At 46.6% G+C, this 1153433-nt stretch overlaps 2 protein-coding genes and 1 long non-coding RNA gene across 4 annotated transcripts; 1 reads left to right on the top strand and 2 right to left on the bottom strand.

Annotated features, from left to right (window-relative positions):
• Positions 1-340838: 340838 nt before the first annotated feature.
• Positions 340839-574762, bottom strand: LOC138468116 (uncharacterized). Of its 2 annotated transcripts, none has more exons than XR_011268208.1 (3): positions 574627-574762; positions 554070-554292; positions 340839-340919 (listed from the first exon to the last, which is right to left on the bottom strand). It is a non-coding gene; the product is annotated as an uncharacterized lncRNA (long non-coding RNA). The 2 variants fall into 2 exon arrangements; XR_011268207.1 differs by lacking the exon at positions 340839-340919 and adding an exon at positions 526943-531412.
• Positions 574763-574949: 187 nt separating this feature from the next.
• LOC138468115 (serine/threonine-protein kinase Nek2-like) lies at positions 574950-868139 on the top strand. Its single transcript, XM_069608532.1, has 8 exons — positions 574950-575080; positions 587305-587522; positions 616191-616428; positions 707743-707825; positions 709558-709684; positions 736109-736274; positions 756345-756414; positions 867616-868139. The coding sequence occupies exons 1-8, from the start codon at positions 574985-574987 to the stop codon at positions 867731-867733; spliced, it is 1116 nt and encodes a 371-aa protein (XP_069464633.1). The 5' UTR covers positions 574950-574984; the 3' UTR covers positions 867734-868139.
• Positions 868140-1125311: 257172 nt separating this feature from the next.
• LOC138467133 (chymotrypsin-C-like) lies at positions 1125312-1151017 on the bottom strand. Its single transcript, XM_069607238.1, has 8 exons — positions 1150917-1151017; positions 1145241-1145329; positions 1145057-1145154; positions 1140974-1141093; positions 1134275-1134411; positions 1133890-1134035; positions 1127463-1127615; positions 1125312-1125421 (listed from the first exon to the last, which is right to left on the bottom strand). The coding sequence occupies exons 1-8, from the start codon at positions 1150954-1150956 to the stop codon at positions 1125404-1125406; spliced, it is 801 nt and encodes a 266-aa protein (XP_069463339.1). The 5' UTR covers positions 1150957-1151017; the 3' UTR covers positions 1125312-1125403.
• Positions 1151018-1153433: the final 2416 nt, after the last annotated feature.

Here is a 1153433-nt window from a genome sequence, read left to right as displayed (position 1 = left end):
TAGTGTTAATTTGTTGTCCATCACGACTAGCAGGTTTTCTACTGCGGTTGATGGTGTTGGTGCTGTTCCTAGTTCTGCCTGCTATGGGATGTAGTGGTTGTTTTCCCCATTTTTTTAAATCATCATTATTTCAGTTTTGCCTAGGTTTAGTTTGAGACTGTTTGTGTTCATCCAGCCATAGACCTCTTGTAGGCAGTCTTCTAGCATTGTGTTTTCTTCATGTGTGTCTTGTATTCTGTTGATGATCTGTGTGTCATCTGCGTAGTTGTAGCATGTAAAGTTGTGTCTTTTGATGAGCTTGATTAGTGGAGTCAAGTAGATGTTGAAGAGCATTGGAGATAAGGAGGATCCTCGTGGTACTCCACAGGTGGTTTCCCTTGGCGTGGATAAAAAAGGTTTAATCCAGACGGTTTCTGTTCTATCTGTTAGGAATGATTTAATCTAGAGTAATGCTTGGTTAGTCATTCCTATGTCTTCCAATCTCTTGATGAGGATGTCGTGGCTGACTGTGTCGAATGCTGCAGAGAGATCCAGAAGTATGAGAGCTGTGCTTGTGTTTGAGTCTGCGTTAGTCTTTAGATCACCCTAGATTGAGAGGAGTGCTGTTTCTGTTCCTCTCATCGGCTGAAGCTGACTTGTGCTTGGTCCAGTAGTTGGTGTTTTTCTATGTCTTCTTGTGTTATTCTATAGACGTGGGTTCCATGTAGTTTCACTGGGTAGTGGATGTTCGAGATGGGTCTGTAGTTCGAGAGGTCTTGCATGTTGCCTGCTGTGTCCTTGAGGAGTGGTTTGATGTACGTCGATTTTAATGATCACAGAAGATTCCCTGTTGAAAGTGACAAGTTGAGGAGGTTTCTGTATTCTGTATTCTTCCATAGGTGTGCCTTGTTTGAGAATTGACTTGGAGGGCAGGGATACACGGGGGAGCCTGCTTTGTTGCTGTTTCTTACCAGCTTGATGAATATCTCTGCTGATATTTGGGGGAATCTTTGGAGTTTGTTTTAACAATCCTCAGTTGGGAGGGTGGGTTGTGTGTTCTGATTAGTTGGTCTGCTTTGTATGTGTTACGCTCACCTGGCTCCCACAGAGGCGTCGATCTGAACTGGACAGCTGCGGTCTCCACCAATGTGACGCGTAGGGCCGAGATGACAGACTGGACTGGCCCACCTAACTTCGTTTGCTTGGCCCGTAGGAATATTCTTCTGCAAATGGAGAAAGGGAATTAACCACCCGTGGAGTTGAGCATAAATCCTTCCCCCCACTGTTCTCCCTACTGATCACCTTTGATGTCCCCTCTTATAGTCTCACCTGATGGTTTGAAAAGATGAGCTCTCCATCCTGCATTGAGCGCAGGGGCGCATAGGTAACCAGTTGCTTCACTGGCTTGAAGGAATTGGTTAGTTCCAGAACAATATTGACTCCGAGATTCCCGGCAAGACGCCGTAAGTATGTAGTTCGTAAGAGTTCAAATGCCTGACTTTCACTCTTGTCCGATTCCTTGCAGGTTGCAGCTTGACCCTAGTGAAGAGTTCCTCGTGGCAACCGGTAATATTCTGGTAAGGATTTGTATTATCCAACACAGTTCGATAAAATAATGTCAATATGTAACATGTTGCTTTCTCCCTTATTCAGGCGCTGAGAGAAAGTATGAAGTCTCGGGGAATAATACCTCCGGCGGTAAAATCAGGTAAGTCTATTGTGGTGAGGAGGGTTCCCCTGGTTAGTCCCTTTGTTTCTCCTTGTTGTCCTTTTGTTTCCCCTTAGGGGCCGGGGTTCGGTGAAGATGCAGTGAAGCTGTGCCGACCCGTGAAGAGGAATAGTACCCTCGGTGGTAAAATCAGGTAAGTCTATGGGGGGTAACTAATATTCCTCTGTGTATTCCCTTGGCTCACCTTGTTGTTCTTGTCTTTTCCTTAGGTGCCGGAGTGCGGCGGGAACATGCAGGAGGATGCAGTGGAATGTGAAGATGCTGTGAAGGCCGGTGAGTTCAGCGCGGCCCTGCAGAAAGCGAGGCGACGTGCATAAAATAACTTCTTTCTTCCAGCTCGAAGGCACGATGGATCGGGAATTCAGGTAAGGATCAAAGGTATTGCTCTTGTTCTAACCTTTTCTCCTTCTTTCTCCCTTTTTCTAGGAGCTCCAAACTCGAGGCGGGCGTGGCAGAAGGCTGGATGCAGACTTGCAGGCACGGTGAGCGTTACGCTGCTGGATGCAGAATAACGCGAAGCGTGTGCTACTCTTCGGGCGTGGTTTAAATAGCCTCCAAAGTAGTCCCAGGTAAGTATTCCTCCCCAGCCCCAACCGAGTAAAAAATAGTCCCTAGGTAAAGTAGTCCTTTCCAAGCCTCTTTTGGCTTGGAACTCTTGCAGCATGGTCTGCATCGGGTAAGTTTTAATCTATGAGCCTGGCGCCTATGGCGCCAGGACTGACTCTCCATATGAGCCTGGCTCCATAGGTGCCAGGACTGCACCCAAATAGCCCCTATCAGGTGTTGTTGTGCTTGCTTGGGATAACTTGATGCCTGCTTCCGGGGTTGCTGGACTTGGTCTGGGTCCCCGGGGGTAGGCATCATGACAGTATCATTTCGTGAGTTGCGCAGATTTTGTTTTTGAAGTGCATAGTTTCAGTGAGGGTATCGTGTGTTGTTTCAGGCCTGGGAGTTTCTCATTTCATGTATGATATTAAACAGTTTTTTTGGGGTGTTTGCGGCTTTGGTGATTCGGTTGTCGTAGTACTTTTTTTGGGCCTCATGGATTTCCTTTTTGTATGAATGGATTTGACGTTGGAATTGTATTTTGTTTGCTTGGTCGTATTTCTTTTTCCATTCTAGTGCAAGTTTCTTGTTTTTCTTTTTCATGTCGCCGAGTAGAGGGTTAAACCATTTGGCCAGTGCTCTTTTGCGTGTTGCAGTGAAAGGTTTTTTCCATGGTGATTTCGTTGATTGTTCTGGTGATCCAGTGATGGAGTAGTTTTGGTTTTCTTTTGAGTTCATCTTCGTTCAGTTCCGTGGTTGGCGGTTTGTTGAATTCTAGTTGTTCTACAAGGTTGCTTGCTTTGATGGTCCTGCAGTTTCTTTTTGTGATGGTCGGCAGTTTGTCAGGTTGTTTGGCTGATTTCGTGGATAGCATGATCACAAATGGAATGATGAGGTGGTCGCTCCTGAATATCTGTATTGGTGATGTTGTGGTGATGATGCTTTTGGTGGTGAAGATTGTGTCTACTCTAAGTCCCGCTGTGTGTGTAACTCCTTTGACTAATTGATGCAGTTTCATGGTCTTCAGTTGTTTGGCTAGTGATTTTAGTGAGTTAGCGATTTCTTCTTCAAACCAGATGTTGAAGTCCCAGAATAGTATAATGTGTTCCTGTTCGATGGCTAGGTTGGTAATGGCTTCTGTGAAGGTGTCCACGTAGGTCGAATCATATGTTGGTGGTCTGTAGACCAGGACGAATTTGAGGTTTGTTTTGGAGTTTGCTGTCAGGTGAAGGATTAGGGATTCACAGTTTTTGGTGCTTAGTGGGTCATCGGTTTAGATTTTTAGGTGTTCCTTGTATGCTATTGCAAGTTCTCCTCCTCTCTTATCTTTTCTGTTTGCTTGCAAGCACTTGAAGTTGTCGGGGAGGCAGTTATGGAGTGTGATTTTGTAGTTGTTGTCTAGCCATGTTTCTATTATGAATATAATGTTGATACCACCGTCGCACAGTAGATCGTACATTTCTGTGGCATGTTTGGACATTGATCATGCGTTGATCAGGTTGCAGTGGATCCTTTCGATGTGGTTTGGTTTATTTTTTAACATTTGGTTTGTCTTGCGGTTGTTCTGTTGGAGTGTTTCCTTCTTGCTGTTTTGAGTTGGTGGGTGTTCAGTGTGGAATGCTTCCTTGTTGAAATGGTCTGTTAGGTTGGTTGTTGGGTTGCTGATTTCTTCTGCTTCATCATCTTCTATGTTTTGGGGCGATTGGTGGTGGTGTACTTGTGTTTTTGTGATATATGGTGTGAGGGTGTTGGTTTCATTCCTTTCTCTTCTCTGAATTTCTCTTCTTTTTCTGCGTGTTTCCAGTGTGCGCTCGGCGTGCCTAGTTCTGTCAATGGCATTTAAATGTTGTGGTGCGTCGTCAGTTGAGAGGTATGGTGTTAGATATAGGGATTTTTCTCTTTTCAAGAGCTTATTCTTTTGGCCGTAATGTTTGTGGGTGTGTGCTCTGTATTGGCAGGTGTGGCAGGTTCTACTGGAGGGGTGTGTGGTTCTGTTTGCTTTTTTCTTGTTACATTTTTCTTTGGCATCATCCTGGTCTGTGTCGAGGAATGCTGTGGTCTTTGGAGGTACAATGGTTTAGGGGTCTGGGGTGTGGGCCACAGGGGCAGAAGCCCGCCTGTTGGACCTTGTGGGGTTTGGATGGTGTTGAGTCTTGTCTTCTTGTGTTGTGGTTATAGATATAGCAGTATATTCTGTGGCCTTGTGACTTTGTACGTGGGTTTTATTCCAGGGGTGGTGGAGGTTCTGGGGTTTGCTGTTGGCAGATTGGCTAGGGTGTCTTTATTCTGCACTTTTGAATGAGTTGGAAGTATTAGGGGAGTTCCAGGCTTGATAGGGGTCAAGGTATTTTGCTTGTGGTTTCAGGGAGGGGCACCCAAGTTAAGGGTTGATGCATAGGTGTTCCTCTTTTCCCATGGTTGGAGGGTCTAGGCGGGGTGGTTGGTTCGAGGATGGGAGTGGACCTAACCTGGGTTCCTGATTAGTTTGGTCAGCTTCCTGGCTGTAGTCAATTGTTTTCATTCGGTGGCTGTGGGTTTCCAGGGTAGTGAAAAAAGGCCTAGGTTTCACAAAATGGTACAGTATGAGCAGGACACGTCTAGATTTAACTTTCCTGGATAGTAGTCAGAAAGGGCTAGGTTTCACAATACAGTAGTCAATCACAGAATGGCAGAATATAAGAGAAACACACATTTATATTTGAGTCTCCTGGATAGTGGGCGAGAGCCTAGGTTGCGCAATACAGAAGTCATTTATAGAATGGCACTAAACCAGAGAAACACACCTAGGTTTGAGTTTCCTCGATAGTGGGAAAAAGGCCTAACTTTCACAAAATGGCAGAACATGAGCAAAACACACCTTTAGATTTGAATCTCCTGGATAGTGGGTAAGAGCCTAGGTTTCACAATACAGCAGTCAATCACAGAATGGCACAATACGAGAGAAACACACCTAGATTTGAGTTTCCTGGATAGTGGGAAAAGGCCTAGGTTTCACAATACAGCCCTCAGTCACAAAATGGCACAATACGAGAGAAACACAACTAGATTTGAATTTCCCGGATAGTGGGAAAAGGGTCTAGGTTTCACAATACAGTAGTCAGTCACAGAATGGCACAATACGAGAGAAACACGCCTAGATTTGAGTTTCCTGGGTAGTGGGAAAAAGGCCTAGGTTTCACAAAACGGCAGCATATGAGCGAAACACACCTAGATTAGAGTTTCCTCGATAGTGGGAAAAAGGCATAGGTTTCACAAAATGGCAGAATATGAGCGAAACACACCTAGATTTGAGTGTCCTGGGTAGTGGGAGAAAGGCCTAGGTTTTATAGTACAGTAGTCATTCAAACGAGATAGTATTAACACTTGAGTTCCTGGAGGATGTCCTGTGTGTTTGCTGTTAGCAATTAATGTTCCTATTGCAGGTTTCGGTGGTCTAGAGATAAGATGGAGGGAATCATTAACAGTAAGTTTAAGTCTTGTGCCTACCTTGCCAGTTGACGCAGGTTGATGGCTCTCTGTTCCACCTTTTGGCATGTGCGGATACTGCTGCGAGCCACTTCTTCTGGAGCGGTCCCCAGCCTTGGCTCCTCCGCCTTGGGGACTTTTTCATGGGCGCAGGGTTGCCATACTGAAATGTGTTTTGTGTGCTTCTGGTACGATCACGGCTGTGTTTGGAATTATGCCTTGCCAACCACCCAGGTGGGTAGTGGTGGGGGGGGTGCACAGAAGCGCAGTGAGTTGCTGCTTGGGGGGAGTCAAGGGAACATGCAGCAGTAACAGGGCCATAAGTGCCAACCACCACTCTCCTGCACCCAGAGTTTAGCAGCGAGTGGTGTTAACACCAGGAGCAGTGGCAAAGGCAGTTCTTATAATTTTTGGTAGGTGGCTGCCTACAAAGACTTGAAGTGTAAATGTTTATTGACGGGAGCCTGAATGCAATGTTATAATTCCCCTGTTTAAAGAACAGAATATAATGTGTAACTGAAAAGTGACTTCATATGTTACATTTATTTGCACATGAAACTAGCACCAATGGCTAAAAAGCAAAATGCATTTTTTCTGACCCCGGCACCAGTGCAGAGGAGATGGTATCCCAAAAGAAACAAAACAAAGGCCTTTTGAGGCTGGGCCATACATTTTATACCCATGTCATTGCAACAGAGGATTCAATGCACTCTTTGTTCTGAAAATCAGGCCTTGGTAATAAAGCAGATGCCAATTAACAGCTTCTATTTGTCACTGGGTCTATCCAGGAATTCACTAGAAATACAGAAATATATTCAGAAACCTAGGCCTGCAGTGGAATTGCCCAAATTATCAGCAACTCTCATCAAAAAGGTGTTCCGTTAAGGGATGCCATTCACGCGTGAAGAGGAATGAAGTCTGGCATCTGTGACAGCCAGCTAGTATAATCAGTAAGGGGGCAGAGAGCTGTGCAAACATTTGGCTCTGAGCAGCCTAGTTTCAAAGAACCTTCGGACAACATTTCCATGACAAGCAGGCCTCTCCGTGGTCATAAACGGCCCAGCTCTGAAGCCTCAAAGGAATAACACCATATGGCCTGTTGCCAGGCCACAGAATGGAAATACCAGCTAATGATTTGTTAAACCCATTACATGGAAAGAAAAAAATGCATCTTTGAATGTTACATATGGGATTATATGTTCCTTTATATCTTTTGAGTGTCACAGCAACTTAATTTTTTTAATTTTTCAGACTGAAAAACCCTATCATCTGAATGCAAAATGATATATTTATGGTATTAAAAATTATGCAAATCTTATGAATATACATATTTCTGCAAAGGAAAGTCATACCTTAGTGGTTAATATATTCGTGTGTCTGATCGGCTTTGCCAAGATCCTGAGATAGGAAAAGAATCTTTTTGTGACAGTATCAGAGAATAAAAATAAATAATCGGACAAGCACACGTTAGATATCGCGGCAAGATGAGACCTCCTGAGTGAGAGCAATCTGGCAAACTAATTTGTAACTTAATCACACGTGTATAAACATGTTTTAGAAAGTCACGATTGCTTAATGTAAAATATCCAATATGACATTACATCAAATGGAAGGGAAATAGGAATAGAATGTTACTCCCATTGGACTACCCTCTTCATTAATATGTCTAATGAGTGCTAAGGGGATGGTTTAGTATGATGTCACTTTTGGAACACTGTCCAATCACACAGACCGACCACATGAGACACAGACACACCGTAAGGGGAGTGGTCCCTAATATATAAACGTCTAAGCCCCTATGTTTCAGGAACTAAATGACTTGAAGAAGGGGATCGAAAGAAGAATTGTCTAGAACAGAAAGGAGAATAGAATAGCTTGATTCATTTTGGATGTTTGGCAGACCACTGTGGGAGAGGCTTACATGGAGTTGAATCGCAGGCTTTCCTCAGTGGAAAAGGAAACAGACAGGCCCAATGCAGAAGGAGAGAAACCAGGGTGTGAAGGGAAGCTGACCCATCTTGCTAACTGATACCCACCTGTTACTAGAGGGGAAGAATTGAACCATTCCATGAGAGTGCACCCACCTGTCTGTGAGACAACCAAAGAAAATATATTCTTAAGTATGCATAAGGCTGAGGGGAAATATCATTCTGATGTTCTGATTAATTTAGTTTTCTATCAAATTAATGCTTTGTCTGTCAAATTTCAGCAATGGTAGCCCACAGTGATGAGTTGTAACTTTTGTACAAGTTCGTGTGAGGCCCTTGTCAGCTTGTCAGTTGTGGCGGGTCAGAAGAAGGAGACAGACTCTGGTTTTCCATTTTACTGTAGTTTTATTCAACAGAAAGGTGCAAACTCCTAATTTTCCATAAACTATTGGTGATCCCTACCTAGCAAACTAACGAAGGTGCTCATCAGTCATTGGTGTAAGCCAGATTCAGCCCACTGTTAAAAGCTAACCTATTCTAACCCTACCACTATATTAAGAACTAAGAAACAATCAAAGGTATTGGGGTGCCCAGGTGAACAATCTAGCTCAAGATCCCAATATCGTAATTCTCGAAGCTGACAAAGGTGGAAATATAGTTATTTTGAATAGACAAGATTATGGGCCTCATTACACGGTAGGCGGTGAGCCATGGCGCTATTAGCGCCATGGCTCATGCCGGTAAAATACCGGCACCGCCTTGGCGGAAAGGGGATTTACCGCCCCATTCCAAGGTTGGAGGGGCGGTAAATCCCCCTTCCGCCATTGCCCTTCCCCATTCCCATTTCTGCCCCATAGGGCTCTATGGGAATGGGGAAGGCGCTAATTACGGCACCGCAATTTTGCGGTGCCGTAATTAGCTCCGAAGTCACTTAGCGGGTTGGATTTTAACGCCTGCAAAAAGCAGGCGTTAAATCCCCCAACCCGCAAAGGGAACTCGTAGTACGGCGGTAGGGATTTACCGGTACCGATATTTTACCGGTACCGGTAAATCCCTACCGCCATCCGTGTAATGAGGCCCTATGTCTCTATGGCACACAAACATCTGGCAACACCGGAGCGTTACCATAAACTTACAGGCTATCTGACTAGGCAAGCGGTCACAGAACTTACACCTCTTATCACAGAATGGTATTCCACAGGTACCCTAACGGATAATGAATGAGCATTTCTTATCAGCCCCTACCCAGTCATACCAACCATGTACTTCACCTAAGGTACACAAGCAATATGTCTCTTTTCCGGATGTCTGTCCTATTATGAGCGGTTTGGCTGGGCAACTGAGGGTTTGTCAGAATACATCGATATGGCAATTAAAGTCCTTGTTCCGCTTTACCATCCCATCTTGAAGACTCAACACAAACATTGGCAATTTTTAACAAGGTATCCTGGCAATTTCAATTTCAGCTAGCAACTCTAGATGTTAAGTGGTCGATTCATGGAAATAATGTGCGCTGAAATTTACGGCGCAAGCGTGCGAAAGCGTGCGAATCGCAGTGTCAGTGCAAAAATCGCAGCGAAACCCGCGCACAGCGATTCATGGAAGTCCATGCGCGAGGAAATTCCAGGATGTGCGCCAAAATACTGAGTGGCGCACGCTGGCGCACACGTCTTCAAACCGCATGCACTAAGCGCACAGCGAAAGCGCACATAGCGCGGCGCACACAACAAAAGTAGGCATAACACGGGGCGTGACACGCGGAATGGGGAACAACGCGTGAAAATGAGGGCGTCACGGGGGAAGTACAGGAGGCAAGTGGGCGGAACGCCCACACGCTCGCCTACAACACGTATTCATGGAATCGAATAGGGCAAACCAGCGCACAGGCAAAGACACGCACAGGCCTAAACACGTCCGCCACACGAAGGCAGGAGGTAGCGTCCCTGCGCATGAAAGAAATGTGCATCAAAATGTGCGCTAACAAAAAGGACGTATATACAGCCATGATGAATGTCCCATACTGTGGCCGTCTAGGACAAATGACGTGCAAAGGGGTACGTGACAAATACTGACACCCGCTGTGTGAAAAATAGCGTGTGCGTGTATTTCGGGGGTGCGCGGGAAGTTTCACACGCGATAGGCCTTCGGCGAGCGGGGTACGTGTATTTCAGGGGTTCGCGTGAAGTTTCACACGCGATTGGCCTTGGGCGAGCGGGGTACGTGTAAATCTGGGGTGCGTGGGAAGTTTCACAAGCGATTGGCCTGGGTACGTGTATTTCAGGGGTTCGCTGGAAGTTTCACACGCGTTTTGGTGTCAGAGCGGGGAACATGCATTTCGGGGGTGCGCAGGGAGTCCTACACGTGAATTGGCAGTGTGGGTCCCCCCAGGTGTACCCTCTACCCTCTCCACGACCCCTGCAGGTAGCCCACACCACAGGGGACTACCCTGCACCCCTGGTCATGTCCCGCAGGCAGCCCATCCACCATGGGCATGCCCCCCAGCCAAGGCACATGTCACCTTGCAATATGATCAGCAACTCATGTCCCCCTGCAGCCCCAGCAGTCAGGGGCCCCTGCCAGCAGGCCCCCATGCATGTCCCCCTGCACCCCCACCCACCACAGTCAGGGGCACCTGGCAGCAGGCCCCCACTCATGTCCCCCTGCACCCCCACCCCCCAGCAGTCAGGTGCACCTGCCAGCAGGCTCCCACTCATGTCCCCCTGCACCCCCACCCCCCAGCAGTCAGGGGCACCTGCCAGCAGGCCCCCAATCATGTCCCCTTGCACACCCACCCCCCAGCAGTCAGGGGCCCCTGGCAGCAGGCCCCCACTCATGGCCCCTTGCACCCCCACCCCCCAGCAGTCAGGGGCCCCTGGCAGCAGGCCCCCACTCATGTCCCACTCATGTCCCCCTGCACCCCCACCCCCCAGCAGTCAGGGGCACCTGCCAGCAGGCCCCCACTCATGTCCCACTCATGTCCCCCTGCACCCCCACCCCCCCAGCAGTCAGGGGCACCTGCCAGCAGGCCCCCACTCATGTCCCCTTGCACCGCCACCCCCAGCAGTCAGGGGCACCTGCCAGCAGGCCCTCACTCATGACCCACTCATGTCCCCCTGCACCCCCACCCCCCAGCAGTGCAGGGCCCCTGGCAGCAGGCCCCCACTCATGTCCTACTCATGTCCCCCTGCACCCCCACCCCCCAGCAGTCAGGGGCACCTGGCAGCAGGCCCCCACTCATGTCCCCCTGCACACCCACCACCCAGCAGTCAGGGGCACCTGACAGCAGGCCCCCACTCATGTCCCACTCATGTCCCCCGGCACCCCCCCAGGAGTCAGGGGCACCTGCCAGCAGGCCCCCAATGATGTCCCACTCATGTCCCCCTGCAACCCACCCCCCATCAGTCAGGGGCACCTGCCAGCAGGCCCCCACTCATGTCCCCTTGCACACCCACCCCCCAGCAGACAGGGGCCCCTGGCAGCAGGCCCCTACTCATGTCCCCTTGCACCCCCACCCCCCAGCAGTCAGGGGCACCTGCCAGCAGGCCCCCACTCATGTCCCACTCGTGTCCCCCTGCACCCCCACCCCCCAGCAGTCAGGGGCACCTGACAGCAGGCCCCCACTCATGTCCCACTCATGGCCCCTGCACCCCCACCCCCAGCAGTCAGGGGCACCTGCCAGCAGGCCCCCACTCATGTCCCCTTGTACCCCCACCCCCAAGCAGTCAGGGGCACCTGCCAGCAGGCCCCCACTCATGTCCCACTCATGTCCCCCTGCAACCCCACACCCCCCAGCAGTCAGGGGCACCTGCCAGCAGGCCCCCCACTCATGTCCCACTCATGTCCCCCTGCACCCCCACCCCCCAACAGTCAGGGGCACCTGCCAGCAGGCCCCCACTCATGTCCGCTTGCACACCCACCCCCCAGCAGTCAGGGGCCCCTGGCAGCAGGCCCCCACTCATGTCCCCTTGCACCCCCACCCCCAGCAGTCAGGGGCACCTGCCAGCAGGCCCCCACTCATGTCACCTTGCACCCCCACCCCCAGCAGTCAGAGGCCCCTGGCAGCAGGCCCCCACTCATGTCCCACTCATGTCCCCCTGCACCCCCACACCCCAGCAGTCAGGAGCACCTGCCAGCAGGCCCCCACTCATGTCCCACTCATGTCCCCCTGCACCCCCACCCCCCAGCAGTCAGGGGCACCTGCCAGCAGGCCCCCACTCATGTCCCACTCATGTCCCCCTGCACCCCCACCCCCCAGCAGTGCAGGGCCCCTGGCAGCAGGCCCCCACTCATGTCCCCCTGCACCCCCACACCCCAGCAGTCAGGGGAACCTGGCAGCAGGCCCCCACTCATGTCCCACTCATGTCCCCCTGCACCCCCACCACCCAGCAATCAGGGGCACCTGCGAGCAGGCCCCCACTCATGTCCCACTCATGTCCCCCGGCACCCCCCCAGCAGTCAGGGGCACCTGCCAGCAGGCCCCCACTCATGTCCCACTCATGTCCCCCTGCACCCCCACCCCCCATCAGTCAGGGGCACCTGCCAGCAGGCCCCCACTCATATCCCCTTGCACACCCACCCTCCAGCAGTCAGGGGCCCCTGGCAGCAGGCCCCTACTCATGGCCCCTTGCACCCCCACCCCCCAGCAGTCAGGGGCACCTGCCAGCAGGGCCACACTCATGTCCCACTCATGTCCCCCTGCACCCCCACCCCCCAGCAGTCAGGGGCACCTGCCAGCAGGCCCCCACTCATGTCCCACTCATGTCCCCCTGCACCCCCACCCCCCAGGCCAGCAGTCAGGGGCATCTGCCAGCAGGCCCCCACTCATGTCCCCTTGCACCCCCACCCCCAAGCAGTCAGGGGCACCTGCCAGCAGGCCCCCACTCATGTCCCACTCATGTCCCCCTGCACCCCCACCCCCCAGCAGTCAGGGGCACCTGCCAGCAGGCCCCCACTCATGTCCCCTTGCACCCCCACCCCCCAGCAGTCAGGGGCACCTGCCAGAAGGCCCCCACTCATGTCCCACTCATGTCCCCCTGCACCCCACCCCCCAGCAGTCAGGGGCACCTGCCAGCAGGCCCCCACTCATGTCCCACTCATGTCCCCCTGCACCCCCAACCCCCAGCAGTCAGGGGCACCTGCCAGAAGGCCCCCATTCATGTCCCCTTGCACCCCCACCCCCCAGCAGTCAGCGGCACCTGCCAGCAGGCCCCAACTCATGTCCCACTCATGTCCCCCTTCACCCCCACCCCCCAGCAGTCAGAGGCACCTGCCAGCAGGCCCCCACTCATGTCCCCCTGTACCCCCACCCCCCAGCAGTACAGGGCCCCTGGCAGCAGGCCCCCACTCATGTCCCACTCATGTCCCCCTGCACCCCCACCCCCCAGCAGTCAGGGGCACCTGGCAGCAGGCCCCCACTCATGTCCCACTCATGTCTCCCTGCACCCCCACCCTCCAGCAGTCAGGAGCACCTGCCAGCAGGCCCCCACTCATGTCCCACTCATGTCCCCCTGCACCCCCACCCCCCAGCAGCCAGGGGCACCTGCCAGCAGGCCCCCACTCATGTCCCACTCATGTCCCCCTGCACCCCCACCCCCCAGCAGTGCAGGGCCCTTGGCAGCAGGCCCCCACTCATGTCCCCCTGCACCCCCACCCCCCCAGCAGTCAGGGGCACCTGGCAGCAGGCCCCAACTCATGTCCCACTCATGTCCCCCTGCACCCCCACCCCCCAGCAGTCAGCAGGCCCCCACTCATGTCCCCTTGCACCCCTACCCCCCAGCAGTCAGGGGCACCTGGCAGCAGGCCCCCACTCATGTCCCACTCATGTCCCCCTGCACCCCCACCCCCCAGCAGTCAGGGGCACCTGCCAGCAGGCCCCCACTCATGTCCCACTCATGTCCCCCTGCACCCCCTCCCCCCAGCAGTGCAGGGCCCCTGGCAGCAGGCCCCCACTCATGTCCCACTCATGTCCCCCTGCACCCCCACCCCCCAGCAGTCAGGGGCACCTGGCAGCAGGCCCCCACTCATGTCCCACTCATGTCCCAGCAGGCCCCCACTCATGTCCCACTCATGTCCCCCTGCACCCCCACCCCCCAGCAGTCAGGGGCACCTGGCAGCAGGCCTCCACTCATGTTCCACTCATGTCCCCCTGTACCCCCACCCCCCAGCAGTCAGGGGCACCTGGCAGCAGGCCCCCACTCATGTCCCACTCATGTCCCAGCAGGCCCCCACTCATGTCCCACTCATGTCCCCCTGCACCCCCACCCCCCAGCAGTCAGGGGCACCTGGCAGCAGGCCCCCACTCATGTCCCACTCATGTCCCCCTGCCCCTCCACCCCCCCAGCAGTCAGGGGCACCTGCCAGCAGGCCCCCACTCATGTCCCACTCATGTCCCCCTGCACCCCCACCCCCCAGCAGTCAGGGGCACCTGCCAGCAGGCCCCCACTCATGTCCCACTCATGTCCCCCTGCACCCCCACCCCCCAGCAGTCAGGGGCACCTGCCAGCAGGCCCCCACTCATGTCCCCTTGCACACCCACCCCCCAGCAGTCAGGGGCCCCTGGAGCAGGCCCCCACTCATGTCCCCTTGCACTCCCACCCCCCAGCAGTCAGGGGCACCCCCAGCAGGCCCCCACTCATGTCCCACTCATGTCCCCCTGCACCCCCACCCCCCAGCAGTCAGGGGCACCTGCCAGCAGGCCCCCACTCATGTCCCACTCATGTCCCCCTGCACCCCCACCCCCCAGCAGTCAGGGGCTCCTGCCAGCAGGCCCCCACTCATGTCCCCTTGCACCCTCACCCCCCAACAGTCAGGGGCATCTGCCAGCTGGCCCCCACTCATGTCCCACTCATGTCCCCCTGCACCCCTACCCCCCAGCAGTCAGGGGCAACTGGCAGCAGGCCCCCCCTCATGTCCGACTCATGTCCCCCTGCACCCACACCCCCCAGGAGTCAGGGGTACCTGCCAGCAGGCCCCCGATGATGTCCCACTCATGTCCCCCTGCACCCCCACCCCCCATCAGTCAGGGGCACCTGCCAGCAGGCCCCCACTCATGTCCCCTTGCACACCCACCCCCCAGCAGTCAGGGGCCCCTGGCAGCAGGCCCCTACTCATGTCCCCTTGCACCCCCACCCCCCAGCAGTCAGGGGCACCTGCCAGCAGGCCCCCACTCATGTCCCACTTGTGTCCCCCTGCACCCCCACCCCCAGCAGTCAGGGGCACCTGACAGCAGGCCCCCACTCATGTCCCACTCATGGCCCCTGCACCCCCACCCCCAGCAGTCAGGGGCACCTGCCAGCAGGCCCCCACTCATGTCCCCTTGTACCCCCACCCCCAAGCAGTCAGGGGCACCTGCCAGCAGGCCCCCACTCATGTCCCACTCATGTCCCCCTGCAACCCCACACCCCCCAGCAGTCAGGGGCACCTGCCAGCAGGCCCCCCACTCATGTCCCACTCATGTCCCCCTGCACCCCCACCCCCCAACAGTCATGGGCACCAGCCAGCAGGCCCCCACTCATGTCCGCTTGCACACCCACCCCCCAGCAGTCAGGGGCCCCTGGCAGCAGGCCCCCACTCATGTCCCCTTGCACCCCCACCCCCCAGCAGTCAGGGGCACCTGCCAGCAGGCCCCCACTCATGTCACCTTGCACCCCCACCCCCAGCAGTCAGAGGCCCCTGGCAGCAGGCCCCCACTCATGTCCCACTCATGTCCCCCTGCACCCCCACCCCCCCGCAGTCAGGGGCACCTGCCAGCAGGCCCCCACTCATGTCCCCCTGCACCCCACCCCCCAGCAGTCAGGGGTACCTGCCAGCAGGCCCCCACTCATGTCCCACTCATGTCCCCCTGCACCCCAACCCCCAGCAGTCAGGGGCACCTGCCAGCAGGCCCCCACTCATGTCCCCCTGCACCCCACCCCCCAGCAGTCAGGGGCACCTGCCAGCAGGCCCCCACTCATGTCCCACTCATGTCCCCCTGCACCCCCACCCCCCAGCAGTCAGAGGCATCTGCCAGCAGGCCCCCACTCATGTCCCACTCATGTCCCCCTGCACCCCCATCCCCCAGCAGTGCAGGGCCCCTGGCAGCAGGCCCCCACTCATGTCCCACTCACGTCCCCCTGCAGCCCCACCCCCCAGCAGTCAGGGGCACCTGGCAGCAAGCCCCCACTCATGTCCCACTCATGTCCCCCTGCACCCCCACACCCCAGCAGTCAGGAGCACCTGCCAGCAGGCCCCCACTCATGTCCCACTCATGTCCCCCTGCACCCCCACCCCCCAGCAGTCAGGTGCACCTGCCAGCAGGCCCCCACTCATGTCCCACTCATGTCCCCCTGCACCCCCACCCCCCAGCAGTGCAGGGCCCCTGGCAGCAGGCCCCCACTCATGTCCCCCTGCACCCCCACACCCCAGCAGTCAGGGGAACCTGGCAGCAGGCCCCCACTCATGTCCCACTCATGTCCCCCTGCACCCCCACCACCCAGCAGTCAGGGGCACCTGCGAGCAGGCCCCCACTCATGTCCCACTCATGTCCCCCGGCACCCCCCCCAGCAGTCAGGGGCACCTGCCAGCAGGCCCCCACTCATGTCCCACTCATGTCCCCCTGCACCCCCACCCCCCATCAGTCAGGGGCACCTGCCAGCAGGCCCCCACTCATATCCCCTTGCACACCCACCCTCCAGCAGTCAGGGGCTCCTGGCAGCAGGCCCCTACTCATGGCCCCTTGCACCCCCACCCCCCAGCAGTCAGGGGCACCTGCCAGCAGGGCCACACTCATGTCCCACTCATGTCCCCCTGCACCCCCACCCCCCAGCAGTCAGAGCACCTGCCAGCAGGCCCCCACTCATGTCCCACTCATGTCCCCCTGCACCCCCACCCCCCAGGCCAGCAGTCAGGGGCATCTGCCAGCAGGCCCCCACTCATGTCCCCTTGCACCCCCACCCCCAAGCAGTCAGGGGCACCTGCCAGCAGGCCCCCACTCATGTCCCACTCATGTCCCCCTGCACCCCCACCCCCCAGCAGTCAGGGGCACCTGCCAGCAGGCCCCCACTCATGTCCCCTTGCACCCCCAGCCCCCAGAAGTCAGGGGCACCTGCCAGAAGGCCCCCACTCATGTCCCACTCATGTCCCCCTGCACCCCACCCCCAGCAGTCAGGGGCACGTGCCAGCAGGCCCCCACTCATGTCCCACTCATGTCCCCCTGCACCCCCAACCCCCAGCAGTCAGGGGCACCTGCCAGAAGGCCCCCATTCATGTCCCCATGCACCCCCACCCCCAGCAGTCAGCGGCACCTGCCAGCAGGCCCCCACTCATGTCCCACTCATGTCCCCCTTCACCCCCACCCCCCAGCAGTCAGAGGCACCTGCCAGCAGGCCCCCACTCATGTCCCCCTGCACCCCCACCCCCCAGCAGTACAGGGCCCCTGGCAGCAGGCCCCCACTCATGTCCCACTCATGTCCCCCTGCACCCCCACCCCCCAGCAGTCAGGGGCACCTGGCAGCAGGCCCCCACTCATGTCCCACTCATGTCTCCCTGCACCCCCACCCTCCAGCAGTCAGGAGCACCTGCCAGCAGGCCCCCACTCATGTCCCACTCATGTCCCCCTGCACCCCCACCCCCCAGCAACCAGGGGCACCTGCCAGCAGGCCCCCACTCATGTCCCCCTGCACCCCCACCCCCCAGCAGTCAGGGGCACCTGGCAGCAGGCCCCAACTCATGTCCCACTCATGTCCCCCTGCACCCCCACCCCCCAGCAGTCAGGGGCACCTGCCAGCAGGCCCCCACTCATGTCCCCTTGCACCCCTACCCCCCAGCAGTCAGGGGCACCTGGCAGCAGGCCCCCACTCATGTCCCACTCATGTCCCCCTGCACCCCCACCCCCCAGCAGTCAGGGGCACCTGCCAGCAGGCCCCCACTCATGTCCCACTCATGTCCCCCTGCACCCCCTCCCCCCAGCAGTGCAGGGCCCCTGGCAGCAGGCCCCCACTCATGTCCCACTCATGTCCCCCTGCACCCCCACCCCCCAGCAGTCAGGGGCACCTGGCAGCAGGCCCCCACTCATGTCCCACTCATGTCCCAGCAGGCCCCCACTCATGTCCCACTCATGTCCCCCTGCACCCCCACCCCCCAGCAGTCAGGGGCACCTGGCAGCAGGCCTCCACTCATGTTCCACTCATGTCCCCCTGTACCCCCACCCCCCAGCAGTCAGGGGCACCTGGCAGCAGGCCCCCACTCATGTCCCACTCATGTCCCAGCAGGCCCCCACTCATGTCCCACTCATGTCCCCCTGCACCCCCACCCCCCAGCAGTCAGGGGCACCTGGCAGCAGGCCCCCACTCATGTCCCACTCATGTCCCCCTGCCCCCCCACCCCCCCAGCAGTCAGGGGCACCTGCCAGCAGGCCCCCACTCATGTCCCACTCATGTCCCCCTGCACCCCCACCCCCCAGCAGTCAGGGGCACCTGCCAGCAGGCCCCCACTCATGTCCCACTCATGTCCCCCTGCACCCCCACCCCCCAGCAGTCAGGGGCACCTGCCAGCAGGCCCCCACTCATGTCCCCTTGCACACCCACCCCCCAGCAGTCAGGGGCCCCTGGAGCAGGCCCCCACTCATGTCCCCTTGCACTCCCACCCCCCAGCAGTCAGGGGCACCCCCAGCAGGCCCCCACTCATGTCCCACTCATGTCCCCCTGCACCCCCACCCCCCAGCAGTCAGGGGCACCTGCCAGCAGGCCCCCACTCATGTCCGCTTGCACACCCACCCCCCAGCAGTCAGGGGCCCCTGGCAGCAGGCCCCCACTCATGTCCCCTTGCACCCCCACCCCCCAGCAGTCAGGGGCACCTGCCAGCAGGCCCCCACTCATGTCACCTTGCACCCCCACCCCCAGCAGTCAGAGGCCCCTGGCAGCAGGCCCCCACTCATGTCCCACTCATGTCCCCCTGCACCCCCACCCCCCCGCAGTCAGGGGCACCTGCCAGCAGGCCCCCACTCATGTCCCCCTGCACCCCACCCCCCAGCAGTCAGGGGCACCTGCCAGCAGGCCCCCACTCATGTCCCACTCATGTCCCCCTGCAACCCAACCCCCAGCAGTCAGGGGCACCTGCCAGCAGGCCCCCACTCATGTCCCCCTGCACCCCACCCCCCAGCAGTCAGGGGCACCTGCCAGCAGGCCCCCACTCATGTCCCACTCATGTCCCCCTGCACCCCCACCCCCCAGCAGTCAGAGGCATCTGCCAGCAGGCCCCCACTCATGTCCCACTCATGTCCCCCTGCACCCCATCCCCCAGCAGTGCAGGGCCCCTGGCAGCAGGCCCCCGCTCATGTCCCACTCACGTCCCCCTGCAGCCCCACCCCCCAGCAGTCAGGGGCACCTGGCAGCAAGCCCCCACTCATGTCCCACTCATGTCCCCCTGTACCCCCACACCCCAGCAGTCAGGAGCACCTGCCAGCAGGCCCCCACTCATGTCCCACTCATGTCCCCCTGCACCCCCACCCCCCAGCAGTCAGGGGCACCTGCCAGCAGGCCCCCACTCATGTCCCACTCATGTCCCCCTGCACCCCCACCCCCCAGCAGTGCAGGGCCCCTGGCAGCAGGCCCCCACTCATGTCCCCCTGCACCCCCACACCCCAGCAGTCAGGGGAACCTGGCAGCAGGCCCCCACTCATGTCCCACTCATGTCCCCCTGCACCCCCACCACCCAGCAGTCAGGGGCACCTGCGAGCAGGCCCCCACTCATGTCCCACTCATGTCCCCCGGCACCCCCCCCCAGCAGTCAGGGGCACCTGCCAGCAGGCCCCCACTCATGTCCCACTCATGTCCCCCAGCACCCCCACCCCCCATCAGTCAGGGGCACCTGCCAGCAGGCCCCCACTCATATCCCCTTGCACACCCACCCTCCAGCAGTCAGGGGCTCCTGGCAGCAGGCCCCTACTCATGGCCCCTTGCACCCCCACCCCCCAGCAGTCAGGGGCACCTGCCAGCAGGGCCACACTCATGTCCCACTCATGTCCCCCTGCACCCCCACCCCCCAGCAGTCAGGGGCACCTGCCAGCAGGCCCCCACTCATGTCCCACTCATGTCCCCCTGCACCCCCACCCCCCAGGCCAGCAGTCAGGGGCATCTGCCAGCAGGCCCCCACTCATGTCCCCTTGCACCCCCACCCCCAAGCAGTCAGGGGCACCTGCCAGCAGGCCCCCACTCATGTCCCACTCATGTCCCCCTGCACCCCCACCCCCCAGCAGTCAGGGGCACCTGCCAGCAGGCCCCCACTCATGTCCCCTTGCACCCCCAGCCCCCAGCAGTCAGGGGCACCTGCCAGAAGGCCCCCACTCATGTCCCACTCATGTCCCCCTGCACCCCACCCCCCAGCAGTCAGGGGCACCTGCCAGCAGGCCCCCACTCATGTCCCACTCATGTCCCCCTGCACCCCCAACCCCCAGCAGTCAGGGGCACCTGCCAGAAGGCCCCCATTCATGTCCCCTTGCACCCCCACCCCCAGCAGTCAGCGGCACCTGCCAGCAGGCCCCCACTCATGTCCCACTCATGTCCCCCTTCACCCCCACCCCCCAGCAGTCAGAGGCACCTGCCAGCAGGCCCCCACTCATGTCCCCCTGCACCCCCACCCCCCAGCAGTACAGGGCCCCTGGCAGCAGGCCCCCACTCATGTCCCACTCATGTCCCCCTGCACCCCCACCCCCCAGCAGTCAGGGGCACCTGGCAGCAGGCCCCCACTCATGTCCCACTCATGTCTCCCTGCACCCCCACCCTCCAGCAGTCAGGAGCACCTGCCAGCAGGCCCCCACTCATGTCCCACTCATGTCCCCCTGCACCCCCACCCCCCAGCAACCAGGGGCACCTGCCAGCAGGCCCCCACTCATGTCCCACTCATGTCCCCCTGCACCCCCACCCCCCAGCAGTCAGGGGCACCTGGCAGCAGGCCCCAACTCATGTCCCACTCATGTCCCCCTGCACCCCCACCCCCCAGCAGTCAGGGGCACCTGCCAGCAGGCCCCCACTCATGTCCCCTTGCACCCCTACCCCCCAGCAGTCAGGGACACCTGGCAGCAGGCCCCCACTCATGTCCCACTCATGTCCCCCTGCACCCCCACCCCCCAGCAGTCAGGGGCACCTGCCAGCAGGCCCCCACTCATGTCCCACTCATGTCCCCCTGCACCCCCTCCCCCCAGCAGTGCAGGGCCCCTGGCAGCAGGCCCCCACTCATGTCCCACTCATGTCCCCCTGCACCCCCACCCCCCAGCAGTCAGGGGCACCTGGCAGCAGGCCCCCACTCATGTCCCACTCATGTCCCAGCAGGCCCCCACTCATGTCCCACTCATGTCCCCCTGCACCCCCACCCCCCAGCAGTCAGGGGCACCTGGCAGCAGGCCTCCACTCATGTTCCACTCATGTCCCCCTGTACCCCCACCCCCCAGCAGTCAGGGGCACCTGGCAGCAGGCCCCCACTCATGTCCCACTCATGTCCCAGCAGGCCCCCACTCATGTCCCACTCATGTCCCCCTGCACCCCCACCCCCCAGCAGTCAGGGGCACCTGGCAGCAGGCCCCCACTCATGTCCCACTCATGTCCCCCTGCCCCCCCACCCCCCCAGCAGTCAGGGGCACCTGCCAGCAGGCCCCCACTCATGTCCCACTCATGTCTCCCTGCACCCCCACCCCCCAGCAGTCAGGGGCACCTGCCAGCAGGCCCCCACTCATGTCCCACTCATGTCCCCCTGCACCCCCACCCCCCAGCAGTCAGGGGCACCTGCCAGCAGGCCCCCACTCATGTCCCCTTGCACACCCACCCCCCAGCAGTCAGGGGCCCCTGGAGCAGGCCCCCACTCATGTCCCCTTGCACTCCCACCCCCCAGCAGTCAGGGGCACCCCCAGCAGGCCCCCACTCATGTCCCACTCATGTCCCCCTGCACCCCCACCCCCCAGCAGTCAGGGGCACCTGCCAGCAGGCCCCCACTCATGTCCCACTCATGTCCCCCTGCACCCCCACCCCCCAGCAGTCAGGGGCTCCTGCCAGCAGGCCCCCACTCATGTCCCCTTGCACCCTCACCCCCCAACAGTCAGGGGCATCTGCCAGCTGGCCCCCACTCATGTCCCACTCATGTCCCCCTGCACCCCCACCCCCCAGCAGTCAGGGGCAACTGGCAGCAGGCCCCCCCTCATGTCCGACTCATGTCCCCCTGCACCCACACCCCCCAGCAGTGCAGGGGCACCTGCCAGCAGGCCCCCACTCATGTCCCCTTGCACCCCCACCCCCCAGCAGTCAGGGGCACCTGCCAGCAGGCCCCTACTCATGTCCCACTCATGTCCCCCTGCACCCCCACCCCCCAGCAGTCAGAGGCACCTGCCAGCAGGCCCCCACTCATGTCCCACTCATGTCCCCCTGCACCCCCACCCCCCAGCAGTCAGGGGCACCTGGCAACAGGCCCCCACTCATGTCCCACTCATGTCCCCCTGCACCCCCATCCCCCAGCAGTCAGGAGCACCTGCCAGCAGGCCCCCACTCATGTCCCACTCATGTTCCCCTGCACCCCCACCCCCCAGCAGTGCAGGGCCCCTGGCAGCAGGCCCCCACTCATGTCCCCCTGCACCCCCACCCCCCAGCAGTCAGGGGCACCTGGCAGCAGGCCCCAACTCATGTCCCACTCATGTCCCCCTGCACCCCCACCCCCCAGCAGTCAGGGGCACCTGCCAGCAGGCCCCCACTCAAGTCCCCTTGTACACCCACCCGCCAGCAGTCAGGGGCCCCTGGCAACAGGCCCCCACTCATGTCCCCTTGCACCCCTACCCGCCAGCAGTCAGGGGCACCTGGCAGCAGGCCCCCACTCATGTCCCCATGCACCCCCACCCCCCAGCAGTCAGGGGCACCTGCCAGCAGGCCCCCACTCATGTCCCACTCATGTCCCCCTGCACCCCCACCCCCCAGCAGTGCAGGGCCCCTGGCAGCAGGCCCCCACTCATGTCCCACTCATGTCCCCCTGCACCCCCACCCCCCAGCAGACAGGGGCACCTGGCAGAAGGCCCCCACTCATGTCCCACTCATGTCCCAGCAGGCCCCCACTCATGTCCCACTCATGTCCCCCTGCACCCCCACCCCCAGCAGTCAGGGGCACCTGGCAGCAGGCCCCCACTCATGTCCCACTCATGTCCCCCTGCACCCCCACCCCCCAGCAGTCAGGGGCACCTGGCAGCAGGCCCCCACTCATGCCCCACTCATGTCCCAGCAGGCCCCCACTCATGTCCCACTCATGTCCCCCTGCACCCCCACCCCCCAGCAGTCAGGGGCACCTGGCAGCAGGCCCCCACTCATGTCCCACTCATGTCCCCCTGCCCCCCCACTCCCCAGCAGTCAGGGGCACCTGCCAGCAGGCCCCCACTCATGTCCCCCTGCACCCCCACCCCCCAGCAGTCAGGGGCACCTGCCAGCAGGCCCCCACTCATGTCCCACTCATGTCCCCCTGCACCCCCACCCCCCAGCAGTCAGGGGCACCTGCCAGCAGGCCCCGACTCATGTCCCCTTGCACACCCACCCCCCAGCAGTCAGGGGCCCCTGGCAGCAGGCCCCCACTCATGTCCCCTGCACCCCCACCCCCCAGCAGTCAGGGGCACCCCCAGCAGGCCCCCACTCATGTCCCACTCATGTCCCCCTGCACACCCACCCCCCAGCAGTCAGGGGCACCTGCCAGCAGGCCCCCACTCATGTCCCACTCATGTCCCCCTGCACCCCCACCCCCCAGCAGTCAGGGGCACCTGCCAGCAGGCCCCCACTCATGTCCCCTTGCATCCTCACCCCCCAACAGTCAGGGGCACCTTCCAGCTGGCCCCCACTCATGTCCCACTCATGTCCCCCTGCACCCCCACCCCCCCAGCAGTCAGGGGCACCTGGCAGCAGGCCCCCACTCATGTCCCACTCATGTCCCCCTGCACCCACACCCACCAGCAGTACAGGGGCACCTGCCAGCAGGCCCCCACTCATGTCCCCTTGCACCCCCACCCCCCAGCAGTGAAATGGCGATTCCATGACACAAACCAAATGTCAACTATGTACATCAACAGATGTCCCCCACACGAAGGCAGGCGGTAGCGTCCCTGCGCATTAAAAAAATGTGCGCTATCAAAAAGCACGTATATACAGCTCTGATTAATTTCCCATACTGTGGCCCTCTAGGACAAATGACGTGCAAAGGGGTACGCGACAAACACGGACACCCGCTGTGTCAACAATAGCGTGTATTTCGTGGGTGCGCGGGAAGTTTCACACGCGATTGTGCCTGGGCGAGCGGGGTACGTGTACTTCATGGGCTTGCGGGAAGTTGGGCTCGCGGGAAGTTGGGCTCGCGGGAAGTTTTACACGTGATTGGGCCTGTGCCAGCAGGGTACGTGTAAATCTGGGGTGGGCGGGGAAGTACAGGAGGCAAATGCGCGGAATGCCCACATGCACACGCCAAAAAAGACGCACTAATCCAGAAACATGTACGCCAGCAGGAAGCAGGCGTACGTGGACCCGCGCAGCATAAAAGTGCGCGCAAACAACAGGCAAGCTCAGACGCCAGGATGAACATACCATTCCTAGCAGCAGTGGTCGTGGGATACCGCAGGAGGAGGAGAAGGATAGTCAGGCCCAGAATTTTCACACCCAGAACCAGCCTTTTTGGCATGCCTGGTGACCAGGTGTATGGGAGGTACAGGTTTCCACCTCACATAATACTCAACCTGGTCAGTGAGTGGGAGGATGACCTCACATCACCCACCCTCTGCTCCCAAGCACTCAGCCCCCTGGAGAAGGTTCTCAATGTACTGCACTTTTTGGCCACTGGATCATTTCAGCGGACAAGTGCCATAGTGGGGGGGGGTGTCACAGGCCACACAGTCACGCTGCCTACACCAGGTCTTGGCCATCATGACTGCACGCCCATAAGTGTGCGCAGGCACATATACCTGCCCAGAACACCTGCAGAAAGGCAGGCTGACGTCCAGGATTTCTACGGGGTGGCACAATTCCCCAAAGTCCTAGGTGCCATTGATTGCACCCATGTGGCCCTACGTCCCCCCAGGGCATCAGAGCACATCTATAGAAACCGCAAGCACTGGCATTCCATCAACGTGCCGGTAGTATGTGATGCCAAGGGAATCATCACCTCAGTATATGCCAACTATCCAGGGTCCACCCATGACAGTTTCATTTACAGAATGTCAACCCTAAACCGGGACCTAGAAGCTGGGCGGCATGGCGATACATGGCTGCTTGGTGAGTATAAATGCCACAGCACATGCATGCATGCCAGATACTGAGTAATTTCACAACCCCACTAATGACACCCATCACCACCTCCCCAGGGGACAGTGCCTACCCTCTGAGCACCCACATGATGACGCCAATTCGGAACCCCACCACGCCACCCGAGGTAAGATACAACACAGCCCATATTGCAACCCGGGGCATAGTGGAGCGCACATTCGGAGTGCTCAAGTCACGCTTTCGCTTCCTTGACCGTTCTGGTGGGCAGCTGTTATACGCTCCCCCAGTAGTGTGCAGGATCATAGTGGCAGCATGTGTCCTGCACAACGTTGCAACACGCCGGGGCCTGCCGGTGGACATGGTGGTGCCCCAACATCCCCAACCACATGCACGCCCGCTGCGCATGGGAGGGGAAAGGGCACGGGGTGAGGCAGCCCGAACACAGCTGGTGGCTAATTACTTCACTTAGAATCACACCCCTGTGGAGTGCACACAGCCCTGCCACATACCAGCTGACAATCAATGATGATGACATGAGGGACAGTCAACTGTCACAACCATACCATCCTGAGATTGGTCACCTGGAAGTGTCACATGTGTGCATCCCTACCTACAGAAACACCACCAATGCTGTGTCATCAAAAGACACATATGCTGCTAAATGCATGACCCCCTTGCAAAATACAACATGAGAACAGTGCCATGTCACCCAACCCCTCCCCAGCACCGCCACCCAACACACCATGGCATGTCATGCTATGTGAGAGCAAACAAAGCAATCCCAAAAACCTGACACAAGTGTCACAAAGTACAGTGTCCCTAATGGAAACTGGCCACACACAATATGCTCCTAGTAATGTTGAACTAACAACACACATGACCAAATACTAACCAACTAAACAATGCATCTAGACAAGTTCAAACATTTCTAAAACATGACAGTACTAAGTTAAAGTAGTCATAGTCATACAACCTGAATATGCCACCACATCGCCCCCTTCAAACTGTAGTCTTGCAGCCTTCAAAACTGGTCTGTGTACTGCATACACCATGAACTCCATCTCCAAAGTAGACGGCCTTGTGAAGACATGAGCAATGAACCTGCAAATTCAGAGGGATACATGGAAGCAAAATCACACATTAATACACCATGCAGTGTACAATACAACAACAATATACACAAGGAATGTCTACACAGTATTAAATACAGACTGCTCACACAGCTCATGGGAGCCCAACGTCACTGTGTACATCACTGTCACTTGGTCACACCCTTTGCAAGCCCATGGAAACGGGAAGCAGGAGGGGGGTGTGTCTCATGAACCCAAGCATCTAACCCAAACTCAGGACAAGCCTGCATGTGCCCAGCCGGAATACAATGTATGCCCATGGGAGCCACACAAGACAACACACTGTCAAATTATTTTTAAAAAAAATCAAAATTCAAAATTCAAAAATCAAAAATCAAAAATCAAAAATGGCCATGTGGGGGCCGGAGGGGAGGCCACCCAGGAGGTCCGAGGACAGGGTGCGCACCAACAGCCACCTGTGTGGATGTTGGGGAAAAAAAACACCTCCATGGGCTCATGGCCTGCACGGCTATGCCAATGTGGGAGAACTGCTGCCGTCGCTCTCATGACCCTCTGCTGCTGTATCAGGAGGTGGTGGTGCTATGGGAGACAGCCCACGCAAAGCCCTGGTATGGTCCTCCATGGCAGCAAGCATGCGGGTGTGGAAGGTCTCGTTCTGGAGGATTATAGTGCGGAGATCCCCATGCAACACCTGACGTGATGCCCGGATCTCCTCCCGAGTTGCCCGCTTCTCAGCTGAGAGCGTACTTGTGAGGTGCTCCAGCCGCTGTTCTGTCCTAAAATTAGCGGAAGTCTCACGCTCAAGAAGAGTCTGCCTGAGGTTATGGAGTTCTTCACTCAGGGCTTCCCTGTGGGCCTGGGACTCTATTGAGATGGATTGGCGCAGAGTCTCCAGTGCCGCCCGTCGGTCCCTGTTGGACGCCAACATGTCTTCCCTGTGTGATTGGCAAATGGAGTTTGTTGCCTGCTGTAGTTGCTCCATCTGCCTTTCAGGGGGGATAATGGAAGTGGCCACCATCTCCATTGCCTGAGCCATCATTTCAACTGATGCTGACTGTTGGGTTGCCATAGCGTACATGGAGTTCTCCCATACGCTATTGCCTGGTGGCATACAGCCACCGCGTGGATGGGCACCACACCTGTTTGGGGCAAGGTGATGTGCACCTTGCTGTGCTGGCACCGCCTGAGGCTGCAGGACTGCATTTCCCCTCTGATCTGCTGGCCCAGGAACAGGATCAGATGCTGTGGAGTGTGACCCTGCTTCCGTAACCGCCAAAGGCGCCTCTACCAACACTGACATCCCCATAGAGGGATCTACCCCTGGTGCAGGTGGGTTGGACAGAACAGAATCCCTGCCAGAAACACTTACCTTTGACGGCACATAGGTCTCATCATCCGAATCAGCACCTGATTAGAAGTCTGGGGAGGTGCACCCAGAGACACCCCTGGAAAGTATGGTCTGCAGGAGGATTGGGTTCTCACCCACCACCACACCATGTCCCCCGCTGGTGCCCGGTCGTGCCTGGGATTCCTCCTGGGTCTGCACCATCTCCTCAACCTCAACAGAATCAAGTGCGTCATCCCCTGCAAAAACATGAAAGAGAAAAAATGGAAACAGGCATTAGCACCATAGCACACAAATAGGTCTGTCAAGCTACAGAACCAGTACATGATTCACACATGTCCCACATGATTATAACCCTCCCATGCCTGCACTGTCGCTGAGTAGTAAGGGGAGGCAAAAGGCAGACACTGATGACACCAATATGGGAGAGCAACACATTTGCTGCATGCTGGGTAACACTGCCATCACACATTGGCCTGTGAGTGGCATGCCCAATACACATACATGACACATGGCAGCACACAGATGGCATTTACCATAGCCATGGTACATTTGACAAGTACAGCCATATGTCAGTGATTGAGTACTGTCACCCATCCATGTGAGATGGACATGATGACATGAAAAATGCTGCATACTGGGACTAAGTACACATGTGCCACTCACTGCAACACATGCAAGGTACAAGGATATAGTAATAGTTGGCTGATCTATTTTTCGTCACATTGACATCGCAGGAAACATCTGTCATTTTCCACATGCAAACAGGCACTCATCTAAACATTTGTGCTGGCCAATACTCCATTAGCCTGAATGGTCTCATTGTGTACATAACCAGGTAAAGCATTGCCCCAGTGTGGCCAGTAAACAATGACCGAAGCATATCACATATGTCACAATATGGTTGATAAATGTCTAGCAAAAAAAGGGAGAGTGGAAAATATTATCCTGAAGGCACACTTACAAATTCTGACCAATGTAGTTGCAAGATGGCAGTACAAGGTCAACTGCACAATTGTGGACCTAATAAGATACTGTGGGCAGAAGGGATGCAGTCATAGCCAAATACAAGGCACGTGATCCCATGTGAGGAAGGAAATGGGTGACCCATAACACTCTGGAGTACACACCCTCACCTGGCACTCAATCAGAACCTGTCACCCAAAATACATACACATGCACTACACACACACGCATGGTGTCATGATCTCTGCTTCCAAAAGGTCAGGGTTTTCCCAACTCTCTTGGAAGCAGATCCATAACCCAGGTTCCGAGTGCCAACCAGTCCCAATTGGGACCTTTTGGACCCAGTCCTGGCGCCAGTGGCATCAGGCTCATAAATATGCCCAGTCCCAGCGCTGGAAGCGCCAGGCTCATAATGCTTGGGTGGACTTACCTGCAGCAGACCATGCTGCTTACTTGCCTGCCAGTTGAGCCTCTGATCCTCTTCTGTTTGGAACTACTTTTCCTGTTGGGTGGGGCAGGAGCCACTCCCTAGATTCAGAACACTGGAACTCTTCTGGAAAGCAGGAACTCTTTTCTTACCTAGGCGTGGCTGTGGAAGGAGACACCTAAGCACTACAGGAGGCTATTTAAACCACACCCGATGGATGAATCTTGCTTTGCGTTATTCTGCATCCTCTGCAGCAGAACGCTCATCGTGTCTTCTGCATCTGATCCTGGGCCTAAGGAAAAAGGCTTACCATCCTGAATCCAGTCTTCAGCAACACCTATAAAGACAAGAAAGAACAGGTTAGCATTACGGTCTTCAGTGACAGCTCTTCACTTACCTGGTCCATCGGCTGTCACCAACGCCTCGCGCTGCATTCCGGCATCTGAAAGACAAAGGCTTACCTACTCTTCGTGCGCTCCGGAGGTCTTCACACTGCATTCCGGCATCTGAAAGACAAAAGCTTACCAACTCTTCGCGCGCTCCGGAGGCCTTCGGCACTGCATCCCGCAACTGAAAGACAAAACAAGGTGCGTTTAAAGACATTGGGGAACTTTAATACTCACGTGCCATTACTCCTTTCCACATCTAACCCAGTGGGTATTCCGGCACCCTGCAGCCGCTCCGAACTTGTACCTGCAAAATAAAAAGACAGTTAGAGCGCATCGTGAAGCAGGCAACAAGCGCTTACTTATGTGCTTCCAGGCGCTTCTATTCATCACACGGGATCCATCTTCAACTCACTTCAGCCCGTCATCCGCCATCGCCGGAACCCTGCAAAACAAGAAACATCATTACTAAAGACTTTAAAGACATTAGAATTACTCGAAACTTACTGTTCGTGCAGTAAACGACGGACAGCAGTCCTCTGAAGTCAAGAGGCCTGCTCCCCTTATCCAGTGAAGAAACTGGTTACAGCACCCTGCCCCGAGGCAGATGGAGAGCACGGCGTTCCCTTACCTAAGGTGAGAGCGTTAACCTTTGGGGTTCTACAGGAGAAGAGAAAGGGAAGAAGAGAGAGACATTCAATAACCCAGTTCCTTAATCCCATATTTTCTATCTGCAGACATCTTACCCTTCAAGTCAGACATACAGTGCACAGAGGTCCAGCCCAAAGAGCCAGCCGTGTGTTACACATCACCTTTGCAGATACGGTATACGCCCAGTCAAGACCGGCGCCTCTACGGGAATCAGGTGAGCGTTACAGAACGCAAAGCCTACCACAAAACTCCCGTCCAGGCGCTATGGAAACCTCGGATACAGACCAGCTAGCCCAGTTACTTGGGGAACTAAGGGCAGAAGTGCATGCAGCCCGTCAGGAAACGAACGCTCTAAGAAGGGAACTGATTGTTTCCAAGGAGCGAACAGATGATCTCGCTAGACAATTGCTACAGTCACAAGCCGGACAGACCCCGTTACCCGCATCTGGGGGAAATCTTCCTTCTACATCCTCTATGAATCCAGTGCAGATCAACCTACCTGGGAATGTACCTCTGGCTCCGCCCGAATGATTTTCTGGTGACCCAAAGAGGTTTGCAGTATTTATCAATCAGTGCCGGTTGCATTTCTTATGCCGGCCAGCAGCCTTTCCAACTGATCAAGCTAAAGTAGCTTTCGTGCTTTCGTACCTTAGTGGCAATGCGGCAGACTGGTCGATCCCTCTAGTAAATCAAGATGATCCGGTCCTCCATGATTTTCAAGCTTTTCAGCTCAGTATGGAAAAACTGTTCGCAAGACATTCACAGGGGCAGGCCTTGGACAATGAGCTTCTTTCGTTGCGACAAGGTAATCAAGACCTTTTGGCTTATATTGCGTCTTTCAACAGACTGATAGTGGAAACTCAATGGCCTGAGGACAAAAGGATTACGCTGTTTTATAGAGGTCTACGTGGAGAGCTCAAAGATGTGTTAGCCCAAGTAGTGAATCCCCCACAAGATTGTTCGGACTATATAGACTTAGTCGTTCAAATAGATCACAGACTGCAGAACAGGAAGGCCGATCGTTCCAAGTTTGATGCTCGAGTATTTTCCAAACCGCCAACTCCTTCCAAAGGAGTAGACCCCGGGGAACCCATGCAAATAGGGGGTCTGAAAGGTCCTCTAACACAAAAGGAGCGGGAAAGGAGAAAACAGTTTCAATTATGCCTCTATTGCGGAAACTCAGGGCACTTTCTTCGAGACTGTCCGGTGAAACCTGCCAAGAAGGCAGTAGGAGCTGCAGTTACCAAAGTTACAAACTCTGAGCAGGGAAACGACCTCGCCCGACAAGAATAGAGGTCCTCTTGCCGAGCGTGAAAACCAGTTCCGTGACCTCGCATTTCGTGATACCTATGGTCCTCATTAGCCCTGATAATCCGGATCGATTACATGCAATTGAAGCTTACGTCGACAGCGGTGCCATCGGCAATTATGTGGATCATGAAATGGTTTTGAGGATGAATCTAACTCTTTGTCCCAAGGCTGTAAAGGACGTCATTACTACGGTGGATGGTACGGAGATAGCCTCCGGGCCAGTAACGCATACCACTCAAGAGGTGACGCTAGTAAGTCAAGATGGACACCATGAGAAGATCGTGTTCGATGTGATCAAGGCCCCTCAGTTTCAGATTATTCTAGGAATACCTTGGTTAGAGAAACACAATCCTCTGATCGATTGGCGAGCAAGAACGGTCCAGTTTCCAGAATGTGTCTCTACTTGTCACCCTCCACCTGGTGTTGCACTGGCAGCAATTTCTTCAGAGACTCCCCAGTTACCTCCCGAATACCTAGAATACCAAGATGTTTTCCGGAAGGATCAGGCTAACTCTCTACCTCCTCATAGGTCTTATGACTGCCAGATAGACCTGATACCTGGATCTACTCCTCCTTGTAGTAGAATTTATGCCCTCACCGAGCCTGAGAACCTTCACCTTCGACAATACCTGGATCAATACCTGGCAAATGGGTTTATTCGTCCTTCCAAGTCCCCTGCTTCTTCAGCTTTGTTCTTCGTTCCAAAAAAGGAAGGAGACCTTAGAACTTGTATAGATTATCGCTCCCTGAACCAGATCACCGTTAAGAATAGATATCTGTTACCTTTGATCCCTGAACTCCTGGACCAAGTCAGAAAAGCATGCATATATACAAAGCTGGATCTTAGAGGAGCTTACCACTTGGTACGAGTAAAAGAGGGCGATGAATGGAAGACGGCCTTCCGCACCAATTATGGACTATTTGAATATCAGGTCATGCCCTTCGGACTTTGCAATGCCCCGGCCGCCTTTCAATATTTTATGAACGATGTCCTCAGAGAGCTCATAGATGTGTGTGTTGTTGTTTACATTGACGACATCCTCGTTTATTCTTCATCGGAATCTGAACATCGGAAACACGTGAAAATGGTCCTCGAAAGATTGCGTCAACACAAACTTTTCGCTAAATTGGAAAAATGTGTTTTCAACGTGACTGAAGTTGAATTCTTGGGATTCATATTATCACCTGGCGGAGTGCGCATGGATTCAAAGAAGGTCGATGCAGTTCTCAAATGGCCATCACCATCCTCCGTAAAAGGTGTGCAAAGCATGTTAGGCTTCGCTAACTTTTACTGCAGGTTTATCCCCGAATTCTCTCGAATAGTCCAGCCCATCACTGCCTTGTTAAAGAAAAACAAACGTTTTGAATGGTCTACCGAGGCGGAACAAGCTTTCCAGGATTTGAAGACTAAATTTATCTCTGCACCAATCTTAAAACACCCCCGCCCCGAACTCCCCTACATCGTGGAAACTGATGCTTCAAGCCTTGCCATGGGGGCAGTTCTATCACAAAAGGACCCGGTAACCAATCAGTTGCATCCCGTGGCATTTTGGTCCCGCAAATTCTCGCCTCCTGAAATCAATTACACGATTACTGACAAGGAACTTCTGGCTATCAAGTCTGCCTTTAAGGCTTGGCGGCATTATCTGCTGGGGGCCCGACACACCGTTACTGTGATTACGGATCACCGAAACCTGCAATATTTGAAAACCGCAAAAGCCCAATCCTCTAGACAACTCCGTTGGGCATTATTCTTTGCCGAGTTTGACTTCATAATTACCTATCGACCTGGTACAAAGAACGGTAAAGCTGATGCCCTTTCTCGGATGGGAGTGGAAGAACACTTGATCAACCCTAAACCTGTACCAATCATTCCCGAACAAAGAATTCTGGGTGTAATCGCCACAGAATCCATAGAGGAAGTTAAGGATAAGGCCAGGCAACTTGTAACTCCAGCAGACATACAGAATTGGCATCTGCAGGGAAAGGACTTTGCAGTAAAGGACAACTTATTGTATTTCCAAGAACGATTATACCTACCCAGCACAGATTTACAGAAAAAAGTAATCTCTTGTTATCACGATTCTTTAATGGAAGGAGATCCCGGTATGGCCAAGACCTCAGAAAAGATCAAGCGCTACTTCTGGTGGCCGTCTTGGAAAAAAGATATCAGAGACTTTATAATGTCCTGTGGAGTATGCGCCCAAAACAAGAGTCAAAAGGAAAGACCAGCAGGCCTCTTACGCCCTATTGACATTCCACCTCGCCCTTGGCATACGCTTTCTATGGACTTCATCACCGATCTACCTCCATGCTCCGGATACAATACGATTCTAGTAATCGTGGACTTATTCTCCAAGATGGCGCATTTCATTCCGCTCAAAGGCTTGCCAACAGCAGCAACTCTGGCCCGAGAATTTCTCGAAAACATCGTCCGACTGCACGGTTTTCCTTCGGTTCTAATTTCGGATCGAGGTAGTCAATTTATTTCTCATTTTTGGCGAAGTTGCTGTCGGTCGGCTCAAATTGATGTGAGACTATCGACCAGTCACCACCCTCAGACCGACGGACAAACCGAGAGGACCAATCAAACTCTGGAACAGTATTTACGCTGCATGCTGCAACAAACTGAAAAAACTTGGAAAGACATCCTTTGGATAGCCGAATATGCCTACAATAACTCTGTCCATTCGGGAACTGGGAAAACCCCATTTTTTCTTTTGTACGGCAGTCACCCTCGAACCTCGGAGTTGGATCCCCTCCAAGATCTTGAAACACCAGCAGTAGACTACCTGCATTCTACAATCACCCAAGCCTTTAAGGAAGCTGTTTCTCACCTTCAAAGGGCTAAAGAACAATACAAGAAAGGAGCAGATCAACATCGGAAGGAAGCCCCTCAATATCAAGTAGGGGATCAAGTCTGGTTATCCAACAAATATCTACCTCTAAAAGGGCCACGCACATTCAACCCAAGATACCTTGGTCCCTATTCCATCACTACCATAGTAAACCCAGTAGCGGTCAAGTTGGACTTGCCCCCGCACATGAAGATACATCCGGTCTTCCACGTCTCTCTATTAAAACCCGTGCAACCTCAAACCCGACTAACTAAATCTCCAAAACCTATCCTAGTTGATGGAGAACTCGAGTTTGAAGTCAAAAGCATTCTGGACTCCAAGATCTCCAAATCTAAACTATTTTACCTAATTGACTGGAAAGGCTACGGCCCCCAAGAGAGATCCTGGGAACCTGCTGAATATGTCCACGCTCCTCGCCTAATCAAAAGATTTCACCGAACATTTCCTGACAAGCCAAAACCCCCGGAGAAGCCCGGTTTGGGAGGGGCCTTGAGGGGGGGTACTGTCATGATCTCTGCTTCCAAAAGGTCAGGGTTTTCCCAACTCCCTTGGAAGCAGATCCATAACCCAGGTTCCGAGTGCCAACCAGTCCCAATTGGGACCTTTTGGACCCAGTCCTGGCGCCAGTGGCATCAGGCTCACAAATATGCCCAGTCCCAGCGCTGGAAGCGCCGGGCTCATAATGCTTGGGTGGACTTACCTGCAGCAGACCATGCTGCTTACTTGCCTGCCAGTTGAGCCTCTGATCCTCTTCTGTTTGGAACTACTTTTCCTGTTGGGTGGGGCAGGAGCCACTCCCTAGATTCAGAACACTGGAACTCTTCTGGAAAGCAGGAACTCTTTTCTTACCTAGGCGTGGCTGTGGAAGGAGACACCTAAGCACTACAGGAGGCTATTTAAACCACACCCGATGGATGAATCTTGCTTTGCGTTATTCTGTATCCTCTGCAGCAGAACGCTCATCGTGTCTTCTGCATCTGATCCTGGGCCTAAGGAAAAAGGCTTACCATCCTGAATCCAGTCTTCAGCAACACCTATAAAGACAAGAAAGAACAGGTTAGCATTACGGTCTTCAGTGACAGCTCTTCACTTACCTGCTCCATCGGCTGTCACCAACGCCTCGTGCTGCATTCCGGCATCTGAAAGACAAAGGCTTACCTACTCTTCGTGCGCTCCGGAGGTCTTCACACTGCATTCCGGCATCTGAAAGGCAAAAGCTTACCAACTCTTTGAGCGCTCCGGAGGCCTTCGGCGCTGCATCCCGCATCTGAAAGACAAAACAAGGTGCGTTTAAAGACATTGGGGAACTTTAATACTCACGTGCCATTACTCCTTTCCACATCTAACCCAGTGGGTATTCCGGCACCCTTCAGCCGCTCCGAACTTGTACCTGCAAAATAAAAAGACAGTTAGAGCGCATCGTGAAGCAGGCAACAAGCGCTTACTTACGTGCTTCCAGGCGCTTCTATTCATCACACGGGCTCCATCTTCAACTCACTTCAGCCCGTCATCCGCCATCGCCGGAACCCTGCAAAACAAGAAACATCATTACTAAAGACTTTAAAGACATTAGAATTACTCGAAACTTACCGTTCGTGCAGTAAACGACGGACAGCAGTCCTCTGAAGTCAAGAGGCCTGCTCCCCTTATCCAGTGAAGAAACTGGTTACAGCACCCTGCCCCGAGGCAGATGGAGAGCACGGCGTTCCCTTACCTAAGGTGAGAGCGTTAACCTTTGGGGTTCTACAGGAGAAGAGAAAGGGAAGAAGAGAGAGACATTCAATAACCCAGTTCCTTAATCCCATATTTTCTATCTGCAGACATCTTACCCTTCAAGTCAGACATACAGTGCACAGAGGTCCAGCCCAAAGAGCCAGCCGTGTGTTACACATCACCTTTGCAGATACGGTATACGCCCAGTCAAGACCGGCGCCTCTACGGGAATCAGGTGAGCGTTACACATGGTCACTCACCGGACAATGCTTCGTAATCAGGTAGTTCTCCCACACCTCGGATCTGTTCCTCTGTGACGAAGGTCCCAGCAACAGACTCATGTTCAGTGAGTTCGTTGACCTCTTGTGGAGACCCACCGCCAGTCACCAGAGTAGCGGCATGATTTGAGGCCAGCTTGTCCTTTGCTCTGCGTTTCAGGTCGTTCCACCGCTTGTAGCAATCATCAGCTGAGCGCCTCACAAATCCAAGGGCACTTATGTGGTTGGCGATGGTCTGCCAGTGTGCCTTACATTGACCAGGTGTGGTCTTGGACCCTGCAGTCACCACCATTTTGTGGCTATGTTGCGACACATAGCTCACAAGTGCATTAAGCTTTGCGTCATTAAAGCAAGGCTTCCTTGACGTGCCGGAGTGTGTAGCCGTGCCTGGGGTCTCAGCCTGTCGTGCCAGAGCACCTTTCTTCCTCTTTTTAGAAGGTGGAGCAGAGCCAGAGTGGCTAACGCCGCTCTGGTCAGTAGGGGCAGAATCACCAGTGGACTGGGTTGTTGGAGTGTGCGAATGCACATTGACCATAGGACTTGGTGCAGGCATTGTCGCATTGTCTGAAGTGTGATGTTGGCAGGGGGAACATCAGTATGATGGACCAGGACCGACACTGTCCTGGCTGGGAGAGTCAGAGCTGGGGCGGATGGAGCTGCAGCTGCCCCTGCAGCCTCACCACCCTGCATACTTGGGGCAGCAGATGACATAGCTGCCCCAGATCCACGTGCCTTGGTGACAACTTGCACCGCCACACGTGGCCTAGACTTGCTGACCTGGAAGTCAGCCAGGGAGTCATCCTGTGCCAGGTCAGGTGCCACAATGGGCTGGTCCAACAGGGGCTGAGCTGGGATGGTCTCAGCCATGTTTCCCTCAACCATGCGGGGGGAGCATGGGTGTCCCTGATTGGTCCTCCACACATGGGAGTCTAGGGGCACCCTGCAAATCCTGGCCATGTCCCCTACCGTGCCCACCACGTCCACCTTTTGAAGGTCAGCCACCTTTGCCTCCCTTACCGCTTGGTCGCCTCCCAACCATGGCACTAATGTTGTTGTGCGTATGGGAGGAGCAGTAAACTATTGTCCTGGGCAATTGGGGGTCAAAGGGGTAGGGTACTAGATGGAATTCGTACCCTAGTGCTCTAACAAGGCTGTCTGTGACCCCTGGGGGAAGATGACGGGTCACGCAACTCACAGGCAGCCCAAAAACAAAAATAAAAGTGCACGCAACCCCTCGTAGACCACGTGCGTGGAAAAATGAACCTGCACTACGCTGTGGCACCCAGAAACACAAAAATAAGCATACGTGTAATACACACAGCCCACAATGACCTCTGAAGGGGAGTGGGACACACGGGGCAAGCACAGTTGTTAAGTACGTGCGGAACTCACCGTCTGCCTGGAATAAGAACATGAAAAATATGCACGTGTGCGCGTTGGCAACACCCCCGCCAAAAGAAGAATTGTACGCTGTCTGAGGAGACAGGACAAAAGGAGAAGTGAACACTGTTTGAGGAAACAGGCCCAAAAAAAGTAGAAAAATGAAAGCTGTCAGAGGTAACAGGGAGTACGAACTTGTAACGATGTGAAGTAATCGCGTGTGAACCCGACAAGAAGTACAGAATTCACCCACTCGATCTCCACGAAAAGCACGTACAAAAAAATGGCGTTCTACACGTACCTTTTAAACCGGCCCACACGTACACGTCACTTACGCGTGTACGCGTCCTTTCCTCCAATTACACGCGCTGACACTCGGATGTGCAGCTTTTCCACGTGTGCTCTGTCATCACGTGCTATGAGGGAAACACCCGCGCGAGTCACCTCACAGACACGCTTACGCGCTAAGGGCCTTTGGTCCAATGAAATCGCGTACGTGCGCTGACGTGCTTACGCGCTAAGGGCCTTTCCTCAAATTACACGCTGACGTGCAAGATTTTCACGTGCCAAATCACTCTGTATCAAGCTGGCCACGCGTTCACACACGGAAGACCACGCTCCTGCCCAGAAGGCCGAATTACTGCCCCCCAGAGCCCTGAGCATGCTCCCACCTGCCATCTGCTGCTGCCTGATTGCCTGCTGCCACGTGCCCTGCCATTTGCTGCCTGCACGTCAGCCAGGGGTGCTGTTGCTGTGACCACCCCTGCTGGAACCGAAGACTCCCGACTGCTATTCCATTGCTCCACAGCCCAGTTCCAGGACCCAGTTGCCCACCCACATCTGCCTCTGGGGTTGCCATGTCGGGCACTACACCATCTGGCACCACTGGCAACCCCCAGCCAGAGAGGCAGAGGGCCACCAGCTTCACTGCCACCGAAGTTGGTGTTCGGCTGGAGCAAGTCCTGGGGCAGTATGATGCCCTCTTCGGAAGTTCAGCCGCCGACAAGGAAGGACGGACTCGGATCTGGACGGACATCGTGACTGCCATCAACGCGGAAGGGGGTGGCCGTCCGCGACTTCCAACATGTCAAGAAGCGCTGGGAGGACTTCAGGTCCAGGACCCTCAACAAGGCCCGGCGCCTCTTGAAGGCAGCGGATGCTAAGGGGCGCCGGGGCCCCCTGTCCGAACATCAGATGAGGGTCCTGGAACACATATGCCCAGCGCTCCACGTCCAGGTCCTTGAGAGGCAGACCCGTCTGCAGTCGAGCGGTAAGTGTGCATGCATACTGATTGGAAGCTGTGCGTGTGGTAGTGTGCCAGTAGTGTGCAGGTTGTACATGTGGTTTTGTAGGGCCATGTATGGATGTGTATGTACAGGGCTGTGAGGCTGACACATGCAAATCCTTTCATGTGTGAGACACATGGATGGTGCATGTGTGGGTAAGCATGCAGGCCAAATGCAGATGTGTGAGCACACATGTTTGGATTACTGTGTATGTAAATTGGCATGGTTGTGGTGTCACACATGGATGTTGGTTCCAGCTGCATGTATCTGTACCGTGTACATGTGCATGTGTGTGTATTTGACATGGGTGCAACAGTGATGCAACATGGATGCATGTGAGACTGATATGTAGAAGACTGATTGCCAGATGTGACATGGATGCCAATCTCATCACTGCGACAGTTGGCGGAGGTGTACACATGCATGTAAGTGTGGTGGCGTGTGTGCATGTCTAGTGCACTCCCTGTGTTTCATGTGATGTCTGGCTCACCTTTGGCTGCTCATGCTGTTGTATGTGTATGGATGGTGCTGGCTGTTGCAATATGGCTGTGGAATAGCTCATGTGTGTGAGTTGCAATGACATGTGTGTTGGGGATTGTGATGCCATGTCTGAAGTTTGACAATGCCACTCATGTACAACTGTCATGTGTGTATGAGTCCATTGTACAGTGCCCTGATGCATGTCTCCTATCTCTCCCTGTCTGCAGCGTCAACTGATGAAGAGGGCGGAGAAGGTGCTGTGGAGCACAGCGGCAGGGATCACACCGCCAGCCAGAGACGCACGGCCCGGCTCCCCTCCCAGGTTGTCATCTCGTCGGGGAGTGAGGAGTCCGGTGCCGCGTCCCAGGTCGCAGCTGCCGAGGGGAGGTCCAAGAGGCGGAGGTTGGAGTTGGACTCCTCGGCAGCCGAAGGGGCAGCTGAGACCCCACAGGGCCCGATGGAGGAAGATGGCACGGCGTCATCCAGGTTGGTGGGGGGTTTGGTGGAGGAGAAGGCCGTGCAAGGGACAGAGACGGGGTCTGGAGGTGGGGATTCCACTGGTGCTAGTGGTGCAGTGCAGGGGCAGGGACGGAGGCAGCACAGGCCGCCGCGGAGGTGCCTGTGTGTAATCCTGTTCCCGATCCTGTGACTGCATCATCTTGCACCAGCAGGGATACCTACGTCCAGACCCGTTCTCAGGGAGGGGATTGGCTTACACCAACTGGCCTTCCTCTCCCTGTGGATGTGGCTATCCGGCACTGGGTGGAGCCTGTCCTGGGTGGGGTGGCGTTGCGTCAACGTGCCATGCGAGCTGACCTGCAGTCTTTTCATGAGGAGACTACACGTCTTCTCGCATGGCTCATTGACCGCGTTGACCCACTGGGACAGCTCACCAGGGCCGGATTCCGCCGTTTTCTGTTCCAACCCCCTCCTCAACTGAACCCCCTATGCGCCAGTCGTCCTCCGTTCCATCTTCCCACCCATGTGTCACCTGGGTGCCCTGTGGAGCTCCCTCTGACCCTGCGGCCAGGCTGGTGAAGGACACATCCCTGCCACAGTCGGGAGTCGGACGTCCAGCAGGGGTGGCCACCTCAACAACTGCACCCCAGCTGGAGGAGGATGTGCAGGCAGCAGGAGCCAGGGCACAGGCAGCGGCACAGCAGCAGCAGCAACAAGGTGGGAGCCATGATGGCTCGGGGCCTTCATCATCAGAGGGGCAGGCATCGGCCGGAGGGCAGGAGGACCCTGGACGGGAAGTGTCTTCCGTATGGCAGCGGTTGGGCCATGCGATAGATGCGGAGCGGCAGCGGGCGGAAGAGGCACGGCTCACGATGGTCAGGGCGGAGAACTCCATGCGTAGGGCCCTGAGGCGGGCCGAGTGCCTCGAGGCCATTCGCAGGGACCTGGAGTTCCAGATGTCATCGTCCCTGCGAACCCTTGGGCCATGGAAGAGGACTGCCTCCGGGACATAGAGCAGGAGTTCGATGATGCCCTGGCCCGGGACATCAACATGTGAGCCGTTGGACTTGCCCCGCTGCCCTTGTAAATAGTTAGTTAGTTAGTATTAGGTTTTCTTTAGTTTTTTCTTTATTTTGGACCGCTTGGACAATGGACAACATTTTTGTATATAGTTTTTTTATTAGGTAGTAGTTTTTGGTAGGTTTCATTTCTTAAATTGGGCTCATGGACCCTGGATTCTTCAATTGTACATAGTTCTACATTGGATTCATCTTTTTTAATATTTTTTTTGTGTTCACCATGGAGCAATGGTTTTTATTTTCCCTTGGATTTGATTTTTTGAACTGTGACTTTGGACAACATTTCTTTTTGGATTTCTTTTGCTTATGTTTTCTGGATTTTCATAATTTATCGGACATGGACCATTTATTTTGTTATTCCCATTGTTGTGTGTGTAATTTGATTTACGTTCATGTTATCTTTAATATATTTTTTTTATACTTCCATTTGTGGTATCATCTCATTGGTTTCATGCATGTCATGATATGGGTTTTGACATTCACTTGCACCCATTGTGTGTGTGTGACGGACATGTGTTCATTTACATACTTGCCATTGGGGTTGTATCATGTAATTGGCATTTCTATGTGGGTGGATGCAATACTTGGGTGGGTCTTTGGCATGTGGAGGCTGGCCATAAGGGCCAGGGATCTAGATTGTGATGACGTGTTGGCTGGGAGACATGAGTGGGGGCCTGCTGGCAGGTGCCCCGCACTGCTGGGGGGGGCGCAAGGGGAAATGAGTGGGACATGAGTGTGGGCCTGCTGGCAGGTGCCCCGCACTGCTGGGGGGTGGGTGTGCAAGGGGACATGAGTGGGGGCCTGCTGGCAGGTGCCCCGCACTGCTGGGGCTGGGTGTGCAAGGGGACATGAGTGTGGGCCTGCTGGCAGGTGCCCCGCACTGCTGGGGGGTGGGTGTGCAAGGGGACATGAGTGGGGGCCTGCTGGCAGGTGCCCCGCACTGCTGGGGGGTGGGGGTGCAATGGGACATGAGTGGGAGATGAGTGTGGGCCTGCTGGCAGGTGCCCCGCACTGCTGGGGGGTGGGTGTGCAAGGGGATATGAGTGGGGGCCTGCTGGCAGGTGCCCCGCACTGCTGGGGGGTGGGTGTGCAAGGGGACATGAGTGGGGGCCTGCTGGCAGGTGCCCCGCACGGCTGGGGGTGGGTGTGCAAGGGGACATGAGTGTGGGCCTGCTGGCAGGTGCCCCGCACTGCTGGGGGGTGGGTGTGCAAGGGGACATGAGTGGGGGCCTGCTGGCAGGTGCCCCACACTGCTTGGGGGGTGGGTGTGCAAGGGGACATGAGTGGGGGCCTGCTGGCAGGTAGGTACCCCTCAGTGCTGGGGGGTGGGGGTGCAAGGGGACATGAGTGGGACATGAGTGGGGGCCTGCTGGCAGGTGCCCCTGACTGCTGGGGCGTGGGGGTGCTGGGGGACATGAGTGGGGGCCTGCTGGCAGCTGCCCTGCACTGCTTGGGGTGTGGGGGTGCAAGGGGACATGAGTGGGGGCCTGCTGGCAGGTGCCCTGCACTGTTTGGGGGTGGGGGTGCTGGGGAACATGAGTGTGTGCCTGCTGGCAGGTGCCCTGCACTGCTGGGGGGGTGGGGGTGGAAGGGGGTAATGCGTTGGTGATCACTAGTGCAAGGTGACATGTGGCTTGGCTGGGGGGCATGCCCATGGTGGATGGGTTGCCTGTGGGACATGACCAGGGGTGCAGGGTAGTCCCCTGTGGTGTGGTCCGCCTGTAGGGGTCGTGGAGGGTGTAGAGGGAACACCTGGGAGGTCCCACACTGCCAATTCACGTGTAGGACTCCCCTGCACCCCCAAAATACACGTACCCCACTCGCACAGGGCCTATCGCGTGTGAAACTTGCCCACACCCCAGAAATACACGTACCCTGCTGAAATCGCGTGTGGAACTTCCCGCGCACTCCAGTAATACACGTACCCTGCTGAAATTGCGTGTTAAACTTTCCCGCACCCCAGAAATACACGTACCCTGCTGAAATCATGTGTGGAACTTCCCGCGCACCCCTGTAATACACGTACCCTGCTGTAATTGCGTGTTAAACTTCCCCGCACCTCAGAAATACACGTACCCTGCTGAAATCGCATGTGGAACTTCCCGCGCACCCCAGTAATACACGTACCCTGCTGAAATCATGTGTTAAACTTCCCCGCACCCCAGAAATACAAGTACCCTGCTGGAATCGCGTGTGAAACTTCCCGTGCACCCCTGTAATACACGTACCCTGCTGTAATCGCGTGTTAAACTTCCCCCAACCCAGAAATACACGTACCCTGCTGTAATCGCGTGTGGAACTTCCCGCGCACCCCAGTAATACACGTACCCTGCTGAAATCGCGTGTTAAACTTCCCCGCACCCCAGAAATACACGTACCCTGCTGAAATCGCGTGTGGAACTTCCCGCGCACCCCAGTAATTCACGTACCCTGCTGAAATTGTGTGTTAAACTTCCCCGCACCCCAGAAATACACGTACCCTGCTGAAATCACGTATGGAACTTCCCGCGCATCCCTGTAATACATGTACCCTGCTGTAATCGCGTGTTGAACTTCCCCGCACTCCAGAAATACACGTACCCTGCTGAAATCGCGTGTGGAACTTCCCACGCACCCCAGTAATACACGTACCCTGCTGAAATCACGTGTTAAACTTCCCCGCACCCCAGAAATACACATACCCTGCTGAAATTGCGTGTGAAACTTCCCGCGCACCCCTGTAATACACATACCCTGCTGTAATCGCGTGTTTAACTTCCCCGCACCCCAGAAATACACATACCCTGCTGAAATCGCATGTGGAACTTCCCGCGCACCCCGGTAATACACGTACCCTGCTGAAATCGAGTGTTAAACTTCCCCGCACCCCAGAAATACACATACCCTGCTGAGAATGTGTGTGGAACTTCCCGCGCACCCCTGTAATACACGTACCCTGCTGTAATCGCGTGTTAAACTTCCCCGCACCCCAGAAATACACGTACCCTGCAGAAATCGCATGTGGCACTTCCTGCGCACCCCAGTAATACACTTTCCCCGCTCGGCGTTTGCTGTTTGGCAGTCCTGTGTACTGGTCCAGGGTTAGCACAGCCCTTTGCGCTGAATTGGGAATTTTGATGCTTTTTCCTTGCGCGAGGCCGTTCTTGGGGGCGTAACCGGTGCTGCTGCAGGGTCGCTGCGCCACTCTGCGCCACGGCTGGTTTTGGAGACTAAAATCCATGAATACGCTGTGCGCGGATATCGATTTTAGCGCACGCGGCTGGCGCAGACATTCGCACGCGCACACTGTGCGCCAGCCGCGTGCGCCACTTTTGTGCGAAATTCTATGAATTACCCTCTAAGTCTTTGTACACCTCTATCTAGCATGGATTTGCTATAGACACCATTGATTATGCTGTTCGGGAACATTCAGCTTCATACGGTTTATAGTCATAAAATCGAATACAATAATGAAGAAAGTCAAAAAATCGAAAAAATTATGTGGGAAAAAAAAAGTCGAATTTCTTTTTTATTATGCTTTTAATTCGAAATGGGGGGGTTCGCCATCAAACTCCATTTTTTTTTTGACCTTTTGTTACATGCGGAACCCAAAAAAAATATCTAAATAAAAAAAGAAAACATTCGACTTTTTTTTTCGACATTGTTTTTTCTATTTTTTGTAATTCGACATTATTTATTCGATTTTATGACTGCACACTGCTTCATACAGTACACACATTGATATGCTAAAGGCCTTTTTGAAATTCACACTGGACCACAATCAGTTTCTGTTTGATAAACAGTACTACATACAAACAAAGGGGGTTGCCATAGGAGTGAAATATGCGCCTTCTTTGGCCAACCTATTCATAGGTTTCTATGAAAACACTTACTTTCATAGACCACATGACTATGTCAGAGAGCATGTTCTATGGAAACGTTAAATAGACAGTCTGGGTGCCGTTGACGTTAACCCCTTACCGCCGCATTACAAGGTCCCTTAGCGGCTCCCGCTAAGGGACCAAGGAGCTAATAACTCTATGGGGGCTCGAATGGGAATGGGGAATGGTTTTCAGAATGGGGATTTACCGGGTCCTCCAAGGTTGGAATGACCCGGTAAGTACCCATTCCGAGAACCCGGACCCGGTATGCGGTAAGGGGCTAGCCATGGTGCTAATAGCTAATAGCACCATGGCTACCTCCAACCTCGTAATGATGCCCAGTATGTCCTTGTCATTTGGAATGGTTTGATCAAGCAATTTCAATTGTTTCTGCTGTATCTCAATAACAAATCTTTTGGCATAGAGTTTACTGGTAATATGGATCCCAATGTTATGATTTCCTTGATCTCAAGATTTACATTGACAATAATATGTTAAACACAAGAACATACAGAAAAACAACCGAAGTCAATTCCTCACTTTATGGCACTAGTTGTCATAAGAAAAGTGTCAACACCCTGTGAAAATCTGTTGGACATAACGCTTCATGCTGATCTTAGCACTTATTCATCTTCAACGTGATACATCTGACATTTTCTTTTTTTTTTTTGCCAATCCTCACTATTGAGAATAGGGATGTAATGTAGAAACCTCAGTGAATATTATTAGGAGCATTGCAGTCAACCACTATATCCAATGGGAGCATTTGCCCAAATTGAAACGGGTTCCTGTTCGATCGTTAGTATCAATTTTGGCTAACAGTAGGTTATGCTAGCCTTGTTCATATTGATAGTTGTTGTATCATTTATATTCACGAATTATCTTTATTATTCATATTTTCAGACATATCAATTCCGTGACGCACATCTGATATCTTGTCTCTATGCCTTCTGTGTTCAGTGCATATTTGTTCAACAGTTACTATGGTCGTGTTTTTGCGCAGCAGCAAGCATACCTACACCCACACTGAGGCGCATGCAGGCTCCCTTTTAGACAAATGGGTTCGCATTATCAACGTGAATCTTTCATCACGTGACCGTTTAACGTTAATGTCACCTGACTCCATTACTCCTCAGTGGAACGATTCAGGCTGCTACGTATCATTTCGGACATGCCAGATTGAGGCACCATGATGGGTTTCTAACTCATTTATGCAATTTACTGTTAAGCTCTATAACGTGTTATTCTATTCATTCCTGGGGCGCTGTATATTTAAAGTGACGCCCCTTCAACACACGATATCAAGACTAAACACACTTCGTGTTTCTCATTCCTCAGCCGTGGCAATTTGGCATTTAATCCTTAAGAATATTATGTTTGTCACTAATCGGATTGACGAATAACGTCTTATGGAAACTGTCTTACATACTGAAGAACATTGTGCTCGGGTTTCTCACAAAACTCTTGAATGACGGTAATTGTAGTTTCTTTTCGCATACCATTTTTTATGCATAGCTCTCAACCATTTGTGTTGCAAAGGCGGGTGAAAACACCCGATTTTATTTTTGGCGGGTGAGAGGCCCATTGAAACGAATGGGCGTGCTGGAGGCTTGGCGGGTGAGGCAGCTGTTTACAAGGCGGGTGACACCCACCAAAAGCGTGTGAGTTGAGAGCTATGTTTATGTGCACAGGGGTTATGCATGCTCCACACGTGTGGGGTCGATATTTCACAATTAGATCAATTTCTTCCTCAACAGAATAATATATCACACTCACCTCGCAGCATGCCTATTTGGAATTTCATCTTTTTTTTACTTCCTTTTTTGGTGAAGTGCAGTCATGGACACGTGGTGTCACAACACTTTCTTCGTAGTTTCTAGTAATCTAATATTTATTCAAACTTTTTTTTATCAAGCAAGACAACCGTGTGCTAATGTATTCCCTTATCAAACTTCTTTCCAGTTTCTTCAACATTCTATTTGCATCGCTTTTTCTATCATACCGATTCGATCAGGCCAATCAAGCCAGGAATTTATTCAGAAGGTTCGGGTAAGCACAACTTACTCTGGAGGAATTTTTGCCTTTTATTCAATTTGAAATGACACACAATGCTACGTATAACATTCTTTTTATTTTTTAATTTTTATATTTTATGTAACATTAGTTTAGTACAAAAAAAAGACAAACTTTACGTTACAGTCCATGAAAATAAAACATCATTGTTCCCTCCTAATTAATTTTTTGTCATTAGTGCATCCATAAAATTAATTAAGGCACAAGTAATAGGGGTGTTAATGCCAGAGATCAAATAACTCCACCACTCCTCCATGTTGTCGTTTTGCGGAGCAAAATGTAAAAGGTGCAACGACCGATGAGAAGAGATCATAACACATTCAATTATCAGATGTTTGACTGTTTCCACTGATTGTATACAACATAGACATTTGTTATCCGTGGTAAGAGGATCCCTTTTCAACATTTGCATCTCTTTTGTCTTATATAGATGTAACGCTCACCTGGTATCCACGGGGACATCACTCAGCCTGTTCTGACCTCTTATGACCTCAAACCCTTCCCTGGAGTCTACTCGACTGGAGACTGGGCCTGAAACACAGGATTGGTAGAGTTTAACTCCCTATTGTCTCTGTGTGCTTGAACCCCTTCTTCCCCGGGGTCCAACCCTTCCCTTTGATCCACAGCTCACCTTGTTTTCTTGGAAAGTGTGCTCTCTGTCCTGCTTTCAGCGCAGGGGCGCGTTGATTGATGCTGGCTTGTTGCTGCCTAGTTACTTCACTGGCAAGAGTCTGACAGGTAAGTATAATGAGTCTTTTGAACAGTTCTCTAATTTCGTTCCTTTCCTTCCTTAGATGATGGCCGGCGTCCGGGGATGGCGACGTGCTGCTGAGATGAGTAGCACTGAAGGTGAGTGAGAGCGGGATGCGCGATGCAACCCTTTCATATTTGTATTGAACTGAGTTCTTTTTCTGTGTCTTTTAGGTGCCGCGACGTTTTCAGCGTGGATGCCGGTTATGAAGAAGAAATGCAGTGAGTAAGCGCGGTATGCGGCGCCCGTTGATGTTTCCACGCTAACCTGGAGTGTCTTTTCCCTCTTGCAGATGGATGAGAAGTTCCGGAGACAGAGTTCCCCCAGAGCGGCTGGGATTCAGGTAAGCGTTTGAAGCTCGTACAGTCTTTAAAAATAAGCAAAAATGTGCTCAATTCTTACTAATGCCTTTTTTCTGCTCTTTTCCCTTTTCCTTAGGAAGCAGCGTGCCGGGATGGGAATGACACCGCCGAAGATGCCCGCAGAACAGAAGGAGCGATGAATGATGGGCAGAAGCGCCGCAAGGTAAGGCTGTTCCTAATGGTGTTCTTGTTCTTGCAGGAGCTGAGTGCAGAAGAAAGATGCAGGCCTACTGGAGACCGATCCGAACACAGTGAGTGTCATGCTGCAGGTGCAAAAAACACAAAGCATGTTTCTCAGCCTGGGCGTGGCTTAAATAGTCTCTGGGTATCCCAGGTGTCTCTGGGCTGAACCACACCCAAAAGACTAGACTGCACATGCAGTTCTGGGAACCTAAATATGTGGGGGCATCCATCTTGTCCCCATCAATGCACTACAAGTCCAATCCCCAATGTTATCCTATGGGGGTGAGTGAGTCTGGTGCCACAAGCGCCAAGTCTGACTCCAAGTGGGTCTTGACGGCCATGTAGGTGATCGTGGCCTGGCTCCAGCCTGACATCTTGGAGGGCTGGGGACATGAGGGGCAGGAATCATGACAATAGATTAAGGCGTAGCCTCATGAACTTATCACGATGATAGCGTGAAGGAAATTTAGTTAATCATCATTCAAGATCCAGTTCCATTGACGCAATTTTATTTTTGCAATTTGTGGTGTTTTCAGTACAGTCTAATGTCACACCAGCCGTGTCTATTATGTGTAACAATTTGGCTTTGCATTTGTTCAGTAGCTCAGCAGATGGATGTTTGCATTTTACGTTTAGTATTTCATATGGTATCTCACCACGTGTAAGTCGAATTTTACGGAAAGCAGAAATCGCTTTCCACAAGACGGTGCCATATAGAGATACAATACATAATTCATAACAAATGACTGTTATTGAGATATTTTGTGGGAGTTTCAGCACCTTATGCCAGAATTTCCCTTCTAACTTGGACCAAATGTCATATGAGATGTTCCATCCTGCTTCACTGCCAAATGATATTGCAGGTATGACTTTTTGAAGGTAGAAAGTCAAAACTGGTTTGAGAGTGAATTTACCATGGGCCGTGTGCAATTTTACCCCTTGTAAGGCAAACATCTGCATACGAGCAGATAAATCTTGCGTCCACTCCCACTCTCGTACTGAGGTGTTGAACAGCACTCCCAAATAGCGTATGCTATTTGTAGACTCAAGTGATTTATTATTTAATCGCCAGACAAATTTGTTATTTTGCTTGTTGCTTTTTGGACCCAAGGACATTATCTTTGATTTCTTTATGTTATTTAGTAGGTTGTTAGACAGGCAATATCCTTGTAAGGCAGTAAGCAATCTCTGAAGCCCAATTTGGGTTGTGTCGAAAAGCAAAATATCATCTGCATAGACAACCCAACTTAGTTGCTGACCGTTCATTGTTGGAGGGAAGGTCCTTGGCTGCTTCAAGGCAACTGGCAGATCGGAGATGAACAGTTTAAACAGTAAAGCTTCAAGCGGGCAGCCCTGCTTGACCCCTCTCCTAGTCTGAATTTCTTCGGATAGATCTTGTGCGTTTAAACGCACGCGGATTGAGGTGTTAGTATCTAAGGCTATCAATGGATGCAGCAGTTCACTGGGAGAGGACCAGGCTTGCAATTTGGACCGCAGTAGATGCCGATTTATACTGTCAAAAGCCTGTCTCAAATCTATAAAGGCGATGAAGAGCTTTTTTTCCTGTTTCAATGCTTCCAGTTTTATTATATTCAGAAGGAACACATTTAGCTCAACTCCAACACCTTTAGTGAAGCCAGTTTGGCGTACGTCTACCACTGCTGCTTCTTCTGCCCAACTCGACAGTCGTCTCTGAAGAAATGATGCAAAGACCTTTTCTATCGTATCAAGGAGGGCAATTGGCCGATAGTTGGACGGATCGTCCCGATTGCCCTTCTTAAATATTGGCACAACAACTGTGCTCCTCCAAGAGTCGGGCAAAGCCTTCGTTGTAGCAATTCTTTGGAAAAGGCCCGCAATAAACCCTGCCCATAGGGAGCAGTTAGATTTAAGCATTACATTTGAAATCCCGTCTGGGCCAGCTGCTCTTGAGTTCTTTGATTTGTGAATAGCCCGTTCGATATCCTCATATGATTCGACGACATTCCAACTCGCTGTTGTTATAGTTGGCGGCGATACATTAAAGCATTTCTTGTTGTCAAATACTGTAGTAAAATATTCAACCCATTTTGCGGCGTTCACTACATTTGACATTGCATAGGCATGTTTTACAGAACCTGTGTTGATGATTTCCCAAATATGTCTGCTGTCGTTTTGTGTAATGAGTTGTAGCATCCTTTCGGCTTTTTCTTGTTATAACATTCACATTAGGGGTTTCTCATGTTTCGGTATCGCAGAATATTTTGTGTGATTATCTATATATATAAAATTCTAATGTTAATTCACTGACCCTGCTGCCGGCTCCTCCTTCTCCTCCTCCTCCTCCTTCGATGCCTCCAAATGGGGATTACCAGGATATGCTGATATCCTACGTTAAAGGGACCTTGCCGTGCTGGTGGTTGCTGCTTTGCTCACACTGGACCAGGCCGGTTCTTATCTCCAGTGTAACATTCAGGGATAAAAAGTACACTGTTTGGTTGATACCTTTCTCCGCCGCTGTACACTAAGGGCAGCAGATTTTCTTCATGTCAATGTCCCTGATCAAATTATCAATGATGTTAGATGTGCTATGCAACCCTTTCATATTTGTATTGAACTGAGTTCTTTTTCTGTGTCTTTTAGGTGCCGCGACGTTTTCAGCGTGGATGCCGGTTATGAAGAAGAAATGCAGTGAGTAAGCGCGGTATGCGCCGCCCCTAGATGTTTCCACGCTAACCTGGAGTGTCTTTTCCCTCTTGCAGATGGATGAGAAGTTCCAGAGACAGAGTTCACCAGACCGGCTGGGATTCAGGTAAGCGTTTGAAGCTCGTACAGTCTTTAAAAATAAGCGAAGATTTGCTCAATGCTTACTAATGCCTTTTTTCTGTTCGTTTCCCTTTTCCTTAGGAAGCGGCGTGCCGGGATGGGAATGACACCGCCGAAGATGCCCGCAAACAGAAGGAGCGATGAATGATGGGCAGAAGCGCCGCAAGGTAACGCTGTTCCTAATGGTTTGTTTGTTTGTTTATTTGGTATAGCGCAGAACCAAACCTGAAGGGGTAGCTGGGCGCAGACAATACAAGGATACTTGAGAACTTGGTTACAGGAAAAATACAGTTATACAGTTCACATTAGTAACAAAGGTGCATGTACAAGAAAATGCAAAACTACAGTTCAAGCTAGTTAACCAGAAATCAATTCATCTAGTTACAGTCATCTAGGGTCTCTAGAGCTTGTTCTTGTTCTTGCAGGAGCTGAGCGCAGAAGAAAGATGCAGGCCTACTGGAGACCGATCCGAACACGGTGAGTGTCACGCTGCAGGTGCAGAAAACACAAAGCATGTTTCTCAGCCTGGGCGTGGCTTAAATAGTCTCTGGGTATCCCAGGTGTCTCTGGGCTGAACCACACCCAAAAGACTAGACTGCACATGCAGTTCTGGGAACCAAAATATGTGGGGGCATCCATCTTGTCCCCATCAATGCACTACAAGTCCAATCCCCAATGTTATCCTTTGGGGGTGAGTGAGTCTGGTGCCACAAGCGCGCCAAGTTTGACTCCAAGTGGGTCTTGACGGCCATGTAGGTGATCGTGGCCTGGCTCCAGCCTGACATCTTGGAGGGCTGGGGACATGAGGGGCAGGAATCATGACAATAGATTAAGGCGTAGCCTCATGAACTTATCACAATGATAGCGTGAAGGAAATTTAGTTAATCATCATTCAAGATCCAGTTCCATTGACGCAATTTTATTTTTGCAATTTGTGGTGTTTTCAGTACAGAGTCTAATGTCACACCAGCCGCGTCTATTATGTGTAACAATTTGGCTTCGCATTTGTACACTAAGGGCAGCAGACTTTCCTCATGTCAATGTCCCTGATCAAATTATCAATGATGTTAGAAGGTCTAGAACAATGATCCCACAGCCAGTGTCAAACAATTTATCGGTTTCAAGTGGTCCCATTTCTAACCCACATACTTTCCCCCTCAGCCCATGTTCACATGATAACTTGTTGGGTACTGATTTAATTGTGCAAAATGAATTGTATCATTTATTGCTCCATGGAGGGTATTTACCTAGAGGTTCCACAGTCTAAACAGGCTGAATGTTTATTCCTCCTACAACAATCTTCGCTCCCACCAACCCCTTCAGAGTGGACTGTCTCCCTCACCCACGCCCATATAATTGCAACACCTCCTGGACTCATTCCCTGTCTCATTATGGGCGGCAACACCAGTACACGTCAACTTGAATACTGAGGTTCCTTTGCCACGAGTGCCACAGTATAGGATCCCACCCCAAGCAGAAGAAGGTATCAAGGCTGGCAATCAATGACTCCTTTACCAAGGTGTTTTACACTATGCCACAAGCCTGTTCAAATACCCCTATACTCCCTCTGGCCAAAGAAGGGCCAGACAAGTAGTGTTGCACAAATGACTTAAGAGCTCTTAATAAGGCTGTCGTCTCTTCTCATCCAGTTGTGCCAGATCCTATCACTATACTCTGATGACTCCCTCCCGATGCCACCTTCTTTACGTACATGGATCTGCAATGAGCATTCTTTTCTGTCACAATCCACGAAGAGTGACATACCTCCCGTGTTGCACGCATCCTTCAATGCCCTATCCCCAGTGCTTTAAGTGGGGTAAAAAATTGAGGGGGGGCCCTCGTTTGGGGGCGTGGCTTCCATTGCGGGCGTGGCCTAAAAGTGCACAAATCATAGTAAGGTGCGCAAACAAATATATAAATGTATTTGAGCATTTAAATATTTGTTTGCGTACTACTATGGTTTGTGATTTTTCAAGCCTTCTTTTATATACATAGCAATGTTACATATTTCTATGTTTATACAAGGTGGCTTGTAAGTGCACAAACCATAGTAAGTTACGCACATTTGTGTGCTTACCTTACTATGGTTTGTGTACTTTTCAAGCTGCCTTTTAAAAACATAGACATTTGTAACATATGTCTATGTTTATAAAAGACGCTTGAAACGTAGCCATCTTTTATAAAGCGTTGAGGATGAACAAAACCCAAGGTGGCTTTGTCCGTCGACAAAGCTATATAAAAGATGCCTTGAATTGTGTACGATTCAAGCCGTCTGTTATAAACATAGAAATATGTCTACGTTTATGAAAGATGGCTTAAACGTACACAGTTGAAGGCATCTTTTATAAAACCTTGCCAAAGCAGAAAGGCGCCTCGGGCTCAGTGATCTCTGCTTAGAGCAGAGATCACAGAGCCCGAGGTGTCTTTCACCCTCTGCGAACCCGCGGGCTCCGTGATCTAATCTGCATATTTGATCACGGAGCCCGTGGGTTCGCTGAGGGTCAGTGACCTGGCGAGGGAAAACTAAGGGACTCTAGCTTCCTCTGATGGCCCCTCAGATGAGGGGTCATCAGAGAAAGTTACAGTGACTGACGGAAGTGCCAGCCAGTCACAGCAACGCTGTGCCTGGCTGGCACTTCTGTCAGCTTGCCTGACGTTAAAGTGGCGGGTGCATCTCCCGTCGCGGCTGCGGCTGCGGCGGGATAATGCGTCCTGCCATGGCGTGGTGAGGCCGGGGGGCCCGGCAGGGCCCCAGCTCAGCCCCACTTTTTGGAGACTGCCGGGGCCCGGCCCCGGCAGGCCCCGGCCCACTTAAAGCACTGCCTATCCCTGACACCAGGAGACAGTGCTGCTCCTTTTTGGGAATAAGCAATTGTTGCCGCCCTTGGATTCTTGATTATGCCTCCAGGGTTGTGCCAATGCAAAAAATGCTTTTAGATGCATTGTCTGATAAAGGGCCTCATCACGAGTCTGGCGGTAACCCTTAAATGCGGCGGTAGCACTATTACGGCTGCATGTAAGGGTCCGCCAGATCATGGCTTTGACGGATTTACACCCAGCTCCGAGCTGGGAGGAAATCTGTGGCAAATTTTCCAATTTTCAGTGCGTTTACCGCCGGCGGGAAATCCGCCGGTGGTAATAGCGTGAAATTTCCCCATTGGGCCCAATGGGGAATGAGGAATTCCCGAATGCCCCCAATGGGGAATGGGCAATACCCGTTCCGCCAAACCCGTGATCCGGCGCTAATATCGCCAGGGGGTTTGGCGGTAGGGCTATTAACGGCGGCGCTCGTGATCAGGCCCAAACTAACTGGCCTCTCCATCGCCCCTGCCCTGGCTCTACCGCCTTGGTGGAAAGGGGAATTACCGCCCTATTCCAAGGTTGGCGGGGCGGTAATTCCCCCTTCCACCATTGCCCTTCCCCATTCCCATTTTTGCCCCATAGGGCTCTATGGGAATGGGGAAGGTGCTAATTACGGTACCGCAAATTGCGGTACCGTAATTAGCTCCTTGGTCCCTTTGCGGGTTGGTTTTTTAACGCCTGCAAAAATCAGGCGTTAAATTCCCCAACCCGCAAAGGGACCTCGTAGTAAGGCAGTAAGGATTTACCGGTACCGGTAAACCCTTACCGCCATCCGTGTAATGAGGCCCTATACCTCCTAGCAATCACTCTCCACTGCGAGGCCCCAGATCCTTCACCATGGCTTAGATTGAGGCCTCTTGCTACACCCGGCTCTCATGGCTTGCCCACACCCCGCCTTGGCTCAGCAGGCCACGACCTAATGCTGCCCTCGGGACCCACGAGACACCAGTTCCCCGTACCTTTCCCTAGCTTTGTACAAATACCACCTTATTAGGAGTATTTCGGTGTTTACGCCAAAGTTGCATACTGATCTTGCTACACATTGTACTGTGCCTTTTTCTTCTCAAATGTCTGCTTCTTAGTATTACCAAATGTCTACAAACGTCATGGAAACTTGCCAGGCTATATAAGACATGCTAGGACCTAACAGTGGCAGGGTGAGCTCTCGGACACCTGTCCCTTGTCATTCTGTATTTCTATATTCTGATGTATGTCTTTTTCTAATAATAACTTGGTTTACCTCTCAGCGGTATCCTGACTCTTTATTGCCACTTCAACGATAATTGTAGTTTCTTTTCGCATACTATCTTTTATGTGCACAGAGGTTATGCATTCTCCGCATGTGAGGGGTCGATATTTCACAAATACATCAATCTCTTCTTCAACAGAATAATATATCACACTCACCTCGCGGCATGCCTATTTGGCATTTCATCTCTTTTTCACATCCTTTTTTGGTGAAGTGCAGTCAAGGACACGTGGTGTCACAACACTTTCTCTGTAGATTCTAGTAATCTAATATTCTCACGTTTTTTTATCAAGTAAGACAACCGCGTGCTAATGGATTCCCTTATCAAACTTCTTTCCAGTTTCTTCAACGTTCTATTTGCATCACTTTTTCTATCATACCGATTCGATCAGGCCAATCAAACCAGGAATTTATTTGGAAGGTTCGGGTAAGCACAACTTACTCTGGAGGAATTTTTTGCCTTTTATTCAATTTGACACGACACGCAATGCTACATATAAAATTCACATTAGCGGTTTCTCATGTTTCTGTATCAATATTTTACGCGATTATCTATATGTATCGAATTCCATTGGACTGCACTGAACATTTAGTAATGTTTTCAATCTCTTGGAGCTTTAACAACTTAACCTTGGTCACCTTTTTCACATTAGAGTGCATATAGTCCATTTTGTAAACAGGATGTCACAGTGTCTTATTGCTGTTTGATTAGATCTATAAGACTCAAGATGTGACAGTGTCTTATTGCTGTTTGATTAGATCTATAAGACTCCAGTTCATGATATGATTGGAATCGTTTTGTTTTTTTCCTTTTTTCCTTTTTCTTCTATGGTTTCTACTTGGCAATTTGGACCTGTGTTTCTTTCTGTTGGTTTGCTATCATTCTGTTTAATCTTTAACCTCCATGTTCTGTGGAAAATCACTGACAAATTATGGTGGGTGTGTTTAACCTATCGGGTAATGTTGATGTAATACGAATGACATTTGATATTTTCACAAAATTATGTTGAACTGTTCCTGATTTATTTGAACTTAACTTTTAAGAATTTGGTTTGTGCCTTGAGAAAGACCTACTTGGTCGAAACACGTGTCAACACATTTATGCGATTTACTGCCGTGGCTCCTTGGCATTTAATCCTTAAGAATATTATGTTTGTAGCTCATCGGATTGACGAATAGCGTCTTATGGAAACTGTCTTACACACTGAAGAACATTGTGCTTGGGTTTCTCACAAAACTCTTGAATGAGGTTTCTTCAGCATTCTTTTTGCATCGCTTTTTCTATCATAGTGATTCGATCAGGCCAATCAAGCCAGGAATTTATTCGGGAGGTTCGGAATTTGGTTTGTGCCTTGAGAAAGACCTACTTGGTCAAAACACGTGTCAGCACCAGTGCTCAATCTGTTCAATTCACTAACATCATCATTAAACCACTTTTTGTATCAGATATTACTTTCCAATCCTGGATCTTCATTGCCATTTTTCAGCACATGTTTGGTGATCTGCTTTCTTTTTCTCTATATTCAGAACTATAGTCCAGGAGAATGACTCCCTTCTCCTGTTGTATGGGTTCTCCCCAAGTTCAGTTAAAAATGGAATTTGTAAATATCATTTTGCTACCACCCTCATCAGGTTATACAGTTCAGATACTGGATTCTTATAGGTCTTAATATGTTCCTTCACTTGCTTTCTCCTCTTTCTCTTTCGTTGTTCTTCTCCCTTACTTATCTCTTTTCTGTCATAGAATGTGTCAACACTTTTCTCTTTGCTTTCATAAAAGTTCTTCCAGTCTCTTATTATTGATTTTTCATCCTGTTCAACACAATCTGTAGAGTCCCAATATTCTTTCTCAAATTCCTCTAGACTGGTATTAGTCTTAGAGTAATTATTATCACTTTCTCTTCATATTTTCAATATTTCCTTTTGACTGGGACGAGTATGAATGTTCCAGTAATGATTCTCACTTTCTATCTGTATTTTTAATAATTCCTTTTGACTGGGATGAGTATGAGCATTTCAGTAATGGTCTTCAGCAGTGGTATCGGCATTGTTTATGGACCCACAGGTCCACTGTGTCTCCTCTGCGGTCACGCCACCACTTTTCTTCCCTTCGACGTCAGGAGGCCCCTCGGTACGCTCTCGCTTCACTTCAGCATTTTTTATCTCTTCCTCTTCCCAACACTTTGCTTTGATGACTTGCTTCGGTTCCTTTTCTACTCGGTACGCTCTCTCCTCACTTCAGCATTCAGAGTCTCTTCCTATTCCCAAAGCCTCACTTTAGTGGGTTTGCCGGATTCTCCTCCTCACATCGGACGCTGCACGTCTAGGGCTCTCTCAGCGTGGCTGCGCCAGCTAATTTGAAACTCACATTCACTCTCTGTTCCCAGGGCCAGCCTTCCTGTTTTATGATGTACTCATGGAGCTTCGCAGGTTTATCGTACAAGTCCTTCTTTCCTTTCGGATTTCACATTCAATATGATTTGAATGATCTTTGTCCCAGTTTATGTTAAGCTTTTTCTCCTAGATGTTAATGGCTCACTTGGTTGACAATAACACATTTTAATTTGTTCTTCATATCTTCCTTCTTGGTATCTTATTGAAGAGGATGTAGTGATTTTTTACTTAGGAAGTTCCTCAGTGGAACAGGAGTCGTAGTCCACAAAGAGGAGTCTCTCCTGGTGAATTCCTGCTTGCCGCTACCCTTAGGGACGGTGTCGCGTAGCGGGCTCACCTCCCTATCCTCATAAGGAAAGGCTCCCCCTTGGGGAGAGTGACAGAATCCTGTGATTCATCACACAGTGCACTTGGTGAATTAGGAAACCTTTCTCCCTGATTTATGCACAATTTTCGTGGAGCGGACTGTGCACACGCAGAACGTTGCTGTTTCTTGTTCGTGCTGTGGCTCCTGTTCACTGCGCTGCTCATTGTGGTTCCCCAGGTCGCGTAGCGGTCTCTCTTCTGAACATTGTCGGTTGTGATGTAGAGGCTCCCGTTCACTCCGGATAACTTTGGATGGCAATGGTGCTTTCTTTCGCAGGAAATTCTGGGAAAAGTATTTATTTTTAAACAATAGAGGGACTGGCCAGCATTTTGCAAGAAATGTGATATTCAGTGGCACTGTATGCAAGTAAACTGACACCACAAGAAGGGAGAGGGATTGGGGCCCTCCTAACTGCCACCTTTGGATAGGGCTGGCTCTGGCTTCCATCCTGGTAGGCCTTCCACTCCAAGCTCAGAATGATCACCATCCCTCGTGATAAGGTCAAATAGTCCACGGCGACGGTTAGGACTTGATGATTGTCTCAGTCGTGTCGCCTGCTCCCGAGCCTTCCCTGAAGTAGCTGGGCAGTCAGTGCTGCAGGGTAGAGTAGGTGAGAGGGATAGTTTGTAGTATTGGGGAGATTAGGTATAGTTAGCAGGCACATTGTTATAAAATATATATTCTTGTTATAGCCGGGGCTACCGTAGATAAGGTACCCCCACTTACTGTACTTGGCTCTGGTCCCAGCGTTGTCTGTGGTCCGGGCAGTGTTTTCTTGCACGGCATTTTGTTCCGGCGTATTTCCCATTTTGCTGTAGGGTGTGGGGTTCTATAAAAAAAAAACAAAAAAAAAACGTGCCGTTGAACGCAGGTCCGGGAGGGAGAGCGGGGAGGATATTGGGCATCTAGTGTGGTGCTTCTTTCCATTGGAGTTGTAGGGGGTATTTTAATTAGGGAGCGCCGGGTCCCGTGTTGTTTGCAGCTGTGAGGGGAAAGATACGTGCGGTAGCCGTCGCATGTCAGAGGGGGCAGTGTGCTCACCTTAAAGGGACAGTTCTGTTATTATTTGGTGCGGTGGTGCTTACACGCAGCCAGGGGGCAGTGTGACACGGGCACATCTTGGGCCCATTTATAGTTGGGCTGCTGGTTTTTTGTGGGTTTTGCTTTTCCCGTGGCACGTTATTGCCTGGGCAGGGGGTTTCAGGGGCCAGGGCAGTATTATAGAGGGTATATAGAGGTAGATAAATAAAAAATAAAAAAAAAAAACAATAAAAAAAAAAAAAATTGTTAAATTGATTAATAATTTTGTAATTTGCATTGGGTATTTGATATTAAAGGTTGGGTTTCGCTAGTGCTTTTTTAACTCGTTTCTGAGTTAGTAGTTGGTCAGTTGGGGTTTAGGTCCACGGGTAGTTTGGCTCGGGGGCTTAGGTTCGCTAGATTAATTTTCAAGGGGCATATATACTGTAGTGCACTCAGATTAGTAGTGCACAATGGTGGGCCAGGGAGCCAGCAAGAAGGGGCTGGTTGATGCTAAGGCTCTGAGGGAGGCCTTAGAAATAATTAGTAGGGCATCCAAGGCCCAGTTGGAGGGGGCACTGGGGGAGGTCACTGGGGGAGAGGTCACAGGTGAGGGGGAGATAAGTGGGGGTAGGCCGCAGCATAGAGCAGTGGCAGATGGGGCTCTCGCGGCAGTGATGGCTTGCACCCCTGCGGCGGGGAAAGGGGAGGTGTGGGAATCCAGGGGTAGGAAGTTGAGGAGGGAGATAGACAGGAGGGCGTCCGGGGGAGAAATTATTTTGGGTGGTCAGCCATTGAGGGAGGGAGTGAGTAATAGCCCTAGGGAAGATAGGAGTGCTCAGATGGAGGTGGCTCAAGGGAACAAGAGTGAGGGGGTGCAGAGGGGGGTGTCAGGGCAGAGGGGAAGAGGGGGTAAATATCTGCAGAAGAGTGCAGGTGGGAGAAGGAGGGAGAGGTCCCCAACAATTGAGGAGGTTAGAGTGGGGCGCGGAACGGCCCCCCCGGGTAGGAGGAGTGAGGGCGGAGGGCGCTGCGCAGCCCCCGCTGGTCAGGTGGAGGTAGAGGGTTTCAGTACGGCCCCTCCTCGGTCAGCGCAAGGAGAGCCTAGAGGGTGCAGCAAAGCCCCTAGCAATGAGGATTCCAGGGGGGAGGATGGAACGCCTCGCCCGAGAGAAGAGGACCAGGCAGGGGTTTCCACAACCCCGCCGAGAAGACGTCAAAGGAGTGGCGGGGCGGACGCCCCGGGCTCGGAAGAAGATCATCAACTCAACTCGGGCAGGAGCTCGCATTCGCAATGGCATTTAAGGGGTGGTGAAGTGGGATGGGAGGAATATGTGGGGCAATGGGAAGTGGAATATTATGGGGCGGAAAGGGAAAGGGGGGAGGAGAGAAGAAGCTTGAGGTGGGATAGGGAAGGGGAAGTGCAGGGTGGACGGGGAGGAAGGGGTCAGGGGAACTATTGGCTGGGTGAGTGTGCTGACATGTTTTGTCCCCGCAGTAGGAGCCCTCTAAGAAAGGAGAGGAGGAGCATCGGTGTGGACGCCAGATCACAGGCGGCAGGTGTGGAAAGAGGTGAGCGGGAAAGGGAATGGTCATCTGCATGGCAGAGAGGGGTCGCAAGAAGGGGGACAGGGGATGAAGGGTCTGGACTGCAAAGTGTAAGGAAAGAAGTTGGTGTTGGAGCCGCGGGGGTTGAGAGGAGCATTTGCTCAGTGGAGGTCCAAACGGACAAGGTGGTGGAGCCATTGGTGCTCGAAGTGCAAGCCGGAAAAGATAAGGAGTGTGAAGTGAAAAGAAAGGAGAAAAAATTGCCATACATGGGGATAACAAAACCATTGGGGGCGAACTTGATGGCAGCGACCAGGGAGAAGATTCAGGCAGGGGAATTTGTGGATGTCTTTAAATTGCTCCATAGGGAAGTGAGAGCAAACGAGGGGTCTAACGAGGAAGAGAGGGAACTGGCTTCACGCCCAAGGGTCCCGGTGACTATTGAGAATTGGACGTCGGCGTTTATCATTTATGCCAGTGTGTACTGTGAAAAATTCCCGGAGCGTTGCGTGGCCCTGCTTAAATATATGGACGTAATTAGGAAGGCTTTCACGAGTTTTGGGGGTTTTGCCTGGGTACGCTATGATGAGGAATTCAGAGCGAGAATGGCGGAGGACAGTCAGGCGGTCTGGGGGGAGATAGACATGGATCTTTGGCTGCAATGGATGGCTCCAACGAGGCCTGCCCCGACATTGAACACAGCAAGTGGGCTGCCTGTGCCTTACCGGCCCTTTCTTGGTCGCCCCGCCCATGAGGGGGTGTGGGGAGGAGGCAGAGGACAGCCCTCGACAGCATGTTGGGCGTTCAATAAAGAAGGCTGCACGAGGTGGATGTGCAAATTTAAACACGAGTGCAGCAGGTGTGCGGGTCGGCATCCGGTTAGAGATTGTTTTCAGACAGGGGACAGTGGGTCAGGGCGAGGAGCGGGGCAAGGAAGTGGGGGGGAAGGACCGCATGCCAGGTAAATTGGGGTGTGCTGGTAGGTCGGGCTCAGTTTAACGTAAAAGGAGGGGGGCACAAGGTTTGATGAAAGGTTTTTGGGGGCGACTTAAAAGGGGTAGGAGAAGGGAGACGAGGAAGAAGCGTAGGTAGGGGAGGGCCACAGGGGGGATGTAACTGTGGAAATTGTTAAGGGGTGGTGGCCGTCGTTTGGAGGGCATGGACGACGGTGGCGAAGCCCTCACTCTTGCCGCACAACAAGGTGAGTAAGCTTCAGGCTGCATGGACGGAGGTGCGGGAGCGCCTCTGGTGCAGCAAGGGGAAGTGATGAGCTGGGTCTGCATGGACGGGGGTGCACTAGGGCCCCTGGTGCAGCTGTGGGAAAGAAGTGGAGCAACGAAGCAAGGTGCTGGAAGAGGAATTTATGTGGAATGGACTGCATGGACGGGGGCACAGGTTTGGCCCCTGGTGCAGCGGTGGAGAGGAGTAAGGCAGAAAAGGGGCCTGCATGGACGGGGGTGCACTAGGGCCCCTGGTGCAGGTGGGAAACAGGTGGTAATGGACGCAAGGATCTTGAAAATTAGTTATAAGGAAGGGACTGCATGGACGGGGGTGCAGGTTTGGCCCCTGGTGCAGTGGCGAGAGGAGCAATAAAGTAAAGGGCCTGCATGGACGGGGGTGCACGTGGGCCCCCGGTGCAGGGGGGAGCAACGCAGGGCCAATATTAATAAGGTGATGGAAGGTGGGGGGGGCAAGGGGGCGCAGGGGGGTAATAGTTTAGAGGAAAAAGGGGGTCTAAGTGGGTTTAGGTGTATTGTTTAAAGGTTAGGTGAAAGGGGCGAAATATAGGGGGACGGTAGGAGAAGACCTGAGGTGTTTCCGGAGAGGGTTAAGGAGATGGCCAGAAAGGATAGGGTACTGAGGAGGTGTTACTAGTGGTGTGGGAAAGGTTAGGAGGTTGGAACTCATTCATTTAGGAGGGGTGCAGCATCTGAAAGTAGCAGGCTGGGCTATTAAGAGGAGTAGGTGAAAAGGTTGGGACGCTGGGAGTAAGGGAGATACAAAGGGTATGTCAGGGACCGGGGCAAACGGAATGTCTTTATAGAATTTTTCAGTAGGAAGCAGGAGTGTTGCATTTATTAGGATGTTGTTGATTTGTAAGTGATTTTGTAATTTCTTTTTCAGATGCTGCTAGGAGGTCCAGTCAGATGTCAAAAATCTGGTTTTTGGGACATTCTAGGGTTAAGTGGGCGGGGAAAGAAGTTGAGAAAAGGGTTGTTGGCAGGCAACTGGGGTGCAACTATAAAGATGTTGTGGTAAAATGTCCTGGTTTGGGGGGCTGGGATGGGATTAGTTGCTTCCTATGTTGGCTGGGGTGAGGGAAAGCTATGGGCCTCCAGATGGGGGGGGATTAGTCTTGCTGGGGAAAATGATCTGGTAAGGGATACGGGTGTGGCTCTTCTTAGGTTCTGGGCTGGGAGACTGGGTAAAAAGTTTGAGGTAGAAATGTTTGGGGGGGTGGGGCAGAAAGAACTCCTCGGGGAAGGGTTTTTCTGGTGCCGGGGGCATGGCCCCTTTTGATGTGGGGGGAGGGAAGCACAATGGGGGAATGACACGGGAAAGGATGGGGTGGCGCTGTTTGCACAAGCAGGTCACCCCGGGGGAACAGGTATTGAGCCTGGAGGGGCATGGCCCCTGGGAGAAAGCGGGACGCCTGGAAAAGGGGCAAGGAGACGGTAGGATCCAAGGGATCATTAGAGAGGAATTGGGTTATTTAATTATTTAATTGTTGGGGGAAAATGAAAATGAAAATGTTTAATTTATTTAATTGGTTGTTAAAATATTTCTTTAGTTTGTTAGCCCATGGAGCCAGTTAAGCGTTTGATTGTAAGCTTTGGCCTGTCACATTAAAGCGACCTTTTCCACTTTTAAATGAGTCTGGGTTTTTGTGCAGTAAGCCAAAATGGTTGCTTTCTTTTTATATACTGTTTTGTGGCTTTGACTTTGAAGATAATTCTGTTTTAATCAGGCAACCAGTGCAACATTGAGTATTCTGGAAATACTGTATAGATACAGTCCTCTACTTATTTTAGTTATGCTGTTCAATGGAAATGGTATGATGTGTCTTAAAAAAAAAGCAGAGGGGTCTATTCCGCAGTACATTGCAGAATCCACAAAAAGATGTGCATAACAGGGCTTAGTCACAACAGAACAGGTGCCTCTTAGCCTGGGCCCTGTTCTCATGAGACCTAGGCCTAAGGACACGTTTGGATAGTCCCCAGTCTCCGTGTTCTGCAAGTTACAGTGATTTTAAAGTGCCTCAGCACACTTTTATTAATGGTGCCTTTATCCTGGTCTTTATCTTTGCCTCTTGGCCTGTGTCTCTGTCTTTGCTTTGGACTTTGTTTTGCCTTCATCTTTGTAATTTGACCGACGCATCAAGCCCTTTAATAGACCACTATGCACATCAAGGTTTCCTACCGCTGCTGCAGATAGGAATTCTCCCTCCTTCCTGTGTACTTCCAGATGTGTTTTTCTCCCACCACGCACTTGGATTCTTCCACCAGGTTCTAGGCTAGAACCCACACAGCCCCCCCCCCCAATTCTTCCCCTCAGCGATGGGAGCCTTTCATCCAAAGCCCACATTTTTGGCAGGGCTACCAAAGTAGCCTGTACCTTCAATCTGTTTACTGCTACGCTGTGGCTTAAATGGCGTAGCCACTCCTCTTCTGGTCCTCATAGCAACACAGGTTCTGCTCCTTCGATTCCCCTTCTCCCACTCTACTTACAATCACCTCTGTCTGTCTGTCTGTCTGTCTGTCTCTCTCTCTCTGGAACTCTGTCTTAACATCTATTAAGTGAGGCCGGTTGCACATTTTTTTATACAAGGACTGAAAGTGCTTGGAACAATTAGTGATCTGGTTCACGAGTCTTTCCCCATTAGCTTTATAGTGAGTGATTGGCCTTGCCTAAGGGTTCCACCTCCTCCCCATAAGTGTGGCCGCTGTATGCATTTTCCTAATGGTATTGTCTCTTGCTAATAGAGATCGGCCTGGGCCACCACGGCTGAGGGCCACAAGAACCCTGTTTCTCGTGTTGGGATCAGGTGGTGTTATCTGAGTGGCCCTTGGACCTGGCTTCTCTGTGCCCCGGTGATTTCCAGTCCCCACTGATTGCACAGCTGTGCTGGGCATAGGAGTTCACTACATGTGATTTTATTTTTAAATTGTATGTATTTATTTATTTTTAAATCTGCTGTACAATTACTGATTGGCTCCAGGCCTCAGTTCATGGAGGCACTTATGCGCCTGCTGTGCGCTTCTCTACTAAATCCACTGAGCTGGGCTCTGGAACCAAAGATGCACCATTACTCTCCGTACTCATGAAGGATGTTTCTTTCCGTCTGACAAGGGGTCTTCTCACTACTCTTTGCAATCACTGCACTCCTGGATTTCCCAAGCAAGGCCTGGGCACTGGGGAGCTTCATTGATACCTGCTCTCTGTGGCTGTAGGTGGGCACTGAAAGGGTTAAATGATCCAAATCATTTTGGAGCTGATACTTGACATCTTTACAGAGGTGTGTGTCCTAATTCGAGTGCCTCGAACAGAGAAGACTATTACCATGATTCGAGTCAATCACTTTAAGGCTTTCTCATGTCTACTCTGGAAGGCGTTTGGTAACGTGGTCTTCTCGGGGACCGCTACTCACATTAAACATTGCTTTGTGGGGTAGAAAGCCAAGGTATCAAAAGTGGTGTCCTGCTGACATTCAGTCCTATGAACATCCTTTGTTGTCTCCACATATCTGTGTGCAGCTGTGGCACCCCCTGTGCCTCGTGTGAATATTTACATTCGGTGCTTTCAGTGCCAGCTCCTGCTTTTGTCATAAAAGCCCTCCACTTATGCCAGGCTCACTGGCCCTCATTACGAAACTGGAGCTAAACCATGGCGCTATTAGCACCATGGTTGGTGCCGGTATCGTAACAAGTCCGCCAATGTTCAAAGGGGAATAACCACCCCATTCCAAGGTTGGCGGGGCGGTAATTCCCCATTGAACATTGGCCCTTCCCCATTCCCATCTTTGCCCCATAGGGCTCAATGGGACTGGGGAAGGCGCTAAGTACGGTACCGCAAATTGCAGTACCGTACTTAGAACCAAGGTCCCTTTGCGGGTCCCTACTTTAACGGCTGGTCTAGACCAGCGGTTCAGGTCGGGTCCCGCAAAGGGACCTCGTAGTAAGGCGCTAATGGGTTAACGACGCCGCAGCCTTTTACGGCGCCATTAACCCATTAGTGCCAGGGTCGTGATGAGGCCCACTGTGTTTAGTCATTCCATCTCTTTCTGCGGTTCTCTATGCGGCATAGAGCCGTAGCCACTAAGTTAACTCTGCTCTGGCCAAGCTCACAGAGCAGCAACCTTTAGTGTGGGTTGTTTTGAATGACGAGTCTTCCAAAAAGCACCTTCCTCCCACTTTCATTATCTTCTCAACCAGCACTTGTGTGCATTATCTGCTGCCAACTTGCCTTTCCTGATGTGACCAGTTCTGCTTTTGCTCGACTTTGGCTTTGCTCCTACGATACTATAGTACAGGTTTGGGCGGGTGCTAAGTCGGAGCCGGCCCCAGGCATGGGCCTTCTGTGCTGTCGTCAAGGGCCCTGCGGTCATGAGGGTCCAAGCCCATGACATTCTGCATGGCTGGTGTGACTAGGGCCTCGAAAATACAATGTATCCCTCTCTTTGTTTTGCACAGCATTGAGAGTCGACCATGACCGATGGTTCATTTAAGTAACCATTGTTTTGGACAAAAAAGGTGCATTTTTATTCTGAAAACACACACAAAGCACCAGTTAATGAACTAAATCAATGCCTTCACCCATGACAATTAAAGTATGCCACACAGCTATTTAAAATGTCTTCCTAATATTCATATATTCTCATTTGCCACACCAAAAAGCATAGTTTTTGGAAAGTCGAATTTTCCTCTCTTCCTCTATGAAGCATGCCTTTGTCAAAGAATAAAAAACAACCAGGTTAACATTTTACACATTTTTGTTGTGCCTAGAAGTCTTGAAACTATATTTACAAAACCCATAGGCAATTCGTTTTAGCCTTCTGTTGAATTACATTCATTTATTAGTAGTCTTTTATTCAAGATGGGGGAAACTAACTCCAAAATCATAGGGCCTCATTACGACTTTGGAGGCAGCCATGCCCTTAATAAGGGCATGGCTGCCTCCAAAACCGTGTCCGGGTTCCCTGAATGGGGAAATACCGAGCCATTCCAAGTATGGAGGGCACGGTATTTCCTCCTTCAGGGAATCCGGGCCCGGTCCTTCCCCATTCCCATTCGAGCCCCCATAGGGCTCAATGGGAATGGGTGGGGGAGCTAACACCGGGCCAATTACAACCGGCCCGTCGTTAGCTCCCTGGTCCCCTTGCGGGACCCGCTGTGGATGTCTGGTAAAACCAGACGTCCAGAGCGGGTCCTGCGAGGGAACCTCGTAATATTGCGGAATGGGTTTAACGGCGCCAGCACCATTAGCGGCGCGTTAAACCCATTCCACAATAGTTGTAATGAGGCCCATACTCTTTTTGCTTAACATATTTCTTCGAATATATATATATTTGCCTGATAACTCTATTATAATTTGTGTACTTTTCAGGTCACCTTAAGCCAAACATGGTGATGATGAGGGAAAAAGAGAAGAGAGCATGTCAGTCATGATCATCCTCATCATTTGTATAGCGCATTTCACCATTGGTATGGTCCCCGTATGCTGTAGGTTGAACGCCCTCGGGGGATCGGAGTCCAGTTACGGGAAAAATCATCAGAGTAGTTTAGAATGTGTGTATGCGCATTTTGGCCAAAGCAAATTGGGTAGGAGCGGACAGGTCCCTACTAGCTACCCTTGATCATCAGCTAGGTATGTGGGAAGAGAGATTGCTGACCTAGAGAGTGGGGAGCTTGTTTCCCTGGACCTGGCCCTGTACTGATTTTCAAGGCACAAGTCGAGGGTACACGTGGCTGGACAGTGTCTACCTACCTTTTCCAGAGGCAGGATTCCATCCTCCTTGGGTTATTTTGAGGTGAGCATTATACCAAAGATATGTTTGCTCGTGTGTTTGATCACCTGCATTTCATCCCAGGTCATCCCATTCCCAGGGCTAACACTCACAAGACCATATGAAAGTGCCATAAAATCATATCTTGTATTTTGAATTTTTCTTTGCTGGGAAGATTTCAGTATAGATTGTTGGATTTAAAAGATGCACACCTTTTAGACTTTGCTGGCAACATTATAGGAAAACCTTCTCTCTTCGGTTATTTTTCATGTGATGATGGTTCATATTTTGAAAGGCAAATGCTAAATTGTCCTGTGCGCTTTTTTCTTATATTAAGAAGGGCCAATTGAATTCAATTTTCAGATTCCCTTTCTGATGTATTCACTTATGGTATGTATATCAATGATCACCCCCTATGTTTTTTAGGAATTGAGTCCTGCTGATTTTATTAACAGATGATGAGCTTTGAAACTACTTACTCTAACTGCCTCTCAGCCGTTCCAGTAAATAGGGCCTGCTACGATCGCACTATGCAGTTCCCTGTTTTCCCCAGGCACAACCTCTGCCCCTGACATCCTTGAAGTGTATGGTCACAGCAGGCGACAGTCTGTACTTTTGTATTTTAAGACAATAAAAGCTTTATCTATCTATCTATCTATCTATCTATCTATCTATCTATCTGGGAAATTTGTAGATATGTGTGTCTGTTTGAGAAATGTTCAGCATACTTCCCAACATGCTACAACCCTAAAGTTTGGCATGTGGGTAGGTTCCCTCAAACCCCCCCACCCTATCCTCCCTTGCCCCCCCTCTTCCATACTCTCCCCTTTCTCTCCCATTGTGGCAGGTGTGATCTCTAGAGTTGTCCATTCTATGAAAGTCACCTCTAAACAGGTGTTCCCCTGCTCCTCCAGAACCATCAAGGACACATTGCCTCTCCCGCTCCAGCCTTGGCTGACCACTGCAACCACTCATTTGCCACTTGCTCCTTCTCCCAATCCCTCAATCACTCTCTTGAGGGGTTGGGAGAATCTAACTTTCGCCCTATCTCTATCACCCCTTTCTTGTGTAAACTCATGGAGAAGCTGGAGAAGCTGGTCATCCTGGTCCACATCATGGACTTTGCCAAGAAGTCCAACTTTCAGCTCCAACTACTCAGGCGCATTCTATCTTTCCTCACCTTCCCCCAGAAGTTCAGCATCCCCAGAGCCCTGGTTCTTTTTAGACTTAGCCACAGCAACAGCCTCTTTCTCATTCTGCCTCTTTCCTCCCTTCGCCCCCTCCAACTAATCCAGAATAGGGCTGCAAGACTAATCCTTGGCCTCAAGCCCATGGACCGCATCTCTCCTGCCCTAAAATCTCTCCACTGACTCCTGGTGACTGCAAGAATCAAATTCAAGACCTTCTGCATCATCCACAATACTCTCTGGGGACTGGGACCTCTTAACATCCAGCTTTCCCTCCTTCAGTCCGCTGGCTCCAACTCTCTGCAGGTCAAATGTTTCTCCAAGAAAAGAGTGGGAGGTAGATGCCTTTCTTTGGCTGACTCCTCCCTCTGGAATGGCCGTCTTCCCCTTCTGAATTGATCAGGATCTTCCAAAGTTCTGGAAACTTCTGAATACTTTCCTTTTCTCCTCTTCTTTCTCTCTCCACCTCCCATGCTAGCTCTCCCTCTGCCACTGTGACTGGGGACTGGTCTCTTCAGATTCATACAGGGGCCAGACCAACCCCCATCAGACACCCTGTATACTTTGCCAGTGCTTGCCCTCGGGCTCTGTTTCTTGGACTTGCCCAACTTGGTCCACCCTGCCCACCGCACTCATCCTCCCTTTCCCCCTGTTCCTCTAGCACTTGCCACCTTGGCCCGAATAGTACTTCCCTGTCCCCTTCCCTGGGGGTACCCCACTCCTGCACTTCTGTCTCTACCGCCTAATCCCTGCACGGGCCACCTTCTCAAGCACTTGCACGGTAGGGTTGTCACAAGTCCGATTTAACAGTTTTTTGTTTTGTTGTTGTTCTACGCTCATGGATCCCTTCTTGTCTTGTGGCAACTGGAAACACTTGTGTATAGGCACCTGTCTAATAATGAATACATTTAAAGTATAAAATATATATTTTTCTATAACAAATGTAAGTTTTTTTTTTCTGAAGCGGTCTGCCATGCTTGGCTATGTGTGTGGGTCTGTTCCAAATGTTCACCATACTTCCCAATATACTACACACCTGAAATGTGGCATGTGGGTAGGTTCCATGGTGTAGACAATGTAAAAAGTATTAAATGTACACTTTTCAAATTTTCTTTTTTTAAGCAGTCTGCAAAGCTTACCCCTGCCATATGTCTCTGTGTGCCATAGTTCTACTTTCATTGTTCCTAAAGTTCAGCATTTCATGAAAACGTAAGCAGTTCATTGCCCCTAATCTTTCAACACTATCAGCATTCTAGCTGACATTAGTGGCGCTCACTTTTGAAGTCATGCAGGTGACACAGAACAGTGCTTTTGTAGTATTGAGGGTGACAGGAAATGGTGCATGTCTCTTCAATAGTGTCCGCAGTGATGTTGTCTGTCACATTGTGGCAAATCTCTCATGATAATTACAGGAACTTTATTTCCCACGGAAGTTGATATATGCATGCCTCCTCAACAGTACAAAGCTTACATGCTTCAGCCGTACACGTACGGGTACGGCGCTTCAAGCGTACATGCTTCAGCCCTAGGAATTACAGTGCAAAGCACGGGGACATCTGCTCGGTCAAAATAAGTCTCATCTGTAGGTCTGAATGAAAAGCACAGTGTTTCTTTGGACAATATAACCAAATATATACAGCACAAAAATAAAAGCAATCGAGAAATAGCTATAAACACAATAGTTTACTTCAGCAGACCACAATCACAATGTGTTTCACTGTATTCCAAAGTCAGATGGAGTTTTAAAACCAAAGTTGCAAAAGGTCCAGTGGTAAACAATATTTCTACCAACTACAACTAGATCTATGTGTGCAAGTGCCGGAGTTCCTGACAGGTCTTAAATCTGGATTACCAGTTAATCCAAGGGTTTGCTCCAGGTGAAATCATTTTCTCACCTGTCCTTGTCTGACAAAATTAGCTCAAACTATCTGCTGCTCCAAATAAAGCCTTACTCCTGATATCGCTAAATGTATTAGCTAGCCAATACAATTCATAAACTTCACATCACCGTTTATTGGTCACTTCTTGGCTTACTACTGGCAAATTCTTTTTATGAAACGTTACATGAACACGTTGAGTATAACAGAATCATCTGTGATGTCATTGCGTAAGCAATTAAGGGGGCCTCCACCTATCTTCATCCTGCCCAGAGCCCTGAAAGTTGCTTTCAGATGGCACTAGATTCAGATGGACGTGTATCCGTGAATTCCTCTGCGACCAAAAAGAGTAAGTAGGTCTACTGTATTGTTACATGTGCACATTTTAGGACATTCACAGGTAAGATTGTCAAATGTCCCTCCCAATTTCTTCTTATAGTTTCTATGTCTGAAACGCTAAGTCATGATGGATGTTGACCATCACATTAATAATGAAAACACAAAAGAGTACTATGTGATTAAAGTGTATATAGACTTCCCAAAGGGTTTATTGAAATGTGGCAGACAATTTGGCTGGTAAAAAGCAGTGGGCATGCTCCCCAGCTAAATCAACATTGTCCAAATACTTGATCGTCACTAGGATACTAAAATATATAATTTAGGACACCTAACCAACTATAAGTGACTTAAGTGCTCGAAACAGACTTGTGTACAATCTGCAGTCGAGGGTTCGAATCCCAGGATGGCCCGTTGACCATGACATCCTTCTAAGATCTATAAATTCAGTACCATTTAAACTGGCTATTAATTACACGTATTATGACAGTGCGTAGTATCGCAAGATGAAACCACTATAAGGTTGTGCATAAAAATGTGACATTGTTATGCAAAATCGTTTTTCCATAAAATGATGTAAGGACGAAGAAACACACTCTCCAGATGACCTAATGTGTGTTTATTAACGAGTTACATAGAAGGAAAAAACCCCATCACATCCACTTTAACTCAGATCACCAACCATAATGATCTGAAGCAAAACATTCTACAGCAATGCTGTGAACAATCCATATTCCATCCCGATTTTCTGCATTCCATAGAGAGACACATTGCAAAACAGCGCCCTCCCTTGCCCATAATAAAAGCACAACATATTTACATACTTAACCAACAGTGAGAATATATGATAAGAAGGGTAACTATATACAGTGAGCAACTCCTCCTCCACCCATAGTGGAGGACAGAGCCACCCATCTCAATTTCCGTAATTTATAATATTTTTGAGTAGATCATGCACAGTACGGAATCATACCTCTTATCGCATAGCCTTAAACTTCGCCACCCTTGCCATGTTGCACACTTGTCCACCCTGCACGCTTACTGCACCTCTCAACACCTGCACCACCTGAACGGGTTAAGTATACAACACATCCCCCTTCTTTTTTACAACACCTTTCTTGATACGTATCCAATCACCCACTGCCACTTCCAACCTTTTCCTCCACAGCTTCTCATCCGTCCTTTTTACCCACTCATCCTTCTTCTTAACCATCCTCGCAACACAATCTGACTCACATGCCCTTCCTTTCCAAAGTGGTGAAACCGTGGTATGCGGTTTCCTCCTTCTCATAAGTTCGAAAGGACTCATTCCCATACCCGTATGGGGAGCCAACCGAAAGGCATACAGCCTACCCCTAACTGCCATTTTCCTGTCGTTCCCACATGCTCCTGCCATTCGCACAGCCTCCATTATACTTCGATTAACCCTTTCACCATTCCATTCATTTGTGGCTGATACAACGCAGTCTTGCTATGTTTCACACCACACAACCTGAGATATTCTTGAAAATACCCACCAATAAATTGTCTTCCATTATCGGTCAACACCAAGATGGGTAAACCTTTCCTCCCAAATACACCCTGCAGAAATTTGACTATGCCCTGAGCATATATATCCTGCACAACACGAAATTCTGTCCAGCTCGAAAACTGTCATGACCACTGCTTTCAAGGAGTCAGGACCTACCCAACATCCTTGGGAGCAGGCTCATAACATGTCTTATCGGCACCAGCAAGTCCCAATAGGGACCTTTTGGACCTTGTCCTGGCACCGGTGGTGCCAGGCTCATAGTAAGGATCCGTCCCGGCACAGGAAGCGCCGGGCTCATATCAAGTGTAAAGGTGCTTGGGTGAACCTACCTGGAGAAGACCATGCTGCTTACTTACCAGCAAGATGAGGCTTTACTCTCTTCTGGCAGGGACTACTTTTCCTTCTGGGTGGGGCAGGCACCACTCCCTGGATCATTGCTGCTGGAACCCTTCTGGAAGCAGGAACTCTTTTACCTGGGCGAGGCTGCTGTGGAAGAAGACACCTAAGCACTCCTATGGGCTATTTAAACCACACCCGATTGGTACCACATGCTTCGCGTTATTCTGCATCTGCAGCAGGACGCTCACCGTGTCAGCTCCAGCGAATCTTCAGCTCCGGACCCTGTAATTACGAAAATTACCTGCTGGGAACCAATCTTCAATCTTCAGCGGCTCCTGCAAAACAAAAGGCACAGGTTAGACAAAGGCAAAGTTAGCGCTTCGACTCACCCGATCCATCGGCAGCATCCAAGACGTTTTTTCTGCATTTCTCGTCCGGCATCGGGCCTGCAAAGACAAAGAACATTGGTTAGTAACGCTTGGTTACAAAACTGCTTACCTGTGTTGCGCTTGCTCCAACCATGCTCGCACTGCATTCCGGCACCTGTAGAGACAAAAGGGGACATTAAGGTGCATTCTACGGCCCCAAAACAGCCTTCCTACTTACGTGCCTTCGAATTCATCATCTTCTTGTTACGCTCTCTGCCACGAATCGGGGAGAGCATCTTCTTTGGCATCGACAGCATCTGAAAAGTAAAAGACATAGACATTAGGGGAAAAGACATTTGAAGAGAGCAATCTAAAGAGAACTTTAATACTTACAAGTCACGCTCGTGCAGCAAACGGCGGCTTCGCTCTCAACTACCCTCTGCAATCAAGAGGCGGAACTCACATCCAGTGAAGTAACTGGATCCAGCGCCCCTGCACAAGACGCAGGATGGAGAGCTCAGCATTCACTTACTTAAGGTGAGCACAACAATCACCCGAGTACCACGGGAAGAGAGGGAGAGAGGGGCTAAGAACCTCTCCCAACCTTCCAGCCACTAATACCTTGATTTTCCACTTGCAGACACCTCACACTGCAGGTCAAGCTTTCGGTGAGGAAGGGGTCAAATCCGGGAGCCAAACGAATCCTACGCCTAACGTTGAAGACGTTTTCACCGCCCAGTCAAGACCAGCGCCTCCGAGGGAACCAGGTGAGCGTTACAGAACGCGAAGCCTCACCATACATTTCCCGCCCAGGCGCAAGGGAGACTTCGGACACAGACCAATTGGCCCAGTTGCTCGGGGAGTTGAGAGCAGAAGTACACGCAGCTCGCCAGGAAACAAATGCCCTAAGGAGAGAGCTAGTGGTTTCTAAGGAGCGAACAGACGACTTGGCTAGACAATTGTTACAAGCCCAAGCGGGACAGACTCCTCTGCCTACCCCTGGTGGTAGCCATGCCCCAACAGCTTCCTCTAATCCGGTGCAAATTAATCTACCAGGAAATGTACCTTTGGCTCCGCCCGAACGCTTTTCAGGTGATCCGAAAAGATTTGCTGTTTTCATCAATCAGTGTCGTTTGCACTTTCTGTGTAGACCTGCCGCTTTTCCAACGGACCAGGCTAAGGTGGCCTTCGTGCTTTCATATCTTAGCGGCAGTGCCGCAGATTGGTCTATTCCTTTAGTGACTCAAGATAACCCTATTCTGTATAATTTCCAGGACTTCCAAGCTAGTATGGAAAGATTGTTCGCAAGACATTCTCAGGGACAGGCCCTGGACAATGAACTTCTTTCACTACGACAGGGCAATCAAGATCTTCTGGCCTACATTGCATCATTCAACAGACTAGTGGTTGAAACCGGGTGGCCTGAGGATAAGAGAATCACCCTTTTCTATAGAGGCCTTCGTGGAGAACTTAAAGACGTTCTGGCCCAGGTGGTGAATCCTCCACAAGACTGTTCCGAATACATTGATCTGGTGGTGCAACTGGATCATAGAATACAAAATCGAAAAGCCGATCGTTCCAGGTTTGAGAATCGAGTTTTTTCAAGACCACAGAGCTCTGTTAAAGGAAATGATACTGTGGAACCCATGCAGATTAGGGTGGTGAAAGGACCTCTAACCCAAAAGGAAAGAGAAAGGAGAAGACAACTGCAATTGTGCCTCTATTGCGGGAACTCAGGGCACTTCCTCCAAGATTGCCCAGTGAAACCAAAGAAGAAGACAGTAGGAGCTTCCGAGAAGGGTGCCAAAAGTTCAGAGTCGGAAAACGACCTCGCCCGACAAGTGTAGAGGTCCGCTTGCCGAGCGTTAAAACCAGTTCTTTGACCTCGCATTTTACCATGCCCATGGTCCTCGTGAGTCCGGAACAACCCAATCGTATGCATGCCATTAAAGCATACATAGATAGTGGCGCAATCGGCAATTACGTGGACTGTGAATTGGCCGCCAGGATGAATCTATCTCTTTGTCCTAAGTCGGTGAAAGACGTTATCACCACCGTGGATGGTACGGAAATAGCTTCCGGACCAGTTACTCACACCACCATGGAAGTGACGTTGGTAAGCCAAGATGGACATCAAGAGAAGATCGTGTTTGACGTGATCAAGGCTCCACAGTTTCAAGTTATCCTGGGAATCCCTTGGCTGGAGAAACACAATCCTCAAATTGATTGGCGAGCAAAGACAATCCGGTTTCCAGAATGCGCACCTACCTGTTATCCACAGCCCCGCACGAAGCTAGCTGCAACTACTTCTGAGAGTCCTCACCTGCCTCCTGAATACCGGGAATTTCAGGATGTCTTTCGGAAAGATCAAGCTAATTCGCTGCCTCCTCACAGATCATACGACTGCCAAATAGACTCCTCCATGCAGTCGAATTTATGCCCTCACAGAACCTGAAAATCTTCACCTAAGGCAGTATTTGGACCAGTACTTGACTAATGGATTTATCCGTCCCTCGAAGTCCCCAGCCTCTTCAGCTTTGTTCTTCGTGCCAAAAAAAGAGGGAGACCTAAGAACATGCATAGATTACCGTGCCCTGAACCAGATTACGATTAAGAACAGATATCCGTTACCATTGATCCCTGAACTTCTTGACCAGGTTAAAAGTGCCTGTATCTACACAAAGCTGGACCTCAGAGGAGCCTACCATTTAGTACGAATAAAAGAGGGCGATGAATGGAAGACGGCCTTTCGTACTAAATATGGACTGTTCGAGTATCAAGTAATGCCCTTTGGGCTTTGCAACGCTCCGGCAGCCTTTCAGTATTTTATGAATGACGTCCTCAGAGAGCTCATTGACGTATGTGTAGTTGTCTATATTGATGACATTCTGGTCTACTCGTCCTCTGAGGCGGAACATCGAAAACATGTCACCGCAGTATTGGAGCGGCTCCGAAAACACAGGCTCTTTGCAAAATTGGAAAAATGCGTTTTTCACGTCACGGAGGTCGAATTTTTGGGATTTATTTTGTCACCTAATGGTCTCCACATGGACTCAAGAAAAGTGGACGCTATCGTTAAGTGGCCCTCACCAACATCAGTGAAAGGAGTTCAAAGCATGTTGGGCTTCGCCAACTTTTATCGAAGATTTATCCCAGAGTTTTCTCGAGTAGTCCAACCCATTACAGCCCTCCTCAGAAAGAATAAACGTTTCGAATGGTCTACAGAGGCTGAACAAGCTTTTCAGGAACTAAAAACAAAATTCACCTCGGCTCCAGTTCTAATCATCCTCGCCCGGAACTTTCCTATATAGTAGAGACTGATGCTTCCAGTCTCGCAATGGGAGCAGTACTTTCGCAAAGAGACCCGGAAACAAATCAGTTACACCCAGTGGCATTTTGGTCCCGCAAATGTTCAGCTCCTGAAATCAACTATACCATTACAGATAAGGAACTTTTGGCTATCAAGTCCGCCTTTAAAGCTTGGCGGCATTATCTCTTGGGAGCCCGACACACAGTCACCGTCATCACGGATCATCGTAATTTACAGTACCTTAAATCAGCCAAAGCTCAATCCTCTAGACAGCTTCGCTGGGCATTGTTTTTCGCCGAATTCGACTTTGTGATAACTTACCGACCAGGCAACAAGAATGGAAAAGCAGATGCTCTCTCCCGAATTGGAGTAGATGAACTCACGACCAATCCTGAACCCGTACCCATAATTCCGGAACAGAGAATCCTGGGTTTGATAGATGCACAATCCATTGAAGACATTGAAGCTAAAGTTAAAGATCTTCTGACTCCAGCAGAAGTGCAAGACTGGCAGCGCAAGGGAAATGATTTCACAATGGATAAGAACCTACTATACTTTTGAGGAAGATTATATCTACCATGTACCGATTTACAAAGACAGGTGATCTCTTGTTACCATGACTCCTTAATGGAAGGACATCCCGGCATTACCAAAACGTTGGAAAAGATAAAAAGACATTTTTGGTGGCCGTCTTGGAGAAAGGACATTAAGGATTTCATTAATTCCTGTGGTGTGTGCGCTCAAAGCAAAAGCCAGAAGGAGAAACCAGCAGGCCTCCTACGTCCAATAGACATTCCTCCACACCCATGGCATACTCTCTCCAGGGACTTCATCACGGATTTACCACCATGCTCCGGATTTAATACAATCTTAGTGATTGTGGACCTATTCTCGAAAATGGCTCATTTCATCCCATTGAAAGGGTTACCTACAGCTCCAATTTTGGCCCGAGAATTCCTCGAAAACATCGTTCGGTTGCACGGCTTTCCTTCAGTTTTAATCTCAGATAGAGGGAGTCAATTTATTTCCCACTTCTGGCGGAGTTGTTGTCGCCTAGCCCAAATTGACATAAGGCTTTCGACCAGCCACCATCCCCAGACCGACGGGCAGACCGAGAGGACCAACCAAACCTTGGAACAGTATCTACGCTGCATGTTACAACAATCAGAGGGCACTTGGAAAGACATTCTCTGGATTGCGGAGTACGCTTATAATAATTCAGTCCACGCCGGAACTGGAAAAACTCCGTTTTTTCTTTCATATGGAATCCATCCTCGCACCTCAAATCTTGACCCACCTCAGACTCTTGGAACACCCGCTGTAGATCATCTGCATTCGACAATCACTCAAGCCTTTAAAGAGGCCACATCTCACCTCAAGCAGGCCAAGGAGCAATACAAGAAGTGTGCGGATCTACATCGAAAGGAAGCTCCTCAATATCTTGTGGGAGATCAGGTCTGGCTATCCACCAAACATTTACCCCTAAAAGGACCGCATACTTTCAATCCACGATACCTGGGGCCTTACCCAATCACTGCCATAATCAATCCAGTGGCGGTTAAATTGGGCCTACCTGCCCATATGAAGATACATCCAGTTTTCCACGTCTCACTACTGAAACCCATGCAACCTGGAACCCGTTTGACAAAATCTCCAGACCCTATTCTTGTGGACGGAGAACTAGAATTCGAAATACAAGACATATTAGACTCCAAGATTTCCAAATCTAAATTATACTATCTGATTGACTGGAAAGGTTATGGCCCCCAGGAACGATCTTGGGAACCGTCGGAACATGTTCATGCACCCCGTCTGGTTAAGAAGTTTCATCGAACTTTTCCTGATAAACCAAAACCCCCGGAGAAGACGAATTTGGGAGGGGCCTTGAGGGGGGGTGCTGTCATGACCACTGCTTTCAAGGAGTCAGGACCTACCCAACATCCTTGGGAGCAGGCTCATAACATGTCTTATCGGCACCAGCAAGTCCCAATAGGGACCTTTTGGACCTTGTCCTGGCACCGGTGGTGCCAGGCTCATAGTAAGGATCCGTCCCGGCACAGGAAGCGCCGGGCTCATATCAAGTGTAAAGGTGCTTGGGTGAACCTACCTGGAGCAGACCATGCTGCTTACTTACCAGCAAGATGAGGCTTTACTCTCTTCTGGCAGGGACTACTTTTCCTTCTGGGTGGGGCAGGCACCACTCCCTGGATCATTGCTGCTGGAACCCTTCTGGAAGCAGGAACTCTTTTACCTGGGCGAGGCTGCTGTGGAAGAAGACACCTAAGCACTCCTATGGGCTATTTAAACCACACCCGATTGGTACCACATGCTTCGCGTTATTCTGCATCTGCAGCAGGACGCTCACCGTGTCAGCTCCAGCGAATCTTCAGCTCCGGACCCTGTAATTACGAAAATTACCTGCTGGGAACCAATCTTCAATCTTCAGCGGCTCCTGCAAAACAAAAGGCACAGGTTAGACAAAGGCAAAGTTAGCGCTTCGACTCACCCGATCCATCGGCAGCATCCAAGACGTTTTTTCTGCATTTCTCGTCCGGCATCGGGCCTGCAAAGACAAAGAACATTGGTTAGTAACGCTTGGTTACAAAACTGCTTACCTGTGTTGCGCTTGCTCCAACCTTGCTCGCACTGCATTCCGGCACCTGTAGAGACAAAAGGGGACATTAAGGTGCATTCTACGGCCCCAAAACAGCCTTCCTACTTACGTGCCTTCGAATTCATCATCTTCTTGTTACGCTCTCTGCCACGAATCGGGGAGAGCATCTTCTTTGGCATCGACAGCATCTGAAAAGTAAAAGACATAGACATTAGGGGAAAAGACATTTGAAGAGAGCAATCTAAAGAGAATTTTAATACTTACAAGTCACGCTCGTGCAGCAAACGGCGGCTTCGCTCTCAACTACCCTCTGCAATCAAGAGGCGGAACTCACATCCAGTGAAGTAACTGGATCCAGCGCCCCTGCACAAGACGCAGGATGGAGAGCTCAGCATTCACTTACTTAAGGTGAGCACAACAATCACCCGAGTACCACGGGAAGAGAGGGAGAGAGGGGCTAAGAACCTCTCCCAACCTTCCAGCCACTAATACCTTGATTTTCCACTTGCAGACACCTCACACTGCAGGTCAAGCTTTCGGTGAGGAAGGGGTCAAATCCGGGAGCCAAACGAATCCTACGCCTAACGTTGAAGACGTTTTCACCGCCCAGTCAAGACCAGCGCCTCCGAGGGAACCAGGTGAGCGTTACAAAAACAAATCAACCAAGACAATAATAAATCTACCTCAACCACTTCCGATATCCACAGGGCCCAGTATAGCCAATGAAAATTCACTCCACACCTTTGCTGGCGTGTCAACCTTCACCATCGACTGTTGGCTTTCTACCACGTTCTTACCGGAGAGCTCACACTCAATACACTCCCCCAGCATCCTTTCCACATCCCGATCGAATCCAGGCCACCAATAATCTCCTCTCAAAACACCTTTAGTCTTTGATAACCCATATGGCCTTCATATCCAATGTCCACCAACTTCCTTCTTAGTCCCCGAGGAACAACCGCCCAGTCCCACCTGTACATAATATCTCCCTTTGCACAAAATTCCGATCTCACTTCCCACAAAGGCCTCTCCTCACCACACAATAACCTTTTTTTCTGGCCAACCATCTTGCACAAAACGCATCCTCCTCACAAATGACTCCTACTCTCTCAACATCCTTGCCCACTCCATTGGGGAAACATGCACTATATCCTTGATAACATCCTCCACTTGGGCATCACTATCCTCATCCTCATTGTTATAGAGCCTCAAAATATGGTCTGTCAACACATTTTCCTTTCCTGAGATTACTTCCATGACAAACTTAGGTCCATGCATCCTAGAAACCCAACATGCTAGTCTTGTAAATACATTTTCAAGACCCTTCTTCTCAAAGATTGCCTTCAATGGCCTATGGTCAGTTCTAATAATGAATGCAGCCCCCCCACACAAAATAGCTAAGCTTTTCTATGCCCCAATGCAAGCCTAGGGCCTCTTTCTCCAACACAGAGTATTTTTTCTCTGCACCCCTCAACATCATTGAGTCATGCGTAACAACCACTTCCCCACCATCCTCCTCAACCTGAAATAAAACAGCCCCAAGCACTGGCATCCATGGAAATCATACATCTCCTCCTGGTGGCGAACATGGTCAATGCTTTTGCCATGTCTATCTCCCCTTTTATCACTTGAAACATCTCCCCACACTCTGCATCCCGCACAAACTCAACACCCTTTTTGAGCAAACTCCTCATTTTCGCATTTTTGTCTGCAAAATTGCCTACAAATTTATGATAATACTCTATCAATACCTAGGAAAGACCTCATCTCTCCCTTCCCTTCGGTGATCTAACCTTTTTGATACCATTCACCCAATCCTTTCTCAGCCTTAACCCTTCAGCAGTTATATCATGCCCCAAATACTCCCCAAATTCCTTCCCAAACACACACATTTCTGCCCTCAACTTAATCTCCTTTTATCCCAATATATCCCCAACCTTCTTCACATTCTCTTCATACTTCTCCCAGCTGTCCCCACATACCAGAATGTCGTCCTGAAGACAATGCACATCAGGCATCCCTTTCAATAGTCTGTTAATCACCTTTTTAAAAACCGATGATGCTGACACCAACCATAAGGGCATCCTGTAGAATTGAAAAATGCCCTCATGCGTAATGAATGCCATCAGTTTCTTATACACCTCATCCAATCTTATTTAATGTTAAGCGGACACCATATCCAGCTTCGAGAAAAACATTGCCTTACCAGTCGTTACAAACACTTCGGACATGTTCGGAAGCGGATGCCTTTCTGCCACCATGCATTTATTAAATTCCCTTAAAACTATGCACAACCTTAATTCTCCATTGGCTTTTTTCAGGACCACAAGAGGTGACACCCACTCGACACTCCCGGCTGGTTCTATTATCCCAGCTTCTCTCAATTTCCTGAGCTCATCTTTCACTCCCTCCCTCAGCACCATGGGATCTGGGCGTAGTTTTGCCAACACAGGACTACTCCCCTCCTTCAGTACAATCCTATGCACCAAGCCTCTCACACAACCTATATTCTTTGAAAATACTCTTGGAAAGCTCTGAACCACCAACACTCACTCACATTCAGGACTTGCTCGTCCATATTGGTATCCAACCTTATCCTCATACCCTTTTGCTCCCTCCATCCTAATAACGTTTCATCCACTCCTGGTGACATACAATTCAAGGGGAGAGAAACTCAGGGGAAGGTGTAACTGAGCCACAAAACACCCTATGACGTCTATTTTCCCGAGGGTGTACCCCTCAGGTCTCTTATCCGACGGCAATAAATATCCCACTTTGCCACCCACCACTTGCTCATATACCTCGCGTGACATTAGAGACAATTCCGCCCCAGAGGACGACATCATCCGCACCTTTTTCCCATTGACACAAATGTTTGCAAAAGGGCTGTTACACCCGTCCTCCCCACTGCACATAACCATGTTCACTGTAACAACTTCCACTCACTCATCACATCTTCCTCCTCCCCAGATGATTGTTGCGCATCTTCATTCTCATAGAACACCTTTCTCCCATTACCCAGAGAGTAATTCTTGCAGCGATTTGCATAGTGGCCCCACCCCTTGCACTTATTGCATGTTAATTTCCTTCCTGCGCACACCGGGGAGCTTGTAAAGTGGTTGGCAATCACGCGCCCATTTTATTTTCCTTCCTCCCCAGCTTTGCAACACAAGCCATGGTATGTTCCACTTTTTTCCCTATTGCTACCACCTCGTCCAGATTCAGCTCATCCTTCAGCCATAGTTCCTCTCTTATCTTGTTATTGGAACAGTGGATCAAGAATTGATCTCTTATATGTTCATCTCATTTTTTCCCAAACTTGCAAGTTAGGGCAAGATGCCGTAAAGCTGGTATGCACTTTTCCACAGACTCCCCTTCTCGTTGTTCCCTTACCCCAGAATTATACCTCTCTCGGACAGTACTTGTCTTGGCATCAAAATAGCGGTCAAGTTTTTGCAGCACCATATCGAATTCATTGACCCTACTTTCTTGATCCAGGTCTGATACTTCTGGAAGGGCTTCATAAATTTGCTGGCCTACGTAGCCCAAAAAGTGCATCAAAACTGAAACCTTGCATTCCGCTGATATGGTATTGCCACATGCAGCTTTCACATAGTGGATGAATCCCTTCCTCCAGGCTCCCCACTTAATTTTCACCGGGCCTGGGCTTGCCATGAACACAGGTGGGACTGGCACTCCTGCCACAGCCATTCTTGGGTTGCATGGTAAGGGTCTTCCCTTTTTATGGGTAAGAGACCTTTGGTGAAGTTTGAAACTTTTGTGAGGAAAAATGAGGAAGGGAAAAAAATGTAAAAACAAAAACAAATGTTCTCCAATGTAGTATCCCTTTGCACTCCCTTCTCTTGATATACACGTGTCAATTCACATTTCCTGATGTTTAATTCGCACTGGCGGCGCACCTTGCGCAGGATCTTCCTTCTTAAGCTACAATAACATTACGGCCGCACGCGCACCCCTCACTTTGGGCCCTAGCCACACGTGGGTTGCTATTGACGAGTAAGGCCTGCTTTTCCCCTCCTTAGCGTGCGTGCCGTTACCATGGTTACGCTGGTCGGCGTTGTAGCTCTGGCGTGCAGGCTGAAGTCTTCAGTTACCAATGCTTCGTTGCTAGGGGCATGGTGAGGCCTCCAGCTCCTAAAACTTAGTTGCTATGGATGAGCGATCTGAGCCCTCAGCAACCGTGATATGAGACTTTCACAGCCTCCCCACGTTATCGCTATGAACCGGGATATGCGCCCCCTACATGCTCCTTTTATCACTTGGTCTTCTAGGCCACTTGCAGTAACAACTACAGCAAATACAACGATCAGAGAAACAGCCAGCAGGCATGAAAATTGTGTTTTTCCAGTATGATAATGATTTTTTATTTATATAACACTTACACCTAAGTGCTGTACATAGAACATATTTACATACATTTGTCATCTCAACCGAAGTTGGTACTCATTTTTCGACCTCAGAAGGATGAAAGACTGAGTTGGCCTTGCCACGATTTGAACCAGCGACTTGCAGATCAAACATAGATAGCAGCAGTGAGTGCCCAACCAGCTGAGCTGTCTTACCGGCTATATAGCTATTTTACCTGCTGCATCAGTATCCGCTGAAAAGCAAACGTTTGATCTCTGTGAGGTTTTATTGGTTTGAATCCAAAACAAGAAATTGTACCAGGGGCTATACCACCAGAGAGCATGGCTATTGTATGTACCTGCGGTAGTGCCTCTGCCTGGATTCTATGGCCATTGCAGTGTCCCCATGCACATATTGCAAGATATACAAATACTAATGTAAATAATAATATGGCTTTCATGCCCTGCTAAGAGGGCGGACATGGCCATTACTTGTCTGGCCTTAGCCTTAGCTAAGGCAGGCCCGAGCACTGCGAGGGCCTCAGCTCGGGTTATGGGACGTTAAAGGCCATGTCTGCCCTCCTGGCAGGGCATAAAAGCCATTGTCACCCCAGGGTTCGTCCGTGGTGCGAGTGGCTTTCACAATTTATCATCGGGAGATCTGCGCTGCTAGCGCAGCCCATCTACTGATGGAAAATGAAAACGAAAAGGGGGAAGATCCCGGCCGACTGGGCAGAAGGCAAATGCTGCACGATATGTGCGGCACAAAGTGGGAATTGAGCAAGGCCTTTGCGGGCTTGCGAGTTGACGTGGTCAGACATTATACCTAGTGTCACGGGGAGGAAGGCCAATTCTGGCTGAGGTCCCTAGGAGTGCCTGCGTAGTACAAGAAGGAAGGGTTCACCTGTCGGGCATGGGTTGGTATCTTTTTTTGCTGAACTTGGAGGACGCCCTGAGAGGGCGAGGGTGTGACTAATGGGCCAGTTTACTGCAGGATCGGGGGTGGCACAGGGCCGGAAACCCATTTTTGCTGTGGCAGTAACTCAGGCGATCGAGCAGTGCCTAAACTAACCTCCTCCCCGGTAGCCCCGGGTCGTCAGCTTCCAGCTTGGGCTGGTGGAAAAAGAAAAGCATAACGGCACTGTCTGCAGCCCATCAGCGGCAGCTGCCAACGTGTTTCGCCCAGACCGAGACGCTCTGGGCGGTTCTGGGAGTGGTGGCCTAAGTATACTGGAAATTAATGGATAAGTATAATAGAGATGACTGGAAATAAATTAAGGAACAAAGAAAGGTGAAAGGGGGTGCAAAGGAATCTGCAAACAAAAAGGTGCTGCCCATCGTCTGGGGTTGTAATAATGTATTGAAGATGTTATTGTTTGGTTTGCAGTGACAGTGTGAATTGTGTAATAATAAAACTGAGGCCTTGTTATGCCAAAAATGTGAAAAAATGGTCTTGCCTCAGTTATTTAGACAAGGTGGGCTACAGCAGGATGGTATGTAGCTTACCAGAAAGGAGGGGGCAGCAGTACTCGACTGCCCATGTTAGCACATGGCGCAGCCCCGATGGGGCTAACAGCACCAAAGCATAACAGGGCGGAGGGGGCGAGCACCCCCCCACCCCGCCTGCTGCCTTTAGAATGATGCGCAGGCAGGAAATAGGAAGTGGGCCATAAACATGGCCCCTATATCTAGTGCCCACACAGGGTTAGCGGTCCATTTGCATGCCAAGTACCCCTGCAGCAGGTCAGCATTGTCCCACCCAACCCACCCTAACGTGTAATTTCTTTACAGGTGAGCTGATAATTGTGTTTTTTGTGTCGCAGGCGGTAACTCAGGCGATCGAGCAGTGCCTAAACTAACCTCCTCCCCGGTAGCATAGCATGATATAAAGAGGAGGGGCACCCCTCGTGGTCGTCAGCTTCCAGCTTTGGGCTGGTCGAAAAAGAAAAGCATAACGCCACTTTCTGCAGCCCATCGGCCGCGGCAGCCAATGTGTTTCGCCCAGACCGAGACGCTCTGCAAGGTTCGGGGAGTGGTGGCCTAAGTATGCTGGAAAGGAATAGATAAGTATAAGAGAGATTACTCGAAATAAATAAAGGAACAGAGAAAGGTGAAAGGGGGTGCAAAGGAACCTGCAAACAAAAAGGTACTGCTGATCGTCTGGGGTTGTAATAATGTATTGAAGATGTTATTGTTTGGTTTTCAGTGACAGTGTGAATTGTGTGATAATTAAACTGAGGCCTTGTTATGCCGCAAATGTGAAAAGTTGGTCTGGCCTAAGTTATTTAGCCAAGGTGGGCTACCGCAGGATGGCATGTAGCTTACAGGAAGGGGGGATGGCGAACAGTGCCCAGGTTATTATTTTTCACCCATTAAACATGTGGCCATTCTATTAATACTGTCTTCTCACTTGTCATTTTCTGTAGCACACATGTATTTCCATTTACTGACCCCGAGAACCTACCACTGTACGTGTGGAGTACCCATGCCAAAGATCGAAGTGCTCTCTCTCAGGACCATGTTCTGTCCAAAGGGCACCTTTAATATTCCTTCTCATTATGATCAATTGGCAGTCCACTTTGTCATTTTCTCAGTACAGTACATCCCCTGTTCCCTAACAGCAGAGCGTTGCAATGTTATGAAACACGTCTTGAAGACACATCTTGTGACTTTCTGTTGCCAGACTAGTTTCCCATGTGTTGCACTGACTCACGAGGAGAGGTCATTAAAGACGTGATTGGGTAAAAGTTAAAACCCGACGCAGAGGCAGCGGTGTGCGAGGAGAAAGGGCGCGGTGACTCAGCCGCATTACCGCCCCACTGAGCTTTTGTTTGCTTCCGCCTTGATGTGTGTGTAGAATATGGCCCCCGGCCCTCCGAGGCGGTAAAAATAGACACCACACAACAATGCCTTTCTCTTTTCATACGGCACGAAAATAGTGCTGTCATTCTGCCAGTTGCCATTTTCGTGCCAGAGTGAACTTTCTAGACAATTGAGCTCTGTTTGCCTGTATGACGAAATATCCCTTACAACTCGTACTAAGTGCAGCTGTAGCGTGGCAACAGCGTCGTTGCCTGTGTGCTGCAAGTCTTGGCAACCGTGGGATGCAGATCAAGTGATACCAGCTCCATTAGCCACCTGATCAGATGAAACTCTCGCTCCACTTAAGTTTCTAGTGAGGGTTGCTCTTGCAAACACATGATTTTGTAAACAACACACATTCACATTAATCAGGTTGATAAAATAATAAGCATTGACAAGGCCAATAGGTGTGGCTTTTTAGTGTTAAAACCTTTTCTGTTGACATGTTGCATTTAGTTGGCGTGGTTTTCATTCGTAAACTTGTTCGATAAGGGGGAAACATGTTTTTTTATTAGCAAAGGAAAATTAGCTGAAGATAATTACCCTGACAGGTAGAACCATGAAAACATAAACGGCGAGGTTTGTAAGAGTGCATACTGCCACACAAGGTCCCAACATGTATCACTGACCAATGGTAATGTGGTCACAAATTAAGCTGTAGCCTAATGGTCCAGGAGCAAAGACACATGTTAGCTGGTTGGCCTATATTATCCCAGCATATTATGAATTGTGAAAAGTGCAGTTGATCAATACATGGATGAAGGAGTGGAATGCACATTTGCTTTGGAGACCAGGCACAACATAAAAAAAAAAAATTAAATTAAATCTTTGATTTTATTTTGTTGGTCCAAAATAAGGAAGTCCAACTTTCAACATACCATTGGCATGTTCAGGATTGCACCTAATGGGTGGTGCCCAGCCACATATACACCTATAGGAGCCAGCACACAAAACAAAGGCAATTAAACTACAGAGGAGAGCCCTCTCCCCTTGCAGAAACCTGAGCTGCCCCACATAACCAATGAGGCCTAGAGCTCTTCCAGCCATGCAGGTCCCATGGAGCATACGGGGGTGGTGGGAGGGAGCAGTGAGATTGCTCCTGGTTCGCCTCCTCACAATGTGAGCAACAGACACGCTAGTTTGCATTACGGTTTTGAAGCCCATGTCCACGCCGCTCAAACGTTATGCTCGTAATGCTTGATGTTTGCTTGCAGTGCGTGGGAGCGCCCTGTCTTCGTCCATCTTCATCCATGGGACCTGTTGAGGTGCTGTGGACTGTGGAAGTAGACCTTAGAAGGTCACAACACCAGCATGTGACACGTTCATTTTTGGGCCCATCAACATCAGATTCCTCTCTCATAAGGGCACTTGGTTCACTCTGAAACACATGCACCCAGCCTGTATGAAAAAGGGATTTGCATTCCTGGAAGAATACAGTCACCAGACGAATCACCAGTGCAATCCCTTCTCGTGGAGCCTGTGGAGAGCTGTGAGCAGCATTAGTAAGCCTGGCATGGAGCCCGGAAGCAGGACGGGGCTTCAGCCTGACTTCAAAATGGCCGGGGAATCATTTGAAGTCTCAGCAGTAGTGTGGTGGCAATACTTGCTGGCAATCTTCATCAGCAGAGGCTTATACAAGCCTGTGTGTCAACGAGACACAGGAAGAAGGTGGGTGAGATGGAAAAAGCGATTGAGAAGCTCAATGAGATGGCAGAAGAGCTTGAGGAGATAGAGGAGATGGACTAGAGGTTTTGGTGCCACCAGAGCAAGCTGCGTGCTTTATCCTTGGAAGGCACTGTGAGAACTATATAGCGAGCTGCGTGCTATGTCCCTTGGAAGCACATTATAGGCTGCATAGTGCTGCGTGTTATGTTTTTGGAAGAGCTGGTGACTATATCCCTGGAAGGCACAGTGCAAGCTGCAAAGTGAAGTAGGTGCTGTCTCCCAGGAAAGTCCAGATGAGAGCTGCATAGTTAGCGTGAGCTATATCCTTGGAAGGCACAATGGGAGCAACTGTGAGAGGCCCCCTCAAGGGCCTAACTATTGGACTACAGATCTTCCTTAGGTTTCCGTATGGAAAGATCCTTAACAAGCTCTGTTTCAGGGTTTTAGCACCCTATATGCTTATTAATTGGCCTGCGGGGTTTTGAGTAATGCATATAGGTTCTAGGCTAATTAAAATTAATTAATAATGGAACCTCAGGAAAAAGTGAGGGATGTTGAAGAGTCACTTACATGGGGCATTGCACAGAAACCACCCACACTCCGCTCTGAGCCTTCAGCGAGATACACAGTCATCTCATCCAGGAAGGCCTCCCGTTGTGACCCACGGTGGGATGTATTTTACAAAAGGCAGGAAAGGGTCCTCCATTTTAAAGCATTGGGGTGAAATAGAAAAGGGGCAGAAACACAGGACCCACTAACGTGATGAGGGAATTGTGAGAGACTCATTGCATGTTGTGAGCATGCCACTCTTCTCAGGCTCAGTGCACTCTTCTCGATGTGCACACCAAAGGGGGCATGACAGAGATTACGAGAGAACACAGCAAGCGGCAGTGCTGGAACAGTGGACCACCCAGCCACAATGATGGTCTTGCCTCATCACAAGGTGGCAGCCAGCCTATTTGAACCCTCGGCTCACATGGACCTAATCAATGACACATTTAATAAACACTGGCCATTTTGGAATGTGCAACACCTGAATCCAGAGAGAGAGAAACACAAGAAAAGGAGGTGGGCCAACGAAGCATTAGCCACTACCAGAGCACAGAATTAGGGAGGAAAGGGAAAGGGGCCAGAAAATACCTGCCATTATTAAGGTACTTGACTCTAGCAAAACATTATAAACCCTGGAAGAGAGAACCAGCAATGTAGGAGTTAGGAGGATGTCCATAGAATTGGTGTTGTAACAAAAAGATGTGCAGGATTAGGGAATAGCATTTGGCTGAGTAGCTAGTCCAGTCACTTAGAGCGATTGGACATCAATGAGAGAATGTTGCAAGGAGCCTGCTATGGGCGGTCTGCCAGAGCTGGCAAGAGCCAAAGATCTTGGAAAAGGATCAGCAATTTGACTAGTCTGATGGGTTATTTAGCCCAGATTCTGTTGGGAGTCCTGAGACCACCAGAGGTTAAAGAAAGAAACATAGCTGCGGCTGGAGTCTGGCAGGCGCTGGAGACACTGAGCATCTGAATCTGAGAAGTACCTATGTCATGCTCACTCCCATTGGCTGTTGGTAATATTAACAACAGTCTTAAAAGCACCCAGGTGGGGGTCAGGAGGGATTCTTACAGATACCTCGTGACAGTGTCGCCTAATGCAAGGCGGGAGGTGGTAGCAAGCTCTTGCCTTGGTATGATTGTGTTATGACTAAGACTACAGATCCCAATATGGCAGCTCGTATTCTGGAACTACAAGAAAGAAGTGTGCTGAGGCGCTTCGAATGCCATGAGACTGTGAGTGAAGTCAAAGACACCATTCAGGGTGCAAAAACCCCGAGATCTTGCTGGCTAGGAAAGGGAACTGGGGATTGGACTAGTACAGTAGAATCTCTTAGAATAGGCACTTGCATTAAGCTAATTCCCTCCTCCATTCTGACACTGTTACCTTAGAGCCTCCCATTTGTGTTTTAGGTCACTTTCCCATAGCTCCTGTAGGAAATTCTCCAACCCTCACCCCCATAAGGAAAAATAAGGGTGTCTCCTGCATCCACACTGATATAGGGGCTTAGCTATGGAAAGCAGGCCTTCCACAGGAGTCCCAACTAAAGATGCGTAACAGTATCTTTTCCAGGGTATATCACTCTGCTTTCTTTACCACAATTTTAGTCCAAGGGATATAACACAAGCTCCTTTCTTGGCAGTCTTAGTCTCATTGCTATAGCGCCCAGCTTGCTTCTTTAGCCTTAGTCCCAGGGATATAGCACCCAGCTTGCTTCTTTAGCCTTAGTCCCAGGCATATAGTGCCCAGCTCGCTTCTTTAGCAAAAACAAAGAGTTGATGGCTGGAAGGTTTAGAATGAATCTTAGCCACTGGCATTGCTCTGGGCACCTTCCTGACCATCCTTCTTCGCCTGCCAAGCCATTACAGAAGGTGAAAGACCACATGCAAATCAGGCTTGGTCTCACCCCAAAAGCGGCAGTCCTGCCCAAACTGCTAGGTCACATCCTTTCTGCACGAGACCACACGCATCCCCAAACATGTTTCGGCCTTGTTGGGCCTCATCAGTGAGGAGTAGCTTGGGTCTCTAGGCCCAGCAGGCACGGGACCCACATCTGGGCATACCCATCCCACACAGGGTGACAAAGCAAAAACAAAGAGGTGATGGCTGGAAGGTTTAGAATTCATCTTAACCATTGGCATTGCTCTGGGCACCCTCCAGACCATCATTCTTCGCCTGCCAAGCCATTACAGAAGGGGAAAGACCATATGCAAATCAGGCTTGGTCCCACCCCAAAAGGGGCAGTCCAGCCCGAACTGCTAGGTCACATCCCTTCTGCATGAGACCACAGGCATCCCCAAACATGTTTCGGCCTTGTTGGTCCTCATCAGTGAGGAGTAGCTTGGGTCTCTAGGCCCAGCAGGCACGGGACCCACGTCTGGGCATATCTTTCCCACTCGGGGTGAAAAAGCAAAAACAAAGAGGTGATGGCTGGAAGGTTTAGAATGAATCTTAACCACTGGCATTGCTCTGCGCAACCCTACAGACCATCATTCTTCGCCTGCCAAGCCATTACAGAAGGGGAAAGACCATATGCAAATCAGGCTTGGTCCCACCCCAAAAGGGGCCGTCCAGCCCGAACTGCTAGGTCACATCCCTTCTGCACGAGACCACAAGCATCCCCAAACATGTTTCGGCCTTGTTGGGCCTTATCAGTGAGGAGTAGTTTGGGTCTCTAGGCCCAGCAGGCACGGGACCCACGTTATGCCCCACTCCGGGTGACAAAGCAAAAACAAAGAGGTGATGGCTGGAAGGTTTAGAATGAATCTTAACCACTGGCATTGCTCTGAGCACCCCCCAGACCATTGTTCTTCGCCTGCCAAGCTGTTACAGAAGGGGAAAGACCATATGCAAATCAGGCTTGGACCCACCCCAAAAGGGGCAGTCCAGCCCGAACTGCTAGGTCACATCCCTTCTGCACGAGACCACAGGCATCCCCAAACATGTTTCGGCCTTGTTGGGCCTCATCAGTGAGGAGTAGCTTGGGTCTCTAGGCCCAGCAGGCACGGGACCCACATCTGGGCATACCCATCCCACACAGGGTGACAAAGCAAAAAGAGGTGATGGCTGGAAGGTTTAGAATTCATCTTAACCACTGGCATTGCTCTGGGCACCCTCCAGACCATCATTCTTCACCTGCCAAGCCATTACAGAAGGGGAAAGACCATATGTAAATCAGGCTTGGTCCCACCCCAAAAGGGGCAGTCCAGCCCGAACTGCTAGGTCACATCCCTTCTGCATGAGACCACAAGCATCCCCAAACATGTTTCGGCCTTGTTGGTCCTCATCAGTGAGGAGTAGCTTGGGTCTCTAGGCCCAGCAGGCACGGGACCCACGTTATGCCCCACTCAGGGTGACAAAGCAAAAACAAAGAGGTGATGGCTGGAAGGTTTAGAATGAATCTTAACCACTGGCATTGCTCTGAGCACCCCCCAGACCATCGTTCTTCGCCTGCCAAGCCATTACAGCAGGGGAAAGACCATATGCAAATCAGGCTTGGTCCTACCCCAAGAGGGGCAGTCCAGCCCGAACTGCTAGGTCACATCCCTTCTGCACGAGACCACAGGCATCCCCAAACATGTTTCAGCCTTGTTGGGCCTCATCAGTGAGGAGTAGCTTGGGTTTCTAGGCCCAGCAGGCATGGGACCCACGTCTGGGCATACCTGTCCCACTCGGGGTGACAAAGCAAAAACAAAGAGGTGATGGCTGGAAGGTTTAGAATGAATCTTAACCACTGGCATTGCTCTGGGCACCCCCCAGACCATCGATCTTCGCCTGCCAAGCCATTACAGAATGGGAAAGACCATATGCAAATCAGGCTTGGTCCCACCCCAAAAGGGGCCGTCCAGCCCAAACTGCTAGGTCACATCCCTTCTGCATGAGACCACAAGCATCCCCAAACATGTTTCGGCCTTGTTGGGCCTCATCAGTGAGGAGTAGCTTGGGTCTCTAGCTTCTTTAGCCTTAGTCCCAGGGATATGGCACCCTTCTTGCTTCTTTAGCCTTAGTCCCAAGCATATAGTGCCCAGCTCGCTTCTTTAAACTTTGACCAGTAAGCATTTCCCCGACTCTTGGTTAGGGCTCTTGTCAGGTTGCAATCTTATCCATCACCCGCCACCCTCACAGACTGGCAGCAGTAGCCAGGTAGACTGGCCTCATGGTCTCTCTCAAACTTGCCATACCACATATATTCACCCTCTGGCAAGGTCATCTTCTTAGGCCTGTTCTTTTCTCCTAAGACTGTCCATACCTAAATATTTTCACCCTCTGACAAGGTTCCCCCTTTTAGGGCAGTTATCATTCTTGCAATTTCAGTAGAAAGAGATTCCCACTCCAACGGGGCAAGGTCTCCTTCTTGGACCAATGACCGAGCTTCTTATGAGTAGGATTCGGGTGTTGGACCCTGTTACACCACTGACATAAGCAGTAAAGGGGACTGTTCGGGCCTATCTAATAGCAGTGTTAAGAGTCAGCATCTCAGGTTCCTTACTCCTCATCTCCAGCTCGAACTCCTTCTCTCTCGGGTCTGTGGCAAATACTGCAGAGGTCTGGACTCTTTTATAGCACTCCAAATTAATGTGATTGTTCAATAAAGATAGTGATTGGTTAGGCCTGCTCCCTTCCTTGTAATTTGTTAAACCATTTGATGTTTGTTCCTTTTCAGATGTTTCTTCTTCTGTATTCAGGTTAAGTGTGTCTGATTAGTGGTTCCCTGCCAGCAATCAATGTTCACACTAGTGGGGCAGTGTCCAGGCCTAAATGGTCTGTCTGTCATTTTTAGGTCGGAGAGGAGGAAGGAGCTGGTCCTGCAGTCCCACAGTGAGTCGCCATGGCCCTCTGTTTCTTCTGTGCGGGACAGCGGTGGCTCAGAAGTAAGCAAAGTGTACTCTCCCCACAACTATGAGTTAGCACAGAGAACAGTACTGAGTTTGTAGGCTAAATCACAAGTTATCAGCAGGACTCTTATCCATTGAGAGGTCTCCCCGTGAGTGGGGTTGCTTCAACCATAGATTACTGCAGAGAACAAGTGCATAGGCAGCTGGAAAAAGGATTTAATTTCCTGAAATGACAGGTGCCTAAGCTTGAGGCTTGCAACACTAGGAAAAGACAGGAGGGTTTGGAAAAGGAGTAGCAGCTCTGGGGAATCCCATATCTATTGCCACCGTGTAGCACTTTGCACTGTGGGTAGGCATCCCTGGTCCACTGTTGGCTGTGAAGGAGTGGTGTGTCATGTGACATTTACACACAGCCCACACCCCCACACACAGCCAACCCTGTGACTATATGAGAAAAGGAATACTGGAGAGAATGGGACAAGATGATGCATATTATTGGCAAACCCTCCAAACACTGAACTTAAACACTGCAACACTTATGCTAATACATCTGCAATCCCTATAACAAACACTTGTGGTACAGCTGACCTTCAAAGATAACAAGGACACATTTATCCTAGAGTAGTTTCCTTTTCACCTTACTTGCAAAGAACTGTAAGACAACAGTATTCCCCACAGCTCGGAGAGGCGCTACAGACTGCCAGTGCCCACCAATAAGTGCTTTCCGCTCGGAATGACATCACTGGCTCCAGTATACCCATATACCTGAAGGCAGAAATGTATTATCTCACTCTACCTGACCCCGCCTCCAAAACCTATGACTGCTATAGAGTTGAGAAACTGAAACCTGACAAATAAGACCAATCTCTCCACCTGACAAAGTTTCAAAATATTTTGCCTGAGGAAAAAACAGGGCATATTGCTTGGTTTTTTCCAATTATTTTCAGTCTCCTTTCTGAGGAAGCTGATATGAACCTTCAAAATCTCAGAGAATGAATGAAAGCTGCCTGAAATGCTCGGGAGGCCTCATTGACCCAGTGACGAAAAAAGGGGAGACAGGGCTTACTTGCACATTGCTAAAGTTTATTTCAAGGGGGACGACAAACCTGCCCTCAAAGTAACCATCTGTGGCACAGAGGGCAAGGGCAGGTTGGTAGAACCCATCATCAGTAGGCCTGTATAGGGGATGGGAGGGGAATCCTGGGATTAGTTACTTGGGTCTTGGCAATGGACAGTGACAAATGATAACTAGAACTACCTGAGGTCCAGGGTTGCTGGACCTTATGTGCTTGGAACACGAGAGACTTTGTCCATTTGTTTGGGAAGGGAGATTGTGTCTTTGAATCATTTGACATTTTGTGTTTCCAGGAAACTCGGCTTGTAAAAAAACCTTGTCTGGGGGTTTTTCCATTTTCGTGAACCCTGCAAAGAAAGGGTTGCAGGGAAGGCTGGTTTCCGGATTGCTAACAGCTGTAAGATCAGTCTTGGGTTGGAGTGTGATGTCTATGTTTAACCCTAATCTATTCATTCAGGCCATACTGATCAGATTTCCGGAACTTCCAAGCATCAGGCAAACTGATATTCTGCTCTGCAACTTATATTGGCAACCTGAAGCCATCTCCAGCCACGCATTAATTCTTGGACGATTTTCAAAGTATGTTAGACGAATGTACTGAGTTGGTATCAGAGTATTCCATCATTATATGTGGGGACTTCAACATGCCATGTCCAGGAGTGAACGAGGGACGGGGGAAAAAGGGTTATCAAATTGGAGGGTGGGTGGCGAAAGACATTGCTTATGGGTAGAGGAGGTTGGCTTATAAGATTGGGACATCTTGAAAGGGCAGGTTCGAGGAGACATAACGAGTAAGGCTACCTAGAAGAGAGGCACCTCTAGTTCCACCATTGATCACATCTACGTCTCAAGTAACCTGATTCTACTGATTGATACCCTTGAGGTTCTCGAGATGGTTAACAGTGATCATAACATCTTGAGAATGGTTTGCCACAATGGTATGCAAAAGAAAATGGTGTGGGGCCCTGACGACCTTGAGGTAACTCATGGCCGTAACAGACTTAAGTTGAATCCAGCACAAATTGCGCACCTGAATAAGAACTTTAAGGTTGCAGCTGAATAAGTTAAAGGCGGCGATGAGCCTCCTTTTGTAGAATATCAAGTGTTTTTGATAGAATTCAAGGAAAAGGCGGGTATGAATAGGTCTTGAGTCTTCTCAAGGAAGCACACGTACGATAGAGAATTAGTGTTGGCTAAACGCCCTTTAAGGCGTGATATTAAGAGAATTAAGAATTCACCAGTAATAGTAGGTGAGGAAATGGTGCAACTCATAAAGACCCGACGTCAAGTATACAGAAACTGGAACAAGTCTAGGAAGGTTAAGCAACTGAAGATGGATGCAGAGCTAATGTTAAAGAAAATTACTAGCAAAAACACAGGAGAGATCTGGAAACTGATCAACTCAACTGGGTCCTCACAACAGGCTGTCTAATTGAACTCAGTTGCGGAGGATGCATGCCTCGGCCATTCTTAACAACTGTTTAATGTACCTGGCTGTACACTAAGAACTGATATCCCTGAGACAAGAGGGGGCTGGTCCATTGAGTTTGACAAAATAGAGATCCTAATGTGTATAAAAAAGGCGAGCAATTCAAGGGCACCGGGGCTGGATCGGGTCACTAATGTTATGTTAAAAAAAGTTCCTGAACTATGGTCAGATTTTCTAATGGGCTTCTTTAAACACGTTTTGGCAGTGGGTCTGGCCTCAAGCTCCTGGAAACAATCAATCACGGTCCCAATCTTTAAGAAAGGGAACAGGGAAGATCCAAGAAACTACAGACCAATTTCTCTTCTGTATGTAATTGGAAAGCTTTTTGCAGGAATACACCTCAAGAGATTAGAGTAATGGGCACTAAACAAGTGCTTATTCAATCCTTTACAGTCTGGTTTCGTGCGAGGAATGGGGACCGGTTGTAACATTCTGCTGCTTAAGGTCTTGAAGGCCCAAGCTTTGACAAAAAGAAGGAAGATCTATCTGGCCTTTACAGATTGGCCCCAGGCCTTTGATTCGGTTAACCGACTGGCCTTATGGGAAAAACTGGCCGGGTGGGACTGCCCCAGAGTTCTTGTCCTAGCAATCCGCGCTCTACATGAGGGAACCCCTTTAAGGGTACGGCTGAACTGTGCAGACTTACTTTCTAGACAATAACAACACCTAGCGCTTGAAACAGGGGTTTCAGCTTGCTCCTGCTTTGTTCAATCTCTTTATTTCTGACATCAGGGAAACATTGAACAAAGTAAGGGGGTTTCCTCCAAGAATAAATGGGCAACCGATTGGTCACATAGTGTATGCCGATGATGTGGTCCTTTTGGACCAAACCCCCCTGGGTTTGCAAAGGAAGTTGGATGCTCTCAACTCGTATGTGATAGATAACGGGTTAAGTATAAACGTGTCTAAGTCCAGGGTCTTAATAATGAAGACACTACAGGGAAAGATGGGGAAGCAGGGGAATTGGTTTATTGCAGGGGATAGCCTTCTAAAAGTGAAGACATTCACATACTTGTGAATTCTGCTAAATTGGAGTGTGAATGATGCTCCGAGAGTAGATCCACTTCTGGCAAAAACACAAAGTTTGACGGGACATGGTTTGGTGCTCTTAAAGAGATTTTGTAAATTTACCTTGACCCCGCTGATCACTTTCTACCAGCAAAAGGTAGTGCCGATAGGGACCTATGGTGCGGAATGCCCCCAGTTCACTTCAAATGAAATGTGGATGAAACTAGAAGCAGTTTTCTAAAGGAAAATCTTGCAGCCAGGGGCTGAGGGGTCCTATCCAGGTTATCAGACACAAATTAGCACTAATTTCTTTGGACGCTATGGTAACCTAGAAATCACTCACTCTTTTTGGGAAAGGTATACTTGCCGAAGCTGCAAGAGGCTTCACAATCTTGAGGGATGCAATTGTAAACGGGAATGAATGAACTCTGGAAAGGTGGAAAGCGTCCTGTTTAGTCGTCCTAAGTGATCCCTGGTCTAGAACCATATGTTAATCAAGAAAAAGGAATGGGAAAAGGACTGGCCCATGACTTCTGAATAAAGAGCTGGCTTTCCACTTTTTCCGGTAACTGTATGGGAATCCCATGAGAGGGATGTACTCCGAAAATACCTGGAGAGATTCCCTTGCAGTCAGTACTGATCGAAATTCACAAGATTCCGATTGAACTTGTATCCCACAAAGGAAATATTGTTGGCAAGGAGACAATGGAGTGGTAGTGATCCAGATTGTAGATTTTGCAAAGTAGCTGAGGTAGCTGAAACACTACCTCAGCATGTAGTTTCGGAATGTCAAGGCGTGAATGAGATAATAATTAAACATTTGAGTAAACGTTTGGGGGAAGTTTCGGCACTTGACCGGGATGAATTATGGGCATGGGTGAGGTCGGCAGAGCGAATCTCCCTGATCATCAGGGTGGTTAGATTTCTGGAAGAAGTTGTTTGAAATCCCAGTGAAGCCGAACTAACTAATAACCATGCTTTTTTTTTCTTTTTTGGACCATCCCGCTTGACTGAATGATTATTCTCTCTTATCATACCACACATTGTTACATTCCTATTTTAGTATATTGCTATTATCTAGGATGATTAATTGTGTTTTGTTTTTGTTGTTTTTTGGGGGTTTTATTTTGTGTTGTACAGTAAAAGTTTTTAACGTTTGTATATGTGCACTGATCAACGGTTGGCATGTGTAGGCCAAATACCAATGAAATAAAAAAGAAATAAAAAAAAATTATACAAAAAAACAATGCTTGGGATGTATGCCCAAGATCCCTCTGACAGCACCTATAGTATCCCAATTTAAATGCATATCCAGACAATAGATGCCATTACTAGATTACAGAAGTAAAAGACTGAAGTCCATCCTGAGTTGGTACTTTTGGACCAGCATATCCCTGTTCTGCCATTCATAAACTTTGTGTGCATGAAGTACAAGAAACTGTAATATAGCTAAATGGTGGTCACAAAAAGGCTAAACACAATATTGGACCAACACCGGTTTTATGGTTTTATTTAATACAAAATGTCCTTCCCTGGGTCAAACCAAAAGATATAGTGTCAGAAAAGTCTCTTCCCAAAAGTGCTAACAGGGGTTTGGAGTACCACCCCATCACTCAGTATCTGAGGTACGGTCTCTGCATTTCCTCATGCTTGCTTGCTTGTTGGTGGTGGAGTACGACCCTGTTCAGTTCTCCCTGTACTTTCCGTACATGACACTGTCTTCCTGCCAATAGCTGTAGATGCAATTGGTGTGTTTCCTTGTGTTAAGATAAAGCCATCTGGGTTTGTCTTCCCTAGTTTTCACAGGCGAGGGGAAGAGTCCACACAAGCATCAGGGAGGGAAGTTGTCAATGAATGACAACTTTCTTCCGAGTACTGCCTTCACAGCACTTATTTATTTTATTTTTTTATTGTATATGGTTTAGCAAACCCTTTACAAAGACATAAACAAATGTAAGATTCATACATATTAATCAATTACTACATACATCTTCCAGAACACATTGCTACCAAACACAATATTAAACTAAAAATGAATTACATTCAATTATTTTTATCTTCCTGCACAAACCACCATTGAGTCATTTTAAGAGTAAGGCAACAGAGACAATACACAGGCCTTACTGGACAACCCTGCATTCTTTTAGTAGTTGTATTACAGTGAATGTCAAAGTTGTTTCATATCCAGAGATAATTATGTTCCAAAGGGATTCAGAGATCAACCCCTCTTCATTCCTTACATATTTTCTGAAGTGGTCAACCGTAAATTCCAGGTTCCTTCGCATTCCATGAATACGTGTCTCAACATTTGATTTGAAGGGGTCGCGCAGACCCGACACAATTTCTGTGCCGCTCCTTCTTGATTACACTTGGCCAGAACCTCTCCCGTTGGCAGAAGATTCATCCTTGCTCTAAAGAAGATGTTTCTCACCTGTCTATTTGGAAATTTGATCAGATAACTCGAGATAGACCCCAGTTTTTTATCAACAGAATGGAAATAATTTTGCGATATCGTATTCCTCACTTTTGCAATTGTGTCAATCCAGTCACTCAGTCCCCCAGCTGTTTTTACTTACAGGAGCAGAGATCTTGAAAATTCAAGATGCACTTTGATGTCACCATACAGTGTTTTATACTTTGCAGTAATAATCTGCGGGCAGAGTGAAATCAGCTTCCAGTTTACAAGTGATGCCAGTGAATTTAGACCCAACTCAAATCTCAAGCTCCAGAATGGAGTGCTCTTTGGGAGGCCCAAGACCTTTTTCCATATCAAGGCCTCCAGTTTGTCCCAGTTTATATTCCAGCTCAGGGGTTTAGCCTCTGAACCCTAGAGAATTACGGGAATCACCTTTGCCCTATAGAATTTAATCGAAGGCATGATCGAGAACCTGCAGAACTTGCTGAAAAGCTTTTTCACTCGGGTGATGAGTTGTAAAACTTTCACCTTCACATCCAATTCTACCTAGTAGATTGCAGGAGAGGCGTGAATGCTATACCCCAGATATATCAGTTCTTCAACCCGAGGGATTATATGAGTATCTAGGGCCCAGTTTACATATGGTATCTTTTTCTGAAGGTGCTTAAAAATGTGTATTCTAGATTTCAATGGGTTGATTGACAGACCATTTTCTCGGGCATATTCCCTCAGCCTTGTTAACTAGCGCTGAAGACCTATTGCTGTTTTATCCAGCAAAACGATGTCATCTGCCTAGGCCAGCCAATGGATCCTCCTTCCGTTAAGCACCGGGCTGGCCAACGCAGATGACTCTAAGAAAATTCCCAGGTCAGCCAGGTATAAATTGAAGAAGAGGGGTGCTCCCAGGCAACCCTGCCTGACTCCTCTCTCGGTTTTAATTGAATCCGAAAGGTGTCCTTGATTGTCTAGACAAACTCTCACTGAGGTGTCCTTGTGGAGTTCAATCAGCATTGCAAGTAGCCCCTCTGGGATCCCCAACTCCTCAATTTTTTCCAAAGATATTCTCTGTCGACCTGATCAAAAGCTTTCGATAGGTCTACCCAAGCCCCATAAAGTGGGGAGTCATTCTTCACCATTGTGTTTACTCTGATTAGGTTTAAGACCAGGCATTCAAACTGGTGGAATGACCCTGTCTAAAACCTGTTTGATTCCGGGCAAGGATCTTGTTGTTCTCCACCCAGCAAGTAAGTTCCTTTAACAAGAGACCCATGAAGATTTTACCATCTATGTCAAGGAGGGCGATCGGACGATAGCTCCCTGGGCTCAGACGATCGCCCCCCCCTTGAAGAGTGGTATAATAGTAGCTGATTTCCATGATAAAGGAAACCTATGTTGCCTGAGTATTTCTCTGAACAATTGTTTTAGAATTTTAGACCAAATGCCGGGTTCATTTTTAAGTACCTGATGGGTAAGCCCATTTGGGCCTGCCGCTCTGGAAACTGATGATTTGGAAATGATGTCCAGGATGTCCTCTTCCTCAAAGGGCAGATATCAGGGGACACTCAACTGAATGCTAGAACCATCTGAATGTGAATTCTCAAAGCTTCTAGACAGGTATTCAACCCATTTGGCTTATGGAGCTAAATTACAGAGGGCACTGCTGTGGCTGGTTTCTAGTTGACCAATAACCGACCAGAAACTTCTTGACTTGTTTTCATCTACCAGCCGTAGCATTACTTCTCTGTCATGTTGTAACCACATTATCTTTTGCATTCCTGAAGAGTTTTAGTATTCTTGGCGTACTTTTTTTGCCACCAGTTTATAATTGGCCACATTGGGATGTGCATTTCCTCATCAAGGGCATGTAGATGAATTTGCTTCTTACCCTGCAAACATTCACTTGGTGGGCAAACAGACCAAATACATTTAACAAAACTTGCTGGAAAACAATTTTCCAACAGGACTGACTCTGTTACTTCTCCTGGTTTACTGTTTTGTTTTTTCCCCTCCTGTCTATATTTCACGAGCCTTATTTTCCCTTTATTAAAGGCCTCAATGCTTTGTTAGTGTGTAGCAGTTGTTACCATTGACAGGTCTGGGAATAACAGCTCAAGACGTAAATGATCACTCCCGCCATCTTATAACTAAAGAGGAGTGCCGAGAGAAAAGACCTGGTGAGACAAAAATATAATCCAATGTGGATGAGGACTGAACACGATGCCAAGTGGTATTTGCATCTGACTTTTCCCCCATTGACCCATTCAGCATTTTCAAGCCCCAGGAGTCCATGAAGTCTAACCAAATTCTAACCTTTTCATATTTTTTTTCCTTGACAGATGATAGCACTTTCCTCCCCAAGGCGTTGATACATTCCGCATTGAAATCTCCTGCGAGAACTATATTACTCCTAGCAAAATCCTGCTTAATTTTTTTCCAGCAATGTATTCAATACTGCCAGAAAGACCAGCAGGTCAGAGCAGGCAGGCTTCCAGTAAATATTGACCACAATTAGGTCAGGTCCTGGCATGTCGCGATTTAGGCAGACTTTACACGCCTGAATTCCCATTTCGCTTTTAAAGATGGGAGAAACAGCTTTTATTGTAAGATTTTTAAATGCCATCAGGAGACCCCCTGAGGGCCTTCCCATTGCTTTTTGAGATGCAGATAAGCAATGAAATGTATAACCCTCGATTTCAACGGGGTTGACATGCCAGGTCTTTTGGATCATAATTATATCATTTTGCCTAAATAATAGATCTCTAGTTTTCCTTGATTTACATATACTGGAGCCCCGTGTGTTCCGACTCACTAATCTAATATCTTTGTGTCTAAAGAGGCTGCAGTCCCACTCCTAGTTTTTGTAGGACTTGGGACAGTATATCCGACAACAAGGTCAAAATATTATCTTGTTTAGTGTCCATGATGGCTTTCTGTCTTTCATCATAGCAGGCTCCCCCCAAACCTGCTCTGTCCCCTGAGAGGGCTATTTTAGGTGCCCCCCACTTTTGGGTATTAGCATATTTGTCCTCTGCCGGGGCCTCAGAGAAAACTTGTAAGCCGCTTCTCTCTAGTACTTTTGAAGCTTTCAGAATGGCCGATTTTGCTTTTCTTGAGGTAATCTGTTAATCACAACAGTTCAAAGGAAAATTCCAGTCCTCTGGTGTTTGTCTTTTAGTTCAATTAAATCTGAAACACTGTTTGCATATCTTCCTTCTTAAAGAATAATTATGGCCCAAATGATTGGTCCTTTCAAGGTAAGTTTCTAGGTCCCAATACCTAAAGTATTCTTGCTCCTTTGGTCGGGTTCAATCCCATGTGGCTGTTCCTACGTCTGCGAACCATAATTATTCTTTAGGAAGGAAGATATGGAAAACAGCGTTTCAGATTTAATTGAACTAAAAGACAAACACCAGAGGACTGGAATTTTCCTTTGAACTGTTGTGATTAACAGAATTGCACAAAATTACTACATTGCAATATGATTGATGACATCTGAGAACTGCAGCAAGTTCAAGCCATCACTTTATGAGCATTCAGCAGAATTTTACTTTAGGCAAACCGATTGACAGAAGAAGTTGCCTTGAGGACGACCCTAGGTCAAAACACGTGTCGGCTGTGATTGACACCACCATTAAAAATTTGAATTGCACATTTGCAGTGTTTTGAAGACACTTCATTTGGAAAAACATTAAAGGATACTATTGTCCATGATCATAGCGCAGTTTGTCATCACATAACCTTACCTTGTATGCATTTAGATGTCTTTCTGACAAGCTGGATCTGGCCACAGAACTGAGAGGGGTTCAATGAGACACATGTACCAGATTTCAGAGATTCAAAATGGGTTACTAGATAACACTCAAAAGGCATAAACCTATAACAAAAATGTGCAGGATGTCTCCTCCTGAAATCCTAAACCAGCAACAACAAAAAAAACTCCCTTGTCTTGAGTTTCAACAGCCTCGCAAATCAAGTCCCCCTTCCAGCAACTGTTGTGGTGGTTTACCAGCCACTCAGTTTGGGCTTTCCAAGTATGATTTTTTCAGGAGGGTCGGGCTCCATGGGTTACACGTTGTTAATGTCCAGATGGAGTGGCCACTTAAAAGAGGCTGGGGGGTTACCAAAATTAGGGCCTCGGTCCTTTTCCTGGTTTCAGGTTGCTTGGCCGAGTTTGAGGATGATTCCTCCAGTTTCAGAGTAGGTACTTTTTTTACTGTCTCCCAAATCCCCATTCTGACTACTCTCCTTGCATCTCTGCAACAATCTTGCTCATTGGGAACTCTCCTCTCTTCTCCTCCCTCTTTCTTTACAATATGACTCCTCATTCTGAGGTCAGGTATCCTCCCATCTACTAAATTGTCCACCCATCATTCCACTTACCTGTGGTACTTTCGTGTAGCTGCAGTATTCCTTGCTGAGAAGCAGCTGGATGTGGTTGGAGCACCCACACCTTGTGTTGCTAGGTTTCTGAGGCTGGACTTGAAATTCTCACAGATGTTCGGTCGGCATCTGTGGGTGCACTCCAACAACCTCTGGGTGCAGGGGCAGAACAGGCTTAGGAGGTGTTCATACACAATCTGGGTTGCCTGTTGCAGCAAGGTGCAATCAGGCATCTGTATTCCTGACAATCTGCAGCAAAACCAAGATGGCTGTCAGACGGTGTTGGCGTCAGGGGAAAAAGGCATGACTTCCTTCTGTTGTATAAAAGAGGGCTGCTCTCACTTCTTGTATCTCTGTTACTTTGGCTTGCTCTCGTTGAGCTGTTGGGTGTTTTTCCCCATTTACTCTATTTTTCTCCCTTACAATATATCTTTGTCTTTGTTTCCTACTGGTGTCGTTCTGTCCGTTGCCAATAGAGGAAATACTGATTGGATTGGAGCCTGGACTGGACTATGGACTTCTGGTTTGGCTTCGTGTCCTGCTGAACATTATCACTTTCAAAGACGACCTGAATTCAGAGGTTTTTGGCGTGCCTTTCTGTTGTATAATGAAACTCTATTATTTATATAAATATGCTTAATATTCAATATAAGTATATATTCGAACTCCACAGATTCTTCTTTAGTCCTGCACTTAAATGCTCAATTCATTATTTGTTGCATGTCGGCTAAAATTATGAAATTGACATGGATGTATTTCAAAGTTACATTAAATGAAACTGTCAAGGAGTTCTTGAAACAAATGACTAAAAGTTCTCTTAATCCTGAAGAACGTTATTTTCTCTATTTTGGTCTAAAAGGCAAAAGTGATGAGGAATTGATGAACAATGTCTGTCAGAGAAAATGTCCTTATGTAGTTTTTCGGCTGTATGTTTCTTAGAATACGAAGGGCCAGATTCATGGAATTTATTGCACAGTTCAAAGTGACTTTGCACTGCTGAAAAGTGACTTTGCACTGCCCACACGAACCCTGATTCATGGAACTGTGCAAGGTGTATTTTTGCAGTGCAAAGTCAGTGCAAAAATGACTTTGTACTGACTTTGCACTATAAAAATACACTTTGCACAGTTCTGTTAATCAGGGTTCATGTCGAGAGTGCAAAGTCACTTTTCAGCAGTACAAAGTCACTTTGAACGGTGCAAAGAATTCCATGAATTGGTCCATAAATGATTTAGAATCTGTGTTTCTTCAAAGCGAGTTGTGTGAGTTACTTGATCTCTATTGGTCCTCCTCTTTATTGTTTAACCTCTAATGACGCAAAACACTTTTCTGATTTACAATCCTTTTTTTTTGTGGTTCACCTTTGCTTCCGGGTTCCCTCCAGTCATGGAGATAGCTCCTCCTTTTGAACGTCAAATTCATTTTGATGTTCAACTCTGTTTTGGAGTTCCCGGCAGTATCAGGCTACAACTCTCTTTCAGGTTTCGTTTCCGTTTTGATCTGCACAATATTTTTGCAGTTCATCTCTGTCTTGGGCATCCGTCCCCTCTTTGTCTGTGAAACGTTTTTGTGGTTTACCTTAGTTTCAAGGGTTGTGAGGTTTATCCAGCAGTCTCTTAATAAACACTTCCAGTTCAGTTTTCAAAAGTCTGCTTCCTCAGCCTCTCAGCAGACAGTGTCAGACCAAGGGTTTCAACTGGCTGCTCCATGGGTTTCCCGGCACACCGACTCACAATGTTTTCTCATCTGGATTCAGGTCCCATCTGACTTGCAGAAGGAAGTATTCCTATTTACTTGATCTGTTCAGTGACAGCCAGAATTGAACAACGCAGTGGTGTTTTTCCAGCCTATTTTGACTGAAAAACAGTTCAAACCAAGGCTTGATTTCCTCCAGTGTCCACAATTTGAGCAGCATAAGCATTCATGAAACTCACTGGAGTATCTAGTATCTCGCTGTGGCCTTTGTTGATCTACTTAATTTAGCGATTCTCTTAGGTTGAGTCTCTCGTCAGGATATGGTGGATATTTTGATCCATCGACAATTCTGATTCTTTGGAATAGAAATGAAAAGCACTTATCACATTTACATTAATTGGTGTTTCCACTTATTTCTTCTGATAGCTTAATGAAGTATTATTCGGCTCTCCATAACAAAACACCCTATAGTCCTACTGGTTTGGAGCGCTACAGCTGTTTTCTCTTTCCCTGGGCAGTCAATGATTCGTTTTTTGGCCATTGTGTTACTTCTGTCCATACCAACTCTTCTCTTCTCCACATAGGTTATTGTGGGTCCACGTCTTCCACTGCGGCTATTGTGGTCCTAATGGACAGTGTCTTTTGGTATTTCAACCACCTCTTCAAGGGTTATTTTATGATGCTGTATAACCCACCTTTGCACCTCCAGAGGTAAAGCACCCATGAGCTGCTCCATGACTATTGTATCCATGGTATTGTACTGGTGGGTTCCTAAAGTCAGTTCATGGCAATAGCCTTTATTCTGCAATAGCTGTTTAGTTGTTTCCAGTGTTCATAACTACAGTGCTCTTAATGTCTCGTGTAAGGTTTCCTGTGCAATCACCAGTCACTCCAGCATATTAATTTTTAAGTCTAGGTGTAATAGGTGCCAGTAACACTAATTCTATATCGCCAGTTAATAAAGGCACTATATACTGGCTCCACTCTCTTTGGGCTTGATGGTAGTACAAGCCGGAGTACAAGTGTATTAGGAAACAATGTGGGTCTTCCTCGTGTTGGTAATTTTGTAATACAGAGGCAGGCATATTAGGGAGTACCTGGTGACAGCTATTATTTCTCTGAACTGTAACAGGGCCTCTTGATGTTCTGTTTCGGCTATTAATTGCTGTTCGTTTTATTTTGTATTGCCTTTTGGAAGGCCCGTATATTGTCAGCTTGAGTGAGTCTGCTAACTCCGTACTTTTGACTCTGAGTTGTCAGAAGTTGTTGAAGCTGGATTTATCCAGCAGGTGGCGTGTTCATAAAGGCCTCCATATTTTATGCTGGAGAAGCCTTATCTTCTTTGACTTATTAGACTTTCAGTGGTTTGCAAAGGATCCAACTTTATTAGAAGCTCCACAGTCACCCAGAAAGGAGAATGGCAGGTAAATGTCCTACTGGGCCTCGAAAATTGGAATGTCACTTTTCACACCATCTTCTTCTCCTGAAGATTATGTGTTAGTAGAATTTAAAATAAAAAAGTGCGCTTGTTAAGGACCAGTGGATCTTCCTCATAGTCCATCATTTGGACTTTTCATCTTGTTGGTTCTACTTCGGATTTTGATGGACGGGCTCCACAGTGTCCTATCCTGTGGTTGATGGATCGAAACCTTCATGCCATTTACATTCAAATTCAAGTTCCAGTTACACAATATGTAGTAGTGTCAACAACCTCTGAATAGAGCCACAGGTTACATGCTGTAGGGTTGTGTGGTAACATATGTGCATTGTGTGCATTTTGTAGTTTCATGGATCCACCCCACATGTTCACATATTTCGATTACCTCTTGTGTGTATACGCATTCCAATTTATTATCTAGTGTACATCCGTGTGCAAACTGGGGGTGACATATATTGGGCCTATATATATTGTTCAAAGAGTTCCCAGAGTCAATCTAATCTTCTGGACCCATGCCAATTTCTATGGGCACGATAGTCAAAGAGGCATATTTGTGGCAAGAGGTCATCCCACAATTCTCTTCTTGGTGGTTGTTTGGCCTTCCATTTGATCAGGATGGCTTTTTAGAACAGAGGATAGCATGACATGTATTAGCTTCCTAACCATTGCATCTTTGTGGAATCTTCCACCTCCCTACCAAATAACATCAAAACTCGTGACAGCTCTGGTAAAGCACCTTGGATGTGTGCAATCATGGAGAGCACTATAGTCCACAGTGGCTGTATTCTAGGGCACGTCCATAACAGATAGCCCATCGTCCTTAGTTGCCCACATCCCTGCCAGCAGAGAGACGTCTTTGTCAGTTTCATTGCATGGAGCTTGGTAGGCGTTTAATGAATGCGCTGTATTATCTTGAACTGAATTTCTCTATTCTTAAGATTGTAAAATACCTCATTGATCAGTGACAAGAAAGAGTATATTGGGTATATTTATATGGCAACAATTAATTGCAGAGAGTTCATTTCTGCTCCCTCCCTTTCCCCCAATCAAAGCACCACACCTATAAACCTGTGGATATAATTCAATCTAGCCCTGTCTGTGAACCATAGAACATCCCTTTTGTCCCTCACCCTTTAGCAATAGATAAGCCAAGAATCAGGCCAGTATGTAGAAAGGATATATATTCATTAGGAAATAGGAAAATGTATATTTGCACAAAATCACACGTCACGCCACCTTACTCAATGGCACAACACAAAACTTCAATAGAAATAAGTAGAACACAATTCGCTTTTGTGGGATAACTGAAAAATCACAGGACATATAGCACAATCATATATACAGTTTTCATTTCAGATCTAATAAATACTTCAACTACTTTCGATGGTTATGGGTGAAAGGATGGAATATAAAGGATCGAAATGCAATACATTCGAGTCGAAAGGACCGAGAAAATAAAAGACCAAATGTCTTTTTTTTTGCGGGGGGTGCCCCCAAACCTTTGTTTTTAGGCCAAAAACCATTAATTTTACCTATACCAAACCCCCCAAAAAAACATTAAAAAAAGGCATTCAGTCTTTTTTTTTCAGTCCTTTTGACTCGAATGTATTGCATCCGATCCTTTTGTTTTCGAATGAATGACTGGACACCACTTTTGATCACTCACAAAAATCCCCTTAAGTAAAGAATCATGCAGCACCTTGAACCATGACCCGATCATACGCTTGGGAACATACTTTACATTACGTTTGGTTTCAGTAACATGCAACATTTTCTATTGGCCAAATAAATTTCACACACGCAGCACTCTTAATTTTGATCTCATCTTGTAACCTGGGAATGCTAGCAGTTTTGGAGCACAATACACGTTTTAGAACAAAACACTTTTTATATAGCTGGAACCCTTTTTCCTTCACCACAACACTATGCAATGAAAAATCTCTCTTATATGAGGAGTCATTCATCCACTCTATAGAGAGTGTGCTTTTAAATCAGGGACTTCACTCTATTTAATTTTGCAAGACCCTTTTCTGCCCCAACACAAACCCAGATATTAAGTTTATTATGGAAACCCCTCTGTTTTAAGTCTGGGGAATGGTGAACAGTAGGGAATTTTGTTTTTTATGTACTCCTCCAGTTTAGGGAATGTTTTTGAAGTTGGCAAACAGAAAATAGGAGTCCCCAATTACTTTACAGACTCTTATTTTTATCCACATTGGAAGCAATGTTGTTGATTTCGAACTCACCTGTGTCATTTGGCTATAGAGGAATTAATTAAAATATTATTTGGTAAGAAAATGCTAGGGATCTAATTCCACACCCCACTCACTAAATAAGGGAAAGGTATTAACTAAAACAGATCCCCAAAATACTTGGTTCTGTTGGAAAAGTTTACTTACATTGAAGAACTCTGGGTTTTATGCTCCTGAAAGGACATCACCTCATGGGTCATCTCACAGTAAAGGACAGGGACCTGGTCAGACTCCAACATCAGTCTTGTATAGCCTCCATCATCCATCCCTCTATTTATCTCTTTCTCTGGTTTCCTCCACCTCCCAGGCAATGTTGATGATTTCAGACAGCTCTCCCCTTTTCCCACGGTGCGACCCCTTTAAAAATTTAAACTGCAACTACAAACATGTCTAAATTATGAGATGCCAGTTCTTTGGTTAGTGATTTTGATTGGATATCTATTGTCCACCCCCATTTCAATGATTGGTTCCTTTAGTTACTAGGCACCAGTCTCACAGAGTTATAACTCAACCCCTTTGAAATTACATTTTTGACTACTTCAGTCATGAACTCAAAACCTACAACAAGGCAATGTTTTTCATTTTACAAATGAACATCATAAAATATATATATCTGAATGGGTCTGATCATGCCTGAATTACGGAAATGTGTCTGGCATCGGCACAATGTTACATGTGCGAATGGCAGATTTTTATAATTTACCCAAACAGGACAAATGTCAGTGTCACAAGATTTTATATACAGGTATCTAATTCAATAAGCTGCAATCTCCCTGAATCTCCCCTTCGTGAACATTTCTGGAAGCTATCATCACATTTTAGCTTGTAACTCTTGTTCCCCAGATCACATTTTTAGGGGAGTTGTATAATTAAATGGATCTGTTAATAAGCTGTTCAGTGATATTTGCTTAATTTTTAATGAGAGTTACGGTTCAGAGAAATTTGTCAAAATATGATACTCCATATAACCTATGACAATCTCTAATAACATGCATGAGTTTAACTTTAATTAACCACACATTTCTTTTCTTTTAAGAAACCTCACATCTAGACTCAGCCACCTGTTCCTTTGTTGACCCAGGCTGCTATAAATCCATTAACATTCTTGCAAAGTCAAAGGCCTGAAGATGTGTTCTTATCTTCCTGAACAGAGTAAGGCCATCTCACCCCCTGACTCATGTGATGGTCTTCTGTTGCATGTCATCTGCCAGTCAGCCCAGGGAGGGACCACAATTGAATTTAATTCTTCCGGATTGTTCAAAGTTCACAGCTATTAGACAGGTCTTTGTTTGCATAGTGGTAATCTGTTTTTCTGTAATAAAACCTTAGTCCATCACAACCTCTGTCCCTTTCATGTCTCTGTGAGCTGCAAAGATTTTCAGATAAAGGGAGAAGGAAGTGCATGGTAAGTATATGGGGAAGCTCTTTTAGCTAATCACAGCTTCACTTGATGCACAGAAAACAAGCATTTTTGAATGTTGCAATTCCTTTACACATGAGGCCTGCTTTAATATTTGACCTCATATCATATGCAGTTTTCTTTTGCACCATGCCATCAATGTCTCGAAATACAAAATATATTTTTCGCCATCTCATTCTCGCAGTGTTTTTTAAAACAGTTTTGACAAGCCACCTGTTTCCTTAATATGTGCCTTTATGTTTATTTCTGGCAACTTGAATTTCATTTCCCATGTGTTCCTTTCCTTCCAGGCTGCAGAATGTGTCGATTTCTATTTTTCCATGGCAGCTTTCTTTTTGTGATATAGTGAAAGGTAGGCCTTTGTTTCTCTGTAAACAGCATTTTGATGTGTTGCAGTTGAGAATAAAATGCTGCTCTTTTTTTTTGACAGTCACGCCTTGCCTTCCATATTTCTCCACATTTTTAGCCTAACATTGCCAGGGAAGTTCATCGGTCTTGGGGCTGTATTTATCCCATAGATCACCCCAGCCCCTGCTCTTTTATCATAGTAGCACTCCTGGGAAACAGCAGGGAAGAATGGGGTTTTGCTTTGTTTTTCTGTTAGTCATCAGTTTTTCTTCATTCTTTTCGATTGAGATTATCCCGTCAGGGATGGTCTTGCTTTCCTTCTTCTGGGTTTCCGGGGTATAGAAGGGACCTCCCTCCTTCCTGGCTCTCCTCTTGCTCCTTATTTTCCCCAGTTTCCTAGGCCCTTTCTGGACTCATCTTCTTCTGGTCCCCAGGCTGAAAGGAATATAAAATTATTGTTTCTAAAGAGAGGAGTAAAAAGAGTTGGTAAATATTTTTGGTTAACCATTATTTCCCTGGATAACATTTCAGGATAAGACATGTATTTTTCAATTAATGACAATATTCATTTACAATCATGAATCATAGATTACCATTATAACTTAATTACTCACCAGTTACATATTTTAGTTTCCATCTGGGTTTTGATCTTACCTTTCATTCCTCCGATGGTTCCTCGGCTCGAACTCCAGTGGGCTCCTCAATTACTCTTAAACCTAGTCTGGGATGACAGATTTTTAACGGATTGTTATGAATCCATTTCTCTTCTGTCAGTTCTCCTTTGGGATGCATATCTTATAGGCAACAGGAGATATTTTTTCCACAATCTCAAAACACTGCGCCAAGACAGAAGACATTTCCGTTCCTTGATCTGGTTCCTCTAAAAGTGTACAAATAAACCTTGTCACCTACCCCATGCTCCTTTTTCGTAGTCTTAAAATCATAGTATGATTTCATTGCTTCAGCCGATTTCTGCAAGTTGCGCTGGGCATAAGCAAACGCGTGCCGGCGGTGTTTCCTTAGGTTCTCAATATACTCGTGAGTAGAGGACGCATTAATCAGCGTCTGCTTCTGTGTTTTATAGAGTAGATGCTGAGGTAACACCATTTTACATCTGGCCATAAGTTCAAATGGAGATATTTTAGTTTCAGAAGATGATGTAGACCTAATAGCCATCAGGACAATCAGTAATCGAATGTCCTAACTGGGTCCAGAGTCAGCCACAAACATCTTCAGTATGCTTACAATTGTCTTATTATATCTCTCAACTCCTCTGCACAATGACACGCGGTAGACGATGTGGAGTTTTTTTATTTACCCTAACATCTCCCACCTCTTCATCATCACCTCACCGGGAAAATTACTTCTTCAGTCTGACTCAGTCCTTTGTGGGAGTCCGAAATGAGAGAAGATGTGGTTGATCATTAGCACGGCAGCTGTCTCTGCCTTATAATTAAGGGCAAGAAGACATTCTGTCCACTTTATAAACAAGCATATTTCGGTCAACATGTACTTGTTTCCTCTAGAGGAGCAATTCACTGCCCCAATCAAATCAACTTGAAAATATGACCAAGGCAGTGTCATTCCGCTTTTTGTAGGGGAGCTCTGTGCGTAGGGGGATTTGGCTGAAATTGTGCACACACGAGACACCCCTTTAGATCTATGTTGAGGTCCTGACCCATGCGTGTCCAGTATGCAACCTCTCGCAAGATTTTCAATGTTGTGCGAAAAACCCTGTGACCGGCATTGGTTGTGTCATGTGCGTTTTTCAACATCAGGCTCCGAAATGAGGTAGATACCACCTACTGGTCACATCCAGATAGGGATCTCCATACAAACAACAGGGAATCTGTACTCCACTAAGGAGTTGAGAATTCACTGTTGGCATGTGTTTGAGACATCATCAAAGCTATGACTTAGATCTCATCCAGCAGAGATTCCGTATTCATGAAATCACCTTCCAGAGCTCCAAATTTAGCCAGCTGGTCCACCAGGTTGTGCCAGGTCATTCGCAGTCTTATCTGCTGGGCCATCTATATTTGAATTACCTTGAATTATCTTGCAATAGATGTTAATCCAACTAGAGGTCATCAGGTCATCAATGGACTAGATCAGTTTTCTATGTTTTAAGGCTTTATTGTTAGCACAAAGCATGCCACTATTCTTCCAGTTTATCAGGTGTTCCACAAACCCATTTCTGACATAATTAGAGTCAGTAATTATCACCAGTTCTTTCAGTTGGTGTTGTACTACAGTGAGAATGGCTTGATATATGACCATCAACTCCGCCACCTGACTACTTTGGGGTCCTATTTTGTGACCAACAGAGGGTTCCGGAGTATCATTATCCCAGGCATTCCGAATGCCAGCCATTAGCTCCTTTTCCCCGTCATTGCCAACATGGTAGAAGCACCCATCCACATAAGCTTTGGGTATCCCCTGACACATGTCTTCTTCATTAACCTTATGTGGGGATGATAAGTACGCCTCCATATTGTTTTTGGTTATTAGACTTTCGTCCTCAAGACAGTTTTCTTGAGCACAATCATTCAAGTCTGACAATCCTTGCGCTAGAGGACTCTTCTTGTTTTGGCCATTTCTGACCTCCACAGGAAAGCCTTGGATGGACAGGATCTAGGAAGTAATTTTGGAATTAATTACATTCCCTGACAATATCCTGTCACTTTGTAAATCCTGCAAAGGTAGGTGAGGAGTCTCTACAATGATGTGCTCCCCCTGGATAAACGGGTAGTAGTTTTTCAATGCCCATACCATTGTCAGGAGTACCTTTTCACAATCGTTAAATTTTTCCTCCACAGAGAACAAAATGTTGCTTGCGTAATAGATAACTTTGATGACCTTGTCATGCTTTTGGTACAATACTGCTGTTAAGCAGGTATCTGAAAACCCTATATCCAAGAAGAACTCCTTATTCTTAATGGGGTAAGCTAAAGAATGAGCTTGAGAAAGACTTCTTTTCAGTTGTTTAACGGCCTCGTATTGCTCCGGACCCCACTTCTATTTGACTCAGGACTTTAATAAATAGACCACGGGTAGAGGGAGCTCTGCGTGATCTTCAATGAACGTTTGACTATAATTAGTGAGTCCAAAGAGGCTTCTCAATTCTCGCAGAGTAGAAGGGTCTTTTAATGTCAATAAGACTTCCACTTTTTTTTGCCTGGAGGTTGAGATCCTCAGGGGTGATTTTGTGCCAAAGAAAGTTCACTCTGCTCTTACACCAATATGCCTTTGGAAAGGACAGTTTTTTTCCAACCTTCTTCAACTGGGCCAGAACATAGCGAATCTCTGCAATATGTTCTTCCACAGTTGAGCTCTGAACAATATATCATCCACAAAGGCCAGTATCCTAAGGGTGTTTGGGTCCATGTAGATTGCTGCCCCCCAAAGGAAAAGTCAAGCTTGTATTGGTCTTTCCTACTCACAGGTACCGTCCAGTAACCGTTGGTCAAATCAATATACACTTTTGACCCTTGGATTTGTCAGAGCCCTGGATCAATGTAGGGAAGTGGCCATCTAGACATGTGGACCTGTTTCTTTAACTCCCTCAGGTCTGCACATAGTCTTGATTGCCCATTCTGTTTTAGTATCCCCAGTACCAGGTTGTTAAAGCTACTGTGGATCGGCCGAAATTTGCCCACAGGATTCCAAGTTCTTGATAATCTCTGTGAGTGACTCCAACGATGCGAGAGGAAACCGGTATTGTTTAACGAATACTGGAGTCATCTCTGGGTACATGGGTATGGTGCTTGAAAAGATAGATGTACGTCCACAGTCATATGAATCTATTGAGAAAATCTCCTACAAGATGTCGAGGAACACATGCTTCAGCTCCTGTCTTTGCTTCTCAGTCTCACAAGCATCAGTAAAATTGATCCATTCCTCAATCATCTGCCTGAACCCTGGAAAGGTCATGGGTGTTGACTCTAAAGACCACATCATCCTTCCTGGTGTCACAGGTTACCTCTTCCACCCCATAAGGGCATGAAATGTACAGCAAGAAATTCCCCCCATAACTACATAATACAAATCTTTTCTAGAGGAATACTGTCACTGGTGTTGAAACAGTTGTTCGGGATTGGTCTTATTATTTAACTCCCATAATCAATAGAATAGTGTTGGGCATCAGCCACCATTCCAATAGACTTGTCTGCACCCAAAGTGATACTTTGAGGGTTGCTGTTATCCACCATTATTCAAATGGTATTGTGTTATAAATCCACTAAAGGTGTTGGATGCAAATATAAACGTTGTGGTTGGGGGTGAGAATTCAAATTTATGTAGGCATCTCTATGTTTGAGGTTCTATCCTTGCTTAATTTTTAACAGAATGGTGAATTGTCGCACCTGTCCTGGGATGGTAACCTCTTGTCCCACTTGAACTTCAACCGCATAAGGCAGCAATTAAGCAGACCGAAATGCCATTTCGCCGTTGTCAAAGCCCATCGAGTTAGCCATCAGTTGTGACCATAATTTGTTGCTAATTAGATCTAAGCGAATTGCTAATCAATTTAGAATGTCACTACCCAAATAAAAGCCAGAAGGGACATCTCTAACGACACAGCAATTGTGTTCAATAATTTTGTTGCCACTCGACATTTTTAGCATACAAATGCTAGGCAAGAAATGCTTGGCATTTGGTGTTTGGAGACCCACTTCCCATTTATCAATCCATTGAAATGTGTGAATGGTATAATCTTTTTGGGGTTTCCTGAATAACCCTTCCCTGATGAGGCTTTTCCCATTACTCAGAGATACTCTGGTGAGCACCTGCACCTCCCCCTCTTATCTGAATGGGGACAAATAATCATCACTGCTCACCTTATGATATTCACCCTTGCAGTCTTACTATTCCTGTTACCTGTGTGTAACTGTTAACTGACTTACCTGCATAGGATGCCCTCCTCATTGTCCGCCCTAGCCAACTTAGTAACACAGTACCTCCAACCAAGCGACTGCAGACTCCAACCAAGCGATGTACCCTGGCATCTCGATTTAGTTGTTACTATGCTCGCCCAGCGTTCTTCCTTTGTCTGTACTCGCCCTGCACTGTGTCTCACCTTTAAAATATCAGCATTGCTTGGACTACTCTTATTCTGTCATATCACCCCATTTGCTGCCTCACCACTGACCTGCCCAACCACCCATCCCTCATCCTCCTGCGCATCACAATCATTACCAAACATGCCTCCCACCTCACACGCGCCTTGCCTTAGTGGCACCTCGTGTAGCACACAGCAGCAACACCTTACCCTTACTACCGTGGCTGCTCATCCTGCTAACCCTTACCTCAACTCTCCGTCCCTTTGGCTCAAACACTTTGCCATTAAACCTACTCCCAACCAACCTTGCACTGTGCCCGTGAGGAATCTTAGACTAGGATCCAGACTCCCCCATATCTCCCACCATCCTACTAATACCAACTTGTCGACTAAACCATCTCTTTATGAGCTAACAGCCTATGCCCCCCACCATGCACCCACACCCATAGTGGATGCTACTCCTGATGTGAGTACCCAACTACATAGTCCCACAACACCTCTTAAGGCTGCACTGATAAACACTAGGTCACTCACAGCACACGCACTCGATATGGCTGACCTCATCACAACTCATGACCTTGACTTCATAGCCGTTACTGAAACCTGGCTCCACGCTGCCTCAGGACCTCTTCTATCCCTAGCTATCCCTGAAGGCTATACTATTATTAGAAGTGACTGTAACACTGATCAAACCAAAGGAGGTGGCGTTGCCATTGTACACAAAAACTCTATCAATCTTCGCCTCGCCACTCCCCGCCAAATCAGCTCAGCCGAACTACTCACAGCTAAGCTAGCTATCACCCCTAACCGGACTATTACACTACACCTCATCTACAGACCTTCTGGTCCATTATCCACATTTACTGAAGACCTTTCCCACATCCTCGCTGACAACACTAAGACCAAGTAGCAAATCATTGTATTAGGTTATTTCAATCTAGGCTACCAAGTCCCTAATGATGCCCCTGCCCACGACGTCAATAACTTGCTACTTAACCTAGGCTTCACACAACAGATCAACACGCCAACACATTCCAAGAGCAGGACTCTCGACTGGATAGCTGACTTAAATTGTGACACTAATATTGAATCCAATCAACCATGTGCCTGGACAGACCACCACCTATTCACTTTCAGCATCCCAACTAGAATCATCTTCACTATTCCTGATATTGCATCTGCCAGCGCCACAATAAATAAGCGCAACATGACCTGTGCTAAATTACTCCCACTCATCCTCCCTGTTCTCAATGATCTCTCATCCTCATGCTCTGATCCTACAGTTTTGGTAGACACGTATAATCAGACCATGCTGAAAGCCCTTGATCTTATCGCACCTTCCAAACTCAGAAAACCTAAACCTCGGGCCCAAGTCAACTCTTGGTTTACACCACAGCTGAGAACCCTACGCAAAGAAAAAAGGATCCTTGAAGCACGTTGGAAAAGTAATCCAACGGAAGCTAACAAAGCAAGCATTGCCTTAGCTACTCTAAATTACAAAGCAGCCATACTTCAGGCTAAAAAAGAGACGTACAAAAAACATTGAACTAGCCCAATCAAACACCAAGGAGCTATTCATAATCTTAAAGGAAATTGAATCTCCTGCCACTCCCCCAGACACCCGTTCCAAAGACAGCACAGGTGTGCTAACATGCAAAAGGCCCTCCTTGGAAAAATCGCCACTCTCCAAACTAAAATCAATGACAAAAAACAGTCTGCAGACCAGCCAGCAACACAAAACTCCTCAGGTTAATATTAATTCCAACACTGAGTCTGTGAAACCATTCAGTTTCTCACCCCTCTCCATCATCGAAGTTGAAAACATTATCAATAACCTCAAACCCTCTAATTGTCAAGGTGACCTATGCCCTGCCGCCATTATTAAGGAGGCCTTGCATAATCTAGTGCCTTTCATCACTACGCTCATAAACTCCTCATTTAGCTCTGGGATTGTCCCTGACAACCTTAAGGATGGCTGGGTCATTCCTCTCCTTAAAAAACCTCCATTGGATGCTAACATACCTACCAACTACAGACCGATCACCACGGTCCCTTTCCTTTTAAAGATTCTTGATCGTGCTGCATACTTGCAGATCCAAGATTATTTGGAAACTAATAATCTCCTGGGACTGAGGCAATCTGGTTTCCGTCCTCGGTACAGTACGGAAACTGCCCTCTTAGACCTTAAAACTCAGATTGAAGACCTAAAAGATAAGGGTAAACTGGCCCTCCTACTTCTCTTAGATCTTTCGGCGGCCTTCGATTTAGTAAATCACCAAATCCTATGCCGTCACCTTAAAACCGCCGCCCACTTCTCAGATAAAGCCACAGCCTGGATCACCTCCTTCCCGGGAAATAGATCCATGAGGGTCTTCTCCCCTACTGCCACCGCAGAACCTTCGCCAGTCACTTGTGGAGTCCCACAAGGATCGTGTGTTTCCCCGACACTCTACAACATGTTTAAAAAAAACCTTTTCGACATATTGGATTATCTGGGTGTCACTTATACCAATTACGCCGATGACACCCAGATACTCATCCCCATTAGATGTGACCACAAAACCGATTCTCTAGCCATCAATGCCATTTATCAAGTTATCCAGGACTGGATGGCGCTGCATGACTTGTGCTTGAATGACGAAAAGACTGAGCTTCTCATCCTTGGCTCTCCCCAAAGACTCAGTAAACTAGACCCATCTTTCAAATCTTTCACCATTGATGGTAACACCATTAAAGTGGCTAAGGATACTAAAACGCTTGGAATCTATATCGACTCCACCCTCATTTGTCTAGACAAACCAATGCAGTATCATCTGCTGCATCATACTCCTGCAAGCTCATCACAGCATGCCGCCCCTTCCTATCACCAGCCAACTGCACTACACTAGCCAGGACCCTGGTCCTATCTAAAATTGATTATTGCAACGCCCTCTATCTTCACACCAACCAATCTAATATTAACAAGTTACAAATCATCCAAAATAATGCCATTAGCGCGGCTCTAAACATCCCTAGGAGCCTCCACATCTCTGACTGTAGACGGAGTCTTCGCTGGCTCTCAGTCTCCCAAAGAGTCTCACTTAAAGCACTGGTGCTCACTTACAAAAGCCTTGCTAACCAAGCTCCTAGTTATCTAGCCAGCTGATTTACTATACATACCACTGCAAGACCACTCAGAAGTGCCCAAACCAATTGACTTGCTATCCCGCGCTTCAACCTCCAGAGATCTGGTGGATGTTGCTTCCCAGTCTTAGCAGCAAAACTATGGAATTCGCTACCTAATCCTCTCAGAGCTGAATCGTCCTTTCCAGCTTTGGGTTATCTGCCCAAGACTTGCCTTGACTCTGTTTCTATGGCCCCTGGAGTCATAACAATTGTGCCAATGGCTAACCGTTATAACCTGTTTGTTAATATGTATATATCCTGTATACCCTGTATATTCTTTCAAATGCCTGTATTCCCTACACTGCTCTGTACTATGCCTGTAACCAAAGTGATGCGCCTGGATGCCCTTGGGCCTGGTGCACTATATAAATAATAAAATACAAATAAAAATACAAATAAGTATTCGCTCATTTTCTGAATGTCGGTTAGTCTTTGGGCTGGTTTTTCATCTTCCTTTTTCAAGGGATTCAGTGTTTCCTTTGGCTTTTGACTGGTATAAAACTTCAAAGTGTTCACTTCAAGTGTGGAATACCACAACTGGGAGGAAGATTGATTTTCAATAGTCGGGCAGAGTTCCCATTACCAGTCTGTTCTCCTACCAAGATGATGGTGATTTCTGAGACTTGATTGTTCTGAAAGTGAAATTCCAATTGATTGGCACGCCGGTCAATCAGATGGAAAGTGCCATTCAGACTCACGTAATTTGTACTCCATTTGAGTTTTATGGGCTGGTTAGTCTGTATCCAGAAGACCTGGTTCACCTCGTCAATCAGAAGTGAAAACCTCTGAAGGAAACCCTCTGAAGTCATGACTATCACCGGGTGTTATAAACAAGGTTGCCCAATTTTTATTTCTAGATCTGCAGTTCCTTTGATGGGAATATTGTTCCCATCAAAGTTTTTGAGTTGTCCGGGAAGTGGTACAAGGGGAATCTGGTGACTCTCCCCCTTCCTAAATTCAGTTGGTCAAAAGCCATTTTGGACAGGAGAGTAGCTTGTGATCCAGTATCCACCAGAGCCGATAATTCACACTGACCTTGTACCTTGACTGGGGTATAAAATCTGCCCTCTTTTTCCGCAAATGTACAAAGAAAGTGTGAGTTATTTGCCAGCTCGGCAGTCATTTTGTTAATATTGAACTCCGTCATTGTGTGATCTTGGGTGATTTTCTGAGACCTGGAACCTGTAGCAAGGAATTTTTTGCAATGTGTGTAGTTGAGGGATCCTCTTTATCCCCAGATTATTTGCTGTCCTCTTTTGTCTGAAGACAGTTCTCAGAACCTGTTTGTGGGGAGGACAACTCTACAGTCTCTGTATGATCTGGCTTGCATGGTTGGTGTCTCGGAATCTCTCATTCTGCGTTGGTCTCCATACCTACCCTGTTGGACTCAGGGTCTTTTGGGACCCGTTTTTCATTCTTTGGGTGGGATCTCCCTATTCCTGAAGGAGGAGATTTCCATACCTTAATCCTACAGGGATTCTTATCTTTCAAATGGCATTATCTTGTTTTCCTTTTGCTCAAAGTGGGTTTTTCTTTGACCTCTTCTACTTACCCTCTGTTCTTTGGGTTCTAACTTCCTGGAGTTGAAGATTCACTATGAGGCTGAGAGGTTTCTATGGGCTCTGTCCTGGTAAGAAACAAAGCTTCCTCAAGGGCTTGGCGTCTCCCTTTAACTCAGGTCCCACCCTCAGGAACCTATTGATTGGCAAGATGTTTCTTCAGTCATCCCCACCTCCCCCCAGGGCATCAGATCCGGGTGTTGGGGCATTCTGGGAAGCATGGTTAGGTTGAGGGTTCGACTGAGCCCTCAGCATGCACCCCAGATCGTCGGTCAATTGTTGGACCTGTCACTCCAGTTGTGTAACTTTTTCTTTGGTTTCTGGGTTGTAGGAAGATCTCTGCTCAAACCTCTGCTGCTCCTTAAAAGGGCAACTGTCCCTACTAGCAAAGTAGCTCTGTATTGGAAATGTTCACCATCATTTGCAATCCTGGTTCTCCCTTCTCCTTGGTTCAGGGATCTATTGTACTGTAACTGGGGAGAAGGAGGAGGATTGCTTTAAAAATGAGGATTTGGAGGGTACCTGTTGAAAAATGTAGGTTGGGAGGTGGAGTGGTACTTTGCTTCTGTAAGAAAATTGGAAGGAAATTTCCCAGGGAAGTATTTATGTGGATTACCCCCCCCCCTTTTTTGCCAGGGGATTGTACACATACACCAGGATCGGTTTTGTAGCCTTTGTAGCCTTATATCAAGGGCTCACATAGGTAGCAGGGTCAGGGGGTTCATTGTTCTTATCAGTTGAAGGAGTATTATTAGACCCTCTCATCTACAGGTCCAAAGGAGGGGTCGTTTTCACAACTGCCAACCTTGCAGCGGGAAGTGAGGTTGTTGGCTTTGTGGTTTTAGGGTTGTTTTTATTGTCAGTGGGTTTCCAGACCTCACATATCCTGGTGACTTGCTCTATTACCCATGCACTCATAGAAATTATGAACTAATTTGGTAAATATATATTTAGGAAGAGCGTGGAAGTATGTGGTCCCAAATTCCTTGCTATTCATATTCACCCGCCTGGAAATCTGCGCAAATGCATGTTTTCATTCTTCTGTAAACACCCTAGGTGCCTGATCTTTCCCACATTGTAAATTGTATGCAGCCTTGCGGGCCTCTAGTGGGTTCCTGTGGGTCGAAATTGTTTTCAAAATGGCCACCTTAAAGGTGGACCATTTATAATGATCCTGGTCTTTCAGTCCTGCAAAAAAACTGGCGTACTCCGGGAAAACGCCATTTCACAAACTCCATTTAATTGACATTTTTTGTTTTTCAAATGATGATATCATTTGTTCATAATGTTCCAAATGTTCTCACACCAAATGCTTGCCATTCTTGTGATATGGGGAATTGAAGCTCTTTATGGCTTTAATTTGTCTAATTGAGTCTTTACCAAAACTCTTTCTTTGTTTCATATTTCTTTTTCGCCTCTGAACCTGAGTCCATTCAACCTAGGAATCAGTGCTGCTTTTGGCACTCCAGTCCCTGTCTCTTAAGTGCTCCCTATCTCTGTGAGATTGGGAATACCTCACAGAATCATGGGATCTGGACTTCTCCTTTTGCCTGTGCCGCTATGCACTCTCATGTTCACTTTCCTTTTCATCAACTTTTGGCACCGGATAGAACACAGTCTCTTCTTCACACTGTTGTCAATGGGTACCATCCATCCTTCCAGGTAGTCTGGGGAAATCCACCCATTCACCTCAATGTGTGGGGTTTTTTAAATGGCCCTTCCTAGGCTGAACCTTTTGCCTTTCTCTTTCAGACAAGCAGGCTAGGTGTTCTCTTTGCAAGATCATTTTCTGCAAGTCTAATTCTCTGATTATTTTGTCATAAGTATTTTCAGGTTCAGAAGTACTTGCTAGACTTTCTTTGGCCTCCCACAACACACTGATCCGACCGCCTTCCCTTCTATTTGGTAGAGGTGTATACCCATCACTGTCAGATAAGGACAGGCCTTCCTGATCAGATTGGCTAGGAATAGACGAGCCCACCTGCCTCATGCTTCCCTGTTCTTTTTAAGTGGTATCCATGAGGTCAGTCCTAGTCTGTGCACGGGAGGCTGCAGATAACTGGCATGATGTTATTGCTGGGAGGGGCAACTGTGCTTGGTCATAGGGCCCTATCCCATAGCCTGGTTGGTCAGGGTGTCTCTCAAAGCCTGTTTATATTTTCAGATTTCATTGTTTAACTTCTCTCACTTGTTTCTCTCATTCTGAGAGTTGAGCTTTTAACTCTGACACAGAGGTTTGGCTGGCTTCAATCACACTGCTCTGAGCCACCAATTGATCCCTTATTTTCTGTACTTAATCTTGAAGGATTTCAAATTCCCTCTGAGAGTCTTGCATTATGGTTGCATATTCATGTTGCTTTTCTTTTAAAATGACACTGTCGCTCTCCTAAGCATCACTACTATGCGCTGCCTCCACTAGGTCAGCTTCTGCTTGTCTCAAACGCTCCCTAAAATCTATATTTTCTTCCCTGATTCTGGTCAGCTCCTGTGAACCAGGCTGAACCTTTTCTAATTCCATTTTCATCGGAGTCACTTTTTGTAACAGGCCCCTATAATTCTGGTCTAAGATGTATTTTTCCTTAATCAATTGCAATTTCTGTTGTCTCAGAATATTTCAATCCTGGTGCATCTGATCAAAATCCTTTTAGGAGTCAATCCCTTTCATATTTAACTCAGTGTTTACGTATTTAAACTGCGACATGGATTTTCTGGAGGCCACAATTTCTTCCAACAATGCACTATTGTATGTAGTTTGATCATTAGGGTGGGTCTGTGGCTCAGTGGACTAATGCATCCCCTAGAGGGGCCTGTATTTGACCTTGTGGTCACAAGTTTAAATCCCGGCGGGACCACTTCATCCTTCCGAGGCTGATAAATTGAGTACCATTAAGTTGGTTAACACCAAACATTTGTTATTAGTACGAAGATGCCCCTTCGGAGGAGAACGTGCGCTTTACAAATGCACCTGTTATGTTATCATTCAACTTGTGTTGCAGGTTGCTTAAGGTTTCTATTTATGTGTGTCCTGGAGTGTAGAGAACTGCATTTCTCGCTCAACACTCTCTTGTTGATACGTTTTGACCTAATTTTTGAGTTGCTCAGTGAGGCTTTCGAATTTGAGCTCCAAAATCTGGCTTTGTTGTAATTTATGATTGCTGGGCCTGTTTGAGGCCTCCAATCTGATTCAGCATACTGGCCTCTTTATTTTGCATTCACTCTTCAATTATTTGCAAATGGAAATATAACTGAGCCATGAGTTAAGCCATTTAAATGTGTTCCTCATGTGTATTTTGGGTCATAAAAGTCTGTTAGGGCTTTATGTAACATCCCACCTTCAATCCAGATGTTAGTGCATACTGATGTTATTTCCTATACCATTATTGTCTGCCAGCACCCAGCCTCCTGCTCTGGCCACTCACCACAAATAAATAACTTGGCTAGGAGATATTTCCTGGTATATTCTATTCTAACGGTACTCATTTTAAAGTGGCTTTTTGCAACCTTATGAACTTTCTCTACACAGGAACAAAATCTGTTCCTGCTAGATTTCAACAATCAATGCCTGCTTGCGAAAAGGATTATTGTACGTGGGTGGAAATCTTCCAATTCCTTTTATATTGATTGGGTGGAGGAATTGTTGACCTTGTCCACTTACAAGAGGGCCATTTTTAAGCACAGAAGGAAACAGATAAATGTAATGATATATGGGGATTGTTCCTGGATGTGTATGGCTGATGCGCCTTCAGGATGTGTTCTTTGAACCGTTGTCATATATGTGATTTTGGTGACACTGCTGGTATTGTAATATACCCTGTTGTATAGATTATATGCATGTTTTTCATCATGTGTTTTATTTATTTATTTATTATTTTATTGTCATCTTGGTATCATGGACATCTCACTTGCTGTAACCTGATTGCTCTATTGTTTGTTTACACTGTTTCTGCTGGTTATGTTCTTCTTGCATTACTTTTGCTAGCTTTTTACCTTTGTGTACTTAAAATAAAAATGTAATAATCAAGAACAAAAAAAAGAAAAAGAAAATCAACGCCAAAACAAATTACTTTTGCATTACTCCGCGCAATCGTATTCCTATGTACACCTCCCTGATCCTCAGGGGTCAAGCAATCAGTGGTACTTTAACAATGCATCAACAGCCTGCCATGCACCCTACTGATGTTGCACTACAATAAATAGCGTGTTATCAATGCACTTTTCATGAATCAAAAACAGAAGACTAGGTCCCGGCCTGAGCCCCTATTTTATGTGGGGTATATTTGAATGGCAACAATTAATCGCAGGGATTCCCTCCTCCCACCACAATGAAAGTACCAAACTCATATACCTTTGGATGTAATTCAATCTAGCCCTGTCTGTGAACCATATACCACCACTTCTGTCCCTCACCCTTTAGCAATAGATAAGCCAAGACTCAGGCCGGTGCGTGACAAGAATGTATATTTATTAAGAAATAGGACAATGTATATTTTCACAAAATCACACGACACGCCACCTTACTCCATGGCACAAAAGAAAACTTTAATACAAATAAGTAGAACACAATTTGCTTTTGTGGTATAACTAAAATTCACAGGACCTATAGCACAATCACATATACAGTTTTCATTTCAGGTCAAATAAACACTTCAGCTACTGTTGGTCACTCACAGTAAAGAATCATGCAGCACCTTGAAACATGACCGGATCATACGCTTGGGAATATACTTTACATGAAGTTTGATTTAAATAACATACAACACTTTTCTATTGTTCAAAGAAATGTCACACATGCAGTGCTCCTTATTTTGATCTCCCTCCGCATTTGGCAATGTTAGCAGTGTTGGAGCACAACTAACGTTTTAGAACAAAACACTTTTTATATAGCTGGAACCCTTTTCCTTCACCACAATGCAACAAAGAATCTCTCTTCTATAGAGAGTGTGCTTTTAAATTCGGGACTTCACTCGATTTAATTTTGCAAGACACATTTGTGCCCTAACACAAACACAGATATTAAGTTTACTATGGAAACTTCTCTACGTTAAGGTAGGGTCTGAGGAATGGGGAGCAGTAGGGAATTTCTTTTTTTATGCGCTCCTCCACTAATTTAGGGAATATTTTAGGGGTTGGCAAAAAGAAAATAGGAGTACTCAATGACTTTAACTAAGTATATTTGTATACCCACTGGAAGCGATGTTGTTGATTTCGAACTTCAACAAAATCACCCTGTGTCAATTGGCTATAGGATAATTAATCAAATTATGATTGCTAAGAAAATGCTAGGGATCTACTTCTGTACTCCACTCAGTAAATAAGGGGAAGGTATTAACTCAAACAGATCCCCTAAATACTTGGTTCACTTGGACAGGTTTACTTACATTGAACAGCTCTGTGTTTTGTGCTCTGGAAAGGACATCGTCTCATGGGTAATTTCACAGTAAAGGACATGGACCTGGTCAGACTCCATCAGTCATGCATAGCCTCCATCATCCATCCTTCTCTTTGTGTCTCTTTGTATGGATCCCAGCCTCTGTCTCTTTCCTTGGCTTCCTCCATCTACCAGGCAAAGCTGGTTCTCCAGCAATTCCCACTCAGATGATTTCAGACAGCTCTCCCCTTTTCCCATTGTGCGTCCCTTTGTAAAATCTAAACCGCACTCAGAAATGTCTAAATTATGCGGTGCCAGTACATTGGTTAGTGATTTGGATTGGCTTCTAGTGTCCACCCCCATTGCAATGATTGGTTTCTTTCGTTACTAGGCACTAATATCTGGGAGTTATTACTCCACCCCTTTGAAATTGCATTTTTGACCACTTCAGTTATGAACTTAAAAACTACAACATGGCAATTGTTTTCAATTTACAAATAAACATCATATATATATATATGAATGGGTTTGATCATGCCGGACTTAATGAAAAGTGTCTGGCATTGGGATGAGGTTACATGTACAAATGGCAGATTTTTGTAATTTATCCAAACAAGACAAAAGTCTGTGTCACAAGATTGTATATACAGAGATCTAATTCAATAAGCTACAATCTCCCTGAATCTCCACTTCGTGACATTTTCTGGGAAGCTATCATCACATTTTAGCTTGTAACTCTTGCTCCCAAGGTCGACTTTTTAGGGGTGTTGTATAATTAGATGGATCTGTTCATAAGCTGTATATTATTTCGGTGAGAGTTACAGTCCCGGAGGAAATGGACAAAAAAGGACCCTCCATATAACCTATGGCATTCTATAATAACATGCTTTTTTAAACTTTAATTAACCTCACATTTCTTTTCTTTTAAGAAACTTCAAATGTAGCCTCGGCCATCAGTTACTTTGTTGACCCAGGCTGCTATAAATCCATTCTTGCAACGTCAAAGGCCTGAAGATCTGTTTGTATCTTCCTTAACAGAGGAAGACCAACCCAACCCCATGTATGTGATGGTATTCTGTTGCATCGCATCTGTCTGTCAGGCAGCTCATGGAGGGACCACAAATTGAATGTACTAGTATTTTTGAATGTTGCAATTTCTTTACATATGAGGCTGTTTTAATATTTGACCTCATATCATATGCAGATTTCTCCTGCACCATGCCATCAATGTCTTGAAATACAAACTACATGTTTCTCCATCCTCATTCTTGCAGTTTCTTTTAAAACAGCTTTCACAAGCCACCAGTTTCCTTTATATGTGCCTTTAAATTTATTTCTGGAAACTTGAGTTTCATTTCTCATGTGTTCCTTTCCTTTCAGGCGGTAGAATGTGTCAATTTCTATTTTTGAATCGCAGCTTTCTTTTTGTGAAAAGTACCTTTCATTTTTTTTATAATGTACTGAAAGGTAGGCCTCTGGTTTTGAGGCTTTGTCATTCGAATGCACGGCCAATTTCGTGTTTGCACTTTTCTGTTTCTCTGTAAAAAGCATTTTGATGTTTGGAATTTGAGAATGAAATGCTGCCCTTTTTATTTGACAATTGCGTCTTGCCTTACATATTTCTGCACATTTCAGGTTTAAATTATGCAGGGCGGTTCATCAGTCTTGGGGCTGTGTTTACCCAACAATATGTCCCCACTGCCTAACTGGACTTCTGATTCCTCTATCCAGTTGGTAGCTAATACTGTGTTCCTGCCTATATTAGTCTGGATACATAAGTAAAAAGCCTGATCTTTGGGAAAACTAGTTTTGTCCTGAGCCAGTTCGAATTCGCAAGTAGATTGCTGTCTTTTTATGTGTGCCTTCATTAATTCTGGATTTAACTTAGCAAAAGCAGTGCCCTATGTGGTACCCACTCAGCTGGAGGATTCCCCAATGTCTCCCTAACCTCTGAGAATGGCAACGGAGTAGTGCCATCATACAATTCCATAATGCAGACTTTGTGCCATTCCTCTTTGCCTGTAAACTTTGTCTATCTGGATGTGTTCAAAGCAGAGCTCTAAGGCTGAGCCACAGCGGGATGCAATGTATGTCAATTCCTGTGACGTTGAGCATTTGGTGCCTCAGTGTGAAGGCGAGTCCTACAATGGGATATTTCGCTATATGTTTCGGGATTCAGTTCAGTGGTAAAGTGATAATTTCTTTGGGTGAGAAGGTCTGCAAAAGAGCAATCTCAGTAGTGCGCCAGCCTGATATATCATCAGCATTGAACCATCTCTCAGCCCAGAAGGCCTGTGCTGCCAAGAAGTAGGCCTTCCAGGACGGGACAGCGAGCCCTCCATCCTGCTTTGCTGCTTGTAATGCTCTGCCGCTAAGCCTCAGTTTGTTTATGTCTCCATCGAAACCTCCCAATTTTTCTCTCTAAATCGTAAGTCATATACTCAGGCCTAGGTGTCGGGATCATCTGGGCTAAACAAAGCAGTTTGGGTAATGTGTTCATTTGCACCGCATTAAAGGGGAAGTTCACTCAAAAATGTTATTGTTTAAAAATATTGCCCATAATTAAAAATGTATGTTAACACATTTCTTTTTTAAAGTTCCTAGGAAAAATAATCTGCAAAATGTGCCTCCAAGTCCTGCTTTTCAATGACTTGGAGGTATCCACTTTGCATCCAGAAACAGTAATATATGTTTCTTTTAATTCTCTACTCTCGCAGCAGTAATCAAGAAGGAACCCCCTACTGGGAGCTTAAGAGAATTAAATAACGCGTTCAGAGGACAGTCAGTCCTATGAATGGCAATCCTAATAGAACAAACACTTTTCAAATCTGGGCAGGGTTTGTTTTCTGTATTAGTGAACCCAGGGGGTTCTTTTACTCAAGGTAACATGTCGTACTATGGATTGGACACAGAATAACTTCTCAGACTAAAGAACAAGACCGACTCAGGAAGTTGGCAAATTACTCTGTTTTAATATCAGTTGTCTAAAACAGGGAGTACAACAGACATCAACGGACGTCGCACAGCATAATCTCAAAGAGACTTGTAAAAGATCACAGTTCTATAACAGAAATGTGTCATACAAATGGTCATACTATGTGGCAAATTGAGAAAACCTAAGTAGGATTGTGATAGGTTCTAAGGGGATGTCTAAATATACTTTCTTTAGGGGATAGGATCGCGATTGGACCACTCTAGTCAGGTAGGCACGCCTGCCCTCCCCAAGTGCAAGTCATAGTGCAAGTCATCCTCGACAGCTACTAGAAACACAACATTTCATTGGCTCTTAAACTATAAGGCTCTTCGTTATATGGCCTCTACAATTGGTTGGCAGGCGTGTACCCTTCTGGAATAATCTGTGCACGTATGCTGGTACCCCAGGTGTTGGAGGGGGAGCCTGACCCTTGTGGGATGTTTTTACCCATGCATCCGAGCCCTACCACAAAAACTGTGCCTTAATGGCATTGAAAATATCCTGATGGCCAGAACTTCCCAGAAAATGCACAGGGAAATGCATGAAGAATAGGCTGCCACCCATTTTTGCCGATGTTGTGGGCACAGAAGGGCACTGCCTAAAACCACCATTGGGCTACACAAAGTAGCCTGAAACCATTGCAAAAGGGGCAATGCTGATTGCCAAAAGCAACCCATTACTATTGGGAATTCATTTTCTTCAGGTCAAATATTGTTAAATTGTGGGCCCCAAATTATTTTACTGCAGAACCACACCAGTGCCATGTGCTGAACCTGGATAATATACTTCCATGTAAAATCTCTTGTTTGAAATGCATTAATTCAAGACTGATCCAAAAAAAATAATGCATGCAGTACCCGCTTTGGACTCAAGGCGGCGCTAGCGGTTTAAACTCTGACAGGAGAACTGCTACTTCAGAAGCTAATCAGCCTTCTGTGACGATTGGGACTTCAAAAGACTGTGGGTTAATTAGAAATCTAACCACCTGCTGTTCCCAGAAACAATCTGATTTGATTAACAGGCCAAAAGGCTGGGAATCCTTCTCACCTCAGAAAGCCCGGGATATCACATGGTCATGCTAACCAAATGCAAAGTGGCCCCCTGGTCTGTTGACCTCAGCTTGCTGGAGCCCACACAAAAGATCTTTTCCCTTGAATAGGATATGGTGATTTTGACTGTTTCCTGTCAACAAAGATCTGCCAGCCAGGAGAGACATGTGATCACTGTCATCCCCAAACTTTGGGGGCGGACTCAAACACTGCAGTACTTTGAATTGAAAGCAAATATATATTTTACAGAAACGCTGATAACTCTTGGTAACCAGATGACAGAAATGTGAAATTTGGGGATCCTTAAAATGAAAACTTTGCCCACAATTCATGGCCAAACTCCAATTTGTGTGATGTTCTGGGGCAAAACCCCGCTATTTATTGATACTACAGACTCTGTGTTTAAGCTAGAGACATGGGAATTTACTGGGGGATGTATGGACAGGCCGTGTATATGTGTATAATTTTTAATGAAAAACCAATGTTGTATAACCCACTAAAATCGAAAATAAGTTGCCATTTCTTTACCCAAGCTCCTAGAAACACCAGAGTCGGAACAGTGCCTACCTCATGTGATATATGATGAGTGTAGGTGATGTAAAAACAACTGTGTATTTGGGAAAATATGTATTTGTATCAAATATAGATTTGTGTGGAAAGATGACAGGGGAGGGCCCTCTGGCCATAAAATCTACCTCATCACTCTGACTCACAACTCAGTTCCCCCAATCAAGGGAGAAAGGAAAGCTTGGCCAATGATGAATTGAGAGAGGGGCTGGCTTAGTGATGCTGCGCACACACCCACTTTCTAAACACATAAAAGCAGACAGTGCAGGACAAGTGGGGATCCCTTTTTCACTTTCCGCGGGACGCTCTGCCGGGAGACTTCAGACTTCAATCCATCAATCTTCAGAGACCAAGACTTTACTTCAGAATTTGTAAAGAACAGGCCTAACCCACAAGCTGAGTTCTCTTCAGCAGGCCTCAAAATCATTTGCAGACTATTCACAGCCGGGCTGAGCTGTTGATTCTGGCCTGAAACCCTGCACCAGAAAGATCCAGAAGCAGTGCTGTACCCAGAGAAAGCAGAGACACCCAGAAAGCAGACCAGAGATCCAGAGAACCACAGGCCGCTGTATCCGGGGAGCTGACCCAGACGCTGTGAGCAGAACCGGTGCCTGACAGACCCAGCAGAGCGGAGCTGACCCAGGCGCTGCGCGCAGAGACCGTCCGTGGCGAGGGAACCGCAGCCAATCCTGACCCGATCCGTGGCGAGGTCCAGTCCTTTCAAAGCTAGGAGTGAGTACTTAGATCAGATTGTGACAGAAATAAGCTCTTAGTTAAAATAATTTAATCCAACTATTTTAATCTGATTAGAACTGTCTCCTAGAAATCGTGTCACCTGTCATTTTCAAAGCTGTCACCTGTCAATTTGAGTTACTTTAAATCCGAAAAACGACCTTTACAATATCGTTCATATCTCTGGAACCGTTTGTCCTAGGAACTTGGTTTAACTTTCCTCTGAAAGCTTAGAATCTCAGCTTTCCAACGAACCTAGAACTTGCTACTCCTTATACTTTTGCCGTAATCGTGATTCACACACTCGTGAATTTTGCCGCGATTTGCGATTTGGCCTGATTTCTTTACCTGTAAAAAGATAGCAGCTTTTTGCTTTCCTCTGCTAAAAATGTGTTTGCCTCTTAATAACCATCCCTGAATCATTGCTAAAGTGAGCCTGAGCTCATCCCAAGTATCTCTCACTCACCCTAAACCTCCTAAAGGGAATTAAAAGCATTTTCAGCATATTTCTCACTTAATTGCCACCACATTCAAAGTACTTGGGCCTGTGTTTTAAAACTCATACCTGTTTTCTCTAAGCTTGCTGGGGTGGGAATTGAATTTCGTATTGTATTTGATTGCATTCCTGAGAACTGTGTGTGTTACTTCCATCTCCTTGCATTGCATATAGGGGGGGGGGGGTGAATTGCCACCAGGGGAAAAGTGAACATATGATATCTTGTGAAACCATATTAGTTAGTTCTGTACTGCATTTTCATTCAACATTGCATCCATTTGAAACCATAAAAGTATTTTCGCTGCCTTATCCATCCTCCACCAACTCCTCATTGATTGTAAAGAAGTGTGCTAGTGTCAGATTACCCATTGTTGATTAACATTATATTTATAAGGGCGATATCGATTATTAATTTATTATAAAAGCGTGGTATCTATATTTTGTTTTATTTCTCAAATAAACCTTTTAAACTTGCAAAACAGAACTACTTCTTGGCTCAGTGGAGTCAGGGGGATTCTAAGAGAGGGGTGTTATATAGGGGTAGTCATCCAGAACTCATGAACTGGACATAAAGATATATCAATAAGGGTTTCCATTCAGTATCCCAGACTAGGTATTGACTTAGCTGTAGTGTTGAATTGAATACTCTTACAAAGTGGGGGCTCGAGCCGGGATATTCTGGGTTAGATTTACCATTTGTGCAGATTAATACAGTGTGCCAGCTGACCAGATACACATATCCGGTCGGATCACCACGCTGTGTTACGCTGTAAAGCACTCCTCAAAGGAACGCTCTAAGGAAACGGTCTGTTTTGCAAAAATAAAATACAAACTTCTGTAAGTCAGGAAGGAACTCAAATTCCAGAATGACGACACTGGTAGACATCAAAAAAGCCAGAGAGCACTTCTTACATAAGCTATTTGTGAGAGGTGAGTGGACTCATCAGGACCAAACGGTCTGGTTGCAGGCAATCGCGCAACAGGTCACTGAAACAGGGTCAGATATATGGGTCGATCAGGGTCCCCTACATGTGGCCCTGAGTGAACTATATATGGCCCCTAAAGCCAAAGATGAACATAATAAGATTGCCAGGATAGCAGCATATTTGTATCTATATATGGGAGCCATGCAGGACAAATGTGCTGAAGGCCAAGATCTGGCAAATAGGCAACAGCGGCGTTAGAAAAGGCCCAATCTGACCTGGTCTCTTCTGAGCAGAGGCTGCAGAGGAGCCAGGAGTCAGAAAATGATAGTAGGCAGTATATCATTAAAATAAAAGAGAACATGGATAGACTGCAACAGGAGAAGGCTGACCAGGATACCAGATTTCTGGCCTTGCAGAAGGAGTACCAAGAAGGTTTGGACTCCCTTCTGCAGAGCCAGAAAAAGCTGGAGCAACAACTGGACTTCAACAGGGCATGCACAGAGCAGGTAGCCACCCTGCAAATTCGATTAGACAGAGAGAAAGAGGAAAGCAATACATTGATTCTGAAAGACCTGGATACCCAGGCAGAGTTTGATCAGGAGCACCAGAAAGCTGGTGCCTTCCAAAGGCAAAGGGACGACCTGGCGGCACAGATGCAGGCTCTTAGTCAGGAAAGGGATACCTTAGGCCAGGAAGTCTGCCACTTAAAAAGGAAAATGGAAGAAAATCACCTGGCCCTCCAGGGACTGGGTGACCTCCAAAAAGAACACCAGAACTTGTTAGAGCACACCAGGAGGGTGGAGGATGCTCTGGCAAGGAAGGAGCAGGCCAATAGGAACACAGCTCAGGAGGTAACCCTCCTGCAGCAGAGACTGGCCCAGTACTCCAGGACCAATCAGGAGGCACAGAGAGAAAATGAGGCTCTCTGTCAGCACAATGATAGGCTCCAGCAACAGGTAGCGATGCAGGAGAGACTGATAGAGTCTAGTAAGGCCTTAACTGAGGAACTTAAAGCGCAGGCTCTTGCATTGCAACAGGAAGCAAGGGTGGATAGAGATGAGGTTCGCTGGGAAAGAGAAACTCCTGAGCATAACCTCAGGAGCCCTAGTACCAGAGGCCTTCATCTCTCCCAGTCCCTGGACTCTGCCACCCCCATGTCCCCTCGCGCACATGAGCTCAGGGCCACGGGGATGGCAGATTACTATCCAGCTAGAAGTATGGGGCTCATAGGCCAGTACCTCCCAGGAATGGATGGGCGGGTATCCGGGTATGGGCACCCAAGCACAGTGCAATTTAGTGGGGAACCCCAGGAGAGTAGGCCCATTAAGGGCATCCTGAAAACCTCTGCCCAGTTAGGTCAGTGGGGGGATACCCAGCAAATCCTGGTAGCAAGGAGGGATCTGAAGACTCCTCTGAGTGTCACCGGACACAGGAGACCAGGTCCCCACATTCTGCCAGCCATTCCCAGGCCCGCAGAATACGGGAAAACTTGGAAGATCAGACGGGCACCTCTGGGAACAGTGCTTCTGAGTCAGAGGATGAATGGACCAGGGTTACCAGAACCAAAAAGGCCAATAAGGCAAAAAGGGCCTTGCTTAAGGACCCATTGAAACAAATAAAGGCAACCAGGAGTGTCATCACTCCTTATCATAAGAACGCCAAGTATTCCGTTTGGGAACACTTGGAGCTCCATGAGCAAATGATGGAGACTTTCCATTTGAAGGACAGCAGTGGCTGCATCCAGTACGTCAAATGGACATTCTCCCCAGAATACTCCAGTTTCTTTGCGGGGCTGGAGGACCAAAATCATTTAAGATGGTCCACCTATAAGGCGGCCATCTTGAAACATTTGTCTGTTCACAGAAATCCTCAAGAGGCTCGCAAGGCAGCCTACAATTTGCAATGTGGGGAGGATCAGGCCCCACAAGAGTTTGTGCAATAATTAAAACGTGCTTTTGCGCAGACCACAAGAAGGGTGTGCACGGATAGCAGAGAATTTATCAATACGTTTTACCATGCCTTACCCAAATACATAATGACCCAGCTCGTGAGAGATTTTCATGAGAAAAGATCTTTAGACTGGGTCATTGAACAGGCTACCCGGATCTATGAGGTGCAGAAGCCCATCGAAAATAAAAATAATGCGCCGAAAAACCCCAAAACCAACAGCACCCCTGCTGCTGCCAAGGTGGCAGAGGTAAAGGTTGCCCCCGTTTTAGATTTGGAGATGGGGGGGCCTAAAAACCTGGCTGCACCAAATAATTCACAGCCCAGAAGGCCCTCGGGCCAGTCACAGACAGGGAGTCGAGGAGGTAGTCCCACAAATGAGGTCCCCCGCTCTCCTGACTATGTAAGTCCCCGCTACAAGGGAAACCGACCCATCCTGGGTTATGTGTGGACTCCTCCAGCCCAAGGGGGGGATCCAGCCAAGCGCCTAACCCGGGGAACTTCCCTCCTAACTTCCCCCAGGAGGGCAGAAATTCACCAAATCCTGGGCAGAACTTTTTTCCCAGGTATCCACCCAATTTCCAACCCCAAAACTATCCATCCTTCTTTCCCCAATTCCCTGAGCCCAGACAACCTAATCTGGGAGAGGGGAGGCCAAGGGTGGAGGGGTACCCAAATCTTCCCAATCCAGGGTATTACCAGAGAAGGGATAGCTACCCTTCCCGGGATCAGCCCAGGGGAGAAAATAGAGCCCCGTATCAGCCTGAGCGGGTTTCACAACTTGAGCGCCAGGTCCAAAATATGGCACAGGATCTGGGTCACATACTGAGGGTTCAACAGAACCCTCAGATGAGCATGCCACCGCAGAATGCCCCAAACTCTGGACCTGGTGCTCCAGAACAATGACGGGGGCAGCACCCCGATAACCCACCGGTTCCCAGGGAGGAGGCACAAGGGGAAGGGGTGTGTAAAGCCTTGGAGGAAGCTTCCTTCCCAACTTGTAAACAGCCCCTGGAAAACCAGGAACCGGAAACAAAATCTCCTACCCCTGAAAGTCTGCCACCCAAGGAGCAGAGAGGAGGTAGGAGAAACAAAGTACCCAAACAGACCCAGTTCGTGGAGGAGGTACAGATCTTCCAATTTGAGGGAGAGGGATCCGCAGAGGATCCTGGGGAAAGGATCTTCTCATTTAGAAATGGGGGAACTCCTCCCAAGGAAAAATGGGTCCCAAGGGACGCCAATTCAGAGTGGGGAGATGTGGAGACTGAGCTACCGCCGCCCATCATCTCATCCCAGAACCCACAATACCGAAATCCCCTGGTTCAAACCCATCCTGGTGACTGCCTCCAAAAAGGGGGGGTGGCCCAGAACCGGAACCAGGGGCACCCACAATGGCTCTGATCTCCAGTTGCCAACTTTTTCTTTCAGATTCCCAAGACTCTCCACAGAATTCTGCCCAAATCTCTTCTCTCGCCATGTCCAAAACCAGAAAGTTAGCCCACCAGTTGTCCAAAAATGTGCATTATCTGTGCCCCCTTGAGGAGAAGGAGGGAAGATACTATGCCCCGGTACAAGTACAGGGGAGGGTACAATTTTGGCACTGGTGGACACTGGATCCCAAGCTACCCTTCTGTCCAAAAGGGCCTTTGAGGAACTAAATGCAGGAAGGGGGGAGAATTACCGAATTCCTCTCACCTCTCATCCTGGACAACTGCAGAACTTTGACGGGAAGGAAATTCCCGTTGAGGGGACTGCAGGCTTGGACATTAAAATTGGGCGACACAAGGTGAAACACGCGGTCATAGTAGTGACTCCAAAGGGCACCCCTTGTTTACTAGGGAATGACCTCCTGAGAAGGTTGTCACCCCTAATAGATTGTGTAAACAAGGTCCTCTGGACCCAGACTAGCCGACCAATAAAATTAAAACAGAGTGTCAACCATGTTAGTTTAAACGGCACCTGCCACATGGTTGAACAAAAATCTGACCAAGTAGAATTTCACTTCCAGAACAACCAAACTCCAGACGTGACAGTAATAGCAGTAGGACAACAGACTGGTGATGGGGGGTGCTCTCTATTTCTGAAAATCAACCTTCCTTCCAGTTTAAGGTGGTATTCCACACTGGAAGGAAACATCCTGAAATTCTTTACTAATCCACAATCAGAAACTCCCACTCCTATAGTCCAGAAAGATGTGAAATCAGCTCAGAGCCTGGCTTATATTCAGCAAATTGGAGAGCAGTTGTTCATCTCTGTTGAGTTAAATGATGGGAAGGACTCTGTTTCTCGCTCGAGTGTGTGTGAACAACGGTAAGAGCTTCATCAGCGAAGCCATGTTCCGCCAACTCCCAAAAGATCCAGCCATTCCCACATTCAAACTGATAGACAAATGGGAAATGTACCTGGAAGCACCTAATTCCAAACATCTCCTGCCAAGCAGGTGTATGCTCAAAATCTCCATTGGCAACAAGAGCATAGTCCATAATTGTTGGGTCGTGCGAGACGTCACTGCCGCCTTTTACTTAGGCAGTGACATTCTCAATCGCTTTGCCATTAGTTTGGACCTAATAAACTTCAAAGCTTGGTCCCGATTAGCGGATAATCCCATGGGCTTTGATGATCCAGAAAAAGCATTTAGGTCAGCTCAATTGCTACCTTATGCAGTTGAAATTCAGATTAAAGAGGAAGTCATCATCCCAGAAAGGACCCGACAATTCTCCTTGGGAGTGAAAGTTAAAAGAGGACAAAAATTGAAAAACCCTGATGCTTATATCCATCTAAATGCTTCTCTCCAACAGCAAGGGTTAGGGGTAAACCCAACACCATTAGTCAACATAGAACATGGCACCATTCCAATAGAGGTGGATAACAGTGACTTAAAGAGTATTACTCTAGCCGCAGGCACCATTATTGGAATGGCGATTGATGACCGACATTTTTCCATTGATTTAGGAAATGAACTGTTAGGACCAATCCCCAAGGACTGTTTTGACAGTGACAGTGAGGACAATACAACACCAGACAGGATTTTCACCCAGCATGGGGGGAACCTCCTGGTGTACACTTCTTGCCCTTATGGTAAGGAAGATGTGACTTGTGACTTCAGGAGGGATGAGGTGATTTTCCAGGTCCATGAGGGCCGCCTTTCCCACCTGAAGCCTCCAGTCCAAATCAGCACTCTGACCAGGGACTTCTCCACCCAGCTGGAGGAGGCCGCTGAGATAGCCAAACCAGAAGTCTTTCCAGGCTTCAGGCAGATGGTGGAAGAGAGAGTCAACCTAGCTGACGCCTGCGTGACTCTGGAACAGAAGCAAAAGTTGAAACAAGTTTTCTTGGATTTCCAAGATCTCTTTGCGGTAGACTCATATGACTGTGGTCGCACCGACATCCACACCACAACAATTCCCACGGACCCTGGAATGACTCCAGTGTTTGTGAAGCAATATCGCTTGCCTCTCGCATCCATGGAGTCCCTTACTGAAATAATTAAGAACCTTGAGTCCCGGGGAATAATCCGTCCAGTCCACAGCACTTTCAATAATCCGGTGCTGGGAATATTGAAGCCAAACGGCCAGTGGAGACTCTGCGCGACCTTAGGGAACTCAACAAACGGGTCCATACTTCCCGATGGCCTCTGCCCTACATTGACCAAGGGCTGGCCCAGATCCAGGGGTCACAGGTATTCACAGCAATAGACCTGACCAATGGATACTGGACTGTGCCTGTCAGTAGGGAGGACCAATACAAACTGGCTTTTACCTTTGGGGGCCAGCAGTACACATGGACCCGGACTCCCTTCAGATACCTCAACCCAGGCAATGAATTCAACATTTTCCTACATAAGGCCATGCCCGACCTAGGTGCGAGGGGTAACCTGGCTTATGTAGATGATGTCCTCATCAAAAGTTCATCTGTGGAGGAACACATAGCGGAGATCCGTTATGTTCTGACACAGTTGAGGGCCGCCGGAGCAAAACTTTCCTTTCAGAAAGCACAGTGGTGTAGAACCCGTGTTAATTTCTTGGGGCATGAGATTACTCCTCAGGGTCTCTGTCCCCAAGAAAAGAAAGTGGAAGCACTCCAGAAACTGAAAGACCCCACAACTCTGCGGGAACTAAGGAGCCTCCTTGGACTGACTAATTACAGCAGAAAGTTAATTGAAGGCTACGCAGAGATCACTAGACCCCTGATTCATATCTTGAAGGGGGGGGTCAAGTGGGAATGGGGTCCAGAACAATCCGAGGCGGTAAGACAACTCTAAAGAAGCCTCTCAAAAGCGCATTGCCTAGCTTACCCTGTCAGAAACAAGGAGTTCTTCCTGGAGACGGGGTTCTCTAATACGTGCTTGATGGCAGTATTATACCAAAAGCATGACAAGGTCAATAAAGTAATCTCCTATACGAGCAAAACTTTATCCTCTATGGAGGAAAAATTCAACGATTGTAAGAAGGCACTCCTGGCAACGGTGTGGGCATTGAAGAATTACCACCCGTTTATCCAGGGGGAACACATCATAGTGGAGACTCCACACCAGCCTCTGCAATATCTCCAAAGTGACAGAATCCGGGCCGGAAATGTGAGTAATTCCCGAATTACTTCCTGGATTCTGTCAATGCAACGCTTTCCTGTGGAGGTCAGATATGGCCAAAATAAGAAGAGTCCCCTCGCGCAAGGTCTGGCTGACTTGCATGATTGTGCCAGAGAAAACTGTCTCGAGGACGAAAGTCTAAAAATCAAGGACAACATGGAGGCATACCTTAATTCCACACACACAGTCTTTGAAGAAGACAAGTGTGAGGGAATGCCCACTGTCTATGTGGATGGATGCTCTTACCATGTTGACAACGACGGGGAGAAAGAACTGGTGGCTGGCGTAGGGAATGCATGGGTGAAGGAGTTCCCAGAACCCTCCGCTGGATACAAAATTGGTCCCCGAAGTAGTCAGGTGGCAGAGTTGATGGCTGTGCATCAGGCCATCCTCACTGCTGTTCAACATCAACTCCACGAACTGGTCATAATCACTGATTCGGATTATGTACGGAACGGGTTCGTGGAGCACCTGGTCAACTGGAAAACCAGAGGCATGTTATGCGCTAATAACAAACCCCTGAAACATGGGAAGTTAATCCAAAATATTGATGATCTAGTCACATCAAATGGGATGACCATCTACTGGAAAAAGATCAAGGGTCATTCCAAAGTAGAGGGACCAGACAAAACTGAAAATGACTTAGCTGATCAGCTGGCCAAAACCGGGGCCATCCAAGGGGATCTAATAGAAATAGAGTTCCTGTTGGGGGAAATCCAGGTCACTGCGATCACTAGGTCCCAGACAAATGCTCACAATGATCTTTCAACTGCCCAATGGAGCAAGGAGACCCTTGATGCTGATTTGATTACAGCTCAGAAGGGGGATCCAATTATTGGTAAGTTTTACCAACACCTTGAGGACCCTGAGAACTTTCCCCTGACGGATACCGATTACATTGGGAAAGAGGACCTAAGAGTGTTGATGAAATGTCCAAAAATGTTCCAGATCCAAGACGGTTTGTTGGTAAGGAAATCCCAAGCTGGCCATGATCAGTGGGTGGTTCCTACCTCATTCCGAAGCCTGATGTTAAGTCACGCCCATGATGCGGCCACCGCCGGTCATAGGGGGTTTCACACAACACTGGAAATCTTAAGAGAGGTTGCATACTGGCCACACATGGGGCAGGACCTCGACCAATACTTGAAGGGGTGTCTTGTGTGTGCACAATTTCAGCCATCATCCCTCACACACCGTGCGCCTCTCCAAAAGAGGGGGATGACACTGCCATGGTCAGATTTGCAAATTGACTTTGTAGGCCCTGTGATTCGCTCGTTTACAGGAAACAAGTACATGTTGACCGTTACATGCTTGTTTACCAAGTGGGTGGAATGTCTCCCAGCCCCAAACTGCAAGGCAGAAACAGCAGCTGCCCTGATGATTAACCACATCTTTTCCCGTTTTGGTCTACCTCAAAGGATTGAGTCAGACAGAGGTAGCCACTTCACCAGTGAAGTAATGACAAAGATGTGGGAGATACTGGGGGTCAAAAGAAAGCTACATATTGCTTACAGGCCAGCTTCTTCTGGAGCAGTGGAGAGATATAACCGAACCATTGTGAGCATCTTAAAAAAGTTCGTGGCAGATTCTGGGCCAAGTTGGGATATCCGATTACCTCTGGTCCTAATGGCCATCAGATCTACCCCTTCATCTGCAACCAAAATGTCACCATTTGAGTTGATGACTGGACGCAAGATGGTGCTTCCCCAGCATTTGCTCTACAGAACCCAAGAGCAAACGTTGATAGATGCCTCCACAACTCATGAGTATGTGGAGAATTTAAGGAAACACCTTCAGCATGCTTTTGCCTATGCTCAGCGGAATCTAGGAAGATCGGCCGAGAGCATGAAGACCCACTATGATTTAAAAACTACCCAAAAGGAATATAAGGTGGGTGATCGGGTCTATCTATACAATTTCCAAAGGAACCAGGCCAAACAGCGAAAATTCTTGCCTACATGGAAGGGACCGTTTGAAATTATAGACAAGATCTCCCCTGTTGCCTATAAGATCTGCATCCCCAAAGGCAGTCTGGCGGAAGGGGAAGACAAGTGCGTCCATATTAACCAGCTAAAGTGTTGCCATCCCAGGCACACTTTGCAGCAACTGGAGGAGTCCTCTGCAATACCAGAGGGGACCGCTCCAGATTAATTCAGTTCAAACCCTAAAATATTCCACATATAGTCTCTAAAATATTATACTCTTGTAAGCCACTGTCTTTGAATGATAACTTGTTTCTCAAAAGTAAAATGTTAGGTATGTTAAAGTATAAAATGTATATGTCTACCACACCATTAGTAGTGATGGAAAAATGTCTACGAATAGGTATTGCCGCTTTTCCTTTGTCGTCCTAGGAGAAAGAAAACCTGGAGACTGACCAAGGAGGAGGACCGGGGACCTGGAGCAGAGACCCAAGGGGCCCGGGGTACCGCCCAATATTCCCATCAGGACCGGCGAGGAGAACCGATCAATCTAACCGGATGGGGGAAAAGATGCTGAACTGTGCCATCTACCGGAAGAAGATGAGGAGAACATCCCAGATCTTGCGAGTTCCATCTGTGAAGGATCAGAATGGCCATCGCAAGAAGGGGGGGCTTGTGGGATGTTTTTACTCATGCATCCGAGCCCTACCACAAAAACTGTGCCTTACTGGCATTGAAAACATCATGATGGCAAGAACTTCCCAGAAAATGCACAGGGAAATGCATGAAGAATAGGCTGCCACCCATTTTTGCCGATGTTGTAGGCACAGAAGGGCACTGCCTAAAACCACCATTGGGCTACACACAGTAGCCTGAAACCATTGCAAAAGGGGCAATGCTGATTGCCAAAAGCAACCCATAACTATTGGGAATTCATTTTCTTCAGGTCAAATATTGTTAAATTATGGGCACAAAATGATTTTACTGCAGAACCACACCAGTGCCATGTGCTGAACCTGGATAATATACTTCCAGGTAAAATCTCTTGTTTGAAATGCATTAATTCAAGACTGATCCAACAAAAAAAAATGCATGCAGTACCCGCTTTGGACTCAAGGCGGCGCTAGCAGTTTAAACTCTGACAGGAGAACTGCTACTCCAGAAGCTAATCAGCCTTCTGTGACAATTGGGACTTCAAAAGACTGTGGGTTAATTAGAAATCTAACCACCTGCTGTTCCCAGAGACAATCTGATTTGATTAACAGGCCAAAAGGCTGGGAAACCTTCTCACCTCAGAAAGCCCAGGATATCACATGGTCATGCTAACCAAATGCAAAGTGGCCCCCTGGTCTGTTGACCTCAGCTTGCTGGAGCCCACACAAAAGACCTTTTCCCTTGAATAGGATATGGTGATTTTGACTGTTTCCTGTCAACAAAGATCTGCCAGCCAGGAGAGACATGTGATCACTGTCATCCCCAAACTTTGGGGGCGGACTCAAACACTGCAGTACTTTGAATTGAAAGCAAATATATATTTTACAGAAACGCTGATAACTCTTGGTAACCAGATGACAGAAATGTGAAATTTGGGAATCCTTAAAATGAAAACTTTGCCCACAATTCAAGCCCAAACTCCAATTTGTGTGATGTTCTGGGGCAAAACCCCGCTATTTGCCCTCATTACGACCTTGGCGGAGAACCATGGTGCTATTTGCACCATGGTCCATGGCGCTAAGCTGCCAACTCCGCCATGGTGGTTGGCGGACTTACCGCCCCATTCCGACCTTGGCGGGGCGGTAAGTCCCCAATCCCCATTTACCCTTCCCCATTCCCATTTTTGCCCCATAGGGTATAATGGGAGTGGGGAAGGCGTTAATTACGCCACCGTAAATTACGGTGGCGTATTTAACAACAAGGTCCCTTAGCGCCATGGATTTCAACGCCTGCTAAAAGCAGGCGTTAAAATCACCATGGCGCTAAGGGAACTCGTACTCAGGCGGAAAGGGGCGCCATGGTTTACGCCGGCGTAAACCCCTTTCCGCCAGGGTCGTAATGAGGGCCTCTGTGTTTAAGCTAGAGACATGGGAATTTACTGGGGGATGTATGGACAGGCCGTGTATATGTGTATCATTTTTAATGAAAAACCAATGTTGTATAACCCACTAAAATCGAAAATAAGTTGCCATTTCTTTACCCAAGCTCCTAGAAATACCAGAGTCGGAACAGTGCCTACCTCATGTGATATATGATGTGTGTAGGTGATGTAAAAACAACTGTGTATTTGGGAAAATATGTATTTGGATCAAATATAGATTTGTGTGGAAAGATGACAGGGGAGGGCCCGCTGGCCATAAAATCTACCTCATCACTCTGACTCACAACTCAGTTCCCCCAATCAAGGGAGAAAGGAAAGCTTGGCCAATGATAAATTGAGAGAGGGGCTGGCTTAGTGATGCTGCGCACACACCCACTTTCTAAACACATAAAAGCAGACAGTGCAGGACAAGTGGGGATCCCTTTTTCACTTTCCGCGGGACGCTCTGCCGGGAGACTTCAGACTTCAATCCATCAATCTTCAGAGACCAAGACTTTACTTCAGAATTTGTAAAGAACAGGCCTAACCCACAAGCTGAGTTCTCTTCAGCAGGCCTCAAAATCATTTGCAGACTATTCACAGTCGGGTTGAGCTGTTGATTCTGGCCTGAAACCCTGTGCCAGAAAGATCCAGAAGAAGTGCTGTACCCAGAGAAAGCAGAGACACCCAGAAAGCAGACCAGAGATCCAGAGAACCACAGGCCGCTGTATCCGGGGAGCTGACCCAGACGCTATGAGCAGAACCAGTGCCTGACAGACCCAGCAGAGCGGAGCTGACCCAGGCGCTGCGCGCAGAGACCGTCCGTGGCGAGGGAACCGCAGCCAATCCTGACCCGATCCGAGGCGAGGTCCAGTCCTTTCAAAGCTAGGAGTGAGTACTTAGATCAGATTGTGACAGAAATAAGCTCTTAGTTAAAATAATTTAATCCAACTATTTTAATCTGATTAGAACTGTCTCCTAGAAATCGTGTCACCTGTCATTTTCCTGTCATTTTCAATGCTGTCACCTGTCAATTTGAGTTACTTTAAATCCGAAAAACTACCTTTACAAAATCGTTGATATCTCTGGAACCATTTGTCCTAGGTTGGTTTAACTTTCCTCTGAAAGCTTAGAATCACAGCTTTCCAACGAACCTAGAACCGACTTGCTACTCCTTATACTTTTGCCGTAATCGCGATTCACGCTTTGGCCTGATTTCTTTACCTGTAAAAAAATAGCAGCTTTTTGCTTTCCTCTGCTAAAAATGTGTTTGCCTCTTAATAACCATCCCTGAATCATTGCTAAAGTGAGCCTGAGCTCATCCCAAGTATCTCTCACTCACCCTGAACCTCCTAAAGGGAATTAAAAGCATTTTCAGCATATTTCTCACTTCATTGCCACCACATTCAAAGCACTTGGGCCTGTGTTTTAAAACTCATACCTGTTTTCTCTAAGCTTGCTGGGGTGGGAATTGAATTTCGTATTGTATTTGATTGCATTCCTGAGAACTGTGTATGTTACTTCCATCTCCTTGCATTGCATATAGGGGGGGGGGTGAATTGTCACCAGGGGAAAAGTGAACATATGATATCTTGTGAAACCACGATTAGTTAGTTCTGTACTGCATTTTCATTCAACATTGCATCCATTTGAAACCATAAAAGTATTTTCGCTGCCTTATCCATCCTCCACCAACTCCTCATTGATTGTAAAGAAGTGTGCTAGTGTCAGATTACCCATTGTTGATTAACTTTATATTTATAAGGGCGATATTGATTATTAATTTATTATAAAAGCGTGGTATCTATATTTTGTTTTATTTCTCAAATAAACCTTTTAAACTTGCAAAACAGAACTACTTCTTGGCTCAGTGGAGTCAGGGGATTCTAAGAGAGGGGTGTTATATAGGGGTAGTCATCCAGAACTCATGAACTGGACATAAAGATATATCAATAAGGGTTTCCATTCAGTATCAGTATCCCAGACTAGGCATTGACTTAGCTGTAGTGTTGAATTGAATCCTCTTACACCCTGTCTCCCCACCCAATTAGCCCAATATCTCTCATCACTCATGCCGTCTACCATTCACATTGTCTTTGAACTCAGCCTGGTAGTAGCTCCTCGCCTCTGGGAATAAAAGGGAGTATGGGCACTCGCTATCTTTACTCTGGTGCACAATGCACTTCGACTCTTTTCATCCTCAGCTCATGTGTTTAGAGACCGTGACTTTGCTCATATTCTATGGTAATGAAAAACTTGGCACTCATGGCGTTCTCTTTTTGCAACTTATCAAAAAGGAATGCCTCAGCTTCTCACGTCTACTGTTTTCCGCAGCTGATAACCAGTTTTTGGCTGCTTCCAGTCCTTGACATCATGCCAGGCAACTTCTTTGGTCTTGTTTCGAGTTTGAACCTATTCTTTGCTGCGACACACATAGCCTTCAATTAATCTTCTTCCATGCAGACTTGCGTACTAAATGATGTCATTGAATATCCAGAACTCTATATAGATATATACATGTTGGCGGCACTGCCTGCAGTCTATATACTATGTATTGCCAGCCTTAAGAATACTTAGTCTGCTTGTGTTACAGCGTCCGTACAATTGTAAAATGGCTTGTGTTTTCTGCAGTGCTCTTCACACGTGCAATCTCCGTTCCGCACATAAAAGCTTACTCGATTCTTTATTCTGACTTCAGTTTTCATATAGTGTACTCATCCTCTCCTTCGACTATTCTTCTCAGTGTGTCACGTTTATTTCTTGTGATGTCACCAGTCTCTTTTTTTCTTATTTTCATATTTCTTTGAGAACTGCTTCCATTAGATCATCATTTCTTCGGGGGTACAACATATAAGGTCTTCTTAATGGATACCTTGTTTCAAAGACCTTCCTCTGAATAGTCACAGTTACTGGTATCAAACTGGGCATAACCTCTGGTTTCCAGCACACAGGTAGCAGGGGGGCGGGACTTCCTGTAGAGGCATTTGGCTCCTCCTCTACACTAGGATGGCATTCATAGGACTGCATGTCCTGTGGACGTGTGAGCGAGACAAACATGTCCTGCTTATTTAACAGGGTGTGATTGCCACACTCTTTCAAAAGGATTCTTGTGGTTCAAAGGTTAAGGGTTAGCTATTTCAACCATGTGACCTGGGTTCTAATCCCTGCCTCTATTTTTTCTGAATGCTTAAAATTTTGGTTTAAATCCAAAAATATTTGAAGCATCTAGAAAGAAAAGGCTGGAACTCCCTCCAATCCATGCCATGTGACTGAAGGAGTAATCCCTTCATCACTGGACCACAGGAGTCCCTGCTAATCACAAGTCTCATTGCAGTGTTGTTTTTACAATACATCAATGAGCACTGTGATTGTCATTTCCCAGCTAAGGAAATAGACTACACGATTCCCTTTGTGTAGTATACTTCCTTAGCTGTTTTCACAGCGCTGTTTGTCGTGCTGCAAAACAACACAGCAAAGAGCGCCATGAATGACAGAGACTCTTGTGGTCCAGTGGTGAAGGGTTACCCCTTCTACCACTGGACCCGTGTTCGAGTGCCAGTCTGTCTTTTTTTACAGTGCATCAAATATTGTTTTTTTTATTTTTTTTAAATGGCATGTACTGTAAAAAAAAGACAGGTTGGGATTTGAACTTGGGTCGAGTGGTTGAAAGGGCTAGCTTAACCACTGGACCACAATAGTCCATTCTTAAGAGCAGGCCAAACATGTCCTGTTAAATAAACAGGACGTGTTTGGTTTGCCTGGTTCACAAGTTCACAGTTCAGGTATTCTTATGAATTCCGTCCTAATACAGTAAAAAAAAACGTTTCAGATTTTACTGAAAAGTGTTTGTTGTGTCAGGATTGGCATTCTTATAAATGCCTGCCCTGTGGCCGTTTTTCATTCTCTGCTCTCCGGGAGTAACACGCTGCAGCTCCCAGTAGGTGGCTCCTGCTTGATTATTGCCGCAAAAGCAGAGCATCCAAATTACACTTAAAAGTGTTTCTGCTCACAAAATGGATGCCTACAAGCTTATTTTTCATATAAACTTAAAAATATATATATTATGGGCAATATTTTTAAACTAAAGCATTTTTTAAGTGAACTTCCCCTTTAATTCTGCCTGTGAGTGATAGTGGTATGATACTCCATCTGGCCATGCCCCATTTGACCTTCTCTAGGATAGGGGGATAGTGTTAGGAACAAGCTCTTTCAAGTCTGCACTCATGTGTATGCCTAAGTATTTGATCTCCCGCATCTGTAGTTTTAACGGGGTGACCCAACCGGATACTATGGGATATCCCTTCATAGTGGCATTACCTCTGACTTGTCACAATTGGTTTTGTATCCAGCTGACGGGCCAACCTCTTGCAGTATTTCACATAGCCATGAGAGATTTGTAGACCAATTGCTGATAAATAGTATGATATGATATGGTATTTATAATGTGCCTATACACAAGTGTTTCAAGGCGCGACGAGGCAAGGAAGGGGGAACAGACGGAGGATAGAGACAACGATCTTACTAGGCCAAGTGACATTGAAATCGTGCAAGTGCAGGGGAGGTGGGAGGAGAAAAGTGCCAGGGGAAAAGGGAGGGGGCAGTGCTGTACATGGGATCAAAACAATAACAAGAAGTGTGGCCAGCAGGTGGCAGGTGCAAGGGTAAGTGCAGACAGCAGGTGTCAAAAAGTGCAGGTAAGGGGGCTGTAGGGTTACAGATACAGACCCAAGTGCAAGAGTTGGGGGGGGCAGTGCAGGTGTGCAATTGGGTGGGCAGGGACCAGGGCCCGAAATCAAAGGGTAGCCAGGTGACCAGTGCAGTATCAGACAGAAAATCAGCAGGGGAGAGGAAGAGAGAAAGCAGAAGCAAAGTGGAAGGTATTGAGGTGTGTCCGGAACCGGAGATGGTTCTCCTCAAGTTTCAGAGAGACAGGGAGGGTGTTTGAGAGGGAGGCCCCAGCCGAAGAAAGAGATCTACCACCAACTTGTTGCTTGGAGAAGTGACTGACCCTAAGGGAGTTGGAGGTGGAGGAGCAAAGAGCTTGAGTAGGAAAGTATTTACGAAGAGAGAGTTGGAGGTATTGAGGACCCAGGCCCCAGAAGGCCTTGTGGACAATGCAGAGGGTCTTGAACTTAATCCTTGCAGCCGCAGGGAGCCAATGCAGAGATTTCAGTGCTGGAGAGATGCGATCCCTGGGCATGAGTCTAGTAGTCCTGTTCTGGATGAGTTGCAGGGGGTGGAGAGTAGAAGCAGGCAGGTTTAGAAAGAGGCTGTTGCAGTAGTCCAGCCTAGAGAGAACCAGAGCTCTAGAGACAGTGAGCTTCTGGGGGAAGGAGAGGAAAGGAGGAATACCTCTGAGGAGGTGCAGTTGGTAGTTTGACTTCTTAGAGACGTCAGAGATGTCAGGAGAAAAGGAGAGTGTGGAGTCGAAGATGACCATGAGGTTCTTAGCCTCACAGGTGGGAGTAGGAAGAGGGCCAAGGGAGGCCAGCCAGAGAGTGACAGGAAAGGAGGATGCAGGTGTGCTGATGAGGAGAATCTCCATCTTACTGGCATTAAGGCAGAGATTGTTGGCGGCACACCACTCCTGGATAGCAGCCAGACAGTCACAGATGAGAGAAGAAGAGGTGGCAGAGGGGAGCCTGAAAACGAGCTTAGTGTCATCCGCGTAGCACGTAATCTTTTTACAAGAAGAGGCAATGTTCTATATCGGCTCTGGTGATACTACCCCAAGAGTATCATTTTCTCTTACACGGAGGTCTAATGGTGCAGTAGCTGGTGCGTAAAGTAGTGGGGACAGTGGGCAGGCCTGTTGCGTGCCTGTATGTTGCGGGCAGGGATCTGACATGTGGCCGTTCATGACCATCAATGCTTTAGGTTCATGATAGAGCAATTAGATCAGATCTATAAAGTATCCCCTGATGCCGAATTTCTCCAGGACAGAAAACATATAGTCCCACCAAACTTTACAAACCATTTTTCAGCATCACGAGATACTACTATGCCTTCTGAGCCTTCTGAGTCGATCTGTGATAACGTTCAGTAAAAGAATGTCAGTTGATCATGAAACCCATCTGATCCTGGTGTAGGAGCCAGGGTAATATTCGTTCTAGATGCCCTGGCAAGCATTTGGCCAGGAGTTTGCATCTGTGTTGATGATAGAAATTGCCCTGTATGAGCTGCAGTCAGTGGGGTCCCTGCCGGGTTTGTGAAAAACCACTATGTTTGCTGTGAGCATGGAGCTTGTGAAACCTCCTCCTCTCCTGCTTCGCCATATACTGTTGCCAGGTGGGGTGCCAACTGCTCACTTAGAATTTTGTAAAGGTCTAGCCGCTCACCTGCACCTCTGGGATCCGAGCATTCAACAATGTCAAGTCTTCCACCGTAACCGTAGGGGATAGTATCTGCTGTCAAAAGACCTCTAGATAGTCCCTTGCAGTCTGTATGGGGGTGCATAAAGCTCTAGATAATAATTTGCAAAGCGTCATTTATATTGGCATTACCCATCAACATATTTCCAGATTTATCTCGCATCACTTCAATTATTTGTGCACGCTGTTGGCATCTTAAGGATAGGGTAATTCATTTTAGCAGCATGTCGCCCTCTTCGTAAAAGGTTTGACATCACCTAGAGAAGAACTTCTGCACCTGTGGAGTTGTTATGCTTTTAAGTTTGCATCCAAGTTTGCACAAGTTGTGGGATGGAGAAGGGTTGTTCCTTTTATGTATTTGCTCCGTGTCTCACAGTTCATTAGTCCATTTTAATTCCTGGGCTTTCCACTGCTTGATCTTGTACACCCAGCTTTATATGCACTGCCCTCCAAGGTAAACCTTGTACGCATCCCAACATTTAAGTGCATTGAAGTTGCCCACTAAAGTTTCAGATTCTTCTCTATAAAGTCAGGGTATTGTAGTGTTGTCAGATTAAGTATCACCGGTGCAGCGCACATTGGGCTCATCTCGAACAGTGATCTTCAGCATCACTAGAGCATGGTCAGACGTCATGGGAAGAATGTTTCGAGAACTACCATATGGAGAACATTAGCTGGGAGCATCCAATAGTCCAGGCGAGCATAGCTATGGGGGTGGTGTGAGTGGTATGTAAAATTTTTCAATTGTGGGTGCAGTGTCCTCCATACTTCCACTATACAGAGCTCTTCCATAAGGGTCCCCGCCGTCTTATTCTTCTGGGTATATGTTGAGGTGCAGTAGCTGTGGATTGCCTATTGAGGTTATACGTTAGAGCTACGCTTACAGATGATGCCACCTCTGATGCCATTTCGCGCTCTGAAACACTTGTGGACGAGCGCGATAGAAATAAAATATCAACATCAATTTGTGGTGTGCACGCCCAAATAAAGACCCTATCAGATATTTTTCAAGGCTTTCATAGCACGGTTAGGCATGGAATTCCAAATTATGATGAGCAACAATGTCAGCCATTTAGGCAATTCTGAAGCCACACAACAAATGGTGTTATAGATTATTTATTGACATTTGATATACAAATTTGCAAACAAAGTCTGCTTCATAAAGCAGATAATGTATTGACCAGTTGCAAGCCTTGTTCGATGCAGAAGAATGAATGGGAGGAGAGGGGATGGAAGGGAGCAACAAAAAAGGATGGAGGGGGATATGATGAAAAGTCTGAGATATGGCGTTAGATGCAGGGAATAGATGGGCCTTTGTACGTCATAAAAAGGACATCAGGTTTTCTATGGGCATTAGCTTAACGGAAAATGTGTTCCACAGTTTGCGAGCTTGGAACGCGGTTCCCTGAAGTTGGGCACTTGGACGTGTGATGAGTTACAGGAGCGAAGGTTCCCAGCAGTGCTGTATTTCCGGATGCGGTCCTCACCATGAAAAGCTTTATGGGTGACACAGAGGATGTCGAACTTTTCGGGGGTGGAGGGGCAGCTGCCAATCGAGAACATGGTCATGAGGTTTGCTGTAATATATGAGACAGGCCTTTTTACTGTGGACACTTCGGAGTGTGTGAGCAGTTGGGAAGGATGGGGTCTGAAGAACCGCAATAGCAGTGCCGACTCTGGGTAGAAAGATAGCTCTTATCAGTGATGCTCTTTTGGTGGGTGCGGCATAATGCCCCTTGCTAAATTGCTGTGGCAGATGCAGTTTTTGCCACACGCTTTCTAGAAGGGATTGGAGGAGTTGGCGTGGTCCCATGGACCAGATGAATGGAAGAGATGAGATTTCTCAGGGTCTCTCACCATAGTCTGGAGGATATCACTGCTGAGGGCCAACTTGTTGTTCTTCATCTACCTTTGGAATACTCTTATTGGTTAGCTAGTTTCAATGGTTTGTGTTTTTATCCTGTGAGATGTTGCATTTGCCAATAAAACAATAACAGCCCGGAAAGAAATGAATGCAAACTAGAACTGCTAAGCAGGGTGTTGCGCCACATAGTTCTCTACTGGAGGTGCTCTTGTGCCCTGAAAATTGCTCTGTGGGTAGGAAGGTCCCAGCACAGGCTCTTTTCCAGATCATTAATAATGATGAGTCACAGGGTCTGAAGTCTGAATAAGGCAGGGTGTGTTCATGCAGCACTGATGTCATGCATCTAGCACCGCACAGAATAACATTAGAATGTTGTGCAATCCTAGATGGACCATCTATTGACAAAAAACGATGTTCTTTACCCAATTACCCAATCCTCGATCTGGGCAGATGGGGCCAGTGCAACGTGCTGGGGTTGGCAGCAGGACAATTCCATACAACATGTGTCCAACACAGTGGTCGGGCTGAGTCAACCCTCCATCCCTGCCAACATGAGTACCACGAGTGGTTAACAATGGTGACACCAATTATTACAGTGCTTAGAAACGTGAAGAATCCGGGTTGAAGCGCTATATAAATCACGGAATTATATCAACGACGGCCACCAACAAAAAGCATTCCAGAGTGTCCCTTTGTTTTGAGCTGCCTCTTTGGGTTGTCAGACCTATGGAAACATCCCCGAGAGGATCTCCTGTGTCCATGGTGCTGTGTGCACCTCACTGACTAGAACGGCACTGACAGGGACCTGTGGAATGGGATTGCAAACAGTCACTGAGAGGCGAGCAGACTCGCAGAACCATCATCAGCGGAGTTGCACACCAGCTTTACGAAGTCATATTTACCAAACTGCACGAGTCATTCAAATCCGCCCGCCCGACCCTTTTAATTACGCATCTGCATCTTTTTTTTCCCCAAAGTAGGCGTTGCAATTTATTTCTGTCCAATATGATCACACGTCAAGCCTGACAGACAGCATACATGGCCAATGTGTCAATGCAGAATATTATTTTTCAATAAAGATTACCAATTAAAAACAATGCAAAAAAGAAATGCAAATGGGGCTTGGCCTCGCCACCCCATTGGTCTGGATTGAAGAAAGACCAAACATGCTGCAAATTATCTGCATTGAAATTGACCATATATACACATAACATACGTTTCTCCTGTCAATCCTAATGTAAATGTCATGGAAACCTGACTAACGGTTACTATTCAACCGGCGGGGCCCCGAAATGCAAGTTAATCAAACACATCACTCCCTATTCAGCTGGCAAACGCTGAAATCCCAGCATTTACTTCACCACCAGGAAAGATAAAGGTTTTAAGGAAGGGCGTTTACGGCTAAGCGACCAGATCCAGTTTGGAGCCCCCTTGTGGCATATGAATGGCGGCTCTGGGTCAGCTGCTTCCAGGATGTCATCAAGCACAGTAACCTGTGCACTCTTGGGGCACCCGGGGCTTTATTGTATTTACAGGCACTGGTCGTCATCCTAATTGGAGATGACTCCAGTTTACGTCACGTGATGGCGCTTTTTCTAATGTCATCGGAAAGCAGCATGTGACTGTTTGTAAGCCCGCCGACTAGTACCTGAAATGGAATTTGACAAGCCTCCGAGGACCCGTGTTGAACACGAGCAAACAGCCTCCTCCAATCAGGAAGCCCGAGCGGTGGCATCACCCTGGCAGGAATATGGTGTGACTGCATCCTGCTCCCATCCCTCTGGCCAATGAAAGATTAATGAGATGAGCTTTACAGCCAATGTCCAATAGCTGCGCCGGGATACACGTTTGAAACGGGCCAATCAATAGAATTCATTATCCCGAAACATGATAGCGATTTCATGAGCATTAAAACACTTTACTGCTGTGGGCGAGAGGCAGGGCCCTAGTTCACGGTTCAGCTTTAAAGCAACAGTGCAGCAGTCAACGTACTCTGAAAGCGAAATAGTTGGAGGGAGGGAGGAAATGCAGCAAGGCACGCACTTTTTTTCTTTTGTTGTCTGTTAAAAAGTACCATTGGAACTGTGCATGTATTTAACAAACTGCAAGAAGAACAATGATGCATATTGATTATTGAGTCATATCGTACTTTGCGTCATCATGACGATATGAGTTTTAAATCTTAGTGTATTGACCCCCGACCCCATAATCTATTCCATTTTCACCAGCGGTGGTGAAAAAAAATCGACATATGAGTAGTTCGGTCAACTGAAGGAAAATACCAAAACTTTACTTTTTTTTTTTAATGTTGTGCATTTTATGATAATGGTCGTGCTAGTTAGCATTTCTGCCTTCATGGCCATTATTTCTAAGGATGAGGAAGTGGGCCTTATGCCAATTACCCTTGTGGATAATGAGTGCCACTGTTTAAAACACTGATAGATCGCATAGTGATGAAGGAGAAAAAAAAAGGGTAGATATTCTTGCCAAACACCAATAGTGCATATTTTGCAGAATCAGCATTTACCGCTGAGCCACACATGCAGTAGGTATATCCAATTTTCAAATTTAGCATGCATAGCATTATTATTGGAATACGCAAACTTCACTTCACTTACATAAGGCCCAACGCAGCAGTCAGAATCACCCAGAATGTCCATGAAAGATCTTTCACCTCTACGCCTGGCAGGAAAGGTATTATTACCTTGCCATTCAGGTAAGTCTGAGCACCCAGGAACACGCTGCCTTCACTGGACTTCTGTTCTGTTCTTATAGCAGTGTAACATGCCAGACAAGAAGGATGAAAGAGATAGCGAAATGTCAGCGGGACACCACTCGAAATTAATGAAAATCTGATGGTCACTGTTCCATCTTGACATCCAGACAGTACACAAAATCTGGACTGCGAACTGAGATGGGAAAACCTAGAACAGTCACATAGAAGCCTCTATACACCCATTGCTAATGAGTGTTTACTTTCTCTGAGCAGTGGTGCTTCAGCCATTGCTGGAATGATTTGTGGAATTTTGCAACCTGCATTTTTCCGGTATTACCCAAATTGGTCGTTTACAATTGTTCGAATGAACAATTGACCGAATTGACCGAATTTAAAGGGTCACAATTGACCTTTTCACAATTGACCGAAATGCTAAGTTTGGGTCTGAATTTCTGTCTTGCATCAGAATATGACTATCCGCAGACCAGGATAGACTTTGACCAATATATACGGAAAATAAAACTACGGAAATTCTTTATGATGAATCCTGTCAAAGAGAAGAAACGAATTGCCCAAACAGGGCGGACTGACCTTTCTAAAGCAGATTTGGACACTTTATCCACTCTCATATCCCTACAGGAGAATAGAGATCCAACTTTTGAACCAGCAGAATTTGATTTGGATGAATTGGATATCAATATGGATTGGTATAAAAGTACGAAATTGAAAAGTAAATCCAAGTTCATGCCCCCTACGATCATAGGAGGCACTGTGGAAACATTTCAAAATTTGGTGATAGATGACCTGAAAAAGATAAGACATAAGGAGGCGAGAAAATATAAACCCAACATTGGAAAAGAATATACGCAAGCTCTGAAAGAACTGAACCTCTTGCCCAATTGTATCATCAAGGCGTCAGACAAGGGCAGAAACATTGTGCTGATGACCCGAGATCAATACATATATGAGGCCAATCGGCAATTGAATGATACAACTTGCTACGAAAAAGTTAGTGACAATCCTATGAAGGATTTGGAATTGAAAGTACAGACGTTCCTCAACAAATGGGTAGAAGAAGGAATGCTGGTAGATGATGACATAAAGTTTCTCTACAAATCTCACTCTATAACCCCGACAATATACTTCCTGCCTAAAATACACAAGAATATCTCAAAGCCTCCGGGGAGACCCATCGTTACATTAACAGGGTCATTATTAGAAAACATGTCTAAGTACATTGATGAGTCTCTGTTTCCCTTCGTTTTAACATTACCCTCATATCTGAGAGATACGAAGGACTTCTTATCGAAGATCAATGAATTACCCTGTGAATCAGACTTCCTATTGGCCACGATGGATGTGGTTTCTTTATACACGTCCATCACACATGAGCAAGGGATCAAAGCCTGTACTCATTATTTGAATACCAGGTCGTTGAATTTTTCCAAACATTCCGAAATGATCTTGGCCATGATACATCTGTGCTTAACAAACAATGTTTTCTTATTTAACCAAAAGTACTACAGACAGAAGCAAGGTACCGCGATGGGAACGACTTTTGCCCCGTCATACGCAAATCTCACAATGGGGTATTGGGAGAAATATGAGGCATGGAAGGAAAGTAACGAAAAGTTCACGAATAAGGTGATCATGTGGCTACGCTACATTGATGATTTATTCATCATATGGAAGGGCTCTCCAAAGGACTGGATGGACTTTGTGGAACATCTAAACAAAAATGAGTACAATCTAAAGTTCACCGAAACTCACAGTCCCAAGGAAGTTGTGTTTCTGGATGTCACGGTCCAAATTGATGAGGGGAAAATAAAAACGAAAATGTCCCGCAAACCAACAGGAACAAATGCCCCATTACACGCGAACAGTGCCCACTGCAAAAATTTAATCTGGAGTATTCCGTACGGCGAATTTATCCGTCTCCGAAGAAATTGCTCGGAACTCAGCACTTATGACGATGAGAGTAAAATCACAGCCTGGGGTTTTAAAAATCAGTGCTATCCCAAACGAATCATCGAGAGAGCTTATTTAAAAGCACGTCAATGCGAGAGGTCCATATTACTACTAGATCGTAGCAGTAAGACACCTAGTACGGATCAAGAAATCACAACTCGTCTGATCTTGACGTATGGACAATCTGCAAAATATATCAAAAGCATCATACGCAAACACTGGAATACATTGATAGTGGACCCGGACTTGAGACATTCATTGGGAGAATATCCTAATTTTGCCTTCCGAAAATGTCAATCTATTAAAGACAAACTAGTAAGTAGTTTTATGCCACCAGACACCATACCCCAGCAGCCCACTTGGCTAAACAGTAGGAAGGATGGCTTCTACAAATGTAGAAAGTGTAAGATTTGTGAATATGCGGAGGAGTGCAGCACATTTCTACACCCTATACTCAAGAGAACTATCTCCATTGTGGACAGAATAACCTGTGACTCTGAGTACATAGTGTATGCACTCAAATGCACTTGTAATAAGTGGTACCTAGGCAGCACCAAGTGCAAACTTAAGATTCGCATACAACAACACATAAGAGCCATCAAAAATCAAGACTATTCATACCCTATTGCCAAACATTTCTGGGAGAAACATGAAGGAAAATTAAGTGACTTTTCGTTTTTGGGGTTACAACAAGTGAAGATTGGACCAAGGGGAGGAGATAGAGAGAAACTGCTCAGACAACGAGAAACGAGAGTCATCATTGATTTCGAGAGCAAGTTTCCATTGGGACATAATATCGATGAGGAACTTTATACATTCTTGGGCGAATAAATCACTGGGATGTTACTTTTTTTCCCCCTCCTGGATAATCAGTAAAAATAACTATGCACTGAAGATTACTAAGCCTTCCCTTAGAATTCCCCCCATGAAAGAGGGTTCTTTTCGCCAGATGGGTTCCACTGGCGTCATTGTTTTTAATTATGTTTAGACTCAGGTTATCCTACCCCCTTATAGAGCCACATTAAATTAGCATGCCTGCCTCTCTTAGATGAGGGAGATGTTTAGGATTGGGTGTTTTCATTATTTTCTTGTTAGCACCAGTCACTCTAACAAAAAGTGTATATAACAATCTGTGGCAGATAATAGTAATGGTATGCCGCGGTAAAAATGAGATTGTATGCATTATGCATTGTATTACAGTTCTGCGGTTTTGATCTTAACACCCAGTCTCCATGTTATATCGAGTAACTGAACTTATTTAAAAATGGCGGACAGCTTGAATAGGCAGAGGGCGCTGACTTAATTTTAGTCCTACCTTTATTTTGAAGGTCAAACTGTAGGGGGAGGGTTTAAATACTGGGTCTTGGAAAACTGAATTCATGTGAACAAGCTACAAGCCGTAGCGAAACGCGTCATCTCTGAGGTTTTCCTTTGTGTTGCTGGGCTGGAGGTTTCTACATGGAATTTTTAAATTTTGTATTGAAATAAAGAAGATTTTTTTAAACTGAACGACGGTGCAGCTGGCTTTTGTCACGAACGTTCTGGTTTACTTTACAATTACTCACAGCATCCTGGGAGTGCGGCTCAAGTTTGCGCCAATGTTTGGTGCAAGAAAAATTATGATATATATATATATATATATATATATATATATATATATGGGTTTTGGGGGGTTTGGCGTTGGGTGGGGGGTTGTGGGGGGTTTCCCCCCACATATATGGTACAATTGACCTTCACAATTCGGTCAATTGTGAAAAGGTCAATTGTCATTCGAGCAGTTGTAAAACGATCAATTCGTATACAACCATTTTTCCTACATTCTGAACAAGTTGCTGATATTCTGTTAAGACATGTGAATGAGTTTCTAACTTTCCCTTTTGCCACACAGAGAAAAATGTGATAGAAACTGTTTTACAACATTGCACATTTTCAAATAAAAGCAGGCTTCCCAAATGGAGCGGGTTTCATTGACTGTAAGCACATGCACCTTTTAATGTAATGTTCTCAATTGTCAGGCAATACCTCTGTCAGAAAAAAAAGAGTTACAATCATTAATACATGAAAGTGCTTTTAAGTGGATTAAAGACTAACAAGCTAAACAACAACATAGTGCTGATCCACTAACAAGGTCTCAAATACACACCAAAGACTTTCCGCGATAATCCATTTTAAATTAACATCACCCAAAAGCCAAGAAGCAAAGTAACTGTATTCAATGCGCAATAGCAAAATAATGCCCCTCACTGCCATCGTTTCTGGTTCCCTGTCTCACTGCAGCCCATTCCAACACTGTAATAAAGCAATAGCCATAGCGAATGTCCCACACATATGGGGACTTTTTTGACAAGGAAATGGCATTGCCAAGAAAATCCCAGTTCTAACAAAATGGCATTGCTGTACACTGTATTTGTGGCAAAATGTAAGTGCAGCTTCTCACCCTGTGTGGTTACCCAAGACATTAAACACATATGCATGTGTTCACATCAAAGTGTATGTGATCGCAAACAACTTTTGGCAAGGATGCTGCTACAACACATGATGGTATATTTAGCAGATGTAATAGGGCACCTCTTCACTGCAGGGGACCATAGACATAAAATGACTCAGTGGTTGCTAACCTCTAGTCAGTGTACCATGAAGCTGACCTACTGCCCCACGTGCAGTTAAGGCCCATACGTTGTTTGTATAGGAGACAGGTGAGGAAGTTGGGGTGGAGTTCTCTAACCACTGTGCCTAGCAAAATATAAAGGCAATACTTTACTGAAATACTAGTTCCTCACTCTTGGTTTGTTGAGAGTAACTTTTATATGTTGGTCAATAATATTTGTAATCAGTCATCATTATCGTCTAACCTGCCTCTCTCAGAGGGAGGCCAGACAGCTAGTGCACCATCCTATTGGGATGTTCCATGTTAAGGCCCTTTAAACCAACTTCTTCACTAGTTTAGTGTTTCAGTATGAAGCCTAAGAGATTGCGGTCTCTCTTCTGGATTTGTTGCAGTACAGATCGTGATCAGAGCTGCTAAGATGGCGTCTGAGTGACGTCATGATTCAGACACAGGTGGAACAGGGAAATGGCAAAGACGTCATGTGTTGCAGACTCTCAAACAGAAGTATGGACGGCTATTGGCTACTAACTCTGTCCTAAAACAGCAACTGATTCCGAAACCATGGTCCACGTGAAGGCGCCCTTTCCATCCTATTTCCATGTGCAACTATTATAGTGACGTGCATGTTGACTGTTAAAGGTAATGTGTGGAATATTCAATTATGAGTGAATAAAACACACTCGATCTGAGCTTCTTTTTCTGTTGGTTTTTTTCTCTAGGAAATCTCTGTCCTTTTATTAGAGGTGTCCTCGGATCCTTAAGTATACCAGTGACAGTGATGCTGCAAAATCCTTGTCTGGATTAATTAGTCATTTTTTTTGCTGAGTGAGTGAAAGAAGGTGCTTGTGTTCTTAACATGCCACATACCAAGTAATGCAGTAGAAGCCAATGCCTTGCCCGCTACATATCTCTATAACTGGACACATGCTTGCTGAAGAACCCGCAGAATCCTTGTAGAGGAGATCCCGAATAAAGCCTGCACTCCATCGCCCATTTTGAAGTACCAGGAACGTTCACACCAAAATGTGTGGCGTATGATGAGCAAATAAACCAGCAGAGAGCCGCAGTAGGGCTCTGCCCAGTACCTATCAGAAGAGCAACACCTATTGAAGTACCAGTATCCAGAAAACCATGGACAGTAAGGTATCTATTAAGAAAACCCTACCAGCAAATGAGATGAAATGAAGAGTGCCTAAGTACCGTCCCGGAAGAAACCAAAAAGGCCTTCATGGAAGACGAATGGTGATGTCACGAGGACTCGGACGGGCTCGCAGATAGAAGATATGACGACCCAAGGATGATACAAAGAGACAAAACGCCATGAATTAGGATATCGTGAATCTAGAAGAAGAGAAAGATGTTGAAATACAAAGAAGCTTAAATTGTAAACAGGATGAAGATATTCAACCAGCTAACACCTGTACATATGCTTGGAACCTCAAGAAAGCTAAGAAAACAGTACAGCTTGCTATGCTAATTAGAAGAATAGCGCGGCATGCGCCATTATACATAATCTACCTCAAAACGAAGCACAGTATTATAAGTGTAATTCCACTTTGTATACGAAGCAGAATCACCCCGGTTACTAAAGGCTGAATGATCAGAGCTCCATATTCTAGTAAAACGAGAAGAGACGGCTGAATCGAAACTCGGCAGATGCAACTCGTGCCAGTAGAGCCAAGGTCATACCAATAGAAGGAACGAACAGTAGCTACATATAATTGAAATTTAAGAACAGAATATCCTGTCTTTGAAAGGTCGAGATAAGGAGGCGTAGGCAGGTGGCAAGCTGAATAAGAAATAAATGCACAAATTGAGGGAAGCTAGACAAATTCATGGTGTGGGTAGCACGTGACCAGCCGAGCGAGAAGAGCACGGGTTCACCCCATGCTTGGCATCCGCCCCAGCAGAAGATATCAGAACTTTTCCAGACAGAAGATGCAGTTTCGAGGCCAACCACATCGAGATAATTGACACATAGTTGCTGAAGCGATGACTGATTGTAACCATAATTGGAGGAAGGCTGGGTGACTATGGGGCACCCCGCACCTTGCTGACCGTTCTGCGTGCTGCTAAGCAAAGTGGAAGTTTATGCATGGGTTGGTGCCAACCCAATCACGATGGACCGAATAATGTAGGGTCCTATAGTTAGAAGAACCAATGGGACGTCATTCTTTTAGTGACGTCTACAGTAGTCATTTTTGAAGGACGGGCTTAGACACCCACCTGACAGTACTTACCCAATCCCTTCACTCCGTTACCATATACAGATATAGTACCTATATTAAAGTTACCTTTTTTCTAACCAATAGAATTGCATGTTAAACTTTTGAGTGTTACAAGTCAATTATGGCGCGTTTTGAGTATAAAAGTTATGATTTTTATGAAGTTCGTCGGAGATGAAGCGAGAAGGACTATCGCATCACTGCTGATTTCCATGACTCTCCGTTTTTTGTACTTACCATTAAACGGACTCCCTTTGCCAAACCATTGAGTTGTCCTTGGTGTTGAAGTAATACATCTGCACCCCCATCCATCTCAAAGGTGCAGCTATCTTGTCTTAAAGTACTTCGGAGCAAACCTCGGCTCTATGGGCCGGCCGGGGGTCTCCGAAGTACATTTGGTAGCAGAGATTTGATGGTTATGATTATTGATTATTGATTAAAATAAGACACCTATTGACCGTCGACATAAAGTAACTCTGGGTCTTCGGCAATATCACAAGTCCTTTGCCATTCGGTGAGTAGACCGTGAAGCTCCCCGTAGACCAGGCTTGTCCAACCTTTTTGAATGTGGGGCCAAAGCATTCACTTTTTGTCACCTGGTGGGCCGGCGAGTCAAAAGTGAACACCCTGACCCAAAGAAGTGTATTCAAAAAAGCGATGGCGTGTGACCTTTGACGCAATAGCATCAAAGGCATAGCCATGCAGTCCGAAAGATAGCTTTTGGTGTCGGGGGCAGTGATCAAAGGTTAGTTTCTTGTGATTTCTTCCAGTGTGTATGTGTTGATATTTCTCGGAAATTGTTGGGTCCACCCAACATTGCATAAATAAATAAATTAATCGGGTCCACGGACCCGACAAACATTGAACAAATAAATAAATAAACCAGGCCGTGGCCTGTTACTGCCTCTGGTGCCCCCCTCCCCCTTTTAGGGGGCACCAGAGGCAGTAACAGTCCTCCACCACGGCCCAGTTTATTTCTTTATTTGTTCAATGTTGTCTGTACAGCCTTGCGGGCCACATGAAATGGCTTGGAAGGCCGCATTGTGGCCCGCTGGCCGTATGTTGGACAACCTTGCCGTAGACAGTGGTAGCATAAGAAAAACAGCAGACAGGGCCTTAAGGGACCTGTGTTCCCCACGCATCCCTTCCCATTCCTACGGGCAGCTGAGCGGGCGAAAAACTGAAGAAGGCAGTAACAAAGGCAGTGATCCTGAAGGTCCAGAGAGGAACCATGCGAACGGTGAGTGAAAAAGACTAAATGTTCTGGCAAAAGTGCAGGCTTTAGAACAAGTAAAGGGAAAAAAGGTAACGGAAGGAGGTGGGAGAAAACAAAATATAGTTAGAAGTAGAGAAGAATGTATATATAAGGGGATAATGACTCGAGATTGATTAAGTGAATAAAGGTTACCGGGGAGAACACCCGAGAAGAGAGAGGTTACTAGGGGGGACACCCGAAAAGTGAGAGGATTCACCTTATTCCTATGCTTTTAACACAAGTGGCTAGAAGAAACGTATACCCAGAGTCCCAGCTAAAGGGGGAACGATTAGACTACCATGACGGTTAAAGACGTTGTGAAAGGGGTACGTTTAGACTCCAAGAAGGGGTAATGATTAGAGGCAGAGATAACTGTAACCAGCTGGTGTTCATCTAGTCTGTCAAGCGCCTGTCTTACATGTTTTTTATTGTGATGTCATATTGTCAAGGATGGCACTCTAATAAGAGTGGCACAAGACACCCAGAAGAGTTTGGGTGCTGAAATAAAGTGGACAGACAAGTACACACACTGCAGAACGAAAAGAGAACGAAGAATAGGGAAGAGTAGCAAGGGAAAAGGTACAGAGTGAATACCCTCTTGGGGTGTATGCAGAATAGGAAAAGAGTATTCCACGAACCTTGGAAATACTCTAGCCTTCTGCACAGTTTGCTATAACAGAGTCCCACGCTGTTTGCTCATGACTTGGAACAGCAGCTATGGGTGTCTGTAATGTAGGAACAAGACAAAGGAAGGGGCAGAGGTTGACTGATGGGAACCAACAGACAAGCTCTGAACAAAAGGGTCAACAAACAGTACAAGAGATGTTACTACAGACAAATCCAGGAAAGGAGGAGATAGCAAACTAGCAGAAGGTATAGAAGGGAAAGTCGAGTAACAGGAAAGGATAGCAGAGGACAGTAAGGTACAAGGTAGAGAGCTCCGAGGAGCAGGGAAGTAGTGAGTAAGTCCACAGGAGTAGGACGGTAAGGTAGAAAGCCAGAGGAAAAGGGTTTAGGGCAGCCCGAGAGAGGTAGGCTGTAGAGCAGGGAGCCCAGAGGACAAGGGCTAAGGCAGCCGGAATGAGGCAGGCTGTAGAGCAGGGAGCCCAGAGGACAAGGGCTAAGGCAGCCGGAGTGAGGCAGGCTGTAGAGCAGGGAGCCCAGAGGACAAGGGCTAAGGCAGCCGGAGTGAGGCAGGCTGCCGAGCAGGAAGCCCAGAGGACAAGGGCTGAGGCTGGAAAGCAGCAGAGCGAGATCAGCTGCAATGTGGAGAGCCCGCAGGGCAAGGGCGGAGGCTGGAAGGCAGAGCGAGATCCGCTGCAATGTGGAGAGCCCGGCAGGGCAAGGGCGGAGACTGGAAGGCAGCAGAGCGTGATCCGCTGCAATGTGGAGAGCCCGGCAGGGCAAGGGCGGAGAGGAAGGAAGCCTGGAAGGCTAAGGCTGGAGGCAGCAGGGTGGAGCAAGCAACAAGGCAGGGAGCCCAGAGGAGCTGGACTGTAGCAGGAGCCCAAAAGGCTAGGGCTGTAGGCAGCAGGGTGTAGCAAGCTGCAAGGCAGGGTCCAAGCAGGAGTGATGGTAAACAGCATACAAGGATCCGAAGACAGACGCGAAAGGTGGAGGAAGGACTCTTAGATGCAAGAGGCTGAGCCACTGCAGGCAGCAGCCTTTATACTGCCTAGCCCAGCACAGAGGCAGGCTAATTGGTTTCACCTGGCGAATCACACCTGCAGGCAATCGGCCACCTCCCTTTCTGTTCCTGGGCTGGTGGAAGCAGGACCAGACTCTAAGGCTTCTGGGGGGTGTAGTTCCATAGAAAACCAATAGGAACGGCCAGGAAACAATGCTTGCGGCCAGGTGCATTATGGTATGCGTAGTTAGTTGACAATAATCATTAAGCAGCAAAGTCCAAATGGAGCATAAATGGATGTGCCCAAGGCGCAGGCATGACACATATATACTGAAAATTTTCTTTGAGAAAACCGATTTCAATTTTACGCAATTTTACAGCTGAGATAAAATTGCATACAAATTGATGTTTTTTAAGTAAATCAGAAGGTATAAAATTTTGTGAAAAAATTTGGATTGGAGCTTGCGGTGTTTGGTGCTCGCTCATATTGTTGGAAGTGTTTAAGTCACACAAAAGTATTAACCAGTGTTATATAAGAGGAAAGGGAACAGATTTAAGCATGGAGGACATAACTCCATTGACACACTTATGCCAACAGTTGCCGAAATACGCACCCAAACTGAAGAAATACAGTACAGAGTGGGTTAAAGGAACTGCCCACAAAATGTTTATGCCATAGCCACAAGGTGGGTCCTTATCTAAAGCCGTCTTGCAACACATGACGACATATTTGCATGCCACATTCACGGGCAAAAAGCTAGAAAAACGCCTAGCTGTTCTAGAGCTGTGGAAAATGTACGAACAAGAGAAGGGAGAGGAGCCGCCAGTAGATTGGATACTTAATATATGCTCAGAGGGGGGTGAGACGCCTACCGCGCCACCCGCCCCATCCAAACCGAAGGGTTAAGAAAGTAAGGATGAGGGATTATACCCGCTGAGAGAGCTTAAATCAGCCACGGGGTACAGCAACCCGGCATATGAGTCACCTACGCACAGCAGTGACGAAAAATCAAGGGAAAGATAAGGATAATGATATCACCACCGCAGTCCCAAGGGACAAGGAGAGACATGGTGACGAAAGAAGAGATCAAGCACAGACAAGCGCATCTCCCGACAAGGAGAGAGAAGGGAAAAGATGGAAGGGAAACGAAGATAGAACTGATGTGATAGCATTCGCAAAAACGAATGGATGGGAGGACAAATATTATTAAAACTTGATGGCAAAGGCATTGATGACGCGAAACAAAAAGAAAGGATAGAGGATGTACAGGGAAAGGGAAAAGAGAAGGAATTAAGGGACAAAAGAATAACAAAGAAAGACAGACAAAGGCGGGAACAGCTATATCGCAAAGAGCAAGAAAAACAGCTCGACCGCAACCCAAGAGCAGCCAATGATCAAGACAGACAGAAACAGCAGAGGTTAGTGGAAGAGCAAAGAATAGGAGAGAGAAGAATAAAGAGATGAAAAGATGAGGAAATTTGAAGGGCAGATGAACGTAGAAATGAAAATAAAAAGGAACAAGATAGGGTCAGAGAAGAGGCGAGGAAGCGCAGAGAATTCGATGACGACATAGAAAGTAAACGGAGACAGAGAGCACGCGATCTTGAATATCTGGGGAGAGTGGTTAGAAAACCCGCTCCAGTAGTAGATTGTGAAGCCATAGAAGAATTCTTTCCTGCGTACGATTCAGTACCAGGCACGGCTAGGGCAAATCTGGAAGATGACTTCGACACCCGAAGCATCAGAAAAACGTTTGATAAAATATATGATGAAATGGGGCTGGGACAAACACCCCAAGGGGCGGGGGAAGACGAGCGCCTAGAGAGCACCCAGCTCTACGACACGGAGCATGTCACCCGAAGTAGTGGGAATAGGGAACTATCCCTGGACAGATTAGAAATCAGTAGGAACCAAGACAATGCAAGAAGTTGTGCGAATTGGGGACAGGCAATGTCCGGCTCAGAAAGGGAGGAGAGCGAGGAAAATGAAGAAGGGAGGCAAAGCAAAAGGCGACTCCCAAGGGGAAAAGGAATAAGATGGTTAGACGCTAGCGAGTCTGTACCAAGGGCATCGGAATCAGCCACGCAGTCAGACCGACATGAAGAAGTGTCACACGGTCAGAGGGGCGTGTCTTCACCGCCCTAGGTAGACAGAGTTAGGTCCCTACCAGGCAGGCAGCGATGCGGGAACATTACCCTTGCATTAGATAGAAGAACCATGAGGGAAGAGAGAGAGAGCTATACATCCCAATTTCCGTAACTCGAGAAAGGGGGACTAAGACCACAATATATTCCATGGCCACACATGGATCGAGAAAACTTGAAAAACAAGCTTCCAATGCTGACATCGGGAGCTGGCAAGTGGACACATGAGTTCGAAAAAATGACAGGAGGAAACACGCTAGTTATAGGGGACATCAAAGGTCTCCTAATCGCCATACTTGGTGAGAGAGCAGACGATGTGTGGGCACGAGCAGGCTACCCTGGTGTAACCACAATTAATACCTTGCATGACGGAGCTCCACTTAACCATTGTAGAGCCGCAGTATGGAAAGCGCTACGAGTGCTATACCCAGATACTTCCGATATAGGAGCTATAATGACGCGGAAAATGAAGGAGTCTGAGGATCCGTTGATTTACGTACAGAATTTTCAAGACGCATGGGTGATCGAGACTCATGAATCTTGGACAAAATGTATACCTGTGTTTTACCATATATTGTGCCAAGGACTGCCAGAACCGGTGCAGATACAACTCAAGAAACTGGTGGGAATTGAGGCTAAGCCTTGGGCTGAAATACAGTTGACCATCGCATACTATCGTAGGCTGCTGCAAGAAAAAGAAAATTGCAAAAAAGAAGCTGCACGAAAGGGTGAGGAAGCAAAATTGGTGCAAAAGAAACTGTCAAAATATGCTCTGGAGGGAGCCATGATAACTAGCACAGCTGAATCGAGCATGCAGCAGGTGACTAATCCACAGCAGAATAATCAGGGCAATACGGGGTTTTACCCCAGGGGAAGAGGATTTAGGGGAAGAGGATGGCAGAGCAATCATGGAGGTTTCCAAAATAATCAAGGAGGTTTTCAAAATATGCAAAATGATAACCAAGATATGTAAAATGGACAAATGATCTGACCACCGCCAGTATGTTGGCTGTGTGGAATGACAGGGCACTTGGCGCGCACATGCAGAACCAAGGCATGATGCAGAATGGCCAAAGGACAGGAGCAGGCATGACAAGTCCACCTGCAGTTTTACAGCAGGGTATTGCACAGAATCACACAGTGCAACAACAAGCACCAGGAGCGCAACAAGGCATGCAGCCTCAGAGCATGGGACATTTTCCACAAGGACAATCCCAACAGGTGCTGTTGCAGTTATCACAGACGATGAGCACAGGGCAGACCCCAAACTGTAGAATGGGAAGTAACCCTGGGAATGGAGGAAATCCACCTGTACATAGTGGACCAAATTTGTATATGGACTAGGACAGCTCACTGGGAACACTGATGTGTCCTATCCTAAAAGTGACACCAGACCCTCACAGGGAACCTAGAGTGGAACTCGTTATAGGGGATAAAGAATATTCCTTCTTAGTTGAAACGGGTGCAACACGCTCGTGCATATGTGAAGGCAAGTTTTCCTTGTCCGGTGAGGCCATAAATACTCAAGAGTTTTACAGGAGCTACCAGTCGTGTTACCTTCACAAATGCACTTCCAGTCTCCATAGGAGCATGTGAAATGAATGTACCTTTATTATATTCTTGACAGACCCCAGTAAACATTTTGGGTCGATATTTAATGACAAAGTTAAACATGACAATCTCGTTCACGGAGGAGGGCATTGTATGTTCCACTCCAGGAATGCACTACTCAAATGTTTGCGAAATGATTAGGGCATACTCATAACACATAGCCATGAGGGCCATACCATTAGAGCCAGATATTTTCGCATATGGTATGTGTGCGCTCATGGCAGGATTGCCAGGCCCTGCAGACAAAATCATGAGAACCCCTGATGAGTTCAGACCCAGAATACCGATGCATGAGGAGAACGGACAAGTATTACCCTTGATGATACACACAGCTGCAATACGAGGGAAAGTGGCCTTGATTGGCGGTTATGATGACGAGGGCCGACAATGGTACGCAATAATTGCAATTGAAGAAGGATATTGAGTGTCTGACGTCACTGATGACGATCTGTTTGAAGAACAAGCAGAAAAAGAAGAGACAGTGGTGGAAGTGAGTCTCACCTTTTGGGTAAAAATGATTAAAAGAGAAGTACCTCAGAGAATGATGTTCGCACAAAATCGTCCTGAATATTTTGATGACGATATGGCCAAGGTGTCTGTCTCAGTGTGGATTACAGGACCCTATGATGTAGGCCTCTTGAAGGGGGTTGGAGAAGTGAAGATTAAACTGAAACCAGGAGCAATTCTACCAAAGGCCTGACAATATCCCATGTCTAGAGAGGCAGATGAGGTGATTTCAAGACAACTTCTGCAATGATGGAACAGGGCATCTTAGTGACGTCAGAGTCATCATGCAATACCGCGGTTTATCCGATCAAAAAATCAAAGGGAGGGTCTTGGCGTTTAATCCAGGATTTACGTCCAATAAACAATATTGTTGAGACCAAGTTCCCTCTAGTCCCTAACCCGTCTACAATTCTATGTAACATACCCATTGAGGCAAAATATTTCACGGTGATTGACTTGAAAAATGCATTTTTCTCAATCCCGTTGCACCGTGACTCACAAGCTCTGACGTCATTCACATTCAGACAGATGCGTCTGAAAAGCACGAGGCTGCCACAGGGATACTGTGAGTCTCCTTCTATCTCACCAGTGTATGTATCTAAATTCTCTATTCAGAGCAATAAAATTAAGAAAACCATCAAGAAACATTGGGGTATTTTTAAGAACGATACGAGAGTACAAAATCTATTCAATGAGCCACCGGTTTTTGCCTATCAGAGGAGCAGGAATCTCAGGGATGAACTGGTACATACAAGACCACCCTTGAAGAAATTGATCACACAACGTACCGGCACATTTCCCTGTTTACACTGCATTAATTGCAACTCTGTTATCAATGGTAATGTTATTTTTCATCCACAAACAGGTAAGAAGATTCTCCTTAAGAAATTTGGGACGTGTGACAGTGTGAACACCATATATGGCATCAAATGCCCATGTGGGAAATACTACGTGGGTCAGTCAACCAGAGTTGCGAAGATACGGTGGAATGAACACCGGTCTTGCATCCGCAACTCCAACCCTAATTCAGCTGTGGGCCGACATTGGGCCTCGAACAACCATAACCTTTCACAGATCAAGTTTCTGATCCTAGAAGTTCTGACCAAGAACAACCCTCATGAGGATTTAGGCCTGCGCCTTAATCGTAGGGAGACATTTTGGATTGACAAACTCTACAGTCTGGTTCTGAGTGGTCTGAACAAAGAAATCAACTACCACTGTTATGTTTGAGATACATTAATATTCAAGACCATGCTCTTTAACATATGACACTTTATGTCCTGGCGCACTCTTTTGTGCTTCCATTGTGCTTCCGATTTTGTATTTGACTACATGTTTCGAGAATTCATACTATTTCCAGTTTGAAACTTTGCTTTGTGTCACCTAAAATCAGCCTTGCCGCAAGTCCCGGACGTTGTCTGGGACCCAAGGTGCCGCCCATGGGTGACACCTTGTGCGACGAGGCTGAACCTTGATATCCCTGTGATTTATGATCAGCTCCAGCACATGAGGTTGATTTTAGTATATGTTTAAGTACAACACCTTTTGTTTTCCATCTGTTTATTTTACATCAGATTGGTTTAAACTTGCTCATATGATGTGCATTTCATGTTTTATTATCTAGTGGGTAACATGTTCATTATCATGTAATTTAGAAATATCTCTTTCTGCTGCTTTTACTTGTGCCACAACCATTGAGTATTTCTTCTATTTTCATCATTTTTTGTTTTCCCTATGTACCAATTTTATGCTACCACAATTGTGGGCATAGATAGGTCATGCCCCATAAATATTTATTGTTTTCATTTTCGTGGGCCGGTGCCTGCTACACAACTCTATTTGTGACCACTCGCATCTCTCTGACGCGAAGCAGTCACGTGTGCTACAAAAGAGCCGTTGTCCCGGCAACGGCCTAACACGGCAGTCCGAGTTACTGCAGTGAAGCCGCACACAGGAGGATTTGCACGCTTCGTGTGCTGTAAGGTATGCGATTCATGCCCAATACATCGCTCTTGCATACACGCGTATGCCTGTAATGACAGGGCATCTAATTTGATCCCCTTTTTTGATTACCAGATTCGATTTGTTACGAACATAATTGGGTTTTACATTTACCCGCGTTATCCACGACATTTCTGTTGGCCCATTTCACTGTGGGCAGGAACGCTACACGCTTTGTTCTCCACCATTTGCCACACGAATAAGGTAAAAATAAGCCTCAGTTCCTTATTGTCCTTTTGATTTATATTTCAAATCACTTATGGTATCTTCGTATTTTGTCTTTTTCATTTATCAACTATTGAAAATACTGCTGATTGGTATGTTACATCTTCATTTTTTTCAACAATGTGTTTATCATGATCTCAATGTATTTTATACATATCTGCTCTAATTACTAGACTTGCCCTGAAGAAGGAAATGATTTCCGAAATGCATTGGCATATTTAGTCTGAATTATGTATGGATTGTGACAACTGCTCCTTCTCTAAGAATCCATTAGTGAGATTTTCGTTTTGAATTTCTTTGGATAAACTATTATTTTTGATACTCAACCACGAAACAGACTCATCTATTTTTTGATTAAGCATTATACATTTTGGATACCTGATCATATTGCTTTGAACTTTGGATAATTATGTACCCCGGTTGGGCCCAAATGAGAGCGGCTGTGTGACCTAGTATTATTACTTGGTCTCTAACTTTTGTTTCTCCTTCTATCTTCAACAGAGTCTTGCAGATGGACTAGAGCAATATTGCACTAAAAAGTGTCATCCTGCAATACGTGGATGACATCTTAATTGGCAGCACAATAGAAGAGCAATGCAAGCACAATTCTGTTCAGCTATTGACTATACTGGCTGAGAAAGGATACAAAGTTGACAAGGAAAAGTTACAATATTGTCAAAAAGAAGTGCTGTACATAGGCCAGCTGATCTCACATGAGGGAGAGAGAGTGAACCTAGAAAGGGCTGAAGCCATACTGAACACGGCTAAGCCACACACAATAAAACAGATGCAGAGCTTTCCAGGCCTGTGCAACTATGTCAGGGCATGGGTCTTCGACTACAGCTCCTATAGTAAGCCTTTACTTCAGGTCCTAACGAAGCCCCAAGTAAATAAAGAAATAATTGAATGGTCTGAGACCATGGAGAAAGGGTTTGCCGAACTCAAAAGAGCTATTTGCACAGCACCAGTTCTTGGGATTCCCAATTATGGAATTTTACCTGTTTTCACACACGAATGGCAGCGTTATGACGGCAGTACTCACACAGAGGACCACATTGGGGTACAAGCCCCTGGCATACTATAGTGGGAATTTAGACCCAGTAATGAGAGGTCATTTTCCAAGTGAACAAAGTTTAGCTGCTGCAGCGTTCGCCATAAAGAAGGCTACAACCATTGTGATGGGATGCTCCATGACGTTGTACGTCGAGCACTAATTATTTGCAATTCTAGAGAAACCAAAGGGCACATTGACATCTTAGGGAGCTTCTGCTTAGATCATATCAAATCCATCAATTAAAGTAGTCTGTTGTAAGATAGTGAACCCAGCTACATTTATAGCAGAGCCAGTCACTGAAGGAGACCCAATACATGACTATGCGAATTATGAAGAATTCTAGATTGAAATCCCCAGGGTGAAAGAAAATGCTTTGGAAGATCGTCTTTATTGATGGGTCTTCAAGGATTGACCAAAGTGACGGACATAGATTTACAGGCGTTGCTGTAATGAAGCACACAGCACATGGAGAGTTTCAAGTACTCATTAGTGCACGAATACCATCTCACTATTCAGCGCAGGCTGCAGAATTATTGGCGTTGATACTCGTCATTGAGAATCATGCAGACCAGGAAGTAACGGTGTACAGTGACTCCGGCTATGTGACGTCGACAGTGCACGCAGGCTTAGCACGCTGGAAAAGGAGGGGCTACCTCCGAGCAGACGGCACGCCAGTGCAGCAAGCAGCCTTATTGGACAGGCTGATCAAGGCATTACAGCTCCCAGTTGGCATAGCGGTCGTGAACTGCGCCGCCCACACGGAAGGGCAGATTCTATCTCACGTGGAAATCAAGCAGCAGACACGGAAGCCAAGCGTATGGCATCCAAAAATGAGACGATCATGGCAGTGGAAGTTATCCATGCCAACGAGCGAATGATGGTGGCACGAACTACACCTGAAAGTTACAGTATTTTGGGGCAAACGCAGCTAATGGAACTCCAAGGGGAGGCAACCCCAGGAAGAGAAGAACCTGTGGAGACGTCGAGGGTGTTCTTTAAACCCCTCTGACAGCTTGTGGCGACAAGACAGCACTGGTAAACCAGTGATGCCTGTAGCCCTATTAAAAATAGGACTGGAGCAGCTACATTATCTAGCACATATGACAAAAGAGAATCTAGCACCAACGCTCCGTGAAGACTGGTTCATACCGAATTTAGCTGAGCATTTAGCATTCTTTATGGTAAACTGTATAATCTGCCAACAATTCATGGCTGGGCACACATTAAAAGTAATGAGAGGAGTCATCCCCAGGCCAAATGGGCCTTTTCAGCACTTTTCATGTCGATTACGTCGACATGATTCAAGTATGTAACGGGTACAGATACTTACTTGTTGTGGTGTGTCCATTCTCTAGATGGATTGAGGCAGGTCCATGTACACACCCAGACTCTACCTGTGCAGCCAATTTTTTGTGAGAGAGGTGTACCCTACGTGGGGGGTGTGTGAAGTTATGAGATCAGATAATGGAGCTCCTTTTGTAAATAAGACGTTTGAACAGATTATCTTGTAGCTTGGTATAAGGCACAAATTCTCGTCGGCGTATCATCCGCAAGGTAATGGAGTCTGTGAGAAGTTCAACGGCTTGTTAAAGGAAAGGATAGCCAATTCGAAGATTACTCTAAGGGAGGGATGGTTGCACTGCTTTCCACTGGCATTGTATGTACTTCGGAACCAACCCGGTTCCGACCATCATCTTCCGCCACACGAGATGAAGAATTAGAACTCCCTTGATACCCCAAGATAGAGCTGCTAGATGTGATGCCCAGTCAACAGGAGAAATTTTAGGGTCTGAAATGTAAAACTATCTGAACTGGCGTGGCCTGGAGCGCCGACGATGGAGTCGCTCCCTTGATGGCCTCCATGAGGTGCCCGTTGCCGTGACATTTTGGGGCCACGAATAGGCTAAGACTATGGACCCCGCTTTAACCAGGGCTTGATGAAAGCCTGCGGCAGTGGTGGCCGCGCTCCGGGAGCTTTCCAGGGCTCTGGCACGAAGTTACGAGTCTTTGAGTTCCCCGCCCGCTCCTCCCTCCAAGATGGCTGACGAGGGCCTATGAAACAGCAGAAGGCGCTGCCTGGCATAGAGGAGGGGGAGGAGCTCCTACCCTCGGGAGCCCACCGGGTGTCTTCTCTCCAGCGCACTTGCAGCTCCCTCCTCCCGATCCCTACGGCCAGCGTTGAAGCCGCGACATAACGGCCCCTCCGATTCCAACCACGAGGGACCGGTGGAGGAGCATTGAGAGCTGGCGAGGAGGAGCTCCTACGGACATCCCGGCAACCCTACCTGCAGCCTCGCACGTGCCGCGGACGGCCGGGAGGTAGTGGTGGAGACTTTGCGCAGTGCTGTCGGCGAGTGAAGAAGCCCCGGCCCCAGGTAGAGGTGAGCTGGGGGAGGAGGGGGAGCTTTGGTGGCGCCGACCGGGTGCCTCCGCTTGCGGAATCATCGAGGCCGGTGGCAACCGCCACCCTTGACGGCCTGCAGCACCCCCCCCTTCAGAGGGGGCTACGAAAACGTTTCCTCCCCTCCCCATTACGGCTTGGGGTGACCGTCGGGACGAGCCACTGCTCCGGGGGCAAGCTAAGAGCTACAAGCGGAGCCTCAACAACTCGGAGGTCCCAGCTGGGGCCATTTACCCCTTCCCTGTTCACCGGACACACGAGAATATCTTCCTGGGGCGCCCCGGCCCACTCTCTCCAGCCCCCCCCGCCTGCTGTGACTCTCTGTGTGCTAACGCTGAGACATTCCTCCCTCCCATCACCGGGGCACATTGATCCCCTGCTTCGCCCGGGGGAACAACATGTCCAGACAACCCAAAGTCGGCAAAAACGCAGATATTGCAACAATGCTGTTGGTGTCTGAGAAGCCCAAAAGACAAGACCCCCCCGGTCCCTCCTCTATGAGGACTCCAGAAGACAAGGACTCCCTCGCCACGAAAAATGACATCAAAGCTTTCATGGCGGACATTAAATCAGAATTCAGATCATCCATGCTGGAGCTCTCTACCAAACTAGAGAACACTGACCAAAGGGTAACAATTGCTGAACAGAGACTAGGAGAAGTGTAAGACCGGACCCAAGACCAAGCATCTACCCTGACGGAGATTCAACGCTCAATCAGATTCCTCCAGGACAAATGTTAAACAATGGAACTTAAACAGGAGGACCTAGAAAACAGGGCCCGACGCAACAACCTCCGCATTCGAGGGGTCCCGACCTCTATCCCAGATAAAAACCTGGCAGAATATGTGGGGGACCTCTTTCAAGCTCTTCTCCCGCACTTTGAGAAATCACAGCTCCTCCTGGACCGCACTCATAGGATGCGCCTTCGCCGGGGAGTGGATACAGACCCCTCACCCGATGTCATTACCAGGGTTCATTTCTTCACGACGAAGGAAGCTATCTCCGCAATCAGCCGATCCCGTGATTTAATAACTTTCCAAGGCACCCCAATCCAAATTTATCAAGACTTGTCCGTTCTCACGCTCCAGAAGCGACAAGCTCTCTGACCTTTAGCAGCCTTCCTACAAGATCAACAAATTCGCTACCGGTGGCTCTTCCTACAAAGGCACCCAGAGAAGAATCAGCCACTTGGAGGATGCTGAGCAGATCATGAACCCGACCCCTGCTGAAGCGCGATCACCCGTGAACGTAGAGAGGGCCTCCGACCCAGACCTCCCGAAATTGCCCACCACTAAAGTAAACTCATGGTCCAGAGTCCCGAGATTCAGGAAGAAGAAATAGCTACACAAAGAATCCTACCATCTTCAAGGAACAAAATGACCCCGCTGATCGTGGCAACGGGCCCCACCCCACGGCCCATGCTTGCTTCTGAGGACTAATCCCTCTGCGTCCTTGAAGACGATACCCACAAGTTCAGCCATGTTGGCTACGGACAGTTACATGGCCATGTTGGCCAAGAGGGGGTGCTGGACACACAAACCTGCCCCCCCTCCAGTTAATTTGCCACCTCCCCGTTGGAGGTTGGAGCAAAAAACTTAATGGCATGGAAACACGCAGATGCAAGATATAAGAGATGTTGGCTGATACAACCCCTTTCCCCGTTCACCCACAAGTCGTGCCGACCCCCGCGCCCAGCGGCCCAGACCATTCCACTTTGAATTTCATCTCACTGAATGTCAGAGGCCTAAATTCCCCAGCTAAACGCAAATCTATATTACAGAAACTTCACAATGAAGGGGCCACGGTGGCCATGCTGCAGGAAACACACCGATTACCAGCCGACTTCGGACGTCTACGCTCCCGTCTCTTCCCGAAACAATTTGGCGCATCCGGAAATGCCAAAAAAGGGGGTACAGCTATTCTCTTTGGGAAAGGGGTGGATCCTCAGATTCTCGACACAAAGCTTTGTCCGGAGGGCCGGTTCGTTGCCGTCAAGTGCCTGCTGCTTGGGGAACTATACTCCTTTGTGTCGATATATGCTCCCATTTCAGCTCAAGCCGCCTTCTACGAGGCCCTATGCACCACTCTCCCTGCCTTCCTGGAAGGCCAAGTCATCATCGGAGGCGACTTCAATGGTGTGCCGGATCCTACAGTTGACAAGTCCCATCCCCCATCATCCGGGGACCTCACCTTGGCCCTGGCGCTGCTGCGCTTATTCAGAACCCTGGAAGTTGTGGATGCATGGAGGATCTTACACCCCTCTGAAAGAGACTACTCATTCTATTCCCATGTCCACAGAACATTTTCGAGGATCGACCTCCTTCTGGTTTCTCCCCAACTGCTTTTGTTCACCAACGAGGTCTCCATAGGCCCACGGATTCTGTCGGACCATGGGCCAGTGTCCTTGGAAATCTGAGCTCAGGTCCCTCCTCACCCAGCCAGACGCAGATGGACGCTCTATGATCCGATTCTCAACGATATGCCGCTTAGGGACTCAATTGCCACCACAATCAAGAACATTTTTCTGGAGAACCCCGTAACAGACACATTGCCCGCCAACACATGGGACACGATGAAGGCGGTTGTGAGGGGGGAGCTGATAGCACAAGGTGTTGCCTTCCATAAAGCTAGACGTCAGACCCGCTTGACCCTTGAGGATGACCTCCGGAAAGCGGAGCGGACCCACAAAGAAAAAGGGGGGTCCCCGAAGACCCAACAAGCCCTCCGCACGGCACGGCAGAAGATTGAGGCCCACTACGCCGAACATACAGCACATCAAATGGCCAAAGCGAAGCAATTTTATTACGCCAAAAACAATAAAGCTAACAGGCTACTGGTGGCCAAACTAGCCAAAGCAAAAAGAAACAATACAATCGTTGGGCTTCGGGACACACAAGGCCGAATCCACTATGCAGAGCAGGACAAACAACGCCTGGCAACTGAACACCTGACACAGATAATGACCGCCCCACCACGGGATCTGAAAGAACAAAGGGAATACCTTCATAGAGCAGCACTCCCTCGTATCCCGGACTCTACGCGGGACCTCCTAGAGGCACCAATTTCCTCGGAGAAGGTGGATGAAGCTATAAAATCACTGAAATCCCATGCACCAGGCCCGGATGGCTACACAACCAGGTTCTGCAGAGTCTTCAAGCTCCAGCTACTAGCCCACTGGTACAGCTATTCAATTACTTTAGAGAGACCGGTGCGATAACTCCATCTATGCAAGAGTCCGTCACCATTCTGCTTCCCAAACCCGGAGGCGACCCGACATGCCCAGCCTCGTATAGGCCCATCACTCTCCTCAACATTGATGCCAATATTTACTCCAAGATCCTGGCGACCCGCCTAGCCCGCGTCCTTCCAGACATAGTTCAGCCCGACCAATGCGGCTTCCTGAAGAACCGGTCTATGGCAGACAACATCCGTAGAGCTCTGAATTTGGTGGAGCTAGCCACACGTGGAGACAAAGAGACAAATCAACAGTGCTGGGAGTCAGACTCTCGCCGAGAGAGCGAGAAGAGTTGATACCAATATGCCCAATCCAATGGAAGACGAAGGCTATCAACTACCTGGGGGTCCAGATCGCTGCCAAACCAACGGATGTCTACCGCGTGAATTTTCCCCCGCTCTTTCATGAACTGGAGACGGATTTGATGCGCTGGGCTTCCCAGGAGATCTCCCTAATGGGAAGGATCACTGCATGTAAGATGAACCTGCTCCCAAGATTTTTGTATGCATGCTCAGCCCTCCCGGTGCTGATCCCGACCTCGGCACTCCAGAACCTACAGAGGAAGATGCTGCACTTTATCTGGAAGGGGAAAAAGGCCAGAATACCAAAGGACTCAATGATGGGGAACGCAAAACTTGGTGGCATGGGAGTCCCAGACCTTCAGAAATACCAGGTGGCGGCCCAATTAGCGTGCACCCAGGCATGGCAAACAATTACAAATCGTCCTAGGTGCGTGGACCTGGAACAGTCACGTCTAGCTCTACCCCTACGCTTTCTTCCCCACATCTCACAGGCGACCAGACGGCCATGGCAGGAGCTATTGCTGTCCACCAGACATACTGTTGCCATTTGGGATAGGACGCTGAAGCAGAAGAAAGTCCCTAGGGGACTCAGCCCCTCATCCCCGGTCTTTATGAACCCTGCCTTTTCCCCAGGCTCGGCCCCCAGGAACTTCAAAAACTGGATTACGGGTGGCCTGGAGACCATAGGACAACTTTTCGAGGGAGGACAACTGCGCTCTTATGAACAATGTAAGGATGCCTTCCACCTTCAAGAAACGGACAGGTTCACTTACCTCCAACTGCGACACTGGTGCTCCCACCCACAGATCCGTCAAGCAGCAACACGCCCGCCCACACCCATAGAACTCACGCTCAACGACCTTCCACTTCAAGGTAAGATCTCAACACTATACAAGCTCCTTCAAAAGGACTTTCTCACCTTCAAGTCCCGGGCCATGGCGCAATGGGAGGCGGACTTGGGACACCCCATAGAGGACCAGACATGGGTGGACATTTGGACCCATACCCAATCAGCCTCCTCCTGTGTTACAAATAGGGAATGCGCCCACAAAATCTTACTGAGATGGTACTATCCCCCCTTGAGATTGCACCACATGAATCAAGCGTTGGACCCGGCCTGCTGGAGACGATGCGGCCAGGTAGGATCCTTCTTCCACATGTGGTGGACCTGCCCCAAGGCCCAAACCTTCTGGAAAGAATGCCTGGCGGCCATTGCAGCAATGACACACATCACACTCCCACTAGAACCTGAACCTATCCTCTTAGGCGCCCCGATTCCGGGGATTTACCCGCGCACGGGCCCCAAAGCTAGACTCTTATCACACTGCCTGCTGGTGGGCAGAATAGTGGTGGCCCGTACATTAAAGTCAGTGGAGGGCCTGCTCCTGCCCTTGTGGTGGATGAAACTGTGGGATGTACTCATTGCAGAGAAGGTGACCGCGGCCAGGGCAGGCTTTCTCCATCGCTTCCAGAACATTTGGAACCCGATCCTCGAATTTGATCGTGACTTTCGAGCCTTAACATATAAACCCCAACTGGTCAGGAGGGTCTTTGAGAGCTGGCCCGCCCTGCAGGAGCGAGAACAAGAGGAGGGAGACTGATCTACTAAATGAACTCTGGGGAAGGGGAAGCAATACTCTTGAGTGTTAATGCATTCTAAATGTCGACTACAAATGTATGTAATGTTTCCTGCCTTGTTCAAAAATAAACATATTTAAAAAAAACAAAAAAAAAACTATCTGAACTGCATGACATCTTGCCTTACTGTAATTTCAGACCAGCTGCAGCAACGACAAAAGGGATGCAGGGCAGCACGGAACACAGAAGGAGATACTACTATAGACGCAGCCCAAGGACTTTGTTCCATCCATCTTCCTTGGAGACACCGTCCTTGTGAAGAATCATACAAGGAAAAAGTGGGACGAGCCAAGATTCATCGGTCCTTTTACAGTGGAGGACTGCACTCCATCCGCAGTTAAACTACAAAGCAGGAGAGCTTGGATTTTTCTCGGTGATATTAAACCCTACATCAGAGAAGGCCCCCTGCCTGCACCCCAATGAGAGGAATCAACGAGCGACGGGGAAGAACCACAACACGTGCAGACGATATCCATGATGAGGAAGAAGGACGCATGACCAGCCAGACAAAGACAAATAACTTTTTGCAAGTTGTGGCTCAAATGGGACACTTCCTCTAAGCAAAAAGGGGATAAGGACATAAAAAACGGACACTCTGTGCATCCTAGTTGCAGGGTGAAGAAGAAAAATTGCACACATAAGCCACAACAAAGTCTGTTGACTATTGAAGTTTGAACTGAGGCACACTCAAGCCTTGATGAGAAAAGGATATGCCAAACTTCAACCGAAGACACTTACACTGGAAGCAAATACATTATCCCGACTCGTTCCACACCGAGACACTATTCGGAATCACTTATGGTGTCCTGCAGTAACGACATTGCCAAGGATGTGGTCAACTATTTTGATCTAGTGTTAAGATCATACCCGTCATTGGTAGGGAGGCTCACCAATGCCACTGACTTTCTTCAAGATCCTGAAAACGAAAAGACAATAAGACAACTACTCACTTGCATTGCCGAACAATTTCTCCTGCTTCCTGAGTACAGTGAGGAGAAACCAAATGTCCCAAACACAGGCGGAAATCAATGAGCTTATCAACACATTGTTCTTTCGTATGATCAAAGACTGTCCAACTCTTGTCGGATGAACAACAGACACACTTATGTTTCTTCGAGACCCAGCAAATACAGAACATTTAAGCCAATGTTTAAATAAAATAGTGATCCTAGTCGCACTCCACGCGACCGGTCAGTGCAGACACTGTTTACATTAAGGAGAAAACATATCATCCTAAACCTCAGCAAAGACAGGACAGATGTCCCTGTCACCAGAAGACAGCAGGTTGGCACACAATGTCCTCTTTCGTCTAGTCACTGACTTTCCAGAGCTAGTGGGGAGACCAATCGATGTTGACATCCTCACATTCATCAGAGATCCAGCTAATATTGCACAGATGGGAATGCTCTAACACGGAATTTTGATCCAAGTGGAACTGTCTAACCATTAGCAGAGCTATCTGAGGAGATTCTAAAAGCCTTCCACTGATGGACAGATTGAGGAAGCAGTGTCAAGAACTTCACTTGTTAATGTTGTTGTTATTTTTTCCCTATTTCTTCATACTGATAAGCGTACAATATGTCCTCAGGACTGAAGCAAATCCGAGGAGTGATTTGGGAGCTTACCTCGAACACGCACAGTAAAGTGACTCACTGAAGTGTTATTTAATTTGATTTTTTCCCATAGTCTAGAAAAGTAACTGTATCCTGACATAAGGGAGATCAGAGACTATACGTCACCCAAAGAGGGGGGACACTTGTGGAGCATTGGACGCTCTCAAACACAGAAATAATAAACATTGACATTTGGTGAATGATCGAGATGGGGATTCAGAGTAGCAACATGGTCCTCCCACAAGAGGAGAGAGGACCCTGCTGCTCTGGACGCAAATGCTGCCGTCTGACCTACAGGGGCATAATGTATCTGTGTATCATATTCATCATTGTTTTACTGTCATTAACGATCATCAGAACTGCATTCTTTATTGGTGCACAAAGTGTTCCAATTCCAGTGCACCCACCTAATGATGCACATATGAATCCCACAAAAGCACCCAGACCTTACATAGTCATTCCAGTCCCTGGATCTGATGGAGGAATGAATGAACTTTAAAGGGATGTGATTAGCAATGACACACACACACTTGTGGTCACAAACAAACCGAAAAGCCGGAGTCAGGGTCGGCACGGAATGAATGAATTAAAATCCCTGTCAACTACACGCATGCAAACACTGAATGCACACGAAACAGGCCTAGTGTCAATGACTGCAGAACCACAAACCAATACAGTAGAAGGGAAGAGACTGCCTGCCACAAGAAACTTCACAGAAGATGTGAGAAAACAAGAAAAGTTAAGAGAAAAACCAACAGAAGCAGTCATATAATAAACTCTTAAGAAAACAAGAGCCAACGCGGAGAAACTCTCTGGACGGACACAACTGATAGTAGACTCATTATTTCCGCACATAACCAGAGCGAGGAAACTGCAAGAGGAACTGAGGAACAAAACCGCAGAGACTGTAGTACCAAGCACATATGTTCCAACACAAGGGACAAGTACCAGTTCTGCAATACAACCATACACCGGACCAGCGTCAGGGTGGTTGTTATGGGCATTTGTAACCAGCAGAAGAAAGATGTATGAGGAAAGGGAAAGAGCTTCCAGACTCTTGTCCACTCAAATTGCACAGAAGAGGAAGCCTGCAACATGAACCGGGATACCTGAGAATCCTCCAGCAAGAAAAAGCCATACAGATGCCTTCAGGGATGTAGTTATAGCAAACTACAGGAAAACCTTAAGAATCAAGAGAAGCATGCATGGAGACTACAATGAACTAAACGACTACCTGGACAGCACAGCAAAGCACATCTGGGAAATAATATTTGGTACCAGCACATGAAGGAAGTTGGAAGATGAAATTCAGAAGTGGAATGCTTTGTTTGTGCAGCATGGGGAAGTCCAAGATCTTCGTGGCTGTAGAAATTGATGTCCAGACAGCACACTGTCTTTCACACATCGCCATGTGCAAAACCAGAGGCCAGTTCATGGGAAGTGATGCGTCCCTAATATGGGGAACTGAAAAGGCCTATCCCGATGAAGATGATTATGTCCAAGACGTAAAGACAAGAAATAGAGCTCAAACTAGAAATTATGTCATCAGATACGAGAAGGCCGGAGTTAAAGGAGTGGAAACAGTGCTTTCACCAGACGAATGGGAGAAAGGAGTAGTAATTTGCAGAGCATGGATGGTCGCTGGAGCCTGCAAGGAAGCAATTGAAAATTCACAAAGGCTATACAAGTCATTATGGCCAAAGCTTGCAAAACTGCTGCCATGGGTCGAAGACAGAGGAGGACCCTTACAGATAGTGCCACTAGAAATCCCAAAATTATGTTTCAGAAATAACGGCACAAGAAAGATGGGAGAGAATCAGAACTGTGGACGAATTTTTGATGGTCCAGGAATGATTCATGGAACTGCAATAATTATGGATCATTATTGGGCATGTGGATCCAAAGCATACATCAGACTACTGAAAAACTGGGGAGGCATATGCACAATAGTGAACAGCCACGTTCCAGCATTAGTGATCCCAAAAAGTGACCTGGATATTGACAGTTTCCCGAAAGTAGATGCTCACCTGAGGAAGAAGAGATCTGTGGAACTGCTGATGCGAATGAAGAGAGAAATTATTTCTCTGCTAAATTAGAAGAAGCATTTCATGCAATCCCATATGAACACAGGCTGTTCAGCCTCACCTCATTAGTGTTCACAATGATTTTTATGCCAAGAATCCAAGTTTGAGTAAATACTAAATGGTTGCAGATAACCAGATGGGAGTTACTGCAGACGATTAACACGACCATAAAAGGATTCAATGTGGTTAAGGAAGAGTTAAGAGCCATCCGACTGATGACTCTCCAGAACAGAAATGTCCTTGACATGATCACAGCTATGGATGGAGGAGTTTGTGCAAAAATTGGATAATCAAGTTGCACATTTATACCATCTCACGACGAGGAAAATGGAACTTTAACAGAAGCCATAGGTATGCTGACAAAGCTACAGAACCAGGTGATCGACGAAGTTGATGATGATAGCTGGTTTGGATCATTATTCTCGTGGGTCCCACAAAGGATGGCAGAAATATTCAAGTTTTTTGGAGCCCTGCTAGTGATGGTATTACTAGGATTTTGTGTTATCAAGATAATAATCTCTCAGTGCCAGAAAACTGTGAAAAAAGCCATAGGGATGAAAATAATGATTGATGTCAAGCCAGGATGGAAGCCCAAAGACCTGACTGATGAAGAAATAAGAGACTTTGTGAAGGCCAGCAGGCATGCACCTGAAGGAATAAAGTTTCTCTATCCCAGGAAACACAGAAATTATGTGGGAAAATGGGTTTACTGTAGCCCAAATGGACAATGTCAACTCATGACATGGAATAAAGACAAACGTGTAAGGACAGCAGGAAGCCTGAAGGGAGTAATAAAGATATGGACTCCAAAGAGACATTTCTTCAAACCATCATGTATAGACCCAGAAGATGAAGAAGTAATGAGCCCAGGCGATGGAGTGAAGATAAATATAGAAGAGTCAAGTGAATCGAATCCAAAGAAGGAGGCGAAAATGGTTGATGAATCGCCCAGAGGGGTGAGTGTAGAGGAGATCTCGAATAAAGCCTGCACTCAAATCTCTCATTTTGAAGTACCAGGAACATTCACACCAAAATATGTGATGTATGATGAGCAAATAAACCAGCAGAACGCTGCAGTAGGGCTCTGCCCAGTACCTATCAGAAGAGCAACACCCATTGAAGTATCAGTACCCAGAAAACCATGGACAGTAAGGTACCCATTAAGAAAACCCTACCAGCAAATGAGACGAAATGAAGAGTGCCTAAGTACCGTCCCGGAAGAAACCAAAAAGGCCTTCATGGAAGACGAATGGTGACATCAAGAGGACTGGAACGGACTCACAGATAGAAGATATGACGACCCAAGGATGTGTCACGGCTCGCTCCCTTCGCTCCCGTTCCCGCCACTTGGGGGCATGTTTTGGGGTTTATTCCCTACTGGACATTTCCTTCGAACCCTATGCTACAGTGTTCTGATGAATTGGGAGCGTTAAAACATTATATTCCAAGTTACTTCCCTTCCGGATCCATTCCGGGTTTTTGGCAGCCAGCATGCTACTTAAATCAAATGACTATGCTTCCCAGAATGCCTTGGCTCACTGCTTCACCTCCTGCTTCCCAGAATGCCTGGCTCACTGCTTCATCTCCTCCCTGGCAGCCAGCTTAAATCAAATGACTATGCTTCCCAGAATGCCTTGGCTCACTGCTTCACCTCCTGCTTCCCAGAATGCCTGGCTCACTGCTTCATCTCCTCCCTGGCAGCCAGCATGTTACTTAAATCAAATGACTATGCTTCCCAGAATGCCTGGCTCACTGCTTCATCTCCTCCCTTGCAGCACAAAGCTGGGTGGAGGATAGGCAACACCTGTGGCTGCAGGTGCAGTAGGCGGCACGCCTGAGGGGTGTGCTCGTTTAGCAGCTTTAAAAGCCTCAGTTTGCTTCAGTCCGGCGCTGGTCATTGTAGCAGTGTTCCTGTTGTGATTAGTCTCTGTTCCTTGTTCCTAGTTTCTGTGCTTGTACATAGTTCCAGTTCCTTGTTCCTAGTTTCTGTGCCTTATACCTAGTTCCAGTTCCTTGTTCCTAGTTTCTGTGCCTTATACCTAGTTCCAGTTCCTTGCTCCTAGTTTCTGTGCCTAGTACCTAGTTCCAGTTCCTAGTTCATAGTTATTGTGCCAAGTACCTAGTTCCAGTTCCTAGCTTTTGTGCCCAGTTCCTAGTTCCTGTATCTTGTTCCTCTGTCCTGGATTTCGGATTAATGTGCTTAATTGATTTATGCTTTCTGAATTTCCCTTTCTGTCTTCCTCTGTCTGCAGACAGCCTTTCTCTGTGCTTTACTCTTTGATGCAGCCCAGTTTGCCGGTGCTTTCTGTCCCTTTATGCTGTCCTGGTTACTGAAAAGCTTGATGAATTATCCTTTACTTTTGTAGAATTAGTTTACTGCCTTTTCTCCTTGGATGGTGGGAAAGGTTTCCTTTTGTGATATCATTTTCCATGCTCCCGATCCTACTTTATTGAGATTCCATTCCATGTTTTCCATTGCACTTCTGCATTTATTTTCCATTGATTATTAGGTGTGGGTGTTGTTGTAACTAGTTCCAGTGTGTATCCCCTTTTGTTTTCCTCACAATTATTATCACAATTCATACTTGCCCTAGACTAGGGTTTTATGTATTTTGTTATCTTTAACCCTTTGCTTTTACATCCTTCTGGGTCCCTGTTTGATCTACAGGGTTCGTGAAATTACTGACATTCAAGTGGTCTTTCCGGTCCTCGTGAGTACTGTTTCTAAGTTCCTTATTCAGTATTTTACAGAGTGTCAGTCCACAGAATCTGTCCTTGCTTGCCCGCTACGTGGGTTTAGCGCTGTCAGTATCTGTAATAGCATAGTGGGTAAAGAGTTTGCTGACTTTCCTTTCAGTCATAAGGAGGTCCTAAGTGCTTACCCCACATCCCTTTTTTCATATATTGGTAATATTGTTTTACTTTATATGCACTCCTGGGTTTTATATATACACAAGTCTTGGGTATGATATGCACATTGTTAGATTCAAAGTTGTTCATTGTGCAATTCTGTGCACTTTTCCCCTTGCCATAGTCAATGCCTTCTTCCTTTCTTAACAGAATGACCAGCCCTTATTCCCGTTTGAATATGGCCAGTTTAAGAAAGAAAGGCAGCAAGGCCACTAACAAGTTTGTACAGAAAGCTTCCCTTAAGTTTACCTGTGACAATCAAACCATTGATCCTGACTTAAATGAACTCCTTGTTACAAATGGGTATTTACGTGCACAGTATTTTACCCACAGGATGGCCCATCGTACATTGCCTGATCCTAGTTCTGTCTTTAATTTTGATCCAGATTCTATGTCCGCACAAGCCTTAGCAGCGGAAAACAACACACTGTTAGATTTACTACACACGAGTACGTCTGTTGTTGAACTCCATGATTCCGGTTGTGCTTTACCTCAGATTGAACAGTTTCATGATTCAAACATAAAGAATAGAGGGGTTCATTGCATATCTTCTGTTTTCAGCCCTCAGTCTACTGCTTACTCCTCTGCACAAGTACTTACTGTAGCCCCTAATGTCAAGAGGTCTGATATCAGTAGTCTGCTTAAGGGTAACACAGACCAAGTCGATAAGAGAGAGTATAGATCACAAAATCTGCAAGCAGTAAATGACAATGTACAATCAGTGCACATCCGGATGGCTAGGGCAGGATCCAGCCCTGATGCCACCATGCCTTCCCCTGTGCCTACTGATAGGGATGTACAGTTAAGGCGGGGCATGCTAAAAGCTGAACTTGAGGAGCTAAAACAAGAATACATTACTTTACTAGAGGAGAATAAAACCTTACGGTCTTTTCTGAATACACCTCAAACTTTATCCGTTGATGAAGTGAATACTGTTCAATCCCTGGGTGCGGAGGTTTTTGTAGGTCACGATACTTGTCAATATGAAAAATCTATTGGGAGTGAAAGTCCTCTTTCTAGCACAGCACTTATTCAGGGCACAGCTTCTGACAATTGTTCTACCGTTTGTCAGGAATTGTTGTTAGCTGAAGATTTACAAGCCACTCCTTTACCTAAGATTTCCTGTGTAGCAGTCTGTCATAATTCTGAGCTTGAACACATACATGCTTCTGATTCCCAAACACAATCCACAATGGTGGCATACACAGAATCAGTCACTACTGTAGGCTTAGGTTCTGCCCTTGATCTAGCTGCTGAGACTGAAGTAGACATTCAAGCTGATGTGGGAAACGATGCTACCTCTGTGTTCGCTCCTTCTTCTGCCAAATTTTGTCACAATGAACAGTCAAAGACAGTACAAAATTCATGTTTTGATGGACTCATTCCACAGTATACTGAACCAAAGACCCGGCAGGCAATTCCTGAACTGTTGATTGTTAATATGCCACTTTCAGAAGCTAAGTCAGAGGAATGGACATTTGACGAAATCCTGATTAACAGAGACTTTACTATGGTGATTCCTCTGGTTGATTTTGACTTCTACAAAGGAAGAGACTCTGTGTCATCCACTAAGGAGAGGGACGGCATGGCTACAGCTCAGTCTTTGGTTACTGGTGCCAAGGAGTCAACCGCCCTAAAGGTGCTTTCCATTCCTGAGCCACAAATGTGCCTGTCGACTTCTGGGACTGCAGTCTGCCCTCCTACAACTATTGACTCTTTGATTATCCAGTCCACGGCTCTGCAGTCATCATTGTCAAACGTGTCTACAATCAATGAACAATTGCTATGTCTGCCAGTCACTCAAGAGCCTTCACCATGTACGTGGTCAGAGTCAAAGACCTTGACAAGTTTGTCTTCAGCTAACGAGACGGCTCCAGCTTGCATGCCCTTAGCCTCTGAATTTCCTCTGGCATGCCTGTTTTCGGCTACAGTGACTCATCCAGCAGATTATCCTTCAGCCATGGAACCTCCGGTAGCACACCCTAAGTGCCTGTCTCCGGTCCCAGAGCCAACTGCTAGTTTGGCTTCGGTTCATGAAAGACCTGTATCCTGCTCAGCCTCGCTGCCAATATCGGAGGTGCACCTGTCTGCTCTGTTTGATCATGTTGCAGATTCATCTACTTCAGAGCTATCTCCTAAATCCCAACCATTTATTACAGATGAACGTCCAATCTGCCCATCCTATGCTTCAGGAGGATCACCTGAAGGCCTGCCTTTTACACAAGCTAATTCTCCCAACTGTTTGTCTGTAGAATTAGCACCTCCCGCATATGCTACATCTGAGTCTGAGACTTCTGCCAAAAACATCAAGCTGGTTCACGACTCTGGAGGGCCTTACATGCAAGGCCGTTGGACTTGCCTGGAGTGTTACAAGAGGGAGACGGATACCATCCGCCATGGCCTAGACATCGAACAAGTAGCCAACCAGGATAACGGGCTGGACGGTTCACCTTTGGGGGCCGGTTTGGATCAGCCGCTTGACAGCCCTTTTGTTGCCGGATCCCACATGAGCCTGAAGGAAGGGACGGGCACGGCCCCCCAACTGCTGCACCATTCGGGTGCTAGTAGTCAAAGGGAGGATATGACTGCTGCAGTTCAAGATGTGCCTGTTATTGCTCCAGCTGCGAGTGTGCCTGATGTACCAAGTACTGCGTCTATCACTCCTATCGGTATGCCAAACGTCCCTGCGGTTGTATCCCACGTGCAACAAGGTGGCCATACGACTGACACCTGGAATGCCAGCCTTGTACAACCCATTGGACTTCCAGGCCCCCAAGGAGTTGAACAGATGCAATCGAATCTTGGTCACCCTCAACCACAGGCCTTGAACCAGATGGATGATGGGAGAAGATCCGAACCTCTTTCTCGGCCGCCACCTTCTTTGTCTGAACATGAACATTTCTTGAAACCTGCAATTTTCTCACCTCCTGTGTGTACGCTCTCAGAAGGGGGGCTACCAGAGCATCTATCATTATCCAAAGCATGTTGCACCAGCCAGCCTCCCTCCTCAATGATGTATGAGTGTTCGCTCCCAGAGACTGAGCTTCCTGGACCTTCCAACTCTGCTTCAGGTCCTGCAAGTCCTTCATGCCTTTCCTCAGCCCATGAGTCTCTTCCTCACCGAAAACCTGCCTATGGCTCTTATAGACTGCAGCCTGATTCTATTCATTCCAGTCCTTCTGCTTCTGCCCGGCGATCATCGTTTTCGTCAGTGCCACCTCCAAAGACAAAGCGCTCCTGTTATGGAAAGAAGATGTTTTGTGCGAGTAACGGCCGCCTGGAGTCGGCCGTGGGAGGGGGTATAGTGTCACGGCTCGCTCCCTTCGCTCCCGTTCCCGCCACTTGGGGGCATGTTTTGGGGTTTATTCCCTACTGGACATTTCCTTCGAACCCTATGCTACAGTGTTCTGATGAATTGGGAGCGTTAAAACCTTATATTCCAAGTTACTTCCCTTCCGGATCCATTCCGGGTTTTTGGCAGCCAGCATGCTACTTAAATCAAATGACTATGCTTCCCAGAATGCCTTGGCTCACTGCTTCACCTCCTGCTTCCCAGAATGCCTGGCTCACTGCTTCATCTCCTCCCTGGCAGCCAGCATGCTACTTAAATCAAATGACTATGCTTCCCAGAATGCCTTGGCTCACTGCTTCACCTCCTGCTTCCCAGAATGCCTGGCTCACTGCTTCATCTCCTCCCTGGCAGCCAGCATGTTACTTAAATCAAATGACTATGCTTCCCAGAATGCCTGGCTCATTGCTTCATCTCCTCCCTTGCAGCACAAGGCTGGGTGGAGGATAGGCAACACCTGTGGCTGCAGGTGCAGTAGGCGGCACGCCTGAGGGGTGTGCTAGTTTAGCAGCTTTAAAAGCCTCAGTTTGCCTCAGTCTGGCGCTGGTCATTGTAGCAGTGTTCCTGTTGTGACTAGTCTCTGTTCCTTGTTCCTAGTTTCTGTGCTTGTACCTAGTTCCAGTTCCTTGTTCCTAGTTTCTGTGCCTTATACCTAGTTCCAGTTCCTTGTTCCTAGTTTCTGTGCCTTATACCTAGTTCCAGTTCCTTGCTCCTAGTTTCTGTGCCTAGTACCTAGTTCCAGCTCCTTGTTCATAGTTATTGTGCCAAGTACCTAGTTCCAGTTCCTAGCTTTTGTGCCCAGTTCCTAGTTCCTGTATCTTGTTCCTCTGTCCTGGATTTCGGATTAATGTGCTTAATTGATTTATGCTTTCTGAATTTCCCTTTCTGTCTTCCTCTGTCTGCAGACAGCCTTTCTCTGTGCTTTACTCTTTGATGCAGCCCAGTTTGCCGGTGCTTTCTGTCCCTTTATGCTGTCCTGGTTACTGAAAAGCTTGATGAATTAACCTTTACTTTTGTAGAATTAGTTTACTGCCTTTTCTCCTTGGATGGTGGGAAAGGTTTCCTTTTGTGATATCATTTTCCCTGCTCCCGATCCTACTTTATTGAGATTCCATTCCATGTTTTCCATTGCACTTCTGCATTTATTTTCCATTGATTATTAGGTGTGGGTGTTGTTGTAACTAGTTCCAGTGTGTATCCCCTTTTGTTTTCCTCACAATTATTATCACAATTCATACTTGCCCTAGACTAGGGTTTTATGTATTTTGTTATCTTTAACCCTTTGCTTTTACATCCTTCTGGGTCCCTGTTTGATCTACAGGGTTCGTGAAATTACTGACATTCAAGTGGTCTTTCCGGTCCTCGTGAGTACTGTTTCTAAGTTCATTATTCAGTATTTTACAGAGTGTCAGTCCACAGAATCTGTCCTTGCTTGCCCGCTACGTGGGTTTAGCGCTGTCAGTATCTGTAATAGCATAGTGGGTAAAGAGTTTGCTGACTTTCCTTTCAGTCATAAGGAGGTCCTAAGTGGTTACCCCACATCCCTTTTTTCATATATTGGTAATATTGTTTTACTTTATTTGCACTCCTGGGTTTTATATATACACAAGTCTTGGGTATTATATGCACATTGTTAGATTCAAAGTTGTTCATTGTGCAATTCTGTGCACTTTTCCCCTTGCCATAGTCAATGCCTTCTTCCTTTCTTAACAGAATGACCAGCCCTTATTCCCGCTTGAATATGGCCAGTTTAAGAAAGAAAGGCAGCAAGGCCACTAACAAGTTTGTACAGAAAGCTTCCCTTAAGTTTACCTGTGACAATCAAACCATTGATCCTGACTTAAATGAACTCCTTGTTACAAATGGGTATTTACGTGCACAGTATTTTACCCACAGGATGGCCCATCGTACATTGCCTGATCCTAGTTCTGTCTTTAATTTTGATCCAGATTCTATGTCCGCACAAGCCTTAGCAGCGGAAAACAACACACTGTTAGATTTACTACACACGAGTACGTCTGTTGTTGAACTCCATGATTCCGGTTGTGCTTTACCTCAGATTGAACAGTTTCATGATTCAAACATAAAGAATGGAGGGGTTAATTGCACATCTTCTGTTTTCAGCCCTCAGTCTACTGCTTACTCCTCTGCACAAGTACTTACTGTAGCCCCTAATGTCAAGAGGTCTGATACCAGTAGTCTGCTTAAGGGTAACACAGACCAAGTCGGTAAGAGAGAGTATAGATCACAAAATCTGCAAGCAGTAAATGACAATGTACAATCAGTGCACATCCAGATGGCTAGGGCAGGATCCAGCCCTGATGCCACCATGCCTTCCCCTGTGCCTACTGATAGGGATGTACAGTTAAGGCGGGGCATGCTAAAAGCTGAACTTGAGGAGCTAAAACAAGAATACATTACTTTACTAGAGGAGAATAAAACCTTACGGTCTTTTCTGAATACACCTCAAACTTTATCCGTTGATGAAGTGAATACTGTTCAATCCCTGAGTGCGGAGGTTTTTGTAGGTCAGGATACTTGTCAATATGAAAAATCTATTGGGAGTGAAAGTCCTCTTTCTAGCACAGCACTTATTCAGGGCACAGGTTCTGACAATTGTTCTACCGTTTGTCAGGAATTGCTGTTAGCTGAAGATTTACAAGCCACTCCTTTACCTAAGATTTCCTGTGTAGCAGTCTGTCATAATTCTGAGCTTGAACACATACATGCTTCTGATTCCCAAACACAATCCACAATGGTGGCATACACAGAATCAGTCACTACTGTAGGCTTAGGTTCTGCCCTTGATCTAGCTGCTGAGACTGAAGTAGACATTCAAGCTGATGTGGAAAACGATGCTACCTCTGTGTTCGCTCCTTCTTCTGCCAAATTTTGTCACAATGAACAGTCAAAGACAGCACAAAATTCATGTTTTGATGGACACATTCCACAGTATACTGAACCAAAGACCCGGCAGGCAATTCCTGAACTGTTGATTGTTAATATGCCACTTTCAGAAGCTAAGTCAGAGGAATGGACATTTGACAAAATCCTGATTAACAGAGACTTTACTATGGTGATTCCTCTGGTTGATTTTGACTTCTACAAAGGAAGAGACTCTGTGTCATCCACTAAGGAGAGGGACGGCATGGCTACAGCTCAGTCTTTGGTTACTGGTGCCAAGGAGTCAACCGCCCTAAAGGTGCTTTCCATTCCTGAGCCACAAATGTGCCTGTCGACTTCTGGGACTTCAGTCTGCCCTCCTACAACTATTGACTCTTCGATTATCCAGTCCACGGCTCCGCAGTCATCGTTGTCAAACGTGTCTACAATCAATGAACAATTGCTATGTCTGCCAGTAACTCAAGAGCCTTCACCATGTACGTGGTCAGAGTCAAAGACCTTGACAAGTTTGTCTTCAGCTAACGAGACGGCTCCAGCTTGCATGCCCTCAGCCTCTGAATTTCCTCTGGCATGCCTGTTTTCGGCTACAGTGACTCATCCAGCAGATTATCCTTCAGCCATGGAACCTCCGGTAGCACACCCTAAGTGCCTGTCTCCTGTCCCAGAGCCAACTGCTAGTTTGGCTTCGGTTCATGAAAGACCTGTATCCTGCTCAGCCTCGCTGCCAATATCGGAGGTGCACCTGTCTGCTCTGTTTGATCATGTTGCAGATTCATCTACTTCAGAGCTATCTCCTAAATCCCAAAGTCTTTGGTTACTGGTGCCAAGGAGTCAACCGCCCTAAAGGTGCTTTCCATTCCTGAGCCACAAATGTGCCTGTCGACTTCTGGGACTTCAGTCTGCCCTCCTACAACTATTGACTCTTCGATTATCCAGTCCACGGCTCCGCAGTCATCGTTGTCAAACGTGTCTACAATCAATGAACAATTGCTATGTCTGCCAGTCACTCAAGAGCCTTCACCATGTACGTGGTCAGAGTCAAAGACCTTGACAAGTTTGTCTTCAGCTAACGAGACGGCTCCAGCTTGCATGCCCTCAGCCTCTGAATTTCTTCTGGCATGCCTGTTTTCGGCTACAGTGACTCATCCAGCAGATTATCCTTCAGCCATGGAACCTCCGGTAGCACACCCTAAGTGCCTGTCTCCGGTCCCAGAGCCAACTGCTAGTTTGGCTTCGGTTCATGAAAGACCTGTATCCTGCTCAGCCTCGCTGCCAATATCGGAGGTGCACCTGTCTGCTCTGTTTGATCATGTTGCAGATTCATCTACTTCAGAGCTATCTCCTAAATCCCAACCATTTATTACGGATGAACGTCCAATCTGCCCATCCTATGCTGCAGGAGGATCACCTGAAGGCCTGCCTTTTACACAAGCTAATTCTCCCAACTGTTTGTCTGTAGAATTAGCACCTCCCGCATATGCTACATCTGAGTCTGAGACTTCTGCCAAAAACATCAAGCTGGTTCACGACTCTGGAGGGCCTTACATGCAAGGCCGTTGGACTTGCCTGGAGTGCTACAAGAGGGAGACGGATACCATCCGCCATGGCCTAGACATCGAACAAGTAGCCAACCAGGATAACGGGCTGGACGGTTCACCTTTGGGGGCCGGTTTGGATCAGCCGCTTGACAGCCCTTTTGTTGCCGGATCCCACATGAGCCTGAAGGAAGGGACGGGCACGGCCCCCCAACTGCTGCACCATTCGGGTGCTAGTAGTCAAAGGGAGGATATGACTGCTGCAGTTCAAGATGTGCCTGTTATTGCTCCAGCTGCGAGTGTGCCTGATGTACCAAGTACTGCGTCTATCACTCCTATCGGTATGCCAAACGTCCCTGCGGTTGTATCCCACGTGCAACAAGGTGGCCATACGACTGACACCTGGAATGCCAGCCTTGTACAACCCATTGGACTTCCAGGCCCCCAAGGAGTTGAACAGATGCAATCGAATCTTGGTCACCCTCACCCACAGGCCTTGAACCAGATGGATGATGGGAGAAGATCCGAACCTCTTTCTCGGCCGCCACCTTCTTTGTCTGAACATGAACATTTCTTGAAACCTGCAATTTTCTCACCTCCTGTGTGTACGCTCTCAGCAGGAGGGCTACCAGAGCATCTATCATTATCCAAAGCATGTTGCACCAGCCAGCCTCCCTCCTCAATGATGTATGAGTGTTCGCTCCCAGAGACTGAGCTTCCTGGACCTTCCAACTCTGCTTCAGGTCCCGCAAGTCCTTCATGCCTTTCCTCAGCCCATGAGTCTCTTCCTCACCGAAAACCTGCCTATGGCTCTTATAGACTGCAGCCTGATTCTATTCATTCCAGTCCTTCTGCTTCTGCCCGTGGATCATCGTTTTCGTCAGTGCCACCTCCAAAGACAAAGCGTTCCTGTTATGGAAAGAAGATGTTTTGTGCGAGTAACGGCCGCCTGGAGTCGGCCGTGGGAGGGGGTATAGTGTCACGGCTCGCTCCCTTCGCTCCCGTTCCCGCCACTTGGGGGCATGTTTTAGGGTTTATTCCCTACTGGACATTTCCTTCGAACCCTATGCTACAGTGTTCTGATGAATTGGGAGCGTTAAAACCTTATATTCCAAGTTACTTCCCTTCCGGATCCATTCCGGGTTTTTGGCAGCCAGCATCCTACTTAAATCAAATGACTATGCTTCCCAGAATGCCTTGGCTCACTGCTTCACCTCCTGCTTCCCAGAATGCCTGGCTCACTGCTTCATCTCCTCCCTGGCAGCCAGCATGCTACTTAAATCAAATGACTATGCTTCCCAGAATGCCTTGGCTCACTGCTTCACCTCCTGCTTCCCAGAATGCCTGGCTCACTGCTTCATCTCCTCCCTGGCAGCCAGCATGTTACTTAAATCAAATGACTATGCTTCCCAGAATGCCTGGCTCACTGCTTCATCTCCTCCATGCAGCACAAGGCTGGGTGGAGGATAGGCAACACCTGTGGCTGCAGGTGCAGTAGGCGGCACGCCTGAGGGGTGTGCTCGTTTAGCAGCTTTAAAAGCCTCAGTTTGCTTCAGTCCGGCGCTGGTCATTGTAGCAGTGTTCCTGTTGTGACTAGTCTCTGTTCCTTGTTCCTAGTTTCTGTGCTTGTACCTAGTTCCAGTTCCTTGTTCCTAGTTTCTGTGCCTTATACCTAGTTCCAGTTCCTTGTTCCTAGTTTCTGTGCCTTATACCTAGTTCCAGTTCCTTGCTCCTAGTTTCTGTGCCTAGTACCTAGTTCCAGTTCCTTGTTCATAGTTATTGTGCCAAGTACCTAGTTCCAGTTCCTAGCTTTTGTGCCCAGTTCCTAGTTCCTGTATCTTGTTCCTCTGTCCTGGATTTCGGATTAATGTGCTTAATTGATTTATGCTTTCTGAATTTCCCTTTCTGTCTTCCTCTGTCTGCAGACAGCCTTTCTCTGTGCTTTACTCTTTGATGCAGCCCAGTTTGCCGGTGCTTTCTGTCCCTTTATGCTGTCCTGGTTACTGAAAAGCTTGATGAATTAACCTTTACTTTTGTAGAATTAGTTTACTGCCTTTTCTCCTTGGATGGTGGGAAAGGTTTCCTTTTGTGATATCATTTTCCCTGCTCCCGATCCTACTTTATTGAGATTCCATTCCATGTTTTCCATTGCACTTCTGCATTTATTTTCCATTGATTATTAGGTGTGGGTGTTGTTGTAACTAGTTCCAGTGTGTATCCCCTTTTGTTTTCCTCACAATTATTATCACAATTCATACTTGCCCTAGACTAGGGTTTTATGTATTTTGTTATCGTTAACCCTTTGCTTTTACATCCTTCTGGGTCCCTGTTTGATCTACAGGGTTCGTGAAATTACTGACATTCAAGTGGTCTTTCCGGTCCTCGTGAGTACTGTTTCTAAGTTCATTATTCAGTATTTTACAGAGTGTCAGTCCACAGAATCTGTCCTTGCTTGCCCGCTACGTGGGTTTAGCGCTGTCAGTATCTGTAATAGCATAGTGGGTAAAGAGTTTGCTGACTTTCCTTTCAGTCATAAGGAGGTCCTAAGTGCTTACCCCACATCCCTTTTTTCATATATTGGTAATATTGTTTTACTTTATTTGCACTCCTGGGTTTTATATATACACAAGTCTTGGGTATTATATGCACATTGTTAGATTCAAAGTTGTTCATTGTGCAATTCTGTGCACTTTTCCCCTTGCCATAGTCAATGCCTTCTTCCTTTCTTAACAGGATGACACAAAGAGAAAAAACGCCATGAATTAAGATATAGTGAATCTAGAAGAAGAGAACGATGTCGAAATACAAAGAAGCTTAAGCTGTAAACAGGATGAAGATATTCAACCAGCTAACACCTGTACATATCCTTGGAACCTCAAGAAAGCTAAGAAAACAGTACAGCTTACTATGCTAAGTAGAAGAATAGCGTGGCATGCGCCATTATACATAATCTACCTCAAAACGAAGCACAGTATTATAAGTGTAATTCCACTTTGCAAATGAAGCAGAATCACCCAGGTTACTAAAGGCTGAATGATCAGAGCTCCATATTCTAGTAAAGCGAGAAGAGACGGCTGAATCGAAACTCGGCAGATGCAACTCGTGCCAGTACAGCCAAGCTCATACCAATAGAAGGAACAAACAGTTGAAAGGGGCCCCTAGGGGTCCCTCGCGTTATGGAAACAAGGCAAGTCACCACACACGATAGATACGCCAGACACGAGGTTGTATTCCCAAAGCTAGGGTCTATTGCAAAGAGTCTCAGTTGGCCAACTCGGTCTCACGCCCCGCGACGTGTATCTCTAGACCTCGAGGGACGCAAGAGTGCGAATTACGTACATCAGTTACATATATACAAAATGCATATCATACAATCAGCTGTGACATGTTTAACACCCCACTTTGGGTTTCTTTAAACTCGGTTTGATGATGGACACTTTCGACGAATATGACACCTTCAAATATCTATTCTAGTAACAATATTCAACCTTGCAAGTGCGGAGACATCTTTACTTTGTTGAACAGAACACAGTGCTTCTGTTCTTGTAAGAAAGCTACATACAGGTGAAGAGTCACATTCCAGACCTTGCTATCTATGAGGTGCTATTCGTGTCCTGGGAGCCAACACGCTCTACAAGGCTCAGAGAAGGGGGGGCCGTAAAAAGAGCATAATTCAAGCTTTTAGTTGCTTTATTCTAACATATTCTACCATATAACGAGACTGGCTGGCAGCTGTGAAATGATTAAATGCCCTGCGGCTCTGCTTCAAGGCTACATTCGGGAGGGAGCCGGGCATTCGTCCCCGGAGCTGCCTACGTTGTGTTTCAACAAACTCTTATTAGCCTTGCGGCCCTGTGGCCTTGTCCTTTTACGTTCAGACAACAATGTTAACAGTCGAGAACTGTAAGCAGAAAATGTGCTGCGAAGCAATTTGAACAGAAAGCAATGAGCAATCGTTAGAAAACAAAATGGCGATCATTGTTACATCAAAATGGCCGTTCATTGGTAAACTCGGAAACCTGTATTTCTATCGTTTCATACATGAGACGGTTGGCCTTCGGCCAGCAAAATACGTTTGCCATCAATCATGAGAGGTATCCATTTTTCTAGACTGACAAACCCTCCTTTGGCCGTATGCCAAACGTCTCATTCATTTATTGTATCCTCCTCTGATGACGATAATTCTGAAGCACTTATGTCTGAATTTTGCATGCTATTATAAGCATCATCATCTTCATTAATATCTAAAGCCATTAATTATTTTACTGTTTTTATTTAATTTGTGTCTCTGTCATCCCGGCCATAAGTTTGTTTTCTTTTTGTTATCATATGCATACATCCCTTAGTACATCCCTCAGTTACCTCAGTGCAAACTAACGGTAGGCAGTGTATGCAACAACAGCACGTTATGAATATTCCAAACACCACTACTAATATCGCAATCAACTTCAATCCCCAAGAACGCAGTATTCCCCAAAACCAGGACTCTATTCCCCAGCCCCCTTCTCCAGTAGGGAGTTCGGAGCTTAGGACATGCATTTTCTTTATTGCTTCAAAAATCATAGGGGAATAGTCATCTACAAATACGCAGCACGCTGATCCCACAATCTAGCAAATTCCCCCACGATCAACCAGGATTACATCGAGAGCCATTCTATTTTGCAGCGTCATTAACCTAATTCCTTTTTCTTCCAACGTCATGTTAAATAGTATATCTGTCATTGTGTTTATGGTATCTTTTAGTATTCTGGACAGCTGCCTTATGTTGTAGGAGTTCACTATCTGGGACAAGAATGGAATTAATGATTTTGCTATGTCCTTTGCTATCAAAACACCTTCGCTACTCCTTTTGGTTCTAGATCTGGATAGCCTGGCCATGTCTGCTGTTTCTAAGAGGAACACTCCCGGGAACAGTAGACCTAGGTAACATGTACCTCCCCAGTTTCTGGGCAACAAAGGATATGCTTTCTCTCCACATATAAAATAGACTGGATCTCCCACATATGCGGGTTCTATTTCCCATTTTAATACTGCTGTATTCATGCATCCAGTAAATGTTCCTACTAAATAGGAGCCTTTCTTTTTTAGACAAAAAGGGACAGTTCTCGGGTTGTAATTCACTGTGTAAGAAGGGGGAATTGCATCTTTGTTGCCGTCTGTTCTTACACGAAACGTCATCACAGATGTTTTAACTGGTGGGGACAATCTATCTTGTCTATTTTGTCGCGTTATTTTTCGCATACCTTTTGGGGTAGGTTCTGGGATCATCACTTGTGTTTTGTGGAATATGGAACAACCCACATGCCTCCTAATTATTTCCTCAAACTCATTCATGTTTGCTCTGTCTAATTGACCCGTGCTACTCCTATTCCACTTCTCATAAAACATTGCACTTTAAGATGCACTGCATGCAGAACTCAATGGTAATGGTTGTACATACCACCCTATTCCTTTCCCTGCATGCTGCGGTAAATGGGCGAATACCCAACAATTATTTTTCTTTAGAATTGCATGCGTCATATTCATGATGAGTAATAGCGTATTGGTCCCATACCCTTCTCTGTGTCTCTCTTCCTTGGGGACAAGGTATAAGTAATCACCTGAACCAGGCTTTCAGTAGTGGATATATTAACTATTGGTAAAAACATTCCCAATGGGTGTATAGACTCCACATACCATAACACCAAGGCTGTTGTTATTGGTGCTACCACACTCATGAAGCACATGATTATTGTCAAAGCCAGCATACAATTTTTTTACCATGCATTTTCCCTAAGTTTACAGTCTTTATAACTAACTCATTCTCAGCACTGGTGCAGGAGGAGGCTGAAACCGGTCCCGACATTTTTCTCACCGTCCTTCTTCTTCCTGACAAAGTTCGTTGTGGATATCTCTCTTCGTCGCACTTGTCTGAATGTCAATAAGTTCAAAGGAATTGTCAACAGTTTAGTCTGCCAGCCCTTTGCAGCCTGGTTTGCTTATTCGTTCTAGGCAAGATCACTTATCCTCTCTCATACTGCTCAGAGGACTTCTGAACAGTTCTCTATTGCCTTTGTACCATGTGCGCCCAGCTTGTCCGATCTGGTTCAGGACACATGTACTTTTTATGATCGCACCGAGGAGCCGCGAGTCTTGAATTGTCCCATTTGCACAATTGTCACACTTCTCTCCTCTACACCTCTAGTTCCTTCTCCGTCCATGAGCGGAACCAGAGGTTAGCATAAACACCAGAGAACTGTGGATCACTCTGTCTTTCGAGGCCGCAAATCATATTGCCTCACTCCTGGTATTGTGTGATCCGTGAACAGTGCCGGTGCACTTCCAGATCCAGGCTCAGAGTCAGCCTGCGGCGCAATGGCAGATGCTGGTGTGTGCCGCAACAGTGATGCAGATTCGGTCTTTGGCTCTGGCGCAATGGCAAGTGCTGGTGGGCGCCAAAGGGGTACACGTTTAGTATCTGACATTATTTGCAATGCAGATTTCGTGTCGACCAACAGTGATGTAGGTTCTGCTGGGCAGCGTTGGAGCACACTTTGCCCTTCCCCCTTTTTGGCAATCTTTTCAGGCTTTGTTTCGAGTTTCACTTGCCGCTCGGGCAGATTTAGCAGCTGTGGACTGGCAGCAGTTTCTTTCATTTCTGGGACCGCTGTCTCTTTCCGGTCGTCCGGATTGGGCAAGTCTTTCAGTGAAGATGGGATCTTTTTGGCATGGGTGGCATGGATCCACGACTTCCTCCCATCCACCCGTATTGACGTCTGCATTGCCAGAAGCACTTGATAGGGGCCGCGCCACCTGGGTGCTAACGACGATTTTCTCTCAAAGTTCTTAAGCAGCACCCAGTCGCCTGGCTCCAGCGCGTGCCCCAGACCAGTATATTTTACGGGTAGAGCCTCCTGCACCTGCTGATGAATCAAACGCAATTTCTGCATTAAAAGGCCAAAATAAGTACTAAGTACAGGATGTTCTACTTCACTCAGTCGATTTGGCTGAGGTGCGCACCAAACATTCGCCGGCCTCCCCATCACAATCTCATACAAGGAGAGCCCAGTTCTAGCCTGAACGACGTACGCATAGCGCTATCGGTAATGCATCCACCCAACTCAACTTGCTCCCTGCACATATCTTGCTAATTTTTGACTTGAGGATTCCGTTGTGCCTCTCAACAAGACCGGCCAAACTCGAATGCCTCGAACTATGAAATCTCTTATCAATCTGAAGACCTGCACATATCTGTAACACCACTGCGCCCACAAAATGTGGACCATTATCTGGCCATATGACACGGGGCAAGCCAAAACGGGAAAAGTATTCTTTAAGCATTACTTTTGCCGTACTCATTGCTGTGCAGTCTTTTAAGGGATATGCCTCCACCCACTTGCTGAATGCACAGATCACCACTAAGACATATTTCAAGTTTTGGCACCTCTCCATCTCTATGAAATCAAAATGGATTACCTCAAAAGGCACAGAGGGCGGGCCAGAACTGCCTATTGGAGTCACTGCTCCCACCAACCTCTCTGCATTCTTCTTTATGTTCACATTCTGCCATACTGTAGATAGGTGCTGTATTATTTTTTTCGCACAGATGTGGGTAGGGATGTGAGCCATTGTGACCATTGCAGTCACATAAGAATTTGGCAACATTCAGTTTTTAGTTCCCTTGTCCACCCAACAACCCTCTAAATCTAACTCAGCAGAGCCCTCTGCCCACCCTTGTATCTCGCCGGCCGTGGCTTCGGCCTGCATCTCTTTGACAGTGGCAATTCCATCTTCTATCATACAGGGTACTTCCTCAGTCTGGACTGCCATCATTTTATTATTCAAATAAGTGGCAGTTTGTTTCGCAATTCTGTCTGCAAATGCGTTTCCCTCTCCCACTTTGCATGTTACCTTTTTATGTGCCTCGCATTTCATTATTGCTAGGAGCTTTGGAAACGTGAGTGCAGACAGCAATCGTACAATCCAAGGGCCATTTTGAATTCTGGCCCCATGCGATGTCAAGAAACCCCTCTCAGCCCAGAGTCAATCAAAGTTATGAACCACCCCAAAAGCATACTGACTATCAGTATAGATATTCACGTTCAAATTTTCAGAAATCTCACAGGCTCTGGTCAATGCTATCATTTCTGCGGCTTGTGCCGAGTTGTAGGGAATTCTTTTGCTTTCTACAACGCTCTCTAGGGTAGTGATAGCATAAGCGGCAGTTGTGGTGCCATCAGGTAGTTTAAAACAAGAGCCGTCACAAAATAACTCTCCATCTGGCTCCTTTTGTGGGATGTCACTTGAATCAACTCTCCCCTTCGTTTCTTCCTCAGTGACCATTAAGCAATCATGGGGTGGTGATTCGTTGTCACCAATTTCTTTTATGGGCAGTGGCATTAATTCTGCAGGATTCAAAGCGCTACACCTCATAATTTGGATATGGGGCGCAAACAAGATATCCTCATATCTTGTCAGTCTAGCGGAGGTAAGGTGTTACGCCTGTGTCCTATTTAATAGGACATCTATGGCATGTGGCACCAACAGAATTAAAGTATGCCCCAATACCATCCCTTCCGTTTGTTTCACCGATGCAGCAGCTGCCGCGACAGATCGCAAACATCGTGGTAGTGCACGCGCTACAGGGTCCAGCGCAGAAGAAAAATAGCCGCACGGCCTATTTCTTCCACCTTGTTCCTGTGTCAAAACAGCTAATGCAGATCCTTCATTCTCGCATACAAAATATCTAAAAACGTTTTCATAATTCGGCGTGCCCAAAACTGGAGCAGAACATAATGCAGTTTTCAATTGATCAAACACTCTCTGACATTCTTCATTCCACTGCAAAGGCATCACCGCATCCTTCTCAGTTAATAACACCATTGGCTTCACAATTAACGCAAAATTACTGATCCACTGCCGGCAATAAGAAGACATGCCTATTATGGCTCTGACTCCTTTCTGTGTCTTTGGAATAGGCATACAAGAAATACTTTCTATGCGTTCTGGCGTTAGCCTTCTACCTTCTTTCGAAAGTAGGTAGCCCAAATAAGCTACCTCCTTTCGATTATATTTAAACTTCTTCAAACTAGCTTTATGGCCATGTGCCGCTAGGTGTGTCAGTAGTAATACGGTGCTCTTTTTACAAATCTCCTCTGTATCAGCAGCGATCAACAGATCATCTATGTATTGCAATAGTACACACCCCACTGGTAATTCTAGTATGTCTAGCTGCTCTTTTAACGCTCTACTGTAAATACTCAGACTTTCCGTATAACCTTGTGGAATGCGGGTGAATGTAAATGATCGTCCCCCTAATGTGAACGCGAACAAATATCTACTGTCCTTGTCCACCAGAATGCTAAAGAAAGCATTTTTTAGATCAATTACGCTAAAGTATTCTGCTGAGGCAGGTATCATTGTCAATATTGTAGCGACGTCTGGGACCAAAGGAAATTGTGGATCTACTACTTTGTTTAGCACGCGCAAATCAATTAAGAAACGATATGGTACTTCATTAAACACTGGAAGAATCGGGCTGTTACATGTACTGCCTGTAATTTCTTCAATTACCCCTAATTTCACTAAATCTGAAACAATACTTTTCAATCCTTTCTCTCCGTTAGCCGAAATTTTATACTGGGGAATTCTTGGCAGTGTAACTCCTTCTTTCAAAATGATCCTCACTGGCTCTATCTTCAAGCATCCTACATCGTTGTCATGCATCGCCCATATACAGGTTGGCACTTCTCTTAACTCTCTTGGCAAGGTTTCAGACATGAATTCTGACACAGGGGCTTCTTGTGGCCAAATCGTTAGAAACACCCCGTCTGACGTACAATGTATAATCGCACCTAGCTTTTTCAACAAGTTCAATCCCAACAAGTTCTCCCCACAATTTTCTGTTAGGAGAAAGGGACAATGTTCAGTGAATGGTCCTATAGTAACTGGGACTGGTTGGGACACTGGCTTTATGACTGGTGTACCTGCGAACCCTACGGAAACATTCTTTTGCCCTGACAGTGGTATATCCGGAACCAAGTGATGGTCTATTGAACACTTTTGCGCTCCTGTATCTACAAGGAAGCGGTGCTCCTTATTCCCGACTCCCATTTCTATGTAGGGTCCTCTCTGATTCACGGGAATAGACACTGGTTCCGACCCCTGCCCTGGGCTGTCCTATTGGGGAAATAACACATCGTCCGATGTGTAGTCACTACTATTACTGTAATACATATTTGGCTGCGTATTGAAAATGTTCCCACTCTTTCCTCTATTTCCCCCACTCTTATTCCCATACTGTTGGTTTTGCTGACCTTGACTCTGGTTAGGAGCACTTTGGTTTTGGGCTTGGTTTTGATTACCTTCATTATTGTGGTGCTGCTGCATACTATTCTTATTTGGTCCATATGCATTCTTTCAAGTCTTCCCCCACCTGTTTTAATAATAATTCGTCCACCATCGTCTTTCACCCCGGCAATGGTAACTGTTGCCGTCGATTGTGTGGCCCTAGCACTTCCTTCCTATCTCTCCCGATATCCTGACCCCTGTAACCAGGTGCAGTGAACATTTCAGCATATTCATTATCCAATTCATTTTTAAGCTCAAAACGTCCATACACATGTTCCCTCACTTCTTCATCTCTTTGTCTACAGCGTGCTAATGCATTTAAGTCTAACAATCGCTGCGGTGGTAATTTCCCAATTAACTGTTTCCATCTCTCCACCAAATATTCACCCATGCATTCCAACACTACCTGTCTTTCTTTGCTTCTTCGGGAAGTCATACATCGAAGCCAATGCTGCCGTCCCATCATTCCCGTCTATATACATTTCTGCCTGTTGCTGCAATTCCACCTTCCTTTCTTTGCTGATCGCACTGCGAGTTACCCTTGTGCATCCACTTTGTTCAGTCCCGCCTCTCGCCCCCGCGGTTTCAACTTCAACCCCTGGAGGAACGGACAGTACCGAGTCTGTATCTAAGGTGGGAGGTGCGGATGGGACAATGGGAACGGGGAGTGTCTGCTGTGGGCCTGGTTGGCTAATAGGAATTGTTACGTGCGCGGTCTGTGGCTGTGGGAGGGCTTGAGCTGTGGGAGGGAGAGTTTGAGCTACGGGATGGGCTTGAGCAATAGTTACTGACGTGCTTGGCCTCGCTTCTGATCTTGGGCCTTGTTTTGTATGGATCAATATGTTTTCCATCACTTCATCTGCTATGTTCAATTCTCGTTGTGGGTATATTTTTTCTATATTTAACTGGTCACGTCTACCTGACCTCCTTAGACTCTCAGTCTACTCCTCCTCCTCCTTTTCTTCCGCTACTTCACCTTTTGATTTATGCCTGCACGCATGCTTCGCTCTACTTCTAAATCGGAGCATTGTTTCCCTTCTCCAGTCCTTAACAATATCAAATGCTGCGGGACGCGCTTTCTTTCTTATCAACACTCTTTCCAAAATATCTATTCTCGCTATCTCAAAACTACCATTCATCGGCACTGATGGTCTTGTTGCTTTCTGGTTTGCCTATGCCAAGTCTCAGAGAATATTATCGCTCCCACACCATACTTCACATACATCTCATACGCCAGCGTTCCCCCAGGTGGTGCAATTTGGCCATCTTCCAAAAATTGTCTACCACAGTGGAAAAACCCTGCTAGGGTGGACAATACTCCAGGCATGTTTCAACCTTCCCCCTGGTTAATCAACCTTACCTAGGGCGTTTGATTTTGCAAAGTCAACTCTCAACCAATATCAGGATTACTTTGAATTGGGGTATGACTCACCTGATAAATCAATTTGTCCTCCAGGACACAATTCGTCTGTATACTGACGCAACCAATGACGTCGTGTCTGCGTTTCTTGGCTTCTGCCTCGTTTCGGGACCCTCGCCTCCTTGTTCTCTAGCCAGATACGTCGATCAGGGATCAGATGTGTGCAGATCTGCAAAGGAATCTCTCATCACTTCTACAGGGCGCCCCGAACACCTCTTGATACCGGCTCGATCGTCCCGTCCTCGTCGTTCTTCGCCTTTACTCAATCACAATGTACACGATGGAACAAGTGGGGGAGGGTCCCTATTCAGGCACCATCTTGAATGGGGCCCCTAGGGGTCCCTCGCGTCATGGAAACAAGGCAAGTCACCACACACGATAGATACGCCAGACACAAGGTTGTATTCCGAAAGCTAGGGTCTATTGCAAAGCAAATAGTCTCAGTTGGCCAACTCGGTCTCACGCCCCCCGACGTGTATCTCTAGACCTTGAGGGACGCAAGAGAGCGAATTACGTACATCAGTTACATATATACAAAATGCATATCATACAATCAGCTGTGACATGTTTAACACCCCTCTTTATTGGGTTTCTTTGAACTCAGTTTGATGATGGACACTTTCGACGAATATGACACCTTCAAATATCTATTCTAGTAACAATATGCAACCTTGCAAGTGCGGAGACATCTTTTCTTTGTTGAACAGAACACAGTGCTTCTGTTCTTGTAAGCAAGCTACATACGGGGGAAGAGTCACATTCCAGACCTTGCTATCTATGAGGTGCTATTCGTGTCCTGGGAGCCGACACGCTCTACAGGGCTCGGAAAATGGGGGCCGTAAGAAGAGCATAATTCAAGCCTTTAGCTGCTTTATTCTAACATATTCTACCATATAACGAGACTGGCTGGCAGCTGTGAAATGATTAAATGCCCTGCGGCTCCGCTTCAAGGCTACATTCGGGAGGGAGACAGGCATTCCTCCCCGGAGCTGCCTACGTTGTGTTTCAACGAACTCTTATTAGCCTCGCGGCCCTGCGGCCTTGTCATTTTACGTTCAGACAACAATGTTAACAGTCGAGCAGTGTAAGCAGAAAATGTGCTGCAAAGCAATTTGAACAGAAAGCAATGAGCAATCGTTAGAAAACAAAATGGCGATCTTTGTTACATCAAAATGGCCGTTCATTGGTAAACTCGGAAACCTGTATTTCTATCGTTTCGTACATGAGACGGTTGGCCTTCGGCCACCAAAATACGTTTGCGTCAATCATGAGAGGTATCCATTTTTCTAGACTGACTCAGTAGCTAGATATAATTGAAACTTAAGAACAGAATATCCTGTTTTTGAAAGGTCGAGATAAGGAGGCGTAGGCAGGTGGTGAGCTGAATAAGAATTAAATGCACAAATTGAGAGAAACTAGACAAATTCTATTAGCACGTGACCAGCCAAGTGAGAAGAGCGCGGGTTCACACCTACGCTTGGCATCCGCCACAGCAGAATATATCAGAACTTTTCCAGACAGAAGATGCAGTTTCTAGGCCAACCACATTGAGATAATTGACACATAGTTGCTGAAGTGATGATTGATTGTAACCATAATTGGAGAAAGGCCGGGTAACTAGGGAGCACCCCGCACCTGGCTGACCGTTCTGCGTGCTGCTAAGCAAAGTGGAAGTTTATGCATGGGTTGGTGCCAACCCAGTCACGATTGACCGAATAATCTATGGTCCTCTAGTTAGAAGAACCAATGGGACGTCGTACTTTTAATGATGTCTACAGTAGTCATTTTTGAAGGAAGGGCTTAGAGGCCCACCCAACAGTGCTTACCCAATCCCCTCACTCAGTTACCATATACAGATATAGTACCTATATTAAAGTTACCTTTATTCTAACCTATAGAATTGCCTGTTAAACTTTTGAGTCTTACACGTCAATTATGATGCGTTTTGAGTATAAAAGTTATGATTTGTATAAAGTTTGTCAGAGTTGAAGCGAGATGGACTATCGCATCACTGCTGATTTCCATGACTCCCCGTTTTTTGTACTTGTCATTAAAGGACTCCCTTTGCCAAACCATTGAGTTGTCCTCATTGATTGGTGTTGGAGTAATAAATCTGCACCACTATCCATCTCAAAGGTGCAGCTATCTCGTCTTAAAGTACTTTGGAGCAAACCTTGGCTCTATGGGCCGGCCGGGGGTCTCTGGAGTACAGCCTCTTGGCATTCATCGACAGGACAGAGAGCATAAAGGTCTAAGTGTAGTAACCCCCCACCCAGTCAGTGGTGTGGGTAAATGTTTGAGGGGTTTTCTATCTACAAAGGATAATTAATTCACAAATATGACAGCTTCTCACCATTGTTGATAGACCAGCTTCTGCAGTCTCCATGCTACCAAATCCCCAGAGACAGCCCAGGTTTTAGGTTTTACCACATAGGCTATGTCAACCTGCAGAATCAATGCTAATGGCATGGTTCAGTGAAAAAACCATGGTTAAATGCCGTCTTTTCTCAGATCTCCTGGCTCCTGATTTGTTGTAAGGACTTGCATGTCATGTGTCATGCTTCTCATATTGGTTGGCCATTTTGTCAACCTTTTTTTCAAAGAGTGCTTTTCTCTTTTTAAAGGATATTTCCGGGACTTTTTTTTTATTGTCCCTACGGTTCGGCCATGTGTTTTTAAGCATAACTCGGTAGATCGTAGAAAACTTTCCTATGGACCTTACCCGACTTTTCGTCCATTAACGCACTCGAAATCAGCCGCCATTTTATGATAATCCTATCACTTGCCGCATCGCCCTGGCTCACCTGCTTTTGCGGCACTAAATCAAATCCCCCGCCCCCGAGGCTGACATCAGCAGACGCGTACCGCCCATTTCCCAACGCCAAAGCACGTTTCGTGTCAACAATCGCTGCGCCTCAGCTAATGAAGTGTCGCCATGGAAACGGCAGGACGCCTCTTTCCTCAATAAGTATAAACACACCGTTTCACAACACACAGCAGCAGATTTTCGATTCCATTACTCTCGCTGTGTTACTTTGAGTATTCTGTGACTCGTTTCTGTGCTCTGGTCAGCTACCTTCGTTGATTGTAGCCCGTGTGAACAGATACCAGTACCACCGCTATAAATTATTTTACTTTCTTTACCACACAATGGCTACAATAATGCCGTATATGTACGAGCCCGAGTACACCGAGGAAGAACTACTGGAAAGGCAAGCACGCGAAAACGATGGGGATTCGGACGGCAGTTGGGAGGACCAGTCAACGGATGAAGAGCCTGGACCATGTCGCATGGACGGCGTCTCCACCTGGTGCACGTGCAATCGGTGCGAGCTAATGCCAACTGAGGAGGAGAACTGCTGCTGCCGTGAAAATTCCGGGTGCTTGGCCTACATTTCGGAAGGCGAGCCAAGTCCGCAATGCATCACCGAGCTGCCAGAGTTCAGGGAAGCCTGCCTCTCACGGACAGTGTTGAGGATGATGATGGTGCTTATGCACGAACTTTGCGGCACTGTTCGTCCGCGTAATCCGAGTAACGAGTAAGTATACTCTGGTTGTGATGTCAGTGATGCCACTACTATTTCATGGTCGTCTCCCACATATAAAACTACATCTACATATCATTCGAATGCATGTAAATTGGTTCCATGTTGTGCATTTTCTAGATAGAATTTTTTTCAAAGCAGAATGACATTTTTGTACCTGAATCGACAGTGATAAGAAAGTTGTCATTTTAATACAGTTTGCATCTTTCATTTTCACAGGTGGTACAGGCTGGTGGCCTATCGTTGCTTCACTTGGTGGCTTCACGGGAGGCTCGGACACCGCGTTCGGAGAGTAATACCTGCCTGTGCGGTACTTGCCATTAGACAACATTTCCCCAGCGACAGTGGACAATACCGCGGCTTTTCCCGGGATGTGCTGCAACCGCAACTTTACAATGTGTAATGTTTATTATTTATGTTCAATTGAAATTAAGATCTAAAATAAAACCCAACATATATTTTAACAATGGTTGTTTGGATTTTTTAAATGAATCTAGTGTGTCTCCATTGAATAGTCTTCCTGTGCCTTGTCTTGTCACACCACATGTCTCCGGCCAGCATCCTCCCTCACGCTGGCCGCCCACCTTCAATCCACATAACCGTTGAACCCATATGCAGCAGACATACATATGTTATTTTGCGGGTTGGCATCAAGCCTCCCGGCCTTGCCTCCTCCCCCAAAAATACTTACCACACCACTTTGTTCAGGGTCTCCAGGGTGAACTGCACCCATATATTCTCCTGGGAGGCTGAGGTATTTATAAACTCACCCCCCTGCCTTCCATGTACTAGATCCTGCAGCCTGCCTCTTACATGCAGTTAGATGGCCTCTCCTTGGTGAGGCCCTACGGCAAACGAGTCTTGTCTGCACGACCACCGCCCCAATCCACCCCCCGCCCTATCAAAGGCAGTTCGCACCGGGGTACTTGCACTGGCAAGTGGAGCTGTCAGGGAGCGATAAAGGCCAAGAGGTGCCAAGGACCATGTACACTTCAAAGTGGTCTATAGAGCATGGGTTGTTGTTCCCATGTCTACCGCCAGACCCCGTGTCTCCTGCCAAGCATCTCCCCTCACGCTGGACGGCCCCCTGCAATCCACATAAGTGTGTCTCCATTCACGAGTCTTCCTGTGTCTTGTCTGCACGACCACCGCCCCAATCCACCCCGCGCCCTATCAAAGGCAGTTCGCACCGGGGTACTTGTGCTGGCAAGTGGAGCTGTCAGGGAGCTATAAAGGCCAAGAGGTGCCAAAGACCATGTACACTTCAAAGTGGTCTATAGAGCATGGGTTGTTGTTCCCATGTCTACCGCCAGACCCCGTGTCTCCTGCCAAGCATCTCCCCTCACGCTGGACGGCCCCCTGCAATCCACATAAGTGTGTCTCCATTCACGAGTCTTCCTGTGTCTTGTCTGCACGACCACCGCCCCAATCCACCCCCCGCCCTATCAAAGGCAGTTCGCACCGGGGTACTTGTGCTGGCAAGTGGAGCTGTCAGGGAGCGATAAAGGCCAAGAGGTGCCAAAGACCATGTACACTTCAAAGTGGTCTATAGAGCATGGGTTGTTGTTCCCATGTCTACCGCCAGACCCCGTGTCTCCTGCCAAGCATCTCCCCTCACGCTGGACGGCCCCCTGCAAACCGCATAATGCCACGACATATACACGTCATTCATTCACAAACACACCCCTGTTTCGAATTCTTTATAACCCACTTCATATTTCTAATGAGAACTTCTTTGCACTTTGCTAGTCAACCCGTGAAGGTGCTGGTTATCTGCTCTTCGTCTCTGTGAACTTCCGTGACCACTTCGAGGAAACTCGTCAGTTTGCAACCTGTGAACTGCTCCCTGTTCTACGACAAGAAACTACTCTGATCCCTGCATCTAACTGTTTGCTCGTCAAGGTAAGGCCATGTACCATACTCATTTTGCGTCCAATTTCTTTTCGTTCAAGACAGTACATGCAAGGAACTAGTCACATGTTCTGAGTTTAGTCAAATTATTTTTCTATTTTTTTAAAGTTATTCAAATACTTATCCGCATGTGAATAACGTGTATAGTTCCAAGAACCAAAACATACCTTGCATTGAACCTTTTATGTATTTAATTTTTTAACACATTGGTATTCATAGAGAATTGTTGATCTTTACTTTTCAGAACTTTCCACAATGCCTGCCTGTTCCATTGGCGGTTGTCCTTCGAAGACCCATAATAAATCTGAAGGTACTATAATGCATATTTTCCCTAAGACAATAGATCAGATAAGAGAATGGGTCCGATATTGCGGATATCCACCCTCTGAGCTTGAAAGTAGAGTCCTAGAAGTCTTTGCGGACAAGAGGGGTGATCGATACCGCATCTGCAGCAGGCACTTTACCTCTGACATGTACTCCACATCATTGCTAATAAAGAAGAACACACCGCGAGCGAGGCGAAAATTGCTCTCAACCGCTATTCCCACTCTATTCGTCCACATCCCTCCACTGGTGAGTCAAGTTTACGTATTTATCTCTCGGCCTTGCGGTAGTGTGTAGCATTAGCTAACAATAATTTCCCCATTTATGTATCCACTCAATATGAAGGCGGAAGATTCTCCATCCGTGTGGTTATTGCAGTCATCAGCCACTTCAAGCGCCTATCGGGTAATCTTACTTGGCTATTCTGCCACTGACTTGTTTTAGGCATGTAAATCAATAGTTTTAATTTATCGTGTAATTATTTTACCTAATGGTACACCCTTGTACTCGTCCTCTAGTCTTTGTTTTCAGTTATAATTATTGTTATCCAAAATAATTCAAGTACTGTCTTTCAGGGAGATGCTGAGGAGTCCAACGTATTGACGACTACCGTTGATGTCACTCAGATGCTCGAGGTACGTTTCCGGACAGTTCCATCGATGGAGATTATCAGATCTTGCATTCTTGTAGCGTGATTGTTACACACAATGTTTCTTTCGTTTTTAGCCATTGATATGTCCTTCTGTCGTCGCCCTCCTATGTGTCTTCTTTTTTCAATATTGTGTTCATTACTAATGAAAGTCCTATGTTTCAGGGAGTCGATGGAGCATTAGTCCAAGAAGAAGGGGGAGTGTGCAGTTACGGGTCGGCGCAACAGCTTGCAGAAGTGTGCACCGCAGTTACATCGTCCCTTGATGTTCTTATGCATTTCGAGGTATGGATACTTTCATATAGGTATGAATAGTTTCATATTCCCAATTGTGGCGCGCTGTGTTGTTTGAGCTCATCTGTGTTGATTTCCTGGTTCTGTGTGGAGTCGCGTAGAAGACGCCTGGGCGCGTTTGCCTACGCAGCTCAGTCACGTCACGGATAGAGGCGGGGAATATGAATGTTTTGATCAAGTCTGTTTCAGGGGGGGGGGATTTGATTTAGTGCCGCAAAAGCAGGTGAGCCAGGGCGATGCGGCAAGTGATAGGATTATCATAAAATGGCGGCTGATTTCGAGTGCGTTAATGGACGAAAAGTCGGGTAAGGTCCATAGGAAAGTTTTCTACGATCTACCGATTTATGCTTAAAAACACATGGCCGAACCATAGGAACAATAAAAAAAAAGTCCCGGAACTATCCTTTAAGTTTTAACTGGTATTGCATTCTTTGATAGTTGTAATGCTCAGATTACTTACCAGTAATCCTCATTTCTCCTAGTCCTTCTCTTCGTCGTCCAAGCACTTATCGGTGAGGTGTCCCACCTCCATACAGGAACCCTCTTTCCATTTCTAAAATCTGCAGGCCCTGCCCCCTCCACCTCCTGCCTCCAGGCATAACAGCCCGCCTTCCCCAAGACCCAACAATACGTAACACTGCCCAATAGGCCCATTCAACACGGGGAAGAGAAAGGCGGGAAACTCGTGCTGGGATGAGGAAGAAAAGGACTAGGAGTAATGAAGATTACCAGTAAGTAATCTGAGCATTACCTCCACGTCCACTCTTCCTCGTCCCAGCACTCATCAATGAGGCATGCCAACGCCAGAGAGAATGGGCCGAACACAAAGAAAAACACCAAAAGGCAAATGGAAAATGCAACTCGACCAACAACAATTTATTCAAATACACAAATTCAGACAATAGCAAGAAGGTATTTCACAAGAGCACCACACTCAACACAACCGCTCTAAAAGCCCCCGCCTGCCGGTGGTGCAGATTCAAATGGTAATAGTTAATGGAAGTGTGTAGATCAGACCAAGTGGCTGTGCAGCAAATGTCCTGGATAGGAACACAGCAAGCCTCAGCCCAGGACGCAGTAATTCCCCTTGTGTACCTACCCTGCACACCAGATGGAAGGGGAGACCCCACAGAAGAGTGAGCCAAAGTGATAGCATCCTGGAGCCAATGGCTGATTGTAGGCACAGACGCCTTCTGCCCGGGGAGTGCCCCCCAAAGGTATCAAAGAGGCTAGGGTAGGAACGAAAAAACAGAGTACGTTCCAAATAGAGCAGAACCGCCCACCGCACATCAACAGCAGCCCAACGAACCTCCTCCAGAGATGAGAGAGAGTGGAAAAAGGAAGGAAGAACAATCTCCTGGCCAAGATGAAACTTGTAAACCACCTTGGGAAGAAAGGACGGGTAGCACTTAAGAAACAACGCATCAGGGGAAACCACAAGGTAGGGCGCATCACAGGAGTGGGCGCCAAGCTTCCCCAACCTCCACGCTGATGTGATAGCCACCAGGAAAACCACCTTCAATGTGAGGACCTGAAGGGACACCTCAGACAAAGGCTCAAAAGGAGAAGACAGCAAAGCCAGAAGGACCAACGGGAGATCCCAGGAGGGCAACACAGAAACAAGGACAGGCAGAGTAAGGGAAAAACTCCAAAGAAGTTGGCCCACCAAGAAGCGACCACCCACAGCAGGACCCCCAAAGTCCTTAATTGCAATCCACTGAGCCCCGGGGGAAAACAGATAGACCCAAGTTAAACCCACCCTGAAGAAATTGAAGCACAGGAGCCCGAGATCCCAAGGAGGAGGAACCGCCATGACTCAGACACCAGGACATGAAATGTCCCCAGTTCCTCTCATAGGCCCTCAAGGTAGAAGGACGCCTGTACCTCTGAATGTGAGACACCATCTTGTCAGAGAGCCCCCCAGAAACTAGGCATGCCCTTTCAGTTTCCAAGCCCCCCAGACCAAGTCCTTGGGACCCTCCACCCATAAGGGGCCCCACACGGGATAGAGACTCCCAGCGAGAGGCAACATGGGGAAGACAGCTAACTCCAGAATAAGGGGAAACCAGCACCTGTGAGGCCAAAGCGGAGCAACAAAGATGACCACCGCCAGAGAGTCCCAGATGCGCAGCAACACCTTCTGAATGAAAAAGGGAGGGGCGGAAAAGCATACAGAAGCCCCAGCGGCCAGGGGGAGGTCAGAGCATCCACCCCCAGGCTGCCAGAGTGGGGAACCGTCAAAAAAAACAGGGGACCTTTGCAGAAAAGGGAGAGGCAAACAGATCCACCCAAGGAGTCCCCAGAACCCTGCAGATCCTCCAAAACACCACCTCCCGCAGCACTCACTCCCCCGAGGGGAATACACAGCTGAGGAGATCTGCCACCACATTGTCCCAGCCCCTGATGTGACTAGCAGACAATGACAGAAGATGAGATTCCGCACAAGAACAGAGACGAGCAAGAGACACCAGCGACTGAGACCAAGAGCTCCACTGGCAGTTGATACATGCCACAGTGGCAGTATTGGCAGAGCAGAGAAGAACAGCCTGCCCCACCAAGACCGGGCAAAAAGATTTCAGAGCCTTGAAGGCCACTCAGAGCTCCCTCCAGTTGGAGGACCTGGCCGCGTCCCCCCTGGGCCACTTCTCCTTTACCTCTTTATCTCCTGGTAATCTTTCCTCTCTTGATAATATTCACTGGTTCTGGGACAACTACGATTAGTCCCTGGGTGGTCCTCACTCTCTTGATAATATTCACTGGTACTGGGACAAGTATGATTAGTCCCTTGTTAATCTTTTCTCTCCCCTTTGATAATATTCACTTGTATTGGGATGAGTATGACTGGTCCCTTGGTAATGTTTCCTTCTCTTGATAATATTCAATTATATTGGGACTGGTATGATTGGTCCTGTGGTAATCTTTGCTCTCTGATGATGTTCACTTGTACTGGGACGAGTGTGGTTGGTCCCTTAGTAATCTTTTCTCTCCTGATGATATTCACTTGTATTGGGACAAGTATGACTGGTCCCTTGGTAATCTTTTATCTCTTGGTAATATTTACTTGGATTGGGACTGGTATGATTGGTCCCTTGGTAATCTTTCCTCTCTTGGTAATATTCACTTAAATTGGGACGAGTATGATTGGTCCCTTGGTAATTGTTCCTTTCCTGGTAATATTCACTTGTATTGGGTTGAGTATGACTGGTCCCTTGGTAATCTTTCCTCTCCTGGTGATAATCACTTGTAAGGAGACAAGTGTGATTAGTCCTTCGGTAATATTCACTCTCTTGATAATATTCACTTGTACTGGGATGAGTATTATGGATCCCTTGGTAATCTTTTCTCTCTTTCCACCCTGTCCCCCACCTATGTCTCCCACAACTCCTGTTACCTCTTTTGAATCGGGTAGGCATCACTGTTTCTTCCCATGGGGTCAGGTTCCAGTTTCTGGTATGACCGATTCGGTCGTTTGCTTTTTATCTTCTTCCTCACACGGCTCCACAGAGCTCTTCCTGGTATGGTCTTGGTGCCATTCAAGGACCACCAGGTCAACGCTCTCTGGGTCATGCTACCGCCTCCAGGTTCTTCCCAGGTCGACAGCTGTGCGGTCCCGCTTCCCACCAACCCGAGGGGGAATATCACATAGCGGGATCACCTCCCAAGCCTCAGAGAGAAGGGCTCCCCTCTGGGGAGAAGTGATGAGATCCCATGGATCGTCAGAGGGTGCACAAGACAAAACCTTGCATTAAGGTGCCCCAAGGCAGGATGAAATAAGAATTCTGGTCACTGAAAAGCAGTAGTTCAAGAGATGTCTTTTAAGATAAAAAATCATGTGTCCATTCCATATAATTTGTTTAGATGCTCTGGCTTTCTCTAATATCATCTGAACCAGAGTGAATACCAGCAGCAAACAGATTATAGTTTTTGGACTTGGATTCTTTCTGCATCAAAGGCATCATTGAACCAATCCTGTGAGCTCTCAGAATATTTAGAGGCATTGTTTTAGTTAAAGCTAAGATCTTAGGAAGTACACTTTACAGAACACAAATAGGATCTTCTCCTTCAGGAATTCCAACAATGTGGCTGTTAATCAATCTACTACGATTCTCTAAATTCTCAGTCTGTTTCTGGAGATTACTTAGGGCAGTTTGAAGTTTCAGCGCCTTATCAGAAGCATCTTGAGAATTGCTAACTCTCTCCCCCACCTCCTCACGTCTAACATCAAAGGAGGGCCCCTGATCATCCAGTTGCTGCAATTTAATATTGGTAGCTTCCGTAAAGGGCTTGACGGCTCTTAGTTCCTTGAGGATAGTTTGCATGTGGGTTAAGAATGTGTCTTCTTAGGGGGAGGAGAGAGCTGGGTCTTTTCAAAGCAGTTGTGGAAGAGAGAGCTGCATCCTTCCCCACACTGCCCGTATGAGACACCATAATGATAAAATATCAATATGGAAAACACATTTCTTTTTCAATGAAAAGGTTCAGAGGTTTAGTACCCTTAGCTTTCTAATATGAGTATGCCAGAGCAGATCAATAAAATGAAACTGAATTCAAAATGACACTTATACGATCTGAAGCATTCAGTTAGGTAATAGTGCCAATTTGTTTAAAAATAAAATTGATCAATGAAGCTGACCATGATGCCATACATAAAGGTCTCTGGTATTGGTCACACAAGAGCTGAACCATAAATCATGGAGCTTGAAATCATGCCATGCAGATGTCAGCAAGAGAGAAAGACGTCAGTTCAATTTAGGGTTTAAGCAGGCACAGAGAAAATCTGCCATGCAAAGAGTATAATTCAATTCAACTAGTACTTAGATTCAGCAGAACTTGTTATCATAGTTGTCTAGAGGGCGCTCTATCATGCATTATGCCATACTGTGCACGCAGATTGGATAAGGCCTCTCACTTTCTGACTTACATTGCTGCAAAGATGCCTTTTTATACTTCACAGAGCGGCTCCTTGGATGTACTAGATAGCGCAGCATTCCACAATATATTTTTCATCCTTGTCATGGACACCAGCTCCGGCAGTGCTCATTTCATGATCCTGGCAGAGCGGGAGCTAACAGATCAAGCAGCTATCTCATCTGGCACTAGCCACCCTCACCACCGTGAGCAGCTACGTCTGTTCGGAAACACCTCTTTACTTATTTGTGGTGGAACCATCCACTTTGGGGTCTTGTGCCATGATTCATTCTCTCGCTTTTGAGTGGAGCTTTCAAATGATCAGGCAGAGACCAGCAGCTGCTATATGGCATTAGACACTGCAATCTTGGTATTGTAGTGCAGTTAGATCTATATTGATATTTTGATATTGATATTTTATTTCTATCGCGTTCGTACACAAGTGGCCAGCCAACATCCCTCCTCCAACCGGGCAACTGTCTTCCACTGCTGTAATCCTTCTCTTTTCCTTCCTGCAGTTGTGAATCCCCTTTACACACAGGGATGGAGTGCTATGCTTCATCAGGTTCTTTGAGGAATCCACACTCCAGTGTTTATCCTTCCTGCTCCTCATCCCATCATCCTCCAAGTGTAAAATGCCCTACAGGATATCCGCAACTTTCTGGAAAAAAGCTGTTGAACCGCCTCAACACCAGGGGAGGATGGGGATTATGTGTGGCCAATGCCTGCCTACTCTGTGAGAATGGTTTTAGGTCCTCCTGGAGACACTTGAGTAGACTCCTGGAAGACATTATTAGGAATTGTATCCACTCTCATGATCGCTTGAGGAGCCCCAGACAAATACCCCGACATGCACAAGTTTCAGCAGGCCCCACTTAGCACTGTAATGGGCAAGATAAAGTAAGGAATGAGGCAACTCCCAGCTTACCAACTATCATGCTAGGGAAGATTAAATGAACACCTAGGGTTTTCATACCTTGGGCAGCTCCAAACTAAAGGTTTTTCTCCCATAACTCTTAACATTTCTCTAATAAGTAATAAGTAAAGTCCCCAGTTGTGCCTCATTATGATTTGTAATGCTTTATTTTGTCTTTTAGACCTTGCTATACCCATTTCATGCCTCATCCTGCTTTACTATATGTGGCTTGTAGTTTGTTAGTACCCTTCACTAGAATGTTCAGCATCCTACTGTCTACCTTATAAGTTTTAGGTCTACTGGGTCGGAAATATTTGACCTTTTCACATTTTACCGAATTTCTTTTGGTCGTTTTTTGGTTGGAAATGTGGGGGAAGACTCCCCCCCACAACACCCTCCTATTCCCTTACCCCACCCCATATATATACATTTAATTCAATTTGAGTGTATTTCGACCAAAAAAAACGATCAAAACAATTTAGTCAAAAGTAAAAGGTCAAATGTTTTTCCAACAAGTAGGCTAATACCCCTTAGAATACAGCGTTCCCAGGTGTTCCATTGCAGTTCTGTTCCTTGGTGTCCCACTGTTTTTTCGCTTCCATGTTTCCTCTTGTATTTCTGCCTCCTTGCGTCCCACCGCAATTTTGCCCTGCTGTAATTTCACTGCCAGATTCTTTATTGTAATTATTCACTGTGGTGACTTTGCTCCCAGATGCCCCACCGCAATTCTGCTCATAGTTGTTCCCGCAGGGAATATTTCCTGGAGTTTATTCACTACATTTTTGACTTGGCAACTCCCATATAATGATAATGATGTGTTATTTATGTAGCACCTTAATCCAAAGTGCTTTACAGAGTACATATTAACATACAATATCACCCAACCGAAATTGGTACTTATTTATCAACCTCGGAAGGATGAAAGGCTGAGTTGGCATTGCCGGGATTCGAACCTGCGACCTGCAGATCACGCTCAGATCGCAGCAGCGAGCACTTAACCCACTGAGCTATCTTGACCAGCAATATGTCTTCCGGCTATCTTCTTCCAACGTGATTTAGAAAGAGGAGATGCACACTGTTCACTGCCATCATCACCAACCCATTCCAGTGTGCCGTCAGACCTCTGCACAATTACACTATGCAAGGTGCCCCACTGCCAAGATGTTGAAACAGCCACACTGGATGAATGCACCAAGGTCTCCACTGACTGTTCCCTGCCATGCAGATTCTATGCTCCAACAAACAACACACATACCTAGCAAGCCACCCACAAAAGGGCAAAGAACACACCTCCTAACAGACATCAAATATAATACTACACCTCTCCAACTGATTTCTATATCATGGTTCTAACTAATGCATCCTCAAACTTCGGGAATATGAGGCCCCCATCTTGACACAGATATCTAAAGTGGTCAAGACACAAACTACCTAGACAGAGATCCATCCAAAATACTTCCAACTGCACCAGTCACACCAACAGTGAAGCTATTTTGCATTTTCCCCTCGTTCCACACTAACCAAGCCTATCCCCCTCTCTCCTTTAAATCTGCTAGAGCTTTAAGAGACCATGCAAAAGGCAGCATAGTGTGTTATAAATTCCCCTAACATAACAGCAGCCTTTTTGAGAATGGCCAAAATGCAAGAATATGTTCTTTCTCAATTCTACTGGCCAGATATTAAAATCATGTGAAATAAAACACTGCTATCAGACTTGTCCTATTTGTCATATGACTAGCACCAAGGATGTCCCTAGTCATCCCTTCAACCACTACCCATTACTGATATCTCTTTCAAAAGAGTAGCCATTTATATCATGCATCCGCTGGAACAATCAAAAAGCAATATTTATTATAGTTTCGTAACGCTTGATTATACCACAAGTTATCCAGAGGCCTTTCCCCTTAGGTATAATATGATGCAAAATATTTTTAAGGATCTAAGTCTCTAAATCTCTCACAAAACAGTTATGTTTTGGAGGACCCCCCCATCAAAGGCTGCCACCACCGCAAAGCCACTCTTTGCCCTCCCCCTTTGCACTTTCCCCGCCTAACCCACTGTTCGCACTGCACTGCACTACCACTCCACCCACTTACCCTGCTCCACCCCTCTTTCACAGCATCGCCCCGCTACACCATCTTACTTGCCTCTCCACCTGCCTTGCAGTCACATACCCCAACCACCAGAGTGAAGCAATATGCAGTCAAAGGACAATCATTTGTGCTTCTCCCTACGGATCGCAATTGTAGTCTTAAAGTGATAATCTCTTTCTTTGCATGGATTGGGTCAGTGCAGCAGGAATTGCCAAAACCTTGTTTGCCTCAGTTTCCACTCACAAATGGATAAGCAAAAGTTTAACAAAATATTAAGAAGACCCTTCAGGGAATAATTGATTAGGATGGACCAAATTGGTATGTACTGGTGCCATGGGGCCATTGTAAAATAAGGAATACATTTGAAGCATCTATGGATTCTATCAATATGAAGAAGTCTGTCAGAGACATCACAGAAAGCTTCTCGATATATTGAGAGAAGGATGGAAAGAGCAAAACAGAAATAATGAAAATCTTGGTTAATTTGTACAGAATGCGCAAAAAAGGAAGATACACGTCCTGCTTGACGACCAGCTAAACATAATCCACAAAAGCTCAAGAAAAGCAGAGACGGTTTTACAATACAACAACGAGGCTCCACAATTTCAAGAGAGAATACAAAGGGCTTAATAACGTTTTTAGTAGTAAATCGGGAGTCAATCCACCGATTTACTATATGAGGAACCTGAGGGCGTCCTCCCATCTACTCCCCATGGGTCTTCCTCTCAGCTGGCCAGGGAAGGATCCCGCTTTTGGATTCCAACCCTGGGGGTTGATATGTGAGGGAGGATCACCTGGGAGGAGGGTCCTTGGGGAGTGGAAGGAGAATGTCATCAGATGAGACCCAGTATTCCCCATTTCCATTCCATGAGGAACCCTTAGTCCCAGACACATTTATGGGATATTGCTACCCTTTTCTCTCCGCCCAGAATATCACTAGAAGACAGCATCAATATCGGAACACTAGACAGAGGCTAAAGAAGAGGGTATCGGCAGGCGAGAAATGGTATCCCCCCTTTTCTGGTGAGAACCAACTTCACCCTTCCCCTGCCTTTATATACTGTTGAAAACCATCTCCCATCATTTCCCCATTCAGACCATCATAGTACCGGGACGAGGAAGAGGTGACAAGGAGCAGTGCACACTAACATGTTACTTTACCACTATGGTACTGAAACGAGGAGGCAAGCATGAAATGAGCTTTGAATGATGTTGAAAAGGGGTCTGCAAACCCAAACTGAAATATTGAATCCCAAACAAGTTGTCAAGAACGTAATGAAAGTTGAATGCTAAACAAAGGGAAAAGATATGAGGAAAACCTGCGAATTAAACAGCAAGTAATGTGCATTTTCAAACAAAGTGGAGTTAAAAGAAACAGCATTTGCAAACAAAGTTAAATGAGTAAGAAGCAAAACACTATTGAGTAGTGTGGAAGCAAGGTGTTAACCAGGAGAAATACCGCAAAAGATGGTGCGTGAGAATCATATGCTGGTAAAGGCAAGAAGCCACTAAAGTAAATCTAAATCATATTTGGACGTATGACCTAGGTACAGAAAGGGAATCTGTATTGTCAAGAGTCCTATGGCAAGGTGTGAACTGTTGGAAAGTGCCAAGGGTTATCGGTTGTGCGACCTGTGATGGGTGAAATGTGTGGTCTGACAACTGCGCCTAGACCGAGGAGCCCTTACTTGGAGTAAACCAAGAGAAGAGGCTGAGGCTTGACGTCCTAACATTGTTCAAGTGGAAAAAAAAGAGAAGGCCAACTAAACAAGTAAATGGGCCTGTGAATTTGAAACATGTGGAACTGTGTTGAACCTAGTGAAGGGAACCCCAAGATCATTCTGTGGAACTTTGTTGAGCTTGGGGAAGGGAACCCTGAGACCATTTTGTGGAATTGTGATGAACTTGGGAAGGGAACCCTGATACCATTTTGTGGAAATGTGTTGAACTTGGAGAAGGGAACACAATGCCATTTGTGTTGGAACTTTCTTGAACTTGGGGAAGGGAGCTAAGAGCAAACCAGGAGCTGGAAGAAGCTCAGAACCTTAGTTTGAACACTGTTTTTTTGGTTTGTGACATCCCTACACATTGTTTAGCTTTAGTTGTGAGGGTAAGTATAGGTTTTCGACACAGACAGACTTTTAAGTTGAACTTACTGATTCAGACTATCCTTAGTTGATTTAGGTATGGAAATCCCACCTTAGCATAGGGCAATTTAGACCTGACACCATCCTGACATTTGAGTTAATAAAGATCTTTTGTTTCAACTTTGAATCTTGTGTCTGTGTCTTGCTTCATGATGCCCTCACAACTACCAAACACATTTACTGTTACTCCCACTCAGTACCGTGGGATTATCACAGGACTACAAGTGGTGGTATAGCGGCGTATACTCCCTACTTTTGGAGTCCATAGGACTCCATGTGCATTTTTGGCAGATTTACTGCAAGTGGTAATACTGAATGCTAAATCTGTCAATTTTTGAAGGTAAAGTGAAAGATGTACCTCCAGCATTTTGAACTCATTGGGAAGTTTGGGCACTCACAAATTAATACCCTAGATTTCAGTAAAGGATACTGCCAGGTATCCCTCTATCCAACCCACAATGAGTGAACACCTTTTTTAACTCCTCAAGATATATAGAATTTCATAGTACTCCTCCAATAAAGAATACAGATAAGCATATTTAGCTGATATTATCATCCACAGTCCTATGCGGGATACTCACATGCACCACATCCAACTCGTTTTCAGAACCTTGAAATTGCTGAGTCTTACAGATAACCTCACCAGATGTACTCTAGCCCAAACATTAGTACATTGTTTACGTTATCATGTAGAAAATGGGTTAATTAGACCACAGGTATCAAAGTCCAAGCTGTCCAAAGGTTCCTGTACTGAAAACTAAGAATGACCTAAGAAAGACTGTCTTGGATTAGGGAGCTACTACAGACATTTTATCCCAAATGTTTCTTCCCGATATTTAAGATCTCCATAACACGCCATACTAAATAAAAAAGAAGGAACAGTATATCTCTCCATGGGCTACAGCACCTACCTACACAAAGCCATCTGTACACCTCCAGCTCTGATTACTCCTGAGTTTCTTTAGTCACTTTCTGTTAGAGAAATACATCAGGGTTTTGGGTCCTCTGCCATTGTTTTGTCCAGTATGGCACAGAGGGAAAAACCCATTACACCATTATAGTAAAGCCTGAAGTCAGTCTAGAGAGAAACCTAACATATGTGAGTGGAACTAGAATCTCTGGATATCAAAGTGGCAATCAAAACTCTGACATAAAACTTATCAGGAAGGTACAAGGATTCCAATGTGAAGGGCCGTCATTGATGTTTGAACCTACAAACTTTCCTTTCCCCAAAACAATTCACAATGTCGAAGGAGATAAATCTTTGTCCCAATGAGAAACCAGCAGATGGTGCATAGAAAGGATGAGGCACACAAAGAAGAGCATCCATTGGAAAGCAGAGGCAGGGAAGAGTCACATAGAACAAGAAGGAGTGCCAGGCCATTAAAAAGTGGGAGAAGACGCCAGACGTCTGCTCTGGCTGAATCGCTTGCATGAAGTTGTTTATTCCTGTCAATGCCAAGAGGTTGGTGAAAGTATCTTTTAATGATATAACATAAAAGGCTGGAGACAGTCTCTGGGGAATGCTAGCCTGACCAAGTCCAGATAGTGTCTGAGGAGTCTGAGGGAGACTTGCCTGGCAAAGCAAAGGGTCTGGTTAATGTCTCTGACTAACACTTGCCTAACCACACCAGTAGGCTGGTGATAGTCTCAGAAGACTTGCCTGACAACGCAAAGAGGTTGGTGAAAGTCTCTGAAGAATAGTTGTCTGACAAAGCCAAGAGGCTGGGGAAAGTCAATCGACAAACGTTTGCCTGACAAAGACAAGGGGCTGGGCAAATCATTTGGTGTATGTTTGCATGACAGATCCAAGAGATTGCGGAGAGCCTGTGAATTTAGCCTGATAAAACCAAGGGGTGTTTGAAAATCTGTGAAGCGCTTGAATTATATGCAAGAGGTTACGTATGCAACAGCCAAGTGGTTGGGAATAGCCTCTGGAAAGCAGAAAGGGGACAAGGTTCAAAGTTGGTAGTCACAGAAAATATTAGATGCCTGTGTATTTTACACCAGGCATAAAATATGCCCATTATAGGATTGGTGCTCAACTAGAAACATCACTTATGCTTAAATATGTTACCATTTGTGCATGTTAAGTACTGTGAGAATCCTAAGGGTATTCTCACTCCTAAACCCCTTGGATCCTCTATGCAGGTGGCTAGGGAAAGGCCATTGCAATTGAATCCCGACCCGGGGGGCAGAGAAGCGAGGGAGGATCATCTGGGTGGAGGGTCTTAGGGGAATGGAAGTGGGATGCTCTTGGGCGAGACATGGTATCCCCCTTTTTCTGTTAGTGACCAGCCCAACCATTCTCCCATCTTCATGGGCTGTTATAAGTCTGTTCCCCTCATTTCTCCCCATTGGACACTTGACAGTACTGGGACGAAGAAGAAGCAACTAAGCGCAATGAAGACCATGCTCTTTCACCACTCTGGTACTGAAACAAAGTAGATGCCTGCTAAGAGCTGTCAGGTTCAGGCATGTCCCATTAATTGTGGTTAGGCAGGGCTAATTGAATACTCACACCTGCAGCCTGTGAAGGTGCTACAGGTGTATAAATGGAGGACAGCCCAGCAGTATGAGAGGAGGAAACAATGGGGAAGCCTTTACGTGGAACAGCAGCGGGATAGCTGGCACAAGTGTGGCGAGGGAGTTGGGACTCTGTGCAAGAAACCAAACATTACGAAGGGAACCGTGTGGAGAGGCTGTCCCTTTTATGGTCATTCAAGATGATTGTTCCCGTGTGCTGAGATGTGGACACAGGAGTGTCTGAGGGGCAGGCGCAAAACGCCGGATGTGAGGAACAGAAGGCCGCCTGATCCAGACTGCTGTGAAGCCTTTGAACGAGACCGGTGAGTTTCTTTCCATTGAGAAACCCAATGCTCGAGCATTACACTGAGCTAATCGAGAAATACTTTGTATCAGAGAGGTCACGTGCGGGAGAAAACGTTTTCAAAAGTCTCTGAAGGTTAAACATTACTTTCTGAGTGAATGATGAACATATTGCATGGATTGAACAAAAGGCGTTCTGAATGCAAACCATGTGCTTTCTGAATATCGAACTGATGAAAATCTTAACAAGCACAACCCGTGCCTTTTGAAGATAAATTTGACTCAAACTATATTTAATGAATATCAAACTGAATGAAAATAATAACAAAAGCAGCCTGCACCTATTGAAGATTAAAATTAATACAATCTTTGTTTCCTTGAATACTGACTTATTGGAAACCTCATAAGAAAGCAGAACTGTTATATACTATGGTCAGAATTAAAATGGAACTTTAATTTCAAGTCAAGCCATCAAATATTGAACATTAAAAATGAACGCTACTTTTACCTACAGATGAAAACAATTGTGAACTTTGAATATTGAAACAAAGCTGGAAGAATATTTCAACACAGTCGCAATTTCCACATACAAAGAGGGCACAAGAGTGACCACCAACTTTAAAGAGACAAAGGACATTTTTGTGCTGAAACAAAGTCTTGGGGAAGAGAACTGTGAGACTTGCTGCTGGAATAAAGTCTTGGGGAAGGGAACCCTGAGACTTGAACTCTTTATTGACTTGTGACCAGGGTTTTTTTGGTGCTTGGAACTATGTTACTTGGAACTTGGGTAACGGAACCCTGAGTATCGGTTAAACTACTTTATCCTGAACTCAAGAGAGGTAACTTTGAGACTTTTTGTTAAAACTACTTTTTACTTGAGGAAGGGAGCTGAAGGGAAGCTGAGAGCTGGAAGAGGCTCAGACCCTTATGTTGGACAGTGTTTATTTTGGTTGCTGACATCCCTACACATTGTATGTATTAGTTGTGGGTGCAAGATAGGGTTTGGACACAGATTCTTTTAGCAAGTTAGGCCTTTTTTGATCCTGACATTTAAGTTGATAAAGGTGTTATATGTAAATATTGAATCTATTGTATGTGTCTTGCTTCATGATGCCTTCACAGAACACGGTGCATACATGCATGATTAAATCTACAAAAAATGTTTTAAAACATTTACCTGTGCCATTCCGTTTTCTCATTTTACGGATCTGTTTTTATAATAATGCCGACCCTTCTTACACAGATATTAAAAGAAAACTTGCCAGCTGGACCATTTTGCACCCTCACATCAGCATCTGCTCCCAACTGTTTGGGGGTTGGGCATAGGTAGATGTGCCAATACTATATCTGCCTGATTGTGAAAACCATCCAAATATAGAACTGTTTTGGTGCTAACCAACATTTCCATTGCCTTGCCCTAGCTCCTATTTGATCCACCTCCCCGGGAACACTGCATAGTGCAGATGGGATAGCATGTTACATCTACTTATTATACAAATTCATGGCTAGGCCGCACACAAACTTTACTCTTGAACATTTGAATCCCACCTTTTGTGAATAGTTGTTAAGACATTGTGGCAGGCACCGCAGGTACGGCAATCCCTGATGCACCTACTGGGGGGTGGGCGGTCGCTCCGCTCTCCACATTGTTGGCCTCAGGCACCCAAAGCTGCGATGGGCGCGGGCTGCTCATGGTTCTTTTCAGACCCGATATGAATTGCTGTGGCATCTGGGGAATTCCCAACGCCAAGACCTCCTGTAAGCCTCCATTTCCTTTCCGTTTACTCCACCAGTGATGTGGGACATCATGTTCCGTGCAGTCCTTTCTTCTAACGGCCGCACGCGCTTCCTGTTTTTTTATAATAAATACTCGAATTTACAGGAGCTCAGCATCTCGCAGCGGTTGCAAATTACGTTCATGCCTTACTTTTGTGCACACATAAGTAATTAGGTTTAGGTTTATGTTTAGTGTAGGGAAGGCACCAGGATCATTCACAGAAGTTCCTTGACACCCAGGAGCTTCAATTAGAAGGTAAGAGTGGGGTTTATATACAGTATAAAAAGCTGCTGTATGTTAAGTTAGGTTACCCTATTCATATTCTTCCTTTGTCTTACTGCTATCTCCTCACATTAGCCACCTGCAGCCAGGAAATAAGTTCTGCGTGCCCCCAGCACCCGAATCCTCACCACGAGACCCGGACCAACCCAAGATGGCCGCTCGATGCACTGAGCACTGCATCTGCAGCCTAGCTTGGCCATCCGGCGCCAACACAATCAGATTGGCCCATCCTTTATTTTTATTGGCCAATCCACGGCCGGGAGGCAAGAGCCGGCCCTCTCACTGGAAGGCCCTCGATTGCAAGGCTCCCTGCCTGTCCAAGCCTGTCGGAGCCGAAGGAGCCTGGGGATGCAGAACGCTGTCTGTGCTCTGCCGAGGTAAGCCCCTGCCCACCAAGCCCAAATGACACTCCCTGACTTTGCCAAGGTACCAGCACGGACGTGCACTTCAAGTGTGTGAAGCAGAGCCTAATGACTTTTACTCTGCACACTCGATCTCCGCAAACTGTCCTCACACATGTATACCGCAATGTATGAAATCATGCTCTAAACGCTTGAGTCCACTCTAATAAGAACACCTGCCTGTGTTTCTCTGTTAGCTATTCGCAGCCAGCCTAACTCTCTAGCCACTAATGCAAATGCCTAAGACCCTGGCTGCTCTGAACTAGCTTAGCCTATCGCATGCATAATTGAACGCAGTTGATTCCATCACATACTTGTAAACCACATAGTTTACTATCATTCAAGCCTGCAAAACCACATGCTCCTAAAGGGCATAGACTTAGTAATCAATCAGCCTACCCTGTCTATTCTGCCACTGTTTAGCTCAAGCTGCCATTACTGCCTATGATCACTGCAAAGTGTTTGACATTGCCTATACTGTCTCTCGTCCTATTGGTATAATGTTTTGACACTGCATATGCTGGCCACCCTGCCCCTGCTAACATATTCTGCTATAGCTCTCTTGATCCTTTGACCTCTGCAATATCTGTTGGAATCAGCCCAGCCTTCGCTGATCCAGTGCGTTCTGAATTAGTCATATGGCAACCTGTACCTCTACCTTTCTCTCAGTATGTAAACTGTATCAGTCTTCCACAGTGAACTGTATGCCACCCTCTGCTGAATTGTGCATTGCCCACCTTCTATGCAAAGTTGCTGTCTACTTTTGAAACGTATGTTGCCCACTAAGAAATGCTCACAAATGACCACCTATTTAAAAATGGTTGCCTATTCCTAATGCATGCCGTCCACTGGTGAAATGTGTATCACTCGCTTTCAATGTATTAGTGTATCCCTAAGCCACCACCAACGCACTTACCTTGTTACACACTAACAACATACGCATTGAGCCTCTCCCATAGCTCACCACTGCTCCTGATAAAGACATTACTATTGCTTCTACTCTGTGACCCCACAGCCACCATCCTGCATCATAAATTAGCCAGATAAGAGAATGGCACCTCATGCCTTCTGGTATCTTACCTCTCTCTGCAGCATATACCTCCTCTACACAACTCACTACATAATCCATAACATGCCTCCCACTTGCAACAATCTCAGTAAAAGTCATCACAAAATCACAAACACCACTATGCCAAACCTTACACTCTCCGATAACATAGCCCCAACGTGGTTCCTATCTGCACACATCCATCCAAACATAGGTCAACGTGTCACCATAAGCACCACAATGCCAAATCTCACACTCCCCGATAACATAGCACCAACCTGGTTTCTACCACCTTGCCTTCCAGCTCACTGCCACATGGTCCAGAAACACCCACCCCAACATCCACAAACAACACTCTATCCACACGCACCACCTAAGCCACACGTTCTCAGATCGTCCACTACTATACCCAGCACAACCACAAACAGAAACCTCAGACGAGGCTCTAGGACTCACCAAACTCACACTCCTAACAATGCACGTCGGAAACCTAATCTTGCTACCCCTTTCACACACACCACAGTATCCCCGGACAACACGCATACCACCCCATGACTCCACCCAACCACCACTCATCAGCAAGTCACAGCCCACCATCCAAACTATCAAATGTGCTCTCATTAACGCAAGATCCTTAACCGCACATGCTCTCGACATAGCTGATATCATCACCTCCAATGACCTTGACTTCCTAGCTGTCACTGAGACCTGGCTCCATGCAGCATCAGGACTAGCCCTTGTGCTAGCCATCACCAATGAGTATTCCATATTCCGCCTGGACAGAAAAACAGCTAAAGGCAGAGGCGTCGCCTTTATAACAAAGACCTCTCTTAATATCAGACACATAGTCAACCAAACACTCCCATCGGCCGAACTGATTACCATCAAACTACCCTCGACCAACACGAATACTACCACCATCCACCTCCTATACAGACCGCCTGGTCCCATCACCTCCTTCAACAACGACATCACTCTCCTGCTCTCTAACAATACCAAACCCAACTCACAGATACTCATTCTAGGCGATTTCAATCTTGGCTATCACGACACCAAAGATGACAAAGCAAACATGATCGCCAACACCATCTCAGAGCTAGGATTCACCCATCACATCTCACAGCCCACGCACAATAAAGGGAGAACCCTTGATTGGTTAGCGGACCTCAACTACAATACCACCATTCTATCCAACACACCCTGTGCCTGGACTGACCACCACCTAATCACCTTCACCATCAACAAAAACAAACATGCCGCACCACCGACAACTAATGCCCCACCTGCATTCACAAGAAATAGCAAAAATATCACAGCTGAGAAATTAATCCCACTGCTCCAACCCATCATCGACTTCACACCCACCATTGCCAACCCCACAGATCTAGTAGACCTATACAACTCAACTATCCTCAAAGCCATTAACATTGTGGTGCTGCTTAAATTACGCAAGGCCAAACCACGCATTCACCTCAACTCTTGGTTCACCCCTGAACTAAAAATGCTTCGGAAAAACAAGAGACGTGTCGAATCAGTATGGAAACACTCACCCTCAGTCATCAATAAGATGTCATATACCTCAGCCTCCAATAACTACAAGCAAGCCATCATCCAAACAAAAAACATGTATAATGAGAGAATCAGTAAGGCCAAATCTAACACAAAAGAGCTTTTTAATATCTTAAGAGAGCTCGAATCCCCATCACCCATACCTGACACTTGCACCAAAAATACCTCGTGGTGTACAAATATACAAGAAGCCCTCCTTGGCAAAATTGCTATGCTCCAGGCAAAAATCGTAGCTAAGAATGCTAGCCTTACAACTGCTAATAACCTCACCCCATCCCCCCCCACCAAACAAACAGACAACAGTTCCCCATTTGAATTCTCAACCATCACTACCAAAGAGGTCAAAGACATAATATCCACCCTGAAACCGTCCAAATGCCAAGGTGACTCCTGCCCAGCCCCAGTAATCAAAGACGCAGCCAAACATCTAGCCCCATTCATCACCTCACTCATAAACTCTTCATTCACTTCAAGTATAGTACCTGAGAATCTGAAAGACTCTTGGGTCTTACCACTGCTCAGGAAACACACACTGGACCCTAGCATCCCCACCAACTACAGACCCATCACAACAGTGCCTTTCCTCTTAAGAATTCTGGACAGAGCAGCCTACCTGCAGATCCAGAACCACCTAGAGAAAAACAGCTTACTTGGACTAAGACAATCTGGCTTCCGCCCTAAACATGGTACAGAGACCGCCTTGATCGACCTCAAGACTCAAATGGATACATTAAAAGACAATGGCAAACTGGCCCTCCTACTCCTTCTTGATTTATCAGCCGCTTTCGACTTAGTAAATCATGACATCCTATGCAAACACCTAGCCTCTGCAGCCAACTTCTCTGACAAAGCTAACGCCTGGATTCAATCCTTCTTGACCATTAGATCCATGAGGGTCTTCGCACCCACAGCTACTGCCGAACCAGCCCGTTACCTGCGGCGTTCCACAGGGATCCTGCGTCTCGCCCACATTATACAACGTGTTTACAAAACCCCTATTCGGCATGCTGGACCATTTGGGTGTCATCTACACAAACTACGCACATGACACTCGAATACTCATCCCACTAACAGGCAACTATTCCACTGACAATAAAGTCCTCAACAACATTTACTCTATCATCCAAGAATGGATGGCCAAGCATGGATTATGTCTCAATGACGACAAGACCGAGCTTCTTCTCTTAGGTTCCCAAACCAGACTCAACAACCTTGACAAACTTTACCAAACATTCACCATTGACGTTAACAGCATCGCTGTATCTAACCATGTAAAAAACCTAGGAATATACCACGACTCTTCCCTCACCCTGACTAGACAAATCAACGCCATCTCATCCTCTACCGCCTACATATGCAAGCTTATCAACGCCTGCAGACCCTACCTATCCACTTCCAACTGCACAACCTTTGCTAGAGCTTTAGTACTCTCCAAAGTAGACTTTTGCCATGCACTCTGCACCAGCCAAAAGAACATTGACAAGCTTCAAGTTGTTCAAAATAATGCTCTCAGAGCAGCCTTGAATATACCAAAATCTGAACACATTTCAGATCTGAGACCTTCCACCCATTGGCTATCTGTACCCCAAAGAATTGAGTACAAAACACTGTCCCTCACCCACAAGTGCCTGTCCAACCAAGCCCCCAAATACCTTGCTGACAACTTCACCCTTAACATCTCATCTCGGCCAACCAGATCAGCCCAAACCCATTGCTTAAATGTCCCCAGACATAAGCTCCAAAGAGCAGGTGGCTCAAGCTTCCCAGTGCTTGCCTCGAAACTCTGGAACTCCCTACCACTTGCTCTCAGAACTGAACCATCCTTCCACCGATTCAGACAAAATGCTAAAACCTGGCTGATCGCCAAAGAAGCCTAAGCCTGCACCCATTATTCACCTGAGACACTTGTACATATATTTATAGACATATATAGCCAACACAACCTGCATTAACCTCTTTTGTTTTTGTTGCAATTATACTGTAAATATCCTACTTGTTATTTTTGTTCTGAATATCATCGTTCCACAACGGATTGCACAAACTGTGAATAACATGTACTAAAATAACTATGCATATGAAACGTTTATACTGTACTACAACAACCATGTATATATTACCTGTTACCTTGTAACCATGTCAAGCGCCCAGTTTCCCCAGGGCCAGGCCGCGCTATACAAAACAATAAACTAAACTATGTTATCCTTGCCACCAGTTCCAGAGGGCGTGAATCCAGTGGCACTCCTCCCTGGCGGACCTGGCCATGCAGCTTGTTCTGTTCAGCTTGTCTGTTGGGCTTGTTCCTTTGGGGAGTTGGAGTACAGCGTTCTTGAGCTTCTGAGAGCCACGGTCATTGCCAAGTAAGATCTGACAGATTGCGAGACCTACTCTCTCCTGAGCCATGGACGCTGTCTGAAAGGAACTGACAGCAGCTGTACAGAAACTGCAAGTTGAGGTGACGACCTCAGGTCAAGAGATTGCAGTGCTTTTTCAGTCTTTAACAACCTTACAAAATACTGTAGACCAAATGGAGAAAAAAACGGTCTCTCCAGGGGCTATTTGGGGTGCTGGTTCTGGAACCTCCTCTACTAGATCTGATAACAGACCCATATTGGCTCCTGCCACACTGCCAGCCCCGGGAGTTAACCTAGGCATTCCTGTGCCTCCGATGACTCCTAAATATGGGGGTGATCCATGGGAGTTTAAATCTTTTTCGACACTGTGTTGGATTCATTACTTGAACCAACCACAGTTATACACATCTGACCAAGCTAAAGTCTTCTTTATATTGTTGAATCTTGAAAAAACAATGCTTATGTCGATGAGAATAGCCCTCTCTTAACCGACTATGATAGATTCCTCAATGCCTTTAAGCTTATGTTTGACAAACAATACACCGTCCAGGCTGTCAGTAATTAATTGTTAGAGAACAACAAAGGTTCTAGAGATCTTCTCACCTATATTTCCTATTTCAAGAGGTTAATCACACAAACTGCCTGGCCAGATGATGCACAGATTACCATCTTCTGTAAAGGCCTCAAAGAAGACCTGAAGGATTCCCTCAGTCAAGTGGTAGATCCCCCCACTACCCTTGTGGCTTACATTTCTCTAGAGATACGGATGGATCAAAGAGGCAATGAAAGAAAAGGCGAAAAGAGACGGTTTGAATACCATAGGCCCTTGCTTCCACGATGGGATAAAGCCACTCCCATCCAAGAAGCTGAACCCATGCAAATAGAGAGCACACGTGACCCTGACGAACTAGAGAGGCTTAATCTATGCTTCTATTGTGGGGATTCCCACATTCAGTCCGGGAATGTCCCAAAAGGGCTTTTTCAGTTCTGAGAAATGCCAAAGCTCGCCCTCAATAGGGAATTATCGGACGACCCTTAATCTAACTGATTCCCCTCATGTATTATGTTCTACTAGGCCAAGATAATCTACACATTTGTTCATTTTGGTGGATATTTACCTCAATTTCCATAAGTGGTAAGGAGATCTGGCTATCACAGACAGTGGAGCTACAGATAATTGTATCCATCTCACCTTCTCTCATAAACACAGAGTCCCTTTGCTGTAAAAAAAACACCTCTGAACCAATTCCATCCTTAGATGCCTCTCCACTTATTACTGAGCCTATCTTATTACACACCGAAGAAATTACCATGGTCTGTGCCTAGTTCCATAGAGAAAACCGTGAATTTGATGCTACAATTCCAGTCTGGCAGAAGAAACATTTGGAGGGCTTTGCATAAAGACTATGTAGTATCAAACGCTGCAGTACTACTTTGACATGGAGGAAATGGAGATCATAGGATGGCAAGAAAATCAATATATCATCGAGCTAAACCACATCACATGTCCGATATCGTTAAGAAGAAATAGAAAAACCGCAGGAGCATTGCAAAGGCCAAAGGGCATAACCAGATACTCAAAATGACCAAACTTGGTACGGAATGTGGATTTCCATTCCTCACCTTTGGCCATACGGATTAAATTATAAACGCCCCTGAAATCCAGCTTTGTATAAATTATACTGTCTTTGGACTGGTCCAATAGCACTTGGATGAGAGGAAGGGGTTAGTGGTTTTTAATTATGATATCATTTAACTGACGATAGTTAACAGAGGGCCTGAGATCTTCTTCATCTTTGTGTGAAAAAAAGTTGAGGAGGCCTGGGTTCTCGCAGGTTTTCTACTCAACACCAGCTCGGTGGTGAGTAACAATGAGGAAGGGTGGACGGATCTTCTTCCCCTGGCTGAGTTTGCGTACAATGAGTCATATCACGTCTCGTTGCATGACACCCCTTTTCATGCTTCATTTGGGTATCATCCACTTTCACTTCCTATGTTGAATTCTAAGAAATGTAAACCACAGTTCATTGGGCTTTTCCTTATCTCCCGTGTCATCAATTCTGCTGTTATGGAGTTGGAGTTACCCTCTCACTATAGGCTACATACTTTTTTTATGTCTCCCTCCTGAAGAAGGCAACACAGTCACAGATATACCCCAGGGATTTGTCCTCCTCGTCTCTTCCTGCATCTGGGACCCAGGAAGAGTATGGGGTACAGTATATTGTGGACTTCTGCTACCGTGGGAGAACATTGCAGTTCATTGGAAGGGTTATGAGGTGGAAGAACGTTCTTGGGTGTCTCATCATAATGTCATGGCTTCTGGTGTTTGGCCATGAAATTCCACGACATATTTCCTTGTAAACCCGGTCTTGTTGTTCCCCTGGTACCAAGTGGTGTGGGGGGCATGGGAGTGGGGGTATGCTGTCAGGACATTGTGGTAGGCATCACCGCTACGGCAGTCCACGCCGCTCCTACCTGGGAGAGGGTGGAAAGTCCACTCTCCACAGTGCCGGCCTCAGGGTGGAAGGCATCCATATCCGCAATGGGCGCTGGCTGTTCATGGTCCTTTTCAGACCTGATGTGGATTGCTGTGGCATCTGGGGGATTCCCACCACTGAGGCCTCCTGTGGGTCTCCATTTCCTTTCTGTTCACTCCACCAGTGACGTGGGATCTCACGTTGCGTGCAGTCCTTTCTTCTAACACCTTCATGCACTTCATGTTTTTTTTTATAAAAGCTTGCATTTACAGGAGCTCAGCGTCTCACAACGGTTGCAAATCATGCTGCCACGGACTTGTGCATCCTGATGCCTTACTGTTGTGCATTCATAGGTAATTAACTTTAGGTTTATGTTTAGTGTAGGAAAGGCACCAGTATCATTCACAGAAGTTCCTTGACACCCAGGAGCCTCAATTAGAAGGTAAGAGGCGGCGGCTGATATACTGTATATAAAGCTGCTGTATGTTCAGTTAGGTTACCCTATTCATATTCTTACTTTGTCTTACTGTGCTGTCAACAATAGGCCTTACCTGAGGATGCTTCCCGGTGGATGACGAGTAGGGGTATGGCATGTCTTCTCTAGAAGCCACTCTGCTATCTGATATATATATATATAACCGAAGCAAGAGGAGCTACCAGGAAGTTTGGTCCCAAAAATAGGAGGAAACCCCCTGAAAAGAGGGGAAAAAACCTGCAAGCAATTCTGGAGCGATGAATGGATCCGAACTGCCAAGGAGTAGATCAGGGTATTCAATGGAGCCTTGCGGAGCAGAACAACAGACGAAGGATCCAAGGTGGCAAGAGAAGTCCAATCAGATGCCCACTTCTGTAGAATAGCAGGCTAGAGGAATCAATAACGAGGCAGTCAAGGAGGAGAAATGTTAGGTGGCAAGGGGGGAATTGAGTAGCAGCAAAGGAGCAAAGCAGAAGAAATAGGCAGGAGGGAAGAAAATCAGGAAGGGCCAGGAGGGCTGCAAGTCCAGCGTAGCTTACTGAGAGAAAAGAACAGCCTACGGACAGGGAAGGCGAGGAAGTAACGGAGCGCTGTAGCAACTAGGAAGGCAAATTTGCGACACGCTGAACCGGGTGCATGTCTTTCTTATCGAACTTGTAGTGACCAGAGATTCCTCGATACGTCCCATCCTCAGAGTGGTGTGAGCGTGAGGCTGTCATCTTGGCATCTTGGTTTGGGCTATGATAGCTTCCATCGTTGCCATAGCAAGGGAAAGCATTTCCATCGCCCCGTACACACCTGGAAACGCTGACAGTAGCTCCTGTGTTATCCTTGCCAGCAGTTCCAGAGAGGGGGGTGTCCAGTAGCACTCCTGCCTCGGGGAGCAGGCCACGCAGATTGTTCCCTAGTCTGTTGGGCTTGTTCCTTTGGGGAGGTGGAGCACAGCGTCCTGAGCTTCTGAGAGCCACGGTCATCTCCAAGTAAGATCTGACAATAGTGCACAGTTAACGTGTGTAAATTACATTTCCCTAATAAATGACACAAACCTAAAACAAAAACTCAGTGAATTTACCCTTCACTGTATTCTTGATTTGAAGAGGAGATATTTAAATGTACACAACTTTATGGAGAAATACGGTCAAGTAACCTCTCTGCACACTCCGTGAAGCAAGGTAAATAAATAGCGTTTTCTTTCTTCACACGCAACTATGGAATTTCCATTTCTGGTAATATTCACTCACAGGTGGATGCACATTCATTCTCTTTTCACTGATGAAGTGGGAGGTCACATCTCTGCCGGAAAGGTGGCAAACCTTCCTTTAAAACCTGTGCACTATATTTTTAGATATCAGTACAGCAAATGACATTAGTTGTTTCTTGTTACAGGTGTGTCAAATTCTTCAGTGCACCCAAAGCCGACAATTGTTTTCAGACTCAAGGATCTGCCAGTAACAACAACTACATTTGTCACAATCCTGTCAAGGAACAATCGTCAACATTCTATACTTAGCTTTAGAGTGGCTTCCTACATTCCTAAACGTACAGTAAACTCTGGCCTTGAAAGCACTTGGGCAGATCTTTGAAAGTACTACTTAACTAATCTGTGCACTTGTAGCATTTCCTTGTTGCTTCTAAAGCTTACTCAGAGGATACCTGTGTGTTCTTTCTCTTATTATTTTGCCCACCTGTTATGAGCCAAACAAGAATGGTACACACAGATATCCGTGGCCAGATTAGAGAAACATTTTTCCGGTGCAATTGCACTTTTAAACGGTATTAGCATAGGGCAAAAATGTCCCTACTGCATGAAATTTATTATTTTTGCACCCGAGCAATGAGTGCTAAACTGGAACATTATTAGCACTAGTGAAGACTTTGCCTCGGTGCAAAAATGCATTTAATGAATAGGTGTTGTGCACTAGACCAATTTTTGCCCTAGTGCTAATACCATGCTAAATTACAATTTCACCAGCGCAAAATTACTGTAATGAGTCCATTGAGCGTGGCATTATCGAAACATCCATTAACAACAACTTTTATCTGCCTTTAGTGTATACAAGTATCTTGCACTATTGTGTGACCTGGATTTGAAACCGAGAAAGTTTAGGAAAAGTAGAAAACGAGTCCATCTGTATATAGGTGTCGAAATGATAACACTAGACACAAATACCACCATCACTCAATTTAGCGGCTGTTTATGTGCACTATGTTTAACCCTTTATGGGCTGAGAGTGTACATTTACATCGGAATTTCCAAAGGTATTCTTTGAAGCTCCGCCATACAGGCACTTAAGGGTATATTTTGGAATCTCCTTCAGCATTAACCGTTTACCTGCCTGGCATTTCTTGGAGAAAGGTCCTATTAGCCCAAGTAGCAGGAACAGCAAATTCTGGGATTCTCTGCAATCCTGATCCGTCAGAGCCCAGCCGCCTTTGGAACAGCATGCATCTTCTCTCTGTTTGTCACTATGCATCACAGTCCAGTAAAGTCCTATGGATACATAGGAAGCATGACTACGTCCAGGGGTCTACAGATTCCCAAATTAAAGAATGTTCTGATCTCGGCAGGCTTCTTGTCTGCAACATACATGCAGGCAGTACTCGTGTGGACCTTTAACTCGCTGGACGTATTTGGATGACATTTAACAATCAAAAAGGTTGACACCATCACCTCCGAACTGGACACTTTGGGTAAAATGTGTTAAAGGATGGCAATGTTATTCATAAAACAAAAGACGTTGTTTTGGCCCTAGTCCCCTTAATTATTTTCCCATAGAGAAAAGTGCTTTGATTGTTGAACACCGGTAGCACGATCAGGGGAGCCAATTTATGAATTTCACGGGGCGTGCCCAAATATAGGAAGTAATATCACTGGCAGCTATATGACCCAATTTGCACGTAGTCGCCAACTTGGTGCAAAGGGGGAGGGGTGGGCACAGAACTTGGAAACATTGGCTAGCATGCACTGCATATACTAAAGTCAAGTAAGAAGGAGATTTAAGCCTTCCAGTAGCATTCCAGTAAGCCATCACTGCCCCTGCTCCACCCCTTTGTAATCATCCAGGTTGTAGTAGCCCTCAAAAGGCAGAGCAACACAACTAGGATGGGAGAACGAAATGCTCGCCAAAAAGAAGGTATAGCTGCAAGGTGGAGTACCACCACTAACACCAAAAAGAAGTTCCCAATTTAAGGGAAACAAGAAGTAAAGAAGTTTCCAGATTAAAAAGGACAACAGCGCTTTGTCATGATCTACATCATACCCTTCATACCACAGCATGACCATCACCCCAAGGATGGTCTAAATGCCCACCTGAAGCTATGGCAGATTTTTAGACCATATTGTTGTACCAGAAGGACCCCCTGGAAGTTGGTCACTGCACTCTACTGCAAGAGACACTACTGCCTCTGAGAACTGGGCAGACTTACTGTTGGACAGCAACATTGTTTTGGGTCCACCTTCTGTGTGGATATAGATATCATGATTTTTACCCATGTGTTGTGTTTATTATTAACATTAGATGCTATCAGTATCTTTGCTACAGTTTCAGTAAACCACTTGCATTGTAGTGGCTTTTATACTCAAATAGAAACACGTTAAAAATGCTCTCACTCTTGTTTAGTATTTATGTATATTGAGCATTAAGAATAGTATGGTCAAACAATACACAGTTCCCTTGTTGCTAGTATTATGGAGTAGATACCCAGCATCCCACTCCTCTATTTACTTAGAAAATATTTAAACTACCAAGCAAGATGTGTGTGTTGCCATAGCCCAGTAAAACTTCAACAAATCAAACTCACAATAGTGCTGCTGTGAATTGGGCAGCACAGTATGTGCCATGCCGGCTGAGGCCTGCTGTTCAGAGTGGAATTTCACAATCATTTACAGAGTCCATATAATTGACTTTGCAGCTCACCGCTTCCACGCCCCAAATAAAACATAGCTACACTCATATTACATAGCCTCTCCCACCAGCTACCACATTAGCCATTGAGGCAGCTTTTAACCACGCTTCAAGAAACAGGCGGTCAGAGTCCTATTCAGGCGCAATAAGGCATGTCCAGATTCCTTTCCACCTTCAATCCCACCGCATCATAGCCTTCCTTCAATTCACAACCTTCTCCCCACAGCATTATGTGATCGTCAATAACCGGCCCAGTCTCACCCCTGCTATGCTCTTTTCCCCCCTTCAACACTCATGGAAGTGTGGGATACACCAACAGTTGTGTCTCCCTGCACTGTGTGGCACACAGAGGCACACTTGCGAGTTTCTTTCCACCAGACAGCTCTGGGACTTGTGCTCCTTATGGGTCATGGATGGAAGGTAGTTCCAAAGCAAATGGCATCAGCAACAGAACAGGCCAAGCCACAGAAATGTACTGGCACAATCAAGGTGTAGACACTTGTATTTTCAGCATAGGGAAAGTGGCATCCTCACCAGGTGGCCTAGTAGAAGTAGTCAGAAAGCATAAATGCAATCCAGAATGGAATAGAGTTTCAAGAGATGCACATATATAAAAGTACACACAACCCAAAACAACTTTAAAAATGGAGGCACAGATGCATGGCAAGAGAGGTGCACAGATGTAGAAGTAAACCCAACCCAAAACAATATTTAGAAACGGATGCACAGATGCAAAGCAAGAGGGATGCACAGAGGTAGAAGTACACCCAAGCCAAAACGATTTTTAGAAACTGAGGCACAGATGCAAAGCAAGAGGGGTGTACAGAGGTACAAATCCATCCAGCCCAAAACAAATGTAAAAAATGGAGGCACACATGCAAAGCTAGAGGGGTGCACAGAGGTACAAATCCATCCAGCCCAAAACAAATTTCAAATATGAAGGCAAAACAGATGTAGAAGCACGCCCAACCAAATGAAGGCAGAGAGGGGTGCACAGATGTAGAAGTATGGAGGCACAGATGTAAAGCAAGAGCCTCTTGCTTTGCATCTGTGCCTCTATTCTAAAATCGTTTTGGGTTGTGTATAACTCCACATCTGTGCACCAGGTTGGACAAATAAAAGCACAGCAGTCAGGTGGGGGGGGGGGGGGGAGTGAGAACAAAAAGTAGCAGGCAAAGGAAAAAGAGGGACAAAATGGAAAAGGAAAAGAAACGTACCTGCTTCTAGACGTGCTGCTCTCTGTTTCGGCTGGCATTGTGTCCTGTGTGCCTGCTGCTGGCATTGTGTCCTGTGTGCCTGCTGCTCCTGCCTTAAGCACGGGAGAACCGGAAGCAAAATGTCAGAAGCTTCCGGTGGCCCCTTAGCCCTCCCCTCCAGGACCATCCACCAATATGAAGGCTAGAGGGGAAGGCTTAGTTGGGAGGTTTTGCGGCTTTTACCCAGGCCACAGAGACACAGTATGGAGCCCATAACAAAGGGCCATCCATACTGCTTCTCTTCTCTCCGGCCTGCGGGGCTCAGCCCCAAGTTCATTCTGCCGGCGTGTGCCTGGGCCCTGGAGCACTCGCGTACTCGACGTCTCTGAGCATGATAACTGCTGGACAGATTTGCACCAAATAAGAACCAAGTTGGCCACACAGAGTCACAGATAAGCCTTTTACTGGGTTGGTGTAAATCTCCCTTACATAAGGGCAAACCCTTTTTTTGGGTACAATGGGTTAAATTTAAGCAATTTTCACAAAGGTGTGCCTAGCATTTTGCAACCTTAATATCAATTTCATTTTCATTAAACTTCAAGCAATGAAAACAAAGTTCTTGGAACTAAATACTGTAAACTTGTCTATATATTGGTCATTTTTTTCTTTTTATATGATTTCATATTTCAACATTTCCTTTACTACAGGCATTCAATTACCTTCTGACATGTTTTCTCATGAGTCAAGCATTGTACATGTCATATTGATCTGATTCAATTCAGATTTGTTTAGGAAAATATTTAGGAAAATTGAACATTTAATAATTCAGCACATAATATCCTAAAACATGAACAAAAACACAGGAGAGGGTTCATTCCTCAATTGACACCTTGTGTTGTAATTTCCACAAAAACACTGGTAGCATGAACACTGCTGGGTGGATTTGCACCATATGTGGAAACAAGTTGGCCACACAGCATCACAGATTTGCCTTTTGCTGGGTTGGTGTAAATCCGCCCACTAGTTTCTTAAATATTCAATAGAGACAGGGGTCCCCCAAAGCTCCTGAACATTTTGTATATCTTCCAAGGTCCTTTTGGACAGAGAAGCTTTTCAGAAATGAAAATCCACCACATTCTTGTGTCTGATGCAAGCGATTCATGCAGTAATTCTGAGGGGAGCTGAAAAGTTGGGCACACAGAGTCACAGATGTGTGGTGTGCTAGCCTGATGTAAATCTGGTCACTCGTTTTTTAAATATTCAATAGAGAACGGGGTCCCCCAAAGCTCTTGAACATTGTTTATATCTTCCAAGGTCCTTTGGGACAGAGAACATTTTCAGAATTGAAAATCCACCAATTTATTTTGTTTGACGCAAGCAATTCATACAGTAATTCAGAGGGAAGCTGAAAAAGAAAAGTGTTCAGAATTATATTTGGGGGAGGAAGATGGGTGGATTGATATCACACTACAGGTTGAGAGGTGTAATAAAAACTATATGTCCAGTGGGAGGGTTTAGGATGTACTGGGGATTAAATTTGGGGCAGAAAACATTTGTGTTTTCTGGGAACTCTGCAGGAATCACACGAGATTCTCGTGGTAACATTGCAAGCAGCCTCAAAAGAGCATATGCGTCATACAAACCGTAGACTGAAAGGGGGTAATGAGAGATGGCTATGAAGGGAAACCTCAAGTGAGAGGAGTGGGGCTATTAATGAAAGAGGAAGGAGACCCATGGTGTGTGCCACACAGGTTGGAGAAGACTATTTGATTTCCAATCTTTTTTTTGGCTACCACTGAAATCAAAATACCCAGTATTCCTGTGCAAAACTATCAGGGGAAATTATCACAAGAATAAGGGAGGGGGCAAAACAAAAGAGAGGGATTGTTCCATACATTACTGTTTTTGCTTATGTTTGAAGTAGCTACATACCGATTGGTGTATTCTAACTGTATTGGATTTTAAAAATACTATTGTGGTACTATGGATGTATTATGCAATGATAACCATGATGGAATGGTTTAAGTGTATTGTAATTAAGAGATGACACTTTTGTGCATTTTTTATGTTTAAAGTAGTTAGATACGCATTGGCGTATTTTACTGCCTATTACTGTAATTGTGATTTCTCAGCCTAATTTAATGAGTACATTGGGGTTTAAGGAATCTTAAGTAGGCATTTGTTAGATTTGCTGGTAACCTATGTCTGTAACAGAAGTGTTGTTACATTCCAACCAACCATTTTCACAAATGCAGTATAGTGGTCTGAAAAGGTTGTTGCACTAGTGTGGGATACTATTGTGATGGTTTTCTTGCCAAGAGATACTTGGCCGTGTGTAAAGTTAGTGAGTTTACAGTTATTTTTGGTACCATCTGCATTGTACCTTAAAAGCATTATTTTGACATATTGACATGTGATTTTTTTAATATACTGGATCGATGATCTGAATAGAAAAAAGCATAATATACCATGATTTGCATTTTGCAGAAGTTGGTGAAATGGAATGGATTTACAATTTGGTATTAATACATAAACAAATCGCTCATTAGGAATGTGCTCTTGTGAAACATGGTTGCAGAGTGCATGTATGTTTCCATGTGTATGAAATCTGCAAGATTTCATTTATAGGGATGTTCTTTGTTTCTAGCACTTGTAGTAAGTACATTAGGAATTCTTGTAGATCGTCCTGTGTGTTTATGGTGAAATTTACCATTCCTGCACAACAGTCCAATTCCTGCTTATACCTGCCTTATACCTGAGACACTGTAGGTATTTTCTGGGATATTAGTGGCTTTTCTGTGTAGGAGAAGGATTTGCAAAAACAACTGGTCTGGGTCGTTTCAGTAAATACTGTCCACAAATGGTGGCAATTGGAGAAGATTCCTTGCTAGATTTACTACAGTTGTGTTACTGAATTTGAAAGGATGAGAGAATTATATCTTCGTTTCACTTCATGGTACTGCAGTTATTTTTTCTTTCTTTATTGGGATTGTGAGCAGATCTGCCGTGGCTTTTGTTTCTACTACTTGTCTTTCAAATGTTTCTGTTTTTGAGGTACAGGGTACATTTCCAGATGTGGAGTGTACAGTGCATGTATCCTGTTGTATTATAGGATGCAAGAAATGTCAGCATTGACTTTCTTTGCATCAAAGTTATCTAAGAATAGACCAATGAGTGTATGAAGATGTGACAGTGCTACATAACTCATACCTTCTTTGAAGACTGTGCTAACAATGTCAAGAAATGTGTGGTCAAGGTTTAGACCATGTCACTTGTGAATAATGACAGCATATGCAAGAGACAGAGAATTGTTCTCTGCGTGCATACATGTTTTTGAAAAGAAGGAAACATGCTTTTGTGTGGGGGATTCTTTTAGTTTCTGCAAGTTTATCAAAATGGATGTTGACAAACTGGATATTGTTTTCATGTGCATATGTTTGGAAGTCAACAACTTTACTTTTATTTATTTTCTATTTTGCTGAGCATTTGTAGGGCACTTTGTACAACAGAATTGTGTTTCAAAGTGCCACAAGGCTAAATGGGAAGAGAACAGTGGAAGTAATCACAGTTGCATAAAAAAACAACAGTACAATATATGCAGACATGCTCCTACTAGGCCTTGTAGCATTTGGACGTGCATTGAAGAAAAGTGCAGGGGAAGGGGATGAAGGGGGGAGTAGAGGAGTGGACAAGTGCTGGAAGAGGGCCTGGGAGGAAAGTGCTCAGGTGAGTCAGGAGGAGAGCCTCAGGATAAGTGCTGGTACAGGCGACTCTCAAGGGTAATATGTGGAGCCACCAGGCAGGGTCTGCAGGGCAGTGCAGTGGGGCGAGGGGTGCTGGTATTGACTGGGAGGAAGGGCCTGAGATCCTGTGAGATTCATGAGGATCAGGCCACCAGTCACAACGGCACTGGGGTGATTAGCAGGGAAGGGAAAGAGGGAAAGTGGTAGAGAAGAGCAGAGTTTTTAGCAGTTTCTGGAACTTAAGGGGGTACGGCTGAAGTATGGGAGGCTGTTTCAAAGGGAGGCACCAGCCAAGGAGAGAGACCTAGCCTCCACGCACTGCTTGGAGAAGCGTTTGACAGTCAGAGAATTGGAATTAGAGGAGCGCAGGGCTCTAAGAGGGTTCTATGTTAAGGTTACATGTTAGGATCAGTCTACAGTTCAGACGGAGAGTTAACCATTTTTCTAATCCAGCTGTGTTAGAGATACATTTCTCTAGGCTATTTATTCGTGCTGTTGCTTGTTGACACATAGGGAATGTCATGCCATGCACTTCTAGTTTGTCTGTGGAGCTGATATGTGGTATGGGTTTCATTTGTTTTTTCAGCTTTGTTTTATTGAATTGGCAAGGTTGACATTAAGCATATCCATTTTAGATTTTTTTGAGTTAATTGTTCCATCACATCAGGGGCAGATGTGTTTGTCCATACAGCTCATGTATTAGTCTTGGTTTTACAGTGGATTTCACGTGTTCAGTAAGCAGAATAGCTCTAATACTTTTTAAAATGTGAGCATGTATTACATCTGCAGACTGTCACATGCTTTGGGTTAGTTCTCTGTAGCAAATATGACACCACAAATTGACATTGGCAATACTGCAGAGTGTATTATGGCATTCTTTGTGTCCTAATGTTTTTAATATGGGTTGGAGCAATTTTCATATGGTCTTTCCCTTTCGTAATGGCTTGGCAGGTGAAGAACGATGGTCTGGAGGGTTGCCTAGAGCAATTCAAGAGGTTAAGATTAATTCTAAACTGTCCAGCCATCAACTCTTTTGTTTTGCTTTGACCCCCCATGTGGGACGGTATGCCCAGATGTGGGTCCCGTGCCTACTGGGCATAGAGACCTAAGCTACTCCTCACTGATGAGGTCCAACAGGGCCGAAACATGTTTGGGGATGCTGGTGGTCTCATGCAGAAGTGATGTGACCAAGCAGTTCAGGCTGGACTACCCCATTTGGGGTGGGACCAAGCCTGATTTGCCTGTGTTCTTTCCCTTTTGTAATGGCTTGGCTGGCAAAGAACAATGGTCTGGAGGGTGTCACTATTGACTCCCAATTCTGAAGAGAATTACATTCAGATTGTAAAACCTTAACAGTGGCAACAATCAAAGAACAGATTATAAAACCACTGACCTGTTCTTGATCTACGAAGAAGTCATACTGAAAAGCTCACCTGGAACTCTCCCACTGCACCAAAAGAATTTGGAGCCGGGGGAAAGCTCCAGGGAAACCCTCGAGGGGAAGAAAACCCTGTGAAGCTAGTGAGCGTCGGCGTCGGCGTGGCTAGAGAGCGTAGACGTTGCCATTTCTGATGCAGCTGGGATGCCGAATTAAAGCTGGTAGTACTCGCCGGGATACCAGGTGAGTGGAACCTTGGGATTTGTAGGAGGCTGTTTAAGAGAGAGAATAATTAGGGAGGATACTGAAAAGTGAATGAAACTTGTTGTAAGGACGGCGTACCTTTCTGTGTGCTTTACAAGACTCCTTGAGGAGGTGGAAGGCAAAAGGACGTCAGGATCGGACAGGTAAGTGGATAGCCTTGTGAGATGAAATGAATGTTAGCGACAAATGTGAAATGGAAGAGGGAGATAAATTATCTAGTTCTTGGACCTACCGACAGAGTCTGACTGTCCGAGTGTTCGCTATAGTTCCTAGTCCTGGAAATCACAGCGGAGCAAGTAGGAAGTTGTAGTCCTGTCGGGATCGGGGTTCCCTGCATTCAAAGTGAAAGGTGAGATACCATATGTGAAGTCGGAAGGCTCCTAAATCAAAGAGATAAATGCCGGCTGGGACACTTACAAGGAGATTGTAATCCGTATTGCTTTGAAGAGTGCGAGTGATCGCCGATAGCGAGGTAGAACTAGAGGGGGAAATAGAGGTTGAAGCGCAGCCTCTGCAAACAGTAGCAATGTGCTGCGGTGTAGGAGTCACGAACATAAATACATTTTCTGTGTAAAGCGGAGGAGTTTCCTCTTCAGGCTCCGGCTGAATGAATGGACCGCCGCCCTGCTCTTCAGACGCCATTTTAGGGGAGGAGACATTGTTGATGGAAACATGGCGCCAATGTCGCCATAGCGACCATCTTCGGGGCCCGTAAGCCCTACCACTCGTGACAGAGCGTTTCCCAGAGCAATTCCAGTGGTCACGATTCATTCAAAACCTTCCAGCCATCAGCTCATTCGTATTGCTTTAAATATGGGTTGGCCTTTTACTGGTGTTCATTGTAAGAGATTTCCAAAAACAATAACATGTTTTCTCCAAACAGTTAATCGTAACCAGTTTTTAGGACTTCCTGCATTATTAGATGAATAAAAGGCAGCATGAGGTTGGAAACCATACTTACTTCATCTTCTAGGAGGACTTTCATTTGTTGTAGAATTATGCGTACTTCAGTCACAGCTTCTGGTGATAAGTTATAATAATCTAATTTGTTTTGGTGTTCTACTGGGAGGAGAAGTAGACAGAGTAAAGTTACGCCTCCTATGTTGCAAGCAGCTTGAACTGGGGGGGGGGATTTCAACAGCTGAATAGTTGTTGTTTGTTACTTGATCTACACATTTTCTTATTATTTTAATTAAGAAGGTTTTGCCAGAACCATCTTTACCATTTGCATACATGAGCAGAGGTATGCAATTTTTACAAATGCAAGTTTTACTTTTATGTTTTAGCCCATGTTCAGTTTCTTCAGTGACTGTAGGTAAACAGTGAGTTGTTAATCATTTAGCTGTGATTTGAGCACTGACAAATCTTGATCAGATTGTTTGGATTGATACGTGGTGTTTTCTGCCTCATTCATTACTATTTCTGCTTCATTTTGAATGAGTGGTTCTCCAAGTGGTTCTTGGCTTCCTGTAAGAGAAGGTTGACTGCCTTCAGGAGTGTCATTCTCTAGTCTAGTTTCTATTTCTTCTTCTTGTTGACGTTCATTGTCCAACATTTCTTTCTATTTGTCATACTGATTTCCCTTTCCTTTGAATGCAGCTTCAAGTGTGTCATGGTCACCTAACAATCTTCCTCTTTTCTCTAAGGTTTGAATAGGTGCACTAGGGCCATGTTATAGCATTCTCTTTGCTGAGGAGATTTAAAGGATAACTTTGCCTTGTTAATTGGGATGGGTTTGGTAAGCCTTCCTTCACAGTTTAAGACAGAATATTTGCCAGTTGTGTCATGTGGCATAACATTTTTGTAGGAATTGTTTTTTGCCATGTCGTATAGGCACATGTTTTCCAAAGCAGTACTTTTGTTTGGATAGTATATGTCAATCAAATTGGTTTAAAAAAATATCTTGGCTATTGGGATCATTTGTGGCTATTGTCTCAATTTCTTGATAGGATTTAAGTACTCTTTTTCATGATGAAGCTGGACCAAAGAAAGTTTTCAGAATTCCCATATAAGGCTGTACCTTAACGATCTGCAGCTTCGTAGGACCCACATTCTCCATGTGACAGCATTTTAATACCAAAGATGTACAATTTTTGTGACAGTGTTTTCTCAGATGAAATGTTATCCCAAAGGTCTTTTAGCTCAGTCTTCTCAGCTTTGGTGAGATATGCTTTGACATATCGTACAACAGAAGCTGAATTGTCTGCAATGTAGTGAATGTCTATATTTGCATTCCTCAAGAGGGTGATAATTATAATAATAATAATAATAATACCAGTTTATATATAGCGCTAGCTTACCCGAGGGCATTCATCAAAGCACTGTAATAATAGCTGATATCATTAGCCACTGCATGGTACTCAATTTATCGACCTCGGAAGGATGAAAGGCTGAGTTGGTTCTGCCAGAGGGCAATGATAGGATTGTAATCATTGATGTACTTGGATGTGTCATCTCTTCAAATGTTGTATGTGCTTTTACACTGTGCCTAACAGAAGACATTAAACTATTTACTTGACCTTTGGCTCAAACTGGTCTTGGGAAGCCAAAGCTGCATTTGGTGTAGTATTCCTCTTTGTTTCTATATCGCTGCTGGCAATATTTGCCACACTTATTTCATTGGAAGCATAAGATGTGTGTCCATAGGTCAGTATGTGTGTCTTCTGAAGGGATGCCACAGGTAATGTAATTTTCAATAAATTGTAAAACAATATCATCACTTTCATGGCCAAATCTGGGGGCATTTTCTATCCACAAAAGCAAGTAGATGTGTTGTATTCCTGTGGCTTGATATTCTTTTCTCCAAAAGAAGTATTCTCCTCCAAGTGGAGGACAGTTGTTATTGCAGAAGAAGTGCAGCAATGCAATGAAACAATGGTGAAAGTATCTTCACACATTGACCGGATCAAGAGAACATAGTTCTTGTCATGCTGTCATGATGCCTACTCCCGGGAAGCCAGTTCAGGCCCAGCGTCCCCGAAAGCAGACATCATGTCCCCAGGGAGGGACCCAGCAACCCCTTATAGGGGCTCTTTGGACATTGTCCTGGCGCCTTTGGCGCCAGGCTCATAGAAGGCATCAGTCCTGGCACCATAGGCGCCAGGCTCATTATGGGAGTGCTTGGATGGACTTACCTGATGCAGACCATGCTGCCGGATCCAGACCTCCTTGAGGTCTGAAAGGGACTATCTTACCTATGGGACTATTTTACCACTCGGGTGTGGCTGAGGAAGAATACTTACCTGGAACTACTTTGGTGGCTATTTAAACCACGCCCAGACAGCAGCTCACGCGTCGCGTTGTTCTGCATCTAGCAGCTGGACGCTCACCGTGTCTGCTCCTGCATCCTGGCTCCAGCCACGCCCGCCTGCAACCTGGAACACCTGAAAAGGAAGGAAAGGAGAGAAAGGTGAATAATTGAACTTTACCTACCTCCATCCGGAGTCAGGAACCATCACTCCGACAATCCTGAGAAAAGACATTATTTTTAGAAGCGCATCGCATCGCTCGCTGCAGCGCTGCGTTCCACTCACCTTCACGAGGCACCCTCGGGCTCTTCAGCGACCATTGGCACCATCCGCCGCCTTTCAGCGCCTAAGGAGAAAAAGAGACAAAACAAAGGTGAGCAAAGGAACAGATTGAGGAAGGCCTGATTCTTCCACCTTAAGACTTACCTGATTATTGTTGGGACAATCTTTCCTCACCTCGGGTCGGCGCCGCTTCTTTGGCACTCCGTACCCCGACCTCTAAGGGGAAAAAGACACACGCATTAGTGGGTGAAAGCAAGATCACTAAGGGAACCATCCATCAAAAAGACTCACCAGAGTTTACCTTCGGCGAATCCATTCCTCTACGTGGATTATTCATCCTGCATCTGAAATAGAGAAAAGGACATCGGACAATTAAGGCTTGAACTTTTGCAACTGAATACTTACCGCCTCATATCGGAAAAGTCAAGCGGAGTTGAATACTCACCAAACCCGAGATCCAGTGAAGTAACTGGAAATCAACGCGCCCCTGCCTCGGAAGCAGGATGGAGAGCTTGTCCTTTCAGACTCTAAGGTGAGACTCTACGGGGAATGGCGGAGGGGGTTCGAGGAGTGTGAGAGGAGGAAGGGGGGGAATCCGACACATTATCCAGCAGACAGTTAATCCCCTTTTCCATCTACAGAAGGATTCTTCTACGGGCCAGACAGGCGAGGTTTGGGGGTCCGGTCCAGTCTGTCTTCCGAGTCCTGCGCATCACCTTAGAAGAGGTCATAGCAGTCCAGAACAGGTCGGCGCATCCGTGGGAATCAGGTGAGCGTTACAGAACGCGAAGACTACCTACAATTTCCCACCCAGGCGCTATGGAGACTTCCGAGACAGACCAGCTGGCCCAGCTATTGGGGGAATTACGGGCTCGCCAGGAGACAAATGCCCTCAGGAGAGAGTTAATTGTATCTAAAGAACAAAGTGATGATCTTGCTAGATAGCTATTACAAGGTCAGGCTGGTCAAACTTCTTTACCAGGTTCTGGGGGTAATTCCGCCCCAGTGGTTTCAAATAACCTCGTGCAAATTAATCTACCTGGAAATACGCCACTGGCCCCACCGGAACGTTTTGCCGGGGACCCCAAAAGGTTCGCTGTATTCATGAATCAATGCCGATTGCACTTTCTCTGCAGACCTGGGGCCTTCCCTAATGACCAAACCAAGGTCGCTTTTGTACTATCATATCTCAGCGGCAGTGCTGCGGATTGGTCAGTTCCACTGGTTACTCAAGATGACCCAATTCTTCAGAACTTTCAAGCCTTCCAGACAAGCATGGAAAGACTTTTTGCGCGGCATTCTCAGGGACAGGCCCTGGACAACAAGCTTCTATCCCTACGACAGGGTAACCTGGACCTCTTAGCCTATATCGCGACCTTCAATAGGTTAATTGTGGAGACTGGATGGCTGGAGGATAAAAGAAGAACAAGTTACTTTCTTTCCTGGTAACGTTCTTTCGATGGGATGGTCCGACGACGTATTCCATATCTATGACATGTAATCACCACAGCTGTGCTGCTTTGGAAACTTTTTTCGGCGTCTGCGTCCTGCGTCGATGACGTCGATGCGCCGTCGTCGAGGACCTCCTCCGACGTCATCCGATGTGATAAGTAGGACGCACGACGCCCGTAGCCTCAGTTGTAGTTTTTTCCCCCAGAACGTGTAACATTAGTCAACTGCCAGTCAGACACAAAGCCTTGCGGAACGTAAGCTGCAATCGCAAAAGAAATTCTGCAGCGGGGAAGGCAGGGCGGGAACGATATGGAATACGTCATCGGACCATCCCATCGAAAGAACGTTACCAGGTAAGAAAGTAACTTGTTCTTCGAGGGGATTGGGTCCTCTGACGTATTCCATATCTATGACAGACTCCCAAAGCAGTACCAGAGCAAGGAGGAGGGAAAGAATTTAGAATCAAAATTTAGAATAGCCAATCAAATAGCAGAGCAAAGGACCGCCTTGCCAAAGGCCAGATCCTGTCCTCGGATGGAATCGAGGGAATAGTGACGTACAAATGTATGTACTGAAGCCCAGGTGGCTGCATCACAGATGTTGCGAATAGGAACACCCCTCTGCAGGGCAGTAGATGCAGCCACACCCCTGGTAGAATGGGCCCGCAAGCCAGCCGGTGGGTCCTTACCCGGCAAGCGGTAACACTCCGGGATGGCTAAAATAATCCAGCGAGACAAAGTCTGTTTCGTCACAGCTTGCCCCAAACGCTTTCCAGCGTAACCAATAAAGAGTTGATCGTCCACTCTGACCCGGGACATGCGTGAAACATAAAAGCTTAAAGCTCTCCTAGGATCAAGCCTACGGGGCCTCTCCTCTTCCTTACCAGGATGCGGAGGAGGATAGAATGCCGGAAGAACAACCTTCTGGGCCAAATGAAATTCCGTCACTACCTTCGGAAGAAAAGAAGGACGAACTCTAAGGACAACCCTGTCCTTGTGAAATACAGTGAAGGGTGGCTTAACTGAAAGTGCCTGTAACTCACTCACTCTGCGAGCGGAAGTAACCGCAACTAAAAACACAGTTTTCAGAGTTAACAGCCTCAAAGGGCAAGAATGTAAAGGCTCAAACGGAGCACCCATAAGAAACTTAAGAACAAGGTTTAAATCCCAACCGGGCACCAGGAAAGGTGACGGAGGGAACACATTAGTGAGCCCTTTCAGAAAATGTGAAATTAAAGGGATTTTAAAGTAAGAACACTCTTCAGACGAGCGCTTAAAGATGGACAGCGCCGCCAGGTAACCTTTAATGGTACCCACTTGCAAGCCCCTGTGGGCCAAAGAAAGTAAAAAGGACAGAATCATGGGGATGTCACATGCAAAAGGATCCACATTCTGAACTCTGCACCAGTCGCAGAACTTGCGCCAACGGTACAGAGGGCCTCATTACGACCCTGGCGCTAAGTGAAAAACGATGGCGGTAAATGGTTACCGCCATCGTTTTCCGCCAGGTCCGATCATGACCCGTGACCGTTAACTACGATGCCATTAGCGGCATCGTAGTTAACGCTGCCGCTAACTGCGCTAAGGGTGCGCGCACGCTACCGGCCACACCGTACTTAGCGCCATGGCGGAAAGGTACGCAAATGCCGACCCAAGCGGACATGCACCTAACGCCATCACCCAGCCCGTTAAGTACCTTACCGCCATGGTGCTAATTACGCCATCGCGAACCAACCGTAAAGGGCCATGTAAAGTGAATGCAGCTGCCACAGGTGCACAGAAACAGCACAGGTGAAGGCAATACAGACTCAGGAAGTACAAAAAGAGCACACCCCACCCCTTCCCACACCCAGTCACACTCCACAATGATACCAATACGACTAGCAATGTTGGGGCTGGAGGACCTGATAGCAATGCATGTGCTACAACAGCAACAATAACAACAGGCAGCACAGAGGAGACGCAGGAGGAGAAGGAGGGCAAGGCAGGCCCAGCAAGCCCCACCAGCACAGCCAGTGCCACCACGCAGGCAGCCCCCAATCCCACGCATCAGAGCCAATCCATTCAACCTCACTGCTGAGCAGATCCACACCCTGTACCGTTTGGACCGGGACACCATCACCGCCATCGTAGACATGATACACAACGACATCGTCAGCATGATAGAAACTCCAACCGCCATCCCCCCCCTACTGAAGGTAGTGTCTGTACTCCACTTCCTGGCCACAGGCACCTACCAGCACACAGTGGGGCACTTGCATGGCATTTCACAACCATTATTCTCACGAACACTCATCCAAGTGCTCGATGCCCTCCTCAAGCACACAGACGACCACATCTCATTACCACGGACTGCCCAGGACATTGCAAACACTAAAGTGGGTTTCCATGCACTAGCCGGCATACCCAGTTGCATTGGTGCCATCGACTGCACCCATGTGGAATTGGTGGTTCCACGTGCCATGGAGGTACCGTACCGCAACCGGAAACAGTTCCACTCAATCAACGTGCAAATGGTCTGTGACTCCAACAAGATCATCACACATTGTTGTGCCCGATTCCCCGGATCAACCCATGATTCTATGGTCCTGAGGAACTCCACAATACCACGCTACATGGAGCGACATGCAGGCCCAAGATCCTGGCTACTCGGTGAGTCCAATGTCATGGAAGTGGGCAGGTGAATGACGTACCGATGCATACTCCACCTGGCTGATAGGGGGGGAGAATGATGCATACTCCACCTGGCTGAAAGGGGGGGGGGATGATGCATACTCCACCTGGCTGATAGGGGGGGGGAATGATGCATACTCCACCTGGCTGTGAGTAACACAGAGAACGGAGACAGAGGATGGGCACTCACAATGCACTCAACCCCTCTGCATACATTGGGTGATGGCATGCAAAACAGGCCATGGGAGCCATGAGCATATACTGGTTGCATTGTGTGAATCAATTAGTGCATGTAGAAGTGAGCCAAAGTAACAGTTGGATGCAAGCCATGTTGGCACATCATGTTCTTGATCAGACGACAGGACTGACACATACATTCTCGCCTACATACAGGTGATGCAGGCTATCCCCTCAAGAGGTGGCTCCTTACACCAGTCCGTAACCCGCAGAACCAGCACGAGGAGGACTTCAACCGTGCACATACACATACTCGTGTGGTCATAGAGCAGACATTCGGCCTATTGAAGGCACGGTTCCGAAGCCTCAGCAGGTCTGGTGGGGCACTCCTGTACCACCATGAGAAGGTGGCAAAGATCGTCATGGCATATGTCATGCTACACAATATGTGCGTCAGACGGAATGTGCCCCTGCCCCCTGACGCAGAACTGCAACCACCTGACGATGAGGATGAGGAGGGTGCAGATGGGGCGGCACCCCATGGAGGAGGCGACGCACAGGAGGGGCGTGCAATGCACCTAAGTATCATCGACCACTGCTTCTAGCACACACGGCTGGTGTGAATCACATGGAGACTGCACTTGGGGCACTGTGTGTCTCTGGGACATGCACACTGTGGACTGTACACCAATAAAGCACACATACGCAATGAAAATGTCCACACATTTCATTTTGGGAAAGAAAAGTGTATTTAAACTATGAAACGTCGTGACACACCCCTTCCCCCCTCCCCCCTGCACACCCCAACACACCCCCTCCCCCCTGCACACCCCAACACACCCCCTCCCCCCTCCCCCCTGCACACCCCATGTAGGTGTCAACAGATGCCTGTGACAGTGGGCACAGGCTGTTACAAGCCCCCTCTCCCGGCCCCCGGGGCACCCCTGGCTGTGGAGCGCAGGTTACGTCCGGAACGTCGGACGGGGCTGCTCTGTGCAGAACTGGCAGTGGAGGATGTCCCTACCTGCCGCCGTGCATGCACGTCCTGTAGGGTGTGGGTGAGCTCAGTGAGCGCACGACGCAAGCCGGCAAGTTCAGCAAAGATGTCCCTGGACATGGCCTGCATGGCATCCCTCAGGGTGGCAGTGCTCTGCGCAACTTCGGCCCTTAGGGTCTACGTGGCCTTTTCAATGGTTGCCCTAGCCCCCACACATTCCGCGGCATGCTCAGCCAGCATCGTGGACAGTTGTTGCTGGCGTTCTGTGATGTCCTCGAGGGACTGCTGCCCCTGCTGGCCCATGGCCAGTGCTGGTGGTGTGATGGAGGGGCTGCTCCCCTCCTGTGGACTGAGGACTGGGCATGGGGTAGAAGGCCACTCCTCTACCTCTGTGTGCCCCTGTGTGTGATCCTCATGGGGGCTTGCGTCTGACAAACAGGGGGAATGTAGTAGGTCAGTGGGGCTTCTGACTTCGTGCTCCTCAATGTCTGAGTCTGAACATGCAGCTATTGCAGCTGTCTCACCCATGTTGCTGCTGGCCGCTGACCCGGTGCCTTCTGTGGCAGGCAATTTTGGTAGAGGTGGAGCAGCTGCTGCTGGCCTGCTGACTACAGGGGTGCTTGCCGGTGGGACGTCCGGTATGCTTGCAGTGGGTCCTGCTTATTGTGGGGTCTGCCTCACTGCAGCTGAGGTCGAGGGTGGGAGGACGGTATAATTGGCCTTCTTGGCTCTCTTCGTCGCAGGGGTGTCCTGGTCCTCGGGGTGTGAATCTGTTCCTGTGGTGGAGCAAAGGAGGGAGGGCGTTATTGATGGGTCTGCGGACTTTGGAATGACAATGATAGACATTATTCTGGTCAGTAGATGAGGCAGATTTCAGGCAGGGCCATGCAGGTTGTCTCCTTTTAGTGTGGAATGTGGATGCAGGTATGCGGGTGCCAGCAGTGTATACAGGGTGGTGCTCGCATGTGGCTATCGGCAGTGTGGAAATGTGTTGCATTTACACTCTAGGGCAACCTTGTGCTACACATGAATGGACTGCAGTGACTATGGCATGACTTGTTTGAGGCACCTACCTTCATCGCCTGATGTCGGAGCTCCCCTTTCCATCCCTCCGACGCCTTCAATGGCTTCCATGCCAATCGTGGTTGCACAAATCTCCCACGGTTGGAGTTTTAGTGGGGATTCCGACCCTCCACCGGAACCCATTGCAAGGTTGCGGTTCGCAGAGATGACCGCTCTGACCCGTATGCGGAGGTCGTCCCAGCGCTTCCTGCACTGCTGTGGGGTGCGGGGTACGGTCCCCACCGCGCTGATGCGCTCGGCCACCAGGGCCCAGATGGCCTTCTTTTTCCCTATCGCTGTCCTGGTCATTTCAGGGGAGAAAACGACAGCTGCGTTGTCTTGCAGGGTCTCCGCAAGCATGCAGAGTTCCTCCCGGCTGAATCTTTCCTGGCGCTGGCGGTCACATGCCTTCTTAACAGCTTTAGGCATTTTTGGGTAGTTAGATGGGTGGGTGATTGGTTGGGACAGGTGTCAGGGTTGGATCTGGTGTTGTTCGGTAGGATGGCAATGGATTGTGTTTTTAAAGATGGCCGACGTGCTGTTTCCCGTTCCGGCGCAATGACGCTATTTCCGGTCCTGCTTTTTCCGGCCACCGCAAATTACGGTGGCCGCTAATTACGGTGGCCGCTACTTACGGTGGCGGAAGTGCACCTTGCTCGCTTTACGATGCCAGTAGGGGCCTTTTCCGCCATGGCGTTAATTGCATTACCGCCATGGCGTAATGCTCGTGCGCGATGGGTCGTAATGTGGCGCTCTTTACGCCATCGGCCCACGGCGTAAACGCTCATTACGCCATGGCGGTAATGACGGAAGATTACTGCCTGGGTCGTAATGAGGCCCAGAGACTTTGTTGCTGGCCTTCGGGCCGAAAGCAACACCTCCATCACGTCTTCAGGGAGGTCCCAATCCTTATACCTCAACCTTTCAGAAGCCAAGCATGAAGGTTGAGGGATCTGACCTCTGGATGGAGAACCTGACCCCCCTCCCGTGAGAGCAGATCGTCTCAGTAGGGAAGACGACGTGGAGGGCAGATGGACAAGTCGAGAAGGTCCGGGTACCACGTCCTCCGAGCCCACGCCGGAGCAATGAGGATCATCCGGGAACCGAACTTCCGTAACCTCCGCAGCACTTGCGGGATGACGGGGACTGGAGGAAATGCGTACAGCAGCGGGAATGACCACTCCACCACAAACGCGTCTCCTAAGGCTCCTTTTGGAGGAAATTCCCGCGAGCAAAACCTTTCGCACTTCCGGTTGACACTGGAGGTGAAGAGATCCACTTGAGGGGTCCCCAAAGGGCGAAGATCTCCAGGAGAATCTCCTGAGCCAACTCCCACTCGTGAGAGATCGCGCTCTGCCTGCTCAGAGCATCCGCCGTCACGTTTTCGTCTCCGGCCAGATGAACTGCCGAGATCGAAACTTCCTGCTGGATGGCCCAGAACTCGAGCTGCATCGCCTCCCTGCACAGAGGAAGTGACCCTGCCTTCACCTTTTTGTTGAGGTAGTGCATGGCCACTGTGTTGTCCGTCAGGATCAGGACACACTTTCCTCGCACAGTCGGCAGAAAAGCCTTCAGGGCTAGCCTGACGGCCCTCAGCTCCAACAGATTGATATGGAGTCTGGACTCCGATGGAGACCAACGACCGCTGACTGTCAGCCCGTTGGCATGAGCTGCCCATCTCGTGAGGGATGCATCCGTCACGATCGTCACCTCCGGCCAGGGAAGCCAAAATGGAGCCCCCTTCATCAAGTTGCCTTCGACGGCCCACCACAGAAGGTCCCGGGCGACCGAGGGCGGCACCTGAACCGGGTCCGACATCCTGCCGGAGGACTGCGACCATTGCGTCTTGAGTTCCCACTGCAAAGATCTCATCCGCAGGCGAGCCTCTGGCACCAGAAGAATGCAGGATGCCATGAGGCCGAGCAACCTCAAGAACTCGAACGCTGGGAGCGTCTGGGCATGCTGAAACTTGTGCACCATCTGCTGAATGTGAAGAGCCCTCACCTGGGGAGGAAAACACTGCCCCAGGGAAGTGTCGAGCACTGCTCCGATGTGCTGGAGCCGCTGTGTTGGCGTCAAATGGGACTTCTTTAAATTGAGGGAGAAGCCCAGCCTGTGAAGGGAGTGGCAGGTGACGGACAGATGATCCAGGACTTGCTCTGGAGAGCTCCCCCTGATCAACCAATCGTCCAGGTAGGGGTAGACGTGAATCCCCCCTTGCCTGAGATGCGCTGCCACCACCACCATGAGCTTGGTGAAAACCCTCGGGGCGGAGGTCAATCCGAACGGCAGGACCCGAAACTGAAAGTGCGAGTCACCAACCGCGAACCTCAGGTACTTCTTGTGCTTGGGATGGATCGGCACAGGGAAGTAAGCATCCTTGAGGTCGAGTGACACCAACCAGTCCTGAAGCTGAAGGGCCTGGAGGACTTGAGATAGAGTAACCATCTTGAACTTGTCCTTCCTGAGGAGTTTGTTCAAACCGCGCAAGTCCATGATGGGTCTCAATCCCCCGTCTTTCTTCGAAATCAAAAAATAAGGGGAATACCATCCCTTGTTCCTCTCCGCTACAGGCACCAGTTCTATGGCGCCTTTTTTCAGCAGGGCTTGAATTTCCTGCGCAAGGAGCGTATCCGGACTCTGCAAAGAGAGGTTCCCCGGTGGATTGCCGCGAGGCCTGTGCCGAAAGGGAAGACAGTAGCCGTGGGTTATGATCACCAGAACCCACACATCTGAAGTAATGGCTTGCCACTCTACAAGATGATGCGCCAGCCTTCCCCCAACTGGCGAACCATGGGACATGGCCTCATGACTGAGTGGGAGCGGCTGCGGCATTACCTGATGGCAAAGAGGCAACTGCCCGAGCAGCCTTGGCACCACGGGTACCCTGTCGTCCACCTCTGGTACCCCTGCGTTGGCCTCTTTGACTGCCAGCTCCTCTCGCTTTACTGAAGGACGAGTAATAGCGAAAGGAACCACCCCTCCACTGCTGTCCCCTAGGACGAAAAGGCGGAGGTTGGCGAACTGCAGCGCCCAACGACTTCGCTGCAGCTTTTGAGGTCTGCAACCTCTCAAGGCTCTCGTCAGCCTTGCTGCCAAAAAGGTGTTCACCGTCGAAGGGCATGTTGAGGAGCCGGGACTGCACATCAGGAGCAAACACCGACTTCCGCAACCACGCAAACCTGCGTATCACGGTGCTCGCCGCCATGGACCTACTGACGCGTTCAGCTAAGTCCAAACCCAAATGAACGGACTCACACATGGCATCCTTACCATCCTGGACCATAGCAAGGAAACCATCCCGTTCGTCCCCTTCGGGAATATGTTCAGCCGCTAACGCAACACAGTTCCACAGAGTGTGTGTGAAACGAGACAAGGCACAAATGGAGTTGGCTGCCAGAAGCGCCATACCACCAGAAGAAAACACTTTCTTTGCCCAGCCATCAAAACGTTTGTCGTCCCTATCAGGAGGGATGGTAGGGTACGACGCCTGCTTTGCCGGGGCCGTGGCCGCCTGCACCACCAAACTCTCCGGAGTGGGGTCCCTGGTCAAGTAGCAGGGGTCGCTACTGGCTGGATGGTATTTTCGCGGCAAGGATCTGCCCACCGCCGGGAGACTCTCCGGAGCAGTCCAAGCCGTCGCCACCCTTCTCTGTAAAGCTATATGGAACGGCAGTACCGGGTCAGTTGGGGGACCAACATCAAGGATGTCCGTCAGATCATCCTGCACAAACTCCCCTGGGGGAGCAGACCATCCCAAGTACTCAGAAACCCTAGCCATAAGGCGCCGGTACGAGGAATCGGCATGAGAGCCAGGCTCAGGCCTACAAAACTCCACCTCCGGAGAGGTGTCCAGTCCACTGGCATCATGCAGTGACTGCCTCAAATCGTCAAACTGACTATGGCCCGAGACAATTTCATCTGGAACCTGACTAGGAACCAGGCCATCAGAATCCTCATCCGCCTCTGAAATATATTCCAGGTGGCGAAAAGAAGGCACCAGCTCTTAACCAGAGCCTTCCTAGGGGGTTCCCCCGTGCCACGGGGTACCTCCGACACGAAAGGCGTCGATGGCGTCGAGCGAATCGGCGCCGACGTCGAGAGAACAGGCATCGGCGCCGAGAGGATCGGTGTCGACGTCGAGGAAATCGGCGTCGACGTCAGATGCAGCGCCGCCAGCATCGGCGGCGTCGACACAGCCCTCGAAGCCGGAGCCCCGAGCGTGTCCCTCGACGACCTGAGCGTCGACGGCTTTGACGACTTCCTCGGAGCCGGAGCCTCGAGAAAGCCTGTCGACGCCCTCGACGCCTCAGACGTCGATGTCTTCCTCGAAGACCTCACAGGTGCACACGGTCTCGAATGCGTCAAGGACCGGGACCTGGAACGGGTACGTCAAGAACGAGTCTCCTTGTCCGAACGGGACCTCTCCCGTGACTCGTGCCGACAACTCTTGCGAGCGGTATCTCTCGACCTCTCGCGACCGACCCCACTCGGGGGCGCGGACGGCTTAGTACCCTGCGACTCAAGAATCGCCAGCATTTTCTTCCCGAAGGAAGCCCATTCCTCTGGCGTCGCACGGCTGGTGGGGTAAGCGACGTGCCGGACAGAGTCCTCCGAAGAGGACCTGGAAGACGACTGGTGTCGGCGCTTCCGAGAATGCCTCGAAGAGGCTGAGGATTGGCGAGACCGACTCCTAGAAGGAGACCCACGAGACTTCCGACGATGATGCGGAGAGTCACCCTTCGAATCATCCGTCGAAAGCCCCGCAGACTTCGACTTCCGGGGCTTGGACACCCGACCTACCGACAACTTCTTCTTACGTTCGCATAAGGCTTTGGACATGAGCGACTGGCAGTCGATACAGTCATCCGTGTCGTGGGCCTCCCCGAGGCACCAGAGGCAGGCGTCGTGCGAGTCCGTCACCGACATCTTGGACCCACACTCCCCGCACTTCTTGAAACCCGGACGCGGGGTCGAAGACGAAGTAGAAGACATCTTCACACGAAGGATTTTCACAAAACGAACAGGTTCGAAGAACCGAGAAGAACAGAACTCCAAAGAGTCGAGGCGTTAACCGAGATTCACGAAGCAACACGTTCGCGGAAAAAACGGAACTGAGGCTACGGGCGTCGTGCGTCCTACTTATCACATCGGATGACGTCGGAGGAGGTCCTCGACGACGGCGCATCGACGTCATCGACGCAGACGCCGAAAAAAGTTTCCGAAGCAGCACAGCTGTGGTGATTACATGTCATAGATATGGAATACGTCGGAGGACCCAATCCCCTCGAATCACGTTATTCCATCGAGGTCTACGTGGAGAACTTAAGGATGTCCTGGCCCAGGTTGTAAATCCACCCCAAGACTGCTCTGAATATATAGACTTGGTGGTCCAATTAGATCACAGACTTCAAAACAGAAAGGCAGATCGGTCCAAGTTTGAGACCCGGGTTTTGGTCAAAACCCATGTTAACCCCAAGGGTGCCGATGTTACTGAACCTATGCAAATTGGAGGGGTTAAAGGACCTTTAACTCAAAAAGAGCGTGAACGAAGACGGCAAATGCAATTATGCCTTTATTGTGGGGCTTCTGGACACTTTTTACGAGATTGCCCTATAAAACCGTCTAAGAAGGCGGAAGGAGTCGCTGATAAGAACCTGATGGAATCTGAGTCGGGAAACGACCACGCCCGACAAGCGTAGGGGTCCGCTTGCCGAGCTTAAAAACTAACTCTCTGACATCGCATTTCATCATGCCAATGGTCCTCGTAAATCCGAAGCAGACTGGGCGGTTACATGCCATTAAGGCATACATCGATAGTGGGGCTATAGGAAACTATGTGGATCGTGAATTGGCTTCCAGGATCAACCTCCCTCTTTGCCCTAAAACCAGTAAGGATGTCATCACCACAGTGGATGGAACCGAAATCGCCTCTGGGCCAGTAACACACTCCACTACTGAAGTGACATTCTTGGGTCAAGACGGACATCGGGAGGCAATTGTGTTTGATGTAATCAAGGCTCCGCAATTTCAAGTAATTCTAGGAATCCCTTGGTTGGAAACACATAATCCTCGAATTGACTGGCGAGCAAATATGATAACCATTCCAGATTGTGCACAAACCTGTTATGCAAGAAATTCAAATATTGGCCTAGCTACAGTAACATCTGTCATTTTGCAAATACCGCCAGAATACCAAGAATTTCAAGACGTCTTCCAAAAGGAACAGGCCAACTCTCTACCGCCTCACAGGTCGTACGATTGCCAGATCGATCTATTGCCCAGTGCACAACCCCCTTGCAGCAGGATCTATGCCCTTACCGAACCCGAGAATCTTCATTTACGACAATATCTAGATCAGTACCTAGCCAATTGTTTTATTCGCCCGTCTAAGTCTCCTGCATCCTCGGGTTTATTCTTCGTGCCTAAAAAAGAAGGCGACCTCAGAACTTGTATTGACTACCGCGCAATGAACCAGATAACTGTTAAAAACCGATACCCTTTGCCCTGATCCCTGAACTCCTTGAACAGGTGAAGGATGCCTGCATATACACCAAGTTAGATCTCCGGGGGGCCTACCATCGGGTGCGAATAAGGGAAGGCGATGAATGGAAAACTGCCGTCCGCACCAAATATGGGCTATTTGAGTACCAGGTGATGCCTTTCGGATTGTGCAATGCACCGGCTGCCTTCCAATACTTCATGAACGATGTCTTTCGGGAACTCATCGACGTCTGTGTTGTCGTATATATCGATGACATTCTTGCGTACTTCTCTTCGGAATCTGATCATAGAAAACAGGTCAGGGCAGTTCTCGAGAAATTGCGCCAACACAAACTATTTGCTAAACTTGAAAAATGTGTTTTACATGCCACAGAAGTCGAGTTTCTTGGTTTCATCCTGACACCTAAAGGAGTCCGCATGGACTCACGAAAAGTGGATGCTATCCTCAAATGGCCATCGCCTAGCTCCGTGAAAGGTGTTCAAAGCATGCTTGGCTTTGCCAATTTTTATTGCAGGTTTATCCCGGAATGTTCTCGTGTGGTTCAACCCATCACTGCGCTCTTAAGGAAAAATAAACATTTCGAATGGTCTGAAGAAGCCGAGCAGGCCTTTCAGGAACTAAAAGCTAAATTTACCTCCGCACCTGTATTGAAGCACCCGCGCCCAGATCTCCCTTATGTCGTCGAAACTGACGCATCCAGCCTAGCCATGGGAGCTGTCCTGTCTCAAAGAGATCCCGAAACTAACCAACTGCATCCCGTTGCATTTTGGTCCAGAAAATTCTCGGCACCCGAGGTTAACTACGCAATCACTGACAAAGAACTGTTAGCCATTAAATCCGCCTTTAAAGCCTGGCGGCATTACCTACTTGGCGCTAGACATACCATCACAGTGATCACCGACCACCGGAACTTACAGTATTTAAAGACCGCCAAGGCTCAGTCATCTCGACAGCTCCGTTGGGCTTTGTTTTTTGCGGAATTCGATTTTGTAATCACCTACCGTCCTGGGTGTAAGAATGGCAAAGCAGACGCTCTATCCCGAATAGGAATGGGAGAAACTGATACTAACTCAGAACCTGTACCGACAATTCCCGAACAGAGAATTTTGGGCATGACTTCTTTACAAACGCTTGAAGACATTCAAGCTAGAGTTAAACAACTCCTGGACCCTACAGACTTACAGGATTGGGTACAAAAGGGATCTGACTTTACTATAAATAATGATTTACCTTATTTCCAAGGGTGCTTATTTCTGCCACACAAGGAATTACAAGAGCTTGTTATTTCTCGTTATCATGATACACTAATAGAGGGGCACCCCGGTATTGCCAAGACGGAAGAAAAGGTGAAACGACAATTCTGGTGGCCTTCTTGGCGAAAAGATGTTAAATCATTTGTGATGTCCTGTGGTGTTTGCGCCCAAAATAAAGGCCAAAAGAAAAGACCAGCCGGTCTCCTTCAACCTTTAGACATTCCACCAGCACCTTGGCACACCCTGTCATTGGATTTTATTATGGACTTACCTCCTTGTTCAGGATATAACGCTATTCTTGTTGTTGTGGATTTATTTTCCAAAATGGCCCACTTCATTCCATTGAAAGGTTTACCTTCAGCTTCAGTTCTAGCCAAAGAATTCCTTGAAAATATTGTTCGTTTACATGGATTCCCGTCTGTACTAATCTCAGACCGGGGAAGCCAATTCATTTCACACTTTTGGCGTAGATGTTGTCAATTGGCACAAATCAATGTAAGATTATCGACTAGTCACCACCCTCAGACCGATGGTCAAACAGAGAGGACGAATCAGACCCTTGAGCAATATTTACGGTGTATGTTGCAGCAATCTGAAAGTAACTGGAAAGACATTCTTTGGATAGCCGAATATGCATATAATAATTCGGTTCACTCTGGAACTGGGCAAAGTCCTTTTTATACTTTATATGGGCATCACCCTCGAACCTCAGACCTCGACTCGCCTCAAGGCCTCGGAATGCCCGCAGTGGACCATCTGCATTCTACAATTACCCAAGCCTTCAAAGAAGCAACTACACATTTACAACAAGCCAAGAGAAAATACAAGAAGAATGCTGACCTGCATCGGAGTGAAGCACCTCGATTAATTAAGAAATTCCACCGGATCTTCCCAAACAAACCAAAACCCCCCGAGGGAACAATCTTGGGAGGGGCCTTGGGGGAGAGTGCTGTCATGATGCCTACTCCCGGGAAGCCAGTTCAGGCCCAGCGACCCCGAAAGCAGACATCATGTTACCAGGGAGGGACCCAGCAACCCCTTATAGGGGCTCTTTGGACATTGTCCTGGCGCCTTTGGCGCCAGGCTCATAGAAGGCATCAGTCCTGGCACCATAGGCGCCAGGCTCATTATGGGAGTGCTTGGATGGACTTACCTGATGCAGACCATGCTGCCGGATCCAGACCTCCTTGAGGTCTGAAAGGGACTATTTTACCTATGGGACTATTTTACCACTCGGGCGTGGCTGAGGAAGAATACTTACCTGGAACTACTTTGGTGGCTATTTAAACCACGCCCAGACAGCAGCTCACGCTTCGCGTTGTTCTGCATCTAGCAGCTGGACGCTCACCGTGTCTGCTCCTGCATCCTGGCTCCAGCCACGCCCGCCTGCAACCTGGAACACCTGAAAAGGAAGGAAAGGAGAGAAAGGTGAATAATTGAACTTTACCTACCTCCATCCGGAGTCCGGAACCATCCCTCCGACGATCCTGAGAAAAGACATTATTTTTAGAAGCGCATCGCATCGCTCGCTGCAGCGCCGCGTTCCACTCACCTTCACGAGGTGCCCTCGGGCTCTTCAGCGACCATTGGCACCATCCGCCGCCTTTCAGCGCCTAAGGAGAAAAAGAGACAAAACAAAGGTGAGCGAAGGAACAGATTGAGGAAGGCCTGATTCTTCCACCTTAAGACTTACCTGATTATTGTTGGGACAATCTTTCCTCACCTCGGGTCGGCGCCGCTTCTTTGGCACTTCCGTACCCCGGCCCCTAAGGGGAAAAAGACACAGGCATTAGTGGGTGAAAGCAAGATCACTAAGGGAACCATCCATCAAAAAGACTCACCAGAGTTTACCTTCGGCGAATCCATTCCTCTACGCGGATTCTTCATCCTGCATCTGAAATAGAGAAAAGGACAACGGACAATTAAGGCTTGAACTTTTGCAACTGAATACTTACGGCCTTATATCGGAAAAGTCAAGCGGAGTTGAATACTCACCAAACCCGAGATCCAGTGAAGTAACTGGAAATCAACGCGCCCCTGCCTCGGAAGCAGGATGGAGAGCTCGTCCTTTCAGAATCTAAGAGGAGACTCTACGGGGAATCGCGGAGGGGGTTCGAGGAGTGTGAGAGGGGGAAAGGGGGGAATCCGACACATTATCCAGCACACAGTTAATCCCCTTTTCCATCTACAGAAGGATTCTTCTACGGGCCAGACAGGCGAGGTTTGGGGGTCCGGTCCAGTCCGTCTTCCGAGTCCTGCGCATCACCTTAGAAGAGGTCATAGCAGTCCAGAACAGGTCGGCGCCTCCGTGGGAATCAGGTGAGCGTTACAGTTCTGGACATTTTATGTCTATTCCTTCTTTAATTTAGTTTGCAGTGCATAGGAAGTCATGCAAGTTATCCCATGCATATTCTGCACAACTAAAAAGTGACAAACCATGTTGGTGGGCAAAGGCTCCTTAACATATAACGTACATCAGCATAACGTTATAACCAGTATTCTTTTGTATCACGCATGTTTGCCAATAGATTTGTGATACTTGACTGTAAAACTTCATCTTTGTCTTTTATCTTTTGAAGGAGTTGAGTAGCTGACATGTTTAAGAAATGAGAGACTGTTTTTAGTGTGTTATTTTAAGTGATTCTGATTTATACGGTGCACCAATACCACCCACGGGCAGTCTCTATTGCTTGTGTGGCTCTGCAAGAGAGGGTCAATGGGGAGGGGGGTTAGTGAGCATAGGATGAGAGGATAGGTTCAGAACCAGGAGGAACTTGTGTCTATGAGTGTTGTGTTGCATGTGGTAGTTGGTGCGGGAGGCCCTGTGAGTTGTAACCATATGGGTAAGACTCAGTTCCTCGAGTGTGTGCTAGTGTTTGTGTGTCAAGTGATGTTGGGGTTGGGTGTGTGTGCAACTCCGTAACATAGAGTTCCTAGTACGCTTTCAAACAAGAGGTGGAAAATGTATTCTACATTTTGCCAGTATCTTGGGTCTTCAGTTCAGAATACATTCTTAAATAATGATATTCTGATGCACTGAATTGTGTGGGCCTTTCATTCTATCTGCCTCCTTTTCCTGTAGGAAAGAGTAGTGGAAAACAACATGCTTCTACACTTTTCTCCCATATGCTCATTGTAGATCCCTTTGGCTTGACTCATTTGATACGTTTCTAATACATCTTCCATGGTGTCTCTGGAATGTAGTGGGTGAATTGTATACTAGTCTAAAATGGTCTCTGTAGTAATAGGATCAGCACATTCAAATTGGCCAGTTTGTGATGAATCTTCAAGTATTTGGCTGCTTTCGTTTAGGTTTTCCTCTATGTTTATATCTCTGTAGTATTCATTGTTTTATTTAAGATATTCTAGGGCTTGTCTTACTTTGTTTCAGTCAATTACTTGTTGCCAAATTTTTTAGTCTTTTGTTGGCACACCATTAACTAGTACAATCAAAGATTGTTGTACTGCTCACCCTACTCCTAGAGATTCTACATTTTCATTATGGTCTAATGGTAAATATACCACTTTGCCACAAATGCCTTTGAGTAATTCTGATAGAGGCACTTTGGCAGTTTTGGTTTGAAGACGTATTATAGCTTGGAATGGGTGTACTGTTCGAATTATGATGCTCTCATACAAGTTGAGTTGTTGGAGAGCTTTTGGAAATGGTAATATTTCAAAGTTATTATTGAGGGCACGTAATAGCATCTGGGTGTTATCAAGCTTAGCATTGCAGTGTGTGCAAACTAGTAAGGTGTAATTTATTTTGTATTCATGTTCTGCTGTGAGATATAATGCTAATTGGAACCATTGGGGTTCCTCGATTGCCTTCTATTTTGTAGGCTTTATCTACCATTTTAGTACTCTTTTTATACAATGTTCCGTGACAACAGACACATAACTTGTCTGGAATTTCAGCAGCTGTGCTCTTAAAACTTTGCTATTTCTTTCTTGTATGTGTTTGTAAGGAGGTTACTGTTGGTAAATTGTTGGTTGATGTTTTCTAAACTGAGTGTATGTTCTAAGTCTATTTCAGTTGCAAAATATTTACTTTGTATGGGCTCTATTTATCGAAGGAGTTATTCGGCTCTTCCATTTAGGAGATTGTCAGATAATTTTGGGAGTTCTAGAAAAGGACATTTTGCATTGTATGATCTATGGATAAGGTTTTGCATTGCAGAATGGTGCGTTCCTAACATTTTAATATGATGAAAAGTGCTTTTACAAGCACTTCCTGAAATGCAGGTTAATGAATGTCCTTGTAGCCAAGTGTGGATTCGCACTAGGCAGGAGTCCATGGTTTGTAATGTTTTAATTCTACTTTTGTCTTTCAGTTTAACATGCTGATTGAGGAAAAGTTGTAAACATTTGAATGACTGTTGGGGAACATTTGCATATTGAGCCGGCTGTCTATTTGTACACTGGACGACTTGTTTGGACAAAAGGAACATTTGTTTGAAAGTTTGTTGGTGATTATTTTTATATTCATGTTTTTTTTGCCATAATGGTGCCTGCTAGCACTTCATAGCCTTGTCTACTATTGCCTATGATTGGGTTTGTTTGTTCTTGTTTATTTGCTTTGTCATTGAAGTAAGGCACTGTGCTGCTGGTGTGAAACCATTCACCTGTACAGAATTGTGAAAAGTTATCTATATCGACACTGCACATGTTTACAAGTTGCCTTTGTAGTTGGTTGATTAATTTAGTAAGTGGTTTCATTCTGTTTCAAACTAATATAAAAAACATACTCTTTATTTCAAATGAACTGTCAATTAGAGCTTCAAGGAATTTTTTTCCTGGTCTTTTTTAAGTGCAGAACGTGATTTTTTGATGTGATTGGTAACAGCTTTGCGTCAGATTTATTTTTGTAAAATTGACTTTCTTGAATGGTTTACTGCGGCTACATCAACATTGCTAGATATAGTTTGAGGTTGATCTTCAGGTGTAGTTTCCTTACTACATATTTCTTTACTTTTACTTTTTGAAGGAGGTGCATTTCTTTTCTTAGTGGTGACTGTTTTAGTTTGCTTCAGCGAGGATACTAGTTCTCCTGTTTGAATATTTTCTATAAATTATTTTAGTGGTGGGTGACTATATAACTTGTCTCCCTTTTCTTTGTTTTGTATGGAGGTGTCACGCCCCCGCACTCACCCCCACTCCCACTTTCTCCCTCACACCCGTCTCCCCTACCTGGCGCTTCTCGACATCATGTTTTCCACCCACATCAGCAGGGGAGGCACGGCAGGCGGGATGCCACGGTGGGCAGACCCGCCTCTTTTCGCCCTTTTCCACGGTGGCGGTTGCCATGGCGCCTCCTCCACAGCCGGCGATGCCAGCATACCAGGAAGCGCCGGCAGCACCAATCGCTGGCCGCGTTGCGCTCTGCGTAACGCGCACGAGCGGTCACGTGACTCCGCTCGCAGCTTCAAAAGAAGCCGGCAAATGCAGCGCGCCGCTTCACAGCTACTTCTCTGGAGGACTGCCAGGCGTTACTTACTGCATCTTGTTACTATCCTTACCTCGACCTCGGAACGTTTTACTTGAACTTGCTTTGGATTACCCTTGGACTTTGGCGCGTTCTCTGACCCCCCTGATCATCTTGACCTCTGTTTGAACACTGGACTTGGCTCTGGATTGTCCCTCTGTTTTTGAAACCTCATATTGCTTCAAGTTTTGCCACAGATCAAGTTCTTGCTTCACCGAGGTGTTTCCGGGGTGCCAACTGCATCATCCCAGCCTGCTGTTGGTTTCCCCTGCTGTCTGTGTAGGTCTCCTACCTATGCTACCATCCTTTAGGTAAGCTGGTGTCACTGTACCTTGTTTACTCCCTCTGCCAGTTGCCTTTTGGGTGTTTCCTTGATTCTAACCCTTTGCCTTACAGCACTCAGGGGTCCTTCCGGCGTTCCCGGTACCAGGTTGACAACGACACTCCACACCTGTGGCCTCAAGGATTGCTAGGTCAGTTATTCTTTCCTGCTCGAGTGGTACTTGGGGACGGAGGTATTACATAACTGCACGACCATCAAGTCTGACCCATCGAGTTAGAACAGACTGTGAAGCCGTCTGGTCGTCCAGTTATGGATACCTCAGCCGGGGACCCTGTGACTGCTTTTAATGCAAGAAGTGACATCGCTTAGGGCAGACATGGCAGCTGCTACCACTGCTCTCCGCACTGACATGGCCACTGCCACTACTGCGTTGCACCACCGCCTTGATGCCATGCAAAGCACACACCACCCCTTGCCTGTAGATGCCGAATTCGGTGATGCCGCTCCACCCCAAAACCCAATCCCTGTCACACCGCCCACCTTGCCAGCCCCGCCTGTAGTGGTTCAGACCCCCTTCCCTCTGGTAGCCCCCGAGAGATACCAGGGGGACCCAAAGAAATACCGCACCTTTATAAACCAATGCAAATTGCACTTTCTGTGTCGACCCCAGACTTTTTCTGATTCAGTCTCTAAGGTGGCCTTTCTCCTCTCCCATCTGTCAGGTGTGGCAGCCACGTGGGCCAACCCGTTGTTGGAGGGCGACCATCCTGCCCTGTACGATTTTGAGCTGTTAACCCAATAAATGGCCAAAGTTTTTGACACCAGATACAAAGCACAATCCAGAGATATGGAACTCCTAGATCTCACTCAAGGCCGGTCATCTCTCATTGAGTACATCACCAAGTTCAACCAGCTCTCTGCTGAGACCTCCTGGCCAGAGAACAAAAAGGCAGTGATATACTATCGGGGCTTGTGTGGTTCCATGAAGGGCGCATTGTCTGTGGTGCCCTCTCTTCCCGCAGTCTATGCAGACTTGGTTGACCTGACATTGTAGGTCGACGCTAGACGAGCAGAACGTAGGGTGGAAGCAGGGCTATCCCATACCCCATCATCAACCACATCCGACACCTCACCCGAACCCATGCAGATCGGCGGGGTACGCAGCCCCATTACTCATGCCGAACGAGAGCGCAGAAGGACAGACAATGCTTGCTTCTACTGCGGCCTCAACGGTCATTTTGTAAAGGAGTGTCCCTGTCGCCCAAAGAACAAGATTCCGGGTTTTCCGAAGACTCGCCCTTGAGATCAGGGGTTGGGGCGAGTCCTATACGAAATCCCTCTGATCCTGCTTTTGGTCCCGTCCGGCCTGTGGTGGTACAGGCATCCTTGAACCCTACTGCTGGCATCTCCCACGCAGTACGAATAGTGATCGACTCTGGAGCTACAAGCTGCTTTATTGACATAGCACTAGCCAGTTCATTGAATCTACCTTTGATTAAAAAAATACACCCCGAACCAGTTCATGCAGTGGACGGGGCATCCCTTGCTTCTGGACCAATCATGCAACAGACAACCCCATTTAAATTAGTCATACAGGAAGTCCACAGGGAGACCATATCTTTTGATCTCATAGCCACACCTCAGTTCGGAGTCATCCTGGGCATCCCTTGGCTGAAAAGGCACAATCCTCTGATTAACTGGGGCACAGGTCAGGTCCCCTTCGAATCAGAGACGTGCCAATACTACTGCCTACTCGAGACACCTCGGGATTCCAGCCCCGCAGACATCCTAGGAGTAGTCGCTTCTTTGGCCATAGAGGACAGTTCCGACACCCAGGACACGCACATGATAGGGGCAATCACGGGCAGTATTCCTCCTGAGTACCATGATTTCCAGGCTGTGTTCGACAAAGGGTCTGCGGAAGGCCTACCTCTGCATCGGTCCTACGATTGTCCCATTGATTTAGTCCCTGACGCTCCAATCCCAAAGGGCCGAATCTACTCCTTGACCCAGACGGAAGAACAAGTCCGGCAAGAGTATATACAGCAGGCTCTACGTCTCGGTCACATTCCCCCGTCAACATCCCCAGCTGCGAGCCCTATCTTCTTCGTTCCGAAGAAGGAAGGGGATCTCCGCCCCTGCATTGATTACAGGCGCTTGAACGCCATCACGGTAAAAAACCGCTATCCCATACCCCTTATTACCCGTTGTTAGACAGGCTTACTCATGCCACGATCTACACCAAATTGGATCTCCGTGGGACGTACAATCTCATACGCATGCGTGACGTAGACGAGTGGAAGACGGCCTTCTGCTCACGACAAGGGTTATTCGAGTACACAGTTATGCCGTTTGGCCTCTGCAACGCTCCTGCTATGTTTCAGCGCTTCATGGATGACATATTCAGCGACATCCTGAACGCTTACGTGGTAGTGTACTTAGATGACATACTGGTTTTCTCTTCCTCCCTCGATGAACACATCACGCATGTTAAGAAAGTGCTGGGACGGCTTCAAGCCAACGCACTATTCGCTAAACCCGAAAAGTGTCTTTTTCACACCAGTCAGGTCGAGTTCTTGGGGTTCCATATCTCTCCCGAGGTCTATCTATGAACCAGTCCAAAGTCTGGGCGATCAGCGAATGGCCAATCCCGACCAATCTCAAGCAGTAACAGTCATTTCTGGGATTCGCTAACTTTTACCGATGGTTCATTTCTGGGTTCTCCTCTATTGTGGCACCTCTCACTGCTCTCACTAGCCCTTCCATCCCCTATGTCTGGTCCATGGCACAACAAGACGCTTTTGACTCTCTGAAAACCATGTTCACCACTGCTCCGGTGTTGCAACACCCTGACCCTGAGCTCCCATTTGTTCTCGAGGCAGACACCTCTTCCTACGCACTGGGTGCTGTATTGTCCCAACCCTGTCCTACCACTGGCCGTTTGCATCCGGTAGCGTTTCACTCACGTAAATTCACGACAAGCGAATTGCACTACACGGTTATGGAAAAAGAGCTACTGGCCATTAAGGACGCTCTACAAACATGGAGGCACCACCTCTTGGGTGCAAAACACCAGACTGTGGTGTTCTCCGATCATAAGAACCTCCAGGACCTTGCCTCCCTGAAATGTACAAACAGCCGACAGGTACGTTGGCACTGCTTCTTTGCCACGTTCGATTTCGTGGTCAAACACAGACCCGGTGTCGGGCATGGGAAAGTAGATGCCCTGTCTCGTTCTCCTGGGGGGGAGATTCTCCCATCATTTCCTGAGACCTTGTTGGGTAAAACTCATGTAGTTTGTGTCTGCGCACCGTCGCCTTCCTTACAGTCCACCATACGGCAGTGGATCTCCCAATATCCACAATAACTAACGGAATGGGATCCGGTTATACAGGATGGGCTGCCTTTTGTACAAGGGAAGCTCTTCCTTCCCACAAGTGAAACCAAGCATCTAGCGTTAGACTGGTCTCATGATGCTGCCATTAACGGTCACCCCGGGCCACATCGCACTCTAGACCTCCTCAAACGCTGGTGTTGGTGGCCGACTATGAAACGCGATGTGCAGAACTATGTCAATACCTGTTCGGTTTGTGCCCAGGGCAAGTCACGCAGGGGCCGGCCCTTGGGTCTTCTTCTCCCTCTCCCCGTTCCTCCACGGCCTTGGCACACGGTCTCAATGGACCTGATCACCGATCTGCCGCGTACACAGGGTATCGATACCATTTGGGTCGTCGTCGACTCCTATACCAAACTGGCGCGTTTCATACCGTGCAAGGGGGTACCCTCAGCCCCAGTCTTGGCTAAGCATTTCTTTAGGTCTGTGTTCTGTCTTTTTGGCTTGCCCCATGTGTTAGTTTCCGATCGTGGCATGCAGTTTACCTACCGATTCTGGCGGGCCCTCACCTCTCTATTGGGGATCGACGCTCACTACTCCTCTGCTTATCATCCAGATAGTGATGGACAGACCGAGAGGGTCAACCAGACATTAGAGCAGTATCTACGCTGTCTGACATTACAGTACCAGGACACATGGCTCAACTTGTTGCATCTCGCCGAGTTCGCCTACAACAATACACTGCACTCTGCTACTGGGTTCTCGGCCTTTCTTCGCCCTCTATGGCCAACATCCCCGTACTCTACCCATTCCGGACTTCTCCTCTTCTGATACCCCCGCCGCTTCGGCCTGTGCACGGGATCTGGTTTCAGTCCATGCCCAAACGGTGGTCCACCTGCACGAAGCCCAGGCCTCCATGAAAAACGCTGCTGACAGGAGGAGGGCGGATGCCCCTGCTTACAGGGTGGGGGACCGGGTTTGGCTCTCTACCCGCCATTTGCACATCCCTGGCTGTCGCAAACTGCTTCCTCGTTTTGTGAGTCCATATGGGGTGGTCAAGGTCCTGAGCCCGGTGGCGTTGCGCCTGGCGGTGCCCCCCGCCTGGCGGATCCACCCGGTTTTTCACGTCTCCCTGCTTAAGCCATGCCTTGGCCCTACCCGGTTGGCTGCCCCTCCTGCCCCGGTCTCCGTCTCGTCCCCTGATGTGTTTGAGGTGCGGGCTGTTCTGGGTTCCCGTATGTACAGGGGTGGGTTGCAGTATCTGATGGACTGGCTGGGTTACGGTCCTAGGACCGCTCTTGGGTTGCTTCCCAGGATGTTCATGCTCCTCATTTGGTGGCCCGGTTTCATAGCGAGCACCCTTCCAGCCCACGCGGTCGTGTGCCTTTAGAGGGGGGCTCTGTCACGCCACCGCACTCACCCCCACTTCCACTTTCTCCCCTACCTGGAGCTTCTCGCCATCATGTTTTCCACCCATATCAGCAGGGGAGGCACAGCAGGCGGGATGCCACGGTGGGCAGACCCGCCTCTTTTCGCCCTTTTCCACGGTGGCGGTTGCCATGGCGCCTCCTCCACACCCGGCGATGCCAGCATACCAGGAAGCGCTGGCAGCACCAATCGCTGGCTGCGTTGCGCTTCGCGTAACGCGCGCGAGCGGTCACGTGATGCGTCACGTGACTCCGCTCGCAGCTTCAAAAGAAGCCGGCAAATGCAGCGCGTCGCTTCACAGCTACTTCTCCGGAGGACTGCCAGGCGTTACTTACTGCATCTTGTTACTATCCTTACCTCGACCTCAGAACGTTTTACTTGGACTTGCTTTGGATTACCCTTGGACTTTGGCGCGCTCTCTGACCCCCTGGATCATCTTGACCTCTGTTTGAACAATGGACTTGGCTCTGGATTGTCCCTCTGTTTCTGAAACCTCGGATTGCTTCAAGTTTTGCCACAGATCAAGTGCTTGCTTCACCCAGGTGTTTCCGGAGTGCCAACTGCATCATCACAGCCTGCTGTTGGTTTCCCCTGCTGTCTGTGTAGGTCTCCTACCTATGCTACCATCCTTTAGGTAAGCTAGTGTCACTGTACCTTGTTTGCTCCCTCTGCCAGTTGCCTTTTGGGTGTTTCCTTGATTCTAACCCTTTGCCTTACAGCACTCAGGGGTCCTTCTGGCGTTTCCGGTACCAGGCTGACAACGACACTCCACACCTGTGGCCTCAAGGATTGCTAGGGCAGTTATTTTTTCCTGCTCGAGCGGTACTTGGGGACGGAGGTATTACATAACTGCAAGACCATCAAGTCTGACCCATCGAGTTAGAACAGGAGGTGACGTTTAGTAGGCATTAAAAGAAAGTGTGTATTTTAAAGTTGTGGAAGTTTTATGCAAGTGTTATTCTACAGGGATGAGGGTTCTCTGGGTGTAATTGTGTGTGATGCAATGGAATTATTAACACTGTAATACAATAGTATAGAGTGGAAAAGGATTTTTGAGGCTAATGGACAGTGACATTGTGTTATTACAATTAAGATGACATACATGGTATATTCATATTGTTACTTTGTAGCACGTTTCTTTCTTCTGTAGATGTCATTCTCAATCTTCTTTTTTTCTGTAAATGTAAAACAGTAGTAGTTGTTATATGTGATAATGTTGAACTAGGGCTTGGCATTTATGATGTTAGCACCAGTAATTAAAAAAAAGTAGTGAATAAACCTCTGTGAGGTGCAGTGTACTGAAGTATGTTAAATATGTTGGCACTATACAGCATGGGATAGCACTGGTTGGAAAACACTAGACCTTCATATGTAAGGAAAACTGTTGCCTTCAGGATTGCCTCTGTTTAGCAGCACTTCGTTGAAAAGCAAAGAATGCCTAGGTGCATTAGAAGTTCCATAGTTTCTACCTGTTTTAGAAGTGGGGAAAATGTATTTGCAAAATATGTTTGTAACAGTGTTATAACTGGCACATGTTGTAAGAAGGTGGAATACGTTGGCACTACATGGAATCTGGCAGCACTATTTCTAAAGTACTGTAGCCGTATATGTAGGCAACAGTGATACCTTTTAGGAATGCTCATTTTTAACAGTCTCATAGTAAAAGACACACAATGCATAGGGGCATGAGCAGGAACATTTCTACATTTATGTAAAGGAAATGCAACTGCTAAACACTGGTATTGTAGTGTTAAGTAGCTGTTGATGTGAGGAGGTGGAAAATGTTGCTACTATATGTTATGTGATAGCACTGGTTGGAAAACACAAGACCTTCATATGTAAGGAAAGCTGTTGCCTTTAGGATTGTGTCTTTTTAGCAGCACTTCATTGAAAGTCACAGAATGCACAGCTGCATTAGGAGCTCCACCATTTGTACCTGTTTTCGAAATAAGGAAAAGACATTTGCAAAATATTGATGCAATATTGTTGTATGGCACTTCTTGCAAGCAGGTGGAATATGTTGGCACTATATGGAATCTGGTAGCACTGGCTGTAAAATAGTGTAGCGCTATATGTAGGCAAACCTGTTGCCTTTTAGGAGTGCATATTTTTAATAGTAGTTGCGTAAAAGACATACAATGCATAGGTGTATGAGCAGCACCAATCGTTTTACATTTCTGTAAAGGTTAACGAAAATGCATTTGGTAAACACTTCTATGGTAATATTAACTGACACTTGATGTGAGTAGATGGGGCATGTTGATACTACATTGCATCTGATAGCAGTGGTTAACAAGTAGGATAGCATTGTGGAGATGCTTATACGTATATGAAAAAGTGGTGCAAAAAAGTTGCTTTTGCAAATGTAACCATACCTGTAATATGTATTCTTAGATATTGATGTTTTTTGAATCTGCAATTAGAAATCTGTAACAGATAGAACAGTAGTTTGTGATAGAGAAGGCTCTGAATCACAGGACAAATGCACTCTCAGAGTTGAACAGTACATTTGAACTGTTGAAGTGAGTAACAGGAGTAGATGTAGAATTTTGGGAAGTGATTGGTGGATGGAGGCGTGACTGTTCGAAAGTAGCTAATGAAGGAGTGTTACACAGATAAAGGTAAAAAGGGTAGAAAGGCTGCCCTGTGTGGTGAAATCCGCAGACATTTGCGACTGTTTACTGTTGCTTCGTACATGCCATCCGAGTCCTCTAATGATGCCCAGCATGGAAAGAGGACTGCAGAGACCGTGGACGTGTGTGACTGTCTAGCAAGGTGGGGAATTGGCCAATCAGGTTTCCTGTTAATGAAGAAGTTGAACTGTACAGGGGGACAGTGTAGGAAGTGCTTCATTTGTTGTTTGAAGTGCTGTAAGCATGGCTATGAACAAGAAGAGTGTTTGGCTCTTAGGAGATTTGTGGATTCATTGGGTGAAGGTATATGAAGAGCACCTTGGCATCTCTGACAATCTTGGATTAGAAGAAGTGGGGGTGCCAAAGCATGGAGTGCCTGGAATGTAATGTAGTAAACTGTTACTCATGTGTGAAGATATGGTGCATTTCAAACATCCAGAAATGATTCTAGTATATCGTGAATATAATAGTTTAGGATATGTAACTGGAACATCTTTGCAGTTTGTCATAAACAATACTTTTAGAAGACTCGTGGAGCTATTTACAGCAACCTTTTTTTTTCTCCACGAATTACCCAAAGGCAAAGGTGGAAGAGATCAAACTTGTTTTGTCCACAAATTGAAAACGCCAGGCGGAATGTCACAAAAGCTGTATGGGCATTTCTGTGCATTTTTACAAGATGTAGGAATGGCATCTTTTCACAATGAGAATATACGACATGATGGAGCAAACATTTTCGGAAAGATGGAGTATATCTAACCAATGTTGGAAATTAGATTTTTCTTTTTAATATCGAGAATGCTTTGAAACAGTTTTTGTGAAAGATATCAAAAAGAAAGAAGAGTATGTAGTAACACATTTGGTAGCAGATACAAGAAAAAACATGAAAAAAGGCTCTTTTAAGGAAAATATGTATTCAATGACTTTTGACATCACTGATATATAAGAAGCATCAGCATGCCCAGATCCTTCAGGGGAACCAAACTCCACCTCTGGAGATGTGTCCAGACCACTTGCATCTTTAAGAGTGTCAACCAGGTCCCTCATTCTCGACTCCTCCGAGATGAGCTTTTCTGCCATAGTCCAGCCCAAACAATGGGGTCTATTCCTCCTTCTATTCATAGATGGAGCACATTGACATACAAAAGTTCCTTTTTGTCTGTGGCTTAAAATCCTTAGACGGGCTCTATGAAGACGTTGACGGTTTCGACAATGTCGACTTCGATGTTGAGTGCATCGACTTAAAAACCTTTGACGGAGCAGGAGGAGATGGAGTTGGCTTTGATTTTACTGGAGGTGTTGAGTCCATTAATGGCATACGAGGAACCTTCCAGATCGCCCTTTCTGCCTGACGTGGCGCAATGGGGTCGGAAGCCTTCTTAGACTTATCCGAAGGGGTGGGTGTTGCAGCCTTCGTAAATACCTTCAACATTTGTTGTTGTAATTCTTCCAACTCAGCTTTAGAAGCCGTTTTGCTCGGGAAGCTGAGCTGCTTTCCATCGGGCGAGGAGTCTGAAGAAGGCGATGGAGACAGATGGTGCCTCTTCCTGGATTTCCTCAAGGAGGACGATGAAGAGGGACGAGACCTCGACTTGCAACGCTTTGCATGCTTACTACGCTTCTTGGTCTGGTGAGGAGAAACCTCTCTCGAACTCCTGTCCTCAAAAGTTCTTAACTTTGATTGGGTGGTTGAAGTGGACTTGGGAGAAGGTCTACCCAGGACGAGTTTTCCCTTCCTCTCTTTTAAGGCCTTCACCATCATATACTGACACGAGCCACAGTCATCGACTTTGTGCCGCATACCCAATGTCCAAAAACATATCTGGTACGGGTCCGCGATAGACATTTTGGACCTGCAATCCAAATATCTTTTAAACGCCATTTTTGGGTTAGACATCATGGAGTAGACTCGAATACACAGTTGAAAAATCGCTGAGACAAGTGAACTGTTTAGAAGCAGCTGTGTGGAAAAAAAGAACTGTGGCAATGGGCGCGGTGTATGCCACTTATACTGATGCCGACGTTGTGGTTGAGAGCGGATGGAGGCCATTGAGGGACATAAGGTCGGCAAAACACTGCACCCTTTGCTGTGAAAAGATTTCTGAAGCTGCAAGCAGAGTATCGGAGAATATCAAAGATGAGGAATACGTGAGAGGACACAGTGCATTATAAATGTGCTTACTAAAATGCAAGAGGCAGGAGTAAAGTTGCGATATGAAAAGTGCGTAATTAAGGCAAAAGAGGTGGATTACCTAGGATACACGATTTCACGAGACGGTATCAGCCCCAAGTAAAATCTGCTGCATGCAATTGTAAAAGCACCTGCACCGGTCAATAGCGAAGAACTGAGATAATTCTTAGGACTAACAGAGTATTATACAAAGTTTGTACCCCGATTTTCAGAAATGATAGCGCCTTTGAGAGAACTACTAATGAAAGGGGCAGAATGTGAATGGCAGCCGGAACAGAAGAGAGTCTTTGAAGAAGTAAAGAGATGATAGTAGAAGCCCTGTGCCTACGACCATTCAACCTAATGTGGAAGACCTATATCACCACAGAAGCAAGTGCATATGGTCTAGGAGGGACGCTAATGCAGAAAAGAGGAGACGTAGAACATGTTGTGGCATTTGCATTAAAGGCACTGTCGGATGCAGAGAAAAACTACTCCACAGTGGAGAAAGATGTTGGCATGCACAAGGGCAGTGGAGAATTTCAGGACATATGTGTGGGGCACCAAGTTTCATCTAGTCACAGTTCACAAGCCGTTGGTGCACATGCTGAGCCCAGGTGGCACGAAGACATCTACTCTGTGATTAGCACGCATAGCGTCAAATCTTCAAGAGTACATTTCCCATGATGGAAGAATGCACAAGCCGACTGCATGTCACGCTTAACAGAGCAGGAGGTCCAGTAACCACGTTTCTTCAGGATGAGTGTGTAGCGACATCGGCTGGAGACGTGAGGAGTACAGAATTAATGGAAATGAGTGAGAGCCACTAGTGAGAAAAACAAGCAAAGATGAAATTGTGGTGCAAGTGACCAAATGGGTAAAAAATGGATGCGCAAAAGAAAGAAGAATTCTGGAAGGCTTAATACTGTACTGGAAAGAGGCAGAGGAGATGTATGAAGAGAAGGGTCATCTGCTCAGGGGTGATCAAGTGATACCTCCCATGGCCATGAGGAAGCTTATATTGTGTAGAGCTCATTCTGGACATTTAGGCAACAACATGATGAGGCGCAGGGTAACAGAGTCATATTGGTGGCCCTGCATGGACCAATACATCAGGAGTATGATGGACAGATGTCATGAGTGCCTAAACAGTGAAAAAAGGCTGAAAGTAAAACAAGCGCCTCTGGTTCCCACGGAAATCCTGCAAGGGGTATGGCAGAAGTTAGGGTTGTACTTTATAGGCCCGTAAGAAACAATGCTGCCTGAGCACAGATACTGTGTGGTGATGGTGGATTATCTATCAAAATGGGTGGTGGTGAAATTTGTGCCCGACATCACCACAACAACAGTAATAGATGTCCTCACATCAGTTTTCCAAAGGGAAGGACTGCCAAAAGAGATAGTGACAGACATTTGAGTCAAGCTGACGTCCGATGAAATGGAGAAATTCATGAGAGAGAACAATATTAAGCAGATCAAAGCAGCTCTGTATCATACCCAAGCCAATGGGCATGCAGAAAGGACAAATAGATGTATAAAAGAAGCCTGGCAATTGGCCATGCATAAGGCAGGGGTCCACATTAGACAGCAATGGAAGTGGTGGCTGCTCACAGGCTGATGCCCAATGAAACCACAATGGTGTTCCCATTTCATATATTAAGAGGCAGAAGAGCTGCATCCACGCTAGTGCCTCCATGGCTATCCAAAGTGAGGGAGGATGACTCAATAAACATGGAAGAAGCAGTGGTTGAAGTGAGCGGGAGCGGTGCTCCTATACTTTTTTAAATTTCCTTGTACAGCTCCTACACTTTTATTTTAAAAAGAAACCGTTTCTGAATGGTTTTGTTTTAAAATAAAAGTGTTGGAAGAAGTTGAAACCTTCACTTACAGTGCACTGCACTGAACGTTCCCTTAAACAGCAGGTGCAAGTGTTTGGGGGGGGGGGTGTATTGTGTGTGGGAGGGGTTGCGGCAATGGGGTTTGTGGGGAGCAGGGGCAGGCGAGCAGGGAACATAGTTCCACTACTTCTTTTCGTACACTTCGACCACTGGGAAGAAGTAGTGTGGAGAGTCAAGAGGAGCAAGGACCACATGAAGAAGTGGAGTGACAATTGCAGGGCAGTTCAGAGAACAGAGGTAGAAGAAGGGGACATAGTGAAGATTTGTCTACCACATTGGTACAGGTAACCTATCAAAGTGGTGCAAAAACGCACAAATCATGTGCTTACACAAGATGGGAAACGTTGGAAATTTGAGATAGTGGCTACATTTGAAAAGGGGCCTACGGCGGAAAAGGTTTCATCACACGCAAGCACCACACGGAAGAAGCCACGGTAGGGAAAATGAAGACACCATAGAGTCGAGTGAGCAGGGAATTACCGGCAATTCAAGAGAATTGGAAGACAAGATGAGCAGAGAAAGGAGCCACATGGTGAATAGTGCACCCACAAGAAGCAGCGAAGAAGAAAAAGAACCATCGCCCAGTGCCGTGAGCGAGTATGGCTGGCCACAGCGCGAAAAAAGGAGACCTATTAAGTACCAGAACTTCATAATGGGGTAGGACCATGCTGCTCAAGAAAAGGAGGTATGTGGAGAGATTGTCTCCCAAGAGGGGCCCCGGCTGTCATCTTGCAAGACTGCATCCTGTGCAAAGAGTGTTAGCTCTGCGCACAGAGAGTCGGAGCAAGAGACTGAAGGGAGCGGACGCACTGCTGTCCTCCTCCTGCGTAGAGGCACAGCAGGCCTCAGCGGGCAGCTCTTGTTACAGCTGCGCACTTTGAGAGACAAGGTTATAATGACAATGGGCAGTGAATATAACTAGTCCTTGTGTTGAATGAATGCTGGACAGTCAAATAAATAAGGAAATACTAGTTTGGTGTTGGAGTCATCTTCACAAGTGGATCGGAACGGGTGCATGTCAAATCAAGAGAGAGAGACCAAGAAGGGGATAAAATACAAAAAGAAGAAGCAGGAAACATTGGAAACTGAGAAAAGTGGACCATCGAAGGAAAGGCCTAAAAGGCCTGAAAGTGAGGCGGCTCAGTTCAGTTGGAAAACCAAACAAAACAACCTGTACAGGTGCACGGTCTCAGGAGGGCAAAAGTAGACCGAGGAGGAAGAGCTGGGCCTGGGGAACTCACCACTGTTTCCAAGAACATGCAGGAATGGAGAGGGCCCAATGGTGGCAGCGCGACAAGAGGCAACGAGCAAGAAAAACCTGTAGAGATCAGAATCACAGTAAAATGATCCTGATCCATTTATTCGCTGAAAGGCTAACGAATTTGTACCATGTTTTCCATATTCATTTCGTGCAGATATGTCCAGTGCAGCGCAGAAAGGATTGACGTATGCAGCCTTCAAGGCAAATGGCAAATTATTTATATTTAATATGTTTATTTTAGTTTAAAATTAAATCACAAGTCAGTGATCAAAGTGCATCAGATTTGTCGTGGCCACTAGCATTATGTTGGCACTAATAAGCACTGGTTGCCCTTCGGGTGACCCCGAGCCATGGCTATGTCTAACAACCGGTGTCCACGGGTCTGAAGTATGGAAGATTACAAGGTATAAGGGCTAACGGATGAGGAAATTAAGCTGCCACAAAAACATTATGCAATCCTTGCTCTGAAGCACAACATGCTCACATGATCAGCATCTGCAACAAGGCATGAGCTGGGGTTTTCCCGTCTTCAAAACAATCTATGAAAAACAATGCCGCCATTGTGTGCTCAGCAGTCATGTGACACCAGCTTTTTCCTTTTCAAAAGGTTACTCCAGGCTGGTTTCCAGATGACCATTAGTTACTCAGCAAACTTGCGTTCCACGTAGAGACTTTTCAAAAGTAAAGTGTATTTTTAAATAGAATGCTGGCAACCGATGATTCGGCATAGGAGCTGGAGGCTGTTTTTTATGACCCCCAATGTTTTCAAACTGCCAACAGTTCCTGGAAAACCGTAGCCGGGAAGTCAGAGGGAAAACATGTATTAAAACCCGCCAAGCACTTGGCAAACATGTTCTTCTTTTGAGCCAGAGAAAAGAATTGTGCTTTTGATGGAAACCCAAACAGAAACGTTTGATGCTGCAAGCTTTCAAAAAGCCTTTTTTTTTCAAAAAAATAAAATGGTCGAATAAATGGTACTTTAAGCACATTGCAAACTGGCCCTAATTCTACGTTCTTTGACAGAAATGTTATCGTTCTTCTCTTTCTGCATCACAAAGTCAACACACGTTAATGAGAGATTAATCAATTCCTATTGTGCCTTCAATATTACGAGAACAGCATCTCCCCACTTCGAAAACGTGATCATTTTAAAGAACACAGGGCATTATTATGAATTACTGCTGCTTTTTCCACACAACACTGCCATATCACGAGTTTAGCAGCAAAAACGGCAGGAATTACTGCAGTGGAATTACCACCCACAGTAATTCTGCCAAAATCCCATGGAATGGTATGGACTCCAAAAATGAGGATTAACACCATCATTGTGTAATTTGTAATAGGTCAGATTTTGCCAGATTACAACAGCCGTTAAAAGTGTACGAGTATTGCAGGAATTCCTCTGCAATTACCATCACACTCCTAATGAGGCCCATTGAATTGAGCAGGTTTTACAATCCATGTGTAATAAATGGTGGCCCACACTGGCCATGAATACATTGTGTCTATGTAGTGTAAGTTTCCTCCTCGGTGGCACTGGATGGCCAGTGAACTGCTCAGGTACCCAAGTGACCATTCGAGCCAGTCTGCCACATTTGACCGTCCATCAAGAAATGAGCCGAGTGGGAATTTTAACAGGATGCCACCACAGCAGTGTGTTTGGCATTAAGGAAGAACCTTTCAAGTATATCTATATTAAGCAGATCTATGATGTTTCCCTGCAGGCTGTTTTCACTGAAGCCTGGTTACCAGAGACCTGTTTCTGTGCTGCAGGGAAAGATCATTTTCTCTGAGCGCCCTTTTCCCGCCCTCTCCCAATGGGGGGATGGGTGGAGGCCAGTGCAACCACCTGTGTCTCCATCGCCCTCCACCCCACACCCTGCCCTGTGTTACATGGGGGCTCACCGCCCCTCCCAAGCGTCACATTTAACACATAGATACACACATACACCAACCCTTCAATCCCACTCCTTACCTCACCATCAACTGCAACTTCTTGGTCTATTTGCGTATGCACAGTAAGCACATGCGTAGTTCCCCGACAAGCCACCATTTGGTGAAGACGGCCTGTCGGGGAAATGTTTACGATGTAAGTGGCATCAAGTTCTTAAACTAATAAAGGTTCCATGCAACAATGCTCTCTTGCCCCTTATTACTCATGAAATGTCTGAGTACCTTCAGAATCAGTGCATACAGTGTGGCCAGTGCATAGAACTGTACAATGACCAGCAGTGTTAGGTATTTAAAGAAGAGGCCACAGGAGACAGGTCAAGGTACCAGGCATAGGCATGATCTGAGATTAATATGCAGTGGTAAAGGCAGGGTAACTACACTATGAAGCTTTTCTGATTTGTTGCTATATCATTAACATAAGACAGAAAACTCTCAGAAACTCTTCTCCAGCTGAAAATACTAAGCTTTGCCTTTCTCATACTTTTGTGACATAGGGGCACCTGCAAAGAGTCTGTCTATGTTTTCATGGCAGGATTCATAGGGCAGTGTAGCCTGAGCAGCCAAGGTTGGGGTCTCTTGATGTGCTAGTACATAGAGCACAAGTGAAGAAGGTGATACTGCAGGGCAATCCAGTATAGTAGACCTAATGTTAGGTATGCCAACTGAGCAACAACATTTATTCCTACAGAGGTGAGAGATGCAGAAGAAGGTTGTTACACTACCTACCACCTAGTGATATAAGGGACAGGGAACACAAGAACATATGTGGTTACAGACATCCCGAATTTCAACATATCCACTAGAACATGAGATTAATATAAACGTCTTTCCCTTGACCCCAAGTACACAGGGTATCCAGATTTTAGATTTTGCTAAATTGAGCGGTGCGATTAGTGTCTTTTTACACAAAATCATAATACATCATGCTTTTAGTCAACATACCTGTAGAAGACACAGGGTACAGTAACCATCCAATTTCACTCCATTTACCCAGGCTATACGTCCCGAGATTATAACTTTTGAAGACCACATTTGGGAACAGCTCGATAAACTAGAATGTTTACCAGTATATGTGAAAAGCAGCATCTCCAAAGCTGAATGGAAAGCAATCGATCTCAGGGCGGATGAATCAATTTATATTAAGCAAGCAAGCTGACAAAGGTGGAGGGATAGTCATTATCAATATTTCTGATTAGCACTACGAGATCAACGGAGAACTCAATGGGCAGCCATTTATCAAACTGTTGACAGTGCATCCAGCCACAGAGTTAAAGCAATATTTTCAGGAACTTATATGGAATGTGTAAGTGAATGACTGGATCACCTTTTCAAAGTACATTTTTTAATAATGAAGCACCCACACTCCCTGCTAACTATACTGCCCAAAATTCAAGGAACTCCACCCCCCACCCCCAATGGTCCAAGGTGTTAGGGATAGGCTCACTATTGAAACATTTAACACTTTAACACTGCCCGTAAATGTATCTTGAACGATGCCCCCTCCTACCTGAACAACAGTGTAACCCAAAAGATCTCATCTAGGGCATTATCCTGCACTAGCACTCTCCTGAACGTCCCAAGGTTCAAAAGTAGAAGGGTGGGATGCTCTAGCTTTCCAGTAGTGGCTCCAACGCTCTGGAACACTTTACGATCCACATCAGAAATGAACCTTCGCACCAGAGCTTCAAGAGTTTGATCAAAACTTGGCTATTTGACAAATTTGACTACCGCCTTTCCCTGTGCAACATTATCCACATCATGTTGTAATATAAGATTTTATGACTGTATGACTTCATGTTACAATTGTATGACTTCATGTAACCTAATTTGCAAGTAAGTTTCAAGTAACCAACACCGTGATACCTCCAGGTTTTGATGAGTAACAAATGTAATAAATAAAAAAATCAAATCTTTTGTTGACTTTTTCTTGAGACCATTTGCAGCACACGTAATCGTAGGTATCTAGGTGCTAGTTTCATTGTGGAAAGGTAGGTTATTTATAACGCATTCATTTTTATTTATTTTTATTCCATGCTGGGTCCGGGATTCAAACCTGTGTTTGCTCAGCCTGGTCTTGCTTCCAAGACCCGCGTGTTGCCACAGAGCTATCCTCCTGTCCCGTCATCTATGTGATTACATCGAAAACAATTAGTCGAACATGATTTTGTTGAATTTCTTTTTTTCTTTAATGCAATTTGATCACAAATAAATACAGGGGGAGACCTCTGCAGTCTCCTCCTCCACTTCCCTGTATCTTAATTATCACAATTATCCACCCACATATATTTTTGCCCAAATTCGATTGCACACATTCTTCCACGATGTAACCTCCCTATCCCATATAGATACACCATGCATGGTATTTTCCTCATAGAACAATAACAGGCTATTGATGTAGTAAAACATAGACAAGAGATCAGTAACAGACAGGATAACAGCATAATTTCTGGTCAAAATCACAAAACTAGCTGTGTCACAGCTACTTAATCTGCAAAGATAAACTATTTTCCTAAGTTACGGCCACCAGCAAGGGTGGTACATTTGCCACTAGCATTGCCATCCTCAACATAAACAACTATGAACACATCTATGTTCTTTCACAACTTAATCCATACAGAACACAAATCACATCATGGAAAATGTACCTTGATGGTGTATATATGATGTATTTATGATTTGGAATAGGTGTTACGCAGCTGTTGGTCGTGCAGAGTATGGGCTATCCCTCTGTTCCCAAGTATCAGACTGACAATCACGGAAATACCGCCAGAGTGATGCTTAGGGCCAAAGAAGGTAGTCCGTAGAGCCAGGACTCAGGAACAACCGGAAGAACCCCTGGAGCGCTGCAAAGGAAGGTATAAGGTTATGTAACTGTACAGTATGTAGTATTCTTAGTGAAAACAACCAGGGCACTAAATACCTGTGAGGACTGGACCGTTGCCTCGGAGAATCGAAAGTAGGCGTTAGCCAGTGGTTCAGAACGGGGCAGCGGGTCCGAGCAGGCGTGGCAGCAGTGATGGGCAGGTAACCACCTAAGACAGGACCGGAGTCCTGTTGTAACACATGAAACGTGGAGAGTACCAGAGTAGTCCGAGGGGCTAAACACAAGGCAGTCCGTAGGGCAGAGCGTAGGTCGGCATCAGTGGATCCAAATTCCAAGGTAGTAAGGGGCAAGACACAAGCAATCCGTTGGGCAAAAAATAGTTCGTCAACCAATAGTTCAAAGTTCCAAAGTAGACAAGAGTTAGGCACTGAGCAATCCGTAGAACAAAGCCGAGGTCCGAAGAAGTGAGGAGTCTTGAAACGAAGAGTAAGCAACACGTGATCCAGGTAGAACAGCTGTGAAGCAACGTTTTCCGTAACCGGACTCCTTTTATCCATGGAAATGAAACACGTGACCACTATCACGTGACACGTATACCCAAGCATTGGGATTTGCTAGGCAACGAGTCACGTGTTCCGAGCCGCGCTAGGTCGCGCAGTCCTCCGTGCGTTTCTGTGATGAAGCCTCCAGTTCGCTTCCCACAAACACGAAGGGCGATAAACTCCAGCCCTGCCGAGCATGCCACGCCGTGCCCCATAGCGTGACACCTGATGAGGTGATAAGGTACCCCTGTCGGGACGTGTGTGTTTGGGTGCTGGTTGAGAAGAGGCTGTGAACGTGGGGGGGCGTGCCTTAGTAGGACGAGTCGTAGCTCGTGCGGGGAGTGGTGTGACAATAGGTCTCTAAGCGAACTGAATCTCTTACACTTGGATCAACACATGCATTCCATGCATCAGGTTCACTAGACCTCACAGTCAATTGGAAATAGCCTTCTTGGATCTACTGATCAGGAATACAAAAAAGTGGGAGAAAGTGGTCTTCAGTGGGGAACGCTGAGTCTGCTTGCTATTTCCTTTGCTGGAGGTATGGCTTTGACTAGAGGACCTTAGAGCAAGGACATAAATACTCACTATGTCAGCTTAATGTGATCTGCGGGAGTCGCAGTATGGACATTCATTAAGTAAGTGCTTTCCATTAAAACTATTCGTTTCTAGTAGAGATCTTCGACTTAACCAATGTGAGGCGGCGACTGCGGGGAATTGTTCCCTTTGTGCTGCCCAGGGCTTAGTCATGAGGCACATGAAATCCTGCCAATGCAAATGTTTGAATGAACTCTTTCACTGTCGAACAGTGGAATGAGCCGATCAGATTAGGAGCCATTCCTGTCGTGTATATCATTCCCTAAAAGCAAACCTCATAATGACAACTCAGCGATTCAACATACTAACCAATTGGGAAGACCAAGTAACTGTGGGTTATTGCTGAGTTCTGGCTTTTCCAGAATTAGACTCTTGTATTTACACTTATCGATACCAGAAAAGCGAGATATGGGCTTCGCAGCCTGAAGACACATAGAGGGAAGCGGAGATGCAGCCCGGCACCGCAGGCAGCAAAAATGGTGCCGGCTCACATGCAAAACGAGGAAAAAAAGAGGCAAATTGACCAGTGTGTCAAACCACCTTAATGGGCTTCTTCCATAAAACATGCGCCTCCCATATCGGTGAACAGTTGACGGTACCTCGAATGCCTGCAGAGTACAAAGAATGGAAGCCCTTGACATCACTGGCATAGGTTCCACCTTTGGTTTATGCTTTCACAGTAGACAATAATAGGTCGTCTTTACTTAACCTATGCGGAAACATAAGGAGGAACTACTTGGGCCCTGGTGATATTCTGTGGGTGGAAATACCAGCAACTAATTTGTCAGGCACTCCTAATTTGGGAAAATTTGACTCATCGTACAAGACGATGATAGTTACTCCAGTGAAGACACCAACCTCCCTGGAAAAGGGGAGACGCTAGGAGAAACGTTGCAGGCTATCCAGTCCATCGAATCCAAACTCAAAGCTATTCTCCTGCTAGTCAACAAACTGGCGGAAAACCAATCTAATACCACCTCTCTTCTGGAAATCGTAATGCAGAGATTGGTCGCTGGTGAGCGTTCCCACCCGGAAATAATCTCCTCCCTATACAAAGTCAGCAGCTCGCAGACCAGGCAGCCTAAACCACTCAGAAGAGGGCTAAAGCAAGGGACTCCTCCTTGATCTGATCGACTACTGAGTAAAGACAGTCACCAAAAAACCCAGAAAGGGAACAAGACATTGTTAATATTGTGGCTCATTCAGAGGACCATGCACTCAAAGCCCTATGTGCGGCGCCACCAATGCTAAACAGCCCTGTGACGGGACTACAGATAAAGTGGCCTCTAGCACAATACTATCAATTGGAACTAATACCCCAGGAGAGCAAATTGCTAAAACCTGTCAAATTGAGTCCAAAGCCAATTACCACCTTCCTCACGTGTCTGGCTACTATACAATCACTAATGACTTGGGAAGACACGGTGAGGCAGATGCGCCTACGTGGACCCTTGGACGGCTGGATCAGAGCACCAAATAAAAATGGGAGGGGGGACCGACCTATGCAGGACGAGCTCTGAAAGATTGATGAACATGGTAGAAAGGGCATAGACAGTGGAAGAAAGGTCACCTTGAACCAAAGTGACTAAAACTCTTTGCACACTTTAGGGCATCAAAACAATGGTAAATAATCCTTACAGGTTTGCGATTTTCATGATTTTAATTCATATTAAAAACAATGACTCAAACATAAATCTAGTTTTCAGATAACAATTCACAAGATACATAGGCAAATCTTTAGTACATCAATTCTAATAATTCTTAGTGATTGCAACATTTAAATCATAAATGTAAAATTCTCCTCTTTGTTGAGGAGTGTGAATCTTTCAAGTTCAAGAATATTTGGAGTAAAAACAGTCAATTTTTGTGAGATTAATTACAGAGATACTAGTGGGTGGTTTTCCTGGTATGTCACTTAAATCTCGTTCACAACGCGTTTCGGGCTTCTACGCCCTTCATCAGGTATGGACGAAGATATTTTACAATTTACTGCAAATCAAGACACAAATAAACTTATACTACTCAAGTGAGTTTTTGACATTTCAATTAATTTGCATTTAAATTGGGGGTTGTAAAAAGGTTCTAACCTGTATACCTGTGAGTTAGAAGGTTGTCTCCTAATTTGCCTTGATTTAGTTTCAATTATTTGCATTTGTATTTTGTATTTGTTTAATTTGTAGAGCGCACTTGACCCAAGGGCATCTGGGCACATATCTTCAGTTACGGTTACATATGGAAAACAAGGTACAGTTACATATATTTACATACAAGCATGAGCAAAAGGTAAGCAGTCTAGGTAAACAGTAAGCAAGAAAGTAAAAGACTATACATAGGGGAAGCAACTAGAGAAGGGAGATAAGAAGAGGCAATTTAAATTAGAACAGACAGAATGTCCATAATAAGAAATCTACAATGTAGGTAAAGAATTAATGAAGAGTGTGCCGGCTTTAGGTATCGTGTGTTGCCAGCCATGTCTTGGCTTTCTGCTTAAAGGAGTGTAAAGAAGGTTAATTCCTGATAGGGTTAGGCAGAAAGTTCCATAATTTAGCGGCAAGGACAGGGAAACTCACCCTGCCAGCTTTTTGAAGTTTGTATCTTGGTACGATGAGACTGTGAGTTTGGGCAGATCTCAGAGGGTGTGTAGGAGAGTGATGAACAAAGCGGTTTACCAGGTAAATGGGAGCCTGATTGTTCACACATTTATGTGTGAGAGTAAGCGTTTTGAGTGATATTCTTTGTGTGACTGATAGCCAATGAAGGCTTTGCCTGGTGTCCGAGATGTGTGAGGATCTAGGGAAGTTAAGGGCAGCCCTATTGGCATTATTTTGAGTAACCTGAATTTGTTTAAGTTGTGTTGACTAGTCCCTAGGTACAGTGCATTGGAATAATCTAGTTTAGACATAACCAACATCCTGGCGAGTATGGTGCAATTAGAAGTGGTAAGGAAAGAGCAACAGGCTGAAATCAGTTTGCAGGTGTATGCAGAGGTTGCAATGACAGCGTTAGTTTGTCTGTTGAGTGAAAGTGTGGAATCAAGGTAGATTCCAAGGGTTTTGGTATTATTGGAGACCTGGATGGTGTTACCATCAATGCTGAAGGCTTTGAAAGCCGGGTCCAGTCTGTTAAGCCAGTTTTGTGAGCCGAGGATGAGGATCTCTGTCTTGTCATCATTAAGGCAGAGCTCATGTTGGGCCATCAAAGCCTGTATGACTGGATAGACCTCATTCAGAGCCTTAGTATCTATAGTGTGGTCACCAGTAACAGGAATGACTATCTGGGTGTCATCAGCATAGGTGGTGTATGTGACACCAGATAGTCAAGTATGTCAAAAAGAGGTTTGCTGAACACATTATAGAGTGTGGGAGAAACACAAGATCCTTGGGGGACCCCACATAGGACTGGCGAAGGTTCGGCCGAGGTGGTTGGGGAGAAGACCCTCATGGACCTATTGTTCAAGAACGATCTGATCCAGGTGGTGGCTTTGTCCTAGAAGTGAGCAGCAGTTTTGAGGTGCTGGCAGAGGATATGGTGATTGACCAAGTCAAATGCCGCTGGTAAATCAAGAAGAAGTAGCAGGGCTAGTTTACAATACATTTTAAAGGTCCTCAATTTGTGTCTTAAGGTCGATAAGCGCAGTCTCATTTCCATGCCTCGGGCGGAAGCCTGATTGTCTAAGTCCAAGGAGATTGTTAGATTACAGGTAGTCCTGTATCTGCAGATAAGCTGCGCGATCTAGGATTTTGAGTAAGAAGGGGACGCTGGTGATGGGCTTGTAGTTAGTTGGTATGTTTGCCTCCAGGGTCATTTTTTTTAGGAGGGGAATGACCCAGGCATCCTTGAGGTTGTCAGGGAGGACGGTACCAGTATTGAAAGAGGAATTGATAAGGGCTGTGATAAAGGGAGCTAGTTCGTGAGCAGCTTCCTTGATGATGGGTGGGGGACATGTATCACCCTGACAATTAGAGGGTTTAAGTTTGCTGATGATATTTTCAACTTCTAAGATGGTAAGTGGAGAGAAGTTTAATGGTGCAGGAGTGTGGGTCGATGGGGTGGTTACAGGATTCGGTTGTGTGTCTTTTTGAAGGCAGTTTTTTGTTGTTGTTAATTTTCAACTGGAGCATAGTTATCTCGTCAAAGAGTGCTTTTTGGATGTTGGTACACCAGACGCTGTCTTTGCTGCAGGTGTCAATGGGGGAGGAGGGTGAATCTAACTCCTTCAGGATTTTGAAGAGCGCCTTGGTGTTAGATTCAGCTTGAGTTATGCGTGTGTTGTAGGTCTCTTTTTTAGCTTGGAAGATAGCTTCCTTGTAGTTGAGAGTAGCAACAATGAGGCTGTCTTTGTTGGATGGGCAAGGGAGACTTTTCCATCGGGTTTCAGCGGTTCGTTTTTACTTGCCTAAATTATATGGAGATCCTGTGTCTTTGTATATAATCAGTTGGATTATTAGTGGTATCTGCAAGTGAATCAAAGTTGGTCTTTTTAGCCAAGTGGTGGCTTATGGGTTAGAGCCGGAATCAGTCGCTAACTTGTAGAGCGCTTTGTCCCAGCTCTAAACCCAAATGTTCATACGAATCTTGTGCATTTCAAAAGTTGAAAATTATTCTTCACCACAACTCAAGGAATGATTAAAAAATCTGTCCGATGGTCACTCAGTCATTTATGATGGACGGCTCAAATGTGTTATCTATAGCTCCTGGTTTAGTCATCAATTAATAGTGCACCGTGTATTCCTACAATTGATGGATCCATGTTAATCTATTATTTACTCAACTTTGACTTTAGCGTTTCAACTGGGTTCGGACTGCATTACAAAAATCATACCTTCAGTTCACCAGTTGTCCTTTTTGTCTGTTCGCATCCAATTCTCCCTTGTGTGATCTCTTGTAACACACGTTGACACTGCACCTTTTTGACAAACGGTGAGGCCCTTGGACAATTAAAGAATGCCAATATATATTTTTCCTACAGGAGACCTGGCTGACTAGAGCTTTTGAATTAGATGGGTACACCCTGCTCTTCAGCTTATCTGCGATTCCGTCAGCTGGGCGCCCTAAAGGCGGCCTTTGTATGGGTGTCAATGCTGCTTATAAATTGAAGCCCACGGCAAGCAATGTCCTGCACAATAACATCCTATGTGGGGTCATGTATAGTCCCCCTTTTCATAAACGCCCTTTATTATTGATGACTCTCTATGACCCTCCGGATGGCATATGCACAACTACACTCAGGACCTTGGTGAAGGACTCACTGTGGGAATGGCATGCCTCCTATCCTACGGGCATAATCATAATTGTGGGTGATTTCAATGTAGACTGCCTGGCTGGATTGTTCCAATGTTAGGGAAAGATCCCAAGCCACAAAGAAAGAAATTGTGTGCTGATTGGTGTGATATTCTTTTGGAATTTGACATGAATGCTTTATCTCCAAAGGATAGAGGTTTCACACCCACGTGGTTTAATGGTTCACACGATAGTAGAATTGATTTTATATTTATAAATGATACTCTGCAGCAGTATAATCCTGATTTGGAAGTCTTTCCCACAGACTTGAGTGATCATTCAACCCTCCCATGATTAAATAATCTAGTGTCAACCCTAAAGACAAATTAACGTCCAATCCAGTGGTAAAAATACATGGCAACTGTCTCCAGTATTAGCAAGTTTAATAGTAAAATGTCTAATTCTGAGAAAACAGAATCAGAGATTCTAATGGCAAATGATTGGCAATTGGATGGCATGATGAAGATGTTTGGTCAGGTTCCTGGAAGACATCTGCTGCGAAGTAGACTGAGCAACATTCCCGGCTTGATCTATGACATAGAAATCACCAAAAGGAAGAGGGAGAAAAACAAAGCACTGAGATCAACTCAAAGAGGTCACGCTCTAGAAGTGGTTGTGAGGAACGAAAAGATGCGCTTCATTAGATCTCACTTCAAACAGTGGCTGTCTAGCTATCGTTGGGACCATGCCAACGCAAACTGGAATGACATCATCAATAAATTGATTTTGACTAATTATTCCAAGACATTTTGGCACGTTATCCACTTTGCTGTGGCAGGATCCGCCATAAGAGAAATCACTTATATTCCTAAGGAGATCTGGGCATCCCACATAAAAAAACATTTATTGGGATCCTAATGAGACACCTGATATAGTTGAAAAAAAAATCAACGACTGGCACATGGGTATGGCACCAATTTAAAGATTTAGACTATGAGTCATTGATGTGCAAAATGAAACCTTCCAGAGCTGTTGGTCCTGATGGCATGTCTTTAAGAATGACCCTGTTCTCTGGGCTAACTTCCTCCACCACCTTTCTTCTCATGTTTGTGAAACTGGCATAATACCAGAGACATTGACCCACTTGGTATTGGTTCCAGTCCATAAATCCGGCCCGCGTGAGAACCCAACAAACTTTCGAATGCTTGCCATGTTGGACAGCTCATCAAAAATATTCTCGTATCTATTATTAGAACTTCTGACAATTTGGACTGAAGGGAGGATCTTTTACACTTTTCCCAAACCGGTTTTAGAAAGAACTACAGCACCATTTGCCCGATGTGGGTGTTACAGACCCTAATATCAGACACTGGGCATTACTCAGATTCCCATTTGTATGCATGTTTGTGGACTTCTTGTGCACATTCGACAGTGTTCTATGAAGTAGACTATGGTGGAAGTTAAGCAGTTGGTGTATTGATCCCTCACTGCTTTATTTCCTTAAGCTACTATACTCTGATACTGAAATTGGAATTCGCCTATCACAGGAGGGTGATTTATCTGAACCTTATTCCACTAACAAAGGGCTAAAACAGGGCTGCCCTTTAGCTCCTCTGTTGTGCAGCTTACATGTTTCCGACTTTGCTAAACATCTTGAATCAGCCGGAAACAATCACCCTCCCAGGTATGTCAACAGACCATTGCACTGTCTCACATATGTAGACGACACTGCAATCCTGGCCAGAACGCAGATTGGACTCCAAAGTTCAATAACTACATTGCTACAATATGCCAACATAAATGGTCTGGTAATTAATCCCATAAAACTAAAATTCTTATTTTTGGCAGGAAGACCCCTAAAAATAACACCCTTAATTGGTGGGTGGGAGCATCTCGAATTGCACAATCCACTGAGTACAAATCCTAAGGTCCTACGAAATAAACCTTAGCCCACACACCTACCCATTAAAATTGTACCCAGAGCTTGGAAGAAGTGGATGGTGCTCAGGAACATTATTGATAGGATTGGGGGAGGCTCCATTGAGGCAAAGGTCCAAGCTTATAGGATCTCAGTTGTACCTACTATTCTCTATGCCCTGGATGTCTACCCAGAAGGCTCTATCAAATGGTCGATGTCCTTGGAAGGTAAAATATTACGCTCACTTTTGGGCTTACATGGAGGCACCCCAGTTGAGGCAATCAGATTAGAGTTGGGCGTGCCATCAATTATGTCTTGTCGGAAAAATGCAGCGAGCAGTCTCTTGGCAAATATCAGATTTATGGAGGAGGCTAGCAACTCACTAATGAGGTATGCTACTGTCCATCAGTCAAGGAGCTCTCAAAGCACTTGGTTTGTAGACCTTGACAGGATGGTCAGAAACCACCTTTTTGAAATTGTGTTTTAACTTCCTGAGACACTCATTGAGTTTTAACTGGCAGGCCATGTTAAGAAGACCATAGAATGGGATCAAACACAGTCACTGGCAAAGTTCTCAGGCAAACCTAAGTATGAGAGATACATCCAACAAGGTGGTTTTTCTGACAGACCTCGCAGTTATCTAAATGACATTCTCCCATTCTTATACGTTTCATTACCTACTTGAGACTCAAGCTGCTACCGGTATTTGTCAGCACTGGTGCTTGGACCGGTGTCACTAGGGAGGATCGCTTATGTAGGTTCTGCAAAAATGAAATAGAAACCGCCAGACATGTGTTTACAAATTGTAATTGCCTGATTCCTTGTTGCAACAAAGGGAATGCAGAATTTCAGCACTGCGGTTCGGACCCATTCTGGAGTTGTATCTATAGTGCTGAATCTTTAGTGATCAGAGCGTCTGCATTCCATATATGGAACCTGATCAATGATAAACTTAACTGAACTAACATTGGACCACATCACACTTAATACTTTAATGTCCTTGATTACTTACGCTCGGGATATTTTACATAAATAGTGAATTTTATCAATTGGCCTTTTAAATTGATAGTTTACCTCTGATAATTTCTTGTACATTTTATATATACCAATCTTTTACAATGTTTTGTAATGACTTTTAACTGAAACTGCTACAAGCTATGTTTTGGTTTTTAATGAAATAAGTTTAATGTGATATCAAGAAATGTGTTTATGTGTAAAGGTTGGACAACCAAAATGCACAATAAAGAAAAAATAAATAAAATGTAAGTGTGAAGTATTCACATAACAAACAGAATATATTGCTACATTACAGAATTTAGTACCCAACTAGCCTAAAAATGGGGTTACCGTATGGGCAGTTTCTTAAGTTAAACAGAACTGTACCAACAGACAGGATTCTATGACATAGGGCCTCATCACGAGTTGGGCTGTATTCCCGGCTGTAATACCGCCGACTGTAATAGCCCTAGCACCGACCGGTCCAGCTGTATTACCGCCGGATCACGAGTTGGGTGTTAACGGTAAATCCCCATTCCCCATTGGGTCCATTGGATTCAATGGGGTATTTTCAGCGCTAATTATGCGGGCTAATACAGCCGGCGGTAATACAGCCGAAAACAGGGGATTTTCAACTCCAGAGAAAGGCTGGAGGTAAAACAGCCCATTTAGCGCCCAACTCGTGATAGAGCCAGCCCTTAAATGCGGCTGTAATACCGTTACCACCGCATTTAAGGGCTACAGCCCAACTCGTGATGAGGCCGATAAGCAGATAATCTCAAAAATTGACTACATTCCAGAGTGTATCCTGAAAAGGGGGTAACCAATGCCCCCCAAAAAGACACATTCATAGACTGTGCCATGCTATTGACCCCCAAAGAACAAAAAACGAAAATGATAGAATATTCAGTGTTAGTACATACAACCCACCGAGTCATAAAATCAAACATTTGATTAAAAACAATTGGCAAACAGATAAAACAAATCCCTTATTCGCCATCAAAATAAGAACAATTCATACTAGAGCTTGGTCCAAACCTATAATGAACTAACGCCTACATCATTCACACAGATGCAGGAGTTACCTCTATTTTAGGGCCATTTCCCATGTGAAAAGTGCTTGTTATGTGAGTCAACAACTGGAATTGGCTTTGAGTGGGGAAGAATAACATTGGAAAAGCTGTTTATGTCGAACTGTAACTCTGATCATATCATATATTGCCTACAGTGTCCAGGTGGTCTGCTTCATATAGGTATGACAACCAGAAGAGTGGCTGTGAGAATGAGTGAGGATCAATTGCGATTAAAAACAGGCACTCTATCAACTCAATTAGTACAGTTCTGACAAACCAAGTAACAAGTTGTCGTGAACAAATTAAATCATCATGAAGGCGAGTTCCAATTGCACACAAATTGAGAAGAAAAGAACAATATTTAATTAATATCTTGAATGCAATGCAAAAGGGGTCAAATGATTGTGAGAACATGTTTTTGACAACAAAATCATGGTGTATGTGTAGACGTTTGGGGATTTACTGAAAGGTTGAGATGATATCATGATTTTCAATAATAATTCTATGGAAAAATAGATCTCAGAAGGCAGCTTACACTGATACCTTAACATGTTGAGATATACTGGACACCTGTAAAAAAAAAAAAAAGCATAACTATAAACTATACATAGATAATGATTCAGTCAGAGGTTACAAGGGTCAAATGCATCTGTTTAGAAGAAAGAACAAAAAAGGAAATTGAACCCAGTTTTTGAATTGGAAATATAAAGTTGGAATATTTTCAGGGAGATATAATGTAACACAAACAGAGGATTACTGTACCTATTTATTATGGATAAAGTTGAGATTGGTTTTATATATATACATATAATGCTGATCCAAAAGAAAACAAGTCAATACCATAATTAGGATAACAAAGTCATGGCTCTCTTAGATCTAAAAAAACAGATAAGACAAAGCCAAAGACTCGGGCAGAGTCACTCTTCTACTCCTTCTAGATCTATCAGCAGTCTTCGACCTAGTAGACTACTGCATCCTCTGCAAGCACCTCGCCTCAGCAGCGCTCTTTTCGGAAGAGCCGCCACCTGGATCTCCTCCTTCCTATCCAACAGATCCTTCCAAGTGTTCTCGGACATATCCTCCGCTCCACTCACCTCGATCAACTGTAGGGTCCCCTTAGGCTCCTGCATCTCTCCAACATTGTATAACATTTTCACAAAACTACTATTTGATATCCTAGACAGTCTCAGAATATCATACACAAATTACAGGGACGAAAAGCAAGTACTTATACCCATTGCAGGCAAATATACAACTGACTCCACTGCCCTCAATTCCATATATCACACAATCCAAGCATGGATGGCTGCCAACATGCTTTGCCTAAATGACGAAAAAACAGAGATTCTCGTGATAGGCTCACAGACCTCCCTCCACAAACTTGACGACAACTACAAAGTCTTCAACATTGACAGTATTACAATACCAGTTTCCAATGTTGTAAAACATTGAGAGTATATCTGGATGCTACCCTGTCACTGAATAGATAGGTTAGCGTTATCGCCTCCTCAGCGGCTTACATGAAAAAACTAATTCACTCCTCCAGACAGTTCAAGACAAGTACCTCACCATTGGTAGGACCCTTTTAGGGTCCAGGCTGGACTACTGCAATGCACTATTTGCAGGCACATCAACACGAAACCTTAACAAACTTAGTAATTGAAAACAACGCCCTCAGTGCCGCACTTAATATCCCAAAATGTGAACACACCTCGTCGGCCAGGGAAAAAGGCCCACTGGCTACCCATTAGGCAATGCATCCTCTTCAAAACACTAGCCATCACACATGAATGCATAATCAACAAAGCACCTAAACATATTGCATAAAATACTAAAAATACAATCATCCAGACCCACCAGATCGTACCACTCCAACTGCCTTACCATCCCAACCTACAGACTGAAAAGAGCTGGGGGTGCCAGCTTCCTCACCCTCACCACAGCACAGTGGAACAAGCTACCACACAAACTGAGATCTTCCGCAAGCAGCTCAAAACGTTCCTGTTTTCACAGAACACCTTAGCCAAATGAAACCTAGACATCGGACCCAGCCCTTATCACCCTTTCTCTGCCACTCCTGTAACACCGCCCTCTCTAGGCTGGCACCTGGACCACCGCCTATTAACCCGTATCTCAGTATTTGCCTATCTCCATAACTGTATGTATGTAACTGTATCACTGTAACCAAGTATCTCTGTAATCTCTACATACTTCTCATGCAACCAGTACCCTGATGCCTCAGGGCTTGGCACGCTTTACAAATGTTAATTAAATAAAACATTATTTTGCTTATTTGTAAGCATTCGTGGAATTTTTCCACTTCCTCTGACAGGGATGAAATGAAGCCTTTGAAAAACATGATAGCATTACAGCTTACATGGCTCCTCCTGGACATACCCTGTTATTTGTGCCTGTGTATCTGATTTGTAGTTTTGCTCAGAGAAGCGTGTATTAGATGTTGAACTCCCCCACACATTGCAATCTTCAATGTCTAAATCATAAACTGAAGATCAAGGAAAGACAAAAAACAGTCCAACGTGCTAAAGTGACCTCAGGAAGGCAGGGGTGCAGGGGGATTGGTTAGTGAAAGTCATTGTCAGTGCAGTCCAGTTGAAACTCTGTATGTCAGGCCAGTCCCTTTGCAAGACCAGTGGTAGCATAATTATCAACATATCAGGCTTGCACATCTAGAAGGCTGAAAGAAGGGATACACAACCAGTTATGTGTTAGGCCTGTGACTCGTGGAGCCCAGTGTGGTAACATTGTGTCAAATACAATATCAGGATTGTGTTGCATCACAATCAGGAGGAAAGGGTGGAGTTTGACTAGAGACAGGGGTCCTCACACATCTCTGGTAAACTTTCAGCTGGGGCATTTTGAGGGCAGGTTGGGCTAGGTTGGAGGGAGTCCGGCAATGATTCATTTGCCTTAGAGAGGTTGGTGAAGCTGGTGCAGTGTCAGTTGAATGCCTGTGAATGGCTTTGGAGAAAATGATGGAAAGGGTCAGGTCTGAAAGATGTTATCACTGAATCTCTATGAGTGGAGAAATATGAGAGTCTGTTAGTTGGGATAGTGGCTCATGACACTGCAATGTCTGTTCAAACCCCCTGCCAGTGTATTAAAAATGTGCATTCATTTGAATTCATAGGTCTTTCTGGCTTTGTCAGTCCTGAAATTACCCCACAGTACAGCAATTTGGAGATCATCAAAGGGATGATTAGCTTCTGAAAAATGCTCACCAACTGGAGTCTTGTTTGTGCATTGCTTTACACTCTGACAATGGAGGTTCATGTGTTTATGTAGAGGCCGACTAGTTTCCCCAATATAGTAGCCCCACCCATAATATTTCATGCACATAATCAAGTAAACAATATTGCTGGTTACATGTGCAAAACACCCCATCATCGTGTAGTCCTGCCCTGTGTGGGGTATTGTAGGAAAGCCCCTAGATGCTCACACCAGAAAAAATACAACCCCCTAGAGAAAAAGGCCCAATACACCTCTTGCATGGATAACAAGGTTTATTTCACAAAAATGGGAAGCACCAACAAAAAGCTGTGCTGCTCCGGAACGTTCTGGGAAAATGTGCATAAGCAGCACATTAAGAAGGTACACAGCGTCATTAGTGACATCATCGCATACAGTTGAAACCTGTGCAGCTGGTTGGTGAGACCCTAAACATAGGCTACCTGCTCCATAGGGCATGCCAGGCCATTGGTCCCTGCCCCCATCGTCCATCTTCTTCCACGTGGGTGATGCTGCATTGGTCATCATTCACATTGTGCCCAGGGTAATTGGCAATTATTTGCAAATTAAACAACACATCTCTATCTATGTAGCAGTGCCCCTGGTACAAGCAGACAGGGGACCGGGGGCAGCCAAGGTCATACTAACTCACACACTACACTCGCTCCAACACAGGGCAGCACCTCTCCATGGTCTTTCAACCTCATTCTGGGCTATAATTTCATCCGTCCCTTCACCCTGCAGCACAAACTGCGTGACCTAGAAGTGAAGACAGAACAGCCCTGCTTTCTGATCTTTTTGATCGATCAGGGGTCTAATAGGTTTATGATCAGTGGTCTGGGGCTGGCTGGTACCTTGGAATTCAGAGGTTCCAAAGCTGAGGCATTTGGGTGCTATGACTTAGAATTGGAACTGGTGGGGGTCGGAGGCCTGTTGCCCACTTCTCGTGGGATTGTATCGGACAAAGATACTTGACCCTCCTCCCATGGCCTTGCAGGGCACATTCTTCCCAGGGCGCAAAGGCTGGCAACTTTTTAGACATTGAAGGGTTTATGGATCTCTGTAGCTCTGGCCTTTCTCATCAGTGCCCAGGATGCAACCTATTCCTTTCCTCATATTCGCGACCTATGCCTGGGATGCTGGCTGCTGCGCTGCATTTAGGCCTTACGTTCCAATATGGCTGCTAAGATGTAAGATGGCGTTGGTTCCAGCATGTGCACTACATCTGTAAAGCATACAATAATTTGATTGTGTAGAAACCTTTAAAAGGCACCCCCCGTACTCTCCTTCCCAACATTCCCCGTTTCATTAATTCTACATTAATAAACTCCCAATGAGCCCAACTTTGTTTGCCCCTCGCCAGAGTTCCTCTTCTAACCTTTCAGCCTCTAAGTAAGGTGGTAATCTCTCGTTTGGAACCCATGCACTACATTCATGACGCAAACTCTGTCCACATTGGGCATACCCCTCAGGGGTGCAAGCCATATAAATACATTCCCCACCGCCTGCTAAATCAACCCAGTGCTCTGTGTAATGCTCAGTGTCAGGTGGGGGTGTTTTGATAGTGCCGGGAGGGTGCAAGTGCTGCTCTATCACCACCATGTGTGGTTTGTTTGGGTCATCTGTTTGGGCAGCACTGTAATTTGTACAGCAAGGGGCATTAGATACCCCAATTGAAACCATCATTATGGCACTGTTAGGTACTGCTTTGATACAACATTGGAGTCCCAATTGGCAGGTGCAGAAAAGAACCAACATGAACATGCTGGTGGCTACCAGTATTTTCACGATTGGCCTTATCCAGGATTTTGCCGAATTGAAAAGGTCATCAAACCAGTCCTCCTTTTATATGCCTGCTTCAGCTTGCATTTGCAAACCAGAGCGTGTGCAGTGCTACTATTATCTGTGTCAGGTAGCCGTTCTCTGCATCGTTTGGAGGCACGAATGTGCAGCAAGAATTGTCAATTTTTCAGCAAACCCCTCCTTCCATAGCCGTGAGCAGGTCGAGCACATATCTGCTCTGGAGGGTCATCAATTGTATGGTACGCATCTCAACCTTGATTGCATTAAGACCTTGTTCCATATCATTCGACAGCTGTATGAACTCCCACTGCACTATTTGGAGCCACTTGGCATTTGTGGCTGTCTAAACCCCAGACAGTAGGAGAGATGCAAGAAAAGTGTCCTCTTTTCTGAACAGTCTATATTCATTGGGTATTTCTTTGAGAAGTTCAGATGAGTCTTGAGACAGGTAATTCGATCTTCTTTTCCTGCACAGTTTTTGTTTCTTTTCTTTTCCAGGTGACATATGGAAGATGGAGGGTCCACTTATTGTTGCAGTTCGGGATGGGGCAAGCAAGTTCTTCAATCCCACTGTATGGTTATCTTTAGGGATCACGAGAAGCACTCAGTGCAACGTAGCCAGTGAGCAGTAGCCACTCCATGATGGCAGGAGGTGCAATAATGTCTGCTGTCCACACACCTAGTAGTAGTCCATTACTGCAGTGTTGCCTCTTTTGAGATGTGGAAATGAGCAGAGTTTTATTGCATCAGTGGTTGGACCCTACGGAAATAGTTCCTTCATTATAAAAACATAGTTCATAAGTCTCTTGTTTTTGTACTTTTACTGGATTTTCCATTGCCCAATTCAAGTCAGCTTTCCAATATTTTTGTTCCAGAATGGCGCACAGGCAGTGTTCACTCGTGCTAACACTTTGTCTCTGAACCCCAGTAGTCCTACTGCCACGCAGCTCATTGATGTTTCTTGCTACTTGCTCGCCACGTATTTTACTCCTTGCGTTTTCAGGTATGGCCTCCGCTAGCACTGAATGCTTTTGGGATTTTTAGTGCATTGTAACTGATCAGGATCCATAACTTATAGTCGCACACTTTGCACCTGGAAAGTACCTTGCAGGCTACACAGTGCCATATGAACCAGGCATTGAGCCTCTAAAATTGGTATTTGTTGTGGTAGCAATACCTTGGGTGCTCCTAACACACATGGTATCAATGAACACACATAACAACTTCCATTTACCCATCTTTTCCCCACCAAGCTCATGTCTGCATACCAACTATTCGAGAATTCTGGGTGAGGCACGTATTCTATTGTATCTAGACCAAGTCCACAGTATTCATCATACTTGGGCCTTTTAAGTTGTCTCTTTCTACGTGCTAAAGCTTTGTTATATACATTATCAAAAGCGCTGATATACTCATATTGATTGGTACTATTCACTGTATTGTTACTTTTGAACTGGTCATTGGCATGGGGAAACATGGCCACAGTGTTGGGTGTTGCAAGAAATGGGGACACATTTAGGTCTATACTCTTGGTAGTATTCACATGCTTAATAGACCCATTACTAGTAACATTTGTTTCCATTGTTATACTCCCCCCTTTAAAATGTCCAACCCATATAAAAGTACATCCCCAATAGATCTCTAATCTGAACATAAGCATGGCAAATAATCTAGCAATGACCTGCACATAAATATGAGTAGGAGAACCTTGACATATTATCATACAAATTACTCTTATTAGAATTATTAGAGCCAGTTGACTCCATCGCAGAAACCACCTGAAAAGGAACGTTATTAAGAAAGGATAGAGAGAGAAGGAAATAGAAAGAGTGAGTGAGAGAGTTAAGCAGATAAGCAGAGGAAAAGAAGAAAAGAGACAGAGAGATAGAGAGAGAGCGGGGAAAGTGGTAGTAAATAGTATGCAGAACTGTGAGAGTGCACTCCCTGTGCAGATGTAATGTGCTGCAACATTGTGTAGGGTGTGTGAGAGGATTGTTTGGGTGGGGATACTGGGTAATTTTTTTTGCGTTTTATAAGAAGCATATGCGTCATGGTAGAAGATGGAGTTTGGGTGCTGCGGAGGTGGGCACTTTAATTGCTTTGTTTATGCTGGGGTGATTTGTGGGCATCAGAGAGGTGTACCCAGTCACGTAGTTCCTTCACATTTACCACAAGTAGAATGGGGTAAATGACCGGGAAAGGACCGTTATGTCCGGGTTCTGACCACCGGTGGACGAAGTTTTTAATGTAAATTCACTCACCGGGGAACAACTGCAGAGGGGTGATGTTGCTGGCGTGTCCGTTGCAGCGCCGGTTGCTTCCTCTGTTCGGGTGGCACAATCTGTTGGGAGACAAATTTTATGGCCTTCATTAGGGAGGACACATAGCTGCTAAATTCCTCCCCCAAGATGGATACTACCCTGTGAGCGTCTGATGCTCACCTAACAGGAGAGATTGGTATATGCATACAACGCCCTGTTACCACCTCCTGGGCTGCTAAATGGAGGTCTTCGCAGGGCTGTGTGCACAAACTGAATAATGCAAGTGGCAAACAGTGCACCCGGTTTTTCTTTAATGTGGTACACAGTTTCAACAATTTTCTTTCAAAAGGCTGTTGATGCGTTCCACAACGCCGTTGGCCTGTGGGTGGTAAATAGTGCTTATCTGATGCTTGATCCCCAGTAATGCCAAAACTTCCTTGAAAAGTTAATTGAAGAAATTCATGGCGTCATCTGACCTCAATACATTGCACACACCCGAATTAGGAAAAACCTCTTGCACTAAAAAGTTAGCAGCTAACTTAGTTTCTGGATGTACACAAGGTCCCGCCTCCATCCATCATGAGAAGGGACACACGATCACGAGGAAGTAACGAGATCCATTGCACCTTTCCCCCATGTCTGCATAATCAATATGTAGTTTGTGGAACGGCCCACTAGGGCGGGGCAAGGTGCCTCTCATTGTTCTTAATGTAAGCCCTGTATTGTAACTTTGACACGTAGTGCAATGTATGCCCATGTTAGTCAATTTCTCCTGTAGGTTGGGGAAAAACCAGTCCTCCTGTAAGTCTGCTGCAATGTGCTGTTTAGAAATGTGCGATGGATGGTCTAACTAGTCAAATGCAACCAGTAATAACTCATGGGGCATAACCGCTTTCCCAGATACCTGAGTCGCCAGAAACCCTAAAAGAATTAGACAACCAATACACAGCGTTTACCATTGATCCTAATCCCACTCTCACAGGCTGTGAAAACACTGGGAGTATACCTAGACTTCAACCTTTCCATTACAAAACAAGTCAATTCCATTGCCTCATCCTGCACATACTACTCCAAACTCATCACTGCAGCTACAGCCTACCAGATGAAAGAAAATTGCCTTACTATAGCCAGAGCTATAATCGGCTCCCGGCTAGATTATTGTAACCCCCTTCTAGCAGGTACATATACTAAGAACACAGACAAACTACAAACTGTCCAAAGTAACGCACTCCTGGCCACCATTAACATTACCAGAAGAGACCACATCTCAGCCACCAGAAGACAAGTCCACTGGCTAACCATAAAAGAAAGCATTCTCTTCAAAAAACACTCTGTCTCACTCGCAAGTGTCTTCACCACACAGCACCGAACTATCTCTCACAGAGAATCACTAGACCCACCACCGACAGACCTACCAGAACCTCCATGCCAACCTCCTCTTCATGCCCAAAGTCTTTAGAGCGCGGACCGGAGGTTCAAGCTTCCCATTCATTGCAGCAACTCAATGGAACGCCCTTCCCCCTAGCCTAAGAAACATATCATCCCACCTAGAATTCCGCAAGGAAATCAAAACTTGTCTGTTTAATTAAAACGCCTATTTACACCCACTTCATTTACACTTGCAACCTGACCGATTTAACACTGTATACAATATACACTTCATCATCACCTCTGTAACCTTCTATAACATCCCTATTGTGGCCAATATGCAAATCCATGTCATGTAACTACATTGCTACGCCCTATGTAACCAGTAAGCAATGCTGTATCATCGAAATAACCTACCATGTCTTAACAGTGCCTCGATGCCCCTGGGCTGTAAGTGCACTATATAAATTCAAATAAATAAAAATATCTCTTCCCTCCATAACAGATCGGTCAGGGACTGTGCAATGGGTAAGGCATTGTAAGGTATTGGCAACTATTAAATGCTGGGTGTTATCACATGATACTCTGATATTAGGGGCACTGGAAGATAAGCTGATATTTTTCGCCGCAGCATTACAGAGTGAGACCTCGTCTGTGTTATTAGTGTGGGCAGTGCACTTTACGACTGCCACTGCAGATGGTTGGGACAGTGCGTGAATGAGCTTGTCCAATAATGCAGTATGTTGAACAGAAGATCCGTCAGCTCTCCTAAATCCCTACCTCTTCCACCATGCAAGGCCTGCATGCACTGTGGTGGTGGTGACATATGCTGAATCAGAATAAATGGTCACGTGACACTGACGCTTGTAGTGCTTCAATTAGCAATATGAGCTCAGAAGCTTGAGCCATAAAATGCATTGGGATTCTTTTCTGCACTAGCATTTCGTGTTCCCCATCAACCAGATGGACCACTGCCGCTCCAGTGTGCTGCAAGTGCTGCAAGTCTGTGTCCTGGTCAATTGTAGCTGACTCATCAATGGAGAGGACCCCCACCCCCTGAAATGGCTTGTCATGTGCTTTTAGGATATCATCTCCTTCTCCCTCAAAAGCTAAACAGCCATTGTTTGCCAAGTCCTCGTCAGAACACATTTCTGTTAAAAAGGTGGCTGAGTTAACAGTTTTGCATCATACAATGTAGATGTTTGGGCTTGGAAAAATAATTTAGTAGGCAGATGCTCGCTGTGTCGTCAGTATTGATTTGGAGCATTCTAAAGTGGCAAAAATTGTATGCTTGTCATACAATGTTATAGAGCATCCCATAACGATAGTTGACCTCTTCTCAATGGCATATTTCGCAGCAGCAAGTGCTTACTCATATGCAAATTGGCCCTGCATTACTGAATCTAGCATACCACTTAGGGTTGTAACGGTAAACCGGTATACCGGTATAAACACCGTTGTCAATTTAATTTTGCTTCAATAACCGTTACTGTGTTTGTAACGGTAAACCGAGTGAATACACTTCAATTAATGCATTGCAAATAGGGCTGGGCTGGCTGTGTGTTGTTCACTGACCCTGGGGGATTGGAGGAGGTGGAGTTTGCCCGGGCCCAGGCTGGGCTGGCTTCAGCAAGCCTGTTTTTGTTTTCCACGTGTACTGCAGTGCACTTCAATTAATGCATTGCAAATGGGACTGGGCTGGCTGTGAGTTCACTGAACATGGGGGACTGGAGGAGGTGGAGTTTGCCTGGGCCCAGGCTGGGCTGGCTTCAGCAAGCCTGTTTTTGTTTTTCAAGTGTACTGCAGTGCACTTCAATTAATGCATTGCAAATAGGGCTGGGCTGGCTGTGTTGTTCACTGAACCTGGGGGACTGGAGGTGGTGGAGTTTGCCTGGGCCCAGGCTGGCTTCAGCAAGCCTGCTTTTGTTTTCCACGTGTACTGCAGTGCACTTCAATTAATGCATTGCAAATAGGGCTGGGCTGGCTGTGTTGTTCACTGAACCTGGGGGACTGGAGGAGGTGGAGTTTGCCCGGACCCAGGCTGGGCTGGCTTCAGGGAGCCTGGACTCCCTGGAGGAGGTGGAGTTTGCCCGGGCCCAAGCTGGGCTGGGCTGGCTTCAGCAAGCATGGGAGTGGGAGGAGGTGGAGTTTGCCCAGGCCCAGGCTGGACTGGCCTTAGCAGCCTGGGAGTGAAGGAGGTGGAGTTTGCCCAGGCTCAGGCTGGGCTGGCCTTAGCAGCCTGGGAGTGAAGGAGGTGGAGTTTGCCCGGGCCCAGGCCCAGGCTGGAACATTCCTGAATCGTGCACGTGTCACTGTTTGGGCGGCATACCCTGCTGTCACACTTCCAAACTCTACGTGCTGTGACTGCCTGTGCCACGGATTTCCAAGATTCCAGGAAGGTAAGCAGCCCCCAAACCAGGACTGCTATCCTCTTTTTCTTCCCTTCCTTCTCATGGCCTTCTTTCCCTCTGTCCTGCTTCTCCCCCTTTGTTCAAATCTAGTGCTGTATGATTAATGCCCCCTTAATACGTGTGATTGCTACTTAAATGTGTTGTTATTATCTATCTACTATTATTTGAAATTCTATATTTTTAAACAATTGAACCGATTTGGGTGCATCACGCAAGGAAATTTGGCTGTCACACTAAGTTGTCAGCACCAGCTCGTAACAAACTGTCCCCTGAGCTGCACGCTCCATAGACTGATAATGAACGACATGTTGTTTAATGAGCAGTTCGTAAATAGAGGAGGGTTCTACTAGTGCTGCGGGAGAAAAAAGAATGGCATTGCAGTTGGAAGCACGAGAAGGGGTGTGTGTGATAGTGCCCCAAACTGAGCTAAAGGAGATGTGCCTGTTGAGTTGCAATTAAGTGATACGAGGGTGGACTTCCTACTTTAGGGTTCATACATTCACCAATGTTCCCAATAGTTGGGGTGACTGACAGTCTGTCAGGTTCTGAGACCTGTTGTCTGTACCACATGCAGTGGTCGAAGTGTGCAGGAGCAGTGCTCCCATGCTTTTCTTTTTTGCATTTCACTGTTCCTATACTTTTACTTTATAAAGAAACCGCTCCGGAATGGTTTCTTTTTTAAATAAAAGTATAGGAACTATTAGAAAGTCTGCGTCTGCTGTCTGACCCGGGTAAGGGTTGTGAAGTCTCAGCTGTGCCTGTGCTTTTCTACATTAAATGCATGCGACCACTAGTGCGCAGGTCGTGTTGGAGTAAAGCACTCACTTTATGTGCCTGAGTTTCCCTGAAGTCTGCAGAGTGACACAGAACCTCTTCAGATTGTGCTGCTAGTGTGCGATTTCAGCACACCCCAAGGCACCTCACACTTAAAGGTAAGCCAGCCTTATAATTAACCAGTCGTTTCATCCCTGGGCCTGGCCAAGTTCTATGGCAATCTGTCAGCAAACGCACAAATGTTAATTTTTATTTTTGCATTTCATTACCGTTGGGTCACACATGGCATATGAACAGAGATCTTTGCATTGCCAATGCCAATACTACGGTCATGAAATGCAAAAGTTAAAAGCTCAGTTGACATGTGTTTTTTTTCTCCATTACTTGAAAACCCATGTTTTAATTCAGTTGTGTGGCTGTGGTGGGCGGGAGCGGTGCTCCTATACTTTATTTTAAACATTTCACTGTTCCTATACTTTTATTTTGTAAAGAAACCGCTCCGGAATGGTTTCTTTTTTAAATAAAAGTATAGGAACTATTAGAAAGTCTGCGTCTGCTGTCTGACCCGGGTAAGGGTCGTGATGTCTCAGCTGTGCCTGTGCTTTTCTACATTAAATGCATGCGACCACTAAGTGCGCAGGTCGTGTTGGAATAAAGCACTCACTTTATGTGCCTGAGCTTCAGTGAAGTCTGCAGAGTGACACAGAACCTCTTAAGATTCTGCTGCTAGTGTGCGATTTCAGCACACCCCAGGGCATCTCACACTTAAAGGTAAGCCTGCCTTATAATTAACCAGTCGTTTCATCCCTGGGCCTGGCCAAGTTCTATGGGAATCTGTCAGCAAACAAACAAATGTTAATTTTTATTTTTGTATTTCATTACCGTTGGGTCCCACATGGCATATGAACAGAGATCTTTGCGTTGCCAATGCTAATACTACGGACATGAAATACAAAAGTTAAAAGCTCAGTTTATATGTGTTTTTTTTTTTCCAACCCTTGAAAACCCGTGTTTCAATTCAGTTGTGTTGCTGTGGTGGGCGGGAGCTGTGCTCCTATACTTTTTTTTAAACGTTTTACTTTTCCCATGCTTTTATTTTAAAAAGAAACCAATCCGGAATGGTTTCATCTTAAAATAAATGTGTAGGTAGAAGTTGAAATTTGCACCTCAATGCATGAATGCACTGCACTCAACATTCCCTTAAACAGCAGGTGTCTTGTTTGGGGTTTTGAATTGCGTGTGGGAGGGAGTGGGACGATGGGGTTTGGGGGAGCGTGGTTCAAGTCAGCAGGAAGCATAGCTCCACTACTTCTTTTCGCACACTTCGACCACTGATCCATCCTCCCTTACTTGTCTCTTGGGAATGGTTTTCGTTTAGAGACCTGTATTTATATAAGTGATTTGTTTTTGAATGAGCATCATGGTCACTTTTGGTGGTTAAGTGATTGCCGTGTGTGGCCTTGCAAGGCAGTAACAAGCCTGTGCAATAAATAGTACGTTCTAATTTCAATTATGTTGTATGACAAAAAGTGTTGTCGTCCAGTGTGTGGCCAGGCACTGCTCCTCGGTCTCTAATGGCAGAATGCAGTTGCTGGTGCTAGGCAGTACTTTGCATCCCAGCAACTAGTGTTCCTTCTGAACGTGTTTTTAGTAGCAATGGCTACATATTATCACCTTTTAGGAGCAGGCTATCTACAGAACATGTAAACATGCTGGTATTTCTGCATCATAATTTGTGAATTTTTTTATTTTTCTAAAAAAAAGTTTGTTTGCTGCTTACTCAGACTTGCGTTCTAATACTTAAAATCTTTTTAGACTTTGAATGTAAGCAGATATATGATCCTTTTGACAGTTTTACCTTGGTAGTGTTGCTAAAACATAATTCAGCAAACCAAAAGGTTTGGCATAACTATGCCTACAGTTGATTGATTTTAAAACCTTCCAGCTATCATACTTGAGACCCTACGGTCATATACGTCTTGGCCTCCTACTTCTTTAGTTAAACTTCTAAAAAGGTTGTATTGGTTTACAAAGTAAAATTGGACCTCCTGCTCCGTTGAGTTAAAACTAAAATAAATGTTTGTAAGAAGAACTAAGACAACTTCTTGGTGATGTTTTCTTGTTTGTGTATTGTGTCTTGTTGAAAAAGTGACTTTTCCAGTCAAAATAATATTTAAGACCATGCTTATAAACACACGTGCGCACTATACTGCAATAACCGCGGTATACCGTCATTTCAAATGAAGGTTATCATACCGTCAAAAAATCAATATCGTGACATCCCTAATGCCACTGTAGTATGCCAGTAGTTTGGTGTACTTTTGTGTCAGCCCTGCAGTCAACAATTGCCTGTTGGAGTGGGAAAATAAATAGAACTCTTGCGCATAGTCTGGGGTCGCTAGCACTGGTGCAGTGGATATGACCTCCTTGAGGTCATAGAAATCGGTGAGCATGTCATCCGTCCATTCTATTTTGTTGTCCCCCTTTTGTGCTTCCTTGAGGGCCTACAAAAGGGGCCTGGTGTATGCTGCATAGGCAAGTATCCATGCCTTCAATACTTGCAGAGCCCCAATAAATTTTGCATTTCCTTTGCTGTTTTGGGCCATGGGGTGGGGCGCACAGAGGTGGTGCTATCAGGGATGATTCTTTTGCCATTCACAGAGATCAACTGACCCAAGTAGAGTACTTCCTGGAGACAGTACTGTCATTTAGTCTTGTCAACCTTGTATCCCTTGTGGGCCAAGAGCTGTAGGAGTGTTATAGAGTCTTTTCTGCACTGGTGCTTGCTGACACTGCACTCCAGTAAATCATCAACATACTGAATCATTGTATTGGGCAGCTGAATATTGCCTAAATCAGCGGTTAACATCCTGTTGAAAATGCTGGGGGATTCACAGTACCCTTCAGGCAATCTTGTATGTTTGGAGTGCATCCCCGTTGAGTAAACGATGTGAGGTATTGTGAATCGGGATGCAAAGGGACAGAAAATAAGGCGTTTCTGAGCTCTACCACAGTAAAGTGGGTTGTCTCTTTAGGGATGCTACAAAGGATTGTCGCATGGTCGGAACCACTGGAAATTCTGCCTGTACAATGTCATTAAGATGGCACAAATCCTGAATCATTCTCCAGCTCCCCATTTTGCCTTTTAATCGGGTATATAGCTGTGTTGCATGGGGAGGTAGATGGTGCAATTATCCACTGATTTAGAAGGGCAACTATAGTACCCTGTATCCCCTCCTCCTATGCTTTGCTTGATGAAGGATACTATCTGACCCGGAGTAGCACAGCACCTGGCTTGAGTGTTATTCGAACTGAGGTCACTCCTTGTAAGAGCCCAACGTCGTGGGCATTTGTCATCCAAAGCCTTTCTAGGGACCTGCTCTAAGTCTGTCTCAGTGATAGAGGGCAGGGCCACGAGAGCCATCAGAGGACATTGCACCTTTCGTAACTTCACCATAATGTCAGAGGGGATAGAAATTGCTAGTACAATCTCGCCATCAACTGTTCTATCTCCGAACAAGTCTGTATCAGTCACTTCCCTGAGAGGCATTGTGAGGTCAATACACAACACTGTGCGCCACTCACACCCCTCTGAGCCGGTCCCTATGACAACAATCAATTTAAGTGACACTACCAGTTCCTGTAATTCCAGGGATAGTACTGTCCCTGCAACTAATTCAGAGGTTACCACAGACCGAAAAATGAAGCCTTGCCAATTTGGGCCACTGCCTCGAGAAGCACTGTTATGCCATACACAAACAAATCGGGGTCGACGGGAATGCCGCAAACCAATGCCTCTCCTCCCTTTGCACACATGCCTGGAGTGACGCACACTATTCCTTGGTCTGTAAAGGAGATGGTCATATTCAATTTGCCTAACAGGTCTCGCCCCAACACATTTTTCGGGGGAACTTTCAGAATACAGCAGACGGGCACGCACCATCTTTCCTGCTATTTTGATATCAAGTTCTTTTGTGTAGGGAACCATGGCGACAGCCCCAGAGAAGTCCTGTCAAGGGTTTCACCAGATAATGGGACGTTTCCCTCATTGATGCATGATTTAGTGGTATCTGCGTCAACGATGAATATGAATTCCTTGTTACCTATCTCAGTGCCCACCAAGAATTCCTCATTAGGATGGACTGTCATGGAAAGGACAGGGCACTGTTACACTCACCTGGTATCCACAGGTGTGCCACACGATACTGGATGGAGGTCTATGCGCTATCCCAGACCCCTCTCTGCTTGGTTACGTGCCAGACGTTGTGTAGCGCCTTAGGTTTTTGTGCGTTGAACTCTCCGTCCTGCGTCTCTGCAGGGGCGTGTGGTTGGTGCAGGCGTTCCATGGACCTAGTTGCTTCAATGGTCCGTGTGCCCTTATGTCGGGTCCAGACCGGCTGTGACTCCGACTCTGCTTGCTGTCTTCCAGGTGTGTTATAATGTCTTTTCCGTCTTTATTTTTTTATTTTTATTTTTTTTTAATTTGTTTTGGCACAAGCCTTTACAAAATAATAAAATTATAAAATTTGCATGTGTATTTCATTGATATCCACCAACCCTGCCAAATGTTCCTAATTTTTGCTAGTTCCAGATTTACAAATACTTCTACTTTACTTTATATTAGATTGACAGGCCACTTTCTATTATGACCTGGGTTGCTGCAAACATCAATGCAGCATTGGTGCCCGAGATAATTCTATCCCAGAGGAAGTCTGTAACTATGTCTTCCTCCCTCCGCACGAGATCTCTAAAAAGTCTGAATCGTAGTGGCCACGTGCCTTCACAATCCATTAGTATATGTCTTAGTGTTTGTTTGGCAGGGTTTTCACAGACTGAGCATAGTTTTTTTGCCATGGCTCCTTGGTTACGTTTCACTAGAACAGCACCACAATGGACAAGGTTCAGTCTCATTCTAAGGACGTCTGAACGCAATTTCCTATTGGGAGACTTCAGGAGATATCGGGAGAGACACCCGAGTTTCTTTTCTCCTTTCAAGAAGATGTTTTGTGTTGGGTCTTCTCTTACTTTTTCTACCGTTTTAATCCAGTCCCATTGTTCGAGTCTTTTTTTTACTTTAAGTGGATTTAGGGCCAAGATCTCTTCATTTAGATCTACTGCTTCCAGTCTTTCCATCGTTTTCTCTTCCAATGAGGCGAGGATGGTTGATCTCTTTTGTAGAGCTTCGTGTCTTAGATCTCCATATATTGTCGAGTCTTTACTCGTTATTATTTCTCGATGTAATGAGATGAGCTTCCAGTCTGCCATACAGTTCAGTGATTTTAGACCTAATTCAAATCTCAGACTTTTTAAAGAGGCACAATCTGGGAGGCCCAGAGCTTTTTTCCATAGATGGCTCTCAAAATTGTCCCAGTTTGTAAACCAGAGATCCGGTTTTGCTTCTAAGCCATATAGGATGACTGGTACCACTTTGGCTAGATAGAACTTCACCAATGGGAGGATGGAGAACTTGCAAAATGTATAGTTTAGCTTGATCATTTGTGATGTGAATTGTTTGACTTTCGCCCTAATTTCGTTTTCTGCTTTGTATATTGCTGGATGAGCATGGATGTTATATCCCAGGTATTTTATGATTTCAACGGTTCTTATCTGTTCTCCTCCCATGTTCCAGTTTCTGCATTTCGTTTTTGATAGTGGATGTTTAAAGATCAAAATGTTTGATTTGGCTGGATTAACTGTCAATTTATTTAGATCCACATATTCATTCATTTTATCAAGTAGATGTTGTAAGCCGACCGGTGTTCTGTCGAGGAGAACTATATCGTCTGCATATGCAAGCCAACAGATCTTCCTCCCATTTAACATTGGGCTTAACAAAGCAGATGATTCCAAAAAAAGGCCCATGTCTGCCAGGAACAGATTGAAGAACAGGGGCGCTCCCAGGCAGCCTTGTCTTACTCCTCTGTTCACTTCAACCAGTCTTGAGAGATGTCCCATTGCATCAAGCCGTATTCTCAAATTGGTATTTTTATATAACTCCACTAGAATTGATAATAGTGGTTCTGGCATTCCCCATTTTCGGAGTTTTTCCCAAAGTAGTACTCGTTCTACCTGATCAAATGCTTTGGAAAGGTCTATCCAAGCTCCGTACATTATTTGTTTTTTTCCCCCTCGTTTGTTCGTTTAGGATATTTAGGATCAGGCCATTAATGGATGTTGAGTGGCCTTTGCGGAATCCTGTTTGATAGCGTGATAAAATATTGGACTCTTCAACCCATTTCATGATGTGATTCAGTAGAAGTTCCATGAAGATTTTACTTTCAATGTCCAGCAATGCTATTGGTCTATAGTTACTTGCTATTCTTCGATCCCCAGTTTTAAAAAAGGGGACTATGAGAGCCGTTTTCCAAGAAGCTGGGAATGTTCGTTGTTTTAGTATTTCCTTGAAGAGAGTGGATAAAATTTCCGTCTTTATTCTGTCTCTTTCTTTCCCTCCGTTTTCTCTGTCTCCTCGGTGTCTTGCTCCACTACGCTGTTCCCTAACAATGCCTCTTTTTGTTTTCACAGGGATGGTTGCGATCTCGGAGTTGCCGCGCCGATGGCGAAGACCACGGTGAGTTATTGATGCGCAGAGCGCTGCACTGTTTATTTGTGTTAATTGCTAACCTGTGTTCTCCTCTCTTCTGGTACAGGTTGCAGTGATTGTCCGGAGTGATGAGCGATCGAAGCGCTGCTTGCCCATGTAAGAGCTTTGTTAATGCTGACCTTGTTCCTTCTCTCTTGCAGGTTGCGGTGAAACCCGGAGATGGGCGAGGCAAGAGAAGTGCAGGGTGCTGCCAGGACTCGCTGCTTGCCCAGGTAAGAATTGTTAGTAATGCTGTCCTTGTTTCTTTACCTTTGCAGGTTGCGGCGAACTCCGGAGATGGGCGAGGTAAGCGAAGCGCAGGATGGATTCAAGGCCGGTTACTTCACAGGTAAGTGTTCTTGCTCGCTAATGCTGTTCTTGTTCTTCAGGTTATTAATGGAATCCGGATCTAGGGCTTCAGGATCGGGCCGCCAGAGAAGCAGATGAGCAGGAGCTGGACACGGTGAGCGTTAGGCTGCAGGAGTGCAGAATAACGTGAAGCGTTTTCTGCTGTTTGGGTGTGGTTTAAATAGCACAGGTAAAGTATTCCAGGCCAAGTAGTTCCAGGCCCAGCCACACTCCAAACACTAGACCGCATGGCTTGGTTCTAAAGAACTGAGCTGTGTAATAGGCCTCCATGTTGGATTAAGGTCCAAAACTGGTATTGCTTTATTCCTGATAATGAGCCTGGCACCAAAGGAGCCAGGACTGACTCCATGTATGTTTCTAATGGATTTTTAAGGCCCTTGGGGCCAGTGTGTAGGGCTTTAGCCCCACTGCTGCCAGGGGGCTGTTATACCCGAGGGGTTCAGGGGCATGAATCGTGACAGCACTCCCCCCTAAGGCCCCTCTCAAGGTATTTCCTCTGTCTGGCCCTGGTTTGGTCGGATGGTTCTGATGAAATAATCTTACCAAGCGTGGTGCATGGACGTGCTCGCTAGGCTCCCATGTCCTGTCCTGAGGGCCGTATCCCTTCCAGTCCACTAAGTAGTATAACTTGGACCTGGTGAGTTTAGAATCTGGGATGTCCTTGACTTCAAATTCGGGTTCTCCGTTAACCAGTACCGGATTGGGTGGTGGTTTGACCCGAGTTTCAGGCTGAACAGGTTTTAAGAGTGACACGTGGAATACAGGATGGATCTGCATATTTGGTGGTAAAGCTAGTTTTGCTGCCACGGGATTTATAATATCCTTGATGGTATAGGACCCTAGATATCTGGGATGAAATGTTCGAGTTCCTCTTATGGGCACGTGCCGAGACGCCAACCAGACTTCATCTCCGACTTGGTAGACTGGGGCTTTTCTTCGGTGTTGATCAGATAATCTTTTCTGTCTTTCTTTGGCTTGGATCAAGTGTTCTGCTGCCTTTTTGAAGGCTTGAGTGACGGTCGTATGTAAAGTCTTCATCGCAGGCATTTCCAAGGCCATGGGGGTATCTAATTCAGAAGTATATGGTGCCTTCCATATATGGTATAAAATGGATTCTGTCCGGTACTGGTGTGTAGCGAGTTGTTGTAGGCATATTCGGCTATCCACAGCACATCCTTCCAGCTTTCTTCCACTTGATGTAACATGCACCGTAGGTATTGCTCTAGTGTTTGATTTGTCAGCTCATTTGGCCATCAGTTTGGCGATGGTGACTAGTGGACAGATGAATATCGATTTGGGCAATTGCACAACTCTTTCTCCAGAAGTTGGACACAAACTGACTCCCTTGGTCAGAAATCAGGATGGAGGGCAAACCATGTAATCGTACGATTTGCTCTAAAAACACTTTTGCCAGACTGCATGCGTTTGGTAGACCCTTAAGCGGAATGAAATGGGCAATTTTAGAGAATAGGTCAACAACCACTAGGATAGTGTTGAACCCTTGACAGGGAGGCAGATCTGTTATGAAATCGCGGGAGAGTGTGTGCCAAGGTGCAGGTGGAATTTCCAGGGGTTGAAGAAGGACCGCAGGTCTTTCTTTCTGGGATTTATTCTGTGCACAAATGTCACATGACAGAATAAACTGCGTAATGTCCTTTTGCCAGGTCGGCCACCAATAACTTCTTTTCACCTTGGCTAGCATCTTGGCAATTCCTCGATGTCCTACTATCAGGGGGTCGTGATAACCAGAAATGGCTTGTTCTTGTAGTGCCTTATTCGGTAGATATAAACACCCTCTGAAATACGAGAGTTAGTTCTTTGTTGTGTAATGTTCACCTTGAGTGGTCCAGTCTTGTAGAGCCTTGGTGTTCATTACAAGCCTAATTTCCTTTTGGAGTTCGTCCAGAGATAACGTTGTTGTAAGTCCTAGTAGTTTGTCACCTGGAATAATGGCCACCGGGTCTGGGGTTGAATATGCGTTCTTATCAATACCCACGCGGGATAGGGCATCGGCTTTTCCGTTCTGGACTCCAGGTCGGTACGTGATTATGTAATCATATTCTGCAAAGAATAAAGCCCATCGGAGTTGACGGGATGATTGAGACTTTGCCGTCTTGAGGTATTTTAGGTTGCGATGGTCGGTGATTACTTATTGCATCAGTGGTTGGCCCCTACGAAAATAGTTCCTTCATTATAAAAACATAGTTCATAAGTCTCTTGTTTTTGTACTTTTACTGGATTTTCCATTGCCCCGATCCAAGTCAGCTTTCCAATATTTTTGTTCCAGAATAGCACACAGGCGGTGTTCACTCGTGCTAACACTTTGTCTCTGAACCCCAGTATTCCTACTGCCATGCAGCTTATTGATGTTTCTTGCTACTTGCTCGCCACGTATTTTACTCCTTGCATTTTCAGGTATGGCCTCTGCTAGCACTGAATGCTTTTGGGATTTTGAGTGCATTGTAACTGATCAGGATCCATAACTTATAGTCGCACACTTTGCGCCTGGAAAGTACCACACAGCCTACACAGTGCCATATGAACCAGGCATTGAGCCTCTAAAATTGGTATTTGTTGCGGTAGCAATACCTTGGGGGGTCCCAGCACGTGTGGTATCAATGAACACACATAACAACTTCCATTCACCCATCTTTTCCCCACCAAGCTCCTGTCTGCATACCAACTATTCGAGAATTCTGGGTGGTGCACGTCTTCTATTGTATCTAGGCTTAGTCCACAGTATTGATCATACTTGGACCTTTTAAGTTGTCTCTTTCTATGTGCTAAAGCTTTGTTATATACATTATCAAAAGCGCTGATATACTCATATTGATTGGTACTATTCACTGTATTGTTACTTTTGAACTGGTCATTGGCATGGGGAAACATGGCCACAGTGTTGGGTGTTGCAAGAAATGGGGACACATTTAGGTCTTTACTCCTGGTAGTATTCACATGCTCAATAGACCCATTACTAGTAACATTTGTTTCCATTGTTATACTCCCCCCTTTAAAATAAATTTCCAACCCATATAAAAGTACATCCCCAATAGATCCCTAATCTGAACATAAGCATGGCAAATAATCTAGCAATGACCTGCACATAACTATGAGTAGGAGAACCTTGACATATTATCATACAAATTACTCTTATTAGAATTATTAGAGCCAGTTGAGTCCATCGCAGAATCCACCTGAAAAGGAACATTATTAAGAAAGGATACAGAGAGAAGGAAATAGAAAGAGTGAGTGAGAGAGTTAAGCAGATAAGCAGAGAAAAAGAAGAAAAGAGACAGGGAGCTAGAGAGAGAGCGGGGAAAGTGGTAGTAAATAGTATGCAGAACTGCGAGAGTGCACTCCCTGTGCAGATGTAATGTGCTGCAACTGTCACAGGTTTCCTGTTTTCTCACCTGTTTATGCTGCCTTGCGGGATACTTCGCCGGGGTTTTCTTCCGTGCTGTTCGGGTCTTGTATAAGCCTGCTCGGTCGTCGTCGGATTCCAGGATTCGTTCAGCTTCTTCGTCCGGGATCAAGGAAATTCCAGGAAGACCAGGAAGGAAGGCCGCACACGGGGGAGGTGTGCGAGGAACGCGGAAGGATACAGGTACAAGGAAAGGGAAGGAGAAGGAATGGGTCTGGGAATTCGAGCAGCAACTCAGTTCCAGGAGCACAACGCGACGCACGTCTAGCCTCAGCTAATGATAGCATTGAGACGTGCGGAGCCGCAGGGGCGTGGTTAATTTATGGAACGTGCTGCATGGACGTAAAGGTCGATAGACCGCGTTGTGTGAATACGGCCATGTTGGGTGTACTACAGCGAGTAACCCCCGACGTGCCAGGGACCAGGAGGACCAAAAGGGGCGTGATCGACGGATCATGACAGCATGCCCCCTTCTAAAACTCGTTCCACCGGGTTTGCCTGGATGTATTAGATGGAACTTTCTGAGCAATCTGGGGGAGTTTACGTTTGAGACTGGTTCCGAGGTACGTTCACTGGGTGGATAGCCCTTCCATTCCACCAGGTATTGAAGTTGTCCTTGTCTATATCTGGAGTCACATATTCGAGACACTTCATATTCTAGCTGGTCATTGACAACCACAGGACTGGGTCTAAGATTAGTCCGGGTGGTTTGGATGTAAGGCTTCAATAAAGATTTGTGAAAAACTTGATGGATTTTCTTCCAGGAGTCTGGTAGTTTAAGTCAAAAGGCCACGGGGTTAATGACTTCTTTTATAGGAAAAGGCCCATAATATCGAGGAGCCAACTTATTCGGTCTGAGATGTCGGGGCAGTAGCTTCGAGGATAGCCATACTTTATCCCCAATGGTGTAAGAAGGCCCTGGCCTTCTCCTCGAATCTGCATAGTGCTTAGTTTGGATCTGTGCTCTTTCTAGATGTTCCTTGGCTTCTCTCTGTACATTGATGAGTGTTTCAATCCAGGAATCGACTGTTGGAACTGGTGTAGGGTGTGGAAGGACTGAAGGTAAAACCGCAGGGTGGAATCCACGGCTGCAAAAAAATGGGCTGGTTTTAACAGCCGAATGGTCCGAATTGTTGTAGGCGAATTCTGCCACTGGTATCAGAAGCGACCAATCGTCCTGGACCTTAGTAGAAAAACAACAAAGGTATTGTTCAAGGGTTTGATTCACACGTTCTGTGACTCCATTGGTTTGGGGATGATATCCTGAGGAGAGGGCTCGTTGGATTCCTAGTATCCTGCAGAGCTGTTTCCAAAATTGAGAGATATACTGTGGTCCTCTGTCCGATATAATCTTGGAAAGAAGTCCATGCAGTCGGAATATGTGTTCCAGGAAGATTCCAGCAAGTTCTGACGAGGATGGTAACTTATACAGAGGAGTAAAATGGGCCATATGAGTGAACAAGTCAATGGTGACCATGATAGTGGTGTACCCTCTGGATGGCGGTAATTCTACAATAAAGTCTGTAGCGATGACTTCCCATGGTCTTGTTGGTGGTTTATGCTGTAATAAGAGTCCTGCTGGTTTCTGGTAGTCATATTTGTTTTGATTACAGACAGAACAAGATTGCACGTACAGTTGAACGTCAGCCTTCATTCTGGGCCACCAGAATTGTCTTTGTATTAGACGGAGGGTGTTGGAAATGCCGCGATGACCGGAGTGAAGGGTATCATGGCAGAGGTTTATTATCTTTTGTTGTAGTTTCTGTGTGGGAATGACCAGGTTGTTATTTTTAAACAGGTATCCGTCCTGGGTTCTCAGATTCCATTGAGTTCTTTTCGAAAGATCCTTCCAGAGTTCCGAAGTCTGAGTTTGCATACGAATGTCTTCCAGGAGATTGTTTGCTTGAGCTACAAATATTGTATGGGGAAACATCTTGGGATATGCCCGATCTCCCGGAGGTTCGTAGTCTGGACGTCGAGAGAGGGCGTCAGCTATTAGATTTTGTGTTCCGGGAACGTGGTGAATCTGGAACTGGTATTGGGCAAAGAAGAAGGCCCACCGAGCTTGACGGCTGTTCCTACATTCCAAGGCCTGCAGTACTTGTAGGTTTCGATGGTCCGTGCGGACCTGGACAGGATGTTTCGCTCCGAGGAGTAGATGACGCCACTCGGTGAAGGCTTGACGGCTGGCCAGCAGTTCCTTTTCCAAGACTGAGTAATGGGTTTCACTGGGAGTGAAGGTCCAAGAAAGGTAAGCGATGGGGTGTTCCATCCTGTCCCCGAATACCTGTTTGAGGACGGCTCCAATAGCGAAACTGGAGGCATCTGTCTCCACTATGAATGGTCGGTTGACATCAGGTTGAGCCAGGATGGGAGCTTGTCTAAATTCAGTCTTTAACCGTTGGAAGGCTTCCTCTTGAGCTGTGGTCCAAAGGAAGGGAACATCTTTCTTTAACAGGGCAATGATTGGTTGGACTATCTCGGAAAAGGAAGGTATGAATTTCCTGTAGAAATTAGCTAACCCCAGGAAAGACTGGATTTGTTTCACAGTGGGGCTTGGCTAGGATAATATAGCCTTAACCTTGGATTGATCCATTCCAATGCCTTCTGGACTAAGGACAAATACTAGGTAGTGCACAGTAGAAGCATGGAAGATGCATTTCTTGGGCTTTGCTAGGAGCTTGTTTTCGCGTAGTCGTTGTAACACTGCCTTAACATGTTCTTCGTGCTTGGAAATGTCCTTCGAAAATATTATGATATCGTCCAGATAGACAATCACAAAAAGGAATAGCATGTCTGAGAACACCCTATCCATGAAGCGTTGGAAGACCGCCGGGGCATTAGCAAGACCAAAGGGCATGCCCAAATATTCATAATGACCAAAGGGTGTTCTAAAGGCCGTTTTCCACTCGTCTCCTGCCCTAATACGAATCAGATGGTAGGCACCCCTGAGATCCAACTTGGTGAAAACAACTGCGCCCCTTACTGCCTCCAGAATGTCCGAGATCAAGGGTAACGGATAGCGATTCTTAAGGGTGCATTGATTTAAACCTTGATAGTCCAGACACGGTCTGAGTTCCTTGGTGTCTTTCTTGGGAACAAAAAACAGTGAGGCCCCTGCTGAGGATTTAGAGGGTGAATGGTGCCATTTGCAAGATTAGTATCCAGATATTCTCGAAGGGCTTTCGTTTCAGGTTCGGATAAGATGAACATCCTCCCAAAGGGAATTACAGCAGAAGAATCCATTTGTATAGTACAGTCTTCTGGTCTATGGGGTGGTAACGCCTGGACAATGGCATAGGAGAAGACATCAGAATATTCCTGGTATATCTCTGGAACCCAGATAATGTTTGAGACAGAGATTACACCTTGGTGAATTGTAGAAGGTCCTTCTGATGGTGTCGGAGCAAGGTCTGACAATGAATAGTGGGACATACAAAATTCTGAGCCCAGGAACAAGGAACCCGCTGCCCAATTGATGTACGGATTGTGTTTTTGAAGCCAGGGCATTCCCAAAACCATTGGGTAGTGGGCCGACTTGATGATGTAAAATTTTATCCTTTCTCGATGGTGGTTTATGGCAAGTTCGACGTCCTTGGTCTGAAGGGTTATGGGTCCTGAAGAAAGGGGTCTTCCATCAATAGCTTCTACAGGTTGCATGATAGTCCGGGATTCGCAGGGAATATGGTGTTTAAGAACCCATTCTTGGTCTGTGAAAATCCCCATAGCTCCACAGTCCACCAGTGCCAGGATGGGATGCGTTTCCTTCTTGGATGGCGATAAGAAGGCCTGTAGAATCACCAAAGAATTTTGTCCAGGAGAGTTCAAGGATGGAATTGATGTGGAGCAGGCATCTCTCTCCCGAACCTGTGCTCCATTTAGGAATGGGAGCTGGCGTTTCCCGGGCGCCGTGGGGGGGGCTATTGGGCACTCTCTCACTAAATGTTTGTCTAATGCACAATACATACACAACCCGGTATGGATCCTACGCATTCTTTCTTGGGAGGATATGGGTCCACAGAATGCCCCTAGCTGCATAGGCTCAGGCTCGTTACTTGAAGTGGAAATACCTTTGGGGTTCGAGAGTATCCCAATGGGGTTCTTCTGGAGTGGCGACTTGCTTTTCTTTTTCTCTGCCTTTCTCTCCTGAATGCAAAAGTCAATCTGCAGGACAAGATCCATCAGGGCCTGATAAGAACTTGGGTGCGCCACTCTGGCTAGTTCATCCTTGATGTCTTCGTTTATCCCTCTTCAAAATAGGGTAAAACAAGCTTCAGAGGACCAATCCGCTTCTTTAGCCAGCTGTTTGAAGCGTGTGACATACGTAAGCATATTCTGGGTTCCTTGTTTAAAGTCGAGTAGACGTTCCTGGGCACTGTGGACCTGCTCAGGGCGGTCAAACATGGTCTTAAGGGCCTGTATGAAGGCATCGTAATCATCCAGGAGAGAATCCCCAGAGTTAACCAGTGGGGTGGCCCAGGTCAAGGCATTGCCCGAAAGATGCGAAATAATAAAACCCACCTTAGCCCTGGGTGTAGAAAAATAATAAGGCTTGAAAGTAAAGTGGACCAAACATGAGTCAAGGAATCCACGAAGGCTCTTTGCGGAACCATCATATTTATCAACAACGCCGCCCAGTATTACACTCTCTTTCGTAGCGGATTCATGGGACAACACCAATTGCTTTAAGGCGGCGTTCTCTGCCTTTAAATTTTGCACTTCGGTCGTGAGCTCTTGCATGCCACGCATAAGGTCCTGGATGGCCGCTTCCATGTCTGTGTCGAATTCAGTCAGGTGGCGTCTCAATCTGTCACAGGTTTCCTGTTTTATCACCTGTTTATGCTGCCTTGCGGGATCCTTCGCCGGGGTTTTCTTCCGTGCTGTTCGGGTCTTGTATAAGCCCGCTCGGCCGTCGTCGGATTCCAGGATTCGTTCAGCTTCTTCGTCCGGGATCAAGGAAACTCAAGGAAGACCAGGAAGGAAGGCCGCACACGGGGGAGGTGTGCGAGGAACGCGGAAAGATACAGGTACAAGGAAAGGGAAGGAGAAGGAGTGGGTCCGGGAATTGAAGCAGCAAATCAGTTCCAGGAGCACAACGCGACGCACGTCTAGCCTCAGCTAACGATAGCATTGAGACGTGCAGAGCCGCAGGGGTGTGGTTAATTTATGGAACGTGCTGCATGGACGTAAAGGTCGATAGACCGCGTTGTGTGAATACGGCCATGTTGGGTGTACTACAGCGAGTAACCCCCGACGTGCCAGGGACCAGGAGGACCAAAAGGGGCGTGATTGACCGATCATGACAGCAACATTGTGTAGGGTGTGTGAGAGGATTGTTTGGGTGGGGATACTGGGTAATTCTTTTTTGCGTTTTAGAAGAAGCATATGGGTCATGGTAGAAGATGGAGTTTGGGTCCTGCGGAGGTGGGCACTTTAATTGCTTTTTTATGCTGCGGTGTTTTGTGGGCATCAGAGCGGTATACCCAGTAACGTAGTTCCTTCACATTTACCACAAGTAGAATGGCGTATATGACCGGGAAATGACCACCGATGGATGAAGTTTTTAATGTATATTCAGTCACCGGGGAACAACTGCAGAGGGGGTGATGTTGCTGGCGTGTCCGTTGCAGTGCCGGTTGCTTCCTCTGTTCGGGTGGCACAATCTGTTGGGAGACACATTTTATGACCTTCATTAGGGAGGACACATAGCTGCTGAATTCCTCCCCCAAAATGGATACTGCCCTGTGAGCTTCTGATGCTCACCTAACAGGTGAGATTGGTATATGCATACGGCACCCTGTTACCACCTCCTGGGCTGATAAACGGTGGTCTTTGCAGGGCTGTGTGCACAAACTGAATAATGCAAGTGGCAAACAATGCACCCAGTTTTTCTTTAATGTGGTACACAGTTTCAACAGTTTGCTTTTCAAAGGGCCGTTGATGCGTTCCACAACGCCGTTGGCCTGTGGGTGGTAAATAGTGCTTATCTGATGCTTGATCCCCAGTAATGACAAAACTTCCTTGAAAAGTAATTGAAGAAATTCATGGCGTTATCTGACCTCAATACATTGCACACACCCGATTGAGGAAAAACCTCTCGCACTAAAAAGTTAGCAGCACACTTAGTGTCTGGATGTACACAAGGTCCCACCTCTATCCATCATCAGGGACACACGATCACGATGAAGTAACGAGATCCATTGCACCTTTCTCCCATGTCTGCATAATCAATATGTAGTTTGTGGAACGGCCGAGTAGGGCGGGGCAAGGTGCCTCTGATTGTTCTTAATGTAAACCCTGTATTGTAACTTTTACACGTAGTGCAATGTATGGCCATGTTAGTCAATTTCTCCTGTAGGTTGGGGAAAAACCAGTCCTCCTGTAAGTCTGCTGCAATGTGCTGTTTAGAAATGTGTGATGGATGGTCTAACTGGTCGAATGCGACCAGTAATAACTCATGGGGCATAACCGCTTTCCCGGATACCTGAGTTGCCAGAAACCCTAAAAGAATTAGACAACCAATACACAGCGTTTACCATTGCTCCTAATCCCAGTCTCACAGGCTGTGAAAACACTGGGAGTATACCTAGACTTCAACCTTTCCATGACAAAACAAGTCAATTACATTGCCTCATCCTGCACATACTACTCCAAACTCATCACTGCAGCTAGAGCCTACCTGATGAAGGAAAATTGCCTTACTATAGCCAGAGCTATAATTGGCTCCCGGCTAGATTATTGTAACCCCCGCCTAGCAGGTACATCTACTAAGAACACAGACAAACTACAAACTGTCCAAAATAACGCACTCTGGGCCACCATTAACACTCCCAGAAGAGACCACATCTCAGCCACCAGAAGACAAGTCCACTGGCTACCCATAAAAGAAAAAATGTTCTTAAAAAAACACTCTGTCTCACTCACAAGTGTCTTCACCACACAGCACCGAACTATCTCTCACAGAGAATCTCTAGACCCACCACCGACAGACCTACCAGAACCCCCATGCCAACCTCCTCATCATGCCCAAAGTCTTTAGTGCGCGGGCCGGAGGCTCAAGCTTCCCATTCATTGCAGCAACTCAATGGAACGCCCTTCCCCCTAGCCAAAGAAACATATCATCCCACCTAGCATTCTGCAAGGAAATCAAAACTTGTCTGTTTAATTAAAACGCCTGTTTACACCCACTTCATTTACACTTGCAACCTGATCGACCTAACACTGTATACAATATACACTTCACCATCACCTCTGTAACCGTCTACAACATCCCTATTGTGGCCAATATGCAAATCCATGTCATGTAACTACATTGCTACGGCCTATGTAACCAGTAAGCAGTGCTGTATCATGTAACTAACCTAACATGTCTTAGCAGTGCCTCGATGTCCCCGGGCTGTAAGTGCACTATATAAGTTCAAATAAATAAAAATATCTCTTGCCTCCATAACAGATCGGTCAGGGCCTGTTTACACCCTCTTTTCACCCAAAGTTCTTTCTCTTCTTGTGGTGCTCTACCCTGAAACTCAATCAGCTGTGCAATGGGTAAGGCATTGTAAGGTATTGGCAACTATTAAATGCTGGGTGTTAACACAGGATACTCTGATATTAGGGGCACTGGAAGATAAGCTGATATTTTCGCCACAGCATTACAGAGTGAGACCTCATCTGTGTTATTAGTGTGGGCAGTGCACTTTACGACTGCCACTACAGATGGTTGGGACAATGTGTGAATGAGCATGTCTAATATTGCAGTATGAAGATCCGTCAGCTCTCCTAAATCCCTGCCTCTTCCACCATGCAAGGCCTGCATGCACTGTGGTGGTGACATATGCTGAATCAGAATAAATGGTCATGCGGCACCACTGGGACGCTTGTAGTGCTTCAATTAGCAATATGAGCTCAGAAGCTTGAGACAAAAAAAATGCATTGGGAATCTTTTCTGCACTAGCATTTCGTATTCCCAGTCCACCAGATGGACCACTGCCGCACCAGTGTGCTGCAAGTCTGTGTCCTTGTCAATTGTAGCTGACTCATCAATGAAGAGGACCCCCACCCCTTGAAATGGCTTGTCATGTGCTTTTGGGATATCATCTCCTTCTCCCTCAAAAGCTAAACAGTCATGGTTTGCCAAGTCCTCGTCAGAACACATTTCTGTTAAAAGGGTGGTTGAGTTAACAGTTTTGCATCATACAATGTGGATGTTTGGGCATGGTAAAATAATTTCGTATGCAGATGCTCGCTGTGTCGTCAGTGTGGATTTGGAGCATTCTAAAGTGGCAAAAATGGTTTGCTTGACATACAATGTTACAGAGCATCCCATAACTATAGTTGAACTCTTCTGAATGGCATATTTTGCAGCAGCAGGTGCTTGCTCACATGCAAATTGGCCCTGCATTACTGAATCTAGCCTACCACTGTAGTAGGCCAGTAGCTTGAGGGCCATGGTGCTCTTCTGTGTCAGCAATGCAGTCAACAATTGCCTGTTGGAGTGAGAAAATAAATAGAACTCTTGCGCATAGTCTGGTGTCGCTAGCACAGGTGGAGTGGATATGACCCCCTTGAGGTCATAGAAATCGGTGAGCATGTCCTCCGTCCATTCTATTTTGTTGTCCCCCTTTTGTGCTTCCTTGAGGGCCTACAAAAGGGGCCTGGTGTATGCTGCATAGGCAAGTATCCATGCCTTCAATAATTGCAGAGCCCCAATAAATTTTGCATTTCCTTTGCTGTTTTGGGCCATGGGGTGGGGCGCACAGAGGTGGTGCTATCAGGGATGATTCTTTTGCCATTCACAGAGATCAACTGACCCAAGTAGAGTACTTCCTGGAGACAGTACTGTCATTTAGTCTTGTCAACCTTGTATCCCTTGTGGGCCAAGAGCTGTAGGAGTGTTATAGAGTCTTTTCTGCACTGGTGCTTGCTGACACTGCACTCTAGTAAATCATCAACATACTGAATCATTGTATTGGGCAGCTGAATATTGCCTAAATCAGCGGTTAACATCCTGTTGAAAATGCTGGGGGATTCACAGTACCCTTCAGGCAATCTTGTATGTTTGGAGTGCATCCCCGTTGAGTAAACGATGTGAGGTATTGTGAATCGGGATGCAAAGGGACAGAAAATAAGGCGTTTCTGAGCTCTACCACAGTAAAGTGGGTTGTCTCTTTAGGGATGCTACAAAGGATTGTCGCATGGTCGGAACCACTGGAAATTCTGCCTGTACAATGTCATTAAGATGGCACAAATCCTGAATCATTCTCCAGCTCCCCATTTTGCCTTTTAATCGGGTATATAGCTGTGTTGCATGGGGAGGTAGATGGTGCAATTATCCACTGATTTAGAAGGGCAACTATAGTACCCTGTATCCCCTCCTCCTATGCTTTGCTTGATGAAGGATACTATCTGACCCGGAGTAGCACAGCACCTGGCTTGAGTGTTATTCGAACTGAGGTCACTCCTTGTAAGAGCCCAACGTCGTGGGCATTTGTCATCCAAAGCCTTTCTAGGGACCTGCTCTAAGTCTGTCTCAGTGATAGAGGGCAGGGCCACGAGAGCCATCAGAGGACATTGCACCTTTCGTAACTTCACCATAATGTCAGAGGGGATAGAAATTGCTAGTACAATCTCGCCATCAACTGTTCTATCTCCGAACAAGTCTGTATCAGTCACTTCCCTGAGAGGCATTGTGAGGTCAATACACAACACTGTGCGCCACTCACACCCCTCTGAGCCGGTCCCTATGACAACAATCAATTTAAGTGACACTACCAGTTCCTGTAATTCCAGGGATAGTACTGTCCCTGCAACTAATTCAGAGGTTACCACAGACCGAAAAATGAAGCCTTGCCAATTTGGGCCACTGCCTCGAGAAGCACTGTTATGCCATACACAAACAAATCGGGGTCGACGGGAATGCCGCAAACCAATGCCTCTCCTCCCTTTGCACACATGCCTGGAGTGACGCACACTATTCCTTGGTCTGTAAAGGAGATGGTCATATTCAATTTGCCTAACAGGTCTCGCCCCAACACATTTTTCGGGGGAACTTTCAGAATACAGCAGACGGGCACGCACCATCTTTCCTGCTATTTTGATATCAAGTTCTTTTGTGTAGGGAACCATGGCGACAGCCCCAGAGAAGTCCTGCATGTCAAGGGTTTCACCAGATAATGGGACGTTTCCCTCATTGATGCATGATTTAGTGGTATCTGCGTCAACGATGAATATGAATTCCTTGTTACCTATCTCAGTGCCCACCAAGAGTTCCTCATTAGGATGGACTGTCATGGAAAGGACAGAGCACTGTTACACTCACCTGGTATCCACAGGTGTGCCACACGATACTGGATGGAGGTCTATGCGCTATCCCAGACCCCTCTCTGCTTGGTTACGTGCCAGACGTTGTGTAGCGCCTTAGGTTTTTGTGCGTTGAACTCTCCGTCCTGCGTCTCTGCAGGGGCGTGTGGTTGGTGCAGGCGTTCCATGGACCTAGTTGCTTCAATGGTCCGTGTGCCCTTATGTCGGGTCCAGACCGGCTGTGACTCCGACTCTGCTTGCTGTCTTCCAGGTGTGTTATAATGTCTTTTCCGTCTTTATTTTTTTATTTTTATTTTTTTTTAATTTGTTTTGGCACAAGCCTTTACAAAATAATAAAATTATAAAATTTGCATGTGTATTTCATTGATATCCACCAACCCTGCCAAATGTTCCTAATTTTTGCTAGTTCCAGATTTACAAATACTTCTACTTTACTTTATATTAGATTGACAGGCCACTTTCTATTATGACCTGGGTTGCTGCAAACATCAATGCAGCATTGGTGCCCGAGATAATTCTATCCCAGAGGAAGTCTGTAACTATGTCTTCCTCCCTCCGCACGAGATCTCTAAAAAGTCTGAATCGTAGTGGCCACGTGCCTTCACAATCCATTAGTATATGTCTTAGTGTTTGTTTGGCAGGGTTTTCACAGACTGAGCATAGTTTTTTTGCCATGGCTCCTTGGTTACGTTTCACTAGAACAGCACCACAATGGACAAGGTTCAGTCTCATTCTAAGGACGTCTGAACGCAATTTCCTATTGGGAGACTTCAGGAGATATCGGGAGAGACACCCGAGTTTCTTTTCTCCTTTCAAGAAGATGTTTTGTGTTGGGTCTTCTCTTACTTTTTCTACCGTTTTAATCCAGTCCCATTGTTCGAGTCTTTTTTTTACTTTAAGTGGATTTAGGGCCAAGATCTCTTCATTTAGATCTACTGCTTCCAGTCTTTCCATCGTTTTCTCTTCCAATGAGGCGAGGATGGTTGATCTCTTTTGTAGAGCTTCGTGTCTTAGATCTCCATATATTGTCGAGTCTTTACTCGTTATTATTTCTCGATGTAATGAGATGAGCTTCCAGTCTGCCATACAGTTCAGTGATTTTAGACCTAATTCAAATCTCAGACTTTTTAAAGAGGCACAATCTGGGAGGCCCAGAGCTTTTTTCCATAGATGGCTCTCAAAATTGTCCCAGTTTGTAAACCAGAGATCCGGTTTTGCTTCTAAGCCATATAGGATGACTGGTACCACTTTGGCTAGATAGAACTTCACCAATGGGAGGATGGAGAACTTGCAAAATGTATAGTTTAGCTTGATCATTTGTGATGTGAATTGTTTGACTTTCGCCCTAATTTCGTTTTCTGCTTTGTATATTGCTGGATGAGCATGGATGTTATATCCCAGGTATTTTATGATTTCAACGGTTCTTATCTGTTCTCCTCCCATGTTCCAGTTTCTGCATTTCGTTTTTGATAGTGGATGTTTAAAGATCAAAATGTTTGATTTGGCTGGATTAACTGTCAATTTATTTAGATCCACATATTCATTCATTTTATCAAGTAGATGTTGTAAGCCGACCGGTGTTCTGTCGAGGAGAACTATATCGTCTGCATATGCAAGCCAACAGATCTTCCTCCCATTTAACATTGGGCTTAACAAAGCAGATGATTCCAAAAAAAGGCCCATGTCTGCCAGGAACAGATTGAAGAACAGGGGCGCTCCCAGGCAGCCTTGTCTTACTCCTCTGTTCACTTCAACCAGTCTTGAGAGATGTCCCATTGCATCAAGCCGTATTCTCAAATTGGTATTTTTATATAACTCCACTAGAATTGATAATAGTGGTTCTGGCATTCCCCATTTTCGGAGTTTTTCCCAAAGTAGTACTCGTTCTACCTGATCAAATGCTTTGGAAAGGTCTATCCAAGCTCCGTACATTATTTGTTTTTTTCCCCCTCGTTTGTTCGTTTAGGATATTTAGGATCAGGCCATTAATGGATGTTGAGTGGCCTTTGCGGAATCCTGTTTGATAGCGTGATAAAATATTGGACTCTTCAACCCATTTCATGATGTGATTCAGTAGAAGTTCCATGAAGATTTTACTTTCAATGTCCAGCAATGCTATTGGTCTATAGTTACTTGCTATTCTTCGATCCCCAGTTTTAAAAAAGGGGACTATGAGAGCCGTTTTCCAAGAAGCTGGGAATGTTCGTTGTTTTAGTATTTCCTTGAAGAGAGTGGATAAAATTTCCGTCTTTATTCTGTCTCTTTCTTTCCCTCCGTTTTCTCTGTCTCCTCGGTGTCTTGCTCCACTACGCTGTTCCCTAACAATGCCTCTTTTTGTTTTCACAGGGATGGTTGCGATCTCGGAGTTGCCGCGCCGATGGCAAAGACCACGGTGAGTTATTGATGCGCAGAGCGCTGCACTGTTTATTTGTGTTAATTGCTAACCTGTGTTCTCCTCTCTTCTGGTACAGGTTGCAGTGATTGTCCGGAGTGATGAGCGATCGAAGCGCTGCTTGCCCATGTAAGAGCTTTGTTAATGCTGACCTTGTTCCTTCTCTCTTGCAGGTTGCGGTGAAACCCGGAGATGGGCGAGGCAAGAGAAGTGCAGGGTGCTGCCAGGACTCGCTGCTTGCCCAGGTAAGAATTGTTAGTAATGCTGTCCTTGTTTCTTTACCTTTGCAGGTTGCGGCGAACTCCGGAGATGGGCGAGGTAAGCGAAGCGCAGGATGGATTCAAGGCCGGTTACTTCACAGGTAAGTGTTCTTGCTCGCTAATGCTGTTCTTGTTCTTCCAGGTTATTAATGGAATCCGGATCTAGGGCTTCAGGATCGGGCCGCCAGAGAAGCAGATGAGCAGGAGCTGGACACGGTGAGCGTTAGGCTGCAGGAGTGCAGAATAACGTGAAGCGTTTTCTGCTGTTTGGGTGTGGTTTAAATAGCACAGGTAAAGTATTCCAGGCCAAGTAGTTCCAGGCCCAGCCACACTCCAAACACTAGACCGCATGGCTTGGTTCTAAAGAACTGAGCTGTGTAATAGGCCTCCATGTTGGATTAAGGTCCAAAACTGGTATTGCTTTATTCCTGATAATGAGCCTGGCACCAAAGGAGCCAGGACTGACTCCATGTATGTTTCTAATGGACTTTTAAGGCCCTTGGGGCCAGTGTGTAGGGCTTTAGCCCCACTGCTGCCAGGGGGCTGTTATACCCGAGGGGTTCAGGGGCATGAATCGTGACAGCACTCCCCCCTAAGGCCCCTCTCAAGGTATTTCCTCTGTCTGGCCCTGGTTTGGTCGGATGGTTCTGATGAAATAATCTTACCAAGCGTGGTGCATGGACGTGCTCGCTAGGCTCCCATGTCCTGTCCTGAGGGCCGTATCCCTTCCAGTCCACTAAGTAGTATAACTTGGACCTGGTGAGTTTAGAATCTGGGATGTCCTTGACTTCAAATTCGGGTTCTCCGTTAACCAGTACCGGATTGGGTGGTGGTTTGACCCGAGTTTCAGGCTGAACAGGTTTTAAGAGTGACACGTGGAATACAGGATGGATCTGCATATTTGGTGGTAAAGCTAGTTTTGCTGCCACGGGATTTATAATATCCTTGATGGTATAGGACCCTAGATATCTGGGATGAAATGTTCGAGTTCCTCTTATGGGCACGTGCCGAGACGCCAACCAGACTTCATCTCCGACTTGGTAGACTGGGGCTTTTCTTCGGTGTTGATCAGATAATCTTTTCTGTCTTTCTTTGGCTTGGATCAAGTGTTCTGCTGCCTTTTTGAAGGCTTGAGTGACGGTCGTATGTAAAGTCTTCATCGCAGGCATTTCCAAGGCCATGGGGGTATCTAATTCAGAAGTATATGGTGCCTTCCATATATGGTATAAAATGGATTCTGTCCGGTACTGGTGTGTAGCGAGTTGTTGTAGGCATATTCGGCTATCCACAGCACATCCTTCCAGCTTTCTTCCACTTGATGTAACATGCACCGTAGGTATTGCTCTAGTGTTTGATTTGTCCGCTCATTTGGCCATCAGTTTGGCGATGGTGACTAGTGGACAGATGAATATCGATTTGGGCAATTGCACAACTCTTTCTCCAGAAGTTGGACACAAACTGACTCCCTTGGTCAGAAATCAGGATGGAGGGCAAACCATGTAATCGTACGATTTGCTCTAAAAACACTTTTGCCAGACTGCATGCGTTTGGTAGACCCTTAAGCGGAATGAAATGGGCAATTTTAGAGAATAGGTCAACAACCACTAGGATAGTGTTGAACCCTTGACAGGGAGGCAGATCTGTTATGAAATCGCGGGAGAGTGTGTGCCAAGGTGCAGGTGGAATTTCCAGGGGTTGAAGAAGGACCGCAGGTCTTTCTTTCTGGGATTTATTCTGTGCACAAATGTCACATGACAGAATAAACTGCGTAATGTCCTTTTGCCAGGTCGGCCACCAATAACTTCTTTTCACCTTGGCTAGCATCTTGGCAATTCCTCGATGTCCTACTATCAGGGGGTCGTGATAACCAGAAATGGCTTGTTCTTGTAGTGCCTTATTCGGTAGATATAAACACCCTCTGAAATACGAGAGTTAGTTCTTTGTTGTGTAATGTTCACCTTGAGTGGTCCAGTCTTGTAGAGCCTTGGTGTTCATTACAAGCCTAATTTCCTTTTGGAGTTCGTCCAGAGATAACGTTGTTGTAAGTCCTAGTAGTTTGTCACCTGGAATAATGGCCACCGGGTCTGGGGTTGAATATGCGTTCTTATCAATACCCACGCGGGATAGGGCATCAGCTTTTCCGTTCTGGACTCCAGGTCGGTACGTGATTATGTAATCATATTCTGCAAAGAATAAAGCCCATCGGAGTTGACGGGATGATTGAGACTTTGCCGTCTTGAGGTATTTTAGGTTGCGATGGTCGGTGATTACTTATTGCATCAGTGGTTGGCCCCTACGAAAATAGTTCCTTCATTATAAAAACATAGTTCATAAGTCTCTTGTTTTTGTACTTTTACTGGATTTTCCATTGCCCCGATCCAAGTCAGCTTTCCAATATTTTTGTTCCAGAATAGCACACAGGCGGTGTTCACTCGTGCTAACACTTTGTCTCTGAACCCCAGTATTCCTACTGCCATGCAGCTTATTGATGTTCTTGCTACTTGCTCGCCACGTATTTTACTCCTTGCATTTTCAGGTATGGCCTCTGCTAGCACTGAATGCTTTTGGGATTTTGAGTGCATTGTAACTGATCAGGATCCATAACTTATAGTCGCACACTTTGCGCCTGGAAAGTACCACACAGCCTACACAGTGCCATATGAACCAGGCATTGAGCCTCTAAAATTGGTATTTGTTGCGGTAGCAATACCTTGGGTGGTCCCAGCACGTGTGGTATCAATGAACACACATAACAACTTCCATTCACCCATCTTTTCCCCACCAAGCTCCTGTCTGCATACCAACTATTCGAGAATTCTGGGTGGTGCACGTCTTCTATTGTATCTAGGCTTAGTCCACAGTATTGATCATACTTGGACCTTTTAAGTTGTCTCTTTCTATGTGCTAAAGCTTTGTTATATACATTATCAAAAGCGCTGATATACTCATATTGATTGGTACTATTCACTGTATTGTTACTTTTGAACTGGTCATTGGCATGGGGAAACATGGCCACAGTGTTGGGTGTTGCAAGAAATGGGGACACATTTAGGTCTTTACTCCTGGTAGTATTCACATGCTCAATAGACCCATTACTAGTAACATTTGTTTCCATTGTTATACTCCCCCCTTTAAAATAAATTTCCAACCCATATAAAAGTACATCCCCAATAGATCCCTAATCTGAACATAAACATGGCAAATAATCTAGCAATGACCTGCACATAACTATGAGTAGGAGAACCTTGACATATTATCATACAAATTACTCTTATTAGAATTATTAGAGCCAGTTGAGTCCATCGCAGAATCCACCTGAAAAGGAACATTATTAAGAAAGGATACAGAGAGAAGGAAATAGAAAGAGTGAGTGAGAGAGTTAAGCAGATAAGCAGAGAAAAAGAAGAAAAGAGACAGGGAGCTAGAGAGAGAGCGGGGAAAGTGGTAGTAAATAGTATGCAGAACTGCGAGAGTGCACTCCCTGTGCAGATGTAATGTGCTGCAACTGTCACAGGTTTCCTGTTTTCTCACCTGTTTATGCTGCCTTGCGGGATACTTCGCCGGGGTTTTCTTCCGTGCTGTTCGGGTCTTGTATAAGCCTGCTCGGTCGTCGTCGGATTCCAGGATTCGTTCAGCTTCTTCGTCCGGGATCAAGGAAATTCCAGGAAGACCAGGAAGGAAGGCCGCACACGGGGGAGGTGTGCGAGGAACGCGGAAGGATACAGGTACAAGGAAAGGGAAGGAGAAGGAATGGGTCTGGGAATTCGAGCAGCAACTCAGTTCCAGGAGCACAACGCGACGCACGTCTAGCCTCAGCTAATGATAGCATTGAGACGTGCGGAGCCGCAGGGGCGTGGTTAATTTATGGAACGTGCTGCATGGACGTAAAGGTCGATAGACCGCGTTGTGTGAATACGGCCATGTTGGGTGTACTACAGCGAGTAACCCCCGACGTGCCAGGGACCAGGAGGACCAAAAGGGGCGTGATCGACGGATCATGACAGCATGCCCCCTTCTAAAACTCGTTCCACCGGGTTTGCCTGGATGTATTAGATGGAACTTTCTGAGCAATCTGGGGGAGTTTACGTTTGAGACTGGTTCCGAGGTACGTTCACTGGGTGGATAGCCCTTCCATTCCACCAGGTATTGAAGTTGTCCTTGTCTATATCTGGAGTCACATATTCGAGACACTTCATATTCTAGCTGGTCATTGACAACCACAGGACTGGGTCTAAGATTAGTCCGGGTGGTTTGGATGTAAGGCTTCAATAAAGATTTGTGAAAAACTTGATGGATTTTCTTCCAGGAGTCTGGTAGTTTAAGTCAAAAGGCCACGGGGTTAATGACTTCTTTTATAGGAAAAGGCCCATAATATCGAGGAGCCAACTTATTCGGTCTGAGATGTCGGGGCAGTAGCTTCGAGGATAGCCATACTTTATCCCCAATGGTGTAAGAAGGCCCTGGCCTTCTCCTCGAATCTGCATAGTGCTTAGTTTGGATCTGTGCTCTTTCTAGATGTTCCTTGGCTTCTCTCTGTACATTGATGAGTGTTTCAATCCAGGAATCGACTGTTGGAACTGGTGTAGGGTGTGGAAGGACTGAAGGTAAAACCGCAGGGTGGAATCCACGGCTGCAAAAAAATGGGCTGGTTTTAACAGCCGAATGGTCCGAATTGTTGTAGGCGAATTCTGCCACTGGTATCAGAAGCGACCAATCGTCCTGGACCTTAGTAGAAAAACAACAAAGGTATTGTTCAAGGGTTTGATTCACACGTTCTGTGACTCCATTGGTTTGGGGATGATATCCTGAGGAGAGGGCTCGTTGGATTCCTAGTATCCTGCAGAGCTGTTTCCAAAATTGAGAGATATACTGTGGTCCTCTGTCCGATATAATCTTGGAAAGAAGTCCATGCAGTCGGAAGATGTGTTCCAGGAAGATTCCAGCAAGTTCTGACGAGGATGGTAACTTATACAGAGGAGTAAAATGGGCCATATGAGTGAACAAGTCAATGGTGACCATGATAGTGGTGTACCCTCTGGATGGCGGTAATTCTACAATAAAGTCTGTAGCGATGACTTCCCATGGTCTTGTTGGTGGTTTATGCTGTAATAAGAGTCCTGCTGGTTTCTGGTAGTCATATTTGTTTTGATTACAGACAGAACAAGATTGCACGTACAGTTGAACGTCAGCCTTCATTCTGGGCCACCAGAATTGTCTTTGTATTAGACGGAGGGTGTTGGAAATGCCGCGATGACCGGAGTGAAGGGTATCATGGCAGAGGTTTATTATCTTTTGTTGTAGTTTCTGTGTGGGAATGACCAGGTTGTTATTTTTAAACAGGTATCCGTCCTGGGTTCTCAGATTCCATTGAGTTCTTTTCGAAAGATCCTTCCAGAGTTCCGAAGTCTGAGTTTGCATACGAATGTCTTCCAGGAGATTGTTTGCTTGAGCTACAAATATTGTATGGGGAAACATCTTGGGATATGCCCGATCTCCCGGAGGTTCGTAGTCTGGACGTCGAGAGAGGGCGTCAGCTATTAGATTTTGTGTTCCGGGAACGTGGTGAATCTGGAACTGGTATTGGGCAAAGAAGAAGGCCCACCGAGCTTGACGGCTGTTCCTACATTCCAAGGCCTGCAGTACTTGTAGGTTTCGATGGTCCGTGCGGACCTGGACAGGATGTTTCGCTCCGAGGAGTAGATGACGCCACTCGGTGAAGGCTTGACGGCTGGCCAGCAGTTCCTTTTCCAAGACTGAGTAATGGGTTTCACTGGGAGTGAAGGTCCAAGAAAGGTAAGCGATGGGGTGTTCCATCCTGTCCCCGAATACCTGTTTGAGGACGGCTCCAATAGCGAAACTGGAGGCATCTGTCTCCACTATGAATGGTCGGTTGACATCAGGTTGAGCCAGGATGGGAGCTTGTCTAAATTCAGTCTTTAACCGTTGGAAGGCTTCCTCTTGAGCTGTGGTCCAAAGGAAGGGAACATCTTTCTTTAACAGGGCAATGATTGGTTGGACTATCTCGGAAAAGGAAGATATGAATTTCCTGTAGAAATTAGCTAACCCCAGGAAAGACTGGATTTGTTTCACAGTGGGGCTTGGCTAGGATAATATAGCCTTAACCTTGGATTGATCCATTCCAATGCCTTCTGGACTAAGGACAAATACTAGGTAGTGCACAGTAGAAGCATGGAAGATGCATTTCTTGGGCTTTGCTAGGAGCTTGTTTTCGCGTAGTCGTTGTAACACAGCCTTAACATGTTCTTCGTGCTTGGAAATGTCCTTCAAAAATATTATGATATCGTCCAGATAGACAATCACAAAAAGGAATAGCATGTCTGAGAACACCCTATCCATGAAGCGTTGGAAGACCGCCGGGGCATTAGCAAGACCAAAGGGCATGCCCAAATATTCATAATGACCAAAGGGTGTTCTAAAGGCCGTTTTCCACTCGTCTCCTGCCCTAATACGAATCAGATGGTAGGCACCCCTGAGATCCAACTTGGTGAAAACAACTGCGCCCCTTACTGCCTCCAGAATGTCCGAGATCAAGGGTAACGGATAGCGATCCTTAAGGGTGCATTGATTTAAACCTTGATAGTCCAGACACGGTCTGAGTTCCTTGGTGTCTTTCTTGGGAACAAAAAACAGTGAGGCCCCTGCTGGGGATTTAGAGGGTGAATGGTGCCATTTGCAAGATTAGTATCCAGATATTCTCGAAGGGCTTTCGTTTCAGGTTCGGATAAGATGAACATCCTCCCAAAGGGAATTACAGCAGAAGAATCCATTTCTATAGTACAGTCTTCTGGTCTATGGGGTGGTAACGCCTGGACAATGGCATAGGAGAAGACATCAGAATATTCCTGGTATATCTCTGGAACCCGGATAATGTTTGAGACAGAGATTACACCTTGGTGAATTGTAGAAGGTCCTTCTGATGGTGTCGGAGCAAGGTCTGACAATGAATAGTGGGACATACAAAATTCTGAGCCCAGGAACAAGGAACCCGCTGCCCAATTGATGTACGGATTGTGTTTTTGAAGCCAGGGCATTCCCAAAACCATTGGGTAGTGGGCCGACTTGATGATGTAAAATTTTATCCTTTCTCGATGGTGGTTTATGGCAAGTTCGACGTCCTTGGTCTGAAGGGTTATGGGTCCTGAAGAAAGGGGTCTTCCATCAATAGCTTCTACAGGTTGCATGATAGTCCGGGATTCGCAGGGAATATGGTGTTTAAGAACCCATTCTTGGTCTGTGAAAATCCCCATAGCTCCACAGTCCACCAGTGCCAGGATGGGATGCGTTTCCTTCTTGGATGGCGATAAGAAGGCCTGTAGAATCACCAAAGAATTTTGTCCAGGAGAGTTCAAGGATGGAATTGATGTGGAGCAGGCATCTCTCTCCCGAACCTGTGCTCCATTTAGGAACGGGAGCTGGCGTTTCCCGGGCGCCGTGGGGGGGCTATTGGGCACTCTCTCACTAAATGTTTGTCTAATGCACAATACATACACAACCCGGTATGGATCCTACGCATTCTTTCTTGGGAGGATATGGGTCCACAGAATGCCCCTAGCTGCATAGGCTCAGGCTCGTTACTTGAAGTGGAAATACCTTTGGGGTTCGAGAGTATCCCAATGGGGTTCTTCTGGAGTGGCGACTTGCTTTTCTTTTTCTCTGCCTTTCTCTCCTGAATGCAAAAGTCAATCTGCAGGACAAGATCCATCAGGGCCTGATAAGAACTTGGGTGCGCCACTCTGGCTAGTTCATCCTTGATGTCTTCGTTTATCCCTCTTCAAAATAGGGTAAAACAAGCTTCAGAGGACCAATCCGCTTCTTTAGCCAGCTGTTTGAAGCGTGTGACATACGTAAGCATATTCTGGGTTCCTTGTTTAAAGTCGAGTAGACGTTCCTGGGCACTGTGGACCTGCTCAGGGCGGTCAAACATGGTCTTAAGGGCCTGTATGAAGGCATCGTAATCATCCAGGAGAGAATCCCCAGAGTTAACCAGTGGGGTGGCCCAGGTCAAGGCATTGCCCGAAAGATGCGAAATAATAAAACCCACCTTAGCCCTGGGTGTAGAAAAATAATAAGGCTTGAAAGTAAAGTGGACCAAACATGAGTCAAGGAATCCACGAAGGCTCTTTGCGGAACCATCATATTTATCAACAACGCCGCCCAGTATTACACTCTCTTTCGTAGCGGATTCATGGGACAACACCAATTGCTTTAAGGCGGCGTTCTCTGCCTTTAAATTTTGCACTTCGGTCGTGAGCTCTTGCATGCCACGCATAAGGTCCTGGATGGCCGCTTCCATGTCTGTGTCGAATTCAGTCAGGTGGCGTCTCAATCTGTCACAGGTTTCCTGTTTTATCACCTGTTTATGCTGCCTTGCGGGATCCTTCGCCGGGGTTTTCTTCCGTGCTGTTCGGGTCTTGTATAAGCCCGCTCGGCCGTCGTCGGATTCCAGGATTCGTTCAGCTTCTTCGTCCGGGATCAAGGAAACTCAAGGAAGACCAGGAAGGAAGGCCGCACACGGGGGAGGTGTGCGAGGAACGCGGAAAGATACAGGTACAAGGAAAGGGAAGGAGAAGGAGTGGGTCCGGGAATTGAAGCAGCAAATCAGTTCCAGGAGCACAACGCGACGCACGTCTAGCCTCAGCTAACGATAGCATTGAGACGTGCAGAGCCGCAGGGGTGTGGTTAATTTATGGAACGTGCTGCATGGACGTAAAGGTCGATAGACCGCGTTGTGTGAATACGGCCATGTTGGGTGTACTACAGCGAGTAACCCCCGACGTGCCAGGGACCAGGAGGACCAAAAGGGGCGTGATTGACCGATCATGACAGCAACATTGTGTAGGGTGTGTGAGAGGATTGTTTGGGTGGGGATACTGGGTAATTCTTTTTTGCGTTTTAGAAGAAGCATATGGGTCATGGTAGAAGATGGAGTTTGGGTCCTGCGGAGGTGGGCACTTTAATTGCTTTTTTATGCTGCGGTGTTTTGTGGGCATCAGAGCGGTATACCCAGTAACGTAGTTCCTTCACATTTACCACAAGTAGAATGGCGTATATGACCGGGAAATGACCACCGATGGATGAAGTTTTTAATGTATATTCAGTCACCGGGGAACAACTGCAGAGGGGGTGATGTTGCTGGCGTGTCCGTTGCAGTGCCGGTTGCTTCCTCTGTTCGGGTGGCACAATCTGTTGGGAGACACATTTTATGACCTTCATTAGGGAGGACACATAGCTGCTGAATTCCTCCCCCAAAATGGATACTGCCCTGTGAGCTTCTGATGCTCACCTAACAGGTGAGATTGTATATGCATACGGCACCCTGTTACCACCTCCTGGGCTGATAAACGGTGGTCTTTGCAGGGCTGTGTGCACAAACTGAATAATGCAAGTGGCAAACAATGCACCCAGTTTTTCTTTAATGTGGTACACAGTTTCAACAGTTTGCTTTTCAAAGGGCCGTTGATGCGTTCCACAACGCCGTTGGCCTGTGGGTGGTAAATAGTGCTTATCTGATGCTTGATCCCCAGTAATGACAAAACTTCCTTGAAAAGTAATTGAAGAAATTCATGGCGTTATCTGACCTCAATACATTGCACACACCCGATTGAGGAAAAACCTCTCGCACTAAAAAGTTAGCAGCACACTTAGTGTCTGGATGTACACAAGGTCCCACCTCTATCCATCATGAGAAGGGACACATGATCACGATGAAGTAACGAGATCCATTGCACCTTTCCCCCATGTCTGCATAATCAATATGTAGTTTGTGGAACGGCCGAGTAGGGCGGGGCAAGGTGCCTCTGATTGTTCTTAATGTAAACCCTGTATTGTAACTTTTACACGTAGTGCAATGTACGGCCATGTTAGTCAATTTCTCCTGTAGGTTGGGGAAAAACCAGTCCTCCTGTAAGTCTGCTGCAATGTGCTATTTAGAAATGTGTGATGGATGGTCTAACTGGTCGAATGCGACCAGTAATAACTCATGGGGCATAACCGCTTTCCCGGATACCTGAGTTGCCAGAAACCCTAAAAGAATTAGACAACCAATACACATCGTTTACCATTGCTCCTAATCCCAGTCTCACAGGCTGTGAAAACACTGGGAGTATACCTAGACTTCAACCTTTCCATGACAAAACAAGTCAATTACATTGCCTCATCCTGCACATACTACTCCAAACTCATCACTGCAGCTAGAGCCTACCTGATGAAGGAAAATTGCCTTACTATAGCCAGAGCTATAATTGGCTCCCGGCTAGATTATTGTAACCCCCGCCTAGCAGGTACATCTACTAAGAACACAGACAAACTACAAACTGTCCAAAATAACGCACTCTGGGCCACCATTAACACTCCCAGAAGAGACCACATCTCAGCCACCAGAAGACAAGTCCACTGGCTACCCATAAAAGAAAAAATGTTCTTAAAAAAACACTCTGTCTCACTCACAAGTGTCTTCACCACACAGCACCGAACTATCTCTCACAGAGAATCTCTAGAACCACCACCGACAGACCTACCAGAACCCCCATGCCAACCTCCTCATCATGCCCAAAGTCTTTAGTGCGCGGGCCGGAGGCTCAAGCTTCCCATTCATTGCAGCAACTCAATGGAACGCCCTTCCCCCTAGCCAAAGAAACATATCATCCCACCTAGCATTCTGCAAGGAAATCAAAACTTGTCTGTTTAATTAAAACGCCTGTTTACACCCACTTCATTTACACTTGCAACCTGATCGACCTAACACTGTATACAATATACACTTCACCATCACCTCTGTAACCGTCTACAACATCCCTATTGTGGCCAATATGCAAATCCATGTCATGTAACTACATTGCTACGGCCTATGTAACCAGTAAGCAATGCTGTATCATGTAACTAACCTAACATGTCTTAGCAGTGCCTCGATGTCCCCGGGCTGTAAGTGCACTATATATGTTCAAATAAATAAAAATATCTCTTGCCTCCATAACAGATCGGTCAGGGCCTGTTTACACCCTCTTTTCACCCAAAGTTCTTTCTCTTCTTGTGGTGCTCTACCCTGAAACTCAATCAGCTGTGCAATGGGTAAGGCATTGTAAGGTATTGGCAACTATTAAATGCTGGGTGTTAACACAGGATACTCTGATATTAGGGGCACTGGAAGATAAGCTGATATTTTCGCCACAGCATTACAGAGTGAGACCTCATCTGTGTTATTAGTGTGGGCAGTGCACTTTACGACTGCCACTACAGATGGTTGGGACAATGTGTGAATGAGCATGTCTAATATTGCAGTATGAAGATCCGTCAGCTCTCCTAAATCCCTGCCTCTTCCACCATGCAAGGCCTGCATGCACTGTGGTGGTGACATATGCTGAATCAGAATAAATGGTCATGCGGCACCACTGGGACGCTTGTAGTGCTTCAATTAGCAATATGAGCTCAGAAGCTTGAGACAAAAAAAATGCATTGGGAATCTTTTCTGCACTAGCATTTCGTATTCCCAGTCCACCAGATGGACCACTGCCGCACCAGTGTGCTGCAAGTCTGTGTCCTTGTCAATTGTAGCTGACTCATCAATGAAGAGGACCCCCACCCCTTGAAATGGCTTGTCATGTGCTTTTGGGATATCATCTCCTTCTCCCTCAAAAGCTAAACAGTCATGGTTTGCCAAGTCCTCGTCAGAACACATTTCTGTTAAAAGGGTGGTTGAGTTAACAGTTTTGCATCATACAATGTGGATGTTTGGGCATGGTAAAATAATTTCGTATGCAGATGCTCGCTGTGTCGTCAGTGTGGATTTGGAGCATTCTAAAGTGGCAAAAATGGTTTGCTTGACATACAATGTTACAGAGCATCCCATAACGATAGTTGAACTCTTCTGAATGGCATATTTTGCAGCAGCAGGTGCTTGCTCACATGCAAATTGGCCCTGCATTACTGAATCTAGCCTACCACTGTAGTAGGCCAGTAGCTTGAGGGCCATGGTGCTCTTCTGTGTCAGCAATGCAGTCAACAATTGCCTGTTGGAGTGAGAAAATAAATAGAACTCTTGCGCATAGTCTGGTGTCGCTAGCACAGGTGGAGTGGATATGACCCCCTTGAGGTCATAGAAATCGGTGAGCATGTTCTCCGTCCATTCTATTTTGTTGTCCCCCTTTTGTGCTTCCTTGAGGGCCTATAAAAGGGGCCTGGTGTATGCTGCATAGGCAAGTATCCATGCCTTCAATAATTGCAGAGCCCCAATAATTTTTGCATTTCCTTCACTGTTTTGGGCCATGGGGTGGTGCACACAGAGGTGGTGAGATCAGGGATGATTATTTTGCCATTAACAGAGATCAACTGACCCAAGTAGAGTACTTCCCGGAGCCAGTATTGTCATTTAGCCTTGTCAACCTGGTATCCCTTGTGGGCCAAGAGCTGTAGGAGTGTTATAGAGTCTTTTCTGCACTGGTGCTCACTGACACTGCACACTAGTAAATCATCAACATACTGAATCATTATATTGGGCAGCTGAATATTGCCTAAATCAGCGTTTAATATCCTGTTGAAAATGCTGGGGGACTCACAGTACCCTTCAGGCAATCTTGTATGTTTGAAGTGCATCCCCCGATGAGTAAACGCTGTGAGGTATTGTGAATCGGGATGCAAAGGGACAGAAAAGAAGGCGTTTCTAAGCTCTACCACAGTAAAGCGGGTCGCCTCTTTAGGGATGCTACAAAGGATTGTTGCATGGTTCGGAACCAGTGGAAATTCTGCCTGTACAATGTCATTAAGAGGGCGCAAATCCTGAATCATTCACCAGCTCCCCATTTTGCCTTTTTAATCGGGTATATAGCTGTGTTGCATGGGGAGGTAGATGGTACAATTATCCACTGATTTAGAAGGGCAACGATAGTACCCTGTATCCCCTCCTCTGCTTCGCTTGATGAAGGATACTATCTGACCCGGAGTAGCACAGCACCTGGCTTGAGTGTTATTCAAACTGAGGTCACTCCTTGTAAGAGCCAACGTCGTGGGCATTTGTCATCCAAAGCCTTTCTAGGGACCTGCTCTAAGTCTGCATCAGTGACAGGGGGCAGGGCCACGAGAGCCATAAGAGGACATTGCACCTTTGGTAACTGCACCATAATGTCAGAGGGGATAGAAATTGCTAGTAGAATCTCGCCATCAACTGTTCTATCTTCGAACAAGTCTGTATCAGTCACTTCCCTGAGAAGCATTGTGGGGTCAATACACAACACTGTGCGCCACTCACAGCACTCTGAGCCGGTCCCTATCATAACAATCCATTTAAGTGACACTACCAGTTCCTGTAATTCCAGGCATAGTACTGTCCCTGCAACTAATTCAGAGGTTACCACAGACCGAAAAATGAAGCCGGATGGCACTTTCCAACATGCCTTGCCAATTTGGGGCACTGCCTCGAGACGCACTGTTATACCATACACAAACAAATCGGGGTCGACAGGAATGCCGCAAACCACTGCCTCTCCTCCCCTTGCACACATGCCTGGAGTGACACACACTATTCCTTTGTCTGTAAAGGAGATGGTCATATTCAATTTGCCTAACAGGTCTCGCCCCAACACATTTTTCGGGGAACTCTCAGAATACAGCAGAGGGGCACGCACCATCTTTCCTTCTAATTTGTCATCAAGTTCTTTTGTGTAGGGACCCATGGTGACAGCCCCAGAGAAGCCCTGCATGTCAAGGGTTTCACCAGATAATGGGAAGTTTCCCTCACTGATGCATGATTTAGTGGCATCTCCGTCAACAATGAATATTAATTCCTTGTTACCTATCTCAGTGCCCAACAAGGGTTCCTCATTAGGGTGGACTGTCATGGACAGGACAGGGCACTATTACGCTCACCTGGTATCCACGAGGGTGCCACACGATACTGGATGGAAGTCTAAACGCTATCCCGGACCCCTCTCTTCTTGGTTATGTGCCAGACGTTGGGTAGCGCCTTAGGTTTTTGTGCGTTGAACTCTCCGTCCTGCGTCTCTGTGCAGGGGCACGTGGTTGGTGCGGGCGTTCTGTGAACCTAGTTGCTTCAATGGTCCGTGTGCCCTTATGTCGGGTCCAGACCGGCTGTGACTCTGATTCTGCTTGCTGTCTTCAAGGTGAGTTATAATGTCTTTTCCGTCTTTATTCTGTCTCTTTCTTTCCCTCTGTTTTCTCTGTCTTCTCGGCGTCTTGCTCCACTACGCTGTTCCCTAACAATGCCTCTTTTTGTTTTCACAGGGATGGTTGCGATCTCGGAGTTGCCGCGCCAATGGCGAAGACCACGTGAGTTATTGATGCGCGGAATGCTGCGCTGTTTATTGGTGTTAATTGCTAACCTGTGTTCTCTTCTTTTCTTGTACAGGTTGCAGTGATGTTCCGGAGTGATAAGTGATCGAAGCCTGCTTGCCCAGGTAAGTGCTTTGTTAATGCTGACCTTGTTCCTTCTCTCTTGCAGGTTGCGGTGAAACCCGGAGATGGGCGAGGTAAGAGGAGCGCAGGGTGCTGCCAGGACTCACTGCTTGCCCAGGTAAGAATTGTTATTAATGATGTCCTTGTTTCTTTACCCTTGCAGGTTGCAGCAAACTCCGGAGATGGGCAACGTAAGCGAAGCGCAGGATGGATTCAAGGCCGGTTACTTCACAGGTAAGTGTTCTTGCTCGCTAATGCTGTTCTTTTTCTTCCAGGTTATTAATGGAATCCGGACCTAGGGCTTCAGGATCGGGCCGTCGGAGAACCAGATGAGCAGGAGCTGGACACGGTGAGCGTTATGCTGCAGGAATGCAGAATAACGCGAAGCATGTTCTGCTGTTTGGGTGTGGTCTAAATAGCCCAGGTAAAGTAGTTCCAGGCCAAGTAGTTCCAGGCCCAGCCACACCCAAAACACTAGACCGCATGGCTTGGTTCTAAAGAACTGAGCTGTGTAATAGGCCTCCATGTTGGATTAAGGTCCAAAAATGGTATTGCTTTATTCCTGATAATGAACCTGGTGCCAAAGAGGCCTGGACTGCCTGCATGTATGTTTCTGATGGAGTTTTAAGGCCCTTGGGGCCAGTGTGAAGGGCTTTAGCCCCACTGCTGCCAGGGGGCTGTTATACCTGAGGGGTTCAGGGGCATGGGTCGTGACAGCATGCAAGAGCTCTCTGTGGGCTGTCCTAGTCAGGGTATGTTTGGTGCTAGGGAATGTGAAAGGGTTGTTCCCCACCACGCTCACCCCTCGGTAGGGTACAATGGTGCCATTCGGCACCGCGTTGGCCGTTGACATGCTACTCCCGTACATGGTTTTCTGTAGGGGCATTGGTGGTTGTGTCATCTGGGGGTTCTGCCCTTGCACACCTGGGGGTCGTAGTGGAAGTTGAGTGTAGGCCTGATGTATTTCATAGGGTATGCAGGTTGGCCTCAGGGTTTGTACCTATGGCTGGGGTTGGGTTGGTGGGCAATAGCTGTTATATGGGTTACATCCTGCCCCGTGCCTACTCCTGAACTCTCTTGCAAAGTGCCCCCACTTTGTACAGCTCCAACATTGCGAGAGCCCCATACCTACTCCCTGAGGTCCCATACCTCCAAATCTCTCTCCACCCCCTCTGAACCCATCCCTCCCCTGCTGCTGACCTCCTTGCTGGCACTGCGGGTAGGGGTACCGAGGTCCGTCTCCGCACTGTCCTTGCCCTCCTCCTGACCAAAATGCTGCTGTTCTCACATCTGGAGGCACTGAGGTCTGTTCTGCCACCTCTGTTTCTGAATTTGAATATACGCCCCTTCCACTGCTATTTTTGTTAGTTTTTTCTGTACTAGTTTCTCTTCCTCAGCCTGCAGACTTTGGGCCATTTCTTTCTCTCGATCGTTTATTCTCTTGCATTGGTGTATAATTATGGTTTGAATCTCAGCCCACCATTTCCCTTCAATGCTCACTATTTTGTCTAGCGCCTTCTGAACTTCCTTGGACAAACCCCTTTTAATTATGAAATAAAAAAGAGGATCTCGTTGGTCCCACTGGTCCCCCATCTCCGCACGCCACGTCGCTTGAATGTTAATAATGTACTGCAAAGAGTCCTCATCGTCCCCCATGGTATACTGCATGATAGACTGCAGGTCTGATATGTCGGGGTACATTTGCTGCAGTGCGTCCCACACCTGCACTCTGATATTGTTGAAGGGTGCACCATTGTGTGCAGCATCGTCTAGTTTTACTCCTGAATACCCTGCCTTAATCCACACATCTCCAGCTTGGTCCCCCACTATTCCAACAAGCAAACTTTTCATATCCCCCAAAGCTAAGGGAATCCATGCTGTATGTTTTTCGAGGGCATATATCCATTTTCCAGTACCAGAAGCCAGAAGTAGGGGGTGGGAGCAGCTTGATCAGATTATTCTTATCCATTTGCGCCCAGGGCACAGTGTGCTCTGCCTAGGCCTTTATGTAACAATGGCATCTGTGTACCTGTACTGCTACCTTCTTTAGATGTAACACTTCCCTTTTTTCTTGCTACTGCCTGAAACCTGTTCCTTAACCGCAGGCCCCAGAAACTTAACACACGCTGCGATATTTCAAGCCCCTGCTGTGCATTCCCCTCCTCGTCCTCCATCTCATCCACAGTATCCCATTCATCTTCCCTCAGATCTTGGTCTGCGTCCCTGTCGGACATCACTTTCCTGTATCCTGTCCTTCCCGCTCACCCGTCACCATCCTTTTTGGTCGTGCTATCTAACCGAAACAAAATGTCTCCTGTTCTCCATTCATCCAGCCCACTCCCCTTTTTCCCCCTCTCTCTTGAGTCACTCTCACTCATGCCAATTCTACCCGCATAGCCTCCAATGCTTCTTCTAGCTCCTTCTGGACCTTACTATCCTGGAGTGGGATAGCACTTGGGGTCGATATATAGGGAGTTGGGCAGTCTCCAGGGTGGGCACATATATCAGGTTTCTATACCCTGTGGCTGGGCGAGTGGTGAGTGGGTAAAGCCCTGTGTGTGTGGTTAAAGTCCCCTTCCCCTGTGCTGTCACGGACATTGTATCTCGGGCAGCACCTTCAGTATTGTGAGTCCCACCCCCATCAGTGTTCTCCACATCCTCCATTACCATCCACAAATCCAATATCTCATTTCTCTTTATATTTAGCAGCTAAAAACGTGTTAATGTGGTCTAGTATCCCTCTATTGTGGGTGCCCTGATCTGGCCAGGAGCGGGGCATCCCCCCTTGTGTCTCTACCACCCACTATTTATGGTATTTCTCTATGTTATTCCTGTACAATGTGAATGCATTATACGTGTACTTCAATGGCGTCCCCCTACCCATCTTTGCAATTGTGTGCTCAAAAAACCCCAACCTTTACAAATATACAATGTGCACCCTTGTATCACAAAAGTCACCACCATCCTGTCGCCCCCTGTGAGTACTTCCTCCTCCCACTACCCACGTGCACACACACAATATTGCACTACACACTCTCAAAACAAATTGTCAACATTGACCCACCTCTGGCCTCCACCTCTTGCACAAAATGTGTAATACACCAAAACAACAAGCTAAAAATAACAAGCTAAAACAACAATCACTACTTCCACCGAGCCCGCTAATTATATGGAGCTCCTATTTTTTCTTTAGCTCCTTGTCACAAAACAAATGGCGCCATCATCTTCCCTCACTCAGAAAGGCTCCCTACACTCTGGTTTTTCCTCCGTAAAATCCTCTTATATTACGAAACAAATAATAAAAATCAATCTCGCCACATGGCCTTACCACACTCCTCCTTCACACATGCACACAACACTCCCCCACACCATACCCGTCGTCGTTATGCCTCACAAAGGGCGTACTCACGCCTGCTTGTTCACCCGAGCTTCTCTTCAAAGCGCAGACAGGAATTCTGTAATAATAGTCCCTGCACACCTCTGCAGTTTGCACGATTGGGACTGGTCACTGCAGGGAGAGCGGCCTGGAAGCCTCTATGTTTATGTTTATGAATTTGTAATGCGCACACAGTACCCTAAGGCTTAAGGGCGCAGACAGAAAACAAACATAACAGACAAACATGGACCTAGAAAGCCTGATGGCTACCCAAATAACCGCCGATATGACAGAGAAGTGCCAGGAAGACTAATGAAATAGTAGTGGATTCAGTTTTTTCTTGAAGATTTCTATACATTCAGTAGTTCTAATATCAGACGGCAGGGCATTCCAGGCTGCCAGAGCTGCTATGTGAAACGCACCATTGCGAGTTTTGGCTAGCTTATATCGAGGAGTAATTAGCAGATTTGTATTGTTGGATCTTAAAGATCTAGTGTGGTGTTTCCTTTCAATTACTTCCATTAAATAAGATGGCATTTGTCCTTTGAGGCACTTATAGGTGATAAGAATCAACATAAATCACACTCTTGCTTGTACTAGCAGCCAATGTAGCTTCCGTCTTGAATCTGAGATCTGGTCTCTGCGTCCAATTCCTTTCACCACTCTAACCGCTCCGTTCTGAATAATTTGGAGCCGGTGAAGGTCCGTTTGTGCATAGCGGGGGTCACTGGGATTATGTCGGGGTCACCAAATGTAGGAAAGTCCCTAGACACTCACACCAGAAATAAAAAAAACAGTAGGGAAAAAAAGCCAAATACACCTCTTGCAAGTTTATTTCCACAAAAATGGGAAGCGCCAACAAAGAACTCTGCTGCCGCAGAAATTTCTGGCAAAATCTGCATAAGCAGCACATTAGAAAGGTACACAGCATCATCAGTGACATCACTGCTTACAATAGAAACCCTAGTGGCTGTTTGGTGAGACCCTAAACATAGGTCACCTGCTCATAGGGGATGCCAGGCCATTGATCCTAGTCCCCTCCGTCCATCTTCTTCCACGTGGGTGATGTTGCATTTGTCATTGGTCACAAGCCGGGTAATTGCCAATTATTTACAAACTAAACAACAAATCTCTATCTATGTAGCAGTGCACCTGGTACTAGCAGACAGGGGACCGGGGGTGGGGGGGGGAAGAGGGCAGCCAAGGTCATACTAACTCACACACTACACTCGTCCAAGACAGGCCGACACCTCTCCACGGTCCTCCACTCTCATTCAGGGCATAATTTCATCCCTCCCTGCACCCCACAGCACAAATAACGTGACCTAGAACTGAAGGAAGAAAAGCCCTGCTTGCTGATCTTTTTGTTCGATCAGTGGTCTAACAGGTTTATGATCAGTGGTCTGGGGCCGGCTGGTACCTTGGAATTCAGAGGTCCTAAAGCTAAAGCAAATAGGTGCTATAACATAGAATTGGGACTGGTGGGGGTCGGAGGCCAGTGCCCTCCTTCTCGTTGAATTGTATCATACAAAGATACTCAGCCCTTCTCCCATGGCCTTGGAGGGCACATTCTTCCCAGGGCGCGAAAGCTGGCAACCTTTTGGACAAATAAGGGTTTATGGATCTCTGTGCTCTGGCCTTCCTTTCCTCATGTTCACGGGCTACGCCTGGGATGCTGGCTGCTGGAATGCATTTAGGCCTTTCATTCCAATATGGCTGCTGATATGTAAGATGGCATTTGTTTCAGCATGTGCACTACATCTATAAAGCATGCAATAATGTGATTGTGTAGAAACCTTTAAAGGGACCCACCTATCCCTTGGTCTCTTATATTATATTTCACAGTCTTTGCCTTATTCTAATCCGCTTGGGGGTAAGGGAAGATCATCTCTCCTTCCCAACATTATCTTGATTGTGTCCGAAAGGTTGACAGCTCACGAGGATACAGCAAACTGTATACACGTTCCATCCTGACTGAAAATCATCAGTATGGTGCAGTCTGATAATATTGTGAATGGAGCAGAAAAGTTTTATTAGGAGTAGTTAAACAGTTCTGTCAAACTAGAAATGTGCAAACTATAACAACAGGATGGCTCCGACCTGTTGGCAGTCTACATGGTGCGGCCCTGGGATCCCGAGGCACAAAATGTTGCGTGCAAAAGCACGCCGCGCTGTGCATCTGTCTTCTGGGGCTGCAGTATCCAGACAGCATGTGGGAGGCAGCCGAAGGCCAGAGCCCACAGCAGGTTAGTGGGAGGAGAGTCCGAACGACTATGGGGCACAGGGTGCCACGCAGTGGTGGGTTGGTTCGGTGGTAAGAGCCCAACCCAAAGGGACCAGGAAAGGGTTGTTTACAAAAGGCGGAACCTGTGGAATGCAGCATTTTGATCTGGTAACCGCAGGTTCTGCCTTTTGGAAACGGCATTCAGACATGCATCCAGCTTCACCTCACATTCAATAATATTTCTCACTAGCAAATCTTGATCTGGGTTCCTTTGCTAGGGTCAGTGATCAATTTACAATCACTCAAAGTCCTGAACGTCCTTTGGATCACTTTGGAAAGTGGCTTCTGGTTGTCTGCTTCTTGTCCTTGGTTCTAGGGAGACCCCCTTCCCTTTTGTCTTTGGGCCCCACTTGCAGCTGGCCATTAGGGCTCCACAAGCATAGAGGATGGGCCAGAATAGAGCTTGGCAAAACCCTAGAAGTTCAACCAAGGGATTAGGGACCTTAATTTGTCCATAGGTTTCACTTCAACTGTCTTGCCACCTCCTTATCCTTGGGACCTGGCTCTGATCTGCAAAATCCTGCACTTACGTTCCTCCTTGACGAGATGCCACAAAACTCATTCTTAATGGGACCTTTCTTGTATCTCTTGTCCCCTCCTCTTTACTCTCTCGCTCCTTCTGCTAAGACAAGATTGGTACTATGGGGAGTTGCTGACTCGACTTCCTCCCCAACAAGCCCCCTACAGCAGTGCAATTTGTGGGGGTGCATGCCGGGGGACCGTTACCACCTTCTTAGGAGGCAGGTGTTCCCCCTCAGTTGCTGCATTCTCAGAGTGAATGCCTGCCTCATAGAGCCAACACTTGCTTCCTTTGTCCTTACCCCCTTATGATTGTCACACATATAAGACTAGCCTGACAAAGTAAGCATCCCAGTGGGAGGATTGCTGTGACTTGTCATGCTGCAAGCCATTTCTGAGTTTTGGGGTGAAGCTTGGCTCTCAGAATACTGGAGCCAGTGTGGTGTTTGGGATAAAGAATGATTAGGATTTCAGAAGCACAATGGTGGAATTGGGTGGTGTCACTACATGCATTGGGATCCTTCCAGGTGGTGGCTGTGGCGGAAGTACAGGTTCTGATGTAGCTGTCTTTAATTACATACACAGGATTGTGTACTGCTCAGGGTGCTCTGTTGCATGCCACACTTCTGTTGCTTACTAGAGCTTAGCATTTAAGTAGCTGGTGATGGGATGGAAGTGCGCCGCTGTTCTTCTGTCTTCCTTATGATGCTCTTAGTCTACTCCTGGATTCTCAAACCTCTTGCTGTGGTATTCTGCTTCCTCCAAAACCTTCCGAGGTTTTATTTCCTGAGGCATGTCTTTTTACTTATTGGGAGTCTTTTCTAGTGATATATCCGCTTTCTTTGTATTGTTATCAGCGAGGATGGTGAAGCCGAATTGCCTTTTGACTAGACATTGGTAAGAAGAAAACCTGTCACAGCCAGATCCTGTTACCTGCCTCCTGCACAGCATGTAGCCAATATACAAGAGTACCCCAACAGCACAACACCAAAGGATGGATTACTTGTTTGTACTTTAGCTAAGCAAGCCAAGCCAATGTGCCGCAAACCGTCAGGAAAGGGCATGCACTCCCAGTAGGTGGGGAAATAGACACAGACAAATCATGCCTCTGCCTCCTCAGTCTGTGCTGTGCCCTGTGTGTATAGTTACAGTCCTGTTTAAACCCCGCTTCATTTAGAGGTTCTGCAAATAAACACTGTTCAGTTATATTCCCTTTGCAGTGACAGTTATTTCCTATTTGTTTTCTTTTATATCCGTGTTTAAGTCACTCTCTGTCACTGCCCATGAAGCTGCATCACTAGGTAACGTATCCATTGTTCTAAATGTATCTTATTTATCTATATATTTATCCATTAGGGTTGTATAACACCCTGCATTGAGGGCAAACCCCTTCAGAGCACCATTCAGTACAGCCTAGGTGGGATACACTTGCCAACCTCAAACGCATGGGTTGAAACCCCAGTACAAAATCTCTTGGTGGCGCATCGATCATACTTAACCGGCACGAATTCAGGTTGTCGAAATCTTATCTGATACCTCCACTTCAGGGAGGCTAGTGAAGGGGGATCCTTTGGACCCCTAATAATTCCATGGGTGCCAATTTATTTAATTTGCAATATTTCATTGTGTGTGAAACTTGCCACGGGTGGCTGACTGAGAGCTGCACAGCAGATACAAAATGAGTAGATTACAGCATGAGAAAAACATGACAAATTTTAAAATGCAACAAAAACAAAACTTTAAACTCACAGTGGAAGTGTTAACAAAAATAAGTGGTTCACCAGTTGGTAAAATATTGTGAGAAAAGCAAAGTCTTTTTCATCCTCTCCTAAACTGAAGAAGACAAGGCTGCAGCCTTAATTAGACTGGTAAAGAGGCCCAAAGGTGTAGCGCTACTAAAGAAAAGCCGTTTTCGATGTTAAAGATTTTGTGACTAACCGGATTTCTAACCGAGCAACAGACGTAGGGCCTCATTACAAGGACGGCAGTAACCCGTCGGTGCTACCGGCCGGTTGCCGCCGTACTCATAACACTGCATCCAGCACCTGACTTCCTGGTGTCACCAGGACATTACAAGTCCCGGCGGATCAGGACGTCAGGCACCAGAAAATAATAGTTCCCATTCCCATGGAGTCCCATAGGATTCCATGTGAGTGGGGACACGAAAGCACCGGCACCGTTGATAACGTGCCGGTGCTTCTGTGAAAACTCTGCGGTCGGGTGCCGTTATGCCCAGCAGGTCTGACCTGCCAGGCGCAACAGCCCCCGCCCACAGAGTTGTAGTGTGGCGATCTGGAATGGGTGTTGGTACGGTGCAACCGGCACCCTTATTTCTGGACCGCCACAGTTGTAATGAAGCCCTGACTGAGTACCACCAAGCGATTGTAATTTGTCAGCCAGACAGCTCTGTTGGTTTAGCGAAAAACCTTGAAGACTAAATAGCCAATTTGTGCTTCCCGGTTAAGCCAATGAAGTGGGTGGAGCATTGGATATATATGATCATGTTTCCTAGCTAAGCGTGCTGCAGAGGGTAAGATGGTCTTGAATGACAGCAATGTATGATTAGGTAGTGTTAGGATTTGTGGAGCCCTAGGAGTTTTTGGGGGCCTTTGTGGCTGAAAACACACAAAAAACTACATTTCCCAGAGAGCTTGGTGGCAACGTGCATTGCACAATTTTTAGCAGGAACAGGACGGAGGTTTTGGGGCAGTAATTGCTGGGGATAGTCGGGTCCAGCGTAGGTTTCTTGATTAACGGGAGAACCCAGGCTTCTTTCAGCAGGGACTTTGCCAGAGGAGAACGAGGCATCAATGAAACTGGTGATAAAGGGAATGAGCACTTCGGCACAGTCCTTTACAATAGGGGCTGGGCAGATGTCACCTTTGCATCTCGATGGCTTGAGGTTTTTGAGGATGGCGCCTACTTTGGTTTCTGAGACAAGGTGGAAGTGGAAGGTGTCCGGTTTAGGATTAATGGTATGTGGTGGGGGAAAAGGGGGAGGGATTTTGATCAGGGATTGTTTGAGGATGATTTTCTCTTGTAAGGTGGCGACTTTGTTGAGTAAGGCCGCTTGTATGTTCACACACCAGGTTTCGTCTTTGGTGATGCCTGTGCGTGGCAAGGCTGGGGCTTCTAATTCCTTGAGAATGATGAAAAGCTCTTTGGAGTTAGAATTAGCATTGATGATTCTGTTGTTGTAGGACGTGGCTTTAGCCTGGATGATGGCTTGTTTGTAGGCTTTGGCAATAGCCTTGAAAGAGGCTTTGTGGGCATTCAATGGGAATTTAAACAGGCAATTTCAGCCTGTTGTTTGTCGGCTCTCAGTTCTTGTAGGTTGCTGGTGAACCACAAGTTAGTGTGGGTCAGAGTCTTAGCCTTCCTTAGCACTAAGGGGGCAACTGTATCAACAACTGTTACCATTTATTTCATATTGATGTTAGCAAGTGCAACAGGGTTGTTGGCCATGTTATGGAGGTAGTCTGGTTGGAGTGTGGACAGTAGAGGCGTGATACACTCTTTAGTAATTTTTTGAGAGATGCGTGCCGAAGTGGTTGGCATGGGGGTGTTGGCAGAGGTATTGAACATGGGCTTTGGGATAGTAAATGACACAACTAAGTAGTCAGACCATGGACACAGGGAGATAGCCTTGATATCTACCCTGCAGTTAAGTTCTGAAAGCCAATCGAGGGTGCAGCCTTTGGCATGGGTGGGGGTGTTGACACGGTGGACATAGGCCAGGGCACTTAGTGAGTTGACTAGGGAAGTGGCGTTGTGGTCTGTCATGTCATTAAGGCCCAGATTTGGGTTCCCCCAGTAGGAGGAATTTGGAGGTAGGCTTAAGGTTGGCATTGAGAGAATGTAGGAGCTCTTCCTCAAAGGTGCATAGGAGTCCAGGGGGCCTATACAAAATGTTAGGCAGGATCAAGCTATTATGGGAAGTAGTGAGTTTTGCATCTAGCAGGTCATAGTTACTGACCATTTTTTACTTACATTGTCTGATATTGGGTGAGTCTTTATAGATCAGCGCAACCCCCTTCCCCCTGGAGTCCTGTCTATCAGAGCTCAGAATGGCAAGCCCAAGGGGGATGGCAAGGGACAGTGCCGGGCCAGAGGCTGCATGTAGCCATGATTCAGTGATGGCTAGGAAGTCTAGATCAAGTGAAGTAATGAGGTCATGGATGTATGTCGCATGGGCAGGGATGAATCGTGCGTTAATCAATGCTCCCTTGGTGCGGGTGACATTAGGCTGGGTGGCCTCCTGGGTCTTTGCTGTTCCATTGGGCTATGTAGATATCAGAAAAGTCTTGACATGGTAAGCCCTTTATCCTGGGGTGTGTAGCGATACTTAGTCTGAGTGTGATCAACAGGCATCTTTCTGGAGGTGCGTTTGGCTAATCTCAGCTTTCTGACTTGACAGGGTTGGGTGTAGGAAGTGCAGGTAGGGAGAGTTTTTATGTGCAGTGTTGTGTTTCTGGTGTTAGTAGCAGTGGGGACGGCGTGTCTTATGTCTATAGGGTCAATGCTCTCATGCCCTGTAAGAGTAGGAGGAGCTTTCCTATTGCTAAGGCAATACTGTGCATGTGTTTGGGCATTACTGTCAAGGGGGAACATGCAGAGCCATAGTTGTGGATAAATGGGGGCAGGCACGCTGGTAAGCTGGAGGTAGCTGGTAGATCGGATGCAGTCAGTTCCCCTGTGGGCTGGTATTCGTTCCGTATGAAAAGTCGGCTGATGGGGGAGGGACGGAAGCGGGTGAGGACTGAAACAGAAGCAGTGCAAGGTTGGCAAAAAGGCTAATCATGTAGAGGCAAAGCGGAATTAGCTGGCGTTTTCAGTGCACGCTTACCTTGGGCCGACGAGGTGTTGTGGGCATTGCATCTGCTTATTGCGCTGGTGTTCTCATGCAGCGTAGTGCAGCGGAGAGCCGCAGAGAGCTTCCCTGGCCTAGGCAATGACTGGCTCAGACTTTGTCAGGCTGAGGCCATTTGATGCCAGCTGGCCCAATCAGGCCTCTCAGTGATTGCTGGGTCTTCTTGCAGGATTGTAGTGTCATCGCAGTGGCCATTTTAACAATTGCAGCTTCCTTACGGCTGACCAACGCTCTTGGTGCCTAGGAAATTGGAGTGGCCATGTGCTGGGCTTTGAGGATAGTGAATAATAATTACAATAATGTATTTCGTATATAGCACTACACACCCATAGGTCTCAGAGTGCTGAAATAACAGAAGCCATTATTATCCCACAGAGTGGCACTCAATTTATTGACCTCGGAAAGATGAAAAGCTGGGTTGACCCTGCCAGGATTCGAACCTGCCACAGCAGGCTGCACACAGATATCAGGGGCGAGAGTTTAGCTCGGTGTGCCTTCTGACTGGCTGTGAAATCAGTCTTAGTTTATCTGCCTGGAATTTCTCAGTATGAGGAAATGGAAGGACATGGGAGCAACTGGGGGCATGGCAGGTGGCACAGGAACCAGCAAGAGAATGCTGAATAGTTGAGTTGGCGCACCACCTTCCCTCTTCCTCCCATAGGGTGCCCTTTCCATGCTTCAGCAGACCCTTGGAAGGGGCACAATAATCCACTTTCCAGACAAACATTGGCGCAGTCAGACCACCATGGTTTTGACTGGTGCAGTTTAAAAACTCTTCATTTATCATACATGTGTGCTCAAATTACCCTACAGGTAGGGTTGCCTTTGCCCCCCTTCTGCCAGCAGAAACAATTCCAAATAAGGAAGCCAAAGAAGGACAGACCATGAGTGATCAAACACACATGACAAGCATGTCTTCTAAGTACTCTATGGAATTGCTGTGATAGGCTGCAGTGAGGAGCCGCTGGTACCCCAGACGAAGGCCTGCAGTAAATACAACTGCTCCCACGTGGCTGCATACTAAAGTGGCACCATGGTGAAGGGCAGAGGTGGCCATAAAAAGCAAAACAACATGGGTGTGTTTACATTCCAAACCATCAAAACCTGGCCAGACTGTCAGAGCCTTCAGTCTTCTTTACCTGGCGCAGAGGCAGCACAAACGCCTCCCTTCCCGTTAGGTCTTGGGGCCTGGAGATTACACCATCGCAGGCTTCCGCGACCCTTCGGGGAAAGAGGGTTAGGGTCCGTGAAGTGGATAGGTAGAGGGTTGTAGGATCACCGGGTTGAGGAATAGGAAGGAGTTGTGGATAGGAATGGGGAAATTAGGGTAACATGCTCCTTGGCTCCTGCTTCCTTTTTGTGGAGTTGCAACCTGTCACTCCTATACACTTCACAACATCTAGTATACACTCAATACGGGAGCCTTTGTGCTGGAGCTCCAACCAGTTTGGCCAACTGCTTCTGCAGTGCCAGTGAGTATGCCACTGTTGTTCACAAACACTTGCCAAAACGTTTCTCAGATTATTGCATGCAAGATTCCCACATTACTGCATGTAGGATAAAGCTCCCCCCACATTGCTTCATGCAAGGTACAGTACACCTAGACGTGGCTCACTAGGTTCTCTCAGTCATTAATTGCAACAAGAAACATAAACATGAACTTAGCTTCGTTCTCAGGTGATTCTGCGGCGACTGCCGTCTTTTCTGTCCACGCACCGTTCCGCGGAGTCATCTTCCAGTAGAAACAAACAAGGAATGTCAGAACGGATGCGTGCGCTATTACTACCCTTGAAGGGTTAATTGTTCTGAAATCGGGCGGCCCGTGTCTAGCGTCCCCCACACGGAGGCCTAAGGAGTCTGGACCATGCAGTGCAACCCAAGATGCATGTGGTAGTTGAGCAAGCACTACCGATGCAGGATTAGTAGTTCGTGCCCCAAGAGTTAGTTTCGTTTTGCACGCGGCTTGGTTTTCGTGCCTTTCGTGTTAGTTAGGAAAATCCCTTCCATGCAATTAGCCGCTGCGCGTAGAGAACATGCGCTACTTATCTCGAATGTGACGCGGGGCCTGCGGTATGCTTTCAGGCGGGCTGTTGCCCCGCTGATGCTTGCTGCCCGGAGCTCTGCTGGTACACATCAGCTCAGGTTGCCGGTCAGGATTGTGAGTGGCGCTCGTGGGGCGCGGCTCGCGCATGCACGCTCGCGTGGGCGTGGCTCCCATGTGTCCTGCTGCCGGGGTTGCTGGGAAACATAGTTTCTTGGCTGTTCTCCACCCCTGGCCTCGCGACCTGCTAAAGGGGTGGAGAACACGTCTTGAGAAGCCTGTCGGGCGCCGAAGAGGCCCCCATCTCCCTCCAAAACCCAACATAGGGGCCCTTTTCCCTGCCACCACCCCAACACTTGCCAGGGTCCTGACACAGACCCTGACCATGAGCTTAATTCAGCATTGACAGCAAGAGAGCACGAACCACCAGACCTTTGGCAAATAGTGGAAAGTATGCAAACAGGATTTACATCTGTCAATGAGAAACTAGATGGCATCACATTCAACATCAACACCCTAAATACCAAAATTGAGTGAATACTTGCAAGAGTGACGGAACCAGAAACCTGACTTGGTAAAACTGAACATGATCCCTAGACCCTCAGAAATCAAGTGACCACGATGTCTAAAGAGCTGAAGTGAGTCCTGCAAAAATGTGATGACGTTAGGGTCTCGTGAGTAGATTAGTATATCGTCGATGTACACTACTGTGAATACATCGATGTAGTCATGCAAAACTTCGTCTAGAAAATGTTGAAACGCTGCTGGCGCATTGCGGAGCCCGAAGGGCATTACCTGATATTCATACAGGCCAAATTTCGTGCGTAATGCTGTCTTCCACTCGTCGCCTTGTTTTACCCGTACCAGGTGGTATGCCCCACGGAGATCTAGCGTGGTGTAAATTGTGGATCCGCGTACCTGATCTAGTAACACAGGTATCAAAGGCAGGGGATAATGATTTTTTATGGTTATCTTGTTAATTTCCCTATAGTCAATGCATGTTCTTAGATCCCCTGTTTTCTTTGGCACGAAAAACAGGGGTGAGGAAACCGGTGACTTGGAATGTCTAATAAACCCATTAGCCAAGTTCGTTTCAATATACTCTTTTAGATGTTTCTCTTCTGCTTCCGTAAGTGCATATATTCGACTGCAGGGCAGTACTGCTCCTTCCACAAGATCGATTCGGCAACCAAAAGGCCGGTGTGGGGGTAGGGTCTCGGCCGCGGCTTTGCTAAAGATGTCCCGATATGCTTCATACTCCATAGGCAGGTTGGTTTCTGAACTCCCCCCTACACAGTGAGTTATCTTCTCTGATGTCCCACAGTTCGCATGACAGTGAGTGGAATTAAATTCCAGTAGCCCGGTGCTCCAATCTATGGTTGGGTTGTGCAGCCGTAGCCAAGTCAACCCCAAAATAAACCCGAACTGGGGAGCCGCTATTACGTCAAAGCGGATCATTTCCTGATGTGTTACTCCACAACTCAAGTGTAAGGGTAGTGTTTGCTGTGTAATCGGTCCTGAAACCAACTGTGAACCGTCCACCGATTTGACTTCTTCTGGACGGGATTTGTCACACAATGGAATTCCTAGTTTCAAGGCCACCTGACGATCCACGAAATTCCCTGTGGCCCCAGAATCCACCATCAATGACACTGGTGTCCGTTTTTCTTGCCATCTGAGGTGACCTGCTATCATAACATGACCTGCCTGGCTATGTTGCACATTCGCTAGAATTTCAGGGGTGTCTTCAACTTTGCTCGTCCTTGCCACCCTCATGGGCGAGCGGTCACGTTTCCCGAAGGACTTCCCTTAACAGGCTTGTTCGTACATTCCCGCACAAAATGGCCAGCTTTGCCGCAATATAGACACAGTTTCTCTCTCCGTCTCTTCTCTTTCTCTTCTTTAGACAGAGGCCCACAGTTCCTATCTGCATTGGTTCGTCTGTTCCTTTTTCTGGTGTTTTAGTAGTCTTTTGTTGGTCGAGCCTCACTAGAGGCTTGTTCTCCCACCTGCGCCGGTCTTGTCGCCGCTCATTTTGCCTTTGGTCTAATCTAAGAGCTAGGTCAATCATTGTTGAACAGGTCTCCGGTTAAGGGTCAACTTGTGCTACTAGATCTTTTAGATCTTCCCTCAGCCCCTGATAGAACAGAGCCATCCTTTTATCCTGAGGCCAATCGGTTTCCATAGCCAGTCGATTAAAGGCCGTGACATAAGTAACCAGTTCTCTATTACCTTGTTTTAGTGTCAATAGTTCTCGATCCTTTACTAGAGTTGCTGCCCTACGATTGAAGATTTTACCAAATTCTTCGAGGAACAATTCCCAATCGTAGAGCAGGCCGTCATCCTTTCGGACCAAGGGGGTGGCCCAAGAGGCCGCATCGCCCGTAAGCTAGGAGATTATAAATGCGGTGCACGCTTGAGCTGTCCGAAACACTGCTGGTTTGGTTAAGAAATGCAGTTGGCATTGCATTATAAACTGATTAAAGTTATGAGGATCTCCATGCTGCCTCTCCGGGGCTGCTAGGGGTATTGGTGGCTCCGGGGACACTTGCACCTGTATGGGGGAAGGGGATGACGCTCTAGGGGTTGGTAGTGGCGTAGCTTGGGCCTGACTTTGGATTGTTAGGGTATGGACCTGACCCGCCAGATTCTGATAATCCTGTCTGGTTGCGGTCAGTTCCGCTTTCAATTCCTGAAGCAGTGTAACCACATCAGCCATGGTTGTACTGCCTGGGCGCCTGATTTACACATGGGCTTGCAATTCTGTCAGAGCCTTCAGTCTTCTTTTCCTGGCGCAGAGGCAGCACAAACGCCTCCCTTCCCGTTAGGTCTTGGGGCCTGGAGATTACACCATCGCAGGCTTCCGCGACCCTTCGGGGAAAGAGGGTTAGGGTCCGTGGAGTGGATAGGTAGAGGGTTGTAGGATCACCGGGTAGAGGAATAGGAAGGAGTTGTGGATAGGAATGGGGAAATTAGGGTAACATGCTCCTTGGCTCCTGCTTCCTTTTTGTGGAGTTGCAACCTGTCACTCCTATACACTTCACAACATCTAGTATACACTCAATACGGGAGCCTTTGTGCTGGAGCTCCAACCAGTTTGGCCAACTGCTTCTGCAGTGCCAGTGAATATGCCACTGTTGTTCACAAACACTTGCCAAAACGTTTCTCAGATTATTGCATGCAAGATTCCCACATTACTGCATGTAGGATAAAGCTCCCCCCACATTGCTTCATGCAAGGTACAGTACACCTAGACGTGGCTAACTAGGTTCGCTCAGTCATTAATTGCAACAAGAAACATAAACATGAACTTAGCTTCGTTCTCAGGTCATTCTGCGGCGACTGCCGTCTTTTCTGTCCATGCAACGTTGCGCTGAGTCGTCTTCCACTAGAAACAAACAAGGAATGTCAGAACGGATGCGTGCGCTAGTACTACCCTTGAAAGGTTAATTGTTCTGAAATAGGGCGGCCCGTGTCTAGCGTCCCCCACACGGAGGCCTAAGGAGTCTGGACCATGCAGTGCCCCCCAAGATGCATGAGGTAGTTGAGCAAGCACTACCGATGCAGGATTAGTAGTTCCTGCCCCAAGAGTTAGTTTCGTTTTGCACGCGGCTTGGTTTTCGTGCCTTTCGTGTTAGTTAGGAAAATCCCTTCCATGCAATTAGCCGCTGCGCGTAGAGAACATGCGCTACTTATCTCGAATGTGACGCGGGGCCTGGGGTATGCTTTCAGGCGGGCTGTTGCCCCGCTGATGCTTGCCGCCCGGAGCTCTGCTGGTACATGTCAGCTCAGGTTGCCGGTCAGGATTGTGAGCGGCGCTCGTGGGGCGCGGCTCGCGCATGCATGCTCGCGTGGGCGTGGTTCCCATGTGTCCTGCTGCCGGGGTTGCTGGGAAACATAGTTTCTTGGCTGTTCTCCACCCCTGGCCTCGCAACCTGCTAAAGGGGTGGAGAACACGTCTTGAGAAGCTTGTCGGCGCCGAAGAGGCCCCCATCTCCCTCCAAAACCCAACATAGGGGCCCTTTTCCCTGCCACCACCCCAACACTTGCCAGGGTCCTGACACAGACCCTGACCATGAGCTTAATTCAGCATTGACAGCAAGAGAGCACGAACCACCAGACCTTTGGCAAATAGTGGAAAGTATGCAAACAGGATTTACATCTGTCAATGAGAAACTAGATGGCATCACATTCAACATCAACACCCTAAATATCAAAATTGAGTGAATACGTGCAAGAGTGACGGAACCAGAAACCTGACTTGGTAAAACTGAACATGATCGCTAGACCCTCAGAAATCAAGTGACCACGATGTCTAAAGAGCTGAAGTGAGTCCTGTAAAAATGTGATGACTTGGAGTCCCGTTCTAGACAGAATAATATCTGTATTATAGCCTTACCAGAGAAATGCGGGCAGAATCCCATGGAAATCGCAGTAGAAACCCTCCTGAAAGGATTGCTGAGGAGCCCAAACCTCTCTGGAACATTTGTGGTGGAACAGCACACAGATCTCCAACAACAAAACCAAAGCCCGGGGGGCCTCCCAGACCAGTCATTGTGCGACTACTCAATTATAGAGACCTTGATGCCATTCTACAGCTGGGAAGCAAGCAAGGCCCGCTGCATCTTCAGTCAGTCAGTATCCACATCCACCCAGATTGTTCCACAGCGGTCTAGGTGGACCGAAGGATTTTCATAGGGGTCAAAAAGCTACTCAGAGAAAGAGCGACACCATACGCAATGTTATTTACGGCCAAGCTGAGGATCCAGCATGGGGCCAAGTTTTTTTCATGATGCCCGAGGATGCCGTGACCTTCATTAATGTAACATCCCTCTTCCCATGAGAGAGCCATGGGTCACAAAGTACTGTCTCCACTACATGAGAAATTCTAAAGCATGTACTCCCCAGTCAGTGGGCTAAAAAAAATACTGAGCAGAAATCAGAGACATTCTTGGGTATTTGAAACTCTGACTCTGTTCAACGTAACTACCCCATCAATTGGTCGGGGTTCTATCAGGGGCAAGCATCCTAAAGTTATGTATTAGTATCCTGAGGGGTGGCGGAAGGTGTTGGTAAAAGGGGCAGGCAGAAGTAAAGGTGGCAATCCCCTATGGAAAGTTGCCATATCAATGGGGGGGGGGGTTCATGTTGGGGTCTGCGTAGGGATTGTCTGAAGGGTAGACATCACCCCTGTTTGTGGGGGGTGATGAGGGAGGGGTGGGTGGGTGCTATTGTTGTGGAACATTATTGTAAAATGTTGTCTTGGCAGTCACAAAATGTTCATTTGGGAATCTATTGCACCCTATACAGTTCACAGTGGGTTGCAGTTGTGTCCAAACCATTTTTAATCCAGAACTCAAGTAAATGGTGGTTATTAGGGTGCTATTTTTGAATGTCTGTGGACTAGGCAACCACTCCATATCTAGAAGAATAGTGTCCTATGTTCACAGACATAAAGCAAGTGTCCTGTTCCTCCGGAAGACGCATGATGTAGGAGGGGCTAATTTGGTTTCGACAAGGCATGAGAGCACTATAGATTTTACACAAATTATTCATCACAGTCCAGCGGGGCCCTACACTGATACACAAATCGGTTAAGTTTACACTATCAAGTACACACATGGACCCTGAGGGTCGTTATGTAATACCGCATTGCTACCTGGTAAACACAGAGGTGCTGCTGCTGAATTCATATGGCCGTACCCTCGATGGTCCAGGCTTCTATATAGCCATTGCAAACATACTAGAGATGTACCCGCTTACTCCCATTATATGGGGGGGGGGGGGCTATTAACACTATACTGGCCCAACAACTCGACAGAACAGGCAAAGCACTTATGCCACTGTCCAAAGTGGCACAGAGTATCCTACATCAAATGGGCAGGCTAGAATAATGCGATAGTTGGAGGGTACTACACCCTGACACGAGGGAGTATACACTACTCCACGGTTCATGACATGTCCTCCAGAATCTATCTCTTTATGATTTCACAGCTCCTAATGGGGAAGACAGCCATCTCCGATACACTACCATCACATACTCTGATGATTCACCTATACTCTTACAACTAAATTGGGGAGCTGTGGATTCTATTTAGGATGGCTGGGCATGTCACTTCAGTTGGTGCTCATGTTTTCAGAAAGATAAATCCTTCTCGGAAACCTTTGACACTTTCGGAGGAAGGGCTGATAGCTTGTGACTAAGACCCTTGGTATTCCAAGAAGAAGAGCCGAACAGGGGTGGGATGCATGTCTGTTGCAGAATATATGCATTAGTCATGCAACCACACAAGCAATTTCCCCGAACTAGGCCGCCTGAAGTTAAGGCAGGTGTGGTGTGTGTGATAACTGTTAAGCTACAGGAATGAGTTTGCAAGAAATCCTTTGCACGAACAAAGACACGTGAGAGAGAGCGTGCAACCAGCTGCCAATGACTATGCAGATTTTTGTTTTGACTACGTGCCAGCTATTGAATACAATGTTAACTAAAATGTATATAAACTGTATGAACTTTGAATGCTTAGCTCACTCATGTGCAGTCTTTTGAGTGTGCTGGGAGTCATGCCCTTTTGCGAAAGCCTAAATTGAATAAATGGATGACTTGAATTATTTGGTCTGAGTCTTATTGGTGGGGTCTCTTATGCCAGGTTGGGGTGAGCAAAAGGTGTATCCTCAATTTGGCCGACCACGAAGGGACCCGAAGGTGCGGTAGCCCATCACTGGGTGAGGCCTTCCAGGGCGAGGCTGGAGAGTTAACGGTATCAGGGCCCCAACGAAAAACCGCACCATTTAATGCGAAAACATGCGTTACCCTTCCTCCGCCAGTCCCGCCGGACGACAGGACAGCAGGCTGCCACTCTTCGGGTTCGATAGACTTCTGGCGGAGACCTCACAAGAGGTGAGTGCGGGTAGGAGGAACGGTTGGTAAGGCCATTGGGACAAGAGTATCAGTTTTATGGTATTTATTATTGTTGAGGTCTGTTTTGAAGACTAAAAGGAAGGATGGATGTTTGATGTGAAGGACCGTTCCGGATGTAAAGGGTATAAGTGAAACAAAGGAGATGGGAAATTCATTGGGCCTCATTACGAGGTTGGCGGTAAGGCAACCGCTCCGTTGTATTCCGACCCACAAACCCGGTATTAGCGGCGCATTAAATAACGGTGCTGCTAATAGCGGCATAGGCGCGTACACGCGCCCCTTCACAGAGCAAATACCTGCATGCCGGTAATAGGGGGAACTCCCAACCCATGCATACATGCAAATACCGGCATAGCGAAGCCGGTAATCACGGGCTGCACGATGCCGGCCAAACAAGCATCGCGGACCACCCGCAAACAGCAATCAGGATACAAGGCAACTGCCACAGGTGCACACAATCCCCACAGGTGGAGTCAATGGAGGCTGGGCCAGTATAAAATGAGCACACTCACACACCACACCCCTTCCAACACCAAAATGCTACCACTAGCTGTTGCAATCATGGCACTGGAGGACATGCCCATACTGCTACAACTACAGCAACAACAACAACAACTACAGCAGCAACAACAGGCAGCACAGAGGAGACACAGGAGGAGAAGGAGGGTGAGACAGGACCAGAAATTACCACCAGCGCAGGCAGCAGTGCCTCGTAGGTAACCACCAATCCCTCGCACCAGACCCAGCCCTTTCAACCTAACCCCTGAGCAGATCCACACCCTGTACCGGTTGGACCGTGACACCATCACCACCATAGTGGACATGATACAAAACTACATTGCCAGCCTCATTGAAATACGGACTGCCATCCCCCCGCTACTAAAGGTGGTGTCTGTGCTACACTTCCTGGCCACAGGCACCTACCAACACACAGTGGGCCAGCTGCATGGCATTTCACAGCCACTATTTTCACGCATGTTGAACCAAGTGCTGGATGCCCTCCTGAAGCACGCAAGCAGCCACATATCCCTACAACGGACTGCCCAGGAGATAGCAGACACCAAAGTAGGCTGCCATGCACTGGCAGGCATGCCCAATTGTGTCGGTGCACTCGACTGCACCCATGTGGAATTGGTAGTCCCCCATGCCATAGAGGCGGTGTACCGCAATCGCAAGCAATACCACTCCATCAATGTGCAAATGGTATGTGACTCCAGCAAGATCATCACACATTGCTGTGCCCGATTTCCTGGATCAACACATGATGCCATGGTACTGCGTAACTCCACGCTACCCCATCACATGGAGCGACATGCTGGACCACGTGCCTGGCTGCTTGGTGAGTTGCACAACCGTCCCATGGCAGTACTTCGGGGCACTGATGTGTGGGGATGCATAAGGGGGGGGGAATACTGCACCTGGGTGGGAAAGGGAGGAAATACTGCACCTGGGTGGTAATAGCCGGTGATTGGAGAATGCATGCAGAGCTAAACACTCCTGACCTGAACCATTCAAACGGAACATGACACATCACTGGGCCACATATCACAAATAATGCATATCGATGTCAACAAGTAAGAGGCACAACCAGGCCACCATGGTGATGGCAAGCAATGCATGAATGAACAGGATGGCAACTGTGGCAATGCGGTCAGTGTGACCATGCATAGTGGAGAATGAACAGCATGCATTGGGGGCTAAACATTTTTGCAATAGCACTGCACATCTGCCTCAGCATGCATGATTACACCCTGCATCACCTATTGAACGCCATCCGGACTACCACACCTCATGACAGTATAGATTGCATCTAGGTAACATCTTTGCATGCGTACAGGAACATGTGCATGCCCACACCAAATAGCTGCCGCCATGACTGTTCTCCCTGAAGGTGGCAGTTCAGAGTGACACACGCCTATTTGTGTCTGCTTGCAGGTGATGGAGGCTATCCCTTGAGGCCGTGGTTACTCACCCCTGTGCGGAACCCGCAGAACAGCCATGAGGAGGAGTACAATCGTGTGCACACCCTTACCCGTGTTGTGATTGAGCAGATCTTTGGCCTGTTGAAGGCGCGGTTCCGCTGCCTTAGCAGGTCTGGTGGGGCACTCCTATACAGGCCTGAGAAGGTGGCAAAGATCACCATGGCCTGTGTCATGCTGCACAACATATGCATCCGGAGGAATGTACCACTGCCACCTGACATTGACATGCATGGGCCTGGTGAGGATGAAGGAGATGGAGACGGAGGTGAAGAAGCCCCCCTGCCAGTATGTGATGCACGGGATGGCCATGCTGTACGCCAAGCACGAATACTTCTGAAACGCAGGGACCATGAAAGTCATGTGCCAGTGACACACTGGCTGCATGTGGACATGCACGCTTGTTTTGTTTGAAGTTCGCCACTGTACACCATCGCACATTAAATCTACATGCACAAAATGAAGTATGTCCAGCCATTGATTTTCTTGCATACAACAGGTGTATTTTTCAGACACGTAATAATGTAAACATTCCCCTCACAACCCCCAGTGAACTCCCTCACCCACCCTACAAACCCCGAAAATACCCCAGTGAACTCCCTCACACACCCTACAAACCCCAAATGTCCCCTAATGTACACCAAAGATTGTTCCCTTGACCAACGTCCATTTATCCAACGGCATTGTCTGGCCACTCTACTTCTTCGCCTTTTTGGGATCCGGGGTGGCATGTCCAAGCGCCATGCACTCCTCTGGGTCATCCGCACAGGGTTTGAGGGGGCTGAGGTCGAAAGGGTCGTAGCAGTGGACATGTCAGTGGCTGGTCCCATGCCTGCTCCAAGGTGTGGGCGCTGCATTTGAGGCAGGTTGGACATCAGGGCTTGCGTAACTGCCCCAAACACTCCCTCATGGCAGTTGTGGACGCCTCAATGGCAGCAGTGTTAGCAGCGATGGCTGTAGCGATGGCCCTCATGGAGTCCTTCCCATCAGCAATATGTTGCCGCAGTAGGTCTAGCATCGACTCCTGTCGTGCCTCCAACCTCGACAGGCGAGCCTCAAAGGAGTCGTTGGTAGCAGGAGTGCTGGTGGCTGGGGTGGTGGTACCCGGGGTGGTGGTAGCCAGGGTGGTGGATGGCGCTTGCGTGGGGCCCACGTCCAGGGAACTGTCCTCCTCGAAGGGGCATATGCCAGACTCTCCGAGGTCGGAGTCGTGGAGGCAGGGATCGTCGCTGCTGTCGGCCTCTGTATGGGGGGGTGGTAATGGGGCTTGGGGATGGTGGTAATGGGGCTTGGGGTGGGTGTGATGGACACGGCTGTGTCACCCTCGGTGTCCACATCAGCATCCGCAACGTCCGCAGTGGTTGGCGGTGCGGGAACGGAAACACCTCCCACTGTTGTGGGTGGCTGCTGCTGGACTCCATGTGTGTGGCCCACACTGGCTGCAGGTGTTTCCTGCTGGGTTTCTGCCCGGTCTGGCACACTGCCTGTTGGTCTGGGCAGTTTCTCGGGCTGGGGGGTGGGGGTGGCCCTTGTCCCTTGCCGTGATGTAGATGCCCTTGCTCCCCTGTCCTGCCTGCCATCTTCCTCATCGGTGTCTGGGGGATAGAAGGGATGCAGGTCATCACTGATGGTGTCACATGGCAGCGATATTCTATAGCGCTGTGATATGTTCATACATTCATGCATCCAATTATTACAGGGGTGTGGCATTTGGTGTTTTGAGGGGGCATGTGGGCAATCAATGCATGGCTGGTGGCATGGCATTGATATGGTGTCTGTGTGGTGAGTTACATGGGCACGGTCGAGTCATGTTGCCCGTGTGTTGGGATTGGGATTGGCACTCAGCATGCATTTGTGTGTGGCAGGGTGTGGCACGCATTCTTGACTGGATATGTTGATGTGGGCCTGGGACATGCATTGCCTTGCCTAGTCTCACTTCCACGTCACTTGTGCCACATCATGGTTTACCCTACAGGGATGTGCTGGGTCACTCACCTTCTTCTGGGGATGATGCAGCGCCCATCTCCATCTCTCCGAATCCCTCTATAGACTCGGGATCTATGAATGAACTGGCTGTCTCCTCCCATGGCATCAGCTTCGCTGGTAAGTGTGGCCCCCCGCCTGTCGCCATGGCGGCCCTCCTGTTGACTGCCAGGATGTTCCTCACCCTGAGGTGGAGGTCGTCCTACCGTTTGCGACAGTCGTGCACAGTCCGTGGGGTGGTTCCCACAGCTGACACCTTCTGGGCAACCTCCTGCCAGATTTGCTTCTTTTTCATCTGAGCAGCATGCTTCATGTCGTTAGACCTGATGATGTCTGCATGCTGGGCCAGGGTGTCTGCCAGCATATTAAGCTCAACGTCAGAGAAACGCTGTTTCCGCTTCTGGGTGGTCCTCTTCCTGGTTGCCTTGGACAGCCTGAGTATTTTCTGGCACAGCACAACACAAATGGACTGGTGGTTGGGGGGATGGCAATGGATGTGTTTTTAAAGATGGCCGCCGGCCCATTTCCCGTTCCTGCGCGATGATGTAATTTCCGGGTCCGTTTTTTTGCAAAAACGGTATTTAGGGGTTGGTATGAGGCGGTACCGCTATGGGCGGGTCCCGCGATGCCGGTATAGGGGGGTTGGAGGGCCTTTAGCGGCATGGCGGTATTGCCATTACCGGCATGGGGGAACGCGCGTGCTTGCGCACTCGTAATCACCCGCTATTAGCGGGTTCATACGAGCACGGACCCGCTCATTTCGGCATGCCGGTAATGAACCCGCTTTTACTGGGCTACTCGTAATAAGGCCCATTGTCAAGAAAGAAGAGGGGTTGGCTAAAGCCCGGTATGCCCTATTAGAGGGTAAACCGGCATTTCAAATGTTAATTAAGCATGGGTTAAATGCAACCTTGTTTATGAGACAGTGGACAGAATATACAAAAGACTCACTCCAACATAAGTGGAGGGAACAGGGCACATTTGATTTGGACAGCATTTGCCTAGTAGAACTAGAATTGGCAAAGCGACGTGTCCGACCAGCACAGTTTGAGCCAATCAGGTTGTGGAGGGTCGAGGCAATTAGGAGGCAGAAGGCACACATAACAACCGAGTGGAAGCAAAATAGACGAACAGCTGTAGAAAAGGCGAGACAGTTAGATGTCAAAGAGTTATAAGAAAAAAATGATGCAGAAGGGAGAAAGATGATGATAAAGGAGAGTAAGGGTATGTACCCGTCCATCCCTGCCCCAAGATATGACGAATCTGAATTAATCACGAACAATCTCCTATTCCCAGGAGCCACAGCTCCCAGGCTGATAAAAGAGGCTGTTGAAGAAGGTGAGTTTCCAAAGAGGTTTGGTGAGAATGGGGAAACGGGGGTCACTAGGACGGTTGTAATATCCCCGGAACGAGTAAGAGACTTAGAAACCCTAGCAAAGGAAGTGGAAGGAGAGAGGTTGGGGGAAGATGTGAAGAAGAAATTGGGCAGATTAAGAACAGTGGAGTTTAAAAAGACCTCACAACTAATGATGGAAAATTACAATGATTTTAGAACACAGGTGCAGGCGCAGGATAAGTGTTCAAAGTCATATCTGGACGCTGAAGCAGGAATAAAGGTAGGTAGGACAAAATCGACATTATGGGAATATATGGAAATAATCATGGGAGAAATTCGAAAGGGAAATATGACCCAGATGGAAAAGGAACAAGAACTAGCTGAAGAATTAGAAATAAGGAAGCGACAGATGTCGGAAGCAGTCGGAACTGAGAAGAACTTGGCGGTTAATAAGGTAGAGGAGTTAGCAACCAGAGACCTAAGCCAGGTACTTGCAAGAAGTCAGTGGAGAAAACAGGGTCGGAGAGGCACCGGCGAGGATGTTGACAACATTGTGAGGCAAGAGAGGTAGAAGGACGTACCGAAGGTCGAATACCAGGAGATACTAATAAACAATGGACGAGATGCGTAGCAATTCCGTTGGACGTAAACAGGTTAAAAATACTAAGCAATCGCAGTAGCTAGAACATAAGGCTAATAAATAAATTCATAAGCAGCGAAGAGTTGCATGGGCAGGACTTAAGAACTAAGGAATCACATGATCCGCCGTACACGGCTCTGACGTGATTGCATATTTGAAGAGCGATAGGCAGGACACAACGTCACCATGGCAACCCCCAACATGCACAGAAAGACAAGTTGCGCGTTGAGGATTTGCTGTGGCTCGTATACTGACTCATTTGTCCTGAAGGACGGGCACAACGTGGAAAAACAGGGGTGGAACGAGAAACCTGAGATTGTGGTGTTTTATACTGGGGAGTTGTTGAGTTCTTAGCTAGCTATGGTTTCGCTAGCCGTGGTTTCTTGGCAGTATCTCCCCTAAGGTTACCCCCCCGCACTCCCTTGGAGGCTAGAAAATGAGATAGGAGTATCGGGCGTGCAGGTTATTTTCAGGTTCCCACGTACGGTCTTCCGGACCATATCCTTTTCAGTCAACCAAATACTTCCGAACTCCTCTAGAGATCTTTGTGTCAAGGTTTACCTTCACCTCATACTCCTCTGAACCGTGTATTGTGAGAGGAGGAGGACAGTTTATGAGCCTAGTGTCACTCACACATGGCTTGACTAACGAGACATGAAACAATGGGTGGATTTTCCATGACAGAGGCAATTCAAGTTTGACAGCCACAGGATTGATAATTTCCTTAATCAGATAGGGAACCACAAAACGTGGCACCAGGCATCTACGGCCAGGGATACAGAGATTCTTTACCTGGCTGATATGAGGGAGCCTCTTTGCGACGTTGATCTGCATAAACCTTGGCCTGTTCCTGAGCTTCCACCAAATTGTTTCCGACTTCACTGCGCAAAGCCGAGAGATCACAAAGGCAGCCGCGAACAGCAGGGTTATCTGATTCCACTACCAGATCCAAAGGAAGTGTTCTTGGGTTTTGGCCATACATGACAAAAAAATGGCATAGAACCTGTGGAAGCATGAACTCAATTATTGTAGGCTCATATATGGTCTGATGGTTATCGGACCTTGCATGATGTAAGTTATTCTTGGTTTCTAAGTGTGAGTCTGTTTGTTTATACTGTATTGTCGTGTTGTTTTCTTATTCTTTTTTTCCCATCCTCTCACTTTTTATAATGCAATGTGGGTTAACTTGATAATTCTAAAGTGGCATATTTGTTTAGGTTATATTAAAGGCAAGTTAGTGAAGAGCACAGAAATATGAATCTGTTAACTTTTATTTCGTGGAATGTGAAAGGTGTTGGTTGTGCTATTAAACGACGGAAGGTTAAGGCAAGAATTTGGAGAGGTAAGGGGGATATAATCTTCTTGCAGGAGACTCACTTAAATGAGCAGTCTGAGTGCTATTTGACTAGTTCCAGATATTCGCAGGTGGTTTCTAACTATTATGATTCCAGGTCGAGAGGGGTGAGCATCTTGTACAGAAAGGGGCTGCCGATTAAAACAGAGAAAACAATAAAGGATGATGAAGGTCGTATTCTGCTACTTGATATACTCTATGATGGTAGGAAAGTGACAGTTGGGACGGTGTATGCTTTGTGCTGTCCAAATGTACACTTTTTTAATTTGTTGAGTGATATGTTGGATAAAATGGAAGGGGAGGATATAATTTTGGGAGGTGACTTTAATGTGGTAATGAACAGCGAGGTAGACCAAAGATCAGATTGCAGATATAATAATGAAAAAGTTAGTGAAAAGTTACGTGCTTTTGCATTCCAATTTGGATTAGCTGATATATGGCGGGAACTACATCAGTTCACAATTCATACTCGTGGACAGATTGCTATCTTATTAGTAGTAGACTGGTTAGTCAGACAATAGGCTCGAGTATTAAAGAGAGAGAGAGAGGTATTTTGGATCATACCCTGCTTGACATGCAGCTTAATATGAAGGGCACGAAGGAGAAATCCAAAAGATGGAGGATGCAAGCAGGTATACTCAAAGAACTATTGGTAACCACAGGATTGGGAGAATTAACTAAGAGCTATTTTGTGGAAAATGAGGGTTCAGTGGATATTAAAATTGTTTGGGACTGCTTTAAAGCAGAGAATTGATAAGTAGCTTGACGCATGCTAAGAGGAAAAATCTGGAGATAATTAAAAATATGGAGGAGGAGGTTAAAGAACTGCAGAAGACTTGTGCGATTGTAGATATAGAATCAAATAAGATGAAATTGAAGAGGCTAGAAGGTGAGATGAGGAATCATGTACAAACACTGGCAGGAAAAGGGTTGTTCTATACCAAACAAAGGTTCTGGGAATTCAGAGATAAGACTGGTAAATTATTGGCCAATAAACTTAAGGGGATGGTGACTGGCACGTGTATTAATTCTCTACAAACTGATGAAGGAGACACCTTACACAGAAATATAGAAATCTGTGAGTATTTTTGTAATTTCTATTTACGATTATATAAGGAGGAACTCTCACCAAGTGAAGAAGACCTGGGTAACTTCTTTGATAAAAATGATATCTCAGAGTTAACTACTGAAACAAAATTAAACGTGCACCTGTGATTGATGTTGCTGAAGTTTATAATGCAATATTACAGTTGAAAGATGGAAAGTCACCGGGACCGGATGGTCTAGTTTCAGAATTTTATAAAATGTTTGCGACTCAGGTGTCGCCAATTTTATGTACGGTTTTTAATGATTTTCTATCATCAGGGGTATTGTGTGAGTCGATGAAGGATGCACTAATTGTTGTAATTCCAAAGCCAGAAAAAGATCATAAAAAGAGGGGGAACTATAGACCAATCTCTTTGTTGAATGTGGATCTAAAGATTTTTACCAAAATATGGGTGAATAGGCTGATGAATTGTGTAGGGGATTTGATCAATGAATCACAGGCGGGTATTACTCCAGATAGATTTGGCTATGATAATATCAGGACTGTGTTAAATTTTATGGCCCTACATTATGGAGGAGAATCGAGTGGGATCATAGCTTTTTTTATGCTGAAAAAGCCTTCGATAGAGTTAATTGGAAGTTCCTGGAATTCACACTGTTGAAAATGGGCTTTGGTCAAGTGTTAATGCGAATGATTGATTGTATTCATTATGATGTTAAGGCAAAGGTATTTGTTAATGGATTGATTTTTAGATCCTTTCCCTTGTCTAAGGGTACGAGGCAAGAGTGCCCCTTGTCGCCATTTTTGTTCAACTTGTCTTTGGAGCCGTTAGCAGCATACATCAGGCAATGTAAGGAAATTAGGGGGCTTTGTGTTGGGAATACAGAAGTTAAGGTTTTGTCTTATGCAGATGATATAATGATTCTTCTTTCGAATCTAGAGACGTGTGGATCCATATTGAAATAAATGTTTGAAGAATTGGGAAGATTATCGGGACATAAAGTAAACTGGGACAAAACTGAAAGTTTTCCTTTGTCTAGGGCGTGTGATAGTACTATTTTGAAGTCTTAGAACTGTAAATGGTCTCCTAACGGTGTTAAATATTTAGGTATACACTTTATTGGTGATCTCAATAAAATTGTTCAATATAACATTGATAGAGTGATGGACAAAATTGCAATGTCAATTAGAAGATGGGAAAGATCGAATTTGAATCTATGGGCATAAATTAACACAATTAAAAAGGTTCTATTACCTAAGGTATTGTACATTATACAGTCAATACCTTTATTAGTTTCAAAGAAACAATCACTGAAAAAATTGTCAAGCTGTTTCAAACTTTTTTGCGGGGAATAGGGAAAAGACCCTGTTTCCTGAAATATATACTAATGCAAGATGGTAAGGGGGGTGGATTTGGTTACCCGGATTTGGTAAAATATTATAAGGCCTTTTTACTCAAGAAGAGTTCGCACTATTTTGATGAAGGGAATGCTAAATGGCCGATTTGGTTATGCATGGAGAGGGAGATATGTGCTCCTTATAACTCAAATAATCTTTATCCTATGGTAAAGCTGTCGAATAAGAGGTTGAAATTGCAATTGATAGTTGCAACTAGACAGGCTCTGTGGTCATGGTTCAGTGAAAATGGTCAAACTTTTGGTTTTAGTCGTGATGCATCTATATGACATGATGAGGCACTACAACTCAATAATAAATGTCTACATTGGCAGAGTTGGATTAGGAAAGGTATATTCAATTTATGTGATTTACTAGATGGAGGTAGACTGCTGCAACTTGAAGAACAGCAAGATAAATATAACCTGGGGAAAAGAGAGTGGAGTAGATAAATGGATTTGATTTTGTTGATTAATCAGAGGAAGAGTATGGCTGGTGATTCACTGGAAAAGAAACCAGAGATTTGTATGTAAGCTGTTGATTGGACAGGAATACAATGTACATACATATATGCATCACATGCCTATGGAGGTATGTTATATGGAAAAAAGCAAAAAAGAGAAAGAACCACAAACTCTTACTCCTGCATTTTTTGCCGACTTTCAATCGTCAGGACCAAGTATACACCTTGAAGCCATAACATATATCAACTTCTAGTCTAACAAACCATACGGTGTTTCAATTAGAACATAATATTTTTTATTATTGACTCATCTTGAGTCTCTCTTTTATCTTTTTCTGTTAAAAATACATGAATCACATAGAACACGGCCTTGGAATGCAGAGAGCCAGGGCGATAAGTTAGTACAAAATTGAACATAGAAAAGAACTTGTGCCACCTGGCATGACGAGCAGTAGTTCCCTTTACTGATTGTAAAGCAAGCAGGTTCCTGTAATCGGTGTATACCTGTACCGGAGTAGCTGTCCCCAGGAGATGATGCCACCAAACCAAGAAAGCATACCTTACAGCCAACAACTCACGCTATGTGATAGTATAATTCTGTTCGTATTGGGTAAGCTTCCGCGAGTGGTAGGCCCCCGGATGCAAGAAACCTGAGTCAGCACACAATTGGGACAAGACCACACCAAACGCTACATCCATAGAAAGTTTGTTTAAGATTGGGATGCTGAAGTACTGGAGCTGTCGTGAACGCAGCTTTCAAAGCGTCATACGCCGATTATGCATCTGAACTCCAAACAAACTAACGCTTGTTGCTGGCCAAAGCTGTTAAGGGAGCAACAGTAGTTGAAAAGGAGCGGATAAACCACTGATAAAAATGTGCAAAGCCAAGAAACAACTGCAAGAATTTCACAGTGGTAGGCCATTCCAAAACAGCTCTTACTTTGGAGCTGCTCATCTTAATACCTTCCTTTGTGATATCGTACCCCGAAAACTCTACCTCTGTTGCATGAAAAATACACTTCTCCAGTTTAGCGTAGATGTCATTGTCACGCAGACATTGCAAAACCATGGACACGTGCTGTATGTGTGAATCATAAGATGTAGAGTAGATCAAAATATCGTCTAAATACACGACGGCAAAATGATCTAGCATATCACTCAATACATCGTTGATGAAACTGGAAAGTCGCAGGAGCATTACAGAGGCGGAATGGCATAACGAGGTATTCGAAAAGGCTGTATTTAGACTTGAACGCTGTTTTCCATTCGTCGCCTTTTGTCATCCTCACAAGATTGTATGCTCCCCATAGGTCTAATTTCGGAAACAATACTGAGGACCCAAACTGGTCCAGTAGCACCGATATCAGTGGTATAGGGCATTGGTTACGTATAGTTACCATGTTCAGGGCACGATAATCTATGCAGGGCCGCAGAACACCTTCCTTCTTCGGTACAAAGAAGAGAGGGATGCAGCTGGAGAACGAGAAGGACGTATGAACCCAATTTCCGGAGCTTTGTCCAAATATTCCTTGAGAACCGCATCTTCCTTTTCAGTCAGGGAGTAAACACACCCTGAAGGGATCCTGGCCCCTTCCACAAGGTCAATTTGGCAGTCATAAGGGCGATGTGGAGGAAGAACCTCTGCTCCTCCCTTGTCAAAAACATCCTTGTAGGCTTTGTACTCCGTAGGAAGAGAGGCTGTCGAGATACCCCCAACCACAAAAGGTGAGTCCATCAACAGATGACAAGGACTTAATAGTTTGGTCTCTAAGAACATTGAACACCACAGTAACAGGAGTTAAATTTAACTGAGCCTGCTTGCCAATCAACCACTGGGTTGTGCAACACTAGCCATGGTAAGCCCAGTATGATCTTAAACTGTGGTGTAGCAATAACATCAAACGTTATTGTCTCTGTATGTCCAGTTCCAACAGTCATGGTCAGGTCTATGGTATGTTTCGTGACCAATCCTGAAAGTAAAGTGGTACCATTCACACCATTAACCAAGTCCGGGTGATCATTAGGCACCACTGGGATATTCCATTCGTGCACATACTGTCTCAATGGACCACGGTTCCCTGGAAGGGTAGGTGAGTGTGGCAGGTATAACAAATGAAACCGAAAAACAGGAGCCCTGATTCCTATTGCTCGGCAAAGGGGCTCCCTCTATTGCCGGGCTCTAGCATTTCACTGCTTCTTGGGTTTTTTAGGGCATGCTCTTAGATAATGTTCTGAGGATCCACAATAAAACATAGATTACTTTTCATATGATTTTCTCTTTCCTCCGAAGACAAAGGACCGCAGACTGCACCAATTTGCATGGGTTCCCATTCCCTGCAAGGGGAACAGGTAGGGCAGCTGGTGTAGGCGGTAATCCCCTACTGTCACCCTTTCATTCTGCTTTTCGTGCGTCAATCTGCAGAACCAAATCCAAGAGATTGGGAAAAGCAGTAGGTACCACGGGTACTGTGGCGAAGACATCCTTTAACGAGTCTGACAATCCTTTATAACACAAGGCTGCCTTTTTCTCATCAGGCCAACCTGTTTGAGTCAACAACTGGTTAAACTTGGCTAGATAAGCCAACAGCTGTGTATCCCCCGTTGCAGAGTAAGCAACTCCAAATCGGTGGCCTGGGACTTGTATCTTATATCAAAAACACGAGACATGGCGGTAATCAAGGAATCACATTATAAAGTAGATGACTACCTTACTCCAACAACGGATTGGCCCACACCACTGCTGTTCCACCCAAATATGACAAGACGAAGGCTGGCTTGGTGGTGGAATCTGGGAACGAAGGACACAAAGAATGAAGTCTACACTGATTGATAAACATCCGGAATGTCTTAGGGTTGCCATGAAATCGTTCTGGTGGGGCTAGAGGAAACTGTGCTGCCATGTAGACCGGCACGTTCTCCTGTCTAGCGTTGCCACCAGAAGCAGAACTGGAAGCAGACGTGGAGGCAGATGCACCTGCCCCTCCTGTGTGTATATGTCATGATGCCTACCTCTAAGGAGCCACGCCGGGCCCAGCAACCCCAGAGGCAGACATCATTTTCCCCAGGGAAGTCTCAGCGGGCCCAAGTCGGGGCCCTTTGGACTCAGTCCTGGCGCCTTAGGCGCCAGGCTCATAGCGGACCCCAGTCCTGGCGCCTTAGGCGCCAGGCTCATAGAAGAGGATATGTGTTTAAGTGCTTGGGTGCACACTTACCTGATGCAGACCTTGCTGCTTCATCCAGGCCCTCTTGAGGCCTGAATGGGACTACTTAACCTGTAGGACTACTTCACCACCCGGGTGTGGTCGGGGAAGGATACACACCTGATTGGTGGAAGGATACATACCAGGAACTTCTTCCAAGGCTATTTAAACCCCACCCGAACAGCCACACATGCTTCGCGTTGTTCTGCACCTAGCAGCTGGACGCTCACCGTGTCAGCTCCTGCATCCTGACTTCAGCCACGCCTGCCAGCACCCTGGAACACCTGCAAGGGGAGAAAGGAAGAGAATAGGAGAAGAAAAGCCCTTACCTGCTAAATCTGCATCCCGGAGTCATTTCTCCAACGGCCCTGAAAAGGAAGACATCATTTTAAAGGCATTTCGTTTCGATTGCTGCAGCGCTGCATTTTACTCACCTTTGCAAGGCGCTTCCATCTTCAGCACCGATCTTCCGGATTCAGCTACGCCCCGGCGCCTAGAAGAAAAAAGACAAGAACAAAGGTGAGAGGGAGAAAAGGAATAAGGAAAGCTCAGTTTCCTTTTAAGTCTTACCTGTTGGATTATTCCCACTGCATTTCGGGTCCTGCCGCTCCTTGGCATCTCCGGACCCCGGCCCCTATGGGGAAAAAAGACAAAGACATTGAATGAGCGAATGCAAAGACATTACCTGAGCGCTCATCCAGAACTGTTTCACTTCGGGTCGGCGCCATATCTCCGGCACTCCGAACCCTGGCCCCTAAGGGGAAAAAGACATAAGCATTAGCGCTTGCTGCAATTAGACAACGAACATTATTATTAAGCTTGAACTTTTGAACAGAACTTTTACAGCGCCTTACCTGAACAGTCAAGCTTACCTGAACTCCCATCAATCCTCAATCCAGTGAAGTATCTGGGGTTTCAACGCGCCCCTGCATCAGAAGCAGGATGGAGAGCTCATCCTTCCAAACCCTCAGGTGAGGCTTCACGGGGAATCGTGGAGGAGGTATCGTGGAGGGTTGGAAGGGAGTGGGAGGCTTGAGCATTGTTCCACAGTTGGTAATACTCCCTTTTCACGCACAGGAGGGTATCCAATGAGCCAGGGAAGCCAGAATAGAGGGGCCCTTCCTGTCCATCTTCAGAGTTCTGCGCCTTCGACGCCGCGCCTCCGTGGGAACCAGGTGAGCGTTACAGAACGCGAAGCCTTACCACAATTTCCCACCTGGGCGCTATGGAGACTTCCGAGACAGATCAGCTGGCCCATCTTTTAGGGGAATTACGGGCAGAAGTGCACTCAGCCCGCCAGGAGACTAATGCTCTCAGAAGGGAACTAATCCTATCCAAGGAAAGAACTGATGATCTGGCCAAAAGGTTATTGCAGGGCCAGGCAGAGCACACTCCTTTACCTGTTTCCGGAGATATTTCTACAACAATGGGTTCGAATAACCCGGTACAAATCAATCTACCTGGACACATGCCTTTGGCCCCGCCGGAACGTTTTGCGGGGGATCCCAAGAAATATGCCGTTTTTATGAACCAATGCCGTTTACACTTTTTGCGCAGGCCCGGGACCTTCCCCAACGACCAGACCAAAGTAGCCTTTGTACTATCTCACCTCAGTGGCTGTGCTGCCGATTGGTCTATTCCATTGGTAAATCAGGATGATCCCATTCTCCGGGATTTCCAGGGCTTCCAGGCCAGCATGGAAAGATTGTTCGCTCGACACTCGCAGGGACAGGCCCTTGACAACGAACTGCTATCCTTACGACAAGGTAATCAGGATCTTTTGTCCTATATCGCCACCTTTAATAGACTAGTTGTGGAAACCGGATGGCCTGAAAATAAAAGGATCACATTGTTTCATCGAGGCCTGCGCGGAGAGCTTAAAGATGTTATAGCTCAGATAGTAGATCCACCCCAGGCCTGCGCAGACTACATAGACTTAGTGGTTCAACTTGATCACAGACTTCAAAATAGAAAAGCAGATCGGCTCAAGTATGAAACCAGAGTATCTATCAAGACCCACGTTAACTCCAAGAGTACTGACGTTTCCGAACCTATGCAAATTGGCAGTGTTAAAGGACACCCCGGTATCGCGAAAACAGAAGAAAAGATCAAACGCCACTTCTGGTGGCCTTCTTGGAGAAAAGACATAAAGTCATTTGTGTTGTCTTGCGGAATCTGTGCCCAAAATAAGAGTCAAAAGAAAAGGCCAGCCGGCCTACTTCAACCTTTGGACATTCCACCAGCACCTTGGCACACCTTGTCAATGGACTTTATAACTGACCTGCCTCCTTGTGGTGGTTACAACACGATTTTCGTAATAGTGGATCTATTCTCCAAAATGGCCCATTTTATCCCTTTAAAAGGATTGCCGTCAGCTTCCACCTTGGCCAAGGAATTTATGGAAAATATAGTGCGGTTACATGGTTTCCCTTCCATATTAGTCTCAGACCGTGGAAGTCAATTTATCTCCCACTTTTGGAAGAAATGTTGCCAACTAGCACAAATAGACGTGCGGTTATCCACCAGCCACCACCCCCAGACCGACGGACAAACCGAGAGAACCAATCAGACTCTCGAGCAATATCTGCGGAGCATGTTACACCAATCCGAGTTGAATTGGAAGGACATCCTTTGGATTGCAGAATATGCATACAACAATTCAGTGCTGGAACCGGACAGACTCCTTTTTATACCCTGTATGGTCACCATCCTCGGACCTCTGACCTAGATCCACCTCTGACCCTGGAGATGCCTGCAGTAAATCACCTACATTCCACAATAACCCAAGCCTTCAAAGAAGCTACAACCCACTTACAGCAAGCCAAGAAAAAGTATAAAGAAAACGCTGATTTGCATCGAAGTAAAACTCCTCCTTACCAAGTAGGAGATCAGGTATGGCTAGCAACTAAACATCTACCCCTCAAGGGTCAGCGAACTTTTAATCCCAGATTCATTGGGCCTTACCCCATCAAAGCTATTATCAACCCAGTGGCCTTTAAACTCGATTTACCATCCAACATGCGGATTCATCCCGTTTTTCACGCATCTCTTCTAAAACCAGTACAACCTGGAACCAGACTGTCTGAGCCCCCAGGCCCTGTCCAAATTGATGGAGAATTAGAATTCGAAGTGAAAGACATTTTAGATTCCAAGATAGTTAAGTCGAAACTCTTCTATCTTGTTGATTGGAAAGGATATGGACCTCAGGAAAGATCTTTGGAACCCAGTAACTATGTTCACGCACCACGAGTAATTCAAAGATTCCATCGAAGATTCCCGCACAAACCAAAACCCCCGGAGGAAAAGACCTTGGGAGGGGCCTTGAGGGGGGGTACTGTCATGATGCCTACCTCTAAGGAGCCAGGCCGGGCCCAGCAACCCCAGAGGCAGACATCATTTTCCCCAGGGAAGTCTCAGCGGGCCCAAGTCGGGGCCCTTTGGACTCAGTCCTGGCGCTTTAGGCGCCAGGCTCATAGCGGACCCCAGTCCTGGCGCCTTAGGCGCCAGGCTCATAGAAGAGGATATGTGTTTAAGTGCTTGGGTGCACACTTACCTGATGCAGACCTTGCTGCTTCATCCAGGCCCTCTTGAGGCCTGAATGGGACTACTTAACCTGTAGGACTACTTCACCACCCGGGTGTGGTCGGGGAAGGATACATACCTGATTGGTGGAAGGATACATACCAGGAACTTCTTCCAAGGCTATTTAAACCCCACCCGAACAGCCACACATGCTTCGCGTTGTTCTGCACCTAGCAGCTGGACGCTCACCGTGTCAGCTCCTGCATCCTGACTTCAGCCACGCCTGCCAGCACCCTGGAACACCTGCAAGGGGAGAAAGGAAGAGAATAGGAGAAGAAAAGCCCTTACCTGCTAAATCTGCATCCCGGAGTCATTTCTCCAACGGCCCTGAAAAGGAAGACATCATTTTAAAGGCATTTCGTTTCGATTGCTGCAGCGCTGCATTTTACTCACCTTTGCAAGGCGCTTCCATCTCCAGCACCGATCTTCCAGATTCAGCTACGCCCCGGCGCCTAGAGGAAAAAAGACAAGAACAAAGGTGAGAGGGAGAAAAGGAATAAGGAAAGCTCAGTTTCCTTTTAAGTCTTACCTGTTGGATTATTCCTACTGCATTTCGGGTCCTGCCGCTCCTTGGCATCTCCGGACCCCGGCCCCTATGGGGAAAAAAGACAAAGACATTGAATGAGCGAATGCAAAGACATTACCTGAGCGCTCATCCAGAACTGTTTCACTTCGGGTCGGCGCCATATCTCCGGCACTCCGAACCCCGGCCCCTAAGGGGAAAAAGACATAAGCATTAGCGCTTGCTGCAATTAGACAACGAACATTATTATTAAGCTTGAACTTTTGAACAGAACTTTTACAGCGCCTTACCTGAACAGTCAAGCTTACCTGAACTCCCATCAATCCTCAATCCAGTGAAGTATCTGGGGTTTCAACGCGCCCCTGCATCAGAAGCAGGATGGAGAGCTCATCCTTCCAAACCCTAAGGTGAGGCTTCACGGGGAATCGTGGAGGAGGTATCGTGGAGGGTTGGAAGGGAGTGGGAGGCTTGAACATTGTTCCACAGTTGGTAATACTCCCTTTTCACGCACAGGAGGGTATCCAACGAGCCAGGGAAGCCAGAATAGAGGGGCCCTTCCTGTCCATCTTCAGAGTTCTGCGCCTTCGACGCCGCGCCTCCGTGGGAACCAGGTGAGCGTTACAGTATACCAGCTTGTAATTCATTGATACAGCGTTGTGTGGCTTCGTGAGCAGTTGCCATGTCTGCACGTAAGTCTGCAACCAACTGAGCCAAAGCTGCCAGTGGATCACTTGAGGCGTCCATAATATAAGGCTTCTGAATATGTTAGAGACACCAGTATAAACCAATGGGCGTTCTCTCACAGGCAGTTGAACCCATCGTGTAGCCAACAAATTCTTTCTGACAATGTAACTCTCAGGAGTACTAAAAGACAGACACAGATCTATTGACCAAAAGATGGATGGACACCACAGGACACAGCTGGCTGAAAAAGAAAACACACAATCAGCACTACAATCAACAATAAGAAACAGTATTGCAGGATAAAGAATTGTCAGTGCTACCTTGTGTGTCGACAGGAGTTCCCCTGATAACTGAGTAGAAATGCAATTTCCTGTTCCTGAATTGAGAGAGGGCATATCTTGTAGGCAGAGGATAAGCAGTATATCAACACAATGAATAACCCCCAGAAAAGGACCTGACTAGAGCATTAGGCATGTACCCTTGAGTGTCTTGAGATGTCTTACCAAAAGGAGATGAGGTCTGAAGCGTGACAAAGTGGCATAGTTCATGGATGTTGGAGGCTGTTGATGTTTGAGATCCACCTAACAACCGACGGCACGAGGACGCCTACAAAATGCTCAAGCGGCAGTCTCTAGTCCGAGCATACACTTGAATTCCCAGAGCAAGTTCATCTGTGAAGGACGTGGGCAAAACTGTAGTGCAAAGTTCCTTCCTTCAAGAAAAGTTCATTCCGTGAAATGGGTAGTAGAATGTTGTGGTACAATTCCAGATGTTTCCGGTTCGTTGTCTTCAGAACCGTGATCCAAACAAGAACAGCAGGCAAGAACTCTGTGGAGAAAGCAGGGTCGGAGAGGCACTGGCGAGGACGTTGACAAAATCGTGAGGCAAGACAGGTAGAGGGACGTTCCGAAGGTCGAATACCAGGAGATACTGATAAACAATGGACGAGACGCGTAGCAATTCTGTTGGACGTAAACAGGTTCAAAATACCAAGCAATCGAGTAGCTAGAACATAAGGCTAATAAGTAAATTCAGAAGCAGCAAAGAGTTGCATGGGCGGGACTTGAGAACTAAGGAATCTGCCGTACAGCGGATCTGATGTGATTGCATACCTGAAGAGCGATAGGTAGGGCACCAGCGTCGCCATGGCAATCCCCAACGAGCACGAAAAGACAGGTTGCGCGTTGGGGATTTGCCATGGCTCGTATACTGACTCCTTTGTCCTAAAGGATGGGCACAACGTGTAAAAACAGGGGTGGAACGAGAAACCTGACATTGTGGTGTTTTATACTGGGGAGTTGTTGAGTTCTTAGCTAGCCGTGGTTTCTTGACATCCGCCTGCTTACGCAGACCCGCCAGAGTAGGACACTCTTTCTGGGCTTTAAAGAAGTCAGTCTGATCTGGGCCCCAGCTGATGCAAACTCATCCAGCTTAGGCAGGCCCTTCAGACCTGCGCCTGCCTGGTCCTCCACCTCAGGCTCCAGTGCTACACCAGGCAACTCTGAAGTCACTGAGTCCCCTACTACCAAGGTTCTATTATGATTCCAGATCGAGAGGGGTGAGCATCTTGTACAGAAAGGGGCTGCCGATTAAAACAGAGAAAACAATGAAGGATGATGAAGGTCATATTCTGCTACTTGATATACTCTATGATGGTAGGAAAGTGACAGTTGGGACGGTGTATGCTTTGTGCTGTCCAAATGTACACTTTTTTACTTTGTTGAGTGATATGTTGGATAAAATGGAAGGGGAGGATATAATTTTGGGAGGTGACTTTAATGTGGTAATGAACAGCGAGGTAGACCAAAGATCAGATTGCAGATATAATAATGAAAAAGTTAGTGAAAAGTTACGTGCTTTTGCATTCCACTTTGGATTAGCTGATATATGGCGGGAACTACATCAGTTCACAATTCATACTCGTGGACAGATTGCTATCTTATTAGTAGTAGACTGGTTAGTCAGACAATAGGCTCGAGTATTAAAGAGAGAGAGAGAGAGGTATTTTGGATCATACCCTGCTTGACATGCAGCTTAATATGAAGGGCACGAAGGAGAAATCCAAAAGATGGAGGATGCAAGCAGGTATACTCAAAGAACTATTGGTAACCACAGGATTGGGAGAATTAACTAAGAGCTATTTTGTGGAAAATGAGGGTTCAGTGGATATTAAAATTGTTTGGGACTGCTTTAAAGCAGAGAATTGATAAGTAGCTTGACGCATGCTAAGAGGAAAAATCTGGAGATAATTAAAAATATGGAGGAGGAGGTTAAAGAACTGCAGAAGACTTGTGCGATTGTAGATATAGAATCAAATAAGATGAAATTGAAGAGGCTAGAAGGTGAGATGAGGAATCATGTACAAACACTGGCAGGAAAAGGGTTGTTCTATACCAAACAAAGGTTCTGGGAATTCAGAGATAAGACTGGTAAATTATTGGCCAATAAACTTAAGGGGATGGTGACTGGCACGTGTATTAATTCTCTACAAACTGATGAAGGAGACACCTTACACAGAAATATAGAAATCTGTGAGTATTTTTGTGATTTCTATTTACGATTATATAAGGAGGAACTCTCACCAAGTGAAGAAGACCTGGGTAACTTCTTTGATAAAAATGATATCTCAGAGTTAACTACTGAAACAAAATTAAACGTGCACCTGTGATTGATGTTGCTGAAGTTTATAATGCAATATTACAGTTGAAAGATGGAAATTCACCGGGACCGGATGGTCTAGTTTCAGGATTTTATAAAATGTTTGCGACTCAGGTGTCGCCAATTTTATGTACGGTTTTTAATGATTTTCTATCATCAGGGGTATTGTGTGAGTCGATGAAGGATGCACTAATTGTTGTAATTCCAAAGCCAGAAAAAGATCATAAAAAGAGGGGGAACTATAGACCAATCTCTTTGTTGAATGTGGATCTAAAGATTTTTACCAAAATATGGGTGAATAGGCTGATGAATTGTGTAGGGGATTTGATCAATGAAACACAGGCGGGTATTACTCCAGATAGATTTGGCTATGATAATATCAGGACTGTGTTAAATTTTATGGCCGTACATTATGGAGGAGAATCGAGTGGGATCATAGCTTTTTTTATGCTGAAAAAGCCTTCGATAGAGTTAATTGGAAGTTCCTGGAATTCACACTGTTGAAAATGGGCTTTGGTCAAGTGTTAATGCGAATGATTGATTGTATTCATTATGATCTTAAGGCAAAGGTATTTGTTAATGGATTGATTTCTAGATCCTTTCCCTTGTCTAAGGGTACGAGGCAAGAGTGCCCCTTGTCGCCATTTTTGTTCAACTTCTCTTTGGAGCCGTTAGCAGCATACATCAGGCAATGTAAGGAAATTAGGGGGCTTTGTGTTGGGAATACAGAAGTTAAGGTTTTGTCTTATGCAGATGATATAATGATTCTTCTTTCGAATCCAGAGACGTGTGGATCCATATTGAAATAAATGTTTGAAGAATTGGGAAGATTATCGGGACATAAAGTAAACTGGGACAAAACTGAAAGTTTTCCTTTGTCTAGGGCGTGTGATAGTACTATTTTGAAGTCTTAGAACTGTAAATGGTCTCCTAACGGTGTTAAATATTTAGGTATACACTTTATTGGTGATCTCAATAAAATTGTTCAATATAACATTGATAGAGTGATGGACAAAATTGCAATGTCAATTAGAAGATGGGAAAGATTGAATTTGAATCTATGGGCATAAATTAACACAATTAAAAAGGTTCTATTACCTAAGGTATTGTACATTATACAGTCAATACCTTTATTAGTTTCAAAGAAACAATCACTGAAAAAATTGTCAAGCTGTTTCAAACTTTTTTGTGGGGACTTGGGAAAAGACCCTGTTTCCTGAAATATATACTAATGCAAGATGGTAAGGGGGGTGGATTTGGTTACCCGGATTTGGTAAAATATTATAAGGCCTTTTTACTCAAGAAGAGTTCGCACTATTTTGATGAAGGGAATGCTAAAGGGCCGATTTGGTTATGCATGGAGAGGGAGATATGTGCTCCTTATAACTCAAATAATCTTTATCCTATGGTAAAGCTGTCGAATAAGAGGTTGAAATTGCAATTGATAGTTGCAACTAGACAGGCTCTGTGGTCATGGTTCAGTGAAAATGGTCAAACTTTTGGTTTTAGTCGTGATGCATCTATATGGCATGATGAGGCACTACAACTCAATAATAAATGTCTACATTGGCAGAGTTGGATTAGGAAAGGTATATTCAATTTATGTGATTTACTAGATGGAGGTAGACTGCTGCAACTTGAAGAACAGCAAGATAAATATAACCTGGGGAAAAGAGAGTGGAGTAGATAAATGGATTTGATTTAATTGATTAATCAGAGGAAGAGTATGGCTGGTGATTCACTGGAAAAGAAACCAGAGATTTGTAAGCTGTTGATTGGACAGGAATACAATGTACATACATATATGCATCACATGCCTATGGAGGTATGTTATATGGAAAAAAGCAAAAAAGAGAAAGAACCACAAACTCTTACTCCTGCATTTTTTGCCGACTTTCAATCGTCAGGACCAAGTATACACCTTGAAGCCATAACATATATCAACTTGTAGTCTAACAAACCATACGGTTTTTCAATTAGAACATAATATTTTTTATTATTGACTCATCTTGAGTCTCTCTTTTATCTTTCTCTGTTAAAAATACATGAATCACATAGAACACGGCCTTGGAATGCAGAGAGCCAGGGCGATAAGTTAGTACAAAATTGAACATAGAAAAGAACTTGTGCCACCTGGCATGACGAGCAGTAGTTCACTTTACTGATTGTAAAGCAAGCAGGTTCCTGTAATCGGTGTATACCTGTACCGGAGTAGCTGTCCCCAGGAGATGATGCCACCAAACCAAGAAAGCATGCCTTACAGCCAACAACTCACGCTATGTGATAGTATAATTCTGTTCGTATTGGGTAAGCTTCCGCGAGTGGTAGGCCCCGGGATGCAAGAAACCTGAGTCAGCACACAATTGGGACAAGACCACACCAAACGCTACATCCATAGAAAGTTTGTTTAAGATTGGGATGCTGAAGTACTGGAGCTGTCGTGAACGCAGTTTTCAAAGCGTCATACGCCGATTGTGCATCTGAACTCCAAACAAACTAACGCTTGTTGCTGACCAAAGCTGTTAAGGGAGCAACAGTAGCTGAAAAGGAGCGGATAAACCACTGATAAAAATGTGCAAAGCCAAGAAACAACTGCAAGGATTTCACAGTGGTAGGCCATTCCAAAACAGCTCTTACTTTGGAGCTGCTCATCTTAATACCTTCTTTTGTGATATCGTACCCCGAAAACTCTACCTCTGTTGCATGAAAAATACACTTCTCCAGTTTAGCGTAGATGTCATTGTCACGCAGACATTGCAAAACCATGGACACGTGCTGTATGTGTGAATCATAAGATGTAGAGTAGATCAAAATATCGTCTAAATACACGACGGCAAAATGATCTAGCATATCACTCAATACATCGTTGATGAAACTCTGGAAAGTCGCAGGAGCATTACAGAGGCAGAATGGCATAACGAAGTATTCGAAAAGGCTGTATTTAGACTTGAACGCTGTTTTCCATTCGTCGCCTTTTGTCATCCTCACAAGATTGTATGCTCCCCATAGGTCTAATTTCGTAAACAATACTGAGGACCCAAACTGGTCCAGTAGCACCGATATCAGTGGTATAGGGCATTGGTTACGTATAGTTACCATGTTCAGAGCACGATAATCTATGCAGGGCCGCAGAACACCTTCCTTCTTCGGTACAAAGAAGAGAGGGATGCAGCTGGAGAACGAGAAGGACGTATGAACCCAATTTCCAGAGCTTTGTCCAAATATTCCTTGAGAACCGCATCTTCCTTTTCAGTCAGGGAGTAAACACACCCTGAAGGGATCCTGGCCCCTTCCACAAGGTCAATTTGGCAGTCATAAGGGCGATGTGGAGGAAGAACCTCTGCTCCTCCCTTGTCAAAAACATCCTTGTAGGCTTTGTACTCCGTAGGAAGAGAGGCTGTCGAGATACCCCCAACCACAAAAGGTGAGTCCATCAACAGATGACAAGGACTTAATAGTTTGGTCTCTAAGAACATTGAACACCACAGTAACAGGAGTTAAATTTAACTGAGCCTGCTTGCCAATCAACCACTGGGTTGTGCAACACTAGCCATGGTAAGCCCAGTATGATCTTAAACTGTGGTGTAGCAATAACATCAAACGTTATTGTCTCTGTATGTCCAGTTCCAACAGTCATGGTCAGGTCTATGGTATGTTTCGTGACCAATCCTGAAAGTAAAGTGGTACCATTCGCACCATTAACCAAGTCCGGGTGATCATTAGGCACCACTGGGATATTCCATTCGTGCACATACTGTCTCAATGGACCACGGTTCCCTGGAAGGGTAGGTGAGTGTGGCAGGTATAACAAATGAAACCGAAAAACAGGATCCCTGATTCCTATTGCTCGGCAAAGGGGCTCCCTCTATTGCCGGGCTCTAGCATTTCACTGCTTCTTGGGTTTTTTAGGGCATGCTCTTAGATAATGTTCTGAGGATCCACAATAAAACATAGATTACTTTTCATATGATTTTCTCTTTCCACCGAAGACAAAGGACCGTAGACTGCACCAATTTGCATGGGTTCCCATTCCCTGCAAGGGGAACAGGTAGGGCAGCTGGTGTAGGCGGTAATCCCCTACTGTCACCCTTTCATTCTGCTTTTCGTGCGTCAATCTGCAGAACCAAATCCAAGAGATTGGGAAAAGCAGTAGGTGCCACGGGTAACGTGGCGAAGACATCCTTTAACGAGTCTGACAATCCTTTATAACACAAGGCTGCCTTTTTCTCATAAGGCCAACCTGTTTGAGTCAACAACTGGTTAAACTTGGCTAGATAAGCCAACAGCTGTGTATCCCCCGTTGCAGAGTAAGCAACTCCAAATCGGTGGCCTGGGACTTGTATCTTATATCAAAAACACGAGACATGGCGGTAATCAAGGAATCACATTATAAAGTAGATGACTACCTTACTCCAACAACGGATTGGCCCACACCACTGCTGTTCCACCCAAATATGACAAGACGAAGGCTGGCTTGGTGGTGGAATCTGGGAACGAAGTCGGAGGACACAAAGAATGAAGTCTACACTGATTGATAAACATCCGGAATGTCTTAGGGTTGCCATGAAATCGTTCTGGTGGGGCTAGAGGAAACTGTGCTGCCATGTAGACCGGCACGTTCTCCTGTCTAGCGTTGCCACCAGAAGCAGAACTGGAAGCAGAACTGGAAGCAGACGTGGAGGCAGATGCACCTGCCCCTCCTGTGTGTATACCAGCTTGTAATTCATTGATACAGCGTTGTGTGGCTTCGTGAGCAGTTGCCATGTCTGCACATAAGTCTGCAACCAACTGAGCCAAAGCTGCCAATGGATCACTTGAGGCGTCCATAATATAAGGCTTCTGAATATGTTAGAGACACCAGTATAAACCAATGGGCGTTCTCTCACAGGCAGTTGAACCCATCGTGTAGCCAACAAATTCTTTCTGACAATGTAACTCTCAGGAGTACTAAAAGACAGACACAGATCTATTGACCAAAAGATGGATGGACACCACAGGACACAGCTGGCTGAAAAAGAAAACACACAATCAGCACTACAATCAACAATAAGAAACAGTATTGCAGGATAAAGAATTGTCAGTGCTACCTTGTGTGTCGACAGGAGTTCCCCTGATAACTGAGTAGAAATGCAATTTCCTGTTCCTGAATTGAGAGAGGGCATATCTTGTAGGCAGAGGATAAGCAGTATATCAACACAATGAATAACCCCCAGAAAAGGACCTGACTAGAGCATTAGGCATGTACCCTTGAGTGTCTTGAGATGTCTTACCAAAAGGAGATGAGGTCTGAAGCGTGACAAAGTGGCATAGTTCATGGATGTTGGAGGCTGTTGATGTTTGAGATCCACCTAACAACCGACGGCACGAGGACGCCTACAAAATGCTCAAAGGACAGTCTCTAGTCCGAGCATACACTTGAATTCCCAGAGCAAGTTCATCTGTGAAGGACGTGGGCAAAACTGTAGTGCAAAGTTCCTTCCTTCAAGAAAAGTTCATTCCGTGAAATGGGTAGTAGAATGTTGTGGTACAATTCCAGATGTTTCCGGTTCGTTGTCTTCAGAACCGTGATCCAAACAAGAACAGCAGGCAAGAACTCTGTGGAGAAAGCAGGGTCGGAGAGGCACTGGCGAGGACGTTGACAAAATCGTGAGGCAAGACAGGTAGAGGGACGTTCCGAAGGTCGAATACCAGGAGATACTGATAAACAATGGATGAGACGCGTAGCAATTCTGTTGGACGTAAACAGGTTCAAAATACCAAGCAATCGAGTAGCTACAACATAAGGCTAATAAGTAAATTCAGAAGCAGCAAAGAGTTGCATGGGCGGGACTTGAGAACTAAGGAATCACATGATCTGCCGTACAGCGGATCTGACGTGATTGCATACCTGAAGAGCGATAGGTAGGGCACCAGCGTCGCCATGGCAATCCCCAACGAGCACGAAAAGACAGGTTGCGCGTTGGGGATTTGCCATGGCTCGTATACTGACTCCTTTGTCCTAAAGGATGGGCACAACGTGTAAAAACAGGGGTGGAACGAGAAACCTGACATTGTGGTGTTTTATACTGGGGAGTTGTTGAGTTCTTAGCTAGCCGTGGTTTCTTGACATCCGCCTGCTTACGCAGACCCGCCAGAGTAGGACACTCTTTCTGGGCTTTAAAGAAGTCAGTCTGATCTGGGCCCCCAGCTGATGCAAACTCATCCAGCTTAGGCAGGCCCTTCAGACCTGCGCCTGCCTGGTCCTCCACCTCAGGCTCCAGTGCTACACCAGGCAACTCTGAAGTCACTGAGTCCCCTACTACCAAGGTTTGGTCCACAGTGGCTACTGGCCCTTCTCCTGCAACAGTAGGCGACTCAGCAGTCTTTGGAACTGGACTAGGGGCTACCGGCCACGCTGGGCCTTCCAACAAGTCCATGGAAGCACTCCAGGCACTAAGCCTCTCAGAGTGTTCAATCTGGTGATCTCTTTGGCCCTCGATTGTGTAGCCGCTGCGACTAGCATCAGGATCAGGAAGATCATTACCCAACCGACATGGGACTGGGATGGAGTCTTCACTGCTACACGGCGCTGGGTCATTTTGCCTTGCCATCTGAACTGTACTATCACCAAGGGGCACTTAGGCCCTCATTACGACCCTGGCGGAAAATAACTGACCCGACCGCCATAGTGTAAATAGCGTTTCCGCCATTGCACGATGGAGTAAAGTGCGGCTAATTCCGACCCATCGGGCACGAGCATTACGCCATGGCGGAAGTGCAAAGTCCGCGATGGCGGAAATGTCCCCAAAACGCCCCTCTCCGCCGTCGTACGGCGCCCTAGGTGCAATTCCGCCACCCATCATAGCGGTCACCGTAATGAGCGCCAATCGCAAAATACGGTGACCGTAAATATACGGAAACGGAAGTAAAAACATGGGGCCGGAACGGGAAACAGCACGCCGCACACCTATAAAATCAGAATCCCAACACAACCATTAAAAATCCGACCCTGAGACACATCCCAACCCGACAGCCACCCTAGTTAAAACAAACAAAATGGGAAAAGTAGCAAAAAAAGCGTGCGACCGCAAGCGGCAGGTCCACTTCTCCCATGAGGAACTCACCGTGCTCACAGAGACCCTCCAGGAGAATGCTGCCGTCGTCTTCTCGACGCAAATGACCAGGACGGCACTTGCGAACAAGAAGGCCACATGGGCCCTGGTGGCACAGCGTGTAAGTGCGGTGGGGACCGCACCCCGCAACCCACAGCAATGCAGAAAGCGATGGGACGACTTGCGGATACGCATACGGAGCATACTATCAGCCAACCGTAACATTGCCACAGCTACCGGGGGAGGATCGGAATCACCCATCAAGTTGACCCCCTGGGAAGAAATCTGTGCCTCCACCATTGGAATGGAGAGCATAGAGGGAGTCGGAGGGATGGAGAAAGGAGTGCAGACATCCGAAGAATCAGGTAGGTGGGTCAAATAAAACAATGCTAAATCCACAATGTCCAATCATGTGAAGTACCATGTGGCCACATAGTGCAACAGAAACACATGTCCAGGAGAACGGCCACATACATTGGCCTGATAGCGCACTTTAAAAGTCACATTAAATACATAAATAATTAAAAATCCTAAAAACACCCTCTACACGTGCAGCATGCACACCCTAACTGCAGGCTGCAAAACAACTGCATCCTCAATCCACACAGAAATGAAACCACCTCCAAGGCCCTGACCCAAATCACCCTCAGGTACCACCCCAATGCATGTGATACATTGCCATTCCAATTTCCACAGACCCATAAATAACGCTCGCCCTCCTTTACTCCACCACAGGGTCCGAGTCAAACGATGAGCTGCAGGACACCCCTACCAGCACACCTGCAAAGAGGGCCAAGACCAACGGCCAAAGACCCTCCACCTCAGCTGCACGGATCAAGACACGGCAGCAGCCCAAATCAAGTGGCAGCACACAGGAGGGGACTTCAACAGGCACCCCAGCAGCCAGCATGCCCACACCAGCAGCACCACAGGTCCCCCCAATGGATGCCACAGAAGGCACTGCTTCTGATGGCAGCAGCACCATAGGTGACACTGCATTAATGCCAGCATGCTCCGACACAGACAACGGCGCTGTCGACGTAGGACCCATCCATGACCTGTCTCAATCCCCCTGTTTGTTTCATCCCCTACACCATGAGGATACCACGCAGGGGCACCCACAAGACGACGACTGGCCATCCCCCACAAGCCCTGTGGCAAGGCAACATGAGTTGATCAGCCCCTCTGTGACACCACCGCAAATGGCCATGGCACAGCAGAGGCAACAGTCCCTCGACCAGGTGATCGTGCAACAGCAGCAACTGGCCACGCTCCTCAAGGACCATGCTGATGAATGTGGGGGTACTAAGGCAGCCATAGAAACATCTACTGAGACACTTAGGGCACAAATGGAGAGAAGCACCGAGAGCCTGAGGGTACAAATGGAGAGAAGCACCGAGAGCCTGAGGGTACAAATGGAGAGAAACACCGAGAGCCTGAGGGGGGAACTGCATGCGACGTCCAAAGACGTATGTGCTGAACTTGCCGCTGTGCGCCGTGTGCTCACTGAGCTCTCACAAACCCTTAGGGACATGCATGGACGTGAGCAGGCAGAGACATCATCCGTTGCAAGTTCCGTCCAGGGCAGCCCCCAACGTAGATCTGGGAGGAACCTGCGCTCCACAGGCAGGGGTGCCCCTGATACCCGGAGAGGGGGCTTGCAATAGCGTCTGCCCACTGACAATGAGCATCTTTGGACACTGGTGTTCGGGGGGGAGGTAGGAGGATGGAGGGGGGGTGTTGGGCTTTCTTGGGTGGCGGGTCGATGGGGTGTGTAATATAATTTCACATATGCTATAAACATTTCATAATCATCCAATGAGACGTGTGGACATTGATCTTTGTGTACGAGGCCTTCATAGGCGTACAGTCCACATTGTGCATGTTCCAGACACACACAGTGCCACAAGTCCCGTGTCCATGTATCAGCCACCAGGCGTGAGTGCTAGAAGCATGAATCTATGATACTCTGACGAATTTCACGGGCCTCCTGTGCCTCGCGGACTCCCTGAGGTGCTGCCACATCCCCAGCCTCATCATGACCATCTTCAGGTGCGTGCAGTTCTGCGTCAGGGGGCATGGGCACATTTCTACGTACGCACATGTTGTGTAGCATGACACATGCCATGACTATCTTTGCAACCTTCTCATGGCGATACAGGAGTGCCCCGCCAGACCTGCTGAGGCAGCGGAAACGAGCCTTCAGTAGGCCGAATGCCTGTTCTATGACTACACGGGTACGTGAGTGGGCATGGTTGTAGTCCTCCTCATGCTGGTCCTGTGGGTTCCGGAGTGGTGTAAGGAGCCATCTCTTCAGTGGATACCCGGCATCACCTGTATGTGGACAAGAAAGGATGTTTGTGGAATGACATTGCTACGTACGCATCCCCCCCCCTTCCTGCCAGGTCATTGCCGCATCACATACCCCACATTATCATGCATGGAATGAGACTCACCGAGTAGCCAGGATCTGTTCCCTGCGTGTCGCTCCATGTAGCGTGGTATCGTAGAGTTCCTCAAGACCATAGAATCATGGGTTGATCCAGGAAATCGGGCACAACAATGTGTGAAGATCCTGTTGGAGTCACACACCATCTGTACATTAAGAGAATGATATTGCTTCCGGTTGCGGTACTGGGCCTCCATGGCATGTGGGACAACCAATTCCACATGGGTGCAGTCGATGGCACCAACGCAACCCGGTATGCCGGCCAGTGCATGGAATCCAACTTTTGTGTTTGTAATCTCCTGCTCCGAGCGTGGTAAAGAGATGTAGTCGTCTGCGTGCTTCAGGAGGGCATCGAGCACTTGCAATAGTGTCCGTGAGAACAGTGGCTGTGAAATGCCATGCAACTGTCCGACTGTGTGCTGGTAGGTGCCTGTGGCCAGGAAGTGGAGTACAGACACCACCTTCAGTAGGGGTGGGATGGCGGTTGGGCTATCTATCATGCTGACAAGGTCAGCGTGTGTCATGTCCACAATGGAGATTATGGTGTCCCGGTCCAAACGGTAGAGGGTGTGGATCTGCTCAGCAGTGAGGTTGAACGGATGAGCTCGGAGGCGTGGGATTGCGGGCTGCCTGCGTGGTGGTAGTGGCTGTGCTGGTGGGCCTTGCTGGCCCTGCCTTGCCCTCCTCCTCCTCCTGCGTCTCCTCTGTGCGGCCGGTTGTTGTAGTAGTTGGTGTTCGTCTTCTTCTTGGAGTTGGAGTACTTGCAGTGCTATCAGGTCCCCCAGGCCCAACATCGCTAGGCCTGCCGGTAGCATTTTGGAGTGGGTGTGGTTGTGGGAGGGGGTTGGGTGTGCAATTTATGTGTTCTCAGGCTGTATAGCCTCCACCTGTGGTGATTCATTCCACCTGTGCCAGCTGCAATCCCCTTTGGGCGAGCACTGTACCGAGGTTCACCGACGGGCGGGGCGTCCCATTTGTGAGTGAAGCCAGTTGCCATTTTCACACACTGCCGCACTACATGGATGATTTTGTGATTTCGAGCGCCCACGGATGCCTTTTCGACGTGATGTTGCAAATGAGGAATTCGAAGGACAGCGCTTTCGGTTTTCAGCTAGCGGCGAGGAGACGCCCACAGGTCTGACTGCAAATATAACGTTCTATTGTTTAATGTCCTTGGGACAGGGGCCATGGCGAGAATGCAATGATTGATATGAATAGTATGGGATGCGCAATAGCGTAGTGGACGATAAGGCAGGACGTTCCCAAATACATGTTACTTCACATCACTAGAATTCCGGGCTGGAGCACAGTGGATTTTGCAGGCTGCATTACGCACAGACTCAATGGAGATTTCAAATGTTATGTGAGTAAATAATCAGGCGTTTTAATACCGGGATGAGGGAATGATGTATGGATGCATGGACAGATGATTTAATAGAGAGTTTGCCATGTACATGGCTTATTGGTATCTATCCCCTTCCCCTGCGCTATGTGATGCAGAGCTGCCATAGTGGGACCATCGTCTATCTGCCCTTGTTGGACCCTCCCTGTCTCGACGCGCCTTCCAACACTTGTGTCTATGCACGTTACTAATCCCATCTCATGGATTCTGCTTTAACAGACGCATGCACACAAACACTCGTTTGTAATAGTGTTTTCACCTCGATTGATATTGTTATGATTGGCAAGTGATTCATGGGTGGAAATGATCCTTTTGAGTGGGCTAGCATGCATATGGCTGTAGACTTGGTGTGATCATTGAAGTGAGTGATTCAAATGAAGTTCTGATGGCCATGCTATTCTTTTTCATTTCATTTGGGTGACAGGTATCTCCTCCCCTTTTGCCGCTGCCATCTGTATGCCACTCCTGCAGATGGCTTTTACTCCCGACACCTGCTGCTTCGAGTTAATCAGTGGAGCACCATTACGATCTTATGGGACGATCGCCAATGGGCCACATGCCCTTACGCAGTACTAGTGGCTAGGAGCAACATATCTACCTTTCAGCTGGACTAGTGCCTACCTAATGGGACGGGCCTGCGGTTCTAGGCGCTTCCATGTTGCCTTTTTGGACGTGAATGTAGCCCCTGTGTACCATGAGGGAACAGGGCGTCACACAAGGAGTAGCTGGTCATTTATTGCGGATGCAGCACACAGTAATGTAGATATTTTGGGGTTCATGACCTAATGGCTGTATGGGCTTGGTGAATTTGATGTGCATTAAAATTTTAGTCTGATGTTGACCGTGTAGCGTTATTCTTTGGAAGTAATGTAGCATATTCCTATTTGTGGAGCGATGTATTGTGAGTAGATCTGCATTGGGTTCCGGCTTCTGAGTATAGTTGCGTGGTACTGTACTGGCCGCGTTTGCCTACGAAGCCCACTAAGGTCAGGGATAGGGGCTGCCATCATGACTGTTTTAATGATGTCATGCTTAGGGGCGGGGGTTTAGCTTTTGTGTAACAGATGCCGGTCAGCCAGGTGGATTGGTGGAATGATGTGATTATCAGATAATGGCTGGTCACAGGTGCCTGTGTTTGCGTGCGTTTCTTGGAGGGAGACTGAGGTCATGTCCATTGGAATAGCTTCTGTATTCGTGCCATCTGTGCCCTGCAGCTCCCATTGGCCCCTCTTGGGATGAGCCTGGCTGCTCGGTCACTCTGCCAACTTGTGTGGTACATGCTTATGCTGATGGTTGGTTTGTTTACTGGCATGTGTACAGGGCTGGTGCAGTCTCCCTAAGGATACTGCTTTGAATGTTGCCTTACACTGGTGTCAGGCGATGGGGGCCTGTTGTTGTTTTGTCTCATCTTTCAGTTCATTTTGCTGTACTTGAACCTTCGCATGCCTGTGCTGCATCAGTACGGCAATGGTGACATGCCAAATATGGATGGCCACTCACAAGGCACTTGGAGCCCCTACATTCATTTGTTCGTTGGCATGCGTGGGTGACTTGTGCATTTCACTGGTTGCATTTTACTTCATTGCACCTACGAGGTGTTGTGCAATGTGGCCAGGGAGTGGTGTACAGGCACTCAGTTGGGCCATTTACGGTTGGTTCACGATGCCGTATTTCTCGCCATGGCGGATTGGTACTTTCCACCATGCTTGATGGCGTTATGTAAATGTCCGCTAGGGTCAGCATTCGCGTACCGTTGCGCCATGGTGGTAATTACGGTTTTGCATGGCGCGCGTGCGCGTACTTGGTGCAGTTAGCGTTGGCGTTCACTACGGTGTCGCTAATGGCATCGTACTTTACGGTGACGGGTCATAGTCGCAACGAGCGGTATTCGATGGCGGTATTGCATTTCCGCCATCGTTTTTCGATTTCCGCCAGGGTCGTAATGAGGGCCTTACTCTTTCCGTCAAACCCACTGATGCTACAATCAGGCCCATCAATATACTGGCCTAGCTGTAGCCACTGCCGGGTGACAGCAGTGACGCTAGCTGCAGTGTCTTGGACTGCAGGAGTTTGGTGTCCATTGATATACACATGTTCTAGATAGAGTTGAGTATTATTTGAACTGGCATCTCTTCTGCAGACCTGGTACCGTTCCCACTCAGTGTAACCAATTCACATTTGGCTACTCCTTGGTCTAGTGGGAAGTCCTCCTCTAAGAGGACCACACTAATTATGGCCTCTTCCACGAGTCCAACATTCACTATGGCTTGCTTGGGTAAGCCCTTGCAAGCAGGATCCCCTTTCCTATGGCCCAGCTCCTTACACACGAAACAACCTTTGGGTGGTGAGAACACAGGAGTCCCAGTGTTAGGGGTGTCTGCTCTCTTGAGCACCACACACCGTGGGTAATAATAAGCACGCTCAGATACCTGATGGTTCGTAGCACTATATAAATGCAAAACTATTATTATTATTATTATCTTGTTCTCTGTGTGTACAGCTGAACTAGAGTGTTGGGATTTCCCTTTGTTCTTTTGGGCATCTGACTTTGAATAGAATTGGGCTGGACCTTTGTCCTTCCTATCCTTGTTTACTTTTTTGTCTGCCGATTTCTCTACCGGTTTGGGTGTGCTCGCCTGAGCCTTTTTCTGGACTCGAGTACTCACAAACTTGTCGGCAGCCTTTGGAAGCTCCCTGGGGTCTGTGATAGTTTTGTCCATAAGATGCTGGTGTAGGTCAACTTCAAATTCTTTCAATACATGTTCACATGCAATCAAATTGCACATCCCTTTAAATGTGTCAACTTTGTTACCAGTCAGCCACCCACTCAGATATTTCAATGACAAATGTATGAACACTTCAAATGTCTTCCCCCTTTTCTTTCAAAGCTCTATGAAGCTCTTGAGATACTGTTCTGGGGTTTTACAGAACGTCCTGAGGAGGGCTGCCTTCATGCCATGCTCTCATAAACAGGAATTTCCTCAGCAGTTAACTGAAGAATTGTATCAATCCTGGTGTTGGTAAGCGACTCATCAGAGCTGCACCCCACAATACCTCATCCACCTCCTGTAGCTGGAAAGCCAGCTCGAGCACTTCAAACCAATCAAAAATATCCTTCCACACGTCATAAGCTGCACTAAGTCTTTGGGGATGTGTTGCTGGGGCTTATCCCAGGCACTCTGGTTTGAGTCACAACTGCTGCTTTCGATAAAGGTGGATATGTTGGCCTCCTTCTCTTCAAGCGCCAATTTGCGAAGCTCTATGGTGACCTTGTCCCACTGTTTCTGTTCCTCTAGCGCTAGTCACCTCTGCTTGACCAGGACCTTTCTTGCCGCTACCTCATTAATAGCCAAATAATTACTGGGCCACTTAGAGACTGTGCTGAGGCCTGGGACCTGCCGGATACCGTACTAGCGTCTGTCCTCACTGACCCTCTCAAGTGTGGATAAACCACACTCGCCTTCCGGCGGGATGATTGGCAAGAAACACTGCTCATGCGGTCGTCCTTGTCATTTTCCCCCTCCGGAAGTTCTTATCCGTTCGGGTACACAGGGCTGTGAAATACCTGAGGGTATCCTCCATAACAAACCTCGAGAGACCCTTATTCAGGTGGCCAATGAAGGGCTGATTCAATCAGATCCCAACTCTAGGGGTGAAAGAGCGAGAAAGGCTTGCCAGGTGGGGGGAACCTGAGGTTGCACTCACGTTAATAACACAAGGGAGACGTGGTATTGTACCAAGGGAAAAGGAGAGAAGGACGAAATCTGTGAGGCTTTTATAGGATACAACATCTCTACCTCAGCTCCTCCCATTAAATCTCTCCTATCCAAATCCAATGACCCCTCTGTATAGAACCAATCCCCTAAGATCGCCAAACTACTTACACCCAAAGCTTATGTATCCCAGAATCCCTGTTTCCCTACACCCTACTTGAATACTCCCAGTCATTTTCTGTCCCATTCCTCTGATTATTATTCCCCGCACTCCCAACCTGCTCAGGCAAAATACTACTGTTTCCACGATTGCTCTTGTTTATTTCATGATCCTAGCCATTCCCTTTTGCCTCACAAACCCCTCCAAAACCCACCCTTCCGAGTTTACCAAAACCCCCTCTAATACGAGGGTTGTAATGCCATCTAGCACTGTAGCCTTATCCTACCTGTAAAACAATCTGACACTCTAACTCCCCTTTCTGACCAGAACACCTTTTTACCCCACGAAAGATGACTGAGTCATAAAGCTGTTTCCCTGACATGTCCCGACACAAGGGTCAGGCAAAGGCAGGCAATTAATCAGAATCACACACATCTGACAGCCCTTAACTTTCCCCACATGGATAAAAGGTGGAGCAAGAGAGCACTGTCGAGCAATACAGACCGCACGACGAGACAGCTATCCAGACCTGCCTGTTCAAGAGGAGGAGGAGAAAGGTGGCAAATATCGAGAGGATGTCGAGGAGAGATACAACCTTGCCCTTTTCAACAAAACCCTGCAAACCCTCTGCTGAAAGACACGTAAGACCGAGGACAATAGTCCAAGTGTGCTGCAGCAGATGTCAACGGTACACAGAGTGTATTGACGCCGATAAGCCGAGTGAGGGAAACTCCTGCTTCTGTGGTACCGGCCTTGACTCAAGTAAAGAGAAAAGCCAAGCCGTTCATCACAGCCAGTGAGTCGGGGAACAGCCGATAACAACCGGTTGTGGTGGATGAAAAGATACAAAGTGGCAAAGTGAGAAATTTCAAAGAAATGTAAAATGGTAAAAAGGGAGACCAGCTGTAGAAGGGGACTGGCACGTGTGGGTGCTGCTCCAAGAAACTCTGATCGATCCCCAACTGAGTAAAACTACAGAAACCAGAAGGCCGTAGGAGAGCCGCAAAAGATAGGTCAAAGTGATCATACAGGAGGTCAAGCAAAATCCCTGTACAGTCAAAATCCTTTGATCTACAAACTATAAGGAAAGCAAGGGAAGTGAATCCGGCCACATGAGAAAGAAAGGGAAGTGAACCCCATAAACATTGAAAGTGAATGTGAAGGTGAAGTTGGCAAGTGTGAACCTGGAAGAGGGATGCTGATGAGAAGGGGGCAAAGTCTAAAGTCCCAAGAAACAGTGTGTTCACAAAAGTGAACTTGGCCGAGGGATGTCCACTGGAAATGTTTAAAAAGACATTATGAGTAGTGAATGCTGGAAAAGCCATAGTGAACCCGATGGAGGGACGCTAACAGTTGAGAGGGGTCTGGGCCCGAACGAGGAGGATCCAGGGGTGAAGCCATCACGCAAAATCTATTAAGAGAAGGAACTGTTACTTGATTTTTGGAGAACAATTTGTAAAGGGTCAGCACCCGGAAGAGAGGGACCCAGGGGTGAATCCAACACCCTAGAAATACATAGGACATAACTTTCTGTTTGTTTGTTGTTTTCTTGGTAAACCTACCAGGCCCGTGGGACAATGGAAACCATAACCGCAGAGGCCTTGAAATTGATAAGAACTGTTTCAGGATCCAAACCCGGAGAAGGGAAATCCGAGGGGTGAAAACCGATCCCACAAGACCATGAGGAACAGGGGTCAGCGCCCAGAAGAAGGGGAACCAGGGGTGAAGAATCCTCACCCTAAGTAAAACCAGGAAACAAACTTTCATATTGTTGAAGGAACTTTTGTTTGGTTATTGAATACATCAGGCCTTCGAATGCAAGAGTCTTTCAAGACGAACAAGACTTGGCCATCGACAGTCCTGATAGCTGCAAGTGAAACTGTCAGCTCGTGCTGGGAAAGCTCGAGTGTGTACTGTGCTCCAAGATCCCATCCTACCGTGTGCTCAAGACGTGGGGAAGAGAGATCCAAGCTAATGTATCCTGACAAATTATTTATGAACACTTTTTTCTTTTCTTGAAAACCATTCCACACCCTTTTTTATATCAGTTGTAAGGTTTGGCGATAGGTTGCTTAGTATAGGCCTCTTTTTATTTGACATGATGCCCCAAGGACTGCCTTATTTTCATTTGATGGTCGACGCTGGCTCCCATCTTAGATTCAGGTTTAGATTAGGTGTTTTTACAACATGCATACAGTTTAATATACACCCTTGAACTGTGATCACTTGTGTCTGTCTTTATTGTTGCCACCATGAGTTCCTTGCAGGGCATACCCTATCCGTTGGGGTCTTCTCCCCAGCTACCTGCGCTTCTACCCAAGGTTGGAAGCTGGTCAGCAACTCAGGTTTATTAACCTTAGTGATGTGGGGAAGTTCTCTCTCTTGACATAAAACACGCAGGACATCCTTGGTCATGCATTTTACAGTCTCCATGTTAAGATCCATGACTATTACTAATACCTAGCAGTGACTAAATGTTGCCTGCAACAGTACTTTTATCATTAAATGACTAAGCTGTGCGCAAGGTTCCAACTGATCTGACCGCCAGCAACCAATGTGACAAATTGCCTTCTGGGGCACCAGTGGTCCAGGGATGAATATCGGTTTGTAAACCATCAATCAGCTCCACAAGTCTAGTACACCAGAAGGGATCCAAACAGATTGGAAACACACGTAAATTACAAACCTCCTTGTCCAATTTTGGTAACGTGGACGGAACGGCAGGCTTATCTCCGTAAGGTTGTGGATCATTGGTTAGTTGCAACACAGCTACGTTAATATTATTAAACAATGCTAAAAGGGACTGTCCAGTCAAGGTTGCATAAAAATATCTACTTCATTATTATTACAACAGACAGTTCTAGCACACTACAAAATACAACCCACCATGTAAAGGAACACATAGGACAGACAGTTTCACGAAGGGAAATGATGCGCTCTAAATAGTGACAGGAGGGTAGTCGGTACAGCAATCATTCTTAACTGTTCAAGGTTATTTGATTTCAGCACCAAGGGAACAAAGGGTTGTAAGTGTTACTATGGGCCTTCGGAGAAGGACCAAGGGGACAGAACCACAATGTACCTGGTGCTTGATATGATATTTATGCTCGACAGCATCAAGTCGGATCCAGGACGCTTTGCTGCTCCTGCAAAAGAGTTTAAGATGGGAGACAGCTGCGGGTATCTTGCGGTAGGCAGTTCAGCAAGCGAGGTGGACGGACAGCTGCAGGATGGCCTATACGGTAGCTCTGGGTCAAGAATCGTTGTCTCTGTGCTGGTTGGCGGATCTGGAATGCTGGTCAAGTTGTCTCGGGCAGTTTTAGTGTCTGCGGTGTGACAACAGTCAGCGGTGCAGCTTGAGGGGCTCCACTGCCTCCAAAATGTCCTTAATAGATGGACGCAGGTTGATGCTTTTCATGGCACTCCTCCTAGCTCCTTTGCAGGGCTTGTATCGTCCTTTAAGGCGGAAGGCCCAAAGCTGAAGAGAGAGTTTGCAGGCAACAGCCTTGTCCTTTGTTCAGAGACTCTCTGGAACTTCCCACCTAGGAAGCCTGTTGGCAGAACCTAGCAGGACATGCTGTGTGCTGGCTGGGTATTGTTCTGGAACTGCTGGACATATCCACTGAGTCCAAATGAGTCCTTCTTACTCCTCTCAAAGTCATCGGATGATCTGCCAAAAGTGTGGCTCAACCCTCTTTTAAAGCCAAATGGGCCCCAGTGATTGGTGCAGGCTAAGCCTACCTTAATGAACCAATCCCGGGTCCTGTAAGGAAGGCATGGCATCAAACAGTGAAGACAGACACAAGTGATCACAGTTCAAGGGTGCTTAATGAACTTCAATGGTTTGGTTGAATGCCTATCTAACCCTACATCTAAGGTTGGGAGCAGGCTACGGCCATCAAATAATAATAATGCAGTCTTAGTGGAGTCTCTGTAAAAATAAAAGGGCCTATACTAACAAACCTATTGCCAATCCTCAGTTCTAAATATAAATGGTGTGGGATAGCAGTGTATGCAAAAGAAAAGTGTTCAAGAAAGAATATATCAGGACAGTTGAGCAGTTGACTTCCCTTCCCCACGTTTTCAGCATGGGACAAGGTGGCGCATTCGAGCTTCGCACACACTCTGGCTTCGCTGCCATGAGGATACAGTTCAAAGCATAGGTATAAGGGCCTTCTGTGCCAAAGTCTCTTTAGCATTCAAAGTCTCTTTATTTCAGAGGGCCTGACGTAACAAACAGACACTTAAGTTCGTTTCTTCCCAGGTTTTCACACTCACAAGTTCTCAGGTTCACTATTCACCATGGGTATCTCTACTTCAAGTTCAAACCCCCTTTAGCACAATATTCACAATTAGTCTCCCTCGATTGGGTGGGCACCATGGATCTCCCTCATTCGGGCCCGGACGCCTTTACACAATTTTCTCAATTGGTCTCACTCATTCGGGCTTGGACTGTGTAAAAAATCAAAGACTTTCGATTGTGCTATGGATTTTACTTAAACAGTTGCAAGACCACTTTGATTATCTTCATTTTTCACTCTCCTCTTTTACTTTTTATCACTTTTAGCTGGGCACCTTAGAGAGACTTTCGATTGAGCACACTCACAGTGCCGGACCAATCTGTCAAAGCTGTTGTAGCCTCCTTTTCTTAGTTCAAACATCCATCAGCAATTCAGCTTTCCTAGCGTCTTTCATCAAACACATTACAAATCCTCCTTCTTGCGCTCTTTATACAATGTTGCCACTTGTTACATTTGACTCCAACACAAACCGGTCTTGAATCGGTCTCCCGAACTCACTGGCTGTATTAATCTTACTTGCACTGATTTAATCTTGGAGCCAAGGACGGTACCACAGGGGCTGCTGCTCCTCCCCGACTCCATCAGCCATGCAGGAGGGCCCCGGGTATCTCTGACACACAATTCAGGATTCTTCAGTCTTGTTTGTTGGTCTTATGCCTTTCAATTTGAAGGACTTTGGAAAGTTATGTTTTTCCACCGGAAAGGTCAAGGGTATCTCCCTCCTGGTGCACCCTTCTTGGTGTGCCATCTTTCTTCCTCATTCAGCTGCCCTCTCGAAAACACTGTTCCTTCCTGTGCTTTGCCTCACTCAGAGTGTGCTCTTGTGCTCTACCTTTTATCCGTGTGGGGAAGCTTAAAGGAAGTCAGGTGTGAGTGGTTACCATTAATTGCCTGACCTTGCCTGACCATAGTAGTGGGACATGTCAGGTACAATGCTTGGATGTTAGTCTGTTTTCTCCCAGAGCGGACAGTCCATGTGAAAGTGTTCATGTAGTGGAAGGGGGCGTCGAGTTCCTAAATATCCTAACGGGTAGGATGGGGTAAAGGTTTTACAGAGAAGGGGATACTGTATCTCTCCATCAGGTGTCCCACTCCCCCTGCCTGAATACCCCTCACCCAGGTGATCCTCCAGCAGTGGTCCACCCACCAGGGTCTGGATCCAAAGGTGATGGCCATGCCCTGGCCACCTGAGAGAGCGATTACTGGGGACTAGCGGGTGAGACACCTTCTGTTTTCTCACAGTCCTCACCAACAATCTTCTGTTATGCGTGAGGTCATAACCAGAGTGCTTTGCAACAGGAAAGGTAAGGGGTGACAACATGTATTACTAAGTCCGACCCATCTTCCTGTCTGTTTTTGATGATCAAAATGTCTGTGGTTAATTGAGCTCTCTGTGGCTCCTGATCAAAGCGTAGGTCTCTCTTGATGTTTGTGGGGAGAACAGACTTTCTGTTTCCATCAAATCACATACTTCTTCCCTCTGAAAGAGGGTCCCCCTGCAGGGATTGCCTACTGTAAACAGTTGCCCCAGAGATGCCATTCAGCGCCCTGCATACAGAGCGGTGGGAGCTGGCTTCAAGTTGACACATTGCATAACAAAGAGGTGTTGGTTTCCTGACCCCTGTAACCCCTTCTGGCAGTTCTACGATCAGGCCTCCCGCAGGCCTGCTTCAATTAACTCAGTATGCACCGCCATCAGCAGTCTGACAATGGGCAGGGAAGATCCATGGAGTCTTTGATATTTAATTAGGCTGGCCATGGAAGGAGGAAGGTGTTGCCCTCCTCCTCTTGATACTTTCATGTATTACAACTAAATTTGACAAGGAGGACTGCGCCTGTAGGCTGTGTCCCCCAGAATACATTTATCTATGTTTTTTTGTGCAGTGAGCATAGAAAAATGTATGCGGTTTAGCCCCACCCATTTTCCGAGGTTGAACTCCCATCATTAAATGTCTTTAAAAAATATCAAAAAGCCCAGGTGAATGCACACCCGCCATGCGGATGGTCAAAATCCTCATAGTCCCATTTACTACGAAAGAAATTATGTAAGTTCTCAAAGAACACCCGAGGAACAAAGCCCCGGGCCCAGATGGTCTATCTACTGAATTCCTTATAGTATTTGGAGCAATTCCTGACCCATATCTGTTCAAAGTTTGGGAGGAATCACTGTAGGAGGGACAACTCCTGGAGACACTCTGGCAAGCTATAATAATAGTACTCGTCAAGCCAGGGAAGCCCAGTGCTGAGTGTGGATTGTACCACCCTTTGACATTAATGAATGTAGACACCCAAATTTACACAAAAAAAGTCTGCAGCAAATGGACTCCTTCCCTTGATGCCTCATTTGATCCACGTGATCAAGCAGGTTTTGTCCATGGTAGATCCACTTCCCTGAATATCCGACAGCTGTTTAACATCACGTCGAGCATCTCGCCTGTGGCATCGGCTGCGGCTGTAACACTCGATGCACAGAAAGCATTCGATATGGTGTCCTGGGAGTACCTGTTTCTAGTTTTAGATAAATGTGGCTTGTATAAACAAATAGTGAACTATATAAAACTGTTGTATACAAGCCCGACCGATAGGTTGGGTGTCAATGCGGTAATGTCGAAACTGCCCAAACTGGGAAGGGGGACACACCAGGGTTTGTTTGTTTGTTTGTTTATTTATTTGTAAGGCGCACCTAACCCTCAGGTAAAAGGGTGCAAACGGTTACAAGTTTACTTTAAGCTTCATGTTACAGGCATTACATAGTAATATATACAATATGTACATAAAATACACAATTTACAAAAGAAACAAAATTTGATACAGATGCAGATTTGAGTACAAAACAGCAGATACAGTACAGGACGCTATTGTTACAAGCATCAAATATAAGAGGTCAACAGGATAGTCATGAGTGAGGTGAGAAATATATGAGATACAGAATTCATTCAGTACAAGGAGTGCGGTAGGAGTTACTTTTCGCTAGTTCTCATCCAGTTCAGGGTATTACGCCTAAAGCTATGGAAGGATTGGTTCACTCTTCAGGGGTGTGGGAGTGCGTTCCAGGCCTGTGCTGCCATGACAGGGAAGCTACTTCCTCCAGATTTTTTTAATTTGAATCTGGGTATGACAATGCAATTGGAGTTGGCTGTTCTGGTAGGGCGAGAAGCAGGTTTCATGATTATTCTCTCCGCCAGGTACGGTGGTGCGGCATTGTTGAGACAATTGTTGGCTCCCATAACCCATTTTGTCTGCCTTAGTGATAGAGCCTATGGCAGACTTCAGCGATTGGCATAAAGGGCATGGAATTCGTATAGCAGGATCCCCCTAGATCATATTGCTGTATGCCGATGATGTCTTATATTAGAGAGCCTAATGTGAATCTGGACCCCATAATGGATGATATTACATACTTTGGAAAGTTTTCAAGTTTTACTGTGAATTACACGAAATCTGAAATCTTCCTCTTAACAGATAATTTGATATGACCACTTTGTGTATACTCTCTGGAATGGGCTTCGGATAGAATCAAATACCTGGAGTGAATATTTCCAGAGATAAGGACTCTTTATACATGGAAAATTACGGGGCACATGAAACCTACGTGTCAGCAATACTAAACAAATGGTCACATAAACAATTGTCAATGGCGGATATGTTAGCCCTGATAAAAATGATAATTCTGCCCAAATTACTGTACCTTTTTGTAAATGTCCCACTCTGGCCTGGAAAGAGATTTTCTATGGGTCTTCACAATACCATGTCAAAGTTTTGAGGGCATGTGGGAGGCGTTCTGGAACAAATGGGGGGTCATGGCCGTACCGTACCACAAGGGAGGGTCTGCACACCCCACTTGGAAATATATTGGATGGCGGCCCAGGCACAGTTCATGACATATTGATATTGAGTTGAGAACACCCAACCACATGTTCAGCTAGAACAAGCAGTGCCTGAGACATCTGATTTAAGAACACTAATATTGAATTCCTTGTATAAAGACGAATGTCCATATGACCCTGTACAGGGCACCCTGATGGCATGGTGGGCCATATTTTTGAGAACAGACACACAGTCCCCATATTACAAATGGCTTCCATTGTGGAGGTTTCTGATCCTCTCGCCTACGTGGGACACTACACTCCATACACACTGGAAAAAAACTAGCCTTTAACAAACTGGACGACTTGTTTCCGAATTTTCCCGACAATGCACACCTGGAGGGACGGGCACAAAGGGACACTCACAGAGATACTGCAGTTCTATACACTGGAGGCAGCAGTGGCAAATAAATGGGTACTGGCCTCCCTATATAAAATGATTATGGGAAAAATAACAATGGCAGTGGCCAAGTCCAGAGACAAATGGACTGCGGAATTAGACATTGAGATTGCAGATGAAATGTGGGATAAAATGTGTACTCTTACTAAAGCTGCGTCACTGAAGGCCAGGCTTTAAACTGATTCAGGCCAAGATTTTGAATATGCTGTATTACACGACTGGCAAACTGAAGAAAATGTACCCTGATCATGACGGCTGCTGTCCGCGATGTAAATATTAGAATGCAGGCTGTTTACACATGATGTGGAACTGCAATATATTGTCGGAATTTTGGAGTAAGGTAAGGTTTATGCTACTTTGGCTGAAGTGACAGATAAGCGGTTGGAACTGTCGCCCATGAGCGGCCTCTTTGGGATCTAGTGCATGGTCCTGAAAAGGTGCAAGAGATCCTTTCTGAATATGGGATGTATAATTGCCAAATGATGTATCGTTGGAAATGGAGGGGGCTACCATCCCCCAAAAGAGAAGGAATGGTTGAAAGAACTGATATGGGCCAGTGACTGTGAAAAATATTTATTGTAACGCAACCAGTGTTATCTCGGGCCAGAGACATTTGGTGCGAAATTGGTGTATTCTTGGGACAAACCCAAAATACTGTGCAAAGGTCCTATAATATGGCGTAACTCTCAACATCAGGATGTAAGTATTTGATATGTGATACAACGAGCTGATTTGTAATGGTCCAAAGTATTCTGTATTATTGCCACCTGATTGTTTCTGCCAAGCGTAAATAATATTTTTTTTTAAGTACTCTATGGACTTAAAGAAACCTTTACAGAATTCAAGGTACTTGCAAGTGAGTCTTTTCCTGCTAACATGTCAATTAATTGGTAGTGTTCAATTTAATGTCTTGTCCATTTGAGCAAGAACCTTCAGGTGGTCCAAAGGAAAGTAGTTGAAACAAGTTATGTAAGCACGTCATTGATGGTCTGGATCCATTGAACCCTTTCTTTTCCTTTTTTTTTTTTAAATGTTGTAGTTTATTTCAAACTTTTCATTTATCGATCAAGGTTTAAAAAGGTCTAGATTGCTGGCTCAATGGGGCCATGCCTCAGTTCTAAGACGCTTTGTAAGAATTGCACAACCATAAAGATTAGTTTCTTGTCTTGGCCATTCATAATTTGTGTCCATCGCGTTTCTGTGTCCATTTGGGTTGATGCGATCTTGAAAAAAGCACCAAAGGTCTGTCTCTTTTTAGTTAGTTTAGGGCATATCATTATGAGATGGTATATCATTTCTTGTACTTCGGTTTTACAGAAGCGGCAATATGACTCCGAGATTTCCTTTGTAGCAGCTAGATAGTTTCTGGTCGGTAGGATGTTCAATCTGATCTTCATATATGTTGCGTGTTGAACCCTTTCTTTTTATTTTGTGCCGACCTAACGGTGGTCTGGAACAATACCAGTGTTGAGATTAATTCCAAATCTCCCAGCCATCATCTTTATGTTTTGCAAATGTCATCCCTTCGTGGGATGGGTATGCCCAGATGAAGGTCCTGTGCCTGCTGGGCTTAGAGACCCAAGCTACACCTCAGTAATGACGCCAAATGATGGTGGGACATATCTGGGGGTGCTTGCGGTCTCTAGCAGTAGTTATATGACCATGTAATGTAGCCTGTTCTGGCCATTTGGGGTGGGAACAAGCCTAATTTACTTGTGGCCTCCCATTCTGTATTAGCCAGGCAGGCTGAAAATGGTGGGTGGAGGGTTGCCCAGAGCAATGGCAGTGCTAGGATGAATTAAAAACCTTCCAGCCACACATTTCTGTTTTGTGCATGGCCCCTCTACAGCACGTTGCAAACAGACCTCAAACTATGCACAAGTTGCTATTTTTGTGGTGTGTAATGGCATAGGGGTGTGGATTGGAAAGATGGGCATCAAGGTTGAGCATGGTGGTTGTTGGGAAGTGGTAGGAGAGATGGCCTCTTGCAACATTCTTTGGGTGGTGTTGGTTGGAAGTCGTTTATTTAAAACTTATTTTTTATGAAGAATTTCGAAAGATACATATTCTTATATCACAGGTTACACAAACAGTTCTTGTTCCCAAAACAAAAAGAAAGAAGAAGCATTAACAGTATTGGGATAGTCACATATATCATTCATCGGCAGGCACGCTACTTCATTGAGCTGGCCGGGCTGAAGACCCCTCCCCCCGCCCCGAAATGTCACTTTCTAGGACCTTCAGGATCTGCAAGAAGTGGGTGTTTTCAGATTTAAAGGAGAGAGTTAACTGATTGCAACATTGAAGCAGCACTAGAATAGTCTCATTACAATGAGTAATGAAGTCACATGCCCCTACACAAGTAAGTTTGCCACTCCTCCACCGTCTCTGAAGTTAGTGTCATTCCCAACATTTGAACGGTTAGCCAAGGTGCACACCTGGATGTGCACACTTGCATTTTGTTAAGAAGAGAGGTGAGGGAAGCCTTTCCCCGAAACTGGCCATGTTAACGTTTTACTGTGTCTGTTCAGGAAAATGTACTTGAACAAACGCAGTAAAACTTTAAAGCTGCTACTTTCAAGAAAGACTTGCATTGCTATTGATATTTGATAGTTGGTCCCCACACCAGACCATGGGGAGGTGGGCTGTAGAACAGTGGAGGCGGAGGCTCCAAGTTTGCCGCGCCTATTTTCTGAAGTGGCCCCTCCCATCACAGCTCCCATGCCAAATGTAGGTTTCCTTGCGCCCCTGTTCATCGGCCAGATGGACAGCTGTAAAAAATGAATTCAAAGTAGATTATCAAATCAAGAGGAATACAGGAGCACGCTAGTGGCATCCCACATGGGCCTTAAAGAGCAAGTAGGCACAGGCGTGCACTTCAATCCCCAGACCCCCACTCGCTTCGCTCTCTTTTCGAGATATAATCGGAACCTCTCCCCCAGTAATCTCTGGGACGTGGCGCGCGGGAGGCTACCACTCTAATCATCTGTTCTTGGTCATTGAACCACAGCAATTATCTCATGGCACCATTCCTTTAAGCCATTATTTAGCAATGAGCGATTTAGCTCGCAGGCATGAGATACCTATAAACCTGGCATCCTTCTTAGAAAAGCCAAAAACACAGCCCAGGCCCAGCAAACACATGTCAGGTCTTCTCTCAAACTCTGTAATAAACTATCGGCCAGACCACGACCCAGAAGGGTTGGAGGGCAGGGCAGGAGAAGGCTAAGTGTGGCCAGTCAGCCGTGACCAGGTGGCATGTGGGGGCATTCCTTGGTGTATTCAGAATTATATTTCGATACCTGTTGGGAAGCCCTGAATATTGGTGCATATTGTTTGTTGGTTGAAGTAGCAGTAGCAGAGGCACCTGTTTTTTTTTTTTTTTTAGGATGGGGTGAAATAGGCCTGATAATTGTTTTGGGGGGCACTGGGCTAGAGAAGGGTTACTATTTGAATAATACATCTTTTAATGGCATCCATCTGGTCGGTCTTGTATGTTGATGATTATCTATTTGGTGGAGCTAAAAAAGGGACATTCGATTTTCACATTGTATCCCAGCTGAAAATCGTGTGGTATTTATTGCGTACAGTACTCATTCTGTACTAGCAGTATGCAGAATTGCCCTACGTATTTACTGCCTAATCGTAAACAGAATGCATGGTAATAACAAGCAGTAAAAAATCCTTCATGTTTTTACCGTTATCTACAGACCTCTTGGGGCTGCTTAGGTGTTTAGTGGTAGTGGTAGTTTAGTGGAAGTATCTCAGGTAATACCTCCAAGCTCAGTTGCCATCACTGCATGCGGTAAATAACCGGTAACCGGAAGGGTCCGCACGATTCCAAGTCCCCTTCTGTTATTCTCCCGTTTTTTAGTCCAATCGGACTGCATCAGTTGTTTTAATGACTGCATGTGATAATTACCACGTGCGGTAATTCTTTTGTAATTAATTCCACACAAAAGCAGATGCAAAAAATGTGTAACAAAACTCGTAATTTGACAGAGTGGTAAAACAGCTGGTATTCTATAACAGCGGATGTTTTGCAACTACCACTGTTTAAGGTGCCTAATACGTTGCACTAGCCAGCTGTGTGGCCAGGGGTTGTATTTACATGACAGTTGTGCATGGGCATTATCCATGCGCAGTGTCGGGGGCATTGGCAGCGGCTGGTCACAATGTGCTTTAAAATATAGACAGGCCAATTCATGGAATCAATGTGCGCCGAAAATTCCGGCGCAAGCGTGCGAAATTTTGCGATTCGCAGTGAAAGAGCGAAAATCGCAGTGCAAGTGCGAATATCGCAGGGAATCCATCGCACATCTATTCATGGAAGTCCGTGCACGAGTAAAATCAGGGATGTGCGCTGAAAAAGTGTGCGGCGCACGCCGGCGCACAGGTCATCTAACGGCATGCACCAAGGCCACAGCGAAAACGCACATAGCGCGGCGCACATAACAAAAGTAGGCAGAACACGGGGCGGAACACTCGGAATGGGGAACAACTCGTGAAAATGTGGGAGTCACGGTGGAAGTACAGGAGGCAAGTGCGCAGAACTCCCACACGCTCGCCTACAACACGTATTCATGGAGTCGAATAGGGTAAACCAGCGCACGGGCAAAGACGCGCACTGACCCCAACCTGTCCGTCACAGGAAGGCAGGCGGTAGCGTCCCTGTGCAGGAAAAAAATGTGCGCCAAAATGTGCGCTAACAAAAAGCACGAATAAACAGCTCTGATGAATGTCCCATATTGTGGCCCCCTAGGACAAATGACGTGCAAAGGTGTACGCCACAAACAGCGACACCCGCTGTGTTAAAAGTCAGCTTGTGCGTGTATTTCGTGTGTGCGCGTGAAGTTTCACACGCGATGGGCATGGGGGTGCGGGGTACGTGTATTTCAGGTGTGCGCGTGAAGTTCCACACGCGACCGTGCCTGGGGGAGCGGGATGCGTGTATTCCAGGGGTTCGCGGGAAGTTTCAAATGCGATAGGCCCTGTGCGAGTGGGGTGCGTGTATTCCTGGGGTTCGCGTGAAGTATCACACGCGATTGGGCTGGGTACGTGTAAATCTGGGGTGCGCGGGAAGTTTCACACGCAATTGGCCTTGGTCGAGCAGGGAACATGTATTTCGGGGGTGCGCGGGAATTATCACACGCGACAGGCCCTGTGCGAGTGGGGTATGTGTATATCTGGGGTGCAGGGGAGTCCTACACATGAATTGGCAGTGTGGGTCCTCCCAGGTGTTCCCTCTACACCCTCCACGGCCCCTGCAGGCAGCCCACACCACAGGGGACTTCATGTTCCGCAGGCAGCCCATCCACCATGGGCATGCCCCCCAGGCAAGCCACATGTCAGCTTGCACCACTACTACTACTGATCACCAACGCATGACCCCCTGCACCCCCACCCCCCAGCAGTGCGGGGCACCTGCCAGCAGGCCCCCACTCATGTCCCCCTGCACCCCCACCCCAGTGCGGTGCACCTGCCAGCAGGCCCCCACTCATGTCCCCCTGCACCCCCACCCCCCAGCAGTGAGGGGCACCTGCCAGCAGGCCCCCACTCATGTCCCCTTGCACCCCCACCCCCCACCAGTGCGGGGCACCTGCCAGCAGGCCCCCACTCATGTCCCCTTGCACCCCCACCCCCCACCAGTGCGGGGAACCTGCCAGCAGGCCCCCACTCATGTCCCCTTGCACCCCCACCCCCCACCAGTGCGGGGCACCTGCCAGCAGGCCCCCACTCATGTCCCCCTGCACCCCCAACCCCCAGAAGTGCGGGGCACCTGCCAGCAGGCCCCCACTCATGTCCCCTTGCACCCCCACTCCCCACCAGTGTGGGGCACCTGCCAGCAGGCCCCCACTCATGTCCCCTTGTGCCCTCAACCCCCACCAGTGCGGGGCACCTGCCAGCAGGCCCCCACTCATGTCCCACTCATGTCCCCCTGCACCCCCGCCCCCCACCAGTGCGGGGCACCTGCCAGCAGGCCCCCACTCATGTCCCACTCATGTCCCCCTGCACCCCCACCAGTGCGGTGCACCTGCCAGCAGGCCCCCACTCATGTCCCACTCATGTCCGTCTGCACCCCCACCCCCCACCAGTGCGGGGCACCTGCCAGCAGGCCCCCACTCATGTCCCCCTGCACCCCCACCCCCCACCAGTGCGGTGCACCTGCCAGCAAGCCCCCACTCATGTTCCACTCATGTCCCCCTGCGCCCCCACCCCCCACCAGTGCGATGCACCTGCCAGCAGGCCCCCACTCATGTCCCCCTGCTTCCCCACCCCCCAGCAGTGCGGGGCACCTGCCAGCAGGCCCCCACTCATGTCCCTCTCATGTCCCCCTGCACCCCCACCTCCCAGCAGTGCAGGGCACCTGCCAGCAGGCCCCCACTCATGTCCACTTGCACCCCCACCCCCCACCAGTGTGGGGCACCTGCCAGCAGGCCCCCACTCATGTCCCCCTGCACCCCCACCCTCCACCAGTGCGGGGCACCTGCCAGCAGGCCCCCACTCATGTCCCCCTGCACCCCCACCCCCCAGCAGTGCGGTGCACCTGTCAGCAGGCCCCCACTCATGTCCCCTTGCACCCCCACCAGAGCGGGGCACCTGCCAGCAGGCCCCCACTCATGTCCCCCTGCACCCCCACCCCCCAGCAGTGCGGGGCACCTGCCAGCAGGCCCCCACTCATGTCCCCTTGCACCCCCACCCCCCACCAGTGCGGGGCACCTGCCAGCAGGCCCCCACTCATGTCCCCCTGCACCCCCACCACCCCCCACCAGTGCGGGGCACCTGCCAGCAGGCCCCCACTCATGTCCCACTCATGTCCCCCTGCACCCCCACCCCCCAGCAGTGCTGTGCACCTGCCAGCAGGCCCCCACTCATGTCCCCTTGCACCCCCACCAGTGCGGGGCACCTGCCAGCAGGCCACCACTCATGTCCCACTCATGTCCATGGGGGTGAAGTTTCACACGCGATTGGTCCTGGCCGAGCGGGGTACATGTATCACTGTGGTGGGCGTGGAAGTACAGGAGGCAAATGCGCGGAACGCCCACGCACACACGCAAAAAAAGTCGCGCTAATCCGGAAACACGTACGCAAGCAGGCATACGTCGACCCGCGCAGCATAAAAGTGCGCGCAAACAACTAACAAGCTCAGACGCCAGGATGAATATACCGTTCCTAGCAGCAGTGTCCGTGGGATACCGCAGGAGGAGGAGGATAGCCAGGGCCAGAATTTTTACACCCAATACCAGCCTTTTTGGGATGCCTGATGACCACGTGTATGGGAGGTATAGGTTTCCACCTCACATAATACTCGACCTGGTCAGTGAGTGGGGGGGTGACCTCACATCACCCACCCTCTGCTCCCAAGCACTGAGCCCCCTGGTGAAGGTCCTTAATGAACTGCACTTCTTGGCCACTGGATCATTTCAGCGGACAAGTGCCATAGTTGGGGGCGTCTCACAGGCCACGCAGTCACGCTGCCTACACCAGGTCTTGGCCATCATGACCGCACGCCCATCAGTACGCAGGCACATATACCTGCCCAGAACACCTGCAGAAAGGAAGGCTGTCGTCCAGGATTTCTACGGGGTGGCACACTTCCCCAAAGTGCTAGGTGCCATTGACTGCACCCAATGGCACTACGTCCCCCCAGGGCAACTGAGCACATCTATAGAAACCGCAAGCACTGGCATTCCATCAACGTCCAGGTAGAATGTGATGCCAAGGGAATCATCACCTCAGTGTATGCCAACTATCCAGGGTCCACCCACGACAGTTTCATTTACAGAATGTCAACCCTAAACCGGGACCTAGAAGCTGGTCGGCATGGTGATACATGGCTGGTTGGTGAGTATAAATGCCACTGCACATACATGCATGTCAGATACTGAGTAATGTCACAACCCCACTAATGATACCCATTACCACCTCCCCAGGGGACAGTGCCTACCCTCTGAGCACCCACATGATGACGCCAATTCGGAACCCCACCACGCCACCCCAGGTAAGATACAACACAGCCCATATTGCAACCCGGGGCATAGTGGAGCGCACATTCGGAGTGCCAAGTCACGCTTTCGCTCCCTTGACCGCTCTGGTTGGCAGCTGCTATATGCTCCCCCAATAGTGTGCAGGATCATAGTGGCAGCATGTGTCCTGCACAACGTTGCAACACGCAGGGGCCTGCCGGTGGACATGGTGGTGCCCCAACATCCCCAAACACATGCACGCCCGCTGCGCATGGGAGGGGAAGGGCATGGGGTGAGGCAGCCCGTACGCAGCTGGTGGCTAATTACTTAACCTAAAATCACACCCCTGTGGAGTGCACACAGCCCTGGCACATACCAGCTGACTATCAATGATGATGATTCAACTGACAGTCAACTGTCACAACCATACCAGCCTGAGATTGTTCACCTGGTAGTGTTCCATTGTGTGCATCCCTACCTACACAAACACCACCAATGCTGTGTCATCAAAAGACATACTTCTGTGCTGCTAAAATCATTACCCCCTTGCAAGATACAACATGACAACAGCTTAAGGTCATTCCAGCGCTTGTAGCACTCACCAGCTGTGCGCCTCACTGATCCAAGGGCACTTATGATGTCCGCGACGGTCTGCCAGTGTGCCTGACATCGGGCAAGTGTGGTCTTGCACCCTGAAGTGATCAACAGTTCGCTGTCGTGTGCGGACACATACTGCACAAGTGCATCACGTTCGGCATCATTGAAGCTAGGCTTCCTTTGCGTGCCGGACTGCGTAGCCGTGTCTGGGGTATCAGCCTGTAGTGGACGAGCACCCTTCCTCTTTTTTTTGGAAGGTGGTGGGGATCCTGAGTGGCCTACGCCGCTCTGGCCACTAGGGGCAGGAGCACCGGTGGACTGGGTAGTTGGAGTGTGGGAATGCACACTGAGCATGGGACTTGGTGCAGGCATTGGCTGAAGTGTTACGTAGTCAGGGGGAACATTAGCAAGATGGACTGGGACCAACACTGCCCTAGCTGGGAGAGTCAGACCTGGGGTGGATGGAGCTGCAGCTGCCCCTGCAGCCTCCCCACCCTGCCTACTCGAGGCAGCAGATGACATAGCTGCCCCTGATCCATGTGGCCTGGTGACACCAACTTGCACCGCCACACGTGGCCTAGACTTGGCGACCTGGAAGTCAGCCTGGGAGTCACCCTCTGCCAGGTCAGGAGCCACAATGGGCTGATCAGAGATGGTGTCAGCCACGTTTCCCTCAACTATAGGGGGGGGCATGGGTGTCCCTGACTGGTCCTCCACACATGGGGGCCTAGGGTACCCTGCAAATCTCGCCCACTTCCCCTACCGCGCCCACCACAGCCACCTCTTGAGGCTCGCCCACCTTTGCCACCCTTACCGCTTGGTCGCCTCCCAACCATGGCACTGATGTTGTTGTGCGTATGGGAGTTGCAGTAAACTATTGTCCTGGGCAATTGGGTGTGAAAGGGCTAGGGTACTAGATGGAATTCGTACCCTAGTACTCTAGCAAGGCTGTATGTGACCCCTGGGGAAAGATGACGGGTCACGCAACGCACAGGCACCCCAAAAACAAAATATAACGTGCACGCAACCCATCGTAGACCACGTGCGTGGAAAAATGAAACCGCACTACGCTGTGGCACCCAGAAACACAGAAATGAACGTACGCGTGTTACACGCAGCCCACAATGACCTCTGAAGGGGTACGCGACACACGGGGCAAGCACATTTGGTAAATACGTGCGCGACTCACCGTCTGCCTGGAAAATGAGCGTGAAAAATACGCGCGTGTGCGCGTTGGCAACACCCCCGCCAAAAGAAGAATTGTACACTGTCTGAGGAGACAGGACAAAAGAAGAAGTGAACACTGTTTGAGGAAACAGGCCCAACAGAAAATCAGAAAAAAGCTGTCAGAGGTAACAGGGAGTACGAACTAGAAACGCTGTGAAGTAAATCGCGTGTGAACCGACAAGAAGTACAGAATTCACCCACTCGCTCTCCACGAAAAGCACGTACAAGGAAATGACGTCCTACACGTGCCTTTTGAACCGGCCCACACGTCCCACGTCACTTCCGCGTATACACGCTAAGGCCCTATCCTCCAATTACACGAGCTGACACTCGGATGTGCAGTTCTTGGACGTGTGACATGCACGCGTGTACAGGGAAACGCCTGCACACGTCACAGACGCTTACGCGCTAAGGGCCTTTGGTCCAATGAAATCGCGTACGCGTGCTGACGCGCTTACACGCTAAGGGTCTTTCCTCGAATCACACGCTGACGTGCAATTTTTTCACACGCCAAATCACTCCGTATCAAGCTGGCCACGCGAAAACACACGGAAGACCACGCTCCTGCCCAAAAGGCCAAATCACTGCCCCCCAGAGCCCCGAGCAGCCTCCCACCTGCCATCTGCTGCTGCCTGACTGCCTGCTGGCCACATGCCCTACTATTTGGTGCCTGCACATCAGCCATCTGCAGGGGTCCAGTTGCTGTGTCCACCCCTGCTGGAACTGAAGACTCCCGACTGGGATACCATCGCTCCACAGCCCAGCCCCAGGACCCAGTTGCCCACCCACGCCTGCCTCTGGGGTTGCCATGTCGGGCACACCACCATCTGGCAGCACTGGCAACCCCCAGCCAGAGAGGCAGAGGGGCACCAGCTTCACTGCCACCGAAGTTGGTGTCCTGGTGGAGCTTGTCCTGGGGCATTATGATGCCCTCTTCGGATCATCACGCGCCAACAAGGAAGGAGGGGACAGGATCTGGGACGACTTTGTGGTTGCCATAAACGCGGAGGGGGTGGCAACACGCAACATCAAGCAAGTGAGGAAGCGCTGGGAGGACTTGAGGTCCAGGACCCTCATGAAGGCCCGGCACTCGTGGAGGGGGGCCAGGGCACCGTGAGTACCATCCAGCTGAGGGTCCTGGAACGTGTATGCCCAGCGCTCCACGCCCAGTTCCTTGAGAGGCAGACCCATCTGGAGTTGAGCGGTAAGTGGCCAAGCATTTCCGTGTGAGACAGGGCATGTTGCAGTGTGCTGGTTGTCTGATACTTGTCTGTATGTGTGACATAGGCCATGTACGTATGTGTGTGTGCAGGGACATCATGGTCATGCATGTGGGACCAGTAATGTATGAACCACATGGTTGATGCATGTGTTGAAATGCAACATGGGGAGCTCTATGCGGAATGGACACATGAAAGCATGCCAGTCTCTGTTCCTGGACATGGGTGGGGGTGAGGGATGGGTGCTGATGCCATGTACATGTATGGTGTCCATGTCTGTGTGTCTGACCTGCATGTCTATGACTTGTAAATGCCATGGATGCATGACACATGTCTGTGACAATGTTTGGATTCACTGATGCAGCCTAGTCATCCTTGTATCCACCGTGTCTGGGGTGTACGAGTCCAGATGGATGAAACTACGGTGAGGTGTGTGCATGTGATAGGCATGACCCATGATGCATGTGAGTTTCAAACCAACAGTGTATGCTTCAAGAGTCCCTTGGACATGTATGCTAATGTCCATGGCATGCGCCATGCCTGTTACTGCATGTGTTTTACCTGCACTGACCCATGTGTTGTGGAGGGACATGATGGAAGTGATGTTTGACAGTGCCACTCATCTGCTATTGCTTCCTGTCTAGGGGACCATTGTACAGTACCCTGATGCTTGTGTTCTATGTCTCCCTCTACACAGCGCCAAGTGAAGAAGAGGACAGAGACGGCGCTGTGGAGCAAAGCGGCGGGGATGCCCCCACGGCTGCAGCGGAAGGGGTGGGTGAGCCGTCACAGGGGCTTGCAACGGCGGAAGACGGTGTGGAGCCATCCAGGTTGGTGGTTTCCACAGAGGAGGAGAAGGCCGCTACTGAGCCGCACATGGGGCCTGGAGGGGGCATCCCTGCTGGTGCAAGTGGTGCAGTCCAGGGGCAGGAGGCAGCACAGGTCGCCGTGGAGGGGCCTGTGCATGTCACTGTCCCTGACACTGTGACTGCAATACCATGCACCAGCAGGGATGCCCCATTCCAGGCCCGTCCGCAGGTAGGGGGGATGTCCATGTCATCTGACACTCCTCTATCTGCGGACGAGGGGACCCCTGGCCGTATGGAGAAGGTCCTGATTGGTGTCTCGTTGCGCACGGGTGTCATTCGTGATGAGGTGCGTGCTTTCCGGGGGGAGCACGCACGTCATCACGAAGAGCACCGTGCCAACGTGGCCCAGTTGGGAGCGACCATGGTCGGGGGTTTCCTACATGTGTCGGGCACTCTGGCGACCCTCTCCTCCTCTGTGGAGGCTATGCGCCAGTCGTTCTCCATGCCGTCTTCCGGCCCAGATGCCACCAGGGCCCCCTGTGGACCTGCCCCGACCAATGCAGCCAGCTCAGTGGGGAGTCGGAGGTCCAGCAGGGGTGGACACACCAGCAACTGGACACCAGCAGATGGAGGATGTGACGGCATCATCAGGCAGGGCACGTGCACGACGGCGTCGGTGGATTCCATCAGCCTGGATGCCGTTGTGCTGGCAGAGGCAGTTGCGTCGGAGGCAGCGGCAGGCTCGACGTGGGAGGCATCATGGCTCGGGGCCATCAACATCAGAGGGGCAGGCATCGGCCAGAGGGCAGGAGAACCCTGGAATGGGAGTGTCTTCCGTGTGGGAGCGGTTGGGCCAGCAGATAGGTGCGGAGCGGCTGCGGGCGGAGGAGGAACGGCTCACAATGGTCAGGGCGGGGAACTCCATGCGGAGGGTGGTGAGGCGGGCTGAGTGCCTCGAGGGTATTCGCAGGGAGTTGGAGCTGGACACTGCATTATCCCTGCGAGACCTCGGGGTCAGTGAACATGCCAGCCTCCAAGCCATTAAACAGGAGTACGATGATGCCCAGGCCCATGACATCAACCAGTGAGCCGTCGGACTAGCCCGCCGCCTTTGTATGTAGTTATTTAGGTTTAGGTTTCATTTCTTTATTATTATGATTTGGAGTCCACGGACTTTGCTCCACTTTTTGTATATAGTTGTATTTTAGATAGGGTTTTTGTTAGGTTTCATTTGCTTTTGGGATAATGGACCCTTCAGACTTTCTTTTTCAATTTTCAGGACATGTATATACTTTCTTTTAGTCATATTCACATGGAGTAATGTTTTTTTCTGCTTTTCATCTTTTTTGGATTTCTTTTCTTGCTTGGATTTGACTTTCTTTTTCGTATTTCAAAAGTTATTTCTTCTTTTGCATGTGTGCTTTTCATTTTGACATTTGTTGTACTTTTTAATACATTTATTTATTCAACATTATTGGTGTGGTGTACAGTGATGGTTTGGTGCATGTCTCCATGAGCATTGGCACAGTCGTGTTGCAACTGTGTGGCTCTGTAGGACATTTGCTGATGGGCATGCTGGTTCTTTTCAGACTATCATGGAATGGGTGATTTACTAGGGAGTGGGTGCAGTGGATCGTTGGGTGTTTGCACTGGGGGGTGGAGGGTTGGGATGTGGGTTGGCATTAGGGCCATGGGTCTGTATAGTCATGGCGTGGTGTTTGGGGGACATGTGTGGGGGCCAGCTGGTAGGTGCCCCTGAATGCTGGGAGGGGGGGTGCAGGGGGACATGAGTGGGACATGAGTGGGGGCCTGCTGGCAGGTGCCCCTCACTGCTGGGGGCTGGGGGTGCAGGGGGACATGAGTGGGGGCCTGCTGGCAGGTGCCCCTCACTGCTGGGGGGTTGGGGTGCAGGGGGACATGAGTGGGGGCCTGCTGGCAGGTGCCCCTCACTGCTGGGGGGTGGGGGTGCAGGGGGACATGAGTGGGGGCCTGCTGGCAGGTGCCCCTGACTGCTGGGGGTGGGGGTGCAGGGGGACATGAGTGGGACATGTGTGGGGGCCTGCTGGCAGGTGTCCCTCACTGCTGGGGGTGGGGGTGCAGGGGGACATGAGTGGGTGCCTGCTGGCAGGTGTCCCTGACTGCTGGGGGTGGGGGTGCAGGGGGACATGAGTGGGACATGAGTGGGGGCCTGCTGGCAGGTGCCCCGCACTGCCGGGGGTTTGGGGTGCAGGCGGACATGAGTGGGACACGAGTGGGGGCCTACTGGCAGGTGCTCCACACTGCTGGGGGGTGGGGATGCAGGGGGACATGAGCGGGGGCCTGCTGGCAGGTGCCTCTCACTGTTGGGGGGTGGGGGTGCAGGGGGACATGAGTGGGACATGAGTGGGGCCTGCTGGCAGGTGCCCTGCACTGCTGGGGGGTGGGGGTGCAGGGGGACATGAGTGGGACATGAGTGGGGGCCTGCTGGCAGGTGCCCCTCACTGCTGGGGGGTTGGGGTGCAGGGGGACATGAGTGGGACATGAGTGGGGGCCTGCTGGCAGGTGCTCCTCACTGCTGGGGGGTGGGGCTGCAGGGGGACATGAGTGGGACATGTGTGGGGGCCTGCTGGCAGGTGCCCCTGACTGCTGGGGGTGGGGGTGCAGGGGGACATGAGTGGGTGCCTGCTGGCAGGTGCCCCTGACTGCTGGGGGTGGGGGAGCAGGGGGACATGAGTGGGACATGAGTGGGGGCCTGCTGGCAGGTGCCCCGCACTGCTGGGGGGTTGGGGTGCAGGGGGACATGAGTGGGACACGAGTGGGGGCCTACTGGCAGGTGCTCCACACTGCTGGAGGGTGGGGATGCAGGGGGGCATGAGTGGGGGCCTGCTGGCAGGTGCCCCTCACTGTTGGGGGGTGGGGGTGCAGGGGGACATGAGTGGGACATGAGTGGGGGCCTGCTGGCAGGTGCCCTGCACTGCTGGGGGGTGGGGGTGCAGGGGGACATGAGTGGGACATGAGTGGGGACCTGTTGGCAGGTGCCCCTCACTGCTGGGGGGTTGGGGTGCAGGGGGACATGAGTGGGGGCCTGCTGGCAGGTGCCCCTCACTGCTGGGGGGTGGGGCTGCAGGGGGACATGAGTGGGACATGAGTGGGGGCCTGCTGGCTGGTGCCCCTGACTGCTGGGGGTTGGGGTGCAGGGGGACATGAGTGGGGGCCTGCTGGCAGGTGCCCCTGACTGCTGGGGGTGGGGGTGCAGGGATACATGAGTGGGTGCCTGCTGGCAGGTGCCCCTGACTGCTGCGGGTGGGGGTGCAGGGGGACATGAGTGGGACATGAGTGGGGGCCTGCTGGCAGGTGCCCCGCACTTCTGGGGGGTGGGGGTGCAGGGGGACATGAGTGGGGGCCTGCTGGCAGGAGGCCCGCACTGCTGGGGGTGGGGGTGCTGGGGGACATGAGTTGGTGACCAGTAGTGCAAGGTGACATGTGGCTTTGCTGGGGGGCATGCCCATGGTGGATGGGCTGCCTGAGGGACATGACCAGGGGTGCAGGGTAGTCCCCTGTGGTGTGGGCTGCCTGCCGGGGCCGTGGTGGGTGTAGAGGGAACACCTGGGAGGATCCACACTGCCAATTCACGTGTAGGACTCCCTGGCACCCCAGTAATACACGCACCCAGGCCAATCGCGTGTGAAACTTCCCGCGCACCCCTGAAATACACGTACCCAGGCCAATCGCGTGTGAAACCTCCCGCGCACCCCTGAAATACACGTACCCAGCCCATTCACGTGTGAGACTTCCTGCGCACCCCTGAAATACACGTACCTAGCCCATTCGCGTGGGAAACTTTCCGCGCACCCCTGAAATACACGTACCCAGCCCATTCGCGTGTGAAACTTCCCGCGCACCCCTGAAATACACGTACCCAGGCCAATCGCGTGTGAAACTTCCCACGCACCCCTGAAATACACGTAACCAGGCCAATCGCGTGTGAAACTTCCCGCGCACCCCTGAAATACACGTACCCAGCCCATTCGTGTGTGAAACTTCCCGCGCACCCCTGAAATACACGTACCCAGGCCAATCACGTGTGAAACTTCCCGCGCACCCCTGAAATACACGTACCCAGGCCAATCGCATGTGAAACTTCCCGCGCACCCCTGAAATACACATACCCAGCCCATTCGCGTGTGAGACTTCCCGCGCACCCCTGTAATACACGTACCCAGCCCATTTCCATGTGGAACTTCCCGCGCACCCCTGAAATACACGTACCCAGCCCATTTGCGTGTGAAACTTCCCGCGCACCCCTGGAATACACGTACCCTGCCCATTCGCGTGTGAAACTTCATGCGAACCCCAGGAATACACGTACACCACTCGCACAGGGCCTATCGCGTGTGAAAATTCCAGCGCACCCCTGAAATACACGTACCCAGCCCATTCGCGTGTGTAACTTCCCGCGCACCCCTGGAATACATGTACCCAGGCCAATCGCGTGTGAAACTTCCTGCGAACCCCAGTTATACACGTACCCCGCTCGCACAGGCCCTTTCACGTGTGGAAGTTACCGCGAAACCCGTAATACACGTTCCCCGCTTGGCGTTTGCTGTTTGGCAGTCCGGTAAACTGGTTTTGGGTTGGCGCAGACCTTTGCACTGGATTGGGGATTTTGATGCCTTTTCCTTGCGCGAGGGCATTGTTGGGGGCGTAACTGGCGTTGCTGCAGGATTGCTGCGCCATGGCTGGTTTTGGAGGCTAAAATCCGTCAATACGCTGTGCGCTGAAATGTATTTTATCGCACGCGGCTGCGCCACTTTGTGCGAACTTCCATGAATTACTCTGAGAATCTAGAACACGTTCGCAAACCATCTGGTGGGGGAGTTCAGGGGGTGATGCCATTGCGCCCACACCCCACCCCCACCCATTCCCATTCCCCATTGGACGTTTCCACTCCAAAGATTGTGCCCTTTTCTGCATGTTGCCCCATGTCATGTATTGTTCAGCCAGACCTGATATTTTTTACACACACTGTCTATGCGTAGGACGACGTGCAATGCATCCCATAGAACATTTCAAATGCTGAACTAATGCTGACCTGGGCGAGTTGGCACCCAGTGTGCATCTAATGATGATTCGTATAGGTTGCTGCATGCATCTGTCTAAACAAACTCCACTGGGGCATGGGGTGCTGCAGTGCTTTAGGTGGGCTGGGGCCCAGCAGTCTCCTAAAAGTGGGGCTGAGCCGGGGCCCTGCCATCCCCCACTCTCACCGCAACATTGCCGGGACACATTATCCCGCCACAGCTGCAACCGCGACGGGAGATGCGCCTTCCATGAAGTAATTCAAGCTGACAGAAGTGGCAGCCACTTCCTCTGGTGACCCCTCGCGCAATGGGTCACCAGAGGCACACAGGGGTAACCAGAGGCAGTTACTGTCCCTTTGTTTCACCAGGTTGCCGAGGCGTACCTTTAACCCTCGGCGCACCTGGGGACTCCTCGACATATTTCGAGGTTTATAAAAGATGGCTTGAATTGTGTACTTTTCAAGCCATCTTTTGTAAAACCCAAATTGTTTAAAAAGATGGCCTGAAAACTACGCAAACCGTAAAGTATGCACACAAATATATATAAATGTTATATATTTGTGTGCGTATCTTACTATGGTTTGTGTACTTTGCAAGCCATCTTTTATAAACATAGAAATATGTAATATATTTCTATGTTTATAAAAGATGGCTTAAGGTACGCACACAGATATATAACATTTATATAACATTTATATATATTTGTGTGCATACCTTGCGGTTTGCGTACTTTTTGGGCCACGCCCCTCTAAGGAGCAGCCTTCTGTGTGTATTTTTCTCCTGAACGCTAAAATAGTGCTGCTCATGCCACATACTGGTCAAATAATTATTTGCAGCGTTTCACTTTCACACCTGAATCAAAATAAATAAAACAGGCATGCATGAACAAAAGTGAATAGATGGACTTGTTTAAAGTCTGGCGAGTGTGTCAACGTTTGTGTTTTTGGGACTGTGATTTTTATCTGCATGGATGCATGTGGTGAAATGTTTTTTTTCTTTCATAGTTTTAGCACATTTATTACATCCATTACATACAAAAATAGCCATGTGAGCAATGTTGTATAAAGTGTATATTTACACAATTAAAATCAACAGTATAACACAATAACTTAAAATATCCTATAGCAACCAAATTGACTGCATTATCAAAAATAACTCATATACATTTTAGACAGTGAAATACTCATTAAGTAAACGACACTTGCCAATGAATGACAAATCCATGAAAGAGAGGAAAGACACGGGAAGGGAAAGATCAAGAGCCGAAAAATAAAGAGGGAGGGATAGGAAAGAATGGGAGACATAAAATGATGTAATGGGACATATTTAATCAGAAAATGGTACAAGATAAAGTAATACAATATCCAATGTATTTAATATACTGTCATGTGCGTATTCTATCCCCAGTAGCTCCAGGTGTGTTATAAATCATTTCATCCAATTAATGAAATAACAATTAAAAGCCTATGGGTCGATATTCGTATCTATTTTATTTATAAAGCGCAACCAAGCCCCGGGGCATCTGGGCGCATATGTTGCATATACATCTGTTACAACATTACACAAGATACAAAGAAGAAATATACATTATAATTATATACATATAGACATAGTTATATACAGAATAGAGGCTGCAGTAAGTTCCCTGAGGTCTAGTACAGTAGGTGGGTGGGCACAAAGAGAGCTAGATCTCCTGCTCGAAGAGCCATGTTTTAGCGTTTTTCCTAAATGTAGAGTAAGATGGTGTGACAGTTTAAGAGGGAAAGGTGCAGATCAGAGAATTTATCAGAGCCAATCAACTGATGGTGCAGTCATCCAGGAAGGCAGGAAAGCTGAGGGGATTGTGATGTCAGCAGGAGATGATGTTGTGATGGGAGGGTCTTCCAGGGAAAGTCGGATCTCTGCTCCAATGAGAAAAGAAAGGGAAAAGAAAGGGTGCTTTTCTTGAAACAATACTGTTTTTTTTATGTGGATGTTTTGTTTTGTTTTTCTGGTCCATGGGGTCTGCAGGCAGCTGAAAGCGGCGAAGAGGAAGGAGACCCGCATGAGGAAACGGCCGCGTATGAATGGGCCTATTGGGAAAGAGACGATGTAAACGCTGGAGGCTCCGGTTGAGCATGTTTTAAAAGGGGTTAAAGTTTATAGTCAAGTTCATAGGATAACCGTCGCAGAGAAGCCCTTTTTCGGAGCCTGAAGCACGAAGCTGACTCTGACAGTCAGCTGTACCTCCCAGCCGCTCAGTCCAACAGCCGAGCGCTGCTCACTCCTGCGCTCCGGCCCCCACCGTCAGAGGGGCGGTGTCCCACACGAAGCTGGCTGACGCGACGCAGCTTTCCAAACAGGGGAGGTCCGTTACGTCAAGGAGCAGCTGACGGTGCAACCAGGTCTTGGAGCGAACGAGGATCTCCGGAGATAGTCGATCTCCCAGAGACACAAGGAGAGAAGGGCGAGGAGGAGGCCTTGCTTCATCGACAGTGCTGCGGAGGCGGAGAACATAAAGGAGGTGAGGACTGTGATGATTCCCCGAGCTGTTAAAGAGAGGTAGAGGACTATTGTCAAATCGTTCACAAAGGGAAATCTGAATTGTGAAGAGAGGCCTGTTATACACAGAGAGGCAAGAACATTTGATAAGGGTACTATGAAAGTGAAAGAGGTCTCATGATGTCAATGAGGGTCGTAGACTTTTAAGGGAGCAATTATTGTTCCTTGGGGAACGAAGCTGACCCTAATCAGTTAAAGGCCACATCTACTCTCTTTATTGAACGGGGTGAGATCCATGTTATATGAGATCCATGTTATAGAAAAGACATAACCTCCGAGGTTAAGGTCCTGCCCTACAAACTGGGGCATTTAATACCGAAGGACATTCCAACTTCTAACCTCACCAATTCAAAGACTGTTAAAAGCCTGAAGAAAAAGGTTATGGACTCTAAGTTTAATAAAAGTTATTAGTTCAACGTATCCTGTGTCAAGAGTGGTCTTTCCCCATCCGCACTCTTACATTTTGGTGGCAGCGGTGGGATCTACCGGAACACGGAGACGATGGAAGAACTAATCAAGACCCTGAGTGAGGGCCAACAGTTGTTACAGCAGGCCCTGCAACTTCAAAGCCAACAGGCCCAAGCTGATCGACAAACTTTCCAACAAGTGCTACAGGTACAGCAGGTCCAGTTGTTGGAGGCTACCAACATGAGAAACCACACACCTGTGCCTACATCAGTCCTTCAGAAATTTTCCAGTGGTGAAGACCCCGCCCATTTCTTTGTCAATTTTGAGAGAGTTGCCAGGAATGCTCAATGGCCTGCCTAGAGGTGGTGCGATTACATCGCACCACTTATGACCGGAGAAATTTAAAGCGCATATCAGGCCGCAAACCCTGCAGGAGACACAGCCTATGCCGATATGAAACGGGTGGTCCTTGAGCGACTTGGGCATGACGACGAAGCCTACAGAATCAAGTTTCGTGAGGCTAAACTCCTGGCGGAGGAGACACCCCGCCAACTGTTTTACCGGATAAAAGAATTAGGGGAAAAATGGATGCAAACAACAACCTCGACAACTCATGAAGTAGCCGAGAAGGTCATAATGGAGCAGTTTGTCGAGGCTTTACCAGTCCCAATGCAGAGATGGGTGAGGCAACATCATAGGCCCACTCTGATTGAGGCAGTCAATATCGCCTCTGCATATCAGAAGGCCGGTCAGGCGAAGCTAATGGTTTACCCTTCTACTCCTAAGGCCGGAGGAAGTCACACCGGTATGACCATCCGACCTATGTCCACCTCTCGATGGCCAAATTCAATGCTTAAAAAACCTGACTGTGAAGGAGGCCGATTTCGGCCTATTAATGAAAGCCCGATGACCTCCCAACTCACCAGACCACCGAGCCTCAGCGCAAAAGGACCGCAATGCTTTGAGTGCGGCGATTGGGGTCACTTGGCCAGGCTGTGTCCGAGAAGGGCTAAAGCAGAACCGATGGAGGTAGGGGTCCTTGAGACAACCAAGGAGGTCAACCAGTATGAAGCTACTCCAAGCCGGAAGATCACGTATCTTTATGTATGTGAAGCCGAGGTCGAGGGTCGACCTACCAGAACCATGCTAGATTCAGGAAGCTTACTGACGGCGGTGATCCCTGAACTGGTAGGTGGAGTCGAGAGGTTGAACAAAAGAATCTCCATCAGATGTGTGCATGGGGATGTTAAAAGGTACCCAGTCAAAGACATTCAGGTTAAGCTAGCAGGGGAACAAATGACTGTGAAGGCAGCAATAATGCCCACGCTGCCGGAACCCTTGTTAATTGGCTCTGATGTGCCTGATCTACCACGACTTGTTAGAAAGATTGAGAATCAGTGGTTAAAGGAGGCCCCTTTCTATAACCAAGAAGTTATATCCCAAGCCAATAAGAGGAGAAAAAGTAAAAATCAGAGAAGGGTAGAAAAACAAGCATGGATCACGAAGAACATGTGCCCTGTCGCCATAGACTGGAGAATAGATGAACAAGGCGATAGTTTTCGTATGGCCCAAGAACTCGACCCCCTCCTGAAACATGCGAGAGACTCAATAGGACTAGGTACGAGTGGAAAGACTCCCCATTTTATTAAGGAGAATGGGTTATATTATAGAGAGACAACGGGCCCTAACCAAGAATCTCTTCGACAATTGTTGATACCCAGCAAATATTACCGGACTGTTCTTGAGGTCGCCCATCTACAAATAGGGGAAGGTCATCTAGGAGTAGAGAAGACCACACAAAAGATTTTAGCGAGATTTTTCTGGCCGGGGGTTTATGGCCAAGTAGCACGGTTCTGCCAACAGTGTTCGGAATGCCAAAAAAAGAATCGAGCAAATGTAGTCAAGGCCCCTATCCAGTCAATGCCACTGATTTTAGAGCCCTTTCAACGAATAGGAATGGACATCGTCGGTCCCTTGGATCCCACCAGTAGAGGTCACAAATATCTGCTGGTAGTCGTTGACTATGCGACCAGGTACCCCGAAGCTTTTCCATTACGCTCCACCACTCGCAACAGATATGTGATGTCTTCGTTCCATTCATAGCAAGAGTGGGTATTCCTAAAGTGATAGTTACAGATAGAGGCAGCAACTTCATGTCAGCTGTGTTGAGACAAATATGCGAGACCTTAAACATACAACAACTTAGAACAGCCGTTTACCATCCCCAAACAGATGGCCTGGTTGAGAGATATAACCAGGCAATAAAGCAGATGTTGAGGAAGACTGTACAACCTGCAGAGCGAAATTGGGATAGTCTGTTACCATGGATTTTAATGACATTGAGGAATACACCTCAGTCCTCAACGGGTTATGCCCCATTTGAACTCTTGTTCGGAAGACCAGTGAGGACTCTCTTAGATATTCTAAAAGAAGGATGGGAAGAGCAAGCTCACCCAGAGGTTACCGTAACGGAATACGCTTCAGAGTTAAAGACAAGAGTGGAGAAGCTTCAAGCTGTGGCCCGTGAGAATCTGCAACAAGCTGTGGGGAAGCAAGAGCAGTATTATAATCAGAAGTCACGGTTACGTACTTTCCAAGTTGGGGAACAGGTCCTTGTGCTTCTTCCTACCTCTGAAAACAAAATGTTAGCGTCTTGGAGGGGCCCTTATACGGTGGAGAAGGTGCTGGGACCGGTGACCTATAAGGTACGCCAACCTGATAATAAAATCCCTCTTCAGACCTACCACGTCAACTTATTAAAGAAGTGGGTAGAACCAGATGTGATGATTGCCATGATAAACGTGGAGGAAGGAGCAACAGAATATCTACCGACTTCTGAGAAGGCAGTTGGTATGGAGGCTTTAAACATAAACTCACAGCTAGACCCTTATCAAAAAAAGGAACTGGCCGAGTTGCTGGATCTCTATGCAGATTTGTTTTCCTCAGTGCCTGGGAGAACGACATTGACTTGCCATTACATTCAGACTGATCCGGGTGTCAGAGTACGAATAAGACCGTATAGAATACCAGAGGCCAGGTTACAAACTGTGGAGAAAGAAGTTCAAGAGATGCTTCGGCTAGGGGTAGTGGAACCTTCCCATAGTGACTGGTCTTCTCCTCTTGTGATGGTTACGAAGCCAGACGGGAGCATTCGCTTTTGCATGGATTTTCGGAGATTGAACGAGGTTTCCAAATTTGACGCATATCCAATGCCAAGGATCGATGACCTCCTAGAGAAACTGGGTGAAGCAAAATTCCTGACAACGATTGATCTAACCAAAGGCTACTGGCAGATTCCTTTGTTTCCCGAAGACAAGGAAAAGACTGCTTTCGCTACACCCAGCGGCTTGTTTCAATTTACCGTTCTCCCTTTTGGTTTACATGGGGCCCCAGCCACTTTCCAAAGGTTGATGAATCACCTAATTAAAGGCCATGAGGGTTATGTGGGGGCCTATTTGGACGATATTGTGGTTTATAGCCAAACCTGGGCCGATCACCTGAAACATTTGGGGGCAATCTTTCGAAGCCTGAAGGGAGCAGTTCTACACATAAATCCAAAGAAGACAAATGTTGCAAACTCACATACCAGATATCTGGGATATTATGTGGGACAAGGAACCATCAATCCGCAGCAAGAGAAGGTAGAGGCCATCCAGCAGTTACAGTTCCCAGCAAATACAAGACAGATTAGAGCATTTCTAGGATTTGTGGGTTATTACCGTCGGTTCATACCACAGTTTTCAACGCTTGCAACACCCTTAACGAATTTGTTAAAATCTGATGCACCGCCAAAAAAGGAGTGGAGGAATCCTGAAACTGAAGGAGCATTTATGGCACTCAAGAACGCACTATCGGACAAAGCTGTTCTTCACTGCCCCGATTTTAAGGTGCCTTTTTATCTACACACAGACGCATCGGGAACAGGCATAGGAGCCGTTCTCTTTCAGAACAGAGGGAAGGACGAGCGACCCATTCTATTTGTTAGCAGGAAATTGATGCCCCATGAAGTGAAGTATACAACGATAGAAAAAGAATGCCTTGCAGTAAAATGGGCAATAGATTCCTTGAGATATTATTTACTGGGCCGGAAGTTCACACTAGTTACAGATCATGCGCCGCTGGTCTGGTTGTCCCGAAACAAAGAGACCAACCCCTGTGTGCTGAGGTGGTTCCTGTCGTTGCAGCCTTATTCGTTCCAGACTGTTCACCAATCTGGAAGCAAGATGTCTCAAGCAGATTTCCTGTCTAGAATACATGCCCTTCCCAAGCGTAAGGGCTTAAGGGAGGGGAAATGTGACAGTTTAAGAGGGAAAGGTGCAGATCAGAGCATTTATCAGAGCCAATCAACTGATGGTGCAGTCATCCAGGAAGGCAGGAAAGCTGAGGGGATTGTGATGTCAGCAGGAGATGATGTTGTGATGGGAGGGTCTTCCAGGGAAAGTCGGATCTCTGCTCCAATGAGAAAAGAAAGGGAAAAGAAAGGGTGCTTTTCTTGAAACAATACTGTTTTTTTTTATGTGGATGTTTTGTTTTTCTGGTCCATGGGGTCTGCAGGCAGCTAAAAGCGGCGAAGAGGAAGGAGACCCGTATGAGGAAACGGCCGCGTATGAATGGGCCTATTAGGAAAGAGACGATGTAAACGCTGGAGGCTCCGGTTGAGCATGTTTTAAAAGGGGTTAAAGTTTATAGTCAAGTTCATAGGATAACCGTCGCAGAGAAGCCCTTTTTCGGAGCCTGAAGCACGAAGCTGACTCTGACAGTCAGCTGTACCTCCCAGCCGCTGAGTCCAACAGCCGAGCGCTGCTCACTCCTGCGCTCCGGCCCCCACCGTCGGAGGGGCGGAGTCCCACACGAAGCTGGCTGACGCGATGCAGCTTTCCAAACAGGGGAGGTCCGTTACGTCAAGGAGCAGCTGACGGTGCAACCAGGTCTTGGAGCGAACGAGGATCTCCGGAGATAGTCGATCTCCCAGAGACACAAGGAGAGAAGGGCGAGGAGGAGGCCTTGCTTCATCGACAGTGCTGCGGAGGCGGAGAACATAAAGGAGGTGAGGACTGTGATGATTCCCCGAGCTGTTAAAGAGAGGTAGAGGACTATTGTCAAATCGTTCACAAAGGGAAATCTGAATTGTGAAGAGAGGCCTGTTATACACAGAGAGGCAAGAACATTTGATAAGGGTACTATGAAAGTGAAAGAGGTCTCATGATGTCAATGAGGGTCGTAGACTTTTAAGGGAGCAATTATTGTTCCTTGGGGAACGAAGCTGACCCTAATCAGTTAAAGGCCACATCTACTCTCTTTATTGAACGGGGTGAGATCCATGTTATAGAAAAGACATAACCTCCGAGGTTAAGGTCCTGCCCTACAAACTGGGGCATTTAATACCGGACATTCAAACTTCTAACCTCACCAATTCAAAGACTGTTAAAAGCCTGAAGAAAAGGTTATGGACTATAAGTTTAATAAAAGTTATTAGTTCAACGTATCCTGTGTCAAGAGTGGTCTTTCCCCATCCGCACTCTTACAGATGGTTCAGCTCTTAGAGTGAAGGGTAAGATGTTCCACAATTTAGCTGCTAGGACAGGGAAGCTACTCCCTCCTGCCATCTGTAGTTTTAATTGTGGGGGTATGAGTTAGTGTGTCTGTGCAGTTCTGGTGAGGCGGTTGGAGATGTGTCGTGAAAAGGTGTCAGAGAGGTTTCTTGGCACTTGGTTTGCGAGGCACTTTTGGATGAGTGACAGTGTTTTGAATGCAATCCTTTGATTGACAGATAGCCAGTTCAGGTTGCATCTGGAGGTGGAAATGTGGTGGGATCTCGGGATGTTCAGTGCTGATCTAATAGCGTTATCTTCAATTACTTGCATCTTTTTTATGTTCCTTTGGGTGGTACCCAGGTAAAGAGCATTGCAGTAATCCAGTTTAGATAGGACTAGAGCTCTGGCTACTGATATGCAATACGAGGAGGTTAAGAATGGTCTGCAGGCCGTGATTAATTCGCAGGTGTAAGCCGTGGAGGATGCTGTTGCATTCATTTGTTTAGTTAAAGTTAGTGCGGAGTCTAAATAAATACCCAGTGTTTTCACATCCTTAGATACCTTGATGATGTTGCCATCGATATTGAAGGTGTTAAACTTATCGTCTAGTTTGTTGAGTTTTATTTGGGATCCTAGGAGGAGTAACCCTGTCTAATCATCATCAATACAGAGTCCATGTTTTTCCATCCATGCTTGTATGATAAGGTAGATGTCATTTATTGCTTTAGACTCAGTAGCGTAATCCCATGTGATGGGGGTGTCATCGGCATAGTTAGTGTAGGTGACACCCAAATAGTCAAGGTCATCGAACAGGGGCTTAGTAAACACATTGTATAAAGTCAGGGACACATAAGATCCCTGGTGGACTCCACAGGTGACAGGAGATGGCTCAGCCGAGGCTGTAGGTGCGAAGACCCTCATGGATCTATTGTCTAGGAATGATTAGATTCATTTGTTGGCTTTGTCAGAAAAGTGTGCCGCTGAGGTTACGTGGTTGCAAAGGACTTTGTAGTCTACTAAGTCAAAAGCAGCAGATAGATCTAATAATAGGAGTATGGGAAGTTTGCCTTTGTCCTTAAGTTCTTCAATTTGTGTCTTAAGGTCAATCAAGGACGTTTCTGTAACATGTCTGGGTCTGAAGCCTGATTGCCTGAGACCGAGGAGGTTATTAGCTTCAAGGTGTTCTTGAATATGCAAGTAGGCTGCTCTATCTAAGATTTTCAGTAGAAATGGAACCGTGTTGACTGGTCAGTAGTTGGTTGGAATGCTTGGATCTAACATTGTTTTTTTTAGTAAGGGAAAGACCCAAGCATCTTTTAAGCTGTTAGGGACGATACTGCTTTTGAAGGAAGTGTTGATTAAGGAAGTGATAAAAAGAGCCAGTTCCCTGGCAGCTTCTTTAATGATGGGAGCAGGGCAGATGTCCCCCTGGCATTTTGAGGGTATTAGTTTAGTGATTATGTCCTCAACTTCTTTACTAGAGAGAGGTGAAACGTTAAATCGTTTGATGGTATTCGGGATAGGGGCTGAGTGGACAGGTTGCATTGTATTAGGTGAGAGACTACGTTTTGTGGGTTCCATTTTGTCTTGTAGCATAGTTATTTTGGCCAATAATGTTTTTTCAATATTGGTGCACCAAGTGGTGTCTTTGGTGCAGGTATCCAGAGGAGGCACTGGGGTTTCCAACTCTTTAACAATATTGAAGAGTTCTTTAGTACTAGATTTAGCTTGATTTATTCATTCATTATAGGTGTTTTTCTTAGTCTGGGATATAGCCTCTTTGCAGCTGAGGGCTGCTATTAGGTATTTGTCTTTGTTGGAGGCTATGAGCAGCCTCTTCCAGAGAGCTCTGCATTCCTTTTGATTTTGCATAGCGACCTAAGGTGTGGGGTGAACCATGAGTTGAGATGCAAGCAGGGATTGGCTCTGCGCAGTTTAACCGGCGCTATGGCATTGATGGCCTTAAGTAAGGTGTGGTTGTAGAGGTTGACTAGGGCAGTGGGGTCCAAGTGTGAGGTTGTGGAGTTGATAATCAGTTGTAGAAAGGGTAGAAGTTTCTTCACAGTGATATTGCGGTTATTCCTTGTGTATGTGGGGGGGGTAAAAGGTTTTTGTGGTTGGTCTGAATACTTTCCTTTTTGGTGAAAGAAATAAGGTGGTCCTCTGACCAGGCACAGGGTGTGTTATCTAGGATGGTTATGTAGCAAATAAGGTCAGCCAACCAGTCTAGAGTCCTTCCTTTGTTATGAGTGGGTTCATTGGTCCGATGCTGAAAGCCTAGTTCTGAGATTGTATTGGCACGTGATAGTGCGTTCAGATGTTTAGGGTCTTGGAAGCCTAGGTTCAGATCACCCAGAAGGATGATTTGAGAACCTGGCTTTGTGTTGATCGCAAGGAGGAGCGCAATGTCTTCTTCCAAGGTGGCTGGCAGCCCCGGGGGTGGGTAAAGGAGGTGGATTGTGTTAGTTCTGGATGCTGAAATGGGCAATTTAATGGACAGTAAATCGGCTGAGGGAAAAGATTGATTGAGTATGGGCCTGAGACCTAGAGTGGTTTTAGCAATAAAGGCAAGACTGCCACCTTTGGCTAGGTTAGATTCTCTATGGAGGCGGATGATGGAAAATTTGTCTGGAACGGCCAGGGACAGAGAGGGTCCTGCTGCAACATGGAGCCAGGTCTCTGTAATTGCTAAGAAGTCCAGGCCATGGGAGGTTATTAGATCGGTGAATATGTAGGCAAATATACAAGTGCCAAAGACAACTATTAAAGTAATACTTATCAATGCTAGAGAATACTAAGCATTTAAAATGAAAAATTCTACAAATAGGCATTATGTCAAACTATTATTCGGTACACAATCAGAGACTCCTGCAGTACATATTTCATCAAACATCATGCGCACAGATTCCTGTTGGAGAGCAAGGCACTTAAATATGACCATGTCCTCTGATAAGCTTTCTCACTACATCTGGAATACAAACTGCCTGCATATAATATCCCTAATATGTGTGAAGCAGATGTTTTCAAACCTCTGTGAACATAGTAACATTTAATTGCAACAGTTTTCCTGTACTAGCCACTAAACTATGGAATTCCATGTGAGTAGCGCTAACAGCTGAACCCTCATTCTGGGGTTTCAGGAAAAAGGTGAAAAGCTGGCTGTTCACACAATAACTCCCATAAGAACCCAGCTCACGCTGCTCACACGTGGTTGTGCAAACATGATTTCTGTTCTTTTTTATAATACACATGTGATACTACCTGTGATATGATTACGATCGATAACATCAGAGTGGAAAACCAGGATTTAAATTTAAGGGATGACAAAAAGAAAGAACCACAAACCACCAATGAATTGGTCCTGGCTGGCAATGTCACTAACTAACTCAAAAAAAGATTAGCAAACGAAGATCCAACACGATTCTTTAATCTCATGGAACACGAGAGGTTTTCGGCATTTGTTTAACAAACCTGACCAACATCTAAAGAGAGCAAAAATCATATGTCTTCAAGAGACCTGGCCCCAGGAAATGGCAATATGTGAAAACTATGAGGTAGTTATGAATCCAGCGAAAAAAGGGAACTAATGAAAGACCATTTGCAGGTCTTCTGATGCTCGTAAAAAAAACTTCAGAAACGAAAATATTAACACATGGAAACCTAAACACATATGTGCAATGGGCAATAATTCAAAGGAAAGAACAAGACTCAACAAAAGAATCACACATATTGGTAATATATATCTATTGGAATCCAGCGCGAATCAAGACTTCAAAGTTGGTGAGTGGAATTTCGAAAATAATAAAAGAAGCAATGGCAGAAGATCCTTGCCTGAGTACTGGAGTACTCATAAGTCTGGGGAGGATAGCTAAGGAGCCACGTGCTCGCCTTGGAAGCAAGACAACACGGAGCAACACAGGTTCGATCCCAAGGTCCGCGCATAGAAACTTCTGGGTATTAAGTGCGTTATAAATAACCTATCATATCATGTCATATCATACAGTTCTATGTGGTGATCTACACATAAAATGTATAAACAAACAGGGTCTCCCAAGTCTTGACCATTTCAGATTAGTTGAGATGGACGTAGCAAAATGGATACCGATGGCCGAAATAAATAACTTATATATGTTAAATGGACAATTAAAGAGAGACATGCCAAGTAAACCAACTTGGACAAAGGGTACTAATAAGTCAACGATAGACTATGTTTGGATCTCAAAGTACCTTCTGCACACTACTGAAAGCTTTGACGTACTAACACAGCATGTAAGGAACTATGACATCTTGAGGCTAATATGGACTGGTGAAAAAGACAACAAAGCCTATGACAAAATAATGCCCTTGGAAGTAAATCATGGAGGCAATTGGCTGAGGCTAATAAAAACGGATTTCTTAGCATTAACGAACAAGTATGATGAGCAAACAAGGCAAGGAAAATGTGAACCATCATATGACGCCTTACTAAAGATCTATGAAATAAAAAGAACTGGATTGAAATTGCCACTACTAGAGCCAAAACACCAATACAGTGAGACAGTGGTTAAGAAAAGGAAACAACTAAGACAGGAAATAAAACAAATAAAGAGAGCAAACAGCCTTGAAGAACAAACACGTCAAATCAAAACAAAGAAACAATACTACAAGAACTGGCTCATCAGATTTAGACAATATCGAGACCAAGAACAAGGGGACAGGATTCTGCAAGCAATGGCACAAGCGACAACCATAGACTTGTGGACAATAATAACCAAACTCTAAATCAACAGAGTCACTTGATAAGTGGAGTCTCAGAAACCGACTGGATACACCACTACTCCAGAGTATTTGGCAGCACAGACAACACAGAAAAAGATTCACTGGCAAACACAAACCATCTCTGGAGACTGGAAACGGAAGAAGGACAAATCGAGCAGAGGATAAAAAAGCTGAAAGACTCCCCAGCGGTGGGGTCATATGGGCTAACAAACTTAGATCTAAAAAAAGATCCAATAAAGTGGGCTGTAATGATCAACTTGGTATTCAAGAACATTGTGAAACAAAAACAAATACCAGCATCGTGGACAACAAGCATTACAGTTCCGATCTTTAAAAAAGGCAAACGAGACGAGCCAACAAACTACCAGCCCATAGCATTGCTTGACAAAATCGGGAAGATGTTTGCCTCAGACCTGCAGAGAAGCCTAACAGAATGGGCTGAAAACAACCATATCATCGACCCCCCACAGATGGGTTTTACGAAGGCCACCGGTACGTAACTAAACCTATTCATTCTATCACTACTGAAACTGAATGCTATCAGAGCTAAAGAGAAATGACATCTAGCCTTTATAGATCTAAGGCATGCCTTCGATGGAGTGAATCATCATGACCTTTGGAAGAAACTGCAGAACTGGAAGTGTCCTGAAGAGATCCTACAACCCATCAAAGGCCTTCACGAGAGTACAACCATGCGAGTAAGGATCAACAATGAAGGAGCCTTATCTGCGGACATTATTACTAAAAGAGGAGTTAAGCAGGGGTGCCCACTCGCTGCCACCCTCTGCAAGCTATACATTGACGACTTACCAGAAACTCTGAGACACAGAAGGCACTTTCCCCTGAAAATGAACAACTGCGAGATCTCAATGATTTGCTATGCGGACAACATAGTTATTGTAGATCAGACTCAAATCGGTTTACAGCATCTACTAAACAAATTGCAACGGTATATGCAGGAGAACAACCCTGTAATACATATAAAAAAATCCAAAATCCTAACAATAGGAGAAACAAACAAGGCCAGCAGTAAGAGATTCAAATGGAAAATCAGAGAGGAGAGATTGGAAAAAGTAAAAGAGATCCCATACCTGGGAATAACATTCAACCAGTCTGTGTCAGAAAAAAGTTGGGAACACAAACTCTTCTTAAAAGTTAAAAGGCTACACTCACAATGAGCAGTTTTGAATGGGATATTTGGAAAATTCTCCCTAGTTCCCGTGCGATCCTTCTATTTACAGAAGGTGATGCCTGTCCTTGTCTACGGTGGGGGAGAAGGGTGCACTTGCCTTGGAGAATATGGGCAAAGCTAGAAAGCAAGTTTTAGAAACCTATTCTAAATCTCCCCAGATGCCACTCGATTGCTGCCATAAAAGCTGATCTAGGTTTACAATCGCTCTACTCAGTAGTGAGATGGAAGTCAATAGCCCTTCCTAGAAAACATTTGCTGGTCGAACCGGTGGTTGGATAAAAAATCCTAGCAACACATGAGCACGGAAAGAGTGCAGTCTTACTGAATAGCTGGAAAGATAAATGGACTCAACAACTACATGAACTAGAGTCATCACTGGATGAATTGATCATGAATCCAGACCAAGTAAAAGAAAAACTAAAAAGACAAGACTGGATAAGAATAAGGCAATCAAAGCTTGCCTACAAATCACAACAAAACGTGGCTAATGAACACCGGAAAAGAGACACCATGCCGCAATACCTGATGAAATTTCCCACAAAACATCATCGGGAGAGGATGATGCAAATAAGATTAGATGTCTATCCTATTAATTAATTTAGACATAGCAGAGGTCAGGGAGGCGTGAACGACGGGAAGTGCAGATTCTGTAAAAAACAAGGATTCCAAGAATCGATGAGGCACTTACTACTGGAATGCACCACAGTAGCAGACGAAAGAAGACGCTGTCTAAAAAGCTACTTGAAACTATTTAAAATGATAACAGAAAAGGAATGGTGGAGAGACTTCGTGCAAGGAACGAATTTGCTATTTACATCTGCTGGAATAAACTTCCTAGACAAATTATTGAAAGAGCAAGACACATCGTAGGAAAGGACAAGAGGCAAGAAGCTCTAAACACCCATCGAAGAAAAAAAAAGACAGAGGATAGCAGAAGTCTTGACAAATCTAAAGCCTAAAACTGTGATTTTAGGGGAATAAAGCAATGATAGACAAGAAACAGATGTACATTTTCATAATTGCAAATGTGTAAAACACTTTTCGTATAAAACTAGGTCATGTGGGATATATTGACCCACTCAACAGCTATTCCCCACATTACTATGCTGCATTTACGCAAGAAACAGCAACCTGGCTGCGCTGGCTCCTGTGCGCACCAGGACCTCAAAACTGCTTTTTGGCAGCAACAAAAAAATGGCTGCACCATCCTGCCTATCACACTTCAGGCAAAATGGAACAAGGGGCCACACTGAAAAAGTATGCCAGTGTGCTCTGAAACCTATTAATGTAATCAAGTGAAAAGGAAAGCCTGCCATTGCTGCAAAAGCCAAAAATCCCCTTCAAAATGAAACATTTTCACCCTTTAAAAATGCTGCTTTGACGCCAATTCCATCTGTTCATTCTGAAACCACTGTTATTAAAAAGGCCCTGTCATTCACAGGATATTTCAATGTGCTTCACCAAAACCAGGCATAATTCCTGAGTGTCAGGCCCAGTCAAACAAACTCTCAGAGAAATCAATAAGCAACTTCATTTGCACTCGCACAGGAATGCATTTATTTCTTTCCAAATGTATCCAGGCTCAGCAGTTCAAGGAGACTTTAACTCTCCGAGCCAGGTCAGTGTCGAATGTATCTATGCTTTAGATAAAACTCCTGCCTTCAAGGAAAGGACTACAGCTGCAAAGACAATGTGGGCAATCTGAGGGAGCTACCAAACCGAATTCAAAGAAAGAAATGCTAGCAGTTTTTAACACATCTGGAAAAATGGGCTTTGCTGACTGAAGAAAAAATTGGCCTGTTTAAAAATAAATTGTCAATGAAAGCCTGCTTACTTAGCAACGTAAAGGGATTATGTTAGTGGTGATAATACACACATAGGCTATCTTCTTTCACATGTTTATTTAATTCAGGACCCAAAATAGGAAATTAAAGAGTTTAAAACACATGGCTGGACTTGAAAGCTCTCAGAAAAACCAGTCATTCCAGTTGCCAGCCATGCAACATCCCCAAGAAAGGGAGACACACCATAAACTTCCAGGACACGTAAGTGAAATTTGACAGCTTGAAAAACTTTGAGTGGGCCAGGACAAAGAAAGTTCACACGCTCGTCAGACATTCGTCTGTGCTCCAGGCTGGGACAAGAGAAGTCCTGGGACACTAACCTGTGAAGTGTGAAGGGGCAATAAAACCTTCAATTCAGATGAGAAACCCCCACTTGGCCTTGATGGAAATGACGTTGGTTGCAGTGGGAGGAAGGAAAAAAAATCTAGTGACAATGGACTGGCTTTTGGTTCCAAAGACTATTTTATAAAGAAACTTTAAAGATGTTTTATCACTGCAGCAAGAATTAGTAAAATTGTAAAATGTTTGCAGTGTCAAATCTAATTTTATGGGTTGTCTTTTAAAATTTGGTAGAACTCATTGCTGCATGGGGAACAGAAGTTACATAATATGACAGATTCCAAGGAAAGTATTAATGTTGCAAACATAACATTTTGTACATACATCCCTGGGGATAATTCGCATCTGTGAACAAAGTTATGGAATTTTAGGCCAAATCTTTCATGTGTAAAATTACCAAAATGTATCAGAAAGGTGAAACAAGGTCCCACAGACTTGAGGATTGGACTGCTATGTGCTGCATATAATATGTAACCTGTGTGTATAATTTGCCAATAGATTGCAAGTGTATAAATGTATGTTTTTGGCAAAATCAGATTTTCAGTTAAGTAAATGTGGGAGTTCTTGGACATTGTAAAACTTGCCTCATAAACCTGACATGGAAATACAACCAGTTGAGAGCAATCCAAATAGTTTAGGGGCGTGCATCTACCTTGATGATGTCATTTTGCACTATAAATAAGGGTCCCTGACAAGACCCTAGACACACACTCTTCCTGATTTCCTGCGCCGGCATCCTGTTCTTGTTCCATCTATCCAGACTCCAGATCCAACTACAAGGCCAAGCATTGCTGATCCTACTCCAGGGCCCATTGCAAAACCCAAGCAGTGCTGATCCAATTACCAGCAAGGGCTCCAATATAAAAAAAATCCACTAATCTCCGATTAACCAGGAGAAAACTGTGGTACTTTTGGCATCCTGATCCAGATTGGCTTGCTGCCACTCCCTACATGCTGCTGCCGTCCTGCTACCCTGATGACCTATATAATCCAGTGACCAGAATTGCCAGTCGAGAAGTGCCACCCGATAACCAATCCCTGCCCAGCTGATCCTGTCCCGCTGATTTTGTCTGGCTGTCCTTTGTTAGACCAGATCTGTGTGGTGACCAGAACGCTGACTGTCCAAAATCCAAACTAAAAAGTAGACTGTGAGTATCAATAGGAACCATAGAAAACCATATTATACCTTGCCTTGCCTTACCCTTCGTTCCCCCCTCTAAGTCATCCTATCCTTATCCGGATAACTTGTAATATTGTCAGAATTATTCTTGAAACCCTGCCTTTGATTTCTAGTGCTAGCGCCATTTCTGTAGTAATTCTGCCTTGTGTAAATCCTGAGCTATTAATCCTATTTTGAGTGATCAGACTGGTTCCACCAGGGTGGGCGCTGGGGAGCTAGGGTTGAATTCACAAATCAACCCTGGAGCTTACTGTGTTCCTCTTTGGTAGTCTTTCCTGAATGCTCTAGTGTAGAGTAAAACTGTTCTTGTCAAAACTGATTTCCTTTCCTTTTTCACCACTCTATTTTACTCAAAACGCACCTCACTTTATCTGGCATAACTCACTAATTTCAAGCAGGAATTGCAAAGTTTGCAAAATTCCCAATGTGTTATTTGCTGCAACATGTTTTAAAACCTGCCACTCATTTTCGAATTGTACGCTCTTGGTTGTACATTGCTCGTGATTGTTTGTACTTCTACAAGGTTGCTTTAGTGAAGAACTGTATTACTTTCAAGGCTTTTGCACACATTCATTATTTCATTCATCCATTTCCGGGTGTCCTGTTTAGCATTGCCAGGGTTTAAAATCCGTTTTTCTTTCTTATTTGGGGAGGGAAGGGCCGATTTCCATTCTGTTTTCCATTTGTCATTCCTAATTACCTGCTGTTTCTGTTATCCATTTAGAATTTATTTTTTTGTGGGTTGAGGGAACATTGCAGTGGGAAATTCTAACTCAAGTGCTATCTTTCCTAAAATCAAAAAGTGCTCCTATTCCCTGGTGTTTTGTAGATGTGTCAATTGAAGGTTAAACTAAGTGCATTGCTTACATTCCTATTGTTCTTATCAACCCCTTGGCGTTTGCTGACCCATATTAAAAATGGTATGATTTCCTTTGAATTTTAAAATAAATAAATGAATATTACATTTGATCAACCAGCCTGCTTCATGGTCCATTGTGATCCAGGGTATTTGAAAAGGGTGTGTGATATGAGTGGTGTACCATCTCAATATTGAATCTAACATAAAAACATAAGCATTTCAATTGCGCGCAGCATACAAGGCCGAGACTAAGGTGTGCGTCGCCTGATTAAAATCCTTAGCAGTCACAATAAAAAAAAATACTACCTGTGATATGATTTAACACACTATTATGTTGTGATGCCTAATGTGATGATTAATGCCTTCCAACTGTAATTCTGCTCTAGTAAGCTTCCCACACATGCCTGCCTGTAACCATAAAATAAGCTTTCTTGTATGCGCCCAGATACCCCAGTGCCAGGAGCGCTTTATAAATGTACAAATAAATAAAAAAAAAATTGCCTTGTTCTCCGACAGGAACCTGTGAGAGTTCGACTAAGATGGTGCTTCTATATTAAGCACCACAGCCATTTCTAATAATCCTGCCTACATAGTGAATTAAAGCATTTTCAAATGATCTTGTCATGCCAGCGCCGCTGGCGCACGCATTGGCAACCATCATGGACTACTTGGTACTCATTTATCCTCCTAATACTCCTTGAACAACTCCTTTTCACGCCTTGGTCTTTTATTTCCATTTGCTCAACTTTGGTTCTTTCTTATTTCATTCAATTAACTACATTTACCATAATGCACCTGGCTAAAGTCCTCAATTCCTGGCTATTCTCATTCATCGTTATTGGGACCACAATCCCCAGAAGCCCTAGCGGCCAGTGCTGCTTCCACCTGCTCAGGACCAGAGAGGGAGGAGGCAGATTGTCTTCAGGTGTGCTGCTCCAGGTGCTGTCAATTAGCCTGCCTCAGAACAGGGCAGGGCTGTATATAAGCAGCTGCCTGCAGGAGCACAGTGTCTTGCATCTTGAGATCTCCCCGCTCCTGTTTGCCTTGACCCTCTACTTTGTATGCTGTTCCTGTTGCTGTATTATCTTGTTTTGACCCAGTGCCCTTTCCGGGCTCCCTGCCTTGCAGCCGATCACGCTCCGCTGCCTTCTACCAACAGCCCTTGTACTCTGGGCTTCCTGCCTTGCAGCCTACTACAGTCCTCTGCAGCCCTCTACAGTCAGCGGCCCTGCTCCTCTGGGCTCACTTCTTGCTGCCTGCTCTTCTGGGCTCCTTGCCTTGCAGCCTGCCTCACTCTGGCTGCCTACAGTCCTTGTCCTCTGGGCTCCCTGCCCTGCAGCCTGCCTCACTCCGGCTGCCTACAGCCCTTGTCCTCTGGGCTCCCTACCTTGCAGCTTGCAACCCTCTGCTGTCTCCAAGCCCTTGTTCCCTGGGCTCCCTACCTTGCAGCCTGCACCTCTTCACTGTCTACAGCCCTTGTCCTCTGGGCTCCTTCCTTGCAGCCTGCTCCACTCCACTGCCTTCAGCCTGTGTCCACTGGGCTCCTTCCTTGCAGCCTGTCTCCCTCCGCTTCCTACAACCCTTGTCCTCTGGGCTCCCTGCCTTGCGGCTTGCTACACTCCTCTGCCTTACAGCCTGTTTTACACTTAGCTGCCTACAGCCCTGCTCCTCTGGGCTCCCTACCTCGCAGCCCTATTCTTTTGGGCTCTCTGTCTGTCGCTTACTACTAATCTCTCTCTGTCCTGTTCTTCTGGACTCCCTGCCTTGCAGCCTACTACAGTCCTCTGCAGTCCACTACAGTTTGCCTGCACCTAGTGCCACTCTTGACTGCAGACCTGCTTCCTACTTTGCAGCCCTTCTGTTTTCCTGACTGCTGCTCCCTTGTTCTCTTCCTTGAGTCCTCTGTACTCCACCTTAGGTTATCTATTTCTGTCTAACTGCCTTTCCTTCATTTCCTTCTGCTAGATTGCTCATTGACTTCCTTTTCGCTGGATATTTCTGTTCTTGTCTTCTCATGTGTCTTATGTAATCCCTTTGTACAGAGCTTGCCTGTTGGTTTCCGGCAGGCAACCTCTGCCCCTTCCCTTGTCGCGTTTTCAGTGTTACAGACACCCACTGCTGTTGTTCCCAGCCATGAGCATACAGCGTGGGCCTCTGTTATAGCAATCTGTGCAGAAGGCTGGAGTTCCTAAGGTTCGTGGAACACTCTTTCCCATTTCAGCATACACCCCAAGAGGGAATCCAGTTTGTTTGTACTTCTGTATCTTTTGCCCCTTTTGGCTCACAACTACAGTTTCCCACTCTTCTTTCTTGTTGAACTTCCTGCTGTGTGTGCTTATCTGCTACCTTACTTCAGCACAGCCACCCAAACCCTACCTGGGTACCCTGTGCCACTCTTGACAGAGTGCCATTCTTGACAGATCTAGAATAATCTCACAATTCCAGCTGCCCCACTGCGTAATTCAGCGTAGGTACTTTGGCATCACCGGGAAGTGCCTAGGGCCTGTTAACCAAGAGACGCCCCTGCGAGGAAGGATTTACTTTACTTGTGACCACAGAGGGAGATCCAGACAGTGAAAATGGCAATCAGTGATAGAGGAAAGTGTAATCAAAGCCGCAACGGGCAAATCTGAAAAGCAGAAAGGTGAAATATCCTTCCAACGCAATCCTCCTAAAAGGAAGCTTGGTATGGCAGAGGTGGCTATGGGTCCGCATCGGCTTCAGGGTGCAATGGTTGAATGTTTTAATGGTAGCCTGGAAATAAAAGAAATGTTTCTTCAACTTAATGCAGGCATAGGCACATTAAACAGCAAAATAGAGACACATTTAAGCAGGGGCACAACAAAATTAAATTTCAGGGGGGCTAACTGGTGATTGGAGGGGCACTTCAAAAACTGGGCAGGGAAGACTTGGAGGCTCCAACCCTTTTTTTCAATCCCAAGAGTTATCTGGCCTGGGGCCCAAGTAAGTGCAATATACCAGTAAGAATAACCAAGTAATTGGATTTAAAGATAACATACACATTTAGTTGCTTTGATAATTTTTATATCTAAAGCCCAGGTATGCGATCAGGCATCGCTCCTTAAGCAAAAGAGACCACCAGGGCACCAGACGGTAGAACAGTGTGTCAACCGCTTCCCTCTCCCAACCACCCCAATACCCACCCTCAAATCCTACCCTCTACCGGCCAAAAATGTATACAAACATTCACTCATTTAAACATACAATTCACTCCCAGCCCCATTCACCATACACTTGCTCATTCACATGCACACCCAGTCCCCCATTCATCATGCACTCCTTCACACACATTAGATGATATACATTGCAATAAATTGGAAAAGATCAAAATTTCCATTGAAGAAAATAAATAACTTTTGAGCAAAAATTATCTAGAAGCCAATTTTCCAATGTTACCTACAAAGGACAAGAAGCCTCAGACATTCAATTTTTCGCCTGTTTCAGAAGCAGGATTATCGAAAATAATTGCACAGCTAAAAACCACCAGCTGCAAGGCTGACCCTTGTTCAGCAATTTTGATCAAGGAGTGCTCTCCCTTACTTATTTCAGCCATCACAAAATTTGTGAATACTTCTTTTGCGCAGAATCGTGGTCCGAATGACCTCAAAAACGCTTGGATCACTCCTTTATTGAAGAAACTGAATCCCTGCCCAATGACTTATACCAACTACAGACCCATCACTAACACTCCCTTTCTGTTGAAGATTCTGGACAGAGTTGCGTATAATCAGATGTCACATCATCTAAATAACTCCCAGATTCTTCATAAATATCAGTCGAGTTTTTGTCAATGTCACGGGTCAGAGACCGCTCTATTAGCCTTAAAATTGCAGCTACTTCAAATTTTGGATGGAGGTCAAACAGCCCTATTGATGATCTTAGATCTTTCGGCAGCCTTTGACCTGGTGGCTCATTCCATCTTGTTCAACAGGTTAAGGGATATTGCCCATTTGTATGTTCAAGCTACCCAATGGGTTAAATCCTTTTTGAGTGGTAGACAGATGAGAGTGGCAAGCGAGTCTGCAGAGGCTAAACCTACGCCTTTGCTGTTCGGAGTCCCTCGGGAGCTTGTGTCTCCCCATGTTTCTATAAAATTTTTATGATACCTTTCTTTCACGTTAGAACAAGCGGGGATTCTTTTCGCTAACTACATGGATGACACTCAGTGTGTCATCCCTATCTCAGGCTCACATTGTGAGGATGAAATAAACATCAACAGAGCATATCAAGCCATTCAAGGCTGGATGGTCTTGAATGGTATGGCATTGAATAGCTCAAAAACAGAGCTTTTGAACGTCAGCTCAGACAATAGGCTGGCGAAGTTAGGCCCTCTGTACAACAATTTCACCATAGATAATTATAAAATTAAGGTTCAGACTAAGGTGAAAATGCTGGGCATCTTCTTAAATAAGAACTTTAATATGAAGTCACAGATTAACAGCCTAGTCTCCTCCTCATCCTATTTCATCAAGCTGTTCCATCATCTTCGCCCTCTCATCGCTGAGAAAAAAATCAGAGACCTTGGCTAGAGCAATTGTTGGCTCCAAATTGGATTATTGCTCCAGTCTCCTGGTTGGCATTTCGCAGGCAGACCTTCACTGGCTCCAGATAATCCAGAATGGGGCAGTGAGAGTTGGGAAAGGACTCTGTCGTAGGGACCATGTATCGGATGCAAGACGGAGCTTGCATTGGCTGCCGGTACAGGCTAGAGTGTGCTTGAGGATGCTACTCATTACCCACAAATATCTTAAAGGTCAAATGCCACTCTACCTAATGGAAGCTATTGAAAAAAGCAAAATACCAGATCTCTAAGATCAGACAACACGAAAATCCTAAAAATCCCCTGCGGTAATTCAGCTAAAGCTTGTAATGAGCTTTCAATATAGCAGCTCCATCAGCCTGGAAAGCCTTGCCCCCAGACATTAGAATCGTTGAATCTACAGAAGTAGAAGAAGAAGTAAGAAGAAATTGAAGACCCTGTTATTTTGCTAGATATCTCAAAGCCTATTTTACCGTCATTTTAATATTGACCATCTCAGCCCTATTCATTATTTTTGTCTCTGTCTTGTATGTTTCTTGTTTGCGCCCTTAAGCCCTTGGGTACCGGGAGCACGGTATAAATTAACACACATAAAGATATACACACATTCATGCATACATACATAATGAGCTAACATGCAGCAATGCTTTCCTCACCTCTCTGCTTAACAAAATGAAAGTGCGCACATTAGCCCCCTCCGCTCGGATGTGAAAGAGCACATACATGGTTATATGGTGGCTCGCATCCGTGGGGAGGGGGCTGAAGGCCGAGCAAGAGAGAGAGTCAAAGCGCTCTGCAGGTGCAGTGATAAGGGGTCCTGGGAGAATACGAGGAAAGGGAAGCTGTATTTTTCCACTTCTAGCTGTTTTTTTTCTACTCTTTTCCCTCTTCCACTTGTCATCTGCTCTTCGGCCGAGGGCAGTCACGACTGAGAAGGGCGGGGACATGCCCCCATAAAGAGAAGAGGTTTTTCATCTGTGGTTGGCAGTTAGAATCTGGACACCTGGGTGATGCAGTCTCGCTGAGAGGAAGGAAGCTCCGCTCCAGACCCCGTTATTACGCCTGATCTCTTTGCCTACCAGCTCTGGGACTAAGCAGTGTCGTGGTGGCCAAGATGAAGGCGTCTTCTGCAATATTGACAATGGTGATGCTCTCTTTTTCTATGTTTCTGTATAACTGACTATATGTTTATTTTGTGTATGATGTGTCCATATATAAGGAGTGAATAAAGGGCCATTTACATTTAATGGTCTATGTGTTATTTTTGCTTGTCTGAGTCCAATAACTTGTTTTTCCAGGGGAAGGGTAAGTCTAAAGTTTTCTCCCCTCATTTCCACCACCCCTTTCTCTTTCCTCTCTCTTTACCCTCACCCCACTCTTCAATAACCCCACTCTACTACTCTGTCTCCTTTTCTTACACATTCTCTCTGCCAGTCTCTCCCAACTGTCTTCCTCCTTCTCCCCACATTCTCCACTACTACTCCGGCTAACACCATTCACTCCCTGCCCCCTGTCCTGTCATTTACTCTCACTCACGCACCCACTAAATCCCCCTACACATATTCCCCTCATATCTACCTCTAACATTTCTTTCACTTACTTTTCACACCCCCTACCTTTCACTACACTTTACAAAACGGGCACCTCTCTCTCACACACGCAATACCTTACCTTCACTCTCACAAAACACTGCAGAAGTCTCCTCAGCACTCCGCGCCACTGTCAGTCCTCCACCTGGTCTCTTGATCCGCCACCGCTCCACCTGACCTCCCTCAAACACCTTGCAATCTCCTCAGAGCTTGCTGGGCTTTTATAGCCCAGCATTCCCCCCTCAAACCCTTCTTCTAGCTCCCATTGGTCCCCCTATTCACATGTTTCCCACGGCCAATCTTTGGCTAAGAAAGCTCTGCAAGGCTTCAAATGTCTTTTAGCTCCACCCCCTTTCATTCTCCATTTGCAGGGTAGCAGCCATTAGTGCTTATGCTGGCTGCTCATTTGCCTTGTGGCTTTTTTCCTGTGCTGCTGAGTTTTGCTTCCAATTCAGTTTGGGGAGGATTTCTCTGTCTCTCCTGCCGCCTGTAGACCCTTTTCACTCTCAGTTCGATTTCTGTTGCACCACCATTCCCCTGGGGTCTATCTTGGGTTGGTAGGTTGGGTGTTGTGTGTCTCATCTCTGTTTGGCAAGAAAGATCGGTCCGCAATTCCATTCCCCTGGTTCTAGTCTGGGCTTTCTTGGTTGCAACCAGGTGCACTCTGGGGGTTGCAGTTCTAACAACGACAAAAGAGAACACTGGCCAGAAGAGGGACTTGCATGCATGTTGGCAGGGGAAGGGACTGGGCCCCTCCCCAACTCCCTCACCCCACCTCTGGGAGGGGTCCCCGTCCCCCGTCCACCCTTGACCCTGTCACATTTCTATGAACATTCTTAATAATGCCACCTTAGTATCCATGTGCAGTGTTTTAAGCATGAAAGGACACGTGTATGTTGGTGTAACGTTTTTAATGTTTACTAGGCCTCACACAGTTCAGAGCTTGCTGGTAGCCCAGCGGCCAACTACCTCCACGAGGCAGGAAATCAGGGCTTGCCTCACATTCAGCCTCTTAGAGCTGAAACGTCTCTGCATGCCTTCCGCAAAAACCTCAAAACTGCTCTCTTCAACTAACTGACTACACTCACATACCCACCATCTGCATGTTCGCCTCTTACGCATACTATCAATTCCTAGTATGCTTGTCTGGATTTTCTGTATGTAACTAAGCGATGATCACCCATTGTAAAAAGCGCCATGATGCCCCCGGGCTGCTGTGCGCTCAACAAATGTGAGTAAATAAATAAATAAAATTCTGACACCTAGATGATTTAACAAAGCACAGGGTGATCCAGGTGGCAGGTCAAGGATATACAATTCAGAATGGACATGTTTGTGAAAGATTCAAAATGAAAAGACGGACTTATGGGGAAGGATAATGGAGACAGGGTCATGGCTCAGGTATCACAACGTGTCTTCTTTGACTATGGTACCATACACCTGCAGTCCCCTTCCACCCCCAAAGGCTTATGGCATGTGCAACTGGATACAACCCAGGATACCTACCATACAAAAGGGAAAGAGTGCTAGGATTTGTGTAGTTGGATTGTACAAGGGGGAACTGGTAAACGGTGAGGGAAAGTTGCCTTTGGATAGGTAAATTAATACAATCTAGTTTGGTTGGAAAGCAACTCGATGTCTATAGTTGCTGCTGGTTCTTCGTTAGCATTCCAGCTCGAAATCCGAGCTACTGAATCGACTGTCGAGCCTAGTGCCGGGGACAGATCTGCTCCTGGGTTCTAAGCCAGATGAATGATCTGAGCGTTAAGTTAGTTATGTCGCACTATAACCATTCCTATGAACACTGTTTCAAGGCTGCTTTTTTGCTGAATTGCGTTGACACCTACAAAACAACAGCGTTAGGGAAAGGTCAAAAAACGTAAGGGGAACAAAGAAATATTAAAACAAAGACTTTAATGCAGGTAGAGTGAGAGGTGAGGAAAGGGAGATGGAGGTATGAGGGTGAGGCCCATTTTTTATAAACAAAGAGGAAGCAATTCGTTAAAAAAAGGCTCCTTTTGGACAGTTTGCCAGAATTAACAAATTGGCATTCTGACTCACAACCACCCGACCCGTGATGCCTTTCATTTCACATTCACTAACCCACACAGAAAGATGGGCATGCCTCTGTGCTGAGTTTTACCTCCATTTTGTGTCGAAATTAGTTTAAAGTGCCATTTACATCAGACAATGCAAAGTGTGTATGAACTTTAACCACTACAACAATAATACCGTCGGGCTCAGACACACTTGTCACACAGAGGAACTTCCTGATGAGGGCAGCAGACCTCTGTGCTGCATCTCTTTGTTCTGTCATCGCCTTTGAGAGCCTATTGGCTGTGTTGGTTGTTAGCTATTGAGGAGGGGCATATTTACTATTGCATTGGAATACAGTTACGCGGGTGATGGCATGTGAGGGGGGTGGGATACACAGCTTGTGGGTGCTTTGTTATTCATGCATCCATTGGCTTCCCACCCACTACCTGCCCCCTCCCCGCCTGATTGCCAGGTCCGACGACACGGAGCCCGGCGGAATGGAGAAGGCACCCCCGATAACCCGGGCGGCGTCCTTCTCGGTCCCCAGCCCCTTCCCCCTTGGAAAGCGGGGGGTGGGGGTTCCCGGGCCAAGGCGGCAAAATTGGGAAAGCCCGCAAAAGAAATGCGCGGCAAGCAAAAGAATTGCCCGCGAAAGCCGAAGCGCGGCAAATAACAAAGAAAGCCCGTGAAGGGCAACAAAGGGAAAGGGGAGGGGTTTCCCCTTCATAAGGAGCGGGGTTCCTGCTACTGACAAGAAAGCAGCTGCAGCCGAGGGACACCCGTGCACTTCACGGGACTGCAGCAGAGGGTTTTCTTTTCGTTTGCAGTTGGAGGACGCCGACCTGCCCCCCATCACAGAAGGGTTTTTCCTGCTCCCGAGTCGGTTGCTGAGCCCAGGCGCGGAAGGGCCAGGTTCCAGTGGAGGTCGTGCTCACTATGGCCAGCGAGCAGTTTCCAGTTCAAGTGGCGTTCCCTAGGAGGTTTGCGGTCCCATGTGGAAGGTGCGTCGGGTCGTGGAAAGGGAGAGAGAAGGTATGGCTGGAGGGAAAGTAACTAATCCGGCGTTGGGGGGGCCGGGGAGTGGTGGGGCGCTGGGCCAGGTTTAAGTTCAGGAGTCCAGGGTCTCAGGCGGGGCTCGTGCTGGCGGCAATGCAGGGCAATATAATCAGGTTGCACTGCAGAAGTGGGCTCAAGCGTTGAAGGGAGTGTAAGGTGCACCACCGGCTAGTTGTGATTGCAAACAGGAAGCGGGCCAAGGGTCCCTAGGCTGGCAGCAGGTCAGGCACATGTCCGTTATCTGCTCGGTGGAACAACCCGCCCCAGCAATGATGGAAAGCAAGTGGTCAAGGTTCTACGGCAACAGGGGTAATTTACATGCGTTTCCCAGGTATGTTGGAACGGGGGTGAAAATGCTGCGCATTGGTGGCTGTGCTTTCAAGCAAGTCAACAACAGTGCAGCTTTGTCCTAAAGCTAGAAATACCAGGTTTTCGGCAGGTCAGATAGTTCAGCAAGTTACTGTGCCTGCGGGGTAGCCTCGCCGTTTTGGGCAAAAGCGCCACGGCTCATGAAAACATGGCCCAGGTTAAATGGAATTATTGAATATAGCTGTTGCCCTCTGTGGGATAAGTTGGTGTCGTTGAAGAAAGGCGGCGGTTTATCGGGAGCACGTAACTTCCACCCTCAGCACTGGATTTAAGATTCTGTCGGGCACCAGGGTTGTTTGGTTGGTACGGATGGCACACAAGTGTTCGCAGGGGCTGCTCTTCAAGGCAGATTATGCAGTGGGAGGAACGTATGCCAGAGTTATGTTTTTATTGGTACTAGCACAATGAGGGGAATTAACATTAGCGTATTGGTGGGTTTGCCCTATGTTGGATGACAGATTTAAAGAGGAACGAAGGTACGGGTGAGAGTATGGACCCCGGCTCCCGCGAATCCTTGCATTGGGAGGAAGCCTCTGCTATGTAGTGTAATAGTGGTCTAACGTTTGGGGTAAATGCACGTGGAAGGACAGTCGCCGATGGGGGCAGGCCTGGCTCTGGGAAGGTTGTTTTACGCTAATAAATGTTAATGTGCGTTCCAGTGGTATTTCTTTATTTAGTGAACGGCGGGACGGAAGGAAGTGTGCAGGCTTTTCTCAGGGCTGCTTTAACCCCGGGGGCGCAAACTGGTGTGACTTGGCGCAGGATATGGTATCTGCTGAGCCATGTGGCATAGGCTTGTCAGAAGGAAAAGCCCCGTTTTCAAAATGTTTTTGCACAGGAGGAAGATTAATGTGGCAGTGCGCGCGCCGGATATGCGTGTATTTTCCGCGATCTTTGTTTTTTGGAGTATGGCGTGGGGCACCATGGCGAGGTGTCGGGAAGTTACATTGGAAAGTAGAAGGATGTTTTGAGTTAAAGGGGCCTTTCGCAGCGGTACATGTCATTAATAGATGAAAGATGCCTAACATGTGCAATGGAGTATTTAAACTGTGTTAGCGGAAGCACGGGGTTTAAAAGGGTAATATGGGAAGGGCTTTACATTCCTTCGGCACGTCAAGGACGGTCATTAATACATGGTTAACAGCTAATAGAAAGAATACGTACATTGGTGTTGTTATTAAGCGCATTGTTTCAAGACTGTTGAACCGCGGATAGGCTTCTCTGGTTTATATAAATGTAAGGTGCATGTTGTCTGTTGCCATACTGAGGGGGGCATGAGTATAGCAGTAGGCAGCACATTGCAGCATGCAGGGAATTGGTTCCTGGGCTGCTCGTAGAGGGATAAGTACGCTGATTAATACTCAGCAGCGTGAGTGCACGGGGACTTAGTGCGGTGGCAGGGGTTTATGAGGAATTGACGGTTGCCTTTGGAGTTTATTTTTGAGTAAGTTCCCTCTGCATGGCTCTGAAAAAGGGGTACCACCCAAAGTGGACTGGTGTTCACTGGGTGTGGTAAAATAAGTTGCGTGGGCGCATATTGCTCCTTTGATTGCCGTGAATCAATGGGTTGGGCCTCTTGAGCTGCACCGCCGGTGGCGGGCTGAGGGTGACAGTACGACACCAAGGGGCTAAAACAAGCATTGGGGGCTCCGCTGATCCTGTTTAAGGTTGGGTCATTTCAAATCTGGTTTCAGTAGATTTTCACCATTGTTGGGATTGGAGGTGATTGGAGGATTGTAGTAGAACGCTGTAGGCTAGGCAGCCAGGTCGAAGGGTAAGCTGGTATGACACGGGGTATGATAAATGAGCACCACACACCATGGGTAATAATAAGCAGCTCTCAGATACCCGAGGGTACGCAGCGCTATATAAAGGCTAAATCATGGACAGCACAGCAGCTCTGACATTAGCATAGCTCGAGGCCTTGTTCCAGACCTAGCAACACCCCTGCTGCCGGCGCCGTTAAAAGGAGCCCGCGGTGGCGAATGGCTAGTCGCCCCTCTGGTTTGAATACTAAGAAGGGGCGTTCTAGGCTAAAGAAAGGGTGATTGTTTGACACTAGGAGGAGGCAGATTGTGCATCTAGGAATTCTACTTACTCGGCAATAATGTGCGGTATCAAATGTGTTCATGTACAGATACAGGTTGAAGATGCCAGAAAGGGAGAAGATCACTAGGCAAGCAGGTCACTGTACAGGGGTGGAATGGTAAAGTTGACCGGGTAGAAAACTGTTAAACTTGGTTTTACTGGACACCTTCAGTGGAGTAAGCGTCGCTGTGTAAGCAGCTAATCCCCCACCAGTGGGCCACAGTAGCTGCCGCCTAAAATGAACAATTGTCATCGTATATGCAAGGGGGAGCTGCACCCAGTTAGTGGGCAGCCTGGCATAACCGGCTAAGGGCGACACCAGCGCCTGACTTAGCGGTACACCCAATGTGAACATTGTGAAGACTATGGAGGTGGTTGATGCTCCAAAAGGCGGCTACGCATGGTTTGTGCAGAATTCAACCAGGGTAGCTGGTTCAGACTCTGAAATGCACGAGTGGCAGCTCAGGTCATTGTAATGGGTGCCACTGGTACCAGGTCTTATGGGAAGAAATGGGGTGTAAGAATGGTGCGCCAATTTTGCTGTAAAGTCATACAACTATGGGGAAGGGTCTGTTTCAGATGGGGCCAGCCCGGTATAATTACACTGGGGGATCAAGGTCCATTTCAGGGTAACGGGGTAAAGAAAATTCCCTTCCTCAATTAGGTTCTGGGTACCTCAACCTTTATTGCCCCAAAGGTCCAGTTCACAGCGGTTCAAGTTACTGCCAGGGTCAGGTTCTAATAATCAAGTGGGGGACTAAGCAACTAACAATGGGAGGTGGACATCGACAGTAATGAACAGGTCAAGGGCTATTAGTGTTGGGAAACACCGAAAGGCGGGAATTTGAACTCCGAGCGCGAAGGGTTTCGCACTTCTCGGACCGGCGCCCCTTGGGAGCCTAACGGCAGGGGCATCTTGGTGGTAACAAGGGCCCAGCTTCCCCCCCAAAAAAAAAAAAATGGAACGGCGCTCTCCCCGCCCGCGGACACCTGTAAGGGCAGGGTAGGCCCAGGCTCAAAAGGTGGGAGTGTGGGGCCTACTGCACACTTGGTACAAACAAATAGGGGGAAGCAGGCAACACCTTCTGGGGCGAGCAGAGGTGCCCCGGAGCAGACCCGCCCTGGTTAGCCCAGGAGTAGAATCCAGCACAAAACTCTGGGAAAAGCAAAAAAGAGGAAAGGCGGCACAAGACCGCGGATTCTAGTGGGGCGAGAGGGCTGGGTAAGGGGATGTAAGGCAAAGATGGTGCCTGAAATTCTAAACAAGAAACAAACACGGCGCACCCCCCCAGCATGGGAACTCCTGCAAGGACAGGCAGAGCAAAGATTAAGTTGGCTGGGGTGCTTTAGCCAACTAAAAATGGTGAGGAACCTATTGCAGGTGCAGTAGGACGAACAAGTTGGAAAGGTGGCTGGGGCAGAAGTGTCCCAGAGCAGGCACACCCGGGTGCCGCCGTGGTGGAGGCGGACCATGATGGTAAGGTGGCAGGGACAGAAGGGTCCCCGGGCAGGCTCACTTTGGTTAAGGTGGAACAGGTTGGAAAGGGACAGAGACAAAGTGTCCCGGAGCAGGCCCGCCCTGGTTAAGGCGGAGCAGGATGGAAAGGGGGCAGAGGCAGAGTGTCCCGGACCAGGCATGCCCTGGTTGAGGCGGAGCAGGATGGACAGGGGACAGAGGAAGAGTGTCCCGGAGCAGGCCCGGCCTGGTTAAGGCAGAGCAGGATGGAAAGGGGACAGAGGAAAAAGGGTCCCAGAGCAGGCACGCCCTGGTGAGGCGGAGCAAGAGGGAGAGGGGGCAAGGGCAGAAGTACGGAAATGGCACTGGCCAAAATTGGGGAGAAAGAGGGGTGTTTGGTACACATTCTTTTAGGATAGGGGCTGCTACATCAGCGGCGGCAATGGGAATGAGTGAGGCTACAATCAAGCAGATAGGCAGATTGAAATCAGGCTGCTTTAAGAGGTACAGTAGGCCGGAAAAAATGTAAGGGTGACAGGCCTTCTTCTCTCTCCCTCTCTGTAGCACCTGCCCGGAAGAAGAAGGTAGCCGTATGGGTGGTAGGACACTCCTTCGTATCCAGGGCAGGGTCCAGCTGGTCAGTGGAACATGAAGCTCTGACAGCGGGCGAGTTTAGGATCAGGTGGCACGGGGTGCCTGGCATGAAGTGGGTGCTATTACAGGGTCAAGTGCGCAAGCTCTTGGCCAGCAGAGGGAAGCCCGACATCTTGATCGTTCACCTGGGTGGCAATGATTTAACAAGTTTAGGGAGAGGGGCTCTCCTGCGGGAAATGAGGTACTCTTTACAGGAGCTGGCAGGACAGCTAGGTGAAACGGAAATAATATGGTCAGAAATCATTCCAAGAAAGGAAGGGAGGGGTGCTGACAGCCGCGCCGCAGTAGAGAAGTCCAGGCGAAAACTGAATTGCGCGATGGCTAAATTCTGCAAGGGCAGGGGTTTTGGTCAGATTAGACACGGGCTCATTAACCTAAAAACTCCAGGGTATTTTTCAAATGACGGGGTGCACCTATTTGGGTATGGACTTATTTTCTGGGACATCCGCACGAAGATCTTAGAAATGTGAGGAAGGAGCAAAGGGGGGAGCCACGGTGGGCGGAAACCCACACGTGGCGTGGCGGTGTTTGGCCAGACAAACACAGGAGACAGACTCCGGAAAAGCCAGGAGAATGCAGGAAGGGGCTTCGCTCTTCCCAGACCCAAAGCCCCTTGGGAGCCTAAGCGGCAGGGGCGGCAGGGAAGGACAATTACGGTTCAGCTTCCCCCAAAGAAACAGCACTCTACCCGCCCAGGAGCAGGCTCGGATACTACCAAGGCTGGGAGGGTTGGGCCTACTAATGGACTCTTGGGAAAGGAAAAGGGAGAAGCAAGTTCTTGGGACACGGAGTAGTCGCCGCACCTGGCAGACAAAGTTTTCCACAGATATGTACAGTTTGGTTTTATGATTGTGGAATAAATTCTGCGGCCTTCTTATGCCAACAAACAAACAAGTCTCATTCTGCACTTTCTGGGGGGTAAAGGGCAATGAGTTATGATTATATGTTGGTTGTCATTATGCTTTGAGCTAGCTCTACTAAGCGGATTGTTCAAATCTGCATGGAAGATGTATGTATGTGAGAATAAGAATGGGAGGTGATGTAAAAGCCCTTCTGAATTAAGAAATCTTTACCGTTTACTCCAGTTCCAAGATTTACCCTTCTTGGTGCTGCTGTGGCCGTGCTCTCTGGGGCGCACACCCTGGGCTCCAGCTCCTGCTAGAGCACCCTTCGCACGCGGCCTAGCTTTACACTGTCTTTTTGGCGATGGGGGGCCATTCAAGGTCGCAACACCCCTGGGACCCTCCATTCGGCCTTCCTCTTCCCGAAACTCTCCTAGCCGTTGGACATTGTTTTTCCCCAGTCCCTTTTGTACTTTCTTTTTTATTTATTTTGCGTTTTTAAAGTGCTCACACAACCCGGGGGCATCGAGGCGCAAAAGGAATATGACTTAGTGGCGTATTTATAACGCGCTTAATACCCAGAGGTTTCTAAGCGTGGACCCGGGGATCGAACCTGTGTTGCTTCATGTCGTCTTGTTTCCAAGGCGAGCACATTGCCCCTGAGCTATCCTCTCGGGGCAGGTGACAGGTGTGGCAGGTGACTCCACAGTCGGCAAGTGTCCTAGTAAAAGCATGTGCACACTACTAACGTTTTAAAATCAACTACAGTGTCTGTGTGGTTCCAATCTTTCCCACCTGCACCTGTTAATAAATAAGTGTAAATAACCCCCAATCAGGCTGCCAAAAGTGCCAGGCATTACACCTGGCTAAGAAATGCAAATTGTATAGCGCTAAGAAATTTCCAAGAGGTATTGTAATCTCCTGTAAACCCTTTGGGGGTGCTAGCAGAGCAGTATGTGCATGTAAGAGTTTCACGTGCCCTGTGTCTACTGCAGAGGCAGGTGCACACCCGTTCCACATCTTGGCCCTGCTCGATGTCTGCTCTCTGTTTGAGGTAATTTGATCAGTCTCCGAGTAATGTTATCTATCAAAAGTGGTTGTTCTCTGTGTGCAGCTTTAATTTCGACTTGGATTTCTTGCATGGTGTGTGCTGTGCGTCACAAATGGCCCCAAGTACACACCAGCTCTGGAAACAGTTCAAGGGTTTTAATTTTAAATTCTGCAAAGGTGCTCACCATGGGCCATCCCTCCTCGTAGCCCACATGCTTTTTACCGCCCTACCGGAGGCGTCCCTAAACCCCAAGATTGTCAGTAGTGATCCATGACAGTGTCTATAATCTGACTGGTGCGTTGTGATGGCCTAATGGTAAACTGCGTATCTGTCTACTTCCGGAAAATCCAAGGTGGATCCTATCCAGGCCACAGAAACAACAGATATCTTTACAATTGGGTTACGTGTCTTACAATTACCCAGGCACCTATGCCCTTTCCTCTCATGCCCTGGTGCTCCTTGCCCGGAGCTTCTCTCTCTCTCCTTTCCCTTCTTCCTGTTATCCCCCTGCTATTGATCCTATCATCTCTCCTCACTCTCCCTCACACTCGCACTTCTGCCCCTCCATGCTCCTGTCTCGCTCCACTCCTCACCTCCACCCTTAGATCTTATTCCCTACTACTCTCTCCTCTCACTTCTCGCCACTCCTCCCAAGACCACTTCTCTCCTCTGCTCTCACTCCTCTCGCTCTACTACCATGACACTTCTCTACACTCCCCTCCCACTACTCTCCAATATACTCACCTTCACTACACTCCCATACTCTTCACTACCCCCTCCTCCCACTACACTAAAACTTTCTTTTAGTACACAACACTTCACCCACACCTTCCTGCACTCTCAGTCAACCTTCTCAACCCCTCTCTATTACATCCTCTACACTCTCCTTTAATCTCTGTCACTGACCTTGCAAGCACTCTCACACCCAAGTAACACTTTCTCTCAGCAACCAATATCTCGCCTTGCACACGCTCTTTAGAATGCTCAGCTAAACTTTTTTCTCCTCTGCCTGGTCTCTTGGTCCTCTTTCTCCCTTGACCTCACTCAAACAGCCCACTTTGACTTGCTCTCTCTGTGCCCTTTTATCCTGCATGTGTCCCCTCTGCCCCCCCCCCACACCCCTAGTCAAACGGTTCTCCAAGCCAACCACTGGTTTGCTTTTTCCCAATGGCTGGGTTACAATGATTGGAAGACAGGAATGGCCTTAAACACTGCCCCTTACTGTGAGCCGGTCTGCTGGTGTTTGGACATGGTAGCTCACTGTAAACAGTCATTTTTAGAATGTGTATATTGAGTTCAGCATCTGGACTGCCATTCTGAAATGCACATTGTTCTTCAGTCGCACCGCCCATCTCTGCCTCTTTCTCTGGTGAGTTGCCGGTTCAGGTTTATCTCTCTAAGCATCTTGGTATGTGTGGCCCTGAAAGAAAAAAAGAAAAAAACACTTGTAAACATTGTACACAACAGGTATGGAGCAATAGCCAGCGGTGTTTGGCATATTCAGCCAGGCCCAGGCAGAAGGGAGAGGTATGGCGCCCTCCCTACTCCTACGCCCCACCTTTAGCATAGTACTGGCTTAGGAAAATGCCTCCACCCTTTCATCCAAGAGTTTTTTCCGAGGACATCTGACTGCCGGGAGAGGAAATGAATGCTGGTTTGTTTCAGACCAGCCATGTGCTCCACAGAAAATGAAAACGGTTGGAGGGCCAAGAACCATCTCAAAATACAAGGGTTGTATTCCTTGCTCTGGGACAACCAGACCAACGGGGCATGGTCCATGATTAGTTTGAACTTTCACTTCATAAGGTAGTATCAGAGGCTATGAGAGCCCTATTTTATAGCGAGACACTCCAGTTCCACTATCAAATTGTTATTTTCTCTGGGAAAGAGCTTGTGACTTATATAACATGGACTTCTCCTTCCCGTATTGGACCTGTGACAAGAATGCCCACATCCCTACTGAGGACGCATCAGTCTAAAGCAAGAACTCCTTTGAAAAATCAGGAATGACCATCACCGGGCTCTTGCATAGTGCAGTTTTTGGTTTTTCAAAAGCTGTTTGGGGGCTCCTGGATACCAGCGCACAGAATTGGGATGTGTTTTGATCAGCTTATATGTCAAGTGTGCTGTGAGTTCAGAAAAGTTAGGAATTAACCCTTTGTAGTATCCCCCTAGCAATAGAAAAGCCTTACTGTCCTTTTTTGTTAGGGGGCATGGGACATTCTGAACTACTTCCACCTTGCTGTGTTGAGTTAGCACCAATCCATTTCCCACCTGGAAGCTGAGGTATTTTTTGGAAGTCTGGGCCAGGTGACCGTTTACTGGGTGGCTGTGAGGTGCGTTGTTGTTAGTTAGTTGCAGACCGCTGTTAGATGGGTTGGGGGATCCTCCTTGGTCTTGCTGGAGACAACTATGTAGGCTAGAGAGGTGGCAGTGAATGGCAGATATGGAGTTAGGATATGGTCCATTAATCGTTGAAATGTAGCCGGAGCCTCATGGCGGACAAACATTAGAAGAATGAATTGAAATAGCCCTTCAGGTGGTGAGAAGGGAGTCCTTTGTTTGGTATCTTCATCAAAGGGCACCTGTCAGTAAACCTTTGTGACGTCCAGTGTGAAAATTAACTTGGCATCGCCCAGGGTCTCCACCAGTTCCTCATTCCGTGCATGAGGTATGCATCAAATTTAAATATTTCATTTAATCTCTGAAAGTCGATACAAACACACCAGCTGTTGTTGAGATTTGGTAATAGGACAAACTGAGATGGCCACTAAATTAAAGCTCTTTCAATTATGCCTGTGTCCAGCATTTTCCTGAGCTCTTGACTATTTTCATCATGGACTCAGGAAGCTGATAGGGTTTCAGTCTGATCATCTCTTCCGGGTGGCTACTGAATCTTATGTACCACCCCATGTATTCTTCCTGGGTTCGGGGAGAAGACATCCAGAAATCTCCCTTGTAATTCTGTCAGTCAGTTCTTTGTGGCTTGTCGTTGAGAGAGCTGGAGAAATGGTGACAACATTGACTTGAGTTGGTAACAGGGTTTCCCTGGTATTGTTGTCAGAGAGCAGGAGTTTTCGGTTGCTGTTTTTTTGCCAGACATTCAGCTTATTGTCAGGACAGAGTTGAAATGGTTTTCTTCTAGCCACCTGCTATAATTTGTAGCTGAGATGAGGCACAACCTCTGTATTGATGTATGGCCCGGGCCAGTAACTTGTTCTGATTGGTGGGCAGCAAAACCATAACTTTGTCCTTTACTTGTTTTTGTGAATATTTGATAATGTTGGTACATATCTAATCATTCTCCTCTATTATGGTAATTTGTTGCACAGAACATACCAATTCCTGAACACATATGGTGGATCCAATCAGGGGCATTGGCGATTGATGTCTCCTGAGCAACATTAGAAACGCATGTTATGCTCCACTTTGAAATGAAGACCAGTTGAACCTTCAGGTATGTATCTAGCAAAGAGGCCTTTAAACTATATATTCATGTTGTATGTGTTTCCACTAAGGTGGGGATCACAAAATCACTCATGTGAACTGTGACAAAACTGGGAGGTGAAATCTGTGATTTGATACATAAGACAATAAATGGGTTGATGGTTACTGAAAGTCTAAGCGTTAGCCTTGGTAGGCTTTATTGTGATCATGAGGCTACTGTGAATAGATTTCATTGATTTAAGATACATGGAATATATTTGTAGGACATATTAAGAAGGTGATAAATCAGGGCAGTCATTGGCACGGTTGCTTCAGAAAGACAGAGGTCCTTCACTTATCACTGAAATTCTAACAAATGTGGGTGAATAAGTGAATGGAACACTGGTAGATATGTGACAGATATCTTTAGGAAATATTACACCTCTTGCTATAAGTGTGAAATGGATCAGGAATTCATGATGCGGAATAGCCTGTTAGCTGACTATATTACCACTCAAAGAAAAATCGTAAACTGTCTGAGACTGACCTAACTGAATAGGAAACGTGAACTGCTATTAAGAGACTTCTCAACTTGATGACTTTACCATCGAATTTCATCTTGAATTTGAACATGAATTGGCACCACACATGCTAGATATGCCGTGTGAAGCAAAACAGTCTGCCTCGTTTTATCAAATACTTAGATTTGATATCTATCCTTCCTAATGCTGCCAAGGCCCTTCCCAGATGCTTAATTGTGATACAAAAGATCAAAGCTAAAATCATTGCAGACAGTCTGGAGATAATGACAGCTGCACTGATTTTCCTAGACCGTCATTGTGCTAGCGAGAAATACTACTAGAATCACTGTACCTTACATTTCAGAATCAGTGTAGGTCGTATTTGGTAACAGAAACATTCAAAAGAGAGATGTGAAGATGACCATTCTGATATGATGTACTAAAAAAGCATTTGATTCCCGCTGTTGTATATGGCTCTATAATGTTGGGCAAGATGGGATTCAGGAAGAATCTTACATTGTCACAGCAAAGGCTGCTTCTAAGACCTACTTTACTGTTTTTAAAATGTGGTGCTTGGGTAATAAGCATGATAAATGTGTGCCTCTTGTGTTCTTAGATACATGGCTGGGAGAGTTTCCTTTTTGACAAAACAAAAATACATTTAATTCCGCACACCCAAGTTTGTGGACTGAGTATGTAAATGTAACGACAATGGTATATGATTGAAAGGAATTTAAAGGTGCAAGGGAGACAAAAGCAACTCTGGCCCAGAAGCTGCAAGTACAGATGCGAAGAAATAAGTGTCCTAATGTGAAGGACACTCCCGCCCTCTGCACGCTATCCAACATCAGAACCAACCAACCAAACGTGAGGAGAGTCATGACATGTCATACGTAGCTTGAAAGAGAAGGCAACACCGTAACAAAAAATATTGGCCATCACGTGTTTCGGTGAGAAATCTGTAACGTTTTACGGACGCAGCTCTATGTAACCTGGCAGACCACTGTCTTGATGGTACGCTCAAGATACTTGATGACTTGGTTGAGAAAATGGGTTTCCATCGTAGGTTTACATTCCAGTATATTCAAATTAGAGACAAGCTATGCCTTGTTATTCCTGATGTCCCGACTGATGATGTTTAATTGAAAATACTGAAGGCAATGGATATTCCGTGATTGAAGTGAGAGGGAACGGTCGGGAGAGGTGTTCCAATACTTTAATGTTTTTATGTTGACCATTTCTGTCCCTGTGCAAGTGTAAAGTTGTCGTAGGAGCCTTAGTTACTCATCACTTAGACTATTGCAATGCCGCCGGCCGCAACACCTTGTCACATGTTGCACTATACTTCCTCCTACCCTCTTCCCTCCCGAGACCACAATTCCACAGCTTTTTTCGATACACTTCTACTACTGTGGATATTGGATCTGGAAGAGTATCACTGTATGATATATTGCAATTTTATGTAATATTTGTCATTCTTCTAATATTAGGATAAGTGCATGCAAAACAGATATGCCAATGGAATTAATGTATATATAGTGGCAACATTTGCGGTCAGATGGTTAAAACATTATAGGTAAATGCAAAATTTAAAATGATCATGCATGCTACGTCACACTTCAGGAATTGCACACATATGATACTGAGTCTCTGAAAAAGTAAACAAGGTAATCAGGTGGACACTTTTTTTTACATCTAGCATATAGTTGCCCTGAGATCGACAATTTTTGGGAGTGGGTATTGCAACATATTAATCAATTTCAAAATGTTATGATAAGTTGTAGTTGTGGCAATATGTCTGCTAGGTACCATTATTGAAGGTTAATAAGATGTAGAGATTCGTGAAAGTGGTGCTGTTGCTTGCTAACCGCTGTATTGCCACGGTCTGGATTAGCGTGGATATTCACACAGTTGCAAAATGGAAAATGGATTTGAAGCTGACATTGTTTTCCGATCCGTTCCCTTTTGCAGCAGCGGATCTCAAGTCTGCATGTGTCCTGGTGTCTGGTGGTGCACTCTCTGCCGAGATGCTGAGTTTCTCTGCAAGGTAGTTGAGTGACTTGAGGGCAACTGCTTTATAGATGATGCAGCAAGACTTGAAGGTGATTCATGCATGCAGTGGGAGCCAGTGAAGGTCAATGAGGGCTGGGGTGATGGGGTCGTATCTGCGTAGACCCTTGATAAGGCCTGCAGCCGCATGTAGGACACTTTCCCAGGGGCACAGGGAGGATGAGAGGAGGCCTTTGAGGCACTGCCCCCATCAAGGTGGGTTAGGACCAGTGCTTGAGCAGTAAGGTGTCTGGAGGGAGGAAGCGCTTGACTTTCTGCAGGAGGGAGTGCTGATACCAAGCTGTCTTCTTAGCCAAGTGTGTCTTGAAAGAGAGGTGTTTGTCGATGTTGAACCCGAGGGACTTGGAGCAGGAGGTGAGTTTGGGTGTGAAACCCTCAGCAGCCAGGTGTATATATCTGGGTGTTTGTTGTTGTTAGAATTCGGTCTTGGAGGTGTTGAGCTTCAAGTATGCACTGGACATCCAAGAATGGATCAGTGAAAGGCAGGTTTTGAGCCTGTGGATGTCCTTGATGGAGTCGATCTTGAGGTATAGCTGTGTGTCCTCGGTGTATTGGTGTATGTGGATGCTGTCTGTGGCTAGGAGGGCTCCCAGCACCACCGGGCAAAGGATGGAACCCTTCAGGACTCCACAGGTGACAAGTAGCATTGGAGATCTAGAGGAGTCCATCTGAACAAACTGCTAGCAGTTGGCATGGTAGTACTTGAAACATCATCGGACAAGATTGCTGTCCCCATGCGCTGATGTAGAGTGTCCATCTGCGCCTGGTGGTCTACTGTGTGGGAAGCGGCTGAGAAGCCAAGTAGAGCCAGGAGGCAGGGGTGGCTGTCATCAAGGATGTTGAGGGTGTCGTCCACCACCTTTATGGTTGCTGTCACCATCCTGCATCTGGGTCTGAACCAGATTGGTAGGTTTGGAGGAGATTGTTGGTATCAATGTGTTGCTGAAGTTGTGCGGCTACCGCTTTCTCAATGATCTTACCTAGGATGGGAAGATGGGTGATAATTACCTAGGTTGTCGGGATCCAGAGTGGATTTCTTTAGTAGAGGGAGGATTTGTGCTGTCTTTAGGGTTGATGGGAAGGTGCCTTGAGTTACGGAGCTGTTGATGATCTCCAGGTAGGAAAGGAGAGCTTCTGTGGAGTGGGTCTTGAGGATGGATGCTGAGAGGATGTTGTCTGTATACAATGTGGCATTGAGCGCTGGCAGGGTTTCTACCAGGTCCTCTGTAGAGAGGGTCTTGAATGTTGTCCAGGGTTTGGAGATTTCGCAAGGAGGGGCATGAGGTGGGTCTTTGGATGCAGATCTGGTATCTATGTGCTGGCAAATCTTGCTGATTTTCTCAATGAAGAAGGTGTTGATGGCGCTGGATTTTTTGATGGAGTGTGGTATGGCAGGCTCGGGTAGCGGGTTGACACAGTGCTTGGCTACTTTGAAGAGAGCTCTGCTTTTGTTGTCGGCTTCTGCTATCATGTTCTGATAGTAGGAGGCCTTGTCTGTGTAGATTAGTTTTCGTCAGGTCGCACGGAGCTCCTTGAGAGTGCCAGGTCGCATGCAGTTGTGGAGCGGCACCAGGTTTTCTCTTTTTTCCTGATGACTCTTTTGCTGAGGTGGTGCTCACGGTTTCTCTTTGCAAGTGCGCTGTTTCATGGGCGCATGTTAGTCGACGGAGGCTGAAAGGGCGGCGTTGAGTGCCTCCAGTAGAGAGTCACAGTTTGGGTGGGGGTGTTCAACCCATGTGAGATGGAGTTTGGTGAGGTCTTCAGTCACGGCTTCCACTGGGAAGTTCTTGAAGCACCTGAAGGTTTGTCTGAAAGGTTTCTGCTGGGAGTGCTTTACTGGGGTGGTGTGCATGATGTTGAACGGCACGTCCAGCTGGTCAAACCAGTCAAGACGGAGAGGAGAGCTGTAGTGGAGGGAAGGCACTGCGTGATGATTAGGTTAAGGATGTTACCTTTCTTCTGCTTTGGGTCTTTCGTGTGCTGTGCAAGGCTGAGGGTGTAGTGAAGGCCGGGGAGAGCTTCTTTCATCAGTTTGGTGGCCTTGTTGTCTGGGAGGTTGAAGTCACCTAGGAAGATGTAGTTGGTGTGTGGGGGGGGACATGCTGGTGGCCAGGTCGGTGAAGTTTCAAATGAAGGTGGTGTTGGGTTTGGGTGGCCTGTAGATGAGAAGGAAGGTGACTGTGTCTGTCGGGGAGAGTGGGAAGTGGTGGGAGAGGACTTCAAAGGAGCCAATGCTGTCGAGGTCACGTCTGGTGCAGGGCCACGAGGTCTTGTGGATGAACGACCTCTGCCTGTCTTGTTCGGCCGGTCTCTTTGCTGTATGCTGAGGCAATCGGGGACAAGGACATCTAAGATGTGGGTGGAGGTGGGTGTCAGTCAGGTCTTGGTGATGAAGATGGCATCAAGGTCATGTGTAGTGATGAGGTCCGCGATGTCTGCTGCATGGGTAATAGCTGAGCAGACGTTGGCGAGCTTCAACTTCCATGTTGTGGACAGTGAGGGGGTGCTGGTGGGCTTGAGGCTGATGTGGATGACGTCGCATTGCAGAGGGGCGATGTTGCTGATGTTGGCATTTCCTGATGATGGTGGGGATGGCCTGTGGGGATGGAGGGAGAAAACACATTTCAGCACGTGCTTACCTGTTGTCTGAACGGGGGGTCGGGCCCTGGGTTTTCCCGATCCAAATAGGTCCAAACAGGAATTGCTCTTTTGCTCGTCTAGCCTTCACTTCGGATGCCCGGGCCAGAGACGTCCTTGATCTAAGAGTTAAGAGCAGAATTGAAGAGGCATCGCTAAGAAGGAGGGTGGGTCTTAGGCTACATGACCTCGATCCACTTGCACCTGCTCACCAACTGTCAACTTGCTGATTTTTAACAATTATTTTTTTAATGTGTATTAAATGGGGCTTTGGTATGTGTGGAAAAAATGGGGGTTGGGGACATAGTCATAGGGTATAGTTATTGCATTTATTTTCTTTAATTCCTTTAGTTCGCTGTTATATTTTTGAAAATCAATAAGTAAAACATGGAAAAAGTTCCCAAGTAACGATCTCGGAAGAAATACACGCAGAGTTGTTTATTACAACAATATCAGAAATCCAGCCAGAGGACTTGTACTGCTTTTGTGGCTGCCTGACGAAGGCAGCACCAACGAAATGCACTGTCCATTGCCCCTATTGCCTCACCTCCACAATGATGCACACATTAAAACTGAATCCAAGACTTGAGATTCATTGTCGAGTAATAAAAAAGAGATGAAACAATCTCCATCTTTGGTTTTTGTTACAAAATACTACATACAAACCACTAAAGTAAAAAAAAAAAAAACAGTATGTTAAGACACTGAAGATCTTCTCATGTGATGATAAAATGCAAGACCTGTTTAGGGAGGCATCAATATTCGTATGAGGTAGCAACTTGTGAGATTTACTAGTACGCACTCGAAGTGACAAAAGAGTAGAGCCAAATACTGTGAATAAATTACTTACCCATGCTTAAATTGTTGTAATTCCAACAATGTCCTTAAGGACAACACATTACTTTATCCAAGAAAATTGAGTTAAAGCAGTATGCCACATGTCACACAAAGAATATCATGTATGTTATCAAATGCCCATGCGGGCTCTACTACGTAGGCCAGACATTTCGCAAAGCAATAACAAGATGAAATGTACATCGGTCAGACATTACATTGAATTAATCTAATTCTGCTGTGGGAAAACATTTCAGTGAAAATAGACATCAGATTTCCGAAATTAGATTTCAAATATTAGGTCACAAGTACAAACAATCTAAACATGAACATTAGTAAGAAATTAGAACAAAATAAACCATACAGGTCAGACCTGGCGGGCTGAAAGGCACCCGCTCGCAGAACTCTTAGTTTGCCAGTCTGGTAACAACGGTGCTGTTAACTTACCGGCACCGTTGTTACCGGACCGGCAAACTTGTAATTGTCTTGAAAGATGGGCAATAATCAGAAGCATATATTAAACATCTTTTTAAAGAAAGTTCCTATGTAAAAGTTTGTGCAAATAATGTTTAAACCCCTTTAATTTCAAGCGCTATGAGGCATCCATTTTGTGAAATGGATCCAGTTGAGTGTGAAATTGACTGTGAAAACTAAGATAACAAAGGAAGACAGTCATTCTCCTGGTAATACATCATCTGGAGAAAAAGGCCAAGAGGCCTGGGGAAGGGAGTCATTTCCCCAGGCTACAGAAAAGCTAAAGCCAAGAGAAGGGAGTAATTCTCTTGGGGGTGGGTGTGTGTGTATGTGTTTGTGTGTGCATGCGTGTGTGTGTGTTTTTTTTTCTTTCCCTGGGGAGATTTGTTCGAACTGTGAAACCAAGTGAAAGAAAGTCCAAGAGAAGGAAGTAATTCCCCCTGGTGTTGTGTATTTTTGAAGTGGAGAGAAAGTCCAGGGCAAGGGAATCATTCCCCTGGTTTTGTGTGGAAAACTGAGATCCAGACACCCAGAGAAGGGAATAATTCTCCTGGTAGTTGGACCTGCAAGAAGGATCAAACCAGTGATCCAGGGGAAGGGAGTCATTCCCCCTGGAGTGCAGAAACAGTGAGCCTTCTGATACAGAGTGTTATATAATAGCCTGTCCTTTACTTGTGTATTACTGGGACTAGGGGAAGGGAGCTATTCCCCCTGGTAAAGAACCTGCAAGGCAAATCACAACCATTAACTGTGCTACCCAGTCCAGGAGAAGGGAGTAAGTCTCATGGACCAAGAACATTGGTGCAACTTTTAGTTTAGTTATAAGTGTAAGGGACAGAGATAGGGACATTTGACACTGGACGGTGGACTCTAAGTTATAAGGACATTCTGACAACCCTGTAACCATTTAAGTTAAGGCAGGGAAACCCAAACTTTATATAAATCACTATTCCACCTGTGTGTCCGTCTTCTTCTGCACCTTTACAATTTATAAACTTCACTTCTGTGCAAAGCGCACCTGCAAAGTGTTGCTGAAGTGTTTCACAGTCAGCGGGCTGGCGGACAGGCGGTCAGCTGTAAGCAATGCTGATCTTCGAGATACAAAGGAAGCAGAAAGGCATCAGATTTCAATGGAATATGCAGTAAGCAGTTTACTGTAACACTTGCCCTCTGTGATCACTCTGCTGACCTTTTGCCGCTTGAATCGTAATTGGCAAATTGTGAACTTTAACCGTTTACTCGATTAGTGCACGCCAGAGTTTAAATCTATTTTCTTATATTTTTGGATTTTCACTGATTAAACCAGTTTATTCAACTTTGAACGCCTAAGCGTTTAAAGCCAAACACGTATTAGCTGACAGCATTCTACACACAACGGCTATTGGAAAAATTACAGCCTTTTTTTCTCTGCATGGCATACCTAAGCTGATTCAAGATCATACAGCCAGGTAGTGCAAATGATTGAAATAAGTGATAAGACCGCCACTGTGGATGTGCAAGACTGTGGATAGGAGTTGGTAATATCTGATTCCGTGCTGTTGGAAGAACAGAGTATTCCACAACCTGATGCAATTACGAATGGTAGTGAGGAAATGGAAATGATGGTTAAGATCCCAGCCGATAGGTTAGTGGACATCATTATTCATAATATGGATCATGAAATGGGGGATAATTCCCTCAGAAATGCATACATTAATGTGACTGAAAATAATCCTGAGGGAGAGGTGCCATTAACTAATCTATTTATTTATATATTTATATTGCGCTGGAAGCCCGCAGGCATCAGGGTGCAAGACGCAGAAGGAGTAGTTCAACATCAAGAATCAGAAATTAGGGAATTGTTTCAGACGTTTCCTAAAAGACATGTGATTCCTATCTACACAAAAGTCTTTAGGGAGGTTATTCCATTGACGTGCCGCCTGCACCTGGAAATACTTTCCCAGACCCTTCACTCATTTGCTCTTAGGGATGACCAAACGAGCCGAGTCACTAGATCTTGTTGCTCTCTTGGGACAAACAACACTTATAGAGTCTTTCAGGTAAATTGGTGGATTGCCGTAAAGGCATTTGTGCACCACAGTGCATACTTTAAAAGGAATCCTGGCTTCTACAGAGAGCCAGTGCAGGTTTTTCCGATGCCTTGAAATGTGTTCTCTCCGAGGAATATTTTTTATAATGCGCACAGAATCATTTTGTAGGATTTGGAGTTTTTGAATACAACCCTTTCCTGCACCAGCCAATCGGGCACTACAATAGTCTATACATGGCATAATCAATGCACAAACTAATGTGTTACAGTTTGCTTCTGAGACAACAGGTTTAACTAACTCAAGTAGTCTCAGGTGATATTGAGCCTTGTTCGTGGTGTGATGAATTTGAGCATCTGAGTTGAGAGAGGCTTAAAGTACGACACCCAGGGTCTTAACCTTTGTGACAGTGCTAACTTGATGATTCTGAATCAGAAAGCTCAAAAATGTATCATCAGGTTTCGGGTGTGCCTGAGCTGAGCCAAAAATAAGTAGCTCTTTTTTAGCCACATTAAGGCACATGCCATTGTTGGTCATCCAGCTTTGGATCCTATTATAGATCCTCGAGATTTGATAAGAATCTTTTTCGTAGTTACCACTGATATTTATAGTCAGCTGGATGTCGTCAGCATAGTTAGAAAAACAAACTCCCAATGTGTCACAGAGATTGCATAATTGACAACAAAATACATTAAAAAGGGCTAGTGAGAGACAGGCATTCTGTGGCACACCGTACTGTAATCTCTCTGGTTTGGATCGAGATTCGCCCCAAACAAATTTAGACATCCTATTTTGCAAAAAGAATTCAATACAGAGGGCTGCCTCATTGGAGCAACCAGCAAGATTCTTCAACCAATCTGCTTATCATGATCAACAAGGTCAAAGGCTGCTGACAGATCTAATAACATCAGCAGCCCGACCTTGCTGTTGTCCATAATTTTGAGCATTTCCCTGTGGAGGTCCAGCAGAGCACTTTCCATGCCAAGGCATGGTGAGACCTGAAACCAGATTGTCTGAGGTGGAAGACTTGGGATATTTCCAGTTGCTCTTGTAAGTGGAGAGTAGCAACTTTATCAACCACCTTCATAAGAAACAACACATTGGTAATAGATTTATAATTAGTATGGACCTTGTGGTCCAGCGCTGTTTTTTTCAGTAGAGGAGTCACTACCACATTTTTTAGAGAATTGGGGATATAACTATCCCTAAAGGTTGCGTTAATACACCAGGAACGGGAGAAAGATTCTATGATGTTCCAGGATTATTTTGGAGGGGAGAATCTCACCCTCACCAGTCGTAGGCTTTAATTTTTTAGATCATTTGAATAGTGAAGACATGATTACATTCTTGGTTGACCTCGTTAATACTCTCGACCGGAGATGTAAACGTAGTATCGGCCAAATTTTCCTTAATTTGGACGTGAGCGGCTGTGATTTTATCCGCAAATGCCTTCTGAACTGCTTCACAATCCTCAGTGTTAAGGGAAAATTGGTGAATCGTTGATTTAGGTTTTTCTAGGCATCTCAGTATTTCAAACAACTTTCTGGAATTATCATTGTTAGCAGCAGAAGGTTTTCTTCGCTAACACAATCTCCTCACAATATAATTTGTCCGGGCTCTTCCAAGCCTCCCTGTGTTTCTGCAATTGATCTTTTTGCTGCAATCTCTATGCTTTCCTCTTTTCTTTTTTACGAGCGGACAATGCTGATGTAAACCATTTCTTATTATTAGACTTTTCTCAAATGAGCTTTCTTTTAACAGGTGCTACCTTATCCAGGTATTTTATTAGAGCCTTTTCATATTCCACCACCAAGAGGGGGGGTGAGTCCCCTCGGTGATGGAATTCATAAGCTCCACAGGACACTGCTCCAGATCAGCTGTGTTCACTCTATTGAAGTGTCTACTCACCACCCTTTTAGTGGGGTTAGTTTTCTGGACTGATGGGAACAGAAGAGTCATAGTAAAATTCAGCAGACAATGGTCATACCAAATTCAAGAATCAACACATGTCAGTCTGAGCGTCAAATTCCAAGCTATAACCCAATCAAGGACATTGCCTAATTTATGTGTGGGCTCCCTACTGTGCATAACAAATTAATTATCCCTAAAAATATGTTCCACATGAAGGGCTTCCATATCTAGTGGATTACTTAGCCACCCATTGAAGTCCCCCAGCACCAAAGTGGAGTCATTCGGTTTATGCAAGGAGGCTAATATACCTGCAATTTCCTCATAAAATACAATGTTCGTACAGTTGTTAGGGGTAGGTGTAGTCTTCAAAAGGATGATTCTGCAACCTGAGCAAGTAAAGAAATTGAGTTCCTCTCGTACCACACATGCCATTCCCCCCTTCCAAGCTCCCTATTTTTAGCAAAGAAAGTATATCCAGGGGTTATTGCCACGTTTCAGTAAGGCACATAATATTTTGGTCTAATATAAAATCCCTGACATCTGAAGCATGCTTGTCCAATTACCTAGTGTTTAGTAGTGCTGTTTTAACATATTTTTGTTTGTCTTCACCAGTCCTAAAGGCATCAGAAAGACATCACTATGTTAAGTTCCAGGGGCATGGAACTTTACATGGGCACTATCTAAAGACATCACTATGTAAAGTTCCAGGGGCATGGTGTATTTGAAAGGCCATATTTTTAAATAGTAAGGAACACCACCATTGATAACTATCCATTTCTGGTGAACAGCGTAAAAGAAGGTGGTCAGCGCTGGTGTGTCCGACCCGGACTTGCGCAGACTTTCTAGTCCCTGATGCGCTGACGCACCTGCAATTATATTAAGAAAGGCCCACAGACCACAAGGCTGCTGGGAGATGTAGTTCAGGCCCATATGTTTGCAAAGCAGGACCAGATGTGTCTCCTGGGTAAGAAAACCTCGTACATGCAGGGGATCACAAGCAAACACGAAATACAATATACAAGGAGCTACAAATGTTATAACAACCTACTCAAGTGATAGTGGACAAATTTATTGCATGCTCAAAAGACATTGGCATATTCTCAAATTGGATAGTGATATTTCACACCATATCTTAGACCAACTGAAGATAATCTAAACAAAATTGCCAACTTTACGGAATAAACTGAGTCCCTCTTTCTTAAAATCTGTCACCAAAGAACAGTTTAATTGGCTTAGCAGCCCAACCAAAGGTTTATTTCAATGTGGTACCTGTAATTTTTGCAAATTTGCGCAATCTCCTACAAAAATCTTTACATGTCATGGAGGACTACAGTTAGAAATTACAGATTTTATAAACTGTAAAACCAAATTTGTTGTATATGGTATAGTATGCGTTTGCAAAAAGGTATATATTGGAAGTACCATCAGATAACTTCGAGTTAGAATACGGGAACACCTATCTAATCTGAATAATCAGGACATAAAACTCCCTCTGGCTGTACACTGGCAAAGATACCACTAACAGGAGAACAGGCAAGATATTCGGTTTGATGGCTTACAACTTGCGAAACAGCATCCACGAGGAGGAGATCGGCAATTACATCTACGGCAACTGGAAGCGCGAACCATTTGCAAATTACGATGTCTTGAATTAGGTCTCAACAAAGAACACAAATTAAATGTATTTTTGTAATGCATCTTCTGATAACATGTTCATAATAAGGCAAACTTGCAACAAATGTCAAACATTACATTATTTCTGTACTGTTAGAGTATCCAGTATTGAATCAAGTAGCTGGTTCTTCAGACTTAATGCATCAATGCATTAGTGCTCAACCATCAACAGATGTTGCAAATCATTGCTTCTGTGTTTACATTAATTGGAGGGTGCAGGGAACACCCTCTTCGGGACCGCTTCCAATTCGGATTGCCAAATCAGAAATACACTGAATAGCATATTGGTGCTCACCAATGCTGCCGCTGAGGCCATTGCTAGGTTAAGTCCTGAATACATTTTTACACACACATGTGCACCATAATTAGTTTTATGACTAATAGCTTTTCCTAGTTCATGCACATAATCAAAGAATATAATTGTGCACTTTAGTTGTTCAATTATATATCAGTTTTAATAACATGTTTGTTACTATTTACGCTATCTATAGCGTCTTCAAACTATCATACAAATATGAAATAGTAGGCATAATCAGCATAACACTAGCTATGTTTACGCTGTTGTTTATCATAATAGTCACGTGATCAGTCATGTGACCATTCGATGCATACATCCAATTAAATACAAAATTAAATTCCCTGTTCTTTATTATTTACGCTGTCTTCAGCGCCTTTCAACAAACATTAAAATATGTGACAGTAGGCATAATCAACATAACACTAGCTCTGCTCACGGTGTTGTTTAAAATAAAAAGTCAGGTGACTAGTCACGTGACTATCCGATGTGTATATTTGGAGCGCCCAAACAGTTTTCTAATCCGTTGGTGGAGCAGTGCCATGACCGTGCATTGTTGCAATGACACTTTCCCGTCCGAAACATTAAGGTGAGTGTTCTTAGACTGTTTTATCTAGCAACATATAGGTCTAATTGAATCCACAGTAACACAGGCACTGAGAAGTTCTCATGCTTTCTTACTTTAGCTGTCAATTATCCGGGTGAATCCCATCAGTACACATCCAAACGCAACGTTGGAGAAACGTGACAGAAGCTAACTGACAGAGACAATACACCCAGTTAAAGCCTTGCCACAAGATCTTAGGGTAAGCAGCAGACTGAAACCATCTAGCTTTAGTAACAGACTAACACTAGCTCTGTAGAATGAACCACAAGGTTGATCGTAATCATATATATATTTGTTGCAGCCATTATCTGTCTTGCTACGAACGGCTGATTTCTATAATGGACGGAGAGAAATGACGTGACTAATTTAAAGTGGCTCTAAACAATTTACTAAATAGGACTATGCGAACGCGTTGATTTGGGTAAGCGGCCCCTTGAGGGAGTTTATTCTTTGCATCCTCCAACTGAATAACTCCAATGTCCTTGATGAACTATTCATTAACCATTGCCTTTCAAAACTAAAAAGCATGATGTAAACCGTAACATGCTAGCACGGCTTTATGTCCTTAGAGAATATCAAATATACTTCAGTAATATGACGTAAAAATATGCGTACTTGTTGGCAATAGACTAATATTGCCATTTTTCCCTTCTCTCTTCCCTTCATCCTTCATCAGAGTGCAATCTTGGACCAAGACAAGCCAGTTGTCTCAATTAACTTTTTTCCAAATCAATTGCTCATTTGGACTCAGAGATTATATGTTTCAGCTTCCTACTATGAGTGTTACTAATTAGTGGATCACTGCATTATGAATTATAAGCTTTGTGGATGGTCATAATGATTTCAAAGTTGAGAGTTGTTATGCCAGCAGTAGTCTAATTTGTTGCAGAAACGATAAATGCATTGTGTATCAAAGGTGAATTCACAGTATAACTAATCATTGAATTGACAGTCAAATGAATCATATGTGTTGCAGATGTGCATACAGTCCAATTAAGAGTGCAATTGAACAGTGCATGCCCTCAGGAGGACCCGTTTCTGGGTCGAAACACGTGTCGGCATCTGGCACATTCATAATACAGGCACTCATTCAATAGGCATTTCTCTGTTTTTTGCTTTGTTTCCTTTATCTATTTCATACTGGGTCAGTACGGAACAAATTATCTACCTACAAAGTGTTCTTTTCTTTTGTTCTAATATCATATCTATTCAGTACAATAAATACTGACAAATTAATTCTGACATTGCTCACCAACAAATCTTATTAGGGAGTCAATAATATATTTTGTCCAATTAGTCTATAGTGGAGCATAGCGCGGTTAAGGGAACAATCTCACAGCTAAAAGAACATATTACATCAATTTAATTTTAAAAAAATTTAAGAGTGACTAAAATGACAAATTTTAAGTGTCTCTCCATGCTTTTTTGCTCCCTCGAATTCGGGGGTGGGGGGAAGGGTGGATGAGGGTCTATCTCTTGGTGACATGTCTCAAGATTTCTTAACATATGAGAACAAAATCTCAATGGGAGAGAATCTGACCTAAACTTGAGTGACAATTCAACCATAAGTGGAAGTGCAATTTCAGCTCTTAATTTAGTCCTACAAACTTTGGTAAGACTCTATGATAAGATCCACGGGGAAGTCAGAGCACACTACAGAACTTATCTTGAGATCAAACAGTGTTTAACTTTGATGGCTAGAAATGATCCGTCTAAGGATTGTTTTGTTTCAAAGAGTGTTGATATCAGAGCAGACAATGACATCATAGTTCTAGATTCACAAACTCAGATGATAGCCAATGTATTTCCCCCAAAACTTACACTTACTGTGAAACTTGATGTGAGAGCTCCTGAAAAAAAAATGTGCCCAAGGACTGCTTAAATAGGGATTGAGGTTCACGAAAATGTCTACGCAAGATTCTGCAAGCAACCACACTGAGAGAACATAAGGAAAGGATGGACAATTCAAGGTTTAAAAAACAAGATAACGGTGAAGTCTTACCTCTGATGGCAAAGGAAACTCAAAGTGTAGAGTGTTTAGAATCTGTGGCTGAGCAAGATTTGGGGAGAAATTAATCGGCAGACTGCAAAATGGTGAGAAGCAGCAGTAGAAAGAAGAAGTGTGGACTTGGGAAAAAAAACAGAAAAGAAGATTCATGAAAGATCAGATATTGGGCACTTCTTGTGCCAAGTGGGTTCTGAATAAACTTAGAACAAGCCGGGTTCTCCACAAATACAGGAGATGGTGAGTCCTCTCCCTCTGCCCTTTATAGAGTGCTCGGCACAGGACATTGGCTTGGATACGATATTGGAAGTCGAAAGAGTGGTTGACATCAAATTTATGAAGATGGCTGGGTTTGGAAAAGGGAAGGAAGAGCTGGTGTGGTCAAGCACAATTTCGAACAAAGGGATTAAACTGATTGATTTATTAGGGATTTGTGGCATTTTGAGTAACCCATGTGTCCACTTTTAGAGGACCCTTATGTCTGAACATTTCTACAATTCTTTTATGATGAAATAGAGTAACTTTGAATAAAAGAATGTTATCTATTTTTAAAAGTATTACTCCATGAATTTGTGTGGGATTTAGTTTTAGCATCGCAAGAATAATTCCGCTTAAAGGGGTATGATATTGTTCTCCACAAAAAATGTAATTTTTTACCCCCTTTGCTGAGGCAAAGGAGAAAAATAATGAAATTGTCTCTTTTGAAAGGAACAAGTGGGTAGAGGTGTTGTCCATAATTTGGGCACAAAGGTGACAGGGGTACTGTCCTGTACGACTGATCTTACAGGGTGGAGGCAGGTCTCTGAGCAGCCTAGGTCGTCAAAAGAGGATGAGGAATAGAGTTGGTTAGCAGGTGCCTTGGGAGGATGGAGGGGTCAGCGGCTGGGCTTCAAAACTAAGAAATATCTACAATTGTACGTTGGAGCACAGGAGGATGAATTGGGCTGTTTTTAAGACGTATGATGTTATTTCATTACAAGAAACATGGCTGCTTGAAATCCCAATTGTTGATGGCTTTTCTGTTGTGGATAAAGCAGCCAAGAAAGGCCTGGTGGGTCGCCCTTTTCGGGGCCCTCTCATCGCAGTAAGGAATCATTCCAATTGGGACTTAAAACCATTACAAATATCCTCCGATTCCTTACTGGTTAGTATTTAAAAAATGTCAACCACCATGATAGATTTTAGTTGTTTGTTGATCAATGTATACAATATTCCTGCCAAAATGTGCTACAACACTTTGAGATCTGAATTAGACACATTTTTAATGTATTGGCATAATATCTCAAATCACCCAGTGGTTTTATGTATGGGCAATTTTAATTGTTTTTGTAACAACTGGGAGAATGATCAGGAAAGTGCTAGCAAGGTGGATATGAATAGTACAACAAAGGAACTTAGAGGTATTAGATGGTCAGATTTTATGAAAAAGTGGACTATAAAGCTGGTGAATGGCAATATCGACAGTGACTGGGATTATCAGCCAACTTGGTTTGGACATTATTCTAAGTCTACCATTGATTTTATGTTTTTCTCAGACTCTCATTTTCATCTTATAAAATCACGAAATATTTGTAAAGTTTCAAATCAGTAATAATGCCAAGCTGACAATGAATTTGAATAGTTCATCGGATGGTATGATCTTGAATAGTTTGCATTGTAAATGTAAAAGGTAAAAGAATTTCATCAACTACTATCGACACGGTACGTTTTAATAATATTACATTGGAATGGCTGAAGTGGGGGGATAGAGTAGATATGACTCCTGAGCTATTTTTAGAGTTTATGAAATGGGAGAACAAATTAAAGTACTACAGAAAGTAATTGGAACTCAGGAGCTTTCAAACTCCAAAATAATCATTATTTATAATGTTAATATTTGAGGTAAGAAGTGCAGGTTTCAAAGGAGGAATACAGAAATTACTCATTCCGAGGGGTTAGGTGATGAGGCATAAGGTTCAAACTACAGCAAAGTAAATTAATTTTAAAAAACTGCCTTAAGATATATAGAATAAACAAATAATATCTAAAATAATCAGGAAATACTCTCTTTGTGCAAAGCAAGATAATAGACACATTTGGAGAGTTCTCAATGGCCATGATAATTGCCAGAGAATGTTAAAATTTAATGGTATCTCAGAGGAAACCTGGCTATCTTCTTTTCAATTAATAAAATAAGCAGTGTTGCATAGCAATTTCCTGTGTAATTCTGCAGGTTTGCTAATTAAATTGACACTTGCGTAGCACAACTAGCTATTTAAATTACCTTGTTCAATGAAAGCACAGCTCACCCAGCATTCCTTTCTGTTCACCGCAAGTGAAAAGAGGCTAATGTGAGATAGTGGAGATGATTTGTGCTGCACTATTAAAATTGACCAAGTCCTGTGTGGAAGTGCAATGCAAGAAACCTTTTCTCTTTTTTCAAATACTTGCAAACTAGAAGTTATCTGGATTTTACTTGTATAAAGCTAACTATATCCTCTCTGGCAAAGACCAGTATGTATGAATTCTTTTTCTTTTTTTTTTAAAGGCAGTCCTGCATTTCCCTTCCTAAAAATGTAAGTTGTAAAATAATGCAACACTGTATTGTCTACATGTTTTTCAGTAAAGTTCAAGTATTTGTATCTAAATCTCATAGTGTCAACTATATTTCATTGTGTTAGGAAAAGTGCATCATATTGAGAAGTGAACACTTTTGAAAATGTACATGATCACATGGCCAAGTGCTTTTGATGGCAAACCTAGTTCTGTGACCTGCTGGTTGCATAATCTGTGCAACTGGTTCAATCCATGGGCTGATATCAAATTCCTTGTCATCCTATCATTTCACCCTGTTGCTTTATACCAGCTCTCCTGAAAGTGATATGGCTGCAAAACTACAATATTCACCTAGTTTGCCCAGATCTCTGCTTGCTACACCATCCACTCTGCTTAGTCGCTTACTTTATTTCCTCTTACATAATAAATACACAAAGCTAACTACAAGTATACGCAAAGTAAATGAATAGTTCCATCCATTATGTAAAGTTTACAGATTTACTGCTCCGAATGCTAATAGTGACAGTTAACACGTTCATGGATACATAGGGCTGGAATGCTGCACTTGTCTCGGGTACCTGACTCAGGCTTGAGGACCATTAGCGGCCCAGTCCTTCCCTCCCCTGAAAGTGGTCATTAACGCTACATTAAAAACAGTTGATATCAATGACGGGCAAGGGCCATCCTGTCCACCTGAAGTTGACAATTACCCTCCCTGCCGCAAAACCATTCTACGTCTCAGGCTATGACTTACCTTTATCATTGTTAACATTTTGGTTTTATGAAATTTCAGAACTTCTTCTTACACAGGAAATGGAGGGTCAAGTGTACAATTTGAATGTACACTGCCCTGTGCAACACTGACTGCACCCAGCCGCACAGAGCCTTGCACTGAAAAATCCTTTTAGGAGGTAAGCTTAAAGGAAAGCTGTCTGTCAGCAGCATAAGACTGGAAATTAGGAGAGAAGGTGGAGATCAGGTGGGTAAGGGGGCAAGGTAGATGTTGAAAAGTCACAGTGAGAGGGTAGAGCCCTGAGGGACACCACAAGTAGAGAGAGAGGTAAAGGAGAGAAAAAGGGACCAATTAATTTGAATGATATATAGTTATTGATTACTAATTTAAAAGGTTCTAGGGCCAGTGGCTCTGATTGTATTTTGAACTTGGCTCTGAAAGAGAGCTCTGACCTGTGGGCACAAATTTTTTATGTCTTACCTAAATAAATTAATCACCAACACCGGTTGCCCTCTTCGTTGTAATCCGCAATAATTGTCCCAATTTATAAAACAAGGACCAAGGCAAGGTCCGGATAGCTATCAACAGAGATGATCCCGGCAACTACAGGATGATTGCCTTACTAGATATCATCGGCAAGATTTTTGCATCTCTTCTCCTTGAAAGATTTCAACTCTGGGCCAGACTGTCTCCATGTGCTGACCCATTTCAAACGGGTTTTATGAAGAACGCAAGCACCTCGGCTAACATCATGATGCTAAACATCAATAAAAGCAAAACTAGAGCTGGAGCCCAAAGAGTCTATCTAGCTTTCATCGACCTAACACAGGCTTTCGACAGAGTCGACCGTGCCAAACTCTGGCAAAAACTAGTGGCTTGGAATTGTCCACCTGCACTGCTGGGTCCTGTAATAGCCCTCCATACAAACACCAGTATCCGAGTAAGACTCAGCAAACAAGGTTTGCTGTCGGCGGAAATCCCCTCAAAAAGAGGAGTGAAACAGGGCTGTCTCCTGGCACCAGCCCTGTTTATCACATTCCTCGGGGATTACAAAAATTCGATAATCAACGTTAGATAATTTTTGCCTAAAATAGGAAACTCTAGTATCTCGAGGCTTCTCTACGCGGATGACTTAATCTTGTTAGATCAAACCCCCTTTGGGCTGCAGAGGCAGTTAAACAACTTGGCGACCTATATTGAACAAAATAATTTAGAGATCAACAAGGCAAAAACGAACATTTGGATATTGGAGAAACATTAAAAAAAACAGGAAAAGCCAAGTTGGTTCCTAAGTGGAGCAAAGACTGAGGTGGTTACTCACTTCAAGTACCTGGGTGTGACTCTTGACTGCTCAAAAGTAGCTATGCAAATGCACCAAGCACTTTGGACCAAAACGCATAACTTAGCAGCCCAAACTAAAGCAATCCACAAGAAATTTTGAAGGTTCTCGATGCTGCCGGCCATTCAATTTTATAAAACTAAAGTGGTCCCAGCCATCGTCTACGGAATGGACGCCTGTCCGGCTATCCCAACGACAATTTGGCTGAAGCTGGAGGGTTTTCTGTGGAGAACAGTACTTAACATTCCTAAATCTACACCTATCCCGGCTACACGACGTGAGCTCGGCCTGCTTTCCTTAGAAGCAATGCTCAATCACAACAGCATGCAGCTCTATCGAAAGATCTGAATGCCGGAGATCTTTGCAATATACAAGTTGATAAACAAAGAAATCAAAAACAGAAGCTGCACCATGCTTACCACTGGAGCGGACTCAAAAAGACATCAACTCAAACTTGTGGAATGCACAGAACACGATTTAATCCTGAATCCTTAAAGAGTCAAACAAGAAATTGAAGATCAGGACTGGATCACTACGCAAGAACTGACAGCAAGGAACAAACTGATGCGCCACTTGCCAATGTCAACTAGAAAAGCCAAAGACACCATGGCATACATCGCAAAGTTCCTGGACAAATAACTAAGAGAAACATTCATGAGAGCCAGAATAAATCTCCCTCCAACGCGAGAAATATTGAAAATAAGATCTATGTCAAATTCAAATGAATGCCTACTATGTCCTGGTAAAAATCATCCGGAAACGATACGACATTTATTATTGTCATGTCGAGCAATAAGCGTGGCAAGATCTGAGTATCTTATTCCCCTATTTTCAGACCGAGACTTACTTGAAGAAGAAGCCTGGTGGGCACGCCTTATGAGTGGAGAAAACACTAGATGGACAATTGCAACAGCAACGATTGTAAACTTAGCACTTGAGAAACTGGGAGCACTACAAGCCTAGCAAAGAAAGCGAAAATGAGGTCACACTCTATCATACTTCTTCTGGATATTTTCACAACATTCTTTGTAAAAGCCTATATATGGCTACACACAAGTAAATAAAAAAAAATAAAAAAAAGATATGGTTAAGTGGGCTGACCAATCTCAGATAATGAATGTTTTGCAAACAAGGTTTTGAAAAAAATCAAGGAACTTATCTAAACAGCATAGTGTTTACTTTTCTCCAATCTAAAGCTTAAAGCAACTATAATAAATAATAAATGTCTATACGTAGCAAGCGTGGACATGTTGGCAGCCTTTGACAAGGGAGATAGGGCCCTGTTGTGGCAAAATCTAATTGATTTGGGGTTGCCTGAAGGGATCCTAAGCATGGTTACATTATTTTATAGCAATAATACAATTCTTGTACGTTTAAATTCTGAAGGTGCCTGTGAGGGGTCAGAAATGTGAGGCGGGCAACTTTGTGAAGGTTTTTCAAAAGATGCCATTTTATTAACTCAAAAGGTTGGATAAATGCCTCACTGTCCCTACCCTGGCCAGGATTTCCATGCCTAAAATAAACTAAAGGAAACACTCTAAAAACGGTTTCTGTCCCTCACACTTAAACATACACCATCTTAATAAGGTAACATATGGCAGTTCAATGCAACACATATAACAGTTAAATGCACATCATAACAACTGTTTCTCCTTCTAATCTGGGTGAATTCCCCTTCCCCAGATTCAAGCAGGATTCTGTTCAACAGTTGCACCAGGGTTAAGGAAATCCTGTATCTTAACAAAGTTCCACTTCAGTTCTCTTTTGGTTCCAACTTGATAACACAGACTTCCAATTTGTAGTCAACCAACAATTCACATGTGTTCAACAAGGTTTCCTCTTCTGATTTGTGATAAAGATCTTGAAATAACCTCTCTTCATCAGCACAAAATATGTCTTTACTTCCTTGGGTTAAAAAAAGGTCTTTGTCAGGATATTTCTATACCAGTTCACAAAACCACTTGTCTGACAATATTAAATACTTCTATAGCAGTTCATACAACACTTGCTTCAATAATAATAATTTGTCAGGATAATTGTGCATTAATCCACAAAACACTTTAGGGGTTCTTAAACTTCTACTTCAAGATTTGTAACCACACCAGAGTACTTCAGTGGCTTCCACCTGGTCCACTCACCTGCCAGGCCTACTTGAACAAAGCTCTCTGCTCTGGTGTACTCTCCTGCCAGAACAGAGCAAAATGCTACAACATTCTCTGTCCTGGTCTACTCCCCTGCCAGGCCTGAATAAACTACTACATTTTTGGTAAAGGTTAAACTCAAACAGAGTAGCAAATTATGTTTGCTCCACAACATTCAAATATAAGAAACTCTTCAAGGGAAACAAGAGCCACACTGATGCTTTTTGTTACACATGTGTGGTTGACACAACTCCTGTAAGTATGCTCCACTTCCTCTGAATCTCTTCTTTCAGAAGGGCAGCCTTCCTGCCACTCTTTTTTGTCCCCTTTAGCACTAACCAACTGCTAATAAGAGTTCTGTATCCCTTTCACACTTCGTTGATTTTGGCACTGTGGGTCTAAGCCATCTTCTTTCTATTAAGACCTCTTTTCCATATGGGCTATAGTTTTGACCAACGCTGCAATTCTCAACTGCCTTCTTTTGGCTTGGGCAAATCAGGTTGTTTCTTAATTGCCTGGGTATATTTCTCTTTTGTCTTTGGCAATGATGGTTTATCTCTTCTATGAATATTGCCCTTTCTTGTTGCTGGCTCTTATTATGCTCCACAATGTCATAATCACACTCATATGGTATAATATTCAGGTTTTTATTCTGCTATCTGCATCTCTTTAAATCAGTTTCGTTCATAACAGAAGAATTGGCCTGCTTCACATTAGTTCGGTATTCAAAGGTTTCCTTCTCTTTAACATTACTTTGTTACAGTTCACAATTCTAAAGTTTAAATTCCTGGACTTGGCCAGCAGGCGGCTACGGAGCACTCTGGGGTCACAATGCAACAGTGAACTCATCAGGTCTGTCGTGCACGTCCGTTCGCCTTGCTGCCTCCAGGTCTTCTGCTTTGGTTTCCCTGTGCGTCCCGGAAACCTCGTCTTTGCAGCTTCCAGCGGCCCACGTCTGCCCATATCAGAACTCTCCTGGCTCCCCCTGCTATCCGGAGCTCACCTGACAGTGGGAAAAACTGCTAAATGGTGCGTTTACCGCTGCACGACCTTGCAGCTGAAATCTCAAGCATAGGACAGCCTCTCAGGACAGGCATTCACTTTGCACACCTCCATGGTCCCGGCATCTCAGCTCACAGCTGAGTTCTGCTTCTGCTGCCACGTGAAGGTAGGAAAACTACCCTACCTTCTGCTACTGCTCTCCTTCACCTTCTGCTCTACGGCCTGTACCTGAGGGGGCTTTTTATGCCTCCCAGTCTCCCTCAGGTGTGGATCATTACTCCTAATTGACTGCAACTTGCAGTCTTGGGCCTCTGCAGTCCTCTTCTTCATCACAGTATTTTGGGATTTTTTTAATTTTGTATTAATTATGTGCATTTGGTTACATATCTGTGACACTTTACACTATCTTAACAAGTTAAAATACATTTCATGTTGCCCTGTTAAAACTTCCACATATACCAAATTAAACTTTCAACATTAATCATGCACCTTAAAATTAGGTTGTATATAAATTGATCGTATTACAATTGACCGATTCACAATTGAATTTAAAAGGTCAATTAGGATATATATGCGGGGGGAAACCCCCTGAAACCCCCCACCCAATCCAAACCCCCCGCTGTATCTCCCCACCCAATCCCCTTAAATTATTATAAACCCAAACCAAACCACTATATATATAATAATAACTAATCGGTCAATTGTACAGAAGGTCAATTAGGACCACTGAAATTCGGTCAATTGTGTCAAAAGGTCAATTGTGATCGGTCAATTCCGGTAATACCTCAAATTATTCCAATTTTAAATTCCTTACAACTGAAGTGACAATTTATTGGCTGACAGCTGCCCTTGATGTCCACAATGTCAAATTCAACTTTTTCCATGAATTTATCATCACCAAATTCATACCCCTCCTTGAAAATAATAACCAAAGGAGTACCATAAGGATTCCATAAATTATTTGGTTTTACAGATAAACAGGGTTTCAAAAGGATTATATTGGTAACATTTAAAGACTTGTGTTCCCTATTTCTCTGGGACTCATAGGAGCTTTCATTTCTATTAATGTCAAAAACTTTTAAAGGGTTTTTTCCTTGTCTTCACCCCCATTCTGGCAGTCAGTTTGGGACAATAAAAGCTCTCTCTGACAGGAAGCCATTACATACTCTGCAAAGATATTCCCTTCGTTTGAGGAAGGCAAATACTGCATCTCATCCCACAAAGTCCTCCTGTTCCCCTGAGACCCTTCTCCTCCCAGGTGATACTCCAGGCTAACACCACCCCCAAGGTCAGGATCAGGAAGCATCTGCCTTCCCCTGGTCCCCTGGGAGGAGACTTTAGGTATGGTTTATGTGAGGACTCCGTAGAATTCCTCACAGTGCCCTAAAGAAAGGATATTCAGGTGGGTAAGGGGCAAGGCAAGGATGTGTCCTTGCCCCTACCCTTTTCAACTTATACATGTCTGACTTGGCTGAAACTGTAAAGGCTGCTTCCACCTTCCCTCCTTTCCTTGGGGGTAGGGTGGTTAATATATGTTGATGGAATTCTCCTTTTCGACTTGACCTCGGTTGGTCTCCAACGAGCCTTGAATGACATAGGGAAATTTGCCCAAGTAATAATTTAGTTGTAAATCCTGAGACGTCAGTGATTTGGATCTTTAATTTAAAAAAAGTAAATGTAGGAATTATTTTTGGAATCTTAACAATATTGAGATTCCAGAGGTTTTTACTCTTGGTTATCTGGGTTTTACCTTTGCTCCTACAACACACTTAACAAGTGTGAAACAAAAGACGTTGACAAAGGTCGAAGCGATAAAGATTTAAATGAGAATAATTCACAAAAAATGTTGTCAATTCTCTCTATTGCCCTTGCTCAAATTTTATAAATTGAATGTGAACCTGAAAGTTATGTATGGATTGGAATTGCTACCTTTATCTGTGAGGGATTGGCTCGATATGGTGGAAGGTTGTTCATGGAGGTCAGTGTTGTGCCTCCCAAGGTTTGTTCCTCGTTCGGTTATTAGGTGGGAACTTGGTCTAAACTCCTTGTGTTATACTCACAAATATAACAAAATAATTGTATACTATAAGATTAGGATGGACCAAGGACTCTAATTATTTAATAGATTTGGTAAAGTTTATAGAAGGCTAGAAGATTTCATTATCATTCATTTTAGGCTTCTTGTGAGAAGTTTTTAAATGATGCATCAATATATTTGAAATTGGGCCACTTCTCCTTTGAAAGAAAATTGAAGAGATGGGACAGGATAGAAACCTGGGGCAAGATTTGCAAATGGAAACTTTATAACGAATTTAGATCTACTGCTATGGGTCTTAGAAAGCCTTTACCGTATTTGTTGAAATAACCTTCAATTGTCTACTAACATTAGAAGTGTTGAGCCCCAGGATAGTCCTTTTGCTTGATAATCGGACTTGCAGCTTGACATTTGGTTCTTCACTGCGTTTCATTGCAAGACCTGGCCCTGCGTTTCATTGCAACGCCCGAGGAAAGCACCCTAAGCCAAAGGACTGCGTACCTTCAAGTGGGCACCGGAGAGCAAAGACATGCAGGCCCCGGGCAGATCAACTCAGGCCACTCAGACGCTGTGGACGAGGCGGTCCGGACAGTGGGAGGACACCACCGGAGAACGGCCTGAGAGGCGGGGAGGCGCTGCAAGGACCAGCGGCGCCCCCCTAGAAGAATAGCAGAGGCCCGCGGCAGGGAGAAGCAGGGACAACGACACCAGCAGGAGACCAGTCGAAGGACCCCCGGCACTGAAGAGGACACGCAGGGCACAGTCGAGTGCAGAAGACCACGGAGACTAACAGGGGCCTTGGGGGGAGAAGGAGACCGGGTGAGCATAAGATACTTTGTGGATAAATGCCCCGGACAATAGTTAATACCACTGCCCAGAAGATCGCTAGCAACATATGAGCTAGCGGGGACCGGTGGGTCAGAGGGCAGGCATCCCAGACAACGGTACAGCCAAGTACATTGGGCTAATGCATTGCTACCTACAGAATTTGTATGGTGAGACAACACGGGCTACGTGGGAGGCCATAGTCCACAGGCCCTAACCACGCATTGAACTAGCAAGCAAACTTACAGGGAGGCCATATGAAAGAGAGCAGACAACTGGACAGCGTCAGCATGGCACATACAGTCCAAAGGAATGCGCATTGAGGCTATCTGACTTCAGCGGCCCTGCCGGGGGCCACACCAGGGAGGAGACCTGAAGAGAGCAGTCGCACAACGTGTACCATGTACTCCTAGGGTCCGCACCAGCAGTGGGGGCAGACCGATCCTGCAAATCAACAAACCCATGAGGGGGGCCACAGCCTACTGGTGCACGACCGCGCATGGTTTAATGGGAAGAGCCTATGAACACGCATCACCCCACGGCATCTGGACAATGGCAATAACGAGGCCTAAGTGAGAGGCCGCGGCTCCCGCATATCAGGGGCCGCAACGGACACTGGAAAGGCCTGCTTCAGGGAGACAATAGGGCGGATAACCCCACTGGGGCACAGTAGCTTCCAACATACAACAGTGGCTGAGGGGGGCAAGGAGGATTGAGCCACAGAAATACTGGAGTGAGGGGGTGCATCTTGCGGCGCCTGCAGCGCGGGTGATGTGCGGATGCCGGAACAGAAGCAAAAAGAGACAGCAGAGCACAGCAACATATGGATAGTACGTGGGAGGCCACAGTCCCTGTGCCCAAGATTAATAATCCATAATCAGGAAAAGTGAGAGCCCTGCATTTGAGACAAGGACAAAGGCACAGATATACAGGGACAGGAGGCCTAGTGGCAGTGGAAAGGAGGCAAAACTGGGGCCCCGACGCAGGAGACGAGATACCTTCAATGCAGACATGTCAGAAAAGCAGAAAGGGGGGAAAGGAAAACAAACCAGCATGGAGACATCTGCTCGGAAAGCAAGGCTCCAGAGGCGGTCTCCAGCACAATGGAAACTGTACAGACTGAGAGGGGAAGAAGAGGGACGCGTTCTGGAAGCCATAGCGGTGCTGAAAACTTTGCTTGAATGCAACATGGATGCAGTGATAGTGGATGTAGGCCTGCTACAGCAGGATGTGAGGAACCTGTCAGAAAGAGTCGGCACAGCAGAGCAGCAGGTGCAAACTAATACTGCGAACATAACCGCCATCCAGAGCCAAATGACAGAGGCGCTGGACTGAATACGAACTCTGGAGCAGAGGGCGGAGGACGCAGAAGGAAGGGCCAGATGTAACAACGTACGCATAGTGGGGCTGCCGAAGGGAGAAGAAGGCAGGAACCCCACAGGTTATATTGAGAACCTACTGCTTCAGGAAGTGGGAGCAGGGAACCTGTCCCAGGGTTTCGTAGTGGAGAGAGTGCACAGGGCCCTAACCAGCAATCCTCGACCAGGGGCACCCCCAAGACCCATGATAGCTAAGATGATGAACTTTAAAGACAGAGAAAAGATCCTGACATTTTCAAGAGAGGGAGGGGTCATAACGAGAAATGCTGCCAGAATAACTATGTACCCAGACTATACGGCACAAGTGCAAAAGCGCAGAGCGCAATTTTGGCCAACAAAGGAACGCCTTAGGGCCGCCAAGGCACGATTCATGCTGCTATACCCAGCCAAATTAAAAGTAGTACATAATGGCAGAACATATTTCTTTGAGACTACGACAGAGGCCCAAGAGTGGATGGACCAACAAGGGATCCCACAATTGAGAGATATGGATGAGCGCAATGACAGTAACCCCCCCAATGGCTCGTGAAGAAGTGCACTGGATGTAAGAGTAACCGTTCAGAGACTTCAACCTGCAGTTACTGAGACGCGGGGGCTCACAGCCCCTGGAGCAGGCAGCCAAGTCCCACAGAAGCAACCCCGCAGGAGAACAGAATTTATGATGCCAGTTTCAAGGCACCACACCGCAATGAGTGCACCCACAGGAGTGAGGGGAGCACTTCAAAAGCAGTGGAGCCCAAGCGTGGGGGGGTGGTGGAGGCTGGACATTTGTTTATAGTTATAGGAGTTACATGGTTAGTTAGATTAGGAGAAGGCCCTGGGGGAGGAAGAAGCATGAAATGACCAGAACACGGCAGAGGAGAAGAGAGAGAGCGGATAGAGCTGCACCCAAAGGCAGAGAATCAGAGAGATATGCATACGTCAAAAGGCTGAGGGTTTATGCCTGGCTAAATAAGGCAAAAGTCCATATAGCAATGCTACGGGAGACGCACCTGACGGCGGAAAAACAAGCCAAGGTCGCCAAGAAATGGGGAGGCCAAGTATACAGTTCAACATGTACGAACTACGCAAAGGGAGTGCTGACATGGATTGCCCCGGGGATCCCTTTCCAGCTCGTAAAACAAGAAAGAGATGTGGAGGGCAGAGTCCTAATCATACAGGGTATGCTGGAGAACAGGGAGGTGTGCCTGGTGAATACGTACGCTCCTAAGCATGATGCAACAGAGTTTTTCAGGACACTTACGCCCCAAATAGCCCCATACAGGGACGTGCCGATCATTTGGGCTGGCGACTTCAATTGCACACTTGACCCTAGGCTGGATAGGTCGGATACCAAGCATAAGACACCAGCACCGCCGGCCAGGGCGCTACGGAAGATACTGGAGCAGCTCCAACTTGAGGACGTCTGGTGGAAGGAACATGCGGGCAGCAAGGCATATACTCACTATAGCGCCCCACATGGGACATTCACCCGAATATATTATCTGTTCACGGGCAAGGAGACACTGGGAACATTTACTGGGGCACACATACATGCACAGACATTATCTGACCATGCACCACTAGTGGTGACATGGGCACACATATATAGGAAAGCCCCCATACCCACATGGAGACTGAGGGCGGAGGCATTGAAGGACGGGGAGTTCCAGGAACACATGCAGAGCACGATACATGATTATTTAGAGCACAATGTGGGAATTGTGGATAGCACTGGGATGGTCTGGGAGGCATTCAAGGTGGTGGTAAGGGGAGCGGCAATAAGGAAGGCAGGGGGCCTTAGTGGAGAGATTTTGCCTGAATTAGAAGGAATAGAAAGGGAGATTGAAAAAGCGGAAGCACGAGCAGGCAAGATGGGAACAGAGCCGGGAGATCTCACTACCATAAGACAGAAGTGTATGACAACCTGGGAGAGGCTGGGGAAGCTGGACTGCGGGAGATACATTCAGAGGCTACACGCAGAGAGGGACAAGCCCAGTAGGCTCCTGGCGTGGCTCACCAGGCAGGAGGGTAAGCGTGAGCCGATAAACGCAATCACAGATGAACAGGGAGAGGTGATTAGGTCCCAGGAAGGCATTAACGCGGTCTTCTCGAGATTAACGGAGGAACAGCTAGACATGCCCCTCACAGTGGAGGAGCTATCGGCGGTCATAGCCCAGCTCCCAACCGGCAAATCCCTGAGACCTGATGGGTTACCAGGTGAATTCTATACGAAATATAAGGACAGCCTGGCTCCGAGACTGCTAGAGACACTGGAGGATGCATACGAGAGAGGGAGGCTTCCGAGTAGCATGTCGGAATCTGTGATAGTACTAATACTAAAATCAGGGAAGTCACCTCTGGAGTGTGGGTCCTACAGACCAATCTCCTTGATAAACCAGGACTCTAAGATCCTTACAGCGGCTTTGGCAAACCAGTTCAAAAGGGTTATACCCACGCTGGTGCACCCAGACCAAACGGGGTACATACCGGCAAGGAATACAACATGGAATCTCTGCAGACTCCACTATGTCATAGACAATACGAACCAACAAGAAGGGGAAAGCGCAGTGGCATCGTTAGATGCCGTAAAGGCATTTGACTCGGTGAACTGGGACTGGCTCATGGGGATGCTCGCCCACCTTGGGATAGGGGAAGGATACCTACGTTGGATTAAGCTGTTATACAAGGACCCAAGGACGAGGGTGAAGACGGTAGACATGTTTCAGAGGAGTGGAGCATAGCACGGGGCACGAAGCAGGGATGCCAGCTGTCCCCGATGTTGTATATCTTGGCCCTGGAACCATTTTCAGCCTTCCTAAGGGCAGAGTACAAGGACACGGGAATAGTGATAGATGGGGAGGTACACCAAACATCAATCTATGCTGACGATATGCTGCTCTATGTGCAGAACCCACGGACACCCTTGCCAGACCTGCTCGAGGCTCCGGGAGCATTTGGCAGGCTGTTGGGAATTACTATGAACAAGGCAAAGTCCTCGTTCTTCCCCTTGGCGGGCCTGAGAGGCGAGACACCGGACTGGTTACCGGATCTGGGCCTTTATGGACCCTATGCAACTTTAGTTATTTAGGAGTGGATATATACCACAACACTAAAGAGCAACATAAAGGTAATACACAGGTGGCCCTTGACAAAATAGGGAAGGCCATGCAGTTTTGGAGGACACTATCTCTGGGGATGATAGGGAGGGCGGCCTTATTAAAGATGATAGTCCTACCTCGCCTTCTTTATTACTTTAATAACATTCCCTACGACATCCCGGGACGTTTTTCAAACAGCTACATGCCAAGGCAAGGGAGTTTTTGTGGGACGGAGGGAGAAAAAGAGTAGCACTGACCACACTAGAAAGAGACTACGAATGGGGCGGGGATCAGGCTCCCGGACTTTAAGCAGTATTACTTGGCAGCTCAACTCCAGTTCATGGTGCAGTGGCTGGGCGAGGACACATCCATAGACTCGGTATTGTTTAGATAGTCGCTGCAGCGATACTACCGGAGAGAGCTCCTGTGGATGGACACGGCCTCGGCCAGCGCTCTCCCCAAAATGGTCAAGCTGGGCCGAGCACTATGGAAAAGAGCATGGAAAATGCAGGACATAAGAGACCCTGCTCTAGGCAAATACCCCTTGCAGGATTGGTGGATGACTGCATTGGAAGCCCGGCTACGTTCAGGACACAGTGGGAGGACAAGGGGGTAGCCCAAATAGGAGATCTGTGCCAAAATGGGCACTGGGTGGGCTTCCAGACCCTGGTGGAGGAACAGGGCATACACAAGGGCCAGTTCATACAGTATAATATGGTCCAGATGATGAGGAAAAGGTGGGTGACCCTACCAGAGGATGATGACACAGGAGAGGCACTAGACTCATGGTACGACGTCTCTGAAGGGGGACATACAGTGTCCAAACTCTATCAACAACTCCTAAGAGCCAACAACAGGAGAGAATTGCGGGCGCGAGTGAAATGGGAAGAACTCCAGAAACCCTTCACAGATGAAGAATGGTACAGGGCCCTCTGGTACCCAAAGAAAGTGTCCAGGAATGCAAGGTTCAGACAGATGCAGCTTTATCTCACACATAGAGCATATTTGCCGAAACGGATGTCGAGTATGGGAGGCGAACAGACCCGGAGCTGCCCTCGCTGTGCGGAAGAGCTGGTAGATATGGTGCACATGTTCTGGTCATGCCCGAGAATAACAAACTTTTGGGATACTATCAAGGAAAGAGCGCTAAAGGGAGGTATCCAGATGCAGGCATGGTCGCCAGGCTCCTATCTGCTGGGCTTGTCCCCGAGGGTAGACAAGCAGAGAACACACTTGACAAAAATGAAAGACCTGATGACAAGACTGGCAAAACGCCACATATCAATGGCGTAGAACAAAAGTACAGGACCCTCGACGGAGGGGTGCTGGGCGGATCTGAACAAATGGGCAATGGCCGGGACATCAGTGTGGACAAGGACGACGCAGAGAGGGGAAGGCAATAGCGGAGTCAAGATATTAGCATGGAACACACTAGTGCAGGAACTGTTCAGAAGCAACAAAACGAATGGAGCTGAGAGAAAGGGGCTGGCCTATTCACACCTGGGCGGAATGCATAAGGAGCCGCAGGAACATCACAGATAGAGGGAAAGGGGCTCTGCTGTGAATCAAGCAGATAAGGATAATAAGGACTCCAACATGAAAGTGCCACTAGAAGGGTTGAGTATGTTGTTGATTAAATGGTTAATTGTACTGTTTTGTGTTGAAATGCAAATAAAAAGGTTTTTTTAATAAAAACATAACATCCCTGTAGCAACGTTTTTACAATGAATTTCATAGGTTTTTTACTAGTGCAACTTAACCATAACGTCCCTTTAACAATGTTTTTTGCTAGTGAATTTCATAGGTTTTTAGTAGGGCACTTTAAGCGTAATGTTGCTTTAGGGTATTTTTTTCAGTAAAGGGAAAAGGTTTTTAGTAACATATATAGACTTCACCTGGTTTGTGTATGTGCAATTACATGGCAAGTATCTGTAGGACTCCATTAGTGTCCGCATGTCCGGAACTTCAAATGCACGTGTTTACGTTCCACACCTAGACCCATGAATGGGTCAAGCACTGTATGCTGATAAAACCGCTCCTGTCGCCAGCCCTACATATTCGTGCAGTAAGCTATCGTATTTAAAGTATGGCTGTCCACTTCGTGGGAGGCTCTGCAAACTTAGCAATGTATGGCTAAAGTACTCCTAACTGTATAACGGCCACTGGTAAACAAAGAACAGCAACCTGCACTGTGACGTGGGCATGTTAAATGTGGCATTATTAGATGTATCTGCTGCTTCTCTTTCCATGACCTGTGAAACTGATACACTGGGCCGCATTACGACCCAGGCAGAAGAGCTGCTGGCGCCGTTAACCCCCTACCGCTTCATTACGAGGGACGCCCGGTAAAACCAGGCGTCCTTAGCGGGTCCCGCGAGCAGGCCAGGATGCTAACAATGGGCCCGTCATTAACGGGCCCATTGTTAGCATCCTCCCCATTCCCATTGAACCCTATGGGGGCTCAAATGGGAATGGGGATGTACCGGGTCTGGGTTCCTTGAATGGGGAAATACTGGGCCCTCCAAGGTTGGAATGACCCGGTATTTCCCCATTCAGGGAACCCGGACCCGGTACCCGGTACCCAGTATGGGGGTAGCCATGCCGCTAAAAGCGGCATGGCTACCTTCATACTCAGAATGAGGCCCATTGTGTGTGCACTGAGCAGTGTGACGGAAAGTATGAACAGGTCACGTGCCAGTTATACAGTTGAAGACAACATGTAACTGCAAGTGGGACAGTTTGTAGTTAGGCTGCAAAATTGCAAAGTTGGTGCACCTTCCGCACACACATACTAGTGCATGTAAAGGCAAGTAAGAAAACAGCAGAATAAGCAGAGCGCAAACAATCTTACTGGTGGATAGAAAAGCGGTGTATGTGCATGGGTTTGTGGCATCCGTAAAGAAGCTGTGGTTGGCGTTGTTGTAAACATTCTTGTATTCCACAATGTATGTATATCCGTGAATGGTACCACTAACAGTAATGGCGTAACATAAAGTGTTTGTACTGCATGTGACGACAACTCAAAATGAAGGCCAAAGAAGCAGTCGGCCGGCTACCGCCTTTCAACAAATGACCTTGGGTACTTTCATGTACAGCATTTGCCACATCTGCTACGGCCAACAAGGGGGGCACTCCTGTAGGGTAGCAGAGCTGTAAAAAAAACTTTTCAAAGCATATGTTGTGCTACAGACCCTTACCCGGCAAAAGGGCATTGTATTGTACATGTAGTGCAATGCGCTACTGTGCACAGGGAAAATACTTGGAAGTGCATTGCAACGGTTGTTAAAGGAGCATTACAATGAGTGCCGCCTATAAAGGGGATGGCCACCCAATAATTCCGTCTACCGGCACGCCCCCTATAGCATCTAGGCAGGTGCTGCCCCTTCTGTACCGGACCTTTCCTGGCTTTCCTTCTGTGGCTTGTCTGAGAACACGATAATAAATAAAGTTGCACTGGGGAACGAAAAAAGCTCAACAAAGAAAGCACCTTTCACAGATGAACAACGGAATTGCCAATGCACGCATGAAGGCGGGAGGTGTGGCATTGTGGAGAAGATTGTAGTGCAGTCGGTTGGAAAGGAGTGTGCTGTACAAAGAGGTTTCTTTACGTGTTGCAGAGCGTTTTGAAGACAATAATAGCGCAACAGTTACTACAAGAACATATCACTACATGCAAGAAAGGCACTAAGCCAATTTAGATGGAGTGTGCATAAATCGAGATAGATGGCACAGTAAGATGAATGTTGCAGGTAGGGAAACGTATTGAAACGCCATAAAGCATGGGCGAAGTATGCCATTGGCACATGACAAAGAAATGCACAAATACACTTCTTTGCAATATACCGCGCTGTCTCCATTGACGGACCAAATAGAAAATGACGCTGCCACATCAGTAGCTGCATACTGCGGTAGAAAGTTATGCAAGAGATCGGAAAGAAACGCATGAACTAGGTGGTAGATCTCTTTCTTCGGCTGGTACCTCCCTCTCGAACAGCCTCCTTGCCTCCCTTAAACTTGAGGAGAACCATCTCCGGTTCCAGAAGCACCTCAAAACCTTTCTCTTTGCTTCTGCTTTTTCTCCTCCTCTCCTCTGCTGACCTCCTGGCTGCAACCGGAACTGCACTGGCCACCTGGACACCATGTGATCTCAGGCCCATGTCTGACCCTTGTTAGTAGCCAGCGTCACACACCTGCACTGCCCACCTGGCAACCTCTGCACTTGGGTACTGTTTCTATATCCCTACAGTCCCCCCTACCAGCTCTTGACACCTGATGTCTGCACTTAACCATGCACTGCCACTAGCTGGCTGTTACTTATTGTTATCTTTTCCTATGTACTGCACTGTCCCTGCCCCCCGACACCTGGCTTAGTAGGATCATTGTCTGTCCCCTTTTGTTACCCTCCTTTGCCTCATCGCGCCTTGAAACACTTGTGTATAGGCGCGTTATACATGACATATCATATCACATCATATCATTCATCGCAAACGGCACTGAAACTCGTGTAACATGCTGTGCAATGTTCCCTGCACAATGAACAACAATAATGTTGTCATCATTGCATATCACACACACAAACCACAGTGTTTTGCGTTCACTTTCACTGAATGTATGTCGGTATAGCCTAAAATCTGCACGTTGTGCCTCGTAAAACACACACCCATAACGGCACCCTCTGCATTTCTGTAAACAAATACACAGTGTAGCACCGTCGGTCCATACACACCACACCCACAAACTTGATTGCCCAATCCCATAGCCTCTGCAGGCCCATTTCTATGGGCGTGATCTGCAAAAGGTGCATATGTGCCACGTGCCACTCTGCAACTATCGCGATATTTGTGGACGTTTCGTGCTGCACGTGCGCGGGAGTGGGGGAATAACTTTGTACCAGCGCACATCGTTGGTTGTGGTGGCTTCTAAAAGAACCTTTGGGATTTTTTGTTTTTTTTAAAAAATTTTAAAGGTGCTTCCCAGTGCTCCAGATAAGATTTTGAGGTGGGAGTATTTTACGCATGATTTTTCAAATTAGAGCGTAAATGCAATTTCAAGAGAGTAAAAATTAGTGACTCCTCTGCAAGAGAGTAAAACGTATCCAACACATACGTTATGGGTATGAACACATTTTAAAAGGCTGCGTGCTTTATTGTGTTGCTCGCTTAGCTGTCACAGATTTGGTCTTTCAGTTGGAAATTCACCATCATGCATAAGAAGGCTATGCTGCTGACAAAAGAAATGCTACATTGCCATCTAGTGGTGGAAAGTATGTTTTTTTTATGAATAAATCAAAGCGTACACGGTACGCAGTACAAAATTAAATGGTCCGTATTTGCCATGTTTACATGCGTAAAAGGGCAAGATACGCACGTTAACTGGTAGGCTGGTGCTTCCCTAGAAACACTTTCTTTGCGGTTTTCATACGTGAATGTGTGTTTTGAACTACAGCTCACATTCTTACAGTAGGGTCTTCAGTGCAGTCTGTAGATTGTGCACAAACATTTCATTGCCACTGGCCGACAAAGAAATGGCATTTCCCTTGAAAAGGTGTATGTATCGGGAACCAATGTTCTCATTCTCACAGGAGAACATCCCAGCAGCACTCAAGAAGTCACACATGCTTCTGTTGATGAGACCCCTACCGACCGATTCTCGGCAGTATACATGAGAAGAGCACCTTGGCAGTAGGAAACATGCACTGCGCTGCTTTCATCAAAATCTTCAGTTGACTGAACTCACAGGAACAAGGCATGGAAACAAAAAGAAGCCTCAAAAGTGCACAATCACAACGTGTACAGTTGCCGAAGAGGCCACGTGTCGACATTCTAGAAACAGTCCGCCGACACAGCACGATTCCATACCACTCCACAAAACGTCCACTCCCTCCAAACCTAAATTGCTAGACAAGTCTTCTTGGAGGATACATGCACAGATTTTCATGTCAGCCACCCTCAGTATGCAGAGTATAAAGTGCAACCGAATCACCTCCCCTTCCTATTAACCACACCCACACTACCTGATTGGCTAATACCCACACTGCCATGGCAATTGGGCATGGTGGTGTAAAGGGCAGATTTTGCCATGTGCGCCTCCCAAAGTAGCGTGTGTGCCGCACCTCTGTAAAACTGGAATAGTCCTTCTTCCCTTTGCACTATCTTCTCTGCAGCTCTACTTCATTAGGTTACTGGTAAATAGGCACAAACGCATCCACCAATCGCATTAAAGCCGCCATCATCGAACACTGTCACTGCTGTGCAACACTTGAAATGTACCGTTACACATTCACAGTGTACTCTGGAGACCCCCGGCCGGCCCATACAGCCAAGGTTTGCTCCGAAAGTACTTTAAGACGAGATAGCTGCACCCTTGAGATGCATGGGGGTGCAGATTTATTACTCCAACACCAATCAATAAGGACAACTCAATGGTTTGGCAAAGGGAGTCAGTTTAATAGCAAGTACAAAAAAGGGGGAGTCATGGAAATCAGCAGTGATGCGATTGTCCTTCTCGCTTCAACTCCAATGAACTTCATAAAAATCATAGCATTTATACTGAAAATTCGTCATAATTGACGTATAACACTCAGAAGTTAATATGTGTCATGAGCGCAGCCTCCAAGGAGTCAGGTTTAGCCCAACTGCCTCGGAAGCTGGGTCACAACTTCATTTCCAGGCACCCATCGGCTCCCATAGGGGCCTTATGGACCTTGTCCTGGCGCCAGTGGCGCCAGGCTCATAAGGGGACTCAGTCCCGGCACAGGACGTGCCGGGCTCATGATGTAAGGAATGGTGCTTGGGTGGACCTACCTGCTGCAGACCATGCTGCTCACTCACCTGCAGGATGAAATCCTCATCCATCCATGGCTGGAACTACTTTACCTCTGGGGGTGGCCAGCACCACTCCCTGGGACTGGATACTGGAACTATTCTGGAAGCTGGGACTTCTTACCTGGGCGAGGCTGCTGTGGAAGGAGACACCTAAGCACTCCAGTAAGCTATTTAAGCCACGCCCGATCAGAGCAACGTGCTTCGCGTTATTCTGCAATAGCAGCAGGACGCTCACCGTGTCAGCTCCAGAGAATCTTCAACTTCTGCATCTGGGGAAGAAAAATCCGCAATCTTACCTTCCGAAATACCATCTTCGTCATCAGCAGCATCTGAAAAGGGAAAAGAACACCAGGTTAGCACGAGATAAAAACCAGCGCAGCACTTACCCAGTCCATCGGTGCATCTCAAGCCACGGGCTGCAGCTTTCCATTTTTTCCGGCACCCTGTGGAAGCAAAGACATTGGTTAGTAAACCTCCGTGAAACTTTCCTTACCTGCGCTGCATTCTTCTCGCCTCCGCCGACGCTGCTACTCGCATCTGCAAAACAAAAGGACATCATTAAGAAATACAAAACTCAATCTATACGCACGTGTTTTGGGCAGCGCTCATCTTTCTCACTCCTCGGTGCATTCCTCGACATCCATTTTTCTACCCAGCTGCTTCTGCGACCTGAAAAAGGAAAAGAGACATTAAGAAGTGCTTTTAACTTCGAATTGACATTTTCTACTTACTTGCCTGCAATACCTTCGCCATTCCATCGCTCTCCGGACCTCCATATTCAAGCAACCGCCGTTTGTGCTGCTAACAACGGCCTAGCTCCAAATCTTCATCCTCTGCAACCAAGAGGCTGGACAATTAACCAGTGAAGTAACTGGCTTCGGCGCCCCTGCACAGACGCAGGATGGAGAGCTCCGCTTTCACCTACATAAGGTGAGCACATTTAGCCTACGAACTACTTGGGAGTACCAGGAAGGGGAGGCAGCTTACCCAGTCAGGCTTATAGATCCATATTAACCCCTTGCTCTCATAATTGCAGACACCTCACCCTTCAGATCAAGATCTTAGTGAGGAAAGGGCCTTTCCAGGGTGGCATTCGAGGCCTGCGCGTGACCCTAGAAGACTCCGAGAACCCCCAGCCCAGACTTGCGCCTCCGAGGGATTCAGGTGAGCGTTACAATATGCAATTCTATTGGTTAGGAAAAGGTAACTTTAATATAGGTACTATATCTGTATATGGTAACAGAGTGAGGGGATTGGGTAAACACTGTCAGGTGGGCGTATAAGCCCTTCCTTTAAAGAGGACTACTGTAGACGTCACTAAAAGTACGACGTCCCACTGATTCTAACTATAGGACCCTAGAGTGTTTGGTCCATTGTGATTGGGTTAGCACCAACCCCATGCATAAATGTCCACTTTGCTTAGCAGCACGCAGAATGGTCAGCCAGGTGCAGGGTGCCCCGTAGTTACCCAGCATTTCTCCAATTAAGGTTACAATCAATCATCACTTCAACAACTATGTGTCAATTATGTTACTGTGGTTGGCCACGAAACTGAATCTTCTGTCTGGGGAAGTTCCGATATCTCTGCCTGGGTGGATGCCAAGTGTAGGTGTGAACTTGTGATTCTCCTCGCTCGGATGTTCACGTGCTTCCCACACTGTGAATTTGTCTAGTTTCTCTCAATTTGTGCATTTGATTCTTATTCGGCTTGCCACCTGCCTGCGCCTCCTTATCTTGACCTTTCAGAGGTAGGATATTCTGTTCTTAAGTTTCAATTATATGTAGGTACTGTTAGTTTCTTCTATTGGTATGACCTTGGCTTTTCCTGGCACGAGTTGCATCTGCCGAGTTTCGATTCAGCCGCCTCTTCTCGTTTTGCTAGAATATGAATCTCTGCTCATTCGGCCTTCAGTAACCTGGATTGATTCTGCTTCGTTTGCAAAGTGGAATTACATTTATAATACCGTGCTTCGTTTTGAGGTAGATTATGTAGAATGGCGCTTGCCGCACTATTCTTCTACTTAGCATTGCAAGCTGCATCGTTTTCTTAGCTTTCTTGCGGTTCCAAGCATATGTACAAGTGTTAGCTGGTTGATTATCTTCATCCTGTTTGCAGCTTAAGCTTCTTTGTATTTCAACATTGTTCTCCCCTTTTAGGTTCACGACATCCTTATTCATGGCGTTTCGTCTCTGGGTGTCATTCTCAGGTTGTCATTTCTTCTACTTGAATGTTAGTCCGGGTCCTCGGGACCTCACCATTCGTCTTCCATTAAGACCTTTTTGGTTTCTTCTGGGACTGTACTTAAGCAATCTTCATTTCGTCTCATTTGCTGGTAAGGTTTCCTTAATGTATACCTCACTGTCCATGGTTTTCTTGGTATCGGAACTTCAATAGGTGTTGCTCTTCTGATAGGTACTGGGCAGAGCCCTATTGTGGGTCTCTGCTGATTTATCTGCTCATCATAAATCACATTTTTTGGTGTGAACGTTCCGGGTACTTCAAAATGGGCGACTGGAGTGCAGGTTTTATTTGGGACCTCCTCTACACTCCCTCCTCTGGGCGATTCATCGACCACTTTCACCTCCATCTTTGGATTCAACTTACCCGATTCTTCTGTATTTTTCTTCACTCCATCGCCTGGGTCCATTCCTTTTTCACCTTCGGGGTCTGTACATGATGGTTTGAAGAAGTGTCTCTTTGGAGTCCATATTTGTATTACTCCTTTCAGGCTTCCTGCTGTCCTTACATGTTCGTCTTTATTCCATGTCATTAGTTGACATTGTGCATTTGGGCTACAGTAAACCCATCTTCCCACATAATTTCTCTGCTTCCAGGGATAGAGAAACTTTGTTTCTTCTGGTGCGTGAATACTGGTGTTCACAAAGTCTCTTATTTCTTCATCAGTCAGGTCTTTCGGCTTCCATCCCGGCTTAACATCAATCATGATCTTCATCCCAATGGCTTTTTTCGCAGTCTTCTGGCATTGCGAGATTATTATCTTGATAACACAAAATCCTAGTAATATCATCACTAACAGGGATCTCAAGAACTTGAATGTGTCTGCCATCCATTGTGGGACCCATGAAAACAGTGATCCAAACCAGCTGTCATCATCAGCTTCATCAGTTTCATAGTTCATCTGGTTCTGCAGGTTTGTCAGCATACCTATGGCCTCTGTTAAGGTTCCATTTTCCTTATTGTGAGATGGTATAGATGTGCAACATGATTCTCCAATTTTTGCACAAACTCCTCCATCCATGGCTGTGATCATGTCAAGGACATATATGTTCTGGAGAGTCATTCGTAGAATCGCTCTTAGCTCTTCCTTGATCGCATTGAATACTTTTATGGTCGTGTTGATCGTCTGCAGTAACTCCCATCTGGTTATCTGCAACCATTTAGTATTTACTCCAGTTTGGATCCTGGCATGAAAATCATTTTGAACACTGCTGAGATGAGGCCGAACAGCCTGTGTTCATATGGGATTGCATGAAAAGCTTCTTCTGATTTAGCAAATAAGCAATTCTCTCTCTTAATCCAAGTTATCAGTTCCACAGATCTCTTCTTCCTCAGGTGAACATCTGCTTTCGGGAAACTGTCAATATTCAGGTCATTTTTCAGGATCACTAGTGCTGGAATGTGGACATTCACTATTGTGCATATACCTCCCCAGTCTCTTGGCAGTCTGATGAATGCCTTGGATCTGCATGCCCAATAATGATCCATAATTACTGCAGTTCCATGCACCATTCCTGGAATGTCAAAAACTCATCCACAGTTCTTATTCTCTCCCATCTTTCTAGTGCCATTATTCCTGAAGCAGAATTTTGGGCTTTCTCGTGGCACTATCTGCAAGGGTCCTCCTCTGTCTTCGACCCATGTCAATAGTTTTGCAAGTTTCGGCCATAATGGCTTGCAGCCACTCTGCACGATGTCAACAGTTTCTTTGTAGAGTCCAGTGATCACCCATGCTCTGCAAATCACCACTCATTTTTCCCACCCATTTGTTGAAAGCACTGTTCCTGTTCCCAAAATCTGCATTTGGGCTCTATTCTTCCACTTTTGAGCTTCCTCTGGAGTTTTTCCTTGGACATTTAGTCTCGGGTTCACTTTGCATCTTATTCCTGCTCCTTTAACTCCAGGCTTCTCGTACCTGATCACATGATTCCTAGTATGAGCTCTGTTTCTTGTCTCAATGTCTTGAAGATAATCATCTTCGTCGGGATAGGCTGTTTCAGTTGCCCATATTAATGAGGCATCACTACCCATGAACTGGCCTCTGGTTTTGCATATTGCTACATGTGACAGACAATGTGCTGTCTGGGCATCGATTTCTACAGCTATGAAAATCTTGCATTTCCCCATGCTGTATGGTAGGAGTGCACAAACAAAGCATTGCCCTTCTGAATTTCGTCTTCCAACGTCTTTCATATGCTGATACCAAATGTTGTTTCCCAAATGTGCTGTGCTGTCCAGGTAATCATTTAGTTCATTGTCATCTTCATGCATGCTTCGTTTGAATCTTAGTGCTCACCTGTAGTTTGCTATAACTACATCCCTAAATGCATCTGTGTGGCTCTTTCTTGCTGGAGGATTCTCAGGTATCCTGGTCCGGGGTGCAGGCTTCCTCATCTGCGCCATTTGAGTGGACAAACGTCTGGCAGCTCTTTCCCTCTCTTCATACATCCTTCTCTTGCTGGTTACAAATGCCCATTCCATCCATCCTGACGCTGGTCCGGTGTATGGTTGTGTTGTAGAACTTGTACTTGTCCCTTGTGTTGGAACATATATGTTTGTTACTACTCTCTCTGGGGTTTCATTCTTCAATTCCTCTAGTCTTTTCCTTTCTCTGGCTAATGACGGCCATACTGTGTCTACTATTGGATGTGCTTGTGAGACCTTCTTTGAGTTTGTCTTTGTCTCCCACAGTGTTGTCTCAGGAGTGTTTATCATTATAATTTCTGTTAGTTTCTTCTCCAATTCCTCTTGTCTTTCCACAATGTTTGTTGTGGAGCTTCTTGTGGCAAGCTGTGGAATGTTTTAACCCACTTTTTGCTCTGCTATGCTGCAGCACTGTGTTATGATGGTGCCAGAAACATCAAAATGGCCGCAAAACCCTAGTGTGCGCCAAACCCTCTGAAAATCGCGCTTCCAACGCACAAAAAGATGGCTGTCCAACCTGCCACGCATGGTGTCAGTGGTGGAACAGAGATCTCACACCTGAAATATGTCACTGGGCTCAACGAAAAGTGAAAATGGAGTACACAAGGAAAAAGCAGTGTTTTACTAAGGAAAGCCCAGAATCTTGCTTTAAATCCCTTTTTCTTTGTTGCTGAAACTGCAAAAGGCCGGTACAAAACATCCTAAAACATCCAAAATTCTTGCTGGGTGCTACAATTCACTTAGTTTAAGAAATCATTGTGAACTTGCAAGGTCCTGAAAAGCTGAAAGTATAAAGGGATTTCCACAGCAAAAGTGGCCTGACTGTGGATACCAAAATCTCTGTGCAGCAGTGGACTGCAGGGATGACAGCTGTCAGGAAGCCTGCCTCATTAAACTTTAAACATATATAAACTGAAATCAAATGTTTGCCATCTAAGAGGCCTGTTGCTGATATTCACCTATGTTGTAATTGTTTGATCTCATGGTTTAAAATCTAGAATGAGAATTCTAGCTGCTATTTTGAAATCAGCAGTTTGTATTAAGCCAAGGAAAAATGCAACAGAATTAACAATTAAATCAAGCCTGGCTAAAGCTAACCAAACTGGAATAACAGGTTTCCTCACAGAGGCCTTTTCCTCCAGCAGGAAATCACACCCAAGCGATAATTATAGGGTTTGGAAAGAACCTGGTCACAGAGGCAAAAGGGAACAATGAACAGCTACTGCTCAGGAAATGCGAGGTGTGAGGACAGTCGTAAATGGCCTCTGCCAAGAGCAAACAAGGAGGAGACTGCTCCTGAACTGCAGAGAGACAGAGAGAGGCGGACCCAAACAACCATCTGTGGCTGAACCTTCACAAAGAACACTTTTTTAAAAAGACTTATAATTTGCGAGTTAAAATTGTGAAAAATGTAAAAGTAACAGATTTGTGAATCTAAATTTTGGCTGCATGTTTCAAGAGGCAGAAAAATCGTGTGACATGTTCTGGGAAGAAATGGCAGAAAATGTGATTTTACACCAAATGTATTTCTGCTAGAAGTATGAAAGTTTATACACTTATGCCCATGTTAAACATGCTCACTTTTAGAAATTTGCTTATAAATTGGACATTGTGTTCCTGATGAAATGGGCAAAATTCTGTGGAGAGCCGAGACAAGATCCATCGGCTACAGGGTTTTGAGGGATAGCTGCCATATAAAATATGTAATCTGTATATGTGATTGTTATAGAGGTTGCACCTGTGTAAATATGTATGGTGCCAAAAGTAGATTTTGTGTTCAAGGGGTTAGGGGTGGACTCTCAGCCTCATAAAATCACACAATAAAGGTAACACACTGTTTGTCTCCTCTTATCAAGGCAGAGAGGAGACTCTGACCCAATCGCCTGTCAAAGGGGCGAGTTTAGGCTAAACCAGCACACACACACCCCTTTATCATAGCATAAATAGAGACAGCTCACCACTCAAAAAGACAGACAGATTCACTCACTAACCTGATCCTGGCAGAGCACCCTATTACATAACTTTCCCTCTTCCTTGATCCAGACTCCAGAAACTTGGCAAAGCAGAAACCCGTTGCATAGCAGAACCATTTTCAGCTAGGCCTTGAATTCCAGAACCCCACAAACCTAAGGGGAAGCATCAAAATAAAGCCGGGCTGCGCTGTACTGCTTGCCTGCTGAAATAATTATCATCAGAACCAAGAAGGGCAGCTCCAATCCAGTCCTGTGCCGTGCTGTGACCAGAGCCATTGCAGGTCCAGTCCAGTCCTGTGCGGTGCTGTGACCAGTGTGCCTTGCTGATTGCAGATCCAATCCAATGTGCCCAGCTATCTGTCCGAAAACCATATACCATTCCCTGACCAGAATATTGACGGACCAGAATCCTGACAGTTCCGTTTAAAAACATATCTAGTGAGTATCTATAGATAGAACTGTGTCAATAGCATATGTACCTTGCTTAGTTAATCCCTATCTTAAACCCAACCTATATTGTATTCAGAACCGCATTGTTAGGAGTACTTTTGAATTGTCTGAACTCTCTATCCTATCCCTCCTATCTTCCTCCTGTACTAGTATTGCTAAAACTATCTTTGCGCTGATCTTTTCTCATCTGAAGAAGGCGAGTCCTTGGCAGGCAGTCATTCTGATCAAATGGCTGTGTTCCTGCGGGGTATTCGTTGTATTTATAGTCATCCTCTAGTGTAAGAAATCCTTGTGTCATTTTAAAAGTGCATCCGTGTTTTCTATTCTTGCGCATATCTCGAAAAAACAACCTCCACTAAAACGTCCATAACTTCCTCCGGATTTGTGCTAGCAACAAAATTTCAACTTCCGCTTGTAGCTAACATCCACAGCTTTAAATCGCATCTAAACCCGCATCCCTTATCGTGCAGCAACAACGTGTAAAACCGCTTTTGATTGCTTCCGACTTGAATTTTAAGATTTTAAATTGTTTCTTGGTATTAAACCATTGCTTGTGTTTGTGTGCAACTATCCAAAGCGGCTCCCATAATAATTTATAGTAATTTCAGCAATTTTGACCATATTTAGTGTTTTTACCCAATCCATTCTCAAGATAACTTTAAAAGCCATTCTGACAGCTTGACAGTCAATTCAGTTTTTCTCTTGTGTTTGCTGGGGGAAAGTGGGATTGATATTCTGTTTGAATTCTGACATTCCTGAATACCTGCTCTCTCCTCCTATCTCTTTACATTGCCTATTGGGGGTTTAAGGGATGTGCAGGGGGAACCTTTAACCACAGTGCTATCTGATCTGAACACACAAACAAAAGTATTATTTCTGTGCTGAATTGTTTGCTCACTATTACTCCTTGTGTATTAAAGAGATTATTCAGTGTTACATGACCCCATTGGTGATTATTGTGTACCCATTAAAACATAGTGTGATTGAATTGTAAATACATAAATAAATATTTTAACTTTGCAAACCAACCTAATTCCTTGTTCCGTGTGACTGGGGGGGGGGGTCCAGGAGAGGGGCGTGATATGAGTGGTATATTGTTCAGAATAAAGAACTTTTAGACAAAATTAAATAGGGAATTCAGTTGTGCATTACATGCTAGGCATTGATTTGGGTGTGTGCCGGATTGAAATCACTTACAGCTTGGGGGCTCATCATGAGATCCTGAATTAGACATACAACTTGTGACAGTCTAACACAGCGTGCTAACTGACGGGGTACATACACCTTGTTGGGCTACCATACTGTGCTACACTGTAAAAACACCCTTCAAAATAAATACTCATTAATATTTCCGGAATGGCGACCCTAGTGGAAATCAATATTGCAAAGGAACACCCACTGCACAAATTGTTTGTCAGGGGTGAATGGGTAGAGCAGGATGAGAATGTTTGGCTGCAGGAAATCAAACAACAAATCACTGCCATAGAATTAGATACATGGCAGGACCAGGGTCCATTACACCAGGCACTTAGTGAATTGTATATGGACCCAAAAGCAAAAGAAGAGCAATGTAAAATTGCCAAAATAGCGGCTGACCTATACCTCCACATTGGAGTAATACAGGAAAAATATGCCGAAAACCTAGATCTGGCAAAGATGCAAGTACAATCCCTAGAGAAAACCCAAACTGATCTGGACTCTGCAGAGCAAAGGCTACAAATGAGCCAAGATTCAGAGAGAGAAACCAGAGAGTACCTGACAAAATTAAAGGAAGATCTGGATCTCCTGCAGCAAGAGAAGGTAGAGCAAGATACCAAATTACTGACACTGCAAAAAGAGTGTCAGGAAAGATTGGACTCTCTACAACAGAGCCAACAAAAGCTGGAGCAGCAATTAAGTTATACTAGAGTCTGTGCAGGGCAGATAGCTGCCCTAGAAAATCAGATTGATGAAATGAAGGAGAAAAATAATAAATTAATAGTGAAGGATCTCCACACTCAAACAGATTTTGATGAGGAGCGCCAGAAAGTATGTGCCATTAGAAAACAAAGGGACGACCTGGCTGCACAGAGGGGTACTCTAATTCAGGAAGGGGACGCCTTAGGCCAGGAAGTCAGCCATTGAAAAACCAAGGTGGAAGAAAATCACCTGACCCTTCAGGGACTGAGAGAACTCAAAATGGACTACGAAAAGCTGTTAGAGCACACCAGGAGGGTGGAAAATGCTCTGGCAAAAGATAATCAGGCTAGTAAGGATCAGACTCAGGCCAAATACTCCCAAATCAGACAGGAAGCCCAGAGAGACAACGAGGCTCTGTGTGAAAAAAATGACAGGCTCCATAGACAGATAGCCATGCAGGAACAACTAATAGAGACCAGTAAGGCCTTAATAGAAGAACAAAGGGGTCAGATTCTTGCATGCCATCAGGGAGTAGGGGCTGAGAGAGATGAGGTCAGATGGGAAAGGGAAAGCCCCGAGCAGAACCTCAGGAATCCTGGCACCAGAGACTTTAATCCTTTCAATTCCATGGACTCTGCCACCCCCATGTCCACTGGCTCACATGAACCAAGTCCCAGGGGGATGGTAGACTTCAACCCTATGGGAAATATGGGGCTAATAGGTCAGCGCCTCCCAGAAATGGATGGGCGGGCATCTATGTACAGGTTCCCAAGTGATAGGGCCATCTTCTCTGATCAGGGAGACTCCAGTGAGGGGAGAATCAGAGAAATGGATCCTCAGAAATATAACTTACCAAGAGATCAGGCTGTGAAATTTGGGGGGGAATTCCATGACGCTAGGCCCACTAAGAGCATACTAAAAACCTCTTCCCAGCTAGGACAGTGGGGGGGAGGGGTACTCAACCAATCCTGGGAGCAAGGAAGAGTCAGAAGACTCTTCTGAGTGCCACAGATCCTTAGAGACTAGGTCCCCACATTCTGGCAGCCATTCCCAAGCTCGCAGAATCCGGGTGTGTCTAGAAGACCAAACAGCCACCTCTGGTAGCAGTGCCTCTGAGTCAGAGGATGAGTGCACCAGGGTGACCAGAACTAAAAAGGCCAACAAAGTTAAGAAGGCTTTACTCAAGGATCCACTGAAGCAAATAAAAGCTATTCGGAGCGTCATCACGCCCTACCACAAAAATGCCAAATATTCGGTTTGGGAGCACCTTGAATTATTTGAGCAGATGATGGAGACTTTCCATCTGAAGGACAGCCAAAGCTGTATTGAGTATGTAAAGAGGATGTTTTCTCCTGAGTACTCCAGCTTCTTTGCGGGGCTGGAGGATCAAAACCATTCCAGATGGTCCACCTTTAGGGCGGCCATCTTGAAACATTTTTCCATTCATAGGAACCCTCAAGAGGCTCACAAGGCAGCCTACAACTTACAATGTGGGGTAGACGAGGCCCCACAAGAATTTGTTCAGCAATTGAAACGCGCCTTTGTGCAGACCACTAGAAGGGTGCGCACTGACAGTAAGGAATTTGTGAACACCTTCTTTCATGCTCTCCCTAAGTACATTATGACCCAGCTAGTCAGGGACTTTCATGAGAAAAGATCACTAGACTGGGTCATTGAACAGGCAACACACATCTATGAAGTACAGAAGCCGTTGGAAAATAAAAATATTAGCAGAAGCCCCAAACCAACCAACACCCCTGCTGCTGTTAAGGTGTCATAGGTGAAGATTGCCCCATTTTAGATCTGGAGATGGGGGGCCTAAAAACCTTCCCGTGCAGAATCCGACTAACCCCAAACCCAGAAGGCCCTCGGGCCAATCCCAAACGGGGAGCCAGGTACGTAACCCCACAAATGGGACCCCTAACTCCCCTGACTACATCAGCCCATGATACAAGGGAAATAGACCCATCCTGGGCTACGTATGGACTCCTCCAGCCCAAGGGGGGGCAGGGGGATCCAACCACACAGCAGGAAACCCAGGAAACTTCCCTTCTCATTTTTCCCAGGAGGGCAGTAATCCCCCAAATGCCGGCCCAAATTTCTTTCCCCGGTACCCGCCAAACTTCAACCCCCAAAACAACGCATCCTTCTTTCCCCACTTTCCTAAGCCCAGACAGCCCAATCCGGGAGAGAGGAGGCCAAGGGTGGAGGGGTACCCAAACTTTCCTAACCAGGGGTATTCTGCGAGAAGGGATAGCTACCCTTCCCGGGATCAACCCAGGGTAGACCTGAGGACCCCGTACCAGCCAGAGCAGGTGTCCCAACTAGAGCGCGAGGTCCAGAACATGGCACAGGATCTGGGTTGCATGCTGAGGGCTCAGCGGAACCCTCAGATGAGCATTGCGGCTCAGGATTCCTCAAATTCAGGGTCAGGTGCTCCAGAACAATGACGGGGGAAGAACCCCGACAACCCACCGGTTCCCAGGGAGGAGGCACAAGGGGAAGGGGGGGTGCAAAGCCTTAGAGGAAGCTTCCTTCCCCACTTGTGAAAAGCCCCTGGAAACCCAGGAACCGGAACAAAAATCTCCTGCCCCCGAAAGTCTGCAACCCAAGGAGCAGAGGGGGGTAGGAGAAATAAAGAACCTTAAAAGGCCCATTTTGTGGAGGAGGTGCAAATCTTCCAGTTTGAAGGAGAGGGGTCCTCAGAGGATTCTGGGAAAATGATCTTCTCCTTCAGGGATGGGAGAACTCTTCCCAAAGAAAAATGGGTCCCAAAGGATCCACATCCAGACTGGGTAGATGTGGGGAGCGAGTTAAAACCGCCCATCATCAGTACCCAGAATGACCAGCACGAAAATCCCCTGGTTCAAACCCATCCTGGTGACTGCCTCCAAAAGGGGGGGGGGGCGCCCAGAATCAGAACCAGGGGAACCCAAAACTTCCCCCATATCTAGCTGTCACCTTTTTTTACAGGTTCCCAAGATCTCAAACAGAATCCTGTCCAAATCACCTCTCTGTCAGTATCCAAAACAAGGAAATTACCCCACCAGTTGGCCAAAAATGTGCATTATCTTTGTCCCCTTGAGGAAAAGGAGGGAAGATTTTATGACCCGGTCCAAATAGAGGGACAATGTACAATTTTGGCACTTGTGACACTGGATCCCAAGCTATCCTTCTGTCAAAAAAGGGCCTTTGATCAGCTGAATGCGGGAAGGGGGCAGAAATACCAAATTCCTCTCACCCCTCTTCCTGGACAACTTCAGAACTTCGATGGGAAGGAAATTCCTGTCGAGGGCGCTGCGGATTTAGACATTAAAATTGGGCGACACAAGGTGAAGCACCCGGTCATAGTTGTGACTCCAGAGGCCACACCTTGTTTAGTAGGGGATGACATCCCGAGATAGATTGTCTCCCCTCATAGATTGTGTAAACAAGGTCCTTTGGACCCAGACTAACCGACCAATAAAATTAAAACAGAGTGTCAACCATGTTAGTTTAAATGGCACATGCCACATGGTTGAACAAAAACCTGACCAAATTGAATTTCACTTCCAGAATAATCAAATCCCAGACGTGACAGTAATTGCAGTAGGACAACAAACTGGTGATGGCGAGTCCTCTCTATTTCTGATTATCAACCTTCTTTCCAGTCTAAGGTGGCATTCCACAATGGAAGGAAACACTCTGAAATTCTATACAAATTCCCAATCAGAAAATCCCATTCATATAGTCCAAAAAGATGAGAAATCAGCTCAAAGCTTGGCTGACATTCAGAAAATTGGAGAACAGTTGTTCATCCCTATTCAGTTAAATGAGGGGAAGGACTCTATTCTCACCCGAGTGTGTGTGTGAACAACGGTAAGAGCTTCATCAGCAAGGCCATGTTCCGCAAACTCCCAAAAGATCCAGCCATTCCCACATTTAAACTATTAGACAAATGGGAAATGGACCTGGAAACACCCAATTCCAAACATCTCCTGCCTAGCAGGTGTATGCTCAAAATTTCCATAGGCAACGAGAGCATAGTCCATAATTGTTGGGTCGTGTGAGATGTCCCTGCTGCATTTTATTTAGGCAGTGACCTTCTCAATAGCTTTGCCATTAGTTTGGACCTAATAAACTTCAAAGCTTTGTCCCGATTGGCGGGTAATCCCATGGACTTTGATGACCCAGAGAAAGCATTTCGGTCAGCTCAACTGCTGCCATATGCAGTTGAAATTCAGATTGGAGAGGAAGTCACCATCCCAGAACGGACCCAACAATTCTCACTGGAAGTAAAAATTAAAAGAGGACAGAAGGGGGGCGTGGCCTGGAGCGCCAGCGATGTGGCAGCTCCTCTAATGGCCTCCGCACGGGACAGCAGCAAAACCAGTTATACCCCCGCTTCCTGCTATGTCCAAGGAGCAGGAATGATGGCTTGAGGTGGCGGAAGCCGGGGGGCCGCGACCACAGCAACCTGGGTGCTGAACGGAGGTTAGATCCCCGAAAACGCGGCGGGGAGACCTGGTGGCGGCGTTTGCCTGGAGGATCCAAGATGGCGGGCGCCCCGCGGTAGCCCGGCCTCTGCAGTCTTCCGGCAGCCTATGCTGGCACCGCGATACCCCTGGTGTCGGACCTCCGCTGGGGCTTGCTTGCAGAGCCCGAAATCCTCAGCTCTTTTGATGGTGCCCTTGCCACGGCACTCGGAGGCCACCTGGGCGCCCAACTCGACGTCTGAGACCTGCACCCCCCGCCCTCGCCATAGTGACTGCCTCGCCTTCCCGCCGGGGGACTCCAGAGAGTCTTGCTGGCATCCTCCTACGCTGCAGCACTGAGCCCTGAGCCCTGGGACATCCCTCCCTCCGCCCGTATTCCCGCGGCGGTCCCCCTGGCGCGGGGCTCGCGCCTGGCATTCATTGGAGAGCGGGGCTGCTCTCGCTTTGCGCCGATGGGGGTGGCCCTCCCTCCCAGACCACAGCCAGCCGCCTGGGGAGGTGGCTCATCCGGTGCTGTCTGGACACTTCAGCTCCTGCTGATCCCGGGCCCTCGGGGGTCAGACACCTGCCTTGGCGAGGTGGGCCCCGATCTGGGCTCTGGTGGCCTGGACCCAATAGCGCTTCTCTTCCCTGGCTTCCTGGGGCGCCCCTGCCCGCGTCGTGCCCCCACCTGCTGAGGGGGCCTCGGTCCCTCCAACGGACACTACACCAGAGGCGGCACACCCACCGGCAGCCCATACCATCGGACACCCGCTGAGGCCCTCCTGGAACAGTACCGTGGCCCCCGACCCTTGAGTGGGGGTCACGCCCATTACTCAGGTGAGCCCAGCAGCCCCCCAATATAGGCTTTCCTGCCTACTTACATCTGCCTTGGTGGGGGCCCATATCAACTACTACCCCAAGGCCTTCTGAGTCACCTGGGCCCCCCCTCCTTGCGAGGGCCCTGGAGTCCCCTTACTGTTGGCCCCCAAGGCATGGAGTGACGCTTCCTCCGGCTTCCTGGGGCGCCCCTGCCCACCTCCATCTGCTCTCTGGACAATCACTCTACCTCGCTGATCTGCCCCACTACGGTGAACCTCACCTTCCCCGGAGCCATGTCGTCCAAAACGCCGAAGCCCCCTAAATCAGCTGACATTTCAACCATGCTGCAGGCCTTGGAAAAGGGGAAGAAGATCGACCCACCTAAACTCACACTCCAGAGGGCGACCGACGACAGAGGGACGCTCGCAACTAAGGAGGACCTCCAGGCCTTTATGTCTGACATCAAGTCGGAATTTAGGACCTGTATGACGGAACTCACAGCCAAACTGGAGCAAGCAGAACAACGGGTCAGCAGCATTGAGCAAAAGGTGGGGGAAGTCGAGGACCTGACCACAGACCACACCAGCTCACTAACGGCGATGCAACGCGCCGCCCAGTCGTTAATGGAGAGAACTGAAATTCTTGAGCATAAACAGGAAGACATGGAAAATCGCTCTCGCCGCAATAACCTGCGCATCCGAGGGGTGCCCTCTTCCGTTACCGACAAGGAGCTTCCAAGATACATCAGCATCCTTTTTCAGTCTCTCCTCCCGGATCTAGATGTGTCTCAGCTCTTGCTAGACCAAACCCATAGACTGCGCCCTCGCCGGGGGGTGGACACAGACCCCCCTCCGGATGTAATCACAAGGGTCCATTTCTACACCACCAAGGAGGCCATTGCGGCGATAAATCACTCGAAGGACGAGCACGCTTTCAAAGGCGTCCCCCTACAGATTTTCCAGGACCTCTCCCCACTGACCCTTCAGAAGCGCAGAATGCTACGCCCGCACTCGCTCTTCCTTCGAGATCAGCAGATTCGCTTCCGATGGCTATTTCCCACGGTGCTGCAATTCTCGAACAAGGGCACCCCGCGCACCAACAGCCAGCTCGATGATGCAGCATCGATACTCTGTCTGGACTCCCCTGGGACTTCAGACCCATCCTGCCCGGGCCGTACGAGCCCGGCTCCAAATACAACCTCCCCAAAGCCGAAACAGGCTCCCTGGTCAAGAGTGCAGAGGAATCGCAAACCCAAATGATACGCGAGGATGCCCGTATGGGGCATATAGCACCGGAACCCCCCTAAACCCTTTGAAGCTTGCCCTGGATCCCATGCAGTCCATACCCCCCTCCAAGGTGGATGCCATCACGTTACCCTTGGAGAGACCCCCAACCATGTTGGTTCTGCCGAAGGACGGCCTGGGCGCCCAGGGGCCATGCCGATAGTTCAAAATCGCCCCCTCCCCCGGCAGTAGTTTGGGCCTCCCGTTGGAGGCCGTTGTTGGACGTCTTGAGTGTGAGTATCTCCCGTTGGAGACCAGTTCCAAAACCTTCAACCACAGGAGAACCCGAAATAAACATGCTCTGACGTCCATGGCTGACTTGACTCCCACACAAACCCCCCCCGTCCCCCAGCAATTGAATCTTCCGGACCAATCCTTGCATCTGAAACTTAAGTTCACCACCTTGAACGTTAGGGGCCTGAACCCCCCCCCCCCCCGAAGAGAAAATCAATCCTACAAAGGATACAAGACGAAGGGACCTCGATCGCCCTCTTGCAAGAGATACATTTAATCCCAGGGGACTTTCCTCGCTTGCGGAGCAGACTCTTTCCGCTACAATCCCTCGCCTCTAACGGAACTAAGAAGGGTGGCACCGCTATTTTGTTCACAAAAGACCTGAAGCCCCAGATCCTTAACTTGCGGCAATGCCAGGAGGGTCGCTTCAATGCAATCAAAAGCACCATTCATGGCCAGCTCTATACCCTCATCTCGGTGTACGCTCCAAATGAATATCAGGAGGGCTTCTACCAAGACCTAGAGGACTCCCTCCTCCCTTTCATTGAGAGACATGTCGTCATGGGAGGAGACTTTAATGGGGCCCCAGACCCCCTCAAGGACAGATCCCACCCCCGACACCCAGAGACCTAAAGTTCGCCACTGGCCTGCTCCACCTATTCCGCACACTGAACGTTGTAGACTCCTGGAGGGTGCTGTCCCCGGATGAAAGGGACTTCACCTTCTACTCATATGTGCATCGTACTTTCTCCAGGATCGACCTGATCTTGACCTCCCCGCAGATCCTGACTTTCACTGATAATGTGGTGATCGGCCCCCGGATCCTCTCGGATCACGCCCCAGTTACATTGACCTTGCGGTCCCATGACCCGGAGCCCCCTCCACGCCGCCGGTGGTGCCTATACGACCCTATTCTGGGGGACATGGCAGTGAGAGACTCAATTGCCAGCTCAATTAAGCTCTGAGAACCGGGACGAGGACACTTCCCCGGCCAACACCTGGGATGCCATGAAGGCGGTCCTCAGAGGGGTGCTGATTGCCCAAGGTGCCGCATTTCACAAAAGAAAGCAGGCGACTCGAGCCATCCTGGAAGCCGAAGTCCGTGAAGCTGAAGCTATTCACAAAAGGAAGGATTGGGCCCCCAAATCTTACAGGATCCTACAAATGGCCAGGAAAAAGCTTGAAGCTCACTATGCTGAGGCTACAGCGAATTTGCTGACCAGAACCAAGCAATGGTACTACGCCCATAACAATAAGGCCAACAAACTCCTGGTTAACAAACTGGCAAAGGTGAAGAGTCGGAATTCTATCCTGGGCCTCTGCGATCCGCAGGGGGTGATCCACTACGCGGACCATGAGAAAATACGGCTGGCAACCGCCCACCACCTGGAAATAATGACGGCGGCCCCGAAAGACCCGATCAAGCAGCGTTCCTACATTCAAGAGGCGGCCCTCCCGTAGCTGACCCCGGCGGCCAGGGAAGACCTTGAAGCGCCGATTACGACCAAGGAGGTGGAGGCAGCCATTAAGAGCTTAAAACCTAGAGCCCCGGGCCCGGATGGATTCTCCACCCGCTTTTACAAAATCTTCCGGCCCCAGTTAGTGGCCCCTCTGGCCCGCCTCTTCAATTCGCTCGTGGCCACTGGAACGGTCACTCTAACAATGCAAGAATCTATCACAGTCCTTATCCCCAAGCCTGGGAAGGACCTCCATGACATCAGCTCATATAGACCCACTGCTCTACTGAATCTGGATGCCAATATATATTCCAAGATCCTGGCCAATCGCCTAGCACCTATCCTCCCAAACATCATAGACCTGGATCAAACAGGGTTTATAAACCACAGGTCGACAAAATACAACATCCGCAGGGCTCTGGACCTAATAGAGATCACCACCCGGGACTCCCAACAACTGGCCTTACTGGCGCTGGATGCAACCAAAGCATCCGACAAGGTGGACTGGTCTTACCTGCGCCTCACTCTAGAGGCCTTTAGCTTCGGCCCGACTTTCCGGAAAATGATCCTTGCCAACTACCAGGCCCCTAGGACTAGGCTGAGAATCAACGGCCGCTTGTCGGACTCGATCTCCCTTACATGCGGAACGAGACACGGATGTCCTCTGTCCCCTTTGCTTTGGCCATGGAGCCGTTGGCTCAACGAGTTCAGAAAAACCCCGGAATCAGTGGCCTGAGGACCGGCTCTGCGCAACATAAAGTGGCCCTCTATGCGGATGACGTTCTACTCACCATTACAAACATTGAGGGATCCATGAGGGAGGCCTTAACTGAAATCCACAGTTTTGGGATGGTCTCGGGATTTGCGATTAACTTCCAAAAGTCAGCGGCGCTGCGAGTGGGCTTAACCCCGGCTAAACGAGAGTCCTTAGAGGAGAGAGGTCCCTTTCATTGGAGCATCAAATCGATCCCCTACCTGGGGGTCCAGATCCCCGCACATCCAACGAAAGTTTATCAGGCTAACTTTCCGCTACTCTTTGAGGAACTAGAAAAGGATCTGACCCGCTGGCAATCGCAAGAGATCTTCCTCCTAGGTCGTATCACGACATGCAAAATTAACTTACTTCCTCACTTCCTCTATGCCTGTGCCGCTCTCCTGATCACCATTCCGCTTCCCCCCCTACAGCGGCTCCAAAGGAAGGTGGTGGACTTCATCTGGAGGGGGAAGAAAGCGCGCATCCCGCGGAGATCAATGATGGCCAGCACGAGACTGGGAGGCCTGGAAGTGCCCGACCTCCGTAAATAACAAATGGCGGCGCAACTGGCCCACCTTCAAGCATGGGGGCTTGCTACAGGTCGGCCGAAATGGGTGGAGATCGAACAATCCTGCCTCTCTTTCTCCCGTTCCTACCCACAACCTTATGCCGAAGCTGGCCGGGAGCACAAACAGCCACAAAACAAACGATAAAGGCCTGGGAGTGGGCTCGTAGATACCGGGCCGTTCCAGGAGACCTGAGCGCACTCTCTCCAATCTTCCTCAACCCAGCTTTTTCCCCCGGGGCCCATCCCCAAAACTTCAGAAACTGGGTCGCAGGAGGCCTTGCCAGTCTAGGGCAACTCTTCGAAGGGGACTCCCCCCTAACCTTTGAATGCTGTAAAGTGACTTTTCAGTTAGGGGAAACAGATAGGTACTCCTACGCCCAATTTAGGCACTGGTGCTTCCACCCGCAGACCCGCACGACGGCCACAAGGCCCCTTACCTCACTAGAGCTGATGGTGAACGACCTACTGGCCCAGGGTAAGATCTCTGCCCTATATAGACTGCTGCAGGAAGACCCCCTTCAGTTTAGGCCTTCATATATGTCTCAATGGGAAACGGACCTCGGGCACACCATTGAGGATCACATGTGGATGGACATCTGGACAAGAACGCGTTCGGCATCCCGCTGTGTTACCAACCGGGAGTGTGCCCATAAGCTACTCCTGCGCTGGTATTACCCCCCTCTACGCCTTCACCACTTCCAACCGGCACTAGACCCCCACTGTTGGCGACTCTGCGGCCTTCCAGGATCCTACTTCCACATGTGGTGGAACTGCCCCCGAGTGAAGGAGTTCTGGACTCTCTGCTTAGCTACCATACAGGATGTCATCCAGGTGACCATTCCGCTCACGCCCGAACAGGTCCTCCTGGGGATCCCGCTGCCAGGCTCATACCCGAGGTCGGGGAGAAGAGCTGCCCTGGTGTCCCAGTTCTTGTTAGCGGCTAAAATCACGGTGGCCCGCACCTGGAAGTCTGCGGACGGGCCTTTGATGGCCCTTTGCTGGGTCAAACTCTGGGATATTTTGATAGCCGAGAAGGTCACGGCAGCCAAACCGGGATTGCTCCACTATTTCGAGACATTTGGGCGCCAGTACTGGACTATGACCTGAACTACCCGTCCCTGACCCATAAACCGCGCCTGATTGCAAGAGCCCTTCACTCAATGGACGACCCGCAACCGCCACCAAACCAGTCCGACTGAGGCCCGAGAACTCTGCCCGCCGGGTAACGCAGGGGGTGGGAGAAGGGGACTCTGTGTCTGTACGATCTGAGAAGCTACATGTAATGTGATTGCATGATTTCTCCTGTGTGTTGATTTATAAATAAACAAATAATTTTAAAAAAAAGGACAGAAACTGAAAAACCCTGACGCCTATGTCCATCTCAATGTTCATTTCCAACAGCAAGGGTTGGGGGTAAACCCAACACCACTAGTCAATATAGAACATGACACCATTCCAATAGAGGTGGATAACAGCGACCTAAAGAGCATCACTCTGGGTGCATGCACCATTATTGGAATGGCGGTTGATGACCGACATTTTTCCATAGATTTAGGTAATGAACTGTTAGGACCAATCCCCAAGGACTGTTTTGACAGTGATAGTGACGATGACACAACACCAGACAGGATCTTCAACCGGCATGGGGGGAATTTCCTGCTGTACTCTTCCTGCCCTTATGTTAAGGAAGATGTGACCTGTGACTTCAGGAGGGATGAGGTGATCTTTCAAGGTCACAAGGACTGCCTTCCCCACTTGAAGCCATTAGTCCAAGTCAATACCCTGACCAGGGACTTCTCCACCCACCTGGAGGAGGCCGCTGAGATAGCCAAACCGGAAGTCTTTCCAGCCTTCAGGCAGATGGTTGAAGAGAGAGTCAATTTAGCTGATGCCTGTGAGACTCTGGAGTAAAAGCAAAAATTGAAACAAGTTTTCTTAGATTTTCAAGATCCCTTTGTGGTGGACTAATATGATTGTGGTCGCACCAACATCCACACAACAACAATTCCGTATGGACCCTGGAATGACTCCAGTGTTTGTGAAGCAATATTGCTTGCCTCTCGCATCAATGGAGTCCCTTGCTGAAATAATTAAGAACCTTGAGTCCTGTGGGATAATTTGTCCAGTCCACAGCACCTTCAATAATCCGGTGCTGGGGATTTTGAAACCAAACGGCCAGTGGAGACTCTGTGCTGACCTGAGGGGGCTCAACAAACGGGTCCATACTTCCCGATGGCCTCTTCCCTACATAGACCAAGGCTGGCCCAGATCCAGGGGTCGAAGGTATTCACTGCAATTGACCTGACCAAGGGGTACTGGACTGTACCTGTTAGTAGGGAGGACCAATACAAGCTGGCCTGCAGTATTATATCGAAAGCAAGACAAGGTCAATAAAGTAATCTCCTATGCGAGTAAGACTTTATCCTCTGTGGAGGGAAAATTCAACGATTGTGAGAAGGCACTCCTGCCAACGGTGTTGCATTGAAGAATTACCGCCCGTTTATCCAGGGGGAACACATCATAGAGGAGACTCACCACCAACATTTGCAATATCTTCAAAGTGACAGAATCCGGGCCGGATATATGAGTAATTTCCGAATTACTTCCTGGATTCTGTCAATGCAAGGCTTTCCTGTGGAGGTCAGATATGGCCAAAACAAGAAGAGTCCCCTCGTGCAAGGTCTGGCTGACTAGCATGATTGTGCCAGAGAAAACTGTCTCGAGGACGAAAGTCTTAAAATCAAGGACAACATGGAGGCATACCTTAATTCCCCACACAAAGTCTATGAAGAAGACCAGTGTGAGGGAATGCCCACTGTCTATGTGGATGGGTGCTCTTACCATGTTGACAACAACGGGGAAAAAGAACTTGTAGCGGCGTAGGAAATGCATGGGTGAATGATGCCCCAGAACCCTCCGCTGGGTACAAAATCGGTCCCCAAAGTAGTCAAGTGGCAGAGTGGATGGCTGTACATCAAGCCATCCTCACTGCTGTCCAACACCAATTCCACAAACTGGTTATAATCACTGATTCAGATTATGTACGAAACGGCTTTGTGAAGCACCTGGTTAACTGGAAAACCAGAGGCATGCTATGCGCTAATAATATACCTTTAAAACATGGGAAATTAATACAAAATATTGATGATCTGGTCACCTCGAATGGTATGACCATCTACTGGAAAAAGATCAAGGGTCATTCTAAAGTAGAGGGACCAGACAAAACTGGAAATGACCTAGCTGATCATGTGGCCAAAACCGGAGCCATCCAAGGGGATCTACTTGAGATCGAGGCCCTGTTGGGGGAAATCCAGGTCACTGCTATCACTAGGTCCCAGTCAAATGCTCACAATGAACTCTCAACTGCACAATGGAGTAAGGAGTCCCCAGATTCTGATTTGATTACGGCTCAAAAGGGGGATCCAATAATTGGTAAGTTTTATCAACACATTGGCGGTCATTACAACCTTGGTGCTAAGTGCACCAACTTTACCACCATGGTGTAAACTTTGTTTACACCATGGTGGATGGCGGATTTACCGCCCCATTCCAAGGTGAGTGGGGCGGTAAATCCCCATTTCCCATTTTCCCTTCCCCATTCCCATTTTTGCCCCATAGGGCATAATGGGAGTGGGGAAGGCGCCAATTACGCCGCCGTAATTTACGGCGGCGTAATTAGCACCATGGCGGGTTAGCGCCATGGATTTTAACGCCTGCTAAAAGCAGGCGTTAAAATCAGAATCAGGCGTTAAGGGTTAACAGTGGCGTTAACCCTTAACGCCTGAGTTGTAATGAGGGCCATTGAGGACCCTGAGAACTTTCCCTTGACGGATACCGATTACATTGGGAAAGAGGACCTCAGAGTGTTGATGAAATGTCCAAAGAATTTCCGAATCCAAGACGGTTTGTTGGTGAGGAGTCCATAGCTGGCCATGACCAGTGGGTGGTCCCCACCTCATTCCGAAGCCTGATTCTAAGTCACGCCCATGATGCAGCCACAGCCGGTCATCAGGGGTTTCATACGACACTAGAAATCTTGCGAGAGGTTGCATACTGGCCACACATGTGGCAGGACCTCGACCAATACTTGAAGGGGTGTCTTGTGTGTGCACAATTTCAGCCAACATCACTCACACCGTGGTCCTCTCCAAAAGAGGGGGATGACACTGCCTTGGTCAGATTTACAAGCCAATTTCATCGGGCCCGGGATTCGCTCCTCTAAGGGCAACAAGTACATGTTGACCGTAACATGCTTGTTCACCAAATGGGTGGAATGTCTCCCGGCCCCAAATTGCAAGGCAGAAACAGCAGCTACCCTGATGATCAATCACATCGTCTCGCGTTTTGGACTACCCCAATGGATCGAGTCAGACCGAAGTAGCCACTTCACTAGCAAAGTGATGACAAAGATGTGGGAGATACTTTGGGTCAAAAGGAAACTACACATTGCCTACCGGCTGGCCTCTAGTGGTTGAGTTGAGAGATAAAACAAGACTATTGTGAGCATATTAAAATAGTTTCTGGCAGATTCTGGGCCAAGTTGGTACATTCGATTACCTCTTGTCCTGATGGCCATAAGATCTACCCCTTCTTCTGCAACAAAAATGTCTCCATTTGAGCTAATGACTGGACAAAGAATGGTGCTACCCCAGCATCTGCTCTACAGAACCCAAGAGCAGACCTTGATAAATGCCTCCACAACTCATGAGTATGTGGAGAATCTGAGAAAACACCTTCAACACGCTTTTGCCTATTCTCAGCGGAATCTAGAAAGATCTGCAGACAGTATGGAGACCCACTATGACCTTATGACAACTAAAAAAGAATACCAAGTAGGAGACCGTGTCTACTTGTACAATTTCCAAAGGAACCAAGAGAAACAGCGCAAATTCCTCCGAACTTGTCAGGGTTCTTTTGAAATTGTAGACAGAATCTCACCAGTCATCAACAAAATCCGCATCCCCAAGGGCAGTTTGGCAGAAGGGGAAGACAAATGGGTCCACATCAACCAGCTGAAGAGTTGCCATCCCAGGCATACTCTGCTGCGGAAAATAGAGGAGCCAACCGGAAACCCAGAGGGGGACATTCCGGATACCTAGAAGAATCCAACTGTTAAAACCATTAGTAAATGCAGGCGGGGAATATGGTAAATTGTATTTAATGTATGCATCTGCCCCACTACATGAGTAGTAGTGGGGAAATTTCCATAACCATGCTCTGTTCTGTCTCATAGCATTGGAACAAGGAATTTCTAAGCACTGATGGGAGAAGCAGACGACTTTCTCCATCTGGACCAAAGAAATAAAGAACACCCCAATCTCCCGACTTCCGCTTGACGGGCGGTCAAACTCAAGTCGTGAGGGGGGCTTTGTGGGATGTTTTAACCCACTTTTTGCCCTGCTATGCTGCAGCACTGTGTTATGATGATGCCAGAAACATCAAAATGGCTGCAAAACACTTGTGCGCGCCAAAACCTCTGAAAATCACGCTTTGCAACACACAAAAAGATGGCTGCCCAACCTGCCATGCATGGTGCCAGTGGTGGAACAGAGATCACACTCCTGAAATATGTCACTGGACTCCACGACAATTGAAAATGGAGTACAGAAGGAAAAAGCTGTGTTTTACTAAGGAAAGCCCAGACTCTTGCTTTAAATCCCTTTTTCTTTGTTTCCGAAACTGCAAAAGGCCGGTACAAAACATCCTCAAACATCCAAAAGTCTTGCTGGGTGCTACAATTGACTTAGTTTAAGAAATCATTGTGAACTTGCAAGGTCCTGAAAAGCTGAAAGCATAAAGGGACTTTCACAGCAAAAGTGGCCTGACTGTGGATGCCAAAATATCTGTGCAGCAGTGGACTGCAGGGATGACAGCTGTCAGGAAGCCTGCCTGATTAAACTTTAAACATGTATAAAATGAAATCAAATGTTTGCCATCTAAGAGGCCTGTTGCTGATAGTCACCTATGTTGTAATTGTTTGATCCCATGGTTTAAAATCTAGAATGAGAATTCTAGCTGCTATTTTGAAATCACCAGTTTGTTTTAAGCTAAGGAAAAATGCAACAGAATTAACAATTAAATCAAGCCTGCCTAGAGCTAACCAAACTGGAATAACAGGTTTCCTCACAGAGGCCTTTTCCTCCAGCAGGAAATCACACCTAAACGATAATTATAGGGTTTGGAAAGAACTTGGTCTATAGAGGCAAAAGGGAACAATGAACAGCTGCTGCTCAGGAAATGCGAGGTGTGAGGACAGTCGTAAATGGCCTCTGCCAAGAGCAAACAGGGAGGAGACTGCTCCTGAACTGCAGGGAGACAGAGAGAGGCGGACCCAAACAACAATCTGTGGCTAAACCTTCACAAAGAACACTTTTTTATAAGACTCATAATTTGCCAGTTAAAATTGTGAAAAATGTCAAAGTAACAGATTTGTGAATCTAAATTTTGGCTGCACGTTTCAAGAGGCGGAAAAATAGTGTGACATATTGTGGAAAGAAATGGCAGAAAATGTGATTTTACACCAAATGTACTTCTGCTAGAGGTATGAAACTTTATACACTTATGCCCATGTTAAACGCGCACACTTGTAGAAATTTGCTCATAAATTGGACATTGTGTTCCTGATGAAAAGGCCAAAATTCTGTGGAGAGCCAAGACAAGATCTCACGGCTAGGGGGTTTTGACTGATAGCTGCCATATAAAATATGTAATCTGTATATCTGTATATGTGATTGTTATAGAGGTTGCACCCGTGTAAATATGTATGGTGCTAAAAGTAGATTTTGTGTTCAAGGGGCTGGGGTGGACTCTCAGCCTCATAAAATCACACCATAAAGGTGACACACTGTTTGTCTCCTCCTAGCAAGGCAGAGAGGAGACTCTGACCCAATTGCCTGTCAAAGGGGCGAGTTTAGGCTAAACAAGCACACACACCCCTTTATCATAGCATAAATAGAGACAGCTCACCACTCAAAAAGACAGACAGATTCACTCACTTTCCTGATCCTGGCGGAGCACCCTGTTGCAGAACTCTCTATCTTCCTTGCTCCAGACTCCAGAAACTTGGCAAAGCAGAAACCCATTGGATAGCTGAACCATTTTCAGCTAGGCCTCGAATTCCAGAACCAGAACCCCACAAACCTAAGGGGAAGCATCAAAATACAGCCAGGCTCTGATGTACTGCTTGCCCGCTGAAATAAGTATCATCAGAACCAAGAAGGGCAGATCCAATCCAGTCCTGTGCCGTGCTGTGACCAGAGCCATTGCAGATCCAGTCCTGTGCCGTGACCAGAGAGCCTTGCTGATTGCAGATCCAATCCGATGTGCCCAGCTGACTGTCCGAAAACCAGATCCCATTCCCTGACAAGAATCTTGACGGACCAGAATCCTGACGGTTCTGTTTAAAAACATATCTAGTGCGTATCTATAAATAGAACTGTGTCACAAGCATATGTACCTTGCTTAGTTAATCCCTATCTTAAACCCATCGTATCTTGTATTCAGAACTGCATTGTTAGGAGTACTTTTGAATTGTCTGAACTCTCTATTCTATCCCTCCTATCTTGCTCCTGTACTAGTATTGCTAAAACTATCTTTGCACTGATCTTTTCTCATCTGAAGAAGGCGAGTCCTTGGCAGGCAGTAGTTCTGATCAACTGGCTGTGTTCCTGTGGGGTATTCGTTGTATTCATAGTCATCATCTAGTGCAAGAAATCCTTTTGTCATTTTAAAAGTGCATCCCTGTTTTCCATTCTTGCGCATATCGCAAAAAAAACAACTTCCACTAAAACATCCATAACTTCCTCCGTTTGTTTGCTAGAAACATACTGTTAACTTCTGATTGTAGCTAACATCCACAGCTTTAATTCGTATCTAAACCCGCATCCCTAATCCATACGGTTCTCTGGTTATCACGATTATCGCGCAGTAAAAAGTTTGCTGCGAATTTCGTTTTTGGGAAATTCCGACATGTGTAAAACTGCTTTTGATTGCTTCCGACTTGAATTTTAAGATTTTAAATTGTTTCATGGTATTAAACCATTGCTTGTGTTTGTGTGCAACTATCCAAAGCGGCTCCCATAAGAATGTATAGTCATTTCAGCAATTTTGACCATATTTAGTGTTTTTACTCAATCCATTCTCAAGATAACTTTAAAAGCCATTCTGACAGCTTGACAGTCAATTCTGTTTTTCTCTTGTGTTTGCTGGCGGAAAGTGGGATTGATATTCTGTTTGGATTCTGACATTCCTGAATACCTGCTCTCTCCTCCTAGCTCTTTACATTGCCTATTGGGGGTTGAGGGGTGTGCAGGGGGATCCTTTAACCACAGTGCTATATGATCTGAACACACACACACAAAAGTATTATTTCTGTGCTGAATTGTTTTGCTCACTATTACTCCTTGTGTATTAAAGAGATTATTCAGTGTTACATCACCCCATTGGTGATTATTGTGTACCCATTAAAACATAGTGTGATTGAATTGTAAATACATAAATAAATATTTTAACTTTGCAAACCAGCCTGATTCCTGGTTCAGTGTGACCGGGGGGGTTCCAGGAGAGGGGTGTGATATGAGTGGTATATCGTTCAGAATAAATAACTTTTAGACAAAAATAAATAAGGATTTCAGTTGTGCATTACACGCTAGGCATTGACTTGGGTGTGTGCCGGATTGAAATCACTTACAAAGCAGTCTCTTTTCTACTCTTTGGCTTGTGGTTCTGCAGTCATTGACACTAGGCCTGCTTTGTGTGCATTCAGTGTTTGCATGTATGTGGTTGTCAGTATTTTTTTTCATTTATTCTTTGCCGACCCTGTCTCTGGCTTTTCTGTTTGTTACCACAAGTGTGTGTGTATCATTGATAATCACATCCATTTCAAGTTCATTCACTCCACCATCAGATCTTCTAGGGACTGGAATGACTATGTAAGGCCTGGGTGTTTTTGTGGGTTTCATGCGTGCATCATTAGGTGGGTGCACTGGAATTGGAACGCTTTGTGCAGCAATAAAAAATGCAGTTCTGATCATTAATGACAGTAAAACAATGATGAATATGATACATAAATACATTATCCCCTGTTTGTCAGGCGGCAGCATTTACTTCCAGAGAAGCGTGGTTGTCTCTCCTCCTGTGGTAGGACCAGATTGCTGCTCTGGACCCCCATCTTGATCATTCGCCAAAAGTCAATGTTGTATTGTATTCCTTTACACAATATTGTCTCTAGGACTCTGTGGTTAAGGGTCTGAGGTGTTCCACAAGTGTCCCCCCTCTTGCGAGTGACGAATAGTCTTTTATTTCAGGATACAGTTCCTTTGCTAGACTATGGGGAAAATCAAATCACTAACACTTCAGTAAGTCCTTTTATTGTGTATGTTCAAAGTAAATAAGCTCCCAGTCCACTCCTCGGATTTGCTTCAGTCCTGAGGACATACTATATGCTGATCAGTATGAAGAAATAAGGAAAAAATAACAAATGCAATAAGTGACGTTCTTTACACTGCTTCCTCGTTCTGTACCTCGGTGGAAGGCTTTTAGAATCTCCTCAGATAGTTCTGCTGATAGTTAGAGAGTTCTACTTGGAGCACAATTCCATGCAAAAGCATGCCCATCTGTGCAACATTAGCTGGATATCTGATGAATGTGAGGACATCAACATCGATTGGTCTTCCCACTAGTTCTGGAAAGTCAGTGACTGGGCACAATAGGACGTTGTGAGCCAACCTGCTATCTTCTAGTGACAGGGACATCCGTCCTGTCTTGCTGGGGTTCAGGATTATATGTTCTTTCCTTGATGTAAACAATGTCTACACTGCCCGGTTGCGTGGAGTGCGACTAGGATCACGATTTTATTGAAAAGTTGGCTTAAATGTTCTGTATTTGCTGGGTCTCGAAGAAATGTGAGTGTGTCTGTTGTTCTTCCACCAAGAGCTGGATAGTCTTCAATTATGTGAAAGAACAATGTGTTGATAAGCTCATTTATTTCCATCTGTGTTTGGGACATTTGGTTCCTTCTCATTGTGCTCTGGAAATAGGAGAAACTGTTCGGCAATGACAGTAAGCAATCTCTTTATCATCTCCTGTTTTCAGGATCTTAATGAAAGTCAGTGACTCTGGTGAGCCTTCCCACCAATGATGGGTATGATCTGAGCACTAGATCAAAAATAGGTGACCACATCCTTGGTAATGTCGCTACTACGGGACACCATAAGTGATTCCGAATAAGGTCTCGTTGTGGAATGAGTCGGGATACTGCAGTTGCTTCCAATGTAAGTCTCCTCGGTCACAATTTGGCATATTCTTTTCTCATCAAGGCTTGAATATGCCTCAGTTGAACGTTCAAAGTCAACAGACTGTGTTGTGGCTTATACCTGCAATTTCCTTCTTCACCCTGCAACTAGGAGGCACAGAGTGTCCGTTTTTATGTCCTTATCCCCTTTTTTGCTTAGAGGAAGTGTCCAATTTAAGCCTCAATTTGCAAAAAGTTCTTTGTCTTTGTTTGGCTGGTCATGCATCCTTCTTCCTCATCATGGATCTCGTCTGCACATGCTGTGGTTCTTCCCTGTTGCTCGTCGACTCTTGTTGGGGTGCAGGCAGGAGGCCTGCTCCGATGTAGGGTTTGATATCGCCGAGAAAAATCCAAGCTCTCCTGCCTTGCAGTTTCACTGCATATGGGATGCAGTCCTCCACCGTGAAGGGACCGTTACATCTTGGCTCGTCCCACTTTTTCCTTGTATGATTCCTCACAAGGACGGTGTCTCCAGGAAAGACGGATGGAACACAAAGTCCTTGAGCTGTGTCTGTAGTGGTATCTCCTTCTGTGTTCCGTGCTGCCCTCTACCCTTTTCGTCGTGGCTGCAGCTGGTCTGAAATTACAGTAAGGCAAGATGTCATGCATTTCAGATAGTTTTGCATTTCAAACCCTAAAGTTTCTCCTCTTGACTGGGCATCACAACTAGCTCTATCTCGGGGTATCAAGGGAGTTCTCATTCTTCTTCCTGTGGCTATCTCTTGTGGCGTAAGATGATGGTCAGAACCCGGTTGGCTCGGAAGTGCATGCGGTGCCAAAAGAAGGCAATGCAACCATCCCTTTCTTAGAGTCAGCTTCAACTTGGCTATCCTTTCCTTTAACAAGCCGTTGAGCTTCTCACAGATCTCATTTTCTTGCAGATGATACGCTGACAAGAACGTATGCTTTATACCAAGCAGCAAGCTAATCTGTTCGAATGTTGCATTAACAAAGTGAGGGCCATTATCTGATCTCATGACCTCGCACACCCCCCACCGGGGGAACCCCTCTCTCACTAAAAATGTGGCTGCACAGGTAGAGTCTTGGTGTGTACATGGACCTGCCTCAATCCATCTAGAGAATGGACACATCACAAAAACTAAGTATCTGTACCCGTTACATACTTGAATCATGTTGATGTAATCGACATGCAAGTGCTGAAAAGGCCCATTTGGCCTTGGGATGACTCCTCTCATTACTTTTAATGTGTGCCCAGCCGTGAATTGCTGACAGATTATACAGTTCACTATAAAGAATACAACGTGCTCAGCTAAATTCGGAATGAACCAGTCTTCAGCTAGCGTTGCTGCTAGGTTCTCTTTTGTCATATATGCTGGATAATGTAACTGGTCCAGTGCTATTTTTAATAGGGCTACAGGCATTACTGGTTTGCCAGTGCTATTTTGTCACCACAAGCTGTCAGAGGGGTTTAAAGAACACCCTCGACGTTTCCAAAGGTGTTTTTATTCCTGTGGTGCCTACCCTTGGAGTTCCATTAGCTGTGTTTGTCCCACACTACTGTAACTTTCAGGTGAAGTTTGTGTAACCATCATACGCTCATTGGCATGGATAACTTCCACTTCCATGATCGTTTCACGTTTTTTTTTTAAAATCAGTTTTATTGAATTTTCATAAGAATAAGTGGCACATCCAATTTAAACAACTATGGGCCCATGCCCGGAAAAACACACATAAAGAGGCCCCAGATCTCTGCCGCCCCCCCAACCCTCCTCCCCCCCTCTTATCTCAGATACAGATTCAGCTGGTCCACTCGGAAGCATCTCTGGTGTATAAACACACACTTACTTGGAGGAGAGAATCAACACTCTCCCCCGAACCACAGAAGCCGAATGAATTCGACCCTCCCACCGTGGTTGGCACAGGTACCTGAAGTGTAACACAGGACACCACGTGGCAGCCAATGGGGGGAAGAGGAGTTAGGGAGAGGATGGGGAGGGGAAGTTAGGGAAACCGGGAAAAGGGTTAGGACAAAACCTAAGTTGGATAGGTAGGGGGAAGCACTGGGGAAAAACCCTTCCTTTCATATACCTGTATATCCTAGTTCCTGACACACTGTAACATTGACTACATGAATACCCAGTAACATAGATCAGGACACACCTTAATACGTATGCCCCTGACTTCAGAACAAACATAGAGCACAAACATGCACATGTAGTAGCAAGCGGGATGAACATAGGACAATGGAACTTTTCCCATCAATGAAGAACGAAACACATGGCCCGTAGGGCAAGCTTGCTACTGCAATACATAAACACATAAATGCATGTCCTTGCGGTTTAACCAGACAAACTAATACACATCATCACCCCTTGAGAGTGAATACTCTGGTCACCCTTAATGAGCTGTATTCGAGAGAATATGCCCCAAAAATGTTCCGAAATGTCCTCGTGTCTTATTACACAAAACCAATGCTTTATCCCCAAATTCAGCCCTTCCGTGATTGCCAAGTATCAGCTTCATGCGAGAGAAAACATATGCATCATAAGCTCCCACCCCGCAATGCCTTCTGCACTTATCTGAGCTCCGAGGGCCCGCGGGACTCCTCGGAGGATTAGTAACACGCTGAAAATGCTGCCGCAGTTCCGCATGCAACTCAGTGCAAGAGAACGCTCGAAACCTCGTGTAGCTTTAGGGCAGAGCTTCGCCGTCCATGGTTTTCTCAGCGTTTCGCCGAAATGCTCCTCACGCCAACCGCTCCTGGATTCATAATAAGCCAAACCTGTTTCACGCGCCGTTGCTCTTTATGCTGTTTGTAATCTCTGCAGCTGGCAACGTGCACGTGACCTTCTTCCTGATTGTGCACAGAACTACCAACCTCCCGTGGCTTGCTGGGAATTGTAGTCTTTGCCTCCAAAACTAGCCCAAAAAGGTTTAAGAGACAAAACGTGTGACTCCTGTGCGCTTCCAGCCCTTATTCCTCACATCTGGGCAGCTCCCTCCGGGCTCATGTCGGTCGGTGACAGGCTGACTCTCTTGGGTCAAGCACCAATAGTTCTAGAATCAGGTGGGTTTTGCGGGGCCGGGTCGCCCCCCCCCCCATCTGGTGTCATCAGGTGTCGTCTCCTGCTTTGCCAAACGCCTCCATAAACTGTAGCCACTCGGATTCTGTATGTGAGCTCGAGCCCTGCATTGCTTCCGTTAGTTTTTCCATATAGTAGATGTCCTTGGCTACTGCTAACCATTCTCTCTTACCGGGAAGGGCAGCTCTCTTCCAGGTTCTACCTCGAGCGGCTCTAGCCGCCAGTAACAGAGAGTGTGTCAAGTCTGGGAGCTTTTCCCAGTGTTCGTAGTGCGTAAGGCCCCTCTCCTGCCTCCCTCAGCCAGCTGAGTACCTCTGTCCAGAACGCTTGGACCCTATCGCATGTCCACCACATGTGCCAATAGTTTGCTTTTTCTCCACAGCCATGCCAACACATGGGGACAACATCCGGGAACATCGTGGAGAGTTTGATTGGATCGTACTGCCATCTGTGGAGAATTTTAACGGCATGGGTTTTATACTGGCAGGAGATTGAGGTCTTGTATGCCCTATTACAGAGGCCCCCCAGAGTTTGTCTCCAAGTCTAATGTTTAAGTCCCCTTCCCATTTTCTCCTAAGACTTTTAGTCGTTCCTTCTCTGGTAGTCAATAGAGCTCCGTAAAGGAGGGTTATGAGACCTTTCATTTCTACGTGGGTATCCAACATTCTTTCGACGGGGGTGAGTTTTCGTTGCACACATGGTTTTAGTTTGGGTTTCATTAGGACTCCTTTGAGCCGTAGGTATAGGAGAGGGGAGAGAGTACCAATTCCCAGTGCTTCTTCCAGTTCCTGGATACCTATGAACGTCTCCTCTCTCACCAGTTGGCCGACCATACATAGTCCAGAATCAAACCAGGGTTGGTAGTGTTCGTGCCCTGGTATTGCTTCCAATACCGGCGTGGACCATATGTGGCTCAAGGGGGAGGGCCATGTAGTTATTTTATCGACGTTACCCTTTCCTGCCAATGCCTTCCACATGGTGCCTAGGATTGGGTTGGTCTTAATTCTGGTAGGGAGCTTTTTCAGAGGGACCCATAGCCATTCTCCTACTGTGACTGGGCTCGGGTGGGAGTTCTCTAGATATATCCATTGTTTATCAGGGTCTTCCCTAAGATGGGGGGCCAATGCTCTAAGCTGGGTCGCTCTGTGGTAGGTCTGAAGGTCCGGGAGGGCAAGTCCTCCTCTGTCTTTGGGGAGCGTGAGGGTCTCGTATCCCACTCTGGGTTTTTGGCCTTGCCATATAAATTTCAGTATACGCCTTTTAGCTTCTATGAGGTATGCATCCGGGGCTTCGAGCGGGAGCATATCCGTTCCATCCAGGATATTTGACCTTTTCCCCATCTCTCCAGGTCTTTAAATATTTTGTCAAACAGGGGTGGGTAGTTAGCTTGATTTAAATCTTCATTAGGTCTGACAATGTTGATTCCCAGATATTTTATCCCCTCGGCGCAGATTTGTAGGCCCAAGGGGTTCAGTTCCTCCAGGTCCCTGTCCGTGTCTGATGCGAACGGGAATATCATCTATTTACCAATGTTTATCTTAAAGCCTGAGAAACTACCAAACCGTTCAATCACCCTTAGGGCGGCTGGGACTGACCTAGTGGGGTCGCTCAAATGTAGCAAGATATCATCAGCATAAAGTCCCAGCTTGAAGGTGCGGTCACCCACATCAATGCCCTGCACTCTAGTGGACCCTCTAATATATTCCGCAAGTACTTCCATAGTCATGGCGAACAGAAGAGGGGAGAGGGGGCAGCCCTTCCTGGTCCCCCTCTGGAGATTGAAGATGCGAGACAGGTGCCCGTTTACCATAACTCTAGCTGATGTGGTCACATACAGGGCCTTAATCGCCTGTCGGATTCACTCACCCAGACGCAGTATTTGGAGTATGCTATGCAGGAAACCCCAATCCACCCGGTTAAATAACTTTTCGGTGTCGATAGACACCAGGACCGGATTATTCCCCCTTTGCGCTGCCTCCCTCATGAGATGTAGTGTCTTCCTAAGGGTGTCTGCCCCCTGTCTTCCTTTTATGAAACCCACCTGATCCGAGTGGATGAGCCCGGGCATGTGGTCCGAGCCGAGTAGCAATGATTCTAGTGAATAGTTTGGCATCCACATTTAGAAGTGAGATAGGACTGTTAGAGCGGCAGTCCGTTGGGTCCTTCCCCTCCTTCGGAATCACTGTAATTAGGGCCTTACTAAAAGGTTGGGGGGCTTTTCCTGTTGGCATTATGTTGGAGAAGAGGCCTGCCAGAAAACCTGCCAGGTGGCCCGAGAAGGCCTTGTAAAAGCCTGCAGTGAACCCATCCTCTCCCGGGGCCCTACCCAGCTTCAAACCCGAAATTGCCCCGAGTACCTCCTCCTCCGTTATCGGGGCATCCAAGGTGGTCGCCACCATGGGGCTGAGGGCGGGGAGAGTGATCCCGTTGAGGTACGCACCCAGCGCTTCCTGATCCATGTTCCCTTCCCTTCCCTTGCGTATAGGCTCTCATAGTAACCTGCAAAGTTTTCCGCTATACCCTCCGGGTCCGAACTCTCTCCCCCTCACTGCTTGTTATCCTAGTCACCCATCTATCCGCTCTCTGGCCCCAGAGCTTGGCTGCTAATATGGCGTCGGCCTTGTCTCCTTTCTCATAGTATCTTTGGCAGAGATGTTGCAGGCCGGCTACCACTCTGCCCATTTCCAATTCCCTCAGTTCCTGTCTCTTCCCTCTTGCATTATCCAGGTCCCTCTCCTTCTCGTCCTCCCCCTTACCCTCTGACTGTTCTAGTTGGATTATTCCCAACCTCAATTTATGTGCCAGGAGGGTCCTGAGCCTTTTCTTGGAAGCCCCCTCTCTGATCAGTCTCCCCCTCCAGGTGGCCTTTGCCCCTTCCCAAACTATCTCACAGCTAACTTCGCCCGTATCATTGAATTCGAAGAATTCTCTGATTGCTGTTATCATCTCCTCCTTGAACACAGCGTCCATAAGGAGGAAGTCATTGCATTTACATAAGGAGTCCCTGGGCTTCAGGCCTGATATGCTGATGTCCGACTAGACCATGTCGTGATCTGACCAACTAGTCGGTCTTGTCTCACATGCCTCTATCCTACTCATATGCTGATGCCCCGCAAATAGGTAGTCAATTCTGGTTCTTGTGCCATGGGCCGCGGAGAAGAAAGTGTACCCCCTCTTGGTTGGATGCAGTTCCCTCCAAATATCTACCAGCCCATACTCCCACATCAGGTCTCGGAAGCTCCCCTGCCGCCTTCTCCCATTACTGTCTTGAGGGGTGGTTTTCCCGCTATGGTCTTGTTCCCAGTCCACCCATATATTGAAATCCCCCCCATGAGTAGGAGTCCCTCCGCCTTAATCATCACTTCTCCCAGAGCTTCACGAAGAAATTCGATCTGGCCTACATTGGGGCAGTATATTGCTGCCAGGGAGACTCTTGAATTACATAGGTTACCCGACACCACCATGGCTCTCCCATCTTCCCTTTCCCACTTGGACACTTCCGTGAGCTTTTGGTCTCTATGCAGAATAATGCCTAACCCCCTATTTTGGAGCGACCGGATGCCCGGAAAGTCTGACCCACGTATGCTCCCTGGATGGCCCTCTCCTGTCCTTTTATCGTTCTAGTTCCTTGCAGCATGAGGACGTCCAATCTTGCATTCTTCATTTCCCTCCTCAGCAGGGAGTGCTTTGCTGGCGAGTTTAGTCCCTTGACATTAAGTGAACCCAGCCTGAGGGTCTCGACCCGGTCCCTCCTCTCATTGTCTAACATTAGGGCTTTTCTACCTAAATCTTTAAGTGTGAAGCTCGAATTCTCCTGTCTTCCCCCCTCCCACCTCCCACGCATGTTCAGGACGCCTGCCAACGGGCAAGCAATCAGGGTGGACTTATGCCCATCCACCACAGTTCTCCTGATTAACTCCGTGTCCCCGGCCGGGGATGTAAAACTATTACCTTTGCCACTTTCGTTGGAGCGTGTCCATGATTTTAGCCATCTGCATCATTCCTCGTTGGGGTGTTTGGTTTCCTGAATTTTCTTCTACCCTTCGCTTTCCTCTTCGTGGACCAGGGGCCCTCCGGTTACCTACTGTTTTCCGCCGAAGCATATGTTTTCTCTTCATTATTTTCAGTCTGGGTGTCCCCCTTTAGCACCTGCAACACTTGTGAGGCCTCCTTACCGTTAATCACTCTATAGTCCACTCCGGCCCTCTCGAAGGAAAGTGCAAAGGGAAAACGACCATCTATACCTTATGTCCTCATTAGTTAGCCATTGTGTGAGCGGGCGACAGTCTCGTCTGCGGGTGAGCGTGAGTGCGGACAAATCCTGGAAGATCTTAATTGTGTCCCCTTCGAAGAGGAAGCTGCCCAGTTTCTTAGCTTTTTCCAAAACCTCCATTTTTTCTTTTTGATCGGAGAAAGCGCAGCACAATCGATCTAGGGCCTCCCCCTCCACCGCCGCCTCCTCGGTGCGCTCTTTCTAGCTGGACTTCCTTTCCCTCTTCTAACGCAAAGAGCTGGTTTATCAGGCCCTGAACCTTCCACCCCACTTCCGCTAATGTCTCTCCTTTTTGCTGGGCCACCCCTATAATGCGGAGATTGTTTCGGCGTTCCCTGTTTTCGAGGTTATCCATCTTCAGGACCATGTCCTCTTCCCTCATTTCCAGGTCTGTTAGCCTCGCCCCATATTTCATGTCCAGCAGATCCATCTGGAGGTGATTGTTTTCCATTCCCTCCATTTTTTCCTCAAGGGTGTCCACTCTTCCCCTGAGCTCCACCACAGAGGCCTGAATGTCCGTACAGATAGTCTTAATCTCGTGGAGGATATCTTTAAGGTTGTCTCTAGTAAGTGCCACGGGGGGTGTCCTCTGCAGGCATGGTAGCTCCGGGATTGTCGCTCTGGGCTGAGGGTGTCCAACAGAAGCGTTGAAGCGAGAGGATTATGTTGTTGGGCAAGGCTCTGTGTGTCCCCCAAGAAGGTATCTCTAATGGGGCCCTCCTGGCGAGGTTCCGTGGGTCCTCTCAGTGATGGAGTCACCTCTTAGCCCTAGGGGCGCTCCGCTCCGGTGTGAAGCTCTTTGGCTGCACTGCGGCGCTGTGCGGGGAATGATGTCATGGGCCGGGGGCCATATCCCCTGCCCTTTTTACTGCGGCACATGTGGGTGAGGCCACCCAGGCCCCTTCTCAGAACAGGAGTGGGTCCGCTTAATGGCACCGGATGGATGGGGCTGGGGGGCTCCGGTGTGGGGCTCTCTGTCTTCACCGCGGCGTTGTGCGGATGACGGTGTCATGGGCCGGGGGCCATATCACCTGCCCTTTTTACTGTGGCACGTGTGGACGAGGCCGCCCAGGCCCCTTTTTGAGACAGGAGTGGGTCCGCTTTATGGTACCAGATGGATGGGGCCGGGGGTCTTCCTCCCCGCGCCCCCGTCAGCTTGATTCCCTTCCTCAGTCTCCTCACCTCTCTCCCGCTGGTGTCCCCTGCTCCGCCGTGTATCTGGCGCATGTCTCCGGGCTCATGTTTGCCTCACGTGGGACTCTGAGGGAGAGGGGCGCACTCTTCCTGACTGGAGGCCGATGGGCGCCTGGTGTGTCTCCTTCACCTCCGCCGGCCCGATGTTCCCGCGACTCTCAGGTCAGCCTCTGTCTCTCCCGCCGTGCTACGCGGCACCGTGCTCCAACAGCTTCCCTCACACAGGAGCTTCTCTCACGGGGCCGGGATAGGTAGGGAGCTTCCCTCGGCGTCTGGCCTCCGCGTTCCTTCCGTGTGCACGGCAGGGGGCCCAGACACCTCCTGTCTTCTCCGGTCTCCTCTCTGGGGCTCACGATCCCGGGGCGCGAGTCGCCTCCCGGGTCCAAGGCGTGCAGCGCCCTCCGCTGGGGGTGGCAGCACCACTATCAACGTCCCGTGGCGCTCTTCCAGGTACGCAGACAATTTTATGTAATTTTGTGTGAAGGGGCCTCCGTACTGGCGTGGAGTTTTGGGCAGGCCGCCCAGGGGCCAGTCTCTCTCGTCTCCATTCCGAAATCCCGGCCGGGGATTCTCTCAGCCTACTAGGCCCTGTGGTGGTGGCAGAGTGCGAGCCTCACCAGTCCGTCATGCTCCGCACCCCCTGGTGGCCTCATTGTTTCACTTTTGGATGCCATTCGCTTGGCTTCCTTGTCTGCTGCTTGATTTCTGCGTGAGATTAAATCTGTCCCCTTCGTGTGGGCGGCGCATTTCACAACCAAGATGCCCACTGGGAGCTGTAGTGCCTTTATCAGCCTGTCCAATAAGGCTATGTGCTGCACTGGCGTGCCATCCGCTCGGAGGTAGCCCCTCCTTTTCCAGCGCACTAAGCCTGCGTGCACTGTTGACGTGACAGGCGGAGGCACTGTACACTGTTACTTCCTGGTCTGCGTGATTCTCAATGGCGAGTATCAATGCCAATAGTTCTGCAGCCTGTGCTGAATAATGAGATGGTATTCGTGCACTAATAAGTACTCGAAATTCTCCATTTGCTGTGTGTTTTATCACAGCAACGCCAGTATATGTTTGTCCGTCACTTTGATCGATCCTCGAAGACCTGTCAATGAAGACGATCTCTCTTTCTGCCAAGGCATTTTCTTACACCCTGGGGATTTCATCATAGAATCGTCATGCGTTGGCTCTCCTTCAGTGACTGGTTCGGCTATGAACATAGCTGGGTTCACTATCTTGCATCGGACTATCTTAATCAATGGATTTAATATGATTATTTCATAGGCAGAAGCTCTCTGAGATGTCAATGTGCCTTTTGGTTTCTCTAGAATGGCAAATAGTGAGTGCTCGACGTACAACGTCATGGAGCATCCCATCACAATGGTTGTAGCCTTCTCAATGGCGAACGCTGCGGCAGCTAAACTTTGTTTGCAAGGAAAATGACCAGGGGCTTGTACCCCAGTGTGGTTCTCTGTGTGAGCACTGCCGTCATAATGCTGCAGTTCGTGTGTGAAAACAGGTAAAATTCCTCTGCGTAATTGGGGATCCCTAGAACTGGTGCTGTGCAAATAGCTCTTTTGAGTTCAGCAAATCCTTTCTCCATGGTCTCAGACCATTTGATCTTTTCTTTCGTTACTTGGGCCTTCTTTAGGGCCTGCAGTAAAGGCTTAGTGTAAGAGCTATAGTCGAAGACCCATGCCCTAACGTAGTTGCATAGGCCTAGAAAGCTCTGCACCCGTTTTATCGTGTGTGGTTTGGCTGTGTTCAGTATGGCTTCAGCCCTTTCTGGGGTCACTCTCTTTCCTTCATGTGAGATTAGCTGGCCTATGTACAGCACTTCTTGTTGACAGTATTGTAACTTTTCCTTGTCAACCTTATAACCTTTCTCAGCCAGTATAGTCAATAGCTGAACAGATTCGTACCTACATTGCTCTTCTGTTGTGCTGCAAATTTAAGATGTCATCTATGTATTGCAGGACGACACTTTTTAGTGCAATATTGCTTAGGTCCATCTGCAGGACTCTGTTGAAAATAGATGGAGACTCACAATACCCCTGGGGTAGTCTCGTGCTTTTCAGACCATCTGTCTGAATGTGAATGACATCAGATCTTGTGATTCACAGTGCAACGGGATTGAGAAAAATGCATTTTTCAAGTCAATCACCATGAAATATTTTGCCTCAACAGGTATATTACATAGAATTGTAGCCGGGTTAGGGACTAAAGGGAACTCGGCCTCAACAATATCATTTATTGGGCATAAATCCTGGATTAGCCTCCAAGACCCCCCCTCTGATTTTTTGATCGGATAAACCGAAGTATTGCATGATGACTCTGACATCACTAAGATGCCCTGCTCCATCATAGCCGAAATTGTCTTAAAAATCCCTTCATCTGCCTCTCTGGATATGGGATATTGTCGTGCTCTTGGGAGAATTGCTCCTGGTTTCAATTTAATCTTCACTTCTCCAACCCCCTTCAAAAGGCCTACATCATAGGGGCCTGTGGTCCACACCGAGACAGGCACCTGGGCCATGTCGTCATCAAAATATTCTGGACGGTTTCGTGCCAACATCATTCTCTGAGGTACTTCTCTTTTGATCATTTTCACCCAAAAGGTGAGACTCACTTCCACCATTGTCTCTCCCATATCTGCATGTTCTTCAAACAGATCATCATCAGTGACGTCAGTCAATCGATATCCTTCTTCAATGGCAATCATTGCTCACCATTGTCGGCCTTCGTCGTCATATCTTGTCAATCAAGGCCACCCTCCCTCGTATTGCAGCTGTGTGTATCATTAAGGGAAATACTTGTCCCTCTTCCTCGTGCATCGGTATTCTTGGCCTGAATAGGAACTCATCAGGGGTTCTCATGATTCTGTCTGCAAGGCCTGGCAGCCCTGTCATTAGCACACACATACCATATGCAAATATTTCTGGCTCTAATGGTATAGACCTCATGGCTGCGTGTTCTGCGTATGCTCTGATCATTTTGCATACATTTGAATAGTGCATTCCTGGAGTTGAACATATTATGCCCTCCTCCTTGAATGAGATTGTCATGTTTAACTTCGTCATTAAATCTCGACCCAAAATGTTTACTGGGGTCTGACGCGAATATAGTAAAGGCACATTCATTTCACATTCTCCTATAGAGACTGGAAGTGTGTTTGTAAAGGGAACACGACTTGTTGCTCCTGTAAAATTCGGAGTATTTATGGCTTCGCCAGACAAGGAAAACTTGCTTTCACGTATGCACGAGCGTGTTGCACCCATGTCAACTAAGAAGAAATATTCTTTATCCCCTATAACGACATCCACCCTAGGTTCCCTGTGAGGGTCTGGTGTTACTGATAGGATAGAACACATCAGGTTCCATATACAATTTGGCCCACTGTGTGCTGGTGGATTTCTGCCATTCCCATTGTTACTTCCCATTCCAGGGTTCGTGGTCTGCCCTGTGCTCATCGTCTGGGATAGTTGCAACGGTGCCTGTTGGGATTGTCCTTGAAAATTCCCCATGGTCTGAGGTTGTACTCCTTGTTGCGCTACTGGCGCTTGGTGTTGCACCGTGTGATTCTGTGCAACACCCTGTTGTAAAACTACAGGTGGATTTGTCATGCTTGTTCCTGTCCCTTGGCCGTTCTGCAACATGCCTTGGTTTCTGCATGTGCGAGCTAAGTGCCCTGTCATTCCACACAACCAACATACGTGGTGGTCGGATCATTTGCCCGTTTGACATATCTTGATTACCATTTTGCATATTTTGAAAACCTCAATGATTATTTTGGAAACCTCCCCGATTACCCTGCCATCCTCTTCCCCTAAATCCTCTTCCACTGGGGTAAACCCTGTATTGCCCTGATTATTCTGCTGTGGATTAGTCACCTGCTGCATGCTCGATTCAGCTGTGCTAGTTATCATGGCTCCCTCAAGAGCATATTTTGACAATTTCTTCTACACAAATATTTCTTCCTCACCCTTAAGTGCAGCTTCCTTTTTTTTTATTCTTTTCTTGCAGCAATCTGCAATAGTGCGCGATAGTCAGCTGTATTTCAGCCCAAGGCTTGGCCACAATTCCCACCAATTTCTTGAGTTGTTTCTGTACCGGCTCTGGCAGCCCTTGGCACAATATATGGTAGAACACAGGTATAGATTTCGTCCAAGATTCATGAGTCTTGAGTACCCATGCATCTTGAAAATTCTGTATATAAATTAACAAATCCTCAGACTCCTTCATTTTTCGTGTCATTATAGCTCCCATATCAGAAGTGTCTGGGTATAGCACTCGTAGCGCTTTCCATATTGCGGCTCTACAATTGTTAAATGGAGCTCCGTCATGCGAGGTATTAATTGTGGTTACACCAGGGTAGGCTGCTTGTGCCCACACATCGTCTGCTCTCTCACCAAGTATGGCGATTAGGAAACTCTTAATGTCCCCTATGGCTAACGTGTTCCCTCCTGTCATTTTTTCTAACTCGTGTATCCACTTTCCGGCTCCTGATGTCAGCATTGCAAGCTTGTTTTTCAAATTTTCTCGATCCCTGTGTGGCCATGGAATATATTGTGGTCTTACTCCCCCTTTCTCGAGTAGTGGAAATTGGGATGTATAGTTCTCTCTCAGGGGTAATATTCCTGCATCACCGTCTGCTTGGCAATGTCCTGAGTCTGTCTACATAGGGCGGCGAAGACACCCCCCTCTGACCGTGAGATACTTCTTCATGTCGGTCAGACTGCGTGGCTGACACTGATACCCTCGGTGCAGACTCGCTAGTGTCTGACCATCTTACTCCAGACTCGCTAGTGTCTGACCATCTTACTCCTTTCTTTCTTGGGAGTCGTCTTTCGCTCCGTCTTTTTCCTCATTTTCCTCACACTCCTCCCTTTCTGAGTCGGACAGTGTCTGTGCCCAACTAGTGCCACTTCTCGTGTCTTCTTTGTTCCTACTTATTTCTAGTCTATCCAAGGATAGGTCTCTATTCCCACTACTTCGGGAGACATCCTCAGTGTCGTAAAGCTGAGTGCTCTCCAGGCGCTCGTCTTCCCCCTCCCCTTGGGGTGTTTGTTCTAACCCCATTTCATCATATATTCTAGCGATCGTTTCTCCGATGCTTTTGGTGTCGAAGTCATCTTCCATATTTGCCCTAGACGTGCCTGGTACTGAATCGTACGCAGGAAAAAATTCTTCTATTTCTTCCCAATCTACTACTGGAGCGGGTTTTCTAACCTCTCTCCCTAGATATTCAAGATTGCGTGCCCTCTGTCCCCGCTTACTTTTATGTCATCATCGAATTCTCTGCGCTTCCTCGCCTCTTTTCTGACTCTTTCTTCTTCCTTTTTTTTTCTCGTTTCTACGTTAATCTGCCCTTTGAATTTCCTCATCTCTTCCTCTCGTTATTCTTTTCTCTCGTATCCTTTGTTCTTCCTCTGACCTTTGCTGTTCCTGTCTGTCATGATCATTTGCTGCTCTTTGTTTGCGATCAAGCTGTCTTTCTTGCTCTTCGCAATATAGCTGTTCTCGCCTTTGTCTGTCTTTCCTTCTTATTCTTTTGTCTCTTAACTCCTTCTCTTTCCCTTTTCTCTGTACATCATCTAACCTCTCCTTTTGTTTCGCGTCATCAATGCTTTTGCCATCAAGTTTCAATCAAATTTGTCCTCCCATCCATTCATTTTTTGCGAATGCTATCTCATCAGTTCTGTCTTCGTTTCCCTTGCATCTCTTCCGTTTTCTCTCTTTGTCGAGAGATGCGCTTGTCTGTGCTTGATCCCTTCTTTCGTCATCGGGTCTCCCCTTGTCCCGTGGGACTGTGAAGGTAATATCCTTATCCTTATCTTTCCCTTGATTTTCGTCACTACTATGCATAGGTGGCCCATATGCGGGGGTTGCTATACCCTCTGGCTGCTTTAAGTTCTCTCAGCGGGTATAATCCTGCGTCTTTACTTTCTTCACTCTTTGTTTCGGTTGGGGCGGGTGGCGCGGTAGGCGTCTCACCCCCCTCTGTGCATACATTAAGTATCCAATCTATTGGCAGCTCCTCTTCCTTTCCCTGTTCATACATTTTCCAAAGTTCTAGAACGCGAGGCGTTTGTCTAACTTTTTGCCCGTGTATGTGGCATGCAAATATATCGTCATGTGTTGCAAGACAGCTTTAGATAAGGACCCACCCTGTGGCCATGGCACAAACATCTTGTGGGCGGTTCCTTTAACCCACTCTGTACTGTATTTCTTCAGTTTGGGTGCGTGTTTCGGCAACTGTTTGCACAAATGTGTCAATGGTGTCATGTCTTCCATAATTAAATCTGTTCCCTTTCCTCTTATATAGCACTTGCCAACACTTTTGCGTGGCTTAAACAGCTCCAACAATATGAGCGAGCACCAAACACTGCAAGCTCCAATCCAACTTTTTCACAAAGTTTTATTCCTTCTAATTTACTCAAAAAACATCAATTCATATGCGATATTATCTTAGCTATGCAATCGCATGAAATTTAAATCAGTTTTCTCAAGGAAAGTTTTTCGATGTATGACGTCATAACAAAAAACATGTAAGACAGACGCTTAACAGACTAGACGAACACCAGCTGGTCACAGATATCTCTGCCTCTAATCATTACCCCTTCATGGAGTCTAAACGTACCCCTTTCACATCTTTAACCGTCGTGGTAGTCCAATCGTTCCCCCTTTAGCTGGGACTCTGGGTACACGTTTCTTCTAGCCGCTTATATTAAAAGTGTAAGAATAAGGCAAATCCTCTCACTTCTCGGGTGTCTTCCCGGGAACCTCTCTCTTCTCGGGTGTCCTCCCTAGCAACATTTACTTAGTTATTCTCGAGTCATTATCCCCTTATATATATATATTCTCTACTTCTAACTATATTTTGTTTTCTTTTCTCCCACCTCCCTCCGTTACCTTTTCCCTTTACTTGTTCTAAGGCATGCACTTTTGCCAAAACATTCAATCTTTTTCACTCACCGTTTGTATATTTCCTCTCTGGATTCTCGGGATCACCGCCTTTGTTACCGTCTTCTTTGGCTTTTCACCTGCTCAGCTGCCCGTTGGAATGGGAAGGGATAGCGTGGGGAACACGGGTCCCTTCAGGGCGTGGTCTGCAGTTTTTCTTACACTACGACTGTCTACGGGGTGCTTCACGGTCTACTCGGCTGAATGGCAAAGGACTTGTGATATTGCCAAAGACCTAGAATTACTTTATGTCGACGGTCAATGGGTGTCTTATGCCAATCAATAGTCGATAATCGATAAACCATCCTCTGCTACCAAGTGTACTCCGGAGACCCCCGGCCGGCCCATAGAGCCGAGGTTAGCTCCAAAAGTGCTTTAAGATGAGATAGCTGCACCCTTGAGATGGATGGGGGTACAGATTTATTACTCCAACACCAATCAATGAGGACAACTCAATAGTTTGGCAAAGGGAGTCCGTGTAATGACAAGTACAAAAAACAGGGAGTCATGGAAATCAGCAGTGATGCGATCGTCCTTCTCGCTTCAACTCCAATGAACTTCATAAAAATCATAGCATTTATACTGAAAACATGTCATAATTGACGTATAACACTCAAAAGTTAATATGCAATTCTATTGGTTAGGAAAAGGTAACTTTAATATAGGTACTATATCTGTATATGGTAATGGAGTGAGGGGATTGGATAAACACTGTCTAAGCCCTTCCTTCAAAGATGACTACTGTAGACGTCACTAAAGGTATGACGTCCCATTGGTTCTACTAACTATAGGACCCTAGATTGTTTGGTCAATTGTGATTGGGTTAGCACCAACCCCATGCATAAATGTCCACTTTGCTTAGCAGCACGCAGAATGGTCAGCCAGGTGCAGGGTGCCCCCTAATTACCCAGCCTTTCTCCAATTAAGGTTACAATCAATCATCACTTCAACAACTATGTGTCAATTATGTTACTGTGGTTGGCCACGAAATTGCATCTTCTGTCTGGGAAAGTTCCGATATCTCTGCCTGGGCGGATGCCAAGCGTAGGGGTGAACTCGTGCTTCTCCTCGCTCGGATGGTCACATCCTTCCCACACTGTGAATTTGTCTGGTTTTTTTCAATTTGTGCATTTGATTCTTTTTTGGCTTGCCACCTGCCTACGCCTCCTTATCTTGACCTTTCAGAGACAGGATATTCTGTTCTTAAGTTTCAATTATATGTAGCTACTGTTCATTCCTTCTATTGGTATGACCTTGGCTTCTCCTGGCACGAGTTGCATATGCTGAGTTTCGATTCAGCCGTCTCTTCTAGTTTTGCTAGAATATGAATCTATTCTCATTCGGCCTTTAGTAACCTGGGTTGATTCTGCTTCGTTTGCAAAGTGGAATTACACTTGTAATACTGTGCTTCATTTGGAGGTAATTATGTATAATGGCACTTGCCGTGCTATTCTTCTACTTAGCATTGCAAGCTGCATCGTTTTATTAGCTTTCTTGCGGTTCCAAGCATATCTACAAGTGTTAGCTGGTTGAATATCTTCATCCTGTTTGTAGCTTAAGCTTCTTTGCATTTCAACATCGTTCTCCCCTTTTAGGTTCACGATATCCTCATTTATGGCGTTTCCTCTCTGGGTGTCATTCTCGGGTTGTCATTTCTTCTACTTGTACGTCAGTCCGGGTCCTCGTGACATCACCATTCGTCTTCCATTAAGACCTTTTTGGTTTCTTCCGGGACTGTACTTAGGCAATCTTCATTTCGTCTCATTTGCTGGTAAGGTTTCCTTAATGGATACCTCACTGTCCATGGTTTTCTTGGTATCGGTACTTCAATAGGTGTTGCTCTTCTGATAGGTACTGGGCAGAGCCCTATTGCGGCTCTCTGCTGATTTATATGCTCATAATGCATCACATATTTTGGTGTGAATGTTCCTGGAACTTCAAAATGGGCGACTGGAGTGCAGGTTTTATTTGGGACCTCCTCTACAATAGTACAAATGTTGTGCCATTCCAGAGCACGTCGACTGCAAAGTTCAATGAAAGTATGCCCGATTTCTCCATCCTCATACATCCACATGGCCACCCAGGATGTGGCACGTGCCATCCTGAAAGTACAGCGTAATCCACTACCTTTTCGTGATAGTGAAAGTGGGGGGGCACAGTCTTCCAGCGTATATGTATGAAGGCTTTTTTGTACGTGCGTGCAAGCACATTTTTCTTTTTGTATTTTCTCTTTGTATGCGTTTCTGTTTGCCTGTCCTCACATTTTTACAACATTCTGGCCAATGCTTCTTGCACAGTGTGAAAGAAAACAGCATTGACAATGGCACTTAAATAAATGCCATTTCTACGGAACTACTGCATATTTTGCGAATTCATGATCTCATAGTGGGTGGAGAACATGACAGCAGTCTGCATAAACCGACGCATAAATCTGTTTATAACACACCTTCCGACCACTGGCTGGGGAAAAATTACTCTGTCATGGACCCACACTGTTCTTGGTGTTATGCATGAGATAACCACCTTGGCAGTAGGGAAAATATGAATCACTGCGCTAAGCGACCTCATCAGTAGACAGATTAATCGTCCACACGACATGTAACCCAAATGCGCACTTCCATAGTGCACCACGACACAGTCTAAGTTCATGACGGACGCCACATATCTGCAAAGACAAACCATCCCGCCAAAACTGCAGTCACCCTGACAGGCCCAGAAAGCGCCCACTCCTTCCAACCCGAAATTACCAGCAACGCCTCTTTGCATGCAACACCTGTGCAGATGGCGCACAAAGATATCACTGATGATAAGCACGGTGCATCTGTCCGTGTCGACCACCCTCACGACACAGTATTGTGGCAAAATGGTAACGCCCCTTCCTATGAACCACGCCCTAAACGCCTAATTGTCTATTTCCCACAATTCCATTTCCATTCCCACCCTGCTCATAATGGGAGGTTGTGCACGTGTGCTTTCCCCATCTACAGTGAGGGCCACGGCCCAATACAGCTATGACAATACTTCTACCCTTTGGACGATCACTTTTTGCAGCACTCCCCAAATTGGGTGCTGTCACATTTCAAAACATGCATGCATCTATTGCATACAAAACCTCTGCATTGCACACTGTCATTTCTATACACCACTCCTTTTTTTACTGTTAAACACTCTCAGTACACGTTCTGTTTGTTTGCAAAGCCCCTCCACCAGACATTTCTGCTAAAGAAGGCACTATTGCAGCATCCACAAACATCCTAACATGCCCCCAGCACACCTTTAGGTATGCACACTACATTGCAACCCTTTCCACACCCACCGCAACACTGCACATCAAAGCAAGCGACCATGTGGGCACCTAACATTATGCACAAACGTTACATACGTAGCGCCAGTTCTACCCATCTTCCCCAAACCATAAAACACCCATTCACGAAAAACGTGTCACAACCATAGCGCAGCCTGCACCACCCCTACGCACTACCATGCACACGCTATTGTGTCACTGTCAACCGATGCACACCACCTTCACAACATTGGGCCTACGTCAATAAATGTGCACACGGCACAGTAACCAACCACATATAAGCTGCCCTTCAACCATACCCACTTCCATACTCACATTACTTACGCATTGCACCCTGTGGCCACACTATCCAAATTCTCACTGCACCATCTCCTGCCGCACACCAAATACTGTGGCATGTTCCAACTATCAGCACAACCATAGAATGCACAATTCACGCTTTGCAACTCATTTGTCCTGCTGTAGCACGTCGGCAATGTGCTCCACATGCATTTCCCAAAGATCACCACCCTGTGCCGCATAAACTGCCAAACCAGCATTGCTCCAGTGGGCCTGCTCCTTGCACACATTCCCCCCACCGTAATTGAACAATACATGTCAGCATATCGCCGACATATGCACCATTGGCACCAGCACTCCTAACCAACCTCGCAATGGACATACACATCATTACGTATAACTGTTACCATAATATATAAACATTACACGGTCTCTGGCACCCCTACGCCCTTTCTTTCACATACTATTCTCTTACCCACTTCCACTCAGAAAGGATTGTTTCACTGGCAACGTAAGCACAACATGTTTAGAACATTGCCCATACTGGAAGCACTGTGCAAACAGCACACTAGCCACCCATATAAGCTGCCCTTCAACCATACCCTGTAACATACTGACATTATACAAGCATTGCACCCAGTGCCCACACATCGTGACTTTCCTCTGCAGCAACTCCAACCACAGAGCAACAAGACACTCTCTCCTGCATCCCTATGCACTTCCAATCACATACTATGGGCGTACCCATTACCATTCACAAAGTATTGTGCCACTGCCAACTTACCGACAATCTATTTGCAACAGTGGCCTACAACGGCTAAAATGGGCTCCACACCCATTCCTTACATGTCACCACCCTCTATCTCATGCACATTGAGAAATGCATTACTAGCGGGCGTGTCCTCAAGGCCTAGGCTCTTGAATTCATGGCCTATGGCCTACCGCCATGCATCCAATAGTCTAGGCCTTGAACACACTCACGGCAACGTAATGCCACCATGCATGTCTCCATGTCAGCCTCTGCGACACTCCACATAGACACCACTGCCACCAACACTCCTACCCAACCTGTACACCGCCATAGCACTATGCAGCAGCAAATGGCAACAGTTAACATGATGGCGATGTGGGCAGCTAACATTTTTCACAAACGTGCCACACGTAGGTAGCAGCACTTCACCCCAACTCCCCCACACCATAAAACACCCAATCACGAACACAGATCACACTTACCATATTGCACAAACATACGACATCCTCCACCACCACCTACCCACAGCCATTCACAAAGTATTGGGTCACTATAACCACAACATTTTCACAACATTCGGCCTACTTCAGCAATTCTGCACACAGCATAGACCTTGAACACACCTACAGCAACGTAATGCCGCCATGCATTTCAACATTTCATCAACTACGACCATCGACATACACACCACTGCCACCAGCACTCCTACCCAACCTTCGCACCACCACGTAGCTGTGCAGCAACAAATTGCAACAGGTAACACAATGTGGAATGAAAACACTCTCTCCTGCACCCCTATACACTTTCATTCACATAATATAGGCGTTCCCACTCCCATTCACAAAGTACTGTGTCACTGGCACCCTGCCCACATTCAGTTTGAGCAATAACGCTACTGCAACCAATCAGCACACACCGCACTTTGCAAGCACCACCCTGTAACGGATGCAGACTGAAACATGCCTTCCGGTGGTGTGTATGTTGCAGCCCTACGTTCTTCAATGTATACCCTACAGCCTACGGGCAACTAGCTTCAGCCATGCACCCAATAGTGTAATCCTTCCACAGACCCACCGCACCTTCATTCACCCATGCATGCCAACTACCGCATCCCATCCGCAGTGCACCGCCACCCAGGCTCCCATCCAACCTATCTCATGTGCAATTCACCCCCCATCTGCAAATGACCTGCCATCACTCACTACGAAAAGAGTTTGCTGCAAACAGATTGCGGCACAAACTAAGGGACCGTTACAACAGCTGCCTCCAATCACCACAGAAAATATTAGCCTATTTATGTCACATGAACCACTTCCCACTCCCCCAGCCATTCCTTCCTTTATGGCCGCCGACACAATGTGTACGGTACATTTCCCAGACCCTGCCGCCGTTGCACTGTTCTCTGATACACCATGGTGGCTTTCCCAAAAAATGTTGACGCACAGCACGCTTCCCTCCAGCCAACCACCGGCATCATCGAAACTTCTCCGACGCCACGCTGTACCGTTATTTAATGACACTTCTGTCCGCAGAGCGAATAGGGAAATGGAACACACAAAAGCATGCTTTCTGGACCAGGCCCCCGCTCCTGGCACAAATTTTGTGAAAATCCGTCCAGCTGTTCGACCTGTGGCCGTGCGCAAAGTTTTTCCCCATTCAGTCTATGGGAAAAAAAGTTTTTATAAGCCGTGAGAAACTGCGCTTCCTATGAGTTTAGCAACTTAACCATAACTACACGCCCGCTATCGTGGGCCGTGTTTACATATTTATATATATATATATATATATATATACACACACACACACACAACACCAAGAAAGTTATGGTGGGTTTAAAAAGCTTTGAAAAGGTGCTCAGAACTGGAGATGAATTTCCAGCGAAGGCTACTAGGTGGCGATATGGAAATGTGTCACTTGGCTCAAATGGGCTTTCCAACTTTCACATTTCAGTTGAAGTTTTTTTTGTTCAAATTTTTTTAAACCCTCCAAAACTTTCTTGGTGTTGTGAAAACACAGCCAAATGCTCCAACCACAAGGCTGTCCGGACTATACTGCACTGATGATCCCTAATAAGGGTGAAACCAGATATGTAGTTGTCCTGTCTGTCTTCGGTTTATTAAGACCCCTTAAGTGCCAAGGACGAGTATGCTCTTTCTTTTTGCATAGACTTGCATAATAGCCTGGCACTTAAGGGGTTAAGCTATATATAAAGTAGCACCGCCCTATTAGACAAAAGACAAGAGCCCTCATTACAAGTTAGCTGGTCTGGATATAACGGTGCCGGTAAAACCGTACCGGCACAGTTTTCCATACCAGCTAACTACAAGTTCTGTGGCCGTGTGGTGTTACACCCGCCAGGTCTGACCTGGCGGGCGTAACGCCACCAGCCGCAGATGGACGCGGCAACACTGGCACCATTACCACATGTTAAAAGTGCACTAATTGCAGAATGTGTAAACATGCACTGAATATTATCTATACCTATACTACTGCAAATGGGAAAATGATTATCATGCAAGAGTTTATAAAATGCAGGACCACCTTTGTGATTTATATTATTGTGTGCATCTGTAACGAGACACATATGGGTAGCACTATTTGTGAACTAAGAACAAGAATCAGCGAGCATCTCAACAGCCTGACAACATTGGATCGAAAGACTGCATTAGCTGAACATTGGCACAAGGAACACTTGAGAGACAAGAAAAGTGATCTAAAATTCTTTGGCATCAAACATATCAGACCAGATCCAAGGATGGTGGATTGTGAAAAGACATTATGCCAGCAAGAGTTATTTGTAATCGGAGGACAATTACAGAGGGACTTAACACTGATTAATGCACCACTTTCTGTAATATGATGTGTTCTCCTTAATCTATGTATGTCCACCCGTGTATTGTCCCCGGTGACTGTTCCACATCCTGGACTGAATGTCAGTTGAAGTCATCCCATTGTAAGAAGCTCACTGCTTCTCATCAAATCTGATTTCTTATCTATTGTATGATCTTTTGTGATCAAAACAGCATTGTTCCTCCCTGTATATAAATAAATAATTAATACCCCCTTCCATTCCACGTGAATCTGTGCATTCAAAAACATGGGATTGTCATAGTATTTTGCAACAACACTATGACCCAAGATGACTCTAATCCGGCTTAAGCCACTAATAATATTTTAAATAGTACTTAATTTTACAAAGGCAATGCCGCATTAAAGTGGCACTCTATATATTCAGTTTTAAATAGTCTTTCTCAATACAAAGTACATTGGGTGTTAAAGAATTAACTCACTTTGTGACCTGTGTAACTCGGAGGATGCAGTGCATGTAAAATATCAACACCTAGGTTCCTGCTCTCAAATTGCATTCCCCGGAATTCCCTGCCCTTACTTTGGTCAATCTATATTGACATTTTGGGGTTCATTTGGGGTTTAATTTACCTTTTGAATGTGGCTTCTGGTTTTGGAAGTATTCCTTCAGCAAACGCTCTCTCCCAGTGGCTTATCTGGAACCAATTTCCAAACACAGATTGGTCCTCCTTCTCTCATTGGACTGGTCCCCCATCTGCCTGGGGTCCATCCTCATCTCTTCATCTCTGCTCTCCAATCTGCTTTTTGTTCCTCAATGTCTATTGCATCATGGTCCATAATCATCTTTCTATTCCTATAAGAAGGCAAATATATATTGTCAAAACCACTACCATCAAAGAAATGCCAATTTGGATGTTTCTGATTAAAATATGGCAGCCTAATAAAACATATATCACTGTAATTTAAAAACAAGTGTGCACAATTAGAAACTTGAATGCTTGCGCTACAAATAAAGTTGGGTGCAGTTATGGGTTTTTTTCAATTTTTTGCCTATTCAAAAAGTGGAATGGTATATACATTCTTTTACATAATTTGGTAGATATTACTCCCATCTACAAAATTTCAACATTTTGTGTCGATTTGAGCTTGCAGTGCGACGCAGAAACCAATTTAGTGATTAAACATTTAATGCAAGATTGTCCACATGTTAATATGATTCAGATTTTCTATTATGGAGTTGCAGACATTTTCCTGCAGGTAGCAGTGGCAGTGCATCTCCTACATACTGCTTTTGCATGACATCAATATATGTTCAAAACAGAATGTCCTTTGCGGTGCATGTAGTTCAGTGACATTTCCCTTCAACTGGACTAATGAAGTTTTTATGGTATGCCTGGAGCTCGATGAATTATGACTAAAGCTTCTGGTTTATGGTATTTATTTTTCTGCCATTTCCATCTGTATGTATCCATATTTATTTTTTGGCCTTATTTTCTGTATTTATCCATATTTATTTTTTGTCACATAAAAGATAATTTACAACCAGCATTTTTCTGCATTTATTCTAATGAAAAAATGCATTTATTAAAGCACACATGCAGCGATATAGAAAAGAAATGTTAACTCCATTCTAGGGATGTAACGGTATTACGGTATACCGTTAAAGATACCGTGAACCAATTAATTGAACAATAATAACCGTCACATTGTTTATACCGGTATACCGTTTATACCGTTAAGTGTGCTTTTCAATCTGATTTGGAAAGGCTGCAGTAAGCAAGTGCTGCGCAGTCTTGGTCTTGCACTGTTGATGTGCCATCTGCCAAGTAGTTTCAGTTTGAGCAATTTTTAATGCCATTCCATAAACCACACGTGCCTGACACAAACTCAATATGTTAGCAATAGGAAGAATAAATACAGTGCCAAGGAGGAAAAGGGTTTGCTTTTTTTTTTATTTATATATTTTTTAAAGCGCTGACACAGCCCGCAGGTATTGCGGCGCTGTTAAAGAAATTGTTTTTGTTTATTTAGTTGTGTAATTGTTTTTGTCTTAGTTGCGTATTTATAACACGCTTAAACACCCAGAGGTTTCTAAGCGCGGACCCGGGGATCGAACCTGTGTTGCTTCGTGTCGTTTTGCTTCCAAGGCGCGCACGTTGCCTCTGAGCTATCCTCCCGGGACTTTGGGTTGGCGGCTTTGGGGTTTATATATTTATAATGGATAATGTTTTCTAAACATATGACAATGGGGGATTTCCCTGGTTCTATCATTGAATTTACATATAATAAGTCACACTGCAAAATGTACTCATCTCTGTGATGCCATACCAAAGGGTAACGTGTCCGTGATTACTGAACACCTTTTGGCCCGGAAGTAAACTAAAGGCTGTAACGTAAAGAGAGAGTGTGTGTGCATGCGCACAAGCGTATACTACCATCAGACTCCATTGATCTGTGGCATGCAGGTTATCAAGATGGCAACATGTTCATCTTCACCAGTAGTCAGTGGGGGAGCTAAAAGCCTAAATGACCACTTAAGAAAAGCTATTCAGTTTGCTTTGCCAGTCGCAGCAGGGCTCCCCCCCCCCTCCTCCTCCTCCTCCTCTCCACACGTGTGTTTGTGTATGGTGGAAGCAAGGGGTGGCATTTCAGTGGAAAGTATGTTGAAAAGCCCAATTCTGGCCCTGAGTGCCTGGTTTCGTTTGTGATGAATAATCTGACAATTTATGACCTTTTAGAAAATATTTGTTAAGATTAGTTAACTCCACCTGCTATACCGCGATAACCATGATATACCGTCATTTGGCAAGATGGTTATTGTACCGTCATAAAACTAATACCGTGACACCCCTACTCCATTCTTTCCATAACAAAAATGGTTGCTCCTGTGACTGCTGCTGCCTTAAGATATATGCTGTCAGCAATTTAAGGAACATTAATGCTATATTTGCACTCTCCATGCTGCCAAACTGCAATGCAATTGGCCTGCGATGTGCGAGTGACATCATTGTGAACCATACCGAAAGACATGTTTTTCAGTTTTTTTCCCATTTTTATAAATAAATACAGCTAGAAAGCAGATTGATTTCCGTCTGTATTTATGTGTAAAAACGAGTAAAAACTGAAAACTGGAATCCTTAATTATGACAAGCCCTTTAAAGTTCACAAGCCCGAATCAGCCATCTGTTTTCTCAAGTTGGCCTTCAGAACTGGCTTATACTTGGCCAAAGGCCTTTGTATGTAGGCTCTTCATGTTTTGTTATTGGGATTCCTGAGCTGGGTAGGCCTGAGCAGTGATTATATGAAGAGTTTCGAGTTCTTCTTTTTATCAGTTTCAAAACTCCCCCTTTCAATCGCCAGACTCATGAAGGCCACTTTGAATCTCAAATGCGAGGATTCAGTACTTATGGCCTAAGAAATCCCATATCGCTGCAATAGGCTTTACAATGTACATCTTTGTGTACTCCAAAACACATAATAAAGATGGTCCTTGAATACAAATCATATTTAAATTGTAGACCCATTTTCTCTACAGAGGAAGTATTCAGAATACAAATTGCTTTTCTTTGCATATTGGGAATCCAGTAACAGTGCATTTGTGATGATATCCCATTTGTGATGATATCTGTGTCATGTTCTTCCACAAACATTCTGAACCTGTTGAAATCTTTTGGGAAGTAAATGCATTCAAAGGATTTGAGTCTGTCTTTTAGATGGGGCATAGTTCTTGTTTGGTTATCAGTCTTGTTCTCTTGAATTGTCATATAATGTTATATTATGTTATTTGCCAATTGCATAGCGCCTACTGACATTGGTATGGACTCAAAGTGCTGCGGGGATGAATGCCCTTTGGAAGACCGTAGTCTGACTAGAGAAGTAGTGAGAGGATTGGTAAAATGCGTATGTGCGTTTATAGCATGATCAGAGGTAGGTAGGGTATGGCTAGGTCCCTAAGAGCAGCCCATATTATCAGATGTGGGACGTGTGCTTTGTCAAATTGTCAAGAGAGTCAAGTTATGTGAACAACTGGACCAATTTTTTTTTTTTTTTTGTTTTTGACAACTTTATTTAAAGATTTATCAAAAGAAATACATATCATTCCAAAACAACAATTATGATAACAAGAAAACGACAAATAAAACAAAAAAAGCATTATACAAGTTGATACAAATAGTACAGAATAAATAAGAAAAACCTATCAATTATCTCTACTAATCGCAACAAACCTAATTTGAAATGATAACTAGCCAAAAATTAGAGGAAAACAAGAGAAAAAATAAAAAAAATTAAAAATAAATAAAACACAAACACACAACCACACAACACAAGACAAACACAATAAAAAGAACACAATAATAAATTAACCACTCTGAAACAAAAACCATCGCCCATCAGCACTTAATTCACACATACAGTTCATTAAAAGCCTCCCACTGTTCCTTATAAAATTCTTCTTTATGTAAAGCATAATACTTAATCCTCTCAAATCTTGAGAGCAACTGCACCTGCGATAACCATTCATCAATACTTGGTTTCTTTCTCGTCTTCCAGAGGCGTAAAATTTGACGAGTCGCCACCAAAAACACCTTATTAGCCCAACACAGAGTCGCATAGCTAAAGTGACGAGTGCCCACTGGTGATTTCAAAAGAACTGATGATGGTGTCCTTGGAAAAGATGTTCCCGACCAAATCAACTATATCCAAAACCTCACTCCAAAAACCTTTAACCCTCGAACAATTCCATGGATCAAATTTTGAGTGGGACTGAGCTGTATTCTACGGGTGGTGGCACTCGGGCCGAGGGTGATAAATATCACATATTTTGATGCTACTGTGGCCTAGGTTTACCTGCATACAGCTACAACAGTTTTCTATACTTCATTCCTGATTCCTCCTGATTTTTAGCGCTGTAAGAACAGTTGTTAATATTACCAAATATAGTAGTTATATTAAATGTATCGACCTTGGAAGGATGAAGGGGTGAGTCGTTCATACCACAGTTTGAACTCGCTTGGTGCATGCTGGCGTTTGCCAGAGATGAGCCTTCAACTCACTCAGCTTTCTGCTCAGACTACAATAGGACTTTGATTAACTCTGCAGTTAAAAAGAAACCCTTCTTATATCAACCATGCTTTCCTGTCCCCTCCAGAAATTTTCCAATATAAAATAGAATATGAACATTCCAACTTGTTCTGACATGTTCCCTAACATAAATCTCCTGATTCTAAACACTGTAATGGGCGCCATGTTATATCTCAGACAATAATGACAACGGCTTAATTTAAATGAAGACATGGAGCCATGACGTCGTGCTTCTTGCTTTATTCATTACACAGCAACTGCCAAAACTTAGCGGTAACCCCGCCTTCCCATGTAGAGCCTAGTCGCTCGTCATGGAAAGAGGACTGTGTCCTCCCTGCAGTGAAGGATAAAGAAATGGGACTCTACATCTCCCCTCTGCTTTAACAATGAACTTCCATCTTTAACCAATTTCTTCTATCCATCTTGTGGGTCTTCGTATTGTTCTTTTGGATGGACTGCAAGTTTGTGGGAGGTGATCGCCCCTCCGAATGTCGCTGCTCTCTGTGTCCACATCAGCGTCCATGAAGTCAGAGTAGCTGTCAGAGTCAGCTTCAGATGGATTGCTCCCTTCATCTTGCAGTGTTGTTTCACTTTCTAACCGTTTGAAAAACGATGAATTTCTGGTGATCGTGCCCTGGGGGCTTGCTGCGGTCACCATGGATCCCTTGATGTGGGTGACTGTCAGTGGTTGTGTACTGAAATCTGGTGTTTCTTTTGACCCTTTCTCTTGACGCACAAGTACCTGGTCTCCGATGCACACTTCTGGGTCTTTCGCTCTTCTCCTTGCATCAGCGTATGTTTTCATTTTTCATTTGCTATCTTTGTCATTTTCTCTTGCTCTTAGTTCTGTGTTGGCGGTTGTTTCATTTGTGCTGGGCTGTTGGTTCCAACGACTCTGCCAAACATGAGTTCTCACAAGCACACTCCTGTGGAGCTGTGAGGGGTGTTTCGATAGTCTCATAACAGGTTGCAGATTGCTTGCATGAACAATCCTCTGGTGATGTGACATACTTGCAGAACGTGTTTTAGATTCACCATGAAGCGTTCTACGGTGTCATTTGCAGGTGTCATTTCAGGGTGATCCTTCAGTGTTGAAATCCCATGTGTTCTGCGAACATTCTGAAGTCTTGTCCACTGAACGGTGGACCATTGTCCGACTTCACTGTTGTGGGTATGCCATAGTCAGTAAACGTTTGGTCAAGAGCAGGAATAACAGCATGTGCTGCCGTGGAGCGTATCAAGTGCACCTCTGGAAACCATGATTACTAGCACATGTTTGCCATTTGGAAGGGGTCCAAACATGTCAACAGCGACTTTACTCCATACTTGAGGTGACATAGCTGTTATTTCTAAAGGTTCTGGGAACGTGCATGGAGCAATTGCCTTGCATATGGTACATCTCCCCAGGGTTTCTTCCAATTTCCTGTCTATTGGGGAAACCACACTTTTGTTCGCAGTAGTCGTTTGGTGGAGACTATTCCACTATGTCCAACGTGAGCAATATCAATAATTTGGTCTTGTAGGGTGTGCGGAATCCCTATCCGGTCTTCCTTTAGTAGCAGGCCTTCCGGGGACAGCGACAGGCACTGCTTCAAAAGGCTAAATGTGTGTATGTGTTTCTGTTCTGACAGGGCCATTTCTGTCTGCTTTGCATTGTGCCATCTGCCAGAGATCACCCTTTCCGTTACTAAGGAGAGGACCCGATCCTTGTGTTGGTTGTGGAGCAGTTCAGGGATGGTGAGTGACTTGGGCAGTGCGTTGCCGATTATATATTTCACATATTGATCCGCCTTGCGAGACTCCGATTCATCTTTTGCGGGAAGAGGGTATCTTGACAGGAAGTCGGCAAGGTTGTTTTCCTTCCCGGGGCGGTGCAGTATCTTAAATGAATATTCTTGAAGGTGGAGTCCCCACCTGACAATGCACAGGGGCATTTTAGCTGTTGGTTTTCCGTATATAGTTGTGAGGGCCTGGTGGTCCGTGATGATTGTAAAATGTTGTCCATATAGAAAGTGGTGGTAGTGTTCACAGGCCCACACTACTGCTAAACTCTCTTTTTCAGGCTGAGAGTATGCACACTCTGCTGGTGATAGGCTGCAACTAGCATATGCTACAATGCAGTGGGATTCTGAAGAAAGAGAGCCAGGCTTCACTTGTGCCAAGATTGCTCCTAAACTGACTGGACTTGCATCAACAGTCAGTTCTGTTTCCAAGTTTGGATCGTAGTAGGCCATGCACAAGGCCGATGCAATTCAATGTTTTATTTTCTGAAATGTGTCCTCACAGTCATCTGACCACCCAAATTCTTGTCCCTTTCCTGTAAGGTGTCTTAGCGGGGTGCTGATGGATGCAAAGTCTTGTATATATCGAGTACAGTAGCTAGCCATACCCACGAATGAACGGAAAGGTGAAATAGATTGTGGCATGGGAGCTTCTACCAGTGCTTGGGCTTTTTCCGGGTCAGGTTGGAGTCCTTCTTGTGAGAAGATGTGCCTAAAGAATTTTAGTATTGATTTGTTCGGCTCATATTTGTCAACATTCAGCGTTAGATTTGCCTCATCCAGTGCCATGCACCCGCACCGTAATGCGTCGTCATGGGATTCCTGCGTGGCGCCAAATACGAGAATGTCATTGCTATAATTGAGACACTGTGGAATGTGTTTTATTACCTGGTGTATTTCATTCTGGAACATTTCTGCGGCCGAGAAAACCCTGAAGCTGAGTCACTTATAGCGAAATAAACCTACATTAGTGGCGAACATGGATATGTATCGAGATTCGAGATGTAGCTAACAAAGGCATAATTTTGAGAAGACTTTTGCTCAATGAAGTAGGTGCATCATGTCCGTCATTCTCTGTGATATGTTCCTCTTTCTCTCGATAGCCATGTTGGGTGCAATCATGCCCATGCGAATTCAGATGCTTTTCCCGTTTTCCTTCTTCGGGACTGGGACGATCGGGGATACCCAGGATGTGGGTCCGGTTGCATGCTCTATAATGTCCTGATCAAGAAGAGCTTGTATTTTGTCCTCAACTTGTCTCTGGATGTTCAGGGGTATTCCTCTGTAATGTTGGGATATAGGCTTGATATCTTGATTGATGTGTAATTTGACTTGTTTTCCTTTGAGTTAGCCAAGTCCTTTGAATAAAGCTGGGAATAATCCTTGCATCATGTCCTTTGAACTTGTGGTATATGCTGTCATTATTTGGTACATGATGTGTACAAGGCCCATGTGCATAGCAGAATTGAAGCTGAGTATGCTGCCACCTGGACCCTCCCCTTCTATTACGTATATTAATATTTTGGCTGTTTTTTCTTTGTATGCAAAGGTGGCCTTGAACATGCCCTTGTACTTTAGAAGCGTGATTGCTCCATATGGCTAAAATGTTAATGTTGGCTGGTTGGAGCGTTTTCTTGTGTTTGAGTCCTTGGTATGTAGCTTTGTTGGCTACATTTACAGTTGCCCCAGTGCAAATCAGATATTCTCTGTGGCTGCCGTGGATCTGTAGTAGTAATGTCGGGCTATATTCTGTCACTGTCTTGTTGCCCAGAGCATGTACATAACCTTGCTTGCGGTCTCTGCTGGATGACGAAGAGCATGATGTATTTCTGCGTCTTGGTGAGGCTTCAATGTAGCGCACTTTATGTCTTGTGGATCTCTTTTCTATGATTTCAGGGGAGCATGTTCTTCTCGATTCCTCTCTCCTGTCCCTTGTTGGTCTAGATCTATGCATGAATTCCCTGCTCCTGCTCAGAGATAGTTGGTTCCTGCTAGTCGACGGTGGCGGCTGCCTGGAGCGGGGGCTGTCCTGTCTTCTGCTTGGGCCACAGTATTTTGTAGCTGACTGGTAGTTTCTGATGTTTTTGCAGGCAGACTGTAAGTGATTCTCATCACTGCATTTGTCGCACGTGTGGCCAACCGCTGGGCATGGCCGTACATGAGGGAAGTTGTAGCCGCACCTGTAGCATTTATTTTGTTCTCTATTGGCGTTTCATTGAGATGTTCGAATCTGACATACTGGCGCAGTGGATGCCGTGTGTGTGATCTTAATATTTACTAATGATTCAGTTTGCATGGAGAGAGCCATGTCTGCTCTGGCCAGTTGTAATATTTCTTCAAGTGATCTTGTCTTTTGCAGCAGTTTTTTACGAAATTCTGCTGATTCGCACCCAGCAATCGTTTGTGACTTTAGGGCTTCTTCCGTTGAGTAATGCTCAAAGTCACAATATTTGACACTTTTTCTGAGTCTCATGACAAAATTGTCAAGGGTTTTGCCTTTACTTGGCGTGGTTGTATGGAAAATATGACGCTCATAATCAACGTAGTGCAGTGGGACGAAGTAGTTGTTGAGGGCGTCAATAATGCCTTGGAATGTCGTGGTGGTGCTTTGTGGCATTTCAACGACAATGTCCCAGACTACTGGTCCCACTGAGTGTAGCAGAATAGCCCGGAGTCTGCGGTCTTCCCTTACTCGTGTTGCGTCGATGTAAATATGGAGTTCTTGTAGCCATCGGTTCCACCGTGGCGCTAGGCTGCTGGTGTCTGATGTCGAAATGTGGAACTGCCTGTAACTGCAGCGATTCATTCCCCCTTTCTGTTCTGTGATAAGGCGGGAACACCTGGGGTGGGGGTGCTTGTGAAGAGGAGCTGCCAACTGTCTCATCTTCAGATATTTTCCCCTTTGTTGTGTGTTATCTGCACTAATTGACATTGATGACAGGAGAAAATGTGAGGTCTCGGAGGCACCTGGTCCATGTGCTGAAGCAGCTATAGCAGGGTTTGCAGGCACATGGGAATGTAGGCCTGCATACACGTGGGAGAATGTGCTGGCATGACTGTAGCAGGCAGGCGTGTGCAATAGCAGTATTGGTATGTTTCTGGTGGGAACAAGCACGTGGGCTGTCCCTCCGGCGCACGGAACAATGCTGCGCAGGAACGTTGCAAGGTGAAATTTCACCTTCTATTAATATTTTCATTTGAGCTGCAGGTGGAGTGGCAATGCACTCACCATTGGCCCAAGACGTGTGTGCTGATGGTTGTAGGCCCAGGAGTCTCTGAATGCACGCTGTGGGTCTTCCGATGTGAGGGCGGGTCGTGCCAGGGCTTCGGTGTGTGGCGGCGGGTTCAGCTGGATAAGCTCTGTGGAAGCGCTTGTTCTGCAAAGTAGCACGCAGTAGTTCTAGCCTTCGTCGTCAGTGTTATATCTCAGACAATAATACAATAATGACAACGGCTTCATTTAAATGAAGACGTAGAGCCGTGAAGTCGTGCTTCTTTATTAATTATGCGGCAACTGCCGAAACTTGGCGGTAACCCCGCCTTCCCGTGTAGCACCTAGGCACTCGTCATGGAGAGAGAACTGTGCTCTCCCTGCAGTGAGAGATAAATAAATGGGACACTACACCCCAAAGTCAAAACAGTGCCAACATCTGTGGATATACTAATGTTCAAGGAGGAAAGGTTTACATTTTAGCATAAAAATTTCCAGGCCAAGGTTTAGAATAATTTCAATCTTAAAGTAGTGCCGCTTTGAAAGTGACTGCTACGATTCTTATTCAACCAAAGGAATGCCCTTATACAAATCATATCCAAGCACTTTATTTGCTTCCATGAAACGTTTGCATCTTGGACTGATACTGAGAGGATGGTGCTTTCCGCAAGCTTGTTGGAAGTTAAATAATGACTAATCCCCCACACTAGCGTGAGAAGGGGGTTTAGATTCTATTAAAGACAAGAAGGCTAGTATTATGCATTACAATCTTTACTCTGAAACCACAGCAGCAAAGAAAAAACGTTTACAAACAAAAAAGTTGTAAAAAAACAGAACTAAATAGAGTTCAATGTCAATGTAAGGGGGCTCCCCAACCCATCATGGAGGACAGGTCATGCCCTGCAGGAGACCAATGAGCAGGGACCCTCACCTTGTATAAGTCCTTTACTCTAAACCCAACTCCTCCTACTGTAGCTGTCTTGAACCAGACGTCCTGCACAGATCAGATGATAAATGATGAAGACACAACCAGCGAAGCTCTCGTACAACGCACTCTCCACATCTTGTAACTGTGAGCCACAAACCTGAGCAGAACCTCAACTCGTAGCTGTAAGAACAAGCAAAAGAAGGGTGGGTGGATGGGAAGAACAACAAACCAAAGAATGTTCTCTCTTGAAACACCTGTGTATATGCGTGCCATAACTGCCATATCATATCATATCATATCAAGGGTGGGTGGGTGTTTGGGATAATACTCGCCATCTTGTCTTTAATAGAATCTAAACCCCCTTCTCACGCTAGTGTGGGGGATTAGTCATTCTATGGCAAGACAGGAGGCTCATATTATGCAAGTTTGATGTCCTTGCAACCTGATAAATACAATGGTGACAATACGATAAAAAGAATAGAAGAAAGTGTTTTAAATGTTTTCATTTGATCAATCAGCTGAACGCAAGAGCAAATGCCCAAGGCTAGGTTGCCTAAATAACTGTCTTATAAGGCATAGTCAAATCCACTGCAATAAAACAAACTGGGAAAATGTGCCAATTCCAGCGTTCCTCACAGGCCACCAAAACCAACTGGTTAAAAAGAGGGGGGGACACTGAACAAAGTCTTCCTATACTAAAAGGTTAAGAAAAAACCCTAGGATTAACAAACTCCTCGGTTGTTCAATCAAACATTTAAAACACTTAAATTCATATCATCTTTGGGAACCTACATAGTAACGAAAGAAGATAAACACTTAGCTCTCCTGGAGATAAAGAAAAAGACCCCTTAGGCGGGTGAAAGCTTTGTAGGTTCCATCCCATGCGTTAAAGGAAGATATCATATTAGAAACAGGACATGTCACATAGCTACACTGGGGAACCAAGTGGGAAAGGCAAATCTTCAAAAAAGGTAAAATGGGAGTAAAAGGTCATTTTATTAACATGTAATAGGATGACCTATCTTGAGCGGAGCTGAAAAGCAATAGACTTAACACAGAATTATCCCCAGACATATGTGTATAATAAGAAAGGTATGTCTTCTGGAGGCAGAAGCAGAATGGAAGAGAGGGGCCCCACCTGAAAACCCGCAGCTAGCTTTAAATAACATCCGAACTAAGAAAAGACCCAACCAGGGAACCCTGACGACAAAGGGATATTCCCGAAAAATCCTTGAAACACTGGGAAGAGTTAAACCTGCCAAACCGCCAAGACGTAGACCCTCAGACCTCCTGAGCTCTTGAAGAAGGACTCTGCTACAATGACAAAAGGAAGATATTTACAAAAACCTAACCCTCAAGAGACTGATCTTGGCAAGGAGAAAAAACATATCTTACATCGAATCGCTACCATTATAGTGATACCTGAACCCCCTTGTAGATGTGCCAGGTGCTTGGACCTTATTCCCTCCTCCATGGTTGATGAATCCCCTAGAGGATCATAAACTAATCAAAGGAGGCCCACTAAATTCCATAGTTTTAGTAAAGACTCTAAACTGCAAAGAAACTGATCACTAAACAGTTAAAATTAAGTTGCTCACCAAAAGAGGACTAATCTCGATCTTAGACAATCTGAAGAATCTTGAAACCCCCAGCACCCTGTGCTGGCACCTTATTGCAGAACAATCTCCCGTGAAAACCCAAAAGGTCTATCTGCCATGCAGGTGACTAGGAGAACCAAGTCATTAACTAAATATATCCCAGCCCTCTGGTAATCGCACTGACAGACACCTTCTGAGATGGTGAATGTAGAGACGTTGGAACGCCCTGTGATAGAAGGCCGTAATGACTTAGATGGAAGATGAGTAGCACCCCAAGACCCCTCTATCCCACCAAGGGATATTGTGCCTTCCCAAAGGAGGAGAAAAAACCTCCTCCACTTATCTAAGGAAAACCTTGCAACCCAGAAGAAGGCTACCTTGAGGACCACAATAAAGCCCCGCTTTACACCCTTAAAATAAATGCACTCTTGCACTTCTAACCAACCCCCATGACCGTGGAAAGGGGCTCCGCTTAACTTAGTGGAATACCAGGAAATTGGTGCAAAGTAAAGTAAATTGACAGGAGGGAAATGCCCAGTGCGAGTTTTGCACTGGCCAAGAGCCAGAATTCCTCTTAAAGGAAAACGGAAACCATCCGGTGTTACTCCAAGAGGTGTAACATTATGATGCAATCCCCCCGCAAGGGTGGCGGGAAGGGGAATGAGGGGGAAAGAACTTTGGGATAATTATAGTGCCCCGTAAATGAAAGGTTGTGAAAGAATATTGGGACAACTGTCCCTTCAAACACTGAGGCCTGAGCTTCCGTATGCATGTAAGGCTGACTGGCCTCTCTGGGGATCAGGGGAAGGAAAAAATTAAGCACATTGCCCAGAGCAAAATAGCACCATATAGTGCTACGAACCCTCAGGTATACGAGTGTTGCTCATCATTACTACCAACGGTGTGTGGTGTGAGGTGTTCACTTATCGATCTCAGCAGGATGAAAGACTGATTTAGACCCTTCCAAAATTAGGAACCTGCATCAGTAGGCTCTGCACAGATTTGAAAGCCAGCACTCTATTCGCTGCACTGTAGGAAAAATATATAATGAAAGAAACTAAACATCTCTATTGAGGGTACCGAACCCTGCTTGTACTCCTCGAGCAGAGGAAAAATTGTTACACACAGCTAGACGATTAGCAGAAAACAGGCCAAGCCTTGGGAGGAAAACCATGGGGCGGGCGCCAGAAAGTTATTATTTGGTAACCCGTCCCTCTGATACCAGCAAGTGTTCCCAAACACTCCATCCAAATCAGAACATGGTTGCTCAACTTGCCTTGCAACAAAACTGAACAATTACCCTCGAGCTGACCTTGTCCCCACCAATAGTCCAAATTGTATAATAAATGTCATAATGGGACAATTAGTAAGGGAAACACGACACCCACTAAAGAGAGAATCAAGCCCTGCAGCCCTCAATAGGGACATAAAGTGTCATTTTTCTCTTCCTCATGTCGAGAGAAAATTCTGCAACTTAATCAACACGGGTACTGAGTGGAGCAATTGTGATTGGGGATAGAAATGCTTAAGGAAACTGACTGAGATGTCCTGAAACTAACTAATGTAAAGGGCGACAGAATTTAACTAAAAGACGAAGGTTAACACCTGAGTGATGGCTAGAGAGGAAGGGTCAACCCCCCACATGGGTCTGTTTACAACCACCTCCACACACTCTTTTCTTTAAAGTACTTAATGAATAAATAAATAAAATAATATAAAATAATATAAAATGCCCAAGGAAGTGGGGTTACGCCCCCACAGGGGTCCGAACCCCGGCCCCTTATAGAATCTGATGCCTAATGAGCTATCCGGGCTACTGACAATCCTGAAAATGTAAATGTGTTCCAGTCACTGCTTAAATATAATGTTTATCACAAGAGTACACTGAGCAAGAGCACCTCCACTGCTCACCCTAGCAGGGTGTGGAACCAGCAGTACACAAGGGGTTCACCTCGCAAAAGAACACAGGCAAAGCCTGCCACCGAGCTGGTTATGGTACACAAACAGTGAAGGTAATCACCAATGCCATATGCAGCACACAAACAAAATTGCCGACTTTAAGCGAGGAATACACTGAGCAAGTGTACCTCAAACTGCTCACCCTACCAGGGTGTGGCAACCACCAGTACACGAGGGGCTACCTCACACTAGAACACAGGCAATGCCTGTCACTGAGCAGGTGATGGCACACTTACAGGGAAGATAATCACATCTGCCATATGCAGCACCTAAACAAAGCTGCCGACTTTAAGGGAGGAATACACAGAGCAAGTGCACCTCAAACTGCTCACCCTAGCAGGGTGTGGTAACCAGCAGTACACGAGGGGGTAACCTTGCATTAGAACTCAGAACCTGAAACCGAGCAGGTTATGGCACCTACAGTGAAGGCAAATGACCTATGCCCTGCGCAGCGCTTAAATAAATAAATAAAGCTGCAGGCTGGCAGCGTATGAGGCTCTTCAGTAGGCGAATTAATGTCAAATATAAGCTGAAAATACCAATTTAAAAACAGAATTAAAATGTCTATTTTTTAAAATATATATATATATATATATATATATATACATGCATGTAAATACATATACATAAATATATAGACACATCCATATCCATATGTGTACACTGGAAATTGCAGGAAGCGAACCCAGGTCCTTCTGCATGGAAACCTGCAGCCTTCTTATTGAGCCATCTCACTTGTGTGCTGAAGCCTTCTGTATACTTTCCAACAATTAAGGGCCATGCGCGCCAGGTTAAAGCTGAAACTATATATATATATATATATATATATATATATAACAACGCCCATACTAAAGAAAAACATGGAGACGTTCAACTTAAAAAGAGGTTACATCTGCACGCTGTAGATATGCTCTCTGAAAGAGCTTTACCAACGAAATGAGGGCCGTGCGAACTGCACCCCAGCCGGGTCCTCAAACTTGAACTCTGTAAATATGCTCAATGAAATGAAATGGGGCCACGCGCGCCGGGACTGAAGCAGAAGCTTCTGTCAACCAAGCGCACGTCGCTGTAAATAGGCTTGTATTTACATGAAAGGAGAGCGCTGGGAAAGGAGTGGGCGGGCCAACCGACAACACACAGGCCCTCATTACGACCCTGGCGGAAAGCGACTGACCGGAGCGCCACAGCGTAAATAGCGTTTCCGCCATTGCACGAAGGAGCAAAGTGCGGCCCATTCCGACCCATCGGGCACGAGCACCACGCCACGGCGGAAGTGCAAAGTCCGCGATGGCGGAAATGACCCCAAAACGGCCCACACCGCCGCCGTACGGCGCCCTAGGTGCAATACCGCCACCCCTCTTAGCGGTCACCGCAGTGTGCGCCTACCGGAAAGTACGGTGACCGGAAATATACGGAAACGGAAGTTAAAACATGGGCCCGGAACGGGAAACATCCCGGCGTACACCTATAAAAACACTAAAACCACACAACCACTAAAATCACTACCCTGAAACACACCCCAACCCGTCAACCACCCTAGCGAAACCAAGAAAAATGGGAAAAGTAGCGAAGAAAGCGTGCGACCGCAAGCGGCAGGTCCACTTCTCCCGTGAGGAACTCACCGTGCTAACAGAGACCCTCCAGGAGAATGCTGCCGTCGTCTTCTCCACGCAAATGACCAGGACGGCACTTGCAAACAAGAAGGCCATATGGGCTCTGGTGGCACAGCGGGTAAGTGCGGTGGGGACCGCACCCCGCAGCAATGCCGCAAGCGATGGGACGACCTGCGGATACGCGTCCGCAGCATACTCTCTGCCAACCGCAACATTGCCACAGCCACCGGGGGAGGTCCTGAATCACCCATCAAGTTGACCCCCTGGGAAGAAATCTGTGCCTCCACCATCGGAATGGAGAGCATAGAGGGAGTCGGAGGGATGGAGAAAGGAGTGCAGACATCCGAAGATTCAGGTAGGTGGGCCAGATAAAACAATGCCAAATCCACACAGTCCATCCATGTGAAGTACCATGCGTCCACATAGTGCAACAGAAACACATGTCCAGCATCACCTGTATGTGGACGAGAAACGTATGATGTGGAATGCCATTGATACGTACGCACACCCCCCCCCTTTCCTGGCAGGTCATTGCCAATTCACATACCCCACATCATCATGCATGTAATGAGACTCACCGAGTAGCCAGGATCTGTTCCCTGCGTGTCGCTCCATGTAGCGTGGTATTGTAGAGTTCCTCAAGACCATAGAATCATGGGTTGATCCAGGGAATCGGGCACAACAATGTGTAATGATCCTGTTGGAGTCACACACCATCTGTACATTCAGGGAATGAAATTGTTTTCGGTTGCGGTACTGGGCCTCCATGGCATGTGGGACGACCAATTCAACATGGGTGCAGTCGATGGCACCAATGCAACCCGGTATGCCGGCAAGTGCATGGAATCCCACTTTTGTGTTGGTTATTTCCTGCTCCGAGCGTGGTAGAGAGATGTAGTCGTCTGCGTGCTGCAGGAGGGCATCGAGCACTTGCAATAGTGTCCGTGAGAACAGTGGCTGGGAAATGCCATGCAACTGTCCGACTGTGTGCTGGTAGGTGCCTGTGGCCAGGAAGTGTAGTACAGACACCACCTTCAGTAGGGGTGGGATGGCGGTTGGGCTATCTATCATGCTGACAAGGTCAGCCTGTTTCATGTCCACAATGGCGGCTATGGTGTCCCGGTCCAGCCGGTAGAGGGTGTGGATCTGCTCATCAGTGAGGTTGAACGGATGTGCTCGGAGGCGTGGGATTGCGGGCTGCCTGCGTGGTGGTAGTGGCTGTGCTGGTGGGCCTTGCTGGCCCTGCCTTGGCCTCCTCCTCCTCCTGCGTCTCCTCCGTGCGGCTGGTTGTAGTTGGTGTTCGTCTTCTTCTTGGAGTCGGAGCACTTGCAGTGCTATCAGGTCCCCCAGGGCCAACATCGCGAGTCCTGCCGGTAGCATTTCGGTGTGGTTGTGGGAGGAGACTGGCTGTGCAATTTATGTGTTTTCAGGCTGTATGGCCTCCACCTGTGGTGATTGATTCCACCTGTGCAATCTGCTCTCCCCTTTGGCCGAGCACGTCCCGCGCACAACGCTGAAATTCGGGGAATTGTATCTTGCTATTGCAATCATGTATTTGTACCCGATGGCCGTGTAAGATTGGTTGATATGTTCATTCTGCTGTGGTCCCATTGTTTCACATACTATCTGTGCAGTCGCGAACAGACTTGTGAGGGGTCAGTGGAACGTAGTACTCGAGTAACGGTGGGCCCTCATGCATCACTGTACCGAGTTGCAACGACGGGCGGGGCGTCCCATTCGTGGGTGAAGGCAGTTGCCATTTTCACACACAGCCGCACTCGATGGAATAATTAGTGATTTCAAACGGCCACAGATGCCTTTTCGACGTGATGTTGCAAATGAGGAATTCGAAGGGCGGCGCTTTCGGTTTCCAGCTAGCGGCGAGGAGATGCCCACAGGTCTGACTGCAAATATAACGTTCTATTGTTCTATGTCCTTGAGACAGGGCCCATGGCGAGGGAGCAATGATTGATATGAATAGTTTGGGATGCGCAATAGCTACGTGGGCGATGAGGCCGTCCGTTCCCAAATACATGTTACTTCACAACACTGGAATTACGGGCTGGGGCACTGTGGATTTAGCAGGCTGCATAACGCACAGACTCAATGGATGTGTCTAATGTTATGTGAGTAATTATTCAGGCATTTTGATCCCGGGATGAGGGAATGATGGATGGATGCATGGGCAGGTGATTTGATACAGAGTTTGCCATGTACAGGGCTTCTTGGGATCTATCCGCCTCCCCTACGCTATGTGATGCAGGGCTGCCATAGTGGGACCATCGTCCATCTGGCCTTGTTGAGCCCTCCCTGTCTCGAGGCGCCCTCAGACACTTGTGTCCATGCACGTTAACATTCCCATCTGATGGAATCTGTTTTGACAGACGCATGCACAGGTACACTCGTTTGTGATGGTGTTTGCACCTCGATATAGATGGTTATGAGTCGCAAGTGGTTTTGGGGTGGTGATGATCCTTTTGAGTGGGCTAGCATGCATATGGCTGTGGATTTCGTGTGATCATTGAAGTGAGTTGTTGGAATGTAGTTCTGATGGCCATTCTGTTCTTTTTCTTTTCTTTTGGTTGACAGGTATCTCCTCCCCTTTTGCCACTGCCATCTGTATGCCACTCCTGAGCGATGGATTTTACTCCCGACACCTGCTGCTTCGTGTTAATCAGTGGAGCAGCATTACGATCTTATGGGACGATCGCCAATGGCCCACATGCCCTTACGCAGTACTGGTGGCTCGGAGCAACATTTCGGCCTTTCAGCTGGACTAGTGCCTCCCCATTGGGACGGCCCTGCGGTTCTGTGCGCTTCCATGTTGCCTTTTCGTACGTGAATGTGGCTCTGTGTACCATGGGGGAACAGGGCGACACACAGGTAGTGGCTGGTCATTTCTTGCGGATGCAGCCCACAATGGTGATTAGTGTTTTGGAGTTCATGGCCTGATGGCTGTATGGGCTTGGTGACTTTGATGTGCATAAAATTTCTATTCTGATTTGGCCCGTGTAGCGTTTTTCTTTGCAAGTGATGTGGCATATGCCTATTTGGGGGGCGATGTATTGTGAGGAGATCTGCATTGGGTTCCAGCTTCGGGGTTTAGTTGCGTGGTACTGTGCTGGGCGCGTTTGCCTACGAAGCCCAGTGAGGTCAGGGATGGGGGCTGCCAATATGACAGTTTGAATGTTGTCATGCTCAGGGGCGGGGGATTGGGTTTTGTGTAACAGATGCCGGTCAGCCAGGTGGACTGGTGGAATGATGTGATTTTCGGAATATTGCTGGTCACAGGTGCCTGTGTTTGCGTGCGTTTCTTGGTGGGGGACTGTGGTCATGTCCATTGGGATGGCTTCTGTATTCGTGCCATCTGTGCCCTGCAGCTCCCATTGGCCCCTCTTGTGTTTCTTTTGTTCGTTGGCATGCATGGGTGACTTGTACATTTCAATAGTTGCATTGTGGCTTCATTGCACCTACGGGGAGTTGTACTTTGTGGGCAGGGAGCGGTGTACAGGCACTCAGTGGGGCCGTTTACGGTTGATTCGCGATGCCGTACTTCTCGCCATGGCGGAATGGTACATTACGCCATGCCTGATGGCGTTAGGTACATGTCCGCTAGGGTCGGAATTGGCGTACCGTTGCGCCATGGTGGTGTTTGCGGTTTGGCATGGCGCGCGCGCGCGTGCTTGGTGCAGTTAGCGTTGGCGTTCACTACGGTGTCGCTAATGGCTTCGTACTTTGCGGTGACGGGTCATAGTCGCACCGAGCGCTATTCGATGGCGGTATTGCATTTCCGCCATCGTTTTTCGATTTCCGCCAGGGTCGTAATGAGGGCCACAGACACACGCGCGGCTTGGAGCGGAAGGGGCTGCCAGGCCCATTAAACAAATCCAGCCGCACACGCGGACAGGAGCGGGAGGGCCGACCGGCCCCTTAGCCGCAAAATAAACCCCACACAAGGAAGGAATGGAGAGAGCGGGCTGCTCGGTGCCGCCCTCCAAGCCCCACAAATCCACTGAACAGACAACTGCGCTGCTTGAGCACCAGAGCCCCACGCGCGTCGGGCCTGAAGCCAAAGCGTTGGGAAATGACACCAAAAGAAAAAAAGACCCCGCCACAATAAAGCGTCACAAACACCATAAAACTTAATTTTGTAAGTGTAAAACAGTAAATATATACTGTATAACCAATAAACCACACAATATAAACATATTATATTAATACAATATAAAATTTGACAATTATTCACTAGCATGCAAAGCACAACTAGGAGTGCCTTAGCTGTGGTGTCAGCAGCAAAGAAAGAGGGAGTTGGGTTTAGAGTAAAGGACTTATATAAGGGAAGGTAGGTCCCTGCCCATTGGTTTCCTGCAGGGCAGGGGTGTTGCTAGGTCTGGAAAAGACCCGGGGCTACGCTAATGTCATAACGGTTGGGGCTAGCTAGCCTTTTAGTTGTAGCTCCTTAAATTCAATCTGGGGCTACAACCAAAAGACCAGGGGCTATAGCCCCCTTAGCCCCCCTAGCAACGCCTCTGCTGCATGACCTGTCCTCCATGATGGGTTGGGGAGCCCCCCCCCTTACATTGACATTCAACTCTATTTAGTTCTGTTTTTCACAACTTTTTTGTTTGTAAAAGTTTTTTCTTTGCTGCTGTGGTTTCAGAGTAAAGATTGTAATGAATAATATGAGCCTACTGTCTTGCCATAGAATCAGGGCATGTGTGTACAAAAACGCAGTTGCGAAGGTCATAATTTATAATCTAGGGGTTTGCTGTCATCAGTCATGTGAGATTGTATATGTTCATAGTGCCCATAAATCCTATGGCTAGGAATGTGAGTGCATACAGTAATCTAAATTCCTTCAGAAAAACATATACTGTACAACGCACCATTTCGACCTCGAGAGGGGTGCATGCTTCGGGCTCCCTCGCGTCCCTTGGTCACTTGCTCATATTCAGGGCGGTGGTGGGTGTATCATTTCTGCCCCCATAGCGAAAATCACAAATTGCCACTCATACCTGTCTTCGCTAATGGTGCGAGCCGCAGAGAATGATGATTGGGCCGTCTGTATCGCCTGGGAGGTCGTATTCAGGAGCAGGCTGTATATGGCGATACCGTTAGCAGCCGAAGTAGATTGTGTCCACTCGCCTACGCCCTCTCACGGCGGTTTCACACTTGAACCACGTTTTCTCCCAAGATACCTCAAGTGTTTATGCACGCTCTTCAATCTGAGAGGCTGGAGCGCGCGCGGTCACCAGGGCCAATCAGGTGCGCCGCCCTCGGCGCCGCCGTTTAAAAGCGTGACTATGGCGGCCGCTGCCGATACGTACTCATTTCTCGGCCTCCGCGTCCGACACTTGTGAGTTTGTAGCAGCCATGACGTCGCGACTCGAGGATTACCAGGAGCTGCGCATCGTGGGCCGGGGCACGTTCGGGACTTGCGCTAAGGTGAAGCGGAAAGCCGATGGCAAGGTGAGCGAGCACCAAGCGCAGAGCACCCGTTATGACGGTCTGGGGAGAAGGCGTAGGAGGGACTTGAAGATTAACCTGCTGTGTACGGCCAGAGGCGGCATTGCAGGGGCCAAGTGGCTCCTGTGCAGGCAGCGCGCAATCCGCCCCCAGCCTGGCGGTTTAGCCCACAGCGGCACCCGGTGGGTTTGTAGGGTTCGTGCCCCCCCCCGCTCCCTCTAATGGTACCCTTCTGCGTGCATACTTGCCAACCCTACAGATTTCAGTGACGGATTCTACTGCTTTTTACAGTGGCAGGTAATTTGTGATTCTAAGGCAGACTGCTTGAGACCAGCCCAGGACAAGGCATGCAACGCATTAGTCTGTACAGTGGCTGCTAGGTGATTACTTTACTTTAATTAGGATCAGACCGATCCACTGACCTGACAGCTACGTGACTCGCTCCTGCACTCTTGTCAATACAACCCTTAGGTGAACCAGCAGTGAAAGCAAGTGGCAGAGTGTAACACCATCACACAACATCTGCCGACAATTTGGTGTTAGCATTCAGAATTATACATTTTTAACATTTAACATCTTTCCATGTTGTGCTCATACCTGCCTACATTTGAAAATCAAAATATCCCCTGCCCACAGCAACACAAGACTCTGCCCATTTGCACATGGCTCCGCCCCCACCCATCTGTCAAAGGTAAACTCGGTTGTTGTAGCCTTGTGTTTGCTTACTATAGCATTGAAAATAATTCATTCAATGCTATAGTCAGTAAAATGAAGGCAGCGCCGCCACTGAAATAATAGTGCTTTCAATCCATGCCATTGGATTGAAAGCACTATAATTGATTCGGCGGCGCACTCAGTGTGCTTACTATAGCATTGAATGAATGATTTTCAGTGCTATTGTAAGCAAAATGAAGGCGGCGGCGCTGCCGAAATAATAGTGCTTTCAATCCATGTCATTGCATTGAACACAGCATTATTTTGGCAGCGCCGCTGCCTTCATTTTGCTTAAAATAGCACTGAAGATCATTCATTCAATGCTATAGTAGTCAAGGACATGGTTTGAAAGCAGCATTATTTCGGCTGCTGCACCGACTTCATCTTGCTTACTATAGCATTGAATGAATTATTTCCAGTGCTATAGTAACCAAAATGAACGTGGCACTGCCGTAATACTGCTTTAAATCCAATGATATGGATTGAAAGCACTAATATAGTGGTGCGGGCAGTGGGCACAAACATTTTGCACTGGGTCCCGTCATATTCTCCACCTGATTGGCTAACAGCAGCAACCAATCAGGTGGAGAATATGACAGGAAAGAATCTCAAAATTCCTGATATTCAAGGAACTTTTCCGGAGACTCAGAGAAATGCTCAAAATGGTTAGGCAGGTATGGTTGAGCTATTTGTATATTTTGTATTTTCCTAAAATGTCATTGTTATGTGAATTATTTTTCAAATTTGAAAAATCCTACATCTTTTTCGTCACAGAATGTTGGTAGGTATGTACGTGTAGTTCGTTTTTTGGCATATGGTGGGGATATTAGAACAGTTTATTTGCCCTGGTGTGTTACTTTTTTGTAACCAGTCACTCGACATACATGCCAACATTCTGTGACCAAAAATCTGTAGGAATCTAAGTTTCAAAAATAGAACTAGATATGTCACATGAACTTTGGCCTTCAGTCACCACATAAAATGACCTGAAGTGACATATGGCCTTGAAGAGATCACAGGAAAAGACTGCCTGATGTGGCCTATCCAAAAATCCTCTGACCCATCATTAGAAAGAAATGTACCAAATAAGTGCGCTGTGAGCAGTGTGACCAGCGTCTTCTTCATTAACACATTTTCCTCTTCTAACATAACTGCTGAAAATCACGAGCTGGCCAGCCAGCAGGGACCTGAAACACAAAATACCCACTGAACAGCTATACATCCTATTTGAACAAGTGCCCGCTGTGGAGGATCCGGTGTGAAGAGACATCAAGGTGAATACACTAATGTATACCCCAAGGGAAGTGACGGCCGCAAAGACTCCTGCAAATGCAACTTTTAAGGCAAGCCCGAGAACAAAAGTAATATAGAGATAAATATATTACTGTTATACAACTACTGACTGGCAACATGCGGCAGTTGCTTCCGGCCTCTCTCAGGCTCATGGCCACTTTCAACTAAAAGGTTAAGGCCCCTATGTCCTTGACACATCAATGATGTCATATCAGGATGCTGATCATGCCTCAGGGAGCCAGGCCAAAATTTTCTTTAAAAAAAAAAAACTGCATTTGTTGCCACTAAATCGGTAGGACTGCTTAAAAAGTGGTTTCCTAACGCCTAAATCGGTAGGGTTGGCAAGTATGTGACCACACTTGTTTAATTCAACTTTACAAGTGGCTTCCCGATACTTCTCGGTCGCTGCAAGTAATGTAGAAGCTGAAAAGCCAGTCCGTGTTTTGCAGTACTGACCATGCGATCTGTTGGGCAACCACATAAACAAGCTGTGGCTCTCCATTTTGTAAAATCATTTTTTTAAAATGATTTCTTTGGGTATTCTTGGTTAAAAGGCAAGACCTTTAACACGAAATACATTTTATCCATAAATGTTTCATTTTTTTATCAGATATAACATTAAAAGAAGAGATTGTTACAGAAAAGTTTTGCCTTAAACTTCAACTAGTCACTTCTAACTTCGAAGTTCCGATATACTCAAATGGTTTATCTAGTTAAAAAACCTTGTAAAGGAAGTGTATGTGGTAGATAACCAGTAGGTATAATATCATCCCATTGAGCAGTTTTAAGCTTAATTTCTTTGCAAGCCAGTCCAAAATTAAAAGGAACATATCCAATCTCCTCCGAAAGGTTCCAACATCTTTAACCTAATCTTTCAAGCCGTTGAAGTTGTCCCAAGATTCATAGTATTTCCCAAACTGGAAGTCTGATTGCGTCCCTCATGTTTTAAGATCCAACAAAAATGCTTCTGGCAATTATACAGGGTGTAGGGATGTCCTGCCAATTTCACTGTCCATAGCCTCACCAGGAACAGATCTTGAAAGGCCTAGAGCCAAAGGCCACAATTTGCCCTCAAGTAGTTGCTTATGGATCTCATCACAAAAAGCCTCCAGGCCAGACATTTCACAGGCACAAAACTGGCTTTATATATCTTTAAGAGGCCTTCGATGGCATACTGTAGGAAAGACACTGGAGGCGATGGGTAGGTGTGCAGGCCCGCTCGGAGCCCTAATCCACCTCGCATCTGCTAACCGTCTGCTCTGAGCCTCGCGACTGCTCAAAGAACAAGGTCACGGGGCAGAAAGCCATTCTAAGATTCCAAATATTTACATATCTCCCGCCTCAAAACAAGAAAATACAAATGACTTATAATCACTGAACAAAAAAATATAAACACAAGGATATGTGGTAAAACATACATAATCTCCCAACCCTGCTAGTTCCTTGGTAACTCTCCCTCTTGTGGTAACAACCCTGTTACTCATACCAGCCTCCTCATCCACACTGGCTTGATCTGTCATCCTGATTAGCCACACTACCTCCCACTTGTTGGTCCTCCACCCACACTTGTACCTCAGTGGCCTTAGCCAACCTACCCTTGGACCATACCTCACGCCCACAAGAATGACGCCATTCCTAACAGCAACTTTCTTGGGTCCGAGAAATCTACTTTCAATACATTTGTTCACAGATCTAGGATTCTTGATAAATACCTGCTCTCCTACACACCACTCACACCCCTTCACATTCTCCCTCCTATCAAAATGTTCTTTATTCTTTTCTTGCCCCTCTGATTAACCTAATTATCTCCTTCCTATCCATCATAATGGATTTTGCCATTCCTAACCATCCTGGGCAGTTTGGTGCCAGGTTCCCTCCCTTTAAGAGACACAAATGAAGAAACCCCTGCAATAGTGTGGTGTTGTCACGTGGTTTAACACTGTGTCCCATGTGCAACGCCATTTGGGTTCCTCCATTTAAATACCTTTTCACTCTTTCTACTAAACCATTTGCCCTAGGATGGTATAATGCTGTTGTGTGCACAATGCCGTAACCCACCAAGAATCTCCTCATTTTCCGACTCAAATTGCACACCATTGTCAGATACCAACTCAAAGGGGACGCCTATCTTCAGAAAAACTCTCTCCAAAAACTGGCTCAAATCTTTTGCAGTCACCTCTCTAACTGCTTCCCACTCCACCCACTTGGAATGGAAATCTACTAGCACCAATGAATATTTGAAACCTTCACCTAACCCTGCAATAGGGCCTTTTATCCACTGCCAACTTTTACCATGGTTGATCTGGAATAGTGTTAGGAATCATGGGTGTTTCACGTACCACCCTACTTTTGTCACTAGACTGACATGACAGTTTACATGCACCTCAGCCATCTTATCTATCTATTCCTGGCCACCAATAACTTTGTCTCAACTTCCTTTTCATTGCCCCCTCGCCAGGGTGCCCTTTGTGCGCCTACTCCACTAACACGGCCCTGATACCCACAAAATTGCCCTCTCCTCAATCTGCCATCAACCAAACACAACTCCTCCTTGACTTCCCACCACCTTTCCACTGTTTTATCGACTTCAAATCTCCATCCTTCTGTTCACAGCCACTTTTCACCTCCCACAGCCCTCTCCACTTCACCTTCGTCCAATTCCTCCATGTCCAACTATTCCTCCCTTGCCACAGGTAATCTGGACAGGCAATCTGCCACTTCATTCTATTTACCAGGTAAGTAACTCACTTCAAAATGATACATCTGTAATCCTAAACCCCATTTGCTGATGCTCGGGGAACCCAATGCCCACCTTCAAACAGTTGTACCATTGGTTTATGGTCTGACCTTACCACAAATGTTCTCCCCCACAAGAAATATTTAAAGTGAATCGCCCAAAACATTGCCAGGGTTTCTCGCTCAATGACAAGAGTAATTTCCCTCCGCACCTCTCAGTGGACTCGATTACTCTTTCTACATTACTCTTATCGTACTGCACTAAAGTCGCACCCTACCATACTGGCATCCACCACCAAGACACATTTGTCACACGGAATAAACATCCCAATTGAGGGTGCACTCATTTATGGCTTCTTTGATCCTCCTAAATGCCTCCTCTCATTCTGCACTCCACATGAACTGAACTTAACCCCCTTCCCGAGTAACCTCCACAAAGGCGTAGAAATGCTTGCATAATTCTTTACAAATTTATGATGGTACTCGGCCAAACCAAGGAATGACCTTATTTGGTCCTTGTCCTCTGGTCGAGGTGCACTTTTGATGGTCTCTGCCAAACTTTCCTTAGGCTTCACTCCTTTCCTGTCTACCACATGCCCCAAAACCTCTACCCTCAAATCTAATTTTGCACTTGTTCCTCCGCACCGTCAACCCAGCCTCATTCAGTCTAACACTTCTTTAAGAATCATATCATGTTTTTTCTGAATTAGCATTAACGAATATATCATCTGGAAGATCACTACATTTTGTACCCCCTCCATTATAGTCTCCGTTACTCTCTGGAAGACAGCTGCTGCTGACGCCATCCCAAACGGCATTCTGCAAATCTTAAGTCCCCAATGGGGTCACAAATGCAAAGTGACTAGTTTCTGTCAATGGTACTCTGTGGTACACTTGAGATGTCGATCACTGAAGTTTTGCCCCATTCAATGTCTTTCCCCAATAATGGGTAGAGGATGTCTATCAATTAAAATGTTCCTGTTCAAATCTCTCAGGTCCACACATAGTCTTATCTCTCCATTAGGTTTAGCCGCTACCACCACCAGTGACAACCACTCGGAGCTCTGTTTCAATAATACCCCCTTGTAACAGTTTCTGGATCTCCTGTTTCACTTTACATTCAAGTGGTGGGGCACTGACCTAACCTTATGCACCTTGGTAACGACTCCACTTTTGAGGACTATCTCGTGTTCGAACCCCTTCAACATTCCCAAATCCTCCTTAAGTACTTTGGGAAATTCCTGTTCCCATTTATCTTTTACCTCTGCAACCGTGATGGGATACTCGGCACTTGTATCCTTATGCCAAGCTTCCATTGCTCAGCCCACCCCAAAAGGGAGGACCCTTCCTGGGTTACATAGACATCAGCCTCACAGCTGCTACCTTTATACTTTCCCTAAGACCTTGATTTTCATATTGCCCTAGGCATACAGTTCAATCATGTGTTCGCTCAATTGTTCTACCTTTCCTTGCACACAGCCTTCAAGTGTTTTCCTTGATGAGGGTCCACGACGAACAGCTGTCAACCTTCATAGTTACCACTCTCCCTTCAATCAGGAAGACGTCCGTTGGTCCATTCCCTTTAGGAAACATTTCAGCAACTTCAACACATGCTTTCCTTGATGAGGAACTACATGACTTTCTTCCTGCTCAGGAACCTTTAGCTCCACACTATCAATTGCCCAGACTCCTTGCAGACTCTTTTATTACACTTCGAGCAATTTATGTTCCTAGCTGGGCAAAACATACTCTAAAAAATGTGGCGATTGCTACCACATTTGAAGCACTTGACCTCCTTGAATGTGCTGGGTTTTTTCAAATTCCTGACTGCTGCAACTTCGCCCCCTAGCTTGTCTCCTCTCATAGTCGACATGTATTTGCTCGTCTGTTCCATACTTGACGTTTCCACCGCCAACTCTAGCGGAAGGTCCTTCGATGGCAATCTCTCCTGAACCTTGGAACTGGTGCAGCGAACCAATTGATCACGCAAGTCAGTGAGATGACCAAAATCACAGGTGTGGCTCAGCATCCTCAAAGCAGCAATGAAATTCTCCACTGGTTCCTGTACTGTCTGGAAAAATGTCTCTCAAAGGTAGTGTTCTTTTTAGGCTCAATGTATTGCCAGCTTCCAGATCAGATTTACCTTGCCCTTCCTGTGGTGGTTCCGGCAACCCATCATAAACACTGCGGCCCTCGGCTTCTAAGTTGTGTAGCAGGATCGCTTCTTTTCTGGCAGAGGCACATTTCTCGTCCCCTATTATAATAAGATACGTGTCAAAAAGCTTTTTCCACCTGATGGCAGGTGTGCCAGCTTCTGATAAAGGTGGGGGTGGTGCCATACTTGCTGCCACCATTTTAATAGTCATCCTGCAAGGCCTGTGCTTATTGCGTGGGTTCTCTACTTTAATTGCTATACTAACTGCAGTTGTGTCACAACTCCACTAATGACACCCTTTTTCCTTTTTTTTAAGCTTCTGCTGGTTATTTCTCTTAGCTTCTTATGGTGGATTCTTTCCATAAACGAATCCATTTGGCCGTGTCATTTCATTTTTTTTTTCAGTGTTTCACTGAAATCTTTCAGTTGCCACAACTGATTTGCGCTCCCCTTGCTATGATCCATCTTAGATGCAGGCACTCTTGTGCTATTGGCTGCTCCTGCTTTCAATCAGCCTGTGAGTCCCTGGATGCTCTCAGCCCCTCCCACGGTGCCGGACAGGCTTCCTGAAAGACTTCGTGCAGGACTATAAGGCTGCAGCATGTTAACACGTCCTCCCTCGTCTCCTCACCTCTAATTGATTCGTAGATAGTGGATGAGACAAGGGGTTGGGGACCACAGCACACAGGGTACTGACTCTGCATGATCCTTCCTGGCAGATGGTCACAGCCTCGGGCACCACCCTGCAGCCGTTTTTGCACAGCTGATGCAACCGAGACCCCTCCGCCACAGCAGCAGTGTTGTGCGGCACAACCAGCGCTTCTCCATGCTCCAGGATCGGGAGGTGTGGAGGGGCCAGACGGGAGGCTCCGCACAACACTCCTATACCAGCGGGCCGGCAGCTTACACCCCAGATCCCATCCTTGTCGCCACTGTAGGAAAGACGCTGGAGGCCATGGGGAGGTGTGTATTTTATTTAAAGCGGGTCTGCTCGGAGCCCTAATCAACTTCGCATCTGCTCTGCCACGCATCCACGCTCAAAGAACAAGGTGTCGGGGCAGAGCCATTCTAAGATTCCAACTATTTACCTATCCCTACACATCCTCCACTGTTGATGTGAAATGCTTTGATTGCATACCATTTCCATAGTTCTTTTGCCATTTCCTTAGTTATTTTGCCATATCATCATTGGTCAGACCCACAGAGCCCAAATCATCATCATAGATTGGTATTCCCAAATAAGTATATTTCTTGAATACTAACAACATTGTCCTCAATTTTCCATACAAATCCAAGATTTTTAATCCCATTGGCTCTAATTATCAATCTTAGTATTAAATTATTTGCAACGGAATAATCTTGCAGATGTTGTAAACTGAGCTGAAGGCCAATAGGTGTGCAATCTAAATGAACACAAAGGTCGGGCCAGGCCCCCCTGATCTCACCCCCCCCCTTTACCAGTTGGAAGGGGGAGGCCTTGCTAGAGGTGTTGGAACATCCCAGTGACTCGAGCATCGTGGGCAAGAGGTTGCAGACAGCTGGTATTTTGCTTATATGCGGCAGAAACTTCAAAGTGTTTAGCATTCTAGGGGAGCCTTGGTCAGGATTGCTTGCCTTGAACAATCTGTTAATACCCCACAGCCATGTAACACACGACTGTGTTGCGGTTTTTTAAACTGCATTCTTGCTTTTCCAGTCATTTTTTTTTTTAACACCACTATTTCTGTCATTTTGTGATTAACATTTTTAATGATTTGAACTGATGGGTACTGACGCTTGTATTGTGGATCCCTGCTCTGACTTTCTCCTTAGTGAGGCATGATGATTTTGACATGTCATTAGCAGATCATTTCGGACGGAAAGTGATTTGAGATTGGGAAATGGTAACTGGCAGTGGCCATTGCTGTGACTTTCTTAAAATTATATATGGTTTTAAGATTTTTGGCAATTAGAAATTATGGAGGCACAGAATAGTGTGAAACCTTTCACTTGTCTATATGCGATTTTGTGTATTTTGCATGATGCTTGTAGATTTCCATTCAGAATGGGGGATAAAGCTACAATCGTGTCATAATTTTCCAAGTCCTGTGGAGTGGAAAGTTGCAGTTAAATGCCACATTTCCAGTCTGTAGTACTTGAAAATTCGCCTTTTATGATTGTAGCTTTATTGGTGGAAGCAGGCAGATCCCAAGGAATCATTTGAGATGGCTCCCACAAATGCTAATTGGGGGAGAGATTTACACTTTTCCAGAAACATCTTAGAAAATAGAAGAGAAGGCGATTCTTGCCTGTTACCTTTACTTAAAATTGCCTGGAAGGGGCTCTTTTGAATAAAAATGCAAACAGAAGTTGTCCATTCCATGCAAATTAGGATACAAAATAAAATTACCCTTACTTTTTCGTAAACCAATTTCTACATTGTCAGGTTTTATCATGTTACTTGTGCATTTTTTTAAAGGATCAGTATAAGGTTTTTTAGGTATTCAACACATGCTTCCAACTTGAGCTGGGAAGATGCATGTCAAATACCAACATTTCAGGCTAAACTCACGTTTTGGCTTTACCACTTAACCAAAGTGTGTGAGATCCTGGGCAAATCATTTAATCTCACTGTCTTAATGGCCAACCTAGAAGGGATTCCGTTTGCAGTATCAATTATTCCAAAAAAGCCTCGCTCATGGTTTAATAGATGGGCAGCGCAGGGGTTCGGGCCTGCCAAGGAGATTTGCATCTTCCTTTAGCAAATAGGCCATTTATTGAATGATTTGCTATTGAAATTCACAATTGCAAAGATCTAAAGATATCATCATGGACATTTCCATATTGTAATCTGTATCTACTGACGATAACATATAGAGGGGTTGGCAGGGGAAAAGCAGCCACAAGGCAGGAAACTCCCTCAACCTTCACTGCCTGCCTCCTGATCTTGCTCCCCCCCACCCCAGTCTCTCCTGCATGTTAGCACTTCGTTGCATCCTCAATTAAAATGTGCAGCAAAATTGCAACAAAACTTGTGCTTCAAAATGCCATTTTGTAGGCAACAAAATGTTCTATTTGCTTCAGTATTCTGGAGGAGGGGGGGGGGCTGTTTTTTACAGCAAGATACAATACCGTGCCTCAATCATTAGGCTATGACCCGGGATGTGTTTTTTGGTCATGAATAATTATTTTTAGAACATGAAATAGGTGACATTGGTTAATTGAGGATGTCTGTCTCATTAGCCAGACGGGGCCAGCAAGATAGTCTTTGCCAGTTTATCTCCTCAGAATTGATTTCTTTACTGTGCCACCAAGTTTTTAATTTATTCATAAAATGTTAATGGCTACATGCATTTTCCATATTGATATATGTATTTATGTGGTTTTTTAGCTTGTAACCATAGGACCAACGGCCTATGTAATTATGAAAGTTTTAGTACAAAAAGAAAAATACTATTCACTGTGTTCTGTTCCTTGTTGTGATTCCTATACCCTATGGAATAGGACCCAGTATCAGTTAAGACTGGGTCATTGAACTATTTGATTAATGGTTCATCTGGGGGACCTCCCTGTGTTTCGCTACTCATTTGTTCCCTAGATGCCTTTGAGTACTTATCCCTTTTGTGGTAAGTTTTACAGCAAGGTGGCAGGAGCACAAGCACCTCTCCATAGCCAGTGTTTAGGGCAGTAGAGCACACACAATCGGCCCTGGCAGGAGGAAGCATCCTCGCCAGCCCAAGAAGTCATTGTGGGGGGTAGGATGGGATAGTTAAATTGGTGGTCAGGGTGAGCTGATGGAAGATGACTGGGGATAAAAGGGAGGGAGTGGATAGAATAGAAAGGGGGCAGCAGGTGGGAAGGGAAGATGGGTACATTGTTGCCACACTTTGTCCTGCTTATTTTGCTATTTACTGTTTATATAGCTCAATTGAAGCATTGTTACAGAAAGTATACGACTTTTATTCATAGGGCATGATTAACTGGGATTATTAACATCTTGGGCTCTTGATCAGGGGTCTGCGGTATACAGATTTCATGATTTGACAATAGTTTTCCTTATAAATATGGGAAGAGTAGCCAATGAAGGTCATGAGGGGCCAGATGGTAGAGGGCAGAATACTTTGCAAGGGGTACTGCAGAGCATGTGACTTTTGGAAGGCAGGAACAGATTTCCCACTTGAAATTGAGTGATCCTGGGCAATCACTTCATGTCCACAAAGCCTGGTGGTGGCCAAGCTGTTGCCAGCCAGTCATGCACCTAAACACCAAACTCCCAATAGTAGAAAAACCTAAGGCCGCTTGGAGACAACCTAAACAACCCTGTAACGGGTGTTAGTACTTGTGACGGCCATGAACTACTCCTGTTATGATCTCAGTCTTGCCCAAGGAGCACTTTGCCTTATATCTGCCACGTATTGCAATCCTAACATGCATCTTTACATTCAAGTAGCGATGCAGGTAAATGTCGCCTGGTCCAAAGAACTGGTCTTCAAATCTATGCTTCTGCACTATCTGTCTAACGGACTGAATAAGGGTGCAAACAGATTTTTCCAGATCTCCAAATACTTTTTTGCTGGATTAGGGATCTGAGAAATCTGGCTCAACTGAAAAGCATTGTTTTGGGTACTCCACCCACACCAAATGGAAGTTTGGGGTTGGGGGCGGGGGGGTTAGAGGGGAGTGGGTCCTAAGATCATCCTGGACCATCCAGATGAAAATTCCTAGAGCTTGACCTAATTTGGTGTAAAATGTATGGGTACCCTGACAAAGCCCTAAACCTCATGACGCAGTGGCATGCCCCGTTTAAACCACTACCACTTAAATGCATTAGTTGGAATGTTCATGCTGGACAGTAAACCTCCCTTTAACACATTGAAGGCTTGCGCGCTCGCACTTCAAGATCACTTGAAATGGCCTGTTTTATAAATCATTATTTTTTAGATGTCGTGCTTTTTTTTGCACCGGCTCGGTTATGGTCTCAGATATGTTGATAAGCACCAGTGGGGCTGGGGAGTGGTAGGTAGCCAGTGTATAGCTACTACTGTCTATACTGAAAGCTGGAGCAAAATGTCAGTTCCTGCATTCTGGGAAGTGTACTTTTTAGTGCTAAAAAAGTTACATGTTACAAAAGGAAAATAAAGGGCTGGATAAGCGACTCACACAAGATGTGGGGTGATCACCGTTTGTTCACTTGTTGCATATAAGGCACATCACTTTATTGGCTTTTTGGCCCTATAATCTTGCCTAGCTCACGATGTAAACGGCTGTTTTCACTATGTGCGCTGACCATGGGGAAACTTTCATAATTCTTTTTGTTGGAGATTTAAATGCATCTTTTTTTCTGTTTTAGATTCTGCTTTGGAAAGAGATGAACTTTTGTAATGTGTCTGACAAGGAGAAGCAGAAGCTAAAGTCTGAAGTTGCTGTGCTCCGTGAGATGAGGCATCCCAACATTGTTCGATATTACGATAAGATCTATGATCGAGTCAAAGGCATGCTCTACATTGTGATGGAATACTGTGAAGGAGGAGACCTGGCTGGTTTAATTGACAAACATTCAAAACAGTGGTATGTGCTTCAATATTCTGTCAATGTTTCTCCTCTGTAAAGATGGACTTAGTCCTGAGATGTCAGTTTAGGTTGACACCTGGGTTTGTTTGTGGCATCTAATGTATCAATATAAAGATGAGGTTTTTTTTTATGGATGCCTACACGCCAGTGTTTTAGCCTTGCACACATCCTCTCCACATTTCCTCCAGGAATTGATGGCCACACCACAGCAGGACCCTGGCAGCACCTGTTGTGAGATGGCCTGAAAATTAATGATTGCAGCTTTGTCACTAATGTTTTACTGTGACAACCAACAAATCCTTTGTGAATGCACTATTAGCGTGTTTGCTATAAATGCGGCTGTGGTTGGCTGGATGATGGCGATCTGTTTCATCACTGCTGATTGTACATGTTTAAGTTATACCATACATTAAGTTGACCTTAACAATGTTCATTTTCTTTGGTAGTGTTTTGATAGACGTTTTTAATCGGTTGTCTGTGATTTTGCGAATACCCAGAATTATATCCCCATGGGGGACAACAGATTTACTCATGTGCAAAAAGGGGGCTTTTTGGGGAAGGAAAGCATCAGTTAGTGCTTGCTAGGTAAACATGCATTGAATAAGTGGCTTTAGGTCCAGGAATATTCAGAAGAACCTTTAATTGGGCCATTGGCCGTGCTGTACTCTTTAAATTAAAAACACAAACTCACACTTCAAAATGCATTTGAAATGGTGACGTAAACCTTTTGTTTGAAGTGGATGACCCTGTGTTCCCTCAATAAAAAGCACAACTAAAGACTAAACATATGCTTTCAAAATATTGCATTTTACAAGGGCACAACTTTGGCAGCAGCTGGCTTCAGTAGAGTTGTTCAGAATGGTTCCATGTCATTTAAGTTTACTTGGTGGTAATTGAGTTCATGGAAATGACTTGGTATTTTAGTTTTTTTTTTTAAACGCCAGACGTTCCTTCCATCGTGAAGGAGACCGGTTGCTATCCTCACGTAAATCCAAATGCCACAACTGTAGTTTGAGCTCCGGGTTGGATTGACCTCGGACTTTCGGCCCGTGGCCGGCCGAAATCGTCCGAGGAGTGGGTCGGTTTATGGCCATGTTGGAAGGAAATCAAAGCCTTTCATCCTTTGGTCGATAAAATGAGTACCAAGACAGGTTGGGTGATATTGTATGCATATTTGTTATATAAAAAAGAGCTTAAGCAGAAGTGCTATACAATAACAAGTTAATCATTTGGCCTTGGACGTCTGCGTGGATTCAAAGTAATTTGGTGTACTTGGGAACAATGCTATTTTATGCGACTTCCTGTTTTGTCAAGGGGTGAACTGTTGTGATATCAGAGGTCAAGGGTCGGGTCGTGAGGCAAGGGGCGGGCCACTTTTTTGAGGTGCGGGGTGGGAAACTTTTCTTTGGGTCACCAGCAGGCCTATTTCTTGTCCCAGTCCGACCCTGTTTTAACTGCACCTGAGGTCCCAAAATTGCTGGTCTGTTAAGTGAACATAAACACTCCAGTTATAAAAACCTTTAAATTCCATCTAGCATCTGACTAAGCTTGGTGTTTTTGACTGTTTGGGCCTTCATTTGGCATATCATGGCAGTACCCCAAAGGCTGTCTCCGCTATGGTGGCTTTGTAGATACATGAAGGTTCTACTTTACAGGAGCCTCCGCAGATTTGCTTTGATAATGCTTGCTTTATTAAAATGTGGTGCCTTAGATTCTACCACCATGATCAAACTACCAGCGGGTGAACATTTTAGTATTGTCGTAGGTGTATTGCATTCATGTGGGAGCTCAGCAATGCCAGTAGCCCTGCATGCTTCCTTGTGCGTGACAACTCTTGGAAAATGTGATTGCAAGATCTTTTTGCATGGTTACCTATTGCTGCCTCCAGTATTTGATTTTTATATTCAGTAAATCCCTCAGTTGCTTTGTTTGCTGCCACTGCTCGTCTGTTTTCTTGTATCCCTAGTGCCTCTGCCTAACTGCAAACTGTACTAAAGCTACACGTTGCATAGGCAGCATTTCTATGCATCTACCAGCGCTGTTCGCAGCCTGGTTTATTCTCTTGAGACAAATCCCTAAAATAATTCCAGTTTGCACTCGCTCCACCAACCCTGCAGTGACCTTTGACAAAATGGGCTTTCCCTTGTGGCTCATCTAGAGCCCAACATTGGATGGACCATGTTGGGCCTGCGTCCATGCATTGGCTGATTGCTGCCATTTGTTTATCTCAAGTTGGCTCTCTAGTGTGAGAACTGGGCCTCTGGTTCTCCACCTCCAGGCTCTGTCAAAACATTTGTACTAGCTTCCGCCTGGAAATAGATAGCCACCTTCATATTGAGGTGTTTGGTTTGCACCATTGGATTGCTCAAATGCAAGCTACTCCTTCCGAGGGACCGTAAATGGTGGTCAGGCAGCAAAGTAGTAATGGGGAGCTTGGGTGTGGTCTGCTGTGCACAGCTACAACTGGCTCCTTGTAATCTTTACTCTGCAAAATATTGCCTGATGCTTTGTGGATGGGGCTTATCGCAAGGATCAGAGGGGTACTTTAGGTGAAGTTGGGGAGGTCTAAATTACGACATCTGAAAAGCCATTCAAGAAGAAACCGACCTTTGCTGCAACTCATTTAGGAAGGCCATGCGACTAGCAACAAGAATCCATGCGACTAGCAACAAGAATCCTTCAGCATGACAACAGTTGCCCTGCATGGGCTCTGTTGCATTCCAGTGGACAGGGCGTCGGGGACAGCATTGCTCAGCAGGGGCACTGTCGAGGCATGGGGCCCTGCAGCACCTGGCCTGCAGCACCAGCATCGTGCTGCAGTAACACACAGCCAACAGGAGAAGGATGCATGGACTGACGAGCCAGAACTGGCTCCTCCCTATTTCAGTCACATGGTCACCACTATGTGACCATAGCACAAGCCCTGGGAGATACCATGTTCCCAGGAAGGGGTGACAAACAACACTGTTTCGAGTTCACAATCTCGCAAAGAAGAGATACTGTATAAGATCAGTTTGTCTAATGCCTTTATTGTGGTTGAACAGTTTGAAAAAAGGTGGACCCCCCAAAAGTGTTCATATGTTTCAGTGTGGAGGCTGGATCTTGCTCTGGTGCCAATTAATAGATGACCTCAAAGAGCAATAATCACAGAAGATTCCTCATACTATATGGGGGTTTCTGTCCTTGGGCGTGGGGTGTATGGGACTGCTGCCCATTTTTGGGTTGACTGTTTTTTTGTTTCAGAAGAACTTGGAGGCCACATTTCAGAGGAATGTTTTTTTTTTTTTTTCTTGACCTTCATAGGAAGTGTGGTCCCCGAGTTACAAATCACTCGTTGGTCCAAAAAACAGGTGTTTTTAAAAAATAAACAAGGAACTTCATCCATAGTACGGTGTTTGTATGGTCTAGTTCACGGGTATCCCTGGTTGATTTCTGGGATATCCTTAGTTAAAAGGTGGTCAACCGGTTTCGATGATGGCTATTTTTCATCTTCAGGACCATGATTTTAGCTTGTCTCAGGGAGATCAGGGGTAGGTGGGGCGGTGCGGGGCCATCATCCCAAACCAAAGTAGGTTTTGAGTCTTGAGGGCACTAATTTCTTATTCTTAATCTAATAAGGGAGTTTTTGATTATTTAGAGTAAATTAGAGAACATTAGGGTGAACAGTCATTTATGGTCGTTCTGGCTATTTTTGACTTTTGATGGCATGAATTGCTGGTGGTTACCTATAACAGCTCTGGCGTGTGCAGGCTGTTAGCCGGGTTTTTAATCGGCTGTGGTAGTCTGTCTCTCGAATCCTGTAAGACAGCAAAAATGGGGCATATGTCCGCTCCCAATTCACCCTCCGCGCACAAACTTAAGCAATGGTTTGCCATCCCGGCTTCCATGCACGCGATCGCGAATGAGATCCATGTGCTTCTCAGAAGCTTTCCAAGCGAGTTATCACAAATGATCCATGCACTTTCAAAAGAGAACTAGGCTTCCCAAGCGAACGAAGCTCTCCCGCGCTCATCATGAGCTGCACCATGCCACTTGGGCAACTGTGCACACGATCGGCATTCCCACAGGGCGCCCATTGATCCACAGATTATAGGCCACCTGTCACTTTAAAAGATTGCGCTTGAAATAACAGGATGACATGCGCCCGGTTCAATGAACCCACCCTTATGGTATTTTGAACACCAGACAGAGGGGCTTGTGGCATAAAACTCCTGACGTACACCCCGTTTTTGCTGTCTTACAGGATTCGAGAGACTCACTACCACAGCCGATTAAAAACCCGGCTAACAGCCTGCACGCGCCGAGCTGTTATAAGGTAACCGGCATCAAGAGTCAAATAGCCAGAACGACCATAAATGACTGTTCAGTTAATCCTAATGTTCTCTAATTTATTCTAAATCAAAAAAGCACTCCCTTAGATTAAGAATAAGAAATCGGTGCCCTCAAGACTCAAAACCCACTTTGGTTTGGGATGATGGCCCCGCACCCCCCCACCTACCCCTGATCTCCCTGAGACAAGCTAAAATCATGGTCCTGAAGATGAAAAATAGCCATCATCGAAACCGGTTGACCACCTTTTAACTAAGGATATCCCAGAAATCAACCAGGGATACCCGTGAACTAGACCATACAAACACTGTACTATGGATGAAGTTCCTTGTTTGTTTTTTACGAACCCCTTTTTTTTGGACCAACGAGTGATTTGTAACTCGGGGACCACACTTCATATGAAGGTCAATAAAAGAAAAAAAAAATTCCTCTGAAATGTGGCCCCCAAGTTCTCCTGAAACACAAAACAGTCAACCCAGAAATGGGCAGCAGTCCCATACACCCCACGCCTGGACAGAAGCCCCCATATAGTATGAGGAATCTTCTATGAATATCGCTGTTTGAGGTCATCCATTAATTGGCACCAGAGCAAGATCCAGCCTCCACACTGAAAGGTGGACCCCAAAAAGTGTTTGTTAAAAACACTGTTCCAAATAACACTTCGGGAAAAACTAGTATAATTCATCGCCTCCCTGAATGTGATCCAGTGAACAGTTTGACAGCCACTTTCACGAGGGTCCTGCTTATGTTAGTTGCCCCGTCCTGGTTTTACTCTTCTAATTTGGTCACTAACATGAACAAGAGATCCGTGCCTCATTCAGTGAAAGAGGATATTAAATCGCTGCCGGGTCCGGGCATGTTTTCTGGCCTCGCCACTGTTGTATCTGCGTGGGAACTCTATGCCCCCACCATAGTGCTCAATGAGCCCCGGGCCTCCATCCCTCCAGAACTCACATGGAGGCGATGTGACGGGCTCGGGCTCCCCGGTCGCAAATCCCGCAGCTGGAACGCCCCTTCTATTTATAGAGCACGTGGCAGCATGCAACATCACGCTGCCATGTGCTATTCCCTTAAAGGGGCAGCACCACACCTAGAGTGGTGTTTATTTTGATGGCAGAGCATGTGACTTATGAATTGTCATCCCTGAAAACCACATGCAACACAACCAATACCATACTGCAAACATGACCGAACATCCGTGTTCTCTAGAATTGTTTGAGCACTTTCATGTGACGTAGAACCGACATCTTCCATTGGTATGCTTGCACTGGCAGTCCAGTTTAACATTGCCAGAATGCCGTGAACTTGGGCAAAACCCAAATTGTAGTATCAATTTCAAACTGGTGTATATGGAATTGACTATAGTCCATAAAACATGTTCACTTTACCAACACGTACTGTTGACTATAACACTTTGGTGTGCTGTGGGAATGGGATGCTGAAACGTGAAGTCACGATTCTGACACTTAACACCAGTGAAGAGAAGCCGTCCCCAATACGTCTCTAACCGTGGCAAACACGGCCTGCACAAGTGCATGACTGACCCACACACCACATGCACACATTTGCCTCCGAGTACGCACACTACACTTGCGCGATCCTATTTTTTTTATTTTTTTTTTACTTAATGCACTTGGTGACAGTTTCGGCAGTACAGCATAACGACCAAATTAAGCCTAAAGTCCAGTAACATCTTGGTGTTTACAGCGGGGGCTTAACAATTGGATTTGCGTTGCAGCATACAGTAACACAGGGCAGGGATTAACAGCCATCAATTTACAGTAATAGGGAACATATCCAAGAATGCAGCCCAGCTAATCTGGTTAGGGCCCCCACCCCTCCTGCAGGTAAACTTTAAGGGTTTCCAAATGTCGGTCGGGTGACTCCCTGGCTGCTGCATCGTTGCCCACTGTTCTGTTAGCCCATGTAACTGCACACAGCCACTACTCAATCGTCTGGGCCGAGTCACAATAGCAATATGTAGCGCACCACCAGTAGCGAACAGACTAGCATGTTTTCGCTTGCCCCTCCACCCCGTCCCTAGATCTCAAATACATGGAAGAGACATTGTATTGGGGTGGCAACAGTCGAACCAAGAACATCAGTGGATATGCAGACAAGTCGCCAAGTTTAGGACTATCACATACCATATGATGGTACCTGTCATTGGTTGCTATGCATCTAGGACAAACGCTGCATGGGCTAGGGAGCGATGTTTGTCTGCCTGGGGGGAGCTGTATCGGACAGAATCCAGAGTGGGTCTCGTCTGTAATATCGAGGTCCATGTCTCATGGCCATTTAGCACGGGGGTCTTACTTGGAGGCACATATGCATGGTCCTGGACCAGGTTGTAGAATGTTGACAGTACTTCGGGCCCCATGCGTGCTCACTGAAGTCTGCACGGGCTTAACGGGAACTCCACCCACAGATCCTGTACTGTACCCATTGTGATGACCTGTGGTGCATCAAGCCAGGCATATAATGCGCATACATGCACTCTAGCATATCGAATCCATTACACACCCACTTCCACTCTGTAACGGCATCCACCCTGGGGAAGCCTGGGAGGGGAAACCACCATGGAAAGGATGAGTTGCTTTCAGGAGACTCGCGTTTGCTCCAAGTCAGCAGTCGCACTAGCAGGGTCAAGCAACGTTGGCATCACCAGCGATCATACTACGCCGCTGATCAGGAGTGTCCTGCATGAATTAAAACTCTGCGTATGGTGCTTGTGCTGCTATCCAATACTTTAGTTGGGCACAGTAATTTTCCACTCCCCCTGGTGCATAAGGCCAATGTTTCCCTGTTAAGTCGGACTGCCCCGAGTACCACAGGTATGCATTGGTGGCCTCTTCCAGCTGTTGCATAGTCCTTAAATGCATTACTCTAATACGATTCCTGGTTTTCTGATCACCACCTTTTGTGGTTAACCTAAAGGGGGTCTGACAATGGTAAGCATTTTAGGTTTTGTTTCTCCCAACCAGATGCAGCGGTGTACAAACACAGCACTTTTTGCAGAGTGTATTTCAACACAATCTGCCACTTAACTGCGCAAAGTCCACGTCAAAGTACCATATTACTACACCTCGCAGCACCAAGTATTTTAACATTTTATTGCTGCAGTAAAATAAACCTACATTTTGTTATTGGTAAAGACCCTCAATTTTTATATCTATTCATTTTTTACATTTATAGAGCACACTGCAGCCCGAAGGCATCGAGGCACTAAACATGAAGGTGTACACAGGCAAGATTGTGGATACATGGAGAACGTGAGGTACTTAGTTGCAGAATCAGAACGGGGTTACATGTGCCGCTGGCAGAAGTCAAAGCAAGTGGTCCAACAGCCTGGTTTAATGTCTTTGACTCACCTGGCCTTCCGCAATCGCCCTAAGGTGCGTAGGTGGGGCATTCCAGTGTAGGCTGCTATAGCTGGGAAGCTGGTGCCGCCCGCATGTACTCTGCAGGTCTTGGGGCTTGAAATCAGGTTGGTGTAGGTAGTTCTGGAAGGATGGGGTCGGCCAGGATGGGCGAGGTAAGGAGGAGCAAGGTCATGGTGACATTTATGGGCGAGGATTTTAAAAATGATTCTCTGCCTAATGGGCAGCCAGTGGACCTTCTAAGATCAGAAATGTGGTCCTTCTTGGATAAACCTGTGGCGGCCCTAAGGGCACTGTTTTGGGCGTGTTGGAGCCTAGCAATATTTGTACTGGATGTGCCACCAAGGAGAGCATTGCAATAGTCCAACCTGGATCGTAGCAAGGCCTGGCAATGGTGAGGCCATTCTCGGATGGAAGGGTCTTGCTGCATTGATCAGTTTTGAATAGTATGCCGAGGGCAAGGCTATGGTATTGACTTGCCTGTCCATGGTGATTGGAGTAGCGACTCCTAGAGTCTTGACTGTTTGGGACACAGCAATGGGTATGTTGTCGATGGTGAAGGAGCAATATTGTTTGAGGTTACCCAGAATGGTCAGTGACCCAAGTAGGAGCTCGGTCTTGTCAATATTGAGTCATAAACTCAATATTATCTGCCATCCAGGCTTGGATGGTGGAGTAAATGGAGTTGAGGGTGTTCTGTCACCTGTGAGCAGGATGAGTACGTGGGTGTCATCGGCATAATTGGTGTATGAGATGCCCAAGGCATCAAGGAGATTGAAGAGGCCGGGTGAACAGGTTATAGAGAGTGGGCGTTATTCAGGAGCTCTGGGGCACTCCCATTTTGTGTGACTGGGGGAGGTGCATGCTGAGTCAGGACTTTCATGCCTATTTCCTGTAGGAAAGAGGTGATGCATGCGCATGTCTTGGGGAGAAGTTGGCTGCTATTGAGAGATGGTGGCAATGTTATGATCCACGAGGTCGAATGCAGCTGATCAGCAGCAGGAGTGCTGGTTTTCCAGCATCTCGGATGTCGTCCATTTGATTTTTCAGGCCGAGGAGAGCCGTTTCAGTCCCATGTAGAGAGCTGAATCCAGACTGCCAAAGGCCCAAAAGGTGATTGTCCTCAAGTAAATTTTGAAATTGCTGGTAAGCCGCTTTGTCTAATATTTTCAGTAGAAAGGGGGGGCAGTGGTGATGGGCCCATAGTTCCCTGGTACCGATGGGGTCAAGGGAGGGTTTTTGAGGAGCGGACAAACACAGGCTTCCTTCAGATCAGTTGGAACATGGCCAGCCTGAAATGAAGCATTTATGAAAGCCATGAGGAAGGGGGCAAGGGTAGGGCCAGTGTTTGACTAGTTGAGCAGGGCAAACGTCGCCTTTGCAGTTGGAGGGTTTGGTTTTAGGAGCATGATGACCTCAGATTCAGTGATGGCCTTGAAGTCGAGTAGCAGGGAGGAGTTGATTTTCGACTTTACCTGTTATTATTCTGGTCAGCAATTAGGAGGGTTGGGGCTTTTTGGTGTGCCTGGACTTTGGTTTGCAGGGTGTTAATTTATTAAGCATGGCAGTTTGGATGTCGTTGCACTATACTTTATCTTTCACTATGGTGGAAGGTGGGGTGGATGGAGTTTCAAGTTACCTGAAAATGTCTTTAGTTGTGGATTTGGCATTGGCAATCCTGTTGGATTTGGAAAGGATAATGGCTGTAGAGATGGTCTTAAAGGCACATTTAGTATCGTCATTTTTACAAGCTGAGAGGGCAGCTCGCTTCGTGGCTCGAAGCTCTTAGGAGAACCATGCGTTGGTGTGCTTGGCTTTCTTTGCTTTTATGAGAGGGGGGGGGCGATGGCATCAACTGAGTGATAGCCAGTTTAAAGGTGTTAGCAAGAGTCGTGGTCAATTCAGAAATGGGCTTGGAGAGCTGGCACCTCAAGGAGGGGTGTTATTCTTTCTATGGTTAGTTGATGGGAGCTGCAGGAAGAAGGGAAGTGGGCTGTGGGGGGCCCTCTGGAGGTGTTTAGGTCAAATTGTATGTAGTGGTGGTCTGTCCAAGGGATGAGAATTTTCAGTAATTGGCACTGGGCAGTTGTGGTGGGAGACCCAATCTAGGGAGCATCCTTTAATGTGGGTAGGACCAGAGATGGTTTGCAAGAACCCCAATGTGGCGAGGGCTTTATTCCGAGCGGCAGCACAGAGTATTGTGGCCTAAGCTCACATGTGAGTAGGATTTAGGATTTTTTTTTTTTAGATTCGTTGAGTGCTTGGATGAGGGATTCCTGGAATTCAGTGATCGGGCAAAGTGGTCATTAGACAATGTGGAGGGCCAAGGTTAGGTTGGGTGGGATTAATTTTGAGAGGAAGGTAATCCCAGCTGTGGCAAAGTTCACCTTCTATCCTCTTAATAGTTAGTTTTCTTTGGCGATGGCTACTCCCCCACCTAAGGGGGTCGGTCTTGCCTGTAGATGGTGCATCTGTCCAGGATGGCCAGAGAGGGCAGGGCCTATTCAACCAGGCTTCAGTAATCATGAGGTCGGTGTTAAGGATTAGGCCATGGATGTCCAAGGTGTGTGCAGGAACTGAGCAGGCATTGATTAAGGCACACTTGAGGGTGGTCTGTATGGTGGTGGGGGCAGGCCCTGGCATATTGGGGGCAACAGGTTGCTGGCATATTGTAGAGGCCATGGAGTAGTAGGGGCATTAGGCCAGAACACCACAGGATTGATGCAATGTGCCAGAGGTGCAGTTGTTTTTGAGGCGTGGGTCTCAACGTCCAGTGTACAGAAGTCTCTAAGCATACAGGCATAGGAGCAAGATGGTGGAGAGACTAAAGTATGCTGCTGGGTTCACTGTTCTGCAGAGCCAGGCGAGCAAATGGTGGGGGTGGCCGAGGATATAGTAGTCCAACACCTGCTCCCCAGACGCTTGTTGGGAATGTTTGTGCTAGGTATGTAGGTGGGTAGGGCCAGTTGAGTGCATGAGCAAAGATGTGCGTTGCGGGCTGAACGATTAGCGAGACTAGGGGGATATGAATAGGAGGCAGCTGGAAGGCTTACCTTGACTGCGCCAGGGAGCTATGTCGAGCAGCAGAGTGTAGCAAAGGCCTTGTCCTTTAGGGCTTTGCCTGGCAGCGGATGATCTCCCCTTAAAGCAGGATTTTTATATATTCCAAGACACTTTTTATTTCAGGAACTGGCAAAAAGATGTGTACTTTTTTGTACATGTACACATGCAACATAGAATTTAGACAATGGGCTTGTTTGCTGTGAACTGCCTGCCACTCCCAACGATCTAACCGTTCACCCTGTTTCCGATCAGGCTTCATGCCCTCTAATCCCCTTCTGTACTCTGCTTTCACCTGTAAACATGTTAATCATACCCAACCTTAAACTCCTTTTCCGAGTAATCCCACATCACAGGTGGACATTTCTGCCAATAGGCCAGTGGAGGAAAGAGGGATGGTCTAATACATCGGATGCCTGCCTCTCGCCCAAAATATCCTGCCGTGCAATTAAGACAGCTGAAAACCTCTCGGCAGGTTAATATCGCAGGGTGGCATTCTCCACTTTGTATGCTCGCAAAATCTATCTCCCTAGTCATGCCGTCTTATACACGGTGTAAGATAAAGGGAACGTGTGTAAAATGAGCGAGAACCTTTTTAGAACTGGCCCTCAAAAATGCATCTCCTTTTTTAGGATCAGAACGAAGCCAAGTTGTTTGATCTGATGGCCAACCATGATTTGCATTCCGTCTTGCAGTTATCGGGTACATAATGGTACCACGTGACTGCCAAGTACTGGTGTTCCAGCACTCACATGTTTACATTGGAGAGCATTTTCAAACATTGAAAGAAATCCAACCTAGTCCATATCAAGGGCAGCAGCTGCTACCAATCACTGGATCCGGACCATTCAGAGCATAGTATTTGATCCATTCAGCCACTGCACTGATGGGTAGGTTGACACGACTTAAAAAGTTAAAAAGGGACAGGGTAGTGGGACCAACTCTTGACAGTGGCTGTCAAGGCACTACACTTAGCCGCGTTTGCAGAAGGGAGTTGTGAGTGTTAGTGTTGCGTTCATTTGAACACTATCTTAAATTACAAAATGCAGTATTCTTTTGTGCAAAATTGTGTTGTGCATTCCTGTCTGCCAGCCATGAATACCCACTACAAAAAATGGGACCACAGCGGTTTCCAATGGGAACAATCTTGAGAAAGGGGAACAGAGCACCAAATGCCAGGAAAGTTCTTGCAAAACCAGGATGTCTGGTCAGCCAACCTATGGGTTCTGCTTGCTGACTGGCGCAACCTACAGGGAACTGCGGTGAACCAGCAGTTCCAAAATGTCCTAATCTTCAGTCCTCCCAACATTAATATGGTGCGTGCAATGCTGCCACCTAGAGACTTCCATGGTCATTGCAACACTTACTGCAAATAAGGGGTTTTCCTGAACTCTCGCCTTGCCAGGACAAGCAATACAAATCCTACACGACCATTAAAAACTGCCCGCACATTCGAGGGGATTGTGCAAGGCCTGATGTCAGTTCCTTGTCACCCAGTGATGTGCAGGTTAAGATCCTCCAGCGCGTATGTGCGATGTGTGCTCGCACTTGGGCCTTGAGGTCAATGCATCATTTTCAGTTAATTAGAAACCTTAATCTTCCAGGTAAGCCAAAAAGCGGTGATGCAAACCAAATCTAATGGGATAGCCCTGTCCACCTGTTCTGTATTCGATTTTTGGGGTGACCCATGTACTCTTGGAACGAGGCATAAGTCTTTAACTAACAGTTGGCTCCAGAGGTCGAAGTGAGGAAGCGGGTGCCACCCTGCCTGTGCACTGCTTGATTCAGGCTTTGCGAACGGGGCATCTGTTCCACATGGTTTTGCAATCTTGCTGATGTAGCCCTCTGTACGTCCTGTTGGCGATTTGTTATCCCAGATACGTTCGCACGACGAGCTTCGGTGACTGGCAGGATATCTATGCACAGTCACACTTGAAAATCTCACACTTCTGTTCTCAGAAGTATTCTGCCAAGACAAACTGCCCCCTTCCCCCCCCGCCCCCCCCCCCACACACACACACTCCAAGTTCCTGGTAAGAAGTAGAACGTACCACACATCTGGCAATGTTGACGGTTGATGTTACTAATTAAAGAAATAAAATGTTCAAAACAGTTCTCAAAGCCAAGACGTCTGGATAGTTCCGCTCTGAAAGGAAATCGATCAGCTTCAAGGCAATGGATGCAGTGATCACCCATCCTGTTATGCACAGGATCCATATCCTAAGCAGCCAACTGGTCGGCGAGAATTGTTTTTAACACATCGGGCCTTTTTTTTTTTTGGGTTTTAGTAGCAACCAATCCTGCAGTAAAAGCATAATTTATGCCGGTTAGCCACGAGTCGTCAGTTATCGTGTGAATAGCACTTGACTGCTTTGGCATGTGCTTCACTGCTGCATTAGGCGGATGTTCTGTAAACGTGCCAAATACAGGCTTAGTTTTAGAAATTTCAAGACCTTAAATGGAGGCTTGGTCAGGGTAGGATTTTTAATTGTAACTTTTATAGGTGGATAAACGCACATTTTAACTTGTGCGACCTGTAGCAATAGGTGTAACATTGAGTGCATTCAGTGCTATTCTCCCAGTAACTGACTTGCACAGCATGCACACACTTTGCAAGTAGAACCTTTGAGTGCAGTGGTCATTCAGGACTTGCAGGTGAAATGCATGCAAGTGTGGCACGACCGTCTCCCCGCCCCAAGTGTTGTGCACATTTCCGCATTATAGTTCCTAAGAAATCATAGGTGTGGCTTGAAGGCGTATCGCACTTGCCACTTCAGGTACCCAGGCAGACAATGCCACAACACCTTAAGCACGCAGAGCAAAAGGAATGAATCTGACATTGCTAGGGGTATTGCAACCGTGGACAAGTTGGTGCATCTGTTTGGGCCATGAAATGGCATTCCAACCTGGCACTCCTCTGCTTGGTATCCAGAAATTCTGTTGGAAGAGACTTACTGCTGCTTATTGGTTGCTTAGACTAGTCGTTGTGAACCAATCCTACTACATATCTTAGTGCATAGAAGCCCTGATCCAGCACTTTATCATTGGAATCGAATGCATGGAATCCCTTCTGCACTGCATCTGTCTGCAGAATTTGAGTTATGGCTTATGGCCAAGTGTAGGTTTTCTGTCGTGGACGAATGCGCTGCAGGTAGCGGACTGCCTGCCACATGCACTATATCAGATGTCTGCATGAGAGCGGTCCTTTCTATGCATCGCCTCATTCAGGTGAGATTGTAAGCCATTCTGCTAGTTTACCAATGGATATGGCTTGACTCTGAGATGTTGTGGGAGTTCAAAGCATGATCTGGGCCCAAACTAGTCCTTGCTTTCCATTTGTTTGAACAGCCCACAATACAGGTCCCCCTGGCTCATAGCTAATGTTTGGTGTCGTGTTCCTTTTCATCTCTATGGCCACCTTCCTGCTTCCCATCTGGGTAGAAGCTCGTATTACTGCACGTAGACCAACTGTATAATTTGAGCAATGCATCAAATGTGGAAATCTACATGCTAAGGACAACTTGTTTACACCGATTTGCTGAGCCCATGTAGACCAAAGGGGGACAGTTTCCAGCCATACCTGTTCAGTCATAAAAATCAGCAATGTACATGGCTCTGGATGGAACTTCTGATCAAACTTGTAATCCCCTGCTTGGTATGGCTTTAGGGAAATATGTTGTGCTGGGAATTCAGGACTAACAGTTTGGAATGGCAATGAGCAGTTACCAGAAAGTGTATTTGGGCCACATAATGGGCTCACGTTTGGTAAACAAGACCTTGTAATATCGCACGTACACATGGTACCCCATAATCATGGAGGTTTAACGTCATTAAAAGGATAAAACTAAGCTTTCTGTGCAAATGTCTGGAGCCTAGTTCTTAACAGGTCTCTATTCTGGAGACCAGATTACTGGGGACAGTATACTCACAGTAAAGTGTGAACTTGCTTGTCCATTGAATATATTAAACTATGGCTCCAACACATTACCCATGGTTGGACACCTATTGAGGCAGGAGTTCCTAGTGCCTGAAGCTCTTTAGAGCTGATTTGTTTACAGGTGGAGTAGACTCTGGATGAAGCTGATTAGAAAAATGCAGCTCTGATCCCCAAGTCTCTAAGGCCTTTCTCCGGGGGTGCCTGAGTTGCCATTGCTACACCTGCAGTGCCTGTATGACTGATTTGCAGTCTGCTCTCTTCAGAAGTGAACCTTGTGCACGATTACTAGAATATAGTTGTACATATTTGCTGGTAGTGGACCAATGTGATCCAAGTAATTAATCAAAAGGAGCTTGCCTTTGAGGTGCTGACTTTTTAAAAAATTACATTTTAATTTTTTACTGTCCAGTTATCGGATGTGATAGTTTTGCTATGTATACTTTAACTTCTTGCCTTAAACCTGGCCATCAGTACCTGTCAGGAAGCAGCTGTCTGGTTGCAGTAGCCCCAAAATGGGTAGATGAAAGTCCACCATGAGTGGTAGCGATTAGCTTTTCTCTGCTACATTGGGAATATTTGAATGGATCTCCCTTTTCATGGGAATTTTAACTACTGCTTTGTTCCGTCATAAATATAGGTGCATAGAAAAACATTTGGCCTTGGTAGGATACCCAGACATACTTTAATGGCAGTAGCTGAGCCAGTTATGGCATGTCTGCCAATGCTATGAACGTGCCCTTGTATATGCTCTTGTGCACCACCCATAAAGGATGAGTCTGCTTAAGGTCCTAAACTGTTTCCAGAGCCATCGGGAAGAGATGGTTGTATGACTGTCTCTAAAATCATTTTGGAATCCACTGTAAATCTGCATTCAAGCCCTGACAATTTAATCTGAGATGCGGGCTTCTGTGACTCTGCTTGGCGTTGCGCAAGCAACCCATGCAATTCAGCAGTCTTGGCTGACATTTCTCCTAGGTGGTGGTGCATGTTGTAATGTGTAAAATGTGTATTATATGATTGCACATGCAGCTGCATATGCAACAGCTGGAATTGCAGATGCATCACAGTGCATTGATTGGTAATGTGGCATCTGGCTTCCATGTCAAATCACTCCTTTGAGACTCTGCTTTATAATAATTTACTTCTGGGGCCTGCTGAGACGCTGCCCATTGGTCTTAAGTAGTGTGTAATGCTTTTGCATTGGGCATACTAACTTGTGTGGCAGCCTCAAGTTGAAATAAAGTTTGCATTTCTATTCTCCACTGGGGGCACACTCTGAATCTGAACTGCAGAGGATTTTTTTTTTCCACCAAGTAAATATCAATTTAGGAGTGGAATATACACGAAATTGATTTAGTTTCCCCTAAATTACAACTGTACACGTGAAGGCATTATTGCATGCCGTCGACTTATCTAGATCTATTTTTTCCTGCCCTGTAAAGGGACCAGTTTGTCAAGTACAAATGGTGCAAAATGTGAGTGCTCTGGCAACCAATGAGCAACTTTGAAATTTGGTTTTAATGGAAAAATGAATTTAAAAGACCTAAAATGTGTGCAATTGTGGGCTTTCTGGCACACCACCTGAGAATATTACAAGCTACTGACAAACCCAGGAAAGTGAGGTAGATTAGATTTTAAAGTTGAACAAATTCAGACAACATGTAAATGTCTAAATTCACTTATTGCAAGTGTTCATGCAAGTCAATATCTTCATTGCCAGCAGTTGGGAATGTCTAACTGACTCTATAGTCTACTTGAGACGGTGAATGATAATTCTTGGGAACAATAAAGGCGTGTTCTAAAAGAGCTAGGTATTTCTAGCTTTGCCCCCTTTAAAACTTTGTGTAAAATCTTTACCTAGATCAGTTTGTCAAGCTGGTAAGATAGCTCAGCAGGTTGAGCGCTTGCTGCTGAGATCTCAGCATGATCTGCAGGTTCGAATACTGGCAAGGCCAACTCGGCCTTTCTTCCTTCCGAGGTCGATATGAGCGGGTGATATTGTATGTAAATGTGCTCTGTAAAGCGCTTTGATAAAGGCGCTTTATAAATTATCTGCGCATGTTGGTTAAGTCTTTAACTGTGATTTTGGACTACCTCGATTTTAGAATGTGCATTCATTTACTACACTATAGTAGACTGAATATTATGTGGGCTGACTTGAATTACTCCTTGGTCTATTAATTTGGCCACTGGTTTGTGTGCCATGCTTTCGGCTTAATGGGTTACACTGGTGAAGGTTATGTTGGCACAGGGATTGCATGCGCTGGACATTCCAACTAGCGTCCTGCATGGTTTGTTTGCTGCTCTCCCATTCTTTTGTATTCTAGGGGTTTGTCTCGCACCAAATGGTGGCCAATCCTGGAGTTCCTAAAGCCCTTTATATTGGACATTTAACTGTGGGCAAAACGGTGCTTATGTCACCTTCCAGCTGAATGGTTACAAAAAGTACTTGGTAATGTTTGCTGAATTAATGCATTTATCACTGCATTTTTGTGAGTGCTCCAACAATGCCTTGTGACTGCCTTCAAATATAGACATGTCAGACGTAGAATCCAAAAGTACTTCTATCTAGTTGATGTGATGCTTTGTCTTGGGAATGATTCAGAGTGCGCAGACTCTGCATTTTATTTTGACTTGAAGGGCTGCATTATGCTTCCTTGCAACTGTCACGTCTTCCAGGTCTACCTTGGAACGGTCTGATGCCTTTGCCTGTGGATAATGAAACCCTAATCGGTACTATATTTCTGTGGACTTTTTCTGTCTCTGAAATGGCGTCTGTTGGTATAAAATGTGCCTGCCCTCGGTTTATTCAAAGGTCTTCTACCCCTGAGATTGCTTTGCCACTGGGGGGGAAAGGCAAAAGTATGCTCTCAACCAATGATTAGAACCTATGGCTAAGCCTAGGTGCATGGCCTGCAGCAGCACCCTGCATTACCATAATGTCTGCCAATATGGATACGGATGTGATGGGGTGCCTAGAAGCTGCAAGTACAGCTAAAATCCAGCTGTCACAGCTTACTAAAGGGGGCGTGCAGCTGGAGGGAAGAAACGGGCTAAAGCCCTGTATTGCCATTGAGGTCTATCTTGCAGGGAAGGCGGCTTGCAGCAGTCCCAATTTCTATGAATAACATTTGGGTATGTCTCATTTTTGGAAGGGTCTGCAACTGCCCCCCCCTGGGTCTCTTTGTGGTTGCTGAGCAGACGTTATGCCATGTTGTGCAGCATAATGTAATGCAAGGTTTTGTACAGTGTCAAAATGCGCAGTCAGGAGTTCAGTCTGCTTGCAGAAAAGGACCCTCTACGATTTGGATGAAAACTGACTATGAATTCTAGGGACATCTTTGGTGTGGCTTCCTTGCCAAGCATTCATTTCTGGGTAGACTAGATTACCTTCAAACCAGTTTTCATCATTATTGGCTGGTGTATTTGTCTCAGCTGGTAAACCTTGAATTGCAACAGCAAGTTTATATTTGGAGCATCACAATTTGATAATCGCAGCCAACTAACGCTGTGGTCTTCCAATGGATGGGAATTTGCATTTCTTTGTCGCAGGAGGATTTCGGCTGCAACCTGCTCGCCTTGGAAGCAAGACGGAGCAACACAGGTTTGAACCCATATCTTCTGTGCTGGCCTTCTAACCACTTTAAAAAGCATAGAATAAATGTTTTGCCTGGGCATGAGGATATTGCCAATGCTGCTGTTATCTCAAAAGGGCCCTATGCTGGACACCCCCTTTTTTGATTTCCTTAATGGGATTCGTCAATCCGCATAGAGGCTGCGATTGGCTCCTGGGCATCGTCATTCATGCCTAAAGCAAGCCACTCTATGCCAGCCCTTGCGTCTTGGCGCTTAGTTTACTTTGCCTTTAGCATGATCAAACGCAGCCAGGGAATTGTGGTTTGAAACTCACTTGAAGATGACCGCTCTGAATCGTTGCATAAATGGAAAAATGAGAAACGGCAGGTATGTTTTTAGTAGACAAGCGACTATAATGGCAAACAAGCCACCATCACGCTTAACAAACGCATACGCATTTTAGTTGTAATGCATCCTGTACTCACGCCCAGTCTATACACAGCCAAGACCCATTGTACTCACTTGGAAAGAAAGTTTGCACGATAATAGCGTCCTTCTGAGCTCTGGTCTGCGACCATTGGTTCCCCTCTGCCCAGCCCTCTCGACTCCAATGCCGGCCGAACAAGACTGCTAACCTGGTGTGACTCTTGGCCTAGCATGCCAGTAAGTCGGAGCATCCAAGACATCAGGTTGCATGTTCCCCTCTGTATCAGAGCGAAGTGCTTTGTAACTTTGAATGTTGGTCTCACTTTATGCGCTCTGGGAAGGCTTGTTACATATGCAAGGTTAGAATTTCAGCTCTTCGGTTCAGGACTCCCTATACACTGGATCATCCCTTTCGCACTGTAGCTTAAGGCCATCATTAAATCTGTCAAACCAAGGTCTGTGGTCTGGGAAAGGCCTCTAAATCTGGAAACTGCCCCATGCTGCCTTCTGTTCTATTCAGGAAGCAGTTGATGGCTATTCTAGACACCATGTAACGTTCCCTTTGTGCACGTTCTGCAGTCTTCAACCCGATGCTTTGTTATGGACGAGGTCATGACTAGAAGGGCAGGCATGTCAAGTACTTCATAGTTACTACTCATTTGAAAAGTCCCCTTGCACCCATAATCTGAAATGTCCAACTGAACCAGAAAAGCATGGATGTTGTGGTGCAGGTCTGCTTATCTGGAACATGTGCAATACCTTTGAACTTGGATAGTCATACAGTGATGTTCAAAGATGATTCCGTACATTGAGTCAATTCTGAACTCACACCTGATCTGTCAATTTCTCTCCCTTTGATTTGACATCAAGTTATTGCGCCTTTACCTGGCTGCTCCACTTTGTAGACTTTTTTTGGTTAACTATGCTTCTTAGTGATTGTCTTGAGTGTTAACACTCCCGTTATCTTCCCCATTCTCTATTAGGCCCCTTATGTATCCCATTACTTTGCCATGCTTAATGTTTCCTAGGCTATCCTACTCAACAATGGAATTGTTCACACCAACTCTTGGAAGGCGCTTTTGTCTTCGAAAACAATCTTCACTCACAAACGTGAAACGAACCTTGGTAAAAGCCAATAGTTTAAACGTTTGCAATGAACGTTCTTTAGGCATAGATTTGTGCCATTGTAAAGAACCAGGCCAGCTGAAGACCTGCACGCTGAAGGGCGTTTGTCATCGCATGATTAACGTGAGCAGTTAGCCTTTGAGATGGAGTTGATCATGTACCTGATGTCCTAAAGTCTCATGCTTCCTGCTATGTAGGATCATAACATCGGCATCTCAAACCTTGGGCCACAATTACTTTAAGCTGCAAGTCCAATAAGTGTTCACGTTAATCCATTTTACTATGGGCACCATGCCACGCTAGACCTGCATGGTGGACACGTTGTTTGCAGCAATAAGAATATTTGGTCTCAAAACACAGTACACATGCCATACCCATGCAAAAGAGGCAACAGCCACGTAGCTGTTCTGGAGCCATATGAGCAGCCTTCGGTTCTTCCAAATGTACCTGTAGGGCGATTGAGCTGCTGCTCTAATCCTGCTGAATATCACCAGTTCCATGAATCTGACCCTCGTGGTGTCCCTAGTTGCCGAACGTAAAAATGGCCAATGATCGGGTGGGGAGCAGGGGGGTTGTGTGACCGATTTGTGGATTGCCTAACATTTTCTTGTCCAGCCAGCTTGCAGACTTTTTTTGTCTTGTTTCCTCACGCTTTCCCCAAACAATACTGGCCAGGCATGAAAATATTTAAAGCTAGCAGTTCCGAGGGCAGGGTGAGTCCAGAAAAGCAAATTACGTCATTTGGCCGTTGGGTTTAGCCCCTGGTGTTCTGGTTGTAGCCCGGATGGAAGCTTTGGGGGGGGGGGTTACAACCAAAAAGGCTAGCTAGCCCCCAGTCCTGACAGTCCCAAAATTAGCATAGCCCCAGATCTAGCAACACCCCTGGCAGAGCATGTTTGTCACTGTTCTTGAGACTGGGCACTCCATAAATTGGTTTACGTGTGACTATCTTACGTGTGCCTATTCTAACCAAGTGCATGCAACATCTCATCGCAATTTCCCTTCTCGTCTGTAGCATTGCTTTGGCTATAAGGTGGTCACCACCTGCAATACTAGTTTGGTTTACAGTTGTAACCATTACCACATTTCAGTGCTAACAATCTACTATTTTTTTGGGGCAACCATAGATCAATATTGTCACTCTGATCTAAACCATTGCCAAGATTAGCTCTATTCTAAACCTCTAAATCTGACCCGTTTCTTTCTAAGGTAGATGCACAGTTGATAGCGCTCAAGCTACAGAAAAGGCTGGCATTTTCATAAACTCGCGCATAAGCAGTAACTTATAGCTGTGCTGAGGTTGTAGGGAGGACTATCAAAACACTCAGTTATCCAGCATTGGATCTTTCATGGATTCACATGCTGGGAAACCTTGGCAACTTTAACCTAGTGGTTTCCTGGAAAACCAACACCTTTAGTGTCCTATTGACTTCCTTTTTGGGTGCTTTAGGCTACACCAATAGGATGTCTGGTATAAATAGCCCCCCCCCCCCCCCCGGCTTCCCTTCAGATTTCAAATCACACCAATAGGACGTCTGGTATAAATAGCCCCACCCCCCCCCGGCTTCCCTTCAGATTTCAAATCGCCAAGATCACTGTCTACTCTTCGTGTTCTACACATGCTTTTCGTACTTCGGCCATCATGTAATCTGTGGGCCAGAAAGTCACTGTTTAGGCCTTGTGCGGCCTGAAGGTCTTCAAGGGTGTACAGCCATGCAGATTGCCTGTATTGTCTTTACCCCATTCATTTGGTTGATGCCTGTGATCTGTCGTGGGTTTTTGCCAAAAAAATGCTGAGACTGCAACCGCCGACTGATATGAGGGCACTTACCCGCATTCAGAGGTTTCGTCTAAGAGAAGCAAGTCTTTGGCTCAGGCGGTGAAGGCGTGTATGCAGTGAGAGCCATGTCTGCAAAGCCACCAACAAGCAACAGAGGTGGGGAAAGGTGGTTCCTCTGATTTCAAGTCGCATCGGTCCAAAGGTGCGAGTAGTTCTTGGCTCTCCAGGTCAGCGAGACTCGACAATTCTAAGGGGTGAAGTGATTGGCCTGAAAAGTCAGCACAGAAGTCCCTGTCGGTGGAGAAGGCGACGGTAAGTCCCCTTCAAAGCACTTGTCTGAGGACCGGCATAGGTCCTCCAGCCGACTCGTCCAAAAACTGTTCCGGCACTTCTTCTACACGGCTGGTTGCTGGAGAAGGCAAGGTCATCGACAAAGGTTCTGTCATGTGGGTGTCATCAGCGCCATCTACAGCCATGACTGTCAGTAGCCTGCAATTGCTGACGACACAGCTTGAGGCCGGATGGTGGTTTGTTGCCAATGGGTGTTACGTGGCAGTCTGGGGCCAGCTTTGGGCTGTTGCCGGTGGAGATTTTTTTTCAACAGTCTCAGACTTCATATTCGGTATCCTCGGGTCTGGAGGAGAATGAACAAAGCCATTGGCGCTGGGTCTGTGGGAGGCCAACCTGTCCAAGTCCAGTGGGGTTGGGGCACCCATTGTTCCCTCACTCTCTGCTGTTGATGCAGGTTTAAGTATGGTCCAGTCGCTGTTGGGACAATTGGATGCACGACATCCAGTGATGCATAGTGTGCCTGAGGCACCTCGCCTGAGTCTCCCCCAGGAATTAGCCTCCGGCGCAGCTGATGCTGTCACCAGTGGTATTTGGCCTTCCACGAAGTCTTCCAGAAGAATGGGAGCTCGTTAATTCAGATCCGGAGAGCAGGCGGCGTGACATGTTAACTGTCCTCATTGCCCAGAAGAGACGATATGTGGGATACACACATAGGTGGTACCGCCTAGTAGCCCAACTCGGCTGTCTCCGCCGGTTGATATTGGGGCGTTCCATGTTTTGATGCCAAAGGTGTGCCAAGAATTTGGCCTTGCTCTTGAGGAGAAATTCTTTTCGATCACGTGGGGAAGCGACAGAAGGCAGTCTGCTCGGTCCCCATTTTGGATCGTGTGGCAGGAGGGCCTGTACACAATGCACATCCTTGTTTCATAACCAGCCATGAAGGGATATCGGAGTTTGGCACTGGATTCGTCCCCCCCACCCCAAGTGCCTCATGTCATGTCTCGGCCCACGCCAGAATCGGTGGTTGGCAGCTGCTAGCCAGAAGGTGAAGAGCCAACACAAGTGTTATGCCACCAGACAGTGAGGCCAGAAAGCAGGATGCTTTCGCGAAGGCGGACACGTGCTTGTTCCCATGGATGGGCCTCTTCGGGTATGCTTTGCCTCTGTTTCCACTTCAGTGGATGATCCAGTGGGTGCGCAAATACCCATGCCGCGTGATCTTGGTTGCCCCTACTAGCCCAGACAGACGTGGTTCTCCTAGCAGTGGAAGTGCCGCTTTGTCTGGGGCGCAGGATTTGCTATCGCAGGACAAAGTGAGTGTGGCATCATGACCTGGCAACTCAGCCTGGCTGCATGGCTCCTGACTGAGTTTGGTCATCTAGGTATTTAGTGCCGTCGGATCCTGGAGGCATCTGTGCAGTAGATTCTGTGCCTGGTGTGAACAGCAGCCGGAGTGCGGCCATTGGAGTGTCCCTGGCCCAGGTTCTGCCATACTTGCATCTGGTGCAGGGGGGGGGGACTGGCGTTTAGGCAAGGTGCATTTAGCGGCCAGACAGATACACTATACAGCGCCATGCTACTACTGTTTAGTGACAGAAGTGACAGATTGGTTAAGTATTTTCTGAAGACTTTTTCAGGCATTCCAGAGGTTTGCTCCGGTATGGTGGTTGGTGTTTCTCGCTGCTCTCATGGACTGCCGTTTGAGCCCTTGTCGATGGGGTCCTTGGAAGTTCCCCTTGTGGAAAGTCTCATTTCTAGTGAGATCACATCTGCCAGAAGGATTTCGGGGCTTCAGGCGCTGGTCATTGACCCGCCGTACCTGCAATTTGAGACCAGGTTCTCCTGTGTACTAATCCGCACTTCATACCAAAAGTGCCTTCGGCGTTTCACAGGCCTACTATGATTGCCTTGCTCTCATTCTTCGCTAAGGCGACTACGCCGGCGGAAATAGCCCTGCATTCTCTGGACATTGGCGCTGAATTTTTATCTGGCCCACACTCGACTTCAGGCAGTCGTGGCAATTCATCCCTCCAGCAAGGGACAATACATTTCCAAGCAAGGACTTGGGTCTTGTCTTTCGTTTGATAAGGCTGACGAGCCCTTGAGGGGTAATCCTAATTCTACTGGTTCCGTCGCGCTCTGGGCTGGAATCTCACTCATTGACATTTGCCAGGTTGCTTCTTTAGCAGTGCTGCATATGACACTACAGAAACATGTGGAGGATGTACAGGTGCGACGACACCTGTTTCAGTAAAAGCCCTGCAGCTTGTTTTACATCACTTGCTGCTTCTGTTATCATGCATGTTGGATGTTCATTATGTTAGTGCTTGTGGCCTGTGGTTGGTTTGCCTCTCATGCACCTCCCAAGGGTTGGTCATACTGCTGTACAATCTGTTCACAGCATGTGAATCCATGAAGGATCCAATGCTGGAGAAGGGAGTAGTTTCTTGCCTGTAACTCTCCAATGTTGGTATCTTTCATGGATTCAGGGCCTCCCCTGCAGGTAAACCGTGATTCGGGTTGCCTTGAATTTGGAGGTTAAAATCTGAAGGGAAGCCATGAGGGTGGGGCTATTTATACCAGACGTCCTATTGGTGTAGCCTAAAGCACCCAAAAAGGACATTGATAGGACACTAAGGTCTGTTACTCCATAGAGTCTCATGTTTTACTATGTTACACTGCACCCTCCGTGCCATAACACTGGGGCGTCCTAGAGGATCCCCACCATAGACTCCATACCCTGGGACTGACTACTGTCTCCAGGGCATGTAAAGTCACCATTGGATTTACTAGACCTAAATTTACTAATAGAACTAGTACAAACCATCCTATTGTGGACGTACTAGTAGGGGTAATTCGATTACTCCTGGGTCTGTTATTCGAGGGGGCACTGTCCCGTTCCCCCCTCGTCGAGTTTTGGCTGGTGGCAGTGGAAACTACTCGTTATATTCGACCCCAAATATAACTCTATGGGATTCTTCCCATTGTTGGAGGTTAACACTTTCTTGTTAATCTCTAACATACCACCGGTTTAATCTTAAATAAATCTATCGGTTGGTATTTTCTGCCAGAACTCGGTTTTTAAAATGGCGTCTGTGTTCGTCTCTGTGAAAGGTTGAGCCCTTGGTTCCACTTTTGGTGGGCTTCTGCACAGAGGCCCTCCAAGTGGTGCCATTCTGCCTGGGTACCACAGGGGATGTGGTAGGTGTTAGGAAAGATTTCGTAATTGTAGGTAATTTTCCTTCCATGTGGCAACCCCTAAACTTTTTGCTGTTTTTCACCTTGTTCTTGACTTTGCCAGAGAAGTGCAGCCTTCTGCCGCACTCCTCTGGGCTTTCGCTCCTTTCTTACGGGGAAACTGACATGCCCTTAAGACAGTCAGTACCGGGGAACGCTGTTTCCCGTAGTTTCTTTTATCATGTTGCGGCTTTCGTGCAACATGACACAAGAGGGCACTGTAAGCTAAGTTACAGCTCTCTTGGGTCTCTAGCCTTCTACAGGCCCTAGATACTCGTTTAGGATTGTATCTAATCGGTGCAAGTGATTCAGGGACGGGAATGGTGGCAGCGATCGTTTCTTGTGTTTTTGAGCTCCTTTTGGCGTTCTAAGCGCATTTTCCGCGCTTAACCCAAAATAGTGGCCTGGCTCCCAAAATGGCCAGACCACGAGGCTCCTTTGTCCTGTCCGCTGACCGTCTTGCTCCCTTCACCTTCCCCAGGTCGAGCCGACCCGGGGCCTTTCTTATTTGGGCATGTACTTTCCCGCGAAACACGGATGCTTTCGCGGGCTTCTACATGTCTTTTGTGTGCCTCCAGGATGTGGGCTGGGATGTCTGGTCCCAATACACATCCTGGGTGCCAGAGAGTCTAGGGTGGTGTGAATGCCTGGGACCACCGTGGTCCGTGATTGGTCCACGAATGGTGTGAGTGTTGATGAGCGGATCTCCCATTGGGTCCCCTCCGTTTTGGCGCGAAGGGAACCGTGGATAAGAGGGGGCTGGAAACACCACTACAGGTCGATCTCCTGAGTTCTCACGAATGAAGGAATACAGGAGCCAAGTATCCTGCAACCAAGAGGCTGGACCGAGGAATCGCTGGTGACCCGCTGAAGGACTTCTCCTCTGCACTGCTGTCGCCTTGTGAAACCCTTTTCGCCTTTGATCGAACCAGAAGACCTGTACTGGTTCTTCGACCTTTGGAATAGCGGGAACAGCTATTCTCGGCATCTTCACCATCTCCTGCCAGTAAGCCTTCGGAAGTGTCTCTGGGCCATCCAGCTGACTGACCAGCTTACACGTGAGTCTTGCTCTGTAACCGCCGCCAAGTTGTGTAGTATTTCGAGTCCTTGTCACTCTCACACGCTTCGTACACTTGGCGTTCCCAAGTCTGAAGTGAGTAGTGTACATTTGGCTCAGATACACACGGCCGCTCCGTTGCCATGCTGTGGTAACAAACTGTGCAGGTTTCTTCGATTGGGACGTCTTTTCTCAGCACGACGACGAGGCGTTCCCTGCTCTTCTGAACCTGCCAGCTGCTGAAACTGACGCGGAGAAGCCTGGGTCTGCTTGCATCGGGGACCGGTGAGTAGCATAGCTAGGATCTGGTCGCCCTCCTGCAGGAGCCCATTGCTTTTCCCCGCTGTGTAAAACAGCACCCTTGTCCGTACTCGCGCTCTGCTTCTGCCCACTGTGGAGGCTGCGCTTGAGTCGCGGAACTTGTTCTTCTTTTGTGCACTGAACTGCCTGATTTCCCTCGAAGAGCTTCTCCTTTTGCCCGTTGGCACCAGCGCGTGCAGGTACTTTTGAGCTCAAGGCTCCACTCTTTGCAGGGCTCGGACTTCCATCTAGTTAGGTGCCTCTGAAGGCGAACTGGGTCTAAGCATTATTTCGCACTGCCTGTCTTCCTTCCCTTTTAGGTGGACTACCCATTTCGTGCATATCGCTTGAGACTGTCGTATTTGTATATACATTGTGTTGATATGGTATGTGTTGGTTTAATATAGTTAAATTGTGATTTTCTCGCTACGGTCATTGTTTTAAGGGCCTTGAAATAAATGTGTATATATTTTTAATATAACTGTTTGGAGTAGTTTGTAAGTGTTCTGGCTTTGTGTGCTCATTGCGGGCTTTCAGTCACCCTCACCCCTCTTGAGACCTAGTCTTGACCGCCGCGATCGCTACCTTGATTGGTCTGGCTCGTCCAGAGGTTACCCTGTTCCAAGTAATTAGGTTGGCCTTCTGAACTTCTGCGCCACCAGGACAGAGTTCAGAAATCCGTCTTAACAGTAGGGGGTTTAGGCACCCTGGACTGAGTTGCCTTGCCAACTCAAGTCGCACTCTGGTGTGATTGGCCCAAGTGGTGAGCCACCCCGCTCACCACTTAGCGTGTTTTGATTGACAGCTAGGCTGAATGAATGGGGGTTTTCTGCATAAAAGCAGGGCTTTTGGGACGATCTTCAGAAGTTGAATCCGACGGTAAAGCTGAGTCGACCTGCAACGACGACACCTCCGGTGGAGCCCTGCTGAACCGACTCACCACTTCCCAACGACAGGAGATCTCCCGGCTGGAGAGTCTGCTTCCCCTGACTGGTGGGAACAACCAGTCCCCTTTGCTTTTCGTAGTGGTCGAATTGCCCGTGCTGAGCACCCCGGCAAGCCACTAACCCGTACCGCGACCAAAAGGTGGTGCCTTGTGCCGGAGCACTCCGCGGCTGATCTCTTCCCTGGTGGTGCAATGATCTTCAACTTTCCTTCGAGAGCATCTCTTCTCTTGGCAAAGCCCTGATTTGCATCCACCACCAGGAACAACTGCCCCCGCCGGAGCTGTCTCTCCACATACAAGGTACCGTGTCCGCCTGGCTTCCCTTGTGTCGGTTAGCGTGAGGTGTCTTAATCCTTGCCTCTCCATTGGGTCGCCTCCAAGCCTTAACTTTCTGTTCTGAACTGGTCCAATCTTTCTATAACAATTTGCGACAAAGACTCGAAGTGCATTTCCACTGTGATACTTTTTGGGACATATCGCCTTGCCTCTCTCCGAGTGGGCCTGGCCTCTGAACTTGCGATCTACAATAGACCCTGCCTTACTTGCCTTGCATTTGTTTGTGAAAGTGTTGGTAACGAGTTGATTTCATACCCTGCCTTTTCTCTCCCGTCCTAACGAATATTAAAGTGCCATCTAGGTTAAAGCATTCACCTCTGTCTGCAAATAAGTGGTACCGTTGAACCTAGACTTGTCGAACTATTGTTCGGGGGATTGATTTACTTACAGTAATTGTGATTGAAGTTGTTTGCCGTATTAGTTGTTTGCCGTATTAGTGCCAGTGTGTTTTCCATAGATGTGTTTTTATGAATAACTATCTTTACACCGCTCTGTTCCGTGTTTGCTTGTTCTACTGTGTAAATTGCCCTATTTTGTTTGTATACTCCACATACTGCCTAACTCTTATTGAGGGAAGTCTGACTGCTCAGCCACAGCTACCGAGTGAATCTGTGTGGTACAGACTGCTACCAAGTGGGGTTTACTGCCAAACACCTGTAGTCCTAAATCTTTTGCAGTGGTCCCAGAGGGAACTGCCCAGGTTTCCGCCTAACAGGGGAACCCACTGTTGTGATGCTTAGCACTGCAGTATTCTTGCCTTGTCAATACACTGCAACCTACAGACTTGGTTGGTAGAAATGGTGTACGATTTAGTCATGTTAATACTAACCTGAATAGTGTGTAAATGGCTTTGTTCTCGTTTTTAATACTTTGCTTTTTCTGCAGGCGCTTTTTTACTGAAGACTTTATTCTGCGTATTTTTGCCCAGCTGTCTTCGGCATTGAAAGACTGCCATAGGCGTAGTACTGGGGGAATTCTTGTACTTCACCGCGATTTGAAGCCAGCTAATATTTTTCTGGATGCAAATTACAATGTTAAACTTGGGGATTTTGGATTGGCTCGGATATTGAACCAAAACAGTTTTGCACAAACCTTTGCTGGAACTCCGTGTTACATGTCACCTGTAAGTATGTGTCCATGTAATTTCCTCCATTATTGAAAATGTCAAAACTGTTTTCAGTAGTTTACAATGTTGCAATGGCCATAAAACAAATTATTCCAAACTGGTTCATGACTGTAATGTTGCTAGGCAAATTGGTTTGGCCATGTAAATCTTAACCATAACATTTTACTAGTGGATTCTCTGCCACTCTTCCCATGCCAAATTATTAACCAGAAATGTTCCCAGCCTATGGACCTGTACTCTTGCTCAAATGCGCACCAGATTGCTGGCCTTAAATGTGTACTATCCTTTTATTGTTTGTTTGGCATTTTGGAGGTCGCGAAGGCGCAGGAACCTTCCAACTGAGCCCACAAAGCTGCTTTGCTTGAAGTATAGATGCAATTCTTGCGTATATTTGCATGTCTTGGTGAGCTTGCTAACCTTCATGTCTTCCTCTGCTATAAGATCAGTGACCATTGGCTGCTCTTTAGCTCTGATGCTGCAGACCCAACTCCTTACTGCAGACTGATGGTCCTGTCATAGGGCTAGCACAAATGACAGAATCCTTCAGCTTCACTCTGATAATCGATTTACGAGAGGATGCTGGCTGAATGTAGTGGATCGCTGAATATTTTGATGAATGCTAAACAGTTGGGCTTTATTGCGGGATGTTGGAAGGGAGCAAGCTTTTTAGTTCTCTCATGTCCTTGTAATGTAACGCATCTGGGTGTTTTTCTGCATCTGTTTTGCAGGAAATGTTATCCAACACCTAGTAATTCATTAGTTCAGTTCTTTGTTTCGTTTATATGCATTTGTCAGACTAGGCTCACAGATCAGTTTAGGATAGTGGCAAAACCGCATTGTCTTGCAAGTCCTAGACATGTCATCTTCACTCTGAATCTGATCAATAACCTGAACCACACTCCATTTTGTTTAGTTGTCAGATCAAAACCTAGCAAGAATCTTCAGTCTTAGACCTACATAGTGGAAAAAAGACCACATGCCCACCTAGTCGATTCAGATTAACACTGTATGGATCATGTGACCAGTTTTGCAGACTCACTGCATTGAGTTTGAGGAAGAAAGTCTGGTAGAAAGGAACACTTAATTGGAAAGCATAATGTCTTTGTCAGAGCTCATTGTAACAAAGTAGAATCAAACACAAGAGAACTTCCCTGGCAGTTTCTCCCTGTTGCACTAAAGTGCAACACCATAATATACTTGTCGCTGCATGTTAATGAGACCCTGATCTAGACATTCCCCTCTATACACCAAATCTCACTCTAGTTAATTAATAGCTGTATAATACATTACTCACTTCCCACTTAGGTCTACAGCAAATCACCTGCTTGGAGAACAGAAACCATATCTGAATTCTAGCAGTAGCAATGGCAGGTTTCTTCCACCGTGATACATGTACAATCAGAGGGGTACAGAGTGGCATACCCATGGGCAATCTGAAAAGCTTGCTTTTAAAACTACCTTTGCAGTTGCTTCTTTATTCCATTCCCTGGACTGGAGGCAAATTTCTAAACGTTTTTGTGTTTACATATCAACTGAGTCCAATCTTTAAATTCCAGCTTGAGGCTTTCCACATCTTGCCTTTGACCAAGATGCATTCTTGGTAACAGCACATCTCAAGGGGAAAATGCATTTTACTGTATGGTATATTTGCCATCCAAATGCAACTATTTCGCAATGCCTAGAGCCAATTTCCGAGTAGCATCGCCTGTCTAGTAAAACATTGCAAGTTTGGAGGCTCATGGGGGTGGCCAAATGACCAGTTTGACCCTAATTGGAGGTCTGAAGTTCTTCTGCGACACTGGCAACTGGCTGGTAGTTTTCATCTTTCATTTCCTAAAGACTAGTCCCCTAATCCCAATTGCTGCTAGCCCAGTCTGGCAGGATTTAACTGGGCCGAAGCCAAGCACAATCAACTTGTCCTCTGGCTTTAAAGGTGCCTCTACCTGCTATACTACAATGTCTTTGACCTAAAGGTATTGATCAACAGGCAAATTCCCCCTTTGTCGGCTCCTGAACAAAGTTGGTAGATGCTCTTTCACTGCTGACAGGAATATTGAAATTCTCAGCTATCCAACACTTCATCCAGGTGTCGGCTGTTCCCCAAAAGCTTGGCATCTCACTCAAGCCCTTACAAACTGTCACTAAGGGACAGACCCCTTTACATATTCCATGCTGCAATGGCTGTCGTACCATTAGGACTTTTTCGTTGTACCTTTAAATTTGCTCTCATTCCTGGCATGAGAAACGGACCTGAACTACAGCAAAGTAGCCCCTGGTAATGGCAGTGATATCAATGTAACAGTTTACTAATGCATCTTCTCTCTACGACAGTTGTTACTCCACCTGATCTATGTACTTTCCTTTAAAATACCACCATGTCTACTGTGAAGAGTCAGGAATGAAATGCTGACAAGTTATGTTTTTGGTTAAATAAGGAAAATACCTCTGACCCTGGTCGGAGTATTTTCCTCACCTAATCTGAAACTGTCAGGATGTCAAAGTATTCGGTTCTTGTCAGTTCTATTCTGCCCCTCACCAAGCCATAAAGGGGAATGTCTAAACTTTAAGCTTTATGCAAAAGGGGTCATAAAAAAAATAGTTCTTCAGGGATTAATTCTTGTTCCAATAAAGGGGGTGGGGGAATGAGGGAGTTTCCCTTCCCCCTGTTTCAACAACGAATGCGTTTCTTGGCCCACAATGGAACTGTCACAACCAAAACTGCCTAGCTTTGTAATTCTTTGTGCCCGGGATGGACTTATCAGTTTACCAGTTCTGATTCCTTTACATTTGAAGTTCTTGTTCCCTATACACTTGAAGTTGCCCGGTATTCTCTCCTGCCAGGATGTCTTGCATTCACACTTGTAACTGCTTGGGATATTCTCCAACCAGGGCTGCTTGCATTCACATCTGGGTTCTACAAGTGCCACAATTGTTTATTTACTTAGTTGGATGATACCTTATTCACATTCCATACAGCACTTTGAATTATCTTCCCTTTATTACAATTAATCTGTTTTGTGGTTCTTGTTTGTAATTGATGCAGTCGCTGATATGCTCTGGTGTCCCCACTGTCTTTGGGTTGACTTGCTGGCGTTCCTTAGCTCATTTGTGGTCATCTGGTGAAGGTACACACCTAGTTTTGTGGCTGCTTCCTTTTAGTTTTCCTCTCATGGCATCTCTGCCACAAACCCAGGTGCTGCTTGTGGTGATCACCAAACGCCTGCAGAATCTCCCTTCGCTGGTGAGCTGGCTGGCCCCACCATGCCGGCTTCTCGATCCCTGGAGCCTCAGAGGGCAAGCGTTCTCTTGCCAACACAGCCACTAGCTTCTATCTTTTACATTACCCAGGCACAGGTGTTTGTGGGAAGAGGGTAGAGCACTCGCTTGGCTTGTGGCATCTTTTCTGCATTACTAGTTCCCTTGTCTTCGTCCCAGTACTTCACTCAAACAAGAAGTCCATTGTGATTTCCAAAGCTTGAATAATCACTTTCATTTAGAACTATTTTGGGTGTTTGAAAAATGGAACTGGAGAAAGCGGTCTTTTAAGATGGAGCAAGGTTGGGGGTTGGCTCATTCGATGCGGGGAAGGATTTTCCTGATTCATGGGGGAGGTGTAGACCTGTCAATAGGCCATAAGGGTCTTGTGTATGGGAGGATTATGTTCAAGGGCAAATAGGGATCTAGTGTCTCATGTAGCCATGTCCCCCCCCCCCCCCCCCCCCCTTGAGCCTTCCTCAAATAGGCACCCCAGGGTCAGGTAGCAGCTGCCTTCCCTGGCCACATGGGATGTCACCGCTGGGAGATCAGTGATTTGCATTGGCCTCATCAAGCTGCCTGGAACTGATGCCCCATACAAATTCCTAGACTGTCCCACAACTGAATAGAAGAGTAGAAAACTAGATTATATGGATGCAAAGGCTTGGGCTTAAGTTTGGGACGGTCATGGGGTTGGGTAACCGACTGGGGCATGTGTTTGGTGAACTGAAACGGGGGGATGGTTGCCACCAGAGCTTTGGACTAATCTGCAACAGACGACCAATTGGGGAGTGTGCCACTCACTGCATATACCCAAGAACATATCCACCCACACACCTTTCACCTCTTAGCCCAATCACAATTTCCACCATTCCATGTTATGAATGCCATAGCCACTACCATAAGTTATAACATTCATCATGTTGACTCATGGTTTACTTCAGTGGTCTTTAACTGGCAGCTCCTGCCCATGCAAATGTGATTTGCAAGCTTTTATACTAATTACTCTTTTAGTGCAGTGCTCCTTTGCAATGAGTGGCATGCACCCAGGCATCTACGTCTAACCTTTTCAGCATTACCCCCTAACCAGAATTATCTGAAGAGGTCCATACCACAGGGTTTCTATTTACTACGCAAAGCATTTACCAAAAAAACTGAGGTCACACGTGACCATAAAGTTCCCAAACCTTATTCAGCATACTTGTGTCACGTCCCCTCCGTACTGCATGGGCGTCCCTTCCAAGGGAAAGGAGACAGATCCTTCTTCCCCTTTAAATTTAGAGGCGTGCAGCCCTGGGAGCTTGCGCTGCCCTCACTAGGCTCTGTCGCCACACCTCAGTCCCCTTTTCCACATCAACTGTAACAGGCTGAATTCACCAGCGCTCCTGGGTTTGGCTTCGGCTAGTTCTGTCTTTTATCATACAGGTACTCTGTCCTGGGGTGTTGTGCTCCTCCCGGTGCATTCGACTTCCACAGGGTTCAGCAGGTGTCCATCCTGCAACTGGCTCTTCCCAACTGCCCTCTGCTTATGTTGCCTTGGCCCAGACCACGGTTGGCAAGCTTGTACAATGCCCTGTCTTCGAGGAACAGACTAGTGAGGTGGAGGGAGCCCTTCCAGAAGTCTCCTCCAGAGGACCTAAAGGACCTTTGTGAAGATCAATCCAGGCCCAAGGTAGGGCCTCTATTTTCCATCGCACCCCACAAGGGAGACTCCTGCCCAAGGATTCGCCCACTTCCACTTATCATGGACTAGAGGAAAAACTGCTCACAAATGGCCAAGTATTTATCCATCTTGAAAGATCAAATCGTACACCCAGTTACAGCAGCGCTACAAGCAGGGGCATACGTACGGAGGGTTCTGCGGCTTCCAGGAACAGAGGTCCAGGCAGCTGGACTGTTTGCTGACTCCAAATCGGTGCTAGCAGCAAAAAGGTGGGGGAGGAGTAAGGGCTTTTTCCAGCCACCCCCCCCTCCGCCAGCCTCTGAGGGAAAGTAGGCATGACACGCCCCTCCGGGTCCCCATGTCTCCAGTGGGGGGCAGGCTTGCTCTCATCCACGTGTCTTGTGCCAGAATTTTACAGACCACTGTATACTCTCTATAGTATTCATAGGATACCGCCTAACCATCCCAGCCTCTCCTCACTCCTCCAAGATGGGACAGCAACTCTTCTGGTGGAGTTCTGGTTGCTCATAGAGCCAGGCCGTGGATGAAGTCCCAGCCTTCCAGCTGGGCTTTGGCTTTTACTCCAGGATTTTCGCCATTCAGAAGAAACAGGCGGGCCAGAGTTGTGCTGGACCTTACCACCCTCAACCTCTCCTTACCTCTATGGTTACGCCAGCTTTTATAGCAGAGACATTGTGCAAGGGAGTCTGGATGTGAAGGACGCGTACCTACACGTCCCAACAGCCCCATCGTTTTTCCTACGGTTCAGGATTATGGGCTACCATTTGCAATAAAAGGTCCTTCAGCCACCAGCGTCTTTACAGACTCATGAATGGTGGCCGCCCTCTGGGCGCAGGGCCTCCATCTACCGATGCCTCGACGACTGGCTAGTCAGGTTACATATCTGGAAGCGGTTCACCACTCTTCCCATGATCTTATGAACACTGCAGGATCTGGGTTTTGCGAAATCTCAAGAAGTCGCAGCTGCAGCCCACGCAGACTCATTCTTGGGCCTCATCTGGGTCATGTGCTCCAAGAATGTATTTCCATCGGAGGACAGGATCTCGGCCATCAGGAGTGGTGACCTCAGCCTGGTGGTGCCAGCATCTCCTGGGTCTCTTGGCGGTGGTCCCGTTAGCCGTTCCACACAAGACTGAGGAAGATTTGGCTGCACTTTGTGGAACCAGGAGCTGGGCTCTGAATCTGAGATGAACGTTCCATCTCTCCGCCTGGACCTAACATGGTGGTCCAGGGACTGCAACCTACGGACAGGCAAGCACTTTCAGGCCGACCACCCTTCAGGTCACCACCATAGACTCATCACTGAAGGGCTAAGGAGCCACCTGGAGGATCTCAGTCCACAGCGCTTGGACTCTACAGGAATACCACATCAATTAGGTGGTGCTGCTAGCCATCTGGCTAGCACTCAGAACATTCCTTCCACTTCTCGGGGCCAAGGTTGTCCTCATCCAGATGGACAACTCTACCCAGCATGTGCTATGTCAACTAGCAGGAGGCACCAGATCCCCTCAACTGTGCAGACTGGCAATCAGCATGTGGGAGTGTGCCTTAAGATTTACCTAACGGCAGTCCACTTCCTGGGGATCCAACCTGGAGGCGGACAGGCTCAGCAGGTTGGGAGTGGACAATTGTGGCAGCTAAACAACCTCCTTCAGGAGAGCTTCAACAGACAGTGGATCTTTTGCCACCTGGCACAACAAGTGCCCTCAGGTTGCCTCCTGGCAAGGTTGGATTCAGTAGAACGGCATACACCTTACCGCCCACTCTGCTGATTTGCAAGATCAAGGGTCTTGCCAGCTCAACATCATTCTAATAGCTCCCTGGTGGCTGGCCAGGCCATGGTTCTTGGAGCTGCTCTGCCTCTCGGCAATGCCTGATTCACTTTCTGATGGGCCCAGCACATCTCCTGACACAGGAGTGCAGGGTCATCCACCCCATGCCACAAACTAGCCCTCAGTGTGGTTACTGAGCAGGTAATGCTAGGGCACCTCAGCCTCTCACAGGCTAATCTGGAAACCATACAGGGCACAAGGAGCAAGGCTACGAGGGCCCAGTATAAAAGTAAATGGCCCAGGTTCTGACACTGGGCAGGCTCCAAGGAAATCCCCCCCCCCCCCCCGGCATGTACTTTTGACGAGGTGCTCTCCTCCTAGGTGCAGGTGGACACCTGCCACTTACCTCACAGCCATCAGGGCTTACAGGAACTATCTCCTACTCCAATCGTCAAGAACTTGACGGGGCTTGCAAGGCTCTACCTGCCCATCAAGAGGGCACACCCTGTGTGGGACCTGAACATATTGGGCAGTCTGGCGCACAAACTGTTTGAGCCAATGGTGTCCGCTGGCATCAGGCTGGTCACCATTAAGACTGCCTTACTAATCGGCCTCACCTCGGCTTGCAGTCAGTGAAATCCAGGCGCTGGTCGTGTCAGCCATATACTACATTTCACAGGGACAAAGTCCTGCGACACACCCAGCATTTCTGCCTAAGGTGCTGTCTGCTTTCTATTTGAACAAGGAAATGGTCCTGCCTAGGTTTTTGACGATCCTAAGGACGAGGCAGAGTTCTGCACTGCCTGTGTCAGGTGTGCCATGAAATTCTACCTTGACTGGCTTCTGCAAATTGGATGCCCGGTTTCTCACTCTCAGAGGAGACCAGGCTATCCAAGAAGCATACGAGGGCCAGCACAAGCCGCTGCCGGTGAACATGCGCACCCACACAGTCGGGGCCAAGGCAACTGAATTGCATTCCAGCGCCAGGTCCCTTGGCAAGTCATAAGCAGGTGAGCCACTCACTCTGCTTTCTGCAAGCATTAATGTCTGGATGCCGGCTCTAGATTGGATGCGGCTTTTGGACAGGTGGTTATCGGGAACCTATTTGCTTAAGGAGGGTCTCCTCCATGCAATATGGAGGAAAGGGGATGGGATGTAAGATTAATTCTAAGTTACTCACATTAGTGACTTACTCTTGGTCCCCTTTCCTCCATACGTACCACCTTCCTCCCCCTAATACTGGTGTCATTAGGCAATGCTAACTATTGTCAACGTGTCCATGGGGACTGAGGGGTGGTGCCGGAGGGCGCAGGGCAGCGCATGCTCCCCGGGGCGCACCCTGCACGCCGTCTCCCATCCCTTGGAAGGGACCCCCATGCAGTATGGAGGAAAGGGGACTAAGTTTGTTGGTCACTACGGTGAGTAACTTATAATTTTTGAATTCTGAAAGATTAGAACCGTAGCAGATGTCATCAGCATAAGGGATAAGTAACAGAACAAAGGCAGGCAGAACAAATATTATGTGGCTGATGGTATCAAAATGCACAGATGAGGGGCCTGAAGAGCATGAATAGATGAGACCAGACAAGGAGAAAAAAATTCACATTGCTGCTGAACCTGAGGCCACGAGGCACGCCAAAAAGGATGAGGACTGGGAAAGAATGCAAACCGCAGAATGAAGAGCATAATCGAAGAAAAGCAAGTTTAGGGAGACCAGCATAGTGAACAGGATTACAAGCCTGAGACCATAAAGGAAGACCATGGAGGAAATGGAACCAACAGAGGGTGTGAGATTTTAGAATGATGGAAAATAAAATGTCAGTTCTTTAAATTAAGCAAAGCAAATGAGACCTCCAAGAGGAGATGGCTGCAAGAAATGGAAAGACAAGTTTTTAGTCCTTAAATGAAGGAAGGGGCCAGAAAATGTGCATATCGTCAGCATACAAATGTACCTGGTAACCAACTTTGATGCCCTTGAACAGCATGATAATGGGCAAATGTTAAGCCTAGCCGTCGATGCTTTCCAGGGAGCTATTGGCTAGGTACAACAATTTTGGAACCAAACCCGCAAACATGGAAGTGTTTACAGTGAGCATGAAGAATGATTGGATACAGGAGCAGCAGTTTCAGTAGAATACACTGGATGAAAATGAGTGGAAGGGAGAAGAGTATGCAAGTTTTATGCACAAGAAGCTCAGCAATTTAGAACGATGGGAAGCCAAGACATAGTCTGGAAGTTTGAAGGACCCAAGTGGGAAAGATGGTTTTCTTTTTAAAAAGATTAGAACTGTTGCTGCTTAAATGAGCCAGAACACCATGATGCATTTTAAAGTCAGTAAGGCTGGGCAGAAAGTCGCAGGGAGAGGTTTGGAAGGAGCGGCTGTGGGGGTGTGTAATGGCAGTGACATATGCTTTCTCTGGAGAGGGAATAGTGTGCAGTTAATAAATGAACTGGGAAACTGAGGGGGAAGGAAAGGCAGTGATATTTTCTGATTTGTAAAGCGCCCAAACCTGTGGGCATTGGTGCAGTTTCCATCTAGTTACATTAATCTTGACCAAAAACAAGACAAACGGGTGGGACATCTGGAGCCAGTGGCTAGGACGCCGACAGAGCGATCAATGGACAGTCAAAGGAGTGGCAAAGCTGGTCCATTATTCCGATAAGGTGTAGGTACCTGGAGGCCCCCTAAACAAAGCCCAGTCTTTAGGGCCGGTTGGAGGTTTCTGCTCTTAGCTTGGAGGGGAACCAGGGGGGCAATGTTTGCCAAAAGAGGCAAAATAATCAGGAGACTGAACAGGAAGGATCTGCAGATGGAGAAGCTAAAATCCTTTTAAGAATAGAAAAGGGGAGTTTAGTATGTACATGAGTGAAAATAATTGACTCTTGGCTTGTTACATAGTGGCCCTGGGATTGGGGAAGGTCGTGGTTGGCACTGGATCTATTTCTGAGCTAGCAACACTCGGCATTGCATGCTTGGACTCTTAAGAGATTTCAGCAAATGGGAGAACCAAGGTCTCGAGGGGCCTGCCCTTGGAGTAAACTCAGTGTTGAGAATGGAATGTCCAAATGGATATTGAATGTTGATATCCAAAGATGACTGCAAAGTCACTCTAGCAAGCTACGAAAGAAATCAAACCTGCGCAATCTAAATTAGATAGATCATTGCAACGAAAAAGATAAACATGCATTTGGGTACAAGGGTGTAGAAAGCTGCAAGGAAGTGGAGACTACAATTATCAGAGGCAAGTGTGAGTACTAGGGGTGTACCAATTGTTAGTTTGCTGTTCGTCAGAATAGTTGGTCCAACTATTCGGCCGGAGCCGAATAGTGAGCTGGATAGGAAAACATGTTCTAGGGCATAAGCATTTTAATGAATAAACTAAGGCATTCTATTGCATGGGTATTCATATAGCGTCTGCAGCGAGGGCCTTTAACAAGGTAGGAGGGACCATAATGCCCAGTACAGTCCTTGCTGCAGGTCTATAAAGCTATTAGAACACACTCCGTATTTAATTGAATTTGAAAAAAGACCATTGACCGATAAATGCTGCAGAAATAAATTTGTATTGGGAAAATGGTTAGCATTTGAAGGCGCCCAACAAATGCTCCATAAATACATAAAAAAAAAACTGCAGGTGTTTTAATCAAGCAGGCCTATGCAGGGGTAAAGTTACTGGCTTTAAAAGATAATATAATATAATGCATTATTTCAACCACACACGTATTAGCTTTCAGATGGTTGGTGGGCACTACATAATTACTTTTTGTTTGCAGATTTTGCTGTGCCTTTGTTTGTATTGCACTGTTCTGGAGCTCAAAAGAAGGGTTTCCTTTACTTAGTTTTGTTGGGGGTGGGCAGGGACACGTCAAATATGCTCACACAGCAAGCTTTCATATTGTTAGATTTCGTGAGGGGGCTGAGTTATGTTGTGTGTATACACACGGAAATACAGCAGATAGTGTTGCTGGAGTTCCTTACAAAGATTTTATTAAGCATACGTTATGTATGCTCACACAGCAATGCGACTTCGATTGCTGTGAGCTTCGTTTAGCAGAGCTTTCTTGAGTCACGCTCTGGAGTTCACAAACTTTAGGTTAACTTCAGGTGCTGAATGGGACGCGAACAGAACAAATGCAGCTGCAATTTCTTTTCCAGGCTGTCATCCACGGCTGAGGTAAGCAAAGCAAATATTTTCCGGCTGTATTCAATCTGTGGGCTATACCTCGCAGATTGACCCATCGGGTTAGTGGAAACACCACTAGGGTGTTCTAATTATTAATTGGACACATCTCTAAGCTTATGACCAAGACAAAAAAATATGCAAAACAGTTTTGGGAAAAGCCCTCATTCCTAGTAAGAGTAACCTGTAAGGGGAAGGTTATATTTTAGGAAAACAAGCCATTCAACATTTTCAGCTAAGAGGCTGCGTCTGTGTTCAGAATAGCTCCAGCTGTACTGAACTCTCGCTGTCCACACTGGTAGGAGGAGGTGCCAAGTATACACAACTTTTGCCAACCCTGGAAACCGAACACCGTTCATGGCCCACCACTCCAGCGGTTCTGCCGTTTTAGGGAGCAATGGCTCTCAAAGACTTGAGTTCAGTGTCCAGGGAACTTTTGACTGACACCAGCTGTGGACTGCTGAACAGTGTCCCAGAATGCCCATATGCCACATGGTGGAACACTCTTCTTGGGTGGTGGCTCGTCCTCTTGTGGTTCAGGGTGCCCCTCAGGAGGGGAGGTCTGCTCAGAGGGCTAAGGCAGTAGTGCATTGAACATTTCACATTGTATTTGAACCGCGGATCAATACCTGTCACCACACAGATGGGTATAGCCTCAATGTCTTTGAATCGTGCCTCTACAGCCTTCAATAACTCTGATTTCACTAGCTTCAAACCAGTGACCTAACCTCACCAGAGCTCAGGTAGGACCTTAAAGCTTTCACAGCAGGAACCACCAAGGAGATGCTTGATGCATGGGAGCAAATCTCCTTTGAGCTCTGCAAAGGGGCCAACAAAGAAAAGCCGCAGGCAGAAAGATTAGACACTTTATCGTCCTACACAGTACAAACTTACTGGCTGCCTCTGCCCTACCGTCACCACAGCATCAAAAAGGACTAGGGATGTAACGAATAGCAAATTTAGTATTCGGAACTATTCAGCCAAAGAGTGAACAGACTAGTGGTTTGCTACTAGAAATGTGTAAAACACATGTTCCTTTTTGGAATATAAACATAGGAAAATTGTATTCATTGGCTCTGCAAAATAAAACGGATGGAAGGAAGACAGCTGTACTATATAAAGGTGCACTGAAGCCTTTGGGTGCCTGTTTCATGGAGTGGAAAATACAAGTGTTTGGGAGGCAGGAGGAGGATTTTTACAGGTATGCAATAATTACGTCATTCCTCCTGGAACTGACCTTAACTACAAGATACAATTGACAATGGAGTCTGTGTGATGTGTTCAGATAAGAGGGGAGGGCTCCCACTGTGAGGTCTACTCTACAGCAGAGGCACAGCATGACGGGTCCATTAAACTCCTTTGTGCCATGATAAAGTTAATTCAGGTACTGGGCGCAGTCCCTGATACAGGCAGCCTGTAAGAGCCCATTTAAATGTGTTCCTTTGATGGGGCTTGGGCTCAGCCAGCAGGGGCTCTGCATTAACAAAAGGCACAGAAAATGCAGAGTTGTGTAATCAATACAGCTAGTGCCTTGGTATTTGTCTAACACAAATGCCCCTACAGGATGCAAATGCAGGCAACACAGTTGCAATCCACATGCATCAGCAGCCCTGCATTGCCTCCAGGTCTTTCTTGGAAGTAATACTTTGTGTCTTAAGTGCTGCTGCATTATCCCACCTCCCATGCACAAACCCCATATATACCAATCTAGATAATTGTAGCCCGCTTGTGTACTGGACTAAATTTTAAGCTATTTCCTAAACCGCTTGTGGGGGACAAAACGCAAATGCAGAGCACTGTCAAAACAGGAGCAGCCTGCTCTACACAACACCCTTCACACGTACCTACTTCTAGTGCTTGCACTCTACACACAACAGTCCTGCTGCATAATAACTGATATGTTTACATCAGTTTTCGTGCACTTTGGTCAACCACCTGCACTTGTAAGGAACGGTTATTAGCTCACCGCCAAATGTTGCACCAGGCATCTAATAAGATCATGATCCTGTAATGACAACTTTATTTTTGTTGGCATGCTACAAAACATGACTAAATACCTTCGGTTTTAAGCAGTCCCCAGAACCCCCAAGGAGACATTGCACACCCCTGCAATCAATTTGTTCCACATGTTTAAAACAACTTAAATGTTACTGCTTCTCAGACTGAGTCCGCCAGAAACACTCCCTTGGTGTGTTTGGGTCTACACGGCATATAGATATGGGAATGCTGCCCTCCAGTGGCTCTAATGCAATACTGCACCTTACTGGCAGCAAACAAAAATTGCAAGCAGATGTTGAACTGCGAGTAAGTTTTACATTGGCTATTCTGCCGAATAGCTAATTTCAACCAGAATTTGGCCGAGCAGTTATTCGAAATCGAAGTTTGGTACACCCCTAGTTGGAATGCCCCCTCTGCAGGGACTTGCCATGTGGGTCACAGGATTGAATGGAGCTCTTTGAAAGACTATTGTCTGAGTTGCTGCAGTTGGAACAGTGTGCTGTACATGGGCTTCATTCAGACAAGCAGGTATGGAAGAATTTCTTTTCATGTCCACTGTAGCCCAGAATTTGTGGGTAAAACAATTTCAGCGACCAAACATGGCGATCTACATTGCCTTTGGGACTTGGAACAAGTCTGTCATTCTTGGCCTTTGCCTTCCTCTTTCTGTTGTGGCAGCTCACATCTTGTATTTGATCCTGCCTCTTCCCACAACAGTTCTCGTAAGGAGGATGAAGCTCTGGGTGCAGTAGGCAGAAAGGTTTACAGTAATTCTGGCCTAGATTTAAGACCAGCATTTGACTCCATTATCACATCCACAAACCTTGAGACCTAGGGAAATGTATCTTTTCCAGTGGAGAAGACCAGAGGTCTAAGGTCTGTCATGCCACTGGGCTCGAAATTAAAATTGTATAAGCAGGAGCAACACGCCGCTCCTGGTTATCCAGCAGTAACTAGTCACCAGGTGCTACCACTGGGGAATGAGGAGCTAGTACATAGGGTTACGAGCTATCTGCCACATAGTGGAAACCTAATTGTATCCATTGTTTATGGGCCCCTTGAATGTCATAGGATTTATGTAATTTGTCACAAATGTAGTTAAATTCATAGTTGTGTTTGGCATAAATTGACCTGGGAAGCCAAAACTAGCCCCTGGTAACGATTATTTGTAAGCTAACCAGGCTCTTCTAGGTAATAAGCAGGAGCTAAATGGCTCCCATCAATTTCGAACCCTGGCAATCATGACCACAATAGGCTGGCGGCAGCAGGCAATTACATGGACCTATGTAACCCAGACCCCTTGCTCAATGCCTTTGAATGCTCAACTTCGCTGAGTGCCGATTAGGCCGAAATGCAGGTCTCGGGTTGCTGATAGTACTCTTGTTCAGAGAGTTGCCTAGCATTTTGGTTCTGGGTTGCCTTTGTGGGTGGTAACAGACTGGTAAGCAAATGAATATTTCTGTCAAGGGTAACGTGATCTAAAATGTGGTTGACCCTCCTGAGTTGGAAATATTGCATAGAACACGCTATTTGACAATGTTCTTTCTCATAGGTGTTCCTCTCGCCCCATACCGCCCTTATTATGTGAACCTTGGTCAAGGCTCTATGGGGGGTGGTAACTGTAGGCAGGCCCTGCTTCATACTTATTCCACAGCTCCACTGAGGAGGTGAGGCTAGTGCCTTGAAATCAAAGTTCTCCAGCATGGGGTCTGGCATGGATTCACATGCTCATGATTATTCCCCGTCGTCAGGCTGGGAATCCTCGGTAAAGAGAAAAATCAGTATCAGTATCAGTTGTGTTTCTGATCTGTCTTTCGTAGTAGTAACCAATCACTGATCTGTCATACTGACCACAGCCAATGACTGCCCTCTACCTAAGCCCCGCCTCTGGCAGCCATCTTCAGATTTTTACCGCACGTTCAAGTGTTGGGATCATCGTGCTATTGCTCTCGAGCGTTAGTGCTATTTACGTTTTTTCTCAGAAAAATTTCTTTTTGGTCAAAAGAGCCTCAAGCTCCACTGTTTCTTCATCCGATCAACGGGGACCAGTGTCGGATTCGTCTACGCCCCTCAAGGGTGAAGATTTCGTCGAGCCGCACTTTTGGAGCACTCCAGAAGTTTCTCAGGCCCATCTCGAACATGGCCCAGGAGAAGGGAAGCTCGACACCCGGAAAGCTGTTCAGGGTCTGCCCTGGATGCCAGCTTCAGAATGTCTTTAAGGAGGACTAACACTCCCTTTGCCTTTACTGCCTACATGAGGACAAGACGCACGTGGAGAAGGACTGTGCGTTTTGCGGCAATATGTCGGAGCGGACCATGAAGGACCGCCATCAACGTCTCGCCAACTGGCTGGAAGGAAAGAGCCAGTCAGGCGAGAAGAAGTCAGAGTGGTCTTCTAAGACCTTTGAGGGTGCGACGGGGGTCCAACAGAAAGCCAAGCACCGTGAGTCCGCTGGCACCGGGAGCGCCGAACGGTCGGGCTCTACAGGCGCCAGGCAGGGCGCATCCTCCCCGGCGCCATCAACCACGAGCCAACGCTCTGGCTTGGGTAAGAGAAGGCCGAGCACCCGGCGAAACTCCTGGAGAGACCCCGGTCGTGCCCTAAGGCCCCATCGGAGGGGGAGCGAGGTGGTGACCCCCCGCCCCCCAAGGAGAAGGCAGTGAGTGCACCTAAGGTGGTGAAAGCCTTGATCCATCCGGCCAAGGCCTCTATCGAGACAGTCGCGGTGGCCCTGGCTCAGCCTGTGGAGGCTGCACCAGTGGTGGCGACCCCGGGGCCCAGAATCTCCCTGCCACCGCGGAGGGAGTCCTCTTTCATGCCCATCGACAGGACCCCCGTGAAACCTCCGACTGAGAAGAAAAAGGGGGGGGCAGGAGGTCGTCGTGGACTCGGCCTCAACCTCTGAGGAGGAGCTGATCGAAGTCTTAGGCCACGGCTCTGGCGTGGAAGAAGTCCATCCTGTCAGGAGGGACCCCGACGTGAAAGACAACGAGGGCTTCGAGGATGCCGACGGGGCTCCTGATCGCCCGTCGGATCTCCCTCAACCAGTGCCGCAAGACAACTCGGCGGCCATTTTGTTGGCTATACAGTCCTTATGCTCGGAGATAAGGACGAACCGCTCCCGACGGGGGACCCGGAGCAAGGCCCTTCTGGGAGCCCTCCCCCTAAGAGAAGGATTCATCCGCCACCTCCTTTTCAGCCATCGTGCCCTGTTCAGCCCTCCTCCCTGTCGACGACACGTGGAGATGATACGGGGACTGACAAGGCCGCGACGGGTACAGACGACGAGGTTTACGACGAGGATCTCCCGTCGTCACCTCCCACCCGGGCTTCCCCGCCGGACTGGATCGTTTCACTCCATGATTGCCTGGGCATCCAAGCTTTTCCAGCTCTGCCCGGAAGAGAAGGGTTTCCTTTATCAACGGCATGAGACCCAGAGGAAGACGGTCCTCGCTGTACCTCTACTAGACGATATTTGGGATGAGGTCCTCGCCCTCCTCGAACCCATCCACGATGCCGGCAAGAAGGGATCGGTACGAGAAGTACCGGGTCCCGGACGCAGCCCCCCTTGTGTCTTTGGGCACAGCCGACCCCGGACTCGGTCGTCTCCGCAGCGGCCAGGAAGAAAGCGGGGGGGGGGGGGCGCGGCCTCTACGTCAACCTCCCCGCCGGACGGCGAGGGAAAGAAATTAGACACGATGGGACGCAGAGTCATCTCGTCGGCAGCGACGATGATTAAGGCGGCCAGCGCCTTGGCTATCGTAGCCCGCTACGACAGGGAGTTGTGGTACAAACTGGCCCCCCCTGCTGGACTTCCTACCAGACGACAAGAGGGCGGAAGCCCTAGAGATCTTGCAGGAAGGAGAGGTGGCGTCGGACTATGCCATTGCGACGGACATCGCTGACACTGATTTCGCCAGTTGAGCAACGACGTGTGCCTTAGGCGGCGTGGATGGCTCAAGGCTACTGACTTCCGTCAGGACGTGCAAACCAGAGTCTTGGACATGCTGTTCGACTGAAACAACCTGTTTGGGAAAACAGTGGACGATTCCCATCAAGGCGGACACGGAGACGGTCCGGGCTCTTGGGGTTCTCCAGCAACGGCGGCCGCCCTTTCGGAGCGGTGGAGGCAAACTGGGTGCCTCCAAGGGTTCCAGCGGCGGATTTTCCACCTACCGTCAAGCGGCCCGTTCGTCACAGGAAGCTTAGAGGGGACGAGGCAAGTCAGGCAGACCCCGCCTTCGTCGCCAAGGAGGAAGGCGGCAAAGCCTCGTCCAAGCAGGACTGAACCGGCCGTGGGGTCGGGCCCCACCGAAGCACCCCGGTGGGAGGCCGGCTGGTGAGCTTCGTCAGCGTGTGGGAGTCCATCTCCACCGACCGTTCGGTGCTGGACGCCCTAGCTCAGGGTCACACTCGAGTTTCTAAAGAGGTGCCCGTGCGTCCCCCCTGTGGCCAGGAAAGAACATCACGTCCTTTAACTTCTCTTGGAGGTAAAGGCGATGCTCAAGAAGGGCACCATCGAGCTCGCCCCAAAGAGGCTTCGGGGCTCCGGAGTTTACTCAAGATACTTCCTCGTGAAGAAGATGGGAGGATGGCATCCCATCCTGGACCTACGACGACTGAACAAATTCATCAAGGCACAGAAGTTCCGGATGGTCACCCTCCAACACGTCCTGGGTCAACTGGAGTAGGGCTCGTCGTTGGAGTTGGAGGATGCCTACTTCCATATTCCCACCCTAAAGGGACACCGAAAGTTTCTCAGGTTTGTGGTCCAAGGGCGTCACTACCAGTTTAGAGCCCTTCCCTTCGGATTGAGGTCGGCACCCATGGTGTTCACCAAGTGCCTCGCACCGGTGGCGGCGCAGCTGCGCCGAGGGGGGGATCCACGTCTACCCCTACCTGGACTGGCTCATCCGAGCAAAGACTAAGGAGCTCGCCATGGAGCACACGGCAATGACCGTCCAACTACTCACGGACCTGGGATTCTCCATAAACTACGCCAAGTCCCACCTGGTGCCTGCGCAAGACGCTCTGTTTCTGGGAGCGAAGCTCGACAGTGTTGCTTCTGGCCTCTCCGTCGGAGGAAAGGACGAGGGCCATCTTGGGCAAGGTGCAGCGGCTGCTGGTTGCGGACGCGGCCAGGGTGAGGTCCATCAAGTCACTCCTCGGAATGATGTCTTCTTGCATTTATCTCATCCGCCTGTGCAGGCTCCGGATGCGCCCGTTGCAGGAGTTCCTGGACGCGCGCTGGATCCAGACGGGCAGCTTCGAGGAGAGGATCACACTCTACGAGAGTTTCCGATGAGCGATCCGGTGGTGGGGCACCCACCCGCATCTGACAGCGGGCATGGACTTCCAGGCCACCAGGAGACAGTGACCACGGATGCCTCCCTGGAAGGGTGGGGAGCCCACACCAATCTGCACGCGAGAGGCCTTTGGCTTCCGACGGAGAAGTCCCTCCATAACAACGTCCTGGAGCTCCGTGCAGTGTTTTGGGCCCTCGGGTCCTTTCTTCCGTCCCTCAAGGGCAAGGTGGTGAGGATCTTCACCGACAACACCACCACCATGTTCTACATCAGGAAGCAGGGTGGTACCAGATCCCCAGCCCTGTCCAAGGAGGCGCAGGATCTGTGGCATTGGGCTGTCGCCCATGGGATGTTTCTGGTGCCATTTCATCTGGCAGGGATAAACACCATTGCCGACTCGCTCAGCAGAGAGCTGCGCTTGTGCCACGAGTGGGAACTACGACAGGATCTAGTGGACCGCCTCTTCCGACGGTGGGGCACACCACAGATCGATCTGTTCGCGACGAACTCCAAGTGCCGGAGGTTCGCCAGCAGGTTCCCCAGCCGAGGAGCATGGGCGATGCTTTCTCGTTCCCCTGGGAGGGCCTGTTCCTATACACGTTCCCTCCATTGCTGATCCGGCTCATCAACCAGCTCAAGAAGTCAAGGTGCAGGATGATCCTCGTCGCACCTGCATGGCCGAGGCAGATATGGTTCCTGGACTTGTCAGCGTCCCTGTCAATCAAGCTGCCAGTGGACGCGGATCTTCTCTCCAGGGAAGGAGGCGCCATCCTCCATGACCCGAAGTCGCTTAACTTGCAGGCCTGGCTCCTGCAGCGTTAGAGTTTGGAGGATACGACATACCGGCCGACTGCAGAGAGGTTCTTGCAAAGGCCAGGGCGTCCTCAACTCTTAAATGCTATGGACACAAATGGAAGAGGTTCTCTGTCTGGTGCCATGCACAGAAGATTAACCCTCTACGGATTACGGCTCCCCCAGGTACTGCCGTACCTTCTGACGCTGGACCGGCGCATGCGTCCAAGATTCATCTTGCTGCGATCTCCCGATACACCAGAACCAAGGGGCGGACAGCTTTGTGGTCTCATCGTCTGAAAGAATTCATGAAGGGACTGTTCAGATCGTTCCCGCCGGTGAAGGCTCCGGCCCCGGCGTGGGAGCTCAACGTGGTGCTGACCAAGCTCATGGGACCTCCGTTCGAGCCTCTGCACTCGGCTCCGTTGAAGTTCTTGTTGTGGAAAACAGCATTTCTTGTGGCCATCACCTCCGCACGAAGAGTGGGAGAGATCCAGGCCCTTTCCTGCAAACCCCTGTACTTGACTTTTCACGACACGAGGGTAGTGCTCAGGACGCACCCCTCCTTCATGCCCAAGGTGCCGTCTGACTTCCATCTCAACAAACCCTTGGTGTTGCCTGTTTTCTTCCCGTCACCGGCCGAAAGGACTTTGCACTCGCTGGATGTGGCTAGAGCGCTGAAGTTTTACGTGGACTGCACAAAGTGTTTTCGGAAGACGTCACAACTTTTTGTGAACTTTGGACCTGTGAACCTGTCAATCAGGGAAGGCTCTCAAAGGCCTCTATTTCCAGCTGTATCATGTACTGTCATCGGTTGGCAAACCGACCGCTGCCTGGCCGTCCGAGAGCCCATTCCACCAGAGCGATCGCAGCTACCAGGGCGTTCCTATCTGGTGTGCCCTTGCTGGACATCTGCAGGGCTGCTACGTGGAGGTCGACGCACACCTTCATGAAATTCTACTGCGTCGATCGGGATTCCAGGGAGGAGTCCAGGGTCGGCCAAGCAGTGCTGCGCAATCTGTTAGCCTAAGGTGAGCCTGGTGAGGAGGTAAGAATTGCTTAATGTTGAGTTTGATGTAATGCGTAATGTTGAGCCTTTGCCACCTCCCGTGGTTGTGCATGTGTGTACTGCTATGTGCTCTTTATGAGCATGTGAATCCATGCCAGACCCCATGCTGGAGAAGGAACAAGTTACTTATCTGTAACTGTTCTCCAGCATGGGTCTGGTATGGATTCACATGCGAACCCTCCCGCCTACCCCTCTGCGGCTCTTCACTTGGTCATACTGCCACTTCACGTGCTACCAAATCGGAAGATGGCTGCCAGAGGCGGGGCTTAGGTAGAGGGCAGTCATTGGCTGTGGTCAGTATGACGCAGAGATCAGTGATTGGTTACTACAATGAAAGACAGATCAGAAATGAAACTGATACTGATTTTTTTTCTTTACCGAGGATTCCCAGCCTGACGACGGGATATTCATGAGCATGTGAATCCATGCCAGACCCATGCTGGAGAACAAGTTACAGGTAAGTAACTTGTTCCTTGCTGTTTCTGCTAGAGCCTTTGAGTTGCTCCTGCCAAGAGTTCTGCTCCCTCGTTCTCAGGCTTGCAAGGGTATTCAGACTGAGGCAGTTGAGATGTTGCCAGCTCTACCTAGAAAGGAGCAAAAAAGGACTGGTACTATAGGGTTCCCCCTCTACACCACCTTTTAGCTTCTGGTTACACCTCTATCCTGCCTGACAAATCGGGCACTAAATTGTGGCGGAGGTGGGGGTCCTTTTGCCCATCCAAGATCCAGAGCCTGTTCTTTGACAGATTGGGCTTTTTGTACTGCCTGTTCCTGGTACCGGAAACGAACAATGCTGACCTATGCTCCTTTCTAGCTTTTAGAGGACTCCCATCTCTTTAATAAGGTGCACCTAAAAGGTGCCAGTTGGTCTACAGAACTTCTCTCCAGAGGGAAGACTGTTCCTTTAGTGGATCACAAGGGTAATATTGATGGAACACAGCTTTGATGGATCATGGCAGGCTGCTACCACTTTTGGAGTCCCCCATTTGTCTCGGTCTACCCCCAACTTTACCAAGATGGCTATAGTGGTGGCTCTTGGGTTTCAGGCATCCTGTATACCTGTACACTTACCTTGCCAGCCTCTCTGCAGGACACATTATCCATGCAACTTCCTCTTAGAACTGATCTTCAACTTACTTTGATCAACCTTGAAGCCTTCCATGATGGGATTCTGCTGAAACACTATTACGGGCTAGGTCCTTCCTACAGAGTATTTCATATGTTCAAATCATGTTTTTCTCTGGCAGTTTTCAAGATGGTTATGGTGCTTTCTGAAGCATCTAGGTCTCTTGGCAGCACTGGCCTTAGGTGACCTTTACAAAAAATTGGACAGTGGGAGGCAGTTTATGAAGCCCTGGTTTCATTGGCCAGAGGAAAGCTGATAATTTGTTTGCGCAACCTCTGGTCCAATAGTGGACCAGAGACCAAATGACTTTGGAATCAAGAGCCAACTTTTTGTTCTCAGAACTTTTCAGCCCAACTTCAAAAACAAAATTGTGCGAGTCTTAGTGACAGCATTTGTGATTGGCAGGGTCAATTCTTTAATTGTAATTTGCACCAATTCATGTATGGTCCCATATTCTGCAATCAAATATATTTTGTTCAATGACAACTAAACAACCTTGAACCCAATGTTCCTGAATCAAAACCAGTGAAGAAACCCGCCACTCAGTCTGCACACATTGTGGTTCATAAAAGACCCCAAATTCTAATTTTAATGTCTTGTATTCAGTCAAGGTGTGTTTGCTTCCATTTATTTTTTCAGTGCTGTTAGTCACATTGTGCTGGAACCACTGTTCGTTGTTTGATGCATTTCTGACAGCGATCTTTCTCAAGAGAACTGAATAAACAAATTTGCAAGCGTACTTGGAAATACCTGCATTTTTTTAGTGTCATTAACCACTACGTTTGCAGACTAGTTTCTTCATGGTTCATTCAGTCAATCCCTCCCCTTCATTTATCAGTAATGACATAGACCACTTCACAGGACATTGCATCTTCCAGCAACTTTGAAGAGCTTGGGGGCGTAGCAACATGGTTCTGCTGGTAGGTCCTTCCAGGATGACATTTTGCATTTCCCAGCAAAAGAAAAGATGATCTCTGGTGGATGCACTGGGAAAAGGTTTTGGGAAGTAATTGTTGGATGCCTTGATCTCATTTGCCCCCTCCTTTCTGAAGTTTCTGCAAGCTGTCTTGGGCTCTTCTCCAAATGGCACTGTGGTGGCCTGCAATGCTTTGGTTACCAGCCCCATGGCTCTGGTATGTCAAGTCTAGTTTGCGGTTCCTGCAGGGTCCACACTATGGTCCTGCCGTGGAGGCTCCCCAGAAGCACCATCTAGCTTTTTTAATGCTAGACTGGCTCAACACATCACATGACTTGCACAGCATCCCTGAAGAGGCTGCTCTGTGCCTCTGAAAGGATGCCACTAACCGTTGGTGCTCAGTGCTGTGGTGCTTTTTGCTATTCTATTTTGCCTTAGGTTGTGGACCCTAGACTGTCTACGAACTACTTCATTTGCACTGACTTTGCCAGGCCCCAGATTGCCTGAACTGTGACTGCTGGATTTCCTCACCAATGTTTACACATGTGCGCTTGCACAGCTTCCCTCTGGGTGCTGCTCAGATTTGTTAGCGGCGCACACAAGCCATTCTCACCTATGCAAAAATGTAAAGGCGCAAGCCACAGCAATTACCTGACCTTTGATTTCACTTAAAATAACTAACCAGTCATGATATTCTAGTTTAGCTCATTTACATTCCCCTACTCTGCAAGAATGACCTTAATAACCTAAAAACAGAATACAGACACAAGCAGTAAAAACTAATATGAAAAAACAAAATGCTCCATGAACAGAATAACTATGATATGCTTGTACACTAGCCAAATACTGTTCTGGCTAAACCCATGACTCCTATAATGTACGCTACCATGCGTTTAATCTAGTTGGATCTTACCTGGCACCCTGGCTCTGTGAAAGGTTACAAGACATGTACCTACATCCAGTTATTTATGTTGGTTGTAATTTGAATAATGTTAAAGCACCAGAATTTATTAATGGTGCCTTTATAAAAACCTCCTTTTGGGGGAAGGCCTTCCAGTGACTACCCTGGCACCCCTGAGGTGTCCTACATGCTGCAGAACAGCTCATGAAAGGACTGTAATTTCAACCCTGACCCTCCCCTAAATGTGTGGGCTGCCGCTGCAAGCCCAAATCCTCTGCACTGTCACCCTGAAGTCCCCAAGCTACCTCCATGAGAAACCCAGCATTCCCCGAGGCCTTCATTAGCAGTAAGGACATTAGAAAACTTAAACTCTGACGCTGCAGGAATGAAAGAATGAGAAGAACCGACTTCTCAGTCTATGCTCCAAGACTCTAACGTCCTCCCATCATCACTCTCCCCTTTCTGCTACAGTTCAGGAAAGAGCTGAAGACCTTCCTCTTCAAGGAATGGCTCCTAGGTCTACACACCCTCCACTCACCACTGTATCAGACTCTGATCCCCACTGTCTCCTCCCCTGGTTGCTTGTAGAGCCCTTGCTGGAAATTACCCACCTTTGCCCTACTCTGCTAGCCCTGACTCATTTTCTCTGCTTCCCTTACTGAGTTTTTCCCCTATGAAAAAGCACTGTTGCTTCGCAAAGCCAGTTCTGCGCTCAATAAATACACTAATAAAAGCATTACCCACACTATGTAACCCAAATATCTGATACTGACTGTGTAAACGGGCTACTTGGATATGTAACCTCATCCCATGCTTCCTATACTCAGTACATTGTCACGCAAGTTCTTTGACGTGGTGCCCTTGCAAGTTGATGCATTGTAACACTCAAAAGGAGTAGACGAATGGCATGCTCCGTCTCCTAATTTAGCTTTGCTAACATTACCCTATGTGGAGAGCAACATTGCAATATCATTTACTTGGCCTGCAAGGGATAATGAGTATGGGCCATGCCTGGTATTGCTCATCTATAGTATTAGGTCAACAGATATTCCGACAGATGTAGATTGTGTGAAAAGCGTTCTACGCGTCGGCATAGACTGTAACAAATTATATCTCGCTGCTGGACAAAAACAATATAATTATCAGTTTTATAATCCTATCTAACAATCTAAGAGTGGGATAAGTTGCAAACTCTTGTATGCACTGCAAAATAATTGTGTACATGCAGATTCATGGCATTTTCTTAAAAGGCATAATATCACGGTGAGGCACTAAATGTGTTGCTTGCAAAATATTATGGGTATGCAAATATCCCAGTGAGTGTTTTTAACTGCTACAATCTCACATCTCACATTTTACAGTTCCCTGTCAACTAGTAGCACAGAAGCCGGGGGAGTGGTACAGGTGAAAGGGCACAGAGCACACCAAGTCGGGTGTTTCGTCAGTGTAGAATATTTTATTTCTATCGCGCTCAGTGTTTCAGAGTGCGACATGGCAAGGGAGGGAAAATGGGAGAACAAAACAGCGATCTTACTAGGCTCAGTGACATTGAGAACATGCTGCAAGTGCATGGGGGAGGTGGAGGGGGGAAAGTGCATGGAAGGGGGGAGAAGTGGAAAGTGCAAAGCAGAGGAGAAATGGATAAATAATAAAGGCAACAAACAGTGGTAGTTCAGCCAGCAATTTGCAAGTGCTAGGTCTAAGGCAGCAGACAGGGTAGGTCTGATAAGTGCAGGAAGAAAAAGGGGAGGGGGGCGCTGTATGGGTACAGACACAGACCCCAGTGTAAGGGGTGGCCCGGCGGCAGTGTGGTGGGGTGAGCCAGTACCTAGGCCCGGAGGACAGGTAGCCGGGAGCATGGTGCAACAGATCAGCAGGGTTGAGGGGAGCTAAGGCAGAAGAAAAGACGAATGTCTTCAGGTGCTTCCAGAGATGGTTCTCAAGTTTTACTTTAGCAGGGAGGCTGTTCTAGAGGGAGGCCAAAGACGGGGAATCTACTACCCAGCTAGTTTCTTTGAAAAATGACTGACCCTGAGGGAGTTGGAGGAGCAGAGAGCTTGAGAGGGGAAGTATTTGCAGAGGGATAGCTGAAGGTATTTTGGACCCAGGCCCCAGAAATCCTTGTGGACAATGCAGAGGGTTTTGAATTAATACTTGCATTCACTGGGAGCCAATGGAGAGATTTCAGAGCTGGAGAGATGCGATCCCAGGGCTTGAGGACAAGTCTTGCAGTCCTGTTCTGGATTAGTTGCAGTGGGCGGAGAGTAGAGGCAGGTAGATTTAGAAAGAGGCTGTTACAATAGTCCAACAAGAACCAGAGCTTGGATACCATGAGCTTCTGGGGAAGGAGAGGAAAGGCAGGGTACCTCTGAGGTTCAGTAGGAGATTTGACTTTTGAGACCTCTGATGTGGGAGGAGAAGGAAAGGATGGAGTCAAAGATGACCCTGAGGTTCTTGGCCTTGCAGGTGGGGCTAGGAGGGCCGAGGAAGGCTAGCCAGAGTGAGGGGAAAGGATGCTGAAGGTGTGCCGATGAGGATTGCCGTCTTGCTGGCATTCAAAGATCATTGGTGGCACACCAATATTGAATGGCAGTTAGGCAATCAAAGATGGGAGAGGAGGCGGCAGAGGGCAGCCTGAAAATGAGTTGTCAGCATAGCATTAGAAATTTGAGCAGAAAGTGGCAATGCAGTGGGCGAGAGTTGCCAGGTATTGGTTGAAATGCCAGGGCGAGAGGTTAGACCCCTAGGGAAGATGGAGAGGAAGATAAAAGAAGGACCCAAGTTGGACCTGGGAGGGTCAATCTGAGAGGAGGCCAGCCTGATCAGTGATGCCCAGGTTTTCATGGAGACGGTTGAGCAGGATGGTATGGTTGACCGTGTCGAAGGCAGAAGAGAGATCGGGGTGGATGAGGACAGAGCCAAGGTTGGAGAGCAGATGTTGCCAGACTGGTGGTCATGGAGACGGCCAACAGAATTGGAATGAAGGTTAAGTGAGAGATGGCCAACTTTTCCAGGAGTTTGCCCAGAAGGGAGTAATGTAAATTGGGTGATAGCTGGACAAATCGGCTGTGGGTTTCTTAAGAGGATGCCCAGGGGAGTGCTTCAGAGGGGAGGGGAAGGATTTTGAGGCAAATGAGTGGTTGCAAAAATCAGCAAGGGCCGGAGCGAGGGTGTCCATGTGGTCCTTGATGGTTTTAGAGGAGAGGAAGGATGGGGCTGTTGTAGTGTGGCTAAAGGAGGGTCAGCAAGCACAGATGGAAAGGGAAGAGAGGTGTGGGTGGAGAGGGTGGACAGGATGTCCTGGGTTTTTAATGAAGTGAGGGGCAAGGGCATTGCAAAGAGCCTAGGAGGCAACAGGAGGGGTAGAAACTGCAGCAGGGTTGGCCAGCTCCTTAGTTCGGCCGAGTTGTTAGATGCTGCAGAGACCCTAGCTTGAATGTGGACTCTCTTGGTTAGAACAGGGTCGGTATTGCCTTTGTAGCAGGCAACGTGCCAGTTTGTCAGTGGATGAACAGGAAGTCCTCCATTGCCTCTCAGCTGCCCTACACTTAAGTGTAGCTAGGTCAGTCGTACCAGGAATTGCACTTGGCTTTGGACTTCAAACGGATCCTCATGACTGGGGCAAGAGCATCAGAAATTGAGTAGAGCAGAAACAGGGCTGTCAGGATGTGAGACAGCCAAAGGTGGTGGCGGGGGGGGGGGTGATAAGTGGCAGCAAAAGCCTCCACTGACACGCTTCATGGGCTGGATATCGGAGAAGGTAGGTGGCAATGTTGTGGTAGGCTTGGGGGGGGGGGGGGGCTGGGGGGGAAGAGGGAGAAATGAGTGGTCGGAGGGATGGAGAGGGGGGAGTGGGTCAGAGGAGATCAAGACGTTGGGTGTGTGCCCTGCAGAGTGTTGGGCCAGAAGGGAGGATGGATAGGGAGTCGCAGAGGCCAAAGTACAGAGGAGGAACAAGGAGTCTAAATGTATATTGAGGTCACCACGGAGGAGTTGAGTGGTAGAGGCCAGGAGGGAGGAGAAGTCTGCCCACTCGAGGTGATTTGACCAGGAGGCCGGTAGAGGGTAGCCACAGTAAGAGAATGGGTAGGTGAGGGAGCCTACAGACAAGGCATTAGAAAGAGTAGGAATGATGGAGGCAGGAAAAACCAGGGCAACCCCCCCTCAACCCCGCGGACTGGGAGGATCTGGGTGCTGAGAGGATCTTGTAGCCATCACGGAGGAGTGTCAAAGCTCGTGATGGGGCTGGCTGTGAACCATGTCTTAGTAAAACCAAGGACATCAAGGTCTCCAAGGAGGTGGCAGATGTCAGGAGTGTTTGACCGCAGAGTGAGTGAAGAGTGGCAATATGAAGGTTGCCAGCTTTCCGGGGAGGGGTACAAATCAGAGGTACGCCCGGCAGAGGAGAAAGAGCCCTAGGAGGCAAGAGATGGCAAGGGAGCCAGGGGGAGAGGACGAGACAGCAGGAGATGAGGGGGCAATTGATGCAAAGGAAGCGCCTATCAAAGAGGAGATTGGCCTGAGGGCCTTGGACCACGACACTGCCAAGGTAGACATCAATGATGACTTTAGAGGAGTCAAAGGAAGCCATGAGAACTTCCCATCGAGTGCCACCATTAATGGGAGAGGAGGAGATAGGGCAGGGCAGAGACCATATGAGGAGTCCATAGAGCTGGCGAAGGAACAACCAAGAATGTCGGTGAGGGCCTGCCTGGAGGAAGCATTGGAGTAGGTGTTGGCGATAGGAAGACCAGGGTTAGAGGCCAAGATATCCTTTTTGAACTTCTTCCCAGACTTGGTAAGAAGGGAAGGATGGTCAATCGAGAAGCAGTTGGAACAGATGGGAGAAACATAAAGCGCCATGTGGGTGGAAGCAAGGAGAGGATGGAGATCTTTGGGGGCAGAGTAAGGCAGGTAGGTGTGGGACAAGAGTGGTGAGGTCACTGGGCTTGCAAGTTACAGGGAAGCTTCAGTATACAAGCAAAATACAGATCATTTCGCAATGGGCAGCAAGATTTGGCTTGGCACAAAGCAAAGGGGGCAAGATGTGGCTTTTCAATCTTGGAATCAGATGTTGGCAAAGGGTTTTAGGAAGCACTGCACATCAGGATGACAACGTGGAGTAACGAGCAGAAAGAACAGTGATGGTCAAAGGTGGTAGGAGTGGGTCCATAAGGAGGGAACTAATCCATAGCAGGCTCAGGCCACGGAAGAGGGGTGCAGAGAAAATAAGGTGGCCATGCTGGGAGGGCTGTTAGGGCTGCAGAAACGCACTGCAACACGAGGCAGCTGCAGTTGCAAATCCAAATTTTTAATATTTAGAGGCAGTGTGCCTGAAGGACCAAGATGGGCCCAGGGCCCACAAGCCTTACCAGGCCACGGCACAGGTCAGATGGCCCGGTGTGCTCAGGACTCGAGCAACAGTTGATGCTCCCTCGTGAAGTCCAGCTGGCTGCAGAGTATGCATTTGTTGAAGGAAAGGGAACTCTAGTAACAGTCTAGGGAACCGCACTTTGTTTATTTCTATGCTCGGCTGCTAAGGGCATTTCAATATAAACATTTGTTCGGTTAGTGACTCTAGCATCCCCCTGCATCTTATTCCACTGTTATGAATTAGAGGGATCTGTAGTTAAAGAAGCCTCAAAAGCCACTGTACTTGGCATTGATGCTAATGCTATTTTTTTCTTTATAGCTCTATAACCTCAGTAAGGCTCTTGCTGGATTCTGTCTAGACTGGTGAGGAAGGGTGGGCAAAACTATAGGCTGTATTTGCCCTGCCATTTTACTTCCTATGTCAGGGTTACAAGCAAGGCTTCGCTAGGAATTTGCTTCCTACTTGGAGTGAATGATTTTTCAAGGAGTACAAAAAGTAATTGGCTTTGCCAACAGGGATACTTCATGCTTAGTAAAAGATGTTCTATGCCCTTAATTCTCCATGATCATTCAGCAAGTATTAGTGGTCCTTTCCATGCCACTGGTCAGTGAATCTGTGGTGCAGTTATTCTGATGCAATTATCATGTTTGGACAAATTATGAGGCATGTCCTAGCGTCTGGTGTCTGTCTTGTGCCGTTGGCCTCCTGTGCGCATTGTCCAATGGCTTTCATTTCGGATGGAATCGCCTTTAGTTTTTTTTGGTGCACTGGGATTCCTTTAGCCCAGGATTGTCTGTCAGTTGCGCTCTGCCTCAGATGTGGTTGGGGGCATCTCGGAGAAAGGAATCACTGGTGCTATTACGGCCACAGGCGTGCATGTGGGGGGCCGCAACAAGGCACAGATCCATGAGCATCCCACATTCCTGGAGGCATGCCTTGGTAAGGGGTTTGTGCACACCCTCCCCATGTGCTGTGGTCTAGGCCACTGAAGAGTGGAGCAGCATGGGGAGACGCACCCAGAGCCTGACGCGCCACCTATTCAGTTGTCCCCTTTGCCCCTATACATGTGATTGGTACTTCAGTATTGAAAATCCAAGGTGTGCTACATCCCACGTCAGCACAGCCTGTCCAGTTGGTGTGTGACGCAGAGGCTCCATGTGCTGGCACACATTGAGTGTAATCTTAAATGTCTGCGCTTGGCCGCTGGCTGTCATTGTATGCATCATGCAACCACCTTTGCGCTTCTGGTGTGATTCATTAGTGTTCTGCAATGGGAGCTCGCACGCTGGCAACTCCTTGTACGTCGGACAGCTGCTGCCACTGGCAGGACGTGTCATCCCACAGGCTCACAAATTATCACTGTGCTGGCCAAGGGTATGTGACTGCAGGGCTCGGTTGTTTATCTCGTGGTCTGCCGGGTTAGGGGCAGCACGCCGAAGGTGGGCTGCATGCAAGGCAGATCAGGTCTCGATTGTGGTGGCCGTGTGTCCCGGGTCAGTTGCTTCGCCAGCAGCCAGCTCCATGAGTTGTATTCTGCCTTCCATAACCGATCTTGCACAGTGGGTAGCCAACCTGGAGTGCTTCAAGAATCTGTCGCCATATTTATCCGTTGGCGTGCCTCATCGGGTGACGAACATCCAGGCCTGCTTGTCTCATCTTCGTCAGGCAGGGGCCATCTTGCTAGTTTTCTCCAGCGCCCCCTTTTCCTGGCTTACTTTTAACCCCAACACGACTCAAATGCCTTTTGGCCAACATGCTCTTCACACTTCACTTGCCTAGTACTGAGACCTCCACATTAAATTCTCAGTAATTTGGTGAATTCAAACGGCAGTCGCCATTCCGCAGGGTAGAAATAAGAAAGCTGGAGTATGCATCCTGCGTATGTATTGCTAATCGGCTCATAAGCTTTGGTTCGTCTTTCTCAGTTGGCACCTGCCTCCTGTGCCAGTTTCTGAGGTAAGTGAAATCATTAACCAGCTTAACACTGGCTAACGTTTGACAATATCAAACGTAATTTAACACTCTCTGATTACAGCAAATCTGCTTCCAGATTCATTGGGGCAGTGCCCATCAAGCCACTTTTGTCCCAACTCGAGTCATCTCCCAACACTGTTCTCAGCAGTGTACTTGGCTTTTGAGCTACACAGAGCAAGGAGCTCTTGTTGGCTGACTTTGCCCATGCCCATTGTGTAAAGCCCAAGTTCAGGAGCTATAGATTATGCTTGTGCCCACCTTTATTTTGGTGCAATGTACTTATTTTCTTTCTTGGTTCACTTTTGCCACCTGCTAAGACATGGGTGCCGACAAAGAAGGCAGATGGAGCCGCTTGGTGCCCATAACTGTAATGTTTCTTGGTTGGGGAGGGTGTGGGGTCACAATTGATATCATTGCTGGGGAGCATGCTCATGGGGGGTGTGCTGTTGCCTGCCCTACCACAAGCCCTGGTATAGGTTGAAGTGGCGTGAACCTTTAGACTTGTGTATTATGAAATGAGAAATGCAGTGAAGTGGTACAGATGTATTTTAATACTGAGTTTGCATTGCCATGATCAGTGAATCTGTTGCTTATTTTCTCATGCTTATACATTTGTGTTGCTTTTCAGAACTCCTTTTCTAATTTTATCTGGCTAAAGACAGCCCACAACAGAGTATGGTTAGCCTCATTACGTAATCTGAGGGGCCCAATCGTGGCTCCATACTTGTTTCAGGACCCACTGCTTCACGGCCAAGGGGCTTGATCTGCACATTTTACGTAAAGGTTCTAGCGCTTTGCAGTTGGAGGAAGAGACTCTTGCAGCATTTTTAAGCAAGACAGCCATGTAATAGTGAAGTACTTTATTTCATTTGAATAATTAAATATTTCTTTGCTTTAGAATCTAATGGTCCAAGATACTACCTAGCCATTAAAATGTCAACTTGCCACCTCAATTCTACACATCACACCATGTCTTAGCAATAGTCTGTTATCGCTATCCAAAAGCTAGTGGTGCACATTGTGTGCCTCTTCTATAGGCTAATTGTAAAACCAAACTAGATTGACATAAGGATTGCATTGGTTTAAATCTCTATCAAATTAGAACTTCAGAAACAAGATTGCTTTACATGCTCATTTGAAATGCCAAGGGCAGCTGTGCTTGCTGCATCAAAGGATTCAGAGGAGTAGGTCTAGCCAGGCTTGCACTTGGGGTTTTTGAATTATGTAATGATAAACACTGCCTTGCTGGAAACTTAAATTTACTAGCTACAGATTGTAATGGAAATAACTATCTATTGCGCACTTACTAGTTTTGTTATTAATGGCGCTAAAAGCGCTACCTTGAACTATTGTCATTAAGATAAAGCTTCAAATATGGGCTTTGAATGATTTTAATGCTTTTCAATGGAGATGACTGTTTGAGGGATACTGTGTTTGGTGAAGGATCCCACACTGTTTCCTGCTCCTAGCCATGCTACTCACTATGACTAATCCCACTCATTCCTGCCCATCTCGGAGCTCTGCGCTCTTGCCTGCTGGAAGCCATCCGACTTGTTGCCAAGGCCATCTTTGAATGATACATATACCATGCATCTTCGAAATAAAATGATAGTTTCATGCAACTACTGCATTTTTCAAATAGTCATTTATATGTAGAGCAAATTTCAAATGTCAGTTATGGGTTCACAATAACGGATTCACTTTTCTTGTACAAATATTTCTTGCGTTTCTTTTTACATGCATACAACCGTCGTAAATTCCCTTTTTTCCTTTTCCACAATGAGCCATATGTGTATCCATTTCTTCTTGGAATCCTCTGAGCTGCTTCAGTCACCCCTGCTGCATGTCCCACCCCTTTCTTCCCGGCAGTAAGTTTTTCTGTACAGTCGGCTTTCCATTTTCAGCAAAATACTGCACAATGCCTCCTCGGTAACATGACTGGTGTACATTGGCGTTTGAACGCAGGAAAAAAGGGGTGCTGCATATTGTGGTGCTCGTTCCGATGTCCAGAGCTGGAAATCGCCCACACGTTTCACTACACGTGCTTTAATGTATCCTAAATGCCGATGGGTGAGACACCCCCCCCCCCCCCAAATCATAGTGGCTCCTGTTTGTCATGGAGGCATAATTCACCCAGACTGCAGTACTGACAGACGTTTTTATGGGAGGGCAAAAGGGGCACTTGCCCAGGGCCCCCACCTTGGAGGGGATCCCACAAGGCCCCCCTGATCTAAAGAAGTAAGATGCCTTTGTTCACCAGACTCAAATAGCACACATCAGGATATTTTATGGCATGAGGGGGAGCTTTAAACCTATTGCCCTTCTGTTTTGGCAAGCACATTCTGCCTCAATCAATCCCCTTTCTGTGTTCACTGTGGTATGCATGGTTTGTTCCTTGCGGCACAACTCCTGCAGCATTTTTCCTTCCTGTGAGAATGTGCAATAGCCAAATTTGAAATGCATACTGGTAAATTGAGTGCCACATTGGTTCAGAAGTTGGCTCAATGTGCTAAGCACTCATTGCAGTGATGTGTTCCTATCCACATTCCCGTAAGGCTGGCTGAGCCTTTCCAAGTCAAGCTTATAAACCTGCCTGTGTGTACTTGTTCTTGCAGCACAACGGGTGTTATTATCAGCACTATAACTGTAGCAGATAGGGTTGCTATAAAAATGAACATGTCATCCTTATGGTGAAGGTCTAGAAATTGGTTTGTTCAGAATGGGTATTGTAAAACCTAGGCAATCGCCTCCAACAATGATAAACTGTTAGTCCAAGAGATGAATAAGTATCAGAATTTGGAACCAAAGCATTCATGCTTGTATCCTGGCTTTGCCAGCAGACAAAAGAGATCCTGATCAATCTTGTATCTCGTACATTATTGTGCTGTCTTCTGTGAAGTTTGCCTCCTCTCATGCAGGTGGCACCGTTTAGCCCATTACTTGATCTTTCTTCTGATGTAGGCCATTTGAGTGGAAAGGGTGGTAGACAGAAGGGAGCGGACAAGATGTTTAAGGACTGGGGCAAGCATGATTTTGACGCTTTGCATTTTTGTAGAAGTCAAAGGTTAATTTGACAAGCCAGTGTTTTGGAAGTATGTAAAGCTTTAAAATGCAAAAGACCAACCCATAATAAATCTGTTAAATCTCACTGATTGGTATGCTAGTACTTGTATACGTCTCGTTGATGGAGAGAATGAAGCTGAATCATTCTGGGTTACACCTTTCTATATTTTGTTTTTAAAAATTGTCATGTTTGGTAATGTGATTGGTGTACTTTCCAAGTCAGCTTTATGAGATTATACTTTTGTTCCTGGTAAGAACTGGTAATGAAAGTGTTCAAATGCAGAAATTGAAGAGTTGGCACAAATCCCACATTCACCCCTTAACCAGTGGGTGTAATGCTGGGCATCTAATTTAATCTTGTATTGCCTAGCCTCTCGAAATTGCCAGTCCCTAAACTGTTCAAAATTGTCAGCCAATCAGAGAATTCCTTATCAGGTTATGATCGTCAAAACAGCCCCACTCATGGTTTCACTGGCTATAGTGTTAGTTCCACAAGACTAGTGAGCATTGATATATTGAACACCACAGGCACTTTATTGTCTAATGGCAACACTCTTTTAAAACCATGTCCCACTTATGATCTGTCTGGACTGGATAGACACCTTCTGGGTAGCTTCTAGTATCCATTCACTATCTATGGTAGGTGTAGCTTTCTCCTTCCTACCAATGGGTCTGCTCTATCCATGCTTGAGCACGTTTGCATTCTGTGAGGCAGCAAATGTGAGTTCTCTGCCTATTCTGGGTTACATGTACCTTTTACATACGGTCCTGCAGTAATACTACGGGCTGCATACCTTCCCGGATTGTATTGATAAAGCCGCCTATCTATGCTAGAACAGAAGTAACCTGTTCATAGACTGAATGTTGGCCTTCAAATAGTACTTGCATCAGCCTATTTAGAGCAAAACTGAAGAGGGTATGGTGACGTAAAGGGTGTAAACATCCTTATTTCTAATGCTTTGGGGCAGCATAGAAACCTATGGGTTGATTGTGACAGGGGGGGGGGTTGGGGCAGATATTCCTGATCACTTAATTCCTTTGGCTTGGTGAAGGGGGGGGGGGTGCCCATAGATGTGCTTGCCCAGGGCCCCAAAAGTGCTTAAGATGGCCCTGAAAGGTTTCATAATGGACTCAATTCGTTTCTTCACCTCGCTAGTTGGCGCAGTCTTCTGGTTTCATGCAATGCTGGGACTCTTACAAACCCAGTATGACTAAATGTTTACACCACATCTACAAAAATACAAATCATTCCCCAACTATTACACGTGGCATATGCCGAGGACTTCACTTCAGGTTACACAGCCCTGCCCTTCTTAGTTCCATACGATATCGGACTCAATCCAAGTAACTTGCATGGTGGTAACTTCTTTGGGATTAAGCACTGCAATTGTGCGCTTCCTCACAGCAGTTCTGTCCTGCTCACCACATCCCTCGCATGATTTGGGCTCCAAAAACTACAGGCAGCATTCCATGTAATAGGAGGATCGTCAGACACTTTGAAGATTGTTTATATAGCCCTTCAAGGAAGGGAACAAGAGAAAATACAATGACAGGCAGTACGCCAGATAAGATTTTGAGGTGGGATTATTTTGCGCATGATTTTTCAAATTGGAGAGTAAATGCAATTTCAAGAGTAAAAATGAGTAACATCTGCAAGAGTAAAACTTATTCAACACATACACCCAATGCATACGTAAAATCAGACCCATAGACCAAAAGCATTGTAGATCAATTGTCTGGCTTGTGCAGAGCCCTTCACTCCACATGCAAACAGCACATCCCGTCTGGGCACATAGTAACAGCACATCACTCCACTTGATGCGTAGCTAGCATGTTCAGGGAGGATATATGCATCTCCTCTTGGCACATACTAACGAGTACGCCACATACTCTGTGCAAATGGTAAAGGCACATCTCCTTTCAGCATTTTCAGATTTGAAGAGCAAATTTGTGTAATTTGCATGTGCAAATTGCACTTTTACACTATGCGCATGCTAACAGCACATCTCTATGCATATGCTAATGGCAGACATTGTTTTCACATTGACAGAACATGTTCTGTTTAGCAAGCCTGATATTTGTACACGTTGACGGGACATCTCTACCCATGGTGACCTCAAATCTCTTCTCATGCAATTGGCACATCCCTTCTTGTCTGCTAATGGTGCATCTTCTCTGCGCACATACTAGTGGGACAACTCTCTGTACATGCGTGCTAACTGCACACATGTGCAGAGATGTGCATGATCATGACATGCCTTCTAAGCACATGCTAATGGATGTATCCTCTCTGCACATGCTAACTGCACGTCCCATCCCTGCACGTGCTAAATGCACATCCTGTGCAGCGATGAGATGTGCGGTTTGTGCAAACTCCATCCTGTCTATGCACATGCTAACGTCACATCTCGGCTCGGCATGCTAATTGCCCTTCTGTTCCATGGCACATGAAAATGACACATCTTTACGAAGTATGTGCTATGGGGACATTTCTAGTGCTAACGTAGCATCTCCTCTTCCTATGCTGTAACAGCACATCTCCTCTGTCAGTCTTAACAGCAGGGCTCCCTTCTGCACAGGCTAAAACGTTGCATCCAAAGAGGGTGGAAAGGTACTCGGCAGGAGGGCGGCCTGCACTTCCCAAGTTCCAATTACCTGATGCAGCCTTGAGGGGTGTGGCGTAGAGGGAAGACTGCAGAGGAGTCGCTTCTTTCTTACAAGGAATGCAATAATGAAGAATGACCGTTCACACAAGTTACTATCAGTGCTGGAAATGGACAAAATATACTAGGGCCAAATGTTTTTTAAAATTATTTTTCTTTTCCCTCCCATTTCCTTATTCAGCCTGACTCAAACAGGTCCCCGCCAGCCTCCACCACAATGCCCAACAGTGCTCCTCTGGCATTCTGCTCTGTTTTGCTGTAATAAATAAAGTACCATTCGAAATGGGAAAACCGTTACCACACTGCTTAAAAGCTGAAGGAAGTTTGCTAAAGCACTATGTAAGAACACATACTCCCGTTTGACCTGTTGTTGGCATAGCCTCCATACACATGCAGCACATCTCCTCTCTGAACATGCTAACCAGCATCTCTTTTCTGCATGTGCCAGTGGCACATGGCTGCCCTGCACGTGCTATTGGCAAATCTATTAAGTTCAGACTAATGGAACCGTTCTTCCCTGCATGGGGGTAATGGCCCAACCCTTGTGGTATAGTCCAAAAGCAAGCGCACGTCTTACTACAGCCAGGATAACTTGTACATTAGAGCAGGTTTGCAACAAGTAAAGGAATAATTGCAGATGTTGGCTCCCACCCCTTTAATTCAGCACTTGGTGGGGGGGTGGCTGGTGGTTTGAGAGTAAGCTGACCTCCCTCATGCAGGGGCACAACAAAACCTACATTTCGGGGGGGAGAGGTGAATTAAGTCGTGATGGGAGGGGGCCACTTTAGAAAATAGGCAGGGCAAACTTGGAGGCTCTGCCCCCACTGTTCTACCCACCTCCTACCATGGTCTGGTGTGGGGAACCACTATTGAATAGTATATTAAAGCGCAATATGCAGAGAGATGATGGAAGACGTTCTTGAAAGTAACAGCTTTAAGGTTTTACTGCGTTTGTTAAAGTATATTTTTCTGAGCACACAAACCTTAACACTGCCAGTTTGGGGGAAAGACTTTGGCTGGGGATAACCCTTCAAATGTTGGGAGAGGCATTAACGTCAGACGGTGGAGGAATGGCAAACTTTCTTGTTTAGGTGCATCTAACTTTACTTATTGTAATCGGAATATTTTAGTGCAGCTTCAATGTTACAATCAGTTAACTGCTCTCTCGTTTGAGTTTGAAACACCCACTTCTTGCAGAACCTGAAGGTCCTAGAGTGTGAAAATGGCAGATTGTGTGACTCCCTGTCATAGCATAACAGGGCATTGCCAGTGTGGGGTAGTACTCTGGACGGCCCAAGCACCTTCAGTGGCTGGGAGCAACAGGGGAGAAAATATGTTGGTTCTACCAGTCTGCTATACTAGAAACACTGGTGCACTGGCTGGTGACCCTGTCAAATCCAGTGTTACAAGAATGGGGGAGGGCCAGTGCAGCAATACTGGCGCCACTAGCAGAGGAGCACCAGTATACTGTGTCCCTACACTTATTAAAACTGTCCTTTTGTAAGGGTGTACACTAGTACTCCAATGTTTGCAATTGAAGTCAGGGTGGATTATATTATTTTCCCAGCATCACACACTTATGCTAAACAGCAAAGCTGAGATTTTTACCCACTCTTTCAATTTGGGCATGGCCACCTTCTTCTCTGTGCTTTACTTGGAGCAAAACTTTTAGTTTTGGGTGTAAGACCTACAATACTGTCCTATAGTTTACTTGCATAGTAAAGCATCATATGTAAATCCTTATAGCAGCATTTTGTGCCAAAATAATATCGATGTTCCACATCCTGCATGGAAGATGCAAAAGGCAAAACATCCTGGATTTACCCACTTATTTTCAGCACTTACCCCAAAAAATAAGTTGTGCCATAAACTCACTTAGGTTTGGAGATTTGTCACACTTAAGGACATCAAAGCAAACTTTACTTTTTAGCATATCATACTTTTTAGCATATCAAGCTATTAGACGTTATGGGTATGAACACTTTAAAAGGTATGCATGCTTTGTTTTGCTCGCTTAGCTGTCACAGATTTGGTCTTTCAGTTGGAAATTCACAATGCATAAGAAAGGCTATGCTGCTGACAAAAGAAATGCTACAGTGCCATCTAGTGGTGGAATTTGTTTTTTTTTAAATGAATAAATCACTGCGTACCTAGTAGAACATTCAATCATCTGTAGTTATAATTACATGCATAAAAGGACCAGATACGCACGTGATCTGGAGGGCTGCTTACAGGCCATGAACAGTAAGGATGTGAAATTAACTATTGTACTCGGCCTGACGACATTTCAGATGGTGCAAGAGCTAAGGCAAAGATGGGGGAGGGAGAGTGGGAAGGAAATGGAAACCGACAGGCGACTACCATACTAGGCCATTTCTGGTAGAGCTGGAGGGGGGTGAAGGGGGTGCAGAAAGGGAGGAGAAAAGCAAGCGACTATCGTACTAGGCCTGACGTTTCAGATAGTGCTGCTGGGGGTGGGGGGGACAGAGAGACTAGGTTGCTATTGTACTAGGTCCAGGGACAATTCTAATAAAGTGCATAGGAGAAAGGAGAGAGAACCGAGTAGTCAAGAGGGGAGAGCGAATACAATAGTAACACATGGTAAAGAGGTTACTTGTACATGTGAGTGCACATGGATTCATGGTCTACAAAGATATGTAAACGGCCCGATGGACTACATTTTTCTTTCAATAGATTTTCCTAGTTTGCAAATATATTGAATTGTGTCCTCCCACGTTATCCTTATATTTCTGTATCCAGCTTCTGCTTAGAAATCTTGTGCTGTGCATCGATGCTGCTGGACTGTCCCTCGGAGGCCTCTGTCTCGTTATCAATGGTGTAAAACTGCAGCGTTGGCATCAGTTCTGTTTTTCCATGAAAGCTATCGCTTTGGCTATGGTGCTCCTTGGTTCCCTATGAGAATCTTCGAGTAGAATCATTAATCTGGCATCGTCATCTGCATCTTTGACTCCAAGATCAGGGTTTAAGAATTGCCAGCATTGTGGGGCAAAGATGTCCCTTACGGACCTGAATTGGGTGTCTGTGGTTCCTCGGATCCTCTCATGCTACCTTCGAATGAAAGGCCTGCCTATTGATGACAGCAAAGAGGAAAACTAATAGGTCAAAATCCCCTTCAAATATTGCACCTCATCAAAGCAAAGATTGCAATCGTGCAGTGTTTCTTACCACTCATCTTCGCAATGCTCTAAGAAAAGGCACCATAGGTCGCCATCTTGGTCATTGTCCTGTTCCTCCCCAGAACAGGTTAATGCCCATCCAAATCAGCCTCCGCAGTTAAGAGTTAAAATGATGCATGTTTTTGAGAATGCAGCCTTGACCCCCTTATGAAGCCATGCCCAGATCAAAAACTCAACCAGAAAGACAAGGGCAATACCTGTGTGCCCTCAGGCCCGGGAGGCAAAGAAAAATCTTAGCGGTCGAAGGATCCCACAAGTCCATCGGTGCCAACTCCTTGTCGGACTTTCAAGTCCTCTGTTGACTGTCCAATTCAGTGCTGCCACTGGATTACAGAGAAAGTATACACCACTATGATTATTTTTTAACTTCTATTTATGAGGAAGCAGGACATTCCTGATTCGCGTCCCTTTGGTCTAACACCTGGGTTCCCTGAACCCTTGATCTCGGAGCAATCAAGGTTGAGAAAATGCAAACTTACTCAATACGTCCCCAGAATTAAAATACTACTGACCATGCATAAGGGTCTTACAGACATTTTATTGTCCAGGGTAGTGGAATACATGGGGCGGAAAAGACGCACACCAAAATGAGCAGGATCTTAATGACCTCCATAAAGAACCCCAGAAGGATCCTAGTCTCTTTCATATGGCACTGCAAAGGAGAATACGTGCAAATTGGAAGACTCCAACATTCTGGTAGTAAATAAAAGCTTAACATCTAAATACAGGGTGTCCAATAGTGACCCCAGTTACCTGCTGAAACATCCTTTTACGGGCTGACGCATCCACCTCAAGACAAAATGCATACCAGACTATTTCCCCCGACAGATAACCAATGTTAAGATGCTTTGGCCAAGAATTTTAAGTATGGCCCTAAAGTCAGTGAATGCTACATGCACGTTGGCCAGGTTTACGCCTACGATTTGGGAATTTATAGCGATGGCGGCTGAGCACATTTCCCTCAAAGGGATGAAATACAGATTTTTAAATCTAGTCTAGGACGGGAAGGACGTGGTGTGCAAATCCCTCCAGACGGGTCTCCAACTGCTGACTATCAGCCGGTCCATGGCGGCTAGTACAGTAATGTGCAGGTTTGTCTGGTTTTGCTCCAGATGTGCAATCCAAGATTCTTAGCATGCCCTTGGATGGCACATTTTATTTGGAAGCCAGGCTGACGAGAGCCTGGAGAAACTGCAGGCCTCAAAGCAGCAGCAAAATCACTTGGTGCTGCTATTGGACAGTCACAAAACTTCCCCCTGGCACACCATGGAGGGGTAGGTACTTTTGCTTTTACTGCTCAGCTCTAAGGGTAGAGTACTTTCCAATCAAAGGGGGTCAAAAAAGATTCCCCTCTGGTGGACAGGGAAGAGTTACTAGGACTGCCCAGGCAGCGGCTACTTTACCATCAGCCACTGCTCCAGCTGCCTCAAAACCTGAGGTCTTAATTCACCTCTGCCCGTTGGGAGGCAGACTCTCCCTGCATCTGAAAGAATGGCAATGCATTACTTCAGATGCATGGGCATTGGAAAGTTGCCTAGGGTTAATGCCTTACCTTTCTAGAAAAAAAGCCGGTCATCCACTGGGTTATAGCGCTTTCAAAGTTCCAGATCCACTCCTTATGCAGCACCTGCTGGGGAGAGGTGCTATAGAACCAGTAGCGAAAAGGAACAAGGGTTGGTACTCCCCATACTTCCTAATTCCCAAGAAAGACTGAGGATTGATGCCCATTCTGGACTTAACACTTCAACAAATTCGTCAGGAAGGACCAGTTCGAGATGGTTACCCTTTCTCAAATCCTTTAGGCCCTCCAGCTTCAGGCCTAGATGGGATCATTGGACCTTCAGGAGGCTTATGTTTATGTGCCACTCCATCACAAGCACAGACAGTACCTGGGGTTCACTGTTGGCGGTTCTCATTATGCCATTGGGGCTGACCTCCGTCCCAAGGGGATTCACGTCTACCTCTACGATTGGTTGATCACCCCGTCCCTAGAAGATACACCAGTCATTCTCTCCACGAACTGGGCTTTTCCCTCAACTTCAAGAAGTCCCACAATATCATCTCAAGGGCTCCATTCATTGGAGCAGTCCTAGAGCCATCCCTGGAAAGGCTTCGCCACCAGAAGTGAGGGCTCAAGACGTTCTGCAGCTGGTCACCATTCCCAGCGTCTCCCGGCCTCTGACTTTGAAGTTGCTTGTCTCATGGCATCCTGCATTTTTCTGGTACCAGAGGCACGCTTGAGAATTGGCTCTCGGGACTCAATGGTCTCAATTCTCAGGCAGGATGTCGGATCGCCTTCAGATTCCAAGCAGGGTCGCACTGGATCTTCTGTGGTGGACCTGTGAGGACAACCTTCTGAAGGGAGAAACTTTTTTGGCAGCCATGGCCAGAGATGAAGGTAGTAACAGACACCTCACTCACAGGGTGGGGAGCACATACCAACGATCTGACAATCGGCGGTTGTTGGTCTCATCAGTCAATTTGGAGAGGATGGCAATTGGACTAGTGCTGAAGGCCTTTCTGCCCTCTGCTGGTGAAGAATGGTCCGATAATGACTGACAACACAGTAGCCATGTACTACCTCAAGACATGGTGTACGGTCACTACCACTGCAGTGGGCAATGCAGTGCTGGTACTAGGTAAATCTTCCTATCGGCAGTTCACCGTGGCAGATGCTCTGAGCAGGCAGAGCAGTCTCCCCTGAGGTGAACTAGCTCAGGAAGTCCTTCAAGTCATCTTCACTGTTTGGGGAACCCCTCAAGTGGATCTGTTCACAACCAGAAGTGCCACCAGTACTAAAGGGATTTTCCTGAGGAGCTCTAGGACAAGTTTATAGTAAGACTGGGAAATTCCACTCCTGTACAAGTTTCCTAGAGTCATTCGTGTCATCAGATTTAGGAAATCCATGATCCTAATTTCTTCTGATTGGGCCAGGAGGACTTGGTAACCAGACCTTCTGGACATATCCATCTGCCCTCCAATAAGTCTTCCATAAAGAGGACCTTCTCTTTCTAGAGGTTCGGGTTCTCCATCCAGCGCCACTTTCATGCATGGTTTCTGAGAGGTTGAGATGTAAGGCTTGGGATTTACCGGACAAAGTAATGGAGCTTCTGCTTTCGGCCAGAAGACCAGGAACAAAATCTTTGTACCTGTGACATGGAACAAATTATGCAGCCAATGAAGGGATGCAAATGAGGATGCAGTATTACACCTGGCCAACCTGGGGCTTGGTACAATCTGGCAGCGCTCTATTTTGAAGCGCTCCTCTGAAGAGGTATCTTTCGGACTGACATTTCCTCCAGTCCCAACTTGGTGTTAATGTCTGTGTGCTCCTTTTGAGCCTATCCATACCTGTCCTTCTTTAAATACCATACTTAATCACATCAGCCCGACGAGTGATAAAAGTCAGGCTGATGTGTAGGGCCTTGCCCTGCAAGCCTCCTTAAAATCTTCTATAAGGACAAGGTACTCTGAACATAATTTTACCTTCATTTTATCCTCCATCGAAAGGAAGAGGAGAGGTTACACAGGCTTGATCAGTCATGCACTGAGGTTTTCCATCTGCAGGATGTCTAAAATAAGACGCAATGACAAACTTTTTGTAGGCTACACAGGCCACAAGTTGGGTATGGAAACTTTCAAGATGCATCATTTTGGGAATATGAATTCTACAGATTAGCTGCAAAGGAACTGCTGAAGGGTCTTGGCGCTCATTCGACCAGGGGCATGGTTACCACCTCTGCATTACAGGTGTCCCAATCAAAGATATTTGTGGGTCAGCCACATGGTCTTCTGTACACTTTTCAAACACTATAATCTGGACTTCCTCAAACCATGAAGTTTTATTTGGCAAGGCGGTGCTACATTCTGTGCAGATCTTTAAAGGAACTCCTAAATGAAGTCTAAAAATTCTGATGCATTCCTCCAGGAATTCATATACTGCTTTGGGAGTTTATCATAAGGGGAGAAATACATGGGAGGACACGATCCATTTGGCAATGTTCATTCAAATGGATGTTCCTTCCATGTATTCCTCATCGCCCCTCCCAACCTGCACAGCAGTAGAAGTGTCCATGTGATTGCAGTCTTTCCTCTTTCAGGATGAGTAACTGTCGGGTCTAGGATATCCGATGCACGCTTTAATCACAGAACTGAAGCGAACGGTCGCTGCACGTGCTTTATACCATCTGACATCCACCATCAAGACGGAGGCCTCGGGGACATGGAGGCTATGCATTGACGCATAGCGCCGTCTGCCAAGAATTGAAGCGGCTGCGGCTGGATATGGATATCATAGATGAGGAATACACGGGAGGAACATCCAATCGAAAGAACTGTTGTAACTTGTTCATCTATCCATTTGAGCAAGCATAATTTTTGGTATTAGGTGGCACTTGAAGCTGAAACTATTGTTGCAAGGGGCAGATGGGATTTGTCGCATGACACAAAGCTTGTAGGTGTTGGGTGATGTACCCACCCATTGACTGCTTATGGCCATGTTAATCGGTCTGGCCTGGTCCACCCACTGCCTGCCCCTCCCAAAATACACCCTCTGTGGATCTATTTGAGCTAGCAATTGCCTGCCAGTGTTTGAAGCAGTCGTCTGATAATAAAGATTACCCCCTGCTAACTGCGCAGGGAGTATTAATTCTATTAAAGACTAGGAGGCGAGCATTATGCTTCAACTTCTTTACTACCCTTCAGCAGTTTCAACGACTGTATCAAACAAAGAAATGTCCATGTGACTTTCACTTTAAACTACAAATCCCATAGTCTCTGTAGTCCTTCCTTCTCTCCAGCTCAGCTATGACCACATCCTGTCCCTGAGCTCCTCTTACGTGCTCTTAATGTCTTGATACCAAAACTTCATGTCCCGCCAACCGAGCAAGGACTTCATAACTCCGACATAACTCCTTAACAAGTGAACTCTTGTTGTCTTTCCTAGTCCATCCCCTCAATTGTTCTTCTGCTCCTCCCCTAGAGAAAACAGAAAATGTATAATGTCAGGGTGGCACTCTGTTTGTCATAACCATACACTGTTACATACAATATGATTATCAAACAGTCGCGGGTGGGAACTAATGCTCGCCTCCTAGTCTTTAATAGAATTAATACTCCCTGCGCAGTTAGCAGGGGTAATCTTTATTCTATGACAAGACTGGAGGCGAGCATTATGCTTGTTCAAAGCTGTCCCAATACTGCACTCGCTATACTTTCAGTTGGTTTAAAATAGAATTCTCTGAAGGTACGATCACACGCCCAGTCTGCTGCTGCCATAATATCTTGCAAGGGAACTCCTGTCCTATATGCTTTAGATGCCATGGCCCCTCTCACTGAATGCGCCCCATACTGTCGCAAATCAATTCCTGATGCTAACATCACTTCTCTAACCCATCTCGCTATGGTAGCTGTTTTGACCACCTGAAAAGGCTTCCTACGCGCAATTAACTGATTTGTCCCCATCGCTCTGTTCTCTGCCGTCCTAGTCTCGTATTCCTTGATGCAGCTAGCGACGCAGTATTTAGCATTATCTGGGAAATGGGGGTAATGCACTGTGGATGTATTCGATTTGGTCCTCTGCACCACTATGAAGGTAACACCTTCCGGCCCAAAAGTCGTCCTATTAATCTCCAATGCTCTAACATCGGACACCCTTTTACAGGACACGAGGCACAAAAGCATCGCTAACTTGCCCGATAACTGCTTGAGCGACAAATATCTATTAGCTGGCCAACTTTCTAATAATCTCAGGACTTTCGTCACGTCCCACAGTACCGTATATCTGGGAACTGGCGGCACTTAAACTTTAAACCAGCTCGTCCACCTAGCCCAAGCCGCGTCGTAGCTCCTCCTAGTCGATGGAGCCCAGGATTCGGCGATGAGCTCTGCAGCCTGCTGCGAAATGCCTGGCAGCTCCCATCGTCGCCTGATATCCTGCACGCGATGAGCGGGAGAGTCCCTTTCGCTCTCAGAGGATGACACTGCCCAACTGGGTCCGTGAGCAATCGCTCTCCTTCCGGGAGGACCCTCGGCAGATCTATTAGGCGCTCTATCAGCGTCGGGAACCACACTTGAGCTTTCCACAGTGGTGCTATCAGCACTAGTTCTGCTCTCTCCCTCCGACACTTCGCTAGCACTCTGCTCAGCATCATGAATGGGGGAAACGCGTAGTGCGCTCCCCCTGCCCAGTCCTGCAGGAATGCGTCTGTACCTCTTGCGTCTGGGTCTAGTCTCCAACTGAAGTAGTTGGGTATCTGGGCGTTGAGGCGAGAGGCAAACAGATCTGTGTGAAACGGACCCCATCTCTGATTCAGAGTTTGAAATACTGCCGGGTCCAGCTTCCAATCGCTGGAGTCCGTGAGGTAGCGAGAGTTCCAGTCCGCTATCACATTCAGGGTTCCGGGCAAGTATTCCGCTGTCACTGACGTCCCGGACCTCAGGCAGTAATGCCAGAAATCCTCCGCTAGCTCGGCTAGCATCTTGGATTTCGTCCCTAAGTGGTTTATATAACGTACCGCGGAAATGTTGTCCATCTTTAACAGTACGCACGACTTCACCTTGTCTCTCGTGAATGTCTTTATCGCGAAAGAGCCCGCTAGGAGTTCTAAGCAATTTATGTGCAGGCTCAGCTCCTCTGAGCTCCATTTCCCTCCAGTTTGCAACTCTCCGCATCGAGCTCCCCATCCTATACGAGTGGCGTCTGACACTCTCACTAGGTCCGGCCGGTCTCCGAATATGGCACGCCCATTCCAGGCATCCATATTCTGCAACCACCATTCCAGTTCTGTGATGGATTCCTGGTCCAGTGGGACCGATTGATGGTATCTCAACCCTTGTCGTAGATGTCTGATTTTCAATCTTTGCAAGGCTCGATAGTGTAATGGACCTGGAAAAATAGCTTGTATGGAGGCTGCTAGGAGGCCTACAATTCTCGCTAAAACTCTCAGAGAAATCACTCGGGCTCCGATTTCTCTCTTGATGTCTCGGATCTTCCTTGCTGGAAGTTCCAGGGAGGCTTTCCTTGTGTCCGGGATGAAGCCGAGAAAGTCTAACCTTTGTGCCGGCTTGGTATCCGATTTCTCTGTGATCACTAGGAACCCCAGTGATCGCAACAGGTCTAGTACCCACTGCGTCTGATACTCCAGCGCTTCCCGATCCTCTGCTAGCAGTAATAGATCGTCCAAATATATGATCAGCCGAATCCCTTTCTCTCGGATGGCTGCGGCTACTGGTTTCATTAACTTCGTGAACGCCCAGGGCGCTGACGCAAGCCCGAATGGCATTGTCTTGAATTGCCAGAACTGTTCCTTCCAGCGAAAAGCTAGGAAACCTCTGAAACGCGCCTGCACAGGCACTGTCAGGTATGCGTCCTTTAGATCTAACCTTGTCAGCCAGTCTCCCTCTCAGGGAATCTCTGAGCTGATGGATCCCCTCCATCTTGAAATGATGGTACACTATCCATCCGTTCAGCTCCTTTAAATTGATAACTGGGCGAACCTTCTCCTTCCTGTGAACGAGAAACCTGTTGCTGAGGAAATTCCGGGCCCCGGGGCATCTCTCTATTGCTCTTTTCCTCACTAACTGCTCCAATTCGGCATTGAGGGCTTTTAGCTCTGCCTTCGCTAGCTGCGGGCGATGGGGCGCCCTTGCCTGCACTGGGTCCTGGATGAACTCTAATTGCAGGCCTCTGACGGTTTGCAAAATCCAGGCATCGCTGGAAAGCGCGCGCCAGTTTCCCCAGAACATACTCGTCCTCCCTCCCACCGGAGGGTAAGTAATGGCCCTTACCTGGCGTGAACCCTTGGCCACGTCCGGCACCTCTTCCTCGCCGTCCTCTCGCATTGCGACCTCTGGCCGGGAAGAAGGTGTCTTGCTGCCTGTTCTCCCAGTAGTGGGCTCTGTTATTCGGGGGTCTCCTTCCTCCCTGTTGGCGACCGGTCGAGCGACCCCTGTAATAGCCGGTCCCGGCAAAAACTCTCTGCGGGAAGATCTTGCGAATAGATGCCTGTGCTTTTTCCAGGGACGTGTATGTGCCCACGAAGCGACCCATCTCTTTCCGAAAGTCTCTCCAAACAAGAAGCCTTGGGCTGCTTCTCCGGCCTCCTAAGATGCCAGGTCACTGAGCTTCGAGTCAATCTTTAGAAGCAACCCTCTTCTTCTCTCGGAGGCTATAGCGCAATTCGCGTTTCCCAAGAGGCAAACCGCTCTTTGGGCCCATCCGGCAAGAGCGTCCGGGTCCACTTCTTCGCCCGTGTCTCTCGCTCTCTCCACTAAGTCCATGATCTTAGCGAGAGGGCCGGCTAAATCCAGGACCTTCTCCTGGCAGCTTTTCCATGACCTATCAATCCCTTTACGGGGATCCTTATTGGTTTTCGAAACAAAGGTGAGCATCTTCGGATCTAGCTCGGGGGTTTCCGCTACCTTCCCCGGCAAGTCTGGTCGGGGGCATTCTGCTCGAAGCCGCTGTCGCACTTCTTTATCTAGGGCTTTCCGCAGCCTTGATGTCATATATTGAGCCACTCTTGGGGAAGGCTGCCAGTCGGAAGACCTCGGGTTTCTGATAGCATCCGGGTCGAACATATCGTCCTGCTCCTCATCGAGGTGCTTCTCTTTTCGGGCTTTCTTGCCCCCACTGGGTTTCGCCCACTCTTCCTCGACTGGCTCCAGAGGGGGACGAACCCCTTTCCTCTGGCTCTTCTTCCGAGCCTTGGTCATCATCTCCTTCATTTTCTTCCCCAGGAGAGGGGGTCATGAGGTCCGGCACGGCCTGATGCAGTAAATATGCTTGCTTAAGCTTCGCAAAGGCGTCGGCGACCTCCGGGGCCTTATCATCCGCCCCATCTGTAGGGCCCTGGGGGTCTGCAGAGGCTTTCCTCTTGCGGGCCTGAATACTCCCTGTAGACCCTGCTCCAGAGGGTTCGATGGGCAAGCTGCAAGTCTTCTTGGTGCTTTCGGTAGGCTAGTGAAGCATGGCTTCCAGTGTTTCAAGCCTTTCTTGTAAGGGTCTCGCCCCTTGTGCCACTGCATCTACTAGGGAATTCCCCAGCACCTCCTTGAAACCGGCAGCCAAGTCAAGGGACTGCTCCTCCTCACTCGAATTCTGACATGATAGGGGTGCTGCGTGCCTCAATACCTTGTTATAGGAGTCCTATGCTGCCCACTTCCTAGCAGATGCTCTGAGACAACTCCTGTGTCCCTACGAGAAACTCAGTCTCCTTTTTTCTTTTTTTTGTCTGGCTGCACTGACTCACTTGATCTGAGCCTGCATCGGCTTATGGGTCTGAATCTTGTCCTCTGAGGCAGAAGCCTCGTATATGAGCGCTTGCTTGCACTGCTCTGCACGTACTTTTTTTTTTTACACCGCGGGAAGCTCCCGCTCCTGCTGCCTTCTCTCGATCACGCAGGCCCTCGCTCACCGTGCTCCTCACGGGTGGGGGTAGGAAAACGTGTCTTCGGGAGCCGCGATGAAAGCTCCGTCGCGATAGAGGAAGGATCTTGCTGCCGGGGCCGCGTCGCAGAATGAGTGCGACGCGGCTTGGCGCCTCAAAACTCTGCCCCCACGAGGGTGGGGGCTGGAGACCTCCCTCTCGGCCCTCTGCGAGGGCTCGATGCGTCTGACGCCTCCCTGTGGGGGAGGGGAAGAAACTAAGCGTGTCTGCTCCCGCTGTAGGGGCAGCTCGAGGGAGCTCCGCGGCCCCGCGAAGCACCCCTGGTGTGCCGGGCATGGGGCTAGCGGCCGCCGGAGCTCCTGGTGCTGCTATGAGGCAGCCTCCTATAATCGCGCCCAACGCTCGCGCACCCCCTGACGCCATGGAGGCTACTCACGCTCGGACCGAAGTCCTGCAAAAAACCTTCCTATCTGGGTAAAGCTATTAAAATAAAACACGAATCCTCTCATCCTCAACTTCAATAAATCTTACAGTAATCCTATCTAACACACAATAGCTGGGAGGTAGAAGGAAAATCACTTATCTGCTTGAAGAGCAGTAAAAGAAGAAGAGCTCGGGGACGGGGTGTGGTCATAGCTTAGCTGGAGAGAAGGAAGGACTACAGAGACTTTGGGATTTGTAGTTAAAGTGAGTCACATGGACATTTCTTTGTTGTTTGATAGTCGTTGAAACTGCTGAAGGGTAGTAATAAAGAAGTTGAAGCATAATGCTCGCCTCCAGTCTTGTCATAGAATGGCTTAATTGGGCCTTTAAATGCATACTGGTGTAATAAGTCATTAAGGCACACTTGGTGATCAGTATGGGTCCTTCACTGACGTCCTGCTAAAAGCAAGCATACAAGTATTGGGCATTTCCCTGGGACTGGAAAATATGCCCAGGTACGCTCATCCTGTTACAGCTAACATTAATGGCCAGTTAGTAACATTATGGAAGTGCTTGTCAAATACCTATCCCTTGCTTACAAAAAGCCCAAACTTTTTTGCATTGCCAATGCTTGTTTAGCTTCCGAGTGCTAGTTCTTTCCTCATTGTACTCCTTTTTGCTCTTGAAATGCTTTTTGTTTCATATTTGAATGGTCACTTTATAAAATAAAGATAGTAACTTGTTAAAATTCTTACTCTTCTGGCTTACAAAAGCTGCATGTGTTGGTAGCTAAAAATGTGCACTTTTGGTTAAGCAAGCTTTCTTGTCACAGCCACTTATAAGCTGGGACCATACATAGGTGGTGGCGATGCATTGGGCAATGCTTCTGCCTTTTTGGGTGTTGGATTAGCTTAAGAACTTTGTTCAGAAATGTTCTTTCACTTCTAGCACTGAAAATGTAACTGCCATGGCCATTATTTTGAGGTCCTGGGAACCTCCACTCCCACAACAGTAGCTCCACCTCTTGGGCCTCCTCACCATAAGACTTGACTTAATGGGCACTTCAGACCTCATTGATCAGAGGCAAAATCTTGTTAACAATTATTTGAACTGGGGGGTTGTGACAACTGGGCTGTCTTTACAGGAGAACTCTAATTGCATACGCTTCTTGGATGGCCTCCTTAATTTTTCTCAATGTGGTATCTGAGTTAAATCTCAGCTAGAAATTCCCCCTCCCCCCCCCCCCATTACCCCCCCCCCCTGCCACTCACCATCTGAGGAAGAGGGTTCTACACTGCATGTGTGGGAAGCTCTCATTCGGTGTGAAGGATGCAAATTCGGGGACACTGTCCCCTTTGGGGGCATAAGCTTAATGTCCAGAATTTCTGGGTGTTAAACTGTATTCTGTTCAAACCCCCTTACACACACCACCTACCCTCTAACTGTTTCTAGTGGTGCAGGCTAAAGCTCCATCAGCTGGTTGTCCTTGTCACTGCCTATTCATCTGCATTGGCTGTGTGGACTTCCTAATCTGCATTTTGTATTATTCAGGTTGGGTCTCCATTAATTCTAGGTCCCTCTTCCCTAGGGTTCTCTGCCTTGGAATCTCCCACAAGTAGGGCAGAATGGGGATGTGGGGGGGGGCAGTGTGGGATGCAATCTGCTCACCATACTGAATCTTTTCTGGCTTGGCCTACGTGGATGGTAAAGGACAAAACGAAGTCCAGTGTGGCTTTGGAAAGTGGGCAAGAAAAACTGGTCTCGTGTAACTTTTTCAGCTAAAAGTAGAACTGCACGGACACCAGATAACATTAACATGCTACTTAGCAGCTAGGGGAACCATAAAGTGACGGGGGTGGGGTGGGAGGAGGGCATGAGGGACAGCAAGGAGAGAAGGGTGATGGGGCAGACCTTGCTGCTCAAAACCAGCCCACTTCTCAAGGGGTGCCCAGTTTGTCAGTTAAGCAAGTTTATTGTATACAAATGGCTTGGAGGGGGCTAGACGGCTCCTTGGAAACTGAACTAACCCGATTAGTCTGGAACCACACAAGTTGTACCTTTTTTATATAAAATGTTGAAACATTTAACGCACTCTTATAAATTGCCCCAATACGACTGGCTAACCCATAAAAGGAAATTTAATCTCCCCAAGTTCTCATGCTATTATTGGACACGTTCACCTAAACACCATCCCCTTCAACATGCAAATATGAGCCAATGTAAGTAAAACCTTTTGGGCTTTTTCCATAGTTTATCATGACATCGGCGCTTAATCTGAGGGAGAGTTTCCTTTGACCTGGCAATACATTAATCACCCAGACTTATTGGTGTCCGTAGTATTTCTCGTTTCATGCTAATGTAATGACTATTTCGGCCCACATGACCTCTGTCTTTGCCTCATCTACTTAATTAGGCATGAACAGGAGGGGGACACGAGAGCAGTCGTAGCCAACTCTGCAGCTCTCTCCACTTACCTCCTGTGCCGATACTAGACATGAGCTGCAAAGCTATGCATATCCACAATTTGATCTGAATCTACATCGTCCTAGTTTCTCACGTTCAGAATCTATACTGCTTTGCAAGGCATAAATTAGTTTTGCAAAATTGCTAATCAAAAACAATTTAGCAATTTTCACTAATCAATTTAACCTAAATGACTAGCAATGATTCATCACGATTTGCAATGGGGCTCGATCTACATTTTTACTTGACTCCAAGAATTTGTTTGGACTGCAGTGACGCAACCAAATTTGCTGCTACATTAATGTATCCTCGTAATAAAGGCCATTTTAGGGACTGTTCTTTAAGCCCCGACAGGCAAAATAGAGCTTAATGTTGAAGAAAAGAGATCGGCAGTTTGAAATGAGGTCTGTGACTGCATATGAAGTTTTACAGGTGGCAGTATGTGTGAAGGGAGAGGAAGAGAGGCCACTGTGGGTGTATACAAGTAGTGCAATATTGCATAGGTGACGGCTTAGTTAGGATAACTTATTTCATGATTATGCCGATTTTGTTCTTGAAAGCTAGCAACTGCCAGAGGAAGGGTCTGAAAGGAAAAGGTGGGTGGAGTCCAGGACCCATAAAGTGATCAGGGCATCCATGTTCGTTCTGAATGCCCATAAGATATTGCATGCTCTGCCCACTTAGTACTACGGTTTACACAAGGGAGCACACAATGTTGAAGGCATTATGTATACTCTGCTGTTCATGAGTACACGCTCTATGACAAATGTGCCCTTTTTGTTATTCTATACTGCAGTTGCAGAACACGGAGGCAAACTTCGTAATGGACACTGGTCATCTTTTCGAAGCAGAAGTTATAAGATGCACAGAAATTTTAGGTTCCTGCAAGAGGTTGATTGTTGCCAGGCACAGATTGTAAAGAATTGGAACAGGCTTAGCATTTTTTGGAAAATGGCTGGAATCCGTTTCTGTGCCACAACATATTTAAACATGGGCTCCTACGGGAGATCATGACTTGGCTCTGTGGATTTGGTTCTAGTCGTACCTTGTGACTGCTGGCTCTTTGCCTCATCTATCAGTGCAGCTCTTCCATTCAATGTCTGTGTTCGGAATGCTACCTCTTTTGTCTCCGAAATGGCCATGGGGTTGATGCGGCTTTACTGTTTTCTAGTTTCAAGGTATTATGCTGGTTTGACTTTTTTGTTGGACCAGGTCTAAACTAATTGCATTCGCTTTCTCATCTCACCCAGAGAGGTGGTGGTATTCGCATGTAAGAACAAGTGTAAGTAAGCCTAGATTCTATTGACTTAAGTGCCCAGTAATCTACTAAAGAGTACATGCATCTTAAATGTTAGCTGTTTTAGTTACTTAAGGCAGTATGCATCTTTTTCTTAATAGGGGCTAAATAACGGTTTTAAGGTTGTTCACATAGGCGCACAGTACAGGGACTGTTGGACCAAGTAAGCCACAAAGCAACCGGACCATATGTATATTCATAAATAAAGATGTTAACCCAAGAGAATCACTGTACCATTTTCCACACCCTGAATAGAAAACTACAAGTCCCAGAATGCTAAATAAGTGAACATTTTCAGCATTGTACTTTCATAACTAAAATGTATGTAAAGAGGTTAACTTGTCGATATTTTGCTGCTGCAAGTGTTCGACTGAAAAGCAAACCTTTCTGCCTGTCAAGCTAGTAGACTGGAAAAAACGACGAAAAGGGGTTGTGTTGCTCACCCCAGTGTCCGCAGCAGACAGATTTGCTAGGTAAGAGATGTCTGGTAGTCTTACAGTTGGAGGTTTCCTCTCAATGCCAATTGCCTAACCTTTCACACATAGTCCGTTAATAAAAAAATAAATAAATGCATTGAGGGACTGTTCGGATCTGTTTTCCTCAAGTTTGTCCTGGTCATGAATGCCCTAAAGGTTTGTGGGCGCTTAAGCACACCCAAGAATTTCGGGCTGAAGGGGTGTCTTTAAACAAAATTAGCATTGCGTAGACCCTCACTCTGCCGCCCCTCTTACACCATGTATACCTCTTTACAGTTTTCAGTGACTGCATACTAAATGAGACGAGACTCCTGCACAATGCCCCTTTTTCCAGGAGCAGAAAGCTGTACAGGCTCTGCAGGTTGAGTGACTAGTGCTGGGATACATGTTCAGAGCTGCCTTTTTTAAACTTCAGTATTTTAATTATTTACGAAAAATGTGCTGTAAATGAAGTTTTTTGATGGAGGGGGTCAGGCTTTGACTATGACACGTGCTTTGTGCCGGAGCAGTGCTCTTGTGCCTGTAACTGGCAAAAACCTGACTACTTCTGTCTATTCCACGTAAATCCTTTGTTTGATGGGGTCAGTGAAAGGTGGCATGATCAAGGAAACCTACCCAATACACCGTGCATACATTACAATCTATACTATAAACTGTAAATGTGAAATTTTTAAATGAACACAACAGCAGTATACCGTATTTCACACTCGCACCAGCCCCCAGCATGATCTGTACAAAGACCTGGCAGAACTCACGCCGTCTTATTTTGTACTTGAACGCCGCTCTTCCTGCATGTCCCCACCATGTCTACTCCCTACTCCGCTCCAGGGCCCTGTGCATCTGTCGGTAAAATGTGCCCTGTAAAACACTGTTAGACTTCAAGAATAAACAAAGCTACAAAGGTCTAGTGTCTGTCAGCAGCATGGGATGCGACCTTACCTCTTCAGATGGATACTGAGCATATCATTGCTTGTGGCCACTGATGGGGGCAATTAGCCACCCTGTCCTACCCTCCAATCACATCCACAACAAGACAGCAGCAGGTGCAGCAACTCTGCTTATCCCATCCACTCCTCTTTGCACATGCCTTCGACTGGAAGATTAACACATGGGTGCGACGCACGGGCCTGGGCCATGAAATGATACAATCTTTCATCACGTGCCCCGGGGTCTCTGCCTCGCATGGCTACTCTGAACACCATTCATTTAGCAGTACTGGAGTTCAGCACTCGCTCCAAAAATCAACTCGCACTTAGTGCCACATTAGTAACAAATAAAGCAGCTAGATGCAAATTGCGATGTGATACTGCTTATTTGTATGCCTTGCGATAACTCCATCAAATCCTGAATAACTAGATAAATTAACCTTTCACATTTAATTGTTGCACCTAAACAGGATTATAAGAAAAAAAGATAATCGTACATAAAACACATTTTGGGTTCAAATGTCGTCTTTGTATTTATAATAAGTCCTGTCTTTGTCAAACCTTCTCTACTGGAACAAACTGCGAATCCTAGGGCATACTTTGAATCCTGCTCTTGTGCTGGTCGAGGGACGCTGGTTTCCACTCACGTCGCTAATGTGGATTCGGCTCTTGATGCCCTCCAATATCACACGATCAGGCCAATGGAAACGCCTCTTCCCAATGGCAAATACCTGGGTATAAGCTGTGGCTGATGTAGATCTTTTGAACTTTGAACGGTTCCTTCTGTTGAGTGCTGAAGAAACACAACCTGTGAAGATATAATTCTGACACTTTGGTTTAACACCAAAGGTATTCCCTAAACTCTTCACTAAGGATTTCTGCTTGCTTGTGGGCATCCAGTACTGTGCGTTCTACACCCTGACTATCATGTGGACTGAGATGGTGCTCCTTCCCAGGCTGAGTCCTTAAATAAAACCAGGCCAGCGGAAGGAGGTGCATCTGAAGGGAAATCAAATGGATCATTTCGAATCTTTGCTAATTGAACCACGTATTCCAGTTAAGATCTCCAAGGTTCCTATTAGCCAGAGGGTAGCACACTGCGCAACCTGTGCTTTATTCCTCAAGAGCAAAGTGTTGGCCGCAAACAAGGCATTCAAGAAGTGGGTCTGATTATCGGTATTCAGGACCTCAAATTCCCCACTGTGGAAACATTACTTGCACTAGAAACCTTGCAGACTTAGCATTGGGGCCAGCCTCAAGCCATCAGGAAAATGGACCCCACAGCAAGAAGATGCCAAATTACTGCACTTCTCTAATCATGGCCGCAAAGTCCTTGGAGCTCATGGAAGGTTGCAGCAAAGTTTGTCGTCTTCATAGTGTTCCCAGGATTAAATCCTCTACACACTATACAATTTCCTCAATGCACCCACCTGCTCTTGTAGATTGGGTATAAACCATTCCTCCTGGAGCTCTGCTGCGATTTGACACCAAGAAGTGTGCAATAGGTAATGTAGTTGCTTCAAAGCCACAAGTAACTACAGGCATCACTACCTTTCCCTTAGCTCCTGTCTACACAATAAATCGGTGGGCAAGAGGGTGCATTCCCTCTTTGCTCCGAGCTTTCTCATCTTTTGATGATGCTTTCCTGCATCTCCACAACTTGAAGTAAGGGGGACTGCAGTATACAGAGCTTGCAACTGTACTTACTGGGATGTAGTTTACCTTCTCTGGTAATCTGTAACTGGCAAATACACTGCTTAGTCTGCAGCATAGTTTCCAAGCGCTATTGGGGTCAGTTTGGTTATTATGCACAGCGCATTGAACTAGCCCACCTCTGACCATGTTTAATGCTTAAATTAGTCTGGATGGTAGCGCAGCATACTGCACAGGTGTCCCATCTCCTAACCCCTTTTCTATGCCATTTTGAAAAACCTGACAGTTTCAAACTGTCGTGAATAGTGACTGCCTTTCCCTTGCTCATCCCAAACGCCTTGTGGGGGGAGCTAATTCTGCCGCTTGTGCAGAATGTGAAGGCAACCACTTCATCCTGACCTGCTATGCCCTCTCCACAACTGCCACACCTATGTATTTCACTGGTGTCCTTATTAATTGTTGAACTGTCGGAGTACCTTGGCTTCCTCAACATTTGTACTCTCCTCCAAGTTGCACAGTCATGGACAGTGTTTGGTTTCACTTGTTCAGCTGCAGGATTGACTAGGTGACACCTTACTGGATGTATGCATTTCATAGAATAATTCCATACCATACCCAGAGGCTCCAAGATAATTTGGACCTTCAAAAACCGTATGCTCCAGTGTCACCGGGCAACCCATAGTAATGGTCGCAGGCACTTGTATAGCAAAAGCTGCTGCCACTAGAGCTTGCTCACACACTGGCCCTGCATAACTGGGTAACCATTTTTTTCTAACTATTCAGTTGGGCCCTTTTTACCTTCTATGCTCCCTTTTTCTTGCAATAAGGGCCTTGTGTAACTAGAGTAGTGAAAAGGTCCACAATCTACAGTAGTGGGTCCTACTTAACCTCTCACAGTAACTGGTTGAGATGTATTTGAACTGCAGTGACTGGAGCATTACTTTTGTTCCTGCGGGCAGTATTGCTTGCCCCAAATCTACTACCTGCCTGGCAGTATTGCAATTTTTCTTTGTTAGGTGTGGTGCGACCCTGCCGATTGGACCCATCAGAATTTGGCCCAGAACAGTGAAATGGTATCAAAGACGTAATGGGCAGGGTATGCATTGGCTTGGTTTCCTATCTGATTAGGAACTAACATGCAAATTACCATGCCTAAATGGCAGGACACTGAGCAATCTCCCAGGAAATTGTACATGGTAGATGAGAATTAAGTCTGCTACTATTGATGATTTTTGTGGAAGTCCTGCTCTGATGGAAAGCGGGTCTGACTTTAAACAAACTTAGCAGGACGTGATCACTATAATGGTTTACCAATACTTCAAACCTGTGTAAAGTGATCTGGGGATTGGGGAGACTAGTGTAAACCATGCTGGAAACCGTGGTTGACTGCAAACATTAACCAGTCCTGCTGAGCCATTGGATGTTCACTTGCTGCTGATTTCCCCCCCCCCAAACCTAAATCTGTTTAAATCTACAGCTGCGAAAATCAAAACTTGGCTTTTTAATATCACACATGAAGTGTGCATTATTCCAGGCAGCCAAATTGGGTTTTCTGATGAAGCAGGAAAGCGCTTGTATGATCTGGAGATCCAGGCAGCCAAATAAACTCAAAAGGGAAATTCGGTGGATAAATCGCTGCATCAGCCGGAATTAATAACCACACAGGAAATATCTGCGGTTCAAGATTGCTGGAGTTCTCCCCTTCGACTTCACCTCAGTGCTGAGTATTCACAAAGGTGCTTGCGGTAGTGACAGCACACCTGCAGCAAGTCAATCCCTGTATACCCTTATCTGGATGACTGGCTAATCGGAGGGGAATCTACTCAAATTTGCAAACAAAAGGCAGACTTTCAATTTGGGCTTCTCCGTCAACTAAAGTGTAGTCTGCAGCCAAAACAATTTCTGAGAGCAATTCTAAAGAATAAGAGTAACTGGCTTTCCCATCAAACGAGCGAGTACCTCACTAGAAGGCTGATCTCCAGATAATTGTACACAAAGAAATGCGCTTGCTCGAATTGGCCTCCTGCATTCAGGCAATCTAGTGGTGGTTTCGCTAACCCTGGTACAGGCTGTTCGCTGATGGTCAGGGACAACCTGCTAAAAGAAACCCCTCTGGCATTCCACAAGCTATCTGTACTACAGACTCCACGGGGGGGATTTAGAGGGGGCCCCACAGCCTTTCAGCAGCAGTCCAATGCTTAAGACACCCACCATGGCTGTGTTCTGCATACACCAGCAGGGAGGCACTGTCCAAACTATCCCCAGAAATATGGAAGTGGGCACTCAAACAGAACATGTTCCTAACCTCTCAGCACGTTCCAGGGGAACTCAATTCTCTGGCAGTTACTCTAAGCAGACAAACACGATTGGGAACTTGACAAAGATTTCCTAGGTGGAATATTCTACAATGGGGTCCAGGTTGTTGAACGCATACGTTGCCCATTCCATCAATAAATTTCCCACATCTTCCTTAACAAGTCTGAGCCATTGCGGCCAGGGTAAAAAAAACTTTCGCCTTAGTACTCCCTTTCCAGTACCTGCCTCCCAAATAAAATCTCCCGGGGGTCTTGGCTGGCCCATTCCCAGAGGGCCTGAGTTTGGGCCATGTGATGTCTCGCCAAAAGGGTCTAATTAGGCAATCCGACCAAATATGAGCTGCTGTCCCCTCTTCCCCACAGCCCCTCCAACATTCCCCCGATGTTGCTGGGTACATCGCATGCAGATGGGCTGGGGTAAAGTGCCAACCGTAAATGTACTTATACCAGGCCTCGTGCAGCTGGACTGCTTGTCACCTTCAGTATCATCTTTCACAACATCTCACTGTTCATTCTAGCCCCAGTTGCTGCTCCCACCCCCTCATGTAAGCCCAGGTTGCTTTTGGGCTGGTGCTCTCGCGAAGCCTATAAAGGTCCAAGATGAATCCTCTGGACCCCTCGTACATTAGGAGGAACCATTCGCATTGCATCAAGTTGCGTGTAGCAGCCTTCCGTACCTCTGCTGACCTTACCCAGTGTCTAATCTGGAAATCTGTGCCTTTCTCCCTCGCCTACCCTGAACTCCTGCTTGCATTCCTCAAACATTTTCACGTTATGATCGTGAAACATATCCTGAGTCCTACACCCCCACTTCAGGAACGCCCCCTTCTCTAACCCTGGCATGAAGTCCCTGTTGTTGAAGTTGGTGGTGAACGGTGATGGAAAAGTCATAATCTCCACCGCACCATCCTGTTAGCTCACCTGGTATCCACGGGGATGCCAGCCAGTTGGTCGCTGGTGCCCTTCTCAGTGATGCCCTGGTGTGGTTCTCGGTGGAAATTCGAAGACTGTGTAGGGCTGGACGACCAAGGTAAGTTCCCCCCACCTCCTGTGTGGTTTTAACCCCTCCGGGTTCTCTTCTCACCTTGTTGTTGAAGTTGGTGGGCCCTCCGTCCTGCTTTCTGGGCGGGCTGGGGCGCGTTGTCTTTCGTGGGCGTGTGCAGTCCTGTTACTTCACTGACAGCAGCCCAAGTAATGTCTTTCAGGTAGGTGGTATTGTGGTTTGTTGCATGCCTTTTCTCTGTTCAGTAATGTCTCCATCTCTCTTAGGTGCACGGAGCGTCCGCTTGGTGAACTGGGTAGGCTGTCCTCAGCAAAATGATGGCGCACAATAAGCACTATGATGCGGTAAGTAGGAGCTTTACACAGCGCTGCGATGTCTTGTCTTCGCTTACCTATGTTTCCTTTTTCATAGGTCGCAGTGTGCTCCCAGCGCGGGTGGAGTTCCAGAACTATGCTGGTCGAAAAGCAACCAGCCAGGTAAGTCTTTAAGCAATTTGTGGTAATGTCTCTACTACCTCCTTCAATGGTCTTTCTTTTCTCAGGTCCTTCGATCCGGGCAGTGAACCGTTCCAACAGAGCTGCGAGCAGTGAAGGATGGAGAGTGTTGGCAGCAGAATCCTACCTGCAATGTTCTTTGTCTTTCTGCAGGTCTGGATTTTGCCAGGCTCGTGAGAAAGCTGGACACGGTGAGCGTCATGTTGCTAGTTGCAAAGTAACGCGAAGCCTGTCTTGTTCAGGTGTGGTTTAAATAGCCTCTGCAAAGTAGTCCAGGTAAAGTAGTCCCTAGGCCACCACACCCCAAACACTATACCGCATAGCTTGGTTCTTAGGCATGTTGACTGAAAGCCTAAAAGTAGTTCCTTGAGCAGAGGTCTTTCAGTGGGTATGAGCCTGGCGCCAAAGGCGCCAGGACTGGCCCCAAGAGGGCCTGAAAGGTGGATGCCAGGCCTTATTTTCGATCCGAGTCCTGACTCCACCTGTCCAATGGGCCTGCCAGTGGGGGGGGGGGGGTCAGGGCTGAAGGTCGTGACGGGCCCAAATATCAACCATTGCCTTTGTTATAACACTCGTAGAGGGGGGATGGCCTCAGCCTGCGTGGGAGCCGTAGTACCTCCCCAGGTGATGTCGGTCTACTGCTCTATCCATTTTTACCCAATGCTTATTGTATTCCCCGAGAACATTCCCTGATTACCCTAAGCTGTGCAGCCTCGTAATATCGGCAGGAGTCGGGTAGAGCCAGACCTCCTCCCCCTTTGACGCCATCAATAACCGTCTGGCCAAACGCAGCCTGTTGCCCTCCCAGATTAACTCCTTGGCCGGCCGATTGAATTCCTTGAAGCTCCCTGGAACTCATGGCAGAAAAGCCTGAAAATTGGTAAAGCAAACGGGGGAGAACCACCATTTTGAGGGTCCCCCCTCATCCAGGATATCCTTAGGGCGCTCAACTCCCTGAGATCTTTCTTGATCTGTTAACATGGGGGCATAGTTCGCTCCATACCAACACGCCAGAAAGGGGTTCGCCTGATCCGCCCCCAGTATCATATCCCACCAAGACTCCACTTAAACGGGGAAATTGCCTTTAGTGCTCCCACCTCCTCCCCAAGAGACCAGCACATTAATTCTGACTTCTGTAAATTGACCTGCAAACCTGATGGCTCCCCGAATTTGGACAGCAGTTCCATGCTTGCCCTGATTGACTTAGTCAGTGTAAGCAGCATGTCATCAGCGAACGCCGCCACGTTATGTTGACACCCCCGAATGGTATGCACTGAATGGGGTCTGCCTCCGTATAGCCAAAAGGGGCTTCAAATATATTGCGTAAAGCAACGGCGAAAGAGGACACACCTGCTTCGTCCCCACCTCAGATTAATTGGGTGTGACATACTTCCATTTACTAGAATACGTGATGTGGGATTCTTATAATTCGCAGTGACAATACTAATAAACCCTACCCCCTCCCCCCCCCACCCTCAGGCACATCCTTTCCATAGAACCACTCCACCCGAACGCCTTTTTGGCGTCTAGCGCTAGGAGCATTGCCGGAGTGGTCGTTTTCTGTTTACTCCACCAGGTGGGCCACCCGCCTGACAGTGTGCCTCCCTACCACACTGTCTGGTCTTGATGGATCAGCAAGGGGAGGTTCTTCTCCAGGCATTTCGCCAATATTTTAGAGAATATTTTTGCCGGTGTATAAGGGCGATAGGTCTTTAGAATGTACACTCTTCCATTGGAGGGTGGGGGAATGCTTCCCCTGGACCCAGACGCATTGAACAGCTGCATAAAATACAGGACCAATAGTGGATTAGGCTTTGTAAAAGGAAGCTGGGTAACCGTCTGGGCCTGGGGCCTTGTTGTGGGGGGAGGGGGTGACATTATGGTAGCTCACCTCCTCCGTGATAGCCCGCCCCAACTCATCCCCATGCTCCCGGGATAGCCGGGGGAGGGGCAAGCACCCCAAGAAACGCCTCAGGCTGTGGCTGCGGGTTCTGAGGTATACAGAGATTCGTGAAATCTGGCTAGTCTCCCCTTTATCTCTTCAGTCTAGGTGAGTCTCTCCCCTCCCCCTCGTCCCTCATGGCCGTAATATTCTGTTCCCTACTTCCCCCTCAGAAGGCGAGCCAGGGGTGAGTCTGCTTTATTGGCCTTCGCATAACATTTTTGCCTGACCCTTAGCATTGCCTCTTCCGCCTTTTTGGTCCTTAGGATCCCCAGTTGGCCCTCAGCTAACCTATATTCTCCAGCATTGGATCTTTCATGGATTCACATGCTTTGAATATTCCCCGTCGTCAGGCTGGGAATCCCCGGTACATTATATAGACCCTTTCCCGTAGGAAAACTTTTTCGACGCTTATGCGTCCTATCCACCTCGTTTTGTATCATGCGTGCCCGTGCCGTCAGGACATCATGATATAAATACAGGCCCCGCGCTCCCTCAGATTTCAACCGTCTTTCAAAGTAGTGGGATCCTCGTGTTTACTACTAGTGAAAACTAGGTGGTTTTGTCTGTTTCGCTTCGGCGAAGTTCAAATTCTGGAGAATTATGTCTGGAAAGGCGTTATTTCGCCTGTGTGCAACCTGTGGCCTCAAAAAGGTTTATGAAGGAGACGGCCACATGGATTGTATCTACTGTCTCCACCCGCACCACACGGCGGATACATGTGAGATATGCCAGGGTTTCTCCCAAAAAACCCTTAAGGACCGTAAAAGAAGGCTGGTCGACTGGCTTAATGACGGAGCGGGTGCCTACCCGGCTTCGGAAGTTGGCTCCACGGCCTCCAGGAGCAAGTCGGAGCCTCCATCGAAGAAGGTACGACCAGCAGAAATTCGCGCTGAGGACAAGCATAAGGGGAAACATGCTGGATCCTCCTCATCACATAAAAAGCCCTCCTCCTCCTCCTCATCTAAGACGGAGAGGCTAGCGCTGTCAAAATCCTCCTCAGGGGACCGTCCCAGGTCTTCCATGAGTCGAGAAGCTTCAGCCGGGAAGTCTGCATCGAAATTGACGACGAAGTCTAAGGGCTCGACGACGACTAGCTCGTCGACCTCGGTGTCATTGACGATGCCTATTACCGTTCAAGCAGCAGCGGTTGGGATTCCTTCGTCGACGGAGACTCAGTCTATGGCTTGGCTGCCTGAGGTCTATGACCCGATCCCCCCCCTGAGGTCTTACTGCAGCCAGACATGGCCTGCTCGGCGGAAGGGGAAGGTGACGTAGTTCTGCAGCCATCGGATTTAGGCTTACGGCCTTCCACGACGACGAGTGCGAGCGGGGGTATGGTACCCATATCATCCACGTTACTGACCCCCCAGACGGTTTTGTCTCTGGATGTGCTTAATACTCTTCAGAAGCTCCTGCAGCGGCTGGATACGCAGTTCCCTCAACCTGGGACGTCATCGTCACTTTTGTCCGTACCTTCCGTCGACGAGCAAACTTGTACGGCTCGCTCGACGACGAAACACCCATCGGCTCCCCAGGCGGTGAAAGATCGTCCTCGAGCTCAGGAGGAGGGTGAGTTGTCGGAGTCCGACTCTATACTGGATGACTCCGGGTCAGACATCTCCCTGTCACCGTCAAGGGACCCAACATGTAATTCGGATGTAGAGTTAGAGTCTACGAGGAGCCAGACACAGCCATCTCCCCCTGATGATGTGGGAGCCTTCCATGCAATGATGGGGAAAGCTTGTTCCGAATTCGGCTTGATTCCTGAGGAGCAGAAGAAAGACTGTTTCCTTTTTGACCATTTGGGTCAAAGGAGAAAATCGGTATTTGCCATCCCAATCCTTGACCACGTGTGGCAAGAAGGTCTCAAGACGATGCGCCATCCGTTCTCGGAGCCAGCCATAAAGGGACTGATCGAGAAAGTTTAAAGCTCCGGAGTCCACTCCGAAATGTCTAACATCACAGCCTCTGTCTGACTCGGTGGTGTCGGCGGCAGCGGCTAGGAAAGCCAGGGTCCAGCAAAAATGTTCAACGCCACCTGAAAGCGAGGCTAGGAGGCAGGACGCCTTTGGAAAGAAGGTGCTCTCGGTCGGAGCGACGATAGTAAGAGCAGCCAATTCCTTAGCGATCGTGTCACGATATGATAGGGAAATGTGGCACAAACTAGCCCCTATCCTATAACACCTGCCAGACGAACACCGGAAAGCAGCTATGTTACTGGTGCGGGATGGCGAAGATGCCTCGAACCACGCTATCAATATCGCAGTTGACCTAGCAGTCTGGTTTCAAACAAATCAACCATGGGGTAGTGCTTCGTCGACAAGCGTGGCTCAAATGTACTACTTTCCGTCCTGAAGTACAGTACAAAGTCCTGGACATGCCATGCGAAGGGCAACACCTGTTTGGCGAAAAGGTTGACGAAGCGCTGAAAGGGATGAAAGAAGACACGGATACTGCTAGGTCCCTCGGCGCCCTTCAAACGGGTAGAAATTTTTGCTCTTCGCCCCTTCAGGGGTGCTTCTGGAAACTCCTGCTTTGGAGCCTCGAGGGACCGTGGATTTAACAGGCCCTCGTACTCTTCACAAGGGTTTAGACGAGCGTCCCAGTCGGCACGTAGAAGCAGGGACTATCAAGCCTCCAGGCGGCGAGGCTCAGGTCCGTCGTCGACGAAGAAGCAAACCAGCAACCAATGACGGCCTTCGGGACGTCCTGGGGGGTCGAGTCTCATCACTTCGACCGATGGAAATGCATCACCACAGATCGATGGGTCCTAGACACGATTCGCATGGGTCATGCGCTGCAATTCAAAGACAAGCCTCCGCGTCTTCCTCCTTTATTCTCGACACAGCCCCACCTCCGAATCCTACGACAAGAGGCGGCGCTTATGTTGCGAAAAGGGGCGGTGGAAAGAGTTCCTGTGGCACAGGAAGGAAAAGGAGTTTATTCCAGGTTCTTTGTTGTCAAAAAGCCAAACGGCAAATGGAGGCCCATTCTCGACCTGAGGGTACTCGACAAGTGGCTAAAGAGCCTAAAATTCAAAATGCTAAAGCTCCAAGAGGTTATCAGGTCGGTGCAACCCATGGATTATCTATCATCACTAGACCATCAAGATGCTTATTTTCACATCCCAATACGCCCACGACACAGGAGATATCTAAGATTCGTCGTCGGGAGAAAGCATTTTCAGTTCAAGGTCCTCCCGTTCGGGCTCAAGTCCTCCCCCAGGACGTTCACCAAGTGCTTGGCCCCTATAGCGGCCCATTTAAGGAAGGATGGTCATCATGTCTATCCATATCTAGACGACTGGCTGGTCAGAGGTTCATCCAAGGAACAAACACGAGACAGTCTACGAGCCACAATGTCCATCTTACAGGAACTGGGCTTCGCAATAAACTTCGACAAGTCCTCCGTAGAGCCTTCGAGGACCTTGGTCTTTCTAGGAGCGGAGTTTCATACACACACAAGCCTGGTGAAACCATCCAGCGAAAGAATTCAGAAACTTCAAAACAAGGCTTCGGAATGGAGAGGCGGTACCAAGGTCTCAGTGCGCAAGTACATGTCCCTGCTAGGGACCATGTCGTCCTGCATTCCGTTGATAAACAACTGCCGTCTGTTTATGAGGCCTTGCCAGGAATTTCTAGCGGACCGTTGGGCGCAGAGCAGAGGTCGCTGGTCCGACAGACTGGTCGTCGACGAACAACTAGTTCAAGCACTCGGCTGGTTGAAAGTGTCGACTCATCTAACGAAAGGAATGCCTCTACTGGAACCAGAGTTCCAAAAGACGGTGGTGACGGATGCATCGCTGAGCGGATGGGGAGCTCATCTGGATACGTTACAGGTACAAGGCCAGTGGTCTTTGCAGGAGTCCTCGCTGCATATCGACCTGCTAGAACTGAGAGCAGTGCGATGGGCTCTGAAGTCTTTTCTTCCTCAACTGAAGGACTCGGTGGTGCGTGTCATGACGGACAACACCACTACGATGTTCTACTTGAGGAAACAAGGAGGGACACGTTCCAGGTCCCTATCGACGGAGGCACAGAAAATCTGGCATTGGGCCCTACAACACAACATGCAAATCTTAGCGTTCCACCTACCAGGAGTGAGAAACGTGGAAGCCGATGCCCTCAGCAGAGAAATGAACGAAGTTCACGAATGGGTGCTGAACGACCAACAACTTCAACAAGTATTCAAGGAATGGGGACACCCTTCCATAGACATGTTTGCAACGAAGAACAACAAAAAATGCCATCAATACGCAAGCAGATGGCCTCAGCAGGGCTCACTGGGGGATGCGTTCATTCCCATGGACGAAAAAATTCCTGTACGCATTCCCTCCATTTCCCCTTGTCCGGAGGACGTTACAATGGATCCTCAGGTACCCATGTCGGGTAATTCTGGTGGCCCCATACTGGGCCAGACAGGAGTGGTTTTCAGACCTACTACACTTAGCGGCGGCGGAACCAATGAGATTCCAGAAGACCCCCCGACCTTCTGTCTCGACGGAGGGTGTCGTTTGGCATCACGACCCGGACAGCCTCCAGTTGACGGCCTGGCTCCTGACTTCGCCGAATTTGGTCGGCTAACTATTCCGGAGGACTGTCGACTTATCCTGCAAGGGGCAAGAGCACCTTCCACAAACGCCTCATACGCGTACAAATGGAAGTTTCTGTCAATGGTGTGAGGATCAACCAGGTTTGGCCCCGCAATCGATTAAGCCGGAACAGCTCCTTCCATACTTGCTGTTCTTAGCTCAAAAGGGCCTGTCGGTGTCAATAGTACACCTAGCAGCCATTTCGAGGTTTACTCGTCGACGGCACTCGGCACCATTGTTCAGCGACCGCCTGATTAAGCACTTCCTTAAAGGCCTCTTTCGGAGTTTCCCTCCAGAGAAGAAATTTCCGCCGGAGTGGAGCCTCAATCTGGTCTTAACGTCTCTTATGAAGCCTCCTTTTGAGCCAATGTCATCATCGTCTCTAAAGTTTCTGTCGTGGAAATTGGCCTTCCTGGTGGCCATCACTTCAGCCCAACGTATTTCAGAAGTTCAGGCTCTAATGGTAGACCCACCATACTTACGATTTTTCAAGACCAAGGTAGTCCTAGCCACTAACCCACAGTTCATACCAAAAGCTCCTTCGGTGTTCCATAAACACTCCTATTGTGTTACCTACGTTTTTTCCGGAGCCATGCTCGGGAGCGGAGCGCATGCTACACACATTGGATGTAAAAAGGGCTCTCGTTTTATCTTCATCGTACGCAACCGTTCAGAGAAACGAGACAGCTGTTCGTGGCCTATGGTTTGGGTGCTAGAGGAAAAGCCATTTCAAAGCAAGGACTATCAAGATGGGTGTCATCTACCATTTCGTACTGCCATTCCAGGGCAGGGAAGCCTCTTCTACGACGGCCAAGAGCTCATTCAACTAGAGCAGCGGCATCGTCGACGGCACTGTGGGCCGGAGTCCCTCTAGGGGACAGCTGCATGGCGGCTACCTGGGCGGTTACACACACCTTTACCCGCCATTACTGCCTGTCGCAGCAACATGCCGAAGACACCCGGATGGGACAGGCGGTGCTTCGACACCTATTCCAATAAGGTAAGCCCCGGCTGCGGGGTTGCATCCTGTGGAATTTATAACTGTATGTGGTTCGTTTTTTCCTATGTTAACTATTACTGATGTATACATGATCATAGGGAACGGCCTTTGCGAAGAAAGTATATGGGTTTGCATGCACGCCTCCTCTTGGGGGTGGTACTGCTATGTAATCTATTCAAAGCATGTGAATCCATGAAAGATCCAATGCTGGAGAAGGGAATAGTTTCTTACCTGTAACTCCATTTCTCCAGCATTGGTATCTTTCATGGATTCACATGCGCCCACCTGCCTCCCCTGATCATGCAAACCGGTTCCCCCACTACTTTGGGGGCCGAAATCTGAGGGAGCGCGGGGGCGGGGCCTGTATTTATATCATGACGTCCTGACGGCACGGGCACGCATGATACAAAACGAGGTGGATAGGACGCATAAGCGTCGAAAAAGTTTTCCTACGGGAAAGGGTTTATATAATGTACCGGGGATTCCCAGCCTGACGACGGGGAATATTCAAAGCATGTGAATCCATGAAAGATACCAATGCTGGAGAAATGGAGTTACAGGTAAACTATTCCCTTCCCTGTATACTTTCCTTGTGGGGTCTCCATTTGTGGCCTCAACATCCCTTTCCAACTGGGTTTCTAGGCCCCTCATTTGTCTATTGCTCTGCCTTCAGAGCAATGGGTTCCCCCCCTCGAAAGTAGCCTTGAACGCACCCCAACCTCGTGACAAAGCTCATGTCTGAGCTTTTCCCCTCATAATCCCTTATCTTGCTCCCCATCTCCTCCCGCATCATCTGAGCCCTCAGTTCCCCACACCAACTCCACACCCCAGGCCTTCGCTTCCCCAGCTGCAACTTCATCTGCACAACCTTGTGGTCGGCAATCCCCATGGGACCCGCTCCACTCCATCACTTGCGGACACCCAGATGTAATCAATTCTTGATTGGGTTCTGTGGACATCTGAGGGAAACATGAACCCTTCCTCCCCCACCCCCGTAGTGCTCTCCACACATCCCACAATCCAGCCCCCTCCCACCGCTCCTTTAGCTGGGGAGAAGCCACTGCTCCCCCTGCCCCCTCTTGCTGTGTTCGGTCCAGCCGCCTGTCCCATGCCAGATTGAAATCCCCCATTAGTATTTGCCCCCTCGCAAAATTCTCCAGAATGCCCAGGATTTCGCACTTTAACTAATCCTGCCCTGCATTTGGGCTGTACACCAAGGCTATGGTATAAGATATGCCCATGTGATTTCCCCCCCCTTCACCATGATGGATCTCCCATTTTTGTCCCTGAGAATATCTAGCCCCTTTCTTTGAAGGCCCCGACACAAACTATATCAGTAAGAAGCCCTTCAGCTGCAAGCGGCTCTGGTCCTTCCTCAATAGGTGGGTCTCTTGCAGCGCCAGCACGTCTGGCGTGAGTCCTAGTGAATTGCTCCAGTTTTGTCCGCTTAAGGGGGAGTTTAGCCCACTTACATTATGTGTTGGCCACCTGGGAGATCCAACCTGCCCCCTTGCCTGTCCCTCCATTCCCACCCCGGGCCCCCCAAATCCATGGGCTACTCATCCCCTCCCTCTATTCCCCTTCTCCTGCCTCATTCCTGCTCGACAGTTCCTGTACCTCCATCAGTCGCTATGGCCCCCACCCTGAACCCCAAACTTGGGGTTAGACCACACCCTCCCCCTATCCTTCCATCCCATCCCACAGCCAAACCTGCCCTTACTTGTTCCAGAATGTTTTCTACTCCATCCTCCTAGGCCTCGTATAAAGCCCCTGTTCCTATCGGCCCAGCCCCTGCCCCTTGAAGAGCCTTCTCCCAAAAACAAAAATCAAGTCACCTGGACCCCCCTGCTCCACTACCTCCCTCCCCCTCTTTGACCTGATCTTCCCCCCTCCACAGCTGGTCCCACAGCACAACCTTCCTCTTGCCCTGCTCTCCCACTGTGGACCATTCCCATGGTCTGCCTCTTTCCCTTTGACTCCCTCGGGTTGGTGGCCCCATTATTCAATTCCAGTTGTATTATACTGGCCACCTCCTGAAGGGTAGTTGCTCGCCTCTGGCTCCCTTCCCATTCAGTCTGAATGGAAAGTACCATTTATACTTTATCCCTTTCTTGGCCCACTCCTTCACAACTGGGCCTCCTTTTCATCAGTGTGCTAGCAGCTACCTCCCGAGACAAGATTTCTTATCCTTAATGGAGAACCGGTTCACTCTGCCTAGCCGCTCAACAAATCAAAGTGATTTGCCCGCGGCTGAACTACAGCGGGCAAACGTTTGCATGAGAAAGGTGCAAACTACCAAAAGTTCACACCTTCTCATGCAACACATACATACTCACACCCCAACATAAACGCACCCCACTTACCTTCATATTCATGCTGGGTTCCTGCAGTGCAGTTCCCTTTCACTTCTGTGATCAGGAACTGGCGCTGCAGGGTTTTTAATTGTGTTGTATTTTTTTTTTTTTACAGAAGGCTGCAGGGGTGTCCATAAAGTATAGTGAGCAGGGCGATGCGGGGGACACCCCCTCAGCCTTTTAAAAAATGTTTTACAATGCTACAACCAAAGGTTTGAACTTTTGGTGTTCGAACCTTTGGTAGCATTTTTAGAACTTTTGGTCATTGCAACCACTTGTCAGTAAAATCGTCCTATACCCTCAACACTGTCTCCTTCAGGCATTGGGTCCTCCCAGGATCCGACCTACCCTATGGACCCTGTCCAGTTCTATCAAGCCTGGGGATTCCTCACCCAAGAGCACCGCTAAGACCCCCTGAATCTTTCAGTTGTCTATCAGTGACAGTCTTCAGCAGTGATTTAATCCTAATATTAACCCTTGGGGATCTGTTCTCCAGATCCTCCCCATTGCTTCCATATTACTTGTTGCAGTGTCCATCGATCTATAGCCTCGCTGTTTGCCATTGTGTCCCTTTCGCACTCCTGGAGGCCCCTTTCCTGCAAATCCCTCCTTTTGCCGCAGTTCTCCTAGCGCCACATTGAGGTCAGTCCTCAGCAGTTGGAATTGTTCCTGAAGTTTTAGCCAAGGGCTCCCTTAAATTCTGCATTCCCCCGCCCCCCCCCCCTCCTGGAGGTCTTGCCTCGTCATCTGCGACGGCTCGTGAACTTCTTCCTTGTCCCGTTGCTCTCTTGGTTGTAACCCGCCCCCAGAGTCCCTGCTCCCCATTGCGGGCCAAAGCATAGGCAATGTTCCCTGAGGCTTGCCCACGAGGTGAACAGCCTTCCCAGTCCTCCCCTTGGACCTGGAAGTAGGCCCGCACAGTGACTCGCCTGCATCACCTGCAAATGACCAGGTCCAATGCTGTCTCCTCAGTGGCTTGGGGGACCTCACTCCGCATCTGCCGCACCCTCCTATCTGTGGGTCGCTGTCCTGGCCACTAGACCAAGTATCACTCCCTCCACTGGTGGACTTCCCCCTCACTCCAGCCCTCGGGCACGTGGGGCCTCTCCTTCCTTATCTCCCAGTACTCACTGCTCCTGAGTCAGGGCACCACTGTGTGCCAGCTCTCTGGGCTTGCCTACCTCCAAGCTCCCAGACCCCAATCTGTGGAGGTCAGTGGTGTGCTCAGTCACCAGCCCTTAGGATCTGGTGCTGGTCCAATATTGAGCCCCTTACACTCCTGTGTTGAGTGGGACTTGTACAACCGCTCCACTGTCCGTTCTGCTGGGGCCCCTCCCTCGTTCAGAGCCCTCACTGTCCCCAGGCTTCTGCTACTTCCCGCTGCGCAGGGATCGGCCGCTGGCTGGGTGTACTTGGTCCTGTTGCCACACTCCACCCGCCTCCCGTGCGGTGCTTCCAAGCCGCTTCTCTGGGCATGCCCCACTCTCCTTCCTTGAACCAGGGCCTGCGCCAATTACTTGCCCCTCTGTCCTTTCTGCTCCCCTTCTCCAGTCTGACACTTCTCACCTTCCCTCCGGTGTTGGGCTCCAGGGCGAGGCGCTGCCACACCGCTATCCACTGTTTTCCTCCACTCATCCACCAGTCTGCAGCGCAAGTCGTGCCGCAACTCCCTGCAGCCACATCAGAGGGGCCATACCTTGTGCCAGTCCTCTGCCCACTCGGCTCCGATGCTGCTGCCTCCTGCCCCTCCCAGGGACCAGCTGCTCCACTGAAGCCCCTCCAGGCAGCCATGTCGCGGACTCCCATCACCTATCCCTTACAACCCTCCCCTCTGAACTTGCACATTCTGAACACTCAAGGCATGGTAGTTTCGTCTCCACTCACTGTTATTTGTATGTACTATTCAATTTTATATCTTTGTTGGAATTCATTGTCTGCCTTCCCCAGTCCCACCCTGTTGTCCTGTGGGCACTTTGAAACAATTGTTGCTAATTGTGTAAGCGCCTAACAAATAACCAATAAATGAGAAATACTGCTCTATTCCCTATCCAAAAGTGTTGCCTTTCACTCCCAGGCTCACACTACCAGGGGGACTGGAGCTACCTTAGCCTTCATTGCAAACGTGTCTCTGCCATTTGCAAAGCTGCTGCATGGTGTTCCATTCATACTTTCACAAAGCATTATTGCATTGACAGATTCACTGGTGTGGGACAAGCTGTTTTAAACATCTGTTTTCCGCTGTACTTTCTCACATCTTTCTCTAGATACTGCTCACTAATCTATGCAGGGCATGTTATCTAAGCATATCTACGAGCCTCAGAAGGGATACATTACTCACCGTAATCTTATTTCTGATGCTCGTATCTGCTTTGAGTCACATGCGCAGACCCTGCCTCCCCTAAGTGCATAGATGTTTTCTGGTTTATCACTACTCGCGCTACACTTCATGTCGGAAACAATCTGCGGGATTTCAACATGTGAAGGACCATGGGTACAGTACATGTTGCACTAGGTATAGTATTACTAATGACTGTTTTCGAGATAAAATAAATCTTGTAATACTCTGCGACTACCACTAGATGTCGGACTATGCAGAGCATGTTAATCTAAGCAGATGCATTACTCACCAAAATCATATTTCTGATCATCAAGTGCACGTGTTAAAAATAAAAATGATACATTTTGTGGCAAAACATTTTATTGGAGCCTGGAAGTTTTGCATAAAATACCTGGCTACCTCAGATTACCCTGCTTGTTATGGAAGAAAATCATTGCAGCTCAAATTACGGCATTCATTTTACAAGTGGTGGGTTTCTCGACTTAACATCCATAAATTAAGATGCTTGGTGTTGGTGGGGGATTGACAGGAAAGAAAAATCTAAAATGTCTGTCCACTGTGGGCCAATCCTTTCCCAAATGTTTGAAGGCCTATCCTAGGGTTTAAGCGTATTCAAAAGGCAATAGCAAAAGCCAAACAACTTCTACAGAAACGTGCACTGAATGTAGGATCGATGAGTAGTGGTGTGGCACTAGTTGAATAGGTTCTAGCTATTCTGATTGACTTTATGCAGATCCACTTCTAAGCACTAATCTGTCCGTATATCCCAGTCATGAGTTTTTTTTTTTTAACTTACGATGTTAATTGGAAACCCCAGTCGGGCCAGTTTCTCACTCCAGAGGTATGAACGAAGTTCAGAAGTGGTTTAAAAGGAACGAGTGGAGGGCGGTGTTGGTCCCTTCACTATTAAAGTTTTAAGCGCCTATAACTACCCTGCAATTAACGGTAATGAAACCTTGTGTGAATTCTGCGTTGAAGGGTCATTTTGTGCGGATGTTCGAGCAATTGGTTTATCACGTTTGTTTGGCCTATGCACTAAGGTATTTATTGCAGGCAGGGCTACATGCTTGGCTGAGTGACCGCTTCGATTTACATCTACATAACTGTTTTTCTGTTGATGGTAGTGTCGGTTTTCTATGTTTCAGACATTACTGTTCTAACCAAGGGATTTGTGGTTTAAAAAGATTAGTACTCGCGCACTATTGCTCTCATAGTTGAGTCAAAGCAGAATGCGTCAAACAGTGAACGGCCTTTAGATTACAGCCACCTCTGTCCTAAATTTGCCCATTACATATTCCCTCTTCGAATGGGTCTAATTTTTCCATGAGTAAATCTAAAACCAATTGGTGCTGAACAAGATTGTTCCCGAATCTCTCACAGTAATTAGGAAAAACACCTTGGTGCAACACAAGGTAAAACCAGAAGACCTAACCTAGCAGTGCATTGCAATAGTGACTGTATGTTTCAGAACTATTCAGACATGAGTAAAGACAGGTGGTGAGGTTTTCTAGGCAGTTTCTTGCTAATATATCTGCAGTATTTAAACTAATTTCAGCATCAGGAAGCTTAACTTTGATTAGCCTGCATTACACGCGTGATCGGGCACTAAATCACTTTTGCAATTTTAATTTCCACAGTTAGAAATTGAGATTTGAGCAGGAGCTAAAACCAGCTCCTGGGTGTCGCATCACCCTGCAGGCACGGGCTATCGCAGGGTAACCAGGAGCTACCAGAGATGGTCCTATAACTTTGTCGATTTTGTATGAACCATTGTTTAAATGTACATTATGTCCTTTTCACATTTGTATGTTTGGATGGTACCAGTTGGCTCTAGGAGCAAGAAATGGCTCCGGGTAGCGGTGGGTTTCAAGCTACCCAGGCTCTGCCATAAGCAGGAGCTAAATCACTCCCAGCTACCCTCCCTTTCGAACCCTCTATTAACAATACAGTTGGTAAAACGGATTTGACATTGAGGGGCTATTTAACTCCTGCTTGTGGCCTAGAAGTGCCTGGTTATCCAGAGCCAACGTATTCCAAACAAACACACCTATATGAATTTATCTATGTGCATTTGGGACGATTGTCTCGCCAACATATTCCACATAGTCCACATATTTTACATGTAATGTCCAAGATGAGGAATACGTTGGAGGAAAATCCAGTCGAAAGAACGTTACCAGTTGGTAAGTAACTTGTTCATCTAAAGCATAAGGGGGCTTAAATTATGGACAAAGATACATTTTCATCTTATGTCGAATTGATTTGTGGAACATTATGTACTAGCTCCCAGTGGTTATTCTGGATACACAGGAGAGATGCTTTTAGCTCCTGCTTATCCGATCTTAATTTCGATCCCATGGCAAATAGTTTGGTTAGCAACCCCAGGTTCAATGGTTAATCTTTCCAGGTATTTTGTTTCCTCAGTTAATTTTCTTTTCGGTGGCTTCAGCCTATTCTCTTGGTCAACCTTTATTTACATCTACAAGCCCTTTATTTTGCATTAGTACCTATGAAACAATTCATGTACATTGTGAACTAGTGGAAACCATTTCAGTGTCCTGGAGAGGACAGCACACTTGAAAAGAACCTAGAAATTGTCACTATTGCTTCCTCAGACATCTGGCAATTCAGTATTCCAAAACGCATAATTGTCAGCTGAATTCAAGAATTTAAATGAGGTTTTTAATTACAACTTCTTGCCAGATTCTTCCAGCCTCGTTGCCGTGCTATATTAGCTGTGATCGATTGAAAACGGCTCTACTTGGCAAGGGGCATGAAGTGTGCTGTACATTGATTTTTAAGCATTAAGCTGAGCTGTTGCTAACTATACATGGCTATACTGACTACACGTCTGGTCTGAAATGGAGGTATCTGTGCTATAGTCTTAATGCGGCACATCAAAAATTATGATAACCTTGCAGACACTATAAATCTTAGGGCACCTGGCGGGGTCACGATTTACCCAGGCGGGTATACGTATTATAAACAAATAATCCGGATGAGGAGATCCAAAACAGACACAAGTGCTGTGTGTTTATTATGTACTCACACAGGAAGTAGTTAGTGGCTCAACAATTTACTTTACATTTCTTCCGATAAGCACGAAAGATGGTTGAAATCGACGGACAAAGTTGGGTATACAGTAGTCGCACAAATAGGTGTTGGCCTCTGGAGTGTAGAGGTCAAAACTACATTGGGATACATGTTTCCTTACAGATCGAGGGGGGGGGGGTATGAGAACCCACTGGTACAGGAAAAACACGAGCCTGAGACTGGGGATGGTCTGAGGCATGGTAAACAAAGTGCACACAACAATCTTCGAATATGACAAATACAGGGTAGTGATACAGTTGTCACGTAGTTCGACACAGGGTGTGTTTCGGCCAAAGAAAGTGGCTTGGTTGTAGCCGTCTTTATGCTGGCCTTCGTCAGGAAATGGCACCAGTGGCGGTGCTGTCCGTGATGTCTGTGGGTGAAACAGAACTGTTAGGATCTCGGGTGGTTGTTCATAAAGTACTAAAGGTATTAAATACGGGCCAATTAGTGCCCAGGTGATACACCACATGGAGTATCTAAAGAATAGCTTACCTACTGCTTGGGTAGCAGAGGGATGCTGTCGGGAAATCCACAATGAATGCAGGATAACCAGTGCTATGCTTTCCTAAAGGCCGACGTGGTTCAGAGTCTCGCGGTACCGGAGTGGGACATTATTGGACCGAAGTCTGGAATGAGAGTAAATAAACAGGTATATAGTAACCTGTGGTGGTAGGGATTCGAGAGTGCCGGGTGGTGTTAGTGACCGGCACTAAAGGTGGCATCTTGGTCAATCGTGTCGAAATACCCTGTGCGTACACGGGTCAGCGTGAAAATCAAAGGTGACCCTGGGTATGGTGGACACGCGAGGCGGTGCTGTAATAGCTCTAAAAACACTGAGTGCAAAAGTGAGCTCAGTGGTAGTGCCTGGAGTACAGCGTTGGTGATGTGGAGAATGACTCGAGTGTGGTGCATGAGTAATTTATCTCGAAGGCTTAACTTGTGGTGCATCTCAACAACATAGTACCCAGCGCGGGGATAAGTGCAAAAGTAACCGAACTAAAGGGAATGCCACTACTTCCCGGGATACACAGAAATGGTGTACACTTATAATGGCGGCTACTTAAAAACAGGAGCGATGCCCTGGTGAGCTGGTGGATGGGTGCCTCAAGTGAGACTAATCACTCCTTTACGAGTGGGCAGGACGTGTTGGTGTTGTGGCCCGGTGCATGCTGCCCAGCGTATGAGTCGGGGAGAACTTACCGCGGCCGTGATGGTACGCTGCCTTGATGAACGGGGACTTCTGAGAGCTGTGATAGTCAGTATAAAACACAGCCTGTTGCTGGGGACAGGCCAATGGGAGCCTGTGATCAAAAGGAGGCTGTCTGCGGGAGCCAATCAGATGGCTGTGCGTGGTATCCCAATCAAAGTGCGAGACGACGCATGGGATGTTGGGTAATGTAGTCCGGTGGGGCGTGGGATGACCACTACTATTGGTGGACACATATAGACAGTGTCACGGTGTGGGGGCTCCTGTTGAGGCCCATGAGGCTTCGGCTATTGCTCTAGATACAGAAAAAGTACAGACAAACCAAAACAGTGTAGGATACATGATTTTTACCGGAGGAACCTACAGATGGTGAACATGGTTGACAGTGTACAATTGTGTTTAAAAGACATCACAACACAACATAGCAGGCAAACGATAAGGTTGAAAACATTGATGCCCAAGGTGTACCATGTTGGTGGTGGTAACACATTATAATCAATTGAGTGTTGTGGACACTGGTGATAATGGGCTCTAGGGTAACCATTTGAGAGAACTGGAGTGTCTAGTCCTCTGTTGTAGAGTGTGGGTTGAACACCAGGCGGACACCATTGAAATCAATTGCTGTTGCTGTAGTCTTGGTGCTGTGGCTGACAAACCGGTTGCGGTATCTGCGTTTCCTCTCACCTGGAGCCGACAGGACCCCTGGTTGGTGAGCAGGAGTGTTTAAGGGTGTTACTTGGGGGTCAGACACCAGGGGAGGGTGTTATTGTTTCCATTCAACGGTTATGTTTAGACCGTCTTGAACCAAGTTTAATTTGAACCCATTTTTGCTCAAGTCTGGTGAGGGCAAGGTTGATATCTCCTCCTCGTCTTTGCGGCAGGAGTTGCTGAACCACGGTCCATGTGAATTGTTCGTGGGTGTGTTTCTTCTTAGTGAAGTGTTCGACCAAGGGTTTGTCCTCAATTTGGTTCTTAATGCACGATCTGTGCTCATTAATCCTTTGTTTGACAGGTCTAATGGTTTTGCCAATATAGACCAAGTCACAGGGACACTTGATGGCGTAGATCACTTGCTGTCGCAGTTGGTGTGGCTGTTCTGTTTCCATACCAGATTCTTGTGAGTGAAAGTTTTGCTGTTCGTTGTAAAACGGCAAGCGACGCATTGTCCGCAACTAAAATGGCCTACTACTGGCGGAAGGTTCCACAGGGTTATTGCTGGTTTGGTGGGTTCTACGAAGGTATGGACCAGGGAGTCTCTTAGATTTCTGTTCTTCTTGAATGCGAACAGTGGTTTCTTCCAAGGGTGCCTTCGTTCTTGACCAGATGCCAGTGTTTGTTGATGGTATTTTTTATGAGGTTGCTGACTGGATTGTACGTGGTTACGCAAACGGTTCTGTTGAGGTCTTTCTCTTTGGTCGTTAGGCAAAGGGAGCGATCAGTGTTTGCTGCTCTTTTTTTGGCTGTTTTGATAGACTTCCTTGGATAGCCTCTCTGTCCAAGGCGTGTTTGCAGTTGTTGTGCATGGAGGTTGAATTTCTCTTTGTCAGGACAGTTGCTCCGGATGCGGAGAAATTGACCATAGGGGAGATTGTATTTCAACCCTTGCGGATGGTAACTCGTGAAGTAGGGTATTCCTATCGGTGGGTTTTCTAAAGAGTTCGGTCTTCAACATCTCTCCGGACCGATAGAGAAAATTGATAGCTTGATAGTCCCATTCAATGGTGAACTTGATGTAGTCGTTCCGTGCGTTGAGCCATTGGTGGAAGGCTAGTAGTCCTTCAACGCTTCCTTCCCAAATGAGTAATACGTCATCGATGTATCGACGCCAGACCTTGGTGTGTGGTCTGTGAGGATTGTCGTTGTAGATATGATCCTCTTCGTATTGTGCCATGTATAGGTTGGCGACGTCTGGGGCAAAAGTGGCACCCATACTGACGCCTTTTATTTGCTGGTACATCTGTTGGCCTAATAAAAAGAAATTCTCTCCCATAACGATCCGGATGCACTCGACCAGGAAGTTAGTAGGTATAGTAGAAGTGTCGGCTCGTTTTTCAAGGCATGTAGCCAAAGCCTGTAGGCCCTCTACTTGTGGAATAGAGGTGTACAATGCCTCGACGTCCATGATGACCAATATAGACGAAGGGCTTCATGAAAAAATCTGTGTATAAGGAGAGGGGTTCCAACAGTGAATCGCAAGCGGAGATGATGGGTCTGCCTGGAGGTTTGGTGGGGTGCTTATGTATTTTGGGTAAGATGTAGAAGGCCGGGATCCTCGGGTGTTTTGTTTAAAAAGACCCGTTCTTCTTGACAGATCCACCCCTCTTCCGCATGCTTGGTTAGGTTGATAATCTCTTCTTGCAGCTGTGGTGTCGGTCTGTGTTCAGCATCTTGTAGAAGGTTTTGTCGCTGGCATTCCTGGTTGTAATCTGTGGTGTTCATGATCACAATGCCGCCTCCCTTGTCTGCCGGTTTTATGGTGATGGTAGTATCCAGGTTGAGGTCCTAAAGGGACTCTCTGTTGGTAGCAGGAATACCCTACTCCATGAGTTACCATCTGCAAGGGTTGAAATACAATCTCCCCTATGGTCAATTTCTCCGCATCCGGAGAAACTGTTCTGACAAAGAGAAATTCAACCTCCATGCACAACAACTGCAAACACGCCTTGGACAGAGAGGCTATCCAAGGAAGTCTATCAAGACGGCCAAAAAAAGAGCAGCAAACACTGATCGCTCCCTTTGCCTAACGACCAAAGAGAAAGACCCTAGCAACAGAACCGTTTGCGTAACCACGTACAATCCAGTCAGCAACCTCATTAAAAAATACCATCAACAAACACTGGCATCTGGTCAAGAACGAAGGCACCCTTGCGAAGAAACCACTGTTCACATTCAAGAAGAACAGAAATCTAAGACTCCCTGGTCCATACCTTCGTAGAACCCACCAAACCAGCAACAACCCTGTGGAACCTTCCGCCAGTAGTAGGCCATTTTAGTTGCAGACAATGCGTCGCTTGCCGTTTTACAACCAACAGCAAAACTTTCACTCACAAGAATCTGGTATGGAAACAGAACAGCCACACCAACTGCGAGAGCAAGTACGTGATCTACGCCATCAAGTGTCCCTGTGACTTGGTCTATATTGGCAAAACCATTAGACCTGTCAAAGGATTAATGAGCACAGATTGTGCATTAAGAACCAAATTGAGGACAAACCCTTGGTCGAACACTTCACTAAGAAGAAACACACCCACAAACAATTCACATGGACCGTGGTTCAGCAACTCCTGCCGCAAAGACGAGGAGGAGATATCAACCTTGCCCTCACCAGACTTGAGCAAAAATGGGTTCACAAATTAAACTCTGTCTAAACATAACCGTTGAATGGAAACACTTCTAGAGAACAACCAGTGCTCCGCAAGCATGGCACCATTATGGCCGTCAACACCCTCCCCTGGTGTCTGACCCCAAGTAACACCCTTAAACACTCCTGCTCACCAACCAGGGGTCCTGCCGGCTCCAGGTGAGAGGAAACACAGATACCGCAACAGGTTTGTCAGCCACAGCACCGAGACTACAACAACAGCAATTGATTTCAATGGTGTCCGCCTGGTGTTCAACCCACACTCTACAACAGAGGACTAGACCCTCCAGTTCTCTCAAATGTGGACACTGGTGATAATGGGCTCTAGGGTAACCAACACTCCATTGATTGTGTTACCACCACCAACACGGTACACCTTGGGCATCAATGTTTTCAACCTAATTGTTTGCCTGCTATGTTGTGCTGTCTTTTAAACACAATTGTACACTAATGTCAACCATGTTCACCATCTGTAAGTGCCTCCGGTAAAAATCATGTATCCTACACTGTTTTGGTTTGTCTGTACTTTTTCTGTATCTAGAGCAATAGCCGAAGCCTCATGGGCCTCAACAGGAGCCCCCACACCGTGACACTGTCTATATGTGTCCACCAATAGTAGTGGTCCTCCCACGCCCCACCGGACTACATTACCCAACATCCCATGCGTCGTCTCGCACTTTGATTGGGATACCACGCACAGCCATCTGATTGGCTCCCGCAGGCAGCCTCCTTTTGATCACAGGCTCCCATTGGCCTGTCCCCAGCAACAGGCTGTGTTTTATACTGACTATCACGGCCTCCGACTAACGCGGCTCTCAGAAGTCCCCGTTCATCACGGCAGCGTACCATCACGACCGCGGTAAGTTCTCCCCGACTCAGACGCTGGGCAGCATGCACCGGGCCACAACACCAACACGTCCTGCCCACTCGTAACGGAGTGATTAGTCTCACTTGAGGCACCCATCCACCAGCTCACCAGGGCATCGCTCCTGTTTTTAAGTAGCCGCCATTATAAGTGTACACCATTTCTGTGTATCCCGGGAAGTAGTGGCATTCCCTTTAGTTCGGTTACTTTTGCACTTATCCCCGCGCTGGGTACTATGTTGTTGAGATGCACCACAAGTTAAGCCTTAGATAAATTACTCGTGCACCACACTCGAGTCATTCTCCACATCACCAACGCTGTACTCCAGGCACTACCACTGAGCTCACTTTTGCACTCAGTGTTTTTAGAGCTATTACAGCACCGCCTCGCGTGTCCACCATACCCAGGGTCACCTTTTGATTTTCACGCTGACCCGTGTACGCACAGGGTATTTCGACACGATTGACCAAGATGCCACCTTTAGTGCCTGTCACTAACACCACCCGGCACTCTCCACATGTTACTATATACCTGTTTTTTTACTCTCATTCCAGACTTGGGTCCAATAACGTCCCACTCCGGTACCGTGAGACTCTGAACCACGTCTGCCTTTAGGAAACTACAGCCGATCCACCCAGTGCCAGCATAGCACCGGTTATCCTGCATTCATTTTGGATTTCCCGACAGCATCCCTCTGCTACCCAAGCAGTAGGTAAGCTGTTCTTTAGATACTCCATGTGGTGTATCACCTGGGCACTAATTGGCCCGTATTTAATACCTTTAGTACTTTGAACAACCACCCGAGATACTAACAGTTCTGGTTCACCCACAGACATCACGGACAGCACCGCCACTGGTGCCATTTCCTGACGAAGGCCAGCATAAAGACTGCTACAACCAAGCCGCTTTCTTTGGCCGAAACACACCCTGTGTCGACTACGTGACACAACTGTATCACTACCCTGTATTTGTCATATTCGAAGATTGTTGTGTGCACTTTTTGTTTACCACACCTCAGACCATCCCCAGTCTCAGGCTCGTGTTTTTCCTGTACCAGTGGGTTCTCATACCCCCTCGATCTGTAAGGAAACATGTATCCCAATGTAGTTTTGACCTCTACACTCCAGAGGCCAACACCTATTTGTGCTACTACTGTATAACCAACTTTGTCCGTAGATTTCAACCATCTTTCGTGCTTATCGGACGAAATGTAAAGTAAATTGAGCCACTAACTACTTCCTGTGTGAGTACATAATAAACACACTAGGGATGTAACGGTATTACGGTATACCGTTAAAGATACCGTGAACCACTTAATTGAACAATAATAACCGTCACATTGTTTATACCGGTATAACGTTAAGTGTGCTTTTCAATCTGATTTGGAAAGGCTGCAGTAAACAAGTGCTGTGCAGTCTTGGTCTTGCACTGTTGGATGTGCTGTCTGCCAAGTAGTTTCAGTTGGAGCAGTTTTTAATGCCATTCCATAAACCACACATGCCTGACATAAAATCAATGTTAGCAATAGGAAGAATGAATACAGTGCCAAGAAGGAAAAGGGTTTACTTTGGGTTGGCGGTTTGGGGTTTATATATTTATAATAGATAATGTTTTCTAAACATATGACAATGGGGGATTTCCCTGGTTCCATCATTGAATTTACATATAATAAGTCACAGTGCGAAATTTACTCCTCTCTGTGGGTATTCCCTGCTGCCATACCAAAGTGTAACATGTCCGTGATTACTGAACACCTTTTGGCCCTCAAGTAAACTAAAGGCTGTAACGTAAAGAGTGCGTGCGTATGCGCACAAGCGTATACTACCATCAGACTCCATTGATCTGTGGCATGCAGGTTATCAAGATGGCAACATGTTCATCTTCACCAGTAGCCAGTGGGGGGGGGCTAAAAGCTGAAATGACCACTTAAGAAAAGCTATTCAGTTTGCTTTGCCAGGCGCAGCAGGGCTCCCCCCGCCCCTCCTCTCCACACGTGTGTCTGTTTGGTGGAAGCAAGGGGTGGCATTTCAGTGGAAAGTATGTTGAAAAGCCCAGTTCTGGCCCTGGGTGCCTGGTTTTGTTTGATGATAAATCTGACAATTTATGACCTTTTTAGAAAATATTTAAGATTAGTTAACTCCACCTGCTATACCGCGATAACCATGATATACCGTCATTTGGCAAGAAGGTTATTGTACCGTCATTAACCTAATACTGTGACACCCCTAAAACACACACAGCACTTTTGTATCTGTTTTGGATCTCCTCATTCTGAATATTTGTTTATAATACGTAACCTTGCAGACATTAATATAGCCACAGATTTACTCATGTGGCTACTGGATTAAACACTGGGTCGTCACTTTGGTCCTCGCTGACCGGTTTGGTTGGTTCGTTTGGGAACCTACTAAATTCATGGAGTTATAATTATTTTTATATTCCTTCAGGGAATGTATTGCTAATCAAATGTATTTTTAGATGTGTGAAAGACTGAATACCTAGACTTCTGTTGGTAAAGTGTGGTGGAGGTTCATTCCTGTGAAGGAGAAATGCAGGTAGATCTACCCCAAGTCTTGTATTGCACACCATTTCAGAGGTGGCCCGGAAGAAATGATTCCATTCAACTGGATGGTTTCACCCAAGTTCCAATATGTCCAGGGGAAGGGCTGTCCTCTTGGGTAACTGCCACAACAGTCCCAAGTTCTCCTTAGCACAGCGTGGTCTTTCTTCACCACAGCTTTGAGGGTTCTTCCCTGTGATATTCACCTTGCAATTATTTGGATCCAGACCCTGTTCGCTCCACCTCTCTGGGCAAACCCACTTGGTTTCCTCGTCCGCAAAGTACTGCCATGAGGAGGATGACTTCTATGACTTGACTGTCCCAGGCCCCTTTCTTTTTTTTGGGCTGATGTGCAAGATGACTATTGCCATAGACTACACCTTGGTTCAGGTTCCAGACCTTGGTTCTCCCATCCCCCCCACCCTCTCACTAGGCCCAATTGGTTGACCCTTACCAAGTACTGCCACAAGGAAGATGGTCCTTCTCGTTATTCCCATGCTGGTTTGGTCTCCTGCACCAAGAAGCCCCTACTGGTCCCTGTGATGTGCCTGTTAACTTAGTCAATTCTGGGTCTCTTGACTGGTTCTTCCCGAGTGCTTGTCTTCTCGCTGCTGTGAGGGTGGGGTTTCTGACTTCTGCGGCACTCACTCGTGTTACTTCGTCCTCATCTGTTCAAGGACAGTGCAGGTGCAGTTACCGGCTTGCTCAGTCCACCTGCCAGAGGTTGTGCTAGTCTTCCAAGATCTAGACACGTTGACTCAGTACACAGTGCCGGGCAACTCTTGCCTCGGAGCGGGATTCTCTTCACTGCGTCCCAAGTGACTGTTCCCCCCCCCCCCCCCCCCCACCCCCTGGCTGTACTATCATTCGTTCTGGTCTACCATCTCACTTCTCTAAGTCCTTTGTTGGTTTTTGTGGTTCTCAGGACAACTCCCCTGTCGAAGTCTATACTGTTCCTGTCATTCTTTATGGCTCCAGGGAGACACCTTGTCTTGGTACTGTCTTGCTGGTAATCTTCGCAATAGAAGTAACTGGGGTATCTAGTTACAATAACAAATGGAAATGCTTTCAAGGGGAGGTTGGTAACTGGCTTGATAGGGTTAGGTTTGGGCCGATGTGCTGACTTAGTCTTTATTACTAGAGGAATCCCTCCCCTTGAGGTCCTCCCACATTAAATCACCCCTAGGGGAATACTGGGGAGAAACAACCACACCTAGTGAATAGTCATTTTATTCATAACCTCACTTATGCTGCCAAAATCAATGAATTAACCAAAACATCTTCAAATCGAGTCCCAATTGTTATGAATGCACATGTGTTGGTTGCTCTACTAGATGGCAGAAGTAACCTTGGAAGAACCAGGCATTGCATGTCTCCTAGAAGTCAATTGTACTAAATGGAAGGAGTGAAGCTCTAACATTCGTTTCATTGACGTCTGTTGAAAGCGTATTAAAGTTGCTGATAAGGGACCATTGGGATTGTTTGCTGTAGGTGTTATCCCTGCAGTGCTGCTGGCAAACATTTGCCAAACTAACCTTGCCCAAGATTTTGAATCGGCATTTGATTTTCACAACTTTTGTGACAAAGTTGATGGCTCTCAATGGCTGAGCCATCCAGAACAGGGTAAATTCCTAGAGGAACAATATCTGATACAGGATAAAGGTGCCCAGTTTATTGTATTTGTAATTTTAGGAACTTTCAAAACCTTAAACGTTTGCATAAAAATCTGCATATTGCACTCTATACCACACACTACTTTTTGCACATAGACACTGCTCCTCACTGATGCAGGAACTTGTTTCGGGTGCGTTTGGTACTTATGCAGAGGCGACTTGCATGGCATTGTAGACTGGCTTGACCTTGTGATGAGCGGCCATGGCACCAGACAGATGGCTAAAGGAAAGTTCCCTCTGGTATGAAAGGGCTAAATGCATTTTTTTCTGTTTAGGTTTACACCCATTAGTTAACACATCCCATAGGACATGCTTTTGTGCCTTTTTTTTTTTCTGCCGACTGATTGTGAGGAACACCACACTGGTGGCGTGCATACATAGTCGTGCGCACATTTTGTGACAAATACCTTGAAGCTGGCTGGCACATTTAACACTTGGGTGTTTCATTCAGTGGCTGGTGCATACTATCAGATTCACAAATGGGATGGACCTTTACCAGCGTGCAGAGACCCTATGAGAACTGCTCAGTTATAGGCTTCTGTGAGCATTGGCACAATCAAGGGTACATAGTCACGTGCATGAATAGTGACAAGAACACACTAGCAGTGATACTACAAAGACACTGTATAACCGACAATGACTGGCATTGTAGGATGTATTCATCGGGCGACATAGTTCATGGTAATTTTTCGCCCACCTATAATGGGCGTGTACAATTCATTTATGTTTCTCGACCTGGCACCCAATATAACAGAATTGAGTTGCTATAGCATCTCGCCTTTCTGGACAAAAGCACAGGGCTGCCACGAAGTTCTAATTATTAAAATAGAAATTATTGCATCAAACGAGGGGTGTACCGAACTTCTGCTAACCAGCTTGGCCGAATACTTCCTGGAATACTACCGTAAGACATTCGGTACACACCTGTCGCATGCATGCCACAGTGCTCACGGCTATGCTTTTATAGTCTGTTTGCATGGTGTGTGTGCTCTGCCCACAAATGGACCTTCTGTGTACTACTGTATTTAATATACGGTGGTTTGTGTGTACCTTTAAAATATTTGTTCCCAAACGAAACCAGCAGGTCCTCAATACCGACATCATTTTAGAGGTATTAGTTTTGAGAACCTGTGGTTTTTAAAGTGTCCACTTACTTTCTTGGGCGGTTTGTTTGTAAATCTCATAAACCTAGGCAGAAGAGTGATGTTGTATTGTCACGTGGTCCTCCTGGGATGCATTCTCCTGCCTTTCCAGATTCACCTCTTACTCAATCTGTTGGGTAGCGCTCTTGTTTGAACAGATCTTGACACTCTTCTGAGAGCTGCTGTTAATGGGCGCACCGTATGGCAATAGGGGAACTGTGGGACGTGCTCGCTCGAACCCTAAATGTATGCACATTAAGCTGACTGGGTGGGGCGTCCATTTCAGCGCCCAACAATCGATTTCATTTGTGAAGGGCATTCTAAAACGGAAGTGCCTACATTGTGACACTTTTTATGGGTCTTATTCATCCGAATTCCTGAAACCCAACAGCTATGGAGCAGCAACCCAAGAAACATATTGGTGAAATAAAGTGAATACTGACTGGAGCCATATTTCTTAAGACTTTGTGGTATTTGTAGTAGCATAGCGCTCTGAATAAGGTGATAAATGCTCCAGTAAGTGCTTGCCATGAGACATCGGTGTAGCTTACAGTAAGTCACATTGTGGACTTGTCACCATGACTCTCTGAACCATTCATACGTGCAAGGTTGGCATGTTTGGGTACCTTTAAAACTCGTATTACAGCGCTTGGGAGGGAATTTGGCATTAAGAGCTATAGATTTACTGCTGTTGCCATGCAACCCCAGTGATCATAGGTAATAGTTTCAGCTTTTTTTTTCTTCCCCATCTCACGATTACTGGCTCACCGGTTTGCACGCTGATATATGAATCACTGGCGCGCGCAATGCGCCAAATATACATAATGAAGATGACTGCAAAAAGATTTCGATTTGGACTATAGATTAAGGCTGTTCTAGCTAAACAGTTGTAATTGAATCCTAAGGCCCACTTCTAAGACTCCGTCTGTGCCTGGCTGGGCTCAGGGGCCCTACATTGTTGGAGGCATGAAACTTCATATTGATGCTAGGGTAATCCTCCATGCACCCACGGACTATGGCATCCCCTCCAGACATTACTTGAGTGCTGACTGTGCTCCATTGCCTGGCAATCTTTCCTCTGTGCCACTCCGTGTCACTATTCCATCCCAGCTGGCACTTGCGCCTCTACTACTTGCTCTCAACCTTTTACTTTGTATGCCCTCCTAGAGCCCACACACTGTACTGCTCCGCTGCATTACCCTTGTCTGAAAATCGCCTTTAGGTGTGCTCTCCGGCAGGGTTTTTTGTCTACCTTTTTAAAACTATTTTGGTGTTTTGTGTGTACCATTTAAAAATCGAATTTGGGTGGGTGTTTTTGTCTACTATTCCAAAATCCAAATAACTACCTTGCCCTCTGTATTTATATTTTGCTCCCTATTCCCCCCTCAGCTCTCACTGCCTTTTCCCAGCCCTATGTACTTACTTTACTTGTGCGCTTACCCCTCCTGTCCACTACCTCACCTGTGCCTCAGAGCGCCATTGCGAGGAGGCGCAGCGTGATGTACACTTAGCTGAGAAACTATCTTCTCACTGCTTCTCGATCGCCTTTCCTTCACCGCTCACAAAGTCTGGCAGGAATAAACCTTTGCTCCAAGCCAGGCTGACCCCTACATCTGTTTCATCCAGAGAGAATCTCACTGACCTGCTCTTGGTGGTTCCTTCGCCTGATCTATGGACACTACGTATGGTCGCTCTGCTTTCTTCCATACTCTTTCTCGCATCTGTCTTCGGCTGGGGCCTCCCTCTGGAACGGCCTCCCTGCCACTCTAAAACTTGAGAACCATCTCAAGTTCCGGAAGCACCTCAAGACCTTCCTCTTCTGCCTTCGCTCCCCCTCTCACCTGCTGATCTGTTCTCTTAGCATTGTGCACCTGGCCACTTTTGGGCCCATGTACCTGCTCATCCTGCCACCCTCCCGCACTGCCTCCGGGCCACCCCTTGCACTGGGGTCTGTATATGTACCCATACAGCCCCCCTTTTTCTTCCTGCACTTATCAGACCTACCCTGTCTGCTGCCTTAAACCTAGCACTTGCAAATTGCTGGCTGCATTACCACTGTTTATTGCCTTTATGTTTTCCTCTGCTTCGCACTTTTCCGCTCCTCTCCCATGCACTTGCACATTCTCAATGTCACTGGGCCTAGTAAGATCGCTGTTTTGTTCTCCCCTGTTCCCCTCCCTAGCCTTGTCGCGCTCTGAAGCACTTGTGTACGAGCGCGATAGAAATAAAATATTAATCAATGGTGGTACATGCTTGGAGGTCCTCCTTGCTGTTTTCTCAACCTCAAGGGTCCTCAATGTATTGCAATTGTACCATCTTGGTACAAGGACATCAACCCAACCTCCTTCTCTCTTCCCCACCGTATCAACTTTCCACTGTTCCCCCCCCCCCCCTCTCATCACTGGCTCCCTTATCTACCCCTACAAACTCCCTGGCACCCTTGCCACTCTCCACAGACAATCCACAACCTCTACCGCACTGGTTCCCTTGCCACCTACCACCGACACATCTGTGGCTCCCTTGGACCCTGTGGCCTCGGACTCCCTCGCCTGCACGCTCCTCACTGAAATCTTAATCATCTTTGCCCCCTCTGCCTTTTCCCACAGGCACTCGCGCTGCTTATTGGGGTGGGGACTCTGATCTGACCCCTGCACACCCCCTCAGAAGTATTTTTTAGAATGGCAAACAGCTCCATGTTAACTCTCTGCTGTCTGCACGCCTGACATCTGCCATCTTCTTTACACCTGCACCTTGATGTTACCAAGATGTGGTTTAAGCACAACTGTCATGAGGTTTGACACTTCTACCTGATGGCTACATGATCACCCGAGCCAAGGCCCAACAGGCCAGGAGGGGGAGTAACCCTGATCTTTCCTCAGTGGATCCCTGTTTATTCCACTTGGCCCTATTCTTCCTTTGAATGCCTGTTCTGCAGACACTCTCTCGCCAGTCTCTTGCTCTGGCCACCTATCCGTGCATGACAGCAACCCATTACTGGGGTTTTTTTCTGTTGCACATCATCCATTTGCCTCTGAACGCCATCCGGACTCCACCAACCCACACTACTCCACAGAGCTGGGTCTTCGTGGGAGTCCACATATGCAGAGTCTTCTCTAGCCTATATGTCCACGCATCTCTTTCCCAGTGGACACCCAGGTACTAAATTACGACCGATTTATCTAGGCAGGGTGGAGGGAGCACACGGGATGTCAGGCACCGCTTATTGGGAGCATTTTGGATAGAACAAGGCCATCCCTTTTCCATTCACTTCACTGTTAACCAGGCAGCCACAGTAGAAAGTGTTGCATGATTAACCCACTTAAATTATTACTATAGTGGAGAGCTCCTTTGTCTTTCTGCCTTGAGATCATCCCTTCTTTACAAAATTCCACACTAACCCTTACTCATTTAGTAGGATACTAATCGCAGGGGCTGCACACCCAATCTTAACAGTCCTTTTTTTTTTTTTTTCTCACATGCATTCCTTTTCTCTATTTCCTTGCAGAACAAACTAGCCCTGATGAAGGCGGAATATTAAACTGGTCTTTAATACACATGGGATCAGCCACCGCCGAAACACAAGAAGTGAGGGGTGTGGGGGTTACTCTACCTACACATCCTGATAACTCTTCAGAAATAGGATCCCCCCACTGCGTTGGCAAACTTTGGAAAAAGACTATATACCTGAGAAGCAATATCAGGAGTCCTTCTGTTTGCATTTATCTCTCCAGACTTTTTCATTGGGAACACTGAGGACTCACATAGCAGCACAACACAATGTTGACTGTTTCGATTTGTTCCTGAAATTGTTAGGACAGGCAGATATAACCCTGTCCTACTGTGTGCTGCTAATTTTCACTGTATATTTTCAGCCTACCACCCTTTATCTCTATTCTGCATCTTTGTCGCTTCCCGGAAACCACCGCTTTGATTTAAACGCATGTTTTTCTGTGATTAGATAACAGATAAAGTTCAGGTGTGTGCCACATTATACCAAATCGTTTCATGTGATTTGAGACTTAAGATTTTCTTCATTTTTTGTTGATTGTTTACATATATTAATGTTTTTATGATACTTGCCTCCTTTTGGTATCTTACCTGTCTTGTCAAGAGAATTAGATTTAAAACAAAATATTGCAGCATTCATTGCTGACCAGGGGAGTTTCAGGAATCAAATAACCCCCATCTCTGAAAACCCATGGCACAGCGACGCACCCTTTTTTTTTTCCTTCATGAATTTTACTGGCCACCTATCCGCCACCAGGCAGGTCCACCCACTTCCTCTCTGAATTGGCAGACCTGGCATCTTCTTTCCTTTCTTCCTCCTGGGGATCTGAACATCCATCTTGACTCTTCAGGACCCTTCTGCAAACTGACTCTCCATTCTACCCTCTGGTCCAACGCACACTGCTGACCACACCTTGATGACCATCTCCAGACTTCCTCTCGCTACCGCACTCTCCTGATTTCTCACTTGATGCACCAACACTGGCACACCCTGCATTGCCTCCCACCTTTAAGGTCACCCGACCCTTGAGTCAGCAGCCACCTTTTGCCTCTACCAACTCTACCTAGTCTCTTGCGGCTGACAACCCACCCTGACGCAGCCCTGACTTTCACCTTTCCATCTCCAACTCTCTCCATCCTCACCCCTGTCATGAGGGTTCGACTAAAGCCTGCCAATGGGGATCTTCAGGTGCACCCTCTGACATAATGGCCTGCTGCTTTCTGCAAAGGCAATACAGACGCTGCATCTGGTCCGAGAAGAGTCCATATTCAAGCCTGCATCCAAGACAGCTGAACTCCTCAATCTGCAAGGAACTAGCCAACCCTACTGCAGCCTCCTCTACTGCACCCACACAGGCCCTTTACTCGGCCCTGGCTGCACACTGACAGCCTGTCGTCTTCTGCACCCACTCATGCGCCATCATCCCTTGGGCCCCCCTCAGCCAACCCCTCCTCCCATCTTCTCTCCCTTTTTCCAAACAGGTGGACCCCTGCCCCTCCAAAACAATCAAGGACAACATTGGCTTGCTCACTCTGGCCTTGGCAGACCTCTGCCACCTGCTGCGTCCCTGGAGTTTCCCCACTTCTCTCAAGCACGGAAACTGTTCTTCTGAAGACCCATGTCCGACTTTTTCTGCTTTCGATACAGTAAACCACAATATCCTGATCTCCCGGCTGCGTGATAGTCTGCCCTGTGATACACAGGGTATTGCAGATGTATTCCTGTTTAGTTGCTTGTTTGGCCTGGTTTTTCGTTCTGATGTGTCCTCTGGTCTAGGACATACCTGACGAACGACCCAAAATACGTTGCTCATACTACCTTTTTCATCTACTCAAAGGTAAGTCTAGACTAAAGACGTTGCAGTTAATATCAAAAGCAATAATTCATGGACTTGTTTGGTGCCTCATAATGGTGGTGTTGCTGCTTTAATTCTGTATTTAATTGAACTTTCTGTTTTAGGAACTTGTGAGTGGTAATTACTACAATGAGAAGTCGGATATATGGTCCCTAGGATGTGTGGTGCACGAGATGTGTTCGCTATCGTAAGTATAAATTGTTCAATAGATCATGTGTGAATGTTTTATTGTAAAAACGCATTCTATTTACGTTGTCCATCACAATCGTATTGCTTGATGGCATTAAAGGAGCACTTTCTATTGAAATTAAACTTTTTCTGAGATGGTCAATCTTTATGCAGTGCAATACTTGAATCTCAGTCGACTTTGTACTTCCGGATGGAGCGCTGTATGATCTGCTTGCTCAGAGGAACAACATGGGGAGGGGGAGGTGTAAGCTCCTTATACAGACAAATTTAAGTCTGTATAAATAAGCAAAACTTTAATGAATCTTTCCTTAAGCACCTATGAACAAGAGTGCAAACTCGTGACCTTGGAAATTGAATCTGTTAAGCAATAGACAGAACTTGTTGGTTATTGGAGCTATAGCTGCACAATGACATGCAGTGTTTGTGGTTTATATAGCTAAACAGTTTGCCGTTTTATATACTATTAATGAACATCCTAAACGGTCCTGAGCCAATTGCACATCTGAAGGCGTATGTCCACTAACTACGGCACATGAAGATAAGGTAGTTGGGGAACGTACCCTGCTGAATGCTCCCACCCAGCATATTCGAAAAGTATTTATCTTCAATTGCTGCCTTCAGACTAAAGTAGAATCGGGGGTTTGGAGGGTGTAATTGAATACGTTGGAGAGGTTTGCTAATATCAAAGTAGACTACATTCCTGTACTTAGGGTGTAGGTCCAGGGTTGGCCTGTGAAACCTTTGTCGGATTGAAATTCTGATCAATTGAGTTTTGCAGCATTTAAAAATGCTTTTTTTTCTTAAGCATTGTAACGTGCATGTCACATAATGTAGGTGCAGTTTGCAAAATAAGCTTTGCATACAAAGTGTGCAGAATACTGCAACTTTAAATACAGTTCCTAAAATAACTGTTCAGGTCGGTAGCATTTCTGCTAAAATCTTATTCCTAAAACTACATTTGTGGTCTTCGTTTTGAAGTTTCTCTCCCCAAAGACCCCCGCCACAAAGGCCAATGTTGGTGCGATCACTGCTTAGCAAACCTGATGCTACAAGGATGTGTCTCTCACCCACACTGGTCAATTTTCACAGAAAAAAACTTGAAAGGCATCAAAGCTTGTGCTATTTAGAACTAGTGAAGTAAAATGGAGGTAACTATACTTTTGCTGTTTCTTCTGGGGCGAACTCTTCAGTTTACACTTTACTTTGAAATATTGAACCAGGTAACACTTAGCTTTAGAACTAGGGGTTCTCTCTAGAAGAACTAAAATCCTGATGCCAAAGCACTGTACAGTCAGGATTTTACAATGTCCTAATTTCTAAAATGGAGAAATTGCTTTTTGAATAAAATGCAATTTTCCAAGGGGTGAGGCTAGGAACAATTTAGAATGAGTGTCCTGGGGCTGTGCATTTGATTGGGTTGCCTTGGGTTTTCAAACAGATCTGCAGCTTGCTTTTGTTTGATGCTTGGCAGCGTCCAAAAGTTTTTCCTAAACCCTTCTGTCTAAGAATTCCTGATGCCAGTTGTCCACATGTTTGCATTAAATCCTTACAGTTCCCAGTTGATTCAGTGGATCTATAGGGTAGTGAAGCTGGTTAGCAACACCTTACCTCCCACCCCCTGCCACCACTCAGCTGGCTGTGTTCAGTAGTTATTTTCAAACGAATTCCCACTTTGTACAATGTGTTCACTGGTCCACTTTGATTGTGGGATCAATTGTAATCTCTTTCAGGAGACCTTTTGATGGGACAAACTTCAATGAATTGACACAAAAGATAAAGGAAGGGAGGTTCTCATCAATACCAAGTCGTTACTCTGCTGAATTGCACTTAGTAATTGGGAGGATGCTACAAGTACAGGTAAGTTGAGCTTGCATTTCACTTGCTTTAAATGTTTTATCTGTTTCTTCGTACCATCAAGCTAATTCATCTTTGATAGTATCGTTTTTGTAAGCCTCAATCATGTATGTTAACTACACACTGGCAACTCAATATTGGGAAGTCTGCTTTCTAATGGAGGCTAGTTCTGTGGATTCTTCGTTTGAATGCCTAATTTATTCAGACTTGTCTCCAGGTTGGCAAAACCAATAGCCCATTCTTCTGTGAAGGGGGTCAACACCAGGTAAAACTACTAGCATCATAGTGTAATTGTGTGGTGTGGCAAAGAGTTCTCCCAGCAAAGTTTGTCTTCCCTCTGACTAATCCTGTGGAGGCTGAAAAGAACTCAGGAGAATAGACTTCAGAAGTACTCCACAAACAGTGGAGCACACCTGAAGCTGGAGACTCAAATGGGATAATGTGACACTCAACCATCCATACCACCCCCACAAGCTGTGAAGCCGAAGGAAAACGCATGTTAAAGTTGAGGCAGGCTTCAAACTCAGTATGGATTGGCAAAGAGCTTCAGACTGTGTAGAGCCATGCAGAGCATTAATCTGAACTGTTGGGAGAATGTTATCTTGAGTCAAGGGATGACACATGGACCACACCAGCGTGTACAAGAAGGCTTGAATGTGATGCTGATCTGAGCTGGGAGAACTGTGTAGAAGGCAGTGAGCTGGGGGGGAAGGTTCTGTGGACCACTTCAACAAAGAGTAAGTAAGCTGTTGCAAGTGGAAGGTCATGTTAATGATGAGCCATAGACAAGGGAGGCACTTTCTTTGAGCTGTCAGCAAGGAGCTGCAATGAAAGAGGTTGGGTGGGGGCAATTGTGCATCTGCAGTGCGGGTAAACTCATTGGCTGAAGATTTGGTGGAGGCCAACCCGGGTTTTCTATTTGCAGAACTTCTAATGCTGAGCAGCAGCTGCAACACCTCGAGCTTAGCATCTTTTATGACCAGGTTCTGATGCATCATTGTCCCTGCTGGTTGAGGTTACTGTAGACCATGGATGTTATGCTGCTTGGTCAATGCTGCGCACCACCTTGAGTTGATTGAAAGGAATGCCTCGGCCACTGTTTGTATGGACTGGTATTGGTAATAAAGGCCTTCAGTAATGCCTTCATCACCGATAGCCTACTCCTACATAATAGTGCCACCCTATTCCTTCTGGGGGGGGGGGGGGGGGGAAATCAGCATTATCAGTCACAAGTGATTGAGAAAAGCAAACAGAGGAAATGATGCATAGCTAAAACAAGTTCTGCAATAGGCAAAATGTGTACGTGGTCATTTCAGTGCCTATGGTGTAAATTTCGTCCAAGGAAGAGTGGTGACATTGTGCAGTTTGTTTGAAATGCGTTTTTTTGTTTTGTTGTCCAAACGAGAACTTCCAATCTTAAACACGTTTGAAGTGGGCGTTTAGTTGGCACCTTATGGCTGATATAAAGGCCAAACTACAACTGGTTGTGAATGTAGCCAACAATGGGCCACCCATTGAGTTGGAGGCACCAAGCATTTGCCACAAGTGCCTCATGGGATGGTTGCATTTGCATGGATTAACAGCACCAGTGTAAAGGTGCTGAATACCTACAAGGCTTCACGGACTCCACAATTAAGTGGAAAAAGTTGCAATTCTTTAAGAGTGTGCACTCTTGAGGTAAACTTGCAGTAGGCATGCTCATCTGGAAAACCTGTGAAATTAAGTTCATGTGGCACTAGTTGTACTGGCCTTTGTACCAGACCAGAGGCTATGTGCATAGACTTGAGTAAAACCTAATATTTGATACCATCCATTGCCCAACAGCTGAGATGTCTTCCAAAGGGAAGAAGGCTGTTTGTGCTGTTTATGTATGTTCTGCTGATCGCCAATTGGTACATTGGCGTCTGTTTTTGCACACCATTTGGCTTGCACTGATTAAATTGATGCCCTTCAGACATATCTGTGGCCAGTATTTCAAAGGCTGTTGGGCAAGTTTGTTTGGAGGCATACAGTGTTATTTCCAGATGGGGTTTTATCCGAGATATAGCGATAGATATTTTAAAGATGTATATTTAAATTTGATTTGGCATACTGCTGCGTCCTGTCCCCTTCCCCCATACTTAAGGGTGTCCCTCCTATGAACACCCATAAGGTTTTAAGGCTTTGCTTACTGCTTTTGCAAACTCCCGTCATTCTTATACCAGTGCAGCTAGCACAAAGGTTTGGTCAAGAGCTCTGATCGTTGCACACTCCAAGGCCCTTCGGAATAATACCAAGGGCCTTTCAAGGTCTAAAATGGGGCTTGTTGCGACACCTGTTGTAAACCTACTGGGCAAAAGCCTCGGTCAATGGCCTACTGAGCAACAGCCTGAGGGATTTCCTACACAACCACTGTGCATATTCCTGAGGATCCAATTGAATCTATTCAGAAACCCAGCTCCACATTGGGTACTACTCTTTGAATCTCCTTACCAGACTCCAGTGATGGTTCTAAACCTGCCACAACCATCAACACAACAGCACTTTTGTTTGAGGCTCTATTTCTGGATTGGTGCCCTCCTTCACCATGGCCACCAGTCTGCAATAAGCATATGAACACATCTGTCATGGCTTCAAGCTCGGCAGTTTTCTCTCCGGAGATGGGTCCTTCTGCTTCTTGTAGGACTGTGCACATCCAGGAGCCTCCTACTGTCTAGGGAAGACTTGACAATGGACTGGTCTCCCATCACGACCTACTTACCCCATGCCATCCCCTTTGGGGTCCCTCAGCCTTATTCACCCCAAACCCCCTCTTCTAAGCCTATGGATGCATCCACCTCAGAAAATTGATTATTTTAAAAATGTCAAAGAATAATGCATTGACACTATCAAACGGTAGTTTAAAAACCTAATTGAGGTGATGCTGCAATGTGCTGTACCTTGGGGACCATTGGTTCCACTGCCACCTCTGGCCCTCTGAGGCACCAGTGTCAGTGCCACTACCTATTGCAATGCCACCTCCGTCAGATGCCTCGGATCCGCCTTTCAGGCCTTTTGCATAGGGCACTCCTGTAGACTGGTCTCCTTGAAAAGACCTAGGAGATGAAGAGCGTTAGGAGGCTTGGTTGTCAGTGGGAGTTTCCAGAACCGGATGGTGGAATTTGTTTTTTTTTTTTTTAAGGTTTTCCTCTACAAGAAAATGATACGGAGCCTAGAGTAGCAAAACAATTTGGGCATTCCTTTTCAAAAGGATGTGTTGGCTGAAGCTAAAGCTGTCTGGAAGAATCCACATACAACAGCTACTATAAGAAAATAAATTCCCGCTATCAGGAACCTTTTGTAGATACCCCATCTTTATCCACAAATCCTCAGCCCCAGTCATCAGTCTCCTCACCAACTACATTTTCAGTCTTCTTTCGAACCACAAACTTCTAGTCCTTTGTCCAAGGATGAAAATCTCCTAGAATCCTATGGAAAGATTTGCACCATAGACACTTTATCTGCGGCCAATCACTAATTATGGCGTGATTGTGGCTTTTCAGCAGTACCTTCCTGCAGATAATGGCAGCATTTAAATTTGGCCTCTGAGGCAAGGTTTATCATGCCAGACATGAATGATTGGGCAGCACACCATATGGATACCACTGTCGAGGCTCTATAGGGGAGGATCTCAGTTCTGCTTGGGCCAGAGCAACCCAGTTCACTAAGTATGTGAATGACATCCTTGATTTGCCCTTCAAGGGTCATCTGGTTAGCTCGTCTACAGACTAGCTCCTGCCACAGTCCCCAAGTCATTTAGGCCTCATGTAAGGCCCCCAAAAATCCTTTCAGGGGTCCAGGCAGCCATAAATAACCTTTTGTGGCTACCAGATAAGTGGAACCGGCATGCTGAAGGGTCACCCAGCTTTCCAAGAAGAAAGCCAGATGACCTCCAATAGACTGTGTCCAAGAAACAATGATCCACTCCTCCCTAGTTGGGTGTGGATTAGTGTTTCAACACAACTGGCAAATTTCAGTGGCTCCTTGCACTTTGCCGGTGGTCGGAGCAGCATACAGACTAACCATTCCTCCCGTCTGTCCCCGCTGATTCATAAAAGCCACACCCCAGCCCTGAAGGGGGAATTTGCTTGATTGCCAAACCTGTCCCAAAGAAGAACCAGGTGGGCCTGCAAACACTACTGGGTCTTTACTATTTGAGTATCTCTTACCGAGAAAAGTTAGTCATGCCAGCTCATATTCACAACACCCTCATCCAGGGAGACCGGTTGTGCATTGTGTCTGAAGGATGGATATCTTCGTTCCAAAACACCAGGTGCCCAAATTCCTCATTTCTGCTTGGTCAGCAACCTTCTCAATACAGCGGACTAGATGCTGCGCCCAACAAACGGACTCTTCTAAGGTTCCAGGCTATTCAGTTACCCATATTTGGACGACTGAGCTAGGCTGAATACCTGAAAGTTACCAACCTCATGAGCCAAACAGCTGCTGAACATCCTTTTCAGTATGGGCCTCTCGGTCAATGTCCAATCTTGCTCAACACAGAACAACTTGGGTTTCAAATGGGATGTAGCAGGCAGTGTTCCTCACTGAAAGCGAATACATGACCACCTAAAAGCAGTCTACCTGTGTGTTGGGTTCAGCATATTCTAGGTCTGTCCACTTCCATGCTAGCCTTACCCCGTGCACGCTAGGGGTGTCACGGTATTAGTTTTATGACGGTACGATAACCTTCTTGCCAAATGACGGTATATCATGGTTATCGCGGTATAGCAGGTGGAGTTAATCTTAACAAATATTTTCTAAAAGGTCATAAATTGACATTTAGCATCCCAAACAAAACCAGGCACCCAGGGCCAGAATTGGGCTTTTCAACATACTTTCCACTGAAATGCCTTGCTTCCACCAAACACACGTGTAGAGAGGAGGGGGAGCCCTGCTGCAACTGGCAAAGTAAACTGAATAGCTTTACTTAAGTGGTCATTTAGGCTTTATGCTCACCCACTGGCTACTGGTGAAGATGAACATGTTGCCATCTTGATAACCTGCATGCCACCGATCAATGGAGGCTGATGGTAGTATAAGCTTGTGCGCATATACACACAGACACACTCTCTTTACGTTACAGCCTTTAGTTTACTTGCGGGCCAAAAGGTGTTCAGTAATCACGGCATGTTACCCTTTGGTATGGCAGCAGGGAATACCCACAGAGATGAGTGAATTTCGCAGTGTGACTTATTATATGTAAATTCAATGATAGAACCAGGGAAATCCCCCATTGCCATATGTTTAGAGAACATTATCCATTAGAAATATATAAACCCCCAAAGCCGCCAACCCAAAGTAAACCCTTTTCCTTCTTGGCACTGTATCTATTCTTCCTATTGCTAACATATTGATTTTGTCAGGCACGTGTGGTTTATGGAATGGCATTAAAAACTGCTCCAACTGAAACTACTTGGCAGACGGCACATCCAACAGTGCAAGACCAAGACTGTGCAGCACTTGCTTACTGCAGCCTTTCCAAATCAGATTGAAAAGCACACTTTACGGTATGAACGGTATAACGGTATAAACAATGTGATGGTTATTATTGTTCAATTAAGTGGTTCACGGTATCTTTAACAGTATACCGTTATACAGTTACATCCCTAGTGCACGCCTTAAAATGAGATTTCTTCCGGTCCAAATGTTGGGTCCAGGAGTGTGATGCCGATTCACCCCAGCTTGAACAGATATCCTCTGGTTTCGGGTGGGGGGAGAGGGGAGATTGTGCAGGGAGAGTACAGGACTTCACAGTTGGAGTCACTTTCCAAGAGCATCCTCGCCTTCACACCATATCACTCTTCTGACTGGGGGGTGGAATCCCTTTTTCACATAAACATTCTGTGTTTTTCAAAGCCCCAATTCCTTCTTTTAATTCAAAACTCACTGGTTCACATATGAACTGACAGCACCACAGCTATGCTTTATGTAAACAAGCAGGGTGGGACAAAATTCCACCCCTCCCCATTTTGACACTTGGCAAATCAAATCTGGGAATGGGTTACTCTTCACTGAATGGTTCTCCACACGTTCATCTAGCGGACAGATCAACACAACTGATGCATTAAGTTGCCAATTACATGGCAACCACCAGTGGGAGCTAAAGAACTGTGCTACAGCAGATCTTTCAGAAATGGAGTCACCCTCATTTGGATCCATTTACAAACTTTCTAAATCACAAGTGCCTTCAGTTTGCATCATTCTACGACCGAGTCCACACTCCCTAGGCAATGCTCTTCAAATGTATTGGGATGCTCTGCGGGTCTGTGGGTTCCCCCTCATTCCAAGAATATTCTCAATAGTTCAGGAGGTCCAAACATTGCTCTTTAATATTGATAGTGCTGAACTGGCTGAACCATGTCTGGTACTTGGACCTAATACTGCTCAGTGCTCAAGGGCCATGTCTCCTTCTGGTGACTCTTTATTTGCTCTCCAATCATCAAAGGTGCTCCACCCCTCTCTGACTTTCAGCTTGGTACCTGAGCAACTAGCTTTTGCAGGCATGGGTTTTGGAGAATAATTTTGCTGTTCCTGCAGCTAGGAAGCAGTACAAAAGTGGACTCGTGTTTCTGGATGCTGAAACAATCCATTCCCATTTGTTTAAAATCAAATCTCGTTTGTACCGCTCTGCTATTGGAGTTTGTTGGCTCTCCTGACTCTAGTCTAATTTTGGCATATTACTAAAGCTTTCCAAAACCGTACGTCTGAGACCTGAAGATGGTATTGGCAGCCATTTACCATAGACTGTTTGAGCCCATGTCCACGGCTGACATCAAACTTTTTCTTGCAAAACAGCTTTCTGGTAGCAGTAACTTCAGCCTGGTGGATCGTGGAGAACCATGCTCTTTGCTTCATAAGCACAGTTTTCAGAGAAAAGGCGGTTCTTTGAACGCATCCTAAGTTGTTGCCCAAAGAACCTTGTCACTTGACCATAAGGTTTTTATATTCCATATATTTATATTTTATATATTGGAGGAGAGTAGAGTGCTTCATTCTTTAGACATCTCATGCCCTCGTTCTATTTGGACTGAACCAAGGATTTCAGACACTTCCTTTGGAGGTCATTAAATAGGCTTTTAAGTTTCAAAGGCCACCATAGCCAGGTGGATCACTGTATTGTGGAGTTGTGTATAAGCTCCTCGTGTCCTAATGGCTTGCATGCGCATGCAGTTTGAGCCAAAGCAACAGCGGTAGCATGCCAAAGAAACATGCCATGGTAAGTAATTAGTAACGCAGCAACATGGGCCTCCCCTTTCAGTAAGCACTACTGCATGGATACTGCAGCCAGAGCAGATGCTATATTTGGGTATGTTTTGCAGAATCATTTCATAACTTGAGTTTCTTAAAACATTAATCTGCCTGGTATTATCTCCCAGAAGTATGGACAAGTGGGGACACAGAACAGTAACATGTTAGTCACTATAGTGACTTCTGTACTTGGTCCCCTTTCCTCCATATGCCCTGCCTGCTCTCCCCCCCCCCCCCCCACCCCAACCTCCTGTAATCAGTTGGAGTTTCCGTCTTGCAGAGCCAAGGACTAATGGGTCTTGCTGGTAGGCGGAGTCAGCCGAGCTAGCCGCACCAATGTGTCCGTGCCTGACAGGCAGCACAACACAGTAAAGGGGGAAAATACTTTTTGCTATCCCAAGTGTGCGGTCTCGTCCCCATGGGACGGACACCTGCAAGTATGGAGAAAAGGGCACCAAGCGTACAGAAGTCACTATAGTGAGTAACTTTTTCGACGGTTTTGGTACTAGTGCTAATTTGCACAAATCCTGCCTGAAGGCCTACAAGTCTGTTCTACATGCTTGTGGTCAAGAGTATGCATCTGTCATGCGCAAAAGGGAAAACTGCTAATTAAAGTAGATTATTATCCTTATGATGCAGTTTGAGCCAGGCCTCTGTAGGACCAGTGTATTCTCTCCTTCCAAATCTGGAGGATGGTAGGCAGTTGCTGGAACTGACCCCTGTTTTGCCATGCATTCTTTGGCACTCTATTATAATCGAGGGGTGTTGTGGAGCAGCCAAGCCAATATGGCAGCTTTCTTCTGAGCTCTCTACAGAGCGGCAATTATTTTGTGTATGCCATACTTGCAGAGGATGCTAATCAAGTTGGTCTATATCGTGACCCCCCCCCCCCCCCCCCCGAGACCCTGGGAACCAGTGAGTCAAGGTAGATGGGCAGTACAGTGGCACACAGCGTTCCGAAGGCAGCTGGAACGCTCACCTGACTCCCACGGGGGCGCTGGCCTGGTTCGCGCTGCTGTGACCTCGTCTAAGGTGATGCGCAGGGTTCGGAAGACGGACTGGACCGGGCCCCAGATCTGGCTTGTCTGACTTGCAGAAGTATCCTTCTGTAGGTGAGAATAGGGGGTTAACTGTCTGCGGGGGTAATGCAATCGGCCTCCCACTTACCCCTCTCACCCTCCTCAAAACCCTTCTGTGCTTCCCCGTAGCGTCTCACCTTAGGGTCTGGAAGGACGAGCTCTCCATCCTGCTTCTGATGCAGGGGCGCGTTGGTATCCAGTTACGTCACTGGATTTTCGGATGGGTGAGAACCAAACTTGCTTGGCTTCCAGGTAAGTTTTTCTATAAGTGGTTCCCCTTGTGTCCATGCATTAATGTTCTAATGCTAGTGTCTTTTTCCCCATAGGGGCCGGGGTACGGAATGCCGGGGAACAGGCACCGACCCGAGGTGAGCGGTGAAATCCTTGTGGAAATCAGGTAAGTCTTTGAATGAAAAGACATTACCAAAACACTCATTACTCATTAATGCTGATGTCTTTTTCCCCTTAGGGGCCGGGGTCCGAAAATGCCTGGATGCGGCGCGGACCCGAAAGGGAATGACCCAACAGGTAAGCCTTGACATGGAGTTTTAGCTTCCCTTTTCCCTTCTCTCACCTTTGTTCTTGTCTTTTTCTCCCTAGGCGCAGGGGCGCGACTGCGAATCCGGATGGTCGCTTCTGAACATGGAGGCGCCCTGTAAAGGTGAGTAGAATGCGGCGCTGCAGCGATCGATGTGCTTTTAAAAATAAATGTCTTCCTTTTCAGGATTATCGGCGAAATGTCTCTGGGATGCAGATTTAGCAGGTGAGGCCTTTTCCTTCTGTTCTCTTGTTCCCTTCCTTTGCAGGTGATTCAGGATGCTGGCAGGTGTGGCAGAAGTCAAGATGCAGACACGGTGAGCGTCCAGCTGCTAGATGCAGAACAACGCGAAGCACGTGTGGCTGATCGGGTGTGGTTTAAATAGCCTTGGAAGATGTTCCTAGAATGTGTCCTTTCTCCATCAGGTATGTATCCTTCCCCGACCACGCCCGGGTGGTAAATGAGTCCCACAGGTAAAGTAGTTTCTTTCAGGCCTCAAGGAGGCCGGGATTCTGCAGCATGGTCTGCATCAGGTAAGTGCACCCAAACACTTTCATAATGAGCCTGGCGCCATAGGCGCCAGGACGCTTTCCAAAGGGCCCCTATAAGGGGTTGCTGGGACCTTCCCCGGGCACTTGATGTCCGCTTTCGGGGACGCAGGGCCTGAGCCGGCTCCCCGGGAGCGGGCATCGTGACAGCAGCACTGAAATTATAAGGGACTGAAGGTGTCATTGCAGCACCACGGAGCAGTTGGCTATCTAGCAGCCTGGCATTTCACCCATCATATCCACTAAGACTGGCCTTAAGGAAACTCAACAGACAAAGTCTGCTTTGCAGATATTGAGACTTGATTCCTGCAACTCACCCCCTCATCTTTGAGCAATGCCGAGACTGACATCCAGAAAGTGGGGGGAGGGGGATTTAGAGACAGCAAGTCCGCTGATCTGGTATGAGCCTTGAAGCTTGTGAAATTAACTGTGCTCCTGATTGAGCTGTTGCCTATTTGGGTGTCAACTGGAGTTGCTGTGAGTGAGGCCAGGCTATGGGAGGGGGGGGTGTGGTGAGAGGGCAGGGGAGAAAATAAAATACTGCTGGCAAAATTGTAGCCTGGTGGACAATGTTTGGAGGGGCAATAAGCATTGGAGGTTGCACATAGCTGTGACTTTCAGCCTTTTTACTTGAGCACCTGGACTCTGAACGGTGATTTGGTTTGTGCCTTAATAGTGGTACAGCACAAGTCATTGAACATCTGGATTTGCCGAGCAGGGCTACACACCCAGACCTTAGCTGTCTGCTTGACCAGACTGCACCGCCAGGCATGAACTGACCTCTTAACTGTTGCACGTTAACACATGCTCACTATTCAAATCTGGCAATATACTGTCAGCCTGGTATATTAGCTGGGTGCATAGCAACTGTACATAGTGGGGTTGGAGATCCAGCATGTCAAAAGGCACTGGAAATGGAGTGGAATTACAAATTGCTTTGCAAAGGCTACCACAAATGCACCTGCAGCACGCGCACCAGAAAACCCACAATCCTTAACCACCACAGAGTACTTAATATGCAGCAAATATTGGTCCCCATGCACAGAGGCTTCACCTGGTAATATGAATCTGGATGATATTACTGCTAATGTTGCGTCAATATGCGCACAATTTGAAAAGGAGATGTAAGACCGTTGGGGTGCCTGGCCTTAAAGGGGCAACATGGAGCTGGTGGTGGAGGAATTGCTTAAACTTATGAAAAAAACAGGCATGTCACTGCATTTAAGTGGAACAATCCATCAGGCACTTGCATCGAAATAATATTGGGCGATTACCCCGACCTATCATTGTTCGCATTTTTAATTGGAGACTGACATGAAGTTTCTTCGACCTAGATGTGTTCATAGATATCAGGACTTCACTGTGTTGCAGTGCAATAAGAAGGCAGTGATTATGGCTAAAAACCGATGACCGGATTTCCAAAGCCCAGTCTCGGCCTAAGGAACTAGTTTTTAAAGACCTAGAAACAACCTGTTATTTTGCACTTATATAGTGCCTTATATACCATTGGTATGGTCTGAAGGCGCTGGTAGATTGAACGCCCTTGGGAACCGAAGTTCCGGTCAGAGTAGGGCGAGAACGGCACGTGTGCGCACCAGGTATGTAGGTATGTGTGCAGGTGGTGCGGTATTCGTTAAATAGCTGCTCCTTAGCGGTAGGTGTGGTGGTTGAGATCAGGGGTATGTGTTCATTCTGGCAGGATTTATCCAGACCGACTGTGGCTGCGTTAGGCCTGAGGAAAACGCCTGGCTGGGGGGTGTGTAACCAGCAGTGTTTACTTAAGTGATGAGGAGTGAGCGGGAGGTGTTGGTATGAGAACAGTTATACCGAATGGTGTTGTATCTCTGTGTTCTAGTTGAGTGGTGGTGTAAAGAAGAGAGTAAGCGTGGGGTGTGATATGATGGGTTACATGCTCTTTCATATGTTCTCTGCATTCCAGACCATACTATGTACGTTGCACAGTTCTATGCGCTCAAGTCCGTTCTATGGACTTTTATTCATTCCTTGCGTCTCCGTCTGTGCTACACACTCCGGTCTGCTGGATGCATTCCAGTCCGCCACATGCGCTCCTGACAGCCCCTCGCAAGCACCCTTTCTGCGCCTGTACTTCATTCACCTGCTCCCTGCATTCACCAGCTGCGCACACTCATCCGCTCTATGCACTCATGCTTTCCACGCATTCAACATTAGTATGCACTCATCAGCCCCTTAGTCATTCGTTAGTACGCAGTAATCCTGTTCTAAAAATTAATTTGCTCTGACCTCATCCGCTCTACACGCTCATACGTTCTGTGCAATCAGTTCTACATTCGCTTCTCTGTATTTATGCCCTCATCCGCCATACGCACTCGTCTGATCTACGTACCCAACCACTCTACATGCTCATCAGACTTGTGTTCATCCATTCTATACCTTCATCCGATCTACATACTCATTCGATTTACACACTTCGATCTATGTAGTCATCTGTTCCTCACTCATGCATTCTTCCACTTAGTGCATTCAACTGTTTACACTCAACCACTCTACAGACTCGGCCGTTTAACATGTTCATCCTTTCTATACACTTATCTGATGTACTTACTCATTTGATTTACACACTTATTCAATCTATATAGTCATCTGGTCTTCCACTCATGCATTCTTGCATTCATCTGTTCACACGCTTTGTCCATTCTAACTATTTCATCGATGCTATTCACTTCGTTCCCTCATGCATAATGTGCATTTCAGCAGTTTACATCTCCTTGCTGTTTCCATATGATTTATTATTCTTCACTTCACTGTTTTGATCTACTTTACTCGTTTAATTCTGTTTGTCTTTCTAATTTATATTCGGGGTTATCAGCTGTCCATTTCTCGCCTCAGGTAGTTTGATGGGTTGGTGTCGTTAAGATGCTGTTTGTCGGTTTGGTTACTGGTTGGTTTTAGGGGAAGAGCCAGGTTTTCAGCAGTTTGCTTAAAGATGTTAAATCCTCAGTTTGGCGGATGTGGGGTGGGAGTGAGTTCCACAGGGTGACAGCCAAGGCTGAGAATGATGATCCGCCTAATCTGACTGAGTTTGCCTTGGGTATGACTAGGAGGCCGGCTGAGCTTGATCTTAGGGTACGAGGGGGGGTGATGGGGTTTTAGTTTGTTTTGAAGATATTGAGGTCCGGTTTCATGCAGTGCTTGATGAGAGATGCGTAAGGTTTTGAAAGTCACCCTTCGGGCTACTGGAGGCTAGTGCAGTGTCTTAAGGGCTGGGGAGATGTGGTCTCTTGGGCCGAGCGCAAGCAGCAGTTTGGCTCCGCGTTTTGTGCCCTTTGGAGTTTATTCAGTTGGTACGCGTGGAGTCCGAGGTATAGGGGGTTTGCATAGTCCAGTCTTCCAATAACAATTGATTGGACCGCGGAGAGTCTGTTAGGAAAGGAGATATGGAAAGATGCTCCTAAGGGTTTTAAGGTGGTAGTGGCAGGATTTTGAGACATTGTTGACTTGGCGCGCGAGTGTTCGGTCAGTCAAGGATGCATCCAAGATTTTTCACTGATTTGCAGGGGGTCGGTGAGCTGCCCATGGCGGGTGGCCAGGGTAGTGGTTGCGGAAGAAGCTCGGAGTTGCCACATACCATGATTTCAGTTTTGAAGGGGTTTAACAAGAGGTGGCTTTGGGTCATCCAGAGTTCTATGTTGAGGAGGCAGGAGGCCAGGTCGGGAGTTGGGATTAGAGTTCATTAGTTTTAGAATTAGTTGAGTCTTCGGTGTAGTTGTAACACAGGATGTTGTGTGAACGAACTATTGGAAGGAGGGTGATCAAGTAGAGATTGAACAGGAGTGCAGATAGGCATGCTCCTTGTGGGACTCCCGTGTCGACTGGTTGGGCTTGGGAGGTATAGGTGGAGAGTATTGTTATTTGGTACCTATCTTTGAGGAATGAAGACATCCATTTAAGAGCGGTTCCACAAATTCCTTGGGAGTGGAGGCGGTCTAGGAGTGAGTGATTGTGTCAAAGGCGGTGGATAGGTCAAGAAGGATTAGTGCCGCTCATCCCGCAAGTCTGCCGTCATTTTAAGGTCATCCCAGATTGAGGTTAGGGTTTCGGTTCCATGACGGGTTCTGAAACCTGATTGTTGGCTTCGACAAAGGCATTTAGTTGGGAGTAGGCGGTTCAGTCAATAAGTTTTGCAAGGAATCTGGTGTTTGAGATGGGGCGGTAGTTTTTGGGCTGGAGAGGGTCTAAGGTTTTTTAATTGGTGGCTTGGCATGAACCGTTTTGAATGCGTCCGGAAAGATACCAGAGGAAAGGGAGGCATTTATGATGGATCTTGCGTATTCTCCTGCGCAGGTGGAAGTGAGAATTTCTTTGAGGGTTGTGGCCGGGCAAGGGTCCAGCGGGGAGCCAGATGGTTTGCGGGCAGATAGAAGTTTGAGAAATTGCTCTGGTGATATTGGACTAAAGGATTCGAACGTTGGTTGCGTAGTGGTCGCCGCTGGGGGGGTTGGCCGCTAAGGGGGGGGGGGGCTATTGCCTGGTGGATGCAAGAGAGCCAGTTTAACAAGGATGCAATCACCAAAGACGCAAAGTGGTGTAATCTGGTCCAGGACGCCATGCATGGACCAGACAAACCAAATGGATCCAAATACATCATCCAACAACTAATGAACTGCAACAGCAAATTTGTTCTATACGGGATAAACTGCCCCTGCAATCACCTCTACATAGGCAGTACAAACCAACAGTTGAAAATTGGAATAAGTGAGCACATCAGAGCTATTAAAAAAACCAAGACATAATCTCCTTTAGCCACTCACTTCTGTGTTTCACAAACGAACAAATTGAGGATCTCAGATTTTTTTTGGAATCGCTAAACTTAAACCACCACAAAGAGGAGTCAACACCGAACTCATCCTAGGAAGACCAGAAGCTCGTTGGATATGTCTCATGGACACGTGCTATACTGGTCTAAACAGACTAGGAGCTATTTTACTTTCTATAGATCCAATATCCACATACCGTTATTGTGCAACTCTTTGCCATGATCATTTCACGACTCAGATCCCTTCGACTCAGATCACTTCCTCTTTTCTTTCTCTACTAAACTCATATTCATTTTTTTTTTACAAACAAGTACTGGCTAGACCAACTGCTCCATCTCTGCAAGGAATTTCCCTACATTACTAATGTTCATATTTAATACAACAGTCCCACTAAAAGTCCAACTAACACAAGGTCCTCTCCACCTTGGTGACGGAACATTATATTTACGGTCTTTTCTTATAAGAAATCAATACCGTAGTAAATTACCCGTCCAATGCAATCATTTCTCCAGTTATCACTGTCAGTTTCTCACAATAGTCGAAAGATCGCCCCAATAAAGTTTTGTTTAAAAACTGATTATTCACAACAAAACGCCAATTGTGGGCGAATAGCGCAGCTGCATTGTCGCGCTGAGCGTAAAACACATGACATCACGCTAGCATCATGATGCATTTTCGCGCCATGTAAGGGTGTCTCTGCCCTCTCTCCAGTATGGCAATCGGACCATCGCTGGATCGAGGAGCAGCAGCAGCAAATCACCATATAGGTAAGTTATTTACAAGAAACCCTTTTTCTTATTTTTAGGATTGAAAGTCACCAAAAATACCACAGTAGGAAGCCGAATTTTAGAAGATAACTCGTGTTTTGGCACATTGTGCTACTCTAGAGCTCTTGTCCATTTGACTGGTTAAAGTGTCAACATGTTATGAACTTAACAATCACTCTGTAACAAAACTGCTCTTTGAATGTAGGAATACAATTTGACTAAAACGGATGAGAACCAAGGGACAAAAGATACATGCATCATAAGTATCAACTTTGTAACCATAAGGATAATTTTACATGCAAGTACATCTAACATACATACTTGCAAACAAAAATACATATTTAACTTTATTTTCTAGGTGAGAACAAACAAATGCCACCATTTTCAATAGGAATCTTAATTGAACCAACTGGACTGAATTGGTCACCAGTAACTAATCATTCTATCTTTACGTTAAAAATATGTACTAAAACCAGCCATCTACTGGATCAGGCCTCCTTTCAGATCATTTCACCTCCAGAAGAACCACCCAAGAACTCTGGGTGGGGAAAGATCTGAGCTAATCAATAGATCTAAAGTCACGCAACAATCATTCTCCAACCTTATCGGACCCAAAGAGCTACCCAACAATCTCCCAATTAATAGAACCTTAAATATCTTGAAGAAAAACAAGGAGATTAGAGTACCAACAGGTCTAAGGATTTATTTAACAATTTTCTAAACGTTGGGGACCATTCGAACCTTTTCATTTGAAATTTTGAATCTGCATATACTGGGCTTTAGCCCCACATGACATCACATCTGACTTTTTCTAGTGAAGTCAACTATACCCTTTTTTTATTTATCTCAAATCTTTTACAGAAATACTGGCTGTATTTAACAAGCACTGTTATGCATTAAGCAAACAGCAATTTATGTTATGTATTAAAATTCAACCTGATTTTTGGAAACCATATCCTTTGCAATTTTTGTTTATACTTTCAGAGAAGCGCAACTTTGGGGTTTGCTTTTTATACAAATGACTCTCCTTAGTGAAGGTCAGCATCTGAGCAAAAACCCCTACCTGCAGCATCCCTGTAGATCAGTACTCCGTAAAGATTCAACGCATTTATCTTGTAACTCCTGAGGGCGCCACCATTGTCATAAGATGAACTTTTCTCGCTCAATCCGGCTTTATACCTGGTAGTTTAACAGTGTTAAATATAAGGTTATACAATGTTATGGCGCACAAACCCCCCTGGCTTGCAAGCTGTGGCTTTTCCTTAGACTAGCAGAAATCGTTCTAGTATTGTGGTAGTTTCTTTCAAATACTGTCCAACTATGGTTTTGGACCTAGGTTCATCTCCTGGATCACATTGCTCTATAAAGGTCCTTTTGCCCATGTCTGTACCAACAGGCAACTATACAAAGTGCTACCACCATGTGGTGGAACTGGACAAGGCTGTCCTCTTTGTCCCCTACTGTTCGCTCTAATAATTGAACCCTTAGCAGATAAGATGCAAGCACAATAATGCAAGCATCAAACTGCATGGCATGACTGAAGTAAGTTGTATGTAGATGGCATGTTGGATAAGATCACAAATCCAATTTAACAGGAGTGATGCAAACGGTAAGTTTTTTTTTTGGCAGATGCTCAGGTTTGCACTGTGACAAAAGAGGGCTAAAATGGGCTGAACAATTTTCTTATTTTTTTAATCTGGGATATTAATGACCTGCTCCACTAGGCTACCGAAGACCTTAAGCTTTGGGACATACTGTACAACCTTGAAAGCTCAACTACAGAGCTTGAGTGGGGGGGTCATTTATTGTCACTAACAGGAAGACTTATCGTTGATACTAAAAATGTCATACTCTGGCCAGGCCGTACATTCCTTCAGGAACAAAGTATGCACCTCCTTTTTAAAAAAAAAAAAAGATTTTATTGGTTTATTCAACCTTTTAAAAAACGAAGAGACATAACTGCACACATCACTCCATTACGAATATCCCTTTCTTCCCTCCCGCCCTCCTTGTGACTTAACCTTTTTAAAACAAGAGAAAAGCAGCATTCCTTTCATCTCATACAGTACTTTATTCTGTTTTTTTTTTTTCTTGTTCTTCCAGCCGGGTTTTTAGGACTTGTAAAAGGTTTATTAGAGCAAACAGTGCTGTTCTGTTAAGTCCTTCAAAGAGAACTTTCCACCACTCTTCAATGCTCTTTATACAATGTGCATTAATCACAGGGGCAAAGCTAAGGCCACTTTGTTGCTCCAGAGTCGGACAAGACATGATCAGATGTTTCAAAGTTTCTTTGGCCTCATTGCAGAATCGGCAGTTAAAGTTGAAATTAATTTGTTTGGACCATGTTCCTATACGGTCTTTTGTCGGAAAGGCATTTAGTCTGAATCGCATATATAATGGCCTTGCGTGCTGATTTGGAAGAAGCACTAGATAATTGGAGCGTTGTTCGTATGCTTTAGCCTCGCCCGGTACTTCAAGCATTGTTGACGAGCTTGGCCTTCGATCGCAGGTTTTAATCCAATCCAGTCTCCAGAGCTGCTTTTTTCCAATAACAGAGTAGGAGTGATATCATATTCTTCCAATAAGTCTTGAGACAGGCGATTCCATTTCGCTAGAATGGTATTCGCGTTTTCCAGGTCCGGCCTGTGTAAAATGCCAAATTGGGGTACCGGGTCCTTCAACATTGTTTAGCGGTATAAACCTAGTAGATTCCATGCAACTCGAACGTGCATCGAAATCAGCCCTAGTTCATACTGTATGCAAACAGTTGATGTACCCTTTGGTAGTTTCAGCACTCGAGACCAGGAGACTTTTCTAGTGTTCCAAAGCTTGTACGAGGAACCAAATGCATTTTCCCCTCCGTAGATCAGAATAGGTACCACTTTCTGTTGGTAAAACATAGATTGGTTTTAATGAAAATTTCCCATATCTGTTGATCAATGAGGTTTGGGATGCTAGCTGATGACACTTATTTTTGACTGCTTCTACCCAGGGTCCGTCGTTTCGACTCGCACTAATTCTCATGCCCAGATATGTTGAGTGTTTTACAAGCTGAATTTTGTCCTTGGCAATGTGCCAGGATAATTTCTTGCCCCTTCCACTAGAGCCTTGTAGCTTTTCTAAGATCAGAATTTCGTATTTTTGGTTGATAGACAGACCATTTGACGTTATGTATGAGTCATTTTGCGTTGGAGCCCTATTGGGGTCTGATCTATCAGCACAAGGTCATCGGCATATACCAGGTAGTCCATAGGCACGCCATTTATTTTTGGAGGAAACGTGTTTGCACCTTTTCTTGTATATCTGATATAAACAGGTTAAATATTGTTGCTGCCAGAGCGCACCCCTGTTTTATGCCTTTGTGTGCATTTATTTTAGCAGATGGTGTACTTGTCATATCTAGACGTATCTTAATGGAGGTTTCCGTGTGCAATTCACGGATTGCACTCACTAAGCTCATGGGGCAATCCCACTTGGATAGTTTTTTCCACAACTGTTTATACTGTCAAATGCCTGCGAAGTCTATCATTGCCAGGTACAGCTTGGTGTTTAGTCTGTTTACATCTTTAGGATTTTCAGTATAAGTAGATTTAGGCCACAGCCAACCCCCCTTACAAGCCCAGCTTGTCTAGGGTCAATGTGGTTGAAGTCTTTAGCCCACTTCAAGAGTTTCCGTTGGAGCAGTGTTGCAAAGATCTTCCCCAAGACATAAAGAAGTGCTATGGGTCTAATTTTTCAGGTTCGATCGATTCCCCCTTGAATATTGGCACCACAACGGCACTTTTCCAAGAACTAGGGGTTGCACGACTCAACAATCAGATTGAATAAGGTAACACAAAAATCAGCCCATAAATCCGGATTACGCTTAATCGTATGGTTTGTTAGGCCATCTGAACCTGGGGCTCTAGATTCTTGCACACTTTATTGCGAGTAGGATGTCTGTTCTCTCAAATTCCTGGTCCCATTGGTGGATCACAAGCTGTCAATGGTACTACTTTGAAAAAGTATGGGTAGAGTATTACTCGGCCCTATTTAGCAGTCACTGCAATGGCCTGAAGAGCATATTGAGGCGCTAAATTGCTGTTTATCAGTTTCCAGAAGTCTGCTGATTTTTCTTTTTCCCTCCATTTTAGATGGCATATTCTCAACGTCATTTTGCAACATGATTGCCACATGGTTGAGCCAGTGCTTGTAATTTTGTTTCCTTATCCTCTGTTTTGTATTTTCGTTCACAGGCCCCTTAATCTTATTTCTTGTCTCATCAGTCGTTTTCGTTACAGAACGGTCCCATCGAATTTGTGTTTTGGTCGTAATTCAACTTGATTTAGGTTGTGTTTACGTTCTTCAAAATTAGACAACAGGTGTTGATATTTGAGGCCCTCTGTATTTTCCATAAAGTTAGCTGTTATCTCCTCTACTTCGGTAACGAGAAGGTTTAAACGGATCCTGCTAGACCCAGTACTTGCAGAGTGTGGCCAGACTGAATGAACCTGGTCTGTTTTTTCAAGGGTGAGCTGCACCATTTCGTGGTCGCTACGAGTCATTTTGAGAACGTCTAGGTGCAGCACTTTTTTTGTGGATGCTTTTGCTGACAAATATATAGTCGAGCACTGACTGAGTTTTGCTTCAGCCTTCTCCATGTGGGCTGAGCTGGCATGTCGCCCAGTGTTACCATTTAGCATAAACATTCCGCAAGACTCCATTTCTGCACCATTGGGTCGCTTTTGGCACCAAGTGATTTTTCTCATTTAGACATAATGTTTACATCCCCACATAGAATCGGGTCCAGCGGCTGTGTTTTCAAGTAGCTCATCAATCACTGTTGTCACTATCTGCAAATGCCTTTGCATCTTTTGCCTGGTGATTCCAATAGACATTAATGATGTATAAGTGGACACTCTTGAGATTCACACTGTGACACTTATTGTAGTTATCTGGATATAGGGCGACACGTTATGATTCAATTATCCTAAACCCTGAGGCCTTTCTAACTGCCGTCAATAGGCCAGCCATCTGTCTTCACTTTGACGGACATATCGCTGGGTAAAATGCAATTTCAAATCCTTCAAGTAGCAGACTTTCACTTAGCCATGTTTCTTGTAGGCAAATAAGATCCAGATTCTTTGCCCATGAGGTTTTAAACAAGTGGCTAAAGCCTCTGGTATTCCAAGAAGCCACTGTGCAAATACTTCTGGGCTCCACTTCCTGGCGTTAGGTGTTTGACACCTTACTTAGGGTGGCCGCAAGCCAAGACCAATCGGACACACTATGGGTAGAGTTAGATGCTGTTGAGCCGTTGGCATTGCTGTTCTCTGTTGATTGTAATCCTTATCAGATCATCCTTGTGTGGCAACGCCGCACAGTCCACAGACAAAGGTAAAGCCATAATTGGAGCCTTTATCATTGCATCAGTTCTTGAGCTCGACCTCGATTACTCTCACTGTTATAGTGCTGTTATCTCTTTTTTTTATCTATGGCAGCCGCACACTTTGGTCCACTCTAGTTATGTCAAACCCCAATGACATCAGTACAGGACCAGCATCAAGTAGGGCGTTAGCATCCGTTTCGACTGAAGATGTAGAATTAAAGCATTGTTTTTCTTTTCATTAAAGAATTCTACAATCGTGAGATCCTCGGAAGCAATTGCTCTTAAACTTGGAATCCAGTGGCACAGCCAAATTACATTGTGGCGGTTTAGAATGAAGTCATCCGAGGATAAGATACGCTCAAGTGGAAGGCGGTGTAGACCTTGCTGACATTTGCTCCGTAAGTTTTCCTCCTTCTCACCCATGCAGTTACTACTTTTAGCTGATTTTTGTCTGATCTTTAGGCTGCAATGTAAAGTCAGACGGTTTGCTGTCCAATGTTGGCCCGTGAAGATTCTGTCAAACAGGGCAGCACTGGCTCATCGTTCCCGGACAGCAAACCCTTGCCGTCCGGTTTAAGTTTGGCAGCAACGGATCCTTGCGCTACACGTAGATTATACTTTGCTTCCACCAGTTTGCGTTTATCAGCCAATGTTAGAAAATGTAAGGTCTGGTCCGCTTTTCCAGGGGAACGAGGACGCAAAGGTTGAATCGATTGACATAATCTCGTCTGTTTTCTTTTGTCGTCTACTTCCTTTAGCCCTTCATTTGTTGGGCACACTACAGGAGTGGGTGTCTTCATGGCATTGTCTGGAACCAAGGTATTTGCCAATTGTTCGTCGTGGCGTAGGCGGTAGGAAGGCTTGTATCAACCTTACCTCTGTGTCTAGGACAGTTTCTACTGCTGACGCCACTTTAGGTATGTGCGTCAGGCCAGTGACTATCTTAGTTATACCAAGCTCCAATGAGTTCCCTGATGGTACCTCATGAGCCGATATAGCCGGTGTCGGCAGACAAGGCACTTGAGCGGTCGGTGGATTTATGGCCTTGCTATGCGGCTCTTCATCCTCGTAAATCCATACATTCATCAGCGCGTCGGAGACTTCACTAATGCAGGTTTACGAGGCTTCCAAATCTGTTGCCGTCTCCTTGGAAGCTTTCACCGTCTGCTTTCTTTCCAAAGGTTTACTTTTTGATAGCAGTCCATTAACCGTAACATTCACGGTTTTAATGTTACGTAAACATTTTCGTGAATTGTTGGCTCCTCTCTTCGCTTTTCTTGCTGGTAAATTGGTTTTCTTACCGGGGCCACTTAGTACATGTTCGTCACTTTTGTTTGTTTTATGTGTCAGTTGGTATCTTAAAGATATCGTATATAACAGCCGACTTCTTGGCTGCATCCACCATCTCTTTAGGTGGTTCCTCCGGCACCGTCTCCTTATGTATGCAGCTTACAGATGTCGAAGGCATTTGTGGATTTTGGAAGGCTAAATTGGAAACGTCTTGGGCCTCTTTTACAACTTTCTCAAACCCATTTACAATGGCGGAACAAGGGAGTCAACAGAACTTACCGGTTCCAGAGGAACTACTGCTGAGACCTGTACGCCAATTGTACTTTATAAGTTCCACATTTTTCTCAGGCAATGCTGCTACGCATGCCGGGTTGTTAAATAGATAGCTAGTTTCTAGTCTAGAACAAACACCAGTGTCCAGTACTGTTGCACTTGGCAACAGTTGACAAACCATTCGATGTATCTTTTTGAAAGATATTCAAGGCTTCTTTAGCGACCTCCACCAACAGGCGTTTCTTTGTCTAACAAGACTGTAAACGTTGCATCCATCTTTTTCCTCTCTTGCAAAGCCGCCTTGTGGTCGGTCTTACACACATTGTCAATGTATGAACTCCCGAAGCCAAATCTTTCATGTCATTAAGTTGCTCGTACATTGAGAAACGGGGCAATGGACATACACATTGACATTATCAAGGCTTGTAGGTCTTGTGAGATTTGCATTTCTTAGTGCCGCCTGCTCAGGCTCTCCATGGCGCGCACTTTTTTTTGCAATTTACACAGCGTCTAATCATCGGAAATGGTCGCTCCATAAGGGAGTAATCGGATGACACTTGCTCTAAATCGTCCTAGCTTACTGTCAAGTGTTGCGCTCCCACTTTGTTCTATTTGCAGAGCTTCCGTTGGGTAGGTTGCATTCAATGAGTTGTGATGAGAACTTTTTGCATTTTTATTTTGTGAGCATCTGAGGCTGGGTGAAATACTTTTGATTCTTCTCCGTTTAACGAGGCAGCGTCTGTTGCACAAGGACGACCTTTCTTCGTAGGGCAACCTCGTAGGCAGGTCTGTGGTCAGCTGGTCGTCCATCGTTGTTCCTGTCGCCTTTCATCGTTCTTTGTTTATTGATGCGTGTTAGATCGGCCAGCAGTTTGTTCACAACCTCGAGTGATTTCTTCGGTCCATGCCAACTACAAAGGCATTGGTCGGGACAGATTCGTGCTCCCTTGTCATTGGGGTCCAGAGGTCATCTGGAATTCCTCGCTGTCTTACCACATTGTTGTCTGGGCGTGTAAAGACCGCATATTCGTCTTCACAATTCGAGCCACAATTGGAAGCACAATGAAACTGTGGATTCACCTACGGAGCCTATTGAGGACACTGCAGTGAAAGCGGCCGTGAGGTAGCTCTCAACTGGACGGGAGTGTTGGTTTTGGACTTTGCGAGAAACAATTATTGCCGTGTCAGCTCGCCAGACTTTGGGACCGGCCCAGATTTCCAGACGGCGTGATCGTTTGGATCGTGTCACTCACTGTCGCATGAAGATTGTGTGCATCAGATGTGTTGCTCTCCGACACCTGACAAGTATCCAACGTTGTTGTAGCATTACTGATGCTAAGGTCGACCATTGCCACAACGGCACCCACATTACTCTGACTCTTCTTCCCCCATCCTGTAAGGTCCTCCCTAGCCGGTACGCAGACCGTAGTCGCATCATTAATTGCTGCCGGATGGTGCTCATGGGAGTATGCCAGTGCAGTGTGCTTGTTTGTACAGTGGTTAACAGCGACGAAAATGACACTATCGTTCATACAGCTCCCAGTAACTCTAACCAGACAGTCACTTACTTGGGGATCGTCCGGCAGTGCTAATGGAGGGAACGGCTCGTTGCTGGTGGCAGAGTCTGTGCGGACAGGGTCGTAGCAGTTAACAAGGATTGCGGTCGCTGGAATTGCTGGTTTGTCTAACTGCGCTGCTTCCAGTCTCTGCTGTGCGTGTTTTAGTAGGATAAACGTCTTTCATTGGCGCACAGGACCATAAAGTCCCCTCTAACTTCCTTGGACTCGGACTCTTCACCGACTCCGTGCCCGCTCTGTGGGGAATCGAGTCTTCGCAGGCACGGCCACAATTGTGAAAGGCAGTGTAAACAGAGTGCTAAAGAAACGGCACTCTGCACCTTCCGCTCCTTTGACTCTTCACCGACTCCTTATTTTGGCCGAGTTTGCATGAAATGGGCACACTTGGGCTGGCCTTATGAAGCTGGAGGACTGAACGCCCCTGATCTGGAAATATAATCTGGCGCAGATACACTATGCACCTTAGTGGCCAATGCTAATTTACCACACATTCGCTTAGAGGGGGCACAGATTTACCCCATTTCGCTACTAGTGGTTAGTCCAGATCGGCATACACACATTAGATCCAGTGGGAGTGACTTGGAACACATGGAGAAAATTAAATGGGCTAAATATTACATCCCCCATATGAAAAACTTCCCCCATTGAGGGGAATGCTGGTACGATTGGCCACCAGAGACTGACATTGAGAAACTGGAGAGCTGATTATATCCTCATGGGATCTATTCAAGGATGGTTGCTTCATGGATGGAGTGACCTGAGCATGCATATAGGAGACAGCCCACTGCAGGTACGAGACTACCTCTGAATAAAAGCAGCAAGTACACTGCATTGGCCAATGTTCCTGCATGCCTTATCATACATTACTAACTTCACCTGGCAGGAAGAGAATCTCAATTTTAAACAAGCTAGCTTAACAACACGACACCCGAGCAGTCACGAGAGCTTGAGACAAATGGAGTCTCCAAGCAAAATTCAGATTCACAATGGAAGGTCTTACGTAATTTGAGGAAGAGGGCATCTCTGAACTCTGAATATCGCCTTACTAAGGTACTTAATAGGATACCACCCTGTCCCCTTATAGAAAGGTTTTTCAAACTGACTGCTCTAGATGCCACACTGTGAATGCTACTCTTCTCCATATGTTGTGGTCCTGCTTGAAACGGAGCGAGTACTGGCACTCCATTAATACTTTAACACATTCAAAAGCTGAATAACTGGGACTGTATACTAGGCTACACAGGCAAGTGGGTGGGGTGGGGGGGGGGGTTACCAAACGCAGATTCCTAAACTTGGGAGCGATGCTGATGAAATGGACCTGGAAGGAACTCCCCTCATGTGAAGTATGGCTACTGGATGTTTGGGCAAGTCATGAGGAACTCTACATCATTCTACTGCGGAGTATCGGTCCTCCCATAGACCTATGGTTGGACTTTTTACTATTACTCAATTGTTGAACTGTTGAACTGGATGGATTTTAGTCACAAATATGCTTTCTTAACGTGCACCGTCACTACTTGAACAATGCCTGTACTTATTGTGCTGTATGAAGTTTCAAGTTTTGCAAAAAAAGTTTAAAGTATAAACATGTAAAATATGCTCATCAAAATGGTTTAACGCCTTCATGCCCGCCCCAATGTTATCCTCTAAATGGGGTAACAAATTGGAGCACTTCAATTCAAGATGGAGGCATTATGAGAAACTGACTTTTCAAAGACTCTACAAGTAGCTGCACCAGTGATCTCGGATGGCCTGAGCTAGTCATTCCACCACCTTTGCAAATTGTGGGAGCTAAACACAGTACTCCACCCCTTCAGTGTCTCGCATAAGTGCTGATGGGATTTTGTTTGTGCGATTTGTAACAAGTAATCTGAAGCTAGTCCTACCTGGAGAAAGCCACACTGGTACTCTCAATCAGGGATCGTAATAAAGCATCCAATCGGATTACTAGGAATTTGGTGAAAAATGTGGCATCCATGTTAAAGTAGGGCTATAGTCCTTTAGAAGGAGCATAGCTGAGGGTCCGCCTCTTGCATTGGTGCCCCCCTATAATCAAGAGGTACAAAAAGAAATTCCCCCCCACTCCCAGGATGAAACCAGCTGTAAGCAATTGTAATCGCATGGGATTCTATAGCAGTTTCTATTTCGTCAAAATGAACGAACCAATGTAATTCAAAACTAATTGGTGCATGGGTCCCTTTTAACCTGTTTCCTCCCCCCCCCCCCCCCCCAAGTCTGGTTACATAGTGGGTAGACCACTTGCAGCTGTGGGGAGTGTACATAATTCTTTGAATCCTGTCAAAAGCGGGAGGAGTTGGCAGTACATGTCGTCTTCACACCTCATAGTAAAAAAGTTGGCTACAATTCAAATTGTGCCAAAATGGCAGAGTAAATCCTGCAGTGAGGTTTCTTTTTCTCCAGTTACCATCTAGCTCTTCAAAATGGTTTCCACCTGATTTTACAAGTGTCGGCAATATATATTTACTTTAAGTTACATGTCTATAATGGCTTTCCATTGACCCAACAAACGGTGGAGAAACCCGAAGGTGAGGTTCTCTGTCCTGATACTAGTATATTTGCTGAACTTTTATTTCTGCAAATAAAACCCCAAGGTTCTTGACAGTCTGAAGAGATTCATGGCTCATGAAACATGTGGCTTCCAAGAGTTGCATTAAAGTAATGCCTTGCATGCTTCCGTTTCCTTTGAGGTGAAATGTTTTGACTTTGCAGATGTGGTTCATATATTTAATGGCTCGCCACTAGTGTGTATTGGGTGGCGAGGCATAAAGTGGAAAATGACTGCTACATATATGCATGGCTGACCAATGGCTTTTCCTTCTTGGAAGTTTGTTAAAAATGTAAAGCTTTTTCACTGTGGGAATGTTAGCCTACAGAACTTTAGTTTTCTTTTTTGTATTGCAGTATCCTCTTAGGCCTTCTGTGGATGATATTCTGCAAAACCCGCTGTTATCCCGCTGGAGTGGCGAAAGAGCCAAGAGCACTGAGCGACCCAGATGCAAGGTCCATAGCCCTGGCCCGTGCCCAAACTCTGATCCAGTCCGAAGAACCCGACCCTTTAAGGCAGAAGGTAACTAAAAATAATTCGGTGCAAATTGTGTAGTTTTCATTACTTTATCTTTATTGCCATGAATTATGTAATGTTGGATACATTTCAAAAGCTTAGAACGGAGAACTGATTGTGAACAGGTGTGCATGAATTGCTCGCTTTCAAATTACCAGATACTGCTAGATAAACGTACAGCCAAATTAGATTTTTCTAATGCATACTAATTTTACAGCCGCTAACTGTAGGTGTGCTGGATTGTGTGGCTCTTTGCCTATGAGCAAGGCAACCGCTCTTTACAGATGTGGCAATTGTTGAACACACTGCTGCTGGTTTGCTGAATGTATGCAAGTGCTTGGTATGTTTTAGGAAAACAGAACTTTTTGTATTGACTTACCATTACCTTCTTGTAGTGGCTGCATTCTGTAAACCTAGTTGCTAATTTCCCCAAATCCAAGGCATACAATTTCAAGCAAACTACTAGCCACGGACCCCTTCATTTCTCCACATACACAGCACACCATTTTCTTTTTTCACAGTATCAATTATCACTAGCCAATGGGCAGTGCAAATATGTATGCATTTGAATACTATATAAATAAGCCTATTGGGGATGGAAGTGAACGAGGCAGGCAGGAGAAGGCAAAAAACTGAGGAAGATGAAGGATAAGCCAGCCAATGATGAATGACCGTTTATGGGAGTATCATTTTGGTATAGCATTTTGCGATTGTCAATCGAGCAAGAGTGTAGATTCCTTCATGTCACTTTTAATGGGGTAGGAATACGTCTCTATGCTGATGGTATACAATTCTAGAGGCTTCACATATGTGCAGCAGCTACATATCATCTAGTGCTTTAAAGCATTAGAGTAATTCACAAAATCACACATCAATGCTGCACATCAAATATTTGCTATCTGTAAGGCTGATCTCTGGATGCCTTGCCATTTTTCATGCACCTCCTGAAATTAGACAGTACCCAAGGGTTCATGTAGAATTGTCCATTATGCTTTTGGTTTTCGTTACTGTTTTATCAAAATCCAATATGTAGCTGGTGTCTGAGTCCAACATCAATGCCAAAACCAAAGTACAAAAATAGAAAAAACGTTCACATCACAATAGCTTGTCTTCTTGATCTGAACAAACCCTTTCCGCTATTCCACTTGGTGGAAAATACGAGCAAAAGCATTTTGAACATCCCTAAAGAACCTCCGATCCAACTCATGATACAGTTGCACTCAAATTGAAATTTCTATAGTTTACGGAGCAAAGGCAAGGCTGACCCAGGCAAAGGCATGAAACCCATAAATATCCATACCTGGTCTAGGGCATTGCAACAAAAGATGGACCATCCCAGCTAACCCACACCCTAGCTTTAAGAGCCTTCTGTGAACCTACTGCATCGTCCACAAGGCTTTCTCGGTCCTGGGACTGCATTACCTCCAAACCTGCTCTTCCAAAAAACTCTTTACCTCCAACTCTGGGGTTCAGACTCTTCTCCAAGCAGAGAGTTGGGGGCAGATATATCCTTGGATGGGGGCCTCACTCTGAACAGCCTCCCTACCTCTCAAACTTGAGCAGAACCCCCCCCCCCCTCTCAGAAGCAATTAAAGACCTTTCTTTTCGCTTCTGCTTTCTTCTCCCCTAATGCACCTTCTCCGGGCACTGGTCACCCTCTGAACTCTGGCTCGACCAGTTGCTCTCACACTGCATCAGGGCTGACCAGGACCTAAGGGTCTGTATCTGCAACCCTACAGTCCCTTCTCTCTGCACTTATGAGCCACCTGCTGGCTACACTTGTGAGTTAACTGCATTGCTCCCCTTCCCCCACACTTGTGCAATCTGAATGACAGAAAGCCTAGTAAGATGGTTATTGTGTCCTCCCTGCCCCCCCCCGTCTTGTCACACCTAAAAACACTTGCATCCTCTCATAACCCATAGTGGTGGCACCATAGTTTGAGCTTAAAGGAACCCACACCACTGCTATATCAGGGTGCTCATTAATCCAAAGTGAGTTTCTCAAATATTTTCTAGTTAAATGTGAACCTCGTCCTCTTCTATACTCCTGCCTGACATTCATGGGCAGCCTACAACAAGTGAGCCATGTGTGGCAGCAAATCTCTTCTTGCTGAAAAACCTAAAGTTAACCTGAACCCTCCAATATGTTGTACCCCAATCTAACCATTAATTATAAGATGGCACTTCATCTCAATCATGCTGGGCTTCTTTGCAAGATGCAACTTGCCAGAAAGTGACCCCCCCCTCTCCAGTTCCTCCAGCATATGTCGCTTGCCCCACAAATATTTTAGTCACTTCAACTGGAGCGCTTCTACAAGTTTGTATGCTTTTTATAGCACAGCTTTGAATCAATTAAGATCACAAAACTAACCTTGGTTCTCAGTTTTTCTGATAACAGATGCTCTTTGGAACTTGCAAAGTCTGCCTGCCGTTGCTTGCTGATGTCTGCCTAGACGTACATCGCTGAAATGGAACCAGTTTCCCGATTGTTGGTCAAGAACCTTTTACAAACCCATCTTCCCATTGGAAATCAGATTGTTTCTTGGGAACGCCCTTTAAATGTAAATGAGCACACACTGAGGTTACGTTTGTAGATTTCAGTGTGGCAATGTAGAACGCAGCCGTCCAGGCATGACCTTTCTAGCCCTGCTTCAAACAATTGTACCAGCTGTCCTCAAACAAAAATTGGTAGAGCACATAAGCCTCTCTTTGAAGAGGGCCAAGTTGTAAGAATATTCACATTTCTCAGGTTTCTCCATATTGGACACAATTTACAGAATGGCTCTTGCTTCTGTTGCCATCTTCCCAAGCACACAGCCATTCTTAGTGTGCCAGCCAACCCACTCTAATAGACGTCCAGATCTGGAATTGCTACCCTGTCCAATGGCAGGTGAAAAAAGCACCTTTTATACCATTTTAGGGCCTTAGTCCATTTAAACATGACCTAGATCTGACTTCTGCCTAGTGACAAGGGTTGGCAAGGTGGTAGAGAAGAATAGGACTTAGCAACGCATTCCTTTTTATAACTAAAGCGCCCCACCAAGTAAAGTTCACAACTTATTCCACCACCTGACAATTTCTTTCAATTTGGTCCTATAACCCAGGATAGTTTGCTTAATCAACGAGATTAAAGTCTCAACCAAATAGTAAGGAATCACATTTTCTAAAGGATTCTTCCTCCATGGATTTCTGTGTTCATACTATACTTGTTCTTATCCTATTCTAAATGGCAACATAACCAGTTTTATCAGTGGTCTCATGCCTATTGGAAGCAGACGATTATATTAATCTCATAACCCTCCCATGGCACTATCTGGAAATGTTGTGCAGTAAGGCCATGATTAGTCTTGACTATTATATATGCTAGGCTTTCATCTGCAGAGGTCACACTTGTACTCTTTCTACCACACAAATGCCTTTTCCTTCTGCCCAATTTGGGCAATCATGGAGTCATTGGCTGAAAGCAGAACAGGACTCTGCTCAACTGATTTGGGGAACGGCCATTTATTTTCCCCAATCAGAGCGGGGTCAGGCTAAAACCAAAGACCTGCAGTAAGGAATGACCAGCTGACCTGGTCAAATGACTGGTCAGGATTGAATGGCCAGTCTGGACACTTTTCCCGAACATAGGTTAGCCTAATGGTATTGGCAACCTGTTGGCCTATAATTTCTCTGGTCAAACTTAATCTGAAGAAATTCCTAAAGTCTTGCAGGCATCGCTAAACATTTTTATCTTGAGAAGGCTATGAAGATGCTCAACATTTGGTGATCCTTACCATCTTCGGGATTTGCACAATAACTGCTTCCATAAAGGACAAGGGTATTCTGCAACCACCTGCTTAGCAATTGTATACAGTGGCTACCTTTCATACTGTTAGCAATGGGCCCTCCAGCTTCCACAATGCTTGCGCTGAGTTCCACGGATTTAATAAATATAAATGTCTTTAGTGTATGGTTTTGGGAATATAAATGTCGTTTGTATTGCAAAAATGCCTTGAATTGCATGAGTTTCCCATTTTTCCCCAAGTGGGTAAATGCCACGTGTACTTGGCGATCGACTGTTTTGTATCCTCCATGATGCCTTGTCCCGTTTCATAGCACTTCTGCTTGGTTCCAATTTTGCCCTTTGGGAAAAGCTCAACTTTGCAAATGGGCAAACGCCTTTCCTTTCCCATTGTCCTCTATGTCACACCTGTACACTTCCTGCTCCAAATCAAATAATTTGGCCTTAAGCATCTGCCATCAGAACTCCCTGGAGCTTTGACTGTGTCCCAGACCATCCCTGACTGGACTCCAGATCAAACTCATGCCCACTACCCCAGGCTTAAAGCATTGTACAATGCCACCACAGGTTCTCTACAAATATGATTCCTCTGCAATAGGTCATTTATATTGCACCCTAACTTTGCCTTGCCCCCTCGGGTGAAGATCCAAATTAAGAGCAAAACCTATCCTTACTCATCTCGGCTGCAGGAACAACCTCTGCTATCATTTTTGAACAACCTATCTGTAATGGCCCTTGTGGGGAGTAAAAAATTCCCCCCTACTGTTCTCCAGGTGTATGAGCCAAGTAAGGACCAGTAACCCTGCTCTTAACCAGTCTCTTAGGAATCCCACTAGAAATTGAGACAAGGAAAGACTCAGTTGACCATTAACTTAAAAGCACCACCAAAGAGCAAAAGTTCTTCCGAACACAACTTTTTATAGGCCTGTCTAATAAACGTTAGTTGGCCCAATTTAGGATATACAGAGAAGGAATATTAGCTCAATTTGGCTTTGGCACCACTTCAAAGCCTGCATCTCATAATTCCGCTAAACCCACTTCCGCCTCTTGCTGATGGGAAGACCAAATGGAAGTTCCAAATCCTTATTTCTTGACCCGCCTTCCTGCAGTTCCTGAACTAGAATATTGAGAGGTTTTTAACTAGCATAGACTTTATTTTCTTAATATGGGGATTTCACACCTTGCATGATCTTCTGAACATCCATTTGACTTGGAGGCTTCCATTGCTGTTGCCTGTATCTGTATTGAAAGCTCATGGATTCTGCCTGTCTTAGTATTTTTTTCTGAACAATCTCCCTTTTCATGCAGGTGACCATGCCACTGCTCAAGAGCCAGTCTTCCTTTACCTACCACGCTTCTTAAGGGCCAGTTCTTGGACATGTGAACATTGCAGATAATGACCAGCAGTCGCAAGAAAACATGACCCTCTTCAGAATGAATGTGGAAGGCTAGTAGTAGGACTGCAATCCTTTAGCCACCTACCACTTTAAACTATTGCCCTTTTTCTGTTGGGTAAACTGCCCCCACCAAAATATTGATCAGTGTTTCTTAAACACTCAATTTGTTACCCAGTATAACTTATTTTCAAGTACCTGCATTCATCTGACTTTGAAATGGAGTAACAGGCTGATATTTGTAATGTATACCTGAATACTTCGCAAGATACTAATAATTTCAATAGTTTTTCAGATCTGAACTACGATGGTTTGAAATTAAGATTCAATGAGCAGGAGCTAAAACTAGTTCCTGGGTGTCGGTCAGTAGGCAGGAACTACCACTTGGAAACCAGGAGCACACTGCAAATCTAACTTCCACATGAGATGCACTGTAACAATTTGCCCATGTATGATCCATTATATTTTGTGTTCTAATTCTTCACCTTTCTCATACTCAGTCAGTTTTCTATAGGCATAGTCTCATATGCATGTTTAATGCACCAGGTTGCTTGGGGAGCCAAAAGTAGCTCCTAATGTTGGTTTCATGCTAAATAGCTCCCAGCAGTTTGGAATGAGATTTAAGTTTTATCCCAAATACAGTACATGCGTGAGAACACTGCACTGTGTAATAACTGGCCTGCAACTATTAAATCACAAATGTTGCACCCAAGATCTGTGCTACATAAGAAGCCGATGTCCCTTAAATGATCAGAATAGCTTTATTATAGTTAAGTATGATCACTTTGTATTTCTACATACATTCTGCCTGCTACTATGGATCAATTGGCTATTGGATTACAAAATGTGTTCCTAGGTTATTAGCTTTCAAATGGATCATGTCTTCCGTTAATGAATCCTTTCTTTTCACCGAGTCCCTTCCCATGAGGCAAGGGCAGTGAGGTTGCTACCTGATAGACGTCCGTTGAGGGTGATACTCAGCAGGTTGATCTCATGGGGAGGGATCCTCCCTGTGGACCTAGGGGATGAGTTGTATGTGGAAACAGACTGAGTACTACTGACCCAGTTGAGGATGAGAACATTGGTACTGATAAGAGCTTGGGTATAAAGAATGCCCTGCAGAACAAAGATCGGCATTATATTCCACGCAGACATTTGAAGTCAATGGAAGATAAAAAAAGGAAGGACAGGTCAAAGAGTTGAGCCCTCCCCCGAGGAGCACTAATCAAGGAAGCTGTGCCATGTAAGGGTCACTCCAGGGGGCATCCCTTTTGTCGTAAGACATACCAGAGGGCATGAGGCAGAGAAGTCCATCATGCAGATGTGTAGAGCCTCCAGCTGCCCAGCCTTCACTTCGGGGGCAGGGGTGTGAGGGGAAAGCCAGATGGGCAAAGGAAGCCCAAGGGCATGGTCTGGGACCCATCTAGAGACTGCCTTTAGGCCAAGTGAACACCTGGTTGGGTAGTGCACCAGGTAGATAAAAGACAACCTGTAAAGAATCAGGATGGGTCTGGGACCCACCACCAAGTGAGATCATAAACCCCTTCCTTCGCCACATTACCTGGTAGACTGGTGAACCAGGCTGCTACACAAACTCCATTGTGGACAACCACTTCGCATTGGGAACACAGATCCTGAGAAGGGTGTAATTTCCCTTTGTGAAACAAAACCATACTTGGCAGGCTAGAAAACGAAGTTGGTATAAGTCTGTCTGGGGAAGGGAGGAATTCTCCCAACTTGCGTGAACTCTGGTAAAGAGCCTAAGAGGAGGCTGGGGAAGGAAGTCCGTCCCCAGCCTTTGGATACTGTGGAAGGGGGCCTGAAGGTCAGGGAAAGTTGCCCCCTCATTTTTGTGAAACTAGAACAAGTCTGATCGGGAGAAGAGCACCATAGCCCCCCTGGCATAGACTACATAGCTAAGCTAAGGAGAGCCTGGGGGAGGGGCGGGGTGGGGAGAGTCCTTCCCCTGGTACTTTGAATATTGAGCTTTTAGAACATTGAAAGTCTTCACATTTAAACCAATCTGGAACTTTTTGTACCCTTTTTGAAGGGTATTGCAATTTGGGGAAGGGAGTCATTCTTTCAGGAAATAATCCCTTCAGACTACTTGCACAGTAGTTGGCTCTCCAGAAAAGGGGAGCCATTCTTCTGCATGAAGACTCGCCAACCCTTTCGTTTAGTAACAAATGTTAGGAAATCTGTTTGACACAGGACAGACTTTTTTTGTTGTAGACATTCTGACGCATCTTTAGTACTTGGTTGAGGCAGGGAAACTCCACAGAAAATGGGGAAAGTTAGGGTTTTCTCTAAAGTTTTCAACAATCATGCCACCTGCGTCAGTCTCATCCTTCCACACCCTTGCACCTCCCACATATTCCTTATCCTTGAGACACCTGATCTCCTGCTTGCATCTTCGGAAATATCAACAGCAGAGGGTGGCATGCATCAGCTACTCTAGATCCCTCGGCGGCTTCCAACCCACTCTTGGACGTGACTACGCTGGTGTAAGTAGCACACACCACATCTATTGCCTCAGTTCTGTTTTTCCGCATTCACAGCATGCTTCTAACAGATTGCCTCAGTGGGTTTTTTCTACTGGATCTTCTCCATGTGTTCAAGGTGTGTACTCCAAATAACAGATTCACGAAGTGTACAGACTGGATTGAAAATGTCAATCACATATCGCCACCGAATAAGCTGGTCTAGGGGTAGGCTGAAGGTCTGACTGCAGCTCTTGTTCGGTTACCATTAAGGCCTTGTAGGATAGGAAGGGGAAACTCGCACTAGCTAGTTAACTAAATATTCAACTACCCCTCCAGAGGTAATCTATGAGAAGATTGAGTGATATTTCACCTTGGAGCAAAAACCACTCCATTCTAACTGCTAAAGATCAAGGAGTGATTCTTGACTCTTCGTCCTCATAAGTACAGGAAGCGGCGGCGTCCTTCTCGTTCAACTTTGCCCAACTCCTCACCTGACCAGAAAAGGATACATTTTCATAGCAATTGGGTGTCTGAAGCAGATTGGAAGGAATTTCTCAAGATGGGTGTTCATGAAAGCAGCTCCACCTACACCTTCCAGAGAACCAAAGTAGACTTCTGACACACTGCGCCTTGTGAGGCCAACAGGGTGTGGTTACAAACTGCTGTGTGCGAGCCAGAGAGCCCGGACAGCAAGTCCATGAAGCTTCGGCAGTCTGGATTCGATGACTTGAGGCAAATCAAAACCATAGCCATCCTCTGCTGCATAGTTCCTCGACATTGACGGTTTAAGTCTGTATCCAAAAAATGTCATCTATGGGCTCTATTTTCGAGGAGGTAGAATTCCCCCCTTAAGTCCCCCCAATTTGGCCTGGAGTTTGGTACTGCAAATGTTCCAGAGTTATTGTCTGAAGTAAGGTTGCAGAACGTGCTGGACTCTAAGATGCCAGCGGTCTGGATACCTCACCAGAACTTGCCACACCAGTTTCGGCTGGACATGCCAATTCCTTAGATCTGTCGAGCATTGTGATCTGGCCACATTCCTTATCCTGTTTAATACGCAGTGAGTTGATGCCGATTTCCTACCCCTTCATTTACACAGTTGGTGGTGGGGGTGGGGGGGGGGGGGTGTAAGAGTGTATCATTCAGCAAAGCCTACATCTGTGGGGTGGTTGTGAAGGAGTCAATGGGGCTCTCCTGGCTCTTTGCAGTTTCTCGAGGAATGATTGCCAGGATAAGGAAGGTAGGGTAACCAGCCTAACAGATGTGCAGTTTCAAATAATGGCTATGGAGCAATATGCTGGCACTGAGATGCTTGTGGACTGCTGGGGCTCAGTCAATGGATATACTATCCTCGCATGGAGCCGGCCACCGCAAGCAGTGTCCCATATGAGGGACAGTGGTGTGCCCAAATCTTGTGTGGACCCACCACAGCAGGGACAGTGCCACAGACTAAGCACCCCCAGCAGCTCTGCTGGTGAATCGGCTTGATCAAGGCTCTGACACTGGAGCAGCAAAGCGTGTTTCCAGGGCAGGCGTCTGCAGCGAAGATCAGGCTAAACACGGCAGCTCACTCCCGCAGTGGCCCGCCAGGCACCGATCCTGCAGGAAGGCCAGCAGCTGTTGCAGGCCCTAGCGCAGCAGAACAAGTTACCCTTCACCAAAAAATGCAGCTGCTTGGGATTTCCCTCAGAATCCCCTGGCGCAGCCCAGACATAACTGTTGGACCCATATGCATGCAAGTTCTATGGCCGACCCACCCTCCCTGGCGAGAAAGTTAGACCACACAGTTTCAAGTGTTGGCAATAAAAGCTGTAGGATTTTGTTACAGATATGGTATGGAAACAATGGCAATAATCACATACTTGTATCATACTTCTGGGCACCAGGTCCTGAGGTAACCCCCTCTGGCCTGTGCCATCTTGTCCCACGACTTGTGGTGGTCACAATACAGTGTCCTGTTTTTCTCTTCCTTCGGTCTTCTCCTTTCTTTTCTAGGGTGGGAGGGTTTTTGGGGAAATGAGAAGGAGGTGGAAGACAGTTAACAGTGTACTTCCAGACTGTTTGGCACCCTGTTCAGGGTCGACAGTTTGTAGTTTGAGGGAGCTTTACAGCTCTTAAGACCCAAGGATAGCCCTCAGTCTTTGAAGTGTGGCAGTGGGGGCTGAAGCCCAACCCCCAGGCTGGCAGTCGACTGTCTGCACCCCCCCCCCCCCCCCGGGGGCGGTGCATTGTTACCCCTGCCTGACTGTTGGTTTCCTCTGGTTGCTTCGTGGCAGGGTGAGGTGATTGTTCACACCTCATTCTTTAACTTTGTAGTGACAGACTGCATAATAGTTCTGGTCTTTATCTTTTATAACAGTCAGACTTCCACCCCCGATTTTCTTTACTTGCTGTGGGCCAAGGCCCCCTCGACAATTCTGGAGTGGGTGCTGAATTCTTCTGGGTCCCACCCTGCTTTGCTGATTGCTTGTCAGCACCCCTTCCCTGTGAGTTAGGAACAGTCCCCCCACTTTATTACTGTGCGTAATAAAGGTTGGTAATGCACACCGGGCAGTTCCGACACTCATGTCTAACCCTGGTCTCCACTTGTGTATAGGCGCGTTACAAATACCATATCGTATCATGATACTAAACTATTGTTGGCCTTGGTGCTTGAAGTGATGAGCTCTCCTTTTTGGAAAGCCCTAAAGTATGCCAGAAAAAATGCCGTTTTAAATAAAAGGGTCTCATAAGGGTGACGGCATGTGTTGTCTAACTAGCTTGTTTTTATTAGCTTTTCAAAATCAAACGGGCGGCGGGAGTCTACCTGAGGTCCCTCTATTTTACCCCAGCCCAGAGTGCTCTGGGTAGGTTCTGTGTCCCCCCCCGCAGTTTGAGAGGATATTGCTACTAGGTGTCTCCTTGCCCAATACCTCTTGAAGCCCTGCTCGTGGGCCCACTTATCTTTTATTAACAATTCTACATGGTTTAAATCAGTTGCTCAAACTGTTTCAGACAATTACTGTACTGAGCGGTGGTTGTGCTTGCTAGTGCCTTCTCTGCCATCTCTGCAAGGAACCCTGTGCCAGGGTTCGTTATCTGTGGATCCACTGTTGTTGGCACCCATTTGTGAGGTGCCTGTTTCTCGTACATCCCGGCCATGGCTCTCTGGCGATGGCATTGATGTAATTTCTTTTAGCTTCCCATTATTGCCCAACAGTCTGCTGGCATTAACATCATCTTTTCTTGGTCGTATGGTGCTAGCTCCCAGAATCTTGTCCACTGAAAGCAAGATAAAGCATCTGCAATGTTATCCGTTCTAGTGATGTGTTTTTAATTACAATGTTTTCTTGCAATGTGACTGCCGTGATGGCTCTTGGGGCTTTCAGTACTAAGTGGCATTTGGTCGTTCTGTTTATGATGCCTACCACTGCCTTGTTGTCGCACCAAATCAAGAGTTCTGTTAGCTAGCTGCCTGCCTCAGATGCATACTGTTAGCCAGATGGGAAATATTTCTAAGTGTTTTTTGTCCATTCTGCTGGATGCCAGTTTCAGCCAGTGCCCAGCCACCCATTCTGTGTCTAGGGTGGCCCCAAACCCCTTGCTCCCAGTTGCATCTGTTAAGAGGACCCTTTTGGCCCATGTATTCAGTGGCGTGCGCCAAGTGTGGTTCTGTTGAAATTTCTGAGGAAGTGTCTTCCCCCCCACCCCCCAGACTTTCAAACCTTTACTATTTTACCCAGCCAGATGTGGAGGTGGAGTTTGGTGCATTATTTAGTTAAACTCAAAGCTCCTGGAGAATACCTTCCCTTGCGGGATGATTCTGGCTGTAAAGTTGAGGCTGCCTGCTAGTTATTGCAATTCTTTTACTGTGCCCTAAATTTTGTATTTTATCCAGAAGTTCAGCAACTTTTGGGATTCTGCAAAGGCCCTCTGAATCTATCTCAATTCCCAAGAAGATTATGTTGGTGGATGGTTTGGTTGTCTTTTCTGTGGCCAGGGGAATGCCCCATTGTGTGGCCATCCTTTCTCACTCAGAGCCCTCTTGCATTCTCCCGTCTCCGATGGTCCCATCACCAAGAAATCCTTGAGTGCACTACTTTGACCCCAGTTGTTTTGAAATGCCCATTGAGAGAATGAGCTGAACTGCTCGAATAGTGCGCAGCAAACTGCATCCCATAGGGTGGCATCTCATCAATTAGTTTTCAAAGGTAATCCCTAGCCATTGCTGTGATTCCGGGTTAACTGGTAAGAGTCTGAAAGCAGATTCAATGTCTAGTTTTGCCATCGGAGCATTCCTGTATAAGCCTTACTACCTCTTGGGAATGTGTGTAGGAGACAGCTGGTTCAGTGTGTGGAATGCCGTCATTGAGTGATTGGCCTTTTGGTTATGAAAGATGGTGAATTAACCTCATTTTCCCTGGTTCCTTTTTCGGAACCAGGCCTAGTGGTGATGCTATGTAGTCTGAAAATGGCATGGAGTCCCAGGGTCCCGCAATCCTGCCCAGGCTTGGCTCTTTCTCGATTTTGTTTTTCACCACTTCTGGGTTGTCTCTGGCGGATTTCAGGTTTTTGGGGATGATTTGGGACCCGGTTCCCTTAAAAGGAATGATGAAACCTGTTTTGAAGCCTTGTTGGATTGCTCTGCTGGTTTCGCGTTCTGGATAGTTCAGCAGGGCTTTACTGAAATTGTTGTGGTTGATTGGGGGAGGGGGGTGGTTCTGCCTGGTTCTAACACTGGGGCCATGTTGTTGCTCGGATGTGGTTTAGGGTGGTATTCTAATGTTGGCTGGACAGCGTTGTTCATCTTTTGTATTTTTGGCTGGTAGCCTGGTGCAATTGATTGCCGGGTGATCACCATTGCAGTTTGTACAGCTGTTTATACCAGCATTCCTTACCCCAGGTGCATAGGGTTTTCCCAAAATACCTGCATGGAGTATTGGCTTTGGAGGCGTGGTGATTTTTGTTCTGTCCATGGGCATTTGACTTGGCCTCCCAGGGCTGGTTTTTCCGAAAGGGCTGCTCACCTTTCTTGTTCTCATAGTCTGAGCCTCTGATCCGAGAATGTTTGTTGGATTTGGTTGTTAGGGTAATCTCTGCCTCAGATGGAAGCTCAGTGTTTAAATATGTATAGGTCATTCTTCACCTCATCCCATTCTATGGATGGCCTCCGACATGCTCTGTCTGAATCTGATATCACATGCTAACCGGATTCTGCCTTTTTGGGCAATTTTTACTTCTAACTTTGTCCATGTAGGCCCAAAGCTTGGCACCGTCCCGGGAACTTTCTCTAAATATATAGTTGCTAGATTGGCAAAAGATTTCAGCCAGATGTCCAGTTCTGCTCCACCTGAGCATTCCTGGCTATTGCTTTCTCCTCTTTTCCTGGGGTCCCTGAAGGCATCTCTCCCTTTCCGTTGGGCTTCTATCAGAGAAGATTTCGATGAATTCTTTTGCCCATATGGCCTCTGATTGTAGTGCCTATGTTCCATGCTAAACATCTTGTATCTATTCAGGATTTCTGTGAAAGATTTCAATTTTTGGTCCAGTTGGGCAATGCTAATCATTACCATTTCAGCTCTGCTGTTTTTGTTTATATCTGATTGTCCTGATGTGCTTGCATTTGGCGTTGGCCATGCTTTCAGTGTACCATCTGGGTCTGACGTTGGCCCAATTGGGCTTGTGGCTGCTGGCGCTGGTGTAGGAATGGGTGGGGCGGGCAGCTGCTGGTGTTACAGGGTTTTCTGCTGTTGGTATTGTGGGCACAGCTAGGTTAATGATGGGTTCCAATGGGACTCTGGCTTGGTGGGCCATTTGTTCCTGCAGGGAGTTGTTGGTCTCTAATTTCTAGCATCATTTGTTGCATATCCCTCATGGTTTTGCTTAGTTTTGACAAAATATTGCTTTTGTTACCTTTGCCCGCTCCTTCTGATGACTTCCTCTTTACGGCCGGGGGGCTGTCTCCTAAGCCAGCTGACATGGGTGCAACTTCTTTTGGTAGGCCATATAGGTTTTCCCTTACCCAGGCCCAACCATAGTGTTCAGCTGCCTCAATTGCAGCGAGTAGATGGGGAGATTTGTGTAACGCTCACCTGATTCCCGCAGAGGCGCCGGTCTTGACTGGGTGAATGCCGTATCTTCAAAAGTGATGTGTAACACACGGTTGGCTCTTTGGGCTGGACCTCTGTGCACTGTATGTCTGACTCGAAGAGTAAGATGTCTGCAGATAGAAAATATGGGATTAATGAACTGGGGTTATTGGGTGCCTCTCTCCTCTTCCCTTTCTATTCTCCTGTAGAACCCCAAAGGTTAACGCCCTCACCTTAGGTAAGTGAACGCCGAGCTCTCCATCTGCCTCGGGGCAGGGTGCCGTAACCAGTTTCTTCACTGGATAAGGGTGCAGGCCTCTTGACCTCAGAGGACTGCTGTCCGTCGTTAACTGCACGAATGGTAAGTTCTGGGCACTTCAAATGTCTTAAAGTCTTTTGTAATGATATCTCTTGTTTTGCAGGGTTCCGGCGATGGCGGGCTGATGAGAGTTGAGGATCGAACCCGCGTGAGGAATAGAAGCGCCTGGAAGCACGTAAGTAAGCGCTTGTAGCCTGCTTCACGATGCGCACTAACTGTCCCTTTTATCTTGCAGGTACAAGTTCGGAGCTTTAGAGAAGCTGAAGGGTGCTGGAATACCCACTGGATTCGGCGTGGGAAGGAGTAATGGCACGTGAGTAATAAAGTTGCCCAATGTCTTTAAACGCACCTTCTTTTGTCTTTCAGATGCGGGATGCAGCGCCGAAGGCCTCCGGAGCGTGCGAAGAGCTGGTAAGATTTTGTCTTTCAGATGCCGGAATGCAGTGCGAAGGCCTCCGGAGCATGCGAAGAGTAGGTAAGCCTTTGTCTTTCAGATGCCGGAATGCAACGCGAGGCGTTGGTGACAGCCGATGGACCAGGTAAGAGATGCGCTGCCACTGAAGACTGTAGTGCTAACCTGTTCTTTCTTTGTCTTTACAGGTGCTGCTGAAGACTGGATTCCAGGATGGTAAGCCTTTGTTCCCTTAGGCCCAGGATCAGAAGCAGAAGACACGATGAGCGTTCTGCTGCAGAGAATGCAGAATAACACAAAGCAAGATTCATCCATCGGGTGTGGTTTAAATAGCCTCCTGTAGTGCTTAGGTGTCTCCTTCCACAGCCACGCCTAGGTAAGAAAAGAGTTCCTGCTTTCCAGAAGAGTTCCAGTATTCTGAACCTAGAGTGGCTCCTGCCCCACCCAACAGGAAAAGTAGTCCCAAACAGAAGAGGATCAGGGGTTCAACTGGCAGGTAAGTAAGCAGCATGGTCTGCTGCAGGTAAGTCCACCCAAGCATTATGAGCCCGGCGCTTCCAGCGCTGGGACTGGGCATCTTTAGGAGCCTGGTGCCACTGGCGCCAGGACAGGGTCCAAAAGGTCCCTATTGGGACTGGCTGGCACTCGGAACCGGGGTTATGGGTCTGCTTCCAAGGGAGTCGGGCAAGTCCTGATCTTTTGGAAGCAGAGATCATGACAATTTGGGCTTTGGTGATTTTGTAGGTTCCTGCGTTTTTTCGTTGGAAGCCATCAGCCTGCTTGTGGAAAAGGAAACAGAATTTTTCTGTTTTGCATTATGAATACCAATTTTATGGTTGTTGCCTGTGACTGGGTAACTGCTGCTGATGTGACCTGATTGCTTTTTCTTGTAGGCTGCTAAAAATGTTTGTTAGCTGGGTTACTCTGTTTTGAACCCTCAACCTTTTGGTACAATCGCAACAAATGCTGACTGTGCCGCACTGTCTAGAAAAATTTTCTTTGTTATATGGGGATTTATTTTACTTAAAGCCTTTATTTGTTCTTGCCTGGGCCTGAGATACATAGCTCAAGCATCTATTTGTATGCAATTGCCTTGTGCTGCTGGTGAGACTGTCATTAAGTTGCACGAAACCAAACCATGATGTACTTTGCAAAAACTGCTCCGTTTTGTTTCTATAATGCACTAACCCACGTTCATACCATCCTTTGCACAATTTTTGTTTTTAAAAATGCTCAGACCCGCATTCGTGTAATCAAGCAAGGTACATGGTTTACACATCAATCCCTTATCAGTGTTTTTGAAAAACACGTGCGCAATGTCAATATGATTGCTCCATGCTAGCTTGCTTCCAAAATGAAATGTTTGTATTACGGAACGTTCGGCCCCATGCCTTCCCGTTGCCGCGCAACCTGGCGCAGGGGCTCACTTACTTGTGAAACGCCACGTTTCTCACTTTGAAATCCCTCGTATGTTTGTTCCTCCGGACAACTCGCTCTCGGCTTAACGCGTGCTCTGCTTATGGAAAGGGCACCTGGGGATTGTTTTTTCAAGCAGGGCCATACTCTGGAGAAAGGAAACACAAACGCTGCGGCTGCAATGAACTTTGAAGGAAAAGTAAAGGTGGAGCGCGAAGATGCCTAGTTAAAGCAAACTTCAAAAGAAGAAAGATGGAAGACACTGAGTTAACAGTGAACTTCCAGACAGTCGACAGTTTGTAGTTTGTGAGCTGTGCATCTCTCAAGACCCAGGGATAGCCCTGGGTCTTTGAAGTGTGGCAGTGGGGGCTGAAGCCCAACCCCCCCCCCTCCCCCCCCCAGGCCGGCAGTAGCCGACTGTCTGGCCCCACGGGGGTGGGGGGGCAGTGCATTGTTTCCCCTGCCTGACTATTGGTTCGTCGGGGTGAGGGCCTCACCCTTCCCTTCCTTTGTGGTGACAGACTGAATGTCTCTGTGAGATGAGAGGGGTCAGGCTTGGGGAGGGCGGGGGGAAGAGAGCGGGAGCTGCCCCTCTTGGGCCTGCCAGATGGTACCAAGTTACCCTTCCTTTCTTTGGGAGGCCCTGCAGCATTGCCTATAACAGTGCATATTCTCAGCACCCAGGAGTTTTCGCAGGTGCCCGGGGAAATGATATATTTCAGCTGCAGAAGGTTGGATTTCTCCAAGTTTTGCCTCGGTAGCTGCTGCCACCGTTGGAGTCAGTGATGGCTTTTTTCACGGCTGCTTTGCCTAAAAAGTAGAATTGTAGAGGACAGGAAACTGAGACGCAGAGCTGTGCTTTTAATAAGCCACCATTCCTGTTGCTTCTCAGCTGCGTCACCATATATTTTGTTCTGGATGTCTTGTGTCCATTTTGATGAAATAACTTTCAACATACAGTGGTACAGGATGGACAAAGTCCAGCAATTCGTATTGGTGTCCATGTCATGAGCACTTGGCATTTTGTCTGCCGAACGTCCACATACAGTAACATTTAGGAGCAGAACAGAAATGAGATGGCATGTATTCGCATTTGTGGCATTATGTGGGTTCTAATTGCAGAGGAACGTTGGTCGTGGTGCTGGCTTGGTGGATGGTTTTCTGTTTTTGGTATTAAGGTGGAATAAATAACTGTTCTTTGGGGGAATTGGATGGTGACTGGTAAATTCATCTATGACCTTTTTAAAAGGCAAATATCCAAGGTTTTCAGTTATTCGTGTGTACTACTCTGTTCATAACCTGTTGGTCTAGTTGGCCTGTTGTATACAGTATCCGTCTAGAACTCATTGTAGTAAAACATTTCTGGATAATGTATAAATGTAGAAGTTGGTGGTTAAAAAAATTTGAGACACTAGGATGATCTGACCATCGGAAGTTTATTTTGATGCAATGCTCTTGTGGCTGGTTGCACAACTAGCCTGGCAGTTGCTCTTCAGTACTGCGCTGTATCCGTCTTGCTGAAAGTTTGTACGCTCAGTCTTTTGAGCATTCACAACCTAAGTACTGTGATGGCGCTGATCTGAGATGCATTGTGGTAGGCTCTGCTTTCAGGGCAGTTTGTGCTAGACCTGTGCACAGCCTACTGTTCGGCGATCAGTGGCAGAACACCCCTCAGATTGGAGCAGGAGACACTACAGTGTTTCACTACAAAAGTCTTCATCCATGGAGCTGCATGGGATCAAAAGGACATACCGAAATGGCTTTTAGGGCCATCATTTTGGTATGCAGTAAAACTTAGCAAATGAGGTAAGGACCTGGGTGAGATGTTGGATATAGTTTTGATGCGTTTGTAGGAGATCGTTGCACTGCAGAAAATGCCAGGCCCTATGTTGGTGGTGGTCAGTTTGGAAGTGTAAAATTGTGGTATAGAATTGAAATGCGCCCTCCCCATTTCCCTTTAGCCCAGGTATTGTCCAGTCTACATGTAGTCTGGCGGTCAGTGTGCTGAAGCAACAATGGGATGATTGCATATACTATCTAATTCACAGTATAACTTGAGGTCCTTTAAGGGGGTTTTGTCTGAGCAGAAGGCCTGCTACTTAAAATTTCCAGTTGAGCCATCTACTCTTGGGGGGAGGGGGGGGGGTGGTCTGGTTTGTTTATAGCACAATAAGGTATGGAAGGGTAGCTCAGTGGCAACGTCTTGGAAGCAAGACTGCTGAGCAACACTGATTCGAATCTCGGAGCGCGTTATAAAGACTTGCACGATCCGAATGTACAAGGCCTGGTAGGATCATCCCCCCCACCCCCTTGCCATGTTGCAACTTGAGACACGTGCATAGGCGCATTACAAATGCACAAACAAAAAATAACACCATGCTGAACGTAACGTAGAGGAGTCGCAGGGAAGAGAAGGCACTGTAACATACTTTAATTTAGTAAGATGCTCAGTACAGATGGCCTTGCATTTGCAGCTGTTAACGTTCAAAGGTTTCTAGAAGGACCAAGCCACTGGGTTTTGGGGTGAGCTAGTTTTCTTCAGAGGCCTGACCATGGTGGTTGGTGGAGGTGATGGGTGCACCTTTTTTCCCTGCTGAGGCAGAGCCACAGAGGCAGATAAGTGGTGGAGATTTTGTCAGCAATTAAAGGTGAGGATTCTCTTATCTATTAGATCACTTCGTTTGACTAACTGGGTAGGATCTTTCGCCAGCCCCCGAGTCCTCAGACTAAGACCACAGATTCAATAGATGGCTATTTGACCTTCCAGTTATGGACTAAACGTGGTTTGCAAAGGGTGTGGACATTTGCTAGGGTGAGGTTTTAAAGTAACTTTTGCTTGGGCTGTAAAATATATTCTCTCGACCAGTGGTCGAAGTGGACGGGAGCAGTGCCCATTTACTGTTCCTATACTTAAACCTTCCTACACTCGTAAGACATTCCGGAATGAAGTTTAAACTGAACATTGAAACAGCTGGGCTTTGGGTTGTGCGTGAACGAGGCGTGGCGATGAAGTTTGTTGGGCGTGGGGGCAGGCCAACAGGGAACATAGTTCCACTACTTTTAGTACACTGTTCTGCACCTTGAACACCACGGATGCAATGCTTCCGCAAGTGAACTTGGTTTTCTATTCTTGTACCAACAATTGCTACCTCTCTGCCAATCACGTGCAGTAGACTTAACTAATCTGTTTGGCCCATACTAGAGTTGATATATATATATTTTTTTATGGAACCTTTTTTCATCCTACTAATTTTCTTTGTACTGGGGGTGGGGTAGAGAAATAACAGCTCGATAGGTGCCTCTGCTGTCTCCTCAAATATAGCTATATAAACAAACTGCTTTATTATAATTATGTGCCTCTAATGCTTCTTTGCTTCTAATCTTTTGAGTTGTAACTAGTTTGGTCTTTGTGAATGCATGTTTAAGTTCCTGAGCACATTGGACCTTGATTTAACCTCTCATAATGAACAGCAGACTTTTACACGTGTGACATGCCAATTATCAAGACCATATTACCTGCTTTGCCAAGGTATGTTTACCACCATGACCACATGCAAACCACCCCTGGCCGCCAAAGAATCTGGGTATTCAGAGTTGGGTTTGGATTGGTAAATTTGAAATAATGTGAACTATATACATAACTTTTTTTTTCAGGTGGTGCAGTATTTTTCATACCTTGCACAGGTTCTAACTAGAATTGTTCTTTGGCTGCCATCATCCAACTAAGCTCCCCTTTTGAGCTCTACCACTTCTCCTTCCATATGGACTCCAATTATCAGATAACGTAGAGCACTTTAATTTCTGATATTGGCTCTAACCTCTAAATTGGTACATGCTCGAGTTCACCCCACCAAACCCATACAATACAAGTGGCATTCACGATTCTGCTACGTGCTCTCCCACTAAACCACCCCAAAGCCATGCAAAGTGCAAGGCCACCAGAGTAGTAGATGAGGCTCTTGATTACAATGGGCAGCTAGTGTCGGAGTAATGTATATTAAATGCTTCCATAGGCTTACATGTAGCATAGTTACCAATGCTAATTTCTTAGCCATGAAACCGTACGTGCTTTCCATTGAGTTGCGTTACTGTTTATACTGAAACCTATAATTGAAAAAAGCCTTGTTACTGTCCTAAACGTAGCATGTTTAGTAGTGGCATGCTATGTGCATAATCATGGTCTTATGGCTTTTCTTGCAGAACCTTTACGCAAGAAAATGTTTGTCAATGGAGAACTGGTGCGAAAGAAACTTCTAGAAGAAATGGCCAGGTACATTTTCGTTTAATGTAAAGTGGTGCTTAAGACAATTAACCGAACTGGGGCTCATGTGTGGAAACTAAATTATATATGGATCATGGTTTAGTGTTGGCTTTTAATGAGAAGACTAATTTGCATTGTCTGGTCCGTTCCTGCAGTAAGGTTACCCCCAACCCCCTCATTCTTGCTACTCACCCCCCCCCCCCCCCCCCCCGCCGCCTCATTAGTCCTGATTTTGCCAAATATTTTTATTTGGTTGGCACACATGCCTCATCTGTACCTGCAATCCTTTTGGCCCCTCTGGTGTAAGTCCTTGCATCCATAACGCTGCAATGTCTCCCTCTACAGTTATGAAACAGCTATACGTGGTGCAACCCTGGATTCAATTTCCTATTTGTTTTGTAGAACTGGGTACTGACATGCCACCATTTAATTTCAAACATTTTATTTGTATCTTGACACTTCATATTTGCAATTTTATAACAGTCGATTTATAATAAAGGAGTATCACAATATAGGTGCACTGAGTCCATATGTAGCCTTGCAATCTACATCTAATGTCCTATAGCAATGAATTGGTATTCAGAGATGAACAACTTCAGTAGTCCCAGGGTAATCGGCTATCCGAGAGGTTTGAGTTACTGTGCAGATAATTACTGACCAGGATTACTGGTCTTGTCCATGTAAGAGTGGTTGCTCAATTCACTAGTGTTTCCCATTCATTGCACCATATAACTGTTCATGCCATACATTTCATCCTTCCACCTGTCAAAGTCCCCTTTTGACTTTATGTAAGCCATGGCCACAACGTCCCAGGACAATTTCTAAAGTACTACCAACACAATTGAAGATTTCAGTGGTAGCACTGGCTATCATTCATATTTGAACCCATACTTTATCACATGGGAACACCAAACCATGGCCTTTGTGATATTCAAGACCACCTCCTCCACCCTGCGAGCAAATATCTTGTGTAAAGTTTTCTTTGGGGTGGCACTTAACTGCATAAATATGTGCTAATGGAACAATTATGTATGAATGTTCCAAGTAAGTATTGAACATGACCACAAACCTGCAGAAGCACAGTGCTTTACTTTGTTTCATTTTGATTAAAAGCTAGTGTTTTCCCAATTGAAGATTTTGTTTGATTCACAATGACTTTATAGTTGTGTTAAGCAATTCTCAATCCACTATGGAAAGCGTTACATTTAATCGAATACTTAAGCCAGTATCGATCTCACCATTGATCAACAATATGCTGATGAGGATTCAAGCGGTCGGGTTTTACCCATTCCCACCTGGGGATTATTAGTGCAGTGACTTTTACTAGATTAAGAGCATGGAAGATACCCACCTTGACCATAAACAGTGGATATATTGTATTTTCCCAAATTGCAGTCTATAGACTCCAATTCCTGGAGGCTAAGGCCCTCCACAAATTGTACTGAACATTGCAGGTGGGCACCTAGGTATTGCTCATTACCCATGGAGTTGTATATCCTATCTCTGGGCAGTAGTGTTTTTTGGAAGAAGTTAACCGACCATTAGTGATTGCCTCACTGTTAAACCTGTCCATGTTGACTTGTGTCTGCCCGGTTTTTCTCTTAGCCAATGAAATGTGCCTATTGTGTCCATGTATTTGGAAAGGCAACCTTTAGTGAAACACATGTTTCACATTGGCGTTGTGAAGGAGGCAGCATTTGTCCCTCATGCAATATAGCTTCCTAGATCTTTTGGGATTTTTGATTGGGCTCAACTTCCCCTCTAGTGCCATTTAACCGCTTCTAGGCATGTTACATCATTGTAGCATCTTTTAAAGATGTGGGATCAAGCTACATCTCGACGCAAACTATTGGGCACGGGGTGAATATACATAATTACTATGGACTTTCCAAGGTTTCAAGATGCCAATGGGTAAACTGCCCCTAAAGTCTTTTCTCTAAAAGGTAGAGATCAACTACAAAGTACTGACACTCCCCTGATCCCCTTGTGAAGCCAGTCTGGCTCAAAACATTTCATTGGGATTTTCCCTGTAATTTGAAGTTTGTTTTCCAAGTGTTTCCTGGACATGGGTCAGGGTTTTACTTTTTAGATGCCCTTTTAATCTGGTGACTTCACAATAACCTTGCCTGTTCAGTGGTGCAGTTAGTTGAACCCTATGGTTTAAGCATGCTTTGCATCGGTGTTTAGTTTGATGCGTCAGCAGTGATGCTGCTGCATGTCTCGCACTCAAGTAGGCCAACGGTGGAATTACATTCTCACAATCTCCTGTCTGTTCTCTGTAGGGTGATTTATATTCACTGCATACCAAGCTAAATCATTTAAAAGGGTAAGGGAAGAGCCCCCTAGGATGCCACGTTCTGTCCCAACATTCAGCTTGGTAGGTGGGGCATGGGTTGCCTTTCCTTGCCCCACTCCCTCTCCTCAGGTAATCCCAGCAGACTGTGGTCCTTGTCGCGAGGGCCCCAACTGTTCATGCTGGATTACTTTAGGACATTGCGTGCTAGCCACACACCCAAGAATTATATTTTGAAGACTGGTGAATAAACTAAACGGACTGTGCTTTTTTAAAATATTTTTATTGGCATTTCTTTAAATATAAACATGGGGGCTCAACAGTGTCCCGTATCGACTCCCATGCACCCCGCCCCCCCTTGCCGCATCGTTCTTCGGTGTCCCACTGAGTCTCTTTTCCCGCTTCAGAGTTATCCTGTGAACAAGTCCAGTATTCGGAGTTTATGTGGACACCATTGGCGCATGTAGTCGCTTTGTAAATACTCTATCGCATCCCCCCAGTAATCTGTCTCCTTGTATATTGTATGTGATTCTTTCCATTGCCACATGTCCATATCCTGTGCAGCCATTCTTGACTGGTTGGAGGTGATTTTCGTTTCCAGTTTTGAACTATCGCTAGCCATGCTGCCATGAGGAATCCCATAAAGTTTCTTTTTTGTGTCTTTGTGAGACCTGTCTCGAGGGTCCCATATGCCGCACATCCAGATTTCCTCTCCTAGATTTGCTGTCTCTTTGAAGAGATTCTGCATTTGTGATTTCACCTCTGACCAGAATGGTTGCAGTGCAGTCCCACCATATGTCTCCATGACCCTACTGTGTCGCATCCCCTCCAGCGTTTTGGTTGCGTGTTCGGATACATTTTGTGAAGTTTTTCCGGGGTATGGTGCCATTGTATCATTTTCGTCCAGGCTTCTCTCGTCCGGATCGACCTAGTCCACTTGGGGATTATTTGCCACATGTAAATCCATTGTTCCCTCGTTAGTTGTTTCCCTAGGGTCTTTTCCCATTTCTTCATGTATTGCCACGTCATGGCTTCCGTCTGGGCATTCAGGAACTTATATAGGGTGGAGACAAATTTCCTTTTGCAGGTTTGGGACATTATATACGTTTCGAACAGTCAGTGTTCTTGTCAATGCCTGTGTTATTCTTGGAGTTGTAAGCCAGTGGTTCAGTTGTTCGTACTGATATCTGTCCTTCTCCGTGAGGCCCAGTAAGTCTTGACATTCTTTGAATGTTCTGATTTGTTGTCTGTTCAGCATGTCTCCTACTTTTGTGCAGTGGTCTCACCATTTCTGGAATGCTCCTTTCCCATCCCTGAGGGAGGGGGGGGAGAGAGTCTGGATTGTCTAGGATTGGAATGAAGGGGGCTGGGTCTATTGCGAGTATTCCTTTCTTGGTCGACTGTCCCATACGTTCATTACGGAGCTCATGATCTCACTTATCTTGATGTTCTGGTGTCTGTGCTCGGGTTTACTCCATAGTAGGTGTCGCAGATCAGACCTCTCTACGGCTCTATCCCGCGCTTCCCAACACTTGTCCGTGTTGGTGATCCATTCGTTCAGCACCCATAGTTGGGCGGCCTCGTAATATTTCTTGAAGTGAGGGAGTGCCATGCCCCCATCTAGTTTCTGTGCCGTGAGCGCCTGTTGTGACAGTCTAGGTGTTTTGCCAGATTCACTTTTTCTATGAGCTCCGTGTAATTTCCTGTGTAGAGGTTCTTTACTGTGTCCGTTAGGGTAATTCCCGAGTATTTCACCCCGTCTTCCACTATCTGCAAGTGGAGATCCTTCGTCTTTTTGTAGATTGCTCGTATGTCTCCTGCCAGAGCCATCACTGATTTCTGGCTGTTTATTTTTATGCCTGAGATTGCGCCGTATTCCTCGATTTGTTGGATGAGTAGAGGGTATATTGGTTGGGTCTGTTAATCATATCATCTGCGTATGCCGCTGTCTTGTGGGTCTGTCCGCCCATTTCCATGCCCTTTCATGTGTCTCTGATCTTTGCCAGTAGTGGTTCTAGGAAGACTGCGTAGAGCAGGGGTGATGGAGGACAACCCTGTTTGGTACCTCTTCCAATTCGGATCGGGTCCGAAAGTTCTCCATTCACTGCTATCCTGGCCATTGGTGAATTGTAATTGGCCCGAACCATATTTATGTATGAGTTGCCCATGCCCATTTTCTTCAGTGTCGTGAAGAGCATTGTCCATTCTACCCGGTCAAAGGCCTTTTCCGGATCAACTGATGGTATTGGTGAGGGGATATTTGTGATTCCGGCTTTCTCTATAAGATGACTTATTCGTCTAATGTTATCATGGGTTTTCCTATTCGGGATGAATCCTGCTTGTTATTGATGAATTAGCTTCGGGAGTAGTGGTGAGTCTATTGGCAAGCACTCTAGTGTAGAGTTTCACATAGATATTAATCAGGGCTATTGGGCGATAGGAGCTCGGGTTTTCTAGGTCTTTCCCTTTCTTGTGGAAGACTAAAATCTTTTCTTCGTTCATGGGGGGAGCAATGTTGGCTGTGTCTTTGAAGGTGTTGAAGAGAGCCGTCAAGATGGGTGTCAATGTTCCTGCATATGTTTTGTAAAAGGCAGCTGTAAAACCATCCGGTCATGGAGATTTATTCCTGGGAAGGTCTCTGATTGCCTTCGTGACCTCTTCTGGTGGTGTTGGTTCGTCCAGTGCTGTTTTTTTTCGTCTGCTGTTATGGTTGGGAGCGTGACTTCCTTTAGAAAGGCTGCTTGTTCGTTCGGGTTCTGTGATGTGTAGAGTTCCTGGTAATAGTCTCTAAATATTTCTTTGATATCTTTTGATTGCGTTCTTATTGACCCCTGCCGGTCTTTCAGTGTTTGCACCGTTTGGTTTTGCTGTTTGCCCTTTAATTGTCTCGCCAGTCTGCTTTATTTGATTTCATCGCATACCAGTGCTTTGTGTTGAGAAGTTGTGCTTCCGCTCTTTTAGTTCTGAGCGTGTCAATCTGGCTCTGGACGTGTCGGTATGCTCTTTATTTTCAGGGATGTGTTCTTGGACATCTTATCTCCCAGTTTTTTCTAATTCGCTTTCCCATTTGTAGAGTTGTTTGTCTTTTTGAGCTTTTAGTGCTATAGCTTTAAAAGCTTCCCAAATTGTACTTGGTGCTATATCTGGAGTGTTGTTGTGTTCGAAGTAGTCCGCTATCTTTTCCCTTATTGTTTCCTTCAGGGCCGGGTCTTGTAGAGTATCTCTGGGGAGTGTCCAGCGCCAGAGACCTGACCGTTTACGTATTTTGGAGAGTGTGATCCATAATGGGGTGTGGTCTGACAGGGATATATGTCCTTTCTCTATCTTGGATCTTGCCCATCTGGCTACCCGAGGCCCATATGTAATCTATTCTGGATCTTGTATTGTGTACATGCGAGTGGTACATGTATCCACTGGTCGTTCCTGAGTCTCTGCCAAACGTCTTCTAGTGCCATCCTGTTCATGATCTGTTTTAGTGCTGAAGGGGTCCCTTGATGGGTGTGTTTGGGGTCTGAGAGGTCTACCAGGTGATTCCATGCGATGTTAAAGTCCCCAGTTAGTATCACTTCACCTTTTGCGAAAATTTCTAATTTGTTAATCGTTTCTTTCCTGGCCCGTGTTTGGGGCGTATATGGTTGCTATGGTTAGTCTATTTTCCAACTGGGCCACTGTGAACAGGTATCTACCATTTTTGTCCGCCGTTGTCTCTTTGATTTGTGCGTTGAGGTGGTTGGCAAATGCTATCAAGACTCTTTTTTTTTTTTTTTTTTTTTTTTTTTTTTTTTTTTTTTTTTTTTTCGTCATTGGAGTATTTGATTGAAACCTCTTATGCGGGTTAGGGTCTTCCTGTTTTTTGGTATGTGTTTCTTGGAATGTTATTATATCAAACTTTTCTCTGTGCAGGAAGTTTTTTTTTTTTTTTTCTGTTGTGTTCAGGCCTCTGATATACGTCAGGATTTTTAGCTCCATCTTTTCTTTTGGGGTCGGTTCTGCAGGTGGGGCTCTTCTCGTTGTTCGCGGTGTTGTGCTTTGGGTCTGGTGATTGTCTATCTCCCTCTGAACTTCCCCAACAACTCCCCCTCTCTGCCCCCCCAACTTTTTCCCTGAGGAGGGCTCTGGGCCCTATGGTTGCTCGGGCGTTCCGCCTTTGCCCCATGCCCTCTAAAATCTCATGTGTATGGTTCCGCAGGGGGTCCTAAACCCTACTTGAGTTGTGGATTTCAAGGGTGTCCCCCTGCTCTGCCGTGTCCTTAAGTGGGCTCCTGCCCAGGCGGAGGATTATTTCCTTTTCAGCTCTTTTCCTTGAGGCCCCCTCCGTTTTTACAAGTCTGTCCGAGCCCGTGTCCATTTCCCGCTTATCTGCGGGATTGGAGTCTTGTCTGTCTTTTCTCCATCTGCCATCCCTTCGGTTCTCCTTTGATTTGTTTCTCCATCGTTTGGGGGATCTGGGTCATGTTCTTGACATCCTATGATCTTGAGGCCTTCCTCGCAAGTTATGATGCGGTGTTGACGCTCCTCCCATGTAAATAGTAGGCCGAACGGGAAGGTCCACTTGTATTGGATCTGTTTCTGTTGGGAGTTTTGTTATTGGGAGCATTGCTCTTCTTTCTGAGTGTGGATTGTGCCACGTCTTGATATAGCTGGACTTCTTTGCCGTTCATTGTTGTGTTCTATTGACCTAGCCTTCTTGAGGATTTGTTCCTTTTGCCCATATTGTGTCATTGCCACTAGAACATCTCTCGGACGGGTTCCAGGTTCGCCCGTTCTTTTTTGGGCCCACTCTTTGTATCCTGTCTATCTGGATTTCTTCCCCCCGGTGTCGTCTGCGAGTATTTCTTTGAAAACCTGTTGTGTTGCCGTGCGAAGGTCCTTGTCCTCCACCGTTTCCGGCATATCCTTATATTCGACCTCAGATCTATTTTCCAGGTCTTCACATTGTGCTTCTAGTTCCTGCGCCAATCGCGCTAGTCTGTCTTGCGCTTCTGCGTGTTAGAGTTTCCTCGTCTGTTTTGTACTGCCCTTTGCAAAGTGTCCGTTCTCTCCTCCAGGTTTTCTATGTCCCTCTTTAATTCTTGGACCGCTTGCTTCATTTCCCCCTTCATGTTCTCAAATTGTGCCTGGGTTGTGGATATGAATTGCTCCTGAAATTCCTTGAACCAGGTTTTCATATCGTACTTCGAGGCCATGCCTGCTTTCCCTTCTTGGTCTGGCATGCTTTACCCCTTGTTTCTTAGTTTGTCGGTTTGTGTTGGCGCTATTTTTCCTGCACCCAGGATTTGGATCAGGTCCTGTTTGGTTCGGTTATTGCTCGTTAAAGCTGCCTGAGCTCCGTGTCTGGTCCTGAATTTTTGACATGTGTTAGGGGACCTTTGGCTGTTTGTTTCGTGTTGATTTGAATTGCAGCTAGGCTGCGCCGGTCCGCGTGTGTTTCCGTTGCGGGGGTGTCCGCTTCTGCGACCCTTTACCGTTTATCCTGTATTATGGTGATCTGTGTGGGGTTTTCGATGGTCTCGCTGCAAGTTTATTTGTGGGGGGTTCTTTATTTTCAAGAGCTCTCTGGGGTGTCGGTGTGGGCCCTCGCCAATCTGCTTCTCGATGCTGCCCCTTCTATTTGGAGATTTTGCGCGTATGTTCTGTCCTTCTCGTTATCCCTTAATTTATTCAACGGCTTTTCCCCCTTGTTTGGCGAAGTGGAGGGCCAGCACCCCCGATGCTTTTGGCGGGGTATGAGTCTCGAGGGGCGGGGGGGTGGGTTGGCGCTCTGCGGTGTTACGTTACAGGCGCGGGGGTAGGCCCCGGCCTGCCGCTGCTCGTAGTTTGATCGGTTATATTTAGGACCTTGCTCTCCCCTTTTCGTGGCGCCGGGGTAGTTTGCTACTTGGATCTCCCTGCCCTCTGTGGTACCCTGGAGCGCTTCGGTATTTACTGGGGGGGGGGGTGGTCTGCCGATGTTAGGCTCTTCCCCCTCCCTCTGTCCCCCTCACGGCGCTTCTGCGGAGCCCCGTCGTCCTCCGGTGGATTGTTGCCGCAGCCGGATCTCCCTCTCCGATCAGGGTTGTCTGAGAGCAGGTCTTCTCCCGCTTCGACTACGGCGGCCGCTTCTTTCTGGGTCCCGGCTTCGCCTGGATTGCTGCGTCGTCCGCAGCTGGACTCTGTCGGGCTTGCGCTCTCCCAGTTTGTGGTTGGGAGTTCTCCGGAGCCGCTCGTAGGTCTTCTAAGACGGACCTCTTCGTCTAGTCTCTGCTCCTTCCTTTCGTCGTTCGGCCCTTCTCTCCTTGCTGCAGGTGGGGGGTGGAGGGGCGCGGTTGGCTCCACCGGCGGTTGGCTCCCCCATCTGTTGGCTCCCCCATCTGTTGCGCGTCTCTGGGCTGCTCCGGGGCCAGGCTTCCGGAACTCGCCCGTCCTCCGCGTCGGTGTCTCTGGAAAGGCTCGCAAGTCGTGCAAGGTCCTCGCTACTCGGACTTCTCTTCTCGCCTGGGCACGTTGAGCGCTTATGTGTGGTGCTTTATTGTTGCGGCCCGAGCCGAGGGACAGAGCTCCGCTCACGCACGTCCACTCGGGTCGGCCGCCATCTTGGAATCCGGACTGTGCTTTTAACAGTCCACTTCAATGTGGTTGAATGTCTGGAGGATCTTGGGAGGATCTCATAAATTACTATGAAAACTGCATGTAGTGATGGTGTGCACCATTTTAGGGCACCTTTTCTTTTAAGACTGGGGGATTGTCTAACATGCAATATGGATGTTTCATTTTTGGAAAGGTATGTTTTTGCTAGTTACAAATCTGTAACCAGCCATTGTTGTAGACTTTCACATTTGCTGGTTATTGGTGATGCATGCTCAATCACCATTCCTTTTAGCCCATTCTGTAAAGTTATTGATACGCCACTGACTTCCCCTTAGCATGATGGTCTTGAGTGGTATGGTTTTTGATTACTACTTCTGCTGATTTCATTTTAGGGCGCATTGCATTGCAATGGCTCTATTGTCAAGCTTTCTTGATCTGTAACACTTCTCCATCCGTATGCATGCAGTCATTTCTGCAAGTCAATTCGAATTCAGTTGTTTTCAATAAAACTCTAGCTGTACAGTCTGCACACTAAAACATGAATTATTTAATATAAATCACAATTCTTAGTTTAGGAGCTTGCCATTTTTATTTAGTGGGTGGGTCTCAAGTCAAGCTACTCTTGGGGGCAGCAACAGTGTTTTCTAGTGAAGGAAAATATTCCTTTCTCGACTCATTATTTGTACCGCTCTTACAAATTAGAGCAAAACCTTCCTGGGTGTCAACCAGGCAAGGGGGTTAAACGCCATTTCTGCCAGAATAAACCTCATCCCACCTTAGCCCACAACGGTAGCAATACAAACAAGTCTTACAACAATTACCAGCGCTCCTAGTCAATTACTTTGGTTTTAGTGTTGGCTCAATCTCTTCTACCCACCATAAAGGCATTGCAGAACCACGAGTCTTCTACCATGTTTTTAGCTGTTACTCTGCCCTGTGGGTGCTGGTGCGCTCTACCCTGGGTTGGGATATGGGATGACGGGAGTCTCACCTGTCCATCCCCAGATCGATCTTGGACTCAAGCGTGTCATGGAGGAGCCACTAGTAGTTTGCTCAACTGCTCTTCCTGATCATCTAGTAATGTATGACTTGCCCAGAATGTCCCTGGCACTGGTGAAGTCTGGGTAGCCCAAAACATTTTTGTTTTATTTGTCAAATATGTTTATCTTGGATGGTGCAATCTTCTAGTTTTGCCGTAGTTTAATCTGCTGATAATTGCTTCCTGGTGTAAGGCGACATACATGTTCTAATTCCATTTTGCATGGCTTTAATGCAGTCTTATTTGTATGGCTTTCTGAGGTGGTACGTTTCCCCTAGTACCTGTGAATGAACATGTATAGTCTTGGAGCATTATGTCCCCTTAGCTGAAGTGATGGGAAATCTGGAAACTAAAGACTCCTGCTCAGTGTTCTCCCCATGAACGTTTTTCTGAATGTGCCACCTGTGAATATCGGTTTTTATACTCCAAAATGTCATGGTCTGGATGGGTTTAAAACTAAATACGTACCCTTGTCAGGCAGTGTAAATCGGTGGCTAACATTGAAAAGAAATCTGAAACAAAGTTCTAAATGTTCGACCTGCTGATGCTCCATGATTAAAAGACCATATGTGGAACAGCATTCTACTCCTAATTGGTCTTTTGCGTATCCTATTTGTCTTTGTCCTGTTGAAAAGGGGCCCTAATTGTGACTTGTACTGATTAAAGAGGTACAGGAAATTAATCGAATTGGATACACTAGGCCTGGCTAGAGTCCACCAACCTTCTACAGAGGCTTATGTCAAATTTTCATTTATCCTGTTTGATGGCAAAAAGCTGGATTTAAGGCAGACTAGCAGCTGGGCAAAAGCAAGACCGTTGCTGTAAAGCCAATGACAACTCTACAGAATATTTCTCCATCAGCAAGTTTAAGGTTAAAAATGAAGGAAAGTCAGGCCAGAGATCATGTGTCTAAGCACCTGTGAAGATTACCATTATAGGGATTAGGATACATAGCCTCCCTGTGGTATGGAGGGTGACTTGGCTACTGCATGCTTGAAAGCATATCGTACAGGACCTTGTCTCTTATACAAATTGATCTGCACTCCTCCCATTGTAACCGCCCCTCAATTCAGGTAGGATCTGCACGGCTTCGGGAGACTTGTACTAGTTCCTGTGACAGTTAGTTTTTTCAATGAAGACCCAGGGTAACCTACCTTTCCGATTTCCCTTTGGTTGATTCAAGATTAACCCTTCAAGATGGTTATCGTGCAATAAATTACTCTTGCGCCTAGTCTTGACGAACCTCCTTGTGGTCCATTCAACGATACTTGCTGGGTGAACACATAGCACAGAATACATACCGTTTGATCTTTTAACCAAGATTACAGTAGCGGTGGTACCTGATTTGTAATGCGAACCTTGATCTGCCTTCACTTGGATGACTTGTGCTCAAGCAACGTATCCAGAGCAAAAGGCTTCTTTGATTTTTATTTCTTCTTGATTTGTTTTAGCTAGGCCAGTGAATCATGACCCGCTTTCAAATATTTTTTTTTTGTAAAGGAAATGCCTGCATTGGCATGATTATGGGCACATCACTAGCAAGGATTTTCTTCCAGTAAGTACCTTCTTTCCTGGGGTTGAACTTCATGGGCAGGCTTTAGATCATGTTGCCTCATCTTGGAAATTCAGTGACCCAATGCCCATGCACCCACATGTTAAACTAAACGAGAACTGATGCCGGCTGCATCAAAGGACCAGTCGAAGTACACAATCTCGGCAGCTTCCCATAGCTGAGTGCTGGAGACCTTTAAAAGGGGCCAACAATGGGTTTGTACCTTAGTAATGTTAAGATTTCTGTAAACCGTTGTTGCCATTTCCATTTTGTGCTACCCTGAATTGCATTCAAGAGCACAACCTGTGGTCATAACGGTCCGTGTCTTTACACATGTGCACTCAAGGCAACCATCATCTTAATGGCTTTCTTCCATCACTGAAGAGCAAGGGTGGTCATACTTGCAATGAATATAACCACAACGTTGCACTATAAATGACCGATTTCCCACGTCTCATACCCATCCATTGTTCCATCAGATGTGTAAAATCTAAGCTGATGGAAAGTGGGGATGCCAGCCAAGTGATAGAAGCAATTGGCACTGTTTAAATGTGCAGTCTTTGGGGTATGTAGCACTGGAATGGGGTGTTAATGGATGTACCCAAACAAATTAATGGCAAAAGGGAAATTAGGGTTATGATATGCCATTTGTAACTCGCCTATACACCAGTGTCAAGGCACAAGGAAGGGGAACGGGCAGGACGGAGAACTCTTACTAGGCCAAGTGACATTGAGATTGTGCAGGGGAGGGGAAAAGTGTCATGGGAGAGGGCAGTACTGTACATGGGATCGCCACAGTAACGCAGGTGGCAGGTGTTACCCTTTACACCTATCCCACCTTCTGCCTCCAGAAAGGGTCTAGTGGTGCATCCTTGCTCTACATTATTTGGCTTGGTGCCCAAGAACTTGAAAATGACAACCTAAACCTACTTCAGCAGCTATCCCTATCGAAGTTAAAATGCAAGACAAGATGGTTAGTGCATCTCGATACTATGCTCTCTGGACCATTAGCTTTTGGTTTTTCATCTGGCGAACACTGATCTGGGTTCTTGTGAGATCCATTTGGCTACATCTGTTTACTATTGAGACATAAACCATGTTATGACTGATACTAGATTTTCAACACATTTGTTCAGGTTCGACTTCATGGAATTTTCCACTTCTCGAGGTAAAATATTCTACTGGGTGTGACCTTGAGTGTATAATGGCAGAAGAAAAGACTCACTCGGTGGCTAATCTTTGAAGAGTAGTAATGGGTTCAGGCTTGGCAGGGGAGAATCTACGATCGAACTGTGTAGGTTGGAGTGCAATTAAATCTATAATGGCACCCCTTGAAGAAATGGTCACATCTTCATTTTCAGTGGAGTGCACAATTTGTGGGTGATGGGGCTGTATGCCCCATTTCTTTTGTATGCAGAAAGTAAGCCAAATCACTGAACCCTGCATGGGTTTGTTGGCAGCGAAGGGCAAAGCACTGAATGGCCCCCGTTTTGAAGTCTGTAGACTGAAGAGCAAGCCATGTTGCAGATGGTATTTATTGTAGGGAAGAAGTTGATCCAAAAAAATCAACCTGTCTGAATCTACTGCGGTAACCGAACATGGTAGGTGCGAGGAATGGATCTGCTGGTCTTTGTCACCTGCTACAGCAGCATGTATACATTGGCAATGCACAGATCGGGTCTCTGTACTTGCCACAGTCATTGATAGTCTCTGATCTCTTCCTCTTGAAATAGCCAGTAGAATCAGTCTTGCATGAATCTGGTACATTGGGAAGAAATGTAATTGTGCATGCACCACCTTTGCACTGTCTGGTGTTGGAGGGGAGGGTAGGGTTCAGGGCGTTGAGACCCCCCACCATCTGAGGCACAAGAGTGAAGCTGACTGCAGCTCGACAACCAATAGTACTTTGATGTGAACAAAGTGATTCATGAAGGAATACCACATTCCTGCTTTCCTTGGAAACTGGGGGGAAGAATTATGACATGTTCATTGTCTGATTCAAGATAATGACACTATGTACCGCAGATGGCAAACAAGAGGGTCAAGTCATTTACACAAAGCATGCGTTTCTCAAAGTAGCATGCCTCTCGCTCCCTATGCCGCAATGTACAACCTCTAGCAAAAAGTGATGCATGCTGGCATTATTACTATTTTGCGGTCTGTCACATCACCAGTGGCTCAGTCATGCTCCCACATCGAATCCAATGTAGTACATGGAGCAGTCCGCAAGGAGACGTTCGGGCCAGTTTCAGCCTGACCAAAAATTGGTATGCCGTTTTGTCTTGAAAGGGAAGCGATGTTCCAATTTTTGGCACTTTTTCCTTGTAAGCCCACATGAGACGGTCATCTGCATGCTTGGCAGAAAGGGCAGCCTCAAACTCCTTAACCTCAGGCAACGGACACTATTCCATCAGAGAATCATTAAAGTTTAGATTTTGATGTTTAACCAGCCCTGTGGTGGGGTTGGGTGTGGGGATGGGCAATCTTTGGTTTGTCTGCTGTCATCTGTTGGCACTGTCTCCGTTCAATGCGGCAGCCCACCATTGCTGAGGCTTTTCACCATTTTACAAAATATCACGACTCCAAGCTCGGTCTCCTCACAACAGTTGGCTAAGAGTTAATTGAAAAATCAACTTGGCACAGATTTCATGTTGCATTATTTCACCAATACCTCAAAAGCAAAGCCTTTTAATGCCATGCACCATTGGGCCCGCTGTAAATGATGGCATAAACCATGCATGTGCCCTACTTTGCCAATGGCCCCATCCTGTAGGGACCCACTTCATAAGCGATTACCCACCAGTGATCGAGTGGCTAAGGTGTGTGTGCATATCTTCTGGGCCCCACCTATTCATACAGTTCCTGGAGTACGTTCGGAAAGTTCTAGTTGCACCACCTACCTTACAGCCCGCTGAAATGAGTAGTGCGGGGTTAGCAGAATGGAGTGCTCCATATTGGAATGTCTGAACGGTGCAATGCAGTGGCCGATTGCTGCAATACCTGGAACGTCACTCAGAAGGTGCCCACTTGACACCTACAGTGGAAAATGCCAGTGTTCATTACTAAATCTGGTACACTACACTGCTACCACATGTGTATCGTATTGGTTGGCATTTGTAACACTACATGTCTGGCAATGCAGAAGCAGGGTAACATTATTGGTTCTCTAGCTTCTTACAGGATCCCCGCATTGCTTGGATGAGATAATATGGAGAACCTCCTAGCCGTCTAGTTTTGTTTTTAAAACGGTGTACAAGAGGATTGGGCAAACTCGGAGGGTGGTCATTGGCAAAGGATGTGCTAGCTTTGTGTACCTATGCACTAAACTCGCAGAGGGCAGATCCATACCCTGCAGGAATTCACCACTGCAAATATAAGTGCACGCATTCTCTAAAACCCACGACGAGCTTTGAAACAATGGAGAAACCTTAAAGGTTGTGGGACCAGACTCCTCCCCCAGTTTAGCTGTCCTATTTATGGCAGAGTTTGAGTAAATAAACTTTCTTGCCGACATTAATCCTTTCAGAAGTCATATACATCAATGGAAAAGATTGACATCCTCTTCATCTGGGAGGGCACGAAAGACACCCTTGACAATTTTTTTACTTGGCTGAACAATGCAACCCAGACATTTAATTTACCATGGAATCTAGTGAGACCATGGTTAATTTTCTGGACCTGGAAATTAAGCACAACGAAGTAAGGATTAGATGCAACCTGTTTCGAAAACCAAGTGATAGGAACACCCTCCTTCACTTCTCTAGTGACCACCCGAGACACCTCCGAGAACCTCCCTTTCGGCCAATTCCTTAGAATTAGACGTAACTGCTCTGACATTGAGGACTTTTACCATCGCGCACAAGATTTGGATAACGGACTGACCCAGAGGATATCCACGCCACATCATATCTAAATCCAAAAGACGGGCCAGATTTTACAATCTGGAGGCACTACTGGCACCTGAAACCAAACCTGATGCCCACCCCAGGATCACCTGTGTCATTACACATGGCACCCATTCCATAAAAATTAACAAACTAATCTCTAAATACTGGCCTTTGACTCACCTTTGCTTGCAGGACGAGCCAACCCCCAGATTCGCTTTCAAGCGTGGCAAGAACCTAAAAGACCACCTCATACATTGCAGGTTTGTTAAACCTGCACCTATAGTGGGTCTATGGAACCTAAGCAGCACAGTGGGCCACTTTGCATGTGGCAATTGCACCGCGTGCAAATGTTTTTGGTGAATGGCAAACCTTGGACTCTTCGCAATCTGACAAACTGTAAAAGCAAACCAGTAGTGTATATCATTGAATGTCCATGTGGTCTTAGATATGTGGGTCAGACTATGCGTGCTGCACACATGAATCTGCGAACACGGCTCAAGGATTCGCTGTAAAACCATGAGTGCACCATTGGTAAGTCACTACCTGGAACTCCATTCTGTCGATGACATGACTTGGTGGATCGTTGATGATAACTCCTCAATGCCCTGACGAGCCTTTTGTCCAAAGAGGCCAGATGGATCCATCGGCTTGATACCTTTCGCAATGGCCTCAATGAGGAATTCATACCTCCAATATAAAAAACTAATCTTAAATTGGGCCCCTGTGATTATGGGCCTGCACCTCCTCCAGTTTCTCCGACTCAAGCTCCTTGAAGCTTGCACTACCTGAGATGGCTGCCTGTCATGCCTACCCCGGGCATCCGGATCAAGCCCATCCGCCCCGGGAGCAGGCATCCAGGCATTTACAAAAACCCCAGCAGCCCCAGCTAGGGGCTGTCTGGGTTCAGTCCTGGCGTAGACATTACTTGCCTCATGCAGACCATGCTGCAAATAAATCCAAGCCAACGTGAGGCCTGGATGGGACTATTTTACTACAGGGACTATTTTTTTACTTGGGTGTGGTCCTGGGGAACTTCTTTCCTGGGACTACTTTGGAGGCTATTTAAACCACGCCCGAACAGCAGCACATGCTTCGTGGTGTTCTGCATCCAGCAGCGTGACTCTCACCGTGCCTGCAGCCAGCATCCAGTCTTCTGCCACGCCCGCCTCGAATCCGGAGCTCCTAGAATAAAGAGGACGAAAAGGACAAGGTTAGAAAACAACTTATTTCAAATTACTCACCTGATTCCGGATCCATTTCATCTCCCGACCTGGAAAGTACATAAGTCCTGCACGCGTTGCTTCGCCAGCTCCAGCACGGCGTCATACTCGCCAGTTCTCACAGCATCTTTCGATCCGGCACTGTCCATTTCTTCGCCCTACTCTGTGACCTAGGGTCACAAGAATAAGGTGAGCCAAGGGAATCAACAAATACCTCTTACCACCATAGACTTACCTGATTTACCACCGGCGGTAGTATTCTCCATATCTTCATCTGCCGCATCTGTAAAGAGGGAGAAAAACAACACGTTAACGCATGCAATAGTTACCGGACAGCGTTGGGTAACACTCTTACCTGAACGCCAGCAGCAGCTACGAGACCTTCTTCTCACGAACTCGGTTGCAATTTAAGGAAGGAAGGGGACAAGCATGAACATCGGGCACATTGAACTCTTTGAACTTGATACTTGCCAATCCCGCCTGGGACTTCAGAGTCAATGCTTCCCGGAACTCTCCCAACGCCTTCAAACCAGTGAAGTAACTGGTATCTACGTGCCCCTGCAAGACACGGAGGATGGAGAGCTCATCTTTTACAAACATAAGGTGAGGTTACTAAGGGGATATCGGAGGTGATTAGTGGGGGAGAGCGAGAACAGTTGGGAGGCCATCACAAAAACCCACAGGCGGCTAATCCCTGTCTCCACTTGCAGGAAAATACTACTTCGGGTCCAGCAGACAAGGCTAGGCAGGCCAGTCCAGACAGCCATCTCTGCACTACGCATCACGTTGACGGAGAACGCAGCTGTCCGGGTCCGATCGACACCCCTGTGGGGTCCAGGTGAGCGTAACACTGCCTCCATATGGCCCCCTCTTCTCATTGGCTCTCCAGTTTGAGCCTTCTCTCTGCTCCTAGCGCCGGACGCTTGACGCACCCGCTGTAAGGGTTACTCCCCTCCCCCCCCTCGCCCCTCAACAACCCTCCAGCAACTTTTCACTTCCAAGCCGGGTCCCAGCTACGTACAGTTTTTCTTCAGGAGGGACTTTGTTTACTATCGGGGCCGCTGCCCTGCCCTCCCATTGGCTCTCCAGCTTGAGCCTCCTCTCTGCTCCGAGCGCCTGACGCTTGACACACCCTCCGTAAGGGTTATTTTAGGCTCGGAACGTGGTTGCCATGACAACCCTCCCGCAACGTGCAAGCCGGCTTTTACCAGCCTCATTCTGCTTGTCTCGAGTCTCACGGCAATCCGTCTCCCTGAAGCATGACGCGGCAATTTCTTACCGCTGGCTCTGACTGCGCGAGCCTTGCTCCCTGAGCCCCTTTTCACCGCTACTGGTGAGTTGTCAATTACACATGCCACACGGGTCTCTTCGCCTCAGTGTCGGGGCCAGTTTCAGCTCTATTCTGGTGCCTAATCCTGATAGCGCTGTTATGTTTCTACATGCTGCCATTTCCCACGCCTCATTTTTGCTATGTTTGGTGTGCTTCCTTCCACAGCACCCATTGTGGCGCCTTCTTTTGACCAACATTTACCGTACCAGCGGTATTTTCATTCCTATTTGATTCCATGGACCAGCCCCACCTGGAGTACAATTTTATATAAGGTATCCCTCGGGTCTATTGCCATTCTTCTGGGTCTCTTTCCACACTACACTGACTTTGGTGTTCACTATTATATACATATTTTTTTGAACAGCCACAAAATATTTTTTCTTGATTCTGTATAGGCAGATGATTTTATCCACCTGTAACTTTCTAACAGTAAGCGTTTATGGCCTCTGCCCTGCAGTCCACCGTTCCTGTTTAATTTTGTTTATACAGTTGGCAGACCCCCACAGTGAGCTTAGAACCGTCTATCAGGTTCACTCTCTTCTCAAAACCAGGTTGCACAGTTATTCCATGCAAGAAGTTAAATAAACTGGAAAAGTAGCTCCCACGGACCCCACCCCGTCTTCTCCAATCTGTACTGGGTGAGTGTTCCGCATACTAAAAGACAGCTACTCTTGAATTTTGATATTCCTTTGAAGTTGTCCCAACAGAAGCTTGTATGTATAATCTATGTCCCCTCTATTTTCTGCCCCCTTTAGGGTGATTTTATCAAACCACTCCAATCCTGTCCTGAGGGAGGCCTCTACTATTGATGCCAGTTTGGCATGCCGAAACGTGATATCTGTGTGTTCCCTTTGGGAACGAGTTTATTTCCTCCTACATGTTGGCAGATAAACATGCGAATTTAGCTAATTGAATTTTTTCTCTACACCTACCAGGGTAATTTTTCATACACCCTGGAAGGCCCCATGCTACAGGAATAATTGGTATCCTGCAAGGATTGTTTTATTCTTCTCATTAAATGCTCTTGAACAATCCACGTTTGCGATTTGATGAATATGTTCTTTTGTACTTTATGTATTCATGATGAATATTATGTCTTATGTTTTTCTTCAATTTCTTCCAATTGCTTTTATTCATTTTTGTCAAAAGTATAAAAATTCTGATTCATTAAGAACTGCTTTCAACAATAAATTTGTCAGCATACTCTAGACTTCTTCTTTGGTTTATCCTTAGTGACTAGCCTTTGCAAGCACTAGCCTCAAATTGATATGGAGATTTAATTCAAAAATTGTTTGAAAGAATTTAGGACTGTCTACAGTGTGAGTACCCGTTTGTCGGTTCTGTTTAAGAAACCTCCCCTAGTCTGTTCTGTATATTTGTATCCCTGTGAATTCAGGTCATGCCCATCTTGACACCCAATTGGGGCGATGGTGATCAACAAATTTTGGCTTTGGGAGGGTTCAGCTTGGCCATCTGTACGTGTTCTATTAGCTATGGGAACTTTGCCCCCGGTTAGCATGCTGTGGGAACAGGGTTTTATTGATTGGGCTAGTTTCAAACCGCAAACTCCTCAGTGGCACATTCTAGAGTTTACTATTTGTAAAATAACTCTTGACAAAGGAGGAAACCTCAGGCCCATCACTTGGAAGAACGCACAACATTCTTAAAGATTGTGTGCAAGCCAGCTATTCTCACATTAATCGAGGGACACAGAGAGGCGTAGTGATTGAGGATTAAAGAAAAATTGAAACCTTTACTGACAATTTATATGGCTCTTCTAACCAGCAGAGCCACTTTTACTCTGCACCCAGTTTTTCAACTCTCCCCTGTTTATTACCCTCTGGTCAATTCACCTACAGGTGTTTCTGCAGCATGCACCTCTCCATGGCATCTGCCACCTTTGTATATGCCTGAATTCATAACTTGCCTGCTGCTCCAACCAATTCACACACTGGCTCTACCGCCACCAATGGGTGCATGCTGGACCAAACGCAGCTGGGGGCACTTTGAGGGGGGATGCCGGGCAGCCTTTGGGCTGGCCCATGTAAAGGAGAGCAGTTTGATCTATAGTGACTGGCTATTAGCTGCAGCGCCCTGACTGTCACTGGAGGGCAGTGTTGTGCAGGAACGTTTCACCATGCACATCCTTGTGTCACATCTTAAATTTCTTGACAATGTGTCAAATGCAATCTTATTGGGTTACCCTGATAACTGTCTTCTGGCAGGTGTTGCAATTGCACTGCTGGTCACTACTGGTGGTCCTACCTAGTGGCAAGCTCAAGTGAACATGATCAGATGGGCAGTGTTGTAATCTGAGGTTACTTATGTTCTGCCATCCCTTTAAGTAATCCCTCGGCCTGCTTTGCTTCGTCTACATGGACAGGCAGTAGCAGTGAGCCATCTACTGGTGTGGACTCTTTGGCTTTTCCACCTGCTGCTTTGGTTTCGCACTGCTTCCTCATCTTCTCGTTTCTCTTCTGACCACATCCACCTTAATCACTGTGGTTGTCTTGCCCTGCTGCTTCTGAGTTGCCACCAGTTCGCCTCAGCTTCCAAAGTAAAGGTACTTTCCAAACTTGTGCAGCTACCCCTCTGGAGGAGGTTGTGATTGCTGCCGAATCACTAGAGTGGTACTCATGCTTTTTCTGCCCCCCTAGCTCCAGCCACCTGTACTCTGGTGGGGAGGTTTAAGAGTAGGACACATCTTCCCCCGCACCTGGCCTCTACCATACCCCCATGTAACATTGCTTAAGGTGCCCATGTGCAAAAATTAGTCAGTCACACAAGGCTTACACAATGGGAAAGGGTTCTTGAAACACAGTAGGGAAGGTGACTTGAGCGCAGCAAAACCTTTTGGGTTTGTGCAGGTTTCTCAAACACTAGAAAGGTGTCAAACTAATTTGACTTGAAAGTAAAGATGCTCTTGCTTTTTTAATACAGAAGAGCATAGGGATTAGAGCATAGGAATTAAACTGCAGTCGGGAACCAAATCAAAAGCACTCCATAACAATGTTTGAGGCTGTCCTGTCCTCTCCACTCAATAAAAGCCACAAAGGACGCAAGCTGGGCCATTTCAATGCGCTCTACTGTAAGTTCCTGTTTGGCAGGGCTGGTCGAACGAAGTCTTGAGCCTCCTGATTAGACGAGACTCTGACCTCATGTTGACCAAAAAGTGAGGTTTGATCTTTGAGTAAATGTGCAGGAATCCCCTACGATGGGTTGAACCGGCAGTCTCTGGTTTCTTGCACAGTACTTTTTTGGCTAGTTTGTGCACCCCATAGTTCTGATGTCTGTGTTGCACAATCTGTTCAAACCAGTGTGCTCAAGCTTGATGGCTGGAATGTTTCTCCCAGGCGAACAAGTGAGCTAAAAACATTGAGATGTAGCCCTACAGTTTCACAAGGCAATCTGAGAACAGATGGGCGGGGGAGGTGTTGCATGATTCATGCTATAGTGTAAGGGCAGAGAAATAGTGGAATAACTCACCAATGTACCATGGAAACTGAGGGAGCATTCCACTCTTTACATTTTGAAGGTCATCTGAGTTAGGAAGTGCTTTTTTATGCAGGCTTGTCTATATATTGTATTTGGCCCCATGAATCTCAATTCAGCCTGGCCTAGCAAACCCTCGTTATTGGTCTGGTGCACTTACTGCCTGTGAATCTGCAAGCACTTAGCCCTGTGTTACCATTACATTTGTGTTTGGTGGCCATGCAGCAAGACCAGTGAACTCAAATTAACCTTTAAAAACATCAGTTATAGTTGCATTAAATGCAGCTTATTGTTTGTGTATGCCATATAAATTCACCAATCATTTTTAATGACACAATGTAAGGAAACCTATAAAGCCAGTACTTGTCAAAAATAAAGACTTCTCAATTAGCATTTACAAAATTTCTTGGATCCAACACAGAAAATGTCTACAAATGCTGTGCTTTTTTTGTTCGTTCCTCAAATTCCATGCTATATTTAAATATGCCAACGGTCCTGATGTTTATTACTTCACAGAAATTTTGACTGGTGTTTATAGTCCAATTTTTAAAACCTGTAAAACTAGTCTGCCACTGACATCTTGTGTAAAATATTCTCTTGTGTTGTCCTAAAAACTAGAATTGACTTCATATTGCCATTCTCCTACCTTCATGATGGTCTTTCCGTTTAAAATGGAACACAAACTAATATTTGGTACCAAATCCATGTACACAAATCTATGGCAGAATTGATGCTTTGTACAGATGTGTGCCAAATGCCTCTGCCACTATGCCACCGACTAGTCGTTAAAATATTACCACGCTACACACACCCACCCATGACGGAAAAAGAAAATTACAAAGCAGAGCATGCAGAGGGTCTTTACTGTTCAGTTTTGGATCTTTCCGTTCACTATTATCCCACTGTGGTAAGGTTCAGTGGTTCGCCTGCTGTTGGATGCACTACCAAATATGGTTCAGTTTCCAAGGACTCTAATATAAGATGACCATGCTGCCACGTCCTACAGGTTCTATTATGTGGAGTTGAGCAGCATTATGCACAAAGTCTCTCACTTGTTCCTTTGACAGAATTCTGGAAGGTATATAAATTGCATGAAACGCATTGTTTTAGATGCATCCACTAGGAAACTCTCTGGGATGCTTGTATCATAATGTGTGTGAAATGCAGTGCCAAGTGCAAGTCTAATGAATGTAGACGGGAAATGTAATTGATTACAAATGGAAACGAGAAGCATTCTGGTGTGAAGCCTGGGCCTTTATATTTAGTATCCATCTTGGTGAAACTGTTCTCATTTAAACGCTTGCACTCGGGGCGGAGAAGTGGCATTTACTTGTGCTCTAGCTTTCTGCAACCTTGGCACTAATTGATTCATAGCCTCGCTTACATTTGTGTATTACTAACTGGAGCAGCTTCTAGAGGTCCCTTGGGAGACACGACTCGCGGGTATCTTCGAAAACCGTAGTACTAATTGGACGGAATCGCTGTCCGTGAAGACATCCATTGGTCAGCAAACCTATATAATTGGTTACTGAGGGGGGTGTGGATGCTTGGTAATGTCGGTTTCAGTGTTCACCCTGCAGTGCTGCCATGAATGGTTTACCAAATTAAACTCCATGCTTTGAGACCAGCATTTAATTTTCACCAGTAATTGTGCCTTTAGCCACATCCTTCCTTGTTTAAGGTGCCAGGGAAGTCGCCGAAGTCCCTGTTAACGTCTGCCCGGGCCCACTAAAAGGAAGGCACTTAGTCTGGTTTGTTTTGGTCAGCTGAAGGCTTGTTTCATTAAGGATGGTGCTAAATGTATTTTTTGTATTTCTCTCGGGTAACCTTTATTCTTGGTTTTTTAAAGCGCACTTTCTACCTTTTCTGAACCATGGATAGCGGGCTCAGTTGAATCCCTTGTATTCATATACTAAGTTTAAGATGGCATTAGAAGTCTGTATTCTTGTACCCCACACCACTTCAAGAGGTAACCGGAATTAGGTGTGCTTGTGCCAGGGGGTAATGTATAGGGTGCTTAAGTACAACCATTTCATAACTAGATTAATTTGTGCAGCCCATAGACCTGTTAGTTCTTCAAATGTGGTTTTGGTGAAGTCTTTTCTGATCTTTCAATCTTGATCAAATGTGATAGGATTCTGTTTTCTCCCTTGTCTGTAACCCTTTTCTTTGTCTCTGGGCTGCTAATATTAATGGTGGTATGAACCACATCTCATGCAATGCGGGGTCTGGCTGCTGAGTGGTCATTTGTGAACCGTGTATGGTATAGTGGTGTCTTGGCACTGCAGCGTGGAGCAGTTCAAGCAGCATGTATTTCCTTACAAGCTAAACCTAGTTTTACCTTGGTCCGCATGGGTGCAGGTTAGAGCAGGCAAGTGCCACCTCCCCCTAAGGGAGGTCTGATTATTTTGTGTACACTTTCCCACGACTTGTAAACCTCTGGATAAATGGCACTGTTTAAGCATGGCCTCATGGAGCAGTTTTCTGAAGTGGGCACGTTTATCTTGATAGGATTGTTTATTTAAGAGAAGCACTAGACACTCTGGGATCAAATTTTCACCAGAAGCAATGGAACATGTTCTTTGATTAGTACACAGAGGCCACTGAAGGGGGGGTTAGAATTGCACCTTAAATATGGAATTGAGAACGGTGGGACTGCATGGCACACCTACAAAAAAAACCTATATATTGATTTTAGGTCTGCCTTTGACACATTTTTATTATGGCAAACATTGCTCAGATCCCCTTTGGTCTATTGAAAATGTTAATGGCTCTATTTAATATTCGAAGCCTTAACTGGTAGTGACACCACCTTGTGTAACCTATACCTAGCGCACTTTGCCATGGAATTGAATTCAAATGAGTCATTCACTCAAAATGGGCAACAAATTCAGTGGATGGGGTATGCTGTTGGCTATCTTGCTATATACAGGGCTGCAACATCGGCTAAATACATTTGAGTTTTGTTTTTTGCACAAAAGAATAGTCTCGCTATCTTGACCATGACCACTGCCCCTAGCTATAACTGGAGGTTGAATGATCAAAAGTTAACCTTATTTGGTTTTGCTAATTTTTAAGACTAATGTAAACGAACATATTGGAGCGTTTGCCGCTATGCCCAGTGGCTACTGATTAAGTCATTGAAAATGGTTTATAATGCAAAGATTGTAAGTTATGGGGTTGGAGATATGGGGGTAATGGTTTAGAGTTGACATTTAAGAGGTTGGAAAGGTATTGCGCTTCCCGAGGATTTGATTGGTTTGCAATCTCCTCCTCGATAGTTATATTAATTAGTGAAGGCGTTGAAGCACAGTTCAATAGTTTCCAATCGCCACCTCCCCATGTACCAGATTTTATTCACAACCCACCCTGGAACATCAACATTTGTGCTGACTGCCAGCACTAATACTGCTCTTGTTCAGCACCTTTGAGAACTGGACACGACACCCTGCAGCTGGTGGGGAAAGGAGACATTTGCACGATACACATTTCAGACCGTCGCAGATTCTGTGGTGGATACTTTGAGGGCTGACCCCCTCGTCTTCGCTCCAAAACTTGTCTGATTGGACAGAGTGGCGTTCCTGAGGGGGGACCAGTGGTACATTCCCACTGCCACCTGCTCATGTCTCGGCAATCATGTGACCTGCACACTGGCAAAGGGCTGCCCTCCCAGCTACCATGCATGGTGGCTTGTTTGGCTGACCGCCCTGCAGTTAACCAGTTGCGGATGTCTCAATTCCCATATGAGTAAATTGAACCCCTGCACATCCCTGTCTTTGTGGTCACGTGTTAAATTGAATACAGCCCGCACAGTGATTTCCCACTACGCGTATTTGTGATTGTGAATTTTTGTCACTCACCTCCTTTAGCTAAATCATGGAGTAATGTGTTGGACCAAGTTTACATCCAATAGATCATTACCCCTAGTATTCCCGGTGAAATCCTTTATACAGTCTCTGTGGCTCCTCCGAGTATGTTATTCCCCATGTGGCCACCCCAATGCATCTTTACTCCCGTAGTTGGTAGGTGGGTCCCCCTATCTGGTGCTGAATACAGGGGACGATGAGGATCGTGACGAGCAGAGTGACAGTTGCATAGCAACAAGCCATTTGGGTTCCCAGATGAACAATTAGTCAACCAGGATACTCATGTCTTGTTCCTCTCATTCTCTCGTATTGCTGATTTCCTCTATTGCCTCTACATAACATCTTGGCGGGAATTGTGGTAAAGCATGAGCTGCCGATTTTATGACACACCCCTCACTACATTGTCATAAAATCAAAACTGTTTTGGAGGGTCACCAACCACAGAACCTGTAGTTCTTCACGCACTGCGTCCCTTTTAGTTGCATTCACCAATTGGGGCAGTTTGTAGTGGGTGAGAGGCAGCCATTTTGCATTGGCTGCAGCTTGCACTCCAGGTACCAGGAGAGAAGTTAAGAAAACAGATGCTGATCTGAACTGTTTCAAATGAGATGGAATGTTCCCTAAAATCTTGGACACCAAGATCTAGTTACTACTGGACCTTTTCTGCCTGTTAACTTTAGTTTGTCTGCTGCAGTTTTCAGCTTAGCTGTGGACAGCACATTGAGCAGTATCCATTCTGCACATGCACCATTAATGTTGGGGGTATGAAGTCACCAATGCACAAATTCCCTTTCAATCTGTTGGTAGTTGGGCGTATGCTTTTGTTACTCACGCCCACCAAGTGTCCATCACAGCAGCAGTCCCACTAATGTAACGTCGCAATGCCCATCGCCGTTCTGCAGCAGGTATTCATCTCCTGCATTATTGTTCCATTGGCACTAAAACACAGAAAAATGTGGTGGTTGCTTTGTTTTCTGGATGGGTTCGTTTATCCTCGTTAAAGCATGTATATAACTGTTTCAAATACTCTTACTGTTACCATTTCCTCAAAGCCCACCAGCACTTCTGCACGGTGCCAGCCCTTTCCCGTTGCGTAACACCAAACCCTGGATTTGCATCAAGGGCCTGGTGTGGCACAATGGCACATTCTTCGTGGTGGTTTTACAATATATTCTTTTATGGAAAAGCGGTCCCCCTGTTACATATTCCAGAAACATGTTTGTTTATTTGTTATAGCGCGGACCAAACCCGCAAGGGTAGCTGGGCGCAAAAGCAGTACAAGGTTACTTGAGGACTTGGTTACAGGAAGCATACAATTTATACAGTACACAATTAGAGCTAAGGTAAGTATACAAAGAGCAGGAAAAAAAATGCAGATCAGTTTAGTTGATCAGATGTCAATTCATCTGGTTACGGATGTCAAATGTCATACAGATATCATTACAGATGTCTAGTATCTATATGGTGGGAGGTCGGAGGTCAAACTAAATGTCATTGGCGCGAATCCAGGTGAGGACTTTCCGCCTGAAGCCAAAGTAAGGTTGGTCCATTCTAAGATCCAGAGGGAGTTTGTTCCAGGTTTGCGCAGCTATGACTGGGAAACTAGAGCCGCCAGCTGTACTCTTTTTGAATCTAGGCATCAATAAGGTGAAGGCGTTGGTCAATCTGGTAGGACGGTTTGAAGTTCTCTTGTGGATTCTGTTTGCCAGGTAGGGGCTATGTTGTTAAGACATTTGGATGTAAGGGAGAGTATTTTGAGGGCGATCCTGTCTTTGATTTTTAGCCAGTGGATATTTTTCCTAATGGCGGAGATATGAAATCTGTTGGGAATATTTAAAGCTACTCTGATAGCGTTATTTTGGAGAGTTTGTAGTTTGTCAAGGATGTACTTGTTAGAGCCTGCATAGAGGGCATTGCAGTAATCTAGCTTGGATATGATGAGGGCATTGGCTAATGTAATGCAGCTACTTTCAGTTAGACATGGTCTGCATTCTCGGATTAATTTACAAGTATATGCAGTGGAAGATGCTAGAGAATTCGTTTGTTTTTTTGAAGGTAAGCGCTGAGTCAAGATAAACCCCGAGGGTTTTGACGGCAGGCATCACTTTAATGACGTTATTGTCGATGTTGAATGAGGCATAGTTGGGGTCAAGTTTTTTGATGGTCGATGCTGAGCCAAGGATCAGTAGCTCAGTCTTGTCGTCGTTCAGGCAGAGGCCGTGTGATGCCATCCAAGCCTGAATGAGGAGATATCTTATTTACTAAGGCCGTGTCTTCCAAGAAGTTACCCGAAAGGGGATTAGAATCTGAGTGTCATCTGCATAGTTAGTGTAGACAACACCCAGTCTGTCCAACTTGTCAAACAAGGGCTTAGTAAAGATGTTATACATTGTCGGAGAAACACATGATCCTTGGGGAACACCGCATGAAACTTGTATGGGATCAGCGGCTGCTAAGGGGGAGAAGACTCTCATTCTCCAGCATGGGGTCTGGCATGGATTCACATGCTCATGAATATTCCCCGTCGTCAGGCTGGGAATCCTCGGTAAAGAAAAAACCAGTATCAGTTTCGTTTCTGATCTGTCTTTCGTAGTAATAACCAATCACTGGTCTCTGCGTCATACTGACCACAGCCAATGACTGCCCTCTACCTAAGCACCGCCTCTGGCAGCCATCTTCAGATTTTTACCGCACGTTCATGTGTTGGGATCCTCGTGCTATTGCTCTCGAGCGTTAGTGCTATTTTTCGCGCTTTTTTCACAAAAACTTCGATTCTTTCGGTCAAAAGAGCCTCAAGCTCCACCGATCCTACATCCGATCAACGGGGACCCGTGTCGGATTCGTCTGCGCCCCTCCAGGGTGAAGATTTCGTCGAGCTACACTTCGGAGGACTCCAGAAGCTTCTCAGGCCCGGTCTCGGAAATGGCCCAGGAGAAGGGAAGCTCGACGCCCGGAAAGCTGTTCAGGGTCTGCCCTGGATGCCAGCTGCAGAACGTCTTTAAGGAGGACAAACACTCTTTCTGCCTTTACTGCCTTCATGAGGACAAGACGCACGTGGAGAAGGACTGTGCGTTTTGCGGCAACATGTCGAACGGACCATGAAGGACCGCCATCAACGTCTCGCCAACTGGCTGGAGGGTAAGAGCCCGTCTGGCGAGAAGAAGAAGAAATCCGAGCGGTCTTCTAAGACCTTTGAGGGCGCCCCGGCGACGGGGGCCCAACATAAGGCCAAGCACCGCGAGTCCGCTGGCACTGGGAGCGCCGAACGGTCGGGCTCTACGGGCGCCAGGCAGGGCGCACCCTTCCCGGCACCATCAACCACGAGCCAACGCTCTGGGTCGGGTAAGAGGAAGGCCGAGCACCCGGCGAAGCTCCTGGAGAGGCCCCGGTCGAGCTCTAAGGCAGAGGAGGAGCGTGGCAGTGCCCCCTCCCTCAAGGATAAGGCGGTGAGCGCACCTAAGGTGGTGAAGGCCTTGATCCATCCGACCAAGCCCTCTATCGAAACGGTCGCGGCGGCCCTGGCTCAGCCTGTGGAGGCTGCACCAGTGGTGGCGACCTCAGGGCCCAGAATCTCCCTGCCTCCTCGGAGGGAGTCTTCTTTTGTGCCCATCGATAGGACCCCCGTGAAACCCTCCGTGGGGAAGAAGGGGGGGGCAGGGCGTCGTCGTAGATTCGGCCTCAACCTCAGAAGAGGAGCTGATCGAGGTCTTAAGCCACGGCCTAGGCGTGGAAGAAGGCCAGCCCGTCGGAATGGACCCCGACGCAGGTGACGACGACGACATCGTCGAGGATACCGACGGGGCCCCTGCTCGCCCGTCGGATTCCCCTCTACCAGCGTCGCAAGACAACTCGGCGGCCATTTTGTTGGCCATAGAGTCCTTATGCTCCGAGATAAGGACGAGGCTACCGTTACCGACGGAGGAACCTCTCCCGTCGGGGGATCCAGAACCGGGACCTTCTGGTGTTCCCCCTACCAAGAAAAGAAGGATCCATCCACCACCTCCTTTTCAACCGTCGCGCCCCGTCCAGCCCTCCTCCCCGTCCACCCGAGGGGATGATACGGGGACTGACACGGCAGCGACGGGTACGGACGACGAGGCATACGACGAGGATATTCCGTCGTCGCCTCCCACCAGGGCTTCTCCGCCCGACTAGATCGGATCTTTCCACTCCATGATCTCCAGGGCTTCCGAGCTTTTCCAACTCTGCCCTGAGGAGAAGAAAAAGGAAGGCTTCCTTTATCAGCGGCGCGAGGCCAAGAGGAAGACGGTCCTCGCAGTGCCTCTGTTGGACGACATTTGGGATGAGGGCCTTTCCCTCCTCAAGAACCCTTCCACGACGCCAGCTAGAAGAGACCGGTACGAGAAAAAGTACCGGGTCCCGGACACGGCCCCCCTATGCCTCCGGGCGCAGCCTACCCCGGATTCCGTCGTCTCCGCGGCAGCCAGGAAGAAAGCGGGGGGGGGGGTGCGGCCTCCACATCGACTTCCCCGCCGGACGGCGAGGGAAAGAAATTGGATGCTATGGGACGTAGAGTCATCTCGTCGGCAGCGACGACGATTAAAGCGGCCAACGCCTTGGCTATCGTGGCTCGCTACGACAGGGAGCTGTGGTACAAGGTAGCTCCCCTGCTGGATTTTCTGCCGGACGACAAGAGGGCGGAGGCCCTGGAGATCCTGCAGGAAGGTGAGGTGGCCTCGGACCACGCCATCACCGTGGCGACGGACATCGCCGACACTGGGTTCCGCCAGCTGGGCAACGGCGTTTGCCTTCGACGTCGTGGATGGCTCAAAGCTACGGACTTCCGGCAGGACATCCATACCAGAGTCCTGGACATGCCCTTCGACGGGAACAACCTGTTTGGGAAGACAGTGGACGATTCCCTTCAGGCCATCAAGGCGGATACTGAGACGGCCCGGGCCCTTGGAGTTCTGCAGCAACGACGGACGCCCTTTCGGAGCGGCGGAGGCAAGGGCGCCTCCAAAGGTTCCGGCGGCGGTTTCGCTTCCTACCGTCAAGCGGCCCGCTCGTCGTCGCAAGAGGCCTACAGAGGACGAGGCAAGTCTAGCGGACCCCGCCGTCGTCGCCAAGGAGGTCAAGGCGGCAAGGCCGCGTCCAAGCAGGATTGAACCGGCCGTGGGGTCGGGCCCCCACCGAAGCACCCCGGTGGGAGGCCGGCTGGCGGGCTTCGTCAGCGTGTGGGAGTCCATCTCCACCGACCGTTGGGTGCTGGACGCCCTGGCCCGGGGCCACGCGCTCGAGTTTCAAAGAAGGTGCCCGCGCGTCCCCCCCGTGGCCAGGAAAGAACTTCACGTCCCTCAACTTTTCCTGGAGGTAAAGGCGATGCTCAGAAAGGGCGCCATCGAACTCGTCCCAAAGAGGCTTCGGGGCTCCGGAGTCTACTCGAGATACTTCCTCGTGAAGAAGAAGACGGGAGGATGGCGCCCCATCCTAGACCTGCGACGTCTGAACAAGTTCATCAAGGCGCAGAAGTTCCGGATGGTCACCCTCCAGCACGTCCTGGGTCAGCTGGAGGAAGGAGACTTCCTATCGTCGTTGGATTTGGAGGATGCCTACTTCCACATTCCCATCCTAAAGGGGCACCGAAAATTCCTCAGGTTCGTGGTCCAGGGGCGTCATTACCAGTTCAAAGCCCTTCCCTTCGGACTACGGTCAGCACCCAGGGTATTCACCAAGTGCCTCGCACCGGTGGCGGCGCAGCTGCGCCGCGAGGGGATTCACGTCTACCCCTACCTGGACGACTGGCTCATCCGCGCCAAGACGAGGGAGCTCGCCGTGGTCCACACGGCAAGGACCCTCCAACTCCTCACGGACCTGGGATTCTCCGTGAACTACGCCAAATCCCACCTGGTGCCCGCGCAAGTCGCACTGTTTCTGGGAGCGAGGCTCGACCGTGTCCCTTCTGGCCTCCCCGTCGGAGGAGAGGACCAGGACCATCTTGGGCAAGGTGCAACGGATGTTGGTGGCCGACGCGGCCAAAGTGAGGTCCATCAAGTCCCTCCTCGGGATGATGTCTTCCTGGATCTACCTCATTCCCATGTGCAGGCTCCGGATGCGCCCGTTGCAAGAATTCCTGGATGTGCGCTGGATCCAGACGACGGGCAGCTTCGAGGAAAGGATCAAGCTCGACGAGAGTTTCCGACGAGCGATACGGTGGTGGGGCACCCGCGCGCATCTGACGGCGGGCATGGACTTCCAGACCCCAGCCCACCAGGAGACTGTGACCACGGATGCCTCCCTGGAAGGGTGGGGAGCGCACACCGAAAATCTGCACGCAAGGGGACTCTGGCTCCCGACGGAGAAGTCCCTGCATATCAACGTCCTGGAGCTCCGTGCAGTGTTTTGGGCCCTCGGGTCCTTCCTTCCGTCCCTCAAGGGCAAGGTGGTGAGGATCTTCACCGACAACACCACCACCATGTTTTACATCAGGAAACAGGGCGGAACCAGGTCCCCAGCGCTGTCCAAGGAGGCGCAGGACCTGTGGCATTGGGCCGTCGCCCAAGGGATTCTTCTGGTGCCGTTTCATCTGGCAGGGATAAAAAACACCATCGCCGACTCACTCAGCAGGGAGCTGCGCTCGTGCCACGAGTGGGAACTACGGCAGGATCTGGTGGATCGCCTCTTCCGACGGTGGAGCACACCCCAGATCGACCTGTTTGCGATGGCGACGAACACCAAGTGCCGGAGGTTCGCCAGCAGGTTTCCCCAGACGAGGAGCATGGGCGATGCTTTCTCGTTCCCCTGGGAGGGCCTGTTCCTCTACGCGTTCCCTCCCTTGCCTCTGCTAATCCGGCTCGTCAACCAGCTCAAGAGGTCACGGTGCAGGATGATCCTCGTCGCACCTGCGTGGCCGAGGCAGATATGGTTCCCGGACTTGCTGGACTTGTCAGCGTCCCCGCCGATCAAGCTGCCGGCGGACGCGGATCTACTCTCCAGGGAAGGAGGCGCCATCCTCCACCACGACCCGAAGTCGCTGAACTTGCAGGCCTGGCTCCTGCAGCGCTAGAGTTTGGAGGATACGACATACCGGCCGATTGCAGAGAGGTTCTTGCAAAGGCCAGGGCGTCCTCGACTCTTAAATGCTACGGACACAAATGGAAGAGGTTCTCTGTCTGGTGCCACGCACAGAAGATTAACCCTCTACGGATTACGGCTCCCCAAGTACTGCCGTACCTGCTGACGCTGGCCAAAGCTGGTCTGGCACACGCGTCCATCAAGATTCATCTTGCTGCGATCTCCCGATACACCAGAACCACGGGGCGGACGTCCTTGTGGTCTCATCGTCTGGTGAAAGAGTTCATGAAGGGACTGTTCAGATCGTTCCCGCCGGTGAAGACTCCGGCCCCGGCGTGGGAGCTCAACGTGGTGCTGACCAAGCTCATGGGACCTCCGTTCGAGCCTCTGCACTCGGCCCCGTTGAAGTTTCTATCGTGGAAAACAGCTTTTCTTGTGGCCATCACCTCCGCACGACGAGTGGGAGAGATCCAGGCCCTTTCCTGCAAGGCCCCGTACTTGACTTTCCACGACACGAGGGTAGTGCTCAGGACGCACCCCTCCTTCATGCCCAAGGTACCGTCGGACTTCCATCTCAACGAACCCTTGGTGTTGCCTGTGTTCTTCCCGTCGCCTTCGTCGCCGGCTGAGAGGACTTTGCACTCGCTGGATGTGGCTAGAGCGCTGAAGTTCTACGTGGACCGCACGAAGTGTTTTCGGAAGACGTCACAACTCTTTGTGAACTTTGGACCTGTCAATCAGGGGAAGGCTCTCTCGAAGGCTTCCATTTCCAGATGGCTCTCCGGCTGTATCATGTACTGTCATCGGTTGGCAAACCGACCGCTGCCTGGCCGTCCGAGAGCCCATTCCACCAGAGCGATCGCAGCTACCACGGCGTTCCTTTCTGGTGTGCCCCTGCTGGACATATGCAGGGCTACTACGTGGAGGTCGACGCACACCTTCACGAAATTCTACTGCATCGACCGGGATTCCAGGGAGGAGTCCAGGGTCGGCCAAGCAGTGCTGCGCAACCTGTTCGCCTGAGGTGAGCCTGGTGAGGAGGTAAGATGCTTAATGTTGAGTTTGATGTAATGCTTAATGTTGAGCCTTTGCCACCTCCCGTGGTTGTGCATGTGTGTACTGCTATATATTCTTTATTCATGAGCATGTGAATCCATGCCAGACCCCATGCTGGAGAAGGAACAAGTTACTTACATGTAACTGTTGTTCTCCAGCATGGGTCTGGCATGGATTCACATGCGAACCCTCCCGCCTACCCCTCTGCGGCTCTTCACTTGGTCATACTGCCACTTTACGTGCTTCCAAATCTGAAGATGGCTGCCAGAGGCGGTGCTTAGGTAGAGGGCAGTCATTGGCTGTGGTCAGTATGACGCAGAGACCAGTGATTGGTTATTACTACGAAAGACAGATCAGAAACGAAACTGATACTGGTTTTTTCTTTACCGAGGATTCCCAGCCTGACGACGGGGAATATTCATGAGCATGTGAATCCATGCCAGACCCATGCTGGAGAACAAGTTACAGGTAAGTAACTTGTTCCTTGTCCGGTTTGCAAGGAAGGATTGTACCCAGGTTATGGCATCACTTGAGAAATGTGCGGCCGAGCTTAGATGATTGCATAAAACTGCATGATCAACCAAGTCGAAGGCCGCAGATAGGTCAAGGAGGAGTAGCATAGCTGATTTACCATTGTCCTTCAACTCGTCAATTTGGGTCTTGAGGTCAATCGGGGCTGTTTCAGTACCATGAAGAGGGCGGAAGCCAGATTGCCGTGAGCCTAGTAAATTGTTGGTTTCTAGGTAGTCCTGAATTTGCAGGTATGCTACTCTGTCAATGATTTTAAGTAGGAATGGGACAGTGGTGATGGGTCTATAGTTAGTTGGTATTGCAGGGTCGAGAGTTTGTTTTTTTTTTTTTAGCAAGGGAAGTACCCAAGATTGTTTGAGGTTATTGGGTACTAGATTAGACTTAAAGGATGCATTTGAAATGAAGGGTGCTAGGTCTCGCGCTGCATCTTTTATGATTTGGGCCGGGCAGTTGTCTCCTTTGCAATTGGAGGGCTTAGAGATAGTATGATTTTTTTCTGTCTCTAGTATGGATACTTTTCTAAAGCTAAATGGGTGAGGGGTGTTAGCTTGGTTAAGGAGGAGCTGAGGTTGCAGTATAGACTGTTTGCGAAGGCAAGGAGGCTTTTTTGTTAGCAATTTTAGTTTGGAGCAGGCTAATTTTACCCGCCAGGGCATTTTGTATATTGGTGCACCAAGGCTTATTTTTAGGAATGTTGTCAGGTGGGGTTATGGGTGATTCCATTTCGCGGAGGATGGAGAATAGCTCCTTAGTGTCTGATTTGGCTTTGGAGATTCTGTCATTGAAGGTGTTTCTTTTGGCGTTTATGATTTCCTTTTTATACTGTTTGGTAATGGTGGCTAATTTCGTTTTGTTCTCCTCAGTGGTGAGTGTTGCCAGATAGACTGCAACTTTCTTTTTTGGATTCTAAGGTCTTTCAGGTGTGGCGTGAACCAGTTATTAAGGTGACAAAGTTGTTTACTTTTGCGTAGCTTAGAGGGGGCAATCAAGTCAAGTGCCTTGATCATTGTACTGTTGTAGGCTTCCACCAGCGACGAGGGGTCTGTGATATTGTCTAAGTTATTGAGAGTAGGGAGGAGATGGGGTAGGAGTAGTTCTGCTGTGATGTCTTTTTTACTTCTCGTAGGGAGTGGCGGGGCCATGAGTATGGGTTTAGGTCGGATAAGGTCTAGTGAGGCGTTGAATGCAATTAAGTAGTGGTTAGTCCAGGATTGAGGTATTATATTAGTAATGCTAATGCTAATGTTAGTTCCGATCAGCAACCCAGTCTAGGGTTCTACCTTTGGTGTGAGTAGGGAGGATACTTTTTGAGTTAGGGCGTAGTCATTCAGAAGTGAGGCGACCGATAGGGCATGTTTGTCGTTACCATCATTAAAGCCCAAGTTAAAGTCTCCCAGTAGTAGTATTTGAGCGTGGTCTTTAGTGTTGTTAGTTACGATAGTAGTTAGGTCATCTTCAAAGGTTCCTAATGGTCCAGGTGGTCTGTAGATGACATGCAAGGTGAGAGTCCGGTTACAAGAGGTGCATTTTGGCAGTAAGTTCACAAGATGGGAGTATCAGGGTAGTAGCTAATTTAAAAGGTAAGGTAGATTTGTGAATGATAGCTAGGCCGCCGCCTTTAGAGTTGGGTCTATCCACTCTTAGTAGTTGGTAGCCGTCAGGTATAGCTAGCATGATGGCAGGTCCGGCCGCCTCATGGAGCCAGGTTTCGGTTATGACTAATAGGTCTAAATTTTCATTAGTTAGGGTGTCCGAGATCTCAGTAGCATGGGCTACCATGGATCTTGCATTAATCAGAGATCCAGTTATTGATAAGGTACTGTTTGGTTGAGTCAAAGGAGGTTGTTTATTTTTGGTATAGGCATCTCTTTGTGACAGTGGCTGGTCGGTAGTTATGTAGAGTGGTAGATTTATTAGCTAGATCAATGTAACCTCTGTGATTGTGGTAGGAGGATGGTTCATGAAGACAGGATAGTCTTGCCCTCAGTCTCATGTTTCTATCCTTGGCTGGGTATGGGGCCGTGGAAGCATGTGCCATGATGGTAAGGAGGCTCAGGGCAGAGTGTAAAAGTTGGTAACGGGTGATTTTCATTATGATTATAGGCAGGGAGGGCCGAACACAGATTAGGGCATAATTCGGGCAGGTCTAAATACGACCATATGGCATAACACAAATTAAGACACAAATCAGGCAAAGGTCTAAATACGACCCTAGGGTATAGCATAGATTAAGGTACAAATCAGGGCAAGGCTCTAATATGACCAAAGGGCATAACGCTGATTAAGGGACAGCTCAGGCAAGGTCTAAATGCGACCATAGGGCATAACACAGATTAAGGCACAGTTCAGGCAAGGTCTAAATGCGACCATAGGGCATAACACAGATTAGTGAATCTTTCTTCTGAGTCATGCTTTCCAGTTGTATAAAGTTGTCCTTGTACACCTGCCCCCCCATCCACTGACTTCTACCGTATGTCCCAGGAACATACCCGTGACCCTCCCTCTTCTGGCATCTCTTGTGGCAAGAATTGCTTTGGCATTCCTGTGAGGTGTGGAATCGGTGAGCACATGTGGGTCTCATTGGTGCTCGTCCCACTTTCTTTTTCCCATACCATATATTTTGAGGCCATATCTGCTCCTTCCCTGTCAGTTTTTGTGTGCTAGCCAGTTCTTAGTACGTGTTTCCCTCTCACCACCAGCTGATGTGTTCAATTTATCCTTAATACCAGAAAAGACAGAAAACAAAGATGCATAACAGTATATTTTCTTTTTCCCCACTCTTCTCAATCTCACCCTTTTTCATTGTCCATCTTTGTGGGTTTCCTTGTAGTACAAAATGTAAATTGGGTTATACTTCCTGTAAAGTCACTCCTCTTTCCAACATGCTGCTGGTATCTCGTCGAACATGGTTGTGATGAATCCATGCACGACGTTTATCTTCACTGCTGTGGGTATTAAGAGCACTACTTCAAACAGGCTACAAAACAAAGGGGCTTGCCACTTTCTCACTGTTTCGAATGAGGACCTTGTCACCCGGATAGAGTGGATGCGTTTGTGGAAATGCTTGTGCACTTTAAATGTTTGGCAGGTTTGTGGATTGCTGGACCTGGCGGGAAATGTATCAAAGCACATTTGTCATCTCAGTCAGTTTCATTTCATAGGATTTCTGAGCTAGGGTTAACCTCAAATTCAACATGGAGGGACCGCCACATGCAAATTTCATGCAGTCAGGTGGTGATCCAAGGAAGTTTTACATGGGGCAAAGGGTGCAAGAATGTCTATCTTGACATAGTATTTGCTGTTAGCCTAGCCAAGTGCTAATTTAGGAAGCAATTCTTTACACAATCCCATTCGACATGCAGCCGGTAAACTGAGATAAATGTCTCCTGGAAATTAAATTTTGCACAAAGATAATGTGCTGACCATTATCTGATCTCTTCACATACTCCCTATGTTGGGAATACTTCCTTCCCTAAACATTGCAGCAGAATTGGCATGCTTTGCACAGGGTCCCACCTCAAGCCAACGTGAAAATGGACCCACTGCTACTATTGTGTACCTGTAGGAGGCACATCTCTTGCATATCAACAGTCAATGGGCAAGTGCCGGAAGGGCCCTTCCAGCCGTGGTATCATTGCCCTTAAGGTTTTCAATGTGTGACCAGACCAAAACTGTTTGCAAACCATACAATTTCCCACTCACCTCGCTCATGCATGTTTGGAACATACATCCCTCACTCAGCTCTTGCTGCTATGCTCTTTGGATGCATGAGTGGGGAAATGCAGCTGTTCTAAAGCTAGAACATATTTTTGGGAGTGGAATCACAGGCTTCTCTGTGCTATTCTGCTGCCAAATGGTCTGTTGGTGACCGTGAACACCCACTCTGTACCCATAATTCTTTTTCCTGTTTTTGCATTTCACCTTGTAATTCTATTGTGTACTATGGGGATCATATCAGCACTCCGCCTTCATCTGGTAAATATGCTGCTGCTTTTGTCGGTCTGTCAGCCATTTCGTTCCCTTTTGATGCCCTGTCTTACCTGTATGGGCAGCACATTTTATTATTGCCACCACTACTGGAGCTTTAAATGCCTCAATTCCCTTAGTGCTGCATGCTGTACAGTAGTCATCACTTCTCCAGCATTGGATCTTTCATGGATTCACATGCTGTGAATATTCCCTGTCCGGCTGGGAAAACCCAGGTAACTTTAATATAGCTTTCCTATGGAAAGACTTTCAACTGTCCCATCGTTATGGGTGCTTTGGGGGATGGGGGGGCACCAATGGGACGTCTAGTTCAGAGCTCTGCCTCCGCAGCTTCCCCTCAGATTTCAGCCGTCTTTCAAACCGTTGGGATTACCTAGTGTTATTTCCTGAGAATTCTTTTTGTGAGTTTATTCTCTTAAGCTTGTGCTTTTTCCAGTCTCAACAAAGGAAAAGCGTGTTTCCAGCCCAGTTATGAATTACCGGGTCTGAAGAATCTTTTAGGCCGTGAGACCTGTGACCTAAAGAATGTATACGAGGTGGGACAGGCATTCGGAATTACTTTACTGTTTGCAATCTGTCAAGCGAAACTCGAGGACGGACACATGGGCTGCCACTCCCTCAGACAATCGCTCCAAAGATCAGAAGAACCTCTGACAAAGAAACTGAGGACAGGTGAGCCTAGGCCATCTTCCAGTCAAAATAAGGCTGAGCTTTAATTGCCCTTGAGGACTGTTGAGTGGTGAGGGGGGGTGGGGTCACAGGTTCCCCCTCATGATGCTTCCACATCCTGCTAGGAAGGGCTCACACCCACAAAAATCTGGACTTGTCACAAAAATCCATTGTGGCAACGTTGCCTTAGGGCTGCTGTGCGCTATACAAATATGAATAAAATATTTAATCCAAGCCTTCGTCCTCATCGGCGAAGAAGTCTTCGTCCACTGACAAATCACTCTTCATCGGCCCATCAGTTCTGGTCGGCCATGAGTCTACAAAACCCAAATCCAAGTCGTCATCCAAATCGTTGCCTTCTCCATCGGCAGTGTTACAAGTGACGACCATATCTACGGCAGGATTGCCTCCATCGAAGCCTCAACTCCTGTCAACAGCCACATCAACCACCCCGTTAACTTCTGTCCCGTTGATTGAAGGGTGGTGTGGGTAGTCCCATGTGACACGTACATAATCTTCAGGGACCGACCCAGTCCGAAGTGGAAGCCGTTAGGGCAGATCAAAGCACACTACTACGTCTACAGAACAACCTCTTTTAGAAAGGTCCCCAACCATACTACCAGAGATCCTACTACGACATGAAATTACATCTGAATTTGAGGCACTGCCTTAAGACAAATTTTCGAATCTGACCCAGGAGGATGTTCAGAACTGCCGTTTCCAGATCCGTCTGTCTTGGGCCTGCAGCGAACAACTCAAACGCCCTTCTTTCCGTCTAGCTCAAACCTAGGGGTTGTACCACCACAATATCCCCTCATAAATCCCCATTAATTGCGGTCTATGCAAGTGGTTTACACTCTGCAATCTCTCCTAGAACTGGAGGCTAGGCTTCCAATGCCTCGGGCTCTATCCGTCCCACACGTGGAAGTCCGCAGATTACCCCTTGCCAGAGGGATACTCTGATACCATATGAAACAAGTGCGCTCGCCCCAAAAGGCCATGCCCGGCTAGACCTTCTCCAACCCCTAGAGCATTTTGTCCTCGATGGAGGGAGAGCTGGTTGACTCGGACCAGGGCATTGCCCCACAGGACACCCTTTCCACCATCTCTTCTCCAAGGAGGGCGACACTTGGGATACAGACCCAGACCAAGATGCGCCAGGTAGTCCGGCCCAACCATCTCCCCCAGATGACATGGGTGCATTCTATGATGAGGCCTGCCAGGAATTCAGCCTTACTCCAGAGGGAACGGACTGCTTCTTGCTCAATCACATGAGGAGAAAAGCTGATTTTTGCAAACCCAATACTAGATCATGTATGGTAGGAGGAACACCCTTTTACGGACCCAGCAGTCAAAGGGCGCTTGAGGGGGTGGGGGAGGGGTAAAGTAAAGCTCCCAAATCCACTCTGAAGTGTTAAACATCGCAACCAACACGAGTCTATTTGCCGCTGCGAAAAGCTCGCACCCAATACAAGTGTGCCACGCCACCGGATAATAACTGCAAGCTGGATGCCTTTGGGAAGAAAGTCGTTACTATAGCAGCAACTACCATGAAAGCTGGTAACTCTTTGGCCATTGTTGCAAGGTATGACCGAGATGTGGCACCATCTAGCCCCAATATTGGACCACCTTCCAGAGCAGCAGAGGAACTCTTGGTGCGAGAGGGACGAGGCATCGAACATAGAATAAACATTGCTGTAGACCTAGCCGGGACTGGCTTCAAACAAATAAAAGGGGTGGTTCATAGGCGGCAACCTTGGCTTCGCTGCACCGACTTGTGGACATGCCCGGTGAGGATCTTTCCGGGGGAAAAGATCGTCCTGGCTTTGAAGGCCATGAAAGCTGATGCAGATCTGCAACGATCTTATTGCCCTTTTTTTGTTCTTTTCGGGGAGTCTTGGGGAACACAAGATTTTCATGTTCTCAAGACAACATGGGATACAACAGATCCTCCGATTCCCAGCCCTCAGCTGCACTACTCTGGGCTTCGCTCACTTTTTATGGGGAAACTGACATGCCCTTAAGACAGTCGGTACTGGGAGACTGTTTCCCTTCATCCTTTGCTCCTATTGCATATTTTGTGCAACATGTAACAAGAGTGCAATGTAACTTACTTTACAGCACCCTTGGATCTCTAGGCATTCCAAAGGCCCTAGAAACTCTCGCTGGACTTTATGAACTGTGCAGATGTGTCATAGGCAGGACTGGTGGCAGCTATCGTTTTCATATACTTTTAACCCTTTCTTGCCATGTAAAACACGCTTACCTCGCTTGGCACGAATAGGTGGCCTTGCTCCAATGGCCATGCCACAAGGTTCTTTGTCCTGTCCCTTGGCCATCTGGCCCCTTCACCTTCCCCAGGTCGAGGCGACCCGGGTCAGTCCTTATTTGGTCATGCACTTTCCCACGAAACCCAATGCTTTTTCAGGCTTCTGCATGCCTGGTGTGCCTCCAGGATGTGGGCTGGGATGTCTGTTCCCAATACACATCCTGGCTGCCAGAGTCTGGTCTCCTGAATGCCTGGGACCACCGTGGTCCATGATTGGTCCATGTATGGAGTGAGTGTTAGTGAGCAGATCTCCCATTGGGTCCTCTCTGTTTTGGCGCAAAGGGAACTTTGGATAAGAGGAGGCTGAAAACACCACTACCATGTCGATCTCCTGAGTTCACACGAACGAAGGATAAGGAGCAAAGTATCCTGCAACAAGCAGTCGAACATCTGGTGACCCACTGGAAGGTATGGCACACTGAGCCCACTGTCGTCCTGTGGGACCCCTCTGCATCTGATCGTCCTAGGGCTGCGAATATGCTTCGACCATTGGAATAGTGGGATCAACTATACTCGGCACCTTCAACAAACCCTGCAAGTAAGCCTCTTCGGAAGTGTCCCTGGGCCATCCAGTGGGCTGACCAGCTTACACGGGACGTTTGCTCTGATACCACCGCTGTTTTGAGGAGGCCCTCGACTTGGTATACTGCTTCCTGTGTCCACGGCACCCTCACACCGAAATTCGTACACTTGGGTGTTCCCAGGTCTGAAGTGAGACTAGTGCGCCCGGACAGGAGTAAATGTGGTTAGTGTTGCCCTGCTGTGGCAACGACCTGTGCAAGTGTGCTGCATTTGTGACCCCCTTGCCCCTTAAGCCTGCTGCAGTGGAATTGGGCCGATTCCTCCTCCCGGAGCAGAGAAATCGGCACTGTCCCGTTTGGGAATCCTTGCTGCATCTGAGTCTACACGGTGTCGAGACGTCCTGATTGTCGCATTCGAACCTGCCAGCGAAGTGGACTGTACTGGCAAAGTTTGGGTCTGCCTGCGTCGGGGACCGGTGAGTAGTCCTTGCCCAAAACGGTGGCCCCTAGCGCAGGAGCCCATTTTTACACATGAAGTGGCCCCTTTCCTTTCCACAACTATTGCTCAATAGCGACTCCATCGCACACTCTCAAACTGCCTGTGCCCTCAAGTGGAGGTCCTGCTTGAATAGTGGAAACTTGTTCTTGATCGCCTCATCCACCTTCCCGAGCTGCTAGAAACCCTTGAAGAGACCCTATTTTGTCCATTAGCACAAGCGTGTGCATGTACTATTGAGCATAAGGCTCCTCGCTTCGTAGGGCTTGGACTGCCTTAGTTAGGTGTATTCTTGATGTTGAACTGGGTCTAAAGATTACCTGCACTGCCTGTTTTCTTCCCCCTCTCGGTGGTCTACATAGTTCATGCGTCTAATCCATTAGACCCCTATTGTCTTATATTTATAATCGTGATGTATTGGTTTACTTTAGTATTACTGTGATTCTTTGCTATGGTCTGTTACAAAGGCCTTGTAATGTGTGTATTTTTAATATAACACCCATCTGGAGTAATTTGTAAGTGTCCTTGTTTTGTGCTCATTGAGGTCTTTCAGTCACCCTCACCCCTCTAGTCTTGACCGCCTGCCATAGCTACCCTGATTGGTCTGGCTTGTCCAGAGATTACTCTTTTCCAAGAAACTATGTTGGCCTTCTGAACCTCTGCCCCTCCTGGTCAGAGTTCAGAAATCCATAACACCGACCAACACAACAAGGACTCTTCCTCTTCACAAAGAGGCGTCAAAGCACAATGACTGCCACAGGGACTGTCCATTAGGAGGGAAGGTGGACTTCCACCTCAGCGAGTGGCATTAATATCCAGACAGATGGGTACTAGATATCCAATACGGCCACTTCTTGGAGTTCAAACGTCTGAGATGTTTTTACCAGAGGAATGGGAAATTGCAATCTCGCCCATACCTCTTATGTCGAGAGGTTTGTCTCGTTAAAAGGGCCGTCGAGTGGGTTCCCCCCTCAGCAAGGGTAAAGGGCACCTATTCCAGTTTTTTCGTGGTCCAGAAACCAGAGTGGCACCCCATTCTAGACCTACAGGTGTTGAAGAAAATAGAAAAATTCAGGATGCAAATTTGATATAAGGTTTTCTAGCGTCTCTTGATCTTGGACGCTTACTTTCACATACGCCCAAAGCACTAATTACTCGGTCACTGGGCAACGGCCATTTCCAGTTTCAGGTTCTCCCCTTTTGGCTTGAAATCAGCTCCCTGAACTTCCAAGTGTCTGGCTTCCATAGCAGCTTTCCTCCGGAGAAGGGCGACACCGCGTCTACCTGTACTACGACTGGATGGTCCAGGGAACAACTTACAACAGATGAGTATCTTCACCACAATGCTCCTACAACGTCTAGGCTTCACCATCAACTACAGCAAATCCTATTTGACTCCCTCAAAGAATTTGGTCTTCCCAGGAGCACAATTCCAGACAACCCCACAATCTTGCGGAACACTCAGAAGAGCAGATGGAGAAGCTCTGGACTCTAGTGGGCTCTTACACTGGAAATCATCAGTCTGCTCTTGTCTCCTCGGCACCATGTCGTCTTGAATCCTTCTCAAAGCGCCCAGCACAAGAATTCCTCTTATCCAGATGGTCTCAGATCCGGGACTCCTGGTCAGACCGAGTAGTCCTCTCCTAGGCCCTGGCAGACACCCTACATTGGTTGGCTCGCCCCTTCGACATCAAAAGAGCCATCCCCCTGGTATAACCGGACTTCCTAACACTATCGTGACTCACGCCTCTCAAATAGGATGGGGTGCACATCTGGACCAGTTCCAAGTCAAAGGCCTGTGGTTACCTGCGGAGACTGCTCTACATATCAATGTCCTGGAGTTGAGGGCTGCAAACTGGGCTCTCAAATCATTTCTCCCACCTCATCAAGGGCTCCGTGGTACCAGTTCTCACCGACACTACAATGTTCAACCTGTGCAAACCAGGAGGGACACTCGCAAATACTTTCCCAGGAAGCTCAAACCATCTGGCACTGGGCCAATCGGCACAATTCTGATCTTGGCTTTCCACCAGCCAGGGATCTAGAACAGGCAGATGCACAGCAGGGATTCCTCCAGACGCACGAGTGGCAACTAAACTGCTCCCAGGTGGCAAAGATCTTTGCAAAATAGGGACCCCCACAGCTCTTGCACCTTCTCGACAGCCCCGAAAACAAAACTATGGCAGCAGTTTGCCAGCAGGATCCCTCATCCGGACTCCTGGTGAGGATGCATGCTCTTTTCCTTGGACCATGTTTGCCTAGGTGTTTGCCCCTTTTCTCCTCGTATGGGGAAACGGTACAAATGATTTGTTAAGTTCCTAGTTTTAACAGCCCACATGAAACCCCCTTTTCAAGCCCATGTTAACAGCTGGCATTTCTCACTTCCTTCAGACAAGTATCAGAACTGCCGGCTCTGGTCATTGAACCACCGTATATGCTTCATGAGGCACAAGGTGCTTCTCTACGAATCCACATTTCATGCCAAAGACTACAATCACTCTACCAACCTTTTTTCCTAATGCTTCCACTCAAGCTGAAAAGGCTCTTCTTTCTCTGGACAGAGCTTTAAAGTACTACTTTGACCGCACAATCGTTCAGAACCTCCAAGCAGCTCTTTGTGGCTTTCCGCCCTTCCAATAAAGGTAGGCCGATTTCAAAGCAAGGCATCGCATGCTGGGTGGCAGCTACTATATCTTTCTGCCACACAAGTCAACAGACCACTACAATCTGCTCCAAGAGCTCATTGCACAAGGTCCATGGCGGCCTCGGCAGCTCCAAGGGGCGAGCATACCAAACAGACGTTTGGCAGGCAGCAACATGGCCAGTGCCCCACACATTCACCAGGCACTACTTTCTGCATCAACATGCCGAAGTAGTACAAATGGTATGGGCAGTCCTCCAACGCCTGTTCCGCTAAGGTAAGCCCACACAGCTTCAGGGGTTCTTTCTGCTCCTGTTTTCTTTTTCACCTAATATGCTTTTTGTCATATTGCTGAAGGCTTGCATCGTGTCTGCCTGATACGCCCCTCCAAGCATATTTACTGCTGCAGTCTATTCACAGCATGTGAATCCATGAAAGATCCAATGCTGGAGAACGGAGTAGTAGTTTCTTACCTGGAACTCCATTTCTCCAGTGATGGTATCTTTCATGGATTCACACGTGCCCTCCAGCCTCCCCCACTCAGTCAACCATTCGTCTTGGTAGTTCCTCCTTTTGGAGAGTTTTAAGAGGCAGCGCTATGCACTTGACGTCCCATTAGTGCCGCCCAAAGCACCCATAATTACACCAGACACTCAAGGTGTCAGTTTTTCCCCTAGGAAAACTACTATATTAAAGTTACCAGGGTTTACCCAGCCTGAGGGGATATTCACAGCATGTGAATCCATGAAAGATACCAAGCTGGAGAAATGTAGTTACAGGTAAGCTACTCCCTTTTAAATCGCCTTTTCCCCACCGTGCCAGTCCGGAATGGATAGTTGATGTGACATGGACAGAATGGGAAAAGATATTTGCTGCATGCCTTTTTTTGTGCTCATTGCCACCAATTCTGCCTATGCTGAATAATGCGATGGTAGCTGGGATGCTATTACATATTCCCCATTTATGCAGCATACCACTGCTACACCAGCATTTATTTTGTAAAATGTATAATGCACATACAGCCCAAGGGCATTGATGCGTTGTTACCAGGAAAACTCAGTTTCATGGAGCGTACATTAAGTGTTGCATGTAAAAACATTACTTTACAGTTGGTATTGGCCTAAGGCGCATTACATGGCAAATTGTGTGCATTTGTTACACACTATACGTTTCAGGCAAATAACAATGTTTTGTTAGCTTTGCAGAAGACTAGATGGGATTTTTCTGCTCTGAGGTGGGTTGGCAGAAAATTTCATTGCATAGCAGCAAAGAACAGGAAGCTGGAGCCGCCGGTTCTAGTTAGTTTCACTTTGGGCACTGTGTAGGCTGGCGTATGGTGTTTATCCTCCAGACCAACTAGAACTGTTTATTTTTAGGTATTGTGGGGCTGTGTGGTTGATGTTTTATAGATTTGGGTAAGTGGCTACCCATCAAAGAACATGTCGTCTTCAAAACAGTGTGCTTGTTTCCTGGCTTGAGATGTCCCTTCTGGGGTTGCCAATGGCAGCACCAAGCATGCTTGGATGGTTTGGAGTTTCTCCAGGTTTTTACTGACATGCCAACAAAGAGGACGTTGCAGTAATCAAGTTGAGATCAATGATGGCTCTTGTGATGGTGAGGCAATTTTCTGCATGTCACCTTTCTCTCAATACTTAAGGACCCATCAATATAGTGAGAATACAAGAGTCCATCATAGGGCCTCACGTCAATGGAGATCGTCTTCCCCCTGCTATTTCTTCCTTTTACCCAGATGTCTCCTTTCATCCTGTCCATGTGTGCTGCAGTCATGTAATCCCCTTCCTAAATTGGTTCTGCTAGGTAGACTGCTGGGTTTACACTTCGACACCTTACCACTGCTATGGCTGGTTTTGTCGGTATGACCTAATACCCTGATGCCCTTTCGATGGTCAATGTGCTTTTTGATTTCTCTAGAACTGCAAATAAGTTTTCCACATACAGTACTATGAGACACCCCATGATAATTGTTGATGCCTTCTCAATTGCAGACTGCAGCTACAAGCGAAGTATCCTTGCATTACTGAGGCTAAACTTCCACTGTGTTAAGCTAGTGGTTGATGTCCCTGCAGCATTTGTGAGGACAGTCCATTACTGGGCCATCTGAATGTGAGAACAAAACTTCTTGCTATAGTTTGTTGTGAACAGTGGTGCATGCGCTAGTGCCGCTTTTAGACAATGCAACTTTCATGTCAATTTTATGTCCCTCTTTCTATGCTTCCTTAAGGCCCTGCAGTATGGATTTGGTGAATGTGGCATAATCAAATACCCAAGCTCTGCAGTGGGAGAGCAGTTTAATGAATTGCTTGCGTTCATTTGGGCATTATTGTTCACCCTTCAATAGATTTGTCCCAAGTACACTACCACCTTGATCCAGTACTGTCATTTTTCCTTATCCACTTTGTACCCCTTTTCTGTGAGTAGTGACAATGTGTACTGAGTCTGTCCTACATTCTGTCTCACTGCATATTAGCAGGTCATCTGCATATTTAATGACTGTATGTTGCATTCATCCATTTGTAATCTATTGAAGATGCTGGGGGATTAACAATACCCCTGGGTGTCGGTCCAGAAAAACTAACTACCCCTTGAGGGTCCGGAAATTAATAATTGCTTGGCCGAAGACCAACCGCCTCATTTACAGTGTAAGAATATATATTCATTAGTTATTACGTAGCTATTAGTTTAACTAGAGTGAAGGCATTTTAAGATGACCAGAATCGCCATTTTGTTTTCTCTGCTCTCTAACGTTGCCACTTTGCCTCATGTAAAACTGCTTTGCTGTAGATATTATTTCGCTTCAATGGTCCAAGGCTAAGAAACATGTTCAAACATTACACTGGAGAGCCAGACAGAAATGCCAGATTCCCTCCCGTACGTATCCTTGGACAGGGAGCAAGGCATTTAATCAGTACACAAATGCCAGCGAGTCTCCTGAAAGAATAGCAATGTATGAAACTAGCATTTAAAGAGTTGAATTATGATGATCTTTACGGCCCCCTTTCTGAGCCCAGTGAGGCCCCAGAGAGCGGGCTGACTTCTAGAGCGAGAATTGAAACGTAGAGATGGTGAGGCCTGGTATGTGCCAGTCACCTACGCGCAGCTTGCCCATGAAAAACAAACGCTGTGTTCTCGCAAACAAAGAATGGTGTCTGTAAAACTGGAGATTGCAAACTGTAAGGTGTCATATTTGTCACACTGGTCAATCGTCGCCTCTAATTCAAAGGGAAATGAATTGGGGGCGGCATCAAATGTGTCATTACTGATTGTAAAATGATCCGTTTGTATATATGTAACTCATGTACATCTCGCACTGTTGCGTCCCAGAGGTCTGTTAGACGCACGTCGCGGGGCGTGGGACCACTTGGCCAACTGACTATTTTGTATTGCAATAAACCCTAGATTTTGTGAACAGAACCTCGTGTTTGGCATATCTATTCGTGTGTGGGGACTGTGCCTTGTTTCCACATCAGAGGGTCCCTCGGGGGCCCCTTCAAGATGGAGCCCGAATAGGGACCCTCCCCCACTTGTTCCATCGTGTACATTGCAAAATAAGGAAGGCGGTAAGAACGTTGAGGACAGGAGCGATCGAGCTGGGATCGAGAGGTGTTCGGGGCACCCCTGCGAAAGCGATGACTCCTTTGCAGATCTGCACACCTCTGATCCCTGATCGATGCCCCTGGCCAGTGAACAAGGAGGCGAGTGTCCCGAAACGAGGCAGAGCCGAGATACGCAGACACGTCATTGGTTGCATCAGTATATGGACGAATTGTGTCTTGAAGACAAATTGATCAGGTGAGTCATGCCCCGATTCGTAAGTAATCCTGATATTGGTTGAGAGTTGATTTTGCAAAATCAAACACCCAGAGTAAGTTTGATTAGCCAAGGGTAAGGTTAAAACATGCCTGGGGTATTGTCCACCTTAGCGGGATTTTTCCGCTGCGGTGAACAATCTTTGGAAACTGGCCAGAAAGTAACTCCGGGAGGAACGCCGGCTTATATGTACATAAAGTATTGTATGGGAGCGATAATGTTTTGTGAAACTTGGCATAAGCAAACCAGAAAACAGGAAAATCTTCAGTGGCCGAGGGATGGGAGTTTTGAGATGGAACGTATAGATAACCTGGAAAAGGTGTTGAGCAAAAGAGCACGCCCTGGAGCACTTGATATCCTTGGGGACTGGAGGAGGGAAGCAATGCTCTGATTTAGAAGTAGAGATAAACATGCGTGCAGGCATAAGTCAAAGACTGAGAAAGCGGAGGAGGAGGAGAGTAATGTCTTGAGAAAGACAAGACGGCGCGATGGAAAACATAGAAAAATATATCCACAAAGAGTTACTCATCGGACGAATTAATAAACAGAATCTTAACTGAAACAAAACGGGGCCCGAGGAGTGAAACTAAAGACTACGGCAGTAGCTGCCGCTCAACCCCCTCCCATTGCTCAGCCCGTCCCAACACCAGCACAACCAGACTGCATCGGACGCTGCACTGCCCACTAGCCAGCCAGCCCCGAGTTTTGCAATTACCACAGCCCCAGCAGACAGATCCCACTCTCACTGCCCCCTCTGCACCTCCTAATCAAGAGGGTGCAACTGTCCCAACTGCCCCTCCCGTGAGTGGAATTGAGCAGAATCAATGTACAAGAGTAACTCGCAGCGCGATCAGTAAGGAGAGAAAGCGTGAGGTGCATAGATGATGATGAGGTAGTATCCACGCTAGCGTCCCTATATGACTTCAGAAGAAACAACGAAAGACGGGTAGTGTTGGAATGCATGGGGAATAATTGTCAGGACAATGGAAAAAGTTAATTGGGGAAATTGCCACTGCAACGATTGTTGGATTTGAATGCATTAGCCCGTTGTAGAGGGAGAGATTAAGAAATAGAAGAGCATGTGAAGCGACTGTTTGAAATAAAGAATGAATTGGATGAAGAGTATTCTGAAGTACTTGCCACACCAGGGAATAGGAGAAGAAATATTGAGGGGGGCAGGAAGAGAGCGTCAAGACTGTATATGCAGAAATCCTTGCCGCCACCCGGACAGATAGGTGGTAGACAAAGATTACAGGAGACGATGAGATGGATGTCAAGCCCTAGGACTTCGGTAGTGGAGATAAATGATATGTAATGAGTATCCTTTGCAAATAAGAATAGAAGCTCTGCGGACGATAGTAGGGGTGTTACTCCAGCAGATAGCAGGACACCACAGGGGAAGGGGAAATGCAGAGTAGGGGAAATTCGAATATGCATGGTGGGCCTTTGGGATTAAATCAATGTGCATACTGCAGAGAGGAAGGACACTGGCGGGCACAATGTCCGCATTTGCAAAATAGAGGCTGATATAGTCGGAGAAGGCCTCACAAAGGGCACATGGGAACAAATGGTCACAACAGAAATCCTATGCAGCAGCATCAGAATGATCAAGGGAATGGTGCACAGAATCAAGGCCAGGCTCCAAATCAAACTATTCAGAGTCAAAATCAGCAAGGTGCACAAATGGGGAAATGGAGGGAGAGGGATGAACATTTTTGATAACTAGACAGGTGCATACTATAATAACAGTGGTGACTACACATCGGATGACGTGGTGTTACCCCAATAGGACAGCACAGGACAGGGGACGGAACCAGTGTCAATTCCCGTGAACCAGAAAGGACCCTACTCGGAGATGAAAATCGGGAATGATGAGCATAGATTCCTCGTAGATACGGGGGCACAAAAGTGCTTGATAGATCATCACTTGGTTCCAGACATACCTCTGTCACGGCGACAGAATATCTCAGTAGGGTTCGCAGGTTCCCCAGTAATAAACCCAGACTCCAAATCCGTGGCAGTGACAAGGGCCTTTTACCGAACATTGTCCATTTCTTTTAGCAGAGCATTGTGTGGAGAATCTCTTAGGATTGAACCTATTGAAAAAACTAAGCGCAGTGATCCATTGTACAACAGATGGGGTATTTGACTTTCTCCCCAGAGTATGCCGACTTCGGAACCCTTAACGGGGAATTAGTACAGTGCCAACTTGCATTTGGGGCGTGAATGACAATGATGTGGGATGTTTGAAAATAGAGCCAGTAAAAATGACATTGAAAGGAATGAATAACGCTACCGCGTATTCCACAGTATAAAATTTCAGCAGAAGGAGAAAAAGGATTGAAAAGTATTTTCTGATTTGGTGAAATTGGGAGTGATTGAAGAGATTACAGGTAGTGTATGTATAGTGTATGTAAGAGCCCCATTCTTCCCGTGTACAAGAGGGGGGTAACGAGGTACCGTTTCATAATTGATCTCCGTGCACTGAACAAAGTGGTAGATCCCCAATTCCTGTTGGTGCCAGACGTCACTACGATCTTGACAATGATCCCTGCTTCGGCAGAATACTTTAGTGTTATTGATTTGAAAAACGCTTTCTTCAGCATTCCAGTACACAAAGCAGGTATTTATTTGCCTTCACTTTAGGAGCACGATCATTCACACGCATTACACAAGGCTATACTGAAAGTCCAAGCAAATACAGTGTAGCGTTGAAAGAGCAGTTGGACATGTTAAAATTACCAGCAGACTGTGTATTGTTACAATACATTGACGATTTACTAATCGCTGCTGGCATGGAGGAGATATGTAAAAAAAAGGTACTGTTCGATTAGTGACTCATCTAGCCATGTATGGCCATAAAGCACGCATAAAGAAATTCCAGTACTGTCAGAAAGAAGTAGCTTATTTGGGTTACCTACTCTCAAAGGAAGGAAGATTGACACCAGAGAGAATAAAGGGTATTTATGGTATGCCTATTACAACACAAAGGTGTGAGCGATAATAGGGATGGCTTATTGCCGTCAATGGGTTATGATCTTCGCTTTGATTGTGAAACCAATGGTGGAATTAACAAAGATGCTGTGATGCCTTTGCAGTGGAATGAAGAATGTCAAAGCATTTGACTTGCTAAAAACCATTTTGAGTTCTGCTCCAGTTTTGGGCACACCGAATTATGAAAAGGTTTTTAGAACGAAGGATGCTAGTTGTCTGTCTTAACACAGGAACAAGGTGGAAGAAATGGGCCGTGCGGCTAATTTTCTTCTGCGCTAGACCCTGTAGCGCGTGCACTACCACGATGTTTGCGAGCTGTTGCAGCGGCTGCTGCATCAGTGAAACAAACAGAAGGGATGGTTTTGGGGCACACCTTAATTTTGATGGTGCCACATGCCATAGTTCTACTCAATAGAACAGACTCAATACCTCACCTCTGCTAGATTGACTAGATATGAAATTGTATTGTTCGCGCCCAACATCCAAATTATGAGGTGTAGCGCTTTGAATCCAGCAGAATTAATGCCAATGCCCGGGGAAAACAGTGGTGGGACTGAATTGCCGCCCCATGATTGCCTAATGGTTACTGAGGAAGAAACAAAAGGGAGAATTGATTTGAGTGACACCACTAAAAGAACCAGATGGGGAACTGTTTTGAGACAGCTCCTGTTTTAAACTACCTGACGGCACATCAACTGCCGCATATGCTGTTACAACATTAAAGTGTTGTGGAGAGTAAAAGAATTCCTTAACTCCGCCCAAGCAGCAGAGATAATTGCTTTAACAGGAGCTTGTGAAATTTCAGAGAACTTGAGCGTAAATATCTATACTGATAGCCAGTACGCCTTTGGCGTAGTTCATACTTTTGGCCGATTATGGGCCGAGAGGTTTCTTAACATCCCATGGGGCTAGAATTCAACATGGCCCTCTGATTGTGCGATTACTGTCTGCACTTGCGTGTCCAAAGCACCTGGCAATAGTGAAATGCGAGGCGCATAAAAAAGTAACATGTAAAGTGGGAGAAGGAAACGCATTTGCAGACAAGATTGCAAAACAGACTGCTACTGATTTGAGTACAAAAATGTTGACCGTACAATCGGAGGAAGTGCCCTGCATGATAGAAAATGGAATTGCGACTGTTAATGCAGGCGGAAGTTACCGCCAACGAAATACAGGGATGGGCCGAGGGCTCCGCAGAATTGGATTTGGAGGGTTGCTGGGAGGACAAAAAATGGGAATTGGATGTTGCCAAATGCGTATGTAAATGCGATGGTTACAATGGCTCATAGTCCCACACACATCTGTGCGAAGAAAATAGTCCATTTAGCCAGTCTGTGAAAATCCACGCATAAAAAAGAATGCCGGGAGGCTGGTGCAAAACTGCATCACGTGCCTACAGCATAATGTGGGAAAAGGAACAGTGCCTCCAACAGGAAGTTTCGGACCTCCCTCTATGCCGTTCGAAGTGATTCACTTTGACTTCAGAGATGCTAACATCTGAAATACGTTCTGGTGATGTGCATTTAGCAAATGGGTAGAAGCACATCCCTTGAAAGATTGCACAGCCATGAGCACGGCAAAGGTAATGCTAAGAGTATTTCTCTCACTTTGGTCTGCCCCGTGTCATATGGTCGGACAATGGTCCGCACTTTGTAGGTGCAGTGATAATGCAGATTTGTGCAGGATTGCAGATCGATGAGCAATTCCATTGTTCAAGACATCTGAGTTTGGCCGGTCTTGAACGCCATAATGGAATTTTGAAATCCAAAATCAGTAAGATCTGTGCAGGTAGCAAATTAAGCTGGGTAGATGCATTACCAATAGCGTTACTGTGCATGCGAACATCCGTGCAGACCAGAACTGGTCTCTTCCCCTATGAGATTATAATGGGGAGACCGGTGAATGTGTGGTGCGCACCTCAGCCTAGTAAAATGTGCGAGGTTAGAATACCCTGTCCTCAGCATTTGTTTTTTGTTAGTAAAAACACTGCGTTTGATTCATCAGCAGGTGCAGGAGGCATTACCGGTGCGGTATACTGGCCCAGGACATGCATTCGAGCCTAGAGCCTGGGAGCTCATCAGAAATTGAATGGAAAACATTGCTAGCACCCAGGTGGCGTGGGCCCTACCAGGTACTTTTAACCACGCAGACAGCATTACGCGTGGATGGACGCAAGATGTGGATTCATTCCACGCACACCAAGAAAGTACCATCACCATTCGACACGTCGACTGAGCGGGACAAAGACCAGAAAGAGAGCAGCGGTTCCAGAAACGAAAAATGCCATTGCCAGTCCCTTACCACAGACTGCCCGATCCTGAAACAAAGCCTGATGAGTGCCATAAAAACGGAAGAGCAAAGAGTGCCTCAACGTTGTCCAGCAGATTCTGCATCTCTGCTGGCCGACATCAAGCGCATACCTCTGTGGCGCCCACCATCTTCTGTTGCGCCACAGCCTGCATTGTTGCCTGGGCACCCATCTGCCATTGTGCCCCAGGCTGACTCCAAGCTCGAACGGAAGTGCACCCGCACTATTTGTTGACACGGTACCAGGAGCAAATCTGTACAACCTACGGAGCAGAAAGGAGTGATCACATTTTTCATCTCTTGGTGAATTTCTTGCCTCCGTTTCCTATTTTCGGATGAAGTGGGAACCGGAGGCCTAGAGGAGGGTGGCATAAGAGTTGTGCAAATTAGACTGCTCACGAAACGCGACTCCTTGGTGCTAAATCCATGTGTCAGGAGCCCGAGTGAACAAGCAGGGCGCACGTGGTACAAAGGAAGCTGCTCTGAAATTCTAGAGCAATGTGCAAAATACACGGAGGCCTTGCCAGATGAATAATCGATCCAGACAGAAAACTGGCATAAAAAGATTGTAGACATTGATTGAACTTTCAACATCCTGGGACGCACAAGAACGAACAATATTCACAATGAGCACAGCGGAAGGACGAGAGAAGAATGTCAGAACCAGCGAATGCCCTCCTGCACCAATGCTGATGGAGAGTTAAACGTAGTACATAATAAGGTGAAAAAAGGACATGGTAAATTGTATGCTGGGTCTAACCATAGTAATGTGCATAATGTGTATATTAGCCCCAGTGTTGACCATAACCGTGTTATGGTACCTAGAGGAAATGCACCCTCTTGAAGTACTTTTGCCTATGATGAACATTTCACAACGGAAAGCCCAGTCCATGTGATTTCCTATACCTTGTCCCCAATGGAAGAGAAACATAGGGAAGGATATGGGAACAACACTTTGCTGTTAATAATGAATGACACTCGATCCTAAGAAAAAATAATTGTTGGGTTTGTGCCCACCTGCCGCAGCATGGTAGTCGGGGAATAGGATGGTATGTACAGCCCCTGCCCTTAACCGCTGCATGTTATACTTCTGAGTGCCCTATATTATGGGAAATGGAACGAAAGTGAAACTGGTCAACTAGATAAAACAAATATGAATTCGAGGAAGTGATTATGAAACCGGTGGGTTGCTCTGTGTTCCAAAAAGACGATTAATTACACCAGCAATAATGCCACAGGATAGATTGTCTGTACCTTATAAAACTTCAGTGATCACGTTCCACATGAACCCACAATGGAATAAGGATGTGGAACCCCCTTAATATACAGTGAATTTTAACCCTCATTCTGTCTAAAGAAGGGTTCTTTCCAGGTAGGAACATTTACCAGATACAGGAATATAGCATTCCTTGATAAAGAAGTGGAACCAAATATATGTGGGAGATCCTGTGTATTTCCTATGTGGAGAAAAAGCATATCCTTGGTTACCTAGGAACTGGGGAGGTATGTGTTATTTGGGATTTCTGTTTCCTGGGGTGTTTCTTTTAAAAACATCAGACATAACCAAATTGACCAGGTCACGAGCTCGCTGTAATGGAGACGGGTTGATTGTAGTGGACATGGCGAAATCATTCATACCATTTTGGGGACAGGCGATAAACTCTTAACATAAGACGACTGTCTAGGATATTGGAAGAAACAATAAATGGAACCACTGATATATTATATAATATGACTCTTGAAGAAAAAGGAATTAGATGAATGTCACTACAAAATAGAATGGCCCTTGATATCTTAGTTGATCGCAGCGGTGTTTGCAAAATCGTGGGATCAGTGTGCTGCGTATTTGTAAGTTACTCCTCCCCCACGGTCTTTGAGGTGATAAGAAAATTGCATGTGTTAAGTTCTGATCTTCACCCCCCCCCCTCCCCCCCCTGAAGGTGGTTGGCAATTGAACATAAGCTCCTGGTTCTGGGAAGTGTTGCGATCCTGGGGATGGAAACTATTTGCAATCCTAGGAATATTCGTGACATGTTGCATACATTGTCTCCCCATAATATGTACTGAAATTAGCGAAGAGTGTGTACAAATGATGAAACGAAAAAACATTACTAAACAAAGCACTTGCCATAGTAACGAATCTGAAACCATTAATCAATTCATGGCAATTGATATTGATAACGAGGAGACAACAAGTGTACATGAGTCGGAATTTGAATCATATTCCGCATCTAATCCAAATACTTGGTTGGAGGATGCAATGTATGGATGAGATGTTTGGCTTACGGCCAATAGGAGGGTTTGTCAGTCCAGAAAAACTAAGCACCCCTTGAGGGTCTGGAAATGAATGATAATTGGTTGGCCGAAGACCAACCGCCTCATTTACAGTGTAAGAATGTATATTCATTAGTTATTGCGTAGCTATTAAACTAGAGTGAAGCCATTTTAAGATGACAGATTCGCCATTTTGTTTTCTCTCTGCTCACTAACGTTGCCACTTTGCCTCATGTAAAGCTGCTTTGCTGTAGATATTTTGCTTCAATGATCCAGGGCTATGAAACATTACACTGGAGAGCCAGACAGAAATGCCCGATTCCCTCCCTCACATATCCTTGAAGACAGGGAGCAAGGCATTTAATCAGTACACAAATGCCAGCCAGTCTCCTGAAAGAATAGCAATGTACGAAACTAGCACTTAAAGAGTTGAATTATGATCTTGTTTACGGCCCCCCTATCTGAGCCTAGTGAGGCCCCAGAGAGCGGGCTGACTTCTAAAGCGAGAATCGAAACTTGGAGATAGTGGGGCCTGGTATGTGCCAGTTGCCTATGCACAGCTTGCCCATGAAAAACAAACTGTTTTCTCGCAAACAAAGAATGGTGTCTGTAAAACTGGAGATTGCAAACTGTTACTAAATATGGTGGTCTAAGGTGTCATAGTTGTCACTGGTCAATCATCGCCTCTAATTCAAAGGGAAATTAATTGAGCGGCATCAAATGTGTCATTACTGATTGTAAGATGCTCCGTTTGTATATATGTAACTGATGTTGTTCTCGCACTCTTGCATCCCCCGAGGTCTGTTAGACACCCGTCGCGCGGCGTGGGACCACTTGGCCAACTGGGACTATTTTGTATTGCAATAAACCCTAGATTTTGGGAACAGAACCTTGTGTTTGGCGTATCTATTCGTGTGTGGTTACTGTGCCTTGTTTCCACATCCGACGGTCCCTCTGGGGCCCCTTCATGGGGCACTCTAGTATAATCAAATCTGATTCCGCAGTGCGTGAAGGCAGTCAGTTATCTTGAATCTGGTTGCAAGGGTATAGAGCAAGGAGTTTAAATCTGACTGATTCTGCCTTTGCTGGTATATTACACAATATTGTGGTGGGTTGGAACTATAATTCTGCTTCTTCCACTGCATTTTAGGGGACGCAAATCCTGAATAACTCCACGAGCCTCCTTTGGGTAGTATGCTTTGTTGCAGGTGGATGTCTGAATGCATTATGGCAGCAAAGCATACTTCAAAGTGGAATATCTGCTTCTATGGTCAATGGGTATTTTGCCCAGGGCAGCAGGCCCCCTTGTTTTGGTTTTATTTATTGCCCCAATCCTTTTCAGTACCCCTACATAGTGGGGTCACTTTGTCCAATGGGAACCAGTTTTTCCACTACCTGAACTGGGCATGGTAACTATCCGACACCATCTCTCCTTCCTCCTTGTCATCGAACAGTTCGGACACTCCTATAATTGTCAACGTGGGGTCAATGCATGGCACTGTTTGTCATTCCATGTCATCTGTGCCACACAATCACTGTCCTTGCGTATTACTACCACTTTCACATTAACACCGTTTTTTCTCCCCTAAGTCATCTTTCATGCACTATAGGAATCCTGAAGTCAGTCTGAATAACCTCCCCTGGTAGCAGAACTTCGAGCCTGTACAGGAACATGCTGTGATATACTGGCTGTGCTCGCAGTGTGCTTTTGCATGTGCTGCCAAGAGAAGAGCTGCTTCCCGGGCATAGTAAATGGCAGGCATGGAGCACACATCCCTTTCTCTGTGAATGATACAGTTGCATTCAATTTATTGAACAAATCTCCCCCTAATATGTTGATGGGTGTTTGGAGTATAGTAAGTGGAGCTACGAGATGTTGGGTCCCTATAATTAATGGTGAATCTTATTGGAGCCATGACCACTACCCCAGAAAAACCCCTGCATATCCAGGAGTTAAATGGTGGGAATCTCCCTCTAATGCAGGATTCGGTTGCTCCTGTATCTGAGAAATGAGAACTCTCTGGGTCCTATTTTCACTGTCCCCTCTGGTTCCTCTTCGGCTCCGTCAGTTACTACTAGGTCTGGACACACTCCAACTTTCTGTGGGCCCACTCTATTGCTGCATTTGGCAGGAAGGGAAATGATTGCCTCCTACCACACCGACTCCTGTGTAGTAGGGCACTACATTTTGCCCTAGTACACCATGTGGTTCACCCCTGCTACTGTGGGTGGCTTGGTCACCATTGTGATCATTGCCCTGCTGTCAGTCCCTCTTTGGGGCACCCTATCCACCCCCCCGGCTGTGCTTATATCTGCACTTCTGTATCTGCTGCTATTGGAGTCCTTGCTCATGCACTATTTGGTTTGCCTATTACAGAAACAGACAAATGCGTGCAATGTGGCCCATGTTCTGACATATGTAGCACGGTACGAAGACCCTATTCCTCGATGCCCCTCTTCCTCGCCGTGCACATTCTCTTACCATGGGAATTATCCCCATACATGTAGTTCCCCAGTTGTAGTATTCCCCCATTGTGGGCCATACTGTGGCTCCATGTACACTCCTTGTTGTGGTGCTGATCCCACGGCAGCAGCGTCTAGTACTAACCCTGCTTCTTCCATAGTGTATTTCGCCAGCTTTGTTTGTACTATTTGCTTTCTGCCTTTGCAGCATTGAACGCTGCCTGCCTCTCGCTTTCCTGCTTCCTTTTACAGTAGTGCATTATTGTGGCTTGTATTTCAGGGCAGCTTCTAGCTTCTTTGCCCACTATCTTGTCTAAGGAAGCATGCACTTTTGTTGGCAATCCTTTCACTAGTATGTGATCGATGGTATATATTCGTCCCAGTGCTGTTGCTCTTGGGTCCATAAATCCTGAGCACTTACATATTCTGCCGGGTAGTCTCCTTTCATGGTGAGTCATCACTGTCCCCAGGTCATGGCTATCTGCATACATGCTTCTTAGACCTTCTCAGATGTGTGCTCAATAATTGTTAAATGGAGCTTCGTCATGAGCATATGTGCTCAATTTCACTCCTTTGTAGCCAGCCTGATTTAAAATTTGGTCTGCCTGATCTCCTATGATTTCGTCAAAGTTCATATCCCCCTGTCTTTTTGTCTAGTGCCTGGGGCCTGTAAATAGATGAACTACAAATTAGGTTATCCCAGTCCATTGTTTACCAGGGCACATAATGGGCTCCCCTCATCCCTTCTGTAATAATGGCCTTGCCCATGTTTTTGGTCCTGCCCTTCCTTCCCTGACAGCATTATCCCCATTTTTACCTTCCCAGTCCTACTGCATAAGGTGAACAATGCCCTACTGCAAATGTCTTGTATATGCTTTCTTCCCCTTAGTTTGTCGGGTGTCCATTTGTCACTGTCCCACTCCATTTGTCTCCTATTAACTCTTCATCTGACAGTCTTCCTCGTCCCCTTATCTTTATTTCCTCTTCTGTCCTCACCATCTAATTTAAATTGTATTCTTCCCAATACACATTCCCCTTGTCCTTCGCCTCGTCGATCATCCGTTCTGCTTCACTGAATAACGCATCCACTTGCTGCCTCCACTTGCTGGCACATGTTCGTTTCGATGTCTGCTACATGTGATCTTCGCCCTGCACATGCTTCTCCTTTGTTCCTCTTTTTCCCCTGATCTCCCTTGGATGTTTCCCACCACAGGTATGTGTACCCTGCAGCAGTCAGTCGGACATAACCCATAGGCTGAGGCGGTGAGCTCAATCCGTTCCCCCTCCCACTCCGTCTTTCTTTAATTTGTCCTATTTAGTCTCCCCGTATATAGTTTCCAGACACGCACAATATACTGGCTGATTTTTAGCTCTGAGCCTTTATATTCACTATTTTACTATCCGGCCTGGAAATGCTCTCCTGCAGTATCCTCTGCAAGTTGTACTTTAATATTTGATTGTGATACTGCTGCAATTTATGGCACATTTGGTCCATATACTCCATATTGTCTTTTTTCACTGACCTGTGTTCCCCCCACCCCTTATACACAAGCACACCCTTCAATGTTCACTCTGGCTGTCTACACAGGCCCACTCACTCCACTCCTTCAAACTGGCTCTCCACAGGCCCGTCCACTCACAATGTTAGCATTTGACAGCCCTCTCCGTGCTCACCGTTCCGTTGGTGCAAGAATGTCCAGTGTCTACCCATGCACCACCACAACACTTCAGCTAATAATGCGAAAAGCCTGCTAAGACCTCTGGGTGTTGATTCATCCACCATTCAATGACTAACTACCACATGCATGTCCTTTAATCCAACACAACTTGTTCCCCATGATGCAACTATACAATTGCCTGAACTACATACCACTATGTCTAACTTAGTATGCCATGCACCCCTCCAGCTGTACCACAGGCATGCCCACACCCTATCTGGTGGTATGCCCTTTCGGGTGGTATGTTCAGTCTACACTACTTTGGCCGATCGTCCTCCATTCTCTCGGATGCATCCTATACACAATTAAAAAAAATGGATTCCTTCCCCCTTCTGCTAGCATACACCTATTGTGCAGCATCTTCTTGCACGGTTATACCCGCTGCTTGGATACTCTAGTCCCCTCGGCACTGACCCTCCACCACGGGCTCATCCTACTGAAACGGACGGTTCGAAGTACCTGGCTGACCTTCAAACTTTGTCTGCAGGGCCCCCTCAGTGATGTGCTATGAACAGGTCTGTGATCGCCAGACCCGTGACCCCAGGTAGGGGGCCTGGATATCGGTCCGGGGAGGACCAATGTCGCTGGGGCCTCCAGAAATGTAGTCGGTGGTCTGCTAATTAGTGCATAATAAACCACGTATGCAAAAGGTGCACGCACCAGGCAAGAATCCAGTTTATTACAGCAGGGTTAGCACAAATCAAACTTAACAGTGGATTAGCTTTGATCGAGAGGCTGACATCTGAATGGACTATGAACAGAAATGCAATAGAGAAACACTTGCCAGCTGGACAATTTGTTTTTTTCTGCACTTTCCAGGCAATTGATAGGTTTTCAATTTCCTCCTTGATAATTAGTGAGCGTTATTATAGCAAACGGTTGTCTAGTTTCACATTCTCTATCCTCCCCATGTGGGACCATTTTATTTGCAACCCACCCTGAAACATCTTAATGTAGCAACATTTGTGCTGACCGCCGGATCTTTAATTTACTGCCATTGGGCAGCACCCTTTAGAACAGGACACCACCCTGCAACTGGAGGGATAAGGGACATTCACACGATGCCTGTTCCTTCTGTGCTAGATACTTAAAGGGCTGGCCCCCTCATCAGAGCATAGGAACTGTCTGATTGGACCGCCCAGGTACGCCACTCCAGTGTTCCTTACCCACTGCTGCATGCCGATGGGCGTCGGCGATCATGTGACGGACAATGGTACAGAGCCACCCTGCCTGCTACACTGCAGGATCGGCTAGTTTGGCTGCCCACTCTGCAGTTACTGCACCCAGTTCTGGCTGTCATAATTCCCATATGTAAATTGAGCATCACCCACCCCTCTTGCAGATCCCTGTCGTGGTCACAGGTTTTAAATGGGGAAAGTTGCCAGCTTGCAGGGATTTCTGTCTTTGCGCATTTGGGATTGCTTTTTTTTTTGTCCCCCCTCCTTTAACTATTCATAGTGATGTGTTGGACCAATTTTACATTAGTGCATCGTTGCCTCTTAACATTCTTTTATACAGTGTGTTCAGAGTAGCTGTTATTCCCCATGTGGCCACCCCACCATGCATCTTTACTTTGCACCTTGAAACACTTGTGTATATATCCTGTAGTTGGTTGGTGCGTCCACCTATCTGGTGCTGAATTGGCACCTTAACACATACATGACTGTATTATAAGATTTTTAAAACTAATATTGAATGGTGTACATGATCGGGCACCAGATGAATCATCTGCTGTGCCAGCACCACCAGGTAGTACCAAGCCCAGATTTAGCCCTTTGTGAATTGTCTGCATATAATGAATCCACTCTTACATGATCACTGCAATGCTCTACATCGCGGTCTGTCTGCCATTGAGGCACATCGCAATAAGATGTCTAATCTTGTTGGTACTGTCCCAAGTATGTCCTTTCGAGTTGATGCTGCAGAGTACCCTTTGGGACAGTTTCTTGAGGCAGGTTGTGATGTACAGTTAAAAAGCTAGGGATGCTGGTATTTTGTCAAGGTACACGTTTTAAACCATGCATGTGGGAATCTAAATGAAGAGCTGCCATTTTTCTTTAAAGTTCACTTTAAGATGTAACTGGCCATTTAAAAAAATAACTCCCTTTTAGTGAATTCCATATTCGACAATGGGCATTAGAATGGAATTTTCAACCATCCCCAGACACAATGCATTTCTCACTCCTTCAATTACACATCAATATTAATTCATCCAGTAATTGCTGGTCATGTCACAACTCCAATGCAGATTTTAATCTTGAGTTTATAATTGCAAATTTGTATAATCATTCTGGACAAAGGTGGATAAGCATGCAACATGTTCATTCTCCAGCATGGGGTCTGGCATGGATTCACATGCTCATGAATATTCCCTGTTGTCAGGCTGGGAATACTCGGTAAAAGAAAAGTTTGTTTAGTTTCTAAACTTTCCCCCCAAATCACTGAGCTCTGGGTCATAGTACCTCCATCCAATGACTGCCTTTTACCTTAGCCCCTCCTCTGGCAGCCATCTTCAGACTTTTACTGCACGTTAAGTGTTGGGAGTCCTCGCGTTTTGCTCTTAGGGCTTTCAGCATTTGTTTCCACGTTTGTTGATGGGGGGCGGGGGGGTGTAGAGAAACTCTTTTCGGGTCATAGCACCTCAAGGGAATAAATAGTTTCTTCTTAGAAGCTTCCAGAAGACCTTCAGGCCTACACTGCCATGTCGGAGGACGGAGTGTCCCTCTTCAAGCTGTGCACCAGCTGCAGTTTGTGGTCTGTTTTTACAGACGACCAGCATTACCAGTATCCGACACATAGCATGTGAGAGCTGCCGTGGCTTCACCAAGCGCACAATGAAGGATCAACACGTCCGGTTGGCGGCGTGGCTCAGGACCAAGGCCTCTACCCCAGGTGACTCACTGGCCCATGTCTCCTCCGGATCCAGCCAACCTGAGCGGGCTTCTGGGCGCCCCATCTGTGGGGGGGGGGGCCCAAAACAAGGCCAAGCATCGAGTCCACTTCAAGGCCGCCGCGCTAGCGGGTCCAGCGACATTTGGGCCCATTCATAGTTTCCATCTGCCTTGATTTCCAGCTCTTCGTCCAAGAGTCTGCTAACGCAGGTAAGCTGCGGGAGACACCGGAGAAGGCCAAGCAGGAGGGGGGGGTCGAGCAGGACAAGGTGTCTGACCTGCCCGTGAAGGCCCAGCTGGCCCAGGCCAAATAGTCCTCGATCAAGTTGGTAGTGGCCTACCTTTCGAAGTCTAAAGGGGCGTACCCAGTCCAGGGTGCCCCAGCAGCAGACATTTCTTCGACTTAGTCTGTCCACTGTCCATGGTCCGACACCATCAACGGGGATTACGTCATGGGCGCTGGGCCCAGCAATTCTATCCCCAGGTGCCTCCAAGAGACATTTCGCCGGATATCTTCTCGGCTCTCTCACGCTGCTGTTGGAGATTCAGTGGAGGATGCCAACTGTGGCACCACCGGTGACGCCATTAACACTGGGGCAACCACCGGCAAGGAAGAGGCATCCTACTGTCCATTTCAACTGTTGCTGTCTTCCACCGCCCCCTTAGGGGGAGCAGGGTCAGACACAACTAAAATGGAATGACGTTGCAGGGATGGGAGACCCTGCATCACAACTGCCGAGATTCTCCTTCTGGACAAAGCGGGATCCTTGCATTTCATGATCGCCCAGGTGTTAGAGCTTTTCCAGCTCAACGAGGAGGAGGGTTTCCTGTCCCAATGCCAGGAGTCAGACTATCCGTTTGGTAACGCTCCTGGATGACGTCTGGGATGAGGGGCTGGCGCTGCTGAGGAACCCCACCTCAGCCACAGCGAAGAGACCGGCTTGAAAAGCACAGGGTGCCGGAGTAGTGTCTGAGGCCTCAACCATCGCGTGACTTGGTGGTCTCGGCGGCAGCAGGAAGAATCGTAGTTTGGCATCCTTGTCATCTGCACCCTGCACCCCGAGCGAGGGGAAGACATTGGATTCCATGGGTAGAAAGGTAATCTACTGTGACTGGCAAGGCGGCCAACACCTTAGGAATCATGGCAAGATGCGACCGGGAGCTTTAGTACAAGATGGTTCAAACTGATCGAAACTTTGGAGATCTTCCGGGAAGGCGAGGTGGCTTGGGACCACATCATTAGAGGCCCAGGACATTGCGGACGCTGGTTTCTGCCAGATGGGCAACAGGTTTGCCTTAGTTGGCTGGCTCAAGGCCCCCAACTTTAGACGGGAGGTCCAGACGAGGGTCCTGGACATGCCGTTTGTAGACAACCTGTTCGGGAAGGCTGTCTGAATCTTCCCAGGCCATCAAGACCAACATGGACACAGCCAGTGCATTGGGCACTACAACACTGGCCGTAACCTAGCAGGTCTTCGGAGGGGGGGGGGGCGCTCTTCCTCTTACCACCAGCCCTACCATTCGTCGACCCAGGTAGCCAACAGGGGTGGCTCCTAAGTCTTTGGTGGTGGCCGTTGTCTAGGACCCCAAGTCAGCACACCAGCCTATAAGCGGGATTGAACTGGCCAGGATGGCGCGCCCCCACCCATGCACCCCAGTGGGAGGTCTGCCAGAGGGCTTGGTCAGCATGTGGGAGACCATCTCTACTGATCGGTGGGTGCTGGACGCTCTCACCCACGGACCGTTATTTCAATGGAGGTGTCCATGAAGGCCATCAGTGGCCCGACAGGAACACATCCCTCAGCTGCTGCTGGAGGTTCGGGCAATAGAGCTAGTTCCACAGCAACTCGGGAGTTTATGCAAGATACTTTCCTGTAAGAAAGACCAGGGACTGGAGGCCCATTCTTGACCTACTACGACTCAACTACATCAAGTCCCAGAAGTTAAGGATGGTCACGCTGCAGCACGTGCTCGGCCAGCTGGAGGAGGGAGACTATCTGTCAGATCTGCAGGATGCGTTCTTCCACGTCCTTGTACACATAGCATTGCAAGTTCCTGCGCTTCGTCGTAATACAGGCATTACCAGTTCAACACTCTTTCGACTGAAGAGTCTTCGTGAATGGCTCCAGTAGCGGCCCATCTACGACTACAGGGATTCATGTGTATCCTTACCTGGATGACTGGCTCATCCGGGCCAGGTCAAAGGACATCCGTCTTTCACACAGCGTACACCTGGCAGACCGGGGGTTCTCAGTGAATTATGCAAAGTCCTGCTTGACTCATCACAGGATGCTGTGTTCCTGGGATCCAGGCTCCACATGGTGTCCTGCTTGGCGTCAACATCAGGAGAGTAAAGTGGCCATCTTGGGCAAGGTGCAACAGCTTTTAGCACTGAAGATCGCCACGATGAGTACTATAAAGTCACTGCTCGGGATGATATGCATTTACCTGATTTGGCTCTGCAGATTACGGATGCGTCCACGCCAGGAGTTCCTTGGCGCCTGTTTGGTCCAGGTGTCCGGAGTGAATCGTGTTCAAGGAGTTCCGTCTAGCGATGAGGTGGTGTGGCATATGCTCAATTTCCAGAGGTCTGACTTCCAGCGCCCTGTACCAGGAGACTGTCACGATGGACACTTCCCTGCAAGGACAGGGTGCCCACAACAGACATCTTCATGTCAGAGGCCTGTGGCGGCCGCAGGCGAAGACTCTGTATAGCAACATACTGGTATTATGAACAGAGGTTTGTGCCTCTCGTCGTTTCTGCAGTCCCTCAAGGGCAGGTGGTGAGGGTCTTCACGGGCAATACCACCATGATATTTTACGTTTGGAAGCAGGGGGCACCTGATCCACCCCAGCGCTCCAAGGAGACGCAGGACTTGTGGCACTGGGCAGTCCAGGGGATGTTACTCTTTCCGTTTCACCTGGCGGGAGTAAAGAACACCATTGCTGACTCGCTCAGCAAGCAGCTGCACTCTTTCCACGAGTGGGAGCTTCGGCAGGATCAAGTGGACAACCTTTTCTGCAAATGAAGTCCCCAGACGAATCTGTTTGCGACGGCAACCAACACCAAGTGCCGGAGATTCAACAACAGGTTCCCCTCAGCTGGGGGATGCATTCTCCTTCCCTTGGTAAAGCCTTTCTGAATGCATTCACACCGTTGCCACCATTTAGTTGAATAATCTGTCAACTCAGACTGTACCGGTGCAGGATGATCCTTGTCGCACCAGGGTGGCTGAGGCAGATCTGGTACCTGACCTTCTCAGCAGGTCAGCATCCCCTCAATGCTACCAGTGGGTGCGACCCTGCTCACCAGGGAAGGACGCGCAGTCCTGCACCATGACCGAGGATCACTGAACCTGAAGGCCTGGCTCCTGCAGCATTAGAGACAGTGGTTACGAGCTTCAGCAGACTGCAGGGAGGTACTTGCCAAGGCCAGAGTCATCGACTTTGAAGTGCTACGGATACAAGTTTTGCAACCTGGTGCTGGTCATGCTCTATCGACCTGAGGGTCACGACCTCTCATACTTCCGTATTTACTTTCATTGGCTAAATCTGGGCTGGCTCACGCCTCCATTGTTCATCTGGTGGTTATCTCCCGCTGTACCATGTCTCTAGGCTGGTCTTCACTGTGGTTGCACCATCTAGTCAAAGAATTCCTCAAGGGACTGTTCTGCTGGTGAAGACCCTGGCATGGGAACTGAACATGGTGCTCACAGCGGTGGGGTGGTGGTTATTGCCCCATTCGCACCTATGCATTCAGCTCCACTCACTCTTGTCGTGGAAGACTGCTTTTCTCATGGCCATCCTCTGCCAGAAGAGTGATCCAGGCCCTGTCCTGCAAGCAACCTTACTTGACTTTCCACGAGATGAGGCTGGTGCTGTGGACACCCCTCTTTCATGCCCAAGGTTTTGTCGGAATTTCATCTCCACTAGCCCTTGGTGTTACATGTTTTCTTTCAGCACCTTCGTCGCCGGCTGAAAGGACTTTGCGCTTCCTGGATGTGGGTTGAGAGCTGAAGTTTTGTGGTCTGCATGAAGATTTTCCAGAAAACCTCTCAGATTTTAGTGAACTTTGGTCCTGTGAACCATGGGAAGGTCCTGTCCAAGGATTGCATTTCCAGGTGGCTCCATCTGCATCACTCGTTGTCACAAGTTGGCAAACCAACCGTTGCCTGGCTGTCAGGTCACCATTGTAGCAGCAATCGCTCTGGTAGAATGGTTCTCAGTCTGGTGTGCCCCTCCTGGACATTTGCAGGGCTGCTACGTGGAGGTAGACACACACCTTTCGCAAAATTCTATTGCGTCGACAGGGATTCCATCAAGGAGTCCAGTCTGCCAGGAAGTGCTGCACAACCTGTTCGCTTGTAGGTGAGCCTGGTGAGGAGGGAAGAGATTGCTTCTGTTGAGCCTTGCTACCTTCCATCTCCAGTCAATATGTACTGCTGTATATCCTTTATTCATGAGCATGTCAATCCATGCTAGACCCCATGCTGGAGAAGGAACAGGTTACTTATGTGTAACTGTTCTTCAGCATCAGTCTGGCATGGATTCACACTTCTTGACACTTTCTGTGCTACAATCTGAGGATGGCTGCCAGAGGGGCTTGGTTAGCGGGCAGTCATTGGCTGGGGTCAGTATGACCCAGAGCTCAGTGATTGGTTTATAGGAGAAAGACGTTTAGAAACTTTCTTTTACTGAGCATTCCCAGCCTGATATTCATGAGCATGTGAATCCATGCTAGACCCCTGCTGGAGAACAGTTACCGGTAAGTAGCTTGTTCCTTTTTAAAGAGTTGCTATCACTTTGTAATTGGACCAATTGTTGAAACATACTTTAAAATAATTCACTCACCATGCTTATTTAACCTATTTGTATTGCATTTCACATTATTTCGTTGAATTGGCAGGACTCTTCCAACTGTCGTGTTCTGCTTGGTGGAATTTCATATGCTCTATTCACTGTATAGAAAAATGTCAATCCTTTTCCTCTAATGCCTTACACAAGTTTGATAGAAAATTGAAGCTTTTATCCCTACCTCAACATATTACTCTTGACTTTCTTGCTATCATGTACCTCCATCTATTCTATTGTCTGTCCAGTTTGTCGAACTTAAATATGGATACATAGAATGATCCTGATTTTATATTAGAATTAATCTTGACTTAATTACTATCTGTATAAGCAATTTAAATTTAAGTTGTGTATCTTCATGCAAAATTTACATTGTTCTTGCAGTTTACCAAATGTATTAAACCAAAAAAACACCTACCTAGAAATTACTGAAAGGCTGCTTTGTTCCAACTAGAAATCTGCACCCAAGAAAATACTGGTCAGAAAGTATTGCAAACATGGTTATGGGGTGAACCCATTTAGTTGTCTCAAGTTCACATTTGATCAGTTTCAGTGATGTACGATGGCTGCACGGCAATCCAAGGTTTCTGACTTTGTGGAATTGCTGCAGCTCACTATGGTGAAGGGCTTTGCTGGAGTTCTCATTGGTTGGCAAGGCAATAGAAACTTATGAAACTGACCAGCCAACAATGCTAGATGGATGGCATTACAAGTCAGCAGTTCCACTCTAGGAAGGGGTGGCTGCTATGCAGGATACACCTAATAAGAGAGGGGAAGCTGAGTCCATGTGGGTTGGATCGCGATCGACCGATTTCTGTGTACAGTGTAATAATTGCGACTAGTTTGGAAGGCTGAATCGACCAACACAGCTTTGTTATTTCTACTACCGTCACCACCTTTTATGCCTAATAAACAATCGGAACATCAAAGGGCCAGTAATATGGTCTTCCCGCTGAGTCTGCCTCTTTCTACACCTTATCGACACCTAACCTTTGCTGTCTGCAGGAAGATTGTTTTGTCTAGCTGATACCAGTGTCTCACTCAGCATTTGGAACCTGGATTTCCTCATGTCCCCTGCTCAGATGAAGAGGGAAATGCAGTGGTTGACTGGGAGAAGCTTTCTACTAATACCACAACCTTGGATTGTCACTTTAGGGCCAACCCTGAACCTAGTGCTTTTCTATTGATCCCTTAATAGCAGGGAGTTTATTAGGTTTGGATTTGTCAAATGGATTGTAATATCTGTTGCTCCGACTGTGTGTGTGTATGTATGTATATATATATATATATATTCAGGGATTCATGTGTTTGGATTACACCTCCCATCAGCCCCAGTCGGCGTAGTCTATGGTAAGGTATTAGTTTTCCAAAGTTTTGAAAAGCTGCAGAACGTCAAGATATGCTGGACATAGCTTCTCCACAATTATGGTCCACATGCAAATGAAACCGATTGAATGTGAAGCCTGTATACATTACTCTGAATCCAGCCAAGCCTGTTCAGTACATCCTGCAGTATCCCCTTTTAAAAGAGGTGGAAGAGGGAATAACACCAGTCATTGAATTGTTCCTTACACAAGGTTTCTTCTTATACCTACCTGCAGTCCTTTTTAATGTGATTATTCATGATCTTTCTACTGTCAATGCAGTGGTTTTGCCCAGTTTTCCACTTGTGGGACTTTATTTTGTCTTATTGCAACGCACTTTACTGTAATTGTATTACAGTAATTGATGTATGTTCTACATTGTTTTCATACCCGTAGATTCTATCATTTGTTTGCCTTTACTTCTAAAATGTGATACTGGTTTATGCAATTACCACAGGGAATGTGGAAAGTCACTGTTCTCTAACTTGGATCTGGAGTCGCTGGTGTTCAAAGTGGTTGTATATGGTTAATTCAGTGTCATACATTTGGCCTGCCTTCTTCCCTTGCAACAGAAGCTGGTGAGCAAGACTCTTGATTTACAGCATCTGCTCTAAACAAACCTAGTCTTTAAGGAAAGCTTTAGTTGTCAGACATGTAGTCATTGCTGCGATATCTGCTGGGGAAGAGACTTGTTTAAACTTTGCAGTGATACAATTCAAGTCCAAGCCTGAAAGCAACTGAGCACTACTTGGAATGGCTTACTATTGCAACCAATGGATAATGGGCTATGTTTCAACATCGGACTCCGGTTATACCAAATTATCAAATCATGCACTCCATAAGTACCACCCGATTGGCTAATACACTCGTGCTCCATCTTGTGGTTGCAAGTTTACTAACTTGTTTATGCACTTTGTTGGCAGCTGCACTGGCCCTTTGTTTCAGTGGCACCTGGTTACTGTGCAGTGCCTCATGCTGTCAAGTCCTCACTCGTCCCGTTTAACCAAGTATGAGATACTAAACTGTTCAATTTTCTATTTTGAGTCCCAATTTTACCAATACCCTCAGATTGGAATTTTTTTGGTGCCCAAAAGTCTAGCCTGAGTTGACTTGGGCCCAAGAACGTCAATGTGATTCTTGTTTCCCATATTTATGGGAGAATGTCTTTGGGTTACAAATAGCATGGATCGTGGGTCATTCGCTCGTGACCCAAGCAGGCCGATGGATCGAGGAAGTTAGGCAGGGGCTCCACTTTCCCAAGACAATCGCATCATGGTGGGGCCTGCCGGGAATGCACTGGGAGGACCTACATTTGCGTCACTACATAACATATCACACTGTTGAAGGGGGACTGAGATTTTTGTCTGAGATGGTACCACGCAGAATTTGGTACGGGGCCCAGCGCAGACAGGCCGTGGAAACAGCAAGATGGGGAGCAGGTGCAAGTTGATATAGGTCACCCGGCCTAAGCCCTGTCCACCTGGTGCCTTCCTCCTTGTCGTTCTTTTACACCACTTAGCAAGCCCCGCCCAACTGGTGCCTGCCTACTGCTAGTTTTCCATACTTAAGGAGCCCATCAGCCTCTTTGCCTTTGCAGGTGCAAGTGGATCTACGTCACCTGGCCTAAGCACCATCCACCTTAGCCCTGCCTCTTCCTTCCTGATCTTGACTCTTAGATCAAGGGTGTCTCTCGCCCGGGCTGCCGAAGTGAAGGGCAGTCAAAAGGGCAATTCTTGTTCGGACCAGGAGGACCCATGTCCCGACCCCCTGCTCAGACAGCAAAGCATGCACAAACATGTTACTCCCTATGTCCCCACAGGCCATCCCATCCCCTCTGGTCCCCCGTGATCCTTTGTGCCCCCACCATTCTTTTGCTTGATTCTGCTACCCTGCTCCCCACACCCCCAGCTTACTTCTGCAGGAGTCTGTCCTGAAATTCTGGTTTCACCTTCAGTCTTGTGGCCAATGCTGGATTCGACTTTTATGGACTCTTCATGCACGGTGCGTCACCCTTTCTCAACTCTCATGCTGAACTTCCTTTGCATCTTGTATTCATGGTGGCCCTAAATCGTGCTGTTCCCATCTTCATCTTGCATCCTGGCTTTCAACTGTGTTACTACTGACTTCTGCAATTGTATTCACTCTCCCCTCTTGCTTCTCTTTCTTCTTTCTTCTCCACTCTCCTCCTTTCCCTTCTCCCTTTTCCTATCTCCTCCCCTTACTTTCTTCTATGCACTTTATCAATTGTCCTGGACCTAGTGTGATGGCAACCTCGTCTGTCTCCTCTTGACGTGTATTGCATCTATTTAGCCCTAGGGGAAGAACACGTGACTCCCCAGCCCCTTCTCGCAATAATGAGTAATTGGACTCAGATTAGAAGAAGAAACATGCAAACATCATTAGGTTATAAATAATTGTGTTATAGGCTCTTATTACCAAATGACTATATAATGACCTAATAGAACACCAACAGACAGATGTATAGATTAGAATATAAATTGCATCACCGTTAGCCATGAGGCAGAGTTACTTAATTTTGGCCACCAGACAACACTGCTTAGTCCCTTAGCAGGTGAGCAAAGAGATTATTGGGGGCAGCACGGTCTGAAGCAGAGCAGTCTCGCTTTCAGCGAGACTGCAACAACTGGGGTTAAACATCCAACTCTGACCCTTCCATGATGTCATCTCCTTTATGGGGCATCCCCCTCAAACTGCAGTCTACCCTCGGCCGAAAGGCAGATCACAAGTTGAAGATCCGGAGGGTGAAAAAATCCAGTTGGAAGTGGAAAAACCCAGCGCTCCTCTACTTGCATGCATTACCAGACCACTTAGCAGCTGCAGCGCACTCCAACTCCCCTTCTGTAGTCATCCTTCACTGGACAATACAATTACAATAACTATTCTGTAGTCGGTCCGCCTGCAAAAATCTGGCCTTGCTCGGTGCTACTTGTTTGTTCTGTGAGGCCTGCGGAAACGCAGACTTTATTACTGCAATGGGAGAGGAGTGTTCAAAATGGCTGCATGGAGTGCAGCAGGAGGGAGAGGCCAACTATCGGATGCAAGGAGGAAGGTTTGAGGGCCTAATGCATCTCATCATTGCATCACATAGCCTAACGTGGTGTTGGTGTACTCATTTATAGAGCGCACAGTCAAAGGGCATTTGGGGGCATTACAAGTTTCATAGTTTGATGTGGACATAAAATACATAAGCATACAAATACAGGGGGGCGTGGCCAACCGCCATGTGAGAAAGCCGCGCTTCGTTGCAGCTCCGCCGATGCGCCCATCATTCTGCCCACAATCTGCATCTAACTTGAATTAAAATATACCTGCTACCCGGAGTTCGCCTCAGTACAGCCTGCTGTCCTTCCGACGGTGGTCCGAGACCTGGGCGCAGCTCCAAAGAGGAGATACGCCGTGGTGTAGGTGGAGAGTGCATGGCCCAAAATGGCGGCTGCCTGCTGACGACGGAAGAGATGAGCGCCGCACCGCGCCGAAGAACAGTGCGGAGGAGGAGGCTCGCCCCAGGCTCCGGCGGCCCGGGGGACTGCTGACCCTGTCGTCCGTTGGCTGAGGACTGCACCAGCCTCCCTGGCGCGTGGCCCGCAGCGCCTGCGGCAGGGGCACACATCGAAAGGCCGGGACCCGAGGATCGGCCGCGCCCGGAGGCGACACCACACTGTGAGGTACGGAGTGGAAGTGGGGGTGGGGGGGACACTCGGCTCAACTGATCGAGCCCACTGCATCACCCCGGAGACGGGCTGCACCCCACTGCTGGGACCCCTTCTTAGACCACCGCGGCGGGCGCCACGGAGCACACATCCGTACTGAATTGAACTGTGGGACCACGCGCTCTAGGGGGGGCGCCACAGCACACACTCCAGACCTCGACTACCACCCCCAAGCCCGCCCGCGCAAGAGATGTCCGTAAAAGGCGCCAGGAACAAGCGCAAGCAGACAACGATGGAGGCATTCGCAGCCACAGGCACCCCCAAACCAGGTGCCGCCGCCACAACCTCGGCGGCCTCGGAGGAAGGGCCCCCCGAACCCACAAACTCGCAACTACTGGAAGCCATCATGGCGCTCCAAAAAACCATGGAGGGCAAAATAGATGCCGTGGCCATCGATTTAAATCTACTTAGACAGGATGTGCGCTCCATTGCAGGCAGAACTGAAGCGTTGGAGTCCCAGGTAAAGGAAAAAACCGAAGCCAAAACCCGCCTCTTGAGTGAGGTAGATGCCCTGCCAGGGGTCTGCAACCTTTGGCTCCCAGATGTGTTTGGACTACCATTCCCATCCGGCCTGTACAGCATAGTCAATGTCAGGAGATCATGGGAGTTGTAGTCCGAAACATCTGGAGAGCCACAGGTTGCAGACCCCTGGCCCTAGCCCAAAAAGTTAAGAACCTCGAAGACAGGGCGGACGAGGCAGAAGGGCGGGCGCGCCGCAATAACATCAGGATCATTGGACTGCCGGAGGGAACAGAAGGAAACGACCCCACGAACTTCGTCGAAAATCTGCTGCTGCAAGGAGTCGGAGCTGGCAAACTGTCTCAGGGCTTCACCATCGAGAGGGCGCACAGATCCCTCACTAAACGCCCACCACCGGGGAATCCGCCGAGGCCGATAATTGCTAAAGTCCTCAATTATAAAGACAGAGACTATCCTGGCTCACTCACGGAACGGGGGCCGCATAGAATTTGGCTCTGCCAAAATCGCAATCTACCCGGACTATACCCTCCAGGTTCAGAGAAGTAGAGCTCAATACGCCCACATTAAGGCCAGATTGAAAAATGCGGGCTTGCGATACATGCTACTGTACCCGGCCAGACTGAAGATCATCCACAACAATAGAACGCACCTCTTCGAATCGCCGGCAGAAATAAATAAATGGATGGACAGGGAGCAGATCCCTGACACAGATGGAAGGCAACGGAAAACACGAGAAAACGGCACCCCCAGGGAAGCCTAACGAAACCTCCTTATTGGGAAGCATGCGCAGCATCCTCACCTTGCAGATTGTGGCACTAATGAGTGTCTAGGAGCTGACCGAATGGCACCGCGTGGTGTCGGACACTACCAAGGGATTGACCCGCACCCCCGAATCTCTTTGGGTGACCCGCCCGTAGGGCACCAAGAGACCGTAGGTCTAATGGAGCGGAAACGGGGATGTCAGAACGGGGGGAACCCCGCTAGACTAGTTCTGTTAACGGCTAACGCCAAGTTCACTGTTCGTAAGGACGGGAGCCCGCCTGTTGGAATCCCGTCCCAGTTAGTTAAAAGGGAAGTCCAGGACCACCTTGATCATCACACAGCACCACTCCGACCTAGAGTCAGCAGGAGCTCCTGCCGGAACAAGCCACTGAACCACATACAGACAGGCCAGAGGGCGTCGCCACAATGCAGCACACCCACATACCCGCCACATCCATGAATAACATAGTCAGTCATGTCATGGAACGTGAGGGGCCTTAACAGCTACATTAAACAGCACAGGGTCCACACCTTCCTTAAACGCCACAAGATAGGAATTGCCCTATTACAGGAGACCCACCTGAATGCACAGAAGCTAGCAGCACTGGCTCAGAGTTGGAGAGGAACCCTGATAGGCACCACGTACTCCAACTATGCACGGGGAGTTCTGATATGGATTGCCCCCTCCATTCCCATCAACCTAACATACACTAACATTGACAACGAAGGAAGGATGGCCTTGCTCAGAGGCACCATTTAAGGCAGAGAATTCTGCCTAGTGAACACTTATGCCCCTAACCACAATGCGACGGTCTTCTTCCGTTCGTTATACACCCGGCTCAGTCCGGACAGACGGCACGCTCATATGGGGGGGGGGGGAAATCACAATTGCAGCCTTGATCCACGCATGGACAGATCGGATAGCAAACATACCCGCCCTTCCCGCTAAAATATTGAAAGCCCTTTTACATCAATACTCCTTACTAGACCTCTGGAGGACTCGGCACCCGGAAGGCAGAGTCTACTCCTTCTACTCACCTCCACATGCGGTACACACCAGAATTGACAGTTTACTGGTGAGCGAAGAACACTTAGACACATTTGAAGATACGCAATACCTTGCCAGAGTACTATCGGATCACTCCCCCATAATAACCTCTTGGACAATAATGGCACCCCGACCCCCCCATACCCACATGGAGACTCAGAGGCGAAGCACTGCTGGATGAGGCATTTCAGGAACAGATCAGACAATGCACGGTAAACTATTGGCAGACGAACATGGACAGCGTCCAGCACGTCCGCACGGCATGGGAAGCTTACAAAGTAGTGATCAGAGGGGAGATGATAGCCATCACAGGGGGAGCCCAAAAATCTATCACAGCTAAATTGGCTAGCGCCGAAGATGAGTTGAAGCACCTAGAATCTATAGCCTCCTCTGACCCTGCCCACGTACACAAAATAATCGAACTAAAGAAGGCCTGCCTACAACACTGGGAGGCCCTCCGGAAACTCAGCTACACCAAGTACATCGAAAGGAATCACGCCCTCGGTGATAAACCGGGCAAAATACTAGCATGGCTTTGCAAGCGGGAAACCCCCAGAACACCCATCTGCCGCATACGCGACGATAACGGCATAGACGCACACACACAAGCCGCCATAAACCATGCATTTGCTGGGTTTTACCAGGCCCTCTACACTGCCTCCCCACCGCCCACAGACACTGAAATAGAGGATGCACTGGACATCATTAGATGACCACATCTTGAGGAACATGCGGCTGAATCCCTGGAAGGGCCAATAACCCCTGAAGAGGTTGCAGTGGTCATTAGGACGCTTCCCTCTGGGAAGGCACTGGGCCCGGATGGACTCCCAGGCGAGTTCTACAAGGCCTATGAAGACGAACTAGCCCCGCTGCTCTCTCAAGTCTTCAATGAGGCATACGATACAGGTCAACTACCTAGCACCGTGAGGGAGGCGACCATTATACCACTCTTAAAACCCGACAAAGATGGCGCAGAGTGCGGCTCATATAGGCCCCTGTCCTTATTAAACACAGATAGTAAGGTACTCGCGGCAATTCTAGCCATGAGGTTACGTAGTCATCCCGACACTGATCCACCAAGACCAGACGGCATATGTGCCCGGCAGAACCATCACAGAAAACCTACGTAGACTGCTCCATGTCATTTACAGCACCGAAGGCAGACGGACGCAATGCGCAGTGGCGTCCTTGGACGCCTCCAAAGCGTTCGACTCAGTGCGCTGGAAATGGCTCCTGGCTACCATGTCCAAGTTGGGGCTAGGGCCTAGCTACATTAAGTGGGTCACACTCCTCTACACCAACCCGGAGGCCAGAGTACGCACCAACAACACCTTCTCACACAAATGGGAGCTTTCTCGAGGAACCAGTCAGGGTTGCCCCCTATCACCCATGCTGTACATTATGGCTATAGAGCCAGTGGCAGCATACCTGAGACAAGAATATGGAGATGGGGGCATAATGGTAGACGGGGTGAACCATGTGATTTCTATGTACGCCGACGATATGCTCCTCTATTTAACCAACCCTGCACACATGCTGCCCTACGTACTAGAAACCTTAGACAGGTTCCACAGATATACGGGGATCCAGATCAATCAGAATAAATCCTGCCTGTTCCCCCCCCCCCCCCAGCCGCCTTGAGCGGAGTAGCGACTGATAAGCTTCCTAAACTAGCCCTGAAATGGGAACCCTCCTCTTTTAAGTACCTGGGCATTAGGGTGCACAGAGACCCCAAGACAGAGCACGTGCTGAATACAGTAAGGGCAAAGGAAGGACTGGCAAGATCAATGGAGTTCTGGAGCAAGCTACCACTGTCGGTGGCGGGCAGAGTGGGCCTACTAAAAATGGTAGCGTTGCCCAGACTCCTACTTCTTCACCAACGTACCATATAACATACCACGACAATTCTTCACTGAACTACATAGGCTGTGCAGGACGTTTTTGTGGCAAGATGGAAGGCGCAGAGTCGCCCTGGAAACGATGCAGAGACCGTATGACAAGGGGGGCCTCAGGGTACCTAACTTCGAACTGTATTACCTTGCTGGACAATTGAAGCATGTGATACAATGGATGGCCGACGAGGCCACTACAGACACTCGCCTGCTGCAACCTGGAGTCACGCAACTGCTCCTCAGGGATCTGCTATGGTCTGAACCCAGAACCAAACAACCTCACTCGTACCTGATCCTCCTGGGTATCCAGATATGGAGAAAGGCCTGCAGGGCCGCATTGCTCCCGGACCCCTACTCTCCACAGATCCCAATAACTGCCATCATGGCTAACAGACCGGGAAGCCAAAGGATAATAAGAGACACTTGGGAACCTTGCGGCATTGCCACCCTGGGCGACCTGGTGGACGACCAAGGAATCTTAAATTTCACAGAGCTACACGAAGTCTCTGGAATCCACACCGGACAGTTCTTACTACACAACGCAGTGGTCAAGAGACTAACAGCTCGCTGGCCCACGATGGAGAACTTGAACACCGGACACGAAAACATAGAGAGCCTGCTTGGGGCGGCGGAGGGAGGCCACGAGACCTCCAGAATATATGACACATTGCTAGACAGCGTCACCCAGCAAAGCCTTAAGTGCAAGGAAGTGTGGGAACAAGAACTTGGATCGCAGTTTGAAGACAAAGAATGGGAGGCCATAATGGTATACCACAAGAAGGTATCCAGGAACGCCAGGTTCCAACTCATCCAATTTTACATTACGAACAGAGCGTATCTTACGCCAGATATCATTTCCAGATTTAGTGGAGCCGTGAGTACGGGATGCCCTAAATGCAACGAATCCCACGCAGTGATGACACACATGTTCTGGGGATGCCCCGTCATACGGTCCTTCTGGGCCCAGGTCAAAACTAAGGTGGCCGAGGCGAACATCACCCTGGAGGTCCACACGCCACAAGCATGTATCCTTGGTAGATACCCCAGAAGTAAGAAGAATAGACCACTCAATAAACTAAAAGACCTAATGTATATGCTGGCAAAGAGGCGCATTGCCATGAACTGGAAGCGCCCGCAGGCCCCCAACCTGCTAACATGGTGGGAAGACCTCCGCAAATGGACGAACGCCGAAACTTCGGCTTGGGAGATGGCCCAGCGCCAACAAAGACAGGACACCTCAGACGACCTTCTACAATGGGTGGAGCTAACTGTTACATTGTTCAACTCCAATGCAGAAAGCTCCTCTGGCAACGACACAATTGACTCACAACAATCGCAAAGCTGAACTTGTGGTGCATCACGTTTGGGACCGGACAGTTGGGATTGGGGGGAGGGAGGGTGGGGCGGTTGTGACTGCACTTTGTTTTGGTGTGTAACCACGTTATTGGCACAATGTAAACAATAAAAACAGATTAAAAAAAAAAGCATACAAATACATTTTGTAGCAAGAATGTACATATTTACATTAGTGTCTTACTTTCTTATGATAGATTTGGTACATGGATGCACGTAATCACAGGTCTCGGGATTAGAGCCACCTCTTAGCATTAATATTAAAGGCGTGGAAGGGAGATGTTGCTCTTAATGAATCCGGGAGGGAGTTCCATAATTGTGCCGCCAAGACTGGGAAGCTAGAGCCTGTTTTTATAGTTTAAAATTGGGAATTCTAGGGCTATTCGATTGCTCAGTTCTGAGGTGTTTGGTAAATCTGTCTGAGATAGTGGAGCCTTGTTGGAGAGACATTTGTGGGTAAGGTTAAGTGATTTGAGCTTGATTCTGTCGTTTATGGATTAAGGCATTGTTTTGAAGTGTCTGGAGTTTGGTATCGTGTTTACTGGTGCCTAGGTATAGGGCATTTCAGTAGTCCAGCTTGGAGAGGACTAGGGTCCTGGCAATTGTATTGCAGCTTTCCATAGACAAGAGTTTGCATGCCTGAATCCGTTTGCATTGTTGATGGACTAGAAATGAACATGATAGACACTGGTGCGAAATACACATTGATACCGCAGCAGCTGTGGAATAAAGTGAAACATGAATACTTACACGAAACAGATATCAACCCCAGAGCTTATGGTGGTGTAAGGATTGATACGATAGGCTGGTTCTGGCATAAGTTAGAATTCAAAGGTAGAAAAGCTAAAGGAAAGGTTTACATTACAAGCGTCGGCAAGACACCACTTTTGAGCTGGACTCGTCAGAGTAAACTACAAGTGAAATTGGCCTCTGCTGCGGAAGAATCTGTCTTTGCAATTAACAATATGTGCAAGTCTGAGTATTCCCAATGCAGTAAAGTGCGACACTAAATGTGATGGAAGCAGTGTTTTGTGATGGTGTCGGGTGTCTCCGTGGTTATGTGCATGAAATGCAATTAAAATCCAATCATACTCCAGTGGCCCAGAAGTTAAGGAATATACCCTTATCATGCAAGACTAAGTCGAGAAGGAAATCAAAATAATGGAAGACCAAGGAATTATTTAAGGTATTGATGCCAGTGAGTGGGTCTCACGGTTAGTGCTTCTCAGGAAGAAGTCAGGTAAACTCCGGATATGTGTGGACATGCGGGAGCTGAACAAGTGTTGTCCCAGACAGACCTCCTCTCCCCAACGTACAGGAGTTGATTTCTACAATTGGGCCGTCAAGTTTCTTTTCTACTCTGGATTTGACCTCGGCGTACCACCAAGTGAAATTACAGACGCTCCAGACATCTCACTGCTTTTATTACGCCAGATGGCCTATATCGATTCAAGAGGCTGCCATTTGGACTGGTGTCCGCTGCATCCGTGTTTCAGAAAATGATGCACAATCTCTTTGAGAGGGTGCCCGGAGTGATGTTTTCAAGATGATATCTTGATATATGCAGACAGTCAAAAGACCCATGATGAAAAATTGAGATGTGAGAAATTATATAAAGCAGGAATGACTCGGAGCAAGGACAAATGCAAAATTAATTGCTCAGAGCTTGAATACCTAGGACACAAGATTTCTGCAGATGGCACATCACCTAAGGCACAATTAGTGAACACCATAAAAAGAATGACCAGGCCATGCAATAAAGTGTGCACATTCATCGGAATGGCCGACTATTATTATAAATTTGTTCGTGACTTTGCGGTACAAACTGTCCCCTTGCGAGAATTGCTCAAGAAGATTTTTGAATGGAATGATGAATGAGAGGAAGAATTTGAATTTATAAAAGCTGCAATAGACGAGGCTCCAGCGTTGATAAATTTCAGTAGTGATAAGAAAATCATCCCTACTGATGCCAGTAATATAAGTCTTGGAGCTGTCATCAGGCAAGAAAATAAGGGCACAGAAGTGTTAATTGCATTTGCATTAAGACTACTCAAGGGGGCTGAAAGATCGTATGCCGCTATTGAGAAAGCGGCATTAGCGATAAAATGGGTGGCAGAAAAGTTCAGGAGTTTCATCTGGGGTGGTGAAGTGGAGTTCCGCACAGATCATAAGCCTCTGTTCATGTCGTCATGTCTAAGGGGTTAGACAAAGTATCCAATCGAATCAGGAGGTGGGTGATGCTTCTTCAGGAATATAATTGCATTGTACGTTGGGTACCTGGAGTTAAGAACATCACTGTCGACTGTCTTGCCTTACCAATATATCTGAAATCCTAGATGAGGATGATGGGGAAGTTGTTTTGAACATAGAGGCGGCATCCATCTCAAGGATGGAATGATGCCGAAAAGGATGACAAAGTGTTAGGACATTTGAAGGAACTGGTCAACAGTCCAGGTCCATGGAGTAAAGCAAGATTTGAAGGAGCGGATCTTATGGATTATTGGTTCGTTGCTGATGAATTACATGTACACGACAATATCGAGAGGAGATAAAATAATTCCACCCTCAAGTTTACGCTGAAGAGTGATTGAACTTGTCCATGAAGGCCACCAGGGAATAGTAAAAACAAAGCAGAGGATAAGGAATGACTTTTGGTGGCCTGGATGCTATCTGCAAATAGAACGCTCCATTCGAGATTGTTTCCTTTGCAGTAGTAGTGAAGAGTTGTGTGGGTGTGAATCAATCTATGGTGATTACTGAAATTCCGAGTAAAGTATGGAAGGATTTGGGTATGGCTGTTAGGCCCTGTGAATAGCAATGGAGTACAGAAATGTTGCCTAGTGGTAATTGATCTTACTAGATGGGTAGAAGTGTTAATCCCACCGTATCACTGGAAAGACTGATTTTCCGGCTGACATTTGTGAGATTTATCCAGGGAGTATCATGACCGACAACGCTACTCATTTCAGATCTAAAGATATGGTAGATTTCTGCATTGAGTATTCTATTGTACACAGTGCTATATACCACCCTCAGACAAATGTGACAGTAGAACGCTTTAACAAAGTGTTGAAAGACTATTAGGTGGGCATGGTCCAATGGGATAAATTGGGAGGAAGCGGTTAAGGAGAGGATTGTGGCGCATCATTTCACACCGCATTCCACCACTGGTCGTTCTCCTTTTGAGTAAAGCAGAGGGAGGTAAACACAAAATTGGCACCGCTATGGTTGGACAATAAACATAAGAGTGGAGAAAGGTTTTGGTGCTGTATGTGGTAAGATCAGAAATATTCAATTGAAAAAACAAATCTGTCTATGATGAGTCTGATTCTAACCATTTTTCCCACAACAGTATCTGTTCTACTTAATCTTTCCCCCTGCCCTTGGAGAAGGCCCATGTAAATGGTCTAGACCAATCAGTTGTGGAAGCATTGAAACAGCTATCAGAACAGAGGATGGAAGGATTTGGAATGTTGGGAGAGTGGGTCTGTAGTGACAGCAAATATTCGAATGTCAGTGGTGAGGATGTTGGTGGATGGATGTCCGAGTGAGACCAATGAGAGGATAAATTGTCAAAGTATCAAGATCGAAGAGTGTGCAAAAAGACTGTTCAAATCTTGAGGTGGTTTCCTTGCCAGCTGTCTTCAGAGACACGACTTGCAAGTCCAGGTGGGGAAGAGTTTATCGTAAACCAATACGTATGGAGGACTGTGTGAACCCGCATCCATGTCCACATTTAGCAGTTTTAGGTGTTGTGACGGTATAAAGGAAGGGAGATGTGTAGCATTCGATCTCCTTTGGAAGATATGTACAGCTGTATCAATCTCTGCCTGCCAATCTTCTGTATTCTGGAGCGAGCCATGGTTTCAGCTACATCACAGGGAAACCAAACGCGAGTCAAGCATTAACAGCTGAGAGCCGTGGCGACTTAGTGACACGTACTCCCTTTCTCTTGTATATTATATGTAGTTATGTACTATTAGTGTAATTCCCAAATATTCCCCTTGTCTTCATACGCTCCCATGCCTGAACACATTATGGTGGATTAAATTGATGGTCCTGATGAACCATCCCTAACTGCCCTTAACAGAAATAGCTTGCCAGTTGTATCTGATCTGTCAAGCGACATTTTTGGGGATTCTGGAGATTAGGACTTGTGATGGGAGGGTCACATCCTTGTAGTCTTGTAAAATTTACATTTAATTTGCACATTGATTTGGTGTGTACTTTGGTCAGAAGTGCTGTACAGAGGGCAAAAACGAAGCCAAGCCAGTCCTTTTCAGGGTTGCCTTGTGGGTGGAGGCGAGCCAGGTTATGTAGGATTATGGCTTGGGAGACGTAAAAGGGGACATGCTTCATCCCTTACCTTGCACCCCTACCTTTCTGCCACACACCACAGCAGTTTCAAGCATTCCCTGGATGGGAATGGGACCAAACCCCCAGACATACAAGAGCATCTTCATTGTAATTCCAGCTTTGTCTTGACAGCATTTGTAGTTGTAGCTGCTTCATCTCAGCAAGCTGCATTTTCTGTTTGCAACACTCCACGAATTATTAGGTTATGTTCTAGCTTGTAGGTTATGTTCTAGCTTGTACTGAAGTCTAGAATGATGTTCTGCAGTGACGTGAGGGATCCACAGCAGAGGGTGAGAGGCGGAGATGGATTAGGAAGGGGCGTAAGGGGGGGGTACTGAAATAAACCTTGTTTATCCAGATTGTGTTCAAAACGAAACCATACTTCTCCAGCATTGGAGCTTTAATGCAATTCACATGCTGTGAATATTCCCGGTCGTCAGGTTGGGAAACCTCGGTCACTTTAACCTAGTGTTTTCCTATGGAAAACAACACTTTATCAATGTCGTTTTTGGGTGCTTTAGTCCCCACCAATAGGACGTAGGGTATAAATAGCCCCGCCCCTGCGGATTCCCTTCAGATTTCAACCGTCTCAACTGTTGGGATTACCTTGTGTTCGTTGTGTTTTGCACATGTGCTGTTTGAGTATTGAGATGGCTTCTGGGGTTCCGAAGTCTCTTTTCCATCCCTGGGTGACTTGTGGGTTGAAGGTGTATGAGGGTGACGGGCATATGGATTGCCTTTACCCCCATCATTCGGCAGACACTTGTGAGATTTGTCGAGGGTTCTTGCAAAAGACTCTTAAATCGGCAGCTGGTCTGTTGGCTTAATGAGGGCACATACGCAGCCTCGGAGGTGGGGTTGGTCCGGAGCCTGTGCAGTCTGTGGAACACCGGGCAGCGTCAACTGAGCCTCGGTTAAGAAATCTCGTCCAGCACCTACGTCGGAGGTGGGGGGAAGAGCAGAAGATCTTCAAGTAAGCCCCTGTTGAAGGGTGCTTCTTTGTCTAAGCATGGTCAGTCAGACCATTCCAGAGGGTCTGGTGGTATGCCTGAGAAGTCGACGGCGCACCAGAAGGGCCTGGCCAAGAAGGACTCGTCGCAACGTTCCTCTTCAGGGGACCATCACAGGTCGTCCTCTAGCAGGGAGTCCTCAAAACACTGGTCCAGCACTGCCAAGCAGGCTGGGTCTCACATGACATACACAGCAGGTGGTGATTCCAACGACTACCTCATCGACTGTTGCTCTCTACGGTTCTGTCGTCGACTGTAGTGTTGGCTCGGGCAACAGTATTGGATAAACGACCAATGCTTTTCTTGTCCTCGGATGGACACTGAAGGATTATTGCCTACGAGTGGGGCATGGCAGTCTTCGCCTTTGACTCGCTTCTGCCTGACACCATTCTACATCAGGAGACGGCAGCTTTGTGTCCTCGGAGGTGGATGACCAGGAGCTTGTAGTGGGGCAGTCTGCTTTGGGACTGCAAAGTGTTGGGCTTTAACGTCTGTGGGAGCTGGTGCTGCTAGTTAACCACTGGTGAACCCGCAGTCTTTGTCGCTCCAAGTTCTGTCCACGCTGTAATCATTGGGCCAGCTGGATGCAAGTTTACCCCTCTGAATGTAGTCCCGGTGGAGCCTGTCATGGAAGATCCTGGTGTTAGATCTTCCCCAGCTGGGTTGCCGGTGAGAGATCGTCCACGGAGGGCAGCAAACTGCCAGTCGGAGACAGTGTTCCGCGGGACACTGTCTACTGGTTCATCGTCGCTGATGAGGAATGACGCGTGGGACACAGATGAGGAGGTGGAACAGCCTCGAATCCCGCACAGCCTTCCTCTCCCGATGTTTGGGCGTGCCATGCCATGATGGCTAAGGCATGTTGACACCTGAGGAAGAGTGGGAGTGCTTCCTGTTCAATCACACGGGCAAAAGAAGGAAAGTTGTAGTCTCTGTGCCTATTCTGGACAATATATGGCAGGAGGGACTGCGCAAGATGTGCCATCCATTTTCAGAGCAGGCTGTAAATGGTAGAAGTTCAAGCCCCCAGAATCTACCCCTGAAGTGCTTAGTGGCGTAGCCCTCTCCTGAATCTGGTGTCGGCAGCGGCCAGCTGTAAGACCTGGAGTCGGCACAAGTGTTACTCCTCTAGACAGTAACGCAAGGAGACGGGATGCCTTCGGGAAGAAGGTTTTGACTGTTGGGGCGACGACAGTGAAAGCGGCATATTTCTTAGCGATCATGGCATGCTATGATCGTGAAATGTGGAATAGGCTGACTCCTGACTCTGCCGGAGGAGCACCACAAGACCGCCATGCTATTGGTACGTGAAGGGGAGGAAGCTTCCAATCACAGTATAATGACCTGGCCGAGTCAATGGGGTAGTGCTTTGTCACCAAGCCTGGCTCAAGTGCACTGACCTTCACCCGGAGGTGCATTAGTTATTGTCATGCCCTGTGATGGGGTGCATTTGTTTGGGAATAAAATCGATGAAGCTCTCAAAGGGACAAAGGAAGACGCAGACTGCTACGTCCTTGGGGGCATTAGAGTGGGCGTTCTTTTTGCTCCTTTCACCTGTTTCAGGGGGCTTTGGGTAATGCCTGGTTTGCTTCCACCTGGGACCGGGGTTACGGTCTGTCAAGTTATTCCTCCCAGGGGTATAGGAGATTGGCGCAGAAGAGTCGGGACTTTCAGGCTCAGCGGAAAAGTGGTTCGCAGTCCTCCCTCTAAGGCGAGGCAAGCTAAACCACAATGACTGCCTTCAGGACAATCTACTGGGGGGGGGGGGGGGGGGGGGGGGCAGGGTGGCAAAGCACGTGGACGAGTGGTGCAAAATTACATCAGATTGTTGGGTGTTGGACACAGTGCATCTGGGCCACTCGCTGGAGTTCAAGTGTTCCCCCGGTTTCCATTCCGCTGGTGTATGCCTTGCAACCACATCTTCACATCCTGCGACAGGAAGTAGGTCTTATTCTACAGAAGGGGGCTATAGAACCGGTTCCGGTGGCAGAGGCCAAGGGGTTTATTCCCGCTACTTTGTGGTGAAGAAACCCAACAGCAAGTGGTGACCCATCCTGGATCTTCGGGCGTTGAACAAGACTCTGCAACGCCTGAAGTTCAAGATGCTCACTCTTCAGGAAGTCATCCAGTCTGTACAGCCGGACGAGTTTCTGGCATCGTTGGATTTACAGGACTCATACTTTCACATTCCCATGCGTCAACGGCTCCAAGTTTCTGTGGTTTGTCGTGAAAGATCATTACCAGTGGTCATCACGTATACCCGTACATGGACGACTGGCTGGTGAGGTTTGTCGCCAGGGGGGGTGCAGGAAAGTCTCGCAGCTACCATGCAGCTGTTGTAATGACTGGGATTCGCCATCAACTTTGAGAAATCATTTCTGACGCCTTCCAAGGACTTGGTGCTTCTGAGGGGGGGGGGGGGGGGCAGAGTTTTGGACTCGACTTGTGAGGCCCTCAAGCGAGCGGGTCCTGAAGATTCTGCAAAGGGCAGCCGAGTGGAAGATCGGTACGGGTGTCGGTCTGGACCTACATGTCACTGCTGGGGGCCATGGCGTCATGCATTCTGCTGCCAACTGTCATCTCTTCATGAGACCGGTGGGCTCAGTCGCGGCTCTTGGTCCGACAAGTTGGTGATCAACGGCACACTGGTGGAAGCTCTTTGCTGGTGGAAGTGCTCATGCAATCTGGTTCGGGGCATGCCTTTGCTGGAGCCAGAGTTCCAATTTACGGTTGTGGCGGAAGCCTCAAACGGGACGGGATGCGCATCTCAGACTTGCAAGTTTAAGGCCTGTGGCCTCGGGGAGGAATCTCGGTTCTACATCAATGTGCTCGAGTTGAGAGCAGTACATTGGGCTCTCGAGTCGTTTCTGCCACGCATACACGGTTCGCTAGTGAGGGCGTTGACAGACCAAACCACCACAAACCTTTATCTCCGGAAACAGGGGGGTGGGGGGCATGCATTCCAGGGTGCTGTCAAAGGAAGCACAAGAGCTTTGGCATTGGGCTCTGTTGCACGAAATTGCCATTGTGGCTTCTATTCCAAAATTGTTGAATGTGCAGGCAGATGCACTCAGCAAACATGTAGGCCAGCTGCACGAGTGGCAGCTGAAGGAGCAGCAGATTTCCATGATCTTCTGGAAGTGGGGCCATCCTCCATTCGATCTCTTTGCAACGGTGGAGGACAAACAGTGCAGGGAGTTCGCCTGCAAATGGGCTCACCCCAAGTCTCTGGGCGATGCGTGCTCATTCCCGTGGATGGACGGGCTGGTTCGCATATGCATTGCCTCCATTTCCACTCATCTGAAGGACCCTCCAGTGGATTCAGATACCCATGCCATGTGATTCTGGTTGCTCCGATCCGGGCCAGGCAGCTGTGGTTCTCGGATCTCCTTCACTTGTTGGCGGAGCCAATTCTGTTGGCGGCAACCCGGATCGTCTGTCTCACGACAGGGGTGCTGTATGGAACCACAATCTGGGGTGTCTCAGCCTGACAGCTTGGCTCCTGCCTACTCAGTTTGGCCTGCTAAGGCTTTCCCATGACTGTCGCCAAATTTTGGAGGCAGCAAGAGCACTGTCCACGAATGTCTCCTATGCATGTAAATGGTGTGTAAGGGCCAGCCAGGGGTGGACCCTTTGAACATTTTCCCAGAACAGGTTCTCCCCTACATGTTGCAGTTGGCGGAAAGGGGCTTGGCATTATCCTCCATAAAGGTACACTTGGCGGCGATTTCTAGATTTACTCGGAGGTGGCATGCGGCTCTTCTGTTTAGTGATCACCTAGTCAAGCATTTCTTGAAGGGGGTTGTTTTGAACTTTTCCTCCGGTCAAGTTTGCGCTGGTGTGGAGCCTTAATTTGGTACTTTCGGGTCTGAGACTGACTTTTGAGCTGCTGTTGACGACTCCTTTGCAGCTTCTGTCATGGATGGTGGCTTTTCTGGTGGCAATTACTTCGGCCAGAAGGATATCTGAGTTGCAAGCATTGTTTGTAGACCCCCATACTTTAGGACAAGGGTGTTTTGGCCACCAATCCGCACCCCCCAAGTGCCAACGGCATTTCACAAGCGCTCCTATTTTGCCCTCATTTTTTGCTTCAGCCTGCAGAACAGGCTCTGCATTCGCTGGACGTAAAGAGGGTGTTTTATTTGAATCGTACTCAGGATTTCAGAAAATCTAAACTATTTGTGGCTTATGGGCCGTCAAAGGGACCTGCAATCTCCAAACAAGGACTTTCTTGTTGGGTGTCCTCTGCTATCTCGTTCTGCCACACTAAAGCTGGGAAGCCTTTGGGAAGGACTTTGAAGGCACACTCAACGAGGTCTACAGCTTCGGCGGCACTATGTCGGGGATTCCGCTGGTGGACATTTGCCAGGTGGCTTCCTGGACAGTGCTGCATACCATTACCCGGCATTAGTCTGCTGCAGCAGCATGGTGATGTGCAGGTGGGACGGGCGGTCCTGCAGATTTATTTCAATAAGGTAAGTCCTGCAGCTTCCGGGTGTTCATTTTGAACTTGATCACTGGATGGGTTTATTTGTCATGTAGGATTGTTTCTGTATTGGTTTGCCTTTACACTCCACCATGCATGAATGGTACTGCTATGTAATCTATTCACAGCATGTGAATCCATGAAAGAGCCAATGCCTGAGAAGCAAGTAGTTTCTTAACTGTAATTCCATTTCTCCAGCGTTGGTATCTTTTCATGGATTCACATGGTCCCTCTTTCTGCCCGTGCAGGCAAAGCTGGGTCGGGGGGGGGCTATTTATACCCTACGTCCTATTTTTGGGGACTAAAACACCCAAAAAGGACATTGATGGGACACTAAAGTGTCAGTTTTCCATAGGAAAACGCTAGGTTCAAGTGACCGAGGTTCCCAGCCTGACGGAATATTCACAGCATGTGAATCCATGAAAGATGCCAACACTGCAGAAATGGAGTTACAAGTAAACTACTCCCTGCTTGGGTTTGAAACTTAAGAACCTGTGGATATGCATTGGTCACTGTCACAATTGATTGCTAGGCAACAAGATTTTGTATAATTCACATCTACTTCATTACACAGGCCCAGGCCACATTACATTTTCTGTAGTGTATTCTTTCTCCTGCACACCTTTTCCTGTATAACTGCCAAACAGAAGTGCCGCTTTTCTGCAACACTCTGCTTAGATTACAGCTTGTGTGGATACGTGTACACTAACCTTATATTACAAGCCCTTTTTGGTGTTTATACTGACTTTCAAGCTCTGCTCTGCCCACTTCACCAGCTTCTCCATAAAATCAGGCACGCACAACAGAAGTGCCTGGAAGTGCTGCGTTGCTGTTTCACTGCGTAGCTAGCAGCACCCTGTGCAGTGATCATGAAGTACAATTTAAGATCTGTATAGTTTCAGTTAGTCCCCTTTGGTGCTGCTCAAAGTTCCCCCGCCAAAACCCTTGACGATTAACACGGACAAAAATGGGAGTTAGGACTCCAAGTGAAGACTAGTTTTGCCAACATAGCTTGGAGACTGGAGTCTGCTTCTGCAAGTACTGGTTGCATAATTGTGCTCTGTTGCTGCAAAACCCAGTTCTTTGACGCAACAAACTATTAACAGTTTTCTGCCTCACTGAAACCTGGATCCCTCCTCAACACTTCTGTCCCTGTCTCCCTAACCACCTCTTCATCCTCCTTCTTTCACATCTCGTGCCACTGGTCGTGGCGGAGGGATTGGCTTCCTCTTCAACCCCAAATACATTTCCTCTGCCTCTCCTTCCCTTCCTTCTTTCACCTAGTTCGAGTTTCTTTACAAATCCTTCCTTCCTCACCCATCTCCTTTCTAATTGTATATCGCCCACGTGGCCTTCTCTTTACCTTCTAGGATGACCTCGTTCAGCTCCTCTCATCTCTCCCTCTCCCCTTACTGTTCTCAGTGACTTTAATATTCACTTGCCTTCTCCCTCCACCTCGCTCCTCTCCCTATCGTCCATCCTCACTTCCTACCTCCTTTCCCCTCTTCCTTCCCCTCCTACTCACTCCTTTGGCTCCACTCTTGACCTTATCTTTAACTCTTCCTACCCCTCTTCTGTCTCTACACTTCCTCTCCACCTCTCTGATCATGCTTTACTCTCCTTCTCCCTTACCCCTTCTTCCCCTAAACCTTCCCCTTCTATTTTCTTACGTCGTGACCTTCGTAACTTTGATCCCTCCCTCTTTTTTGAAACTTGCTCTTCTCTCCCTGCAACTTCTCTATCAGCCAGTGATGCACTTTCTACTCTCTCCTCTATCTCCACCTCTCAATCTCCTCCACCCCATTTCCTTCTTCCGTCCAACCCGGAAACCCTCTCAACCTTGGCTCTCCCCTCCTCCATGCGAGGTCTCCTCCGATGTCTTGTGACTCTGGCTCAAATCACTTTCCAACCAATCCTCCTACTTTTATCACTCCCTCTGTCTCCTGTCTCACCTCAACAAAAAGCTCCTACTCAAACCATCTTCATTCCCGAGCTTCCCACCCCGTCGTATCTTCCAAACGCACTCTAGTCTTCTCACACCAACCACTGATCCCTCAACCTCCTCCACCCTCTTTCCCCTCTGACTTCGCAAACCTCTCCTCCTACGATTCTTGCCCTTCAATAATTCCTCTTCATTCTCCCCCTCCCCACCCTCTACTTGCATGACTGTATTCTCCCCTTCTGACGTTTCTATCCTCTCCAAAGACCGTCCCTCGTTTGCCCCATCTGACCCTGTCCCCTCCCTTCTTATTCCTAAGATCTAACCTCCTTCAAGATCTGCCTTTCCTCTGCCTCCTTCCCCTCTGCTTTCAAGTATGCCACTATCATTCCGATTCTGAAGAAACCTACTGCTGATCCCCCTCCTCACCTTCCAACTTCCGCCCTATCACTTCTCCCTTTCCTCTCTAAACTTCTTGAGCGCCTTGCCTACTCGCAGCTTTCATCCTTTGTCACTAATCTCTCTTCCCCCTCTCAATCTGGATTTCACCCCAAACACACTTCTGAAACTGCCCTCACTTACATCGTTAACTCCCTCCTCTCTGCCCGGCACTCTAAGCAATCCTCTGTCCTTATTATTCTTGATCTCTCGGCTGCCTTCGACACGGTCGATCACCCCCCTTCTTCTCAACACTCTCTCCTCCTTTGGTTTCAAAGGCTCTGTACTCAACTAGCTATCCTCTTACCTCTACTCCTGCTCTTTTACAGTTTCCTGGGGAGGCCGCTCCTCTCCATCCAACCTCTTGAATACGGAGTTCCACGAGGCTCAGTGCTTGGTCCTTTCCTATTCTCACGCTACACCTCCCGCCTTGCCCCTGTTATCTCCTTTTGGCATCTCCAACCATTTCTATGCCGACAACACGCAGCTCTCTCCTGACCCCCCCCTTAAACTTTCCTCCTGTCTTACTGCTATTAAAAACTGGATGGCTTCTCGCTTTCTTTCCCTTAACTCTGACAAAACTGTAGTGTTCTTCCATTCCCTCTCCTCCCCTTTCATTCATTTTCCTCCCAATCTTACTTTCTCCTCAATGTTCGTAACCTAGGCTTTCACTTCGACTCTTCTCTCACTTTTTCCCACATCTCACTCACCTCTCGTGCCTGTCGCTACCACCTCTACAATATTCGCAAAGTTCGCCCCTCCTTTACTTTCCATGCTACTATACTCTTAATCTCCTCCCTTATCTTTTCTCGCCTCTTCTACTGCTCCTCTTTTTTGGTCTTCCCACTTCACATCTTGCCCCCCTCAAATCGATCACTCTGCCATCCGTACCCTCTGTCTCCTCTCCCCCGAGACTCCATCTCTGCTTCCCTATCCTCCATTGGCTGGCTCCCCTTTCACTCTCCTTAAATTTCACTTCCTCTGCCTGGTCTGCAAATCTCTCCATGATCTTGCTCCCCCTTATCTCTCTTCCCTTCGCTCTTTCGACACACCCTCTTGTCCCCTTCGTTCCGCTGACCACTTCCTCCTCACTGTTCCTCCCTCCCCTTGTGCCTCCTCCCCTTTCTGCTCCTTCAAACTCCTGGCCCCCCTCCACTGGAACTACTTACCTCTTTCTATCTGCTCTACTCCTACTTTTTCCTCTTTCCGCACATCCCTTAAATCTCTACTTCTCCATTCCCTGCCTTGACACTCACTCCCCATCCCACCCATTTTCCTTCTTCCCCCCTTTAGCCTCTCGCCCCACTTTCCCCAACCCTTTCCTCACCCCACCCCTTCCTTTCCCTCCTCCTACCTTCCCTCCCTTTTCCACCTAGACCTCCCCTTCCCGTCTAATTGCTGTGCATACTGTTTTTTGGTGACTGATTCATGATTGTAATTTGCTTCTGTTACTGTTTTTGTTATGTTAAATGTTCCCTGTTGTAAATGTGCAGCGCTTTGGTATAAAGCACTATACAAGACTAATAAATACAAATTAATGACAATTTGACCAGTCAAACTATCTTTATTATTGGCGGGCGTTGGTGGTTCTTCAGTACCATCACCTTCTATTATAAGTCCTTCTTTGAATACTTAATGTTGTGATCAGAACTCTACACAGCCATTTACTATTGATTTAACAAGTCTGGTTGCTTTACCTAATGTGGAATTTTGTATTGCAGAAACAGCTAATTTATTGCCGGTGGTTACCACTGATCACAAGGAACACCTATCTGCTAAGTAACATGACTTGCCAGCTAATATGGGTATTTTACATAATGGTGCATGTGCTCCCTTCTCTCCCATGAGAGGCGGCATCTGCACACTCCATAGTCTTTCAAAATCTCCTAACATGTTTGATTCTTATCAAGAATCCTCAACTCTTTCACTTTTACTCGTCCAACACCACGCAAGTCTAATTTACCATATTGTAGGTCTCAAATTCCATTTTCAAAGCAAGATTCGAGTGGATTGTGTCCTCCAACGTATTCCTCATCTTAGATTTATTCATCCAGCTTTGCTTTTCGGAAATTTTTTCGGCAGAGGGCGCCGTGTGTCGATGTTGATAGTCCCTCGAGGGCCTCAGTCGAGGGTGACGTCATCGGGTGTAAGTGTAGCACGCGCGGCGCCCATTGGCCTCAGTTCCGTTTTTCTGCAGTACGTTGCTTCGGACATTCGGCGCGCCTCGTGTTCTGTCAGGAAATATAATATTACGAGAAGAAATTATGTCATAGTCATCGACACCGACCCCGGGATCGGGTTTTAAGAAATGCAAGTCGTGCAGCTCAAATGTCGATCACGGACCCGCACCGCAAGTGTTTGTGATGTCTCTGGGGGGGGGGGGGGCCACGACATGGAGGCCTGTTCGAAGTGTCAGGCGATGATGGGAAAGGCCTTGCGAGAAAGGAGAGGAAAGCTACAGGGAGGTCAGAAGGATCGGAAAGCCTCTAGCTTAGAGACCCCATGGGGAAAAATCTCCTCGACGCGAAGGCATAGATCCAGATCTTGAAGCGATGCTCGTCTTCGTCGAAAAAGTCGAAGAAACGATGCCATAGATCTCCCTCCACCTAGTCGTTGGACGAGTCTCCGAAAATGAAATGCCCCACAAAACATTCGTCTTCCGAAGAGTGGGAAGCATTTAGGGTCAATGATGGAGGTGTTTGAGAAAGCAAAGCCTCAGTCTGTGCCTTCTTCAGAAGCCTTCGAGCCCGGGTGATCGTAAAAAAGAGAACCTTCCAGGACGCTGAGCGAAAAACGGTCTAGTCGACCGCTCGAGGTCACCGCCGTCCGAGACGTTCCACACCTCGAAGGGGACACTGTCGATGGCCGCATCGAAGCAGACCCCATCGACGACCACAATGTCATTGATGCCTTGATCGACACCGAAACCTTCGGCGCCAAAGGCTCCAACCACGCATGGGTAGCTAGAAAAGGAGGAGAAAACTGCAAATATATGCGTCAGGGAACTGGCACTGGAGAATTGCTTACCCCTCACTACTCTAACCTCAAAGATGGGTTGGAAAACTTATTGAGATAAATATATACATTTACAAGACAGCATTAATCTGTGCAGACAGCAACTATAGACAGCCACATGCATGAGCATACATGAAAGTAATTTTAATTGGGGATGTCAAACATATTAGAAGGCAACTCGACTAAAGCATCAACAGATAAGAACGTGCACAAAAATGTTTTGTGTCAGGGAAAATAAGGCAAGGCTACAGGTAACAAAAAACCAGAAAGAGAACGAACATAAAAGATGAGGCAACTTAATATACTTTCTAATCCCATGTTTCGGCCAATAATCAGGTGGGACAGTTTCTTAAGTGTCCATACAGAAGATAAATGTAGTGGCCATCTTCAGGACAGGACATTTCTTCAGGATGAGCCTTATGAACAATTTACTATTGGCGTCAAAGATCTAAAAAAATACATATATATACAATTAATCATGGGACATCAGAACATTGACTTACAAAGTGGGACTAAAATGTCCTTCAATACATAACCTCTAATGTATACACAACTCATATTGGCTGTCTATTTTATTTCTCATATTGCAAAATATATGTAGATATACTATCAATCTTTGTCCTGTATAGAAGCTAGTTTTAAATCTGTGCTTGCCACAGAACACAGTTAACATACCCTTGTGTGACACATAAGAGAGATCCAACCCTTACCAGTACCTCCTGGGTCGAGTGTGATAAAAAAAGTAAAGGCAAAGCCATCAATGACTCTTTCGGGGGCAGAATTGTCACACCTAATGCCTGATTACTAGTCATCTAGATGATTCATGGCATAGTCTACATAAATAGATGAAAAATGGCCAGTCATTTTAAATTGGTTCTTTTTCCTATTGGTATTACCATTTATCAGGTTATTACTACCAAGGGCAGTGCTCAAAAAACATCGGGGCACAGAACAGTTTTATTCATGCAGAGAATGGCTTACTTCCGAGTGTTGCCAGGTAGGTTATACACGAAACTGGAGAGAAAATTCTACTAAACATCATTTAGGCATCCAGTGTGGAACTTAGAAACGGCGTCGTGGCATCAGATTCGCAGGGTGTCCTAAGTCAAATAGAGAGAAACGCGACGGTTTATTCTGAGGGTCTTTTTAGAAGAGAATGAACTTTAATAAAGGCTGTTTCTGTATACCTTTTAACAAAAAAAGCGTAAATCCTAATTCGTGGTGTGAAGAGGCGGCAAGAAATTAATACCGACATTCGAACACAGGTGAAATTAAGCCCGTGTAGTCGAGGATATGCTGTCCAATTCATGTGCAGTCGGTCTGTAAAATGCAGGGCAGAGAACTAATCAAAAGCACAATATTAACAAAGGCGGTCTTGTCACTGTGAACTGAGTGGAATACAGGAGCTTACCTCGCACTACTCGGTTCTGAACCGAACGATCCTCTCGCCACGGCCGTGCTGCAACACCTAGTGGAAGCGATCGTCCAAAGGACGGAATTAAATACGTCTCGACGTCGGCACAACGGCAGGCGAGACTCCTTTATTTAAAGATAGTGTATCAGATACCTCGCAGAAGGCGAGGACTTGATCCACACATCAGTGTATGATGGTATTAGAGAAAAAATATTTTATTCAACGGGGGCCCCGCGGTGGTATGGGGGTGCCATACTGCGATGTCCACAGCGGTACAAGTGACTTATGAATAAAAATCCGCTGAGTTCTGTGTTTAACAAAGGGTCATATTTAATTGAGGTGCCCCAAGGTAACGTAACAAACACGGGCAACCGACCATTATCTGACCAATCAAAGGGTCAAGGAGGGAAGGAGTGAAAAACGGGTGTGCTTATTTACAGCACCCTCATATGTGATCCGAATTATGTGATCAAACTGTTCCATTCCACAGAGGAATTCAGGCCATGGCTGACCGTGTTCAGATTATATATCAGCCTTTGTTGAGCTAAACTCAGAGCTAGAGCTCTATTACCTCCTCTAGGGGAGGGTAGAATTTTTTGAATGACAAACCATTTTAGATCGGTGTAGTTATGCTTTGCAGCAATATAGTGAGATACCAGGGGTTTGTTCTCGGTTTTATTCTTCAAACATGACCTGTGTTCACAAATTCTGAGCCGTACAGCACGGCTGGTTTTTCCTATGTACCAATAAATTGCACGGGCATTTAATGCCATAAATGAGCCAATCCGAAGCACAATTGGAAAAGGATTTTAAATTCCATGTTTTGCCATTAAGTTCAATCGACTTGCAATTAGAGGTTAAAGCACAAACTGAACAGTGGCCACATTTAAAATGGCCTACTACCGGTGGAAGATTCCACAGGGTAGCTTGTGATATTGGTGGACATATGGTTGGATAGGTATGGACCAAAAAATCTTTTACATTTTTTTGACGTTTGAAAGCAAACCTGGGTTGAGCGGGGCAGAACTATTCCGTGGTCAAAATATGCCACTGTTTGATTACTTTGCGTGAAGCATTACTGATGGGGCTGAAAGTGCTCACGCATCTTCTGCAACCATGGGCTCGCGATGAAGGCATCTAGTTCTATTGGCATATTTGGCTCTTTTATATGCTCGATTGATGCATTTTTTGGGGTAACCCCTACTGGATAAACGTTGTTTCAAATCTTTACTTTCTCAGATAAAGTCACCAAGATCAGTACAATTTCTTCTTAGTCTTAAGAATTGCCCAATGGGTAGATTCTCTCGTAGGCTAAGAGGATGGAAGCTGTTGTATCTGAGAAGTGTATTTTTGTCCGTAGGTTTACGAAAAAGGCTAGTGTTCAGGGTGTCTGCTTCAGTTTTAAAGATGGAAAGATCCAAGAAAGGAATAGTGGTTGCGTCAAAAGTCATGGTGAATTTAATGTGTGGGTTGTGATTATTTAACCATTCTAAAAAAGAATGCAGGCGAGGGAGGTCCCCCTGCCAGATCATAAACACATCGTCTATATAACAAAAACATTTTTGTCTTTGAAAGGATTAGATGGATTGTAGATAGAGGTGCTTTCAAAATGGTCCATGAATAAATTGGCCAAGTCTGGCGCGAAGGTCGCCCCCATACTTGTGCCATGGATTTGTTTATGTTCGTTCTTTCTGGTTTTTTGTTACCTGTAGCCTTGCCTTATTTTCCCTGACACAAAACACTGTACTTTCATTTTTGTGCGCGTTCTTATCTGTTGATGTATTAGAGTTGCCTTCTAATATGTTTGACATCCCCAATTAAAATTACTTTCATGTATGCTCACGCATGTGGCTGTCTATAGTTGCTGTCTGCACAGATTAATGCTGTCTTGTAAATGTATATATGTGTGACAATAAGTTTTCCAACCCATCTTTGAGGTTAGAGTAGTGAGGGGTAAGCAATTCTCCAGTGCCAGTTCCCTGACACACTTATATATTTACTTGTCATTTATCCCTATTTTGAGAATTGCTCCCCCGTTAACAAAAAACGCTGGGATCGGGCCTACTTTTTTAGTACGGAGAAAACTGCAAGACATGTATCTACTTCAAAATCTAGTATTACACCTCTCCCAGAGGAGTTTTTCAAATCCTTGACCTCAATTTGAGGATCAGGAGAGATCCGAAGAGGAAGATGTACCTTTTGGGTTGGAATATGGCACCCAAAATGTCCCAAATACTTAATATCGGAAGAAAGCAGGATGAAGGATTTGGAGTCCTTACATAATGCAAGTGGCATTGACACATCTCCTGAGAATGATTTTGGTAGACCAGATCCAGGAGAGCATGCCAGTCCATCTTAGTCATTTAATGACAAAGGTGGTAGACTACTTGGGATGGGCTAAACCAACAGCCCAATTCATCCAGAACGATTTGAGACATATTGGACCATGGTCCCACTGAAGACCCAGTTTTACCTTTTCATGTAGCCTTACAAAACAGGGTGGCCAAGAATTGGTAAACTCCGGATTCTATTCCTCCGGTGAATAAATCCCTAGCATCAAAATACCGCCCATCCAGTAGCGACCCTGGCTATCTGTCAAAACATCCAACTCCCGAGAGTTTGGTCATACAGGCAGCCACAGCTACCAACAAACGTGAGTACTAGTCTATCCCTCCAGACAGGGACGTTAAGCATGTGGATGGTTGGGCATGGAAGCTATTTTCAGCCGGGAGCATGGCATTAAAATCTGCCAGCTCCACATGTGCCTTGGCAACATTTTTGTACTCTGTGGGAGTGCATCGCAATGGCGGCGGAGAACATACCAGAAGGGGAAGGTTTCCTAGCCATCGTTGGAGATGGAAAGGAGGCCATGCAGGAATCCCTTCAATCTGGATTGGACACTGCGGATAGTGTAAGCAGGTCCATGGGCACTAGCACGGTAATGCGCAGGTTTGCGTGGTTACAGAAGTCTGGTTTTGCACTGGACGTGAAGAACCACCTCCTGAACATGCCTTTTGGCAACAAGGCTGACGAGAGCCTTGAGAGGTTGCAGACCTCAAAAGCAGCAGCCAAATCTTTAGGAGCTGCTATTAGGCAACCTCAGCCTTTTCGTACGCAAGGACAATCATGGAGGGGGCGATCCTATCGTTATTATACCCTCATACGGGAAAACGAGAGGAATGGCCAGTCAAAGGGGCCAAAGAAAAGCCACTCGTGGTGGACGAGGAAAACGTGCTAAGCCAGCTCCAGCCTCTTTGCCATCAGCGGATGCAACATCCGCCACAAAACCACTTTGAGGACTTGCACCACAAAACACCTGTAGGAGGCAGGCTGTTGCAGCATCTGCAAGAATGGCGAGCCATTACTTCAGATGTTTGGGCTCTAGAAATAATAGCCCAAGGCTATTGCCTGCCTTTTTCTAAAGCAACCTCAAAGCAATCCACCAGGGAGACACCCGTTTAAGATTTCAAATCCGCTCCTACAGCAGGAAGTTCTAACCCTACTGGAGAAAGGTGCCATAGAACCAGTACCTGCAGCGGAGAGGAACTACTCCCTGTATTTTTTGATCCCCCAAAAAGGACACAGGACTGAGACCCATCTTGGACTTAAGAAGCTTGAACAAGTTCCTCGGGAAGGACAAGTTCAAGATGGTTACTCTTTCTCAGATCCTAAAGGCCCTTCAACTCCAGGACTGGTTGGTGTCATTGGACCTCCAGGATGCTTATTTTCATGTGCCGATTCATCTCAAGCACAGAAAATACCTGAGGTTCGTTGATGGCGACTCTCACTATCCGTTTCGAGTCCTGCCATTCGGGTTAACCTCCGCCCGAGGGTCTTCACCAAGTTAATGAGTGGTGGCAGCGCACCTCAGGAGAGGGGGGATTCATGTCTACCCCTACCTGGACAACTTGCTGATCAGAGCGCGCTCTGCCAAGCAAGATTTGGATCATCTGAAAGTCACCCGCCACTTCCTCCACAAACTGGGCTTCTCCCTCAACTTGAAGTCTCAAATGACACCTTCCCAACAGCTTCAATACATAGGAGCTGTATTAGACACATCCTTGGGAAAGAGCTTGCCTCCCAAGACGAGGGCTCAAGACATTCTTCAGATGGTTTCAAAATTCCAAAATATCCAGGTTTACGACTTTCTATGGTTGCTCGGCCTCATGGCAGCCTGCATTTTTCTGGTGCCAGAGGCACGCTTGAGGATGAGATCCCTTCAATGGACCCTAAACGTGGTCCCAGTTCTCGGGTCAAATGACGGATCTTCTTCAGATTCCGAACAAGGTCAGACAAGACCTTCTATGGTGGACCTTTGCAGAGAACATCTTAAAGGGAGAACGGCCGGAGATCACAGTAGTGACGGACGCCTCACTCCTGGGGTGGGGAGCACATGCCAACGATTTGACAAACGGTCGCTGGTCTCCATCGGAGTCCAAACTACATCAACCTTTTGGAGCTGAGGGTAATCAGACTAGCGCTGAAGGCCTTCCTGCCATCTTTCAGGGGAAAGAATGTCCTGATAATGACGGACAACACAGTGGCAATGCACTACCTAAACAAGAGGTGTGGGGTCACTACCCCTGTGCAGAGAGGCAATGCAGCTCTGGTATTGGGCGATTCAAGAGGTAATCTCTAAAGGCAATTCATCTAGCCAAGGAAGAGAATGACGGCAGATGCTCTGAGCAGGCAGAGCAGTGTCCCACAAATGGGAAGTGGCTCAGGAAGGCATTCAAGAGATCTTCGCCCTTTGGAGAACCCCTCAGACCTATTCACAACCAGTACCGACCAAAAATGCGAAAGGTATTGCTCAAGGGAATTTCCCCCGAGAGGAGACCTGGGGGACGCGTTTGTGGTGGATTGGAATTTCCCACTATTGTACGCGTTCCCTCCAATTCCCGTCATTCCTCAGGTCATCAGGAGGCTGAGGCGCTTCGGGAACTGCATGATCCTAATTGCTCCGGATTGGGCCAGGAGAACGTGGTATCCGGACCTTATAGATATGTCCATCTGTCCTCCAGTACGTCTTCCTCCGAGAGAACCTTCTCTCTCAAATGGAAGGTCAGGTTCTCCACCCAGAGGTCAGAACACTCAACCTTCTGAAAGGCTGAGATACAGGGATTGGAACCTTCCAGGTGTTATGGAGGTGTTGCTTTCGGCAAGAAGGCCAGCAACAAAGTCTCTGTACCGTTGCCGTTGGAAAATGTTTTGCAACTGGTGCAAGGAAAAAAATGTCTCCTTTTTTATGTTCTATTCCGGAAGTACCATCTTTCCTTCTGACCCTTGCACATAGAGGTCTGAATATCGGAACAATGAAAGGTTACCTTGCGGCACTTTCCATCTTCAAGCGCTCATCGGAAGAATGCTTCTACTTAAAATTCCTTTGACCCAATTCATAAAAGGTCTCAATGTGTTTCCTCCTCACTCATTTCAAGCACCGATTTGGGATCTAAATTTGGTATTAAAACTCTTAATGTGTGCCCCTTTTGAGCCTATGCACACGTGTCCATTAAGATTATTAACATGGAAAACAGCATTTTTAGTTGCTCTAACATCAGCAAGAAGAGTGAGCGAATTGCAGGCACGATCTTCTGGGCCACCTATACTGTGTTCCATAAGGACAGAGTTGTGTTGGTTAAACCATCATTTTTACCAAAGGTAATATCTGATTTTCATTCAAATCAGAAAATTGTTTTACCCTCAGTCTATCCTCCACCTCCTCCTTCTAAGGAGGAAGAAAGACTACACAGACTGGACCCAAAAAGAGCTTTTTTACATCTCTAGGCTTTCTAGACTTAGAGTGGACAACCAGTTGTTTATAGGCTACACTGGAAGAAAGCTGGTTCAATCATTAACAAAACAAACAATTTCACGCTGGATCGTGCTTTGCATTGCAGAATGCTACAGACTAGCACAAAAAGACCCACCTGAAGGGTTAAGAGCTCATTCCACCAGAGGCATCGCCTCTTCCACAGCCCTTCAAAGAGGTGTCCCTATAAGGTCCATTTGTGAAGCAGCAACTTGGTCTTCGCTTCACACCTTCTCACAATTCTATAACCTGGATGCTTCCCAGTCTAGGGAGCTAACTTTTGGAAAAGCAGTGCTTTACTCTGCCACCAAGGGCATTTAAAAAAAAAGACCCCTCCTCCAGAGGAACTATGCAAAATGGTGCTTTGGGAGCCCATCTAAGATGAGGAATACGTTGGAGGACACAATCCACTCGAACAAGTTACTACTTACCTGGTAACATTCTTTCGATTGGATGTTCCTCCAACGTATTCCTCATCGCCCTCCCAACCTACCCCTCTGTAGATTTTTTTCCGGGTTATTGCCATCTCAAATCTCGCAAGGCTAATACCTGTCTGCTGGCACAATCTACACAGTACAAGATCAGATGCAAAAGAGGGGAAAAACAGAACCGAGGCCAACGGGTGCCGCGCGTGCTACTTATACACCCCATGATCGTCACCCTCAACGGAGGCCCTCGAGACCATCGACTCGACATCGACGCACGGCACCCTCTTCCGAAAAAAAATTCCGAAGAGCAGCAAAGCTGAATGGAATAGATCTAAGATGAGGAATACATTGGAGGAACATCCCACCAGGTAAGAAGTAACTTGTTCATCTCGATGCACAGCCTCCCTTACTTGAGATTATGTTGGCTGCAATGAGTAGGACTATTCTATCATTATCCAAATTATTTGAGACCTTGATTTTAGAATTACGCAGCAAACTAAGCAAATTGATCAGATTGTACAATGGATGACTAGTAAAGACAAGGTGACAAACCTGGACTTGCCACCCTCCCTAATTAACTTGGTGATTAGGTCTCAAACCTTGCACAATAGTGCATTCTCCGACTCGTGCAAGCTTCCTATTTACCCATTAGCATCTGTAAAAGGAATTCTCAACATTCACACCAATAATACGTCCATGTGAACATGCCACAGTACACTTATGTTTGAAACAAAGGGGTGGCGTCCTGCCACATACATTTACATCAATTACCCTTTACATTTTTATTTGCTGCAAAGGTTATAACATTTTGCATGCTAAGTATCAAAGGAACTGTATACTCATGGTTAGTAGGGGTAAGAATACAAAAAGATCATCACGGGTGACTATTAGCTTATTTATTCAGCTGATGTCACAAAGGATATGGGTTCAGTTTCCCATAGTGTGTTTTTTTGAACAACACTTGCCTAAAAATTGGTAGACATATTGAAAACAGAACAAATGGAGAGCAAACTGAAGCCACAATTCAAGTTCTTAAAACAGGGTCATAGATTTGCTAATACATGTACATAAAAGCAGAGTAATTTTACAGCAATTATGGTAAAAAAAACACATGGAACGTAAAACTGTAAATAGTGAACCGGAGTTTAGTCTTCACAAAAACATCCTGATGTTTCCAAGGTGTACTGGATATTTTGGGGAGGTAACCAAGTCTTTGGTCTACGTCTAGATATTGATCAGATGGTGTATGGGGACTGGCATGATTGGCCCTGGTGGAAAATGGTCCTGTGACGTTTCGGCGTGGAACGCCTTCAAGGGTCTTGACCCGGTCTCCCTATGTGGAGGAATGAAGTGAGGACGTGATTAGTGTGGATAAAACACTGCAGTGTTGTGGCAAAAAAACGTGATATTAGCATGTAATAAAAACCAAATTAAAAACCCCCTAAGGGTAAAGAGTGTCAAACATACTGTAACTTGTGGGCTTGTGCTGTCCAGTGACTGACCTCGATAAATAGAAGTGGGTGATGGAGATTGACTTCCAATGTCCTTGTGGTAAACGGAACCTTGCAGCAAGTGTCTGGAGAGCAAGGCTGTGCTCAGGGCATTTGTCTAAAAATGAGAGGAAAAAGACGTAGGAACAAATGATTGTTCAGAACCAATAAAATGCTGAAAGTGCATGTGGTTGCACGAAAGTGTGCTGCCTATGGGGGCAAGCAAACATTGTGCTTGAACAAGATTACCTGATCTTCTGGATGGATGTAGATCAGCAATGCGTGGGTTCGTGGGAATGCTGTGGACCAGCAGCAAGAAGCCCGCAATGAAGGGGAGCTCTGCGTTTTTAAACTGGTAGCAGCAACGATGCAGATGGTGCAAACACAGATGTGTGAATGCGGGACGTGCCTCTGCGTAAAGAGAAAGGTGGGAGAGAGTCTAATATCAACCAAAAACAGCTGTGCAATGAGCAGTACACGAAAAAGGGAGGGCTGTAGTGAAGGGCGCGGCGTGGCCATCAGTTTACCTGGTGAGAAGTAGGGATACAGAGGCGGTTGAGTCAGCTCTGCGGAGGAGATAATTCAGCGTCTGCTTGCCATGTCAGCAGACAGTGTAATGCTGAAGCCGGCATCTTAAACTGAGAGGAGCGGTGTACTGGTTGTTCGAGCGCATGCGCGGGTTGGAAATGGGACACGCGAGCTAGTGCGCATGCGCGGGTGAAAAGTGTGAATATTAGTGCGCATGCTCATTGATGTGCCGCTTGGTTGTTGCCTAGGGAATGCAAGGATGTGGCTGCGTCACTAGAATGTATGGGTAGGAGCGTAAGTAAATTGTACTCGGTGGAAGTGTCTCCTGTCATGATATATATGCATGTGGTGTTGGCATACTAGTAACAGTGTACATAACAGCAGGACAAACCTAAAGAACGGTAAGTAAGTTTGTTTTTCAGCCAACATTGAGTAATACATAAATAGTGTGAAACAAAAGGGCGTATCTTCCCGCAAAAAGAGGAAAACATCAAGAACGCCAAAGTGTGTTCTAACAGCAGAGGGACTACATACACCCTTTGTTGCACATAGTCAATGAATTTGAGTTCAGATGGCACAATCAGTTGTAAGATTAGCATCCGTCAACAGCCAAAGTCGCTCCAGTAAAGTAAAAAAATGCATGAAAGATACAGGCAACATGCTTTGCATATGGTTAATAATGGTGTCACATTAGGATATTGCATTCAGTACACTTATGGAGTTGAGCAGATCTAATCTAATATGTAAATGGCACCAAAAACAGTGCTGTTGATGTAACCAACGTATGTGTCAAAAGGACCGGAAATTAAAGACCGGATTATATCAGTTTACAAAAGAAATCGAAGAATAAGAAACTGATTAACACTATACTTTGTAGTAGATTTAAATTGATACGGAAATTCAAATTCCTAAGACTGTTTGTGCTAGTACAGCTGTGCTCAATAAGTACAAAAACATGGCGTGTCAAAGGTGATGCAATCAAATTAATTTTACCTGTTGCCTATCCCCCTTGGATCTAGTTACGGCCATAACCGCTTCACAAAAATACATGCTCAATAGTCAACCTGTGGCTGATTACATTAACTTGAATAGTAAAACATCTGACCAGATTGAGAAGACTGACTAAAAGTGAGCTGTCATCGAGTGATGGGGTGCATCTGCAAATTAGAGCGGAAATTAATAGATCTACTGAAGAATATTTAACTTCGAAGCAGGAGACTCATTGTTTGGTACTCAAACTACTTCGAGAGACTGACGATCATTGATGTTTCCATGGACAATCCAATCTGGAACTACACTCATAACGCATCTGCTCATTTAGATCGGAATTCTCAGTATCAATGTACTGACCTGCACAGTGGAATGGTTAGAAGAAACAAGGATTGTAAGTTGCAAAATGCATCAGCTTATAATATCAGTCTTATAAAGTCAGTAGATCAGGTTGAAATTTTAAATGTTGATTTGTCTGTGATGAGGTTGTGGATTCGTTCAGGGGTAGTGAGGAACAGCATATAACAAGTCAAAATGGAGCGCTTTGCTTTAGGTTTTGTCATAGATCAAGATCCTACAGTGTTCAATGTAGCCAACAGTGGAACTGCTCACCAACCCAGAAATGTCGTCCCAGGAGAGGCTCTTTAACAAACATAATTATACTACTACATTCACCCCATCAGTCAATGATGGACAATCTTCTTTACAATGTGGTCCAAGTAGAAAACCAAAACTAGCTACTGGAAACGTGCGTAATTTAGTAACTCTCGCCAGTTGGAATATGCAAGGTCTTTCGCTTTTGTGTAGTGATGGTGATGAATCAATTCATTTGACATGGCAGCTCCGTCAGCCAGGCTTCCTGAAGTGCTAACATGGAGCAACAATTTTTACATCCAGCTAATGCTGTACAGGAAGGGCGGCCTACTTCAAGCTTAATGGTAGCTGTCAAGGGAAGCTCAGGTTTCAAATTCATCCCTAGTTGGCACCTAATCAACAATTGGAAATGGTTAAAATTATTTTTCCCGAAGGTGTAATGGCTCTTATCAATATTTACAGAAATCAGATTTTCAAGATCTTGAAAATCTGAATGTGGCAACAAGCTCCAGATATCACTACTACAATAACTGGAGATTTAAATGTAGTGTTTGTCAAGACAAACTGCTAATATGGCTTGTACCAAATGGACAAGCCTTATGAAAGAGTGACAGTTAATAAAACGGCTCTATAATGGGTGATATTCCACTGCAAAGCACATGGCATAGATAAGGGAGTCCATTATTGACTACATATATGTAGATGAGTATGTTCACTAAAGTCAAATGTTTAGATAAAACAGGCCCATAGTGACCCAGAGATGGTGACCCTACATTAGTCTCTAGAAATGACAGATATCCAAGGGAAATCCATTAGTTACAATGAACAAATCATTGTTAATAATTCAAGATCTCGTTTTCGTTGGAATGAAGACTCCTTGTAGCTTAACAATATTCTGAGCTCCATCTTGCTTAGCAGCTATATTTACAGGGGAGACATACTGATGCCTTGCAGCTTTTCAAAATCCACTCTGTGGGAAATTTACATTGTAATAAGAAACATATTTGATCCGCAAATGCAGAAACAATTTTTTTCGAAAACCAAAAAACTAAATCTTGCTGCTTCCGTTCTGAGAGCTGGAGCCTTAAACATTGAGATTATAAGAATTGGCTGCGAAAGGCCCAGTGTGGTGGTGAAATTAGCGCAATTAATACTAAAGTGTCATCACAGATATGGTCTTTGCATAATTTGGCCAATTAAATCTCACCAAATGCCTGTACAAATCAATGGAGTATCAGAAGACAAATGGATACGTTAATATTCTAATATGTATGCTCAAAGCCTGACCAGACAGTTTCTGTGTACAAATGAAATAAAGTTACAAATAACAGGATGTACTATAGTATATATCAAAATCCAGTAGCTCGCGGGCCCCAGGTCCAGATGGATTGAATAATATAAACACCTTTACTAACATTTTGACAACACTGGTCATTCCCGAATTGTGGTGCCGATCTGTCATTGTTCCCATATTTAAGAAGGGCGCTTGATTGTATCATTCCAACTATAGACTGATAGACTTTCTTGATGTGCCAGGTACAATTTTGCTCACTTCATCCTTGAGACTTTAACCTATGGGCTATTGAACCTTAATAATGTGAACTGTGTCAAACCGGTTTTGTGGCAGGGCTTGGCACAGCAATTAATTTGCGTACCATTTACTTGCATCAAATCACATCTTTAATAAAACAACCTTTACCTGGTATTCGATGACTTCCGGGCAGCATTCCACTGTCTTCAGAGCTTCTATTTAATAAACTAAACCGTGCTGAATGTACTTTCAATCTTATCTAATTTACCAACACCAAAGTACAGATTTGATTGACGCTGGAAGGTGATTGAACTGCTTCAGTCAACAGAGAATGCTGAAGCAGGGATGTATACTTGCTTCGGCCCTCTAACTTCTGACATGGGGGGCAGGGGGGCCTCTTTTGGGGGCATCACCACTGATGCCCTGTAATTAGCCTCCCAATTAATGCCAGCCCTTCCATATGCGGACGACCTTGTTCTGATGTCCAAAACGCCTCGGGGCCTGCAGAGACTACTTGATGCTCTCGCAACTTTTGTCCAACAAAATCTATTGATCTCGAAAGAACAAGTCACGATTTGTATGGGGAGGAGGTGTCGAGGAAAATCATGGTCATTGCAGAATACTGTATTGGAGATTGCTCATCAATACACATTTGTGCGAAGTGATCAAAATAAGACCTGCCTGCTGAGGGGAATAGACTATAGCTTTCTCCCAAACAATGATCATATGAGGGAAATATGGTAAATTTTCCATTACTCCTGATCTCACGTTCTATCACCAAAAGGTCAACCATATATCAACCATATATCGTTGTATGGTTCAGAAACCAAGGCAATTTCATCAACGATGTGACAAAATTCTTGCAGCAAAATTCTTGCAGCAAATTCTTAAGTCTGCCGAAATGTGTTCCAATTGTTTGGATTAGATATACATTGGGTCTTGTATCTTTATATGCATGCCAACTGTGGCACTTATTAGGAAATGTTGGTTGCGTCTCAATCAAATGTTTTATTCAAATACATGTTTTCTACAAAACATTTTTATGCAAAAGTTTTTCATACCTAGCAGCAGTTGACATTTCGATCCAAATTCTTGTAGCTAATCCTGGTCGAGTAAAGATCACTTTTTCAACATGATTGTCTCGGGACAAGAGATTAATGTCAAACTTATCAGGATTTTAGAAACCATCTCTTTCAAGACTAAAGAGATGTGGTAGAGCTATATATGCTTTCTGCCTCGCATAGATTGGATTTTCTACATCAGATTTAATGTGCTTACTAGATGAACACAAGCGAGGCGTGGAATTATTGCTAAACATGAGAATGTTGTCGATTTTGATTTCCCAATAAGAAACCTTGTGCCGTTTATTGACTGTCCTAACACATTCGTAGTTAAAAACAAAACAGTTGCAAGACTAGCAAGAAATTGCACCAAACATGTTGTGGCAACTAATTTTTTCTGGAAAATTAACTTCAATGAGAATTGCTGTCATTGGTTTGCTACATGCATTGTAACTGAACTAGAACATTTTTAATTAGGACCTTGATCAATCGAAAGAACTTCCACTTGATTTTGTCATGAAATTCATTGGTTGCAATTTTGATTTGTATTTTTATTGTAGAAGCGATTTTAGTAATTTTAATAATTCTGTACAATCGTCTGAGCAAAGTTGGATTGATAAAATTGATGCTATATTTTTATTATTGAATGGGATGTTGTCTTTACATTGTAAACTAATATTTTAAAGTTGATAAAAATCAGCTAAATCAATAAAAAATAAAGAATAACTGCCAAACTTCCAGTGGCATCTAAACAAAATGTTTTTAATTTACTTTGGGGGTGGGGGGGAGTTATAGCCTGGATCACCTTCAGGTATGCATCTGGGTCGTACATAAACTGTCCTTCACCCTCCCTGTTCAAACTAGTCTTCATGGTCCTGATGGAGTTTTAAGATCCTAAGGCAAAATGATACCAGTATACATGCAATGAGGAGTTTGCAATCTCAATCTACAGCTGTGAGGGGCCATTTCCCCTCTAACGACCCTGGCTGTGCAATTGCAGATTATTGGGCTCTCGACTGTGGCTGCCCCATCAAATGATGAAACTAACTTTCAAAATGAAGGTTTTTCTTCAATCTGTTTCAGAGCCATGGATGGCAAATGGTTTGTCGTCCATGGAGGCCTTTCTGTGGAACTGATTGGTATGCTTGTTTCTCCTTTCCCCTCAGTCATTCTAAAGTTCATGTCAAGCATAGGATGTTTGCTATTGCTAGTAATTCTGAAGGGCCTAAAATATTGTACTGACCTGCTTCACGTGTGGTATAGCGTGTTCCAGCTTCTGGGAGATTGAGCTGTCCTGCACTGCAACACTCATTTGGTATGTGCTGATGCGCTAGCCTGGGTATAATTGCAACATGTGGTAGTGCAGTCCAGAATTAATCTTCCCTGCTGCCATTGTTCTGGGCACCCTTTTACAACACGTTTCAACAATATGAATCATTGCACAATGAGACCAGCCATATGCAAATCTGGTGTAGTACTGCCACCAAAAGCAGCACTCCATCCTGAAATGATAGGCTATCTCTGCTCTACTTGGAAAGGCAAATATGATCAACAGGTTTGGCACTTGCTTAGTTTCCTAGTACAGTGTGCCATGGACTCCTTCCTGGTGATACCCTCTCTCCCTTAGGGTGACCGAAATATAAACAAAGTGGAAGATTTTAAATCCATTGTAGCCACTGGAATTTCTTTGGACAAGCCATGCCTTCTGACACCCAATGAGGCTGAAACATGGGGTTTCTCGTGCGTAAGGGATGTGACCTAGCAAATGAGACTGGTCTGCATCTTTTGAGGTGGGTGCATAATTGGCTAAAGTATTTTGGGGTGGGGGGGGTTGCTCGGAGCAATGATTGGGAGGGATTCAAAACATTAAGCCATCTGTTCACTTTTGGATAGGCTACTCTAGGGACAGTATGGCTTGCGAGTTGACATCTCAGTCTTTGCGAGTTGCAGTATCAAACGATCTTGTGCCACTCGTTGCGCACAAGAGTAGTGGCCTTTTTTAGTTATGAGAAGTTCTATCCCATCTTTCGTCCACAGGCATTTAGGCGGACTCTTGGAAGTCTCTTGGGATCAGTGAAGATGGTTTACATTGGTAAAGGGCTCTCGCGTCATGGGGCCTTATTGTGCTTGCTGCAGTTGCATATCCACTTTGAGTACTACTTAACGCCTCCTCGCATGGAAAACCTTTTGGTTGCCGTCACATCAGCAACACTGAGGTCTAAGCTATGTCGGCAGGACACCTTTTCCAGACCAGCTAAGAGCACCTTTTCCTGCTCCCTTCTGAGGCAGAAATGAGATTGCATTGTCTAGATTTAGAAAGGGCTCTGAGGTGTGAAATGTGTATAGAAACGAGGATTTCAGAGCTTCTGATCCTACCCATATCGGGAAACCCTTTTTAATTGCCAAGGCAGGTGAAACGAGAGGAACAGGCAAGGTGGATTGGTGGGGGAGTGAACAGACTATGGTCGGTGTAACACACCGACTGCGTGGGTTCACAGGTACGTATACCTCTGTATGGTGACCCTCTTTTAGGGATGCAGATTTCTGTGGCCCGTCATCTTTTATTGAGATGCATACACATGTAGATTTTACTTTTGCAAGAATTTTTGCACTCAATGTGCAAAAAGTAACCACCTAGCAATGTGTTTGATGTAGTCTGCGGAGCTGCAGCATGTGAGGTCCATAAGCATTACTCCTGGAACACTACCTCAATCAAATACTTGGCTTTGCCGAAGTATTGGGGTGGTACCTGCCGACTCGCCAAACTGAAGAACACTGAGGAGCACTGCTATCTGGTTCATAATCATTAGTAAGTCTGGAGGAAGGAAGTGCTGGCATATACAAGTAGTAACTAGTGTACTGATGGGGTTTTGTTCCTATGGGAGGAATCTGCTCCATCGCCTGTCCTTGGCTCTGCCATTCTTTCAGTCAAGGCATTTACAGATTAAGGCAGAGGTATGAATACCTGTGCTTGTAAGGGCCAGAGCTTGCAAGTGGACAGTTGCACTACTCTTGGACATCGGTTGTGTTTTTGAATACTTTGCATAGAATCCTAGATTATAACTATAGAAGACCGATTAGAAAGTCACTTCGAATACTAGCTCAAGACACTGATTAGTAACGTGCACACAGTGCAATGACTGGTTATAAGCTGGTGGGGAGGGAATGGGTTGCAGCTTCTCTATGGAGAATCATGACATGGTTGTATTGCCTACATTAGAATTTTTCGTTAGGTTCAGATTTCCTGCATGCTTCAAAATTACTAGACCCTGAGGAACAAAGCAAGGTGTGGATGAGTGACAAACTGAAATTCTGTAAATGTGTATTAGCTAAAATTGTACCTTTTTGCCTCCAGTATTACATTTAATTGAAATCTAGTGAGCTCTCATTTGAAGCTGTCCTGTAGTAGTGGGCACCCACCTTGTAAAAGTATTAATATTTCTGTTACCATAACTGTTACCGTAAGAAGCACACTTGGAGCCTTCCCCAGTCTTACTTTCATAGCAAGTAAACACCATAGCTGAGGCAGTGCAGGGCCGTATAATGTAAAACTGTTCCATGAACTATCCTGGTTTCATCATCGCTTGTGTAGATAACTGCAGTAAGCCATATAACAAAACCAAACACTGATTGTTCTTTTTCTTCTGAAAATAGAGTGGAGGCAGATGCAAAGTACAAGGTGCAAACGGGGAAAGTGGAACACTGTCAACGCTGTCACCGCTGTCACACTCCTTTGAGGAAGCCTTGTGGTGTAGAATATCGCAAATATTGACCCTGGTGGTTTTCGGATCTGTGATCGCCTCAGAGTCGGACGAATATGGCGAATTTTCTTTCGTTAAACATTTTTGGCTGCATATTTGTGGGGGAGACTCCCGCAGTCCCCAAAACCCCACTAAACCCACCAACATGCAGCATTTTAAATTCTGCATTTCATGTTCGGTTTTTTGATACGATACCATGGTTTTCCACACTAGCACAACTGGAGAAACCTGTTTACATATTTATAGTCTTTATTTATATGGTTGCCTACAAATGTATTTGAATTTTGCATTATGTGAAAATAATATATGGCCTTTATTGCACAAAGCTAATTTATGTATTTTAAAAGCACTTATCTGTTAATGTATTTTTTTATATATGCATATATTCAATAAAACATGTCAAAGATTTATTTGGGATACCGGCTAAGATGTCAAGGTCTTTCTCATACAGTGCATTGTATTTTTTTAGTTCCTTTGTCCTGGTTTTACATAGTATCTTAATCTGAAGATTCAAAGGGAATAAGCACATGGAGCATTTGAGAACTTTGGCCATAAACGTTTTGTTTCAATGATCCATCAGTTTAAGGGCTTCTGGAGAGGTGCTATGCAAGTGGGGAATGCTTATAGGGAGAGTGGTAAGGGGTATTTCGGGCAATTGGGCAAGGAAAGTGCTTCATGTAACGATGGATGTATCGGTCCATCTTATATGGATTTTCTGAAGAGAATAGATGTTAGTTTGGTTGCAAGGCAGTTTTGGAGAGCTCTAAATTAGTCGTGTTGGGTGTAAGCGGGGCTCAATGTACTGTCAATACTAGTTGGTGTCTGCATAATAGACCTGCTGCAACTGATTAAATAACTGCAGATATTGGAACTGCTAGTCTTATTCAGAGGCCTAGTCCAAGAGTAGAAGACCATTGGCTGTTTGGTGGAGCAAGGGTGGAGAAAGCTACAGCCTGCAAGGTCTTGAGCGCAATCTGAAGCATCACTAAACTAATGTCAAGCACCAAGAGGTTGACAGGAATTTTCCCAGGCATGTGTTCTGTTTTTACTTTTTCTAAATGTGGTTTCATAATTAGAAGTCTGCCAGTTGAAAGATGGCTTAAAAGTGCAGTTTTCCTCTTGGTTTCCCCTAAATGATCTATTATCAACTTACTAGCTGTGATAGGCAGGTGATGTATAAAGTAAATAGCTTTACATTATGTCCCGAGTGACACTGAGGTGTTAACAAACCAATATGCATAACAAGGTGCATCTGATTAGTCCATGTAACAAATGGTGTTGGAGCTCCCAGACTTTCAAGGTAGTTAATTAAATATCTATTCCTGGAGCAGCAGAGGGACTTTACATCCTTTCCTGAAACAACCTAATAAATGTATTCGAACATGATTAGCTAGGATTTTACTTCAAATGTGTCTCAAATGTAACCTACTTAACATGTAGTGAGTGAGGGGTGTAGTTGGTTGGTATATTGAGTGGTCAGAAGTCGAGTATTAACCATTCTGCTGGCGTCAGTCTTCATGTATTTTGGAAGTAAGCCAGAGGAATCGATACTTGATGAAGATGGCTGGGAATATAGGAGATGCAGAGTTAGCCTTATAACCAGCACTATGCTCAGAGGCTGTCTAGTGTACTACTAGAGTAGTTGTGGTGCTGCATGTAACAATCTGATTCTGAATGCATAAAGTATTCTAGCGATATGTAGGACATGGTGGTAAACGTATATGCTCACTCGGATGTTTGGGGTCTTGGACAAAACCTTCTTGCCAATATGCTCTGTAAAAGGTTGTTTGGGTAACAAGGGAACACCATGATTTATTGCCTTTTTTAAGCCGAGTAGCTAAAGTGTCATGGTATGTAAGAGTTCCAGGTTCTGGGAGCAAGCCCTAGAGTGCTGCTCCTCTCGGGTGCCTTTTTGCGATTACCATGCATTTGTAGGATTGTATGACAAGATGCTCCAGGTCCTAGTATTGAGATGCGACTAAAAAGCAATGCAGAGTATCTTAAGGGGATCGCAGTGTCTAATCAGGAGCCACTGCAGGAAAATCCGTGCTGAGTGATGCGATCCTTGCTCTTCAGTCAAAGCAACAACCTGGCAGCTGCCTTCTAGACAAGCTTTACTCACAATTAGGCTTTTGGGTCACCCACTAAACTGTTCGCATAGTCCAGTCTAGAAAATATGGCCTTTATAGTGTTTGAAATCCAGTAAAGGGAGCAGGTTTATCCACCACTGATTTGATTCTCTAGCAAAAGGTTGTGATCCAGGGTGATTCCTAGGTATTTGTATTACTCTATGGGCCCAAACAATATTGAACCTCAAGCACCCCATTCCTACAGTCCACGTTTTTCCACCTATATCCCACAAATATTTTTCCACCAGTAAAGGACAGTACCATGTTGCTTGTCTTCCCACAATTAATGGAAATATGTGAATCTAGTCCCTTCCAAGACCACACTTTGCAGATGCAGCTTTGGGTTGATTCAGTACCCATCCCTAGATTTCACACCAAATGTCAGTTACCTCAGGATACGTTTTTAAAATGTATGCCGCCATAAGTGTGAATGAAGTAATCCGACCCTGTCCATATGATTCAGACTTGATAGGTGCTGTTTTTATGAATACTGGAGTGATGTTACTAAAAGTATGTATACTGGGGTGTGGATGGCCCTAGATAGCATAACTGAATTAAAGATTTTTGTTTTGCTGTTTAAATAGTTCAATGCAGGAATGCCATTACAGACATCGTATTATGACTCAGTTCTTGGAGGGTACCTTCATTTAAATGTGTGCAGTTCCCAGGTGTTGGAGAGAATGCAGGTGGTTAATAGATTTCATCCATAATTTCAGCCTCCCGATTGGTCTGCACTTCTTCCTAGGGTGCTTATTTTCATGGCCTTGAGAATCTGCTTTGCATGCTATGCATCTGTCGCCATCAGTTTGCACCTTTCGATTTCGAACTTCATTCGCTCGAGAAACAGACCGGACTTCTGTATGCAGAAGCAAGTACACTGGATCAGCTGAGCGACTATGGGTTTGGTTAGTGGTAGGGTCAAGGAATTACTAGTTCACTGGGACCTCAGATACACTTTACACAGCCTCCCACAGCTAATCTATCCCCACCTGTAAGCTCCATGGAGAATTTATATTTTGCTGCTAATGTAATACAAAGTTTGCACACAGTGGGCATCTGCTCATACAGTTTCCCAAAACAACATATAGCGAAGTTTAGCATGCAAGAGGTTTAAACCGAGAACCATAGATAAAGCCAACAGTTGTGGGCAACCTATGCCACGCAGGCTGAGAGGCCAAGATCTATAATCTAAGAATCACTAGGCTTTTTGCTGTGTGGCTAGTCCAGCACTATGAAATTGAGCCTTCAAAAGGACGGCGGGAGCTGCCAACTCAACTGCACTAAGCACCCCAGAAGGCTGAGGGTACTAACCCCCAAGACCTGACATTACACACCAAGCTAAGGACACCAACTTGGTATTGCAGCTGCGAACATGTTGCTTAACTATTCATTTGGAGGCAGGCAGGCACATAAGGTGTCACCAGAGCACAGGTTGCAAGGATAGGTCCCCAACATCGATGCAAGGTGTTAAAAAAAAAAAGAAACTTGCTTCAATTTAAAGACCATAAATCCATTTGACTCGCTAACGCAAACACTAATGTCTAACACTGAGGGCCACAATTCATATATGTACGCCCGGGCAAGCTTTCCATATGGCAAAGCAATGGAAGAGTCCATCAAAAAAGAAACCGTAGGATAACCAGGCAGAGCCCTCATGGGAGTAAGGGATGCACCCACGGACACGCTAGTTGTGTTTATACCATCACAGAGCCCTTGCTGGATATGGTTTGACAATCAAATGTACCCCAGAGAATTAGGTGCTGGAGAGGCCGATTCAAATGTCCTATGGATTAGCATGAGGACAGGAATCTCGAATTTACACTCCCTACAGAAGATCTGGGTTCTTAAATTTCACTGTTCAAGAAGGTAGCTAATGTGTTTGGAATGAGAACCCGAAAATAAAACATTTCACGGAGTAAACTAAATGAACCCAAGCATATTTCAGAGCATCCCATCACCAATTAAAAAAATTGGTAGTAACTGTACAAAACTCCAAAATGCCAGGCAGCTGGGCAGACCCTGTTTGTAAAGAGACCACTCAACCAGATGTGCTTCTAAATACCTACAGCATTACTTGGAACACCTACTTCCACCCTTGCTGCCAGAGAACACAAGTGTTGTACCTTTTGGCTGAAAGGATTGCTAGCTCAGCAGCATACAATATTAGAATTGCCAATACTAACGCAATGATGGCAAGATATACTGGTCTCAGTGCATCAAGAAGCGTATCCTACTGGAGATGCTGAAGTGTTAATGGCTGTGCACGCAGAATCCTAAAAGGAAACGGGCAGCAAACATACTTATTAACAGCTTAAGTTACAGAAGCAGCAGTAAGACTGCCACGAACCAGAGTTAAAGAGCTATGCATTAGGTTTTTTTTTAACCTAAGCAACCTTAATTGACAAGCCTGTTGATGGGGACCTTTTATTCAGATAGGCTGTAGATGAGGCAACAAAGCTAAAACAAACGAATCTCTTGGATCACTAGTCTGCTCCACCAAAGAGGTGCACAAAGTTTTCATGCAACTGTCCTAAAAGCAATAGGAGGCTGGAACACATCAATCTTGGCAGGATGTAGATCATTACAACCATGTCAGGATAGGTGCACGCCTGGACTCGCTTGCCATGCAAGGAACGTGTAATATCCAGAAAACACTCCATATCCACATACTGGAGTTGAAGGTATTATAGCAGAGCTTCAAAACATTGATAAAGCACAAGAGCTTACTTCGAATAGATGATGCTTCTCTACAGAAAGGTGCACACTCCCAGAAGCTATCAGAAATTGAGCAAGGGACTTGGTGATGGTGTGCAGCCAGTCCCATGTTGCTGAACGCTCAACATGGCCTGAAGTAGACCACGTTTAGCAAGCCGATACAGCAGAAACATTAGTAGGAACTAATCTGGCCTGACAGATTTTTTAGATCTAGTGTACACTAGATATTTGCAACATGCCAAAACTTCAAATACAGAGACCCAGACCCAAAATCCCTAGGCAATGTCCTAGAGGAGTCAGACATTTACTTGCTTTTCCAGCCACATTGCTGTTACACAGGGTGATGCACAACGTTCTACAAGAACATGACCCAGATTATCACACCAATTTGGGGGAGACAAATATGATATCCTGACCTACTCCACTGGCGACTAACTCCAAACAAGCTTGATTGTGATGGGATCTAGTTGGCACATTAGATAAATGCATCCAAACCTTTTACTTGACATGCTTGCTCCTGAGATCATTGTTTGGACATCTAAATCTACCTCATGCATCCTTTGGCAATCTCTGGCATGTAAACCAATTTTATGCACATGCTGATTTATGAGCAGTATGATGGGTCTACTGCGGGAGTTTCACACCAGATTACAGTTCATACATAAATTGCCATGCTTGGACAACTGTTAGAGACGGAACTAGTCTGATTCAATCAAGGTTCACCTCACGGCCTTGGCAGGGTACACAACATCCAACAGTGGCAAATTCTAGTAGTTGGAGAGCATTGACTGCATCCACCCACCAGAGGCTAATCCAGAGAGAGCTACAGTTTTAAAACCGGTTAATTTTCCCACCTTTTGTACCAATACATAGGAGCTCATGTTGAGTTAATTCGATAAAGCCATCACCATAAGTTTTTGAATTACAGGCTTCAGTGGACAAGCCATATTCTCTAAAGTTAATTTTAAAGTTGCATGTCATGCGATTGAGTTGCCTGCATTGAAGAGCACAGTGCTGGGCACAATGTCTGAGGTAGTTGCCTATAAAATCCCCTCCAGACAAGCCAACTTTGTCTTTCGCAATGGGCCAAGAGGTATTCTTCTGACACAGGAATCTGGATTGCAACTACCAGCAGCCCCTTACCCATTTTATATCCCTACAGGTGTATCAGCACTGGCTGGTTTGGGGCAAGCTGGTATGCACCGGTCCACGTGATGCGCAGAAATGTGACCACAATCAAGTTAGCTGAAGAGACTGAATACAGTCTTGAGGTGTACACTTGCTCTCAATTTTCTTCGACTTGTATGTGGCATCATGTGTCTTCACCTAAAATAACTTGTTTCTGGCTGCACGAAAACGTGCCAATGAGATTGTAAACAAATGAATTGGGAAGCCAGCGACGAATCAAACACAATATGGATATGGTCTGTTTGCAAGGAGAATCCTGCTGACAACACTTAGCTGACTGACTACATTGATTCCCTCTAGTATTACTGAGGCACACAGCGCTGTGGATCTGACTGATTAGGCCAATCAGTCTGATCTGAACAAATCAGCTATTCAGCCGTGGCCATCTATACCTCGAAAAAGGCAAACCGCGAAACCATGATGCAGATGGATGGGTCGCCAGACACCCCCACATTTTTGTTGCCCCAAATAAAATCGTTGAGATCTACCCAAGATACCATGTGGAGAGGATCCCACCAACTCCATTGTATATGGTTTTGCACCTGAGACAAATTATCAGTGTCCCTCTTGAACACCCGGTCCCTAGGCAAACATTTCATTGACATCAATGATTAAGTCTTGTATAATTGTATTGTGTGCCTAACTGAAACCTGGTTAAAAGGACTCAAGTGGACCAAACATGAATCTGGCTACACCAATGGGATATTTCTTTGGCCAGAACCACAACAGTAACAGGAGTTGCCATTTTGGCAAGAAAAGAGCTCTGCTTTTTTTCAATCATCCCCAGCCTTTGAAGGTTGTGAAATCTTCTCAAAATTACTCCTGGCCCTAGCAACTGTGTGAATGTTCTCTTGCTCCATTGCCCACCAAATGAAATGCCCAGATTTAATGAAATAACGGGTGACCTTGCCTCCTAGAACAAACCTAATTGTTCCGGGTGTTTTCAACCGATGGTTGGGATGCCTCTGATAATGAAGCCATGCGTTTAAGGTAGCATCTTAACACTGTTTGTACATAATAAAGAACCAAATCTCATTTAGGGAAATATTCTTAATTGGGTAGCATCCAGGAACATAGATAATGGATCTAGGAGTATCAAGCTTTGTTTGATCAGATCACTTACGTAGACGTTCATGCTACCTCAAAAGCCAGTGCAGAAAACGTGCTTAAAAGTTACTAGTAGAAATCTGAATAAGGTTGACTCTGATCTAGGTGACTGCATGAATTGGCTCATGAACACTACCACAGACCTGGATACACCGCCCCTCACCCACGCATGTCCTAGCCACTTGCTCTGGCACGCACCTGGCTGGATTGTTGGATCGAGTGGCCCCCATGAAATCCAAAACTGTTAGATGGATTTCACAACCGTAGTTGGCTCACACCTGCTCTGACTAATCTTCAACAAGAAAAGACGGGCTGAGTGAAAGGTAGTACTGACAAACAGGGCTGCCTGGAAATCTCTTGAAAGACTTAAAGATTGAAAACCTCCGAAGCGAAGAAGAGTTCCTTTAACAAAGAAATTGAGAATCCTGAAAATACATTTTCAAAACTGCAGAAACCTCATACACAACCCCAGTCCTTTGTTCCAGATAAGAAACTGAGTACAGCAGTCCCTTGCAGACAGCAATCCTGGAGTGAGCCACCTTGATTTAAGTATTTTCGATGTGCTGCCCAATTTGATCGAGCCTCCAAGCAATAATTTGCAACCTACTTTTAATGATGCACTCGAGTGGTGCCAGTAAACCTTGCATCCACAAACTTTAGATGTTTCAGAACAATGAAGTCTGAATAGTCGAGGATGTTCCCAGAAGAGGGCATATGCCCGCCTTTAGGAAGTAACTTCATTGGTTACCTGTGGCATCCAGAGTCAGTTTTCAGATAAACTGACACATAGATGCAACTATGGATCGGCCCCCCTCTTTCTTCAGTCTCATACAACCTAAACCTTGTAGGTCTAAATGATCGTAACACCATGCGCTTAATATACCAAAGAGCAAAATGAGCAAGGGGGAGCTCCTTCCCTGTCCCAGCTGCACTTGCTTGGAACAACCTGCAGTTAAGATGGAGTGTCATGTGCATACAAGAATGTTATGCCTTCGGGGGCGTGGCCAACCGCCATGTGAGAAAGCCGCGCTTCGTTGCAGCTCCGCCGATGCGCCCATCATTTTGCCCACAATCTGCATCTAACTTGAATTAAACTACATCTGCAACCCAGAGATCACCTCAGTACCGTCTGCTGACCCTCCGACGGTGGTCCGAGACCTGTGCGCGCTTCCAACGAGGAGAAACGCTGTGGTGTTGGTGGAAGTGTGCGCCCGAAAATGGCGGCGGCCTGCTGACGGCGGAAGAGACGAGCGCTGCACCGCGCCGCAGCACAGAGCGGAGGAGGAGGCTTGCACCAGGCTACGGCTGTCCAGGGAACTGCTGACCCTGCCGTCCGTCGGCCGAGGACTGTGCCCGCCTCCGTGTGCCTCACATGCGCGTGGCCCGCAGCGCCACACATCGAAAGGCCTGGACCCGAGGACCGGACACGCCCGAAGGCGACGCCACACTGCGAGGTACGCAGTGGAAGTGGGGCTGGGGGGATATTCGGCTCGTGTCTGGCTCAACTGAACGAGCCCACGGAGAGGGGCTGCACCCCGCTGCCGGCTGAACTCGAGGCCGAAGTGCTGGCTGCGGAGGCTAGACTTGTGCTCTGGCATCAGGGGCCCGCCAGGACCGCTACCCCCATCGCCGCTCGCCGGTGCCCCCACAAAGACCACTGCGATAAGCACCACGGCGCACATTTGCACTGAATTGAACTGCATGGCCACGCGCTCTAGGGCAGCGCCACAGTGCACAGTCCCGACTCCCGGCCCCGGTACCGCTGGCAACCATTCCAAGCTCGCCTGCACAAGAGATGTCCGCAAAAGGTGCCAGGAACAAGCACAGGCAGACAACAATGGAGGCGATTGCAGCCACAGGTGCCTCCAAGCCGGATGCCGCTGTCACAACCTTGGCGGCCTCGGAGGAGGGGCCCCCCGAACTCGCAACTACTGGAAGCCATCTCGGCGCTCCAAAAAACCATGGAGGGCAAAATAGATGCCGTGGCCATCGATTTAAATCTACTGAGACAAGATGTGCGCTCCATCGCAGGCAGAATAGAAGCATTAGAGTCCCAGGTAAAGGAAAACACTGAAGCCAAAACCCACCTCTTGAGAGAGGTAGATGCCCTAGCCCAAAAAGTAAAGAACCTCGAAGCCAGGGCGGACGAGGCAGAAGGGCGGGCGTGCCGCAATAACATCAGGATCATTCGACTGCCGCAGGGAACAGAAGGAAATGACCCCACGAACTTCGTCGAGAACCTGCTGCTGCAAGGGGTCGGAGCCGGGAAATTGTCTCAGGGGTTCACCATCGAGAGGGCGCACAGATCTCACTAAACGCCCACCGCCTGGTAATCCGCCAAGGCCGATAATTGCCAAAGTCCTCAATTATAAAGATAGAGAGACTATCCTAGCCCACTCACGGACCGGGGGCCGCATAGAATTTGGCTCCGCCAAAATCGCAATCTACCCGGACTATACCCTCCAGGTTCAGAGTAGAGCTCAATACGCCCATATTAAGGCCAGATTGAAAGATGCAGGCTTGCGATACATGCTACTGTACCCGGCCAGACTAAAGGTCATCCGTAACAATAGAACGCACCTCTTCGAATCGCCGGCAGAAATAAACGAAAGGATGGATAGGGAGCAGATTCCTGACATAGACGGAAGGCAACGAAAAACACGAGAAAACGGCACCCCCAGGGAAGCCTAATGAAACCTCCTTATTGGAAAGCACGTGAAGTAACCTCAACTTGCAGATTGTGGCACCAATGAGTCTTGGAGCTGACCGAATGGCACCGCGTGGTATCGGACACTACCAAAGGGATTGGCCCGCACCCCCGAATCTTTGGGTGACTAACCCGCCCGTAGGGCACCAAGAGACTGTAGGTCTAATGGAGCGGAAACGGGGATGTCAGAACGGGGGGAACCCCGCTAGACTAGTTCTGTTAACGGCTAACGCCAAGTTCACTGTTCGTAGGGATGGGAACCCTCCTGTTGAAATCCCGTCCCAGTTAGTTAAAGGGGAAGTCCAGGACCACCTTGATCGCCACACATCACCAATCCGATCTAGAGTCAGCAGGGGCTTCTGCCAGAACAAGCCACTGAACCGTATACAGATAGGCCAGAGGGCGACGCCACTATGCAGGTCACCCACATACCCACACACCACTCTCATGAATAACGTAGTCAGTCATGTCATGGAACGTCAGGGGCCTGAACAGCTACATTAAACAGCACAGGGTCCACACCTTCCTTAAACGCCACAAGATAGGAATTGCCCTATTACAGGAGACCCACCTGAATGCACAGAAGCTAGCAGCATTGGCTAAGAGTTGGAGAGGAACCCTGATGGGCACCACGTATTCCAACTATGCACGGGGGGTTCTGATATGGATCGCCCCCTCCATTCCCATCAACCTAACATACACTAACATCGATAACGAAGGTAGGATGGCCTTGCTCAGAGGCACCATTGAAGGCAGAGAATTCTGCCTAGTGAACACTTATGCCCCCAACCATGACGCGACGGTCTTCTTCCGTTCGCTATACACCCGGCTCAGTCCGGATAGAGACGGCACGCTCATATGGGGGGCGATCACAACTGCACCCTTGATCCATGCATGGACAGATCGGATAGTAAACATACACGCCCCTCCCGCTAAAATATTGAAAGCCCTCTTACATCAATACGCCCTACAAGACCTCTGGAGGGCTCAGCACCCAGAGGGCAGAGTCTACTCCTTTTACTCACCCCCACATGCGGTACACACTAGAATTGACAGTTTATTGGTGAGCGAAGAACACTTAGACACATTCGAGGATACGCAGTACCTTGCCAGAGTACTATCAGATCATTCCCCCATAGTTACCTCTTGGACAATAATGGCACCCCGACCCCCCCATATCCAACAGTGCTTCGCCTCTGAGTCTCCATGTGGGTAAGGCATTTCAGGAACAGATCAGACAATGCACGGCAAACTATTGGCAGACGAACACGGACAGTGTCCAGCACGTCCGCACGGCATGGGAAGCTTACAAAGTAGTGATCAGAGGGGAAATGATAGCCATCACAGGGGGAGCCCAAAAATCCATCTCAGCTAAGTTAGCAAGCGCCGAAGAAGAGCTGAAGCAATTAGAATCTATAGCCTCCTCAGACCCAGCCCACTTACACAAAATAATCGAACTAAAGAAGGCCTGCCTACAACACTGGGAGGCCCTCGGAAAACCCAGCTACACCAAATACATCGAGAGAAACCACGCCCTCGGTGATAAACCGGGCAAGCTACTAGCGTGGCTTTACAAGCGAGAAACCCCCAGAACACCCATCTGCCGCATACGCGATAACGGCATAGACACGCACACACAAGCTGCCATAAACCACGCATTCGCTGGGTATTACCAGGCCCTCTACACTGACACCCCACCGCCTACAGACACTGAAATAGAGGACGTACTGGACATCATTAGACTACCACATCTTGAGGAACACGCAGCAGAATCCCTGGAAGGTCCAATAACCCCTGAAGAGGTTGCAGTTAGAACGCTTCCCTCTGGGAAGGCGCCGGGCCCGGATGGACTCCCAGGCGAGTTCTACAAGGCCTATGAAGACGAACTAGCCCCGTTACACTCTCGTCTTCAGCGAGGCATATGAAACAGGCCAACTACCTAGCACCATGAGGGAGGCGATCATCATACCACTCTTAAAACCTGACAAAGATGGCGCAGAGTGCGGCTCATATAGGCCCCTGTCCTTACTAAACAGACAGTAAGGTACTCAAGGCAATACTGGCCATGAGGTTGCGTAGTCATCCCGACCCTGATCCACCAAGACCAGATGGCATATGTGCCCGGCAGAACCATCACAGAAAACCTACGCAGACTGCACCATGTCGTCCACAGCACCGAAGGCAGACAGACGCAATGCGCAGTGGCGTCCTTGGACGCCTCCAAAGCGTTCGACTCAGTGCGCTGGAAATGGCTCCTGGCTACCATGTCCAAGTTGGGGATAGGGCCCAGCTACATTAAGTGGGTCACACTCATCTACACCAACCCTGAGGCCAGAGTACGCACCAACAACACTTTCTCAGACAAATGGAGGCTTTCTCGGAACTAGGCAAGGATGCCCCCTATCACCCATGCTGTACATTATGGCTATAGAGCCAGTGGCAGCATACCCAAGACAAGAATATGGAGATGGGGGCATAATGGTAGACGTGGAGAACCACGTGATTTCTATGTACGCCGACGACATGCTCCTCTATCTAACGAACCCTGCACACATACTGCCCTACGTACTAGAAACTTTAGACAGATTCCACAGATATACGGGGATCCACAACAAATCCTGCCTGTTCCCCCCCTAGCCGCCTTGAGCGGAGAAGTGGCCGGAAGGCTTCCCAAACTATCCCTGAAATGGGAACCCTCCTTTAAGTACCTGGGCATTAGGGTGCACAGAGAGCCCAAGACAGAGCACGCTCTGAATACAGTTAGGGCAAAGGAAGGACTGGCAAAATCAATGGAGTTCTGGGGCAGGCTGCCGCTATCGGTGGCGGGCAGAGTGGGCCTACTAAAAATGGTGGCGCTACCCAGACTTCTACTTCACCAACGTACCATATAACATTCCACGACAATTCTTCAATGAACTACATAAGCTGTGCAGGACATTTCTGTGGCAAGACGGAAGGCGCAGAGTCGCCCTGGAAACAATGCAGAGACTGTATGACAAAGGGGGCCTCAGGGTGCCTAACTTCGAACTGTATTACCTTGCTGGACAATTGAAGCACGTGATACAATGGTTGGCCGACGAGGCCACAACAGACACTCGCCTGCTGCAGCCAGGAGTCATGCAACTGCTACTCAGGGATCTGCTGTGGTCTGAACCTGGAACCAAACAACCTCACTCGCACCTGATCCTCCTAGGTATCCAGATATGGGAAAGGGTCTGCAAGGCCGCAATGCTCCCGGACCCCTACTCCCCACAGATCCCGATAGCTGCCATCATGACTAACAGACCGGGAAGTCAAAGGATAATAAGACACTTGGGAACCTAGCGGCATCGCCACCCTGGACGACCTGGTGGATGACCAAGGAATCTTAAATTTCACTGAGCTACATGAAGTCTCTGGAATCCACACGGGACCGTTCTTGCTGCACAATGCAGTGGTCAAGAGACTAGCAGCTCACTGGCCCACGATGGAGAACTTGAACACCGGACACTAAAGCATTGAGAGCCTGCTCGGGGCAGCAGAGGGGGGCCACGAGACCTCCAGAATATATGATACATTGCTAGACCGCGTCACCCAACAAAGCCTTAAGTGTAAGGAAAAGTGGGAACAGGAATTTGGCTTACAGTTTGAAAACGAAGAGTGGGAGGCCATAATGGTATACCACAAGAAGGTATCCAGGAATGCCAGGTTCCAACTCATTCAATTCTACATTACGAACAGAGCGTACCTCACGCCAGACATCATTTCCAGATTTAGTGGAGCCGTGAGTACGGGATGCCCCAAATGCAACGAACCCCATGCAGTGATGACACATGTTCTGGGGATGCCCCACCATACAGTCCTTCTGGGCTCAGGTCAAAGCCAAGGTGGCCGAGGCGAACATCACCCTGGAGGTCCACACGCCAAAAGCATGTATCCTCGGCAGATACCCCAGAAGTAAGAAGAATAGACCACTCAATAAACTCAAAGACCTAATGTACATACTGGCAAAGCGACGCATTGCCATGAACTGGAAGCGCCCGCAGGCCCCCTGCTTGTCAACATGGTGGGAAGACCTTCGCAAATGGACGAATGCCAAAACTGCGGCTTAGGAGATGGCCCAGAGCCAACAAAGACAGGACACCTCAGACGACCTACTACAATGGGTGGCGCTAATTGTTACATTGTTCAACCCTAATGCAGAAGGCTCCTCTGGCGACGACACAAATGACTCTCCAATCACAAAGCTGAAACTTGTGGTGTATTATGTTTTGGTCCGGACAGTTGGGAAAGGGGGAGGGAGGGTGGGTTTAACTGTACTGTTTTGTTGAGCAACCACGTTATTGGTACAATGTAAACAATAAAAACAGATTTAAAAAAAAAAGTTATGCCTTGGCACAAACCACCACTTCCAACCAAAAGCTCTCTACACTAGGGACAGGAGCAACATTGGCATTCCTAGCTAATATTTCACGTGACACACATTTGCAAAGCAGCAATGTGGCATTCAATGCTTTAACTTGCGCCTCGTTATTGCATACCCTCAAACAAATGGAGACTGAAGGGGTTCTCCAATGTTTTTCTGTAGTGCAAAGGCACACCTGGGGAAGGGAGACAGCACGCCACTTTTCTTTTTAGGAGTCCCCCAGGACAATCACTTGTGAAGTTGGACATCCGACTAAGGGGCAACCTTGTATTTTGGTGGCAATCAAGTCCCCCATACTGGGTCTAATGGATCTCCATGTATGAGGCTTTTTGAGACTTACTATTGGGCATGTTGAATTTCAAGGAGGCCAAAAAAGGGGTCAAAACTGAAGGTTTGCTCTGAGGGCACCTTGACTTTGACAAACCTCAGGATTTAACGCCCACCAAATGATCACTGGGATTAGTCTTAAAGGCACACAATCCTTTATATTAGTTATGCATAGATCTGTTGCACATATGACTGGTGTTCAAAATGCTCTTAGAGTGCCAACTTCAGAGGGGGAAATGGAAGTTCTGGAATCTCACCCATGGTCTGGTACTGCTCTTGAAAGTAGTCATGAACAGGACTGGTTGTTTCCACTCAAGCAGTTTATGGGAAGTCTTTGAGCTCCCATGCTGAGTATTGTCGACTACTCCTGGGGGATATTGAGTGTGGTTCCTTTCTAGGGTAGATGGAATTACTGCCACATCAATTCTGATGTTCTATCCCCACTGCTCCTCAATGTTACTTTGTTCATCCTTGGTCTTTAGATAAAAAGGGTCATTTGACTTCCCCAGCCCAGTGGCTCATTTAGGATAAGTCAACCTTCTGGTTGATAACTCTTGAAACATAGACACGAATATTGATGCCCATGTAGTAACCTGTTGTGGCCTACAAAATGTAGCCTTCCATGACTTCACCTTCTCTCTGCCAGTAATAGGCCCTCCAGATCCTCTATGATAATTGGCAACACAGGTTGTAGTCACTCGTATGGTGTTATGGTATGAACCTCGAACAACCAACCTTGGGAGAAGGACTGACAAGGCTGTTAGGGGGGGACCAAGTTAATAAGGGTGCATCAAAACACAATGGTGCAAGGTTACTTGAGGCGTACAACTACAAGGTGAGGTTCCCACTGCAATCTTAATCTAAATAAAACAACCTTTCCAAGTCCAGGTCTCTGATCAAGGCCAAGGCTGGAACCCTGGAGGTTTTGGTTCAGCCATACATATAGTGATGTAGGATCGTAAGATTTTACTGGGTTTTTAAAGCTGCTAAATGTTTGCCCCTTTGAACTCCCAATGTGCATTATTGATGCTTAAATGCACTGGTGGAAAACAATGAACCAAACCAACAGATTGTCCAACTTTCTGCAGCCACTGTTGAGGTCATTTTCCATAAACTAAGTACAATGAATTGCTTTTCCATTTGCTGTACAGTGACCTATATTGAAATACACCCCTTCCTGGCCACATCTCCATCTGAGGCTGTGCCTTCCTGGCTGCCTCTATGGTGCTCTGCCATTGGCTGGGGACTCTCTTCCAGACCAACGAGGGACCGACCGGCTTTATCCGGCCCCCCTACCTAAGGCCCACTTCTAAGGCTCCCGTCAGCTTCCCTGTCTGCTTTCTGGGATGCTAATGCAACAGCCTGACCCTCCCTGGGGTTGCCATCTCTTTACTACTATGAACCTGGACTTCCAAGACTGTCCCGCTTCCATCTATTGGTTAGTTTCCCTCTTTCTGCCTACCCTTTCTATTTTCACTTCACTGACCACTCTAGCTTGCTGTTTTTTAACTGGTCTTCCCTTCATGCTCTCATCTGAGCACTCGCCTATGATCCCACCTGATTTCTTTTACCAATTGGTGCCTTAGCTATTGCCTTGAATTTCAATATTTGGGTGTGTTTGGGGAAAGTCAAATTTGGTTGTGTTTGGGGAAAGTCAAATTTGGTTGTGTTTGGGGAAAGTCAAATTTGGGTGTGTTTGGGGAAAGTCAAATTTGGGTGTGTTTGGGGAAAGTCAAATTTGGTTGAGTTTTTGTTCACCTAAATTGCTACCTGCTAGCCCAGTGACTGCTCCATACCTCTGATCTTGTACATTTCTCCTACTGCCTCCTCTCTACCTGCCCATGGCAACATCTGTTTCTCCTATCTATTCCAACTGTTTCTCTCAACTTTCCTTCCCTTCTCACTAGATCTGGTATCTTGGTTTCTAACGCTGGTCTCCCGATCGCTGATACCTATTCCAGTGCCTCTGCCAGACAAACCCTCACTGACATCCTTTTTCGTTCCTTCACAAGATCTCTGGACCACTCATATGATATGTGCTCTATCCTGTCTCCTCCTCCCATTAATGGTGGCACCCGCTGGGAAGTACGTATGGATCTTTGACTCTTCTAGAGTCTTTAACATCTATCTAAATGGTACTGTCATGGTGCAAGGCCCTCAGGCTAACCTCTTTGATGGGCAGTTCCCTCGCCTCATCAACTTTCCCTCATCTCCAGCTGTCCCCTCCTCTCTTCCTCTGGCTACCTTACCCTCCTACGCCTCCTCCTTTGCCCCATCTGAAGCTCCTTCCACACCTCCGCAGGGTGTACCTACGATCTGTACCCCTCCCCGGAAGGTCTTAAAGTCTGGCAACCTTCCATCTCGCCACACTAAATTCTTGCTCGTCCGTTAAACCCTCGTCTAACATCTGTCACCTAGAAGATCTCGACCTTGATGTCACCGAGACATGGTTCACAGCCAGCGCTATTGCAAGTTTTGACTCTCCTCCCTGACGGCTACAAGATCCTCTCAGCTCCCAAATCCAATCGGCCTGGAGAGGGTGTAGTCCTCATCTTCCCTGAGTGGATCCCTGCCTCTCTCAATCCCACTCAAGCTTACTCCTCGTTTGCATGCCTAGTCTGCAGGCTCTCTCGTAGCCACTCTTACTATTCTTACTCTCTACGGGCCCCCTGGTCAAATAACCTCTCTTCTGAGTGGGCTGACCTCTCCCCTTCCCTCTTGGCCTCAACCACTCAACTTCTCCTCCTTGGTGACCTCAACATTCATCTTGATTCTACCTGTCCCTCATCTTCACTCTTTTGCGACCTGTGTTTCACTCTCCCTCCTTCCCAACTCCCTTGGCTGGCCACACGCTTGATGTCTTGATCTCATCCGGCCTGCCCCTCTCTACCCCCCTGATCACTCCTTTCCTAGAGTGATCACTGCCTCCTCTCTTATCTCTCTATCTCCTCCTGCAAGCCAAGTTCACTCCTAGATTGCCACCCACCTTCTCAGATATCCGGCCCATGAAGCGTGTCAGTCGAGGCCTTTGCTGCAACCTTCTCCCCCTCCTCCACCCCAGGCTGACTCGCACCCTGACACAGCCCTCTTTACTCCTTTCTGCTACTCTTGACCCCGTCATGAGGATCCGTTTGAAGTCCAAAGCCAGGTGCAATTCTTGGTATGACTCTGACCAAGCTACACTTAAACAGACGTGTAGGGTGGCAGAAAGGAAATGGAGGGCTTCTTGCTCAACCTCTGACAAACTGGCCTGCCGCCTGCTCCAAAGGCAATACCGACTTGCTGTCCACTCTAAGAAGAGTCCACATACAAGCCCACGTCTCTGCGGCATCTAACAACTCGGCTGAACTTTTCAAAATCTGCAAGGAGCTGGCCAGCCCTGCTGCAGCCTCCACCTCTCCTCTCTCCTCCCAGGAGCTTTGCAATGCCCTTGCCTCTCACTCTCTCTCAAACCCAGGACATCCTCTCCTCCACTCCCCCTCCTTCTCGGCCTGCTGACCCTCCCTCAGCTACCCCTCATCCCCCTTTATCCTCCTTTCCTCTTTTCTCCCCTGATGAGATATCTAGACAAGTCCGATCTACGAAAACCTCATCAAAACAGGTCCATCCCTGTTCCTCTAAAACCATTAAGGACCATATTGACACCCTTGTGCTGGCCCTTGCTTATTTCTGCAACATCTCCTTTGCCTCTGGCTCTTTCCCCACCCCTCTTAAACACTCCCTTATGCATCCTCTCGAAATCCACTGCTGATCCGTCATGTCTGGCAAACTACCGCCCAATTGCCATTACTCTTTTTTTGGGCAAGCTCCTGGAAAGGCTGGCCATCTCTCAGCTTAATCTCCATTCCAACTCTTTTGGCTCCCTCCATGACCACCAATCTGGCTTCGGAGCTGCCAGAAGTACGGAAACTGCTCTCCTGAACATCCGTGAGAACCTGCCCTCCGACCTCGATTCTAACATTCCCCCTGTCCTCAGCCTACTTGACCTCTCGTCTGCATTTGACACGGTCAACCATGCCACCCTGCTCAATCGTCTTCGTGACAACATCAGTATCACTGATCAGGCTCTGGCCTGGCTGACCTCTTTTCTCTGATCAACCCTCCCAGGTACAACTTCATTCCTTCCTATCTCCCTCTCCACATGTGTTGTCCCCCAGGGGTCTGTCCTCTCGCCCTGGCTTTTCAACCAATACCTGGCAACTCTTGCTTACTGCATCTCAATGTTATGCTCAACTTTCCAGTGCTATTCTGACGATACCCAACTCATTTTCAGGCTTCCTTCAGCCTCCTCCTCTCCTTCCCTCATCTCTGATTGTCTAATCACCATTCAAAATTGGTGTGCCACCAATGATCTGTCTAAATGCCAACAAGACTGAGATCCTCGTTATTGGTACACCATCTCCATCCTTTCCTAACTCTCTGGCTGGCCTCCCTTGGCCTTCCTCCCACCCCCACTTGCGTGGCTAAGGACCTTGGGATTATCTTTGACTCTACTCTTTCCTTCTCCGCACACATCTCTGATGTCTACAAAAAATCGAACTTTTTACTTCACCTCCTTGGAGGTACTCTGCCTTTCCTCTCCTTCCCTCAAAACCTCACTGTCTCCCAAGCTCTGGTTCTTTCCAGGCTGGATTACTGTAACAGCCTCTTTCTAAATCTACCTGCCTCCACTCTCCGCCCTCTACAACTAATCCAGAACAGGACTGCAAGACTTGTCCTTGGCCTCAAACCCTGGGATCGTATCTCTCTGCCTTGAAATCCCTTCATTGGCTGCCAGTGGATGCAAGGATTAGATTTAAAACCCTCTGCATTGTCCACAAGGCTTTCTGGGGCCTGGGTCCAAAATAACTTCAGATATCCCTCCATAAATACCTTCGCTCCTCTACTTCTAACTCCCTAAGGGTTGGTCGTTTTGCAAAAAACAAGCTGGGGTAGATCCCTGTCTTCGGCTGGTGCCTCCTTTTGGAAAAGCCTCCCGGCCACCTTGAAACTTGAGGAAAAACATCTTCGGTTCTGGAAACTTCTGAAGACCTTCCTCTCTGCCCCCTTCTCCCTTGTTCTGTTTCTTCTCATGGCATTGTGCACCCGGCCACCCTCTGTTCTTTCGGGCCCAGGTACCTGCTCGCCCTGCCACCCTCCTGCACTGCCTCCAGGCCACCATCTGCACTAGGGTTCTGTGTCTGTACCCATACAGTCCCCCTCCCACGTTTCTTCTGCACTGATCAGATATACCTTTCTGACTAACATTCACCTGCCACTTGCTGGCTGCACTACCATAGTTTAAAGCGCTTATTTATTCTATTTAATATTTGTTTTCTCTCCTCTGCTTCGCACTTTCCACTCCCCTTTCCTTGCACTTTTCCCCCCATTTTCCTTTCCCATGCACTTGCGCTTTCTTAAACGTCACTGGTCCTAGTAAGATCACTGTTTGTTTTTCTCTCCCGTTCCCCTCCCTTTTTGCCTGGTCGCGCTCTAAAACACGTATGAGCGCGATATAAATCATCATTTCATTTTAATCTTGTGCATCCCATTTTCTCCAAATAGTCACTTCATTTGGGGACCTCCCTTTGGCTCAGTCTTAAATCCATTCCATTGCACTGCACCCAATTGCACCTTCTCAGCTGACCTTGCCCACTTGAGAGCCATCTCTTGGTCTCTATCAGAGATGCAGCTACAAATTACTTGTCGTATCTCATACTGTCCTTTAGTTACACATGTTAACATCCGTTTGAGGTTTTAGCCATCAGCCTGTCCACAACACTTTTAATTATTTCCAGAGTACTCCTCCACTGACTGTATCCTGAGGCAGTCCCTTTCTCACCAAATGTGCCCCCACCAGCACTTATGTTGCTCTTACCTTGCACTTGCGACCATCTGGCCTTTATTTCTTATTTATTCTACTATCCCTGTAGTGCACTTTCCCTCCCTTCCCCCACGCACTTTTCCCTTTCCCCTTCCCCCTTCCCTTGCACTTGCGTGATCTGAATGACACCTGGCCTAGTAGCATCGTTCTGTCTTCCCCCCTGTTCCCCCTCCCTTGCCTCGTCGCGCCTCGAAACACTTGTGTATAGGCGCATTGTAAATGCCATATCATATGCACCCTTTCATCTCTCACCTTCCTCAGCCTGCCATGCTTTCCTCCCTCTTGCTTCGGTCTTCCCTACCAAACTCTTATCCTATCCTGCACTCTTGATACCTTTGCACCCCCAAACGATCAAGGAAATTCAAAAGGGAGGCCGCATGAGGTGACTGGTTCAATCTCAACTCATCTTCCCAGTCTGCTACAAAATGGCTAGTCATAGCTGTGTTGACCTTGCAACGGCCTTTGAAACTAGACCGTCCTGCTTGTAGTATCTGGATCCTGCATAGTTTGCTTCTTTTAAATAAATGCTTGCAGGATGCTGTGATGCAGCTTCCTTAATACGTCCCTAGTAATTGTTCACAAGGTGGTTGACCAGTTGCAGCCAGGTTTACCTGTATTTGGCAGAGTTCCATTTTGCTCCATTAACACAGCCAATACAATACCAATTCATTCATTTACTGGTGTGCCCCACATCTTTGCAAAGGTGATGAGCTATGAATGCACGTGTGCAAAGGAGGATTAAACTATTGACCTGGAAAGGCATGGGCACTCTGCCGTGGCTGAGTTGTGTAGAACCCTGCACCCCTGTGAGATTCTGCACCAACCTGCAGGCATCAGTTGGGAAAGGGAAGGTGTGATGTCCCTCTGATAATGCTGGATTAAATTAATGTATGGTATAATGAAAACGGGGGTAGGAATGCGCTTGACACTGTTAAACTAAAGTAAATCAACAGTCTTGCTGAATACAATGTTTTTAATAATAAAGCTTTCTTTGAAGAACAGCCGACACGTGTTTCGACACTTAGGTCGTTTTCAAGGCTGGTTAACACACATCGTAAATAAGAATAATATAGATGTTCAAAAAGATAACAAAGAAATAATCATTGAATACATAGCAGTAGAAAGATAATCGTTAAAATAAAGTACACATCGATATTCCAAAACGATAACGGAAATGCAAAAATAAAATAAAATGAATAAACATACCAGGAAAACATGCAGAGGGCGAGGTACAGCAGTTGTGGATCAGTAAAAACACAGTGAAATCAAAGATAACAAGAAAAGAAACGATTTAGAAAAAGATATAGACAATGTTCAGATGAGAAATCATCCATACGTATTACAGTTGGTACTCAAATATCATCTTAAAACTAACTGTAGCCAGCACCCCGTGGCACAACCACATGCGAGCCCAGACACCAGGAAAAAAAAAAAAAACCAAAAAAACAAAGTGCTAATCACAGTCCAGAATAACCCAAAATTAAATGGAGGGATATTGTAAATACAGCATCAGCTAATATTACGTGATACTAAATAATTAAAAGATACCAATTATATAGAGTAGCATAAGGATAATGCAAAATTCCTTTCGATGATAATATGATACAGAAAAGTCACTTACCACACAAAACTAAAGATCATCAATTAGCTGGTTATATCCTATTCAAAGTAAAAATATATAAAACAAAAATAGAACTCAGTACAGGAGCTATGAAATCAATTGAACAAAATGATGAGGACTAAAATAAATCACTCACCGGATCAAAATATTGAAAAAGTTCCCATCACTTGGGAAATATGGCGAAATGCAAAAGAACAAGGTACTAGTTGCCGTATTGGCCGACTGAATTATATAGCCTGAAAGGAAACCGGATCTAATAAGAAAGCTGTCGATTTCAATCAGTTAAAGATTCAATATTCACCAAGAGGAAATTACTTACTCGATATATCGAGTGAGAAACATATATACCAGGATAAATTCAACCGTCAATGATCGAAAGCTTCCAAGATAAAGTGTGTCGCTAAAGACGTCACAGAAGTGACGGCGACGTAAGTGGAGGCGCGTTACGTCGCTCTGGTGACGTATTGTATCAACAAGGTGACGGTAGCCGTACGCAGTGCGCCCCGGTCGCAGGCTATGACGTCAGATATCAACATAGTTTCGAAAAGGTGACTTACAGTGCCCGATAATTGCCGGAAAATCCTCACAACCATTTAACGTGAACTCCATGAATATGGTATACAAACATATTCCAATTTAGACTAAAGAGTAATATAAAAATTACTGGTGGTCGGACACGCATGAGAGGTGAGCCACGGTGATAACTGGCCCCAATCAGATAGATGTTCAAAACAGTGATGCACATGCATGAAAAAAACAACCTTTCTGCTCACAAAATTCAATATTGATAAGGTAAGCCTTATTTAGAGAAAAACATGCATCTCATGATCTGAATTCAACCCACGTGTTGTGCATCTCAAAAGACAAATTAATTTGGCTTCCATCTGTCGCAGTTTAAGCTGGAGATTGCCGCCTCTTTTCCCTTTATGTGCTTTCTGCAGACCAATAAAGCGCAAATCAGTGATTGAGTCCAATTGATGCTCTACTTGCCAATGAATTGCTAATGGTGATTTGGGTTCACACATCCTGAGGCTGGCCAAGTGTTCCCTGATGCGTATTCGAAGCTGACGGATGGTACTGCCCACATAGAGTTTGCCACATACACATACAATGGCATATACCACATGGGTAGATCTGCAATTAATGTAGTCCTTAATGGACACTCTAGTTCCAAATTTATCAGTGAAAATTTCACACTTGGGAAACGCCCAGGCACATTGATTGCAATTTCCACATTTACGAAAGCCCGTCAGTTGTTGTAACCAGGAAGTTTCTGTGGTTTTGTTATCAAAGAATGATGGACTCACCCGTGATTTAATAGTTGGTGATCTTAAATAAGTAAATTTCGGTTTAGGAGTCAGGTATGGCTCTAGATCCTTGTCAAGTCTCAGGATGTGCCAATGTTTGGCAACCAATTTGTACATCATGGAAGAATCAGACGTAAATGGGGTAACCAAAGAAATATGGGGTAAAGAGTCTTTAGATTTGGCTGCCTTGTTCAAGAGGTCTGGTTGAGTGACACCAATGAATTTAGCATGTGCTTCATTGATTACAGAGGCTTTGTATCCTCTGTTCAAAAAACGTTGACTAATAATATTAGATTCTTTGTCAAAGTCGATAGGGCGTGTACAGTTCCGTCTGGCCCTGTGAAACTCACCCGTAGGGATATTATTAATAGTAGTTCGTCGATGGTTGCTCTGTGCTGCTAATACGGAATTCACCTCAGTAGGTTTCCTGTAAGTGCACGTGTAAATTTGTTGATTCTCGACAAATATATGTAAGTCCAAGAAGTCAATTTGTTTACAATCAGATTTGCCAGTGAAATTGATCCCAAAGGTATTAGTATTGGCATAAGTAAGGAAGTCATTGAAGGTATCCTCAGTGCCTTTCCAAATCAAAAAGATATCAATAAAACGTCGCCATGTAACAATGTTGGCATGATATTGATTTTGATTCAAAATATGGGTCTCCTCAAAGTATGCCATAAAGAGATTAGCCAGGGAGGGTGCAAACTTGGCTCCCATGGCTACTCCCTTCAGTTGAAGATAGAATTGGTCATTGAAAAGAAAAATATTATTGGCTAGAACAAATTTGAGAAATTGTTTAAGCATAGAGACATGTTCAATATAAGATGCCGAACAATCTTTAAAAACATAATCTAATGTAAGTGATGCCAGATGGTGATCAATATTGGTGTACAAAGCAACAACATCAATGGTAGCTAGCAAAAAGTCTGATTGCCAAGTAGTGGCAAAGAGGTCCTTAAGAATATGGGTACTATCTCTGATGTAAGAATTCATTCGTATTACATATGGTTTCAGCACTTCATCCAAATATTTAGACAAGCTCTCTGTAGCCCAATGAATACCGCTCATAATAGGTCTGACCTCAGGTAGAATCTCATAAGGTTTGTGAATTTTAGGTAAAAAATACATAGTTGGTATGGTAGGATCAGTAATTAACAAAAAATCTTTTTCATCATCAGTTAAGAATCCTTTAGAATGCCAATGAGAAATCAGATCAATTAAATTTGACACAACACGTTTAGTGGGATCAGATTTAAGAGTGAGATAGCAGCCAGGGGTTGAAAGATGTTTGAGACCCATGGAAATGTAATCAGAAGTATTCAGAATGACAATGTTGCCTCCCTTATCTGCCTCTTTAATTACAATACTACTGTCATCGGCTAATTCTTGAAGAGCAGTTTTTTGATTTTTGGTAAGATTGGATTTAAAATGGGGTTTGGAGTGCTTGTCCATATATTGATGGATATCTCGAGTCAAAGCTTGATTAAATGTCTCAATGACATTGTCTCCAATAAATTGAGGTGTAAACTTAGATTTCGGTTTAAATTCCATGATATCCAAGTGCAATGGATTGATATTCAAATCATGGATAACATTAGAGGTGTCACGACCGGCTTCCTGATCCAAGGAAACCAAAGTTTCAATGGTTTTAAGGTCTGAAATGCTGAAAGTACTCAGGGGATCAGGTTTGGGTTTAGGTTTGTACATAGTAACCTGTGTTGCAAAATATTTTTTGAGCTTAAGTTTTCTCAGAAATTTGTAAAGGTCAATCTGAAAATTGATGAAATTGGTACACACACTGGGTGAAAATGATAAACCTTTATTCAGGGCAGATATTTCATGATCAGTCAAGTTACGATTGGAAAGATTAGTAACTAAGTCAACATCAACTATTGTCCCAAACGTTTTCTGGAGCGAGTCAAGATGCCCGGTCGGGCTAGTTCCTCGTCTGAGCTGCCACTTCCGCTTCCGCTTGCCCCCCCTCCTGCCCCTGGTATGTTTAGAGGTATTGGAGTAAATACTGTTGGTGTTTTGGTGAAACGAACTTGTTTGGTATTTGCGAATCTTACATTCCCTTTTTTGTATCTCCGAATTTCCCCTAAAAAATGTTTACCCTTTAAATTAGGTTCATTAGTTGGAACGTCATCCGTTGGTAATTCACTGAAGTCTGTTTCAGAATCGAGATCCGAACTTGCAGGGGTAGTGTTAGCTGAGGTCGTTGCTGAGGCGGATTTACCGCCAATATTAATATTGTCATATTTGGTTTGAAATGTATAGACCCTATCTTGACGATAATCCTTATCGTCTCGGAAAAACTTTCTGCATTTACGTAGTTTAATTTCATCCTGATATTCAACCAAGATTTCATGCATTTTGTCAAAATTCTTACGTTTGGTTTCTTCAGCATTTGGCATTTTAGTAATCTCATCTTTGAGTGCTGTGATTAGGGTAAGAACCCTTTTGTGTTCTCTAGTGGCATGTAAAATTAATAATTCTATCATGTTCTTAGAGCTTTGATTAAGGTTATCTACCCACTGTTCCGCTAAGTCTGCATCCTCTTCATTATCAAAATTCGGAAATGTTAAGTTGCGTAGGCCCCTCGGGATAAGATTGTTTTCAAGATAATTAGTGAGGGAAGCCTGCTCCCAGTATTTATTGATTTCTTTCTTGGATAATCTTTCAAGTCGGATAAATTTCTGTTTAAGAGTTTCAGAAACTTTAGTGTTATTGGCAAAGGCATTAGCAGTACTGCCCCGTGGGGCAAATAGGGCCGCTCTATCCTGGTCCCTGTTGGCCATATAGTCAGCCATTATTAATAGAGTGATGGTCAGCTGGCACAGGTAAAAAGTGACAAAATACAGTGACAAGAAAATGTGTGGAGTCACAAACAGAATACTTGTGCGCTATTTATCACTACTATATTCAGAAAAGGCGTCTCTAGCAGCAATTCCGTACCCACCAACCCATCCACAAAGGCTGGCAACAATTAACAATAGTATAATGAAAACGGGGGTAGGAATGCGCTTGACACTGTTAAACTAAAGTAAATCAACAGTCTTGCTGAATACAATGTTTTTAATAATAAAGCTTTCTTTGAAGAACAGCCGACACGTGTTTCGACACTTAGGTCGTTTTCAAGGCTGGTTAACACACATCGTAAATAAGAATAATATAGATGTTCAAAAAGATAACAAAGAAATAATCATTGAATACATAGCAGTAGAAAGATAATCGTTAAAATAAAGTACACATCGATATTCCAAAACGATAACGGAAATGCAAAAATAAAATAAAATGAATAAACATACCAGGAAAACATGCAGAGGGCGAGGTACAGCAGTTGTGGATCAGTAAAAACACAGTGAAATCAAAGATAACAAGAAAAGAAACGATTTAGAAAAAGATATAGACAATGTTCAGATGAGAAATCATCCATACGTATTACAGTTGGTACTCAAATATCATCTTAAAACTAACTGTAGCCAGCACCCCGTGGCACAACCACATGCGAGCCCAGACACCAGGAAAAAAAAAAAAAACCAAAAAAACAAAGTGCTAATCACAGTCCAGAATAACCCAAAATTAAATGGAGGGATATTGTAAATACAGCATCAGCTAATATTACGTGATACTAAATAATTAAAAGATACCAATTATATAGAGTAGCATAAGGATAATGCAAAATTCCTTTCGATGATAATATGATACAGAAAAGTCACTTACCACACAAAACTAAAGATCATCAATTAGCTGGTTATATCCTATTCAAAGTAAAAATATATAAAACAAAAATAGAACTCAGTACAGGAGCTATGAAATCAATTGAACAAAATGATGAGGACTAAAATAAATCACTCACCGGATCAAAATATTGAAAAAGTTCCCATCACTTGGGAAATATGGCGAAATGCAAAAGAACAAGGTACTAGTTGCCGTATTGGCCGACTGAATTATATAGCCTGAAAGGAAACCGGATCTAATAAGAAAGCTGTCGATTTCAATCAGTTAAAGATTCAATATTCACCAAGAGGAAATTACTTACTCGATATATCGAGTGAGAAACATATATACCAGGATAAATTCAATTTTCTTGTTATCTTTGATTTCACTGTGTTTTTACTGATCCACAACTGCTGTACCTCGCCCTCTGCATGTTTTCCTGGTATGTTTATTCATTTTATTTTATTTTTGCATTTCCGTTATCGTTTTGGAATATCGATGTGTACTTTATTTTAACGATTATCTTTCTACTGCTATGTATTCAATGATTATTTCTTTGTTATCTTTTTGAACATCTATATTATTCTTATTTACGATGTGTGTTAACCAGCCTTGAAAACGACCTAAGTGTCGAAACACGTGTCGGCTGTTCTTCAAAGAAAGCTTTATTATTAAAAACATTGTATTCAGCAAGACTGTTGATTTACTTTAGTTTAACAGTGTCAAGCGCATTCCTACCCCCGTTTTCATTATACTATTGTTAATTGTTGCCAGCCTTTGTGGATGGGTTGGTGGGTACGGAATTGCTGCTAGAGACGCCTTTTCTGAATATAGTAGTGATAAATAGCGCACAAGTATTCTGTTTGTGACTCCACACATTTTCTTGTCACTGTATTTTGTCACTTTTTACCTGTGCCAGCTGACCATCACTCTATTAATAATGGCTGACTATATGGCCAACAGGGACCAGGATAGAGCGGCCCTATTTGCCCCACGGGGCAGTACTGCTAATGCCTTTGCCAATAACACTAAAGTTTCTGAAACTCTTAAACAGAAATTTATCCGACTTGAAAGATTATCCAAGAAAGAAATCAATAAATACTGGGAGCAGGCTTCCCTCACTAATTATCTTGAAAACAATCTTATCCCGAGGGGCCTACGCAACTTAACATTTCCGAATTTTGATAATGAAGAGGATGCAGACTTAGCGGAACAGTGGGTAGATAACCTTAATCAAAGCTCTAAGAACATGATAGAATTATTAATTTTACATGCCACTAGAGAACACAAAAGGGTTCTTACCCTAATCACAGCACTCAAAGATGAGATTACTAAAATGCCAAATGCTGAAGAAACCAAACGTAAGAATTTTGACAAAATGCATGAAATCTTGGTTGAATATCAGGATGAAATTAAACTACGTAAATGCAGAAAGTTTTTCCGAGACGATAAGGATTATCGTCAAGATAGGGTCTATACATTTCAAACCAAATATGACAATATTAATATTGGCGGTAAATCCGCCTCAGCAACGACCTCAGCTAACACTACCCCTGCAAGTTCGGATCTCGATTCTGAAACAGACTTCAGTGAATTACCAACGGATGACGTTCCAACTAATGAACCTAATTTAAAGGGTAAACATTTTTTAGGGGAAATTCGGAGATACAAAAAAGGGAATGTAAGATTCGCAAATACCAAACAAGTTCGTTTCACCAAAACACCAACAGTATTTACTCCAATACCTCTAAACATACCAGGGGCAGGAGGGGGGGCAAGCGGAAGCGGAAGTGGCAGCTCAGACGAGGAACTAGCCCGACCGGGCATCTTGACTCGCTCCAGAAAACGTTTGGGACAATAGTTGATGTTGACTTAGTTACTAATCTTTCCAATCGTAACTTGACTGATCATGAAATATCTGCCCTGAATAAAGGTTTATCATTTTCACCCAGTGTGTGTACCAATTTCATCAATTTTCAGATTGACCTTTACAAATTTCTGAGAAAACTTAAGCTCAAAAAATATTTTGCAACACAGGTTACTATGTACAAACCTAAACCCAAACCTGATCCCCCGAGTACTTTCAGCATTTCAGACCTTAAAACCATTGAAACTTTGGTTTCCTTGGATCAGGAAGCCGGTCGTGACACCTCTAATGTTATCCATGATTTGAATATCAATCCATTGCACTTGGATATCATGGAATTTAAACCGAAATCTAAGTTTACACCTCAATTTATTGGAGACAATGTCATTGAGACATTTAATCAAGCTTTGACTCGAGATATCCATCAATATATGGACAAGCACTCCAAACCCCATTTTAAATCCAATCTTACCAAAAATCAAAAAACTGCTCTTCAAGAATTAGCCGATGACAGTAGTATTGTAATTAAAGAGGCAGATAAGGGAGGCAACATTGTCATTCTGAATACTTCTGATTACATTTCCATGGGTCTCAAACATCTTTCAACCCCTGGCTGCTATCTCACTCTTAAATCTGATCCCACTAAACGTGTTGTGTCAAATTTAATTGATCTGATTTCTCATTGGCATTCTAAAGGATTCTTAACTGATGATGAAAAAGATTTTTTGTTAATTACTGATCCTACCATACCAACTATGTATTTTTTACCTAAAATTCACAAACCTTATGAGATTCTACCTGAGGTCAGACCTATTATGAGCGGTATTCATTGGGCTACAGAGAGCTTGTCTAAATATTTGGATGAAGTGCTGAAACCATATGTAATACGAATGAATTCTTACATCAGAGATAGTACCCATATTCTTAAGGACCTCTTTGCCACTACTTGGCAATCAGACTTTTTGCTAGCTACCATTGATGTTGTTGCTTTGTACACCAATATTGATCACCATCTGGCATCACTTACATTAGATTATGTTTTTAAAGATTGTTCGGCATCTTATATTGAACATGTCTCTATGCTTAAACAATTTCTCAAATTTGTTCTAGCCAATAATATTTTTCTTTTCAATGACCTATTCTATCTTCAACTGAAGGGAGTAGCCATGGGAGCCAAGTTTGCACCCTCCCTGGCTAATCTCTTTATGGCATACTTTGAGGAGACCCATATTTTGAATCAAAATCAATATCATGCCAACATTGTTACATGGCGACGTTTTATTGATGATATCTTTTTGATTTGGAAAGGCACTGAGGATACCTTCAATGACTTCCTTACTTATGCCAATACTAATACCTTTGGGATCAATTTCACTGGCAAATCTGATTGTAAACAAATTGACTTCTTGGACTTACATATATTTGTCGAGAATCAACAAATTTACACGTGCACTTACAGGAAACCTACTGAGGTGAATTCCGTATTAGCAGCACAGAGCAACCATCGACGAACTACTATTAATAATATCCCTACGGGTGAGTTTCACAGGGCCAGACGGAACTGTACACGCCCTATCGACTTTGACAAAGAATCTAATATTATTAGTCAACGTTTTTTGAACAGAGGATACAAAGCCTCTGTAATCAATGAAGCACATGCTAAATTCATTGGTGTCACTCAACCAGACCTCTTGAACAAGGCAGCCAAATCTAAAGACTCTTTACCCCATATTTCTTTGGTTACCCCATTTACGTCTGATTCTTCCATGATGTACAAATTGGTTGCCAAACATTGGCACATCCTGAGACTTGACAAGGATCTAGAGCCATACCTGACTCCTAAACCGAAATTTACTTATTTAAGATCACCAACTATTAAATCACGGGTGAGTCCATCATTCTTTGATAACAAAACCACAGAAACTTCCTGGTTACAACAACTGACGGGCTTTCGTAAATGTGGAAATTGCAATCAATGTGCCTGGGCGTTTCCCAAGTGTGAAATTTTCACTGATAAATTTGGAACTAGAGTGTCCATTAAGGACTACATTAATTGCAGATCTACCCATGTGGTATATGCCATTGTATGTGTATGTGGCAAACTCTATGTGGGCAGTACCATCCGTCAGCTTCGAATACGCATCAGGGAACACTTGGCCAGCCTCAGGATGTGTGAACCCAAATCACCATTAGCAATTCATTGGCAAGTAGAGCATCAATTGGACTCAATCACTGATTTGCGCTTTATTGGTCTGCAGAAAGCACATAAAGGGAAAAGAGGCGGCAATCTCCAGCTTAAACTGCGACAGATGGAAGCCAAATTAATTTGTCTTTTGAGATGCACAACACGTGGGTTGAATTCAGATCATGAGATGCATGTTTTTCTCTAAATAAGGCTTACCTTATCAATATTGAATTTTGTGAGCAGAAAGGTTGTTTTTTTCATGCATGTGCATCACTGTTTTGAACATCTATCTGATTGGGGCCAGTTATCACCGTGGCTCACCTCTCATGCGTGTCCGACCACCAGTAATTTTTATATTACTCTTTAGTCTAAATTGGAATATGTTTGTATACCATATTCATGGAGTTCACGTTAAATGGTTGTGAGGATTTTCCGGCAATTATCGGGCACTGTAAGTCACCTTTTCGAAACTATGTTGATATCTGACGTCATAGCCTGCGACCGGGGCGCACTGCGTACGGCTACCGTCACCTTGTTGATACAATACGTCACCAGAGCGACGTAACGCGCCTCCACTTACGTCGCCGTCACTTCTGTGACGTCTTTAGCGACACACTTTATCTTGGAAGCTTTCGATCATTGACGGTTGAATTTATCCTGGTATATATGTTTCTCACTCGATATATCGAGTAAGTAATTTCCTCTTGGTGAATATTGAATCTTTAACTGATTGAAATCGACAGCTTTCTTATTAGATCCGGTTTCCTTTCAGGCTATATAATTCAGTCGGCCAATACGGCAACTAGTACCTTGTTCTTTTGCATTTCGCCATATTTCCCAAGTGATGGGAACTTTTTCAATATTTTGATCCGGTGAGTGATTTATTTTAGTCCTCATCATTTTGTTCAATTGATTTCATAGCTCCTGTACTGAGTTCTATTTTTGTTTTATATATTTTTACTTTGAATAGGATATAACCAGCTAATTGATGATCTTTAGTTTTGTGTGGTAAGTGACTTTTCTGTATCATATTATCATCGAAAGGAATTTTGCATTATCCTTATGCTACTCTATATAATTGGTATCTTTTAATTATTTAGTATCACGTAATATTAGCTGATGCTGTATTTACAATATCCCTCCATTTAATTTTGGGTTATTCTGGACTGTGATTAGCACTTTGTTTTTTTGGTTTTTTTTTTTTTTCCTGGTGTCTGGGCTCGCATGTGGTTGTGCCACGGGGTGCTGGCTACAGTTAGTTTTAAGATGATATTTGAGTACCAACTGTAATACGTATGGATGATTTCTCATCTGAACATTGTCTATATCTTTTTCTAAATCGTTTCTTTTCTTGTTATCTTTGATTTCACTGTGTTTTTACTGATCCACAACTGCTGTACCTCGCCCTCTGCATGTTTTCCTGGTATGTTTATTCATTTTATTTTATTTTTGCATTTCCGTTATCGTTTTGGAATATCGATGTGTACTTTATTTTAACGATTATCTTTCTACTGCTATGTATTCAATGATTATTTCTTTGTTATCTTTTTGAACATCTATATTATTCTTATTTACGATGTGTGTTAACCAGCCTTGAAAACGACCTAAGTGTCGAAACACGTGTCGGCTGTTCTTCAAAGAAAGCTTTATTATTAAAAACATTGTATTCAGCAAGACTGTTGATTTACTTTAGTTTAACAGTGTCAAGCGCATTCCTACCCCCGTTTTCATTATACTATTGTTAATTGTTGCCAGCCTTTGTGGATGGGTTGGTGGGTACGGAATTGCTGCTAGAGACGCCTTTTCTGAATATAGTAGTGATAAATAGCGCACAAGTATTCTGTTTGTGACTCCACACATTTTCTTGTCATTAAATTAATGTATGCACTGGAGTTAAAGCACATGTATGCAACGGCTAGTTGGTCTAATTTATCAAGAGTTTACTGAAATAGAATTTGATTTCTGATTATCTGTGCTCAAGGGTGTTAAGTGGAGTCTGTGCTGCATAGTTTGTCCCACTTCTGGAGTGATACAGCCCATTATAATTTGACATTTATAAGAAACATTACCTCAAGCATAACCTGGCCAGTCTGACCCCTGGGATGCAAGAACTGAGCTTTGCTGCAAATTCCTTTTCACTGCTCGCATGCTGCTGCACAGAAGCAGACCGTGCACTGTGGGAAACTTAACAGCCACAACTTCATATACAAGCAATTCAGCACTAGATAATTGGGCAGATGTCGTGATGGCAGAACAATCACTTTATTACATTTTCAGCATCCCCCTTTCTCATTTCATCGTTCAGCAAATCTGTCCAGAATACAGGCTGTGCGCCCCCAGCCTTCCTGAGCCTTTCTCTCTGGATGAATGAAATGCTGGAAGCTCTGGGGGTGCCCTTGTAAACCACCTGTAGTGAAATGTGTTGCCCAGTATGTGGATGTACTATAGTACCTTTGAAAATATTGCAACAATTCATGCACGGAACAGTGCCTCTATAGTTTCTCTGGATAAATTGATTCTTAATTTATAGCATGTACTAGTCTATCTTTCAAAGAATTACTTGTATGCAAAAGTGTTGTAATTCTGGATCAGTCAATAGAATTTTCCATTTTTGTTCAATGCAATGTCTGACACTTCAGCTTTGTGATCATACTACAAAGACTAAATTGGGTGGTGACTTCTTGGGCTTCTCCCTCATTGCTTCTGTTCTAGTTGTATTCTGAACTTCCGTTGAGGTTGCTTCAAACATTGTTCTTTAGAACTGTTTTCTAAACTTGAAGAGTAAGTTAGCTTTTTTTTGGACGTTCCCTTCCCCAAATTATTTTGATCAGTTTTTGTATGACTTGTCAATATCGATTTTAGAATCCCAAAAAATTTTACCCTTCTTTCCCAAGTAAAGTTTCTGCAAGATTGGATATTTATTCAAAAAGTTGTAGTAAGTCAGTTTAAGTGCCCCTCCAAAAACCAAAAAGATCGATATATCTGACAAAGTAGATGATTTTATTATGCATTAGTCAATAGATGCTGACTTTTCAGATAATACATGAACGTATTGGCGTGTAGTGGGGCCATTCAACCCCCAATAGAGGTAACTGAAATGTGTGTTTAAAAGAAAAAAAATTCAAAGGTTGTTCATGAGAACTATTTCCAACAAAGCGATCTATCTTTTCTGGTACCAATCTATTGTAATAAAAAGCACTCTATGGACTCAATCTACATGTGGGATCGAAGTATACAAGTTTAATACATCCATTGTAAAACAAATGTGTTCTGGATCCCAATGTTCCAATGTGTGAAATTCTTAAAATGACCTGTCCTTTATGCTTGTTCCTTGTATTAATGGCTGAATAATCTCTATATATTTACCCAAAGGTTCCAAAAGACATGGACGCTATTCTGGGGTTGCCTGGAGGTCTGGCCATGTTTTAGTGAATCTTGGGTAAGAGATCGGCATAAATGGAAATTCTCTAGTCAAAAAGTGTCTCGTCTTCAGTCATGCAGTCGTTGCACTCTGCCTTATCCAGAATCACTTTAATCAAGGTTGTACTTTCACAGTGGGGTTGGTATCCAATCTCAAGTTCAATTGTCATGCAACTGCTGGTAAACCTCTTGCTTGTGGTCTCAAGTTCTATATAACAAAGGGCCCTGCCCTGATCTGCCAGTTTCATAACTATCGGTTTTTAAATCAACTCAAGTCTCTGATTTTGACAAATTGGCTTGTTTTTTTAAAAAAAAAAATTATTCACAAACCTAATATTACTGTCTTATTGGACAGTTTTATGAAAACATTCTAATGTACTACTATGAAACTTCTTTTAGGGGAGAATTATTTATACAGAGGTCCTTATTCACCCTGGCTACTTTCAGATTCAATTCTAGAAAAGAGGATTACATTTCTTATTTAAAAAGTGCCACTTCATCATTAAGTTATGTACTTTGATGTAGTGGTACAAATGAGGCCCTTTTCTGATTTTGACAAACTATTACCTGGTGAGGTATACTAACTTGGTGGGCTTGAAACGCTAATGGATGCGCACTGGCTCTCAGGAGTAAATTGTGACTTGACTATCCTTGCCCACATTGTCACTTATACCTGGAGGCTCTACCCAAAGCTTCCATAGAAGAGTAAAGGTTACGTATTGATGAATTAGTGAATCGTGCAGGGCCAACGATGTTCCAAAATGGTTAATTAGATTTCATTAACTTCATAAAGTGCTTGTTTGTCACAATGCTGTGATTTATTCAAATCAAATTTGTAACAGCTTGCCGACGCGTGTTTCGACCGTAGGTGGTTCTCAAGGCTGCCATCAAGACAAATGTGTAAATTAGTGTCACATTTCATTGTTGCCAAAGTATAATTCGACCATTTTATGGTTACACACCATATAAATGTCTGGCAGGATTGACGTAACAAGACCACGAACAAGGGACAAAGTTCTGTTTAGAAACCAAAACATTGCATATTTCTTCAATGTTGTGCTCTTCAGTAACCTTATTCTTTACTCACTATTGTTTCTAGCACTCCTTATTGGTACAATGTTAATTAACATTACATGTGAAACCTACAAATGTCCCCATTCTAGGGGTTTGTCAGGTGGCTAACACTCTAATTCCTTAGATTAATATCTGGTTAGAGTAATAAGTGAACTGTTTACAGATTGTAGTGCAAGGAGCAGTCCCCATGCTGTCATGTGGTGTCGCTAACATGATGCATTGGAAATGGTGAAGCACGGGTTAAACGTGTTTTATAGTAAGTAAATTAATGAGTTCATAAGTGTGTAGGGAAACGTTATCAGCACGCTGACTCACCTAAAGTTGATGCGTTCGAATTTCTGTGCATCACAAAATAGGCATGTGGTTAGCAGCAAATATGAATTTATATATCAAATATATTACAATATATCTGACTCCTGAGGACACTAAGCTGACTCGCCCTTTGTATCATTTGAAATGTCTCAATATTGAATGGGTGCACTTGGTAGTCTTTATATGGATCTAGAAGAATAGGGGACTGAGTATTGTAAGTAATATAGCTACATCTAATGTCGGAGTTTACAAACCAGGCTGTCTTGGTAATGGTCCAGTTATTCACAGTATCCCGTATGTGTAAAACCCTTTGGGGCAAAGCGGTCGTTCGCACATTATCATGAAGATGCCCAGTGGCTTAGTCTAAAAATAACATTGTCAGTTCAAGTTAGTGATTAGTCTTAGCTCGATAAGTATGACCTGCTGTAAAGCATGTAGTGCCAGGTGCTTCGCAAGGTTGCGTCACACGCGGGTGCCATATTTATTGTTGAAGCTAATCTGTGTGACGTGATGTGTCCTACGTAGCCATGGCAACCGATGCTTAGGTCGCTGCTGCAGTAAACGCGGTCATGTTTAGTAGCGGGTTACTAATGCCTGTGGAAATGCTGGTATTGTTGCATAGATATGAGACGTCCTACGTGGCCATGACAGCAGTTGCATTGACTGGCTGCAGTCAATGTAGTCCTAAAAAACATGCGGTTTGCGGAACATTGACTGAGAGAATATTAGTGCACTTGCATATATTTGGTTATTCAGCAAATTCCTTTGTAGTTACCATGTCGATATAAACAGAATTGCATCCTTTACCATCTGCCTGAATGGAGAATTTTTGATACTTATATATATTCGTATAATCAGTAATATATTGTCTTTGTACAGTTTATACTGTATGTTGTAATGAAACAGACCGGTTAGCACAACAATTAAGACATGAAATATAAATTTGCAAATCGTATTGTATGATACTGTAATGTAGTAATGAATTATCAGTGTCATTACAGGAACACGCAACCCCTGTTCATTGCATTTTAGCCAGTACTAGGATTACTGCACTTACGTGCCCCTCCTGTTCATTGCATTTTAGCAATTGCTGGGACTGCCGTACCTTGGCGCTACTGCTTCCTGTCCCTTAACATGTGCTCTACTAAGACTTACCGTACACTCATACTGTGGTCCCTACTGTGGACCATTCTCATCACCATCATAACAATGGCCTGCACTAACGCCATACCTTGTAAACCTCAAGAGAAATATGCGACTAAGAGCGAGATTACCACGGTTGTACGACCTAAAAAACAAAAGAACTAGACCACCTGGGTCCAGACTAACTCCAACTGCCTCTGACTCAACCCTCCTGCCCTAGCTGCAGAAAGACGCCCAACAACACATACTAACTTCCTCCACAACCAGAAGAGACCCAATCTCCCTAGTCCCAGACCCACTCAAAAAATAATCACAACTCCTACCCTATCAGGAGCCCTCATCAATGCAAGGTCCCTCATAGCCCACAATACGGAAATTGCCGATATACTAGCCATGGACAATTTAGAGCTACTAGCCATTACTGAGACCTGGCTCCATGATGCTGCGGGCCCTGCACTTATGATTGCCATACCAGACGGCTACGATATACTAAGTCGATCGACCTAACTCTAGGGGAGGTGGCCTGGCCATTATTGCCAAAACGAAACTAGCTGTAAGGCGCACCCCACAGCCAGCCATCACATCCTGTGAACTTCTTTCTGCTAAAATACCTATCTCTAACAGTACATTAACTGTCCTTCTGGTGTATAGACCACCAGGCCCATTAGGTAACTTTGAGGAAGACCTATCTAGCTTCCTCTCGAATATCATCAAAGATTCCACTCAGCTCCTGTTACTAGGTGACTTTAACCTGGGATTTAATGACGACACAGACAAACAGGCCCACTCCATCCAATCAATCCTAATCGATCATGGCCTTACCCAACAAGTTTTAGCCCCTACACACAAAAGGACGGACATTAGATTGGATAGCTAACCGAAACTGCGCCATGACCATATCTAACATTTTACCACAAACGTGGACTGACCACCACCTTATTTGTTTCTCATCTACCATAGAGCCTCCCAAACTAGACAAGCTTACTTCAGCTCCGCCTATGCCTACTAGAAGCAAAAAAAATCACAGCTGATAAACTACTTCCTCTCCTCCTACCTGCCCTCTCCGCTAGCGCCATCAATTCTGACCCTAACATGCTAGTTGAGACATTCAACAACACTGTCAAAAGCCCTGGATACTATTGCCCCTATTAAACTGTGCAAAAGCAAACGAGAATCTCATCTTAACACCTGGTTCACCCCCTACCTCAAGGAATTACGGATCCAAAAACGCAAACTCCAAGCTATTTGGAGGCATACACCCTCAGTTGAGAATAAAACCTCACTTGACAATTTGGCCAAAAAATATAAGAAGGAAATAATCCAAACCAAAAAGAATACATTCAATGAGAGAATTAGCAAAGCTAACTAACTCCAAAGAACTCTTCTCCATCCTCCGAGAAATGGAAATCCCAATCACACCCATAGATAATGCCCCCAAGGACAAACAATGGTGCACTAGCATCCAAAATGCTCTAGCTAATAAAATCGCAACTCTTCAAACGAAAATTGCTAATAAGAAAGCATCCCTAAATGACACTGGAACCCATACCTCCCACATGGCAGATATACCTAGAATAGTCACTCAAAACAACTGCAAACCATTCAGATTCTCTCCAATATCTATATTGGAAACCGAAAAGGTGATATTATCCTTGAAACCATCCAACCGCCAAGGTGACAGCTGCCCAGCACAAGTCATTAAGGATGCAGCCAGAGACCTAGCGCCTTTCATCTCTAAATTAATAAATTCCTCCTTCAGATCTAGCACTGTACCCACTAGCCTTAAAGAATCCTGGGTGCTGCCTCTCCTGAAAAAACAGACCCTGGACCCAGCCATCCCAACTAATTATAGGCCCATTACTACGGTCCCATTTCTCCTTAAAATCATTGACAGAGTAGCTTACCTCCAGATCCAAAACTACCTGGAGACAAACCAACTACTAGGATCACGCCAATCTGGCTTCAGACCACTACATGGTACTGAAACGGCCCTAACCGACCTTAAGACACAAATCGACGAGTTGAAGGATAAAGGTAAAACAGCTATGCTCCTCCTTGACTTATCGGCGGCCTTCGACCTAGTGGACCATACAGTGTTATGCAACCATCTAGCATCTGCCGCCCATTTCTCAAGTGAAGCTATAGCATGGGTACAATCCTTCCTAGCTAACCGTACGATAAGAGTTCTCCCCATTAGCCTCAGCGGACCCAATACATATCACCTGTGGCGTCCCACAAGGTTAATGTGTCTCCCCCACAATGTACAATATATTTACTAAGCCACTCTTTGACAAACTTGACAGATTGGGGGTAACTTACACCAACTACGCGGACGATACGCAGATCCTCATAGCACTATCTGGCAACTTTGTTGAAGACACAGCTCTAGTAAATAAGATTTACCTCATCATTCAGGCATGGATGGCCTCACATGGCCTCTGCCTGAATGACGATAAAACAGATACTGATACTGGGTACCGACTCCAACCTTAAAAAACTCAGCCCTAACTACAGTGCCTTCAATATAGACGGTAATATAATCAAAGAGGCAACGGAGGTAAAAACACTAGGCTTCTACCTTGATTCCACTTTATCTTTCAAAAAACAAGTTAACGCTTTGGCTTCCTCCACAGCCTACACTTGCAAATTAATCGGGGCCTGCAGACCTTACCTGTCTACAACCAATTGTATCACACTAGCCAATGCCCTAGTAATGTCCAAACTGGATTACTGTAATGCCCTTTATGTGGGCGCCAATAAAACTCACTAACAAATTGCAAATATTGCAGAATAATGCTCTTAGAGCAGCCCTTGACATACCCCGCAAAGCACATATATCTAATATTAGGAAAGACAACCACTGGCTAAAAATCAATGACAGAGTTCTCCTTAAAACACTATCTCTCACACATAAAGGACTGTACAACACTGCGCCCCCCCTAAATCTCGGCTAGACTGACTAGAAAATCCTCTACTCACCATACCAGAGCCTCTATCCACTCCCTACTTGAAACCCCCAGATTTAGACTAACTAAAGCAGGCGGAGTTAGCTTCCCTGTTAGAGCGGCCTGCGCTTGGAATTCACTTCCCATGGCATTGAGAGCTAATCTACCCTACTCTAGTTTTAGGAGTAAGGTGAAAAGTTGGCTCTGGAGTAACGACAACTAACCCACTGAACCTGGCCCTATCATTGCGCATAACCACCTTTGACTCCCCCGATACTAGACCTATGAGAGGGATTCACATTCCTGTATTTCTTGTATATTGGTTTTGTATATATGTTAATAACTCATATAATGCATATTCTGTATGTATCCTTTTGTATGTACGCAACCTTAAGCCTAAGTATTCTTGTAACTGCTGCGCCCGGCTACCCCTGGGTTTTGGAGCGCATTATCAAATAATAAACTAAACTAAACTGAAAATTATCCAGAGTGCAAATTTATTTACCACAAAGGTGTATAAAAATGTATTTGATATGATACAAAAATTCATAAGTCAATGAATCACATGCTATTACACACCATTATTGTATAACCTGGCAGGACAGCAAGGATATACATAAAATTGACTAAAAAAGCAACCACAATATACATTCATAGCGCAGAATTCAACTCCTACTCAACAGTCGGTGTCATTCATACAAAAACGACTAAAAACAGACCAACATTTTTTGGGGGTATAAACAAAAAGGGATAAACAGATTCTCCCCGCAACCAGCAATAGAACTGATTGATGAAACAAGCTATCGCAAAGGTGGATCTGAGGAAAGAATAAAGATCACATTGTTGGGTGTCCTGACCCACGTTTGAGCTATCATGCTGCAACATTTGGTGCTGTGGGCTTAGAAAATCCAAGATGGCCAAAAAGCCCACAAGTGCGCCAGAATCCAAGAGAACCACGCAGTTTGTGCGCACACCAAAATGGTTACCTCACTTGCCACCCACCAGTGTAAAGAAAGATCTTTGTTAACAAAATCCACTGTTATTGATGTCAAAAAGTTGCTGAAATCGTGGCTCACCAGACCACTTTAAAGATTCAACCCTTTTGTGGGGTTCCACATACCCATTTTACTGTAAGGAGCCCCATCAAAACAATGTTAAGCAAGGATTTACTACCATGTAAGAACCATTCCTGTTTGGAATGCATTAATCCAAGAAAAATCCCAAAAATGGTTGCATTACCAGTACTCACCACTATCAGAAAGCTGGCGTTTTAAAACACCAGACATTTGTGTAAAACTGAATAAATGAACCCAAAGCAGGCCAAAGAAAGACTTACTGAGAGGTGGATACAATGTAAAGTTATATTCTGAAGTGACTTGAATGTTCATAACACGACTGGCTGAGCTCTGCAGATCTGCAGCGGCTTAAACTGAAACTGGATTTAAAATTACCAAAAATCGAAAATGTTTAAATTAACTGAGTGACCTACTTTTGAGTGTCACATAGTTTGTCACTGTTGAAATGTCATAGTTTTGAACTTAGAATCAGCATTCTAGCTGCATATGTAAAAATTGTCTTGACTTAAACTGGGGAACAAAAAGTGACATTTTATCTGAAACCTGGCTTAAGGAACTGAATTCTGCCCACCAGCTACCCCCGACAGGAGATGAGACTTGCACAACAGCTGTGTTCCCAGGCCTAGCTGCCTTTTGCTGTTCCCACCAAAAGGGATATGACACTTCTCTGATTGAATTACCTGGGCTCTGCAGGAAATTGAACAAAGCCCTGTCCTGACTCAGGCAAATGTTTTATTGGTGGGAGTCGTAAATGTGGCTTCCTCCTGGAAGGAAAGGGGAGGAGCACTGCATGTGAGAGCAAGCTGGCTTGGCAGAACTGGAAAAACCAGAAATTCAACCTTGTGCTGGGGGGAAACCACACCCCTTTGGGGCCAGAACATAACTCTAAAAAGATGGATCATTCATAGAGCGGACTTGTGAAAATTTTATAAATGATACCATAATTCTTGTGATTTTTCTGCCCACATTTTGAGAGGTTTCTACAACCGGTGGTATGATCTGGGGACAAACTAGCAGTTAAGAGGGTATTACTTAAAATGTCTGCATGTGAAAAGTCTGATACTTCATCAATTAATGCCTGCATGCCTTGCACACATTTGGGTAAATTTGAGTAAGAATACGATATTGGTAACCCGACCAAAAGCGCAAAAAGTTGCCATTTCTCAATGCAAGCTCTCGGGAAGAGCAGATTTGGGACAGACTACCTCATGTGATAGTGGTTTGACATTGCATGTACATATTACCTATGTATTTGAGAAATGTGCATTTTGAATCAAATATAGATTTGTGGGCAAACTGACCAGGGGAGGATCCTCTGACCCATAAAACCTACAGCATCACTCTGACTCACAGTTCCTTCCCCAATCATGGGAGAGGGGAGAATTGGGCCAATGACAAGTGGAGAGGGGTAGGGTCTAGAAAGCTAGCCTCTCCACCCACTTTCAAAACACATAAAAGCAGACAGTCAGGACAGATGGGGACATTCAATTCCATTTGCTGCAACGCGCTCTGCCGGACCACACAACCTCCAGAAGATACTAGATTCAACACTTAGACTTTAAAACTCCAAAGAACTTGATTCAGAACTCAAAGCAAGGGCCTAAACCCACAAACTGAGAACTCTTCTCAGTGGGCCTCAGCATCCAGCAAACCTAACAGCGATAGCAGCATCCAGGAGCCGTGCAGATCAGCGCTGGGTCCAGAGAAAGCTTTGCAGAAAGATCCAGAAGCAGTGCTGGACCCAGAGAAAGCAGAGCAGTATCCAGAGGCAGAGCAGAGCTGACCCAGACCGCTGTGCGCAGAGACCGTCAGTGGCGAGTGAAGAAAACCTGACCAGATCCGTGGCGAGGCCCATTCTATTTCTAAATATATTGTGAGTACCTAGCAGAACTGTGCAGAACCAATCTCTTAGTTAAAATAATATAATTCAATCTATTTTAATCTAACCATAACTGTCTCCTAACTGTCACCTGTCATTTGCAAAGCTGTCACCTGTCATTTCTAGTTGCTAGCTGTAACTTGTCACTTTGAACTTTTAAAATTTCAAATCTGAAAAACGACCTTTACCATATCGCTCATATCTCCGTGACCGTTTGTCTTAGAGACTTGCAGTAACTTTCCTCTGAAAGCTGGGAATCTTGACCCGCATTCCCACTCCCTATACTTTTGCCGCAATCGCGATAAACGCACTCGCGAATTTTACCGCGATTTGCAAATTTCTCCACGTGTGAAAACAGCAGCTTCCTTGCTTTCATTTGCCAAAAATTCGTTTAACCTGCCAATCATTCCTAGAACATTGCTAACGTAATCCTGAACTTATTTAAACCAACTAATTCTCAACCTGAACCTCCAGAGGGAATTAAAATAATTTTAGCACATTTTCCAATATATTGCTATCACATTTTAAAGCATTTTGAGCCTGTGTAAAACTCATATCTATTCTCCTCTAAGCTTGCTGGGAAACTGGAACTCTGTATTACATTGTGATTGTATACCTGAACCGTGTGCTCTTCCTTCCATCTCCGTACATTGTATGGGGGGGGTGAATTGCCACAAAGGGAAAGTGATTACCTTGTCTTTTGTGAAACCATATCAGTTTATCTTCTATACTGCATTTCATTCATTCAACCTTGCATTTCATTGAACCCTATAAAGCATTCTCTACCACATTATTCTTCTGTCCCTATTTACCAGTGTGCTACCTTATCCATTTCATGTCAACTCCTTAGTGATTATAAAGTGGGCTAGTGCCAGATTCTCCGTTGTTAATCTTTATCATATCAGATTAAGTGTGATATTCAATTATTAATTTATTATAAAATGTGATATATATATATATATATATATATATATATATATATAGTTTAAATTCTCAAATAAACCTTTTAACTTGCAAAACAGAACTACTTCTTGGGTCAGGGGGATTCCAAGAGAGGGGTGTTATATAGGGGTAGTCATCCAGAACACATGAACTGGACATAAAGATATATCAATAAGGGTTTCCATTCAGTATCCCAGACTAGGCATTGACTTAGCTGTAGTGTTGAATTGAATCCTCTTACAAATTGGGGGCTCGTCCGGGATTCCGGATTAGATCCATCACTTGTGCAGATTAATAGTGTGCCAGCTGACCAGATACACATATCCGGTCGGATCACCACGCTGTGTTATGCTGTAAAGCACTCCTCAAAGGAACGCTCTAAGGAAAAGGTCTGTTTTGCAAAAATAAAATACAAACTTCTGTAAGTCAGGAAGGAACTCAAATTCCAGAATGACGACCTTGGTAGATATGAAAATAGCCAGAGAGCACTTCTTACATAAGCTATTTGTGAGAGGTGAGTGGACTCATCAGGACCAGACGGTCTGGTTGCAAGCAATCACACCCCAGATCACGGAAACAGGGTCAGATATATGGAGAGACCAGGGTCCCTTACATGTGGCCCTGAGTGAACTATATATGTCCTCTAAGGCCAAGGATGAGCACAACAAGATTGCCAGGGTAGCGGCATATTTATATTTACATATGGGAGCCATGCAGGACAAATGTGCTGAAGGCCAAGATCTGGTGAGTAGGCAACTGCTGGCATTACAGAAGGCCCAATCTGATCTGGACTCTTCTGAGCAGAGGCTGCAGAGGAGCCAGGAGTCAGAAAATGATAGTAGGCAGTATATCATTAAAATAAGAGGACATGGATATACTGCAACAGGAAAAGGCTGACCAGGATACTAGATTTCTGGCCCTGCAGAAGGAGCACCAAGACAGTTTGGACTCCTTACTGCAGAGCCAGAAAAAGCTGGAGCAACAATTAGACTTTAACAGGGCATGCACGGAGCAGGTAGCCACCCTGCAAAGTCATCTAGATAGAGTGAAGGCAGAGAGCAACAAGCTGATTTTGAAAGACCTGGATACCCAGGCAGAGTTTGATGAAGAACGCCAGAAAGCTGGTGCCTTTCAAAGGCAGAGGGACGACCTGGCGGCACAAATGCAGGCTCTTAGTCAGGAAAGAGACGCCTTAGGCCAGGAAGTCTGCCATTTAAAAAGAAAAACAGAAGAAAATCACTTGGCCCTCCAGGGGCTGGGTGACCTCCAAAAAGAACACCAGAACTTGTTAGAACACACCAGGAGGGTGGAGGATGCTCTGGCAAGAAAGGAGCAGGCCAATAGGGACACAGCTCAGGAGGTAACCCTCCTGCAGCAAAAACTGGCTCAGTGCTCCAGGACCAATCAGGAGGCACAGAGAGAGAATGAGGCTCTCTGCCAGCACAATGATAGACTCCAACAACAGGTAGCGATGCAGGAGAGACTGATAGTCTAGTAAGCCCTTAACTGAGGAACTGAAGGCGCAGGCTCTTGCATTGCAACAGGGCGGATAGAGATGAGGTTCGCTGGGAAAGAGAAACTCCTGAGCATAACCCCAGGAGCCCTAGTACCAGAGGCCTTTATCTCTCTGTCCCTGGACTCTGCCACCCCCATGTCCCCTGGCGCACATGAGCACAGGGCCACAGGGATGGCATATTACTATCCAGCCAGAAGCATGGGGCTCATAGGCCAGTACCACCCAGGAATGGAGGGGCGGGCATCCGGGTATGGGCACCCAAGCACAGTGCAATTTAATGGGGAACCCCAGGAGAGTAGGCCCATTAAGGGCATCCTGAAAACCTCTGCCCAGTTAGGTCAGTGGGGGGGTACCCATCAAATCCTGGCAGCAAGGAGGGATCTGAAGACTCCTCTGAGCGGTACAGGACACAGGAGACCAGGTCCCCACATTCTGCCAGCCATTCCCAGGCTCGCAGAATCCGGGAAAACCTGGAAGAACAGACGGGAACCTCCTGGGAGCAGTGCCTCTGAGTCAGAAGATGAATGGACCAGGGTTACCCGGACCAAAAGGGCCAATAAGACAAAAAGGGCCTTGCTTAAGGACCCCTTAAAGCAGATTAAGGCAATCAGGAGCGTCATCACGCCTTATCATAAGAACGCCAAGTATTCTGTTTGGGAGCACTTAGAGTTGTTTGAGCAAATGAGGGAGACTTTCCATTTGAAGGACAGCCAAAGCTGTATTCAATATGTAAAGTGGACCTTCTCCCCGGAATACTCCAGTTTCTTTGCGGGGCTGGAGGACCAAAATCATTTAAGATGGTCCACCTATAAGGCGGCCATCTTGAAACATTTTTCTACTCATAGAAATCCTCAAGAGGCTCGCAAGGCAGCCTACAATTTACAATGTGGGGAGGATCAGGCCCCACAAGAATTTGTGCAGGAGTTAAAGCGTGCTTTTGCACAGACCACAAGAAGGGTGCGCACGGATAGCAGAGAATTTATTAATACGTTTTTCCATGCCTTGCCCAAATACATAATGACCCAGCTCGTGAGGGATTTTCACGAGAAAAGATCTTTAGACTGGGTCATTGAACAGGCGACCCGGATCTGAGGTGCAGAAGCCAATAGAAAATAAAAATAATGCGCCCAAAAACCCCAAAGCCAACAACACCCCTGCTGCTGCCAAGGTGGCAGAGGTAAAGGTCACCCCCGTTTTAGATTTGGAGATGGGGGGGCCTAAAAACCTACCTGCACCTAATAATGCTAGGCCCAGAAGGTCCTCGGGCCAGTCAGACAGGGAGCCAGGGAGGCAGCCCCACAAATCGGGTCCCTCGCTCTCCTGATTATGTAAGCCCCCGTTACAAGGGAAACAGACCCATCCTGGGTTATGTGTGGACTCCTCCAGCCCAAGGGGGGGGGATCCAGTCAAGCACCTAACCCAGAGAACTTCCCTCCCAACTTCTCACAGGAGGGCAGAAACTCACCAAACCCTGGGCAGAACTTCTTCCCCAGGTATCCACCCAACTTCCAGCCCCAAAATCCTCCACCCTTCTTTCCCCAATTCCCTGAGCCCAGACAACCGAATCCGGGAGAGGGGAGGCCAAGGGTGGAGGGGTATCCAAATCTTCCCAACCAGGGGTACTACCAAAGAAGGGATAGCTACCCTTCCTGGGATCAGCCCAGGGGAGAAAACAGGGCCCCGTATCAGCCTGAGCGGGTTTCCCAGTTAGAGCGCCAGGTTCAAAACATGGCGCGGGATCTGGGTCACATACTGAGGGCTCAGCGGAACCCTCAGATCGGCATGCCGGCGCAGAACGCACCCAACTCTCGACCTGGTGCTCCAGAACAATGACGGGGGCAGCACCCCGATAACTCACCGGTTCCCAGGGAGGAGGCACAAAGGGAAGGGGGGTGTAAAGCCTTGGGGGAAGCTTCCTTCCTCACTTGTAAACAGCCCCTGGAAACCCAGGAACCGGAAACAAAATCTCTTGCCCCTGAAAGTCTGCCTCCTAAGGAGCAGAGGGGGGGTAGGAGAAACAAAAGACCCAAACAGACTCAGTTTGAGGAGGAGGTACAGATCTTCCAATTTGAGGGAGAGGGATCCTCGGAGGATCCTGGGAAAAGGATCTTCTCCTTCAGAGAGGGGGGGGAACTCCTCCCAAAGAAAAATGGGTCCCTAGGGATGCAAATCCAGACTGGGGAGATGTGGAGACTGAGCTACCGCCGCCCACCATCTCATCCCAGAACCAACAGCAAGAAAATCCCCTGTTCAAACCCATCCTGATGACTGCCTCCAAAAAGGGGGGGGGGCGGCCCAGAACCGGAACCAGGGGAACCCACAATGGCTCTGATCTCCAGTTGCCAACTTTTTCCCAAGGCTCTCCACAGAATTCTGCCCAAATTTCTTCTCTTGCAATGTCCAAAACCAGAAAGTTAGCCCACCAGTTCTCCGAAAATGTGTATTATCTGTGCCCCCTTGAGGAGAAGGAGGGAAGATATTATGCCCCGGTACAAGTACAGGGGCAGGGTACGATTTCAGCGCTGGTGGACACAGGATCTCAAGCTACCCTTCTGTCCAGAAGGGCCTTTGATGAACTGAATGCAGGAAGGGGAGGGAATTACCAAATTCCTCTCACCTCACTTCCTGGACAACTCCAGAACTTTGACGGGAAGGAAATTCCCGTCGAGGGGACGGCAGATTTGGACATTAAAATTGGGCGACACAAGTTGAAACACCCGGTCATAGTTGTGACTCCAGAGGGCACCCCTTGTTTACTAGGGAATGACCTCCTGAGAAGGTTGTCACCCCTAATAGATTGCGTAAACAAGGTCCTCTGGACCCAGACTAGCCGACCAATAAAATTAAAACCGAGTGTCAACCATGTTAGTTTAAACTGCACCTGCCACATGGTTGAACAAAAATCTGACCAAGTAGAATTTCACTTCCAGAACAACCAAATTCCAGACGTGACCGTAATAGCAGTAGGACAACAGACTGGTGATGGGGGGGTCCTCTCTATTTCTGAAAATCAACCTTCCTTCCAATTTAAGGTGGTATTCCACACTGGAAGGAAACACCCTGAAATTCTTTACTAATCCACAATCAGAAACTCCCACTCCTATAGTCCAGAAAGATGTGAAATCAGCTCAGAGCCTGGCTGATATTCAGCAAATTGGAGAGCAGTTGTTCATCCCTGTTCAGTTAAATGATGGGAAGGACTCTGTTCTCGCTCGAGTGTGCGTGAACAATGGTAAGAGCTTCATCAGCGAAGCCATGTTTCGCCAACTCCCAAAAGATCCAGCCATTCCCACCTTCAAACTGATAGACAAATGGGAAATGGACCTGGAAGCACCTAATTCCAAACATCTCCTGCCAAGCAGGTGTATGCTCAAAATCTCCATTGGCAACAAGAGCATTGTCCACAATTGTTGGGTCGTGCGAGACGTCCCTGCCGCCTTTTACTTAGGCAGTGACATTCTCAATCGCTTTGCCATTAGTTTGGACCTAATAAACTTCAAAGCTTGGTCCCGATTAGCGGATAATCCCATGGGCTTTGATCCAGAAAAAGCATTTAGGTCAGCTCAATTGCTACCTTATGCAGTTGAAATTCAGATCAAAGAGGAAGTCACCATCCCAGAAAGGACCCGACAATTCTCCCTGGAAGTGAAAGCTAAAAGAGGACAATATTTGCAAAACCCTGATGCTTACATACATCTAAATGCTTCTCTCCAACAGCAAGGGTTAGGGGTAAACCCAACACCAGTAGTCAACATAGAACATGACACCATTCTAATAGAGGTGGATAACAGCGACTTAAAGAGTATTACTCTAGCCGCAGGCACCATTATTGGAATGGCGGTTGATGACCGACATTTTTCCATTGATTTAGGTAATGAACTGTTAGGGCCAATCCCCAAGGACTGCGTTGACAGTGACAGTGAGGACAATACAACACCAGACAGGATTTTTACCCGGCATGGGGGGAACTTCCTGGTGTACACTGCCTGCCCCTATGGTAAGGAAGATGTGACTTGTGACTTCAGGAGGGATGAGGTGATTTTCCAGGTCCATGAGGGCTGCCTTTCCCACCTGAAGCCTCCGGTCCAAATCAGCACTCTGACCAGGGACTTCTCCACCCAGCTGGAGGAGGCCGCGGAGATAGCCAAACCAGAAGTCTTTCCAGGCTTCAGGCAGATAGTGGAAGAGTCAACCTAGCTGATGCCTGTGTGACTCTGGAACAAAAGCAAAAGTTGAAACAAGTTTTCTTGGATTTCCAAGATCTCTTTGCGGTAGACTCATATGACTGTGGTCGCACTGACATCCACACAACAACAATCCCCACGGACCCTGGCATGACTCCTGTGTTTGTGAAGCAATATCGCTTGCCTCTCGCATCAATGGAGTCCCTTTCTGAAATAATTAAAAACCTTGAGTCCCAGGGAATAATCCGTCCAGTCCACAGCACCTTCAATAATCCGGTGCTGGGAATATTGAAGCCAAACGGCCAGTGGAGACTGTGCGCCGACCTCGGGGAGCTCAACAAACGGGTCCATACTTCCCGATGGCCTCTTCCCTACATTGACCAAGGGCTGGCCCAGATTCAGGGGTCACAGGTATTCACTGCAATAGACTTGACCAATGGATACTGGACCGTGCCTGTCAGCAGGGAGGACCAATACAAACTGGCTTTTACCTTTGGGGGCCAGCAGTACACATGGACCCGGACTCCCTTCGGATACCTTAACTCCGGTAATGAGTTCAATATTTTCCTACATAAGGCCATGCCCGACCTGGGTGGGGGGGTAACCTGGCTTATGTAGATGTCCTCATCAAAAGCTCAACTGTTGAGGAACACATAGCGGAGATCCGTTATGTTCTGACACAGTTGAGGGCCGCCGGAGCAAAACTTTCCTTTCAAAAAGCACAGTGGTGCAGAACCAGTGTTAATTTCTTGGGGCATGAGATTACTCCTCAGGGTCTCTGTCCCCAGGAAAAGAAAGTGGAAGCACTTCAGAAACTGAAAGACCCCACAACTCTGCGGGAACTAAGGAGCCTCCTTGGACTGACTAATTACAGCAGAAAGTTCATTGAGGGCTACGCAGAGATCACCAGACCCCTGATTCATCTCCTGAGGGGGGGGTCAAGTGGGAATGGGGTCCAGAACAAGCCGAGGCAGTAAAACAACTCCAAAGAAGCCTCTCAAAAGCGCATTGCCTAGCTTACCCTGTCAGAAACAAGGAGTTCTTCCTGGAGACGGGGTTCTCTAATACGTGCTTGACGGCAGTATTATACCAAAAGCATGACAAGGTCAATAAAGTAATCTCCTATGCGAGCAAAACTTTATCCTCTGTGGAGGAAAAATTCAACGATTGTGAGAAGGCACTCCTGGCAACGGTGTGGGCATTGAAGAATTACCGCCCGTTTATCCAGGAGGAACACATCATAGTGGCGACTCCACACCAGCCTCTGCAATATCTCCAAAGTGACAGAATCCGGGGCGGAAATGTGAGTAATTCCCGAATTACTTCCTGGATTCTGTCAATGCAAGGCTTTCCTGTGGAGGTCAGATATGGCCAAAACAAGAAGAGTCCCCTCGCGCAAGGTCTGGCTGACTTGCATGATTGTGCCAGAGAAAACTGTCTCGAGGACGAAAGTCTAAAAATAAAGGACAACATGGAGGCATACCTTAATTCCCCCAACAAAGTCTTTGAAGAAGACAAGTGTGAGGGAATGCCCCCTGTGTATGTGGATGGATGCTCTTACCATGTTGACAACGACGGGGAGAAAGAACTGGTGGCCGGCGTAGGGAATGCATGGGTGAATGAGTCCCCAGAACCCTCCGCTGGATACAAAATTGGTCCCCGAAGTAGTCGGGTGGCAGAATTGATGGCTGTGCATCAGGCCATCCTCACTGCTGTCCAGCATCAACTCCATGAACTGGTCATAATCACAGATTCGGATTATGTACGGAACGGGTTCGTGGAGCACCTGGTTAGTTGGAAAACCAGAGGCATGCTATGTGCTAACAACAAACCCTTGAAACATGGGAAGTTGATCCAAAACATTGATGATCTGGTCACCTCGAAAGGAATGACCATCTATTGGAAGAAGATCAAGGGTCATTCCAAAGTAGAGGGACCAGACAAAACTGGAAATGACTTGGCTGATCAGCTGGCCAAAACCGGGGCCATCCAAGGGGATCTAATTGAGATTGAGTCCCTGTTGGGGGAAATCCAGGTCACTGCTATCACTAGGTCCCAGACAAATGCTCATGACGACCTTTCAATTGCACAATGGAGTAAGGAGACCCCTGATGCTGATTTGATTACCGCTCAGAAGGGGGATCCAATTATTGGTAAGTTTTACCAACACCTTGAGGACCCTGAGAACTTTCCCCGGACGGATACCGATTATATTGGGAAAGAGGACCTAAGAGTGTTGATAAAATGTCCAAAAATGTTCAGAATCCAAGACGATTTGCTGGTAAGGAAATCCAAAGCTGGCCACGATCAGTGGGTGGTTCCTACCTCATTCCGAAGCCTGATAAGTCACGCCCATGATGCGGCCACCGCCGGTCATAGGGGGTTTCACACAACACTGGAAATCTTAAGAGAGGTTGCATACTGGCCACACATGGGGCAGGACCTTGACCAATACTTGAAGGGGTGTCTTGTGTGTGCGCAATTTCAGCAGACGTCCCTCACACACCGCGCGCCTCTCCAAAAGCGGGGGATGACACTGCCATGGTCAGATTTGCAAATCGACTTTGTAGGCCCTGTGATTCGCTCGTCTAGAGGAAACAAGTACATGTTGACCGTTACATGCTTGTTTACCAAGTGGGTGGAATGTCTCCCAGCCCCAAATTGCAAGGCAGAAACTGCAGCTGCCCTGATGATTAACCACATCTTTTCCTGTTTCGGTCTACATCAAAGGATTGAGTCAGACAGGGGTAGCCACTTCACCAGTGAAGTAATGACAAAGATGTGGGAGATACTGGGGGTCAAAAGGAAGTTGCATATTGCTTACCGGCCAGCTTCTTCTGGGGCAGTAGAGGGATATAACCGAACCATTGTGAGCATATTAAAGACGTTTGTGGCAGATTCTGGGCCAAGTTGGGATATCCGATTACCTCTGGTCCTAATGGCATCAGATCTACCCCTTCATCGGCAACCAAAATGTCACCATTTGAGTTGATGACTGGGCGCAAGATGGTGCTTCCTCAGCATTTGCTCTACAGGACCCAAGAGCAGACACTAATAAATGCCTCCACAACTCATGAGTATGTGGAGAATTTAAGGAAACACCTTCAACATGCTTTTGCTTATGCTCAGCGGAATCTAGAAAGCTAAGCTGATAGCATGAAGACCCACTATGACCTGAAGACTTCCAGGAAGGAATATCAGGTGGGGGACCGGGTCTATCTATACTACTTCCAAAGAAACCAGGCAAAACAGCGAAAATTCTTGCCTACATGGAAGGGACCCTTTGAGATTATAGACAAGATCTCCCCTGTGGCCTACAAGATCCGCATCCCCAAAGGCGGTTTGGCAGAGGGGGAAGACAAGTGGGTCCACATTAACCAGTTGAAGTGTTGCCATCCCAGGCACACTCTGCAACAACTGGAGGAATCCTCTGGTATCCTAGAGGGTGCTGTCTCAGATTAATTCAGTTCTAACTTAAAATATCCTACATATCGCCTATCAAATTCTGAGTTTCTCAATGTGGGTGTTTTGGTTTTTGAATGCAAAAAGAAATGTGCATGTTCATATGTTTTGACTATAAATTTATATGCCACCCCACTATATCAATGGTGGGGGAGAAATGTCCATGAATGGGTATTGCCGCTCTTCCTTTGTCGTCCTAGGAGAAAGAAAACCTGGAGACGGGCCAAGGAGGACGATCCGGAGACCGGGAGCAGAGACGCAAGGGGCCCAGTGTACCGCCCAATACTCCCATCAGGACCGGCGAGGAGAACCGATCGATCAGTACTGGATGGAGGAAAAGATGCTGAACTGTGCCATTTGCAGAATTGGAAGAGGATTATGCGGACAGACCAGTGCGTGGGTCAAAACCCTTGTGCACCCGACTCCCCATCGACTCAAATTCAAAGGGCAGTCACGTGGGGGGATTTGTTGGGTGTCCTGACCCACGTTTGAGCTATCATGCTGCAACATTTGGTGCTGTGGGCTTAGAAAATCGAAGATGGCCAAAAAGCCCACAAGTGCACCAGAATCCAGGAGAACCACGCAGTTTTTGCGCACACCAAAATGGTTACCTCACTTGCCACCCACAAGTGTAAAGAAAGATCTTTGTTAACAAAATCCACTGTTATTGATGTCAAAAAGTTGCTGAAATCGTGGCTCACCAGACCACTTTAAAGATTCAACCCTTTTGTGGGGTTCCACATAACCATTTTACTGTAAGGAGCCCCATCAAAACAATGTTAAGCAAGGATTTACTACCATGTAAGAACCATTCCTGTTTGGAATGCATTAATCCAAGAAAAATCCCAAAAATGGTTGCATTACCAGTACTCACCACTATCAGAAAGCCGGCGTTTTAAAACAACACCAGACATTTGTGTAAAACTGAATAAATGAACCCAAAGCAGGCCAAAGAAAGACTTACTGAGAGGTGGATACAATGTAAAGTTATATTCTGAAGTGACTTGAATGTTCAGAACAAGACTGGCTGAGCTCTGCAGGTCTGCAGCGGCTTAAACTGAAACTGGATTTAAAATTACCAAAAATCGAAAATGTTTAAATTAACTGAGTGACCTACTTTTGAGTGTCACATAGTTTGTCACTGTTGAAATGTCATAGTTTTGAACTTAGAATCAGCATTCTAGCTGCATATGTAAAAATTGTCTTGACTTAAACTGGGGAACAAAAAGTGACATTTTATCTGAAACCTGGCTTAAGGAACTGAATTCTGCCCACCAGCTACCCCCGACAGGAGATGAGACTTGCACAACAGCTGTGTTCCCAGGCCTAGCTGCCTTTTGCTGTTCCCACCAAAAGGGATATGACACTTCTCTGATTGAATTACCTGGGCTCTGCAGGAAATTGAACAAAGCCCTGTCCTGACTCAGGCAAATGTTTTATTGGTGGGAGTCGTAAATGTGGCTTCCTCCTGGAAGGAAAGGGGAGGAGCACTGCATGTGAGAGCAAGCTGGCTTGGCAGAACTGGAAAAACCAGAAATTCAACCTTGTGCTGGGGGGAAACCACACCCCTTTGGGGCCAGAACATAACTCTAAAAAGATGGATCATTCATAGAGCGGACTTGTGAAAATTTTATAAATGATACCATAATTCTTGTGATTTTTCTGCCCACATTTTAAGAGGTTTCTACAACCGGTGGTATGATCTGGGGGCAAACTAGCAGTTAAGAGGGTATTACTTAAAATGTCTGCATGTGAAAAGTCTGATACTTCATCAATTAATGCCTGCATGCCTTGCACACATTTGGGTAAATTTGAGTAAGAATACGATATTGGTAACCCGACAAAAAGCGCAAAAAGTTGCCATTTCTCAATGCAAGCTCTCAGGAAGAGCAGATTTGGGACAGAGACTACCTCATGTGATAGGTAATATGTACATGCAATGACAAACCACTATGTATTTGAGAAATGTGCATTTTGAATCAAATATAGATTTGTGGGCAAACTGACCAGGGGAGGATCCTCTGACCCATAAAACCTACAGCATCACTCTGACTCACAGTTCCTTCCCCAATCATGGGAGAGGGGAGAATTGGGCCAATGACAAGTGGAGAGGGGTAGGGTCTAGAAAGCTAGCCTCTCCACCCACTTTCAAAACACATAAAAGCAGACAGTCAGGACAGATAGGGACATTCAATTCCATTTGCTGCAACGCGCTCTGCCGGACCACACAACATCCAGAAGATACTAGATTCAACACTTAGACTTTAAAACTCCAAAGAACTTGATTCAGAACTCAAAGCAAGGGCCTAAACCCACAAACTGAGAACTCTTCTCAGTGGGCCTCAGCATCCAGCAAACCTAACAGCGATAGCAGCATCCAGGAGCCGTGCAGATCAGCGCTGGGTCCAGAGAAAGCTGTGCAGAAAGATCCAGAAGCAGTGCTGTACCCAGAGAAAGCAGAGCAGTATCCAGAACCAGAGGCAGAGCAGAGCTGACCCAGACCGCTGTTCGCAGAACCAGAGAGCTGACCCAGACCGCTGTGCGCAGACCGTCCGTGGCGAGTGAAGAAAACCTGACCAGATCCGTGGCGAGGCCCATTCTATTTCTAAATATATTGAGTACCTAGCAGAACTGTGCAGAACCAATCTCTTAGTTAAAATAATTTTAATCTAACCAGAACTGTCTCCTAACTGTCACCTGTCATTTGCAAAGCTGTCACCTGTCATTTCTAGTTGCTAGCTGTAACTTGTCACTTTGAACTTTTAAAATTTCAAATCTGAAAAACGACCTTTACCATATCGCTCATATCTCCGTGACCGTTTGTCTTAGAGACTTGAAAGCTGGGAATCTTGGCTTTTCAACGAACCTAGACCCGCATTCCTACTCCCTATACTTTTGCCGCAATCGCGAAAAACGCACTCGCGAATTTTACCGCGATTTGCAAATTTCTCCACGTGTGAAAACAGCAGCTTCCTTGCTTTCATTTGCCAAAAATTCGTTTAACCTGCCAATCATTCCTAGAACATTGCTAAAGTAAGCCTGAACTTATTTAAACCAACTAATCCTCAACCTGAACCTCCAGAGGGAATTAAAATCATTTTAGCACATTTTCCAATATATTGCTATCACATTTTAAAGCATTTTGAGCCTGTGTAAAACTCATATCTATTCTCCTCTAAGCTTGCTGGGAAACTGGAACTCTGTATTACATTGTGATTGTATACCTGAACCGTGTGCTCTTCCTTCCATCTCCGTACATTGTATAGGGGGGTGAATTGCCACAAAGGGAAAGTGATTACCTTGTCTTTTGTGAAACCATATCAGTTTATCTTCTATACTGCATTTCATTCATTCAACCTTGCATTTCCTTGAACCCTATAAAGCATTCTCTACCACATTATTCTTCTGTCCCTATTTACCAGTGTGCTACCTTATCCATTTCATGTCAACTCCTTAGTGATTATAAAGAAGTGGGCTAGTGCCAGATTCTCCGTTGTTAATCTTTATCATATCAGATTAAGTGTGATATTCAATTATTAATTTATTATAAAGTGTGATATATATATTGTTTAAATTCTCAAATAAACCTTTTAACTTGCAAAACAGAACTACTTCTTGGCTCAGTGGGGTCAGGGGGATTCCAAGAGAGGGGTGTTATATAGGGGTAGTCATCCAGAACGCATGAACTGGACATAAAGATATATCAATGGTTTCCATTCAGTAACCCAGACTAGGCATTGACTTAGCTGTAGTGTTGAATTGAATCCTCTTACAACATCCCTTTAAGAAACTCAACCGGTTTCGACGTGGAATGTAGATTTAACGTCTTCATCAGGAGAAAAGATGTAATCACTCTAAGACCAGAGCATAACTACAGATGTGCAACAATGCCCTGCCCTAAATACATTTTGATACACCTTTTGTGGTAAATACATTTGCACTCCGGACAATTATTTAGGGTTTTGTGTATTCCAATAATACACTGGTCCAGAGTTTAGAGTTTCCCTGCTCCTTTCAGTAATCGCATTACAGGAACACATGCATCTCATATTCAATGTTCAGACCCACCAGAGTGCAACGCATATTGCATATGCACTTTGATTCCATTTGTCTAAGCTTGAGGCCTTCATTAATCCTATAAATTGAAGATCTTGTCTTTCGTTTGGTGAGGTCTGCCAATGAACGGCCAATGGCACTTTTGATCTTTGCTATTGACTGGCCAGATTTTCTCATTCTCATTTGGCGTATTATGCTGCCTATATAGTTTCTTGCATGCACAAATTATGGCATATACAACATACATTGTCCTACAATTGATATCTTTGCTAAATTTGGAACCATCTTGTGTGAAGGTGCCGCAATCTGCATGTGCGTACCTGCACATACTGCAGGTCCTACATTTGTGAAAACATGTCTTGGTCTGCACCCAGTCGCTAACACTGCTAGTGGTTTGATTGCTAGTATCCAGAAAGGATGGGCAGTTTGTTCCTAATGGTCGGTGCTTTTATCTGTTACCCGGCTGACAACTGCCTAGATTGGGGGTTTGTAGGGCGTTCCATGTAATGTTAGTTAACATTGTACTAATGAGTGCTAGACACATAGAGTAAAGTATGTTACTGAACACAATTAACATTGAAGAAATATGCAATGTTTCACTTTCTAAAAGTCAAACCTTGTTTTTGTCCCTTGTTCGTGGTTGTTTGTTTCGCCAACCCTGCTGGACATACATTTATATGGTATGTAACCATCTAATTATACTTTTGCAACACCCACATGAAATGTTTTTGTGACGTTCATTAATCAACATTTGTTTTGATTGGCAGCCTTGCGAACGACCTACGGTAGAAGCATGTCGGCTGCAAGGTGTTAGATATTTCTTGATTCTGAATAAATTGTGGCATTGTGACAATCACTTTATGGATGAATTAACTAGTTTATGAATATAACCAATATAACCATTTTGGAACATTAAGATCATGTTGGCCCTGTGATTTGCTAATTTTAGCAATAAATTACATATAATCTGAGGGTTTGACAGGAGTCTAGTCATGGGTTTACAGATTTTAATTTTTCAGATTGTGCCTCATTGACTGACTCGACAGCTCTATCTAAGAATATATTAAGGTTTGTCCTATGACTGGCCTTCATTTTTTAGAAGCCCCATGAGTGTACTAATTTGAACATGCATTTATTTTTGTTTTGTATTACTTGTTGAAAATACTAGTGATTTGCCCCAGAAGAAAGTCATTTTCGAAAACACGGTCATGAAATCTAAAACTGCTTAAAATTGGTGAAATGTAGTTAGATGTGTATAAAGGACTGTTTACTTCAAAAATATTTCTTTTGAATTAACTGCAGACAAATTGTGCATTTCTTTGAAATCCTGCTAATGGGAGTGTTTGATCAAAATGTAGAATTGGATTATGCGATCATGTGTGCTTTATAAAGGCTTTTTTGAGAAATTGTTTTTTACTAAAAGTATCTTTTTTATAAAATAAATTTATATTTAGATACGTTTTTTACCTCCATGTAGAGGGTGGCGTGCTCAACCTCCAATTTCTTTTTTCCTTTCTGACCTTTGGTTGGATCCTAAGCCTCCCCTGACTTGATACTGCCACCTCTTGCAAGGCAAGAAGCCACCCAGGCCTTGTATTTCCTAATGTGCATGTGTTCTGTAGGAATTCCCTAACATTGCTAAACTGTGTGGTCTGCAGGCGTGAACCAGGATATGCAAATGTTGTACTGAGCCTAGAACACCCCATCGTACCTGCCGACAAGGAGTTGCTCACCAGCATGCCTAATCTTTATTATGCGCTTAAAAACCAGACCATTCTCAAAGCACAGAACAGGGATTCAAATCTGTGTTCGGTCTCTTGCTGCCAAGACAAACCTGTTGCCCCAGAGTTATCCTTCCTGCCCTAATACTTCCTGGTGATCTCCAATAGTCATTCCGTGAAGGTGGTACTTTTGTCCTCTGTCTGTGCGAACATCTCCCTGAAGCTCAGCCACTGTGAATGAGCCAGAGTGTCAGCAATGTTATTTTGTGAACCTGGTACATGCTTCACTAGAACCTCGGTGTTGCTCTTCATCCAGTTCAGACAGAAATCTTAGCAAGGCTAGAACAGGGCACTATTTAGCACTTGCATGACAGCCTCATTCCCACCAAAGCATGATCTTATAATTCAGCTTCCCTTCCAATTCTGAAAACTTTCTGCTAATGGGAAATCTAGGAATGTAAACCTTTTTTGTTTGGTTTCTTTCCTTCCAGTGCCCTGGCCATGAGCCGGCGCACCAGCCCCCACTGAGGAAGACCCAGAAGCAACCCCCACAGGGGCATCAGTGAATAGCTCTAGTTGCCCCCATACTGCCATGCCACCCTCAATATGGACACCTGTTGGAACTGCCTTAGAAAATCATCCCAGATGGCCAGGTCTGCCTTTATCCTTGCACCCAGGCTCACATGATGGTGCTTAATCTTGAGTATTAATATTTTTGCAAAAACCCTGCCTGCTGGGATTACTCCTGTGAAGATGTTGCCCATCAGATGTTGCTCCTCCCCCCATTGCTGACACTGCTCCCCAAAAATGCTCAACCTTGGTAACCTGCAGGCCCCCCTGGCAGAGTCTCTCAATTCCCTACTAATGTTATCTTCATGGGGCCAACCTTGTTTTCTCCTGCCATGGTATCCTCAACTCCCTTGCCAGTTCTTTAGACTTCTAGAGTTGCACCAGTCTCCTTCACTCCCTACAAAGTAGTCTAGGTAGTGCAACACATTAGCTATCTCACCCATCTTTTACTGCCCACTCGACTAAACTGCTTGAAGTTGTAGCAGGATACCAAGCATCCCATTGGCACGCACTTGTCAGAATGTTTTCCTTGAAATTAAAATCCCAGCAGACTATTGTCAAGGTGTACTGGGGGAAGGGAGAAGGCTGCTTCCAGATCTACCTTTTCCATTAATACCCCTCTACCTGCTGGTTTAACTGAGTCTTTGAATGTGTGAACGACTGAGCACAGTCCTGGGTAAATCCTGCCATTCACAGAGCCCCGTCAGGTAATGACCAATGGTGGACGAGTCTGTATTGCCTGTTCTTGGGTACCACCTCAAGAGACGATGCCATGAAACCAGGTTTGGGGTGCTAAATGTAGTCTGTTCTACCAGGAGCACCCTCTCCTTGCCAATCCTCTGTTCTACTATCACTGGCATATCATAGACTGGCTTAAGGTTTGCGGAACATTCTTTCTCTGTGGTAGCTGAAGGGGAAAACCTGTTGTAAAACCTAATGGTACTAGCCCTGCCACTTCATTCTGGTATGTGTTAAGCATGGGGTGCAACACGTGCCTTGACAGACATTTGTGCCATGCTAAATGTCCGATCGCATCCCATTTCTGATTTGATTGCTCTGGATATTTGTTTCTGCTCAGTGGGGAGATTTGTGGTCCCTGACGTACCTGCTACAAGCATCCTGGTACCTGCAGCCCAACCCCCATGTATAATTGACTCTCATTTCCAGCATGTTGTGCTACCCGACAGGGCCACATACCTCTTGAAATATGCCACGTAGCCTTTCCTGCCGAAGGCGGACTGGTCCCTGGAATGTACCTGCTGCTCACCCAGCTGATGCCGTTGAAAGTGTTTAGCAACCACCATCTTGTGGGTGTAGCCAGACACCAACTCATTCCAGTTCATATTGGGGAACATGTGCATCGTGATCCTACAATTTTCTGCTCTTATATTCGGGCTGCAGCATCGCCTGTGCATTTGACTATTTTGGCTGTGTATTTTTGGAAGATGTATATATTCTCATTCTCTTCCTGCTTTTGTATCTAGCCTCATCTTTCATGTCCTTTTTGACCAAATTTAGACAAAGCTGTTAGAGCTTGTTGGATGGGACTCCCAGGTATGGCAGAGAGGCTGGGGGTCAGCGGACTTTGAGGGCCCAACACCCTCCCCAGAATACACAGGACTCAGTAAATGGCAACTGCAGTTTATTGCAAATAAAACCAATGGGGATCAATACAAGAAAGGGTCTCTGGTACATCTCAATGTTCCATGGCGTGCAGGCTGGTTTTGTGTGACAGGCGTCATCACTGGGGCCCTTCACCAAGAAACTAGCAGGAGGGATTGGGTATTGAGTATTACCACCTGTAGGCGACCCTATAGGTGTTCTACTGGTTCTCAGATGTTGGGTGGCTGGCCTGTCCCATCTCCATAGAACTATCTATTATATTGTAGCAGAGTAGCAGGATTACCGTTGGTTCTTGCCCCTTGCCATCCACCCCTGGGTTTCTACACTGCGATTGGTTAGAGCTGATCCTCCCAGGCCTGGCACTTGGATAGAGTTCTCAGCTCACTTCAAGGTGATGGCAATGATGGTGTCTGTATTGTAACTTGTGTGTACCACCTTTGCCTATGAGAATATGCTACTCATGTTGCAGCACTTGTTGCAGTCTGTCTGGTTTGCTGGGAACAGCTCTCCTTTCCCACCACGGATGGTTGTCAGTTCTCGTTCGGCTGTACCACATGTTTAAAGACCACAAATTTGAGCTACGCAGCTCACATTTATGAACATTTACTGTTTCGCTGGAGCTGGTCCCCTTGTCTGGAGATTGGAATGTGTCCTTGTATCTCTGACCTTGGCTATGGGCCTTTCTTGCATGTCTTACTTTGTGCAGCCTGATTTAGCTCGGCTTGTCTCATGATCAGTGGCTTGAGGCCTGCAGTAATGTTCTTAAACTGTATAATGCGGTTTCTACATTGTCCATGTTATGCTAGGTTCTGTTAGTCACACTTGGTCCTCTCAGGTTCCATATATATCCCTATAGTCCCCTAGGGTTATTTGTGTTGAGCATCTGCAAGCTTGCTCAGGATCTCTTGTGCCTTGTGGGTCTGTTACAGCATTTGGCTAGTGCAAAAATAATAAAAGCAATGACAATATGTATGTGTCTGTCTCCTAGCTATAGAACTGTGCACTTATGTTCAATTCGAGTGCGAGTTTGTGATTCAGTGCAGGACTGCAAATGTGCTTCATGTCAAACGCTGCTACTTCGTGGTGTCACTAATGACGTCTGTGTCATGGCTTCTTGGTGCATTAGTCAAGAATGTCCATAAAGATATTTCCATCCACAATCTGTTTCCTCTCCTATACCTGTGAAGATGTATACAGGATTCGGTCTGTATGGCTGGCTGAGAGGATACCTTTCCGTGTACTTGTCAATCATTGGTGCACTTGGGATGCGTCCAAAATAAGTTGTCTGTGAGCATTTCTGGCTTTTTGTCTTGTCATGAATTTGGGGGCTGGAGGGTTGGTCCCCCCTCTGGTCCACTGGTCGACCCCATCCCTATATGTTAAGCCTTTAGATCTTGGTTGCCATATTTTTGTAATTCCTCTGAGGTGTTCATAGTCATTCACGTGATCGTCAAAAGTCCATTCCATATAACTGGACACTCCTTCCGGGTTACACCACACCCACTTTCCTTCGTAGTACTTAGCATTGACTGGATTGTCCAATTTCATTGCCCAAGTGGGAATATTTCACTGTTTGCTATTCTCTCTCAGATTGCCTCTTTCCTCCACTATTTTGTTCTTTGCGCCTCCTATAAAAAATAAAAAAAATAATTTGGCACTTATATAGCGCTACGAACCCTCGGGTATCTGAGTGTTGTTTATTACCCATGGTGTGGTGCTCATTTATCGACCTCGGAAGGATGAAAGGCTGAGTTTGGCCCCGCTGGGATTCGAACCTGCGTTAGCAGCCTCTGCACGGATGTCAAAGCGAGCGCTCTACTTGCTGTGCCACTTGACCGGCTATATTCATGTCCATCAGGACCTTCTTTTCGATAGTGTCCTACTATCTTTCGGCACTAGGCAATGCAAATCTTCAACATGCATAGTGTCACGTCTGCCAATATTGGTGCTCCCAATATTATCTTCAGCCTGTCTGATAGCCATGACTGTATCCATGACTATGTATGCTATCCAGCTCTGGGCCTTTCCAGTCCCCTTTGCTTCCATCTTGGCATGCATCCAAGATAGCTGTTACTGCCTGTCAATGTGCCATTATCTTAATCATTGGCAGGTATGAATGTGCAGCAGGAACTCCCAATGTTTGTGCAGACTCCTCCTTCCATTGCTGTGAGCAGATCCTGAACATATCTATTCTGGGGGGCCACCAACCTTACTCCTCGGAGCTCTTCCTTTATTGCTTTGAACCCATTCACTGTAGAGTTTATCGTCATTGGCTCCCACTGTGTATTCTGCAGCCACTTCGCATTCATCTACACGGTGGGAATAAATGATGCAAAGAACATTTGCGTTCTGCTTAACAGCCTGTGTTCTGCTGTCACTTCATCCAGAGCTACTTCTGACTTTTCTGAGAAATAGTTGCTCCTTTTCACTCTACTTTTTTCACCGGCTTCTCTCCTTTGCCTGTTTGTTCTTTCTCCATAGATCTTTTCTTCCTTTTGTTAGTATCCATCTTTGGGTAGTCATCAAGCTATAAATCCTTCTGTGGCATGACCTATGAGGTTCATATTGATGTGTACCAATGAGCAAACTCCTCCCCAGTTGGGTGGCAGTTTCTCATATGCCTTGGAGCTACATGCCCATTATTGATCCATGGGTACTGCAGAGCCTGTCTTTATAGATGCATGCTTTTCTATGCTTTGGCACCCTGTATTTCTTTTACAACTTCTACTTCACTGTCATTTTGGTAACAGAGCGCTGGGGTATTATATAGGCATTGGTCCAGCTCCATTCTTCACCTAAGTGAGCAACTTTGCACTTGCGTCCCACTCCTTTAGGCATTTATCATTTTCTTCTTGTACCTTATTCACTGGTGGCAGTGCTAGGGTCAGTGCCTTGCTCCCCACAGCTCCATCCTCCGTATATACCTGACCATACACCAGTATCTGTGGTCTTTCCCAGCACCCAGGCTCTCCTCAATCTTTCACCCTTGTCCACGGGCAATGCAATGGTTTCAGCGTTAGTCCTTGTGTCACCTGTCTGTGGTAGATGAGTTATACATTGTATTGCTTCATCTAACTGCCAATAATTGTTCATATCGAGTCTTTATGTAATTGTCTTCCTACAAGAACGTCACTTGAGACATCCATCTCAATGTTGCACTTTTCCCTTGAAATCTCTCTAGTTGTGACCATTGCCAGGTATATCAGGCATTGAACTCTTGTTGCTGGTATTTCAGTTGCTATGAAGGTTCTGGAGGCACACAATGGGGGACCACAACAGAGGCGGAAGAACAGGACCCAGAACCTGCCGGAGGAGGCAGAGATACTGATCCAACATACGGACCGAACGGCAATATTCAACTTGGCTGGGATAGAATTTTCACTAGCGGAAACCTCCATACTAACTGAAGATTTATCCGTTGTGCCAATAGATTGGTATGACTTGGAAATGGAGATCTGCACATTCCTTTGCAAAGTAAGATTACGCACTTTCTTCCATGAACATCCCATGGAAGAAGGGGAACAAGACACAGGACTGCGCACACCAACTTCACACCATCGGATAATCAGATCCCAGGGGACATCCTCACTTTTCAAAGATGTATTTTAAAGGACCTTGACAAATTGAAATCTCGGAAAATAAGGCTGCAACACAATCTAACCTGGTCAGAAAAAACAACCTAATTTCTCTACAAAGTAACATGGAGATTGTCATCAAGCCAGCAGACAAAGGGGGTGGTATAGTAATTATGTCTGACTTACAGTATAAACAGATGGCGATCGCACTACTTGGCGACAGTTATACAATTCTACGCAAAGACCCCTCCAAGGACCTGTCGGGAGGATCTAGAGCCTCAACTATGCACTCCAATGACACTGGATCGTGAAAAAGGAGGCAGTTTCTCAGCAGGGCCCAGGGAAGAATTCCATGTTTTTATGCGTTACCTAAGATTCATAAGGATCCCCATAACCCACCACGGAGATCTATTGTCTGGCTGCGGTTCGATCCTGGAACCACCCTGTAAATTCATACTTTTCTCCAACCTATCAGTACTCGAACAACTACTTATCTGTGCAACACCACACATAATCAAGATCTTTGAAGGGCTGGAATTCAACCCAGAAGTACATGAACTGGTGATTATGGACATCAAGTCCCTATACACCAGTATACTGCAGGCCGTGGCCATTGACTGCACGAGGGAATTAATTACAACTGACCCCACAAAAAACCCGGGTCCCGACAAATTTCACAGTGGAACTTATCATACCACTATGCAAGAACAGTTTTGTATTTAACAATCAAACGTACCTAAAGACTAAGGGAACAGCTATGGGTGTGGCCTTTGCCCCTAGCCTTGCTAGTCTTTACATGTCTAAATATGAAAAGGATTTCATTTTTTCCAACCTGAACAGGTGGAAGGAACAATTGGGGCATTGGTATAGATACAAAGACTGTCATCTTTGTCTGGAGAGGCCCAAAGGAGTAACTGGACAACTTCTGGCTATCGCTCAATTCTTGCAGTGAACACATTCAATTAACTATGGAACATAGTAACTCCGAAATCAAGTTCCTTGACCTAATCATTTGTCATAGGAGGCATGCTTGAATGCGACCTAGACTGAAACAGATCAGAATATCCTGCTCCAGCGTGCTAGCAATCACCCATCTCACACCAAAGACAATTTGCCATATGGACAATTTTTATGCATACGAAGAAAGTGCACTTGTACAGATGATTCCTACAGATATGCAGATGCTTTATCCACATGCCTGAGAACTCGCAGTTATCTGAAAAAGCAACGAATACACACAACGAGCAAGATACACTGACTGGGAGAATTTACTTCACACAGATCCAGAACAGACTACAACAACTGTATGACATGCGTTGTCACTCATGGGATTCACACTTCCCAAATAAAGAATTGTACAGAAATATTGGCCTTTAGCCAACCTGAACTTAGCTGAGGAACCCACACCCAGGTTTGCATACAAACGGGCTAAAAACATACACAAGCACTTGGTACACTCCCTCGATCAACCAGATGCATCGAATATTGGCCTTTGGAATTTATGCCTCCTGAAAGGAAACTACCCATGTGGTAGTTGTGTAGCCTGTCAATTTACAACAAAAATGCATTCCTTTCAGGTGGGTAACAATGGATCCTCAGACTTAACAAATTGTAAAACCAGTTGTGCCATCTACTGCGTACAGTGCTCATGTGGCTTGAGATACATTGGGAAAAACAACTTGGACGGTTAATACACGCATATCCAAACACTGCTCCAAAATCAGATACAAGACCTCCACAGTACCCCTTGTCAGCCATTACATGGAAGCAAATCACACACCAAATGATATTCTCTGGTGGGTATTGGAGAAGATAAAGGGAGGAGACATCCAGAGAAGTCTCCTTGAATAGGAATCCAAGTGGATACACCGCTTAATCGCCTACAATCAGGGTCTAAATGAGATTTTACAGTCACCCACTAGACTGAGAACTTAACAGGACCTCCATCAGCCCTGCCTATTACAAGACTTATACTGACAGGTGGGTTGACCATATCACTAAATGTGTATCAACCGAAATGAATGACACCATATGTGGCACATCAACAACAAAAAATGTTGAAGGGGTCCGTCATATGGATCAGGAATACCAAATGGAGGTCTGGATCACCCGTTGGATCACCCGCTCGCACAAGTTAAGGCAACATACACAATATTGACCCTCACTCAATAATAATTAGGAGCACCAACAGGCCAGATGACTATAGCAACACCCCACTATACTATTGGGGCTCAAAACCCTAGCATCAACTCTGAAACCACAGAATTTTAATTCACTCGGCAGAAGGACCAGGCTTGCCACACATCCAAATTTTTCACAGCCCACCGCAGTTGTAGAAACAAACAGTGGCCGGTCATGTAGTAAACGATAAAATGTTTGGACTAGCTGCCTAGCAATATCAGCATTCCACATAACGTTTCAAATGCTTCGGGGCATGTGAACAATGATCGGTTATGAATACGCCCGTACATAACAAGGAATCTTAAATAACCCACAGATCCCCATAACAGGGTTTGTATCAATGTGGCTACATAAGCAGCACGACACTCGATACATCACCATGACAACCAGCCATAAACAAAAGCGCATAGCAGTTTCCTGCAATGCCGACACTGGACAAGCTGCCTAGCAATATCAGCACTCCATATTATGTTGCAAATTCTGAGGTATGTGAACAATGACTGTAATGAATATGCCTATATGTAACAAGGAATTGTAAGTAAGCCACAGATCACCATAATAACAGGGCTTGTATTGACGTGGATACGTAAGCAACACGATGCATGAGATCACCATGACAACTAGTCCTAGGCGAACGCGCATAGCAGTTTCCTGCAATGCTGAGTGAACGCCGGACAATGGCAGCGACCTAGATGGACATGAAAGGTGAGCGCTCGAACATATAGGATCACGTAACTCGGGCAACCGTTATCAGCAGCGGATGCCCAGATTCCAATATATAAAAACATATACTCACGAGTGTCGGCCCACATAGAAACGAACATAGGGAGACACAAGGCCCTGACTCTTTACCAGTATACTTTGTCAGGAATGTGCACACTTAAGGCGCAGCACACTCAGAAACCCACTGACAATTGCTCTGTTGCTTACGTTACGTCCCCTTTCTTCCATACTGTATAGGAGTTCCTCGTGAGGGATGGGAGACAACCTTTTTCACCAGAAAAACCTTCTTCCCCTTTAAATTTAGAGGCACGCAGGGGCTCAGCTCTGGGAGCATGCGCTCGCCTGACTCCACCCACCGGTGCCACTCCTCAGTCCCCTTTTCCATGTCGATGGGAATGGGCCGATTTCACCAGCGCTCCTGGGTTTGGCTTCGGCATTGTAATACCACATGCACTTCCCCGGATATTCTTCTATCTTGGATTTTTTCTTCTAGATACTTGGACCTCTGAAGCCACGCTCCTCCCCGGCGCATGTCAACTACAACAGGCTTCAGCGGGTGTCCAGCCTGCGAGGGGCTCTTCCCAACATCAGACCCCCACACTCTTTGCCTCGGCTGTCTTGACCCGACCGCGGCTGGGAAGGTTGCTCTGTGTGCAACTTGTTGACACCTCGGGTTTTGAAGAACAGGCTAGCTAGGTGGAGGCAGCTTTTCCAGACATCACCTCCAGAGGACCTAGTGGACTACGTCCCGCTTTGTTCGAGGCCAAAAGCAAGGCCTTTATTCAACATAGTACCTCGCAAGGGCGATTCCATTCCTAGAAAACGCCAAACCGTGAGGGGCTTGTCAGGCTCTAGCACCAGCACACGTACCAAGGCTAGTCCAGCTACCGGCCTTACGGCCGAGGGGTCTCCGGATCCTTCCGGTATAAGTGCTGAGGGACCGCAAGGTTCTTCTACTGGGGTTACTCCCAATGGGCAACGCCCCAATACCGGCATGTCTGAGGGCGCCTTCACGCACCACTACTGGCAGTTCTGCTGAGGGCAATATGACTTCCAGGCCCCGGCCTGAGGTGCGGGATAGGCCGTACGTTCCAACACCAAGTGTCTTGGATGGGGCTGGTTCCAGGGAGCAAGGCACCACGACTTCGGTATGTGGCACACAGCTCAACAAAATGGCTGCCGTGCCAGACAAAATGGCTGCTCGTCTGATACCACCTTAAGCAGAGCGGGTCTAGGAACGAGTCACAAGGTGGGACTGGTGTTAACCAGGTATGTGGCCTACTGCTTATCCATCAGCAGCGCAGGTTCACCCTGCACCCCAGTGTGCCCTGGCCCCAGCCACTCCAATACCTCCTGCCACCTCCTCTGCTTCCAAAGACAGGTTCTTCGAGAGGTTTCTGGCGCTGATACATACGCCTCAGATGGGGTCTTTCCTTTGGGATGCTATCTGGGATGTGCTTCCCCAGGCCACCCCACCGGTACCCATAGTTATCCCTCCTATGGCTCTGATGCCTCAGGCCCCAGCGCAGCCTTTGCCTCTGCCCCCCGCACCCCTGACTCTGGCACTACAGGCTATTCCACAACAGCCTCCACAGCAACCCCCAGCTCCGGTTTCCACATCGCAGCCCACTGCGCCCAGTACCCCTCTGCCTGCTCTGGATCCTCCTATCACACAGGCGGACACAGACGAGGATGATCCCGACACGCCGTCTTCAACGAAGGCCTTCCACAAATGCCTTGCGGCCCTGGCAGAGTACTTGGGCCTCCCTCAGCCCAATATAGAGCAGCCCGAGGAGGAGGTCCTGGCAGAAGTCCTCACCCTAAGCCCCCCACCTCCAAGACAGGGATCCTGATGCAGAAGGGCGTTGTTGCCCTGGCCAAGAAGGGTTGGCTCAAGCCGCACTCTGCTCAACCTGTCAATCGGTGCCTCAACGCCAAGTACAGGCAGCTAGGGGGGAGTCATACACTCTTCCTTTCGGCTCATCCACAGCCGCACTCCTCAGTGATTGCTGCAGCGTCACTCTAGCCTAAGCCTCAGTCGTCCTCGGCCACCTCATCCTCGGCGCTGCTAGGCAAGGAGAAGGTCCTGGAGCCGTATGGGAAAAAGCTGTACTCCAACGCCTCCCTGCACCTGCGTCAAGCCAATGCTATGCTGGCAGCTGCTAACCAAAGGTTCTGGTGGGAAATCGGACTTCCTCCCGGAACTCCCGCCCCAAAGCCAGGCTTGCTTCAAAGAGGGATTAAGAGAAGCCAGGCTGGTAGCGTCCGACATCATGGAGTCCTCAGTGGCCCATATAGATACCTCTGCCGGGCCATCTGCATTGCCACGGACATGAGAAGGACGGCCTGGCTCCGGGCTACTAAGTTCAACTTGGACATCCGAGAACGCATATTGGACCTTACATTCGAGGGTAGTGACCTCTTCCACTCCTCCACAGATGAAGAATTAGATAAGTACAGCAGCTCACAGACCCCTAAGTCTTTAGTCTTACAAAGGCCACGCCCAAGGCGTACACCCAGTCCAATCCACGCTCTGACAAGGGGTGGGTGTCTGCAGGGTGCAGAGGCTTCCAAGAACGGAGGTCCAGACAACCTGACCGATCCCAGAGTCCGCATCGGAGGACACAACAAAAGGGGGGGGGGGGGCAAGGGGTTTTTCCAATCCCCCTCCTCCTCCGCCTCAGAGGAAAAAAAAGGCATGACATGCCCCTCCGGGTCCACGGGTCTCCGGTGGGGGGCAGGCTTGCCTCTCGTGCAATTCTGGCACCAAACTTTTTCGGACCCATGAATCCTATCTGTAGTCTCCACTGGGTACTGCCTACCGGTTCCTCCCTCCCCCCCTCATCTCCCACAGATTGGGACAGCAACTCTTTTGGCGGAAGTCCGGTCGCTCGTCAAGAGCCAGGCAGTGGAAGAAGTCCCAGAGAGCATTGAGCTTCTATTCCAGGATTTTTGCCCTACAGAAGAACCAAGCTGGCCTGAGAGTTGTGTTGGACGTTTCCACCCTCAACCTCTCCCTACAAAAATTCAAGATGGTTATGCCAGCTCTCATTGCGGCGACACTGAACAGGGGAGACTGGATGTGCTCCCTGGATCTGAAGGACTCGTATCTACATGTCCCGATTTGGCAGCCTCATCGGTCATTTATGCGCTTCAGGCTCATGGGCTGCCACTTCAGTACAAGGTTCTACCCTTTGGCCTCAACTCAGCCCCCAGGGTATTCACCAGACTGATTAACAGTGGCAGCCCTCCTCAGGGCCACCACATATACCCATACCTGGACGACTGGCTCGTCCGGGCCTCATCTCCGGACGCGGTTCTTCACCTCTTCCACGCTTATGAACACACTCGAAAACCTGGGGTTTACGATGAAGCTCAACAAGTCTCAGCTGCAACCCACGCAGAAGCTGACCTTCCTGGGCCTCATCTGGGACACCAGCTCTGAGAGGGTGTTCCCTTCGGTGGACAAGATCAAAGCAATCAAGAGCTACTACTCACTTCCTCTCCAGGACTGTGACCTCAGCCTGGTGGTATCAACGCCTACTGGGCATCATGGTTGCAGTCCTTCTAGCCATCCCCCACACGAGACTCCGGATGAGGAGACTGCAACTGCACTTTGCAGCTTCCTGGAATCAGGAGAGGGGCTCACAGTCGGAGCCTGTGGACATTCCCTCGTCTCTCCACCCATACCTCCTCTGGTGGTCTGCGGACTTCAACCTACGGCGGGGCAAGCCCTTCGGGCAGCCTCTCCCTTAGGTCACTGTCACGACGGACTCTTCCCTAGAGGGCTTGGAAGCCACTCTGGACAACCAGTGTCCATGCAGTCTGGACCCGGCAGAAAAAGGAGTCCCACATCAGCTGGCTAGAGTTGAAGGCCATATGGCTGGCCCTCAAGGCCTTCCTCCGTCTCATGGAAGGCAGGACAGTACTTATCCAGATGGACAACTCCACCAGAATGTACTATGTGAACCAGCAGGGGGGGTACCAGATCCCCCTCCACTGTGCAACCTCGCGAATAGCATGTGGGATTGGGCCCTGGAGAACATCTACCTCATGGCTGTCCATCTCCCCGGGCAGGCCAACCTGGAGCTGGACAGACTCAGCAGACTGGGGGCAGACGATTATGAGTGGCAATTAAACGACCTGTTACTGGAGGAAATCTTCCTCAGATGGGGCATCCCCAAGTGGATCTGTTTGCCTCCACGACAAGAAATGCCAGCAGTCCACCTCGGGGCAGGGGCAGGGCCCCGGCTCCCTGGGCGATGCATTCCAGCTACAGTGGAACCACATGAGGGCATATGCCTTCCCGCCCACCCCCTTGGTCCACAGGGTGATCTGCAGCATAAAGCAATCGTCTCACCTCAGCATCATTTTGATAGCTCCCTGGTGGCCGGCGAGGCCATGATTCTTCGAGCTGCTCAGCCTATCCGACAAACCTCCCATTTGCCTACCGCTGGGCCCAGCTCCCCTCCTGACACAGCAGGGGGGGGCTGGGTTCTCCAACCTTCTCACAAACTAGCCCTCAGTGTGGTTCCTGAGCAAGTCACTCTGAAACACTTGAGCCTATCGCAGGCTAACCTGGGGGTCATACAGGGTGCCAGAAGCACAGCTACCAGGAGCAAATGCTCTAGATTCTGTCATTGGGCCAGCTCTAAGATCGACCCTCTCAAGTGCTCTTTGGATGATGTCCTCTCCTTTTCGGCACACCTCGCACAATCCGGAGTGCAAGTCGACACATGCCGCACTTACCTGGCAGCCATAGGTGCCTACAGAAATTCAGAGGGTCTCTTTTTCCTCCTATAATCCTATGGTCAAGCGGCACCCGCCCATAAAGAGGCTGCACCCAGTCTGGGAACTCAATGTGGTGTTGGGTGCATTGGCCCACAAACCTTTTGAGCCGATGGCATCCGCTGATATCAGGTTGGTAACCTAAAGACAGCTCTGCTCATGGGTCTCCTCAGCTTGCAGGGTCAGCAAGATCCGGGCCCTCGTAGCCTCAGAGCCCTACACCACTTTTCACAAGGATAAGGTGGTCCTCCGGACACACCCGGCTTTCCTACCCAAGGTCTCACCCGCCTTCCACCTTGAGGATTGTTCTACCTACTTTTTTCTGAGCCCAAGAATAAAACTCAGTCTTGCATCACCTCGATGTCAGACAAGCTCTGAAGTATTACTTGGACAGGACCAAAGATTTCTGCAAGCCAGATGCCCTTTTTGTCTTCTTCGGAGGTGCAAGGGCAGGTTATCGGGCTTCCAAGGCTTCCATCTCTAGGTGGATGGTCGCGGCCATCAAGGTGGTCTGATGGGCAGCACAGGCCAGTTCCGGCCAATTTGCATGCCCATGCTATCAGGGCCAAGAGCACGGCTATTGCCTTCCAACGCCATGTGCGTTGGCAGGTCATCAGTAGGGCGGCCACCTGGGCCACCCCTCGGCTTTTTGCAAGCCACTACTGTCTGGATGTCACCTTTAGGTCAGACGCGGCTTTCGGTCAGGTGGCTTTGAGAAACCGGTTTGCTTAAGGAGGATCTCCTCTCCACCCAAGGGCTACGCTCAGTTGTAATCGCCCATACAGTATGGAGGAGAGGAGACGGGAGGTAAGAGTAAGTTACTCACTGTAGTGACTGTAGTACTCTTAGTCCATAGTCCCCTTTCCTCCATACGTCCCACCATCCTCCCGCCACAATACTGGTGTCATTAGGCAATGTTGCATATTGTCGACGTGTCAATAGGGACTGAGGAGCAGTGCCGGTGGGCGGAGTCAGGCAAGCGCATGCTCCCAGGGCCGTGCCCCTGTGCGCCTCTAAATTTAAAGGGAAGGTTTTTCTGATGAAAAAGGTTCTCCTGTCCCTCGCGAGGCACGCCCATACAGTATGGAGGAAAGGGGACTATGGACTAAGTATGTTAGTCACTATGGTGTGTAACTATTAATCTCTCCTTTCAGATCACAGGGAGGAGCATGCAAACATACAAAAGGACTGCCACTAGAAAAATGGAGAAAGAATAGTGTTTTCGCATACCAGCAGGTAAATCTGGGGACGTTTTGCGCTAGTTGAGTGAGGTGTATGCCACCGCAGACAATGCTCCACATATGGGCTTACTAATCACCCACCCCGGATAAAACATTGCTATAATGCTACTCATTGTTCCCATACTTCTTGAAACTCAGGAAGTTGGCATCCTCTGAGGCCGCTGCAGCAGCTAAAGGGCTTTTGTTTGGAGAAGCTTTTGTCAGACATGTCCAGATTTGTTAACACCTTTGCTGCTCTGGACAAAGGTCAGAGTGTTTGTGCCCTGTGTATCCGTCAGGGCGGCAGAAGCAGAGGCGGCTCCTTCAGCCGCTGAGGAGACCAGAGGCCCTATAGAGGAAACAACTGGTGACAGCAGGAAGACAGAAGGCTGAATCCGTCCTTCCCCTCCCATGGAAGAGGTAGGTGTCAGGACTGGCACTGCAGCAGCAGGTGAGAGTACAGTCGTATGCACACAGCGCAGCAGCAAGCAAAGCATTCCCGCGATAGGTGGTAGGCTAGCGATGCACCTAAGCGCTTGGGAGGAGCTTACGGTGGGGGGGGGGGTCGTGGATTGCTTCCCACCACACATTCGCTAGAGTCCATTTCTGTCTCTATATTCCCCTTTAAGACCATACACCGAATCCAAGGAAGGATTCTGACGTCTCCCACACACAGATAAGCTCCTCTACTGTAACCACCATGCAGGATCATTTGAATAACTCCTGAAGTGTGACTAATACAGCTGTATGTGCCTTTCCACATGGTGGTTCGGCCTCAACAATTGGGATTGAGCACCAGTAGGTAAGTTGACCACCGGCGCCAAGATAGGTTCTTGGAACCAGGTTCTCTAGGTGCTTAGGACTTCCCGGCACCCCACGAAGTACCCTACACTTACACTGTCTCTCTACAGGGTCCCCAACACAGAGCCCTGATGAAGGCGGCAACCAAGTATCCATAGACCGCCGAAACGTGATGCCTACTGGGTACAACTTGATCTGGAGTAGACCTAATCTAGACATTTAACTACACTTGTTCCCATACCAAGATCTTTCGAAGACAGATCTTTCCACATTGGCTTAGAAAAAAAGACCCTGATAAAATACTTGTCTACTGAACAGTTCTTATGGCAGAAGAATTACCCTAATAATCCCCGTTCCAATAATGGCTTCGAACATAGCCCCTGTTTAGGATAGAAGGATGACCCTAATTTAGTAAAAGTTGACACAAGGGAATAATGTCAACCATTTCTTTTCTTCACCACTTGCTCATTTAATTTTGTACTAATAAGTTGTCAAAATAAGGACACAGGCTTTCTATGTCCATATCAATTCATTGAAACAAAAATAAGGAGAAATAAGATACTATATTGAAGAATAATAGTTCTAGAAGGAAGATTATGTATAACAAATTTGAGCTTTTCACTTTTCTTTCTTTTTACACAATCCTCATGAGCATGTTTCTTTTGTCATATACCAACCAAATGTGAATTTCATGATCCATCACTGTACACCCAGATATAAGATTCCAGGGAACCAAACTATTATTACTATTACTTTGGATTAAATGTTATAACCACTTGTAAATCATTCAGGATTGTTGATTTTATGATATTGCAATGACTATTATTAAATCGTGATTTGTATTCTCTTTTTGCATTTCCTTGAATTCTTTATCAGAAACCCCGTTTAATTAGGATAAGTGGTAGGGACTTGTAGACCCATACTTGTGGATCTCTATCTTAAGGAACCCGATACAATGACTAACAAATAGCCCAAATGGATTGGTCTGTTTAGTGATTCATTCGTTTTCCTTTGAGAACAATAGAGGTACACTTTCTTGTTCTGGAGGCACTCAGTAACATAGGTGATTAATGCTACAACAGCAGGGTACATTTGAAAACATACTGGGAACAATAGCCTTCCCTAACCGTTATCCAAACAAACAGTTTTTACCATAACATTAACAGTTCTTCAAGAGAAAATATTAAAATGGACTGTGCTGTCACATAGTTCAAGGTAAACAGGTGGAAAACAATGTCCTAATTTTCGCTAGTAGAACACCCTGACCCCAACAGGGGTGCCTTGCCTTGGTGGTGAATGGTGCGCTGCCTATCTAACAGGGATAGTGTAAGAGGAAACTGTCCCTCATTGCTGCCAATTGAATTTGTGTGACACATTTTATTGGATTTAAAACAAACCGAGAGACAGCCATTCGGCTATTTGTACATAAAGGACTAGTTATTAGATCCTGTCAGAATAGCTGATTGACTGCCAAGAGAATTATGAGACGGGGTAGGAGTCGAATGTGGCACATGCCACAGCATGCCACCAATCTCTGGACTGGCTGATGTAAAATGTGCAGTTTTAAGGATTTCAAACACATTCATCAAGTGAAAAATAACCTCTCAATCATTGTGGCATTGTTTTATATTGAAACATTTTCAGCAAATGCATAGTTTAAGCACTTATCATGCCACAGCATGTCACCAATCTCTGGACTAGCTGATGTCAAAATTACTGTTTAAATGACTTTAAAGACATTAAACAAGTGAATAAAAAGCCTCACAATCATTGTGCGATGTTACGAAATCAAATAAAAAAAAAATTGTAATCCCACTGCTTCCTAGAACTTTCAATCTTATGCACTGTAGTCTGAAGTGCTACCATTGTACCAATGGTTTAGACGGGAAACTCCTCGTATTAGTTCTTATTACCTATTCACACAGCAGGGCCTGAAAGTCCCTTTTCAGTGTCAATGCTAACGTGGCATGCCACCTAGATATTGCTTTATATCTGCTTCAAATACGTTTTTTCATTGCTTCAAAATTACTTCAGGCATCTCACCTCTTGGGCTCTTGCATTATATTTCATAACTTACAGCAATTGAATGCTTTAAAGCACTTGGAACTCCAGCATGTCACCACTCTCGGGACTAGCTGATGGCAAATGTACTGTTTAAATGACTTCAAAGACATTAAACAAGTGAATATAAAGCCTCACAAACATTGTGAGATGTTATAAATCAAATAAAAAAATAAAATAATTAAATTCCAATAGCTACCTCGTGGTCACAACCTCATGGACTGTAGTCAGAAGTTCTACCATTGCACCAACGCTTTAGATGGGAAGATTCTGGTGCTAGTTCTTATGACCTAATCAGAAAGCAGGGCCTCTAAGCCCCTTTTCGGTGTCGATTCTAAAGTGGCATGCCACCTAGATATTTCTTTATCTGCTTAAAATCCGTTTTTTCATTGCTTCAAAATTACTTCAAGCATCTCACCTCTTAAGCTCTTGCCTTATATTTCATAACTTACAGCAATTGAATGGTTAAAAGCACTTGGAACTCCAGCATGCCACCAATCTCGGGACCTGCTGATGTAAAATGTGCAGTTTAAATGACTTAAAAGACATTAAACAAGTGAAGAAATAGCCTCACAACCATTGTGAGATGTTATAAATCAAATTTAATAATAAAATTCTATGCGCATCCTGTGCATTACACAATATGGCCTGGGTAGAAGTAGAATCCTCTGACAGCAACTAAAGCAGAGAAGGGCCTTCAAAAATTCTGCAGGACCCCTCTCTGGGACAGCTGATGGAGAAAGCAGCATGGGCAGGTCTAGGTCCCTTATCCCATAAGCTGGACTTTCTCCTGGGCTGGGTCGCCTTTTCGCAAGGACTGATAACTGTGAGGCCCAGAGCCTGCAAGAGACAATGGCAGGAGGAACATAAGGCCAGTGGCAAACCACTGTCTGAATCATGCAAAGGACACACAAAATAGTGGCATGCTAAGGGAAAGGCGTGATGGAAGGGAAAAGGTGACATACCCATAGCTCTCAACTCCCACGCTTTTGGTGGGTGTCGCTGGCCTTGTAAAGGGTTAACTCACCCGCCAAGCACCCAGCATGCCCATTCATTCCAATGGGCGTCTCACCCGCCAAAAACAATCGGGTGATTTCACCCGCTTTTGCAAAACAAATGGTTGAGAGCTATGAATACTTCTTAGCCCACAGGAAGACCAAGAGGGCACTGAATGGGATTCCAGCAGCACTGCGAGTTCTCACCTTTCTATGAGTTTAGCCACTCCTCAGGAAGGAGAACCGTGCAAAAGGTACAATAAGAGCGTTTAGAAATGCAGAGATAGTTCCCTGATCGACCCCTTTCATACAGACCTGCTACTCCACCCGAGATCCTTGGAGGGGAAGCCCCCACTTAAGGCCAAAAGGTACTTGAGCAAGCGACTGCGCACACCTCTAAATAAGGAGGTGAGTAATTAAAGGCACAATATCCCAGACCTTCTCTGCCGGATAAAGTAGCAGACACTCTGGAGGTGGACTCATTCATGGTGAAGCACACCAAGGACCCGAAAAGGGCATTGACCGCTCATGGATAGCATGCCAGGACACGCTCCCCGAGTCCATAGGTCCGTTGGCCAAGATCATTAAAATGGTGCAAGAGACCAAAGAGGCCCTGCCTATGGATGTGCATATTCTGGCTAATTGGGCACAAAGAGCAGTTTGTTTAATAAGTAATACCAACTGTACGATAGCATCGGAGTAAAGATCGACCTGAAACTCAGGAAGTTGGCATCCTCTGAGGCCGCTGCAGCAGCTAAAGGGCTTTTGTTTGGAGAAGCTTTTGTCAAAGAAATGTCCAGATTTGTTAGCACCTTTGCTGCTCTGGACAAAGGTCAGAGTGTTTGTGCCCTGTGTATCCGTCAGGGCGGCAGAAGCAGAGGCGGCTCCTTCAGCCGCTGAGGAGACCAGAGGCCCTATAGAGGAAACAACTGGTGACAGCAGGAAGACAGAAGGCTGAATCCGTCCTTCCCCTCCCATGGAAGAGGTAGGTGTCAGGACTGGCACTGCAGCAGCAGGTGAGAGTACAGTCATATGCACACAGCGCAGCAGCAAGCAAAGCATTCCCGCGATAGGTGGTAGGCTAGCGATGCACCTAAGCGCTTGGGAGGAGCTTACCGTGGACTCTTGGGTCGCAGAGACTGTGCAGGGGAGTTGTCTGTAATTTTTAAAGAGCACAGACAAACGAAACTGCAGTAACTTTCCCAATTTCAGAGTGTTAGGCAGAATCACATGCAGTACCCTTTGCGAACACTACATGCAATTAAGACTACAAGTGTCAGTACAATTTCACCTTTGGTACAAGCCTTTACTACACAGTTATGTGGTAGCATTGGCTGAGCAGCAGACTTATCTCAAGAGTTTAAGTGAGCAGTAGAACAAGTTACACAAAGGGACCAACAAATACAGTGGTTCAAACAAGCACTTAAGGATTCTTGGTAAAAGAATATACATTTATTTACAGTCAATTAGAAAACATTACACTAGCAAAAGCAGCTTAATATCATACACTAATACACAACCAATAAGTTACTAAACCAGTTCAGTGCCCCTGAAGTGGGAGCAAATGGCACTTCAGTTGCTTTAAAAAGGGGTAAAAAGACAAGGCTATAAGAAATGCAGCCCAAATACATTCATAAGTAGGGTAAAGGGTTTCAGTTAACTACAACCAGCAATTCAATAGGCCTGGACCAAAGTCAATGGTTCTGAGTCTTTGTATAGGATAGCACAGTTCTTGTAGATAACGGTTAAGTCGTTGCCACGGTTTTTAGAAGAATTTGGCTAGGCAAAAGGTTAGACAAATGTTTAGGGAAGGACCAGCCTTCAAAGAGGGGAAGGTTTCACAAACTTTCTCTGTGGTCGAAAAGTTTTCCGGACCGTGTTTGCACAGTACCTTTAAAGTGAAGAAGAGCTGTAGCGGAGGCAGTTGTTCCTGGCAGTTCGAGCAGACCTCGCTGGTCCTGTGCTTCAGTCGTGGGGACAAGGAGGACGTTGGGAGGTTCCTGCACTGCCCAGGGAAAAGGCCACAAGCTTGGATAAACATCGGTTTAAGGTTTGAGTGCCTTAAAGACCACAAACTGGTATCCTTCCCACTGGCTATCCGATTTTCCACAGCACTCTGTACAAAATTCGACCAGGAGGGGTCGGTTTCCAGGCGGCTTGTGAGTTGGTTGGTCCCACCAAACTCAAGGGAAGAAGTTAACCTTAAAGGGCTTCTCTGTCGATAGAGTTTCAGGCAATTCGGACCAGCAGCAGGGCTTCACCGGTCGTCCAGGAGTTGCAGCAGTCCTCTTCCTTCAGCTCGTCTTCGGTTCTTTCGTTCGTGGTCGACTCTGCTTTCCAAGTCCCAGAGACCTGCTTTTAAACAGTTTTCCCCCATTCATTCCAGCCTGGCTGTCACTCACACAGCAGGGTGGCTGTCCTTGCTGGACAGCCAGCCAGCCAACCAATCGTGTCACAGTGCATTCAGGTCTCTTAGGAGACTAAGCACAGGGAGTTTCAGGCACCTCCTCACATCCTGTCCACCCCAGGCACTCAGGCGCCAGAGGAGGGCTTCAGCACTGAAACCCGCCAAAGGCCAATGAACAAAGGGACCAAACCTGGTTTGGCACGCAGAGTTAAACACAAGAATGATCTTTCCTAAAAGAAACAGTGAAAAAAGCCAACCGGAGTCTGTTTTTACAGATCAGTCTTGGGCGCCATCTTGAAAAACATGGCTGACCCGATTTTTTTTTTTTTTTTTTTTTTTTTTTTTTTTTGGCTACCGTTCGCGGTTGGGTAAAATCATGGTAGTTTAATCTAAACCACTGCTACCAGCCATTTAAAGTAGGAAAGGGTAACATTTGACTGTTACATGAGTGTTTTGACTCAGGGGAGGGGGGGGGGAATGCTAGACAACCCCTCCAGCACTCTATAGGAAGATGGTGTGTGCTGGGTCAGTAAATATAAAGAGACTAGAAAAGTCAATTTAACTTTACATGCTCTGGGAGACGGTAGTCAGTCCCAGAGAAAGTGTTTAAACCTTGGGGAGTCTGAAAGACACCCCTGTGCTACTGCACTGAAGGTGCTGTGTGACACAAAGAAAAAGATGATGCCTATGGTGTTTTAAAACACCATAACCAAAGAACACAAGTGAAACGCACACCAAAATACATGGAAGAGTGGGAATAAAGGCTCACTCTTCCAGGTAGAAAAATCAAATCCTAGAAATCCAGCAAAGTTGCTGGGGGTTTCAAAAGGTATGGAAAATTAGCACATTTTGAGAATTCTCCCTAAAACAGAGGAGGAACAAAGCCTCATGGACCAGGAAGTATGAGATTTTCTAAAGAAAAGAGCGATAAGGCCAGCGTAGCAGGTGGCGCAACGCTTCCTAAGCAATGTCTTAGTGGTGAAACAGAAGCAAAAGGTCAGGCTGGTGATAATCTCAGACAATTTAACGACTTTCTCATGTACCGACACTGCAAGATGGAGGAAATCCATCTCTTCAGGGACATTTTGCAGAAAGGGCACTGGGTAACCTGCATAGATTTGAGGGATGCCTATCTAGCAGTACCCAGTCCTGAGATGCACCAGCAATTTTTAGAATTCCTCTGGTGATGGCAAAGGTGGGAGTTTATGTGCCTCCCTTTTCAGACTAACTTCAGCACTGTGGTGCTTCACAAAGCTACTCAGGAGTGAGACTGATTTTATACATCGAGGATATTTGTCTCATGGCGCAGGATCCGATGCGGCTGCTAGAGCAAATGGTCCTAATGACGGGTCTCCTAGAGAAGCTGGGGTTTCTCATCAATTGGGAGAAATCCGAGACCAGGCCACAGCAGAGAATGGAGTTCCTGCGGTTTATCACAGACTCCAAGTTGGGGCACTCTCTGCCCCTGTAGAAAATGAACGACCCTTTGAAACATCACAGTATTGACTTTCCATTAAAGACTAAAATTTACTTGACAGTCTTATGTTTGCACAATCACTTCTTCGGTTTAAAAGTTCTTTTAACTGATCAATTTTCCATCAATCATATGTCATAACAAGTTGCATTCATCAGTAATTTTACAGTCACTTATCTAAGAAGGAATCTGCTGAACCTCCAAGGGAACCTGACAGCAGGTGCGGACACTAAACAGGCAGACAACACAGGGCGGATCCCTGCCGGATTTGGAAACGGTTCATTACAGGTTTTGTTCTTCGCTATACCCTGTTCGAGATGGAGTCATTCATTAGGAAGCTACAGCGAGACAGTGAAAGAACGAGGAATTGGGGATGAGGAATTGAGGTGATGGGACCAGAACGTTGTGATTCATGGACTAGGACAAGTGTCATGCCTGAGGGCAATAGAGTTTCAAACTGCAAAGACTACATTGACACTGAAAATGTTTTTTTCTGTGATTTTTGTTTAATGTTTTTTTTCTTTTTTAAGATTGCTGCTTGAGTTTTAATAAAGAATAGTATGCATAATACGAGCCTCTGTGTCTTTAATAGAATCATGACTTTCCTGAAAAAGTATGGACAATCTGGACTATACCACAGTACTAACTGCCTCAATGGAGTTTACCATCAGACAGCATTTCTGGCCAGTCCCTTTTTTCTGGCAATGTATTCCATATCGTGTCATGGAGGGCCCCCTACATTTCTCTGTCAACAGAGCTGCTGAGTCTCCCTAAAATCGTGGGAGTCTCTAGCAAAAGGAGACAGACACCTGCACTCTCGTATTTGAGCAGGATTTTCTTTCTACATCTGCAAAGATCGTCAGCTGTGCCTCAGACAGTCCCTTTTTTTTTGCGGCAACACTGGGTTGAAGTAAGTAACACACTGCTGAACACAGCACTCAACAGCACATGCTGGTCTGACTGGGGCTAAGCTGTGTCCTGTACACCTCGACTGCTGAATTTCCAGCTGATCTCAGTGGCAACGTTGGCTAAAGAGGGATAAATGGGATAGATAAGATGATCATGTGTGTAATTTCAGCACAGGTGGTGTGCGAGAGGCTACACAGCCCATTTGATGGTCTGACATGCATATTCTGGCACACACACATGACTGTAGTGTCTGACAGGACATATTCTTGCTTTGCTTCTAAATTTGATTAGAAACCACATCCTGCAGTCTCATATGAAGTACAGTTTAGGGTTTCTAAGCCAGACCTTTCGTTTTTTAATGTTACATCAGGAAACACGAGGACCTTGCAATTCTCTTATTGATTTCATGTGCAAGTTCATCACTACCAGGTCGGTGCTGCGGACCCCCGGTCAAGGTCAAGGGATAGGCTTCACGGAGGGACTACTTCACCTTCACATCTACTTTCCTTAAGCCTCAGCCCGAGGAAAATTCAGACACTTCCCAACAGACTGGTCCCTCTGAATGCCACTGTGGCTCATGTGTCTCACACTCTGCCCGACCTCTATTGTCCTTCAAAGGCATGCATGAGATGGACAACTGCCCTTAGGGCCACAGCTTTATGGAATAAATGGCAGCAATTATATGGCTTTTCCCCTAGTCCATATTGGCAAGAGAGTAACAATATTCTTATACTGCAGGCCCATCTGAAATATAGCTTTGTCTTAAAATCTATGTATCATATGTTTGTCCTTCTGTAGGCTGTTGATTTCTGGGAGTCATAGATGTGTGTGATGTGTTGCATTTTGATAAGTCGTTCATTTTATAAGGCCCATTGCTTCCGAGTCAAAGAATAGAAGAAAAGCATGACGGGGTTTAGTTAAAAACAAGATTTCCAGAGACACATGGGCTAGATGGAGCCTGGGGTCCCCTGGTATATTAAACCGGCCAGGCATTTCAGGAGCTACATAAGGAAAGAAGGAAGGCCCTTTACCCTGGAATAGGGGGTGCAGAGATTGGGGATTCCCAAAGCATTGATAGGAACAGAAATGCAACATTTACAAATAGTGTGAGGTGTTCCTTGGTCTGTTATGGTGTCATGTCCACCTTTACATTTTTCATCCTATCATGATCGTGGTGGACCCAAAACCCCTACTGCCAATTTTCCAAGGGTCATTTCTTCGCACACCACTCCCATTAGAGCACTTGATTGCAACTGTCAGATTACATGGTCACTGTCCTTTTCGATGCAATGGCTGGCAACCCCATGGACTACCTGCTGGGTTATCCAGGTCTTCGGGCGTTGACATCGGAAGCAGTGGAAGTTGAGGCGAAAGCTCTGGTTAGCATGGTCAGATCGATTACTCGTCCTGCTGCTATTTAAATTCGTTTTCAGCTGTGTGCACATCTTGATTGTCCTGCCGTTGTTTAAATTCGTTATTAGCTGTCTGTACATCTTTATTGTCCTGCTCCTGTTTACATTTGTTTTTAGCCGTGTGCATAACCTGCTTTTTATGAGAATGTGTTAACAAGTCCACCCCTCTGTACTCTGTCTAGTCTTCTACCGGTTCCCTCACCCTTCCTCAGTCCCATTGTCCCTCTGTGCTGTTATTCCCCTCAGCCCTACACCCGCTAGCCCCCTTCCTCTGCATGTTCACTGTTTTTCTGTGCATATTACCTCACCCAGCTCCCATTGTTTTTCTCCCAGTATTGTTCCCTGTCCCCCCCCCCTCTACCTTCTGTTCTCGCTGTGCCTCTGTGGCCTCAGCCTGGTTAAGTGTACCTCACTCTCTGCATTTTGCTATGTCGCTATCTATCTCTTCTCAAACTGCTTCTCTCTCTTATCCTGCACCCCTTACTAAGTCTGTCAGGAAGAACCTCAAGAAGGACATACTGAGCTCTAACCCAGGCCTTCCAATTGCAGACACCTACGTCATTTCTTCTGCCAGAGAGACTCTCACAGACATACTGTCGTTCCCTCACCCGTCATATGGACGCTCCATATGATTACTCTTCTCTCTCTTCTTTGCCCATCAATGGTGGCACCCGATGGGAGGTCTTTCTTGCCCTCTCCACCTCCAGGGTCGTCATCAATGTCTACTGCAATGGTACTATCATGGTCCAGGGTCCTTAACACAACCTTCTACTCTTTGATAGGCTCCTCCCCCGCCTTATCAACCTCCCTCCGCCTTCTGCATCAGCTCCTTCAGCTGCCCTGGCTCCCATGCCAGCTGTGCCCACCTTGGCTCCCTTGCCACCTCCTAAATACCCTTCTACCCTCGCCATGGCTTTCTTGCCACCACCCCACACATTGACAACCGGTCTGCCTTCTCCTCTTGTGTGAACCAGTCACCCACTAACACTGTATCTGGGGCTCCCTCCTCACCCATTATGGTCCCGGCTCCCTTACCGGCCTTGGTCCCTCTGCCCCCTTCTACCTCTGTCCCTCAGGCACTATCGTCACTTAGTTGAGCCCACTGTCCCCTGCTCCCCCCGTAAGTCTTTCACTGATTGCAATCTGCTCCACATTGCCATGGTAAGCACTCGCTCAGCTGTCAAACACTCCTCTGACATCTGCAACCTCCTTGAACTCCTAGATTGTCATGTTCTTGCCATCACTGAAACCTGGTTCAAGGATTGCGCTTTCACAAGTTTTGACACACTTCTCCCAGAAGGCTACAGAATACTCTCTCTTCCTAGACCAAACAGACCAGGTGGGGGAGTAGCATTGATCTTCCCTGAGTGTATCCCTGCGTCTGTCATTCCCACTCAGGCCTACTCATCCTTTGAGTGCCTGATCTGCAGGTTGTCCCTCTCTCCAAGCTCTTCACTGCTGCTGTCCACCTTCTATCGGCCACCTGGTCAGCCCTCCCTCTTCCTTTCGTAATGGACTAACCTGGCCTCCCCTCCTTGCCTCCTCTGATCTCCTCCTACTGGGTGATTCCCAACATCCATCTCGACTCACCTGATTCCTTAAAGGATAGTTCCGGGACTTTTTTTTTATTGTCCCTACGGTTCGGCCATGTGTTTTTAAGCATAAATCGGTAGATCGTAGAAAACTTTCCTATGGACCATACCCGACTTTTCGTCCATTAACGCACTCGAAATCAGCCGCCATTTTCTGATAATCCTATCACTTGCCGCATCGCCCTGGCTCACCTGCTTTTGCGGCACTAAATCAAATCCCCCGCCCCTGAAACAGACTTTATCAAAACATTCATATTCCCTGCCTCTATCCGTGACGTGACTGAGCTGCGTAGGCAAACGCGCCCAGGCGTCTTCTACGCGACTCCACACAGAACCCGGAAATCAACACATATGAGCTCACACAACACAGCACGCCACAATCGGGAATATGAAACTGTACTTTTAAATTAAACTTCAAGATTGTAAATTTGGTAAAGTACATTTATTTGACATCAAATGTTTTGAGAATATTCAGCGATTTTCATTTTTATTTGCTCACGTTCCAAAAAGTTCGTTTTGAGGCACGCGATGTTCCTTTGCTGTACACAGGGTCTTAGATCATCTCACAATACAGCGCCACAATTCGGAATATGAAACTGTGGTTTAAAAGCAAACGGCAAGATTGTACATTTGGCAAAGTTCATTTATTCGACATCAAATGTTTAGAGAATATTCTGCGATTTGCATTTTTCTTTGCTCTCGATCCAAAATAGTTCGTCTTGAGGCAAGCGATGTTCGTGTGCAGTACACAGGGTGTTGGTTTACGATAAAATAAGCTCTTCGGTCGCACTGATAATCGCATGGCTGTTCCAACAACGAGGCACTAGGCCACCACAACAGTCTGTATGTTGCATCTAGCCGTTAGTACCGCGTAAGGGCATACTTGTACTTGGCGATCGTCCCATAAAATGGTCAGGGTGCTAACGTTCACGCGGAGAAGCAACTGGCGGTTGAAAAAGCCATCCGCCGGTGTCTGGTACTCGTGACACATGCAGTAATGCATGATGTACCTGTTTGAAAAACATAAAAAATGAAATTAGTCTCACCATCAGATCTTTATTAAAATTATTCATTTTATTTATTAGGTCGGGAAATTATTTCATAGCTAGGACAGTGCAACTGGGTATTATACATCAAGGGGTGGCTGTAGGATACTGAGACAGTCCCCCAGTGCAGGGGTTGACAGGGAGGCAGTGCAGGTGGAGAGTGGAAGGGCCCAGGACCGAGGTTGCAGACAGTGGACCAGTTGTAGCAGGGGAGAGGGAGAGAGAAAGCAGAAGCAAAGAGGAAGGTTTTGAGGTGCTTCCGTAAAAGGAGATGGTTCTCCTCAAGATAGTGGCGGTACAAAACAATATGCCACATAGAACGAACAAGTACAACTTAACCCGTCTTTAAAGCTACTGTATAGTAATTAAATTGCGGTATAAACTCATCTAAAGAGTTACTTACATTATATTTGCATGTTCCATTGTGTCTGTGCGTAGGGCAGCCCCGAAATACCACTCCTTCTATGCCGATGTTATTTCTTCTAATGAACGAACATGAAATGGCTTCATTATCGTTTCTTACGTTATTGCCCCACACCCCCAAAAAGAAGTCTTTCGGGATGGTCCCGGCCTGTCAAGGTCAAATAACAATACAACCTTATACTGAGTCGTGGGCCATTCCGGCACCCGAGCAAAAAATCAAAGCAGCTGACCTTCACTTTGAACGAGCGCACATTCCTATTTAGCAACATTCAGTGTAAGGCCATCTCACAGGACTTGAAATTTACACTCCATTTTTGCATTTTGTCTGCGTGCTTTGCAGCCCCAGAGAACCATAAATATGGAGACATTCTATATTTTTTGAAAAATGATTTATAATACTGTTTGGTTTAATTTTATGCGCAGATGAACAAGGATGGATAGACACATTGCATGTACACTGAGCAATCACTTTAATTTACACATTACATAGATACACATATTCAATGGGCCTGCGACATGAGGAGACTCGAGAGAACAGACAATCAAATTACAATCATTTAAACCGTGATGTGTATTTCTCAATGAGCTCTTCTTTAGGTGGACATGGAACAGAGGCAATGTTGGGTGGCAATGCAGTTGTCCCCTGCACAGGTTCGTTCACAACTCCATTTATGTGCCTATCTAGGACGTCAACAATAAGTCTCTCAATAAACTCATATTGCATGTCCTCAAACACTGGTTTGATCACCAATTGTTTACTTCTTTTAGTGAAGGCCTTATTGTAGCGAAGCGTCCCTAAAGTTCCGGTCGTCCTACTTTGTTGACGTCCAACATTATGGTTATGTCCCAAGACCGCTAGAAGAGTCCGATTTATCATGCCCTCCATGCCAAAATGCAATCGTTTTGGCCTGTACTTTAGGCACATATTGTGGAACACCTCCAAATCTCCTGTGTGGCAGAATTCCGTGAGTCCCCTCAAATCTCTTGTTATAGTTTTATCAAATACAATCTTTTCAATGGCTTTGTGAGTGGGTGATGAAGGAATCAACCACTTCTTCTTCCGTGCCTCCTCTGTGGACAAATGGCCATGTTCACAATTGTGGAAATGTTGGTTTGTGTTCCAACGGTGAACGTTTGTGCAGTGTAGCATTACTGACCGCCATTTTTCCAGTAGAATTTCCAACGACCCTCCACATGTTTTTGAGCTCCACCAAAGATGGTTGCTGATTGACTTGGACCACTGTGAAATACCTTGCGTTTCTTTTTTTTTTTTTACCTGCAGCAGACATTTTTTTATTGATTGTTTTTGCAAGATGCCAAACGTCAAATTGGTGATTTATATTTTTGTACTCTTCTCTCATTGTCTTGCCAATTGAAACGCGTCTGTCCGTGGCTATCAGGTCGATCACCATTCCCCGCGATTGTAGTTCTTGCAATGATGCTACAAAGCCAACTTTCTCCATGGCCACTGAGGATGTACTTTGTGACACCTGCACGACCACCGAACTCAGAATTTTCTTACTTTCCATGTCCTGAAAGTGGTAGGTGCAGTACTTGGCTGAAAATCCTGGGCTGTCGCACTGTCCATCACCGGCTAGCCTGAACCGTTTGCCCGCGAATGTACTATCAATAGACATTTTTTCCATTCTCCAAGCTTCGCTAATGGCTGGAAATAGATAATCGGTTTGGTATTTGTAGAACTGAGTTTTCGCAATGAAATGGATTCCCACAAACTGAAAGAAAGACTCTAACTTTTTAAAACTTGAACCATTAAAAAATGCAGCCGCTGCACAAAGTAGATTGCCTGCTGGCAGTTGCCCCAGCATGGGTTGTGCAGACCATGAGAAAGGATGATATTTTGTACAGGTGGCATGTATTTTAAGGTTAGTGCCTCGAATTGCACGAGTCACATTAATCAATGGCTCCCCACATACTTCCCCACCAACCGAATGCCCACATTTCATCCGAATAATAATATCAATCAAACAACTATCGAATACAATGAATTTGGCCTCTTTCCTTATACTGTCACTCTGCATCCCAGCTGGTTCGGCCTGTAACGTTGAGGACATGTCACTCACATGAAAGGTAGAATCTCTGATATCGTCTTCCGCTATGTTCAGTGATATTGATGGTGTTTCATTGTCGTCCACTTCATTCTCTTCCATTGCAACATCTGTTCCTTCTCCGGCGATGGGTGAATAAAACAATTTCTTCAACTTTCTCGCGGTCTTAGTTTTTGCGGGTGTGGATTCTGTGAATTGATCTCCGACTGCATCCGAACTACCAGGAGGACATTCACTATCAATGGCTGGTGGTGGTATAGCTCCGTTGTCAATCACTTCATATTCTTCCCATTGGCACGATGCATCTCCAGTCTCAAGTCCCTGCCAAAAGGTTTGACAAGCAACATCTCTCGTTCGCTTCACTGTCTGTGTAGATCTAGTTCGTACACCCACTCGCAACTAGAGGACAGATTGGAAAAGGGATGTTCAGTTTAAACACAACTTACAGTATTGAACTAATAACAGTGAAAAACAACATATTATAGTGACCAGGACACGAACCTTCTTTTGCTTTCTTTTCTTTGAAACTTTCTTGCCTCGAACTTCAACATCCGGACGCTGTTGCTCCGACTCGTGTGTGCATGTCTCCACTTCCTCTTGCACTGCAACGACTATATTTTCATGATAAGCACATCCATCACGCACTGACGCTCCATCGACTCCCTGAAACATAGAACTTTCATTAGTATGTATAATAATATTGAAAACACAAAATGTACTTGGGGACCAATACCCACGTACATCTCAATAGCAAAACACGAATGAACGCTTTGTGTAGAACATTCAAACGACAATTATTCACGCATAGTTGATCTAGTTAGATGGAACTGTCAAGATCCATACCTCGGGCTCCTCATAGACTTCCATTGATATTATTGAAGATGATGCTTCAGTAACTCCCTGAAACAGATTAATTGCATTAGTATGGCTTTCTATTTTGTTAAAAAGAACATAAACTTTGTGCAGGCGTCAACAGCTCATCTAAATAGACCTGCACAAATGATCAGTTGTCTAAAATAAATAATGGATATGTAAATATGATTCGATTTGCTCGATCGTTGGAAGTGTCACCACCCAGAGATCTGCATCAACTACTAGGGGTGATGTTCTTGTAGAAGAAGCTCCGTCATCTCCCTGAAACATAGTACTTGCGTTAATAAAGAAGGAAGTATAGCGGATGTAATCACGTCATATGATTTCGCTTGATCGAACTGTCAGTATCCATACCTCGAAATGCATAAGAACATCAAGGGACGATGTAACTGCGGTGCACACTTCTGCAAGCTGTTGCGCCGACCCGTAACTGCATGCTCCCCCTTCTTCTTGGACTAATGCTCAATCGACTCCCTGAAACATAGGACTTTCATTAGTAATGAACACAATATTGAAAAAAGAAGACACATAGGAGGGCGACGACAGAAGGACATATCAATGGCTAAAAACGAAAGAAACATTGTGTGTAACAATCACGCTACAAGAATGCAAGATCTGATGATCTCCATCGATGGAACTGTCCGGAAACGTACCTCGAGCATCTGAGTGACATCAACGGTTGTCGTCAATACGTTGGACTCCTCAGCATCTCCCTGAAAGACAGTACTTGCATTATTTTGGATAACAATAATTATAACTGAAAACAAAGACTAGAGGACGAGTACAAGGGTGTACCATTAGGTAAAATAATTACACGATAAATTAAAACTATTGATTTACATGCCTAAAACAAGTCAGTGGCAGAATAGCCAAGTAAGATTACCCGATAGGCGCTTGAAGTGGCTGATGACTGCAATAACGACACGGATGGAGAATCTTCCACCTTCATATTGAGTGGATACATAAATGGGGAAATTATTGTTAGCTAATGCTACACACTACCGCAAGGCCGAGAGATAAATACATAAACTTGACTCACCAGTGGAGGGATGTGGACGAATAGAGTGGGAATAGCGGTTGAGAGCAATTTTCGCCTCGCTCGCGGTGTGTTCTTCTTTATTAGCAATGATGTGGAGTACATGTCTGAGCTAAAGTGCCTGCTGCAGATGCGGTATCGATCACCCCTCTTGTCCGCAAAGACTTCTAGGACTCTACTTTCAAGCTCAGACGGTGGATATCCGCAATATCGGACCCATTCTCTTATCTGATCTATTGTCTTAGGGAAAACATGCATTATAGTACCTTCAGATTTATTATGGGTCTTCGAAGGGCAACCGCCAATGGAACAGGCAGGCATTGTGGAAAGTTCTGAAAAGTAAAGATCAACAATTCTCTATGAATACCAATGTAAACTCAGAACATGTGACTAGTTCATTGCATGTACTGTCTTGAACGAAAAAGAAATTGGACGCAAAATGATTATGGTACATGGCCTTACCTTGACGAACAAACAGTTAGATGCAGGGATCAGAGTAGTTTCTTGTCGTAGAACAGGGAGCAGTTCACAGGTTGCAAACTGACGAGTTTCCTCGAAGTGGTCACGGAAGTTCACAGAGACGAAGAGCAGATAACCAGCACCTTCACGGGTTGACTAGCAAAGCGCAAAGAAGTTCTCATTAGAAATATGAAGTGGGTTATAAAGAATTCGAAACAGGGGTGTGTTTGTGTATGAATGACGTGTATATGTCGTGGCATTATGCGGTTTGCAGGGGGGCGTCCAGCGTGAGGGGGGATGCTTGGCAGGAGACACGGGGTCTGGAGGTAGACATGGGAACAACAACCCATGCTCTATAGACCACTTTGAAGTGTACATGGTCTTTGGCACCTCTTGGCCTTTATCGCTCCCTGACAGCTCCACTTGCCAGCACAAGTACCCCGGTGCAAACTGCCTTTGATAGGGCGGGGGGGTGGATTGGGGCGGTGGTCGTGCAGACAAGACTCGTTTGCCGCAGGGCCTCACCAAGGAGAGGCCATCTAACTGCATGTAAGAGGCAGGCTGCAGGATCTAGTACATGGAAGGCAGGGGGGTGAGTTTATAAATACCTCACCCTCAAGTGGTGTGGTAAGTATTTTTGGGGGAGGAGGCAAGGCCGGGAGGCTTGATGCCAACCCGCAAAATAACATATGTATGTCTGCTGCATATGGGTTCAACGGTTATGTGGATTGAAGGTGGGCGGCCAGCGTGAGGGAGGATGCTGGCCGGAGACATGTGGTGTGACAAGACAAGGCACAGGAAGACTATTCAATGGAGACACACTAGATTCATTTAAAAAATCAAAACAACCATTGTTAAAATATATGTTGGGTTTTATTTTAGATCTTAATTTCAATAGAACATAAATAATAAACATTACACATTGTAAAGTTCCGGTTGCAGCACATCCAGGGAAAATCCGCGGTATTGTCCACTGTCGCTGGGGAAATGTCTAATGGCAAGTACCGCACAGGCAGGTATTACTCTCCGAACGCGGTGTCCGAGCCTCCCGTGAAGCCACCAAGTGAAGCAACGATAGGCCACCAGCCTGTACCACCTGTGAAAATGAAAGATGCAAACTGTATTAAAATGACAAAACTTTCTTATCCCTGTCGATTCAGGTAAAAAATGTCATTCTGCTTTGAAAAAAATTCTATCTAGAGAATGCACAATATGGAACCAATTTACATGCGTTCGAATGATATGTAGATGTAATTTTATATGTGGGAGACGACCATGAAATAGTGGCATCACTGACATCACAACTAGAGTATACTTACTCGTTACTCGGATTACGCGGACGAACAGTGCCGCGAAGTTCGTGCATAAGCACCATCATCCTCAACACGGTCCGTGAGAGGCAGGCTTCCCTGAACTCTGGCAGCTCGGTGATGCATTGCAGACTTGGCTCGCCTTCCGAAATGTAGGCCAAGCACCCGGAATTTTCACGGCAGCAGCAGTTCTCCTCAGTTGGCATTAGCTCGCACCGATTGCACGTGCACCAGGTGGAGACGCCGTCCATGCGACATGGTCCAGGCTCTTCATCCGTTGACTGGTCCTCCCAACTGCCGTCCGAATCCCCATCGTTTTCGCGTGCTTGCCTTTCCAGTAGTTCTTCCTCGGTGTACTCGGGCTCATACATATACGGCATTATTGTAGCCATTGTGTGGTAAAGAAAGTAAAATAATTTACAGAGATGGTACAGGTGTTCACAAGGCCTAGAAGCGGCGAAGGTAGCTGACCAGAGCACAGAAACGAATCACAGAATACTCAAAGTAACACAGCGAGAGTAATGGAATCGAAAATCTGCTGCTGTGTGTTGTGAAACGGTGTGTTTATACTTATTGAGGAAAGAGGCGTCCTGCCATTTCCATGGCGACACTTCATTAGCTGAGGCGCAGTGATTGTTGACACGAAACGTGCTTTGGCGTTGGGAAATGGGCGGTACGCGTCTGCTGATGTCAGGCTCACGGGCGGGGGATTTGATTTAGTGCCGCAAAAGCAGGTGAGCCAGGCCGATGCGGCAAGTGATAGGATTATCAGAAAATGGCGGCTGATTTCGAGTGCGTTAATGGACGAAAAGTCGGGTATGGTCCATAGGAAAGTTTTCTACGATCTACCGATTTATGCTTAAAAACACATGGCCGAACCGTAGGGACAATAAAAAAAAAAGTCCCGGAACTATCCTTTAAACGCCTCTGCCACTAGTATACACCGACAACCTATGAAAAATGTCAGTCTAGCTGGGCACAAATTGAATCTCCGGCACTAGCACTCTATACTAAACCACCAACAGCACCCGCCCACGTGCCTGACCTCCGGGCTGCTTACTGGAGCTTAGCCAGCCCACCTAAGTCCTAACCTTGCAAAATGCACAGACACATCTTATAAATTAACACTTAGAATCTCCCACACACGGACTACGGTCTCTGACGGCGTTCCAACCGCAAACCACATTGAGGCCATACAAATGGGGGAAGGGCGCTGTATAAATTACCAATACAATCCAATTTCTGAAAGATGCATATAAAGTGTAATTTTGATGGAAACCCAAGTTTAACCGTGAACAATGGAATCTTAGTCTAAATTACCCTCAGTTTGTCAGTACCTTGGGCCTCATTACAAGTCCAGCGGTAACTGTGCTGGTGGTACCGGCGGGTTGCCGTCGGACTTGTACATTTTACCGGCACCTTGCTTGCCGGTAGCACGGGGCATTCCAACCCTGCCGGTCCAGAAAGTCAGCCGCTGGTAAAATGTTGGGCCCCATTCCCATAGGGTCCCATGGGATTCTATGGGAGTGGGGACCACGGAAGCACCGGCACCGTTAAGAACGGTGCCGGTGCTTCCATGAAAGTCTGCCTACCATGGCCGCTGTGCCCAGCAGCGTCAGACCGGTTGGGCACAGTGGCTCTGGCAGGCAGACTTGTACTTTGCTGGTCTGGAAACAATTGTGCCAGTAAGCTTAGCATCACCGTTGTTTCCAGCCCGGCAACATTGTAATGAGGCCCCTTGTATCCATAGACCATTCAGTGCACTGGAGCATTTACACAATCACTGCAAACATACTTGTTAGGCTCCAAGCTCCTATAGAGTGCAAACCTCCTGCTGTGACATGCAGGTACACAGCGCCGAGAGCCATGTAGCTTGAAAAGGGTTAAACTGTATGTGAGAGGAAACAGAGTTCATTTAACACCATGAAGCGTGTTCATAAGTAAAGAAATGAAAAAGGTTGAATATCTTCTGGCTTACTCTCGGTTAATAGAAAAACACTGAGTGTTCATTTTTTGTTGTAAAGTAGGCATTGCACTGTAAAGTACATGTGGCAAACCACTTAGTGTGGTATCCTAGCTGTGTTTATGGATGCCAATCTGTCTGCTGTTATCCAGTTCTATGCCTTTGACTGTTTTGTGCAAACCTGGCACTAAACGTTGTTCTGATTACTATGCAAGTGTCATGTTGGTTCTTTCTGGAGTCCAGTATTTATTTTTACGTTCACTTTTATTTGCTTGGCTTCTGTATTCTGACCAGAGTTCCTGCCATGCAGTATTTTGCTTCACTGTTTCCTGTCTATCTATGCCAGGCTGGCCTTACCCTAATTTGTCAAGAACTCGGGTAGGGGAATCATAGGTAACCCTTATATCGCTTTCCCCACCACTAAGTGTGCAGAGGCACGCCATCGTCCTTATCCCGCCGAACCTTTGGCTGTCAGATAAGAATCCATCCAAAAGACCATGAACTGCCCTGTTGCCCGATATACATTTTCTGTAAAATACAAAGAAGGCAGTTTCTAAAATGTAGACTAAATCTTCGAGTCATTGGAAGTTCAGGGAGCATTGCTGAAAATTTAGTCCTCAGCAAAGAAAATGTAGTTTGTGAAAAGTTCCTGTCAAGTTAGAGATGTCACAGCACCTCTTTACCGAATGTAAGGAGCTTAAAGGAATCAGGACTCCAATTCTATGGCAAGACATGAGGCTCCTATTTTGCATTACAATCTTTACTCTGAAACCACAGCAGCAAAGAAAAAACTTTTACAAACAAAAAAGGTTGAAACACGGAACTAAATAGAGTTCATGTCAATGTAAGGGGAAACTCCCCAATCCATCATGGAGGACAGGTCATGCCCTGTAGGAGACCAGTAGGCAGGGACCCTCCTCTGTTTAAGTCCTTTACTCCAATCCCAACTCCTCTTTCTTTGCTGCTGACACCACAGCTAAGTCACTCCTAATTTAGTTGTGCCTTGCATGTTAGTCAGTAGTAGGCCTTGATAGTATATTGGCCTTAAATGTATTTTTAAATATGTAATTTATGGCACATTTCATGTGGTAAGTTTCCTGCTTTGGTATCTGTGTTTTGTGGTGGCCGCGTGCGGCCGTTGCTATTTATTAATGGAGTTGTGTTAGAATGTTGGGTACCTCTGAGCATGTTTATATAACTACTGTTGTATTTTGTCATTCAAACATGCCCTGAGCGAGCGTATCTGCACGATGCCCGCCGGTCTGACAGAAGCTTCTGCTTCAGGCCCGTTCCCACGCCACCTTTATTTTAACACGCTCATGGCTGAGCATTCTGCAGCGACGCACGCCGGTCTGACAGAAGCTTCTGCTTCAGACCCGGCGCGTGCTGCCTTAATTTAACACGCTCATGGCTGTGCGATCTGCAGCGACGCACGCCGGTCTGACAGAAGCTTCTGCTTCGGACCAGGCACGCGCCGCCTTAATTTAACACACTCATGGCTGAGCGTTCTGCAGCGCAGCTCTCTTTGCATTAACACGTGGCATGAGTGAGTGTATTTGCAGGTGCGCGGCCTTAACAGCCCTCATTTAGTTTCACACGCTCTGTCATTGAGGAATTGGCAGCGCACATGCCGCTGGAATCCTTAAAGAGCGGTGCCGCCTCTATGATTGAACGCCTCTTTGGCATTATTATGCTGAATAATTTTATTTTATTTATATTACGTTACGTATTTTTTATATATATGTTGTGGATTTAGCCTGACTGCATGTGGATCTTAGTCATTTTTGAAGTGTAGGGAAAAGCTTCTGCTTCAGCCCAGAAGCCAGTTAGCTCAATGGTAAGGCTGCAGGGTTCCCATGCAGGAGGACCTAGGTTCTCTTCCCGCTGCGTCCAGTGTACACATGTGTGTATTAATATTTATATGTACATATATGTATACATGTATTACAGGTATATGGGTTGAAATTGATATTTTCATTTGTTATTTTACATTGATATATTTTTCAGTTTATATTGGGTGATTATCCGCCTTCTCATGAGCCTGATGCGCTACCAGTCTGCAGTTTTCTTTAAGCGCTGCGCATGGCATGGGTGATTTGCCTTCATTGTAGCCTCGCTTACAGTCAGCAGCTTTGTTTAGGTGCTGCATATGGCATAGGTCATTACCTTCACTGTAAGTGCCATAACCTGCTGTGTGGCAGGCTTTGCCTGTGTTCTAGCACAAGGATGCCCCCCTCGTGTACTGCTGGTTGCCACACCCTGCTAGGGTGAGCAGTTGAGGTGCACTTGCTCAGTGTATTCCTCTCCTAAAACAATATTTTAAGCTATGTGTGAGGCAAATTAAAGTTTCCCATTGGGCAGCAGCTCAGTAAGCATTGGCCTTTATATAAGGGCTCAGGGTCCGGACCCCTGTTGGGTGTAACCCCACTTCCTAGACAAGGATTACTTTGTATTTATTATTTATTAATCATTTATTTCATACTTCAAACAAAAGAGTTTGGAAGAGGTTGTTAACAGGACCTTAGGGGGGCCCAACCTCCCTTTCTGGCCATCACTCAGGCGCTAAACTTAGTCTTTTAGTAATTTTGGTCGGCCCCATACACTAGTTAGTTACAGGACAATTCGGTCCTTTCGCTTCCTTAGGCAGTTCAGTCCCTATTTCTTATGCAAATATAATTGGATATCTCCACTCTACTTGCCTTCTTAAGGCGTTGAAAATATTAGAACACCCCCTTCTTTACTCTTGATCAAGCAGTTCTGGTATCCTTCATTTCACAGGAAAGAGAAAGACCCCGTAGGAGGGGTAGATTAAGATTGGAAGGATGGTATCCGGGTGTTGAGCTCGTTACCGAGTTTTATCTCTCTACAGACTAAAGAGGGAAATAACCTTAATGTCCCTATTGACGTACAAGGGCTGCGGGGCTTGATGTGCAGAGGGGGTTTGCCTGCTCGGCAACACCATTTCCACTCATCAAAGGGTGGTGTGATTTCCCCTATTTGTCCCATTATGGCATTAATCAATCCAATTTTAACTATTGGCCGGAACAAGGTCAGCCCAAAGGTGGTAGTTTAGTCTTGTAAGCAAGACAACGTTACACAGTTTCTGACCTTGCTGTAGTGTTTAGGGAACACTTGCTCGTATCAGAGAATAAGGTTACCAAATAATAACATTCGGGAGCTACCCCTATAGCTTTCCTCCCAAGGCTTTGACTGTTCCCGCTAATACGTCTAGCGGTGTATGCAATTTCTCCTCTGCTCGAGGAATATAAGCTCAGTTTTGCCCTCAAGGGAGTGGTTTCTCGTTGCAGTTTATAGCTGCCTGTTTATTTTCTGTTTCCATTCAGCGCAGCAAGTAGAGGACTTGCTTTGACATGTGATCATTTGTATCATCCTTCGGAGGTCAATGAATGAACACCACACATCGTGGATGGTAATAATAGCAGCGCTCAGATACCTGACGGTTCATAGCACTATATAAGTGCTATTTTATTATGTGCAATGTGCTTCTTTCCTTTCCCCGATCTCCGAAGAGGCCAGTCAGCCTTGCATACATACAGAGGCTTAGGCCTTAGGGTTGAAGGGACGGTGGTCCCAGTATTCCTTCAGTTTTTTTCATTCACTGAGCACGATAATTGCCCCAAGGTCTTTGCCCTTCCCCATTCCCCCTCTGGCCCCCCACCACCTTTTTCGAAGGGGTTTTGCATCATAAAGTTACACCTCTGGGAGGAACACATCATGGTTTCTGTTTTGTTTTTATTTAACTGAAGTTCTTGATCGTGACCAGTGCAGAGCTAGCACTGGGCATTTGTCTCCCGTCTGCTTTCCTCTTCTCCAATTACTGATATTTTATTCCGTTAAGAGGAGCCACTGCGGGCTCACCTCGGGGGACCCCCTTTTAAGGTCATGGGGGTTGGTTGTAAGGGCAGAAGTGTATATATATTGAAGAGGTGTAAGAGGATCAACTTCTCGCCTTCAGTGTGCACCTCAGGGTTTGTATCCTTCTTCTGGGTTGCAGTTTTTTTTTTGTCCTTAGATAAGTGGAGTAGGTTTTATCTCCTCCTATAGGAAGGGTCAATATCCCTCAGTGGGATAGAGGGGTCTATCCATCTTCCATCCAAGGTATTATGGCCTCTCTATCTCAGGGTGTTTCAACGGGTCAGCGTTGGCCATCCCCGCAAGTGTCTGTCAGTGCCATTGCTCGAGGGAAGGGGAACACTTAGTTAGTGACTGGGGTTCACTTAACCGCCTGCATGGCGGGTGGACCTTTTAGTTCCCTCTGGGGTTTGTTCTGCAATAAAGTGCCAGCACAGTGTGCTGGGGGTGTAAAGATAGTGGAGATTTACCAAGACGGAGGTTAGTCCTCCTCCGGTAAGCAATTTCTTTTTAACTGTTTAGTGATCAGTTCATTTGCAGTCTAGAGTTTTTCTCAAAACTATAGAATGTGTGTCCTCATTTGGTTAGTATTTTCCCCTAGGGATTTTTCAACCATGGGGAAGGGATAGGTCCAAGCACCTAGTGCATCTAGCAGGGGAGTTTGGGCATCGCTATGATGGGAGCGATTGGATATAAAATAAGTTTTCTTTGCCAAGTTTTGTCAAGTTTGTAAATATCTCCCTATTATCATGATAGCAGAGTCTTTCTTCAAAGGCTCAGGAGGTCTGAGGGTCTCCGTCCTTACGACCGGGCAGATTTAACTCTTCCTGGTGTTTTTCAAGGATTTTCGGGAATATATCTTTATCATTGTCCCCGGGTTGGGTTCTTCTTAGTGAGGATGTCATTTAGCAGCTATCTGCTGGGTTTCAGGTGCAGTCCCACTCTTCCATCCCGCCTCTGCCTCTAGAAGACGTAATACTTTTCTTGGCCTAGAAAGGTTTACTAATACACAGGTGTTGCATATGACTGGAATGAATTGTGTAGATAAGGACAGGACTAGGGGTAGACATTTCTGGGTGCACAAGGCCATCTAGTATTTTGCATTTAAGCTCCAACTAGGCTAGGTACGTTTACTATCTGGGTTTACCAGATGTTTGTCTGACATTAAGAGTTTTAATGGTTTTATGTTGAAGACAGAGGAGCTTAGTGCTCCTGATGCCTTTTGCCTACTATTTCTGTAGACAGACGTTTTTGTCTAGTGTCCCCTCCCCCCACCCTTTTTTAACCAGGTAGTTTTTTGATTATTATGAGAAGTACTGGAGTTGGCACATCTTCCTCGTCCTTTGCAGTTAAGTCTGTTATGCCGGTATCAGGTAATATAATCGTGGCAAAAATGCTGCGGTAATAAAATATCGCTGCAAAAATGCCGCCGTTTGACCCGGTAAAAGTGTGCCCCATTATACCATTTGAGGGGAGCGGGGGTTGCGGGGGTGTCCCCCGCTTCCCTTAAATGGTATAATGGGTCCGGGGGTTGCGGGGGTGTCCCCCGCATGTTTTTCATTGAGGCGGCGCAAAAACGGCGGAATTTTTGCCGCGATACTTTGTTATCACTGCAATTTTTGCCGCGATTATATCACATGGAACCGTTATGCCTTCTAGGATAGTTTCTGGGAAGGGATTTAGCCTAGAGAAAAATGTTTTTGCAATCATTTGATTGGTCAAAATAGAAGCATTTTAAAAATGTTTCTCCTTGTTATTTGTATTATCACTATTGTATGATCATGTGGTAATTAAGGTGATGCAAGGGCTTAAAACGTGCATGATAGGTGCCTCCTGTCTTGCCATAGAATGACTAATCCCCCTCACTAGCGTGAGAAGGGGGTTTAGATTCTATTAAAGACAAGGAGGCTAGTATTATTGCACCCACCCACAATATAATATGGCATTTACGGTGCGCATATACTCAGTTGTTTTAAGAGAGAACCTTTGTTGGTTTGTTGTTCTTCCCATCCACCCAACTTCTTTATTTGTTCTTACAGCTGCGTGATGTGGAGAGTGCGTGATCTGGGAGCTTCGCTGGATTTGTCGTCATTATTTTTTCATCTGGTCTGTGCAGTGGACGTCTGGTTCAAGACAGCTACAGAAAGGGGAGTTGGGGTGGGAGTAAAAGACTTATATAGAGGAGGGTCCCTGCCCATTGGTCTCCTGCAGGGCATGACCTGTCCTCTATGATGGATTGGGGAGTTTCCCCTTACATTGACATGAACTCTAGTTCCGCGTTTCAAACTGTTTTGTTTGTAAACGTTTTTTCTTTGCTGCTGTGGATTCAGAGTAAAGATTGTACGGCATGATACTCGCCTCCTTGTCTTTTAATAGAATCTAAACCCCCTTCTCATGCTAGTGAGGGGGATTAGTCATTATGAAATAATACATTTCCAAAGAGGGTGATCTAAGGTATTGTGGCTTTGCCTCCTAAAGGGAGATGACAAAACCTTAATCATTTTTACCCGCATTATTTTTAACAGTTTCATTCATTTTTGATTGTTTCTCTGGTGTTGCAAATAATACTACTAATAAAAAAGCACAGCTGTTTCATAAAACAAAATTGCCCTGTACTATTCCACGGCTTCAAGAATGAAGTACTTATAGGAAGGTGTCTTGCTAGAAATAGTGGTTAGCGTTTCTTGGAATGGCTTTGAAAAGTTAAACACGAGCGTTCATACGCAGTGCAGTTTCCATCCCAGTTTTTTTTAAAAAATGTTTTTTATATTTTGGAAATGTCTCTACGTGTAACACAATTTTGAGAAGGGGTAGGATCCGAATGTGACATGTGGCACATGCCACAGCGTGCCACAGCATGCCACCAATCTCTGGACTGGCTGATGGAAAATGTGCAGTTTTAAGGAGTTCAAACATATTGTACAAGTGAAAAATACCCTCTCAATCATTGTGGAATTGTTTTATATTGAAACACTTTCAGCAAATGCATAGTTTAAGTACTTATCATGCCACAGCATATCACCAATCTCGGTACTAGCTGATGTCAAATTTGCTGTTTAAATGACTTTTAAGACATTAAACAAGTGAGTAAAAAGCCTCACAATCATTTTGCGATGTTAATAAATAAAAAATAAAAAAGTGGATTTTGACAGCTGCCTAGATCTTTCAACCTCATGCACTGTAGTCTGCAGTTCTACAGTTGCACCAACGCTTTATATGGGAAGTCTCTGGTGCTAGTTCTTATGACTTATTCAAACAGCAGGGCCCCACAGTCCCTTTTCAGTGTCAATTCTAACGTGGCATGCCACCTAGATATGTCTTATATCTCCTTCAAATCAGTGTTTTCATTGCTTCAAAATTACTTCAGGCATCTCACCTCTTAGTCTCTTGTCTTATGTTTCATACCTTTCAGCAATTGAATGTTTGGAAGCACTTGGAACTCCAGCATGTCACCCCTCTCGGGACTAGCTGATGTCAAATTTACTGTTCAAATGACTTTAACGACATTAAACAAGTGAGTAAAAAGCCTCACAATCATTGGGAGATGTTATAAATGAAATTTAAAAAAATGAACTTTCACAGCATCCTAGAGCCTTCTACCTCGTGCACTGTAGTCTGAAGCTCTACCATTGCACAAATGCTTTAGATGGGACATTTCTGGTGCTAGTTCTTTTGACCTATTTAAACACCAGGACCTGAAAGTTCCTTTTCAGTGTTAATTTTAACATGGCATGCCACCTAAATATTTCTTTATATCTGCTTCAAATCAGTTTTTTCATTGCTTCAAAATTACTTCAGGCATCTTACCTCTTAGCCTCTTGTGTTATATTTCATAACTTTCAGCCACTTGGAACGCCAGCATGCCACAGCATATTTCTTTATATCTGCTTCAAATCAGTTTTTTCATTGCTTCAAAATTACTTCAGGCATCTTACCTCTTAGCCTCTTGTGTTATATTTCATAACTTTCAGCCACTTGGAACGCCAGCATGCCACAGCATGTCATCAATCTCTGGACTAGCTGATGCAAACTGTACTGTTTAAATAACTTCAAAGACATTAAACAAGTGAAGAAATAGTCTCAAGACCATTGAGAGATGTTATAAATTAAATTTAATAATAAAAAGCCTGTACGTCACCTTGCGGCTGCTAGCTGTCTGTCTCCTGTGCATTACACAATATGGCCTGGGTATAGGTAGAATCCTCTGACAGCGAGTAAAGCAGAGAAGGGCCTTCAAACATTCTGCAGGACCCCTCTCTGGGACAGCTGATGGACAAAGCAGCATGGGCAGGCATAGGGCCGCTATCCCATAAGCTGGACTGTCTCCTGGGCTGGGTCGCCTTCTCGCAAGGGCCGACAGCTGTGAGGCCCAAAGCCTGCAAGAGACAATGGCAGGAGGAACATAAGGCCAGTGGCGAACCACTGTCCGAATCACGCAAAGGACACACAAAAGAGAGGCATGCTAAGGGAAAGGCGTGATGGAAGGGACAAGGTGACATACCCCTTAGCCCACAGGAAGACCAAGAGGGCACTGAATGGGATTCCAGCAGCACTGAGAGTTCTCACCTTTCTGTGAGCTTGGCCACTCCTCAGGAAGGAGAACCGTGCAAAAGGCACAATAAGAGCGTTTAGAAATGCAGAGATAGTTCCCTGGTCGACCCCTTTCATCCAGACCTGCTACTCCACCCGAGATCCTCGGAAGGGAAGCTCTCACTTAAGGCCAATGGGTACTTGAGCAAGTGACTGCGCACGCCTTTAAATAAGGAGGTGAGAGGCTAATTGAAGGCACAATATTCCAGACCTTCTCTGCCGGATAAAGTAGCAGACACTCTGGAGGTGGACTCATTCATGGTGAAGCACACAAAGGACCTGAAAAGGGCATTGACCGCTCATGGATAGCATGCCAGGACACACTCCCCGATTCCATATGTCCATTGGCCAAGATCATTAAAATGGTGGAAGAGACCAAAGAGGCCCTGCCTATGGGTGTGCATATTCTGGCTAATTGGGCACAAAGAGCAGTTTGTTTAATAAGTAATACCAACTGTACAATAGCAGCGGAGTGCAGACGATCGATTGTAGTAAAGATCGACCTGAAACTCAGGGAGTTGGCATCCTCTGAGGCCACTGCAGCAGCTAAAGGGCTTTTGTTTAGAGAAGCATTTGTCAAAGACATGTCCAGATTTGTTAACACCTTTGCTGCTCTGGACAAAGGTCAGACATTGTTAAAGAGTGTTTGTGCCCTGTGCATCTGCCAGGGCGGCAGAAGCAGAGGCGTCTCCGCCAGCCGCTGAGGAGGCCACAGGCCCTATAGAGGAAATAACTGGTGACAGCAGGAAGACAGAACGCTGAATCCTTCCTTCCCCTGCCGTGGAGGAGGCAGGCGTCAGGGCTGGCACTGCAGCAGCAGGTGAGAGTACAGTCGTATGCGCACAGCGCAGCAGCAAGCAATGCAATTCCCGTGATAGGTGGTAGGCTAGCGATGCACCTAAGCGCTTGGGAGGAGCTTACCGTGGACTCTTGGGTCGCAGAGACTGTGCAGGGGTGTTGTCTGTAATTTTTAAAGAGCACAAACTAAACTGCAGCACCCTTTCGCAATTTCAGAGTGTTAGGCAGATTCACATGTACTACCCTTTGGGAACACTACATGCAATTAAGACTACAAGTGTCAGTACCATTTCACCTTTGGTACAAGCCTGTACTACACAGTTATGTGGTAGTATTGGCTGAGCAGCCAGACTTATCTCAAGAGTTGAAGTGAGCAGTAGAACAAGTTGCACAAAGGGACAAACATTTATTTACACAGTCAATTAGAAAACATTACACTAGCAAAAGCAGCTTAATATCACTTATTTTAAAAAGGGGTAAAAAGACAAGGTTATAAGAAATGCCGCCCAAATACATTCATAGGTAGGGCAAAGGGTTTCAGTTAACTACAAACAGCAATTAAATTCGATAGGCCTGGGTCAAAGTCAATGGTTCAGAGTCTTTGTATAGGATATCACAGTTCTGGTAGATAACAGTTAAGTCTTTGCCACGGTTTTTAGAAGAATTCGGCCAGGTGAAAAGTTAGACACATTTTTAGGGAAGGACCAGCCTTCAAAGAGGAGAAAGTTTCACAAACTTTCTCTGTGGTCGAAAAGATTTCCGGACCGGGTTTGCACAGTACCTTTAAAGTGAAGAAGAGCTGTAGCTGAGGCACTTGTTCCTGGCAGTTCGAGCAGACCTCGCTGTTCCTGTGCTTCAGTCGTGGGGACAAGAAGGAGGACGTCGGGAGGTTCCTGCACTGCCCAGGGACGAGGCCACAAGCTTGGCTAAACGTCGGTTTAAGGTATGAGTGCCTTAAAGAACAGAAACTGGTATCCTTCCCACTGGCTATCCGGTTTTCCACAGCACTCTGTAGAAAATTCGACCAGGAGGGGACGGTTTCCAGGCGGCTTGTGAGTTGGTTGGTTCCACCAAATTCGAGGGAAGAAGTTAACCTTGAAGGGCTTCTCTGTCGATGGAGTTTCAGGCAATTCGGACCTGCAGCAGGGCTTCACCGGTCGTCCAGGAGTTGCAGCAGTCCTCTTCCTTCAGCTCGTCTTTGGTTCTTTTGTTCCAGTAGTCGACTCTGCTTTTCAAGTCCCAGAGACCTGCTTTTAAACAGTTTTCCCCCATTCATTCCAGCCTGGCTGTCACTCACACAGCAGGGTGGCTGTCGTTGCCGGACAGCCAGCCAGCCAATAACACCAGAGTACATTCAGGTCTCCTAGGAGACTAAGCACAGGGAGTTTCGGGCACCTCCCTCACATCCTGTCCACCCCAGACACTGAGGCGCCAGAGGAGGGCTTCAGCACTGAAACCCGCCAAAGGACAATGAACAAAGGGACCAAACCTGGTTAAACACAAGAAGGACCTTTCCTAAAAGAAACGGCGAAAACAGTCGACCGGAGTCTGTTTTTACAGATACGTCTTGGGCGCCATCTTGAAAAACATGGCTGACCCGCTTTTTTGCTACCATTGTTCGCGGTCTGGTAAAATCATGGTAGTTTGATCTAAACCACTGCCACCAGCCATGGTAGGAAAGGGTAACTTTTCACTGTTACATGAGTTTTTTGACTCGGGGGGGGGGGGGGGGGGGGGGGGGGGATACTAGGCAACCCCTCCAGTACTCTATAGGAAGATAGTGCGTGCTGGGTCAGTAAATATAAAGAGACTAGTAAAGTCAATTTAACTTTACATGCTCTGGAGACAATAGTCAGTCCCAGAGAAAGTGTTTAAACCTTGGGGAGTCTGAAAGACACCCCTTTGCCACTACACTGAAGGTGTTGTGTGACACAAAGAAAAAGATGCCTATGGAGTTGTTTTAAAACGCCATAACCAAAGAACACAAAAGTAAAACACACATCAAAATACATGGAAGAGTGGGAAAAAAAGGTTCACACTCTTCCCAGGTAGAAAAATCAAATCCTAGAAATCCAGCAAAGTTGCTGGGGGTCTCAAAAGGTAAGCGAAATTAGCACATTTTGAGAATTCTCCCTAAACGCAGAGGAGGAACAAAGCCTCATGGACAAGGAAGTAGGAGAGTTTCTAAAGAAAATGTCGATAAGGCCAGCGCAGCAGGTGGCGCAAGGCTTCCTAAGCAATGTCTTACTGGTGAAACAGAAGCAAAAGGTCAGGCCGGTGATAATCTCAGACAATTTAACGCCTTTCTCGTGTACCGACACTGAAAGATGGAGGAAATCCATCTCTTCAGGGCCATTTTGCAGAAAGGGCACTGGCTAACCTGCATAGATTTGAGGGATGCCTATCTAGCAGTACCCATTCCTGAGATGCACCAGCAATTCTTAGAATTCCTCTGGTGATGGCAAAGGTGAGAGTTTGTGTCTCCCTTTTCGGACTAACTTCAGCACATTGGTGCTTCACAAAGCTACTCAGGAGTCAGACTGATTTTATACATCGAGGATATTTGTCTCATGGCGCAGGATCCGATGTGGCTACCAGAGCAAATGGTCCCAATGACAAGTCTCTTAGAGAAACTGGGGTTTCTCATCAATTGGGAGAAATCCGAGACCAGGCCACAGCAGAGAATGGAGTTCCTGCGGTTTATCACAGACTCAAAGCTGGGGCACTGTCTCTGTCCCTGTAGAAAATGAACGACCCTTTGAAACATCACAGTATTGACTTTCCATTAAAGACTAAACTTTACTTGACAGTCTTATGTTTGCTCAATCACCTCTTCTGTTTAAAAGTTCTTTTAACTAACTGATCAATTTCCCATCAATCATATGTCATAACAAGTTGCATTCATCAGTAATTTTACAGTCACTTATCTAAGAAGGAATCTGCTGAACCTCCAAGGGAACCTGACAGCAGGTGCGGACACTAAACAGGCAGACAACACACGGCGGATCCCTGCTGGAGTTGGAGGCGGTTCATTACAGGTTTTGTTCTTCGCTATACCCTGTTCGAGATGGAGTCATTCATTAGGAAGCTACAGCGAGACAGTGAAAGAAAAAGGAATTGGGGATGAGGAATTGTGAGGTGATAGGACCATAACGCTGTGATTCATGGACTAGGACGAGTGTCATGCCTGAGGGCAATAGAGTTTCAAACTGCAAAGACTACATTGACACAGAAAATGTTTTTTTCTTTGATTTTTGTTTAATGTTTTTTTTCTTTTTGAGATTGCTGCTTGAGTTTTAATAAAGAAGAGTATGCATAATACAAGCCTCTGTGTCTTTAATAGAATCATGACTTTCCTGAAAGAAAGTATTGACAACCTGGACTCTACCACAGTACCAACTGCCTCAATGGAGTTTACCATCAGACAGCATTTCTGGCTAGTCCCTTTTTTCTGGCAATGTATTCCATATCGTGTCATGGAGTGCCCTCTACATTATGATTTTTTTTTATTTGTAATGGATAATAAAATCATCCTTTCAAATTTTTACATCATCATAATTTCATTACTATACACATTTATGACATCATACAAGTCATAATTCATACTATTCAAAACATAATTCATACTATTCATAATTCATACAAGTAATTCATACACGTATAAGTCATAATTCATGCAAGGAAAACACCAAATAAAATTTCAACAGCACAAAGCAATCGCCCTCTAAAATCAAGGATCTATCAAAATGATATTATATATCCGGAAAAATGGTCAATAAAAAATGAATGATTGCTATACGAACCGTTAGCTTTCCATTATTAAATAAAAGGTGCCACACTGATGAGGCCAATATACAACCTTGTTTTACCCCTCGGAATGTATTCAATTTGTCAGACAGTTTTCCATCCAAGGTTAATCTTACTTGTACTGTGGTGTTATTGTGAAAGCGCATAATCAGCAACCGTAAAGACTGAGGGCAATTGTGTTGTACTAGTTTTTGATACAACATGTTCCTATCAATCGAATCAAAAGCAGATTGAAAGTCTATGTACGCTATATACAGCACTTGGTTCTTTTTAGCATATTTATTTTTTTGCATATTTAGTGCCATAAGATTTGGGATTGTACCCAACCCAGCTACAAAGCCCGTTTGAAAGAGGTCATGTAGCTCATTCTTCAATGTCCATTCTCTGAAGTCTCAACACCAATCTAGTAAAAATCTTGCCAGGCGCATCAAGTAACGCAATGGGTCTATAACTTGACGGGCTCGAGCGGTCACCTTTTTTATATATAGGGACCAACAAAGTATGCGTCCAGGAGGCAGGCAAGGATTGATTCATATTGATTAACCTGAATATTTCAAAGAGTATCCTGGCCCATAGGTCAGGATGCTTTTTGAAGGTCCTATTTGATAACCCATCAGGTCCACAGGCACCTGAGTTACTGATTTTATTTATGAAGAATTTAATATCTTCCAGATCATACTTTTGGAAAAAAGGACCCAGATCCTGCGGAATAGTCACTATCGAGTTGGAAGGGGCTGCATAATACTCCAATATATGGGCACACCACACCTGCTCGGTAACATTATTTGCTTGCATGAAGTTTTGTGAGTAATGCGTTAACTTACTCAATAAGGCCCAGATTTGTGCTAGGTTTTTCGACTATATTTTCGCCAGCATATTTTCACCATCCTGCTGCAGTCTAAGTCCTCTAGTAGCTCTGAGCCAATTTGTATATGTTGTTTTAATGTGGGCCAACGCAAGTCCTCTTTCCTTCAAGGTCAAACAATTAACTGCCCTTATTTGACGCCGATACTCGGCCTTCCTTGCTCTGGTGGCAGCATCATACACATGTATCTGGGGACGATCTAGGTGATCCCTACACCCTCCTTTGCCTCTTCCGTCGGCTTGAAGGTATTGTAACATGTCAGCATAACACGGCTGCAAATTATTCCCCCCTGTACACCTTTGACTTTCAAGTTGATATTTGAGCCATTTTAACGATCTCTCCGACCATCATAGCCTATTACCATTATTATTTACAACAAGATTTACTCTCATTAGATTTTTTTTGTCCGGTTGTTGGTTCGCCACTGACTGTCCATTGCATCACAAGTTGATTGTGATCACTGTGTATTTTCCACAATGCAAAACTTATTGATCCCCTCAAACATATTCATATTCACATAAATAAAGTCAATTATGGAAACACTACCACCACGATGCCAAGTTGGATGAGGGGGAATATCGGAAGGAAAAGCACCATTCAACCGTATCAAATTATTTGATGAGACAATTCAGCCCATTTATTCAGTCTTGGATTATACTTTAAGGGCTGGTCATTGGTGCAATCCAAATTAAAATCTCCAGCAGTTATAATTCGTGAATTTGATGAGTCCATTGCAATAAGACTACATAGGTCTCCAAATGATTTGATAAAGGACCCGTCCGATATTCCCACTGGATTCCAGTAGACATTTATCAGCCCATATGATTCATTGTTGACTTTTACTTTAACCAGTTGGAGAAATTCATTCGGCGTTTCCCATGCCTACGCGCAGATCCCCCCCTTTAGATTTAATGGCTATGAGTAGGCCAGACGTCGGTCTTCCGTGCAAAGCCTGTGATGCAGGATTTTAAAAAAGATCAAAGCCATCCCACACAGGTACCGACATTAGCCATGTTTCCTGTAACATAATTATGTCGAATTGCACTAGATCATTGTTGACATTATTTAACAGATGGACAAAGCCCCTTGTATTCCAACTAATTAATGCCAGATTTGTATTTGCGGCTGATCGTACTAGTTAGGCTCGATCTTTTCTTTGATTATAATTACAATTACACACTTCACCCTGTTTAGTATTTCTTTTCTGTGAGGCAAGGTTAGAACCATTGAGATTGTAATTCAGCAGTACCTCATTTTTGATTTCGACATTTGCAGTTGTTTCAGTGATTACTGTAAATCCCAACAATGTCAAATCAGTTTTAGCAAGCCAGATTGTATTTTGCACCAACCTCGAATTCATCCATATTTTTAAACATTGGCAATTCCCTTTGTCCGGGAATTCCTCAGCCGCAAGTCTGTAGAACAAATGTCCTCAAGACTTGGTATATCCGAGAATATGGCTAAAATAGCTCTTCTATTTAGTTCATATTGCACTGCCGGAGAGGCGTTACAAGACAGCCTCAATGAATAATTTGCCAGCGATTTTCTCTTAATGGTCCAAGTTTAGTCGCCGACCCAACTTTTGTAACCGCTGCCATTGAGGGCATGGAACTTCTTTGTCTGCCACCGGTACTCAAAGCATTTTGTACAATGTTTAAAAATTCAGGCGTAATCTGTGAGATCAAGGAATTCTGAGGTATTACAGGACTTATGTACTCTTTGGCCTTTTGCCAGATTTCTGGATTTACCATATGGTTCTCTACCAGTCCCAAAGGCAAATTATTTAACTCTATTGTTGTAGGTATGTTTATGGGTGGGACAAAATTTGTTTCCACCCTTTGTTCTTTAAAACTAACACTTTTAATCTTTTTACATGAGGGCATTGGCTCCGGCTTATCCATGTTAACCACCAAATTGCTACTCATGTAGGCATCTACCGCCTTTCTTATCTCCTGGCGATGGAAATCTCTTATTTTGAGGCCCGGCACAGTGGTCCTCACTTCCCCAGAATTAGAGGATTTCTCAACTGGAGCTTTATCCCTCTTGGACCCAGTCCGGAGATTCTAATCTGTTACCTCATCAACCAGAGCATCAAGGGGGGAATGTGCTAGTACTGGTTGTAATTAACCACTTCCTGTTCGATCAACCTTTGAGTAAGTACGCATGTGATATTTTTTTGCAATAGCTTGAGCAGTTGTGATTGTATTGTTAGTTGGAATGCTTAACTTTTTGATAAATGTTCGTATTTTAGCCCCCTTCTTATTTGTTGGCATTGGTTGATTTTTTGGTAGCTTTTTACTCATATGTTTACTCTGCTTTGTACCACTTTTTGCCTGTTTGGTGAAGACTGTATAGGCAACTTTGTCTTCCTTCATCACAGTGTCACTAGCGAATCGCCTCCCTACAACTTCATTCTCTGTACACTTACCCTCCTGCGTAGCTATTTTGTCAGGCACATTACATTCCAACACCTCACCTATAATACAATCCATTTGTGGGATAAGTTTGTACCCCGCCCCAACACCCATGTTCCCTGCTATTGAACATGTAGTTAGATCAGGGCGCGTTATACTTGGATTATCAAATTTCAATTTCAATTTGTGCATAGCTTTCTTTTGCCATAAAAGCAAATGCTCAATTTGAAGGGCTTGCTTACGGACCTGTTCAGCCAAGGTATCATATAATTTAAACAGCACAGCCAATGAAAATTGAGTAGCTTTTAGCGCAATTTCCAAGAGTACAACACTATTTGGGACCTGGTTGCCTATTTCTATTTTCTGCAATGGTTCCACATCATTGGGTACTGTTGGTTCCTACCCTACCTCCCCACAGCTTGGTGCCTCCTCATCTACACACACATATGGAGTAACACATTTCCTCGGAGTTGGAGCACAATATGACACATTTACACTCGAATAACCAGAACCAATAGTAGAAAACATATCAGGTGCTTTTGATAAATTATCTGTGAGCAATTGTGCAGAAAACCCAGAATTAAGCAAGTTCAAATCAATTATGGCATCATCTTTTTCACCACCATCCACTACCACTTTAGAGGCATTATCAACGGCTGTACATTGCACCGAATTCAGCAAACTAGTGTCCGTTATTGATATACTCAAATTTGCCATTATGGTTCTCGGGACTGTGCCCAACGTGATTTCTTTTTACTTACATTTGTTTCCTGCTGTTGTGGTTTACCATGATTACCATTTCTCCTAGACAAGGCATCAATCACATTTACATTGGAGTCATTAATAGTAATTGGCTGAGTACCTACACCCGCCCCCCCCGGCCAAGGGCGGTTGGATCCTTGGCGGTAATGGATCTTTGCAGAATTTTCTAATATCCGTCCCATGACTTAAGACGGTTTTCACCTTATTTGCCTTTCGCAAAACCTTTGGCGTGGATGTATTACTTAAATGACAGTTTGACATTATTACTCGTCCGACTCGCCACACCGGTGCGCTAAGCGGACATATGCCCTTTGGCATGCCTGCCTTCAAAGACATGACCATGAAACCACATGCACCCTCACCCGCGCAAGTCAAGAAAAATTAAAGGATGGACGAAATACACCTCTCCCACCTCTCCGCTCCACTCTGCTCCGAGGCAAAGAGGGAACGATGGGCCTGACGGAACTTGCTCGGAGCGTTGCAATCTATTAGAGATCCCAAATCAATAATCACATAGGCTTGGGGATAGGCACCTCGCACCGAGAACCGCAAACAGCCAACAGTACTTAGCTTGTACTTTGCGGTGCGCGGCGCGGGTGCGCCAAGGTGCCGGTATTTATTGGAGTAGGCGGATCGTTGCACAAAACCAAGGGCGGGGCCAACCTCCCAAACACACACACCTTAGGAAATAAATAAATAAATAAATAAGGGGCTTTAGATATGACTTCAAAAAAATAAGAAAATTAATTCTCAGTTTTAACCCATCCCAAGGCTATACAGATTTCAATGGGCTCCAAGTATGGATATGATTGCGGGCACACAGTTTTCAAATGGTCTCCTATAAATGGCAATGCGGCCACACAGTTTTCAATGGACTCCACTATGAGCCCTACGTGCAAGTACAAAAGTCGTCACCTACTTCCTGAATGGAGGGTCAGGCACTTTGCGTGTCTCCAGCAAAGATGTCCTCCAGGGCTGAAATAAACAGCACGCCACGAGTGCCGATCCGGATTCAATACATCTGAAATGCGTAGGCAATGAGAAACGTTAGTCCGGGATAGTGTCGCGAACAGCCAACAGTACTTAGCTTGTACTTTGCGGTGCCTGTCAACAGAGCTGCCAAGTGTCCCTAAAATCGTGGGAGTCTCTAGCAAAAGGAGGCGGACACCTGCACTCTCGTATTTGATCAGGATTTTCTTTCTACATCTGCAAAGATCTTCAGCTGTGCCTCAGACAGTCCCTTTGTTTGTGGCAACACTGGGTTGAAGTAAGTAACACACTGCTGAACACAGCACTCAACAGCACATGCTGGTCTGACTGGGGCTAAGCTGTGTCCTGTACACCTCGACTGCTGAATTTCCAGCTGATCTCAGTGGCAACTTTGGATAAAGATGGATAAATGGTATAGATAAGATGACCATGTGTGTAATTTCAGCACAGCTGGTGTGCGAGAGGCTACACAGCCCATGTGATGGTCTGACATGCATATTCTGGCACACAAACATGACTGTAGTGTGTGACGGGACATATTCTTGCTTTGCTTCTAAATATGATTAGAAACCACATCCTGCAGTCTCATATGAAGCACAGTTTAGGGTTTCTAAGCCAGTACTTTCGTTTTTAAATGTTACATAAGGAAAGGAGAGGACCTTGCAATTCTCTTATTGATTTCATGTGCAAGTTCATCACTACCAGGTCGGTACTGCGGGCCCTGGTCAATGTCAAGGGATAGGCTTCACGGAGGGACTACTTCACCTTAATGTCTACTTTCCTTAAGCCTCAGCCTGAGGAAAATCCAGACACTTCCCAACAGACTGGTCCCTCTGAATGTCGCTATGGCTCATATGTCTCACACTCTACACGACCTCTATTGTCCTTCAAAGGCATGCATGAAATAGACAACAGCCCTCAGGGCCACAGCTTTATGGAAGAAATGGCAGCAATTATATGGTTTTTCCCCTAGTCCATGTTGGCAAGAGAGTAACAATATTCTCATACTGCAGGCCCATGTGAAATATAACTTTCTCTTAAAATCTATGTATCATATGTTTGTCCTTCTGTAGGCTGTTGATTTCTTGGAGTCATAGTCAAAGCTACTCAGGAGTCAGACTGATTTTATACATCGAGGATATTTGTCTCATGGCGCAGGATCCGATGTGGCTACCAGAGCAAATGGTCCCAATGACAAGTCTCTTAGAGAAACTGGGTTTCTCATCAATTGGGAGAAATCCGAGACCAGGCCACAGCAGAGAATGGAGTTCCTGCGGTTTATCACAGACTCAAAGCTGGGGCACTGTCTCTGTCCCTGTAGAAAATGAACGACCCTTTGAAACATCACAGTATTGACTTTCCATTAAAGACTAAACTTTACTTGACAGTCTTATGTTTGCTCAATCACCTCTTCTGTTTAAAAGTTCTTTTAACTAACTGATCAATTTCCCATCAATCATATGTCATAACAAGTTGCATTTATCAGTAATTTTACAGTCACTTATCTAAGAAGGAATCTGCTGAACCTCCAAGGGAACCTGACAGCAGGTGCGGACACTAAACAGGCAGACAACACACGGCGGATCCCTGCTGGAGTTGGAGGCGGTTCATTACAGGTTTTGTTCTTCGCTATACCCTGTTCGAGATGGAGTCATTCATTAGGAAGCTACAGCGAGACAGTGAAAGAAAGAGGAATTGGGGATGAGGAATTGTGAGGTGATAGGACCATAACGCTGTGATTCATGGACTAGGACGAGTGTCATGCCTGAGGGCAATAGAGTTTCAAACTGCAAAGACTACATTGACACAGAAAATGTTTTTTTCTTTGATTTTTGTTTAATGTTTTTTTTCTTTTTAAGATTGCTGCTTGAGTTTTAATAAAGAAGAGTATGCATAATACAAGCCTCTGTCTTTAATAGAATCATGACTTTCCTGAAAGAAAGTATTGACAATCTGGACTCTACCACAGTACCAACTGCCTCAATGGAGTTTACCATCAGACAGCATTTCTGGCTAGTCCCTTTTTTCTGGCAATGTATTCCATATCGTGTCATGGAGTGCCCTCTACATTATTGATTTTTTTTTATTTGTATTGGATAATAAAATCATCCTTTCAAATTTTTACATCATCATAATTTCATTACTATACACATTTATGACATCATACAAGTCATAATTCATACTATTCAAAACATAATTCATACTATTCATAATTCATACAAGTAATGCATACACATATAAGTCATAATTCATAATTCATGCAAGGAAAACACCAAATAAAATTTCAACAGCACAAAGCAATCACCCTCTAAAATCAAGGATCTATCAAAATGATATTATATATCCGGAAAAATGGTCAATAAAAAATGAATGATTGCTATACGAACCGTTAGCTTTCCATTATTAAATAAAAGGTGCCACACTGATGAGGCCAATATACAACCTTGTTTTACCCCTCGGAATGTATTCAATTTGTCAGACAGTTTTCCATCCAAGGTTAATCTTACTTGTACTGTGGTGTTATTGTGAAAGCGCATAATCAGCAACCGTAAAGACTGAGGGCAATTGTGTTGTACTAGTTTTTGATACAACATGTTCCTATCAATCGAATCAAAAGCAGATTGAAAGTCTATGCACGCTATATACAGCACTTGGTTCTTTTTAGCATATTTATTTTTTTGCATATTTAGTGCCATAAGATTTGGGATTGTACCCAACCCAGCTACAAAGCCCGTTTGAAAGAGGTCATGTAGCTCATTCTTCAATGTCCATTCTCTGAAGTCTCAACACCAATCTAGTAAAAATCTTGCCAGGCGCATCAAGTAACGCAATGGGTCTATAACTTGACGGGCTCGAGCGGTCACCTTTTTTATATATAGGGACCAACAAAGTATGCGTCCAGGAGGCAGGCAAGGATTGATTCATATTGATTAACCTGAATATTTCAAAGAGTATCCTGGCCCATAGGTCAGGATGCTTTTTGAAGGTCCTATTTGATAACCCATCAGGTCCACAGGCACCTGAGTTACTGATTTTATTTATGAAGAATTTAATATCTTCCAGATCATACTTTTGGAAAAAAGGACCCAGATCCTGTGGAATAGTCACTATCGAGTTGGAAGGGGCTGCATAATACTCCAATATATGGGCACATCACACCTGCTCGGTAACATTATTTGCTTGCATGAAGTTTTGTGAGTAATGCGTTGACTTACTCAATAAGGCCCAGATTTGTGCTAGGTTTTTCGACTGTATTTTCGCCAGCATATTTTCACCATCCTGCTGCAGTCTAAGTCCTCTAGTAGCTCTGAGCCAATTTGTATATGTTGTTTTAATGTGGGCCAACGCAAGTCCTCTTTCCTTCAAGGTCAAACAATTAACTGCCCTTATTTGACGCCGATACTCGGCCTTCCTTGCTCTGGTGGCAGCATCATACACATGTATCTGGGGACGATCTAGGTGATCCCTACACCCTCCTTTGCCTCTTCCGTCGGCTTGAAGGTATTGTAACATGTCAGCATAACACGGCTGCAAATTATTCCCCCCTGTACACCTTTGACTTTCAAGTTGATATTTGAGCCATTTTAACGATCGCTCCGACCATCATAGCCTATTACCATTATTATTTACAACAAGATTTATTCTGATTAGATTTTTTTTGTCCGGTTGTTGGTTCGCCACTGACTGTCCATTGCATCACAAGTTGATTGTGATCACTGTGTATTTTCCACAATGCAAAACTTATTGATCCCCTCAAACATATTCATATTCACATAAATAAAGTCAATTATGGAAACACTACCATCACGATGCCAAGTTGGATGAGGGGGAATATCGGAAGGAAAAGCACCATTCAACCGTATCAAATTATTTGATGAGACAATTCAGCCCATTTATTCAGTCTTGGATTATACTTTAAGGGCTGGTCATTGGTGCAATCCAAATTAAAATCTCCAGCAATTATAATTCGTGAAATTGATGAGTCCATTGCAATAAGACTACATAGGTCTCCAAATGATTTGATAAAGGACCCGCCCGATATTCCCACTGGATTCCAGTAGACATTTATCAGCCCATATGATTCATTGTTGACTTTTACTTTAACCAGTTGAAGAAATTCATTCGGCGTTTCCCATGCCTACGCGCAGATCCCCCCTTTAGATTTAATGGCTATGAGTAGGCCAGACGTCGGTCTTCCGTGCAAAGCCTGTGATGCAGGATTTTAAAAAAGATCAAAGCCATCCCACACAGCACCGACATTAGCCATGTTTCCTGTAACATAATTATGTCGAATTGCACTAGATCATTGTTGTCATTATTTAACAGATGGACAAAGCCCCTTGTATTCCAACTAATTAATGCCAGATTTGGATTTGCGGTTGATCGTACTAGTTAGGCTCGATCTTTTCTTTGATTACAATTACACACTTCACCCTGTTTAGTATTTCTTTTCCGTGAGGCAAGGTTAGAACCATTGAGATTGTAATTCAGCAGTACCTCATTTTTGATTTCGACATTTGCAGTTGTTTCAGTGAATACTGTAAATCCCAACAATGTCAAATCAGTTTTAGCAAGCCAGATTGTATTTTGCACCAACCTCGAATTCATCCATATTCTTACACATTGGCAATTCCCTTTGTCCGGGAATTCCTCAGCTCCAAGTCTGTAGAACAAATGTCCTCAAGACTTATATGTCTAAAATAGCTCTTCTATTTAGTTCATATTGCACTTCCGGAGAGGCGTTACAAGACAGCCTCAATGAATAATTTGCCAGCGATTTTCTCTTAATGGTCGCGAGTTTAGTCGCCGACCCAACTTTTGTAACCGCTGCCATTGAGGGCATGGAACTTCTTTGTCTGCCACCGGTACTCAAAGCATTTTGTACAATGTTTAAAAATTCAGGCGTAATCTGTGAGATCAAGGAATTCTGAGGTATTACAGGACTTATGTACTCTTTGGCCTTTTTGTCACGAGTGTTGGGAACCAGCATATTATCCTCCAAATCTGATATATCAATGTCCTCCTCCCCTTTCTCCTCACCTGTCTCTTCCGGAACGGGGTTTCGTCTGAAGGTCTTGGTCTGGGACTTCTTCTTCTTTGTGAAGAGGTACGGCCGTCCGCGGGAAGAAGCCACCCTGATCCCCTGATAAACAGGGAAGCAGCCGGCCCCCCTTCCGCAGAAACCAAGATGAGAGGAAAAAAGCAGCCGCTTAAAAAAACCTCTCTACCGATGTAGTTGGTACCAATGCTGAGCAGGAAAAAACCGGAACTGGATAATCAAGGCAAGTTCTTCTCGGTGCAGCAGTAGGCTGGAGAATCCGGTGAAACTGATACTGAACAAGGAGCCGTGCGAGAGACCGGAGTGGAGAAAAACACCAAGAACCAGGAACGGGAGAAAGGAAGGAGAGGCGAGAAGTAGAGCGAAAGGATATTCCGATAAAGGTCGCGGTGAATGGCAACAGGAGTAAGGTAAGGAAAACACAGTAGCACGGCAACAAGGCACAGGAAACAAAGTTGCAACGCACAGAGCCCAGGGGAGGGCGTGGTTAAATACAGGAACAAGAGAAAAAGACTAGACCGTCAAACCAGGAAGTGAAGAGAAAAAAACGGAACATTCTAATGGCGCCGCCAACGCCAAGCCTTCCACAACCGCCAGCGACCACCAAAAGACGGCGGCATGACAGTATGCCCCCTCCCAAGGGACACCCCCCCCCGGTTTCCCCAGGAACATACGGTGAAACCGCTGAATCAACGCGGGAGCGTGAACATGAGACACCGGTTCCCAGGAGTCCTCCGAGTGTGGATACCCTTTCCAGTGGATGAGGTACTCCAAGCGACCCCGCCGATGGCCACGAACGGAGGCCACCTCAAACTCATCGGAAGGAACCGCCTTGGGGACCGGGTCCTGTGGCAAAGGGCGATGGTAGGGATCACCCTTGCATTCCCTCAGGAGAGAGGAATGGAATACAGGATGGAGATGGTGCATGTGTTTAGGCAACTGAAGGCGGAAGGCCACGGGGTTGATTTGGTGTAGTATAGAGAAAGGACCCAGGTACCGGGGAGACAGTTTAGAGGGGCGAAGCCAGCGAGGCAGAAACCTAGTAGACAACCAGACCTTGGTGCCCCTTCGCCAAGCTGGAACGGGCTGGCGCTTAAGATTGCAGTATGATCGATACCGAAGATTGCTCGCTCGCAAACTTCCCGTGGCAGACTTGTGAGCCTCCGAGATACTGGTCAGCAAGGCATCCACAGATGGAGTGGTAGAAGGAGGAAAGGAGAGAGAAGGAATAAAGCTGGGATGGAAACCATAGGAACAAAAGAAAGGACTGAGACCAGTGGCGCTGTGCTCGGCATTGTTATAGGCAAATTCCGCGGTGACCAGCAGACTAACCCAATTATCTTGTTGGGCGTTCGTGAAGCATCGAAGATACTGCTCCAGCGTTGCATTGGTTCTTTCAGTCTGCCCGTTAGTCTGAGGGTGGAAACCAGATGATAAGGCCCGTTCCATTCCCAGTCTCTCACAAAGCTCCTTCCAGAACCTTGAAGTATACTGTGAACCTCTGTCAGAAATAATCTTGTCCGGAGTACCATGTAAGCGAAATATTTCTCTGGCAAATACAGCCGCCATCTCAGCGGCAGTGGGAAGACCAGCCAAGGGAGTGAAATGTGCCATCTTAGTGAAGCAGTCGACAGTTACCATGATGCATGAACAACCTTCTGAAGGTGGCAGATCCACAATAAAATCCGTGGAAATAATGCTCCAGGGTCTCTTGGGAAGGTCCTGTTGTTGGAGAAACCCAATCGGCTTTTGAGTGCAATGTTTGGATCGGCAGCAAACCGGACATGACTTGACGTAGGTTGAAACATCTTTGGCCATACCGGTCCACCAGAACCTGCGATGAAGCAATTCCAAGGTGTTCTTAACACCTCTGTGTCCTGCCGTTGGATCATCGTGGCACCACCTTAAAGCCGATTGACGGGTGAATCTGTCTGGCAGAAACAATCGCTGTTGCTTGAAACATAAACCATCTTTAAGGGATAGATCCTTTGAGAGAGAAGAGGTGGACCGCGTGGCCATGCGGACCCTTTCTAAGAAAGACTCCACCGAACAGATTACTTTGACTTCAGGAAGCATGAGACTGGGAAATTCTTTCTGAGACATGTTTGAATAAGGCCTTCTAGAAAGAGCATCAGCCAGTATGTTCTTGGAACCTGGTAAGTAGGTTAATGTGAAATCATATTGGGAGAATAAATGCGCCCAACGCACCTGACTGGAGTTGACACATTCCATCTTTTGCAGCACTTTAAGATTCTTGTGGTCAGTTCTGATTTCAAAGGGATGGTTAGCCCCTTGTAGAAGATGTCTCCATTCTTCGCATGCAGATTTCATGGCCAGGAGTTCTTTTTCTATCACTGAATAGTGTGTCTGGCTGTCATTCAGTGTCTTGGACATATAGGCAACCGGATGTTCCAAACCTTCATGTTCCTGTAGAAGGGCTGCACCTATCGCCGCAGAGGAGGCATCAGTCTCCACAATGAATCTTCGATTCTGATCTGGTTGATGAAGTACCGGGGCAGAGCAGAATTCCTCCTTAAGTCGTTGGAAAGCTCGGTTTGCCTCAGAAGACCAGAGAAAGGGCATTGAAGATTTTTTTAACAGCTTTGTAATGGGAAGAACTCGATCCGAGAAACCTTGGATGAATTTGCGATAAAAATTGGCTAGCCCTAGAAATCTTTGGACGTCTTTGATGGAATGGGGTGTAGGCCATTGCAATATGGCGTCGATCTTAGCGGGATCCATGCGGATACCTTCCGAAGACCGGATAAAGCCAAGATAGTTGACCTCGGAGGCTTGAAAAATGCACTTATCAGCATTGGCTTTGAGTAGATTGTCCTGCAGTCTTTGAAGGACTTGTTGGAGGTGATCCGAATGGAGTTGGGCGTCTTTAGAATAGACCAGTATGTCGTCAAGATAGACAACGGCACAATGAAAAAGTAGATCAGAAAAGATGCGATCCATGAATCTCTGAAATACTGCTGGAGCGTTGACTAGGCCAAAAGGCATGACACAGTATTCGTAGTGTCCGAAGGGAGTGCGAAAAGCAGTCTTCCACTCATCACCGGATCGTATCCGCAAAAGGTGGTAGGCTCTTCTTAAATCGATCTTAGAAAAGATCTTTGCACCTTGTACTGCTTCCAGAATGTCTCCGATCAGTGGCATGGGATACCTATCCCTAAGCGTGACTTGGTTTAGGCCCCTATAATCGATGCAAGGACGAAGCTCACTGGAACCTTTCTTTGGAACAAAAAAAAGCGAAGCCCCCGCAGGGCAGAACGAAGGTCGGATCAGGCCATTATGTGAGTTAGAATCCAGATATTCCTTGAGAGCCTTCTTTTCCTTGAGGGAAAGGGAAAACTTACATCCAAAAGGAACAACAGCATTGGGTTGGAGAACGATCTGACAATCCTCTGGTCTATGAGGAGGCAACGCCTGCGGACCATCGTCCGTAAACACCTCCTGGTAGCGGAGATATTCTTTAGGGATGCTGTTTACCTTCAACACATCTAAGCTGGAGGTTATATCTGGTAAGATGTGTACAGAAGTATGCAGGGTCTGTGAAGAACATGTCTGACGACAAAAAGTTGAGGTAAATGACAATTGGTTCTTTGTCCAATCAATGGTCGGGTTATGCTTCCGAAGCCAAGAAACCCCCAGGATTACTGGAAAATGAGCTGCTCGGATGAGGTCGAATTGAATGGTTTCGTTGTGATGTAAGATCTTCATCTGCATCGGAGATGTGGTATGGGTGATTAGACCCGAGCTGAGTGGTCTACCATCTACACCTTCCACCTTCTGGTCCTCGTCTTTCTGCAAACGGCGAATGCCGACCTTTTCCGCCCAAACCAAGTCCATAAAGCAACCAGCAGCGCCGCAGTCCAGTAGTGCCAGAACCTCATAGGATTTTTGAGAGATAAATAACTACTCCGACTACCATGAGACGGTTGTCTTCTGTTGTAAGCATGGGTGTGACTGATAAAGAAACAAAGGGACCAGGAAATCCCCCTCGGTAACTCGTCCCTACTAGCTCCGAGGAATGGCGTTTCCCGAACGTCTTGGTGGTACATTATGGCAATCTCTAAGGATATGTTGGTTAGATCCACAATACATACACAGGTTGTTCTCCCTGCGTCTTCTTTCTTCCGAGGTGAGTGGTCCTCGAGTAGTCCCAATTTGCATTGGCTCCTCTTTCGACGTACAGGTAGGAGAAGGAGAGGTAATCCCAGAATCAGGGGTAGCAGGAAATCCAAGCTGTCTTCTACGTTCAGACCGCCGTTCTGAGAGACGGAAATCCAGCTGTACCACTGTAGACCACAAATCGGTTAAAGTAGCTGGTCTGGTTACCCTTGCTAATTCATCTTTAAGGTCTTCCCTCAATCCTCGGCGAAAAATGGTGTACTGAGCGTTCTCTTGCCAGCCTGCGTCTGCAGCCACCCGTTTAAAGCGGGAGATGTAGGACAGAAGATCGGAACTTCCCTGTCGAATATCCAGTAACTGTTCACTGGCGAGTACCGCAGACTCTTGCCTTTCAAAGGCCAATTTGAACTGGGCGGTGAACCCGGCGTAATCGTGTAGTAGCGGGCTGGCACCGGTCACAAGCGGAGTAGCCCAGGAAAGAGCGTTACCCGTAAGGTTAGAAATCAGAAACCCTATGCGGGCTGCATCTGAGGCATATGTCTGAGGTCTGAAGGTGAAATATATTATGCAAGCCTCCATGAATTCTTTAAATCCAGTAGGTGAACCGTCATATTTACCGCAGGGTAAGGGCATGGGAGGCAGATCACCCCGGGACTGTTCGAAGTGGTCGACTCGCTGTCTTAGAGCAGCGTTTTCGGCTTTCACAGCCTGTAATTCTAAAGTCACATTCTGCATTGCTGTGAGCAGCTCTTGGACCTGTTCCGGAATAGACATTGTAATCTCTTTCTGGCGTTGCAAACTGTCACGAGTGTTGGGAACCAGCGTATTATCCTCCAAATCTGATATATCAATGTCCTCCTCCCCTTTCTCCTCACCTGTCTCTTCCGGAACGGGGTTTCGTCTGAAGGTCTTGGTCTGGGACTTCTTCTTTGTGAAGAGGTACGGCCGTCCGCGGGAAGAAGCCACCCTGATCCCCTGATAAACAGGGAAGCAGCCGGCCCCCCTCCCGCAGAAATCAAGATGAGAGGAAAAAAGCAGCCGCTTAAAAAAACCTCTCTACGGATGTAGTTGGTACCAATGCTGAGCAGGAAAAAACCGGAACCGGATAATCAAGGCAAGTTCTTCTCGGTGCAGCAGTAGGCTGGAGAATCCGGTGAAACTGATACTGAACAAGGAGCAGTGCGAGAGACCGGAGTGGAGAAAAACGCCAAGAACCAGGAACGGGAGAAAGGAAGGAGAGGCGAGAAGTAGAGCGAAAGGATATCGCGATAAAGGTCGCGGTGAATGGCAACAGGAGTAAGGTAAGGAAAACACAGTAGCACGGCAACAAGGCACAGGAAACAAAGTTGCAACGCACAGAGCCCAGGGGAGGGCGTGGTTAAATATAGGAACAAGAGAAAAAGAATAGACCGTCAAACCAGGAAGTGAAGAGAAAAAAACGGAACATTCTAATGGCGCCGCCAACGCCAAGCCTTCCACAACCGCCAGCGACCACCAAAAGACAGCGGCATGACACTTTTGCCAGATTTCTGGATTTACCATATGGTTCTCTACCAGTCCCAAAGGAAAATTATTTAACTCTATTGTTGTAGGTATGTTTATGGGTGGGACAAAATTTGTTTCCACCCTTTGTTCTTTAAAACTAACACTTTTAATCTTTTTACATGAGGGCATTGGCTCCGGCTTATCCATGTTAACCACCAAATTGCTACTCATGTAGGCATCTACCGCCTTTCTTATCTCCTGGCGATGGAAATCTCTTATTTTGAGGCCCGGCACAGTGGTCCTCACTTCCCCAGAATTAGAGGATTTCTCAACTGGAGCTTTATCCCTCTTGGACCCAGTCCGGAGATTCTAATCTGTTACCTCATCAACCAGAGCATCAAGGGGGGCATGTGCTAGTACTGGTTGTAATTAACCACTTCCTGTTCGATCAACCTTTGAGTAAGTACGCATGTGATATTTTTTTGCAATAGCTTGAGCAGTTGTGATTGTATTGTTAGTTGGAATGCTTAACTGTTTGATAAATGTTCGTATTTTAGCCCCCTTCTTATTTGTTGGCATTGGTTGATTTTTTGGTAGCTTTTTACTCATATGTTTACTCTGCTTTGTACCACTTTTTGCCTGTTTGGTGAAGACTGTATAGGCAACTTTGTCTTCCTTCATCACAGTGTCACTAGCGAATCGCCTCCCTACAACTTCATTCTCTGTACACTTACCCTCCTGCGTAGCTATTTTGTCAGGCACATTACATTCCAACACCTCACCTATAATACAATCCATTTGTGGGATAAGTTTGTACCCCGCCCCAACACCCATGTTCCCTGCTATTGAACATGTAGTTAGATCAGGGCGCGTTATACTTGGATTATCAAATTTCAATTTCAATTTGTGCATAGCTTTCTTTTGCCATAAAAGCAAATGCTCAATTTGAAGGGCTTGCTTACGGACCTGTTCAGCCAAGGTATCATATAATTTAAACAGCACAGCCAATGAAAATTGAGTAGCTTTTAGCGCAATTTCCATGAGTACAACACTATTTTGGACCTGGTTGCCTATTTCTATTTTCTGTAATGGTTCCACATCATTGGGTACTGTTGGTTCCTACCCTACCTCCCCACAGCTTGGTGCCTCCTCATCTACACACACATATGGAGTAACACATTTCCTCGGAGTTGGAGCACAATATGACACATTTACACTCGAATAACCAGAACCAATAGTAGAAAACATATCAGGTGCTTTTGATAAATTATCTGTGAGCAATTGTGCAGAAAACCCAGAATTAAGCAAGTTCAAATCAATTATGGCATCATCTTTTTCACCACCATCCACTACGACTTTAGAGGCATTATCAACGGCTGTACATTGCACCGAATTCAGCAAACTAGTGTCCGTTATTGAAATACTCAGATTTGCCATTATGGTTCTCGGGACTGTGCCCAACGTGATTTCTTTTTACTTACATTTGTTTCCTGCTGTTGTGGTTTACCATGATTACCATTTCTCCTAGACAAGGCATCAATCACATTTACATTGGAGTCATTAATAGTAATTTGCTGAGTACCTACACCCGCCCCCCCCCGGCCAAGGGCGGTTGGATCCTTGGCGGTAATGGATCTTTGCAGAATTTTCTAATATCCGTCCCATGACTTAAGACGGTTTTCACCTTATTTGCCTTTCGCAAAACCTTTGGCGTGGATGTATTACTTAAATGACAGTTTATGACATTATTACTCGTCCGACTCGCCACACACGGTGCGCTAAGCGGACATATGCCCTTTGGCATGCCTGCCTTCAAAGACATGACCATGAAACCACATGCACCCTCACCCGCGCAAGTCAAGAAAAATTAAAGGATGGACGAAATACACCTCTCCCACCTCTCCGCTCTGCTCCGAGGCAAAGAGGGAACGATGGGCCTGACGGAACTTGCTCGGAGCGTTCCAATCTATTACAGAGATCCCAAATCAATAATCACATAGGCTTGGGGATAGGCACCTCGCACCGAGAACCGCAAACAGCCAACAGTACTTAGCTTGTACTTTGCGGTGCGCGGCGCGGGTGCGCCAAGGTGCCGGTATTTCTTGGAGTAGGCGGATCGTTGCACAAAACCAAGGGCGTGGCCAACCTCCCAAACACACACCTTAGGAAATAAATAAATAAATAAGGGGTTTTAGATATGACTTCAAAAAAATAAGAAAATTAATTCTCAGTTTTAACCCATCCCAAGGCTATACAGATTTCAATGGGCTCCAAGTATGGATATGATTGCGGGCACACAGTTTTCAAATGGTCTCCTACTATAAATGGCAATGCGGCCACACAGTTTTCAATGGACTCCACTATGAGCCCTACGTGCAAGTACAAAAGTCACCTCCTACTTCCTGAATGGAGGGTCAGGCACTTTGCGTGTCTCCAGCAAAGATGTCCTCCAGGGCTGAAATAAACAGCACGCCACGAGTGCCGATCCGGATTCAATACATCTGAAATGCGTAGGCAATCAAACGTTAGTCCGGGATAGTGTCACGAACAGCCAACAGTACTTAGCTTGTACTTTGCGGTGCCTGTCAACAGAGCTGCCAAGTGTCCCTAAAATCGTGGGAGTCTCTAGCAAAAGGAGGCGGACACCTGCACTCTCGTATTTGATCAGGATTTTCTTTCTACATCTGCAAAGATCTTCAGCTGTGCCTCAGACAGTCCCTTTGTTTGTGGCAACACTGGGTTGAAGTAACACACTGCTGAACACAGCACTCAACAGCACATGCTGGTCTGACTGGGGCTAAGCTGTGTCCTGTACACCTCGACTGCTGAATTTCCACTTGATCTCAGTGGCAACTTTGGATAAAGATGGATAAATGGTATAGATAAGATGACCATGTGTGTAATTTCAGCACAGCTGGTGTGCGAGAGGCTACACAGCCCATGTGATGGTCTGACATGCATATTCTGGCACACAAACATGACTGTAGTGTCTGACAGGACATATTCTTGCTTTGCTTCTAAATATGATTAGAAACCACATCCTGCAGTCTCATATGAAGCACAGTTTAGGGTTCCTAAGCCAGTACTTTCGTTTTTTAATGTTACATAAGGAAAGGAGAGGACCTTGCAATTCTCTTATTGATTTCATGTGCAAGTTCATCACTACCAGGTCGGTACTGCGGGCCCTGGTCAATGTCAAGGGATAGGCTTCACGGAGGGACTACTTCACCTTAATGTTTACTTTCCTTAAGCCTCAGCCTGAGGAAAATCCAGACACTTCCCAACAGACTGGTCCCTCTGAATGTCGCTATGGCTCATATGTCTCTCACTCTACACGACCTCTATTGTCCTTCAAAGGCATGCATGAAATAGACAACAGCCCTCAGGGCCACAGCTTTATGGAAGAAATGGCAGCAATTATATGGTTTTTCCCCTAGTCCATGTTGGCAAGAGAGTAACAATATTCTCATACTGCAGGCCCATGTGAAATATAACTTTCTCTTAAAATCTATGTATCATATGTTTGTCCTTCTGTAGGCTGTTGATTTCTTGGAGTCATAGATTTGTGTGATGTGTTGTATTTTGATAAGTTGTTCGTTTTATGAGGCCCATTGCTTCCAAGTCACATTTCACATGTTACTGTGTGGGATCTCAGCAGTGGGACAAAGAATAGAAGAAAAGCATGACAGGGTTTAGTTAAAAACAATATTTCCAGAGACACATGGGCTAGATGGAGCCTGGGGTCCCCTGGTATATTAAACAGGCCAGGCATTTCAGGAGCTACATAAGGAAAGAAGGAAGGCCCTTTACCCTGGAATAGGGGGTGCATAGAGTGGGGGCTCCCAAAGCATTGATACAAACAGAAATGCGACATTCACAAATAGAGTGTGAGGTGTTCCTTGGTCTGTTGTGGTGTCGTCATGTCCACCTTTACATTTTTCATCATCCTAACATGATCGTGATGGACCCAAAACCCCTACTGCCAATTTTCCAAGGGTCAATTCTTCGCACACCACTCCCATTAGAGCACTTGATTGCAACTGTCAGATTACATGGTCACTGTCCATTTCGATGCAGTGGCTGGCAACCCCATGGATTACCTGCTGGGTTATCCAGGTCTTCAGGCGTCGACATCAGAGGCAGTGGAAGTTGAGGCAAAAGCTCTGGTTAGCATGGTCAGATCGATGACTCCTCTAAAATATTTATCACTTTGATTGTCATGCTGCTTTTTAAATTCGTTTTCAGGTGTGTGCTCATCTTGATTGTCCTGCTCCTGTTTACATTTGTTTTTTAGCTGTGTGCATAACCTGCTTTTCATGAGAATGTGTTAACAAGTCCACCCCTCTGTACTCTGTCTAGTCTGCCACCGGTTCCCTCACCCTTCCTCAGTCCCATTGTCCCTCTGTGCTGTTATTCCCCTCAGCCATACACCCACTACATCCCCTTCCTCTGCGTGTTCACTGTTTTTCTGTGCATATTACCTCCCCCAGCTCCCATTGTTTTTCTCCCAGTCTTGTTCCCTGTCTCCCCCCCTCTACCTTCTGCTCTCGCTGCGCCTCTGTGGCCTCCGCCTGGTTAAGTGTACCTATCTCTCCTATCTTCTCAAACTGCTTCTCTATCTCTTATCCTTCACCCCTTACTAAGTCTGTCAGGAATAACCTTAAGAAGGACATACTGAGCTCTAACACAGGCCTTCCAATTGCAGGCACCTACGTCATTTCCTTTGCCAGAGAGACTCTCACAGACATACTCTGTCGTTCCCTCACCCGTCCTATGGACTCTCCATATGATTGCTCTTCTCTCTCCTTTCTCTTCTTTGCCCATCAATGGTGGCACCCGCTGCAAGGTCATTCTTGCCCTCTCCACCTCCAGGGTCATCATCAATGTCTACTGCAATGGTACCATCATGGTCCAGGGTCCTCAAACCAATCTTCTACTCTTTCATAGGCTCCTCCCCCGCCTTATCAACCTCCCTCCACCTTTTGCACTAGCTCCTTTAGCTGCCCTGGCTCCCATGCCAGCTGTGCCCACCTTGGCTCCCTTGCCACCTCCTAACCACCATTCTACCCTCGCCATGGCTTTCTTGCCACCACCCCACACATTCACAATCCCATCTGCCTTCTCCTCTTGGGTGAACCAGTTACCCACTAACACTGTATCTGGGGCTCCCTTGCCCCCTGTGGTGCCTCCCGCACCGGCTCCCTCCTCACCCATTATGGTCCCGTCTCCCTTACCGGCCTTGGCTCCTCTGCCCCCTTCTACCTCTGTCCCTCAGGTACTATCGTTACTTAGGGGGGCCCACTGTCCCCTGCTCCACCCATAAGTCTTTCACTGATTGCAAGCTGCTCCACATTGCCATGGTAAGCACTCGCTCAGCTGTCAAACACTCCTCTGACATCTGCAACCTCCTTGAACTCCTGGATTGTGATGTTCTTGCCATCACTGAAACCTGGTTCAAGGATTGCTCTGTCACAAGCTTTGACACACTTCTCCCAGAAGGCTACACAATACTCTCTCTTCCTAGACCAAACAGACCAGGCGGGGGAGTAGCATTGATCTTCCCTGAGTGTATCCATGTGTCTGTCATTCCCACTCAGGCCTACTCATCCTTTGAGTGCCTGATCTGCAGGCTGTCCCTCTCTCCAAGCTCTTCACTGCTGCTGTCCACCTTCTATCAGCCACCTGGTCAGCCCTCCCTCTTCCTTTCATAATGGGCTGACCTGGCCTCCTCTCTCCTTTCCTCCTCTTCTCATCTCCTCTTTCTGGGTGATCCCAACATCCATCTCGACTCACCTGATTCCTTAAGACCTTTATGCAACCTTTGCGACTCTCCCTTTCTTTCCATCTTACCGTCTGGCCCAACGCACACCGCTGACCACACCCTGGATGCTCTCTTCTCAACTGACATTCCGCTATCTATCCCTCTCACTACTTCTCTCTCCTGGACTGATCATTTTTTCCTCTCTTCTCACTTGAAGCTCTCTTCTCCCATTGCATAGGTTAGCCCGGCACTGCCTCCCGTCTACAAGGTCATCTGACCCATGAAAAGAGTCTCAGTAGCTGCCTTTGCCTCCACCTATTATACTCCTTCCACTCCTGCGACTGACTCCCACCCTGCCACAGCCCTCTCAAACTTTAACCTCTCTGTTTCCAATACTCTTTATATTCTTGCCTCTGTCATGAGGGTACGATTGAAGCCTACCAAAAAGTGCAACTCTTGGTATGACTCCAAATCAGCTTCTGTTAAACACAAGTGCAGGGCAGCCAAATAGAAATGGGATTCCTCTTGCGCACCTTCTGACAAACTGGCCTGCTGCCTCCTCCAAAGGCAGTATAGACTCTGCTTCTGCTCTCAGAAAAGAGTCTTTATACAAGCCCGCATCTCTGCGGTATCCAATAACACGGACACACTTTTCAAAGTCTGCAAGGAATTAGCCAACCCTACCGCAGCCTCTTCCACCACCTCGCACCACCACCTCGCACCATCCACCACACTTGACACAAAGTCAGGCACGCACGCAGTGTCAATGAAAGGGAAGGGGCGCCTGAAAGCAGACATGGATGTGTGTCAAACGGTAAAATAACACATATACTGCATAGCACCTGCATCACACACAAGCATGTGACTGGCATAGTCCTTCCACAAACATGACTGATGCCAATACACAGATGGCACGTAGTATAGCCGTGCCAGAATTGTCAACTAGCCTCAGATGGAAGTTGAATACTCCTGACCATGAGCCATGTACAATGCATGTCAGATGACATTTCATGGAATTCACTATTAGAAAACACACGTGTCACAGGGTGCAACAGCGCTAGGGTGTTGTAATACAGTGAGGGCAGGCATACAGATTCAATAATGCTAGGTCACATTGACATCACGCAAGTGAATAGGCATATTGAAGGGGACAACAGGGTTTAGAAGTGTGTGGGTGCAGTGCAGTACATGGGTACGGCCTCAACTATGAATAGAAACCCAGATCCAGTAATGCAATGTGGTGGCCTGATGGCAGTGTAAGGGTAAGTGCCGTCATCATGTGTAAAGTGTTGGTAGTGGGTTGTAGGGATACAGTAAACCGCACCCCCAAGGGTGGGGGTGGCTGGGAGGCAGTGCATGGGTTAAAATGGTTGCTCAGAGTACCGTTTCGTAGCAGACAGTGTGGGCAGGTGGCAAGTGCATTCTCTCAGTCATCTGGGACTACAACAGGGGAGAGGAGGATAGAAAGCACAACACATGAGGAAGCATCAGAAGTGCCTGCAGACCCGGAGAAGCTACACCTCCAGTTACATAGAGGCAGGGAGGCTGTACCAGAGGGAGGCCCCAGCTCAACACAGATGTGAACCACAAACTAATTTCCATGAGGAGCAACTGCCCCTGAGGGAGTAAGAAAGGGATGATCAAAGACCATGAGAATTAAGTAAATACTGGAGGTGGAGTTGAAGGAATTGCTGGCCCAAGACCCATAGGGACTTGGTAAGAATGCACAGGGTTCAGGAATGAACACTCATAGCCACTGTGAGCCTGTGCCATCATCACAGTCCTAGGGAGATACCTTGCACCAAGCCTAAATTACTTTTCACACAGTCCAGGACTGGCAGAGTTGCAGAGGGAAGAGTGTAGAATCATAGAAATCCTGGTAAAGCCTGTTGCAGTAGTCCATCACAGGAATTACCAGTCCTCTGGAGACAGTGAGCTGCTGGGGGATGGAGAGGAAAGGAAGAATGCCTCTGAGGATGAGCAACTTGCAGGGTGACCTTCCATGTGCTGCGTTGTTGTATGTTGGTCCAATGTGTTTTGGGGGTGGGGGGCGGGGACATGTGGAATGGCCTGCCTGCAGGTTGCCGTCTCTGGTGGGGGTTGGGGACATGAGGCGGGGCCTGCCTGCAGGTTTCCGTCACTAGTGGGGGGTGGGGACATGAGGCGGGGCCTGCCTGCAGGTTGCTGTCACTGGTGGGGACATGTGGCGGGGCCTGCCTGCAGGTTGCCGTCTCTGTTGGGGGGGGTGGGGACATGAGGCGGGGCCTGCCTGCAGGTTGCCGTCTCTGTTGGGGGGGGTGGGGACATGAGGCGGGGCCTGCCTGCAGGTTGCCGTCACTGGTGGGGGGGTGGGGACATGAGGCGGGGCCTGCCTGCAGGTTGCCATCACAGGTGGGGGCATGAGGCGGGGCCTGCCTGCAGGGTATGGTCACGGGTGAAGGGGTGCCTGTGTGGTGTGGGCTGCCTGCGGGGTATGTTCATGGGTGATGGTGCTGTCCCATGTGTGTGGGCTGTCTGCAGGGTGTGGTGATGGGGGAGCCATGTGGTGTGGGCTGCCTGCGGGGTATGTTCACGAGTGATGGTGGGGGTCACATGTGGTGTGGGCTGCCTGCGGGGTATGTTCACAGGTGATGGTGGGGGTCCCATGTGGTGTGGGCTGCCTGCGGGGTATGGTTGTGGGTGATGGTGGGGGTTCCATGTGGTGTGGGCTGCCTGCAGGGTGTGGTCACAGGTGATGGGTTGGCCATGTGGTGTGGGCTGCCTGCAGGGTATGTTCACGGGTGATGGTGGAGATCCCATTTGGTGTAGGCTGCCTGCGGGGTGTGGTCACGGGTGATGGGGGCCATGTGGTATGGGCTGCCTGTGGGGTATGGTCCACTTCTGGGGTCTGGCTGTCCCATGAGGAGGCGTCTGCTTCCAGGGGAGTTGTGCATGTATCACAGGGTACACGCAGGCCTTTCCACGTGATTTGGCTGGTGCGAGCGGGGTACGCAATTTCGCTGGGGCGCAGACGGTACACGCGGGCCTTCCCACGTGATTTAGCGAGTGGGGTACATGATTTTGCTGGGGTGTGGATGGGGTACGTGCGGGCCTTCCCACGCGATTTGGCTGGTGCGAGCGGGGTACACGATTTTGCTGGGGTGCGGACGGGGTACGCATGGGCCTTTTCACGCGATTTGGTTGGTGCCAGCGGGTTACGCTCTGATTTTTCATGCAATTACAATGGGGGGATGTGTGCTGGGTCACGGATGGTGCGGGGCGTTGCACCGTATTGGGCATTTCACTGTCTTTTGCCTGCGCATGGGGGTGTGTTGGGGGCGTTGCTGGCGCTACTTGATGTTCATTGCGCCACGGTTACTGATGCCTCAGAAAATCCATGAATACGCGTGCCGTGCAATTGCTGGTTTGTGCCACAGCTGGTGCACGCATGGCACATGCTCCTTCTCGGCGTGCAGCACTTGTTCTGCTTCTGCGCTGGATTCTATGAATTGGGCCCTAAATCTGAAGATTTAGCAACATTTGTAAATTATGTTTTCATGATCGTGTATATACTCTGAAATATAAGTTATACATATTATCAGTAGGATATGGTTGTACTGTATTTATCACAGTTTGTACAGTCAAGTGTGAAACGCATGAATTAATGTACAAACACACACACTTTAATATTGCGACCATACTGTTTTGGAAAACGTACACAATACATGATTGACATTTAAAGCATTACACAGTAACAGGTTTTGGATTGAACTGTTTTTTACATTTAGTATTATGCAAGAAAAGCACAAGATGCAAAAACTTTCAGTACATTGTGTCTATCCTACAAACTTTCAGAATTGTACATGCAGTTTGTTTTAAGATGTAACTTAAAATAAGAAAATGAGCAGCTTTGAACCATGTGAGAGTTCACATTAGAAGTAGAATTTGAACCTTCAATATCGTGAGACATAATGGTGCAGTGGTTAATGGAGCTGGGCACAAAACAGGAGGTCATGAGTTCGAATCTTTCGTAGAGTCTTTTAAATTTTTTTTGTTTTAAAGGGAATAAAATTGGCGTTTCGTATTTTTATTTTTAAAAAGGAGGATTATAATTTGAAAAACGAAGAGACAGACTTACCGTGACACGTGAAACCTTTTTTTGGGGCATGGCATGTGACACCTGCTAGTGGCACGTGTCACTTGTAGTGGTGACATGCAGTGGCACGTGTCACTGGCATGTGACACATGCCATATTCGGCTCCAACCCCTACTCACAATTTTGCTGAGCAATGGTCATGTGGAAACAATTCTGGAATAACGTTTTGAAAAGTAAAACATTTTTTTCCGTATGACTGCTGAGCAATGTTTTTCATGGATTGTTTTGACAGCGGGAAACCCCCGGCTTACGTCTTGGCACAGATGGTCACGTGCGCATGTTGTTCCTGCAGAGCAAGGCTTGCATAATGCGCTCGCGGCTGCTTGATTTCCTCACATTACAACATGAAGTTAGAACTTTACTTAGCCCCTCCTCCGCGACTGAGCATGGTTTGGCAAGAAACGTTGCAGGCAGGCTGAAGGCCTCCCTTTCTGGCATTCCCCGTGGAAGTCAATTGGTCCAGCTCCTTGTCCTCAAAGCGCCGTTATGATGAACGAGGGAGAGAGGCCTTCTACAAATACCATAGCTCTCAACCATTTGTGTCACAAAGGCGGGTGAAATCACCCGATTTTGTTTTTGGCGGGTGAGACGCCCATTGGAATGAATGGGCGTGCAGGAGGCTTGGCGGGTGAGTCCGCCAAAAGCGTGTGAGTTGAGAGCTATGCAAATACTATGAACTATGCCCAAGAGGGGGAGGGCATTTTCTTTCAAATTAATTTTTGATTATACAAGCACCCCACATGGTAGAATGGCCCCTCACATACAGGGAAGTAGCCCGCATGGTGGCAGTGGAAGGCTGAGCTATGAAAAAATCATGTTTTTGGTTTTGGTGCATGTGGTGATGCTAGCGCCACCTATGTGGCAAAGCATTGCCAACAGAAGAACGCATGGGCATTCAGTAGCAGGATATCGATTTCACATGGTAACTGGAAATGCTCAGTCATGAATTTGGGTTATATGTGGTCTTACTGATCACAATTACGGTGGTAAATTTCATGGTGGAAAAAATACCAAAAAACACATTTGTTTTTTAATTTTATTTGGGGGGTACTCTCTCCAAACGCCCCCTCTTTTTATCCCTTAAAACGCCACCACAACCAATGTAAACCCCTTTACCCCACTACCCTTTATTTAATTAACGGTCAGTGTTTTTCTGTGTTTTTGTCCACTCTGAAATTTACCACTCTGTTTTGTTTCAGATATTTTGACTGGCTATCTGAATTTGCTGCAGCAGAAATGTGTGTTTCTGGGCCATTTCAAACCCGACGTGTGGGTATTTCACAATGATTCCCACAATCTGGGGAATTGTTGAAAAGCGCATGCCTTTATCCTGTACTGATATAGTTGTCCTTTCTTTGCCTGCTCACCCATCAGCTGTGTCTAGTTCCTGCACAATTGAGCTACCCAAAAACCATTTGTGTGGGAAATTGCGGGCAGGGCCAGCCTTCAGGCAGGGGGGCCGGGCAAACGCCAGGGGCGCCATAGCCCCTTAGAGTGCCATTATCCCCCCACCATGCCAGCTCCGGGGAGTCTCAAGGGCTCCCCCGAGCTGGCGTAGTGGGAGAATGCACGGCAGGCGCCCTTTTGTTATTAAACGGGGCACATTTAATAACAATATTTTGCTTATGCTTTGCATCAGCATCTTACTGAGATGATTACCTCCCTGCTCCGACGGTTGGTTCCATTAGAAGAGGGCGCTCATGCATTAGCATGAGCGTCCGATTCCAGTCATTAACTCCCTGACAGGCGCCGGAGCGTGATAGCACATCTCCGAATTAGAAACCAGGAAACAGCAGCCGTTCTCTTGCAAATCTGTGCCCACTTCAAAATCAGTTAAAGTGAGTAACAGAATAAAGCCCCATTTTAAAGAGAATACCCATGATGTCTATTAGCTTGACGTGCAAAACAAAGTCAAATATTCTTAACATCATGCATAATGAGCTGGAAGTTTGTGACAGAGAATCTATATAACTAATTTGGTTTATTACACACATTCTTTCAGTGTGTATCTGAAAGTACATTTGTGTTAAATAGATGTTTCAGGCTTTCATTATTTTTCAGTCTGGGACTTGTAGTTTTCCTTTCAGGAGGTGAAAAATAAAGGTACAGTGATATTATTTTATTTTAGCATGTTTCTTCGAGGATTTACATGTTGTGAGGTTGCTGCAATGAGTGTATTTTGCAAATAAACAGTATACAGTATAATTGTAAGCCTTGCAATCCAAAACTTAAACATTTGTACTAAGTAAAGCTTGGACGGTGTGTGGTTAAATTGCAAAGGGGGTTAAAATCCTTGCTTCACTGGTTAGCTCACATGTGTGATCCTGGGAAAAATATGTAATCTTACTCCGATTTAACTGCATATATTACAGTTTTTATAAGTGATAAAATTCACACACTATCAAAAAAGATGCTGTTACAGTGGGGGGCGGGGAGATTTAATGACATAAGGGACCGAATGGTATACCCTCAGGCTCCTCTTTTATTCGCCCCCCAATGCTGTCACCTAGAATTGCATTGTTGCAATGTCCCTCCCTCAGACCCATATCACTTGATTTGACGGGCACATACATAGTCGCAGCCATTCACCAGAGTGTCGAGTATAGTGGTGCGACTGTGCCAGAACTCCATGTGCGATCAATTTTTCTCCTTGTGCTGCCACCCTTTGCTGCCATCCTCTGTGTGTTGCACTGTCCCGCTCTTGCTCTCCTCTCCTTCCCACGCCCTTTCTCTCATCCTGGCACCCTTAAAGATATCCCCTCTTTCACCCTTGTTCAATCTTCTCAAACTCTCTCCTTTGCTTGCAGTCTTTACTTGTTCTCTTCCTTCCTCTTGCTCCCCTCTCTCAATGGCTTCCTCCGTTTCTCTATTCCCTTCTCGTGCTCTTGCACACTTGTATCGCTTCTAACCTCACCTCCTCCCTTGAAACATTGTGCTCTCTTCCTTGCATAATTGGTGACTATAAATACAAAGAACAGCATGAAAGGCCAAACCGATTGGCTTTGCCAATGCTTGTTTTTTGATGGCGGAAATCCAGTTCTCCTAGTGGGTAGACAAAGAAGCTAGAAAGCCCAACTAGCTATCTTCATGAGCTTCCATGCCCCATTCGACAATACTGCAGCTGGTGAATTTGTAAAGTAGAGGGGTGTACATGTTTTCCCTGAATTGAACCGAGCAAGCACACCACTAATCCAGTAAGGTTTTGGCTGGTGTTTCCCCTTACAACTATTTTTAAAATAGTGGGTTGCAATCATACATTTCAGAGCAAAAATGTCAGAAAAAATGTGAAATGACAGAATTTACATGATGTTCTGCAGAGCAACACATGAAACACTCCAATAAATGGAAGGTCACCATAAGTACACAAGTGCATTTAGTAACAGGTGTTGATGCTGTCAGTCCTCATAGAAATATCCAGGTGGCCTCTCAATATATGCCAGCACTGCCCCACTTTCAAGCAGGTTCTGCCTAAACAAGACCAATGAGGTATGTCCCCATCATGCTTTTGTATCATATGAAATTAATAAAGCTGGGCTCAATAATACTTGCCAGTATTGCCTCTGTAAAATGGATGTTCATGCTGCTAGGGTCGACATCAAATCCTGCAGTCTCTCAGTATGTGGCCATGCTGCCCCCAGTTTAGCATCCTTTCACTCTATTTACTGCACTTTTTACCCCAGCGCCACATGTGCTTACCCTGATACCCTTGGGTTTGGTGCGCGTTATAAATAATAAAACAAACAAACATAGGCACATACAGATTCACGCTAAAATGCATGCCAACATTTCTTAAACCTTTTTTCTTTGAGCCAAAAGGACTGGCATGGTTCACTATTTCACAACTGACCTTTAAAATCCTGAGAACCCCTTGAGGTGCCCTATACGTCTTAATACATTCAGTACTTGGGCACCTGCAGAGGAGCCTTCCTGATAAATCCATTCTCTTGTAGTCCTCATTTGACATGGGTATGCACCAAGCACACAACATATGAACATCAAGCAATCGTCTAAACCTTGAGGAGAGCTGAGATGTTTGGGAGGAAAGGGCTACCCCTGCATTGATTTCTAGATCTGCTGCCAGGGGCACAACTGCAAAGAAACTTCAGGAGATGTGGTGAAAATGATACTTCTAATGGTGGCGGAGAGCCTACCTTGGGAGACTTGGACTGTGTGTGCAGGACACACATCCCTTCCATTTCTCACCAAGGAATGTGTTTGGGAATGAGTGTCAAATTAGCAGCAAATTATGCAATTTAAAGGATATGGGGCAAGGGGCATTGCCCAAAACGTGATAGGATTTAAAGACATTCACATTTGTAATGTAACCAGTCAACATGGGAATGCAGTGGGTGTGAAATGTTTGACTTTGTCAATTGCTAGTTTATGGTGCATGTCCAACTGCATTTTACTACAATCCAATCTAGGACCATCCATGCAAGCCTACATTTGGAGTCTTTGCGTTGTCTGTGGGCAGCCAGAAGGAAGGCCCTGGCCAACTGACTGGAAACAGTGGACCCTGAATGTGTGCCTTGTCAGTGCCGCCTAGGGTAGCATTACATAATATAGCTTTATAGACTAAGAGGGGTCGTTATCTCAGGATAATGGCCCATCACGGAGTTATAGTCGAGGCATAGCCATGGGTCATTATCCAAAAGTGATATGGCCCCTCCGAGTCCAATCAGCTATTATATTTACACATGGTGGTAGTAACAGTACATATTTTGGAGTTTTGTTTTAAGAGTGAATACAGTAAATAGACAAGCGGAGTTGGTAAATAAAATATGGTTTTATTCTGTAGTATTTAAGTAACATGGTTGTCTTCATAAGTGAAGCATTTTAATTGCAGCTTTAACTGGAACAGGTTTAACATGAGGTGTCATGTAAAAGTAAGTAGTTTCTCCATAAGAAAGTGACATGATATTCAAATGTTTTATTTTTATCCTTCATGTGCGAAATAAGCGTGTTGCAGCAAAATAAGGTCCTCATAGAGAGGAATTGTCTTGTTGAAGCAAACTTTTGCCTGGACATTGCATTGTTGTTTCCCTGTTTGCTTCTGAAGACAGATTGTTCAATACCAGTAGTTATTAACGGCACTGTAAACATTCCGATTGGCTGAGAGGATGTCAGTAACAATGTCCATATGCTAATATGGCATAATGAGGCAGAAAAGATTGTTTGCATGCACATAAACAAATGAACGTGACCCGCAGTGCGTTTCCAAAGTGGACAATGTTGCCTCCAGTTATGGGGGTAATTTGTTGGCCAAGACCTTGTAACAATAACTATCTCAAAGTCATTTGATCTCCCACCCTAACTCCGGAACTGAAACAACCATGGTTACACAATGACAGGTACACCACCTGAAAACTGGTGTCTACACTAGATTTCCCTGTATACCACATTAACATCCCACAGATGGACCAAACCAACACTCCTTAAACACTAACAATGATCCACCCACAGTGAGTTTTTTTAACCAAGGCCTTGGGCCTCGCTCCTCTCCCCTACACCTCCATTGTAGAGAGCAGTCCTGCACTCAGTGCAGCCTCCCAGTTTCCTTGCTGCCACCCCACTGCACTGATGCCTGATTGGACGTTCGACTGGGTCAGCTGACCCAGGGATACACGACCTTAAACACCACCCCCAGGGCAGCAGGCCAAGGGCACAGGCAGGGGGCACCTCATCACCTGTTTGCCTGTTCGACATGGGTGCTCCAACCCCTGCCATGCCACGACCCCATCTGCTGCAACAATCGGGGAAGGAACGACGATTTGTTTGCACATCTGGTACTGTTGTAGGCTGGTATTGTGAATCTAGCTACTGTTTTCTGCCACCGCCCTGCATCTTTTCCCACAGGAACAGTGTTTTAGGCTTGCATTTTGAATGTCGCTGCTGTCTGGTGCCACTAACCTCCATCATTTCCCACAAGGACAGTATTGTAGGCTTGCACTTCAAAGCCTACAGGGACTTTCTGGTACATTTAGCAGTCTGTGTCATTGGAGCTTAGCTGTATCCCGCCTGGGACATGGCCATTCACCCGCATACATCTGCAGCAATTCTCTACTCAACTTCATAATGTGCCTCACCTCTGTCATTAGAATGCAGCTGGCCACGACAAAAATGTCATCAAGCTGGGCACATAATCAGTCTCCTTGACTCGCATGCTCTCCTGACAGTCTATCAAAGCACCAATCCACTAGCCACATCTCCATAAATTGCTAACAGACTTAGCCACCCCTCCCTTTGTGCTGGCTAAAATGCACACACTCATTCTAAAATGAATCCTCTGTTCAATTCTCATACTTTGTTCCTCCAAGGGCATCCATCCCACAGCGCTTTGAGGCCATTCTAATGCCATTGGGTGCTATACAGATGCCATCTATCATAACTACTTTGTTGGCCACCACAAACAACCACAGAAACTATCTACATTAGCAGCATGGCGTGTGCATTAACCACTGCTCCAGACAACTCTTAAAAGGCTAGACTAGCCTACATTCAACGTAGGACAGTCTAGCCAGTTTATAATACTTGTCATTGCTTTACCCTTGATGCACAGTAACTGCATCAGGGGTAAAGCAAACATAAGTGTTATTACCAGGCTGGACTGCCCCTATTGAATGTAGGCCCATGACAACAATTAGGTTTGCTTTGCCCTTGATGCAGTTACTGTGTATCAAGGGTAAAGCAGACAAGTGCTATTATGTGGATAGACTGGAGAATGAAAAGGAAGGATGAAAAACCAGATCGAAATTAAGACAAATATATATATATATATATATCCGGGGGTAATTTACTTGGTGTTATTGTACCAATGGAGAAAATAAATAAAATATGTTTTGTGAAATGGTGAAAATGTCAGGTTATAAATGTATGTTGTTGTTGTAAATTCTATATGAATATTCTGGGAAAATGTGTGTAAAAAGTACTGAAACTCTTTTTCTTTCTTTTATTAGAGAACTAACCTCCTTAACTTCCAGCCTGGAGATGAGTGGAGCCGGTGAGAACCCCAGAGACCTGGAAACAAAAGAAGAAAGGGGTTGCTGTGCCATACCCCCCAACTCAGAGATGGAAGGGGAGACTGGAGTGCCCACTCCCTAATAAAGGAAATGATGCATAATGAAACCCCACTCTGCCCTGCTCTTCCCCCCAAAGAGTCATTGAAGAACGGGGGTGGAGGGCATGTGGGGTGCATTTAAAGGCCCCAAAGATAAGTCCCTTTCACATGAAAGCTGCATTTTTCAACACTGCCACACAAACCACTTTGCTTGTGGCTGCAAGTGAAAACTGAAGGGCCCTTTCACCTGAGAAGCAGGATTTGTACAGACTGATCCCAAAAACGACTTGAAATGTGTATCTGCAGTTAAATGTGAAAATATATCACTGCTAACAGAAACATTTCAGGGAAACGACATGATGTGTGGGTTGATGAATAGCAATGTATATTATGTTTCACATACGAAATACCAGTGACATTTGAAAAGCCACATTGTTTTCATGGAAAAATGTCAGCCCAAGGTAACCCCTTTTTGCTGGCCATGGGCAAACTTCACACGGAAATCTCCCACTGCCAGTCTAGATGTTACAACTCCCATCTAATTACCAACTGCAATAAAGTGTCCAGCTAAAGGTGTCTAAAACCAGTGTTCCCCAGACTGGCTGGCTCAGAAGGCAGTGACTGCAGGACAAGTTCCCCTTGGCTGGAGCATGACCAATATGTGAAAATGGGGGCAACCACTTCAAAGAGCAATCTTCCAACACAAAGAGACTGATAGGCTGACCCAGTGAAAACAAATGGCCTGAAGGCAGGAGACTGGCCATTTGACCCACATGAAGATTCACGATTAATTTAAAAGGACTATTATCATATAGGCCTTATTCTCAGCAACCATAAGTATTACTGATTTCATTAATGTACAATATTTTATGTAATTTCCAGGCGATTGTAGTGATATAGTATTCTTCCACCTGCGACTCAGGGAATTGTAATGACCAGTTAAACTAGGTTTCTGGCTCATCTGATCCTGTTGCAAATGTGGGAGTTGGTGAACGGGTGGAGAATAAAATTAGGCATTTGGGTAATAACTTAAATATTCATAACTGTTATGCTTTTTATGGAAACGGCAGAAAAGTGCCACACTGCCGTGCAACATGGTACAGACCTGATGGTCGGCTCATCTAATTCCCCATGATTAGCAGAATCAGAAAGTATGTATATATTGGCAGTTGTTAGTACGCTTATTAAGCTTTCAAACATAACTAGTTTTTGCCAAATTTTTGAAAGGAGAACAAATGGTGATTACAAATGGGAATCTGTTGCTACAGACCCCTAAACCAATCCTGACTGGGAGGCTGGGTTTGGGAGGAGAGGGAAGGGTAACTGTCCAATCCTAGTTGCAAGACCTCTGGCAAGGATCTTCCCCAAGATTGTAAAATTGGTGGTGTCGTTGCTGCTATATAAGGGGGACTGCACTAAGAGGAGGACACACAGATGGAGCTGGTAAAATTTACTATCAGGAGGGCTGCTGAAACTTACCATCTTACACTTGTAAGGAAACACCAGAGGAGATAGCTGAGAGTGCATCTGGGTGGAACGGTCTTTTTCTAGGAAGGCCTCAAAGCTGACTGGGTACTATGGTGAAGAGTGGGAGGCATCTTTGAGAGTGGAGTTACCAGACCCCTGCCTTATCTTTCCAGGGTGTCCTGAGTTGCAGCTGGCTTTCCTGAACTTCAAACAAAAGCATTCTATGTAAGTAGAACTGAGCCCTGAAAAACCAAAAGGTGGGGCGAGTCTGCTTGCCTTAAATCCTTTCCCTTTATAGTGGGCAGGGCACAAAACTGTATAGATCCTTAGCCTATTTAAGTAGAAATATTAATTTAATTAATTCCCCATACCCAGTGTGCGCTGGAAACTATAGTCTATCATTTAATTGGGTAATCCTTTTTGTCCTGCTGACCCCGACTTCTTTAAGGAAGAGGGGTGTCTTTGTTCTTAAATCAGTCCATCCTTTTTATCCATCTTCCCCAGCACAGGCCTTTCAGTGAAGGGCGGTCTGAAATCCAAAATTCCCCAAATCATTCCAATTTTTCGATCCAACTTCCCCAACAGAGACCATAATAGGGGGGGGTCTGAAAAACAAACCGCTAAATTAACCTGTGTTTATTTTACACCAAAAGTGTTGGAAAAATCATAATTGCCATATGTATTTGTACCAATCTTGAAATCCTGCTGCTGGCCTTTTAAGCCTTCTGGAAAATAAAAACCACACAACACTACATGATAATTGTTTTAGTTATTGATCAATTTAATTATTTCTTGAAGTGAAATTTGTAGAAAGTGAAGAATTGCGATTGTGTTCTTTTCAACTAACTTTTGTGATTTATTTATGCTGAGAGAAGTTTATTGTGTTGTGGCACGGATAAAGTGATGTTTGACGTTTTCATGCGAATTTCTATGACTTTTTATTTAAATAAATACCAATATATTTCCTGTAGACAGCCCTGGTTCTTGGCTCATTGATACCTCAGAGGGAAGGATCCGAGGGGCATATGTGTCTCAAGTAGGGCTGAATAAAAGAATCCATTAAACAGTTTGTTGCTTCACACCGTAAGTGGAGATGGAAAGATATCCCTGTGTTGAGGGTCACTTCTCAATAAACGTTACCTTATGCTGGGTTCTAGAAAGTGTGACAAAATGCAGGATTCAGTCACTTTTCCACTGGGTGGAGCCTTTCCTTGTGAGGCTAAGGAGGTGAGCTCGCTATGCGATATTCCCCCTAGGGGTGGCAGCCAGCGAGACTTCACAGGGTTGGTCTCCCGTTCCGCAAAGGATCTCCCAAAGATCCTCACTCTTTGACCAACAGTAATATCAAGACATCCAAATGGCCCATAAAATCAAGCCACTGTTTGTTATTGTGCCATACCCTTCAAGACTCAACATGATAAAGATACTGTGAAGCAGAGCGAGTAATATCCAGCTCTCAGTTGATAGAAACCAACAATACAGTGACTAGGAAGAATGAGCGATGAAGGGTGCTCGACAGGAAGAGAAAAAGGACTATGATCCTTTGCTGGGGAGGGCCCAGGAAGGGATCATAAAAAGGGAATTACTAGTATCTGTGAGAAGTGAGACCCAGCTGTATCTGAGAAGCTGGGAAATTTGAGAGAACGCTGTCTCCCACACCAGTGAGCGGCTAGTGGAAAAAAGTGCCCGAGCTGCACTTTCCATGGGACGGACCGGAGAGAGTCGGTCATGCTGAAGGTAGTCCCAGGAGGAACGTGAGAAGAAGCCTGAGGAGAAAGAACGAGGAACGAGTGCCCGAGTCGCACCATTTGCGGAACAGACTGGAGAGAGTCTGTCAACATTTATTTATTTATTTTATTTAATACATTTGTTACTCGCCCAGACCCTGGGGTATCACGGCGAATGGATACAGAAGGTAGTCACTTAATACACAATGTTACAGTTTCAAGACAGTAATATTTTTACAGACGTTACAATAGAAAATATGGTCCTAAATCAGATTACAATTGGTGAGATAGTTCAATATTTATTGAATAACCAGGTTTTCAGAGCTTTTTTAAAGTTTTGTAAAGATTCCTCCTTTTTGATGCTTAGTGGAAGGGCGTTCCAATGCGAAGGGGCTAGAACTTTGAAACTACTTCCTCCTGCTCTGCTATATTTGAATGTGGGAACTTCTAAGAGGGCCAGATTGTTGGATCTCAGTGATCTGCAAGCCATTTTGTTTTTGATAGAGTTGTTGAGGTAGCTGGGCGCTTTGTTAGTGGTGCAGTTGTAGACAATGCTAAGGGTTTTGAATATGATCCTTGCTTCAATAGGCAGCCACTGATTTTCTCTTCTAATGTTAGAGATATGTTCTGATTTCTTTATCCCTAGAGCCGCTCTAAGGGCTTTATTCTGCAGTAATTGGATTTTGTTTATATTGGTTTTGGATGTTCCCAGGAAGAGGATGTTACAGTAATCTAGTTTTGTTAGGATTAGGGCTCTAGCCAGAGTGATACAATTCACAGGGGTGAGAAATTGGCGGCTAAGAGCAATAAGTTTTGCTGTGTAAGCTGTGGATGAGGAGAGGGCTGCAATTTGTTTGTGCATGGAGAGGTTGGCATCGATGTAGACACCTAACGTTTTGACTTGTTTAAGTACTGGGATCTGGGTACCGTCGATGTTAATGTGGGAGTAGTCCGGCTGGAGGGTGCTTAATCTTTTTTGGGAGCCCACAATGAGGATCTCCGTTTTCTCATCATTTAAACAAAGACTGTTCAGGGCCATCCAGTTTTGGATTATGGAATAAACTTTATTGATGGTGAGGGTGTCTTGGGTGTAGTCGCCTGAGATAGGGATGAGGATCTGTGTGTCATCTGCGAAATTGGTGTAGATGACACCCATATCGTCTAGGGCTGAGAATAAGAGTTTGGTGTATGCATTATAGAGTGTGGGGGATAGGCAGGATCCCTGGGGGACCCCTAAGGGCACTAATATGGGGTCCGCTGCAAAGTTCCCAAGGCAACTCTGGATGTACGGTCCGTAAGAAAGGATTTGATCCAGTAAGTGGCGCTGTTGGAAAGATTAAAATCTTTTTTTAGAGTGTTGCATAGTTTGTCATGATCTACTAGGTCAAATGCTGCTGATAGGTCCAGTAGCAGTAGTGTAGCTAGTTTGCCTGAGTCTCTGATAGCGTCTAATTGGATTTTTAGATCCAAGAGTGCTGTCTCAGTACTGTGGTTAGGCCTAAAGCCTGATTGTCTGGCTCCTAGCAAATTATTTTGCTCTAGGTGAGTTTGTAGTTGGTTATACGCTATTTTATCAATGATTTTAAGTAGAAATGGGACAGTTGTTATGGGCCGGTAGTTAGTAGGCACTAGTGGGTCTAGCGTGGGCTTTTTTAGAAGGGGGGTGACCCAGGCTGCTTTAATGCTGATTGGGACCTGGTTGGTGGAGAAGGAGGCATTTACAAAGTTGGTGATTATGGGCGTGAGGATGGGGGCGCAGAGTTTAATTAGGTGTGCTGGGAAGTTGTCTCCTTTGCAGTTGGACGCTTTGAGTTTGGCTATAGTCTTAAGTACTGTATCGTGAGAGACTGGTGTGAAGTTGAAGGAAGGGGCAGTGTTTACTCCGGTAGTGGAGATCTGGTTGGCCGTGGAGTGTTTGTCGGATAGGAGGTTTCTTTTAGAGATAATTTTGTTTTGTAGTAATTTAATCTTAGTGTCTAAGGCATCTTGGATGGTGGTGCACCATTCTTTGCTAGGTTTGACTGGGTTAATTATAGGGATCGGGTTCTCCAGCTCCTTGAGTATGGTGAATAGCTCTTTGCTATCGGAGGACGCATTACTGATTCTTGTGTTGAAGGCATCTGCTTTATGGGCGATGATGGCTGATTTATAGGTTTTGTTTGCCGAGTTGAATTCTTCCAAAGCTTCTGGGGTCTGGTTTTTCTTTAGGCGGTGTTCAAGCGATCTTTTAATTCGTCTGAGGGCGACTAGTTCCTCATTGAACCAGAAGGAGGATTTTTTGTCTTTACGTTTAGTTTTATTAACGCAGGGTGCTAGGGCGTCTATTGTACTAGTAAGGGAGTTGTGGTAAAAGTCTGCCAGGGCACACGGTTCTTTGGCGTTAATGATTTTGGTATTGAGGGCTTTGGCTAATAGTGGGTTGATATTTTCTGCTGTGAGTTTACGTGTGTTTCTTGTTACATATGATTCTTTCATGGCCGTTTTGGGTGCATCTGGCTTTTTGCTCAGGATAGTGAAGTTTATGCAGTGATGGTCTGACCATGGTACCGGGGAGATGGAATCTATGGATACTGTAGTGTTAAGTTATAGTATCCAGTCTAGAGTCCTCCCTTTTATGTGGGTAGGGGTGTTCACGAGTTGCGTGAAAGCCATGTCTTTAAGTGCACTATGTAGTGCATCTGCTTTGTGGTCTTGGGGGTCGTTGAATCCTAGATTCAGGTCCCCTAGTACTAAGCATTTTGTGTTTGGTTTTATGAGTGGCGTTAGCAATAATGGTATGTCTAGTTCTGGTTGGGATAAGGTGTTAGGTGCTCTATAGATGGTTATTAAATTAATAGTGGTTTTGTGGTCCGTAGCTAGTTTAGCTAGCAGGACTTCATAACCGTCTGGGCTCTCGATAGGGCTGGTTCTTAGTTTGAGGTGGTCTTTAGAGATGATGGCTACTCCTCCACCTACTGATTTTGTTCTGTCAGTTCTGAGAATGGTATAGTCTGGGGGAATGGCAATGGAGAGCGAGGGGCCGGATGCTTGGTGGAGCCAGGTTTCTGTCACTATGAGTAGGTCAAGTTCATGCTCAGTAATGAGGTCGTGAATTTCAGTGGCATGAGCATGTATGGAGCGCGCGTTAATGAGGGCTGCTTTGAGGTGTGAGGCCGGAGGTGGCTCTTGGATTGGGGTGGGTGGGTGAGTGTTGGTAGTTTCAGTAGCGTTAGATTGTTGTTTGCTTATGATGGGACTTTTGGGGTGTTTATCTTGAGTTCTTGATAGAGGTATGCCTTCTGTGTTAGCATGATTGGTAAGAGTGATATTACGAGGAGGGTTGAAGGTTCTAGATCTGAGTCTTAGGGTTCTTGATGTGCCTAGAATTGGGATATGATTGGGTTGATTAACTTTGGGTAGTCCTCTCGTAGTGAGATAGGAAGATGTGGAAGTCCGTGATCTGAGTCTGGTGCGTCTAAGTGCACTGAGGACTGGGGTAGTTGTTATAGGTGAAAAGTGAGGTGTGTTATTGCTTCGTAGCATTTGGATACATTTGTGATCTGTTAAACTGTTGATCGGAGGGTGCAGGTTGTGGAATGGGTTGGTGCGGGGCAGGAAGGGAGTGGGGCATGGGATGGGATGATGACGGGGGCAGGCTGCTCTGGATAGGCCATTATCGTGGAAAAGGAAGTGGGCACCTGTGCAACGTGTATCAAACGGGATGGCACAGAAGGGGAACATCATGAATAGTAAGCAGCCTTGCATGGTATGGCTTGGTTTGGATAGGGGAGTGGGCAGGTGTTAGCTATCTAAAGTGGGGGTTTCTCTTGTGAGCTGGCTAACTCACTAAGGGGAGAATGAGACTATGCACCTATGTGCAGGGCAGCAGTAGCTGAATCACACGACATTAGTAATAACAAAAAGTGGTTGTGCACCTGTGTGCAAAAGCAACAGTGACTAGGGCTCACAACATCACAATAGGCAAGATTGGATATGCACCTGTGTACAAAAAGCAACAGTGACTAGGGCTCACAACATCAAAATAGGCAAGATTGGATATGCACCTGTGTGCAAAAGCAACAGTGGCTAGGGCTCACAACATCACAATAGGCAAGATTGGAAATGCACCTGTGTGCAAAAGCAACAGTGACTAGGGCTCACAACATCAAAATAGGCAAGATGTGCACCTGGCAGTGAGGACAATCAGTGACTGGAAGAAGCAATACCCGGGTATGGCTGGCTGGACAGTATAGGCAATCAAGTAACTGAATGAGTCCTTACTTGAATGTAGGTAGTTCCATCGGCGGCAAGAATAGGTCAGCCATATTGGGCTGCGTCAAGTACCCCATGCGTGGCAACGGCGAATGCACGCTTGCGTCGCTGGAGGACCTATCTGTTTCTTTTAGGGGAGTTAGGCTGACATACCTAGTGATAGTCTGGATACAGGCGGCAACGAGTAGGGTCTCTGGCAAAAGGCAAGGCAGGCATAGACAGGCTGAGACAGGAAACAGCCTTAGTTCCTGCTGGCCTTCGTTCTGTGGGGCCGGCTCACGCCTCCCGGTGCCCGATTGGCTGCCTTGTAGCCGTCGTCGGCCAATGGGCAGGGATGTCGTCGGAGGGGCCGGTGGAGGTGAAGTCAGCGAGGCAGGGCCGCCATCTTAGAATGGTCGCCACCCGCAGCCTCGGGAAAGGTGCCCAGATGGCACGGACGTGCGGAGCCGCAGCGAGCCTTGCTGCTTACATGTAGCAGGCGCGGCGGATGAAATGTGCGCAGGAGTCGCACTTCAAGAAAAATAAACGCCGATTCATACGGCAGGGCAGTACCTGGGATAGCCTCGGGGAAGGGAAGCTCCAGCTACACCTTCTAGGGGGGGGTGCACTGCTCCAGCAGTGATGGTTGGGAGCTCCTGCTCCTTGGAGAGGGATCGGTCAGCTGGAACATGACAGGAGCACTAGCAGGGATCTGCGAAGTGGTGGTTGAGATGGGGATAAAAGGTAACCACTTACGGTGCTGCTACCACTAAAAAGAAAAAATTCCAAAGCATTTCCGAAAATGAGTGTGAATTGAGCAAACGAGCCATCCTGACAAGACAGCAAACAGTAAAGAACGAGAATGCCAACCCAGTGACGTAGCCCTATTATAAAGTGGGTAACTGGGAGAGCGGGAGACCCAGGGGAGAGGCACTTATACCGAAGAGTATAATAATAATCGTTATAGTCAGAATAAAAAAAAAAATTGGAGTAATAATCCTAGTCAGACAGTATGGTCACAAGTCAGAACAACGAATGCAACGATTGGCGCAATTGTACCCATCACAGTGCGAGAACGAGTAGTTAGAAGAGAGAATCAGTACTGGGCCCAGCCTTCTCATCCCAGTGAAAGAAGAAATAACCAAGAGAGTGCGAATAAGTATGGGACCCATCCTATTCATCCCAGTGGTAGGACAAATAACCAAGAGCATTACGGGACTCATTCTATTCATGGGAAGACAGAGAGCTGAATAGCACAAAGGCAAACCTTGTTGCCCCAATGTCAATAGAGAAAGAGACTTTCAGAGACTTTTGAGAAAAGCCCCATACAGGAAACTCAAAGGCCAGGAATGCCGAAGAAGAGGATCTCATAAAGTCAAGAGAAAGGGGAACCAAGTAGTTGTAACAGTCCTCTAAAGGAACTAGTTCCTTTCAGTTAATATGACAGATAACTAATAACTATCTAAGAATGATATATTAAGGCTGGGGAAGCCATTCCAGAAGTAGGGAGTCATTCTCCTGGTTTTTAGTTGTTTTGGCTTAGTGGTAGAATCTGGACAATTCATCCCTTCTCCATAGTGGGGAGCCACCACCTGTGAGGCTAGGGAGCTAAGCCCGCTCTGCAAGACCCTCCATAGGGGTCTGGGAAAGTGGACCTCACTGGGAGTGACTCCTCTCTCGGGGACAAAGACTCCCAGTCCAAGTAGGACCTCCCTGAACAGACTACAGTGTCTGCCTACATGAGACTGGAAAGAACTGTGTTCACAGATTTTATCTTCAAATAGGAGCAATCCTCATTATATCTTGTTGGCTTTAGGTAATGCTGACTGTTTTCTGAAGACCTCTGTAAAGGAAGAAGGAAACACCTTTTTTGATCATGAGGATGTACATACACAGAATAAGAACTGTGAATGGAGAGAAACCAGAGAAGCCGTGTGCAACGCCTACGGAGGGAGAAGAATCCACGGTACGCAGCAGAAAGCCTCTGTGAACATGTCCTGGAGGGGAAGAGCAACAAACAGCCTCAGAGCCAGCTGTGACGTAGTAGGAGCAAGGCCCGCTAGCTGGAGACTATGAAGTCTGAACGCTGACCAAAGAAGAGACTCCGGTCAGGAAAGATGCCTGGACGGTAAGTCAACAGTCTTTTCTAGTGGCACGTGCACTAAGGTTCAGTGGTGGGCCAGGCACCCAGCAACAGACTCTGAGACCAGATGGAAACGCAGAGCCAGTGTCCCCGAGCTCCACACGACGAGTGCCATAACTAGCAAGACGAGCACAGAGAGGTGCATGCTCCACCACGAGGACGCTGTGCGATGTAAGGAACTCATGGTGGCAACAGTAAAGACAGACACAAATGATCACAGTACAAGGGCGTTTATTAAACTGTATACAGGTTGGAAAAACGCCTAATCTAAACCTTAATCTAAGATAGCAGCAAGCGTCGACCATCAAATGAAAATAAGGCAGTCCACGTGGAGTTGTGTCAAATGAAAAGGGCTGTTGCTAAGAAACCTATTGCCAAACCTTACAACTAATACAAAAAGAGAGTGGGATAGTTTTCAAGAAAAGAAAGAAGTGTTCACAAATAATATGTCAGGATGCGGTTGCCTGGATCTCCCTTCCCCATGTTTTGAGCACACGGTTAGGTGGGATCTTGGAGCACAGTACACTCTCAAGCTTTCCCAGCATGAGCCGACAGTTCCGCTTGCAGCTAGCAGGGTCGTTGATGACCAAGTCTCGTTTCCCTTGAAAGTCTCTTGCCTTCGAGGGCCTGACATATTCAAATAACAAAACAAAATTTCCTTCAACAAATGAGTTTGTTTCCTGGTTTTAGTTAGGGTGAGAATTCTTCAGCCCTTGTGTAGTCTGTTGTCTTTCAGGTTGTGCGAAATGTTTCGTGTTGGAAAGGGGGTGGGTGTTTTTGAATGTCCTATGGGAGAGGATGGATAAAAGGTGTTGAAGAAAGAGGGATACAGCATCTCACCCATCAGTGTCCCACTCCTGCTCCCTGAGGATCCCCCATCCAGGGGATCCTCCCTCACTGGTCCACCCCCAGGAACTAGATCCAATAGCAATGGCTGTGTCCTGGCCACCTGTATGACAGATCCCCAGGGACTAGCTAGGGAGACACATTCAGGTTTCTCACAACAGTCAGAGACTGCCAAAGCCGTTCCCGGTATGAAACCCAGGTAATCTGGAATGGGATAGATGAGTATTGCATATCAAGGTTGGATAAGTGGCCGTGAGCATGAAAGCCTGAAAGAGTGGAACGGGCATGCGACCTAATGCACAGAGAGTGAAAGAAATATGAACACTGTCTATGAAGGCTGGGGAAGCAGTTTACAATATCAGGAAGTGAGAGAATTATATGGACACATGTCCTGTGAACCAGGGAGTGAAAGGAATGTGTGCTTCGTATCCAGGCTGGGGAAGCCAAGAAGTGTTTGAAAGGAAATAAAGTGAGGACCAATAATCCTAGCTAAGAGCCACAAGACTTTGGGAAGACTCAGGGCCACAGAAGCGTGAATACAAAGTAATCCTGGAGTGATTTTACTACTGGTAAAAGCTGAAGTGATCCTGGAGGGATTTAACCAGTGATAAACCAAGAATAAAATAAAGGAACAAGAATTTGGTGTGCTTCTCTCCTCCCTCCCAACACCCCCCCCCCCCCCCCGGCCCGAGAGGGGTAAGCAAGAACTGTCTATAATACATTTATAAGACATTTATAATTCTAACCTATAAACTACACATGACGACCGGACACTGTGTGGAGACATTAAAACAGAACTTGGAGGCAGATATATGTCAGGATGCGGTTGCCTCTAAGAGCTGGGCCAGGCAGAAACCCATTCTGAGGCTGTTGAGCAAGCCTCCCTTTCTTTTCAGTTAGGTTTTCTAAAGTGTTAGAGCCAATTTGGACTACAACGAGCATCCTTAGTTTTTGTTTTAGGAGGCAGGGAATATCCCACATAGTGATAGGGCCAGTTTGGCATTGTTCTTTTTATCTGAATAAAAACAACTATACGATGGCCCATTGTTGTCCAAGTCCTCCTTCTGGTTCGCCACAGTGTGTTCTGTTGTCAGCAATGGCTATGCCCAATCGATACATTTGTATTCAGGGTGGGGCAAGAGGTTTTCACATGATGATCTGAGGTTCCTGGCTGGTGAGAAGTGGACCAGCAGGGCTCTCATGTACTTGGGGTTGTGAAGCGCTCTCTGTGTCAGATATAGTACTTCCAGGCTGACACTGGACTCAAATGGCCACCCTTGGAGTGTTTTGAGTGCAGGTGCGATGAGGGCCTCGTGTCATGACTCATAATCTAGCCTGAATTGATACGTTTCAGATTTAGTCAGACGAAGGTACATGGAATTAGAATAGTCAAGGTTAGATAAAACTAAGGTTCTAGTCAGCACTATAGTTTTCATCACCTCATAATCTGTGTAGTGTTTTCTTGGGTGAAACTGGTTCGGAAGCCCAAAATCTGATGAAAGCATTGATAAGCCATGGTGAGAGGGTAGAACCATGCGGGACCCAGTGGCTAAGAGCAGATGGTTAAATGAGACCTCATCCATTTTTATATGGATCCTGCATTTTTCAAGGAACAAAGATCCATTTAAGGGCTAGGCCATTAATGCCCATGCCGACGGCAAGTCTTTTAATGTGGGTTTGCGGTCTACTGTATCACATGCTTCTGAAAGGTTTTGCAAGATAATTACAGAAGGTGAGTTGGAATCTAAAGCTTGGAGGGATTTTACCCTCATGAGGATTAGAGCAATTTGACACCAAAGTGGTTGTCATGTAACAGTCGTGTTGGTTTACTGAATTCTCTGCATGTGTGTAGTTACATTCTTTTCAACGTTTGCTGTCATGAAGGGGTTCTTGGAGATCAGGCAGCATTTATAAAGCTCCCTGGAGTCTAAGGATGAATTTTTGAGTAAAGGGGAATTGGTACCTTTTAGGGTGATCTACGAAATGTACCCATTTTGAAGGAGGTGTTTCACATAGGAGAGATAGATGAGGTCAATATGTTGATATAGCTCTTGATTAAGGTAGCTGCGCAGGGGTTCCACTGTGCCACCATTGCCTTCAGGCTCTTCACTAGCTTGAAGAAATCATTGGGCAGTGCAGTGTAGGCTTGAAAGCTGTCAATTCACGGTTGGTCTTTGGGGTATAACGTGTGCACGGAAGGATCATCTTTACAGTGACTATGCTTGTTTGTAAATTCTAGACTTTCTCTGAAGTTTGAACTGTAGAATCCTCCCAATTGGGTCCAGTGAATTTCTTGCAGGAAGCAACATGGGAAAGAAACTTAAACTCCATTCCGGTCCAGGAGCTTCCCAAAGGGGTTGCCTGGTTCATTCAAATGAGGATGATATGGAGGGTCAGGTAACATCCCTCTTCAGCCATTTGGATTTTCTGGCTGATTGCTCTTCCCTGATGGTTTGCTTAACCCATGTTCTTGGCAACACTCTGGACTTCATATTTGCCACGTGTACCATAATGACTGTATTCCCCTATCTACCTGTTCTTTGGTCTGACCATGCAGTCATCCCTTTTACGATAACTGTACGTCCCTCTTCTACACTACATGCCCTCCCCGACCCACCTGTGCGGGTCTGGCGCAAGGTATCCACTGTGGCTGCCTCTTCCTGTTTCACTGATTCTTTGCCTTCTGGTGTCCCTATCGGCATGTCCTTTTCCCGGGCATTGCTCTCCACTGCCAATTTGCTGGCTCCTTTTAAAGAGGCTACCCCTCTGAGTCTGGTTCTCTGCCAAGCTTTTGCCTTGCCCGTAGGTAAGCCGAGGGAGAGTAGCACATCTCCTACTGTCCCTTAGCCCACCTCGCTCTTCGCAAGGCCACAGCTCAATACCAAGTTGCAGTTATGAAGGCTAAATGCTCACTTTTCCTTGCGGGTAGAATCCAGGGCTAATTCTCCCAAGGAACTTTTTAAGCTCATGCCAACACGCTCCTGCCTCCCCTCTGCTAACCTGCATTTCCCTGTGTCTGTGCAACTCTTTCTTTCATGATCAAATCATGACCATCAGACAGAGGAATGCTGTCTCGATGGCCCCTAGCGTAGGACTACTCACCCTTTGGAGCAATGTCAGCTGCCCCACTAGTGCCACTTTCCAGTCTTCTGTGAAACTGACATTATTCGTGCCACCCAGGGCCTGAAGTCTAACTCTCCTACCGACCCGGATCTCTTCTATTGCACCTTCGGTCTCTGCTGCTGTGAACCTGTCTCTTGCTTGCGGCCACATCCTGGATGAACTTGAGCATGCCCTGATCATTTCCTCCTTACTTTCCATATGAAACTCTTGGAAGCTCTGTCCACCCCTCTTCTGTGTTCTTTTCTTGAGAACTCTCGGTACTTCGACTCTTTCCAGTCTGGGTTCAGAACTTGCCAGGGAACTGAATCTGTCTTGGTGTCCACAGTCGATGACCTGGCTCAGATCGTGGATCAGGGTGGCATTGGTGCCCTGATTCTGCTTGACCTCTCGGCTGTGTTTGACACTGTTCACCATCGTATTTTTATGGAGAGGTTGTCATCGGCTACTATCTCCGGCTCGCTCCTAGACTGATATTTGTCATTTCTCTCGCAATCCGTTTCTTTCCCCATTCTCCTCACCTGCTGCTAAGCCCCTTACTTGTGGTGTGCCCCAGGGTTCTGCCCTCTCCCTTCTTCTGTTTAATGTATATATTCAGCTTTTGGTGAAACTGATACTCTTTTGGTTTTCGGTGCTATTCATAGGCAGATGACATGCAAATTCTGGTGCATCTTGATCTTTCTCTTCTGTCTGCTGCTGAGCCTTGCCAGGCCTGCTTGTTGCTCATCCACTCTTGGATGGGTAACAATTGGTTGCACCCCAATGTGAAAAAACAAGGTGCTAATTGTTGGTTCTGCACCTGGGACCTCGCCCTGGTCTGCAGTTGTCTGGCCTGATTAACTTTGCCCTCTTCCTCTGCCCTCTCTGGTGGTTAAGAACTTGGGGGTTAAGCTCTCCTCCTCGTAGTCCATGCAAGTTCCGGTGAGCGTGGTATTTCAATCCGCCCATTACAAGCTAAGGATTTTGCGCAAAGATCTGCCCTTCCTTCACCCTCTGCTTCATCTGCTGGTTGTATCTTCCCTAACGTCAGGGACTTTGGGCTACTGCAACTCCCTTTATCTAGCACAGTAAGCCTATCTTTTACCCCGCTTGAAAGTGCTCAAAAACTCGGCAGCTAAGCTACCTGTTGGCGCCTCCCACCACTCGCCCGTGTCCAGTATTTTAAATAACCTTCATTGACTTCCAGTGCTGAGCGGATCATGTTTAAACCCACCTGCATTGCCCATCGGGCGTTATACAAATCAGGGCCTGAATTCCTACAGGCTAAATTTCTCCAGTATGTTCCCTTGCGCACCCCATACTCAGCCACTGCCTTGCGTATTTCGCTACTAAGGGTCAAATACACTACGGTAGGCGGTTGTTCTTTTTCAGTTGCAGCCTCTCAAATGTAGAACTCCATTCTGCTTCCTCTCCACACTACCTCTGATTTCCTGCCATTTCGACGTTCCTGTTAATGAGAATTTTCATTTTAGTGCTTAATTCCTTCCATCTTAAAGACCCCCAGCTCTTTTTCTGGACTTTAGGACTTTTTCATTTTAACCCTGCAGTGAGTGAGCCCTTTTTCTATTGTATTTTGACCTGGTTTGGATGATGTTTCCTTTGTTTTTGGAGTCTGACAAACTCCATAGGCATCTACTTTTTTTATGTTGACACACAGCACCTTCTGTGCAGTGTCATAGAGAAATCCTTTAGATTTCCCATTAGGTTTAAATACCTTTTCTTGTGAGAACTACTGTTCCCAAGAATAGTAAAGTGAAATTGACTTTACTTACCTTTTCTCTTTGTAGGTCCAGCACATCCCATCTGATGTGGCGTGCTAGGGGGGTTACTTAGCCCCTTTTCCTACTTACTCGTGTAACATTTTTATTGTTACCCTCACTACTTTAAATGGCTGGTGGCAGTGGTTTAATTTTGCTACCATTGTTCTATTCTACCGCAGGCTGAATCCTCAGCTGCAGGATAGCACCCATGGGTGATCATTGTGTCAAAATGGCCCGGTCTTCTTTTTTTGCCATTTCTTGTTTGTGAGGTCTTTCTTGGGTTTTACTCTGTGTGACAAACTAGGTTTGAGCCCTTTGTCCATTTTGCCTTTGGCGGGCTTGAGGACTGAAACCCGCCTCTGCTCCCATGTGTCTGCAAAGGCAGGAAGTGATGGAGGTGCCCGAAGCTTCCCTGTCCTTTGTCTCCATGGAAACCTGAATGCACCAAGTCCTGATTGGCTGGCTGGCTGTGCGTCCTTGCAGGACAGCCACCCTGCGTGATTGACAGCTAGGCTGTGCATGAATGGGAGAAACAAGCTTAAAAGGCGAGGCTTTTTGGACTGAAGAAAGAGTCGACCACGGGGAAGAACAACCCGATGAAGAAACCATGAACAAAGCTTGCTGCATCCTCCTGGACCCTTGAACTGCCTGGTGGAGCCCTATTGCTGTGCTCAAACTCCTTTTTCTGATCGACAAGAGAAGCTCTGGAAAGGACAATTTCGTCCCTTGGGTTAGTGGGACCAACTAACCCTGCGATGAATTTTGCTGGAAGACCTTCCCCCAACTGGCTGTACTACTTTGCTGCTGCAGGAACTGAGTGCCAGGGGTCGAAATCTTTAGTCGTGTGCGGCGCCAGTAAGCTGGCCAAAAGCTCCACAAGTCTCCCCAGGACCCCCCAGAATCAGGATGGCCAGAGCTCGAGTCACCTCACCAGAGTGCAAGACTCAAGGAGTGAAGGAAGCCCAACCGGTCTCCAAGATCCGGGGTGGTGCTGTTTATCGAGCGCTAAAACCGCAAAGTGCTGCAGATCTGAAAAGAACCCGTAGCTGCCGCGACCACCGAATTGCTGCCACAGGAGTCCCCAGATGTCTCCCCTCTTGTCCCCATGACTGAGGCCCAGGAACACAGGCTCTGCATCACTGCAACCAGACAGGAGCCAGCTGAACCCTCTTCTTCTACCCAAAGGTACTGTTCTCACTTTGGATTACTTACTTCGTTGTCTGTAGCTTGCTCTTCTCAGTTGAGACTTGAAGTAGCTGCTTTTCTAGAGTTGATCGCAGCTCTAACTTTCACAAGTGTAACAGCTTGTGACCCTACAGTGATTTTTCTTCAACAAACTCTCCAACTTTGTGCAAGACTTTTACTATCTAAGAAGTGCCGCAGCTCCATAGACTTTGCTCCAATTGAGTTTGGCTATCCAGGCTCCCTGTAGACTCTTCTATTCCATTGACTTTGATTCTTACTGTCCCTCATGGGTGATGCATTGGTTTTAAACTAACATTGCTGGGAAAGTCTTTTTATCTACACTTCATTGGAAGATTTAAAGCGCTCACATGCTTTTAGAACCTGTTTAACCTTTCTCCTTCCTCTAGCCTTTCTTACTGCCAACCTTAGAATCTTCCAAAGTGTACAAGTGATATATAAATGCCATTACTGTCCTAGTTAGTGAAGTCACCTCGGGATGTCGGTAGTGTGTATGAAGTGTATCTACTTGCTTTGAATCGATTCTGGAAAATTATTATGAAGTGTATCTTTATTGTTGCACATTGCCCTTTTTAAAGAATGCTTATTTAAAAATTACTGTTAAATAAATAAATCATTTTAACTAAAACCTTGAGTGTAAGTGTTATTTTGATACTTGTATTGGAGGATTTCATTGCTACAGAGCTAGAGCTCACATTTACCCCTCTTAGGATAAGTCTGGCTGCTCAGTCACACTACCAACTTGTGTAGTACAGACCTATACCAATAGGTGGGTTACCTAATGCCAACAGGACAAGGGCTGTGTAGTCTCCCACAGGGTTACTACACCAATACTTGCCTAACAGTGTCCTCAAGACTTTTCTGTTCTCAGCCTAGGCTCTGCTTTGGCTTTTAGCTACTGCCTAGTTTCTTGCCCTTGGCACCATAATGCCCCAGTTGGTGATAGCCTAGCTTTAGAAATGTTTTTAACGGGGGCGTGGTCTGACGCCAACGAAGATGGCCGTCTTGCCCCGTGGTCCGTCCCACCTATAACAATATAAGGCATTATTGCTGATTCCGCTGCATATTTCCCTCACCACCTCAACTATTCTGTGTTTCCTGCTCCTCGTTTGAGCTCCGGTGCCGCTTTGCCATTGCTTCGAGCTTCTTTCACGCTCCGGCGCTTCCACACCATCTGCAGCTCCCTTGGGAATCCACCCCTCGTGTGGAGACTTCCGGCATCACATTCACTGTGACACGCCGGCTGCGGCCTGGTCGGCCCCTCCTCCGGAATATCGCTGCCTCTGGTGCCAGCATCGTGTTGCATGAACAGCAACAAAATAAAAGTGAGTTTTACACCTGTTAAATTATCAAAATCTAAGATAGACAACAATGATAAATGCTGGACATGTGGCTTCGCTCCTGCTTCATATGAACATATGGTTTTTAACTGCTCCTTTACTTTCAGGTTCTGGTTAGATATATGGAAATACCTCAAACTTATTTTTTCTATTGATGTCCCATTATCCTTTCTAAACATTGTCCTGGGAAGTCTCGCTATCACCACCCACTTGCCACGGGAAGCTGCCAAACTCTACGATCTACTCATCATCATGGCACTGAAAAGTATAACCGCCAATTGGAAAGACTTTCGCTCCTTATTTATCAGAGGATGGTGCAATAACATTTGTCACACACAAATAATGGAACTTTGCATGGCAAACAATCTAAACTCTACTTCTAAGTATAATGCTAAATGTTCTTTTTTCATTCGCTACTTGGATTGTTTTGATGTAACCACACATGGAATGTGAACCTTCACATGTATTTCAAACTCTTTTGATGTTCTATGGATATATCTACTGATATATTTTTCCTGATGCCATATAGACTGTTCATGAAGCTCTAAGGTGCCATATAGTCTTTATTCATTTCCCTTTACCTCGCCCTTCTTGTTAGTACTTTGTTGGTTTTCTTGTTTGTCTCCCCCCTACTTATGTATCTGCTCTGCAGAATCCTTCATTGCAATGTTTCCCATAGTATTTGGTCTCATATACCACGACGTTAACCAAATTGATTTTTTTCATGTATTAAATATTTCTAATAGTTTTCAGAGCATCTTATTGCTCTTTCTTTTATATACCTAATGTATTGTTGCAATGTTTTTGACAGCTACATTATTGTTGTATTATACAATTCCAATAAAAAGTTATTAAAATGAAAAAAGAAATGTTTTTAACATAACATAACTTAATCACTGCCTTGAGTTGCCGTGCCCTCTTTTGTTCCCTCTCTTTTCTTCCCAGGTGAAGATTTCGGGGTATCTGAGTGTGTGGAGGGGACCACATGCTTCGGTTTGGTATTTGCTTTGCCCATTGTGACCGGTTAGAGAATTAAAGCATACAAGCCTGCAACCAGCAAGTAAGCCCCACCTAGTAGGGATGCCTGTTTTAAACCTGGAAGCCAGGGGAACCTACAAGGGCCAGTACCAATCTCCAATGGCCCAAGAAAAAGCCCTCAACCTACCCCTAGAACCCTGCGAGTTGAGAGAGGGAGAGTATATGGGGGAGATGCCCCCTGAAACACGCATGTGAACGAGAGAATGGGGGAGCAGACAAGCCTGTTAGGCCATGCCCCCTCTCCTCTTGTCAGGGACCTGGTCTGTTCTGGCTGCCATGTCCTGGGGTTGGTGTGGCCTGGTGATCTTAGGAGGGGCCACTAACAGAACTGGGGGATCCGTAGAGGAGTGCAACTTCAATACCGCCTTTCAACAATCACTGCCACAGCATGCCAGAAACTCCAGCAGCACTTCCATTGTCACTTTCATGACATAGCTGTGACGCAGCTCCCGCTGCCTCCACCGGGTGACACAAGGGCTGTGCTTCTTTGCCCTTGCCCTTTGGCCCAGCTCAGGCAACCAAAGAGTCGCACTCACCGTACCCTTGTGTTACAACTTCCCCTACCCTCCTTAGCCCTTTAAGGGAGTAGGATATCCTCCTACATACATTGCACCCTCTGACCCACCAGGGAATTAATGCAAGGAGTCGAAGACCAGCCCGGGAGGCCTTTGACTAAACTTGTGGTTGCAAAAAGAAAGAAGACGTTTCGTAGGTGTGCACCCTCTTTACAGTGGTGAGAGCCTGGAACAAATAGATGGAACGAATTTCCTTAATGTTTGGGAAGGCAGATATCCTTTATGACGTAAATACTGGACTGAGGAAGAGGGATGTGGGGGTAATGTATTGGACCTCACATGAACAGATCAAATGTATATCCGCTCCAAGACTTTGGGCCTCATTATGGGCCTGGCAGTAACTGTACCGGTGCTTCCAGCGGGTTGCCGTCGGACCCGTAAATATTTACAGGTGCCTGACTTCCCGGAGCCACCGGGGGATTACAACCCTGGTGGCCCGGAAAGTTAGGCGCTGGTAAATTGTAAGTCCCCTTTGCCATAGAGTCTCATAGGACTCTATGGGAGTGGGGACCACGGAAGCACTGGCATCCTTGTCAATGTAGAGCTTTGGGAAATAGTTATTTACTGCCCTTTTCCTAATGGAACCCTCTACCCACCATCCACTCGATGTTTGAACATCCCATATTTTTTAATTCTTTGCAGCTGGTAAGTAATTCTTAATTTGTTAACACAACTTTGTGTAACAGTTCTGGGGTACGTTTAGCTTTAAAGTTGTTCAAGGAGGCCAGTGGTTCACTCCACTTCCTTTAGAAGAATGAAATACCTTTTCATAGGCTCAGTGACTCTTGGCTCAACATTTTCCCATGGAATGTCCATGTCATGTGTACTCAAATGGCCTCTATGCTTATAGCCATTATACTGTTCCCCAGATGCCACTTTATTCTATTTTCTGCCCATTTTAATGGTCTTTAGTAGGTTTACTTATAAATAATGATCCAGGAATAGATCACAAGAGCGTACAGCTGTATCTGTAATCAATATAGGAAGTCCTTCAATCAAACGTTTTGGCCTCGTCTAGTCAGGAGATGGAAAAAAAGTAATCCACAGAGAATCTGCCACATGCAGGTTGTATAAGGTTGCACAGCCTTGTTTTTCCCCCATTATTGTGTACACTGTTAATGTCTGCCTGCCACTTCCTGTGTGCTTGGACTCAAGTTCCTGTGTATTTTTTCAATTATTGCAACTAGAAAAGCATCTTCAGCCCCCATCTGCATGAATGTTTACCATCATGTCTCTGGTTGAACAGCCCAAGGCAGAAGAGTGATCTAATATCCGTGAAATAAGTTACATGGTCACCATGTTACATCTTGGAAGACATTGTGGGGAAAGCCATGATGTTCTCCAACACAGGCATATTTGCTACATTAATTCCAGATACCGTTTTATTTCAATCACCCCCGCTCATGGGAGGTACAGGGCTGGCATCAGCCTGCCAGCCCGAGCCTCGGTAGTAGGGCCTCAGCAAAGGCTCAGGGCTGCTACTGGCCCTGTATGCCCTCCTAAGCGAGGTAATTGCTATTCGCACCCCATTGTTCATTTGGGGTGTGAATAGTTTTATTTATTATGGATGAAAGGCTATGGACTGTGCATATTGTGCGAGCTCAATCTCCTGTTTCACAAATAAAAATGGCCACTGCCATAATAAATGGAAAAGGGGCAAAGTCCCTTTTCTATTTCTCTAGGGCCCAGGGGTGGGACAGAGCACCAGAACGGAGCACAAAGCTCTGGTCCAGCAGGTAAGTGGGGAGGAAGGCAGGTGGGTGGGGGGAGGGGTGCAGGATAACTTTGAGGCTGGGGGCATGGCAAGACAACATGGAGAGGCTCCCTGTTTCCTCCCCTCAAACAAGATGGTGGCACCCAGGAAGGGTCTCAGGTGGCTAGAGAAACGCAGGTGGTACACTGTGTTCTCGCCCAGGTTTACAGCCAGCCACCTGATTGGCTGAGCGCCCTTCCCTGGGTGTAACTTTATTTTCCACTTCTCAGGACCCCAGACAGGCATACCAACCCTCTTGTAAAAATGTATGCTTCTGAGTCTAGTACAGCTATGAGGTGGTAATTAGCAAAGCCACTCATTTTCCTTTGCTTAATGGGTGAAAGGCTGTTAATTTACCGAGTTTCCTTAATACTCTGCTGATGTCATGTTTTTATTTCTTTGTATTTCATTAGCATACCCGTGATGTACATTTTATCTTCAGTCTACAGGGTCCTTTGAGCTTGCCTAGTTTTGTGCCAAATGTGATACTTTCCAAAAGAGATTGTAAGATGTTTTCGAGGGTTTGAATTGATTGTGTTATAAATTGCCCTATTGCACGGACCTGTTGAACTGTCAGTGAGGCCAGGGCTGGACTGGCCTACAGGGTACTCTGGAGATTTCCTGGTGGGCCTCTGAACCATGGGACATTTTTTAATTTAATGTTCGCATTTTACCATAGGACAAGGGTTGGGTTTGCTTAAAATGTGTAATATGGGGCCACTTTGAAAATTATTTCCAGGGCCTCTTTTGGTTCCCAGTCCACCCCTGAATGAGGCTGGTGCCTTCCTCAACCACAGCCCACAGTATCCACTATGGGTCCAGTGGTGATATTGTATCATCACTCACATTTACAACTGCGGTCTCAGAAGGATAGCTCAGGGCCAATATGCTTGCCGTGGAAGCAAGAAGACACAGGTCAACACAGGTTCGATCCCCGGGTCTTTATAAATAACCTATCATATCCTTCCTGTCGTAACAATTTATGTAGGAAGAGACAGCCAACGAAATGGGCAGCTTTTTGGACATGCCATGGAAAACCCACACACGAGCCTGAGTCAGCAATGTGCCCATGCTCGCCAATTATAAAAGTAAGGTGTGCCACCTAACGAAAGGTTTGCTTGAATGGGAAGAATTTGAAAATCTGGATTCAAAAGACAAATCTTTTCTTTTAAAGATTGTTATGAAAGAACTTGGCCTCGGTGTTTACTGCCTAGAAAAAAGCAGGTGAGTTTCCACTGGCCCAAGTCTTCCTTGCAGTGTTTATAGGTCGGACTGGGCCATAAAATTGTCTCGGGCACCAATGAAAAAGTGGCCCACCGTTGCAAAGGGAAACTCATTCCTTTTGTGACACTGTTCGAATAGTGACTAAGGGGGGAGTTTTTTGATGAAGTGTGATGCAAACTGTGCTTTTTAAAGAAAACAATATTCAGCAACAGTGGTCAAAACTACTAGCCGCAGAGTGAATTAACTCATCAAAGTGGCCCAAATTGGCCAAAAAGGTGGCCCACTTTGACCCAAAAAACTGGCCCAACCCTGCATTTTGTGTTTTTGGTTCGGCCGGGGGTCTATAATCCTATAGGTCAGTCCAAGCCTTTCTATGATCAGGAAATGCATGGTTTTTGGTATGATTCTCTTAGGCCGAGTGATTGGTGATTGTCTTCAAATTTGCTCTATCCCAGGCCTGTTCTTTGAGATCTTATTAAAACAAATTCTGTGCCCTGCGCATTAGAGCACGTGACCGATTGCATTGAAAATCTACGCGTGCCTGATATCGCAGACTCAGAAGCCACTGGAAAGTAACTACCCGTGTCCATCTTCCTCATTGACATGTTTCATGTGAGAGGTTGGAGGGACATGCCAAGGCCATTTTTCACTTGGTCAGTCTGCTACTGCCGGAAATCTGGCTTCAAGGGTAAAAATCGGAAAATAGCAGCTACCTACCTAGACTGCAAGTCCCAGAAAACAAAGGCAACGGCATTGGCAACGCCAACAGTTGGGGCTTTTGTGTAGGCTTGGGAAAGGCACCTGCCAGGCACTGCTGTTGTGCTATTGATTATCTTTTGATGGTAGCGGATGCTAAATGGTGCGAGTACTTGGCCATCGAAAAGCAGTGCCTGGAAAATGCCTAATACTTGTACACAAGCCAAAACTGTTGGCTTTGCCAATGGATGTTTTTAACAGGACTTTAATGAAGGACATGCATAGCGCTCATAAATTGAATGGCTGCATTGAGAAAAAACTGGAAGGCACTTTAAGTGCAAAGTTTGATGTTAAGGTTTGTTTAAAGCAAGTTCCAATTAATCCCATGAGGTGGTGTTTTGGGTGGAGAGGTGAAGGAAGGGTGGGAGAGACCATAGGGATTAGCATGGCCATGGGTGGGCAAATGACCAAACACCTGCAAGCTTTGTGTCCCGCCCCCCCCTCGTATGCCATTTCTCCTTATCTGTACTCTAATGCAATAGTTGCTGCTTATAGCACCATCTAATAATCAAAACTAAAAACAGGGATGGGATAGCATTTCGGGAATGCGCATGTTGGCATCTGGCTTCTAGCCTGTCAATGCCCCACCCCACAAGAAACCCTACTGGCTTCCTCTCTCACCACACCCACCACAAATACTGTGTTGTCTTGGTTCGCCAACAGACACAACATTGAACCCATACCTGGCATCCTCATTTTCTTTTCCCTCCATAATATATACAAAGATGAAAATGCTTTTCACAGGATCATGCACTTTAATGAAATGGTGAAACCGTGATTTGGGCCCAGTCAGCACTTTATACACACATCTCCTCTGCTAAAGCTGGGAGATATTTGCATGCCCTAACTAAGCAATGCCACTTCAGAGCAGTTTCAGGCCTGGAAATAAAATGTGTACCATAGGAAGGGCGCTCAGCCAATCAAGTGGCTGGAACAGTGGGCAAGAATACACAATCCACGGCCACTGTTGCAGCCACCCGAGGACCTTCCCCGTGTGCCACTTTTTTTTCCTCCCTTTTTTCATTATGGGGAGCAACAGGGAGCATCTCACAGTTGCTTCCTCCAGAGACGTTTTTATGGGAGGGCAAAAGGGGCACTTGCCCTGGGCCCCCACCTTGCAGGGGGGCCCAGAAATGCTGCCTGATCTAAAGAAGTAAGATTACAGTGCTCACCAGACTTAAATACCACACGTCGGGCTATTTTATGGCATGCTGTTGATGCTCTAAACCTATTGCCTGTCTGTTTTGATCACTGCATCATGTGTTCACTGTGGTATGCATAGTTTGTGTGTTCTTTACAACACAACGCCTCTGGCATTCTTTACTTCCTGTGGGATATCTGTTGATCATGTGCAATAGCCAAAGTTGAAATTCACATTGATAAATGGAGTGCCACAATAGTTCAGAAGATAGCTCAGTGTGTAAGAACTCATTGCAGAGCTATGTTTTCATATACAAGATTATAATAGCACATTCCAGCTAGACTGACTGAGCCTTTCCAATGTCTGAGGTTTATAAACCATCCTGCATGTGTTTTACAGCACAAGTGCTATTATCAGCAATGTACCTGCACCAGATCAGGGTTCCTATAAAAACTAAAATCATCCGTATGGTGAAGGTCTAGAAATTGGTTTGTTCAGATGCCTAGGCATTCACCTCTAACTATGAGCATAAACTGTTAGTCCAAAAGGTGAATAAGTATCCAAATTCAAGACTGTGGAACCAAAGCGTTCATGCTTGTGTTCCAATACAGTGATCCTGATCAGATCATATAATATCTCTTACGTTACTGTGCTGTCTTCTGTGCAGTTTGCCTTCTTGCATGCTGGTGGCATCGATTGGCCCATTGCTTGATCTTTCTTCTTATGTAGGCCAATTGAGTGCAAGGGGTGGTAGACAGAAGAGAGCAGACCAGATGCTGTAGGCCTTAGGCAAGCATATTTCAAGGTCTGCTCGTTTGACAAAAAAAGCGGTTTGCTTTTTTGTAAAATTCACATGTTTTTCTGCATGTTAATATATGACAATTTTACAAGCCAGTGTTTGGGAAGTATTTAAAGCTTTAAAAGACAAAAGACAAATCCAGAATAAATCTGGTAAATCACATCGACTGGTATGCTGGTACTTAAATACTTCCCTTGATGATGGAGAGAATGAAGCTAGAATTATTCCCATTTTGCGTAACTGCCTTATATAACCTTTTGTTTTTTAAAATGGTCATGTTTGGTAATGTGATTTGTGTTCTTTCCGAGTCAGTTTTATAAAATGAGACTATGTTAGTTCATGAACAAGAAAAGAAAGTGGGAAAGAAAGTGTTCAAATGCAGAAATTACAGAGTTGGCACAAATCCCAGCTTCACCGCTCAATGAGTGATCCCGGGCATCTCATTTAATCTTGTATTGCCGAACCTCTCAAAATTGCCAGTCCCTAAACCTCTAAAAATTGTCAGCCCTTCAGAGTGATTTCCTTCTCAGGGTATGATCTTCAAAAAAGCTTCACTGGCTATAGTTTTGGTTCCACTATAATAGTGTGCTTCTTTCCTTGTGGACGGACCCACATAATACAGCAATCCACCGCAGAGTGGACCATGGACCACGGAGTCTCATGGAGTCGCATAGAGTCGAGCAGTCCTGCAGTTGGCAGAGTCTGCTTTCCAGCTTGTTTCCTTGTGGGCGGACCCACATAATACAGCAATCCACCGCGGAGTCTCGTGGAGTCGCGTAGAGTCGACCAGTCCTGCAGTCTTGCAGGGCGATGCAGGGGTGCAGCGCCATTGTGGATTCCATCTCCATCCCCCCAGAGAAGACGCACAAGGCGATGGCGGCAGGAGAAACTGGTGAAAACTTGGACATGGCTGATGTTTTTGACTTTATGGAGCCAGCAAGGTGCCTCAGGAGCAATTCGAAGCTCCTTCCCCAAGCGGACAGAAGATCCCCGCCGTCCAAGCGATGTAAGAGCCCCGCTGCCACCCCCATATATGCCACTGAAACTCTTTTTGACTTTGAACCACCGAACAAAACAAAGAAACCGTATATTTCCGCTACTAGCGGAGCACAGGTGATAGCAACCTCCCTTTTCAAACCCACACCAGCAGCATGTGATGGGTTGGGCCTGTGTGACGATGACAGGGGCCGGAGTCCCGCTTGAGGTTTGCAAGCCGAGGCTGCCGTAGGGCAGACTGGGCTGGCCCTTTCTCCGGCCCTTGCCGCAAACACACGCGAGCTGTACCGTTCGAGACCTGACATTAACCAAAAGATGCTGGAGACGGCGGTGCCGACAAATGAGACCACCACTCCGGTGGCTCGCCCAGGTACCACCCAGGTACACTCCACAAGGCCGTCAAACCTGAGTAAGGTTCAGAGTGATCAGCCTGCCTGTGAGGTGCAAGGAGTAGGGGACCAAAACAAAAACCCCCGGGAGACCCAGATAAAAGAAACTGAGTAGCACCCACCCCTAGATCCCAGTTCTGGTGAAACGGGGAAGCAAGGCAAAGAGGCAATTCTGATAACCGCACAAATTAACCCCCATACTCATTCAGAGTTGCCAATTTCAAACCACCCAGCTAACAACTCAACAAAGGACCAAGTCACATCAGTTTTTCCTCACCCAGTAAAAGGAATCTGCAACATGGAAGACAACTCCATATATGAACTGCCCAACATGGAGGTCAATTTGGCGCGGGCCACAAAGCCCACCACTGACATGAACCCGCGTGTCTCACCGAGAGTCGAAGGAGGCACAATCCCATGTACCAAAAAGGTGCCCTCTGGAAAGAAAATAAAAACAACATATTACAAAAGACAAAAAGGAAGGACTCCAAAACCGAAAGGAACAAATAAAGCAAACCTTAACAATCTGGCTAATATAAGACATGAAGACGCATGTCTTGGACCAAAAGACCAAAAAAAAACCTAAACAGCTTGCAAATAAGAAGGCGGAGACCCGGACATCCACTTTACCAAACCCTCTGATGGCAAACGCCGGGCTCAATTTTTTGAAGAAGCAACAGCATAAACGGAAACTAAACTCAGATATAGAACTTTCTGACGCAGACATTTTGGAAGTGGTAGACGGGATCTTCCCTGCTAATAAAGCAAGGAAAACCGATGAAGCAAAATCCCATACTAATGAAGAAGCAGACATGGGGCCACAGGTGACGCCCGAACCAGTCGAGGATCTACAGGGAAATTATCCCACTCAAATGCCAAGAGGGGAAAACGCCACCCACCCTCCAAAGGATCCCAAAGTTATCCAGCATCGAGACAAGATGGAGCAAGCGATGGCCCTACATTGCCCAAACGCTGCTGTCTCTCCAGAGAAATCGGATCTCTCTGACATTACAAAACGGCAACCAGAAACAACAGGAAGCAACAGACCCTATAGAGCAGAACACATCTTCAGAACTTCAGGGGGGCGACAAGTCATATGAGGAGTGGGCGAGGCCACATCCCCAAGCGCCTTGGTCAATGGGGAAAATGAGTGAGCAGCCCTGAACAAAAATTCATCTACAACATCTAGACAGGAGTGAAAACCTCCCAAATCAAACCATTGACGGAACAGCGCCAAATATGAGTTACACCGGAAAGTATGGGAACACCGAACTATGCTAACCCCTCCCCAGGTGCCCTTCCATTCCGAAATTTCAACGCAGTCCTGCCTTCCATCGCAAAACATAGAAGTGCAACAAACTCCGGGTAAGCACAGAAGGCACAGTGAAATAGTGATGGACACGCAAAGACCATCACCCAATAAAAAAAACAGACATGACAACAATTATGGCGGCAATCACGAGTGCTCTCGCCCCCTTTTGCAAACAACGAAACAATAAACGAATCAACAAAAGATAACACAACGATCCTTTGCAAACTTCTATCAAAATTTGAGTTCATTGAAGGATATTTAACAGCTGTAGAAGTCTTTTCTAGTGGCACGTGCACTAAAGTTCAGTGGTGGGCCAGGCACCCAGCAATAGACTCTGAGACCAGATGGAAACGCAGAGCCAGTGTCCCCGAGCTCCACACGACGAGTGCCATAACTAGCAAGACGAGCACAGAGAGGTGCATGCTCCACCACAAGGACGCTGTGCGACGTAAGGAGCTCATGGTGGCAACAGTAAAGACAGACACAAGTGATCACAGTACAAGGGTGTTTATTAAACTGTGTACAGGTTGGAAAAACGCCTAATCTAAACCTTAATCTAAGATAGCAGCAAGCATCGACCATCAAATGAAAATAAGGCAGTCCTAGTGGAGTTGTGTCAAATGAAAAGGGCTGTTTCTAAGAAACCTATTGCCAAACCTTACAACTAATACAAAAAGAGAGTGGGATAGTTTTCAAGAAAAGAAAGAAGTGTTCACAAATATGTCAGGATGCGGTTGCTTGGGTCTCCCTTCCCCACGTTTTGAGCACACGGTAAGGTGGGATCTTGGAGCACTGTACACTCTCGAGTTTTCCCAGCATGTGCCGACAGTTCCGCTTGCAGCTAGCATGGTCGTCGATGACCAAGTCTTGTTTCCCTTGAAAGTCTCTTGCCTTCGAGGGCCTGACATATTCAAATAACAAAACAAAATTTCCTTCAACAAATGAAAGCTTGTTTCCTGGTTTTAGTTAGGGTGAGAATTCTTCACCCCTGGTGTTAGTCTGTTGTCTTTCAAGTGCGAAATGTTTCGTGTTGGAAAGGGGGTCGGTGTTTTTGAATGTCCTTTGGAAGAGGATGGAGAAAAGGTGTTGAAGAAAGAGGGATACAGCATCTCACCCATCAGTGTCCCACTCCTGCTACCCGAGGACCCCCATCCAGGTGATCCTCCCTCACTGGTCCACCCCCAGGAACTAGACCCAATAGCAATGGCCGTGTCCTGCCCACCTGTATGACAGATCCCCGGGGACTAGCTAGGGAGGCACGTTCAGGTTTCTCACAACAGTCAGAGACTGCCAAAGCCGTTCCCGGTACGAAACCCATGTAATCTGAAATGGGATAGATGTGTATTGCATATCAAGGTTGGATAAGTGGCCGTGAGCATGAAAGCCTGAAAGAGTGGAACGGGCATGCGACCTAATGCACAGAGTGTGAAAGAAATATGAACACTGTCTATGAAGGCTGGGGAAGCCGTTTACAATATCAGGAAGTCAGAGAATTATATGGACACACGTCCTGTGAACCAGGGAGTGAAAGGAATATGTGTGCTTCTTATCCAGGCTGGGGAAGCCAAGAAGTGTTTGAAAGTAAATAAAGTGAGGACCAATAATCCTAGCTAAAAGCCACAAGACTTTGGGGAGACTCAGGGCCACAGAAGCGTGAATACAAAGTAATCCTGGAGGGATTTTACTACTGGTAAAAGCTGAAGTGATCCTGGAGGGATTTAACCAGTGATAAACCAAGAATAAAATAAAGGAACAAGAATTTGGTGTGCTTCTCCTCCCTCCCAACCCACCCCCCGGCCCGAGAGGGTTAAGTGAGAACGGTCTATAATACATTTATAAGACATTTATAATTCTAACCTCTAAACTACACATGAGGACTGGACACTGTGTAGAGACATTAAAACAGAACATGGAGACTGATATGTCCTCTAAGAGCTGGGCCAGGCAGAAACCCATTCTGAGGCTGTTGAGCAAGCCTCCTTTTCTTTTCAGTTAGGTTTTCTAAAGTGTTACAGCCAGTTAGTAACTGGGAATTTGGACTCAAGACTCTTCAATTTGGATTACAACGAGCATCCTTAGTTTTTGTTTTAGGAGGCAGGGAATATCCCTCATAGTGATAGGGCCAGTTAGGCATTGTTCTTTTTATCTGAATAAACCCAACTATAACGAGGCCCATTGTTGTCTGAGTCCTCCTTCTGGTTCGCCACAGTGTGTTCTGTTGTCAGCAATGGCTATGGCCCCATTTTATACATTTGTATTCAGGGTGGGGCAAGAGGTTTTCACATGATGAACTGAGGTTCCTGGCTGGTGAGAAGGGGGCCAGCAGGGCTCTCATGTACTTGGGGTTGTGAAGAGCTCTCTGTGTCAGATATAGTACTTCCAGGCTGACTCTGGACTGAAAAGGCCACCCTTGGAGTGTTTTGAGTGCAGGTGTGATGAGGGCCTCGTGTCACGACTCACAATCTGCCTAGTGGCGCTGTTTTGGTTGAGCTTGAGTTGATACGTTTGGGATTTAGTCAGACGAATGTACATGGAATTAGAATAGTCAAGGTTAGATAAAACTAAGGTTCTAGTCAGCACTATAGTTTGCATCACCTCATAATCTGTGTAGTGTTTTCTTGGGTGAAACTGGTTCGGAAGCCCAAAGTCTGATGTAAGCATTGATAAGCCATGGTGAGAGGATAGAACCATGCGGGACCCAGTGGCTAAGAGCAGATGGTTAAATGAGACCTCATCCATTTTTATATGGGTCCTGCATTCTTAAAGGAACAAAGATCCATTTAAGGGCTAGGCCATTAATGCCCATGCCGACGGCAAGTCTTTTTATGTGGGTTTGCGGTCTACTGTATCACATGCTTCTGAAAGGTTTTGCAAGATAAGTACAGAAGGTGAGTTGGAATCTAAGGCTTGGATGGAGTTTACCCTCATGAGGATTAGAGCAATTTGACACCAAAGTGGCTGTCATGTAACAGTTGTGTTGGTTTACTGAATTCTCTGCATATGTGTAGTTACATTCTTTTCAACGTTAGCTGTCATGAAGGGGTTATTGGAGATCAGGCAGCATTTATAAAGCTCCCTGGAGTCTAAGGATGCATTTTTGAGTAAAGGGGAATTGGTACCTTTTAGGGTGATCTACGAAATGTACCCATTTTGAAGGAGGTGTTTCACATAGGAGAGATAGATGAGGTCAATATGTTGATGTTGCTCTTGATTAAGGAAGCTGCGCAGGGGTTCCACTGTGCCACCATTGCCTTCAGGCTCTTCACTAGCTTGAAGAAATCATTGGGCAGTGCAGTGTAGGCTTGAAAGCTGTCAATTCACGGTTGACGTGTGACGTGTGCCCGGAAGGATCATATTTACAGTGACTATGCTTGTTTTTAAATTCTAGACTTTCTCTGAAGTCTGAACTGTAGAATCCTCCCAATTGGGTCCAGTGAATTTCTTGCAGGAAGCAACATGGGAAAGAAACTTAAACTCCATTCCGGTCCAGGAGCTTCCCAAAGGGGTTGCCTGGTTCATTCAAATGCGGATGATATGGAGGGTAAGGTAACATCCCTCTTCAGCCATTTGGATTTTCTGGCTGATTGCTCTTCCCTGATGGTTTGCTTAACCCATGTTCTTGGCAACACTCTGGACTTCATATTTGCCACGCGTACCATAGTGACTGTATTCCCCTATCTACCTGTTCTTTGGTCTGACCATGCAGTCATCCCTTTTACGATAACTGTATGTCCCTCTTCCTTACTACCTGCACTCCCCCACCCACCTGTGTGGTTCTGGCGCAGTGTATCCACTGTGGCTGCCTCTTCCTGTTTCACTGATTCTTTGCCTTCTGGTGTCCCTATCGGCATGTCCTTTTCCCGGGCATTGCTCTCCACTGCCAATTTGCTGGCTCCTTTTAAAGAGGCTACCCCTCTGAGTCTGGTTATCTGCCGAGCTTTTGCCTTGCCCGTAGGTAAGCCGAGGAAGAGTAGCACATCTCCTACTGTCCCGTAGCCCACCTCGCTCTTCGCAAGGCCACAGCTCAATACCAAGTTGCAGTTATGAAGGCTAAATGCTCACTTTTCCTTGCGGGTAGAATCCAGGGCTAATGCTCCCAAGGAACTTTTTAAGATCATGCCAACACGCTCCTGCCTCCCCTCTGCTAACCAGTATTTCCCTGTGTCTGTGCAACTCTTTCTTTCATGATCAAATCATGACCATCAGACAGAGCAATGCTGTCTCGATGGCCCCTAGTGCAGGACTACTCACCCTTGGAGCAATGTCAGCTGCCCCACTAGTGCCACTTTCCAGTCTTCTGTGAAACTGACATTATTCGTGCCACCCAGGGTCTGAAGTCTAACTCTCCTACCGACCCGGATCTCTTCTATTGCACCTTCGGTCTCTGCTGCTGTGAACCTGTCTCTTGCTTGAGGCCACATCCTGGATGAACTCAAGCATGCCTTGATAATTTCCTCCTTACTTTCCATATGAAACTCTTGGAAGCTCTGTCCACCCCTCTTCTATGTTCTTTTCTTGAGAACTCTGGGTACTTCGACTCTTTCCAGTCTGGGTTCAGACCTTGCCAGGGAACTGAATCTGTCTTAGTGTCCACAGTCGATGACCTTGCTCAGATCGTGGATCAGGGTGGCGTTGGTGCCCTGGTTCTGCTTGACCTCTCGGCTGCGTTTGACACTGTTCACCATCATATGTTTATGGAGAGGTTGTCATCGGCTAGTATCTCTGGCTCGCTCCTAGACTGATATTTGTCATTTCTCTCACAATCCGTTTCTTTCCCCATTCTCCTCACCTGCTGCTAAGCCCCTTACTTGTGGTGTGCCCCAGGGTTCTGCCCTCTCCCTTCTTCTGTTTAATGTATATATTCAGCTTTTGGTGAAACTGATACTCTTTTGGTTTTCGGTGCTATTCATAGGCAGATGACATGCAAATTCTGGTGCATCTTGATCTTTCTCTTCTGTCTGCTGCTGAGCATTGCCAGGCCTGCTTGTTGCTCATCCACTATTGGATAGGTAACAATTGGTTGCACCCTAATGTGAAAAAACAAGGTGCTAATTGTTGGTTCTGCACCTGGGACCTCGTCCTGGTCTGCAGTTTTCTGGCCTGATTAACTTTGCCCTCTTCCTCTGCCCTCTCTGGTAGTTAAGAACTTGGGGGTTAAGCTCTCCTCCTCGTAGTCCATGCAAGTTCCGGTGAGCGTGGTATTTCAATCCGCCCATTACAAGCTAAGGATTTTGCGCAAAGATCTGCCCTTCCTTCACCCTCTGCTTCATCTGCTGGTTGCATCTTCCCTAACGTCAGGGACTTTGGGCTACTGCAACTCCCTTTATCTAGCACAGTAAGCCTATCTTTTACACCGTTTGAAAGTGCTCAAAAACTCAGCAGCTAAGTTAGCTGTTGGCGCCTCCCACCACTCGTCCGTGTCCAGTATTTTAAATAACCTTCATTGGCTTCCAGTGCTGAGCGGATCATGTTTAAACCCCCCTGCATTGCCCATCGGGCATTATACAAATCAGGGCCTGAATTCCTACAGGCTAAATTTCTCCAGTATATTCCATTGCGCACCCGATACTCAGCCACTGACTTGCGTATTTCGCTACTACGGGTCAAATACTCTACGGTAGGCGGTTGTTTTTTTCAGTTGCAGCCTCTCAACTGTAGAACTCCATTCTGCTTCCTCTCCACACTACCTCTGATTTCCTGCCATTTTGACGTTCCTGTTAATGAGAATTTTCCTTTTAGTGCTTAATTCCTTCCATCTTAAAGACCCCCAGCTCTTTTTCTGGACTTTAGGACTTTTTCATTTTAACCCTGCAGTGAGTGAGCCCTTTTTCTATTGTATTTTGACCTGATTTGGATGATGTTTCCTTTGTTTTTGGAGTCTGACAAACTCCATAGGCATCTACTTTTTTTATGTTGACACACAGCACCTTCCGTGCAGTGTCATAGAGAAATCCTTTAGATTTCCCATTAGGTTTAAATACCTTTTCTTGTGAGAACTACTGTTCCCAAGAATAGTAAAGTGAAATTGACTTTACTTACCTTTTCTCTTTGTAGGTCCAGCACATCCCATCTGATGTGGCGTGCTAGGGGGTTACTTAGTAGCCCCTTTTCCTACTTACTCGTGTAACATTTTTATTGTTACCCTCACTACTTTAAATGGCTGGTGGCAGTGGTTTAATTTTGCTACCATTGTTCTATTCTACCGCAGGCTGAATCCTCAGCTGCAGGATAGCACCCATGGGTGATCATTGTTTCAAAATGGCCCGGTCTTCTTTTTTTGCCATTTCTTGTTTGTGAGGTTTTTCTTGGGTATTACTCTGTGTGACAAACTAGGTTTGAGACCTTTGTCCATTTTGCCTTTGGCGGGCTTCAGTACTGAAACCCGCCTCTGGCTCCCATGTGTCTGCAAAGGCAGGAAGTGATGGAGGTGCCCGAAGCTCCCCTGTCCTTTGTCTCCATGGAAACCTGAATGCACAAAGTCCTGATTGGCTGGCTGGCTGTCCTTGCAGGACAGTCACCCTGCGTGAGTGACAGCTAGGCTGTGTATGAATGGGAGAAACAAGTTTAAAAGGCGAGGCTTCTTGGACTGAAGAAAGAGTCGACCACTGGGAAGAACAACCCGATGAAGAAACCATGAACAAAGCTTGCTGCATCCTCCTGGACCCATGAACTGCCTGGTGGAGCCCTGCTGCTGTGCTGAAACTCCTTTTTCTGATCGACAAGAGAAGCTCTGGAAAGGAAAATTTCGTCCCTTGGGTTAGTGGGACCAACTAACCGTAAGATGAATTTTGCTGGAAGACCTTCCCCAACTGGCTGTACTACTTTGCTGCTGCAGGAACTGAGTGCCAGGGGTCGAGAAATCTTTAGTCGCTTGCAGCACCAGTAAGCTGGCCAAAAGCTCCACAAGTCTCCCCAGGACCCCCAGAATCAGGATGGCCAGAGCTCGAGTCACCTCACCAGAGTGCAAGACTCGAGGAGTGAAGGAAGCCCAACCGGTCTCCAAGATCTGCGGTGGTGCTGTTTATCGAGCGCTGAAACCGCAAAGTGCTGCAGATCTGAAAAGAGCCCGTAGCTGCCGCGACCACCGAATTGCTGCTGCAGGAGTCCCCAGATGTCTTCCCTCTTGTCCCCATGACTGAGGCCCAGGAACACAGGCTCTGCATCACAGCAACCAGACAGAAGCCAGCTGAACCCTCTTCTTCTGACCAAAGGTACTGTTCTCACTTTGGATTACTTACTTCATTGTCTGTAGCTTGCTCTTCTCAGTTGAGACTTGAAGTAGCTGCTTTTCTAGAGTTGATCGCAGCTCTAACTTTCACAAGTGTAACAGCTTGTGACCCTACAGTGATTTTTCTTCAACAAACTCTCTAACTTTGTGCAAGACTTTTACTATCTAAGAAGTGCCTCAGCTCCATAGACTTTGCTCCAATTGAGTTTGGCTGTCCAGGCTCCCTGTAGACTCTTCTATTCCATTGACTTTGATTCTTACTGTCCCTCATGGGTGATGCATTGGTTTTAAACTAATATTGCTGGGAAAGTCTTTTTATCTAGACTTCATTGGAAGATTTAAAGCGCTCACATGCTTTTAGAACCTGTTTAACCTTTCTCCTTCCTCTAACCTTTCTTTTCTGCCAACCTTAGAATCTTCCAAAGTGTACAAGTGATGTATAAATGCCATTACTGTCCTAGTTAGTGAAGTCACCTCGGGATGTCGGTAGTGTGTATGAAGTGTATCTACTTGCTTTGAATCGATTCTGGAAAATTATTATGAAGTGTATCTTTATTGTTGCACATTGCCCTTTTTAAAGAATGCTTATTTAAAAATTACTGTTAAATAAATAATCATTTTAACTAAAACCTTGAGTGTAAGTGTTATTTGGATACTTGTATTGGAGGATTTCATTGCTACAGAGCTAGAGCTCACATTTACCCCTCTTAGGATAAGTCTGGCTGCTCAGTCACACTACCAACTTGTGTAGTACAGACCTATACCAATAGGCGGGTTACCTAATGCCAACAGGACAAGGGCTGTGTAGTCTCCCACAGGGTTACTACACCAATACTTGCCTAACAGTGCCCTCAAGACTTTTCTGTTCTCAGCCTAGGCTCTGCTTTGGCTTTTAGCTACTGCCTAGTTTCTTGCCCTTGGCACCATAATGCCCCAGTTGGTGATAGCCTAGCTTTAGAAATGTTTTTAACGGGGGCGTGGTCTGACGCCAACGAAGATGGCCGTCTTGCCCCGTGGTCCGTCCCACCTATAACAATATAAGGCATTATTGCTGATTCCGCTGCATTTTTCCCTTACCACCTCAACTATTCTGTGTTTCCTGCTCCTCGTTTGAGCTCCGGTGCCGCTTTGCCGTTGCTTCGAGCTTCTTTCACGCTCCGGCGCTTCCACACCATCTGCAGCTCCCTTGGGAATCCACCCCTCGTGTGGAGACTTCCGGCATCACATTCACTGTGACACGCCGGCTGCGGCCTGGTCGGCCCCTCCTCCGGAATATCGCTGCCTCTGGTGCCAGCATCATGTTGCATGAACAGCAACAAAATAAAAGTGAGTTTTACACCTGTTAAATTATCGAAATCTAAGATAGACAACAATGATAAATGCTGGACATGTGGCTTCGCTTATGCTTCATATGAACATATGGTTTTTAACTGCTCCTTTACTTTCAGGTTCTGGTTAGATATATGGAAATACCTCAAACTTATTTTTTCTATTGATGTCCCATTATCCTTTCTAAACATTGTCCTGGGAAGTCTCGCTATCACCACCCACTTGCCACGGGAAGCTGCCAAACTCTACGATCTACTCATCATCATGGCACTGAAAAGCATAACCGCCAATTGGAAAGACTTTCGCTCCTTATCTATCAGAGGATGGTGCAATAACATTTGTCACACACAAAGAATGGAACTTTGCATGGCAAACAATCTAAACTCTACTTCTAAGTATAATGCTAAATGTTCTTTTTTCATTCGCTACTTGGATTGTTTTAATGTAACCACACATGGAATGTGAACCTTCACATGTATTTCAAACTCTTTTGATGTTCTATGGATATATCTGCTAATATATTTTTCCTGATGCCATATAGACTGTTCATGAAGCTCTAAGGTGCCATATAGTCTTTATTCATTTCCCTTTACCTCGCTCTTCTCCCCCTCGCTTCTTGTTAGTACTTTGTTGGTTTTCTTGTTTGTCTCCCCCTACTTATGTATCTGCTCTGCAGACGCCTTCATTGCAATGGTTCCCATAGTATTTGGTCTCATATACCACAACGTTAACCAAATTGATTTTTTTCATGTATTAAATATTTCTAATAGTTTTCAGAGCATCTTATTGCTCTTTCTTTTATATACCTAATGTATTGTTGCAATGTTTTTGACAGCTACATTATTGTTGTATTATACAATTCCAATAAAAAGTTATTAAAATGAAAAAAGAAATGTTTTTAACATAACATAACTTAATCACTGCCTTGAGTTGCCGTGCCCTCTTTTGTTCCCTCTCTTTTCTTCCCAGGTGAAGATTTCGGGGAATCTGAGTGTGTGGAGGGGACCACATGCTTCGGTTTGGTCTTTGCTTTGCCCATTGTGACCGGTTAGAGAATTAAAGCATACAAGCCTGCAACCAGCAAGTAAGCCCCACCTAGTAGGGATGCCTGTTTTAAACCTGGAAGCCAGGGGAACCTACAAGGGCCAGTACCAATCTCCACTGGCCACACAAATTATGCCCAAGAAAAAGCCCTCAACCTACCCCTAGAACCCTGCGAGTTGAGAGAGGGAGAGTATATGGGGGAGATGCCCCCTGAAACGCACATGTGAACGAGAGAATGGGGGAGCAGACAAGCCTGTTAGGCCATGCCCCCTCTCCTCTTGTCAGGGACCTGGTCTGTTCTGGCTGCCATGTCCTGGGGTTGGTGTGGCCTGGTGATCTTAGGAGGGGCCACTAAAAGAACTGGGGGATCCGTAGAGGAGTGCAACTTCAATACCGCCTTTCAACAATCACTGCCGCAGCATGCCAGAAACTCCAGCAGCACTTCCATTGTCACTTTCATGACATAGCTGTGACGCAGCTCCCACTGCCTCCACCGGGTGACACAAGGGCTGTGCTTCTTTGCCCTTGCCCTTTGGCCCAGCTCAGGCAACCAAAGAGGCGCACTCACCGTACCCTTGTGTTGCAACCTCCCCTACCCTCCTCCGCCCTTTAAGGGAGTAGGATATCCTCCTACATACATTGCACCCTCTCACCCACCAGGGAATTAATGCAAGGAGTCGAAGACCAGCCCGGGAGGCCTTTGACTAAACTTGTGGTTGCAAAAAGAAAGAAGACGTTTCGTAGGTGTGCACCCTCTTTACAGTGGTGAGAGCCTGGAACAAATAGATGGAACGAATTTCCTTAATCTTTGGGAAGGCAGATATCCTTTATGACGTAAATACTGGACTGAGGAAGAGGGATGTGGGGGTAATGTATTGGACCTCACGTGAACAGATCAAATGTATATCCGCACCAAGACTTTGGGCCTCATTATGGGCCTGGCAGTAACTGTGCCGGTGCTACCAGCGGGTTGCCGCCGGACCCGTAAATATTTACAGGTGCCTGACTTCCCGGTGCCACCGGGGGTTTACAACCCTGGTGGGCCGGAAAGTTAGGCGCTGGTAAATTGTAAGTCCCCATTGCCATAGAGTCTCATAGGACTCTATGGGAGTGGGGACCACGGAAGCACTGGCATCCTTGTCAATGTAGAGCTTTGGGAAATAGTTATTTACTGCCCTTTTCCTAATGGAACCCTCTAGCCACCATCCACTCGATGTTTGAACATCCCATATTTTTTAATTCTTTGCAGCTGGTAAGTAATTCTTAATTTGTTAACACAACTTTGTGTAACAGTTCTGGGGTACGTTTAGCTTTAAAGTTGTTCAAGGAGGCCAGTGGTTCACCCCACTTCCTTTAGAAGAATGAAATACCTTTTCATAGGCTCAGTGACTCTTGGCTCAACATTCTCCCATGGAATGTCCATGTCATGTGTACTCAAATGGCCTCTATGCTTATAGCCATTATACTGTTCCCCAGATGCCACTTTATTCTATTTTCTGCCCGTTTTAATGGTCTTTAGTAGGTTTACTTATAAATAATGATCCAGGAATAGATCACGAGAGCGTACAGCTGTATCTGTAATCAATATAGGAAGTCCTTCAATCAAACGTTTTGGCCTCGTCTAGTCAGGAGATGGAAAAAAAGTAATCCACAGAGAATCTGCCACATGCAGGTTGTATAAGGTTGCACAGCCTTGTTTTTCCCCCATTATTGTGTACACTGTTAATGTCTGCCTGCCACTTCCTGTGTGCTTGGACTCAAGCTCCTGTGTATTTTTTCAATTATTGCATCTAGAAAAGCATCCTCAGCCCCCATCTGCATGAATGTTTACCATCATGTCTCTGGTTGAACAGCCCAAGGCAGAAGAGTGATCTAAGAACCGTGAAATAAGTTACATGGTCACCATGTTACATCTTGGAAGACATTGTGGGGAAAGCCATGATGTTCTCCAACACAGGCATATTTGCTACATTAATTCCAGATACCGTTTTATTTCAATCACCCCGCTCATGGGAGGTACAGGGCTGGCATCAGCCTGCCAGCCCGAGCCTCGGTAGTAGGGCCTCAGCAAAAGCTCAGGGCTGCTACTGGCCCTGTATGCCCTCCTAAGCGAGGTAATTGCTATTCGCACCCCATAGTTCATTTGGGGTGTGAATAGTTGTATTTATTATGGATGAAAGGCTATGGACTGTGCATATTGTGCGAGCTCTATCTCCTGTTTCACAAATAAAAATGGCCACTGCCATAATAAATGGAAAAGGGGCAAAGTCCCTTTTCTATTTCTCTAGGGCCCAGGGGTGGGACAGAGCATCAGACCGGAGCCCAAAGCTCTGGTCCAGCAGGTAAGTGGGGAGGAAGGCAGGTCGGTGGGGGGAGGGGTGCAGGATAACTTTGAGGCTGGGGGCATGGCAAGACAACAGGGAGAGGCTCCCTGTTGCCTCCCCTCAAACAAGATGGTGGCACCCAGGAAGGGTCTCGGGTGGCTAGAAAAACGAAGGTGGTACTCTGTGTTCTCGCCCAGGTTTACAGCCAGCCACCTGATTGGCTGAGCGCCCTTCCCTGGGTGTAACTTTATTTTCCACTTCTCAGGACCCCAGACAGGCATACCAACCCTCTTGTAAAAATGTATGCTTCTGAGTCAAGTACAGCCATGAGATGGTAATTAGCAAGGCCACTCATTTTCCTTTGCTTAATGGGTGAAAGGCTGTTAATTTACCGAGTTTCTTTAATACTCTGCTGATGTCATGTTTTTATTTTTTTGTATTTCATTAGCATACCCGTGATGTACATTTTATCTTCAGTCTACAGGGTCCTTTGAGCTTGCCTAGTTTTGTGCCAAATGTTATACTTTCCAAAAGAGATTGTAAGATGTTTTCGAGGGTTTGAATTGATTGTGTTATAAATTGCCCTATTGCACGGACCTGTTGAACTGTCAGTGAGGCCAGGGCTGGACTGGCCTACAGGGTACTCTGGAGATTTCCTGGTGGGCCTCTGAACCATGGGACATTTTTTAATTTAATGTTCGCATTTTACCATAGGACAAGGGTTGGGTTTGCTTAAATTGTGTAATATGGGGCCACTTTGAAAATTATTTCCAGGGCCTCTTTTGGTTCCCAGTCCACCCCTGAATGAGGCTGGTGCCTTCCTCAACCACAGCCCACAGTATCCACTATGGGTCCAGTGGTGATATTGTATCACCACTCACATTTACAACTGCGGTCTCGGAAGGATAGCTCCGGGCCAATATGCTTGCTGTGGAAGCAAGAAGACACAGGTCAACACAGGTTCGATCCCCGGGTCTTTATAAATAACCTATCATATCCTTCCTGTCGTAACAATTTATGTAGGAAGAGACAGCCTACGAAATGGGCAGCTTTTTGGACATGCCATGGAAAACCCACACACGAGCCTGAGTCAGCAATGTGCCCATGCTCGCCAATTATAAAAGTAAGGTGGGCCACCTACCGAAAGGTTTGCTTGAATGGGAAGAATTTGAAAATCTGCATTCAAAAGACAAATCTTTTCTTTTAAAGATTGTTATGAAAGAACTTGGCCTCGGTGTACTGCCTAGAAAAAAGCAGGTGAGTTTCCACTGGCCCAAGTCTTCCTTGCAGTGTTTATAGGTCGGACTGGGCCATAAAATTGTCTCGGGCACCAATGAAAAAGTGGCCCACCGTTGCAAAGGGAAACTCATTCCTTTTGTGACACTGTTCGAATAGTGACTAAGGGGGAGTTTTTTGATGAAGTGGGATGCAAACTGTGCTTTTTAAAGAAAACAATATTCAGCAACACTGGTCAAAACTACTAGCCGCAGAGTGAATTAACTCATCAAACTGGCCCAAATTGGCCAAAAAAGTGGCCCACTTTGACCCAAAAACTGGCCCAACCCTGCATTTTGTGTTTTTGGTTAGGCCGGGGGTCTATAATCCTAAAGGTCAGTCCAAGCCTTTCTATGATCAGGAAATGCATGGTTTTTGGTATGATTCTCTTAGGCCCAGTGATTGGTGATTGTCTTCAAATTTGCTCTACCCCAAGCCTGTTCTTTGAGATCTTATTAAAACGAATTCTGTGCCCTGTGCATTAGAGCACGTGACCGATTGGATTGAAAATCTACGCGTGCCTGGTATCGCAGACTCAGGAGCCACTGGAAAGTAACTGCCCGTGTCCATCTTCCTCATTGACATGTTTCATGTGAGAGGTTGGAGGGACATGCCAAGGCCATTTTTCACTTGGTCAGTCTGCTACTGCCGGAAATGTGGCTTCAAGGGTAAAAATCGGAAAATAGCAGCTACCTACCTAGACTGCAAGTCCCAGAAAACAAAGGCAACAGCATTGGCAACGCCAACAGTTTGGGCTTTTGTGTAGGCTTGGGAAAGGCACCTGCCAGGCACTTCTGTTGTGCTATTAATTGGCTTTTGATGGTAGCGGATGCTAAATGGTGCGAGTACCTGGCCATCGAAAAGCAGTGCCTGGAAAATGCCTAATACTTGTACACAAGCCAAAACTGCTGGCTTTGCCAATGGATGTTTTTAACAGGACTTTAATGAAGGACATGCATAGCGCTCATAAATTGAATGGCTGAAGGCAGACCTGGTGAAAACATTTTTATTATACCAGTACCATGTTTACATCACCAATTAAGTCATTAACTCTCAGAAGACTGCGTTGAGAAAACACTGGAAGGCACTTTAAGTGCAAAGTTTGATGGTAAGGTTTGTTTAAAGCAAGTTCCAATTAATCCCATGAGGAGGTGTTTTGGGTGGAGAGGTGAAGGAAGGGTGGGAGAGACCATAGAGATTAGCATGGCCATGGGTGGGCAAATGACCAAACACCTGCAAGCTTTGTGTCCCCCCCCCCCTCGTATGCCATTTCTCCTTATCTGTACTCTAATGCAATAGTTGCTGCTTATAGGTGGCGCTAAAGCACCATCTAATAATCAAAACTAAAAACAGGGATGGGATAGCATTTCGGGAATGCGCATGTTGGCATCTGGCTTCTAGCCTGTCAATGCCCCACCCCACAAAAAACCCTACTGGCTTCCTCTCTCACCACACCCACCACAAATACTGTGTTGTCTTGGTTCGCCAACAGACACAACATTGAACCCATACCTGGCATCCTCATTTTCTTTTCCCTCCATAATATATACAAAGATGAAAATGCTTTTCACAGGATCATGCACTTTAATGAAATGGTGAAACCGTGATTTGGGCCCAGTCAGCACTTTATACACACATCTCCTCTGCTAAAGCTGGGAGATATTTGCATGCCCTAACTAAGCAATGCCACTTCAGAGCAGTTTCAGGGCTGGAAATAAAATGTGTACCATAGGAAGGGCGCTCAGCCAATCAGGTGGCTGGAACAGTGGGCAAGAATACACAATCCACGGCCACTGTTGCAGCCACCCGAGGCCCTTCCCCGTGTGCCACTTTTTTTTCCTCCCTTTTTTCATTGCGGGGAGCAACAGGGAGCATCTCGCAGTTGCCTCCTCCAGAGACGTTTTTACGGGAGGGCAAAAGGGGCACTTGCCCCGGGCCCCCACCTTGGAGGGGGGCCCCAGAAATGCTGCCTGATCTAAAGAAGTAAGATTACATTGCTCACCAGACTTAAATACCACACGTCGGGATATTTTATGGCATGCTGTTGATGCTCTAAACCTATTGCCTGTCTGTTTTGATCACTGCATCATGTGTTCACTGTGGTATGCATAGTTTGTGTGTTCTTTACAACACAACGCCTCTGGCATTCTTTACTTCCTGTGGGAATTCTGTTGATCATGTGCAATAGCCAAAGTTGAAATTCACATTGATAAATGGAGTGCCACAATAGTTCCGAAGATAGCTCAGTGTGCTAAGAACTCATTGCAGAGCTATGTTTTCATATGCAAGATTAGAATAGGAAATTCCAGCAAGACTGACTGAGCCTTGCCAATGTCTGAGGTTTATAAACCTTCCTGCATGTGTTTTACAGCACAAGTGCTATTATCAGCAATGTACCTGTACCAGATCAGGGTTCCTATAAAAACTAACATATCATCTGTATGGTAAAGGTCAAAATCTGCTCGTTTGACACAAAAAGCGGTTTGCTTTTTTGTAAAATTCAAATGTTTTTCTGCATGTTTATATATGACAATTTTACAAGCCAGTGTTTGGGAAGTATTTAAAGCTTTAAAAGACAAATCCAGATTAAATCTGGTAACTCACATTGACTGGTATGCTGGTACTTAAATACTTCCCTTGATGATAGAGAGAATGAAGCTAGAATTATTCCCATTTTGCGGAACTGCCTTATATAACATTTTTTTTTTTTTGAATGGTCATGTTTGGTAATGTGATTTGTGTTCTTTCCGAGTCAGTTTTATAAAATGAGACTATTTTAGTTCATTAACAAGAAAAGAAAGTGTTCAAATTCAGAAACTAGAGTTGGCACAAATCCCAGCTTCACTGCTCAATGAGTGATCCTGGGCAACTCATTTAATCTTGTATTGCCGAACCTCTCAAAATTGCCAGTCCCTAAACCTCTAAAAATTGTCAGCCCTTCAGAGTGATTTCCTTCTCAGGGTATGATCTTCAAAAAAGCTTCACTGGCTATAGTTTTGGTTCCACTATAATAGTGAGCTTGTTTCCTTGTGGGCGGACCCACATAATACAGGAATCCACCGCGAAGCGGACTACGGACCGCAGAGTCTCGTGGAGTCACGTAGAGTCATGCAGTCAGCAGAGTCTGCTTTCCAGCTTGTTTCCTTGTGGGCGGACCCACATAATACAGCAATCCACCGCAGAGCGGACCGTGGAGTCTCGTGGAGTCGCGTAGAGTCGACCAGTCCTGCAGTCTTGCAGGGCGATGCAGGGGTGCAGCGCCATTGCGGATTCCATCTCCATCCCCCCAGAGAAGAGGCACAAGGGGAAGGCGGCAGGGGAAACTGGTGACATGGCTGATGTTTTTGACTTTACGGAGCCGGCAAGGTGCCTCAGGAGCAATTCGAAGCTCCTTCCCCAAGCGGACAGAAGATCCCCGCCGTCCAAGCGAGGTAAGAGCCCTGCTGCCGCCCCCACATATGCCACTGAAACTCTTTGAACCACCAAACAAAACAAAGAAACTGTATATTTCTGCTACTAGCGGAGCACAGGTGATAGCAACCTCCCTTTTCAAACCCACACCAGCAGCATGTGCAGGGTCAGGCCTGTGTGACGATGACAGGGGCCGGAGTCCCGCTTCGGAGAGATGTTTGCAAGCCGAGACTGCCGTAGGGCAGACTGGGCTGGCCCTTTCTCCAGCCCTTGCTGCAAACACACGTGAGCTGTACCCTTCGAGACCTGACATTAACCAAAAGATCCTGGAGACGGCGGTGCTGACAAATGAGACCACCACTCCGGTGGCTCGCCCAGGTACCACCCAGGTACCCTCCATGTGCCCCCCAGAAAGCTGTCAAAACTGAGTAAGGTTCAGAGTGATCAGCCTGCCTGTGAGGTGCAGGGAGTAGGGGACCAAAACAAAAACCCCCGGGAGACCCAGATAAAAGAAACTGAGCAGCACCCGCCCCTAGATCCCAATTCTGGTGAAACGGGGAAGCAAGGCAAAGAGGCAATTCTGATAACCGCACAAAGTCACCCCCATACACATTCAGAGTTGCCAATTTCAAACCACCCAGCTAACAACACAACAAAGGACCAAGTCACATCAGTTTTTCCTCATCCAGTACAAGGACTGTGCAACATGGATGACAACTCCATATACGAACTGCCCAACATGGAGGCCAATTTGGCGCGGGCCACAAAGCCCACCACTGACATGAACCCCCCGTGTCTCACCGAGAGTCGAAGGAGGCACAATCCCACACACCAAAAAGGCGCCCTCTGGAAAGAAAATAAAAACAATATATAACAAAAGACAAAAAGGAAGGACTCCAAAACCAAAAGGAACAAATAAAGCAAACCTTAACTATCTGGCTAATATAAGACATGAAGACGCAAGTCTTGGACCAAAAGACCAAATAAAACCTAAACAGCTTGCAAATAAGAAGGCGGAGACCCGGACATCCACTTTACCAAACCCTCTGATTGCAACCGCCCTGCTCAATTTTTTCAAGAAGCAACAGCATAAACGGAAACTAAACTCAGATATAGAACTTGACGCTGAAATTTTGGAAGTGGTAGACGGGATCTTGCCTGCTAATAAAGCAAGGAAAACCGATGAAGCAAAATCCCATACTAATGAAGAAGCAGACATGTGGCCACAGGTGACCACCAAACCAGTCGAGGATCTGCAGGGAAATGATCACACTCAAATGCCAAGAGGAGAAAACGCCACCCACCCTCCAAAGGATCCCAAAGTCATCCAGCATCGAGACAAGATGGAGCAAGCAACGGCCCTACCTTACCCAAACGCTGCTGTCTTGCCAGAGAAATCAGATCTCTCTGATACAGAGACATTACAAAACGGCAACCAGAAACAACAGGAAGCAATAGACCCTATAGAGTAGAACACATCTTCAGAACTTCAGGGGGCGACAAGTCATATGAGGAGTGGGCGAGGCCACATCTCCAAGCGCCTGGGTCAATGGGGAAAATGAGTGAGCAGCCCTGGACAAAAATTCATCTACAACATCTAGACAGGAGTGAAAACCTCCCCAATCAAACCATTGATGGAACAGCGCCAAATATGAGCTACACCGGAAAGTATGGGGAACACCGAACTATGCTAACCCCTCCCCAGGTGCCCTTCCGTTCTGAAATTTCAACGCAGTCCCGCCTTCCATCTCAAAACATAGAAGTGCAACAAACGCCGGGTAAGCACAGAAGGCACAGTGAAATTGTGATGGACACGCAAAGACCATCACCCAATAAAAAAACAGACATTACAACAATTATGGCGGCAATCACGAGTGCTATCGCCCCCTTTTGCAAACTCTATGAAACAATAAACAAATCAACAAAAGATAACACAATGATCTTTTGCAAACTTCTATCAAAATTTGAGTTAATTGAAGGATATTTAACAGCTGTAGAAGTAAAAAATGAAAAACAGACAGTGACTTGGGAGGCCAAATGGGCCCGTATGGAGGCAGAACTCAAGGAAGGCACTCAAAAGAACAAGTGCCATGGAGGCAGAACTCAAGGAAGGCACTCAAAAGAACAAGTGCCACAAAAAGACAACGGAAATGGCATCTCAGACAACATCAGTGAAGGAGAAAGGTGAAACGGAACCTATTTTCACCAAATCAAAAACGACGCCAGGACCAGAAGATCCATCAGTGCAAATGCAAAACTTGAACGCCACTCAAAAAACAATACCTTTGCTTAACCAAAGGGAACAAATAGGCTTGCAGCTGGCAACGCAAACAGGAACGACGAAGAATAAACCTCCACTAACAGAGGACAACAAAGAAAAGAATAAGATCGACTTGACTGAGAGCCCAATTTCAAGCGTTTTGAAAGCTCTAAAACCTCAAAAAGAGGCCAACTCTAGAGAAAAGTCACCACGACGGAGGAATTTCTGGCAACTAGTGCACTAATGGACCTATCTGTGCATCCGGCACCAGAGATTTGGAAGAATAATTTGCAAGAAAAACGCACCCAGTCCATAGACCTAGAAGGACCCACAAAAAGAGACCAGACAGAGGTAGAAACCCTCGGAGAAAAGAAATCACAGAAACCAAGGGACAAAACACCACCTAAGTGACAAGGAGAAGCTCACCCGGAACAGGACAAAACCAGAAAAATTCCAAGAAAAACGTGAAACGGACAAAAGAAATGAAAACAGCCGAGCATCAACCCCAAAAAATCAAAGAACACGAGAAGACTCTGAGGAAAAACCAAGAAGGACATATGGGCGGGAGAGGCCTATTACACGGGAAAATCAATCAGAAGAAATCAAACTAGAACAAACATCATGCAAAAGCAACTACATGATCCTCATCAGGAAAACAGTTTTAAAAACGCTGAATAAAATTGAGTCCCTCAAACATCTGAAAACGGATGATTTTATCCTAATTGAACCCTACCTCTGAGAGCAGAAAGCAAAAACCTATCAAAGGCTGGGCACTCAAAGGACTTACAAACAAGCCATACAAAGATTTTTAAAAAGCTGGCTTTACACTGACAGGAATTGCACAAGAAAAGCAACACCCAAGGGGTGGAACCAGCAAGGACACTCGGGACCAAAAACACTGCTACAAATCAAAAACTGAAGCTCTCTACAACCGGAAAAGACTCGGTTCTAGAGCAAAATATACAGAGAAAAATGACAGCCCCAGAGAGCAACCCAACCGAGAGGCCCGACGGGAACCCAGTAGGTGGAGAGAGACCCGCATCACGGACGTAAGAAGAGACGTTCCAGTCTGGAAGAGAGATCAAACTCGCAATCTCATGTTTCTCTCAGAAGCCGACGAGTACAATCAGAGACCGATCACATACGTCAACAGAACGGAGCCAGAGAAAGATCACAAAACTAACCAGGAAAGAGGAGAGACCACTCGGAGAGAGGAGACACAAAAATACCAAAGGGCCCCTGAAAGTGGCTAAAGGCAGCCCTTAACCCTAAACCCGATAAATATCAATCACCAGGAGGAGCCTCAGAAAATCAATCTCCACCATTTCATCTTCAAGACCCGCCGCCGAAGAGCCGCCTCACAATGGCTTCATGGAACACGAGAGGCCACCTCCATTTAACGAACCCGGACAATCAAGACCTTGGAGCCTTTGATATACTCTGTCTCCAGGAAACGTAGCCAATGGCAAAACCTTCTCTCGACGGCTTTGAGATAGCATTCTCTTCGGCTACAAAAGGCCTGTTTGGACACCCATCCTCAGGGCTCTTAATAGCAATTCGAATGGGATCAGGGATTGAGATCATAAAAAAAATAACGGAATCATATGGTATTCTTGCGGTTCTTACAACATGGACCCAAAAACACAGTGGACTGAGGGGAAGCGAAACAGCAAAGATAGCAATCATTACTGTCTACTTAAACCCGCAGAAAACGTCTAGTACGGACTTTTGCAAAAATCTAGAAAAGGTAGTCGACAATATTTCAGTAGAAGACTCCCAGATGCACATAATTATATGTGGAGACTTAAACTCAAACTCTAACATCAAAACGGACAACTCCCGGGCGAAGAAAGCTCTATCACAAGCAGAAGAAAGAGGAGCAACATGGATGTCTCTGATGAAATCAAGAAATTTACACAACGTCGCATCACTGAAAGCATGGGAGGGGCCGATACCTACCTGGGAGAGAGGCGAATCGAAGGCATGGGCGTAATTTTATGGGGGGACAGGGGTGTTTGCCCCCCCCCCCAACTTTCATGGCACAAGATTTTGTCCCCATTCATTTGAATGGGTCATTTATTTATTCAGATGACATGTCCTCCCCAACATTTTCAGCAACGTTACTCCACTGATCGAAGGCCACCCTTGACTACTTCTTTATTTCCCAGAGTCTGCTGCAATACGTAGAAGACTACTCAGTATCTAGAACTACAGAGAGTGATCACAATCTGTTGGCAATTGAATGGTCGTCAACTCTTCCTATGCCCCAAAGCTACAATCACCCAATAGAGGTAAACAATCAACTCACTCGCCTACGTCTAACGGCATCTAATATTGAAAACATCACAGACTCGTACAAAAAAGGAGTCTGTACGCTGGAAACGAAGGCTGCGCGTCCAGATTACTTACCCTTCTTGCTACATTACAGAAAGAATATGAATGGTGGTAACCACGCAGCAAGCAAAAACAGCCATGCGTATGACAAAGAAGTAGTGGAAAAAAGAAGAGCCCTAAGAAAAATGAAAAGACAGGCCAAAACAGCTAATTCAATGACTGTTTGGAATAATTTGCAAGCCGAAATAAAGAAATATAAATCCTGGATCTTGTAGCTCAGACACGCATTTTACCAGAAGGACGCGGAGGCAATGCTTCGGGCATTAAGTACAAAAAAACCCAGTGAGTGTTGGGCACTCATTAAAAGGCCCAATAAGGCGATAGATACCTGAACCATAAATTCAGTGAGTGAAGAAGCGTGGGCCACATTTTTCTAAAAGCTGTTCAAGGCCCCGGAGTCCAGTGAAACTCCACCCCAAACAGTCACAGGTTCCTCGTGGATTGACCTTTCTGACAAAGATGAGATAAAAAAGGCACTAACAAGACTAAAAAAGTCAAGAGCTCCGGGGCCGGATGGCCTTAGTAATATAGATCTCAAGGAAAACGTGGAGGAATGGTCAGAGTTTATCAGCGTCCTCTTTGAACACTGCAGAGTATCAAGAGCCATCCCAACATCTTGGACCAAAGCAGTAATTGTACCGATATTTAAACAAGGGGACAGGGAAGAACCGAGCAATTACCATCCGATTGCATTTCTCGATATAATAGGGAAAATCTTTGCAACTCTACTTCTGGGCCATTTTGGCACCTGGGCCAAAACGTCACTTACCAACGACCCATTTCAAATGGGCTTCCTAAAAAACAGAAGCACTACTGTTAACATCTTGTTGCTAAGCCTCATAAAACCAAAGGTAAAGCAAGGCGCTCCTCCAGTATTTATGGCCTTCATAGACCAATCACAGGCGTTCGACAGAGTGGACAGGCAAAGACTATGTTCCAAATTGGAAAAATGGAGATGCCCGAAAGAAGTGCTTTATCCCGTGATGGCCCTCCACGTGAATACAAAACTAAGAGTGCGCCTTAACACCCAAGGTGGCTATCTCGCGAAATACCCACAAATGCAGGGCTGTCCCATAGCGCTGGCCCTATTTATCGCCTATCTAGGGGATTTCAAAGAAACGGAACTTGCTGTCAGAGCCTTTCCGCCCAAGCTGGGAAACTCGAACATCTCACGTCTACTACACGCAGACGATCTCATCTTGTTAGATCAGACACAAATAGGCCTCCAGCGCCAACTTAACAACCTGGCCACATACATGGAACTAAATAACCTGCAAATAAACAAAACAAAAACAAAGATACTGAAACTTGGAAAAAATTTCACGAAAAAAAAGACAAACAATAAATGGTCCTTGGACAAGGTGAATATCGAGGTAGTGTCTACCTACAAATACCTAGGAGTGTTTATTGACGACTCTGCCAATGAAGCTACATTGTGGAAAAAAGTAAAAAATCTAGCAGCCCAAATGAAGACAGTGGACAGAAAATATGGGAAATTTTCAGTACTACCGGTCATTCCATTTTACAAAGGGAAAGTAGTCCCTACGATTACCTACGGGATGGGTGCAACCCTGAATATGCCAAACACCATCTGGCGAAAACTAGAAGGTTACCTTTGGAAATCCCTACTAGGTCTTCCAAACTCGGTCTCAGTGGACCTCATCAGGCGAGAGCTAGGCTTGCTTTCTTTAGAAACAACAGTAACACTTGGTGCTATGCAACTTCTCAGAAATATCTCATTAGCTGAGTCTCCGCCGATCTACAAGATCATTGAAAGAGAAATAGCAAATCACAATCTGACTACCTTAAATGTCTGGGCAGACAAGTTGAGAGAGACGTTGGAGGAGATCGCATGCATAGAAGAAGATCTGCAAATGAACCCAGTAAGAGTAAAATCCAAAATGGAAGCTCAGGATTGGATTAACACTCTTGAAAAAGCACAGGGTAACAAACTCACAAAACATCTCCCGCCTACCTTTAACAGACTGAAGGTACCACTGCCATACTGCATAAAGGTCCCAGTCAAACAACTAAGGACAACCTACATGACAGCATGCTTGAATCTCCTCCCAACACGTGAAATTCAGATTAAAAACAGCCATCAAAGAATGCAGACTATGTGGTGAGTAAAACCATCCGGAAACAGTAAGACACCTCCTAATGCAGTGCTCGGAGCTAAGAGAAGTACGGGCGACCTACGTGAACAGCCTGTGCACAGACTTTGTGGGACACCGGAGAGAAGAAGAATCTGTATGGTGGAACAGGCTGATGTCAGGTGAAAAGACGACCTGGTCAATCGCAACGGCGAAAATCTTGGAAAGCGCTTTTCATAAGATAAACGCGCAAACTGTTGCACTTCCCACGCACCCGGCCGGAGATCTGGCTGAATGACTGCGTTGGAAACTGATTGCAACCCTATAAGAGGGGGACTTGTGTAAATTAACTTTCTCGTCCATCACTTTGAATCTAAATGTCTCTTCATCTTCTGTGCACTTCCGGCACTGACCACTTTAATTAACTAATTAATTAATTGTTCTTGGACGTTTCTTGCTACATTTTCCTTCTTCGACTCTCTCTGTCCCCTTCTTCGCTTCTTCTCATCTTTTTCTGTAAACTCTTAGCTCCTAAGGAACAGCTTTGACTCTTGTAAAAATTGCTAATGTGATTGTAAATAATAAAAAAATAATAATAGTGAGCATTGATATGTTGCACAACACAGGCTCTTGTTCCTTTGATCTCTAATGGCAACACTATTTGCAAACCATGCGCCACGTTTAATCTCAGTCTGTCTGGGTACAGACACTTTCCTGATAGCTTCTAATCTGCATCCACTATCCATGCTATGCTATGTGTAACTTTCTCCTTCCAATAGGTCTCCTCTATCCATGTTTGAGCAATTTTGCATTCTGTGAGGCTGCTAATGTGAGTTCTCTGTCTATTCTGGGATACATGTACCTTTTACATATGGTCCTGCATTAACTCTACAGGCCGTATACCTTCCTGGATGGTACTGATAACAAGTACCCTCTAGCTATACTAGAACAGAAGTAACCTTTTCATAGACTGCTAATGTTGGCCTTCAAATGCTACTTATCATTCTGATTACAGCAAACATGAAGAGGGTAAGGGGACGTAATGGGAGTAAACATGCTTGTTTGGAATGCTGCAACGCAGCATATCAACCTATGGGTTGTGATCGGGACGAGGGGGGGGGGTTATGTGACCAGATATTCTTGATCACTTAATTTGGTTTGGTGGAGGGAGCCCCAAAGATGTCCGTGCCCAGTGCCCCAAAAACCCTTAGCATAGCCCTGTCCTCACCCCCTCCATTTACCTGCGGTACTGGAGGACTGCGCTCCGGTTCCGGGGCACCTCCCACCTGGCTGCCACATAAACATGCAAAAAAAAGGGACTTTGTCCCTTTTTCATATGGCGGTGGCCATATTTTTTTTTCCACCCCATTTTTCATCGTGAGATCGGCTGTGCTTCCATCTCTCGACTGGAATTAGGCATGTTGGCATCAGTGGTCGAAGTGGGCGGGAGCGGTGCTGCTCCTATTTTTCTTCTTCTTCTTTTTTTTTTTTAAAGTTTCCTATACTTTTATTTTGGAAGGAAACCATGCCGGAATGGTTTATTTTTAAAATAAACGTGTAGGAAGTATTTGAAACGTGCACTTTAGTGCACTGCACAGTATATTTCCTTAAACGGCAGGTGTGTTTGTTTAGGGGTTTGGATCACCAGTGGGAGGGGACGTGGCGAACGGGGTACATGGGGCAGTGGGGCAGACCAGCACGGAACATAGTTCCACTACTTCTTTTCGTACACTTCGACCACTGGTTGGCATATATGCTGAAATCCATATTTTTAAACGCTAACCTGTAGTCAATAAATATGCTTCAGCCAATGGACCCCGGACATAACCCTTTGGTTTTCAAAGAGAGGAGCATATGAAAAGGAGCACCTGTGAACCAATCCCTAGAACGTAGTTAGGCGGACTGTAAACAATTCCGTGTAATTTAGCACTACATGTCAAATTATTGGATTACACTGCCATCTAGTGTCTCATTGATGAAAAGTAGTGTTGAGGCGGTTTTTGTCCTGTTCGTTCAGTCAAAACATTGAACTGCTCTGTGCATGAAGAAATAGTAGTGTTGTGATATATTTGCTGATACCGATATTTGTTTGATTTTAGCAAACAGACGCTGCCATATTTCATCTTCGAACATGAAGCCCAAATCAAGTTCCCATTTCAGACGTATAGGGCAAATCTTAAAGGTTGAGGTAAGCATATTGTAAATTTTTGAGGCTCGAACTTCATCAACTATGGTAAGGTGCATTAGTCTAAGGGTATCTGGAGTAAGAATTTTGTTGGAAAATTGGGCAAGTGCATCAAGGCAGGAATTAATTAAGTTGTTATAAAATTGAAAGTCCTTCTTAGGAATGTTAAAAGTGGTGGAGAATTGCTGGAAGGAAAGGACATATGGGTCATCTACAATGTGTTGGATGAATCTGATACCTTTTTGAATCCATGTTTTGCGGTTAAGGATCTTGTTATTAATTACTATGTTCTTATTATGCCATAATAGTGGGGAAAGATGCTTACTATTATTACTCCGGCCAAATTGGCTAAGTCTAATCCGAATTATAATGCTAAATGTTGGTCATGTGGCTTATCTCCTGCCAAGTATATGCATATGTTTTTTGAATGTTCATTTACTGTTAAATTTTGGCAGGAAATCTGGAAGCTTCTTAAATGTATCTTCTGTGTTGATGTGCCCTTTTCCTTTATTAACATATTTTTAGGAAGTATAGCCATTACAACTTATATCCCATCTGACTCTGCAAGACTTTATGATTTATTCATCTGTATAGCTTTAAAATGCATTACGGCCAACTGGAAAGACTCTAGTTTGCTTTCTACCAAAATCTGGTGGAACACCATTTGTAACACTCATAAACTGGAGATGTGCATGGCCAATAATCAAAACACAATCCCTAAATATAATGCTAAATGGTATTATTTCACCAGGTATCTTAACTGTTTTAATGCAACCGCTCATGGTACATAAATCTACACCCGTATATTTGCATCATTACTCATATTTCCGTACTCATTTAGAAATGCTAGAACTTGATAATGTTTGAAATGATTAGATTATTTTGATGAAATAATCCAATATACCCATTCACCCCCCCTATCCTCTTCCCCCCCTATTCCTTATATGTCTTTAGTCTGTCTCCCTGTACGTCTCCCCCCAAAATCTCTATTTTCACTACATATAAGTCACTCTTTGCAGACCTGTGCTATTATTAATTTTATACTACTTGTTATATTAATACGGTTTATATCTACTATAGTTCATATTATATTCGCAAGTGAATTTAACAAATGACCCAGCCTTATAGTAATACTATTACATAAGACCAAAATCAATTACTATATCATTTCTTTGTGGTTCTTGTTTTATTCAAAGTCTGTAACCTGTTGATATCTGTATCAAAATCAATATTTTGACAATAAAAATCATTAAAATAAAAAAAAATAAAAAAAAAACATTGAACTGCACTCTACAGGTACTGATAGATGCCTCTTATTGGTCTAACCAAACACTGTAGGCTAAGTTTTGATAGTTTTTAAGCATTTAAAGCTTTGATATTTTATAAGCATTTACAGCCGTACAAATTTCTCTAGCTGACTTTAAACGTACTGTTGGAGGGGGGCGGGTCCTGATGTGGCGATCTGTGTGCGTGAATAGAGGGCGAACTTTAAACAGATTTTTACTAAAGCCCCTCCTCAGCTTCGGCTGTCTTCATAGAGTTGGCTGGCTACTGTTTAATAAAAGATCACTGGGCAGTATGGGATTGGACTGTGACAATCCTGAAAGTTTGGAGAGTTTACCAATCACCTTGATATAATCATTTTTCTGGTCAGTCCAACCAAGTCTGCGTGAGATCACAAACTGGGATAAACCATCTGAAAGATTGTAGCTTCCCCTGTGCACGGTCTGCAGCCCAGCGGAGTACCTATCCTTACTTTTCAACAACTGCCATCGGATATTATTAACGAGGGCCCGTTTTAACGTCGTGTGCCTCACAGCCATGACATGTGAATGGCAGGGAGGTTCCAACACAGGCGATGGCCACTGTTTTTGCAGGGAGTTGGAATCACTGTTGCATTTTGTGTTTCATGTTCTTTCTATCAAGCGGACCATGCCAATGCAAACCTGGACTTCTTTTCCTACTGTCTGTCCCCGCGGTTGGCACTGCTTTTTCCTGCTTCTTAAAAAACGCACGGCACAAAAGATCTATGTTCTGCCGCAAAGGCTGTCAATTTATGAAGTAGGCGTGTTTTTTAGATTATTCTTCACTTTTCAAATTTTGACCGTCTTTATTTTTATAACGATATGAAGCTGAAAGTTCCCCTCATTTTTATTCACATATTGTGAAGAAGAAATATGTTTTTAGTACTTTGGTTTCCTTTATTGTGTTTTTCTGTCATCCAGTCGTGTGCGACTTAATGTCATGTATTATGTTGTTTGAATCCGAATAAACAGTAAAGGGCAGTCTCACATGCCCAAGTGATACTATCATGGGCCTGGCATAGTCACCACATGGTGCTGCATAACCCACGTGTGCATCTGCGGCCATCATATGCCATGCACAGCCTGAAATGCCCCAATAAGGCGCTAGATAAAGCGCCCACATAAATGCATGCATATTGCCCTGCAGGAAGTAATTGCGTAAGCGGGAATCCCACACGTGTCCTTTTCTTGTGAAGCCAACTACAATGTGTGTGTTTCATAACTAGTATCATTTTAAATGTCTGTATTTTTACAATGTGCCAAGTACCTCAAAGCAGATCTAGGGCAGTAGGTTGCCATTATATGTGACCCGTAGCAAGGGCAAAGTGTGTGAGAAAGTGGGGCACTGGCAAATCATTGCATGCTGATGATGAACATGTAGAGAGGGAGGGGGATGCGGTGCACAGTGAGGGAGAACAAGGAACGCACGCATTCCTTTCATAGCAGTCCAGGAGATGTACAAAACCCTGTCAGCACCTGGATCTAGAAACCTTTTGGAAATGGGCAACTACCTGTGCTGCAGACGCTAATACCGCCAGGGGTGGAATACCAGGCTTTCCTGACATCAGGTGAAAAACATGTGCTACAGACGCTAATACCGCCAGGGGTGGAATACCAGGTTTTCCTGCCATCAGGTGAAAAACATGTGCCGCAGAGGCTAATAACGTCGAGGGTGGAATACCAGGCTTTCCTGCCATCAGGTGAAAAACATGTGCTGCAGATGCTAGTACCGGCAGGGTTGGAATACCTGGCTTTCCTGCCATCAGGTGAAAAACATGTGCCGCTGAAGCTAATAACGTCAGGGGTGGAATACCAGGCTTTACTGCCATCAGGTGAAAAACATGTGCTGCAGAGGCTAATAACGTCAGGGGTGGAATGCAAGGCTTTCTTGCCATGAGGTGAAAAACATATGCCGGAGAGGCTAATAACGTTGGGGGTGGAATACCAGGCTTTCCTGCCATCAGGTGAAAAACATGTGCTGCAGACGCTAATACCGTCAGGGGTGGTATACCAGACTTTCTTGCAATCAGGTGAAAATTATGTGCCGCAGAGGCTAATAACATCAGGGGTAGAATGCCAAGCTTTCCTGCTATGAGGTGAAAAACATGTGCCGCAGAGGCTAATAACGTCAGGGGTGGAATGCCAGGCTTTCGTGCCATCAGGTGAAAATCATGTACTGCAGAGGCTAATAACACCAGGGGTGGTATACCAGGCTTTCTTGCCATCAGGTGAAAATCATGAGCCGCAGGGGATAACGGGGGTGGAATACCAGGCTTCCCTGCCATCAGGTGAAAAACATGTGCTGAAGACGCTAATACCGCCAGGGGTGGAATACCAGGCTTTCCTGACATCAGGTGAAGAACATGTGCCGCAGAGGCTAATAACGTCAGGGTTGAAATACCAGGCTCTGCTGCCATCAGGTGAAAAATATGTGCCGCAGAGGCTAATAATGTCAGGGGTGGAATGCCAGGCTTTCTTGCCATCAGGTGAAAAACATGTGCCGGAGAGGCTAATACCGCTAGGGGTGGAATACCAGGCTTTCCTGCCATCAGGTGAAAAACATGTGCTGCAGAGGCTTATAACGTCAGGGGTGGAATACCAAGCTTTCCTGCCATGAGGTGAAAATCATGTGCCGCAGAGGATAATAACGTCGGGGGTGGAAAACCAGGCTTTCCTGCAAGGAGGTGAAAATCATGTGCTGCAGACGCTAATACCGCCAGGGGTGCAATACCAGGCTTTCCTGCCATCAGGTGAAAAACATGTGCCACAGAGGCTAATAACGTCAGGGGTGGAATGCAAGGCTTTCTTGCCATGAGGTGAAAAACATATGCCGGAGAGGCTAATACCGCTAGGGGTGGAATACCAGGCTTTCCTGCCATCAGGTGAAAAACATGTGCCGCAGAGGCTAATAACGTCAGGGGTGGAATACCAGGCTTTCCTGCCATGAGGTGAAAATCATGTGCTGCAGACGCTCATACCGCCAGGGGTGCAATACCAGGCTTTCCTGCCATCAGGTGAAAAACATGTGCCGGAGAGGCTAATAACGTCAGGGGTGGTATACCAGGCTTTCCTGCCATCAGGTGAAAAACATGTGCCGCAGAGGCTAGTAACGTCAGGGGTGGAATGCCAGGCTTTCTTGCCATCAGGTGAAAAACATGTGCCGCAGAGGCTAATACCGCCAGGGGTGGAAAACCAGGCTTTCCTGCCATCAGGTGAAAAACATGTGCCACAGAGGCTAATACGAACATGTGCCGCAGAGGCTAATAACATCAGGGGTTGAATGCCAGGCTTCCCTGCCATCAGGTGAAAAACATGTGCCTCAGGTGAAAAACATGTGCCGCAGAGGCTAATAACGTCAGGGGTTGAATGCCAGGCTTCCCTGCCATCAGGTGAAAAACATAGGCCGCAGAGGCTAATAATGTTGAATGCCAGGCTTCCCTGCCATCAGGTGAAAAACTTGTGCCGCAGTGGTTAATAACGTCATGGGTTGAATGCCAGGATTCATTGCCATCAGGTGAAAAACGTGTGCTGCAGAGGCTAATAACGTCAGGACTTGAATGCCAGCTTTTCCTGCCATCAGGTGAAAAAAATGTGCTGCAGAGGTTAATAACGTCAGGGGTGGTATACCAGACTTTCTTGCCATCAGGTGAAAATCATGTGCCGCAGAGGCTAATAACGTCAGGGGTGGAATTCCAAGCTTTCCTGCCATGAGGTGAAAAACATGTGCCGCAGAGGCTAATAACGTCAGGGGTGGAATGCCAGGCTTTCATGCCATCAGGTGAAAATCATGTGCTGCAGAGGCTAATAACACCAGGGGTGGTATACCAGGCTTTCTTGCCATCAGGTGAAAATCATGAGCCGCAGAGGATGTCGTGGGTGGAATACCAGGCTTTCATGCCATCAGGTGAAAAACATGTGCTGTAGACGCTAAAACCGCCAGGGGTGGAATACCAGGCTTTCCTGCCATCAGGTGAAAAACATTTGCCGCAGAGGCTAATAACATCAGGGGTGGTATACCAGGCTCTCCTGCCATCAAGTGAAAAACATGTGCCGCAAAGGCTAATAACGTCAGGGGTGGAATGCCAGGCTTTCTTGTCATCAGGTGAAAAACATGTGCCACAGAGGCTAATACCGCCAGGGGTGGAATACCAGGCTTTCCTGCCATCAGGTGAAAAACATGTGCCGCAGAGGCTAATAACGTCAGGGTTGGAATGCCAGGCTTTCTTGCCATCAGGTGAAAAACATGTGCTGCAGAGGCTAATACCGCCAGCGGTGGAATACCAGGCTTTCCTGCCATCAGGTGAAAAACATGTGCCACAGAGGCTAATAAAACATGTGCCGCAGAGGCTAATAACATCAGGGGTTGAATGCCAGGTTTCCCTGCCATCAGGTGAAAAACATGGGCCTCAGAGGCTAATAACATCAGGGGTGGAATTCCAGGCTTCCCTGCCATCAGGTGAAAAACATGTGCCTCAGGTGAAAAACATGTGCCGCAGAGGCTAATAACGTCAGGGGTTGAATACCAGGCTTCCCTGCCATCAGGTAAAAAAACATAGGCTACAGAGGCTAATAACGTCAGGGGTTGAATGCCAGGCTCCCCTGCAATCAGGTGAAAAATGTGTGCCGCAGAGGCTAATAACGTCAGGGGTTGAATGCCAGGCTTCCCTGCCATCGGGTGAAAAACGTGTGCCGCAGAGGCTAATAACGTCATGGGTGGAATGCCAGCCTTTCCTGTCATCAGGTGAAAAACGTGTGCCGCAGAGGCTAATAACGTCAGGGGTGGAATGCCAGGCTTTCCTGCCATCAGTTGAAAAACATGTGCCGCAGATGCTAATAACATCAGGGGTGGAATACCAGGCTTCCCTGCCATCAGGTGAAAAACGTGTGCCGCAGAGGCTAATAACGTCAGGGGTGGAATGCCAGCCTTTCCTGCCATCACGTGAAAAATGTGTGCCGTAGAGGCTAATAACGTCAGGGGTGGAATGCCAGGCTTCCCTGCCATCAGGTGAAAAACGTGTGCTGCAGAGGCTAATAACGTCAGGGGTGGAATGCCAGCCTTTCCTGCCATCAGGTGAAAAACGTGTGCCGCAAAGGCTAATAACGTCAGGGGTGGAATACCAGGCTTCCCTGCCATTAGGTGAAAAACGTGTGCCGCAGAGGCTAATAACGTCAGGGGTGGAATACCAGGCTTTCCTGCCATCAGGTGAAAAACATGTGCCGCAGAGGCTAATAACATCAGGGGTGGTATATCAGGCTCTCCTGCCATCACGTGAAAAACATGTGCCGCAGAGGCTAATAACGTCAGGGGTGGAATGCCAGGCTTTCTTGCCATCAGGTGAAAAACATGTGTCGCAGAGGCTAATACCGCCAGCGGTGGAATACCAGGCTTTCCTGCCATCAGGTGAAAAACATGTGCCACAGAGGCTAATTAAACATGTGCCGCAGAGGCTAATAACATCAGGGGTTGAATGCCAGGCTTCCCTGCCATCAGGTGAAAAACATGGGCCGCAGAGGCTAATAACGTCAGGGGTGGAATGCCAGGCTTCCCTGCCATCAGGTGAAAAACATGTGCCTCAGGTGAAAAACATGTGCCGCAGAGGATAATAACGTCAGGGGTTGAATGCCAGGCTTCCGTGCCATCAGGTGAAAAACGTGTGCCGCAGAGGCTAATAACGTTAGGGGTTGAATGCCAGGCTTCCTTGCCATCAGGTGAAAAACGTGTGCCGCAGAGGCTAATAACGTCAGGGGTTGAATGCCAGGCTTCCCTGCCATCAGGTGAAAAACGTGTGCCGCAGAGTCTAATAACGTCAGGGGTGGAATGCCAGGCTTTCCTGCCATCAGGTGAAAAACATGTGCTGTAGACGCTAATACCGCCAGGGGTGGAATACCAGGCTTTCCTGCCATCAGGTAAAAATCATGTGCTGCAGAGGCTTATAACACCAGGGGTGCTATACCAGGCTTTCTTGCCATCAGGTGAAAATCATGAGCCGCAGAGGATAACGTTGGGGGTGGAATACCAGGCTTTCCTGCAATCAGGTGAAAAACATGTGCTGTAGACGCTAATACCACCAGGGGTGGAATACCAGGCTTTCCTGCCATCAGGTGAAAAACATGTGCCGCAGAGGCTAATAACATCAGGGGTGGTATACCAGGCTCTCCTGCCATCAGGTGAAAAACATGTGCCGCAGAGGCTGATAACGTCAGGGGTGGAATGCCAGGCTTTCTTGCCATCAGGTGAAAAACATGTGCCACAGAGGCTAATACCACCACGGGTGGAATACCAGGCTTTCCTGCCATCAGGTGAAAAACATGTGCCGCAGAGGCTAATAACGTCAGGGGTGGTATACCAGGCCTTTCTGCCATCAGGTGAAAAACTTGTGCCGCAGAGGCTAATAACGTCAGGGGTGGAATGCCAGGCGTTCTTGCCATCAGGTGAAAAACATGTGCTGCAGAGGCTAATAACGTCAGGTGTGGAATACCAGGCTTTCCTGCCATCAGGTGAAAAACATGTGCCGCAGAGGCTAATAACATCAGGGGTGGTATATCAGGCTCTCCTGCCATCATGTGAAAAACATGTGCCGCAGAGGCTAATAACGTCAGGGGTGGAATGCCAGGCGTTCTTGCCATCAGGTGAAAAACATGTGCTGCAGAGGCTAATACCGCCAGCGGTGGAATGCCAGGCTTTCCTGTCATCAGGTGAAAAACATGTGCCACAGAGGCTAATAAAACATGTGCCGCAGAGGCTAATAACATCAGGGGTTGAATGCCAGGCTTCCCTGCCATCAGGTGAAAACATGGGCCTCAGAGGCTAATAACGTCAGGGGTGGAATGCCAGGCTTCCCTGCCATCAGGTGAAAAACATGTGCCTCAGGTGAAAAACATGTGTCGCAGAGGCTAATAACGTCAGGGGTTGAATGCCAGGCTTCCCTGCCATCAGGTGAAAAAACATAGGCCGCAGAGGCTACTAACGTCAGGGGTTGAATGCCAGGCTTCCCTGCAATCAGGTGAAAAACGTGTGCCGCAGAGGCTAATAACGTTAGGGGTTTAATGCCAGGCTTCCCTGCCATCAGGTGAAAAAACATAGGCCGCAGAGGCTAATAACGTTAGGGGTTGAATGCCAGCCTTCCCTGCCATCAGGTGAAAAACATGTGCCGCAGAGGCTAATAACGTAAGGGGTGGAATACCAGGCTTCCCTGCCATCAGGTGAAAAACGTGTGCCGCAGAGGCTAATAACGTCAGGTGTGGAATGCCAGCCTTTCCTGCCATCAGGTGAAAAATGTGTGCCGCAGAGGCTAATAACGTCAGGGGTGGAATGCCAGGCTTCCCTGCCATCAGGTGAAAAACGTGTGCTGCAGAGGCTAATAACGTCAGGGGTGGAATGCCAGCCTTTCCTGCCATCAGGTGAAAAACGTCTGCCGCAAAGGCTAATAACGTAAGGGGTGGAATACCAGGCTTCCCTGCCATCAGGTAAAAAAACATGTGCCGCAGAGGCTAATAACATCAGGGGTGGTATATCAGGCTCTCCTGCCATCAGGTGAAAAACATGTGCCGCAGAGGCTAATAACGTCAGGGGTGGAATGCCAGGATTTCTTGCCATCAGGAGAAAAACATGTGCGGCAGAGGCTAATACCGCCAGGGATGGAATACCAGGCTTTCCTGCCATCAGCTGAAAAACATGTGCCGCAGAGGCTAATAACGTCAGGGGTGGAATGCCAGGCTTTCTTGCCATCAGGTGAAAAACATGTGCCGCAGAGGCTAATAACGTCAGGGGTAGAATGCCAGGCTTTCTTGCCATCAGGTGAAAAACATGTGCCGCAGAGGCTAATACCGCCAGGGATGGAATACCAGGTTTTCCTGCCATCAGCTGAAAAACATGTGCCGCAGAGGCTAATAACGTCAGGGGTGGAATGCCAGGCTTTCTTGCCATCAGGTGAAAAACATGTGTCGCAGAGGCTAATACCGCCAGCGGTGGAATACCAGGCTTTCCTGCCATCAGGTGAAAAACATGTGCCACAGAGGCTAATAAAACATGTGCCGCAGAGGCTAATAACATCAGGGGTTGAATTCCAGGCTTCCCTGCCATCAGGTGAAAAACATGGGCCGCAGAGGCTAATAATGTCAGGGGTGGAATGCCAGGCTTCCCTGCCATCAGGTGAAAAACATGTGCCTCAGGTGAAAAACATGTGCCGCAGAGGCTAATAACGTCAGGGTTGAATGCCAGGCTTCCGTGCCATCAGGTGAAAAAACATAGGCCGCAGTGGCTAATAATGTCAGGGGTTGAATGCCAGGCTTCCCTGCAATCAGGTGAAAAATGTGTGCCGCAGAGGCTAATAACGTTAGGGGTTGAATGCCAGGCTTCCTTGCCATCAGGTGAAAAATGTGTGCCGCAGAGGCTAATAACGTCAGGGGTTGAATGCCAGCCTTTCCTGTCATCAGGAGAAAAATGTGTGCCGCAGAGGCTAATAACGTCAGGGGTGGAATGCCAGGCTTTCCTGCCATCAGGTGAAAAACGTGTGCCGCAGAGGCTAATAACGTCAGGGGTGGAATGTCAGGCTTCCCTGCCATCAGGTGAAAAACATGTGCCTCAGGTGAAAAACATGTGCCGCAGAGGCTAATAACGTCAGGGGTTGAATGCCAGGCTTCCGTGCCATCAGGTGAAAAACGTGTGCCGCAGAGGCTAATAACGTTAGGGGTTGAATGCCAGGCTTCCTTGCCATCAGGTGAAAAACGTGTGCCGCAGAGGCTAATAACGTCAGGGGTTGAATGCCAGGTTTCCCTGCCATCACGTGAAAAACGTGTGCCGCAGAGTCGAATAACGTCAGGGGTGGAATGCCAGGCTTTCCTGCCATCAGGTGAAAAACATGTGCTGTAGACGCTAATACCGCCAGGGGTGGAATACCAGGCTTTCCTGCCATCAGGTAAAAATCATGTGCTGCAGAGGCTTATAACACCAGGGGTGCTATACCAGGCTTTCTTGCCATCAGGTGAAAATCATGAGCCGCAGAGGATAACGTTGGGGGTGGAATACCAGGCTTTCCTGCCATCAGGTGAAAAACATGTGCTGTAGACGCTAATACCGCCAGGGGTGGAATACCAGGCTTTCCTGCCATCAGGTGAAAAACATGTGCCGCAGAGGCTAATAACATCAGGGGTGGTATACCAGGCTCTCCTGCCATCAGGTGAAAAACATGTGCCGCAGAGGCTGATAACGTCAGGGGTGGAATGCCAGGCTTTCTTGCCATCAGGTGTAAAACATGTGCCACAGAGGCTAATACCACCACGGGTGGAATACCAGGCTTTCCTGCCATCAGGTGAAAAACATGTGCCGCAGAGGCTAATAACGTCAGGGGTGGTATACCAGGCCTTACTGCCATCAGGTGAAAAACTTGTGCCGCAGAGGCTAATAACGTCAGGGGTGGAATGCCAGGCATTCTTGCCATCAGGTGAAAAACATGTGCTGCAGAGGCTAATAACGTCAGGGGTGGAATACCAGGCTTTCCTGCCATCAGGTGAAAAACATGTGCCGCAGAAGCTAATAACATCAGGGGTGGTATATCAGGCTCTCCTGCCATCATGTGAAAAACATGTGCCGCAGAGGCTAATAACGTCAGGGGTGGAATGCCAGGCGTTCTTGCCATCAGGTGAAAAACATGTGCTGCAGAGGCTAATACCGCCAGCGGTGGAATGCCAGGCTTTCCTGTCATCAGGTGAAAAACATGTGCCACAGAGGCTAATAAAACATGTTCCGCAGAGGCTAATAACATCAGGGGTTGAATGCCAGGCTTCCCTGCCATCAGGTGAAAACATGGGCCTCATAGGCTAATAACGTCAGGGGTGGAATGCCAGGCTTCCCTGCCATCAGGTGAAAAACATGTGCCTCAGGTGAAAAACATGTGTCGCAGAGGCTAATAACGTCAGGGGTTGAATGCCAGGCTTCCCTGCCATCAGGTGAAAAAACATAGGCCGCAGAGGCTACTAACGTCAGGGGTTGAATGCCAGGCTTCCCTGCAATTAGGTGAAAAACGTGTGCCGCAGAGGCTAATAACGTTAGGGGTTGAATGCCAGGCTTCCCTGCCATCAGGTGAAAAAACATAGGCCGCAGAGGCTAATAACGTTAGGGGTTGAATGGCAGCCTTCCCTGCCATCAGGTGAAAAACATGTGCCGCAGAGGCTAATAACGTCAGGGGTGGAATGCCAGGCTTTCCTGCCATCAGGTGAAAACGTGTGCCGCAGAGGCTTATAATGTCAGGGGTGGAATACCAGGCTTCCCTGCCATCAGGTGAAAAACGTGTGCCGCAGAGGCTAATAACGTCAGGTGTGGAATGCCAGGCTTCCCTGCCATCAGGTGAAAAACGTTTGCTGCAGAGGCTAATAACGTCAGGGGTGGAATGCCAGCCTTTCCTGCCATCAGGTGAAAAACGTCTGCCGCAAAGGCTAATAACGTAAGGGGTGGAATACCAGGCTTCCCTGCCATCAGGTAAAAAAACATGTGCCGCAGAGGCTAATAACATCAGGGGTGGTATATCAGGCTCTCCTGCCATCAGGTGAAAAACATGTGCCGCAGAGGCTAATAACGTCAGGGGTGGAATGCCAGGCTTTCTTGCCATCAGGAGAAAAACATGTGCGGCAGAGGCTAATACCGCCAGGGATGGAATACCAGGCTTTCCTGCCATCAGCTGAAAAACATGTGCCGCAGAGGCTAATAACGTCAGGGGTGGAATGCCAGGCTTTCTTGCCATCAGGTGAAAAACATGTGCCGCAGAGGCTAATAACGTCAGGGGTGGAATGCCAGGCTTTCTTGCCATCAGGTGAAAAACATGTGCCGCAGAGGCTAATACCGCCAGGGATGGAATACCAGGTTTTCCTGCCATCAGCTGAAAAACATGTGCCGCAGAGGCTAATAACGTCAGGGGTGGAATGCCAGGCTTTCTTGCCATCAGGTGAAAAACATGTGTCGCAGAGGCTAATACCGCCAGCGGTGGAATACCAGGCTTTCCTGCCATCAGGTGAAAAACATGTGCGACAGAGGCTAATAAAACATGTGCCGCAGAGGCTAATAACATCAGGGGTTGAATTCCAGGCTTCCCTGCCATCAGGTGAAAAACATGGGCCGCAGAGGCTAATAACGTCAGGGGTGGAATGCCAGGCTTCCCTGCCATCAGGTGAAAAACATGTGCCTCAGGTGAAAAACATGTGCCGCAGAGGCTAATAACGTCAGGGTTGAATGCCAGGCTTCCGTGCCATCAGGTGAAAAAACATAGGCCGCAGAGGCTAATAATGTCAGGGGTTGAATGCCAGGCTTCCCTGCAATCAGGTGAAAAACGTGTGCCGCAGAGGCTAATAACGTCAGGGGTTGAATGCCAGGCTTTCCTGCCATCAGGTGAAAAACGTGTGCCGCAGAGGCTAATAACGTCAGGGGTTGAATGCCAGGCTTTCCTGCCATCAGGTGAAAAATGTGTGCCGCAGAGGCTAATAACGTCAGGGGTGGAATGCCAGGCTTTCCTGCCATCAGGTGAAAAACGTGTGCAACAGAGGCTAATAACGTCAGGGGTGGAATACCAGGCTTTCCTGCCATCAGGTGAAAAACGTGTGCCGCAGAGGCTAATAACGTCAGGGGTGGAATGCCAGGCTTCCCTGCCATCAGGTGAAAAACGTGTGCCGCAGAGGCTAATAACGTCAGGGGTGGAATGCCAGGCTTCCCTGCCATCACGTGAAAAACGTGTGCCGCAGAGGCGAATAACGTCAGGGGTGGAATGCAAGGCTTCCCTTCCATCAGGTGAAAAACGTGTGCCACAGAGGCGAATAACGTCAGGGATGGAATACCAGGCTTCCCTGCCATCAGGTGAAAAACGTGTGCCACAGAGGCTAATAACGTCAGGGGTGGAATACCAGTGCTTCCCTGCCATCAGGTGAAAAATGTGGGCCGCAGAGGCTAATACCGTCAGCGGTGGAATGCAAGGCTTTCCTGCCATCATGTTAAAAACATGTGCCGCAGAGGCTAATAACATCAGGGGTTGAATGCAAGGCTTCCCTGTTATCAGGTGAAAAACATGGGCCGCAGAGGCTAATAACGTCAGGGGTGGAATGCCAGGATTCCCTGCCATCAGGTGAAAAACATGTGCCTCAGGTGAAAAACATGTGCCGCAGAGGCTAATAACGTCAGGGGTTGAATGCCAAGCTTCCGTGCCATCAGGTGAAAAACGTGTGCCGCAGAGGCTAATAACATCAGGGGTGGTATACCAGGCTCTCCTGCCATCAGGTGAAAAACATGTGCCGCAGAGGCTGATAACGTCAGGGGTGGAATGCCAGGCTTTCTTGCCATCAGGTGAAAAACATGTGCCACAGAGGCTAATACCACCACGGGTGGAATACCAGGCTTTCCTGCCATCAGGTGAAAAACATGTGCCGCAGAGGCTAATAACGTCAGCGGTGGAATACCAGGCTTCCCTGCCATCAGGTGAAAAATGTGGGCCGCAGAGGCTAATACCGTCAGCGGTGGAATGCAAGGCTTTCCTGCCATCATGTGAAAAACATGTGCCGCAGAGGCTAATAACATCAGGGGTTGAATGCAAGGCTTCCCTGTTATCAGGTGAAAAACATGGGCCGCAGAGGCTAATAACGTCAGGGGTGGAATGCCAGGCTTCCCTGCGTTCAGGTGAAAAAACATGTGCCTCAGGTGAAAAACATGTGCTGTAGATGCTAATACCGCCAGGGGTGGAACACCAGGCTTTCCTGCCATCAGGTAAAAAACATGTGCCGCAGAGGCTAATAACATCAGGGGTGGTATACCAGGCTCTCCTGCCATCAGGTGAAAAACATGTGCCGCAGAGGCTGATAACGTCAGGGGTGGAATGCCAGGCTTTCTTGCCATCAGGTGAAAAACAGGTGCCACAGAGGCTAATACCACCACGGGTGGAATACCAGGATTTCCTGCCATCAGGTGAAAAACATGTGCCGCAGAGGCTAATAACGTCTGGGGGGGTATACCAGGCCTTACTGCCATCAGGTGAAAAACGTGTGCCGCAGAGGCTAATAACGTCAGGGGTGGAATGCCAGGCGTTCTTGCCATCAGGTGAAAAACATGTGCTGCAGAGGCTAACAACGTCAGGGGTGGAATACCAGGCTTTCCTGCCATCAGGTGAAAAACATGTGCCGCAGAGGCTAATAACATCAGGGGTGGTATATCAGGCTCTCCTGCCATCATGTGAAAAACATGTGCCGCAGAGGCTAATACCGCCAGGGATGGAATACCAGGCTTTCCTGCCATCAGCTGAAAAACATGTGCCGCAGAGGCTAATAACGTCAGGGGTGGAATGCCAGGCTTTCTTGCCATCAGGTGAAAAACATGTGCCGCAGAGGCTAATAACCTCAGGGGTGGAATGCCAGGCTTTCTTGCCATCAGGAGAAAAACATGTGCGGCAGAGGCTAATACCGCCAGGGATGGAATACCAGGCTTTCCTGCCATCAGCTGAAAAACATGTGCCGCAGAGGCTAATAACGTCAGGGGTGGAATGGCAGGCTTTCTTGCCATCAGGTGAAAAACATGCGCCGCAGAGGCTAATAACGTCAGGGGTGGAATGCCAGGCTTTCTTGCCATCAGGTGAAAAACATGTGCCGCAGAGGCTAATACCGCCAGGGATGGAATACCAGGTTTTCCTGCCATCAGCTGAAAAACATGTGCCGCAGAGGCTAATAACGTCAGGGGTGGAATGCCAGGCTTTCTTGCCATCAGGTGAAAAACATGTGTCGCAGAGGCTAATACCGCCAGCGGTGGAATACCAGGCTTTCCTGCCATCAGGTGAAAAACATGTGCGACAGAGGCTAATAAAACATGTGCCGCAGAGGCTAATAACATCAGGGGTTGAATTCCAGGCTTCCCTGCCATCAGGTGAAAAACATGGGCCGCAGAGGCTAATAACGTCAGGGGTGGAATGCCAGGCTTCCCTGCCATCAGGTGAAAAACATGTGCCTCAGGTGAAAAACATGTGCCGCAGAGGCTAATAACGTCATGGTTGAATGCCAGGCTTCCGTGCCATCAGGTGAAAAAACATAGGCCGCAGAGGCTAATAATGTCAGGGGTTGAATGCCAGGCTTCCCTGCAATCAGGTGAAAAACGTGTGCCGCAGAGGCTAATAACGTCAGGGGTTGAATGCCAGGCTTTCCTGCCATCAGGTGAAAAACGTGTGCCGCAGAGGCTAATAACGTCAGGGGTTGAATGCCAGGCTTTCCTGCCATCAGGTGAAAAATGTGTGCCGCAGAGGCTAATAACATCAGGGGTGGAATGCCAGGCTTTCCTGCCATCAGGTGAAAAACGTGTGCCGCAGAGGCTAATAACGTCAGGGGTGGAATGCCAGGCTTCCCTGCCATCAGGTGAAAAACGTGTGCCGCAGAGGCTAATAACGTCAGGGGTGAAATGCCAGGCTTCCCTGCCATCACGTGAAAAACGTGTGCCGCAGAGGCGAATAACGTCAGGGGTGGAATGCAAGGCTTCCCTTCCATCAGGTGAAAAACGTGTGCCACAGAGGCGAATAACGTCAGGGGTGGAATACCAGGCTTCCCTGCCATCAGGTGAAAAACGTGTGCCACAGAGGCTAATAACGTCAGGGGTGGAATACCAGGCTTCCCTGCCATCAGGTGAAAAATGTGGGCCGCAGAGGCTAATACCGTCAGCGGTGGAATGCAAGGCTTTCCTGCCATCATGTGAAAAACATGTGCCGCAGAGGCTAATAACATCAGGGGTTGAATGCAAGGCTTCCCTGTTATCAGGTGAAAAACATGGGCCGCAGAGGCTAATAACGTCAGGGGTGGAATGCCAGGCTTCCCTGCCATCAGGTGAAAAACATGTGCCTCAGGTGAAAAACATGTGCCGCAGAGGCTAATAACGTCAGGGGTTGAATGCCAGGCTTCCGTGCCATCAGGTGAAAAACGTGTGCCGCAGAGGCTAATAACGTTAGGGGTTGAATGCCAGGCTTCCTTGCCATCAGGTGAAAAACGTGTGCCGCAGGGGCTAATAACGTCAGGGGTTGAATGCCAGGCTTCCCTGCCATCAGGTGAAAAACGTGTGCCGCAGAGGCTAATAACGTCAGGGGTGGAATGCCAAGCTTTCCTGCCATGAGGTGAAAAACATGTGCCGCAGAGGCTAATGACGTCAGGGGTGGAATGCCAGGCTTTCGTGCCATCAGGTAAAAATCATGTGCTGCAGAGGCTTATAACACCAGGGGTGCTATACCAGGCTTTCTTGCCATCAGGTGAAAATCATGAGCCGCAGAGGATAACGTTGGGGGTGGAATACCAGGCTTTCCTGCCATCAGGTGAAAAACATGTGCTGCAGACGCTAATACCGCCAGGGGTGGAATACCAGGCTTTCCTGCCATCAGGTAAAAAACATGTGCCGCAGAGGCTAATAACATCAGGGGTGGTATACCAGGCTCTCCTGCCATCAGGTGAAAAACATGTGCCGCAGAGGCTGATAACGTCAGGGGTGGAATGCCAGGCTTTCTTGCCATCAGGTGAAAAACATGTGCCACAGAGGCTAATACCACCACGGGTGGAATACCAGGCTTTCCTGCCATCAGGTGAAAAACATGTGCCGCAGAGGCTAATAACGTCAGGGGGGGTATACCAGGCCTTACTGCCATCAGGTGAAAAACGTGTGCCGCAGAGGCTAATAACGTCAGGGGTGGAATGCCAGGCGTTCTTGCCATCAGGTGAAAAACATGTGCTGCAGAGGCTAATAACGTCAGGGGTGGAATACCAGGCTTTCCTGCCATCAGGTGAAAAACATGTGCCGCAGAGGCTAATAACATCAGGGGTGGTATATCAGGCTCTCCTGCCATCATGTGAAAAACATGTGCCGCAGAGGCTAATATCGCCAGGGATGGAATACCAGGCTTTCCTGCCATCAGCTGAAAAACATGTGCCGCAGAGGCTAACAACGTCAGGGGTGGAATGCCAGGCTTTCTTGCCATCAGGTGAAAAACATGTGCCGCAGAGGCTAATAACGTCAGGGGTGGAATGCCAGGCTTTCTTGCCATCAGGTGAAAAACATGTGCCGCAGAGGCTAATACCGCCAGGGATGGAATACCAGGCTTTCCTGCCATCAGCTGAAAAACATGTGCCGCAGAGGCTAATAACGTCAGGGGTGGAATGCCAGGCTTTCTTGCCATCAGGTGAAAAACATGTGTCGCAGAGGCTAATACCGCCAGCGGTGGAATACCAGGCTTTCCTGCCATCAGGTGAAAAACATGTGCCACAGAGGCTAATAAAACGTGTGCCGCAGAGGCTAATAACATCAGGGGTTGAATTCCAGGCTTCCCTGCCATCAGGTGAAAAACATGGGCCGCAGAGGCTAATAACGTCAGGGGTGGAATGCCAGGCTTCCCTGCCATCAGGTGAAAAACATGTGCCTCAGGTGAAAAACATGTGCCGCAGAGGCTAATAACGTCAGGGTTGAATGCCAGGCTTCCGTGCCATCAGGTGAAAAAACATAGGCCGCAGAGGCTAATAATGTCAGGGGTTGAATGCCAGGCTTCCCTGCAATCAGGTGAAAAACGTGTGCCGCAGAGGCTAATAACGTTAGGGGTTGAATGCCAGGCTTCCTTGCCATCAGGTGAAAAACGTGTTCCGCAGAGGCTAATAACGTCAGGGGTTGAATGCCAGGCTTTCCTGCCATCAGGTGAAAAACGTGTGCCGCAGAGGCTAATAACGTCAGGGGTGGAATGCCAGCCTTTCCTGCCATCAGGTGAAAAACGTGTGCCGCAGAGGCTAATAACGTCAGGGGTTGAATGCCAGGCTTTCCTGCCATCAGGTGAAAAACGTGTGCCGCAGAGGCTAATAACGTCAGGGGTTGAATGCCAGGCTTTCCTGCCATCAGGTGAAAAATGTGTGCCGCAGAGGCTAATAACATCAGGGGTGGAATGCCAGGCTTTCCTGCCATCAGGTGAAAAACGTGTGCCGCAGAGGCTAATAACGTCAGGGGTGGAATGCCAGGCTTCCCTGCCATCAGGTGAAAAACGTGTGCCGCAGAGGCTAATAACGTCAGGGGTGAAATGCCAGGCTTTCCTGCCATCAGGTGAAAAACATGTGCCACAGAGGCTAATAAAACGTGTGCCGCAGAGGCTAATAACATCAGGGGTTGAATTCCAGGCTTCCCTGCCATCAGGTGAAAAACATGGGCCGCAGAGGCTAATAACGTCAGGGGTGGAATGCCAGGCTTCCCTGCCATCAGGTGAAAAACATGTGCCTCAGGTGAAAAACATGTGCCGCAGAGGCTAATAACGTCAGGGTTGAATGCCAGGCTTCCGTGCCATCAGGTGAAAAAACATAGGCCGCAGAGGCTAATAATGTCAGGGGTTGAATGCCAGGCTTCCCTGCAATCAGGTGAAAAACGTGTGCCGCAGAGGCTAATAACGTTAGGGGTTGAATGCCAGGCTTCCTTGCCATCAGGTGAAAAACGTGTTCCGCAGAGGCTAATAACGTCAGGGGTTGAATGCCAGGCTTTCCTGCCATCAGGTGAAAAACGTGTGCCGCAGAGGCTAATAACGTCAGGGGTGGAATGCCAGCCTTTCCTGCCATCAGGTGAAAAACGTGTGCCGCAGAGGCTAATAACGTCAGGGGTTGAATGCCAGGCTTTCCTGCCATCAGGTGAAAAGCGTGTGCCGCAGAGGCTAATAACGTCAGGGGTTGAATGCCAGGCTTTCCTGCCATCAGGTGAAAAATGTGTGCCGCAGAGGCTAATAACATCAGGGGTGGAATGCCAGGCTTTCCTGCCATCAGGTGAAAAACGTGTGCCGCAGAGGCTAATAACGTCAGGGGTGGAATGCCAGGCTTCCCTGCCATCAGGTGAAAAACGTGTGCCGCAGAGGCTAATAACGTCAGGGGTGAAATGCCAGGCTTCCCTGCCATCACGTGAAAAACGTGTGCCGCAGAGGCGAATAACGTCAGGGGTGGAATGCAAGGCTTCCCTTCCATCAGGTGAAAAACGTGTGCCACAGAGGCGAATAACGTCAGGGGTGGAATACCAGGCTTCCCTGCCATCAGGTGAAAAACGTGTGCCACAGAGGCTAATAACGTCAGGGGTGGAATACCAGGCTTCCCTGCCATCAGGTGAAAAATGTGGGCCGCAGAGGCTAATACCGTCAGCGGTGGAATGCAAGGCTTTCCTGCCATCATGTGAAAAACATGTGCCGCAGAGGCTAATAACATCAGGGGTTGAATGCAAGGCTTCCCTGTTATCAGGTGAAAAACATGGGCCGCAGAGGCTAATAACGTCAGGGGTGGAATGCCAGGCTTCCCTGCCATCAGGTGAAAAACATGTGCCTCAGGTGAAAAACATGTGCCGCAGAGGCTAATAACGTCAGGGGTTGAATGCCAGGCTTCCGTGCCATCAGGTGAAAAACGTGTGCCGCAGAGGCTAATAACGTTAGGGGTTGAATGCCAGGCTTCCTTGCCATCAGGTGAAAAACGTGTGCCGCAGGGGCTAATAACGTCAGGGGTTGAATGCCAGGCTTCCCTGCCATCAGGTGAAAAACGTGTGCCGCAGAGGCTAATAACGTCAGGGGTGGAATGCCAAGCTTTCCTGCCATGAGGTGAAAAACATGTGCCGCAGAGGCTAATGACGTCAGGGGTGGAATGCCAGGCTTTCGTGCCATCAGGTAAAAATCATGTGCTGCAGAGGCTTATAACACCAGGGGTGCTATACCAGGCTTTCTTGCCATCAGGTGAAAATCATGAGCCGCAGAGGATAACGTTGGGGGTGGAATACCAGGCTTTCCTGCCATCAGGTGAAAAACATGTGCTGCAGACGCTAATACCGCCAGGGGTGGAATACCAGGCTTTCCTGCCATCAGGTAAAAAACATGTGCCGCAGAGGCTAATAACATCAGGGGTGGTATACCAGGCTCTCCTGCCATCAGGTGAAAAACATGTGCCGCAGAGGCTGATAACGTCAGGGGTGGAATGCCAGGCTTTCTTGCCATCAGGTTAAAAACATGTGCCACAGAGGCTAATACCACCACGGGTGGAATACCAGGCTTTCCTGCCATCAGGTGAAAAACATGTGCCGCAGAGGCTAATAACGTCAGGGGGGGTATACCAGGCCTTACTGCCATCAGGTGAAAAACGTGTGCCGCAGAGGCTAATAACGTCAGGGGTGGAATGCCAGGCGTTCTTGCCATCAGGTGAAAAACATGTGCTGCAGAGGCTAATAACGTCAGGGGTGGAATACCAGGCTTTCCTGCCATCAGGTGAAAAACATGTGCCGCAGAGGCTAATAACATCAGGGGTGGTATATCAGGCTCTCCTGCCATCATGTGAAAAACATGTGCCGCAGAGGCTAATATCGCCAGGGATGGAATACCAGGCTTTCCTGCCATCAGCTGAAAAACATGTGCCGCAGAGGCTAACAACGTCAGGGGTGGAATGCCAGGCTTTCTTGCCATCAGGTGAAAAACATGTGCCGCAGAGGCTAATAACGTCAGGGGTGGAATGCCAGGCTTTCTTGCCATCAGGTGAAAAACATGTGCCGCAGAGGCTAATACCGCCAGGGATGGAATACCAGGCTTTCCTGCCATCAGCTGAAAAACATGTGCCGCAGAGGCTAATAACGTCAGGGGTGGAATGCCAGGCTTTCTTGCCATCAGGTGAAAAACATGTGTCGCAGAGGCTAATACCGCCAGCGGTGGAATACCAGGCTTTCCTGCCATCAGGTGAAAAACATGTGCCACAGAGGCTAATAAAACGTGTGCCGCAGAGGCTAATAACATCAGGGGTTGAATTCCAGGCTTCCCTGCCATCAGGTGAAAAACATGGGCCGCAGAGGCTAATAACGTCAGGGGTGGAATGCCAGGCTTCCCTGCCATCAGGTGAAAAACATGTGCCTCAGGTGAAAAACATGTGCCGCAGAGGCTAATAACGTCAGGGTTGAATGCCAGGCTTCCGTGCCATCAGGTGAAAAAACATAGGCCGCAGAGGCTAATAATGTCAGGGGTTGAATGCCAGGCTTCCCTGCAATCAGGTGAAAAACGTGTGCCGCAGAGGCTAATAACGTTAGGGGTTGAATGCCAGGCTTCCTTGCCATCAGGTGAAAAACGTGTTCCGCAGAGGCTAATAACGTCAGGGGTTGAATGCCAGGCTTTCCTGCCATCAGGTGAAAAACGTGTGCCGCAGAGGCTAATAACGTCAGGGGTGGAATGCCAGCCTTTCCTGCCATCAGGTGAAAAACGTGTGCCGCAGAGGCTAATAACGTCAGGGGTGGAATGCCAGGCTTTCCTGCCATCAGGTGAAAAAACATAGGCCGCAGAGGCTAATAATGTCAGGGGTTGAATGCCAGGCTTCCCTGCAATCAGGTGAAAAACGTGTGCCGCAGAGGCTAATAACGTCAGGGGTTGAATGCCAGGCTTTCCTGCCATCAGGTGAAAAACGTGTGCCGCAGAGGCTAATAACGTCAGGGGTTGAATGCCAGGATTTCCTGCCATCAGGTGAAAAATGTGTGCCGCAGAGGCTAATAACGTCAGGGGTGGAATGCCAGGCTTTCCTGCCATCAGGTGAAAAACGTGTGCCGCAGAGGCTAATAACGTCAGGGGTGGAATACCAGGCTTTCCTGCCATCAGGTGAAAAACGTGTGCCGCAGAGGCTAATAACGTCAGGGGTGGAATGCCAGGCTTCCCTGCCATCAGGTGAAAAACGTGTGCCGCAGAGGCTAATAACGTCAGGGGTGGAATGCCAGGCTTCCCTGCCATCACGTGAAAAACGTGTGCCGCAGAGGCGAATAACGTCAGGGGTGGAATGCAAGGCTTCCCTTCCATCAGGTGAAAAACGTGTGCCACAGAGGCGAATAACGTCAGGGATGGAATACCAGGCTTCCCTGCCATCAGGTGAAAAACGTGTGCCACAGAGGCTAATAACGTCAGAGGTGGAATACCAGTGCTTCCCTGCCATCAGGTGAAAAATGTGGGCCGCAGAGGCTAATACCGTCAGCGGTGGAATGCAAGGCTTTCCTGCCATCATGTTAAAAACATGTGCCGCAGAGGCTAATAACATCAGGGGTTGAATGCAAGGCTTCCCTGTTATCAGGTGAAAAACATGGGCCGCAGAGGCTAATAACGTCAGGGGTGGAATGCCAGGATTCCCTGCCATCAGGTGAAAAACATGTGCCTCAGGTGAAAAACATGTGCCGCAGAGGCTAATAATGTCAGGGGTTGAATGCCAAGCTTCCGTGCCATCAGGTGAAAAACGTGTGCCGCAGAGGCTAATAACATCAGGGGTGGTATACCAGGCTCTCCTGCCATCAGGTGAAAAACATGTGCCGCAGAGGCTGATAACGTCAGGGGTGGAATGCCAGGCTTTCTTGCCATCAGGTGAAAAACATGTGCCACAGAGGCTAATACCACCACGGGTGGAATACCAGTCTTTCCTGCCATCAGGTGAAAAACATGTGCCGCAGAGGCTAATAACGTCAGCGGTGGAATACCAGGCTTCCCTGCCATCAGGTGAAAAATGTGGGCCGCAGAGGCTAATACCGTCAGCGGTGGAATGCAAGGCTTTCCTGCCATCATGTGAAAAACATGTGCCGCAGAGGCTAATAACATCAGGGGTTGAATGCAAGGCTTCCCTGTTATCAGGTGAAAAACATGGGCCGCAGAGGCTAATAACGTCAGGGGTGGAATGCCAGGCTTCCCTGCCATCAGGTGAAAAAACATGTGCCTCAGGTGAAAAACATGTGCTGTAGATGCTAATACCGCCAGGGGTGGAACACCAGGCTTTCCTGCCATCAGGTAAAAAACATGTGCCGCAGAGGCTAATAACATCAGGGATGGTATACCAGGCTCTCCTGCCATCAGGTGAAAAACATGTGCCGCAGAGGCTGATAACGTCAGGGGTGGAATGCCAGGCTTTCTTGCCATCAGGTGAAAAACATGTGCCACAGAGGCTAATACCACCACGGGTGGAATACCAGGCTTTCCTGCCATCAGGTGAAAAACATGTGCCGCAGAGGCTAATAACGTCAGGGGGGGTATACCAGGCCTTACTGCCATCAGGTGAAAAACGTGTGCCGCAGAGGCTAATAACGTCAGGGGTGGAATGCCAGGCGTTCTTGCCATCAGGTGAAAAACATGTGCTGCAGAGGCTAACAACGTCAGGGGTGGAATACCAGGCTTTCCTGCCATCAGGTGAAAAACATGTGCCGCAGAGGCTAATAACATCAGGGGTGGTATATCAGGCTCTCCTGCCATCATGTGAAAAACATGTGCCGCAGAGGCTAATACCGCCAGGGATGGAATACCAGGCTTTCCTGCCATCAGCTGAAAAACATGTGCCGCAGAGGCTAATAACGTCAGGGGTGGAATGCCAGGCTTTCTTGCCATCAGGTGAAAAACATGTGCCGCAGAGGCTAATAACGTCAGGGGTGGAATGCCAGGCTTTCTTGCCATCAGGAGAAAAACATGTGCGGCAGAGGCTAATACCGCCAGGGATGGAATACCAGGCTTTCCTGCCATCAGCTGAAAAACATGTGCCGCAGAGGCTAATAACGTCAGGGGTGGAATGGCAGGCTTTCTTGCCATCAGGTGAAAAACATGTGCCGCAGAGGCTAATAACGTCAGGGGTGGAATGCCAGGCTTTCTTGCCATCAGGTGAAAAACATGTGCCGCAGAGGCTAATACCGCCAGGGATGGAATACCAGGTTTTCCTGCCATCAGCTGAAAAACATGTGCCGCAGAGGCTAATAACGTCAGGGGTGGAATGCCAGGCTTTCTTGCCATCAGGTGAAAAACATGTGTCGCAGAGGCTAATACCGCCAGCGGTGGAATACCAGGCTTTCCTGCCATCAGGTGAAAAACATGTGCGACAGAGGCTAATAAAACATGTGCCGCAGAGGCTAATAACATCAGGGGTTGAATTCCAGGCTTCCCTGCCATCAGGTGAAAAACATGGGCCGCAGAGGCTAATAACGTCAGGGGTGGAATGCCAGGCTTCCCTGCCATCAGGTGAAAAACATGTGCCTCAGGTGAAAAACATGTGCCGCAGAGGCTAATAACGTCAGGGTTGAATGCCAGCCTTCCGTGCCATCAGGTGAAAAAACATAGGCCGCAGAGGCTAATAATGTCAGGGGTTGAATGCCAGGCTTCCCTGCAATCAGGTGAAAAACGTGTGCCGCAGAGGCTAATAACGTCAGGGGTTGAATGCCAGGCTTTCCTGCCATCAGGTGAAAAACGTGTGCCGCAGAGGCTAATAACGTCAGGGGTTGAATGCCAGGCTTTCCTGCCATCAGGTGAAAAATGTGTGCCGCAGAGGCTAATAACGTCAGGGGTGGAATGCCAGGCTTTCCTGCCATCAGGTGAAAAACGTGTGCCGCAGAGGCTAATAACGTCAGGGGTGGAATACCAGGCTTTCCTGCCATCAGGTGAAAAACGTGTGCCGCAGAGGCTAATAACATCAGGGGTGGAATGCCAGGCTTCCCTGCCATCAGGTGAAAAACGTGTGCCGCAGAGGCTAATTACGTCAGGGGTGAAATGCCAGGCTTCCCTGCCATCACGTGAAAAACGTGTGCCGCAGAGGCGAATAACGTCAGGGGTGGAATACAAGGCTTCCCTTCCATCAGGTGAAAAACATGTGCCACAGAGGCGAATAATGTCAGGGGTGGAATACCAGGCTTCCCTGCCATCAGGTGAAAAACGTGTGCCACAGAGGCTAATAACGTCAGGGGTGGAATACCAGGCTTCCCTGCCATCAGGTGAAAAATGTGGGCCGCAGAGGCTAATACCGTCAGCGGTGGAATGCAAGGCTTTCCTGCCATCATGTGAAAAACATGTGCCGCAGAGGCTAATAACATCAGGGGTTGAATGCAAGGCTTCCCTGTTATCAGGTGAAAAACATGGGCCGCAGAGGCTAATAACGTCAGGGGTGGAATGCCAGGCTTCCCTGCCATCAGGTGAAAAACATGTGCCTCAGGTGAAAAACATGTGCCGCAGAGGCTAATAACGTCAGGGGTTGAATGCCAGGCTTCCGTGCCATCAGGTGAAAAACGTGTGCCGCAGAGGCTAATAACGTTAGGGGTTGAATGCCAGGCTTCCTTGCCATCAGGTGAAAAACGTGTGCCGCAGAGGCTAATAACGTCAGGGGTTGAATGCCAGGCTTCCCTGCCATCAGGTGAAAAACGTGTGCCGCAGAGGCTAATAACGTCAGGGGTGGAATGCCAAGCTTTCCTGCCATGAGGTGAAAAACATGTGCCGCAGAGGCTAATGACGTCAGGGGTGGAATGCCAGGCTTTCGTGCCATCAGGTAAAAATCATGTGCTGCAGAGGCTTATAACACCAGGGGTGCTATACCAGGCTTTCTTGCCATCAGGTGAAAATCATGAGCCGCAGAGGATAATGTTGGGGGTGGAATACCAGGCTTTCCTGCCATCAGGTGAAAAACATGTGCCACAGAGGCTAATACCACCACGGGTGGAATACCAGGCTTTCCTGCCATCAGGTGAAAAACATGTGCCGCAGATGCTAATAACGTCAGCGGTGGAATACCAGGCTTCCCTGCCATCAGGTGAAAAATGTGGGCCGCAGAGGCTAATACCGTCAGCGGTGGAATGCAAGGCTTTCCTGCCATCATGTGAAAAACATGTGCCGCAGAGGCTAATAACATCAGGGGTTGAATGCAAGGCTTCCCTGTTATCAGGTGAAAAACATGGGCCGCAGAGGCTAATAACGTCAGGGGTGGAATGCCAGGCTTCCCTGCCATCAGGTGAAAAAACATGTGCCTCAGGTGAAAAACATGTGCTGTAGATGCTAATACCGCCAGGGGTGGAACACCAGGCTTTCCTGCCATCAGGTAAAAAACATGTGCCGCAGAGGCTAATAACATCAGGGATGGTATACCAGGCTCTCCTGCCATCAGGTGAAAAACATGTGCCGCAGAGGCTGATAACGTCAGGGGTGGAATGCCAGGCTTTCTTGCCATCAGGTGAAAAACATGTGCCACAGAGGCTAATACCACCACGGGTGGAATACCAGGCTTTCCTGCCATCAGGTGAAAAACATGTGCCGCAGAGGCTAATAACGTCAGGGGGGGTATACCAGGCCTTACTGCCATCAGGTGAAAAACGTGTGCCGCAGAGGCTAATAACGTCAGGGGTGGAATGCCAGGCGTTCTTGCCATCAGGTGAAAAACATGTGCTGCAGAGGCTAACAACGTCAGGGGTGGAATACCAGGCTTTCCTGCCATCAGGTGAAAAACATGTGCCGCAGAGGCTAATAACATCAGTGGTGGTATATCAGGCTCTCCTGCCATCATGTGAAAAACATGTGCCGCAGAGGCTAATACCGCCAGGGATGGAATACCAGGCTTTCCTGCCATCAGCTGAAAAACATGTGCCGCAGAGGCTAATAACGTCAGGGGTGGAATGCCAGGCTTTCTTGCCATCAGGTGAAAAACATGTGCCGCAGAGGCTAATAACGTCAGGGGTGGAATGCCAGGCTTTCTTGCCATCAGGAGAAAAACATGTGCGGCAGAGGCTAATACCGCCAGGGATGGAATACCAGGCTTTCCTGCCATCAGCTGAAAAACATGTGCCGCAGAGGCTAATAACGTCAGGGGTGGAATGGCAGGCTTTCTTGCCATCAGGTGAAAAACATGTGCCGCAGAGGCTAATAACGTCAGGGGTGGAATGCCAGGCTTTCTTGCCATCAGGTGAAAAACATGTGCCGCAGAGGCTAATACCGCCAGGGATGGAATACCAGGTTTTCCTGCCATCAGCTGAAAAACATGTGCCGCAGAGGCTAATAACGTCAGGGGTGGAATGCCAGGCTTTCTTGCCATCAGGTGAAAAACATGTGTCGCAGAGGCTAATACCGCCAGCGGTGGAATACCAGGCTTTCCTGCCATCAGGTGAAAAACATGTGCGACAGAGGCTAATAAAACATGTGCCGCAGAGGCTAATAACATCAGGGGTTGAATTCCAGGCTTCCCTGCCATCAGGTGAAAAACATGGGCCGCAGAGGCTAATAACGTCAGGGGTGGAATGCCAGGCTTCCCTGCCATCAGGTGAAAAACATGTGCCTCAGGTGAAAAACATGTGCCGCAGAGGCTAATAACGTCAGGGTTGAATGCCAGCCTTCCGTGCCATCAGGTGAAAAAACATAGGCCGCAGAGGCTAATAATGTCAGGGGTTGAATGCCAGGCTTCCCTGCAATCAGGTGAAAAACGTGTGCCGCAGAGGCTAATAACGTCAGGGGTTGAATGCCAGGCTTTCCTGCCATCAGGTGAAAAACGTGTGCCGCAGAGGCTAATAACGTCAGGGGTTGAATGCCAGGCTTTCCTGCCATCAGGTGAAAAATGTGTGCCGCAGAGGCTAATAACGTCAGGGGTGGAATGCCAGGCTTTCCTGCCATCAGGTGAAAAACGTGTGCCGCAGAGGCTAATAACGTCAGGGGTGGAATACCAGGCTTTCCTGCCATCAGGTGAAAAACGTGTGCCGCAGAGGCTAATAACGTCAGGGGTGGAATGCCAGGCTTCCCTGCCATCAGGTGAAAAACGTGTGCCGCAGAGGCTAATAACGTCAGGGGTGAAATGCCAGGCTTCCCTGCCATCACGTGAAAAACGTGTGCCGCAGAGGCGAATAACGTCAGGGGTGGAATACAAGGCTTCCCTTCCATCAGGTGAAAAACGTGTGCCACAGAGGCGAATAATGTCAGGGGTGGAATACCAGGCTTCCCTGCCATCAGGTGAAAAACGTGTGCCACAGAGGCTAATAACGTCAGGGGTGGAATACCAGGCTTCCCTGCCATCAGGTGAAAAATGTGGGCCGCAGAGGCTAATACCGTCAGCGGTGGAATGCAAGGCTTTCCTGCCATCATGTGAAAAACATGTGCCGCAGAGGCTAATAACATCAGGGGTTGAATGCAAGGCTTCCCTGTTATCAGGTGAAAAACATGGGCCGCAGAGGCTAATAACGTCAGGGGTGGAATGCCAGGCTTCCCTGCCATCAGGTGAAAAACATGTGCCTCAGGTGAAAAACATGTGCCGCAGAGGCTAATAACGTCAGGGGTTGAATGCCAGGCTTCCGTGCCATCAGGTGAAAAACGTGTGCCGCAGAGGCTAATAACGTTAGGGGTTGAATGCCAGGCTTCCTTGCCATCAGGTGAAAAACGTGTGCCGCAGAGGCTAATAACGTCAGGGGTTGAATGCCAGGCTTCCCTGCCATCAGGTGAAAAACGTGTGCCGCAGAGGCTAATAACGTCAGGGGTGGAATGCCAAGCTTTCCTGCCATGAGGTGAAAAACATGTGCCGCAGAGGCTAATGACGTCAGGGGTGGAATGCCAGGCTTTCGTGCCATCAGGTAAAAATCATGTGCTGCAGAGGCTTATAACACCAGGGGTGCTATACCAGGCTTTCTTGCCATCAGGTGAAAATCATGAGCCGCAGAGGATAACGTTGGGGGTGGAATACCAGGCTTTCCTGCCATCAGGTGAAAAACATGTGCTGCAGACGCTAATACCGCCAGGGGTGGAATACCAGGCTTTCCTGCCATCAGGTAAAAAACATGTGCCGCAGAGGCTAATAACATCAGGGGTGGTATACCTGGCTCTCCTGCCATCAGGTGAAAAACATGTGCCGCAGAGGCTGATAACGTCAGGGGTGGAATGCCAGGCTTTCTTGCCATCAGGTGAAAAACATGTGCCACAGAGGCTAATACCACCACGGGTGGAATACCAGGCTTTCCTGCCATCAGGTGAAAAACATGTGCCGCAGAGGCTAATAACGTCAGGGGGGTATACCAGGCCTTACTGCCATCAGGTGAAAAACGTGTGCCGCAGAGGCTAATAACGTCAGGGGTGGAATGCCAGGCGTTCTTGCCATCAGGTGAAAAACATGTGCTGCAGAGGCTAATAACGTCAGGGGTGGAATACCAGGCTTTCCTGCCATCAGGTGAAAAACATGTGCCGCAGAGGCTAATAACATCAGGGGTGGTATATCAGGCTCTCCTGCCATCATGTGAAAAACATGTGCCGCAGAGGCTAATACCGCCAGGGATGGAATACCAGGCTTTCCTGCCATCAGCTGAAAAACATGTGCCGCAGAGGCTAACAACGTCAGGGGTGGAATGCCAGGCTTTCTTGCCATCAGGTGAAAAACATGTGCCGCAGAGGCTAATAACGTCAGGGGTGGAATGCCAGGCTTTCTTGCCATCAGGTGAAAAACATGTGCCGCAGAGGCTAATATCGCCAGGGATGGAATACCAGGCTTTCCTGCCATCAGCTGAAAAACATGTGCCGCAGAGGCTAATAACGTCAGGGGTGGAATGCCAGGCTTTCTTGCCATCAGGTGAAAAACATGTGTCGCAGAGGCTAATACCGCCAGCGGTGGAATACCAGGCTTTCCTGCCATCAGGTGAAAAACATGTGCCACAGAGGCTAATAAAACGTGTGCCGCAGAGGCTAATAACATCAGGGGTTGAATTCCAGGCTTCCCTGCCATCAGGTGAAAAACATGGGCCGCAGAGGCTAATAACGTCAGGGGTGGAATGCCAGGCTTCCCTGCCATCAGGTGAAAAACATGTGCCTCAGGTGAAAAACATGTGCCGCAGAGGCTAATAACGTCAGGGTTGAATGCCAGGCTTCCGTGCCATCAGGTGAAAAAACATAGGCCGCAGAGGCTAATAATGTCAGGGGTTGAATGCCAGGCTTCCCTGCAATCAGGTGAAAAACGTGTGCCGCAGAGGCTAATAACGTTAGGGGTTGAATGCCAGGCTTCCCTGCCATCAGGTGAAAAACGTGTGCCGCAGAGGCTAATAACGTCAGGGGTTGAATGCCAGGCTTTCCTGCCATCAGGTGAAAAACGTGTGCCGCAGAGGCTAATAACGTCAGGGGTGGAATGCCAGCCTTTCCTGCCATCAGGTGAAAAACGTGTGCCGCAGAGGCTAATAACGTCAGGGGTGGAATGCCAGGCTTTCCTGCCATCAGGTGAAAAACGTGTGCCGCAGAGGCTAATAACGTCAGGGCTGGAATGCCAGGCTTTCCTGCCATCAGGTGAAAAACGTGTGCCGCAGAGGCTAATAACGTCAGGGGTGGAATGCCAGGCTTCCCTGCCATCAGGTGAAAAACGTGTGCCGCAGAGGCTAATAACGTCAGGGGTGGAATGCCAGGCTTCCCTGCCATCACGTGAAAAACGTGTGCCGCAGAGGCGAATAACGTCAGGGGTGGAATGCAAGGCTTCCCTTCCATCAGGTGAAAAACGTGTGCCGCAGAGGCGAATAACGTCAGGGGTGGAATACCAGGCTTCCCTGCCATCAGGTGAAAAACGTGTGCCGCAGAGGCTAATAACGTCAGGGGTGGAATACCAGGCTTCCCTGCCATCAGGTGAAAAACGTGGGCCGCAGAGGCTAATAACGTCAGCGGTGGAATGCAAGGCTTTCCTGCCATCATGTGAAAAACATGTGCCGCAGAGGCTAATAACATCAGGGGTTGAATGCAAGGCTTCCCTGTCATCTGGTGAAAAACATGTGCCGCAGAGGCTAATAACGTCAGCGGTGGAAGGCCAGCCTTTCCTGCCATCTGGTGAAAAACATGTGCCGCAGAGGCTAATAACATCAAGGGTGGAATGTCTAAGGATGATTTAGAAACTGAAGAAACTGAAGCAAATACTTCCTGCGGACCATCCTATGGGCCATGAATAAACTGGGGTGTAACCATGGATATATATATATATATATATATGGGGTTTAAAAGGGATGATGGACCCATTGGTATTGGAGAGTGTGGGACATTTCCTCAGGGACCATTGTGATTATTAGGTGTATAGCAGAGGGGGACCTTATATGAGAAGTGCAGACAGGCATGACATAGGGCTGGTCCCAATACCCATCTAAGGACAATTCATACTCGCCCAGCCAGAATTACACAAGTGCTGAGCTACAGCCAGCATTGAGGATGGCATCACCTGGCAAGGTGGTCTGTATGAAAATGTGACTGACGATCCACTTCATGGACTGAGAGAAGGGTGCATTCCTCATGTACACTCTGATACCGTGAGATCTGCTCAATGCCAACTCATGTCGCACAACCTAGGCTCAGAGGGTACATTAATTGACACCCCTGGTGCAGATTACAGGGGAATTAGACACTGGATCCGTCTATTTAAGGTGCTCTCTCGTATCGAACGTGTGCAGGCTGGAAAACCATATCTGGAACTCCCTTCATAGCCATTCAGTTTAGTGTGCAAACGCCCTGCACATTAGCCACATTGAAAGAATGCACTGTTCATGCATATTTTGGGTAGGGAACAGTTCTTCAGTGAGCTTGTGCGACAAGCTCACTTCATTGCTGACATCTAAGTAAGGCATCTGTAAAGTCAGGTGACATTATTTAAACAGGTAACATTGTCAAATGAGCACAACTTTTGTTGAGCGGGCACCGCAATGTAATCCAATATTTCTGGTATTAGTTTTGATATACCATATCTACTTCCTTTCCATGGTATGTGATCCTGTAGCCAAAGAGCCCCAAGTGCACTGAGGGACAAGAACATGATATGCAAACTGTTCTTAGATGGACTAACCCAAGAAATAGGAAGGACCTCTCTCTTGTGTGCTCTGCGCACACACATTTGTGTAGAAGAAGCTTAAATGGCTTAAAGTATTCCTCTGAGAACATTACTGATACAAATATTAATCATCAATGTTACTTTCAAGTACTAAAGTCCAACTTTAACAAATTCTCATTTTCATAAAAAAAGTGTAGCAAATAGACGGGCAAATGTTCGTATCCAATGCATGTCGGTCCTTTGACCGTCTTCAGGGATCATGATCTGCAAAAGGGATGAACATTGTCAAATGGGCCTGTCCGAATTAGGTATGTAATTCCTCTGGGTGCATGAATTGTTCCATCCAAAAGTCCCTCAAATGAAAATGCTCTTCCTATAGATTTACCAAAGAAAATTCACACCAATTTGTGACAGATTTCAAAACTCAACACGAATATTTTGAAAGTACAAGATCAATCCTTTCCAATGTCACTAACGTGTAAAACCGCAATTCCTGTGGGGTTCAGTATGCATGGGCTGTGTCCCGTTCTGTTGACAATCTTGGTTGTTTGTAGTCCTTCCTTGTTGTGCATTCCCCCTAACGAGGTGTGTTTTGGGCACGTGAAATGTTTGAGAGCCAGTAGATTGGGGTTGCGTGGGCTCCCCTGCTGGCGAGCGCTAATGGGAACTGCTGGTAGGGCATAAGAGCCCGAGGGGGTTCGCCTCAGGGGAGAGTGCCAGCGGAGATGAGAGGAGGTGGGTCGAGAGAGAGTAATCCGAGTGAGAGTAAACAAAGCACTTGGCGGGCGCTGCCTCCGGCCTGCCACTGCTATTAAGAGCCAGGGAGAGCGGGGTCCTGTGCGGCGCTGCCTAGTCCCGTCAGGTAGGAGAGGGAAGAAGTGAATTGCGGATACCGCACCCAGCGTGTGCCATCCCTGGTTAACATGGGAGCAATTGTTTTTATGAGAATACTTGAAGTAATATTCCCCGCTCTGGGCGGGTGACTCTGTGGAGTCGTGTTGTTTCATTACAGTAGTGCAGTAGAAGTGGGTTTGAACAATCACAGTGGACACCGTGCGTGAAGGCCCATTGGGTACCCTCTAGGTGTTGGTCCACGGTGAGTGGCCCGTGTCCGGCCATTCTCCCGGAGCCTGCATTGACCTGTTGGTCGTGAGCAGTACGATTCTCCCTTTTTCAGTTGCCCCCTCTCTGGGGCAAGTACTTATCCTGTCGGAGCCTGGCACTCGGCCGGCTCTGTATGGGAGTTCCCACCAGGGTAGAAGAGCATACATGACAGGTGGCGTCACTGTTGAGTGAGGAGTTTGTGCTACTCAAGTGATACCTGTGACAGGAATGGTTATGCGCTTATCAAATGTGAAAGCATTCATTCTCAGGATACACCTGTGACAGAAATATTTATGTACTTATCAAATGTGAAAGTGTTCATTCTCAGGAGATACCTGTGACAGGAGTGGTTATGTGCTTGTCAACACTTGTGTATAGGCGCGTTATAAATGCCATATCGTATCATATCATATCATGTGAAAGCGTTCATCCTCATGAGATACCAATGTTAGACATGGTGAGTTATTAATCAAAGGTGAAATCGCTCATACTAATGAGATCCCTGTGAGAGATATGGTTATTTATTTATCAAATGTGAAAGCTTTTATGCTCTTAGGAGAGCCCATTGCAAGGATTGTATTATTTATTAATTACATGTAAAGCACTATTCCCTCAGGTGATCCTCAAGGATCCATGTGATATGCTAATGGACCAATGTGATGCCAATGCTATGTGAAGGGATTCAATGACAACTGTAAAGGATGGTTTCTTTCTTGTAATCGGGATCCTGTGTATGTATTATTTAACATATTTCATTACATAAAACAAAAGCGGATCACGCTAAAACATAAGACGGTGTCTGGTTATTGGGTCAAAGATACCAGAGCAGCGGCCTTCCATGACAGAAAACCCCCGGGGAGCCCTAATTAGGCCTCACAGACATTACAGCCACCTTCTCCCTCCCCTTGGGCTACTCATTTTTCATGCACATGTGTGCAGTAAGGTGTTATACTCATATACTCAGGTCGCCTACAGGTAGCCACTCACTCATTCCTACAGAGATGGATACAATTACAGGGAGAAACACCTTACAATTATATAGTGATCCATTTATGCAATACCAGTAGCCCTGGAACACTTTTTGTGCCTAATTAATTTGTTAATTATCACCTAATGTTGAAACTCTGCATAAGCATGTTTTCCCATTACTAAACACTGACCGAACAAGCACTATACAGAATAATGTAGGTAAGCAATAAAAAAAGCAGATTCAGTAGATCTCCAAGCTAACCGATTCAACTTCTGAAACGACCGTAGTCTGTAAGGAAATATATAGCATTTTTGCCAGCATACAATATATAGCATTTTTGCTAGCATACAAAATACAACATTTTTGCTAGCATACAAAATACAGCATTTTGCCAGCATACAATGTACAGTAGAGAAACACAGCCAGGCCCAATTTGAAACTGCAGGCAATCAGAGCACACATAAAAAAAAAACTTAGTGTGCTGCCAGGTTAAAATAATGAGGTGCACAGTTTATATTGGATGCTTCATTTGTGAAGACTACATTAAAATACATAACTGATTAACATTACTAACATTACTAAAGTGCTAATTTCTAACATGATAATGCAGTCTTCTATGCACAATGAGGTACAATCCATGTTTTGGGTGCACTGTTTAAAATTCATTTTTTCCATGAGGAAATGCACAATAGCGTTTTCTTCAGCTTGTGGAGAGCAAAATGAAACAGTTGCTCTGGAAATCAAATCTTCATTGTTTTGAAAACAAAGGCTGGCACTGGGCACATTCTTTTTACTCTGATTGGTAGGGATTGTGCCAGACCAGCCACGTCATCAGGGGGCTGAATCAGAGTTTTCCTAAAGAATAAATGAGGGGAGTTGGCACTTCATGCTGGGGTTCAGGAGAAAGACGGACAGTGCTATCTCAAAGGGTCGAGCGCTGACTTTGAATCTAATCAGTTGGTCTCCCCGCACATGTACGGAGGAGTTTCGCACTGAGACTGGGACTGCGAAAGACAGCGAGGTCGTGCAGGGATTTCAGATTACTGAAAGCTTATTGGTAAGCTTTAGGGCGCGTATGTTGCTAGAATCCATTGGTAGTGTAGAGGGGTTAGAAATAATTGTATGTTTATTTCTCTCTCTATATTCAAAGTGTAATCACATAAATTCATGTTTGCAATATACCTGCTTGTTCTTTTATCTTGGAGGCGATGCTGTAAATATCATGTGGTAAGATTGCATGGTCTGTAAATGTCATGTAACACAAAGTGCAGATAAAAAAAACAGAGACTTTGGTGTCATTCATGCATCTGTGAATCATCTATATATGAAGCGCAAAAGTGATGTTTATATCAGTGCAGTAGTGTATTTACCAATTTATCATTGTAGCTAAAATAGCAAACAAGAGAAAGTCAGTAATAGACATCTACAAAGAGAGTTGTGTGCAATGTGATGAGTGATTCCTTCCTTGCATGATGATGGGAAGGGGTGCCTAATCCGGCACATAGATTACTGGATGTGCATAAAACAGTAATATCAGCCACAAACTATAGGTGGCGCTTTGAACAAACTCATTGGGTTTTCTGAAGTGTTCTAAGTCGGGGGCTCTCTACAGGCAACTAGAAGGCATTCTAATAGAAAGGAAGGTTTCTTTTATGATGGGGTTATAGTATAAAAATAAAAAATAAATAAAACTATGCTCACCACTATACCACAGGAATAAGATAATTCTGAAAATACCACGAAATAAGATACCTTTGAAATTACCGCCAATACAAGATAACAAGATATGGGGCCTCATTCCGAGTACGGCGCTAACCAATGGCGCTATTAACGCCCTGGTTGACGCCGGACCCGGACCGGCAGCGCCTTGGTGGATGGCGGAATTACCGCCCCATTCCAAGGTTGGCGGGGCGGTAATTCCCCAATCCCCATTTACCCTTCCCCATTCCCATTCTTGCCCCATAGGGCATAATGGGAGTGGGGAAGGCGTTAATTACGCCACCGTAAATTACGGTGGCGTAATTAACATCAAGGTCCCTTAGCGCCATGGTTTTCAACACCTGCTAAAAGCAGGTGTTAAAACCTCCATGGCGCAAAGGGAACTCGGAGTATGGCGGTAAGGGATTACCGCCACCGCTCCCGTTAGCGGTGGCCGCTATCCCTTACCGCCATACTCAGAATGAGGCCCATGGTCACTAAAATAGAGTGATACCAAACCCACTCTAAATGTAAGGCAAGTTTACCGCTAAAATTACTGCCAATATTTTTACGGTAAGAAAATACCACCAAATCCAGAATTTACTCCAATAAGACAAAATCTCTTACAAGTCCATTAGCGAGCCATGCATCAGGATAACGAGAGGCCACTTGGAGACGCAAGCTGAGATCCAGAATCAGAGCGGTCTCCAAAGGTTTTGAAAGATCACATACAAGGGTGGATGAGATGCTCTGTTGTGCCAAGGGCCACCAGTGCTTGCACATGTGTGGAGAGCATGGAAACATGGCCAAAGCATTGGCACAGATATATCCCTCTGAGAACGCCATCATCCTTCTTAACGTTTGGCTACACTGTGTGTTTGTATGAGACACAGCCTGGAAAGCTTTCATTTAGCACAATAGTAGTTGCAGGTCTGTTGTGCCAGACATGCATTCCTGAAGCGGGATCTCATCTACTCAGAACAACTTAATTTGTTGAATTGAATTTGAAAAAAGACAACATTTCAAACTAAGCAGATAGGATTTGGTGCAGCTCGGTCAAGGTATGTCTAGGAAACACAACTTAAAAACACCCCACAATGTTTAGTGTTTGCAGAACAATTGGTGCCAAAGGAAGCTGAACAGTTTGCTCGGTCATGCAAATTGTATGATATCTATATGGTGACTGAAGTCAATCTTTAATGTTACTATAAATGCACTGACTTAAAAAAAACAGGAGTTAAGTGATAGATGAAGTGGATTTTATTGCACACCGTCTCCTGCTGGAGCGCCTTTTTCAGGATGCAGAATATTGACTGGTGACCTTCATCTCTGTACAAATTATGGAGGTCGAATCAGAATGGAAACTCCCTTTTGCTTATTGCAGACCTTCTGCTCCGCTCCTATAAAGCCAGCCACTTATGGACCTATTCCTAGGGCTTGCTTCTGAAATGAGCCCCACCCCAAGTTCTGCCCCATGCTTGATGCTCTTGGGCACGGGGGTTCCCTTCCTTTTTATGCCACAGCACCGTCATTCGCATATTTGCTCTGGGCCTGCACTGTACCCGGTCCTTCATCACTAGTTGTACCCTGTACCACTCTGCTGCTGCAGCCCTCTGTCCCTATCGACCCCTGATTCTGTACCAGACTGCTCTGTTTGCCAAGAGGTGGACCGTGTAGGCTGGTGACAGTGGCATTCGGCTCACGAGGCGAGGGTCCTGCAGCAGACACACAGTGTGGGGATGGAGTCATGGGATCATTTAGCAGGCTCATAACCTGATGTCTGCTCTTACTGGCTCGTAGGCTGTGTCCATGGGCATGGAGGTGATGTGGAATGGCGCCAGCATTCTGGTCAGTGCCTATCCTTGTGGGTGGTGAAGCATGCCTGCCAAGTTCCCTGGTGGAACTGGCACGTGGGCCTTCGGGTTGAACTCTGGCTCCTTTTGCTTCTCTGTGACACACCCCTCAGCCACCATTGCATGGCGGAGCACAGGCAGTGAAATGTCACGCTGTTTTGTGGATGACATTTACAAGGGATTCCTTTGATAACTTCAGGTTGTTGGAACACAGAGCTGTTGCCGGCGGAACAGGAAGCATGAGAAGGAAGTATATTTCCCCACACGTCTTTCTCCACCATAAAAAAAATGAAGTTACACGCAGGATACCAACAATGTGCTGTGGGGTCCCCTGCAAGAGATTTTCAACGTTTGCGAGGCAAAATAATCTTTACTGTTTACGTTTACTTTCAGTTTTGAAAAAAAGTAAACACTGCCTGCAAATTGCACTTTGCAAGCAGTGTTTACTAATGGATTGCTATGGCATCCACCTGATCATTAGCGGATTCCGAAGCAATTCATTGGGCCTCATTACGAGCATGTCGGTCCAGTAAAACTGTTGTTACCGGACCGGCACATTCCGAGTCTGCGGGCAGTTGCCATCCTCCCCGCCAGGTCTTACCTGGTGGGCGGGACAGCGCCCGCCTGCAGACTTTCCAGGAAGCACCAGCAACGTTATTAACGGTGCCAGTACTTAAGTCATCCCTGTTCCCATTGAGTCCTCTGGGACTCACATGGGAATGGGGATTTACATTTTTCCAGGAGCCTGACTTCCAGAAACACCGGGGTCGTAATCCCCCGGTGTTTCCGTGGAGCCAGGCACCGGAAAAAATCACAACTCCGGCGGCAGCCAGCTGGTTTTACCAGCACGGCTAGCGCCGGAGTTGTGATGAGGCCCATTATTTTTACATCGGTATGAAAATCTTATGCAGGCATAAAACAATGTGCTCAAACAAGACGGTGGAGGAAAGTGTGGCAGAGATGTTCTCTCCGCTTCTTACCCTTCCTTCCATTTCCAAATGGGTGCTGGGAGACTGTTGTACAGTGGTGTCGGGAGAGTGCTGCAGACACTAATGTATGCAAGGGGGATGGTCAACGCATAATTTGCGCTGCTGCACAGTTCCCCTGAAAATGTGCAGGTCGCCTTAGTGGATAAAGTGATCCTTTTTTAGCGCAGCATCTCCTCACGTGTGCCCAAAAACCTGCGCCCTAATTTCAAAGGGCGTTTGAATGTGTGCTTCACAGATATTGTTTTCTTTTAAATTATTATTATTGTGTTATTGAGTGGGGACCTAGCTCTGAGAAGCAATGGAGCACTTTACAGAGTTATACAAAAGCACAGATGCATAACAGAGCACTTTTTAGAAGTAACAGAACAGATATCCAGTGGAGGGTGGGATACAGAGGGGCACAGAGGAGGGGTACATATGTACCAGGTGGGAGGAGGAGAGGGGTGAGCGGCGTGAGGGGCAATGTGATGGCCTAGGTGTTGCGGCGCAGAGATTCCTTGAAGAGGTGGGTCTTGAGTTCTTTTCTGAATTGTAGGAGTGTGGGGGCGAGTCTGATACCGACAGGGACGAGGTTCCATAGTCTTGAGGCATAGGCAGAGAAGTCTTGTTTTCTGGTCCTTTCCTTTTTGCAGCAGCAGATTTCAAGTCTGAACATGTCCTGGCTTCTGGTGGTTCGCTGTCCACCAGAGATGCTGAGTTTCTCTGCAAGATAGCTGGGTGACTTAAGGGTGATTGCCTTATAGATGATGCAGTAAGACTTGAAGGTGATTTGCGCATGCAGTGTTAGCCAGTGAAGGTCGATGAGGGCCGGGGTAATGTGGTTGTGTCTGCGTAGACCATTGATGAGGTGTACGGCCATGTGTCGGACACTTCTTAGGGGCACAAGGGAGGGCAACGGGAGGCCTTCGAGGAGTGTATTGCCCCCATGTTTTCTTTTAAATGGAACAGCAGCTGTATAAAACACTTTTTCCACTTACATTTCTATCCTTTAAACAGTGATAGAAATACGTGTTTAGTCAGTACTTTTTTGTCGTTTCACAATGACAGGCACTGGATCATGCCATGCATTCGTGTTTGGAGCATGCGCTCAAAACTAATAGATGCAAGGGGGCTGGCCAGGGCATAATTTATGCTGCACACAGCCCTCCTACCACCGCCGCTGAAATGTGTAAGCCACCATTGTGGACAATGTGATCTGCGCATTCCTAAAATGAACGCAAATGAAAAGAGTGCATGCTCTGTGCATTTTCTTTTCATTTGCATTCATTTGTAGCTCCCCATTATATCATGTCCTTAGCCACCAGTGTTAATTACTGAATTCTAGAATCTTGGTCCAGTGTCCTAGAGTTCGGTATTACTAAAAGCTGCTTTTGAGCAGAGTTGAACCATCAAATACGTGTCTCTATACGAGAAGCTGAATTCCGGTTCTTATGTTTCTAACGATGTTAAGCTTGGCTCCAAATGGTTTGAATCTTTCAAGCAGAGTCAATCCCCTATTTGGTTTAGATGGGCAGAAATCTGTTTGGAGCCAGTTTGCCCATCCGTAGTTACCGTCTTCTACTAGCAGATTTGAGACGCTTGCTGCTGAGACTCTGGGGTTAGAAAGGACACATTGTACTTTGTCCTGAAGTGTTCACTAGCTGAGAATTAAAGATGAGTTGGCCAGAGTTGCCCGATTCCTTCATTTAGGAATTTATTGGGTCATGCAGATCTACCTTCATCTATAGGAAAAGAGAGGCATAAGGAGCTGGTGGCTAGATCCTCACTTTCTCACAAGAGACATGTTAGCAAGAGGAATATTTGTAAATCCCTAAACCAGTCAGTGTCCTTAGGCAGGAAGATCCAATGCAGAATGGCACAGTTTGTGGCCCACTCAATTGTTAAGTGTCCCACAGAACTGTAGGGAAACAATATCACAGCATTGTTGAGTATGGACAGATTGGGTGGATCAGCTTCATTTCCTCAGTTAGCTGGTTACCAAGAGTTCTTGTCTGTGTCACAGAAGCTAAAATTAACACTTCAGAACCACATAAAGAATGTGGTTGTCCAACGAAATTAGACTCTGGTGTGTGGCACCTTTTCAGTCGGACAAAGTGGCACTCAGACTTATCTCCATGACAGATTGATCGCTCGATCGAGACCTCCTGCGGGTGATCACAATCAATCATTCTTAAAATATCGCTTGACCTGCGCCCACACACCATCAAGTTTTGAATAATGATCATATCGAAAATCAATGTACTTGGTCTTTATTTAATTCATTCCGTGAAGATGTGTTTTTTAGTAAACTCAATTTACACAGTGCTTATCACGAATTACGGATATGTGATAAGAACTGACCAAGAATGGAATCCTGTATTAAGCATGCCCCTGGGGCATTATACATTTTGTGTGATGCTCATTCAGGTTATTTAATGCTCTGTTTAAAATGTAGATATTGGCAGACTCCATTGTGATATTGTGAACTAGTTTCGAATTGTTTATTAGAATGGAATTCTGATTTATTCTTCTTTGATATGACAGCATGAAACTCATTTTCTGGAAATCTTGAGTACATTGTAACATATCTGGAAAACCTGAAAAATCAGACCTCAGGGAGCACTCATACTATTTGGTAGATATGCCCTTCTCTAAAAATATTCAGAGGGATACAACCTGATGCTAGTTTGAAATGACACTAACTAGACAGAAAGGTGTAATCAGATAATGCCCCCAGCCGGTAGTCAGCCCTAAGGAGTATTGAGTCACTGAAGAGGTTTCAACTATCACTGGTAGAGGTTCATAATCAGTGTCTGGTGGATGGTGGTGAGGTAAAGTTCAGAGAGTGGTCTTCTGAAACAAGTTGGCCATTTACTGCACATCTGAAGTTTGTATTTCTTGAGAAATGCACATGAGTGCTATTCAGGTGAAGAAACACGTGGATAGATATCACATGATAAACAATTGACTGTGTTTGCATGTCAAGCAACTGAAGCACCTTACACATATTTGCTTTTAGAAAGGCATAATACGTGTTCTGTGACCCAGGAATAAAAGTAAATAGGGGATTTGGAGACCTGATGCTCTTAAGACCTGTGCCCTGAGGGAAGTATGCAAGTAGGGAACTTCCTTTTGTGATTATAGAGGGAGATGAAGTATCCTCTTGCTAGGTGGTACCACCACCCGCATACTAAGGGAAGTAGGGAGAGTTTTAGAGAGTCGCTGCCACTAGAGTAGACGCGGGAGTACACGATTAAGTCAATCTCCAGAGAATTTCCCCTGACAGGATGCCCAGGTTGACTGGGCAGTTGATGATCTCTGCTCATAAACAGCCAGGGGTGCTCTGACAAGACTGACCTGCAGGTCCTCTTCTCGCCGTGCACACAGCTGCCCCCTCCCTCTCCCTTCAAAGGAAATGCCATCAGTGTGTAGGGTAAAAGAAGAGGCTGCAGCTTGGCCCATTACAAAACACGGCCAGGCCACTGGCCAAAGACATTGCAGGTCATTAAGGGGCAGGCGATATGCGTTAGGGGGCAGGCGATATGCGATATGCGATATGCGATGACTCCACCTATTTGCTAGATAACAAGCCGTGAGGTGGTCTTTCAGATGGAATGGTCCCATCAGTGACAAAGGTTTTAGGAATTTGGCCCTAATGAGACTTTTCCGTCTGAACGACCTCCTCGGGGAGCTTGCAGAACAAATTGGTGTTCACTTAAAGATGCATTTAAAGCAGTGCAGTAAAGATCCCCTTTTTAATGTTAGTTGTGATGCTTTACCTGGGCATACGAAAAAGATATTGCTTTAGGCAAATGTTATTAACATGATGAATAACAGCAGCTGGAAGTTAGCAAAATATGTCCCCTTTATTCTAGTATCCTAGTGACATTGTTGACGTGGTCTGAAAAGAAGATATTTTTCACACTTGGATTGTTTTGCATTCATGGACTTTGAGTTTTCTGTTCAGGGCATGGCAAATGAAACTACAACAATATCTGTTTGGTTTACCATGTTTCTTTTTTGATTTACATATTGTTAAGTTGCTTTGATATGATATAGCTATATTTTGAAAATAACCTCCATCATAGCTGTGAGGTTTCGGAGGGTGATGCGTAAGGCCATGCACTCCTGTTTTTTCCCTTTTGGATTCTGGGACTTGTATCTTTCCCATGTAAAATGTAGAAAAAAGTCCCAGAATTCCAAGCCAAAACAGGACAGTATGGCCTTTTTACACATAGCAGGGGGAAACTTGAGAGCTCTGCTCTAGAAAACAGTGTTATTGCAGTCCTAAACATTCTAAACCTGTTTTATTTGTGCCAAGTGTAGCCTAGAAGGTATGCGTTTATTTTCCTAAATTATACAGAGGGTTGAAATCCCAGCTCCACAGTTTATTGGGGTATGGGATCCGGGGCAAATTATTTAATCTCTGCTAATATAGAGGAATCACCTTAGCAGAGTCAGCATTAATTTCCTCCCCTATTGCTGCCGGTCACCAAAATTGTGTGGATCATATAGATTACTGCTCCACGGGAGAATGAGTGAAACTATTTGCTTTGCCCTGTTATGCTCTTATAATGAGTCGTGTGTAGCACATAGTCTACCATTTGTGCAGTTTCTTGGCAGTACTGCCACTGTAAAATACATGTTGAAGCCTGTGCACACAATGGACCTCATTATGTGTTTGGTGGTAATTTGGTGGTAAATCTGCCAAATTGTCACCAAACTCGATTCCTGTGACCGCACTTAATCCTGCGTGTTTACCATGGGATTATAGATGGTAGGGTGGTGTTAATCCCCATTTTCCAAGTCCATAGGACTAGATGGGGATTTCAACAGAATTCCAACGGAATTCCCACGCGCGTTAATTCTGCCGAATTTGCTGATTTTTGACAGTAATGTAGGGGGATTTACCACCAGCTTTTCTGGAGGTAAATTCTCCACCTTACCACCAAATGTGCAGTACAGTGGTGCAGTAATGGAATTAACAGCAGAATGTTCACTGTTTTTTACCCACCATACCCAATATGTCTATCATTTTAAATCATGTTTGTGATGCTGGTGCCCCCAGTTTTTTTTTTTAGGGAGAGCTGTATGCACAAGCCAGGCATGTCGCATTGTTAATAATTGGCAGATGGGGAGCAAGTTGCCAACTATTCACATATTGTCTGTTTGGGTTGTGCTATGATTTGTGCATGTTTACAGTCCTCTCTGTAAAACAGTGTTTTGCTAAAAGCTTTTAATTTGTAAAGGGACACATTGATCACATGAATTTCAGCATGATCAGTTTGTCAGTCTTGCCCATTATTTTCAGATAGGACGTTATAAGGGTAGTGAACAAAGTAGGCTTCGGCTTACTTTTCCTTGGCTGAATTCTGTGACCTGGCCAAAGAGCATGCCGTGATGTTACCATTTGCATGAAATCAGGATCGACTAAGAGGGCAATGGATTGGTTTCTTTGACAAAGCAGAACTTTGTTATGCTGAATTATTTTTTAAACTATCATAGCACATTGATTGAAATCCTTCTCTGATTCCTTTTGCAAAATAAATATACACATGACTGTTTCAAGTTACACACCAGATTGCAGCGCAGTGGTGGACAGCATACAGTGTCAGCCCTCACATCAATATCCTGATAGGGTTACTACACTCTGAAATGCTAGATCATTTTTATGACACTGCTAGTAAAAGAAATGCAAATAAAGGGTTTTTGAACTTCTTAACATAATGATGAAGGTACTTTGATGGCCTTATGTCCGAATAAATTTATGATGATAACAATGAATGCCCATGTTTTTCCTCTTCTGTAGAAAGAGTAAATATGCCACCCAAAACATAATTCCTATGAACAGCACCATACCAGTAGCTCCTGCCTACTAACCCTACATTACAAGTAGCTCTTGCTAACGTAAAGGTTGGAGATCCCTGTGCTAAAGTATTTGTTTTCACCAGCTGGATTAGGCATAGAGGTTAAGAAAGCTGTGACTGTTGGGTAGTAGTTTATAGGCTGTTTGTTTAGAAATACTCCTATTCTAGTTCAGAGGTCTCTTTTCTGTTGAACACTGAAGAGGCACCAGACCAGCCAGAGAAGTGGCAAGCAGTTTATTGATAGATTACAAGTCACTAAGATAGAGACGCCCAACCCTCTGCCCAGCATAACATCAACTGTCTCTCCTCAAGCAATAACATTACATATGATGCTACAGAGTGTATGTCATGGCATTCTTCTCACAGCATTCTACTGATCAAATCTGCATTGTCAGCCTGCACTGAGACATTACCATAACACACCCCCCCTCCCTTCTCAAATAAAACTATATACATACATTTTAAACATTTCAAGCAAAGCAGAAAAAAAACTTATAAGATTGTGGGGTCGCCCAATGTGACCACACCTTATATCCTCACCTTGGCAACCCGCGATAGATTCCACACTTGCCCACTCTCCAATTTCACAGCACCCTCAAAAACCTCAGCCACCTTAACAGGATCCGAATACAGAGGATCCCCCTTCTTTGCTATGACCGCCTTTCTTATTCTGATCATGTCACCTACTTCAACCTTTGTCCTCTTTCTAGGGTATTTCTTATTGACCTTTTCAACCCACTTACTTTTCCGTTCATCCATCCTTTATTTTTACTTCTTCCACTACCTTATCTGTCTCTCTCGCCCGGCCCAACCAAGCTGGCGACAATATTGTGTTTCCCTTCCGCCCTCTCATCAACTCAAATGGACTAACTCCCGTTTCAGTATTGGGAGCCATTCTCAGAGCATACATTTGTTCTTTTACAGTCACCTTCCTGTCCAAACCACATGCACTGCCTCTTCTGATACCCTTCATAATGCAACGGTTGATCCTCTCAATCATGCTGTTGGCTTGGGGATAATACAATGCTGTCTTTTTGTGCTTAACACCACACTTGTACATGTACTCTTGAAAGAAGCTTCCCGTGAACTGTGGACCATGATCCGTCAACATAATCCTATGTAATCCTTCCCTTTCAAACACTTCCTCCAGAAATGCCACTATGGACCATCTTGTGACGTCCCTCATTATTTTAAACTCCGTCCACCTCGAGAACATGTCTGCTAGTGCAACAATAAAATTACCTCTACCCTTGCCCATGTCTACAGGTCCTAAAATATCCATTGCCAAATCCTGCCAAACACCTTTGGGACTTTCAGTTCCCTTCACTGGTTGTGCCACCGCTGATATGTTCTTCCCTGACTTGGTACAATCAATACAACCTCCAATTACCCTCTCAATCTCACGGTCCAGCCCGGCCACCAATAATCGGCCTTAATCACCTCCTTGGTTTTATACATACCAATGTGTCCTTGATGTGCAATATCAATAAGTTTTCTCCTCAGGCAACTCGGCACAACTAACTTGTCCCACCGATATATCAAACCATCCTTCACGGATAATTCACACCTCACCTCCCAGAAGGCCCTTTCATCACCCGATAACAACCTCTTTTTTGGCCAACCCCCTCTAATGAATGACATTATGCGCTTCCACATGTCATCCAGAGCAAATGCATTGTTCCATTCTTCTTTGTGAATTACACCTCCTCCAGTGGTAAAAACCATAGACTCAATATCAGCATAATCCTCGATGCCATGCTCATCTTCCACTCTTATTCTTGACGCATGATCAGCTTGTACATTGTCTTTTCCTGCAACAACCTCTATACTAAACTTATGACATTGTAGTCTGGTTACCCAACATGCAACCCTTCTTGACACTTTGTCCAGTCCCTTACTTTCAAATATGGCTTTCAAAGGCTTATGATCTGTTCTCAATACAAAGTCTTGGCCCCACACAAAGTTTTTCAACTTTTCAATTCCCCAATGACATGCTAGTGCCTCTTTTTCCAAGACAGAATAGTTGAGCTCAGCTCCCCTCAACATGCGTGAAGCATGTAACACCACCATCTCTGATCCGTCCTTTCCAACTTGAGACATCACCACACCAATTCCAGTTTCACTTGCATCCACCGCTAGTATCGTCTTTTTCCTACCGTCATACATGGCCAAAGGTTTGGCCATGTCAATTTTCAACTTAATCTCATGAAATTCTCTTTCGCACTCCAAACTCCAATCGAACTCTACACCCTTTCTCAATAATGCCCTCAGCGCAGTAACATTATCAGCATAATTCTCTATGAAACGATGATAGAATTCTATTATCCCCAAGAAAGACCGTAGTTCTGCCTTATTTTTAGGGGATTGCATTTTCTTTATACCATCAACTAGCTCTCTTTTTGGTTTCAATCCTTCTTCAGATATTTGATGACCTAAATATTCCACTACCGAGTGGAAAAGACACATTTCTCCCCTCTCAAAGTGATTCCACGGGCTCTAAATATTTCCAATACTGTTTCCACTTTTTTCTTTAGATCCTCTTGGGTATTTCCACAGATTAACACATCGTCCTGGAAACACCACACATTGGTAACACCCTTGAATAACCCATCCATCACTTTTTGGAAAACAGAAGACGCTGAAATTAAACCAAATGGCATGCGCCTAAACTGGTAAATACCCTCATACGTAATGAACGCTGTCAGTTTGCGTGACTCAACATCTAGGTTAATCTGATGATAGGCACTAGCCATATCTATTTTGGCAAAGAATTTGGCATTGCCAATCCTGCTCAACAGCTCCCCCATGTTCGGTAGCGGGTGTCGATCTGCCACCACACAACGGTTCAATTCTCTCAGGTCGATGCATACCCTCAACTCCCCACTTTGTTTCTTAACAACAACTACAGGGGAGATCCACTCAACTGCCTTGGCTGGTTCAATGATCCCAGCTTTCATCAATTTCTCCAATTCTACACTCACAGCATTGCGCATCGATAGCGGCAGTGGTCTGAGTTTAGCCGCCACCGGTTTGCTACCATCCTTTAAGACAATTTTATGAATCATACCTTTGAGGAAACCAACACCTTTGTTGAAAACATCAGGATAATCAGCAATCAGACTGTTGGGAATCACTTCCGAACCCTCACACACAGATTCCTTCCCTACATTTAAAACCTGTTCTTCGCTATTGGGATCTAACTTGATACATAGACCCCTTTGTTCCTTCCATCCTAATAACGTCTCACCATTCTTTGTGACATACAACTTGCCATATGTAACTCTGTCTTTAAATTTGAACTTTGCCGTACAACACCCTAAAACCTCAATTCTGCTACCATTATAGCCACCAGGTGTCTTGTCCAACGGGCTCAACTCATCCATCCTTCCACCAACCACATTCTCATATAAAGCTTTTGAAATCAAGGTCATTTTAGAGCAAGAATCTGCAAGCATCTTAACCTGACACCCATTTACCTCAACCCATGCTGAAGCGTGCTCGCACTCATCTATCTCTTTACACTGAACCATATTCACCGTAACAATTTCATTATCTGAGCCTTCACATTCCTCTGATGAAGGACCATCAACTTCCTCAATTAACATTATACTTTTCCCCGCACCGATATTATAATTAGAACAACAGTTTTCGAAATGCCCCCATCTTTTACAAATGTTACACTTAGACTTCCTCCCCGGACATATCGGTGATGAAGATAGATGGCGAGGACTTCCGCATCGAAAGCATAAACGTTCATCTCTCTTTTTTCCCAATTTCTGTATAGCTTCCCTTTGGGGAATTCTATTAGATATCTGGGTTGCATTGCCACCTTTCCCTTGGTACACATCCCCAGATTTGGATGTTTTCCCTTTCTGTCTTTTCTGTGTTTTGGCCGCATCCCTTTTCCTGTCACTCACTCTCAGAACCTCAACCTGTTGCTCAACTTTGGTACCTTTCGTCCCCAACTTTGCAACACACTGTAGAGTATGTTCAATTCTTTTCGCTATACCGATAACCTCATCCAGGCAGGGATCATCCTTTAGTCAGACTTCCTCCCTAATCTTGTCATTGGAGCAGTGCAACATGAATTGATCTCTAATGTGTTCATCTAGGCTTTCCCCAAATTTGCAATTCAGAGACAGATGCCTCAGAGCGGTGACATAGTCTTCTACCGATTCGCCCTCATGTTGTGATCTCATCCCAAAATGATACCGTTCCAAAACAGTACTTATCTTTGACTCGAAATGTTTATCCAGTTTGGCTAGTGCCGCATCAAAATGGTTCATGCCCTCTTCAGCATCCAACTCACTGACATTGGGTAAAGTTTCAAAAATCCGCTGCCCCTCATATCCCAGCAAGTGCATAAGCATAGACACCTTCCTTTCCACTGACATGCCATTCCCACAAGTGGCTTTCACGTAATGGAGAAAATCCTTCTTCCAGGGTCCCCATTTTATCCTTGGAGGACCAGGGCGAGGGCAAGAACATCTGTGGCCCCGGTATGCCTGACAAAGCCATGCGTGCTCAGCACAGTGTCTAACACTACAGGAACAGGAAAAACCACCAATATACACACTACTACACCCCCAGGCGGTGCTGGGACCCCCAGGCGGCGCTCACCTCAGTTGAAAGTCACTGTATCCACTGCAATTCAAATGGCAGATGTCGGGCTTCCGACCAGCTCCACAAGCTTTGGCTCGCAATGTAGGCTTTCCCACGGGCGCGTAGTTCAGCTTCTCTCTCCGTGCAGCACGTGCACAATCCCTTCCACAGACCTGCCAATGAGCCGGCCGAGGGTCCTTTCCACACACGCGACGAGGGGGGCCAACCAGCCAAATCCTCTCCCTCGGCCGTGCAAGTTCACGCACCGCTTCCGCACACGTGATGTGCACGAGCGCTGTGCGTGGATTCTCTCCACTCGTACGCTCAAGTCTGTGCGCCACTTCCGCGCAACTGATGTGCGCGTGCGCGATATATCGGAGGGTGCGCTCCTCGCGACAATGCCAGCCTCCTCCCGGCCTCCTCCCAATAAGATTGGAACAGACAAACGCTTCCCCCCGCTCACCTCACACGGGACAGCATCCGCGAGTATAACGCCTAATGGCACAGCAATCCGGGGAGCGGCGCGCTGGGAACCGCTCCATTCACTAGGCAGGTGAGCTCCGCTCGGGGTCGCCGCTCAGGCTTGCACACGGCTTGGCGTCCGCGGGCCAGCAAGCAGGTGTGGATCCGCAGATACACAGTTCAGTCGTGCGAGATGGTGTGACGACCTCTCCTCATCAGGCCTCGCGGCTGGGGGTCTCAGAGCCTCGGGACCGCTTTCTTTTGCTGAAACGTGGGTCAGTTAAATGGGCGGCAGCAGTCCTTTTCAATGCGCCAGCGTGCCACATCCCATCCTCGTCACCATATGTAGAGGCACCAGACCAGCCAGAGAAGTGAAAAGCAGTTTATTAACAGATTACAAGTCACTAAGATAGAGACCCCAACCCTCTGCCCAGCATAACATCAAATGTCTCTCCTCAAGCAATAACATTCCATATGATGCTACAGAGTGTATGTCATGGCATTCTTCTCACAGCATTCTACTGATCAGATCTGCATTGTCAGCCTGCACTGAGACATTACCATAACAAACACAATCAGAGAAGGTATTTGGGATTCTCAATGGGGCCTTTATTCTGGCCGTTTTGTGGACATCTTGACACAACCAAACCATTTACTGTAACCAACAGATCAGACCAGACTCTAGGCACAGTTCTCCATCAGGTACAAGGCAGTGATCAGGGAGAACATCTGATGTGGTGCTTGCCCTACACTTTATTGGTAAGCAAGACTAGTTATTCTGCCATTGTGAGTGAGTTATTGGCCAAGAAGCGGACTTGGAATTCTGATTCTTCCTGCCCAACCTTGGCTGCCTTTGAAATATGTTCTGTTATCTTGTATTTGTATAGCGCCTCCTATCAGAGCGCTTTTGCCTGTCAGAGAGGCAAAGGAGGAGTATGGTGGGTCATTCAATATTGGTAGGGAGGAGCAAAGTCGGGTAGATAGTTGGGTTGAGGGCGAGGGATAAGATAGGATGCTCTGAAAGACATGAGAAGGAAAAGGTGGGGAGCTATGTGTACAATTGGACCAAATCTATGGTGGGACTCCAGCGTAGTCTATGGGGGGCAGCGACAAAAGGAGAGTCAGCTGGAGAAGAGTCGTTCTCTGCACCAGGCGGTATGTCTGGAATGTGCTCACTACATAGTGAGCTTAGGCATGTTGAAGCAATGCCCAAGAAGACACAGATGGCAAAGCCCTTCTACTTGCTTTCCTAGGCGCCCAACATTTGGGAGGGGTTGTATGTCAGAAATCTGAATTTGCCAAGTTTGAAAAAGCTCTCTCAAAAGTGAGCAAATTTGTGGATTTCCTTATTCATGTAATGGTTACCAAAACCCTAGGCCTGTGCATGTGTGCAAAGTGCCTAAGGCCACACAGCCTATCTATTGCTTGGCCGTGGTCAGCCTTGTAAGCCTTCCACAGTGTTGTGCTAAACCAAGGCATGTAGACACTGTGCCCAAGAAAACGCAGGGGAGTGGGAAGAGGGGCTTTACCTGCTAAGCCCAAACCAGGCCAGGCTCTATAGATGGGAAAGCTGCAAGGAAAAATAGGCACATTTGGATTTCGACCTTGGCTTCCTTGGGGCAGAAGCCCTAGTCAGGATGTCCTGGAGGTTCCTGAGTCCTGCTAGGGCCTTTAAAGTAATGGATATGTTGGTGTGTGAGGCAGGAATCCTCTTGGGCTGAAACTGGGTGCTTATGGGAGTCATTTATATAATCTAGTCTTTACTAGCCTTCTCACCCTGGGCTGCAGTTAGTCTGTCCTGTTAACCTTTTATTTGCCATGGGTTCCCCTACCCCCCCAGTGTCAAGGCCTTTTTTGGCGATTTTGGTACTTCGACATTCAATGCCTTCTAACGTTTTCTGTTTCATTAACCCCTTAAGTGCCAAGGACGAGCTATCTCGTCCTTGGCAACAGGGAGGTAATCCCAAGGACGAGATACCTCGCCCTTGGCACTTCAGGGTAGAAGGCATCATGAGAATGTTAGGTTAAAACAGGGGTGTACGGTCTAGTTAACAGTACAGATTTACGAGTCTACCCTTCTAGGTTTCCTTTAGTTCTTTTGTGTGCATGTTAATGGGGTTGCTACCTGCTGTGTTATGGCTGCTTCAAAGGCGCTTGGAAATTACACATTTAAAACAAAACATTATAATAAAACTACAACATAATATTACACGACCTAACCAGCTAATATTAAAGGAATCCAACATCATATCCTCCCCTGCCCAAAGGCATGAATGAGTATATACAGTAGCACTCGGGTAGATTCTAGTTAACATGCATTTTAGCTTTGGGAAAAGAACACATTGATCCCAGTAGAATAAAACATTACACAACATGTTTCTACCGCTTAAGATTTGACATGGCATAGCAAAACATAACACAGTGTTGCATACCAAACCTAACTGAGTGTAGCACTTTTAAGGGGTGCCATTCCTCCATTAATTAACACTGGTTATCTCTGGGCCAGAGAGAGGAACAAGTGGGTCATTTTTTTGGGGGAGAGCGATGTCTCATCCTTTGAATCATTTGGGGACCTTCATAAATGGAGGTTTTTATTTTATTTATTCATGTACTTATTTATTTTACTTGCCCAAACCCTACGCTTGTCCTTCTGTGCAAAGTGCTTAAGGAAAGAGAGCAAAACAACTTTGATTTATTTGGGCGGTTTCTTCAGTAATGTCAAGGTTACCAAAATATGTATTGTTTTACCAAAACCCTAGGCGTGTGCTTCTGGGCATAGTGCTTAAGGGCACAAAACATGTCATTGGCTCCGCAATGCTCAGACATTTGAGTCTTCCACAGTGTACTGGCATGAACCATATCAAGTAGCACTCAGTGTGATCTTGGCTCAAGCCACAGACAGCGTGCTGAAGTATAGCTGTCCCCGAGTGGGGGAGGAGCTAAACCTGTGTGTGTCTGTCTGCCCTGTGCACGAGTATTTGTTTGCCATTTGTATCACTATCTGAAAGGGTGCCTTTGTGCGTAACTCCACGTCTATAGTCCTGGGACATTTTGTAAACTGGGCAAATATGTACATTGGTGTTTCATTGTGAAACCTGGGAAAATATGCACATTTATGCATTTGTTTGCAAAGTGCACAAACATGTGCATTACCTCCACGTCCACTCTTCCTCGTCCCAGTACTTACTTCATGAGGCACCTGCCTCCGACACAGGACCTTCTTCGATTTCTTTAAATCTCTATAACTCCTCCCCCACATCCATGTCACTCAGTTTTAATTTTTCCTGCCTCCGGCAGGTTGGACTTTTTCTTCCCGGTGCGGGGCACCAGGGAGCACCGATTGCTGGCCCCCTGGGGGGGCTGTGTGGCGGGGCCCTCGGCTCCCTCAGGTGCGGCGCTGCTCCTGGGCCCCCTGCGGGGCTTGGGGTCACGGTTGAGCTGGATTGCCTTGCTCGGTTCTTTGCTGGGCTCCGGACCGCAGCGTGAGCATTGTGTCCCGGGTCCTGCACGGCCCCGGGAAGGTAAGGAGAGGGGAGGACTGGGCTTGATGTTTTTCCCCTCTCCTCCTGTTTTGGCCTCTTGATTCGACTTGGCAGTATGGGCTAGCCTTCCCTTTTGTTGTGAGGCCTCTCTGCTTCTTGTCGTGGGGTGACAGTGGCAGAGAGTCTTTGGGAGTGCGGGGGCTCTGTTCTGTCGCAGGCATGTCACATACCACCTGCTCCTCAGACACACGGCCCAGGATGCACCGGATGTTAGCTGCATTATCTGGGGGAAGGTAAGGAGAGGAGAGGACTGTGCTTGATATTTTTCCCCTCTCCTGCTGGTATGGCCATCTTGACTCCTTCAACATGCCGTTTTCCTCGTGCCTTGTGCGCACATCTTTATTGGAAATGATGGCAAGCACTTGGCAGTATGGGCTAAGCCTTCCCTTTTGTTGTGAGGCCTCTCTGCTTCTTGTCGTGGGGTGACTATGACAGAGTATTTGAAAGTGCGGGGGCTCTGTTCTGTCGCAGGCATGTCACATACCACCCGCTCCTCAGAGACACACGGCCCAGGATGCACCGGATGTTAGCTGCATTATCTGGGGGAAGGTAAGGAGAGGGGAAGACTGTGCTTGATGTTTTCCCCTCTCTTGCTGGTAGGGCCATCTTGACTCCTTCGAAAGGCCGTTACCTCGTGCTCTGTGTACACATCTTTATTGGAAATGATGGCAAGCACTTGGCAGTATGGGCTAGCCTTCCCTTTTCGTTGTGAGGCCTCTCTGCTTCTTGTCGTGGGGTGTCTGTGACAGAGTATTTGAAAGTGTGGGGGCTCTGTACTGTCACAGGCATGTCACATACCACCCGCTCCTCAGACACACATGTGGTACGGGTTTACTAGAGTTTTAGGTTGTGTAAGTGTTGTTTTGGTAGATCTGCTTGAATGGCATTGGATTTACATAGGCGTGTCAAGATCTGCACTCTAACTAGTTTTGTTGATATTGAGGTTTCTTGGTCCACGGAGGTGGATGTGGGGGGCCGTGCTTTGAGAATTGAGTAAAGTTGTTGGCGAACCATTATATTATTAGCATTATAAAAGTTACTACTGAACCATGTCTTCGTTATGTCAAGTAGTGACATTTTGTCATTGTTTAATACGTTGTGGATATTGTTGTATCTTTTCATAGCTGAGCGGTTATTCATTTATTTCTCACTTGGAAAGCTTATTTTTTTTGTGGTGGTTGCCTCGTTCATGCGGTGGGACTCTAGTATGCTGTTCACTATCAGTGGTGGTGATTTTGTTCTGAGTATTTTAGTCCTGACTGTCTCCACATTTTGGTCATGTTGTTGTTTGGAGGTCTCTAGTTTGGGTAAGATGATGACCACACGTGATCATAGAAGGTTTGACTTTCTCAATCGTTCCAGTCTTGATGGCTCTCGGTGGGTGGGAGATTTAGCTATAAGAGGAGGAGAGGGATCACATGCAGAGGGGCTGGCACCAAACTGTGTGGTTCCTATTTTATATTTGCAGAAGGTTGCAGGATTTAACTTCAAAGGGTGTCTGATGTTGACTGTTTGCCTCAATCAATATTGTTCCATTGTTGTAAAGACTTGTGACGTTGTTTGATCGTCACCTTGAAAGTTGCTTTGGGGGTTAGGGTGTAATACTCGTGAATTGCCGTTAGCTACTTCTGGAGTGTGGGGCATGAGACTGGGGATTTATGTGTCTCGTGTGTCGCAATAGTAGCTTTCGGAGATGAGGCCTTTGGGTGGCTCATGGGTGCCTGCTAGTTGTACGTCTTTGCATTCCTTGGTGACAGTTTTGGTGGTAAGTCAATCTCCAAACTCTCTGGACTAGCTCGAGTGGGTGGTTCCCCCACGCGGTCTCTTGGAAGGGAGAAGAATGAGAGTTTTAAAAAAGAGTGCTCCAGATGCAAAAAGTGATTTGAATTTCGACGATGAGAGCATTTTCATAGGGTTGCTATTCAGAACCAACATTTGCTAAAGAAGTATTTCCATGGCTCCATGGCAGGGGAAACAGAGCAGCACGTGCATTGGACATCGTTTACAATAATTACCCGATCAGTTAGATGGCTATTGGTGCCAATCTCAAATGTTATAAGATCCCAATCTTTAATGCTATTTACAGTTTCCTTGAACTCCTTTCAATTTGCATTGATGCTTCATAGCAATTGTGTTTTAAAATGTTATACAGGTTAATGTCACTGACCCAGTGTTCTTTAAAATGCAGTATTTGCCATTATAGTTCCTAAACCTTTCTTGGGAGACAGCCCCAAGCCTTGTGGTAAAACAGTCTTTGAATCCTCAGCTGTGACCAATGTCACTGTCCAGCTGTGCTTCCAAGGGCACCTATTACCCAGAGTAGCAACTTTGCAATACAGGGGCTGAAATCCCTTCCATCCCCCCTGCACGCTGAACCTGGGACCTAGTGAAGTGGGGGAGCCTGACCCTCGTGCCAGCTTCCAGATGATTTGGCAGGAAGGGCTACCCCCAAATAATTTATTTCAACTAGTGGTTCAAAATGCAGTGTTGTACAGCACATGCTTCAGAAGAAACTATCTGCATGATTTAGGGACAATTTTAAACACATGAAATCTCTGAAGCTGTCACTTAACCTGCTGGACTACCTTCCCAGCGTTGTGCCTCAGGACACATAACCCAACTTCCAAGGAATTCCACATTTTATGTAGATCCCCTGGCAATGGTCAATATCACTTCACTACCAACAGTGCAGATCCTGCACATTACTTAAAGGTCAATTGTGTTTAATGTCAAGCAATATCTACACCATGCAGTCTCATTCAAGATAAACAGTCGGAAACCACAAACTATACACCTCATTACGTGACCCTGTTGCTTTAGAACAGAGGGGCCAGCTGCCCCTTTTGCACCCATGTATTCAGTACCCATTGTCGTAAATCAAGAGGGTCAAACCAATGCTTGAAACTCAAAGTGGATGTATCAAAAAAGCTGTTCTTTAGTTCAAGTACAGTGGTTGGAGCAAGGCTAATAACCAAACAAAGGTGTGTCTTCATATAAATGTGTGTGGACGAAATGGACACAATTATTGCTATGAATATCTGCAGAGCACATTTTCTGCAACAGGACAGTGGTTAAAATTACAAATGTTCTACTCTTCAACAGTTCAGATCCAGGGTGAGACTGCCATGAAGTCACTGTATAAAGCAGAGGCCTGCATTATTCAGCTGTCAAGATGTTTTGTACTACAGCTACCATCAGCCCCAGCCAGCATAGTCCATAAGCGCTTTGGCGTAAAGTGCTATGTAAATATTTAATAAATAACCACAAGTTGCAGACCCCTCACAGCTCTTGTGTGCTCCACAAGGTCTGGGTTCCGTCTGCAGGTGATGCTGGCGATTGCTAACTATCCTGGGCATTGGTCGCCTGGCCTCCAGATGTTCGTTTTATTATTTCCCTGTCTGTTTTGGGTGAAATTTCAGGCTGCTGTTACTCTCTCAGCTCCAAGTCAAGGACTGTGGCCTGTAATCCGAGCTAGTCGCCAGCTTTGATCGATCGTGTGCTCACCGCAAGCTCAGCGTTTCCAGAAACCCATCACAGGGCTCACTCTCTCAGTAGGTCTGCCTGGCTTGGACTTTCAAGAGCCTTTCTGGCTCTGATGCTCAATAAGCCCACCTGGCTCAGGTGATTCACGTGTAATTTTTATTTTTTCTTGGTGAGGTTTGGCAGTGCCACCAGAATCCAGATTAGGGCTCTGGGTAGTTCGGCCCTGAAGAATCCTCTATATGCCACCAGCACGGGTAGCCTCATGTTGGGTGCTTTATTAGGACCCCAGGGTCCCTCTCGTCCCTGTCTCCTGTGTGTCTTCATCACACTATGCTGATTGCCACAAGTCCTTCACATTTTTAGCGGGCACCCCTCATCTACTCCTAAAGTTGTATTTTTTTTTAATTGTTTTAGTTGAATTTAATCAATCTTTGAATATTCTTTCAACAAATTCATCAATACATCTACTTTTAAAATTGCTATATGCATAAAAATACAAAAAAACATTCACCAAATCAATGCTCATAAACCTAAACTCATATACACATAATTCTTTGCGATTTTCGTCAATATGATGAAAAATTAATTTCCAAAGTAATATCTCATGATCATGTACATATATAAACCTTAACAAAATCAGTACTAATAAATTAAAAAAGCTAATTTGCACATTATTCTTCACTATGTCAGAGATGTGAAAAACAAACAAATTTCAAAAACAACATCTCATCTATATGTAGATGACACTAATACTAACAATTTGACGTCCTTCAAGCATCTAATTGGAGAATATTCAGGAAATTAATACTAGCCAGGTGAATGGGTAAATATTCACCACTCATAATGATTGCCCAACAGTCATTGTGGTCCAAATTGCCTAGATGTTTACAATGTCTAGCATAGTGTATTTGTCCTACATTACGTAATGCAAGGCACTGGGTAATCAGATGTTCCAAAGTTTATGGTACTCTGGTGTTACAAAATCGAGAAAAATGATCCTGTGGATTTAACAACGATGGCTTTCGTTGGCCACAAGTTAAATTGCATGCGTAGTATTGAAAGCCTGTATTTTGGTGTTGGTACTCTGATTAAATATGGTAACAGTGTGCTCATTTTTTTGGGTGGAAATCTGCAAGAGTCACCATCCTTATAACCCATGCATAGTTTACACGTGCGTTTCCAATCCATGTTATACAGTTTCTCTTTGGCTTTGTCAGGATAATTCAATTGAGATATCAATGCTAGAATTTGACGCACATTATTTACCCAATTGACCATAAAACAATGTTCAGTCAAAAGCATATAGGCAGAGAGCAACCTCAAGATGCTGTTGGCATTGGTTGAAATCAGACATTTCCTAACTAAGAGCAAAGTCTCCAATTGTGTAAAGCATATAGAGAGACCAGGCCCAATTCATATCCACAGACCGGTATTTGCAAAGATTGCCTCCAGAATTTGGCTTCCCATTTATCAAATTGAAACCCAGATTTGGAAGAAAAGGTCTCCAGGCCATATAATATTGCCGGCACCGCCTTTTGATTCCAGTAATACAATACTGGTTTAATGGAAAATTTCCCATACCTAAACATGATTATTCTTGATTGACATATTGCCATGTTTATTTTCCTTTCTACACAATGCATCTGACTTTTGGCATTTATTGAACCCTCGAAACATGTGCCCAAGTATGTACATTGTGCTACAATTTGAACCTGTATCTGATTAACTGTCCATGCAAAACACTTAGGTCCAGCCCTTGTTGGAGCATATTGGACAATCTGTGTTTTCTCAGTGTTCAGCCTGAGTTCAGTGTGTTGAAGGTAGCCTTGAAAAGCTGTTAGTAATTTTTGAAGACCCAGTTGAGTTTTAGAAATTAAAACTAGATCATCTGCATACAACACGGCCTTTACGGTTCACTTGTCAGTTTCGGAGAATCAGGTGGAACCTTTGCAAACACATATCTAGCATCATGTATAAAGTAATTAAACACGGATGATGCCAATAAACACCCTTGTTTAAGGCCATGTGCTGTGTGGATTGGAGCAGAAAGGACGCCATCAAGCGACAGGCGAACACACGTGGATGTCTCTAAATGTAATGCATAAATAATTTCATACTGAGTCACCAGGCATCGATCTCTTCTTAGCTTTTCCAACAGCAAGACGTGAAATGGAATCGAACGCAGAGTGTAAATCCACACATTGTATTTCAATTCTATCCTATTTGGACCGTAGTTATTTTAAGATTTTAGCTCTTAGACGTTTTATGTTCTCTTAAAGAAATATTGGACTTGTAGATCAATTCCAAAAAGTTCTCTTTGTGAAAGGTTTAGTGTAAAGCACAGCACAATAAATAAATGACTTTTTAAAATGTGTTTCAAGATTATTTACGAGGTGCCAAATATGCATGCAAACAAACTCACTTGGATAGGATGGGAGAGGTGGATGATGGGGGACGGTGGTGTAAGTGGAGCGGAAGTGGAGGGTTTTATGAAATATCAAAAATCATGGGTAGAACAGACTGACAAAACCCTATTAGAGGAGCCTATTAAGAAAACAATGTTCCCTTTGAATGTCAAATCTGTTGTACCACAAACAAAGGGGTGTATACTACGTTCATATTCATCTCTTTCACGCAGAATAATCCTCACAGAAAAACTCAACTTTTGCTGGTATCCAACTCTCCTTAGGTTACCTGAATTTGTGCTGCCCATCCAACCATGAGAGATGCAAAACGAGAATCGCTTCATGCACCTTTTATAACTCAATTGCTTACAGTGAGCTACACAACATTTAATAACAATTCGCTACAGAACGCCCGGCATTCCAAGGGAGATTTAACTTTATTATACTGCCCTCTAAGTGTGCAAAATGGGTCTGAAAACTAATTCTTCAAATGGGCAACCTTCTAATTGCAGCATTCTCTCGTGTACCCGAGTTGACTGGTTTCTGCAATCTTTACTTCCTTTTGTGCATTCTTCAGGACTAATGCACCCTAGTACCATTAGGCCCCGTACTCCAGGTAATTTGTATTATTCTCTACAATCAATGTTCCAATGCAGCATTACATAGTATTTCTGCACTAGAAATGCACTTCATCTGGGCAAGTATTTTACATAAAGCTCTGCAAACTCCAGGACATTGGGCCTCATTACACGGTAGGCGGTGGGCCATGGTGCTATTAGCGCCATGGCTCATGCCGGTAAAATACCGGCACCGCCTTGGCGGAAAGGGGATTTACCGCCCCATTCCAAGGTTGGAGGGGCGGTAAATCCCCTTTCCGCCATTGCCCTTCCCCATTCCCATTTCTGCCCCATAGGGCTCCATGGAAATGGGGAAGGCGCTAATTACGCCACCGCAATTTTGCGGTGCCGTAATTAGCTCCGAGGTCCCTTTGCGGGTTGGATTTTAGCGCCTGCAAGAAGCAGGCGTTAAATCCTCCAACCCGCAAAGGGACCTCGTAGTACGGCGGTAAGGGTTAACGGTCACCGTTGCCATTAACGGTGACCGTTAACCCTTACCGCCGTCCGTGTAATGAGGCCCATTGTTTTTTTTAAAAAAAACATTTTTATTGGTTTTTACAACTTTTACACGACATTCGTTTCTGTCTTCCCTCCTCCCCCCACTTCTAACTCGAGCTTCCCCTTCAACACCTAGGACTTCTTGTCTCATGGGGTTATACCCTTCTATCTGCCTCTGGCGTGTCGTCTTCGCTGGAATCGACACGGGAGGTTCCTGACAATGTGGCTACCATTTGTCTCCATTCTATAAGGGGCCCCACCTCGTTGTCCTCCCCTGTGTTGGCTGCCTCATACCATACTACCGTCTCGGCATTCGCCCATTTCAGAAGGTCATTCCACAATGCCTCTAGTCTGGGTCTGCGGGCTGCTTTCCAGCTCATGACGATTCTCCTTTTGGCCAGGATGTAGGCCAGGTCCTTAAGTTTGCATACGTGTTTCACTTTGCGTGGACTGGCAAATCCCCCCAGCATGCATGCCCACACGGATTTCACATCTAGCTTAATTCCTTTTTCGGCTAGTCGTGACTTGACTTCCTCCCAGAATGTTCCCACTTCCGGGCACGCCCAGAACATGTGGGTCATCCCTGCATCCACCACTCTGCACTTGTGGCATTTTTGTACTGCTGTGTTCCCAAATCTGGCTATCGTTCGGGGGTCAAGTATGCCCTATGGGTGACATACAACTGGATCTACTGCAGTCTCGCATTACTGGACACCTTTTTATGGTATCCCAGGGCTCTTTCCCACTGCCCGTCTTGCATGGGTGTTCCTGCTTCTTCCTCCCAATCCCGTCTCAGTTGGGGCGGCTCCTTACTTACTCTAGACATCAGCAGTTCGTAAATCTGAGATATTTCGTGCCCTCCCTCAGAGATGTCATACATTGATTCTATGGTCGTATCAGGTTGTTCTGCTAGTGCTATTTCAGACCACGTTTCCTTCAAACGTTTAGTTATTCTATTGTATGTAATATATTGTCCCGTATTTATCCCAGTTTCATCCACTATCGTTTGAAAGTTCAGTGCCTCCCCATCTTGCCATATATCCCCCAAGGTTGCTATGCCTACCGGCTCCCAGTGTTTACGGCTCCCTTTTCTTAATTGCTCATCAACCCCGTTCAGCACTACTAGTGGCGCCTGCGGGGAGCATGGGGCCTGGTTTCCCAACGTGAGGCACGCCTTGTGCCATATCTTCCAGCCCAGTTCGAGCATTTTTGGTCGCCCTTGCATCTCTGATTTGGGTAGCCATATCAGTTATTTTAGGAAGCAGGGGTCGCATTTGCTCCTCAGCAATCTAGATTCTGCTGTGTCGTCTTCCGACAACCACCTAGCCACATATTGCAGCTGCCCTGCCAAATAGTCTCGAAGTTTGGTAGGTTTATGCCCCCCTTTGTCATACGTGTTTTGTAACTTCCATAGGGCCACTCTTTTTCTGGAGTTATGCCACAAGATGCCTCTGCATATACTCTGGAGACAATAAAGAAGTGCTTGGGCAACATGTGCGGGATGTTTATGCTATGCATGACCACCATCTTAAGCATGGCCGCCCTCCCTACCATGGCTAGGGGGAGCTTCGCCCAAAACCCCATGCTGTTCTTAATTCCTTCTACCGCCCTTTCTGTGTTATGTTTGTGCTCGTCTATGGTTGTGTGGTAAATGTTAATTCCCAAGTATCTGAATGTTTTAGTCTGCCAGGCTATCTGCAGGATAGGTAAGTTCTCCTGTGGGATTCCTCTATACCTTCCCAGGGGGAACATGCACGATTTTCTAGGGTTCACGGCTATACCCGAAAGAATCATGTAGCGCTCCATCACCTCCAAAACATACTGCAAATTCTCCTCTGGGTACTGTAGATATAGCAACATATCGTCCGCATACAATAATATTAAGTGCAAACCTCCCCTGGTGTAAAGCCCTATTTCAACTCCAGGATATTGGTTGATCGTTAATTTTGTTATCGATTTGTTGTTCACGTAGCCATAGATCTAATATACATGCTTATGGCCCTCATTACAACCCTGGCGTTAAGGGATTAACGGCGCCGTAAAAGGTGGCGGCGCCGTTAACCCCTTAACGCCTGATTACGATGTCCCTTTGCGGGTTGGAGATTTTAACGCCTGCTTTTTGCAGGTGTTAAAAACCAACCCGCAAAGGGACCTTGGTGCTAAGTACGGTGCCGCAATTTGCGACACCGTACTTAGCGCCTTCCCCATTTCCATTGAGCCCTATGGGACAAAAATGGGAATGGGGAAGGGCCATGGCGGCATGGGGAATTACCACCCCGCCAACCTCGGAATGGGGCAGTAATTCCCCATTCCGCCATGGCGGAGTCGAGAGGTTACCGGCATGGACCATGGTGCTATTAGCACCATGGTCCAACGCCAGGGTCGTAATGAGGGCGTATGTCTTAAGGAGTATATGTTTTTTTCTCAGAATATTTGATGGATATTGTCCAAAATTAAATTATGTTGTAGGTATATATTCCTATATTCTGAGACTCTGCAGTTGACTCTGCAATGACTAGAATAGCCTGATCCCTAGAAAACACGCCCACAGATTTAAAAATAAGGGCACTCAAAGGCCTTATGTACTGACACTTTCATGTCAACATCTGCCATTTGGCCTTCACTCTCTCATTAGATATAGATGGGCATCTCTTGACAAAATAAAACAGCTGGAGCGTCTAGATTAGAGACCACTCACCATATGCCCCTGCCACATCCTCATTGGCTCATTCACAGCCTTCTCATAGAGCAAGCTTTGGCCGGGTTTTTGTCCCCCGCTCCCCAAGTCCCTTCCACCCTGTACCGCAAGCAAAGTACACAAATGACACCAAGGTTTGTTCCATCTGCTATGTCTCACCCAGTTATTTGTAGAATGCCTGTTGTTTGTAGGTTGACTATATGTGACTGTCGTGTTTCTTCATTTTGTGCTTTGGTAGTGCATTGACTTTCCCATTTCCCCAACTTTCTTCAGTATGTCAGGATGTATATGCAGTTGTCACATGCAATACATCCTTTGTTGAGGAAAAAAAACTCTGCTCTAATTTTTCTAAATATTTAGGATTTGCTACACCTTGCATTATTTGGGTTTGCTCTGCGGCCCCAGGCATTGTGTGCATCCTATGTGTTTGTGATTTACTACACCTTGTATTTGAGTTTGCTCTGCGGCCCCTGGCATTGTATGCATCCTATGTGTTTGTGATTTACTACACCTTGTATTTGGGTTTGCTCTGCAGCCCTTGGCATTGTATGCATCCTATGTGTTCGCGATATGAATGTGGGAAGCAAAGCAAGAACTTAAATTGTGCTGTTAACAACCAAAATAGTACTGTTAATCCACCTTTTTTTCTGGGTATGATGTTCGTAAATTAAAGACTTCAACTCTACTGAATGTTGGGTGCAAAGCTTCATGCATGTTCCGCATGGTCAGCATCTGGTACTATTCCTTTCCCCTCAATATGTCGTTTATTAAAGAACTAGTGTGAAAGCCTGTGTGCATGGGCTAATGTGTGTGAGGAGAGAATTGTTCAGTGTGTTAATATGATATTCCTAAGGCAACAGCTCCCTCTAGTGGGCAGTCTCTACTGCGCATGACTGCATCTGACAAACATACATCTGGCCTTTTATTATTTTGTATGATGTCTGACATCTTCCTTTATGTATCATTTCTTATGGATGTCTGTTCTCAGGAGACGGGGTGTGTGAGGCTCCACAGTCGGGTCCTTGACAAGGTCTGTCAGATCCCCATTACTCTGTGCAGACCCTATCGCATCTCCATTCCCTCAGTCCATATTAGCAATGTGGACTAGGTGATGGGAAACCGTCCAGCAGGGCGCACACTACAACAATGCATGTCTACAAATACCAGAATGGTCTGCACCGCAGGGGATGCCTCTGTCCCTCCAACATTTAACCAGAAAAAGCACTGCCCCTCCACTCCAGGGGGCTACTCTCAGCAACGGCTGGGGTGGCTCTAGCAAATTTACACTTAACCCTCACCCGCAGAGTGACAGAGACATAGAGCAAGATGCAAAGAGACAGATGGCGGGATAACGAGAGAGATAGAAAGAAAGAGTGCCAGGTTGGCGTATGTTATAGCTAGTAAGATTTATTTTAAGGAAACATCATTAACTTGCATCCTAATAACTATGTGTATTTGTAATTAAAAGAACTATCATGTTAGGGTCTTGGAGGCAAAGAGAGACAATACAATAATGATGTTCTTAGGATGCTTTTGATCATCCAGGTTTATTGGATTTATGACATTTACAAATGATGTGGTGGTGTCTGCTTCCTCGCCCACTTCAGTTGGCAACCATTTTCTGCAAAAGAGGAGACAGAAGGCGAGCTTAGACAGGACATTGAATGAGTGCCATAATCTCCCTGCAGAGTTGAGGGATAGCGGTAAAGTCATCTGCTAAATAACACCAAATTTACCATCCACACAGTTCAGCGTTGGGTCAAACACCACCAGCGTTGTTCCAGGTGGACTTTCAGAGCAAAGTCTGCTTATTTTTTCAAGGTTAACATTCCAAAGTAACTCCAACATTCTTTAAAAATTGTGTTTACTGTGCAGAAGTGAAGACCAGGCACTCCCTTCAATAAAGTAAAACAAGTTTTGAGAATGGGCTACGGTAAGGGGCTGAAAAGGTGGGCATCTCTGATACCCCCGTCATCACCTTACCCACGAAATGCATAAAAGGGGTCAAATGTACCCCTTTTTGCCTTAACACAAATGTCCAGTGGTGGCGTGATCCACTTCTGTACCATATAAATGTCCACCAATGAAGGTGGTAATGCAGACAGATTATTGAAAAAATACATTTCATGGTTTCCCCTGGCAGAGGTATTACAGAAATGCCAACTTCACCGGTGGTAAACTCGGAAATACCACTGACGGAGGTGGTAACTTCCTCCGGCAGTATTACCTAATGAAAATCCAGCCACCTCCTCATGAGGCCCTAATTCCCCAGTGTAGGACTGCGCTACCGTTGCTGTAGCAGGAAAGGGTGGTTCTGCAGGCGGTATCCTGTCTTCTTTGGGTTTATGCTGCTGACTTTGATCATGAGGAGAAGGCCCCTGGCAGTGCCAGTATGATGCCTGGTGATTTGAGTTACGCAGGTACCGCTGCAAACCACTCACAGTTTGGGCTCCAAAGCCATGTACAAGGTGGAGTGCACATTTTGAGAATGTACATCTGTCTCTTGTGTTACCACTGCACATGATTGCACATCAATAGGCCAGAAGTTCCTCTTATTCCAGTCTCTAGGGGGAGAATTGGTCAACACTCTACAAATGGGACCTCTGAGCACTTCAAGATATGGACTCAAGCTGATCAGCTTACTCTGAATAGTTCTGAAACAGAACTCATGCAAGGCGTGAGGCATAACGTGTGGGGAGACCTGTTTCCATGGGCCAGTTTAGCACAGCAATGCTTCAGGCCTGGCAGGGATTGGACAGCTAAGCCATCTGGCACCAGCTTTTATCGTGTCGGGGCTAAGTTAATTGACTAGATGTGTTACATGGATTGCACTGGAGAGGATCTATAGAGACTACCCACACGTGTGAAGCACACATATGGCACTAGACCCTGCTTTCTGCAGAACTTATAAAGCCTACTGTAAAGGGACCCCATGTGCAGAGAGTGAAAGTCGACTGCCAGCGGCAGAAGACAACTATGGCCAGAGGGGAACTCCCACCCAATACATAATGCATGGGGTCCAGGTGGGAAGAGTGCCTTTCTCACCTACTGCCTTTGGGATCATCACGTCTGGTAGTAGCAACATAACCAAAGTCAATTTGCATGAAGGCAAACCCCAAGCAAATGAACTCTCCCAACAGCCTCTCCCAGTGGCGTAATCCGCAGTCGAAGAGCAGGACTGTATGGCACCACTGATGTTACCCCTCCTATTTCTGGCAATACCTCCTGGGGTACTTGACTGACCATGTTTGAGCTGATCAGGTGTGGAAGCCCCCCACTGGGATCAACACCACCCAACTCTCGTCTGACAGCTGACTTCTGCCGCAGAGTTTAAGAAGCACCAATGCTCCCACTGCACCATTAGTAGAACCAATTGCTCTCTGTAAATACAACCCCTGGCAGAGGCATTACACTCTGCAATTGATCTCCACGGTGGCATGCTACATGAGCAGTATAATACTACCACCTCGCTTAGATAGAAGGGCATACTCTGCCATGGGACTCATGATGCCCATCTAGACAAAACACTCCATGTACCATGCGGATGTTACAGTGTACATGAGAGAACATTCACAGAACGCAAATAGGGCAGCTCAGCATTTCATCCACAATGATGAGATCTAAATTACACCTGGGTTCACAGGAACAGCATAAATACACACCTCGTTGATCCAATTGTGGTATGCAGAGACGCGAGTAAAAACGGTAGGCTTCTTGGCTAGGTTGCAGCTCAGACCTGAGCCAAAGCTCACAATGCCATGAACTTCCCATTTGTCATCAGCTCCCTGGCAGTTCAGAGGGCCACCAGAGTCTCCCTGTCACAAGAAAAGATGGTGTGAATTTAGTTCCCCCAGCTTATCCATTCACAACGGGGCCTTAAGAATAAAAGAAAGTTGCATTCTTGAAAACAGTTTTCCAATAGCATCTATCATTCCACATTCCCTATCAACATATCTTCCATTGCAATTTAAACAACTAGCACCTACACTAGGTGACGGCCCCCAACATTTGGTTGTCATCCTTCACCAGACCAGTTGATCATTGTACAAAAAACAGGCATACCTGAGGTTCTATGTCCTCTAAGAGTGGGATACGCCATGTACATGGGCCCACATGGATCTATGTAGATCAACATGGATATCTCTACATGGATCTACACCTCTCTTCCTGGTTCTACACAAGGATATAGCACAATGATCATAAAAGATTTAAATGTAAATTCAAAGCTGAAGTTATGGTCTTGGACTATTAACTCTAAAACTTTGAGGAAAATATTACATCTCCAGTTAAGACTCTTTTTGATCAGATTGAGAGTGTGCCTCTAACCCAGTCCTGGAAATGATAGGGTTGGACCCCATAATGCTTGCACTGATAATAAGGAAGAGGAGGTTGTTCTAGTTTTTCATATACAGCATTTAAGTAGGTCAGCTGACATGTGTTTCAACCCATCAGGGTCTTTCTCAAGGCTAAATTGATTCTTGGCTGGCCATGTTTAATGGGTGACTGGCTTTCTGGTTGGACAATACTGCTGGCAAAGTGAAGCCAGTTCCTTGGCTCAGTTGAGTGTTTTGCAGCGAGCCACAGATACCTGTTACTTGGCAAACCTATAGAAGTTGACCACAGTGGGCTGTTGTGCCTTTCGGCTGCTGTTCTCCTGTACTGGTCTCCGGATAGTGACTCCCCTTTGCCAACAGGATTGTCCAACCAACAAGCCAGTCAAGCATCAACCATGGGCAGCCAAGAATCCTGTATATGGAAAACTAGAAAAAGTAATCTTCCTTATCAGTGAAAGCATTACGGTGTACAACCTTTTCAAGCTAATACAAGAGGTGTGCGCAACACCTCTCCTCCTGTGAACTTGATGCTAATCCAAATATCAACACCTGAAACTAACCACATAGCTAAAGACTCAGTGCTGCACATGTTGATTCAGCCTCTAGTGCCCACTTTCGCCCAGTCCTAAAAATGACAGGTAATAATCTGGGTCCTATTTAAGTGACCAAGTCGCAAGACCCTGCCGGCAAACATCCTATTCTGGCTGCCCCTCAAGTGAGGCTCAGTACTGAGCCAGCAGCTGCGCTATAGCCACAGTCTAATGACTTGAAAAATAACTGAGCAACTTCATCCCCAAGGGCAATGTGAATAGACAAAACAATTTGATATTCGAGAAAATTAAAATCTCAGTGTTTGTGGTTTTCAGTAGGAGACATATTAATTTGCATCGTAGGCAGTCTCCTGGATGCCCTAACATAAGAGTAAAAATGTCAAGTTGCAAGCTACTAGCTAGGCATAAAAAGTTACTTGCCCCCCCGGACTCCCAGTGCTTCACAGGCACAAAGCACATCATTTCCTACTTGCCGATAGTTAATTATCACTAGCCAATGACTAGTGGCAAGTGCAAATTCTAAGACCTGCCACAAACAATGTTACTGTTCTAAAATAGGTAAGATGGCCTCATTGCAACCAACCGGCCTCATGGCCAGTGTTAGCAGCACTCTTCTTATTATTATTACCGTATTCATTGAGCTTCGAGATGAGAAGCAACAGAGCGCTTTACAGAAGTAGACAACAATAGAGACACATAAGCTTTATAGAGATAACAAGACAGATATACAGCGGGGTAGGATAGGAGGGGGGCACAGAGATGGGGTACAGCTGTACTGGACGGTAGGCAGCGTCTTGCAAGTCAGGTGGTGCAGTGGGTGACATGATGGCCTAGGTGTCTAGGAGGAGAGATTGATTGAAGGGGTGGATCTTGAGTTATTTTCTGAATTGTAGGAGCCTGGGGGGCGAGTCTTATGCTTAGGGGGAGGAGGCAGAGGAGGCTTGTTTTCTGGCCCTTTCCTTTTTGCAGCGGCAGATTTCAAGTCTGCACGTGTACTGTTTTCTGGTGGTGTGCTGTCTGCCGGCGATGCTGAGTTTCTCCGTGAGGTAGCTTGGTGACTTGAGGGCGACTGCCTTACAGATGATGCAGCAAAACCTGAAGGTGATTTGTGTGGGAAGTGGGAGAATTTAAAGGTCTATGAGGGCTGGGGTGATGTGGTCGTATCCGTGTAGACCCTTGAAAAGGTGTGCAGCCGCATAAAGGACACTTCTCAGGGTCACAAGGAAGGATGGCGGGAGCCCTTCGAGGAGTGCATTGCCCCCATCCAGGTGGGATCGGATGAGTGCTTGGATGGTGAATCTAAATCTGTCCAGAGGGAGGAAGGTTTTGACTTTCCACATGAGGGAGAGCTGATACCAAGCTGTCTGAGTTTTCTTAACTATGTGTGTCTTGAAGGAGATGTGTTTGTCGTTGTGGAACCTAAGGGACTGGCCAGAGAAGGTGAGCTTGTGTTTGAAGCCCTCAGAGTTCATGGCTGATAGCCAGGGTGTCTGGGTGTTTGTTGTTATTGGTGAGAAGTAGGAATTTGGTCTTGGAGGGGTTGAGCTTCAAATATGCACTGGACATCCAAGACTGGATCAGTGAGAGGCCCATTTTGAGCCTATGGATGTCTTTGATGGAGTTCATCTTGAGGTCTAGCTGTGTATGGATGGTGTGTGTGGCTAAGAGGGCTCCTCAGCAACTCCATGTATAGATTAAAGATCACTGTGAAGAGGCTGGAACCCTGCAGGACTCCACAGGTGGCGGGTAGCATTGACGATCTAGATGAGTCAATCTGAACATGCTGGCGGTTGGTGAGGTAGGACTTGAACCAGCGTAGGACAAGGTTGCTGATCCCTGTGCGCCGATGTAGAGTGCCTGGTAGTCTACTGTGTCTAAAGCGGGCGAGAGGTCAAGTAGAACCAGGAGTAAGGGGTGGCCATTGTCCAGGATGTTGAGGGTGTCGTCAACCACCTGTATGGTTGCTGCCTCGGTGCTGCATCTGGGTCTGAACCCGGATTGGTAGGTTTGAGGGAGATTGTTGCGTGAATGTGTTGCTGCAGTTGTACGGCTACCGCTTTCTCGATGATGGGTGAAGGGGCGATAGTTACCAAGGTTGTCGGGATCCAGAGTGAGTTTCTTTAGTAGATGTAGCAAAGCTATGCGTTTCGAACCAATGTGGTATTATCTGAAAATACAGGTCTGCCTGAAGGTGACCTACATGGCATGGGACCAGTTGGCACCATCGGGTCCTTCACATCAAACTGAGTCCTCACCCTGAAATTAACAGCTTGAGCATTCATGGGCACTTTTCATTTGCTTTCCTACGGAATTGGCCAAAATTACCAAAAATAGATGACTGAATGTGTGATTTTGAAGAATTTCAGCCATTCAAAAATTCCGAATGGCCGAAAGGTTCCACCCGATCACACATTTGGTGCAGGGGGCTAGAGGGGCTGCATGGGTATCCCCTGCACCTTTGCTCACTATATTGTGAGCAGGGGTTGTGGTGGTAATCCCTGCAGCCGATCCCGAAATAGCCAAAAAAAGAAAAACGAAAGAGGGAGTGTCCCCCGCAGACACCCCCCCAAAAAAAAAGAACCCTGCGGTGCTAGTTCTCGATCACAGAAGTGAACGAGAACAGGTATCGCAGGGACATAAGGTAAGTAGGGGTGTGGGGTTGTGGTGAGGGTATGGTTGGGGCTTTGGGTGTGGGGGTGTGGGTGGGGTTTTGGGTGGGGGTGTGGTGGGAGCCAAGTTGTAAATGTTCAGGTGAGAAAAGACCGAAGATTATTTCTGAAAAATAATCTTCGGTCTTTTCTCCCTCGAAGATTTGGATCGCAGGCTTTCAACCCTGATCCCTTTCCTACACCAGAAAGCATTGCAGAGCAATGGTTGTGCCTTACGTAACGTAAGGAGTCACGTATGATTTAAGTTTTTAAGAATAATGTAATTTTTCACCATTGTATAATTTCACTGCAGTCTTTTGAAGTTTAGTTTATATTATTCTTTTAAGTGACTACTTCATAGAATGTGGCTGTATTCTTTTAAGTGACTACTTCATAGAATGTGGCTGTATCGGCTTTTTATGTAATGGTACGTTTTGTCCTTCTTACTGGTGCCCAAGTGCCCTTGTGCTTCTCCTTGTCTTTTTGGTGATAGGGGTGTGCCTTGAGCACAGTTAGGGTGGATCGATATTGCTGCATAAACTATTTAGGGTGCACCATAGCTCGCCCTTACAACCCCTATTGTTTCCCAGAAGATGCAGGGGCCCACCTTGTCTTCTTGGTGGGAGGGATAGAAACCAAGGTGATGCGCCTTGGGTGCAAGGTTGTAATGGATGGATATTTTTTATGCGGCCACATGGACAACCAATATGCAGAAACTCGAATTCCTGTTGTTCATGTAGGTCAGTATTTTTCTTGTGAAAGTGCCCATTATAAAGGTTGGGCAGTTTTTCATCTTACTGTTTTTTTTTAATGCAACATTTTATTGCCATTTTTACGTATAACAGTACATCTGACATTTCATAAGGTTCTTGTTACAACACATCGTATGCTAGTTTCTTAGTTTAGTAGTTTGGTGGTCGGGGTGGGTGGGCTCTGGGTTATTCTTCCATTCAGTCCGTGATGAGGTGAGGTGGGGAGGGAGGTTCTATTGCTGTGGTGTTTCATGGGGTCTTAGTTATCCTAGCCAGCGGGTAAGTGGGGGTCTGCGGAAGAGGGTTGGGAATTGTTCTGCGAAGTCCATGAATGGGGCCCAGGTGTTCTGAAAATTACTCAGATTCCCTGCTTGTAGGGCTGTAATCTTCCCTGCGACTACTGTGTCCCAGCATTTTGCCCACCACAGCAGGATTGATGGGCCTGTACGGTTCTTCCAAAGTTGGGCTAGTGCGATTTTCGCTGCCGTTAGGAGATGTGTGCACAGGCGAGCCAGGTGTCCGGTAAGGGGGAGTTCTCTTCTTACTGTTTTGATTTTTAAACTACTGGTCTGGAATATAAGTTCATGGCAGGCTCTAACACAATGCTGTTCTTTGTAATTTGCAGAAAAATGATGATGGGGTTTGTGGCCCTGAAACGTATAGGACTGTATTGATCATCACCCTCATTGTTTGTTAAATATTGATTTCACCAACTCTATTTGGTACACTTTATAATACTGTGAAGCCCTTTTGCTGTATGTGTTGCACCGCATTCCGGATATTATTCTTGTGATTAATGTTTATGTGAGTTCAGCATTATTACCATCCCTAGGTTGACTACCTTGGAGGGAGATGGTTAATATATCAGTTCATGGAAATACAAGGGACTGACCTCAGTTGACTTTCGACCTTCCTAACCGACGAACCGCTCAGTTTAAGATAGTTAATTTCCTCGCATCCTTGAAGCACCTACACTACAGGGTCGCCAAAGGATTGTCCTGGCGTTTTAGCGTTTACTTGGAACCGTTACCTTCATGTATTAAAAAGTTAAGCCTCACTTTCCTCCTCTACGCTGCCGAGCCAAAACAGAGATCCTCCTTCACTCATCGGAGCTCCTGGACTGCAGTTTAACATTCTACTTTTAACACAACCCACCACCCTTCTCCCGTGCCTACTTCCTGACTCTCTTGGCCACTTCTTGACACCCTTCCTCACTTCCTGACTCCCTTCCCCACTTCCTGGGAGGGTGCTCTCTTCCACCTTACATTACAGCAGGCTCTACTGACACATTACTGTGACAATGTGTATTGTTCATTTGATTTGAGGTGTTTCTAAAGCATGGGCCGGGCCCTAAAAGTCAACCGTGTGTGTACAATGCCCACTGCCCAATGAATGTGGCTTGCATTGCAGCCAGAGTTTGGCAAGGTGTATTCTCTGGTGTTTGCAGATACCAAGCATTACAATGGTTGCAATGGGGTGCATAAGGTGGATTGGGTATATCAGCATAGGATAAATTGAAGCAGTAGTCCAGGGTGATGTTTAGGTGGGGTGTGGGGCGGTAATGCACAGTGCGCAAAAGTGTTTGGAATTTGTTCACGAATGACATCACTCTTGCTGCTTCATTGACCACTGGACGCGATACATTGGAAGAAGGTGAGCACCCCACCCCATGTTAACAGGTTTCATCACTAAGTCACGTGGAGGAAGTGATTTATGCAAGATACCGAATTATCTTTAGAACTCAAAGTCACAAAACCTATGATTGGGTCAAACAGTGTCCAGTCATATTATCAAATGTACTTACATTGCAGCCAGACACGACCCCATCACCGCCGGCACAGACCATAGTGGGCTTCACGTTGGAACCCCACCAATCACGCTGACTGCATGTGGCGTGATCGACCACGGGCAACATAGCCTGCTGCAGGTTGTCTGCAATTGGACCGTTGGCTGAAACAGAGAAATTGACAAATTGATTGGCATCAGCACTGTTGTATTGAAAAAGACAGAAAAATGTAAGGTGGCTGATGTGTGGCGGAATGACTTATGATACTGAGCGATGCCCCTGGTTCCCCTGTCCAATCAAGGTTAGATATTTGAGGCTGGTCTTTATTATGGACTTCATAATAGTGGAAAAGGGATATACAAAAGCAACAGTTGATTTAGGGAGAAAAATAGCAGCTGCTTACTGTAGAGACGCCCCCATCCGGTGACGTGGCAGGGGAAGTCATTGGGCAGCAAAGCTTCTGCCTCTGGCAGGCAGGCTGGCTGGATCTTGTCGGACAGAGGCGCGGCCTCAGCCAGCTTGATCAGGGCGATGTCATTTCTGCAAGAAAACCCGGATGTGACAATTAATTAATGTTGTTCGTGCATTCACTGGGGCTTTCTATGGTGTAACACACTGCACACAGTAAGGCTGTATATGTGAGCAAACAGGTACTCAACAGTGCTCAAACTTTATATAACACAACAAAAGAGAGAACCATCTTCATGTATTAAGTTCCTACTGCCTGGTATTGGCTGTATTTCTCTTCAGAAAGGCTAGATCACCCGGCCCTAGACATCGGTGCTGGGATCCAAGCAGTGCATAGGACTAGAGAGCGTAGCCTGCTGCTACAATTTTTAGATTCAACAATGGTTCTTTCATCAAAAAGTGTTTTTTTAAGAGTTTTTCCAAGAAAGCATTTTTGGAGTATTTGTATATATGTGCACCCAACCACAACCAAACAAATTGTAAAACAAATTTAAATACTCTTGCATTAACTGCAAGATTCACACGGGTGGGAAGTCACTCAATTGTGTCACTCCCCCTCAGCTGTGAAACATACAAATCCTAGACCCTTAGGATATTTTTCTTTTAAATCTATTATTTTAGTGACCCCAAAGGTATCCCTACAGTTCACTGCTCAACAGTGACATCTACCGGTAGGGAAACACAAAAAGAGATACACTTCCTTAGAATCTCTATACAATCATTCAGTCCTTATGGGGCGGTTGAAACGTTTTCTCACTGTAACTTCTTCACTCTCCCCACATTGTTTATTTATGTATTTATTTCTTTAATGTTATTTTTTTAATTTGTAAAGTGTGCTAGCAGCCTGGAGGCAAGAGGGTGTCTTGGTTAAACGAAGATTCTTTACTCGAGGTTAGAATGTGCGTTAAAACCGTGTGAGGGAAAAGAAATGGTTACATACAGGTTATATATGAACTTTTGGTGAGAGGGGTTCCCGCTCCTGAGTCTTATTTGCAGTCACTGTGAGCGCCCTATCTTAAATCCTTTCGTACAATGATATTATTCGTTTCTAGCCCCAAACCAAGAAGGATTCTCCTATATCTACTAAAGAAAAGTCCATCTACTATAAATTCTAAACACCCATGAAAGGGCTGCATTTAATCATACGTTTATTCGTACACCTCTCATGCGGGACATAAGTCTATACTATATAGTTCTCCCATCACTTTCTCTAACGGTGCATCTGTTCAGTTCATGCTGTCTGACTCCACAGCAAAACCCTTCTCTCCAAATATATAATCTCTGTACTTCTACTAGTTTCAGACCACTGCGCCGCCCCACACCTTACCTTGCGTGTCATTTCTCCGACATCACTTCTACTGCTGGTTCGAAGCAACCGGCCTGAATTAGTTAAGTATTTAAATATTCACCAACTTCAGTGTCATTCTGCTAACGGGAGCCTAACTCTGTTCTACAATTGCATCCTCTATGATTCCTTCGTACTAGCTTTGGCCATCTTAAAACGGAACCCTACTACTCGTTCCCATAGTGGCTGATGTTCAAAGTTTACAATATGGCCCGTTATTTCGGAGAAATTACATGTAAAGCCCGCCTCTTTCCTCAGTGGAGATGGCATCATTCCAATAAGTGATCTTTCACAGTTATTAACGTTCTTTGTCCGTCAACTTATTGTTTGGCCTATGTTGTCCATAATGAACTCATTAATCTGAGGGGAAACTTGGAATGAAAAAACGGACAAGATAGAGCCTCTAGTCCTGTTTCGTAGAGCATTTCTTACTATTCCTATCCTATCCTAGACAATTTCTTGCGTGACGGACAAAATCCAAATAGTACAAACTACAGCTAACAGCAACTCTGGGAGACTGCAGTATTCACACTGGTTTCTTCAAGACTCACTTCTGTCTTAGCTACAGAAGGAGTTAAATATTAAGGGACAAACTGTTCGCGATAGTAAGTCCTACCTATATTGTTGCCAGGATCTGCCAACACATAGATTCATTCAAACCCTGTTTATCAGTACCCAGGCGGAAAATCCACTGTTGCTCTCTTGTGAGTAACATACTAATCATATCGCCACCTTTAGCCGTTTTCTTGACCTTCTCCAATACAGTCCACATGAAAGATTCTGGTGGGTGCTTCAGTGTGACATAATGCTCCACCATCTTGGCTGTCCATTTTTTAGTTCTAATGCAGGACTTGTTCCGTAATTCGTGTTCTTATGGGTAGGTTGGTCATACCCACATATTTTAGACCACATGGGCATCTAATAAAATGAACTACATTTGAGGGGTTGCAGTTAGTTTAGTATCTTTGTTCCCATGACGTGTGCCACCCAATGTCTTTGGTTGGTGTTCTCCTAGTTTGTTCACACACTGGTCATTGGCCACATGGTCTGTGGCCCTTTGCTTTCAATGCAGACCACAATATTTGTTGGGTCTCTCCTTTACGTGGGTATGTGGGTATCAACGCTCTGCCGTCTGCTCGCAAATCTAGGCATCTGCAGTGAGGAGCAGCCCACATTCAGAATTCACTACAGTCTTATCTCCCGCCGAATTCCGTTGACCAGAGAATTGATTAATACTGCCATAATCTGATGCAAAGTATTATTTTCTCTGTGGCTCTTGGTTAAAATAATTTCCCCCAAGCCCCTGTTTTTTACCCTTTAAAAAGCACATGAACAAAAACGAACCCTTTACCCCACAAAAACATGCATTAGATGGAATGGTTTTAGATGCAATAATTTCGATGGAATGGGTTTAGATGAATTGACTAGATACCAGGCAGGGGCCTATAAAGCAAATGGTGTTTCAAGGTGCAACAAGACAAATGGGGGAGAGGGGCAGGAATGAAGAATAACAAAAATGGTCATACTAAGCCTTGTGTGATTCGGATCGTGCAAGTGCTGTAACAAGAAGTGTAGGGTCGGGTAGTGGTGAGGTGGGTGGGGGGAGTGCCGGTCAGAGCAGAATGCGCTAATGCTAAGGAGGGAAAGGAAGTGCAGGTCAGAGTGGTGAGCGTGCAAGTGCTGGGGCGAGGTGGAAGGTCAGAAGAGGGCCCGTGGGCTAGGTGAGAGAGGCGTAGCCAGGATTGTCTAACAAGTGGAGCCTGAAGCTAACATCTGTAAATGCCCACATAGCTTTTGGTTTGGGTTTGTTCGCTCAGTCTACGCCTCTGCAGAGTGCTAAGGGGAGGCCAGGTGGACAAGTGCTAGGGGAATGTAGTGTAATGTAACAGCATTTGTAAAATGCTACTAAGGCTATCAGCATCTAGGCACTAGAGAAACAATGTGGGCTGCTGAAAAGAACTGCACCCTCGCCTCTGCCAAATTCAGCTGCTACAGAACTAGAAAGGATAAGTCTTCAATACTTTCCAAAATAATAGATGGTCGGCAATATTTCGCAAGCGATTTGGGAGTTTATTCCACATAATAGGCACAAGACTAGAAAAGACACGGCCTCCCATCCGACTTCTTTGGAAACGGGGGCTCCCAAAAGCCTCTGGGATTCGGATGGCAGGCACCTAGTAGGGACATACTGAATAAGCTTGGCCTGCAGGTATTGGGCCCCACCCTGATGCATAGCCCGATGAGTAATGCACAGTGTTAAACTCAATGTGGCTATGCACTGGGAGCCAATGCAGTTGATGAAGAAGATGGACAGCGGCAGAGTGGGCAGCGGAATGAAGGTCGGCTCTAGGTCAAAGTTTCGAATGCATAGGATTGAATGACCAAAGGGTCCAATCATTTTGAAAAACATTTTTTTAGGGGGGGGTCCCTCCCGGGTCCCTCCCCGAACACCTTTTTTTGTGATAAAAACCACTTTTTTTCCAAAACAGAAACCCCCCAAAAAAAGTGACCCTTTTGTTTTAGGTCAAATTGAGTCGACCCTTTTGCATTCGATCCTTTTGTATTCGGTACTTTAACTGGACACCATGAAGGTCCACATGCTAAGTGTGAGGATGGGGCAGGATGGGCTTAATAGGGGTGCAGGCCCAGCCGGCTAGTGCAACGGGAGGGAGCCCGGTATGGAAAGTGCAGGTTAGGGAGGGTCAGGAGCGTCAAGGGAGACTGAGGTGCTTGGGTAGACTGGGCCAAGAGGGCTTGGTGCGCTGTTTGAATCGGAATGAAACATCCAGCCAGGCAAAATGCGGCAGAGGGGCACATTAGCAGGGGAGGGAGAGAAGAAAGGAAGAAGAGTAAAGAAGGGTCTTGAGAAGCTTCCGGAACTTAAGGAGATCTGGTTCAAATCTGAGAGCAGCAGGAGGGAGGCCATTCCAGAGGGAGGCTCCTGCGGAAGAGAGAGATCTACCCCTTCTTCCCCCATTCTCTGCTTGGAAAAGCATCTGATCTGCAGAGAGTTGGAGCTAGAAGACCAAAGGGCTCTAGCAGGGAGATATTTAGGGCGAGAGAGTTGGAGGTAGCAGGGTTCCAGGCCCCAGAAAACCTTGTGGATGATGCAGTGTCTTGTGCTTGATCATCGCAGCAGCAGGGAGCCAATGGAGAGATTTTAGAGCTGGAGATATGCAGTCCCTGGGCTTGAGGCCAAGGATAAGATGCATCGACAGAGCTGTGTTTGGGGTCCTTGTCATGAGGGTGACCCAGTTGTAAACATATAGGAATACACATGTGTATTTGGTGAAGGACACGATTGAGATCGATGCGTAGAGCTGTTCATGTAACCCTAATACCGGAACCCCAGGATGTGTTGCTAGTCGAGGTGCATTGACAGAGCAGTGGGTGTGTGCGAATACTAAAATATTAATCAATGTCTCTGTAGGTACACAGGTGTTCTGGAAAGAGGCCCACTTCCTGTCTATTCTGCCGGCGTGGAGGCTTGAAAGAGCAGAACAGGTACTGTGCCAACCCTTAAACTTACAGCGCCAAAGAACAAGTAATACAAACACAAATGCACATTAAGCTACTGGGGTTTCTACTGTTCTCTACTGTTTGCATGGTCTCCAGGCACTTTGCGGATCTGAAAGAGAGGCGGTGGGTTCGGGTAGCGGGCGGGAGACGGACAATGCATGTATGGTCGTATGAGAGTTGCAGTGTTGTGTTTTTTTATGCATATCGTGAGGGGTGTTCAATTGGCGTGTGTGTGTTAGTTGGTATGCGCATTGTGTTTTGGAACACGGAGCAGGTTACTGCAGAGAACAGTCATTGGATACCTCGATGGGGAGGTTGGTGAGGGTTGCAGACAATCTTGAAGCCACACATAGCCAATCATAACAAGGCATGAAAGGCATAACAAAGCCTTGGAATTCATATCAAAGCGTGAAAAGGCCTAAGAAGCCGCAAGAGCCTGGCCTGCTCCCTGCATTTATACCACTGGCCCCGCAGGTGACGCATTTCACATTCTCACTTGGCCACCATCAAATGTTATCTCCGACACGCACGTGCGCACTGACACTCATTCCCTCTCTCTCAAATTGATACATTGGCCCTCATTACGACCCAGGCGTTGGACCATGGTGCTAATAGCACCATGGTCCATGTCGTTAACTTACCGACTCCGCCATGGCGGAATGGGGAATTACCGCCCCATTCCGAGGTTGGCGGGGTGGTAATTCCCCATGCCGCCATGGCCCTTCCCCATTCCCATTTTTGCCCCATAGGGCTCAATCGGAATGGGGAAGGCGCTAAGTACGGTGCCGCAAATTGCGGCACCGTACTTAGCACCAAGGTGCCTTTGCGGGTTGGTTTTTTAACGCCTGCTAAAAGCAGGCGTTAAAGTGCCACCCGCAAAGGGACCTCGTAATCAGGCGTTAAGGGTTTAACGGCGCCGCCACCTTTTACGGCGCCGTTAACCCCTTAACGCCTGGGTTGTAATGAGGGCCACTGTACACTGTGTGCAACAAGGGTCTGGGAATTGACAGATGGGAGAAGGGGGAAGTCTAGAGACTCCAAATGGAACAAAAAGGCGCCACCATACATCTATTGCAGGACAGTCTACAGTGCCAGCAATAATGTTGTGTATTGAAACGTCATCATGCAGGAATAATGTATTCTCAGAGTGATTCTTTCGCAGCTAACAGAGCAAATTGCTGCTGTGCATTATACCATTGCCATGCGCCCCGGCGCACACACACATAGGGCCTCATTACACGGATGGCGGAGAACCATGGCGCTATTAGCGCCATGGTTCATGCCAGTAAAATACCGGCACCGCCTTGGTGGAAAGGGGAATTACCGCCCCATTCCATGGTTGGCCGGGCGGTAATTCCCCCTTCCATCATTGCCCTTCCCCATTCCCATTTTTGCCCCATAGGGCATAATAGGAATGGGGAAGGTGCTAATTACGGTACCGCAAATTGCGGTACTGTAATTAGCTCCCTGGGTCCCTTTGCGGGTTGGTTTTTAACGCCTGCAAAAAGCAGGGGTTAAATGCCCCAACCCGCAAAGGGACCTCGTAGTAAGGCGGTAAGGATTTACTGGTACCGGTAAAATACCGGTACCGGTAAATCCTTACCGCCATCTGTGTAATGAGGCCCATAGTGTAATGTTGCCTTGCTGTGAAGATGCACAGCACTAACTACAGCCAAGTGTCCTTCCAACATTCCCCTACACAACAGATCTGGAGCAGGAGCACGCTGCTGCGCCACCCTGTAACATGCGCATTGACGCAGCGGGACATACATGATCAGGAAGGAGCTCCACTTCTCATGGACAATGATCTTCTCAGGACTGATGGCGACTGAACCTTCCTCTTCTGCTTTCAGGTTGTGCTTTCCCAGAACGACGCGGTAGGTCCTAGAGCTGCAAGGTTGAGACATTTAGAAAAAAGAGGAGTTTAAACCATGTTCCTTGTGGTCACACAACAGCTACTTCGAGGTCTGATGAGTGGGGTTTCAGAGAATGCGGGGGAAGCTCTATGGACGCCTGTCTTCCCATCTAGATTGTAAGTTCTTGCCTGTGTTTAGCGTCCAAAAGGCGTTTTCCTCTCACACATCATACAATGCAATTACAACGAATGGCTCATGGAGAGATGGCTCAACCATAACGCCATCTTGCAATGGCCTTTTATGCAGTATAACATGGCATCAGAACGTATGTGAAGCAGGCAACAGGTTTCCTGAGGTCACCCATCACACACTCTCCTTTTACATACTGTCAGAAGGAAAAGACTGCCCTTCCCTAAAAATGAAGCTTGCGATAACAGGCGTCACGAATGACTCTAAAGAGGTACTACACACACGCTCATTCACACAGATACTGCCCAGGGACCACTGTGTGAGACAGGTGGGGAGGGGGCTCAGCAGACTTCCCGCACTTGTCCTGGGTGTGTGTGCTGGGGCAGAGGTCCTGAAAAGGATGGGGGGTATGAAACTGGAAGCTGTCCCTGTAATCGCTCTACTGTGAGATCTGAGTGACATCCAAGCTTACTCCTGGAAGCTCATGGGCCTTCTGCTAGAGCACGGCGGAAGGGTCCGCCTTCTCAGGTACATGCTACGCTATGGTATGGAAGCATGGCGTGCGTCGCGGAAATTTGGGACCCGTATCAAAATTACCCTATTAACAGGAGCTCACCTTAGAGTCTCATTGGAGGCCGAGGGGAGTCTAGTAAGGGACATTCCAGGCCATAACTGGTTTCTCTGTTACATGGATATTGCCTTATGTTTGCATTGAATCGCTGTGTGGGGCCTAGGGAGGTTTGGTAATTTAGGACTTGGATAGCCGCTGGTAATGGAAGCTGCAACATGGATCTAGAATGTACTGTCATTGTTCATGAATCAACAAAAAGAAATGTGGAGACAAAGGAAGCTGGCCTTTCAGTTGTACCATACATGCCTGGGGAAGGACCAGAATGGTCTTGAAAAGCTAGCAGGCAACACATGCGCTATCCTGGCAATGGCATCACCCCCTCAAGAACTCATCCTGTTGCAGGTCCCAATCTAGGAATCTGTGAAAGATAGTGAGCTAAAGACTTTGGGTAAGTCTCTCTAACCAGGACTAATGTCTGGCAGAGGGACTCCCAGGACCCCCCTTGTTAATTTGCATATTTAAGTAACTTTGGGTCTCACCCTAAATTACAAGGGGAATCCAGAAGTGGACCCCTTGCTCACTATTCTTAGCACAGCTCCACCCTACTGATGAGGTCCAACCAGACCAAAACACGTGTCTGGGGTTGCTGTTGGTACTCTTGTTCAGAGGAGAATTGCCTAGCATTTCAGGGCTGGACTGCCCCAGGGTAGGACAAAGACTGATATGTTTGTGATATTTCTTCTCTGTGAAAGATAGTGAGCTAAAGACTCTCGGTAAATCTCTCGTAACCAGGACTAATGTTTGCAGAGGGACTCCCAGGACCCCCCTTGTTAATTTGCATATTTAAGTAACTTTGGGTCTCACCCTACGTTACGGGGGGAATCCAGACGTGGACCCCTTGCTCACTATTCTTAGAGAGGCACAGTTCCACCCTACTGATGAGGTCCAACCAGACCGAAACACGTGCCTGGGTTTGTTGTTGTCTGGGGTTGCTGTTGGTACTCTTGTTCAGAGGAGAATTGCCTAGCATTTCGGGGCTGGACTGCCCCAGGGCAGGACAAAGACGGATATGTTTGGGATATTTCTTCTCTGTGAAAGATAGTGAGCTAAAGACTCTGGGTAAATCTCTCGTAACCATGACTAATGTCTGGCAGAGGGACTCCCAGGACCCCCCTTGTTAACTTTCAGTTGTACCATACATGCCTGAGGAAGGGCCAGAGTGCTCTTAATAGCTGGCAGGCAACACATGCGCTATCCTGGCAATGGCATCACCCCCTCAAGACCTCATCCTGTTGCAGGTCCCAATCTAGGAATCAGTTCTCTGAAGGATCAGTAAATCCACCGCAGGTGTTGCAAATGATCCCGGGGCAGAAAGATGCCAGCTTCTAGAAATGTTGCAATGGCTTTTGAAAAGTGACTGCTTTGGAGAGGCCTTGCATAGGTTTGAAAAAACGCTGAGCACACAATCAAGAATGTGTGGAAAACCGGGATGGACTGCCGATCTACTCGTGGGCAGCTGATATGCTAAGATGTCAACAGAACATTTAGGCTGGATTTCCATCCATTTCCCCTGATGCTTTTAACACAATGGGCCTCATTACACGGTAGGCGGTAAGGGTTTACCGGTACCGGTATTTTAACGGTACCGGTAAATCCTTACCGCCTTACTACGAGGTCCCTTTGCGGCTTGGTTTTTAACGCCTGCAAAAAGCAGGCGTTAAATTCCCCAACCCGCAAAGGGACCCAGGGAGCTAATTACGATACCGCAATTTGCGGTGCCGTAATTAGTGCCTTCCCCATTCCCATTATGCCCTATGGGGCAAAAATGGGAATGGGGAAGGGCAATGGTGGAAGGGGGAATTACCGCCCCGCCAACTTTGGAATGGGGCGGTAATTCCCCTTTCCACCAAGGCGGTGCCGGTATTTTACCGGCATGAACCATGGCGCTAATAGCGCCATGGTTCTCCGCCTACCGTGTAATGAGGCCCAATAACATGAATTGTTTGTTTACTTCTTATTTTAAAAGCATTGTTTCACTGAAAGTACTACCCAGTTAGCTCTTAATCGTCTAAGCAGTTGTTGAGTTTTGACAGAGAGGTGTGAAAAGTGTCTCCTCTATGTCTCAAAGTGCTTATATCTCACCAGCCTAACATTTCGAACAGATACCGACCATGAATTTAGCTAAAACAGAGACCCTTCTTTTGGATTACATTTATGAAACCAGTATGCCTATGAACTTGGGTACTTTAGTCTTTCTTCAGTGGCCTTCACTCATCTCACTGATGCCATTTAATAAACTCCATGGGGGCCTACATCACATATGTGCTTTGCGCTGGGCCACACCAACTTTTTACACTATTATTTGCAGAAATGTCAAATTCTGCCAAGAAAATTATTTTGAGGAAATGGAAATGTGATGTTAGACCAACATATTTAGAATGGATGGATGATTTAAGACACGTATCTAGAATGGAGAGATTGATTTTGTACAAGCATAAGAAAATGATCCTGGCTTTTATGTATGTTCGTGTATTGATTGTATACATTGTGTTGTATTTATTTTAAAATTTAATAAACATGTAAATAAAAAAAAATAAAAAAAATGTCAACAGAGTCAGGGATCGGCTTTCTATTGGCACTTTTTTGGCACAGCTGATAATGGCCTCTGTGAGTAGGGCAGACCCAGGAAGGGGGTTGGTGGAGAAGGAAAATGAGTGGGGACGGGCCTCCAGAGGGTTTCCTGGGGGCTAGTTTGGAATGGGTGTCATATCTGGATGAGAGAGAGTTACAAAGGACTGTTGAGAGGGTGCACCAACAGTGGAAATAAGTAATTGCAATATAACGATAACACCTAATCCTGGCGGTAACGGGCCGGACACAGCTTACAGGCCAGAGCACAGCAAGGGCCTTAACGATTGGCCCCAGCACCGTTACCACCCGACCCCCTCACCCCACTGGATCGCTTGTGTTATTGCGATTAGCGTCCCAGATTTTAAATCTGGAAACCCGGGGTGCTGACAGCAGTGTGTTTTGTTGGGATTCAGCCTGCGATACGAGCAACCTGACTGGCGGCCTCTCACTCCCCAGGTGCTAATATTGGCAACATCATTGGCCAGCAGAGGGATCGTCCTCGGCCAAGCCCCGGTTTATCCACCTAAAGTTCTTCTGTGATGGCATCTTAGAACTTTGTCAATTGCCCCCGCCCCCATACTCTGGGGTCTGCACAAAGTTTCTTACCCGATGCAGTGGGCAGCTGTTAGAACCCAGTTGGGGGCGATAAGGGTGCCTCCGCAGGTGTGGGCCCAATTGCTTCCACTTTGGTACTGCAGTGAGATCTGGAATGGAGAAAAGGTGGTTAGTCCCGCCTCTGCCTGCCTGACTTCCAGGGGCACCTCTGGGAAAAGGTTCTTCTTTCTTTTACCTGCCAGGGCCAGCTGTTGGGCCTCACATCCTCGCCGCCAACCACCCTGGAGATATTGGGGATGTAGGACGGGACGCCACAGCTGTAGGCTACAGAGGAAATTGACACAAAGACCTTGATAGGTTAAAGTAACCGTGCATATTGTTTCTATAGCACTTGAAGTCACCTACAGGGAGCTTCTAAGCACACTCAGTGTACAAACAAGGAAACAGCAAAGCATATTTAGATTAAGTGTTTAGTTCGAGCTCACACACCATGTCACTGTGGAAATGGACACAAAAGGCCATCACCTGCTTGCATCCTTTAATAGTGAGAGTTGAAATTGTCCACCCAAAAATTCTGATTGTCCAACAAGTTCAAAGTGCTGTGGCAACGTGTGTGATGTTTAAAGGGATGTAAGTTGGATTTCCATTAGTGCATATTAGTGGAGATCCGTGTGAGTACTTTCTAGTGGGGTTCTGCAGCTCATAATGGGAAGGGGCTTCACTGGCCACTGCCACTGTCACAGTACATAGTTTGCATAGGAAGACCCTAAGATCTTTGGCCCTCATGAAGTGTTTAAGTGCCGTTAATAACGTTTCCCGTCACTTTTACAAGACCGGCCAACTACAACTTTGCCAGTAGGGTTGCCGGATTAATCTCCTGCCTGTATTACTAACACGGTAATACCGTTGCTGGTAATTGTGGCAGAATACCCGCCTGTCATGGGAATGGGGTCTTATCGTGAATACTGGCACTTGTAATTTGCTGGTATTACTGGCAGAGAAGTGCTGGTAACGGTATTTCCGTTTGCCGGTGTCCGGGTGGGAAACCCATAATGAAGCGACTTGCCTGGCAGTTTCCTCACTAAAACCGGATCACGTGCGTAGGTGCACTATGCAAGTGGGTTCAAGGTGCTATATGACCCCTTAACACAGGGTGGGAAGGAACCAAGACCATCACAGGGTAGTGCCGTCGGGCTCTACAGTGAGTGGCCGCCACATGCCAATCTCGAGTCAGCTCTCTGGCAGTCTCTGGCAACACATGCAACTTCTGATCACCAGCCCTTGGGATCTCTTGGACCTGTCTTTGGTGGATCCCACTCTACCTGATTTCCCACTCTGCCTTGCTGCCCTGGAACCCTCCTCTCCTCTGACACTGGAATCCTCCTCTCCTCTGACACTGGAATCCTCCTCTCCTCTGACACGTCCGGGCACCTATGGTCAGAGAGTGCAGAAGTCACATTGAAATCTCCTTTGCCTCTTCTGACCTCCGTAGCTCGGATCCCCTTGCATGTCCCCCTTCCCTCTCACCCCTGTAGCTCGTATCCCCCTGCCTGTCCCCCTTCCCTCTCACCCCCATAGCTGTATCTTCTGCCTGTCCCCCTTCCCTCTCACCCCCATAGCTGTATCCCCTGCCTGTCCCCCTTCCCTCTCACCCCCATAGCTCGTATCCCCCTGCCTGTCCCCCTTCCCCTCTCACCCCCATAGCTCGTATCCCCCTGCCTGTCCCCCTTCCCCTCTCACCCCATAGCTCGTATCCCTCTGCTTGCCACCTTCCCCTCTCAACCCCATAGCTCGTATCCCCCTGCTTGTCCCCCTTCCCCTCTCACCCCCATACCTCGTATCCCCCTGCTTGTCCTCCTTCCCTCTCACCCCCATAACTCGCATCGCACTGCCTGTCCCCTTCCCTCTCACCCCATTGCTCGTATCCCCCTGCTTGTCCCCTTCCCATCTCACCCCCATAGCTCGTATCCCCCTGCCTGCCCCCCTTCCCTCTCACCCCATAGCTCGTATCCCCCTGCCTGTCCCCCTTCCCCTCTCACCCCCACAGCTCGTATTCTCCTGCTTGTCCCCCTTCCCTCACACCCCCGTAGCTCGTATCCCCCTGCTTTTCCCCTTTCCCTCTCACCCCCGTAGCTCGTATCCCCTGCCTATCCCCTCTCACCCCCGTAACTCGTATCTCCCTGCCTGTTCCCCTTACCTCTCATCCCCGTAGCTCGTATCCCCCTGCCTGTCCCCCTTCCCTGCCTGTCCCCCTTCCCTCTCACCCCCGTAGCTCGTATCCCCTGCCTGTCCCCCTTCCCTCTCACCCCCATAGCTGTATCTCCCGCCTGTCCCCCTTCCCTCTCACCCCCGTAGCTCGTATCCCCTGCCTATCCCCCTTCCCTCTCACCCCCATAGCTGTATCTTCTGCTGTCCCCCTTCCCTCTCACCCCCGTAGCGCGTATCTCCTGCTTGTCCCCCTTCCCTCTCACCCCCGTAGCTCGTATCCCCCTGCTTTTCCCCCTTTCCCTCTCACCCCCGTAGCTCGTATCCGCCTGCCTGTCCCCTCTCACCCCCGTAGCTCGTATCACCCTTCCTGTCCCCCTTACCTCTCACCCCCGTAGCTCGTATCCCCTGCCTGTCCCCTTCCATCTCACCCCCGTAGCTCGTATCCCCTGCCTGTCCCCCTTCCCTCTCACCCCCATAGCTGTATCTCCTGCCTGTCCCCCTTCCCTCTCACCCCCGTAGCTCGTATCTCCTGCCTGTCCCCCTTCCCTCTCACCCCCGTAGCTCGTATCTCCTGCCTGTCCCCCTTCCCTATCTAACCCGGCCTCAAAGTGCAAGGCACCCTTCAAATGTTCATCTTCTAATGAATCCATATTATTGCACCCTCTCTTTGTGCACCATTGTTGACTCCCAGTTACGCTTGCACGTGCACCCCATGAAACCCAACACATTTGAGTCCATCGTGTGGGTTCGACGAGCACGCCACGTGCCTTGCGAAGCCGCCTTCCTACACTGCAGGCACAATGTGCCCCAAACTCTACTGCATTCCGTTTGGACAGGCGCACTAAACTGCCCTTCTCTGTATTCTTAAGACTTGCCATCTCTAGGCCTGAAGTACTGAAATGCAACAACCATTTAGGAAAAAGGCATATTTCAGCCACATTTTGGACGGGCACAGCTATTTAACATCATTAATGCCGAAATGACTCTGACCCCCAGAATTAATGCCCATTTCTTTTTGCCCTGCTTTTTTAAAATGGAGGAATACACCATTTCAGCCCCATTTACCCTCTTGCCAGTTTCCCCTTCCTGCTGCACCTCCCCCTCAGCATGAGGTGCTTTTTGCAGTAGTGATCCCCCCCACACTCATCCCCAGTCCTGCTTTTATGATGCTTAACCTGTATTGTTGCCAACCCCATGATTTGTGGCCTCCGAGCTTTGGCAGTGATCACCGCGTGTATTCCATTTTTAACTTAGGCAAAAGTGAATACTAGAAACATCAATGTTCTTGGAATTGGCCTCATTAGGAGGTTGGAGGTGCTACCTCCAAAACCTTGCCGACTCCGCCCTGGTGAATGGAGCTATTACCGGCCCATTCCAAGGTTGGCGGGACCGGTAATTCCCCATTCACCAGGGCCCTTCCCCATTCCCATTGAGCCCCCATAGGGCTCAATGGGAATGGGGAAGGCGCTAATAATGGTACCGCAAATTGCAGTACCGTTATTAGCTCCAGATTCCCTTTGCGGGTACAAGCATATCTCTACAGCAGGCACTTTAACACGCTGAGCTATTTTAAAGGGATTCTAATGTGCATTAACCTCCCTTAAATTGCTTTTAATTTGACTACTTTTTGTTTTGGTAGATTTTGTACTGAGTAATTATATTTTAATAAAACCTCGCATTTTGAAGAGTTTTCTGCTTTCATGCCAGGTACACGTTGTAATAGATCGAAAACTCGACTGCGCATGTCAGGGCACTCCCTCCGGTATTTTCTTTGTATTTCTAGATACAAAGGCCACACCTTTTTTAAAGATTTCTAATTTACTTATGCTTCTCAGACAATGGAGGACAATTCTCAGGTGCTGTCCCTAACATTATTGGAGTGCCCGTTGGCAATGCTTAGTGTATTTGTCCACACACAACCCCTTTTGTGTCTATTCTCAGGTGCTGTCCCTAACATTATTGGAGTGCCCGTTGGCAATGCTTAGTGTATTTGTCCACACACAACCCCTTTTGTGTCTATTCTCAGGTGCTGTCCCTAACATTATTGGAGTGCCCGTTGGCAATGCTTAGTGTATTTGTCCACACACAACCCCTTTTGTGTCTAGTAATTCGTGCTTTACAGGACTGTCAGCATTTCCGAAGAAGGTTTATCGCTGCGTTCAAGAACCCACCATTTGGCAACATCACAAATCCATGTACTATTGCATTCTGCTAGGAGGGGGGGGGGAGAGAGAGAGAGAGAGAGAGAGAGAGAGAGAGAGAGAGAGAGAGAGAGAGAGAGAGAGAGAGAGAGAGAGAGAGAGAGAGAGAGAGAGAGAGAGAGAGAGAGAGAGAGAGAGAGAGAGAGAGAGAGAGAGAGAGAGAGAGAGAGAGAGAGAGAGAGAGAGAGAGAGAGAGAGAGAGAGAGAGAGAGAGAGAGAGAGAGAGAGAGAGAGAGAGAGAGAGAGAGAGAGAGAGAGAGAGAGAGAGAGAGAGAGAGAGAGAGAGAGAGAGAGAGACACTTACTTTTGGAATTGGGCAAATACTGGGACTGTACATATGTTGCTCTGGCTTCTATGTGATTTTTTTTTACCTTTGCAAAAAATACAGAAAATACAGATTTCTTTTTGTTTTCATTTTATATGCGGGGGAGAACCCCCCAAACCCCCACATACTCCCCATTAACTAAATTATTGCCCTAACCCTCCTCACCCCCCACATATATAGTGGCAAAAAATGTCAAACCAAATTCTGCATTTTTTGCTGCATTATTTTTGGCCGCGATAAAATTACTGGATACCGGTGTTCTGCTGAACTCTAAATGATGGAGGATTGACACCCACATTGGATTTTTAGACTCTACAGTCAAGCTATTATGTTGTTGTGGGCTGAGAATGAGGGCCAGTTAAAGGGCGTGATTCACATTCTCAAGAGGTACATGAAAGTTAGGAAATAGCAAATAAGGGGTCCCATGTTGGGTGCAGTTGGGCGATGTGGTGTGGTTGTCCTAGAGCACGGGTCACGCTGTTTGTATTTTTCGAATGTCTGCATTCTATAAATCTCACTCAATTATAAAGCAAATCTAAATTTTAAAAAAAACCTGCGGGCAAGAAAAGGCTCAGGGTGAACAGGAGTGTGTGGAACATGGAATGAACCTAGTCATTTATATGAGTCTGAAAACATCTGGGAGTGAATGGGATATAGCATGCTTGCAGGGGAGACTGTAGGATTCGTGGGCAAAGTTGTTGTATGTGTGGCAAAGATGGACAATAGAGTCAAGCGGAAATTGAGGAATGGTCATGTCTGTGGTAACCTCAGAAAATCGTGGATGTGGGTTGCAATAGGGTCTTCTTGGGGGATAATAACTCAGGATGTGGTCAACACCTTGAAGTCAGGGGTTCAACCTTAAGGGTGGGATCTGAGAGTTGGCGGTGGTTGGGATCAAGATTTTAGCTTGAAGGCATCCATCAAATCTTCGTCCGTGTTGGGATATAAGAAGGTTTCTCTAAAGTTTAAGGTTAGACATAAGATAAAGTTGAGTGTCAGGCAAGGAAAACTAACCAAAAGAGGAAGAAAGAACCCACAAATCGCTACCTCCTGAACAAAGGGAATAAGGCAGTCATTCATGAGAACAGCACGTAAAGTAGATGCAAATGCCACAAAAGACCAGCCAGAGCATGCAATGCCTCCATTTCAGGAGAGGGCAGAAGCCAAAAGCACTCACCACAGCACACGAGCGCAGCGACAAGCAAAAACCTGAACATTGTTGCGGCTTCGACTTGACTGGGAAACCAGCGGGTATTTATAGTGTGAACGTCTGTCAGATAAAGGCCCGGCTGTCACTCAAACAGGAGAAAAAATGCGCTGTCCTTGGGAATGAGTGTTGGTTAATGTAGCTTTGTCTGTCAAATATTAATAGGGGATGCTTGATATAGAGTTATTCATATACAGTAGTTGATAACTGCTGGCCAATTTAGTTCATGTTTAAATGTTGTGTATTCAAGGTGACAAGCACCTTTGGTCCAGTTTACAGTCACCTGGAGAAACCAGTACATTTAGGGCCTAATTGACAGAGCGTTTTCATATGGTACTGCGCCATTATGAAACCTTTCTGTGAATCAGGCCCATAGTGTTGAGGTTACACAATTAATTACCTTGAAAAGTCAGTATAAGTGGTTAGGGTACGATGTTTAAAATGCTCTGCCTAGAGCGCGGATTGATGTGGGCAGAAAGCTTAGCAGTATGCCCATAAACTCTGATTATAATCCTAAAGTATTATAGCCCCAAGATTTAAAAAAAAGAATGTCCAAGACCAAGGAATATGGGGCAACCTAGATATATGACTACAACATGACCACTTAACATTTTATTTGTATTTGTATTTTTGTATTTATTTTATTTGTACTTCGCACCTTGCCCGGGGGCATCTGGGCGCATGTTTTGCAAGACAGTTACAGGTTACAGCAAAGATACATTTTACATTTTACACATATATACAAGCAGTTAAGAGCATTACATAGAAGAAAAACCAAGCGGAACAGTCAATAAGCAGTACACAGCCAAAAAGGCATCAAATACTATGCTTTCCTGATAAGTCTTTGAAGTGAAGTCATCCCCTCACACTAATGCTACTGAAATGATCTGCCATTGTGTAGGACTGGCTTCTGCGTTCTGGTGTGGCGACAATGCCATGTGACCGTTTACAAAATAGATGAAATATAAAAATGATCCTCTCCATGTTTGATAATCTCTCTGTGTGATATGTCAGGGCTCTGTGTGATGGCCTTGTGTAGTGTGAGGAACCCTAGTCTTTTCCTGGAGGAATATCATAGTGTTATTCAGTCAAGGATCAGGCCAGCTGATAGCACAAGAGCGCACTGGTATGGGTGCAGAGTGACATCCGCCACGTTGTGGGGCAGGCAATCTGATGCATGTTAATTCGTTTGGATCTCTCTGTGGCGTTCAACACCGTCAATGAGTCCATCCTCCTTTGTCGATTGTGGCAATAGTTGTACCCTGAGCCGTCGCACGGTTCTGACCTTTTCTGGCATTGGTGAACCTCGCTAAGTTTAGATCATCTTCAGTGAAGACCAAATGGGGTCCCACAACAGTGTCCTCGCTCAATGCTTTTATTTAATAGATTTTTAAAGAGAATTCTTTTCAAAAGCCACTTCCTAGCAAAACAGGTTACATTTGATTATATCGAATGAAATTTTAACAAACAAAAAACATGCAAAAAAAAAAGTTTTTTATACTTTTTCCTACTCCAAAAACTGCTATTCACATTCCCAAACATCTATTTTAAAAATCGTTATTTTTTTAGATGTTTTTGGTTCATTTAAAAATCCATTCGTTGTTTTCTATACGATAATATCACTGCATACCGCGCATACAGGCCTTAATAGAGCAGCCCCACCACAACTCTTAAGTGAGAACCAAAATTAAAATATACCATCTAATTAGGTCCCTAGATCAGTCTCTAAGGAACTATTGATTATTTCTCCTTTCAACAAACAAAGGCCAGGAAAAGGTGGCTTTGGGATTCAAAGTCCTTCCTACTACTTTCAATTTAAGCAGAGGGGGAAACCATTTGAAGTTCCACTGTGTATGAAACCTTTACTCTTGTCTTAAGACTGCCATTGCAGAGGTTGAGTTAGTTTAGTGTCTGTTAAACAGTGCCTCTCAGACTTGATTTGTAACTATGAGTTGTACATGTTCACTCACTTATTCATGCATCAACAACGGGGACCCAGAAAAATCGCTCACCAACACCTGAACAAATCTTCTATTTGGAGGCACTGAATACCCTTAGACCCTGTTCCTTTCTCTAAAAAAGATTAATTAAATCTGCACACTCCATATTTTAACTGAACTTTTTTGTTTTTATGCATATCAAAGTACAAAATAAATTCTAAAAATTAAAAAACAATCATCCACTTCATTAAAACAAGACATTTAAGACATTTTAACAGTGCTGAGGGTTAGCAGACAAAGTGACCTGGGCAATAGGTCTAATGAACAATAATTGCAAACACTCTTCAATATTGTACATGTCCAGGTTTGACTCGGCCTCTGCACTCAACCTCACTTTGTCCCAATCTTACTAATTCCTTAGAACCCAATCACAAGACAAAACATGGGAGGCAGACACACAGGTGCTTTCCTTGAATTCTTGTCAACTTTCTGTAGATACCTTGAACCTCCAGTCTACAATCACTGTGTGTACAATGAACATGAACAT

The sequence above is a fragment of the Ambystoma mexicanum genome, chromosome 4q (genome assembly GCF_040938575.1).
Source record: "Ambystoma mexicanum isolate Mex_15411 chromosome 4q, UKY_AmexF1_1, whole genome shotgun sequence".
NCBI classification, from domain to species: Eukaryota; Metazoa; Chordata; class Amphibia; order Caudata; family Ambystomatidae; genus Ambystoma; species Ambystoma mexicanum.
Note: the sequence above shows the minus strand (reverse complement) of the source record. Positions and strands in the feature narration are given on the sequence as shown.

Bases quoted from the DNA above. Each gene is read 5' to 3' on its own strand.
- LOC138468115 (XM_069608532.1), top strand. From the start codon at position 574,985: ATGACGTCGCGACTCGAGGATTACCAGGAGCTGCGCATCGTGGGCCGG. The intron at 587,523-616,190 runs GTATGTGCTTCA...CTTTTTCTGCAG, and splicing joins GACAAACATTCAAAACAGTG to GCGCTTTTTTACTGAAGACT. The intron at 756,415-867,615 runs GTACATTTTCGT...TTCTGAAAATAG, and splicing joins CTTCTAGAAGAAATGGCCAG to AGTGGAGGCAGATGCAAAGT.
- LOC138467133 (XM_069607238.1), bottom strand. From the start codon at position 1,150,956: ATGTTCAGGTTTTTGCTTGTCGCTGCGCTCGTGTGCTGTG. The intron at 1,141,094-1,145,056 runs GTAAGAAACTTT...TCAACCTTGCAG, and splicing joins ACAGCTGCCCACTGCATCGG to CTCTAGGACCTACCGCGTCG. The intron at 1,134,036-1,134,274 runs GTAAGCAGCTGC...TCTCTGTTTCAG, and splicing joins CGGATGGGGGCGTCTCTACA to CCAACGGTCCAATTGCAGAC.